This window comes from Cynocephalus volans, chromosome 1, assembly GCF_027409185.1.
Source record: "Cynocephalus volans isolate mCynVol1 chromosome 1, mCynVol1.pri, whole genome shotgun sequence".
In the NCBI taxonomy this organism is placed as follows: Eukaryota; Metazoa; Chordata; class Mammalia; order Dermoptera; family Cynocephalidae; genus Cynocephalus; species Cynocephalus volans.
The window spans coordinates 203,784,289-204,937,721 of record NC_084460.1 but is presented as its reverse complement, the minus strand read 5'-3'; the positions used below and the strand labels follow the sequence as shown (position 1 = coordinate 204,937,721).

Genomic DNA, 1,153,433 nt, shown 5'->3' with positions numbered 1-1,153,433 from the left:
CTATATGTTACCCTGGAAAAGGCAAAACTATGGAAAAAGATCAGTGGTTTCCAGGGGTTAGGGTGGAGAAAGGAATGAATAGGTGGAGCATAAAGGATTTTTAGGGCAGTAAAAATACACTGTATGATGCAATAATGGTATATACATATCATTTTACACTTCTCCAAACCCACAGAATGCACAACACCCAGAATGAACCCTAATGTAAACTATGGACTTTGTATAGCAATGATGTGTCAAAGTAGGTTCAGCAATTGTGATAAACGTGCCACAGTGATGAGGAATGTTGATAAGGGGAAAGGCTACACATGTGTGGGGAAAAGGGGTATATGGGAAATCTCCATATCTTCTGCTCAATTTTTCTGTGAACCTAAAACTGCTCTAAAAAATAGTCCATTCTAAAAAAAAGTTTATGGTGCCCCCCACTCCCATATATTATTTAAATTGTAAATAAAAAATCTATGGTATCCCTCACATACTCATATAATTCAAAGTTGAAACAAAACTGAATTGAAAATATGTATATCTTTTATTTTCCCTCAATGACAACATTCCTGCTTTGGGGTGCTGGGGGAATAGCACATTCCTTCAAAAAATATTTTTACTCTGTGTGGGTGCTCCCGCTTCCTGGAGCTTGTGGTCTGCCTTTCTGGTCACCCAAAGCTGGAAGAGGTGACTTACAATTCCTATGTCCCTTTTCCTTCCCTGTGGTTCCTTCCATCCCCATGGCTGAGACACATGGAATGGTGCAAGGCCAGGAAATCCCCCCTCCCCCATGGTGAAGTACCTGTTTAGGCCTCAAGATGATTCCTCTTGATTCCTGAAGTCCCTGGTGAGCTTGCTGAATCTTCAGACGTCCCTTCCAAAGATGAATGGGAAGTTTTAGACAGAACATGTGAATTTGAGAGCTATCCCTTCTTGTCTAGCTGAGCGAAATTGGGCAAATCATTCTACCTCTCTGAACCTCAAGTTATTCTGCAACATTAATTTAATTTAATTATTTGTATATTTTAATTATTTTTTTTCTTGTACATGTTTATGGGGTATACAGTTTGCTGTATCAATGCATGCATATATTGTATAATGATCTAATTAGAATAGTTAGCATATTTATCACCTAAACATTTATCATTTCTTCGTGGTTGTAACATTTAGATCCTCTTTTCTGATTATCTTGAAGTATACAATACAATATTATTAGCTATTTTTACCCTAGAGCACCAGAACTTATTCTTCCTATCTGAACGTAACTTTGTAACTTTGTTATCAGTCTACAAACCTTTCCCCAGCCCCCTCCCCTGTCCCTTTTCCTGCCTCTGGTGACCACTATTCTATTCTCTGTTTCCTTCTTTTTAATTTATATTCTCAATATATTTATCTTTCTAATTTATTTATCTTCTTTCATGATAATTATATGTATTTGTGGGGCACAATATGATATTTGGGTATGTTCATACTGTATGCAGTGATCATAGATCAACTTTTTTAGCTTCCACATGTAATGAGAACATGCGGTATTTCTCTCTCTGTCTGGCTTATTTCACTTAACATAATTTTCTCCAACCTCATCCATGTAACTGCAAATGGCAGAATTTCATTCTCTTTTATGGCTGAGTCGTATTCCACTGTGTATATATACACCACAATTTCTTTATCCTAAATGAAGGACATTTAGGTTGGTTCCAACTCTTGGATATTCTGAATAGAGCTGCAATAAACACGAGAGTGCAGGTGTCCCCTTCAACTTGTTGATTTCCATTCCTTTGGATATACGCCCAGTAGTGGGACTGCTGGATCATATGGTAGTTCTATCTGTAGTTGTTTGAGAAACCTCCATACTGTTTTCTGTAATGGCTGTAATTTACAGTCCCACCAACAGTGTAGGATGGTTCCCCTTTCTCTGTGTCCTCACCAACATTTGCTGTATTTTTCTTTTTTTTTTTTTGTGCTTTATCTTGGAGCTACAATTTTATTAATCACTTGACTAATAAACATCACAATCTAATTCTCAAGAAAAATTAAATTTATGTAATGCAGTTCTTAAAAGAATTTCAGAATTAATGGGTTTGAAAACATACAGTAATCTGCAAAGTATAAAATGTAAACAAAAAAGATGATGATATTATTTTATTCATTATGCATTGCTATAATCTTATGTTTTATTTATTTATTTATTTATTTTATGATTTTTTAAAAATTTTATTTTGTCGATATACATTGTGGCTGATTATTGCTCCCCATCCCCAAAACCTCCCTCCCTTCTCCCTCCCCCCTCCCCCCCAACAATGTACTTTCTGTTTGCTTGTCGTATCAACTTCAAGTAATTGTGGTTGTTATATCTTCTTCCCCCCCCCCCGGTTTTTTTTTGTGTGTGTCTGTGTGTGTGTGTGTGAATTTATATATTAATTTTTAGCTCCCACCAATAAGTGAGAACATGTGGTATTTCTCTTTCTGTGCCTGACTTGTTTCACTTAATATAATTCTCTCAAGGTCCATCCATGTTGTTGCAAATGGCAGTATTTCATTCGTTTTTATAGCTGAGTAGTATTCCATTGTGTAGATGTACCACATTTTCCGTATCCACTCATCTGATGATGAACATTTGGGCTGGTTCCAACTCTTGGCTATTGTAAAGAGTGCTGCGATGAACATTGGGGAACAGGTATACTTTCGGCTTGATGATTTCCATTCCTCTGGGTATATTCCCAGCAGTGGGATAGCTGGGTCGTATGGTAGATCTGTCTGCAATTGTTTGAGGAACCTCCATACCATTTTCCATAGAGGCTGCACCATTTTGCAGTCCCACCAACAATGTATGAGAGTTCCTTTTTCTCCGCAACCTCGCCAGCATTTATCGTTCAGAGTCTTTTGGATTTTAGCCATCCTAACTGGGGTTAGATGGTATCTCAATGTGGTTTTGATTTGCATTTCCCGGATGCTGAGTGATATTGAGCATTTTTTCATATGTCTGTTGGCCATTTGTATATCTTCCTTAGAGAAATGCCTACTTAGCTCTTTTGCCCATTTTTTAATTGGGTTGCTTGTTTTCTTCTTGTAAAGTTGTTTGAGTTCCTTATATATTCTGGATATTAATCCTTTGTCAGATGTATATTTTGCAAATATTTTCTCCCACTCTGTTGGTTGTCTTTTAACTCTGTTAATTGTTTCTTTTGCTGTGCAGAAGCTTTTTAGTTTGATATAATCCCATTTGTTTATTTTTCCTTTGGTTGCCCATGCTTTTGGGGTCGTATTCATGAAGTCTGTGCCCAGTCCTATTTCCTGAAGTGTTTCTCCTATGTTTTCTTTAAGAAGTTTTATTGTTTCAGGGTGTATATTTAATTGTTTAATCCATTTTGAGTTGATTTTAGTATACAGTGAGAGGTATAGATCTAGTTTCATTCTCCTGCATATGGATATCCAGTTATCCCAGCACCATTTGCTGAAGAGGCAGTCCCTTCCCCAGTGAATTGGCTTGGTGCCTTTGTCAAAGATCAGATGGCAGTAAGTGTGTGGGTTGATTTCTGGATTCTCTATTCTATTCCATTGATCAGTGTGTCTGTTTTTATGCCAGTACCATACTGTTTTGGTTATTATAGCTTTGTAGTATAGCTTAAAGTCAGGTAGTGTTATGCCACCAGCTTTATTTTTTTTGCTCAGCATTGCTTTGGCTATGCGTGGTCTTGTATTGTTCCATATAAATGTCTGGATAGTTTTTTCCATTTCTGAGAAAAATGTCTTTGGAATTTTGATGGGGATTGCATTGAATTTGTATATCACTTTGGGTAGTATGGACATTTTCACTATGTTGATTCTTCCAATCCAAGAGCATGGGATATCTTTCCATCGTCTTGTATCCTCTCTAATTTCTCTCAGCAGTGGTTTGTAGTTCTCAGTATAGAGATTTTTCACCTCCTTGGTTAACTCAATTCCTAAGTATTTTATTTTTTTGGTGGCTATTGTAAATGGGCAGGCTTTCTTGATTTCTCTTTCTGCATGTTCACTATTGGAGAAAAGAAATGCTACTGATTTTTGAGTGTTGATTTTGTATCCTGCTACTGTGCTGAAATCATTTATCAATTCTAGCAGTTTTTTTGTAGAGGTTTTAGGCTGTTCGATATATAGGATCATGTCATCTGCAAACAGGGACAGTTTGACTTCATCTTTTCCAATCTGGATGCCCTTTATTTCCTTCTCTTCTCTGATTGCTCTGGCTAGTACTTCCAACACTATGTTGAATAGGAGTGGTGAGAGTGGGCATCCTTGTCTAGTTCCTGTTCTTAAAGGAAAAGCTTTCAGCTTTTCCCCATTCAGGATGATATTGGCTGTGGGTTTGGCATATATGGCTTTAATTATGTTGAGATACTTTCCCTCTATACCTAACTTATAGAGGGTCTTTGTCATGAATGAGTGCTGAACTTTATCAAATGCTTTTTCAGCATCTATAGAGATGATCATATGGTCCTTGTGTTTGAGTTTATTAATATGGTGTATCACATTTATTGATTTGCGTATGTTGAACCAACCTTGCATCCCTGGGATGAATCCCACTTGATCGTGATGAATAATTTTACGTATGTGTTGCTGTATTCTGTTAGCTAGTATTTTATTGAGGATTTTTGCATCTATATTCATCAAGGATATCGGCCTGCAGTTTTCTTTTTTAGTTGTATTCTTACCTGGTTTTGGTATCAAGATGATGTTTGCTTCATAGAATGAGTTTGGGAGATTTGCATCCGTTTCAATCTTTTGGAATAGTTTGTAAAGAATCGGTGTCAATTCCTGTTTGAATGTTTGGTAAAATTCTGCTGTGAATCCATCTGGTCCTGGGCTTTTCTTTGTTGGGAGCCTTCTGATAACAGCTTCAATCTCTTTTATTGTTATTGGTCTGTTCAAATTTTCTATGTCTTCATGGTTCAGTTTTGGGAGCTTGTGTGTGTCCAGAAATTTATCCATTTCCTCCAGATCTTCAAATTTGTTGGCGTATAGTTGTTTATAGTAGTCTCGAATGATTCCTTGTATTTCAGATGAATCAGTTGTAATATCGCCTTTTTCATTTCTAATTTTGGTTATTTGAGTCTTCTCTCTTCTGTTTTTTGTTAGCCATGCTAATGGTTTGTCAATTTTATTTATCTTTTCAAAAAACCAACTTTTTGATTCATTGATCTTTTGAATTGTTTTTTGGTTTTCAATTTCATTCAGTTCTGCTCTGATCTTAATGATTTCTTTCCATCTGCTAACTTTAGGTTTGGATTGTTCTTGTTTTTCCAGTTCTTTAAGGTGAAGTGTTAGGTTGTTCACTTGCCATCTTTCCATTCTTCTGAAGTGAGCGTTTAATGCAATAAATTTCCCCCTCAATATTGCTTTTGCAGTATCCCACAGGTTTTGGTATGATGTATCATTGTTTTCATTCGTTTCAAGAAATTTTTGGATTTCCTGCTTGATTTCTTCTTGGACCCATATGTCATTAAGTAGAATGCTGTTTAATTTCCATGTGTTTGTATAGTTTCCAGAATTTCGTTTGTTATTAATTTCTAGTTTTAATCCATTGTGGTCTGAGAAGATACATGGGATAATTCCAATTTTTTTGAATTTATTGTGACTTGATTTGTGACCTAATATGTGATCTATCCTGGAGAATGATCCATGTGCTGATGAGAAGAATGAATATTCTGAGGTTGTTGGGTGGAATGTTCTGTAGATATCTGCCAATTCCAATTGGTCTAGAGTCTTGTTTAGATCTTGTGTTTCTCTACTGATTCTTTGCCTAGATGATCTGTCTAATATTGACAGTGGGGTGTTCAGGTCCCCTGCTATTATGGTATTAATGTCTATTTCCTTCTTTAGGTCTAATAGAGTTTGTTTTATAAATCTGGCTGCTCCAACATTGGGTGCGTACATATTTATGATTGTTATGTCTTCTTGATGGATCAGTCCTTTTATCATTAAGTAGTGTCCCTCATTGTCTCTTTTTATGGTTTTTAGTTTAAAGTCTATTTTGTCAGATATAAGAATAGCTACTCCAGCTCATTTTTCTTTTCTGTTTGCATGGTAAATCTTTTTCCATCCTTTCACTCTTAGTCTGTGTGAATCTTTATGGGTGAGGTGGGTCTCTTGTAGGCAGCATATAGTTGGGTCCTCTTTTTTGATCCAGTCAGCCAGTCTGTGTCTTTTGATTGGGGAATTTAAGCCTTTTACATTAAGGGTTGTTATTGAAAGGTGTTGATTTATTCCTAGCATTTTATTGGTTGTTTGGTTGTCTTAGGTGTCTTTTGTTCCTTACTTTCTGATTTACTGTTTGGTTTCTGTGTTTGTTGGTTCCTTAGGTTGTAGATAGCGTTTTTGTTTGCTTGTTTTCTCTTCATGAATGCCATTTTTATTATACTAGTGGGTATTGATTTTTCTTGGGTTTTTATGGCAGTGGTAGTTATTTTTCAGGAACCAAACCCAGTACTCCCTTGAGGATTTCTTGTAAGGGTGGTCATGTGGTAGTGAACTCCCGCAGTTTTTGTTTGTCTGAGAAATATACTATTTGCCCTTCATTTCGGAAGGATAGCCTTGCAGGGTAGAGTATTCTTGGCTGGCAATCTTTGTCTTTTAGTATTTTGAAAATATCATCCCATTCCTTTCTAGCTTTTAGGGTTTGTGATGAAAAATCTGATGTTAGCCTGATTGGGGCGCCCTTATAGGTGATTTGACGCTTCTCTCTTGCAGCTTTTAAGATTCTCTCTTTGTCTCTGAGTTTGCCAGTTTGACTATGACATGTCTTGGAGAAGGCCTTTTTGGGTTGAATACGTTTGGAGATCGTTGAGCTTCCTGGATCTGAAGATCTGTGATTTTTCCTATACCTGGGAAGTTTTCTGCCACTATTTTGTTGAATGTGTTTTCAATGGAATCTCCATTTTCCTCCCCTTTTGGAATACCCATGACTCGGATATTTGAGCGCTTAAGGTTGTCTGATATCTCTCTCAGATTTTCTTCCATGTCCTTGATTCTTTTTTCTTTTTTTTTGTCTGCTTGTGTTATCTCAAACAGCCCATGTTCAAGTTCAGAGGTTCTCTCTTCAACTTCAACAAGCCTGCTGGTTAAACTCTCCGTTGTGTTTTTTATTTCGCTGAATAACTTCTTCAGTTCAGCAAGTTCTGCTACATTTTTTTTCAGGACATTGATTTCCTTGTACATTTCCTCTTTCAGATCCTGTATACTTTTCCTCATTTCATCATGATGTCTAGCTGAGTTTTCTTGTATCTCATTCAGTTTCCTTAGAATTATCACTTGAAATTCCTTGTCAGTCATTTCAAGGGTCTTCTTGTTCTATAGGATCTAGAGTTTGAGATTTATTAACTTTTGGTGGTGTACTTACTTGATTTTTTGTATTTCTGGTATCTTTTTTTTGATGTTTATTCATTGTGGCAGGGGGTTTCACAGTCCACCAGTTTGAGACTAATGACTAACTAAGATGTTGCTGTAGTTGCCAATTTCGTATGCCTACCTCTGTGACTGCTCAGTTGGCCTCTAGTGCCTTGTGTGTGTGGTTGCCTCGGGTCTTGGTCCTCTCTGGGGAGCCACCTTTCTGGTCAGCTTGGACTCTGCTGGGCTGGTGGATCACGTACCACAGGGTGTGTGATCTCCGTTGAGCTTTCACTTTCCGTGCAGGACTTCTCCCTGTTCTGTGTGCTCTGGCCCAGGCTGTTGGATCGTGCAGTGGCGACCCCACAGGGTGTGTGGTTTCTGTCGAGTCTCCGCCTCACTGGCCGCACGTCTCCCCACTCTGTGCACACTGTGCTGGGCTGGGACGTGTCTTCTGCAACCCTCGTCTATCAGCTGGGCCTTCAAGGCCCTGCTCGGCACCGCCTCGCCCAGGAAATCTACCAGGTTTCTGGTAGGCACAGATGACCGGTCACTCTGGGTGCCTCTGTAGCACTGTGTAGATCTTTCTCGGGACTTGTTCACCTTTGTATCCCCCCGGCATAGACCGAATCTAGCGCCCACCTGCAGCCAGCTCTCCGGCAGGTTCAAGCGGACCTGGGAAGTCTCCTACCACACTATTCCCAACCAGAAATTGGTTATGCTTTTTTCCGAACTGATGGCCGCAGAGATGGTATCTGCCTCCCAGTAACAGGAATTTTACCGGGGGCCGGAGTCCAGGGTGTGGTGGAGTGATAGTCGGCCCGCCCATACTTCCTTGCCCTCCGACACTGGCCGGGGACGCCCCACGCCACCAGTCCCACCAGAGAACCACGGAGGGAGTGGGAGGGGAGGCCGGCCCGTAGGCTCCGGAAAGCCCCACACCGGGGCAAGCAAGTGGGAAGGCTCAGTGAGGGGCCGAGCCGGGCGGAGCTGCCAGCACCTGGGAAAATGGAGGCAGCCCCGGGGCGGTGAGTGAACCGGTGATGTAGCTGAGATCTGGGTGGGCATCAGCCCCCCGAACAGGACTGGGCCAGGGGTCACTCACAGGGCTGTGCCAGGTCGGGCGCTCACTCTCTGTCTCTGGTTTGTCGCCTTCCCCGTTCTTAGCTGCTGCTGCCTCGGGGTGTTCAGTCGGTCCTGTGGCACTGCTCGGGTGCTCCCAGGAATCTTCTTTTATGCCAGCCTGAAACCTCGAATCCTGAATAGGGCCGCTGGCCACCTTCAGCGCGTCCCCGGCCTCCGGGATCCTGTCTGCATCCACAGCAGCCCTGGCGCCTTGTTCCCTGTTTAGAGACTTGCTTTTGCAGCTAAGAAACAGTCCTTTTCCTGCTCCACACTTCAAAGCTATTGCCTGTAAATGTGGCAGCCTCTCCTGCCAGGGGCAAAGTGGTAGTCAGCCCCCATGACCAGCCCGCAGCAGCGGTCCTCCCTTAAGAGATGGCGAGAGGAAGGTCCACAAGTTTCCCGGCTGCCTGAGGCCCAGTGGCCGCCTTTTCCACCTCAGCTACTCCGTGCCAACCGCCACAGCCACCGCCATCTTGAAACCGTGGATCCTCACAATTTATTCTGTTTTTTTTGATAGTAGCTATTCTAACCTGGGGTGAGATGATATCTCATTGTGGTTTTGATTTGCATTTCTCTGATGATTAGTGATGTTTAGTATTTTTTCATTTACTTATTGGCCATTTGCATGTCTTCTTTTGAAAAATGTCTATTCAGTTCCTTTGTCCATTTTTTATAGGATTATGATTATTATTTTTTTTACTATTGTTGTTTGAGTTCTTTGTATATTCCAGATATTAATTACTGTAAGATGCATAGTTTGCAAATATTTTCTCCCATTCTGCAGGTTGTTTTTTCTCTCAGTTGATTGTTTCCTTTGCTGTGCAGAAGGCTTTTAGTTTAATATAATCCCATTTGTTAATTTTTGCTTTTGTTCTCTGTGCTTCTGAAGTATTATTCATAAAATCTTTGCCCAGACCTTTGCCCTGCAGTGTTTCCTGTATGTCTTCTTTTAGAAGTTTTGTAGATTGGGGTGTTACATTTAGGACTTTAATCCATTTTGAGTTGGTTTTGTTATATGGTGAGAGATTAGGGTCTAGTTTCATTCTTCTGTGTATGGACCTCCAATTTTCCCAACACCATTTATTGAAGAGACTGTCCTTTCCCCAATGTATGTTTTTGGCTCCTTTGTCAAAAATCACTTGGCTTTAAGTATGTGGATTTATTTCTGAATTCTCTATTTTGTTCCATTGGTCTAAGTGTCTGTTTTTGTGCCAGTACTATGTTGTTTTGATTACTATAGCTTTGTAGTATATTTTGAAGTCAGGAAGTATGATGCCTCTGGCTTTGTTCTTTTTGCTCAGAATTGCTTTGGCTATTCAGGGTCTTTTGTGGTTTCATACAAATTTTTGAGTTGTTTTCTCTATTTCTGTGAAGAATGTATTGGTAGTTTGACGGGGATCACATTGAATCTGTAGATTGCTTTGGGAAGAATGGTCATTTTGACAGTACTGATTCTTTCAATACATGAGTATAAGATGGATTTCCATTTTTTTGTGTCTTCCTCAATTTCTTTAATCATTGTTTTATAGTTTTCACTGCAGAAATCTTTCACCTCCTTGGTTAATTTATTCCTAGGTATTTTATTTTATTAATTTTTTTGTTACTATTATAAATGGCATAGCTTTCTTGATTTCTTTTCTGCAAGTTCACTGTTGGTGTAAAGAAATGCTAGTGGGTTTTGTATGTTAATTTTGTATCCAGAAACTTTACCAAATTTATCAGGTCCAGAATTTTTTTGGTAGAGTCTTTGGATTTCCCTCTGTACAAAATCATGTTATCCGCAAAAAGGGACAACTTGACTTCCTCCTCTCCAATTTGGATGCTCTTTATTTCTTTCCCTTGTCTAATTGCTCTGGCTAGGACTTCCAGTACTATGTTGAATAGAGGTGGTGAAAGTGGGCATCCTTGTCTTGTTCCAGGTCTTAGGAGGAAGCTTTCAGCTTTTCCCTGTTCAGTATGATCTGTAACATTTGTTTCAAAATACCAACCTCTTAGGGGAAATATGAGGAAGAAATGGAATAATACACACAAAGGAGTCAGTGCAGTACCTACCAGTAAGTTTCAGTTCCACTCTTCTCTTTCCCAATTCCATGATAAAGAAGGTGATCCTGGGGATAATAATACAGTACATTTTTACAGTAATTTACAAATTACAAAGCAATTTCATATACATTCATAGCATTATAAAATATTAGTATTTGAAGGTAACTTAAAAATCATTTAGCCCTTTGTTGTTATCTTATCAATGAATAACCTGAAGCCAAGAAACCTTATGTAACTTACCCAAGGTTTCCCAGCTAGGTAATGATTAAAAACATGACTGATGTTTTGCCCCTAAATATGCTTTTTGGTATATCTTATCTTTATTAACGATGTAGAGTAATGTCTTATAATAATAGCTACTGTTTATAATCACCTACCAAATGCCAAGAATTTTCCAGTGTTCTCTTATTTAATTCCTACAACGATCTTCCAAGGTGGGTACTATTCTTTTCCCATTTGAGGAATCCTGGAATGAAGGCTTGGAGAAGTTGAATAACATCTACAATGTCACCCAGCCAATAAGAGGCAGAGTAGGAGTGGATCTGACAAAGTCCAACCTTATGCTCCCAACATTGAAGGATTTTGTCTAGATGGGGTTATTACATGACAGGACAGATCGAATTAGTTGACCTGTTCAAAACATATGTGCTAATGACTCCTGTGATGGGTATTTATTGCTAGGAAAGGTGGCAGTGGAAAGTGTGTCTGCTTTGTGTTAGACTTGGGTTAGAATCTGAACTCCAGAGAAAGTGGCCTGTCAAGTGGAGTGATTGAGCAAAAAGTTTGTTAACAGTCTGACCCACGTCTGATTCCCAGCTTTGCCATTCACTGATTATGTGACGTCAGGCAAGTTACTTGTCCTATGTACCCTCTCCTGTATGTGAAATCGGATAATAATAGTATCAATATCATTGGATTGTTCTGAAGAGGAAATGAGAGATAGTATTTATAAAGTGTACACACAGTACTTTGCACAGTACTTATTACATAGTGGGTGCTTACTAAATGTTAACTTTCTTTATTAATTTGTTTTCATTATCACTTAACCCCTCTGAGTCTTGGTTTCTTTACTAATAAAATGGGGAAATGATATCTATGTTATAGTGTCAGTGTAATAATTAGAGAATTTGTATGTAATATTCTTGGCACTCAATAAATGGTTACTCAAAAGAATGGTCTCACTCAGGTGTATCCTACAGGCTTCTATAACTAAGTCACAGATAATTGCAGATCATATTAACCTACTGGAAAAGTGCAGATAAATAGTCTTAATGCCAGTAATGTTGTTCTTTGTGGGAAGTTGCTTCCACCAGATCCTCATTTTCCATTTTATAAAACTACCATTAGGGTTAAATGTAAAGCTACAGGTTAGGATAGATGTGTGCTTTGCCTGAGACTAAATGGATGGATGGCTGAAGTGTCTTCAACTCTAAGGTTGAAAAATAAAAACGTATTGATCTCTGTTGGTTGCCTTCCTGAAGAGTCATGTTAACCACAAAGTCCTGAGTTAGCTGAGACGTCAGACTTAGCTTACAAGAAAAATTATTTAAAATAGTTAAAATAGAAATCGTTCCAGAAGACCCTTGATGAAGCAGTAAAATGGTAAGCATCTCACGCCTTTGCAACAGACTGTTGAGTGTGATGTCTTCTCTCAAGTGTGCTTTCGTGCCACATGAATCACGCCGGGGTGGTAGGTACTGCTGTGCTCACACGCAGCTGGCCAGGTGTCTTCCTCCCATTCCCTGGCAGACAGAGAAGCATGTGCTTGTACAAGCTAGTCTCTGCTTGGGGACGTTGTGGGGTTGTCGGTGGCATGGGGGATGTGGAGCAGGGATCCTGGACCAGAAGTCCTCTTAAGAGCACATAGGTCAGAAAAATGATCACCAAAACCCCCTTGTTGGGGTAGACAGAGAGACCACCCAGGAAAGCCCTGATGGGAGTGCAAATGGGCCAGGTTCTTCTGCCCCCAGCCACATCTCCTCTGAGGTTTCCCTGTGCACTCAGGGTTCCTAAAGAAGGCTGAAGGGTCCAGACATCAAGGCAACCTTTCTCCTCTAGGTTCCTTTGTGGAGCATGAGGTGCACAGGAGCAGGATGGGATGTTAGAAAACGTGGAAACAGAGAGGGCAGGAGACTGAAATACCAGCTCAGTTTTCTATCAGGTGTGGACCCTCGATAAATAAATCAACCACCCTGTGTTACCCCATGACATCACCATCTGCAAAATGGGGATTAGAATTGCTGTGAAAATTAAATGCGGGAATGTGTTTGACATGATGTATTGTCACGTTCTATAAATGTCTTCAAAAACTAAAACATAATTTAAAAGTAAAATGTTGGAGAAATATAGAATGCGTCATGGCCCCAAAGAAGCTTAGCTTTCTGGTCCTCCTGTTCAAAACATGAAATAACACCCAGGGAATTATTTTGATAAGCACCCCAAGTCTAAAACACAAGTAACATTTTAAAAATTACCTTTTGTTTAGATTTTACTGGCTTAAAACTGCCTTGAAAGACATTTTATCACAGTGACATACTCTTCCTAAGTTATTTTGAGAGGCAAAGTCTTAAGAACTGTTTGAAGAAAAAAAATTACTTAATCTTCTTGAACACTTGTTATCTCAACAAATAAATGAATTTCTAACACTGGTGTTTTTAATTAAGTATTTGGCTGTTGTCTTGAAGAAAGTCCTTTCATATTTCTGAAAAGCTCCCTACTGTCATCTTAAACATGACAAAGTATTTAGTTTTGTAGGAATACTGCCCTCTTCACAACTGACATGATTGCACAAAGATCAACTGAAGAATTCTGAATTCCTTATTTGCATATAGTATAAGGATTAACTATGAAGACTCAGAATATTCTTTTTTATAAATTAATTCATTTCTGAAGAGCTGCCAAATCTGAATCCCTTGACTATTCCAACTCTCTTTTATAGGAAATAAAAATATGAGAAGAACAACGTGTCCCCAAATATAACCTGTGGGTTTCCATACAGAGAGACAAGACCCATACCTCCCCCCAAATAACAGGGCGCTAGAGGGGAGAGGGAATATTTATTGAGCACCTGCTATGAAACAGGCATTGCTCCAAGAGCAGTAGATGCGTGATCTCATTTCACATTCACAGGCTCCATTTTATTTTAATCCTCGCAATAACCCTATGACATGGTCATCCCTTCACATTTTTGTGCATCCCGTTCCCCAAACATGTCTTGCCAGGTCCTCCTCCTCCACTTCAGTTCCAGGTAGAGGATTGTCTCCAAGTATTTTCATATCGTGGCTCAGCTATTAAGGTGTAGCATTTGCATGGGACACTGAAACAAACAGCAGAGTATTCGAAACATTTAGATAAGTAATGGGGAAAAAAATTCATTTACGTATAGTATAATAATAAGAAAAATAACATACATATATTGTGGGTGATATTAAATATTGAATTTGTACTATGCTTACAAATAAAAGCATTTATTTTATTTTTATTTATTTATTTATATTTTTTTGAAGATGACCGGTAAGGGGATCTCAACCCTTGGCTTGGTGTTGTCAGCACCACTCTCAGCCAGTGTGCAAACCGGCCATCCCTATATAGGATCCGAACCCGTGGCCTTGGTGTTATCAGCACCACACTCTCCCAAGTGAGCCACGGGCCGGCCCACAAATAAAAGCATTTAATGAATAAAGGGCTATTTAGGTCTCTTTGGTTGTGTCAGTCAGGGTAAGCTATGCTTTTCAAAAGCTATGTCCATTTTATCTGACTTGTCAACTTTATTAGTGCAAAGTTGTTCATAGCATTCCCTTATTATCACTGTAATGTCTGAAGAATCTTTAATTTTGATGCCTTTTACATTGCTGATGTTGGCAATTTGAATCTAGAAAATCTCCAAATATTTGGAAATTAAATATCACATTTCTAATAACTCATAGCAGTACTTAGAGAGAATAGTTAATTTTTTTGTCTAGTTGTCTTGTCAATTACTGAGAGGTATTAAGTTCTTCAAAATAATTGTGGATTTATCTATATTTTTCTTTTGTTCTTTCACATTTAAAATTATGTTTTCTTGAATCCTTCACTCTTATTATTCTGAAATGCCTCTCTTTATCTCAGTAACTGTTTTTGTTGAAGTCTACTTTTTATCATATAATGTACTTGTGGCAGATCCCTTGATTAGTATTTGTATGGTATATCTTTTTTCATTTTCCATCTTTTTACTTTCAACTTTTCTGTGTCTTTATGCTTAAAGTGTATTTGTTATCAACAACATATACTTTGGTACTGTTTTTTAGCCAGTCTGACAATGTCTGCCTTCTAATTTGGTTATGTTGTCTATCAATAATTATTCATATATTTGTATTTTAATCTAATGTAATGGTAGATTTATATGTTCTATCTTCTCTTTGTCTTTTTGTTCCTGTTTTTCTGCTTCTTATTTTGTAAGAATTAGGTGTTTTGGGGCATTCATTTTTACTTTTATTTTCTGTGTTACTTATTATCATTAGTTGCTTTTAGTAATGTCTTTTTAATGTTATTTTTGAGTGGTTGATCTAGAGATTACAATATGGATCTCTAACCTATCACATCTACAATAAAAAAACCATTTTACTACTTCACAAGCAGTGTAAGAATCTTAAAATAGTATATTTTAATTGCCATTCTCCCACTGTTTGTGCTCATGTCATATATTCTACTTCTAAATATGCTTGAACCTCACATTGTATTGCTATTATTTTCACTTTTAAAAATTAATAGTCTTTAAAATGTGTATAGGTGTGTGTATGTTTTAATATCTTTTCTATTTACTAACATGTTTTCTCTTTCCTCTTTCTGAGATCTCATTTCTTCCCAAAGAACTGGGTCTCTTTCTGGTATTTTTTTCCTATTGCCCTAAGTAATTTATTTCAGTATTCCTTATAGCAGAGGTCTGCTGAGACAATTTCCTTTACTTTTGCCTTTTTTGAAAATATCTTTATTTTGCCTGCCCTTATTTTTGGAAGGTGTTCCACTAAGCGTAGAATTCTAGACTGGTAGTTTTTTCTTTCAACACTTTAAAGTTGCCATTCTACTGTTTTCTGGCTTACGTTGCTTCCACTGAGAAGCTGTAATTTCTATTATTGCTTCCCTTTATGTAATGTATCTTATTTTCTCTGGAAGTTATTAAGATTTTCTCTTTATGTTTGGGTATGAGCAGTTTGATTATGATGTGTCTAAGGGTGCTTTTACTGGTATTCTTTGTATTCATCTTTCTTTGGGTTTGCCAAACTTATTAAATCTTGGGTTGATGTCTGCCTTGGGTTCAAAACTTAATCCCCCACAAAACTTAATCCCCAAAGTAACTGTTGAGGGAGAGAAATCCTATTATGGTATGTGTTTGAAAGGTGGGGCCTTGAAGAAGTGATTAGATTGTAGCACCATGCGGTAGTGAATGGATTAAAAATGGTGGTCGAGGGCCGAGTCTGTGGTGCACTCGGGAGAGTGCAGCGCTGGAGCACGGTGACGCTCCCGCCATGGGTTCGGATCCTATATGGGAATGGCCAGTGCACTCACTGGCTGAGTACCGGTCACGAAAAAGACCAAAAAAATAAAAAAATAATGGTGGTCGAGGTGGTGGCTCTGAGGGATTTAAAATAAGAGAGAAGAGAGTCTCTCACTCTCTCTGCTTTGCCATCTTCTGCTGTGTAAGACCCCTGTGGTACTGTCATCACCAAGGCCTTCACTGGCTGTGTTCCCTGGAATTTGGACTTCCCAGCCTCTGAAACTGTAGGCAAGAAATTTCATTTTCTTTATAAATTATACAGTTCTCAGTATTTTGTTAAAAGCAAATACAATGTTTTAGAAAGTTGTAGGTTATTCATATATTTCTCCTGGAACTAAAACTATGTGTTTATTGACCATTTTATATATATCAGATACCTTGAATGAGAATAGAGTTCAAATGTAAATTATCTGATTGTCTTCAGTCTCACTGATTCCTTCCTCTGCTGTGCCCATTTGCTAATAACCCATTCAAAGAATTCTTTACCTCTGAAATGTTTTTCTCAGCTCTCCAGCTCCTCTTTGTGCCTCCCCTTTGCCTTCAGCAAACCCATGCACTTTTGCCTCATGGGGGTTTTCCCAGCTCACCTGTCCCTCCCCCAGTGGTAGACTGTTGCTGTCTTATAATGAGTGTCATGACCAGAGTACCTGTGGGGTTTCCCTGAGTTTCTGCCCAGACTTCAGCAGGCTCTGCACACTTGTGTCTTGTGGGTCTCTCAGCTCTCTTGTTTCACCCCCAAACTACCCGTGAGCCTCAGTAAAGGGCCATGGAAAAGAGTTGGTGGTAGGTGTAGAGTCCCTCTGTGTCTGAGGTTCCTGGGGATACTAAATGGCCACACCAGCCCATACTCTCTCTTTAAAATTGTATCAAAAGTTCAGCTGATGTTTCTTATTTGCTTCTGTGTCAGTTTCCTCTTCCATTTACTGTGTTGCTCAGGATAAAAGCAGCTATGGGGTCTTCTCTGTCCTAGGAGGTTGTTGCTGCTTTTTGGATTTTGGTTCATTAGGTTTCTTTACAACCTGAACTCTATTACAGGCTTTTTAAAATTACGTTTTTATAGATTATCTGGTTTGTTTTTGTTGTTAGGGTGCGAGCAATGTTCTCTTGTGACTTTCTATATCTCTAGTGGAAGTGGAATTTAACATGGCTTTTTATATCAGGTTTTATGTTGAAATGGTTATAAGCCAATCTTAATTGACTTTTTAATGTGTTCTCTTCAAATTCTTGATCATCACCATTGAAAACAGAGTTTCACAAAGAGGTGATAAAATATTTAAAACCACTTTTTGATAACCATTCAAACATTTGCAAGAGTTAAAGATATATTTAAAGACTTTAATAGCACTTTCCTGTCTTCTATTGACAAATGCTATGTTAAATTTTATTTTGTAACCATGCAAATAGAATTCAAATGCAAACTATCTTTTGCATGTCAAGCATTTGAAAAATAACATTAGAGCTCTAATTTACAGAACATGTGTGGCAAAGCAGTCACTGGAAAGTTAACTGGGTCTCTAGTAGGAGCACATCAGCCACTAAGGAACAATTATGCGATATATGTGAAATAGAGATTAGGGGTTACAAAGGAAATAAAATCAGTATGTCCAAGAGATATCTGCACTCTCACAGTATTCATTGCAGCACTACTCACAGTAGCAAAGATATGGAATCAGCCTAAGTGTCCATGGATTAAAAAATGTGGTATATATACACAATGAAATACTACTCATTCTTAAAAAGGAAGTCCTGTCATTTGTGATGAAATGGATGAACGTGGAGGACATTATGTTAACTGAAATAAGCCAGACACAGAAACACAAATACTGCATGATCTCACTTATACATGGAATCTAAAAAAGTAGGACTCATAGAAGCAGAGAATAGAATGGTGGTTACAGAGGCTGGGTGTGGGAGGTTGGGGAAATGTTGGTCAAAGGGTACAAAATTGAAGGTACACATGAGGAATAAGTTTAAGGGGATGTATTGGAATAAGGAATAAGGGGATGTATTGAACAGCATGATGCTGTAGTTAATGACAGTCATACTGTATACTTTAAAATTGCCAAGAAAGTAGATTTGAAGAGTTTGCTGTGGTTTGAATGTGTCCCCTCCAAAATTCAGGTGTTGCCATGAGATAGTGCAAAGAAGGGCCTGTAAGAGGTGATTAAGCCATGAGAGGCTTCACGTGGCATTCTGCTCACTTGCCCTTCCACCTCTGCCTTGTGAGGGCACAGCGTTCCTTCCCTCTGGAGGATGCAGCATCAAAGCACCATCTTGGAAGTGGAAAGCTGCCCTTGCCAGCCAGTGGAAACTTCTGGCACCTTGATCTTGAACTTTCCAGCCTCCAGAACTGTGAGAAAATAAATTTCTGCTTTTTAAAAATTACCCAGTTTAGGCACTCTGTTATAGCAGCACAAAGTGGACCAAAACAGTGTTCTAGTCACAAAAAAATTATAAGTATATAAGGTAATACATACATAAATTAGGGTGACTTGGCCATTTTACGATGCATACATATATGAAAACATCATGATGTATGCCATAAATATATAAAAATTTTGTTTATAACTAAAAGATAAATTAAAATAGGCCCACCATGTGGAGGCCCAGATGAGATCATGGGACCCATGCTGCACATGAGGACTGACACAGCCACAGGCCCCACCCATACCTGAGCACTGGAAGAGCACATGCAGGCCTGCCTGCCAGTCCACTGTGCTTGGTAGCCCAGGTGAGCATACAGGGCCTGCGCCATGCCTGGGGACTGACGCAACAGCTGGCCCACGCACATCCAATCACCAAAGAGGCACATGGGCCTATCTGCCCACTGCATGGTGGCCCAGGTGAGTGTGCAGGACTTACTCACTGAGCAGACAGGATCCAAGGCATCCCATCGCACAATCAACTGCATTGATAAAAGAAGTGTCACCAGCAGAACCTACAAATAGAGGAGGAAGTTTTCCCTCTCATAAGCAACTCCAGAGTGATAGAAGAAATAAGTGCTCTACGAGATGACCAAACATCAGTGTAAAAATACTAAAAATACAAATAAACAAGAAGATATAACAGCACCACAGGAATATGGTAGTTCTCAAGTACCAAACTCCATAGAGCAAGAAAACCTTGAAATGTCTAACAAGGAATTCTGAGCACTGATTTTAAGAAATCTCCAAGAAATAAGAGAAGAATCAATGAGAGAACACAATGAAACAAGGAAAAATATCCAGGATATGAAGGAAGAAATTTACAAAGAGATTAGCAACTTAAAAAAGAATTTAATGTAACTCCTAGAAATGAAGGATTCTCTCAACAAAATAAAAGACAGAACAGAAAGCTTGTGCAGAAGGCTAGAACAAGCAGAGGAAAGAATTTCAGAACTCAGAAATGGTCTTTATGAAATAACCCAGGCAGACAAGAAAAAGGAGAAAAGAATTTTTAAAAATGAAGAAAATTTAAGAGAGCTAGCAGACAACCTCAAGCACACAAACATCCAAATCATGGGTATTCCAGAAGGGAGGAGAAAGGAAAAGGCATTGAAAACTTATTCAAGGAAGTAATAGCAGAAAATTTCCCAGGTATAGGGAGAGATGCAGACCTTCAGATCCAGGAATCCCAAAGATCCCCAAATAGATGCAATCCAAAAATATCCTCTCAAAAACACATGATTGTCAAACTGGCAAAACTCAAAGACAATGAGAGAAATCTTAAAGCAGCAAGAGAAAAGTGTCAAGTCACCCATAAGGGAACCCCTGTTAAACTAACAGCAGGCTTCTCAACTGAAACCTAACAGGCCAGAAGAAAATGGGATGATATATACAAATTACTAAAAGAAAAAAATTGCCAGCCAAGAATTCTATACCCAGCGAGTATCTCCTTCAGAAATGAGGGAGAAATAGTGTATTTCCTAGACAAACAAAAATTGTTGGCATTCACAACCACACAACCAGCCCTGCAAGAAATTCTCAAGGGAGTCCTACATCTGGAATCTGAATAACAACGATCACTGCCATGGATACACAAGAGCAAAAGCTGCCATTAAAACAAAAATGCAAATGAGTAAGAGAAAGAAGCTATATCATCTCACCTCAAAAATCCAACTAACACTGAAGATGAAAAATAAAGCGGGAAGAAAGGGGCAAATGATATTTTAAAAATCTAAACAAAAAGCAATATAATGACAGGAGTAAAGCAATACTTATCAGTAACAACCCTAAATGTAAATGGATTAATTCCCCATTCAAAAGACACAGACTGACTGATCAGATTAAAAAGCTAGACCCAACTATATGCTGTCTTCAAGAGACCCACCTCATCTATAAAGGCAAAGACAAACTAAATGTGAAGGGATGGCAAAAGATATACTATGCAAATGGAAACAAAACCAAAAACAAGCAGGGGTAGCTCTTCTTATATCAGATAAAATAGACTTCAAACCAAAAACCATGAAAAGAGACAAGGAAGGCCATTATATAATGATAAAGGGATCTATCCAGTCAGAGGACATAACAATCATAAATATGTATGCACCCAACAGTAGAGCACCTAGATATGTAAATCAAACACTCTTAGACCTAAAAAAAAGAGATAGACCCAAAGATGATAACAGTGGGTGGCCTGAACACCCTTCTCTCAGTGTCAGACAGATCTGTCAGGCAACAAATCAACAAAGAAACACAGGATTTAAACTATACCTTAGACCAACTGGACCTGGCAACATCTACAGAACATTTCATCCAACAACTAGAGAATATACATTCTTCTCATCAGCACATGGGACATTCTCCAGGATAGACCACATACATACTGGGACAAAATCTAGTCTCAGCAAATTTTAAAAAACTGAAATCATTCCTAATATCTTTTCAGACCACAATGGATTAAAACTGGAAATCAATAAAAAGCAAAATTCTGGAAACTACTTAAGTGCATGGAAACTGAATAATAGACTCCTAAATGACCTATGGGTCCAAGAAGAAATTAAACAGGAAATCAAAAAATTTCTTGAAAGTACCAAAAATAAAGATACATCATACCAAAACCTATGGGATACTACAAAAGCAACAGTAAGAGGGAAGTTTATTGCAATAAATGCTTACATCGAAAGAATAGAGAGACTTCAAATAAATGACCTAACTCTACTCCTCAAAGAACTAGAAAAACAAGAACAATCCAATCCCCAAGTAGTAGATGGAAAGAAATAATCAAGATCAGGGCAGAACTAAATGAAATAGAGACCCAAAAAACAATACAAAACATCAATGAAACAAAAAGTTGGTTTTTTGAGAAGATAAATAAAATAGACAAACCATTAGCTAGGTTAACCAAAAAAAAAAAAAGAAGAGAGAAGACCCAAATAACAAAAATCAGAAATGAAAAGGGAAACATTACAACTGATACCACAGAAATATGAAGAATCTTTAGAGACTATTATAAAAAACTGTACAGCAACAAATATGAAAACTTGGAGGAAATGAATAAATTTCTGGACACATACAAACTACCAAGATTGAACCAAGAAGAAATAGAGAATCTGAACAGACCAATAACAAGCAATGAAATTGAAGCAGTAATCAGAAATCCTTCAACAGAGAAAAGCCCAGGACCGGATGGCTTTATAGCTGAATTCTATCATACCTTTAAAGAAGAATTAATCCTACGTCTCTTCAAACTTTTCCAAAAAATTTAAACAGAAGTCATTCTCCCAAACTCATTCTATGAGTCCAGCATCACCCTGATACCAAAACCAGACAAAGATACAACAAAAACAGAAAACTACAGGCCAATATCCTTGATGAACATAGATGCAGAAATCCTCAACAAAATACTAGAAATCAGACTACAGCAACACATCAAAACAATTATACACCGTGATCAAGTGGGATTCATCCCAGGGATGCAAAGTTGGTTCAACATATGCAAGTCAATCAATGTGATATACCACATCAACAAAAACAAGGAAAAAACCATATGATTATCTCAATTGATGCAGAAAAGGCATTAGACAAAATTTCAACATCCCTTCATGATTAAGACTTGGCAAATTAGGTATAGAAGGGGATTATCTCAATACAATAAGAGCCATTTATGACAAACCAATCACCAATATCCTGAATGGGGGAAGAGCTTTCTTTTCCCTTAAGAATGGGAACAAGACAAGGACACCCACTCTCACTACTCCTATTTAACATAGTATTGGAAGTACTAACCAGAGTAATCAGGCAAGGGAAAGAAATAAAGGGCATCCAGACTGGAGAGGATGAAGTCAAACTGTCCTTTTTCAGATGACATGATCATTTATATGTAGAAAAAACTATAGACTCTACTAAAAAATTCTTCCAGCTGACTAACAATTTCAGTAATGTTGCAGGATAAAAAATAAAAAATTAATAGCATTTTTATACTCCAATAACAAACTAGCAGAAAATGAAATCAAGAAAGCAAGCTCACTTACAATAGTCACCAAAAAATAAAATGCCTAGGTATCAATTTAACAAGGAGGTGAAAGATCTCTACAATGAGAACTACAAAACACTACTGAAAGAAATTAAAGAGCACACAAAAAGATGGAAAGACATTCCATGCTCGTGGAATGGAAGAATTAACATCATGAAAATGTCCATACTACCCAAAGCAATCTATAGATGCAATGCAATCCCCTTCAAAATACCAGTGACATTCTTTACAGAAATAGAAAAAGCAATCCAAACATTCATATGGAACAACAAAAGACCCCAAACAGGCAAAGCAATCCTGAGCAAAAAAATAAATAAAAATAAAAGTAAAGCTGGAGGCATCACACTACCTGACCTCAAGTTATACTACAATGTTATAATAACCAAAATAGCATGGTAGTGGCATAAAAACAGATACTTGGACCAATGGAGCAGAATAGAGAATTCAGAAATCAACCCCCATACTTACAGCCAACTGATCTTTGACAAAGGCACTATGAATATACGTTGGGGAAAAGACTGCTTCTTCAATAAATGATGCTGGGAAAACTAGACATCCATATGCAGATACATATCCATATGTACCTCTAGATATATACCAAAATCAACTCAAAGGATATCCATATGTACCTTTCAATATATACCAAAATCAACTCAAAATGGATTAAAGACTTAAATATAAGATCTGAAACCATATAATTACTAAAGGAAAATAAATATAGGGGAAACACTCCAGATGATAGGACTGGGCACAGACTTTATGAATAAGACCCCAAAAGCACGGGCAACAAAAGAAAAAATAAATAAGTGGGATTATGTCAAACTAAAAAGCTTCTGCACAGCAAAGGAAACAATCAACAGAGTTGAAAGACAACCTATGGAATGGTAGAAAATATTCGCAAACTATGCATCTGACAAGAGAAGAACACCCAGAATATACAAAGAACTTGAACAACTATACAGTAAAAAAATAAATAGTTCAATCAAAAAATGGGCAAAGGAGATGTATAGACATTTTTCAAAGGAAGACATACAAATCGCTAACAGGTGCATGAAAAAATGCTCAACATCACTAATCATCAGAGAAATGCAAATCAAAACGACATTGAGGTATCATCTCAGCCCAGTTAGACTGGCCTTTATTAAAAATACTGAGAAGGACAAATGCTGGTGAGGATACAGGGAAAGGGGAACTCTTCTACACTGGTGGTGGTATTGTAAATTAGCACAGTCATGATGGAAAACAATATGGAGGTTTCCCAGACAACTACAGATAGAGCTACCATATGATCCAGCAATCCCACTTCTGGGTGCATATCCAGAGGAATGGAAACCATCATGTTCAAGGGATACCTGCACTCCTATGTTCAATGCAACTCTATTTACAATAGCCAAAATATGGAACCAACTTAAGTGTCCATTGATGAGTGAATGGATAAAGAAAATGTAGTATATATACACAGTGGAATACTACTCAGCCATAAAAAAGAATGAAATTCTGCCATTTGCAGCAACATGGATGAGTCTGGAGAAAATTATGTTAAGTGAAATAAGCCAAGAAGGACACAGAAATGCCACATTTTCTCACTCATAACTGACTGCTAGGAAGGAAGGAACAGAGAGAAGGAGGAAAGGAGGGAGGGAGAGAAGGAGAGAAGAGGGAAGGAATTAAGGAAAGAAAGAAAAGGCCACAACAATATGTTGAACTTTCAGAAGGAGAGAACAAACCTAAGGATACTGGAGATTGGGGGGAGGGAGGGAGCGGGTTTGGAAAGCGATAAATCAGGCAAAAGGCATAAAGAAATATCTCTATTTGTAAGAATGAATATACTAATAATAAATAAATAAATTTAAATTTAAAAAAAGGGCCAGACTTTTTCCAAGTTGAAGTATATTAAAATAAAATAAAATAAAATAATAAAATAAAGTAAAAAGTAAAATAATAAAATAAAAAATAAAATAAAATAAAATAATAAAATAAAATAAAATAAATAAAATAAAATAATAAAATAAAATAGGTTTAGGGTTACAGTACCTGGAGCTGTGCCTGCCAGGGACCTGACCACTTTCATACCAAGAAGATGCCTCGTGGGTTGTGGGCTCAGCTCTTTGGCATCTCGAATGTGGGACTGTGGGTGCTGTGTCCATGATGGGCAATTAATTGCTGCTTTACAGCTGGCTGCTGATGTAGAGGCCCGGGTGGAATGACCTTTCTGGATGCCACCTGAGAGAACCATGGGCCAAGTTTTAGACCTTGCCACACTTGGGCCACTCTTCTAGGAGCCCTGGAAGAGGCTGCTTGTGGCTAAAAGTGCCTGGCCCTATGTTCCTGCCATTCTAGGCTTCTCTCAGCTGCACAGAGGGCTGACAGACTCAATATCTCAAGGTCCACCTTAACTTGCTGGCGGCACAGCAGGTGGGAAGCTCAGACACAGAATGTGTCTTCATGTTGTCTTCAGGTCCCTCAGCCTCCTTGCTTTTCTCTCACTTAATTCTGTGTTCTCAGCTCTGTTCTCACTTGTTAGTTTGCCAGATAAAATGCAGGATGTCCAGTGAAATTAAAATTTCAGATAAACAAGAATATTTTAGTATATCTCAAATATTGCATGAATATACTTATACTAAAAAATTATTCTAATCTAATTAGGAGTCCTATATTTTTATTTGCTAAATTTGGCAACCCTATCATTTGGATATAGCCAATAATAAAGAAAACTCCTGATTATTTTAGTCTTCGATTAACTATGCTGAGCTGATCAGCAAACTCAACCTCTGTATCCTTGTCAGCCCCACTGACAGGGCTCAATTCAGATCATGAATGTACTCGCTGTTGGTATTGTGTACATTATGTACAGAGGTAAAGACAGTGTAATGATTATAAAAACGCCTGACCCTGGTTAAAATGCCTAACTACGTTAAAATGTCCTTTACACAGCTCTTATTTCAGACAGTGTAGCAGTCTATTAGCAAAAGGAGATTTTTGGTGCTCCTGACATTATATCAAACAGGAGATGGTCTCCTCTACCTTTTTACCTATTTTTTTTATTAGTTTTCTCTTTAATTCACACGTAATAATTGTACATATTAATGGGGCACAGTGAGATGTTTTGATACATCTCTACCTTTTAATAAGCATTTTCCTAAAATGTGCATAGATGTTCCATGGGAGAAAAAACCCCAGCCAAACACATTTTTATGATCAAAAGTTTGGAAAATGCTACACATTACATGTCCTTTTGAAGCTTCACAGCATGCATTTGCACATCAAAGCCTCTGAGATGCTCCATTATAGAGAAATTTGTTCTATTTCATTTACCCAGGATGACTTAGATTTATTTATACAGGAAAGGAAACACTTTTTTATGGCCCATTTATTAACATCCTATGTAACTATTTTCACCTGTCAATGTTCCTGTTTTAAAAAAAACCCTTCTATGCAAGGGAGAAAAAGTAGAAGTACTTCTTTTTATGGACAATGGAACAAGAAATACAGGTCATAGCATGTCATTTAAAGTGACAAAAAATAATCAATAAAGGATACAGATAGTGATAAAACTTTACTGGAGGTAGGTGTGATGGTACAGGTGAGCTAAAGTCATATACTAAAGGAAGCCAGGAGGTCTCTCAAATTAGTACACGAAGCAAGAGTGACACAAACACATTATTTGTACATAAGGCAGAAACCACCCAAACAACTGAAATTGCTGTCTTTTATTACAAGTCCCCTTTTAAACCAGATTTTACAATTGTGCATGTACTACTTGTATGAAATTTACAAAAACAAAACAAAACAAAACAAAACACTTAGAATATCCTCAGTTTCCAGGCTTGCTTTACTCTAGGCTGGGCCAACCCTAGAACTGATGAAACAGTCATGTCAAGGGACCACAAGTCTAAGAGCAAACAGTGCTGTCATCAATCACTGCTAGCCAGCTGGAACTTCACGGACTGCTTTCTCCTAGCTCCTGTTCTATTTTGTGCTTGCTTTAACCATCCTCCCTCCCTTCTTTTCTTTTTCACATTTCACGCTGTCCTGCAGTTCTATATCTCAGTGTAAGATTAAAAAGAAACTAATAAGCCCAGGGCAACTGGCTGATTGGTGAATTCAGCTACCGTACTACTTTAACAGTACTGTGACTATTTTTCTTCCCAGCAACTCCATATATGTCTGCTCCTTTATGGCATTTTTTAGCAAACAGATTCTGGGAATTCACTATGAATCCTGAGCTAAAAAGAATTTCAAGATGCAGCAAGCTTTAGAAATGGGGTCCAGATGCATTATCTAAGCTCCCTTAAATCACCAGAACAAGTCAGGGTGGCCTGACTGACTGATTAAATGATTAATTCTGCCTGGATTTAATTTCTGGCTTTTCAGGAAGTTGGCTGTGGTCTAGATTAAAGCATGTCTTTTACCTACAACCTGAATTTGATTTCCTCTTGTTTTACATGTGCAGCTCCCATTAGGGACTAGTCTTCATTCCTCAAAATACAGCTCAGAATTCACCTTTTTTCTGAACACTCTCTCCCCCTGCCCAGGACTCCATTTTCCTCCTCTCCTTCCCAGACACTTTTACTCATAATTGCACAGGCCTCCCACACACCTATGTGACACCCCTCCCCATGCTGTACTGCAATCTACTTACCTGTCTGTCCTCACCTGCTAAAAGGCACATCTTAGACACCCTCCCCTGTGTGTGCAGTCCCCTCCCCTTGAGCATGGGTAGGACCTGTGCATATGATGGGATAATACCCCATTGATGAGATTATTTTATACGGCAGAGGTGATGGGATAGTTACTCTGTGATTACCTTGTTATGCAAAATTGTCATAGCAGAAGGCAGGAATGCAGACTTGCCAACACCTTTACTTTAGCTCACTGAAACTGGTTGTGGACCTCCAGAACTTTAAAATAATAAGTTTGGGTTGTTTTAAGCCACAGAATGTATGGTAATTTGATACAGCAGCAACAGGAAACTAAACTAATACAGATTTCAACTCCTGCCCCATTCTATATAATCTTGGTGGGACTATCAATCACAATGCTTACTATCCTTTCCAACCAAAGAGAAAGCATGACTCAAATTCTCCTGGAATTTGGCTTTTAAATAAACTGAGGCCAGAAGCAGGATGCAAGGCAATTGAAGCTAAGTCATCCCAGTGGCAACACCCGGAACTGAGTTCGTCATGAATTTCAACAGCTGAGTTCCCTGTAGGACCATCCTTCCCAAAGCTGATCGTTGTGATTATCCTTTGAATTTGAGTCAGTTAGTATGCCAGCATCTTTATTATAAATTTCATTTTTTTTGCTTGCTTGCAGCCAAAAATCCTACCAGCCTTCATTTGATCAGCACTTACCATCCTGTCTCCCAAATATTCTCTTCAGCTTGACATTCCCTTCCAGGTATTGTGCTATGTGCTTTCATTACATTTTAACTCTTTATAGTAATTAACTCTTTACACTTTAACAATTTACAGTACCTCATAATAATTTTAGGATTATCTATTATTAACCCATTTCACTGATGGACAGAGACACAGAGAGGTTAACTTCCCCAGTGTCACATACCTATTTTGTGGTAGCACCTGAATTCAAACATGGGTCTCCTTGTTTTCAAAGGTCCATTTGCCCAGCCACCAAGCTATATTGCTTTAAAATAAGTGATGGCCATCAAAGAAAGATAAAAGAGGCATTCCTCACAGAGCGAACAGAAGGATCTAAAGCAAAGGGCAAAGCGTTGGCTATGTAGCTGTGGTAGGTATAAAACCTGAGAGAGGAGAGTGTTTTCAGAAGGGAGGCAGACCCCACAGTAGAGGAATTAATCAATCAGCCAGTGTGAGTTGTTCCTCCCAGTAATGTGCTCTGTGCTGTGATGTTTGGACACAATATTAAGCAAAAGAATGATGAGAAACAAAACACATGGTTCCTGTTCCCACAGGTCTTAGTAATCTACTTCTCAGGGTAAGACCAACAGTAGCAAAGAAAAGGGCTGTGGGGAGGGTCACAAAGGGTAATGCAAGGAATTCTCCTAGCCAGGGGTTTGGCAAGTAACGAGGCTAGATAAACGTTTGCTCTAATCCCAGGAGCTATCAACCCCTCTGCTGAGCAAGATATGGTAGTGAGATTCACCCTAGCTTGTGGCCTGATCCAGGGTCGGTTAGTTTGCTGTTTACCTACCACAGGTAATCTTATTTTCTTCCTTTTTCAGTTCCCTGGAGGACTTTTCATTTTGGGCTCCCATCTATCACCACCGATACCTGTCAGGTCATGTGGCAAGATGAGGTTTCTGTCTCCCTTCCCAAACTGGGTGGCCAGAAGACCCTCTTGGATGAGAAGATGTCTGCACAATAATGCATCAGCACTATATTTTTAGCTAGAGAAAAATCAGTTGTCTTCAATAATTTCTGCTGAACCTGGATTATTTCAACCCAATATCCACAAGAAGGAATGGAGGGGCCTAAAACCTTCCTCTTTGGTGCCATCTGGAGGAAACTGTTACAGCCAGAGTCAGGGGTCTAGAGGAAGAAGAGGGGACCAGGGGAGGGAAGATAAAAAGACCAAAAGCTTCGAAGGGAAAAGGAACCAAGAGTGGAACAGAGCAGGTGGACCAAGAGGCCCCCCTGTGGGACAAGTAAATTCATTTGTTTGTTCTATGGATATGTGTGGGTACCGGCTGTATTTCAGGGAACGTGTTGGTGGGAAAGAAAGCACCTGTCCTCAAGGAACTCCCATGACAGTAAAGGCAAGGACAATAAACTCGTGAGGAAATGGACAAATTAGATGATTTCAGAGAGTGACATGTGCTGAGACAAACATAAGAGAGCATGAGGCACTGGAGAGTGCCGGGATGGGCATGGAGGGAGCAGTACTGGGTAAGCAGACTGGGAAGGGCTCTCTGAAGAGAGAGTCAGGCCCAGACTTCAAAGACAAGAAGGCAGCCTGTGGATATGAAAAGAATGTTCTAGGCAAAAAAAGAACAGCACGTCCAACACGGAGCTGAAGAAAAAGAGTATTAGTGGTCCACATGCTTGGTGCGGTCACACACGTGGCACGGTGGGGCAATGGATAGATAGTAGACCGTGGGGCTGGAGCCCAGGGCACAGCTGTTTCCGCTCCATCCTTTGGATGCACAGGTGCGGGCTCAGTCATCCTTGGTGAGAGGTTTTCTCAGATGGGGCACTCCACCAGTCCACCCTTCCAAATGTCAAGGGGAAGGGTGGGGACAATGTTGAGGAATCCTAGGCACGGAGCAGTGAGACAATCGTCGCAGAGAAACAGAGCACATCAGTGGCCAAGGCTCGAACCCCAGTCGTCTCCATCACAGCCACATGTCCTTCACTGGAGCCACAGAAGTGCTCTCTGGATTCAGTTCTTGAGCTGTCTGCTTTCAAAGAAGCAGCTTCTCACCTTTCTTCTTTATTTCCACAAAGTGTTAAAGAAACCTGTACATCATTCTTGGTAAATATTGACCTTTGTTACCTGCAATCCTGTCATTTTCCCCCTTTTTCCTCTCCATCCTTCTCTTCTTTAAGAAGTGGAGCTTACCTCCTCCCACTAAATAAGCAGCTGACCCTCTGCAGCAGGCCTCTGCAGATGGGATCTTCTTGGCCAGAAAGGAACACAGTCATGTTAATATCTAATAGAAGGGGGCAGGCAGGTATTTAGCTACCCCATCCCTTATCAAGTACCCCGGAGCTCTGGTTATTCTAACGTTCCCAGTTCCCACTTACCCTGAGGACAGACATTGCAGGGGGTGTCAAAGGGCACAGAAGTACCAAAATTCTGCATGGATCCTGGTAGGAATGCGAAGTCCAAGGCTCTACCACTACAGCCTCTGATTCAGTGGGTCTCGAACGAATGCCAGGAATGTGCATTTTAAAAGAGATCGCCACCAATTTGTTTTCTTTAAATTGGATTCTGATGACAGAAATAGTTTGACTGTGCCTTTTAATTCAAATACATATGTTAATATGAGTTTCAAAAGTATGATTTAATATTTTCTGAATATAACTTAATGTAATATTGAGCCAATATTACATATTATTAAAACTACTGAGAAATAAATTAAAGAATGCATATTATAAAAAGGTTAACATGATGCAGCTATAGTTAATTTACCCACTTTATAGTAAGTTGTAAAAACAATTGAAAAAATCAAATCACTGTTTCTCATTTATTTATTAAAAAATAATATGACTCTAAGCTTTAATCTCAGCCAGCTTTGGGGACCCCTCCTTTCCCAGGGGTCACAGAATCAGAAGGGCTGGTCAGTGTCTGAAAAGCGGGGAGGGTCCTCTAGTATCCTGTCTGTCGTGGTTGTCCTGATAGCCTGTTTCTGAGTTCACCGGTATTCCAGGAAGTCTGACCGCACTGCTGCTTCCTAGCCAGGCTTGTGGCCCAGTGACCTGGGGGGTGAGAGGAGGGGTGGGAAAGACTGGGAGCCCTGGTGCTAAGTGCCCAGCTTCCCTGGGTGGCTGAGCAGCCATTCCCCGTACCTTACCTCTCACCCTCTTCTGGAGGCTTCTGTAGAGTCAGTGCAACCAACAGAACCCTGAGAACTTCACCTCCTTCCCAGCCAGGGAGCCAGGCACACAGAAATCTGCATCGATAAGTCCCCCTGGGAATTCCTGTCTAGGTGGTCCTTGGAATGACTTCTGGTAACGATGCCTCAGGGAATATATCGTGGATTGGTTGATTGGCTCATTCCTTTATTCACCAACATTTATTGACCTTTACTCTGTACCAGGCACTATTCTAGACACTGAAGACAGAGCAGTGATTAAAATGGGTGGAAGTTCCTGCCCTTATGGAGCCTATGTTACAGGTAACATCATTAGCCCATCTTGTTCCAATGCAAGCTGCTGAATATTTCTGTACCCTACAGCTCTATGATCACAGGCTTGTGCCTGCGTAAGCAAGAAACCACAGGCTCCCAGCTCCCAGCTTTTCTATAAGTAGAAAATTGACAAGTCTACTTCTTTAAGAATAAGAAGAAGGACCCTCCTCAAGTAACCCCCCTTCCTGCCTTTGTACCTAGATGTGATGAAGGCCCTTACCCAAAGCTTGTTTAAAATTATGTCTGTATGAAAAGTTTTATATCTTGCTATAACTTGCATATTTTAGCTTCTGTAAACCAGCTATGCTTACTGTTGCCTGTGCGCCTTGCAGGATGTCCCTAGTTGACGGCTCAAGGTTAGACATGAATAACATCATTTTGTAAAAACATCTATTTTGGTTCATTTCAAGGATAAAGGGGGGGGGGTGCGTAGAACGGTCAGAAAGTCCTGACCAAGGACTGTCAGAGAGTGCCTGCCAAATGCTAACTACAAAAATTAGCTTATGTACACAAGGCTTGCTTGCATTGGCTAAAACAAAACAAGCAATCACCCGATCATGCCCAATTAAGCATAAAAACCGAAAGTAAATCAGGCTCGGCACCGCAGCTTGAATTGGCTGCTGCGGTCCCGGCCAGAATAAATCTTTAAAACTCCCTTCTGAGTGTGTCTCCTTTTAAACTCGGCAATAACACCTATATTTCTTTGTCTTAGGCAGATGATAAACAGATTAGCAAAGCAGACATGTAATGTAGTGCTGAGGAGAAGGGAAGCAGAGTAAGGGAAGGGGGCAGGGCTGCTAAGTTGCAAAAGGTCATCCAAATCTCTCGGAGCAGGTGACGTTTAGCCAGGCCTGGATGGAGGGAGGAGAGTCTTCAGGGCAGAGGGACCCCGACAGACTAGCAATGACACAGGCTTGAGCCTGGGGCGTACCTTGTGACTCTGGAGGCCAGTGTGGCTGGAGCAGAATGGGGAAGGCCGGAGTGGGAGGCCTGAGTGACATGGGCTGGCAGGTCAGTCAGTAGGGCCATAGGGGCCAGTGGAAGGACTTGGGTGTTACTGGATTTTGAAAGGAGGGCCCCTTCAGGTGCTAGCAATGACCACCATGGAGCACACTGTTGGTGCCCAGCCCAGAGCCTCTGGGACTCCTGTTACCAGCCCTGGGTGCCCATCCCTGACTTCTGGGCTCCCTCTGAGGACTGCTTGAGGGCACTGGGGCCGCTTCACCCGAGGGTGAACTTGAAGAGTCAGAATAGCCTGCCTGAAACTTGGGAGCCAGGGCCCCAAGCTAGTGGCTGACTGGGGTGGGCGTACAAAAGTCCACTTCCTCCCCTTCCCTATCCTGCTGCTCCTCTCTCATAGTGGGGTCCCATCACCTGCTCCAAAAATTTGGTTCGAGGTCTGCTTCTGGGAGAACTCACCCCATGACAAACCCTGTGTGTTTCCCAGTTAGCTCTCTCTTGGTCCCCCGTTCCCCAGAGAGAGCTGGCTGGCAGTCTCTAGCAGTGACTCTGCACCTCCTACTTCCACCTGCCTTCTGCTCCTGAGGCTGTGATCTGCACAGTACCTAGGAACTTCAGTATCTCCCTGTTGCTGGGAGTTCAAAGTGCAGTGCGGGGAAGGCGCTGGGGCTGCTGCAGCAGACTCTCCCATCCAGGAGGGTTCAGTCTTGGCCCTGGACCCCAAATGACTATGTGGCCTTGCGCTTGTGTCATCTGAGCTGCAGCTGTCTTGTATGGGAATTGGTGATAAGCAAACCCACCTTGCTGGGTGGCTGTGCCAGTTAAGTGCCACAAAGCATGTGGCATGCCTGGCACACAGTGGTTGCTCAACAGGTACCATAACCTTCCTTTCCTGTACTACCCTAGATATTAAAACTTTCCTCTCTTTCTTAAAGGAGCTGCAGGAAGGCTTTTAAAAAATAATTACAATAATAGCAAGCATTTGTTCCATATTTACAAATGTGCCAGGAACAGTGCTAAGTGCTTTGTGCATGCGATCTCTCTGAGTAGTTGTGATAGTTCTATGATATTGTCTGTGATTTACTTTAAACCTTTTAATCAGACGTGCGTGTGTGTGTGTGTGTGTGTGCGTGTGTGTGTGATTTCCATGAAGCAATGGCCCTGGTGCAGCAGGTACCCTAATGTGGGCAGATCACTCAGGAGTGGCTGACCAGCATTCTCATCAGGAAGTCCTCTCCTGGAGGTTAAAACAGGCTTCTGTTATCTGCATCCCTATTAACATCAGATGTTTGCCAATTAGCTTAGAGAATGTGAGAAATGTGGCTTGATTGGTGAAATTAGTGGGTTGTTAAATAGCATGGCAACTTTTAGAAATAGGTTTTCAATGGTGAAATAAAGATCTTCAAGATATTCGGATTGGATAAAATAGTTTAGAGATACTGTCTACCCTTGCATGAGCTGAGTATAAAGATCCAGAGATAGCTATGGCCTGGGTCCTTAGGAATGACTCAGGAGGCTGACTCCCTCATCTGTCTGGTGTCCGGCCATGAGCAAGGAGGAGGATTCTGGGGTCTGATGCTGGTTATAACATGAACAGAATCCTGCCTCAGCAGTCACATGCAAGTCCACGCAAAATGGGCTTGGGGGACTTCAGAAGCTTACAGGGACTATGACTACTTTTACATTTTCTGGCTAATAAATATACATGTGGCAGAACTTTGAAATTTCCTCTCTTTTTAACCTTGTGGCTAGCTTGTGGAGGAAGGGTTGGACAACCTTCTTAGGTTACCTGTATTTACCCAAAGAAACCTAAGAAATGTGTATGATAAAACTGACTTAGTTCAGTTCACGGTAAATCCTATGAATGAGGTATTGCTGTTGGAGGAGTTAAGTGACTTGCCTCTGGTCACCAGGAAATGACAGAACCAGGATTCAAGTCATGTTCTTAATCCACAGTCCACTCTCGGTCACTATGCCATCCTGACACCAGAGCATTCGTCTATTATCCATTTCCTCCTCCATTTCTTTCCATGGATAGGCAACATTGCCATGATTGGGATTTTGGGTTGTAGGGGCTGTCCTGACCATCGTAGGCAGAATCACAGGCAGCAGCCCTGGCCTCTACTAGCTACATGTGTGATAGCCCTAGTGTGACAACCAAAAATGTCTCCAGTCATTGTAAAGTGTCCCCTGAGAAGGAAAATTGCTCTTGGTTGAGAAACACTGGCATAGATCCTACCTCCTTAGCAAAATACTTCCTCTTCTTTTTTTTAAAACCAAAATAATAGCTATGTTTTACCTAGTGCTTACTATGTGTCAGGCACTGTGTCCAGAGTTCTACCTATGTGATTAGGTATCATTAACCACAACATCAGCTCAGGGGGTAAGATGTATTCACTATAGCTGCTCCAGGTAAAAGCACGAGGAGTTGTCTCCACACCACTCTAGGAGGTACCCAAGACCTTTATCGGGCTTGAGACACCTATGTGCACCTGTGTGGACAAACCTGTGCTGCTGGGCCTCTCACTGTCCTGAGGCTGTTTTTGGTAGACATTCCTAACATGTCACTGCTATGTGTAAATGAGATTTATAGGTCCAGACAGACCGAATATACGAATGGACAATGGACAGGCTGTTTATGACAATACAACTCTGACCTACAACTTCCACAGTGATTGCTGATTAGTCCAGGATGGTCAGGACTTGGTCGATGACTGTCAATTTCCTCATTTTTGAAACTCACTTCCAACTCAGGACAAACCAGGAAGAGCCATATATGTACCCTTAATCACGTAGGATGCCCACGTCTGGTTGGCCCACTTCCAGCTTCCCCATGTGTCGGGCTAGGGGTAGGGCTCACAGACCCCTCAAGCCTGTTATACAGACTGGGTCACAAACCCTTCACACACAGGTTTATGAGCTAGATAATAGAAAAAGGTTCTGGGAGCTGTGGGTAAAAAATTAGTAGGCTTTATTTAGAGCTAGGAGTAGCCATCCTAGTGGCTTCCCAGAGTGTCCTGAGAAGTGCCATATATCAGAGACATTAGTTCTTTATACTTAGGTCCATAACCCAGGACACCTGAGTGCCCATACACAATTACATTAGGTAGTAACCAAGGAATACCTGGGTGTATGTGGATATTTACAGCAAATGCTCGGCAAGATCTGAACATCTGAGAGGCCCTGACTGTTTTCCTTTATTTTCGCAACAATCCACCCCTTCAGAGTTCCTTGCCGTACACTCTACGTGTTCAGAATCTTCCGTGATGTTCCCTTAGTGAGGATAAATGACCCTTTCACATTCATATATCCTATTATCTATTAAATATGCCTTAAGGGTAGTTCTTAAGGCTTGTCCTGTAGTTCTGTCCTTTTAACTATTAGCCATTCATATCTGGTTTGGTGTGATTTTCCATAGGAATTCTGTAGCCATACTGATGGAGCCGACATATTGGTCACACAAATGTATATATGTACCCAGTTGACTCTGGTGCCCACAGCCATAACACTATGGGCAAAAAGACAGAAGAGTTATTGGTATCAATAGGCGGAGTTCTCGCCCCTCTGGTAAGATACATGCCAGTTTGCCTTCCTGAGAAAGGATGGTTGCAGAAATAGGTATCTTACCTGGCTTATGATACCATAGTTTTTCTGCTAATACTGTTGGATCGGTAGGTTCTACATGCAACAGTATAGGGAAACTCATAATTGGCCATAATGATAATACAAATGTGCCCTTTGGAACAGAGCATTTATCTGTACCCGGCCATGTTACATTTACTCGAGGAGGCCAGGTACTCATCACAAGGTGAAACTTGTAAATCTTCTTCTAATCCTTTCCCCCAAGGCCCTATTAGACCTACCCAGCGTATATGGGGGGCTTCTATTCTCCAAGGCCATTCCCATTGTACTGTCTGTCCCTGTTGTAAACAAGTTGGGGCTGGTAAGAGAATATTCCCATTCTTGCCATATCCTGGCTTCAAAAGCTTGTCTTTGGTAGTAACTTGCAGTTGTACAGGTGCTGTGGCCCTGTGCAACGGAGCTTCCACTGGAGAGGGCCCACCCTTGCGGGGCCTCTCATTTAGAATTCTGACTGTTGTCCATAACCACCATGTCTTCCCCTTCAGGGATGGGGGTTGGGCAGATAGCTTTAGTCCCTTTTTTAAAAGGCCATTGTGTTGTTCAATCATCTCCGCTGCCTGGGGATGATATGGCACTTGTAACTTCCGCAGATTAGGCAAATGGGAAGCCCACTTCTGAACCTCATGTTCAGTAAAGTGTGTTCCTTTGTCACTCTTTATGACTACAGGCTGGCCATACATGGCCGTAATGCTATTCAGTGCCTTCACAGTGTTTACCTGGTCTGGGGCCTTACAAGGCCATATAAACAGGAGACCAGTAGCCATATCAAAGCTGTGAAGATGTATCTGAAATTCTCTGACCTTGGCAGTGGTCCAATAAAGTCCACTTGCCATCAAGTTAAGGGCACCCTCCCTCAAGTTATTTGCCCATCTGTATGGGGCACCCACATGGGGTGTGGACTATCTTGAGCACATACTGGACAAACATGACAGGCATTTACTACATCTTCCCATTTTACAGGCAAGGCCCATCTTTGAGCTGCCATCCACATGGTTTTGCTGCCAGCATGCTGCATTCGTTGATGTAACTACTGGGCTACATCAATATCTGGGGCTCTCTCCAGCTATCTTACCTTAGCCAAGGCATTGGCTTCATCATTTCCTGGACTGGCTAAGAGGAGGTGTCCTGTGACATGAAAAAGAGTTACTTCTTTCTCATGTCCCAATTCCCATAATTCTTGCCACAAGGCAAACAGGACTGCATTTGGCTGCCGGTCAATTTTTTTGCTATCAACCCCTGCTGCAAGCAAGTCAAGCCACATCTGCTTATGGCTAGTCTTGCTTGGTACCCTCAGGATAAAATCCTGATCATTTCTTGGAGGTTGGGTCTTAGCCACTGTAGTGGATTGAATTATGTCCTCCCAAAACTCATTGAAGCTTGAATTGTATACCCCACGTTTTATGTATTAGAAACTTGGACCCCACTGTGACTGTTAACAGGGTGGGAAATCCTATCATGGTAATTGAAAGGTGGAGACTTGAGGAGGTTATTGGATTGTAGGACTGTGCAGTAGTGAATGGATTAAAAATGTGGTCAAGGGCATGGTTCTGAGGGCTTTAAAAGAAGAGGAGAGTCTGTCTTTCTTGCTCTTTCTGCTTCCACCATCTTGCAATGTGAGACCCCTGGGTCACTCTGTCTCTACCACCAGATGGACTCTGGACTCCCCAGCCTCAGAAACAGTAATTAATAAATTTCATTTTCTTTATAAGTCACTCAGTTCAGTGTACTCTGTTATAAGCAACAAAAATGGACTAATACAGCCACCTTCCAGATGTCTTTTGCTTGTCTTTTCTCCTCTACTTCACCCAAGCTGGCTATCACGGTTGTTACCTTATGTGTAGGATGACCAATGTATGGGGCCAGTATGGCCATCAGTGACCCAAAGGACATTGATGGGGCATTCTGCAGCACTATGTCTCTCATGTTGCCTGTAAAACTTTCATCATCTGGGCCATGGGTTTTCACATTAAACATGGACTGCCGCATCCCCAGCTCCCGAATTACTTGAACCAACTCAGTATATGTCTGCCATTTACTCACGGTCTTGGGCAGTTCTCCAGCATTTGCCCACATGGTTCAGTCATCTGTATTCACCCATTCCATTAAGGAGTGATTACCTGGCCCTTGTGCATATCTGCGGCTATTCTGCAGCTGCTGCCTCAGGGACGGCTGCATGGTGATGGAGGCCAATTTTTCCATCTCCTCACCAGAGCATATCACACACTATCCACCCCTAGGTCCCATAACTACAGCAGCCAAGCAGCTAGGGGCTCCCCCTGTTTCTGCTGGAACTGTCTCCCCAAGTCAATTAATTCAATCTGGGTATACGGGACATAGGTAGTGAATTTGGTCACCTGTGGATCACCAACTGGTTGTCCATCTGGTCCTACAGGCTGCTTGTGTTTCATTTTCTGGTGCACAACAAGTCATACCTGGAGACCCACAGTCTCCCCCAACTCATCAGTGGGTTTGTTGTCCTCCTTGGTGTGAGAGGCAGGGATGGCCAGTTGCTGCATGTCATCCTCCAGGACAATTATCTGCACTTGCAACAGCTCTGCTTTCTTCTTCAAATCTCAATCAGCTTGTAACACAGTGAGGAGTAGCCAGGCTCTGATCAGCAGAAAAGTGGCCATTGGGCACCACATACTCAAGGATAGCCACATTTCCTCTCCCTCTCAAGGGGCTCTCCACAGCATTTTGAGGCTGCACTTCTTCATGGAGTGCCTGGTCTATGCTGACTTGCAATATAGTGAGCAGCAATCAGATCCTGGTCAATAGGAAAGTGGCCATAGGGCAGAACATATTCAAGACAAGCCACATTTCCTCCTTTTCCCAAGGGGCTTTTAGCTCCCGTACTTGCTCAGAATCCTGCTGCAGACTACGCCAATTGTCAGGCTAGGGCTAAGGCTCACAGGTCGCTCAAGCCCGTTACACAGACTGGATCACAGATCCTTCACACACAGATCTACAAGCTAGGTAATAGAAAAAGGTTCTGGGAGCTGTGAGTAAAAAATTAGTAGGCTTTATTTAGAGCTAGGAGCAGTAGTCTTAGTGGCTGCCAGGAGCATCCTGAGAAGTGCCATGTATCAGAGCCGTTAGTTCTTTATACTTAGGTCCATAACCCAGGACACCTGGGTGCCCACACGCAATTACATTAGGTAGTAACCAAGGAATACCTGGGTGTACGTGGATATTTATAGCAAGTGCTCGGCAAGGTGCTGAACATCTGAGGGGCCCCGACCATTTTCCTATATTTTCCCAACACCCATGCCAACAACTTGTGATCAGAGCACACCTGAAACCTCCCTCTTTTCTGCCCTGTAGCCTTTGAGTCTCTGTGAATGCAAGTGATGGTGGCTGACCACCTTGCTATAGCAAGCTCTGAATAAACAGCCCCTGTGTGTTCTTATTTAGGTGGTCTCTGTTTATTTCCACAGCTTCCTTTGTACCCCCTGGCTACCAGGTAGTATATTACAAGGGAAGCAGGTCTCAGGTGGAATTCTGCCACACATGCAAGTATCGAGTGGCAAAGCGAGCAGAAAAACAGTCATTCAAACTTAACTCTGTTGGCTTGTGGAAGCCCAACCTCAGCATCAGGAGCTTCCAATACCTTGCAGGAAAGCTTCAACTGGAGATGAGACACTAGTCTAGAAAAGAGAGGCAAGATAGCTAAGCCGTTCTCTTGGAATCCCTTTTGAAGTATCTGAACACAGGATCAAGTCAGAGTCCCTGGCTTTACTAATTTGTTACATTCCTGTTCATATGTGCCTGTATGATATTTCCATCCTTTCCACATTTATTGAGCACTGTTTATTTCACCAATGAAAAACTGCTTTTGATATCCATGTTAATTTCTCAGCCCTCTAGCACTGATCAAGACAACCACATTGGAAGAGCTGTTGCAGGCGCTGGGGTGTGAGTGCCTAATTGGAGTCTTTCATGTACTAACTAGCAGTTCCTGGAGAGTGCACTCCTGATTAGGGCCCTTCAGATGTTAACTAACAGCAGGCCCTAGACAGGGGTTCTTAATCTCTTCTGTGCCTTGAACCCTTTTGGCCAGCTAGTAAAACCCACTGATGTTCATAAATGAATAAAAAATACATAGGAGGAAACCAATTATATCGAAATACAGTTATCAGAATTTTGAAAAACAAATACATGTGATGTAATAATGTATGTGCTTCTTTATTAATGCATTAAATATTAAGATTTGGTAGCGGGGTCTAATAACTCCCATAAATTTGGAGAAATGATGAGCATAAATATTTTGAAATTCTGCAAGTTGTGATATAAAAATAGCTGTAATTTCTATTGGTTACAAAGTCACAGGAAATTTTGTGGTTGTGTGTATTCACATTTGAAGGAAACGCTAAATTTTAGTTAAAGGTTAGCAAAAATAAAGACGTAATCTTTTCACCATCCAAGTTCAAAAACTCCCCTGAATTCTCTCTTTGAACCTGTAGGGAAAATATAGGAAAATGGTCGGGGTCCTCAGATGTTCAGAATCTTGCCAAGCATTTGCTGTAAATATCCACATGCGCTCAGGTGTTCCTTTGTTACTATCTAATGTAATTGCATATGGGCACCCAGGTGTCCTGGGTTATGGACCTAAGTATAAAGGACTAAGGCTCTGATTCGTGGCACTTCTAGAGCAGGCCACTAGAATGGCTGCTCCTAGCTCTGAATAAGGCCTATTAATTTTTTACCCATGGCTCCCGGTATCTTTTCCTATTACCTAGCTTGTAAACCTGTGTGTGAAGGGTTTGTGACCCAGGCTGTACAATGGGCTTGAGAGGTCTGTGAGCCCTAGACCTAGCAATACAGAGCCTCAGTCTAAGAAGCCCTGCCCTAGAGTGTAAAGCTGAGTATACACTCCTACAGCATACTGCCTAAGCTGAAGCAAGGTGCAATATGCCACTATCCTGTGCAAGGGGAATTGCCATTTATTTGGCATTTTCTTCCCCACTATCTCTAGACATGCACTGCAGGACAGTATTGCATGGACTGCTGGACCTCGAGTGTGAGAATGATGCCTGGCACATAGTAGGTATTCAGATATTACTTATTGAAGTCAGGATAAGATGGAGAGAGCAAGGTGATGTGTCTGGATAGGCCTCAGGCACACAGCGGGTGGGTTACTGGATGCAGTGGCTGCTGTGTGCTGCCAGAAGGACTTTCCGGAAAAAAGGGAGGGAGGATTGGTACAGCCGTGGGCAAGCGAGGGGAGGCGGGCTCACCTGTGGCTCTGAGCACTCCACCAGGCTGCTCCCAGGAGCTCTAGGCCTGGTGCACCCTTCTTCCAGGACAGAGGGCTGCTCTCTTCTGGAAACTTCCTCCAGAATCGGCCTCTTGTCCCTCAGCCCTCTGTGTCCTTCACTTCCTCTCCTGTCATGTCTCAAGACTCCTTTTTGTCCAAGAGCAATCCTACCTTCCCTTTTTACTCCCCTCCTTACCTCCAGGCCTTCTCTTTTCTTCTGTTCATTAATCTAGAATTCTGTCCTCCCTTCATAAGGGATCTTGACACATTATATTTAGAGCACGGGTCAGGAAGAACCCTCAAGATAGCACTGATAACGTTGTTTTCTTGAGGTGGAGGGGGCTTTATTTTTCAAAAAACCTCCTAAGAGGTGAAAGAATGTTATTTGCAGAGAGAAAGATTGAGAAAGAGGCATGAAAACCATCTGTACACTATGTCTCACCACACCTATCTGGGTTCATGTCATTCTCACAAAGACTCTATAAAGCAAATATTATTAGCCACATCTTAGGACTAAGGAAACGAAAGATACAAAAGGTTAGTAATATGCCTAAGGCCTCATAGCTGGTAGTTAATAGAGGAGATTGGATCTAGTTCTGTCTCCAAAGCCCACACCCTTGACTACCAGGCTCTTTGCCTATTAAGGCTGGGAACTAGGTGGACAAGGGTCGAATAATCTGCCTGTGGTTCCTAGGATAGTGCTTCTCAAAATCCAAGGGCTGGAGGGCCAGTTTGATTTAATTTGCAATCGGTTTTAGATGAAGTGCTTACTGTGCTGGACTAGTTCATAACTCTTGCCACAAGTGACTCACCCACAAGTTTGCAACATCCCAACAGGTCCAGCTCTGTTGCACCTGATCACAGCCTTGGCTATCCAATTGCCATACAAATTTCTAAATCTCACTCTCACTTTCTGCACTTATCTCCTCATGGAGTAGCAGCAAACAGATCACAGATGGGCAGCACTCCATAGACCACACTCCGAGTAGCAGCGGTGCAGGACATGGCGACTTGGACTGCAGCCAGGTCTCCAGCCCAGTGAATTCAGTTGCCCAATGAGCTATTGTTGCTCCTGTGAAGCACATAGCAATCTGTAGATATCTTACAACTCGGCGAATTCACAGCTGGCTCTAGATAAATAATTTGACAATGTCCTCACTCATGGGGAAGAATATCTATGACTCCTTTGAGATGTTAAATGAAATATTTTCAAAGTTTTCCTTGCTCTGCGTGTGATGTTAATTATAGTGTATTTATGGCTGTTGCTATGTGTTTGGCTAAGAGGCAGCTGAATCATTTAAGAGCTGCTGTTTCAACAAGGATTGTTAAGGTGTTTGGACATCCTCACTGTTGGCAATTGTGGCTATAATTTTTCTTTTCTTGGAGCACCCACAGGGATTTCTGTGCGCTCCTGGTAAACAGATGTATTCAGTCTGCGTTTCTCTGGATTATGATTTCTAACTGAAACACAAGCATGTGGGTTTACTGCTATCTTTTCCCACCAGCATTGGATACCTGAGGAAAGATGTTTTCTAATCCATTTCTCTGAACACTGGCTTAATTTCTTTTGGGTGACTTTGCCTCCCTGTTCATGACAGTTCACCTTTAAGAACCTCTAGGAGCTGGAAACCACCCTGGCATGCTGGCTTTTGTATCTCAGACACACTTTTTTGGTGCCACCCAGTGGCCAATTAGGTTGATTTCAGGTCCTGGAATGGTGACTGTCTTACATTTAGCTGGTATACCTGGATTCACATTGCTTATGGAAGACCCTAAATGTTTGAGAGACTGAAGTACCTTAAGACAGTGGCCAAGAAAATGACCATTTGAAAGACTTTGAATTTCCCCCCCCCCAGAATGCCCTACTTAGAGCAGTTTTGATAGCCTGCCTGATCTGGACTTGAACACTGGCTCTGAGGCTTTCTAGCTGGGTGACATCAAGCATGTTTCTTAACCTCTCTTAGCCTGGCTTATTCATCTATAAAGAGGAGATAATAGTATGATGGTGAGAAATAAGTAAAATAACACATTTCCAGTGCATAACAAAGTATCTGACACATGATAACAGTTGGTAAAATGTAATGGCCATTATTATTATTCTGATTATTTGGTGTGCCTAGTTCTGGGCAAAAAATAGGCACTTCATAAATGGTTGTTATAGTAATAACAGGCAATCCAAATTATTAGTCAAATAGCAAATATCAATGACATGTTATGCATTCAAGTCTGTCTATTGAGGGGGTCGTTACAGGTTCTTTGCCTCCAGGTGCTTAGAATTCCTCTGAGTGGAGAGACAGCAGACAGAATGGTAGTTCTGTCTGGTACACGGTGTGGTGGGGGAGGGCAGGGGTGGCTGGGGAAGGGATGGGGGGAACTCCCCACCCTGGAGCGCTGGGGCGGGGCCTGGCTGGATGGAAGGGAAGGACAGGGTGGGTGGTGGTAGCGAATACCCATGAATACCCACAGTGGGCTGGGACTAAGGAGGCTGCAGGGTGATGGTGGTAGTGAATACCCATGAATACCCACAGTGGGCTGGGACTAAGGAGGCTGCAGGGTGAAGCAGAAGCTTGTGTAGGGGAAGTCAGAGGGTGACTGTCGGAATGATGATCTTTCTCTGTCATCTTGTGTGTTTGTCTACTGGGACTGCTGGAACAAACAACCACAAGCTGGGTGGCTTACAACAACAGAAATGTATTGTCTTACGGTTCTAGAGGCCAGAAGTCTGAAACCAAGGTGTTGGCAAGGCCGTGTTCCCTCCAGTTTCTAGGGACAATCCATTTCTTGCCTCTTCCAGCTTCTGTGGCACCAGGTTTTCTTTGGCTTGTAGCCTCATTGCTTCGGTCTCTGCCTCTGCAGTCACATGGCTTTCTCCCCTGGGTGCGTCTCTTTGCCTCTCTCTCATGTGGACACACGATGGCATTCAGGGCCCATGCGTCATCCAGGGTAACCGTCTCATCTCAGAATCCTTAACTTGAGCACATCTGCAGACACTTTCTCCAAATAAGGTCACATTGACAAGTTCCAGGGATGAAGGCTTGACATTTGGGGGCCATTAGTTAATCTAGGGCATCTTATTTCTTATTTTCTCCTCCAGTCTGAATTTATTAAGCTTCCTGTTATTTTCTAGTTCTCTATTTCCTTAAATCCACTTTCTGTTTTTCTCATTCTTTTCAACTATAGTTTCTCTCTCCCCAGCCTCCCTGACTTTCTTTTTGTCTGGCCAGAGTCAGGTTGGTACCAAAGTTCACCAGGAAAGGAGTTCTTAGGTAGAGCTGTGATGATGTTTGGCCCCTGCTGAGCACTCTACTCTCTTCCTGCCCTCCTTGCTGTCTGGTGTTGCTCCTCTGTGCATTTGTGCATGCTCTCTCTCTTTCCCGGAATGCTTCCTTCCCCCTCCACGCCATCCACCTTTACCTCATTGTCACCTACTCATCCTCTGCTCTTACTCAACACAACCTCTTCTGGGAAGTCTTCCCTGACCAGTCTCCCCTTCTCCGAGGAGTTTTGCTAGGTCCCCTTCCTAAGGACTCCCATGGCATCTTGCTTCATGTCCATGGGGTGTGGGCAGGCAGCTCTATCCAACTTTATCTCTTCAGGACCCATGTTGACAGCAGGTTTATCTCAGTACTTATTTCCACCATCATACTGGCTCCTAAAGCTTCCATCTAGAAATGACACATCACTTTTGCTCACACTTTATTGATCAAAGCAAGTCACATGGTCATGCCTAACTTTAAAGAGGCTGGGGAAGTTCAATCATACCTGTGCCCAGGAGAGGACTGGGAAATATCTGGCAGATGACACAGATGATCAGAACAAAGATGAGTTTGCTGTAGAATCTGAGTCCAAGCCAAGAGGACAGCATCTCTGTCCAGACATCTCCAGGCTCAGCCCATTTCAGTATACGTGGATTCGCAGAAACTTTATAAATTCAGAATAGATGCAGAAAGGGCAGGGTGTGTATGTCTGTGCTTTCCACAAATGCGCCTATTTCACTTCTCAGAAGTGAGGTGGGGTAAGGAAAGGACAAGCCTGCCCACAGGCTTAAGAGTGCATAGAGGAGTAAGTCTTTTACAGCCACATCCAAGAGATGTGCCTCAGTTCCTCCTCTAGCCTATCTTTGCTTGAGAGGTTCAGGTGACCAAGGTGAAAGAGTAACTTTGGGCAGACCCAGGCTCTACATGTCTCCCCCAGAAGTTACCATAATGTGTAGGAGCAAAAGTCTGTTACACCCTGACAGATGGGCTCATGAGGAGGAACTGGAGTCTCCCCAGCTCCTCAGTAAAGAGAACATGCCAGCAGACACCAAATGGGAACATCAGGGCCCCCCTCCAGGGCTGCTCTGCCTCTGGGCTCTCACTGAAAATAAAGTGAGACTTTGGATTTGGTGTTTTTTCAGGGTGTACAGTTTCTTTAGTGGCAGAAGTGAGTTTTGCTTTAAGGAAACTTGACACATGAAACTGCAGATAAAGTAGGGACTAGCTCTTTGCTCTATGAAAGCGTTCTTTGATGTAGAAAAAGGATTTGTCATGCACTGTAATATACTTGAAATATGATGTGAGCTACAAAAACTCAGTTTGTATACAATATTACAGGGACACATGTCTTTCTTATCTAAATCTCATCTGCATATTGAAACCTGAAGAATAAGGAAACATTAAAAAAAAAAAATTATAGGAACATCCTCTTCATATAGGGAAAAATCCTGGACCTGGGAGCATGCAGACATGGTATCAAACCCTGTCTCTGCCATTTGCTGATAGTCAAGTTATTTTAGGGAGTGTGCAAATCTGAGTGTTTTCAATGGGTGTGAAACCATATACCTCACAGAGCTGCGTGATGAACCAACAGGTGCGGAGCTCGAACGCCGCACCCGGCATGGAGTTGGCTCTCCAAAAAGTCTGTGTTTTCCCTGTTTTCTGAGGAGTCGATTGGGATCCTCTCCTCGCTGTGGACATAGGCTGTGTGTGGGTCTGAAAGCAGACATGTTCAGCTTCAGACTTCTGAGGGAGCAGGGTGAGAGGCTGGGCTCCAGGCTGCGAGGGTACTGCCATCTCTTGTCACAGTCTGAGGCTTGGTGAAGTGACCCCGAATGCAATTGCTTGGGCTTCTCTTCCGGTTGCCTCTAGGAGGTTCCTGGGTTTTTCCCTCCCATGATGTCTGAGTGCTGGAAGAAACGGTAGTTGAAAATCCCCTAATATTTAGTTGCCAGAAACTTCCATTTGGGATTGGACTTTCTCCACAGAGCTGACCAGGAACGCTTCCCTGTTCTTTGCCAGGTGGATGGGAGAGGAAGGGTCACTAGACTTCTGTGGCTGCCTCCTTCAGGATCCTGGATACACGGGCCTCATCTGACTGCATCTCGTGCTCCTCTGGAGAAAAGACAGGATCTGGGAGATTTAAACATCATTCTCCGACAATGTTGCATAAATCCCCACCCCCCTCCTTCTTTTCCTGCTCCTCCTCCTCTTCTTTTCTTCTTCCTCCTTCTCTTCTCCTTCTTCCTCTTACTTACGCCCCACCCCACCCAAGGTGATTATTCCCCTGTAAGAATTTTTTCATCCTTTGAATTTGGATGCACTGATTTTTCCTGTGTCCCCTCCTACCTCTCTGACTGTCCCTGCTCAGTCTCCTTTGTGGAATGACTCACTCACTTCTGAATTGTGAAGGCCCCTGTATTTTCCCTTCTCATTTGCTCTCCTCTCCCCAGGTAATGTGACCTTCTCCTGTAGCTCCTGCGGATGCCACCTCAAGTCTCCTAAATTCTTATTTCTGGATGAGACGTATGACCAGTTGCCAAATGTGCATCATCATTGGGTTGTCCCACCTCAGTTCAACACATCTTGGACTGAACTCGCTTCCTGCACACACCTACACAGTTGCTCAAGCCAGAGACCTGCATATCACATTTTACTTCTTTCTAGCCATCAACCCTCATAGACAGTCTGTGATTATTTTCTTACTGTCTGAAGGTGGACCAAAGGCAGAATGTCCACCAAACTGGAAAGGTATCTTGAGAACAAACAATGAAATAGGCCCTTCCATGCAATAAAGCAAATACTTTTATTACAGGGTAGCTTACATACAGGGTGATATGGCAGGCAATTGATGACCCAAAGGCATATGCAAAGCTTCTCTGTATCATCTCTTGGCTGAGCTCAGGTTTATGTAAATAATTTGTAAATAAGCTTAATGTAACTAACTCCATATGTTGATTCAGGTGGCCAGGTTGGCCTATTGCCAAACTGGTACTTAATCATTCCTTCTTCACAGTCAGCAGGTTTGTTCCTATCTATTGTTCTAATGGCCTCACCCTTATTTATAGTATAGCTTTATGGGCAAAGCTCTCACAAAGGACATAACAAGCAGTAAAGGCTCAAGATGGAGTCAGTTATGCTCATGGTCCCATACTTACTTCTGTCTCTCATGTGCCTGGTTCAGGCTCCAATATCTATTACCTGTATCAGACTCCTAATGAGCCTTTGGCCTTACATCTTGACTTCCTCCAATATGTTCTCTGTAGAAATATGAAGGTCTCTTTCTAAAAATGCAGATTGGGATATTTCTTTAATTAAAAACTTTCAGTGGCTTCTGTCATCTACAGGATAAGCTTCACTTTCCCTAGAAAGGCAAGAAAGGCCTCTGAGGTCTGGTTCCTCTCTGTCCCTCTAGCTTTATTTCCTTCCACTGCCACACTGTGTCAACATCAGTTGTCTTGTGGCTCCCCAAGCAGGCTACATCAAACCTCAGTTTCTGGAAAGTCCTTTCCTCCACTGTGTATTTGGTGAACTCAAATACATCCTTTGATTTTTTACTTTTTTCTCTATAGAGTTGTCTCTGACTTTCCAAACTGAATTAATTACTAGCCTCCTCTGGGCAATTGCTGTACCTCATACTATTGCACCTCTATTGTTGCACTTGAAATTGCTTTTTATGAGTTCATCTTCCCCATTAAACTGTGAGTGCTTGAGGGCAGGAACTGAGTCATATTCATCTCTGTATCATCAACTTCTTGCCCAAGGCCATATCGTCACTATTAAATAGACACTGCGGTTCAAAATTTGAGAGTTTCACAGGAGCCTTTCTGTTCATTTAGTAGAGAGGGATACAGGCAGTCATCAGCCCATCCATTGTGTGCCCTTCCTGCATGGATCTGAGTTTTGCATGGCTATCGGAGAGCTGTTTAAGATCCCCCATGTTTTCCCCCAACCACAACATCTCTTTCAGTTTCATAAGCTTTCTGAACTCCTCTTCCTTCCCAAACTGTGCTCTCTTTTGCTATCCAGTATGACAGATAAACTAATTTGGCTAATTTGGACATAGTATTGATGGCCGATAATAATATAAAGAACAACTATAGGCAGTTTACACTTACATAATATAACTGCTCCTCATGTTATTTATGTTTTAGTGAAAATTAATACCATTTATGAGCTTTTTAGAAACTTGGGATTATAGTTTGCATACTATTAAAAAGAAAGTTTCATTACTGATATGAATAAAGAAGAATCTCAATAATTGCTGAACTTTAGCTAAATGTTTCTTCCATCATAAGATAATTTTTTTAAAAGCCTTCTAAAATTCGTGAAGAAGTTATGAAAACAGCAAGGGAGTAGAGTCATTACATTTGTTTAACTGACTGTTTCAACTTCAGGAATTATCTACTGACTCCCTTCTTTCTTGTTATAATTTTGTTCAGGTGTCATTTTCCTCTATGTGTCTTAGCTAATTTGTGGCCATGATGATAGTCCTATCCACTTAGTTAGAGACTGGATTAAGGGTGGGCACATGACATTCTAGCAAAGAAATGTGGGGGAGGGTCTGCAAGAGAGTCTTTTGAAAAAAAAATTTTTTTACTCTAATTCTACTAGACACCATCACATCTGCAAGGATCCTTGCAGTGGTGGCAGCCACAGGAGGGGGTAAGCAGAATCCAGACAACATGAGAATCGCAGAGCAGACACATGGAAGTGGATCCTCCCTGACATCAAAGCTGCTGAATTAACTCACCTGGAGCCTCTCTACAGTGGGAATTCTTGTGAGTCAATAAATTTTTCTTTTTGTTTATGCCAGTGGTTCTTTGAAAAGATCCACAAAATTGACAAAACTTTGGCTAGACAGACAAGAAAAAAAGAGAGGTGACTCATTACTAAAGTCAAGAATGAAAGAGAAGGCATTACTATTGGCTTTACAGAAATAAAAATAATTGTAAGGCTGTGAACAATTGCAAACTGAAGTTTTCTACAAATTGGAAAACTATGATGAAATGTACAAATTCCTAGCAAGAACTAACTCCCAAAACTGAATTCAAGAAGAAATGGAACATCTGAATAGACCTATAACAATAAGATTGAATTAGTAATCAAAGAAGTTCCCAAAAAGAAAAGCTCAGGACCAGAAGGCTTCACTGGTGAATTCTGCCAAACATTCAAATGAAATTTAACACCAATATTTCACAAAGTCTTACACAAAATAGAAGAAGAGGGAATACTTCTCAATTCATTCTAAAACAAGACAAAGAACATAAAACTATCCCTTATGAATATAGACCAAAAATTCTCTATAAAACACTAGCACCATTCCAGCAATATAAAAAAGATTGCACTCCAGAACTGCTAAGGATTGAATGTCCCACCAAAACTCACTGACGCTTGATCCCCATTGTAACAGCATGAAGCGGTAGGAAATCACACTATAGCAGTGTTAAAAGGCAGGGCCTTTAAGAGGTGACTGGATTGTGAGGACTGTGCTCTCTTGAGTGGATTAATCCATTGATGGAGTAATGGGTTATCGTAGGTGTGGACTGGTGGCATTCTAAGAACAGCACATGAAAGAGCTCTTGCCATTCTCGTCATGTGATACCTTGATCAGCATGGGACACTGTGGGGGCTCCCCACCAAGAAGAAGGCCCTCATCAGATGCACCCCCTGGACAGTGGACTTCCCAGCATCTGAAACTGTAAGAAATAATTTCATTTTCTTTATAAATTACCCAGTTTCAGGTATTCTGTTACCAGAGACAGAAAATGGACTACTACAATAACCAACTGGGATTTAAATCAGGAATGCAAGGTTTGTTTGTGGTATCAAAATTAATCAATGTAATAGAATAAAGGACAAAACTACATTATCATCTCAACAGATACAGAAAAAGCATTTGACAAAATGTAACACCTCTTTATGACAAAAACATTCAGCAAGGTAGGAATAGAAGAAACCTTCAATCTGCTAAAGGGCATCTATGAGAAACCTACAGTCAACATTATACTTAATGTTTAAAGACGGATCAGTCCTTTTATCATTAAGTAGTGTCCCTCATTGTCTCTTTTTATGGTTTTTAGTTTAAAGTCTATTTTGTCAGATATAAGAATAGCCACTCCTGCTCGTTTTTCTTTTCTGTTTGCATGGTAAATCTTTTTCCATCCTTTCACTCTTAGTCTGTGTGAATCTTTATGGGTGAGGTGGGTCTCTTGTAGGCAGCATATAGTTGGGTCCTGCTTTTTGATCCAGTCAGCCAGTCTGTGTCTTTTAATTGGGGAATTTAAGCCTTTAACATTAAGAGTTGTTATTGAAAGGTGTTGATTTATTCCTAGCATTTTATTGGTTGTTTGGTTGTCTTAGGTGTCTTTTGTTCCTTGCTTTCTGATTTACTGTTTGGTTTCTTTGTTTGTTGGTTCCTTAGGTTGTAGATAGTGTTTTTGTTAGCTTGTTTTCTCTTCATGAATGCCATTTTTATTGTACTAGCGGGTTTAGATTTTTCTTAGGTTTTTATGGCAGTGGTAGTTATTTTTCGGGAACCAAACCCAGTACTCCCTTGAGGATTTCTTGTAAGGGTGGTCTTGTGGTAGTGAACTCCCGCAGTTTTTGTTTGTCTGAGAAATATACTATTTGCCCCTCATTTCGGAAGGATAGCCTTGCAGGGTAGAGTATTCTTGGCTGGCAATCTTTGTCTTTTAGTATTTTGAAAATATCATCCCATTCCTTTCTAGCTTTTAGGGTTTGTGATGAGAAGTCTGATGTTAACCTGATTGGGGCTCCCTTATAGGTGATTTGACGCTTCTCTCTTGCAGCTTTTAAGATTCTCTCTTTGTCTCTGAGTTTTGCCAATTTGACTATGACATGTCTTGGAGAAGGCCTTTTTGGGTTGAATACGTTTGGAGATCGTTGAGCTTCCTGGATCTGAAGATTTGTGATTTTTCCTATACCTGGGAAGTTTTCTGCCACTATTTTGTTGAATATGTTTTCAATGGAATCTCCATTTTCCTCCCCTTCTGGAATACCCATGACTCGGATATTTGAGCGCTTGAGGTTGTCTGATATCTCTCTCAAATTTTCTTCCATGTCCTTGATTCTTTTTTCTTTCTTTTTGTCTGCTTGTGTTATTTCAAACAGCCCATCTTCAAGTTCAGAGGTTCTCTCTTCAACTTCGACAAGCCTGCTGGTTAAACTCTCCGTTGTGTTTTTTATTTCGCTGAATAATTTCTTCAGTTCAGCAAGTTCTGCTACATTTTTTTTCAGGACATTGATTTCCTTGTATATTTCCTCTTTCAGATCCTGTATACTTTTCCTCATTTCATCATGATGTCTAGCTGAGTTTTCTTGTATCTCATTCAGTTTCCTTAGAATTATCACTCGAAATTCCTTGTCAGTTATTTCAAGGGCTTCTTGTTCTATAGGATCTAGGGTATGAGATTTATTAACTTTTGGTGGTGTACTTTCTTGATTTTTTGTATTTCTGGTGTCTTTTTTTTGGTGTTTATTCATTGTGGCAGGGGGTTTCACAGTCCACCGGTTTGAGACTAATGACTAACTAGGATGTTGCTGTGGTTGCTAATTTGGTATGGCTCCCGCTGTGACTGCTCAGTTGGCCTCTAGTGTCTTGTGTGTGTGGTTGCCTCGGGTCTTGGGCTTCTCCGGGGATCCACCTTTCTGGTCAGCTTGTACTCTGCTGGGCTGGTGGATCACGTACCACAGGGTGTGTGATCTCTGTTGAGCTTTCACTTTCTGTACAGGACTTCTCCCCGTTCCGTGTGCTCTGGCCCAGGCTGTTAGATCGTGCAGTGGCGACCCCACCGGGTGTGTGGTTTCTGTCGAGTCTCCCCCCTCTGTGCACACTGTGCTGGGCTGGGGCGTGTCTTCTGCACCCCTCGTCTATCAGCTGGGCCTTCAAGACCCTGCTCAGCACCGCCTCGCCCAGGAAGTCTATCAGGTTTCTGCTATGCACAGACAACCGGTCTCTCTGGGTGCCTTTGTAGCACTGTGTAGATCTTTCTCGGGTCTTGTTCACCTTTGTATCCCCCCGGTATAAACCGAGTCTAGTGCCTGCCTGCAGCCTGCTCTCCGGCAGGTTCAAGCGGACCTGGGAACTCTCCTACCACACTATTCCCAACCAGAAATTCGTTAGGCTTTTTTCCAAACTGGTGGTCGCAGAGATGTTATCTGCCTCCCAGTAACAGGAAGTTTACCGGGGCGGAGTCCAGGGTGTGGTGGAGTGACAGTCGGCCCGCCCGTACTTTCTAGCCCTCCCAACACTGGTCGGGACGCCCCACACCCCCAGCCCCGCCAGAGAACCGCGGAGGGAGTGAGAGAGGAGGCCGGCCCGCAGGGTCCGGAAAGCCCCGCGCCAGGCCAAGCAAATGGGCTCAGTGATGGCCGAGCAGGGCGGAGCTGCCCGCACCTGGGAAAATGGAGGCAGCACCGGGGCAGTGAGTGGCCTGGTGGTGCAGGCGGGAGCCGCGTGGGCCAGGGATCACTCACAGTGCTGTGCCAGGTCGGGCGCTCGCTCTGTCTCTGGTTTGTTGCCTTCCGTGTTCTCGGCGCTGCCGCCTCGGGCTGTTCAGTCGCGGCGCCGCTCGGGCGCTCCCAGGAATCTTCTTTAATGCCGGCCTGAAACCTCGAATCCTGAATAGGGCAGCTGGCCGCCTTCAGTGCGGCCCCAGCCTCCGGGATCCTGGCTGCATCCACAGCAGCCCTGGCGCCGTGTTCCCTGTTTCAAGACTCGCTTTTGCAGCTAAGAATCAGTTCTTTTCCTGCTCCACACTTCAAAGCTGTTGCCTGTAAATGAGGCAGCCTCTCCTGCCGGGGGCAAAGTGGCGTTGAGCCCCCACGACCGGCCAGCAGCAGCAGTCCTCCCTTAAGAGATGGCCAGAGGAAGGTCCACAAGTTTCCCGGCTGCCTGAGGCCCAGTGGCCACCTTTTCCACCTCAGCTACTCCGCGCCAGCCGCCGCAGCCGCCGCCATCTTGAAAATCCGAAAGCAGTTTTTAAAAAAGAATACTCTACTGAAGGGGTTGACTAGATTTTATCTGCCACATATATACCCCTGACACGCAGGCGTATTACTTCACGGCAATTACCACGGTTACGGGGGCCACTCCGCTGGTTGATCACCCTTCCTCAACCTTCTTTCAGGACCGAGCAGCCGGGGGCCCCACTCGCTCGCCTTTCACCCACGAGTTTTAAAAAATGCCTCACACAGGGCACCACTCTGTCGGGTCCACCAATGTTTAAAGACTAAAACCATTTCCCGAAGATAAAGAACAAGACAAGGATTTCTATTGTCACCATTTACATTCAGCACTGTACTGGAAATTCTAACCAGGGCAGTCAGGCAAGAAAAATAAATACAAAGCATCCAAATTGGAAAGAAAAAAAAAGTATCTCTATTTGCAGATGACGTGACTCATATATTTGAAATCTTAAGGAATTCACAAAAATAACTATAGAGCTAATAAATAAGTTCAGCACTGTTGCAAGATATATGACCAATAATCAAAAGTCAATTGTAATTCTGTACACTAGAAATGAGCAATCCCAAAGTGAAATTAAGAAAATAATTCTATTTGCTAATTATCAAAAACAATAAAATATTTAGAAATAAATTTAACAAAATAAGTGTAAAAATATACAATGAAAACTACAAAACTTCCTTGACATAAAGAACTAGGTAAATGGGTAGACTTGTACTCAGTAATCGGAAGACTTAATATTGATAAGATGATAATACTCCCCAAATTGTTCTAGAGATTCAGTGAAATCCTTATCAAAATCTCAACTGATTTTTTTTCCAGAAATTAACAAGATGATCCTAAGATTCATATGGAAATACAAAGGACTCAGAATAGCTAAAACAATTTAGAAAAAAAATTGGACTCACGCCTCCCAATATAAAAATGTATGACAAAGCAAAAATAATCAAGACTACATGGAATTGCCATAATGTAGACATATAGATCAATGGAGTAGAATTGAGAGTCCAGAAATAAATGCTTACATTTAAGGTCAATTGATTTTTGATAAGGGTGCCAAGACAACTTAATGGGGAAAGAATACTCTTTTCAACGAATGATGCTGGGACAATTGGTATCTATGTGCAAAAGAATGAATTTGGACCCCTACGGTGGGCCATATAAAAACTTAATTCAAAAGAGAGGCCTAAATGTAAAAGTCAAAACCGTAAAACTCTTACAAGAAAACATAGGAGTTAATCTTTAGGAGCTTGGATCCAGCAATGTCTTCTTAGGTATGACAAAAGCACAAGCAACAAAAGAAAAAAATAAATGAATTGAACTTCATCAAAATTGAAAGCTTCTGGGTTTCAAAGGACTCCATCAAGAAAGTGAAAACACAATCCACAGAATGGGAGAACATATTTGCAAATGATACATCTGACAAGGACTTATATTTAGCATAAGTAATTATTTCTTACTACTCAACAAAAAGAATTGGGCAAAGGATTTGAATAGACATAGCTTCAAAGATGATACACAAATGTCCAATGAACACATGAAAAATGATAACCCTCATTATGTATTAGGAAAATGCAAATCAAAATCAAAGTGAGATACCACTTCACATACACTAGGATAGCTAGAATAAGAAAGACAGACAATAACGTGCTGGCAAGATTGTGGAAAAATTGGAACCTTCATATATTGCTGGTAGAAATGTAAAATGGTGCAGGCTTGTTGGAAAGCATTTTGGCAGTTCCTCAAAATATTAAACATAGGGTTGTCATATGATCCAGCAACTTTACTCCTAAGTATATACCAAGGAGAACTGAAAACACATGTCCACATTAAAATTGTACATGGAAACAACCCATATATCTATCAACTAGTCAAGTAATTAAAAAATGTAATATACCCATACAATGAAACATTATTCAGCCATAAAAAGAATCAAGTACTGATTCATTCTACAACATGTATGAACATTGAAAACAGTATGCTAAAGGAAAAAAGCCAGACACAAAAAGCTACATGATATATGAAGCCAGACATGTCCAGAATAGGCAACTGTATGGAGACAGAAGGTGGGTAGATTTGTGGTTGGCAAGGGATGGGGGTTGGGGTTGGGATAATACCATGTGACTGATAATGAGCACAGGCTTTCTTTTTGGGGTGATGAAGCTGTTCTGGAATTAGTGAAGATGGTCACACAACTTTGTGAATATACTAAAAACCACAGAATTGTGCACTTTAAAAAAGTGAATTTTGTGGGTAGGTCAGTTATATCTCAATAGAGAATTTATATATTAGGAACAAAGAATAGGAATAATTCATGGGCAAGACTTCTCTTTCAGATTCCTCTCTCCAAGCCCTTGTAAAGAATTGAAATCTGTCTTAATAAAGATGTCCTCTACCTATTCTGTGACTGTCTTTGACCTTGGATCTTTAATGCAAAAACCGGTGGCTTTAATGTAATGGCCACTGGGTAAGACTTTTTATGGTAGTGAAACATATTTTTTATTGAAGCATAACACACTCAAAACAGTACATGAATCATAAGTGTACAAAGTGAACACGCCTATGTAACCATCAACCAGTTCAAGAGAAAGTTCCATTATCCTGAAAGCACATCCTGTGTATCTGCCCATCCAATAACCTTTCTATTTCTCTAATCTCACTAAATGTAACTCCTGACTTCTAACATCACAGATATGAACTTTTCTAAATGGAATCACACATTATATATTCTTTTCTTTCTGCCTTATTTTGCACAATATAATGTATGTGAGATTCATGCACGTTGCTGCATGCAACTATAGTTAGGCATTTCTATTGCTATATTCAATTCATTGTATATACATATACCACAAAATTTTAAAAAATTTTCTGCTGTTGATGGACATTTGGCTTGTTTCCAGGTTTGGGGCCATTATGGATGATGACACTGTGAACTTTCCTGTACGTAACTTTTGGTGCACATGGGCATGAATTTCTTTTTAAATTTTATATTAACTTTTAAAACTTTAATCATTTTTGTTGGATATATATGTATATAGGAATTCCTGGGTCATTGACTATGCATATATATTTAAGGTTAATGGATACTACTGAACTATTTCCTAAAGCGGTTATACAAATTTATACTCCCATCTGCAGCATATGAGAGTTTCAGTTGCTCTACGTTATTGTATACACTGGTTTTGTCAGGCTTTTAAATTATAATCACGTTAAGGGTTATACCAGTGGCATCTTATTGTAGTTTTCATATGCACTTCCCTTAATGAATCTGGCCACCTTTTTATTTGTTTATTGGCCATTTGGATATTGATTTTTGTGAAGTGTCCATTCAAATCTCTTGCCTATTTCTAGATACGTTTGTCTGTCTTTTCCTTACTTATTGATAGAAGTTTTTAATTTATATAGTCTGGATATGTGTCTCTTTTAGTTATTTGTATTATAAGAATCTTCTCCCATTCAGTGGCTTGTCTTTTCACATTCATAATGGGACTTTTTTGATGAATGGAAGTTAATTTAGTCTAATTTATCATCTTTTCCCTAGTAGATTTTGTATCCTTTACAGGAGTCTTTGCCTACTCTAAGGTCATAAAGATATTCTATTATTTCTTATCTTTTAGAAGATTCATTGTTTATATTTCACATTTAGATATGCAATCCATGTGGAATTGATTATTTTGTATAGTTTGAAGTAGGGATTGGGTTTAATTTCTTTACCTATGAATATCTAATTGATCAACAATACCTAATGACAAGACCATCTTTTCTCATCGCTCTCCGTGCCACACATCATAAATCAAGTGTTCATACTGCATGGGTCTGTTTCTGGAGTTTCTGTTCAGGTCCATTTATCTATTTGTGTTTTCTTGCACCAATCCCACACTGACTTAATTACTATAACCTTATTAGAATTCCTGACATCTTTAAAAGTAAATAGTTTCTTTTCATTGTTCTTTGAATTTGTCTTGGGTATTCTTGGTACTTTACTCTGCCATATCAATTACAGAACTAGTTTGTCAGATTACACACATACACATCTGCTGAGATTTTGATGGGGAGTGAATTTATAGATCCTTTTGGGAAGAATTGACACATTTACAATACTGTAACTTCCAACTCAGGAACATGGCATTTATATGTATATATATCTCAATTATATTTATATTTATGTTATATATTTTATTTATAATTATATTATATTTATGTTTTTATATATATCAATTTATTTCAGTTCCATTTCATTTCTGTCAATAATGCTTTAGAGTTTTCTATGTAGATTTCATGTACATATTCTGTCAGATTTATTCCTAGGCATTTGATTTTTTTGGTGTTATTATAAGTAATAATTAAAACATTTAAAATATTCTAATTCCTAGTATGTAGAAATACAATATTTTTGTATATTGACCCTTTATCCGGCGTAATTGCTAAACCCACCTATTATCTAGTAATTTATAAATTTCTATTTTGTGTGTTTGTGCATCCAATTGTATCTTCCACAAATAATGGCATTTTTCTTTCTTTCTAATCTTTTTTTCTTGCCTTATTAGATTAATCCAGTAGAACCCTGACAATTAGTGAGTAAGTTTTATTCCCAATTTCACAGGGAAAGCTTCCAGCATTTAAACATTAAACATGATATGTTTTTGGTTTATTGCAAACAACTTTTATCAGATTTGGTAGTTTGCTTGTATTCTTACCTTGCTAAGATTTTATTACGAATGAGTGTTAAATTTTATCAATTTTTTCTTGCACCTATTGAACAAAATTGTATAATTTTTCTCATTTTCTGTAAATGCAGCGAATCACTTTGACTTTTAAAAGTTAAACTTCTCTTGCACTTCCAGAATTATCTCCACTTGGTCATAATATATTATCTTTCTCATATTTTGCTTGATTCTTTTTAATACTATTTTGTGTAGGATTTTTGAATTCTAGTATTATGTTTAGGATTCATGAGTAAGTTTGGTATGCAATTTTCCTTTCTTTTTTATTGTAATGTCCCTTATCAGGTTTCGGTATCAAGATTATGCTAGCCTCATAAATGAGCTAGGAAGTATTCAGCATTAAAAAAAAAAAAATCTCTGGAAGGTTTGTGGAAGTCGAGTATTATTTCATTCTTGTGATACTTGCTTTTGTGAAAATCCACATATTCCATGAAGTCTGAGGTAGATGAATTAGCCCTCACCATGTTTAGATACTGACCATGTCTCATATCTCACAGTATTTGCTTCCTAGCTTATTCTTTGAGCTTGTACTTTCTTTTCTTTCTTTCTTCTTTTTTTACTTTACTGAAAATGGTGTTCTCTCTCTCTCACTCTCTCTCTCTCTTTGTGGTTTTAATGTAGTTGTAAGGAGAGAGTAGAGCAAAAAATATTTCCATTCTTCTCTCAAGGGAAATCCTTTGTCTCTGTTTTATACCAAAATCCTTGCTTTATGCCAAAGTAGTGAAGCTTTCTTTTTTTTTTATATTTTATTTTGTCGATATACATTGTGGCTGATTATTGTTGCCCATCACCAAAACCTCCCTCCCTCCTCCTTCCCCCCCTCCCTCCCACCAATGTCCTTTCTGCTTGCTTGTCATATCAACTTCAAGTAATTGTGGTTGTTAAATCTTCTTCCCCCCCCAGTTTTTTTTTTTTTGTGTGTGTGTGTGTGTGTGTGAATTTATATATTAATTTTTAGCTCCCACCAATAAGTGAGAACATGTGGTATTTCTCTTTCTGTGCCTGACTCGTTTCACTTAATATAATTCTCTCAAGGTCCATCCATGTTGATGCAAATGGCAGTATTTCATTCGTTTTTATAGCTAAGTAGTATTCCATTGTGTAGATGTACCACATTTTCTGTATCCACTCATCCGATGATGGACATTTGGGCTGGTTCCAACTCTTGGCTATTGTAAAGAGTGCTGCGATGAACATTGGGGAACAGGTATACCTTCGACTTGAAGATTTCCATTCCTCTGGGTATATTCCCAACAGTGGGATAGCTGGGTCGTATGGTAGATCTATCTGCAATTGTTTGAGGAACCTCCATACCATTTTCCATAGAGGCTGCACCATTTTGCAGTCCCACCAACAATGTATGAGAGTTCCTTTTTCTCCGCAACCTCGCCAGCATTTATCGTTCAGAGTCTTTTGGATTTTAGCCATCCTAACTGGGGTTAGATGGTATCTCAATGTGGTTTTGATTTGCATTTCCCGGATGCTGAGTGATGTTGAGCATTTTTTCATATGTCTGTTGGCCATTTGTATATCTTCCTTAGAGAAATGCCTACTTAGCTCTTTTGCCCATTTTTTAATTGGGTTGCTTGTTTTTTTCTTGTAAAGTTGTTTGAGTTCCTTATATATTCTGGATATTAATCCTTTGTCAGCTGTATATTTTGCAAATATTTTCTGCCACTCTGTTGGTTGTCTTTTAACTCTTTTAATTGTTTCTTTTGCTGTGCAGAAGCTTTTTAGTTTGATATAATCTCATTTGTTTATTTTTCCTTTGGTTGTCCGTGCTTTTGGGGTCGTATTCATGAAGTCTGTGCCCAGTCCTATTTCCTGAAGTGTTTCTCCTATGTTTTCTTTAAGAAGTTTTATTGTTTCAGGGTGTATATTTAAATCCTTAATCCATTTTGAGTTGATTTTAGTATACGGTGAGAGGTATGGATCTAGTTTCATTCTCCTGCATATGGATATCCAGTTATCCCAGCACCATTTGCTGAAGAGGCAGTCCCTTCCACAGTGAATAGGCTTGGTGCCTTTGTCAAAGATCAGATGGCAGTAAGTGTGTGGGTTGATTTCTGGATTCTCTATTCTATTCCATTGATCAGTGTGTCTGTTTTTATGCCATTACCATCCTGTTTTGGTTATTATAGCTTTGTAGTATAGCTTAAAGTCAGGTAGTGTTATGCCTCCAGCTTTATTTTTTTTGCTCAGCATTGCTTTGGCTATGTGTGGTCTTTTATTATTCCATATAAATGTCTGGATAGTTTTTTCCATTTCTGAGAAATATGTCTTTGGAATTTTGATGGGGATTGCATTGAATTTGTATATCACTTTGGGTAGTATGGACATTTTCACTATGTTGATTCTTCCAGTCCAAGAGCATGGGATATCTTTCCATTTTCTTGTATCCTCTCTAATTTCTCTCAGCAGTGGTTTGTAGTCCTCATTATAGAGATTTTTCACATCCTTGGTTAACTCAATTCCTAAGTAGTGAAGCTTTCTTTTTAGAATTTCAGGCACTTAAGATAGGAGAATGGAGGAACTGTTTGGGAGAAGCACGGTTGAGAAGGTGAGAAACCACGGCATATTGGAAGAGCACTGGATTGGGAGTCAGCAGGCCTGGGTATTTGACTACACTCCCTGTCTTATTGTCTGTGTGAGGCACTTAACTTATTTGAGCTTTAGTCTCTTCTGTAAAACAAAGAGAGCAACGCCCGCCTTGCCAAGCTCACAGGATTAATGGGAGGATCAAATAGTACAAAAAATATTATCCTATTTGTAAAATGCTACAGGAATAAAATATATTATTTTTATGCCTTCACATAAAGCTCTCTGGAAAGCTGTCAGGGAATGAGTAACAAAAGGATGTCAGAGCTACTGTTGCCTTTTCATTCCATCTTAATGAATATCCCCCAGCTAATATGCAGTCACAGAGGAGTCACGTTAATATGGAATTTATATAATTCATAAACTGCTACAGCAGCCTGGAAAGGGTTTAATTAGTTGCCTTCACTCTTAATTATTTTAAAACCTCAATAGTCAAATGAGCTGTTTGGCAGTTTAATTAATTTGCATTAAGCCCAAAGGTCTTGAATGAGCAGTGAGTTTATGAACACAAAGTCTAAGGCTTGGCAGGAGCATGTCAAGCCTGAATGGATATCTGGGCTGGTTCCCATTGATTCCTCCCTAGTCAGGTGCTGTGTGTGTGTGTGTGTGTGTGTGTGTGTGTGTGTGTGTGTGTGTCTGTGTCTGTGTGTGTTGCAATCACACAATTTCTATCTCTGTTTATCACATTAGAATTGATCTTGAAGCCTCTGAAAATGAGCTCACCTGCTGTTACTTGAAAGAGAAAAACTTTAGAGTTACCTGTGAATTCCAAATGCCTATGCAGTCCCTACTCCAGTTTCTATGGTTAACAGAGAGCTGGCTAGATGTTACTTTTATTTTTGTAGAGGAGAATTGGTGCATTTCTTTGCCCATCATATTGGTTTAATAATTAACATATTTCAATGCAAAAATCCTGCTAGATGATGATCGCATTCCTAAATTCTTTCAATTTGGGCCATATGGAGGACATAGTTGGCTTGACTCAGTGGCCAACAGATGGGACTGCTCGATCCCAGCCCAGGAGGCTGCCCTCTCAGGCACGGCTCTAGGCAGAATTTATTACCCACATTACCATCTCTCTGGGTTTGGCTTATAATGCATCCCATCAGGAGACATTTATACCGAAATAGTCGGTAGACAGGGAGGAAGAAAAAGGAAGTAGGTAAGTAGAATCATACACCTGACTCATTTTACTGGTCTGTTTTCTGTCAGCTCTAGAAGGCTGCTGGCTCCAGGAAAAGAAAGCAATGTGGTGTGAGGGTCAGATGCCCACCGTTCCCACCCTGCTGTAATCCCACCAACAGTGTTGGTTCTATCAAGGGACAGAGTACTGGCAGGCAGCTTTGCAGAATAAATGGGTCTAGGGAGTCTCATTGTTCCATTAAGTGGAACAATGAAATCTGCCATATCATGCTTCCTTTGGTTAGATTTAGAAGCCAAATGTCAACAAGAAGTTGATGATCCAGCCAGTTTAACACTTTGAGGTAATTAACAGACAATTAATGTTGCTGGGAAGTCTCCTGTGCTTCCTCTAGGACATTATGGGCATACACTGCCACAGGAATGCCAAGTGTGGGAGGGCAGGGAACTGGCAGCATCTGCTGCATGTGGTTGACTTTGCTGGTTAGAGCTTGGTGGGTGCTAAGTGCTGTGGGTCAGATTTGATCCTCAAGGGAGCAAGTCAGTTTCTTCTATCTAGTGCCCTACAAGCCAGTTCTCAAAGGGGTGCTCTTAGTCACAGGTGAGGAATAGGAAGCCTCAGCTTGTCATGTAGCATGCAAGTGACTCAGATCTTTTGGTTGCCTTGTGGCAGGAGGGTTGGGATGGGGAGAAGGGAGTTAGCTCCTGGCGGTTGTATAGAGGGTGAATGCATGAACTTGAGAGTCATGTAGATTTGGGTTTAAGTCCTGGCTCTGCCACTTAATGCAGTGATGATAAGTTTGATTTCTCTGGGTCCATTTCTTCATCTATAAAATGGGGGTGTTAAGGGATGAATTGTGTCTCCCTCAAATTCATACATTAAAGTCCTACTCTGCAGTACTTCAGAATGTGACCATATTTGGAGATGGGGGTCTTTAAAGAGGTAATTATGTTAAATTAGGTCATTGGGATGGATCCTAATTAAATATGACTGGTTTCCTTATAAGAAGAGGTTAGGACACAAACACACAAAAGAAAGACCATGTGAGGATACAGGAGAAGCCAGTCACCTACAAGAAAGGAGGCCTTAGGAGAAATCAGCTCTGCCAAAACCTTGATCTTGGACTTCTAGAAATAAATTTCTGTTGTTTAAGCCATCCAGTCTGTGGTACTTTGTTATGGCAGCCCTAGCAAACTAATACAGGGGTAATAGTATCCTACACACCTCCCAAGTTGTGAAGATTTAATGAGACACTCAGTGTGAAGCAGGTATAATAGAATCTGGCACTTAGTGTGAAGAGCAGTAGTTTATTGAACATATCCTATTTAAGTGCAAGTCCTCCTGCTGAGACAATTTTTCAGCTTGGTGTGTATTCAAGACATCTATAGCAGAGCCTATTTTTTTTTTTTTAGCAGAGCCTTTTCATAGAACTTTCTGTATTGATAGAAATGTTACACAGTGCTGTCCAATATGGTAGCATTTGAAATGTGATTAGTGATACTGAGAAATATAATTTTTAGTTAAATTTAAATTTAAATAGCCACAAGTGCCTAGTAACTACCGTATTGGACAATGCAAATCTAGACCCTACTAGAAGATACTTATGTGAGGCCCATTTATGCTGTAAACAGCTAGGATACAATCTCTTCCATCAGCACTGAATACCAGGTTCCTCACATTCCCAGAGGCTAGTGTAGAATGTCACTCTCACTTAGAATCATGCAATGTCACCTCTTGAGTGGCTAATACATTAATTTAATTAATTGAATTCTTTGCTATTTTCAATCAAACATGTGAAAATCCCCCATTGCTGCACATTCTAGTGGTAGAAAATAGGATTTAAAGAATAACCTGAATTTCCCATAAAGGGCTTTTATTTGTATATCTGAGGGAATTTTAATTCTGCTCAAGTTCGCATGAATTTCTCTTGTGAAGAAGCAAAATTTGAAAGGGGTAAGAATTTTTCCTAACAGGACCTGAGGCGTGAACGTGAGGGGCAGGCGGCAGAATGTGGCTGGCGATCTTGTGGATGAGGAGCGTGGGCGAGGACTGGGATTCTCACTCGCTCATTCTCAAGGGCCGGGTGGGGGAAGGGTCTCTGCTTTTACCTTAGGGGAGCATTATTACCCCATGTCTCCGAACATATCTCACTACTTCAGAAAACACAGGCATGGCTAGAAGAGAAACAGCTCTATGGCAGGGGGAGGGAGATTTTTGTTAAGTCAATATTTATTTGAATGGCTGCTGGCTGACAGGCTTCTAGGCAGGGAATATAGAGAGCGAGCAAAAATATATGCTGCTGTTGCCTTCATGAAATGTGATACAGACACGCATGGCCTAATAGTGACACAAATAGCTGTGATGACAGGTAAGGAGTACGGCGTGGTATGACAGTGCTGACAGGGGACAGCTTCTCTGAGGAGGGAATCTTTGGGCTGAGCTCTACAGGATAGGTCCCAAGTCCCCTGAAGTCTTCCCAGGCTTGAAGAGGAGAGGACAGGAGCTGATTAGCAGCATTTTTTCAATATACTAATAGTCGAGCACTACATTAGCCACTGAAAGGGGATGCAGATGTGACCAAGATGGTTTCTTCTGTTGAAGAATGGGGGTGGAACTAAGTGGAGGGGCTGAGCATACAAAACAGGTGCCACGACAGACGCTAGAATGCAGTCAACATCAAACGTCAGGTGAACGGCAGAGACAAAGTTCTGTCCAGAGGGAAGGGCTGGGAAAGCCTCACTGTGGGTAGGCTTTGGACTGGACATTGCGGATGGGCAGGAGGGGATGAAGACAGATGCTTTAACTTGATCATGTGGGCTTGGACAGTCAGCATCAAAGCTGACACCACCCTACTCAGAGGAGGAGGCCCCGGTGCATGTTTTCTGGTCCCATGTAAGCCTAGTATTGTGCAGTCTCATGGTGGTGGTGGAGGGGAGATGTGTGCAGGGAGCCCACCGATGGCTGAAATGTAATGTTCTCCAGCCAAGTGGTAGGGCTTAGAACCAATTTAATTTGATTTAGAGAAAGATCGAAGTGATTTTTGTTGTATCTCAGGGTTGTGGAGTAAAAGTCTTATCTGTTTTACATGGTTTCTACCCTCAGGTTGCTTATTGTTAGGAGGGTGGGTGGATAAAAATGAGTTATTGTTTACCACAATGCAATTAATGCCATAGGTGAGGCATCTTAAGGGCATTTAGAAGAAGAAAAGGCCACTTCCAGATAGAGCAACCAGAAAAGTATTAACGAATAAGGTAGTAAGTAGTTGGAATAACTCATTAAGAACAGGTGGGATTTCACAGAGGTGAGGGAAAAGAGCTTAAACAACGTCTTATGAAACATGGGCCTTGTTCTGGGGATAGAGATTAATTTAGCACTTCTAGGAAGGACTGACAGAAAAACTCCACCTTTCCCAGGTCAGGGTCTAATCATCCTTGACAGGGATATGTATCCATGGAGAATCACTACATTTTCATTGTATCTCCCCAGGTCAAGGATGTTTTATCAAGCTGTACTTCATGTAATTTGTATTGTAAAAATCAATACAAATGTTATTTGAAATACAATATAATACTGTGTATTCTTCTTATAAGCTACAGATGGCTCCCTTAGGACTGATTCACCACCAATCCTCCTCCACATTTGAAAATCATTGCACCTGACTAGAGCCTAAGGTGTGTGTACGAGGAGCCATGGGGGTTAGGACTGGGAGGTTTGGTTCAGTTAATACCGAGTGGATACCAAAGAAAGCAATCAGAGTAGGATATACTTAATCCAGGAAGACTTTTTGGGAGATGTGCTATGAACAAGGTATTGAAGAACATAAAAAAAATTTTAGAGGGATAGGTAGTCAAGGGAATGAATATTTACCTAGAGTTATGTTGCTGAGTGACTAAGCAAATGATGGAGGAATGAATGAATGAATTCAAGGTGATATGAAACTATTCAGGCTAAAGATCCCATGGATAGAATGAGTCACAAAGGGACAGGTTTCCCAAAGATGAACAGGCCATAAAAACACATGGCTCACATTTGGAACTCTGTTGGTTGATAGCCTATAAAGAAAAAAGTTATTATTGTTACTGTCACATGAGAAGAAAAAGTTTCCTTGGGGCTAATTGAAATTGAATGCAGCCACCAGAGTGGTTACCTGAAGTCAGCAGCAGAGGTTGGTTGACTGAGGTGTCCCCTGGGAATTGTACCTATTCTCAGTTCAAAAGAAGAGCTCTCTTCCTTTCATGTGAAATAACCTCAGAAAATCTCCTGCGGCTTCAGCAAATTAACTGGAAGCAAAATTCAGGCAGAAAATAGAGGTGATAGGTAGGTTGCAGTGTTAGTGCTACAGCCCAGGGTGTGGAACTGGATTTAATTCAGCGAAAAATGAGATGCACACCTGGTCGGAGTCCCAGGACAGAAGGAGAGTCAGTAACCTTGGTGCCCTGGCTGCCCAGTGAAGGCAGGTTGTATTCCTCTCTCCATAAGCACCCAGCAGCAGGAGGGAGGAGGAGCAAGCTCTGGAGGGAGGAGAGGTTGTTTTATCTGAGATGCAGGGCTCTTGCCTCCAAGCACACAGAGGCCAACTTGGAGGCTGGTTTTCCTCATTTGGATGCAGTCATGGAACACTTTATAGGGTGGCCCTTATGCAGAGTCCTGCTATTTTTAAAGAGAAGGCAAAGCACAGTAATTTTCTAGAAGGTCAGAAACACGGTCAGCTCCCCTTTCCCTACCCAGATTCTGAATGATTTGAGAAGACAAAGGGGCAGTAGGTAGAAGCCAGATGTCGCCTTAGTACCAAGCTGGCTCAGAACAATAGGCGCCGTCCCCACACCTTCTCACTGTTGCCTCTCATGCCTTTCTGAACTCCACAGGTCTCTCCTCCCCCAGCTCCAGAGTTTCCAGGTTGGTGGTCTTTGCTTTTTAATAGCTGTAAATATGCATCCGACAAGGGATTAATATCCATAATATACAAGGAACTCAAGCAATTATACAGTAAAAAAGTAAATAACCCAATTAAAACATGGGCAAAGGAGCTAAATAGACATTTTTCAAAGGAAGACATTCAAATGGCTGATAGGTACATGAAAAAATGGTCAACATCACTAGTCATCAGGGAAATGCAAACTAAAACCACATTGAGATGTCATCTCACCCCAGTTAGACTGGCTATAATCAGTAAGAATGAGAATAACAGATGCTGGCGAGGGTGTGAAGAGAAGGGAAGATTCCTACACTGTTGGTGGGACTGTAAATTAGTACAACCACTATGGAAAACAGTATGGAGGTTTCTCAAACAACTACAGATTGAACTATCATATGATCCAGCAATCCCACTTCTGGGTATATACCCAGAGGAATGGAAATCATCTTGTTGAAGGGATACCTGCACTCCCATGTCCATCACAGCTCTGTTTACAATAGCCACGATATGGAGCCAACCTAAATGTCCATCGATGAATGATTGGATAAGGAAACTGTGGTATATACACACCATGGAATACTACTCTGCCATGAAAAAGAATGCAATTCTCCCATTTGCAACAACAGGGATGAGTCTGGAGAAACTTATGTTGAGTGAAATAAGCAAAGCACAGAGGGATAAATACCACATGTACTCACTCATATGTGGGAGCTAAGAGAGAAAGAAGGCAGGAAAAAAAGACCACAGTGGTGTGTTGGACTTGCAGAGGGAGAGAGCACACCTAGGGATACAAAGTGGAGTGGGGGAAAAGGGGAAGGGGATGGAGGTCAGGGAAAATTGAGGGGATAATTGGGTGGGGGACACGGGGTATAATCACAATTTGTGGTAATAGACATGCTGACAGTATGGATCTGGCCATCATATCTTAGGCACGAGTGCTGACAATTTGCTTTGTACCACATGAATATTCATAACCAATAAAAACAAAACTTAAAAAAAAAAGAAAAATAGTTGTAAATTGATTACTCGCGGGAGGGTCAGATGCTGGGAATCACTTATTCTGTCATCTTGATGATGTCACTCTCTCTTGACTATTTTTTCTTCTCTGCCTATTCTTCAGCTTAGAGCATCTCTCTCTCTCTCCACCTGTCGCTCTCGCTCTATCACACACACACACACACACACACGCACGCACACACACACACACACACACGCAACTTAAATGTAATTTATGAGTAACATGTATAAGAGAAATTGCACTAGTCAGAAATGTACAGCTTGGTAGATTTTCACAGAATAAACCTGTCCATGTAGCCAGTTTACAGATGAATTAACAGAATATTACCAGAATCTCAGAAACCTCTATATGTTTGTTCTAAACATTTTGCCATTTGTTTTGTGACTGCCTTCTTTCATTCAATTTTATTTTTGTGAGATTTATCCATATTGCTGTATGTAGCTGAGTTCATTTGCATTGCTATATTTTAAATGATTGTATTAATTCATTTAAACGATCTATTCTTTCTATAGCCGATGAACATTTGGGTTGATTCTCATATTTGGCTACTACATTTAGTACAGCTGTGAACTTCCAGGGTGTCTCTCCTGGTGCATATGTGTGTACCTGTTTTATTGGAATTGCTGGCTGACAGAGTAAGCTTAGGCTGTAGACACTGCCTCTATTAGTGCACACTCATGTTTCACACTCAAGTGACGGGCTAATCTACCCTCTGCTAGTAGTGTATGACTATAGAGTATTCTCTAGAGTATGAGTGTAGACTTCTTGCCAATATTGGTTTTGTCTCCTTTTAAAATTAAAAACAAAATTAATTTTAGCCATTCTGATTGGTAGGTTACGTAAAAATTAATTTGCATAGACTTTATTTCAGAAAAGACTTAAAGGTTTTTATGCATCAAACCTGCCTCCTATCTCAGCTTCTCTCTGCACAGTGGCTTTGCTGTCTTGTGCCATTTCTCTCCGTGCCATGGCAAATAAGCCACAGCAAATTCCATTGCTGTTAGAATTTGGGAAAGAAGAACCCTTCACACTAGGGGAGTCAGAGAAGACTCTATAGAAGTGATGACATTTGAGTTAGATTTTGAAGAACTTGGAAAAGGTGGGGAGAAGGGTGGAAGGGATCTCCAGGTGGTTCAGATGGAGTTGTCAAGTCAAAGCTATCTGGCTACCTTGAGGATTCTGCTTGGGAGAGGTGGCTGACAGAGGCAGGGCCAGAGTGTGCAGATGGATCCCCTGTGGCTGGGAAGCTTGGAGGCTACCACTGGCTTGCACGTGTGTTTTCTGGTGGTATAGGAAAATTAATCTGGCAAGGTCCATTCAAAAGAACAAAAGAGAAGAGGCCGGAGGCTGGAGGCTGGTCCAGACAAGGGATCACTGAGGGCTGGATTAGGGCTCAGGGCAGTATCAGAAGACCAAAAAAAAAAAAAAACGTTAGACATATTTGAAGGAAGGACTGATGGTCACTGGCCGTCTTTCTTGTTCTCAGGCCATCATCACGTGCTGTGGTTCGGATGTGTGATTGGATGCTCATGGAGATGATGGGCTGTCTCACTGTTTGGGCCCTTCCCTCCCTGCCTCCAGTGGAGAAGCACCCACATAAAGATGAGCATATCAGACACCTCTCATGAAATCATTGTCTAACTGACTAACACACTTGTGGCTGTTCCTTTTGGACTTGAGTATGTGAGAATTACAGGATAAAAGTACTTTGGTGCCTTTCAGCTGATTTCACAAGATGCAAAAGAAACTTTTTGTTTCTTTCTTTTATTTTGGTAAGAATACAGAGTTTATTTTGGTAGTTTGCAACCCTCAAATATATCTACTGTATTGGATGTTTGCACCTACTGCATGATGAAGGGTATTTTGTACAGTTCTTTTTCTTCATGGTTGCAAGTCTGCTTGGAAAATTGCAAATCACCACATCAATTTGTTTCCATTTTAATACTTGCATATTATCTTGTTCGTATATGATGTTGACTGTTTCTCTATAGAGATGTATGTAGTTCTTTTAATTTTTTAAAAAAATTTTATTCTGTCCCAACCCCAAATACCCATTTGAGAGTGCAGATGATAGATACCTAAATCTCTTTTGTGTGTGTCCAGAGGTATGAGAGCATGGGTAGAACCAACTTACAATGGTTTATGCTGAAGGAGGTGGTGGGGGTAGTGGAATGATCAGGGCTCTCCCATCTTCGCCGTGGTAAGCCCCTCCACTCCTGGCCTGAAGCCACATGGTGGTGGTTGATGTGTGGGTGGGTGTGAACATCTCCAAGAAGACCTGTGGTAGGCTGAGTGTTTGGGGGAGGAGTGTGCTGAATGAGGGCCCCAATCGGTCTGTGAATGGGAAGGGGTGTACATTTCTAGAGTGATGGTTTTATGCCTTTTGCCCCCACAAGAAATGTCCACGAGCCTCCACACAAACCACCTCCACTCTCTGGGCCTGTTTCCAACTGTCTAATAGGAGGTTACAGCCACCTGTCCTGATTTCCTTTCAGCCCTATTGTGAGCATTACATGTATGTGAAAGGTTTTTATCAGGTAAAGAATTTTTGTTATTAGCCAGAAAAACAAACACTCCCGAGGCCCTTCAGACATTCCCCAAAAGACATTTAGACTTGGAGCATTTGGCTCTGAACAATTAGAAAGACAGGAAAAACGAGTGTTTATTACCAGTTCTCGTTCGGGCCAAGTTTGCGTGTCCTGTTTATCTAAAATAAGAGCCAACAATCTGGAGTGGTTTTGATTGGATCTAAATATTTCTGCACATTTGAATGGGCTCCCAGGGCCCATTCCAGCACTGGGCTAGACATCTGCACGTTCTGGCGGAGAGCAAGCTTGCCTGTGTGCGCAATGGTCCCGTTATGGCTGGAGACACACAATGGTGCCATCGTCCCCATCCCACTGGTGGTTGCTGTCCAGCTGCCTCCTGCTGCTCTGAGCTGACCGTGGGTGTCAGCCCTGGAATTAAGTCACCATGGGAATCAAGCTTCTACCCTTAGCAAACTCAGGCCACTCTGTATATTTTAACTCTGGGAAGCTGGCCTTTTCTCAAGCAATGTTCATGCTTTGGGAGAGAATAATTATCATAGCTAATGTTTGCTGAGAACTTATTACACACCAGGCACCACTGTAAGCACAGTTCCTATGTTAGCTCATTTAATTCTAATAACTCTAGGTACTGTTTCTGTTCCCATTTTACAGATAAGTAAGTGGAGATGTGGAGAGCCTTAATAACTTGTTAAGTTCACTCTAGAGTGAGTGACAACAGGGGTGATATTCAAAAGATAGAACAACTAGGATGTTCCAGGCACTGGCCAATAAAAAGCAAGGCTGTGGTCACTCAGAACAGATGCCACCTGTGAACAGAGCTGGCTGAGCATCGCCCTAGGTGGGGATTTGAACCCAGGCAGTCTGGCTACGGAGTCCACATTCTCACCACTCTTCAACACTGCCTCCTCGTTTTCCTGTGTGTCTGGCACACAGTAGATGCTCAAGAAACAGGGTGCTAAACTGAAGAGTTCTGCTTTCTAACTGCTCCTTTGCAGGGCAGGGGTATTCCTGTATGTTCTGTCTCCTGCCTCTCCTGCTCAGAGCATCGTTGTGCTCTCCTGGCACCACTCATAAGTGGTCTTCTGGTCTCTGCTCCAGGGTACTCCATCTTTCCCTTTCAAGATCAAAGGCACACTCAGCTCCTTGCACCCTCTCCTCCAAGCAAATGACCTGTTACTCTCTATGTCAGTGCACTTAACAGCTCTTCCTTTGCTCTCTCTAAACTCATTCTATGGCATGTGATGTCTCCCCTGAAGGCATGGAGCCTCTGTGGTCCTCAGGAGGTGGCCCAGTCTTGTTCTTCAGAAGGGGTGCCACATTGGTGGCATTGGTTCAGATTGTGAGCAACTCAAGGGCAGATCTGTCTGCCTTGTTCATTCTTGTGAATGTGTGGGACACATTGTAGGCACTCTGTGAATGTTTGATAAATGAAAACAAAAGCAGTGATTAAGAAGGCAGTGTAGTACAATGGATATAACATAGTCTGATTCTGGAGTCATCAGACTAGAGTGCAGGTCCCAGCTTTGCCATTTATTAATTGTGGACCTTTAAACAGGAGTTACTTAAACTAGTTCATTTTCAGTTTTTTTTATCTGCAAAATGGGTACAACAAAATTATCTATTATCTATCTATATAATAAACAGATAATATAAGATAATACACATAAAGCTCCTCTCACCATGGCTGGCACACAACGGGTGCTCAGACAAGGGTATCTGTGAGTGAAAGAAACCACGTGCTGGATAGATGGGGGGCTGGTGGGTGGGATGGGCACAGGAAGAGGAATACTGAGGCCCCTGTATTTTAGTGTTTTGACTAATGTCATCTTTCAGTCTGCAATATTGAAGTGGGATAAAGCAAGAGACTCTCAAGGGTAGAAGATGTGTCCTGCCCGAAAAGATGGAGCCAGAGAGAGTAGAAAGAGATCAGAAGGCAGACATGGGAACACTTTGCTGCCTATCCAGTCTTGTTTCCATTTCTGTGCTTTTATTATGGTATAATTCACTGTCTGTTCTACTTCATACACACACTTTCTGCCTGTACCCATCAGCTGATCTTAATCCTGCAAAGGGCGGAGGCAATCAAAATAAAACTTGAACAAGCCCGTGCTGACAACAATAACATCATGGATCTGTGTTTCACGGACGTTTGGCAATGACATTGTTGTTTATTATGTACACATGATACATTAGGGCTATTTAAAAAAATCAGTAATCAACCACATTGTATATTGACAAAATAAAATAAAATAAAATAAAAATTAGCAAAGAAAAAAAGGAAAAAAACCCCATCTCTTGTTCAGCCCTCATCTAATCTCTCTTAGCTAACCTCCCTTTTGTGCTGTGGAAAGATATACCACATAATGTTGGTAGACATTCCCACTTCCAATATTATTAGTATCATCCCCAGTTCTCTTGCCCTTCCAGGCATGTGGAAGACAGGCCCCTTTTGCAATCAGGCAGGGCTGTGTACCTGGTTCTGGTCACTTGTGAGCAGGGGCAGAGCAGAGCCCATGCACCTCTCTTTGTCTTTCCAATGGCGTGTGATCCTGGGGGCAGCTTTGTTTCAGGGGCAGAGCTGCAAGATTAAATCAACCTGGACCCCTGAGCCATGTGTGGAGGAAAGCTTCCTTGGAGAGAAAGCTGCATCACCCCAAATCCTTTGTTGCAGTAGGTTACTGAAATGTGGGGGTTGTTTGTTACTGTGAGATAACATAGCTCATTCTAGTACACAAGTCAGTGAGAAAATGCTGCAAGCCTTCTCACACTTTTTCCACCATCGGTAGGTCATATGTGGCACTTCACCTGTGCGTTTAGCATGGTATCCTGGATTCATTAGTTTATAATTTTCTTGATAATTATGTTTCTGGCCTAGAGCCCCTCCACTTCTCTTTTTTCATCTTGATGTAATCATATTAGTTAAAACTCTTGTAGATACAAATGACAGAAACCCAACCCAACTCAAACTAAAGTTAAAAAGTTTGAATTTATTGTCTTGCAGAATTCAGCTATGGTTGTATGAGAGTCGTGAGTGGCTTATTGGCAGGGTTCTTGCTTGTCTCCTGTCTTTGGTTGATCCTCTAGTAGGTTCATTCTTCCAGTTCTGTACTTCTCCCCATTGGGGAACATGACTGCCATCAGCTCCATAAGCTCTGGGGTCTTACCCTTAGATCTTCACACCAGAGAGAAAAAGAGGGTTTTTTTCCTCTCAAATCTAGTCTGTAAAACCCTGGGAAGGACTCTCACTGTCCTGGCTTCTCCTCTGTTGGATGAATCCCTGTGTCTAGGGATGTTGCCCAGGGTGGTTTGTGAATATACCTTCTGTTACCAGGCGAGGGGAGGAACGGACTGTTTTAGACTGTAAAGACTGAAATGTAGATATTTTCCAAGACATCATTGGCCACAGAGTGGGGCCAGCATCTCCATTTTGATTTTAGTGTGAACTCGATGAGTTTGCCTTCACTGATGGCTACCACCTAATCTGAACATCTCTTCTCTCCAGATCTGCTGGATATGGTGTGGGGGTGAGAACAGTTTAATTGAGGTTGGCATGTGGATGGCACACTGCCACCATTGTGCCATGAGCAGAGTAGGGGGTTGAGGACACATCATGATTCAAGCAGGGTGCTGTTTCCTGTGGAGTGTGGATACCACCTGAGAATACATCACAACACTTCAGGTAGTCCCTACCAGTCTGTCGGAGCTGATTTCCAATATGAGAACTGGAAACCACTCTGGTTAGACCAGACCTATATATACCCCCTTGAAAAATGTACATACCTCACTAATGGTGAAGAAAGACTACCCTCTGCTCTGTAAACAGAATAAGGTCCTGTTTACACTTATTGATAAAGTCTAGAGAAATACATGAGCCAGTAATGAACTACTTTGAAATTCTATCATTGTCCATTTCATTGTTTCTTGTTTATGTGGCCCTGAATAAGCAGAGGTAGCATACTGCAGATATCTAGATGAGGGATCACAGAATTGGGTTTCTAGAGGAGGCTCTGTTGGGATCAGCAGTGTGTTGTAGGTAATTATATATCCTGGATCATTGTCGCACAACTCAGGGAGACACCATTCGCATTCTGATTTATAGAAATGAAACCTTTCTTGTGCCTAAGGAACATGTTGACTGTGCAGGGTGGTGGGCCCTGAACAGGTCCTACCTGTGCCTCAGTTTCCTCATTGTGAAACAGGGCTATTACATACTTCTCAGGCCTTTGGAAAAGATATAATGCTTTGTACTTTTCTGTATAATTTTACTTATTTTTTTTTAACCATAGATACATATTATTTCTAAAGAAAACCAATGAGGACTCCAAAAGAACCCAGGATCAGAGAGATGTTTGAAATTAAGATTCTGAATAAAGAAACACCATATAAAAGTCTCAGGGATATGCCAAAATAGACTAGTCTAGGGATTGGCAAACTACCTCCCTGGGACCACACCTGGCCTGCTGCTTATCTTTGTAAGTAAAGTTTTATTAAAACACAGTCAAGCTCATTCATCTTACATATTGCCTGTGGCTGTTTTCACACTGCACAGCAGCAGAGTTGAGTAGTTGCAATAGGAATCAACGGCTGGCAGAGATTGACAAATGAATGATTTGGTCATTTACAGCAAAGAGTTGTCAACCCCAAGACTGGGTGAGTGGTTTTCAAACTTGACCATGTATCAGAATCACCTGTTGATTAAATTAAATTAAAATACAGATTTATGGGCCCCACCATAGAGTTTCTAACTCAATAGATCTGGGATGGGGCGCATAAATCTGATTTCTACCAAGTTCCAGGTGATGCTGATCCTATCTGTCTGGGGACCACATTTTGAGGAGCACAGGACTGGGGTTATAGTTGGCAGATGTACTCATGAGATAAACTCCAGTTGAACAGAGTGGGTACCAGCTGTGCTTGGGGCTGTTCTCCACCTTCCAGAACAGGATAGAGGTTAGAGGTAGTTCAGGTACCTCTTACTCTATGAATCTTGGGCTCAGTTGAGAGAGAGAGAGAGAGAGAGAGAGAGAGATCCCAGGGATACACAGAATCAAAGTACTAGTGCTGCTATGGTTATTGAGTTCATGCTATCCACTTATTTGGGGAACTCCATGAATAACTTTGACTATAAAACAACCCCTCTACTTGTGGGCATGTGGGAATCCTGTAAATCTCCAGCACCCAAGGCAAAATACTCCTTAAGTACAGTTAGCAGGTATGAACTTGTAGCTATATAATTACCCCATTCCAGATGAACATGTCATAATCAGCCAGTATCACTTCTTTCTGGTGGGTGTCAACTACTAAACTCTGAACTCTGGGAACTAGTCTCTGGGAGATGAAACTGAGCAAAGGTAGAGAGGCTTTTGTTTGTTTGTTTGTTTGTTTTTACTTACCAACCCCCTCACCCTCTTTCCTGCCCCCCCCCACCCACATATCACTCTGGTACGTTGGTTAATTGGTGAAGGGATGATTACAGAAGAAGCCACTAGGCATAAAGGGGAAGACGCTGGGTGGAAGAGTCAGGCCAGGGGTAGGGAATGGGATGGAGGCTGTCCACAAGAGTTCTTATGTTTAACTTCAGCTGTAAAGGAAGAAGCTTGGAGTCTTCTTGCCTATGAGGCTTTAGGATATGAATTTCAAGACTGAGATCCTGCTTTTGTGTGCTCCCGAAAATTCTCCTCATATGGTCACAAACAGCTAGGAGGACGAAGCAAAGGGGCGTTTTTTCTAATTCCTGCTCTGCTAGACAAAGACTCTCTCTTCTTTTAAAGCCCTCAGAACCATGCCCCTGACCACCATTTTTAATCCATTCTCTACTGCACGGTCCTACAATCCAATTCCCTCTTCAAGGCTCCACCTTTCAATTACCGTAATAGGATTTCCCACCCTCTTAACAGTCACAGTGTGGGCCAAGTTTCTAACACATAAGACTTGGGGGACACAATTCAAGCTTCAGTGAGTTTTGGGGGACATAATTCAATCCACTACAGGAGCGTTTCTCCCACCTTCTCTGAGAAGCCCTTCCCAACCTCCCTCTTACGAGGCTCTTCCCTCTTTGAGCTTCCAGAACATGTTTTTATTACAGCACTCTTCACATTGCTGGAATTACCTGGTTACATGTCTGTTTTTGCCTCTGAACCATATGTCCCTTTTATTTTACTATTTAATAATACTAATAAGTGGTTAACAACTATTAAGTGATTTAATCTTCACATCAATTTTATGAGGTAGGTATAATAATGACCATTTCGAACATGAGAAAACTGAGTCACAGACAGGTTACATAATTGCCCATAGTCACAGATATCAGAAATGGAAGAGCTGGTATAAACACCTTGGCAATCTGGCTCCAGGGTCTTAACCACTGTGCTATGCTGCTGCTCCGCAGGGTAGCATTTATGTTTTATTCATTTTTGATCTCTAGTTTCTAACACCAGCCTGGCACAAGTCAAAACTTCAACAAATGTTTTTGACAAAAAGAACATAATGCTTATTTGTTAGGAATGGAAAGGAATGAATAATTTTTTTGGAGCCAGTACATACATATTCCATTTAATGAAATCTGCACTGCACTAATTTATTATGCTATTTGTCTCTGAACTTATTTTCCAGAGAAAAAGATGTATGTATGTGTGCACGTATGAAAAATCCTTTGTGGTTTACTGTTATATATTTTCCCCCATGTTTTGAGTGCTCTTGTATAATTTTACTCAAAAAAAGTGAGAGTAGAATCTGTTCTGCACACTCATAAACAATAAGAGTTGGCACCCATAATCTAAACCCTCTTGGCCACTGTGCCCGCTACACTTACCCTTTGTGGTTGAGTATATTCTATAAAGAGTGTTAGTTCCTCTGTAGCCTCTCTTTCTGCCACATATTTTGTGTTCTAGTAAATCGTTTTAACCCACAATGACTGACAGAAACAAAAAACATGTACGTTAAGGGCCTGAGCCTATTTCAAAGAAGCACGGGCAGAGAGGATCAAGCTGGATCTTAAAAGGCACACAACATTGTTCTCTAGACCTAGCAGTGGCAGCCACGAGCATGGTACTTGGCACATCAGATCCTGTAAGCAGCTCTTCATCTGAAAGAAATCAGAGGGTCTCTTCAACCACCTCCCAGAACAAAGAAAAGAGCCATGAACAAAAATATCTTGAGCCAGATCTGGTTGGTATGACAGATTCAAATACTCTAGCCACCTACACAGTGTAAAAGGCGGCAGAGAGGTAGCTAGGGTTGAGCATCAAGCTGTGTTTGGATTCTCCAGCACTCCAGGGACTTCTTGAGCCTGGTATTCATCCTCCCAACTGGTTTGCATTGTGGTTAAACCTGGCCTTTACTGGAATTATGTGCCACCAAGCCCTTTAGCTCCAGAGAAAAAAATCACACATTAAGGTATAAAGCCACCAAGGATACTTCACACTCTTGCTGGGGACCATGCTTTGGTAGAGTCTAAGTGATGCCTCATGATTCTCTATCACTAAATGACAGTCAACACTTTCTCCCCATATGTGGCTACATTTGCCTCGTTGGGACTGTACAGTTCCAAGATAAGTACATAACTTTATGAATTTAATTTTCTTTAATTAGTATGCATTTTATAATAAATAATATTTTTATTAATCTAAGTTTAATTGTACTATAGTTTAAATAATCACATAAATTCATAATTCTTAATAGTATATGATAAGTCAACAATTTCAGGAACACATCTCCATTAGGTTAATTATCTAATGTCCTCTGCACAAATTTAGTCTGATGTCCAGTTTACAGAATGCATTCCCCACATTAAATGATGTATGCTTTGTGACATGCGTTGTGCTAAACTTTTTACATGTTTTATCTCACTCAATTGTCATGATTCAAATTTGAAGTACAAGGTTTAAATTGGAGCAAGGAAATAAAATTTAAATGTTAGTCAAACAACTCAGAAAATCTTCTGTGTGAGTTTAGAATTGGTAGGCAAATAATAAATGCCTACTGAGGGCCAAACATTCTTACTCAGTGCCTAAATAGCACCGATTAAAAAAATGAGAAAAAATCTTTCCTTCCTCCATAACTGCCTGGGCAGTGGTTATTCAATAATAAATATCCCATAGCACTTAGGACTTACTTTCGATGGCAAATATCAGATATTAAAAAAAAAATAGTGGTCTATTCCAACGAAGGGTTTTATTTTTCTCAGATAATGTGCAGTCCATATATAGTCAGTCCGGGACTGAAAGGTCAGCTCCCCAGGGTCATCAGAGACCCAGGCTGCTTCTGTCTTTCTGCTCCATCACTCTTAGTGCATGCTTGTCTCGTGGCACAGGATGGCTGCCAACCTCCGACCATCTCATTGGCATTTCTGGAAGGAAGAAGGGAATGGACAAGAGCTGAAAGGAACATGCTAGCTGAGCCACTTCCCTTTTATGGAACTTTTATAGCTTTCTCATCTATTAACTTCTTCTTGCTTCTCATTGGCCAAATTCTCAGCACATATTTACCTGTGGATGCAAAAGTAGCTGGGAAAATTAGTTATGTTTTTGAGAGGGAGATGTTTACTGTTATGTGTAGAGGGACATGTGAGCCTGCCATGCATCTTTGAGCTTTGGTTTACTGTTTCCAGCTTATATAGTCACTCTGGTAATTCTTGGAGTTGGGGCAGGTCTGGTGTAGGGATAGGTGGACACAATGGCTGCCTACAAGGTGTGGATTGAAGAAAATACGTCATATAGCTAGGTAGTGGCAGCAGCTGGAAATAGCATCTTTGGTCCCCTCATTGCCTTTCTACTCTTACACTTCATCTGAGAGTTCAAACTTCTACAAATGGACAGCTCATTGAGCATCTGAGTGGACAGCTACAGGACCATTAAAGGTTCTTTCTAGAACCACACAAGTATGACCTCCAAGTGGCTGGCAGGGCACTCACATCCCTGGAGTGCCAGGCTAGCATGGAAAGTGTCCAGGGGATGTCTCTTACTTCCCATCCTCTGGGCAAATGAAAAAAAGGATATTCTAGAGACGATCAAGCTACTATCTATCTTTACTGCAGTTGTAGATTGGGGTTGGAATATGGGTGGAGAGAAAGCCTTTACATTATAATCACACAATTTTAGGGCAGAAAGAAAAATTGATCCTCATGTATACTGATAGAATGATAATTTTTGAGGTGATGCAGGCATCACTGATAACCATCATTGATAACCAGATTTTAGAGAGAATTTAATAAAATCATGAATGACAGAGTCATAGAAATAAAATTGTTTCCATCTCTGGAGCCTACTCCATCCAGGAGCCTTACACCTATTAACAAATTTAATCTAGGTAACAAACCTCCAAGGCAGTTGGTCATTGAGATTTTACAACTGAGGAATCTAAGGTTTTAGAGTGTAACTTGTGCGAGGACGCACAGCTAGGGTGGCTGAACTGAGTCTGAGCTGGTTCCTAAACCAATATGAGGGTACTTCAAAAAGTTCATGGAAAGATTCATATTATTTTAAAATTCTGTTTGTCCACAAACTTTTTGAAGTACCCTCATACTCTTCCCACAACACTATGCAAACCTCATAAAATACCTGTAGGCTTTTTAGTGCACACAGAAATAGGTTGGGGTTGGGGAGAATTTAAATGATCTAGTGAAGTATTCTCTCTGCTTCACTGGGATTCTGGAAAACTGCCCTTCAGCCATGATTACAGTTTTCCAGGAGATGGCACCAGATAGCTTAAAAACTGTTCCAGAGAGGGCTGAGCGGGATCAAAGTGAATGTGACAAAGCCCGGGTTGCACACCAGAGGGGGCAAATCTTAGTGAAATCCCCCCTCTCAGGGACCCCTGGGTGGTTCAGGGGTGGCCCAGATGTGCGGCCCTCTGAGAATCAAGATGACTTGGGCTGTGAGGAAAAAGGGACTGACATTTAAAGGTGAGGTTGGCTTCTGAAAATGGAGAGGTTGCTGAATAGTTGGAAAAGAAACAACAAAACAACCAACTTCATCCTGTATGAATGTAGACCCCTCTGAGAAATCTCCCCAGCAATTTCATCATCTATTACCTGAGTTTTTTAGTCTGTAAAAAGAGGAGCAGGATGTCTAGGGTCTATAAAAACCTAAGGACAGTCAACACGTATCACCTCCCCGTGGTTCTCCCCCTGTGGTAGAACTGGAGGAAAAAAAGAGAAGACTAAAACAAAAACACTCAACTCCAAAACAATCTCTTTTTCTTCTGCCAAATCACATTAAGGTTTGTCCTCCCAAACCACTAGCAACAGAAATACAGGTGGTCCCTCACCATTAGCCCTCCCTGCCATTAACTTTTGTGCAGCGAGCCACACACAGCACAAGGCAAGGCCTCTGTCAACAACTCTGGGCTTCCCCATGCAGTCAGATGCTGTTAGCCACCTGCCCTCATTTCTGAGCCCTTTCAGGTTCAATTTCCACATCCACAAATCAGTGCTTTCACCTGAGGCCTCGAGTCACTGGGGAATTACCCAGGGGCCCACAGTAAATGCTTCTTCCCTCTGGTGTTTCTATTTCTCCCTTTTAAGTGGATTTTGAATTTAGTATGGCTGCAAGATTTTTTAAGAGATATGTTTATAGATGTTATCAAAGTGATAGCAGCTTGCACCTTGAAGCCATGTGGAGAACTTAAAGATCTTTAAAACAGTCCAATTTAGAAACAAACAGATCTTTTTTTTAATATGTATTTTTTATCAAAACATAATTAATTATACATATCTGTGGGGTACCATGTTGAATATTGAAACCTGGATGCAATCTGTGATGCTCAAATCAGAATAATTAGTATATTCATCATTACAGAATGTAATCATTTTTTGTGGTCCTTTACCAATTTCTTGCTAACCCCCTTCGTCTCCCCCTTTCCCACCTCTGGTAACCTCAGTTCTGCTCTCTCCTTTTGAAAGTTCACTGCATTATTGTAATTGTTGTATCTTTCTTTCTTTTTAAAAATTTGCTTATTATTATTATTATTATTATTATTTTAGCTCCCACTTATGAGTGAGGACTTCTGTGTTATTTCTTTTTGTGTGCCTAGCTTATTTCACTTAGCAGTTTTTTCTAAGTTCATCCATCCTGCTGCAAATTGCAGAATTTCATTCTTTTTTATGGCAGAGTAATATTTCATTGAGTATGTATACTACATTTTCCTTATCCAGTCATCCATCCATGGACATTTAGGTTTGTTCCAACTCTTGGCTATTATAAATAGAGCTGTAATAAACATGGGAGTGCAGGTATCCTTTTGACATAATGATTTCTATTCCTTTGGGTATATACCCAGCAGTGGATTGCTGGATCATATGGCAGTTCTATCTGTATTTGTTTGAGGAACCTGCATACTGTTTTCAAGGGCTGACCCTATGGCTCACTCAGGAGAGTGCAGCGCTGGTAGTGCCGAGGCCGCGGGTTCGGATCCTTTATAGGGATGGCCGGTGTGCTCACTGGCTGAGCATGGTACGGACCACACAGTGCTGAGGGTTGCGATCCCCTTACCAGTCAAAAACAAATAAACAAACAAACAAAAAATACTGTTTTCCATAATGACTGCACCAATTTATAGTCCCACCAACAGTGTAGGAGCATTCCCCTTTCTCTGCATCCTCACCAGCATTTGTTATTCTCTGTCTTTTTGATAATAGCTGGCCTAACTGGCGTGAGATGACATCTTAATGTGGTTTTGATTTGCATTTCCCTGATGTTTAGTGATGTTGAGCAGTTTTTCATGTGTCTACTGGCCATTTGTATATCCTCCTTCGAGAAATGCCTATTCAGCTCCTTTGCCCATTTTTTGATCAAGTTATTTGCTTTTTTACTGTGAAGTTGTTTGAGTTCCTTGTATGTTCTCAATATTAATCCCTTGTTGGATGCAGTGGTTTGCAGGTATTTTCTCTCATTCTGTAGGCTGTCTTTTCACTCTGTTAATTATTTATTTTGCTGTGCAGAAGCTTTTTCATTTGATATAATACCTCATTTGTTTATTTTTTCTTTTGTTGCCTGTGCTTTTGGGATCTTATTCCTAAAGTCTTTTCCCAGTCCTACTTCCTGAAGTGTTTACCCCATGTTTTCTTTTAGTTTTATAGTTTCAGGTCTTATATTTAAGTCTTTATTCCATTTTGAGTTGATTTTGCTATATAGTGAGAGGTGCATGTCTAGTTTCATTCTTCTACATTGGATGTTCAGTTTGCCCAGCACCATTTATTGAAGAGGCAGTCTTTTCCCTAGTGTATGTTCTTGGTGTCTTTGTCGAAGGTCATGTGTCTCTTAAGTATGGGGGTTGATTTCTGGATTCTCTATTCTGTTCCATTGGTCCAAGTGTCTGTTTTTATGCCAGTGTTATGCTGTTTTGGTTACTATAGCTTTGTGGTATAATTTGAAGTCAGGTAGTGTTAATGCCTCTGGCTTTATTTATTTTTTTCCTCAGGATTGTTTGCCTGTTTGGGGTATTTTGTTGTTCCATATGAATGGTAGTATTGTTTTTTCTATTTCTGTGAAGGATGTCATTGATATGTTGATGGGGATTGCATTGAATCTATAGATTGCTTTGGGTAGCATGGACATTTTCACAATGTTAATTCTTCCAATCCAGCAGCATGAATGTCTTTCCATCCTTTTGTGTCCTCTCTAATTTCTTTCAGCAGTGATTTGTAGTTCTTGTTGTAGAGATCTTTCACCTCCTTGGTAAAATTCATTCCTAGGTATTTTATTTTTTTGGTGACTATCATGAATGGACTTGCTTTCTTTATTTCTTTTTCTACTAGTTTGCTGCTGGAGGATAAAAACACTACTGATTTTTGCATGTTTATTTTATATCCTGAAACTTTACTAAAATTGTTTATCCACTCTAAGAGTTTTTAGATATATATATATATTTTTTGTCTTTTTCATGACCGGTACTCAGCCAGTGAGCGCACCGGCCATTCCTATACAGGATCTGAACCTGCGGCAGGAGCGTCGCCGCGCTCCCAGCGCCACACTCTCCCAAGTGCGCCACGGGGTCAGCCCTAGGTTTTTCTATATATAGGATCATGTCATCCACAAACAGGGACAACTTGACTTCATCTTTTCCAATCTGGATGCCCTTATTTCTTTCTCTTGCCTGATTGCTCTGGCTAGTACTTCCAATACTATGTTAAATAGGAGTAGTGAGAGCGAGCATCCTTGTCTTTTTTCCCATTCTTAAGGGAAAAGTTTTTTTTTTTTTTTTTTTTTTTTTGCGTCAGACAGCTCACCCAATTTAGTATTTCTTTTTTTTTTTTTAAATTTTATTTTGTCGATATACATTGTAGCTGATTAATGCTCCCCATCACCAAAACCTCCCTCCCTTCTCCCTCCCCCCTCCCCCCCAACAATGTCCTTTCTGTTTGCTTGTTGTATCAACTTCAAATAATTGTTGTTGTTATATCTTCTTCCCCCCCCCCGGTTTGTGTGTGTGTGTGTGTATGTGTGTGTGTGTGAATTTATATATTAATTTTTAGCTCTTAAGGGAAAAGTTTTGAGGTTTTCCAAAATTCCAATATTCAGGATGATATTGGCAGTGAGTTTTTTGTATATGACTTTAATTGTGTTGAGATATTTTCCTCTGTACCTAATTTGTTGAGAGTCTTTATCATGAAGTGGTGTTGAATTTTGTCCAATGCTTTTTCTGAATCTGTTGAGATAATCATATGGTTTGTGTCTTTGATTTTGTTGATGTGATATATCACATTTATTGACTTGCATATGTTGAAGCATCCTTGCATCCCTGGGATGAATCCCACTTGATCATGGTGTATAATTTTTTTTCATGTGCTGATGTATTCTATTTGCTAATATTTTGTTGAGGATTTTTGCACCTATGTTCATCAAAGATGTTGGTCTATAGTTTCTTTTTTTGTTGTATCTTTGTCTGGTTTTGACATCAGGGTGATGCTGGCCTCACAGAGTGAGTTTGGGAAAGTGGCCTGTGTTTTGATTTTTTGCAATAGTCTGAAGAAAATTGGTATTAATTCCTTTTTAAAGGTTTGGTAGAATTCAGCAGCAAAGCCATCCGGTCCAGTGTTTTCCTTTGTTGGGAGACTGCTGATTACTGTTTCAATCTTGTTGCTTGTTATTGGTCTGTTCAGGTTTTCTATGTCTTCTTGGTTCAGTCTTGGTAATTTGTATGCATCCAGAAATTTATCCATTTCCTCCAGGTTTTCAAATTTGTTGGCATATAGTTGTTTATAATAGTGTCTAGAGATTTTTTGTATTTCTGTGGTATTAGTTGTAATGTCTCCTCTTTCATTTCTGATTTTTGTTACTTGGATCTTCTCTCTTCTATTTTTAGTTGGAGCTGCAAGGGTGGCTAGATGCATGGCCCATGTGAGTGGGTGGGACTGCACAGGTGGCCAGGCAGCCAGACAGCAGGGCCAACATGGATGGGTGGGGCCACATGGGTTTCTGGGTGGTAGGGGTCACATGGGTTGCCCGGGTTCCTGCAGGTAGTTGGAAGGCTGGACACTTGCAAGTGGCTGGAAGGCAGGAGTTATGCATGTGGCTGTTACCACACAGTAGGGATGGGCCATGTGGTATGGTGTGTTGTGCAGAATGAACTCCTGTGTGTGGGAGAAGGGCCATGGCTCTGGGACTAGGCAATGGCACAGGCAACAGTGGTGGGTGTAGGCTGGGGCAGGAGCAGGAGGGTTACTGCTGGGAAGTGCTCATGGCCAAGCAGATTCTTTCCGCTGCAAGGGAGAATTCCTTCTGGTTGATCCTGGTTTGGGAGACATGATGGTGGCTCAAGCCACATGCCTTTTTCTCCTCTACACTTCCCTGCTTGGTTTTTATGCTCCACAGGGTCCTAACCAGGCTCCTGCTGCTCTCCCATGCTCTCCCACTGATGCTCTCTTCTGTATTTAGCTGTCCTTTTCTTTCTCTGTTCTCTTTCTGTGGGAAGATCATGTGTTGGGCACCTCTAGGCTGCCATCTTGCCCCACTTCCCAAACAGACCATTTTTACAGTGTCCACTTTTAAGTTGCTGGTGTTTTCTTTAGCAAATGTGTACACACACACACGCACACACACACACACCTACATTTGAAGCTGAGAGCTGCGTGTTCCCTGTGCCTTTGTTGCTCAAAGTGTGGTCCCTGGACCAGTAGCATTAGCACCAGCATCACCAGGGAGCTTGTTGGACGTGCATCATTTTGGGCCTCACCCTAGGCCTACTGCATCAGAATCTGCATTTTAACAAGATCCCTAGGGGATTTGTACTTTCTTTGAAGTTTCAGAACCACTGCTTTATGAGACCCTTTTTAAAGCTAGCTGCAATAGATTTATCAACACTTGGGGAAGGTAAGGGGAGAACCACAGAGCTGGACCCTGGCTCCTGAGGTGGGCACATTATTCCTAATCATCAGGGACCATGTCTCTGTCCCCTTATTCCATTTGAGGAGAGGGAGGGTCTGGTTGGTGGGTATCACCACATTTCATTAGTTAATAATAGGCAGGGGCTATGTATCTATGCCATTTTAGAATAAGAGGGGTGGATTAGGGACTTATGAAGAAAGATCACTCTTCTGATGAGCAAGTGGTGGGCACAGAGTGTCCCAGAAAGAGTGGCGGCAGGAAGGGGCTAGAAGACAGTGGAGTCTCAGCAGAGACATGTGAATTCAGGCAGCAGAAGAACAGCTGGGATCATAAGGCATCTCCTCAGATGAGAGTGGGGCAGGCAGTCTGAGGTGGGAACATCAGCCTTTTCAGGCAAAACTCAGGGCATTCCCCATGGCAAAGTGTTTCCAGGTGTTGCCTCAGACTATGCCCAGAGCCTATCCCTAGGGACTCCCTGTGCTAAATGGAGCAATTTGGCCAGCTGGGTAGGGAGGCAGATGGAGACAGTATGCAGATGTGCAGCCCTCGCAGTTATTTCTGCGCACACTAAATGAGGCTATTGTTGGCCCAAAGGAGCCATTGCCCTTCTTTTCCTGACCATCGCAAATGCCAGTCATATAACAGAGCCAGATCAATATCTGTTTCCATGCAAGTGTTGTATGTGCTTTAATGTAACAGCCAGCTTTTGGCTGAGATGACAAACTCCTCTCTGTTAAGGTATCAGCCAAGTGGCATGAATAGAATCCCTCTGATCTGTTTTTTCTTCTTTTAAGGTAAGAGCAATATTAACTTCCTCTGTGGAGGAGGTAACTGGAGTGAGGAGGTGGCACTGCCTGCGGGAGAGGCATGGTCTTCCTAGACTGGGCGGAGGCAGTGCAGGGGGTGGTGTTTGGGGGAAGCAAGGACTCACCTTTTTCTCAGTGTGCACGCATCGTTACAAGGCACACTTCCCGTTCCCAGCATGCTTCACGTCCTGACCTGGCCCTGAGTCTCCAAGGCCACCCAGTCCTTGGAGTTTGGTTTTGGCGCAAGGGGAAGAAAGAACATCTCTGTCCCTTATTGGTTTCTTTCGTTCCCTTGTGGGACTCAGTCATCAGACTCTAGTTTCTATATGCAGGATAAACCCAGAAAGAAGTATGATCCTGAGAGAATATGGTAGCACGTCACACTGGGCCTCTGCCTGGCTCGTCAGGCCCTGGAAAGAAGTTAAGGTCTCTGAGACAGTCTGAGTCTCTCTGTGTGCCTCCGGGTTTCCCACACACAATTCGATGCCTCAGCAGCCAGCCAGCGTCACTCCTGTTCCTCTCCACTTGTGGTGCTGGTCCTTCCTGGACTGTGACCTCACCATTTTTGCAGGCTGATTGGTCGGCCCACCTAGTCCTCTGGACCTATGTGGGGTCATCTGCACTCACTGAGTACCTGGGGTCTGGTCGCCTGTATTTAGCATGTCTTTTCATTTGGATGTTTTGACATTTGGGGCCTTGCTGACCCTGGAGAGACCCCCTCCCAGGGTTAGCCAATTACTAGAGATAGGAAAGGAAGCAAGTGTGCCTTGCGTTTGCAAACCAGTCAATCCAGAGCCCAGGCCCCACACCTCCTCTATCAGGCTCTTACACTCCTGACCAGTAATCACCCCAGGGCCAGGTGCCAGATACCCAAGATAGCTCCTATATTCCAGAGCACTGGCCTCCCACTCCACCGTTATTCAATTATTAAAACTAGCTAATCCTAAACCCACTTACCTTGCCTTACTTGCTCCTTCCCATGGAAACCACAGTAAAGGCTCTTGCCCACATCTTCTCGTCACTCCCCCTGCCTCCTGACCAACCCTGGTGCTTCCACATGTGGCCCTGTGTGGCATGGGTTGCCTCCTCTGTCTAGGGATCTGTGAGTATAAAAACTTCTTCCTTCATGACAGCCATTTCCATGTTTGTGTATCTGACTATCCCTCATGAAAAGAAATCCCAGGTACATTTAAAAACACCAGCCCTCCTCCCCCTAGATTGGATCCTGCTCCTTGCACCCACAGCACACAGTGCTCCCTGTCCTATAGGGTTATACCTCCTGTCCTTCCTGATTCCAGCTTGGAATTAACATTCCCTCCTCCAAATTTGTAATTTTGTATTGTCTCCTTATGGATTTCCCAGGGCCAGCAACATCTAGAAATTAGGAAGATGACTATAGTGCACATTTTTTTTTTGTTTTTTTGTCTTTTTTTTTTTTTTTTTTTGTGACCGGCACTCAGCCAGTGAGTGCACCGGCCATTCCTATATAGGATCCGAACCTGCGGCGGGAGCGTTGCCGCGCTCCCAGCGCAGCACTCTACCGAGTGCGCCACGGGCTCGGCCCTATAGTGCACATTTCAAACACTGTACCTGACCCACTGGGATGCATTTTCCCAGAGCTGGTGCTATTATTTTTGTGGGAAGGATTCCAGGAATAAAACTGCTGGGCTTGGGGACACATATGCAGTTAGTTTTGATAGATGTTTCCAGATAGCTTAACAAAAACTGTCACCATTCACAGTTCCCCTGGCAAGATATAAAATGAATCCTTTCTCTGCAGTCCCCTGGGGATCTTGGCATTCTGGGAGTGTAATCTCCTGGTGAACCAGGTGAGCACTCTCTGCTGCCAAGATCCTGGGGCTCCTGGGGTGGTGGGGGTGCTGGGGGTGGCCCATAGGTGCTGATGAACCCAGGCTGACTGGTGAAGGCAGGATGCCTTCCATGGGGCTGCCCATGGTGGACACTGGTTCTTTGACCTGGGACCATGCAGGTGACGTCTACACCCCCCTTCCCAGGGGCAACAGGGGAGAAGCTCCCTCTCAAATGACTTCTGCTACACTTGCTTTCGTGATTAGTTGAATATCAAGGATTTTTGGTTCATGGGTTTATTTGTCTTTTTTATGTCTTTCTCACCCATTTTTCCCAGCAATTGACCTGTATGTTAGGACGGGTCTTGGTGGCAATTAGCTAGTGTGGGGTGTGGGATTTCCTGGTGCAAATCAGGACACAAGACCTTGCTGTTTACTCTTGAAGATTATGCAAGCAACTTCCTCTTTCTGTGCTCTAGGACCCCCTTTTAAGAATACAGTTTTTATTTTTTTGAAAATAGCACAATTATTTCTTTTGTAAGGAAAAATACAGCTAAGAAAGAGAACATTATCTAATATTTCCTTAAGCAGAAGTAACTATTGCTAACATTTTGGGTGGATTGTTTTCCAGATTCACCTTTTTTCATAAGAGAATTTACTTTTTGGCCTGTAACTTGCATATTTCAACCAAAAGAACTCATGTGTGTTGTTCCTTGTCAGTATATTGGTTTACAGCAGCCTTTTCTATGGATACGTAAGTACTTTGTTACACTTTACATTGTTTAACCAATCACCTACTATTGCTTGTTTTCCCCAAGTTTTTGCTATTGTAATAACTTCTGTAATAAACAGCTTTGCACATATGTCTGTATAATTGTCCAATTATATTCTTAGGCAAAACGCCTAGAAATGAGATTACCGAATTAAACCATAGTTGCTTTTAAAGGGCTTTTGTGTTGAATTGCACTCCAGAAAATGTGCACCAATTTATACTCTCCAGAGAATTGTTTGAATAACTATTTCCCCAAACTCTTCCAAAGAGTTGAGAATTGTGACTATTTTTCATAAAGGACAATTCAATAAGTGAATTTAGCATGTTTGCAATAAGGGCAATAAACCTCTATCCTCGCTTTAGATATACGCCTGTCCTTCACCACCTCATCATCTAACATGAAATGTTAAGAGCCTGGGGTCTACAGTCAGATGGACCATGTTTATGGGACCCTGGGCAAGTCAGTTCATCCCTGTCTCAGTTTCTTCAACTCTAAAATGGGCATGATAAAAAACAACTGCATCACTGGACTGTTGAGGGGTTTAAATAAAGTAGAAAAAGTGCTTACCATGGTGCTTGGCCCACCATGCACTCTCAATAAAGGTCTTTTTAGAGTGTCCCCAATATGTCACCTGGTCTGTTTCTTACTTTAAGCAACCCCCTACTGAAGCCATACAGACCCCTTGTTAAATTAGGCATGACCCCAAGAAGAGACATGAGATGCCTGTGACCATTGCTTACCAACTAGAAGTTCTATGCTCAACCTAAGTTCTCTTGCAGTAATGTGGGAGCAGTTACGTGCACTTCACATGTGAGTTCGCTCTCTCTCTCACACACACAAATACACACAATCAGTCAGATTTCAATTTGACCAATAATTAATGAGGACCTAGAACATGTACGATTTGGTTTCTGGGGAAACTTGGGCAAATTACTTAACCTCTCTGCCTCAGTTTCCTCATCTGTAAAATAAGGATATTCACAGTATCTACCTCACAGAACTATGATGAGGAGTCAATGCATTAGTATTTGTAAGGTGCTTAGACCAGCACCTGGCACGTGGTGAGCGCAGTGTGTTTCTTAACTGAATAGCTGGCTGCAGGTGGGGGTAGAATGCCCCTGTACCCAGTGAGTGCTCACCAAGGGGTTGGCTCCCAATGCTGAGGGAGATGGGAAGGAGATGAGCAGAAGGCCCCCAAGTTGGGGGGGGGGTCTCTGTCCAGGGCAAGCGGAGGGTGCTCTGGTTTTCCTGGCCGCACCAGCAGAGGAGTGAATGAGGACACGTCTGCGTGCTTCCTTTCAATGGAGCAGAAGGGCAGAAAGGAGACTTCACACTGAGTTTCTTTGAATGGAGTTCTTCTAGTCAAAGGAGGGTCAAATGACTCAATCAAACGTCTATCTCATCCTGTCTCCCTCCTTGTTACTTCAACTAAGTATCACCTCAGCAAACACAATTCCCCCAGTGAAACTGGGAACGCATAATCCAAGTCAGGGTCTCAGGCCAGCCTCCTGGCCTAGCGTGTGAGGACAGGAGTAGACTGATGGGAAAGATCCTCCTTTGGGGGGACAGCTGCAGTGTCCGTGGGCCCAGGCCAGGCTCGAGCGAGGGGGAGGTCATGTTCCTGGAGAACTGTAAGCAAGAGCGTGCCCTGTCCCTGGAGACAGCCATGGGCTGGCCTTTTGGATCAGCCCAGAGGCTCCAAGGTGAGCCAAGGTGATGGCTGTGGCTCTCCTGCACACCTGTGTGTGCACCTGGGCCTGCCCGTACCTGGAATCTGCCACCGTCAGGTGGTGCTGGCCTCCAGATGTGTTGTGTTTGGCCAACAGAGTGCTTTTTAAAATTCGTGTTGGCGTCCCTTAAGGGTGGTTGGTGGGGCTTGGGCTCACTCTCTCAGCCGGTCACTCTCATCTGACCCACTGCCTGATGCCCAAGGGACTGGCCTGGCTCCTGCCAGCATTAGGGATTCCTACCTTCATGTGGAGGAGACCCTGAATCTCATGTGATTCTCACTGAGCAGCAGTCAAGCTAGCCCAGATGGTAAGCGGTGGCCTCTGCCTCTCCTGTTTAGCTCCCTGACACCCTGAGGGACTGGTTCTCTGTTTCTACCCTGCCTGAGGCTCCCTGTACTCTCCTCCCTGTCTCTTCAGCTATGGATAGGCTCTGAGTTGCTGACCACTAAGAACTTGCTACTCCTCTCAGAAAGACCTAGGAACCCCCTACTGTCCGGATTTTTTTTTTTTTTTTAACCACTGAGCCCCACCCCTGCAGAGGAGCTCCTCATACAGGAGCATCTGCCTGAATTAAGACCAGTTTCATGACTCCTCTTTGGGTGACCGCTGATGGACACCTGCTGGGCCCAGCCTGAAAGCAAGACCAGATCTCCTGGCCCCTGCCCCACCACCCCAGCCTCTGCCTTCTCACTGGCCATTATGTGAGGCTCAAGCAGGTCTAGAACCCTCATCACAACCTCAGACCTTTATTCAGAACTTACCAATTTGCACCTTACCCTCTGTTCTAGCAGCCTTGGTTATGCGACTCAGCCGGCAGCAGAGAGAAAAACAGTGAACTGTGAAGCAGGACAAAAGGTATCCAGAAGGAAAAGAGACGGTTGACAAGGTGGCAGAAGTCAAGACTGCTGGAAAACTTTGGTATGAAGTCATAAGCCATGTGGGTCCAGCTGAGAGGCTATCCGAAGCCCCATGGATGGGTCTTCCGTGTGAGCCTGTCACTCAGTGAAGGCTGAGGAGGGTGTTCCAGCAGGAGCCTCTGGCCAGGGATGCTTGTTTTCTAGGTGGGTGGCAGTGTGCTGGCCCAAGGGGGCTGTGATGCTGAGGCTTTCTACATGTCTGGTACCAATTGATTAGACACACTTCAATTCCTGATGGCAGGGAGAGGAGAACAGCCCCTCTGAATCTGGTGGAAGCCACTTTGATAACTGAGCTCACTGAAGGGCACATAGTAGGTCTGCAGTTTTAGTTCTCTTTCTGTTCCTACTGAGCTTGTTTAGAATGAACTCAGACTCAGGGTATGAAAATTTATAGTTTAATAGTTACTCTATCTCTATTTTATCAGATATATTGTAACATGCATTTGGATTTCAGAGATGCTAAAATGGGGAAAAAAATGTGCATCTTAGAATCAATGACATACATTACTGGTGGGAAATGTTTGCCTTTTGGAGATCTACACTACCCGTTGACCTGTTAATGGCTCCGAGAAGTCCTGTCATAAAGGCATCAGCTTAACTTTGAGAGAGTTCTCTTCTCCCAGACTTACTTGACCAGGGAACCTCTCTGCACATCTGTAGCATTTTCTGGAACTTGTATTCTATGGACCATATTTTGGGTCACCTTAAGTCATTTAGAAAAGTTTAAATTGTATTCAGTATACTTTCTTCATTGACCTTAGTTCTGTTATATAATACATGTTTTAGAAAGATTTCTATTAAAAAATGCTTAAAGAATGGCATTTTTAGCTCCAGATTTGCATAAATGCTTCAGGGAGCTTGGGCCATTCCTGGCCTACTGCAGGGGCTGATCTGCATAAAGGACCTTAGGCTTTGGGGAAATCACAGGCCTTTCCACATACAGATACTTCTTAAATTATTGGAGTTACTTCACAATAAACATCATAAGTTGAAAATATCGTAAGTCAAAAATGCACTTAATACACCTAACCTACCAGACATTGTAGCTTAGCCTCGCCTACCTTAAACATGCTCAAAACACATCAGCGTACAGTTGGGCAAAATCATCTAATACAAAGCTTACTTTATAGTAAGTGTTGAGTATCTCATATAATTTATTGAATACTGTATTTAAAGTGTAGGGGTACCAAAGTATGGTTTCTAGTGGATGTATATTGCTTTTACACTACCATAAAGTCAAAAAATCATAAGTTGAACCATTGTAAGTCAGGCAGTGTCTGCATAAATTAAGACTGTGCTCTCCAGGAGAGGTGATGTAAAATACCCACCCAAGAGCCAGAAGTGCCTTCATATCCTACCCTCCTCCAATAGCCAGGGACTGGTGCCAGCTATGAAAGCCCAGCTCCTTTGCCTCAAGGTGGGACAAACTCTGTAGTGTAATGTCCACTCCAGAGTTCCCTGCAAGATCAGGCTGAGGCTGGGACTTTGCCTCAGACTACACCCTTGCCTACCTTCTTCTCCTTCTCTCTTCCTTCCCTCATTCCCTTGCCAGATTTTTGCAGAGGCACTACCAGAAAAATCACTACCACAGGAATTCTTTCTTCAGAGGCTGCCACCAGGGACCCTAACCTCAGACAGGCACCTAAAAAATTAACAACAGTTCTTAATATTTAAAATATTTATTTTCTATCACAATTTCTCCAGTGTTTTATTATTTCTTTTAATAGTTTGTTTACTTCAATCAGGATCTAAATGTGATCCATGCATATCAATGGCATAACTTTTTAAATCCCTTTTAATCTTTAGGCTTCTTTTCTTTCCGTTTTGGGGGTTTGTTTTGTTTTGTTTTGAAAAACAAGTCTGTTTGCCCCAAGAGTTTTCTGTAGTCTGGATTCCCTTGGTGTTATCTAACATGTTTCTCTGTCCTTGTTTTTCCTGTAGATTGGTGGTCCCCTCTAGAGACAGGACCAGATTCACATTTGGTTTTCTGGAAAGATTACTTCATAGGAAGCGTTGTGTTCTTCCATTAGCAGGTGTCTAATTTACAATTGTCTTCCTTTTTGCATTGTTGACACCCATTGGCACTCAGTATGCAGATCTATTAATTCATGGGGGGTTGCCAAATGATGATATTCAAATTCCATTATTTCTTCTTTATTAGCTGGAATACTTTGAGAAACTTCCCCCTATCCACTATTTGTGTACCTTGAAGTACAGTTTGTAAAGGGAATTAGAAGAAAGGTCTGATTTTATCCTTTGTTTGCCTGTTTTCAAAATAATGAATTGGTTCCCTAGCATCCTCGAAAGTTTTATTATCTTGTTAGGTTTCTTTTTGTATCATAATGAGCTCAGGGATTTATACATATATCATGCTTTTGAATCCACTGCAGTTATATGGGTTTTTAAATGTAAATGACATGCTACTATATGAGGGGTCTTCAAAAAGTTCATGGAAAGATTTATATTATCTTTTAATTCTATTTTTCCATAAGCTTTTTTTTGTATATTGTATGTCGTAATTTCCTGTTTAAAAAACTCAGATGCCTTGCAGAGCCTTTCATGTTTGTGCACAAAAATCTTCCTCATTCTTTTTAACTGCTGCTGGGACTGACACAATATTCATGTCTTAGGCTTTACATGAGAGTTTTCCCTATCAGGCTAAGCCTTTTGTGTACATTATTTTATATAGTCCTTAAGGCAATTCTATGATGGAAGTATAGAGTTCTTATCTTCAGATAAAGAAATGGGGTCCAAGGTTACTTGGTTTAGAAGTTGCGACCAGTGATTTGAGGCCAACTTCTCTACCACCCCCTTGGTCTTGCTTGGCCTTCTTTTTTCATTCTGCTGCCTCATGGTCATAAAATGGTTGCTGCCACTCCAGATATCACATCCACATTTAAGGCAGAATGTAAATGGAGAAAGTTGTACTACTTCAATCTCCCCCCTTTTACTTGGAAAGTGGAAGTTTTCTCAGAATTCCTGTGCAAGTTTGTGTTCATGTCTTACTGGCCGGAACTCAGTAATGTGATTACTACTACCTTCAAAGAGGGCTGGAAAAACAAATGTTCAGGTAGGCATATTGACAGCCCTATAGTATCTGGGTTATTTTAGCAAGAAAGAGGTGGATGTGGATCTCAGCTACTCAACAGACACATGCCTGTTTTCCCTCAATTCCCTTAGCATAAGTTCTTTTCTAAGAAGTTTCTCAGATTTCTTGGAAAAAGGCTTCTGGCAGTCCTCCCTTGCCAGGTTGTCAGACCTGTCTAAATCCCAGTTAAAAGTCACTCTGAGCCCTCCATATTTGACAAAAGTGGACTCAATTGACAAGAGCAAAGGCCAAGTTAGAAATACCAGTGTTCCAACTTATTGTGCAAAAAGGGTATAATAGAAATGATTGCAGATGGTGCACAGAGATAATAGATACAGCACACCTAGTACAGTGCCTAGCACATGGTTGGCATCAAATGAAAATGAATTCCCTTCTCCCACTATATCCTGTCTACTAGAGCCTTCTCCCTTCTTGTGTTAGTAGCAAAGGTCCTTATAACATGCACTGGGCATTTCAGCTCTGGTTCATGACCCACAATGCCCAGAGAAAGATCTCAAGGGACACAACAACACCCAAGACTCAAAGAAGCCAGAAATGTCACCCATCTTTGGCTTAATTCAGTTCACAAGTTGCTTGGCCAGAAAATTAAAATCTATAGCAAACCAGGCCCAATTAGTTCTGGTGCTTGCTTCATGGATCTGCTTGTTACCCTGTAATAATGTAATCAATACTGCCTGCCTGGCATGGAATCAGAGATTCTATGAGATGCATAGAAACTCGAGAGGTCATCCAGTCTGCAGCAAGACAAAAGGGAGCTTACCCTAGTTTCTATAGCAGAACTGGATCTCCCTGCAGGTGGGAAGATGGCCACCTCTGTGGTGGCTCCGTTTGATAAGAGCAGCAGCAAGGACCACTCCCCCTTCTTTAAGTTTCTCCTTCTTCTTTTTTTTCTTTTTGTGACCGGTAAGGGGATCGCAACCCTTGGCGTGGTGTCGCCCGCACCGCGCTCAGCCAGTGAGCGCACCGGTCACTCCTATATAGGATCCGAACCTGCGGCGGGAGCGTCACTGCGCTCCCAAGCGCTGTACTCTCCGGAGTGCGCCACAGGCCGACCCTAAGTTTTTCCTTCTTGAGAGGTTGTATACTAAAGTGGAAGGAGCCCTCCACTAAAAATGAGTAAAAAAACTGAATAACTGTATGATTTTAGGCAAATTATTCAACCTCTCTAATCCTCCATCCTTCCTAATAAAATGAATGGATTCTTGCAAAGATAAAAGAAGACAGCTTTTGTGAAAGCGTATTGCACTTAGTAGGTATTACATGAATGCATATTTCTTCTCCTGCCAAAACAATCAGAGTACCTATTATGGACCCACTATTTCTGATATGGTATGTCGTTAGTTCTCAAAGTAAAAGGATGAAGCGTAGGTAGAACGCCCAGTTACAGAGAACATGCAAGCTCCACAAGACTAAACAATGCCCCAAATCACAGATTGGTTAAGTGGTAAAACCAAAATTTATACCCAGGTTTGTTTATTTTAGATCTTTCAATTTACTTACGTACCAGATAGCCCTTTTGTTGTTCTTGCACTGAAATCTTATTACCCTACTTGTTATACCTCCTAAGTAAAGTCTTAGGCTACGTGGAACGGCTTTGCAGTGGCATTTCAGGCATCAGCAAGTTGATCTGTAAGACCTCGGCACTATTGTAAACCCACTCTGCCCAGGGGAGTATCATCGGGAAGTGTGGGTCTGCACAGCCTCCCTCGGCCCTCAGGCTTTCTGAGGGGTCCGTGCCTGTCCACTCCTCTTTTCTCCTGCAGGTCTCTGTCACATGGCCTGCCCTCCTTTTTGAAGCCACAGTAGAGAATGCAGCATTTTCCATTCTCTCCCATCCTGTTGTCTTCAAAATAATACAAAATCCCTTTTGATTTCTCTATGTCATAGAGAAAAAGAAAGAGGTTAGTCAAAAGGTGGACTATGTGATAAATGATGTAATGATGGGAAAACTCCCAAAGCTCCCGTAGGCATCATCCCCACTGCAGCATGACGGGTGCTGAGCTCAGCTCTTCATCTGCTTCTCAGGAACGCTCTCAGATGCCTCCTTGGGAGCATCCAGCTGGATTTCCTTTCATTCTCTTTTCCCTCATCTTCCCTGGGAAGAAAATCTCTTCCGGATTCACTGAGATTAGTACAATTTGGTGGGCAAGAGACAGACTTTGCATCTGACACACCTGGTTTGTGTACACAAGTAGCTCTGCTACTTGTATGACTTCACCCCTCTGTGCCTCGGTTTCCTCCTCCTCCGAATGTGAGGTAATAGTGGCACCTCCTCGTGGGTTTGTTATGAGGATTAAATGAGAACTCACGTGAAAAGTGCTCAGCATAGTGCCAGGCACATGGTAAGCAATTAATAAGTGTTGGCTAGTTCTAATAGCCACCATCCTGTGGGGAGTTCCAAGTGAGTATCTCCAATTTTTTACTGTTTTTTTCTACGGAGAGCTGCAACAAAAAGAGACCAAGCCAACCCAGACCACAGAGTTCAGAATCAATCACTATTCTGCATATTCATGATGAAGGGAAAGAATCATATTCAAAAGGATAATTTATTTCATTCATAGAATGCACACTAGCCGGAGACCTAATGATTGAAGGACTTCAGGAGAATCCTGTTAAGTGACTGAGGACATAATACATTGCCACGATGTCATTGGGTAAGATATTAATATTATTGCTTTTTTTTTTTTTTTTTTTTTTTTTTTATGGAAGGCAGCAGACAATGGGGTGAAAGATTTGTCTGGGTTTTTTCCTCTGCCTTTTCTTCTTTGATCTGAGATCAACAGGGCTGCTCTTTGAAAGGTTGGTTTCCAATACTGCTGATGAGCTGCAGGTGGCTTCTAAGCAGTCATGTGGCCATTTATCATTCTCCATTACACAGTTTGCCAACTTGAAGGTGGAAGTTTTGAAACCTTTTTGGCTGATTTATGAAAGCAAAATATGACGGGTACATTATAGGTCTTTATTTGGGACTATCGGATGGCTCTGCTGCTTTAAGCATGAACCCACTCATATATCTATCAAAACATTTAGGATTGCTAATGAGGGCGATGTCTACAGACCACCCCAGAGGTCACCCAAACATCGGGAATCATTTACAAATGAACAGCTGTGTTCTCTACACAAAGTGACTGTGTGGGCAGAGACAAAAAAACATAAGTATTCAAAATTTCCATGGTGAGTGGGATGCTATTTTTGTGATTCCTATAAACTATTCAGAGCATGATTTTTCCCTCTTATTTGTCATACACATTAGTAGAAAAGAATCAAGGAAAATCAATGGAATTCTATAGAAATATTAGGTATTACCTGAATTTGCTAAGACACAAGTTCTAGACTTAAATTTTCTTGGGCTATTCCTTTAGATTGTTATTTAGTAATTTTAAATATTTACTTAAAAATTTTTTTAAAATTAAAATTATTTTTATATTTTCCCAACCCAATGTTTCCATATCCTCTGGGCCCAAACTGATGATTACTGTGTTGCTATTGACTACCAAATTTTTGTTTGGGCCAGCTGTGTACAATAGAACCTTCTGTGATGAAAATGACCATTGTCTGTGCCATCTAATATGTATCAATTAGCCACATGTGAAACTGGGTTTTAAGTTTAATTTAATTTTATTGAATTAAAATTTCAATTTCAATTGCACATGAGGCTAATGGCTACTTTGTTGGACAGAACAGGTTTGGGCCGTTCTGTGGGGGAGATGTCAGAGGACCAAGGTGTACTGAGCCTGACCGAGGACAGGCAGAGGAGCTTCATGTCTTCTCCAGGTCATGAGAAGCAGCCTTGCAATGAGCTTCTTCTAGCCCCACCACCAAGTGTCATGGTCAGAAAGCTGTCCCTGGGCTCCTTGGTGAATGCCCCTCCGTCCTTCCAGCTACCCACAAGTCATCATCCCTGCCCCTGCCCTGTGTACGCTGCCCTGCAGCCAGCTTTCACCCTGTGGGTTGGTTTGTGTGTCCTCTCTAGAGTGTAAGAGAGTGGCACTTTTGGGCCACTGGAAGGTCGTGTCCTAGCACAAGGAGAAGAGCTAACGCAGGCAAAAACACAGCAGATAGACTGTGAGCCCGCACTTGTGAAATTCATCCAGATTCACCTTGACCTGCTCGGCACCCTTCCCCCTCCATGTCACCTCCATTTCCACTTTCTATCTAGAAACCCCTTATTTCCTTGCTCAATGTCCTGCTTCTCCTGTTGATGTCTCCCAGCTTTGAGTCTCCCCTTCACTCCCACCTTGTCACCTCTCTCTGGTTTCCGGTACCTTGTGACTTTCCCTCTGTGGCCGACTGCTTCAGGGTGAACACAGGTGTCCTCCTGAGTCCGACTCTGGGCAAATTCTGTCGAGGCGAGCCCTGGTGTCCTGGGGCTGGCCCCTCCATTAGTCATAGGACACATAAACACTTGTTGATTGCTTAAAGTTGACAAAAATTTATTTTAAAAAGATATTTCCATTTTGTTTTGTTTTTTAATTGCTTTTTGGCTGTAAACCGTGTGCAGTTGCTTTGAAAAACCAAAACCAAAACCAAATGGCAACATGGTGATCTAAGCTGTTCTCCCAAACTATTTTTTCCTCTCTGCTATTTTTGATCTGCAGTGAGGTTTGTGAGCCTTCATATTCCCCATATCTAGCAATAGGGTAGATATTTGTGGGGAAGGATTCAAAAGGTAAGATAAATGATTCCATTCATTTGTCTTCAGTGTGTGGACAGTGTGGCCCCAAAGGAGGGAGATTTTCTGCTGTGAAAGGGCAGGAAGGAGATAGAGACGAGAGAAGCTTTGCCAGGCTGGAGGGGTGAGGGGCATTCCAGGGCTGTATTTTATCAGGGCATGTGACCAGGTGGGAAATGATTTCAGCATAGATGGAAAAGTGGTATCAGAGGCTTCCCTGGGCCATTCTAAATCAGGGAGAAATTCCTCTAAAATTTAGGCAGCACTCAATCCTTCCTTTGAATAGATAGCTCTGTTATAAGGCAGTAGATTGTCGTATACAAAATTTACATATGTGCACGTATACATAGATATATGTGCTCTCAAAGAGATCTAGTGGAGTAATGGATTATTCTTATCACACTCAGATGTGCAGAAAAGTGTATTTACCTTATTTTGCTTGTTACCTATATGGTTTCCCTTATGAGACCCATTCCTATGGGAGGTGGGGAGTGCCAGACAGGAATTAATGTAGTCCAATTTGGTCCTTATTGCCTGAGCTAATCATTTGAACACTTTTCCTAGGTAACTTCATTTCTTTGGGATAAATGCTGCCACTCCCTGCCTCCTTCTCTTCTCTTGGCTCATGAGTGTAGGAGGGAGGGGAGTGGCTTAGGCGCTCAGAGCAGTGGAAGGAAGATGTGGCCTTCGCATCCACAGGGCGACTTCAGGGAACTCCCTGGCTACTGGTACAGTGAGGCAGGTCTGGTATGTGTGGGACTGGTGTAGGAATCAGTGAGGTGTCCAGATGGTTTGATGTACTGGTATTTGAATCCAGTTTGGGGATCCCGGGCTTCTGCTGGGCCGTCGGGGCTTGCAGCACCTCCAGGTCCCCTCACTGGGGCAAGTGGCAAGCCCTGGGGCCCTGCACTCCACATCAGAGGACACACAAAGCCGGCTCGTGCTGCTGGTGCTGGGACATCACACCCAGCAATGGTCCAAGGGGCTGTCAGCGGGTGTCCCAGCCAGCTCAGGCTGCCATAACAGAATACTACAGACTAGATGGCTTAAATGACGGCAGTTTATTTTCTCACTGTTCTGGGGGTTCCAGTCTGACACTGAGGATTGTTTCTGGCTTTCATTTGGCTACCTTCTCTCTGTGTCCTCACATGGCCTCTTCTCTCTGTGCACACCCCTGGTGTCTCTCTTTCTTCTTATAGGGACGCCAGTCTTATGAGATTAGGGCCCTACCCTTATGACCTCATTTAACCTTAATTACCCCTTTAAAGGCCCTGTTTCCAAGTACGGTCACATTGGGAGCGAGGGATTCTACATATGAATTTTGGGGAGACACTATTCAGTCCACGGCAGGGACTTCTTCTGCAGGCTCCTGGGTTCCTTCTGCTGCTCCTAGGGGAGCTGTCACTAGCTGCAATGTCTTCCGTCCTCCTCTGCACCTTTCCGGATGTTTCTAAACTAACTGCTCTTTCCAGACAAGTAGAAAGAACAAAGACTCTGAACTTGAACTCAATATCCTTGTCTCTCTCCCTTCTCCTCTTCACAACCACTGAGAAAATTCTGTCATCTGAGTTCTCCAGTCTTTATTCCTAATAAGCTAAAATAAATTTAGATGCTCCCTTCTGTCTGAATAATGTTGGGCTTTTAAGCTTCTTGTCAAATCAAAATCTATTTTGACTTTGCGCTATAGGGAGTGACCCCTCCCTGACTACTGAGACCCATTGCCTGGAAGGCCCAGAGCAGGGAGAGTAACAGGACAAGAAATGTATTGAAATTATCTAAAAATTATCTCCTTCACATCCACAATTAGATTTATGCATAAACACACAAGACCTTCAATGTTATCTCTTTTGCTTCCCTTGAATTTGGTGGAATTATTTATGTGAATGTTAGCAACTGTCAGTATATGTGAATAATTAGTTATATGTTTATAATTATAAGAATGTCATGTTCTATAATTGTGATATTCCAAATCCAGAGTAACAGGAATGTCCTAAAGGAGTGTGGAAATAAATGAAGGCCACCCAAGTGAGAGCAGGCAAAGGCTGTTTATTCAGAACTTGCTGGAGCAAGGAAGTCAGCCACTGTCACTTGCGTTTTGGCAGAGACTCAAAGGCAGGCAGAGGAGTGGGAGAACTTTGTAGTGGAAAAAGGGGAGGCTTCAGGTGAGCTCTGATTGCAGGCTGTTGGCGTGGGGAAGCTGGAGGCGGCTGACTAGAATCAGGGTATCCCATATGATTGCATAGGGGAGCATATTGAGCTTTCTCTGGTTGGTCTTAGTTTGGAATTGGGGACAAAAATTAGGGAAGCTGGCAGTTATTACTCAAGGCCTGGCCATTTGGGGCCGATTGTTACAGGGTTTGTGGTCTGGCTTCCTGGACCTGTCACTAGAGAGAGCAAAGTGACAAAGAAAGCAGGTTTGCTATCTGTAGCTAGACAGTAGGTTGGTTTCTTGGGCTGGTTGCTGCAGGTTGTGGGTCACAGTTCTACTTTTGCCTTTGGTCTAGTCATCATCATGTATTATTCAGCCTCTTAGGAGTTTATTAGATTCCCTTCTGGGCTTCAGTACCTCCACGTGAATTGATGTAGGGACTCAGAGCAGGCACTTGCCTGGCTCTTACATGGAAGGACCGTGAGGTCTCAAGAGGACATGGCCATGCTGTGTTGTCAGGTCCTGCTGTGCTCTCTGCCTCCATCTGTGCTGGTCAGGGCACAGGCCCACCACTGCCTCCACCTCCCAACTTGCCATTTAAAGAGAAAAGCAGTTGTGTTTTACATAGTAACATAACTATGAGGTTCAAAACGGAAAATAGTAAAGGTGACAGGCAGGCTTTCTCCCACCTGGCCCCATCCATCTCATGCCAACCGTGCCACTAGCAGGTAACCACTTTTACTGTTTTTTAATGTGTACTTGGGAGACCTTCCAGAGTTTTCAAAGAGCAAATGGAGCAATTGTGAGCAATGATTTTTATTTTTCTTGCTTTCATATAGAAAAGGTAGTATACTACACTACTGTTCTGTACCTTGCTTTTTTCACTTCATTTTTTGGAATTTTTTTTCATATTCATACAGAGGGCACCACATTTTTTTCTTCTTTTAAAAAAATACAACTACACAGTATTCCATTCTTTGTATAATAAGCTATTCAACTAGTCTTCTCTCGAGGAACATTGGATTATTTCCAGTCTTTTCCTGGTATAAACAAAACTGCAATAAATAAACTTGTATACATGCCAGTTTGTACCTGAGTAGGTATATCTATAAAATAAATTTCAGAAAGTAGGATTGATGTGTGAAGGCACATATTCTTCAGTGGTTTTGCTAGCTATGGCCAAGTTGCCCTCCCTTGGGGTTACATCAGTTTGCAGACTTGATCTAATCATTCAGTTCTAAATAACTTGATTGAGGGTCTACAGTGTGACAGCATTCAGCTGAGTCTGATGGAAGCAGCAGGCCAGTCAGGGGCCTCCCCTCCTCATCCTTAGACACAGAGTGCAGAGGTGTTGATTTCTGGTTTTATGGCCGAAAGTGCCCCCATGCGAATGGGGTGCAGAGGCCTTTAACCCGGGCTGGAGAACTTCACTCCAGACCTCCTCGAGCTGAGCTTTCACAGCTGCTTCTCGTCTGTGTATTCATGCCTGGTGGCTTTTGACCCTGACTATCAATTCTGCTTGGGCTTTCCTGCTAACCACTCCTGAGGCATGGCTCCAATGTCACTCCTGCCCCACGGCTAGGCTTTGGTGCCTGCTATTCTTCAGGGAGGGAGAGGGTCAACCTTTATGTCTGGACATCTCAGGCAGGAGGGCCAAGAAGGAACAAAGAAGACATGAGCAACACATGTCAATGGCCAGTAGAAGTTTCCAAGCTGTTGAAACCCTAGGTTCTCGGAGCTGCCTCGTGCCTGTCGGGGCTCATCCTCCAAATTTTTGCTTCAGCCCTAGAGTAGGGGTTCCAAACTCAACTGCATCGTGGGGCCATCCAGATAAGGTAGATTAAGGCCATGGGCTGGGGTGCCTGGGAAGAAGCAGAGAGCACTGGCACCCTCTAAAGCTTCAGCCAATTGATGGCATGGAGGAGTCTCGGGCCTAGGAAACCAGAACTTTTGATATTTTCAAGAGAAGCTAGAAATCTAGATTTTTATGTTAAATTCTACAACATTAAAATGTTGGCAACTAATTTACTTATAAATAACAATATCCATTGGGATAGCTCCAGGGACTCTAAATAGCACCTCCAAGAGTAGGGGTTAGTCTGTGGGCTGCCAGTTTGCTACTCTCCCTTGCTCAGTATCTTGTTTCTCAGTGATGGCCCAGCCCTTGTTTCCTCGGTTCTGGAACCGATTATGGGCGTAAACATCAGGTGCTTGGCTGCCGCTTAGACCTGCTGACCTTGAAGGCACTGCTTGTTAATACAATCAGTTCTCAGTAACTTTTCTTGAATAATTCTCTCTTCTATAAAATCTTGACCAATGTTATTTTATTTTTTTGTTTTTATTTATTCATTTTTTAATTGACACACATTGATTGTACATATTTATGGGGTACAGAGTTATATTTCAATATATGTATACAATGTGTGATGCTCAAATCAGGCTAATTAGCATATTCATTACCTCAAACATTTATCGTTTCTTTGGGATGAGAGCATTTGAGCTCCTCTCTTCTAGCCATTTGAGAATATACAATGTATTATTGTTAATTATAGAAGCCAAGCAGTACTGTGACCACTAGAACTTATTTTTCTATCTAGCTGTAAAGTCATCAAATTACAGGAAAAAATTTTGTGGCTCCCAGGAACTTTCATCTGGGAAAGCCCAGTGCTCCCACCTCCCTCTGCCATGTCATTTACTCTGGGACTTTAGTACCCTCCAGGGAAGAGAGGACTGCTTCTCCCATTTGCGTTCATGAATCTACAAAGATTATTTTTAACAGGCAAGATCAGCACAATCTTATATGTCTCTGGGCATCTTCGCCATTGCTTTCAGAGCCTAAACTGGTGTCATCTCTAGTCACAGTATCATCTTGGCTCTTTCCAGAACCATTTTCTGAAGAGTCCTTTGATTAATCATACCCCTCCTATTAGTTCCTCTCTGGAGTAGAGTCCCCTTTTCTTATGAGAGGTAGAGTCTGGTAGTGAAAATAATATATTGATTGTGCAGCCTGTGTTATCTCTCCAAACCTCAGTTTCTATAGCTGTAAAACGGGTCAATAACTGTGCCCTCCTGACTTCCCAGTGCAGTAGTGAGAATCAAATTTCTCTGTGTAGAAATGCTCTGTGAACTGCAGAGTGTTGCAAAGGATATACAGGAGGTTTTTCATTCCTTCCATTTATTTATTGCACAAGAGCATTACAACTATAAAAAGGGAAACATTGAAGACATAAAAAAAGGGACCTGCAATCTCACTATGCTAACCCATGTGCAGTTATATTTTCCGGTACTTTGTATTCTCTTCCAGTTCTTACCCACATAAAAACAATTCGAGTGATCCTGAGCTGAATGGCTTCTCCCTCCGGGCTGCTCTGTGCCCTTCTGTTCTCCAGCATATGGGAGGGAAGCAGAACCAAGATCCTCAGAGGATGCCACGTGGATGATGTATCACCGAGAAAGAGACCAGACGTTTTATGCAGAGTGAGCAGCCTCTTGTGGAGTTCACCTACCATCAAACAGACAGAAAATAGACAAAGAAATATAATCAGGAAAGACTTCTTCACTGTGATGCCTTATTTTACAGAATATTTTATAGTTTTCAAAGGGTTTTCATGTGTATTATTATCTCATTCTCTTCTTGTAATAGTGCTGTGAGGTAATAGGACAGAGTAGACATATTTATCATTATTTTATGGCTGAAGACAAGAAGCCCAAAGAGACTCAGTGATTTGTTCAAGGTTATGGATAGTTTGTGCCAGGGTTGAGCTTGGAGCCCAGATCTCGTAGACTCTTCTTGTTCTCCAAGTTTCTGTCCATTTAATTCCTCATTATAATCTCTGTGTTGAGTGACCGTATTTCGTTATTAATCCCTTCATAGTACTGCTCACATAATAGTAAATACTCACTGACTCTTTGATTAATAAGATATGCTTGGAAGCCACGTGTAAGGTTATCTGAATATGATAACAACTGTAAGACAAAACTTAACTATAGCCCGTGAAAATGAACCCCAGTGAACTACAAATCTTCTTGCTTTACATTTGCTTGGAAGACATGGGTCACAGACAGATACAAAAATCCATTTGTTATTCCATCAGTACCCTATTTTGTATGTTATTGTAAGGTTTGCTAATTGCTTTCACATCTGCTATTTCACACAGTCCTCAGTGCACATCTCTGAGGTGTGTCGAGCGAGTAGCATCTGTTGCCTGTAGTGAGGGCTAGATGCCTGAACACTTCTGCTCTCTGTGTCTTGTGAAGGAAAACACAGTGCAGCCAAGCCCTGGATGGAACACACTTTGCTCACATAGAGAAAAGACAGAGGGAGTCAGTATCCCATGGTTAACACGTCCCCTGGCAGCTGACACAGGGCCACTGGCCTGCCCACACTCCTCTGTGCTGCAGCAGAAGGACCTCATCCCCTCCCCAGAGGGGACAGATATGAGTACTGGAGTTGGCCAGGTGCCATGTCATGCACATGCTTAAGCAGAACAAAGGGCACCCACCGAGTCTGAAACAGGGAAGGACATTCCCACACAAGGCGATAAGCCCAGTGCAGGCTGTGGGGGCTCTTTGTCTCTTGGTTAGGAAGTGTTTCAGGCCCAAGGCCCGTTCTGATGCAGCTGAGAAGAGGTTGAAAGCCTGTGTGCAAAGAGACTGCCTTTCCCAACAACATGCCCAGGGCAGCTATGAAACCCAGGTGTGCACAGATGCTCCAGCCTTGTGGGGTCACCTTTCACTTAAACATCCAAATAAGAGGGTTGAAGTCTCCCTTCCATGTGTTGCAGGAGGGCCCACTCAATGGTTCCATGAACTTTCAGGGAGACAAGCTTGGGGCTGGGCATGGAGAAATGGTGAGTGGTATTTGCGGCCCTCGGAAGGGAGGTTCACAGCCCCCAGACAGCCTGTCCCAGGGTGCTGCCCAGTCCTCAAGGTTACTCATGCCTCCTTCCCTCTCCTGTCAGCAGCCTCTCCATATCCAGACAGTTTTCCACCCATACCAGATTGCTATGCATTGCAGACTTTATTGACATTTTGGGAAAAATGGAAGGTAATTATACCACAGGTGGAGAACCACTTCCAGTTCCATCCGGATGTTCTTGTTCATGGAAATCTACTCAGCACTTTTCACCTGGGGAACCCCCCGACACCTGCCGCAACGTAGCAGGAGGCACCTGGCCATCTGCAAACTCTCCATCCTCCCTTCCCCTCACTTCTGAGACTTCTCAGCCCCTTTATTTAGGGCTTCATTTTCATCTCACTTTGATTTGCAGAACAGTTCCTTTCTCCTTTTTAAACCTTCTCTTTCCAGACCATGCTCTGCAGGTTTTCAACTTTTATTCTCAAAGAAGCTCATTAAGGTGTTTTCCTAAATTAAAAGCTCTTTCTCCAGATCTGTATTCCTAATTACACAAAAGTGGCTGTAGCTGGTTGTTATGTTAAATACCGATTTTTCCTTTTTTTCTAATGAATGATTATTTCCCTCTTACAGATCAGGATACTGAGGCTCTGAGCCTTTACATGGTTTGTACGAACATCAGAGCTAAGACCTTGTTCTGAGGTTTCTCCACTCTATCCTATTTTTCAGTGTTAATTGTGTTTGTTGGAATGATATCAAGCCGTATCTTAATTTACTTTTCTCCGTCATAAGTGATTACCTCAAAGACACTTTCCATTGACTTTCTGCTGCTCAGGATTCAACGAGCAAAAGCTTCACACTGAGGGGCAAACCAATGTCATGGTTCCTGTTAACACAGCCAGTGAGGCTGTTTATATTCCTTGTAAAAATAATTGTCTCATTAATCTTCACCTCAGCCCACCTCGTCCTGTTGCCAAGGTCAAGTTAAGGATGCTGGTGAATTGCAAATATGTCATCATGCACACGGAACACGGTACCCATGCCAGTGTTGGTTGAAGTGGCAGTGGGTGTTGAGGGGTCAGAAGCTGGAGATGAGAGGGATGAAGGCCTGTCCTTTGTGAGTGTGCAAGACAGACCAGCTCTCGGTCACACCGGAAGCATGCCCTGCACGCTAACTGGGCACGGAAAGGCCTTCCTAGCAAGGGAGGTCTAATTTCCCACGGAATTCGCTTCTACCAGATCTACTCAGTGTTGAATTAAATGGTAAACTTTTACTCTCTTCCTACATAAACATTTCATTTTTAGTGGTCAGCCTGCTGTCACAGAGGCAGTGACTTAAGTGCAAGAGAATCCACATAGGCAAGAGTTTTTGCTTTAATGCACAAATTACATCACTGGATAATAACTGGAAAAGAATGTATTATGGCAGATCATTGATTTACGAGCTAAACTTAGGAGAAAGAAATGAAGACAAATTATCCTCGAAGGTTGATTACACATTTTTAGGAAAGATGAATGAGTATCTGTCATTAATGTGGTTTTCTTATTCAGCAGTCATTTACTAAGCCAGGTACAGTGTGAGATACAGAAGAACCAATGCTGGACAAGACACTGTGCCTGCCTTTGAGGAGCTCGTGGTAAATGGGTGGATAAATTCTGACTGCAGAGATTGTGTTGAGAGAGAGCTAAAAACCCAGGGTTCTGTGAGAGCCCGGAGAAGCACAGTCTGGGTGGTCAGAGAGAGTTCTCCTTTCAAGAGTTTTTTTGAAGCTGGTATCTGAAGGATGAGAAAAAGTTTGCCAGGCAAAGAGAGAAGCAGAAGTGGTATTCCAAGCAAATGGAATAATTAAGTTCAGAAATCAGAGGAGGATTGGTGGGTGAGAGCGACGAGGCATGGAATGGTGAGGAGAGAAAGAGAGAAAATGTGGTTTACATTTCAGTCATGTTGAGATTGAGGTGTTCTTTGGAGCATTCAAGGAGAGAAATCCAGGAAAAAAAATAGAAAGTCATGTCCAGGGCTAAGAAGCAGATTAGGAATGAAAATGTAGGCTGTGGAGTCGTGAGCAGTCAGCCCTGCAAACATTAGGAGTTGAAGTGAGCACCCAGGGCAAGGGGTGTGGGCTAGAATGAAGAGGACTCCAAAGGATCCCAACATTTAAGAGATGGGCAGAAGAAGCAAAGCCCCCAAAGGAGACTGGGAAAGCAGATCACAGAGGTGGAAAGGAGAGTGGGAGAGGGTGGCATGATGCTACCCAGTTTGTTTTCACTTGGGGGGACAGATGCTGCAGGGCCACCACAACCGCCTTCAGACTGGCGAGTCTGGGAGATGCCTCGCAAACAGGTCAGGAGCCAGGGAGGCCTGGCGTGACGCAGTGCCTGCCATGCGTAGCAGGTGCATGAGCCAGATTGGGTTTGGGGCCCCTAAACTCAACTAATTCCTTAATTTTACAGAGAAGGAACTTGACAGCCAGAGTTGTTCAGTGACTTGCCTGATGACTGACCTATGGTTATTGTCAAAGCAGAGGGAAAACATATCTCAATCCAGGGCTTTCCCACATACCCTACTGCTTCAATTTGGAACAGACATCTGTGACCCATGAATTCTCTGTTAGGTTTTGGGCATTGTGGGTGAGTACAAGATACACACTTATCTTCAAGAAGAAGGTCATTAAAAGTTTGCATGCTGAGATTATGAAATGATAGTTTTCATTCATTCCTTTCTGTTTCTTTTGAAAACAGGAGATAGTGTGTTTGTTCATCCTCCAATTGATATAGACAGTATCCTCACTTCCCAGATCCACAAAGCAATGAGGCAGAGAATTCCAGAGACTACCAGAAACCACAGTGGAATCCTGTGACTTCATGGGACCTTAAAATTTGAAAGAGTAACATTCCATCCAACTCCACTCACACTTGGGCGTTTGCTACGAGTCGAGCACTGTACAAAACAGTTTTTTGTTTTTATTTTTTTGTTTCCTTTTAGATGCTAGTGGGACCAAGTGGCCAGGTGCTCAATGCTAGAGCAGAAATAACGTGAAACTTGTCTTTCGCATTGTCAGGAACACTCCAAAACTCTCCATAAGCCACGCAGCTTTGGCCTAAGTCACAAAATCTTTACCTTCAGAGGTTTGCCCAGCGGAACTGAGCCCATGCACCCTCGGGGGTGGGGGGGGGGGGGCAGGTGACCCGAGCAGCAACCACCTGCAGCAACATGAATGAATGTAGAAAATTCCTTCCTTCTTTCATGCTTTGGAAAACAAAGATTTCCCTGTGTGGCATGGCTAGACCTGGCTTTCATCCCGAACGTCCTCTGTTCAGCTGGATTCCCCCTTGGCCCTGGTTGCTCCTGCCATTCCTCACACTGCCCTGGGCACAGACACCAAAGCACTCTCGCCCTTCCTTGAGCTCTCGCTTCCTCAGTTTTCTGCCTCATTCCCATGCAGCTGGGCTTGGGCCAAGGGAGCCAGTGACGTGGGGAGAGCCCCAGCTGGTCTGCATGTGGGGACGGTGCACTGCTTGGCTTCTCTCCTGTGTACCTGAAAATGATCTTCCGTCCCTCCCCCGCCTCCCTCGTCCCCTGCCTCCTTCCTGTCGTGCTGTCTTCCTTTTCTCGCCTCCCTTTTCACTGCTTTCCTTCCTTCCTTCCCTTCCTGCTTGCTTTCCCATCTCTCTAGCTCCCCTTTCTTGCTGCACTTTCACGCTTCTGTCTTCTCACGTCCAGTTCCTCACGTCCCTTTTCCTGCTTCTCTTTCCGAGTCCCTTCCTCACCTCCTTTGCTCCTTCCCTCTGCTTGCTTCTGCTTCTTGCTTCGCTTTCTTGTCCCCCTTGTCTTGCTCACCGGCCCTTGTTCCCCCCCGGCTGTGCACTTTGGCTGCACGTTTCTCATCTCCATTTTTGCACACGCTTGTGCCCCCTTTGCTCACTTCCCTTTCGTCACTTTCCTTTCCTCAGTCTCATCCTCTCTCCCTCTTCTCGATGCCCTTTTCCCACTTGTCTTGCTCCTTCGTTCTGGCTTAGCTTCCCCCTCTCTACTCTTCTGCTTCTGCTTTCTTGCTTGCCTTCCCCTCTTCCCTCTCCTCTCTTCGTGTCTTTGGTGCTGCTGCCCCTCTCCTTGCTTCTCTGTCCCTCCTCTCTGCTCTTGCCGCTCGTCTCTAGCTTCCTGTCCTCTCTCACTTCTGCTTCCTCTGCACACTCCTTCTCATCTCTACTCCTCGCTGTCTCACGTCCTTTATCAGCTCCTTTCCTGGCTGCCTTTTCATTCCCTGCCCCTCCCTTTTTTCTTTTCTGGCCTCACATTTCTTGCGCCTCTGTCCTCCCTTCCCTTTCATCTCAGCCCCTCCTGACTTTCCTCCTTGCTTTACGTTGTGTGCTTTTATTGCCTCCTTTTCACTATTTCCTTTTCCTTCCCGTCCCCACTGCCTGGTCTTGCAGCTCTGCTTGCCTGTCTTCCTCCTCTTCTTTGCTCCGCTGGCTTGACTTGCTTTTTGCTCTTTTCCTTTCCTCCCTCTTCTTTCCTCCCCCTCCCCCACTTCCCTGATGCTTCCCTTTCCTGGCTTCTCTGTCTGAGCTCTGTGTTTTGCTTCCCTTTTCTTTCTTGCTCCCGCCTCTGTTTTCTGGCTTCCTCAATCCCACCTCCTTGTCCTCACCTCCTTTTCTTGCGGCCCTTTCTCCTTTCTCTTTTGCTTGCTTGTCTAGCTCCCCCTCCCTCACTCTGCTCTTCTTGCCTCTCTTCTCTCTTCCCTGCTTTTGCTTCCGCTTCTCACCTTTGCTTTTCTCGCTGCTCTTCCTTCCCTGCCCGCCCCCTCCCCGCTGTCCCTCCAGCTTCCTGTGTCGCCCCCTCTTGCCTGTCTTCTCCCTCCCCTCCTCTCGCTTCTCCTTTTCCTTCTCCTTTCTTGCTTTCCGGTCCGTCCTCTCTCTTTTACTTCCCTCTATTACTTCCTGTTTTAATCGCCTTTTCTCTCTCACAAGTCCCAGCTTTCCTTGCCTCCCTTCCCTGTCTCCCTTCCCTCACCTTTCTCCCCTTTACTTGCTTTTCTGGGCTTCCTGTCTGTCCTTTACCTCCCCTGCTTCTGCTTTCCTCTTCCCACTCTTCCTTCATGCGTCCTCACCTTGCTTCCCTGTTCTTGTTTCTCTTTCTCTTTTCCCAGCCTCACTCCCCTTTCCCACCACCTTTTCTCAGCTCTTTGTTCTCCCTTCCCTTTCTTGTTTCTACCTTTCTTGTATCCCTTTTCTTGCTTCTTTTTTCTGCTCCCCTTTCCTTGCTCCCCTCTCCTCACCTCCCTCACTCAGCTCCTCTCCTTCCTCCCCTTTTCTCCCTTCCCTTTATTTCTTTTCTTTATTTCTTTTCTTTTTTAGCTTCCTTTTTCTTGCTTATTTTTCTCCTTTTCCTTTCCTGCTTTTGTTTTCTTGCTTCCCTTTTCCCCATCCCTTCTCTCATTCCCTTCTCTCACTTCCTTTTTCTAAATTTCCTTTTCTTGCTTTGCCTGTCTTGCTTCCCTTTTCTGGCTTCCTGTCATAGCTGGGGCTGCTCTAACAAAATACCAAGGACTGGGTGGCTTAACTACAGACATTTATTCTTTACAGTTCTGGAGGTTGGCAAGTCCAAGGTCAAGGTGCTGACTGATCTAGTCCCTGGTGAGAGCTTCCTTCCCGGCTGGTAGCTGGCCAGCTGCTTGCTGTACCCTCCTCTGCTAACCACGAGTCTGCTCTCTACTTCTGTGAGAACCACTTTTTAGATTCCACATATGAGTGAGATCATGCAGTATTTGTCTTTCTGTGCCTGGCTTATCTCACTTAACATTATGACCTCCAGTTCCTCCCATGACATGGTTTATCTTTTACATTATTAGATGCAAGACCCATGAATGCAGGACATTTTGCTGTTTTGTTCACTGCTGGATTCCAGGGCAGGTCTCAGTAGGCTCTTGGTAAGGATTTGTGGAATAAATAAATCCTGGGCCAAGAAGGGAGACAGCTTCTCCCTGTCTCTGCCACAAAAGAATGACCCAGCTCCATCAGTGGTGTCCCAGCAGCAGATACACAGTACTTCATGCTGGAGAGTGTAAATGAAGAGACACTGTTTACAAAAGTGTGGGCAAAGCTTAAGGGGATTCACAAGGCATAATGTGGGAACTCAACAGCTACTACCACTCCTAAGCCTGGAGAGATAAAAGGAGAGAGCCATTCCCAGAATCCAAGAGAAAAGCTACATGAAGAGGGCCACTTGATAGCCACTTGATGCCATTCAATGGAAGTTATGACCTTTGTAAAAGGGATTCAGACAACCCGCCTTGACTCTGGAGGAAAGGCTCAGGTCACCTGCCTTCACCTTCTGGTTGATCAAACCATGTGGAATCAGAAGAGAGAGAGCCCATTGATGTGGTCTATAAAGTCAGCCCCCTGGAGCCCAGAGTCTGGTGCAGAGTGTGCAGGGTGGATCTGGAAGGACAATGGAAGGCAGTCAGCATATGAGCTCTCCTACTGGGCTTCTGGAGGAATCACCTTCTTTAGCAAGCATAACTGTGACTAGCAACCAGCAAATGGAACTGCTGGGGTGCTGGAAGGGGTCTCCTGGCTCGAGGTAGCAGGCAGTCAGGAGACAGCTAAGTAACCAAAAGTCACAGCACATAGCTAGATGTCTGTTCAAAGTCTAAACAGCAAGTTTGGGGGAAGTCTATAGAAGCAGAGGGACAAGAATAAAGACAATGACCAAGAGCCTGCAAGCCATCAGCAGCACAGGACAGGGCACAGCATGGGCCTCTCCGGCCACCAGCCTGCCCACAGCTGATGGAGGGCAGCTGCAGCGGCCACCACTCTGCCTTGCCCTGGCACGTCTCTGCCCTCAGTCAGCCCGAGGTTTCTGCTGTGCTGCCGCTGGGAGGCAGAGCTGTGCACTGAAGGCTGGGGCTGGCAGATGTGCTCCCGAGACCGGAAATCTGTGCTCCTGAGAAAAAAGTTTTTCTGTGTGTGGGAGGAGGCTAGTGACTCACCCAAGGGGCCCTCCATGGATTAGAATGCGAGTTTGGTCCTTTCAGTCCACTGTCCCTACCTTCTATGCACTTCAGTCACTTTTTATCTCAACCTCACCCTCAGGCCTGTGCCCTCTCCTCTTCTCAAGGCAGGATGCATTGTTTCTGCATCTTTGATGCCTTTGCCCTTGTGTCTTCTTAGGGTAGGGCACTGCTCACATTGTAATATAGCTGGGTGTTAATGGGTCTGCTTTCTCCCTTACACACTTGCACAGCTCACGCACATACACACACACTCACACACTCATGTATGCTTACACCCATGCCTTCTTTAAAAGCTTTGTTCATCTCCATATTCCCATTTATAGTGCCTGAAACATGGTAAGATATCACTAAATGTTTGTTGGGTGAATAAGTGACTGAATGAGAGTTGACCCACCTCCCTTTCTGTGCACCATGTTCTGGGTCTGACCTTGTGACTTTTGTGAGAGGGAGAGCCTCCTCCCTCTCACAAAAGCTTTCCTATATGCTTCATTGCTTTTTCAAGGTCTTTCTAGGTGACTGGCTGAGTAATTTGATATTCTACCCCTTGGCACTGAAGTAGATTATATAATTGAACTATATGTTACTCTGCACTGGCAGTTTTGTAGACAAGTGTCTTTATTTCCTACTGAAAAAGTCAATCAAATGCAGTGAAAATCCCATACACCTTCCTCAGCAACATGCAGTTGTTGAGTAGTGTTTCTGGTCAAGTTCATGCTTAGCTGTCTCCTGAATCACATGTCACAATCAGATATCTATGTGGCCTCATTATGGCGCATCTTTGATCATACTCTTCTCCAATGTGATTGTTAATTTTCCATTTTCTTCCACCTTTCTTATCCCTGCAACATTTCTCAAACCATGTTAGTGGTGTGGGACATGGTAGTTTTGTACTGAGCTTCTCTTCTTGTGGCTGGGTGAATGGAGACAGTGAATGGATCGGATCTTCTGGTACCTCTGAAGGTGCTTGCGAGAAGCAATGTATATTTGTGCTTGTGTATTAGGCCTGAGCTCCCCATGTTCTAAAAATTGTGACCAAAAGAGCAGACTCAGCATATAGAGAACAAAATAAAGTTAATGCTTTTCTTTCAAAAATTGTGTCAACCTCGGTATCCATCTCAATCAGATCATTTTGCAGATGCCTGCACCCACCCCATTAACCAGCATTCTACCACCTGACAGCTGATGATTCAGAATTTGCTGATTTGGAGATTGCTTATGGCTACAGAAATTTAATCCACTCACTGTGTGTAACCAGTAGCTCCTTTGCTCATGTATAATCCCCCACAGGAGCTATCAGCCCTACACGTGCAAGGTTTTTGACAAGCCATTTTTGCACATACAGGATTAAATTATTTCACAGGGGAAAAGAAAAGAGCCAGAGATCGGTACGTGGGAGTCTCCAGAAAAGGGGAAAACAAGGTCATAGAAACTGCTTTTCCTCTCCTGAACGCTACAGGAATCCCTATAAGTTTGCCAGCTTAGGGAAATGACTCTGATGTATCGGATCATTTTCTTTGACTTGTTCAAAAACCACAAGCCTAACGGTTTAAACTCAAAGAGGGGCAATATAAGTCAGGCCTCAGGAAAATTCTTAGGTAGTTGAAATACTGTAGATGTTCTTCCTCTGGTTCTCATAGACCTTCTTCACACCTAGAGTGTTTCTTTATTGTTTGAGTTGTCATTTGTGCCCTCTAAACTCTAGATTTCTTGATGATAGGAATTCAATTTTATTCGTCAGGGTGTGTATGCCTGCTACGGAGCAGGTGCTCAAAATCTTGGGTTATGAGCACGGCAATGAGATGTGTAGGCCAGAGCACTGACATTCTTATGATGATCTTCTGACACGAGGGAGGGAGAGGGGAAGGACACAGGGACAGCACAGCAGAGAAAAGCTCAAGAGAAGGGGTTCCAGGGCCACCTAAGGGTTTCTATGGGAGGGAGCGAGTGAGGGGCTGAGGCCAGCAGGTCTCAGCAGGTCATGCTGGTGTGCTGTCATGTTTTGGAAGCTTGTTGGGCATGGGAGGATAAAATGAAGCAAGCTGGAACCCTAACTCAAGCCAGAAGCATTACTTTGGTGCATAGGACACGATCTCTATCTTCAAGGGCATCACTCAAGGCAAATCACCACTGACCTGGGTGGGACCAGCGTTCATTCTGTGGTTGTAATAGAAAGAGAGGTGGGACCAATACTGTGGGTGTCATAGCTGCAGTGATGGCAGTGAGCAAATAGGATCTTCCCGTTCTTTCTCTCTACTTGGCATTTGGGAGTCACATTAGCCCCTTGTGTCTGACAAAGGCCTCAGGATTTCCAAGAATCACAGAAAATGTAGGTTTTAACAGGGAGCATCTGGACTTTCTATTGATAAGAACAGGTTGGCACTGAAGTGATGAACTTGAAAAAAAGAAAGAAGCTTTTTTGTCCCTAAGTTGATGAGGTCAGATATCAAGTTTCATGTGTAAGGTCTGAAGTATCTACGGAACGTCAAGGTGGAGATTCCAGAAAAAAGATAGAAATACAGAACTAAAATACAAGGAGAGGTTGGTGATAAACATACAAATTTAGAAATCATCAGCATCTAGATAAGACTGTCTCATTAATCTTTATATTCTAGTACCATTAGAGTAGGGGTGAAAGTTAGTACTTGTTGAATAAACAAATTGATGAATAAACAAATTGGTGAATGAGTGGAATTCTAATTCTAAAGTAGTATAATTAATTTTTAAAAGCAAATTTGTTGGGACTTTTACATCCAGGTGAGTTTTCCCTACTTCAAAGTGATCAACTTGGGTTTATTCCCATAATATTTTTAATGCCCAGGGCAGTTTCAAGCTCCTGCAGGAGTTAATTCCATTCAGAGAAACTGCTTTTCCCTATTTTCAGTGGTGATTTTTCATCCGTTGAGGGTAAGTGGGTTTCTGGAAACAACCAAAAATAATTCAAAGCCACATTTGGTGAATAATTTAGGGAATAGGAAAGATAACATAATTTTGGTCTTTAACAGTTTTAATATCTAAAATAATGGAACTTTATTTCTAGTTCTGAAGTCAGTTTTAAAATAGCAATAATGAAATGTTTGGCCTCAAGCTGTAGCCTCCCATGGTGATTACTTCGAAGTCCAATATTGTATGGATTTTAATGCAAAAGCCTAAAATGAGAGACTATATATATATATATAGCATATATAAATATATACATATATACTTTAAAATATAATATACTATATATAATACATATAGCATATACATAAATATGTTTTAAAATATTATATATTATATAATATATATAGCATGGATATATTTTAAAATATATTATGTATAATATATATAGTATGTATATAAATACATGTATTTTAAAATATATATTATATAATATATATAGCATGTATATAAATATATACATCTATATTTTTAAACACAAAGCTTGGGTCTTCAGTGCATCTGAAAGTGTCCATCCTACGCTTATTCTTCCCTATTCACTTTCTCCCCGGCACCCATTCCATTCAGCGTTCCTCAGGTCATAAAAGTTGTGATGTTTAAAGTGCCCTGTGCATAGAGACAAGTGCTGATAACAACAGGACAGACTCTGAGAACAGCAAATGGCAGGGGAGGTGGTCAGTACCTCGCTATACCTTGATTCTTCCATCCTCTGTCACGTTAGCCCCTGACTAGCTCTGACTGAGATGAGGCTAAGTCTTTGGTTGGATGGATTCTGTGGCATTGATTTTTCATTAAGAGGACCTGACTGCAATTTTGGGAAATGGTAGAGAGAAACCAGTGTCAGGGGTAAACTCAGGAGACCAGGATTCTAATTCTGCCAATGTTAGTAATGAAATTATTACTACCACAGATGCTGATGCTACTATTACTATACTTCTGTACTTTAGATTTATAGTAATTTGTACATTATAAATATTTTTACATACTTTGTCTCAATTAATCTTTAACAGCCCTATGCAGTGGGAGGGCACTGACCAGCCCATTTCCAGGTAGGTAAAGCGAGTGCACAGTAAGTTTCAAGCACTCAATCAGGAGTGACCAGGCAAGTCACGTTAGCTCTTGGGGCTGGACTCTCTGAGATCGACTAACGTTGCAAATATTGCACTCTCCTCTTTTGATAGGGTATAATGTATTGCTTTGCATCAGAGTTTAGTTTTGCATTTCACGAGTTCTTCAGAAACGGGATTGGGCGGGGAGAGGGGGTGTCACTCCCCCTGGTAAGAGTTAGAATATGTGCAACAAGTAAGCACAAGTTACATTAAAATAAAAAACTGAAGAAAAAGAAATAGTCAGGGAAGTATTTATTTTGAGCATATTTTAGTCTTTCTTCTTCTCCCTCTAGGCTGGGTAGAACCATCATGCTTATCTGAGAAGTTGCTATGGAAACCGATTTGTACTGTTCTCCCCTTGCCTGGGTATTTTCTCAGGCATTCTCTATCGCTCAAAAATCTTAACAGCAGTGAAACAGACATCAAACCGCACAGGATTAAAAATGGGATTTGTGTTTCTTTGGCCCACCCTCTCCCTCCTCCCTTCAAAGTCATAACTATTGACAAATTGGTGGCTCATGAATTCTACTACAATGATCCATTTTCCATGCAGACAGATGCTGACAGAGCGGCTGCTGTGCTGATGGGGGGAGGCCTGTGATCGCGAGTCCAGGGGGCTTCTGCAGACCACGGTCCCACCTGCAGTGGTTACAGGTGCTGTGTCCTGGTTTGAAGGATGAGAGACACTCATTGCACTTGGAGGAACATGAGAAACATAGAAGTATTGTTCACAGACATCAAAACAATCAGGCAGTGACACAAATGGGGATGAAGAAGAAGCTTGTTTTGTTTTTAGGGTTCTGAATTCACTGACCAAACAGAGGTTAGGGAAACTTGGGAAGAATCTGAAAGCATTGGGTTCATGGGGTTCTTAATCTTGTAGGAGAATTTTCATTACAGTCTGATGACAGGACTGCCACATCAAGTCTATTCTCCATTATAGGAAAATGAGGCATCCTGCACAGTAACACCTGTGCTGGTTACTATGGTTACTATTGCTGCCTACGTGTGACCTCTCTAGCATGACAGTTTCAGGACAGTTGCACTTCTTGCATGTTGGCCACTTCCCCCAAGAGCTAACATTTCAAGAGAAGCAGGTGGAAGCTGCATGGCCTTTGGTGACCCAGCCTTGGAGTCTGTCACTTCCACCAGACTCTATCTGTTGAAGCAATGATAAGCCCACAAAGACACGAGGAGAGGGGGACACAGAGCCACTGCTTGATGAGAAGGCTGTTAAAGAATTTGTGTCCATTTTTAAAAACCTGCAAAATCAGTGATTTTCTGGAAATCTGTGGCAGATTTCTTTACGTGCCAAACTTTTAAAATTTCTAACTCTTTCTTGATATTTCAGGATCTTCATTCAGAGCATCAATTAATGCACTGTGTGGAAATAAATGTTATCTCCCAGGCATACTGAGTGGAATAAGATTTTCTTTAAAAAATGCCTTTTGCTGAGTGCTTACTCTGCTCTAAGTGTCTTAGGTATTTTATCTCATTTAATTTCTGTAATAACCCAATGGTAGGTAGACAGTATTAGCTTCATTTCAAAGGTGAGAAAGTTGAGGCTCAGAGACAAATTGCCTGAAGTCACACAGCAAATAAGCTTTGGAGGTAAGTTTATAACACAGAAGTGTTAGATTGCAAAACCCAGATTTTTGGTAGAGGAGTGAGGGTGTTTTTAAAAAATTCTTTTTGAAGGAGATATGAGGTCCACTCAGGCCCAGCCCTCTGTTTCTCTCCTCCTCTGCCTTAAGGGAAGTCACTTTCCTTTTTTCTGTGATTAACTTGTGACTTCCCCTTTCCTTTGGAATTCTTGCAAAACTGATGAACAGCCATATGGTGTCTCCTTAATTTTCCCTCCACATTTTATTGCTGTACCAAGGACACTCAGAAGCCTTTTTTGCTTTAAGAGCTTTACTGTTGATCACCATAGAAAAGATGGACAGAAGATGGCAACCATTTTTGTAGGGAAATCACAAGCTTACTCCAGCCCATGTAGTTTTGGAGTGTGTCCTTGCCTCTGTACTGTGTTCTTGACTCCTTCGTTGTTGTAACTGGTAGGTCTATGTTGGTTTATATACAGGGCTACATTTCCATCTTAAACCCAGATGAAGACTGACCGCCAGCCACACCTGCCCAGGCTGTGACTGAGGATCCTTCTGGGCCTTGTCTCAGGGCCCTCAGAAGCAGGTTGCTGCGGACTGTGTCCTGCACTCCAATCTCCTCATCAGGCTTCTGGGCCATCCTGCTGCTGCTGGTCCCCACTGGTGCCCTCTGCTGTCCCCACCCATCTGGCTTCAGATAGTGGGGAGGGGACAGTGGGAAGAGAGGGGTCACTGCTTTCCCTGTCACCACTATTTTTTCAAGCAAGGAGCAAGTCATTCTCTGGATTCCCCACTGCACAGCCAAGGCCAGGCTACTTTTGATAATTAATCGGAGGTTTAGGTGTATTAGAAGGATCATGCAACTCAGTCATAACTAGGAGCTCAGAAAGATGAGACCCCTCAGAGGTTCCATCAACAGATCCCACCTTTCCCACTGAGGAGCAGAGCCCTCCTTGGCCTGGCTGCTGGCTTGCCTCATGCACTAGGCGCCAGCTTTATGGTGTCGGCACTTCCAAGTTCTGGTCCCAGCAGCCCTGAAGACTAGAGAGCAGAGAAATATCTTTTGCTTCCAACAGTCTAAGTCCCGCTTTAGGAATCTTCATTCCCTGCTATAGGACTGTCTTCTTTCTAGGAAGGTTGATGATAGGAATATTCACTTACCTTAGGGGGAAACCATCCCCACCCTGTGGCATCCCATTTGGTTTCTCGTTTTTTTCTTGGCCTACTTCTGAGGTCTGGAGAGTGTCAGTTTGGGGATAAGAGATGCCCAGGCATTTGAGATGACAAAGGAGGTTCCGCTTCCATCAGCTCATCACCCACTCCAGGCTATGCAAGAGGGAGCTAGCAGTTGGCAGAGAGAGAGTTATCAGCGCGCCTTGTGTGTCATCTGCATCTTTACTGGAGGGTGGATGGGTGGGTGTGGGGCTTCCCGTCACCTTAATTCACACTTGAAGAAGCAATTTGTAGAACTTGCTGTATGTCAGTTGACATCAGGAGGTATGAAGGAAAGGTACCTAACTCACACCCAACACAACTTGCGGTTGTATCCCACAGAGTGAAAGTCAAGGTTGTGCTGGAAACCTCCTGTGGTCTGCTGAGGCAATGATGACGTGTGCATGTGTGTTTCCAAAGGGGCCGCATGGAGGGACGAGGTGGCCCAGTAGAAGGAAGGACCATGGAGAACCAGGGCTGAGAGGAGACATCATCTGTAGCAAGGGACCTGCAGGTGGGACCCCTCCCAGCATCAAATTAGTTCTTTGAAGAAGCTGCCAAATGCCTCATGAGAGAAAGAATCAGAACTTCCTCAGTGTGGAGTATCCAGAAGGCTCAAAGCCCATCATAACTGCACCAGCCCTGTAAAACTGTTTTCTTCCTTTTCTCCCTACCCCAGTTCAACCTAAGAGCTGCCAGAATTTTCAGCTAGTATATAAGAATGAGGTAATCGGGAGGATACTAAATTTCCTATCAAGTCTTCCCTCCCCACTGCTGACTTCTAAGCCTGAGTCAGGTATAAACCAGGGAGGCAAGACATTTTGAATACAATGAAAAATTGAAGTTTTAATATTACACTAAGAGAAAAAAGTTTTAAATGATACTGAACTGAACATTTTAATGCCTGAAAAAATGAGACTAGTCATTCTTATCTGAGTATGTCTTAAAAAAACTATGAAATCTCAAATCCAACATGTATAAAAAGAATTATACACCACTACCAAGAGGGATTTATTCCAGGTATATAAGGCTGGTTCAACATTTGAAATTGGAATCAATTATTGTAATCTACCACATCAACAGGCTAAAGAAGTAGAATCTCATGATTATGTCAATTGATGCAGAAAAAGCATTTGACAAAATCCAACACCCATTAATGATAAAAACTCTCAGCAAAGTAGGGACAGAGGGGAACTTCCTCAACTTGATTAAAAAAAAAATACAGCTAAATCATACTTATTGGCAAAAAACTGGTTGCTTTTCTTCTGAAATTGTGAAAAAGAAGAGAATATCCCTTCTTACCACTCTTTTTCAAATCATACTGGAAGTCACAGCTAGTACAACAAGATAATAAAAGATATAAAAATTGGGAAGGAAGAAATAAAACTGCTTTGTTCACAGATGACATGACTGTCTGTGTAGAAAATTCCAAACAATCAACAACAACCCAAAGTCCTGGAACTAATAAGCAATTATAGCAAGGGTCACAGAATATACGGTTTATATATGAAGGTCAATTGATTTCCTATATGTCAGCAATAAAAAAATGGAATTTGAAATTTAAAAACAATACCATTTACATCAGTGCTAAAAAATGAGAAAGAAATAGGAAGAAATCAAACAAAACATGTTCAAAATATGCATAAAGCTACAAAACTCTGTTGACGGAAATCAAGGAATATTAAAATAAAGAAATATTCTATGTTTGTGAATTGAACAACTCAATATTGTTACCATGTCAATTCTTCCCAACTTGATCTATAGATTCAAGGCAATTCCAATCAATGTCCCAGAAAGCTATTTTGTGGATATTGATGAACAGATTCTAAGTTTATAAGGAAAGGCAAAAGAACCAGAATAGCCAACACAACACTAAAGAAGAACAAAGTTGGAGAACCGACATTACCTGACTTTGATACTTACTACAAAGCTATAGAATGGTAATCAGAATGGCATGGTATTGGCAAAAGCATCGACATACAGATCAATGAAAAAAAAAAATAGAGAGCCCAAAAGTAGACACACACAAATACAGTCAGCTGATGTTTGACAAGGGAGCAAAGGCAATTCAATGGAGAAAATATCTTTTCAGTAAACCGTGCTAGAAAAATGAATGTGCATATGCAAAAAAAAAAAAAAAATGTAGACATGAACCTTTCACAAAAGTTAACTAAAAATAAGTCACAGACCTAAACGTAAAACACAAAACTATAAAACTCCTAGGAGATAGCATAGGGGGAAATTTAGGTGACTTTGGACTTGGCAATGAGTTTTTAGATAAAACACCAAAAGCATGATCCACGAAAGAAAAAAATGAGGTTACATTTTATTAAAATTTAAAAATTTTGTTCTGTTTTAAGACACTGGTGAGAAAATGAAAAGAGAAACCACAAACTGGGAGAAAATATTTGCAATTATCCCAAATATACAAAGAACTCTTATGCTCAACATCACTTGTTATTAGAATTTCAAATTAAAATGAGATACCACCATATGCCTATTAGAATGGCTAAAGTTTAGAAAACTGACATTTCCAAATGCTGGTGAAGATGTGGGGCAACAAGCACTCTCATTTATTGCTGGTGAGAATAAAAAGTGATACAGCCACCTAAAAAAATAGTTTAGTAAATTCTTAACAAAGCCAAATATATACAAGTACTTACCATATGATCCAGCAATCACGCTGCTAAGTATTTACCTAATTGAGTTGATAACTTTTGTCCACACAGAAACCTACACACCACAAATGTCTATAGCAGCTTCACTCATAACTGTGAAAAACCAGAGGCAAACAAGATATCTTTCAATAGCTGAATGGATAAATAAACTGTGGGACATCCATAAAATAGTATTTTTCGTCAATAAGAAATGCGATATTGAGTGATGAAAAGCCATGGGGAAAACTTAAATGCATATTGCTAAGTGAAAGAAGCAAATCTGAAAAGTCTACACACTGTATGATTCCAGCTATGTGACACTCTGGAAAAAGCACAACTTACTGAAACACTAAAAAGATCAGTGGTTGCCAGTGGGGCATGGAGAAGGAGAACTAGGTAAAGCACGGGGGATTTTTAGGTGGGTGAACTATTCTTTGTGATACTATAGTGTGGGAATGACATTATGCATTTGTCAATACCCATAGAATTTGACAGCGCAAAGTGAGCCTTAATGTATGCAAATAATCTATATAATTAAGAATTAGCTAATGAGATTTTGAAGGCTGACAAGTCCCAAGATCTGCAGGGTGAATCAGCAAGCTTGCCCAGGAGAGCCAATTTTTCAGTTCAAGTGTGAAATCAGGAAAAAGCCTATGTCCCAGTTCAAAAGCAGTCGGGCAGGAGAATTCCATCTTTCTCGGGTGAGGATCAGCTTTTTATACTTACTATGCAGGTCTTCAACTGATTGTGTGAGGTACATCCACACTAGGGAGGGCAATCTGCTTCACTCTTCAAAAACACCCTCAGAAGCACCCAGAATAATTTTTAGCCAAGTATTTGGGCACCCTGCAGCCCAGTAAAGTTACACATAAAATTAACCATCACACCTACCTTCGCACATAGACAGACCTTTGTTGTGAGAGTCAGATAGGATCACAGAGTTTGCAGCACTTGGTTACAACATAAAATGCCTAGCTACTGGTTTTAAATGAATGTTCAGAGTAACAGACAATTACTTTATATTTCCAAACCTTTTCCACTAATATTTTTGAGGGATTTTAGATACTTGTACATAATTACCCCTTTGATTTTTAGGAGTTGTCTGGTACTGTCTTCCCATATTCTGTATGTGACGAGCAGTCTGACATATCCATGACCCACGATGCCTTTGGCCCTCCTTGCCCTGTCTCTGGTTGTCTAGGTCTATCTCTCTCTGCTTCTGCCCACAAGGCTATTTTCTTCTCGTTTTCTGTTCTTCTGGTTCAAACCTTGTGCTTTGCTCTTGGGTTCCTGCCTGGCTTTGTCCACAGCATGTCATGTCTGACTCAGCTTACCCACTTTGTGACCACACTGTCTCTGGATTTGGTTCCTCGCCACGCTCTGGTTCTCTTTGCTCCGTGCCCATTTTATATTTATTTCTGGTAGACCAATCTCTGATCAGTGCCCTCTTAGGTAATATTTTGGTGGGAGTATATTGTTCTTTACCAAATACAGAGCAGACAGGAGGAATCAGAAGAAAAGGGAAGGTCTGATAACTCAGCCTCTTGGTAACTGTGCCACTGTGATGCCAGGTGCACTGGGTCCCTTGTGCCCGCAGGTTCTCTCAGAAATCTCTGTATCTGAATACACAGGAGACACACTGAAGTTCTGGCTGGCACACAAGTGAGGGAGCCATTCCGCTCCCAAGTCAGATGGCCTTGCACATCTGATGTCATTAACAAAATAATTTCCTCTCTGCTGGCAGCTCTGGTTTTCTCAAGTAGCAAAAAGTTATCATCCTAAATGACTCCCATTTGTGACTCTTCCTCTTAGATTGCATACTTAAAAACGTTCCCATTTGTGCTTCATTTGGGTCTCAGCAGGATCCTCGAACGAATGGGTATAATACTGGAGATTAACAGTGTAACTATTATTGGTGTCTAATAAGTGGCCAGCCTTCCCCAGTGGCTGTGCCTTCGAGTCTTCCCTTTAAGCCTGGGAGTCAGGCTCACAGCAGGCCCCGGACGGCTGCTCATGTGTGTCCTAGCAGCTGCTAAGCGTGCAAATGAGGACTCTTTCATGAAAATAGTTCTACAGCTATTATGGGTCTACTCTTATCTCAGAGAGAAAATGCTTATCTCTGAGTCTTGTATAATTCAAATGAGAGAGCTGCATAATGCGGTTCTCTCCTCTAAATTACAGGGAATCAGTGGTCTGTCCTTCTGAAAGGTCCTCTATGTCTGTCTGAATGAGAATGACTCGAAGTGAGGAATGTCTAATGATGCTTTTCGCTAACACGCGCTCAGCATCCTTATCAGGAAGGGCGGCCAGCAGGAGCCTCAGACTTTTTAGATATTTTTGCCCCTTGAGATCTGTTTGAGGTGCCTACCTTAATTAGTCTATTGCATTAATTAGTCTATAACATTCACATCAGATAAGCATGAGGGAGAAACACTTTGGTAAAAGGAAGATTTTGGAACTGTCTCTGATAAATGAGAAAATTAGACTGAGAATGCCCACCTGTTATCACTTACGGATGAACCAGACTCTTTATGCAAAGAAGATTATAAGAATGGCTGCTTTTTTTGCAGAATATTTCTCAGCCTGAAGGCTGGATATCAATTTACAGGGATTTGAAACATTTATGATTGTGTCTAGTTCGCTGATTTTTTTTTCTGCTCTGCCTTCTGGAAGGATCATGACTTCGTTAAAAATGCAAAACAATTAGTTCTCAGGGAGTTGCCCAACCTTCCAATTGTTTTATGTGTGAAGGTTGTTTAAAAAGTGCAGCTACTAGTCATGTTTTGGGGAACCGAATTTTATTACTTTTCAGGTCATTACCGCAAGTCTCTGTATGATTGTCACTGCTGGTGACTACCCATTTCCAAGAGCCAGTCACTCTGGGATCTCCATCGTGGAGAGGGGCTCTAATATGGGGTAAGGACAGAATCGATATCAGGGATGCATATGAGGCCATCTCTCTAGGGGAGGAATTCTTAGAAGGAGGAGGAGGAAGAAAGGAAATCTATGAGAAACTATGAGGATTAAATGCTTTCTTGGAATCCTCTTCCTCGTGGAGCATTCTGGGATGTAGCTGGTGCCATGACATTACCCTTGGAAAAGTGAAAAAGAACTGGGGTGGGGCTGTGAGGGAAGCAGGCATCGGGCAGGCTGCTGAAGCCCACCTCTGTTCTAGGTAACTGTTCCCTGCTCATGTCTCGCAAGCCGAGGCAGCTTATCACATCGGCATCATGCTGAGCTTTGGCCCCAAAGCCTGGCTGGTGTCTACAAAGCAGGCACTTGCTTGGGATGCCTTAAGTCTGCAGAGAGAAGTTGGCTCTGGCCATGATAGGTGATAGATGAAAGCTTAGAAATACCACGGTTCAGGGGGTTTCAACCAGCAGTGGAAATCCACTATTAAACATCTTCTAATAAAGTGCCATATAGGCACATTTACCGAGTTGTGGGATAAGACTTTGATGCTGAGAGGTGAGGTGTGGGCTGTAATTCACATTTGCTGTCTCCCACTAAAGCACGCATCACTCAGACTTGCCCTCCTTCCTAAATCTTGGCATAACCTTTTGATACTTACAGTGGATACCAATATTCAGTCTACATACTCAGCAAGTTGGCAGAAAAAATTTTCATATTTAAAACATATGACAAATTACACACATTGCTTAGGAACTAAGTTATTTCAAATGAAGGGTATACTCAGTCGCAAGCTGAGACACATGTCCACCCTGCAGAGCGGCCACAAGTACCTAACATTATACTGGGTTTCACTACTCTATTAAATACTAAATCTAATCCCAAGTTTCATATGATCAAGGAAGTGAGACAAGGAAAGAAATCTATGGCACTAATTATTCAAAAAATATACATGTTGAAAATAATATACTGAAAATAAGAAATAAAAAAATAGGTTTGAAGAGAGCAAATAGAGATCTTAGACAACTGACTCCTGTCATTACATGGTGGTCAGGAGGATTCAAGAAGGTATGGTTTCCATAGGGCATCTACCATGTTCTTTCACAATGTTTCACGGATCTTTTTCTGGGTAGGATTGTCCATGGGTTTGATTAGTTCATTTCATATTTTGAGTCTTAATGCTATGATTAGCAAGCTTACACACACACACACACACACACACACACACACACACACACACACACACACACACACACACACACACACACACACACACACACACACAATATTAGTAACTAGAAGAAACCGTGTATTGACATCCTCAAGTGCCATTCTGGATGAAGGTGCCAGTTCTTTCCTGATGATTCTCACAAACAACCTAGTGATTAATTCAGGTTTCTTTGTTTTCCTTGGCCTCTGTAGAAAGTTCTGGTAACAAGTGTGACTCCCTAGAAGAATGGCAGAAGAGAAGGAGGAGGAGAAAGAAACATATTAGATGATTCCCTTCTGTATCCTGTATCTGTGTCTGTAGGAAATTTCTCTGGGTGGCCTTGAACTGATCAAGCTCTCCCTCTTTCTTGTTTTTGGTTCTCAGAGTTACTGTAGAATGTGCTGGGAGTGCAATGTCCTGAGATGGGGAGACACTGCCTGAAACAGCTGGAGCCTTGCTGCCGTTCCTCCTACAGAATGTAACACTGAGCTAGGGAGGAACTGCCCGGGACAGCCCAGGCTTTTTTCTCTCTCTCTAGGAAGCAAGATGTCCTTCAAAGCCTTAGCTCAGTGAGTCACATTGCCCCTGAGGTATATAATCCAGGGTGGGCGGCTTTCAGGGCCCCTCAGCTGTGGTGCATGTGGGGCACATGCCACCAAGACTCCATTTGCCTCAGGCAGCTTTCTTGAGTCTTTGGGGACCAACACACAATGGATCCGAGGCTTCTCTTGTCCTTTGCTGCCCATCTGTAAGTAACAAATCCATTTCTGTAGCTTACTGTGTATGATGAGTGTGTTCTGTCTCACCAGACATGGACAAGTTGGGAACCAGTGCACAGTGAACTCTCTCCGCAGTGTCCTTTTCCAAGACAGAAACGAGACTGATCCTCATTTAGGTGAGCCAATAAATCATCCTCAAGTTTAAGCAGCCAGCCTTAAACAGCCATGCTCTGCTACGAGGCGCTGAAGGCTTAGTCTCAGCCAGGGCAAGCAGAGACCAGTTTGTTCTACGATTCCTAAAATCCATCAGTCCTTTGATCTTATTTGTTCCTGTTGCTTTCTGAGCTCAGATATTGTTCTGAATGCCTGCTATCCAGCTAACAGCCACAGCTATTCTTGGCGTGTTTATCCTGACATCTAGAATGATGGAATTCAACCTTTTCCCCCTTAGCTGTGTGTGTTCACATATGTGGACAGGTTGACATGACCACTCTGGGGACTGGCCACAGGCTGGCCCTCCTTCCAGGATTACTCTGATTTATTTGAGACCATTTTCCACAACTGTATTCCCAGAGATTGGCAAGAAAATATGGTAGATTTGGAAACCCTGGTTGTTCTAGAATTTCAATTTTTACTTTTTAATGAAGTGGCACAGCTGTAGGGTTAGATTAGCTATTGGAATTTTATGGTGTGTGAGGTTTGAGAAGTCAAGGGAATGGAGTAGGAAACAAAATAATTAGCTACAAATTCATCCTCTTAACTTTGTCCTCAGCAGGCCTGTAAAGTAAGATTGGCAACTACGTTCAGTGTCAGGGGAACTAGGTTTCAGCCCCGCTGCTTTCTCTGACTCAACTTCTGCTTTGAGGAGTCACTCACTTTCTCTGGGCCTCAGTTTTATTTTCCATCAGTGGGTACATTGAGCTGGAAACCATCATCCAGGAGCTTTCTGAACCTGCTCAAATTAGATACATAATTATGCTTCCCCCACCCCCGTTTGGCAGGGGAAGAGTGTCTAAAACATTCATCAAATTCTAAAGGGTCTTCAAGCAGAAAAATATTACGAACCACTGTATTGGGTGGTCTCCATGGCCCATTCCAACCTGGATATTATAGGATTCTAGAACATCTTATAACAAAGAGAAGTGGAACCCAGGCCCAGCTCATGCCTACTGCCTGCTACGGACTTCACCTAACCGCACTAGTCCAAACTCACCTCTGCCTCCTCTAATATCCTGTATGCTTTAATTAAATTATCCAATTATTCGTTAATTTATTTATTCCTCAAATATTTACTAGGAAGCCAGTAAACACATAAAAATTGAGTACCTATTATGTATCAGACACTGTCAAAATGGAGACAAAGGCTCAAATCAGCTACATTTAATGAGCCAACAAGCATTTTCTGAATCTCTACTGTACTTTCAGTACCACTGAGACCAGCGGTTTTTAATTTTGGCTGAATATTAGAATCACTGGGAGCTCATTAAAGATTTCATGTCCAGGCCTCAGCCTAGACCTATTAAATGAGAATTCCTGGGGGTTGGTATAGTAGTATTTAAAAAAAAAATTCTCCCCTCACCCTCTAGTTGATTTCAAAATGTAGCCAAGGTTGAGAATTGTTGAATGAGATGGTGAACCCTGCCCCCCAAATGATACAATTGGGTTAAGAAAGCACAAGGAACAATTAGAGAACCCATATGTGATTGTAAGTATCATATGGTACAAGTGTTTTCCAGTGCATTTGGAATAAAATCTAAACCATGACTACAAGGCCTTAGATGATCTGCCTCCTATACACATTATTCATTCATTCAATAATATTTATTACATATCCAATATATGCTAGGCAATGTCCTAGGCAATAAGGATAAAATGATAAATCACACAAATTCCTTGCTCTTTGGAGCTAACATTCTGGTGAGAGACAAGCCATTAACATGTAAACACATGTGTTGATATGAGAGTCTCAAACATTGATAAGGCCTGTGGAGAAAACAAGTCAGGATAGTGGACCTGAGAATAAAGGGGTGGTGATGAGCTGATTTAGGTCTCTCTGAAGAGGTTAACTTTCAGCTGAGACCTCAGCACCTGAAAGGAACCAGCCAGTCTTGTGAAGATCTGGGAAACTGACTCTAGGCAGAGAGAATAGCATGTGCAAAGGTCCTGGGTAGGAATGAGCTTGGCACGAAGCCCCTGGGGCTAGAGTGCTGTGAAAGGAGTGGAAGGGGGTAAGAGCCGAAGGTGGGCAAAGGCCAGATGACTTAGGGCCTTTCAGACACAGTTTAAATTTCCTTTTAAATGCTCTGAGGAGAACTTGCACTAAGGGTCCCATTTCACAATTGAGCATTTATTGTTAAGTATTACTATTATCATTATGTAAAGCAGTCCTTTGCTTACATGGCACTGTGTGATTAAATCTCAGTTACCACATAATCTTGCAAATCAGGGGTATGGTTACTATGTGCACAAGTTTCACTTAACATGGTACCATGCAAAGTGAGGATGGCTTGTATCTCATATGGATGTCTAATTATTTTTACATTAGTTTTGTTTTCTTAACTTAATTGTGAGATCACCTGGGCAGGGTGAAGAGACCTTGAACTTTTGGATTATTGTTCTTAACCATTCGCTCCCTGTGTGACTAGCTAATGCACCCATGGGAGAAGTAGACAACCTGGCCATGGGACCTGCCTTGGCCACAGGGATGTGAGCACACTAGACATTTTGCCATGTTCAAGCAGAGGTGGTTAGGTTACATGTGTGTGTTCTGCTCAGCTTATCTCTACCATTCTTGAATTCTTGCCCACTGCAAGTCCCAGAGAGAAGTTCCTCCTTCATCCTGGTTCTACAAGAAGACACACATTGCTGTGCTGAGCTGAGCCAAGCCAAGTTGAGCCAAGAAGAGCTGATCAGAGTCATGGTCAACCCACAGCCTCATGCAATGTAGACAAGAAATAAACATTTGTTGTAGTAACCCACTAGGAAACGGGGGTTGTTTGTTACTGCAGCAAAAACTGACTAATACAGTCTAGGAGGTATTGAAAACATAGTACTCATGAAATATTCATGAAACATTTCCTGGCTGATTAAATGTGATTAGAAGCATAGACTCTAGAGCCAGACTGCTTGGGTTTAAATTCCAGTTCTGACACTCACTATTTGTAGAAATGTGGGCAAATTACACAACCTTTCTGTGTCTCAGTTTCTCCATCTGCAAAATGGGTATAATAGTAGTACTTACCTCAAAAGGTTTTTGCAAGGATTAAATTAGTTTATATATGTGTGTGTGTATATATATATATATATATATATTAATTAGGGCATATATACTAATATATGTTTTTTCTTAGAATTATACTATGGCCCATAGTGCTTGTTAATATTACTCAATATTTATCTTAGTTTCATTTTGACAATACGGTAATCTTTATCATACATTTTTTGAGTTTTTCTTCATTACATGGGTTATTTTAAGTGACTTCTTCCCAACCACAGTTCATTTTGCCAGATCAATTTTGTGTTGAGTACTTAAGATCTTCCCCCTGCATTTAGTATTTCCCTGTGTTCGATGGCCCTGTGGTTTATTCTCATCTTCCAGGTCAGAGATGAAAATGTTCAGCAGAACCATGTTTTGAAATACGTATCTGGTAGTTTATCAAGTGGCAAAGTACTTTTATTAATTAGAAAATAATTAATTTACAAAAACAGGGAGTGAAATAAAATGTCAAGCAATTGAGGATATCCCAATATTGGAAATTGCAAATACATGATGAGGTAGAGACACTCATAGTTAATAAAAGTGCTGGGCACCCATTTAAAACCAAGAAGCAACACCAAGAATCAAACATGCATTCTCATCTTAGAGGAAAATCAAGAGCTCTGAAAGTCAATAATTCTGTTAGTGCAAAACTTTGCTGTTATTTCTCTCCCTCTCATTGGCGAGGCTTATTCATTTAAGCTTCTGTTACATAATATACACATTTTTTGTATGGCTAACTGTGTCCCAATTAAGCTTTAGCAGCACCTCATAAAGCCTAATACAAGCTAAAGATTTTATTCTTTTATCACTACTGGGCACCAAACCTAAGCCATCTATCAGTGCTTTATACTCAGATCCTGAATAGACATTTGTTATCCAGAACTTCTTCTCCAGTTTCCCAGAGTTTTTAAAACATTCAGTTCCCCTCCCCTTGAAATACTTTGAAATCCAAACATATAGACCTTCCAGCCAGAACTGATATTGTCACAATGCAGCCATTGATCAACTGGGTTTTTATTTTTGAAACACCATCAGGCAATGGATTTGAACAGAAATGGGAAATTCATCCAACTTGCTGGGCTTAGCTCTCTGATGTGTTGTCATTTAATAGGTATATTTAGCAATACAGAATTGCCCAGGTGCATCAGAAGCCCCAGGAACAGAGGTAGAGTCACTGCTGAGGATATCTTATTGCTACAGATGAACCCCATCTTTAGGTGAGCTGATGATAATATAGAAATAATAGCAAAAAATTAGAAGTGAAACTTGCAGCTATTAAGAGAGAGTTTGACAGACTGGGAAGCTCATGGACTGGAGAAGCAGGTTGTCTGTGCTTTATCTCTACCTAACCTAAGTATTCTAGGTCTCATTGTCTCATCTATGAGTGGCTCAAGTGTCCTTTGAGCAAAAAAAGTCCCCCTACCCCCCAACCATGTGAGATCCAACTCAGGGTCATGCTTTGAATTTTGTTGTCATATTTCTTTGGTCTCATTTAACATGGGACATTCATTCCATCTTTCTTTGACTTTCACAATCTTGACAATTTGAGGAGTACAGGGAATTTATTTTATACAGTATCTTTTGATTTGGTTCTAACACTTCCTCATGATTAGACTCAGGTTTCATATTGTGGCTGGGCAAACACAGAAGTGATGTTTGTGCTTCTCAGTGCATCGGATCAAGAAGCACATGCTATGTCCCGGAGGTGGTGATGCTAGCTTTGACCACTGGAATGAGGTGGGATTTCCAGGTTTTACTGATGTAAAAAGACTAGTTTTCCCTTTTCGATTAATATGTATCTTATAAGGACATACGCTGACACTTTGTAAATATCCTATTTTTCATCATGGTTTTACTCACTAGTTTTAGTGTCCATGTACATTTCTTCAGAGACCCCCTGACTTCAAGATTCTCTTTGATTTCACTTTTACCCTGTCAAGGACATTTTCCTTGTCCCACACAATTTTATAGCCAGCAACCCACAAGTTGCAAGCCTCCTGACAACTCACACTATTTTCAGTGTCTGGCACATAGTAGGCACTCAATAATAGGTGTTAAATGAATAAATACAAACTATAAAATTGATTTATGTTGAAGGGCTCTTTTTTGTCAAGAGACAGAGACACTCAGGTTGGTTCAAGGAAAGAGATGTTTTTGTATGGATGCAGCAATCTCATAAGAACTGGAGCTGAGTGCCATATGATCCGGCAATCCAACTGCTGGGCGCATACCCAAAAGAAGAGAAATCATCAAGTTGAAGGGATACCTGAACTCACATGTTTATTGCAGCTCTACTTACAATAGCTAAGAGTTGGAACCAGCCCAAATATCCATTGACTGATGACTGGAGAAAGAAAATGTGGTATATACACACAATGGAATACTACTCTGCCACAAAAAGGAATGAAATTCTGCCATTCACAGCAATGTGGATGAACGTAGGGAAAATTATGTTAAGTGAAATAAGCCAGGCACAGAAAGAGAAATAGTGCATGTCCTTACAACAAAAAAGAAAGAAAGATGCAACAATCACAATAATTTATTGAACATTTAAAAAGAGAAAATGGAATTGAGGCCACCAGAGGTGGGAGAAGGGGAGGGGGAGGGGGGTTAGCGAGTAATTGGTAAAGGGCCACAAAAAATGATTACATTGTGTAATGATAAATACAGTAATTATCCTAATTTGAGGATCATGTATTGCATACAGGTATTGATATTCAACGTGGTACGCCACAGACGTGTACAATCGATTACGTTTCAATTAAAAATAAATAAATAAAAATAAAATAAAACTTTTATTGAGACACTATGTATCTAGCACAGCTGTGGCACAAGAGAGAAGCTTAATAAAGATTAGCTACAATTTTTATTAGTGGCCAAAATAGGTGCCCCAGAGCCCACCCACTGAAGTCCCGGTGCACACAAATTTCTTAAAAAAAATAAAAAAGAATTGGAGTTTTGGGGCCATTTCCAGCTGGGCTTCATGGAGGTGATGCTCACTGAGAACTAAGGGACCGAGGAGCATTGAGGCACGGTTCGGTTCCTCTCTCTCAGCTTTTCTGTGCCTCTCCGCACGTTTGCAGTTTCCTCCTTTTTCTCCTTGTGACCGCCTCCCAACCTTTCTTTGCACAGGAGACTGAACAGCCCCTCCCTAGAACGCCAAGCCTGCCTCTGCCTCATGGCTCCGCAGGGCAGTCACCTGGCTCGCTGGCCTGTTGTCTTCATCTGCTGATTCTCAGTTCCTAACGAATCTGATTCACTGAGCTCGTCTGTTGGAACCTGAGATAGGATGTTCTCAGTCAGCGATCACATTTGGCCCCCGCGGCTGTGGCACGGTACAAAACACGGCTTTTTCCCAATGAAGGGAAACTGCTTTGTCTAAAGTCAATGCACAGACCGGTCAGTCAGGACCCCAGAGAGAAAAAGATGAAACCAATTAAGAAGAGTGTAATAAAGGGATGACTCAAAGCTGTGAGCAGGGTGGAGGGGAACCACGGGTTTGGTGCGGTATCAGGGGCTAGGAAGCCTGGAGGGGTGAGCTGGGGCGCAGTGAGGACTGAGCTGGCACCCTCAGGGCAAGGGCGTATGCTTGCAATGACTCTGCTGGGAAAGGTCGGGGGATGGGGAGACACCCTGACCTTCCTCTCCTCTCCTCCTCTACTCCCCATCAGCCACGCCCAGCTGGAAGCCTGACAGCCAGGAGAGCATGTGGTGCCCTGCACAGAAATCAGCCTCCCAGCATGGGAAGAAGGTGGAGGCCAGGAGAAGGGACGGGAGGGGCAATTCCAGATGTCAGCACCCAGGGCATCGCCAGTTGAGAGGACAGGGAAAGGCCACGACGCTGAGGCAAATGATTCACACCAGGCCTCAAGTCTTTTATTAGACAGACCTTTCTGAGTAGGTGTAAAAAGGAGAGAGGTCTCTAATATATGCATATGCTAATAACATCCTCAATTTGATCACTTAAATGTAACTGGAGAGTACTTATATAGAGAGAGTAACCAAGTGTTAAGTAGGTTTTCAAAGGCCACTTTGTCTTAAATAGTGTGTTCTAAACCCCCAGAGTTGCTACCATTATAGTTACGCTTTTGATTTAAGGCACAGAAAAAATCCTTTTCTTAAAAAGTATGTGTACATATATAAATATGTATGTGTGTGTTTGAATGTGTGTATATATATATATGCATGTGTGTATGTCTGAATGTATACATACATATACTCATACGTATACACACACATGCACCATGGATACACAAGGTGTAAGAGTTAATTCAACATTTCTATAAAATAAAAAGGCCTCAAGGAAATTGAACCTGGGGTTTGACAGGCAAGATGGTAGTGGGGAGATGTAATGGGAACTGTCTGAGTTGCTGCATGCAGAGGCAGATCCCAGCAAAGAAGAGAGCCGCCCATGGGAAAGGAGGTAGTGACAACACCTGGTCTCCCCTTAGAACTTTGCTTGGAGCCTGTTCTTTAAATTAGCAGCTACATACAGCAGCCCAAGCAGTACCTCTTCCATGAAGTTGTTCTTCTCACCTAAAGAATAGTTTCATTTTCCTTTGCCCACCCATCCTGTGGGCCCAGCTCAAATCCCCATCAAAGATCCCCACCACTCTTGTCTCCCCTGTTTGTGCAAGTGCCCCCATATTCTCAACATAGCCGAGCTGTACTGGGGAATTGCTGCACACTGGGAACTGTGCCGAGTACATGAATTATTGCCTCTCATCCTCATAATCCTCCTATGAGGAGGGGATTCATAGCTCTGGGCTTCAAGGGAGGAAAGTGAGCAAGCCCCAGCTAGCTAGTGGTAGAGCAATGTACACGTCCCGGGTTGTGATTCCACCCCAGGTTCCCAGCCCTGTGCTACTTGACTTATTAGTGTGTGTCCAAATAAATCCTCTTTGCTGTTCTTTTACTTATGTTACTGCCTTAAAAATACTTTGAGGATAAGAATGACTCATTCTTTTTCTTTGGTACTTCTGACGGCACATAGCATGTTGCTAAGCATATATTGGCACCAAATAAATGCTGAATGACTGACAGGGTCCTTTGTTTGCTGTAGACACAGGCAGCGCTACTCTCCCACCAGAACAGATGAGGTTTGGATGCAACATTCCCTGCTCTTTCCACACAGGGCAGGCAGGAAATGATCAATGAAACGGCATTTGGGAATGACTTGGATCTCTCTGGTTTTCCTATTTGAGGGTGTTATTGATGACTGGTGTTCTTAAAAGCCAACACTGTGGAAACAGAATGGCTCCCAACTTGCTGTAGTCACTGCCTCCTCTCAGTTCTCATGGCTCCTGCTCTAACTCAGGCTTTTATTTCTTTGGGACTAGGTCACAGCCCTCTCAATGACCTCCCTTCCTTCTGTCTCTCCTGGCCAACCTCCGTTATAACTCCTCAGGAATAATCTTGAACATGTCATCGTCGGCCTAAAAGTCTTCCATTCTTTCCCTTTCACAGAACAAGGATACCCTCCTCAGCACAGCATGGGACCACCATCTGGTCATACCCAACCTTTCCAGATTTAGGTCCCACTGCACCTGCAGAAACCCAGATTGCTTTTGGCTCCCAAGACTTGTCATGTGCTTTCTTGCTTCCTTTGCCTTTGCCCATGTGTAGTGGGGCTGAATGGTAACCACCCCAAAAGATACATCTACATCCTAATCTCCAGTAACTTATTTTGAAGAAGGGTCTTTACAGATGTGATTAAGTTAAGGTTCTTGAGATAAGGAGATCATCCTGTATAATCAGGTAGGCCCTAAATTCAATGACCAGTGTCCTTATAAAAGGCAGAGGGAGATTTGACACACAGAGGAAGTAGAGGCAACGTGGCCCCAGAAGTAGAGATTCGAGTGATGTGACTACAAGTCAAAGAACGCTGCCAGCCACCAGAAGCTGGGAGAGGCAAAGAACAGATTCCCCCTTAGAGCCTCCAGAAGCAGCAAGTTCCTGCTGACATCTTAATTTGGGGCTTCTGGTTTCCAGAATTGTGAGAATATAAATTTCTGTTGTTTTAAACAAGCCAGATTGTGGTCATTTGTAACAGCAGCCATAAGAAACTAATACATTGCACTACCTTCTCTGCCTGGAATTCCCTTTCCAACCCCGTTTACTGGCTGGAATTTTATCTTTTTTACCCTTAGTGGCCCAGCTCACACATGCATCCTCCACAAAGCCTTCCCTCCTCTCTCAAGCTGATAGTTATCTCTTCTTTGTTTTCAGGTAATAATCTGTGTTTCTCTCATAGAATTGGGTCTTGCCATCCAACACAGCTGGGTTAAAAACCCTACCTCTGCCTCTTGTTACCTGTGGACAGATGGGTGGAAAGCAACTTAACCTCTCTGAATCTGTTTCCTTGTCCATAAAACAAGGATGTGATAATAATATCAGTTTCTCAGAGTCTTTGCACATACTAATGCAGTAAAGCATGTAATGTGCTTGACATAGAATGAACATTCAACACTGAATGTAATTATTATTATTATTGTTGTTAGTTACTATCTTCATAGCCCTTTGTACATCCTTCCGTGCCATTATAGTTATTTGGTCAATGTTTCTTCTTCCCAACTGGGGGGCGCATTCCTCTTGATGGCAAAGGTCAGGACTTGATTACCTTTGTGTTTCTCCAAAAATGACTGTCACCATTCCTTGAAGGCAGTCAGTAGTCAATAAGCATCTAATAAACTCAAATTTGCAAAAATGACCATATCTTAGTCTTGTTTTGTCATCTGTAAAGTGGAGAGAAAACCATGCCTAAGTCATCCTCAAGGCCTCTTCCCTCTTCAAAAGCATCAGCCCATGACCCTCTGTTGCAACAACAAGGCTGTTCTGTGTTTGGGGGACACAAGCATATTGCCTGTTGGTCACAGAATAGTATGGATGTCTGTGTGGATGCATGTGTACAGATAAATAAGAAACCAAGGCCAGATGGCTTGAACAAATAAAATCTGTGAAAGTAGACTGTAGGCTCTTGGATGTTGCTGTGCTGTTCTTCTCTGTTCTGACTTTGAAGATGGTAGGAAGATAGAAGTAACCTCATTTTTCTAAATTAAAAAATTAGCACTTTTCTTGAATGTCATTATTAAGGGCACTTGCTCTGGATTTGAATTGCCTTGGTTCACATCCCACATCTGTTTCTTATTAGCTGTGTCCAAGGAAGATGACTTACCTGCTCTCTGTCTCAGTTTTCTCATCAGTGAAATGGGAATCACAAGGTTTTGGGGTGGATTTAATAAGTTATTATGGGTGCTTGAACTGGGCACACAATAAACACTCCATAAATGTTAGCTCTAATTGTTATCATCATCACCACCACCACCATCATCACCATCACTACCACTATCATTATCATCACCACCATCACCATCACCATCACCACAACCACCATCATCACCACAACCACCATCATCACCACCACCACCATCATCACCACCACCACCATCATCACCACAACCACCATCACCACCACCACCATCATCACCACAACCACCATCACCACCACCATCATCACCACCACCATCATCACCACCACCACCATCACCACCACCATCATCATCACCACCACCATCATCACCACAACCACTATCACCACCACCACCATCATCACCACCACCATCATCATCACCACCACCATCATCACCACCACCATCATCACCACCACCACCATCACCATAACCACCATCACCATAACCACCATCACCACCATCACCACCACCACCATCACCATAACCACCATCACCACCACCACCACCACCATCACCACCACCACCACCATCACCACCACCACCACCACCATCACCACCACCACCACCATCACCACCATCACCACCACCACCACCACCACCATCACCACCACCACCATCACCACCACCACCATCACCACCACCATCACCACCATCACCACCATCACCACCACCACCATCACCATAACCACCATCACCACCATCACCACCACCACCACCACCACCATTACCACCACCACCACCACCATCACCATCATCACCACCACCATCACCACCACCATCATCATCACCACCACCATCACCACCACCATAACCACCATCACCACCACCACCATCACCACCACCACCACCACCATCACCACCACCACCATAATCACCACCACCATCATCATCACCACCACCATCACCACCATCACCACCATCATCACCATCACCACCACCACCACCATCACCACTACCACCATCACCACCACCACCATCATCACAACCACCATCATCACCATCACCACCATCACCACCATCATCACCATCACCACCATCATCACCACCACCATCATCACCACCACCATCATCATCACCACAACCATCATCACCACCACCATCACCACCACCATCACCACCACCACCATCATCACCACCACCATCATCATCACCACAACCACCATCACCACCACCACCATCACCACCATAATCACCACAACCACCATCACCACCACCACCACCATCATCATCATTATCACTCCAAATCCAGGTGTATTAAGAACTGAGCAGAGATGGCACCGTTTTTTGTTCATAAAGTGTTTTTTGTTAACTGACTACTTACTGTATCTCATTGTGAAGGCCTGGTTTTTCCTTCCTCCATTTTTATTTGCCTTCTCCTGTGCAGCTCTTCACCTAGCCCTGTAGGACTCATCTCTAATTGGAGAGAAAGCCTTAACAGGGAGCGGACAGATAAGAGAGGCTCTTGTCATGAAGAATTTTGTGCTCATTAGATGTTCTAACAACATAGTGTATGAGAATAGTGAAGCTTTCCCTTGCTTCCTGGCTGAGCTGCAGATGGGACTGGTTTCAAAAGCCACCCAGGAGCAACTACGTGCAAGGCTCCTGGCCCACCCATTCCCACCGCTAGATAGCGCTGCACCCATAGTTTTAGATTCTTTGTCACTGGTTTTAAGAATGAGAGCAGCTCACAAAATATCCAAAGAAGTTTCTCAACAGGATTACTTGGTGTGAAACAGTACCTCCCAAGATTAAATTAAGAGCTTTCAGAAACAGTTGGTGGATGGAACAATCTAAACCTTTTCTGTGTTTTCTTAATTCCCAGTAAGATGATTAAAGAGCAAGCAGAAAATTGGTGAAATTCCTCTGCAAAGAGTGAAGTTACTGCATTAATACTTTTAATAAGGTAGCAATCATTTTCTTCACATACACCCCCACCCACCTTTTAATCCTGAAATATAATCTTGCCACCTGGGAAAATGGAAACTTGAATTTATTTTTTAAAATGGCTAGTAAGTGATATCAACAAAATGGTGTGGATTAGATTAATACCCAAATAGCTGAAATAAATTAAGCACTTAAAGATACTTTCTTTCACGGTTTCTCCTTGACTATAGAGAATTTAGTCAGAAAAAGCAGCTGGAATATGTATAACAGGAGATTATATATGCAAAAATAATTTTAAGAATATAAAGTGTACTTAAACTGTTAATGCAATTTTAAAATTACATTTGTCTTAATGAATATGTGCGAATTGTCTACTGATTGTGATTATGATGATTAGCAGATAAAGTTGTATTTAGATGAGAGAACAGGCCCAATGAGAGAGTATGAGGGAGGAGACAGAGAGAGAATCAACAGTGTCTCCAAATGAATTAGACATTTTGGAGCAGATACATGAAAAAGCCAATGAAGAAAGGAAGAATCTCTGATTTTTTGTCCTTGAGAATTTACACTGTAAGGGAAGAAATAAAGCATCACCACCCACAAGGAGGAATTCGGTAACATACATGGAAGCAAATGTCAGTTAGTTTAGGGCAAAGTATTGAGTGTACTTGTTGCTAGTAGGTTGCATCCTCACCTGATTAAAAGGAAACGTAGAAAATATTAGAGGATGAATGGACTTCGAGTTTGGTAAAATGGAAGAGAGCAGCATGGTAAAGGATGGCACTGGGGGGCAGTTTGTGAGTTGGGAGAAACAGGGCACCTCTGAAGATTCAGCAATGAAGGGTAGAGCAGATGGGAAGAGGGGTCTTATTGAATTATCGCATCTCCTCAGTAGATTCTAACTTTAGGGTGAAAACCGTCTTCCCTTGGGGACGCCAGTTCACCTTTAGAATTAGGAGTATTGCTCATCATTGAGGAATTTCACTTGAGTTGTGGCTTTCAGCTCTCACCACTCCCTCCTAACCCTCCCTGTTTGAAAGCAGGAGCACACGGGAGCGCTCGCTCGAGGTCCAGGCGTCAGCTGAGTGCTCAGTGACTCTTGGTGAAACAGACTTTGTTTAGAAATGAGATTCAGGGTAGTTTTTTTCTTTTTTCAAATTCTTTCCTCTCCGGGTAGTTCCCACTTAGGAATCGGTGTTATGTATCTTCACACAATGGAGAACCAGGGGTTGAGACATAATTGCTAATGGAAATAAAGTGTAGAAGAGGAGCCAACAGAGAGAGTCAGGGGTCTGTTTCAGCCAGCTTCAAGATCATGATGCACTGTCTCCTCTAGGCCTTAGTTTCTTCATCTGTGAAATGGAAATAATAGTATCTCATGTGCCAAGCACATGTTTGTGGAGTGGTAAATATAAGTGCAGAACTCTCTGAGAAGCAAAAAAGATGCAAAAACAAAGGTGAAAATCATCTTTATAAAAAGCTATGATAGATATTAACAATGTCTTCATTTAAGTGCCTCCTACCGACATTCATAGGAAAACACTCATCTCAGCACTGGATTATATGTTGTATTTTCATGGCCTTTGGATCCATAACCTTATAAAACTAGTGTTTATCGAGCACTTATTCTGTATCAGGTGCTATTCAAGGCCTTTTTCTTTTACCAAAGAGCAAAAGAGATGCAATGCTCCATGATAAGCTCTTTAGTATTTTTATTATTACACAATTATTTCTATTTTTTCCTTTTTTAGAGATAGAGCAATACAGAAAACTAGTTGTAAGAAAGACATGATTGTAAGATTTTTAAAAAAGTTTATTTGGGTGCTCATTAAAGATATCCAATCACATCATTGATGAATGAGTCAGCCCATAACTGCATCAAGTTTCCCCCAGCATCTTGAGGCTGCATATGGTTCTTTATCGGCCTCCTGGGTGCTGTCTGGGTCCTATCTCTTTAAGCTGGCAGTGCCCAGTGGAGTAGTCAGAGGCTGCTGCAATGGCAGAGGCGGCTGCTGCTTTACATTTGGCTGCTGTTTGGAATGTGACTGCTGGTGGATTTTAAGTATTCTAATTAATTGCACTTTTTAATTGTGCAAGTTCTCCAGGGTTTCTGAAATGAAGGGCACTGGTTTTGGAAATGGGAAATCAACCACCAGCTGTTCACATGTTTGTTTGTTTATTTCTGTGGGTCAGATGCACACTGCTTTTAGGAGTGCTAAGAGAAGGGATTTGGCCCCTGACTTCTGAGCCATAGTGGGAAGGGTTATTGGATTTGTGGTATAGTCCAAGGTCAAGAATAAAAGGCTGAATAAACATGGAGCAATCTATAAGTAAGACTTGAGCATGTTAGGAATGTTGGAATTGGTGATTCTGGGGAAATTGCCTGAACACCAGGAAGAGGGGGGGGTCAGGACATCTGGAAGTCAGTACCTGGAGGACCTGGGGACTCTCACAGCCCACACTCCAGGGCTGGAGTAATATGAGGACCTAGAATTGGATCAACTGAGAGATAGTCCCTGTGAATCTTGAATATCCACTGAACCTGGTCCCTTGGGGACCGGGTAAATCCCCACCTTAGCCCTCCTGCCTACCTGCCACACCCACCGAGCATTCTTTGTGGAAGTGGAGGCTCACAGAGGCAGGGCTGGAAGCAATCCCTGCTTTCCAGTGCTCCTGAGTCTTGGTACAGATGTGCTCTGCCTGGGACACCGCCTTCTTTTCCCACCTACAGAGTAAGGCCACGATTCTACATGTGAATGTTGGATTTTAATCCGTGACAACTTATTAAAGATGAATAAAGTGATACAAATGAATGTCAACCCTGGGCTCCAGGAACATGAACTTGGGGGCACTGGTGGCGGATTTTCCAAGGAGGAAATTTAGGGTGGAGGGACATTTTGGCAGTTCTCATCCTTGGGTGAGATATGTCTTAACACTTAATTTAATTGAAAATTATTTATCATTTATTTATTATCACTACTGTAACATTTTCTATTTCAGGATTAAGCCATCTTAGCTACCCTCACTTTTCAGTCCACTTGTTATTTTGAATCTCCCTTTTCTGAATTCTCCTTTTTCTTCCTGGGCTTTTCTTGGTAGAGTAGAGGTAGTGAATTGATCAGCTACTTCTGGGGAAATAAAGTACTTAGTGCCTGGGTTTGTGAGTGTAATTGTGCCTGTTTCCTGGTCTCACACCTTCATGTACAGGAGATGCACGCACTCAACTGCTCTATAAAAGCTGGTGTCAGGAAGGCTCAGGGGACAAGCATTTCCTCTAGGGTCCTGAGAGCTGGTTCAAATACTGCCTCTGTGAGTACCTAGGCTGTACTAAACCACTGATCTCTTCTCCTTAGCTTTTCCATGTGTAAAAGGGACAGTGATATTGTCCATATTGTATTCACTCAAGTTTATTGCGAGAAACAAGACAGTGTACACTCTCATGCCCAGGCCAGCATCATCTCAGAATGTTGATGCAGAGCCTGTGTCTTGTGCTAACCCATTCAAGGGCAACTAGTCTCTCCTGTCTTAGACTGAGGTCCATCTTACCATGATGGTACTTTTATGGATGCTTCAGATACTGTGAGAAATCCAGGGGAAGATGTCCAGGATTCCAGAATGTTATAGACCCTTAGAGTAATTGTACATGACATGCAGATGTACTGAGTTGACAGTGAATAATATTTCTCTTATCTTCTAAATTGAACAGGACCTGCAATGTTGAGCCACTGCCTTCTAAGCACTCCTTGTTTGGGTTCCATTGCTTTAAAAAGTCTGTATAGTGGGCTGTGAGCCAAATTTTGGGCAGTGTCTGCCAGGATTGTCTGAAAGCCAAATATGAGCCTTCTGGGCCAAGAGTGGTTTTTGGCGCAGAGAGGCCACAACACCTCATATCCAACAGGGAGGGAACCCACTGCCCATAAAACTCCATGTAAAAGAACAAAAAGAGCCATTGAAGTCAGTATAACTCAGAGGGAGTTTCAATGGAGTCTGGAGATAAAGGCTCAAATTCTGGAATCTTAGGTCAAATTGTTGCTTCCAAGCACAGCGGTGACACTCCCAGGGACTTAGTGACCTCATTTTGCTCTGAAGAGACATGGATAGGTATCACAAGATTCTCATCTGACCAGGTCTGAATGGCAGCCTCTGTTCAAAGACAGATGTCTGACGGGACCAGCCAAGATGATGTAGGATGTCAGGGGAGCCCTGACAAGGATGGGGGAGCCGCTCCAACAGAGCTTTCCTCTGTGACGGCTGGAGCCAGTCCCATGTGTCCAGAGGCCTGTTTCACAAGCTTCTTATTCCCCCTTTCCCCACCCCAAAGCAAAATGATGTAATTGTCATAAATAACCACAATGAGCATCCTTGCCTGCATCAATCCATTCTCGTTATTTGTGCATGGTTTAGAACCTTTGTCATCAAAGATCACGCCTAATCCAAATAACATGCCTAAACTTAGTTCTCGACCTGCAATGTGATTAGTTGAATTATGTTAGTCTGAGATGAAGCTAATGTATTGTCAGCAGGCTAGTCAGCTGGAGGAGGGAGCCCTGGGTGTTTCCACAGGACCTGAATGAAAACATGATGTCTAATCTTTCAGCAAGCGCCCTCCCTCTCCTGAACCATTGCAAAACTCAGCCATTAAGGCTGCTACTGGAGTCTTGGCACATTCCTTCTGCCTCGTTGCTGGGAATCATTTGTAAAGTTATGTTGTGGCAGTGTACTAGAATGATACTAATCATGTCCAACTCTGTTATTTCTTTCGCATGAGGGACTGTGTTAGTAGCCAACTCAGAGTCTATCACAAAAGCCAATTTATTTCTCTCTGTGACTATAGAATGAAATTTCTTCTTTAAAAATCATATGTTTTGATTACAGTTGACCTTCTCTAATTTAGATATAAACTCAGACCAGAAAGATATTTCCAGGATCATTTCTTGGCTTGAGTTAATCTATACAGAAAGAATTGGATGAGCAGGGAGAATAGAATGAATGTGCTTTGAAGCATTAAATCTGACTTACTATCATTTAATTACATGAAATGGCTATTGTCTTTTTCTAATTAAAAATTGTGTGCGAGGGGGTGGAGCGTTAGATAATTCTCGAACATGGTAAAAACTTCAAACAGTAACAAAATGTATACAGAGTGAAAGTGAAGTATCACACTCCAGACCCTCAACCTCAGTGTACCTGCCCCAGACAATAATTGTCACCTAATTTTTTAAATCATTACAGACAAAGTCTGTGTGTACAGAATGCATTAGAATGTAAGCTGCATGTTCTACATTTTTTCTTGTTCAGTATTGTATCTCCAGCTTCCAGAATAGTGCCGTGCATGTAGAAGAAGCTCAGTAAATATTTGTTAAATGAATGAATAAGCAGAAATGTAAACACACACACACAAATGGTAGTGTACTATATACACTGCTCTGCACCTTGTTTTTTTCATATATATACCTGAAGACTTGCCTCATATCAGCAATTGCCTAGTATTCCACTGTGTGAATGTAGATAATCTATTTCTACTGATCGACTGATAATGAGCATCTGGGTTGTGTCCATCCTTTCTCCATTGAAAGTAAGTTGCAATAATATCTATGGATCTATGTCTTCATGCATAATTTGAGTTTATCCATTAGATACATTTATGGTTAGGCTATGAGAGTATCTATAAAATGAATTTTTAGGATAACTTGGTCAAAGCATATATGTATGAAATGGTTACTTTCTAAGTAACTAACCACTGCAAACTCTAAGAAGAGTTTTCTATTTTCACTGGTAAGGCAAAACCTTTCTCTGCTGTCCCCTTTGCCTGGATCTCTTTTTCACATGCTCTTTCATTAGAGAATTCAAAGTTAGTGTTTCTGAACCATCCAAAACTCATCACCTTTATGGAAGTCTTCTTTGACCCCTTCAGGCAGAATTAATTACTACTTATTTATACCTCCTTATCACTGTGCACATATCTCTATGGTAGCAGTTATGACATCAAATTATTATTTATGTGCCTGTTTCCCCAACCAAGCCGAAAATTCTTTATTACCATATCCCTAATGACTGGCACAATCTGCCATATTGTAGGTGCTGATACAGATTTGTTCAATGGTGAATATGACAGTGAACTTGGAAAGCCAATGTGGAGAACAAAGTATAATTTTTCCTTAAGGCTGAGACTTTGGCAATGGTGGGAAAAGGAGACATATTTGAAGCTAGGTTTATAAGACTCAAAAACAAGACTGGAAGGGCATTGGATCCAGCCCAGCCAGAAAGGTGACTGGAGGGTCAGCTCGGCTGGGGATTAGGAGTCAAGTGCATAGCTTGTCAGTAGGTTACATTTGGGTAACTGGCCTGGAAACTGGTGGATGCAGATACAAAGAAGAAAACAGCATGAGTTCAAACCTAGGTAGTTATTTGAGCAGAACAGATGGTGTGAAAACGGGGTTAGGAATTAAGATGAGTTGTCTGGACTCTGGGGAGTATTATCTCCAAGGACTGAATGTGGTGGCTTGGGTTCAGGTCTGGTTTTTTCAGCCAGAAGAACCAAAGGCATATTTAAACTCATTCAAAAAAGTGAGTGCTTTATAAAAGGAAGCTTATGAGGCATTAAATGAAACAGAGATCTCCCAGGAGCTAAGAAAAGTATATTAGTTATCTAATGCTGTGTAACAAATTACCTCCAAACCTAGTAGTTTAAAACAATAAACATTTATTATATAACAGTTTCTGTGGGTTCAAACCAAGAGCAGCTTAACTGGGTACTCCTGGCTCAAGCTCTCTCATGACCCTGAAATCAAACAGTTATCTCTAGGCTCAACTAGTAGGATTTGCTTCCAAGCTCACTTACATGGTTGCTGGCAGGCCTTAGTTCCTCACTGGCTGTTGGCCAAAAACTCCTTATCCTCCAGGTGGGCTTGTCCATAGACTGCTTGGATGCCCTCATGACATGGCAGCTTGCCTCCTCCAGAGCGAGTGATCCAAGAGAGAGCCCAAGACAGAAGCCACAGTGTTTTATAACTTAATCCCTGTCATGAAAACCTAACAATCTTTTATAACCTAATCCCTGAAGTGAAAGACCATCACTTTTGCCATATGCTATTTTTCATACATACCAACCCTATGGAGGAGGCTCCACGAGAGTGTGAATTCCAGGAGATGGGGACCCTTGGGTGCCATCTTGAAGGCTGGCTACCAGGGAAATGAACTACACAACCTCCAGAACTCATTAGAACTAGAACTGGAAGAATATAAGGCACTCAGTTTACTTTTTTGTTGACCCTTTTAGGGGAAATTTGGTCTTTTCTTCATTGTATGGCTGCTGCTTTCTGCACATCCATTCCACCCCTCCTGGTCTTAGTCACTGGTTTGCTGTCCTTATTCCCTCAGTGGGCTGGCACGTGGTCCTGTAAGCGCTCTCTGGTCCAACCCTACTCATGCTGTTGCAACTCTATTTCTCCTTCCTAATAGCCTAGTGCCCCGGTTACTTAATTCTAGATTTCCACAACCGAAATCTAATTGTTCCACCTCACCTTTTTACATCAAATCATAGGTAGGGGGCCAGGCTCTAGTGGAAAAACACTTATGTTAAATGCCCACCTCCAAGCCATCAGTCATTTTTAGGGGGTGGGATTTGGTGGTTCCCAACAGGAACCTTGAGGCACAAATGTCTAAGGTTGGAACCAAGTCTTGTGGAGGCGTTGTGGACAAGGCAAACAAGGACTGACACCCTTAGTGTTTAAGAACATAGACTCTGGAGTCTGCCAAAGTAGGGCCTGAATCTTGGTCCTCAATTTATAAGCCAGGTTTCCTTAGGTAAAGTACACATGCCATGTTCTGTAAAATGGGTGTGATTATAATAGTATAATACTTGATAGCAAAAATTAATTATCACAAAAATTAAATGAGATTAGGCATGTAACATGCTTGGCAAAGTGCCAAGAACACAGTAAGTAAGCTTCAACAAATGCTAGCTATCATTTCTACTGATATAGTTTATTTTGGGTGATATTTCTGGGGGCTAATAGATAGAGGCAAAGGTGTCTGTCAGTTTCCTTCATTTGACAAATACTTATTAATATTCTCTTCCTTTCTGTTGGAATTTGCTTTCTGATTATAACATAAGCATTGAAATTGTGTCTATTACTGACTCATCACATTACTCAAAAAAAGCTGTTTCAAGCTGTTTTCTTTTTAAAAATTCTTTAGTTTTAATTTTGCCCTCTTCCCCTGGAATCTTATCTCACTTTTCACAGATAACGTCTTTGTCTCCTTTACCAAGAAGAGGTAGCAGAGTGTAATGAAAGAATCCTGGACTCAGCACAAAAAGACATAGATTTAAATCTTGGCTCTGCCTCTGACTGGTTGGCAAGTTACTTGTTTTCACTGAACTGGTTTTCTCCTCCATGCAGTGGTTATGATATGCATAAAACTTCACCTCACGTGGAGGCCATAGGGTGTGCTGGTGAAGAACACAGACCATTGGGTTCAAGTTCTAGATCTGCCTTTCACAAGTTGCCTAACCTCTTGCTACCTCAGTTTCTTCTTCTGTAACATGAAATGGTAATGCCAGCACATGCCCACATGGGTGGGTTGGGAGGACTCAATGGTCTGATGTAAGTAAAACACATGGAACAACCCAGCACATAGTAATTGCTACATAAATGTTATCTATGTTTGTATAGTTTTGTTCCTTTCTCTAAGAACCAATAATAGCAACATTTTACTAACTCCATCTGAAACAGGAGCAAAACAAAGAACATCGATATTCAGAGGTGGAATTCATGAGTTCCCCATTCTTCTCGTGTCTCTCCCAGGAATGATTTGCACCACAGTCCCCTCTACCTTGCAATCAGGAAAAAATGTCCTGCGCAGCTACTACCTGTCTCTATCTCTTTATCACCAACTTTATGAAAAGGATTCACAGTTATATTTCCATTTTCAATGACTTCTGACTCCACTGATCCTCAAGTCTGGCTTCTAGCCTCCTGCCTGCCTTCACTCTCTGCCTTACTTTGCTGGAGCCACTTCCTTGTGGGACCACATCTTCTGGTGCAGCCCCGTCTGTCTGCAGGGCTTGATTCCTCTGAGTATCCATCTGGAATTCTGTCCTGCACCATAACTCTCTGTATAAAATGTGGACCACCTTCTTCTTTCCTCTTTTTCTGTTTTTAACATGATTTTCCTTTGGTGTGTCCTCTTGGTTCCCAAGTCTGTTCTCAAGAGTAGTTTATATCAAGTGTTCCTCTCTTCTTGCATGTTCACCTCTCCAATGACTTAAATTCTTTTTTATGGAAGCGGGCTTCCACATAGGTAGATCTGGCTCTAACTTTCCTTTTTGAGTTTGGGTCCTTTGAGTTTTAGATTCAACATGTCTGAAACCAAATGCATTGTCCATCTTTCAATTTAACTTCTCACATCTCCTTACTTCCATGAATGTGCCATCCTTGTCCTGGGCACCCGGAGATCAGAGCCATCCGCACTCTGTTTCATTCATCTGTTTCAACAACCATTGTGTGATAGGCATTGTGTTAGGCATGCAGAACACAGGTACACATCCAACATGGTCCTGGGGTTTACAGACTAGGTAGAGGTAGAGGTTGTGGTGAAAGAGTATGGTGAGTGGGGGTGGGCTCAGAGGAGGACATGGTCTGCTATGCCAGGGGAGGGGGAGTGGTCAGAAAAAGCTGCAAGGAGGAGGTGAAGCTTGACCAGAATGTTAAAGGGGGGAGGATTGTCAAAAAGAGGTAGGAAAATTCAAACAAAGAGTTTGAGCCCAGGCAAGAGAAACAGACAGATGAGAGCTGTCAGGACCTGCGCACCTCCCCAGCCAGGCACTCTGGCAGAGGCCAGGTCCCCCACAGACCTACGCAGATATGTCTCTGGCATCTGTCCTTGCTTCTCGTTCCTCAGTTCCCTATTTGGTCCTCCACTGCTTTATTATTGTTTTGATTTTATTATTAATTTTTAACTATGAAACATTTAAAATGCATACAAAAGAGATACTATAATGAACTTTCATGCACCCATCAGAGGTTCATCAATAATCAATTCTATACCCCCCACCCAGGTCCTCCCATTCATATTACACTGACACAGATCTCACACATCCTATTGTCTTATCTCTAAACATTTCTAAAAGGAATGGAAGATCATTACAGTATCTCCCTTTTTAAGAAACATAACAACAATGTAATATTTACAGCTCAAAAGAGAAATTAACAATGGTTTCTTAATATTATCATGTGCCCAAGTCTCATACATGGTTTTATTTTTCACAGTTTGTGTTTACTGAGATCCAAATAAAGTCCACATTAGTGATTAGTTGATATCATTAAGTGTCTTTTAATCTATACTTTTTTCATCTACCTCTTTTTTCCCCTTTCCCTTGCAGTTTGTTTGTTAAGAAATCATGTCTTTTGTCTTTAGACTTTTCCCAGTCTGAGTCTTGCTATTTGCATCCTGGTGGTGTCATTAGAGTTGTTCTGCTGTCCCTTGTATTTTATATAAATTAGTTGGTAGATCTACAGATTTGATCTATAGATTAAATTTTTTGTTTTTTTTTGGCTAGACTCGCTCCTGGTGGCATAGGAGGCTCATGACATCTACTTGTCTCTCTTCTAGTAGTTACTGATGCTTAGAACCATTCATTTGTAGGGAGTGGCAAATTGATGATATTCTAGTTCTCGCATTCCTTATTCATTTGTTGGCAGGAAAGATTAAGTTCCCTTCATTTAGCGTTTGGGTTCTTAATGGTACACCTCATGTAGGAAAGACAAGATGAATGCATGATTCTTTCCCTTACTTATCAGTTGGTTTTCTAGCATCTTCTAATAGTGACCAATCAGTGTTATTCTTTTCAACATCATTATGGAATTGTGGATTTGATATATATGACGTGTTTCAGTCCTCTGCAGTTATTATCCTTATTTGGTGCTGGAATTGCCCTCTGTTTGGCCTGTGGTAGCTTCTCCAAGTTGGCTCTAAGTTCTTTTTACACAACCCAGACCCATCTTGTGTATCTTGTGCCCCAGACTTGAAGCCAGCCATGTCTCCAAGGACTACAGGTTTCTTTTAGTGGGATATATATTTCAAGACCACAGTTTGAGTACTAGGGTTCTCCATTACTTTGAACCTCAACTATTATTTCAAATGTGTTGCATTTTTGCTGTCAGATCCTCCTGAAGCCCAGAACTAGTCATATCGTGCTTACGTGTAGCCATTTTCACCAGCCTTCTTCATCCATCAGGTCCATCAAGCGGGCATTACAAATGTGCTCCCCAGCCTGGTCCAACCTGAGATCCTGGCTGCAACCTGCTTCTCCTTTGCACACCTGCCATGTTCTGGCCAAACTGACCTACTGGTTGTTTCGTAACGCTGTCTCCTATTTCCCATCTCTGTGCTTTCGTTTATGCTTTTTCTTCACTTGGAACACCTTTCCACTATACTACTGTTTTTAGATGTCCTTGAGGACATGGCTGATTCCAGGTCTGGGTCAGGGAATGTACAAGCCCTCACTTTCCCTTAAATGTCACCTCTGCTTTGGGGGCTTGCCAAATTATCTCATCATGAAGGCCCTCCTTTCTCTGAACTCCTATAGCTCTGTCTCATGGTGTAGATATATCCATATTCCCAGAAGGCTGAGATCCTGGCTTATTTATTCTTTAAATTCCCAGTGCTAACAGTGCCCTGACACATAGCAGATACTCCAATAAATGTCTATAGAATGAAAGATACACACGTGACTACATGAATAACTTACATTCTTCTTGGCCTATAGTTAGTGGGTTCCTATTCTGTTCTCACCTACCCTCGATCTCACCAGACCACTATCTCCTTGAGGGCAGCGATAGGGCTTCCCCACCTTTATCTCTCTTGTAGCCCCTAACATAAATGTCTAGCTCACTTTAGAGTAGCCACTCACTGTGTACTGATGGCAAGAAAAGGACGATTTTAAATCCAAAGATTCACTTTTGCTTCAGCCAACAAGATTTGAGAGTTTGACCTGGTCTCTTCTACTTTAGTGGCAGAGGATTTTGGAGCCAAAGGAAACCACAATTCTATTTTTCCAGTATTCCATTATGCAGTTTGGGATAGGCCAACTGAATATTGCAATTCCCTTTTCTCTTCTTGCCTTTTTTTTCTTTCTCTCTGAGGCATCCTGTGTGATTGAGGCTCTTCTAGGCTCATTGCAAAGACTCAGTGTGGCAGAAAAAAGCTTCCCAGAATACAGTCCAAGAACAAACAGCCAGTGACCCCAGGGATGATAGCACAAAAATACTATTGACAAAAGATGGTCAGAGAGCAGTTGCCTTTATTTGGACAGAGTAGGAAAGAGCTCCAAGTGAGTCTGTTAGCCAAGCACACCCTGGGTGTTCTATTGCTCTTTAGGGGAGTGTCACTTGCCTGTGATATCTGGAGCTAGGGAAGGAATCCAGAGCTCTCAGTGGCTGCCTAAGGGATGATCACAGATGTGCAAATGGGTGATATTATGTGCATCAAGTCACGCATCCTGGTGGCCAGAGCTGGGCTTGAACTCCATAGATGGAATTTTTAGGCCCATGCTCTTTCTGCCATTCCAATCTCCCCTTTCTTCCACAAGGAGACCCAGGGTTGCTTTTCTTCCTTTTTCTGAGGAAAAAAAATTATGTCACAGGACATAACAGAACCTGGACTTCCCGAGACCTGCTTTCTATTCCTGTTCTTTCAGTAACTAGCTGTGAGATTCTGACTTAGTCCTTTCACCTCTTTGGTCCTTAGTCTCTTTATTTACCAAATATCTGGTCTTAGTTATCACTGAGGTCTTGTCTAGCTCTGAATACTGTTTATGACTTTCCTGCTGTTGGAAATTCTGCCAATTCCAGTTAGTTTCTAAAGGAGCCTTTAGTATCTGGTGGCTGATGATTTTAAAGAAATCATCAACTCTGGAATTCTCAATTCTGATTGTAGGTTTCTTCTCAAAATGTAGGATTTTGACTGCAAAAGGAAGTTTTCCCCAACAACAATACCTGGCCTACATCCTTGCTCTCTTGGCCAATGTATGAAGGTCCAGTCCTTTTAGCTTCCTTTTCCTCTCCCAGATACAGAGAACACTCATTTGTGCTAATATATTCAGGTTATCTATATGAAGAGAAGATATCTGGCCAGCTAGGGCTAATAAGAAAAACTAAGTTCTTTCCTGAACTCCCTGGGTATTCAATTCAGCTGACTGAAGTTGTTATTATACAAGGTACATTTGGACTTTCCATTCCCTGAATGCCTCTTCTGCTAGGCATGGGGCTATGTGCTTTATGCACAGACCACAGTTGAATTCTGTAGAGCTAGGGCTGGGTCTCTGGTGCTCACAGACCCCTCAAGCCTGTTCACAAACCCTTCACACACAGATCTATGAGCTAGGTAACTGGGAAAAAGGTCCTTGGAGCCTTGGTTGAAGTAGGAACAGTCTTTATTCAGCACACACACATCTAAGAGTTAGGCAGTACAAAGGAGAAACTCAGAAACTCCACTGCTACTGGCAAAGTCCAAAGAAAAACTGAATCTGAGCAGCTGCCAGCAGAGTAAACACGTTCTATTATTAGACCCCAGCTCTCTGTGGCCAGCCTGCTTGCAAACTGCAGAACACACAAAAGCAATTAACTAGAAATATACATGGGTGCACATGCACACTAACCCCACCCACACAATTTGTTTGCAAGAAATGTGCTGCTTGACCCCCCCCCCCTCAGACCTGAGCCAAGGGATCCTGACTAAATTATTCTATTTTCCCTGCAAATTCTTACAACAGTTCTGTCAGGTAGTCATTATTTTCCTCAACTTACACATGAACCTAGTAGAGAGAAGGTGCTCCCCAAATTCTTTGTGATGAAAGAGAAGAAAAACAGGACGGTCAGGGGAGAGGAGGAGGAAAAAGGGGTTTAAAGAGAAGTCATTTGCTCAAAACCACGTTGAATATCACGTTGTGAAAGCAGGTTGTCCTATCCCAAATCTAGTGTTTTATTTCCTCCTAAGTGTTGCCTTGAGAAACTCCTGCTCATATCTCCCGTCTTCCACTTAGCGTTTTCTGAGTTAAGTTGTTGAAGGGCTCTGTGAAAAAACGCCAGTGCTTCCTGTGAGAGGAACGAGATGGGAAGCCCTCGTCTGTCTTTCCCACCTTGCGCTGGAGTCCTTGGTCAGATGAGCCAGGTTTGAGGCAAAGGCACCCAGAACAGGCGACTGGAAGGAAGGCAGGAGAAAAGCTCCAGAAGGGGTGCTGCCTCACCCAGGGGAGAAGAGGCCTGGCGGGAGCTGTGGTGAGTCCCACACCTGTTTTGCCTGCCCCACTTTGGGGTGATGTGTCACATCTCAGTCCCGTGCTGTTGGAAAGCTGAACGTGGTTCATCTCCATTACCTGATAAAACCTACCTATTGACTAGAGACATTGTATGCTTTTGACTGACACAGCAGGGACTCGTTCTAGGAATGTTCTCCCCTCTATTTGCTGCTGACAATAAACAACTCGATTTTTTCCCAATGTCCAAGTCCCCCTGAAAAGAGGAAGACACGGGCGCCCCATTATAGGTCATGGTGGTGGCAGTAGACATTGAAGAATCATCTTTAATCATCGTTGCTCAAAGGTGTGGGCTGGAGTGTGTGGGTTCAGTTTTAGTGTGAATCGGTCAACATGTTTTTCATGGCTCTGGGCTATACGTTCAACCCTGACCAGCCAGTTTGCGCGCTGTGAGGGGTACATGGGACCAGAATGCTAATGACTCAAGACAAACTCATTGTCTCCATGGGTGAAGTCATTCATTTCACACGCTCCCCTGACAGAGACTCTCCACCCCACATTCCTCCCACACTGATTGACGTCTGGGAAGGAAATGCTTTCTTCCTTAAAGGGAAAAATGAGAACGCCGAGGATACCATTAAAAGCAGTGGAGGGGCAGCAGGGGCACCAGGCCTCTGCTCTGCTCCCTGCCCACCCCCAGCCCTCACCTACCACTCCTTGTGGGCTTGATCTTGGCCGGGGCTGAGGAGGTGGTGCTACTCACTCTTGAAGAGTTTGGCCCAAGCATGGACCAAAAAACCTCGTAATCTTTAAACCTTTTTGTAGAGCAGAAACAAGGAGATTTTCAATCATTTGAATAGAAGGCAAAGGATGACTGAAGGTCACTTCCTGCCTGCTCCGATTTGTTCCTGTTGCACCATATACTCAAGGACCTACCTGGCTGAGGACAGGGCAATGGAAGGAGCCACATTTCAGCAGCTCTGATTTGGCCTGCACTAGGTCCAGCTGATTCTTTCTGACCTTGCTGCCACTATGCCCCTGTGGTCGGTGTGCCAGCCATGATATACAGTCTCTTAGGTTTTATCTGTCCTAGACCACCTCCGGGAAGCAGACTTCTTTTTTTTTTTTAAAGTCATTTTTACTGATGTCCTTTGACACTGCACTGGCTGTCAGCTTTGGTCCTGATGCGACCTTCTGGAGTTGGGTTCACTTACAGTAGCACACTTCCACTCATCCCTGTGCTCCTGTATTTGATCATATGGTCACTGATTTTCCCGCCCCTCCATTCTCTATAAAGGAGACTAGGTAGGGTTGGCCTGGCTGGACCAGCTCTGTCAGAGTTGGATTGGAAAGTAAGAGGACCTTTTAGCCACAACTGTGGCATGTAGGGTTAGAGTGTGAAGGTTAGAACCAAGGTTATAAGAGCAAGGAGATCTGATGCATATGTTAGGAGCCACCAGGTATTGTCAGTCTGGGTTAGTGTCTCAGAGGAGAGAACATGAAAATGAGAAACAGTGGAGCAGGAATGAGCCGGGGGCATAGCTCCTAAGCATGGCTCCCTCCCCTCTGGATTTTGTATGTTTCCATCAGAGGGCATGGGGCAGATTGTACCTCCAGCAGGTAAATCCATACTTCTGGCTCAGGTCACCACTGAACTTGGTTTTGACACAGTGGTTTAATAATGGGAAGAGTGAAATCATAATGAAAGCATAGGCAACCACATATAAAATGTGTTTTCTCATTCTGGGGGCCTCAAAGAAGTAGATGGGAAGGATATCTTTTCTTCCCTTTCTAGATGCCCAAAGTCTGGCTCTAGTTTTCTTTAGCAGCTGACTATGTCAAGCTTACTCCAATAGAATGGCCTTTTGTATTTTTTTTTTCTGCCAAATCCCCTTGGTCTCTGAAATAAAGAAAACTCCACCGAATGTTATTGCTGAATAGCTTGCGGCATGTTCACAATATGTATGACTTTCTCTTGCTGACCTCACTGAAGGGGGCTGTTGCTTAGCTGGACCCATTTAGAGTGGCAGAGGATGAGAAATTGTGGACCGTCCAGCCTAACCTCATAGGTAGGCAGATCTGAGAGACATTAAGAAGGAATGAGATCACAGAACATCTGGTGAAATATGAACTGACAAAAACTAGGCATTGTGGTTTCGTAAAGGGTAAATCTTGTTTGACAAATGTGGTGGGAAATAAAGAGAGAGAGAATGAAGGAGATAATGTGGAAAGCAGAGGATTATGAGACAGTGGACTTAAACTATTAGGATTTCCTAAAGGCTTTTGACAAGGTACTGCTAAATGGGCACACACATTGGATGGCACCTCTAGTCTTCCCAAAGGGGTGAGCCTCAATCATTGCAATAAAGAGCTAAAGTCAAGTGGAAATTATCCTCTTTCTTTTCCTAAGGGCACTCTCTTAAATCCTCAGTTATTATACACATGTGTAGTGAGACTAGAGCCAAGTAAGACTGTGGAGTTTAAGACCTCCAAATTTCTCTGCAAGGTGCTTAGAGTAATAGATTGGCTTTGGAGTGTCTACAAAAGCTGGGCTGCTTGACTAGGACCATGAGGCCATCCATGAAATAAATTTCTAGTTGAGAAGTCGGTCAACTATGGCTCACAGGCCAAATCCACTTGTGTTTGCAAATAAAATTTTATTGGAATACAGCCATGCCCATTCATTTACATATTGTCCATGTCTCTATTTGTGCTGCAGTGGCAGAGTTGAGTAATTGTCACTGTATGGCCTGCAAAGTCTAAAATAGTTACTATCTGTTTGCAGGAAAAGTTTGCTGATCCCTATTCTAGTTTATCTGCAACCTTCTTGAACCAGCCATTTTAAGTAGCCCCATGGTGGCTACCTGTCACTCACTCTGTTATCTTTTCTTCATATCTCATGTGACTATTGGAACTATCTTGTGTAGTAATTTACTTATATTTTGACTGTTTCTTCCAACCAGAAAGGTCTCAAAAGGCAGGAGTCATGCCTGTTCTGTGCATCGCTCTGTATCCCCAGCTCCTAGCATATAGAAGTTATTCAATACATTCATTGTATGAGTGAATGAATGAAAGCCTGCATGTGAGAAAAAAACGCTGAGGCAAGGGGATGAGAATGAGGCAGTGAAAATGCTTAGTGACACTAAATGCCTAGCAACTAATCATATATTTGTGCTTTCTGCTTAACTAGTGAGATGACATTAGTTCCACATTTATTGGAAGAAACAGCCAAATTGATTTGCCCACTCATTCTCTTATGTCAAATTAAAACCCACCCTAAACCATCCCAGGCAAATGTTTCTCTCCATAGTTAGTGAAAATTTTCAGGAGTGGATACTCTACCCTATGGTGGACACTTATGGTCAGATGGCCTGATGCCTCCTTGAGATGTTTCCTTTGTCCTCCTGTTGCTGTCTCATTGCTGGGTCTCACGTCCAGGGTCAGGGTACATACGTGTGTCTCTTAATGATTGACCAATGTTAATGGAAGGAAATTAAGAGAAGCCAAGCCCATGGGATAATCTTGATTAATCCTGCTTACCATTTGGAATGTGGGCCTTGCCTACATTACACCTATTTTTACCCCTAAAAAGAAAATCATTATGAAATTGATTGCTGCAATTATACACTTTTGCAAACCAGTCATCAAATCAGATGGCACTTTCTGGTTTTAAAGAAACAATAACGTGAATCTTATGTGTTAATAAAAAAATTCTAGTATTTCCTGAACACTTGGAGAATAATCTGCAAGATAAAAAGGACATGTCTCTACCACCTGGGTTTTCTTTTTCTGGAGCTTTCCTCAGGGGAGCTTTGAAACAAGCACAGTTCAGTGGGTAGCCTGGTATTTTGTTAGCTACGCCATCTGGGAGAGGTCCTTACTGCGTGAAAATTGCCTTTATTCTGTAGATGTTTTAATTTGTCTTAAAATGACTGTCATGGGTTACTAGGGTCAAATCAAAAGGATTCAGGAGCCAGTTTTAACCAGGCCCCACTGGTGAAAGATGAAACTATATGAACATCAAATAATAATAATAACTGCACTGAACTGATATCCATCAAATATGATGGACTCTATGACAAAATGACATTGGGAAAACAAAAAACAAAAAATGTAATTGCTCACCATTGGAGGGTGCTAGGGAACCAACTCATTATTTTGAACACTAAAGGGAAAGAATCAAATATTTATTTTTCCTCTCTTATATAAACTGTACCGCTGGGTAACCAAATAGCAAATTACGAGAAATTTATGTTTACAGAAGTATCTAGCTAATAAATAAAGAGGAGATGAGATGATAGAATTGGAATATCATCATTGTAAAACTGCTAATGAATTAGTACATCTCAGCACTGAGCATGAGTGGCTGCTAACATCACGAAAAGAGACCACCAGACATTTTGTGCCTCTCGACCAAAAAACATATAACCACTTTTTGTCCTGCCAACAGATGGAACTTGGATCTGAGCAAGCCTCTAGATGCAATCACCAATTTACAGGAAATGCAGAGAACAGAGGATCACATTAAAAGACACCACATGAATGCAATCAACAAAATCCAGACTGGATAAAATCTGTAAGATAAATGACCTTGTTTTTTCAACAAATAAATTGTAAGAAAGAAAAAAGAGATGAAAGGGAGAAACCTATGGATTGAAAGAAAGCCAAGAAATTTATCAACCAGTCATAATGTATGAACCTTCTTTGCATTCCGATTCTGTAAACAAACTTCTTGATAGAAAAATCATTAACATTTATGGTTGAATTGGAAATTTAAAAACTGACTAGATATTCGATATGAAAGAATTACTGTAAATTTTAGGTGTGATATTGATACTATATTTTCAAGAGTTCTTATCTTTCAGAGATACACACTGAAATATTTATATGAAATATAAATGCTATAATGGCTGGGATTTGCTTTAAAGTAATACAGAGTAGAGACTTAGGTGAGGGTATAGATGAGAGAAGATTAGTTGTGAGTATAAAATTGTTGGAGGATGGGTTCATGGAGTTCAATATACTGTCCTCTCTATTTTGTGTGTGACTGACACGTCCATTATAAAACGTTTTAAGAAATGACTATCTTGGCAAAAAGAACCATGGTGGTTCAACTAGTTCTTTTAATGGCATACAGCAAAGCTGATGTATAACTATAAATCATTCATTATAAAACTTACATGTGTGAACTTGTACTATAGAAAAAAATAATATTTCATATATAATGTAATGTAATGTTATTTATATTATAACATTAGGTTTTATATATATGTTATCTAATTACCAGCTTATCTCCGTGATTTAAAAATATTAAATAATCAGTCAAAATGATTTGCTTAATGGAACATATTATCACTTTATCATGGAATAACATATAAATAAGGGCAGTACAAATCACATTAATTAATTTGTTCTTTCCCAGGAGTCCACTATATGCCAGCACCAGGTCAGTCTCTAAGGATAAAAACCATGTAAGTCATGGACCAACCCTGGAGAACCTCATTTTCTAGTGGGGAAGCTGCATGGCTGAGACCCACAGAACAGCAGAATGGCAGCCAGGTGACACAAGGCAGGTAATGAATGCCAAGGCAACGCAGCCAGCCTGTCCTCCAGGGAGGGGTCGCCCAGCGGGAAGGCTGAGCCCTGGCTAGGTCAATGGGCGGGGCAGGAGGAGAGAGAAGGTGGGAGGCAGTGATGCCTGCAAGGCTCTCTGGGAGGGCGTTTACCTGGCTGTTGCTCAGCAGGACTGGATTGCAGAGTGTGAGGGCAAGAGTGAAGACAAACGTGGCTTGTTGGTGCTAGGATTTTTGGAGGATGTGTACCGCTCTGTGCCAAGTCCTTAGCGTCCTGTTTCACCGCGCTGCCTGCACTACTCCTGACTGTGGCGGAAGACGCGCCCCCACAAAGCCGCTCGCAGGGCTGCCCTGCAGAATTCCATCTGCACGCTGCTTCTCGCTGAGCTCTCTCTGCTCTTGCCTTGCCTCCCTCACCTCCCGGTCTCTTCTCGCTCCGCTCTTAGTCCCAGCTTCTTTCTCTTCCCTTCCCGTCTGAGTCCCAAGAGGGCAAAGGCTCTGTCTGCCTTTCTTTGACTACATTTAGCCACAACTGGACACTCCCTGAGCTGGTGTTCCTGAATGACCCTCACGGCCTTTCTTCAGTTGAATTTGTCAACTGGAAAGGATTTTGGAAATTAAACAATTGGGACTTTTTTGTTTTAACTTGAAGAATGATCTCAGCGCGGTAGCACATATTATATGATCACTCATCTCTATTGCTTATTGTTTTAATTTACTCCTTTAGCAAAAAACCCAAAAGACAAAAAAAAAAAAAAAAAAAAAAAACCCTAAATAGTCCAATGAGGGGTAATTCCTTGTCATATATTGAGAGCGTTTTCTTGGTCAAAGCAAAACATTAGCATTCTTAGCTGTTCACTTATTTATACTACAGGAAACCAACAGTTATGCAAAGCCACTGCCAACATAATCACGAGTGCTGTGTGGACTCTTAAGTACCTCATGGAAAAATAACTCTGAATTGGAATTCTTCCCAAAAGCCAGCTTCGTTAATGCTTCGACCACTGAGGTGGGGGGGGGGGGGGAAGAATCTAGAAAGCAGTTATAAATATGAGTGGCTGTTAAACCTTTCAGCAGGGTGACTTAGTGTAAAAAATGTAGGATATTAGCACAAGTGCTCTTGCAATAGTACTACGGCTGTGTCATGTCTTTAATTTACCTAGAATTAATCGCAGGTTTAAAACGCTTTATAGTTTAATGAACAGACAGAATACTGCCTCAAGTATGCTTTATTAACCTGGCTGTGCCTTATATTTCAAAATAGTCTTTGAAAATGGGGGAGATAAGCCATGTGTTGGTGTGTGCTTGTGTGTATGCACGTGTGTGTGTATGTGTCTGTTTATATGTACGTGTCCCCAAACAAAAGGAATGTAGAGTAGAATGGATATTGGGGCAGAGGGTGAAGTCTATTGACACAGCCATTCTCAAAACCAAATATTTTAATCATCTGGCAATTAAGTCTTTGATTGGCACTTTCTGAGCCCTTGTCTTTAAAAAAAGTTTCTGGTATTTTTTTCTTTTTCTTTTCTTTCTTTCTTTCTTTCTTTTTTTTTTTTACTTAAACAGGTTCTTTCATGAGCACTTCCTGAATACATGTTCTTTTCTTATAAGTAAAAGACAGGAGCTATGAACCAGAGCAAGAGTTTTGGAAATGAGAAGGGTTTATAAGGTTATTGGGAGCTTTTTATTCTTACTAAGTGCTATGGTCTGAATGTTTGTGTCCCCCCAAAATTCATAGGTTGAAACCTAATCCCCAGTGTGATAGTGTGAAGAGATGGGACTTTAGGAGGTGTATAGGTCATAAGGGTAGAGCCCTCATAAATGGGACTAGTGTCCTTAGAAGAGAGATCCCAGAGAGCTGCCTTGTCCCTTCTGCCATGTCAGGACACAATGAGAGGAAACAGGTCTTCACCAGACACTGAATCTCCAGCACCTTGATCTTGGACTTCCCAGCCTCCAGAACTGTGAGAAATTATGTTTGTGGTTTACAAGCCACCTAGTTTATGGCATTTTGTTATAGCAACTTGAAAGGACTAAACACTGAGCAAACAGGACAGTGACCTGTTTGCTTGGGAGGGCAGACACCACTTTTCTGAACAAAACCCTCCCTTTATTCTGAGACACGATAGGCCCAGTTGAATTTGCAGGGACTCAGATGTCTGTAAGACTTCAGGAGGTGATCACTGTGTTCATATGTTGTGCCTTTTTACACTTTTGGTCAGTTGTTACCTGGCCCTAGTCTCTCACTTATACCCATATCCCCTATTTAGCACGCCAAGTTAGTTATCCTGGTCTCAGCTGCTTTGTATGATTTCTTTTCAACTTGCAATCTTGATTCTAAATTGCCAGGAGAAGGGGACAATGAGAGTTTGAAATGGCAGTGATGATCGAGGTAGGCAATGCTGATTGAGACTCAAAACGCCCAGTACTCATCACAAGCCTCTGGAGTAGGGTCAATCATTACTCTTTTTGTAGAGGCGAGGAAACCAAAGCTTAGTATGGCCAAGTCATGACCCAGCGACAAAGACATATGCATGTAGAGCTGGGCTTGCAGTGCAGGCAGCTGACTCCAGAACTTGGCTCTTGGCCAGTGTGCTCTTGGGTGTCTCAAGTCTCTTGAAACCAGAGGACTCTGCTCAGCTTCAACCTTTCCCAGAAGAGGAATGACTCTCTCCAGATTACCGGATGTATGATAAGTTTTCAAGCTCTCTGTGAATCACATGCATACTCTCAGTTTTTAAAACAAAAGGCAAATCCTCGAAAACACACACACACACGCACACACACACACACACACACACACACACACCACACACACACACACACACACGTCCTCGAAAATGAGATATATTTTTCTGGACGGACACACACACACACACACACACACACACACACCACACACACACACACACACACACACACACACACACACACGGCAGTGTTAAGTGGAAAGACTCTGGTGCCAGACTTCCTGATCCTGATTCTGCCATTTATTAGTGAAGTGATTTTGTTCTAGTGATCTCTCCATGCTTTAGTTTTCTTATCTGTAAGACAGAGGTAATAATATTACCTACATCATGGGTTTATGTGACAATTACATGAATTAATATACAAAGCAGTTGGAAGAGAGACTGTCACGTGATAAATCCTCAACAAGTATTACATCTATATCTCTTTGTGTATAATGTATATTAATACATGTGGGGTGATAATATATAAATCTTTCATGTCTTGTATTTTTGACCAAACAATATATTATCTTCGTAACATAAAATTTCTTTTTAACCAGTTACACAATATTACATCACATACATGCAATTTGTTGGTAGACTTTTAGTTGTATCTATTTTTTACTCTTATAAACAATGCTGTAATCAACTTCTACATACATAAATCTCTGTGCGTTTGTCTGAGTACTGCCATGGGATAAATTTCTAGACATGGAATTGCTGATGAAAATGTATGCATATTTAAAACTTTTGTTGAAACTGCCAAAGTGCCCTCCCCAAAGGCTATATCTATTTACAATTCAGGACTTAGAGATTGGATGTGTCTATTTCCCCATAACTGTGCCAGTGCTAATTACAGGAGCATTTTTAAATCTTTATCAGACTGGTAGGTGAAAAAAGTCTTGTTTTATTTGCATTTCTTTGATTAGTAGAAAGGTTAAGCTTTTTTAATGAGTGAAATGACTACAGTATTCATATTCCTCTGTGAATTGGCTTTTCTTATATTTTGTCCATTTTTATATTGGGGTGTTTTTTGTAAATGATTTTTAAAATTTTGATATGTTAAGGATTTTAATCACTTGTCAGTCACATATGTTAAAAAGTTCCCCACATGTTTGTTGCCTTTTAATATTTTAACCTCATAGAAATTTGAAATTCAGACACAGACAAATCTGTGAATCTTTTCCTGATGAGCTGAGAAGATGCCAATGAGATGGCAATGTGGAACATTCTGGATGTGGATTCTGAAATCTCTTTAATCTTTTCTGTAGGTTCCCATTAGTTTTCAAGAGTTTGGAGTTATGGCTGTTAACTTTCTTGATACTGAATGGTTCAAAGGCCCAAAGGATAGTCACTTGAGGATGTCAATAGGCAGATGCATTTGCATGGTAGAAAGCCTTGCAGATTATAAGCAGGGAAACCTCCATTTCTATTTTCAGATGAAAATAGGCCTATTTCTCTGTTGCATAACATGTGAACCCAAGATGGTAAGTTTATATAATTCTTCTCCTATATTTCTTTCTTTAGTAGTTTTTGTTTTTTTAAAAAATATTGAAACCCATGCCAAATAAGGTTGTGCTCTGAAGACTACGGTCTGAGGTAGAAAATTTAACTTCATTTACCCCTAAATAAAAAAGCAATTTTTAGAGAGATTGAAAAGACAAGAGGAAAAAACATATTTGGAAAAACTGTAGTACCTATTCATTTATTTATTTAGTCAAATAGTTAACACATTTTTTGAGTGTTTATCATATGACATGTTCTATATAGGTCAATACTACGACGATGTTCTGTGTCTGCTTTGTTAAATGCCGTAGCAACTAGTGACATGTGGTTATTCAAAGGTGACTAGTGTGATCAAGGAGCTGAATTTTTCATATTTTAAATTTAGATTAATTTAAATTTAAATTAAAAAGCTACTTGTGGCTATTGGCTACCATACAGGACAGCACAGGTTTATGATGGTGAAAAAACAAAGAAACAAGTGTGTGTGCATGTGAATGTGTGTGTGAACGTGTGCGCCTGTGTGTGCACGTGTGTGCACGTGCACTTGTGGGTATTGCGAGAGACAAAGAGACTGCATGTGAAAATGGAGAAGACATAGCTAAATGCTTTCTGTTGGGGAAACTGTCACATTTTGGAAAACATTTCATTTTGTATTTCTTTATGATTTAAGGATAGGAAAAAAAGGACATGTAGACAAAAGATAGGATGCGTTTTTGGCCTTGAGATTCCTGGCTCCCCAAATGAGAAAGAATGAGCTAGCTAGTCAATAGTCCTTCCTTTTCAAGCTTTTATACTGCGTCTCTGCCTCAATTCCTCACATCCCAGCCCTTTTCTGCATACCACACATCTCTTTTTTTCAGGAAGGCTGTTCCAAACCTGCAAACCCAACATGTGAACCCAAGATGGTAAGAATCGTAGCAAGGTTGTCCTTGTGGCTTTGGGAGCAAAGTAATTGTATGTGGAGCAGGTGGTTGTTTCTGTGTGAGGGGAGGATGGGAAAATGCCAGCTGGCAACCAGCCATGTGAATATACAGGTGGCTGGAGCCATAGGCAGACTGTCAGGCCTGTAGCCACCAGATTTATTACTAAGGTAAAAGGCATATGCTATATGTGGAGCCAGCTGGTCACCTGTCAGGTGGAGAGCTGAGACTTAAAGCAAGCTATTCAACACTGTGGAGATAACAGCTTTCTGAGGAATCAGTAGGGAGGTGTCTAAAGGAAAAACCCATCCTGCAAGGTACATCTGCATGCTTATTTTTTTGTGATAAAACTGCAGTATGAGAAGACTAAAGTAAGTCTGTGGAACTGTTAGACCTTGAGGTTTAGAGAATGTTTGATGTGGCCTCTCATGAAACTTTAATCATGAAATTCATTCAAATTCATTGAGATATGTGGGATGATAGGAACTGACAAGCGGCAGAAGCTGTCGCAGCTCAGGGTGGTGATTTATGGAGAGGCGAGAGCAGGATGCTTCTGGCTTTCCCCTCCAGCCTCACTTAACAACTTCATTAATAACCCACATAAACACGCCATCTAGTTCCTGAGTAGCATCTGATATTAAATTGAGAGGTGCTGGGAAGAAAAAAGAAATCTCAGGCAATGGGCCCACGTGGAGAGAAACAGAGACTAGTGACCAAAAGTAAATAGGATTCTGCTTGAGTACCAAAAAATTAGAATTGTTTCTGATAGTCTCCAAGCACATTAAAGGGAAGAATGGAAATCAACCAAGCAATAGCTAGTAATTATTATTATGGGTACCTATTCCAGACACTCTTATTTAATCCTCACAGCAATTTTATGGGCTGTAATATCTGCTTTCACAAATGTTGCAAACTGAGGATCAGGAAGCAAAAGCCATTCATCAAGAAGCCCACAGGTAGTAAATATTAGAGTTAGGATTTGACTTGCAGGTCTTTACACCTTCGAAAGCTACTGCTCTTTCTTCTGTGTTCTCTACTCAAAGTGTGGTTCATGGACCTGAAGCATCCATATTACGTCACCTGGGAACATGCTGGAAATGCAGACTCTCAATCCCATAAATTTGCATTTTTAGCAGGCTTCTCAGATAATTCACATGTATGTGAAAGTTGGAGGGGACCTGGTCTACACTCAGTGCATGGGAATGCAAGATCCTAGTGTAGACAAACCTCTGTGGTCTTTTCTCTCTTATCCCAGGGTGACCATCCCAGTTCACCCACAGAACCAGTGCCATCTGCATTTCAGTCAAGGTCATTGGCAGCCTTGCACAGCCACAGGCGCCCACACACTCAACCTGGCCCTGCTCCTTCAGAAAGTAGAGTTTCCAGAGTAAATAACTCAAACCTTTGCTTCATTTACATCCTATGTTTACTGCTACACCAGCACTTGCCATACAGCATTAGAGTTATTGATTTAATTGTTGTTACTTTCCTTTCCTAATAGGGTCTGAAGTCTTGGAGGGCAAGGGTTCATCTGTTTTCTTAAATCTTTGTTTCCCTGTCAGCACAGAGCCTCACCTGGCCTGGAGAATATGGTCAACATATGTTTGTTGAATGACTGCATGAAGGAATAAATGAACACTGGGGAGTGTTTTGTTCTACCTGGGCTACATCTCATTGATGACTTTCCCTAGACACTTATCAGAAGTTTGTTGAAAACATCTGGAAAGCCCTTTTGTTTATTCCACACCCTTAACCATAGGTATATATTCCTTCCAGGCCTCAGAAGATATTCTCTTCTGGCAAAAACCAAAGAAAGGAAATCTACAGTATCCTCTGACAGTGAATTTAAAAGTAAAAAAAAAAAAAAAAAAAAGTTGTAAATAAGAAAATACCTTCACAGATGGGATTTTTATGTTCTCATTTCTGCTGCACGCTGCAATTTTTGGTGGAAGGCTAAGGTCACAACACATTCATTCACTCATTCAACAAATATTGATAAAGTGCTGTTATGCACCAAATGTTAGAGAGATTCTTATGATCAGATACACATCCTGCCAATCCTTGTGGAATGGAGAGACTGACAGGAAGATAGAAAATAAGTTGGAATAACTAACTCAAAGTAGACCATGAAGTTCAACAAACATTTATCAATTTCCAGCTCTAAACCATGCGTTGTGCTAGCTGCTAGGAGTCAAAGATGCTTAAAATAAATCCCTGGCCCAGAGCAGTTCACAACTCAGTGAGACAGACACAGTAACAGATCACCTTTCTGTTTTGGCAGGGGCAGAGGTAGGAGAGTGCCAAGGATAGTAAGGGGGGGCCTCCCATTGGTGGGGGCCAGTAGGAGGTGAGTCTTAGAAGAGCTCTTGGAGGAGATGATGCCTGTGCTATGTCTTAAAGCATAAGTAGGACTTTGCCAGGTGAGGAGGGGAATGACTTTTTGAAGTCAAAGTTTCTTTGACTTGACTGAAGGATTGTGGGGAAGATAGGATAATTTAGTCAGGCTTCCTCGGCTCATGGAAGGAAGAGTCGACACCAGTTGACGATCCACCGGAGAGAGCCCATTTGTTAGGCAGCACACACACACATATATAGGGCTTTAAGGGGAAAGCTGATTGGCTTAAAATACAATCCCTACTTAGCATACCACATGGGGTTTGAGGGGGAGCTGATTGGTGTGTAATTCGCACCGGCGGGAAGGAGAATACGGAAGAGAAGGGCAACCAGCACCATGATGGGGTGCGGCCGAGAAGGGCTTATGTGATCGGGGTGTGATCCCTTGGGGCATTTGGGTCCCTACAGCTCAGGTCTGGTTGGGGTCATGCAGCACATTTCTTTGTAAACAGGTTGCATGTGGGTGGAGTTAGTGCGCATGTGCACCGGTGTATCTTTTTAGTTAGTTGCTTTTGTGTGTTCTTCAGTTTGTGAAGCAGTCTGGCCAGCAGAGAGCTCCTGTCTAAAAATAGAGCATGTTTATTCTTCTGGCAGCTGCTCAGTTTCAGTTTTTCTTTGGACTTTGCCTGTAGCCATTGAGTTTCTGAATTTCTCTTTGTACTGCCTAGCTCCTAGACGTGTGTGCTGAATAAAGACTATTCCTACTTCAGCCAAGGCTCCAAGGCCCTTTTTGTCCAGTTACCTAGCTCATAGATCTGCGTGTGAAGGGTTTGTGAACGGGCTCGAGGGGTCTGTGAGCACCAGACTCCAGCTCTAGTTCTACAAGGATCATGTATTAGGCTTCTCCAGAGGACAGAACCAATAAGATATGTATATAAGTATATGAGGGGATTTATTAGGGAAATTGGTTCATATGATTGTGAAAGCTGAGAAGTCCCATGACAGGCCATCTACAAACTGGATGCCAGCAGTGTGGCTCAGTCCAAGTCAGGAAGCCTCAGAGCCAGGAAAGCCTGAGAGCCATGGGGTGGGAGGGCTGGGGGCTGGGGAAGGGACTGGGGGTGCCGCTGGTGTGAGTCCTGGAACCCAGAGGCTGAAGAGTCTTGAGTTTGGGTGTCCCCAGACAGGAGAGAAGAGTGTATCCCAGCTCCAGTGGATAGAGAGCAAGAGATTCTCCCTCTTCTCTATTTTCATTCTCTCCAGGCCCCCAGCAGATTGGACAGTGCCCGCCCATATTGCAGGCATATCTTTCCCACTGGGTCCACTTAGGCTCACATGATAATCACCTCTGGAAACACCCTCACAGACTCACCCAAAATGATTGCTTTACCAGGTTTCTTTAGTGTAATCAAGTTGACACCTAGAATTAACCATCACAGATCAAAGTAGTTAAGTGCCAAAAACAAGGTGCTGAAGTGCTACAGTAATGCTGAGGAGGGAAGAGTCATGTGCGTCTCAGAGGTGGGGGACCACACGAAGGCTAAAACAGGGTTTGTGGCACTGAGATAGCAAAAGGACATTCCGCACTATGGAAGGGGTCTGAGCAGAGATACAGTGGTTCCCTTTCTCCCTTTCTCTGATATTTTCATTCTTTCTCTCTCAGCTCTTCAGCATTTGAAATTTTTAGTACATTAAAAATGAAGTTATTAAAAATAACATATTTAAAGAGTTTTAAAATAAAAAATGAGTATTTAAACTGGAATATTTAAACACAAACATATGAGGGTACTTCAAAAAGCTCATGGAAAATGGAATTGAAAGATAATACTAATCGTTCCATGAACTTTTTGAAGTACCCTTGCAAATTTAAACATGAATACAGAATTTTTAAATACAAAAGATAATTGCAAAATTTATTTTATGCTTCAATTTGTTGTTCACTAACACTGACCGGTGGACAAAACCAGTGGACAGAAAAATAAAGGTGCATGATCGTCATCTTCCCTTTTCAATCCTGCCAGTATATCTCCGTAACTAGTTACATGTATAACTTCCCTTGAAGAGCTACGAAAGTACATTTAAAAGCCTCTGGAGATGCTGGGCCAAATGGTTCTCCTGGTCTAGCTACATGCTGCAGTGAAATTTACAAATTTTAATTTGAGACAGTATCTGCTGAGAATGTCATGGATCTGCTTTGTGGTTTGGGTGGGGCACCCCAGTTCTAGCTCACAAACCTAACCTCTGCCCGTTCCCTCTATGTTTTATATTAGGGTTCCATATGAGGACAGAGTTTAAACCTCAAGGTCTCCAACAGCCTCCAGGGCCCTTGGATGATAGTAAAGACCTCTTCACGTGAAATTTGCCTACAATGCAAATCAATGATGAAATACCAAGAAAAGCTTCTTGGTGCTTTCCTAAGATACTGATGGAGAGACTTGGGTTGAAATTTCAAGGCACTATATAGGAGAAAGGCTCTCAAATGAAACAATGTTAATTAACCAGGAGCACCAGCACCCTTGTTTGTATTTCTCTCCTTGTCTTTCACTCCCCCACTGGGTAGTAATGTGACCTCAAGACTTCTTAGTTTTAATTTTTGTTGTGTTTCCAAAATAAGAGTTCTTCCATGTTCTGGGGTTCACCACTTTGGTATCCAAGATATAAATTATGAGTAACACGGAATGCCTCAGAGGTTTTGTATGACTAGCAACTTCTCATGAATATGAGCAGGGTCAGAAACTACTGTGACCATTCCTTGCTGAGTCTCCCTAAATCACAGCCCAATTCTTTATGGGAGTATTTTCCGAGAAGTCAAAGGTTATGTTCTTTGCTTTCTTTTGTAAATATGTCACAGTACATTTGACCCAGAAACCAGTTCTCCTCACAGGTGGTGGCAGAGTCAAATCTGTGGTCTTTATTAAGATTTAAATCACTTATAATCCTATTTCTCTTTCCCTAAACCCAAACTGTAAAGGTAAAGAAGATTTATAATATAAAAAAAGGATTTTTTCTATATAAATCAATGCTTTCTTTTCAAAACATTGTTGACTTAGAAAGTGTAATTTTTTTAGGTTCAAAACCTGTACCACATGATGATTTTTTTTTTTTATTGAGATAAGCTTTTCAAAGGGGAAAATTTTTTCTGTATAACAACTCCCCATTGTGGCATTTTTCATATTCAGTTCAAATGACGTATAACAGGAGATATGTTAGTTGATTTACTTCCACAAAATCAAGTATAGTTGTTTTGGTAATAGTAATGATAGCAGTTGTGGGAGTAGTGCCTCTATAGTAGACTAGAATATGGATAATTTTCATGTCATTACTATATAAAACCCATAATTCTTAGGACAAAATCCATTTATATGTAGCTTTAATGGCAAAAACTTGAGCAAATTCCAAATTTGGGTTTCATATTACCTAGCTTTCATGAATTAAACACATTTACTATGAAGTAATATCATAAATACTTAAAATTAAACTATGACTGTCAAGATGAATAAAATATGCTTTATGATCCAGAATGTCTCCTTTTATGGTTTGGTATGGTAGCTACTCATCCCTCAATTCTGTTAATCCACAAAACATTTCCTATTCAATAATACAAAATGAGAGAATGCAATATGTTTAAAGCAAACATATATCTATGTGTTGTGCATGTTTTGGCAAAGGAAGAAGAATGATTATTTTCATTCCCCAAGATTATACAGTAGGTGAGAAATAGCAAATGCCCTTCTTGGGACTGTACTGGCCTTTGTTTTAGAGATGCACTGTGCTTATCATGAGTAGGGCATTTAATTGCCTGAAGCTTGTGGTGGAGTCTGATGGATTTGGGCTAAAATTTAGGTGGTCTTATTAACTACTATGTAGTCTTGTGCAAATCAGTTAGCCTCTTTGAGCCTCAGTTTCTTCATCTGAAGAACAGGGATAATAACTAACTGTCATGTTTTTGTAAGGATGAGATATTACATACATAGTCAGTATAGTGCCCAGCCCCAAGTTGGTGCTAAATAAAATTGTTTCTTACATGCCAAATAAATGCATCTATTGTATGACAAATAAATACATAAAATAAATGCCAAATAAGTCCATGTGTTCTGTGCTAGATACTGGATTATTTACTGGGAAATTTAAAAAAAGGAAATTTTAGTCCCTATTCTCAAAGAGTTCATGATTTTGATTGTGGGGAGTGGCCCAAGGGAGATGTGTACACAGCAAATGGTAAAATAAGTCAGGCCATATTTAAACCTCTTAACAGGGGATTATGAGCAGTGGCTGAGAGCCCAAAGGTGGAAGTAATTCTGATTGCAGAAAAGGAATGAGGGGAATCCCTGAGAATATCTGGGAAAACTTAATGTAAAAAAAATAACATTTGAGAGGCATCTTGAAGAATAAACACAATTTTGATAAATGGAAGAAGAAAGAATATCCTAGGTAGCTTTAGAATATCTTAGAAAGTACAATGGTGTGAGACATGAATGTGCACTGTGTCTTCTGGGAACAATGAGAGCTCCAGAATTGTAGAGGTAAGCTGGAAAAGTCAGCTGTAGGCAAATTGGGACAGATTTTGAATACAAAGTGTGTGGAAAATAGGATAATTTAGTCAGGCTCCCTCACTTTGGGTTTGGTTGGGGGTGGTGCACACATTCTTTGTAAACAAGTTGTGTGGGTGGAGTTGGTAGCATGTTCATCGATGTATCTTTTTATTGTGTGTTCTTCAGTTTGTGAAGCAGGCTGGCTGGCAGAGCTCAAAAATAGAGCATGTGTACTCTGCTAGCAGCTGCTCAGTTTCAGTTTCTCTTTGGAGTTTGCTGGTAGCAGTTGAGTTTCAGAGTTTCTCTTTGTACTGCTTAGCTCTCAGATGTGTATGTGCTGAATAAAGACTATTGCGACTTCAGCCAAGGCTCCAAGGACCTTTTGCCAGTTACCTAGCTCATGGACCTGCATGTGAAGGGTTTGTGAACGGGCTTGAGGGGTCTGTGAGCTCCAGACCCTAGCCCTAGCTCTACACAAAGCTAAGAGTTTTATTATGTGAACAATAGCGGATGATTAAATATTTTTGAGTGTGGAAGTGACACCATTAGATCTAAGTTTAAAAATGATACATTTTGGTGGTGTGGTGGATGAAGGTGAGGTGGCTGGTTGGGGATTATTGTATTAGACCAAGTGTTGGCAACTTTTTCTGTAAAGGGCCAGAAAATAATTATTTTTGATTTTGAGAGTCGTGTGGTGTCCATTACAACTACTTAGCTCTTCACTGTAGCATGAAAACAGCCATAGACAATCTGTGAATGAATGAATACTGCTGTGTTTCAATAAAACTTTATTTATAAAAACAGGCAGCTAGCTGGATTTGCTCCTTGGGTCATAGTTTGCCAAATCCTGTCATTGACCAGGTGAGAGAAGATGAAGGCCTGCACTTGAGCAGTGGCAGAAGAAAGGACAAAGAAGAGACAAATTTGAGAAATACTGTGACATATTAAGCTTTGAACTCATATTTAGCATTTGGTGAGAGCATGAAGGATAAGGGCGCTGTATAAATGTCAAAACTTTTAGACATCAAAGTAGATGTTAGAAATGATATAAAGATGAAAGCAAGTAAAGAGATTTTGACTGAAAAGTATATTTCAACAGATAATTTAGTTTGGAAATACAAAAAAGTAAATAAAACAAATAAATTATATTCCAACAGATAATTTGGTACAGACACGCAAAATGAACAAGTATTGTACTCTGTAAAAGCAGAAATCTTACAGGTAAAGATAAATTTCATTTAGATGGAACTAAATGAAATTTCTAATGGTAAATTATTTTTGACCTAAAAAAAGGAAATTTCATATGATCTAATGTATACATGGTAAAGAACAAAGAAGAAACAATGTTTACAACAAATATGAGAGAGTGGAGTAATGCCTTTATGTATGAAGATCTCATAAAAACCAATAAGAAAAAGGCAAACTGTCCAGGAAAAAAACCTGGAGAAAAGGTATAAGCAGGCAATTAACAAAGTATTAATGACTTTAAATTTGAGAAAATGTTTAACTTCAACAATAATCGAATAAATACACGTACAGCAATAATTGTGTAAAATTTCCCACCTGTCAGCAGACGTTTTTTTAAAGACTCTGTTGGAAATTCTGATCATTTCTGATGTCCGGGGGAAATAGGAACTTGATAATTTTTGGTAAGAGTGTGAAGTGGTATGATCATTATGGATGACTATTTGCTCAAAATGTGCATATCTTTTGAACAGTAGCTCTATTTCTAGTCACTTACCATATGAGTATAATCTAAAATGTATACAGTACTCTATGCATGCAACTGTTCATTATAGAGTTATTTATAAGAGCCAAAAATTAGATAGGACTAAGGACTTAAAATAATAAGATTAAATGTCCACATATTTGGTCAAACATTATTCTGGATGCTTCTGTGATGGTGTATTTTGTATGAGATTAACATTTAAGTTGATGGACTTTGAGTAAAGCAAACTGCCCTACATAATGTAGATGAGGCTCATTCAATCAGTTGAAGACCTCAGTAGAACAAAGACTGGCTTCTCCAGAGCAAGAAGGAATTCTGACAGCAGATGACTTTTGGACTTGAACTGCAGCATCAGCCCTTCCCCAGTCTCCAGTCTCCCAGCCCACCTGCAGAGTTTGGAGTTGCCAAATCTCCATAATTGCATGAGCCAATTCCTTAACATAAATTTCTCTCTCTATTTGTATATTTATACACATCATACTGGCTCTGTTTCTCTGGAGAACCCTGACTAATACAATTTGAAATTCATATTTAAGGGTTTATATAAAATTGAGAAGGCTTGTTCTTATTCAGATATGAATTGTGGTCATGCACAATATCAAGATATGCTATTAGTTTCAGAGTTCCTAAAAATAGATTTAACTCCACTATTGGACTTGTCCTTGGTTTGTGTCAACTCACTGCTTCTTGGTTTTTTTCAGCTCTATCCCTTCATACACGGCCCTCAATCAAGTGGTGTTTTGGAGGTGACAGAGTTAAGTTATGCTGACTGCGAGACTTGCTCCTGAAGCTGCCTGAAATGATTGCGTCTATTGGCCTCTCGCTTTGCTTTACTGCTTCAGGAACCAGGGAGAATGAGGCACATGTTATCTTATCATGTTTAGTACACAGCTGTCTGAATTCCTTAACACCTAGATGCACATTACCAGATTCCAAGGTTGCAGCCACTTCAGCCAAATTATACTTAAATGAAAATTGTAAAAATCATAATATCTTTCCATGCCCTGCAAAAAGATGATGTGTTGCATGAAAACTAGGCCCAGACCCATCTTCACTGTCTTTATAATAATAACACCTCATAGTTGACGGCAGCTTCATTTATTTTTATAACTATTATCTCATTTGATTCTCACAAATATTAGATAGGAAAGGAATTCTTAACCTAATTTTATATACATCTGTATGGAAATGAAAGCCCCGAGAAGTTAGATGCGTAAGAACACACAGGTAATGGGACTTGGGGGAGCTGGGATCCCTATCCTCATCTTCTGATTTTAAATCCTATGTTCTTTCCTCTTTCCTCTCTCCTTTTATCCTCCTTTCAGTTCCATCCTTCATAATATCTATTTATTAAATTCTACATCCAGGCATTGTTCTGGGTCTTGGGGACACAGAAGGCAACAAGATAGATTTCTTCATGGGTCATTTCCACTTCATGGGTTGTCTTCATGGAGCTTAGAGTCTGATAAGGAAGATGGGCATAAAAAATACAAATAATTAATGTCACTGTGAGAACTGCTATTGGGGAAAAATGTAAGAGGTCTTTAAAGTGTATAAATAAACTCATTTATTCAGCCTTGTTTCAGAATGAAATGTAGCATATAAGCAAATATTCTAAATAACTCTTGCCCCTTTAAATGCAACACTTCCATTTGGGATGGAAATCCTTTGAAAATACATTAGAAACTTTCCTGCTTTACTAGGGGCATGTAAGATATACGTTATCTTTTTTCTTGAACTCTGGGTAACCCTGATGCATCCTGCACTGGTCTGTTTTAGTACTGTATGGAGTTCATGTATCAGTCATTCTCTTAGCTGAAAATAAATGACGCACTCTGGTGGGGTAATAAGGAAGAAATAAAGAAAGAGAATTGTTACAAAAGTACAGGCAAGTCTAAAGGGACAAGAGAGGGAGCAGTTACCAAATCCCATATTGTGCAGCTGTAGGGAAGGGTGCCTGAGAGGCTGTAGCCCTGAGCTAACCTGTGGTGATGCCATAGGGAGGGAGTCAGGGTAGTAAACGCCCATGCCCTTCTCCTGCCCTCTGGTCTGCTGAGCCCACCGGGAGACAGAGGGCAAGGGAGCCTTTTGAAGGTGTTCACATAGGCTGCTCTCTGGGGCAGTGAGCAGGGTGAGAAGGGTGGAGAGGAAGTCTGGATTGGCAGATGAAAGAAGTAGCGATTTAGCAAACTTCTCTTTTATGGTCAATGTTTTCTGTGACCTGTTTAAGAAATCTTTGTTTTATTTGGTTATTTATCTTTATATATATTTTATTCAAACAATTGATTATACATATTTATAGGGGTACAGAGTTGAATATCAATTCCTGTGAACAATGTGTGATGATCAAATCAGGATAATTGGCATATTCATCATTACAAAATGTAATCATTTCTTAGTGTCTGTTAATCAGTTTCTCGCTATGCCTCATCCTGCTCTCACGGCCTAGTAACCACAGTTCTCTTTGAATATATATATCACTTCTCATAAACCCTCCTCAGAGAGACTGGCACTGGCCTCCTTGTAGGTTTCACTCTCCCGGCCGGCTGCCGACCTCTCTGGATCTGGAGTGTGAGTGTAAGGGAAGTCCTGAGAAGCTCTTGCGGGCTGACCAGCAATAGTGGCCTTGGGTTCAGCCTGATACTCAGACTCACAAGGTCTGATCAATTGGGTTCACCAATGTGAGCAACAGGCAACAACAGAGCATGATGTGTGTGGTCACAGGAGACAGGGCTGGGCGGGTAGGGACCATCTCAGCTACAGAAAGCCATACACTTTGGGTCCCCTTCAGCTTTATAAGTAGCTAGTCACACATCCCCTGTGGTGGATTCTGAGGAGCTCTGCCCAGATCCCCACTTCAGAACCAAGGCACTTCCTCCCCTCCCTCATTTGCTCCAGGTAGGTTGGCTGCTAATCGCTTATAGCTGAGTCTCCTTCAAGAGTCACCCTCAATACAGGAAATCTCTGAAGGACCATACCCCTCCCCCAGATCGGTTGAGGCCTCTTTTGCAAATTAGTTGCAACTCACTTTCTCCCTCCATCTAATCTCCTCACCTTCCCTCCTCCACAGATGTGGATCCTGGGAGCCCTCTTCCAGAATCTTCCTGCATGCAAATTTCCTTCTCAGAATACGTTTCCTAGACCCACTCAGGGATCTGCAGGGGTGTGACTGTGGAGGTAGGGGGTGGGGGCTTCTCTGCTGCAGCTGTAGTTCATCAATACCGGTTCCTCAGATCTAAATAGTCTCAATAATGAGGTTCAGGTGCTTGGAATAGCTCACGGTCCTCTGCTGGACTCTCATTTATCTTGGATCCAGCAGAGGTGTGCTCCTAATGGTTCCCCATTCCCTGAGCTAATGTTGACCAAGGGTCAGATCCTCAGGCATCCCTGAGGCTAGAGGATGACCACTGAACCAGCTGCAAATCTTGTTCTTCCAAGATGTGTGTACACACACATGCCTATACATGTGTGTATGTGTATACACACACACATGCACATAAATATATGTATTTGTGTATGTACACATATATACACGTGTGTGTATGTACCAAGCCAGCAAACTATTAAATAAAATATACTCTAATTTTGTCACCTGACAAAGTAGGAGGGCTGGGTTCATGTTTAGAAATTTCAGATTCTTTGGAGTTTTGTGCCCCAACCCCTGGCCTGTGACCAGAGGCTACCCTATTTTCCTCCTGTCCCCATCTCTACTCAACTTTACTGTCGCTGTCCCTCTTCAGCTTGTCCCTCTTCTATTCTAGTGTTTCTCCACCATTCTTACCACTTTGACGTTATATTGTTTATCATTTTTTTACTTGTTTATTATTAATCTCCTTGATTAGAATTGATGCTAGGAGAGCTAGGATCTCAAGTCTCTTGCTCACTGCTCTGTCCCCAGGGGCTGGCACATGAATGATGAAACAGATGCCTGGGCTTGTTAAAAATGCTCCTTAAATGACTAGTACGGACATTGGGAACAAGGGCCTGAGGTGGGGAATTGTAGTTAAAGGGAGTAGTGGCACTTTGTGCTTGCTCCTTGGCTTTTCTTCCAGAAGTTTGGGATGTTAGGGTGACCAACTCATCCCTGGAATTTCCTGGCTTTCACACTGAAGTCCTGTATCCCAACAACCTCTAAGTCCCGGGGCAAATGGGGACCACTGAATGGTCACTCCTGTTGAGTAAGTTCAGGAAGTAATTAAGGAAGAGAGAAATTTGTCTGATAGTTGAAGGGCCACCTCTGTCTTTTAGCACCTACTTACAATGATTAAGAAAAAGAGTATTTCTCAGAACCTAGTGAGGCTGAAAGATTTATGCTTTATTCTCAACATATTGGAATTGGATTAAGCATCATGTGATGAAAGAGAGCCATTTTCTAAAGTATGTCACACGGAGGCTAAAATCTGAGTCTTGATACATAGGAAGAAATTGGATGGCATCTCATTTTCAATAGTTTCTCCTTCATTATATTCTGAATGATGCATGGCTTACTGTCCTTTCTCTGTTTACGTGAAGGTTTTATGAAAACGCATAAGTTGTTGACATTTGGGGCACCACTAATGATGAAAACTTATTGTCTATTATGCGAAATTGAAGGGAACAGAAATCACAGAGTCTGAGAAAGGCCTGGCAGCAGCAGCACAGTGCCCAACAGAGCTGCAAATTCCAATGAAAGAAGCAAGGCTCCAGGAGGCCTGACTAGAAAACACTCAGTGAGGAGAGTGCTCGAGTCCAAAAGCCACTTCCTGTTAATCGGTAACATCTGGCTGCTGGGACACCCCTCCCAGTGGGGTATCAGTTAGGATTGCTTTCTGCTGAGGGGTACGGGAACCTGACCAGTGGTTGCTAAACTTTGTGAGGAGTTTAATTCCTTTCCCCTAAAGTGACGTTGGAGGTGGGCTACAGCTCCACTGTGCTGTCGGGAGCTAGTCTCTTCTTTTTCTGTTTAGCCATTCTCACCACGTGTTTTTTGTATTCGTGCTTGTTTTCATGGTTCTGAGATGGTGGCTCCACTGCCTGCATTTGTCTATGTTCCATCCGGAAAGGAAGGGAAGGGCAAAAGGTAAGAGGTGAGTCCAGATGATTCTATCTGTTTTGAAAGAACTTTCTTAGAGGCATCATCTAAACAGTACTACTTACTTTTCTCACTGTCTAGGGCTATGTCACCTGGCCACCTAGACAGCTCATTGGCTAAGACTGTGTCACATGGCCACCTAGATATCTCATTGGCTAGGACTGTGTCACATGGTCATCTAGACATCTCATTGGCTAGGACCATGTCACATGGCCACCTAATCTTGTCATTGTCTAGGTCTGTGTCACATAGTGACCTGGATGTCTCACTAAGTCTGTGTAACATGGCTACCTATGGCTGCAAGGGGGGGGGGTTGGGAAATGAGTTTTTTTAGCTAGGAGCATTACTGCCTCCTAGCCCCTCTCTACCTCAAATCAGGGTTCTGTTAGTGGGGAAATGGAGACATAAGGGGAAGGCAGATAGCAGTCCTCGGCAGAAGATGAGAGTCTACCCCTCTTTTGCCAAAAGGTGGGTTAGAAATCTGTGTCTGATTAGAGCATCTGCTTGGATGGAGGGCGTGTTCACAGTCTAAGCTCCAGGCTACATATTTCACCAAGTCCCTTGGTGAGATGAAAAGCCAAATGAATGGAAATTAGCAGAAGGAAGAATTCACAGGACTCCGTGATGATAAAGAAAATGTCATTTGAGTGCAATATAAGGGAAAAATAATCCAAGCTCTATTTAGAAAAAATAAAGAGTTAGAAATAGTTTGTAATTAAATTAATATACTGCAGGGTGAATCTGCGGGGTTCATGCAGCAACTAAAATTGTGCTTAGTACTGTGCTGTTGATTTGAGAGATAAGCCATTATTTCTGTTCTTTAGATGCTCATACAGGGCTAATAAATGAAAAGTTAAATAATAACCAACTGAATAACTTCCTTCAGGCACCAAGGAGGAGAAGTCACTCTAGTCTGGGTGGAAATAGCTCGTTATTTCTTGGTGTGTCTGTGAGGGTGTTTTGGGAAGAGATTAGCATTTAAATCAATAGACTAAGTAAAGAAGATCCACCCTCATCAATATGGGCAGGCATCATCCAATCTGTTGATGGTTTGAATAGAACATAAAGACAGAGGAAGGGCAAATTCACTCTCTTTTCTGGAATTGGGACATCCATCTCCTGCCTTTAGATGTCATTGGCTCCCCTGGTTCTCAGGCCTTTGGACTCAGACTGAATTACACTTGGCTTTCCTGGTTCTCCAGGTTGCAAAAGGCATGTTGTGGGACTTCTTGACCTCTATAATCACTTGAACCAATTTCCATAATAAATCCCCTATATATATATATATATATATATATATATATATATATCCTATTGGTTCTGTTTCTCTGGAGAACACTGACTAATATGAGGACACTTCAAAAAGTTTGTGGAAAGATTCATATTATCTTTTAATTCTATTTTTCCATGAACTTTTTGAAGTAACCTTCTACTGCAGCTTAAAAGCAAGGTGTTTAAAGACTGCTAGTTATGTATTCATTACTATCCTCTCCTTTTACTTTGGTAGGAAAATTCCTGTTTTAATGAGTACAATAACATGTCCATTTATAAAACTATATTTCTCAGCATCTTTTGCAGAGGAAGTGGCCAATGTGGTGTAAGTGTAAGTCTTGAGTGGGACTGACTGGGACTCCCAGGATAAATCTTTGAAAGGGCCTGATGTAGTTGGAAACATGCACTATTTTGGTCCTTGTTTTTTCTGCTGTCTAGAATACTATTGTGATGGCTGGAGCTACAGTGACCATCTTATGACCATGAGGTAATCTTGAAAATGGAAATGACAAGATAAAGATTACAGAGCAAAAAGGTACAAAGTGCCTGGGTTTCTGTTTATCATGGAGTAATGATGCCATTCTGGACTTCTTTTATAAAAGTAAAAATAAATTTTTTATGAAGTCACTGATATATGAGAGACCTGTTACATGCGGAAGAAACTAACTCAAACAAGCTTAGGAGATTAGCTTGAAAAGGTAGGGTCGGGCCAATTTACAGATGAGGAAAAAAAGATACTACAAGTTTTTGAGCATCAGCTGTTTGCAGGACACTCAGCTACCTACTTTGTGTGTGGACATTCTGAAGTAAATCCCTCCATTTTGTTTCTGTGATTTCTCTAGCTACTCCCTTGGTGAGGCATGGCCCTCATTGAAAAACTTGCATTGCACAGTCTCTCCAGTGATGAGATTCCCTCGACAACCTGTAATTCTAAGTCATGATATTTCTGTGTTACCAATGACCTTGTGTTCCCTGCTGTTCACTGACGCCAACACAAACATGCCAGAAGATTTCAGTGGTTCCCTACTTAAGGGTTCAGACAATACGTTTAACACAAACCATGATGGGGTAAAGGTATTTAAAGTTGAGCAATGGGTCCTAACCTCCAAATCTAGCCAACTAATCACCTTGCCCAGAACAGAGAAGCAGGATCCAACTGCTTTAGGGTTCCACGTAGATGTTCTTTAGGCATCTCAAGGGCCTTCCAAGTGTATCCTCTGTCCTTTCCTAATGATTCCTCTTTCTTAGAGTCAGGTGGGTCCTCCAGAAAGCAGATGCTGAGATTGAGTTAGGAATTCAAGGGGTGGGGGTAGGTGGGGGTAGTGAGTAATACCTGAAAAAGATAAAGGGGAAAAAAGAAGTAGGATTGTGGTGCAGGGAGAGCCACAGGCTGTGATACAGATCTGACCAATCTCAGCTAATCCGGCCGAGAGCTTTGGAGCAATGATGCCCATTACAGGGGTCCTGCATTGGGTGTAAATGGTCAGATCTGTTTTCACTTGCTGCTGTTAGTCACTGTCTGGCGGCTGCCGGGGAAGAGTGTGGCCTCAGCTCAAGAGCTGAGACAAAACCTGAAATTGCTAACAGCTGGAGGCCCTCAGCTAACCACTCTTCTTGCAACTGGACAGCAATTCTTCTCAAAGGGAGATCCAAGCAGCACTTCCATGGCTATCACGGCCCCTTCCCCACATCCCTCTGTATTTAACCCCTGCTCCCTTCCCCAGACTTCTCTTACCAGACTTAAGTGACTTTCTACCCTCTCTCAGAAACTGTCAAGTTCCAATTTTCCCCTGCGTCTGTCACGTTTCTAGGGTTGGATATCTGCTTTCTGCTGAGGCTTTTCTCCTCTGCAGTTTCTGCTGCCATGGACGGTGTGGACAGCGAAGCTCTGTGTTAAGGTCTCCCAGCATGGGGGATGGGAGGGAACAGGGTGAACGCTGATACTCTGAGGGGTGGGGAGGGACAGAAAGAGAACTTTCACACTGGCTGCAGCTGTTCTTGGCAAAAATGTTTAAAATGCAGCAAACCTCAACAGCTCAAAGATAAATTTCCTTCACAGATCCCCTATTCACGTAGCTTTAACACTATTCCCTAAGAAGATAACCCCGGTCATTTTGCTAAGAACACATCTGCTTCCTTCCCAAAGCAGCCTGTGTTCACTGGGCCACAAAGTGAGCTGTGCCCAGCTCACCGTGCCCCAGGTGGCCTGCCCTGGGGGAGAGGAGACTGCACTCGAGTCCACTCTGACACCCGAGGGACTCCATTTCATCCTCACAGTCACCCACATTCAGCCTCCCTGGCAGCCCAGACGCGACGCATCACAAGTGATTGGCTAATGCTATGGAGGGAACCAGGATATGGAGCAGTCTGCCTGGCATTAAAGCCCCTGCACTTTCTGATAGTTCAGGCTCAGTAGAAGAGTTTGGACTTTATGGATCTCTCCTTTCATTTGTTGGACACTTGATTCTCAGGCCCTACTATGTGCCAGCCAGTCCCTGCTTCCAGGCAGCTTATTTTAGCAGACACGGGCATGCATTCAATTTACAATAAATAATACTGACCAAGCATTTCCAGGCCTACGCTGAGCTATTCTTGTACATTATCTTCTCCTAGCACCCAAAGAAGTGGGTGATATTTTTAATCTGTGCTTTGCTGCTGAAGAAGATGAGATTTAGCAGAGTTAAGTATCAAGATCCCACAGCAGGCAAGTGACAAAGTAGAGATTCAATCTCAGGCAGTCTGATGCCAGAACTCCTGTATTTAATTGCTATGCTAAAGGGCCAGTCCCCCAGGAAATGAATAGATATAGAAGGGGTTTTTTTTGTTTTTGTTTTTTGTTTTTGTTTTTTCCACTTTTCCCCAGTATTTTTATTTTCTCGGCAATCATATATTACATGTACTTGTATATTTAGAACAACTAAGCTCAATTATTTTATAATTTTATTTTATTCATCATAGATTTTGTAGATTTTATGCCCCTCCAGGCATAGAAATGAACTTTGAGTATCAGAACTATAAGTGAGCCATAGTGTCATACGTTGGCAGAAACACAGATTAAGATTAAAAGAAGGCTGGCCGATTGGCTCACTGTGTAGAGCTTGGTGCTGATGACAACAAGGTCAAGAGTTTGGATCCCCATACCAGCCAGCCATCATAAAATAAAATAAATAATAATTACAAGATTTAAAGAAAGACAACCTGGTTTCACTGAGTAAACTCAGACCCATGGGAGTGGGAAGAAGGACACAGGTGGTGCTCCCTAGAGGAGTTATTCACTTCAGCTGGCTCTGAAGACTCCATCTAGTACTACAGAAGGGTTTTAAAGAACTCATGGCCTCCTGAAAGTCACCTGTAGCTATTAGTGCAGGAACATGTGCTGTGGGGCCGGGACACCCCTCAAATGCAGGGTGCAATGAACACCAGAAGAGATGCATGCTGGGCCCATGCCGGGCTGTTAGTGCCACTCCCAAGACAGACACTGCCACACGCAAAAGAGCCATGAGAGGTACAACTGGAATGGTCAAGGCGTTTCTACTTGAGGACTGATTTTTACAAATTAATCTTCAGTTTCAAAAGATTAAAAACTATACTGGATTAGTATCCTAAGTCCATAAAATCAATCGCTGGGTTATGAACAACATGAGCACAGAACTGTTCCTTCAAATTCAAGAGATGAGAAACAGGTGTCTCCTCTTATTCTAGGACAAAAAGAGGGACGTGCAGCTGGGGTGTTTGCTGGGTCCTGTCTGCATCAGGAGGAGCAAGCATTCGTGCTCTCCCCTAGCCACTCCTGCAGGCCACTGCAGCAAGCAGTGCTTTCCAAAGTTCCTATAGATAAATGCACAGCTTTTGTTCAAATGACAGTTTCTGTGAAAAGTCAGGATATGAGACAAATCCAAGAATTGCTGCTGTGGGGGAGGAAAAGGTCTCACAGCTCTTCCTATGGCCTTTGAGGTAGCTTCACGGAGCAGGACTGAAAGCCACAGGGAGAATTCAGGTTCCATGCCTGTGTGCAAGCAGAAGTTCTTAATCTTGTGCTATAACAACACTTTGTGAGCATTTGGCAGCATGAAAAACTTCAGCAGTAGTCAAGCGATGAGATAGTGAGCAACAGATAGGGGAACCTACAAGTTAAGAAGTGGGAGTCTAGGAGCTTGTGTTTGGGAGCCCGAGACAAAGGCCTGAGACTATGATGTCCTGAGCAAGGCCACTCTGGCAGGTGGGACTGGGAGGAGAATGGATTCAGAGACACACGTCTACTGCCTTGGGGTGTTTGCATGGGGACTTGAGAGGGACAATCCCTGTTATCAATTCAGCCTGACATTGTGCAGTGCTAGTGATTTGTGGGGGTAGGACGTTACAATCCAAACATATGGTCTGAGATGTGCTATAGTCATATCCAGTCGTAAATAAAGACGTGGGTGGGGGTAAGGTTTTCATCCAATTATAAGAATTGTGCTGCTTATTTTTAATATTTCTGGTTTGGAACTCAGAAGAGAAGTACAAACTACATTCAGGCTGATTTCCATTTTTAGAATAAGACAGTAGCTCTCAAACAATTTTAGCAGCTGTTTCCAATATTTTTTTAGCAGCAGAATCCTGTTTTCAAATTATATCTTACTTGGAATTCTATGATATTCAATAGACAATGCAGGATTTTTATTAGTATAAATTTATTTCCTAAGCCCAGATGTATAACATTTATTTTCTATAAAGTTGATCTGGGAGAAATGTGTCTGATTTGATCATTCATAATATTTGAAATCAGAACTTAATGCCACAGTCATTTTTCAGTTCCAGTATCCAATTTGTTCCACATTTCTTTTTCCTTGTTGCCATAGATCTCAGGAAATAGTGGTTTACACAGAGAAGGGGCAGTAAGAGTTAAGTGTTTTTAAATAACTTGCTCTTTATCCCTGGAATACTCTTTAGGTAACCAAAAGTAGCAGAAGATATTTCATCCTAAGTTTTCCTTCAGGATAAGTTATATTGGTGAACAAGTAGCATGTCAATTGTTTTTCAAGAGCTAATTTTTTAAAATTAAAGTTGAAAAACTGATTCTTTGGTAAGTTATGATTGTGGTGCCTGGTGCTATTTCTTTCTTCTGAATGGTTTCTGTATTAGTCTGTTTTCTATTGCTCATAACAGAAGACCTGAAACTGGGTGATTTATAGGAAAATGAAATTTATTTCTTACAGTTTTGGAGGCCGAGAAGTCCAAGGTCAGGAGGTGCATGGACAGGGCCTTCTTCTTAGTGGGGACTCTCTGCAGGGTCCTGTGGTGACGCAGGGTATCACATGGCCAGAGGGCAAAAGAGTATTTTTACGTGCTCACTTGCTCTACTCCCTAATAACCCATTAAACCATGAACTCATTAATCCATGAGTGGATTAATCCATTCATGAAGGCAAAGTCCTCATGATCCAATTATCTCTTAAAGGCTCTACCTTTCAAATACCGTATCAGATTTCCCACCCCCTTAACACTGTTAAAAAGTGGATCAAGCTTAAGTGAGTTTTGGGGGAATATTCAAACCACAACAGTGTCCCTGTCTCAAGTTGTACCTGTTGTCTTGTTCCTGGATGGTTTCAGAATCTTCTGGGACAATCTGGGTACCACTGATGGTCTAACACCCTGAGTTTTCAAACTGACTACCATGTAACTCCAGAGATTAATTTTCAAAATGTCATCTTAAGAAGCATATACATTTTATTACATTGGAGATGTCTGGGCACTGACTGTACTGTCTGCCAGCTCAACCTGTTTGGACAGACTGCATAAAACATCTTCTGTCACCTCTGATTACTGAGATTAATTGAGTACTCACACCCTATGTAACAGAGATTGTTAGTTGTCTTTGTAATATCCATTTTCCCATTTTTTTTCTTACAAGTGGAACCTCACAGCAATATACACAGTTAGAAGATATTTCTAAGCTTCTTTGCAATAGATATGACCACCTGGCCAAGTTCTAGTCAGTGAGATATAAGCAAAATGTTGTATAACAGTTCCAGGGAATTCCTTGTGGGAGATATGTGGAAGTGTCCTACCACACTTTCCCCTTCTTTTGTCATGGAAGGGAAAGATGAAGGCTGGAGCTCCAACAGCCATTTTGGACCATGAGGTCATCATGAGTCTAGCATCTTAAGGATAGTGGTGCAAAAAGATTAAAGTGAGCTCTTTGAAAGAAAGTGAGCCGAGATGCTGGGTACTGATCAAGCTTTATTAAAGAAAGAAATCTGCCAGGCTGTACTCAAAATGGAGGACAGCCCGAGGCTGCCCTGAAAATGGGAGACAGCCCCAACAATGGGTATGCGAGAGTTTGTATTAGCTTTGGGGCGTGAAATGTATGGGGGGAGGGACCATTAGGTTGATGTAACTGGGTGGAGAACTGCACCAATGTGGAAGCCGGAAAGTTGTTTCTAAGTCAGGAGGCTTCTCATAAAGGGAAGTGGAGAGGGGCTTGGTGCTGGAGTGGAAGACGAGGCTGGTGGCTATTTCGTGCTGGTGCTTATTGTGTGCACAATGGCACCAGCCACGTCCAAAATCCATCACTCTTGATGCTGGTAGAACCACCATACTAGCTTTGGCATCTCTACCTCCTAACTTCTTTCACTTCTGTTTGTTCAGGCTGTGCTTGTATACAGCCAAACCGAATTCTGACTGATGTGATCAGGAAGCCCTGATCTGGAAGGAACTATGTATCTTTAGGTTGGTAGATGTAGCAGTTAAGGTTCTTTTGATTGCACATAACAGACACTCGGGTAATGGTGGATTGAGCAATAAAGTAATTATTGTATATAACGAGAAGTCAGAAGGGAGGCAGTTCCAGAGTTGATTCAACAGCGTGGTGATCTCTTCATGGACCTAGGTTCTTGGCATTCTTCTCTTCCAACCTCAGCTTTTAGGAAATGTTGCTCTCATAGTTTTAAAATACTCACACAAAGCCACACTCAAGGAAGAGAGCAAAGAGGCTGACCTATCCTTGAGCAGCATCCCTATCTTTTTTTAAATCAAGGAATACATATCGCCAACATACCTTCAACCAGAGTTCCCCTTATTAGCAAGACCTGGAAATCTTGCCTGCTGTTAGACCACTCACTAACAAAGAAATGGATTACTGTGATTGACTTAAAGTAACATAGTCATTCCTTAAGACTGTGCACTTTGCAACCTAAAGAACAGCTTTTTAAAAGGGCATTAGGACTGGCAGGTTAGCTAAAGAGTAGTGACCCTAATGGGACCTACCAGTATGCAGGGCCACCTGGGACTTGCCTCTGCTCTCAAGAGAGGAGAGAATTAACTCCCAGGCAGCCCCAATAGAAGCTAGAGAACACTTGTGGGAGGGACTTTCTTGGAAAATACTCCCCTTATCCCACACCCAAATCTCCTCCTCTGGGAATGGGGTGGAGCTGCAGGGGACACCATGCCCTGCAGAGTCACTTGTCCATCAGCCCCATTCTGGCAGCTTTACTGAGATACAATTTACCAACCATAAAGTTCACCCATTTAAGTGTATAGTTCAATAATTTTTAGTATATTTATAGAGTTGCATGACCATCAACACTACTAATATTGGAACATTTTTATCAGCCCCAAAAGAAACCCCATACTCATTAGCAGTCACTCCTGATACTACGCCCTGCTCTACCCCAGCCCTGGGCAAGTGCTAATCTGCTACTTGTCTCTATGAATTTGCCTATTCTGGACATTTCATATAAAGGGGATTGTACAATATGTGACCTTTTGTGTGTGACTTCTTTCACTCAGTATAGTGTTTTTGAAGTTCATTCACACTGTAGCATGTATCAGTACATCATTTTTATAGCCAGATAGTATTCTATAGTATGACTATTTCACATTTTGTTTATCTGTGCACCCATTGGTGGACATTTGATTGTTTTCACTTTTTGGCTATTATGAAAAATGTTGTTATAAACATTTATGTACATAGTTTTGTGTGGACATAAGTTTTTATTTCTCAGAACATATATTTTTATAGTGTTTTATAGTAGAGGATAATGTTAAATAATAGCAGGCATAAATGCTATGAACTTAAGGTGTGGTATGACTCCTTTTCTGTATCATTTATTTGTGTGGCAGTAGTGATAGTGTTGAGAGCCAATGAGAAGGGCTCAGAAGAGGAAAATGAAGGAGAGAGATTTCAGTGATTGAAAGATGGGCAGTGAGAAGGGTGTGTGTGTGTGTCACTGTGCACATGTGCATGCATATGTGTATCTTGCTTTAAGCCTTAGTATCATTTGCTAATCAGTCTTTTCCCATTGCCTTACAAACAGTGTCAACTCAATTTAGCAAACGGCCATTGAGCCCTGACAATGTGTAAGGCATTTCAGTGGCTCTGGAGTTTGCCTGTGGCTGCTCAAGCTTTATTTTATGTTTATCAGCTTTTCAATATTCTCTGGCAGCTGCCTCATGTTTAGTAAGTGAATACTTGGTGAGGTAGAATGTGGATGTAGGCAGAATAATTCCAGGAAGTTTTTATGAAGTGCGTAATCCTCTTATAAATCAGGGAGCATTTTTTCTTCTTTTTGTAGGACTGGATATGTGTGTGTATATAGATAAAGAGTAATAACAACTACCCTTTAGTGAATTACCTCTGATGTTAGACAAGTGATTTTCTATCCTAGCTGCATGTTAAAATTATTTGGGGGAGCTTTTTAAAATGTCCCAGCCCCACTCTTAGAGATTCTGATGTAACTGGTCTGGATTAGAACAGAGGCACTAGTATTTATTAAAATACACGCAGGTAATTCTAAGTTACATCATGGCTTCAGAACCACTTATGCCATAGAGTGTGACAGGCACTTTTCATGCATTATCTCAAATCTTCTCCGTAACCAGCATGGTGAATGTCAACACACCCAGTTACAGACTTTAAAAACATGAATTCAGCACTTACTATATGCCAGACACTTTTAAACATTTTGCATCTATCAACTCACTTAATAATTTCAATGGCCTTCTGGGGTCCTTGCTATTACCACCCACATTTTACAGTTACTTAAGCACTGTGAGAAGTTGAGACTCACAGTGGTTAAGTAACTGGCTCGACATTGTTAACTAATAAATGGAGGAAGAGGAGGAGTTAACACTTGTCTTAGTCTGTTCAGGCTGCTATAACAAAAATACTATAAACTGGGTGGCTTACAAACAACAGAAATTTATTTCTCACAGTTCTGGAGGCCAGAAGTCCAAGATCAAGGAGCCAGCAGATTCAGTGTCTGTTGAGGGCCTGCCTCCTGGATCATAGATGGTGCCTTCTTGCTATATCCTCACGTGTTGGAAGGGATGAGGAAGCTTTCTGAGGCCTCTTTAATAATGGCACTAATCCTATTCACGAGAGCTTCACCCTAGATGTAATCACCTCCCCAAAGCCCTTCCTATTAATACCATCGCATTGGTGATTAAGTTTCAACATATTAATTTGTGAGGGACACATTCAGACCATAACAATTTCATGCTCTATTGCAAAGGAGGAAGTAACAAAGAGTGGTTCTAGGAGAATGAGTTATTCACAAAGCTAATCTGGAAACCAGGTCTTCTGATATGGAAAAATAATAACACTGCTACTATTACTAGTTACGATAATAGCAATAAAAATATTATTATTAACATTTTGCTAGCACTTATTGAGAATTTACTATGATGCAGATACTGTGCTAAGAACCTTATCTCATTTAGTTCTTACACCAACTCATTGAAATAGCTCCTATTATATCTCCATTAATTTTTTCAGATAAGGTCATTGAAACTTAGAAGGGTCAATAGAACTGGGATTCAAACCCACCTCTGGCTGCCTATAAACTCCCACTATTTCCATGAACTCTATTTATATAAACATGAATGTAAACACATGATATTCCCTTCAGTCCTTCCAGTGACCCCTTTGTGAGACAATTTGTGTCCTTAAATTTATAAAAGTGTCATCAAATTCAGTTCTAATGTTTCTGGATGGTTATTGGCCCCATATGGACAAATGTGATACAGGGTATATTCAGGGAAAAGTGGAAAAGTTATAAAGATTTAGTCTACGCTTCTGGGTTCAAAGATAAGTTTCCCTTGTGTGTGTATGAACCATGTTTGGAGCTTGAGTGCACTACAGGGGCAGGAGATCCTCCAGGAGGGAGGAGCAAGAGGAGGAAGAGGAGGAGGAGGTGGATGGACAAGGAGGATAAGGAAGATCAGAAGATGTTACATTGGACCACATTTTGACCAGATTTGCATAACTGATACCTATCCCTGGTATCAGGAGGACCGATTGGCAGCTAAGATAGAAGAAGGCATGTGGCTTCACAGGGTAAAGATGCAAAACAGTGTCATGTCTTGGAAAAAGGCAGACTGGAGGTCTTAAAGAGACAAAAAATGAGAGGAGCTACGTGGAGGAGTGGTGTTGACTCATAGCTCATGGTAACAATTTCAAGTACGTATCCGTTAGAGGTGATAGTCACACCTTTGCCATTTCAGAAACAAGAAAAATTGGGGAGCACTGATGAAACTAAAGATTCACAAGCATTTCTTGGCTTATATTATGGACAAAAGACATGCTGAAATGGCTATAAAGTACATGGCTTAGGTTGAGCTGGTAAGACAGAATAGACTCAGAAGTTGTGTCTGGGCCTCTGTAGCCTGCAATAGGACCAAAATCTTCTGCTGGTGAAAGATGAGTTTGACCTTGTTGCAAAAGGATCTGCTGTTATCATTCTGATGGTCCTAGTCAAATGGCCCCAACAACTCTCAGCCTCCAGTAGGGTACTTGGGACCATGTGGTATTCCTGATCACTTTTAAGTTTGGGTGTTTTTGGCAGCAGTGTCGAATTCCATGGACTTCCACCCAGAGGTGATGAATTTATTGAACAAATGTGTTCTATCTGGAGAACAGGTCGGCTCACAGTCGGCTCACACAGCGTCTGAAAGCCAGGGTTGTTATTCCTCCTCTGTGTGTGTGAGTGTGTGTGGGCACACACATGTGAAGCTTTCAGGTGGGAGCTGGAGGTAGGGGAAAGGAGAAGGTCAATATTTATAAGCGGGTTTCTAAGAGTTTATTTTATTTTTCTTATTTCATTTTCAGAATCAGCATATGCCTTCTAGTGTCTAAGGCCCCCATGATTTCGCATTTATAAGTGGCTAAAAACAAAACCTTATTATAGGAAATTAGATTCTTTTGCTTTAGCTTATTTTTCATTTTTGACTTCATAAAAATGGAAAGAAATTCTATTACCAGAGAGAAGGCTTTCACTTAGAATGTTATTAAAATAAATACCCCAAACGCCTGCAATATAGACTGGACCCTTTCTGTAAAATTGGAAGTAAATTCAACGCATTGCCCAAGTTTTCTGCACACCCTCTCCAGGCCCAGCCTGTAAGACACGTGCATTCTCTCTCCAGACCACAGGTTGTTTCTTGATTTCTTCCTTCTAATTCCTTGCTGTCGGTAAGAGGAGCGTCTCCTCTTCACACATGGCTAAACTTGGCCTGGAACCTGTTCTTCTTTCACTGGGGGCAATCTCATCCTGAGCCTTCAGTTCTAATTATTTAAACCGCATGACTAATATATGGAAAATCCTCAGGTTTTAGCCATTTTCAGACATTTTGGCACCTTTGCAACAAAGATGTAATTTTTCCAAAAGGCTGAGTTTTGTGTGCGTGTGTGTGTGTGCGTGTGTGTGTGTGTGTTTGGTTAATTTAACCATTCACAGATCCTGTCCTGATGAATCATGATGCCTTTGCCAAACTGATGACCTAGTTTCCAGTGTCTGGTATGAGCGAGGATGTTGGTGCTGAGTGCTGAATGGTGATCAGCGGTATTTTTTGAACACCCACTGTGCTGATACCACAACTGGCAGCTTCAAGCAAGTTGGAAAGAAGCAGAGACATTGTATTTGCCTCAAGGAGCTCACCCCATAATGAGAAGTGGGGTGAAAGACAAACATTAATAAAAACAATTTAAGAAAGAGAAAAGAATCAAATACCAATAATAACTTAATGTGCCCTAACTTTGGCTGGCTGCCCCAGGATGGAACCCTCTAGGGACTGGGCTTGAGCAAGAGAGCAGGAGCAGGATGGAGACCCAAATCTTAGCAGTGTGTGCAACAAACATCAGTTATTTAGAGGCTTTCACAATTTCTGCCATATTTACGTATATCCTTAAGATTTTTAAACATTTTACTCGCTTTTTCTGTAACTCACATTTATTTATTTTTGAAATATATAGTAAAAAATAAAAGGGAAGTTAATATCAATACTGCTACCATAAATGTAAACAGGTAATAATAAAGGAATATATACCTTTGTATCCATTGTATAAATGCAGTGAACAAGGGCTGGCTGGTTAGCTCACTTGGTTAGGGCGTGGTGCTGATGACACCAAGGTCCAGGATTCCATCCTGTACTGTCCAGTGACCAGAAATAAATAAATAAGTACAATGAACACAAAACGATATTATTATCTTTTAACTAGTTATTGTTGCCAGTGGAAGTCCTGAGCTTGAAGCTGGCTGTGCTGCGATAAAAAGAGGTTAACAACTGTTAGGAAGGCCTTCAAGATACTCCAGTGCCAAGTCGAGACCACTTCTTGGTCCCTTCGTTGAAAGTGAAACAACATCCTCACTGTGATAAATGTTATTTTCTCCTCAGATCCATAGATGAGGGTACTTCTCAAAGTTCATGTCTTGTCTTTGCAACCCTAAACACCTACTATGGCGTTTAGCACAATGTAGACGTAACAGTCAGCCTTCTTAGCTGGCAACATCAGAAACTTCTTAGGCTAGTCTAAGCAGAAACTGTATGAGCAAAACGAATTAATTCAAGGGTTCAAAATCTGTGGAAGCACGAATGTTATGCTTGGAGACCACGCAATTAGGAGCAATGTCCAAACCACCCCATAAGACTGGTCAGTAAAACCCCAGACACCTCAGATCCCAGTACTGACTGACGCTGGACATGGGACAAGGGCCTCCACTGCTGTTGTCACCATCAGAATATCTCTTCTACCACCAATGGCTGGAAAAATCATCTCCTCGGTTCTGCCTTCTTGGCCTTGCTTCACATCAACCTCTCTTGTGAGTGCATCTCTCTCACAAGATGCACTGGAGTTTTTAAATCCAGGCTGGGAAAAAATATGTGTCTCTAGGTTCCACCTTGGGGAGGTAGTGCTCAGATGAAGTACATTCTCCAAATATAGGAAGTCTGTTTAAATGGTGATGGAGACCACACAGCCTGGTGAGTACAAGTTGAAGGAATCAAATAAAAGGTTTCATTTATTTTTTCAAATTCCTTTAAAGTGGACCCAAGCCCTAGTTATATGTTCACTCCAATTTGGCAGGACAATGTATGTATAGGGGAATTTCTGGAGCTGTTGGAGTGCTGGAAGGCAGAGTGACCAGAAGGACTATTCAATTTTCACAATGGTCATCAGCAGAAATTACTTAAACACCCACTATGTGCCAGGTTTAGCTTTGGATGGATTCCCACCAGCCTGCTTAAACATCGAGCTGCACACTGACAATTTTCCACACCATAAATGAACAAATATGAAAACCCGGGAGAAATTACAAGGGGTTTTCATCTGCACTGCACTGTGGTGTGGGAGCTTGTCCCCTGGTAATATGACAAGTCAAGTGGAAAATTACTCCAAGCTGACCTGTCTTAGGAAATGTTCTAATTTACATCGGTTCTGGGAGAAAAGCTCTTGCAAGCTGTCCCCTTCTTTGAGGCAGTGGTGGAGTGCTTTTATCACATGCAGATAGAATTAAGTCTTTTTAAGGCATCTGTTCTGTTAGAGGTGGTTTTGCCAATGCTGAACATTAGACTATCCAACAAAGCAGTCAGTTCTGATACCCCAAGCCTAGGAATTTGTATATAACAATGCCTGCAGGGCTCTGTGACTTTTAGGTTTATGACAATGACAAAAGAATTTGTGGAGAGTAACTGAAACTAAATCCTGAAATGAGAATAACTGATTTATCAGTTATGTAGTGTGGTGGGTGAGGGCAGAGACACAAATAATCCAGTGTCTCCCCCTGGTTATAACATTCCTCCTCTATCCCCACCCACTCTTCCTATCAAAGTGTAACTTCCCAGAGCTAGGGCAAAATACAAAATATAATTTCCAGGAACCTCAGACACCATGAAACATAATAGTACATGAAATCAACTACACAAATTGTGAGACTTACATTTCAGTTCTAATTTTTCCGGGGACATTGCAAATTTTGCAAATTTTTCATTACAGTAGAAACAAAAATCAGGGGTAGACTATGTTGCACATATCGCAAAGGGAATCCGTCACTACTATTTCAGCTTACCCTTCTCCACTCACAGATCCTCCACCTCTGATGGAGAGGGAGGTTGAATATGCCTATAATTTACTACAGTAACTTAACCTAAGTAATTAAAACAAAGAAACAAACAAAACTGTGAACATCATACTGCCAAGTTAAGAAAAATGTAAGACTTTGCAGGCAAGCTACTTACCTCTGCATCAGTCTTGGGGTTGCTTCTGCTCAGCCATATTATCCTTGCTTGAATAAATACCTGGACTGGTTCTTTGTGCTTCCACTTTCACCTCAAAAGGCAATTACTGTCCTGTGTTCTTGTCTTTGTCCCACCCCTATCTGGCTTGTATCCCATCTGGTGTTCAAATTTCCCAAGTCCTGGGAATGGACCTTGTTTTCAACAGATATGGAATATGGGTCCTGTCTCTGGTGTCAAGGCTTTAGCAAACCCCTTCTAACTGCTCCAGGCCACTTTCAGCCCAGATGTCTGTAATGACAGCTGCCAGCCCCACCTCAGCTACAGAATATGTGTTTGGTGTCTAATCCTTGCCCTAGCTAATCTTGCCCAGTTGAATTTTGACTAGCTGGTTCTGGTAGAAGATTAATATATGTGATGGGGAAAACTGGGGGTGTCATATCAGGATATAGATTGATGTCAAATCAAGGAATGCTATTGAAGAGTTTAGGGTTCATTGTGGATATTGAATGCTATTGAAGAGTTTAGGCTTCATTGCGCATACGATGGGGAGGGACTGTTTCCTGAGCAAGGTCATGACAGGGTCCCTGCTGTGCTTCAGGACTTACGTCTGTGGTAAATGGGACCGGACATGATGGTAACTATACAGATGGAATATAATAAAGACCTGAACTGGGGGCAGGAGAGAGAGTGGTTCAGCAGTGGAGATGGAAGAAGAAGAGAGAAGAGCAGGAAAGGACGACGTGTTCCACCTGAGTGACTGGGAGAGTGAAATCACAGGACATGCTGGTTAGGTGGTAGAATGTAGAGGTGTGTGCTCAAGTAGAGAGGGACATCCCTGAGGAGTGATCCAGAGTCACCGTTCAGGTGCCCTGGGTGGAAAGATCTTTGTGCTCCAAGTAGACATGAACTTGAGTTCTAGGACCCTGACACAGAGAGTAAATATGGCATGGTGGGAGGAGCACAGGCTTTTTGGGCAGCTGTACTAGGTTCAAACCTAGCTCACATATTTATGAGCTGCATCACCTGGGGCAGGTTACTTAACACCTGTGAGCCTGCGTCTCCTCACCTGTAAAATGAGATTAATAATCATGTGCTTTAGCAGAGGTATGAGGCTTAGGAATGCTCACTTCCAGTGCTTCCCATGTTGCTGGCCACAAAGTCGGTGCATAGTAAATTGTGGCTACGGTTCTTATCCCCAGACTTTGCTGTTCACAAATGATCACAAGGTCTTGTGAAAGGTTGTGCATTTTATGCCATTGGACAAGTCCCCCTCGTATTTGCACAGTGCTTTTCAGTTCACTTGTCCAGTGAGGCTCTGTTGATGTAGGAGGGGCAGGAGTATTAACCCGTTTTATGGACAAGGATCCTGAGGCTAGCATGGGTGAGTGGCGGTGACACTGCAGGTTGAGGCCTGCTCTTCACACCACGAAAATGACCAGAGATCTGCAGTAGTGGGAGGAACAGGCTGAATTTCACCAGATTGTTAGATTTGCCCTTCTTTCTTCTTTCCATTGGAAAATATCTCTGGGAACACAAATTAATTATGCCTTAGGCAACCACCTGGGGATGGTTGCTCTCTCCCCTCCTGAGAAAAGCAATCCCCATTCCCATCCTCCAGCTCTTCTTATCTTTTTGTGCAATTGACTTGTACTAATCATGGAACGAGTTTGCTGATTGGAAGCCTTGTCCTTCATAGTCTGGGATTCCACCTTCAACCCTGTCACCATCTGGCTGGACTGTGTGGAAGTGGGAGGGGTAGGGGCAGCAGACAGTGGCTCTTTGCTTGAGCGATTGTGCTGGGCCTTAACTTGCACAGGCCAGAGTGTCCCAGCCATGTGCACGGCATGCAGGTCAGTGGGGCAGGTCAAAGAGAGGGTGCAGGAACCTGGAAACAAAGGCCTGTCCCTCAGGGCTGTCCATTGTCCCCAGTTGAAGCCATCCATCACACTGCTTACCCCTGCAGCTGGATGGGCAGCTGCCTCACTGCAGGATCTTTTCTTTTTCTTGCCTGCCTCAGGAGCACTTGATGGCTGTCTTTTCAAAGCTATTTCCTCTTAAGACTCCTTATGTACAATAACCATGGTGGACCCCACAGAGCAGGAGGGATAAATGTTCTGAATGCTATGAGATCAGTCCCATTTTGGACTCTTTTGAAGTTTTTTTCATTGTGGTAGTGGAGATATGCAAACTAGGGATCATCTTAGCTGATCCCACAGAAGCTGTTGAAGTCAAGCTTTTGAGTGCAAAGACCAGCAATGCTTTTGGATCCCCCTGTGTCATTGTGAAGTTGGAAGAGCAAGCAGCCCATATCAGGCTGCCTGTTGCTGGCATGAATTAAGTGGTCCTGCCCTTTTTCCCTTTACTGATGTGATAATATGAGCACTGGGGTCCAGCAAATCCACAGGCAAATTGTTAGCGCCTGTCCGTATCACCTGGCCCTTGTTAAGATGTTATTGCCGAATTTTTCCCAGAGCCATGAGCAAAATCTGGTTATGATTCAGTCATGATGGAAACGCACCGTGTGCGTGTTGCAAGGTAACAGATTAGATTTAGTGACTCAAATGGGCAGTTAACTTAGATTTAATGGGACTGTAATTGTACAGTGAATTTTAAATGCCCTTTTGATTATTGCATCAGGATTATATTGAAATACAGACTTGCCATTATGTCTTGATGTTTTAAAAACAATTACATCAAATCTAATGAGAGGGAATCCAGTAAGAACATCCAATTACCTCTCAAGGGTGCCAGTTTTTCCACAGCAGCTCTGTGTTTTTTACTGACCTTGACATTTTTCTCCCAGCTGTGATATAAAGATAATGAATTTGGTTGGCATAATTAGTAATTATTGTCATCATAGAGTTTTTCTAATAAGCACCCCAAATTACACAGTCTACACTTTCCTTCTTTAGGCTGCTTCCTCCTGTTCACAGGTGTTTCCCCCTCGTTCCTCCAAGGCTGATGAAGATAAGAAACAAATATACTTATGGTCCTCCGGGATAAGTTGTTCTTTCACCTAGTTCACCAAACAGTTTGAGTGTCTACAATATACCAGTCTTTATGCTAGGTGCTGGGGCATAGAAATGAATTCAAACGTTGTCCCCAGTCTCAATAAGCTTTCCTTTCTTTTTGTCCTTCTCTTCCCCTGTCATTGTCATCCTCATCATCTATTGAATATTTACTATACAGGGGCCACTGTGCTAATTTCCTCTACATGTATCATCTCAATTACATCTCATAAAAACCCATGATTAGGTGCCATTATTAGTCCCATTCTTCAGATGAAGAAGTCAAGAAGCTAAATACCTCAGTGGTGGAGCTGGGGTTGGAGCCCAGGTCTGTTTGGTTGCAGATTCTATCCTCAGAACCACAAGTGTATATGACTCTACATGCCACTCTCAACATTTCTGACAACTTTCCAGGACCTGCAGAATAAGATGAAGTTCATAGGGTTTTTGATAATTGAGCCTCAGTTATCTCTCCAAGTTCTAGCTCCACTTGTATGGCTGATCCCGCAGAAGTTGTTGAAGTCAAGTTTTGAGTGCAAAGACCAGTGATGCTTTTAGTCATGGGTAAGTTGGAAGAGCAAGCAGCACATATCAGGCTGCCGGTTACTGGCATAGATCAAGTGGTCCTGCCCATTTTTCCCATTACTGATGTGATAATATGAGCCCTGGGCTCCCAGTGAATCCACAGGCAAAACTGTTAGTGCCTGTCTGCATCACCTGGCAGGTGGAACTACCTAACTTTCCTCTCACCTGCTCTCCAGGCCTTTGTGCACATGGTTGCCTTTGCCAGCAATGTCAGAAATGTCTCAGCCTTCCCTCTTCTACCGGTCAAAACCCTTCTCACCCTGCAAAATGGCTCCAATGCTCTATCTCCCTGAAGCTCTCTCCAACCCTTTATGTAAGACTGAATCACACTTTTCTCCATCAACTTGATATTCTCTTGTAGCCCATAGCCCATTCTGCCTTGGATTTTCTAACTGTTCACACTCCATATCTTCCACCAGTCCATGTGCTCCTTGTGCATCTTTGTGGCTCCATGATACCTAGTACAATGTGTTATAAGTATGAGTTCTAAGAAAATACTTGCCAATTTGCATTTTTTTAGCTGCAAGAGATGCATGGCAGAACTGAAGATGCTATGTATGGGAGGGAAATGCATTCTATAATTCCAAGCTATGATTTCTGAAATTTTCCATTCAAGACATTTTTATCAGAGGAGGGTCCATCAGGGAGGACTCAGAATGCTTTTTGTTAACTAGATAACTAACTACTAACATTCCAAAGAATTATGGAAAAGGTAAAAATTATTGTTTTTTCAACCCTGAGGCAACTCATGGAAAGGAAAGTTTTAAACAAATAAAATCAATGTGAATGTAAAATAAAATAATTAATCATAGTTAGAAGTAAGGTCTTTATCCCAATTGGCTTTTGGATCTAAAATAATGGAAAAATACCAGCATTGACTTGTAAATTTAATTTTGTTGTTTTTAAAGCTAAGCTATGCACACGCACACACACATACACACACACACACACACACACACACATAAATATCAAGATAAATATCATAGATGTTGACCTTAGAGTTAGTTGACTTTAATTAGTCCATCCTCTGTGCCACATGCCTTTTCACTTATGCCCCTTGATGCATTTATCATATAAAAATTTTTTGTTTCTCCTATTAAATGGTGGCCTTGCTGAATGGTTGTTCATTGGTATATACTATTTAGTGGTTTGGATTGATGTGAGATTTGAATTCATTTCAGTAAATAAAATTACCTACAAGCGGAACAGAACAGTTGGCCATACTCTTTCTCACGTAAATAGACATTTAATTCCTAGACTTTACCTAGGCCATCTTAATGCTTGGAAAATGATGATAAAAGCTAACTTGCCTCTGCACTTACTGTGCATCAGGTTATTAAATTCTGTTCTAAGTATCTGTTATTCGGTTCTCTCTATGTATGAAGAAACTAAGGCATAGTAGCTTGCTCATCGTTACTCACCTAGTAAGGGGGGGGACTTCTACCAGACCCCACTCATAACCAATAATGCCTGAGATATTCCTGCCCTATATTGCTTATGACTAAACTATTCAGAAATGCTTTGGCACATTCTCTTTTATTATTATTATTTACGGAGCAAATTTACCTTAACAATTGTACTTTTTCCTGAAGGAGGAAGATAAAGAAGTGGTCAGCTGACCTCAAAAACCTCAGAATCTAGTGGGAATGACTTCAGAATACTGGCGACCTGAGTTCTTGTTCTGACATAGTCATCAATAAATATTCTGACAATAGGCAAGCCATGTCATCTCTCTGGGATAAACCAGATGGTAGAATTAGAATCATGATCATCGAAATCTTGAAGACCCTTTCCATCAGCAAAATATAATGAACCTGCAATATATTTGAGATCTTGGAAGGTATTAGTGACAGAGGCAGGCTAAGTACCAGGAATTAAACAGCTTGTTTTTATAAAGGGGCACTCTCAAAGCTGATACTAGGTCCTGTTTATATGGAATATGAATTTTATTTGTGTCTTTTGATTCAAAAATTGATAAAATTAAAATAAAAATTAATAACATTGAACTTTGAACTGAATATCTTGGTCCTTTGGTTAGGATGGCTGCATATAGCTGCACAGGCTATGCACCATACTGCTCCAGACAGCAACATTCACATAAACTGTAGTAGAAATGACACCTTTGGAACTGGGTAGTGGTCCAGTCCTTGGCAGCTCAATTTTTTATAAAAGCAGCTTCTTTGCTATTATTGGCATTATTTCTTTGTTAAGGCAAAGCCCCATGCTGCAGAATGAGAATGAATATAACTGAAAGAAAGTGAGCTGAAATGCCAGATACGGTTCAAGCTTTATTAAAGGAAAAGAATCTGCCGGGCTGTGCTCAAAGTGACTGGGCAGCCGGGGCTGCCCTCAAAATGGGGGGCAGCACCAGGTGTGGGGGTGGTAGAGCTTATATAGGGTGCCAAGGGCTGGCTGATATAATCAAGGAGGGGCATCATGCTAATATGGAAGCTATGCAACCAGGGTGGAGAGTTGCGCCATTGCAGAAGCAAAAGGGTTTCTCTTTAAGTCACGAGGCTTCTCGTAAAGGGAAGGGGGTAGGGGGTTGGTGCTGGAGTGGAAGACAAGGCCAGCGGCTATTTTGTGCTTATTGTGTGCACAATGACACCGGTCACGTCCAAGATCCATCAGTAACAGGAGCGTGTCAGCCAGTCTGTGTGGTGCACAGGACAGACACCTCAGAGCCTCCAGGCCTCTTCTGTCTCTTGATCCAGCCTGGGTCACTTTGGTAGATTCTAAAACCTTCATGTGGTTACATGTGACCAGTGTTTCCTCCTTTCTATGAGTGCAAGAAGGAAAGCAAACTTGAGCCAACGATGTAATTGCATCAGAAATACCCAACTGGTAGCAGACTGGTGGAACAGAGTGAGTTCACTAGGCTAAAGGTCAAGGTCAAGGGATGAGAGGAGGTGGAGAATTGAAATGCACCATGGAGGTAGCCCAGTGCTGAAGAACGTTTGGTGGATTCAGCCTAGGAGTGGGAAAAAACAGAGAGGAGAAAGCAGGACTTATATTTATTTCAGCAAGTTAGTTTTTCAAGCCATAATCAAGGTTTCCAAGAGGCCCTCTTCTTCCTCTCCGAGGCACCCAGTCACTCTTTTGGTAGTGTTCAGTCTGAGGGGCTTGAAAGTGGCCATATCTGGTTTATCCCAGAGGCAATGAATTTTAAACATGCACCTGGAGATGATACTAGAGAGTGATTAAGTGACTTTTAAGTGCTGGTTAGGGGAGACGTCTTGGAAAAGGCAGGCCTCTTGGGAAAAGCAGGCATCTTGGAATGCCTCAAATCAGATGACGTCTGAATATGCTTGTAGAACCCCCATGGTCCAAGTAAGGGGTAGAGCACAAGAACATTTCCCACAAGCTTGGTCCCCAAGGAAAAATGTTTACCTAAAACCAAGAAACTTTTTCTTTCTACTGAATAATAGATAGTGCAAGGGTACCTCAAAAAGTTCACGGAAATTGGAATTAAAAGATAATACAGATCTTTCCGTGAACTTTTTGAAGACCCCTAATACATAGTCCATGTAGTATGGAGTTCCTTTGTGTCATCTTTTTAAAACTTTTTGTTGTTTTCACCATTTAGACATTATCACTAACAGTCTTGGGGACAAGTAAAATAATAATAATAATAATTTTCCTGACTCTGCTGGAGTGCCTCCGTGGCTGTATTTCATTTTAAATGAGAGTACCTAATTAGTTACTCAATTCAAGATAATTATCCACATCACTCACTGAAATAGTTACAGTCTTCTGGTTCCTTGGGAAATGAAATATAAAACAAGTCAGGCACAGAAAGAGAAATACCACATGTTCTCACTTATTGGTGGGAGCTAAAAATTAATATATAAATTCACACACACACACACACACACACACACACACACACACACACACACAAACGGGGGGGGGAGAAGATATAACAACCACAATTACTTGAAGTTGATACGACAAGCAAACAGAAAGGACATTGTTGTGGGGGAGGGGGGGAGGGAGAAGGGAGGGAGGTTTTGGTGATGGGGAGCAATAATCAGCCACAATGTATATCGAGAAAATAAAATTTAAAAAAAAGAAAGAAAAAAGAAAAAAAAGAAAATGCCTGAGTTCTTTACAGTCCTCTGGTTCCAGATAACTCATTTTCTGTCTTTCTCTGCCATCTACACATACGAAGCCCCCACACCTATGACTTTCATTATGTTCACTGACTTTCAGTATAGTTTTAAATAAGTGCTTATATTATTTTCTTATTTATTCTTCAAAGTGATAATAGCCAAAATAAGCTTCTTGCTTTCATGGAAAGGCACACAGGGTTAAAATATTTTATTCCCTGAAGGACCTGGGTGTTTACATGCATGCAATTTATAGTTCTGCAAGGCTCAGTTTTGATATGTTCTATCCATGGCTAGTTACTGTCCGAGAAGGGATTAGAAGCCCAGCTTTTCTATCCTATGTGGGGATTGGCAGGATGTCCTTGCATTCATCTGTCAATCTTCCCCTTTGCCTTTCTGGGACTTGCCCGCAGGGCAGGATGCCACAGTCCTCAAGCACTTCAGGAGCCCACGTTATGGTACCTGTCCTGCATACTCCCTTGTGCTGTGGGAAGTACCCATGTTCTAGAAAAGCCACCCCATAACACCCTTAGACCTCTGGTATAATGAAAAGTAAATATCTGGGCTTTCTCCTAGACTCCTGGCACAGAGCTCCTAAAACTCTTAGACTCTCCTGAGTGATAAGTGCTTTTGCATGCAAATGAGATGATAAGTGGAGAAGGGGGTGACATATGGGGGCGTGGGTTGGGGCTAAATAGCTCCGGAATGAGGGCTGGTCCACGGAAAGATTAAGCCATTGTTAAAAGTTGGAACTACCAGGCCCACACCCTAACCTCCAAGGAGGGGAGAGGGACTAGAGGTTAAGTTCAGTCACCAAGGCCAATGATTTTATCAATCGTTCTTGTGTAAGGAAACCTCCATAAAAACTCGTAAACAATGGAGTTCAGGGAGCTTCTGAGTTGGCAAATATATCCACGTATTGGTGCATCATGACCCCACAGGGACAGAAGCTCCTACACTTGGCACCCTTCTGGACTTTGCTCTATGAACTTCTTCATCTGGCCATTTGTTTATATCCTTTATAATATATTGTAGTAGTAATAAAAGCACTCCCCTGAGTTCTGTGAGTTATCGTAGTGAGTTATTGGACATGATGGGGGTCATGGAAACCCCAAACTTGTAGTTGGTAGGACAGAAGTATGGGTAACCCAGGCACTCCATTTGTGCTGCTGTCTGAAGTGGAGCAGTCTTGTGGAACAGAGCCCATAAACTGAAAACATCACACAGACCCCAATCTTTGTTAGGACCAGTTCAATTTATATTAAAATTATTAAGATCTCAATGTGAAATTCTTCTTTTCCCAGTCAACAGATTGGCATTTAACTAGGGATTCTCAGAACTTTACTTCAAAAGTGTTATCAACAGGGGGTGCTTCCAGTGTGACAGGCTGGTGCAGAGTATCTATTTGGGCAGGCACTGTAGCAATGAAAAAATTATACCACATTGGCAATGGGTATAGCTGTGTTACTCAACCAAATGGAGTTTGTTTGCCCATGCACATAAAAGCCAATCACCAAAACAAGGGCCTATTTGGTAGAGAAATGGTTTATTCATAAGTGTTGGGAAAATAGAATAACTTAATCAGGCCCTCTCACCTTAGGTCTGGTTGGGAGTGGTGCAGTGCATTCTTTGTAAATAAGTTGTGTGTGGCTAGAGTTAGTGTGCATGCCCAGTGCCACTGCTGGCTGGTGTTGACTGCCTCAGGCATCTGCCATGTGTGGCCATGCTCTCGAACCTTTGGCTTCCAAGGACCTGTTTGCCAGTTACCTAGCTCATAGACCTGCATGTGAGGGGTCTGATGACCCAGCCTGGTGTGTGAGGGGTCTCGGGACCCAGCCTAGGGTGTAAGGGGTTTGTGACCCAGTCTGGACAATGGCCTTGAGGGGTCTGTGAGCTCCAGACCCAGCCTTAGCTTGACAGCTGGCCCAGTTGGCAGGATTACTGTCAGGTAAAAGAGCTCAACAACAAGGCTGGCCAAATGGGAAGGCAGGAGATTGATATTTCTCAAGTCTGTCTTCCTGATGGTGGGGAGTGAGGTATATTTAAGGCAAAGAGTGTGGGAAAGGAGCAGCTGTGGGGAGCGATGAATGGTGGAGGCAGAGAACAAAGAAACAGGGATCTGGAAGGTCCCTTGGGCATGCTCAGTGGTCTCATTATGCCTCTTTGTGGTGGCATCAGCATGATGAGGAAGCAGCGTTTTAGGACTTCTGGTGTCAATTGATCACTCATAAGTCATTTGCGCAGCCAGTGGAGGGGTCCTTGGCTTCATCTGGTTTGAGGTGGTATGGGCTAGTGGCATCGGCTTCTAGGTTCTTTAAGATGTCTCAAGACAAGCAGCTTGTGACCTGTACATCAGTGGTGTTATCTTCAGAGCACAAAAGCAGGAAGAGTATCCGGTGACTCCTGACTCAATGGCTTTCATTTACTCACTAAGTATAGGCTTCATGGCAAGCAAAGTCAGCACGACAAAATCCTTTCAACAATGCCTGATTTAACATCTAAACTTTAACTAAATTATAAAGTCTATTTCCATTTGACTGTCAATTCCAGCAGAACCCTTGGATATGCCCTTTTAGCACAATGACATCCACGGTGAAATACTGTTTTTTATCACCTGATGAGAGTTATATATGTGGCAAGAGTGTCTACAGTGCATGTCACAGGATAATAGTGATGACGGTGATTATGGTGATGATGATAATGATGATGATTGTGATAAACGCTTGAACATTTAGTGATTCATTTCTGTGGCCTGTTTCAAAATGCTCTATTATGTCAAAGCACTGCGGACAGAAGTGCAATTAACCCTTTGACCTGAAGGATGAAAGGTGCTTTGTTTTTCTCTATTGCAGCGATCATGGGGCCTTGTGTTGAGATGACGGATTCCCAAGGTAGATGCATCTGATCATTCCATCAGCACATGGCAGAGAGCTGTGCCGCAGAACTGCCAAGATCTACAGTGGATTTTGTGTGAGAAATAATAAGCTGTCATCCTGTTGAGGTGTTGAGACTGTGAGTTGTTATTTAATGCAGGATTGTCTAGCCATGTTCCTTCTAAGAGTTCTCTTCTCCCCAGGAAGCACAAAGTAAAAGCTCCTACTTCAGCGCATAAAGAAATGCCCCTCTGTTGGATTCGTTTTGTATCAATTTGGCTAAGCTGGAAACATACTTCCCCAGAACTCCCTTCCCTGCATAGTTCCTAGTTAGCATGGGCCTCAGGGAAAATTTTGCAGAAGATTTGAAAGAGGAAGAGAAGGGGCAGATTGTTCCTCTCCATGCCCAGAAGGTGGGTGCAGTGGGTGCAGTGCATGCCTGCGGTTGCCTCTGTGCTGCCTCAGCTAGTTGGTGTGGGGTGCTGGCTGGGCCCACAGCCTCTGGCTCCCGCAGAGCTTCTGCTTCTGCTTCTCGGAATCATAGGCTAGCTGCATATTAGCACCTTGACGAGGATCTCCGGCTTCTTACTCCAGAACCTGCCAAGTTGGGAGTCTGGAGGTGGTGAGATGGCCCTGTTTCCAGTCTTCCCTGGTGAGTTCCAGCTCACACCATCAGGCCCCCACTGGCCCTTAATTCCTCCGCTTCATGCACACTTGCCCTCCCCACTGCGTGTCCCTGGCCTGCAGCTCTAGTACCAGGCACAGAAACAACAGCCTCACATAGACAGTGCGACGGGCTGCTTCATTGTGCAATGGTGCAATGATTATGTTTCCTAGTGGTTCTAATTCTCTGATCAGACCCAGACTGGCATATAAACCTGGACTGTCGCTTTCTCTCCACGGCAGCTACAGTTGTCTTAGAACAGCCACGTGTCCCCACCTTCCCCACTGCAGTGGCTTCCCTGTGTGCAGTTGGCCCGACCAGTCACTCTCTACACAGTTACAGGGGTTGTTTGATACAGGGGTTGTTTGAATCACATCACCTCCCTAATTAAGAGCCCCGCAAGACTTCCCATTACACTTAAGAACTAAATCCACGCGAGTCACTCAAGGCCTCCTGACCCGCCCGTACCTCTCCGGCTCCACCTCCACCTGTGCCCACGCTCCCTTGGGCCTGCACCCATTTCTCTTCCAGAGGCAGCTTAGACAACAGGTGAGGAAGGAGAACTGTAAGCAAGGTTGGAGCCAGCCTTACCACATGAGAACCACCTTGTGGTAAGCCAAACAAGATGAGCCATGAGTTTGCAACTTTTCAGATCATGATCCACAGTACAAAAATACACCTCACACTGCAACTTAGCGTGGGCACACACACACACACACACACACACACACACACACACAACCCCCCCCAAACCATTTTATTAAACAATATGCATAATATGGCCCCTTACGTGGTACGTACTCCAGTATCTCCTTTTCCATGTTCCTTCCTCCCATCCCTTCCCCTTCTCTTTCCTTTCCTTCCCTGCCCTCTCCTCTCCTCTTCCCTTACCTCAGGAAAATGTTGGCTTTGATCCACTAAATTGATTTCATGACTCACTGATGGGCCATAAGTTGCAGTTGGAAGCACACTGGATACAAAGAAGTTTTGGGGTGGGAGAAGCAAGACTTCCAGGAGTCTAAACCTTGAGGACCACTAGAGAACAAGAATAATTAGCTGGTGTAGATCACTCACTATTATTGGAGGCCCCGGTTCAGCCTTTCATTTTCATTCTGTTTGCCCTTTTGGAGGGGGATCAACACCCAGGCTGTAGGTTCTGAATGATTTCTGTGCTTCTTTGTTAAAATATGTTTCATGAGGGTGTGGTCCGTGTTATCTTATTCCCTTTCTAAGTATGAGTTTCCTCGCCTAAAATTAGGGGTAATAATCATCCCTAACCTCATGTGGTTATTGTGAAGATTATATAAAGAAATGTAATGAAAGGACTTAGCACATTTCTGCACATGATAAATAACCAATAAGTGCTAAGATGTGAGCTAGGCAAACCCTAAAAGGCAGGTGCTATCAGCACCATTTTGCAGAAACTCATCAAGTTAATGTAAATTTGCCCAAGATCCCACAATTTTTCAGTATTGGGTTTTCCTGGTCCAGTCTGGAACCAGTTAGAGGTAAACAAAGGAGTTAGGATGATAAGAACTGAAATGTCTGAGAGAATGTGACAACAACGTATTCACGAAAATAGGTGTGTGACAACAATGGGCATCCTATAACAGAACTCCAGAAATGGATGATATGCACACACTTTCAAAGACAGCTCTGAGCACTCACAGGCCTCCCCAGAAGGTGGAAGGCCTGCACCCATGAAGCTGTCATGGGAAAGAGTGGAGAAGAAGCTGTCCCATTTGCAAGCCAGGCAGGTCCCCATGAAAAAGGAAAGGGCTGAGCCACATATACCCAGCACTAACCTATTCATTCATCCAATAATTCACTTTTCCTCCCCAAGGGAGACAAAGAGTGTCTAATTGATGACCCCCTGAAAGGGAACTGAGGTCTGGAGAAAAGACGTTTTCTACAGGACTCTTCTCCCCCCCCCCTCTTTTTTTTCCTCTCCCAGTACATGTGCTAATCCTTAAGCCTCTGGTCCACCAGGGTATGCAACCCCCTCAAGGAAGGAGATCAGCATCTCTCTAGGAAGGTTTGCCCTCATCTTCCTCAGGCTGATCCCCCAACACAAAAATCCAGTGTCTATCCTTCTGAGAGTGCTACTGGGTACTACTGCTCTTAAAACTCTGAAACATCCTAGCCTCCTTGACTTCACAGGCACAGTTCTGGAAGAGTGGTCATGGAAGGTAGGGAGAACCCTTGCAGGGTGAGCGAGACACTCCAATTGGGTTGGAAAATATTAGAACTTCTATTTATTCATTTTTATCAAAAATGGAAGAAATCAATTAATCTTTACTAATATCTGACATGGGAATATATGAAGTTGGACTGTATTTCAACAGGTCCACTGCCTGCTGAGCTAGGCAAAGTGCCGAATGAAGAAAGGTGTTCATGACTGAGAGGCATTTCCAGAAGTGTCCCACTTGGGATGTGTGTGTCACATGTGCTGGATTAGCGATTAGTACATATTATATTATCTCCTTTTAGTTAAACTGGTCTTTGTAAAATGGACAAGTAGCTTGAAATGAGTTATTCAAAGCAATCAAATTAAAGTAAGAAACACACAAACATATCATAAATCTAAGATGACAAAAGCAAGCTTAATCGGGTTAAAAGAAAATGGGAGAGCTGATACTTCTGCTTCTGGAATGAATACTTCTTCAATGACACTGGGAAGTAAAAACAGCCATAACCTTATAAGATCTCATAAGGACTGGGCCAAAGTTTTGAAAATCATGAAGGCTAGTTGATAGAATGAATTTACCTCCAGTTTTGGTAAAGACAACCCTGAGCCTAAATGCATATTTTTCCTTGAGATTAACTGTTGGTAGAATGAAGCAGCAATAATTATCAAGATATATAAAAGTGTTCCTCATTTTGCTTTTATGTTAAAATTATCTATTTGGTATATGTGCATATTAGCACAACAGTACATGTATATAATTTACATACGTTATAATATACCTTTATATTTATATTATGCATATATACACTCGTATACACACGCATGCACATACATTCAAAACATTTTTTTTCGGAGGAAGTAGAGGATCAGCACAAGTTTGGAGACCACTCTTGTGGAGGTCTGCAGGCTTGGTGACGATTGCCCTAGGACTCAGCAGAAAGAGATTCTGGAACCAAATGGGAAGCCTTGCTCTCACCTACACGGACATGGGATTAGCAAGGGTGTCACAGGACCTAAATCAAAGTCAAATTAAAGTTGGAAGGTCCCTGTACATTTTTCAAGAAGTCAAAGTTTGACGATATACGTATTTCTTTCCTGGAGGACTTTTGCTAAATAATAAATTTGTGTTGTTTTAAGCTACAAGTTTATGGTGATTTGTTATGTCAGCAGTAAGAAACTAATACAGCCTTATAAAGAGAGACCCCTCTGGCTCTTTCTCTCCAGGGTAGCCTGGACATGTCTTGCTCCTGCCCCACTGGAACCTACAGAAGGAATTCCTGATCTCTCCTGACCCAGAATGTCTCAGGGACTACTGGGATGGCTTCCCACTCCTTCTTAGTAGTGAGGGCTGAGATTTCTACTTTCTCCTGGGGTAAGGGTCCTCACCTCTCATCAAAATGGGGTTGAACGAAGGCAAAAGGCTGCCTTTAAATTTATTTAATTGTTCTACTTGCATCTGGAAAATTTATTTTACTTGGAAAGAGGAGAAGAAAAATAATCTTCAACCAGAATAAATCACTTCTGAGTAATTATCCTCAGGGTTTGATCTATCTATATTATTAATCTGCATAAATCAACATTTCTTCCTTTATTCAACTTCCTGCAGTTGAATCATTCAGTTAGTGTGCATGTGTGCACACACTTGTGAATTAGCCAGATAATCATGTCAAATTCCTTAAGCCCCAGACTGCACAGACATAATCTTGAAATGATATGTACATTCTACCTTAAATACTTTATTAATAATGTGTCTTCTTATTGTAAGTTAAAGAATTACCCCATTCTTTATTGTCACTTTCTTAAAGGTAGTAAAATGGTTATTGCAATGAGAACAACAGCAACCTTTCAAAAATTATATACCTGCATTTGTGATTAAGTTCAGTAGCTTAATAGTGAATTTTAACTCTTATAACTACCCTAAATGTAAATGGGTGTTGCTGTTCATAACTGTTTTCTCAGTTTAATCAATAAAGTTTTTATATATTGAATTTGGAATTGATCTTTCAAAAAGATCTTCTTAAGAGTTGGAAATTTTCTCAAAAACAATGGATTGATGTTATTGATCTTTTATTTATGATTGTGTTGATGTGAATTAAAACATTGCTCTCAAACTTTATAGGTCAGGTGTATGGGAATTAAATTGGTTCAATCCTACTGTAATTGGAGAGAAAGGTTTTAAATGTTTCTGGAAAATGGCAAAATAATATTTTCATTCCAACTTCTTCTTTGAGTTATTCATATCTTTATGTTATTTATCTTTGTATCACAAATTAGAATAGTCCCACATATCTATGCTGTAGTATCTACCATGCCATAAAGTGTTTACAATTCTGCTTTGAGCTGACATCTGTTACAAACTGCACATTACTACAATAACATTTAAAAAAGGCTTTTTATGTGACACAGATAGCACCTGTATCACAAGGCAAATAGTATGCATTATTCCTTTGAAAGAAAGCTTGTCTCTGAGCCAAATGCTATACGCTAAATAATAATGATCATAAAAATCTACCTACTGGCAATGCAGACTGAAATACAAATATCTTGCTACAGTATTTTCTATTCAGGGAATAATATAGATATCTCTTGGGTACCTTTTTCTTTTCTGACCTGCATACAAATGGTAGAGTTATTGGTCTAGTCTGATAAGGTGCTTGGCATATACAATAGGGCCAAACTAATTATCTTCTTGGCTGACCTATTTTAGAAAATTCTGCAGATTTGTGCATTTCATGAGGGAGTGTTCCATCATGACAAACAAAATTCTGATCAATAGAATTCGATCAAGAGGACTTTTCTTTTTCTTAAAAGATCATTAGTTTACAAAACCTCACATTATGGCTCAACTTTTGCGAGTACTAAGGCATTACAAAAAGGTTTCTAAAAAGTTCTTATAATTTGTGCTGCCCAAACCCCTGGCAAAGCAGGGGGCCAGTTGCAAAATAATCTGGCAGGGTTCAAGTAGTTCAGAGGGAGACACCATTATCAGTTTCTTCCCCAGGACAGGTGACAAGTGTCGCATCTCCTCCTTCTAGCTGAGAACTGGCCACACTTCTCAGGGGTAGTAGTTAGATATCATCTCCTCCATTGCTTTCAGCCTAGGTCTTCCATGACCTTCCTCTTCTACCTCTCAATTTATTGAATTCCATCTCATCAAGTTCCTCTCCATCCACTACTATTGGGGTTTTGAAGAATAAGAAGTCTGAACCACATGAGAAAAAGACCAGATATCAGATATGGTGTCAGATATTTGCTTTATTTTCGGTAAATCAGGATTGAAGATTATGGCTCTGACCTAAGATTTAACAATGGAAGCCTTTTTCTCCTATCTCCTCAAGGTGCAGGATTTACCCTCGTGGGTGAGTTTGCTAATTAGAGAAGGGAAGAGCAGAGAGGGGAAAACACACGGCCTTTGGGCTCACAGGTTCTAAGGCAGAGGGCCGAAGAGAGCTCACGACAAACCTGGGTATGAGCCACTTCCAAAGGTCACCGAGCAAGCACATCTCTCTTTCCTTTGAAAGGACAGAGTGAGGGGGCTGAAGAGAAACAGAGTCTCTCTGCTATTTGAAATTATTTTCAAGAACTATTTTTCCCACATTAAAAATATTGGAATAGATGATTTGTCTTTTTTTCTTATTGGTCTATAGAAATTCAAAATATAGTCTGCATAGTTCTTTATTGGATATATATATTGCAAATATCTAATCTCTATCACGCCTTTTGACTCTCTTAATGCTATCTTTTGATGAACAGAATTTCCTGATTTTAATGCAGTCCAGTTTATAAACTTTTTGTTTTATGACATGTGTTTTTATGTCCCATTTAAGAAATCTCTGCCTATCTCCAAATTATGAAAATGTTCTTTTATGTCATCTCTAGTAGATCTCACATTTATCCATTTGTGTCTGTGAGGAATCTGGAATTGGTTTTTTAAATAATGGTTATAGGAATCAGGATTCCTTTCTTTTCCCCTCACAAATATACAATTTATAAAGCACCATTTATTGAAAAGGTGTTATGTTTTCTCAGTGCATGGGGGTGGCAGCATATCACAAGGCAGGCGACCATACACAAATGGATGTGGTTGGTGATTTTCTTTTCTTCTCTGTTTGCTCTGGTTGTTGATCATAGCACCCGTCTTCATTACTGTAATTTTATAGTAAGTCTTAATATCTGATAATAAAGCCTTATCACTTTGTTCCTCTTTGTTGAGTTGGCTGTTCTTAGTCTTTAGACTTTTAATATAAGTTGCAGAATCCCTACTGGTATTTCAATGAAAAATGTATTAACTCTAGGTTAATTTGAGGAGAAATGGCATCTTTACAATATTCTAACTTGTATCCCTCTATTTATTTATGTCTTAACTTCTATTAATGACGATTGGTGGCTTTCTGTTAGGGATCTGGTGTAACTTTCATTAGATCTCCATAGGAATTCAATGTTTTTGATATTATATTTAAAAATATTATTTTAAAATTTTCTAATTTTAATATTTCTAATCATTTGTTCCTCATACACAGAAATGCAATTGACCTTTCTAAATTCATTTATTCAAATAGTTAATTATAGAATCATTTGGATTTTCTGTGTATAATACATGTCATTTATAAATAATGGCATTGTTACTTCAAATTATTATACCATTTGTTTTTTTCTAACTTTATTGAACTGACCAAGAGCTTGAGTATAATGTTTAAGTAAATGGTTAAAAATGGACATCTTTTTTTAAGTGAAAAGCCTTCAGTACTTCAGTATTAAGTATGATGTTTTCTATAAGATCAAGTTCATTTGTTTGTTTTTGTAGATAGCCTTTATCAGGTCAAAGAAATTCCCTTCTATTTCTAGTTTGTAGACATAGTTTTTACTATGATCAGATAAATTTTCCTATATCAACTGAGCAGGTATGTTTTATCTCCTTTATTCATTTAGCGTGCAAAATCACACTGATTGATTTTTCAAATGTTAAACCAGTCATGCATTCCTGGAATAAACCCAAGATATACTGTCTTTTACATATGTGGTCAGGATACATTATCCTTTTAATATATTGCTGTATTTGATGTGCTAAAAGATTTTACTTAGAATTTTTAAATCTATGTTCATGAGACAGTTGAGCCTGTAATTATTTCATTTTATAAAATGTCCTTTCTCTGTTTTGCTATCAAGATTATTTTTGCCTTGTAAAATAAATTGGGAAGTTTTATCTCTTTTCCTATTCTCTGGAAAAATTTTTGTAAGATTAGCCTAATTTCTTTTTTAATGTTTGGAAGAATTTAGTGATGATGCTACCTGGGCTTGGAGATTTTTCATGTGGGAATGTTCTAATTACGTATCCAATTTGTTTAAAAGACACAGGGGATATATTTGTTTTCCATTTTGAGATGTAGAGAGCTCCAAGAGTAATGCGCTATTTGCTAGCAATTAAAAAAGTGGGAAAACTGCAAGTTCACAACTTGTTTTGAAAACTTTGGAGAGCTGAGGTTACAACTAACTGTCCCAAAAATATATGGAGAAAGAACTATGTACAAAGAGAGATAAAATGTGAACTCTGGTTTACATGGGGGAGACACAACCAGATGCCAGTAAGAAGACTTCAGTCAGGGTTGAATGGCAAATGGGTGGAGGTCAAGCATGCACCACTCTCACCACTTGAGGGTGAAGACTCTCAAGCCAGAGCAACTGGAAGAGTCCACACCCACTTGCAGGCTTTTTTCCACAAACTCCACTGAATGCTCACAGCAAACACTGGAGAGAGTTCTGAGAAAATAAAACACAAAGAGAAAAAAGAGTGAACAAAACAGAACTAACTGAGCATACAAGAGCTATGGAACAATATAAAATAATCTAAGGCCTGCATAATTGGAATCCCAGAAGTAAAAGAGAAACAGAATAGGATAAAATAAATATTAGAAAAAAATGCTGGCTGATAATTTTCCCAAATTAATGACAGACACCAAATCATATATCCAAAATAGTCATAGAGCATGAAATAAGATAAATAACATTTCCCCTGAAAAAGAAAAGAAAATCTCAAACCTAGGCATATCGGCCGCGACTGAACAGCCCGAGGCGGCAGCGGCCGAGAACTGGGAAAGGCGGCAAACCAGAGACAGAGCGAGCACCCGACCTGGCACAGCACTGTGAGTGATCCCTGGCACAGCTCTGTTCGGGGGGTGGATGCCCACGCGGCTCCCGCCTGCACCACCAGGCCACTCACCGCCCCGGTGCTGCCTCCATTTTCCCAGGTGCGGGCAGCTCTGCCCTGCTCCGCCATCACTGAGCCCTCCCACTTCCTTGGCCTGGCGCGGGGCTTTCCGGAGCCTGCAGACCGGCCTCCGCTCCCACTCCCTCCGCAGTTCTCTGGCAGGGCTGGTGGCGTGGGGCATCCCCGGCCAGTCTCGGGAGGGCAAGGAAGTACGGGCGGGCCGACTGTCACTCCACCACACCCTGGACTCCGGCCCCAGGTAAACTCCCTGTTACTGGGAGGCAGATACCATCTCTGCGGCCACCAGTTTGGAAAAAAGCCTAACGAATTTCTGGTTGGGAATAGTGTGGTAGGAGAGTTTCCAGGTCCGCTTGAACCTGCCGGAGAGATGGCTGCAGGTGGGCACTAGACTCGGTTTATACTGGGGGGATACAAAGGTGAACAAGACCCGAGAAAGATCTACATAGTGCTACAAAGGCACCCAGAGAGACCGGTCGTCTGTGCCTAGCAGAAACCTGGTAGACTTCCTGGGCAAGGCGGTGCCGAGCAGGGTCTTGAAGGCCCAGCTGATAGACGAGGGGTGCAGAAGACACGCCCCAGCCCAGCACAGTGCGCACAGAGAGGGGAGACGTGCGGCCAGGGAGGCGGAGACTCGACAGAAACCACACACCCGGTGGGTTCGCCACTGCACGATCTAACAGCCAGGGCCAGAGCACACGGAACAGGGAGAAGTCCTGCACAGGAAGTGAAAGCTCAACAGAGATCACACATCCTGTGGTACGTGATCCACCCGCCCAGCAGAGTCCAAGCTGACCAGAAAGGTGGCTCCCCGGAGAAGCCCAAGACCCGAGGCAACCACACACACAAGGCACTAGAGGCCAACTGAGCAGTCACGGCGGGAGCCATACGAAATTGGCAACCACAGCAACATCCTAGTTAGTCATTAGTCTCAAACCGGTGGACTGTGAAACCCCCTGCCACAATGAATAAACACCAAAAAAAAGATACCAGAAATACAAAAACCCAAGAAAGTACACCACCAAAAGTTAATAAATCTCAAACTCTAGATCCTATAGAACAAGAAGCCCTTGAAATAACTGATAAGGAATTTCGAGTGATAATTCTAAGGAAACTGAATGAGATACAAGAAAACTCAGCTAGACATCATGATGAAATGAGGAAAAGTATACAGGATCTGAAAGAGGAAATGTACAAGGAAATCAATGTCCTGAAAAAAAATGTAGCAGAACTTGCTGAACTGAAGAAGTTATTCAACGAAATAAAAAACACAACGGAGAGTTTAACCAGCAGGCTTGTCGAAGTTGAAGAGAGAACCTCTGAACTTGAAGATGGGCTGTTTGAAATAACACAAGCAGACAAAAAGAAAGAAAAAAGAATCAAGGACATTGAAGAAAATCTGAGAGAGATATCAGACAACCATAAGCGATCAAATATCCGAGTCATGGGTATTCCAGAAGGGGAGGAAAATGGAGATTCCATTGAAAACATATTCAACAAAATAGTGGCAGAAAACTTCCCAGGTATAGGAAAAATCACAGATCTTCAGATCCAGGAAGCTCAATGATCTCCAAATGTATTCAACCCAAAAAGGCCTTCTCCAAGACATGTCATAGTCAAATTGGCAAAACTCAGAGACAAAGAGAGAATCTTAAAAGCTGCAAGAGAGAAGCGTCAAATCACCTATAAGGGAGCCCCAATCAGGTTAACATCAGACTTTTCATCACAAACCCTAAAAGCTAGAAAGGAATGGGATGATATTTTCAAAATACTAAAAGACAAAGATTGCCAGCCAAGAATACTCTACCCTGCAAGGCTATCCTTCCGAAATGAGGGGCAAATAGTATATTTCTCAGACAAACAAAAACTGCAGGAGTTCACTACCACACGACCACCCTTACAAGAAATCCTCAAGGGAGTACTGGGTTTGGTTCCTGAAAAATAACTAACACTGCCATAAAAACCCAAGAAAAATCTAAACCCACTAGTATAATAAAAATGGCATTCATGAAGAGAAAACAAGCTAACAAAAGCACTATCTACAACCTAAGGAACCAACAAACACAGAAAACAAACAGTAAATCAGAAAGCAAGGAACAAAAGACACCTAAGACAACCAAACAACCAATAAAATACTAGGAATAAATCAACACCTTTCAATAACAACTCTTAATGTAAAAGGCTTAAATTCCCCAATCAAAAGACACAGACTGGCTGACTGGATCAAAAAGCAGGACCCAACTATATGCTGCCTACAAGAGACCCACCTCACCCATAAAGATTCACACAGACTAAGAGTGAAAGGATGGAAAAAGATTTACCATGGAGACAGAAAAGAAAAACGAGCTGGAGTAGCTATTCTTATATCTGACAAAATAGACTTTAAACTAAAAACCATAAAAAGAGACAATGAGGGACACTACTTAATGATAAAAGGACTGATCCATCAAGAAGACATAACAATCATAAATATGTATGCACCCAATGTTGGAGCAGCCAGATTTATAAAACAAACTCTATTTGACCTAAAGAAGGAAATAGACACTAATACCATAATAGCAGGGGACCTGAACACCCCACTGTCAATATTCGACAGATCATCTAGGCAAAGAATCAGTAGAGAAACACAAGATCTAAACAAGACTCTAGACCAATTGGAATTGGCAGATATCTACAGAACGTTCCACCCAACAACCTCAGAATATTCATTTTTCTCATCAGCACATGGATCATTCTCCAGGATAGATCACATATTAGGTCACAAATCAAGTCTCAATAAATTCAAAAAAATTGCAATTATCCCATGTATCTTCTCAGACCACAATGGAATAAACTAGAAATTAATAACAAACGAAACTCTGGAAACTATACAAAGACATGGAAATTAAACAGCATTCTACTTAATGACATATGGGTCCAAGAAGAAATCAAGCAGGAAATCAAAAAATTTATTGAAACTAATGAAAACAATGATACATCATACCAAAACCTGTGGGATACTGCAAAAGCAGTATTGAGGGGAAAATTTATTGCATTAAACGCTCACTTCAGAAGAATAGAAAGATGGCAAGTGAACAACCTAACACTTCACCTTAAAGAACTAGAAAAACAAGAACAATCCAAACCTAAAGTTAGCAGACGGAAAGAAATCATTAAGATCAGAGCAGAACTGAATGAAATTGAAAACCAAAAAACAATTCAAAAGATCAACGAATCAAAAAGTTGGTTTTTTGAAAAGATAAATAAAATTGACAAACCATTAGCATGGCTAACAAAAAAAAAGAAGAGAGAAGACTCAAATAACAAAAATTAGAAATGAAAAAGGCGATATTACAAATGATTCATCTGAAATACAAGGAATCATTCGAGACTACTATAAACAACTATACGCCAACAAATTTGAAAATCTGGAGGAAATGGATAAATTTCTGGACACACACAAGCTCCCAAAACTGAACCGTGAAGACGTAGAAAATTTGAACAGACCAATAACAATAAAGGAGATTGAAGCTGTTATCAGAAGGCTCCCAACAAAGAAAAGCCCAGGACCAGATGGATTCACAGCAGAATTTTACCAAACATTCAAAGAGGACTTGACACCGATTCTTTACAAACTATTCCAAAAGATTGAAATGGACGCAAATCTCCCAAACTCATTCTATGAAGCAAACATCATCCTGATACCAAAACCAGGTAAAGATATAACCAAAAAAGAAAACTACAGGCCGATATCCTTGATGAATATAGATGCAAAAATCCTCACTAAAATACTAGCAAACAGAATACAGCAACACATACGAAAAATTATTCATCACGATCAAGTGGGATTCATCCCAGGGATGCAAGGTTGGTTCAACATACGCAAATCAATAAATGTGATACACCATATTAATAAACTCAAGCACAAGGACCATATGATCATCTCTATAGATGCTGAAAAAGCATTTGATAAAGTTCAGCACTCATTCATGACAAAGACCCTCTATAAGTTAGGTATAGAGGGAAAGTATCTCAACATAATTAAAGCCATATATGACAAACCCACTGCCAATATCATCCTGAATGGGGAAAAGCTGAAAGCTTTTCCTTTAAGAACAGGCACCAGTCAAGGATGCCCACTCTCACCACTCCTATTCAACATAGTGTTGGAAGTACTAGCCAGAGCAATCAGAGAAGAGAAGGAAATAAAGGGCATCCAGATTGGAAAAGATGAAGTCAAACTGTCCCTGTTTGCAGATGACATGATCCTATATATCGAACAGCCTAAAACCTCTACAAAAAAACTCTTGGAATTGATAAATGATTTCAGCACAGTAGCAGGATACAAAATCAACACACAAAAATCAGTAGCATTTCTTTTCTCCAATAGTGAACATGCAGAAGGAGAAATCAAGAAAGCCTGCCCATTTACAATAGCCACCAAAAAAATAAAATACTTAGGAATTGAGTTAACCAAGGAGGTGAAAAATCTCTATAATGAGAACTACAAACCACTGCTGAGAGAAATTAGAGAGGATACAAGAAGATGGAAAGATATTCCATGCTCTTGGATTGGAAGAATCAACATAGTGAAAATGTCCATACTACCCAAAGTGATATACAAATTCAATGCAATCCCCATCAAAATTCCAAAGACATTTTTCTCAGAAATGGAAAAAACTATTCAGACATTTATATGGAACAATAAAAGACCACGAATAGCCAAAGCAATGCTGAGCAAAAAAAATAAAGCTGGAGGCATAACACTACCTGACTTTAAGCTATACTACAAAGCTATAATAACCAAAACAGTATGGTACTGGCATAAAAACAGACACACTGACCAATGGAATAGAATAGAGAATCCAGAAATCAACCCACACACTTACTGCCATCTGATCTTTGACAAAGGCACCAAGCCTATTCACTGGGGAAGGGACTGCCTCTTCAGCAAATGGTGCTGGGATAACTGGATATCGATATGCAGGAGAATGAAACTAGATCCATACCTCTCACCGTATACTAAAATCAACTCAAAATGGATTAAGGATTTAAATATACACCCTGAGACAATAAAACTTCTTAAAGAAAACATAGGGGAAACACTTCAGGAAATAGGACTGGGCACAGACTTCATGAATACGACCCCAAAAGCATGGGCAACCAAAGGAAAAATAAACAAATGGGATTATATCAAACTAAAAAGCTTCTGCACAGCAAAAGAAACAATTAAAAGAGTTAAAAGACAACCAACAGAGTGGGAGAAAATATTTGCAAAATATACATCTGACAAAGGATTAATATCCAGAATATATAAGGAACTCAAACAACTTTACAAGAAGAAAACAGGCAACCCAATTAAAAAATGGGCAAAAGAGCTAAGTAGGCATTTCTCTAAGGAAGATATCCAAATGGCCAACAGACATATGAAAAAATGCTCAACATCACTCAACATCCGGGAAATGCAAATCAAAACCACATTGAGATACCATCTAACCCCAGTTAGGATGGCTAAAATCCAAAAGACTATGAACGATAAATGCTGGCGAGGTTGCGGAGAAAAAGGAACTCTCATACATTGTTGGTGGGACTGCAAAATGGTGCAGCCTCTATGGAAAATGGTATGGAGGTTCCTTAAACAATTGCAAATAGATCTACCATACGACCCAGCCATCCCAGTGTTGGGAATATACCCAGAGGAATGGAAATCATCAAGTCAAAGGTATACCTGTTCCCCAATGTTCATCGCAGCACTCTTTACAATAGCCAAGAGTTGGAACCAGCCCAAATGCCCATCATCAGATGAGTGGATACGGAAAATGTGGTACATCTACACAATGGAATACTACTCAGCTATAAAAACGAATGAAATACTGCCATTTGCAACAACATGGATGGACCTCGAGAGAATTATATTAAGTGAAACAAGTCAGGCACAGAAAGAGAAATACCACATGTTCTCACTTATTGGTGGGAGCTAAAAATTAATATATAAATTCACACACACACATACACACATACACACACAAACCGGGGGGGGGGGGGGAAGAAGATATAACAACCACAATTATTTGAAGTTGATACAACAAACCAACAGAAAGGACATGGTTGGGGGGGAGGGGGGGAGGGAGTAGGGAGGGAGGTTTTGGTGATGGGGAGCAATAATCAGCCACAATGTATCTCGACAAAATAAAATTTAAAAATAAAATAAAATTAAATTAAAAAAAGAGAAAAAAAAAGAAAAAGAAAAAAAAAAATCTAGGCATATCATATTTAAACTGCTGAAAACCAAAGACAAAAGAAAATCTTAAAGGCAGTGAGAGAAAAAGAGATATATTGTCTAGAAGAAAATAAGAATAGTGAGAAGGTTAGCAGACTTATCACTTGAAGTCATACAAACAAAAAGACAATGGAGTGACATTTTAAAGTGCTAAACAAACCAACAAACAAAAAAAAAAGAATTCCTGCCAACCAAGAATTCTATACACAGTGAAAACATCTCTCAAAAATGAAGGAAAAGTAAATACTTTCTTAGAACAACAAAAACAGAGGAAATTTATTGCTAGCAGACCTACTCTACAAGAATGGCTAAATGAAATTCTTCAGGCAGAAAGATTATGATACCAGACATAAATCTGGATTCACACAAGGAATAAATGGAAGTAAAACAAATTTTTTTCAGTGCTCAAAAAGATAACTGACCATATTGTGGGTTTATAACATATGGAAAAGTTAAACATATGGCAATAGTAGTACAAAGAATGTGAGGTAGGAATTGGGAATACACTGTTGCAAGGTCCTTATACAGCTTATGATGTGGTGTTATATTATCTGAATGTTGACATTGACTATTAAAAATGTACATTTTAAACTCTAGGGCAAACACTAAAAAAAAATCTGTATAAAGGTAGACATAAGTCAATAGAAGAGTTACGAAAGTGGCATTAAAATGGAATTATAAAAAATGCTCAACTAAGATAAGAGAAGGCAGAAAGAGAGAAAAAAATTCAAAGTGTTAGGAATTGTGAATGGTCTGAGATTTTAACCCATTCGAAGATTAACAAATACATCTTCCACAGTTTTATAAATGCTGGCAGAATACACTAAACTCCTGGGTTTCAGACAAAGGGCTTTATTATGCACAGCACAGAAGCTAGCATGAGTTTAGTGTTTACATCAGTTTCCCTTGCTCCCAAGTCCCATGAGGATGATGAGGAATAGGCCTGGGGGAGCTGTGTACACAGTGAGTTTGTGTCAGTTGAGGAACAGTGAGCTTAAGAAACCTCCAATCCTATAAAGAGATGCTAGCAAACCTGCCCAGCCTTTCCTTCAGAGGAAGACATTATCTTTGTTACCCTGATCAGGAAACAAACCTGCCCACTTTTTTGGAGGTAGACACTATCTCTGTCCTTCTAGGCAGTTTTCTATTTAAAAAGTCCTTGAAAAGATACTCTGAGACAATAGCTGTCACAAAATGTGTAGAAATACCTTGAAGAATTGCCTTCCTTTACAAAGAAACAAATAGAAAACAGCTGGCAAGGTGGTAGATTTTAATCCAAGCATATCAATAATCACATTAAATGTGATGAGATTAAAACAATCCAGTTAAAAGAAAGAGACTGTCAGATTGGATAAAAAAGAAGGCCCAACTATGCTGTCTACCAGAACCCCCCTTTAAATGTAAAGACATCATTAGGTTAAAAAAAAAAAAAAAGAATGAGAAAAGATATATCATGCAAATACAAACCATAAAAAATTTAGAGTGGCTATATTAAGTAGAAAAAGTAGGCTTCAGAACAGGAATATTATTAGGGATGATAATGGACATTGAGTAATGATAAAAGAGTTGATAGCCAAGAAAACATAACAATGCTAAATGTATATGCACCTAACCACAGAGCTTCAACATACACAAAGCAAAAATTGATAGGATAGAAAGGAAAAATAGACAAATTTGCAATTATAGTTGGAAACTTTAACACTCATCTCTGAGTAACCAATAGAAAAAACAGACAGAAAATCAGTAAGAATATAGATAAACTGAACAGCACTATCAGCCAATTTGATATAGTTCACATGTATAGACTATCCCAGCCAACATTAGAATACATATTATTTCTAAGTGCACATAAACCATTTACCAATATAGACTAAATTCTAGACCATAAAGCAAACCTTAACACTTTAAAAAATAATAGAAATTATACAAAATACATTCTTGAACCCTTGCAGAGTTAAACTTGAAATCTATAGCAGAAAAACATCTGGAAAATCCTCCAATATATGAAAATTTAACAAGACATTGCCAAATAAACAATGTGTTAAAATGGAAGCTTCAACAGACATTTTAAAAATGTGGACATAAAGTGAAAATAGGACACATCAAAATTTGTGAGATGCAGCTAAAGTAGTACTTAGAGGAAAATTTATAGCATTAAAATGCTTATATTAAAAAAGAAGAAAGGTCTCAAATTGGTAAACTAAGTTTTCATCTTAAGAAATTTTTAAAAAACCAAAATAAACCCAAAGCAAACAGAAGAAAGGAAATAATAAATACAAGAACCAAATCAATAAAACTGAAAACAGGAAAACAATAGAGAAAAATTTATGACACTGAAAGCTTGTTCTTTGAAAAAAAAAAACCCACAATAGAATTGATAAACCTCTGGGCAGATTAACCACGAAAAAAAAAAGAATACATAAATCGCAAACATATTTCAGGTTTTCTTTAAGTCTAAAATTATATCGAATAGAAGGCTAAAATATATATAGGGCTATTCTCCCACTATTATGTATTTGAATATTATGTATTTGGCACATGTTTGTTAAACTGAATTGAACTGGATGCCCTGGTAACACAGAGCAGAGATTGAGAGCAGGAAACAAATGGTTTGGTATTTCTCAAATTTGTTGCCTAAAAGATTAAGTACTATTTGTAAATTCAGATTTTTGCCTACAGTTAGCTTAGTGTGAGTAAGTTGGTGTTTAGATTATTTAAAAGGTAACTTTTAAAAGATATTTAATAAAAATATTAGAATTATTTATTTGAATTGTGATTATTATCTTTTTTATTCACCAGAAGAAAAAAAAAAAAAAACCTCTTTCCATTTAACACAGGGCCTCTTAAAAAATTAGTTGGCGTTCCACTTTTAGAAATGAGTTCTGGTTTATCTATTGAAGCTTGTTGCAGTTAACAAGCTTTGCCAAAATATGCCTTTGACCTGGTACTGGATGGATATCTACGTTGGGTGAATATCTAGGAAAAGTTCAATTCCAATTCTATTACCTAGAATTTACATAGCTATTTATCTACTACATACCACTCCTTTGTATTATCTTTATACATTATAATTGCCTATATGGTTGTCAGTCTCTTGAATAAAAGTGTGGTCTCTATTCTATATTAATTTACCCATCAAAGAAAAGTTACTACTTGCAAGGATTCAATTCCCAGAGTCTACCAGGTCCTTCTGTACAGAGCAGGTGCGGGTGAACACAAAACCCTGGTCCTGCTCAGTGTCCTTTTGTTCCTGAGTTTCACTGAGAGGAGCACATATTATTTTCACCTTTTCCTACTGTGCTCAGCCATGAAGAATTCTTTGAAGCTGGTCTGAACGTGTTTTGTTCTTCCCCTGTGGGATCCCTTTCTCCCACAATTTGTGTACTCCTATCCCTTTGGGAGTTGCTCTAAGTATGCATTTTTCTCTTCCTCTATTCACTCCCAAGCTTTATCATTTCACTTTTGACTTTGGCTTTGTTCCCTAAACTTTTTGCTTTCATTTGACAAGCCCTCTGGGGTAAGAGCAGCAAGATTCAGGAAAGCAGAGAGATCGAAAATAGTTGTTACATTCCTAGTATTGCTCACTAGATTAATTAGTGTTAAGATTTTTTGTGGTGACAAAAAGACATGTGTTTTGCAAAGAAATTATCCAAGCTGTGTATAATACTATTTTGCCTTCAAAATGTTTGTTTCTACAATCATAAGTGGAATTTTCCATGCAGAGCTTTCTGCTTTGCCTTTGGCAGTCAGTGAATTAGCTTCACTTGTCTTTAGTTAACTTTGATACTCTCACTAGCTAGACAAAGAAAAGGTCATTTGAGCCAAATATAGTACTGGATTGATGGAAATCTAAAACCTGATGTAGATTCATCCTTAATGTGTTTTGCTGTATTATTTGAACTAATACCAACTTCATGGAGCGAGGGTGAAGGGCTAGGGAAGCAGGAAGACAGAGTGGAAGGATGTGGACAAAAGGAAGGCGAAAGATAGGGTAAAATGCCATTCCAACACTTTTTAGGATGCCTGGCATCACCTGAGACCCTTTTGATGAGTCCTATCCATATGTTTCCTATCACAGCCCACGTTCAAATGCACAGGGGCACATGCAACACACACATTCACAGGCAGGTGTCTGAAACACAGTTTCATAAACAGTCTCTTTCCCTACACGCAAATGCTGATATTTTCTATTCTATACCCTTTGAAACTGCTGGTTACAGATGACTAAATTGATTTCATGCCCTATTAATAGGTGGCAACCTGCAGTTTGCATAGCACACTGCTTTAGAGATGGAGACTACTCATTTCTGTGGATAAAGTCTCACATTTTCTTATTTTTTTAATAAATCTTTTTATTGCCTTCTTTCTCTCTTCTCAAGCAGTGGCCAGTACTATTTGCTCAATGGATCATGACTTCTCATGACCCAGTTAAAGACTTGGAGATTTAAATAAAGGGAAGATTGAAACCCTGAAAGCTCAGGGCTTAAATGTCAGAAGAGAAAACTCACAGACCAGACCTGCTGGGAGTGGGTCACAATTATGTGACAATGTGGAGGAAGGGATAAAAAAAGCTCTTAATCACGGTCAGAATTTGAAGGTTTAACATAAGCAAAACCCACATTCTGTTCAGTAAAGTGCATGAGTTTACAGAAAATAAATATTTAATTTTTATCTAATATAGGTACATCGTATAGCAGGAGATATGGGCAAACTCTCCCTCACTGACAGTAAGAATTTAATTGAATCCATCCATGGGACAACAGGGCTAGATGACATTAAAGGTTAATATCACTCCTGAGTAGGAGCCCCACCCCCACCCCAAACAAAACAGCAAGGCAACTACATTTTGCATAATAGGGGGCCACCGACTCTGGGGAGGCCTCAGCACATTACTTCCAGAGAAAGAACTTTCCGTCAGTCTTGGAAAAGGCACCTATACTGAAGTGGTTCTTCACTACAGGCTGCACATAGAATCAAAGGTGAGCTTTAAAAAAATACTGATTCAGGTGAACCATCAGAATGAGTACAACTTAAGCAAAAGGAAGCAAAATGCTGATAGTACACTGGTGGAAACAAACTCCAGAAAGGAAATCTGAGCTGAAGACCCACAACTGACTGTCAGACTTGGCCCTCCTTCCCACTGCACTCTTACCCAGTTGTTCCGAGAAACTTGGGAGGCAAAGGGTGTCAGGACTTCTCAGCCAAAGACCTGGCAAGTCCACACTCTTGCCACTCCAAGTGTCGTCCACACACCAGCAGTATCAGCATCACCTGGGAGCTTGGGTGGAGCACACGGCAGCAGCCCTGACTGTTTCAGCACAGACAGCCTCAACAAAGAGGGTAGGATAGTGCCTTTTCCTCACCCCTGCATGACTGAGGGAAGGAGGATGTTGTCCAGCATTTGGCTTTCTCACATAAATCCCACTGTAAACACAACTGATAATGAAATTTCTGAATCACGCGAAAGGAAAAGTCAGAGGATTATTGGCTTCCTGTAATACAACATAAGGTTGGGGAACTTTGTCCATTTTATTCACTCTTGTATCCCCAATACCTGATTCACCTTTATCCTCTCCACCCTCATGCAGACACACACTCTCATACAAGTACACACAGGCAGACTCCATTCATCAGACTGAACAGGATAAGCGATGTTGCAGTACCAACAACCCCCAATGCCACCTTCTCATTCACTTGCAAGTTCAATGCAGTTCAGCAGAGGAGCTCTGCTAATGGTGGTTACCTAGGGAGCCTGCCTGATGAGGGAGGCTCTATCTCAACATGCACTTCCCAGGTACCGTGGCTTTTAAAGACTTCCAGGCAGAATGACATCACACTTTCTTTCACTCAAATTTCTTTGGCTAGAGCAAGTCACATGGTCATGCCAAACTTCATAGGAGACAGGAAAGTGAAATCATATCACTCAGAAGAGATAGAAGGGGAAATATCTGGCGAACCACATTAAGGACTGCCAGTGCTAAGAAGAATCAAGTTCTATGGAAACACATATGACAGAACAATTCATTTTATTAATTATGGTAAACAAATACAATTTTCCAAACACTTCACATGTGGAGTTGTTCAAAAAAATTAGAATTATTTTTTACATAGACTTGTACTAATTTTATAATACAAGAAAATATTCACCATTTCAGAAATAGGTTCTATGTTTTTCTGCTCTTTTTGTCATTTTATCCCCCCATTCATGAAATGGTCCCCTTTTTCATTCTTCAGGTGTTTGAGAGATTCTTGTGATATTATTATGGAAATATGGGCTGGCTCCTGTGATGTGAAGTAGATTCATAGCTGATGGATGATTGAGATTGTTTGGATAAAGATCTCTAGTAATACACCAAAGTTTTCTTTCTCATTTGACAATGTTTCTCTCTCATTCGTGGAGCTAGATGAAGATATGGAAGGCATATATACCATATGTTCAGACGGCATGAAATTGGGAGGGTAAAGTCGAATGCTGGCTGAAAATGATCAGAATTCAGAAAGGTGATGATGTACTAGAAAGGTCGGGAAAAACCACAAGATGAACTTAACACAGGCAGATGAAATCCTTACTTTCAGGTCAAAAAAAGAGACAATTACATAAATACTTTGTATATTTACATATCACTTTCCTCCAATACGGATGTATAGTAACTTCTAAAGATATGTGAAATAAAATAAGGTGACAAACTAAAAGTATTTGAGACCCAATAAAGAAAACAAAAGTTGGTGTAAAGAAAGAGCCAATGAATGATTGAAATATAGTGTTCAAGATGACTGTGGATGAAACAGAGTTCAACATGGCGCAAGACAGCTTCAGGACAGGAAGGCAAGCGGAGGTCAGCTTATTTCAATTCTGACAGATTGGGAAGTAGATTCCTGGAGCAGTGTGACGGGAGAGCTTCTGAGACTGGGCTTAGCAGGCACTGATTTGGCCATGTAGCAGTCATCATGGGAGATGAGAGAGCTGCCATTTGTGCTGGGTATTTGCCACTCTTAGGACAAAACCCTTCATTCAGTGCTAGAAAATGTGCATGACAGAGAAGCAGATGTCAAAGCAAAATGGTTAGGAGAGAGGAGCTTGGCTAGGATGTAGTTAAGTGGCAGGTATGGCCGCAGACTCATTCAGCACCCATACTGACCCTCTCCCTAGGGTGCGGAACCTGTTCTGGGCCCCCTTTTATAGGATCTGCAGCCTCCCTTGCAGGTATATAGGGATGGATTTGAATGGTTTGGCTTGGGAAAGGCAAACTGTGACATACAGGTCTTTCACTTCGGAATTCCCAGCACTATTAGACAGTCTTGGTTATGGAAACTTCTGCTCCCGTTCTCCATTTTGGAGCCCTTGCCCCTCATCATGCGAACACAGGTGTGGCTCAAGACAAAGTGGAGGATTGGGCTCTTCCAAAACTTGCCAGAGCCACAGCTCTCCCCACTTCATTTCATCTGCAACAGTCACCCCCAGGAGTACAGAAGAGGGAGATGTTTCTAGTACTGTGAGTTTTAACTTTAACTTAACCAAGTTCTGGGCATGTTGTCCCCTTTCCCAAAATGTAGAACTTGAGGAGAGATTTACATCAAGAAGGTAGCACAGGATGAAGGTGTACCAATTGGCTTTTGTGGCATAGGATGTTACCAAAACCCAGTGTCTTAAATCAATAAACATCTCTTATTTCTCATGATTATGTGGGTTGGTGACCATTTCTTCTGGTCTTAGAATGCTCAGCTGATTCCGGCAGTTAGCTGGTGGCTTGGCAGTAGATAAGTGGTCTAGGAATAGATTCGGTCACGTGTCTGCTTGTTGGCATGGTCTCATTTGCATAAGACTTGGCCATACAGGGTTCCCAAAAGCAGCTAAAGAGGGCAAGACCCAAAGTACAGGCACTTTTCAAGTCTCTGCTTATATTGCATTTGCTACTGTTTCGTTGGCCAAAGCAAGTCATAATGGCCAAGTCCAAATTCAAGGGGTGAAGATGTAGACTCCCTATTTGATTCAAGGGTAAAGATGGTGACTCTACCACTCCACTTCAGCATTAGGAGGAGCTACTAAGTTACATTGCAAAGAGGCATGTACGTAGGGATGGCAGGTATTTGTGGTTGTTTTTACAATCTGCCACAGAAGGAGACACCTAGCCTCTGAGGTGCCAAATCAATCCTTCCAGATTGTCCTTCCATCCCTACATTTTATAATTGGAACTGGAATCCCAATTTCCCACTGAAACACTTTCAAAGATGCTTAGGTCCTTATGGAAAATTTATTCCTGGAAATTGAACTACCATTATTTTTCTGCTGGAAATTGGGTTCTGAACACTCAGCTTACAAGAGACCTTTAAAAATAAAACCCTCTTGTAATTTGGGGCCTGCCTATCTTGTTGGCTGAAATGAGGTAGCAGAAATGGGTTAGTATTTTTCCTTCTGTTAATTCATTCTGTACTCTGGCAGTAAAAATTCCTTTCGGAGGTGGATACAGATGATAACCTCCTGATTTGAGTTTGAAGTTTTCACTATTTCATTTTTGGCTGGTTATAGTCAGAACTGCTATTTTCTTTGTAGAGCCAAATGATTATTTATACTCCTCTTGGATCATTCTTTATATACCATTAGCCATGACATGTAGAGCACAAGGGACTGAATATTTGCATCCAAAATTTTGAAGTGAATATTCTCCCTTTGGCAGATACAATTGCTCAGGGCTGTAAGACCTAGTAATGAAGAACCATATGTCACTGCTGGATTGCACATTGCGGCAGCAATGGCTTTCGAGCCACTGAAGCTCTAAATCTCTCTGCTTCTCACTTTGTATCCTGGTGTGGCTAAGGGTTGGCTGGGTGTTGCCTGTTAAAAAGCCCTGAACAAGAATGAAGAAACATCTCTTTGTTTTTTCCTAATGACTAACTTCTAAGAGTTATTGTTATAAATGTAGTATTATAGCCCACAGCATGGCAGGCTTCAGGACTCAATACAACAAAATATTAATTACAACACTCATGTTCATTCCTTTTCACTTCCAATTGTTAGAATTAGAAAAATGGTTTTTATGTAAACATGTGGTGTTATCACTGTCTCTGCTGCCTGTGGGGATGCTGTTCTGCCTGCCCCAAGTCCAGAGTCCTGGGAGACTGGTGGTCCTTGTCCTTTTACAGGTAGGAGGAAGGAAGGATCCCTGAGGAGTCTTGGAGAAAAGGTTTTGTGCTCTTGGGTGGGGCTTACCCCTCATGTTTATAATCTCAATCTATACAGTGACCACCTTAGAAGCAAATGCCTCTTGTATTATACATATGGCTCATATCTGAGTGTTGTAAGTTGTTCTGTGTATAAATAAAACAAGCCTATTTTTTAAAATCTAAAATATATAAATATACATATAAATATATAAAAATAAATTATATATATATATATATATATAAATTAGTCATATAAAGAGATCCTGAGCTTGAGGTTGCTTTGATGATTTTTGGAGCAAAAGACATATTCCCTGGCCTCAATCAGCTTAGATACTAGTCAGGGTGTAAAAGACGACCTAACTACAATAGGAGAGAAAATATTCCGAGTCTTGTAAAAATGCAAAGAGAGAAATACGAAGTTCAAAGGAAGAAAGAAGCAATGTTGTTCAAATTACATTCATAGCGCTTATTAAATGGTATTTAATTTTTGACTTTCTTGTCCACTTGAAGACAGAGACCAAGGATCTCTGGGTTTTGTCATTACCGGTGCCTTTCAAAGAGCCAGCTACCCAGTAGAACGGATGTCAGTTAGTATTTGCAGAATGAATAAAGGGATGACTGCATTGATGCACTTAGCAGGGGGAGGAACATCTCTGTGGATGTGGTAAAATTTGGAAGGTGCTTAGAAGTATTGGCAGATACCAGTGAACTGGGGAGAGAAAGGCTATAAAGGGGAGGACACAGACTGAGCAGAGAAGTGGAACTGGGAAAGTACAAGGCAGTTAGGAAAGAAACTGATCCAGTTTGGCTGGAGTGTGGAGTATGTGTCTCGGTCCTGGAGCTTCCAGGGTAAAGCTCAGGTGTGCTTCAGCCTTCTGAGGACCCCCCCCCCCCTTCAAGGGATATGTGTCAACCCATCTGTCCCATCCTCTGACTCCAGCTGGAGATTTGAGCCGAGTAAGGCAGAGCAGTGACAGAGTGAAGAAGAGCCAGCAGTGATGTTGATGGTGCCTGAGCCCCTAGGCAGTGACCACCACCATGATCATCATGAAATAATGGCCACGAACCCAATATGCCAACTACTTAACACAGCCACTCATTTTATCTTCCTAACAAGCCTAAATCTTGCATGCCTTAGACAACACATTCTACATGGGGATATTTGGATATGTATTGTATCTTTCATTCATAGCTCCCGATAACTTACATTAATTCTGTATCCTTGTTAAATGCATACTGGCATCCTATATCACCTTTTATGACAAAAGAGAGGTGGTTCAACATAGTGGTTAATGGTTAAGAATGTGGACTCGGCAGCTAGACTACCTAGGCTAAAATTCTGCCTCTACAACTTTCTGTGACTGCGGGCAAGAAATGTATCTTCTTTGTGCCTCAGTTTCCTAATGTGTAAAATGGGAATAACAGCAGTAGAACTTACCTCATAGTGTTGTCATGAGGATGAAATGAATCGTTATTTGCAAAAGGCTTAAGGACCACTCTGTAATTATTGACTATTATTATTGTTACACTCTCTATTTTATAAACAGAGTTCAGAAATGTTAAGAAACTTGCCTAACATCACACAGTGTACTGATGTCAGGCCACCAGCTCTATCACATGAAGGAGCCAATGCTTTCATGGGCCTTCGACAGTCCATTATGATCACATCTGCTATAGTTACATCTTGGCATAGTCTCATAAAGACTGACCCAGGCAAATAATCTTAAGGGAACTTCCTTATTTTTTTTGTTAGAATGGTTTTCAACTTGATCGCTAATGCCAGAAAGGGCACCAATCCACTGATCAGCAGAGTGCTGTTGATTACCTTCTCTGTGCAAGGAACAGAAGTCAGGAATTCAAAGGGGCACATAGCAACACGCTTTACCTCAAAGAGCTTACAACCAATCATAAATGGGCAGATCATATATGTTCATGAGAAAAATCCCAGCAAAAGGCATATTTTACTACTATTTGTCACTTATCACAGGTAAAGAAGAAGCAATGCCTATGTCATTGTGAGCTGGGGTGACAAGGAATGGAGACTGATCTTGAGCCTCTGAAGATTCAGCCAACAGGAGAGACTGACATCTCTGGGGCAAGGTAAGCATAGGAGGGGGTGTTGTAGTGTGTGTGTGCACGTGCATGCTTGTGTGCATGTGCATGCATGCACAGGCACGTTTGTACAAAGAAGAATAATGCCCAAAATGTTAAGGAAAGATAACTAGACAACAAAGAGAGGCTGGAAGGTTGAGTATGTATAAGCTTGAAATGAGGCATGGAGTTGGAACTAAGGTTGTAGGTCTAAAATGAAACTCATAGCCTCATCTGGCACTTCAGGGCACAGGTACTTTAATATTTCTATCTTGCTTTTTTTCTAATTGTGTATAATCTCTACACAAGTTAACTGAACCAGGAACTGTACAAGGTTTGGGACAAAAAGCCTTTTTTAAAATCTCTCCATTGTTCATTTCTAAGGTGTTCTATCAATATAAAATAAAAAGCTTCTTACATGTGTGCATTTGGGTCAGTGTTCGTCTAAGGAATAAAGGGATACAACCCTAGAAGAAGATCCTCTAATTGCCATCTCACTATTTTGATCTTAGGCTTCGAAGTGAATGGCTTCCCTTTTGGTCATTTATTGATTTCCTCTTTGAAAAATGTTTTGTTGCCATGTATCATAATTTTGTGCACATCTTGCCAGATCTTTGTACTTATTGCTGTTATAAATTTTTCCTTCTTCTCATACATTGTTCAAGCCTTTTTTTTAGTTACGCAGATAAATAAGTAATAAATAATCCATTACTGATCTCTTCCAGACGTCTTTGCTCAACCTGAAATGGCCATTTCCTAAACTTATATTTGTAAAGTCAAAAATTAGCTCTAGCTCTACTAGGTTTGCATTCATATATATTTTTGACATGAAGTTCCCAAGTTTGCTTTTCCTAAATTCCTTCCCTATAATTTTATGAAAAGGGACAAAAGTTGAATGGAGGGAAGACATTGAAAAATGGCCAATGGGGAGGATAAGAAAAATACTACTTAAATGTAGTGACTTTGAAATATTAACTTTTTAAAGTGCAACCATACATGTAAAAAGTATTATTGTTTTTTGCTGCTTTTAAAAAAGAAGATAAAATTTCTCTTTGCTATCATTATTGAAGCCATTAAATAATTATATGTACCCTTATCATTCTGTTAGTTTAAACGTTTATCTCAGTGGGTAAGTCTGGTGAGCAAATTGGCCTGAGTGGGTTTGTTTTCTGGTTTCTTTCAGGTGCAATTGGAATTCAGCCATATTCTGTATGGAAGCCCTAAAGAACAACTAAATGATGTTATTTACCATTATATAGGACATTTTTTAGCAACCCATTTCATTTATGCAGGTAAAGGTGACGTCAGTAGGTATCTCAATGTGTGGTTATAACGTCTTTAAGTCACGAGTACGTGAGAAGAGGTCTGAGAGTAAGAATGCCTCCTTGTCTTCATGTCAGTAGCTTTAATCTAGGGATGACAATGAAGGGAAAGAGAAGAGGAATTAACGTGAATTAAGGACCACTAATAAGCCAAACATTTTCACATTTTATGGTCTATGTACTCCTAACAAAGCCATATTATCATCCCTCGTTTTAGTTAAAGACTCTGAGGCTCAAGGAGGTCAAGTCACTCGCCCAAGGTCCTACAGGTAGGAAATGGCAGAGCGGAGGCTGACTTTAGGTGTATCTGACTGTGAAGACTGCTGTCTGTCCACTGGAAACTGTTACCTCTGCCTGAATGCAAGGGGTTTATTTTTGGTAAAAACGGGCTATATAACAGAGGTTTGGGTTGGGCAGTTGGTGAACTTGAGAACAAGTCTTGAGAGAAACTCAGGCCCAGAGCCTCTCTCTTCTCTCCTCACCCACCCTTGTGTAGATCTCTCTGGGCCTGTCCTTTTCTCTCTCTCAAGCTCTAGTCACTGGAGAGGATTAACAGTATCACTGAATAGATAAGCTAAGTTCTGTGGGCAAGAAATGCCCATCAAAAACCTATAATTTCAAGATAAAAAAGACTCATTTTAAAAATTTTATTTATTTTTTTAATTGACATGTATTGATTGTACATATTTATGGGGTAGAGAGTTGTATTTTAACACATGTATACAATGTGTGATGATCGAATCAGGGTAGTTAGCATATTCATTATCACAAAAACTTTATCATTTCTTTGTGATAAGAACATTTGATCTCCTCTCTTCCAGCCATTTGAGAACATATGATAAATTATGGTTAATTATAGATGCCTAACATTACTGTACACTGCTAGAACTTATTTTTCCTATCTAGCTATAATTTTGTGTCCATTAATCAACCTCTCCCTATCCCCCTCCCCCTCATCTTCCCAGCTTATAGCACCCACAATTCTACTCTGTACTTCTAAAAGTTCGATTTTTTTTTTTTTTAGTTCCCACATATGAGTGAGAATATGCAGTATTTATCTTTCTGTGCCTGATTTCCTTCACTTAACATAATGTCTCCCAGTCTCATCTGTGTTGCCACAAATGACAGGATTTCATTCTTTTCTGTGGCCAAGTAGTATTCCATTATGTATATATACCACATTTTCTTTACTCTCATCTGTCAATGGACACCTAGGTTGATTCCATACCTTGGCTATTGTGAGTAATGCTGCAGTAAACATGGGGATGCAGAGATCCCTTTGGTATGCTAATTTCCTTTCCTTTGGATAAATACTTAGCAGTGCAAGTGCTGGATCATACGGTAGTTCTATTTTTAGTTTTTGGAGGAAACTTCATGCAGTTTTCCATAATGGCTGTACTAATTTACAGTCCCACCAACAGTGTATAAGAGTTCCCCTTTCTCCACATCCTCTCCAGTATTTGTTATTTTTTGTCTTTTTGATAATAGCCAGTCTAACTAGAGTGAGATGGTATCTCATTGTGGTTTTGATTTGCATTTCTTTGACAACTAATGATGACAAGCAATTTTTCATTTGCTTGTTGGCCATTGTTATATCTTCTTTTGAGAGATGTCTACTCAGGTCATCTGCCCATTTTTTAATCATATTATTTGTTTGTTCTACTGTTGAGTTGCCTAAGTTTCTTGTATATTCTGGATATTAATCCCCTCATCTGTTTTTGAAGGTAGTGACTCTTGACCCAAAAAGAGTCAGTTTGCACAGCATGCTTTGGCACATATCTTCCTGGGCAAAAATCAAACACAAAAACAACAAAATCCAAAACAACAACAACATCAATAATAACAACAAAACCTTTAAGACATCTTTGTAAAACTGGGCATCTGTAGAGACCTACATAGTGGATGAAAAGAAGACACCACTTACTGTTGGAGAAAATAGTTGAAGACCAGGCAGGGCGATAAGTGACGTCACATGGATCTGGGACTCTGCAAAATGGCTCACCTCCTAAAGCCCAGGACAGGGTGTGGTCATGAGAAGCAGGATGGGCAGTGTTTAGGGGCTACAGCTCCTAGGTTTGAATCATGGCTATCACACTTATGTCACTATGAGTGAAGACAAGTAACTGTGCCTCAGGTCTTTCTCTGTAAAACGGGAGTAATAAAGGCACCTACCTCCATTGAGGTATTCTGTCTAAGGCACTTGAAACAAGGCACATGCATATAGAAAGCACTGTGCCTGGGTTGGCTCTCAAACATGCTGCTGAACTTCCTTCTCAACTAGTCAGTAACAAATCCCTGGGGGGATCTGAGCTCTCATTATGATTCTACTTGTGACAATAATTAGGAAGAATCATTTACCAAAAATGCACTTAAAAATCCCATAGCAATTATTTTATCATCCACTATTTTGATGAATTCTTCAATGGTCAAGATCAAATACAAGTTGTAAGTACACATTTGTTTTCAGCACCTACCATCATATATGGTGAATTATCTGTGGCTTTCCAAAATATTGGTGAATTGTTGATTCACCCTGGATCTTCTGACAGCTCTTTAAATATTGGGATATTGGTACTTTAAAGTTCCATCACTGAATACAAATATAATTCAAAGTATTTCTCTCTTCTTCCCTCTGTCTCTCTGTCTCTCTGTCTCTCTCTCTCTCTCTCTCTGTCTTTCTCTCTCTCTCTCTCTCTCTCCCTCCTCCCTCTCTCCTGGCCATAAATCGTTACCTATTCACTGGATAAACAACATCTGAATTCCCCAGTGCTCAGCAGCCCACTGATTTCACTAAAAGGTTGTCTCATCCAGCTCTGAATATGGAGTCTGGTTTCTGAATGGCCAGCAAGATTTATTTTCCCTAGTGGTTGGAGCTGATATATTTTACCAAGGCAAATCCCCATGCAACAAAGGAATAAATACACAGGGAGGAATCATTTGCATAAAGTAAGTGAACGCCATCAATAAACCCCATTTATGTTGTTATCAGAGAACTAGCTCTGGGCCCTCATTCATCAGCAGACAGCCTCTCTGCCCTTTCTCACTTCAGTTCACACTGGATTGCGCTGCCTCACCAGCAGCCAATCTACCCTGAAATCAATGTCCTGGTTTCCCATCCAGAAGCTTTGACCTTCGTCAGCACCACATTTGTGGGGATGAGGAGGCCACGATTAGAGGTACTGCCTCACCCAGCACAGTGCAGTCAACTGCTAGCATGAGCTTGAGGATTGCTTCTTTTTGCTTAGTTTAGAGTCAGCAGGCAGGTGGTTTGAACAAAACATAGATCAAGCAGAGTTTAAATCTTGGCTCTTCCACTTATTGGCCGTGACAATGTGAGCAAAAGTTTTGACACATCTGAGCCTCAGTTTATGAATCTGTAAAATGAAGATAAACATCATTTACCTTATAGCTTCTTGTAAGGGTTAAAAGAGTCAGTATAAGTAGCATCTGGTATAACACCTGCCACGTGGCAGGTGCCAGTCAAATGCTTCTTACCTCGTTTTTCTTCTCTTCTTCCCTTTTCCCCCCTCTCCTCCTTCTTTTCTTTCTTTCTTCCCCTTTCCTTCCTCACATGTGATCTTCAGTTTTCTTCAGGGCTTCTTGTGTGATTCTAAGTTACAGCTTCAAGGGTTAATGTCACTTTTGGAACCTCAGATAAGGTTTTCTGGCTCCAGAAACCTAAACATTGACCTGAGCTTTTTCCACAAGGCTCTCCTCCTAGCCATGAGAAACTCCACAGTGAGAAGTCATTAGCAAAGCTTCTTAGGTCTCATCTTTTTCCAAAACTTATTGATCAATTTACCTTCACCTGAGGCTACTTGTCATCTCTTGGGCAAAATCACCAGCACTCAGAGAAGCTTGGCCTATTCAGTAGATGCTCAATAATCACTTGATAAATTGGATCTTTGATGGCCAAGCTCCAGGAGCTCAGGGAGTATGAGATCCAGATTCTGGGCACTAGGTGTTTTGTGAATCATGTTAATCACATACATCAACATCCCTGGTTCCAGAAAGACATTTAGGTGTTGGGTCAAGAGCTTGGGCTTTGAAATCCTAATGGCTGTGCTCTGTGTCCTGCAGCAAATTTCTTAACCTCTCTAAGCCCGACCTTTCCCATCTGTAAATGGATGATATAGGAAGGTGGTCTAGGAGAAAATCAGAAATGGCTTCCAAGGCCTTAGCACAGAGTCTATCTTATGGTAAAAGGAACAAATATTGGCTAGTTCTGATATGATCCAAAAGCTACCTGTTATGGGCTGAATTGTGTCCTCCCTCCTGCCCCTCTGCAGTTCATATGTTGAAGTCCTAACCCTCGGTACCTCAGAATGTGACTATATTTGCAGAGAATGTGACTATATTTGCAGAGTCTTTAAAGAGGTAAATGAGGTCATACAAGTGGGCTCTAAACCAGTATGACTGGTGTTCTTACAAGAAGAGATTTGGACAGACACTCAGAGGGAAGACCAGGTAAAGACACATAGAGAAGAGGGCCATCTATAAGCCGAGGAGAGAGGCCTCAGAAGAAATCAACTCTGCTGATCCCTTGATCTTGGATTTCTAGCCTCTAGAACTGTGAAACAATAAATTACTGTTGTGTAGCCACGGAGCCTGTAGCACTTCATTACAGCAACACTGGAAGACTGCTAGCCCACCCCATCCCCATCCCCAGACAGTTTCTCATTCAGCCCTGTGATCCTGAGGAGGACCTAGCACTCAGTATGGTCTCCATCAGTGATAGTGCGATCGAATTGAAACCAAATGTTCTGTTTTGGCCTTTCCTCCCATTTTTTTACTCCTCAGTGAACAACATCCCCAATCCACAGGCTGGCCATGTTTCAGACAAGGTTCCTGCTTCACCATATGGAAGCCCCTCATTGGCATCTTTTAAACACCAGTATCTTAATCCACTTTCTGTTTTCCTTGATTTCCCCTTTATTTCCTGGAGAATCGAGAGATCAGGGCTCTTGACTGTTTGCTCAATGATTTGGCCATCTGCCTTGTGTGATTTCTGGTTTGCCAGAAATCAGGACCTCATTGCTCCATCTGTCTTCTTGGATACTCACCTACTGCTTGGATGACCTAGTTTGTCACATGGGCCCCGAGTGCTCTCTGAGGTTCCATGGCTCTAGTGCCTTCTACAATTGAGAGTGTGACAAGCAAGAACATTCTGGTGTTGATTTGGGGAGGTGTTTATAGTTGGTATAGCTGTGTCCTGCCACTCACAGAGAGGTTGAGGCCCCATCAGGGTCAGTGCCTGAAAAGTCATGGGTCAGGCATTTTATTTGTTTCTCGGCAGCACCAACACTCTCATTCCTACACAGAGCCCTTCATTTTGTCTTCCTGGCTCTGACCCTAGACTTTTCTGTGGTTGCCAGAACCTACCAGATCATTCTAATAGATTGTTCTGCATTCCCAGAACACGATTTCTTGCTTCGTGTTTGTGACCCACCACTTGCCTCTACAGGAATTCATATGGGTTAGCTATAGTCCACCGAATCTCTGACCTATCAATGCCTGTAACTCAGAGATGGGTAAAGAAGGGCAGCACATGCTGACGAGCTCCAGCAGGAATTAAAACAGGATCACTTTGCTATTTCTTAGACATTGTGAGCCACTCAAACTTGCCTCTACCACGTAGCAAGATTGCCAGGATACATACCAAAGCATTGTAAGTGGCAGAGAAGAATTTATGTCATGGGATCTAAGAATCCCTAGGTGTCCTTGTTCTGTGATAGCTAAGCCATGTGTTCTGCATAACACCGGATTTCCTTCTGGTGCAGCATGCTCAGTGCTTTGTGCGAAAGTGGCTCATAAGGGCAAAGCAAGGAGTCAAGACTTGGGCACTGGAAATACATCTGGAGATATAAAAGCAGACAAGAGCCAGGAGAACATCTGGGAGTCAGAATGGAGGGTTGAAAGTAGGAACGTGTAACAAAAGGAGATGTGCAACCTGGACATGTTGTATTGACTTTCTGGGAAGTCGTTAATCATTTCTTGCCTCAGCCTTTTAAAAATAATAATAGTTTGGGCCAGCTGATCTCTAAATTCTATTTCTAGAATGCTAATCTGTTTTACTTATTAAGTACTTGTTAGTACTTAACAACATGTCACAGCATGTTAGCAGGCCGGCTAACAGATACAAAATACCAGCAACATGAAGTACTTGACATCCAAGACCAATTTCTCTTCGAGGAGGGAAAATTCTTTTGTGTATGTTTTCTGCAAAGGCCAGAGGAGGCCAAAATTCAGGTTTAAGGGCAGGCCTTGGAGAACACATTTAGGAGCAGAAGGTGACCCAGGCCTACTCATTTTATAGTACTGTAGTCACTTGAGAGCCATCGGACCTCACAATAGTAGGTCAGCAGTGCCTTTGAGCTTTGGGGCTGAATTGAACTTTGTCAAACCATGAATCACGGTTCTAGGATAATTTAAACATAGACGATGGCTACACATGGAGCTTTCTGCCCATAGAAGGACACAGTGGGGGACTGACTGTAGAGGAAACAAGAAATCTCTTTGAACCAGTCAGATGGAACATAGTGTTGTCACACAAGAAACAATGAGCCTTCAGCTCGGGACAGAGCAGTTACAACCCACCAGATCACTCCCGACTCCTGTGTTTGCTGGAGAGATTTTCCTTCCTAAGTAATTCTCCTTAATCCTCTCAGTGGCTCCAAAGTCTAAGGCAGAACATCATGCAAGACCAAAGTAGGGGAAACATTTGTCACCCACACTCTGACTATGGCCTTCCCAGCGCTTTTCAGTTTCAATCATGTATTGAGTTAGATAGATACATACTTTTCTCTCAGGACCAGCTACATAATTTGCTGGGCCCAATGCAAAGTGAAAATGGGTGACTCCTTGTTCAGAAGAGAATTCCAAGATGGCACCAGCACAGCATTAATGCAAGAACAGGTCCCTTCTGAGGGCTCTGTATGACTGTACAGGTTGCACGACCACAGAGGTGGCCCTGATCCTTTCTCCCAATCTTCTGCTCCTCTGCTTTTCTGCTAAAGATGCCTGTTCACTCAGGGTGCTGGTTTTAGTCTCTGAGTGGTTCAAAAAATCCACCCAAGCAACTTGTATACGTCATTCTTTCTCTTGTACCATCTTGTTAAGAACCACAGGCAATTTTATTGAAGTGAGAAAAGACATCAGAACAAATTTGACAATGTTTGTTGGTTCACGTTTTCCATAGAGAGGCATCCTCAAGGTGCTAAGAGCCTGCGAGATATACTAACTGTAAACCAGGGGTTATTAATGAGGGGTGAGCATCAGGATTCCCTGGGATGCGGTCTGTAAACCAGGTTTACATATGCTATTGAAAAGGCCTCTCAGGAAAACAGTGGTAAAGAACCACTTGAAAACGACTCCATTTATTTGTTATTTTGTATATCTTATAACCTGCTTTATCATTTTATTTTTGAGACATACTTATATATGTGTATACATGTGTCTGTGTACTCATGCATGCGACCCCACCCTTGGATGTTAGAGTCTTTTTTACATCTTTTTTTTTTTTTTTCCAGAGTGTTTTAAACTTTGCTTTGGCTTGCAAGTTCTGTGTGGTGATGATTATCCACTTTGACTCAGGGTGAATTTATTTGTGGCTGGATCTAGCAGAGGCCACAAACTAATTATTGCAACAACCAAGAAAAATAAAGGGAATGAGGAAATGCCACAAGTATTGACAATATTTATTGTAGCATATGGCTAATGTATAAAGAGGTAATAGAACGATGTATCTCAGGGGATCATTCAAAAGGAAAATTACTTAAATTAACTTTTCAAGCAAACCGAATTATGCATTATACCCCTCCTGTAATGCTATACAAAGTCAATGTTTGTGAAGAGTAGAACTGGGGGCTATAAATCACGCCTTTCAGAAGAACTGTTGTGTCTGCAGGGATTTTATTTCCCTCCCTTTTGCTTTTTTGGCTTTTAGATGAATGAAGAATTTTCTCAGCAAATTATTAATTACTCCTTCTTGCCTATAGAACTGAGTTCACTGTAGTTATGTAGGAGTCAATGGTATTCAAACTGAAGCTTTTGATGAAGTAATCGGCTGCTTCTGGGGCCTCTTTCAGCTGCCCTGGGCGTGCTTCACATGTAAACGACTGCCAAATGGATTCTTTCGACATTCCAGCCAATTAAAATACATTTAAAGTGCAGCTGGTGGAGAGGCAAGCCATGCGATTGTGCAGAGAACTTCAGGGCAGTGAGACAAAAAACAAACTTTGCGGAACCCAGCTCGGACAGCCCAGCAAGGCATTCAGGGGGCAGTGGATAAAGTCCTAAAAAGAGGCTATCTTTAGCTCCCGACAGAATCAGAGATGACACTTTGAGCACCACCTTAAAAGACACAAAAGAAGTAAGCATGTTTGTTAGGGTGTCAGTTTTCTCTTCTTGCCTCTTGAAACTCCGTGTGTTGGCTGGTTTCCCAATGTGGTGCTGCATACAAATATTGACAGAACACAGTGGTGTTTGTTAAACCCGGCTTGGGGAAGCCAGTGATTAAAACTCTTGAAGGAAGATCCGAAAACCCCAGGAACTCTCCTCAATAGCGTTAGAACATTGATCGATGAAAGAGAAAGCGATGAGTGGGCTAAAGGGAAACATTCAACGTCCCTGTCTGCTGTGCCTTTTCGGTAAGGACAGAATTTTCTTTTCTTCTCTCTTTCTTTTTTTTCCCCTTGAATGTCGGTGTTTTGTGTAGAGGAGAGCGCCCGATGTATTCAGCGCTCTGATCTAGAGCTCTGATTTGCCGAGCACAGGGTTTGCCTGTGATTTTTCTGGAGGATGTGAAGGGATCACACTCACTGTGTAAATAGACACAAGGTATTGCCCAGCACGTGGAATCTGGGAGTGCGTTTGCAGAATTCAGGACGGGACGTTTAAAAATATTTGCCTCTGTTGATCTATTATCCCAGTACTTGCTGCTGCATGTCCAGGTGTCTAGAGATTGACAGCAAATAGATTCCTCCTTGGAAACAATAATTAAGATTCACATGCCTGATTAATTTTTGTTTTCATTTTAAATGTCTGGTTCATTCTGCTGCCAGTCTCCCACCTATGCATGTGAATAGTGTTGTTGTTTTTTCTCCCAGGTTAATATAAAATCAGACCCAAGCATCCTGGTTTACTAAAGCAAAGCCAAAATGTTTGGAAATGCTTTGCTTTAATCTGACTTTCATTGGGGAATTGGGAGTTCATTTGGAATCACCCTTTCTATTCTTATACATTAAGCAAGCAGGTGCACTATCTCTGTGGTGTTGGAAGCTTAATAAAAACCTAGCTCTGTGGGTCATACTCTGATGCCCATCTTAAATTCCTGAGAGTGCTAAGTGAGAGGATGGCTGAGTGGGGGCATTGATTCCTACCCATCAATTGACCAACGAAAGATGTACAAAGTTCCTGATTGTTTCCTATCTTAGCTTGTCACGGTAGGCCCTTTCTGGCTTCAATTTTGTTCATTGCAGACAAAAAATCTTGCACATTTCATGGTGAAGGATCACATTGCAACGTCCTGAGCTCAGTTAAATGCGCTTTATTAATCTTTAATGTGCCAGTAGCTCTGAGGCTATGCCAAGCTGAGACTTTCCAAAATTCTCTAAGCTACCTGCTGCCAAGATAAACGGTGGTAGGCCCAGAAGGGATATTTTAAGGAAACTTGCAACAGCAAAGTTTTACCCATTGAGTTTGTCATGAGTCAATGAAAGAAATCTTAAATAAAAGAGATTTTAGAAAGAACTGCCTCAGCTCTCTGCCTTCTGTGCGAGAGACCTGCTGGGGAGAGTCCACCTCCTCACACACACAGTGGTCTATGCCCCAGGTGGGGGAGAGCGTAGGCATTCTACTGTGTGCACGGTGGGCTGTGTTTACGAACTGGGTGCTGTGTGAATGGAGACGTGTGCGAATGCAGAAAGCTTCCCTGCCTGTGGCAGGGCATGAACCCAGAGAAAAACAAAGCCACACATGTGGCATGCTGTCTGTCCAACACCATCAATTCAGACATACCAGAAGAGCCAGAGATGGGTGATGGCCCCAGAAGTCCATCTGGACAAAAGTGCAAGAGACAGAAGACAAACGGGATGGTGTACCTGAGACGACCAAGCAGTGGTGACTTCATGACTCGGAGAACGATGTGGACCTATGTGTGACTGGCCAGGTCCTGGAGAAAGTAAGGCTATGACCTCTTACAGCATGGGGTGCTCATCAGGCTAATTCAGGGCAAATGGTGTCATCATCATTCCTTGGGGGATGCAGAGAAGAGGCAAAAGGGACTCTGCCTTAGGACACAGGTCCTGTGAGTGGGGACTTCACCTGCCAGGACTGCTATGAGGGGAGCACCAAATTGGAGCCAGGGGGAGCTCCAAGGTCCTTTCTGACATAGAGTCAATGATGCAAAGACTTTACAAATACACACAGGTGATAATGCAGTTGGGTTGAGAGTAAGGGATGGCCCCAATTGGGCAGGTGGTTTTATTGCCTTTAGAGTCAAGCTTGATCTCCTTCCTGTGGCTTAGAACGGGGGTTGACAAACTACAGATCACAGGCCAAAATCTGCTCACTGTGTGTTTTTGTAAATAAAGTTTTACTAGAACACAGCCAGCCCCTCTGTTTATATATTGTGTATGGCTGCGTTTGTGGTACCACAGCAGGGGTGGGTAGTGACAGCAGAGACCCTACGGCTCCACAAAGCCTGAAACAGACACTATCTGGCCTTTTACAAGAGAAGTCTGAGATCCTAGACATATAGCACAATGCTTCTCAAACTATCTGGGGTGAAGGACCAGTTTTGTTTTGTTTTTTAATTTCTAATCTATTATGGACTGATAGTTTTATAAAATCTGATGAAAATATTGCTTGAATGTTGTAGCAATGTGAAATTGCTATAAAATTTCTGAATACTTATTTTTTGTACTTATCTCATCATGGGTCAGCAATAAGTAATTTGCAGACTACCTATTAGACACCTGTCCAAGGACCACACTTTGAGGAGCTCTGGCACCTGCTTGGTTTTCCAGCCTCATCTTGGGCCATCTGTCCTGTATCTTCAAAGATGCTGTTCTCCTCTTTGAGGAGTGAGTACAATGAACTCTTCCCCACTTTTGGGACTTTGCTGCTGCTGTTTGCTCTACTGGAAGTATCTTTCCTTAACTCTTCACTTAGCTCCTTCTTTCCTTTAGTTCTTCCATGAAATTCACTTAGTCAAGGAATCCTTTTGACCATTCCATCTGAAAAATTTTCCATCCTCTAACTTCACTCTTTCTTCATAGCATTTATTGCAATCAATACTTCTCTTGTTTATTTATTTATCTTTTTATTATTTGTTACTCTGTATTGCATAGGGTTCAGTAAAAGATAACAGAATCCATTTCAGCTGGTTTAAGCAGAAAGGGATTTCGTACTGGTTTTAGGCAGCATATAAAATCTCATAGAAAAAAGTGGAGAAGCAAGCAGGTAGAACTTCTGAGAGTGATGCTCAGAGCAATAGGACTGAATTCACCACTAGGTCTCTGTGACTATTACAAAGCTGAGAATCAGAAAGCTGATGCCACCACGGCTAGCTCCAGGGTCACTCTGCCTTTGCTGTCATCTCCTTCACCAAAACAAGCATCTCTGTTTCTTGAAACACAGGAAGATAGAGACAGGATACTGGGGCCTTTGCTACAGATGTTGCAGAATACCCAACACCTCTGGAAGAAATGGCAGAATCACAGCACCTACCTCTTGATCTTCACTCTAACTTTCAAATCCCACTAATGGGGGTCTTCTGGGTGAAATATAGATCACAATGGAATTTGGGCTGTGAGAGTCAGGAAAATGTCTGACTTAAAATCGTAAAGTCTTAGGATCTTTAGTCTCTAACATTGGAGCAGAGTTACCAGATTCTGCCTCCATTCCCTATTGAAGGTAATCTCCATGAAGGTAAGGCCCTTCCTTGTGTGCCCATTCATCACCATACACCAGTGCTAAGATTTGTGCCTGGCACATGTAATATGCACAGTCAATGTTGATGATATGAATGCATGCACGAATGAATGACATGTTCCTTGGAAGTCTGTCATTTATAGGAGGTTAGTACATGGCACCCACGAGGGAGATTTCTATATAATAGTCAGTGTCGAAAAGTTTCTATGGTGGGAAATGGGAGACTAATCATAGGCAATAGTCTCCTTTGAAACATACCTTGTTTTTCAAAATTGAAACATATTCTTGTAGCTACAGTTAGTCAGTCGGCTCAAGGATGGGGTTATTCAGGTTACCACCCAACACTATAATTTACTGAGGGCTTATTATGAGCCCTGCACTACACTAAATGCTATGCATGCATTATTCCATTTAATCTGCACAAAATCCCAATGAAGTAGGCATTATTCCTAATTACAGAGAGGAAGTGGAGGGTTTGTGTGGTAAAGTGGTTTCCCCAAGTCACAGAGCTGGTGAGTGGTAGAGCCAGGTTTAATCTCATGACTTTCGAAAGCTAAATTTGAGCTCTTAACCTCCAGTTATAATCCCACATATGATTTATCTTTCTGGTTTGTGTCCATTCACCTAAGACTTTCCTGTTTTGTTTTCATCCTTCTGGCTGGTTACTCTTACATTAATTTATTTTGGGCCTTAGCAAGGTGCATTCTAGTCGTCTAGACTGAGATATCAGTAAAGAGCCCAGGTCATCATTGCTGAACATTGCTGAATGTCAGCAATGAATCTTGGGTCTATAGATGAAGGTATAGAAGGGGTAGGAGAAAACTAAATCTGATTAAGAATATCAAAAAGTTACACTTAAGACAAAAATCCTAAATGATAAAATATTTCTCTTATAATTGGACAACCCTCTACCCTCAGCCTATATGTCTGATTAAAAATTTCAAGACTTTGGGTTCTATTTGGTTGAAATTTTACTCCACATTATCTCTGTTAAACAAGTGATGTTTAGTAATAATAATGACTTGTCATTTGATAACAGAAAATAAGTTAAAAATTATTTTTACATTTTAAGTTTGAAACAACTCAAAAAGATTCCAGTGAAGAAAGATCCCTGGCAAGGGATTGGGTACCCAAGAACTATTACTTGACAGCACTGTACATGAAGAGATAAACCACTTAAAGTCCTGTTCCTAGTGCCTAAATAATGCTAAGGGGAAAGAGAGGTATTTCTGAAATAGTGGAGTAAAGACCTCTGAAAGTCTACTCCTCTGTAAAAGCAAGGAAACACTGACAAAAATGGTCAAAATAGGTGTTTTTAGAACACAGGAAATTGAACAAAGGCTTGCAACAATCTGAGGATTGTTTATGGGGGAAATCGGCTGAGTCACAGTAAGAACAGTGAGTTTTGTGGCATTTAACTTGCCCTGTTTCCATTCCCCTCCCCTGTTTGAAAATTAATAATTTTGTAATCCCGGTAGCAGTGAAAACTGCAGCCTGGTATACACTGGAAGGGATCAAGCCTCATTCCCAGGAAATTGTCATGATTTGACCTATCAGTTCCCTGGAAACCCCCTCTCTCAGGTCTTGTCTTTATCTGACCTGACTTGTAACTCATTAATTGCAAAGACCCCTTTCCCCGGGACACTCGTCATCAAGCTTACCAATATACCCATATGGGAGTCTGAGAAGGAGAGACAGTAAGGAGCAGAAAGAATATTTGAAGAAATAATGGCTAAAACATCCCACATTTGATGAAAGAAGTGAATCTACATATTTAAGAAGTTCAGTGAACTCCAAGGAGGATAAAATCAATGCAAAGAAATATTATTCAACTGGAATGTATAAAGAACTCTCATAACCCAACCATAAAAGGACAAGTAACCCAATTAAAAATGGGCAAAGGATTCAAATAGTCATTTATCTGAAGAAAATATACTAATGGCCAATAAGTATTGTGAAAATATGCTTAAATTAGTGAAACACAAATCAAAATTAAGTAAGATACCACTTTGCCTCTACTAAGATGACTATAATAAAAAAAGATAGACAATAGCAAATGTTGGCAGGGATGTGGAGAAATTAGAACCCTCATGCAATGCTGGTAGGAATGTAAAATGGTGCTCCTACTTTTGAAACAGTTTGGTAATTCCTCGAAATGCTAAACAGAGTGTTCCCATATAATCCAGCAATTCCACTTCTAGGTACAGACCCAAGAGAATCATAAATATATGTCCATGCAAAAGCTTGTACATGAATGTTTATAGCAGCATTACCCATACATGCTAAGAAGTGAAAAGAATCCAAATATCTATCAGTTGATGAATAGACAGACAAATGTGGTAGATCCATCCAATGGAATATTATCCAGCCATATAAGGAAATGAAGTACTAATTCATGCTACCACATGGCTGAACCTTGAAAACATTATGCTAAGTGAAAGAAGCCAGACTCGAACAGCCACATATTGAACGATTCTTTCCAGAATAAGCAAATGTACAGAAACAGAAAGTAGATTAGTGGTAGCTAGCAGCTGGGAAAAAGAGCTATTGGGGAGTGACTGGCAATGGGTGTGAGGTTTCTTTTGGGGGGGGATAAAATATTCTGGAATTCAATAGTGGTAATAGTTGCACAACTCTGTGAATATACTAAAAACTACTGAATTGTGCTCTTTGAGAAGAAAAGTTTGTTACCTGTGAATTATATCTCAATAAATGTGTGTGTGTGTGTGTGTGTGTGTGTGTGTGTGGTTTTTTTTTGTTTGTTTGTTTGTTTTAATGCTAAGGGAAGAAATCAGAGTAATTTGACACGTCAGAGTCAGGTCCACCTTACCAATTTTTGAACATGAAGCAAGAGTGCAAATAGAGGTCCGCATGTCATATATTAAATATTTTAAAATTGTGAATCAAGCAAGCAACATTTTAAATAGGTTCTATTCTCCTGCTTTTGAAGCAAGTTTGTCCTGTTGGCAAGGGCTTTAGCAAGACTCTGCAGCCCTGTCAAGGTTTGAGCAGAAGCAGCCTGGGGATAGCGGTTAGTAAGCTGTGACGATGATCCTTCCAGAGATTCAGGAGGAAACAAAACAGTGTCATGGGCATGGAGTGGGTGTGACAGATACCTCAGATGTTCTAAAAGCTGGATCAGCAGAGATGGATGTGGAAGGGGAAGGAGGGAAGAGAGGAATGAGAGAGAGAGGCTGGCTGACCTTCAGAGCTTCCACGACTCGGGATGATGTTGTCCAGGCCTAGTTTCAGGAGTCAGCGCTGCCACAGCATCTCCAGGAAATGGCCCCACACTTGAGCTTCATTCTCGTTTCATTGGTCTCACTGGGATTTAGCATTCCTAAGAGAAGCAGATATTAGTACAATAGGTAATTGGACTTAGTCCGTGGAAAATGGGAATGTAAGAGGTTGAATGAATTAATCAGGTTTTTAATCTTAAATTAGCAGCAGTCACATATTTCAAAAAACCGTGATAAAGAGCTAGGTTTTGGCCAGATTTTAAGGGAGGTAAAGATTGCATGCCTCTCCATTTCAGTTCTACCAAAATGTTCATATCCTTCCTCTTTTGTCCTGGCTTTTAGGAATTCTACAGCAGGATTGACTGTCACCTCCCTCTGTGACTTGTAGTTCATGCTCTTTTATATCTTTTTCCACATCCTGTTATAATACTCTGCTTAATTATGAGACAGGTTGCTATGAAGTAATCAATCTCCTAATTTGATGATGGTAGTGTCAATTTGTGTGGCTTTTATGTAAAGCATTTTAGCTGTATGTGTTAGAGTATTTTAATCTATTCTATTCTAATTTAATCTATTGAAAGGAATGATATGTTATATGAACAAATATCTTATAAAAATATTCATTACAATAATATTTTTAATGGTGAAATATGGAAAACCACTACTCTTCAGTAGGCGAATTGTCAAATAAATTAGAGACTGGAGAGAGCACTTATAAATCAACAGGGAAAAAATTACTAACCCCACAGAAAATGGTTGAAGGAAATGAGATGCCACCCACCAAGAAGAAATATAAATAGCGAAGAAGCATCTGAACAGATGTTCAATCTCGTTAGAAATTACAAGAATGCAAAGGGAAATAATGAAATATTATTATTTCACCTATTACTAGCAAAGATTAAACTGCCACCATTTTTTAATTTTTCCATGGATGAGGAATCAAAATCAGGCATTCTCATTTACCCTTGGTGGAGACATAATTGGAACAAATTTGGGGGAAGCAATTTGGAGAGGGGAAGAGCATACTTTTGACTCAGAAATATACTTCCAAGAATGTATCTTAAAGAAATAATCAGCAAGTCTACATAGAATATGCATAAAGATGGTTATCACAGTAATACGTATGATAGTGAAAACTGAAAGTAATCAAAAGTTTATCAATAGGTGATTATTAAATAAATTATAATACAGTTAGATGGTGGAATAACATATAGCCAGTTCTAGTTATCAGTGGGAACTGAATCTCGGTTTATTAATTTTGTATCCAGTGGTTTTTCTTTACCGTGTCATTCTATTCTTCTCCCAGAAGCTTACATGCTTATGAGATAGTCCCAGGATTGAAGTGTGATCCATGTCTAACAAAGCACCAGTGAGCACAAAGAAAGGAAGATTCTAGATAAAGAAAGGACTATGGTAAGGCATAGCAGGGGATAGGGACAGGGGTGGGAAGGAGGTGGGTAGTGTCTCAAATTCAAATAGCTGCAAAAGCCATACAGGTGAAATAAATAGTGGAAGCCTGCCATGAGGGAGAAAACAAAATCAACTGCATGATGGTAAACAGAACTGCCACTGAAGCTCATTGTGTTAGCACAGCAGGAATTCATGAAGATGTGATTGAACTGGCGAGCAGGTCCTGTTAAATGTCTGATGGCTGTACCTATTACTTAGCACCAGCAATTGCTGAGTTTTTATTTTTTTTTAATCATTCAAAAGAAGCTATAAATTTGTTTTTTAGGCAAAAATTCCCCATTTTAAATGCTAGTATTAATTTTTAAAAAAACATTCTGTAGGCTGACTAAAATACATCTGAAGGCCAGCAAAGCCCCTCAAGCTGCTGGTTTATGATTTCTGGGGCATATTCTATGGGTTTACTAGGCATTTAACTGATCAAATTCAATTTCCCCTTCCTGGAAGTCTTAATTACACCATGATGATCCTTGACATTTGTCCTTACACATTTAGAAAAACATCCTGCTTTCATCTTCTTTACACCCACTTAAAGCTGCCACCATCCCACCTTCCCAGTTCTTTTTCACACTCACTCTAAGAGATCCTGCTCAAGAGGACATCCCCAAGTGTAACCTCAGAACAGTCTGTAAACGCTACTGGTAGTGAGCACTGAGGAATGGCCCCCAGGGCTCAGGAAAGATGTGCTTTAATTGTTACATTTCTGACTTTAATTATTGTCTAGACTAGAATTTTTTGCAAGCCTGTAAATGTACGGGTGGTGGCTTAGTGATACAAATCACTCAGCTTTTTTTCACCAAGGAGGAATCCAACCAGAAGGTGCCAGGAAAGTAATTTAAAAGGCATATGAGCAATGGTTCAAATGTCCATACTAAATCTGCAAACCAGATTAAACTTTTGACTACTGCCTGAATTGAAACTGACAGAGGTGTACCCCCTCCTCATTTCACAGGGAGGTCACATCAAAGGCAAAATGTCCATAAATCTTACTCACACACAGCGTTTAGTCCAGCATATGTTCTGATACATCTTTGGGGTCATCCTGACTTTGGAGCTAACTCTCTTCATAAACCATCTTTGAGCTGATTAGAATGTTTTTAATAATAATTCTTAGTAGAAAGTTTGGAAAATACCACAAAGTATATGGAAAAGAATTTTTATTTTTTTTTTATTTTTTTTTATTTATTTTTTATTTTATTTTATTTTTATTTTTATTTTTATTTTTTTATTTTTTAAATTTTATTTTGTCGATATACATTGTAGCTGATTAATGCTCCCCATCACCAAAGGAAAAGAATTTTTAAAATTACATATAAACCCATCACTCAGAGATGCTTAGTGTTATAATTCTTGCATATACTCTTCAAATCTTTTTGCTATGCTTTTATGAAAAACAGATAAGCAAGTGAATGAAAAGAAAAAGCCATAGAGCAAACAAGCTCTTGGCTTTCTATGAAAAATTTGAATATCAAAAATTAAACTTTTGTGGTAAATTCATTCTACCTACACAAGCAGTAAGAAAAAAATACTGAGAGGTGAGGCCACAAGAAAGTCAGAATTCAACTGGTAAGAGGGGAGAATGAGCAACATTTTAAGTGCCTTATGACTGAAGGGATAAAGGCTAGGTAGGACAGAATCATTTGGACCATTAAAATATAGTGATAACAGGTGACATTACAGGTGAGGCACCTACAGACCCAACTTAAAGCTCCTGTGTGAAATATAGTCTTACGAAGTAATACATCAAGTCCAATGGCTTTGGGTAAGAGGAATCAACCACCTTGCATTAGTCACTGTATCTCCAGTACTTACAGCTTAAATCAGTTGTCATCAATAAAGCACTGAGATCTAAAATATTTTGGGGAGAACAAAACTGTGGGTTCTAGAACCAGGAAAGGGGGAGGAGGAGTGGGAATCCCAAGAAATGGATTATTATGGATTAACACAAAACAGCTAGTCAGGAAAAATAAGTTCTATGGACACAGTTGAGGTAGGCACCTATAATTAGCAATTACTTGCTGCATGTTATCAAATGACAAGAAGAGCAGAGACCGAATGTCCTCACCACAGAGAAATGATTACATTTTATCATGATGGATATGCTAATTATGCTGACTGGATCATTGCACATCATATAGGTCTGGATACTCAACTCTGCACCCCACAGAGTTGAAAATGTGAAATATGTATAATCAATTACATTTTAATAAAAAAATAAAATATTTTGGGCACTTACTACATGAGGAGCTTGTATGTGTGTATTTGTATAATGTACAAGTACTTATAAATATTTAAAATGTATGTATGTATGCAAGTGATGTATACATTTTATACATGTTCACCATTATGTATACATCTCATTTAAATTTTTAATAATTTTATTGAGGTATCAGTCATATATCATTGAAAGTATATAATTGAGTGGTTTTAGCATATTCACAGAGTTGTGCAACTATTACCGCCCTATAGTTGTATAACATTTTTAGAACCCCAAAAGAGAATCCTGTGCACATTAGCAGTCACTCCCATTCTTCCACACCCCCCAGTATATTCTAGATACTAGACCCTTACCAAATATATGATTTGCAAATATATTTTCCAATCCTATAGCTTGTCTTTTCACTTTCTTTATGGCGTTCTTTGACACAAAATTTAAAAAATTTTTTCTCTTTTTTTTCCCCAGACCAGAAGTTCTACAATTTCTAATTTTGATTAAGTCCAATTTATCTATTTTTTTCTTCTGTTGCTTGTGCTTTTGTTATTTCTAAAAATCCTTTGCTTAATCCAAGTTCATGAAGACTTACTCCCATGTTTCTTCTAAGAGTTTTACAGTTTTAGCTCTTACATTTACATCTGTGATGCATTTTGAGGAAATTTTCGTATATGGCATGAGGAAGTAGGGGTCCACCTTCATTTTTTTGCATGTGGATATCCAATTATTCTAGCACCATTTGTTGAAAAAACTATTATCTCAATATAATGTCTCATTTAATTTTCACAAAAGTACAATGACATAGAAATTATTATTCCTGTTTGCAAATGGGGAAACTGAGGCTAGGGGAGGTTAAGTGACTTGCCTCTGGCCCTGAAAAATTCTAACATAAGAAATAGAATTTAATTATTTCTACAATACCAAAATTAATATGGACTATATGCTGGGTCATGGTAACAGACACAAAAAAGGCATTATCATTTGATGCATTTAAACTTTTTTCAATTAAATATATTCAACCTGAGGAACTATTGGTGTCAAGAGAATAAGCACAGTTCTTAGTCTTAAAAAGCTCTTAACATTACAGTAGAAACCTATAAAGGTCTCCTATAAGTAGGAAGGCCTTAAAAGTCAGATTTTCAGTGGAAAAGCAACAGTAATCAGCTTAAGGAGCCATAGTCAGGGACTCAGACAATCAGAAGGAGACTGGACAATCAGCAAACAGACTGGACCAAAAGCAAGTCCAGGATCTCAGAAGCAGGAGTCACAGGGACTATCTTTGGACAAAGGCCGTAAGGCCAGGACATCACAGCTATTGCAGAATCCCACTGCAGACACCGTGAGTGAGCCTACTTGTCCCTAAGTCTTTGCATAGATAGGTCTGGGTTCAGAAACAGATGAGTATGTCTGACTGGCCAAGCCTGAGTTGCATTCCTATGTTCCATATCACACACAATGAAGAATCCTTCCAAATAATAAGGGAGTGGACGCTGGAAATACCTAGGACAGAAGAGACACCCCTTCCCCCCCCGCCCCCCGCTACTCCAATTGCTTTCTTTGTATGGTGAGTTAAGGTCAAATGGTTTCTGTCTTAGTTTTTAATCCTCTCAATATTTCACATGCCCTGTTCTTCTAATGAGATCATGATCTCCTTGTGGTTAGGAACTGTATTTTACACATCCCTACTTTGCAGCACTCATTGCACCTTGAATACAGGCTTACGGGATGTTTTTTCAAATTGCTGGATACCCCAGGGACCACAATCAATTCTTCATTACCCACATGTGGATTCTGTGCAGCTAATTTCTGACCTTAACTATGGTTTTCCCTCCCATTGGTTGGGGATGCCCAGAGAGCATTTACTCCCTCCAGTGCTAGTCTAATTCACATGGGAGGACGGGACGGTCAGAGACAGACAGACTCTCTTAGGTGAGAATGTGAATGGAGTCATAGCTTTAGGCTTGCCTGCACATTTCTATTAATATTGCCTTCATTTTGAACTTTTCAACTCTTTAAAGGTTGTTCTTTTTAGGGATTGTTTTATCCATCAGAACCATGTGGAGTTCTGGGTTCTTTCCCTTGTTTATTATCAGGGGCCGGAACTGGTTGTCTTTTCTGCTTTACTAACCCCCCGGGGGATGAATGGAATCCCCCAAATAGCTGAGCTCTGACTCAGAGCTTTGAGAACCTTTGCGCTCAGCCTCTCCTAGCTCCTGCCACCACTTCCACAGTTTACAAAGCCCTTAGGTCCAGTGATCAGCTCACCATAAAAGAATCTGCACAGTAACATCAGGTTCTTATTTTAATCATATACATTCAAGATGGAGGCTGCTAGACACCACAAGAATCATTAATTTGCTTGTCATGTCATGTTCATGTCATGTTCTGCTAAGGTTTTCTGGTCCTTGGAACTGCCAGCTGTAGTGTCTCTTGACTTTTCTGAGAAAGTAGATGTCCACCATTAGTGTTTTGATACATGAAGTTTTCCTAAAGAACAGGAGGAGAGGAGGCCAGAGGTAGGAAAGACAAATATGCATAGTTCTTACTTTGTAAAAAGTTTTCAAAGGCTGTATGCTAAAAGGGTATTTTCATCTAGGGCAGCAATTGTTATCACCGACTGAGTGAAAAAATACATTAAACGGGTTTCAATGATTCGGACTATCAACATGGTTCATTAGTGATTGGCTAGCATGAGTAACCAGCCGTCTCCCCTCCCTCCCAACACACAAAGGCAACCCTGGACCAGCAGCCCTGTTGCCAGTCTTGTTCCTAGTTACTGTGGAGCATGGAGAGGTGGGGGAGGGGAAGATGGCTAGGACACACAGTGAAGAATGTTGTGTTGATGTCACAGGAAAATATGGTCGTTTTGTGTTGGTAGTGGTGGCGATGGGAGAATTGGGTAGGAGAAACATCTTTTCTTTATTAGGATTTGAGTCTAAGGAAAAATAGAAGATATCTCCAATTGTGAAGTTTTAAGTAATATCCTTTTGTTCTTAGTGTCTGGGCTGATGGAGAGAGTCTCACAGTTGATGCATTTAATTTGGACTTGTATTGTTGAAAATAATTCTTTACTCCATTAAGATAAGGGCCTTTCAATGCCATCTCTGTCTAGACAGAAAGGGAACTCTGAGACAAGGGGAGTGTCTGTGGGGCCCTAGAGGGGGAGAGGATGGAAGTCTATCTTTATTGTTCCCCCATTAACATTTTAACATTTTAGACTTCTCTACTCTCTTCTAGAGGCTACTTTCCAGATCTCACGCACCAGAAAACTGTCTCCTGTCCCATTTTTCAGATTTGTTACATGGATCTTAATGAAAGGATTCCATAAATACTTATTGAGCACCTGCTGTGTGCCAGACCCACTACTGTAACAGCAAACCATAATAATAGCTACAGTATTACTGTTTATCATGTGCCAGGTGCTTTGTGTTTTTTACCTCATTTCCTCCTCAAATGATGGCTTTTTGCAAATGAGGCCATTGAGGCTCAGTGAGGTTGAATAATCTGTCCAAGGTCCAATACCTCAGTGGTAGAGTCAGGATTTGAACTCAGGTCTGTTTGACTATAGAACCCATAGCAGCATTTCTTCAGCTTTTAATGTGCTCTTTCGTCCTTCTACTTTTAAGGTGTATGTTGCCTTTGAACAAGTGGAGGGAGATACATCGAAACCTTTGAAAATTTGTGAGAATAAATATCTAACAGCAAATCTGACAGAGTGGAGTAAATCTAGCAATTGAGAGGTCCCCTGGGACAGCTATAATCTCAGAGCCTAGATTAATACTTTTGGTTCCTTCTGTTCACTATGGTCCCATCCCTCTGGCCTTGAATATACAGGCAGAGCCCCTCCAAGCCCTTTTGGCTCCATGTACCTTTCAGATCTCCATCTGCTCAACTGCCCATTAGAGCTATGTTGTCTCATACGTGGAATCTCTGAATTTCTGCTGCCAACATCTATCGCTACCAAGTTTCAGCAGCTGCTCCTAATTTTGGTAGCTGCAATTCTCCTTGTTAGAACAACTGTTTACATTACTCATTACCTTAAAGATGGCATTTAAGGTCCCTCCTCACATCTTTTGGGGTCATATTCCTCCCTGGTTTCTGAAGGGAGGGCAAGGTAGGGTTTCATACCCTGAAAAATCTGGATCGGTGAGACTCCCACTAAAGCCAACTCCAGAATCCATTGCAGACCTGTCCAGGATCACAATGGGTGTCTGAGGTAAAGTTGATGGTGAGTTATCAGAAACGGAGTGGAAAGTTCAGTCTCTCCTAACTATATGGGGCTCTGTTCTCTCTTGACATCCCACATTGCTCCCTGGTGCTAGTCTAGTGTTTCACTCTAATTTAGGACTATATCATAAAAGAGAAACTAAAACAGAAACAAATTCTTAATATGGACCCAGTGGCTTATATTGATTTAATATAATTTCACCTCTAGAAATAATGTAAACCCTGTGCTTACCTTGATTGACTACAGCAACACATTATGTCTAGATATTTGTATGGAAAGTTAGCAGAAAAGGAGGAGTGAATAATTTCACAGTTGTGTGAAATCACCTGTAAGGAAGGTGCTACATTTGGGAGAATATTTCTTCATATGATTGTCATGATCTCAGTAGCTGTGGAAATAAATAATTTCCTTATTTAGAAATGTGGGAGTTGACCCCAAGAGAGAACTGAATGATTGGGTGAGTGATGGTCTATGTCTGCCTACAGCTATAGTTCTCAGTTGAAGCAAGCTTTTGGTTGAATTGGAGTGGTTAACTCTAGAATTGCCAAGCCTCATGCTTTTGCTGTGTGATACAAGAGTCTGGCCCAAGACTCCAATAGAAGGTTATGGCACCTCTAGGGTATCAAAAACAGCCTAACTAGGAACTCTGCAATTTTAAAGAAGATGGAAAATATGGCAGGTGGTTCCTTCACCAATTACATGTATCAAATTATTCCTTATGGCTACTCAGCATCACTGAAGGACTCAAATACTCGTTCAGAAACTATTAAGTACCTACCATGTGCCTGATGTTGTGTTGTGCTTGGTACTGGAATGGTTTTGTTAATATGACACAGACACTGTCCCCCCAAACTTACAATCCAGTGGAGCATTAGGAAAAGATAAGGCATGAGCCACATTGGCTGAGAATCTACAGAAAGGATGCTGGTCAGGCACAGCTGAAGGGTGGGGCCTTTGGCGGCACAAACAGGAAATCATTGCTCCTGAGCCAGGACTGGGAAAGAGTTGGAAAGAGGTGCTACTATGAATTTAAATCAGCTTGACAATCCTGAGCTGAGAGATTTGAGGAATTTATTAAACTTTGGATATGATGTAGCAGAAAGAGTGCTAGACCAAAAGACCAAAGAACTTTAGCTCTAGTCACCACCAGAACCTCCTTCTCCCTCTACCCACCAACATTTCATCTTGGAAAAATTCTCAGAAAACACTTTGGGTCTTAGCCGTTGGTTAGGTAAAGTGGTGATAATAACATGATACTTCCTTGAGGGTGGAGGGCTGGACTACCTAAACTCCTGAAGTTTCTTTCAGCTCTCAAGTTTATGATCTTATAGTTTCTGCCTTTTTCCTGTAAATAAAGGCAACAGAAGGGCTGATTTCTGCAGAAGTGTGTTCTTTGCTGGGCTAATCACGGTTCCTGTTCCTAGACACCTAGACAACAGCTAACTGATCTATAGGATCTTGTCCTAGGTATTGCCAAGTTCATTTGACCAACTCTTTAAAATGTTTTTGCAGTTTTAGGAGAGAGATTATTGGCAAAAATTTTTGCCTGCTATTTACCCACCTGAATTTATTGGTGAATTAAAGGAGTTTTGTAATAAGATCATCTTTACGGGACCTATAAAATGAGTTTGGTAAAATGAGATAGACTTACGTTTATTTTTAAAAAATCCTCTGGTTTGTTTCATAATAGTGATAATGGGTTAACAAGTATCTATTGACTGCCCACCATGTTTGGAGAAGGAAACTGGTCTTCACTGTAGGGGAGCAAAGCAGTAGAAAGGAGTCTTTTTATTTTTAAGAACCTTACCATTTATTTGAAATGAAGCATACATCTGAGAACAATTATAGAGCAACTTGGCAATCTGTTCTTTAATATGCTTTGAATTGAAGGCACACGTTCCAATTGTTGGAGGAGTAAAGGAGAGGATATAGAAGAGAAGATTAAATGGAATCCTGAGTCTTGAAAGAGTGGATAAAATGCTTTTCTGAGGCATATTTTCCCTAATATTCAAATTCATTTAAAAGTCTTAAAATTGGAGTTGGATTCACAAGTTGCTGCTAGATAGTAAGGACAGGTCATCGACTGATCTCTATTACTGGGAACATTGGGTACACAAGAGCAAGTGGAAACTTCTGGCAAAGCCTGATGCAAACAGGATACTTTAAACTCATTACTGCTTGTGTTTATCCACGTCATTTCCCTGTGACTGACAAGGAGACAGGTTCAGAGAGGTAAGGGAAAATTTTACCCAGAGTCAGGTATGTCCCTAGTTCTACCTGGACAAAAAAAAAAAAATCTCATTGTGAGTGCTGACAAACAACACAAAGGCAATTAAGGCAGGTCGTCAGTTCACCTTTGTGTAGTCACCTGACTTGGTGATAAAATAATAATTGGCTGAAGTCACTATGCACTCCAGCTGCACTGGAAGCAACAGAGATTTAGACAGGCGATGGCTTCCAAGCCTGGGAGACAACCTGTCTGTGCTTCTTATTCCCCCAGTAGTTTTTATAAAGTTCTTTGGCCAGAGGGAAACTGCAGAGCAGCTTGAAAGCTATATAAAGCGAATGTGTAATGGTGTTGGCAATGTTCTGAAAGCAGCTACCAAGAATGCATACTACAGGGAGGAATGAAGAACCAGTTTCTGGCTGAAACTCGTTTTGAATGGAAAAGCTTTTCACGGACAAATTCTCCATCAATAAGTTGCTTCTTTCCGTTTAATTGTCATTGTCCATTATTTTATTTGTAAATCTTTCTCCATGTACTAACATGTATGTAACTACATGGAGAAGCAGTGGAAATTTATATTTGTGAGAATTATGTGTTCTCCTTTCTTATAGAGTGAATTTCTATCTGACTGAACACTGCACCTTCTCCTCTTGCTTGGGAGTATCACTTGTCATATTTAATATGTAATATGTACCTTACCTTTCCCGATTAAATTTTGAGAACCTGGTTTCCCAATTCTGTTTTTCCTAATTAAGAATTACATGGGTGAATCACAGTCCTTGTGTTTTAGGATATAAACATGAAAATGAAGCTTTATGTGCTTATCAGGTACCTTTCACAACTTTTGTAAAACGGTGAGTCACTAAGCCATTTCTGAGTAGTCTCTCGCAGACTTGTCAGAGCAAGAGACCATCTCCTTCGGGCCATGCGCTCCCACTCACTTACTCATTCTCCTGATTTCTGAAGATGTCTCTAGCAGTTGCTCCTGCCTGTGGGCCATAAACTCCTACAGATGGGAGGGAGATGCAGAGTTACTCTGAAGGGTGTGTAAATTCATACGAACCCCAAGCATTAAAAGGATAATATGTGGCATCTATATGTGTACTACTATTCTTCAAAAGTATATAGAAGTTTGTATAGTGTGTGTATACGTTTACAATGTGTCCTTATGTGTGTGTGTATATATAATGAATTAATGAATTACAATGTCCTTTTTAAATGTTACTGAATTTATAGTAGATTTTAATCACAATCTATTTTCTGAGTCAGAAAATGGTAAATGCACAAAATTTTCACATGAAACGGTTGTGAAAGTTTTGAGGTTAAAAAAAGTTTCATAACCAAATAGTATGGTTTTAGGTTCCACCTCAATCCAAAACTGTTTAAATGACCTATTCCTTTCACCACCTGGAGTATGAATTTACCAAACTTGATGGACTTATCTTCCTTTGCACTTTAAAACAAATTTTTTCCCAATATTTATATTTCACATTCTTTTTTTCTTTTTATTTCATTGAATCTACCAGAAATGTTTTGTTTATGGATTTTTGAATTGTCCCTGATGGAAAGAGAAATGAAGCTCATATTTTGTTACTTACTATGTTTGACTATTGGTTTTAGATAGAACTTGTTTACTGTTTGGTGGAAGTATTCTTATTTTGGATTCACTTTGAACTAGCAAAAATCAGGAGTAGATTTTGAATTTCAAAAGTGTATTTTTAGTATCTATATAGATGTATATGAACTTGTCTACTTGACCCAGTGTTATAGTAGGTTTAACCACAGCAAACCATTCTTGGCTTTGATTCCTTCTTCCCTTTTTAAAACTGCAGCACTGGATTTGTTACTCTTTTATTTAAGAATTCATAAGTAAGTTTGGATTATAGTTTTCCTTTTTTATTAGTTGCTAGTTCATCAAGTTTTGCTATTAGGTTTATGCCAGCTTCACAAAATTAATTTGAAAGGCTTTCATCTTTTCCATTTTAGAAACTCTTGATACAGATGAAGTAGTAATGCTCAGTGGTTGAACCCAAGGGTTTTGGGGACATACATAGACCTGAGTTCAAATCCTGGCCTGTTCATAAACTAGTTTTATCATGTTGGGCAAGTTATTTTCTAAGCATCAATTTCTATTTTATTTATTTTATTTTATTTTATTTTATTGCGGTAAGAACACTTTACATGAGATCTACCCTCTTAACAAATTGTTAAATATACAACACATTATTGTTGACTGTAGGTACAATGTTGTAGAGCAGATCTCTAGTGCTTATTCATCTTGCTTGACTGAAATTTCATGCCCTTTGATTAGTAACTCCCCTTTTCCCCTACCCGCAGGCCCTAGTAACCACCATTGCACTCTATGATTCTATGAATTTAGCTGCAAATATCTCATGTAAGTTTAATTGTGCAGTATTTGTCTTTCTGTGACTGGCTTATTTTACTTGGTATAATGTCCTCAAGGTTCATCCATGTTGTCACATATGGCATGATTTCCCTCTTTTTAAAGGCTGAACGGTATGTCATTGTATGTATGTGTCACTTTTTTTTTTCTTTAATCCATTCAATGGACATTTAGGTTGTTTCTACATCTTGCCTATTGTGAATAGTGCCACAATGAACATAGGAGTGCTAATATCTCTTCGTGATCCTGATTTCAACCAATTTGGATGAATACAAAGAAGTGGGATTACTGGATCATCTCATAGTACTATTTTTGATTTTTTGAGGAACCCATGATGTTTTTCACAGTGGCTTTATTGACATTTTCACCAACAGTTTACAAGTGTTTCAGTTTCTCCACATCCTTGCCAACATTTGTTATCTTTTATTTTTTAGAAATTTTTTTGATACTAGCCACCCTGAAAGGTAAGAGGTGATATCTCATTGTGATTGTGGTTTATATTTCTCTGATGATTAGGGATGTTGAGCATTTTTTCATATACCTGTTGGCCATTTGTATATCTTCTTTGTAGAAATGTCTATCTAGGTACTTAGCCCATTTTTTAATTGTTTTTGGGGTTTTTTGGTGGTTGCTATTGTTTTTAAACTGTTGAATTGTAGGAGGACCTTATATATTTTGGAGAGCAAACCCTTTCAGATTGATCATTTGCAAATATTTTCTCCCATTCGATAAGTTTCCTTTTCACTATGTTGATTGTTTTCTTTGCAGGAGCTTTTTAGTTTGATGTAGTCCCATTTGTTTATTTTTATTATTGTTGCCTGTGATTTTGGTGTCATATCCATGAAGTCATTGCCAAGACCAATGTCATGAAACTTCCTCTACGTTTTCTTTTAGGAGTTTTACAGTTTCAAGAGTTATATTTAAATCTTTAATCCATTTTAAGTTGATTTTTGTGTTTAATGTGAGATAAGGGTCCAATTTTATTCATCTGCCTATAGACATCCAGTTTTCCTAGCACCATTTGTTGAGGATACTATCCTTTCCCCATTGTGTATAAATGGCACATTTATCAAAGATCAGTTGACTTTATGTGCATGGATATATTTCTGGCTATTCTTTTTCACTGGACTATATGTCTGTCTTTATGTCAGTACCATACTGTTTTAATCACCGTAGCTTTGGAATATATTTTGAAATCAAAAATTGTGATGCCTCCAGCTTTGTTTTTCTTACTCAAGATTGATTTGACTATTCATGGTCTTTTGCCATTCCATATAAGTTTTAGAAATGGGCTTTCTATTTGTGTAAGAAAATGACATTGGAATTTTAATAATGATTGCATTGAATCTGTACATCACTTTGGGTAGTATGAACATTTTAACAGTATTGTTTCCCTATTCATAAACATGAGATATCTTTCCATTTGCTGTATCATATTTAATTTCTTTAATCAATGTTTTATATTTTCAGTATACAAATCTTTCACTTCCTTAGTTAGGTTCATTCCTAGGTATTTTATTCTTTTAGTACTATTGTAAATGGGATTGTTTTCCTAATTTCCTTCTCACATAGCTTGTTGTTAGTGTATAGAAATGCATCTTGTTTTTGTACATTGATTTTGTATCCTGTATCTCTACTGACTTAGTTTATTAGTTCTGACAGTTTTTATTTTTATGGAGTCTTTAGGCATTCCTATATATAAGATCATGTTGTCTGCAAAAAGGACAATTCTACTTTTTCTTTCCAATTTGAATGCCTTTTATTTATTTATTTATTTTCTTGCTCAATCGATCTGGCTAGGACTTCCAGTACTATGTTCTATTAAAGTTGCAAGAGTAGATATCCTTGGCCTTGTTCCTGATCTCAGAGGAAATGCTTTCAGTTTTTAACCATTGATTATGATGTTAGTGTGGGCTTTTCATATATGGCCTTTATTATATTGAGGTAATTTTTTTCTATTCCTAGTTTATTGAGAGTTTTTATCTTGAAGGCATGTTGAATTTTGTCAAAAGTTGTTTGTCTATCTATTGTGATGATCATGTAACTGTTAGTCTTTATTCTCTTAACTTGGTGTACCACATGAACTGATTTTAATATGCTAAACCATCCTTGCATTTCAGGAAAAACCTCCCACTTGGTCATGGTGTATGAGCCTTTTAATGTGTTGTTGGATTCAATTTGCTGGTATTTTGCTCAGGACTTTGCATCTATATTCATCAGTGATATTAGCCTGTAGTTTTCTTTTCTTGTGGTGTCTCTGTCTGGCTTTGGTATCAGGTTAATGCTGCTGCTGGCCTGATAAAACGAGTTTGGAAGTGTTCCCTTCACTTCAATTATTTGGAAGAGTTTGAGAAAAAAATTGGCATTAATTTTTCTTTAAAATTTGGTAGAATTCACCAGTACAGCCATCTGGTCCTAAATTTTTTTTTGTTGGCCGATTCAATCTATACTGGTTATAGGTCTGTTGAGACTATCTATTTCTTCATAATTTAGTGTTGCTAGGTTGAAAATTTCCAGGAATTTAGTGATTTCTTCTAGATTATCCAGTTTATTGGCATATAACTGTGCATAGTAGTCTCTTATGATCTTTTCTATATCTGTGGTGTAAGTTGTAACATCTCTGTTTTCATTTTTGATTTTATTTGAGTTGTCTCTCTTTGTTTCTTTGTTAGTATAGGTAAGAGTTTATCAATTTTTTGTCAATTTCAAAAAGAAAAAACCCAACTCTTAGTTTTGTTTATTTTTCTACTGATTTTCTATTTTCTATTTTGTTTATTTTTGCTCCAATTTTTATTTCCTCTTTTTTGCTAACTTTGACTTTGTTTTTATTTTTCTAGTTCCTTAAGGTATAAAGTTAGGTTTATTATTTGAGATCTTCTTTTTTAATGTAAGAATTTATTGCTTAAATTTCCTTCTTACTATTGCTTTTGCTGCATCCTATAAGCTTTGGTCTGTTTTTTTGTTTGTTTGTTTTCATTTGTCTTGAGGTAGTTTTAAATTTTGTTTTTGGATTATTCTTAGACCAAGTAGATGTTGAAGAGTGTGTTTTCTTTAATTTCCACATATTTTTGAATTTTTCACTTTTCCTTCTATCGATTACTAGTTTCATTCAATAGTGGCCAGAAAAAGATACTTGGTATGATTTCAATCTTCTTAAATTTGTTAAGACTTGTTTTGTGAACTAACACGTGATCTATCCTGGAGAAATATACATGTGTGCTTGAGAAGAATGTGTTGTTGTTTGGAATGTTTGTATATGTCTGTTGGGTGCATTTGGTCTATAGTGTTATTCAAGTTCTATGTTTCCTTATTAATCTTCTGTCTGGATGCTCTATTATTGAAAATGTGATATTGAAGTTTCCTACAATTATTATATAATAATATAATTATAATATATAATAATATAATTAATAATATAACTATTATTAAAATTATTATATTGCTGTCTATTTCTCCCTTCAGTTCTGTCAATGTTTGCTTTCTATATTTAGTTGCTCTGATGTTGAGTGCCTACATGAGCATATCTATAATCATTTTATCTTCTTTGTGGATTGATCCTTTTATCATTATAAAATGTCTTTCGTGACAGTTTTTGACTTAAAGTCTATTTTGATGCATATAAGTATAGTTATCCATGCTGTCTTTTGGTTACCATTTACATGGAATGATTTTTTCTATCCCTTCATTTTCAGCTTATGTGTGTTCTTAAATGTAAAGTGAATTTCTTGTAATAGCATATAGTTGGATGTTGTTTTGTTTTTATTCATTTAGCCACTATACATCTTTTGATTAGGGACTTTAATCCATTTATATTTAAATTAATTATTGTTAGGGAAGAATTTACTATTGCCATCTTGATGGTTGTTTTCTGTTAGTCTTGTAGTTCTTTTGTACGTCTTTTCTTCCCTTGCAGTCTTTTTTGTTGTTTTGTTGATTTTTTTAAAATTAATATCCTTTGATTCCTTTATCTTTTTCTTCTGTATAACTTTTATAGAATTTTTTTGTAGTAAACATGTGATTAACATAAAATATTTTATAGTTGTAAAAGTATATTTTGATAACAACTAAGTTTAATTTCATAACAAAAATTCTATATGTTGACTTCTCCCTCTGACACACACATTTTATATTATTGTTACAATTTACAAATATTCATTTTATGTATCTTTTAACATTTTTAGTTATAGTTATTTTTAATACTCTTTCTATTAACTTTTATATTAGCATTAAAAGTGATTTACCCGTCACCCTTACAGTAATACAATTTTCTGTATTTATCTTTACCAATTTACCTTTACTAATGAGTTATCTATTTTCTTCTGCTATCATGTTGCTGCTTAGGGGCCTTTTTTTTTTCAACTTGATGAACTCCCTTTAGCATGTAAGTCAGGTTTAATGATATGAACTCCCTCAGCTTTTGTTTATCTGAGAAAGTCTTTATCTCTTCTTCATTTCTGAAGGAGGTTTTGCCAGATATATTATTCTTGGTTGGCAGTTTTTTGTTTTTAGTACTTTGAATATTCCATCCCATTCACCACTGTCCTGCAAGGTTTCTGCTGAAAAATCTGCTGATGGTCTAATGAAGGCTTCCTTATATTTGACAAGTTGCTTTTTTCTTGCTGCTTTGAAAATTCTGTCTTTATCTTTGACTTTTGACAATTTGATCTTATCATGGGTTATTTTTATTGATTTTGTGGAAATAAGATATTGGGTTTATTTTTAAATTGTTTACATTTTACGATTTCAAAATTACATGTGGTTTAATCTATATTAATCTGCCTGTGACTTTTCTAAGCTTGTATTTATCTCTTTTTGAATAGAAAGATTTTATTTCTAACTTTTTGAATAATAGTATCATTTAAAGATTTTGGTTTACCATGAGTATAGTTTTGAGTGCATCTCATGAGTTTTTCTATGCAGTGCTTGCACTGTAATCTTTTAAAATTGTTCTATAATTTTAGTTGTGATTTTTTTTTCATCTGAGAGCTATTTGGGATAATTATTTTAACTTCCTAAGTTTTTGTTTTGCTTTGTGTACTACTATTTCATAATTCATTTCTAGTTTTCTTGCAGATGTTAGAGAATAAAGTCTATTTTTATCTTTGGCAATTGTGATTTTTATTTTGATTTAACAGATGATAAACTTTGATAAATGTTTCATGAATGATGTAATAGAAAGTATAATTGTTTTTGTGGGTTATATAGTTAAATACATAGAATATGTAAAATTGCATATATAAAGTCACGCATTGCTTAACAACAGGAATATGTTCTGAGAAATGCACTGTTAGGCAATTTTGTCATTGTGCAAACATTATAGAATGTACTTACATCAACCTAGACAGTATAGCCTGCTACAAACCTAGACTATATGGTACAGCCTATTGGTCATTGGCTACAAACCTGTACAGCATGTTACTGTACTGAATACTGTAGGAAATGATAACACAATAATGAGTGTTTGTGTATCTAAACATATCCAAACATAGAAAAGATATGGTACAAATATGGCATAAAAGATGAAAAATGGTACACTTGTATAGGGCACTTACCATGACTGGAGCTTGCAGAATGGGAAATTGCTCTGGGTAAGTCAGTGAGTGAATGGTGAGTGAATGTGAAGGCCTAGGACTTACTATACATTACTATAGACTTTACAAACACTGTTCAAGTAGGCTACACTAAATTTATTTTAAAAATAAATTAATTGCACTATGATGTTTCCCTGGCTACAATATCAATAGGTGATAGAAATTTTTCAGCTCCCTTTTAATCTTATTGGACTACCATTGCATATGTGGTCCACTGTTGACTGAAAGGCTGTTATGTAGCACATGACTGTATATATATACACACATACAAACACACCCCTATATTCATATACATACACACAAAGCAACATGTATCAACAGTCATCACTATTTAGATCCCATTTCTCTCTCTCTCTCTCTCTCTTTCTTTCCCATTTGCTTCTTCAAGAGCAAAAAGAAGTGTGGTAAAACCTACTCATTTTCTCTTACTATTATTCTGTAAATTTCTTCTTGTATTTCTAATATTTTTTGTTATATACTTTGATTCTATATTATCTGAAGTATGAATATCAATGACTATTATATCTTGTTAATGCTACTAATACAAAAAACAATCAATTTTTTTTAGCATGTATCAAATGGCAGGTCTTAAGTTAGGTATTTTAGATAAATTTTCTTATTTAATACTTATAACTACTCTGTAAGATATTTAGGCAAATTTAATACTTCCAATGGAGATTTGGGTGGCTTTTATTCTTTATTTAAAACACCACAAATAAACAAAACAATTTTTTGTTTTATATAAAGTTTCTTGTCTTTGGCACTGCTTCTTTAATGTTGATGTTGTGACTCTTGCTTCCTTTTTGTTTGCATTTACCTTGTACATATATATTTATCTTTTAATATTTAGCCATTATATTATTTAGCATGGTTTTGGTATATAGTAATTATGCTACAAAAAATGTTTGTGGGATTAACAGATCCTTTGGAGTTACTCTTTTTCTTAATGTGTATCTCTTGTAGAAGGCATATAATTAGACTTTGTCTATGATCTATTGTGAGATGGTTGTTAAAGGAGTTTGTAGTGGATTGAATTATGTCCCCCCAAAGCTCATTGAAGCTTGAATTGTATCCCCCACATTTTAAGTATTAGAAACTTGGCCCCCACTGTGACTGTTAAGAGGGTGGGAAATCCTATTATGGTAATTGAAAGGTGGAGCCTTGAAGAGGTGATTGGATTGTAGGACCATGCATCAGTGAATGCATTAAAAATGGTGGACAGGGGTTTGGTTCTGAGAGCTTTAACAGAAAAGGAGAATCTGTCTTGTTCTCTCTGCTCTCTCTTCTTCCATGTCTTGCAATGTGAGACCCCTGGGTAACTGTCACCACCACCAGATGGACTTTGAATTTCCTAGGCTCAGAAACTATAAGCAATAAATTTTGTTTTTCTTTATAAATCAGTCAGTTCCAAGTATTTTGTTATAGCTACCCAAAACAGACTAATACAGAGTTTAACCCATTTACATTTATTGTATTAACAATATGTTTGATTTATTTCTGACATTTAGTGTTTTGTACTGTTAATGTTTCCTTCAATTTTATTTTACTTTTACTGTTGTCATATGGACTGTGAGTTCTTTGATTAAATATATATATACAAATTGATTTGGGGAGTGTATATCTTATCCTTTTTCATTTTTGATTGACATATGGCTCATCCTATAGCTGAGTGCATTTACACTGCTGGCTGAATAATTGGAGTTTCCATTGCAGCTACCACTTCATAAGGCTTTACATTCATGTACCAGCCTACAGTAAATTATGTTTATGGCCATGAATTTCTCATGTTATTTATGATCTCATTTGAAATAGTTTATTCTTTTGAAAATGAAACATTTGTTACATTATGTGGTTCTCTTTTGTTATTAGTCTTATCCTAATTATATAACATGTGTTGATTGTCTGTTATGCTCACTGTGCTGAACTATGCAAGTTTGAAGGAGAAAGAGAAGTTTAATGTAGTATCTTCCCCTGTTTTTTAAAGAGCTTAAAGTATAATTGGCAGGTGGACTAGATGTACTTTCATAAAAAGTTAAATAACTCAAAAATTAAAATATAAATGATGTCACCTGGCACTGTGTATAAATAAATATCAAATGAGAAACATATGCAAAAAGTGCCATGAATTCAGAGGTCAGAAATATTGTCTAGAATTGAAGTGTTCAGAGAAATCTTTTCAGAATAAGAAGAAACACATCCTAAGGTGGGTGAAAAGTGTGGACAAAGGTATGGAAATGGGCATGTATATGGCATGTTCTCAAGATGACAAGCAAATGATAATGGTCAGATCAGAGGTTTCATGGAATTGGAAATGTTTATACAGTAAATAATTAATTCCAAAAATGTGTGAAGCACTTAATACTTCTATTAATCTGGGTTCTCCAGAGAAACAGAACCAATAGTGCATTATATGCATATGGAGAGAGGTGAAGATAGAGAGACAGAGACAAAGAGATAGACACACACACACATATACACACACACATTCAGAGAGAGAGAGAGAGAGATTTGTTATAAGGAATTGGCTCACATGATTACGAAGGCTGAAGAGTTCCAAGATCTGTAGTCAGCAAGCCAGAGACCTGGAAGAGCTGGTGAAGTTCGAGTCCAAGTCTGAAGGCAGAGGAAGACTGTTCCAGCTTGAAGAAAGTCTGGCAGAGAGAATTCTCTCATACTGTACTTTTTTGTTCTATTCAGAATTTCAGTGGGTTGGATGAGGCCCACCCACATTGGAAGGGAAATCTGCTTTACTTAGTTCACCAATTTAGATGTTAATCTCATCCAGGAACATTCTCACAGACACACCCAGAATAATGGTCAACCAAATATCTGGGAACCTTAAGGCTCTGTCATGTTGACATAAAATTAATCATCACAGTATCCAGAGAGCCTATAGAGGGCACTTAACCAAGGTCTAGGAACAGGGTCATGTCACTTCCATATGGAACTAATGCAAGAGTTGAGCCCTACGAGACAAGTAGGATTCAACAGGTAAAGGTTTCAGTCAAGATAGGGGAGTTGGGAAGAAGTGTTTCCTAGATAGAGGACACCTAAGGTTCAAAAGCTTAGAGGTGAGAGAGTACATGGTGCTTTTAATAACTGTGACTGTTTCACTGTGGCTGACTTGTAGAATGTGAGCAGGAGAATCTGGTGAAGAGGATGGAAGGGGAAAAGCTGGTCCAGATCAGGAGGGCTTTGGGAACCACGTGGAGGCTCTTGGACTTCATCTACAATGCCAGGGGAGCCTCAAAATGATTTTGAATAAAGTAGGGGAGTTGGATGGCAAGTAGATTGTAGATAGGATGACTGAAGGCAGGGAGATTGGTTGGGAGATTATTAGGTTAATTCAGGTGAAAGGCATCAAGAGGCTGAACAGAGGCAGGGCAATGGGGATATATAAGGTTCTTCAAAAAGTTCATGGAAAAATAGAATTTAAAAGTAATACAAATCCTTCCACAAACTTTTTGAAGTACTTTTATGTATGAGAAGGATTAAGACACTAGGAGCTACAACCTGGATGTCAAATAGATGAAGGAGTAAGCAAGAGGGAAGTTGAAGATGATTCTTAGATCCTGGCTTGGGAAACTAGCTGAAATCAGTTTATTACTTCAGGAAACAGAAAGGAGGAAGAGAAAGTTTGCAGGCCAGGGAAGAGTTGTGGGGTGCGGTGTGATAATTTCAGGTATTCCATGTATATGTAGCTTAAAAGTTTTCCCTTTCTTCCTGGCATTTTCCTACTGAGTTTGGAATAATGGAGTCTTAAATGTTGGCATTTCTTTATGATTTTCATGGGTGTATAACATTGGTAAAATTACTTGGTCAATAAAATATGTATAAATGTACAGACTTGTTGATGAAACAAACTTTTATTTAGCTACCAACCCCATAAATGGCCAGACAATTAACAATGATAAAGTTTGTTTTAGTAACAAAGACTTCCAAAGAGAGGAAGATTTGGATGCCTTTCAACAAAATAAATTCCTTTCTTCTCAGATGACATGTAAAGTGATGTCATTTCTCATTCCATAGAGGAGAAAAAAAAAAGAAAGAAAGATGAAACTTGCTATGGTTTGCAGTATTCCAGTGATGGCATTCTTCCTCAAAGTAATCTAAAAAAAGACATTGTGAGCAAACTTGTATTTCCTCTGCCAGAAGTGCATGCCTGGCCATAATGCAAGCTTTTCATAGTTAGCCATTTAGATAATGGTTTCTACGTGAACTTTCATAACATTTATTTACTGCTATAAATGATTGGACCAACTGCTGTTGGAAGCCAGGAATCCAGTTCCTCAGCAGTTAGATTTCTCACTGCATTATCTCAACTTATAAAGGTTGCTCTGAAAGTAGTGTTTCCTGTCAATATTTCAGCGGCAGTGTGAAATGCCCCTGGCATGTCGGTTTTTAATGTTTACAGTTGTGCCTGCTTGCGAAACCTATTAGCCTCACTCCATGAAGACCCTGTTCTAGTTATAAATATTTCAACTCCCCAAGTCCAGTTTTTTTAGGGTGTATCAACCACATTTTCCATCCCCTCCCATCTGGCTGACTGATTCACACTCTTCTGTGAATTGTTGCAGCGGAATAACAGGCAGAGACTGCCAGATTCTGAAGACAAGGCTTTCTATATGTTTATCAGGGTAAAAAATACGACTTGGGCTGATCTGCCAATGAGGGTTTAACCAGGTTAAATGTGTTGATCCTTCAAAGGAGAGACACCCTTGCTATAATAGGTTTTGCATTTACAATTTATAATAGGTTTTGCATTTACAAGGCTGTTGATGGTGAGTCCTCCCTGGAAGAGTTTGGACTCAAGGTGGCTCTGCTAAGCAGAGCTCTGCCGTGTTCAAGTCTTGCCACCCCCTACGTGCTGAGGTGCGGGGTTTCCCTCAGGTTGAGCTGGTTAAACTGGATGAACCACTGCCTCCTAGAGCAGTCTCTCAGCCATGGCCTGAGGGTGGCTCCTGCCCTGGCAGGAAGCTGCCCGCGTGTTGGCTCTCATCAGCTCACACTCTGTCAGCTCCAGGCACAGCCAGCCAGGAGCAGGGGGTGGCCGTGGACAGGGTAGTTGATGCCTGATTCTGGAAATCCCATTTCCAGAGTCTTTCCAGCTCTTGGCTGGCCTCCTACCGTGGGCTAGGAATATAGACCAACATTTGGGAACCTCACCCTTGGTGGCCAGAAAACACAGGACCAGATGTCACTGTGGAAGAAGCCACTAAATGATGGACAAAGGTAAGAATAATATGTCTCTTAAAATAAAATTAGAAATGTGTATTTTCTCTCATAAAGTAATCTTCTTATTGCCTGAAGGGGGAAAAAAGAACTTTAATAAGAGAGTAGAAGAAAAGAAAACAACTGAACCGTTTTACTATGAGAAAGCAGAGAAATACCTTGTTGCTAACATTTATTGCTCTTACAGCTAAAACCAAATCTCTGATGTCCATAAGAACAGAGCTGCACATAACTGCAGAAGATCCCCAAATACCAGAAAACAAACAATGAGCTTCTATTTGACTCCACAATTTAATTTTCACTTTATCTGCTTATACCTATGTATATTTGCTGAATGGGAATAAAGAGAGAAATTGAGCAAAATTCCTGGTTTTAAAAGAAGCATAGGAGAATGGGGGAGTCATTTCTGTAAGAGGTCATAGATGTTATGTTAAGAGGTTACCGGGAACTGGGGGAAGGAATAATGAGAAGTTATTGTTTGTGGGTACAGAGTTTATGTTTAGGATGGTGCAAGTTTTGGAAATCAATAGAGGTGGTGGTCGTACAGCATTGTGAATGTAATTAATTCCACAAAATTGTATGTTTAAAAATGCTTAAAATGGCACATCTTATGTTATTTAAATTTTACCACAATAAAATAAAAAAGCATGCATTCTTAGGAAGCAATCTGCCTTTGCATCCCTAGTGCTTAGCACAGTGCGTGACTGGTGCCAGTTGTTCACGGGCATTGGAGGTTGTGCTTTGGCTGCGATCAACATGAATTTGAGACATTGAAGCACACTAATTCTTTATGAGGTTTTTATTTATTCCACGTATTCATTCATTCACTGGGCAAATGTTTATGGAGAGAGCTGCCATATGAGACAGGAAATATACATAATGAACATCACTGTAATTCTAGCCTAAATTTTGACATTTTACATAGGTAATCTAGAAAGTGGATTATTTGCAAGTAAAATGATAATGTGTGTAGGGGTTGTTTAGTAATAACTAAGATGAGCAAAGTGAACCAATTATTTGTTGTACAGAAGTTTGCTTCATTATTTAAAAGGAAACATATAGCTCACCTCCCTAGGCTGGTGAAGATATGATTTTATGTAAGCATCTAATTCTGTAGAATGATTCGAAAACATCCTAGAGAATGTTTCCCTTCCTTCTGATTCCTCTTGGGTAACCTCCATGGGGACCTACACCTCCTAACCTAAGAGAAACCTTCCTCCTCTCGTGTGAATTTCTTCTTTCACAAGAATAGCTTGTGCTGACTCTGCTTCCTTACCTCATTTCCACTCATTTGGAACATTTATTATAAAATGTTTAAGGCAAGAAAGTGTAAAGAATAATAAAGACCCATGTACCACCACTCAGCTTAACAAATAAAACATTACCAGTAAAACTGATGCACTGTGTATTCATCACCAGTCTCATCTCACTTTTTCCAGATACCCAAATGATGCAACCACTATTTTGAATTTGGACTTAATTGTTATGTCCATATCATTCTATATAGTGGTACTAAGTATGTACGCATGCCTAATTACTATATCATATTGTTTTCCATGTTTTTAACCTTTTATACAAATGGAATTATATTGTATGTATTTTTCTGAAACTTAGCATGTCAGTATTTTCATTCATTATTGTGTTGGTGAGATTTATCCATGATGATGGTGTCCCGTAGCATGAAATTCAACAGTTTGTTTATACACTCTCCTGTTGATGAGCATTTAGTTTGTTTGCATCTTTCTTGTCAAGGGGTACAGGACGGGTATGAGCACTGTGATTTGGTACAAGCAGGGACTCACTGGCAGCAAAGTGGTCCTAGGTGGTCTCGCAGTATTCTTTCTGGAGCTGGGTTTGAGCTCAAGTTCATTTCTATGCACTGTTGGCTGGTCTCCCCCAGAGAGGTTCCACCAGTGGGATGTTCCCACCCTGTTTCTCTCCCTTGAATGAGCTGAATAAGAGAAGAGCCTTATAGGACTTGGGGACAGTCAGATGGCTTTGGTGTCAAACAGTCTGAGGGAAAAGCTTGAGCTTTTTGCAGTGTTGGGATCATAAGCTCTCTGACACCCACATATCTGGGGAACCATGGGAACTTCAACCTTTTCTACTGGGACACAGCCCCTAATCCTGTTAGGTTCTTATCAGAAAATTCAGAGAGAGATCTTTATTGTCACTTGCCACTACAAACCAATTTTTCTTGTTTAAAATAATGTTGCCATAATCATGTCTCCTTGTGTACATGAGAGAGAGTTTCTAAGGGTATATACCCAGGAGGAGAATTGCTAAATTGTAGGTATTAAGCCCTGTTAAATTTATCAGAGATAGCCATTTGTTCTTCACGTAGTTGAACCAGTTCATACTCCAACCAGTAATACGTAAGACTTGCCATTGCTCTGTATTTTCGCCAACAACTGGTACTGTCCAGATTGATTAATTTTTGTCATTCTGATAGGTGGTATGAGATGGTACCTCAGAGAGGTGTTTTGATTATGATTGAGATGGAGCATGTTATCTCATGTCTGTTGGTCTCTTTGCTCTTTTATGAATTGCTTTTTCCTACCTTTTTACCTCATTTTTTCCTTGTTGAATTGTTTGCCTTTTTTCTTTCTGACTTGTAGATGTCTTATATTCTGGATCCTGATTCTGTCAATTTTACGTTACAAGTACTTCTCCCACTCTGTGGCTGTTTTGTTTGTTATACTTTCTTTAAAAAGCATTTTTTAATAGTATTTTGATGAACCATAGTTTAACATTTGGGTGTAATGGCATCTATAATTATTAAGTTAGTTTTAAGAGCTTTTTTATTCTCAATTACTATGCGTTTCATTTTAATTCACTTTCCTCTATTTTTTAATTGACTATATTCTTTTATTAGTTATCCTTAAAATTCTATATGCATGCTCAACTTAATAACTATATCTTCCCTTGTGAAAAAAAAAATCTCTCATAATCTCTTTACTGTTATACAGTATTTTGGTTCTAACTTGTATTTGTATTTCCCTAATTTGACACTATTACATAGTTGTATGCTGCTGACGCTTGATTAGATTTACCCACATATTTAATAATTTCTTTGTTCACCATTCATTTCAAACTCTCTTAGTTATTCTTTTAGAGAAAGTCTGTTCATGATAAGCTGTAACATTTTTGTTTGTCAGAAAATATATTTCTCTGACTTCATTCTTGAGTGAGGATTTACCTAGGTATGAAATTGTAAATTGAGGTTATTTTCTCATGCCTTTTAAGAGAACTGCTATCATTCTAATTTTAATTTCTTCGTGGGTGTCTCCCTTATATATACATTTTTTGAAGGGATATTATCTCTGGCTGCTTTTAAGGTCATATGTTTGTCTTTGGTGATATGTTAGTATTGCTGTGATATGTTTAGGTGTAGATAAAAAAAATACAACTTTCTTGAAAATTTTTATATTTCTTGAATTTGAGAATTTGTGGTTTTCGTCAAGGACATTTTGTGGTCATTATATTTTCAAATTTTGTCCCTTCTGGAACTCCAACTATATGTATGTTAAATCTCATTTTATTCTCCATTTCTATTAAAGCTTTTTCATATGGGATCTATTTGCCACATTCTGCAAACTTTTAAAAATCTGTCTCCCATTTCCCTAATTCTCTCTTCCATATTCTGCCCCAGTTTGCTTTTTAAACCAGCTATTGAATTTTAACTTTTAATAATTCTATTTTAATTATACTTCCAGTACTATATTTTAATTTCCATAAGTCCAATTCGGCTTTTCTTTTTTTTTTTTTCAAGATTGCTTATTTATGTTTTGTTGTTTCTTGAAAATACCAATATACAAAGTACTGGAGAGTCTAGTTTTGTGGTTTTTATTTCTACAAATTTTTTTTCTTGGTGGTGTAATTTCAAACTGAGAACTTACAATTGACTGCTTTTATCTGTGGGAATCCTGAGAGTTTGGTTGAGTGCTTTTTTGTTTTGTTTTGCTTTGTTTTGCATTTGCTTCTGCCATACATCCTGGGGATGCTACCAAATTAGGACACCAATTTAGTTAGTTTTTTGGCTTGTGGCTTTGCAAACCCTGATGCTTATATAAATTTGAGTTCCTAACTCACCTGGAATAGGTCTGTATTTAAAAATTCTTGGTGGTGGGAAGGTAGGTTTGACACATTTAGGACATAAACATACAGGGCACCCAGTTAATTCGATTTTCAGATCAACAACAAATAATTTTGTACCATTAAGTATATTCATGAAATATTTGTCCTGAATTTTATCTGGTTCCTCATGTCTGGGAGGATGGGGAAGCTTTAATTTCCTAACCAGAGGTGAAGTTGATACAGATAAATTTTTATATTGTGTTCCTTTGTAGGTGAGTAGATTTTTTTCCCCCCAATCCACTATTTTATGGAACATATAGTCTTTCAAAGGTCTTGGGTTTGTGTAGGCCTCTAAGTTCTAACTCCCCACCTTGTGACAGCTTCGTGTCCTGTTCCCCAAGTGGTTCTAGGTTCCTGGAATGGGAAAATGCCATCAGCAGTTAGTGATCCAGCATTTGCGATGCTCTCTGGTTTCCTGCTTTTTTTGTTTGTTTGTTTGGTTGGGTTTTTTAGCTCCTAAGATTTTTCCCTTCCTTTTACTTGAAATGTGCATTTAAAAGGGGTGTTTGCTGTGTTTTATCAGTTGTAGTGCTGAAAGCAGACACACCTCCCTCACTCACACGCCCTTACTGCTGATCTAAAATTGCTCTCTGAAAATTCCGCCAGGGATGCTTTTAGTGCTACTCCAACTGCCTCTTCTTAAAAACTGCCTACTTAAAAGCTCTCATTTCTTGGCTAAATTTACTCTTTCACCAACTTCTATTACTTCACTTTTTTTCTTATTGTTCTTCTTCTGCCAGTCATTGTCAGTCTCCTTTAATGGCTCTCCTTCCTGTTGCTTCATGTTTTAGATATGCCTCTTTGACAATCAACATACTCCCAAGCTAGTGTCCCGATCTCCAAACTCTGCAGGCTAGCTTTTGTATTATTTTCTATGGCTATCTTTCTAAAAACAGATCTTATGACTATTCCTGTGCTTGAAAATCTTTGATAGCTTTTCTTTGCCAAAATATATCTTCTTGGCATTAAAATTCCTCTGTAGTATGACTCTATCCTGCCCCTCTAACCTCCTCAGCTCTCAAACTCTCCACTTAACACCTTATGCTCTGGGCACTGCCCTACTCTCTGCTTTCTGAACCGTGATGCCATTTCACTCCTTTCTGTCTGTGTTCAGAACCCTAGAGCATCTGCTGGTCACTGCCTGCATATTGAAATCATATTTTCTTCAAGGCTGTACTCAGATTTCAACTTGGTGAAGGTTTGTGCCATTCCCACCTCCAGCTGGATGTTTTATTCATGCATCTCAAACAACATTTTACTTTGTGCTTTCTGTCATAGCTATTTTTGTATCTCTCACTCATGTAAGTTTTTAGGTACAAACTATCTTTTTTATCTTATTACCTTAGTTATGAGCACAGCACTGTATATTTGGTTGCTTTCAATACCTATATTAATTATTTAACAAAGGTGCTTATCTTTTGTGGTTATGAAGACATATTAGATAGGACTTACAGTATCATACCGGTTTTATTTTAAAAATGAAGATCAACTTGGAAAAAGTGCTAGAGCTGCATGAGCAGTATGAATCTTCATTTTCAATTTGGAAGAGTATTTTCCTCAATCTCCTATATTATCAGAGGTGTACTATTTCTATGTTGCATCCTCTGGCAGACTGATGGTTTGTAAGACTGAGACTTGCTAGAATCTCATGGAAGAGTTCTCCCAAAAAAACACTCAGTAACCTCTGTGGCCTTTAAAATATGTCCACTAATTTCCCCCAAATCCCTCTTTTTGTTTCTCTACTTTAAAATTATTACAATGCACAAACTAAAATAGAGGTAGGCAACATATTTGTTCTAATAGACTGCATTATTATAGTAGCTTTTAAGTATTTGTAACACCTATAAGTCCCCTCCTTCCTTGTTCTCTGTCTGTGTATAGTTGCCAGATTTAAAAAATAAAAATATGAGACATCCAGTTAAATTAAAATTTCAGATAAACAATGAATAATTTTTTAGTGCATGTCCCAATATTGCATAGGACATATACTAATAAAAAAGGGAAAAAAAATGATTGTTTATCTGAAATTCAAATTTATCCAGGTGTCCTATATTTTATCTGGCAACCCTGTGTCTGCACCACTTCCAGCTCCTTGTTTCTTATCATCATAATCGTCTAAAAAGTACACAGAGCATTTCTACATTCAGAAATGAGGATCTCATAAAAGTGATTTTTCTTGAAAAGCTATCAAAGATTCCCTAGCTTGCAAATTTTAAGTAAGAGAGGAATGTAACATAACAACAGGATAATTAATTCTAAGGTGAGATGGTAAAAAAGTAGTACTGTAGTGAAAAACTGGTTTCAGCTGTGGCAATTTACTAGTGTAGAGTATGTTTCTGGTAATTTTTCCAACACAACTCACATATTGTGGCAGGCACATCTGGGTGACATACACTCTGGAACTCAGTAAAAATGCCAGGGAGAAAGGCTGCATGTGTGTGTGTGCTGAGTTAAACAGCCCTTTGTTATGAGGGGGTGGAAGGGGCCGTGAATGTTGTGCTGAAATGCAGACTAATTGATGGGCAGTATAATCACCACCTTAGTCAGTGCCTTGGGACTCTTTTCATACCGGCAAGCTGTAAATTTAAATGGAAACCAAAGGGATAGTACACAGCCCACAGCTCTGTATTCCATTACTTCATGGATGAAATATTCAGCGATGAAGAGAGGGGTTTAACAGATAATAGCTGGAGAGGAACTGCACGGTGATTAAGGTAAGACTGAAGTGCCTGGTAAAAATCTCCATCTAACCATGTAGAGATAAGAGTTTCAAGTTGAAGGGTTAAAATCTGTTCTTTGCTCAGGATGAGGCAACCCACTTCTGAATGCTGAACAGCACAATGATCTCTTATCTTAGGCCCTCACCCTAGACAGTGTAGTCTTTTAGAGATTATGTGGTTTGGGGTAAGATGGATCTGTTCATGAGCTCAATCAATCATGGTATATTTATCTTTTAGATGCTTGCTATTTAGTATCATTGAAAGTACATGAGTTTTCTAACTGGACTGACGTGGGTTCAAATCTCACTCAGCTCTGCCCCTTGAGCCGGACACAAAATTTCTCAGCCTCAGTTTAGTAATCTATAAAATGATGCTGATGCTATCCACCTCTCAGGGTTGGGATGTAGATTCATTGGGTTTATTAGATGCAGGCTGCTTGGCATTTATTAAGTGCTTTGTGAAGGGTAGCTCTGTCTTGCCTTACCTGTGTGCTTTCTTACAGTCAGCCCTCTGCCTGAGCCTGAGTTTGGGGGTGCCACACGTCTGCAAAGTCTAACACCTTCTGCTTGCATTTCCGACTCTTTTGAGACACTTTCTTTCCAGAGCACACCCAAGATGAGGGAGCATGTTTGCCCCAGATTGGAAATACCGGAGAACTTTTCTGTCACGTGCCGACTGCAGGCGGATATTACCAGCAGTAATGTGTTGAAAAAGGCCATGAGGCTTCCCAGGGTTGGGTGAGAGAGAGGGCCGTGGTTGACTGACAAAGGCTGCCAACTGCATAGGAAGGAGGCGCAGTGGCACTTGGGGTGTGTGCTGGATGACTTTCTCTGTGGTCAGTTGTGAAGCAGGTATTTATCTTCAGGAACATTACTTCCCCTATCTGAATGCTTTCCTCCACTTTTTGTGCCAACATCCCCAAGCTCACTAGTGTGCACGCATTGGCTCTGGTACAGAAATAAAGCATGCACACATTCATTTCCCTTGGGATCTGGGAGTTTCACAACCATTTCCTTCTAAGGCATGTCCTGAGGGAAAAGGTGGATGCTCTGAGACAGACTTAGCTGCAGTGTCTTCAGGATGCAAGGGGATGATTGCTGCTGCAAAGCAGTCCTGCAGATGAAGATCACGTGAGAAAAGAAGGGTTTCCAGCAAAAAAAAGCTGCCCATCAAGCCCTTTGCAACCCTAACCTCAGGAAAAAGATTCAAGGAATCTGGCCTTATTTATAGTGAAATTTTTTTGAAAAACTATTATATTCCGGGACCTATGTACGTGAAATGATTTCTTAGTTTCCAGGAATGGTCAAACAATGCTGAATACCTTTGGCTACTGAGTGGATTCTCCTGCATTCCAGTTGCATGTCTTTAACTTAGACCACTATTAAGACATAAGTTTTCCTCAAAAAACCTAATGGGGGCAGCACGGAAGAAGATATTTGAGAAGAGATTAAATAAACAAGAAAGAGATGGGAACTCACATTGAGTACAATCTCTCAAGCAGGAGGCAAAAGAAGAGGGATGGGAATTTCAAGACTTCAGACATCTATACCATACACTAAAGATGGCTATTAGAAGTTTTTAGAAATAACATTTGTTCTGATGTGGAAAGTCTAAAGAAGGAAATAAAAATATCAGATAATCCCACATCAAAAGTTGACGGGTTACTTCATATTTTGATGTATTTCCTTCTAATCTTTTTTGTTTTTCTATAAAGATATTTACAGATTTGCACATAAACTATTAATCCAGGCTGTCCCTATTCTTCCCCCAGCTTCGAAAGCTACCTAATTTGAGTCATCTTGGGTTTTTTTTAAACTTCATTGTTAACATCCAATTATGCTAACTAGAGTCCTCAACAATGGTAGTTGCCAGAAAGTGGTCCTCGGCAGCTTCCGAGAGGTGTCCAGAGGCTGAGAACGGGCTCCTCGTGTGTTCTGCCTGCACTGCATACAACGGGCTGCGTCTGCTGCTGCCCACGTGACACGACCAATCTGATGATTCCTCCCCTGGTCCTTCCTGGTGACCACTCCTGATGTCGCCAGTGCAGCTTGGAGGACAGGATGCTGCTCATCCCTTGGCCTTTCCCTCCACTTCTTGGGACAGCCCTTTCCTAATTTCCACTGCACAGGTGAAACCAGGCTGTAGTTTTTCTAGAAGAATTTACTGAAATTTAGGAAATATGGAAGAGAAATGTAACACAGAAAGCAGCTTACAATTGCTTCTAGAAGTGCCCATTCTTAAAGTTCAACTAGCCCAGGCCTCAAAGAAAATGAAAATCCCTCCCATCCGAATAAAGTCCAGGAGTTGCTTCTTCAGTTTATTTTCTGCTTCAGTGTTAATCCCTTTTCCAGAATGAGTGACCAGGAACTTTCACTCCTTTCGGAGTATGGAAGAGTACAGCCCAACCTGCAGGGGGTGGTCGATGTGGCCATGGGAATGGATGATTCAGTCATACTAGTCTTAGAGAACTTTTCCCCAAGTCTAGGTTATTGCTAAATCAAGCCCGGCATGGACCTTGAGCCCTGGATCTCCTCCAGTGTCACATGAAAAGATCAGGTCTTTCTATTGGGAGCTACACCTTTTGCAAAAAATTGCTCACAGAACAACATCACATCTCTTTAAGAACAAGCCACAATTTGAAGGAATAGACCAGTTAAGTTCAGGTTTAGAGAAGAAACTTTATTTAAAGGAAACAATCTTCAGAGGTGTAGTTTTAAAATGCAGTTATTTTACATTGATTAAACAGAATATCTCAGTCAGAGCCTTCTGCATGCAGATTGCTTCAGTGCATTTACATATTTGCTCTTACCTTACTTTGCATAACTTAAAGGGACCACACAGAAACCAGAAAGAGTCTTTCCAAAGATAAAGGGAGACACCTTGTGCAAATTTTAAAACAGTGGTTTTTAAAATTAGTTTTCAGGTCAAACTCCATTTGTGATGTAACACACACACATTTGCATAATTGAAATCATACCTCACATATCATTCCATAATTTGCTTTTTATAACTAAATTTTCCATTGTGAACATTTTCCAATATCATTAAAATATTTTGAAAACATGATTTTTAATGATTTTATGACTTCAAGTCTATAGTTGTTAATATAATTAGCCATTCCTTCTTGGGCATTTAGGTTGTTTACAGTTTATTAATATAAAGGATCATAAAATGAACATTTTTGCCTATATGCAATTGCCCATTTTCCTGATTACTTTCAATAATTCAGCTTTTATTAGGAAACCACTTCAAAATGTAATGGCTTAAAGTAACGAACATTTATTATTCTTCATGATTCTGTAGGTTGACAGAGAATCTGTTTTTCTGGCCTGTACGGGTTGTGTCAGGGCTGGAAGGTCTGGGATGGCCTAATTCAGATGTCTGGGGAAACTGAGATGTCCGGACTCTCTCCATCTAGTCTCTTATCCTCAAGGAGGCCAGCCCAGGCTTGTTCATGGCTGCAGAAGGGTCCCCAACAGGAGAGGGCAAGCCCCATTACACAAGTCATTTTTAAGTTTCTGTTCATATCAAATTTTCTCAAGTCCAAGTGGCCAAGGCTAGTATCATTCCAAAGCCAGATTCAAAGGATGGAGAAGTAAACTCTACTTCCTGATGAAAGGAGAGGCTAACTCACCTGGAGGAGGGGCCTGTGCACAGGGAGGAATGATGGGCTGCAGCCATTTTTACATCCGATCTTCTGCACTTTCCTTGAACTTCTGGAAGTGGAACGATTGCCTCAGAGAGCATGAATTTGATTTTTGTTTTTGAAAAAATGTTTCTTAATGCATATTGCCAAACTTACCCTACAGAAAATTTGTACTGATTTGTATTTCCAACAGCAGTCTATTTTAGTGCCTAGATAAAAACATCAACACCAGTATTAAAAGTATTAAATATTATAAAATTTAAAATATGCAAATTATATGTGCTATTTTAATTTGCACTTCCTTAACAACTCATGAAGAGTAGGATTTTTATAAGTTTATTAGCTATTCATATTCTCTGCTTTTTGAATTTTCTTTTTATACCCATTTTTCTTGAGGTCCTTGTATTTTTCTCATTGATTTGGGTGTGCCTTTAACCAAGGAATAACATTAACCATTAATCTGTCATAGTTTGTACTAATATTTTTGTTTTTAAAAATATACATTTTGAATTTTTATAGCCAACTTATTTTCCTTTGTGATTTATTTCATTGCTTTTAAGATGAAAATTTTATTATTACCAAGAGAAAAATATTTATTCATCTGTGTAGTCTTCAACTTTTGTATGAAGTCCTTTTAAAACATTTAACTATTTAATTCATCTAAAATTTACTTTGGCATGTGATATTATAAAAATAAATTTTTTCCCAAGTAGCTACTTTTCTCTAACTTCATTGAAAAATATATCTTTTTCAAAACTTACTCTGAAAATTTTTGAACATACACAAAATTAGAGAAAATAGTATAGCAAATCCCTATGTATCTATTGCCCAGATTAAAAAATTATCAACAGTCTCATTTTATCTATTTTCACCCATCTTCTCACTACTCCCAGATTATTTAAAAACAAATTCCAGACATTATATCATTAGAAATATTTCACTATCTCTGAAAGGCAAAGACTTTTAAAAACATAACAATAATATCATCAAATCTTAAATATTAATTATTCTTTAATACAAATTTTTTACAATTGTGTCATATCTTTACACTTTGAATGAGAATCTGAATACGTAAATAAATTGCAATTGGTTCATATGTCTCTTAATTTTCTTTACACTAATAGGTTTCTCCCTTTTTTATTTCCCTTGCAATGTATTTGTTGAAGAAAACTGGTTTTAGTCCTATGAAGTTTTTTTCATTCTGGATTTTGCTCATTGAATCCTGTAGTGTTTGTTTTTTAACATGTTTCTCTGCCCCTGTATTTCCTATATGTTGGTATTTAGATCTAGAACTTGATCAGATTCAGATTCAATTTTTAGTCAAAAATATTTTCTAGATGATATTATACATTTCCATTAGGATGTACATATCATCTGGTTGTTTTTTGGGGGGCGATGATAATAGTAATGAATAATTATTCCCTAGATTTATTAACTCATAGAACTAGGGGCAATATTCTGATTTTATACTTTCATCCTCATTTACTAGTGGAATAATTACTTTTTTTCTAACTAATAGACTTTTTTTTCTTTTTAAGTGTGGTACATTTGTTACAATTATGAAGCAATGTTGATATATTACAATTGACTCGATTTTACATTAGGGTTCCCTTTTTATGTATGCAAGTTCTATGGGTTTGCCAAATGCATAATGTCGTCTTCACCATTACAGTGTCATACAGAATAGTTTCACTGCCCTAAAAATCCTCTGTGCTCCACCTATTCATACCTCCCTCCTTTCTCACTGATTTTTGTTTCCATTACCTCAAACATTCATCATTTCATTGTATGGGAAACATTCAAAATCCTCTTTTCTAGCTAACTGAAAGTATACAATAAATTGTTGTTAATTATAGTAACACTAGAGTGCTGTAGACCTATTAGTGAAATAATTCTATAAAAGAAACTTTCCCTCAACCACTGGCTCCCTGTGGTACAATTTGTAAAAATAAGCTTGATTCTTTGATTTTGTTTAATGGTTTTAAAAATGATGGGTTGGTTCATTAGCATCCTCCAGTGGTAACTATTTTTTTTTCTTTTTTAGCGTTACTATGAACTCATGTATTTAAACACATTTGATGTTCTCAATCTGTTGCAGTTGTTATTGCTGCTCAAGTTTTTCTCAACTTTGGCCAGTAAGAACCTCTCCAGGTTGGCTTGAGTCTTGTTTCATTGACTTAGAAACCTTTGAAGGCTTCATTGCTTTCTGGTATGGCAAGATGTTCCAGTCTCTTCATGTGTACCTCCTGCCTTACATTGGAATCATTCATTTATCCAAGAAATACTAGTTTCTTTTGGTGCAAATCGGTATTTGGAAAGCCCCAGTTGAGTTCTAGGGGGCTCATTACTAGTGGATTGGTTATTGTTTCTTGGCCTGTTTCATTATTCAGAGCCAGGGAATATGTATATTATCTTAAAGATAAAATATATCTTGAATTTGCATAGAGTCTTCTGATTTACACTCTGGGCTACAGAATTTTAACCTATCTATATTGATCTTACACCTGTATTTCTTTTTTCCAATGCTAAAAAATGAGTTTGTAATGACACTAAAATAATTTGCTTTATTTCACAGTGCACATGCAATAGTCTCAGAAAAAACACCAAAGTTACATTAATAGTTGATTACTGAAAAGATTTAAGACTTTGAGAGTTGTTTAGTTTAGGGGTGTGTTTGTGTTCTATTCGGATATATCCCCCTAAGGATGTTTTGTGAAAGTGACTGAGTGGCTCCTCTCTACACATTATGCCACCAACCCAGACACAGGTTACTTTGTTTCATTTTGCTTTCAGCATTTAAGGATTGCTAAATTTTGATCAATTTCTAAAGTTTTTTTCTTCTTAATCTGAAACTCTTCTCTTACAGCTATATCACATAGTTGGAACATTAAATCAAGAGTATGATATGTGTAATGCAGCATCCAAAACATCACAGGTATGCTGAAACATGCCAGAGTTCTGAATCTTGAGTCTATAAAGGGGCTGTTAGGGCAGGAAATGGTTCTATTCAAACAGAGCCAAAATACTGAAGGGAGACGAAGTGAATAGTGCAATAACTATGAGTGTTTTTATGTACACCGTAAGGCATTGTGCAGCAATTGTGTTATAATTATTGCCAACTTGTTTACTGTTGTTTTGAGTCTTTTAATTCAACTGTGCTTCTAAAATTCTCGTGTATGAAAGTGTTCCCTGAACAAAAAACACCAAGGGGGAAAGTGGGATGGCACATTGCTGGCCTGTGGTGGTCTTACTCTAGGACCTGGAGCTCCGGGTACCTCCCCATTAGTCTGTATTTGTAGGAGGGACTGAGAAACTCATGGGTAGAAACTCCTCTTAAGGGATGAGATGTGGGAACAGAACTTGGTTTAGTGACAATAGATTATGGGAGAGGGCTGCTCCAGAAGATTCTTCAAGTGCTCTTTCCAAGGACTCAAGCAGGAGTTATGAGGAGTTATGAGTGGTTTCTTTCCAGTCTAAGCACAACCGACTCTTGCTTTATAGCTCAAGTATTATCATGTGCTGTCCAAGATTGGGTAAGAGCCCCATTCCCACTTTGGTGAAGGGACTGCTGGACCACCCCTAGAACAGGGAAGAAGATGAAGAGGGAGGCCTCAGAAGCCAGTCCCCACATGGGCAGAGAAGGCTGTAGAGGACATTTCATAATGAACTTCAAGAGATGGCATAATTAAGCTGGGCACATCTCTCCAGAAGGCTTTTTGGCATTTTCTGGTTTCGAATTTCTATCTTATTTTCCCAGTGCATTCCAGGGTCAACACTGCAGTTGTAGAAGTTCTCGAGAATATGGGAAGAGTTTTGTATCCTGTGAGTGGCAGCCAGACTAAGTGGTGAACTCTCAATGAAGAAAAACTGTACTCTTTCATTTGTAGGCAAAATTAGCTGTGTACATATTTAATCATAGCAGAAGGTCTAAATACCCTTCCTGATGTTTAAGAATTTTGGCTAAAGTGTCAAAGCTGAAATCTGTACATCATAAGCACACTCACATTCTACAGACACTTCCATATAGGGTGTTCTAAGAGTGAACTAATCATCCTTCCCAGCCTATAAAAGAGAAGATTTTAAATTTGAAAACAGGATTATTTGAAGGGGGCTTAATAGAAGAGACAATGTTTTGGCTTCTCTCTTTTGGAGGGAAGTGAGGGACCTCTAACACTCTGCAGGCATCTGCAGGGAGAGCCTATGAGTTGCCACAGTCCCTTCACCCAGCCTTTTTATCTTTGCTGGAATGTCTTAAAGCAAATATCAGGCATCATATAATTTTATGGGGGGTAAGATGTCTAACTATATAGCATTCAGGATATAAAAACAGTCAAAAACACACACACAAAAAAAGATTTTTTTAGAGGGAAGTATTCCTTTTGTCTCTGAATGACAGCTAAGCATATAAGTAAAAACGTAGAACTTCAAGAAAACTGAGGGGCCCATGGATTTGCAAAAGAAAGCAATCAAATGAAAAGTGTGAATTCTCCCAAAATGATGACCTTCCTGCTCTGGGCTGCCCTTGGGTCCCATCTTGGAGGATTACGGCTAGTGTAACCTTGAGGATGAGAAAGAGTGACCAAAAATGCTTTCTGCAGCTGGAGGAGATGCAAGGTCTCTGAGAGACGCAGCATCCCTTTTCCAGCAAGTAATCTGATGGATGCATCCTATGTCAACAAAGAAAAGAGAAGCGCTTCACCTTCTGTTCTGGGGTGAAATGCCCCTTTTCAGGCATTTAGATTGAGCTAGCATTTCACATTTAAATCCAAGGTCATTTCTCTGGACAGGAGGTCACTCTCATGTTTCTAAGAACACAAAAGAAAAAATACAAAAGCATCCAAAACAAAGACTCTGTAGTCTTCCCTTCTTATTGAAGCACCTTGTTAACCACATGGTCCCCTCCGACCAGTATAATTTGTATTTTCATTGGAATCTTTGTCTGTGGTGAAGAATTGCTAGTAAAAGGCAGAAGATTTTTTAAAAAATGTAATATTTTTCTTATTTGAAAAATAATACAACTTTACTGTAGAAAGTGTAGAGAAATAAAAAAAGGAACATAAAATAACCCTTAGTTCTACTGCTCGTGAACAAGCGCTATAAGCGTTTTATTATATTTTAAGTCTATTTTTAAAATCTTGGGTGCATGTATGCATGAGTGTGTGTGCCTTTATTATCTTTTAACCAGTGGAATAATCCCAGACAGACTGTTTTGGGGCCTTAATTTTTACTTGAATAAAAGAATATTCAGCCTTCCTCTGGATATTGGGGTTGCCTGGAACTTTTTAGTCCTCCTAGTGTCCCCCAGGTTTAGCATAGGAAGGAGAGAGTGCCCTTCCTTAGAGTACTAATTGCTACATTCAGTAACACTATGGAGAGCTAAGAGGTGCCTGGACAGTAATGGTGGGGGCTCTTAGAACAGGCCTTTAGCCCAAAGTTGAGAAATTGTCTCCTCCAACCCCTTGCCATTCCAGGATATTCCCAAGACACACACTGCCAGCATAGAGATGTATCTCCAATTCATCTTCATCCAAACCCATTTATTATCTCTTTTCTGTCTTTCGTCAACCCTCTGGTCTACTGGATACTTGCAGGATTGGTTATTGTGCAAGAAATACGCCTCTTGTGGCCATCAGGCCACAATTTCACACAGAAACCACCCCACTGTATTTCTCCTCATGGCATTAAGGAGGGAAAAGATGATCCGAGAGCGAGAACCCACATTCAGCATCTGTTCTGGATAGAAAATTGATGCTACTTATCAACAATGAGAAGAAAGGAGACTCAAGAAAGCAGGAAGGGATGCTGCCTTCTCTTGGGATCATTTGCCTCCTATGGAGATTAAGCAGGTTCTTGAAAGTTAAAAAGTACCCCATTTCTCCAGAATGAAGCTGATGCAAGAATTTAAATTAAAATTCCTAAGGAATTGCTCTATGTGGGTGGTGCCCTCTTTTCCACTAATTGCCTTATGTATTATTGCTATCTTTTATGAGTTGTTCTTGACACACCCTCTCCAAATGTTTGAGCCTTATAATTCTGCAGAAATGTTTCTAAACTTTTTGATGGATGTTTAGTATATTTCTCCAACTTCTTTATTCTTTGTCTTGGCAAGGTCTGGGGTATAAAACCCAGGCTGGTGGGCCAGGATGATGGAGGAGGCCAAGGCATTCAGTGGAGATTATCCTGGTTGTCTTCAGGGCAATCAGGAAGATTGGCCACAGTCTTCTAGATAGTGATGGGAGGAGGGGGAGAGGAATTCATCAGGTGAGAGCATAGGTTATTTAGTTGGTAGTAAATAAGAACCAACATCTTCACGTGAGTAACTTGTAACTACTTATTGCTGGAAAGAAAAGTGGCAAGAATCGCCCTTCCTTCTCATGAGGGTATGAAATACTGTTAAGCTCATGCGACTGCCTTAAAAACAAAACCCTGAGAATTTCAAGATGAATGCAACACCATTTATTCATTCAGCAAACATCTGCCGAGTGCCTTCTCTGTACTTAGCGTGCAGATATGGAGGTGAACAACAAATACTTTTTTTCCTTGAAGAGATCCCAATCTAGTAGTAAAGACATACAGATAAATAATAAAAATCCCATGAAGCAGGCTGAAATTAGTAGTATGTTAGAAATACACACAAAATGATATTCTCGGGAAAATAAAATTGTACAATTCTGATTCCTGTCTCATAGAAAACGCTTTATAATAATTGTAGCACTTTTCCTGTTAGCAGATAAAGAATCTTTAAGGGAACGTTACATTTGATCTGATTGCTGAAGGAGAAACAGGATTTTGTTAGGAACTGACTAACTAGTTTATGCAAAGACCCAGATGTGAAAGTTCATGAAATGTTCAAAAAGTTCCACTAAATTCAGTGTGATTGGTCTAGGAACACAGAGAGAGGCAGTAGGAGAAGCCCGTGCTGTGAATGATCTTGAATACCATGTAAAGAGTTTGGTCTTTATTCTCCAGATAATGGGAACCAAGCCTCTGAAGAGGAAAGTTACATGATCTGACTTGTGTTTGAGAAAGATAATTCTGAGGGCATTTCAGGAAAAATTGAAAAGATGAGACTGTCAATATTCAACTGTGATACTTTGCGTTCACCTCTACTATTGATGTCTGAGTCTCGACCACAACCTAAGAGACCATCAGGTTTGGATTATTATCTCCATTTTCCCTAGAAGAGAATGAACTTGGAGAGGGGTAAGGTTTGCCCAGGGAGGCACGCTGAGTAATGCAGAAGCTCTCCAAGAAGCACCGTCTCTGGATTCTATTCCTGGTGCTGCTGGTTCTCTTTCCTTGACAAGAAAGGGACTGTGCAATTCTGTGATCCACTCATCATGTTTGTGTGTCTGTCTATAAGCTGTTTGCTCTTGATTCTACATTACTAACACTAAAGAAGCATCAGCACTGAAGGGCATAAAGTTTTTGATCAAAGGAGACCTAAGAAAGCAGGAGGAGATGGAGATTTAGGATCATTTGCCTCCTATTAGGATTAAGCAGGATGTAGAATATTTGAAAACGGTTGAAATATCTCTCTAGAGAGCAAAGCTTCTGATCATTAGAAAAGGCATGTTGGAGAAACAAAAAGCTATTTTAAGGAGAGTTTCAATAAGAAGGACTATATAGGGAGAGCTTTATTTCAGTCGAGTTGTTTCACGGGAATAAGCCACTTTCTTATGAGTGCCATCAAACAGAATAAATAATTTTATCTTGGAAATAGGTAGAATGTTAAAATCAGATTCACATAAAGTACTGGTGGGATCCAAAGATTTAAAAACTAACCAACCAACCAAACAAACAAACAAAACAACACAAGTTTTCTCAAATCACTGGAACTTGATATAGGAATAGAAATTTTGTAACAAGATGTGAGTTAATATCAGTGAGTTGTTATTGGGTCTCATCAGCACTGACTTACTATGTTAACAGCTGAAGTCCATGACTATGATACAGTCACTAAAATGAGTCCCAGACTCATGCTCCAAGCAAATACACATAGGGATTTCCTAGGGGCTGGTTTGGGTGGGATAGGAATGTCAGCTGTGATGGCAGGATTTGAATCATACTTGTCTGAGATACATGGTCTTTCTAAATAAGTGCTTAGAACTTTTACTGTTTCCTTTAATAAATCAAAGCTCGAACTTTTAAAAATTATGAGTACTTTTTTATTCTCTATCATAAAACTTTAGTAGCATTAAAAATACCTTTAGGCCTCTTCAAGTGAATTTCATAATTTATAGTTCCTATTATTCAAAGGAGAGATTCTTCAAAATGTCTCTTTTCCTCAATCTCTTTCAGACAACCCCCTGACACATACACTTCCCAATATTAATCCAATGTTGTCTCAACTTGTTTGATCTGAGCAAGTATGCAGACCTAAATGATTCTTGAGTGAGAATCCATCTCTCTAACAGAGGGGGGATGGGTGACTGGTTAAGCTTTGTGAGCTGAATGAATAACAGACTGAAGATAAAAAAATACGTTTTTTTCCCAGGCAGGTGGAGACATGCCACTCTGGGTCCAATGGGGACTCCCGTGTCTGGCTGTAGGCTTGGGAAGGAGGTAGTAGGCTCACCTCCATGACCCCAAGCATGGTCAAAATCTTTTAATGATTTGATAAGCCAATTTCTGAGAAAGGCTAACTGGGAACAGCTTTCTGGCATTTTTTCTTGAGTCAGAATTATTACAGATTACAAATTAAAGGGGTTGGAAATAATGAAAGTTTTTTATGTAACGTATATACTGACCTAAAAAGTTATGAAAGCCATTAAAAAGATTGTAGATTTTAGTATATTTCAGGCTCAGTTTTGGAGATTAAAAAAAAGGATTAATGATGGACTCAGGTCTTTGTCCTCCACTCTCAAGTTCTCACAGCAACTCTGTATCATCTGATATCAGAGGTGGATGACTGATTAGGAAAGGGGACTTTTGGAGACCAGCAGGTCTGTACCCTGTGGCTCCTTCCATTTAGTTCTCCTTATTCCCTGACGGGCAATATCTGGGGGAAATACCCAGGATAGGGCTTGACATGCCACAGGGCATCAGCACTACTGGAGCTCCAGCTCGGCAGGTGACAGGCACTCAGCAAACACCTGTGGATTCAGTGTTCTGACCAGCTCTTACGCCAAGCCAAAATCACCCTCTTCTGGGTTCCTTTCCATCTCTAGAACTGGCTCTTAGAGCAGAGTTTCTCAAGTGTGGTGTGCATCAGAATCTTGTAGGCAGCTTGGTAAAAATTTGGAGGCCCAGGCCCTGTCCTACATCAACTAGTCTAACTCTTCGGGTGATTCTGATACATACCCGAGTTTGAGAACCATTGTTTTAGAGATTTTCAGAGAGATAGTCACCCATTCTATTCTTCATTGTGAACCCAGGATTTTTAGATGGAGATGAGTGTTTAAGAATCTTTGAGATGTAGTTATCATCAGTATTGAGAAGGCAGCTTGAGCTTCCTCCTAGAACTTACAACTAAGTCCCAAAGCTGTTTTGATAAAAAAAACTGTATCATTTTTTAGTAAGTTCTATGTGATAAACAGGGTTCCCTCTTTTAAGTAAATTAAGAAAATTACTTTTCTACAGATTTCCCAGAACTTTCAATATGCTTATTCTTATGAACTTCCAAGATGTTATAATATGAGATATTTATCAGACTTCTCTGGGTATGGGATTACTTTTTTCATAGAGCAAACTACTAGATGTCTGATGCTGCATAGTTTCATCTTCAGGAAATTCTGCTTTAAAGAATTTTTGAAGCTCTATTAGAATTTGATTCAAGTTAGATTTGGTCAATATTAGCAAGGCCAATGTGAGGACTACATACTTTTCCACTGTTAACTCGTGAAAATCACCGTTTTTCCTGTGTTAATCTGCTAATGTAATTATGACATATGCTGAGATAGCATGCTTCAGTTTTAATGAACGTTTTCCTTGTATTCTTTTGACGTTTTATTATGGTTCTTTGATGCATGGAGCTTCAGAGGAGGCCTCCTGCTGCCTTTTTCTACTTGATTTATACAGATCATTGCAGCTCTATAAGAAGTGCTAAAGTAGCAAGGAATAAAATTTTAAATATGCCGAAAGAGAAGAGATGCATTTGTAGCACCTTGTTCTTTTAGGTTTTCTCGGGGAATTAGATGGCCACATAAGAACAAGTCAAATCAACAAAAGCAAAGCACTGAGCTAGGCAAAACCCCTAATGCAAATTATTTATATTGATATACCCTATACATAACAACCTTTTACAAACCGATGAGCAGAGCGATTTCTTGCAACAATTTCTAAACAGGACCCTATGACTAATTCAGGGACTACGGTTTCAGGCTATTCAACCAAGTTGTCAAATCAATCAAACATCCTCCAGCTCTGCTCATTCTCCCCTCTGCACCACCCCCACCCTTTCCGCTCCCCCACATCTTTAACCCCTCCAGGAGCTGCTCAGAAACCCACCTGGGGGATCGGGGACTGCAGTATCAGCTGTCAGAGTCACTTTAGGATTGAACTCCCTGGACCACACAAATATCCCTACCTCCCCTCACCCGAGGCAAGGATCAAGGATTTTCACACTTAATTGCACCAGGCAGAGGATAAACTCAAATTCACAGGGGCCAACCAACCAGTTGAAAGTGAGCAAGGAGGCTTTTGTATGAGATGAGGGGCAGTGGCTGGGAGAATGGGGCTTAAAGATTGAAGGTCCAGCTTATTTGGGGAGAACAGTGTCTGTCTGCTAAGGAGCTTAAGGCACCGGGTAGGGATTAATCCTAAAAACAGCCCTGGGAGGTAGATAAATCTGTATTAATTAAAACTGCAAAATATTCTCTACCTGCCTAGTTTCAATCTTGAGAAGAAAATATCTTTCCTAAAAAGGCATGGGAAGAGGGAAGGAAATGACAATGGCTGTTCTCATCAGCCTGTGTTTGACAGACAGAAAAAAAAGGAGCGCTGAGCAGGGGCACTCCTTAGACCCCCAGACTATTCTCCCATGTCCCTGTTGCTTAGACCCAACCAGAAGCGGGACAGACGGATGGACAGATGGACAGACAGAAATACAATATTGGGCCCTGACACAGGGTATCCTGTTCCAAGCTTGCCTGAGCTGTCCCCGTGTACTGATTGTTAATGCCCGCCTCAGTCCTGTGCTGTTATTCTCAGCCCCTCTGAGAGGGAGAAAACTGAGGCAGAGAGAAGTTAAGTAACATGGCCGGCCGGAGAGTTCAGGATTCAAACCCCAGGCATTGTCGCCAGGGTCCCTGTTCTGATCTGCTGCCCTCCATTGCCTCTCAATGATACCAAGCAAGATAAGGGGAAAGAAAGAAACAAAATTCCCCCAGGAATTCTAATGTTAATTATGTAACATTCTAAAGACCCGTCCTCACTTCTCTGTAAAGTCTTCTCATTCCTGCCACGATTTTAGCATATTTCTCTCCCCGCTGGGACATTCTCACCTGCCTAACCTGCCTTTCATGACCCCTCCTTCCCCCAGAAAGCCTTTCCCGATGTTGGAAAGAACTGCAAGGCCCTCTAATAGCACTTGCTTCACCCACCCTTGCAGCAGAAAAGGCTGCACCACCGAGTCTTCCACGGCCCCTCAGGGTACCTCATCCATGGTCATGGAGTTGGTAGGTGCTCGTTGCTAAGGACAGATGCAGGAGAAGGCAAGCATGGGTTAAATCCCTGCAGCCATAGACAAGGGACACCACAGCTCTGCTTCTCAGGGTGAAGCACTCTTCCGGAAGCCTCCAAGGAGGCTGCAGTTCCTCCTGCTCTCTGAACCTTCCTTCTTAGCTGACTCCCTTGTTTTCACTTTTTGGCTGCCCAGTAAACATAGATGTCCCTAACCCTTCATTTTCTCCTCTCTGTGTGTATGTGTGTGAGGTGGGGGTGGGAGGAGGATGGTTCATGTACTGCTATAGCTGAAACCACCCCCACCCGTTGCTTGCTGTTTATCTTAGCTAAGGAAGAAAGCCCTTCTGCCTCTTGCTAAAAATTTTGGAATCATCCTCAACTCCTATCCCTTCCCCCTACTCCCCTGACAGTCTGCACAATGCCTCTCAAATCTGTGCCCTCCTTTCCATTCTGACTGTCACTGGCCTAACCCGGGCCCTTCCCATCCTCTGCAAGGCTTGCTCCCTTCTCTCCCTCCTCTCCAGTGGCTGGCAGACTATGGCCAGCAGGCCAGATCTGGCCCAGGGCCTGTTTTAGTAAATAACATTTGATTGGAACTCAGCCACACCCAATTTGTGTAGCATTTGTCTACAGCTGCAGAGCTGAGCAGTTGTAAAAGACTTAGAGCCTACAAACCCTAAAATATTCACTCTCTGGCTCTTTACGGAAAAGTCTGCAGACCACTGCTGTACCCTCTTCTCAGAACTGTCCTCGCACTGCTGCTAGAGACAGCTGTGTACCTTCCTCTCTCCTGAACAATCCCTGTGGCTCTCTATCACCCGCAAAAGAAAGGGCAAATGCCTCAGCCCAGCATTCAGCCCCTCACCATCTGATACCCTGTGGCCTTCATAACCTAAGCTCCCACTCCCCAGAAGGCTTCCAGGAGCATCTCACAGCTCACATACCAGATCAGACTCTTTCCATGCCTCCCTTCTGTGCCACCCAAATCTCTAAGGCTCAACTCAAATGCCACCTCCTCTGTGATCTTCACACTTGGAAACACTCTGATCCCTCAGGTCCAGACAGTCTCTTCTTTGGATTCCCAGCAACTTCCTCAACACACTTTTAGGTAGTTCTGCAGCAGACTCTCTACTGCTCGTTCTCCTTCACTCTTGCTCCCTCTCAACCTGTTCTCTAAGGAGCAGACATACTGATATGTTTAAATCATGATTTAGACCCCCCCCCCCATCATTCTTAGGACAAAATCAAACCTCTCTGGGCATCCTACCTGTGATCTGAGCTCTGCCTAGCCTCCCCACCTCCTGCTCACCCCTGCCCTTGCTCTGCCCTGGCTGCACCCACCTTCCTCCTGTCCCCAAATGCACCACTCTTGTTTCCACCTAAGGACCTCTGCACTTGCAGAGTGTTTTAAAAGTCCATCAAGGTAGGGATTTTTTTTTTTTTTTAATTGTTTACCACTATATTCCAAGTGCTGAGAACTATGCCTGGCACCTCACTGGTGCCTAATAAATGTTTGTGGAATGAATGAAGGAGGAAGTAGATGAGTCTTCCTGGTCCCCCAATCGGGCAGTGGGAGTTGGATAAACACATTCCACAAGTCATTCATTCAGAGGCCAGCAGGCAAGGCTGATTGTCTTTGATTTCAAAAGGCCCGGTTTCGTTTCTATCAGCACGTCCGAAGACAGTTCACGTTGCCCAATCCTCATTCCTGTCTGGCCATTCAGTCTGCCTGAACCACGGGTGGGCTCTGCTGGGAGGCTCTGGGGGCTGACCCCAGGCGGGCAGAGGCTGAGAGGTGGAAGGAGAAGAGGAGTACATCATCCTCAGAGGAGAAGCCCCAGTGACTGGTGGAAAGATGGTGGCCAGGGTTAAAGGAGAGGGGAGATGGGAGCTAAAAAAAAAAGTAGCAGTCGGGGTTCAACAGGATACTGCTTATGTCTCAGAACATGCATCTCAGAAAGTCCCTGTGGGAAGGGCTGGAGTCTGCTGCCAGCCTGGGGCTGACTCCCACGATAGGAGCCCTGCAGGTGAGCCAGGCCTGCCCCGGGGACCCCCTCTGAGCAGGCACCTCCTGTCCCCATCCTGCCTTGGCCTCGAGAGCGTTTACAGGGCCTGGGCACGGACCGAGCTCCACACATCAGGCCTGTTGGTCTCACAGCCGTAGTTGGGCACCCGCCAGGAAGGATTCACTTGCAACGAACTTCCTCCATGGCTTCCTAGGAACGGGACCTTTTTTCAGATCAAGAGTGAAGGTGCCACACATCAAGCAGGGGTGCTAACGACACCTCCGCTTAAGGGGATTTATAATGAAACTTCATTTTCCACCAATTTGCGGACAACTTCTGGGCTCCCTGCTTGTAAGGCAGTCAGCTCTGCTTCAGTGGGCACGTGAGTGTTTCTCAAAGGCGCCCCTATGGCTCATTGTTCAGGGCTTTGGCCTCGGAACAAAAAGGGTTTTGTGTGCTTGCTGCGGTGAGTGCCAGGACTAAAGTGTTTCTCTCTTTCCCTGGTGGCTAACTTTTCTCCCTCCCTCCTTCCCTCCCGTCCTCTTTCTCCTTCCCTCTCTTTCTTGTTTTCAGCTCTGGTTTTGGGAAACTCGTAGAGAAATCTTCTCTCAGGCAAGTACTCATGGAATCAAATGCATGTCATCTGGACATTCTGGCCACTTGGCTACCTGGCAGAGAACAATTGATTCCCTGAACCGAATTGAGGTTCTGTAAGGTCTGTTACTCAATTACGGCAAAAACACACTTAGTCTTTTTCAAGTTGGGCTTTCTGAGCACATCCTCAAATGGATTTCCTAAGACATTCCCGCTTCTTTCAGACACGAAGAAGCAGAGAGCCTTTGTGTAGTCTGGGTGGCAGGCAAAGCCGGTGACGTTGACCTTCAGCCAGTCAGTGGAGCTGACAGAGGTGGCTTCTGCTCCCAGCTTTTCAGAAATCTTTTTGGCATTCCCTCACCCCACCATGCGGCGTGTGACTGATTGGCTTGAAAATCGTTGCTAGGCATTGATAAGCAGATTGGATTCTTCCCAAAGGGTACTGGGTAAGCCCTCTCCCCTCCGCATTTCTGATTTCATGCCCTCTCAGCAGCAGACAGGGCTCCCAGGCAGACCCATGTGGGGGCACCCCTGACTGCCCCTGTCTCTCCCAGGGCCTCGATGTGCTCAGAACACCCTGGGTTCCCACAACCTCTGCCGCCCTCCCTTTCCTCTCTCCTCTGTCTCTTCTTTTCAGCCAAGGATGGGCTCGCCTTTATGTCAGTGAACTGTGTCTTGTGCGCAAAATAATGCATGTGTCATCCAAATCCAGAATGCCTGGCATTTGAAAGGGGCTCCGTTACATGCTTCTCTTCTGCCAGAATTCAACCAGTACCCTCATGCTGCCAAGCCAGATTCTCAGATTTCCCACCTTGACATCCCATTTGGGTATTTCACTTTCCGGTACTCTCCCATTCTCTGCATCCATGAAGCCTTAAACCTGTCAGGAGGGCACCTGACCCTCTCACTACACCTGGCAGACAGTAACCCAGTGCCACACGCCATCCTGCTGAGTCCTGTGAGGGCTCACGATTCTTCTCGCAAGCTCTCTAAGGTGCCACTTCCAACAGCTCAGAGTATACACGGGAGATGACTCATCTGCCAACTGTTATGGGGTGCGTTGTGTCCCCCAAAAGATACTTTGAAGCCCCTCACCTTTGGTGCCTGTGAATGTGACCTTATTTGGAAATAGGGTCTTTGCAGATGTGGTCAAGTTAAGATGAAATCACTAGGGTGGGCCCTAACCCAATGCCTGGTGTCCTTATAAAAAGAGGGATATTTGGAGACACACTGATACCAGGAACAATGCCATGTGATGCCAGAGGCAGAAATTGGAGCAATGCAGCTGCATAAGCCAAGGAACAACAAGGATGTCCAGACCAGTAGAAGCCAGGCAGGGGGGCAGGGGGTGATTCTTCCCTAGGGCCTTCAGAAGTCCTTGATTTTGGACTTCTAGCCTCTAGATCTATGGGAGAACAAATTCCTGTTGTTTTAAGCTACCTGGTCATTTCTTTTGGCAGCCCTAGGAAACTGACATACCATGGCTGCTGTCAGCATTTTTACCCTCGCCAGAACCCTATGCACCTGGCACAAGGTACATACAGGCCACCTATTTTGGGAGTCCGTACCTCATCCACTTTGGGAGGGCCAGCATAGGATTCAGGGGAGAGGAGCCGCTTCTTGTGTAGCTTAAAGCAGCTGGGCCCTTGTGGTCAGGGAGAAAGGCTCTTTTATTGAACTTCATCTCCTGTCCATCACTGGACTATTGGAGTTAGAGGAGCCACAGAGATAAGGTCAAGCTGCGAGTCTTGGGGAAATTTAGCCTTTTGAATTAGAGGAGAATAAAAGGAACATTCTGAGAGATGTGTGGTCCAGTCCTGTTCAATTTAGTACACTGTACAGGATTTTGGAGACAAGGCCTATACTTGGCAGGAAGAGGATGAAGTTTTCTGGAGGATCTTCAGAGCACGGTTGCTACATACACGTGCAGTGTGTTATGCGGCTGGTTGAAGATGAGGAATTAATAGCATGGAAGTAATAGCAAATAACGCTCATGTGGCACTACATGCCAGGCACTGTTCAATGTGCTTTGCAAATATTAACAAGTTTTATCCTCACAACAACCTGCCTACATGCTCTTATTATCCCAATTATACAGATGAGGAAATTAGGTTAACTAGCATGTAAGTGACAGAGTGGATATTCTGACTTACAAAGTCTGATTCCCGCGTTTGTGCTCTTAGTCACAACACTACTTATAGAGCCCTTATTTACCCCAGTTTATGCGTGGATCTTCATACCCATGCCAGTTTTTATGCCATTGGGTCCAGACCTTCCTTGCCCACTGACATTCTGTGGCAAGTCCAGAGATGAGAGCATTGCAATGGGGGGAAGGATGGATTCTCCCCTTACTCAGAAAGAGCCTCATGGCCTGTACACTTGACTGTGCTCAGAGTGAGAGGATTGATCTCAACTGTCTACCCTAAACCAGGGCAGTGAGGAAGGGCTTGGGGCAGAAGGAGTCGAAGACCATGGACAACGGTTTTCCCATTTGAGAGTCCATCAGAATCAGCGGGAGGACTTGTCAAGCCACAGATCTCTGGGCCCCACCCCTAGAGTCTCTGATTGTATAGGTCTGGGTCAGGCCACAAAATCTGCATTTTCATGAGGTTCCAGTAATGCTAATGCAGTTAGAGTACTCACTTTGAGAACCATTGTTGCAGGCTTATTCCCGCTCTCTGCCTTGGTGGATGCTGCGGATCAGCTCCGTAGATAATCACAGAGACCACGTACTATGTGGTTTTTCCCAGGAATACTATTGGCAATTTGTTTAGGAGAGCAAATTTGTCAAGCAGCAGTGCCCACGAAGATGGGAAAACTTAAAATCTTCTGAGTGTCGGTCCACGGAACTGCATGTCAGTTCATGGCTCCTGCAGCAGACCAGGAGGGAATCGGTGTATGCTTCGCATGAAAGATGTAGGTTAAACCTACTGCAGAGAAGCTGAAATTCTCACTGGACCTAGATGATCAGGTCTAATTGTTTCTTGAGGCAGAGAGATTGACAAGATTCCTCCATCGTGCCTCTCCAAGCCCTAAAGTCTGTGATCATGTAGGCACGTGTTTATTGTTCCTAATGGCTCCAGGGGATACCACGGCCCTACTCATCTTCCGCTGCACGTTCCATGTTCTCCCCGATGTGAACCCACAGCTAGAGGAGGACTTATTGTTTCCATTCCTCCCCTGACCCTCTTCTCCTGGAGTCCCTCAGTTATCAGCAACATTTTGTTCAATCATCCATGCTGGAAACCTGGGGCTAGTCCCTCTGCCATATCCCCCCATCCAGTGATCACAGCTTCTGCAATCTGATTCTCGTCCCTTTTCCATTCCAAGGCTCAGGATCATGTCTCTGTTATGTCTCACCCGGGCCATTGCAGCTGCCTCTTGAGTGGTGCCACTGCCGTCAGTGCCGCAACCTCAGCTTGGTCCTCATCACTGCTCGCAGATGGTCCATCGAAAGCAGAGGCTGCCAAACAAAAGTCTGGCCAAATCCAGCCCACCACTTGTTTTAGTTCAGTCCAGAGCTAAGTGTGGTTTGTACATTTTTAAGTGGTTAAAAAAAAAAATTAAAAGGACAATATTTTGCGACGTGAAAATTATAGGCAACTTGAATTTCAGTGTCCACAGATAAAGTTTTAGTGGAACGTATCCATGCTCATTGGTTTACATGTTGTCTGTGGCTGTCTCCACGCTACTGCCAGAGCTGTGTAGTTACAGGAGAGAAGGCATGGCCCACAAAGCCTGGAACATTTGCTGTCTAGCCCTCTCTAGAAAAAGCGTGGCGACCCTGATCCACAAAGCAAATCTGTCACTTCTCTGCTGGAAACCCTTCAGGGACACTTCAGAGGCCTCAGAGTAAAGTCCAGTCTCCTTAACGTGGCCCACCAGGACCTCTGAGATCTGTCCCCTGTCTGTCTTCCGTTCACGCCCTTGGTTTCCTGCTTTGCCAACTTAAATGCCTTCAAGGGTCAGGCTGGCAATGAAAAAGGAGGAGGAGGAAGAGGAGGAGAAAAAGGAAGAGCAGGAGGAGGAGAGGTGGAGATAATAGAGTAGCGCTGGTGCGCCTGTGAACCGGGCCACGCACACTTCACTAAACATTAAAATAAAGCAAAACTACGCAAGATGGAGTGCTGTCAGCCACAGGGCACAGTGTGTGTCGCGCTCTTCCTTGCCTCTGCTTCTGACCTTGTGGTCCTTAGCTGGGAATGTCCTTCCTCCCCTCTTCGTGTGGTTGCCTCCTGCTCGTCCCCTAGCAGTCATGTCATGGCCACCTCGCGCAGGAAGTTGTGTTAGGTGCCCTCCTGGGAACCCACGGTGGCGTCCACCCCCGCTGGAATCCCGCCATCTTGCTGGTGTTTGTTTACTCCCTGGTTTCCCTCTTGAGACCCTCGGCTCCTTGAGGGCAGGGTGTCGTCTCTTTCAACTTTTAATGTTCACTGTGTGCTTGTGAATGAAAGACTGAATGAAGGAGGGAATGAATAAACGCAGCGTCTCTGTGACCCTCACATGGGGAGGCGGCGAAGCAACGTATTTGTGTGCTCTTCATCTCTTAAAATAATTGTGTTATATTTCACCAAAAGTTATCAAAGTTTCATTACAATTGATGTATCCTGTTCTCTCTTTACCACAGCCTAGAAGAAAAGGGAGGTGTGAAGACTTATCTTCACTTTGCAGATAAGGAAACAGGGACGGCAGAAAATGGTTTTGTGATATCAGAGGAATCAAGTGGCTAAAACCCATTCTTTTTATACAGAACCACATGTCTCTTTCAGTTCAATTTCATGTCACCAAAAATGTATTGAGTACTCAGTGTCAGGCACTATCCTAGGCCCTGAAGATCAAGAAGTGAACAAATCACAGTCTGACTCCAGGAGGTCACAGTTTAAGTTCTGAGACTAACATGATGGGTCCTTTGTCTTCATGGAGGTGTGCTAGGGAGCTCGAAGAAGAGAGATGAGAGGGGCCTCGGCCAGCCCCAGAGAGAGAGCATTCCCCATTAGGTTGGGCATTTCTTCCCAGCCTGCAGACATGTAGTGTCAGACGCCCCCTGTGATGGAGGTGCTAACCCAGTCACCTAACCTTTGAGCTCTCCTGCCTCAGGCCCCATGGCAGCAGTGATGGCCTCTCTTGAGCCCACCCCTCTCCTTGTCTCATCAGTAAAGGTCTGGCTCCACATGGAGTGATTGCAAAACTCTGAGGGAAATTTTGGAGAAAGAAGAGCATTTTTAGTAATTGCGGATTGTGGAAGATTCAGGTGGAAGTTACAGTGCATATTGATCACCGTATCTCTCTGCAGGTCTCCACCTGGGCCTGGTCTCTTGGCTGGACTCTTGGAGGGGGACTGGCCAGTGGGTTTGCACATATAGAGGGACAGTAACTCAAGGGTTCACCTAATATGGGACTGCTGTGGATTGATTGAATTGTGTCCCCCAAAGTTCATATATTAGAAGCTTAATTCCCACTGTAACTGTTGAGGGTGGGAAATCCTGTGATGGTGATTGAAAGGTGGGTCCTTGAAGAGGTGATTAGAGCTTAGGGCCATGCCTAGTGAATGGATTAATAATGGTGGTCAGGGGTGTGGTTCTGAGGGCTTTAAAAGGAGAGCATGTGAGAGTTTCTCTCTGCTCCACTATTTCACAATGTAATACCCTGCCATCACTGAAGTCACTACCAAAGAAAGCCTTCACCAGATGTGTTCCCTGGACTTTGAACTTCCAGCCTCTGAAACTAAAAGCAATAAATTTTGTTTTCTTATAAGTCACCCCGTTCCAGGTATTGTGTTATAAGCAACAGAAACAGACTAATACAGGGACTGAGGGCTGCTGTTATGGGCCGCACCCTGTGCCAGAACATGCTATGTCATTTAATCCTCACATCGTCTGTATGTGAAAAATCCTACCATTATCTTTGTTTCACAGAAGAGGAAACAGGCTGAGAGAAGTAATGCATGAGATTACTAAACTCGTATGTGGCCAACTGCACAGAAGGGCTCTTTGCCACATCATAGTGCCCAAGCATTGGTCTGTGTCCTGGTTTTCCCCAGCCTCCAGCAAAAGGGGAAAAATAAAAATAATATAGGGAGTTTTCTAAAAATAAAGTTTTAAGTATTCATTTTAAGGTATTGAAATCTATTTTAAGATTTTTGCCATTTATTTTTCGGCATTAAAATATTCTTGTGTGTGTGTGCAGTCATTGTAATAGAAGATACCATTGGTCCAAGAGTTATTTGGTTTGTTCTTTAAAAAATTTGCCACGAAATTCCAAAGTCTAGGATTCCCTTATCTATACCACACAGCTGATTAGGGTATGTGCTTTCTTTCTCTTTTGTGAAGGTGGATGAGGGGTTATACACATGTGTGTGTGCATACATATACACAGATATATTTGTGTACACCTATCTATGGATAAGTGTGCAAAAATAAATAAATTTTAACAAAGCAGTTCTGGGATCCCCCTTGAGGATTCTTCTTCAGCTTTGTTAAGAAATTATCTACCTAAAATTATAGTAGTAATGACTGTTTATCTTAGAAAACTGAGAACTATGGAATCTTCCTCAGGAAAGACAAGCCAGGGCCCGACTGCCCATGGTTCACAGATGTCCTTGCAACTGTATTTTATCAGGACTGACTCAGCTTCTTTCTGCTTCAGAGGTAACTGTATATTTTGTTTCCTGGGGCCTGGGCTGGTTGAGAACGAGGCTTAACCCAAGTGAATCCCCGTTCAGTCCGTGACAAAGCTGGGTATGTCCATAGCACTAGAATTTAAAAATCACTAAATGTTAGCATTTCAGACAAAATAGAAAATAGAAAAAGAAAAACCATTTTCATCAAAACCTGAGCAGGAGTGTTATATTGGTTTAAAACACACACAAATGCTTCCCTTATATAAAAAGCGTTACAAAGGAAAATCAAAGATGCCTTTTACAAAATTAAAAGATCCCTGTATTTGTGTGTACGTGACATCAGATCAATCATTGAAATTGGAAAATTCAGTGAGCAGCTTGGTCTTCATGATCTCAAATTATTGTTGGTGTTTTAACAGTCTCCAGTGTTGTGAGAATGCAGACCACGTGTTAAGTACAGCCAAAGTCAAGCAACAGTTGTCCCATTCCTTGTTAGCAACTCCTGGCTTGATAGGGGAACACAGGAAGAGGGGATAGGCATGGCCAAGAGGAATTCAGAAAGGAGAGAGGCGAGTAGAGGTCTCAAGTCCTCTCTGACATCAGGTGTTGTGTAAATAAATATCTATGCACATAAACAACTTTTATTTTGCCTGAGGCTGACCCATGATCTGACTAGAGCAATACAGTTTGTAAGCGAAAGAGCCTGGCATATACAATCAAGACACCTGGCTTTGAAACCATCTAAACAGTCATCAGCAGGGAACCGATTAAATAAATTAGAGTGCATTGGTTCAAGAGAATTCTATGCAGATAATGCTCATATGTACCCATATGAAAATGTACAAGGTGTATTGCCATATGAAAAATGTCTCATACTCTGTGTGTGTTTGTGTAAAATGATCCTATTTATATTTTTTAAAAGGATAAACATATTTCTGTGCAAATAATTGACCCCTTTTGGAAGGACATACAAGATACAATTACCAATAGATAAGTACCCTTGAGGACTCATTGTGAAGTCCTGGAAATGAACAGAATTTTTACTTTTACTCTCTTGTACAGTTCGAGAAAAATGTTTATACCATAAACATGTACTTTTATATTTATAATAAAAATTAGGAAAAAAAATTAAAGACCTGGGCTTGAGTCTCATTTCTGAGACTGCTTCTGTGATACTAAATTTTCTGAGCTCAGTTATGAGGTTAAAAAGAAAGGTGTGATACATGTAAAACTTCTCTGCAGATTTCTAAAGTGGAATCCAGGTGTTTTTTACCTTTTTTTTTTTTAGGGTAGCCGGGTGCCAACAGTGACAGTTGTTGCTAAAATCTTTTTCAAGCTGCTTGCAGAGGGCTAGGATTCTTCGACTATCCATTCCCTCCTGCCTCTGACAACTGTCTACCCTGAAGTGCTTCCCTCCTCCTTCCTGGAAACACGCCGGTCTGTGTTTCTAATGCAGTGGGAGATGCCTAAATTATCCATTTGGAAAGAGCAAGAGACAGAAGCAGCTTTCCTGGCAGCAGAAAGCAGCAGCTGTTTTCTGAGACACGTGACATCATAAAACCGCAGCTGGCAAACACACCACTTCATCAGGAAGGGAAACCCAGCAAACCAATTGCTTTACGGGCCCCAATGTCAGCTCACACTGTTTATTTGGGCTCTTCGTTCAATGTTGGTCACTAGTATCTAAGTAAATGATTCCTTGCCCCACCTGATAGGTAGCCCTATTGTATGTTTCAAGAATGACAGGAAGTTCCCTGCAGTGGTCCTTGGCTTTATTACAGCTTCTCTGCAGGCTGTGCCCAGCACAGGTGTGACAGAGATTTGGACACACACACACCACTCACACAAACTCACACACGACACGTGCCGTTCCCACACACTGACAACATACTGCACAAAAAGTATTCACACGTGCGCGTACACACACACACACACACATACACACACACACACACACACACACTCACACACACACACACAGACACCCCACTCTCACTGTACATAGATGCTGTGATCAAACTTTCAGAAACATGAGGAAGCATCAAGAAAACTGCTTATTAAATCAGAAGCGTCCTCTGCTCTAGTGAGTCAAAAGGCTTGAGAAAAGGAGCGATTTTACTGTAGATTATCCACATGGGCACCTGTGAACAATGATAACGTCCTAGGCAATGATATTAAAGGCACATGACAATTCACTGAACTGAGAATTCTCCTCTGGGAGTTTCTATTGTTCTTATACTGGGCTTTGTGGTTGACCATGGTGGTTAGGATCACTTTTCCAGGCCTCTCCACCCACAGCCAACCTCACCACTTTTTATGGCAAGTCCTGAAAGGACAATGCTCAGAATAGAGACACAGGAAAACTGCCCCCTTAGGCAGGTTCAGCCAAGCAGACTCTCCTTGGGAGAATGTTGTGGAGTTCTGTGAGATGAGGTGAGAACAGGGTAGGGTTGAGAGAAGGCAGGTAACAGAGAAGGAAGGAGGAAAAGAGGGTTCTAAAGTGTGTCTCCTGCGGGGCGAAGGGCTTCAGCCCTTGTCTGCATTATTTCCCGTCCACAGCCTCCTGGCTGAGTTGCTCTCAGGCCATAGGGAGAGAGTTTCAACCAGCTTCCTTTTAGCTGCGGAAATAACACCAGTCTGAGTTTTGTGTACATTAGTGAGTGTCTTCTTTGCCTTCAAGGCCTCTTCTTTTCTCTCTGAGGCATCAATGCCTGGCACCAGTACGCAGTCAATAAATATTTACGGAATGAAAGAGTGGCAGCCTTCCTGATGCAGTGGTCCAGATATTTCTGGATGGCTTGCCACATACATACAGAGGGGCTTTGGCCATCTGGTGGGCATGAGGACAATTACAATGTGCCTGAACATTACCTCACTGTCTGACTATCTTTTCTTAATTTATGTGCACTTCCTTGGTGATCTCATCCAGCCTCATGACTTTAAATACTATATACTGACAACCTCCAAATCTGTATGTTCATCCTCAGTCTCTCTCCAGAATCCCAGGCCTGTGTACCCAAAGCCTACTGGACATCTTCAGCTAGATGCTTAACAGACATCCCAGCCTTGACATGTTCAGAACAGACTCCTGATTCCCCATGACGCCCGCTTCTCCTGCAGGCCCCCTCAGGAAGTGCAACTCTCTCTTTTCATTTCTCAGGTAGAATCCTTGGACTTATTCTTGCTTTTTAAATTTTTTTCATGCTCATATTTACTTCATCAGTGTGTCAGATATATATATATATAGAAAGTAGGTTAGGGTGTCTGTTAAGCATATATTCCAAATTTGAATGCATCCCAACACCCCCACTGCTACTTTTAAGGCCATAGCCACCTGCCATGTCACTCCCTTGGTTACAAAAAATGACCTATCTGTTGTCCCTGTGTCCTCCTTGGCTTCTCTGCAGTCCATCTTTCCCCAGCAGCCATAGTATTTCTTTAGAAGTGAAAGTGGGATTGTGCCAGCCCTCTGTTCCAAACTCACTAGTGGGTCCACACCTTACTCCAGGTCCAAGCAAGAGTCGCCACCTTCTCTACAATGGCTACATGATCTGCACCAAAGTCCTCCCTCTCATTTCCTATCCACTCCTCCCCCATTCCCTCCCCTCAGTCACCCTGGCTTCTGGCCAATCTACCCCAGCACTAAGCAGATTACCATTTCAGGGAGTTTGCTATGGCTGGTCCCTTTGCCTGGAACATTTGTCCCTAAGTATTCTCATGATTTGCTTTGTCACTTTCCAAGTCTGCTTAAATGCCCCTGTATTAAAGAGACATTTTCTGACTGACCAGACCACCTCCAACCCTGCCACTCCTACTTACTCTCCATAACACTTATCCTTATGTTATGCATATCTTTGCTTATGTGCTTACTTCCTAACTTCTCCATCTAGAATGTAAGCTCTGTGAGAGGAGGAACTTTATGAGTTTTGTTCTATTCCTTTAATGCCTAGAATAGTGTCTGGCTCTCAGTAGGCTCTCAATATAATTCTGATGAATGGGGGAAGGCGGGAAGGAAGGCGGGTAGGAAGGAAAGAAAGGAGGGAGGGAAGGAGAGAGGGAGGGAGGGTAGGAGGGAGGGAGAAGGGAATCATGAGTCCCATTATGCCAGAATCCAAGCACATCAGACTATGGGACTTTCCATTGGAGCAGTGTTTCTTACACTCTTTTGATCATTGCCAATAAGAAATATATTTTACACTATGACACAGTTGACATGTATGTATGTTAGTGTGTGTGTGTGTGTGTGTGTGTACATGTACATGTACATATATATATATACACATATAAATTACATCAGACTGCCTTGTTTGTAAAACATTTGGTTGCAGTCGTGGAGGAAAAGGCAATGTTCTAGCATGAGTGCGTTGAGGAGGGAGAAAGAAGCATGGGTTGGATGCTGATGGCAAGATGTTTTAAAATTATTATGACATTAGGAAAGATAAGGAGATCCAGGTAAACCTCATCCTCTTAGTGCAGGAAAACTGGTTGGGCCACGTTCTTCATCTGTGTTGTGCACATTTCAGATGGGGACAAACCCCGTTTCAAACTATCTGGCTCTCCTTTGCTACCCTGAGGATGTTTCTCATCTTTCCCTTCAGGTGGAGGCTGTGCGCGCAAAATTTAATCACTCTCATTGATGTCATCCACATTAATGCTTTTCTCAGAAAAATGTAATTAGTTCTAGATTTTTCCATTCCTCATGTTCCTTGCCAAACTGGGTGTGTTGTACTCATGTCATCTTTTCAGAAGTGGGTTTGAGGCACTTCAGTTGGTCACACAATGATTATTACCTGACATAGAGTCTGTATTATGTGCCAGGCATTGTTCTAAGTGATTTACAACAACCCTATGAGGTAGGGGTCCCATTAGTCTCTAAATTTTACCAATGTGAGGCATGATTAAGTAACTTACCCAAGGTTACCTAGCTAGTGAATGGTGAAGCCAGGATCCCAGCCCAGGCAATCTGGCTCTCGAGCTCTTGTTCTTACTCACTACCTGTTCTTGAAAAAAGTAACGACTGATGTGGTGCCAGCCTATTGTTTCATGAAGGGAAGTGGGGAGAATGTCAGGGGGCATTGATGGTCGACTGCCAGATTAGGGACAGGGAACACCCCTGGTATGAGTCCCTCTACTTTCCCTGAATCCAAGTTATGACAGCAGTGCAACTAGTCAAGGCCAAGACATTGATTGTCCAATTCAGAGGTTGTGAACTGGCGGCAGACCTTTTTTATTTTTCCCACTTAATGTTCAAAAAATGGTGGAACTGAGTGCTTTTGCAGGCTACACACTTCCCGGTTCATCACAGTCCCCACCGTTCCCTATTATAGCACACCCTGCTCTTCATGTATGCTACCAGTGGAGTCCTGAAGTCAATTTGTATGCATGTGTGTGTGTATGCATGAGTGATACTTAAATAGAATCAAGCGCCAAGTGACTTTAGCTCAGATTTCTTAAATCATCATGGCCACCATCTGCTCGTGTCACCACTCTGAAGATTAAGAGAAGGCAAACTGGGCATGGACTAGCTAGCGTTCTTCTCATAGCACTTCACATCTATGTGAAGATGTCTGGTTCCCATCTGTTGGAGGAGAACCCATTGGGAACACTGTCCTTGAGGAATAACCTGATACTTCTTTTCCTGAGTTGACACAATAATCTGTGACCCAGTGACAAGTAAGGGTGATGGTTGAGAGGGAAAGCTGAGGCGATGGTAGATCACTGGCACAAAGCATTGTGTCTGAAGGGAGAGTGAGTGCAAGGATATAAGTCTCGAGGTCAAGCACAGAGAGGTTCAGGACTGGCCAGGAACGGGAAGCCAAAGTAATTGAGGATTCAGTGAAGGCATCGCTGGCCTGCCAGTCACGTGGCACTGTTGGCAGGTTGCAGGACAGTTCTGAGGCACAGGCATTTAGATATCCAGAGAACACTTGGCTTCAATTGGTCATTAACACTTAAATATTTAATGAGGCCCTACTAAGGGTCTGAGTTAATTGTAACTGAATGAATTTTTACTATTGAAAACCCTAGCTCTTAATGAACTTTATGCTAAAGATGTTGAGGAGGAAATGCCAAATCTGCCCATTATCTCTAATATCTGTTCATACTTAATCCCAGGCTCTTACAAGGGCCAACAGTGCTCGTTCTTACTTTTTATTTTTTAATGATGCACACCATGCCAAGATATTGTTTATGCCAAAACACATAAGCTTGGTGCCAGAGTAAGAGATGGAAGGAGGTGGGGGAATCTTTTTCTCTAGAAATATTTCAGAAGGCAGAAATTAGGAGCATGGACTTTGTAGTCCAACAGATGGTTTGAATTTTTGGCATTGACACTTTCTAGCTGTGTGTACAGGGCAGCTAATTAACCCCTGTGAGTCTCGGTTTCCTCATTTGTAGAATACAGTGAACAGTGGTTATAATACATAGGGTTGCTCATGAAACTATTAAAAAAATAACGTATATGAAATGACTAGCACATGCCTATTACATAATATGCATTTAATAATTTTTATTACCATAGCTTCTTGAAGGAAATCTAGATGGAGGTAGTGTATGATCTATAACAAAATGAAGTTTTGTGATGTTTGTTGTAAGAGAACAGTAAACAAGAAGACCTTGCTTGTATTCCTGACTCAACCAAGATGTGTCAAACCACTTAAGCTATCAGAAGTAGGGGAGACTAAAGTGCGTGAAGACTGGGCTTTGGTTCCGACAAGCACGACCTTGATCTTGGTTTGTTAAGTGACATTGAACGCTCTGGCTAGCGTCTATGTTCCTCCATTTCCTCATCTGTATAATGGGGATCATAGCTTTTCCCAGATTTTGTGTAATAAAACTCTGTATAAAAAGTGTCCCAGTAGGTAGTTTGCCTTTAACACTTTTTGTGTCCCCACATTTAACTCCTGTGTTAACTATGTCTCCTAAACTGTTTGTAATATCCTCATTTTAAAAGAATACTGAGGGCCGGCCGAGTGCGGCACTGGTAGCACCCAAGGCCGCGGGTTCAAGGGTTCGGATCCCATACAGGGATGGCCGGTGCGCTCACTGGCTGAGCGTGGTGCAGACCACACCGTGCGGAGGGTTGAAACACCCTTGCTGGTCAAAAAAAAAGAAAAAGAAAAATTGAAAAGCAGGAAGAAGCCTCTTCCAGGTATTTATGTAAATGTGCCGCACATCAGATCCCTGCTGACCATTTGCTGGTGGGGCTGCAGTGAGGTGCTGCCTATTGAGATACTTTTTTCCTTCAGTGTCAGAACTGACTGCCAAGTGCGGGGAGTCCAGATCTTGACTATGATTCCCCAGCGTCTAAGAAGTACAGAGCTTTCTTAAGAGAAAAGTAAAAATTAGTAGTTTTTACCAATAAATTTAGCTCATTTTGTGTGTGTATGTGAAACTCCTGTCTTCCTAGGTATATGGTGACCACATCTCTCATGAAAAAATTTGTTTTCTTTATGTATAAAAGTAACATGTTTATTATGGAAATTTTATGAAAATTATTTTTAAACCTAATCTACTCACATAGAAGGGTCTTCAAAGAGTTCCTGGAACTCTTTTTTATGTCCACACACTTTTTGAAGCACCCTCATATAACCGTTCTTAATATACCACTGGTTTCTATCTAGTCACTTTCAATGCATATTTCTGTGTGTGCACATGTATGTACACGTGTATTGTGTGTATGTGTGTATGTTAACTCATAGCTTTTTAAAAATGGGATCTTATTATGTATAATTTTTTTATCCTGCTGTTTTCACTTGATTTTGTCTTGTGACTATCATTTAATAGCTTGTGTTCAAAAAAACTGCTTATACATGGCTGTGTTATAGTCCATCTTATGAAAAAACTCAGTTTATTTAAACACACCTGTATTATTTGAAATGTAGATTTTTTTTCATCTTTACAAATACCATTGCAGAGAACTTTCTTACATATTAATCATTTTTACCATGTCTGGACGATTTATTTCCTTTTGATTAATTCCAAGAAGAGTATTACTAAGTCACATGATAGGCCAAATTGCTTTCCAGAAAGGTTGTGTCAGTTTACAACTCCTGTTAGCATTGAAGAAAGACACCTATGTCAACACGGCCTCAGAAACAGTGGGTATCATCACAAATCCTATTCTACAAGATGATTTTGTCTGTAAAATTTTTATTAGTTAGTTAGCTGAAGACATCTTGAACGAAAAATTGTTTATCCCTATACTAACCTTTTACTCAGTCAAGGTTGAAAGAGAAAAGTGAAAAGAGAAAAGTGAAAGTGTCTTGAGATTTCAGATTTTATACTAGGGAGACTAGGCCAGGAGACTGGAAATACACTGTTCAGTATAATAAGGGGTGAAGCAGAACTATTTTTGTGTTGTCTTAGTTGAAACCCCAATTGGCAACCTAGATTTTCACCACCTGTAAAATGGGTGTCCCTTGGAGGGATTTTGAGTAGAATTTAATGGTGAGTTGATACATTTGGATATCTGCAGTTCTGCACGTGCTACAGCAAATCACTAACTAAATACTGCTGTGTGCTCTGTGTGTGTGTGTGTGTATGTGTGTGTGTGTGTGTGTGTGTGTGTGCGTGCGTGTGTGTGTGTGGTGTGTGTGTGTAAGGGGAGGGGCTGGGGGAATGATTAGTTGGGAGCAGGAAATTAAACAGCTGATAGTAGCACCTATTAGGAGAGAGCGCAGTGTGGATTAGATCTAGCTGAAATAGGAGTGGACTATAATGGAGTTATTATTCAGAGCATGCATGCAGCACTCTCCAAAGCAACCCTCATACTCTCCCAGTTAGATCATATTAAGCCTCAGCTTCAGGTAGAACCATGGTTCTCAAACTTTAGTATGCATCAAAACCACCTGGGGAGAGCTTATGGACTTATGTTACATTCTACCCACAGACTTTCTAATTCCATAGGTCTGGAGCTGTGCCTGAGAGTTTGCATTTCTACTAGGCTCCCAGATACGCTGATGCTACAGGTCTGGGGATCATGCTTTAAAAATTACTGGTATGTATGATCCCCTTGCAGCAGTTTTACTATTTTTAAATTAAACCCCCACCTACTATAGATTTATGTTTTTATTTAGTGGGAGGCCACTGATATTTGCATATCAGCAACACTAAGCTTCACCAGAAAGCAGTCTTCTAGTTATTTCTCTAGGACATGTTGTCATGTTTTGGAAAATGTAAATACACTGAATATACCTCTCCTTGATCCATATCTTCACCTGGTATACACATGTAGTCAAATGTGTATTGCATGGGCATGCCCAGTATTGCAAGAAAGGAATATTTCTAGCCAGTGTTAGAAACAGCCCCTGCTTTTCAAAGCAGAGCTATCCAATTAAATAATTATTTACAACGAAAAGTGAGATTTCAGCCCATTTCAGACAGATGGAGATTCTCATATTTCCAGGGGCATGTCTGTGATAGCTCCAGGTTTTGGTGGCTTGGAAAAGCAAAGAGGACATTTCACAACTTCAGAGGGGACCTCAGCCTACAGACACCAAGCTGTGGTCAGTGAGCAGACAACCCTGTTTGGTTCAGCCCCGTTCCAGGGAAATGGCTCCAATCCAAACACATGAGCAGGCCAGGAAGTAGGATTATTTAATCACCTGGAGGCCCAGCCCTGTCACTGCAGCTGTCAGAGGAACCTGTCACAGTTGGTTTGCCAGGGACCCAGGGCCAGATGCCTGCCCTGAGAGAACACATTCCCAAATCAGTACCTGGGCCCCAGGACAGTCAATGAGATTCCACCAAGCAGAACAGTGGGGCCTAAACTAGTCAGTGCATTCCAGTTCCAGTTAAAAGGGCTCGCTCTCCATAACAAGAATCCCTCAAATAGGAAGTAGGCGAGGAAAGGGAAGAGGTGCAGGCATCCCGTCAGATAACCATCTCTAGCCATGTCTTACTAGCCTGAAGCATTTTCATGCTATTCACTAGGAGCCCAAATGCATCTGAGACATTTCCTTCCCGAGTTTACTTTTAAGATTTTTTTTTAAAAAACACATATTGAAGAGTTGGAAGAAAATGTCATCATTCAATATAGATTTATTTTAGGAGCAACGAAGGATTAACATGATGAGGTCATTCCTTCAGAAACAGAGTTCTAAAAAAGAGTGAGTGTTAGGAAATAAGGTAAGTATTCTTAAGTTCTTCTTTATTTAAATCATATTAGAAGGATGGGTAAGAGGACAGGGAGAAGGAAGAAGGTTGAAAGAAACAGGATATCAGTTGAGCTTTTTAATAACTGATTGCAAATGGCTATTGAGTTTGGAACTAGGTATTTCCCAAAACTCTCCTCCAGAGAGAGAGAGAGAAAGAGAAAGAGAGAGAGACTTTGCACTGATTACATATTTGGGGTGAATCATATGTTTGCATGGGTGCCTAAGACATGATCTTAAAAAATAATGGCCAATTATCTTTGATGGTATAATTGTATATTCAGGATGGAAGCATCACAAGCAAAACCACAGTACACAAATGTTCCCTTACCTCTGAGAGCCTGCACACTGAGTGTTCTAAGGTGATCAAAGCTTATGGGAAATGCTTAATCTGTCTTGGGAATAAACCATGCTGATTTGTTCTAAGTGAATAAGAGGCTTCCCTGAGCCCTCAAGAGACAGCCTGCATTAGACACCCACGATTGATGCTGTACCATAACTCCATTACGTTGGCTAAGGTAGAGGCAGCTGCCTCCCCAAGTTATTAAAGCTGTTCATTTCTTCTTAGCACCCCATGGTGCAGAGGGTTTCCATGGTATAAGAGAAAATAGCTGTTTTCCTGTCTATGCCTCTAGCCTGGGGTTCAATTTCCACACATCTGAATAATACACAGAGCTCAGAGAAACAGAGGTAAAGGAATTTAGATCCTGCATGACCAAAGACTTGGAGTATGAATAATTTGCAACCTAGGAGTTTTAAAAATTTTATTTATCTTCATCTTTTTCTATTTTCTCCTGCAGAGAGACAGGAGATAGAATGGAGTTTAAAAATTCATCTCCAAGAAGCAGCAGCCACCTGGGTTATCCCAGCTTAGCAGTAACTCACGGGTGAGCAAATGATTTTCAAGAAGAAGCTGGGAGATGGTGGTCTCCTGAGTATCAGGGAATGAATCTGTGGCTTGCCCCGAACCTTCAGATTGTTGTGCTGATAGTGGCCTCATTGGTTTGTCTAGCTTCTCTGCAGCACCACAGTTGGATAGAAAAAGAAAACAATTTCATCTCTATTTTTGTGTGGACATGTATGAAAGTCAGAAATACTTATGTGTTCTTTATCCATCCTATTTGCTGGGAATTTAAGAGATTATGTTTGCAGAGTGAAACCATAACGGGGAGAGAAAGGTGTATATTTCATACCCACAGGAACATTTACATGGGACCAGTATATCTCAGCTTAACACAGGATTTCCTTATCTAGGGAAAAAGATTGTTGTCAAAACATTAATGTGGCCTGCTAATGATGGAGGGCAATGTTCATGGCCATGATTGGATGAGGGCTTGAATCTTATCACTTGTCCCTTTCACTGAGGCAGTTTTATTTCCTATCTCTGTCAAAACCTGTCTGCATGACTGCATCTAAATCCTTTACTCTGTCCAGGGATACCCACTTATCTGCCTCCACATGGGAACCTACATGGGTGAACCCTGAACTGGCCTCCAGTCCTGTGAAGGAGGGATCGAGTCTGGGCCAGGATCTAGCCAGAGAATCAAGGTCTCTGTTGTGATCTGCTATTCTCATGTCTCATTTTGACCTGTCCCTTTGAGTCCTGTGTGTCTTCAGGTTCCTAATGGCCTGATTTCTCACTGTCCACTCTCTTCTTTAGTCTCATTGTAAATATATGGTCAGAATACATACACTACATCAACATCATGTACAATTACACTTTGGTGGAGACTTTGGAGCCAGTTGTTTGAGCTAAAAATCCTAGTTCTGCCTACTCGCTAGCTGTGCAATTTTGAGGAAGTTACTCAACCTATGTGTGCCTCAGTTTCCTCACTGTAAAATTGGGGTAATGAAAGAACTCATGATTATGGTAAAGATTAAATGGATTAAGACATTAAAGGGGCTGTGAAAGGTGTTTGGCACGTCCTAAGAACTGTATAAATGTTTATGACCATTACTTTTACTGTTGTTGTTATCTGAACTTATATATTGTATTTAATTATTTAAGCTGCTGCTCTGCTTTGTTTTAAGTATGTGTTTCTTATATATTATCTGCTGGGTTGCCACTGTACTGCATACTCCGTGGCTCTCCAGATTTTAATTTCTCACCCTGATTCAGTGTCTTAGTTTTCTATAAGAAAACAGATTGTACTGAGGATTCTAGAGAAACCATACATTCTTCTGTTGTACTTAAAGTTCTCAAGATTTGAGGTCATGACACTGCTTGGGTTCTCTAGAAGCAGACAGTGAAACAGAGTCAGTGTATTGATTATATGCAGTATATTGATTAAGAATAGGCATCCAAAGAAGGGAGGGGAAGAATTCAGAAATAGGGAAAGGTGAACTATGATGCAGGCCCTCAACCAACCCTGTAGGCAGCTTTGGGATACACGTGGCCCCTTGGAGTGACCCAAGTCAACCAGAATTTCCTGGCCTTTATCTCCTACATGGATTAGTAATTGGATGTGGGCCACTTGGGGAAGAATGGGCAAGGTAAGTCCTGAAGGATCTGGCAGCTGGAGGCTCTCCATTCCTTGAAGAGGGATCTGGGAAGTGCATGACTGTGTCCTGTACAGGTTAAGTTCTAGACTAAAGACTCACTTTCTAGGAAGACTCAAGACAACATTGTTCTGCAAAGATGGCACAATTGGCCAGGGGAAGAGAAGGAGGTTGCCCCAAGGATAAAGGATAATGCTGAAGGACGGAAGGGTGGTAAGGCAGATGGAAACAAGGGAATGGAGCAGAGGTTGTTGTGACTGTAGGAAGAGGGGCTCAACAGGAAACACAGGAAGCCAAGCAGAATCTTTACATGAGAGGGGCTGTGGAGACAATTTGGGGGTGTTAGGGAACTTGTACAGAAACACAATTTCCACTTAGATTTTTTTTGTTGTTGTTTTTTGTTTTTATTTTAGGTTTTGGGAAGTTGCTAATAGAAATTGCGGTAGGCTTAGGGTGACCAACCCTCTTAATTTGCCTGGACTGAAGGATTGTTTTCTCAGGATGCCTGCCTTTCAGTGCTAGACCTGGGCCCTCCTAGCTGGATTGCTATAAAGCCTATTCCAAACCACCTCTTGGGGTCACAACAGAAGCCATGGAATAATGCATGGGTAGAGGGTTTGGAAACCATGAACAGATGTTTTTCCATCTAGGTAAGAGTGACAGGGAGCAAAGACATTATAGATGGTTACAGCAGTGGTTCAATGTGGCAGCTAATAAATATAGATCAAAAGGAAATTGAACATGAGAGCAATGCATTAAAAGAGAAAATTATTTGGAACAAATTGCTAATGACAGGGAAAGAATGATAAAATAGGGAATAAATCTAGGAAGCAAACCAGAGATAAATGCTATAATGCAACTTCCAGTGCTACCCAGCAGTCCCTGGACCAAAGTTATTGAGAAGCCCTGCCCCTACCCAAACTTGACCCTGGGCATGTCTCCTGCTGTCCCCTCCTGGAGTGAATGAGTCTCTTCTAGGGACTGCACATAATGGGGTGCTGGTATGAAAGTTTGATGTTGGGCTGGGAAGTTTACCTGTTTCTGGGAGTACATTTCTAGGGGCTGCTTTAATCCATCCAAGTCCAAGGCCCAAAGGGTTTGGAAGGAACTAGTCTCCTCTCTAAGATGAAATGAGAACTAGTTCTGTTCAAACTAGTTTGAAATATGAAATGTGTTACAAGAAAGGCTTTGACAAGCTGATATGATCCACTAACTGCGATCTTTGGACTTCCTGACTTCAAGACAGTTATAGTTCATGCTCAGTCAACAATTACATTTCTACTGATGAACTGGGTTCCCACTAATAACTAAGTTCTTTGTATCCAAGAGATTGGTCTATCATGTTCTATTGTTTGTACTTTATTTTCAGTTTGCCTAACTTTTCTAGCGCTAACATACAATCTCACTGACCACCTCTCACCTTTAGATAAATGACCCCTACACTTTGACTTTATTTTTATCAAAATGGAGGTGGAAATATGTTTTTCAATGTATTTTTTCATTGCAACTCCCAATCAGCAGACATGCACAGAATGTTCTCTGAATATTCATAGTTGCTCAGATTCCAAAATATGCATCCAGCCTGGAATACAATAGGTGCTTACTGAGGATTTGTTGGGTAAACTCTAAATTGTTCCATATAATGTTTGGTGAATTACAATGAATAAATGAGAAAATTCAATTATAAATAAAAAGTTATTATTTAAAAGATGAATGGACTAGTGTAGCCCTCAAGTTCGCATGACATTTGTTACACAGCAGCATGTTATTTTCTCTGGACTCCCAACATATTGTTTACCATTATTAAGTGATGCTGACTGCATCTTGGTGAGCAGGCAGGTATAATCTCCACTTGACAAGTGGCTTGGAAGCAGGATAACTGAAGAAAGAGAAGAAAGAGAAGGACAAAAAAGAAGAAAGGCAGCCAGTTTTCCTGATCTGAGGCTCCAGTGTCTTGTCTCCCTGCTTTCCTACCACCATTCAAGTCTGTGGCTGGCATCCCATGTTGGATCAGATCTACCAGGTTTTCGTTACCCTTTAGGCCTCCCATGACTTTATGTCTACTTTTCCAATTGGAATAAACCTCTGTTTAGTCAAACAGCTTGTACAAGCCTAGCACCATGCTAGAACAGAGGGAACTACTAATGTACAGAAGAGAGTCTCTGCATCAAGGTGACCTCAGTCTGGCTTGGAGGAAAGAAAAGCAGATGGGAACACCCAAGCCCGTGCTGTGTACAATTAAGAGCAAAATTGGGTGGTACGGGATCAAAAGAGCTCAGAAGACAGGTATCAGAAAGGGACAAGGTAGACAGGGAATGAATAATGTACTTCAGTTCAATTCATCCAGCCCTGCCTATAAATGCTCTTTCTCTGCTCTTTTTGGAAGGTGAGAATGGAGCAGGGCTGGCAGGGGGGCTATAGGATGTCACCCAGGGACACCACTTTCTGAACTGTCTTATGTAACCCACTGAAGCCTAAGATTTCATTTCAAATGTGTCCTTCTGCTAGAATAACACTAAACAGCCTCTTCATTATATTAACTACACTCTTCTTGTATAACAAGAAATTTATCATTTTTATATTTATTCAGAAGGTAATGACCATATAATTAAGCAATTTCAACATATGAAATGTTTGAAAATATGGACTCTAACAATAGCTTCTTATGACCTTGGCCAATAGAACTCATGTTGCTATAATCAGTCAAAAGTAGAAATGGCAACTGATAAATGCAATGGTTGTTTTCTTTTGTTAATAGGAAGACTATACCTTAAAATAATTTTTCAATCAGCAGATTTTTAGGTTTAACAATAGGATATTGGACCTGAAAAAGGCTCAATCTGTTTTAAAACAATTCTCCCGGATTTATTTAAGTATGCAATTTAAAATAGCAGTGACAGCAGGGTGTAGAACTTCCTACGTAATAGCCCAGAGTTGGGTCCCTTAGGTCTCCCTGATTCCTCAGTCGAATCACAGAGAAGTCTAATCCCGTGGTGTTGCGGACAAAGAACCATTTCTCCAAACCCCAGTGGACCTTGCCTGAGAATGTGCGGAGAAGACAGGCCTTTCCTTGCCTGAGAGAAAGGCCAAATGTGCATCATCAGTGCTTGGGTGATGATGGCTCTTTGCCAGGCCAGAGCAAGAGAGCAGGTCATGGAAAAGCCTGCCTGGGGCGGCTCAGCCTTGCCTCATCCCCAGAGCACCAGCCTGTGCTTGGACAGGTGCTCTTTTCACCTGAGCTGAAGCTCTCCCCCTGCTCACCCCCCTCCCCATTTCTGCCATTTCTGTTGACTTTCCAGGGCTGTTTGGTTGGAGGCAGACTGTGAAGAGGGCTGTCTCTCGCTCCCTGTGATCTGTAAGGATGCCTTTTCTAAAGGGCCCTTGAAGAATATTTGCCATGAAAATAAGGTACTTCTGGAGCTTAAAATAGCAAGCAATCTGAGAAAAGAACACATTGTGTGTGTGTGTGTGTGTTTATACATGTGTGTGCATGTATGTGTGCATATGTGGGTGTGCTTCAAAAAAAAGAGAAGAAAAAGCACAAAGCACAGTCCTCCTCCAGCCCACCCCTCCAACAGACCCCTGACCTGCCTCTCCTTCCACCATCCCCACTTTTGTTTTTTAACTTAAGAAGCTTTGTCAGCATGAAAGAAGGAAGGCAGGGGCTGGCTGAGCGGTCCTGAGTCAGCCCAGGGCTCTGCTGGCCATTTGGGTAGATGCAGGTGGGGGCGCCAGACATGGGGAGTATCCCCGCCTCCTCACTGGGTCATCTTAACATGTCATCAGCTGGGAGCTCCCCTTCCTATCCCAAGGCAGCTGTCAGGGACTATGATGAGCTGGTGGGGTGAGACCATTACATGCCAGAGCCTGAGCATCTTTTAGAATCTGTGGGGAAGGAATGTCAGCGCCATTCAGGGTGGGTTTTATAGAAGGTGCTAACCACATGATAAGCCAGGTCTCACACACAGGGGAGAGTCAGTGGCTGTCTCCGTCTTCCTCCTTTCCTTAGTGTTAGCACTGATTTTAATGGCTTCTCAGTATCCGGTGAGAATCAATCTCAGGGTCTTTAGACAATCACAGGCTATAGTATTAGTTGCTTTCTGGGTTTACACACAGCCCTGTCCCTCAGGCTCTGGTTTCAGGCAGACTCTGTTCTCAGGTTAAAAGGAATGCAACTTGCATCTTGTAGTTTAATGAATTTACATAAATCCTTGAAGTAGCATTGTTGGACTCCAGCTTGGAAGCTGGACTTTAATGCTGTGCATTGGATTTGTGTAAAATCCAAGTCTGGAGATTATGGCTCCCCCCACCCCTTCCCTTTTCCCACCTCCCCTTTCCCAGCCCTTTTTATTTGGGGCAAGCAAAGTAGTTAAAAATGTCAAACTCACAGTATGCACTGTCAATAACACAATGAGGAGGCTGAAATAAAATCCTCCAACTTCGTGGTGATACTTTATACCTTCATAGGGCTTTTCATCAATGCCTCTGGGACATTAACCCTCTCTGTACTGCTCTGGGCTGGGCCTGGAGCCTGTACTGGTTGGAAAAGCAAAAAGATGGGGGAGAGCACCCCATTTCTATGGCAGGTCCCAGGCAGATTCTCAACGCCGGTCAAATGTCACATCTCTTCCCTTCACCTCCCCTTCCAGCACACATCTGCCACATCAGCCTCCTCTCCAAAGGTCCTTGGTGTCCCAGTAGTGTCAGCAACCCAAACAACTCCACATGTATTGAGGGCACCAGCAAGGAGCCCTCACCTCCCCATGAGGAGAAAAAGCATTTGTAAGTTTGAAATTTGATATATCATGAAATGCATCAAAGCAATCATTATGGGAGTAATCTGAACTTTGCTGGACCTCTTTACACTTTATGGTTTAGCTTTGTTTTTGTTTGACTTATGTATGAAGGCTGATGTAACATCTGCAGTGATTAAAGCCTATAAATGTCTTTGTCCCTCTATGTGTTTGGGGCCATCAATGTTACACCTGTTTTGTCTTTTCCAAGTTGACTTTGCGTACCAACTTTGTGTCAAATGTGATGTACTGTAGGTAATGGTTTCTAGGAATTTTCTGTTTGATCACAGTGCTCTTTCCTAGGGAGCCTGGACAAAGCTAAGTGTTCTTCATCAATGCCTGATTGCAGACAAGGGAGTCATATATCTACTTCTCTTGTTATATATAACCAGTACTTCTTAAAATATGGTGTGAGGACCATTGTGTGAGAATGATGTGGGCCACTTTCTGAACAGATTCTCAAAGCCCCTACAGACTCACACTCTCAAAGTCATGCTAATTTGTTTGGTGAATGCTGATGTATTAGTCTGTTTCTGTTGCTTATAACAAAATACTGGAAACTGGGTGATTTATAAAGAGAATGAAATTTATTGCTTACATTTTCTGAGGCTGGGAAGTCCGAAGTCCATCTGGTGGTGGTGACAGCAACCCAGAAGTGTCACATTGCAAGATGGTGGAAGTATAGAGAGCAGAGGAGACAGACTCTCCTTTTAAAGCCCTCACCAGGCTCCTGACCACCATTATTAATCCATTCACTACTGCACAGTCCTACAATCCAATCACCTCTTCAAGGCTCCACCTTTCAATTACCATAATAGGATTTCCCACCCTCTTAACAGTCACAGTGGGGGCTAAGTTTCTAATACATAAAACTTGGGGGACACAATTAAGTTTCAATGAGTTTTAGGGGGACATAATTCAATCCACTACACTGAGGGATTCCTATGTCACCCCTTGTAAAATCTCCTCTGCTTCCTATTTCTGGTCATATAAACTCTCACAGGGCAGACTGGCTGGCCACAGGCTATCTCTTGAGCCCCAGTAGAACAATTAGCCTCTGGAGAAGAAATAGATACTTGAGCAGATAAATATTAGTTGCTGAAGGCTCTTAGAGAAAGGGAAGCAGGAGGTAAACATGTTTAAATGCCTGCTGCCCAGTATTTTCTCCTTCCTGTGATTGGGTCTTGCCCATTTCCAAGCACATGGAGAATTTACTCCACAGTGATGCACTGAGACCAAGCTCTGTGGGTCTGATTCCCATGGTCTTTGCACCTGTTTTTGAGGCCACGACACATCCATCTCTTCTTGGAAGAACTAAGCAGAGAGGGTGGGTTATGACAAGGACAAGTCACACTAGTTTGAAGATGAAGTTTGAAGTTCTTTTGAATGTCCACTGCCATATATCTGTGTACAGGCATCAGAACCTAGTATTTTAATGACGGTCACATGCTTCTAATTCCAATCTGCTACTGTTTGCATTGGCTTACCAACTTTCTTTTCAGTACTTATAATCCTCAGAGGGATTTGGGGCTCCCCAGGACACTAGAGGATCAGGTGGACCTGAGCTGAAATGCTGGGTCTACCACTATTTGTGTGATCATATTTAAATTACTTAAGTAACATATCTCTCTGCACCTCAGTTTTCTCAGTTGTGAAATGGGAGTGATGAAAATAATATGTAAGTCACTGGGTTACTTTAAAGGTAAATTAGATGATACATTTAAAGTAAACGGCACATAGAAATGCTTAAGAAATGGCAGTTGTTATAGTTTTTTATGGGGATAAGAGGGTAGGTGGAGGGGAAATCAGACACTGGAGGTAGAAACTGTACCCATGGTGATGGTCTTGGTAGACTCCTAGTAATATGAGATCATCCCCGTTAAGGGATGATCTAAGCAGCTCTAAGGGACTTTTGGCTGTTTTTCACCCCATGCAGATCTGATTACTATCTCTGACTTTATGAATTTTCCAGTAAGATAGTAAACACTTAAACAGGAGGAGTATGGCGTAAGACTTTTGAAAAGATGGACAGGTAAATAGACATACATGTTCCTGTTCATCACTGCCCAGCAGTCCTCCACTGGAGACGGTAGCCTCAGGGGGAGAGGGCATTCCCTGAGTGACGCACTAGAAAGCACAGGGGGAAGGGCGGCCAGTCACCTCAGCAGGTGAGGCTAATTTCGGCAGTAGCATTAATGATCACCTGGTAGATAGAGGTGGGGGACAGCCTCTCTCCCACCCACTCTCGCCTTTCCCGTTTGTTTTTATACTAAGTTGTAAGTAAAGTTAAATACTTGAATTTAACTCTTGCTTGGGAAACTATGACCCATATTGCACCCAGGGGCTCCAAGTGTGCATTTAAACAGAATCCAGCCTCAGGTTCCTATAATATTTGAGCCATAAAAATAAAAATGTGCAGGAAATATGGGCCGTGCTTTCCTTTTCTTGAAACTGTTACAGACATAAGATATCTTCTCACTATGAAGGGAGACAACTCAGGTATGCTTTCTCTAGAGGAATGGAAATAGTGCTTTGAAAAACCTATCTCACCTTGGTGGAAATTTTCAGTCATTCTTTTTCTTGGACTTTTTTTCCCCTTCTAAAGAAAAACGTAGTATCTAATGTATGGCTTTTGCCCGTGAGTTTCCACTATAGAGGCCCGGTAGGCAGTATGTAGGGTAGACAGATTTTATGCCATTGCTCTAGGCCACTAAAAAAGCCCTAAATCCCTTCTTAATAAAGCTCTGAAGACTCACTGTGGGTTAGACTTTCTTAACCTCTCCCTGGAGATTTCTTTTACTGTCAGACTAGCCATGACAAGGAGCTAGTCAAACCTGTGCCCCTACAAGTTTTCTGACTTCTCTCTCCAGTGCTTGTTAGCAACCAGTGAACTGATCCAAAGCAGTTCACACTTGTCTTACCTTGAAACGCCATTTGTCAAACAGCAATTGCACAAGGAAAGGTCAGTGCTTTATGTTCTGAGCACTTAACTTTAATAACTGCTTAAGGTGGACTGAGTCTAAGCAGTTTTGAAATACAGTGGGAGGGAGGTCAATCATTGGATCAGGAATGAAAACCCAGGGCCTGCTTCTCTCTCTCTGCTTGACTCTGTCTCATTGCCACATACTACCACATCCTAGGAGCAACTCCACAAATATTCATTCAAACAGCAGCTCTTTATTGAGCACCTACTGTATGTCAGACATTTAGTGGAAGAATAGCTAGGTTTCTCCTTGTGATTTCTTTTGCAAATTGTACCAGCATGTCTTTTCATTGTTATTTTTAGTAACAAAAATGGAACATGATTATTGCGGAAAAAAAAGTCAAACCATACAGAAGCATACAAAGTGAGAATGAGGCCATGCACTCTCCAAGGATAATCACAGCTAATAATCTGTGTCGTTCCTCTCGTCACATGCCACCTTCTGTACTGCTATTTGCTTTATTCACTTAGCAAGCAGCCACTTTTGTCTGTGTCAGCACAGGCAGTTACCTCAACTTACCTTTTCTCAAACTGATGAATACTTAAGTTTTCTCCAATTTACTGGATTACAAAAAGTGCTGCAAAGAACATTCTTGTGCTTATACCCTTGTGCTCTTCTGTGAGCATATGTGTGGGATCACTATGGAAAAATTGGAATTGCTGGGTGGAAGGGTTTGTACTTGTTAAATCTTTAGGTACTTCTAACTTTACTTTCCATTAACGTTGTGTTCATTTAAGAGCCATTAGTGACATATCAGACATGTGCTGTCTTTGATTCCTACATGATAGTGGTGTATTTGGAGTCTTGACACCCTACCAAATCAATAACCAATCACTACTCTTTGAAGAGATAATTTTCTGACATGCAGTGAGTATCCACTGTGGGGAAGGAGTGAGATGTGAGGTCACTGTTTCCCAAGGGCAGGGAGAGAGTGCTTAATTTGAACATACAACTCATTCCGTGGAATCTGCTCCCTCTGTTCCGTGTAACCTTGTCACCCTGTCCAGAGTGCCCTCGCCCAACCCATTGGCTGCCTGCAAAGACTTTTCAGATTGAATTTGGAAGACAGTGCACAGACAGCTAAAAAACAAACTAAAAATACAAGTCAGTATATAAAAAGCAGCAAATAACTATAAATAGTAAGCATCATTACAGCAGACCAGAAGAAGGGTGACAAACAGCAAGCTGGAGTGTTCAAGCTTCATGGCAGACACTCAGTGTTGGATTTGTGGAATTTCTCTAGGTGGGGGCTGGGGGTGAGTGGGGAGATAACTATAAAAACCATAAGAACCAGCTGACAGAAGAGAGATCCCATGAGAGAGTGGAAAATAGGTGGAAAAGTGCCCACTTTTATGGTTGGAAGTGGGTGGGGTTTACAGTGTTCTCTGAGATTATTAGAGATACTTGGCAGAGGTTCCTATTATTTTCTATTTTTTAGAGTGGTGGGGGTGGTGCAGGTAGGTCATTAACATTTTGAGTATGGGAAGAAAGCTTCCAGCGCTCTTCTGGGGGTGGGGGGCGGGGGAAGCACATATTTGCAAATACACACAAAATTTCGCCTATGATTTCAGGGAGCCCTTCCTTCTACCCCCAGAATCGCAAACCAGGACAGTCCTTCCAGAAAAAATGTTAGCCAGGTTTATACACCGCAGTGAAAGTTGTAAGGCCACATCAGTCACAACCAATATCCATATATTTATGAATCATCGAACTCTGACGCTGACTTGAAACAGGTGGGTAAACAACCGGGTAGGGCCGCGCTGGCACGTCCAACTTTCCCCGCCACGTTCGCTTTAGCCAGCCTAAGCGGGTGGGAGCCATTCTGTCCTTTTCGGCCCTGAAAGAAGCCCAGCTCTCGAAAATGTGAATCAATGGGATTATTTCCGCGTGTATAACTGGAATCCACTCCAAGATGCCAATTTTGCTGCGGAAAAGATACTCTTGCTCCCCACCCCCTCCTTTCTTTTTGACAGTCAGTTAATAAAGACTCAACAATAAGCAGCTGCCAGTGATGTCATTTGGGACTTTGTCCACGGAGCTTGTATTTACAAGCTCGGAGCGACTACGGAGCCGCAGCCTCGGGGAGCAAGTCTCCGCCAACTCGCCCCGGATTCGCGCAGGACTCGGCCGCCGCCGCCGCCGCCGCCGCCGCGGACGCTCCCGAAAACCCAGGCTCTTGGAGCGCGGCGCCTGATGCTTCCGAGATAAACAGGATAACCGCGGGAGGAAAGTTGAGCTGGAGAGAGGTGCTGCAGTGCCTGTGTCTGTCTCCAGCCCTGTGCTATGTGTTGACTGAAGAGCTAACTGCAAGTAAGACTGTTGGGTTTTTTTTGGTTTTTTTTTTAAACTCTTGTAACAGTGTTTTTTTTTTTTTTTTTTTTTTAATACAGCTTGCTTTCCTTTTAAAGTGAGATGATGATGTTTGTGTATTTCTACAGGCTCTCTAGGCTGCCACGACAAGTATGCATTTGTTCCAAGTAATTATAGTGCGCTAAAGTTGGCTGGGTTAGGTGTAGAGGGCGAGTTGTCTCTGAGAACAGGCACCAGGATGCAGATAAGGAGATACTGAATTGCTAATCCCTGCGTGCTTCTGCGGGGAGGTCGGGTTTGGTGTTTTTGTTTTTTAAATAAATACCAACCAAACAAACAAAAACCTATTAGGTTGAGCTAGGAAGTTTAGTGGAAAACTGTAAAGACTATTTTTTTTAATTGGTGTGCTGGAGGGGGAAACCTGCTTTTTGTCTCAGGTCCTTTCTGTGGTTTATAGGTTTCTAATATGTGCATGTTGCTGTTTAGAGTCTCTTGTCCCCTCCCGCCTACACCCTCTCCCCAAACACACACATTGGAGCTCATTCATTTTCAGGAATTTGTGTGTATAGAAAAATGTTTTGAAATTGAAACCGTTTCTATTCGGATTTTTCTTCCCATTATGTATCTGGAGAAATAGTCAGTGCTCTGACTTGTCTTCTGAGGAAGCTGAGTTAATGTGCTACTGAAAAAGTGAAACTCTGACACTCAGCTAGGTCTGCGTGCAAGATCCACATCCTCTCTTTCGCTTTCCTCAGGGCTCTTTAGAACTCTCCAAATGTTCTCTGGGGTTTAAATAGGAAGAGTAGAATCGATGTGCTGCCAGTCTGGACAGGGACTCCCTCTCCTCCTGCCTGCATGGGGTCTCCTGTGAGCTGTGCTTTATTGCTACCTGGAAGTTCTGCTTCAGAGCCCTGTGAACTTGTCCTCCTGTGTGTTCTTCACGCTTCGGGGTTTGTTCCTCAGCGCCTGCAGTTCAGTCCCTTGCAGCCAGTAGCAAATCCGGCTGACTCCTGCCCTCCAGACCCGACAGCCCTGCTGCACAGATCTGCAAGAAGTGGCTGTAGCCTGTTAGCTCCCACAGCACGCAAACCCCGTGACTCACTCCAGGAGCCCGACTTGCTCCTGCTTTTAGCTGCTCTGTCACCAGCCCTGGAGCTCAGTGACAGCCCTCACTGCCTTTCCCTTTTCTCTAGTCTCACGCAATTGTAAGGAGCCAAAAGGTCCTAAAATACAACACTATTTTTCATGGAGTCGTAAGGTGGGCAGCCTCCTGCCTTTGTCAGCTCCAAATTCTTCCATCAGAGCGCACTAAGCTTGGATATGTTTTATGTATTAGAGCACAGCAATCTTTGTGAATTTTTGTTTAAAAGAAAGGACTTGCTGCTAAAACAGTTTTCAAATGATTAGTCAAAGCTTATCCTTTTACAGAAGAAAAACTGAGGCACAAGGAGAAATGAGCTGTCCAAAGTCACCCAGCAAGACGGTGGAGAACTGCAACTAAAAACTGAGTCTTTTGTGCTCATTCAGCATGCATTCCACTTCTCAAGTTCTTAAAGGTTAGGAAAGGACTAGGACCCCTGCGTGGTTCATATGCTTTCCTGTAGGAGCAGAGCTGTACGCAGGTTATTGATGAAGGTGGTCTGGCGAGGAGAGAACATTCCTGTTTTGTCTTTGGCTCCGGTTATGTTTCTTATCTCTGTTGCTCATTGTTTTCACTAGCAAACCAAAGAGAACTCTGTGATTATTTTACAGCTGATGGCTTAAACGCAAGCAAGGAGGCAGCGGTGGGGCGGCAGTCGAAAAGCGCAGAAAGCACGTTGTACTGGGTACAGGTTGGAATACCTAAGGTGGTTCCCAGCTCGATATTCTGTTTCTACTTCATTTCTAAGTTTTGAACTTCTTTTTATTGACCACAACTCACTCTTCTTCCTCCTGCTCGGGGCCCCTCTGGCCAGTGGAATCTCCTCTCCATCGTTTCATTGATTCTTCTTTCCCCCTCCGTCTTCTCACTACAACCTGGACCTCAGATTCCAACCTTCAACTAGATCCCACTCACACCCTCCGTTCCCCTTCTCTCTGGAGCCTTCCTTGCCCCTGACACTCCCTGCTGTGGGGTCCCTTCGTGGACTCTGCAGATCCAAGTGATGATTCACTTGATTGGACCCTCATGGTGTCTTGTGCCAACTTTGCCATGAGATCTGGAGCTGTTTGTCACGTAGCTACCTAACTCCATCGAAAGCAAGGGCTATGTTTTAATACTTCCTATATCACAGCACCTGGCACAAAGTTGTTGTTCAATGTATAATGCTAAATAAATGAATGAGTGAATTAAATATCCACTTCCCTGCATCAAACACCCAGGCCTCTGCACTGGGTTGGCAGAATTATCACTTAAGTGTGCCGAGTGGCTTTACAAGCTTCTTCTCTGTGGTTAAGGCCATCAATGCCCGACTCTTGAGCACAGAGACAGGTCTCTTCTTGCGGTGATGCCTGCCAACCTACCCTCGCTCATTTCTCTCCAGTCCCCAGCGTGTACTTACATATGACCCGAAGGTTCCGGGCCTGACAGCTCATGGAATCTTTTGTTGAGGTTGGCACGGCATCATGATGGAGGACTTGTATTCTGGAAACAGACTGCCTGGGCTCAAATTCCGCTTCCACCACCTGCTGGCTTTATACTCCCAGTTAATTCAGTTAACTTTTCTGTTTCAATTTCTCATCTTTAAAATCTAGATAATAAGAGTGGCTATTTCGTGGGAGGATGGGGGAAGTGAAATATATTAACATAGCTAAAACACTTAGCACAATGATAGGCATATATTAAGTATTAATGAGTATTAGCTATTACGTTGTTATTATTTAATTTGAAGACACTCGTGTCCCACCCCAGACTTTTTTTAAAAAATTATTTATTATTATTATTATTTTACATTCTAAGATGTCATGGAGTGGTTGGGGGGGAGGGAGAGAAGAGAAAAGGGAGGGGGATAGGGTGGAAGGAGGGAGGTGGAGGAAAGAGGGGCATGGTCAAGGCCTGTGGCACCCCTCTCATTCCGGCGGCAGCCCGGTGTTTCTTACTGGGCTGGATGCTGACGTGGGGCCAGCGGGTAGGGTGCATGGCTGAGGCCCTAGGTTCCACCCCCCTCACCTCCCACCCAGCACCCCAGATTTAATGAGTCAGAATATTCAAGGTGAAATTCAGATTCAGGCATAGTGAACAAGTTCCTCCGACGATTCGAATGGGAATTACTGGCTTAGCTACCAGAAGCTGCTTTCTGTTACCTGAACTTGCTGGGCTTGTGTGCTCTTTAGCACATCTATACTTGAGGCCCCTCTCCGCACACCCGATTTTTCCTCCAGGCCCTTGCTTGCACTTTCCCTCCTGTGAACAACTCTTCATACCCTGCTTGCCACAGGTCAGTGTCCCGATGCACCATGGAACTGTGTGCTCATTGGTTTCTTGTGTCTGTTCCCCTCTTCAGCATCCTTGTTTCACTAGGGCAGATCTGGTGGTTGGCTCCCAGGACTTGACACTGTGCATAGGACTGTCCTTAGGGAACAATGATGAAAAAGTGCTGCTCACCAAATTCCTTCATCACTACTTGCCTCCCTGTCCAGTGTCCAGACCTTTTCCACAATGGCATCTGTGAGCCTTTCTTCACTGTCGAGTCTCCTCTCTCATGTGACGTCCTCCCTTCCCATTTCAGAGAGGAGATTGTGGTCTTTCACTCTGAATTCCTTCCATGTCCCTCTGCTTCATCACACATCATCTGCTCTGTCTCACCTCTATTCCTCTCAGATCAAGAAGTGATCACACCCTGTGATATTCTGCCTGAACTCTATTGGAATGCTTAAGCAGTGTGACCCTATTTTAAAATTATTTCGTTACATTCTGCCTTTGCCACTAGATTCTAGTGAATTTGAGGTAGGGGTGTTGAATTGCCAGCTTGTAATCTTATGCATAGCTCAGAACCTGGCACAGAGTGAGTGAGTTCCCAATAAATGATGGAAAAATGTATGTTGATGGGTGCTATAAAAGCAGATTTTGACTGTTTTCTCCCTATAACCACTATCGAGGGATTGCTGACTTAATTTGCCAAATGAAGCAAGTACCCTTTGTGAGGCAGTTTGTCAGACATGTCCCAGGCACACATCCGAGTTCCTTGCATGTGCTATCTCATTATGATCATTATATTCATCGTCTGAGCAAGGATTCTGAGGTTTAGAAAGGTTAAGTAACGTGCTCAGGTCACATGGGTAAGAAGCAGAGGCAGAATTTGAACCCACAGCACATACTACTAACCTTTTATTATACTGCTCTCTGGATATGGATGGCTAACTTTCTCATGAGCCTCACTTACGGTGGTGTTTTGGTCTTTCATGTCTGCCCCTGGACTGATTATACTGGCAGAAGAGTAAATCAGATGAACATTTCTAAGTGCCAACCAGTTGAAATGCTGGTTCACATTTTCCAGTTTTTCAGATGTGACTAAAGCCCATGTCCAGTTCTTTGGTATTTTTGTTTTTCCTTTCATTTCAGATAACTATCTTCTTGCAGATTAGCCCAACTTTATGGTTAAATATCAAGATTATTTGCATTCTTCATATGGTTTTTAGTAGGTTGAGTTCTGCTTGGTCAAGTGTGTGATCGAGGGATTAGGTAAAAAGAAAAACTTGGAAATAATGGTTGGTCCCTAGAAAAGTTTACCAAAGGAAGTGGTAGTATTTTGTGAAAGGAGATTTAAGCAGCCAGAATGGTTTATGTTGAACACTGTGACAAGTTATTGAACTAGTTAAGCACAAGGTACCTTATAGTCTTATTTTTCTCTAGCTCTCTAATTCTACAAGGTTTAATGCCTTTGGAATTTTAGATTCCCAATTGTGCTCCCTTTATAGTTGAAATAATAAATCTCTCAGATACATAGAACATTACCCACAGCGTTTACGGTGCCCCAATACATACTTGTCTAATGAAGTATATCGTGTCAGTTTGGAGGCCTCAATTACACGAGGTACTTCCCAGTAGTTACATAAATTAATCTTGGTGTTTTCAGGGCAAGAAACCAGATCTCTCCTTTTAGAAATAAACTTTACTGGATTAGTAATTCCTCTGAGTGAATTTGGATGCGCTGTAGGAACCCAATGGACTGAGTTCAAGAGGAAAGTCCCAAACCCATTTTGGAGCATAAGCTTGGATAATAACATGGCAGATAAATATTATGGTGTTGAAAGAAGAGCTGTTAGTTCTGAAATGTGGGAACAAGTGTTACTGTTGAGATGCATGTGTGACAAACTGCCCCACAAAGGGTATTTGCTTCATTTGGCAAATTGATTCTGAAAACGTAGAACTGAGCCAGCCTGAAAGATACGTCTCAAATAGTTATCATTGCCTGTGCTAACTGGCTTTTAGAAACTTTTTAAAAATCCAAGTAATCATTTAGAAAACCAAACAATACTAAACAATACTAAAATTTTTATGTATCTCTATATGTGTCCATACATATGTATATTAGTACTAAATGATAGTGTTAAAATGTTCATATATATAGATATATCTCTTGCAGTTAGCCACCCCTCCCTAGCCCATTTCTCAGTCTTGTTCTTTAGAGGCAACCATTTTCTGCTCTCTTAGCTGTTTTTTATGTAATATTTGTAAATATTTCTAAAACATATATGTATAATGTCAAATTATTTATTATTTATTTCCTATTATGGTAGATTGCAATATATCTTTCTTATACCTTGCACACCTTCCCTCTTCTTCAATATAATTATATCATAATTTTAATTAAATTATATTTAGTACTTATCATTGTCATGATTATAAATATTGTGTACTGTTGAGTCAAATCATTTATTATAATTACATTTCCTTTCTGTCAAAAATATTTTCCCTAAAGTTATTAATTGCCTCTTTTAAAATTTTTACTTAGTTTTCCAGGACTTTATAGCTAAATTTTGCAATTTGTTCTGACAGCCCTCTGACGAATGTGTCAAAGATTATCTCCCTTTAAAACATTCTTCTTACATGAAGAGTTAAGTTTTCAAGTCACCATGTACTGTTTTTTGCCGGTTGTCAAGAGGGAGAAGTTAATCATTAGTTGTGCCATATCAGAAGCCATTTAAAATACCTGCCTCCAATGTTTCTTCTGTTCTAATTATAGTCATTTACTCATTTTTGGGTAAATAGAAACGATCTCGTTTATTGCAGTTGGTAAATAACATTCATAATTTGGTTTTATAGTTCCATGAATACTCAATATATTTTAATGCAATAAATATTCTTTCTTTCTGAGTACCTTTGACATCTGGAATATACATCAGAGGAAAGCAAATGATACTTCATCTAATGTTATTTTATGAATAGCTAAATGAATGGCCCACTCAAAATGATATTTATTTCTTCCCTTTCTCATTTTCTTCTCACTTATTCTTTCAGCCCAGATTTGTATAATCAAGAATATGAACTACTTTGTTATTGGGAGAAGTTAAAATAGGTTACTTAAAATAATGTGAAATGTTGAATATACTAAATTATCCTGATTTGAGCATCACATATTGCACACAGGTATTGGTATTCAACTCTGTACCCCACAGATACATACAAGTTACAATAAAAAAATAAATAACATTAAAAAAAATGAATTTAAAAATGATACCAAAAATAGTTGTTTCTTGATAAGGCAAATAAAGAGTTTATGGCCAAAAAAAAAAAAAAAAAAAAAAAAAGGAAAAAAGAAGAAAGGAAATAAAAGCATTATGTAAAAAATTGAATTAAAAAATAAATAAATAAAATAAAATAACATGAAAGACTTTACCTTTAGAGATAGTGTTTTTGGAGATTGCCAGTAGAGGGCCTTGTTAAACAAAGTAAAATTTCACATACAGACCAACTGCCAACAGTTACAGCCACCCTATTGCAGAAGCCACTGTTTTTAGGATTCCTGATTGATAGCAGTAAAACTACCAAAATGATTTTTTAAAGTGCATTGTATTTCTTTCTCTATGGCGAAATTAGACATCTTAACTTTTAATTTTTATTCTTACGAGGAAATTGGAGAATTGAGATAGATCATTAATAACCAATCTACCAAACCAGGGCTTTGGATGCCTAGGCATAAAATCTACACATGACATTTCTTTTGGAGTTGGAGTGCTGCTGAATATGAAGGTGGAACAATGGTTCTCCTATCCCAGGCACAGTTTATACTTGCTTCCTACATTTGGATGAGCCGCATTCTCAACAACAATGGGTCTTCTATTCCCTCCAGCGGGGCCAGAATCCTTTCACTCTATGGTACGCCCTCGTTCTGGGCACAGGGGAAGAGAATCTAGCCTGTGGGAGCTGAGAGAACTATCATGTAATCCGTCATGCTCATTTTCCAGTGAAGGAAATGGTTGTGAGTTTAGCTGACTTTCCTAGTGAATGGATAAAGAAAACATGGGATATATATACACACAATGAAATACTATTCACCCATCAAAAAGAATGAAATCCTATCATTTGTGACAACATGGCTGGACCTGGAAAACATCAAGTTAAGTAAAATAAGGCAGACACAGAAAGACAAATACTGTATGATCTCACCAATATGTGAAATCTAAAAAAAAAAAGAGGGAACGTTGATATAGAACCAGAGAGTAAAACAGTAGTTACCAAAGACTGGAAAAGGTAGCATGGGGAGAGATTGGTCAATGGGTACAAAGTTACAGTTAGATAAGAGAAATAAATTCTGGTGTTCTATTCTATAGTAGAGTGATGCTGGTTAATGGTAAGTCATTGTATATAACAAAATACCTAGAAGAGAGGCTTAAGAATGTCCTTACCGTAAAGAAATGATAAATGCATGAGGTGATGGATATGCTAAATACCCTGATTTGATTTTTATACAACGCATATGTATTGAAACATTAAATTGTGCCCTATAAATATATACGACTACATTGTGTCAATTAAAAATTTTTTTTAAGTTAAAAAAGTCATTCAGCAAGTTAGTGCAGAACTATTCTCTTCCTACTCGCTGGCTTGTTCTCAGCTTCTGCTATGCACCAAAATCTCTCCTTTTTAGGGAGTCTCTCTTTCCCCTCAACTCCATCCTCCTGGGGCAACTTCTTCTCAGCCTAAACGGCACTTGCACAGGAAGGCTTTCCCTGCTTGTTTTGTACTCTGGCAGTTCCATGAATTTGTTTCTCATAGCACTCATCACTAGTGTAATTAAATATGTGGTCAACTAATTGGTTAAGAACATCTCCCCATCCAGGCTGTAAGTTCCATAAAGGCAGAGCCTGTATCTGTCTTGTTCAATATTGTAGCCTTAGCAACTAGAACAGTGGCTGGCATGCAGTAGGTGCCCAGCCATTACTAGGTGAATGGTTGAATACAAGTAAGTTTTCTGACTTTTAGATTAGTACTTTCTCCTCTCCATTTTTACACTTATGAAAACATTCATTTTTATAACTCAGTTGATGACATCCAAATCTCATGGCAGTTAAAATGCCAGTGGATTGAGGGTACGAAGACGTGGCATTGTGTTTTCTACCCAACTTTCAATGAGGGAGTGAGTGCCTCCTTATTTCCAGCTGTATAAGGATCAATATTCATCGCATTTATCAAATGAAGGCTCTGGAGGTATGAGAATAAGTGAATAAGAGAGTAGACAAGGATTTCTTTTCTTTCGTTGATGAGGACAAGAGGAGTGGGAACAGCAAGATGTTCTGAGCTGAGTAATGTGCCCTTTTATGTTTCCCAGGTTGGGTTGGAGATTTTTCTGGAGTCCTGTAAATTGTGAAATACTCTTTTCCTGAGAAGTTGCATGGTATTCTAGAAAGACCAGGAGCTCTGGAGTCAGTTAATACAGATAGAGTAATGGGAGACATGCGAGTATGACCGTGTCCCTCACCCACGGGGCATTTACTCTTGAATATCCCTGGGTTCCAATCTCTGTCTGATCTCTGTGGACACTGGGCAAGTTATTTAACCCCTTTGAGTTTAGTTTCCTCATGCATAAAATGTAGTAATATCAACAGTGGTTTCACCTACTCTTTATTAAGTGCTTATAATGTGTCCGGCCCTGTTTTGCTTTCTATGTATGAGGGTACTTTAAAAAGTTCATGGAAAGATTTGTATTATCTTTCAATTCTATTTTTCCATGAACATTTTGAAGAATCCTTGTATATTGTCTCATCTAATTCTTACAACCACATTCTGAGATAGACATTATTATTAATCCCATTTAATAGATGAGAAAAACCAAGGTACTGAAAGGTTAATTTGTTCTAATTACACTGTAAGACTTTGAGCCAGATATGTAGATTGTATTACCACCTTGTAAGAAAATTCTGAGGATTAAATGAAATAAAGAACCTTGAGTGCCTGCACAAAAATAGCCTTGTAATACGTGGTGACTATTATGATCATTCTTGGCTCTTTATCATTGAGGACACATCATGGGCTCCTATAAGTAGATGACTGCTGTAGGGGAAGGAGAGAGATGACAGCAGTGTGCGTGCCAGTCTTAGCGACTTGTTTAATTCTGATGTTAAATGTCAAGAGCTCCATTTACTCAGTATTTTGGCACAAATGAGAATTTGCAACACAAACAACTACAGGAAACTGCCCACCCCAGGCCCCTCCTGGGCCGTGAATGCATTTATTACGTTCTTACCAAACGAACATATTTTTCATTGCTCTATTTATGTGATGCCCCCTGGCTTTATCATCTCTGCATTTTGTTTGGCAAAACCGCCAAATCCAGTGGTCTTCAGTTTGTGTAGAACTGCTTATGTGAACTACAGTGGAACCAGGTTACAGAGCAGGAGGGCTGGGAGCGTGCCTGGCTCCTTTTGACTGGGTCTTAATATGATACTCTTTTTTCTGCCCCTTGGGCCATCTTCCCTAGCGGCCGCCTTACTCTTCCCCTCTGTCTCTTTCTCTCTTTGCCCCACCTGACTGCTCAGTCTTCTCTCTTCATCTTCCCCTCTGACCCATCTCCTCTCTCCCTCTGTTTTCTTGTCTCTTCTCTCTTCTCTTCTCCCCTTCATCTTCACTTGTCTTCTCCTCCCTCCCCTCTCCAGAGCAGAGGACAAGGGATGATGCTCAGTGTTTATCAACAGACCGGGGGCCAGAGAAAAAGGGAACCATTTCAGTCTTTTCCACCTCTCCATAATCTTCAGATGTCCGAGAGCCTCATGATAATGCTGATCTTGTTAAACAAAGAACACCTCCAAATTACAGGCCAAAGGAAGAGGGAGACCAAAAGCAGCAAGTGGCGCAGTAGAGTGGAGTGTCATCTGGGCAGAGCGTTGAGAGAAGCTGCCTGCAAAATCCTGCCACAAGCCAGCTGTAGGACATGGGATCAAGTGGCCCCATCTGCAAAGTGAGGGGGGAGATCAGATGGTCCCAAGGCTGTTTCAGATGCTGTGATCCTGTAATTCCTAATCACGCCATGATTGCAGCCCAACTCCTGACACAAGCAATTATTAAAGCACCCAGCAGCAAAGTCCCTTCCCCGGGACAGTGGGCTCAGGGCTGGGCTGCATGCGTGGGCATCCCCAGGACCCTGGCAGCATCTGTGATTCCCCCAAATCCCCTGTTTTCCCAAAGTGCCAAAGTGATTCATCACTGCACAGTGCTGTGTCCTCACAACAGATGTTAAAGAATCACTCTTGAAAGGGTGTTTCTCCATAGCATCTAATTATAACCTCTACAGAAGATTAACAGATGTTATAATTGTCTTTACTCTTTGATTAAATAGTTTCTGCATGAGTAGCTTTCTTAGATTTTCCTTCTCTGTTTTGTATAATCTTTATAAAGAACTGACATGTGTCTTCAGTTTTCTAGAGACAGATCTTCAACAGTCTTGGTAAGAATCTGTAGACTCATAATTTCATTCTATCTCTCTCTTTCCTTCTTATGTCTTTATGCATATAGAAAACCTGAGAGGAGAGAGGGCTATGCTTGTATAAACTGAAGCACTGAGTGTAAAGCTGGTTGGGTGGCAGGAGGAGGAGTGTGGCCTAAAACCTTGCCTCTCTCTTTGGTGTTTGTCTGTGGAGGTGACTGATACTCATAAATCCTCACTAGGAAAAACCGTGCCAAGTGGAAAAGAAATGTTCAGCAACTCTGCACAGCAACCAAGCATGCCAGGTGCCAAGTGTGCACATGAGTGTGTGAGCAGAGAGAAAAACCACATTCATGATGGGAATGTCTGCAGATTTCTCTGGCAATGTCTGTTCTGGAAAGAGAGGCTATCAGCCAGGGGCCTTATCAACATCAAAAACACTGCTTTCATTTCCTTGTTTAGAACCCATATTTCTTTCTTCTGCCTTAGGGATGTGGTTTGTGTTCTGTGCTCATTCATCTCACCTTCTATTGAGCCCACCGGGAAAGACGATGCCACTAACTTCACGTGAATCAGAAGGTTTCTTTTCCATTGGCTCATTCTCCAAATGAATATATTTCTTCCTTGAGAAGAGAAAATTATAAGGAAGGGTTTCGGACATTAGGTCAGTTTATGGACAATGAAGACAAGAGGAACGGAAGTCAAAAATACTTTATCACATATTTTAGGGGGGTCTACTAACAATAGTCTTCATCTCTCCATACCAAAATCTCTGAAAAGGGCTTAAAATCAAGGGAAATGTCAGTGTTTAGTCAACTTGAGGGCAGAGAGCAAAATAAGCAAAATAAATTCACTTTCACTGGATATATTACCTTTAAACCTTTGATTGGAAAAAAGAAAAAATAATTGAGTTGGTTTATCAAATAGCTCTCTGTAAATTTGATTTCCTTTTTCATCCACACTTGCTAAGGAAGAGGCAGGAAGATGACTATTTTTCTTAGCATATGTTCTACTTGGAATATATATGCGACCAGAGAATCAAAAGGGAAAATATTGGTCTTTATGGGGTTCTCAACATATTTGATGAAAGGAGTTTATCCCACATGGGACATTGGAAGAATGCTACAAACCAATTAATAGGATTGACTTCTAGAAAAATGATCAGAGTTTTGGCAAATTAAAAGATTTTATGAGTAGGTGACTAGGATCTTGAACATTCTAGAACCCATATCATAGGAGACATAGCAAAAGAAATTAGATTTATTTGGGTCATTTGGAGGAGGGAGGAGATTTTAAAACTTTTTTTTTTTGAAGTATAATATACATTTAGATAAGTTCACCTAAGTATAAACCTTGATAGATTTTTAATTAAATATACCCATATCACCTGCCCTCAAATCAGGAAATATCACCAGCACCCCAGAGCTCTCCTCAGGTTCTCTTGCAGTTGTACCTCCTAAGGTAACCACCATGCTGACTTCTAGTGGCATAAATTAATTTTGCCTGTTTGTGTACTTTGTGTAAATGGAATCGCACAGCATGTAAGTTTGTGTCTGGCTTCTTTCATTCAAATTATACTTGTGTGATTCATCGATATCACTAAGTTTAATTACAGATTTTTCATTTCCATTGTTGTTCAGTATTCCTCTGTGTGACTACACCACAATATGTTCCTTCTACCATGGATGGGCATTTGGATAGTTTTTAATTTTGAACCTCTACAAATAGTGTTGTTAATGAATATTCTAGTACATGTCTTTCATGTCTCTTGGTGAACAAATATACACATATATGTTCAGTGTGTGTGTGTGTTATTGCTACATCATAGAGTATCTAGGAGATGCTGCCAAACAATCTTCCAAAGTGATTGTACCAATTTATATTGCCACTAACAATATATGAAAGTAAAGGTGGTGTTTTAATTCACTCAAGAGAATAGCACTTCTCCTTAAGGGTGGTAGTTAAAGAGACATAGTTGTGACCTAATATTAGGCAGAATGTTTGTGCAGTTAGAAATTTACAGGAAGAAGATGAGACCTTGTAAAATAGGTCCTTGTTCCTGGAAGTCCTCAGACAATGAAGGGATGGTCTTCATAGAGAAGGAAATTGAACTAGAGGATTCCAATGCCTTTTCTATGCACGAGCCTTGTATATCTAACATAGTAAGCTCCGTGGAAACTTGAAGATGAAAGAGGTTGAAAGAGGACATTGCTGTGGACCAGATGGTCAGATTGTAGGAGACAAGACTTAAGTAAACAGGAGCAAACCGAGCATCCAAGCTCTTTCCACTTGAGGCTGGCTGCTTAGCTCACTTGGTTAGAGTGCAGCCTTATAACCTCAAGGTCACATATTCAGATCCCCATACTGGCCAGCTGCAAAAAAAAAAAAAAAAAAAGGAAAGAAAGAAAAAAGTAAATTTGAAAATATCTATCAAAATTTAAAAAAAAAACCAGCAGCAATTACGCAGGAAACACTGTGAGTGGCGGCAGAGGCCATTAAAGGAAGGAAGAAAGCTAGCTACATAAGCCTGAGCAGGAAGTGGTGGAATTGAGTGGGGTCAAAAAGAGAAATCATATATTAGTAGGTGGAAGAAAGAAGAGCAGTTTGCATGCAACCACAGGTTTGATTTATAGTACGAATGGAATATGGGTTGACAAAGTTCACTCTACTAAATGCTTACAACTGATTATGAGAAACATAAAACAAAGTAGAGGCGTTTGATCAGCAATGACAGAGAGCAAGTGATATCTGTCAGATGTCCCGGGCAAAAGCTGTTCCGCAGGGCAGTGGCCAAATAACACTCACCAGGGCCCAAGACAAGGTGACATTTCTGCAAGACTCATTGAAAGCTGGGCAGTGCTTGAATTTCTGCTGCTGTTACCTCCATGCTTTGATCCCTCTGATGCCTAACTTCAGTTCATGTTTATACTTTAATTTCCTCACTTCCCCTGGAAACCTCCTGGTGCCTCTTCACAGTTCATCTCTGTTATGGGCATGCCAGTCACCAGCCAATGTACCTGATATTGACCAAGCACCCCTCTAACCTCTGTCTTTGTCATTGCCGATTCCCCATTATATCAGGGGACTAACATATCCCGTAAATGACAAAGAGTTATTTTGGATCAAATTCTATTTGACTCTTTTATGTCTTTCACCTTATTTTGTTTCTATATCTGACAAAGAGTTATTTTGGATCAAATTCTATTTGACTCTATTTTATATCTTTCACCTTATTTTGTTTCTATATTATTTCATGATGTCTATGTAAAGACATGAGAAATAACTTGTATAAGTCAGTACTAGGAACTGACAAAGAGTGCTTAGAAATCTCTGATCATGACTCATTCAGCTGCCGGGAAACTCAGAGCCTGAGTTACATGTTTAATTATCAGTGCTCTGTTGGCTCATATATTCTACATATTTGCAAGTTTTCACTCTCTAATCTTCGCTTTGTACTTTCTATTCTGGTAAGCAGAATTCTATGATGGACCCCAAGATCCAAGCCCCTGTTGTACGTGCACCTGGTATATATTTCCTTCCTCTTGCCTGTGGGCTGGACCTGAGAATATGACAGATATCACTCCTGGGATTAGGTTGCATTATATGGGAATTGTAGAGGGATTTTTGCAGACATAATTAAGATAGCTAATCAGTTGACTTTGAGTTAATAAAAAAAGAGATTTTTTTGAATGGGCCTTACCTAATCAGCTAAGCTCCTTAACAGAGAGCATGGAGGTCAGAGACTTGAAGCCTCAGCTATTCTCCTGCTGGCCTTGAAGAAGCAAATCATTATGAGTTCTACAGCCTCAAGGAAATGAATTCTGCCAGCAACCACATGAGCTTGGAAAAGGCCCCAGAGTCTCAGATGAGACCTCAGGTCCCCTGACACCTTGATTTCTGTCTTGTGAGACCTGCATGGAGATCCCAGCTGAGCTGTGCTTAGATTCCTGATCCATAGAAACTGCGAGATCATAAATGTGTGTTATTTTATGTCACTAAATTTGTGGTAATTTGTTAGCAATAAATAGATAACTAATACATACATTTTCATTCATCTCTATTTCTGTTTTATTTCTTAGTTATTGTGTATGTGGCCTCTTTAAACCCTTTGTGATGTGATTAAAATTGAGTGGATTAAGCGATAAATTAAATAGTGTCGTGAGTTCTCTTACTTCCACTCCAGCGTACTAGGGATGGTACATCTCCATGGCACTGGTCTCCTTCCTGTTTCTGTGATTTGGCTCAGGTCCTTTCCTCTGCTTGAAACATTCTCTATCCTCATATCCACCAATGTAAACTCCATGCAAACTTACAGACCCCGCTTGAGTTCCGCATCCTCTGTAATTCCTGAGATCTGATTTTTGGAGATTCCCCCCTCCACACACACCCCATTTCTGAATCCCTGAAGCTGTGGTTCCCAGACTGACAACATCATAATTACTTCAGGAAGTTTTTTAAAATGCAGATCCCCAGCATTCCCTCCCTCTCTTCTGCCTGCCCCGGAATTCTGGTTCATTACTGAATTTTTGAAAACCTTTCTAAGTGATACTTTCGGACAGCTAGGTTTGGCAACACTTGCCCCGTCCTACTTCTACAAGTCAGCTCTGTGTATATTGTCCTGTGAGATTTACTGCCTGTGCTAAAGGCTTTCCAAACTTTAAGCCGAATTTATAGTTCACCTTGAGCCTGGAGAGCATATTGTGTATTTCTTTATTTTTAATCTTAGCCCTAGTTTTATTATTTTCCTACTTGTATCTTCCCTTTGGCTTTGCCTCCTCGATTATTTATCATTTTGTTTTTATGTATATTTTTGTAACTGATCACAAACTCTTGGGGGGAATGAAGTTGGAAATAAATAAATAAACAGAAAACCAATGTACTATTCCCTGATATTGTAGTGTACATGAATCTTGTTTCCTTGACAACAGTAAAACTTTCTAAAGCATGGACTCTGACCTATACTTTTCTCATGCCCTTGTCGTTCTTTGTACCGTCTGAGCATATAGTAACAGTGTTCAGAAAATGAAAGACTGATGGTTGGACTGATAAGAAAAGGTTCTTGCCTTATACAAATAGTGTTCCTTCCTCTGACGTCCCCCCCTCTTTGTCCCCCATCCCTCCCTCTTCTTTTGAAGCATTAAACAAAGAATTGCTCTTTTTCCTAGACCCAAGTATTCCGGGCTAGGACAATGCATAGATAAGAACGTAGGATTAATGGGAGGGCTCTTCCTGTCTCCCAGAGTGTTTCATCTGCCTGACATGGCTTTACACTGAGCTATGTTTTGTGCAGCCCGCTGGTGCTGTGAAGAGGTACATTTGAGGCACAGGATGGAGGGGACCTCTCAGCACCAGGCACTGCCTTTTTCCTTTCCAACACCCCATTGAAAGTCTGCATTCAGGACAGCAACCATGCCCTTATGGCAAAGCACACATCCATGCTGTCACATGAAGCTCTAGGACAGCCTGTATTTGCAAAATGGAGAAAAACTGGGCAGGGCATAGGTATATCATACAGAGTTGAAGAATGTTCTAGGGAATTTACAGAGGCAGCCATTGTGGGAAATCCGATAGACTGTACTCCTGGAAATACTCCTTTCTAGCCCTTTCTACTGTTTTGAAAATATGTAATCTCTTGGGCAATGATGAGTTCACAGACTCTCTTTCTCCTTGTCCTTTTTGCAAATCTTTTTATTCAGATACTCCTTAGTGGGGGTACTTTTCTGCCTTTGGCTTTCTCTTAAATGCATCTGACTATAAGTGAAGATCTGAACTCAGCCAGTTAGGCATGGTTAAGAAGTGTTCTGAGTCTGTGTGTGTGTCTATGTGCGTGTGCATGTGAACACAGCCATTTGTGGTTTCAGACTTTCTTTTTCTGCCACTTTAGTTAGACAAATGCAGAATATTTATCCATCCTCAGATTTTCAACTTAGAAGGCACTGTATCAAACCAAAATTATTCCAGGCCATTTTAACAAGTAGCATTAATTTTCTCTCCTACTGAAGTCAACAGCATTTTTTTGATGGAGAGGTTTTTTTGTGCCATATTCTCCGCTTTCATTGGGGTTATGCTTAAGCCGTTCTAAGTCTTTTCAAAGGTAAGCATTTGGACCATTGAATCCTACCTCTCTACTCTTCCATCCCATCCAGTGTTCTTGTAAAGACACGAATTTCTCACACATGATTTCAGATGTTTCTGTTTTGTTTCTTAGGCCAGATGAATATACAGCTAGTGCTAATGGAAGCATTACAACAGTACAGATTCTTAGAGCTAGCTAGCATCTAGTAGTAGGTGCTAGGTTTGGGAGCCAGTGAAGCAGATTTGACTTGGAGCCTCCCCTTATCAGATAGCAGGGCCCACAGGCAAATTCCGCACCATGATGCTGATCAAATGAAACAAAAATGCATATTTTTAGAAACCATATCTGGTTTTTGGTTTCCATCACCTCCTTTACTGTCTGCCTTGGCCTCCACCTTGCTAAATCTGTGCTGACCATGGGCAGAGGAAAGTGGAGGACCAAGCGTGTTGGTCAGCTTCCACTTCGTGCACCTTGCAAACTGAGCAACCTAACTCAGCTATGTCTGCATCTCCTGGTGCTTTGACTTTAAACAGGACTAGACAGAAGATTTTTGCCAAGAATAGCTTAAGCAAAAAGTTTAATATTCTAAAACAGATCATGAAGGAAATGAGATGAAGAAAAAACTGATTTTAGCCTCAAATTCTCCACACTAGCTGCCCTTGATATTTGCTCTCTGGCCTACTTCCTTTCGGGTGTCCTTCTCAAGGCCTGATCAGGACTTTGCATAAGCCCTTGTTGCACAAGGTCTGGAAGGAGTTCTGCCTTCTGCATACCCCTAATCAGGACTTCTAACACTATCAAGAATTACCCTTAAGGTGGGGTTGTGGTTAGCAGAGCACTGAAGAGTGGGGATGCGGGAGTTCTGGGCTAATGATACCGATCAGAGTGACTTAAAAGTGAATTACTCTATAGGCAGGGGATTCTTTAATGTGAATTTGATGTCAATTTGATTCTGAAGGCTGATAGTTACATTTCTAGGAAGTTGTGGGTATCCTTCTCTGCCTTTCTGAACCAAAAATATAAGCAATCATTGGGACAGAACAGGAAGGAGACAGTGATTTAGATTAATAGAAATTTGGGTTTATTCAAAAGGAGAGGGCACCTTTAGCTACTTATCCTAGAAAATAATTCATCCATTCATGCAAAGAGACGTGCACAAGAAAGCTTATTGCATCATCACTTTCAATAGTGGTAAGTTATTTACCATCTACGTGTCCATCAGTAGGGGGGAGTCAAGCAAATAATGCTCCATTCACACTGTCCATGGAGTCATTAAAAAATTGAAGATCTATTTGTACCTTGACATGAAAAGGCTCTGACATATTATTAAGTGGGAAAAAAATCAAGTTGTCAAAAAAATATGTAGAAGAGGGTGCCATTCATTTCAAAAACTTGTATATTTAAATTCGTACATGTATATCTGTAAATGGTCAGAAAAAGTTCTAGAAAGATAAATCATTAATGGTGGGTTTTTTTCCAAGTTGGGAGGAAATAATTGGGAGTGTGCAAAGAGAACGCTTTTGCTGTCCATATGATTTTAACTTTTTACTTTAAGAATATATTCTTGTATTACTTTCAAAAAAAATTTACATGTATGTGTGTTTGTGTATACACATGTATATTTACTTATATATGTTTTAATAAGAAGGGAATATTCTAAAAGAATATTTCATGGAATTATAAGAATGAGATTTACTTTTTCCAAATAAGTAATCTAAGGTAAGCAAAGCTATTATAAAAGAGAAACAGAGTCTCAGCTTTTCTCTGAGTGCATTACAGTTTCCAGACATCGTAATTTTAATTGAAGATACAAATCAAAGCTGTAAAGATACATATCTCCAGCTATTTCTAAGTAGGCATGAAGCAGCATAAATTATTTGCAAAGAAATTCCCTGCCCAGAAATTTAACATCATTTCAAACAAGTTGAGCTCATCCCAGATATTCAGAGATAACCAGGTAAATGGGCCGCAGTCCCTGTCCTTGAGGGCAACTGATCTAGTGGAAGGACAGACAAGTAAACACCTATCATCTATTTATGGGTCCTCACTACAATGTAAAGCTGAATGAAGTACTCGGGAGGGGAACAAGGTGTGGGCATACAAAGGAAGAAACAAATATTGATTGCTTTTAGGGAAATAAATATATTTTCACGAAGGAGCCTGTGAGACAGATCCTGGGGTTTAGGGGGCAGGAGAGATGAAGATGGAGAGGGATGAAGACCTGGGAGCACGATGGAGGTCAAAAGACTACATCTTCTGTAGTGGTGATAAAAAGTTGATTTCTGGAAGTTAAAAGTGAAAAAATTACACTGAAATAATGATATTGGATGTGTAACCTCCAGTGACCTACAAAAATTTTTATATGGTTAATTTTATTTATTTATTTTATTTTAACATTTATTGTACATATTTGTGAGATACAGTATGTTGTTTCAATACATGCATATACTTACAATGATTCTCCTAGGGTAGACAGTGTAGTTTGTACCCCTTAATCCACCACTTTTCCTCCCCTCACCCCCTTCTCTCCTCCCAGACTCTGGTAATCATTATTCTTCTCTCTACTTCTATGAGAACCACGTGTTTTTCCCTCAGAAGATTCCACATATGAGTGAGATCATGAAGTATTTGTCTTTCTGTGCCTGGCTTACTTCACTTAACATGACAGTTTTTGGTTCTGTCCACGTTGCTGCAAATGATAGAATTCCATTTTTTTTTATAGCTGAATAGTATTCCATTGAGTGTATATAGCACAGTTTTTTTTATCCACTCATCTGTTGATGGGCATTTAGGTTGATTCCAACTCTTGGCTACTGTGAGTAGTCCTGCAATAAACATGGGAGTGCAGGAGTCTTTTCAATATATCGATTTCATTTCCTTTGGGTATATACCCAGTAGTGGGGTGGCTGGGTCATAAGGTAGATCTATTTTTAGTTCTCTGAGGAACCTCCATACTGTTTCCCACATGGCTATGCCAATTTACATTCCCACCAACAATGTAGGAACTCTCTTCTCTGCATCCTCAACAGCATTTATTTTCTGTCTTTTTGATAATAACCATTCTAACTAGATTAAGACAATATCTCAATGTGGTTTTAATTTGCATTTCCCTGACTATTAGTGATGTTGAGCGTTTTTTCATGTACCTGTTGGCCATTTGTATGTCTTCTTTTGAGAGATGTCTGTTCAGGTTCTCTGTCCATTTCTTGAGTTATTTTATTTTATTTTTTACTGTTGAGTTGTTTGAGTGCTCATATATTCTGGATATTAGCTCCTTGTCTGATGAGTAATTTGCAAGTATTTTCTCCCATTCTGTAGGTTGTCTCTTCACTTTGTTGATTGTGTTCTTTGTTGTGTAGAAGCTTTTTAGTTTGATGTAGTCCAATTTGTCTATTTTTGCTTTAGTTGCCTGTGCCTTTGTAGTCTTGTTCCAAAAAATGCTGCCCATTCCAATTTAGCATGGTGTTTTCCCTATGTTTTCCTACAGTAGTTTCATAGTTTGGGGTTTTAAATTTAGTGTTTAATCCATTTTGAATTGCTTTTTGTGTATGGCGAAAGATAGGGGTCTAATTTAATCTTCTGTACATGGATATCCAGTTTTCCCAGCACTATTTATTGAAGAGGCTATCATTTCCCCAGTGTAAATTTTTGGCACTTTCATTGAAAATCGATGGGTTTATTTATATATAAGTTATTATATAAGTTATTATATAAGTGCATGGGTTTATTTCTGCGCTCTCTATTCCATGGGTCTATTTGCCCGTTTTTATGCCTGTACCAAGCTCTTTTGGTTATTATAGCTTTATATTTTGAAATCAGGTAGTGTGATGCCTCTGACTTTGTTCTTTTTATTTGATTGCTTTTGCTATATGATGTCTTTTTGGTTCCATACAAATTTTAAGATTTTTTTTTCTATTTCTGTGAAGAAAGTCATTGGTATTTTGATAGGGATTCCTTTGAATCTGTAGATTGCTTTGGATAATATGGACATTTCGATGATGTTAGTTCTTTCATCCCATAAACATGAGATATGTTCCCATTTATTTGTGTCTAGTTCAATTTCTTTCGCTAATGTTTTATAGTTTTCATTGTAGACATCTTTCACTTCCTTGGTTAAATTTGCTCCTAGGTATTTCATTTTTTGGTAGCTACTGTGAATGGGATTACTTTCTTGATTTCTTCCTTAAATATTTTGTCATTGGCATATAGAAATGCTATTTATTTTTGCATATTGATTTTGTATCATGCTACTTGACTGAATTCATTTATTAATTCTAGTAATTTTTTGGTGGAGTCTTTAAGGTTTTCCATGTATATGACCATGTCTTCTGCAAATAGAGATAGTCTGAATTTTTCCTTTCCAATTTGAATGCCCTTTTTTTGGTCTCTCTTGCCTTATTACACTGGCTAGAACGTCCAGTACTGTGTTCAATAAGAGTGGGGAAATTGGACATCCTTGTCTTGTTCCAGATCTTAGAGGAATAGCCTTCAGCTTTTGTCTGTTCAGTATGATATTAGATTTGCCATATATGGCCTTGCTGAGGCACATTCCTTCTATACCTAATTTGTTGAGTGTTTTTTATTACAAAGGGGTGATGGATTTTATCAAATGCTTTTTCTGTATCTATTGAAATTATTGTATGTATTTTTTTCCTTCTTTCTGTTGATGTGATCTTTCACGTTTATTGATTTGCATATATTGAATCATCTTTGCATCCCTGGAATGAATCCCACTTGGTCATGGTATATGATCTTTTGAATGCATTGTTGGATTCTATTTGCTAGTGTCTTGTTGAAGATTTTTGCATCTGTATTCATTAGGGATATTGATCTGTAGTTTTCTTTCTGTTGTGTCTTTTTACAGTTTTTGTATGAGAGTAATGCTGGCCTCTTGAATGAGTTTGGAAGTATTCCCTCCTCTTCAATTTTTTGGAAGAATTGATGTTAGTTCATCTTTAAATGTTTGGTAGAATTCAGCAGTGATGCCATCTGGTCCTGGGTTTTTTTGTTTGTTTGTTTATTACTGCTTCGATCTCTTTATTTGTTATTGGTCTGTTCAGGTTTTCTAGTTCTTCATGATTCAACTCTGGTAAGTTGTATGTGCCCAGGAATTTATCCATTTTTTTCTAGGTTTTCCAGTTTGTTAGTATACAGTTGCTTGCAATAGTTTCTTACAATCCTTTTTATTTCTCTGGTATCATTGTAATGTCTCCTTTTTCATTTCTTATTATAATTATTTGAGTCTTCTCTCTTTTTTTTATTAGTCTAGCTAAAGGTTTATTGATTTGATCTTTTCAAAAACCAACTTTTTGTTTCATTCATCTTTTGTATTGTTTTTTAATCTCTAGTTTATTTCTTCTCTTGTCTTTGTTATTTTTCTCCTTCTACTAATTTTGGGTTTGGTTTAATTTTCTAGATCCTTGAGATGTCATATTAGGTTGTTTATTTGATATCTGTCTTTGTTTTTGATGTAGGCATTTAATGCTACATCAGAATGCTGTGAACTTCCCTCTTAGAACTGCTTTCGCCATATCCCATAGTTTCTGGTACATTGTGTTTTCATTTTTGTTTGTCTTCAGGTTTTCTAATTTCCTTTTTGATTTCTTCTTTGGTCCATTCATTGTTTTAGGAGCATGATGTTTAATTTTCATATTTTGGACATTTTCCAATCTAGTTTTATTCTGTTATGATCAGACACAATTGTTGATATGATTTCAGTTTTTTTAAAATCTGCTGAGACTTTTGTGACCTAACATATGGTCTATTCTAGAGAATGTTCCATGTGCTACTGAGAAGAATGTATATATTGCAACTGCTGGATGAAATGTTCTCTAAATGTCTGTTAGGTCCAGTCAACCTAAAGATTAACTCTGATGTTTCTTGGTTAATTTTCTGTCTCTCTTTGATTATCTTGTCTAGAGTTTATCTTGATTATTGGCGTTTTATTTCAGACCACAATTTTCTTTTTCAGATTTATAATAGATCTTCATATCCACTTGTTCTTGTTCCTTATTTGCCTATTTTCATACCACAATTTCTCAACCTTTTTATGAATGGTATTCAATTTTTATTCATTCTTAATGCCAATTTTAGTTTCTTTTATTGTTTTCTTTGACAGTGAATTCTCCTTGTTTTTTATTTTGGCTGTCTTCTTAGTATTAGTTTTCATATGATTTAAAATTTCCATTTCATCCTGAATGGGAATATTTCCCGCATCTCTTTGCACACTACTTCCCAGCTAGAGGATTTATGGATGCCTCCAGGAAGCTTCTTCATCTGCAACTAGGTTTCATGAGTCATTGGATATCTATCCTAAAATATGAAATTGGTTACATCTTAGATGAAGCTGAGCTATGAAGTGACTTTAAGTCCTATCTTTGGGACTATCTTTCCTTTCACTATGCAGATGAATATTCAATATAAACTGTAGCCCCAGGCAGTAATTAGTTTTCACCATTCTTTTTTCAAGATTGAGGGATCCTTTGCCAGACTAAGTTTTCATGAAGTGAGCTGGCTAGCATTTGTCTCCAAACACTTATTGAAAGCTTTTGGTACCTGATACATATTAGATGTCAGACTCTTTCCCATTTTTGTGTCCCTCTGGACACAGAACGCAACAGTCCCAAGACTTCAGTTCCTTCTTTCTTTTCTGAGCTCAGTTTCTAGTTCACAAAGATGTTTATCTTGTTTATATGTTCCAGGGAATTTTCCTATGACAGTTGTGTACCTTATTCAACTATTACTTAATGGGAGGTTCTTACTTTGAGGTTCATTTATTCATAGCTGCGCTTCAGGGTAACTGTGAATCCTTCAAATTATGCCTTAAAAATGTATGTATGTTAAATGTTTATATTTTTCTAGGGTGTTGGGTATTTAACTTCCTCTGTTGCTCACAGTATTCAAGAGCCAGTGCCCTGATATGACTCTTTAGGTTTAAATACTCCTACATGTTATATTTCCCAGGAAAAGACAATCAGAATTTATTTTCTCTTCCAAGACAAATAATTACATTTTATAGCTTCAACAACATTAGCATAATTTTAAAAGACAATTGTAGAGTGGCAGCTTCTGAAAGGTTTGAATGGAGTCTCCTGGAAAGTAAAATTAAAATTCAGTTTCAAGGTATAATGGTTTTGGTTTTGGTTTTTTGCTGTCAAAGGAAATCCTTTCTTTAATAAAATAAAATGAAAATATTTAATCAAGGCAACAAGCTTGAAATGATGAGGGTAATTATTTATGTTTTAGTCTCAACAATTGTGTTTTTCTGAGATTATGGACGTTGAATGCAGCTTGCTTGTTGATGGGGTTGAATGCATTGTCAGCGAATACAGGCTGCTGAGACATTGTCAGGGCTGTGCATCTGGTAAGTGTGCAGTAAGAGCTAGTAAAAGATGATGGAAGTCTATTGCAGTTTGTATTAGTCAGGGTTCTCCAGAGAGACAGACATCTAGAATTAACCTTCACACAGTTTATTCCAAGTGACTTAATTGATGAGGCTAAGCAACCAGCCTAAGTTTAATTAAAACATACTGTATACAATCTTAAGACTCTTTTCATGTTTAAATAAAAATAAGATTTAAAAATAAAACTGGAAAATATAAATCTATTACCTAGAACTAAAATAAAAATGACTGCATCATTTAAAGCAAAACACAAAAAGAGTTAGAATAAATGAGGAAAGTATGAACTAGTTTTTTCATCTTGAAGATTAAAAGAGATACAATGCAATGAGCAATCAAAACTGTAATCAAGAAAACAATCCCACTGACAATGCAACAAAAAATAAAACATCTAGGGATAAATTTAATGAACAAAGCATGAGATGTGTACACCAAAAATTACAAACATCATTGAAGAAAATTAAGGAAGACCTAGATAAAGGGAAAGACATCAATTTTCATGGATTGGAAAACTTGGTATTGTTAGGATGGCAGTATTCTCCAAATTGATCTACAGACTCAATGCAGTTCCTATCAAAATCCCAGCTGGCCTTTTTGCAGAAGTTTACAAGCTGATCCTCAATTCATTGGGAAATGCAAGGTATGTGAAATAGCTAAAATCATCTTGAAAATGAAGGATGAAGTTGAAAGGCTCACACTCCCAATTTCAAAGCTACCAAGATAGTGTGGTACTGACATAAGGCATCTATGTCAAAGGAATCGAATTGAGAGTGCAGAAATAAATCCTTTCACTTATGCTCAATTGATTTTTTGACAAGGGTGCCAAGACAATTCTGTGAGGGAAGGAACAGTCTTTTCAACAAATAGTATTAGGGTAACTGGATATATGTGTGTAAAAGAATGAATTTGTACTCCTACCTCAAATCATACACAAAAATTAACTCTACATGATAGACCTAAAAGTAAGAGATAAATAATAAAACTTCTATAATAGAAAAAAATCTTCATTGACTTGGATTAGGCAATGGTTTCTTAGATATAACATCAAAAGTATAAGCCACAAACAAAATAGACTTCCAAACAGACTTAGACTTAGTAAAATTAAAAACTTTTGCGCCTCAAAGGACATTATTGAAAAAGTGAAAAAACCACATAATGGGAGAGAATATTTATGATTATTTATATCCGACAAGGAACTTCTGCTCAGAATATATAAAGAACTCTTACAACTCAACAGTAAAACAAACAAAGCATCCAATTAAAAAGTGGGCAAAAGTCTGAAAAGATGTTTGGATAATAGATGTTTCTCCAAAGAACATATACAAATAGCCAATGAGATGAAAAATGAAAAGATGCTCAACGTTACCAGTCATTAGGGAAATGGGAATCAAAGTCACAATGAAATTCCTCTTCATACCCACTAGAATGGCTGTAATAAAAAAGACAAGCAATAATAAACTTGGCACAAATGTGGAGAAATTGTAATTCTCACACATTGGTTGTGAGAAAGTAAAATGGTGCAGCCACTTTGGAAAACAGTGTGACATTTCCTCAAAATGTTGAACACAGAGTTTCCATTTGATGCAGTAATTCCTCTCCTAGGTGTCTGCCCAAGAGAAATGAGAACATATGTTCATACAAAAAATTGTACATGAAGGTTCATAGCAAAAATGTGGAAACAACCCAAATGTCCAATAACTGATAAATAGATAAATATATCCGTACAATAGAATATTATTTAATCATAAAAAGGAATGAAGTATTGATATATCCTACAACATGGATGATTCTTGAAACTATTATGCTAAGTGAAAGAAGTCAGTCACAAAGACCACTTATCATGGTTCTATTTATGGGAAATTTCCAGAATAGACAAATCCAAGGAGAGAAAATGTAGATGGGGAAGTACTGCTAATATGTACAAGGGTTTCTTTTTTGAATGTTGAAAATGGTCTAAAATTAGATTGTGGTAATGTTTGCATAACTCCATGAATTCACTAAAAATCACTGAATTGCATACTTTAAATGGATCAGTATTTTGGTATGTGAATTATACCTCAATAAAGCTATAAATTGAGGGATGTGATGAATTTAAAAGCGTTAAATTCTCTTTAAATTGTTTTATAGATCAAAATATTTTAGGGCTGAAAGGAATCTTAGAGATCACTTTATTTACCTTAATATATGAGATAAAGAAACTTAATATATGAGATAAAGAAACTGATGACTAGAGAAGTTAAATAATTTGTCAGAAGATGTACAGTGGTTAGTTATAGAACCTAATATACACACCTTATATTTGGATTTCCAAAATGTATGAAGATTTGATAAACCCTGTAGAAACCATCTACAAAGCAAAATATGAGGTATAGACATAGTCATAATTCAAATAATTTGATTAGTGCCTTATCTCATGTGACCTGAATTATATTTTGTATGAATGATACACAAATACTTAAACTAGAAAGGAAGAAAAACATATAGGCACAAAAGATTGCGGAAGCATATACTTACATACCTTGGAGAATCTATTAAATTTTTTAAAAATGTATAAAATTGTCTTTGAAGGAGAGACTTTTTAATCTCTGTGCTGTAGTACCATACATGAATACCTAAAAATTATTCAGTAACCCAAGTAATATTTCAATTTTAAAGAGAAAAAAAGACCTTTATGCTTTCAGTACTTTATAACTTATGATAATTGATTCCACATTTTGACTTTACATGTAAAAGGAGAATAAATTATCTTTGCAAAGAAAGTTTGTATTTCTTCCATTTGCACGGGCTGGTGATGGGAAATTAAACGAGCCCCTCCTCCCCTTTGCTGTACTTATTTTTGTGTGTTAGTATTTAAGACTTCAATCTTCTTTTCTTCTTGGAGTTTTACATGAATTCAAACTTTAAGAATTATTATCAAGATAATCAACACTGTACCTCCCAAATATGATACTCAATTATGCTTCAATAAAAAAAAATTATCAAAATCTAGAAATTTGTGAGAACTCATGTAGCCGAAGTTTGCAAATGTGAAGCCTACAGGCTGCATACTTCTTAGAGATGAATTTTATTTGGCTTGTGAAATATTTTTTAAAAATTTAACTAATCTCTAAAAATTGGGAGATTTTATATAAATATCTGGATTTCTGGCTTCTCCTGAAAAAATGAAAGGTTTAGTAAGGAGGACCTTCCTTCCTGCGTGGTGGTTGTCAAGGGCAGTTGAGCCCAGGTGGGCACAGTTGTCCTGCCCAGGTGGGCACAGTTCCCAAGGGGCCAGCTGTGCCCATTTATATTACCTTCCTGACAAAATTAGCCATTTGGATTTGCAGCTGCCAACTTTGATCATTTATTTTTTTTTACTTCCCCTAGAATGCATTTCATCATATGAGTGTGCCCCTAGTGAAATTATTCAGAACTTATTGTCCGTATTGCCACATTCTACTGGTCAAATTTTCATAAGCCTTGCTGATTATGTCAGAGAATCGAGTTGAATTTCCCCCCAAAAAGAAATTTGTAAATCCAAAAGTATTTTGAGTCTTTAGATTGAAACATTCTCAACAGAGGCAAAAAAATGGTTCTTGGGACAAAAAAATAAAATAAAGTAAAATAAGATATTACCATAGTTTGTGGCCCTCCAAAGGGGCACTGTACATAAACAGATATATAGCCTATCTGTATTATTAAAATTTCATGGGCTAAGGGGAGCAATCAGGAGTCAGAAATTTAGAAGGTGCTGAGGGGGGTGACAAAAAAAAAAAAAAAAGGCTGAGAAACACTGAGATAAAGGGAGGACACAAAAAACTAAAGCCTGAGCTGGTGTTTTCCTGGCAGATGCAGCTCCTACTTATAGGAAGAACTACAGATAAACGTGTAAAGGAAATAGTAATGAAGGCAGAGTGGAGACCCTGCCTGTAGTCCAACACCACAGGAGCCTGTCTAATCCAGCTGCAAAAACAACCAAGCATTTATTTTCCATAAAAGCCAGGAGGAAACAGAGACTTTCGACATTGGTGACATGAGTATACATTGCTACAGTGCAACCGCTTTTGGACAGCAGTTTGACACTGCCCGGTAAATCAAACATGTGCATAACCTATGACCCAGTGATTTCTCCATGTGAGAGAGAAACTTCTGCCTTAGTTCACAAGGAAGCATGAACAAGAATGTTCATAACAGCACTGTTTGTAATGCAAATGGCAAAAAATTGGAAACAACCTAAATATCCATTGTTTGGAAATTGGTAAACTGTTGTAAATCCATTTAATAGGATTCTTAGAATATTTTAAATGAACTAGAATTCTTGTTATCAGCATGGATAAATTTTGAAGTCACAATGTTAAATGGGAAAAAAAGTCACAACTGAATACAGAAAACATAATACCATACACATAAACTTAAAAAACACACACTCATAAAACAATATACCATTTGGGGTACCTATATACATAGTAAAAGTATAATTTATGCACAGCAAGTATGCTTCCCTACTACAGGATAGTGGCTACTGCTGAAGAGAAATGGGGATAGAAAGGAGGAATGGGGCTGTAACTGTATCTATAATGCTTTATTTCTTTTAAAAAAAGAAAAGAAAAAATTAAAGCAAATATGGCAAAATATTAACTTTTAAAAATATTGGTGGAGGGTACATGAATATCTGTTATTTACGTACTTTTTGGTATATATTTTTTTTAAATGAAAAATGAAAAATATTAAAGCACAATAGGGATCCAGGAATATATAGAAATTTCTTCAATCTGCTAACTGGTAGCTATAAAGAAACCAGAAAAAATCTCATATTCACTGATGAAAACATTACAACTAAAAGTATGGAACAAAAGTTCACACTAACAACTTGCTCTCCTTGTCATCAATGTATTATGACCAGAGAAATAAGTCTTGGAAATATTGGATAGGAAGAGCCAAGAATGTTGCAATTTTTTATCTAAAAAATCCAACAGAATAAAGTAAGTATATTTAGAACTAACCAGAGTGCTCAGGAAAATGGCTAAGCAGAAGTTCAAAGTTTATTAATTGATAGGTTTTTTTTCTACACTACCTGTAACCAACTAGAAAATTCAATTAGAAAAAAGTATGTAATTCTCAAGAGCAACAAAAAACATAAATACCTAAGATATAGAGTAGTTATGCCCAAAGGCTATTGACTGAAAGTTATAACACTTTACTGAAGTATGTGAACAATGACCCGAATTAATGGAGAGATATTGTTTTAAAATTATCTAGTAGTGCAAAACAAACCACCTCAATACTTGGCTACTTAAAACAACAATGACTTATTTTTTCTCTTGACTCCGTGGGTTGGCAATCTGTGTGGTTCTTCTGTTGGTCTCACCTGGGATCACTTGTAAGGCCGTGTTCATCTGAAGGCTTGACTAGAGCTGGAAGGTCCAAGGTGGCTTCACCCAGATATCTGGCACTGGGTGTGGCTGTCACCTGGGGCACCTCAGCTCTCCTCCAAGTAGCCCTTGCTTCCAGTGGGCTAGACTGGGCTTCCTCACAGCATGATGGTCTCAGGGTTCAAGTGACAAAGAGGACAGAAGTTTCAAGGCTTCATAAAGCCTAGCGTCAGGACTCAGTATCAATTTTGCCACATTCTATTGGTCGAAAGGATCATAAGCCCTCCTGGATTCAAGGAATAAAGAAATGGACACCACCCCTACACTGGAAGAGCATAAAGGACACATTACAAAAGCAAGTCAGGGCATCCTGGGATGGGAGGAATTTGTGGCCATTAAATAATCTACCACATGCACGTTTCATGTAACTGAGAGGGACAACTCAAGAATATAATGATGTAAACTCTCTCCCAAATTAACTATAAGTTTAAATTCAATCCAATGCAAGAAAGTTTTTATTATGTTTTTTGTAGAGCATAATGAACTAATCTTAAAGTTCATCCGGAAGCCAAATGGCCAAGAAAAATTCTAAACAGAACAAGCAGAGCTTGACCTATAAGATATGAAAATTTACTGAAGCTTCATAATTAGTGTGATGTTGGTGCAAGGAGAGGCAAAATAAAGCAATATTTTAAAAATACACAGTCAAGGAAAAGGATTGTGCATATGGTGAATTTTATTTTGATTAGGAGGCATTTCAATCAGTGAGGGGTCTTTTAAAAGATAAAGTCAAATGTATGCTTAACACCTTAGATAAAAGTGTATTCAGGTGGCACCATAAAAATATTAAGAGAGCATAATGGAAAATGTTCTTTTAATTTAGAAAGTATAAAGGAAAAGATTGATGCATTTGAATACAAATAGATTATAACATTCTATGCAATGACGAGCAAAGTGAAGACCCAAAGCATAGACCAGAGAAAATACTTACAACATCTATCAATAAAGAACTAATATTCAATATGTATTAAGAGCTTTTATAAAGCAATTAAAAAGAAAGGAGTAATAGGGGAATGGGCAAGTATTTTAAGCAGGCCATCCAGAGAAAAAGAATTCAAATGACAAAAAAACATACAAATATGCCCAACTTCACTAATAACCATGAATTGTAAATTAAAATGAAGTCGCTTTTTTCTTTTACCAAACAGTTTGGAAAAGATTTAGATTGATTCTATTCATCAGTGATAACTCTGTGGAAAACAGGTAGTCTCATACACTACTGGGGGCAGTACACATTCTTAAAAATATTTTTGGAAGACAATTTGGCAATTTCTATCAAAATTTTTAATTTTTTACAGTGTAATTTCACCTTTAGAAATCTGTGCTTTATAGAGAAACACACAGGCACAAAAGATGCATATACATGCTGTGGCAGCAGTGTCTAGAATCAGAAAATACCAGCTACTGTCTAAACGTCTAAATATCATAATAAGCAATTTATTGATCATCCATTCTGTAGAATAACATGAACCTGTAAAAAAAAAAAAAAAAGAACTAGGCCCATGTGTGTATTGAATAAATCAAATAAAAAAGGGCAGTCATAGAATAATAGATGTTGATCCTATTTATATAGAAAAAAAATCAATGTTTACATATTTCTGCAGGTAAACAAATAGAAAAACTGTTAAAAGTGATTATATCTGGGGAGAAGAGTAGGAAGATATTCAATTTTCACATTATACTCTACATACGTTTGTTATTGCTTATATCTTTAAAAAGATAATAAATGCATTTAATGTAGTGTAATTTTTTAAGTCAGGAAAAAAAACCCATTATTATTTCATATATTTTTTTGTCAAGTTCTAGGACATTTCAGAAACAGTAACAAGGGCAGGAACTATGGTTACTTTCTCACAAGAGAAAATGTTGAAGAAACTGGGGATATTTGTTTTGGTAAGAGAAGGCTTGTTCCATTTGCTCCAGGGATCAGAGTTATGGCCGGTGGGTGAAAATCCAAGAGGTAGATTAGAACTTTCTAACCATTCAAGACACCCAAAACTGAAACGGGCTCTTGTGAAAGACTGTGTGAGCCATTCATCTCTGGAAGAGTCAAGCAGAGACTGGGCAACCATGTGTTAGGTTTATTTTAGAAGCAACGGCTGTACTTGTGGGTAGGTTGAAAAGGATGTACGGAAGAAACCATTTAAAACTAAGGTTCTAGGATTCTAAATGTCCTGAGTGAAAGTTAACACAAGAATCATTGTTCAAGACCTAAGCTGTAGTCCGTGGGTCTCTTGGATTATGGGAAGAACTAAGTCATCACAACATCTAGCTCGATGGGCATAGCTCTATGAGAAAAGTCTTGGAATTTCACTCTTAGATGTTGTTATGGGTTAAATGTGACCCCAAAAGTTCATCATGCATTAGAAACTTGACCCCCATTGTAACAGTGTAAGAGGGTGGGATATCCAATTATGGTATTTGAAATGTGGGGCCTTTAAGAGGTGATTAGATTGTGAGGACTGTGCCCTCACGAATGGATTGATTCATTCGTGGGGTAATAGGCATGTTTCCGATGGCTTCATAAGAAGAGACAGTGAGAAGATTAACTCTTGCTCAGCCCATTCTCACCACGGGACACCCTGCATAGCTGTAGAAGAAGGCCCTCACCAGAAGTGTTACCTGTACCTTGGACCAGCCTCCAAAACTGTAAGAAATAATTTTCATTTCTTTATACATTACCCAGTTTCAAGTATTCTGTTCCAAGCAACAGAAAACCGACTAATACAGATGTACATAGATAAGTTCTTGGTTTTAAGTTTCAGATCCTTTGCCATCAAAGTGCAATCCACAGACCAGCAGCATCAGCTTATTAGAAATGCAGAATCTCAGTCTCTACTGTAGATCTAGCAATCAGAATCTGCATTTTAACCAGTTCTGCCACTGATTCCTATGCATGAATTTGAAGGACATGGTTTATCCAACTCTCTATAGAACTCCTCTTATTTCCAAGCCTTCAAAGCCTGAATAAAAAGAAACACCCAACCACATGAAAAAAGAAAAGGCCAAATAATTATGTTTTGATTTTTTATTGCTCATAAGAAGAGGAAAATAACAAGAAGAGAAGAAGTAACTATATATGTGTGTATATGTATATATGTATGTATAGAGAATGTGTGTGTGTGTGTGTGTGTGTGTGTGTGTGTGTGTGTGTGTAAAACCCAAACTTAACTCTTTCTAGCTGTCAGTTGAAGTGGGTGGTCATTGACCGTTTTACCTTTTTGAGAGATTTTAGCCCACATCCCTCTCAACAAATGAACAGCCCTCTCAATTTAAACACTGAATAGAGAAAGATAAACATCTTTGAGGCTATTTTCACACATTTTATTTTGACAGCTGTTATTACTTAGGACAACTTCAATGTCATATTCTATATTTTATGGTTTATTAAAATTCTTTCTATTGTTTTCAGAATTTTAATGCATTTTTAAGGTTTAATCCCTTACTCTTGATTTACTTGTCTTCTGGCATTTTTTTCATATCAGAATTAGTTGGGAATGGGTGGGTGAGTGAAGAAAGATTACTATAAGAAAGAGTAAAACTCTTTAAAGTGAAAAAAGCTTCTAGGTAATTGGAAATATTATAATTACTAGCTAAACTTTAGCAAAAATGTATTGGCTCCCAATTTATTTTATGGTATCCATTTCTTGAATCATTTTGGTTTTCACTTGTGTGCAAAGACATTTAATAATGAATTCTGCAGTGTATGGGAACATCACAGTTAAACCTTTTGCTGGATTTTCAAAAAGCATTGCTTTTCATAAGCAGTTTTCTTAAGTTGTGTTGTCTCTCAGCAGGCTTTTCGGAGTTTAGAGCATTCTCTACCCAACTGGCCCCAGATGGAAAATACTCTCTTGAAATTGGATGGCTTTTTAAGTGTAGCTCTCCACATTCTGCTCAAAGAAAAAAAAATAAGCTTGAACAGAATGCATTTAGTAGCATGGTCTATAATTCCCCCAGCATCTCATGTATTTGGATGTTTTCGCTTCTGGCAGTGGAATTTTTCTAATTTAATTAACTCATTAACGTTAGCAGATGACACAGTGTGAAAATTCTTTTCCCTAGTCACTTATCTAGATATTCTTCCAATCCATAGGGATCATGTGTGCACTTTCCTTATTTATTTATAAAATGTACTTATTTATGTTTTATTTCTATACTAACTTTCCGCTGAACAGTTCATGGGCAACATGCAGGCATTTTATGTAATGAAGTAGAAACCTCTCTTAAAGTGATAAATAGAGAAGAGGCGGAGAAGGGAAATAAATATTGGGGAAAATCTTTACAAAGAAAGACTGGGAGAGAAAGAACAGATGGTTCGAGAAGAGCAGCCAGAGCTGCAATGCTTGTGCTGGTCCAAGCCCCTGCAATTCTGTCTCTCAGTTCTTAGTTCTTTCACTGTGGAAATGTAACAGTGGTTTTGTGTCTGGAAATCAGCTGGCAACACCAGGAATGACAGTAAAATCAAGTCTTCCAGGATTAGCCCAACTGAAGGTGAATCTTCCTTGCTCAAATCTCATGCAGTCATTCATTCATTCACGTTTTTACTTCAACCTGCATTTTACTAGTCAATATATAAATCTTCTGTCCCTCCTAGATTTTAAGCTTCTTTAAAATTTGAAGATCTGTACTTACTTACTTACTTACTTCTTTCTTTTTCTTTTTCTTTCTTTTGTAATCTTCAGAACCTAACAGAGGGCCTGGGAAAAATAGATATTGAATAAATATTACTGAATTTTGAAACAAAGGAATTCTTTTGAGTGATTATACCTAACAGTTATTGAGTATCCAGTATTTTTAAATAGGCATCATTTTAATCCCCAGAGCAACCCTGCCAGGGATTGCTCAGGGTTACAGAACTTGAAAGCAGCTGTTGGAAAATTTGAACTCAGGGCTGTTCAGGGTGCTGCTACCTGATGATGGTGACATGAGACAGCTGGGCTTGATGAAACCTCATGCAGTGGTGAGGAACTTCTTTGTGTCCCCACTGAAAGACATAACCCCCAGTTTCTGTTGTAAATGAGTAAATGTTAGTAATAAGAAAGGTTGACACCTGATTGTACACATTAAAAGGACAGATTTTATGCTATGCAAATTACATCTCAATTTTTAAAAAATAATAAGGGTTAGAAATTACTGAATTTTGGAGGTTTTAGAGGTTCCAAGAGCTTTCCCTGACATCTGTGCCTAAGGAACTTAGTTCAAATTCACATCAGTTTTTTAACTACTGATATTCATTGAGCCACATGTTGAACAATAGCCAAGATTTCCAGATCCAGAGTTGGCTGTAGTTCCCTGGTTCCTCCGTGTTGGAAGTAGCCACTTATCTGAGGAGGGCGCCATGAGAAAGTGATTCTCAGGGGTCTTTCCAGCATTTAAATCATCAACTAGAAGCTACTGAATGTTCTTGGTGAGAAGTTTAATAATCATGAATTTATGAAACCATTTTTTAAAACCAATTTTTAATATCATGTAGAATTGTCCTCCACCTTAAAGAAAAAGGCTATTGTCACATCCCTGTGAGACTGTTTCCAGCCACTGATTTATCTGGGAAGGATGGACACTACATTTGGGAAATTTGTGAGCATTCAGTTTTCTAAAGCAGTTTCAAGATGCTGTTAGGATTTAATAGATACTTCATTATTGAAAATGACATAATTTGGTATTTTTTTATACTCATGTCCAGAATGGACAAAGTAATTTTATGTGTGTGGTTGGCATTTTTCAGTCTGAGTGCATATGAATAGACACACACGCATGCACACAGACACATACATATGTGCGCGCACACATGTTCACATGCATGTGCACATGTACACGTGTGTGCAGACTTATACATACATACATGCACACACATGCTCACATGCATGCGCACGCATACAAATGCATGCACACTCACTCATATGTACTCATATACATGCACACACATGCACACACACTCAACAAATATACACACGTGATGCAAGCACAACACATCCTTGCTTATATATGTCACAAACAGTTATATCAATGGGAGAAAGTTATTGAGCCAGAGCCAATACTTGTATATCTTCCAAAAGGGAACTGCCAATGTATATGAGGGTCTTCAAAAATTTATGGAAAGATTTGTAGTATCTTTTAATCTCTAGAGCATTCATTTTTCCATGAACGTTTTGAAGTGCCCTCATATGTTTCAAGTGTAAGGAAAGCCAACTGCTTTCTTTTCTGTAGACTTAATTTATCAGGATGAAAAGATTTCAATACAAAGCTGACTGAAGTTGCAAGTATTTTATTTGGTAGCTATAAGCAAATCTTATTTTTTAGTTTTTTGGTGTCTGGCCGGTACGGGGATCCGAACCCTTGACCGTGGTGTTACAAGGCCCTGCTTTAACCAGCTGACCTATCCAGCTAGTCCCATAGGCACATCTTCCCGATTTATAATTTCCTCTTTTTCCCTCCTGCTATTTGCACTTTGAAATGAGAGTAAGATGCACATGGAGACGAGCGAGAAGAAAGGAGGGAACAAGTTTGGGAGCATTTGAGTCATGATTTCCTACCACTCTTGTCCTTGGCATTTGAAGTTCTTTCCCTGAAATTCTAAGTGATGTCCTCACTCTGACTTTCTAAGATATTCGTACATTAATTTGTAATCCAGATTTTAACATTGCTATCTTTAGTCAACATTATTTTTCTGAACAAAAGGAAGGACCAGTTTAAGCTGAACTATTAGTAAGTCTGAGAGAGTGGGAGAGAGAGAAAGCATTTACCTGAATTATTTGTATCTAACATTTCTTTTGGGTCTGGGTGGACAGATTACAAATTGCTGGGTGTAGTGGATATAGAAAGCTGCTGCCAACAACTGGGTGTCCCTCGGCCCCTGAGAAAGAGATGGAGATCAAGAAAGGGGTCATATCTCTACCCTCTCTAACTGGTGCTCAATTGGCTGCACATTGGAGATATTCAAGGATCTTAAACTACTGAGGCTTCACCCCCACCCCTAACATTTCTGATTTATTTGGTCTCAGGATGGGCCTTGGTGACTCCCCAGGTGGCTTTAATACACAGCAAAGTTTGAGAACTACTGCTCTTAACCAGTGGCTGCCAAGCCTGGCTGCTGTTACCGTAGGCAGACGCCTGGTGATTCAAGTCATCCGGGTGGATCCTGGGTATTCGTACTTTTTTAAAAGCTCCCCAGATGATTCTAAGGCACAGCCAGGGTGCAGACCCACTGAACTACCTTGTCAAGGAAGGAAACTTGCTGCCCTGTGATTTGTCCGAGGCATGTTCTATTCTGCAGTCATTCTTTGCATGCCTATCATGTGGGAGACAGTGTGCTGGGTGCTTTAGGAAGTATTATACCAATGGATCTGACAGTCTCTATTCTCTGGATGTTTATGAGGCTGCAAACAATCATATTTTGCATTGTTTGTTGCTTAATGAAGCTGACTAAAAAATATCTTGACTCTAGATGTGGAAGGGCTTTCACACGCATTATCTCATTGGAACCTCATAATAACCTGATGAGGAAGACATAAGAGATGTAAACTCACAGAAGTGAGGGATATGCTCAAATTTACTTGGCAAAGAGGGCTGACCACTCCGCTTTTCATACTGCCACGTCTTGGTTGCCGTTTTGTTTCTTTTAGGTGGCCTTACTTTGATCCATTGGGATAACCTTAATCTGATCCTTTTCATGATTTATGGTTTAACTTGCAAATTTCCACACTCTTGGGGTGGGGATGATGCACACACTTGGGCTGATGACTGGCCAGGACACATTGCTGTACTGTAGCTGTACTGCTTGTTGCCATTTTCAGTACTGATCGGACTATACTTTTATGATTGGCCAATGCCTGTGCCATATCATTGCTAAATAATTTGAATATCATGTGTCTATATTATTGGTACCATAAAGTTGGAGAAGAAATTGACCAAGTCAAGCCAGTCGAACCATCTTTCCACATAGGCAGACTAGGCTTTTGGAGAACTCTCACAAGGATCCCTATTTTCCAAAATGACAGCCTCATCTGCCTTTGATGGAGCATAAAATCCAGTAGCTAGCATTGCTCTAAATGAGTTTAATCATATTTAACAGAAGGGATGATCAATATATCTAATATTTTAATCTTACCTACTTTATGCCAGTTATGGGCAAAATTCTTTTAATGGATTGTCTCATTAATCATCTCAACATCCCCACTACAAAGAAAGTCCTATCGTTAATGCCATTTTGTAGATGAATCAATTGAGGTTTAAATAGGTTGAATAATTTGTTTCATGTTTTCAGCCAGTAATGAGTAAAGTAGGGATTCACACCCTAAGGTTACCTTCGTGTTTAGAACAGAGCCATATGAGGGATCCTGGCCTTCAGGAACCTGCAGCTGCTGCCTGCAGTTCAGCACTTGTCTCTCACACTCTACTCCTAGCTTTTTTGCTCCTAAGGAGCCAGTCCCTTCCTGTAGGGCACACAAAGCTCTTTGCCAGCCTCTTCCCAGCCAAAAGTCTGGTTTCTCTACCTGGAATGATCTTTATCCACCTTTTTACATGGCTGGCTCCTACTCTAACAGTTTGGAGTTCTTTCTTTGTTTGTTTGCTTATTTATTTTCTTTATACCCCTACTAGAACGTAAGCTCCATGAAGGCAGGGACTTGGTCTTTCTTATACACAGCTGTGTCACTGACATCTAAGGACTTGGTGTTCCTTACAGTAGGCTGTCAATACGTAGGTGTGGAATGCCAAAGGCTGCTTTGTTGTCATCTATCAAACCCCCACGCTCTTTGGGATTAAGACAAGAAGGCGTGTTTTTGATGGAGGGAAAATATGGGGGCCTGAGTAGTCTCTTGCTGGATTTGTCATTGAGAGGGTATTCTGAGCTACCAGTGAACAGTCACTGAGATGAGGAGGTGGCTGTGAAGTGGGTGGGGACAGCTGAAAGAAGGAAAGGCAGACCCCAAACAGATTTCACTTGACTGATAGTTTGCATATGGTAGTAGTACAGAACTAATGTTTTTTTCTGGAAAATACTCCCTAGAGTTTGTTTTTAATGACTAGACCCTGCCAACAAGCATATATTAAAAATTTACTATATTTAAAGAATGATCCTAGGTGACTAAGGTGATTAATATGGTGAATCCCTAAGGACTTCTATGAAAATTGGGAGAGAAAGGCGATCATTTCCAAATGGAGTTGTCGAGGAAGGTCTTGCAAAGGGAATGGGACCTGAGCTTAGCACCAGAGCAAGAGGAGGATTAGGCCAGATGGAGGCGAGAGGAACGGTCCAAAGCATGGTCTCAGGAATGTGCTTAGTGTGTTTGGGGATCATAAAAGACTCACTGGCAGGAAGTAGACCTTGAAAATGATGTTGAAAAATTTGGATTTTATTCTGAATTCCAAATGCACTCTTAGGAGTTTCTGAGTAGACCAGAGTTGTGTTAAAATTAGTGTTCCCAAAAGTGAGAGATGGAATGACTAACATGGAGGAGGGAACCTAAGCCTGGGACATGAGTCCATCAGTCGCCCCTCACTGACTGTAATTTCAGCGTGTCCTATCTTGAGCACAGCTATCTCAACCCTCTGGATGGAGAAAACCAAGAGAAAGAGGCCACATGCTATGGGCTGTGAGGTTGAGTCCGTCAGACTTGGAACAATTGAAAGTGATGGAACATGCCTCTTTTCAATTTTTTATAAAAACTGATTACTACGGTGTTTTATTAAGTTCAGCTTTTCTGTGTCATCAGTATAATGTTTATATTCATTTATGAGGATTATGAGCAATTTTCGATGTACCTCATAGTGCCTTCTGAATCATCAAGGACATACTGAATTAAGTTGACTAATAATTAAGGTGAACTGTTTTTAAATGTAATCTGTGGGTAATTATAACTTACATGCAAGTTATAATTTATTGCCTTTAAATCATTTTCACATACATCATTTATTTGCTATTGTTATGTTTTTGCAGTTAAGAAAAATGAGTTTCAGAGTGGCTAAATGACTAGTCTAAGGTCACTTGGCTAATGGGTAAGAAAGCCTGGGCCCATTTCTTTTATTTCAGGCCTTTTACACCTTGGTGAAAATTGGAAGCTAGCACTTAGTACATATGATGAATCCTTACAAATCAGAATACTTAATCATTGTAGAACAAGTGATCTCAGTGGAGTGCAGGGATGAACTGTATCTGATACAGTAAAATGCAGTGGGTGTCCTATACATAGTCATCGACAATCATGACATCATCCGCCATTCATTCTGAATCAATCGGTCCCCAAATGAATGTATCTTATAATGTTCCTCAAATATTTTTAAATTAAGTGTATTTAAATTAAATATTGACAATAATGTTCGTGTTTCAGTTTCCTCTCACTGGGCATTGGGCTCAATAACTCTTGGTTATGGAGTGTAGTTTTGTCTGTTTGATCTCATGGAATTTGCAGATAGCATCTATGTGCACAGTGACAGAATGATTCTGGCTGATAGAGGACGGGTGTGGAGCAAGTGTGGCATGAAATGGACTGTTTGCTTTTTTCCACAGTCTGCTGATTCGACCTGCAGACCCATTCCCCAACTCCATTAGCAAAACCTATAAAAACACAGGGGCCACCAGAAAGACAACTCCGACATTTGCAACCCAGAGAAGTCTTTAGAGTTGAGAGAGCCTAATTCTACACTTATTATTTGGGTCTGGGTATTTTTGTCTTCAACACTTATTTCTGGTTAGAAAGTTAGAAACAAAGGTCTAAACACTGTGCACTTAGATAGTAAAACACATGTTCACTTTTTGCAGTGACCCTGGAAACAGACGGGGGATTCTTATAAATCACAAAGGAAAATAAATAACTTCACCCATGGAGGGAAAGAGACAGCTTGAGAAAAGGGACTTTGGAAAAAGGCTGTCTCTAGACAGCAGTCTTGTGGTAAGTACTAAATATTCATTTACCACTCTATATATTTTGGCTTAAAATGCATTATTCTTTGACTGTTATTTCCTGAACCCTGTGCTTTTGAAACATCTATTTCAGTTACCCCATTAGCAACATCCCCTGAGATTTGGTTTCATTTATTTTTTACAAACTCAAAAGCCAAAAAGCCAGCAAATTATTGGAATGTTTATATAGTGTCTTAATAGGCAAATGTCATAATCTGTCAACATTATATATAATTACATTAATCTCAGCTGAAGTTAATTTTAGCCTATACAAAAACACTACTGTATAGCTGATGCCAAATACCAAGCCTATATAATTGTTCGATCACCCATTTTATCTTAATTTGGGGGGTAAGTTGAACAAGAATTCAATACAGCTTCAAATATTGAAGAGCCAAGAAAGTCTATGAGATCTTCTGAGGTATGTAAATTAGTTCAACTGTCCATAAACTTTCTTTCTACATGTTTTAATGCTGATGTACATCATTCTTAACAATCTGGTTGGGTTTTGCTTTCAGGTGTGAGAATCTGGTTAGTCCAGGAAAACAGACTAAGTAACTGGTTTTTGAAGGTTGGCCACTCTTTCTCAGTCTCTGGGCTAACGCGTGAGTCACCTCTTCAGTTCTGTGATGCATGTGAATGAAGCAAGAAATCAAATCAAGCAGCCACTCCTTTCTCTTTTGCTCACTGACTGAAATAGAAATTCAGCATGGTTCCTTCTTCTGCACGTTTTACGGGGATGTGGTTTATTCCCTTGTGTTCTCCTAGCACCTGGCTGGGGGGCTGGTAAAGAGCAGGTGTGCAATAAAGTTTTTGTTGAATTGACTTATCAGCTGCATCTTTCAAGCTCTGCAGCTATAGGTCTTGCTCTGTCACATGCAGATTAGCTATTTACCCTATAAAGGCTAAGGCTTCAACTCACAGACTGTTCGTAGATGTGAGTTTTGGGAAATTGAGAAAAGGATTGCATTAAGCTTTTGTGTCAAGTTATTCAGAATCAATTTCTGTGTCTATGTGGGCTGTGCATTGACCAGCATGCCTTCAGTGACTAGGGACTTTGGTAGTATTTTAAGTTCTCCTCCCCGTGGATGTGACCCCATCTCATCTCCTAGGTCTTGGTATCTCCAGGTAGGATATGGTGTTCCTACTTCTTGCTATCTCCAGGTGGGATATGATGAAAATGGCACATGTGTGTATGTGTGTGCGTATACTCCCTTTTCAACTTCTGGGGAAACTTGGGATAAAGAGATAATTTCTCAGCCTTTCCTTTGTAGACAAAAAACACTTTTTACGTATCAACATGCCAATTGGGTCTTAGGTGCAGGCAGGGGACAGAGACAACCATATGGTATGATATGAGCAGCTTAAGAAAGATTCTATTATCCCAGAAATATCACCTTTATTGGTTAGTCCCCAAAGCCACAAATTTCTGCCTTAGGTCTCAACTAACATGCAAATAGTCTATGAAGGCAAGCATACTAAGCTATTATCTTTCAACAATTCATAGCAACACTCATAATAAAGGCCTTGGATTATTCCTAAATGTCAACCAGATGAGTAGAATTTTGCTGAGGGAATTGGTGAACAGAAGGATACAGAGCACATGGTGCCGGGAAGGCAGGGCTGCGGCAGGACAGGCAGGGGAGGGCAAGTGGTTACCATGGAGGGTATTGGGTACCTGCTCATCAGGGAAAGAGGAAACAGTCTCAGTGAAACTTCTGTCCACATTTAAGTTTTGCCAAGGGACAGCTTGAATATGGGCGTGAATAAAATCCTGCCATATTACCAGGGCTAGGTGAACACCTAAACCAGCTTGCATTCCTATTGCTATATGGTTTTGCCTCAAGACTTGTGGGGGCTGCAAGTCTGTTTCTTGACTTACTGGCATAGAAGAACACTGTGAAAATGAGAACTCATGTCTTGGCACCACCTGAGACACTTAATCCCATTCTATCTCCCTCTATCATGCTTGGGAGAGTTTTTACACTAGTGAAATGTCTTCCTTGTTTCCTAGAGGCGGATTAAGTGTTAGATATGTATGCCCAGATTGGGAAACTCGTGCAGAAGAATACCCTCTCCTGTGACTGTGTGTTTGAGGGCACTTCAACACTGTCGAACATCACACCACTTAGGCCAAGGGGCTACAATTTTGCCCTCTGTTTTGGTATTACATTTTCTCTTTCATACACAGTGCTCTGCTGGGACAATACAGCAACAGCGTTCTTTTTGAATTGGTTCTTTGGGAGTAGGATCCATTGAAACCACCTTGAATGAATTCTGTCATGACTGTCAGGAAGAGAGCCAGACCAGGGATGGGATCAAAGGCAACTGGCCTGTGGAGGACTTGAACCCAAGACAACGCACTCCTCTTTGGCTCTAGGCTGAAACCACACAGATAACTTGAAAGAAGCAGTTAGGATGATTCTACATAAGGACTGCTGTGAAATGTAAGGAAAAAACCAAAGATTTGGCATCACATTACGCTCTTCATTCCCAAGGCATGTTTTGTTTTTTATTTTGTTTTATTTTATTTTAGTTTTTGCATTACAGAATGCTAAAGTGGGAATGGGTTATCCAGTCCTTTCAGCTTGCAGAAGGAATAGTTAAGGCCCAGAAAGGTTCACTGCTTTTCCTGAGGTCACACACTAGAATTACATAAGAGTAGAACACAGGTTCCCTCCCTGTCACTTCAGCTTTTTATCTTTCTTTATGCACTATCCCGGAAGAGTAGCGGTCCTTCTGGGAAACTGAATAGAGGAAAGAGAAACATATTACATTCTTAAGTCTTGAAATTCCATTTCGGTAATCATCACGGCCCATATTTTTGAGAGTTAGGAGGCCCAGAGGTAATTTCCACTTTCAGATTTTGCAGGAAAAAATTCCTCATAATGTACTTCAAGAATAAGGTACTATTAACTTCATTACACTTTTTATTTTACATAATCAAATCATTGAAGTGCTGAGTAGAAATTATAGCTCCCTTGCAAAAGCTTTCACATTTTTAGGCTGGAGGAAACACAGAATAAAGGAACTCATAATCCAAATACTGAAAATAAGCTACATTTGGGGGAATCGAGTTTGGAGTCATTGGTCACAATTTTGCTTTGAGGACATGGCATGGGGGAGGGTGTGAATGTGTGTGTGTGAGAGAGATTGTGTGTGTATGCACATATGTACATGTGTGTATGCCCTGGTAACACTGAGATATTCTTTGATGTTGATGATTTTTTACTTTATAAATTACCCTTTCCAAGGAGAAAGTGACAGGTAAGTGAAACTGAAATTAAAAACATGTTTCAATGTGAGGGGTAAAGACCCCGAGAGAAAGATAAGTGACTACAAATTTGCCTCCACCAGTAAGAGTGTGTCAAGTAGCCATATATTCATAGCAAGTACAGTCTTCTCTCTGATAACAATAAAAATCACCCCAGAAATCGAGGCCTCTTCTTGACCCAAAACTGTTCAGCCCTCCCCAGGATGCATTTGATGAAAACAAGTCAGCATTTCACAGCGTGCTTTTTTATTTGCAAGACTCATTCTCAGTCTGCACATATCGCTGATGGACACATGTAGCTGTGATAGCATTTCCCTGATGAGAAAGCTGGGAAATGTATTATCTTTTTTACCAGCTCACATTTCAACGGCAAACATTCTCTTTTAATTTAGAGGAAAAATATTTTTTTGATTTTTAAGCACAGATGAGAGTAATGGTTTTTCTTATGAATTCCTTCTTGGTACCATCTTTCCTCTCTCCCCCACCAAAGGAAGACAAAATGTTAGCCATTCCATATTCTCAGCTCTGACAGTAGTGTAGTTTTCAGAGACTCGTAGGGGCAGAAATGGACCTACACAGGTCTGTCAGTTCATCCTTCAGCCTCTTGACCATTTGCATCCAAATCAGTGTACGAGGTGATCATTCCTAATCCAAAAACTCAAGATTGGAAATGCTCCAAAACCTGAAACTTTTTGAGCGTGGACATGACACTCAAAGGAAATGCTTATTGGAACATTTTGGATTTCAGATTTTCGGATTTGAGGTGTTCAACTAGTTTATATTCTGCAAATATTCCAACATCTGAAAAAAATCTGAAATTCAAAACACTTCTGGTCCCAAGCATTTCGAATAAGGGATACTCAACCTGTAGTAATCAGGCCTTCAACCACATGCATTAGCTAAGTCAATCAACAAGGTACATTGAAAATCTGCTACAGGGATGTGCTGGATGGTTTCCTTGTTCCCCTCCAGATCCACTCTTCATCTTTCTCTACCTAGCCATGTGCCCTTAGAAGAATGCACCACTCAGACCTTGTTAAAGGAATCCCTTGCCTTCTGGCATCTCGTTGGGTTTGGCCAATGGGAGGAAGTAGCAGAAGATCATAGGTCGAGGTGTTTGTTTCCCTGCTCTCTCCCTGCTTGGTCATGGACCATAATGCCTAAGGTTGCAGCCTTTTATGGAGCAATCCTCTTCCACAACTCTAGCTGCAGTCATAACCACAACTCTTTCTGTGTTCTGGCACCTTCTCTCTCCCCATGCTCTTTCAGGCTTCCTGGTAGTAATGGCTCTTGGATGTTGCTCGCCCATCTCTTGTTGGTTTTCCCTAGCTCTGCCCACACTTAAGTAAATCGTTCTTGTACCATACTCTCCTCAGTTAGATGACCTGAGTGTGCTGTCTTTTTCCAGCAGGGTCCCCCTGGATGATACAGCAAGATATGCTTCCTCAAGTGTTTATGGTTTATCTGTGGGAGCTGGACTAATAAGCTAGAAAAATAACGTAATATGGAGATAAACAGTGTGGCACTGAGAGTAACAGGAACTGAGATCACTCTGGGAGGATGTGAGGAGGTGTCGTGGAGGAGCTGTTAAGACAGTGCTTTGAAGCAATGAAAAGAATTTGGTAACTGAGGACTGGGGTAGTAGAGAAGAAAGAGGCACCCAAGGATATTGCCTCCTGCATTCTCTGGTGACAACTCATGTCATTATTTATTTATTTATTTATTTATTCTCCCAGGGAAATTTCTTCCTCATAAAGAATTTAAATCTCTGCTGTTTTATCTTTGGTTATTTCCTGTTTAGTGACTAGAAGTAATTCTAAGGCAGGGGCCAGCAAACTCCTTCTGTAAAGGTCCTGACAGCAAATATTTCAGGCTTTGCAGGCCACATGTGTAGGTGCAACCACTCAGCTCTGCTATTGTAGCAGGAAAGCAGCCACAGACAAATGGCTGTGGCTATGTTCCAATAAAACTTTATTTACAAAGCTACAGAGAAATGAGTAAGTCTGTGTTCCAATAAAACTTTATTTACAAAGACAGGCAGCAGGCTGAATTCTAAAGGATATCTGCACACATAAGAGAAATGGGAATTATGAAAGTCCAGGTTTACCTTTCTTGGATGCTAACTTTCTGAGCAGTGATTTGTGTTTATCCTCTGTGTGTGCAGTATGCCAAGGCAGGCAGAGCAGCAGGTTTTGGCTTGTACGCAAAGGTTAATATACCCAGGTGGCAAGAAATAGAGCAACAGGAAAATATTTTAAGAGATATCTTCTAAGTATTTAGAAAATATTGACAAAGATTATGTCAAAATTCATTGAGACTTTTTCTAAATGAAAAATAGGGGTATTATTTCTGTTGCTCAGTGCAGCCAGTGGGTTGTGAATACTAAGAAAAAATATCCATTTTTTAGTGTCAGGCATAACTGGTGCTTTCTTGACTCTCATATGGTTTCCTGAGACCTTCCCTTACCCTAGGGATGCTGTACAAAACACAAAACACCAGGTTGTTATAGAAGGTTTCTGGCTACTCAAACCACAGTCTCCTCGACCACTTCTATAGATGGAAGCGTATTTCTATATGCTTGTTTACTCAGTGCCTCTGGCCACTGGGAAAATGCCAAGTTGTCCTATGGGAAGCCTGACCCTTGTTCTCTGATATTAAGATTGCTTTGAGATTTCCCAAATAAGCATCAAGTCAGGGAAGATCACAAGGAGAGAGAGGTTTTCATTCTCCTGACTGCTTCATCCCCTAACAGGGTGATTATCTCAACTGTCTCCTAGATGTGCTGAGAAGAACAGAGACCATGGCCTGGAGCCAGGTGTTGGGAGGTATGGTGATGTATGAGGATATAGCACAGGCCATTTTAAGGAAAAAGCGACAGGTGGGGAATGGGCCACCTTTGGCCGGGATTAGCAACCTTTCCAAAGCACTGTGCTGAATCTTTGGCTGTGCCCCCCTGAGAGTAGGCAATGGTGGAGTTAGAGAAGTGGCAGATCCTGAGGCTTGTATTCACCCAGTGAACCTGCCCACCAGCCTAGCTCAGCCCATCACAGCAGGTCTAGAAAATGCTGGGGAATTTCCCTCCCCACCCGCTCTCCAGCAATGCAGATCTTTGGGTGCCAAGGATGGATTTGGGGACAGATGGGCTAGGAAAAGATGGGGGAGGCTGGGCCAGGTGGGCAGGCCTCACAAGAGCTAGTTGCTAGGATGCTTGAAGGAGCTCCAGAAGAGCGGGAAGAGATCAGAACCCAACAAGAACAGTGCTGGAAGGGAGACTGGAGATTTGCCGCAACACCAGTTCTGAGGACAGTCTGAATGGAGGACAGGATGGAGGACAGAGTAGAATAGGTCCAAGCAGGGGCACAGAGCATGTGAGCAGTGGGGCTGACAGAGTCTTAACATCAAAGCCATTGCAGCAGACAGCTCAGCATGTTCAGTCAGTGAATCATAGACTGAGTCTAGACCAAGGTGGCTTCCTTCCCTTAGTAATGGTAGCTGAAATTTGTTGAGGCTTCATATGGAAACTGTCATTTAATACTTAACAACCCTTTAAAGTAGGAACTCTAATTATCCCTATTTTACAAATGAGAAATCTGAAGCTTAACAAGTTAATCAACTTCCTTAAGGCTGTACAACTGGTGATAGAGTTGGGATTTCCACTTGGGTCTGACTTTCTCCAGACTACACTGCTTCTGCACAGCTAGCAGCTCTGAAGCAGAAAGTCCTTTTATGTCAGCGACTGGGAACTCCTTGCATGGAGCTTCCCAACCTCAGAGAGCTCCAGCCGCCTCAACAGGGCCAGAGGTTTCCATGTGTATTAGCACATCTGACATGTCTTTGCCTACTGATGAGCAAGGCCAGGCTTGATTTAGGCAAAACAACTGCCAAAGGGGTGGGAGATTGGAGGGGGAGGGGTACAGAAACAGGGAACATGGGCATTGGATCATGGCTCCAGGTCTGCTCTCCTATCATGTGATTTTTGTGATTAACCAGGTTTTGGAACCAACTTTAGTAGAGATTAACATTTGTAATGGTGTGTGTGTGTGTGTGTGTGTGTGTGTGTGTGTGTGTGTGTGAGGGTAGTTCAACAATTTCATGGAAAAATAGAATTAAAAGATGACACGACTTTAGTAGAGATTAACATTTGTAATGGTGTGTGTGTGTGTGTGTGTGTGTGTGTGTGTGTGTGTGTGTGTGTGTGAGGGTAGTTCAACAATTTCATGGAAAAATAGAATTAAAAGATGACACGAGTCTTTCTATGAACTTGTTGAAGACCCTTTTTGTATATACATATACCCACACACACATATACATAATTTCACGTTTTTCTCCTCATGGGAACTGACTGTGCTGTGTGTGTGTACAGGATAGAATTACCTACTAGAATGGTAGTTTGGGAGTAATGTGGCACAGCCAATGTACCGCTGTTCCCCAGCATGCAACAGGCCTCATAACTTGAGTGATAATCTTACAAAACAGCACGCCTTCTTCTGGCCAGGCATCTGACAGGTGGAGGTGGGTGGAGAGCCAGCGGCGCTTCCTGGGAGGAGACTCCCAAAGAGAAGCCATCTGTCTGCCTGCCACTTGCCGCTGGCACTGCCTTCTCTGACGTTGCCCGAGGAGGACCTGCCTCCATTGTGGTTACTGCTCACTCCAAATGAATCTTCTTCCCTCCTTCTCACCTTGCTCTCATTGTTGAAAATAAGGCAGACTGCCATGGTAATCACACCTTCCAGAGTTCCTATGAAAAGGCCCTTTCCTAAGCTGCCATTATATGTACATGTGGTCTTTGTCACTGCACCTATCACTTTGTCACAGGTCTGTCTACCCTAGAACAGGGTATCTCGACCTCAACACTATTGACATTCTGAACCTGGTAATTCTTTGTGGTGGGGGCTGTCCTGTGAATTGTGGGATATTTAGCAGCTCTACTCGTTGGATGCCAGAGCACCCCTACTTCAGTTGTGATAGCCCAAACCATCTCCAGACATGGCCACATGTCTCCTGGGGAGAAAAAATATCCCCTTACTCAACTATAATTTCCTTGAGGATATGGGCATGTCATTTTCACATTTGTATCTTGAAGGCTGACATATGGAAAATGCTCAGTGAAATAAACCAGTGAGCAGCTGTCTGTGAGCTGAGTGTACCTTAGCAGGGGCCCCTGGATGTGGAAGAAGGAGAGAAGGCACAGGTGCTGTTTCAGAAGGTCAAAGAGAGGAGACGTCATGGTGCTTTTCACTTTTGCCCACAGATGACTCTAGTGCTGTGTGAAGATTTTTGGTTTTACATCAGAAATCCTCAGCATAATGTCCTGAACCCCCCTTGAGTCACAAGGTGCTTGACAGGGAAAAGTTATTAAAAGACTTCCGAGGTTTTGAATTCTCTGAAATATTTTCTATTAGATTTTATGTAATGTGAGTTGGTGCATTTTTTCTGGGGAGCTAGTCCGTAGGCGTGTTCAGATTCTCAATGGTATCTGTGACCCAAGATTGGTTACGTAGCTTTACCTGTCATTAGTACTGCGCGTAGCACCTGCACATGGATGGTTTCCCTTGTTCTGTCACAGAGCAGGAGCTCAGGCAGCACCTGCCTCCATCACCTGGAAGGGGCCGTAGTGAGTGTTGTCTGCTGGCATGCTGCTGTGATCCTTGGGGCCTCAGAGGTCTCTAAGTCAAAATAGGAACTGGACACATTTTGAAAGCCCTTTACAAATGCTATGTTATGGACAGATGATGAAATCATACTCCTTCGATAGTAGAATTAAGCACAAATGAGCAGAGGCATTTGCTTGGCATGAGCTATGTTGTTTTAGAGCTCCGAGATCTGCTTGTCATTCTCCTGGTGTCCCACCATCTTTCAACAATGGGAATCAACAGATCATACAAGTTTCCATGGTAACCGAGTTTTCTGTAGTATCCTCTGGCAGCCTAGGATCATTCCCACAGCAGACTCTCTAGTGTTTTGTCCATAACAAGAGGTAGAGCTTTCATCGATCTCCTTAGAAGCTTGTCTTCAAACCTAATAGGCGTCTGGGCGTTCTCTCTGATATGTGCCTGTTTTCCTTTCTCAAGTTTCTCATTGATCGGCACAGGATGTGAGCACCTACTGGGTTTGAAGCACTGTGGAATGAGTGCTGGGAAATGCAAAGCATGATTTCTGGTTTGCAATGCTTTAAAACTCCAGTCACATATACACAAATCATACCGACAGTAGGAGGTATACAGTGATGAAAAGACCAAGACCGATTGGTTTAGAAAGAGGAAATTGCTCTTCTGACTGTGTTGAGCAGGAGGGCTTCCCCAAGGGGGAGGTCTTTCATATCCCCCTGTAGGAAATTCGTCCAGATTTAACCTGTGATGCCCTTGAGTTCCCTGAAGCAGCAATTTATTGAGAAAACCACAGTGTCTTAAAAGAATGGGGTATGACTCCAAGGTGCTTGGCTTATTTTTGAGAAATTGCCAAGACCCGAAGCAAGCTCTACTATAATCCTGAATTATCGTCCTAAACTTCCTCTCCTTCACTCCAGCCACCCCTCCCCACTCCATTAACATGCTCTTACCCATTACCCCAGCACAAGGCAGAACACACCGCCTGGCTAAATCACCTTCATTCCCTTTCTTCTCACTCATTTGTCAGTGTATGTTGTACCAACCGTATGCGTATTCGCCGCATTTCAGCAGCGTTACTGTCTTACACTAATTTACCATCCTGTATTACAGTTCATTATTATCAATTAATATTTATTAAACATCCACGGGGTTTGTGGCCACGAACGAGGCGGGATTTCTCATTACTTGGTGATGCATTGCTGTGTCCCAGTGCCTTGTTGCAGCTTAGACAGCTGACTTAGGATCTTTCTGCCAGTTTTCTCACAGCCCTCATCTCCATCCTAATTTCAGTTAATATTTCAAGAGCAAATCCAGGAGCCATTGTATTTAAATGCTTCACTTAACACCAGATGCACTGCCTGGATTCTATCCCTTTCATGTACTAATTTTGCAATTCTATCCTAACATGGAATCCCATTTGTTTGGGCTGCTCTCTGCAAGCCTGAACAGTGGTTCCTCCTGGTTCCTTTACATTCCGGGCAGTTCCAGATGTTTCCTCCTCATAAATTTCCATTCTTTAACGAGGCTTAGTGGATCAAAATTGTCCATTTCTGAAGATGCCTCTGAGGTTTGCTTGCCTTCTGTCTTTCAGCACCTTTTTGGTTCTTAGTTTTAAGCAGTTGTCTTCAGCTTGGTAGGTTTCCTAATACAATTAATTCATTGACTGCTCTCGTGCACATAGATGTGTTGAGGGAAATAAAATCATTTGGTCTGGTAGACTCTGGGATCCATCTGTCACAGCCAGCAGCTAAGTAAGCTCTGGGCTATTGGGCTTTGTGTGAGGAGGAGCCGTTGTCAGAGGCCGGCCGTCTTTGGGCATGGCCTGGCTGTGAGAGCTGGCAGTAATACAGTGTGGGGGGGGGGGTCACAACAGTGAGAGCCAAGCCCTTGAAGGCACAAACTGGATTGACTGGGATGAGGACAGTGCTCAACATGTGGAATCCCAGCTAGATTGCCAGGCATGGTGGGTGGCTACGAATATTTGGAGATCTGCTGGGGGTAGTAAGTAGCTATTTGGAGATCTCCTGGGCCAAGTCTGGTAGGTCCCTGAGGCAGAATATCTGACCTAATTCCTGTTTGGTGAAGTGTAGCAAGGAGGAAGTGAAGGAAGGAGAGAGCTAGGTCTATGGTGGTTGGCATTTCTCATCCTCTTAGAAAGATCCAAATCGCTTTCCATACTTTTGTCTACAAAGGCTATGGATCAACAATATTCCTTCTTTATTTACTGCACCAGTTGAGGTCCTGGAAGAAAACAGATGGCACACTCAAGCCAGGTCATGGAAGGCAGTTTAATAAAGGGCCTCTTAACATGGTTGTGGCAGGATATAGGGAATGTGACAAGATAGTCTTGAGGCTAGAAACAGAGCAGAGCCACGACCACAAGGCCTGAAAGGGCAAGGTGAGAAAGTGGCTTTAGAACCATGTGGCTGTCAGGAGAGAGCCACCTGGCAGGAAACGCCACCTCAGGTGGAGGGAGCAGCAGTGAGAGGGTCAGGACACGAACACTCCCACCCTCCTCTCTCCCACTCTCTAGTCCTTTGCTGGTGGCTCCCAGTGGCTGAACCCAGTTGGAAGCCAGAGGGAAGGGGGCCCAGAGCAGCATGGAGAAGGGCAGAAAGTGGACTTGGAGGGGCTGACAGAATAAGTTCAGCACATTTATCCTATGTGATAATACATGGTACGACCTCAGTCCCTATCTTCCCACATTTCTGTGCTTAGAAAACACTATCCTTAGTCAGACTAGGCCATGTTTAATACATTATTTGAAATAGGTTTCTGTGTGTTGCTTTCCAGTACATTCCCTTGGATTGTCAACTTGGTTTGACCAGTTGATGTGACACCTTCAAAATACATGTTCCCTTAGCCAGTGACATGGTCTTCTCTTCAAGGGTCCTGATAAAATTGCCTAGTGCAGGGCTCTGTCCAGTCATGTGATGCTGGGGTACCAGAAGGGTGACCTAGTGGGCTGATCACTGCATGAGAACTCTAGATTGTCTACTGGAACTTGAGTTAAACCCTTTAGAAGGTACGTGGCCTTCAGCAGTTTCTTAAACTCTGAATCTCTGTGTCTCAGTGGCAGAGTTGCCATGGGCATTAAGTGCAATAAAGAGCAAGAGATTGTTTTGGAGACTGTAGGGCCCTGAGCAAATGAAAGGTATTGTTTTATAGGAATGGTGCAACTCCTACCTGCTAAATTTCAACTTAGCAAAAATATAAGCAGCAGCAACAGCCCCCAGAAGAAAGATGGATTAAGAGCTTCTTGTGTGCAAAGCAGTCATTTTAAAGGGTACGGTGGAAGTGAATGCCCTGTAATATGGTGGAAAGAGCATGGATTAGCTAGAGATTCAGCCTGAACTGAGTTTGAATCCCAGCCTGCCACGTATTGCCTGAGTGAGCTTGGCCATGTTACCTACCTTCTTTGAGCCTGTGTTCTTGTCTATAAATAGAGGTGATAATCTTTTACTCAAAGGGCCATTCAGAGAATAAAGGGAAAGAACTCACAACACAAATGGAGCCCACAGCACAGGGCTTGGTGTACAGTCTTCTGTATGCTGAAAACACGCAGAGCGTGCTGACGTGGCCACCCCAGATGGCAGTTTTCTTTGTCTGCATGTGGAAGGAGGCATTCAGAATAGACTTTTTTAAATGTTTGGTTTACATGTATACATATTTGATATTTAAAAACGGAATGGCATATCCATGATGTTATCAGCCAGATATGTTCACCCAAGTGTTTACTGCAGTTTGTATTTGACCAAACCTTGGATTCCTTTCTTCTTAGGCCAATTGCTTAGTAGTCCCCTGTTAATGAGCTGTATGCCAGACCTTCTTATAAGGGGCGTTATATTTTTCTGGAACTTTTGGCCTTCTGCTCTCACCCCTGACACCCAGCCAATGTCTATTCATAACAGGTAATTTTATTCCCAGGGCTTCCAGAAGTGCCCACAGCCTTCCAAGCAAACGCACAATAGCTCCCTGTGCACAAGGTCCTGCTGGGGCTTTCTGCTCTGGGCCCTGAGCTCCTGATAGAATCAGGCTGGAGGAGTGGGCTGCAGACCCTCCTTTGTTTGTCTTATGCCTTCAATTGTGTTGAGCTATGCCAACTCGGAGCAGTGGGAGATGAGTTTTGGGGAAGGGGCCAGGAAACATGTCCCATCTGCCTCCCTCCCTTTACTTCAATGAGTAAAAAAGACTCAGAGGGGTCAAAGTAAAAAAAAATTTTCCACTACATAAAGAGAAGGATAGAGGAAACAGAGTCCCCGTGGCCTCTTGCCAGGCCCCAGGAATGCGCCAACCCTGGGAACTGGCCCCTCGCCAGCCAACGCAGAGGCTGCTGACTTGGGAAAACTGGCTCTCTGGCTGCTGCCAAGAATGCAGACAATGGTCTTTTGGATATTTCAGCCTTTGAAAGTTTGGCTTTTGTTTTATTATCACCAAAGGTAACATTTATTGGACACCTATGTATGCATGCCAAAAGATAAAATGCATGATTGGAAGTCAGTGTAACTTAAATCAGGCAGAAACATAGGATCCTCCTATAATATTTACAGCCTGTTTCTAATGAGGGCCTAATCCTTTGCTCAGGTACACTGCTACCTTAGATGTGAGAGCTGAGTGGTACAGAAATTCTAGAATTAAAGTTAGTTTTCAAGTGCTAAACTGAGTGTACTATGTCACCTAGAATGGCTGACATAAATGGAATCAGTTTATCCCATTGTCATTCGATTGCAAAAGGACTTTGAGAGAATGAGACACAGAATAGGTGTGTTTTGATGAAGGGAAAGAGGCCAGGATCCAGCAATTGGTTCAGGATAGAGTGGCCCTGACATATATAGAACACAAAGTTTTGGGATGGAAAGAGGGGGGGTCAATTACACACTCCCCTTAGTCTGTTAACAGTTGGTATGAAATCATGACGATGGTGTTATTGTACAATCAAATGACCTTAAAATATTCATATGTTTTTCATTCCCATCTAAATTGATGACAATAATAATTGTAACTAATATTACAGTAGGGTGCTGGACTTAAATATTTAATTTATATTAGCTCATTTAATTTTTACAACAACTGTTCAAGGAGATACTATAATATCCCCATTATACAGATGAACATTCTGAAGCTGAAAAATTAGATAACTTGTCCAAGGTTACACGACTAATAAGTACCAAGGTCCGTCTTGCTGCAAAGCTCATGCTGCTGATACCTGCACCATCCACACATATCTTGTGCACATTTCAAGGCAGAGAGGAGCTTTCCTGTTTCCCTTTCCTGTGGTGATGGGTGGTTACTCCCAGGATGCCATCTTCTGTAGGGCTCAATGCTCTACCATCAATGGCCCTTCTACAATGACTCGTCTCAAAGTGGGTCACCCTCTGCTTGGAGCCCTTTAACTCAAATAGCAATCTGATCTCCCTTGTGCACAGAAAGCTCTCTCTGTACTGTGAGAGAGGTCTACGAGGATTCTGAGCATTGGAACGAATGGGGAAAGCTTCTCTGAAGAAGTACCAGGAAGAGGTGCAGGCCCTCACCCCTTTGCAGTTCAAGTCCCCACACCTCACTGTAAGAAAGTTCTATTTGTGTGAATCCAGATTTATACAAAAGATACATGAGGGGTTGCTTTTTTCTCTTTCCAGAAAGATTCCTCACATAACAAAAGGCTCACCAGAACATTTCTTTAAATAGCCTTTAATGGATTTTCAATTGGATTTAATTTTCAAAAATTCAGTTTGCGGTGATAGTTTCCCATGGAGCTCAACCTCCAACATCAGACCTTTTTTTTTTTTTTTTTTTCTTTGCGATGGAAAACAATTCATACATGGTATTTTGGGTTTAAGTGCCTTCCCCCGGAGTCTTGAAGGGCCTGGAGAGTCTGTCATTGTGTACAGAGGGAGTTTTCATTTGGAGAAGAAGAGGAGAGTCACAGCCAGGGCTCCCAGGCCTCATTCCTCCCTGGCAGTGTCTGTCTTCCGTCCTTTGCTCTTGACAGCCCCATGGGGCTGCTCAACATGTGCCCCATGATAACGGTCAGGTAGTATCCTACAGTTAATCCAGAGTGACTAAGACATCTTCATAACCCTCCTGCATGTCTGTGAAGGACTTTTCCAGCATGAGTGTCTATAAAAGTTCTTCCCTCCTTGCAAGTTATATCCATTAAACATTTATTTTTATGCATACCATGGAGCCCAACCCTCTGAACAAATGAAAGAGAAAGCAGAAAGGAGAAAAATTAGTTTAGATGTACGTTATTGGCCATTGATAATGTGCTAGGCACTGAATAGATCCTCTACACATATTTTCTTTAGTCCTTCATTCAATGAATATTTATTGTGCTCTATTCTTCACAGAATTCTGTGGTGAACAAGACAGATAATACATTCTTTCAAGGGTTTACATTCAAATAATTCTCCCAACAAGCTGTGAAGCGTGTGTTAATTCCCATTTTAGAGATGTGGAAACTAAGGCTTAGAAAGGTTAAATAACTTGCTCCAAATCACACAAGTTAGTGAGAGTTGGCACCAAGTTGCAGAACCAGAACCAAATCTGACCATAAGCCTGTCTGCTGGTTTTTCCATACCCTGTGTTATTTGCAACACTCAATTAGGGATCAACTCTATATTTCTTTGGTAATTGAATATTGTTTGGAAATAACAAAAGTATTTGTTTTAAATGGGAAATTAACCAGGATCAATATTAGTATAATAGGAGCAAGAAGAGTTCATTCATTTTCTTATGTAATTACCAGATCCCAGTGGAAAATTGAGTACAGTGGTTATTAGTGAAAGCACATTTGGTGTTCAAAGTCCTTTACCCAGAGAAGATCCAGATAAAGATTGCTGCCCTGTTGATAAGCATGTTGCTGCAGGGGTCCTCTTGAAAGAAAATGAAACCAGCTAATAGAAACTACTCATAGTTTTCAGTGATATAAAATAGGACCCAGCTCTGCTACTGACAGCTGTGTGCCCTTCTCAAATTATTTAACCTTCTCTGGGCCTCTGTTTTATTCTGGGCGTGTATAAGGATCAGGTGACACAGAACAAAAAAAAAAAATCATTTGAGAAAGTTAAAAAATTTTAAAGTTATACTCCAGGACAATGAGAACTGTGATCATGAGAGAACGAGAATGGGGAACAGGGGTTGACTTGTTCACAGTCATACTCCCAGTGCCTGATAGGAGAGAGCACTTGAAGATGTTTCATGAACAGCTGGGTGAAAGAATAAATGAATGATCACACTGAGGTAAGGTAAAAACAAAGTGTTATTGCTGGTGGAACTGGCTCTGTTCCTTTTATGTGTCCCTGTAACCACTAAGTAAAGCTTTATTCTAATGAGTAGTGAATGATCTACACACACTTTTGATTAAATAACCAAAGATGGCTCACCCTGAGAGCTGAAAGTGCTTTTGTTCACTCTCAGATGCTCAGGAAGCAGACTCACCCACCTGGGTCTGATCAAAGATCATTTCAGACTCCTGCCATTACGTAGAGTGAGGAAAAAGGGCCACCCTACATCCAAGACTCCACCGCCATGGGGAGCCTCCTCAGGCATACTTGGACGCCTGCCATTTATTATTCATTTCTCTCACTTACATTGGGTACCTCATGTCCAAGGTATTGTACTCCTATTAAAATCTTTTTAAAATATTGCTATTCCTAAAAATATAGTATTTTTTCTTTAAATCTCTGCAACATTTCCTCCAGAACTCTGGTGAGTGCTCCTGCAGGGAGCTGCACAGATGGAAGTCAGAGGCTCAGTGCACAGGCTGTGAAGGGCTGAGTCCAGGAGTCTTTCCCTGCTTTGACCTGGATGAATATCAAGAGCACAGTGTAGCCATAGGACATAAAGAGGAAAGAGGGTAGAAGAATGAGTGGGTCTTGAGACTGGGATAACTCTCTAGAGACAGGCAGTGACTCCGGCCAAAAGAAGAGAGAGAGAAGAAAATTCACTCAACGACAACAACCGCCTTCCCTGTCTCCCCCCAACCCACACCCCCCCAGAGGGCTGCTTTCCAATAAATGGATCCAATGGCCTTTCTGCTCTCTCAGCCCCTCAGATCAGTTAGCATTTCTGTGGTGGTCCGGAGTGAAAAAGAACCCATGGCCCATGCATGGATGAGGGTAAGCGGAGGACAACTGTAGTGGCAGTGTGTTTCTGCCCATCTCTAAAACTGGAAAAGTCCAGTGCATCTGTGTAAAGGCACATATGAACCAGATAAAGATATGTTCAAAAAGACCAGACAGGACCAGACACGGAGCTTTGAGATATTGGGGAAATCCAATGCTAGACACCAAAGTAGCAGTCACTAGAAGTTATCACAAGCAGGTGAGGTGAACGAACACTCAAAAATCTAGGGAAACTGGATGATCTCACGACAAAAAGCCTACATGTGGAGTATTTCAGGTTAATGTCACTTCCCAGTTGAATTTTGTGGTGAGCAACCTCATCACATAATTTGGATATTCCCAGGAGGACTGGAAAATAAGGTGCCATGTGGTGCTATTTCTTGAAATTAATTATCTGAAAGAATTCATGGAAAATGGAATAGAGTAAGATTTCGTCACACTTGAATGAGATTCACCATCATCCATGACAATGTACAAATTGATACTCTAGAAAAGTTAATAGCTTAACCATTGTTAATATTAACCAGTTAGATCTGAGCAGCAGGACTAATCAAATCCACATTTCTGTGTCTACATTCTTTGTACACACACCTAACAACTAGATAAATGAATAAACACAACTTTAATTTTGAGTAGATGACTAAAATGTATATTCTGAGTATATGACTAAAATAGATTCCTTTCAAGTGTGTTGAGATAGACATTTTTCCAAAAGTCAGTTTGTAATTCTAGTTTAAAGTTTGGACTCCCCTCTTTGCCCAAAGCCACCCTGTTAACTTTACAATCATTTTAAGAATTCTGTTTTGCCGAGGGTACCGTTGCCTCATTAGGACATGGCCATTCCAGTTGACGTTTTGATATGAGATAAATTCTTCCCATATCTGGTTTGCAGACCTCCCACATGTGTTGTCCCTCAGGAGTCTTCTGCTTTCCAGAATTCTGCTGTAGAAAGAGACATATCAATGGAGCGGAATCTCTGGTGTGATGAGTATGCTTGAGCTGTAAATTATAAGATAAAGTTTGCCAAAAGTTACAATTCTGTAAGTTTCTGAGGGGTTGAATAAGGTAAAACCTCACTGTTTTGGAAGATTTGAAGTAGGCTGTTGAAGTTACTGAATGTTTTTAAAAAGGACTGGAGCATAAGTTTTTTCAAATTCATATTGTAATTGAATTGATAGCTAAAAAAAATTTCCTCTGCTTTGCAAAACAAATAAATCATTTATAATTGGCACTGCTCTGCAAATCTTAAATCAAACATCCAAGTTCTTAAAAGTACTGTGTCCTCTTCATAAGATTCTGTGTTTTCACTGGAAGATGACTCGGATTTCAGGTTGAATGATAGAAAACATTCTAGATATATTTCTAGGTAATCAAGCCCAAACTTATAAATGTTTACAGTTTTTGCTCTTCTAAGTCCTTGTTCATGATCAGAGAAACAATTAGAAAAATAGCCTTAGGTCAAAAGCAAATTGGAATCCATTTTTTATCTCTGAAAATCAAGAGATCTGCAAAATAAGAATAGCTGGGCTTTTATGTCACTTTTCACAGTCAGGACATTGGCTGTTTTTTGTGGTATGCCCTCTGATGAGGTGGCAGGAAGATGTGTCTCCCTGGCGTTGGTTTCATTGCATGATCTTTTGAAAATGTGTTTAAGAGATTCATCTAGTTTGTGCAGTATTAGAACCAAAGATGACTGGGACAGAAAGACTTGAGTATTTCCCTTGCCTGTAAATAGTAGTTTAACTAGCAAAGCTTATTTTATTTTTAACCTTGCAAGCTAAATATTTATCTCACATCCAGATAATAAAAAACTTTCTTCCTGACTACAAGTTGGCTCATTTTACCAATTTGGTACTGAGTCTCAAACTGAAAGATAGCTCATCATCCTTTGGTATGAGCCCTTAAGTGACTTTGACTGCATCTGTGAAAAGCCCCAGTTCAGAGACTGGAACATTACTGATAGCTTCACAGCTAGTCTTACAGAGCCACCTACTCCCATGCAAAGCAAACTCTTGAATTGGCAACCTGTACTAGAACTCAATATTGTTAGCCAGCAGTTCCTTGATTCAGGAGGTCATCGCCTGCTAGGTTTCTGAAAGGACTGTGTCATTCTTGGAGCCATAAAACAGTTGTATCTGTGGAAGCCAAGATAATGAACTATCAAAGCTTGTGAGGTAATCACGTCAAACTGCCGGGTGTGAGTTGATCACCTCCTGGAGAAAGAGTACAAATTCCTTCACCTCCTCTCCACCTGCAGGTCGGCACAGTTGAACGTGGTGAAAAGTCACTTCCTCCTTCCTTTACAGAATGTCTTTGCTGCGTTTGCTTTTCTTTTCCCTTCCTCCCTCACTTGTTCTCTCTTTCCTTCCTCCCTCCTTTCCTTCCTCCCTTCCTTTCCTACCTGTTACCTCTGCCCCCTCTATTCCTTCCCTCACACACATTCTGCCTAACTGCATGTAAATGTAAATACTCTGAAAATAATCATAAACTTGTCTGGACCCCTCCCCGAGCCTTGGTCAGCAATTTGCTTACCATAAAGCTGTAGCTCTTACCTGACCTTCCCAACTACAAGGCTCTGAAAGCTACCGCTTGCTTTTCAGCTTGGTGGCCACAGCTCTCAAAGGCTATGCTTTTACAGAAACAGCCTCAACGGGCTGGCATGGGTTGTTTATGGATGTCTTTTTTCCCCTGATGAAAACCTAAATCACTAAAACCTAGCATGAAATTTCAAAGGCTTAGTCTCTATGAGGAGCTACAAGATCAGAGGAGTGGAAAAATTTAAAGCTCAAAGGGGTCTTAGATATCCGAATAGATATTAGACACAGCACAGCTCTGGGAGCCGCATTTGCCCATTTTCGACATTCCAGTCTGTGTTACCCGAGGTTCTTCCTATCTCTCTGAACAGGTAGAGGTAAAATCCCCTCTGGTTATTTCTCTATTATTAATCAAATACAAAGGCTTGTGTCTGAACGTAGCTAGCTCTGCTTTGAACTTCCTGTTTACCTTCTTCCATTGTGGTCACAGCCATATATAAAATTTGGGAACGCTGATGTCGCCTAAGGAATAAACAAATCTAAACAAACTTGCACGTGGTTCTCCATGCTCAGAAAAAGCAGGCAGCAGAGCAGCTGCTGTTTGAAGCAGGTCTTTCCTATTCGGGAAGGGGGTCCTATGTGACAAGGTGACTGGTGAGAGACCATACAAAGAGTGTCTAGGTACCTGTGGAAGGAGAGGCCACTGTTAGCACTCTCCTATGTCCCAGTAATCTTCCTAATGGGACTCTCTGTGGCAGGGGTTTTGGGTGTGAAACCCTATTTGTGAGCATCTTATTCAGCCCATTCAGAGCTTGCTCCCGCCTCAAACTTGGCATGCTGAACTCTCAGGCAGGAAGCCATAGCAACTGGTTTAATACCAGTGGTCAAAACAGTCTCCTTGTAATTGGGGGAGTATTAAGAAAACAGAGCTTCTGCCTTTTTTTGGCCAGAGCTCAAAGATGATAGACTGTGTTGTAGTAGGGCTTTTTCTTTTCTCTTAAATCAAATTTTGACAGTCCTTTATCCTTGAATGTAGATGAAACACTGCTGATATTTGGGAAATAAATGTGTTGCCTTAAATTGTCAATGCTAATCTTTTAAAATTGGCAATTGCTCAGTTTTTTGCTCCATAACCCTGTCAATCTGAATAGTATTCAGTTTCCATGGGAATAAGCTTTGCACGTTCAATCAGCACAGAATATGAATTAATTCGAGAGGTTGTGGTTGTACTGACAATCTGTGCTAAACAGTTGTCTTGATAATTAGAAATATCATCTGTGTGCTCTGTGAGAGAAACATTTTCCAGTGTTTTTTGTTGTTTATTTGCTTTTTTTCCCCAAGATGTCTAATCTCAATGTGCCTACTTTCTGCAAGATGTATTTCTTTGCAGGTATGGTTGGAAAGTTGTTTTAAATAAAACTTTTGTGACTACATCATAAGAGCTTCGATTTTCCGCCTCTTCTTCGAAGGTGGTCAGATTTTCTAAAAAGATGGAGATTTCCCCAGTGCAGCAGTTCTACAACTTGAGTGTATATCAAAACCACATGGAAGGCTTATTAAAGCAGAGATTACTGGCTCCACCACCAGAGTTTCTGATTCAGCAGGTCTGGGTGGGGCTGTGAATTAGCATTTCTCACAAGTTCCCAGGTGCTTCTGGTAATGAAGCGGGCAGGCTAGAGCCCACACTTGAGAACCACAGCCTTAGTCAATGTTAAGTTGCCACAACAGGGAGTAGGCCTCAAAGCTCAGAAAGCATTTCGAAGTAGTTGCTATGTGCTTAGCTCTGCTCTAAATTTTGTCACGTGTATTTTTTACTGTCTTGATTATGTGTAACGTGCAAAATCAAGAGGAATAGACAATGAGTCCTAAAAATGGCCAAGGAAAGCAAGATCAACATGAGCTGAAAGATTCAGAGCTGACTTCAGAAAAGATGTTGGACTGAAGCTGACCATAAAGGATGGTGAATAAAGCAGGTCAGGCAGTTTTCATAAAGCAGGTAATTGTCCATCAGGAATTAACAAGTAGCCCAGGCTTTGGTTTAAGTGGTGCCCCATGTATCTCCTCCAGGGTAAACTGTTTCCTGGGTGAGCAGGGTTTCCACTTCTTCTGCAAGGCTTTTCCCTGCTGTGCTCAATCAGGAACTCAAGGAAGATTCAACAAGGGCTGCTTATCAGCAAGGCTGTTTTGTTAGGCAAGAAATGCCTGTTTGTCTATTAATAATGTCAAAAAGTTGACCTTGCTTGCCAATATCCTCATCTCCAAAAGCATTTTGTTAGATACATTTGACTGAAACACTGGCAAAAACATTTTGTAGCCTTGAAACTGTCAAATTTTGTGCATGCTCTGGGTTTGCATGAACTTCAGAATAAACACACGATCTGTCAAAACAAGTGTGTTATTTAATTTAGATCTTGAGACATCGTGACATGAGGCAGGCATAAAATTTGCCTGAGAATAACCAGCAAATAAATGTTTTACTCTTTGTATATTTTAAATGTAATTTTTTAGCTAGTAATTCTACCTGGGTCTACTACTTACACTATTGCCCAGATGATTTAGTGGGTTTATTCTCAGGTTTGACTAATGAAGCTCTCAACTTCCCACTCCTTGGCCATGTCTCTGGATTGAATCCTTCTACATCATCCTGCTGTTCAACAGTTTGGAGCTCTTTCTATGCCTGAGTGACTACAGCCCTTCAGAAACTGGCTGTCATGAAACAGCAGTTGCAGTAACTGAAGGAGCTTCTCTGTCGTTGAACTTTACAAATCTTGGATGGGTCTAAATCACAGTTGTTTGGGGCAGATAATGGCTGGTTTTCAGTTCATTTTGCATGTGTAAATCTGTGCACAGTGTCTGTGTCAACTATACTAAGAGTTGGTGTGTTTTTGTTCTAAGGATCTGGGCTTTCCTCTACAATGGCATAGAACCACGATTACCTTTTAGAATCACAGGTGTTGGGGGAAGTGTGGAAAGAGGATTGAAGGGGTGCATGGCTGGCCATGGAGACTGGCTGGGAAGTATTTCTGTGTTTAGGGAAGACTCGAGAAAAGGTGGAGTAAGGCCATGGGATGGAAATGCAGAGGAGAAGGCCATTGTGAGAGAGAGAACTGAAAGATCTTTGGGAACAAAGGTGAAGAGAAGGGGAAAGCCCCAGGTTTGGGGTAAAACAGAAATTAGGCCCTGGAATCAAATTTTTTGGTAGCCCTGTATGATTTTCAGCCAGATGAAGATGAACAGTTAAGGTGCAATGAAGAGTCAGTCTCAAATTGCAGAGGCGAAGGGTAAAGAGAAATGGGAGGGGTTCCACAGGGGCCTCTTACCCCCATTCCAGAGGCTGCTTCACTGTGCAATCTCTGAACAGAAAGGCCAGCCAAAGAACAAGTTCCACACTGACCGAGTTAAAGCACTACCAACTTATTCTCATAAGCTCAACCTTTCCTGTTAGAATGACTTCTTGGGCAAGTAAAAAAAAACCCTGACCTGTATACTTTTGCTTTATCACCTCCCAGAAAGTGAGCAGTCAGGCCTTCACATGATGGAGAACAAGGGAGCTGCTGGGCTTGGGCCTTCACATGCTCTCTTTTGTCCCTGTTTTTCTGCCTGACCTTGCTTATGTCATTTATTCAGTCTACCCACTTTTCTTTCTGTAGAGTGCCCAGCCCCGTACTCTTCTCTGTAGTATAGGCAAGTGGAAAAGTTAGCTATCTAAAATAATTAATGAGACATTTTTAATTGTGTAGAGGATGATGACTAAATGCAAACTGCTCTGTAAAAGCAATATAAAACAAAATAGGCATTCAACAGGAAACCCCCAAACAGAATTCTCATTCATTCATTTCCTTTTAAAAAAAAAAATTTATTGAGCACCTATTATGTGCCAGGCACTGTTCTCAGTGTTTGAGACCCATCACTAAACAAAACAAACACAATTTTTTGCTCTCATGGTGCCCACAGATTGAGTTTACAGAATATCTTAGTAGTGCCTGTACTGTTAACTGATTTCATACACCTGCCAAAGTCATGGCGAGGATTATGGGATAGTCTTGAACAAGAGTAGTGTGAAGATATTTGGTCACTGGCTAATGGTAATTGTTACTTATCAGCTATCTTTCCTTTTTCTTATGCGCAGTCTAGTGTCTTCCTGCCCTACAGACCTGTTGTACTGGCATTCATGCCTCCCTTATTCTTCAACTGCTGTGCATCTGACTTCCTCCAAAACACATTGAAATGCATCAGCAAAATGTAAATTCCATCAAGGCCATAGTATTACTTAGAACTGCAAAAAGCTGCTGAGCATGTCTGTTGGGGCATGATGACCTTCCCTAGCTACACCCAACTTTGTACTGCCACTTAGTGAGATATTTATAATATCACATGACTGCTTCATGTAGAAGATCTTAAGCTAAAATAAATACAAAGCAATATGTCAGATTTACCAGTTCAGAGGTTATTAATGACATTCACCTTGGAAAGAATCACAGTGGTTTCTGATAGCTATGAGTGAGTCACACGTACTTTAAACACCAGCCCTCTCCTTGTGACTTCTATCCTGGGCAGCAGCAAGCTGGCTCTGACCACTCCCTGGCCTTCCAGTACAGGAAAGAGTTGTCAGAGAAAGGCACTCACACACTTGGTCTATGAATTCCTCGTTAAAGGAACAGTGGAGTCATAACTGGATTTTATACTATGTCATCAAGAGTTAAAAGGAATAGAATCAATTGTAGAACAGGAAATGCTTTCTTCTTTCCATATATTGCTCATGGACTATATCTAAAACCCCTGTGAGGTTGACATGATTATTGCTATTTTATAGATGAGAAAACTGAGGCTTGGAGGAGCTAAATGACTTTTGTTCTTGGTCATATAACTAGCAAGTGACAGAACTGAGAAAGGAATGTACCCCTGATAATTGCAGATTCAGGGCTTTTTGGAGCATGTTATCCTACCTTCAAAGACCGATGCTAGGGAACATATTGTCCTACAGGTATTGTAGAATATAACTGAAAATCACAGGCATAGTCCCCATTTCTGCAGAACCTAGTGACCTGCTGGCAACTCTTGCATTGCCAGGCACTCTCTCGATACTGTGTCCTCTTTATACCACACCACAGGTAGGTACTAGTGCTGCCATCCCACTTTACAGTTGAGGTTTACAACTAGTGAGTGTGAGGCTGGAATTACAATTCACATCTTTCCTGACTCAGAAGCCCATATTTTTACTGAGAGTCTCTCTGGTGACAAGATGGATATATATGCAAAAACCAACTAGATCAGGCAGCAGACACTGGTGGAACAGGCACCATGGGGAGCGGTGCAGTCAGGGTGGGAGCTGGACCAGAGGAGAGAGCAAGTGTCCTGGCCTGGAGGAGCTGGGAAGGCCTCACAGAGGTGCTTGAGGAGATGAGAGTTCCTGGGGAAAGGTACACAGAGAAGGAATGGAAAAACAGCCTGCCTGCAATATGAGCAGTAAAAATGCACGAAAAAGATTTAAACACGGCTTAGAAAGAAGCACATTATACTTTCACAAGCCTTTATCAACAGACACAAACAACGGCCAACCTCTTTGTGGCAAGCAGTACACTGCACTCCCGGCCTGCCAGGCCCTACGGGACGTGACCTTGACTCCTGCCTTCACCTCAGCTGTGCCTATCTGGCTTTAGCCACGTTGGTCACCTTGAGGCCCTTGAACTATGCTTATGTATCCTCAGAGGAGAGGCCGGCTGTTCTTCACATCCCATCAGACTCCCCCACACTGTATGGGGACCTCTGTCACTCACCACCTCCCAGGCAGCCTTCCCTGACCACCTTATCTAAAGTAGCTCACGCCACGTGCTCAGGAGCCCCAATTCTTGTGATAGTTTCATTCAGAGCAATCTTGTTCCCTGATGTTCCACTACATACTTATTTATGTGTATTATCTGTTTCCCTCGCCAGCTGGCAAGCTCAAGAGCAGCTTCATTACTGTTTCTCTGGTGCCTAAAACAGGGTTGGGCATGTCATAAATGTCCAATAAACATCTATTGAACAAACAAACGAATGAATGACTACCGGACGATATGCACATCTTAGGTGAATGTGGGATGAGTTTGAGAATTTCTCATGTTTTCTATCTCTCAAATCCAAATTCTATTCTTTTCCTATTTCCACAGCTTAGTGTCCCCCTGAAGTTTTCTCTGGTTCTTCTGGAAAAATAAGCAGGCCTAGTTACTTTAAATTTCTACTTGAGGAAAACTCATGACTCAACAAACTGTAAAACTCAGATTATAAACTCAATGAATACAAAGCAAACATCCAGAGCAAGAGTCTACACAGAAGATTTGGCTAAAAAGGAACATTTCCTTGGAATCAGACACCAGAAAAACTTAACTTGTGGTCTGCTGTGTCACTTCTGTTTTCCTGGGGCTAGCAGCCTGGGTCTGACTGGTTCTGTCCGGCCGCATTAGAAGTCTTGGTTTTTGCTGAATGATGATACGTAAGGTGCCTCCTATCCCAGTGTCCTTACTTGACTTTCCTTCTGAGCCGATCCTAGTCTCTTGGCTCAGAACCTTTCAGCATTACTCTGACAGTGCAGAAGCTGCTCTGTGCTATAGAGACTGTGTCTTGAATTTTAGATCTTTGGCCTCTGTCCTTATCTATTCTTCTTTCCCTCAGCTCCATTTGCTCAGAGACACTCTTGCATTTATTCATAACCTCGGTGATTTTCTTAGACTTTTTTGCACATACCATTATTATCATGAGGCAGGTCTTGACTGCTCACTCAGTGGACACGAGAAATCTAAAAACTGTTGGTACCAGGTGTGTTGCTTTTCTAGCCCAGCTTTGTAATCACCTGGGAATAGGTTGGGCACTGAGTAATTTCTCGGGGATCTAGAGAAGCCATTGTCATCAAAACTACCCTCCATGGCCCATTCCTGGCCTGGCTGGGAATCTATGTCCTAGACAGACTCCACTTGGAAAATGGGAGTGAGGGTAGCTCCCATTTTCCCATTTTTAATTCCTGGGCTGCCTCCAACTCCAGGGTTTTAGTCACTGATGCTGGGCAGAGCAAATGCTCTGTCATGAGTGCTCCTAACTTAAACATTTGGGAAATTATGTCCAAAAGGATTGGTTGGTCCAGTTATGCCAAGAGTTGGTCCTTGACCATTTGTAGGACTGGTGCCCTGTCTCTGAGATCCCCTGGGCCCTGTTCTGCCAGCATCCTGACCCTATTTTCTTCTGGCCTTCACCATACTCACCTTTGCCTAGTGCCCTGGAAGTCCCCCCACTTCGGAGGCTGGTTAATTCCCTGCATGAAATAGAATCCATAGGTTTACAGAATTGATTATTATAATTTCCACCACTTGGGTGGAATCTTTGTGCTTCTGGGTATTCTATTTTCCTTGGTAGATCCTTAGGTATATCTCTGTTACCATGTCCATTTTAAATTGAAGGCTCCAGAGCCCAGGGCCTCGGGCATTTAGACAAAATTACTCAGTGCCCAGCAAAAACAACAACAGCAGCAAAAACCACATGTTCTAGTGTGCTTTAATTTCACTGAGATTTAGGTCATTCAGGGTTTACTTTAAAATACAGACAAGTAGTTACCTGGGCAAATAAAATGAAGGGGTTCAACTAAAGATCGTGTAAGGTTTCTTGCTACCGTAAAATTCTGTGATGCTCTTTTGCTGTAAAAAGACCAGGCCAATGTGAATTAGGAGTAAAAAAATTACTAAGACATAGAGTTCTAGCAAAGCTTTGCTTTCATGCAGGAACGTTCATGAATCCTCCTGGATGAAGGATTGTCTATTCTCCAAGGTCTGCTAGGAAAGATCCCCTGCGCAACCTGTTTTGAAGTTTTAGCTCCCTGAATATCAAATAGTCCCTCAGCATCTCCTCTCACTTAGGATGATTTGTCCTTTGGGGCCTTTTTAGATGAGTTAATCCCCATGTCTGCAGAAAAGCCTGACACATATATTCGTATCCTCACTCCAGATAAGTACATATGCCTATGGTTTCTGTTTATTGTTGACTAATTTTGCAGCATAGTTCAACTGTAGCAGAACAAAAAAAATATCTGTTTTCTTGTGAGATTACCAAAATGGAGGGGTGCTATGTCCTTTTTCTTTTATTTTTTTTGATAGAAGGTAGAGGTGTAAAGAAAACACTCTGCATGCTTAGAGTGGATGGAAAATTTTGCATTTGTTGCCCTAGAGAGCTCTGACGATAGAACTGGAGTTCCATTTTAAAATATTTCAATTGACTCACTGAGTGGCCCACATTAGGGGCTTCATGACTGATTTCTGCATGCTTGATAGAGGTCTAGTCAATGTCTGATCAACTGCTAGCAGCTCTGGTTAAAAGACCTTTGACCAGCCCATGCAGGAAAGGTTTTGTTTTATTTTTGTTTTTGATCAAAGATGATAGGGTGATTCAGGAGGCCAAAGGACGTGGAAGAAACAAACAGAAAGTATTTCTTCAAGCTAAGTAAGTAAAATACTTCATGAGAATAACGTTAACAAGTGATAATAGATAATAATATTAAGCGCTTACTCTGCGTCGTGCACTTTAATAATTACATCTAAAGCTCATAACTGCATTTCTGGCTCTATTTGGGGAAATTTAAAGAAACAGCAATTTAAGATTAGGGGTAGAGATTATTTGCCAAAGGTCACAGATCTAGTACTCAACAGAGGTGAGAACACAGGTCTGTCTGGCCCCAGTACTTGACCTCTTTACCCACATCCTATATGGCCTCTAGTCAGAGACATGCATTCTGCCATCTTGAATTTGTGAGCCCTAGGAAGGAACCTACAGGTGGGCACTGGGAAAGACAGGAAAGAAAGTTGTGGTCATGGGTCTCTGAGAACTGGACATCTGGCTTCATGGGTATTATTGCTATAGCCGGGGGGGGGGGGGGGTAAGACAGCTTTCTCACCATCCTCTTAAGCAGCCCTCCTAGGATGGAGGAGGAGGAGGCCACAAGGCTAGGTGTGCTTCAGTTTGCCTCATCTTCAGGTGGCTCAATGCCCTTCTCCAGGGAACTGGTACTTAAATAGCTGGGAGGTAAATCCAGTGTTGCTCCCAACTCCTCCCTGCCTAATAACACACATTCTCTATACTTTCATACAATATGACATTTTTAGAATTAGAATGGGTTTTTAGAGATGGGTTAGCTCTATTTCCTCCACCCCATGCCCATTTTATGCCCAGAGATGTTAAAGGGCTTGCTCCAGAAAACATGGCTAGTTAGCATCAGAGCCAACGAAAAGCTTGATTTTTATGATTGCCACTGCAGTGCCCTTTTCACACCAGCACATCACTTCTCAGAGGCAGCCTTTTCAAATCCCGCCCTTTCTTTCCTGCCTTCCTGCTTATTTTAAACTTCTCATTGTTTAAAAGTATCTCCTCCCTACTCTCTATACTCCTCCTAAGTTTTCCTCATTCTTCCCTTCATTGTGTCTATGACTTTTCCTGTGCTATTTTTGAAGGCACATGAATGTTGAATAATGTCCTTTCCTACAGCCAGTGCTAGTTTGTATTTTCTTTGTGGTCAGGGAGGGAGGTATGAAAGAAATGCAGGCTATGAACAGCTGTTACTGAAGTCTCCAAACAGGAAAGTGCCCCAGGCTATTTTTGAGCCACGCTTTCAAAGATGCAGGGCTGGACGCTGCTTTTTACCCCTGCGGCACGCTGGACTGTGTTTTCCAGGGTGCAGTTCAGAAAAGCTGAAGTCATTGTTTCTTCAAGGGCTTGTTTCCCTCAAAGAGGGTCTCAGCCAATGACAACCCTTGTGAAGAAGTGTGGGAAGACTGAATTACAGGAAACAATGACCCATTGAATGAACTGGTGTCCATCAATGATTCTAGTGAATAGATTACTAATTGTTTTTAGGAGAACAAAAACAGAGCTCCTCATAATGCCTGACCCTACTTAGTTACATCAAAATCTTAGCCTTTTGCATAATTGCTGAGAGGAAAAGCTATTTTTAAAAGTTCACTGTTACAGAATCAAGAATTTTGATAGTCTAATGAGGTCAATTTAGCTGACTGAACCTGATTTCTGTTATTCACGTGTGTTGAATGCTAACCCATCTGTAATTTCTAATTCTGTTTCAGACTGTATGTTAAGGGCTTTCATACTTTAAATTGCAGGTACGCATATGAGAGATTGCCAAGAATGTACTTGTCATGTGATCAGCTTTGCAGCATTGGTTTTTGGGTTTTCATCCCAAAGGAGTAATAAATATGATAATGGTGCTGCTGCTGCTGCTGCTGCTGCTGCTAATAATAATAATAATAATAATAATAATAATAATAATAATAATAATGAAGTTTTTCAAATGAAATTAAACAAAGAACTGAAGTATCTTACTTAAGGCCTTTCTTCTTTAAAAACAAATAAGCGAAAAAAGGTATGTGATATCTACCTGCTTCAGCATTTATTATCGTTACTGGCGACTCAGCTTTCTGAGGAAAAATGCAATGGACTTTTATAGGGTGGTCAGAGACTAGCTGTAGTCTGTTCTCTTCTGTGCAATCTATTCTATGTATTCTCTTCCATGTACTATATTCTTTGTGAACTTTGTCACTACCAGTGTTTACATAGCAGCCCTTTGGTACAGACATAAATTTGTGTGTGTGTGTGTGTGTGTGTGTGTGTGTGTGTGTGTGCATGTACACGTGTATGATTTGCATGATTGGGGGATGATTCATTCAACCCCCTTAGCCCATAGTTTTCTTCTTTCATAAAGTCACACAATGCTGCACATTATCCCAAGTGCCTCACAGAGTTGTTGGTTATGTCATATGTGGCAACTGACCCAAAAATATCCTGAAAAGTTACAAGTATTGCCCCAGTATAATGTAACAGCTTGTTAATGGAGTTTATTAATATTGGGCTGACACCCAATGATCCCCCCTCTTAGTATTCAGGAAACAGGATACCACAGAAGATGTTTTTATTATTGGTGATAAATTTGAACGTGTTGTGGATATAATGTTGAGTTCCTTTGCAACCAACACATGCTTGGGAGAAGGGCCATGTTAATAGCTGATTTTGTGGCCATGGAACACTTTTTTCATGTGAAGCTAATGTGCCTATCAATGACTTAAATTTGTGACTTTGACTGTGTCACTAGTTGCTAGCCAACTGATAATACTGCCACTGGGGCCACATCTCTTTAGACTCTAAAGTTTGTAGACCCTATTGGTTTTCTTGGAAGGTGTTTATATAGCTCTGCAAGCAAACTTGGAGACTTTCTCATAAATATGGTCATCTAGAAGCTGCCAAAATTTCATAGGATTGATCAGTTTCATGCTAATGGGTAGATCAGTTCTCTTGGAGAATTCTTGGGATGAGCGGGCCATCTGCCTTTCCACATTTCAGTGATTTAGGAGGGCCAGGTGTGCTGTCTGGGGAAGGAAAGATTCTAGCCTAAATGTTGCCTTTAGACTGTATCAACTTCTTTCTTTCCCTCCACAGAAATAATACCAATGTAATTACATGTTAATGTTTGTGTGTTCCTTATTTTTCCATTTTCCTTATGAATATAAGTTCCTTGTGGTCAGAGAAGATGTTTGTTTTATTCCCTGCTCTTACCCAGCACCAGTTCATTAAGTGGCACATTGAGGACCTCAATAGGGGAGTAAATGAATGATGGAATGATAGACATAAACAGCATTTAGCCAGAAAGAGGTTGATTTCCTCAATGTGCAGATGTGGAAACTAAGGCACAAGAGTATCAATGATTACCCAATTTTACGTATTCTATTAGTGGCAGTGTTGGAACTACTATCTAGATTTCTTGGCTCAGTCTAGGATTCTCTTTATGGTACCATTCCACTATTCGGATTAATCCTTCCTTTTAGGTTGTTATAGTTGTAGCTTCTTGGTTCTAGGGAATAAATTAGAAAAGGATGGGGAAAGTATATTTTTCCTGGCACTGGGAATCAAGACATGCTGGCTTGAGAACAGCACCAGGTGGCCATAAGGAAAAGTGTACTTACCATTGGGATATTGAAACGCCAGCAGTGGACTCTACTTTGAAATTCCTAGAAACAAATCACAACCACATGAAGACAGGGACTGGACCAGATGCTTCTGCCGGTTCTTTCCAGCTTTCTGACTCAATCCTGATGATTCAGTCAGGATGGAAATAACTTCTTCTCTACACCCCCACCCCCACCCCCAGGCACATCCTCATGCTTTTAGAGATACAGTTCTGACCTGACAGAAGAGCAACCAGAGCTACAGCAATAAAGGATCTGGACCCTGGTGGGCAAATTCATCATTGGAGGGCCTTTTTAAACTTTTTGAAAGGCTTTTTCAAAATGGAGGAGTTAGACAAAATGATGGCCAAATGCCTTCCCATTCAGGTTTTTCTTCCAAAGCATAAGTCCAAAGGAAATTAATAGAATGAAATTATAATTACAGGCACTAAAATGTTAACTGCTAAGGCAGTATTTAATGTTCAGACTCTAGACTCTAATCGTGATTTTCAAACCTGGCTGAATATCGGCATCACCAGGGAAACTTGGTCCTGCCTGCCAGACATTCTGCTTCAGTAGGTTTGGGGAGGGGTCCTAGAATCTTCTTTTTATTTAATGCCCTCTGGGTAATTCTGATGATCAGCTACATTTAGAAGCCAGTGTTCCAGAAAGTCTCAAAGAGCTTTCCAAATAGCAAGTTCTATTTTTGAACGTGTTGTTCACCAGCAAACCTGTTGTCCTTGATTTTAAGGGAGAAAAAGCCATTTTTTGCAAGTATTAGCAAAGTTCTCAAAACCTTATTAATCTTTGATGAAATTCTGGTTTACTCCCAGCTTTTTTTCTTCTTTTTTCTATTTTTATAAACCCAACCGAGTGTAAGATATACACAGTTGTTGGGGGTGGGGGGCCTCTTGGACTCATTTGCAAGTTTCTTAGTCAGTGGACTTTTATTATCTTCTTGGCATTTGGTCAGCTAGAGTTAGACTGCTCCTGTATGGAGGGACAGTTGGAAGCCTAGGGAGTCTCAACTTCGTTTCAACAATTCTTTATAGTAGTTTTTACTATGTAAAATACTAACTTTTGAGAGAGACTCGTACATCTGGTGAAATGACAGTAAAAGATACAACAGATTAAGAATTAACAAGGACCAGATGCACTATAATAATGTAGATTTTCTATTTGCAATTTGGGATGCAGATTTTAGAAAAATGCCACTTTTTAGGGCTATATTTGTATATTTAGAGCCACTTAGTAGATAGATAGAATAATAGATGATAGGAGATAGATGATAGAAAGAAGGAAAGAAAAATGATAGCTAGCTAGCTAGATAGATTAATGGGTAATAGATGTAATTGAACTTAATAAGAGTCTAACTCATTTATTTGAAGTGGCAATGGAAAGCTGTATGATTTAGTGGATATACAATGTCTTGGAAAACTAGGAGATATGAGTTTGACTCTTGCATCTGTTCTGTAGTTTCTCACCTGGAGAAGTAGAAAGCAATTGGTGTTTTCCTCCAAGCATTATAGTATCACAGGAGTGGTTCTTAAATGAGAACAAAAGCTAGTGATTTCAGAGAGGTGGTAGGGGGAGAACAATAGAGAACGTATAAAATCATATGGAGTCTTAGTTTTAGATGCCCAGGCAGTTATATCAAGGAAATGCTGGATTTCAGCACTTCATCATACCAGGTGTGGGCATTGGCAGAAACACTGTGAATCACTGCCAGATGACTGTGCAGCCCATCTATAATGTTTGTTTTTCAAGAGCCATTTAATAATACTGTCAGATGTTTCAGAATTTCTTGCCATTCGAAGCAATAGCCACACTGATCTTCAGCAAGATTTATGTATGTTTACAGAACTCTCTTTTCTATTATCCAATGATATAATATGGGTCCACTTGAAATAAAGTCATGAATCAGGGATTTTTGGTGGCAAGGAATAGAAATGCATAATACCAGCTGATATAAGTGAAACAATGAAGTTTTTAGAAGAGTAGAGAACAGGTCAGTAGCAGAGTAGAAGCTGAATGATCTTGTTTTGGAAAGGATGGGCAGTAGGACAGTTCGGGAATCTCAGCATAAAGAACTGACTTAACCCGGATATCTGCCAAAGCACAGCATAAATCGAGGGAGTGAAACAGGCAGTTCATTTGGGAAGTGATTCTAGGGAGCAGGATCAGGGGACGAGTGAGAATGAATGAGAGGAGGGGAAAACCATGCAAAAGGGTATTACTGAATGGGCCATTGCTGTGGGTAACTGATGGTCTGTCTGTCTGGTACCTTCTGAAGAGCAGAATTGTCTGCCCAAGTGATTGAAGGAACACATTAGTCCTATGTATCGCTGTGGGGCTGACTCCCTCTCACTTGCAGGTTCTGCATGTGTGACTGTGCCATTGTGCAGGTGATTCCACTGACAGCATCACAGTAGCCCCAGGACAGAAAAATGGCAGGACAGTTGCCCAAAGGAAAGACAGGAAGGATGCTGTTACCAAAGAAGGGAGGACACTGAGTCAAGCAAAACCAACCGATGCTCCTTAACTGAAGCTAGAGGGTGTTTGGTAGAGGGAGAAGAAAAAAAACAAAACAATTTTGTTAGGACCCAGTAAGATACTCATATTCACCCATATTCATGCTCTCCTTTTCCTCCATTTCTTCCATTTATTCAAATCTTAACTAACCCAAGACCCACATCCTCCACTAAGTTTTTTTAGAGTAATGTATTACTAGTTCGTTCCTTTTTCTAAAATCTTACCAAGATGTCACCACTATTCAGCTTAAGCTTCAGTTATTTTCTAGGACTTTAATTTTTGATTCAGTTTCTTTCCATGGTGGAGAAACTCAAGTTTTGACATTAACCAGAACTGAGTTAAAATTATTTTTCTACTTCTTACCAGTTACATCATACGCTCTTGGGCTAGTAACTCCTTATACCTTCTTTTCTTCATTAGTAAAATGATTATAATAGTACGCACCTTATAAATTCATATTACATTAAGGTAAGCTGATTAAGTATGTAAAATAACTGAATAAATGTTAGGCACATAATAATTATTAGTTTCTCTCTTTTGATAACAAGGACCGTGTCTTACACTCCCTTTGAATATTCCCCAAAAATGCGGTCCAGGATTAGTTCTCCATGAAGCTCAAGAACAGTTGTTGATGGTTCACACAAACTCATTTGTTACAATCTTGAGCCAAAAGTTACAAACTCTTGTGACACATAGTGCGTATCCAGTAATGAGGTATTTAGCCATTATACATTTATTTTAAGAATGAATAAAAGGCCAACAATGTAAAAATCTAGACATTTCACTTACAAAAATAGGAATTGGTTTCTCTTGAAATATTTGGTTCACCTTTGTGTGTGGTAACAATTAGCTGGACCCAGTGCCGACTCCCTGCTTTAGACAAGACATGGACTTTCCATTTTGTCATGGTTCCCAGCAGGCCTTAATGAAATCTTGTGCCAGGTCTTCTTTACGTGTTTCTAGTGACTCCTTGAGCCTTATGCATTTGGGTTTAAGACTCCAGTTTCTTTATGGGATAGAAAAGAGATGAAAATTTGAAATGCATTGTAGTTGACTAAGGTAAGGGTGGTGAAACTACTCTCCTGTTTGTCTTATCTTAAGTCTTTGCTGGTTTGTCTGTCAGCAGTATTTATTCAGCATAATTGTCATAGCATCTGCGTGAGCCTCAGCAGTTTATAAAGTGCCCTGGCAGACTATAATTTATTTGATCTTCACTCACAGCCCTGCCTAATGAGGTGGCAGAGCAGGTGGCATGATTATCCCTATGCAGTGATAGGAATCCAAGCCTTCAAGAGATTGCCAGGAAGGCTCAAGGGCCCAGTGTAGTAAAGGGTCGAGTTATACTGACTCCAAATCCAGGGTTTCACTTGTGTCTGTTGGAGGAAGTTTTAAGGAAAGCAAAGGTCATTGTCTTTAAGGAGCTCATTATCAAATGGGGTTGCTAGGAAAAATGCAAGGAAACATGTCAGGAATATGTATGAGAAATATATGTAATATTGCAAAAATAATTACTGGTATAAGTAAAGTGCATGAAGTTTGCTGGCATGATTGTAGCCAGGTGGGATTCATCATGATATTGATACGGAGAAGTCTGTCTGAAAGGGAAAGTGAGTCTGAAACCAAATTTTGAATGTTTATTTCTTTATGCAGGGGTCTAAATTTTTCCTCTGTTTTAGACATATAATAGGAGAGTGTTTGTGGAAACTACTATTATGTAAATGTCATGTAAATGTCATATCAAACTCAGTGATTAAATGGGAGACGTGTAAGTCTGAGGCAGGGCACCAAAAACAGTTCAGTCTTTCTAGAGCAGATAGAGCAGAATGTTTACACTGAAAATAAATCAGCCGAAACGATTTTATTAAAGGGAGGAGGGTACAGCTCTTTAATGGTATGCTACGGCAATGGTCAGAGTTCATTGACCTTGAACCAACAACAGGAGCAGCAAACTCTGAAGAAGCCAGGTTACTGGGTCAGAACACCTGGACTCAAGATTAATGCTCTTCACTCCTTTTTGCTCACTTGGATAGTTCAACCCAACCTGCAGTTTCTCTAGGAGGGAGTATCATGATTTAAAAAGTGCTCTGGGGAACAGTATTGAAGCTAATCAACAAAAGAGAGAGTGCAGGAAGGAAAGGTCGCACACAGCAGGACCGGCTAGGTTCTGTTGTGGTGGCCTGGTGACTTCAACTAGGGAAGCATGGCATGAACTCCAGTCTGACATCTGACTCACAATGGTAAAGTGCTCTGAAAGAGGAGAGGTAATTATAACAGCATCATCTTCAACTAACTTATTGATTCAGGCACTTTATATCAGAGGATCCAGGAAATCAGATGTATTTTCCTAAAGAAAATATTAATCCATGATATAAAAATCAATGTGCTATAAGAGCACGAAGGATATTCAATGTGAATGGGGAAAGGCAAACCAAAGAGGGATGACTCTATATAAACATTTTAAAACATAATTTCACCTGCTAATTTCTTTTTATTTCCTTTCTTTCTTTCTTTCTTTTTTTCACTAGCACTGATTAATATCATTGGCTCTAGAGAAAGAATGTAGGAGGAATAAATTAAAAGTGTGTAGATTAGCTCCTCTACTTAAAAGTGAAGGCATAGGAGGTGGTATCTATGGCCATCACATGCTATTTGATGACTTATCTAATTGATTAGGGCTCTGGAAACCAAAGAATGCTGTCAGCAGAATCGAAGGCTTTAATTACACTGCTATGCGCCTCTCCAGTGTGAGGGCAGCCCGATTAGAATTGACGAACCTTGGTTAATGAAAAGCCTCACAGGTATGAAGTTATATTATATAATTGAAGAAAATTATCTTAAAGTGTTAATTCTTTTCTCCTTGCTTCAACCCTTAGTAAGATGAAAGGGAACCTCACTTTGCATTCTACTCCTTAACAAGTTTTATTTAGACAAGAAGTATGAATCAAAGGGCACCACTGACAATAGCTTTTCTTCTTAGAAAAGACCCTTCAAGGTTCAAGAAACCCTCTGCTTAAATTAATCTCAATACTTCTAGCTTTACATTTGACTGCTTTAAAATCACATGTAGGATTTTGAGGCTGGACATCTTCAGGAATAAAAGAAAGGGATAGAGGATAAAGAACAATTTTCTGGTTTGACTTTATCTGTCAGGCACAGTACAGAACTGATTCTTCTCATTGTTTTGCTTTTTGTTTTGGGTTTTTTTTTTTTTTTGGGGGGGATTAAATAGGTGGGAAACAGCTGGCTCTTCTTGGATCAATGCATAAATCTTCCCACTTCTAAGTGCTGTGATTAATTGCATGCACGTGAAAGATTACCTGGAGTTATGATAAGGGAATACTTATGCCTTTAGTCACTGTCATGAATCACTCCCATCATTTCCCTCTTGAAAGACAGGCCAAGATAGTGCTGGTTGAGCCAAATACTCCCAGTGTTTATATTAGCATGCTTTGACCAGCATTTTTCTGTACATCTGTGGAAAGCATGGCTGAAATCCAAATGTTTCATTGTGGGAAATCTAACATGTCACTGAGGAACTCCATGCAAAGGGAAGTTAGGATATGTGGAACAAAATACTGTATGCCATGTCCTTAAAACAGAGTTTACCTTCATTCGTTCATTCCTTCCTTCAGCAGATAGTTGTTGGGTGCATTACATTAGGAAATAAGAATAAAAGGAGTGGAAGACCTAGTGATACTTGTGTAAATAGTTTAATTGAAATAAATGCTTTTGTATAAATTTTAGCAAAGTGCCTTCGGAGCAGAATGGACAGTATGACTAAGCTTGTCTATGTGCCCAAGAATGAGTGTGGGGGAACACTGGGAATCCAGGGGAGGCATCAGAAAAACTGCATTGAAGAATAGATATTGGACTTGGTCTTAAGTAATGAGAAGTGTAGTTGCAAACTCACGGGCCTTGGGCAGAATTTAGCCTGCAGATATATTTAATTCAGCCAGCATATGGTTTTACATTTTTTTAATGATGCATTGTCAATATCTAAGAATCTGAAGATTTTGCTTAGAAATCTGGAATTCGGGCTTCATTTGAAAAAATCCGAAGACTTGGCAATAGACTCAGAAGGATAATTGATAGGAGTGAGGTAGAGGCTGATCCTTTATTTTTTTAATTTTTACATTACTTATTCATTTTTTAAATCAACAAATAAAAATTGTATATATTTATAGTATATCTAATGATATTTTTATATATATGTATGCATTGTGGAATGGCTAAATCAAGCTAATAAACATATGTATTTCATCACGTTTATTTTTTGTGATGAGAACACTTAAAAGTCTATTCTCTTATCAATTTTCAAGTATGCTATAAATTGTTATTATCTATATTTGTCATGTCGTGCAATAGATCTCTTGAACTTATCCCCCCTATCTAACCAAAATTTTGCGTCCTTTGACCAACACCTCCCAAATCCCCACCTCCCACCCTCACCAACCCCTGGTAACTACCATCCTACTCTCTGGTTCTATGAGTTCAACTTTTTTAGTTTCCACATATAAGTGAGACCATGTGGTATTTGTCTTTCTGTGTCTGGCTTATTTCACTTAATATAATGTCCTCCAGGTTCATCCATGTTGTCACAAGTGACGCGATTTTCTTTTTTAAAACTGAATAGCTTTCCATTGTGTGTGTGTGTGTGTGTGTGTGTGTGTGTGTGTGTGTGTGTATACACACACTCATTTGTTGATGGACACTTAGGTTGATTCTATATCTGGCTATTGTGGATAGTGCTGCAATAAACATGGGAGTGCAGATATCTTTCAACATACTGATTTCATTTCCTTTGCATATATACCCAGTAGTGAAATTGTCAGATCATAGGGTACTTTAAATAGAACTCTCTTTATGTTGTCATCCTCCTGCTTTATGCATTTTTACTCCCAATCTGGTCTAGACACATATTTGAGTTTGTAACTTTTTTTATTGAAACATATTTGTGGGGTATAGAGTTGGCTATCTATACTTGTGTACAATATGTAATGATAAAATGAGGGTAATTAGCATATTCATCATTATGAAACATGATCATGCTTTGTGTCCATTAACCAATTTCTTTCTAACCCCCTTTTCTTTCCCCCTTTCCCACATCTAGAATCATAGTTCTGTTCTCCCCTTCTGAAAGTTCAACCTGTTATCATGATTCTTCCCTCCCTCCCTCCCTCCAGCCCTCCCTTCCTTCCTTCTTTCCTTCCTTCCTTCCTTCCTTTTTCTTTCTTCCCACTTATGAGTGAGGATATGTGGTATTTCTCTTTCTGTGCCTGGCTTATTTCACTTAACATAATTTTCTCCAAGCTCATCCATGTTGCTGCAAGTGGCAGAATTTCATTCTTTTTTATGTCAGAGTAGTATTCCATGGTATATATATGCCACATTTTCCTTATCCAATTGTCCATTGATGCATATTTAGGTAGGTTCTATATCTTGGCTTGTAAATAGAGCTGTGATAAACATGGTAGTGCAGATATCCCTTTGATATGATGATTTCCATTCCTTTGGGTATATACCCAGCAGTGGAATTGCTGGATCATATAGTAATTTAATTTGTAGTTGTTTGAGAAACCTCCATACTGTTTTCCATAATGGCTGTACTAATTTACAGTCCTACTAATGGTATAGAATTGTTCCCTTTTCTCTGCATCCTTGTCACCATTTATTATTCTCTATCTTTTTGATAATAGCCAGTCTAACCGGGATGAGATATCTCAATGTGGTTTTGATTTGCATTTCCCTGATGGTTAGTGATGTTGAGCATCTTTTCATATACCTGTTGGTCATTTGTATGTCTTTCTCTTCTTTGAGAAAAATGTCTATTCAACTCTTTTGCCTATTTTTAAATGAGAACTATGAATCGCTGCTGAAAGAAATTAAAGAGGACCCCCAAAATGGAAAGGCATTCCATGTTCATGGATTGGAAGAATTAACATTATGAAAATGTCCATACTACCCAAAGCAATCTACAGATTCAGTGTGATCCTCATCAAAATACCAAAGACATTCTTCCCAGAAATAGAAAAAACAATCCTAACATTCATATGGAACAAAAAAAGACCCTCAGTAGACAAAGCAATCCTGAGCAGAAAAACAGTCAGAGGCATTATACTGCTTGACTTCCAATTATACTACAAAGCTATAGTAACCAAAACAGCACAGTACTGGCATTAAAACAGACAAATGGACCAATGGAACAAAATAGAGAATCCAGAAATCAATCCATGTGCTTATAGCCAACCAATCTTGGACAAAGTCACCAAGAGCATTTGTTCGGGAAAGGACAGCCTCTTCAATAAATGGTGCTGGAATAAACTGGATATCCATGTGTAGAAGAATGAAATGATCCATACCTCTCACTATATACCAAAATCAACTCAAAATGGATTAAAGACATAAATTAAGACCTGAAACTATAAAACTCCTAGAATAAAAAAACACAGGGAAAACACTTCAGGATGTAGGACAGGGCAAAGATTTTATGAAAAAGACCCCAAAAGCACAGGCACCAAAAGAGAAAATTAAAAAATGGGATTATATCAAACTAAGAAGCTTCTGCACAGCAAAAGAAACAATAGACAGAGTGAAAAGACAACCTACAGAATGGGAGAAAATATTTGCAAACTATCTATCTGGCAAGGGATTAACATCCAGAATATACAAGGAACTCAACTCAACAGTGAGTTTCTAAGTTTGTACTATCTGTTTGCCAATAGGAACAAACAAAACAAAACTTGAGTATGAGATGATTCAGGCAGAGGTTGCAGCATGTACAACAAAGGTCAATTCTGTGTAGACAGGAACTACAAACAGTTGGCAATTTTAGAATAGCAGAAAAGTAATTTTCACTGGACAACTTTTACAATGTAATACTGGAAGGGTAAACTGAGCCTAGATTTTAAAATAATTAGAAATTTAAATATTGTCTTACACACCAGCAGTTTTCAAAGCGAGGTCCCCAGACTAGCAACATCAGGATCCCCTAGAAGCTTGTTAGAAATGCAAATTCTCTGGTCCCATTTTAGACCTGCTGAATCAGAAACTCTGGGGGTTGGGATCCAGCAATCTGGTTTAAAAAATCCTCCAGGTGATTCTGACATGTGCTACAGTTTGACAACTACTGCTGTAAGCAATAAAAAACTAATACCGTTTTTAACTAGGGGAGTGCTTTGTTTAAGAAGATCAGACTGGTTGCAGTGGTAAGCAATTGTTAGCATGAAAACTAGTTAGCAAACAATTATCATTTAAATCAAAGAGGATAAAGGTCTGGATCAAGGCAGTGGCCATGGGGGAGCAATGAAAGTCCTCTAAGTCAGCGCTTAGGAGGACTTGGTACCTATTGGATATAAAGAAAGAGAGAGAAGATTCCTAAAGTAGTTGCTAACCTAGAAGATTGGGTGGATGGGGCAGCCATTACCTGAGAATGCCCACCCAGAAGGTAGAGCAGTTTCTAGGAGAGGTTAGTGTTTAGTGTTTGGGAAAATATTTGAGAAATCAGTGGGATTAGGTGGTATGTTTTTGCTCAGTTAATAGATATGTTCTGAGACCCTGAAAAATGTTTTGGAAAGTGAGGCCTTGACTGTAGATGAGCTCACCTAGAGGAGAAGAGGAGTGTACAAAGAGAACTGATTAGCCATGAAATCTAAGAGAACCCTGACCTTTAAAGGGTAGGTGGAGGAGGAGGTGCCTACATAGAGAGATAGAGAAGGAACAATAATCAATCCTAGCAAAATAACCAAAGTACCAAAAATGCATTGCACAAAGATCTTCATCACGGAATTATTTAATGAGAAAAATCAAAAGCCATACTAATGTCTAATAGCAAGATAATTTATAGGAAATCTAAAGAAAAATTATGCGGGCTTTAGAAACGATGGTTATAAACCCCATGTTACAACACAGAAAATAATGATTATAATATGAAATCAAGCAGAAGTAAGAGTATGCAACATTTCATGTAGACTATGATTACACCTATGTGAGATGACATATAAAAAGTGTAGTTTGGCACATTGAAGTGGTAGAGGTATTAGAGTTAAGGTGATGGGATTGTGGGTGATTTTGTCTTTGCTCCCAGAATGTTTTCTTATGTTGCTCTATCACAATTGCTTCTAGAAGTTTAGCCAATTAAATTTCTGCAATGAACATTAAGTTTAAATAGAAGAAAAAATAAAAGTTTGTTTCCAATAGCCATTTTAAACTAAAGCAATACTTATGGTCCTGAAAGCTTGAGACTCAAGAAAAATAATTTTGTAGGGTGAAGTGGGGAGGACGTGCGTCCTCTTCTGGGTGTTGCAGCAGGAGCCCTCATGACGTAAGGGGTGGTAGACAGCACTTGGCCAGGGTGAGGGAAGAGGAACAGTACCTAAGCAACAATATTGTAGGTAAGAGATTGACGGGGGAATTTAGACCATGATGAAAAAACCTTACAGGGAACTATGCTAACCGTACAACCGAAGCATCAGTGGTCCAGCTGAAACAGTGTCAGAAGGTCATCAAAGGCGGCATCTTTCTAAGTTTTTACCCCCCGCCCAACCACAGTTCAAGACCCCCAGAGAAAAGTATGCTCACTTTTCTCTGCCCCTCCAACATTTCTACTCCCCCTGATGTTAGAACCTAGTAAAGGCTCTAGCACTAGGTTCCTTGCAGAGGCAGACTAAATTTGCAATAACTGGGTGGCTAGGGAAAAATGTCATTTTCTTTTTGCAAGGATGGGCTCTGGACTTCACTCTGCCTCTCAAAGGTGAGTTGCTAGTGGCACATAAGTTACTAGGACAGCCTGTAAAAAGTGCATGTGAGCCTCTCACTTAGCAGGAGTAGAGTGGCTATTTGTGGTTGAGGCCATGATGATAGGTGAGCCCACCCAGGGAAGGCTGGGAATGTGAGCAGAGGATTGTGCATGCAACCTGAGATGCTCCTAACCCATGAAAAATAAAATTAAAGAGCTGACAATTGAACTGTTTTTGAGCAAACAATTGCAATCCTGCATTTCCTGTGAGGTGCCTTGATGACAATAATGATCATATAAGAACAAAAACAGTGCTATAGTGCTTTTCATGTGCCACATACTATTCTGAGTATCACATATATTAAATAGTTCCATGTTCTCAGTGAATTTGTAATTAGCCCCATTTTATAGGTGAAAACATCAAGCCCTACAGACAGCCCCATGCCACACTGGTGAGTGGTAGAGAGGCTCTGAATTGCATGGTCTGCTCTTGAGCTTTATAAAGCGTCCATCCAGACAGAGCATCCAAGTCTCCACCTCCTCCCCTCATTCTTCCCATATCTCAGGTTAGGCCTCCTTCCTTCACTTACACATTTATTCATTTTATTCATTCAACAGATATTTTCTGGACACTACCTAGGTACTGTGGTAGGTGCTGGGAATAAAGATGAATGTTTTTTGTCCTCAAGGAGCTTACAGCATAATGTGGAGCCAGGAATGCAAGCAAAGAGTTACACAGGTATAAGACTGTCCCTGCAGTGGTGTGGGAAGTGGGAACAAGAGCAGACACCTGTAAAGTGGCCAGGTCAAGGACAGAAGGTGGCTTTTACACGCTGAAGCTGAAAGGAGGGGTAGACATTTACCAGTGAATTAGACGAAAGTGAGCTCACCAAAAATGCTTGCATAGCCCAGGCAGGACATCAGAAGTAGGGTATGTTTCAGGAAAATGTGGCCAGAACGTGGCAAGGGAAGCGGTGAGGGCTGGCAAGTGGACAGGGCTGTTTCACAAAGGGCCTTTTGCTACCTCATCCTTTTGAGGGTGAGTAACATTGCCAAGGAGAATGCAAAGCTTTGGGGAACTTTAATTACTACAACTATTCAATAGTACTCAGAGTACTTGGATCGAAGGAGGAAGATGCACTCAACATCTGAGAGAATGTCACCGCAATGAAAATGCCTTTCTGTTGCAAACAAGACATAAAACCAAATGCTAATTAAAAGTATTCATTAGAAAGGAGTTAACGAAACTATGGAAAAGTTGGAGATCTTACCAGAGAGAGTCCTCAAAAGCACCTTGTGTTATGTTGATCTTGGTAACTTTTGGAGAAGGTGGTGACATAGGCGGTGGGGTTGATAGGATTCTAAAGCCAAGGGGAGTTTTGGCACATTGAAAGCATGACTAGAAGATGCCATGGAAGGGTGTCTTGCAGGTGCACTGAAGTCTACAGGGAAGACAGCTGAGTTTGGGCTTGGCTTTGCCTGGTGTTGCTGGACATGCAAGTAGCATGGTGAGAAAGGACGAGTTTGGGTCTGGAGCCAGGAGGCCTGGGTCTGTTTGCCAGGCCAGTCCTCTCACATTTCTGTGACTCAGTTCTTTCACCAATAAAATCTTTATCATCATAATGCCTGCCTCAACAGGTTGTAGTGAAGATGTAATGGAATATTGAGGAAAAGTGGCATTTACACAATAAAGTATTGTGCAAAAGTTAATTCACATTTTTCAGAGTTATCTACCTTGTATTTAACATTAGATCATTTTATACAGATTCTTTTGGAATACTATGTTTTTGTCCTCCTGCTCAAGATAATCCATTTGTTGAACCTGTGAGATATTCCCAGAAGCTCCCACAATCTCATATATATTGCTAGGTGAGCAGACTGAAGTCCTGTGTGACCCAGAGCCCATGGCTGGGGAGTTGGAGAATGCAGGCTCAACAGTGCTGTTTGCAGTCACTTCACGTGATGATGCTGGGCTGAAATCCCCGAGGCTGACCCAATGGGATGCTCGCCGAAATATATGGTTAATGTGAGCAAAAGATTGGATTATAAATCTTCGAAAGTAAGCCTTCTGAGGTAATATCTGATGCAAGAACCTCAAGGGAAACTAAATTCTTTAATCGATTGAAAACCTGCCTTACAAAAGCTTTTAAACATTTAAACACCATTATATAAATCAAGTTGGAAATATCCCACCAAGGAATAAAGAGTTCTTGCCGTGTAAAATATTAATTTGTCTTTTCAAGGTAGAGCAAACAATTCATATAGAAGGACCTTGCCTAGGAGGTGGTAGAGAGACCAGAAAACACGGAATAGACTCACTGTGTTTACCTGAGATGCCTACTTAAACGTCTCAGGCCTTTGGGCTTCTTTTTATGCTAAAATGTGAGTACCCTTTAGTGTTGAAACTTGGTTCCAGTATATTTTATTTGAAGTGGTTCTCATGCCTTTGATTACATATTCCATGGCAAGTGTTCCCAACTTTTTATTAGAAAATGATCTGGAATTGACCAATTGACCTTAGCCTGAAATGTGACAGATATGCTTCTGGAATTGCAAAGGAGCGTTTGGAGTAGCATTGGACTTTATAATTTCTCTGCAAAAAGAACTATTAGTGAATCACAAAAGGGCAAACAACTGCCACATGGCTAGTTCTTCATTTGCTGCAATATACATGCATCTGGAGTAACACTGAAAGCATCCTGGAAGACTACCAGAAAGGAAACTATATGATTAGCAAAGTGAAAACCTGATTTGCATCTAAAAAATGTGGCGTATGCTCATTTATGTGCAAATGTAATGGAAAAAGGCTGTAGGTAAAGTGGCAAAAGCTTAAACAAAATAAACACTTCATTTTCTTTTATTGTGCCCTCTGACTATTAATAATATTATGGTACCAAGTCCGAAACATTAAGCCAAGCAGGGGAGCAATAAGTGTTCCTAGATTGTGCACCACTGTTGATGTTAGCAGCTAATCGCTCCAGAGTTCACATAAAATGCAGATGGAAGTACAAAGAAGATATTCGGCGAAGTCAGCAGTAACAGTGAACTGCTCACAGGTGAAACCAGTAACTAGCGGGTCGGCTCAGCAGGGGTAGGGCCTGTGGAAGATATCAAGGAAAGGGCTTTGTAAATCATTGCGTTTTAGCACGTCCGTACCTACTGACATGTGCATGTTCTTACCCTGGTAAGCTTCTTCTTGGTCTTAATTCTAACTAGCAATATGTTTGAGTATTTACAAAACTATCATTTGATCTTCATCATAACTCACTGAGATGGGTAGGATGGCTATTGTTCTCCCCATTTTACAGATGAAAAATTCAGAGTTCTGGGTATGGCCACACAGATAAGACTCAGGAGTAACACTCTGGGTTTGTGATTCTAGCTGTCATTTTTTTTTTCTTCTTTTGTTGTCTCACAGAAACGAAGTTTATTTTAACACCCCCAAATCAATGTAACTCACTATCTTAATAGAATAAATGAGAAAGATCACATTATCATTTTAATAGATGCATAAAATGCATTTAACAAAATCCAACACCCATTCATGATAAAAAAAAAAAAAAATCTCAACAAGCTAGGAATAGAAGTAAATTCCTCAACCAGATAAGGGCTTCTATGAAAAATCCACAGTTGACGTACTTAGTGTGAAAGAGTGAAAGCCTTCCCAGTGAGATTGGGAACAAGGTAAGGATGTCCCCTCTCACCACTCCTGTTCAACATGATATTGGAGCTTCTAGCTAGTGCAATAAGGAACATTAAAATTAATGGCAACCAAATCAGAAAGGAAGGAGCAAAACAATCTTTACTCACAGGTGACATGATCTCATGTTCTTTTGATGATCTCTCAAATCATTTTCATAATTGTCATGTAAATGATATTTGGAATTTCCATTTCTGATGGCATCTTAGACCAGAAACCCTTATCTTCCTAATAAGAAAACTGAAATGCTGGTTAAAATAGAAAGCAAACCGAAAAAATCCCAAATTTTAAATGTATTGCAAAGCTGGCATAAAAACAGTGAATCTGTAGAGACCAAAAATTAAGCAACAACAGGAATTCAAGAGGAAAGTGGACAGCAGGACACTTGAAGGTCTCTGCCAATTCATTAAGCCTTCACTCTGACAACTTCACAATACGACGTGACCTGCAGGTAAAGCCCAGGGCCCACTCAAGGTGACTTCCCAAAGTACTGCAATCCCAGAGTGGTGACAGCTGGAATTATGTGTACTGCACAGAAGGGATCAACAAAGAAACTGGCGTATAACAGCCAACCAGAACTTAAGTAAATAACTTAGTTAAAAATTGTTTAGGGTTGGTAGGTAAAAGCAAATATATACATTCTCTCCGTGAAAGAATGCAGCTTCAACCCAGGCCTTACAACATTCCTGCGAAATTATTTTCCCATAAACATGAACATGAACTCATGGTCAAAAATCACCAGACACAAAGGGAAACATGGCACAAGTGAAAAACAGAAGAAATAGTAGACAGTGGAGTCAGACTTGCAGAGACTTTGATTTTGAAAATATCAGGCATATAATATAACATCTCTATGTTTCATGTTGTGGTTGAGATGGCTAGCACTCCATAAAATAGATTTTTACCTACTCCACAGTAGTAAGATTACAGGGTGCATGACTGCCTAGCTTGGCCACATTTCCCAGTTCCCTTTGTAGTCGGGTGAGGCCATGTGATCAGGTTCTCACAAATAGAATGTGAGTGGAGGTGATGGGTGGCCCTGCCCCTCTAAACCATGCAGAGTAGAGCCCAGATGGACATCAATCCAGCTTTTACACACACATGTTGACAGTCTTCTAGGGGGTGGTAGAGCAATGGCTTGGATGGGATCAGGAACTCTGAGTGGACACAGGCAGATCCGCCCCACTGCCCTGGATCATCCACATTAAGACCAGGTGAGAGAGATATAGACCTTTCATTTCATTAATTCTCTATATTGGATTGTTGTAGCTGTAGCTTTACTCTAATATATAACTGTTAGAAAAATAATAGAGAAACCTGAAAATAGAAGCAAAACTCAATAAACTATTTTAAAAAGATCAAGGAGATTTGAAAAACAATCAGTAGAACTTCTAGAAAGAAAAATTTTCATTCAATTGACACAACACATAAAATATGAGAAAATATAGGTGAATGGAAAAAGTTATTCATATCTCCACCTACCAAAGATAAATACTACAGGACTTCCAAATGTGCACAGGATAAAGACTGCCCCAAACCTGGCTGTCGTTTGCCTGCCCTCTTCATGCCCTTGCCCCATCCCATCTCCCTTTGGCTGCAGTGAAATTTCATGCTTTGTGTCACTTGTGCCAGAAGAACATCATTCAGATTTCCCATGAACAAACAGAAGAGTTACTTAAGCCCCCTCTCTTTAAAACCCAATTTAGAAAAAATAATTTGAATAGATTTTTCTTTTTATTATATCAAAACAGTAGTTTTGTTTTGCTCTAAAAACTATAAATAATGTTCTGATTTATCTTAAATATTGTAAACTCTATATTTTGGCTTAACTTTAAAATTTTTACTGTCTTTAAATATTAGCTATTTTGTAAATGGAGATATTCTAAGTACAAAATTATCTATGAGAGAGGATTTTTTTCTTCCTTAATAAAAATCTTGTGCTGTTTCTGTTAAAGAAAAAAAAATTATTTTATGCTATAGTCTATAGTTTGTACATGACAATTTTAGTACAAGTTAAATGACTTTTATAATGGTTTTATAAGCATTTTATGCATCTGCTTATGTTAAGTATTATTTTAGTAAATGAGCTACAATTCTTCTATTCTAAAAAGTATAAATTAAATTTTAATTTCCTTTAAGGTTATAATATGAAGTATATTGGTAGGTATTTCTGAACTCCCTTTGATAGTAGTAATAAGATATTTACAGCAAAACTAGTGTTAGAATATATTGCTCAAATGGGTAATATGAATAAAATTAAAATATATTGGCCTTCCTCTTAAGATTTATTCTGCCATTAGTTCTGAAATCAGGTAGCTCTAAGCAGACCTCAGGCAATACAATAATTCATTAATGGATGTATTTTAGCTCCACATGTGATTCAGCCTAGTAAGTGAGCAATTTAGAACTTTTGCTGAATGTCAAAGCGTATAGCAAGGATGGAACCATATTCGGTGGTGAATATGCGTGAGCTAATTTCCTTGTTAGTGTTGGAAGAGTAGAAAAAAGAAAATGTAGTTAGAAGGCTCTTATTTATTTACCCAATGGGCATAGAGTGCAATCTAAAAACTCATAATACTAACCAGTAGCCTAAAATCACATTTTCTACCTGCTAATTAACTAGTAAAGGAAAAATGAACTGATGTTAGTTTTTTTTAAAAGTACTTTTAAATGTTTTAAATGATTGAATAGATAAAACACTCCACTTGATACTTGAAAACTTTCATTCTCTGTGGACCTGCACACGTTTGACTAATATTTCATGTAAGAGTGCTTCCTGATGAAAGTATAAGCTTCACACTCTTGAGCAAATGTTAGATACTCATTACATATTTGTTAACTTACCCATTCATCATGTGATGATGAGTTAAATTCACTTTTCACGATGCATGTAGAAAGCTGACTGCAATGACTACTATACCTCTATAAGCATCTCCAAGATCAAAAGAATCCAGGCCGTTCTGGGTTTTGAGGACCCCAGCATATTAAAGAATGCAGAAATGCCAAACAGTTTTGAAAACTGTGATGCATTTTAAGTGTTTCTATTTAACAACTAAAGTTAAATCATCCATGTGGTATTCTTTCAATCTTTACTGCGTATCTCTTTATACGTGAGTATAATTTCACTTGGCGATAACACCAGAAGTCTGTATTTGGGACTGTTGGTGAAAGGAAGGCCTGCACTAAAGGGCCCTTGCTCGCTACTCCTCTGATGGGCCCCAGAGGAACCTTACAGAAACACTCTAGTCTCATTAGTCAAAGAGACAAATTGTTACTCCATGAAGTCTTGGGCTTTGTTTAGACTGACATCTTGATTCGGGAGAAATGTACAGAACATATATGGGATCTGGCTTTGTGAGGGAAAATGTTAAGAGGCTCCTTCCTTGGCCCGATGCCAAGTGTTGCAGCTACCCATGACCAAGGCTTTGTGTTAGTTCTTCTTCCCATGAACTTAGTGCCAGAGGGGAAAGAACACAGAACTACAGAAAGTTCCAGTAAAGCTGGGGATAGTCCATAACGAACCAAAAATGGAATGCATGTATATTTAGATTTCACAAGGTAGGAAGTAACTCAAGTCTTTACTGGGGAAGGTTTGTATTTGTCATAGGAAGTCATATTAAGGATTTTCTAATCTGTCTATGTGCAGATGACATTCTCTATAGACCAGTTGATAACTTTTCACATCTCAGTTTGACAAGGTTGATGAACTAACCATTTTAACAGGTTTTTGCCTGTGTTCTCAAATCCTGAGATTCCATATCAGCCTCCTCTTCATCTCCCTGTTTACAAGGCCTCCCCTTGCAGTCATGTTGTACCCAGGGAAATTTATGCATAAATTTTCTGAAGGCATATATAACAACAACACAACAAAAATTGCATTTTTCCTTCTCGGAGTCTTATTTTTTTTCCTGTAGTAGGTTTATCCAAGGTAACACTCAGAATCCAAAGAACTCAGTGTCACCTTGTGGATTTAGAAGATAGGTGTGTCGTGTGGGGAGAAGATAACCCACTTCCCATCCCATCCCTCATCTAGTTTGGCTAGGTGGCAGCCGGGATGTTCCAGGGCCCTTCGTATTTTCTCTGGCTCTGCACTTCTGAAACATCTAGATGCCCAATACATGACGTTGCTCACATTTTTTAATTGCACTGGATGCTGAGGATACGGCCTTTTAAAATTGGGGTGGGGGGAAGAATGGGAACTTTCATGAAAGGAACAGGCATTGTGTTCATTGTTGATAGAATTTGTCTTCCAGTGTGCTCTGTGGTTAATAGCAGTTCTCTCTTCTCTGCCCCGACAACTAGTAAATTTTCACTAATCCAATAAAAGTGATTCTAGCTAGAAGCTTGTCAGTATTTAGTCCAGTGACAACAAATGGGCCCATCACAAACTTAATGAAGTTTCTCTTTAACATTGTATGTTTAGCTTAAACAGAACAAAAACTTTATTGGTTTTCATGGAATTCAGAATTTTTAATGTAGCCGCCAGGCCTGGTTGCTCATGCTACCCAGGCTCCCAACAGATTCACTGGCTGCAGTGTAAGAGAACAGAGACCTAACATCAAGGCTGAACCACAGGAAGTGGTGGCAAAAAGAACACGTGTGCTCACACATTAATTTAAGCAACGGAAAAGGGAGAAAATCATGTTTAATTTTTGTCCTAGCACAATTGTCAGGAATTTCAAGGTAGACATTTTTTTTTTTTTTTTTTTTTTTGCATAACCAATTATTATGTATAGCATGAAAAAATTGGAAATGGAATTTGGATTTGCTCACTTAGAAAAAAAATGGGAGGGCCTTTAAGAATGGATTTTTGCACTTTCTCAGATTACACAAATGTATGCTGTTGAGTTGCTCACACCTCTAGAGCTCCATGTGACAACTCACGGGTGTTACTTTTGATCTATATTATTGATTGTTCTGAATGAAATAGCTTCCATAAGATTTTGTTCCTTCAGAGTATCTAAAAATAATTACTTTAAAATTTATCTACCCATCTTAAATATTTTACACTTGCCCTGAGCCAGCTGTAGAATCTTCTGAATGCATCCTATTTTGCAATATGCAGATTAAGGCTGCATTGCCAGTCTGCCTTGGATGTGGCCAAGGAGATTCTGTGAGTGTCTTTCCCTCCACATCAAATGTGAAAGAACTCTCAGTGGCAGAATTTGATCTCTAACCAAGGGAAAGAGTGACTCCTTGAGGTCATATTTTAGCTTTAGCTCTACAGACCCTAGAAGCCATTATCTTAAAATGCTATAAATTCAGTTACAAAATGGAAAGATGATTACATGATTAATGGAGGTTAATAAAGATCATTGAAATCTTAGCCTGGATGAGGCCATCAGAAACTATTTAATCTAATTTCTGCTGGCTCCAGGCAGGCCATGTGGGAACCACTTTGTCAGATGGAATCTCTCTCTTCATCACATCCCTCCCCAGGGAAGTCAAGTCCCCTTTTTGTATGAAATATGATGCGTCCTTGTCCTGACTAAGCACCTGTTTTTACCTGGAGCCTCTTGACTACCAGGGCTGCACGTTAGAGATTTAAAGCTCATAGCTATGGAGGAGTTAATGAAAGACACTGGTTGGGCACTGCAGTAATTGAAATAAAAAGATTGTGTTACACTAAAAACACATTCAATGGTCTGGATTACTTTCGTAAGCATCTATGTGGCTGCAGAGAATAATGTGGTTAAATTTGTGGGTTTGACACCTACATGGGCTGGTAAATTTTTACTCTTCTTTTAGCCAAAATATCTGGGAAAAATGTGCTTCTGTTAAAAAAAAAAAGAACCAATTAAATAAAAAGTTGTGTTTGTGTTATCTAACTTATTCTTACTAATGGAAAGACAATTTACTGATTTGGGGTCAGCAGCCTCCATCAAATTTACTAAACAATAAAGCTATTACATCAGAGTTAGGAATTGTGTTCATCCGCAAGTAAGACACCTAAAATATCACAGCTTATACAAGAAAGAATTTCTTTTTCCCCTGTGTAACACGAGTTACAGAGGAAGGTGATTCAGAGCTGATGTTGGTGCCCTGGATGTCATCAGGGATCTATACTCCTTTTCCATTCTGTCCCACCATTGTCATCATATGGGTTCCACACCCAAAGTCACTTCAATGTCACTTCAAGTCACAATATGGCTGATGTGGAGTCTAGGCAGGAAGAAGAGGGAGAGGAGAGGGCAAAAAGGCAACTGTCAACTCAGGCACCTTTATAGAGTTTTTCTGGAAGCCCCACACAACGGCTGTTTGCTTACATCTCAGTTGCTGCCCCTTTTTCTACATGGGCCTGGGACATGTACTCTTTCAGTTGGGTAGATCACTACCCCTGCAATATTGGGGTTTTGCTTGTGAATGTTAAAAGGAATAATGAAAATTTAATAGAAAACTCCCAGTCTCTGCCATAGGTCCCATCCTTAATTTTTGCTTACTGTGTGTCACCACCTGGGATCACAAAGTGATGATATTATTGCTATAAAACAATAAATGTGCAGAGAATCAAACAAGATACAGTACACCATTGCTCAACAGAAAAAGAGACTGGATGTTTATTAATTTTAGTATTGTTTAATTTAGTGAATTTTAGATTCTTTTCAGCTTCTGTGGTTTGGAAAGTAAGTTATAGTGCGTTTTTGCCTTGACTGACTTTCATGGAAGATTATTTATATCTAACCATAGCTGATGTAAGATAATGCTTGTGAAGTCTTAACTTGGCAGCTGTTTGATTATCAGGATTTCAAACATGCAAAAGACGTTTAAGTTCTGTTTTTCTGTAGGAAAAAAATAAGTTTGTTTCTCGAAGTGCAAGGACTTTTTCAATGAAGGTCTTTTATTGCCCTCATTTCACATTGTCTTTTTCTTTTCTTTTCTTTTCTTTTTTTTTTTGTATAGTGATGGTGGTAGGAGTGGTGGGAAGAGCGTTTGGATATGAAGGTATCTTAACGTCTAATCAGAATTTGAATAAACAGAAAAATCCACAAAAGGAAAAAGAAAGAAACAGATTGCAAATTGGGCCAAATGGAGAATGACTACTGCATAGACTGTTCTAGATATGATTATTCCATTGGGTGGAACATCCTGAGTAATGGATGTGACACATAGGGCCCAATGAAGACATTGGAAAATCTGTCCCATGAAAATGACTAAAGCCACTTGGCTGTAATAAGACCTAGAAGGGGAGAAAGCCATAATATTAATATTCCTAAAGGCATATTGAACAACTGACCTTGAATTTAGAGAGGGATAAAATTGGCAAACTGCATTGACATGTATCATCTTAAACCTTAGAAAAAATAACTGTCAAGACTTTGAGATATTATAATCAGGCCAAGAAAAACAGCAGGGCCTTTCTCTTTTGACTATCTCTATAAAGGGCACACTGTTCTTTTTGCTATTGGTTTAAGCAAATCCAGGCTGGATAAAAATTTTGTGGCTACAAAAATAGAAAGCTATGTTTCATCCGGTATTTTAACAAAGACTCCAACACAAATGATCACAAAGTGTTTTTTGAAAACTGAGACACAAAGTTGAGTTAATTTTATCTGAAAAATGTCCTTGTTATAAAATAACTACTGTTTTATCTCTGAGGGTGCAGGCAGTCTATGGATCTGAAATTGTTTTCATGGCCTTAGTAACTCCTTTGATTGTTCTAAGGACAGCACTTAGAACAAAAAGTGCTGAACTGACAGTGTCGTTCAATGGCTGTAAGTATCATCTTATCAGTGATATTTGTCAGAGAAAATATATTTACACCTTTCTTTCTGAACTCCTTAAAAAGGGACCTTTTTATTATAATATTTTATTATATTTTTATTATTATTTATTATACTATTAGTTCCGAGTGGCAACTTTATTGAATTTATTTTTGCTCTATTCAAAAAGTGTTTCCACCCAAACTGAAAATAATACACTAAAGCTGAGTATGTTTTGCTACCTATTTGCTCAGTTCAGTATGTGACCATCTGTCCACGTGTTTTGTCTTCCCAATTCTCTCCATTTTTTATCTATTACCAGAATCAAAAGAATACCTTGGGCTGTGTAGATAGTCTTTATCATTGTAGGTAAAATACTTTGACCTATTTTTTCAAAAGTTAGAGAAAAGAACATAATCTCCGAAAGTATGTAGGCCCATATAACCTGTTTATCCAGACTGCCTTGAAATGTTGAACTATCTATAGAATGCAGAAATATTTATACTTAACTAGCATTCATTGTTATAACACATAGGATTATTTTCAAAATCTCAGCCATGTCAGAAGCACTTCAGTTCCTACAGAAGTTGAAATCTGAAATGCTGAACAGACTCCCTTCCTGGACAGAGAAGGGCTTGAGTTTACTAGTGCATAGTTTGATCTACGATGCTGATACAAAATGTTGACACAAATGAATGTTTAATAAATATTACATGGTTTGATATGAATATTGATGAAATGCCCATCTCAAAGGCACTTAGAGCACTGTTACAGGTTTCAGTGTGTTTCTCCATTTTCTGAAGGTCTGTTCTTGATGACCTAATTTAGGTAATGAAAACAATATTTATCAATTTCCTCAGTTGCTGAGGTATAACTCTATACTAAATTCTTAGTTCAAAGTAAATCAGCAGTGCTTTATATACGGTAATCACATTCAGAGTGGCTAATGCCATTTAAATTATATCACCCATTATGCGTATTCTGCCCCATAAAAGACATATTCTTTTTTAATGCTATTTAGAGGAGGATTTTGAACATTATAAGCTTAATTTCTTAGTTTCTTGTCATAAGTGCCTAGTTTCTTAATTTTTAGTAATATTATTAAAAATGAACACATACTGTCTCTTTTACTGATTTGTCAAATCAAGTGAAACTGACATAAAAGCAACCAAAAACTATGCCTTTCATTAAATTAATTATTAAATTAGAAATATGTGGTGAATTCTAGCATGCAAGTGACAAGTTTGACAGTGATTTGAGGGGGGGTCTCAAAACCAGAATCTTTTTCTCTGAATCGGTTTTTTATTTTCAACTTTATTTTTTGCAATTTATCATTAATATGTTTCTTATTATTAAAATAATACTTGTGTATTATAAATATACTCAGAAAAGTTCAAAGAAAGAAAACTCATCTGACATTTTGTCCTTCCTTTCTTTCCTTTCATTCATTAGAGATCATACTGGGTATATAATGTCATTTTCCTGTTTCATGAATACTGTCTTATCCTTTTCCAAAGGAATTATAACATTTAAATAAATATTATTTGTACTGCCTACATTATATATATTCCATTCAATGAATAAATCTTTTGTCAATTTCTGATGTTCTTTTTTTGAGAATTTTATGTTATTTTATTATTGTTAATTTATTTTATTATTATAGATTATACCTATTCATAGCTCAAGAGCTGACCGTCAGCACCTGTGCCCAAGATGTGGTGAGCAAATCAATGCTATCAGCATACCCACCACCTCTAACTTCAGTTACTCCCCGTGACCCCACCCAACCTCTCCCCAGTGCCCCTCTCCCTTCTCCCTCCCCACCTGGCAACCCTAGATCTGCTCTCTCCCTCTGCAAGTTAAACATGTGGTCTTTCCTTCCTTTTTTCTCTCTTAGTTCCCACTTATGAGTGAGGACAGGTGGTATTTTTCCCTCTATTCCAGGCTTATTTCACTTAACATAATTTTCTTCTAACTCATCCATGTTGCTACAAATGGCAGAATTTCATTCTTTTTTATGGCTGAGTAGTATTCCATTGTGTATATATACCACATTTTCCTTATCCAGTCATCTGTCGATGGACACAGATTGGTTCCATATTTTGGCTATTGTAAATAGAGCTGCAATGAACACGGGAGCACATGTATCCCTTTGACATGAAGATTCCCTTTCCTTTGGGTATGTATCCAGAGGTGGGATTGCTGGATCATATGGAAGATCTATCTGCAGTTGTTTGAGAAACCTCCATACTGTTTTCCATAGTGGCTGTGCTAATTTACAATCCCACCAACAGTGTAGAAGATCTCCCTTTTCTCCACATCCTTGTCAGCATTTGCTATTCTCAATCTTTTTGATAATAACCAGGCTGACGGGGTGAGATGATATTTCAAAGTGGTTTTGATTTGCACTTCCCTCATGATTAGTGATGCTGAGTATTTTTTCATGTACCTGTTGTCTATTTGCATGTCTTCCTTTGAGAAATGTCTATTGAGCTTCTTCTCTTTCTTTTTTCTTTTTGCTATTATAAACAGAAATGCAACGAACGAACATCTTTCTTCTTAAAGATTTATCCATATCTATTTGTAATTTCGGGAATTTTCATTAGAAGTGAAGTTATTTGGTCAATGCTGTATAGAATAATTTCCTCAGATTTTTAAAAAATTGGTGAGATTTTCATCTGTTGAGTTAATTGCAGTTCAGTCTAAAACTGTTGGTTAGATTAAGAAGAGGTAACAGTGCAGGGCTCTCTATCCTGTGGTTTTATAAATATTTTGAAATGGGTAAGTGATAAACTTATTTTTATAATCCTAGCTCTAATTATCATAGTGTTTTCTGATTGAGGTGATCTGATGACTGGGAAGAATCATCATATATTGTTTAATTTAACTGACTGCTATTCCTTTAGGGTTATGTGATGAAGATAATAAAATACTTAAAGTTCTATTGTTTCTCTATAAAACTGAAGATATTTTTGGTTGATTAGTGGGTGACTTACTTGGAAATTTTAGATTCCTCCTGTTTTGTATATACATTCACTTACTGAACAATACATTTATTTATGTTCCAATGTTAGGAATAGAATGAGGGGGAAGACAGAGGGTCCCTCAAGTTGCCCACTATCTAGTGATGCAAAGAAATAGATTAAACTAAATTGTGGCATGTTGAAAAGTAGCATCTTCTGACACCAGGGAATAACAACGCAGAGGAAGGGCACCGCCCTAGCTTTCTTGAGGTCGGGCTTGGGGCTGAAGCTACACAACAAGGGCATGTGAAAACGTGCCCCGTTTTGATTGCCTTTTCTGCTTGTTTCACAGTCTAACTCCTGATGCTTCAGTCTTGTTCTGAATGGATTGGCAGATTGATTTCACACTGCTTCCTCTAATAGCCTTTCTGTCATGTCAACATCTTACATTTTAGAAATTGTTAAATAGAGGTCATTTGGGGGGATTTTGTCCAGGCAGGGAATGGGCATCACGTCCCATCCCCCAACATTCTCCCCTGTCTCACGTCTATGCCACTTACATGCATAACTGAGAATGAAGTTTCCTAGTGAGGTTCGATGACAATTTCTCCATTCCATATTATCAGCCATAGGTATAAATTCATAGCACATGGATTATTTTCCATTAGTGGATTTTCTTCTTGGGCACATATTCCCTTTAATCAGGGCTACCCCTGATCCCATATTCCCATGCACGTGCACTGCCTGCAGACCTGCTGGTTGCTTTCCCAACCACTGAGTCTCCCAATAGGCTGCATTTCATGCTTTGCTTTGGTTCTTCAAATGGTCCCTTGTCTCTGGAACAGGGATGCCCTTCAGTGTGCTCAGTACTTGCATAAATGGGAAACAGTTCTCTCAAGGAGGGGAAGCTGCATTTGACACGGTGTTGCTTTTGAGCCAGGTATTATTATTTTTGGCCAGTTGGTCATTTTCTTCTCCGTCTCAGAGAATTGAAATATTAATGTAGTGGAGTGAGCCAAAGCCATTTCAGGAGACTTGTTTGCTAGATCACCTGTCCTAAAGACTGCTAAATGGAATCTTTTCTTTCCTACGAAGTTTCTCCTCCTCTAAATTTGCTTGTGTGGTTCTCTTAGCCCACATTGCCAGTGTGTGTGTAATTTTGTGTGAGGGAAGCCCACACACAATCCGTTTTGTAGAAGGGAAACATTTGAAGTTACATCATTCCTTTGTGTTGAAGAGACTTGTCGTCAGTGCTCCTATTAGTCAAGCACCTATAGACAAGCCACACAGGTGTTTTAGCCCAGAAGGAGTCAAAAGTCAGAATTCATTTTCAGGCCAGGGCCTCTAAGATTGTGGGGCTAGCTGGCATCAATCAGCACTGGGGGTGCAGGTCATTTTGTTGGTAGATACATCAGAATGATATGGTCATTCTCTTTGCCCCGCTATGAAAAAGTAAGGTTTGGCTCAAAAGTCACACCGAAGTAATGTGTTCTTAGTGAAATGGATATGTTATCTTAGCGAAAAAGACACAAAAGTTCTGTGCCTTTGATTATTACATGGCTGTGTGTGGCTTTCCAAGGAAAAGATCCTTCAGAAGACACGTAAGATTTCTCAACTCACTTTTCAGCAGAGAACAACTTGCCTTTCGCTGATGAAGTTGATTACTGAAAAGGATACTCATGTGCAACTGGGGTGTACACTTTTTGATGTCTGCACATGCGTAGGCCCTGGCCCAGTTCTTTGAAATTTGGGCTTTGTTTCTTTGCACTGTGACATACAAAGAAGGGTGAGGTGAGAGATGGCTCCCAGTGAGCTCACTTTGCATTTCGTGAGCGATGCTGATGAGAGGGAAATAGTCAGATCCGTGCTGTAAGGTCAGAATGAAGGAGGACTTCTGGGTCCCACTCAAGTATTCCTGATTAGGCTGTACGGATTGCAGGACTTCCTACTTTCTTTGAGAGTGGCCTCCTTAATATCAAACAGTCTACCCAGAGCATATTCATATTATAGACTGAGTCTGTGATAGAGCATTCATATGTCACAGGTTAAAAAAAAAAATCAATACTAGGACAGCATAAAAGATTACCAAAGGGGAAAGAAGAAAAAACGTACTACAAAGTATATTCTCTTTAGCAAGTGGAAATATTAATTAATAAAATTTACCTTAGTAAAATCTGTTAAAATATGTAACTTTACTTCATATTTTTCTCTCAATTAACATATTGTAACATGTTTTTTAAAATACTGTGGTATCTTGCTAATGCTGTTCACCAGCATAAGCTATTCCAACTAGTCCTAATCAAATTATTTGCTTGTCCAGCCTGGTTCTTCCCACAGTCAATAGTTGGAGTGCTGTGTGTGTACATGTAGTATGCTGTGTACCAACTGTGGTCATAGCTGGGTTTGGATGCTGTAGGTGACACAAAAGGACAAAGTATAATTCCTACCCTCACTAAGATTATAATCTAATTGGGAGTGTGAAAGTATTACTCAAAAATAATGGTAAAATGTTACAGTTAGTTTATATTAGGTGGCAAGTTGTGTGGCCCTCACTGTAATGCCTGAGCAGTGTGCAGAAGGGGAGATATACATGGAGTGCAGTAGACCAAGGCAGGGGGCGGATGTGATGTGCCGTAGAGCTTGGACAGGTAGAAGGGAGAGGGTGAGCATTTTCCGTACGGGACACAGTGTGTTAGTGTCCTAGAGCTACCATAACAAATCACCACAAACTGGATGGCTTTAAAAACACAAGTTCATTCTTTCACAGTCTGGAGGCTTGAAGTGTGTGTCCAAGGAGGAAGCAGGGCCATGCTCCTGTTGAAGTCTCTAGGGAGCAATCCTTTGCCTCTCCTAGCTTCTTGCAGTTGCAGGCAATTCTTGACGTGATGCAGTGTAGCTCCAATCTCTGCCTTCCTGTCCACCAGGCTGTCTTTCCTCTGTGACTGTATCTGTGTCCAAATCTCTGTCTCCTTATAAGGGCACCCATCATTGGATTAGAGCTCACCCCAACCCATTATGAACTCACTCTAACTTGATTACATCTACAAAGACCCTATTTCCAAATAAGGTCACAATCAAAAATTCTGGATGGACATGAATTTTAGGGGAACACTATTTAAGACAGTACACACAGCTTGAGCAATATAATAATACATTTTCCTGTCTTGTGTTTTGATAAAATTTTCTTTTAGTTTAGCATGTGGAAACATTTTATTAGGTTTCTCATTTTACCCTTGTGGATAAGGTGGAGAAATGTAGTCTGAGATGCTAATTCTGTGTGGTGGACTAGATCTTGGTTGAATTATTATCTCCACAAAGGGATTGATGTCGACCAGAAGAAGGTTTCTGTGGCATGCTGTGCATGTCTCTTTTTATGGCCTCGGGGCTGTTCAAGTTTTTGATCAATGGTCAGAATGAAGGCAATAGAAGCTATGTATATCCCATTCGAGGATAAAGCATGCTTTAATTTTAAAAGTTTCAGCCAAAGAAGGATATCAAATATATTTTTAAAGGATATTTAAAGTAAATAAATTGTTCTAAAATCAAGTGTACAGTTAGATTATCAGAGGCCTATCGGTTTAGTAGTAACGCGTGTTCAAATAGTCAACAGTAATCTCAATCTGAATGGCTCCCAAAAAGGTAATGTCACCAGAGGCTGCATTAATGGAATGAGGAAGGTCGTCATCTTCTTCTACATTGGACTGGAAAATAATTGTGTTCAGTGAATGTTACCTCATATTAAAAGGAACTTGATGGCACATTGCAATGTACTTAGAAAAGAAGGGCTGGGAGAGTAAAATGACTCCTGACAACATTCCCTGAAGGATGGATGATGGAACTTGGAATGTCAGCCTCAAGAAAGATGGGCAGCTCGGACTGAACAAATAAGCTTTCTTTTAAATTTTCAAAAGTTGCAGATGTGTTTTTTTTGGAAGAAAAATTCAGCTTAGCCTGTATTGCCTCAAGAGGCCAAGTATGGACAAATCAATGAATGTTTCTGGGAGGTACATCTTTGATAACTTGTAACAAAACCTCTGCACAGAGATGGTGGGTCTGCCTGGGAGATGCTGTGTTCCCTGTGACTTGAAGTGCTCAGACATAGATGCACAATGTTTGATGGAGCTGTCAAGGCACTTCTGTCCACGAAAATTGTTCTATGTGACCCCTGAGAGTCCTTATGCCTCTAAGTTTTATAACTTCTTTTGAAAGAAAATGCTATAAAACTCTGTGAGATTTGGATGAGGCATAATGATGTTAATTATATATATTAACCTCCCTTCATGTTCAAATCAATATGGCACGTAAAAGAGAAAAGGTGGTAAAGCCAAGATGATACCATCTATGATCACAACCTTGACGTGAATTCCACTTCAGATTAGCCTATAGATCTTGGAGATGGAGCATTTTGAAAGTTGGAGAGTCATATGATTAAGAAGAACTGTTGTGCCTTCGGGCAAATCTCTCTTTTTCCTTGTTCAGAGAATTCTCAAGTTTGGAGGGACCCCAAAGTCCAACTATTTCAAATTTCAAAGGTATCTGAGTTTAGTATTTCTATCTTAGGGAGCACCTATATTCCTTGTAGTCTATAAAGTGCCAGTCACATATTTTGATAATTTCCCATTACTCTGTTATAAAATTTATTTAAATATCTTGAGTATAAAATACATCACTTCCAGTCACTTTTGCCTAAGGTACAAGAGCTCTGAGTCTTCAGGCTACAGTTGATGAAAAAAGGGACAAGAATTAGGGGCAGAAATTTGGTTTCTTATTACGTAAGATGAGAGTTAATAGTGGTTTAGGGAACATTGTTTCATTTATTCATTTATCGAGCCACCAAAGACTTATACAGCAGCTACTCTGAAATAGGCGACAGATATGTAAAGTGGACCTAAAACCACCCTTGATCTTATACTCTCAATACAGTAAGGGAGGAATCATTTTATACAATATGATAAGTGCTTTTATGGTGTAATAGACAAAGGGCATGGAAGTACCAAAGAGTATCAAATCCACAGTGGAAAAAATGCCAGTAATAAGAGCCTGTGTCTTTGTGCATGTGTGCAAGGTGCATGTGTCTGTATAAACACAACATCTTGCCTTTCTTTGCTATTTTATAGAAAGGACAAAGATAGCTAGAGAAATTAAGAAGCATAAAGACTGAAAGGCTGAAATAGCTATGGAAACTCAAGTTCCTCAACAGGCTTTCTTAAAGGGGAATAATGCTTTAAGAAAAAGCTGCTCAGACATATACTCCTAGGCAAAGTTCAATTTGTCGCCTTTGGAGAAATGTTGAAGAAAACCAAATCAAGCACTTACATGTGCTACTTTTGTTTTGGATTTAACAAGTCTTTCCTCTTGACTGCTCAGGATAAACAATTGGATTACTTGACAGGACCCTATACAGAATGGATTAGTTAAATTTGGGCTTGTTCTTCCTCTCAAGTCAATTAAATGCATGAACTTCCCCATGCAAGTGTGGTACAAAGGTCTGATTTGTGGCAAAGAGTTTCCAGAATCTTATAAATTGTGACCCCCCACACCCCATTTTTTTCCCTAAGAACAATATCCAATCTTTTTTTGGCAAGAATGCTGACAAAGGGGAGAATAAATCCAACAGGAGAATAACACTTGCTTTCATTTCAGAAGTTAATATAATCAAAATACTTTGGGAGGAATAAAATGGAAGTATAAATTTTAAGTATATGGATTTAGGACACTGCCCACCCACCTCTGCTTTGTTCTGTTGCTGTGTCCATTGCTTCATGTCAGCCTAGTTATAATGTTTAATAGGCATGTTTGCTTTAGTCTGTGAGTATTCTCAGCAGTGAGTTTAGAGTTGTATAAGCCAAATGGCCCATGCATGTGGACATAGTCATTGGAAGTGCTGTGTGAGGAACCTGCCAGCCAGCTGGACCTGGATTGGCTACTCTTGAGAGCACCAAGACAAAGGCCACAGACAGAGGTGCAAGACGACTTGCTGCCTTGAATTTCCCTCCACTGGAAAAAAAAAAAAGAAACAGACTTTGAAAATAACATTATTAAACAGATTAAATTTGGGTTTATTATTTTCATAAGACTGTTTTACTAAAAGCGTGAGTGAAGGGACCTTGTCATTTATGTCTGAATTCTACAGGTAGCCCAGTAAAATATGCAAATAAAGGTTTCCCTTAAACATTGAACCTCTCCAGGGTCTACAGCAATTTGTTTTTTCTGCCACTAACTGCTAGGGTGAGGAGGGCAGTGAGTGGACGGCAGGAAGAGATGGAGTTCGGAGTTGCAGTGTTAGAGTTGTCTCGGTTGGTGTTCCTCTCCATGAAGCCATGAATTTCACCTACAACCCCTGGCTAGTTTGTCACCACTGTGAACAATCACCAGCTCAGTTTTACCAGTGGCTCTTGCTTGGTCGGCTCCTTGACTGACTGATCTTCCTCATTTCACACTAATGGGGTTGTGCTTAAAACTCACCCAGAGGTCTTCCTTGGTTGATTGCACTCTTTTGATCTCCTTCTCTGGTTTCTCTTCTTTCTTAGCCACTAAATATGGACACCCCAGAGTTGTGTTCTCTGTCTTCTCTCTCACTTCCGGTCCCCTTTCCCCTCACTCCTCACCTGCCCTCCCTGCCTGTTACCTCTCTCCTTTGGTCATCTCTTCTCCTCCACAGTCACAGCTATCATAGCTGCCTTCCAGGTGTGCACCTTCAGCTCCAGTTACTCTTCTAAGCTTCAACCTTTAGGTTGACCTTCTTATTAGGCATCTTCATCCGGGGGTTCCAGGGCACTATAGAGCCAGCATGTTCAGAACCAAGCTCATCCTAGGGAGGCAGCATAGCATGGAGTTCATGGGCACAGATTCTGCAGCCAGGCTGCCTGGGTCCACCTTCTGCCTCCCTCACTTACTAATTGCATGACGTGACCTTGGAACACTTGTATGAACTTTTCTTCAGTGTCCTTGTCTTCAAAATATGTGTAATACTATCAAGCTCAAATAGTTGTGGTGAGAATTAAATGAATTGTTACACGTAAAATGCTTAGAGACGCCTGGTATGTGGTAAGTCTGCAAGTATGTTAGCTATTTTTGTTTTTATCTCCTTCATCTTCAGAAACCTCTAGGTGTCTGAAAGCCTATCTTCTTCAAGATCATATGTATCTATCACATCAATCAATCTTCAAGTTGACCAAACTCGAAATGTAGGATTTCCATTTTTATCTCATCTTCAACCTTCTATAAATTGCCAAGGCTTTTAGGTTTTCTAATTATTGTGTTTCTCATATCTTTGCCTTTTTTTCCCCTTTCCTGTGATCCCTGTATTAATTCTTTCTTAGGCCACTGTGAAAGCTTCCCAGTTTTCTCCTGCCATTGTTTGGTCCTCACCTCCTCTATTTGCAGGTCTGTGTTGCATTAAGATAAGGCTAATTTCCCAGAAACACAATCTTAATCATGCCATCTTCATTTGAAAACACCACCACACTGCACAAATACACACACAGTGGCTTCCAACCAACACTGAAGGGTGTCTAAATCCCTTGGCCCAGTAAGCAGGTCCTGTTATTGCTCAATTGTTGTTGCTGATGTTTTCTCCAGGGCCTTGACATTATAGCAAGCTGCTCTACTTGCTATGCCCTGAAATTCTTAGCTTTCCTTCACCTCTGTGCTTCTGTTTACCTACTTTCTCTCCCTAAACTATCCCTTCCTTACTCTTCCAGTGCTGTCAAAAATCCTCTCTCTTCCTCTGGGACCAACTGGAATAGCAACAGACCCTACTAAACCCTCTCTGATCACTCCAGTAAAAGGTGATTGCTCCCTGGAAGTACCAAATAAAATGTTGTCTTGCTCCTTTCAAGGATGCTTCCTTCCTGCAAACAAACCATCTGCATATTGTGTAGCAAGAAGGATTTGGAATTTGAAGTCAGAGGACCTAGGATTTTAATCCAAGGTCTGCCAAAATGTGCCTCCATTTTCTCATTTACAAAATAGCAATAACGATAATAACTGTGACATAAGATTTTTATCAGAATTAAGTCAGATACACAGGAAAAGTGTTTTAAAGCTAATGTTTCTATAAAACCTATTTTCATTTAAAAAGTAGTTGCTTTGAATTTTATTTTTAATATCTTTATTTCTCCATAACACCTTACATAATATTGGCTTTTGTGAATAAATCCATAAGATACAACTTGCAAAACATTCTTATCATGAGTCCCTTCTTTTCAGAAAGTCATCTCTCATATTGAGTCCTACCTAGATTTGGAAACTGTTCCAAGGCCGTGAAATATGAGAGAGAAAGTTAAATTATCTAATACTTTTGCAACCTGCCTTCTTGTATAAGGAAAATGGCCTTTTTATTAATTATTTTCATTCCCGAATGAATCACTGAATTGCAAGAAAATGGTGTTCGAAGAAATTATTTTTTATCCTCACATGGCATCTGTTCTGGCCTCTTGAGATCTTAAAAGGCAAAGAATTAGTTAAAACAATTCTTCATGTGGAGAGCACAGTCCACGGGGGAATCATAATGAGGGAAGGTCCAAGAAGTCAGCCGAACGGAGGACATTCAGAGAATGGATGAATTCAAAGAGCGGCAAGGCCAGCGCCTGGCCTGCATGTCTGGCCTCGGGTTCAGAGTGCTGGCAATCAAATTCAGGGAGAGGTTTGACTCCTGTTCTGCTTGAGTCAATAAAATGGAAGAGCAAAGATCACAGTGCAAGGAAGGAAAACAGAACCTGGCAATTCCCCACAGATAACACCCATAGAGAGACCTCTAAGACTCTCCTGCTTTTAGATTGATCTCACATTCTAGTCTCTCTCTATCCTTTTAATACCCCCCCCCCCCAGGGATAAGGTGGGCAGGGTTCACTTTCCTCTTTCTTGACAGGAAAGAGAAAGAGGGTAGACCCAAGTCTCAATTTCCCTCTCGTAGATTAAGAGATATCTTCAAGCAATACCAGGAGATGTGTACATCTTTTTAAAAAAATCTCTCATTTTTGTCTTAAAAAGTTCTTTACCATTTGGACAGTTCCTGGTGCCCTCAGGTTAGTGACTCTCCTGTGCTTAAACAGCCTTAAGATGCTATGAGTCTTTCTCTAGATCATGGTATGAAAACTTGAGGACACCAGACCTTCCTTCTTTCTGACCTTCTCTTTCCTTAGCTGAAGGACGGGATAAAACATCAGAGTGCTGAGCACCTGCCAGCTTTATTTAAAAGCCTCACATAGGTATGTTATGAGGATGGAACATTTTGGGCAATGAAGTAGATGGAAAACAAAAATCAAAGGGCATTTTTAAAAATAATATGTAAGCACTTAACATGAATTGCAGTATTACAAAATCCTGTACTTGCTAAGTTTTTATAGTACATTGATTAATAATCTTTTGTGCAGTTAGGAACAGACAGTTGCCCTGGGCAGAGGTGTGAAATTTCCCAAAACATCAATAAATGAACCCGCCAGAATCTTGATGTCTAGGTTCAAAAGTCACCTGTCAAGATAAAAAATAGAAAAGATCACCAGGAGAATGTAAATAGACTCAGCAGGTCCCTTTATTCATCCTTTCCTTCCCTCCCTTCTTCCAGCAGACAAAACAGCTCTGAGACAGGAAGAAGAAAGAGCAGGTTTGAAGTGCAAGCAAGAGACTCAGGGGTGAGCTGGGGCTGCGGGCCATGGGATGCCTGCTTCCAGCTGGGGGCACAGAGAGGAAAGTACACCTGTCCAGGGGCAGCGGCAGCCTGGGGCACATGCATGGGGATCTGTGCTGGAGAGGGTTGTAGTTAGCTCAGAGATCCCAGAAAGTTCCAAGAAGCAGGGTCCAGAAGTTAGCTGAAGGAGAGAGAGCATTGCGAGAAAAGAAAGCTGATCCCAGGAAGGAGCATCTCAGTGAAACAGGTTCCTACCAGGGATGGGCATGCAGCTGAATCTCAGTGCCTTGCCATGGACATAATCTGAGTGGGAGTTTAGGGGGCCGTGCAGACTATTACTGGAGGAGCACCATTGCTTACTTTTGCTAAAATCCAGACAAGAAGAAAACCATATAGAGCAAGGGCTATCATTAAACCAAGAGAAAGTAGGACGAGGCAGTGGACCAGCTCATCCCCACCTCTCCTGTAGGAGCTTGTGAAGTTCACATAGATCCCAGCCAGGCAGGGCAAAGAGAGAACACATTTTTTGCTAAATGTGGCAGTCCTATCAACCTGCATCCCTAAAGAAATTGGCTTGAGAAAAGCCTGGAGTGACGAGTTTAAGGTTTTGTTTTTGTATTTGCCATCAGGCAGGTTAGATAGACAAAAGCTGCATTTTGGCGAATGTGTTTTGGAGGCTATGCAATTCATAGCACTTAAAAAAAAAAAACAACTAACATCTTGAGGTAACCTCAAATGCCTTTTATCTTTCTTAGAAATGGGCACTCAGAAATTCACATGCACTTGATGAGTAGGGGTATTCTGGGACCAGAATTTCGTGGCTGCCTCTTTCCCGGGCAGTAGGGCCTCGGCCCTGCAGACTTTGCCATCTGAGCAGCTGCCTGGTGTGTCTGTGCTGCGTACCTGGGAACTGGCCCCTTTAACTGCATTTTATCTTCATCTCAGAGGGGCACAAGTCTTCCCTTCTGATAGCTTAGCAAACACTTATCAAGCATGTTGTAGTGCCTAGCGCTGTGCTACATGCTGCAGAACTAAGGTGGTCACAGCACCAAGGAGCTGGCCCCCAGCCCCATGGGCAACAGCCTGGGAACCATCAATGATGAGGCAGAGCAATGGGAGACCCAAACACAGGAGGGGAGCAGTGGGCGGGCCTTGGATGGCTCTGTGGTGGAGGCAATGCCTGCAGCCTTGACCGGGGCTAGTGATTTGTACTCGTCCTGGGTTGATTAGAACGGAGAAAAAGACGTAGAAAAGACGGCATGAAGTAGAGGGAGCAGGAGAAGGAGAGAGAGTGTGTGCGTGGGAGTGGGGGTAGAGAACACACTATCCATGTCTCTATGTGTTATTTCTGCTCAGCAAAAGCCCAGGTGCATCTGAGGTCAGTTCCATGTGAAGGACTAGCACAGATCCAGCAGCACTGTGAGACAGACAGATCAATTTTTACTTGGTTTATATAGCATTTAGACTTTTCCCTATTTTATGTATAAAAGCATCATTTAGAAGTCAAAATGCCTGCTGGTCTGTTTCCTTTCACTGATAGTTGGATGTGAAGCTGCTATCTGACCCCACCTCTTTATTCTTAGCTGAGTTATTCCCCAGCCAATCTCTGGCACCTGAGCGGCTCACCCTTTACCGTGCAGATGGGGAGGATGCTTTTGTGGTGCCCTTTCATGCCCAGCAAAGTTTGGTAAGAACGCTGCCGAGAGGCGACTTCCTCAGCCCTGACTCACAGGAAAACAACCCCATCATGGCTTTTCTCTTCTCACTCACATACTCTACCTACCATGTGCACAGCATTACCCAGAACAATTAGCAGTGGAATGAGGTGTCCATGTCCTGAAGATATTCATAAGCTGCATAGTCAAGACAGAACCCAGAAAATGGAACAAGCGTTCAAGACCATGAGGATTTGGGACCAAATAGCAGTGGTGCAGACTAAAGTTTTTCAGCCACTACTCTAATGACACGCTTTGCTGTGGGGCCTGCTCTGTGCTTTGTAGGCTGTTTAGCGGTGTCCCTGGCCTCTACTCCCTACATACCAGTAGTACCTTCCCAGTTGTGACATCCAAACATGTGTCTAGGCATTGGCAAATTTCTGGGAGGCAAAATCTTCCCTAGTTGAGAACCACTGGTGCAGACAATACGTTCCTCAGATGTCAGAAGGGGAGGCGTTGTTAGGCAACTTGCAACAGAGACAGGGAAGGCTTGATCTCAGCAGAGACTCACAAAGAGGGAAGGTTTTGATAGGTGCAAAGGAGTTGGGGGAGTCTTTCCAGTGGAGTTCTCTTTGTCATAATCACCCCCCACCATTTGTATAACTCTGTCTAGAGTCATTCATTCAGCACAATTACCGCAACTCTTGCTATTTTATTTCCTTCCTTGATCTGGGTACCTGACTCCTTTTATCCCACTGAGCAGAGCTCAGGTGTAAGACAGTACCTGCCCTTTCAGCACACCAGAATCACGTCCTTTGTATCTGGTGCCTCTGCCTGGGAAGGCAGTTTTCCTCTGACATCTCTCTAGAGAAGACTGATATTCTAATATGTGATCTTTCCAACTGAAGGTCGGGTGTGGGTTCAGCTCTCTCTTCCTAATTCAGCTTCCTCGGTGCTTACGGCAAGTCATAAATTTGTTGGGCTTTCAGATTCTGCAAGTAGCAAATGCATGAGTTGAGACAGAGGAAGGAAAAAAGACCTAAACCACTGTGATGTGTGTGTGTGTGTGTGTGTGTGTGTGTGTGTGTGTGTGTGTGTGTGTGTAGGGGGTGGGAGCTGTCTCAGCATGATCCTTACACTCATTTATGGGAAGATTCCTATTATCTTTTAATTCTATTTTTCCATGGATTTTTTGAAGTACCCTCATATGTGGAGCTTTAAAGGCAAGAGTATGTGAATATATTTTTTCTTCACGGAACTATAGATCCAGAGTTGTAAAAGACCTTTAAAATTGACCAAGGTTATTTGTGTTATCTCAAGTAGCCTTATCCTCAATAATAATAAAGCTAAACCCTTGTCTGTGTCAGGCACTTATAAGGGATTTCTATGTATAACTCATTTAACCTTCACAATCTTGGAAGGTAGGTACCATTAGTACCCATATTCCACTGGTAAGAAAACTGAGGCAAGAGATGTTAAGTAATTTGTTGCCAGTCCCACAGCCGGAAGGCTTGGAATTGGGGTCTGAACCTAGGCATTCTGGTTGGAGAGTCCAAGCTCATGTGCACTACACTCCTTTGCCTCTCATATTTTAAATCCTTCCTTAAGCCAGTGTTTTTGTTCAACAAGGAAATGACAATGGATTGAGCATACCAGGCACTGCATAAATATCATATAAGTCATCACACCGTGTGAATTATTATGTATTATTATGCCCATTCTGCAAATATGGAAACTTACTGAAGCTCACATAAATGTCAAGGATCGAGCTAGAATGCACATTCCAGAGTTGTCTTCCAAGTTTGTACCACCTCCCAAATACACATACACAAAAATCAACTACATCTGGAGAAGTAGTAATTAAGCTCCTACTATGTGTTTTGGACTATGTAGACACTAAAGAAATGAAGGGCTAGTCCATTAGCCCTGGAAGCTCTTACACCATCGCTAGGGAGGTAATATATAAATAGAAATATGAGATAATTAGCAAATAACGTGAAGCTCTATTATACTGAAACTTCGGTGTTTAACATATAGGAAGAGAAGCTTACAAAAGGGAGACTTTTATGAAGATAATTATTTGTTGTTTTTTCTTTTATTTATTTTTTTGGAGATAGTTATTTTATAGGAACTATGCTCCTGTATGCTATACAGTCCCAGTTTTAAAATATTTGGACTAATTTTGCTAATTTACTTGTTATATCTCATATCACAATTATTAGTCCAGGAAGTGTGGTTCTGTGGCTACCAAAGTTGTAAAAAGCCTTATGGAGGAAGACATTCTTGAACCTGAGCAATGGAGACAGACAAGTGGTTGGGTGCTGAAGTGGGTACTTTACAGGTATATGGTGGCTCAACAGTGACAAAGATCGTGGAGGGTTTGCTGTATAGTAAGGAGAGGGGGCAGGTCAGAATGAGATGTCCTGATTGTTATTTGCAGCCTTTTTACATTTATTTTGCCTCTATAGGTGATGTTCAGTGTCACACAACTTTCTACTCAGTCCTTGAATTGGTCAAGAACAACGAACAAATGGCATTGAAACGGGTCTTTGCTGCTGTAGATGCCTAGCCCTTTAAGTGGTGAATTGGCACTGTTGCCCCTTACATCTTTTTGAGCTTTGTTAATCTTATTTTCAGCTTTTGAAAAGAGCAATATATCCAAGTACAATCATTAATTGAATATGATTCAATCTGGTCCCATCTTTAATAGGAAGCCAAAGAGGAAAATTCAATTACGCTCACCCTTTCCATTTTAAAAGATCAAATCCTCCCCTTTCACAGTTAAAATTATGAAAGATTATCTTCTTAGGGAAAGGCTACAGGAAAAGTTGGATTCCTGTCAAATATTTAGTGTAATGTCCCAAGATCGGGATTAATATTGCCTTTCAGCAGCTTGCTCTGAATTTCTATCGATGCAATCTCTCTTCTGGAAGGTTTTGAATAAAAGGCATTCTGTACCCTTGCATGACTCAAAGGATTCAACAGAAATGGTAACAAGATCAAACAGTTTCAGGACAAGTTTTCATGCCTTCTGGTTATGAAAATGCAGACACCTCAATTTCATTTCCACGCTTCTGTGTTGATCTCCTAGCTCCTCAAAGGAAATTGAAATTATTGAGGGAAAGTTTTAAGTCCATGTGAATATTTGGGGGTGGATCTCTTCCCATAAAGCAAGTGATGGAAGATTGTCTCAGCTCCATAGATACACAATGCACATTTTCGGAATAATACTAACAGGAAATCAATAGTGTAGCACTACACGACTACGCCAGTTGTTGAGCTAGGGCTGGGTCTGGAGCTCACAGACCTCTCAAGCCCATTGTCCAGAGTGGGTCACAAACCCTTCACATGCCAGGCTGGGTCACCAGACACCTCAAATGCCAGGCTGGGTCAACAGACCCCTTACCCACAGGTCCATGAGCTAGGTAACAGGCAAACAGGTCCTTGGAAGCCGTAGGTTGGAAAGCATGGCTGCCAGAGTGGCATCCACCCGAGGCAGTTGCCAGCCAAATCACAGCACTGCAAATGCACACCAAGCCCACCCACACACAACCTATTCACGAAGAATGCACCGCAGCACCCCCAACCTGCCCCAAGGCTAGGGACCTGACTAAATTATTCTATTTTCCCAACAGTGGATTTAAAACTACCAACAAGGGCAGCAGTAAAAAATAAAATAGGATAGAAAAAAATACAATCTAATCATCTTTGTTTAGTAGAATTTTGTCAAATACCCCTAGAGAATAATAATATTACTAATAATTATTATTATTATCCTCCGAGTTAAGATTTATTGCATTCATTTCAGGTTCCAGACATTCTTAGTGTTTTATTTTCTCAAACCTATGTCTATTTGACTCCTAAGGCACTGGCTATCATCCCCAGCCTGTAACTCACAAATTATACTGTTTTTCCAACCCTAGTTGATAGGCTTGTCTTGCCAAAAATAAAGTATCTTCTATTATACTTTATGCAAAGTTATTTCAGATCTGTATTGGGAACTAGAGGTATGTGTGAATAACTGGAATGATTTTGCCTTCCCAAGCTTTATTTTTCAGTTTGATAGTACGATGTGTTACAAGTATAATCATAAAAGAATTTACTTATGCAAAGCTTTCCATGTCATTTCAATGAGTTCTGCCTCAAAGCACTGTTCAAACAAGAAACCCTAGTATCCCCTGGTATTCCCTCTAAAAAAGTAAATATTTGTAATAGGCATAGTGCGGTGATACTCCCAACGTTGGCCAGAGCATTTATTTCTTTTTATGCCATGTTCCCAGAAGCTGGCACCCAACAGCACCTGTGGCTCACACTGAAATTTGAGTTCTGGGCTGATATTTTCTTTTCCACCAACATGTACTAGTGAACAAGCAAGGTGTGGACTTCAGTCTCTGCACTGCAGAGTGAAGAAATAACACTGGCTCCATTAGTAACTCAGGTTACAGAGATTCCCAAGGGAGAAAGGGGATGGAATCTCTACAGTCACAACATTCTGGGGACAGTGATTTTTCAAAGTATTTTTAAATGTAGGCAAATCCCTTCTTCAAATGAACTAATATTTGTGAGTCCAACAAGTAATATAGATAAAATAATAAGTATTCAGAGCTTTCTCTATGACAGGCACCATGCTAACTAGGCATCTCTGTATAGTTCTTACTTAATTCTCTAAGAATTGTATGAAGTAGGTGTTCTTAATATCCTGTATTATAAAGCAGGCTTAGAGAGTTTAAATAACTTATCGAAGTCATGTGCTCTCTTAGTGAAGGCAGTCTGGTACCAGGGCCCAAATCTCTGGCCACAGAAAGCAGCTGCCCTGTGAGAACAGACACTGGCTGAGGCTCTTCCTAGGAACCATCTGTGTTTTGGTCCTCACCCACCTGATGGCTGTGTGGAACTTCTCCAACATCCCTAGGGACCCAGGAAACACAGAAAAGTATGAAAATGATATTAAGCTGAGAGAGAAGACTTCAGTTTACTCTCTAAAATCATATTTTTAAGAAGTGGATGTGTGCCAATTTGTTTCTTTGTTTAGTTTTTGAAATAGGCCTTCCTAGCAGTTAACATATGCTTCTGAAAGGGATAGAATAGTTTCCCAGGTACACACTTTATTCCTTCATTCATTCATTTTTTGAGCATATAAATGTATACCAAGTTTTAGGAGATGTATTAGGCATTGAGATTACAGCAAAGAACTCGACAGTGTTACTGACTCAAAAACCTCACAGGTAGGGTAGCCACCAATTTATCATCCACACTAGGACACCCTTGAGAGGAAAAGGGCACACTACTAATAATTAAAGGGAGACAAAAGGCATAAAGTATGAATGTTCTGAGAAAACTGCCTCCTAGGGGATCCAGGTGCGTGTACCCATTTTTAGTATTCTTGTTACATATTATGAGTATACTTATAGAAACATGGACTGGATGTTCTATCACAGAGGAATGGTACCCAAGCAAGACAGTACAGATTTCTTAGTATGGTGATGCTGAAGCTGAGTCTTTCAGAATGAGTAGGAGCTCACCAGGTGAAAAGTGGTGACCAGCATGGTGAGCAAAGTGAGCCCAGGTATGAAATGGCACAAGCAGGTGGGGAATGAGCAGCCCCTGGTACAGAAGCTGTGAGGCGGAGAGCATTGGGATATGACTGGAAAGGCTAGGGAATATCATGGAATTTGGATTTCATTTCCTAGACTATGGATAGTCATTGAAGGGGGTTAGGCAGAGTGGACAGTTGAACATTTTTAATAAAGTACTCTGGTGTTTCTTTAGGGTGTGGCCCTAGGGACATCCAAACTAGAGCCAGAAAGCTGAGCTAGAAGAGTAATTCCCAAGTCTGACCCTATAAAAGTCACATGGGAAGCTTTAAAAAATGCCACTGCCTGGGCCTCACCCCATCCTGAACAAAACCACATCTCTGGGGTGGATCCAGGCACTGGTTGTGTTTTAAATTCCCCATGTGACTCTAATGTGCAGGCAGAACTGAGAATCCCTGAGCTAGGAGAATGTCAATTGAACTACAGCAAGAGAGGATGACAATTGGGAGAATACAGTGGTAGCTGGGATACAAGGATGGATTTGAAAACAGAAGGTAAATGCAGCACGAACTGATAATCAGATATGGCGGGAGGTTGGAGGAGGGTGAATGGTCAGAGATAGTTCCTTGCTTGGGGGTCTGGATGGATGGTAGTACTCACACCTCCCACTGAACTATTGGATTCATGCAGAGAAGCTGCTCTGGACAGGAAGACAAAGAGTTAGGTTTTGGTCATGTAGAATGTGAGGTGACTCAAGGACAGCCATGGAAAGCATACAGAGTCACAAAAGCAGGGGGCCAGTGGGGAACCCAGTGCATACGTGGCAGGCGAGAGAAGAGAACACCATGAAGGAGAAAGAGAAAGAAAAGAGATATCAAAGGGAATCCCCTAGCCTTCACTGTCCAATATGGTAGCCACCAGCCACCTGTTGATATTTCAAATTAAATCCATTCTTCAGTGAACTTGATTAGTGGGAAAGACTCTTCCTCTTTCACCTAAAATCCTTGTAGGCCAGAACTTTCCCTCTCTTTGTTGTTATTTGTTCATTTAATCATTCACTTGTTATCTCACTCATTCTCTTACCTGCTCTCTCACCCCACTGCTGTCCAAGGATGGAAACAACGGCACCATATCCAGAGTTTGGTGGGCCCTGGGGAGACCGGCTGTGTTTTCATTTGGTAAAGCCAGTCTGTCTCCGTGTTCAATGACGTGAGCTATGTGTTTAGTCAGCCTATTATCTTGTGGTACCTATTAAAAACATTGCTCTCTTTTACTCCAGAAACAAGAACGGCATTTCAGTTGTGAGTGATGTGACTACTAAATACATGGATTAAAAAAAAAATTAAACTACTCTGGGATTTTCCAGGATAAAAAGTCGTTACAGATATTGTGTTGTTTCAGATGTCCCGGAGATTAAGTAGACTCCTGAGTATTTTATTAGTGAATCTGTGTCATTTGAAAATCTTTCCCTGAAACATTCCTACCCATCCCCCAACTCTCACTTGAATAAAGGAGTAATAAGGGATGAGATCAGAATCTTCACTTAATCTTGACCCATTCCAGATGGTGCAGCAGCCATGACCTTATTAGTAGAGAGTGCAATGGCAGGCCAGGGCCATGCCCAGAAAATAATATTTGCATTAATTCCAACTTATTGGGATTTGCGTTAAGACTCTGACTTATCTTCTATAGTTCTCCTGGCTTTTATCTAATATTGTTCATTGCTCTGTCTTAACTCATTCTGCTGATGTGGACAGGTATGCATACTCTGCATCCTAGAACTGTTTCTGAAAGTTGCCTGTCTGTCCTGTGTTGAATTAAGTCATGCTTTGAAGATACAAGGAAATGTTGTCCTTTAAGGAAATTGCAATAGAAAATCCTTTATAGTCAACCATTCATTCTACAATTTGTTTATTATCACCTACTACGTGCTGGAGTGATGTGTACTGGGGAACACAGTTATATAAACTATACTCTTAAAATGTTCATAATCTTATAGTGGAAAATACTTGGTGCTGTGTGCCTGGTCCTGGTTTAAACCGGTCTTACATATTTAACTCACTTCCTTTCCACAACAACACTGTGAGATAGACATTGTCATTATTAACTCCATTTTGCAGATGAGGAAACTGAGAAATATAGAGTTTAAAGACACATTCCAAATCATATAGCTAGTAAAGGCAGGGCTGGGATTGGACCCAGACCATCTAGCTCTAGCCTGTGTTCTTAGCCATTCTGCATCACTTCTTCGTCCCTATCCAATTATGATCTCCACTGGGAGACAAAAAGAAAACTTCCCTTGAAATTATTTAAGAAATGTGGTTATTGGTTTATCTGTGGTTGACATTTAGTTCTCTATATGTGTATATTAATCATTCTTGAAAAGGAGCATTTTTTAAGATAAGTAACCTGTCTCTTCCTATCAAGCGTTGCCCAGCCAAATAGAAAGGAAAAGGTAAACAGTAAGCTCAGCTAGCATATCTTGGTTATCTTTGAGAATTTTTGACCTCTTAATCTAAAATATTTTTACAAGTATTCTCAGAATCTTTCTTTTATTCCAAGTATTTAAGCAATGAGTATCTAAAACAATAAGAGAATGCTTTGTTTTGGTAGTCGGGTATAAACATTTACGCAATAATACCAACCTTTACTGGACTACACAAACCACATTTCACCTTGGACCCTATTATGAGCTGTTCAGATTGCCTGCACATACTGCATGCCTATTCCCCAAACCAAACATCCTTGAGCCCTAGGAACATAAAGAAGTTGGACAGACCTGTAGCCCAAGGTAATTACACAGCCATTCTATTAAGACTTGGGTTTCTGGGAAAGTTTTATTTTATCACTCAGTTATTGTCTTGAATCTGCCATTCACTCAAAGGTTTTGTTGATCTTAATTCAATTCTCTACCTTCTGGGATATCAGTGTTTTGTTGAGCACTCTTCTACCCAGATAGTTAACAGGATTTGGTGACAGCTTTCAATTTCATTATCACTGATAGTTTTGTAGGTATAGGATTTCTCTGTGTGGGCTGGTCTCTGACTATGATTTATTTAGCCTATTATTTATTGGCCCATAAAACTGGCCTGACTCTGCAGAATAACTCACTAATTCTTCCAGTGTTAAAACCTCTAAAGATATTTATCAACACACATGTAAATAATCTATCTCAGAGGCTCCTGATCTGTCATCAGTCCATTTAATAAAGAGATCCCTGGCCAATTCAAGTATCACCTCAACTCTAGTTTTCAAGGTTCCTGTCACTCTCTGGAGTTTTCAAAATAAAAGGAATCAAATTGACAGAGAAGTTATGGTGTCAAAGTTTCTTTAAGTATCTAAGAAAAACTCCCATAAGCTGAGTGGTGGCCACGGGGCATCATTCTTTGGTTGATGCACAGAAGAAAAAATACGACTAGTTAAATAAACAGAAAATATCCAATTTACCAAATTAAAGATATTCAAATTTACAGCAAAATATTAGATAACATTCCATTTTTCCCTTTTAATAACTAGTGTCCAAGGGGAAGCAGTAATACGTGTTCTTCTGTGTTGTGCTGGTGATATCGTTTATCCTTTCTGGAAGCAATTTTATACTATATCAAGAGCCATAAAGACATACTGATTCTCTGACCCATTAATTCTTCTTTTGAGAAGCCAAAATATGGGAAAATCACATGAATAAAGATAGTCATCACAAAAATGTTTACAATACTACAATATAAGAAGCAACTTGAATGCCTAGCAGTGCAGAAATGGTTAAAGAAATTATAATATCTTCATTTTACAGGATATTATGCAGATGCATAAAGAGATTGCTATCTCATAATTCGTTCAATATATAAATATTGATTGATTGTCTTCTATGTACTGGGCACCATACCAGGCTCTGAGTCTGTGTTGCTGAGCAAAATTATTACCATCTACAATTGAGCCCATGGAGTTAGTTTATAGTCTGGCAGGGGAGTTAGCTATTAGTGAAATTAACATGCCACCTGTATGATCAGATATGTAGGGAGGCCAGTTTGATTGTTTAAAGACTTGCCTTGAACAAATTACTTGACAGACTTGTATTTGGAGCTGAGCCAGTCAGTGAGCAGGATGAATAACCTTGATGTTGTGTTTATCTGTGTCTTTATAGCAACAGTAGGCAATGGGAACATTTGAGCAGTATGTAGAAAAAGAGGAACTCTCAAAGCACTTTAGTGGTCAATGTTATTAGGAGACTTGAAATCTAATGTTTTAACTTCAGCTAAATCTTTTTTTGAACTAAATAAATGCTCAGGGTAAGAGCGTTTTTGTTTTTCTCATGTATTGTTTTTAATTCTGTGTGCTGGAAACACAATATAAATAATGAATGAGCAATTTTTATTGTATCTCTTGAAACTATAATGATGCTAAGTTTGTTGCATGATACAGATAATGTGATAGTATTATTCCTGCAGTTCAATTGCAAACTCTGTGATGTTCCCTCTTCAAAGTTTAATGAGCTCTCGCTGTGACAAAGATAACATTAAGCTAGGCGCTTAAAGAAAATTCACTTTCAACCTAATTTGCAGATGTTGAAGCAAAGGTTAAGGAAGGATGTAATGATGGATAACATGATTTGGCCATTTATCTGATCCACGTATTCAGTGAATGTGTCTATGTCAGAGGGAAATAAATTTATTTCTTCTGAACAGGACCCTCTTTTCTATGGGCAATGTTACAAAATTATGCATCACTTCTCGGACTTTTATTTTCACACAAGTGGATTTGACTCTTCTTATTCCAACATAAAACTTATTTGTTTCTTATTTCAATGATGAAATAAATTTGTGTTTTTCTTTATCTCACTATTATCATCAACTCCCTTCCTTTGATGACAGCATCATGAAGAAGCATTTGCTTCTGAAGTACAGGGTATTACTAAAAGTAAAATAAAATATGCCTCGCACAAATACACAAAATACAAACCTTGGTCTGCTATCAAAAAGGCCCCTCACTAACAAGATTATCCTGGTTCTCTATGCCTCTGTGTCTCTGCAAATATCATATTCATGCTTAACTGCAGAGATCCCAGTTGCCCTTTTCGACATCTTCAGGATGTTTTCTTCAGGAATGAGTTGATGAATGAGCCTTCAAGGCTCCCAAGTTGTGTACCTTGGAAATGGATCTCTTGATCGCTCTCCTCTTTAGCCTCTAAAAGGTGGAGGTGGGTGGTGGTTAAAATGTCGCATCCACATACAGAAATGAAATTAATTCTGTGCAGGAAGTAGGTTACACATCAGGAGACAACTTGAAATGGCCAGTTAAAATATCAGAAACATGGAGAGGACGACTGACTGACTTGGCAGAAAAGCAGGGTTCTGTGGATGTTTGCTTTCAGGGGAATTATTATTTTAATATTCTGATGTTCTCTCAAACACATTTCCTGTCTCATCAGCACTTAGGCATCTCAGCAGAAGCAGATACATCAATTCATTTTCTATTTCTATGAACTTCGGAAAGATGACTGTAAAAACGAAGCTTTATTTCCATGAAAACTCAGAACATTATGTAATAGGAAAATATTCTGTGTGTGTGTGTGTCCTTTTCTCTGTCTCTGTCTTGCACTCTTTTTCTTTCTCGTAGTGTATGATTAAGATTGATGAAAAGTCAAAATCGTTGGCTCCCTAGTGATATCAGTTAAAGTAATGCAAACCTGTGGAAAGAAAGGATAGTCTTCCCTCACTCCTCCCAGCCTCCTATAATACCATCTGTTTTAAGGACCCAATGAAAACTGCCAAAATGTACCCATTTTGAAGATTTTTTATTCACATATCAACAAATATGCACACATACACAGGGTTTCTCTTTCAATGTTACAATGAGAATTCATGTGATACCCTTTTTAACTTGCTTATTTAACATAGCATCTCATCATGAACATCTTTCCGAGGCAGTAGACACAGAGCTGCCTCACCCACCGTAACGCGTGTGTAATTTTCCATATGGCATCATTTCTGCAGCTGTCTCCTCACTGATGGTCATTCAGAATTTTTCCAGTGTTGTACTATTACATACAGTTCTGCAAAGGGCATGCTTTTAAAGAAATCGTATGTAGTCTTGCATGTGTTTTCATAGAACAGATTCCTAAAGGCAATTACTGGGTGAATCATATATACATTTTAAATTTTCACAGATATTGCCAATTTAATTTCTAAAAAACTTATACTAAATGATTCCTTCTCCAATAGCGTAAAAGACTGCCTTATTCCCAATATTCTTAATAGTCTTTGGATATTATTAATAATTATCACTTTAGTCAATCTGATAGGTAAAATATTGTTTTATTGGTATTTTACTGACTATAGTAAGCATATATTTTCATGTATATATTGGTCAGTTACAGTCTTTTATGAATTGTGTATTCATATTCTTTGCCTCATTTTCTATTGGAGTCTGTTTTCTTAATTTGAAAGAACTATCTTTATATTTTGGATATTAATTATTGTTTCTCATATGAGTTGGAAACATTTTCTTTGGTTTTTTGTCTTAGTTCATAGTGTCTTTGCATTAAAAAGTAAATTGTATCTATTTTTCCCTTTATGGCTTCTGAGTTTAATAACTTGTCTCTTTTACTCTGAGTTTACAAAAACAATTTAATATATTGTCTCCTAATGCTCTCCTTTTTTGGGTGTTTTTTTTTTATATGTATAAGTTAAATCCCTCAAGACTTTGTTTCTGTTCACTGTATGAATAGGTTCCTAATCGACTGCTTTTCTACTTCTAGAGCAAATATCCTAATGTAACTTACGGAATAATATAATTTCCTGTTTAATATATGATTTTCTTACTCATCTAAAGTATTAATTTTTAAAATTAATTTAATTAAAATTTATTAAAATTATCATTAAGTTCACAATACTCTTTCTGGACCTGTTTATAGACTTTCTATTTTGTGCCAGTGATTTATTGTCCCTGTGCTAGCAGCAATTAGCTTGCTGTTTTGGTTATAGTATTTTAAAGGATGTTTTAATATCATGTAGGACAAAACTTCCTTATAGGTTCTTGAACATTCTTGCATATTTATTCTTCCATATGAACTTTAAAGTGATTTTTGCCTAGTATCCCTCTTCCCCAAATAATCCTGCTATAATTCTTATTAGATTTATATATATCATATATATTTTATTTGGGGAATAATCATCATTTTTATGATAATACCTCTGTCCTACCATTTATTCACATACAACATTTTAACATTTTCTTCATATAGGTCTCCTATAAACTCTCTTGGTAAAATTTATCCTTAAGTATATCAGATTTTCAGGATTTAAAAAAATTTTTTTCTTTCTTGTTACTATTTAGTGTAAATAAGCATAATCATTTTTGTATTGATCGTATTTTCAGTTGCCTTAATATGTTATTGATATAATAAATTCAGTTGATAGATTTTTTAAATGTTAATTCACTTTTATATAACTAAAACAAACTATTTTATTTTAAAATCACAATATGTGATTTTATTAAAAGGCTGAGTACAATTTGCTACCATTCTAAATATTTATGTTTAATTTTCTAAATGAAATTAGAGTCGGTTTTTCTGTGCTAGTTTTATCAGATTTTGGTACTAGGATCTGCTGGCTTGATAGAGTTAATTGTGAAAATTTTCATCTTTTTCTCTTATCTGGGATAAATTAAATTATCTGGGAATTATCTATTTCTTAGGTTTAGGTAAAATCCAACTGTAATACCATGTTCGCCTATTTTAAAACTGTAGAATCTTAGCAACCATTTTATCACCTTCTTTTGTCTACTTCAGTCTTGTACTTTTGGGGTTAATTTTAGTCATTTATATTTTGCTCAAAAAATATTCATTTTCTATTGCAATGTCAAAGAATTGCACATAATCTTCTCATTTGTCAAATAATTTTTCTACTCATTTATGTCTCATTTATAAGTCTTTGTGTTGTGTGCTTTTAGTCATACTGCAGAGAGTTACCTACTTTCTTCAAATAACCAGCTTTCAGTTTGATTCATCCTTTGTTTCCTTTTTTATTTTGATTTTGTCCCTGTGCCTGGATCGTCTTTCCTGAGATTTTTGCACAACTCTTCCTACCTCCTTATGAAAGTCTCAGCTCAAATGCTTCAGAGACTTTTGCTGACCACCTTTCCTGTCCATTCTCCTATCCCAGAACATCCCTATTGCATTAGCCTATTTTACATTCTCTGTACCTTGTATTACCATCTGAAATTATTCACTTATTTTTTTTAATGTCAAATATTTACAGAAAATGTGAGTAGATATCACAGAGAGTTCTCATATACCCCTCATCCAAGTTCCCCTATTATTAGCATCTTACATTATTATGGTATATTGATCACAATTAATGATATACTATTATTAAATAAATATCATACTTTGAGTTTCCTTAGTTTTATCTAGTGTGTGGGTTTTATTTTCTATTAATTTATTTATTTAACCTGTTCTCATTACCCATTCAGGCTGCCACATTTATATTTTAGTCATCCGTCTCCTTAGCCTCCTCCTGGCTGACAGTTTCTCAGTATTTCCTTATTTTTGGTGACCTTGACAGTTTCTCACTTTTTCCTTATTTTTGATGACCTAGACAGTTTTGATGAGTACTGGTAAAGAATCTGAAGGATGCCCCTAAATTTGTCCGATTTTTCCTTTCATGTCTGTTTGTTCTTGCTAATACTTGCAGTACTGTGTAAAACAGAAGTGGTGAGAGTAGGCGTCCTTGCCTTGTACCTGATTTTAGATGAAAAGTTTTTCCCATTGATGATAGTGTTAGCTGTGAGCTTTTTTCATAAATGGCCTTTATTATGTTAAGGTATACTTCTGTGTACTTAATTTGTTGAGAGTCTTTATCAAGAAAGGATATTGAACTTTGTCAAATGCTTTTTCTGCATCTGTTGAAATGATCTTGTCATTTTTATCTTTCATTCTGTTAATGCTGTGTATCACACCGATGGATTTATGTATGTTGAGCCATCCTTGCATCCCAGGGATAAACCTCGCTTTGTCCTGATGTATAATCTTTTTGATGTGTTGTTGAAATCAGTTTGCTAGTATTTTGTTGAGGATTTTTGTATGTATGTTCATCAAAGATATTAGCCTGTTGTTTTCTTGCAGTATCGTTGTCTGGCTTTGGCATCAGGGTGATGCTGGTCACTTAAAATAAATTTGGAAGTGTTACCTCTACCTCTATTTTTTGGAAGAATTTATGAAGGTTGAATATTTAGTTCATTTATTTTCAATCCTTCTTTTTTAAATATAAACTTTTATTTTTAAATTTTATTTTGTCGATATACAATGTGATTGATTATTGTGGCCCATTTCTGAAACCTCCCTCCCTCCTCCCTCTCTTCCCTCCCACCCAACAATGTCCTTTCTGTTTGCTTGTCATACCAACTTCAAGGAATTGTGGTTGTTATATCTTCTCCCCCCCCCCCGGTTTTGTGTGTGTTTGTGTGTGTGAATTTATTTTAAATAAAAACATTTGAGGCTATGTATTTTCTTCTGGGTTTAGCTGCATCCCAGTTTTGATATGAAGTGTTCTCTATTGCTGTGCTTACATCTAAATGACTTGTAGTTTGTACTTTTATTAAATTTTTTGATCATTGGTTTGGTTAGAAGACAGTTTTTTAATTTAAAAGCACCTAGTTTTTTTGTGATTTTTGCCTGTTCTCATTCACTTCAGGGAATTTTCAGTGTTTGTGGCCGCAAGCATAATCATTTTTTTGTGAATTTCTGTCCCACGGGCATAAAAGACTATGCATTTTCTGTTCATAGGATACAAAATATCTACTAATACATACAGAATAAAAACTTCTTTGTACTCAGTCTTCTTTTGGATTCCCATTTGAAATATTGAGAATATGGTTTTAGACTCTTCTTGTATTTTCCATGATAATATGCATCTTTTGTCTCAGGAAAGAAAATTTTTTAACCTTTATAATATTGCAGTTCATTATATGTTATTGTCACCTGTCTTGATTTCACTTTAACTTGTAGTAATTCTTTGCTTATCACTTTTTTTTTTTTTTTGCTTTATCCTCTTTCTCCCTTTTGCCAAAGGGCGTCAGTTTCCACTGCTCTCCAAGCCTGAAATGCTCTCCCTATAATCGTAATTCCTCATCCCCTTATTTTCTGATGCAATCCATATCCTGACTGCTCCCCCAAATTGTTTCACAAAGAGGGATCAAATACACAATGGTTTTTGACTTGCTTAGCTCCAGACTAGTATGTCCAAATACCAACTGACCTGCACGTCAGAAACTTTTTTCCTTCTTCACCTGTGCAGTGATGTTTCAGATGTAAACCATTAAAACCTAGGAGTCACCCTAGGTTTGATCCCCTAATCAGGGAGATGTTAGGAACAGAGGGTGGGGACCAATCAGGTGCATAGAAGGGAATCCCCACAGTCTGACTGCTCTGCTTTTTGAGGTGGATCCTGCCATCCTACAAGGCACCCTTGTAGGAAAACCACCTAATCATTGGCCTCATTTAGAGTTTGACAATATTTTATGGCCTCCTCAACTATGAAGTTAAAATTCACAAGTCCCAGAAGACATAAATTACGATAATGCCTTTCATTTTCTTTGTTAAAATACTTTGAATTGCAACAATGTTTTTATTATTATGACTACATCAAACATTTTTATGGAGGCTCATTCCCTCTTCCCCCAGGCTTAAACAAATTCAGAACAGAGCTTCTCAAACTGTCAGGTGTCTCAGAGCCACCAGGGATTTTATAGAAATGTAGATACTAATTCAGGAAGTCTAGATTGGCCAGTTTTGTACATTTCCAACCAGCTCCTGGTGATGCCAATATTGCTAGTCCTGTAGACTACACTTTGAGTAGCAAGGTTATAAAGTCCTTTCGGATTTTATTTTTTATTTTGTTTTGGATTTAGTTTCTGACACACAAAAAATCAAATCAATATATTTTATGGACACATTACACTTTTTACATCAAACTTTTTACCCATCTTGAAAATACATATTATTTATTAAGCCTGGCTACAAATGATATTTGTTTCGAAAAGTCAGCTGAATTTTAAAGAATCAGAATTTGTTGGCTCAGACAAGATGCAAAATAATTTACAATATAATATGAAGTCAGTTTCCAAGATGGCATTCTAACATGATCTGAGTAGTATCAAGTTGGGTCATCATCTTGTTCTGTCTGGGACTTTCCTGGCAAACCTGAGCAAACTGGGACAGTTAGCAGTAACATTAGGACTTGTCTGTGACCCTGGACAGATTGCAAGCTCCCAGAGTTTTAAAAGACACAGTACTCCCTGACACCCATGATTTCTGGGGTGTATCTTACATAGTCAGTCACTTTCTTAGTTACTTCTTGTGAGAAGTTGGTAGAACAAGTATAAACTCTAATCACAGGGATTAGGTGACTTGCCCAGGGTCACATTACATTAACTGAGGCTTCAAGTTCTTTATATGTTTCCTCTATGAGCACACAATTCCACTTGTAGAAGAATATTAAATTGGCTTCTGGGCACTTAGTTTTGCTTTCGAACTTCTCTTTAAGAGTTCTTATTAAAAGCAAAACAAACAAATAAGCAAGTACAGACCCCTCCTTCTACTTCGTAAGGCTGAGTACACCAGAGATAAATGGAATACATTTTAAATATTTTGTCTTTTGAAAGTTGAAATTCTTCATGGTTTACTTCTGGAAATGTTAGTCACATTTGCTGGTTATTTCCCATGGGCTGATATTTATCTTACCAGCAATAATATTCATGATATTATTTGAAAAATTTGCCTCACATGCTAAAATTTAATAAAATTGCCTTTCAAAACAAACAAAGGTCATATAGCACCTCGTCCTTCTAATGGGATTATAAGATAAATGACACAAATCCATTCTAATTGGACCCAGAAGTCCCTGGGCATTTGGCAATTAGTAGTAACAATTGTTCCATTAATAATGTAGAATATTCCTCATGCTATAAGTGTGTTATGTGTTATTAAGCAAAAAAGGTTCAGAAAAAGTCTTGGTTTCAGAAAAGAACACACTTGAGTGTGGTAAAACTTCACTTCCGTTCAGTTTTGTGACAATTCAACATTTGACGAGAACTTAATTAAAGAACTGAGATCAAACCATGCTTCCAGGATGTGAGGGAGTGGTCTGCCACGGCATTCTGCTTATTATCACTGACTGACTAAAAAATGTCTTGACCCATAACCAAGTAGTAGGCATTAGATATGGGTCATCAGTTTTCACTGGAATGGTGGAAATGTCACTTAGTATTTGTCAAAACCCTAAATACTTTGTAGTAAAATATTGCAACAGACTGTAAATGTTCGCCTTGGAAACACTTGGAGAAGTGAGCATGTGGAACTGGTAAATTGCCTGAGAAACTGACTAATAGAGCTGCTTCCATGCAGAGGCTCCTGAGCTTGGAACTTGTCCCAAATTAGATGTATTAAGATCCCCAGGCCGTGTTTTGCAATTCAAAGATACCGGTGGTACTTTCCAGCCTCGTAGGCTTCCCAGTGGTGGAGTCCTTTGAATGTTCAGCCATATATGGGTGTCTCTGTTCTCTGAAGCATGATGCTGAAGTAAATTTTGGTAGAAAAGGGACTATGTGGGTACATTTGAGAGCCATGCTTTGGTGTAAATTCAAACTTTGAAGAAAATCCCCAAGTGAGTAGCTTTTGAGGCTTCTGATCATAGATGAAGTCAAAGATGGCAGTTCAGTTCTGATAAGTGGCTTTGCAAGTCTGTGTATATTATTTAAAAGAGCCATCAACAGTTCATTAAGTGTCAGAAAATTTTGTGGTGGAAAAGTCGTGGAGAGATTAGGAGTGCATGCGAGAGATCCCTGTTTACCTTTGGCCACACCTGTTTGTTGCAGATTAATTCCTTTGATCAGGAAAGAGTGTTACTCTGTTACCCAAGTTTTTCTTTCCCTTGTCCTGAAAAGTGGGCACAGGCTATTCCTTTATTCACTGGGTTTATCTGCTGTTTCAAATCACTGAAGAATCACCCACGTTTGTAGCACCAAGGGATCTATAGGATACCGCCAGCTCTCACTGTTGAGACATCTTCTTTCAGATGTTCAGTCTGGGAAACAGTTGTTGACCCAATTTACCAAGACAAAATGAGAAGTGGCTCCTCTCTTTGGTTTAATATTCTGCCCCTCACCTGTAAGCAATCCTGCTAATCTGTAGAATGGTAGGGCAACCTGTGTTGAGTTTAAGCTCCTTGAGGACAGAGACGTAGCCTGGCCCATTAGGGATGTCATCTGAGTGTCATCATCTTTGGGAAATCTCTGGTTCCATTCACTTCATCTCTCCCCAGCCAGCCTGGAATGGGCGTCTCCCCCACACTCTGTGCTCCGGCATCATAGCACGTACCAAATTATTTTGTCTCTCTCCTCAACTAGACTCTGAGCAGCACATCTTTCATTTCTGTATCCCCAGTGCCAAATGCAGTAGGTGCTCATGTATTTCAATACATGTTGAAAGAAATGAATGAGTTGGAAGGCACTCGGTAAGATTAGTTGAGTTGAATAGAACAGGCACACCCTGTCGCTATCGCTGGAGTGGGATTTAGTGCAAGTGATGTAATGTAAGCTGACAGGGTAGTTAAATATTGACAGGCGGAAGGAAGCACACTTGCCCTGTTCAGAAAGAGGAAAGTAAGGACTGACTGTTGCTGTCAGGTCAGAGAGCTGGGGCTGGAAGTGGCTGCAGTGGTCCTGCTGACCCAGCCGAGGTCACTCGTGGGTGCACTTGGCTCTTGCTTCAGCAGAGGTAAGATTTGGAGCTGGCTGGGAAGATAATGGATTGTGATGTGAGTAAACACAGACTCTGCGCCTATGGCTTGGGGATGACTTGCATCCCGGATGCTCCCTGCTGGCTGCCCACTCCTGTGTAGCTCGGGCGGATCCCCATTTAAGGCAATGAGCACGAATTGTTTGAATCTGTCTCTCCTCACCCTACCTTACCTACACTCCAAAATGATCTGTGCTTACAAACCTCTTAAAGTGATTGGGGTTGGATGCTGATGCATGCCTTTTGAATGCTTAGTTGAGGAATTTGTCCATATGAATTGATTTGTAAGTACTCTTTGATGTTAATGATTAGAGACATGCATAACAATAGAATTAGGGGGTCATAAACGTGTTTAGTCCTACCTGGCTGCTGGTTGATAAGTGCAGGGGTGGAATGGGGAGGCAGAGTACACCAGGCAATGTTTTAGCTCTAGTATGGAATGAGCGAACACACAGAGGTGAGTTCACGGAGAACACTGGGTAAGTGAGAAAATGCCAAGAGCAGACAGAGAATTGTTTTTGGCGAGTCTAGCTCTGCATTTAGAAAAGGATCCATGTCACCTTGAGAAAAAAAGGCACCATTTGACTTAGAAAAAGTGTTTAATCAGCTGGCCTAGCTCAGGTTAGCTTTTTAGAAGAGTTGTTGTCCTGCTTGTAATTAAATAGCCTCATGCAGCAATAAGAAATGGCCAGGTCAAGTCTCCATTTAGTTCTTTCACTTGTCCGTTAGAGCAGGAGAAGATGCCAGGTGACTGCTGAGCAGCAGCAGGGTGAGGTGAGTGGTTTGGGAGTCAGATCTGGTTCAAATCTTGGGTTAGCAAGGGGCTAGTTAAGGCAGCCTACTCTTTGTGAGCCTTTATTTCCTCTGTAAAAGGTACAGAGTGAAACGTACTGACAGGTTGCTGTGAGTCCCAAATAAAATAATACATGTAAAAACACATGGGAGTCTACCTGGCCCATAGCAGTTCACCCCAAAATATTAGTTCCCCTTTCCCAATTTTGAAAGGCTGATTCTCTTTTATCTTTTTTAAAGAACAGCTTTATTGAGATATAATCCACATACCATATTATCCACTCATTAAAGTGTACTATTCACAGAGTTGTATGACCATCACGATAATCAATTTTAGAACATTTTCATCACTGCAAAAAAACCCTCATACCCACTAGCAGTCATTTTCCATTTTCTCCCAATATCCCCCAGCCCTAGCCTAGCTGGCACTAATGTATTTTTTCTCTATATAGAATTTGCAAATTCTGGACATTTCATATAAATGGAATCATACAATAGGTGGGGGTTTGCAACTGGCTTCTTTTACTTGTCATAATATTTTCAAGGTTCATCTGTGCTGTAGTATATATCAGTACTTCATTTATTTAAATTGCTAATTGATATTCCATTGTACTGATATAAAACATTTAATTTACCCATTCATCAGTGGTAGAAATTTATGTTGTTTCCACTTTTTATCTATTATGAACAATGCTGCTATCATATTCATGTCCACGTTTTTGGGTGGGCAAATATGTCTATTTTATCTTTTTTATATTATTTTAAAACTAGATTTTTCCACCCCATCTTCCTGAGCAGTTATGAGAAAGCACAGTACAGAATACTGGGGGAGGCCGCGTTTTACTCAGCAGAAATCGAGGACAATGTCAAAATGGTCATCACTCTCCTTCAGAATATTGCAGTACCAGTGGGTCTTTGGCAACATTTAGAGTCTTAAGCAAAAATGGGTAAAATAAGCCAGCCTTCTGTGCTACTCTGCACAAATGTGTATATGTCCTCAGTGCTATGCACATTTTCACTATAGGATCAAGTGTGTCTCATGTGTGTAGTCATTATATCCTTTTGTATGACTGATTGTTCTTTGTAGAAATAATCATGAATAGTTTTACCGAGTAGGAAACTAGAAGCAGCATGTGGCAGGGAAAGGTTTGCAAAATCAAACGTGTAAATATCCCAGGAAAATACTATAAGGGAGTGAATGAATGGTTATGATAAGCATCTGTGTGAGCATGATGACACATTCTATGTCACCTATGACCTCATTGTCAGGGAGACAGTAGGGAGTGGTGATGACTGTGGCAAACCACTGAGTACATGTCTCATCTAAAAGGGCAGAAAGCATTGGAAATCCAGCTGATTGTCATCATGTAGGCATATGGCTCACCTGACCACATCTTCTAATTTTTCAAGACCACCAATTTAGAATTGTTATAAAAATCTCTCTATGAGCCAAATGAAATATGCCTATGAACCATATCTACCCCACTGGATATCAGTTTCTGACCTTTCAAGTGGGGTAAGTTGTATTACTTGTTGACCACAGATATGGGGGCTAATTCCAGTGTTGTCCCACTACTAATTGTATTACTCTTTGTCATCATTTCTTGGACCCTGTATTTCCTATTTGGAAAATAAAAGGGTTTGATGAAATGTGCTTAGTTGGTCCTTTTGCCGCGAATGTTCTAGAGTTGTGTAATGACCTCCAGTTAGAGGTTCTGTCTCTGATCATGGCAGCATAGAATGCATCATGGACAGAAGCACAGAGTTCCAACTGAGGAGGACTTTAAAAGGCAGGGCTCTAAACAGCTTCTCTTATATCTTTTCTAGTACAGATCTGCTTGTGACAAATTCTCTCAGCTTTTGTCCAATAAGTTCTCTTATCATACCTTTGTTTTTAAAAGATATTTTGCCTCTAGATAGAATTTAGGGTGGACAAGATTTTTCTCTTTCATGACTAAATATGTCATCAGTCTGAACTCACACTAAGGGTAAAACATTCCATCACTTTATGACTGTGCTGAAACACTTGGATTTATTTGCCTATTTTTTATTTATTTAAAACTTACCTATTACAGGCACCAAGGGCAGTGGAGTTCTCAAGTTGTTATTTGTGGATTTCATGGAGAAATTTTTCCAGCTGAAGTGTCCAAAATGGCAGGAGCCCCAGTTTAATGAAAGTACTGTATGTTTGCCTCGCGCTGGCATATGCCACCAGCCACCAGTTCTGCCTGATGTTGAGCTGTAGACCTGGGAAAGGCAGGAAGAAAATAGCAGCCTGTATTCAAAGTATTCCACTTTGAAATGTGCTCTTCAATTCTCTATCCGCCCTTCTGAGCCTTCTCTCTTCTCACTTAGAGTCTGGTGTGGGAGAAACTCCTTAAACAATACTGAGAGAGCTGCACATTCTTTTTTTATTTGGGAGTAGCCCCGAGGTCTGAACAGTCTAATTACTACATCCTTAGGTTCAGTGTGCTTTTCACTCCTTTTATAATTTGTTCCTCCAAGCCATCCTCTGAGGTAGAACGGAGGTATTGTCCCCGTCTGACAGTTAAGGAAATTGAGGTTCTGCACTTGTTGAAGTCTCAGGGTTGATTAGCTATGGAACTGGAACCAGAACACCCATCACCCAAGGTGCTTGTCAATCACTTAGCCACAAAGACAATTTCCATCTCAACTGAGTAAATCATTAAAGCCAGGTCAAAGAAGCCCAGGGTAGCAGCCTCTAATACCATCCTCTGAGAAAACGTCAGTCATAAAGAGTGGCTTGTGAAGGCCCAAATCATAGGTTGCACATGTTTAAAGGAAGTAAGCCTCACATTTTTTTCCTATCTACTCCCTGCACTCAGTCAAGTTTCCTTAAAAACCCTTGACTGACAAATCTTAGTTTTAAAATTTACCTAAGAAATGTATTGCCTCGTCACTAATTTTACCTAAACAGCCCTGATTGTTGGACATTTTCTGCTTATGTCAAACAAATTTCTCACACTGCAGTTTACGTTCATTTTCTCCTACTTCTTTTCTTCTCACTCAAAATGTGGAACAGCTGGCCACATTCACGACATAATAGTCCTTCTACCATTATGGCCTCCTGACCCACGCCACCTCCAGCCTTCTCTTTTCCAGGCAAAATAATACCAGGGCTAGTTAGCCTTTGCTCCCAAGTCCTGTTTTTCTGTCCTTTGATCTACATTGTGGTTCTCCTCTGAATCTTCCCGTTGGAGGTCCAGGAGGACAAAAGCTCCATCTTGTAAAAAGCTCACAGAGGCCTCTCAAAGGAGAGGTCACAAAGCCTGGGGCTCCATCCCAGCCCCTGGGATTAGCATATTTCCCACATTGTGCGCTGCATCAGCGCTCTGCTGGGAGGGACACCTGCCACCGTGCAGGCAGTTGGGGCCGGTTGCCAGACTGACCTACTGAGCCCACAGAATCAACCTGGGAAAGTGGGTCAGGGGTTGATTAAAGGCCGAGACATCTTTAGAAGTGCTGCAGGCTCACCTCGTGGGAGAGATGCGCCAGTCTTCAGGGTATGGGGAGGGGCAATCGGGGTTAATGGGAAATTGCAATTTGGGATTGTCAGAAATCATGAGATGCTGGGAGAGGTGACCCTCCTGGGTCCTCGAGGGCCGATCCGAGCAAAGTGCCAAGTGTCGGGGGCCAATTATCAGAACAACCAGATGAATCAAATGTAAGAGTAATTCTGTGGTCCTTAAAAGCAACAAAGAAATGAAAAAACAAAACAAAAGCCACTTTTTTCTTTTAAACCATACCCTCTGGGGCAAAAAGAAAGATATTTTATTATTTATATAAAAGAGTGAGGAGAAAAGTGGTTTTTATTTTAAGCAACATTTTAAAAGCAGGGTATCTGGCAACTCTTTTACTGAAACTTGTATTTCTCATCCTAATTATAAGCATCCCTCTACCCTCAGATGCATGCAAAACCAAATATTTGTTGGGGAAGGGAGTTTTGTAAAATAAAATGATGCTATACTTGGAAGCCTCTTTTTCTTAAACTTGAGAAGTTGCATGTTGCTGTGGAACTAGAGTTTTCTCTGGGATAAACTCATTTGGTCAGAGGCATGAGATATTTCTCACCCAAAACTTAGAATGGTAAGTGTGGGCTGAGTAGAAATGCTGCTGAGGGATAAAAACAGAAAAACAGCCTGTAAAAACCCTGCACGTTGTTTCTATTTCAATACAATACCAATCTAATTTTTTTTTTCCATAATGCTAAAGCAGATTGTCTTCAACACCCAGTTGGACATTAGCCCCATGCCCTGCAACTCCAGTTTAACAGTAGAGGGTGAACCTAAACCTTTCAGACCCAGGGCGTTTTCAAGAGGCCTGTGGTTTCCATTTGCTGTGATCTTTGTCACCATGAGCAGAGGACAGTTTCTTTTTCTCTTTTAAGAGTGCCAAGTTCTCAGAAATCCCGAAGGTAATTTTGTGAACTTGAAAAAGTTGTTCCTAAAAATATGAGTTTTTTTCCAAAGTTCGACAGGTGATTTCCAAAAAACAAATCCAAATGGAGTCTCTGTTAAACCTGTGTGAAAAATTTCCCATCCCCCGGAATCTGGAAAACAGGACACATTACCTAGAAATAAAAATGGTAGAATGGAATTTCCACTAGCTTCATTCTCTGGAAGAAAGGATTTCATGTGCCATATTTCTCACCGTACCCAGAGCCCCACATGGTGCCTAAGTGGAGGAGGCGTTCTCTAGATATTTGTTTAATGCATAACAACGTGCCATTTCATGAAGAAGTAGGGGAGACCTGAGGTTTATCAGGGCCAATTAGAAACTTGAGATATTTTAGGAACAGAGAGATCCAGCACGAAAGGAAAAATAGGAATACTTTATCCATGGTACTGGTGGTCTGACGCACTTATGTCATTCTCAAAATCAAACCAAGTTGATTTCAGGCTACCAGTCACCATGATGTTTTATTTTTGCACAGATAAACTCAGCTCTGGGAATCAAAACGATATTTGATCTATATCTGTATCTATGTCTGAAAATGCATAATTCAAAAATGAAAAGAGAGAATGGGGTTTTCTAAAGCATCATAAAGGGAGCCTCTGTATACAGAGAAGGGGAGGATAGTTGCAATGAAGTATTTGCATAAGAAATAAAAATACCACTTTGAGTTTAAGCTCTACTTTGGAGACTGGAGTTTAGCTTAATTGAGGAAGCTGCACATTATTTACACATTCTGCAGCCCAGTGGTCAATGGAACCCCTCGTGGCCAAAAAACTTGTTCAAAGTGAGAGCCAGAGCCCCTTTGACCTATAAATGTATTATCTGGGGGAGTTTTGGTCAGCTGGCTCCCAAAGTGACCTGGGCCTGCAGCTGCTCTGCCAGCTGGCTGTCACAGGCTTGCAGCAGAAAACTTGGAGGGGACTCTTGGCCTCACCAGATGCCTCATAGCAGAGTCCAGCTGATGCTCTGCACAGTGCAAACCAATTCCATTTTTCATATAAAATGTCATAGTCATTGCTTTCAATACAGCAGAGTGAGCACCTCATGTTTATAATTTAATTTTCCAAATGCACGAGCTGTGGTCAGATTATCAGCCAAATCTCAGACTGAAGGCATTTTGCAAGGAATTTTAAGTGTATAATCTCTTTGGTGGTGATACAGTACAAACGTAACGTTAATAACCCACTTCTACCAGTAGGAACCGAGGCAGCTTCAGTGCGGGCTATCAGGCTGAATTAACCTGTTTAACCAAACTGAATCAATCTGAGGACATAATGAACAGGAGCAGCTTGGCCTGTGTCTTTACTGATGTGTAAAGCAGCTAACCATAGAGTGAGCATATTGTAGGTCAAAGTTCAATACCAGGACAGAATGAGAGAATCCTAACAGTGAATCCTTGACCCAACAGGCCACTGAAGGGATCATTAGCTGGGACCTACATCTGCTCCTGAATTTTAAATGTAATTTAACTCTCCTGAGAAGTTAACACATGTGTTAAAGAATAGGTTAAAAAAAAAAAAAAAAAAAAAAAAAAAAAAAAAAAAATCATGCTCTCTTCTTATTATCAGTTTGTATGTTGTGATATTTCACCCCTAATAGGCTCTTTACAGGGGGAAATCTGATTTTCATAGTAAACTTATGAGAAGCGTCACTATTAGAATGACGTAACAAGGCAAGATATCTGAGCATCAGGTGCACAGTAAGGAGGTGGTGGGAGGGAGGTTGGACCATATATTGAGCAGACTAAGAATTGTACAAAGTATCTTTTAATAAATGCAAAGATGGACCTAAATGTGTGAGTCAATTTTATGCTTTTTGGTGTGACGAGGAGTGACCTGAATTCATCCTCCCTATCTTTGCCCCATTAGCTTTTTTGACCTTTGCTGCGTAGTGACAACGGGAACATTGTGTTGTCTTTGGGGTAGATAATTCCACTTGAGTAATTTACCATGTGAAAACCAAAGGGGACAGGTTTCTAGTGTGAAAAGTGTCTTCAGTTCAGAAAACCAAAAGGCAGTCTCAATTTAGAATGACACCTTGTCTTTGAACCACAGAGTGCACATATATGGAAAGTTCCAATTAAACCATGTGTTTAGATATTTCCAATTTTGGTAAATTTGGCCTTACCTAATTCCTGTTTCATAAATAATCTTGAAGTATTTGTGACTTTAAGAACTCACTGTATTTTATATGGCTCCTGAGTTATGACAGAAATTGCTATAGCGTGACATTTAGTATGTCATTGATTTTTCTTGGAACCCATCCTAAGTGGTTCATCTACTATAGAATAATACTATAATGATACCTGTTATGTGTAAGGCCCTAAGGGCACCAGGATAGTGAGGTGTCCCCGTGTTCTTATTTGTGATGCAGTGTTCAACTCCAGACAGATTGTGTGAGCTCAGATGACCCCCTCAGACGACTGAATCTTCAACTTCATCCATCTTTGTAGAAGAGTGGAAACATCTAATGTCCATTGGGATCAGACACATAAATAATGAAAGAGGCTGGGTGGAGAATGGGACAAAGTGAATACTTTAGTGCCCATCTTGAGGAATAAGATGCTTCTTCTGTTTGTTATGGAATATCATTATTGTGGGAACATGGGTTGGGCCTGGCGCTGCCTGATCTTCCAACTTTTTAAGAAAAGCTGGAGAATATGCTAATAATAAATTTTTAAAAAGTGTTTAAGAAGCTAGAAATTAAGAATTTTATGTGAAATCTTCTGATTTATAAAAGCTAGCTCATTTTAAAACAGTTTTTACCTGATTTTGAGATCACTGTAGATTTGCATGCAGTTGTGAAAAATAATACAGAGAGATGCCATCCACCCTGCTCCCTGTTTCCCCTAGTGATGACACCATGCGTAACCACTGTGTATGGCAACCAGGACATTGACATTGATATAATGCATCGGCCTTATTGGCTCATTCTTTTTAAACTCTGTATAGAAGGAAAGGAGGGAGGAAGGGAGGAAGGAACGAAGGAAAGAAAGAAAGAAAAGACCACCACTAGTTGAACTTTCAGAAGGAGAGAACAAACCTAAGGATGCTGGAGATGGCGGGGAGGGAGGGAAGGGGGTTGGAAGTGATAGGTTGGGCAAAGGGAATAAAGAAACATCATGATTTGTAAGAATGAATATGCTGATAACAAATAAAAATTCAAATAATAATAAATGAATGAATGAATGAATGAATGAATGAATGAAAACTCTGCACAGGCCATTCCAGCACATTCGAGGGCTAGCTATGACCTGTCTTACTACTTCTGTTTGCAACCTCTGTGTGTTCTAATCTGGCTAGTTTTAGGGAACCAGCCCATGCCTCTGAGTCCTTACAGCTGAAGCTAGAGAAACTATTTAAAACCTTGCTGGAAGATAGACATCTCCTCGTGCCTCCTTCTTGGATGCTCTTCCAGTCTTCCAGTCTGAGTCCCTCATTCTCCCTCCTAATTAGCGTGTGCTCCACTTGCACCTGTGCTTATACCTTCTCTTCCCACTGTTCATCTCCACTTGCTGACCTCAGCTTCCACTTGAACTTGCTCACCTCTACATGCGCCCTCCAGGGAGCCTGACTCTGCGGGCTCTGACCTCAGACGTGTCCTCTGGGCTCACAGGCTTCTCATATTTGCTCTCTTCAAATTCCTTCCCAGCTCCTCCTCTTCCCTCCCCACTGAAGGCAAACTATTTTAGCACACTTCAAGGTGACAGGTACCCAAAGTATTTGTTTATTTGTGCTGGAATTTTGAAATCTAAAATATTTCTTTAGATAAAGTGAGTCATTGTTTGAGGATTACAACCATGGAATTTTAAAATATATACATCTGTCTTAAAAAGTCAGCTTTCTACTGTCAGTGGCTTTAAGACCTCTATAATACTGAAAAAAAAAAAAGTCAATAAAGTCTTACAGTGTTTGGGGTAGAAATAATCCTTCTCGATTTTCTTTTGTTTTATAATAAAAAAGAAAAAAATATATAATACATATTTTTTATAATAAAAAAAATGTTAGGGCTGTCACTTTTGTCTAATTAATTAATTGTTCTTGATTACGCTTCCTGACGTAGGTACCTTTTCCCATGTAAGCGTAGAAATAGTTCTTGCCTTCTGAGCTGCCACAGTGGAGGTCATTCCTGGTCACCAGTGAATGAAAGATAGTGGGAAGAGGCATCTCAGCACATTAACAGGAGACCTGAGCTTTCCAACTACGAAGGCCAGGGTCAGAATAAGGAACTCAGAATTAGGAAGACCATGTCAAGAGAGAAAAGGTGGGGCAGAGCCTCATGCCCGTACTGCACATGGTGACTGTCCTAGTCCATTCAGGCTGTTATAACCAAGTGCCATAGACTGGGTAGTTGGTAAACAACAGAAATTTACTTCTCATAGTCCTGGAGGGGGGAGCCTGAGATCAGGGTGCCGGTGTGGTCAGGCTCTGATGAAGATCCTCCTCCCGGCTGCAGATGGCTGACTTCATGTATCTTCACGTGGCAGAAAGAGAGTTAAAGCATTCTCTGGAATCTCTTCCCATAAGGACAATGATCCCACTTACGAGGGCCCCACCCTCATGACCTAGTCACTTCCCGAAGGCCCCACCTCTCAATACTGTCACCTTTGGGGCTAGGATTTCAACATATGAATTTTGAGGGGACCCAGACATTCAGTGCATGGCAGTGACTGTTGTGAGCATCGATGGGATGTAGTCCAGAGCCACCTGCCTTTTCCCCATGGTCTTATCTCCTGATATTGTAGAACAGTTGGTGGCGGGAACAGCAAAGCTTAGTTTGAAGCACGTTTTCAGATGACAGTGGCCATCCTCATCTGGCAACCATGGTGATTCTGAAGTGTTTGTCCCCCATGGGAAGGAAGCAGGGAAGGAGAGAGAAGAAGGAAAAAAGTAATGGATTCAATAAACCCAAAGTCAAATTTTGCTGGAACTAACTACTTCATTTCTGGACTTCCCCATTGTTGAGCTCATGGATCACTGGCATTATGCCACTCTTACCAAGCAAGAGGAATGGATTTTAGAAGGAGAAATGAGCTGAATTTCCCCCAGGTCTGCTCTCTCTCTCTCTTTCCCAACTGGAGCAGAGTGCACAAAGATATTCTTCTCCCTGTTCTGTTTCGTACTTCCCCTGACTTCTCCAAGCCCTGTTTCCACTTTTACTCTGAAATCTCAGAATCTCCAAGTGTCCTAACCAATGCTGCCTGCCCTTCCACTGGCCCCAGGGGAATATGAGTGGTGTGCCTGTCCTTGAGCACACCCATCAGTGCTCCCCTGCCTGCTGCAGATCCTCCTCCTTGTCCCACACAACACCCCCTGAGTCCTGCAAGTCCTGCACTCACCTTTCTTGGCAGCACACTCCTCAGTCATTGGCTGGCAGCCCTTCCCTCCGATATGTTAGCCAGAAATATTATAAGGCTTACCAAAGCCCTTTCCACAGCCCCAGGCATTTGTCCTCCCTGCACCCCTGTGCTTGACTCTCACAGCAGAAGAGGACATGGCAAAGGCTGTGTCCTGGTCTTCCTGCTACCACTATGTGAGACGTGGGCAAAGGACAAAGGCTTTGAACTTCAGTTTTCACACCTGAAAATATGAGTAAGAAGATGCCAGATGGATCATTATTATTTTCATTTTGTGGGTAAAGAACCTGAGGCTAACAGAAGTATAGGAAACTTTCCCAAGCTCCCACAGCTGGTTAGTGGTGTGGCAGGTCAGAGTCCAGAAGGGAGGACTGGGTATTGATGTGATTCAAGCATCTGTCACAGACTGCCAAAGGGGAGAGAAGTGGACTTCCCTTGGTCCTTTAAATTCAATCATTTAAACTCCTGGGATCCTGCTGATAACTGCAAATACCCATGCCCCTCACCCCACAGAGACTCTGCTTCAGTCTTGGAGTGTGTGGAGAGTTTGAGTATCAGTAGTTTTTAAAAGCATCCAAGGTGATTTTTATCTATAGCCAGGCTTAAGAATGACTTAGAGTTTCTTTAATTTAGAATATATAGGAATCACATGGAGGGTTTGTTAAAACATACTGCAGTGGACTCCACCCCCAGAATTTCTGATTCTGTAAGTCTGGGGTGGGCCTGAGAATTTGCATTTCTAGCAAGTTCCTGCTGCTGCTGCTTTTCTGGGGACCACTCTTTGAGAAGCACAGACCTACGTGGAAGGTTGGGAAGGAGGTGGATTTGAACATTTATTAAGTACTTGGTACTAGGCAACAGGCTTATGTTTTATGATTTAGCTAATAAATGACATTAAACTTCCCAAGAAACTTTTGATTTAGGTATTATTATTCCCACTTACTATGTGGAGGACACTGAACCTCAGCGAGGTTAAATCTGTGCTTTTCATACCGGGATATGTGGGGATGTAGCAGGTATTCGGGAAACCACAGGATGAATAGCACGTAACTTCTTGGACCATGAATTTCATTGGCCTCAGCTCTACTCTTTGCTGTACGGGCTTGAACAGTCTGAGGGGGAATGTGCCTGTTACCTGTGTGTTGATTATCTTAAATTTGATGTATATTCTAGGCCATGGAGCCAACAAGGAGCAGTAGATAGTTAAATCGTGGCTATAAATTCTTCCCATTCTGCTTCATGCTTGACATGAAGAGGTAAATGGTGATTAAAATGAGAACTGGGAGTTGTTACTGCTACTCTGTGGACATCGTCACGTAGTAAAGCAACCTTGAGCCTTGCTTTGCTGGGTCTGTGATTGACTTTTACAGTAGTGCAGCATGGAGTTTCCCTCATTATAACATTTCTAGTACCAGTTTTATTAGTCATTAGTTCTGTTATGAGGACATTTCTTAAATAAGCTCTGAACTATTCCAGTTATTATGTGCAAGGGCCTTTTTTGGTCGTTTGACAAAAAGTCTATTATTATATAGTCTACAGTTTGATCTTCCATAGCAAAGTCTGAGTAAATGCATTTATGATAGAGTCATCTCTTACAGGATTTCCCATGGGAAAGCATTTCCTCACCCTTTATGAGTCACGGGATAAACAATTTGGATGCTTTCCTAGAACAGTGTATACACATACACACACACACACGCACGCTCATGAGCACCTTGATTTTCAGGGCATTCACAGACCACTGAAGCCCATCCATGAACCCTGGCCATGAGCCCAAGGTTAAGAGCCCAACCCTGTAATCTCCTCTATGATAAGGTCTGTGACTTGTCTGAACTTGTATCTCTGGTGTCTAGTGCAGTGGCTGACCAGGAAGGTACTTAGTCAATGTCAGAGAATGAATGATTTCTACAAGCGTGATGAAGTGGGAAATGTGCTTGAGCACCTGTAGTTCTGTGATACAGATGTGTGCTTACAACAGCCTGTTAGGACATGACAGGTGTGACAGAATACCCCCAGGACATCTGTTGATGACCCAGCAGGAGGAGCATGGGAACATCCTGTCTGAAGCAGACGTCATACAATGTCAGTGTCCTCTGGTCTCTGATACCAAATTCATGCCATCTAACTCTTTGTCTGGTATCTCCTCTGCTTGATTTGGGGCCGTGAGCCCTTGCTGATCCGGCTTGGATCTTCAGACCTAGCTCCCAATATTTCTTCTTTTTATTTCTTTTTTTTTTTTTTTTTTTTGCTGTGGTCCTGGCTTGAGGTATGAATCCCAGAGCTGGTTTCCATAGTCAACCTGCCAAAGTCAAGGAAGACTGTAACCCTGAGTATGGAAAGTAGAGCAGTTTTTTCTTTAATTGGCGTGGGGGTGGTGATCCTCATGTTATAATGTCTGAAATTTACGTAAAAATACTTTAGACATGTGTGTTTTCATGTATGCACTAGCTTCTTTAAATTTCAACTTTTAAGGGCAATCAGATTTCCTAATTAAGAACCCCCATTTCAGAGTGGCCAGTCATTATTATATCAGAAAGGCCACACTCTAGGGGCAGCTTCTATAAGCCATCCACGTCTCCATCAATACCTGAGGTTTTATGCATATCGGAAATTCTTTTTATTTGGGAAAGCTAGTGACTTTCTAATTAGCTTGATGAACGTTAGAAATGCACTCATTGGTGAAGATCAAAGTATTAGGTATTGACAGATATGGATTAGTTACATATATGTTTAGAGATATTACCCATTGTGGCATGAACTGGGTTTAAGAATCTAGGATGGCCTGTGGCTTGCTCCTTTAGGGATGGCACCTGAATCTTGATTCCTATAAGCCCTTTCCCCAGGCCTTGCTACAGTTTTAATTGCCTGATGCCTACCAATAGGAGAACAGAATCCTGGCTCTGGGATGTTCGGTGTCTGCCTCTGGCAAACCTTTCGTGGAAGGTGGTAAGTGGAGCGCTAAAGGACAGAGCTTGCACAACAGGTCATAAGGACCATTTTATGCCTGCTTGCTAGTACATGTTTATTTAATAAATGTTTGCCTGTGTGCAGGGAAATCTGGTCTGAGGTTTGCTTTCATTGTAGCTCAGTAGCAAGGCCAGACTTCTTCAGTAGATGTCGTTATCTGCCAAAAAGAACCTAAGTGAAATTTTGTGTGACCAAATTGGCTTAGGACAGTTCTCAGCACTTCAGCTCTACAGCAAATTTGCTTTCAAGAGAGATCCCACATACTGGCTTTTACTGTAGTAATGACCCCCACCAAATGCAGTGGCTTACAATGACCAACGTTTTTGTCTCTTCCATGGCTCTGTGTGTCAGCTATGTCTTTGTCAGGTCCCTGCTGCACTTGACTCTCCAGGCTGCAGGAGGTATGGGGTCTGCTCCTCTGATCTTATCTCAGAGCCCAGACTCCAGCAGCAGCCGTACCTCGACTTGAGGGCATGTGGTTCTCATGGTGGAGGCAGAGCCTCAAGAGGGGTGCAGAGAGGCTCTGCCTAGAGCTAACACACCATTACTCTTGCCCACATTTCACGGGTCAAAGCCAGTTCTGTGGCAAACCCAAAACCATAGCTGCTGGGAGAAGTCACATCACCAGCAGCGGCAGGAGGGAAAGGAGAGTGGTGACCATGTTATACAGTTATCACCCTCCAAGTCACATGATAGGGCCTTTCAGTGTCTCCCTGTCACCAGTGTGATGTCGATTCCAGTCAGTTCCTTAAGCATTAACTAAGTATTGTGAATTGCCCTACAACTTTGGGATAGGAGTAAGTCAGAAATGTAAAGGGTGTAGGTCTTGGCCTGAAGGATCTTATAGTCTTGAAGAGGTGAAATTATTTCAACCTCAGAGAGCGTATAAGTATGCCCTAGAATAACACTCAGAAAGAGTTGAAAAAATGTATATACTGCACACAAAGGGAACACAAAACTTATGCCATGCAAAAATCCTGGGTAAGAGCAGCAGTACTGGGTCCTCTGTTCTAGTTTAGCACCAGCCGTGCCCCACACTGTAAGCCACTGCATTTTGGAGGGTCGGTACTACAGTAAAAGCCAGTATGTGGGATCTCTCTTGAAAGCAAATTTGCCATAGAGCTGAAGTGCTGAGAACTGTCCTAAGCCAATTTGGTCACACAAAATTTCACTTAGGTTCTTTTTGGCAGATAACGACATCTACCAAAGAAATCTGGCCTTGCCCCAGTGGACTATGCAACTCTAGGCAAACCACTTACGTTTTCAGGGCCTTCAAATTTTTCATTTGTAAAACGGGTGCTATTAACTAGCTCACAAAGTTTAGGACCCTGAAAAGACAGATACGGTCTGTCTTCACGTTTCCTAAACATAGAAGACTGTTCCTACCTATCCTATTGCTGGCTAATCTTGCTCCCCTTTATTCTTCCTCTTCTCAAATGACAACCATAAAATCAAACTCACTTATATATATGTACAGTATATTTGTTTTTTAGTTATAGCTCAACAGCAGACTTTCTCTTTATTGTTCTCTATGATTCGAAGCTTAAGAAATGCTTGCATATTTGTCGTAACTTTCTGTGCTGTGCACTGTGAGGGATGGCTCTTAATTGATAACTTTGCTCATGACAGTCAGAGTGTGGTGCAAATTTCAAAAAGAGCCAGCTTGGAGTTTGGAGTCTGCTCATTCATGGCATTGGACTCTTCTAAACAGAGGGGTTCAGCTTGTTAAATGACCTTGTGTGGTGAGGGGAGGAGCACACAAAATGTGATTTGTTCCCTCCCCCCACCCAAAACCCAGCCATCCACACGTGAGACTTCTTCTTAGGTCTGCTAAATTGTTTCAAATACTGTGGTAAGTGGATTATTCTTAAATAGAAGCCTGGGTAAATCTGTTTTGGACTGGATACCACTCCAGGTTCTCAAAGAAGCCAACAGGAGGGGCTAGAATTAATTTGGTTTCTCTGGTTTTCATTGTGTACAGACAAGCCCTAAAGGAAAACAACACAGTTATTCAAAGAGCAACACTTTTGTGTTTCTAAAAATCTTGAAAATCTGCACTGATCAGCACCTGAACAATAGAAGCTCCTTCCCTGCAAGTTAAGGCAGAATTCCTGGAGCCCTTATTTCATCTTTAATACCTGGCAGATAAGCATTCCTTATCACACGTCTCAGGCTCCTGTGCCCTTCAGATGCTCATGTATGAGATGACCTCTTCGTCAAGACAGATATGGCTAGAGTCCAGGGTGAGCCTGTAGGACAGAAATGCCACATTTTTTATTTGGTGGGATGTTCTCTAACTGCTCTCTGCTGGATCTGAGACATAGGAAAGCCTGAGAGTTGTCAGTAAGCTTGGATTCATGTTACAACGAGTGCTAACACTAAAGTCTCCCCCAACCCCAATGGGAGAGAGAAGAGCTTGGGTCTGATAGGAATAATGCAAATCACCCAAAGGCAGAGCAGGCTGGGACTTGACTACGGCCTTTGCTTCTTTCCTTTAAGGGGAGCTAAACTGTGGCCGAGGTCAGTGTTCTCTGGGAAAGCGAACGTGTAGTCTGCCTCTGTCCAAGTCCATGAGAGAATTGAATTACTCAGCAGAAAGCTGTACCTGTATTCTTACCCCAAGTAGATTCTCAACTTTGATCTTTTATTAAACCGATTAATCATTACACTCTTTCATTAAACCCTTTTTCCTGTTTTCTTAGTCTCTGCCTCTCTTTCCTTCTTTCCTTCCTTCCTTCTTTCTTCCTCCCTCTCTTCCTTATCACAGGCTTTGTTTGTCTTTAACAAATTGGTGCCACACAACAGGGAATGAGGCAGACCTAGCCTTGGGAAAAACTGTGGAGTGGGGAGGTTGATTATGCAGCCCTCCCACCTCCCTCCTTTCCTCCTGTGTTGTATTTTGTGTTCCTTCTCACCTACAGGAGTCCAGGGCTTCGTGCTGACTCCTAGTCCTCCTAAGCTGCCCCCTTCCCTGCTAACTTGCTTCTGCATATCTTTTCTCACATTTACCTTTCTCCAAAAGCACTCCCCCAAACTCATCAAAATGATTCCTTCTTTTAGTGCAAATCAACTTAGTTAAATAAAGAGAAATTGTCTTCATTCATTTGTGAGTTAAGGGAGTAGCCACCTGTATTAATACTCAAGTAACACTGCCTAAAAGCCCCTTTTCCTCCAGTAGTTCCAGTGCTGCTTCTAATTTGAGATGCTGCTGTTGATTTATTGATGACATATTAGGCCGTGTGATTAAATAAAACCCCCAAAGGATGGAAAAATATGATGGGCTGGAGCTTTATAGAGGGTACTTTTTAAAACCAATGGATCTCCAACTCAGAGATTATACAGACCTGTAAATCATTCCACTGAATTTTGAATACTGTCAAAGGATTGCCTATGCTGTCTGTTTTGCAAAGGGCATCTTAAGAAAACAGTGAGCATTCATTCATTCATTCAACAACTATGTACTGAGCATCTTCTGTGCCTGGCTCTGTCATAGATGCTGGGGACACAGTGTTGAGGAACAGACAAGTCCCCGCTCCCAGGGGGCTCTGCCTCTTTAAGGGGAGGCTGCAGTGGCGTGGGAAACCTGGTGGAGTTGGGTGCAAGGAAGGAAATTAAGCAGAGGGATGAGGTCAGGAGGGACCAGGAAGGGATTGGTGACTTGTATGGGGAGCCAGTTGAGACCAACATGATGATTGATAAAGACTATAAGGATAGTAGCGAAGGAGGGAGGCCTTCAAAGATCTGGGGGAGGTGCAGTCTAGGCAAAGGGAAGAGCATGTACAAAGCCTCGGGTGGGAGGGAGCTTGGCCTGGCTGGGAAACACAGAGGCCAGTGTAGCTGGAATGTAACAGAAAGGATATTCACAGGAGTTGAAGTCAGAAATACAGGAAATCCTCACTATTGGCACAGTCCATATTTGCAAATTTGCCTACTCACCAACATTTATTTGTTACCCCCAAATCAATCACAACACTTTCACTGTCACTTGAAGACATGCTCAGAATAGCAAAACATTTGAAGTCTCCAGATGCACACATTCCCTGTTGAGGTCGAACAAGGAGACACTCTGCCTTCTTGTTTTGGCTTTCATCCTGTAAACATGTGTCCTGTTTGAGGTCTACTCGGTGCTGCATTTCTCACATTTTTAAGCTTTTTGTTGGTGATGTCGCTATTTAAAAGGGCCCCCAAGTGCAGTGCTGAAGTGCTGTCTAGTGTTCGTAAGTGCAAGAAGGCTGTGATGTGCCATACAGAGGAAGCGTGTGTTAGATAAGCTTTGTTCAAGTTTGAGTTCTTGTGCTGTAGGCTGTGAGTTCAATGTTAAAGAACACAATATATGAAATAAGGTGTCTGTAAACAGAAACACTTACAAAACAAGGTTATGTATTGATCAACGGATGAAAATGTTATGACCAGAAGCTCACAGGAGCCTAGCCCTGTATTTCTCCTAAGAGTAATGGTTCAGGATTTTCTAATTCCGTGTTGGCAGTGACTTTATCGAACAAACTACTGTGAATAATGAGAATCAGCCATATAGGAGGGGCCAGGTTGTGTGTGGCCTCACAGGCCATACTGGAGAGTTTGGATCTAGCTCTAACTGCAGTGGGAAGCCTGAGATGGGGAGAGGTAGTGGAGTGACATACGTGATCTGATTGCACCTGTAACCGGTTGTTTCATGCTGGTGGAGAATCGGCAGAAGGGGGACAAATTGGAAGTCAGTTCTATAATCCAGGTGTAAAAATGGTGGCTGAAGACAAGACGGCAGGAGGGCCATCTGCTAGTAACATCATTTAATAGAAGAAAGAGCATATTAGTATCCCACAAGTCAGGAGAAAAGGATAATCATTTGTAAGAAAGAACAGCGGACAGACTTCCTCTGACATAACAAAAGCATAAAGAGGTGTAGTTTTTCTTCTTTTAAAATGAAAAATAAAGTTTTATTTCATAATATTGCTTTGCATTTAATTGTGCTCTTGATATGCATTGCTCAATTGAGGGCTCTTTTGCCACAATTCAATAGGACAAGGAGTCCAAATGCCTGTTTTTCTCCCATTGTGGTCAAAATGTAGTCTTAGGCAAGTATATTGACAAAATTGGAAGCCAGTCTCTTAATTCATTTACTCCAGAATACTCTGCAGGAGGCGAAGGAAGCTGAGACACAAGAACTGGGGTACCTGGGCCTGTAGAAAGCCAGTGCAGGCCGCCTGGGGGTGCAGACAAGTCCAGAAGCCACAAAGCCTGGGCTACTCAGATGGGCAGTGGCCAAGGTCCAGCACAGGACAGCCAAGAGGCTCAGGTCCGACTGTAGAAAACTGGCTTGCTTACACGCACGCGCTTGCGTGCACACTCTGCCTGCATCTGACCACAGACCAGCTGTGGGAGCCCCAGTGATTAAACATGGCAGTTAAACGTTTTCATTTTCTGTACCCTCTGAAAGGTGGTGTGTCCTCTTTGTTCCCTTTTACTGTGAAGGGAATTGGGGACTGGAGGAAGTGAGATGGGAAGAATACTTGGATATCATAGGGAACGTGCCCGGAGAGGGAACATTCTACAGGGCAGCATTCTGCAAAGAGTGTGACAGGAAGGGCCACAGGGACTAAAGCACGTTGTGCCCATCCACTGTTAAAGCTGATGTCAGCCTAGAGTTCTTAGGACTTTCCTGCAAATCGAATACATTTCAGATGGATATGAAATACAGTCATCTTGAACTAAGGGTATTGTATTAAATACTAGACGTCTAGAATTTTTAAAACTCAATAAAACATTGGTGGCTAGACTAAATACGTTGAGTAAAGCATTCAAGAAATAACTCATAACACCATGTGATCATGCACATCCGCCACAGGCCATTTACTTCACTCTTATGAGGTGCTAGCAAAAGTAAATTTAATTAAATTGAATTTCTGTGTTTTCCAATACTGTAGAAATACCAATTGTCACTAATAATCTGTGATGCATGGCATTTTAATTATCCATTAATCATTTCCTCTATAAAACGAATGCCTCAATCTGAATGAATTTAGTTTTACATTATTTGTTTTAGAAATGAGTTTTTGCAGACACGCTTTAGTAGTAATGATCTAGGATTTTATTAGCTGTTGGAAGCATAATCGACACATCACATTGTTTTTGTGGCAGGATTACTTTTTTTCAAAGCTCTTCAAAGATAAGTGGTATGCCACCTTGGGCTTAGAAATCTTTCTCCTTTGGGACATAAAACTTAACTCTGGTCAATTATTTCCCCAATTTAAAACAATCTTTCTGTTCCTGAAAACTCACTAGAAATTCTTAACGGAGAAATGCGGCCAGGTAAGTAAGGCAGGATGTGTTGCCACCAGAGTGTTGTCTTATAGTTTACATTGCTGTTACATTGCTGTTACATTATCATCTTGCATCACCTCCAAGTCTTCTCTCATCTTGTAACTCTCTCATCTCTACAACCTAAAGGGAAATAAGTTTACTCCATCAGTTACCAAAGCCCATCTAGCTTCTCACTTCCTATGCCAGCTCTTTCCCTTCTCCTCCTCACCCTGGAGGACCCTGCACTCAGGGCCCCTTTCTCACAAGAAATCCTACCTTCAGGATCATCAATAGATTTGAATGCACACAGCGCTTGTCATTGCCAAAACCACAAACTGAATCTTTCTTCTTTAGCACCTGGGTCTCCTAAGCACCCTGGGTTTCTCTCTTTTCTGCCATCCATCCAAGCAACCTTCTGGATGAAATTCTAACTAAAAATGCTCACAGATGATTCTTTGAGAAAAATATGAAAAATTTAAAGCATCTCTGATGGAACTGTACAAATGACAGTGGAAGCTGACAGGATGACTTCTCCCTGGAAGGGCACAAAGGATTTCACAGTCTCATTCCTTAAACTGAAGCTTGAGAGACCCTGGAAGGCAGGGGTGGAAACCTCAAGTCTATTAGACTAGCGCTCTTGGTCCAAGAGAAGGTTGTGGGAAGAGAGCAGCTTGGAGAGGTAGGTAAGTGCGAGGACTTTCTTGCCATGCTAGGGAGTTTAATAAACTTTACCCCATGGGCAATGGAAGCTAATGAAGGTGGAAAAGGAAAGGAAGAGGGTCTTATAAGAGCATCTACTGGAGCTCTGACTGGAAAACCAGGGTGAGGGGAACACACCACTTGCTGTACTTTCTGCTCCCAAAACATCACGAACCCAAACTCTCAGAGCTGCCCTGTCTCTTCTCTGAGAGAAATGTCTGCTGTTGCCCTCCCATTGGCCTGGGCGACACCTCACCACTCCATGCCCCTATCCAACTTCAATTGTGACTGCCTAGTAAAAATTATCCTACTCTCTAATCTGCCTGTCTCAGTCCCCACTTCTAAATTTGCCCCATTCCAGCCTATCTTTTCCAGGAAAAAGTCTAGCACTTATTACTGCCTTAGGCCCACACTCAGCTCAAATTCCAGATTACTTTGGTTTTGCCACTAGCTCATCTTACCAAGTGCCCCATATACACAGGCACACTAAAGGCCTACTCTCCCATTAGGCAGAAGTGTCACCAGACTCAATATTAAATCACATTCAGCCAAAGGTCGGGTATGCCTGGACCCAGCAAGCAGGAAGCCTCCCTTGTGGGATATAGCAGGCCAAGACTGTCACCTTCCAGATCAAAGAGAGGACCCCTCTAGTGGCATCTGCATTTTACTTGGAGACAAAGAATTCAACCCTAATAGTGACAGAGCAAATGTTAGTGAAAACCATAGCATGAATAGTTAGGGGTTTTTGGCTCTGTTTGTGGTATAGATTATTTGGAGAATACATCTGTAAACTCAATCTTTTTTAGATTCTCTTGAATACATGTTCCTGTTAGTTCAAATTAGGGCAGAACTATCACTTTCTTTATTTAAAATATGATAAACCTCCTTGTGGAAAGAATAGATGAGTATACTCCCAACAACAATTTCTTATATAATGTTATATAACAATCTATTCAGCATTGTTCTGGGCAGTAGGATCATACAGAGTGTAAATTCCCTGAAGTAATCACTGTTAATATGGTATATTTTTTCCAGTAAGTTTTTTTATGCATATTTTTACGTTGAGATTATACGGCAGCTAGGTATCCTGATTCTGTCACTTAACCTTATTTCATAATTATTTTCTGTGATGAAAACACAATCATAGACATCATTTTTAACAACTACAGAATATGCTAGAATAGATGTAGTCAGTTGTTCTCTCTGGACATTTAAATCCCTTCTAAATTTGAGCACAACTGCTTTCTTATTCACAACTGCTAAGTGTATTGCCAAAGGGTGCATTCATAACATTAACATTAGTGTAGAATTGTTATTGGTCCAGTAACTAATTTCAAATATATCTTATAAGTATATATGCAGAATTCTACCGAGAATTTTAAGTATATATGCAGAATTCCCACTTTTCAGTAGTCAGATTCTTTTAATCTGTGGTATGTTTCATAGATGTTACAAATACATATTAAGTTTAAATAGCGAGTTTGAATCCAATTTCTAGTTATAAGATACAATGTGACTTAGAATGACCAGGTAATGCACAGATATTAGGGTGTCTCCCCAAACCTCTGGGCCTTGTGCTGTGAATTTAGTTAATTTAGATACTGGCCAATTCGTTTACATACCTATCCCCATAGTAAAGTAAACGCACCTTGACAAAGCAACTTGATCTTCTATTGCCCAGCAAAATGCCTGATACATTCTAGGAATTCGATAAATCTTCTAGGATTAAATTATCTCTTAATTCCGTTAACAAAAGTGTGGACTTCTTTATGTGTTCTGCATTTTACTGGCTTTGTTCAGCTTTTACCTGGCAGAAATGTTATCTAATGGTGTATTAAACTAGAGTAGTGATCTTTCCTTGTGGATTATAGATTTCATTCAATTGTCACGGCATCCAGCAACAATAAACCATAAAATATGTAAATGTTTAAACATTATTGCCATTTAAAACTGCTTTGTGATATTTTTCATAAACAGAATTCAGCGATAAACTTTACCTTGGCTTCAAATTTTATAAGTAATGCTTTATCACAATATCCTAATTTTTAATCATGGTAGAGATAACTTGGGGAATCTGTGTTGTTTTTCCTTGTACAACACTTCTGACACCAAATGTGTGGGGTTTTGTCCACACCAACAATCAATTCTCCAACTCTCTGGACACCAACTGGGTGTCCAGTGATTTAATTCAATTCTGACACTAACCGCCCAGAGTTAGCATCAGGCCCCACAGGTGAAGGGCTCCGTCCCACAGAATGCTCCCACTTCAGATGCCAATCACAGGTTCTGGGCCTCCCATACTTCTGACCAACGGGCTATAAATTGGGGGTTCCCATGACCCCTCCTCAGGTTGGATAACTTGCTAGAACTCACAGAATTAAGAGAAAACAGTTTAGTTACTATTAGCAGTCTATTACAAAGGATACAACTCAGGAATAGCCCACTGGAAGAGATTCACAGGGCAAAGTATGGGGAAAGAGGTGCTGAGCTCCCACTCCCTCTCCAGGTGTACCATCCTCCCAGCACCTCAGTGTGTTCACCAACCTGGAAGCTCTCCAAACCCTTGTTTAGGACTTTCATGGAGGTCCCATTACATAGGCATGACTGATCAATTCATTGACCATTAGTAATTAACTCTATCTCCAGCCCTTCTCCCTTCCCGGGAAGTCAGAAGGTGGGGCTGAAAGTTCCAACCCTCTAATTACCTGGTTGGCTTCTCTGGCAACCGGCCCCCATCCTGAAGCGATCTAGGGGCGCTTCAAGAGTCACTGCATCAGCATCAACTCAAGTGCAGTTAGAAAGGGGCTTAGGACGAATAACAAAAAACGCTGCTCTTACCCCTATCCCTCAGGAAGTTCCAAGGGTTTTAGGAGCTCCGTGCCAGGAATCAGGGACAAAAACCAAATATATATTTCTTATTAAATCACAAGTTCACAGGAAAAAAAAATCAGTATTTTATATATGGACCACAAACTTAATGGAAAGCAAATAAAAAAATAATCATTGTATTAGTTTCCTTGGGCTGCTGTAAAAAATGACCACAAATTTGGTGGCTTAAAACAACAGAAGTTTTTCTCTCACATTTCTGGAAGCCAGATGTTTGAAATCAGGCAGGGCTGTGCTCCCTGTGAACAGTCCAGGGGAGAATCCTTCGTTGCCCTTTCAACTTTCTTGTGGCTCTAGACGTTCCCTAGCTTGTGGCTGTGTAGCTCCAGTCTCTGCCTCTGTCTTCACAGGGTCTCCTCCCTTCTCCTCTCTTCTCTTCATATCTGTCCTCTTAGTGTCTCTAATAAGGACATTTATCATTGAATTTAGGGCCCACCAGATAATACAGGATGATCTCATCTGGAGATCCTTAACTTAATTACATCATCGATGACCTTTCTTCCAAATAAGATCACGTTCACGGGGTTAGGACAGGGACATACCTTTGGGGGCCACCATTTAAAACACTACAGTTATTGACCCATAACATTAAATTTCAGATGTTGCTCCAGTGACATCGGAAGCTGGATTTTGAGAGATTGAAAATGGGATCATCACTAATCCCAAACCATTTTATCTGTGAATCTGTAGAAGAAAAGGATGGATAAAAGCAAAATAGAAAAAAAAAGCACGTGGGTGGTTGGGGAAGGTATTAGGATACTTAGAACCAAAACTAATTTTAAAATATTTAAGAATACTGGGTAGGAAAGATTGAGATTAAAAATGGAAAGACTTTTGTTTGCCAAAAAATATGTTTTTGCAGACATATAGTATTACAGACCCGCTTTATATATTTATGTAGCAATTTAATAGGAGCCAAAAATGTGGTCAATATCAATGGAACTTTTCTGTTTTAAATTGGCATGACTTTATGTGTAAACTGACCAGTTTTCACAGTTACTTAAGTGTATTTAAATTGGGAGAACTACTGAGACCCCTAAATCCCTCCTCTTTTTTCATTAATTTTAATACACAAAAGTCTATCTGTATTATGCCATGTAGTCAAAAGTGTAGCCCACACCCGTTGTTTGGAAATGTGTCGAATGAATCAAGTTAGTTCTCTTACATGTATTTCTAAATATTATTGAAGGTTTCACACTGTCTCTTTTAATAATCTGCTAAAGGTGTTCTTATTGAAGGAGATTTCTTTTTAGTGGAAACATTAGGGGGGAAATTAAAAACCTTATTTAATAGGCTAAAAAAGAAATCCTTAAGTAGGCTTTTCTAATTTGAATTCTTACCTATCAATACGTACAGAATCTTAACACTCTTCTCTCCCTGACACAACTGCGCCTCCCCTTCAGCCATGTAATGATAGCTGTTGTGTTTTTTGTTGTGTTTTAATCTTAGAGTCAATGAGTCATCCTTTATCTGTGTAATGAATACCCTGGACCCTTTCTGTCTGCCAGAGCCTCCATAACCTGATTCCCTCGTTCTCCCTTGAAAACACCACCCCTCTCGCTGTCTCAGGCCCCTCACTGTCTCCTTAGCGTGTCCCCTCCTCTTCCTGGCATTCCTATAGCTTTTATTTTAAAGCTGTGATTGTAAGAAGCAGAACCTCACCGAGGCGAGCTCAGTTGAAGAGTGAGGGCTCGTTGTCACCTGGCTCCAGGGCTCCCTGTAGAAAGAAGCACACCTCACAGGAGTTGAAGCGACCACCTGGCGAGCCCTCAGGTAGCTGGGAGGCCATCTCTGTGTTGATAGTTCTCTGGTGTTCTGTGTCTGTTTATCTCTACAGGGCTCCTCCTTTCTCAAATGTTTCTTTTTCTTCTTCTCCATCACTCTCTGAAAAGTAGGCTCTCCACCACTATCTGTGATGCCCATTCCCAGCCCAGCTCCACTTCATAAAATTCACATTCTCGACCTCTGTTTCCCAATGCCTTTGATTGGCTGACGTTGAATCAAGTGTTCAAAATTCATCCAATCATCTCTGCTGAATTGTGCCCCACCCTCTCCTGCTTCAGGAGTTGTTGAACTTGGGTTGCTGCCCCTTCTGTTTTCTGCTTCTCTCGCATTCTGTCTGCTGGGCTTTGCACCCAATCACCCCATAAATCTTTCTTCAAGGATGTCACTGTTAACATATCACACCATTTTGCCACCCCCCAAATTTTCTCATTTGCTATTTTTCATGCTCTCCAATTAAAGTATGCATTTGTTAAAAATAGACATCTTTTTTTTTAACTTCTTATGCTCATTAAATTTTAAAAAATGTGATTCATACTGATGCTATTCGTCAGATTACTATTTTATATTGAGACAATTTGTATGATTCAGTAAAAACTCTCCTTTTAAAGTATTAAAATGCACCAAATCAAGGTCTTCATCACATATCAGTACACCAGCTTTCTACCAAATATTACATTTTATCTCTTGTTTCTCATACTGAGAGTTTCTTCTTGAGGAGTCTGAGTTTGTCTTCCAGAGGATTCAGCTTTGATGTAAGTAAAGAAGACACTGTTGTCAATTTGCTGGGGATCAGGTCTCTGCTCTTATGCAGGAACCCGAGGGCAGAACATTTTCCAGAAAGAAATTCATACCTGATCTGTCTGGTGAGCAACACCCAGTGCTGGCAGTTTCACCACCCACCCCACAGCCCTTCTTGACTAAAGTTTTTCTCCATGAGCTGGCGCATGAGGGGAGGCTGCTACCTGATATAAGACTTTTCAGAATATTCTCCCCAAATCAACCCCTCACATTACTGATGCTTGAAATTGCACAGAGTTCTCTTCCTTTGGCTTAGATCTCCTTGCCTGAGAATCTCCTGAGAGGAATTACATATAACACTTAGCAGCAGGAAGTCCAGTGCTAGTCCGTGGAGTACCTTCATGCAAATTAGATAAAGCACTCCTTATTCAGATTAGAAAATCATCATAATATACAGATCTATATTAGAACAGACCTTACAACCATCTGCTACAAAATTGTTATACTAAATATAAAAATCTTCTGTGTTTATGTTGTATTCTTATACAATCTACATACAACCTGCCTCCTATTACCCAGCAGCCACAGAGCACTTTATTAATTAATACCAAAAAAGGCATCAGTGTCTTTTTTGCAAGCAGATTTTGAGAATGAGGTTAGCAGAGGCAACAAGAATACCCTAGAAGACAGTGGACTTCAAGGTTAGTGAGAAAGAACAGACTGGAAAACAAAGGTATGCTTCGCAATTTCACTAAATCCCCATTTAATTACATAGAGAAGGTGCTTAACAGGATGGTTATCTTTGAAAAATATTTTCAGATATCATTGAGCACATTGCTCTTCTATTCCAAGAGCTTGCAATCAAATGGACAGATAAACTCAAATATGAAAAGAGGCCACAAGAAGGATTCATTTAGATTGGTTTCTATAGAGCTGGGTAAATAGCCATAAACCAAAAAAGCTTTTTTATTTTGGGAAGAGAGGGTATTTAGAGTTTTCAAGTTAAACAGAGATATTTAAGAGGTTTTCTGTGAATTGTCTGAAAGGTTTTCTTCTTTGTTGTTGTTGTGTTATGTTTTGGTTTATTAGAAGAGAGGTCAGACCTGATATGGGTGATCCTACCTAAATGTAAAAAGTTATTTGTGATCTATAATGTGCACGGGTCTGTCCTTACTTCTTTACAGAAGTTGCTTTCCCCATTTAGTCTTCACACCGTTTTGCATGTTAGGGAATTTATCTCTATCCCACATAGTAGAGAAGCTCAGAGCAAATGGCAGAGGAGAACTTCATTTGTGTGACTGAAAGCTGTGTCCTTCCCATTATAATTGCTGCTCTGTAGACTCAGCCAAATAATAATAATAGCAAAGATATCACTGTGTATCATGGGTTGAATTGTGTCCCCTAAAAATTTATATGTTAAAGTCCTGACCCCCAGTACCTCAGAATATGATCCTGTTTGGAGATAGAGTCTTTATAGAGGTAATCAATTTAAAATGAAGTCTTTATATAAAAGGGAAATTCAGACACAGCCACACACACAGAGAACACCATGTGAAGATGAAGGCAGAGATTAGGGTGTTGCTTCTACAAGCCAAGGAATGCCAAAGATTGCCAGCAAACCAGCAGGAGCTAGGGAAAGGCGTGGAACAGATTATCCCTCACAGTCCTCAGAAGGAACCAACCCTGCTGACACCCTGGTCTGGGACTCGTAGCTTCCAGAACTGTGGGACAATAAATTTCTGTTGTTTTAGACACTCAGTTTGTGGTGGTGCTTTGTTATGGCAGCCCTAGCAAACTTATATATGGAACGAGGGGTCTTCAAAAAGTTCATGGAAAATAAATATTATGAAAAAAATATGCATGGATTTCAAAATTTTCTGCACCAAAATAAATGTGTACTAGCTTGTTACAACATGTCTGAACAGGATCTAGTTTGAGGCACTAAGAAGGGGGAGACATCAATTTGAAGAGCCCCATCAGAGCAGCATGAATTCTGCTAAAACTGAAGCAAGAACAAACATCAAATGAATGGTGAAGGTTGGGCAGAAGAGTGGTGAAATTATTGGTGCCTTACAAAAAGTTGATTGGGAAAATGTCCCAAAGAGATTACAAATGAATAACCTGTTTTAAGAAGAGATGAGACAATGACAGACCATCCACATCAATCTGCGAGGACAAAATTAATCTTTTTAATGCCCTAATTGAAGAGGACCAACGATTAACAGCAGAAACAGTAGCTAACACCATAAATATCTCAATTGGTTTAGCTTGCACAATTCTGACTGAAACATTAAAGTTGAGCAAACTTCCTGCTTGATGGGTGCCAGAACTTTGCACCCAGATCAGCTGCAGACAAGAGCCGAGCTTTTAATGTAAATTTTGGACAAGTGGGATCAAGACCCTGAAGCATTTCTTTGAAGAATTGTAACAGGAGATGACACATGGCTTTACCAGTGTGATCCTGAAGACAAAGCACAATCCAGAGAATGGCCACCAAGAGGTGGAAGTGGTCCAGTCAAAGCAAAAGCAGACCAGTCAAGAGCAAAGGTCATGGCAACAGTTTTTTGGGATGCTCAAGGCATTTTGATTGTTGACTTTCTGGATGGCCAAAGTACTACAACATCTGCTTATTATGAGAGTGTTTTGAGAAAGTTAGCCAAAGTTTTGGCAGAGAAACACCTGAGAAACCTTCACCAGAGAGTTCTTCTTGACCATGACAATGCTCCTGCTCATTCCTCTCATCAAACAAGGACAATTCATTAGGCATCCATGTTGCATTTCTGATTTAATGTCTTCTAACTTTTTCTTTCCTAATCTTAAAAAATCTTTAAAGGACACCCATTTTTCTCCAGCTAATAATAAAAAAAAAAGACTTTTTTGGTGTGGTTAAATTCCCAGGATCCTCAGTTCTCTAGGAGTGAATAAAATGTCTGGTATCATTACTTTAAAAAGTGTCTTGAACTTGGCGGAGCTTATGTTGAGAAATAAAGTTCATCTTTTTCATTTTTATCTTTTAATTTAATTTTTACACAAACTTTTTGAAGTCCCCTTGTATGCCTTAGCTAGCGTGGTCAGAGGCAAAAGATAAATATCCTTGAATTCCACATTGGGAGTTGTAATATGATGTGACAAGCATTTGGGGGCCACTCTGAGTTTTGGGAAAGGAAAGGATCAGCTTGAGATAAGTGATTCTTGTTTAGTGAAAATCAACTGGGGTCAACTTGGCTGGGAGAGCTGAGGCCAAGTAAATGGAGCCCTTGCAAATTTAAAAAACCCTTGCAAGCACTTGGCTCATTCAGCTGGAGTTTTGTTTTACGCTTACTAATTTTGTTTGCACCTTTTATTTGAATGGAAAAGTTCTCTGAATTTTATCTTGATTAAACTCCAAGCAGGATTTTTATGACATTCCTTAGCATGCTAGCTCTATTGGCCATACCCATCGGATTTTGCATGTCTTGGTGACTGACTTACAAGTAAAGTTGAAAGAGACAAAATGTGAGTGAGATGGGGAGAGAGAAAGACTTGTGAAAATGGTATCTTAGGAAAGGGGATAACTTACCCTTGCTATTATGTATGTGACACTTGGGGCTTGAGGAAAATAGAAGATATTTGGATGAAAACAGGATAATTTTCCTGGAAACTAAAGGTTTGATAGTTCCAAGCATTTCTTCAAAATATTTAAACACACAACTTAAATAATTACTAGAAGGGCAAGTCTCTCTCCTGCATGTTAACCACAAGGCCAAATGATAACCAATACCATTCAATGTGAAAGGCTTACTTGGGCTTAACCTGGTTGACCCAATCAAGCCTTGGATATTTTGGTTTCCAGCAAATCTTCAGCCCCAGGCATTATCTATGAGAAGAGTCCCCCTCATAGTGTTGGAGGGTGTTTCTGTGAATAGGAATTTATGCATGGCATTGAGTTAGTTACATAATCCTTCTGGCTTGCCTGTCTCTCTCTCTCTCTCTTTCCTTCTCCTCCTTCCCTCCCCCCCTCTCTCTTTTTCTCTCTCCCTGAAGAGTACCCTGAGGATAGAATCTGGCAGGCCATAGGCTGCTCCTCACATGCCCCAACCTGGGTTCCGTCATTAACACTTTAGAAAGCTTTCCTGTTTTAATGTGAAGTGTTTGTTTCTTAAGTAAAGATTGCTTTTCCTATCTGGAATAATGTGTTATATAAGTTATTAACTGGTTTCTCATAAATAATAATAATAATAATGATAAAATAACAGCTAAGATTTAGTGAATACTTACTATTGGCAGGCACACTGCTAAGTATTGTATTTATCTCACTTAATATTTCAAGGGGAACGGGGAGAATGTTAAATTTTATTATTTTGAGACCAAGTAGGCAAATCTGCCTGTTCAATATTTCTGTCCACCTGGGTCTTCCAGACCCTGGGGTATGCATTCTCACACATGATTTAAAGCTTTGATCCTATCTTCCTGGGCCTGCCTTTGAGGCCAAGGACTTACTACTTTAGTCTGCCTTCTCCTCACACCTTCCTGGTAAATCCTTTGATGAATGGAGTTGCCTTTCCCCTCACGTGATCTAATTCTGTCCTTTGTCTTTAGAGGTTCCTCCACCAAAATGGTACATGGGATTTCTGTAAAGAAGCATCACTATTTATTTATTAATTGACTGGTACATTTGCAAGGTTTAGATAGTAATTTCCACAGCCCATAGTGAACGGTTTTAATATCATCTGTTCCCTTTGCCGAGCAAAACCTTTTTGATATGAATACTATACTCTGGACTTTATTCCTTAAAACCTGACAGTGCACCATGTTCCCGCACCATGTTTCTGCGTCCCTCACCTGTAGGACCCTCTTCCCCCACTCCCATCTCCTTCTTCTGACTAATGCATACTCATTCTCAGCTCTGGTGTTGGATGGTCCATCACCTCGCAGAGTTTTCCTCAACTCCTACATCTGAGTTGGGGGACTTGGATAGATGTCCCCATGTGCTTGGCCTACCGTAGCTCAATCTACTATTTTGCAGTTGGGCACTGACTGTCTAGACACCCCTACAAACAATTCAAAGGCAAGGACTGGTTTTAGTTCACTAGAACTAAAACGGTGTCTGGTTTCTAAAAGTCTAGCCAGAATATTTGTTGAAAGAGTGAATGAATATGTGTCTTCATTCTCCCCTTTGCCAAATACTGTCACTGGTTACATGAATCACCCATTATGCAGGGAGCTTCTCTGAAAAGAAGGCAGGCCTCTGTCTGATTTGTCTTTGTGTGCTGAGCACCCAGTACAAGGCCTGGTTAAAGCAAATGGCAAATGAAGGAATAAACAAACAAGGACCAAGGTCCCTGATAAGAATCTCTCACATCATCTTTCATCCTGGTTTCTTAGCAGTCACAGCTCGGAAGGAAAGAGAAGCTCTAATATTGGTTTGCTTCTCGCATATCGGTTTCCTTCCTACCACTAATTGCCTTTGGACGAAGCACAGCAATTTTCTTTGCCAATTCTTACAGCTCCAAGGTTCATGGTAGTGCTTTGATTCGCTTCACAGATAGGAAGATGACTTAGAGAACAAAAAGACTCTCATGGCAGGAAGGGTAAGTAAAGTTGTTGTTTATTAACTTCCATTTGTTTTGGAGGGTGGATTAGACAAAACTCCTGAAACAGGTGGTAGGACTAATATTTTCATAGATATTGGAACTCGTGGCTTGATATATCAGTCTGTAATGCTGCTGCACTAACTCAGTGTGCAAGATGAATATAATTTATGAGTGGTTATAAGCAGCAGCAGTTCCCTAGATATTCCAGATTCATTTTATACAGTTGAAACATGCTTACTTTTTGTTTGTAATTAAAACTGCAAGAATTTTTTATTAACTATTGCTCATACTTCAGTGGTTCTTGGAATATTTCTAGGGCCTCTGGTGATGACTGCTAGGCAGCTGCAGATGAACGTGAAATCATGTGCATATATAAGCACATTTTCAATAACTGAAAGCTTTCATGTGCTCAACTAAAGTTCAAAGAACATGGAACAAAGAGGCAGAACCAACAAGTTCTCAAAATGCTGCTGGATGTGGGATTTTTGACAAGGTCAAACTGAGTTTATTACTCAATGGCTCAGTGGTTTCCATTTGAATCTCTAATAAAATAAGCATAATATATAATTCCTCCTTGGAAAGCTCTGTTCCACTCATTCCCATCTCTGGTGTAACATCCAAAAATCTAGTTTCCAAAAATAGCTGGTTGGTTTGAATGTGAGACTGTCAGATTATTCCATGGCTCTCAATTCAGCAGACCAGCCCTGGTATCTGCCTGGGTGTATAACCTGGTTTCCATACTGAGGTGACTCTAGACTCAGTTCTCTGCTGAGAAGTTTTTCTGAAAAGCGATCAAATTATGGGAAACGAAGAGTCAGTTTTAGGCTCTGTTGGGAGAAAAGAAACTATCTCTAAACTTTGGTAAATGAATGTAAAACTAAAATAAACTTATTAGATTTTAAGCTTCTTAAAGGAAGGAAGCTATGTCTTCATTTATTTGTTCTGTAAACATCTATTGAGTACTTGAAATGTTACAGCCATTGTTCTAGGTTCTGAAAATATAAAGGAAAAAAAAAAAAAACCAATACAGTCAATAGGCATTGTCTTTAGAGAGTTTGCCATCTAATGGGGAATACAGAAACAAAGACAGGTAATTACACATTTTTTAGTGGTGTAATACTTGAGACATGCACTTGGTATAATGGCAATACAATTAATCAGAGTCTGTGTATGTGAGGGGGGCGGTGAGTTTTACAGATAGAAGACAACATGAGCAAAGCCATGGGGGTGGGTGAGAAAGAGCCTCACTGGCAAAGGGAAGCAGTAAGCCGCTCTGTGTTGCTGCAACCTTAATCGTGGGTTTGTAATCCATTCAAGTTGGGGCTGGAGAGTTAGGTAAGGGTCTGATCTTGGAGGGTCATGTGCCAAGTTGAGCACCTTAAACTTCACTTGTGAGCAGCAGAAAGCTGTGGCATGATTCAATTTTCCCTTGAGACAGTGTACTCTGGTGATTCTGCTGATGATGAGACTGAAGCTAGCAACACTAGAAGCAGGTAGACCCATCAGAAGCCTTAGACAGAAATGATGAGGGCCTGAATTACAGACGCAATTTTTTGGAGACAACAATGACAGATTTAGAGAATGAGGGGCGGAAGTGCAGGAAGGAGAGATGGGATGCAAGACTCCCCATACTTGAAATGTGGGTGACCAGATGGCTTGCCAGGCCACCAAGAGAATAGAGAAGGAGGAATGGGTTCAGTGGGAAGTCACAACATTTTATTTTTGACATGTTACATTTGACTTGTCCATGTGTCACTCAAGCCAGTACGTCTGGTATGTAGTTATATATGCTAGTCTGAATAACAGGGTAGACGTATGGACTGAAGATTTAGATTTGGGGGCCTCAGGAAGTAGATGATAGTTGGTGTGATGATAGAGGCAGGGAACTCTCTGGGGAAAGTACAGGTGGGAAAGATATGGGGCTGAGGACTGGAATATTCAGAACATTGACATATTCTTGGTGCCCAACACAATGCTTGGCGCATACAAAATTTTCAATAAATAAAAATAAATATATTATCAACAAATAAATTCTGAATGTGTGAACGAAAGTTACAAGGTACAATTAGGTAAGGAAGTTCTAAGGCAGTGGTTATTGCCCCTGACTACACACTGGAATCACTGAAGAGCCCTTATAAATTATCAGTGGCCAAGCACCACTCCCCAGAGGTCTGCCTTAATTAGTCTGGGGTGAGGACTAACTATAGCACGAAATCAGGCGTGTGCTCGCGCATACACACACATGCATGCACACGTGTATGTTAATTCTGCAGAGATTCTAATGTGCATCCAGGTGAGGATCTACTACTGCAGAGAAAATAAGAGGCAACTGGGAAGAGTAATGGGGAGACAGAAGTTCTGTCTGGGGAAATGGAGAAGGAGCCAAAGCGAAAAACAAGAAATGCTGTAGTTTTAGGAAAAGGGGAAAAGTAAGATTAGAAGGCATATTTTCTATAAGAAACCAGGCAAAGATCTTGACCTAAGAAGACATTAGATCTGGGAATGTGGATCAAAAGGAGGAACTAGTGTGGAAATGGGTCCACTTCCTCCAGAGCATGGAGTCATGTGTATGTAGCCTTATGTCCTCTCTGGTGTGCACATAATAAGTACAATAAACCGGAAAGTCAAGAAGCTGGTCATCACTGACTGGTACCCAGAACATTCCCAGAGGCTAAAATAGTCTTCATTTACAAAATAGAAGCTGCTGGAAGCAGTCTTCCTCCTCTTGGTGCCTGACAGGTACCAAGAATGAACTTGTCCTGTGAGATATACACAGGCATTAAAAACAGTGGTCCTGGAGGGTGGAGTCACAGCCAGTTTTCCAGGAATTTTCCACAGGACACAGCCTAATTTCTTTTCAGATCTTTTTAATAGGTGAGTGTTACCATGTAAATGTTACTTGCCATTTTTTTAGTTGTGGGTATACGTTGGGGGTAACGCTGAAGGCTACTTTACAGCTGAGGATTTGGCCAGGATGCTTGAAGTATTCTCCAAAGAGGGAACTGTTCTAAACAAAATATTATTTACATATCTGGAAGCCATACTGTTGACTCAATGTATTCCAAATGTTAATTTCAGTTTCGGGATTCTATTGTTGAAGGAAAAAACCACTAGATAGTCTGAAAAACCACAATATTTTGTGTGAAATGAATTTAGTTCATTGCTCAATATTGGAGTTCTCTGGCAAATGAGGAGGGGGGAAAAGTGGGGGGAGAGAGTGAGAGAGCGAGCGTGCTCATAGGCCTGCACCCATGTGAATATATGAAAAAGCACAGGATTATACTTTCCTATTATTTCAACTGTCATGAAAACACTGTGATCCAGTTAGCTGTGGCACAAGTTAGAAACAGGTGATCATTCAGTATAGTTAATTATCAGATTTGGATGATAAAAACTGCTTCAAGACTATGATATAGAGCAGAAAAACACTGTGTTCTCTGCTATTCTTCTGTGTTGAGTCTCTAATGAATACCAAAGCGTTCAGAACTTCCCTGTGGTATGTTCTGTTGCTGAAAGTTCTCAGGTTAATCATCATCTCTTACCTAGGACTAACTCAGGTTCCCAAGTACCTGGCATCTCTGCCTCAAATTTCAAGGCGTGACACTGAGTGGGAAAATCAGTATGAGATGACAAGACACAAGACGTCATGGCAGTATGGAAGGGCTTGGCCTGGATCTTAGAATATACACGTCTCCCAGGAATAAGCCATTTGCAGAAATACGCAGGTGGGCTTTATGAATGTTTATGAGTGACTGATGCAGCCAAGGAGCTACTTTCTTTGCGAAACCCTAGGATGCGTCACTCTTACATGTGCCTGGACGCAGTGAATGATTGTTCCACTAGTTGCTTCATAAGCAGTGGCATAAGCTTAAACACCAGGGCTTCGTTTGCTTATTTACTTATTCTTTCACTCCGTGTTTTTTGGGGTCCACTGTGTGCCAGGCCTTTGGTTAGGCACTGAGGATAAAATGGTGAGCTAAAAAGGACATGGAGTCCACCATCTCTCCTGCTCTCATGGAGTTTATAGACTACTGAGAATGAGGTGATAGGCGAGGAGACAGACATTAATCAAGTGATGCCCTAGTGTATATATAATTATAAAATGACATGTCTCCTAAGGAAACAAATATTTATCTGTGAGAGTATATATTTATTATTAGAGAGTAAATACTCATCCATGAGAAGTGACCTACACTGGGGAGTCTGAAAAGGCTTCTTTGAGGAAATGAGTCTACAGCTGAGACATGAAAGATGGAAAAGGAGCCAGAAAGAAGAGACAGCATGTGTAATTGCCCTGTGTGATAGAGTTTGGATGTGTTGTCCCTGCCAAAACTCATGTGGAAATTTGATTCCCAATGTGGCAGTGTTGGAAACTGATTGAGTCATGGGGGCGGATCCCTCATGAATGGATTCGTGCTCTCTCTAGGTGGGAGGAGTAATGAGTGAGTTCTCCCTCTATTAGTTCCTGCGAGAGCTGGTTGTTTATAGGACCCTGGCAACTCGATCTCTCTCTCTCTTGCTTTCTCTCTTGCCTCTCTCACCATGTGATCTGCATGTACCCATCAGCTGCCTGCCACTTTCTGCCATCAGCAGAAGCAGCCTGAGGCCCATGCCAGATGCAGCTGTCCCAGAATCGTAAGCCAAATAAACCTCTGTTCTTTATAAATTACCCCGTTTCAGGTATTTCTGTTACAGCAACACAAACAGACTAATACACTATGATAAAAGGAATTGTCACGAGCTGGGGAATTGAGAGAGGACCAGTGTGATGGCACGCAGAGAGTTAGGGGAGAGTTAAGGGATGTATAGGGTCATATTATATAGGGACTTAAGTGTCACCAATGAGAAAGTATTGAATGGTTTCAAGTAGAGGTGAGTGACATAGTCAGAATTCTATTTGAAAAAAATGTCACTCTGGCCATTGTGAGGTGAACAGATTGGGGAGAGGGACATACTAAATGTGAGAAGACCAGTTAATAAGCTATTGTAGAAGTCTAGGCAAGAGATGACAGTATTTAAGACTAGCATAGTAATGGGGAAGATACAGAGAAGTGGATCATTCCCAAGACATCTAGACATAAAATTGATGATGATGTTGGTTTCATTTAAGATTGAGGAAGAGGCAGGAGTCAAGGATAACCCTTGGTCTTCAGCTCTGCATAACTATACGAATAGTGGTTTTATTGTTGGAGAACTAGAAGAAGAGGGGGACTAGGTTTCCTGTTGTTTTGGCACGGGTGTGTGGCGCAAATTGTGAGTTTAGTTTTGAATGTGTTAAGTTTGAGTAACTTTGGAAGACCTCAGAATACAAGTGGCTGTGTAGGGCCCCCCTGGAGGAGTGTTTCCTTTTATGGCTTACCAGCACTCTACCAGCACAGGGCCCCTTGTGGCTGGCTACTGCCTGGTACTGAGGAGCATGGTCTCCCATTATATGAGTTTGTTTTTTTCCCTAGAACTAGGGGATGATATGGTTCTCTGTTTCTGAATCCACATGAATATTTGTATCCAGTTTATTCTGCCAGTGGCTGCTGTAGCCATAGGAGCCATTTGGTGCAATGGGAGAAATACTGGTTAGATAAGAATCGATTCCTTGCTGGGCTCTGCTATAATTAGCTATGTGATGTGGTTATTGTGCTTTCTCTAGATCAGTATTTCCTCCTGTGTGAGAGAAGCAGTTGAAGTATATAGTCTATAAGAGTCCTTCTGGCTCTAATGTTCAGTGATTCTAATTTTTAATTTCAATCTCCACAAATTAAACAGTTTGGGGAATGGAAATAAATATGTTTCTACATGTAGAAAGTAACCCTTGGCCATTCTGAATGTCTCACATTTGGTTTGCTCACCCATAGAGGCCTTAGATCATCCATCCTTCATTTCTCATTCCTTAATCAAGTTATTTATCATGTCTAATAATTTTTAAATAAGGATGTTAGAAATGTTTCTTCTTACGCGCTAACTGTGATCCATGGGCCAAGTCTTCCTGTGATGGTCCATTAAGAAGAGTTCTGGTGCAACATCTTGGCTGGGAGGAGAAAGTACCATAATTGATCGGAGATGTCTGTCATTGGTGTGGGATAGGGAGTGGTAGCATCATCAGTGCCATGCCTTGTCATCCTAGTTCTGCGATCTGGCTATGTTTCCCCTGCCACTGCATGGTACATGATTGTTATCTGGTGATTAAAATAAGTAATTGCTGGATTATACTTTCCCAAATTTGTTCTGGAGCTGAAATTTTCCACTCTCTTTTATTGTGTTGTATTCAAATGTCATTTCCAACAATTTAGTAGGGTAATAGGAGGGGGATAATGATATGTCTAGTTAATTTTGTTTGATGGTTAACATTGTTTGGCACTTCCTGTAGAATATGTAAAATGTCTACTTTTCTGTTTTTAAATGGACAATGTAATGGAAATAAATCCATCTTTCTTTGTTGGTTGAGAATCATGCAGCAGCTCAGGGTTAGTCTAACCAAGTGCTTCTCAACTTTAATGTGCACACATGTATCTGGGGATCTTGTTAAAACCCAGATTCCTGGACTTTACTCCTAGGGATTCTGACTCAGTAGGTCTGGATGGGACCTGAGATTCTGACAAGCCGCTTGTCTGCGACCACACATAGAATAGCAAAGATCTAAACAGCACTCATCATCGTACAGAGACAAAGGAGGAGACAGATAAAGGGCTGAATGTTTCTAGTTAGGTTATACTCTAAAACTACTTACCATAGACAAATAGTACTGTTCACTAAATTCTTGTTCTGAAAGACTTATTATATGATTTGCTTCTTTTTCCTGAATAGAATGCAGGGAGAAAATACTGGTTGATTGAGGTCTTTGGTTAATTGCATTCCAGATAATTAAAGTTTTATTGAGCTCCTGGACTACTCAGTATATACTACAAAATGTAGTTACTTCATTGTAACTTTCTTTTTGAAGCTGTAATTGTTTTGCTTTTTGACACTCATATATGAGGGTATTTCAAAAAGTTTGTGGAAAATAGAATTAAAAGATAATATGAATCTTTTCATGAACTTTTAGAAAATTCATTCTATGTGCCAGGCATTGAGTGTCTACCTGTACCAAGTACTGGAGATTCAAAACTAAATAAATGAGAATAAATGTGGTTCCGGTCCACATCGAGGTGACGATCCAAGTAAAGATACAGGCAAGGAGTGTTTCACTGCATTTTTATCTCAGAAAGATGGGACTTGGTATTTTGTGGGTTTTTTAAGGAAAAGAGAAAATCCTGGTAACTTTCCTCCCTTCACTTGACATAAAAAGGATGAGACCATCACTAGCCCTGAGATTTCTTTCCCAGATCTGGCTGGAATCCAGCTGAACACATCTGGAGTTCAGAAGCAGGGTGGGGCAGTTCAGAAAATAATTCTTTCTCCGACAATGATTCAAAGGACATGCAAGGGCAAGACTAAAAGTTTCTTATGATTTTGAACCGAGAGAGATATGCACAGCGGGATTTACAGGAAATGCGGTGAGCTTTATTATTTATTTGCTAGAGCAATGAAGTGTGAAATAATGTTTTTTGACCAATGCAAAGGTGGGAAGTGAATTCATGCTGCAAATTCAACTAATGTTGTATGTAAACCCTATTTCACATTAGGCACCATTGGTGTATAGTAAATAGAGTTCTATCATTATACAAAGACTACCATTATTGATGAGGCAGCTCTTAATAGCATGGTTACGTTATCTGGATATTGAGAGCACCAAGATTTATTCTTCTGTGGCACAAGTTACTTTATTAGGATTTCTTATAAAGCTCGTTTACTGAAATAATTAGAAACAAATTGTTCACATCCACATTGGCAGGATAAGCTCCTTAACAAATCACCACTCCACAATCATTCGAGATTGGGCTTCTGGAAAAATACCCCGACAAACTTTTATCAGGAAGAGTGAAGACTGTACGGGTTTTAAATTTAATACATGATAATCTTCTGACAACAGTATAGCAGCACTTAATGAGCTTAGCTTCTCTGCAATTAAGATGTTCTGAATTGGAGTGAGACACAATGGGGGAAGGTTTCCTTCTTTTCAATTAATTTCCTAGGTGGCAGGTGCTGCTTTCCCTCTGATACCCTTTCCCTGCTGGACCGATCAGGCCTGGGAATGAAGGGCCGGCAGGTTAATTACACCTGTCACTCTGCAACCTCACACCCCACCTGCAATTTCCATGTGGTAGAAGGAGCAATTGGGTATAAAACTTGGCAGATGGGAGCTAAGAAGTTGGATCAGATTCTCCAAACTGGTTATTCCATAAAAATTTGAGAGCTTATGTAAGAATTCAGATTGTTTGGTGTCTGTAATTTATGTAAAAAGCAGGGGGGAAAAATCTGTGGAGTTTTACATGGGGACCTTTCAATGTTAGCAGTAGAATTTTCAATCCATAAAAGTGTTTTATCTTATCTCTTGGGTTTAGTCCAGTTTTTTCCAAACTCCACTCATTTGGGTATAACCTTCACAAGTTTTTCAAATCCCAGTAAGACCTGTACTATCATTTATTTACCATTTTTTCTTAAGTTGTCTTTTTTTAACTTAGTATAACCATAAGCAAGAACATTAATGAAATTACGAGGTTAAAATTTTAGTTTTATTTATTTTCTATTCTCTTCTAATACATACTGAAATCAGTACACAGCTATCAAGATCTCAGTATATTTTTCTGTGAACTATCAAAAATCATTCCACGAAACACCAGTGGTAAACATAACACATTTTGGGAAAGCCTGCTTTGTCCAGGCTTGGTCCCACCTGTGGCTGCTGATGTTTGGGGTGGGGTATAATAGCAGCTCCAGGCACCAGCCAATTATTCTGCTCTCTGTATGGATCAGGACTTTCCCTTGTCCAGTGGCACCAAAGCCAGTTGGGGGCTTACACCTTGGCTGGCTCCATCACTAGCCACAGTCTGGCTCTCAACTCCCTCTTCTCAGTCCCCTACTTTCTGTCTTTCTGTAGACGAGTGCCCTAACATGCCATGTGCTCTTTGAACACTGAGACTCTGCTGCCTTTATTTTAAATTTCACACTGCTTTGCACATACTAGGTGGTCTATGAATTTTTTTCCAGGCAAATAAGGGGGGCGGGGCACTGCATGCCTAGCAGGATGGAAATTGAAGGTGCCACTTAAACCCATTTTTCTCACTTTCATTTGTTCTACCTCCAGGCTCTTTAAATAAAATGCTTTTGTTGAGTGTTTTTCCCTTGCTTCTCTTCCTGGTTTTTGATCCAGGGGAGAGAATAATTTATTTGTTCTTACTTAGTGAAATCTAAATAGTATAGTTGTTCACCCTATTCTTTGCTACAGCATTCACCAAGAATTCAATAAGGTAGTTGTACCATTCTTACGGTACTTATTTCAGCTTGTATACTTTTCAGAATCCATTGACTCACTTAATCATTTAGAACTTTGGCTAATCCCAAATTATATTTGACTTTGGAATAAATAGTAACGTGGTTTGGGTTTTGTGGCAGATTTTCTATTTTGATTATGTATCATTTTGGCAGTACTAACCTAAAATAAGAAATTATCAAGATATATAGGTTTCTAATGAGTGGTAATAAATGAATGATAAGCCCAGTGTATAGGAAGAAATTTGATGACTCAGAGAAACAGAACAAGGCACTCATCCGTAGGACTTTTTTGTTGTTGTTTTTCCTAATATCTTTTATTCAGGGAATTCCAAAAGCATTATATCTGATTGCACCTGCCTACCTGCCCACCCTACTAGATGAACACAATCCCCAGAATTTATTTCAGGCCTCTTTCCAGAGCTTTGGGGTTGTGGGTACTCATCCAAAAAGGAATCCAAGTTCCCCATAGGAATGGGATATATCAGCAACAACTTCCCCTTTATTTTCCCTGGGTATCCCAAGAAATATCTAGTGGCTGCTGTGGATCAGCTCTTATCAGTTGTGCTATCCCACCTTTCAAATTTTTAGTCCCAGCATACAGATTGGAAAAGACAAAGTCAAACTGTCCTTATTTACAGATGACATGATACTATATATAGAAAAACCTAAAAGCTCTATCAAAAAACTCTTAGAGCTGATTAATAATTTCAGCAATGTTGCAGGATACAAAATCAATGCACAAAATCAGTTGTGCTTATATTCTCTGCTAATGAACTAACAGAAAGAGAAATCAAGAAAGTAAGCCCATTTACAACAGTCACCACAAAAATAAAATACCTAGGAACAGTTTAACCAAGGAGATGAAAGATCTATACAATGAGAGCTACAAATCACTACTGAAAAAAATTAAAGAAGGCACAAAAAGATGGAAAGACATTTCATGCTCTTGGATTGAAAGAATCAACATTGTGAAAACGTCCATACTACCCAAAGTGATCTACAGATTCAGTGCAATCCCCGTCAAAATACCAATGACATTTTTCACAGAAATAGAAAAAAGCAACCCTAATATTCATATGGAACAACAAAAGATCCCAAATAGGCAAAGCAATCCTGAGCAAAAAAATAAAGCCAGAGGCAAACACTACCTGACTTCAAATTATACTACAGAGTTATAGTAACCAAAACAGCATGACACTGGCATAAAAATAGACACTCAGACCAGTGGAACAGAATAGAGAACCCAGAAATCAATCCACAGACTTACAGCTAATTGATATTTGACAAAGGCAACAAAAACATACATTGGGGAACAGATCGCCTCTTCAATAAGTGGTGTTGGGAAAATTGGATATCCATACACAGAAGAATACAACTAGACCTGTACCTCTCACCAGATAACAAAATCAACTTAAAATGAACTAAAGACTTAAGTATAAGACCTGAAACTATAAAACTACTAAGGGAAAATATAGGGGAAACATTTTAGGAAGTAGGATTTCAGGAAGTAGGCAAAGACTTTATGAATAAGAGACTGAAAGCACAAGTAACAAAAGAAAAAGTAAATATATGAGATTATATCAAGTAAAAATCTTCTACACAGCAAAAGAAACAATCAAGAGTGAAACAACAACCTACAAAATGTGAGAAAATATTTGCAAACTATATATCTGACAGGGGGCTAATATCCAGAATATACAGGGAACTCAAGCAACTACATACTAAAAAAACAACTCAATTAAAAAATGGGCAAAGGAGCCAAATAGACATTTTTCAAAGGAAGACATATGAATGGCCAACAAGTATATGAAAAAATGCTCAATGTTACTAATCATCAGAGAAATGCAAATTAAAACCACACTGAGATATCGTCTCATCCCAGTTAGACGGTCTATAATCAAAAAGACTGAGAATAACAAATGCTGGTGAGGATGTGGAGAGAGGGGAACGTTCCTGCACTGTTGGTGGGACTGTAAGTTAGACAGCGTGGAGGTTTCTCAAACAACAGATAGATCTATCATACGATCCAGCAATCCCACTTCTAGGTATCTACCCAAAGGAATGGCAATGAGGATGGGAAGAAGGGGATATATTTCAAGTGTATTTAGAATGTAGAAGCGAGAGAACTTGGTGGCACAGGGAGTCTGGCAAACGAGCGAGAAGGAGGAGTCCAGGATGACTCCCTGATTCCTGGTTTGTGGAATGGATGAATAGTAATGCCACACCAATGTGGTTTTAGTTGGATGAGAACATACTGAGTTTCAGATGTTAGTCACCATTTATTGGAATTTGTTCCCAATTTATGATACCATTGACTTTATAAATTTACTTATTTTGTTAGGTTTGAATATACCAAATTTGGGATGTCAGCTGTCATACTGTTGGAGTTAGTTCCTCATTTCTGATACCTATGTCTTTGTAAATCCATTCATTTATTCATTCATTCATTTGACACATCTTTGTTGAACATTTATTGTACCTGCGCCTGACTGTGTTGCCCAGCCACTCTTGGGGGGTAGGGTTGAGTCTCCACACTTCTCTTCCCTGTGTGCCTCGCCAGGCATTTGGTCCTGCCAGAGCCTACTGCCCTGACTTGAACTTATTGGGCACACTCTGAAGCCCTCTCTCTCCTACCTGTGCTGATCTTAAAGACATTAGACCCAATTCCCTTTCTGGACTTCCTATCTTCATTTACATACCTGCTCTTCAAAATATTGGCTTTCAGGTTATTATCCGTTTCTTTTCAGACATTTAAATATATGCTAGATTTATATCATATGGTTCATTTCACAGTTCTGGCCACTCCTGGCCCACTTTGCCTTCTTACATTACTAACACCCTAGAAGGATAGTAAAAGAACGTAATTTTGGAATGGAAGAAACCATGGCAGGTGAGTTCTCAAATGTCAAAGACAGGATAAAGTTATTGGGAGCAGTGTGTTTTTGAATACGTGCCTGCCACTTGAAATGGTTGTGGAAGTTGGTACAGGGGAGTTTACACGTGGAAAGCATCCCTCTTAGGGACTTGTCTCGTTGCCCAATAAGCAGCGCTTCTCCTCCCTGCCCCACCCCTGCAGAGCTGTGGCGGTGTACCCCCATTGAAAGAAGGGCATAGGGACAAAGTGACTGTGAATCTGTGGTTGTTCCACTTGGGACAGTTGGAGATCCAGTTGGCTTTGGATTCTATCTTTCATGAAATTTCAAGAGCCCTCCGAGTAGTTCTGAGCAGAGGAAAGACAGTTAATTTGGCCTTGGGCAGAAAGTTCAGTGATTTTTCCCTAAGGCTGATTACTTTTCCAATTGTGCGGCTTCCATTGTAAGGTACTTTGAAAATGCCTCTCCTTTCTCTGAAGGCCAACAGCACAGAAAAAAGTAGGTTTTATGTCTGTTTTTCAGTAGACTTTATTATTTTATGGCAGTTTTAGGTTCACAGCAAAATAAAGCAGAAGGTAGAGGGTTCCCATATAGCTCTGCCTCCATACATGCATCGCTTCCCCCACTATTAATGTTCCCCACCAGAGTGGCACATTTGTTACAGTTGAAGAACCTACATTGACACGACATTCTCACCCAAAGCCTATAGTTCCATTAGGGTTCACCCTCGGTATTATATATTCTATGGCTTTGGACAAATGTATAAAGACTATATCCACTGTTATACTGTCAGACAGAGTAATTTCACTGCCCTAAAAACCCTCTGTGCTCCACCTACTTATTTGTCTTTCCCACTTAACCCTTAGCAACTACTGATATTTTGTTTTTTCCATAGTTTTGCTTTTTCCAGAATGTTATATAGTTGGAATTATACAGTATGTAGCCTCTTCAGATTGGCTTCTTTCAATTAGTATTATGCATTTAAGTATCCTTCATGTCTTTTCATGGCTTGATACCTCATTTCTTTATAGTGCTGAATGTCTATGGCCATACCACCCTGAACGTGCCCGATCTCGTCTTTATAGTGCTGAATAATATTCCATTGTCTGGATACACCATAGTTTATTTGTTTATTCACCTGCTGAAGGACATCTTGATTGCTTCCAAGTTTTGGTAATTATGAATAAAACTGCTGTAAATTCCTTGTGCGGATTTTGATATAGACAAAAGTTTTCAATTCCTTTGGGTAAATACCAAGGAGCATTATTGTTCCCTGTTGTCCTATATTTTGTAGAAATTTTATAGTTTTGTGTTTTACATTTAGTCCTGTGATCCATTTCGAGTTAGTTTTTGTGAAAGGTGTAAGGTCTGTGTCTACATCCATTCTTTGGCATGTGGATGTTCAGGAGTTCCAGCACCATTTGTTGATAAGTCTATCTTTTCTTCATTGTATTTTCTTTGCTCCTTTGCCAAAGATCAGTTGATAAGTGCATATTTATGTGTGTCTACTTCTGTGCTTTCTATTCCGTTTCATTGATCTGTTTGTTCTTTCACCAACACTACACTGTCTTGATTACCATAGCTTTATAGGATGTTTTGAAGTCGGGTAGTGTCAGTCCTCCAACTTTGTTCTCCTTCAATATTGTGATGGCTATTCTGGGTCTTTTGCTTCTCCATATAAACTTTAGAATTATTTTCTCAATATGCACAAAGTAACTTGCTGGGATTCCGATTGGGATTGCATTGAATCTGCAGGTTAAGTTTGGAAGAACTGACATTTTGACAATATTGAGTCTTCATATCCATGAACAAACATGGAATATCTCTCCATTTATTTAGCTCTTTGATTTCTTTCATCAGAGTTTTAGTCTTCCTCATATAGAAGACTATTTTGTCCCTATTTTGTAAGATTTATGCCTAACTATTTCATCTCCCTACTGGAGAAGTGTTTGCATTAGGATCACCAGCACTGAAATGTCTGGGTATCACTGATCTGACCTATCATTATATTGATATTTTTCCAGAGCCCAAGTGAATTTGAAAAAGAAAATGCTGATATTGAAGGGAATGATGTGACCTGGAAGGTGTCTATGGTACTAGCAGGATGAGGAAGTTCCGAGTTGCAGAATCACAGTGGGCATAAAGAGAAATGGGAATGTTGAAAGATGTTTGGAAGGAAGAGTAGCAATTAGTCATACAAAAGATGGGAATCTGGGTCTTAAACTCTGTTCCTATTCATTTCATCTGGAACAGGGTCTTGAAATATGTTCCTATTTAAAGCATCCCCAAAGTGATTTTGGTCAGTCAACCTTCAAATGGTGTTGAAGTTGGAGACAAACATCAAAGATACTTACAACAATATCAGCCTTTGAATCTAAGAATATTGTTTCCACTGACAGAAATGGCTAAGACAGTGGACAAGGGGAAAAGAAACATGAGTTTTGGAATAAGCACGCAATGATGAGATATTGAGAAAGTATCTTATGGTTAGTAGAAATTAAGGAGCAGATCATTTTTATTGCCTCCTTCGGGCTTAAAATCTCACATAGTTCTTTTTTCCTACAGGGTAAAATCCATTCCTTTCTCTGGCACTTGAAGCCTCCAGAGTGGGTCCCTCTGCCTTCCCACCACATTCTCCATTATTCCTATAATAAAACCTTTGTGGCAGACCCATAAGTCTCCTCATTGACCCCAAACCAGCCACATACTTTGCCATCTCCACTGTCTTTGCTCTTAATAGTTGACCCTCATGACATTTTCTCCTCCCTTAGTTCACCATATGTGAATCCCACTCATCCTCCAAAGACCACTTCAAAATTCAACTACTTTGCCAGGAACAACGGGATTCTCTTTTCTCTCTAATTATGGTTCTTCAGCATCTGCTCACTCATTGTCAATTAACTTTGAATGTATATGTGCATTTTTTACTAATCTATATTGTAAAGGCAGAGGGTAGGGACCTTAGCTTAATTCTAATCATTCTCCACTACAAAATCTAGTACAATGATATGTTTGTAAATATTTCAAGGCAGGGTTGCATAGAGGCATTGGTTGAAGTCATACAACTCAATAAACCTGTGATTAGAAACTGTAGAAGAAAATGAACAGGGAAGGGAAGAGACAGCAACAAGTGGGAGGAGGAGGAAGCCCAGCAGAGAAGTACTGAGGAGTGGAGGCAGAACCAGGTGGGGGAAACACATCAGCAGCCCAGGAAAGAAAAACTTTTGAGAAGGAGAGAGAGTTCTCATTCTTTATTATTCAGAGGTTGAAGCATGTGTAGGTGAGAACGTATATTATTTTTATAGTGAAACAGAGGATGTACAAACTTTACATAACAGATTGTATATAAGAGAACTCACTCTTCCATTCAGATTTGAAGAAATATTTATTGAGTGCTTACTGTGTGCCAGACATCCTGAATGTTATCTAGTAATATTACAAACAGATTTGTTCCTAACTTCTGAAGCAAACGTCATTGCAATCTCCATGCTTATTGGTACCATCCCCAAACCGTGAGTTATGTTATTTCACGTGGCATTAAGGAGCACATGGCATTCATTTCCATGGAGATCTAAATATGCACAGATGTCTGATTATGCCTTCTTGCTTAGGGATTTAACTACAAAACAGGGCTACCTTTTTTCTCATTTCCCACATGCTTTGAATATATGCTTGAGTATGGAGATTCGTTTTTAAATGATGGTTTAAAAGAATTCTGTTGGCAAGACGAGAAAGTCTGATTTTTAGTCCATGACTAATGGTTCATTTCTACAAAAACTTGTTGATGCAAAACCAGCAGATTTTCTGTCATTTGGGACCAGACGTCTTAGCTGAGTAGATATAATCACTTCCATTTTGAATTACATATAGATGTTTATAGATCCTTCTTCTTGTTCCCTACTTGAGACTGTTTAGAAGCAAAAAATTTATGTTTTACCAGGCAGGTGACTGAGAACCCGTGTCTTGCAGTAGTCTGCATTTGGTTAGGAGGCATACCAGGAGACTTGGCAAATGCACTTGAATGAATCTCATTGGTTACTTTCAGGTCAATAAGCATTTTAATGCATTAGAAAGCCTACAACATTCTCTTTGTCATGTTCCATAACTTCTAAGCAGTGCCCTCCTTGGAGAAGAGTTAACCAAAAGAAATGTAATCCTTTATGCCTTACATAGGATATATGTGGGTAAAAAAAAAAAAAAAAAAAAAAAAAAACCCTTACGAACAAATCCATTTTGATCAGGCATTAAAAAAAATGTTAAAAATACATTAGCCAAACTTTTTAAATTGACTTCATTAACTTCTTGAAATTGCATGCACATTAATAGGATTTTTATTAATAATTCTTCTAATTTGTTGATACTAGGTTTTGAAAGGGGTCTTATTATTTTCTTCATTCTAGCTATGCATTGATGAGACTCATTAAGCATAATGGAATCTCGCAATTTATCATCCAGATTAAAACTCTTTTTCCATATAACCTCTATTTACCCTTTATATATAGAGGCACCTCCTCGGCATCAATCAAGGACATGGTGTAATTCCCCAGATTTCTCAGTAACAGAATTTCTGTGTAGCTGAGCATGTCCTTCCAGTCCTTCCTCTTATCCACATTTACATGAAGACTCAATTCTTTTGATTCAATTCGAGTTGTAAGAAGTACACAGAGTTAAGTTGGTTGGATAAATGCAATCTTGCCTTTTCTATCATTTCTCTTCCGAGCTTTTTCTGGTCATATTTCTTCACTTGAGCCTTGTTCTGCAGGGAACTATCAGAAATCAATGCCCTTTACAAATGCTAAACAGCTTTTTCTTGTTATGAATGGAACATTAGCCACCTAAGGTCTCCTGTCTTCCCCCATCATGACTAATAGGATTGTAATTTCATCAAGGTCTCCAGTGACATCAAAAACCATACCAGTTAAAAGTTAAGTGGATTTGGATGTCACCTGATCGCTGAGATGAAATTCAAAGCACTGTCTATTTAAAGGTTCCAAAGAAATGGGGTGCCAGCTAAACTGGCCACTTTGACTCTACCGAGGTGTCTGTGATGGGACAAACAAAATGAAGATAAATAATTTCTTAAAAAAAACCTCAAAAAAATATAGAATATCTAAGGAGACACAGGGAAGACACAACTACTTACATTTTAATCAATTACAAAGACTAAACATTATTCTTCATTTGTATTCTCTCCTTTCTTTTCACAAAGAAAACGTTCAAATGCTATTTAAGCCACATATTCCTACATACAAAGAAAGTGCTATTGATCTAGTGTTCCTATTTGGAGGATTTTTGCTTGTTTTTTTAAACTGTTTTCCTTTACTTAGTATTGACTTGTCTGCCTTCCGTATTTTCAATCCAGCCCCACGCATTTGTGATAGCCGCATGACATGAGGGGAGCCTGGGAGCTTCAGCACAGAATCAAACTATGTTGCAAAGTGAAGTTTGAAGGTGGCCCCTTTGCCTTAGTGCTCACATCTACAGAGCTAAACTGCTATCATTTTTATGAACAGGAGTACTTAATGTTTTCTTTACTCTTTGCTCTCTCTCCTGAGACAGCGAGCCTCATCTTAAACCATCTGTCCCTGTCAGGAGATCACTGTTTTCAGAATCCATTCAAAACCTTGGGTTTCTGTGACTTGACACTTCTGCCTCTAATTCTGATTGCTTGTCGGTTTAGGCTGCCCAACATCACTTCCACAGCCTGGGCCTGGCCTCTGGGATTCCAGTCTGACCCTGCCAATCTACTCTACACACTGCTGGCGGACTCATACTATTTAAGTGGCTGTTGTTCCAGGATTCCCTTGATGAAAAATTGTCCATGAATCCCATTTCTTTTCACATCTATCTAAAACATTCTTGCCTTGGCTTTCCAGGCCTTCCATGATCTAGCCCCACTCCACCTGTCCAGTCCTGTTCCCCTGTTCCCAGCACATGCAGAGCCTTATTTTTGCCATCAATCAGCGGTCATGTTGTCTGGATATGTCCTTGTGCAAATATCCTTCCTGATCTTAGCCTTTTCAAAGCATATCCATCTTTTCCAGGGAGCCTTTTCTGGGACTGAGTCTTACCTTCTACTCCTCTGAATTTACAGGGATTTGTAATAGGTGTTGTGCAATGTTACACCTCATTTCATTTTATTTGAAATTTATATGCTGCCCCTACTTTCAAAAGGATTTGCAGCAGTTACTTAAACAGATAGCATCTTGTAATGTTTACTCAATGCTTCCTACCATATTCCTTATCTCCTCAACTCAGTCATTAGCTCTTTGAAGGCAGGGGCCATGACTCATGTTTCATTTTGAAATGCAGCAGGGAATAACGGAGAGGACACAGGCTAGGAGTCAAAGGCCTTGAAGTCCAAATATAGTTTTCCTTCAAATTAAATGTGACTTGAGGTGAATCACTTAGGATCTGAGGGACTAAATTATATATAAACTGCTAATAATTGCATTTTTCACCAAAGATAAAGAACTGGATTTTTTCTGTTCATAGAGTGAATACTTTCTCATTGTAGGAAAAAAAAAAAAAATGAACAATACAGAAACACTTTAAAAAGAAATAAAAATAAGCTGGATTTGCACTATCTTGAGAGAAAATATTAACGTTTTAATAGTTATTAATTCGCATAGATATTGTTAATCTATGTGTACATATGGGTAAGAGATCTATCTGTCTGTAAATCTATCTATATAATAATGGAGAAAATAGCTATTTCTTGACAACTTTTCCCACTTAACAATAAAAAGTGGATTACTTTTTTTTTTTTTTTTTAAGATTTGGCCCAACTCAGTAGGCAAAAAAGTCTGATGTGAATTGGTATGAGGCAACTTAGAATTTTTATTTAATTCATTTAGTGGGAACATTTATATGATTCACTTCAGAAATATTGATGTGTTTGACAATGGGTTGCTGCTCCCGTCCTTGCTAGGAGAGTTTCGGAATATATATGTTCTCTATTAACTAGCTAATAAATACAAAATATTCTGAATTCTAAAATGCATCTGGTACAAAGGGTTTTGAATTAGAGATTGTAGCCCTGTCCTAAATTTATGTCGACAATTCCTGTGACTAAAATCAGCACTTTGTTTTCTGATTTGCACTCATTTATTTTTTTAAAAAAGTAAGCATTAGGCATTATGATAATGATCTTCAAACTTACAATTTCTTTTTTGGCTTTAGAAAACATCTTCAAATAAAATCTTACCTAGAAAATCAGCGGTAGCCAAGATAACAATCAAGTCGCTCTCACTGGTGGGGAAGCCTAGAGCTCGGGTCTGCTGGGTCTCTTCTCCCCCACCTCAAGGTCATCTCTGCTCTGGCCTTGTGAAAACACCTGCAGTAAAATAGTCAACAATTTCTCAGGCTGGCTGATTAGCTCAGTTGGTTAGAGCACAGCCTTGTAACACCAAGGTCATGGGTTTGGATCCCCTTAACGGCCAGCTGCCAGGAAAAAAAAAAAAAGTTAACCCATATTTCTGTTCCCTAAAGGGAGTGAGATTCCAAATCTTAGAATAGGAAAAGATAGTTGCAATAATATTCAACAAAGAATTTGCATCAAAATAGGCAACGATTTCTCAGGCTCTGAGATACCAGAGAAGGCAGGGCTTACAGCCACTGTGACCCAGGCCACTGGCCAGGCAAGGAGTGCCACCACTCCAAGACTGGGAAGGGTTTTGCTGTTGATGTTTCTGCTGTTATTTGTTATGGTTTTCTTTTTCTTTTTCTTTTTGTTAGATGAATAAGAGCTCACATAGCATTTAAGAAGAATTGTAAGGAGGCAACATGGAAGTCCAGGTTTCTTTCAAGGCTGAATGTAGGTCAGTTGAGGACCACTTGTCCTAATGTTAATAACCAATCCCTCTTTGGGGCATTTGTGTCATTTTCGGTGTTTTCCTATGATAGAACCATGGTAACTATAACTGCACATACATTATTGTAAATTACTATTTTCTTACGATATATTCTGAAAGAAGTGTTTTGTATGCACTTTAAAACTTTTCCAACATAGTGTTAGATTGTCCTCCGGAAAGGTCATACCAATTTACACCACATTTGACCCTTAATGTCCCTTCCAGTTCTGATTTTAAGAGTCATATTAAGTCAATAATAAGTATTTAACAAATACTTGTCCCTTGGTATCATATTTGTAGGGACTGGTCCCTGTACGTTTCGCAGATACCAAAGTCCACAGATGCTCAAGTCCCTGATATAAAATGGCATAGTATTTGCATATAACTTATGCACATCCTCCCATATACTTTAAATCATCTCTAGATTACTTATGATACCTGATACAATGTAAATGCTATGTAAATAATAGTTATACTGTATTGTTTAGGGAGTAATGACACGAAAAAAGTCTCTACCTGTTCAGTACAGACCCAATTTTTTTTCCTAAATATTTTCAATCAGCATTATGCTGAATCCACAGAGGGCCAACTATACTTCTTTGTTAACTGTTTATGTATAATTTTCTGGCATATTGTAATTTTTTAAGCACTGGAAAAAGTTTTAATAAAATACATGTTTATTTAGTGGTCAATATTAGATTTGAATATTTATTTAAGATTTAAATCACCAATTTTTTAAAATTCTTTAATAAAATTTCTGACTTTATCTTCTTTACCTTTTTACTATTGGTAAGAGATTTACAGAGATGGACTCTCAGAATGGTCGTTGTTACTAAAAATGATTATCCAAAATTACAAAGAAAAAAATATAACTACCAAAAAAAAATCTGCTCACTGAACTATTTTTCCCAATTCTGCAGACTTCTCATTTTTAAGATGAACCATTCTTTTTTTCCCCTATTCTTTTAGTCTGTGTTTTAAATATGTGCTATCAGGAAAGTGTCTATCATTGAAATAGTAATAGCATATTGTTGAATAAGGCATTTTCTGTAAAACTGTTGATGGCTAACCTCTTACAAGCGTATTTTAGTGCCAGCAGAATATACCTTTGCTGCTTTAATTATTAAAGGCTTTTTTCCCATGGTGACTGAATTGTAGAGTGAACACATTTCAAATTGAATGAAGCTATAATTTTCAGACAGTATACATCTAAAAAGAAAAATGAGAGAAAAAATGTTGAAATCCAGGAAACTTGTAGAAGTCAGATCGATAAATAAAATGGGAGTCTCTTTACAGCCTCTGTAATTATGCCTGTGTGAGCAGAATGATAGCCTTCAATGTATTCACTGCAAGCTCTCTTTGTATTCAGTTGTAATTTTGAATTGGCTATGAACTGAGCAAGATGTGAGAAAATAAATTACCCTCGTCTTCATGGGACTTATGTCTTTCAATCTGAATATAGAATCGAGGTGTTTTTTGTTTTTTTTATTGGCCAAATATAATGGCAGAATTTGGGAAAAACCTCCTTCCTAGTACCCATCATCCAATAAGCCTGGCTCATAGGTGGGGCAGGTGACCAAAGTCTATCCTGGCATGTACTAGGCACTGAATGAGGGTCTGGAGCATGATCCAAGCTGGCCTTGTCATTAGGGATTCAGATACACACACACTAAGAATCAGTTTCTGTTTATTTCAATAACCTACTCATTGGAGAGAGAGTCAGAACTGACACTACTTTTGCTCGTGGTTCTCAACAATTTCTTAACAGAACCATCATGAGGTTTTGTGTGTGCACACACACACAGTGTGTGTGTTTGTAGCTACACCACCTGTTAGCTTACTGAAAGTTCATTAAATAATAATAGTTCATTAAATAATAATACATACTGAGTTTATGAACTCCCTGCTGTGGTGTACCAGGGACATGACATCATTTCTGTGGTATTCTCTCCAAAAATGTATAACCTCAGTCCAGCTATGAGAAAAAAAATCAGACAAACCCAAATTGAGAGTTGTTGCATAAGGTAATCAACATTCTTCCAAAGTGTCAAGAACATGAAAGACAAGGAGAGACAGAAACTGGTACTGATTGGAGAAGACAAAGAAGAAATGACTAAATGCAAAGTCACATCCTGGATAGGATCTTGGCACAGTAAAAGGACATTCATGGAAAAATGTGATATTTGAGTAAGATCGTTAGTTTAGTTCATAGGACCTACCAGTGTTAATTTCCTGGTTCTCATCTTTGTGTTATGTTTACGTAATATGTTAGTATTAGGAGAAGGTGGCGAGGGATATAAAGAGAATTTTGTACTATGTAATTTTTCTGTTTTTAAGTCTAAAATTAGTTCAAAATAAAGTTTTCAAAAAAGTGTAATTTTTGTAGTTTGCTATTATGTCTGGGCACTTCAGGAAGTTAATAATTTTTAATCATTCTAATAAGACTACATTTATCCTCAATAAACTTAGTCTTGCTAATGCAAACCAATTGCCCCAGCATGTGATGGTTATAAGCACAGAGTCAGGCAGACACGGTTTTGAATTCCAACTCTGACACTACCAGATGTGACTTTAGGGAGTTACTTAGCTTTCCTGGGCCTCAGTTTTCTCATCTGCAAAGATGGGATGATGATGATGATGGTGATGATACCAACACCTACTTCATAACATTTGGTAAGTAGTTAGCACAGTGGCTGAGACATAGTAAGTCCTTTATAAATATTAGTTGTTGCCCCTGATGTTGTTGCCATTGTTTAGATCTGTTTGCTTTTAGTATAGCAGCAAAATATAAATGTCCCAAGTCTATTATAAAGATTAAACAAGCTAGTGTACCTAAAACAGTATGTGTCCTTGGTACATAGTGTAGCTAAGTAAGGTGTAGTTACTACTAAAATCCATCCATCCTTCCATCCATCCAAGTCCATATACTATTTTTTTTTTTTTTTAAAGATGATCAGTAAGGGGATCTTAACCCTTGGCTTGGTGTTGTTAGCACCACGCTCAGCCAGTGAGCTAACCAGCCATCCCTATATAGGATCCGAACCTGTGGCCCTGGTGTTATTAGCACCGCACTCTCCCGAGTGAGCCACGGGCTGGCCCCAGTCCATATACTATTTTTGAGGGTCTCCTGTGTACTGGAGATTGGCATGTCTTTAAAGTGAAAAGCATTGCTATTAATCTTTGAATAGCCAGAGTGATTGTAAGACGTGCCTTATTTGTGTATGGCACATTACACTTCATAAGAAGCTTTCCCATATGTTATTTCATTAGATGACTTCTGGAGCACTTTGCTGTAGTTATCAATTTCTATTAAGGTAGATGGATATGGATGATGAAAATGTGTATCAGGGAGGTTACAACACATCCTAGTTTATGTAACTAGTTAAGGGGTTGACAAACTGTTTCTGTAAATGGCCTGGTGGTGAATATTTTATCTTTGTGTGCCGCGTGGTCTCTGTTGCAACTACTTAGCTCTGCCGCTGAAGCACAAAAGCAGCCATAGATAATAAGTAAACAAATGTGTACATCTGTGTTCCAATAAAACTTTATTTATAGAAATGGGCAGTTGGCCGGACTTGTGGGACCCCTAAACTAGTCAGTGGCAAAGCAGTTAATCAACCACAGATTTGACTCAAAATCCAGGCTTTTCATGATGCTGTGTTGCACCATTTCAGCACAGTTTTTAGGCAGAGAACACCTCTGAAATTTCATCTAACTAAATGATTATCTTATCTCATCTTGTCCCTATATCCCGTTTGTTGGTCATCGAGGAATATTTTATTAAATAGCCAGCAGAAATCCAGATGCACTTCACCTCTCAGGCTTGTTACCTTTACCTAAAAAGAGTTGTTCTTAGGGATCCCCTGTAACTCCTAGTGAACGCTGATTTCTAAGTGGTCATACACCCCCTTTTAAAACATTGCATTCTAGAAATGTTTTATAGGGGGCAGGAGGATCAGACTAAAAACTGATTTGTAATTTCTAAATGTAGGTTTTTCCTTTGATTTTGAAAATCAAAAATCCTGAAATGTTCTCAATAAAACCAACACATTTTCCTGCTTTTAATATGGGGCCCCTCTGACTCATCGTGATTCCCCAAAGACTGCCAACAATGCTTCCACAGTCACATCTGTAGTCTTTTCATTTCCCCAGGGCATAATTTATTGCTGAGACTTGGATTTATGCAAGGCAGCTTGTGGATCTCCCTCAGATCCCCTCACTTATCTTGTGCTTCATGTTTTCCTCTTCTTTTCTACATGTAGATGATTTGCCTTGATAGCAAAGGTGGAAGCAATATAGGACTTGAATGTTTCTGTTTTCTCTCCAGCTTCTATCAGCATTACATCATCTGCTTCAAGCAATAGTTAATCCCATCCTGCTCTCATCTGGCTCTACACCCAGCCTCAACCTAACACTCCTTGTAGATTTCATCAGGTTTTGTAAGCAATGGCATACTCTGAACTTTTTGACACTCTCTTTACAGATTTATGCTTCTCTCTATTCCTTGATTATCTTCCTTCCTTCCATACACTCCTCATACTTATAGTTCTTATTTAAGACAGAAACAAAATAAATCTACAAATTCAAGACTATAAAACCAGTAAAATTCGCATACGTGACATGGATTGAATATGACAGATGGTGCTGTTTTGCAGAGACATTTGCTAGACTTACTTGCAACTTGAATGTGTTTTTAATGGTTTTTTCTACTAGGAGTAGGCTGTTTTGAGTTTGATTGCCTTGTATAGTCTTATGATGAATGATAACCCAATTGTCTTTCCAATATGTAAACCATCAAGCTTCAAACGGTTTGTTAATGTGTGATTATATCATTTTTGCCTTTCCTTATAGCAGGATTGTGCCATTTATCCATTATGCTCACCTCTGTTTTTTTCTTATTAGCTTTTAATGAGAGCATCATAAACAAAAGTGCAAAGAAGACACTGAACCGTGTGGCGGTATTCGGTCAAAGGTTGTTTATTAATATTTTGTGAATATGCTTAATATTCATTTTTATGCCACTGAAGTGAGATAAAAATTTTAAGATATTTATTGAGATTTTTGTGGATCCATGTAAGTATGGATTCGGACACTAAGGATACCCCTAAGGGACTATCTTTGCAGCTCTACTTGAGGAAAATTGACCAAGACAACTAAACCCTTTGACTCCTTCTAAGCATCCAGCTTCTTACTTCCCAAATTATCCTTCTTCCTTTTTTTCAACTGCACATGACTACTTAGGCTCTCCAATTCTTCAGTTTTTTTTATGCAGAATTTCAGAACCACTGGAGATCTCACTGCTTTTCTCTCCTTTTATCATTTCTCCACCTGAATTAAAAGCAGGATATGTTGGTTGTGTGGCTGGTGAGACTCTCCCTCTTATCTCAGATGCATGCTCTTAGAAAAGCCATGTGCTAGGAGCTCATGTCTTCCTCTGAAAACTTCGGTAAGAATTCTCCAGGCACCAGCTTAGTTCCTGGCCTCTAGCTTGGGGTTGACCATCACTTTCTTGCACATATCATGGGTGAGGTGGTTATAAGTCTCCCTATAAGCTGGTGTTTTTTCCTTTTGCGAGAAGACCCGCAAACCATTTATTGGTTCCAGTTGCTGAAGTATAAACTCATGACCTCGTTACATTGTTTGACATTGCCTGCTATTGTTTGGTCACAGTCTTTAGTCTGAATTGCCCTTGACTGATGCCAAGTAATCGATTTCACCCTTAGTTCCCACCTCCAAAAAGTCTGTGCCATAGAAGAACAAATAAGTGTTTTTGATTAAGGTCGCTATATCCACCCTTAGTTTCACACAATCGTTTAACATATTCTCCAAATTTACATTTTCAAGTTATGATATAGCCAAAATATATATCATATAATTAGGGATAGAATTTTAAGAGATGTGACTGTAGAATTTCTTTGGGGTAGCTTCCTAAAGGATACAGGCAAAAGTTCATCGGGCATTCAAAAAAGTGTCATATTAGAAATTCTTTTCAAATCATGAGAAATTGAACTGGCTGCACTAAAGTGTCTCACCTTAGTGGTGAATTCAATATCTTCTGGTTATGTTATTTAAGAAATGACTTTGCTTATAGATATTCAAATATATGCAGATGATTATGATCCCGGAGAAAATACAGGTAAAAAGAAAAAAAAAATGGATTACTGAGTCATTAGTGTGGAGAATTATCTCAAACACAATAGATTTTCCTCATGACAAATTACACAAAATCTCCATAGCAACCTCATATAATTATGCATAAGATTTCAGTGTAGTAACAAAACTAAGCACAGAAGAAATTGTAAAGAATAGTGATATAGGGTGAGACAGATGTGGGTGTAGGTGGCACACAGGAAGATTGAAGGGGGACAGTTCTAAGATGTAAAAAAAGCACAAAAGATGAAAAAGATTGCCTGCTTTGTGCTTTAGAGAGTGCTGATTAAGTCACTGCATTATCTGGAAATTGGAGACTGGGAGCCACAATATTTAAAAATACTGAGGTGCCTGCTAGAACTACCATTGTTGAAGGAATGTCAGCATTTCTATTATAAATTGTTGTTGTTTTTTTCCCTGAGTTTATAGCAGCTATAAGAAAGTCTCTCTAGGCAATATGTTGGCACAGAAGATTGAAATAAAGAAAATGATTTTATATATATTTTTTTGAATTTATAAAACTTGCTTGAGATCTTAAGTGTAAAAAAAAACTGTAGAAGTACTCCAAATATGCAAAAAATATCAAGTTTAATTACTACTAGACCTGAGATGCTTTAACACAAATATTCCTTGCAAATTAAATAATTATTTCTTGTAAATATTAACACACAAAGCTAACTCATGCTTAAGTATTTTTCCTACCTAGGTCCCCAATATAATGTTATTTGGTAATAGATCAGTGTCAGCAATATGGCTTTTGTTAACAAGCTTTTATAAAGAGTGTTGCTGCCTTATAATTGTAAAGGATATTAGTAGCTTAGTTTAGCAACTCATATAAAGAAAAGAGGATGATAATTTCTGGAAACTCTTAGGTCACGACAAGACATTGAGAAACTAGATGGTGTTGATGGGTAAAAGAACAAGATGTTACATACTCAGCGTGGTTCAGCACATATTGATTCCATTGAATTAACTATGACCGATTTCAAAATGGGTGCTGAAACCATAAAGATGACAAAAACATAGTTTGTGTAATGGGAATACTTAAAGTCTAGAGTAAGAAACAGATGTGTAACTACTTAATTTCAAAGTAACGTAGCAAATACTGAGATATGTGCAGGCTTATAGTGGACCGTAGCAGAAAGACATTTAACCAAACATCTCTTGGAGGAGACTTGATGAGTCTAAAAGGAAGAGGGTGTCAGCAAGGGGCAGCAAGGTGAAGACTGCATTCCAGGCAACGGGAAAGGCCATGAGCAAAGGTACAGAGGCATGAACTTAGGCAATGTGTTCAGAAAAGAAATCACCAGCTCTTTGGTATTACCAGAGCAGATAGCTTAGGGCAAGGAGTAGTGGGAAATGGAATTAAATCTGTAGAAGGGACACAGTTCAGGTCTGGCCTTTTATGCCAAGCAAATGACCGAAAAAAAAAAAAATTTACTCTTAAGGCAATAGGAGCTGCTGAAGTACTGCAGTGTTTTGCATTTTAGATGGATACCATGACTTCACTTGGGATGATGGAATTTGTGGTGCAAGATTTAAAACAAGGAGATTGATAAAGAGGTCATTTTTAAAGCACAAACCTTTCCAGTGACCCATCCCCTTTGTCCCAAATATCAGGGTTATATAAGCACAAGTTCCACACAAGCCTATTTGTGCCCTCTCTAACCATGAAGGTCTTTACTTAAATTTATTATTCTAAGGGTGATATTAGCTATGTCCTGTTAACATTAAAATTTTAATTAAATTGGTTTAATTTTGTATAATAGTAACTCTTCTCATTTTAAAGATAGATTTAGTCCATTTCTTTGCTTTCAAGCAGAACTTCTAAGTGATTATGGACACAAGGAATTATTCTGTTTTAAAGGTTAAATGGAAAAAGTCTATTTTCATGTTAATCTATTCCTGTGTTTTTGTGTATCACCCAATAGGACTACGTTTTGAGTGACTATAGTTTTAGAAGAATCCGTAAGAAATAGACAAGAAATAGGGTCAGAAAAGCATGGATTTGTTTATTATTTACTCATCTATCCATCCATCAAATATTTTTGAGCACGTAGTAGGTAACAGGAACTATTCTGAAAAAGAATAAAGCAGTGACGTGCAAAATGGACATAAGCCTCACCCTTGTGGAAATTATAGTCTAGCAGGGATGACAGACATTAATCAAATAAATGTATTTACCTTTAAAGAATTAATGTAAATATATCTCATAATGCCATTTGTCCAAGTCTTGCTTTATAAATTGATCAACATTCTTAGTTCCTTGGCATTTTCAAGTTGTCTACCAGTTATCTTTGAATTGCATGAGAAGGAATATTGAAAATGAACACAGCTCTCTAAATTCCCTAGAAAATAGGTAAAAGGTCTCTTTAGTATAATGTAAGTATTGGCTTTATTATATCTCCTATTATTCCTAAATCCTAATTAAAAAGTATCATAGTCAGAATCTAATTGCAATCACAACATTTTAGGTATTTCTCAAGAAGTATAAATATCTAGCTTTAACTCCTCGATAAATGATTTTCTAGCTTTCTGGCTTTCTTGAAATTTCAACATAAGCAATGAAATTCCCAAATGTGCAAAATTGCCTTGGTTTGGTGATATAGTCCTAAGATGTTCTCACCCACATCCTGTCCTCCAGTTCCTATAAGATCCTTTAACTTTGAATTAGATGCATTGACCAGAAAATCAGAATTCAGTTTTCAACATCATGCCATTGAACTCTACCATATTCCTCTGACAGCTCCAGACAAGGACAGTGAAGCTGCAGGGAAAGTGACAAAAATGAAGATTAGGTAGTCAGTATTGATCTTATATCGTTAACTCTGCACAGACCAGGACAAAATATGCATAATGTGCTTTGTTTTTTAATAGTTGTTGCACAGTATCTTGAGAGGTTGTTCACAAAAATACAAGGCACAGTCTGAGATGGGATTCGAGATATGAGAACATTACTCCCTCCAATGTGAGAAGAAAAATCATGGTTCTCTATATGGTGCTTTCACTCAAAGATCTAATTTGAAGATAGGTTAAAAAAAAAAGAAGAAAACTCAGATATGCGAAGTGGAGTGATTATAGTCCATGCACAATATTTGTGGAAGCTCTCTGCTTTGCTAGGTCATATTTAAGAAGGCGTCTTAGGAAAGCTGGACTCTGAGGTGTCCTTTGCAGTAGAGTATCTGGGAAGAAGTTGATTTTTCTGGGTATGTGGGTACATGGGAAAACAACAAAAAACAAGTCAAGGTTAGATAAAAACAACAACAACAACAACAAAAACAACTTTTGGCAATAAGTAATTACAATACTGTAAAATCTTTTGACTAAAAATAAAACTGAGAATGCAATCCCCATATCTGCTGTATGAGGGAGGAAAGACAGTATTTCCAGCTATATCTGAACATTTTGAAAAACAAAAATTCAAGGAAAGAATTGCCTCTCATTGTGTGTGATTTTATCATCTCATGTCTTGAGAAGTTCTGTGTGCTAATATGAATCATAATAAGATGATTTGTCAGTAGATATATGCGGAACTTTTTATTCAAATCTTAGAATATTTTATTTGCATATAAAGTAGCACATTTATACTCAACAATAACTAGCCCTGAAGGAGTGATATTTAATAGGAGAATGCAATTATCCTGGTCAGGCCATAAACATTTTCTTTAGGGCAATGGCTACAGTTTAAGATAACCTCATAATCGCTCATGTAAAGTACCACGCTATTACCAAACCAAGCCAGAGAGAATTTAAGCTGCAAAACGATTGTGATTTCATTTCAATAAAATATCTGTTTTCACTTATCCACCATTTAAGAAGTTATAGACATAAAGGTCAATGTGCTATTAAATTTTTATTTTTGATCCTGTGTGAAGTCTTCAAACAATTATTTTAAATACACATGTAAAAAGTGTAAATATTTTATTCCATACCATGTTAACCACCCAGATTGTTTTATTTTTCAGTGAAGACATTATATAAAGACTGGTTAGAATATATTTAGTTAATTGTATATTTAAATTATTCTGGTAATTTAAATTGGCCTCTTCAGAATGTCTTATTGTGTGCTTTACGTATGAGGGGTCTTCCAAAAGTTCATGGAAAGATTTGTATTATCTTTTAATTCTGTCTTTCCATGAACTTTTTGAAGTACCCTCATACATGGGCACTTGTGTTAGTCAGTTTTCTGTTGCTTATCATAGAATACCTGACACTAGGTAATTTATTTAAAAAGTAGAATTTATTTCCTACAGAATACCTAAAACTAGGTAATTTATTTAAAAAGCAGAATTTATTTCCTACAGTCTAGGAAATCCAATGTCCAGGGAACACATCTCATGAGGACCTTCTTCTTGGTGGGAATGCTCCAGAGTCTTATGGTGACACGGTCTCACACAACAGGGGCTGGGCAATAGCACTTGCTAACATGCTCATTTGCTGATATGGGTTAAATGTATCCCACAAAGGTCTATGTATTAGAAACTTAATCTCCCCTGTGACAGTGCTAACAGGGTGGGAAATCCAATTATGTAATTGAAAGGTGGGGCTTGAAGAGGTGATTAGATTGTGAGGACTGTACCCTCATGAATGGATTGATCCGTTCATGAATGGGCATGGCTCTGAGGACTTTAAAAAGAGAGCAAGTGAGGAGGCTAACGCCCTCTTGCCTAGCTTTTCTTGTCATGTGATACCCTGCATCACTATAGAGAGTCACCACCAGGAAAAGGCCCTCACCAGATGTGCCCCCTGGTCTTCGTACTTTCCAGCCTCTGAAATTATAAGAAATAAATTTATTTTATTTCTTTATAAATTACACAGTTTCAGGTATTCTGTTATAAGCAACAGAAATCAAATAATACACTTGCTCTCCACATAAAATCACCAGTCCACACCCCTAATAACCCCCTACACCATTCACCCATTACTCCATGATTGGAATAATTCTTTCACGAGGGCATAGCCCTCAAGATCCAATCACTTCTTAAAGGCCCCACCATTCAGTGTGATATTGGGGAGTAAGCTCCAACATGAGCTTTGGAGGGAACAAACATTCTACCCATAGCAGCACTCTTTCAACTAGGCATTGTTTTCTAAGATTTTAGGATGTTTCTTGTATAACTATAATGTTTCGTTATTTTAGAAGTTATACATAGTCTTGCACACGAACTAGAAAAAAAATAGAAGTAAACTTATTTTACCTATCCTTATAATTTTTGTAGAGGTGTTTTATTAGGAACCAGAGGGTTTAGGCTGTGAAATTGCTTCTACCATTAATAAAGTAGGTGATGCTGGAGAATTCAATTATCTTCAATAGAACTTTCTTCTCTATTAGTTGGTGTATCAGACCAACTGCTAAGAATTCTCCAGGTTGAGACTGCTGGGGATTTTGTCTCTTATCCCAGTATGATGTGTAATAACATCAAGGAACCCTGCAGGCAAGAATCAAAAAGAGAACTGAGCTTCTGGTGGTGGTGAAGGAAGTCTGAAAAGAAGGAGTCTGAGGGAAGCGTTACATACTGAGCACGGGCAAGAAGAATTGAGAAGTTGAAGAGATATGAGAAGAGTCTACAGATGCCCTTAAATTACTGTAGTGGATTGAATTATGTCCCCCTAAAACTCCCTGATGCTTGAATTGTGTCCCCCAAGTTTTATGTATTAGACTTAGCCCCCACTGTGACTGTTAAGAGAGTAGGAAATGCTATTATGGTAATTGCAAGGTGGGGCCTTGAAGAAGTGATTGGATTGTAGGACCATGAATGGATTAACAATGGTGGTCAGGGGCGTGGTTCTGAGGGCTTTAAAAAGACAGTCCATGGGGAACTCTCTCTCTCTCTCTGTACTTTCTGCTCTGCCATTTCACAATGTGATACCTTGTGTCGTTGAAGTCACCACCAAGACCCTCACAAGATGTGTTCCCTGGACTTTGGATGTCCCAGCCTCAGAAGATGTAAGAAATAAATTTTGTTTTCTTTATAAAATACCCAATTGTGTGTATTTTGTTGTAGGCCACAGAAACGGACTAATACAATTACCCTCTCTCGCCATCTTTTAGAATGAACTAAGCTCAGATGTTCAAAGAAGAGATTATTATGGGAAACCTGGAGCAGGGGGTCTGTAAGGTGCCTTTGAGCTTTTTCTGCTGTGAAAATGTCTTCTCTCTTAGATAGTAGGTGATAGTCCAGTTTCTTCCCACCACAAGTACTTCGTACCTTTTGGTGATAGTAGCACAATTCATGCCTCAGATTTACAGGATGATTTTACAAGGTCTCAGTACTAATGCTCTTGGGATTTTTTTCTATGAAACTTCACTTCCCTTTTTGTGAATAACTGCATTCTAATTGAGAATTCAGTGTCTACTGCTCAGTCCAAGTTGGTGTGAATATTGCCCAAAGTTTCTTTCAAGTCCCATCCACCCAAAGCCTTGGCTCAGTCTTTAGCTTCTAACAAGATAAGCTTGTCTGCTTGGCAGAAATCTGTGGAGTCACAAGAGAAGCTGCTGAACTTTAAATATTCCTTTTTGGCTTTTATTGCACCAACATCTGGACAGTGAATCCTGAGCCAGTTTTTCAGCATATGTTCTGGAAATTTCATTCAAATTGACAATGGGAAATGAGTTTGGCTAGTACCAAAACTGTCTCATATGGACCCGCAGGCCAGTGGGATTTCTGGCCAGAGCCTTCTCCAGCAGACATCCCCTTGAGTGGAGGCAGTCCATATAAATCACTGTCTGGCAGGCCCACCTGATCGGAGCCTTCTTGGAATGTGAACACATGCTCTCTTTTACATGCTCAGCCCACAGAGCAGCCACACTCCTTCCTCGACATGCATTTACTCAGCAGCCCCAAAGGTGGTGAGGCTAGCATGGCCACATCCAAGGCATCACCAATGTCAGGCCAAGTCTGATTTAGCCTGCCTGTCAGGAGGCCATGCATCAGCATGAACTGAGGTATGCCCTAACTAACTCTTCCTCCTCTTCCTGTGCCTCTGCCCAACATGTTCTTTACAGGGGTTCAGTGTGATATTTTGTGCCTTATAATTTATGCCAGACTGTATGCATAGGATAGCTCTTACTCTGGGAACACTGGTGCCTTATTCATTCATTCCTTTGTGGATTCATTCAATATATATTTAATGAGCACCTAATATATGCCAGGGACAGTGTTAGATGCTGAAAAAACAGCAGGGACAGAAAAAACAAAAATCCCTGCCCTCACAGAGCTTCTATTCTAGTGGGAGAGACAGGTTATAAAGAAAATAAACAAGGAAAATGTATGCAAGGTGATGAGTACTATGGAGAAATCACAGCAGGGAGGTGGATCCAGAGCATAGAGGTTGTGGTTTTAAGTAGGTGGTCCAGAGGGATGTCCTTTGAGGGAAGACCTGGAGGAGGGAGGTGACAGCCAGAGGGAATCCCAGAGAGGAGGCGGGCTGCACAGCGCTGTCGCCACTGCAGAGCACGTAGTATTTTACTCCAAGGGGTATGGACAGCCTTGGAGGCATTTGAGTAGGAGAATGTAATGATGGGACTCACATTGTAACAACATCTTTCTGGCTTCTCTATTGAGAATATTCTGAAGGCAAGATGGGAGCAGGGAGACCATTTGGGGCTGTTGCAATAACCCAGCAGATCGAGGTAGTGGTCGTGGATATGGTGGGGAGTGGTAAGATGCTGAATATATTTTGAAGAGGAAGCAGATAATCTTTCCTGATGGATGTGATGTGGGGTGTGAGACAAAGGAGTCATCGAGGGAGATGCTAGGTCTGGCCTGGGTCACTGCAAGAAGAACACTGCATGTTTGAGACAATGGGGAACATGGTGGGGGGCAGGTGAGGCAGAGGCAGGACAGGTGAGGAGCATTAGCTCCTCACTGTGTGTCTTTTCTGAGACTAGGAAATTATCTTACACACAGAGGAAACGATATATTTGAAATACCTTTAGCCAGATAGTAATAAAAGCTAACATTTACCTAATGATGTCTGAGTATTAAGCACTGTACATTTTCTCATTTAACCCTCAAAAGACTCTTCTGAGGTAGATGACTTTGTTATTAATAATAATATTACTACTACTGCTACTATTTACAGATGAAGAAAACTAAGGCTGAAAGAAGTTAAATTACTGGCATAAAATTTCTCAGTTTACAGTTACCAAGTTTCAAACTTGGGTCTGTCTCACTCCAAAGCCAGGTTTTCAAATGAGTTGTAGGGATACCTGTCTACAGAGAAGGTGCTGCAAGTGATTTTCACTTTTTCTTTGTTCCTGAAGTTATTAACCACTTCGTTTTTGTTGTTTATGAACCTGTCAGCTAAGCTTTTATCCATTCAGTCAAGAACCATGAAATAATTATCTATTGTGTAGCAAGCTCTGTGCTGGTTCTGGGGATATGATGTTGTACAAACACAGATATGCCTCCTACCTCCAAACAGCTTATTCTTTGTTTATAGATACAGATGTAAAATTATAACTGTGATAAACAGTTCAAAGGAGTGGCCCAGGTTGGGGGAGGGCATTTAATAAAGGAATGTGACCTAGTCTGGGGAATGAGTCATGATTTCCCTGAGCTAATGTAAGTAGGAGCTAACCAGGCAAGGGGGAATATTCCAGGCAGAGAGAATGACATGTGCAAAGGCTCGTGGTGAGAAGATACATTGTGCATCCTGTTTTCCATCCTGGGAACTTAAAACAGGTTTGCATCACTGAGGCTCAGGAGCAAGGTATGGAGTGGTGTAAACAAAAGCTAGAGGTCTGTGTAGGCAGGACCACATCATACAGAGCTCATAGTGGGATGACCACATAATTTATTATTCAAACTGTCACACTTTTGAGAGTGCTGAAATGTGAAAAGGGATAATTCATTGTTGCAAAGGGTAGGAGCTAGGTCAGGCTATTTATGAGCCCGGTTAAAGATTTTGGTCCTTATTTTAAGAGTGATAAGAAGCCATATGACATTTTAGCAAAGGGGGGAGAGTTGACATGATCAGGTTTGCATTTTTAAAGGATCACTCTGAGTTTAGATAACAGAATTGTGCCAATATCCATTCCCTAGATATTATGTTTATGGTTATATAAAATGTTATCATTGGGAAAGCTAGGTGAAGGGTACAGGGAACTCTGTTCTGATTTTGCAACTTCTACTGAGTTGAGAATTATTTCAAAATGAAAAAAAAAAACTAAGCTTACTCTGGTTGATGAGAACAGATAAGAGATGGAACAATGGGAAACAGGTTTCAGAGAAGAGGTTAGTCCTGTAGACCACGCAAGAGTTTAGGGTGCAATAGTATGGAGGAGTTGGAGAGAAGTGAACTGATTGAAGAGATAGTTAAGATCTAAAGTGAACAGGCTACTCTGGACTTCTCATTTCTTTGTGCTCTCTGATAGGTCCTACTGTGAACAGGACACTCTAGAGAGGTCATCCTTAAAATACTAAACAACTGTGAACCTAATGGTTTCAAAGCGAAGAAACCAGTTTCCACTATAAATGAGTAAATGAACAAAAACAGCGACAAGCTAGTAGCAATGACTTGCAGTTTTAGGGAAAGGAGGATGTTTCAAAACCATTTATTCTCATAAGGCAGCTGAACTATTCACTTTCTCCACTTTATCAAGTGCCCTCCAAGGAGGAAGTGCTGGGGAATCCAAGGAAGAGGACAGTCTTGCCTGTCTGTCAGTCTGTCCAGGAATGCAGGGAGGGCGCTATCGGGGAGCTGGAAGGAGGAGAGGCCGAGGGTGAACCAGGCATGTGCTGCTGTGCAGAACAGGAGGAGCAGGACTAGGGCCACCTCTGCTAATGTGTAGTTTCCCTCCTGTTAGCTGCAAACTCTCTTCTTCCTAGGGCAGCAAGGGTCATGGCTGGGAAAAGCAAATTCACTCATTGTGCTATCATTCTCTCTTCACCTCTTTCTAGGGAAACAAGAAGATGTTTCCCCAAAACCAAAGACTGCAGGATGGGGGAATACAATGTTTGAATTTAACACAAATAATTACAATACCCCTCCCTCTTTTTTGTGGGTAGAAAGCAATGAAAAGGAAAGAGTCAACAGTACATTTTAGTTTAAGTAGTGGGAGGTAGAGAAGGATGTGTGCTCAAAATAAACTGCTTTTGAAAAAAAAAAGTGCTTGTGTTATTTTTGGAAGGGCATATTTTATATTACTCAGCACAAGAGAAAAGACACCAGTATTGAAAGACCTCTAAGAAGGAATAGTTTGGTATTTACTTACTTTCCCTGTTTACTTGCATGTCTTTGGAAATTTTCTAAACTTTAGCTCTTCTTTGTTGTGTGTCCTCCTATTTCTTGTAAATCCTTCCCAGCTAGGTAGCAGGTTGCAGTCTTGATAAGATAAATCACCTTGCTAGATATTGAACTGTCCATTTATTAACCATCAACAGGAAGGTGTTGCCTGCATTGTTTTTTATAGCATGGGGATGGGGGAGTCAGGAGAGAAAGAGGCTCCTTTGCTTTGAGCCAATCTTTGAGTCTGTATTTCTCATGATCAATCGCACACGGATTGCAGAACCATGTGTGGGTTAATGGTGGCCACAGTAATAGTACTGGGGACTCTGGGGATGTGAAGAAGTGATAATATTAGCACAGTATTGCTGTAGCTTTGTTCTTCATCGTTTTCAAGACTGTTCCCAACCAAAAAATGAAATGCAGATTTTGTGTTTTTGTCACATTAGATAGAATAATAAATTAAATGGATAGAGATTTGTAATATTGGAATGACTTATAAAAAATATTCTCCAAATAACCCTTTACACATACACACATACACACACGTAAGGATAGCTCTCTGCTTACTAAATAGTTATATTCTGAATGTCACTTGATTGAAACTTGAATGATTTTTTACTTCATTTCTGAATTTTCAATTTTTAATTTAGTAATGGAAACAGGGAGAGAAAGGACAAGAGACAGGAAGGCATCCTTGTCCAGACCTTTCTGATTTAAAGTAAGAGGAGCCAACTTGAGCAGCAGACACAAAACAAGAAGTTAAGCCTATTGGGATAATTGCACATCTCTAAGAAATGTGAAAACAGGGATGCTCACAGGTGGCCCGCTCTCCCTGATCCATGTCCCTTTTCTCTCTACCTGCTGAATTTCATCCTTCTCCTTCAGCAGGACAGTTTTCTCTGTATCTCCTGCCCCATTGCAGAAGGGGGCTGCTACACAGTTCAAGCAAATATTCCAAGCCCAACTATAGTCTCTGTCACAAATTCAAATTCCCAGAAGAAAGAATCTGTTCTCTCCCGGTTCAACTGCTTTGGTCGGATACGGTTGCCATGGGCCTGGCTTTGTCAGTGAGGAAGCAATTCTTAGAGAAAGGTGTTTGCCAAGAATTGGCAAGTTCTCACAGAGGGGCCCAATACAGATATACTGTCAGAGGATGCCAAAATGAAAGAGGGAGGGGGAAGAGGTCAGTAGCCAAACAACATGGACAGGTCGGGACAGTCCAGATTTCATTTCGGATGCCGCTGTAGGACATTTATACTTTCTAAGTGATTTTTCCCCCTTATTTAAAAAAAGCAGTATGAGCTCATAGTAGAAATCTTGAAAAAGCACTAAAAAGGATAAATAGAAAAACTTGTATTATCTATAATATCACTACATTTAGGAGTATTTCCTTCCAGCCTTTTCTCTGTGTATACAGTTTTGTAAAGCTTTTAACATATACGATTTCACAAATCAGGGATATTTTATTTTTATACCACATATGACAATCAATTTTGGTTCAAAGAAATATGGTTCTATTAGGGGCAGGGCTTGAAGCAGTGATTAGGCTACTAATACATAGGAAAACAGATTGTATTTTTCAGAGTTTACATAAATTTACCTAATTTCACATTTGTTAAAATGACTCAAGTCATCTGATAAGCTGCAGCTGAGTGGTTTTTCTTTTTTTTCTTAGTGGCTGGCCAGTTCAGAGACCTGAACCCGTGACCTTGGTGTTGTAAAGGCTGTGCTCTAACCAACTGAGCTAACTGGCTAGCCCCTGTGTTGAGTGTTATTAACCAGGTTTGTTACTCTGTAACACAGAACAAAGTGATTCCTAGTCTACTGGGAAGTGGCCCTCCTGTCACATGGCTGTCAGTGGGATGGAGCTTGGTTATGTGCATTCATTCCCAAGTTCTCATCCTGTGTTTCTTGAAAAAGCAACCAGTCCGATCACCACATCACCCAAGGCTACTCGAGGGGACCACCTTGCCCTCACATGCTCTGTGAGGGGGCAGCCCTGGAAGCTGCCATATGCCTAATTAGAATATTTCAGACCATCACCCTAGAACTGTTCCCAAAGAGGCTATGAGACTAATCACATCTTTTCTAGCACTGTTTACTTTAGTGAACACCAGAAATTTTAGCATCACTAGAAATCTGTTAACACCCAAACCTCTTAATATCACACATCTCTGCAAATCCTTATGTGGCCCAATCTTTCATCCCATCTCACTCTCTGAAAATCCTCTTGAACTCACAGTCTGTCATCATCACTATCTCCTCTTCTCAGAATATACCACTTGGTAGCCTTCCCTACATATGGACCACATTCTGAAAAGTTGCATCCCCTGCAGCACTTTCAAATAGCAACTCTTTGCCCACCTCCTTGTTCTCCTGGAACCTCATGGCTTGGAGTCGGGGTTGGTGTTGGTCCTGCTACCCACTACCATATTTGGACCATTTTGCTCTTTCTCCATGGATAGGCAAGAGGTGAAAATGGCTTAGAGTGGAGTGGAAGAGGCAGAGATGATGAGAAATTCCAGATTTGTGATGTATTTTATAGGGAGACCTACCAGAAGTCCCTAATTGATTGTATGTGAGTCTTTCAGTCTCTCTTTCTGGATAAACACTTCCTGCTTCTTTTTATTACTGTCATCTACCAATCACTCCTCTTGTCTCCTCATTCATTGAAGATCTTGGCTCCTCTCTCTTTGGCCCAGATTCTTCCATCTCCACTCCTGCCATCGTACCTTACAACCCCAGCCTCCCAATGATTTCCCAATACCCTGGCCTTCAGCTACTTCAGTTCCTTTATCCCATGGTCTTTTGTTTAGTCCATCTCAACTCCTGCATCACATCCTGAACTGCATTCAAAATCATGGTGGAATCATCCTATGTGCAGACCACTGACTGTGGCAAATATCCTCAACTTTATTGAGAGCTTTAGTTCTTTGGTTTGTCCTTGCCTTTCCTATCTCTTGTCCAGTTTTACTCCTTTTTAAAAAATCCATACCTTCAACCACAGCACAACAATTAAACCAGCATCACTAGGGATAGGACCCAGGTGTCAGTATTTTTCAATGCTCCTTGTTTATTATAACATATAGTTAGGGTTGAGAGTCATTGATCCAAATTCTGTACATCAGAACACCAAGATCTCTAGTTAAGTTGACAGGTAGGAAATTTCTATTAGTTTGTTAATAAGTGTTAACATGGACTTTAACAGAACCATTCTGGAAATGAAGTATACCTTAATAGCTGTGGCTTCAGGAACATGGAGAGCTGAACAGGGGAGATATTTTTGATCTACGTTTCACACATCTTCCTGTAAAAGGTTGCCTCCTCCCCTGGAGCTCCTTAAAGGCTGAATCTATGCCATTATTACCTAAGGCATTGGCTCTCAAGTGATGCTCCAATGGCATAGTCACTAAAATCAATAGCTGGGTGACTTCCAAATTTATATCTTCATCCCTGAATTCTCCCCTGAGCTACGGATTTTTGTATATCTACTTGACATCTCCACTTGTATGTTAATAACTCTAACCTAAAATGACCTAAATGGAGCTCTTGATTTTCCTCTACACTGTTCTTGCCTCCGTCTTCCCCATTGTATCTAATGGTGGTATATACTATCTAAACCTATTAGTCACATGGTATCAAAGCCTAGCTAAGAGCCATTCTTCAGATTGTCTTTGATTCCTCATTATTAACCCCTACATCCGTGTCTTCTGGTAGGCCTACCTAACAAATATATCCCAAATCTGAGCATTTCTCATCACCTCTACTTCTATCACTCCACTCCAAGCCATTTGCACCTCTTTTTCCACGGTTACTGCAAAACCCTCCTAATTGTCATCCTGTTTTCCCCTTTGCAAGGAGCACCTTTGCTGTAGTGCAGTGTTTCCTCTGCACAGCAGTCAGACTAATTTTTAAAAAATATAAGTGAAGTCATTTCACTGCCTTGCTCAGAACTTATCATTGATTTTCCATCTCATGCATAAAAAATGCACATTCCTCCCAGTGCCCACAAGGCCCTATATGGTCTAGCCTCTGTCTACTTCTCTTACAATGGCCTTTCTATTCCTCAGATATATCAAGCTATTTCCTGCTTCAGAGACTTTGTGCTCACTCTTTCTCCCTCACCATCCCTAACTCCCTGCCTCTTGTTTTCACGGCTTCTTTTCTCTTCATTCAAGTCTCTGCTCAAATATCACTAGTGAAAGAACTACTCTGACACTTGCCTAAAAAATCTACCATTCCCTGCAATCTCTGGCCCCCTCACCCCACTTTGCTTCTTCAGATCACATCCAGGAGTGAGCTGGGGTTGGTTTGTCCTGCTCAGAAGAGCTAATTGTACACCTCTCTCCCAACTCCTTATTCAGTGACATCACATTGGCAGTTGAAATTGTCCAGGGCGGGAATATTTACACTATGGAAAAAGCTATGAATCTAGTTCTTCCCACTGCCAAGCTTGTTGTCCAACATTTACACTACTTCTTATGATTACAGATACTCAGATTTTATGGTTGTGTGTTCAGGTTTTTTTACTGAAACAATTGATTATACGTATTTGTGGAATACAGAGTTTGACTATTAGTATTTGTGTATAGTACATGATGATCAAATCAGGATAGTTGGCATATTCATCATTACAAAATATACTCATTCTTTGTGTCCACTGTGTTTTTGTCTGATCCTACAGTAGAGTTTAAGCTCCATGAGTGCAGGAACTTAGTAAGTCTTTTACATGTGATTATATCCTAATTGTCTATGATAGTATCTGGACATAGCTGCCATTCAACCAACATTTTTTGTATTGATGGTTGGATAAATGGATGGATGGATGGATGGATGGACAGAAGTCAGATTTTGGTGGTCTCATCCAAATTTTCAAGGGGTAGCCTTTCTTATCTTCCCCATCCTTACATTTTACTTGTTCTATTGGCCTCTTTAATACTTCTCTGCTCTGAGCATTAGTTCTTTTCTATTTTTTTTAACATGTTCAGATACAAGTGTTTCCTTTTGCAGGCATAATGCATTTGTCATTTTCTCATACTAAAATTTTTCTTACTTTCATATATGTGTCTATATTAAACATATCAGTATTTTTTGGTATTCATCAGAGTAGCTATTGTCTGGAAACCCAATACATAATATGTTGGCACCACACCACACTGCATGATATGTTCAGTGACATAACATGATAAGTTTAACATGTTGTCCCTTGTGAACAGTGCCTAGTTGGATGCACTGTGCAAATTGTAATGAATGCAGTCATTAACACAGCATGTTCATCAATTGCCGCACCTGCATCTGGAATGCATTGCCTCGGCAGATTTGTCTCTCATTTCCTCTGGATAAGCCTTCCCCTTTAGCTAACATCAGAAGATGGAATAAAGGGAGTTTAGATCTGGCAAGCTTGCAGCCTCCTCTACATGATCACTTTTTCCTATCTAGTCATGGCACTCATCTTCCACCTGTCCCTCACTGCCCTGACATGAAGAGATGGTGTGTCATCCTGTGGGAACCACTCTGGTGACCTTCTCCTGGCCTGTCAAGTGTGGGCACTAATTACTACACTGTGAAAACTGTCAAAAAGTCCCCTGTGTTTTTAGACTTTGTTGCCACCTGGATAAAAAACACAGTGACCTCTGGATGCTTTTGTCTCTGAGCACATTAGAGAAACCTTTTCCTTAAAAAGACACACTCAGGAAAGCCGGAGTGAAATGATCTCACCTTGCACATGCACAGCGCAGATGAGGGCGCATTATTGAGTGATAGGCACAAAGCTGCTAGGGACTTTTCATAGAATAAAATACCTTGAAAAAAAAAAAGTGTAATAGCATGAGGCCTGATGAGGACAGCCATCCAAAACGTCTAGGGCTCTCCAACTCTGGCTCGTACAGCCTGCTCGTACAGCCTGGTCTGAGATGATTTGCATGGAAGGGAGGAGTTGGGAGGCAGCATTGTCTCCTCTTCACAGACCAGAAGCACATTCTACTCCCTTTGTGTCCCTAAGGGCAGCATTTGTCACACCATGTTCTATGAATAACTGCTTCTGATCATCTGTGACACTGTTTAGAATACAGATTCCTGAGCCCCACCTTAGATGTACCACATCAAAATCTCAGTAAATGTTACTTTCCTTCTCCCCTTCATTTCTTTTCCCCAAAGCCCTAAAGAATGTTTAGGCCATTCCTTTATTCTTCCATTCATCAATCATGGCTTATAATTATTAGATTGAATCTTATGAAATTGCTGATACGTGATCACGTTTGGAATGGCAAAAGTGGCAGTTCAATGTGGCTCTACAAAATGTGAAATTCCAGGCCCTGTCACACATGCTGGAAATGCAAAGACAAAAAAGACAGTCTGTGACCTTCAGGAGTTCACAGTGTGGGTGGAGAGACACCCAGGTAAAGAGATGACTATAGTCTAGTGTGGTTACATGTGGTGGGCTCTGTGCTGCTTTACCTAACAGGTGGTAGGTTTTGGAGGACATTTCAACACTAGTCTTGTGAAATAAATATAGATAACTTGAAAATTATTTAGGTAAACTCTCAAATGACAGATTGATAATAGGTTATTAAAAGAAGTTAGCTTGGCACTCACTGAGCTCAATATCAAAAAGAAACGTGTGTACAATAGAGTAATAATTTTCAATGGTGTCTACCTGAGGATGGAGAGAAAAAGATGTGAAGATCACCTGTGGGTCTCTTTCAAATTGCATTTTTCTCTTCCCACTAGAGCATCTGCTATATTCCTCTAAGAAAGATATCCTACCCTAACCTCCTTAGAAGCACTGCCTGAAGGAGTTCTTGTTAGTGAGGGGAGTGAGTCATATCCTTCAGGTGTGTGGTTATGAAAAACAGCTGAGAACTACTGCTCACTTGCAGGGTGACAAGTCAAAACAGGTGCTGCGTCTGACCTAGTTGTCCATTTCTCATGTTGTTATATTCTGATATTTTTATAGATACATATCCACTCAAATGTGTTCCCCCACCCTCCACCATGTGGTTGTATGGGATAACAAGGAATCCATTTTGATCCAACGTTCTTAGTTATTTCATTCGGAGGTCAATAAGAGTTATTGGAATTGACAATAGTTTTTTTAAAAAGTCATAGATAAATGTTATAAATCTGACTGGAAAGACCTATGAACATCTAGAGTGGTTTGTATGAAGCAATGACATGGAATAATACCTAAGTAAAACTATCTTAGCAATGTTCCCTGGGAAGTCTGGAGCAATAACGCCTCTGAGGCTGTGAGCTGGCTGCTGAGATAGGGAAGAAAATAGCATCACAATATCAGGCATGAGAAATGGAATGCTGAGGAGCTAGAATGCCTTCTCTTCTCCAAATATACTTTTAAGATCCAGATAAATCCTTCATCCACAAAGAAACCCTTGTCTACTTTTGCAGAAGGAATTATTGCCATCTCTGAACTCTTATTACCTTTGCTGCTGGTATTTTATGCCACTCACATTATGTTTATTAAGGTCTACTGTTATGGGTCATTTATTGCCTCTTTCTTGGCTTGTCAACTAGATTATAACGATCTTTGAGGGCAGGTATTATATCTTATTTGTCTTCTCTTTCACACTTGGTGGAAAGGATATCCAGAGCCATTTTTGTAAGCCAAAATAATTAAATGTTAAAACAGTATGGTACTGGCATAAAAACAGACACACTGATCAATGGAATAGAATAGAGAATCCAGAAATCAACCCACACACTTACTGCCATCTGATCTTTGACAAAGGCACCAAGCCTATTCACTGGGGAAGGGACTGCCTCTTCAGCAAATGGTGCTGGGATAACTGGATATCCATATGCAGGAGAATGAAACTAGACCCATACCTTTAACCATATACTAAAATCAACTCAAAATGGATTAAGGATTTAAATATACAACCTGAAACAATAAAACTTCTTAAAGAAAACATAGGAGAAACACTTCAGGAAATAGGACTGGACACAGACTTCATGAATACGACCCCAAAAGCATGGGCAACTGAAGGAAAAATAAACAAATGGGATTATATCAAACTAAAAAGCTTCTGCACAGCAAAAGAAACAATTAACAGAGTTAAAAGACAACCAACAGAGTGGGAGAAATATTTGCAAAAGATACATCTGACAAAGGATTAATATCCAGAATATATAAGGAACTCAAACAACTTTACAAGAAAAAAACAAGCAACCCAATTAAAAAATGGGCAAAAGAGCTAAGTAGGCATTTCTTTAAGGAAGATATACAAATGGCCAACAGACATATGAAAAAAAGCTCAACATCACTCAGCATCCGGGAAATGCAAATCAAAACCACATTGAGATACCATCTAACCCCAGTTAGGATGGCTAAAATCCAAAAGACTCTGAACGATAAATGCTGGCGAGGTTGCGGAGAAAAAGGAACTCTCATACATTGTTGGTGGGACTGCAAAATGGTGCAGCCTCCATGGAAAATGGTATGGACGTTCCTCAAACAATTGCAGATAGATCTACCATACGACCCAGCTATCCCACTGTTGGGAATATACCCAGAGGAATGGAAATCATCAAGTTGAAGGTATACCTGTTCCCCAATGTTCATCGCAGCACTCTTTACAATAGCCAAGAGTTGGAACCAGCCCAAATGCCCATCATCAGATGAGTGGATACGGAAAATGTGGTACATCTACACAATGGAATACTACTCAGCTATAAAAACGAATGAAATACTGCCATTTGCAACAACATGGATGGACCTTGAGAGAATTATATTAAGTGAAACGAGTCAGGCACAGAAAGAGAAATACCACATGTTCTCACTTATTGGTGGGAGCTAAAAATTAATATATAAATTCACACACACACACACACACACACACAAAACCGGGGGGGGGGGAGAAGATATAACAACCACAATTACTTGAAGTTGATACGACAAGCAAACAGAAAGGACATTGTTGGGGGGGAGGGAGAAGAGGGAGGAGGGAGGGAGGTTTTGGTAAGGGGCAACAATAATCAACCACAATGTATATCGACAAAATAAAATTAAAAAAAAATAATTAAATGTAGGCAATTATATAGGATCCAACTTAATACATAATAAAGTCTTTATACATATTTGTGGAATAAGGAGAGAAGAGGAAAAACAAAAAAGGCTGACACTTGCAATGTTTGAAATACTATGAGTTCTTCTGGTAAAACAGTTTGGCCAGAGGAAAGGGCTTTTGAGGAGAAATAAGCTCTTTGAACATTATTCAAGAAGAAGAAACTAAGAGTGCTTTTCATTGCTAAAGTGATGGCTAGAATTTATTATCCTCAATTTGAACAAAAGGGCACTTACGTCCAAGCTACCCCCCCCCAAATAAAAACATTGCTAGTCAACTCCAATTAGTTGTGAATAACTTGCTATTGCTAGGATCTGATGTAATTCTCAAATGCTTCTGTTTTGTTCCACTAAAAGCCATCCTTCCTTTGTATGTCCAGCTGCTGTAATTAAAAAACATAATAATTTGCTGGCCAGGGAACATGTATTTTGGGAATTTCAATGAAGAGAAAGTGTGTAGGACATGGGAGTCGGGGTTGGCTTTCTAACACCAGGAAGCTAAAATAATCACACGGTTGTCAGCAATGAGCACCGGACTTGCTTCTGAAACCATATATTTAAAACCAAAGACCCCGCTAAAGTTTCTAGAATTGTAGCTGGTAAGCACTGATGTTCGTTTCAATTGTTTTCTATAAAATGTATGGCCTACTTATGGGATAGGACAGAAAGGTCAAATATCAGTGAAAGGCAGTTTAAAATGAAAGTGAGATTAGTATTTTAAATAACTAGCTATTCTTCCCCAAAGTTAACATGCACAGCACTTTATCAGTTGTTAATTACAAACTGAAGAATCACTTTGTCAAAAGATAGTCTATCTTTTTCACTTTGGCTCTCAATTTTCTTAATTATTTCCCCCCATTTGTATCCAGGAGAAGCCTGTCAGTCTTGGTAGAGATGAATTAATGGCTGCCATTGAGTGTATTACAATGTTTGGTTAAAATATGGCTATTCCATCTCTGTTCCTGGCAGCACAGCTCACTTGCTCAATTAGCTCCCCTTCACATGCACAAAGATTTACAAATGTCAAAAGTCATGGAATTCCTCTTTCCTCCTTGTTCTGAAATCCAGGCCTTCAAAGACCAAAGTAACCCACTATTTATATGCTTTATTAAAAATAGCCAAGGGGCATGGATTCACAGCCCAGGGGACCTGTTTCATAGAATTTTTTTTTTTCCAGTGACTTAGCCTTGTGTTCTTTTTAAAGATCAAAAGAGAAAAAGTTCCATAACCTTCTCATTATTTCTAGGAGATTCTTTCTTCTGGCAGATTCATTTCTTAAAATGTACACAACTTCTGTTTTCTTTCCATTGTAGAAGGAACACGAGGGAGGAGACAGAAAGGGAAAGATGGATGGTTAAATTCTCAACAATTTAGACTATATTGATTCTATTGAAATTACTTTGATTTTTCCTTGCATATAGAGACAGCAGGATCACATAGAAATGATAAAGTGGCCTTGTATTTTACAGAAAACATATATGTCATTGCACATTCTCTTGGAAAGAGGGAATACACCTTTTTAGACTAAAACAGGGAATAGTTGGGTTCTTGTATTGATGGTACCACTTAACAGGCCTTTTTCCATAGTAAATCAGCTATGCCTGTTTTCTTAAGTACCAGAGAGGAACCTGGTACTTTGCTGGAAAGCTGTAATAATGAAAAGAATTGATCAATGTCAGTGCAATAGGATTTAATTTCTCAGAATGAGAGCCGTACTGTAAGACTGGGGTGCATAATTCAGGTTGCTAGCATGTAAGTCTAGACCTTAGGCTCTGAATACTTTGTATTTCATTCTGTTATTAATGAGTTAAAACACAATGACAGAATCGTGTGTGTGCATTTTTTCCCAGCAGTATTTTATTCTCATTAATACAACTGGTGTGTTTCTATAGGACCCCCCATCTTTGAACATTTATTGACAGCCTTAGAGAATAGCATGTTGCTGTCACTGTGTATAATGTCACTCCACTACTTCACAGCATTAAAAACCAAGTGCTGGTGATGGAAATTGCTGTGTTTTTCTTAACCAAATTATTAAACAAGGAAATTTGATTTAAGCAAACAAATAAATTCAGTCAACTTATATAATTCAGTTTTTCCTTCAATCATGCTCTTTAATTATTCCAAGAATCTTTACTATTACTTGCTAATATTAAAATCTAGACTTCTTGAAAATTTGATTCAAACACATGTGATTGAAGGAATAAAATGCATTTAAACATCCGATTGTGTCACATATTATAGTGTTTATTTATAGTCTATAGAATAAGTTACTAACTTTGGGGGTAAAGTTGTGTGAATATATGCATTCTCTGCTATAGCATGAAATTCATCCTAACGATGGCACATCCTATCCAAAGAGGTTGATTATCGGTATAATGAGTATATTAGTTTGCTAGGGCTGCCTAAACAAGATACCACTATGAGTGGCTTAAAGGAACAGAAAATTATTTTGTCACGATTCTAAAAGCTAGAAATTTGAGGTAAATGTGTAGGCAGGGTTGGCTTCTACTGAGACCTCTCTCTTTGGTTTACAGATGGCCTCCTTCTTGCTGTGTGCTCACATGGTTGTCTCTCTGTGACTTTACATGTTTGGTGTCTCTCTGTTAATGTCCTAATCTCTTCTATAAGGACATCAGTCATACTGAAATAGGGCTCACCATAATGACCACATTTTAACTTAATTACCTCTTTAAATACCCTATCTCCAAATACAGCCACATTCTGAGGTGCTGGGGGTTAGTATGAATTTGGGGTGCACACTATTCAGCTCATAACAGTGAGGAAAATTCTTTACATCAGACTTATTTGAGCCTATTCTTATAACACAAACATTTAGCAAAGCATTAATGCAGAACACGAGTTTACTAGTTATTTCTTACATAAACCTGCACCTTAAACCAAGTTGTCCTGAATTTGGAACATCAAGACATGAGAAATCTCAAGCCAATGAGGACTCGAAGGCTATAGAAGTTTAGATGGAGTAGGACTAAATAAAGGCAGAGCTCAGTTTAAAACCTAAGTATGCTGAGGATGGACTGCATTTACTATGTGGAAAGTAAAAATTGTCTGTCATATTGACATATTTGTAAGTTGCTTTCTTTATGGTGATAAAATGAAAAAGACTGGGGTAGGCAGAGAGCACATTGAAAAGAGGCCAGAGTTCTAGCTATAGCCACAGGGAGTTTGTTGATTTATGGCAGGAGCCTCTAAAGGATCTATTTTGGTTGTTTGGTATTTATTATAAAAATGTCACTTATGTCTCTCTAACAGACACCTAGGATCATGGGGACAAATCAGGGTGACAATATTTAATGAGTGCCCATTCTATTCCTGGAGCAGTGAGACCCAGGAGGGTTGTACCTCTGCCTAACGGAGGCCTGCTGCCTGTCTCTTTTACAGATAGAATCAACCATATCAGCCATTCCTATAGCAAAAGAAAAGTTGTTACCTAAAAAGTATAACCTTCATTCTACAAATGAGATGTTTTAGGGCCAGAGTCATAGGGACCTTATTCAAAATATCCCAGCTTATTATTAGCGAATCTGGATTTAGAACTACCATCTTGTTACACTCTCTTTCACTTAAACTCACTAACTCCAGTAATATATGAAAATAGTATTTGTGTTTTTGCTTCTAACACATCTTCAGTCCCCAATTTTATGTATTCTACAATTCACCATAGTGTAAAAACCGGGCGAGGGTATTCATATTATTTGTAACATTACTAAGACATTCATGCCAAAGGACAAAATCATCATGAAGCTCAGTCTTGTGCTGTACCATATTCATTTAAACTGTTTACATTTGGTGGGATTAAAGGAAATAAAAAGTGTGGCCTTTGGAACCAGTGGGCTGGCTTTGATGATTCCCAACTCAGCCACTTGCTAAGTGTTTGATAGATCACAAATTAAATTCCTAGTCTGTTTCATTATTTGTAAGAATAATATGAACAACAACTACCTAGCCAGATAACTATAAGGAATAGAGAAAACATATATCTTATTGAGTTTAATGCCAGGCACACCCAAGACATTCAGTAAATGGTACCTATTTTTCCTCTACTTTTCTCTTGGAGCTCTCAGAACTAACGGCTATTTTAGTGGACAGAGGTGTGATTTTCCAACCCTCTGTACTGATTGAAGGCTTACACCTCTTCATTCTTGGAATATCAGATACCTGAGACTCTGTAAAATGGAGAAACTTCTACCAACATTAGTGCTGACAGTTATAATAATCAGCAATGTGTTCTCAAGAGCAAAATGCCTTGAAAGACACTAGACACTCTATATAGTGTCAAATGTGAAGCCTGACTAGCCATTCATTTTGTTTATAAAATTTATATCCCAATTTTCATACTCTGATTAGCATATAAAACCAATTTCTGGAACTGAAATAGAAAATAAAATTTCAGTTCTAATTCTTTTAGCAAAGTAATTCTTAAAGATGGCAATAATTTTTATTATAAGCAATCGATTACAATAGTAATGTGAGGAGTGAATAATTATTTAAACTCAGCTTTTAATGGGCCTTTTAATGACAAGATAGAATATGCAAAAGTAAAAGATGTATGCATAATCAATATATCATTAGGCTAAAATTTTTATTTAACTTTTTTATGGTTCCTTAGTGTACATTTTTTATAGAACAAGTGACCAATTTAAAATAAAGGAGTTTTACGGTACAGGTAAAATATATACAGGATTAAGAGGCTTTGTGTAATTGCTTTTCATTTGGTGACATACCCAGCCCCAAACTGGCTTCGAGCTCTCTCTGTATATGAATGGTAATATTCACAATCTTTGCTTCCTTGTGCTTGTCCAACTAAAGGAAAGGAAAAGGTACACTCATCCCAGCCAATGCACTCAATTAATGGTCAAATAGGAAGAATTACTAGCAATCTAGGAATTAGGATTTGGCTTATATTTCTGTTGTCAAGGACAGCAGTTTTCTTGCTTAAAGTGAAATTTCTTGCTTTGGTTGAGAGTGAGAGGGGAAAGAACTATAACAGAGTGAATGTAGCTCAGAAAGTAGATTGTCTGCATTTGTGTCTCAGCTCCATTGAGACATTTCACAGATACATGAAATGTTGGGCAAGTTACTGCTCTGTGCCTAGGTCTGGGCATCTGTAAAATGGGGTTAAATCAATGCATACAATGTTGGGCCATATGTAAATTAAGGAAGATATTTTGTGTAAAACACTTAGCATACTGCATGTCACATAAGTAGCACTCAGCAAATGTTTGCTATTATTAAAGAAGGTAGTGAGTGACCTCAAGTAAATGGACATGTGCTTAGCTTTCTATACCTCCTTCATTCACAGCAGAGACCCAGCTCAGACAGCTGCTTTAAAGGAGCTGACCTGATCTTTCTTACCAAGATGAAAAATCTAACATCAGTTCTGCAATGCACCAGTGTGAGGGACACCCTCATTCTGGAATTTTGCTAATTACTTTCTGGTAAGGCATGTGGTGCTCCACACATTTAATTAGCATGCACTGCTAATTCCACCTTTAAGATGGGCAGGAGCCCTCTTGAAGAGGATAGTTATGAATGGGGAACAGCTTGAAAACAAAGCCAAATCAACATGCACTCAATGGAAGGAAATTCTTTTTATGTGTAAATATTGAGAAACGGCAAAAGATAGTCTGGAGTGGTAGAAGGAGCATGAACTTGGGAGCTATACAGTCGTGGGCTTGAATCTCCACTTTGCCTCTTGCCACTTATGGGATGTCAAACAAAGTATTCAACTTTCATGATCAATCGCTTATAAAATGAGGATAATATCTTACTTCCTGGGAAGTTTCAATTAAATAAGACTATGAACATAAAAGTGCCCAAGCTGAAATCGGTCATATGGCATGCCTGCCACAACAGGTGCTTCTAACTACCACCACCATGAGCATTGCTGTGCCAGTTCAGTTTTCAAGATAAATAGCTAAAACTTACATAGTTCCAGCTTTACGTGTATTAATTCACATGATCTTCTTAAAATCCCTGTGAAGTAGGAATCATCATTATTATGATCTCCATTTTACAAATGAGAAAACTGAGGCACAAAGTGGCAGAGGGATTGGCCAAGGTCAAAAAACCAGTGAGTTGCAGAGCCAGGCTTTGAATCCAAGCAGCGTGGTTTCAGGGTCCACATTCATAACCACTGAAATAAACTACCTCTCAAGGCATTAGTAATGGCCTCTTGCCCTGCCTCTCCATAAATTGGCTGGCTCCTTCCTATAGGCCTTATCACACTGCCTTGTACTAGATTCATACATGCACACATCTGCCTGTAAGGTAGATGTGTCTTAATCGTTTTCAGTCTTCCTTGTGTCTTAATCGTTTTCAGTCTGCACAGCACCTGATGTTATCCCTCATTATGTAGGTAAGCAAAAAAAATAGTACAAAAATGGAGGAAAAGAGATCTGAGACGTTTTCTCTTCCAGGACAATCTTGTAACTTGGTGTTTGTTTAGCAATGCAGTCTGATTGGCTCTAGGGACTTATTCAGACATGTTTATGGAAAGTATTGAAGAAAATGAGAAGGTGGTAGATTGCCACCACACCCAACTCAATTAGTAATTTAATGGCTGTTGGAAAGGTGACAGAGAGAGGCTAATATGGATAGTAGTTACAGAAATGGATGACCATCTAGTATTTTTGCGTGACTTCTCTTCCACACTCTGTTTGTTGCATTCATCAAGGCCATGGCTTTCCCTGGTCATGGGAGGAAGGGGTAATGTATTAAGTGTTGAGCCAGGCTTCAAACAGCCCTGAGTGACTCCGTAGCCCTTGCTCTTCCAATGTACCATGTGCAGACTAATGATCTTTTCAAACTCTAGGACCCCAGGATTTATCTATAAGAGGAAAATAGATAAATAAAAGGACCTAAACATTATCATTCCCTGCTTTTTTGCCTAGAGCAACTCCAAAATGAATTAACCACTGATCGACTATAAAACTCTTGGAGCTGCTAGTCAGAGTAATAGAAATTGCACTTTCTGAACTAATTCTGGGAAGACTTAATTTGTAGAGGCTTTGTGTTCGTTCTGCCAGTGAACATGAAAGGGAAATTCAGAGAACCAATGGCAAACTTTAGGTACATAATTATTTCAAAAAGGAACTGGCAAGAAGTCCCATTGCTGGGTAATAGAAGTTCTGTTTTTTGAAACCAGAATTTTCCCTAGAAAGAGAACCTTTTAGAGAAGTGGTGTCAAGTGGTACACCACTATAGTGATGGATTTAGTCATGAGGGCCCCAGTACAGAGCTCCTGTGTCTCACCCCACATTGGGTATCAACATGCCATCTGACTCTGAGCAAGTCATTGAACCTCCCACCTTGGGTCACCCATCTGTGACGTGAAGAAAAGCTTACAGCCCTCCCCCAGTAGAACAAATAACAGGATTAAAGAAGCACATAAAATTTCTACTCTGGAATATGACAGGCCAAGGGTTTATGGGTGAATATAAATTTATTTACTTTCTCATTAACCCCCAAATGCTTAAAAAAACATTTCTTTTCGAGTACAGTGGAAAATGTTCCTAAAATAATCAAGTATTGAGCACAAGCACACCAATAATTATATCTTTATATGATAATTGTATGACCGTTGCTTAGGTGTCAGTATCCTGAAAACTTGTTCTCTGTGTAAGAAGCTAGGTAGAAATCGAGCCATTGAGACAATTGACTCCAGAAAAAGCATTAAAATTTGCTTTTGTTTTTTGGCTAAAGTGATTATATATATATACATATATATATATTTAACTTGCACATTGTAACTGTACATACTTCTGGGGTACAATCTGATATTTATCTAATATTTTGATACATATATATGTTATACAATAATTGGGTCAGGGTAGTTAATGGATCACTTCATGAATTTATCATTTCTTTGTGGCAAAAACATTCAAAAGCCTTTCCTCTAGCTATTATGTAATATATAAAACTTAACTGTTAACTGTGCAATAGAACATCAGAACTTAGTCCAACTATCTAATTGTGCTTTTGTACCTGTTGGCCAGCCTCTCCCTGTTTTCAGATCATATGCTTTTGAGTATTGATTCTTCTTTTTAAAAATGGGATGTTCAGCCTGATTCTGGTTAACTAGCTGCATCAGTTAGTTGGATTCTGGTTAATTGAGACTTGTCATAGTTATTTAGAATGGAATGTTTCATTTGGTACCTGATAGTTTATAAGGCAATTTCTTTAGAACAGGGAGGCAAAGGAAAGATGCATTAAAAATACCTCAAGAGGAAATGTTATGTTGAACATGTTTTGTCAGGGCACTTGACTTTGAAGCTTAGAAACAATTAAGATGTTCCCAGCAGATGCAAAGCTCCGAGGTGATGCACTGATGTTTTCCTGCAGGCGCCCTTTTCCTGATCACCTGGAATCTCCTTTCTTGACTGTTCAGAGATGGTGGTGTTCCACAGGGGTCAACGCATGCGTGACATGTGGGCTACACATAGCTGCCTAGGAGAGGAAGAAGTGTAACTCCTGTCAGTTGTGTAAATGGCATCCACTCGCACCAGCTGGAAACCATCCTCTGTCCTCAAACCAAGGGACCAGGAAAGTCAATACGCTATCTTTCTAGTCATTGTCACTTTGTGTGTGGGAATGTGGCATGCTCCCTTGATGTGATGGAGGAATCTGAATTACTGGAAGTCACTCCTGTCTGGCAGCTTTCCACATGCTTAATGGGCACCTCAGGTGACATCTGCCTGCAGCTCAGCTGCAGTTGCAAAGGTTCAGCCACTTAAAACCAGTCCTGGGTTGGCTGTTTATGTGCTTAAGTGGAAAAGCAGTACCCAACTTGTCCCCGAGATTTAGTGAGGAAAAATAATTGCTTTCCTTTCAGTGGCAGGTGATGCATCTGCCATTGTGGAGTGTAACACACTGCTGCTCTCAGTGATAACAGGAGCAACGGGAGAGCAACGCAGGAGGAAACAGAAAATGTCAAAGAGCTCTGCGTTGGAAGTTGCATTGTGCAGATACCATAAGCTCTGTCAGGAGAGAAGATGAAAATGCTAATTGACAGATTTAGTTGTTTTATTGTCTTTGAGTTGCTGAGTAAGTGATCAGATGATGCTGTTTAATCATTAATGTAAAACTTTAGAAGAATTGGCAAATTATTTGCTATACATCTTTTACCCTCTCCACAAAGGTGTCAAGCTACTATACTCTGCCAGCAAAATAGGAGTAAAAATATTTATATTCAGTCCAAGAACTGATAAAAGTCTTAATAGGCACAGTACAAGAATATTAATTATAGGCTAAAAAATTCTAATTGTATCAGTCAAAGACAATTAGATTTCTTTTCTTTGATCTAAAACTATACACATACACACATGCGCACGCACACACACACATTTTTGTACACATATTCACCTAGAGTTTCTTCAGCCTTAAAATAATAATAGTGCATGCTACATGGGGGGGGTGCAGTGTGTATATAAGGGTGCTTCAAAAAGTTTGTGGAAGGATAGAATTGAAAGATAATGCAAATCTTTCCATGAACTTTTTGAAGGACCCTCATATGTTTGTGTATGTTTTAAGTGAGTTAATATATGTGCTTGGAATAGAGTGTATGTGCAATACTTTTTTAGCTGCCACTAATACTATAAGATGCAGAAAGTTATACATCAGATAAGATTATCCTTAAGAGACGTGCAAACTGTTTTTTTCTTTTGGTTAAGTTATTTTATTATATGCTTGCCACAACATATACTTTCAAAAGGTAACACAAAACGTCCTATTTTTTTAAATTAAGTATTGATACATTTAGTAAGTTTTAAAAAATCTTGCTTTATTGCCCACATTTCCTACCAAATTTGGAAAATAATGACCAGTATTACACTCTCTGTATTTTCCATGTCTTAGCTACTGACCTCTTAGGTCAAAGGTTACTACTTAGGGGTATCTGGAGAACCTTTAAAAACCTTAGATTCCTCAGACCTGTCCCAAACCCACAAATCAGAAAAACCTCCCAGAATTCCTGTTTTAAAAGACTCACAGGTGATTTCATGAAGCTGGACAGAACAGTGGCCTTGTGTGACCGATCCTTTTCATTGACATTTGGAGTACAGTGTGTGTTGGTCCCTTGTCTTTGTTAGTGTTTCCAAAATTCTGGAGAGTTCAGGAGTTACAAGGCACATAATCTGTCCCAGCATTAGATTTGATGAGTAAATTTATTAATAAATTAAGCAATCATTCATTGTACAATATTCTTGCTCACCTCTCCCCTGAATTTTGACAATTCCAGTGGGTTTATATTCTGCCCATTTGATGAACTCATCCTCCTCTTCTATTTCTTTCCAAATACCTTACCCATCTCTAAACCCCCTCTTTAGGCAGATTTATCTTCTTTTTATGTTTCTAAACATTTCGCTATTCTTTACTAAAACCCGATGGCCTCTTTAGTAGGTAAATTCTATCTGGAGTCCCTCTGTGTACATCTCTCTATTTTTTCTCTTTTGCTAGGTCAGCTGGAAACCTTTGAAGTATTTAAGGCATACCTGGTATGCTTTAAAAAAAAGGGGGGGGTATGGCCTTTTTAAGTGCTTTCTTAGGTGGTTTCCCCACTCCTCCGCCCTTGCTCACTATCCATATGGCTGTCCCCTGGCTGCTCCTTGTCACCTATGAGATATGGGCTATGAGAGGACAGTAGCTAATGGGGTGAGAAGAAGTCAGAACCAAATCCAGATGGCTTCTGTTGGCGTAGCCTACCTCTTGGAACAGCCAAGAATTCCCTTTCTCATGCTTCTTCAGCTACTTGCTGGAAAATGTGATTCCACTTTCTGAAAGCTTAATGGGGAAGAATTAATGGTCAATAAATATGTGTAAAGGAAACAGTTAAAAGAAACTCTAAATGCCTCCTTAAAACTAATTCTTTCTTATTGTCTTTCTTTTTCTTTATAATAAGAGGTTCATAGTAACTACACGGTATTTCCACATAAAGGGTATATTTAATCCTTTGTCCTAAGATTATGGACACCCTAGGGGAAGAAAATTCTAATATTACAATTGTTGCAAGTTTTGTTTTTTTTTCATGAAAGTTCCCAGCATTTAATGATATTTCAGAACTGCTCATCTGAGGTTGAAATGGAAGTTCATTTAAAATTAAACATGAGGCACTGCATCTAGTCTACGCTTTGAATAATATCTCTATATATTTTTCACTTGTAGATGGATCTGTGGACCTCACTGGATGGGTTAGCTGGTTTCAGTCATTACCACCACATCATAATTAAGTTCACAATGTCTGATTTTTTCCCATGTTTCTATTATGTGTTCATTATTTAATGTTTGTAAATATTTAACACTTTGTCTGTCAAAGTGTGTCAAGTACTGCCAAGGCCAGGGAGATTCCAGGAGCTGTATCTGCGGGCAGGACAAGTCAGAAATTGTTAGTCACTTTTAACCCACGTCTAATTCTGCTGTTGTAGTTGAGTCTCATGTTTTTTTTTCTAATTAAAATATATCCAGTTTTAAGTATCTTGATCTCATAAGAGTTCAGTTGCTCTGTTTGAAACGAGAGATAAAAATCTCAATCTATGTCAAACTTCTGTTTATTGCACTTCCTCCATTTCCCCAAATCTCGATCCTTTATTCTCCACCTGAAACTGGTATGAGAGCAGATAGTCAGTGAATTTGGGGGCTGAGAATAGGATTTGCAATGTGCGGCACCTCCTGCAAATCAACATGAAAAGATTATCATAGTCTGCTGGGCAGTGGCAGGCAGGACATTGAGATGAAAAAACAAAGCTTTGGAGGTAGAGGGACACTGTTTCAAATCTTGGTTCTACCAGCTGGGTAACCTTGGGCCAGATGAGGGTAGGTGGAGGGCAGGCTGAAAAGCACTGAGCTCTGAGAATGTGGACAAAACTTAGTCTACATCAGAGTTTCTCAACCTGGGCACTATACTGGGCTGGATAATTCTTTGTTGTGGGGCGTCCTGGACATTGTAGGATGCTTATTAGCTTCCTTGGCTTCTACCCACTAGTTGCCAGTACCTTCCCTCTCCTCAGGTGTGACAATCAATTATGTCTCCTGGGGTACAAATGCACCCCCCACCGAGAAGCACTGGTGTACACGTTCACTTTTAGTCCTCACAGGAGGAGCCCTTCAGGTATTAATATCCCTATTGTCTAATGAAGAATCCAAGGCTAAGGAAGGGGAAATATTTAAGCACTTTCCAAAGGCCCTAAGAATTTTAGGCAACAAATATATTTACCAGTTTTTAGAAAATATAGAAAACCTTAACAAGTGCTGTTTTCCTAGACCCTAGATGAAAGGGTTATCATTTCTATTCATATCTTCCATGACTAACACTCTTCTTGCATGTTGACAGTCCTCAGAAAAAAATTATTTGCTCATACCAATCAGTATACGAGGGCTACAACCTGCAGAACAACCAGGGCCGAGAATCTATATTTTGTCTTTAAAACACTAAAAACATTAAATAGCATTGCCTTCTAAGGTCCTTCCTTACCTAACTACAAAAAGAGAAAGTAAAAAACAACACCAGATGCTGAAGACACAGCATTTGGTAGCAAGTCTTTGGAGGAAGAAAAGGGAAAAAGAAATAGCCATAATGGGAGCAGTAGTGTGTTTTCATCTGTTAAGCAACAAATTCAGGCAAGATAAGAGCAGGCAGCTGAGAGTGTGGTCCGGAACTCTACATTAGATTCCCAGTGTTTCCCATTTTTGCCTCTCCTTACAAATCACTTGGGTTGCCTATAAATACGCAAGTCCCTTTTCTGGACATTCTGATTCAAGGGGTTAAGGTTGTGCTCAGAAATAGGCATTCCAGGTGCACTTTATCATCAATAGGGTTAGGAAACACTGAAGTCTAAACCCTTGCTACTCACAATGCGGTTCTCAGGCCAACAGCAGATGCATCATTGGGAGTTTGTTAGAAGCCGATTCTCGAACAGATTCTTATTTAATAAGTCTGAGGTGGAACCTGAGAGTCTGAATTTCCAACAAGCACCCAGGAGATGCTGATGTTTCTGGTATATGTACTCCACTTTGAGCAGCCAGGGTCCAGGTGACTTTAGGCAGGAATGAGGGATGAGTCTTCATTAAATCCCACTCTGTGGGTGATGTCATGGCTCTCACAGACAGGTCGTTAGAAATGGGGAAGAGGTCAGTAGAGATGGTGGCATGGAATGAGATCAGTCTTCATATTAATAACCATAATGTCCAGAATTTCAGGTTTCTGTAAAGTGTTTCAAATGAGGTGCTGGAAAATGTCTCCAAGAGAAGGTGCAGCTGTTACCTGCAGTTTCAGGACACCTGCCCTTATTGTCCCCAATTTACCAGCTCCATTTACCAGCTTTGTTCTTTTTCAGTCAAGGATATCCTGAGTAGTTGCTGTTCCTCTCCCAGAAATGCTTAGCAATTCAATCCTAAAGTGGTCAACTGTCCAGAATGAGTTAGATAAGAGAGCTTCTTGGTTTTATGAATGAATTGTAATTGCTGACGGGCAGCATCATTACTGGGTCTACAAGTGACATCCATTCATTTGGATGGTTTCACTTCTACCTACCCTAGCACACACCATCATCAGTTTCTGTATTGATGAAATCAGGTAAAAGTGAACATTTCAGGCACTTTTAAGAGGGGAAAGTAGCCAACAGGCAACGTATGATGGGCCCAGGTTGTAGCAATAGCTACACCAAATGCTGAAACGGGCAGGCTGAGGCTCACTGGGAAGATGCCCATCAGAAGTTAGTCCCAACAAAGCTTCGTTGGCTCCGAGTGGCTCCAGTGCTTATCACTGAACCAACTGACATCTTCAGGTGAATGTGATGTGCTAAGTGGCCTAGGAGCATAGTGTCACAGAGCAGGGGAGGAATGATTGTCCCAAAGAAGGGAGCCTGATGTACTCCAGAATAACAGATGTCCAGTGCGTATACCCACCAATAACTTTGAGCAATGTTAACACCCCTTAAAGCAGGAAAGAGCAGTACTATAGAAACCAGGCATGCAGGTGCTTAGGGAAGGCTAGGTCTGAAATGAGTTATAGTACATGAACATCCCTCAGGAAACATCATCTCAAAGCCCTTGTCCTAAGAAGGAAAGCCAGTTTGTGCTAGAAGAATACCTTATTTTCAAACCTATGTAGAAACCCAGGGGAATATATAAATGCTATTTCCACAAGTTGTAGTAGTCTAATTTTCTTCTTACTTTATATTCAGATCTATCCTTCTCCAAAGGTTGGAACATACACTTTGGAGACACAAAGTCCTGGTTCAAATTTCTCTGGCTCCCTCTCTCACCATCTGTGTACAGTTGGGAAAGTGGCTTAACCTGTTAAAGTTATAGTTCCACATTTATAAAGTCAGATGACAGTGCCTGCATCTCTCCCTCCCAGGTAGTTGTGAAGATTGACTATGTCAATGATCGAAAGTGGACTTTATTTTTGTCACCGTTATATCCAGTAGCTTCTAGCACTACCTATAAGAGCTGCTCAGCAGAGTTTGTTGAGTGAATAATTAAATAAATGAATTTTGAAAGTGCCTGACATATAGTATGTGCTTTAAAATATGTATTTTTCTTCTTCTCTTACTTGATTACAACTGATGCAGTGTGATTTTGCAACAGATTCTTTTTACTTGGCTAAAATCCGGCCTTCTTTGTGACACTCCAGTGAAAATTTTAGAAGAAATTTTGGGAATTTCTCTTTGGGCCTCACAACCTACGTTGGTGTCAGAAGCAGATCTCCTAGCAGCACAAGAGTGGAAGCTACAGAAAGGCTGAAATTTTCCAGAAGTTTTTCTGCCTGTTCAGTCTGACTCAGCCAGCTGTGAAACAGACTTTCCTATTTCTGAAAAAAAAAAAAAAAAAAAAAAATCCTTTAAAATACTTTTTGTATAATTCCAAGTAAATATTTAAAAATGAGTGAGTCAGTTTTGCTGTCGCAAAATAAGCCTGAGAGACCTAAATGTCACTCAGGCCTTCTGCCCTCTTGAAGGAGAATGTCTCTTTATTATTCCCTTGAGCTATCCCCGGAGGTGGAATTAATCTGTTTGCACATGAGGCTTGGTTTGCTCCTCATCCAATTTTTGTTTCTACAGAGATAGGTAAGTTAAATTTCATGCACTCCAGCCTTCTTAGAATTTTAATTTCAAACTTTGGTTGTAGTCTGGAAACCTTGCAGGGGGTCACAAGATATACATGAGGGCAGGTATTTTTAGAAGCCAAACGTGGAAATCAAGATTTCTGTCTAGAGCTCAGGATGCATCTCACACGACTAGGGTGACTTTGTGCCATCTCCTGGGGGTGTTTTAGGGAGTGTTTGGGGGCATAATTTCAAATTGCTGATGCCAGATGCTGAGTGGGATAAACACTTCTCACACTGAGAAGCGGAACTCAGCCAAAGGCTTGGGTCTTGTAGGGACTGACTGATTGATTATCACATGTCCACAGAGCCTCAGTCAGCCCTTTAAAAGCACGGTTTGGGACAGTGATTAAGTTTAATTTACCTTTCTGTCATATTCTACAGACAATTAGGCTGGTTCTGTCCATTTACTTTGCTGCCAACATTGCCCCTCACCTCCTGCCCCAACCATATGCCAAGGAGTAAGATGGCACAAGAGAAATGTGTGCCTTGAGGCATGGTTGGCACTTAATGAGAGCTGGTAAATACTGAAGAGCAGGGATTTTGTTTTTAATGGGGTGACATCCTCCTAGAAATCAGTTGGATTGTTTATGTATAATCATCCTCTCCTTCTCTTTAACCCAACATATCCCTTCCTCGGCATAATCTTGACCCAACCCTTGCTGATTTCATAATTTTCTCCAACAAAGGATAAGGAGGACAACTCCAAAATACTGAAATAGGAGAGATGCTGGCAGCTGTAATAAAAATTCAAGGAGTGAAAGTAAGATATGATCCATGGACTGTCTATATTTTAATGATTCATGTAGCTGTGTGCTGAGTTCTTCCTTTGTGCTAAGCACTATGTTAATAATTTTTCCATGCTTTTTCTGAACTAATTGATTTTTCCTTGTTTCACACGATCACAAAAATGGAGTTGAAGAGAATTGTCAGATACCTGTAAGTTATATAAATTATCTTATTTATTAAGTCATTTTCTTTACTTTTTACTGAACTGCGGACTACTGAAAACACTTGTAATAAAAGTTCAACAGTTGTTTGTTAAATGAATAGATGGAAGGACAGATGAATGGATAAATGAATAGACACTTGCAGTGGTCCAGATGCTATGAACATTAGGTCTTTCTTTCCATACTAAAAATCTTAGCAGTCTTAACAATAACCCAGTTCTGTTGATATAGCAGGTGCTCAGTTTCCCTGGCCTTGGGTTTCAGGACATGCCTCTGGGTTTTCAGCCACTTCCTGAGGTCTCAGGTCCGTCCCCTTCTCTGGGCTCTCCCTTGGAGGAAAGTTATTGTTGCAAGTTACATTGCAAGTTAGACCTATTTTCAACACCATCACGGGGAAAATGACGACAGAGGGCTGGCTTATGCAAATCTGGTGGCTGAGCATGTTCAATAGAGAGCACAGAATATTCTTGAATATGCCTGGTGCATGTGATAGGGTCTGACCAATGAGTATGCTCCAGGAAGAGACAGACTGAGCATGTGCAAGATGAAATTTTACATGACTGGGAGCCACCACCTTAACTAAATATTCATTAGATAGAGAAGCTATAAAAGCCAAATCCCAGCAGAAGGCGAGGTTGTTGCTTACTTTCCCGGAGGCATCCTGCACATTGCTGGCTGAGGTGTGTATACTTTGTATCAAACTTACTTTCAGCAAGAGCTGCTCACTCTTGAGCCAGCCTGCACTCTGTAATGAACTTTAGGTATGTGTTTCTTGCTTTTGTGTTAGATTTGATGTCTGTACTGCTTACTTTTGTGTTAAGCGTGGTGTGGGCCCTGCTCAGTCTCTGATGCATGCCACACTCTCTTTGGAATCTGTATTTCTTACCCTTTATATTAAACTTGTTCTCATTTTCTACTGTGACTATGCCCTTGAATTCTTTCCTGTGGCAGAGTCGAGAACCTGGTGAGGGCTGGGTGGATTAAGGCTGACTATCAGGCCCCACTGACCCTACCCGACATCATAGTGGTTCCCAAATTGGGTCCCTGGACCAGCAATGTCAACATCAGCATCACCTGGGAACTCATTAGAAATGCAAATTCTTAGGTTCTGCTCCCCCCCCCCCCCCCCCCCCCCCCCCCCCCCCCCCCCCCCCGCCAGATGTACTGAATCAGATACTCTAGGGTACAGCCCAACGATCTGTTTTAACAAGCTGTCCAGGTGATTCTGGTGTGAACTGCTTTGCTAACCACTGATCTGACTCCACCTCCTCATTTTATAAATAAGGACATAGACCCAAGGAAGTTGAGGCTCATATAGCTTATATGTGTCCTGGGGTTTGATTTGACCCCAGGACAGATTCTCAAATGCAATTTTAGGACAGTATTCTGTACTGGCAGTGAAAACTACTGGAAAGGAATCTAATTTTTCAACTTCTATTATTGATGATTTCATGTAACATTTTGTTTGTGATCGTCTACTCAAATATTGTTCCTTGAACTCTAGGAGCTCAGGTTTCTCATCAGTAAGATGGAAATAGAAGTATGTGTTTTATTGGTATGCTGTAAAAGATAATTAAATAGATCTTGACAGAGCATTGAAAATAAAGTATTATGTAAAATATAGCTTACAAATTATTTTTCATAAGCTCAATCTTAAGCCTTGATTTTTACCTGTCTTTGGATCTCAATCACGGATAGAATGATACCCTTTTGTTGTAAAATGTTTGCGTAATTTATATGTAACTATCCTACATCTATATTTTGTCCTATTCCCGAAGGCTGATGGTGATGTCTTTAGCAGAACAATATTTGCATAGTGGATACTAAAATATTTGTCGACTTAACTACTGGTGTTTTTACAGATTAGAAGGACTATGCCTATTTAATCGTATCTATTGACTTTCTGCTAAGCAAACCTTTTTATATATAAAATGGATTTACAAAAATGAATTACAGGATGATAATCACTTCACAAAATGACTTATCATAAGATAAAGTTTTAAATGCATAACAACTAGAAATATGCAATTTTAATTGTTTTAAAGGTCTCTGTTGGCGTAACTGCAATTCTAGAATCAGGCATTTATTCCATAAAACAGAATAAGCATTGCTGAAAATTTTATAGCAACATAATTTTTTGTGTAGACTAAGTTGGATGAACTAAGTTTTTCCTTACTAGACTTAATAATGGGCTAAGACAAGGCATGGTATGGGCAGCAGTAACAAATAGGAGTGACTTAAATTGTATTGTTTTAGAACTGGGAGTTGATCTGGCTGTCCTATTTTTGTTTTGCACTTTGAGAAGAAAAGGGTTAAACGCATTGATTGTGTGTCTGGGGAATACTTATCAAGCTTGGGGTTATAGCAAGAACAAGGTGACTGAGCTGTTGATAGAAGCCAGGTATTTTTAAAAGCCAGCTTCAACGGGAAGCTAGATGTCACCTTGTAGGGGCAGCCAGGCAGACATGGCCCTTTCGTCATTCATTTCCATTCTCTATTTTATAAAACATTTCTACCATGTTGTCTTTTTAATCTGAGGGGTGGATGTGGCATTCAAATACTGAAGTTTCCTCTTAGCTTTAGCATGGATTTGGGTTCCTCATTTTGCTAAATATGCTACTAAAACCTGGTTTTGTCATTCTATACTAAATATTAATATGTCAAAGTGCTTGACAACTCTAGATTCTAGAGCAACAGTATTTTGTCCAGTGCTTTGTGATCTTCTGAGAAAAGACATCTCATGTTCAAAAACTACACCATTCATTTCTAAAGTAGACTGCAGGGTATTTTCAATTTTATTATTGAAATATCAATGATATTCTGATATTGCTGAGATATCAATGGTGAACTAACGTGGAGTAGATGTAAATGAATATAACTGAGTCTAACTTGGTTGAGGGAGTTCTTCTGAAGAGCACTGAGCAGGAATTGAGTTCTAATCACCATATGGGCGGGGGATTGGGGGGTGCGGCATGACTATGATGCAAACTCATATCTTTGGGGCTCCAGTCTGAGGGGGATGACAGCAAGAGTCCTCTGACAGTGAGTCCTCAGGCAGATGGTAACCCCTTTATTCCAGAGCAGTCCACCTGGGATAAAGTAAGACCTTGGTCACTGATTGGGCTTGCTGGAAGTAGCATCCACTTCTTTAGTATGTAGTGGAGGATCAGAAGCAACCCCTGGTGCTGGGGATAGTCAGTAGCACTAGGGTTTAGAGCTCAGCCTATTACCAGTGAGCAATTTGGAGGATATTTAGAAAAACTGAAGTCCAGTGATGAGAGATGGGCAAACAAGCTGGGGCTCATGGTGGAAAGTGACTGTGGTAGAGTGACCAACTCTGGGTCTGCTTTGCCCAGGCCTTCTCCAGTATTAGCACTGGAAGTTTCATACCCCAGAAATGTCTCAGTACCGGAAACAGCTGAAGTGGCCAGCAGGCATTTAGGGCCTAATTCCCATATTTTCAGGTGGGTATAGCAGACACAGAACTTTGCCAGCAAGAAGAGGTCCAGATAGCCCACCTGCTAGTGGGGATGTTTACAGAGTGATTCAGGGAGAGCGAACATGCTGGAAGTCCAAATTCTCTTCAGTCTGTCAGCCTTGGCCAGCCAGGGACTGAACAGTAATTAGACTTTAGAGATATGGCATAACGGATGTTTGGTTTGTTATGCTGGCAAATGTTAACTGATAGAATCGAGTCCTTCCAAAATAACTAAAGGCTGAAAAACTACCTGGTTAATGACAGCTGAAACTGCCTAGTCCAAACAGCAGGACACTGGGTTCCTTCTGCTTGAGATTCTTGCATACATATAGGTGCCTTCCAGAGTCAGGAGCCTGCCTGCCTCTTGTTGTAGTTGGTTTTGTTTGACCCAAATTAATAACAGTACCAAAGGCTGAAATTAGATTCACCTGCGGTTCACCCTCAATTTGCAGCCTTTCAGTCATAAAAATGAAGGTTCTTTTCATGTTAACTAGCCTTATTCTTGACTATGATTCGCTATTACAGCAAATTTAATTTTGCATGAAAAGCATGAGAACTAATTATGTGGCATTTGCATACTCAGAACAAATTCCCAAAAATATTTGCATAAATCTCCTGATGTTCTTTTTGACTCGTTAACAACCTCATCATAGCAAATTGCCTTCCTAAATTGATTTAACACATCTGCCTTATCTGAGTGGCTGGTTTTCATCAAATAAGAATGTAGGATAGTTAAATTACTATCCACTGGTAAGTGAACTGTCTGCATTGGTACCTTCAAATATGTATATTTAAAAGTGGAGTTCCTGTCTTGGGTGATTGGCCTCCTACAAAGGAATTACATGAGCCCAGGTGTATTTTCAGATCCCAAATGTACAAAGTCCAATCATTGAACGGTTTTAGCTGATTAGGGCTTTGACGGGGATCCTTTAAAAAACAAAACAAAAACCCAGTGCACCTGCATCATACTTGTCATGGGTACTGCTCTCATGCTGATCTTTAAGATGGCACCTACGTCATTAAGTACAAAACTTGGCTTCCCAGCAGAGCAGCTATTGCTGGTTTTGCATTTTAATTAAGCATGGATTTTTCACCTGATGCAAGGACTGATTCTCCAGTTCCCTACTATCAAAATTGAGATTTTAAAAAGAAACCTTGAATTGTTAATCAGTGCTGATGGCAATTCAAGAAACTAACTATAACCTCAAAGGAATAATCTTGAAAATGGAGGGGGGCGGCTTGAGCACAGGGGGTGAATGTTATGACAGTGGGTTAGTTTATGATCATTTATTGCACAGTCCTTCTCAAGGTTTGGTGGGATCTGAATCACTTGGAGGGCTTGCTTAATAACATCGTTGGGCCCCTCCACCCCGGAATTCAGTGGGTTTGGGAAAGGTCAATGAGTTTGCATCTCTAGCAAGTTTGCAGGTGATGCTAATGATGCCTGTCAGGCGACCACACTGGGAATGCCATCAAATTAGGTCCTGATTCTCAGAAGAATGTGTTTTTTTGAAGTAAGTATTTAGCTGAGGCTAAGTGTGCCATTTTGGTCAGACCTGGCAGAACCCAGAGGAGGATGTGAGCAGGCCATCAGGTGACGGGATGGATGAGTCGCTGCTCTTCAGAGACAGGGGCTCTGGCACAAGGTCTTTCTTAATTAATAGTTGCTGTTTCTCTTGAATTTTTCCACAGAAAAGTTCAAAGACTCCTGTAATCATATTCCATCACGATTTAATTTGGTCCTTTAAGGGAAGAGACCTCTTTTCTCCTAAATCAGAAAGAGCCTCTCCACTGTCAGAGCAAAATGGTTTTCTCATTACTTTTCAAACAAGAGAACACTGCTATCTACTTCTGGTTGTGCCAGCCCTCCAGGTTGCCACCAATAAAAGCACTTTTTAATCAGGAGTGGTAATCATTTTATATCACGAGACATTAGGGGCACTTTTTTTTTTTTTTTTTTTTGTCTTTTTTGTGACCGGCACTCAGCCAGTGAGTGCACCAGCCATTCCTATATAGGATCCAAACCCGCAGCGGGAGCGTCGCCGTGCTCCCAGCACCGCACTCTCCCGAGTGCGCCATGGGCTCGGCCCCATTAGGGGCACTTTTGACGATAATCTTAAATTACTTACTCCACATAAACTAAAAGTTGAAGGTGGAAGATGCCAGTAAAGAGACTGTATATTTAACTTAATCTCTTGGGTTGGGGGAGGAAGTGTTTGCTCCTGCTTTGACTTTTATCGGGTATCTTCTTCAGGAGTCCTTTCCCTCCATCTTCTAAAAACCATAGTAAATACTCCCCATATAATTGGCAGTTCATTCTTCTGGAAGTTGTATCCTGATATTATCTAGTCAACTAAGGCACAAGTGTAGTCTCTGGAGGCCAAGTTGAAGTGCCTGTTTCTCCACTGTGGCCTTTTTCCGTGTTCTTCCTTGACAGAGCTGGCCACGACTGCAAACTAGACAGAGCGGCTGCCCGGTGAAGAGTACAGAGCCCCCGATGGGATCTTCTTCAGAGGCAGAGACCTGCTGCCAAAAGAGGGTCCCCACGCTTACCCCCTGCCGCCTTTATTTCCTTCTTGGCATTTTCGTGGTCAGATTTAAAGATCTGAAAATAAAGAGGGCAGCCAGGTATGTCCTGCTGTGCTCCCATGCCTGTTATACCTGGAGAGTTGGACTCTTGGTGGAGGCTGCTGGACAAGTTCAAGTGTTTTCAGCACTAAGGTTGCCACAGCTGAGGAAGGGCATAGGGTTGTGCACATGACATTAGAAGCCCTCTAGGATACAGCCCTGACTGAAGAGCAGGTTCTATTAACAGACCTGCAGTGTCTGCTGCAGAGGTGCCACTGAACTCGTCTCTGCTGTGCTTCTTTCTTAGCCCCCACTTCACTCACTTCCCCACCCTCCATATCCGCAGAGCCCAACCCTGTTACTGAATGAGACCAAGCCAGGATTTGCTTACCCATGCACAGTGAAGCTAGTACACGGACACCAGGATTGCAGTGATGGAAAGATAGGTGTTTTATTGCAAAGTGCCAGGCAAGGATGATGGGTAGCTCACACTAAAAACCTGAGCTCCCCGGTTATCTGATAAAGGCATACATAGGATAAAATCATAAGTAAGGGTCCTGGTGTATGATCAGCTTGTGGACAGTGCTTAGGGCCAGTGGTGCAACGAACAAGTTGTTCTTAGAATCTTCTGCTCAGTCTGGGGACTACGTTCCAGTGGTCAGCGGGTAGTAATGAGTCTCCTTTGGGGGAGGTCTAGGTTTCTAGAAAACAACTCAGAAGTACATCAGTGATATTACCTATACCCCAGCACACACACCAAAAAGGGGATGCAAAGTCTTATGACTCTGACTCTGATTTACAGTTATTGTTACTTTATGCCTGATGAAACTTTCTGACCTTTGCATGTAACTACTTTTATGCTTTTAAGTACAATCGCTACAATCATTGCAATCATCTAGCTAGTACATTACATATTAACTGAAGGCCAGGGACTTGGGGACTATGGAATTTCCCATCTAATTTTTAAGGGGCGGGCCCAGCTTCAATGCCAAAGCCCAGCCAGCCTCGTGGCCCTGCCTCCCAGGATGAAATTAATCCTCAGGAGGGGACAGTCGTGTTTTCACCCTGAGTTCAAACTCTCCTAATATTGCTCTTTAGTGTGTGGGGGGAGGGGGACGGCAAAAGAATACCACATTTAAACTAATCACACTCTTGCCCAAGAGGTCCCTCCTGCTCTTTTTATGTTCAGTGTGAGCTTGTAGTTTTTCTGGTTCAGCCCTTATCTTCATGGTAATTTGATTTTGGGAATGTTTTGGGTGGTGGTTTTGCAGCTTTTGTCAACCAGATCCAGGCTTCTTTCTGACTTTCAGAATTCTTCATGACTTTTGGTTCCCTTTCATATTTTGCACCGATACAGATTTATTCTTTGTGTGTATGTGGACATATATACCCTGCAGAATATTTGATCTGAGAAGGTTGCTCAGAGGATGACATATCTCTTCAGGGGCTCCATTCTTTCTTTCCTGAGTTATGTGGCAGGGGGACACCTAGGGTTTCCTGTAATACATCTCTTGATAAAACCAAGAACAGACTTAAGGGTAAGAGAAAAAACATGGTTGTCAGTCACAATTCATATATTCCGCCACTTCTTTGTTGTAGAAAGTGCAATAAGACGGAGCTAGTGTTTCTTGTCCCAAAACAAGTGGGGCATGTTTAAATACTTTATAAATACAGCCTGTAGCCAAATAAGAGCTAAGAAACCCCAGATCCAGTCCATTACTTCTTTCACATTTTACCTTGAAAATAGAGACATGAATGTGATGTAATCCCGGGTACCACCTGTCCTCACCCAGCGGCAGCAGAGTGTGTCCCTGGAAGGCCTCACGCCAGGAGCACTGTTCTTTCCTCCAGTGTGATTTATGGTCGGTGCCGGCAAGTGAGAAATGCATCTTAATAGGCAACGTACTTGAATTTGTGTGCTTTCTGGCCTGGAAAATAAAGTCCAAGTAAGGTTTATATGTTAGTGCATATGCATAATTTCTTCTCCCTAAAGAAATGGCCCATTTCTTGAGAAAAGCCTCTTAAGGATGAATGTGGGGGGAAAATACCCCCAACTTAAAAATTTTCATGGCTCTCATGTGGCAAAAAGCATCTTCCTAGGATAGGCAGCCTGAGTTTTCCTAGGAGACTTCCTGGATTCAACATGAGTAGAACTATCTTTCTAAAACATCTTCATGTTTATAGTCTTGTTTCCTTATAATATCTGAACGTCAAGAGACTCCACAGCCCTGACTCACCTTGATAGAACAGGTATAGTAGGTGTTCCAGGCCAAGGCTTGGTTTGTTGCATTAGGCCTTCAAGTGACCAAAACCTCCATTTGGGAGACTGTTCTCCAAAAGTGCCCCAGGGAGAACTGGTGGCATCTTCCTCCATGTTTTTGTTATACCTAGATTTCTGGGCCCCACTTTATTCCCAGATTTATCAAACTTGAACCTCTGGGGTAGGACCTGGAGTCTGCCATTTTCCCAAGTGCCTCCATAGCCTCTCAGGCACATCAAACTCTAAGAACCACATGATATTTTCTGGAAAGCTTGTTTCTACCTGTCATCTCTACCCCCGGCATCACATTTTCTCTATCTCCATCCCTTCCCTCCGTGAGGTGTTTAGAAAGCCTCCTCCACTTACACAGCTTTTGTCAGGCCACTAATGGCCTCTGTGTTGGCAAATTTGGTCAGTTTGGGGGCCTAACTTGACCATTGATTGTATCTGGCACTGCCTTCTTAGAACGCTTTCTCCTAGAACGTTAGTGTCTTCCCTTCCTCTCTCACTGGCCTTTTCTCCACTCACTGGCTGCTTCTCCCAGCCTCCGAGTACTGGGCCCTCTTTAGTATGGTTCCTTCCTCAGGTAATTTCATTCAGTGTCATGGCTCCATGTCTCTGTAAGACACTGGATCCTAAATTCCTGACCACTTACAGCCTCATGGACAGCTACTCTTCCATTAGGTGACAGACATCTCAAACTTAACAACCCAGAGGAGAACAGTTGATTCAATACACCTCGCCCAAACATGCTCCCTCCACAGTTTCCCTCTGTCCATAAATGTCCAATTTCTTAGGCCAAAAAAAAAGTATCTTTGATTCTCTCTTTGTTTCCTACACTGAGTCCATGAGCAAGTTTTCAATTCCATCTTACACACATTTGTGGGCCTATCTAACTTGGCTTGAATCCAACAACTTCTCATGATTCTCCTGTGACATCCCTAGTCGAAGTGACTGTCATCTCCTTCTGACAGCCTCCAGCTGGTCTCTCTGCCTCTGCTCCTGCCCCCTGCAGTCACCAGCAGCCAGAAGGGTGCTTTTAAAATTTAAGTGAGATTAACTACTCAAATCACATCCTGCTACGATTGCTCCTTACTTCATTGAAACAAAAGACAACATCCTTACAAGGGCTAGGATGTACGATCATTCCTCCCCCGGCTCCATCGTGGCACTCCGGCCACACTGGGCTACGTGCTTTCCTGGAAAACACCTGCACACTCCCGCCTCAGTCTCTGTACTTGCTCTCTCTGCCTAGAATGACCCCCCCTACCGGTCGTGTGGGTTAGTTCCCTCATTTTTTTTCCCCTAGGTGTTTGCTCAAATGTCTTCTCAGTGTGGCCTTCCTCCCTCAGTCTGTTAACCCCACCCCGCCACTTCAGCCCTTCCTTCCCTTCTCTTATTTAATTTTTCCACAGAACCTTTGCTTCTACTTCCTTCATAGCCTGTCTGCCCCACAAATAATGCAATCTTCATGAAGCCAGAGACTTCTGTCTACACTGTTCATGGCTGTATTCCCCAGTCCTAGAAGAGTGCCTGAACAAAATCAAGACTCCAATAGTCACAGAATAACTGTATTTGGCCTTATTTACATTGGTATTGTTAATCTCTTTAAGAGGACAGTTGATTGTAATCTATAAACTAATCCCTGTTATTATAAGCAGAGTGATCTCTAGACCAGCAGCATCAGAGTCACCTGGGAGCTTGTTAGATATGCAAATTCTCAGGCTCCATCCCATCACCACTGAGTCAGAAACTCTGGGACGGGGACCCAACAATCAACCAGCCCTTCAGGTGACTCAGATGAACAAATGGGAAACATGAGTAAGTGCAAACAAATGTGCAATCCTTCCCAGGTGATGCTATGGCCGGGTTCGAGCGCACTAGTCTCTAGAAATGCCTTAAGGATCTAACAGTGGGTAACACTAGTGCCTTTTACCTCTTGGCACCTATTTCCAGGTCCTGTGCTAGGTGCTGGGATTGCAAAGAACTTACATCTTGGCCTGTTCAGGAAAAGCAAGGAGCCTGGCTTTGCCAGAGTCTCAGGACAGCTTTGAGGAATACTGGGAGATAAAATTAGAATGTAACTGGCCAGGTTTTGAAGGGCACTGACAATAGTAAGTTCAGTAAGCTGTGGTATGCTTCTAGTGAGTAAAGTGGCCTTCTGTGATCCAATATTTGTGTGGAAGGAAATATATGAAAAGAAATGAATTCATCAGTCAATTTCTGCTGTTTTAATGTAATACTAGGATTTGGATTAGTCCTTGAACTTTCCCTGGCCAAATTCCTCCCTGTAGAGTAGCTGGGGACCTGAGGCTTTCCACTGATATAAGGCTCTGTCAGTGTTTCTCCATCAAAGCCAGAATAGAGGTTAAAATAAGCCTCTATTAACCATGTCATTTATACTTTTATAGTGACTTTTTTTTATATATACATACAATCCACTGCCCTGCTGACAAATGATATGTTACTGACTTGCAGAACTCTAGGACTGATTGAATTATTTTTCATTTCTACTTCAGGAAAAAGGCTAAGTGGAGTTATTTTTTTCTACCTAAATGAATTCCTGCACTGGGCCAATATACACTTACCTCCCAAACTGCTATGAAGACAATACTTAACAAAATAGAATAGTAGTAAATATTAGTATGAGCATCTCTGTCAAATTTATGATAATTAAAAGGTGTTCATACATAGATTCATTTCATTTATTAGTATAGAGTACTGACCGTGTAGATGCAACTCAACATATATCCTCGCCCTCACTGAACTAGGTCAGGGAAATCAAAGTAGAACCAAAGGTGAACTTACACAGATGCAGTTAGTATAAACTTGAAAGTTTATTTCTCGAATTTATTTTGTGGCTTTGCATATAGCCAGATCTCCCCCCATTTGGGTGGGGAGGGCCTTTGTGGGGGGTGGTGAAGGAGTCATTGTGCAGCTAGTCTCCATCTCGCCAATGTAAGATCCACTGTGAGGGCAGTTAGCTGTGGTAATAGCATTCTTGCTGGGCAGTGGGAAATGTGCTGAACTGAGTAAAAGAGAACTTAAGTCTGTCATTGTCTGTCACTAAGCAAATTATGTAACCATAATCTGTATGTTTTCTGAATTGAAGTGGTGACCATGACTTAGATTTGGCAAGGATAGAATGAGAATGGGTTTCAAAGTGCTTTGGAAAACTATGACTACGAATTATATAAGTCAAAGTAATATAGAGATGTTAAGTTCACTGCTTAATATTTCACTGTTTGCCATGCTGACTTTCAAAAGAATCAACTAACATTTATCGTATTACTTATAGCATAGGCTAAGCTACTGCAACAGACACAAAATAATGTTTTATTTTAACTTATACATTGCAATTGTACATACTTATGTGGTACAATCTGTTTTGATACATATATATGTTGTATAATAATAGGGTCAGGGTAGTTAATGTAGCTATCATCTCATGCATTTATCATTTCTTTGCAGCAAAAACATTCAAAAGCCTCTCTTCTAGCTATTATGTAATGCACAAAACTCAGTGTTTTCAATAAGATAGAATTTACTTTTTAATGCGAGAGGCCAAAGAAAGGCAGAAAGATTGGGGTTGGTAGACAGGTGCTATAATAACAATTGCTTTTGCCACCCTTAACATGTAGGCACTGTCTTTGGACCCAAGTTTGTCACTGCCTCCAACCAGGAGCCAGGGCAAGAGCATATACTGGGCAAGCAGCTTGTCTTTTGGTTGGGGATGCCCTGCATATTGCACTCACTTCTGCTTATGTTCACTTGAGCAGCACAGGAGGCTGGGAAACCATCTGCAGCTCAGGAACCATGTGTCCAGCCAGGAGTGGGGAGGAAAGGAGATCTTCTTAAAAAAATATAATAGGGTACAGTTTAGTGGCCTCCAGCAAGTTGAGATATGTTTTACTGTAAAGGTCTGCCAAGCTTTACCCATAGTTTGATTTGCATTTGTCTGCTGCCTTGATATCAAGTAGCAGGCACAGCTTTTCAGCGGCCACATGTGCTGTATATTTTTGTCACCGTTAACTCATATTGATGAAATTTTCATACATGACAGGTATAAAGAGATGTTTTCATTCTGTGGGATTTGCTAGTCATCATGATACGTTACCCCTCTATCTGATATAGCACACTTTGACTTTTGTACAGTGTTGAAATCTTTGAGAGCCTGTACAACTTACATGCCATAGATGAGTAATGCACCAAATTGTTTGGTATAGGGGAAAATCCCCATGTGTTTGGTATCAGAAGTGTTGTGTTGAGTGTGTGACAGCAGAGGAGAAAATTGTCCTAATACCTTAATTACCTAATGTCTCTGTGATCTTTATAACCTTCTAAATTAAAAAGTTATGGAAGATCAGACCAGCCTAGTAATCTGAGTCTCTTGTTACTAGCCTGACTACATCCAGCTGATTAATTCACTCATTCATTTATTTAATGAACCTTTGAGTGCTTGTGATGTTCCAAATGCTATGGTAGGTGTTGGGAATACAAAAATGAAGGAAGACATGCTTAGGAGAGTTTGAGGCACTTCCAAAGGGACCTGTTTGGTAAATAGCCAGATATGCAGGATTGGACCTCAAGCATAAATCTGGATTATTGGTGGTAGATGAAACCTTAGTAATTGATCGGATTTCTGGTAGGAAGTGAAAGAGGACCTAGAATAAAACCTTAACCTTGATAAAGGACTGGAAGGAAGAATGAAGAGTAAGAGCTCAGTGATGGGGCGCTTTCAGAGAATACCAGGAAGGGAGTAGGACTTAAACTGTCAAGTGCTGCAGGAGGTGGTCATAGGATCAGGACCAAGCAACATCATGAGATTCCACCTTGGAGGCCATCAGGGGCTCCAAGGGAGCTGTCCCGCTGGAGAGTTTGCCTCAGAAGCAAGGTCGCAGTTGATTAAGGAGTGAATGGGAAAGAGGAATTGGAGATGGCTGGGGGAGAGAGAATGGCTTACAGCTGGGACTCCCGAATGGATTTGCTTGTGGTGCTTAACATTTAAAGATGTCTCCTTGGAAGAATTTATGTTGGTACAGATGCCAGTTAAGTATGAGACACCTTTCTATTACCTTGTCTGTAAAATTCCCACAGTGGGTATGTTTTAGTTCTAGTGTTTTACATTTACCGTGCAGATGGACCTTTTCATTAAGATGACGAAATAATTTTTGAGGGCAGCATTGCTTATGATAGTTAGTTATTTCCTAATTGTGGAAGTTCTGCATCTGATGATATTTCTGTTGACTTGAACAGCTGGCTTCCTTGTTGGTGTGCCTTTGCCTAAAGGTGAATTGGGAATTCAACATTAGTAGTCACAAAATTGCTGGCAGGATTTCACAAGTGCTGCCATAAGTTATGCTGATTATAATATGAAGATTATGTGGAGGGATTTTGGATCTCTGCAAGCTTTGGTACACTATTATATTTTAAATTTCACTTAAAATGAATGATACATAACATCTTTACCTTATTAGGATGTTTATAATGGGTCTTTCTCAGAACTGACCTATTTCAGACAATAGGAGATTCACATTAAGTGGGTTTATGCTACACAGATATGCAATGATCAGTATATCTATAAACCCCTAATTGCTTTAAGTATGTCATACTAATTGCCCTGAACGTGTACATTAAAAGAAGCTAAAGGCAAACTTCTCGAAATATCTCCAAAATGATTCTAATCTGCATAAGTTCTACAGAAGGAATAGATGTCTTTACAATGAAGTACCTTTGTAAAAATTTGAAAACTTATTATACACATGATTCAGTGTAACTTGGTGTTCCTCCTCCCCACCAATCCTAACTTTGAAATACTTTTATCAGAACACTGACAAGTGCAGGTAGAAAGGGGGTTCATTGTTTCAAATACCAGATTTGCTGTAGGATGATATAAAGGAAATTCTTTAACTGGGCTATTTTAGACCTAGCTTCCTGAAATTTATAATCAAATCTTTGTGGACATTTTCTGGGGCTGTCTTTTTCTAAATGCCACTTTCTAAATTTGTATAGTGAGCATATCATATTTTAACTCTCAAGAGTATGCAAAAGAAAATTAACCTAAATTACTGTATGCCGTCTGCCTTTTCTTTTAATCTGTTATGTACACCTTCTAAACTGTGTCCAAAGGGCTTATGAAGTTTTGCATCCTGCTTCTTTCACTTAACATTATGCTCTGAATGTTTTCTATCCTTTAAAAGGTTTTTAAGGAATTGTATATTTCTTCAAATGGATAAAGCACACTCATCATTTTGGAAACTAAGATATACCCAGTTTTTTCCTATTGGCACAAATATTTTGAACATCACTTGTTCTAATCTGATAATTTCCTCAGGATGATTTCTAGACAGGGAATTTCTGGATCAAAGGTGCATGGATGTTTTAAATTTCACGACATGTATTACCATATTCCTTTCCCAAAGTGTACATATGTAGGCAAAACACACCCTTGTATTTAAGCTTTTTAAATTGAGTCAGGAATGGAACAGTAATTTCTGTCCCTACGTACAAAGAGGTTTCTATATCAATCTACTTCTCTTTCCCTCTCATCCTCCCTTTGCCAATGCAAAGATACATAATGTATATTCTTTGGGGGATTTTTGTTTATCTAATTGTATTTACTTTTTTAGAAAACTGCTTTGCTGGCCTAATTTCTTTTGAAACTTTTATATTGAGTTCCTTCTTTTTTTTTTTTTTACTTATTGCTTTGGTATTGGTTGTGTGCATACATACATGCTTCTATGCATATCTGGTGTTTTTATTCGTCTCTTGGGTATTTGATATACACCGACACCTTTAAGTTTCAGATACACACATAGTATCTTTAAGGTTTTAAATAAAGAAGTAGATGCTATATTTTCTGAATTCATGAATACATGAGATTGTCTTTCTGTTGCTTTGTTATGTGAGATCTACTTGATTGGGAATACTCCTGATATTTATGGTTTGTCTATGTATCTCATTTCAGAGGGAATTTGGGGTGACCAGAAGCTAAAGAGCCAACCTTTTTTGCTCCTTGTTAGGAAACCTGTTTGGATGCTTGTGTTTGTTTTTTTTTTTTTCCCCCTCTTCACTATTTGTATTAAACTCTTGTGCCAGTGAATGTATGGATTGTTTTTCATTAACTCTACCTGGAATGTAATGAGCCCTTTTGATGTGCATAATCAAGTCCTCTCTTTTCTGTTCTCTTAAATGTTTTTTAAAGTTATCTGTTTGTATTCCAAATCTTATCAAATACTCAAACGTTATCATTGTTAGACAAACCTATATTTTTGTACTTTACGTCAATCACGTCTCTGTTCATTTTCATCTTTATCCTTTATTGCTTCATTTCGTTACAGATTAAGTTTGTCCTCCTCAGGACTGTGTGTGCATTTTTATTGTCAACTCTTACTTATTATATCTAATACGGGTTTTGTAATCATAAGGAAAACCAGGAGAATAGGATGTTCATCAAGGTAGCAACTATAGTTTTAATAAAGTCTTTGTGCTGAGAGAGAGGGGAGGTACGTTCTGGACAAAGTGAGGCTTGGCAAGCTGACATTATTCAGACATAATAATATTGAACATTAACAACAAGGAAGATGTGGATATGGGTGGGCTTTTTTTCTGTTTTCCTACATTACAGCAGGCTTAGTCTTCACTAACTGAATTATTCATATACTGACTGATTTATACCATAGAAATGGAAGAAGGGTTAGTGAGTTATATAAGTACCTAGCCTGGATTGGGGAATTTATTTCACAGAATGAGATGCTGAAAAGCAGACTTCCATGCATGTGACCGGTTCAGTGCCAATACGCCAAAATCCACAGTCCACTCTTTAAAGCACCCTTTATGGTAAGGAGGGCCACCTCATAATAAAAACCACAATATGGGGATAGGCATGCTTTGATTCTACGATTGCAGTTTATGTTGCCTTGAAATTCGTAGCTCACCCAGTTCTTTTATTTTATTTCATTTTATTATCTTTGCTGCTTACCTCATTATCTTTTAAAATCTACTTCTGTCTTTTCATCTCAAGCTTTTTAAAGAAGCTTTCTGCACTTGGGTCAGAGACCAGTCTTTCTGGACATTACTAAACATGTGAATACTCTTTAAGATGCTTTAATGATTTTTTTGTAAACTATTTTCAGAGTCGCACCCTTTCCTATGTTGGAGGATCTCTTTTTCTTGTCCTACAGTACCTCTTCTTGGGTTCCATGTTAATTTTTTCAATTTATTAATTCTGAAATGACCTATCCAGACCTTTTCTTTCTGCCTGTGTCTTTGACACTTTGAAATATTGTAGTCTCTGTATAATAATTTCCAGTATGCACTTGTTCTCAAAATTCTTGCAGCCACTGCGCCTGTCATATTTTCCTTGTTGGGACTATGGTTCCACTGTACACCACTGCCAGCCCCATTGCTACCACCCTCTATTGTTTTCTTGGAGGTGAAATCTCCAAACAGGATTATTCCCTGTGGGAGTTTTGGCCATCTTAATCTTACAGAATGATAGAGATTTCTCATTAGGTAACTAACTTTTCCAATTCAAGGGCCAGAAATGATAAAATGTATGAGGGCACTTCCTAAGTTCTTTGAGGGGAAAAATGGTTTCACTTTACAAAAAGTACACATAACCTTTCTATTTCTTTTTCCTTCGATCCATTTCTGTTAGCCTTATATTGGGGGGTGGTGAGGAGGGTAATAGCAATACTCAAGTAAAATCTGTTAGAAGCAAGAGGGCTATAGAGAAAAATAAGGCTGAAAAGGGATGGAGAATTCATAACCTTAGTTTCCCACTGGTAAGTGGTTTAAGTTGTTTGTTGTTTTTATGGAAAACTAAGTAAAGCTGGTTTAAATGGAAGCAGCTAGTGTTATTTGAATAGCTTTTAAACACAGTCCAGTGACAACTATGTTTAATGGTTGGAAGTCTGTATTACTAATCTCTGCCTACTTGCCTATTCTAATATTTGGCAACTATAGTCTAAGAACCATACACTTAAATCTTGTCTGGTAAGGAAGAGAAAATGAATGATGTCTTCACCTTGTAAAGTGATTTTGAGAAGAGATCAATGAGGGGTCTTCAAAAAATTCATGGAAAGATTAGTATTATCTTTTAATTCTGTTTTTCTACGAACTTCCTGAAGAACCCTCATACAATACTCTGCAAAAGGCTATGCTTATTTTTTGGCAGTCATGATGGTATATACTCACTTAAACCATTTTATTTAATCCTTACAACAGCACTATGAGTTAAGCATTTATCTCTCTGTTAAAGATGGAGAAATCAAAACTTAGATTAAATGATTTGTTCAGAGGTCACATAGCTAGCAAGTAAAAAACCAGGATCTGAACATGTCTCTTTGATCCTAAGATCATATTTGTCATTGTTATAACCTTCAGTTTCAATTGCTGACTTGAGTTAATCAGAATGAACAAAATAACAAATCTATTGGTTTTAATCCAAACGGCTTTCCAGGGCTTGCATGTGATTTGGCCCCTACCTACTCTCTGACTTCATTTTAAACTATATACCCCACTATCCTGTTCCCAGTTCCCCACTGGCTTCCTTAAATAGCTGTTCCTAAAACAGCACATTTTGGGGTTTTGGATATGCTGTTTCCTTTGCCTGCAGTGCTCTGGCCTCCATGTCTCTATTTGGTTGCCACCACCTCCTCTTCCAAGTCTTAGCTCAAATATCATTTGCTCAGAGTCCTCTTTTGATAACTTTATGTGAAGTAGCTGCCCTCCCCCCATTTAAAGTCTTCAACATCACCGGTTTATTTCCTTCATAGCTTGTAGCTGATCCGAAATTCATCTGTTCAGGCATTTATCTTGATGTGTCCCTCCCCAGAATGTAAGGTACTTGAGGGCAGTGGCTTTCCCCCTCTCGGTATGGCACTTAGAACGGTACGTGGTAATAGATGTTTGAATGATAATTGAATGAAGAATGGATGAATGACTAAGATTTATACATTGGTCTCTACTTGAGAACAACACCTTTAAAAAAAATTATTGGTTGAATGTATCTGAGAATGTCAAGTGTTCTAAATCATGTTTTAGCCTTGATCAGGACACTTAAAACTATAACCACATATGTTGCAACCTCTTGCAGTAGCAGAGATTTCTGCTTTGGTTTCAATGTGCCCGACAGTTTTGTTTCAATAATTATTCAGTACTTACCTGCAAACAAATCTTTATTCAATAAGCATAACCTTTTGGCTAATTATCTGTAACAGAATTATAGTATCTTAGAATCAGAACAGTTTTTAGCTAGACAAAGATGTAGTATACCCTCTAGTCTAACAAATACTTTGGAAAGGTAAAAAGACTTAAGACTACATGGGTAGATCCAGGATCAGAAACTTGGAACGGGCCCTTTCCGTTACATTAGATCAATTCCTATGTTTCTCTCTGCCTCCCTTACTATAGTGACTTTTTTCCCCCTATAAAAACAATATATTATGTATAACATTTAATAAGAAATCTATATTTCAGAAAGAAAAATCAATATTAAGCATAGCTCCCAGTTTATTTCAAATTCACAGAAATAAAACAGTAGCTTTAGTGGGTGCCTTAACATTGAAATCATTGCACACTATTCCATGGAAGGCAGCCGTAATATAGAAGCAGATGCCTGCAGGCTGGATCTTCAAACAGAAAGGGAAAGAACCCCAGATTTAGAATGAGACAGTATCATAAAAAATTTCACACACTGTATTTGTTCCAAGTAAGCAATTGAAACTCTATTACATATGAAATTCATATTCAGAAATCATAAATTAAAAAAATCAGACATAACCTATGGATTTTTCTATACAATTCTCATGGGACAAATGCTTCCTTTTTCAGACATGTTTTTTGAAAATATGGTTTGATTTACAGAAACCAACTTACATACACATTTCTATCGAGCAAGATGCAACTTACCTTTCATGTCTTCCTGGAAGCCAAAGATTTATCTTCTAAGAGTAAAACAAAATGCAATGTACTGTTTGGTGTATACAGGAGTTGAAGGAATATGGACATGTCCCTCAATGTGCACAAATGCCCAAAGAATGAGATGTGCATGTAGAAAGCATTCTATATAGTCTTCAGATACTGTTCTTTTTTATTTTGCTAGAAAATGACTGTCATAAGGCCAGTAGAACACATGGAATCCAGTGCAGATGACCGTGAAATTTAGGCTTTTTTCTGTGAATAAGATTTTTATGGCAACTCAGTAAAAGTCTAGTTCTCTAGTGATTATTTTTTTCTTTTTTTATAAAATGATCACAAGATATGGGGAAAATAGTATTCATCCCCAAATGGCTATGATTGTCAGTCATAAAAACTCCTGGAACTGGGAGAGACCTAGTGATTATGTTGTCCAAAATATTCCTGTAGAGATGAAGAGAGTCTTAGAATTCTGATGACTATTGCAATGAAGTTCTGTTTGTCTTTGTGCAGGAATACATGGACTCCAATAAATACATTGAGCATCTGCTAACTCAACTTGAAGAGCAACACAGAAGTCTCTGGAGGTGAGCTAAATTAATTTTCTGTTATTTGCTCAGGTAGCAGCCTCTAATGTTGATCTAAAATTTCACTTAGACTAGAGAATGTACTAAGTCCTTGTCAAGCTAAAAACTGCTGTTTCTAAGACACTATAGTCTTACAATGGCAAACTTGTAATGTTGTGGAAACTAGATTCCAAATTCTCTGATCCTTGCCTGCTTAAAGATTAAGTTTTCCTCTGAAAGGTAGAACATTTCTCCTTCAAAGTTCTGCTTCTCTTCATACCAAAGAAAAATATTTTTAGAATGCTGCTGTATAGTTTTCCAATATTTAGTTTTTGTTCTACATGGTGGGTTCTGACACCAGGTAAGAAAAGGTATCAGAATATTTGTGCAGGTAAATTGAAAATACAGATTAATATAGGAGTCATATTCCCAAGTCAATCATTTATTCCCAGGGAGCCTTTTAAGAATTAAGACTGGCAACGATGGCTGTGATGTCATTATTTAGCTTTTTAGGGTCTGTGTGGTCAGGTTTATAGGTGCTACTGTAAAATTTGAATTCCTTTTTCTAAATTCCTATAGCTCTTCTTGAAATAAATATGCTAGTGCTTAATTATATGATACCTTACATTGCACTGAAATTGTTTCATATAACTACCTTTGCTCATTAAGGGTGAGTAAGACCCTGAAGTCCTTGATTTTTTTTACCTTCTGGCAGTATGGAGGAGAGTGCTTTCTCTGTACACAGAAATGGCTGGCAAATACTTGCTAACCCCATGGCTTTCTTGCCAAACTTCATTGAAATCTGTTACTGCTGGGCTGTGTACCAGGACAGGTTGCCCCTTCATGTACCCTTGGAACAAATTAGAATAACCTCAATTAATTTTCTCTAATGAGTTCTAGTTCTTGGGTAAAGTGCCACATATTTTAATTTTTTCTGCTTTTATTAGTTTTCCTGTGGGAGAACATCTCTGGTTACAGTAATAGAAAATATTCTATTTCTATAAAGTTTGTTTGCAACTAACATGTACACCAGTTAATTTTATATGACTAGATGCAATATTTGCTGGATTTGTTTTGTGAGAACTATAACCTAGTTTTGATAGGGTTTGTGTGTGTGGACCAGGGTATTAATAAAATCAACAACAATGTATATAGGGTTGTGTGCCTTTTTAATTTTTTATTGATCTATTAAAAAAGTATATTCTTAAAGCTATATATCTGGTAAGTAACGTTTTACTTCAACTGTCTGTATAGAATATTTTGTTTTCTCCATCTTCCAAGGAAAAAATACAGAAAAAATGATAAATATCATCTGAAAGAAATTCAGAATTTAATTTGGTCAGTAAGTACATCTTACATATCATTGTGGAGGAGTAATGGTTTCACAGGCTCTTTGAAACAACAAAAAACCTGCATGGAAAAGGCTATCTTTCCTGCTTTGAGGTAGTTAATAAAAACCTTTTGGTCTTCTCAGATATGATTAAATTAAAATCCCATTTCAGGCACAGACTTAATCTAACATAAAGTAAGAGCTCAGAATTTTGTGTACAGTCACTTCCATTTTCCTTCAGAAATGGAATTATTACTGTAGAAGAAGCAGAGCCTTATACATAGTGTCAGAGAATCTAATAAAAACCTCCTTTGAATAACAATAGCGGGCAATAATGACATTTAAATAGTGAGAATAACTACCAGGGAGAGAGTGTAAAATGGGTAGCATTGAAAAGAAAATGAAAACCAATAATATCAGATTCATATACTATTTATTGAATCATAAAATTACATTTGATTATATTGTACAAACAGATCCTGACTTGACTGACTTAAAGTGACAGGCTTTATGATGGTTATTACAATATATCATAGCTGCACTGTAGCCAAATGGTATTTAGTGAATATGTGAGTCACAGAGAGCAGTGTGGAAAACCTTTGTCGTTATGATTAAATTTTTTAAATGCTTTATTCATGAGTTGGGTAAAATCTAAGATGTGCAGAGGATCATGGGAATGGCATGTCATGTACGCAAGACAACTAGGTTGCCTGAAGTTAAACAAACATTCCCATAAATCAGTATATGCCCCTTCTGATTGTATTATGCCTTTGATTTGTGGCTGCTACAATTATCATGGAGTGGGCTATCAATCACTGACGCTGACACCGATGGCCTTCCATTTATACCTGAGCTAACTTATAACTTAAGAGACAAGTTCTGACTATTTAGCTCTTCCAATAATAACCGTGGTCAGTTATTATTAAATAATTCATGGCCTCCACCTTTGAGGTCTGATGAAAAGCATGGTAGACACAAGGCACACTCTTATTGCCACTTGCTGAATGATAAGAGTGCAACAAATGATAGAGGATTGGGTGTAAGAATTAAGTCTTCATCTTTATGAGGAGGGCTACCAGTCTTTTATAGATTTTAGTCGTTTTTTATAGCATAACCATCTGCTGTGACACAAATATGTTATTGTAATCACACTCTTAAGATAACTGGTTATTTTGGGACCCTGTTTAGTATTCTACTGAAATAGACCTATAATCTATCTCTGGCTTTTGAAATTGCAAAGGAATTTGTGGAGTTCAAATATAGCTGTCTAGCAATGAGCAGTCATTTAGCTCAACTGTTTTTGTTTTTGTTTTGACACCAACAGATCCTTTTGGGGGTGGGGGAAAGTCTGAACTGAATTCCTCTAAAGAGAATGGAGTCAAAATCTACAACTTAGTCTAAGAACTGAGAATAAGTCTGAGTGGATTTAATTTGCTCTGCGTGTCCTTGATTGGGTATGTTATTTTATCTTTAGTGACAACATGTATACTAATTGATAAAACATGATCCTAATTTTCTGTACCTTTATTTGCTCTAATTTTGAAAGTATTAGGAGAAAAAGGATTTACTGCACTTGATGATTTTTCTCTCATCTGTTACTATTTCTGATTTGGTTAAATATATCTGTGACTGACAGTAAGAAACAACTGCTGAGAATGTCTTCTAACATTTGGTAAAAATCTTTATCCATTTGTAACCTCAAACTAAGAGTTTAGAACAAACACAGACAGTTGGAAAATACAAATTGAATTCATGAATATTTATGGGATTGAAATACTCTTTCATGCCACACATGTGAAATTGTGTATGAAAAAATGGAAGCAGCATAATACTACAGCCATGGGAAAAGGACTGGACTAGAGGTTTTGGGACCTGGACTCTTGTCCTGGCCTGCCCATACTGGCTGTTGGGTAGCATCTGAGACTGAGTTTCCCCATCTGTAAGAAGGTGTCATTATAGCTTGTATTAAAGATTACTGAGCACTGAGACTATATAAAACATACGTCTAGGATATTATGTTGCATTTATAGAACATATACAAACAATGCTATTTTCAATAATACTTACATATTGTGCAGTGATACAACTACATAATACATATCATAGAAAGGTTCAAAGAACATGTGAATAGAAATGACTAATAACAAATACCTGACAGCTTGCCAGTAACTCAACCAGATAATGTCAAAGTATTCGTTTCAGATTTTCATAAGTCAGATTGGAGACAGTGTTATTAAAAGCCTGTGTATTAATACAGAATAAGTAGTTCTGCATAGCCAAAATCAAGTTATGAGATCTGGTGAATGCGGAGTGCTGGCTGCCAACCCACAGATTCTAGATCACCTAAGTCCCATTTGAACAAGCTATATCTGGATGAGAGTTTCTCAGCCAAGGTACTGTTCACCTTTGGGGCCTGATAGTTCCTTGTGGAGGTGGGATTGTCATGTGCATTGTAGTATGTTTAAGATCATCCCTAGCTTTGATCCACTATCTGCCAGTAAAATCTTCCAGTTGTGACAACCAAATGTCTCCAGACATTTTCCAAATGTACCTTAGAGGGCAAAATAATCTCCTCTCCCCTTCAAGAATCAGTGATCTAAATAAATCTTTGAAAGATTGTGAGCATATCCCAAGAAACACTAATTCTTAGGTCACTATGTTATAGGTATTTAAATAAATAAAAGTATTCTGTGGTGAAATAAACAACATACTAGGTAAACCCAAGTTTTAACTTTTTGTTTTAATGACTCTGAGAAGTTCTGAAATTAATATTGCTAATATGTGCTATGCATATGCTAATGTAGAATATAAAATATAATTCTGACTTAAAAAAAATGCCCAAATCTTATCTTTCTTGGATCATCTACTCCAAGTCTCCGAGGAACATGCCTTAGGAAATGGTAATCTATCCAGTTGATATCCAAATACATAATATCCAAATATCCAAACATATGACTTGTACCCCTTTATGGGTACTGGTATGGGTGACTTGGTGAAAGGGTATCTAGCAGTGTGAAGAGTCTAGGTTGTTGGTTAAAAGGGAAAAGTCCACATAGAAAAGACAATCCCAACTTCTTCATCATTTTCTTTAGTGGGCAGCTCAAGCCTCAATACCAGATTTTAAGAATCTGTAAACTACCGATTACAAACTGTTTGCCCTAGTCAAGTACTTAACTCCTGCTTCCCAAAGGGAAAAATGATAGTTTCTGGTATCACCAGGGAGAGTAAAACACTTAACTGAAAAGCACGTAGAGAGGTTCCGCGATTGGGAGCTCATTATTTCCATCAATATAATGATATTAGTATATCCAAAATTCTTTAAAATAGAATTTCCCCTTTGCTTTCTTGCTTGCGTGTGATTCTTGTTCTAAGGAAAGAAATAGGAAAATATTGGGTAAAATCCGTGCTTTCATTCTCAGGATTTAAATATTGCTTATCTAAGTACAGTGAACATTGAAATAAAATAATCCACACTCCAAATGCTCGTGTTTTCCATAATCTTGATATATTTATACATTTTGGGGTAGAGATTAACATCAGTGTCTCTAAAGTTTCTTCCAGCTCTAAAAGAGAGAGGTTATAATTTCTTGCTGGGAAGACACATGCTATTATCTCTGAGAAAATGCTAGTGTGTTACCTAGAACCTGCCCTATAGGTGTAAAATAAAGGCAAAGCACAGTCTGGCTCAGAGTCTCTCAGAGATTTACCTTCTTTGTATCCTGTATCTTAGAATTATATTATCCAGGCATCCTAAGATGCCTACCCTCGTGGGGTTAATTTATGTAGACTAAGGACATGCCGAGTATTAAACAGGTTGCCTTTGCTGTAATCATAGACCTCCGCTGGGAGATCTTAATTGGCAACAAGTAAAATTGCTCTGCATGAATTCTTAGTGGTGGACACAGTATAAAATAAAACTATCATTTGTTTTTTAAATCCCTTCAAGAGTAAAATAGGCTATCTCTCGGGGATAGAATGTGTAACAAACAAAGGGAGAGCTCAGTGCTCTGTAATGGCAGTAAAAGCTCTGAAAGCAAAACATCATGCTATGCCAACTCAATAACAGCATGCGGTTCCACTTTCTGCATCCCTGTTTGTCTCCCATGAGGTCAAAGGAGACCAGGGCAAGCCATCTTTACATTCTCTCTCCTTCCTCTCAACCCTTGGGCTGAATTTCTAAATCATAGCTGTATTCTCCGGCAAGAGCAAGCCCCAGGGCCACCATCAATGTCATTCCCCAATTACCCATCAGGGGTTGTTTCAGAGATGAAGACAGTCCCAGACCCCTGCCAAGATAAGAGCCTGGCTTCTCAGCCATGCCCTTTGCCCAGTACAAGGGAGAATAAATCAGGGGTCTGGAAATGGGGTATTGCTGCATGCTTCAATGGTTATGTCATCCCTGGACAGTGATGGGGAGGGCTTTGGGCTAAGCTGTACACCAAGGGATACTTATTATAGACTGCCAGTCCTGCTTCAGAGGAGCAAGGGAGTATGTAGGTGGCTTCTGATAGTTGTGGAGCCCTTAAAGAAGTAACATCACTGTCTCGCGAGCAACTTTTGTTCAGCAATGGAAGATGCTAGTAGAACTAAGGCCAGAAAGATGTCTGGATTGATTGAACCAGAAGATCACCCAGGTTCATGTCTGACATAGCACTTTAGGATTGATCAACATTACAGCTTATTTAGGTGACTCCTATGTGATCTGCATGTCTGTCTACTTAGGAAGTGCCTTGTGTTTGAACTCAGATGGGGGGCAAGGAGGCACCAAACAGATCAGGGTGAAACTCTACACCAACTTTATATCCTTGATATCCTGTTTATTATCAGATCTGCTCACCTTTCTTTAAAGGGCCATGCTCATCCATCAGAGAACATACATTTAGGTCCTAACCTAATAAATATAAAACAGACTGCTTAAAACCTTGTGAGTTTTATCCCTTCTCCTTCACTCCAAACGTTGTTTGTAAGAAAAATCCATATGTTTATCAAGACTATTCCACCGGGGAGTTTTGGCTGGGATGGATTTGTAAAACACATTAGGAGATTCTGTCTTTCAGAAGTTTGAAGAAGGCTTCAAGAGGAGGTGGGGTTTTGATACAGGTATTGAGTAGGAACAGAATTGGTGGAGTAAGGGCAGATGATGAGTCAGTTATTGAACAGATTAAGTTTGAATTGCCTTTAAGACTTTAGGGTCTAACCATAGAGGATGAGAAAATCCGTTCTAGAGATTTTTTATAGTTAACGGTATAGTCATTAGATTGGCCTACAAAAACATAAAATTGTCCTCTTAACGTAACTGGGAAATATCCTCACATTAAAGATGGATTTACTGCAGCCACAGGAAAATTGGGTTGAATAATATTGTACAAGTAGGCCCACAGATGATTTGAAAATAATTCTACTTCTAGTTTCAACAGGTTTATGTTCAAGATTCACTCCCAAAGTACTAAAAATTATTTCAACATCAATAGGACTTGGGGGTCACCCAGAGAAATTTACCACTATTTAATCTGAAGACACTTATCTTAAAACTCACTTCTTATTTTTAGATCCATGCTTATCTTAATATGACAGCCAGGAACCTAATGTGATTTATTTATATGAAATTAAAATAAAGAGCCTTGAGCAAAAGGCAGTTCATAGATTTACTTGGGGTAGTAAAGACCACAAATATACCCTACTAAGTTAAAAGAAACTCCAGCAGGCAGTAGTATAAATGACCTACTTGAAATAAATGTGTGTATTAAGGCTGAAGTACGCCCACGATAAGAAATGACAAAATGCCTTTTTTTAATCTGGAAGGAGAAATGAAATGGGTAATTTACCATGGCCTTCTATTTCATTTTAATTTTAACGGAAAAATTTGCTAACTTGTTAGTAAATATCCATACTTGTGACTCTTATTTTTTTTTTTTTTTTTTTAAGAGAGATTGTTAGGGCATAACTCTACCTATCTATATAGGTAACTCAGGATTTAAAAGAAGTAATTTTTTTGCTTACCTTCCCTATTCTTTTTGAGTTTTCCATATTCAGAGGCCTGGGTTCCAGTACCTTACCTCCAACCCCCTAAACCCTGGGGGAGAGGTATTTGGGCCTCTCTGAAAAGAAATATAATTTTTTTCCCTCAAATGCTTTAACTATGGCGTACTATATAATTTTGTATTACAGATTAGCCCTTGAATAATACAAAGAGCTGAAGATGGAAAAAGCCTATGAATCAAAGACTCAGGAAGAGGTTAACAAAATTTGAAAGTGGTTAGTAGAACACAAGCTGGGTATCTCAGGGAAGAGAACTTCTAAGAATGCACATGGCCATTGGAGATCTGGATGAGGTTGGCAGCCTGTGGCTACAGACGCCCTCTCAAGGTTGCTTGACGGGGACCTGGGCTTACATGCTGCTCAGGCTTTGTCTTCTCCTGGACACTCAGTGATTAAATATTATAGATGTTTTCTCTGTGGCAATAATTGTAGATTTTTACCAGATGTAAAGGTCTGCCTGACAAAGGTGCTGCCGTTCTCAACTCTGTGCTACCGTGTTAATCACTGTAGTGGATTGAATTATGTCCCCCAAAACTCACTGAAGCTTGAAGTGTTCCCAAGTTTTATAAATTAGAAATTTAGCCCCCACTGTGGCTGTTAAGAGGGTGGGAAATCCTATTATGGTAATTGAAAGGTGGGGCCTTGAAGAGGTGATTGGATTGTAGGACCATGCTGTAGTGAATGGATTAAAAATGGTGGTCAGAGGTGTGGTTCTGAGGGCTTTAAAAGAAAAGAAGAGTCTGTCTCTCTTGCTCTCTCTTGTTCTCTCTGCCTCCACCATCTTGCAATGTGAGACCCCTGGGTCACTGTTGCCACCACCAGATGGACTTTGGACTTCCCAGCCTCAGAATCTGTAAGCAATAATTTCGTTTCTTTATAAATCACCCAGTTTCAGATATTTTGTTACAAGCAACAAAAATGGCCTAATACAATCGCATTTTACTACTAGGAGAGGTCTCTCACATGGACCCCAGGGCCGCTCTGGTTCTTACACCTTCCCCTCCCTTCCCCTATTGATGAGGACAGCAAAACACCCCAAACACATAGCAGTGATGCTCTCCTTACCCTCCATGGCCTCTACACCAGTTCCAACCACAGAGCTGTCAGTCACACTTATTTTATCTTGTGAGGGCAGGTTTTGTGCCCTTAGCATCTCTGCCTGTAAGACTGAGTCTTGTCCTTCCTCATATCTGTTTAGCATAAAAAGCAAAGCCTAAAACATTAAACTTCACCCCTCTTAAAAGCATGGAGACAACTGGGGATATGTTTTATTCATCTTTGTTTTAAGTGACTTAGCACATGGTAGATGCTCAAAACACTTTTCTTGAGACATTGAAGGAACCGATTCCAAAAATTACTAAAGGCTCATGTTTTCACGAGGGATCTTTATTTGTGAGTCCATGCAAGAAAAATCAAGCATAGCAGAAAGTCATTTGTCTTAGTGGCATGCTCCTGCTAAATGGGATACACAATTTCGAGATAGTTGTTAAAGTTAAAACTATGCTACCTACCCTAAATGAATCAGAGTGCAGTATATGCATGTACTGAAACTACACACTATACTCCACAAGTATGTACAAATAAAAGCTAAAATACATATTTTTTAAATTTCCTTTAGTGGACTATGGCTGCCCAAGGGGTTATTGAGTGACCCAAGGTAAACTTCACCTCAACCCTAACTTAACTGGAACTATTAGACAAAGATGTCTTGAGCTAGTTTCCACATCATGAGCTCCCAAGACTCCTATGAGCACCTCAATTTGCTAGACTTAGGTATAAGATTTCATTTTCTTATGTTAAATGAAATAAGCCAGGCAAACAGAAATACTGCATGTTCTCACTCATAACTCACTGCTAGGAAAGAAGAAAGGGAGGGAAGGATGGAGGAAGGAAGGAAGGAAAGAAAGAAAAGACCACAACAATTTGAACTCTCATAAGGAGAGAACAAACCTAAGGATGCTAGAGATACGGGGGGAGGGAGGGAGGGGTTTTGGGAAGTGATAGGTCAGGCAAAGGGCATAAAGAAATCCCATGATTTGTAAGAATGAGTATGCTAATAAATAAAAATTTTAAATAAAAGACTTTATTTTCTTAAATTTACTATCAGCTGAATTTTATTAATTCCCACATCTAATATTAACAAAGATAGTCTATATTTCCAAAGCTTACTGCGCACACCTATAAAACCTCATAACTTCTAGTGAAACACGTTATTTGATTTGGTGACCATCCACCTGGATGTTGTCCCTACTGGAGCCCCTAGTTCTCTTCCCAGCTCTGGATAATTCTGCTGCTTCTCTCAAACTGTGTACTCATAGGATGAAAGTGGCCTTGTGTAGTAACTAACAGTTTCTAGAAATAATAAAATTACCTGTTTTGCAAAAAAAAAAAAAAAACCTGAAATGTTTAATGAAGATGTAATTATTAGTGATATACAAAGCCAGTAAGGATGCTTGCTTCACTAGACTTAATTTCACACATCTTTCAAAATTCAACTCTAAGAAGTTTTAAGGCACATCATGTCTGCTATTGTTCCATTGCATGTCATAGCGAAGGCTCTAACCAGTATTGATGACAATCAAATGTGTATTTCTAACCCACAATCTTAGTCTATTGATCTGCCAATTGTGATCTTGAGCTACAAACAAGTTTATCAATAGAAGCAATGAAAGAATCTCATAATTAGAAAATAATTGAGTCTATCATAGATTTAAAAAAAAAATCTGTGATAAAAATCAAGGCCTAAAATATTAAGTTTATTTTTTTAAACCTTGGATAAAGTGAGTTAGAGAGCAGTTGTACACATATATAGTTATGTTTACAGACATAATTGGGGCTTACCTGGTAAGGCAGAAGGAATACTTACAGAGAAGGTCTTGATTTTGGTAAGACGGACACACGCTTGAAATCAGGAGTTCAGCATAGATAACGATGAGGTAGGCTGTCAGATGGAGAGTGCGTTTTCAAAAGATTAGTGGCAAGGAAGATGATAAAAGTAAGAAAGTAGAAAAGAACCAATAGCTAAAAGTAAGTTACTGTTTTAGCTAGCTCTTCAGCTGACCTAGGTATAAAAGAGGCCCTTTTTTACCCCTTAAAATATTCCTAATGCACACTTTAGTCCAGTTGGGGCTGGTGTCTGGTGGCAAACCAGTACGATCAGGGGCTCTGTTCTGATTGTTTGACAGTGCCATACTGTTGCTAAGTTTTAAAAAATAACCATCCTTGGTTCATGCCCTGAAATGAGGACTTCAGGTCCTGATTCTGCCACTTACTGTGTGGTTCTGCAAAAGTTATTTAGGTATTCTGGGCCTTGGTCTCCAATTGGTAGTGAGAAAGGGTTGAAATGATTTCAGCAGTCATGTCTTAAGACTTATCAGTCTATCATTTTTACTGATCACTCGGGTAAGCCAGTTGAAAGGCTGAGTGGTAATGATAGAAGAAAAGTGATAGATACATAAAATTACTGAGAGTTGGAAGCGGCAGTTTCTCATCTTGAAAGAAGGCAGATGCTAATTATTTTCATGAACCTAGTTTTTCTTAAGCCCTACCTTTTGGGCTGTCTCTTAGCATCTCACCTTCCAGAGGAAATAAAACAGCATGCTGGCAGATGCAGAGCACCAGAGCAAGGTTGGAGTCTGTGACCACTTTCAAAATGTTTTCCAGGAAATTGTTCTCTTGAATAATGTTTACGTTTCCACAGAAGTTATGAACACAGCATGATGCAAAAAAAAAAAAAATCGTACATTATTTAAAAAAAGCAGCAGTAACTGGGGTTATGGTCACTATTAAGGGAAATTGTATAGTCTGAAGCTGTTTCTTCAGCATTCTCTGGAAATTCACACACTCGCTATCTGAAAGCCAAATGTCCGTGTAGCTGGATTTATTCGGTTTTATCGTCTGATTGATTTTCCTGTTTCTCTGCTTTGGAAATAGAAATATGAATGGGGTCAGTTGCAGATGGCCACTCAAAAAGAGAATTTTAGTTGTCACAACTGTGCAAAAGTTCTTGTTGGATCAGACATACGCTTCAGGACTTTGGCTTTGGGGACCATTTGTCCCCAAGATGATATAATTTAAAATGTACCAAAAATTGCATCTACCCAAAAATATCTCTCCCACTGGACTGTCTGAAATTCCCATGCTTGGAATAAAGGAAAATGGTTGTCCAGGAAGTCACCCCTGAAATCTGTGGTTGCCACTTGAGAATTCTAGCATTAGCTAGAATCTCTTAGCTCCTCATATCTTAACAAGCTCCTCATATCTTAGTATGCCAAATTAATACCTATGGAAATCTCAGTCCTGGAAAGTTTTTAGCAAAGCCAAACATGTTTACAATGGGAGAAGGAAGTTGTATTAGAAATGTCACAGTACAAACCTAAATATTTCTATTTCTAACCACAGTCTTGTCCTTGCCAACCCTGACCTCCTTTACTATTCGTTACTCCTCCACATGCCCCTTTGTGGGCCTTCTCTTCCAGGCAAGCAGGGTTTATCCTTCAGGACGCAGCTCAAGTTCTCCTGCTCTGCATCTCCTCACATGGATTCTCTGGCCCAGATGGACTCTACTTTTTCCCTCCTCAACTTGAGACTATACCACATATGTACCCATAATAATGTACCTCTTATAAAACGTCTAAAATTATTCCATGCACCTTGATTTTGATTCTACAAACATTGTCAGCACCTGGACCTACACTTTGGTTCTGTAACAAATGACTGCTAGTACAGGGTTGAACATAATAGGTGTTCAGCTAACACACTGATGTTTTTCTTGAGCAGAAAAATTCAAAGCTCCAGGCGGCACTCTCGCTGGTTAGATCATATCAAGAATATTTATTTGGGATGCCAATTACAAATTCTGTCAACCAAGGAGTGCCCACAAGGTTAGTGACTAAAATGGTATGAGGTGCAGGACACTGAATTAATAATAGTACAAGGAATTGAAGATGTTTAGTTTGACAAATAGAAGATAGACCTCAGAGTTGTTTGAAAATGCAGTGAGTTATCTTTGGAGAAGGGATTAGAAGCATCCTGGGATATTCAGGATGGCAGAAACAGTAAACCAGCTGGCTGAGTTACAACCTGACAATTCAGCACTACAAAGGGAAGTTCTAACAGTTATTACCATTTGATATGGAGTGTTCTTGAGGTAGTGAGCTCTGTACCACTGCAAGTGCCAAAGCACAGCCTACATGACTATCTTTCAGGTGTAGTATGAAATGGGTTCTGCTGCACTGGATGGGAAGAGACCATACACCACTTCATATTGGGTGACTCAACATCTGGCTCTGCCCACTGTATTAGTCTATTTCTGTTGCTTATAACAAATACCTGGAACTGGCTGGTGTATAAAAAAATGAAATCTATTGTTTACTGTTTTGGAGGCTGGGAAGTCCAAAGTCCATGGAACATATCTGGTAAAGGCCTTGCTGCTGGGGACAGTGACTTGGGGTTCTCACATGGCAGAATGGCAGACCAGAGAGAGAGAGAGAGACTATCATGTGCTCTCCTTTTAAAGCCCTCAGAACCCCGCCCATGACCATTATTATTAATCCATTCATTAGGGCATGGTCCTCAGAATCCAATCACCTCTTCAAGGCCTCTCCTTTCAATTACCATAATAGGATTTCCCATCCTCTTAACAATCACAGTGGGGATCAAGCTTCTAATAAGTAAAACTCGGGGGACAGAATTCAATCCATATCACCTGCTATTACCGCCCCCCCCCCAAAGAAAACTGGCTTTCCCCCTCTGGCCCTCATGCTGCCATCAGTAGCTCCACTTACAATGTCCACTCCCTCTTCTGTCCATCCCTCTTAAAGGATTTGTTGAGGACAGTTGTCAAGTTTTTCCTCAGTCTTCACTTTTCCAAAGGTAGCAATGCAGACTCCTTCCATTGCTCCTCATGCAAATTATTTTTCGGACCCCACTTAATCGTGGCCACCTATTGGACATGTTCTAGTTTGTCAGTTTTCCTCTTAACATGTGGTACTCCAATATAAACATAATATCTTTGATTATGACCAGATTACAAGTCCAGTTTTAGTCATCCTTTGAGAGAGGGTTGTTATTCTAACTTTATGATTTTTTTCCCCTAGTGGTACTAATTGTTAATAACCTTTAGGCAAAATACCTAAAATTCCAACATTGCATCATGCATATCCAATTACTCTCTTGTGGGCTCAAATAATATAAATCATTATTTCAACAAAGGGCAAAGAGTGGTTTAAATTTAGAAAATCTGTTCTTTCCCCACTACTCCTTTCCTCCCTCTCCCCCCCCCCCTTTTAATTGCCTTGTCCTGTTCAGATCTTCATTTTTCCAATGCCCAGGCTTTATTTATAGTTAAGAGGTCATAGCAGGATTAACAATTATAAGTAAATTAGATCATTCCTGACCTCGGTAGAACTTTTATTAGGCAATCATTCTGGCCTTCAGAAGAAAGGAGGGAGTGAGTTTCAGATCATCACTGAAATGAGCAATTATTAATTTACCATTTACAATTCTAATGTCAAAGAATATTGGATGGTGCTAGAAGAAAGAAGCAAAACTCATGAGAAGATATTTATCTAGAGCACAGCCAAAGTGAATGGAACTATTGGATGTCCTGCTACAGACACAGACTAAAGTTGGGCACTGTAGATCTGTACCAGGGTTCATGTTTAGATTCTTCTAATTTATGCCATATTATGACAGTGGTATGCACATTTTACAGAAGGTATCACCTTGAAGATGTGTTAAGAGTTTCAGATAACTTATTTTGGAAATCCAATTCCATTGTCCCTTTGGTGCTCCCCTCTCTTCCCCAAACCCTGAGAGGTTTATATCTGGCCCATTTACTACATTATCAAGAGTTTATTTTTCTGGCTCAATGCTAAGCCATTATTATAGTATACAAGTTCTATTTCCAGTCAGTGTTTTAAAGCAGGACCATTATCTTCCTTCTCCTAATTTTAAAATTAACATTTGAAAATCACTTTCAACTTTGGATAATAGCTGAACAATGACTTGTAAAATTTGCATTCATCTTTGTCACATTGGAGATTTCACAATAAATACAGTGTAGAGTATTTTTCCTGTTGAGTAGCTACTAGACATTGGAGTATGTCAATTAGCTGGGACTATTGTCAAATGTGGATGTCCTGATATTTTTGCAGAGAAAGCATGAGCTAAGATTGGGTAAGAGGCAAAAGCTGACTCACTTTTCAGCAGGAAATATAGAGGGGGTCAGTTAGGGTGGCTTGGGAAGATCGTTTGGGAAACCAGATAAATATATGTGACAGAGGACTTCTGAGCTAATGAGATCTTTTTCCTAAGGAACATGCCATTAGGCTCACATTATTCCATGGTGGGTTGAGAATGGGGGTGCTCTAGATATAGAAATACTGTAAGCCTATAATGCAGTGAAAAAAGACTTGAATTGCTGCATGGATGTTTGCGTATGTTGATGGGCAAACCACAATAAGTTCAGAGGTTCAGGGTGTCTGGAAGTTTTCCTGCTTCTCATCTGAGGAAACCAAAGAAGAAAGTGTGGATAAATCCTATGAAAACTTTCTCATGGGAGTTCAAAGACCTGAGTCTTCACATAAAGTGAGAGTGTACAGATGCCCCTTATGCTTCTGTATGGGAATAAAATGCTAGATATAGTTGTCTTGGTTAATATATCATCAAAGATTGGTTCCTTGAATGTCCATCTTCTATTCACAACCCAGCAGCCTAGCAGTTTCTATGACATCCAAAATGCAGTGTTTGGAGAGCTTCACAAGCGGAAGCAAGAGTTGCCATGGAGCTTCATGGCCACGTGCCATCTCTGACTTTGGCAGAGTTGGTAAAGCAAAGGCCTCTTTGATGTCAACTTCAAACATTCATGACATGACCCACACATACTATTTTTTCTTATTAATAGTGTCATGAGGAGCCTGTCATTAATTTATATCAATCATTCAAAATCTATTTATATTTCTATATTCTCCCACCTCTTGTTGGATAATGAGTTCCAGAAACTTAATCCTTATTCTTGGGGTAGAGCTTTCTTTTATTTGTTCTAAACACACACATCTTCAAGTGGTGACCCTTCAATTAGACATTTTAGGGTTTACTAAATAATTCCATGTTTACTCTATATCTTTTCCAGTTTGGCTTCTGACCCAGAACGCTCAGGGGAAAAACCACAAGAGTAGCCCTGGACTCACTTTTTGTTTTCTTGATTCTTTTATCTTTTAAAGCAACGTATACATTCAGTATTAGGGTATGAATTCTAGTCTTGAGCCTGCCACTCTATAACTATGGGTAAGTCATTTGGTTACTAGATCCTTCATCTATAAAGCAAAAATGTGGGCTGAAATTCCTTACCAGCTCTAGGATCTTTTGAATATGTGACCATCTAAGAAAATGTGGACTGTGGTGCTTACATTTGAAGATGACAAAAATAAAATCAAATTGCCATTTAAAAATTGTAATTAATATTTTGGGGGAATAATGGAGTTTTATAAATATGGGTAAATTATGGAATGAAACATTAATGTGTGCTGCTGAAATATTACTTTTGGGTAAGACAAAAAAAAAAGATAAAGATCCTTTTTTTAAACTTGTTTCTCCTCTATCTCCTCCAAATAGTCCATCTCACCCATTTTCCTGGCTGCTTATGATATTATGTCAACTTGTTATTCATTACATCCTCTTTTTCATTCCTCTTCTTTAAAATCTCAATTAAAATGCCATCTTCTCCGAAAAGTATTCCTTAATTCCATATTACAAATTAACCTCTGCTCCTTCTGTGCACACACGACACTTTGCATGTATGTGCAGTATAGAACTTACTTTACTTTGATTTATGTTGTAGCTGGATTGATACTTTATGTCTTCCTTACTAACCAGTAAGCTCCTGGAAGAGAGAAACTTTGTCTGCCCATCTGGGCATCCCCTTGGTGCCTAACACAGTCCAGAATTGTTTGAATGCATGTGGGTAATTATGGATTCAGAGAAATTGCATTGGTGCCAGGCTAAGGCCACTAGTTGACCACTTGTTTCTACATGCAAGATGGGCTATTCACCTACATTTCCTGGACTCTGATTCTTGGTTGACTTTCTCTTTGTGCTCATACCTCTTCTTTAATTGTTGCCCTAGCCCTTTTTAGTGGAGTCTTCTGCTTTAAGTCTCATATTTAGCCTGGTGTAAGCCGCCTGTAGTGGATTGAATTATGTTCCCCCAAAACTCATTGAAGCTTGAATTGTGTCCCCCACATTTTATGTGACTGTTAACAGGGTGGGAAATCCTATTATGGCAATTGAAAGGTGGAGCCTTGAAGAAGTCATTGGATTGTAGGACCATGCAATTGTGAATGGATTAAAAATGGTGGTCAGGGGCGTGGTTCTGAGGGCTTTAAAAGACAAGAAGAGTCTGTCTCTCTTGTTCTCTCTGCTTCTACCATCTTGCAATGTGAGACCTCTGAGTCACTGTTTTCACCACCAGATGGACTTTGGACTTCCAAGACTCAAACTATAAGCAATAAATTTCGTTTTTCTTTATAAATTACCCTGTTTCAGGTATTTTGTTGTAAGCAACAAAAATGGGCTAATACACCTCCTGAGCCAAAGATTAATAGGTATTCATTCATATTCTGCATTGCCCAAATACAAATACAAATGCTATATGCTAGTCCTAGCTAGCATCCTTCACTCATCGTGTTCATGTTATAGGTTTATACCCTAAATTCATCCTGTGGCCTTCATATTGGATAAGACTTGTCATTTTAAGTGTCTTTGTGCCCCTGCTCCTCCAGCTTCTGTTAAAATCAGTATTCAACTAATGGCTTGTCTCCTGCTTCCTGGATCAGTGTTGCTTGGAATGAAGATGAGCATCTTTGATCTTTCATTTGGTTGAGGACTTTTTGTCAAGAATCCTTCTCATAGGCATCCCTGAGACTGCCCACTTGTGTTTTTCCCTCCTCTGTTTTTTGGCTCAGAAGAACAGTGTGGCAAGTAGAAAGGTTGAAATGAAATAACTGTAATACTTTATTATATGGCAGTACTGTTCTAAGCATGTTACAACTATTAAGTCATTTTACAGATGAGGACAATGAAGCACAGACATTAACCAGTCTGGCCTAAGGGCCGGGTCCTTAATCATTATCCTAAACATTCAATGAGTTGTCAGATATTTCTAGCTGTCTCTGTTAGGCATATGATAGGATTGCAGCTCCTACTTGTGAGTGACAGGGGTCATATGACTTATTCTGGCCGAAGAGTGGTTAGCAAAAGTGACATTCCAAGTTGAAGCATTTAATCGTGGATGTGTACCCTCCAAAGTGCTCTTTCTGGCATGGCAACCAGCAGTTCTCAAGATGTGGTTTCTCTAAAGCTAGGGTCATAGGGTGATTTCCATAAGCAGATCCCCCTGCCAACGTGTAGTATGAGGAAGAAATACGCTTTTGTTTCAAGGCACTGACATCTTGGGGTTGTCTGTTACCCTAGAGTAACCGAGCCTATCCTGCCTCTGTACACAGGCCCAAATAGTATGAAGGCAAAACAGATTCTGGGTACCAGGGATGTATTTCCCAAAAGTTAATAATTTATTATGGGGCTAAAGCTTTTCAATCCCTTAAGTACCAATTCCAGCTTTAGTTCTTTATCTTACTTCCAATATATCTGCAGAATATCTCTTAATTCTATTTCTTTTATAAGAAATTCTGGGGCCCATTCTTCTTACCGCTTTTAAAAATTTACTTTAATTGCCCAAATAGTAGTAGCTTTGTAATTTTAAGATAACTGTTGTATCCCTAATTCACAAAAATCAATGAATTGAAATAAATCCATGTTTATGTTTTTGGAAAATCTAATCTTGAATGCACAAAGGAAAATTGGAAACTACATAAGCAACTGTAATTGTCTTTGTAAAGAAAGTTATAGTGAATATCCATTCATTAGCACTTATTTTAATTATTTGGAAATAATCTTGTAGTTATTGCTGGCTATGAAAAGTTAATTAAGGTTTAATTTTAAAAGTTAATTATCTAAAATCACTCCTATTGTTACTATTAAAAATGGAATGTCTCTGACATTCAGTGTGTGCACTGTAGAACAACTTGTATCTGAAACTAGAGGACGGGTTAGAATTTACAATGTGCATTTAATTACTATAGTTTTTCTAGAGTGTAAATCAAAAGTATAATCATTAACATTTTAAGTGTGTTTATTCGTATTTATAATAACTTGTAAGACAGCAATATTTTTTAGAGTGAGGTCGACAAACTTTTTCTATTAAGGACCACATAGTAACTATTTTTGACTTTATGAGCAGTACCTATAGGGTCATTGTCACTACTACTCAACTTGATAATCATAGCTCAAAAGCAGCCACAGGGAATACATAAGTGAGCAGGTATAACTGTGTTCCAATTAACCCATTTTTTATTTACAAAAACTGACAAGGTCTGGCCTGCAGGTACCAATTCCTGATCTAGAGTGAGTTTTTAAAAATTTTTCTCATGTTGTTTGCAACCCCTAATGTACTAACTCCTGAATAAGTAAAGAGGAGGATCTGAGTCATCACAAATTTGATTTCCTGTCTCCACCTCCTTCTAAGGCACCCCTTAGAGCTGCACTGCTAAGCCCTGGAGTACTAAGGGCTCTACCAATCTGGTGGCTAGAGCACCAAAAGTGGAGGAGGAAACCTCACAGCCAGCTCTGTTCTCTCTATGGATCCCTGTGTGGTCCTAAACGTGTGAGCTTGATTTCCTCATCTGCAAAGCAAATGGGACTAGTGGTATGATGTCGTTTCTAGGTTTCTTTCAGCAATCATATTCTTTCTAGGATTCAATATTAAAAATATTAAACAAAGCCAAAAATCATTGAGTAAAAATTATGAGGATTAATAAGAGCCTTATAAAATTCTTTCAGCATCTAGTGAGAAAGATACCATGTTACTAAAGTGAGTTACTCCCCCAAATATGTTAATATTTATTATTTTCATAAAGCTAAATCCTATAGTCTGTTGGAAGACCATAGAAGCTACCCCATGCTGGGGTAGAGGAATGGGTGATGAATTTCCTAAATGCAAGTTTAATTTAAATATATTCCACCCTTCTCCTCATGCAGCCATTTCAGATGTGTGGATGCTAATCTGAGCCCTAATTTTGGTGGGTGTGGGCAAACTTAAAAAATAAGCATGTGTGTATGTGAGGGAAATTTTTCTTCTTCTTTGCACTTAGGTCATTACTTGGCTTATAGGTCCTCAAATACAAAGGTGGGTATTCTGATAAAAGTAACATAGGAGGATACACAGATATATATACACACACCATATATTGTACATATATATATACATGTATACTAATATAAATGTATGTATATGTGTATAGACATGCAATATTAATATATGCAGTATATATGCAGACATACATACTAACTTGAGGAAACAGTCAAGAGAGGATCTAAATACAAACAAAATATTCAGAAGATGTGTTATTAAAAATTTAAGTCAATTTAAGCCTTTTTGGCTTAGGGACCATACACTTGTTGCTTAATAAATGATGGCTGAGTAAATAACTATATTAATGAAAGGACGTTAATCTTAAAATTGTCCAAAATGAAATGATTAATAGAGCATGGGTAAGTATTTGTTTTGTTACCGAGCCCCAGTAGAATAACCAGGCACTACTTAAGTGCATTCCATTTGTAACTTTCATTAATGATGATAATGCTATCATATAACAATGGTCTGCTCAGCTGTGGCTGAAAAGTCCGGGGGACTTTCCATACTCTAAGTTTCTGTGCTGAATTCAGCTGGCCCTGGACCATAGCCACAGAGGTTTAATTACTGAAGATAAGAAATTTCCTTACTTAAGACTAGTTGTGATAAAACAGAAACTTAAATAAGAACCATGAAAAAATCATATTAGACAACAATCTGGGATAAATCCAAAATTAATATTATATGAAAGCTTTCTTGCAAAATAAAATTTCTTATAACAAAATGATTGTTTAGCTCTAACAATTTTCAGATCAGCAAACATTCAGTGCTACTATGCAGAGAATAGTACAGAACCTGGCCAAGGAAGGATTGCAAAATGGAATAGTAGTTTACAATCCAAACCTGACAGATAAGACAAGCCATAAAATAAAGATAAAAAGGAATACATGGAGAGCAAGGGCAATTTAGAGACATTTTAAGCAATTGTACAGTTACAAACAATGCAGCAATGAATAACCACGTGCCTATGTAGTTTTGTATTGTGGGAGGTGTATTTTCAGGGTAAATTCCAAAGAAGTGAGAATGAATACTCAGATGGTAAATGCACATGTACTCTTGTTGGATGTTGTCAAATTTTCCTCCAAAAAGGTTGTACTAATTTATATTTCCAGCAGCAACGTATGAGACTGCATGTTTAACCCCAGTCTCACCAACAGAATGAGTTATCAAAGGTCTAAGTGTTCTCCAGTCCAGTGAATAAGAAACGGTATTTCAGGACAGTTTTAATCTGCCTTTCTCTCATTATGAGTGAACTTGCACATCTTTTCATATGTTTAAATGCCACTTTCATGTCATTTTAAGAATTGTTTATGACTTTTGCTATTTTTCTATTAAGTTTTTGGCATTGCCCCGTCATTTTAAGAGTTCTTTGTATTTTAGGGATAATAGACTCTTACTCGTAATAAATTACAAATATTTTCTCCTATCTTGTCAGCAGTCTTTCGATTTAACTGTTTTTTTTTTTTTTGTGGCTATGTGTGGTAGTCAAAATAATGGCCCCCAAAAGTGTACATGTCTGAATCCTAGAACCTGTAAATATATTACCTTATATGGCAAAAGAGGACTTTGCTGATGTAATTAAGTTAAGGACTCTGAGATGGAGAGATTATCTTGGATTATCCAGGTGGGTCCAGTGTAACCACAAGGGTCCTTAAAAGCTAAGAGTCATTCCTGGCTGTGGTCAGGAGATATGACTATAAGGGAGCAGAGAGATGCAAATTTGCTGGCTTTGACGATAGAGGAAAGGGCCATGAGTCCGAGAAAGTAGGCAGCATGTGGAAGCTGGAAAAGGCAGGGAAGCAAATTCTCCCCTACAGCATCTAGAAAGCAATGCAGCCCTCCTGACGCCTTGACTTTAGACAGTGAGACACATCGGATTTGTGACCTACAGAATTGTAAAGTGGTAACTTTGTGTTGTTTTAAGCCACTGAGTTTGTGATAATTTGTTATAGCAGCAGACAACTAAAATACCATGCTATTTTAAAATTTTTACGTAGTCAAATTCACTCATCTTGTATGGCATCTGGAGTTTGAGTTATTGCTAGGTAACCATTCCTTTCACACAGGTTATAAAGGAATCCACCTGTGTAATCATCTTGTATGGTGGTACATTTTACATTTAGATTCCTGATCTAATCATATTTGCAGTTTATTCTTGTGTATGATTTGAAGTATGCATTTAGTGTTATGTGTCAAATGGCCAACCAGTTGTCTCAGCACTGTTTATTTTAAAATCACCCTCCCTATGATTAGAGATGTACCTTGATCATATGGTGAATGCCCATTTGTACTTGGGTCTGTTTCTGGACTTTGAAACCTATTTCTGCCCTGGTTGTCTGTGCACACACAAACACCACACTGTGTTCACGTCAGCAGCTTTATTGTATATTTACTGTATAGTGGAAATATTTTATAACCTTCCCAGATTTTCTTTCTTAGTGTTTTCTGGTCTATTCTTGAAAGTTTTTCATATGAACTTTAGTATTAACTATTCTAGCTTCCAAAGAACCTTCTTGGTATTTTTATTGGAATTGTGTTAATTTTAGAAAGCAACATCTTTATAATGTTGAGTTGTTCTGTTATAGAACAGTGAATGCCTTTTATTTCTTAAAATCTATTTTTGTGACTTTGAGGAGTTTTAAATTTTTCCTTACACAGGTTTTATATATTTCTGCTTATGACTTTCCCTACATATTTTATCTTCTTTGCTAATGTAAAAGAGATTTTTCTATACCAGTATGTTCTCTGTTTACTACTGATGTCTATGAAGGCAAGTGACTTCTGTATATTAATTTTTACTGAATCTGAATTTTGAGTTAATTTTACCATTGACATGCATCACTTTCCAGGCATACTACTGCGCCATCTGCAAATACAGGTTCTACTTGTTCTTCTCCAATTCTTATCCCTCTGTTTGTCTTGTATAATTGCATTGACTCCAGTACAGTGTTGAACAGTAGTGGAGATAGTGGGCATACTGGCCTTATTCCGGATCAAGCTGAATCCTCAAGTATTTCCCCATTAAGTGAGATACTGGTATTAGAACTAAGAGTGTGTGTTTGTATGTTTTTATCATGTTAAGAAAATATACATCAATTCCTGTCTCCTCATTTTTATAAGCAAGGAAGTTAAATTTTGTCAAAGGCTTTTTAAACGTCTACGCAGAGAATCGTGCAGTCTTTCCATTAGATTTATTAATGTGGTGTATTATACTAATGGATTAATTCTTAGTCAAACTTGCATTCCTGAATTAAATGCCATGGTATTTGGTCATGCTATATGTATATTTTTGGTATCTTTTAAATACAGTGTTACATTGTTTCGCAAATATTTAGTATTTTTACATTGATATATAGTGACATTAAACTTTTTTTTTAACTGTCTTTATCAGGCAAATTATCAATGTTATATTCACTTCATAAAAATAATTAGAAAGTTTTTCTTCATTTTTTATGTTCTGAAACAAATAGGGAGCATTGGGATGGTCTGATCTTGGGTATTAGAATTCCCTGGGCCCAGAGATTTTTTTTGTGGGATAGTATATTAATTACTTAATTTTTTTTTCCAGAGAAATTGGTCTGATTAGTTTTTCTGTCTCTAATAGAGCCTAATTTTGGTAAATGTCTTTTCAGGAGAAATTTTCCATTTCATGTGTTTTCGGATTTATTTGCATAGAGATGAGATAAAAGTAGCCTCTTAATATTTTTTTTTCAGTAATTACTTCCCATTTTTCATTTCTTATCTTGTGTACTTGTGCTTTCTGCTCCTCCACCCCTTTTTCATGAAGTTATGGAGTGGTGTGTGTATATATAATATGTGTGTGTGTATATATAAATACATATGTGTATATATAAAAGGCAACCCAGATTTTGATTTCTTAGTAAGGAATCAATCTCTTCTCTACCTCATTACATTTTTCTCCTATTGTTAATTCCTCCCTCATGCTTTCTTTTGATTACTTTTTCTTTTTCTGCCTTTCGGGTGAGAATTTATTTATATTCTTCAATTTTCATTGATAAGTGTGCTTAGGGATGTTGATTTTTCTGTGACCACTGCATTTACTTGTTTTCATTATTTTTTAGAAATTTAAAAATTTTGATTCGTGTTCCCTTTCATTCCAGAGTTGCTTAAAAAGCCCTCCCCTCCTGGAAAATGGAAAACTAATTTTTAGCTTTTATGATTTTTATTCATAATTTGTTTTGTTGCATTGTTAACAGATGGTATTAGTAATATTTCTACTTTATGAAACTTACAATTACTTAAAGACAATATTACTTTAAGACTGAATTTTACATGTGCTTGTACATATTTGTGAGTCTTTCCTTTGAGTACGTACATATTATGGGGTTGCTGTGTCCTAGAGTATGAGCACCTTCAGCTTTACTAAACAGATCCAAATTATTCCCACCTGTAAGCCTAAGCGTTCTCGTTTCCACACATCTTCAGGAACACATATTGTAATCAGAATTATTTTTTCCAATTACGATAGATGCGATGTAGTACTTCATTGTTTTAATTTGCATTTTCCCAGTAGTGAGATTGAGTTTTGATATATCTATTGCCATTTAATTACCTTCCTTGAACTGCCTATTTATGTACCCCCCACCTTTTCTTTCCCCCTGCTACTCGTCTTAGGATAGTGATGATTTTTAGGATGTAGATGTTTCAAAAAGATTCTTCTAGTCTGTGCCTTAATTTTTCATTTTGTTTACGGTGTCATTTTTTGTTTCTCACAGAGGTTTAAAATTTCAATATAGTGAAATACTTCACTCTACTTCCCAGCCCGAGAATATAAAAGTGTTCTCCAAAGGGTTCAAAAAATTTTATAAATTTGCTTTTGACCTGTAGTTTTTAATGTGTTTAGCTTTTGAATGCCCTGAGGTAGGGCTCTACTTTGGTCTTTTCCATTCAGATAGAAAACTGTCCCAATGCTGTTTTCTTCAGTGGTCAGTCCTTCCCTGATGATTAGTAATGCCATTTCTTTTTCTTTTTTTTTTTTAATTTTATTTTGTCGATATACATTGTAGCTGATTATTGCTCCCCATCACCAAAACCTCCCTCCCTTCTCCCTCCCCCCTCCCCCCCAACAATGTCCTTTCTGTTTGCTTGTTGTATCAACGTCAAATAATTGTGGTTGTTATATCTTCTTCCCCCCCCCCCGGTTTGTGTGTGTGTGTGTGTATGTGTGTGTGTGAATTTATATATTAATTTTTAGCTCCCTCCAATAAGTGAGAACATGTGGTATTTCTCTTTCTGTGCCTGACTTGTTTCACTTAATATAATTCTCTCAAGGTCCATCCATGTTGTTGCAAATGGCAGTATTTCATTCGTTTTTATAGCTGAGTAGTATTCCATTGTGTAGATGTACAGTAATGCCATTTCTGTCATACACCTCGATTCCATATGTGTGGGAGTGTTTGTAGGCTGTCTTTCTATTCTATTAGTCCGTTTATCTATCTCACTTACCCGTTCAATTACATAGTTTTACTGTAAGGTCCCTAACCCTTTTTGGAATGTTACGAGTTTCACCCTGAAAGATACTAGTTTTTGGACTTTTTCTCTTTTATAAGAATTTCAGGATCAGGTGGTAAAGTTCAGTGTATAAAGCTGCTAAGATTTTGATTGACAGTGTTTCACATTTAAAGATTAAGTCAGGAGATTGGGTCTTCTAATCCATCACTACAATGTTTTTGTTTGCTCAGTTCTTCCTTCACGCCCTTCCACAAAATGTCTCTGTAAACGAACTTCACATCTTTGCATTTCTTCCCGTTTTGCATTTCTTCTCATTTGCATTTCTTCTAGACTTTTTTGCTTTTACTATTTTTAAGTGAGATCTCGTGAAAATTTTTCATTTCTAATAATTTGGTGTATATGTTAGCACTATCCATTTTAGTATATTGTTCCTTTATCTAGTAAATATGCTACTCTTAACATGTCTGATTTGTCCTGGGGCTCTTTTCAATTTTCTATGGTGGTTTAATATAAATAATGATGGTTTGGTTCATTACTTTCTAGTTCTTATACTCTTTGTTTCTTTGTCATTGCTCTAACCTAAGACCTTTGAGAAAATGTTGAATAGAAGTGGTAATAAAAGCATCACTATCTAGAGGAAAAATTTAAATTTCACCATTTAACATGACATTCCATAGATTTTGGAAGACATCCTCTATCAAGTTAAAAGAGTTCCCTTCTATTCCTAAAGAATAGAAACATTTACTTATCACCTTTTAAAAATCATAAGAAAATGTTGAATGTCACTAAGAACATTCCAGCATCTGTTAAGATGATTATATCTTTATTTTTTTAATCTTCAAAAAATTAATTTTCTTGGAATTTTTTTTAAGGGTTAAATCATCTTTGCATTACAGGATAAATCTTCTTTTATCATGCCATTTTATTACCATTATTATTGCTACTATCTTTTTTTTTTATTGCTACTGTCATAATTTTCCACATTCATGGATTCATTTTTTTTTAGGATTCGAGAGCCTTGTTAATTTTCCTTTTCTACATGGTCTATATTTTCTTTTGGTATCAAAGTCATTCTAGCCTCAAAACTCTCTCCTGCTCCATTCTCTTCCTTTCTTCTCCTCCTCGTTTCTTTTCTGAAGCCCTGTAACTCTTTCTTCGAGATATGGATTACTGTTAGTGCTTTTGGTTGTTGTTGTTTTCAAGTTTTGTAAAGATTACCTTAAAAAGTCTGGGCTCTTGATTCCACAGTCAAAAGACAAATAACTCAATTTAAAAATAGGCAAGAGTTGAGAAGAAATTTCTCCAAAGAAGATACACAAATGACCAATAAACACATGAAAAGATACTGAACATCATTAGCTGTCAGGAAAATCCAAATAAAAATCACAACAAGATATCATTTCACACCCACTAGGATGGCTATAATCAAAGAAAAATAATAGTGTTGGAGAGGATGTAGGGAAATTAGAACCCTAGCACATTGCTGGTGGGAATGTAAAATAGTGTAGCTGCTTTGGAAAATAGTTTGGCAGGTCTTCAAAGTGTTTAACATAGAGTTATTACGGGACCCAGAAATTTCACTGCTTAGGTGTATACCCAGAAGAAATGAAAACATATGTCCATGTAGAAAACTTGTACATGAATGTTTATGGCAGAACTACTTATAATAGCCAAAGAATAGAAACAAGTGCTCATTAACTAATAAATGGATAAATGTGGTTTGAGTGTATGATGGAATAGTATTTGGCAGTAAGGAATGAAGTGCTGATATACTCTACAACATGAACAAACCTCAAAGACAGTACAAAGAAGTCAGACACAAAAGGCCACATACTGTATGACTCCATTTATATGAAATGCCTAGAATAGGCAAATCTTTAGATAGCAGATTACTGGTTGCCTCTGGTTGAAGAATGAGGGGTGACTGCTAATAGGTACTATGGGTTTCTATTTGGGGTGATGAAATTGTTCTAAACTTAGAGGATAGTGATGGTTGCATAACTGCATATGCTAAAAACAAATGAATTGTAGACATATATGGGTGAATTTTATCTCAATGAAGATGTTTAAAAATTTGGACCTATAGTTATGTAGGGATAAATTTTTAACTACTGATTCAGTCTTTTTAATTGTTCAAGATCCTGCGAGTTTTGTTCAAAGTTTCTTTTACTTTAGGACATCGATCACTATTTTTAAATTTATTGCTGTAAACTTGCTCATAGTGAAGTAGTTCTATTCTTTAAATCTCTGTCATATCCTTATATGTAACCTTTCCTTTTTTATTCCTAAGCTTATTGATTTCTCTCATCTAACCAGATTTGGTTTTACTGATTCTGTATTAATGATTTGTGTTCTATTTTCTTAGACTTTGATTTCATTATTTCATTTACCCTACTAGTCTGTTTTTGTTCTTTTTCTAATTTCTTTGGTGGATGCTTTGAACATTAATTTTCCTTTTTTTATTTCTAGAATACACACTAAAATTAATTTCCCTGTTTGTACTGCTTTAGTTCCATCTTATGATTTTTGTTATTTTTAAGATAGCAAGTCCCCCAAATTTCTAATTCACTTATTATTGATTCATAGATTTTTACAAGTGTATTTTTTTCAATTTTTATTAAGAAATTTCAAATACACAGAAAAAATTGAAAAACCAGGGTAATAAAATACTCATCTACCCACAATTTATCAGCAGGTATTAACATTTTTACTTTATATATATGTTTTCCAAAGTGAGTGGTGGGACACCATGACTCTTCAACCCTAAATATTTTAGCATGTCCCTTTTAAAAATAAGGACTGCTTCCTTTATACTACAATATCATTTTTACCCTTACCAAATTAATAATTCCCTTATACCATCCAATGCAAGCCTATTTTAATTTCTCTACTTGTTCCCCAGATGTCTTTTGTAGCTGTTTATTTTGCACAGGACTCAATCCCATTAATTGCAATTATTTATGTTATGTCTCTTTTAATCTATAATAGCCCCTCTACTTTTTTACACCTGCAGGCATTGACTTTTTGAACTACTCTAGAATGTTCCATACTTTGTGCGTATGCCTCAGAGTTTCCTTGTGCAGTCATTTGTCTGTTTTTCTATATTCTTCATTTCCTCCAAGCTGGAAATTATGGCAAAGGCCTTGCTTAGATTCAGGTTAAACATATTTTTTTGCAAAAATATTTCATAAGTTATGCTATGTACACCCTCATATAGCATCACATAAGGAGGAACATGTCAGGTGATCTCTCCCTTCTATAATATAGCTTTTTCCCTTTAAAATTAACAAAAAACCAGGAGGGGATATTTATACTGTTTGAATATCCTGTTTCCCATCAAACTCTTACTTAATGGCTTTAGCATCTATTGGCGATCCTTATTTGGATCAGTTATTTCATTAGGAATACAAAATGGTGATATTTCTGATAAGCTTCCTCTTCTCAAATGGGGACACACTATAGTTTCCCTGTTAAAAAATCAGACTAAATTCTTGTGTATAATTTTTGACAAAATATACAGTTTTGTAACCACCACTGTGATCATGACATGGAATATTTCCCACATGCCAAATACTTCCCTTATGACTCTTTGTTGTCAATCCCTTCTCTGTCCCCAGCTCCAGGCAACCACTGATATGCTTTTTGTCTCTGGAGTTAAGAGTCAAATGGAATCAGACAAAAGCCCATCACAAAATGACATTCTTCCACTTAGTATAATGCCTTTGAGATTCATTCATCGTGTTACATTTATTGATACAGTAGTTGATTCTTTTTTATTTCTCAGTAGTATTTTATTGTAGGGATGGATGTACTACAGGTTGTTTATTTACAAACTGGTGGAAGTTTGGGTTGTTTCCAGTTTGGAGATAGTAAGAATAAAGCTGTCTTAAAGTTGTGTGCAAGAGTTTGGGTCAACACATGTTTTCACTTCTTTTTGGTAAATACCTAGGAGTGGGATTACTGGACAGTATTTTAAGTATGTGATTAACTCTACAAGAAACTGCCAATTGGTTCTCCAAATTTGCTATAACATTCTACATTCCTACCAGTATGAGAGTGAGAGTTGCTGTACATCCTTGCCAGCACATGATGTTGTCAAGCTGTAAAATTTTGTCTTCTAGTGGGTGTGAGTAAATCTTTGTGGTTTTAATTTGCATTTCTCCAGTGACTAATGTTGTTGAGCATCCTTTCATGCATTTATTTGCCATTTTTGTGTTTTCTTTGGTAATGTATGTGCTTAAATCTTTGGCTCATTTTAATTGGGCTGTTGTCTTATTAAGCTATAAGATTTCTTACAGAAGTATTTTTTTAAATTTCTACATATATGAGTTAAATCTTTGTTAATTTCAATTAAACATGGTATTAGAAAATGGTCTATATGAGACTTGATTGTGGGCTAGTAGTCTTTTGTCTATCGACAATGCTTTTTAAAAAGGAAACCCACAATGCTTCTCAGGTCCATTTGCTCTGAGAAATCTTGTTCTACATCAGTATTTGTTGAATTTAAGAATAGGAGACCCTGGCAACAACATTCATGGACAGTAAACTGAGAAATATTTGACAGCACAAGCCATTTAATCCCATCATTGATTCATTATCTGACTGAATACACATGGAATATCTGTCATATGTCATGTGCCTGATCCTTAGCTATATGCTGGGATACCATGAATGTTGTATTCTAAACAGATAATTAAGTGATCCAGTAACCTTGATAAACTTAGTTTTACATATGCTTGTTTGAGTTTTCTACAGAGACAGTCATATTAGGAGAATATGACTAGCAAATCACTCCCTCCTTCTTGAAAATCTTTTATTACTAGATTGCTGGGGGGACCTCACGTTCCTGGTTTGCATTCTCCCTCAGTGGCTGCTGCTTTGGTTGGTGTTGATTCCTTCACATCTTCTTGACTGTTGAAAGTTGGACTGCTTCAGGATTCAATCCTCAAATGTCTTCTCTAACTGTACTCACAGCTCTGACCCACCGATCTGATGGACCTAATTTAACCATCTAGAGTCTATACAACTCCCAAATTTACATTTCCACCTGGATTTGTACTCAGAAAACTACTTGAATATTTGTCTAGTAAGCTTCTTATTGTGGTTGGCAATCATCAATAACAGCAACTATCAAGACAAACCCCAATATTAAAAGCTCCACCACCACAAACACTTGTACAGTACTTACCAAAGGTCAAGTACTAGTTCTGAGAGCTTTACATAAATTGTTTTTAAAATTTAACTTAATAGGCATCCCAATCTTAACACATCCAAAATGGAATTCCTGATTCTTCCACCAAAATTTGCTCCACCCATCATCTTCCTCATGTCAATTAATAGGACCTCCATCCTTCTGGTTACTGAGGTCAAACACTTGGAGTTATTCTTGACTCCTTCCTTTCTTTCAAACCACTCAACCTGAGCAGATACCATTGGCTCTAAATGAAAAACAAACCCAAATTGCTACCTACTCTCATTTTCTTTCTTTCTTTCACCCTGTCCAAGCCATTATCTCTCACTTAGATTCTTACAATAGCCTACCTGATAATCCCTGCGTCTTCTTTGGCCCCTGTAATTAATTCTCAACATGGCAGCCAGAGTAATCCATTAAACAAAAGTCAGATGATCATGTCATTCCCTATGTGACTCTGTCCTCCCATATCACTTAGAATAAAAGCCAAAGTTCTCAAATTGGCCTGTTAGGTCCCACCCAATGATCTGTCCTCCAAGTCCCCTGCCTCACCCCCACCATTTCCCTTCTCTCCTCAGTCTGTTCCATCCCTACCGCCTCATTAACATCTCTAGACACTGCCGGGCACAATCATTTCTAAGGCCACTTGCACCTGCTCTTCCCACTTCTGGGACTTTCTTCCCAGTTATCTGCATGACTTGCCTGCTCCCTCATCTTCTTTATTTACTCAAGTTTAGCATTTTCAGTGAGATATTCACTGAGCACTCTATTTAAACTTGCATATCACCCAGCCTAGCCTGCTTTATTTTTCTCCATAGCATTGATCACCTGCAAACAGAGGATATAATTTATGTATGTATTCTTTTCTAATGTCTTCCCCTCCAGAATGTAAATTACACATGGTCAAAAATTTTTGTCTAATTTTTCACTCATATTCCAGCACTGACACATAGTAATTGCTCAATAAGTAACTGAAAAAACTGGACAGGATATATTTTGAAGTTAGAACCAAGGACTCGATAAAATGGAGATAGGGAGGTCAATTTCAGTTATCACTTAGCCCTGATGCAATCAGAACTACCAAGATGGGAAAATAACATAGCAGAACTTGGTAAATTTCCTGTGCAAGATGGTGCCTGAAACCCAGTGTTTGATTCTCACCTAACTCTTTTCTCCCTAGACAATACCAATATCCTGGACACTGTTAGTTAAACTAGACACCAGCATGATACCTCATTCTGGTAGACAGAGCCCTTTTTGAAATATTTATTTCCTGGTACCATGTTATTCAATTTCAACAGAAATTTTAAAGTTTATAAACACGTTAAACACAAACAATGAAAAACTCAACTTTTACATATTAATAAATGTTAAAATCTGAACAGTAGTTGTTGACTTAGTGGGGAAAGTAACACTTGAACTCCACTTTCTCTCACTTACAGAGTCACTGTGATGTGATTTTGATTCTAACCTGAAAATCAGAACTTCATACTATCAGTATTCATAGCATGCCCATAGTTTCATAGTGCTGTGGTAAGCACCACTGGGTTATAAAATGAGTGGAAGACACAGCCTTTGCTAGATAAGTGGATGCTTAATGTGGCTTGCACACATTTCTCAAGTGCAGCATAAAGCAAAAGAATGATTTGAGCACTAATTTAAAACTCTATTCAATTTTCACAGTAAAGTATATTTTCACCTGGCTCTTATACCTATCTGAATGAATGGTTTAAAAATTTTCCTACGCATCTTTTCCCCTGGTGATTTGTTTATCCAACAAATTATTTTCCAACAAATACTGTGATTCAGGGTAATTGAACATTCCCCAGTACTTGAGAAGAATGTACAAAACCAGGCATAATGCCATTGGTTGTATTCTTTCATGCTTTAAGACTTGTTTATGTGTCTCTAGGACTACTGTTATTTTTATTATACTTAAAAAAACAACTTTGTGAATCTATCACCACTACAAATATATATGGTTATATTAAAGAGGCATATTTAAATAGTTCAAAGTATATTATTGAAAGGAGTACCTCATTTCATCTGCAGAAGAAACTAGTTTGGGAAAACTATCAGTTTTAGAAGTCATTATTTTCTAATAAAAAAGCATTTCTTGAAAAATAGCATTTTCACTAGAAAATGGAAAAAACTTTGAGAATTCTTTAAACCCAAAACAGGTTAAATTGAGTTCCACATTTTCTTACCCAAAGCAGATTTCCTTTTATCTCCCGAAATGCCAACAAGGGGCAAAGGGCCAGTTCCTTCACCAATTACACGCCGGTTCTGCCTCCTGAGCTTTATTCCCAAACGTACTTGGGAACCAACTTCTGACTCCAGACAAATGGCTGTTAGTTCCAGCTCGTACCTGCCAATTATAATACTTTGGCTATCTGTGCCAGTCTCTGGGTCAGCCCCATGATAAGATTAAGGGACCTGTTTGTTTGGCTCATTAGCAGAAATTTGTTCCACCCAGACAGAGCTGAGGTTTGGGGTGGGGGTGGGAGTGCAGAGGGAGCCAGGGGCCTGCTGAAATGACTTGATTTTTTTTTTTTTTTCTTACCAGTAACTGGGAAATGAAAGCACCATTTCCCCTTCTGGATTTCTGGATCCCCGCTTCCCCTTTCAGTTCCTTCCTTCTGGGCGGACAATAGATGCCTCCAGGGCCCCTCTCCGGCCCCTGGTCCTATCGTCCCCTCGCCCCCCGCCTCCCCTCCCCGCCCCTCACCCACCGGCTTCTCCAACTCAAGCTCCAGGCAGAGATTTGTCAGAACCGTTCGGTTGAGACTGATTATGATTGCAGCAGATGGGCTGGATTTGACAGCGCCGATCCTAAGCAGCTTCTGATGGGGGGGCCGGGGAGGGGCGGGGAGGGGGCGAGGGTGGGGGGTGGGAATCTATGGGCCCGAGCTGCCTCTTAGGAGCGCATGCAGCGCAGCCCAGCCGGGCGCGCTGGGGCAGCTCTTTAACGCGCGCCTCCAGGAGGCAAGTGGCACTGCCCAGCCGAGGGGCCTCCCTGAGGGTGTATGAGACGTCCCTTGGCCGAGAGGGTGCGGGGACACTGGGAGGCAGGCGCAGGGCGACCGGCGGCGGCGGAACACAAAGCGGAGGAGCGCGAGGTGCCCGGGACGCGGAGCGCGCGTGGCCCAGGCTACCTCCGCGTGCCCTGGACATGGCAAGTTTGTCAACTCCCGGCTCTGCGGCCAGCGCTTCGCGGCCCCTGAAGTGAAGGCACTGCAGGGTCTGCCCCTGGAGGGGGCAGCACCCACTCCGGCCCGCTGCAGAATGTTCCACTGCAGGCCAGGTAAGGAGACGCCAGCTCTTTCCCCGGCCAGGCGCGCCCCCGGCGCACGACAGCCTCGGCCGCTCCGGCCCCCAGCCCTTCAGCCCCTTGGCGCCCACTAGTCTCTGCAGACTCCCTGCTTCCAGGACTCTCTCCTTGGTCTCCTCTGTCCATCTCTGCCCTCTCTTGCCCTCTCTCATGGCCGCCCGCCCTTTCGCCCTTACCGGATCCCAACGGCAGGGGGAGAAGTTCGAGGTTAAGGGCGCTCTCTGCGCTGAACGCCCGCGCCGGGACAGCTGGGGCGGGACGCTGGGTGGAAGTCGGGGCTGTGTGTGCGCATCCACTGCCCGGCTTCCACGCAGCCCAAGCCCCGCACATCCCACATATGCACCCCCTCCTTTCCACCTGTGGGGCCTCGCTTTTGTGCTGGAAGCGCAAATGAAAACACACACACACGTGCAGACACACTTCCACGTTGGCATTCTCCAGAGACTCCTAAAGGGTGGGGGGTCTAGAGGGGCAGCAGGGCAGGGGGTGGATATTGAGTTCTCCAGTCCACCCAAGCACAGGGTCGGTGCGTCTTCTGTCCTTTGGCTTTGACTCCAGTGTCCAGATGCCAGCAGAGTTCAGCGCCTCCAAGGGGGCCGGGAGGCTGCTGAACTTGGTGGGCATTGCTGTGCCACTAGGACCCCTCCCTCCCAGAGGTCAACGGCTTGGGCCACTGCCTGGCGTGACCCCAGCAGGACTAGCCCCTCCCCCAAAACCGCCACCTCCCCCAAGGCCCCGGCGAGTGGGGTGGGTCTCTGACCTTGTCTGCCCAGCTCAGGGCCTCTTGCCCACGCAGCCCCTCCCTCGCTGCCACCACCCGCCCAGCTCACCAGGAGCGTGTGCCCTGTTGCTACTAGCAACTGCTTGTGCCGAAAGCTCAGCCCCCAAAGCGGCTTAATGCTGATTGATGGGCAGAAATACGATATTTTCTGGAGCGGAGCAGGCTGCCCAGTGTAAGGACCCTCCCCGCTGCTGAGTCCTACAGACCTCCGGGTGGCGGGCTGTCCTTTCCTTCTCTAGGCTCCACTCGGCCCTAACCCTTAGAGAAAAGGGGCAGCCAGGATTTCCTCATCTCTTCGGGTTAAGGAGGGAGCCAGCCAGCGTTTTCTTTCCTGCTGAGTGACAGACAGCCACCCCAGAATTTCCCTCTCATCCTTCAGGCTTCTGTTAAGTTGGAGGAAGGAGGGCCCTGTTCCCAGCCACTGCCACCTCTTTTTATTTTCATCCCGATTTCCTCATACACCCCTCCCTACACATCGATGCCTAAAACAGAACACCCCTTTGGTAACCAGAACTATTGCTGCAAGTGCTCACAAAAGCTTTTCCCGGAAAGAAATCATTTTATCAAAACCCCTCCCTTAGTCCCTTCTCTTCCACCCACTGGCCTCCTCCCCCCTAAGACAGAGTTGGTCTTCTCCACCCCTAGAAAGACACAGTCCAAGTTAAAAACAAAACAAAACAAACAAACCCCCAACCAAACAAACCCCCCCCCACGTTTAAAATGCTTTTTAATGGCATACGTGACTCTTGCCTATTTTGTGTTTTTCATTTTTATCCCCCTCAAACTGCAGTACCTCTTCCTTTTTCTGGGATGGTAGCCGCCTTCTCAAAGCCCTCTGACCAATGCAAATCCCTGCCCTGATCTGTGCCTCTTTGCCTCCTCCCCAGCACTGACTGCGAAGGACCAGATGTCATTATCAAATGTCTTTCACAGATTTTCTTGTTCTTCAGTGTTTCAGCCCAGCACCTCAGTATTTTTGGCAGAGTATTTTTGTTATCGAAATGGTCTTGCTGAGCTTCTTTTGGCCTGTGGACATTACTTTGGAAAAACATGGGATGTTTTTGACTCATTTGTCCTTCCAAGCAAAACTTCCTTGAGGGGCTCCCATATGTTGGGTACCAGTGAAGGCCCCGGGGGTGTGGGGATGGAGGAAAGACCATGCCCAAATGGGTATCAGCCTTTTAAATCCCATGTTACAGCTGGATTGTGGGTATTGCTGTGATGGTTAATATTACAACAGCGCACTACATTTGACTAGGACTTTACAGTTTACAAAAGGCTTTCACAGGCATTATCTCTTTTAATCCCAACAGCAGGAATTTTAAATAGTAAGGATTCTGCCAAAAGGCTCAGTAATGCTCACCAATCCTGCTTAACCAAAAAGAAAGAGAATCTTGCAAATCATCCCAACAGCTGATGGAGCTTTAAAACACAGAATAAACAATTCATGAGAAGCTTATGAAGCTTAGTTACTGGAATGTAACTTGGGGAAGATAAGTGAAATGCATGTGACATGTATATTCCCAGGAAGGCCTGCTGGGAAGAAACTCCATCCCGCGACCTTGGTGGCCCAGTGAACTGCTGCCTGCTGGAGGTGGAGGCTTCCAGGGCTCTGGACTGTTGCCTTATCCTAGGATCTAAAACGGGATGAAAGTGTTAGCGCAAAGTTGCTGGGAGACTAGTAAATTAAGCAAAATGAGTAGGCAATGATGTTACTTTCTTTAGCTACAAAGCATTCTTGGGATATCCACAAGTTTCTAGCATATATTTACTTGAGAAATGAAGCAATTTTCTGTACTTAGAGCATAAAAAATGAGTTTGTGTGCCTTGTCTGAACCATAATGAAGACAATCAAGGTTTTGATCATTTTTACCCATTACTTTGAAAACCAGGCATATCTCATGTGGATAAATGGCAGTTTCACTTTTTATAATTTATAGGGAGGATGTGCAGAAGAACTTCATGCAGATTTGTTCCTTTTTTGGAGGACAGCCCTTTGACTTCTTAGTTGTGACTTTCCTACAAAAATGACTTCTATAATGCCAGTTGATACTTACAAGTTTTGGTTAGCCTTTCGGATATGATCCTAATCGTGTTTATCATTTTGAAAAGTTTTATGCAAAGAAATTTTGCAAGCAAGGTAGTATATCATAGTGATGTTATTATGCTTGGGGACTGGCTTTGGGTATGACAAGATAACAGATAAGACAAGAAGGCCTGGTATTAAGGGCAAGGTCTGTTATGAGGAAGGCTTGAGATATCCAAGGGAGATTTTTATTGTTTGATACCATGCAGCTTCTTGGTAACTTTTAGGTGTGTAGCTCTCTAACTTTTGCTAGAGAGCTGATTTACTCGAGCCTATGACTCTGTATTTGACATTCCTGGGTATCGTTTTTTTCCTTGATGTTATAGCAATTTAGTTTAGAACTAACTTCTCTGTTTCTCTAGGTTGGTTAAATACCAATGAAAAGCACATAATAAAAAAACCAAACATATGTTTGGGAAGTTAGATTGAACATAGTGGGTGGGGCTGGTGAGCCCTCTTGTGTCAGGGGACTTTGGCAGCTTCAGGTTTTCAAATGAAGCTGAGAGAGAGGTGGGGTTGATTCCAACCTTAGGCATAATCCTATGATTTTTCTGTTTAATGTGAGCGACTTGAGCCAGGCAGGGCAGAGAGGGGAGTTTTGGACACCGAGCTGATGGCGAACTTCATCCTGGCTCAGCCTGTCAGTCTTCCCTGTGCCTCCCTAATCTTGGGCCCCATTATTTACTTCTTCACTCATTCAGTACATGTTTGCTGAGGGGCATTTTTAGAGGACAAGCCTCCTTTTTATGTGGAGCTGTGCTATTTCATGCGTGGCCGATAGCTTGTTCCTTTTAAATATCTCACAAGTTTATCTTTTGGGGTACCTGTAGGTGTGGTTTAAAGGAAGTGGAAAGTGGGAGGTTGAGAGACTTTCTTGGTGTAGTGAAGTACAATATTGCTGGAGAGGGCTGCTGCCTCTGACTGGGATTGCTTCCTGGATATTACACTCTGTCTCCTAGTAAAGTCTGTTTTGTGTGACCCTTCAGCTCAGACAGTAGGTAGCAATGGATTAAATAAAAGGGCCCTGTGAATCTGTCAGCATATTAGTTGACATGGACATAACTACACGTGCTTTATTTTTTTTTAATTTTATTATTTTTTTAATTTTATTTTGTCGATATACATTGTGGCTGATTATTGCTCCCCATCACCAAAACCTCCCTCGCTACTCCCTCCCCCCCTCCCACCCAACAATGTCCTTTCTGTTTGCTTTTCGTATCAACTTCAAATAATTGTGGTTGTTATATCTTCTTCCCCCCCCCCCCGGTTTGTGTGTGTGTGTGTGTGTGTGTGTGTGTGTGTGTGTGTGTGTGAATTTATATATTAATTTTTAGCTCCCTCCAATAAGTGAGAACATGTGGTATTTCTCTTTTTGTGCCTGACTTGTTTCACTTAATATAATTCTCTCAAGGTCCATCCATGTTGTTGCAAATGGCAGTATTTCATTCGTTTTTATAGCTGAGTAGTATTCCATTGTGTAGATGTACCACATTTTCCGTATCCACTCATCTGATGATGGGCATTTGGGCTGGTTCCAACTCTTGGCTATTGTAAAGAGTGCTGCGATGAACATTGGGGAACAGGTATACCTTCGACTTGATGATTTCCATTCCTCTGGGTATATTCCCAACAGTGGGATGGCTGGGTCGTATGGTAGATCTATTTGCAATTGTTTAAGGAACCTCCATACCATTTTCCATAGAGGCTGCACCATTTTGCAGTCCCACCAACAATGTATGAGAGTTCCTTTTTCTCCGCAGCCTCGCCAGCATTTATCGTTCATAGTCTTTTGGATTTTAGCCATCCTAACTGGGGTTAGATGGTATCTCAATGTGGTTTTGATTTGCATTTCCCGGATGCTGAGTGATGTTGAGCATTTTTTCATATGTCTGTTGGCCATTTGTATATCTTTCTTAGAGAAATGCCTACTTAGCTCTTTTGCCCATTTTTTTAATTGGGTTGCTTGTTTTCTTCTTGTAAAGTTGTTTGAGTTCCTTATATATTCTGGATATTAATCCTTTGTCAGATGTATATTTTGCAAATATTTTCTCCCACTCGGTTGGTTGTCTTTTAACTCTTTTAATTGTTTCTTTTGCTGTGCAGAAGCTTTTTAGTTTGATATAATCCCATTTGTTTATTTTTCCTTTGGTTGCCCGTGCTTTTGGGGTCGTATTCATGAAGTCTGTGCCCAGTCCTATTTCCTGAAGTGATTCTCCTATGTTTTCTTTAAGAAGTTTTATTGTCTCAGGGTGTATATTTAAATCCTTAATCCATTTTGAGTTGATTTTAGTATACGGTGAGAGGTATGGATCTAGTTTCATTCTCCTGCTTGTGTATATCCAGTTATCCCAGCACCACTTGCTGAAGAGGCAGTCCCTTCCCCAGTGAATAGGCTTGGTGCCTTTGTCAAAGATCAGATGGTAGTAAGTGTGTGGGTTGATTTCTGGATTCTCTATTCTATTCCATTGGTCAGTGTGTCTGTTTTTATGCCAGTACCATACTGTTTTGGTTATTATAGCTTTGTAGTATAGCTTAAAGTCAGGTAGTGTTATGCCTCCAGCTTTATTTTTTTTGCTGAGCATTGCGTTGGCTATTCGTGGTCTTTTATTGTTCCATATAAATGTCTGAATAGTTTTTTCCATTTCTGAGAAAAATGTCTTTGGAATTTTGATGGGGATTGCGTTGAATTTGTATATCACTTTGGGTAGTATGGACATTTTCACTATGTTGATTCTTCCAATCCAAGAGCATGGAATATCTTTCCATCTTCTTGTATCCTCTCTAGTTTCTCTCACCAGTGGTTTGTAGTTCTCATTATAGAGATTTTTCACATCCTTGGTTAACTCAATTCCTAAGTATTTTATTTTTTTGGTAGCTATTGTAAATGGGCAGGCTTTCTTGATTTCTCGTTCTGCATGTTCACTATTGGAGAAAAGAAATGCTACTGATTTTTGTGTGTTGATTTTGTATCCTGCTACTGTGCTGAAATCATTTATCAATTCCAACAGTTTTTTTGTAGAGGTTTTAGGCTGTTCGATATATAGGATCATGTCATCTGCAAACAGGGACAGTTTGACTTCATCTTTTCCAATCTGGATGCCCTTTATTTCCTTCTCTTCTCTGATTGCTCTGGCTAGTACTTCCAACACTATGTTGAATAGGAGTGGTGAGAGTGGGCATCCTTGTCTAGTTCCTGTTCTTAAAGGAAAAGCTTTCAGCTTTTCCCCATTCAGGATGATATTGGCAGTGGGTTTGGCATATATGGCTTTAATTATGTTGAGATACTTTCCCTCTATACCTAACTTATAGAGGGTCTTTGTCATGAATGAGTGCTGAACTTTATCAAATGCTTTTTCAGCATCTATAGATATGATCATATGGTCCTTGTGTTTGAGTTTATTAATATGGTGTATCACATTTATTGATTTGCATATGTTGAACCAACCTTGCATCCCTGGGATGAATCCCACTTGATCGTGATGAATAATTTTTCGTATGTGTTGCTGTATTCTGTTTGCTAGTATTTTAGTGAGGATTTTTGCATCTATATTCATCAAGGATATCGGCCTGTAGTTTTCTTTTTTGGTTATATCTTTACCTGGTTTTGGTATCAGGATGATGTTTGCTTCATAGAATGAGTTTGGGAGATTTGCGTCCGTTTCAATCTTTTGGAATAGTTTGTAAAGAATCGGAGTCAATTCCTCTTTGAATGTTTGGTGAAATTCTGCTGTGAATCCATCTGGTCCTGGGCTTTTCTTTGTTGGGAGCCTTCTGATAACAGCTTCAATCTCCTTTATTGTTATTGGTCTGTTCAAATTTTCTACGTCTTCACGGTTCAGTTTTGGGAGCTTGTGTGTGTCCAGAAATTTATCCATTTCTTCCAGATTTTCAAATTTGTTGGCGTATAGTTGTTTATAGTAGTCTCGAATGATTCCTTGTATTTCAGATGAATCAGTTGTAATATCGCCTTTTTCATTTCTAATTTTTGTTATTTGAGTCTTCTCTCTTCTTTTTTTTGTTAGCCATGCTAATGGTTTGTCTATTTTATTTATCTTTTCAAAAAACCAACTTTTTGATTCATTGATCTTTTGAATTGTTTTTTGGTTTTCAATTTCATTCAGTTCTGCTCTGATCTTAATGATTTCTTTCCGTCTGCTAACTTTAGGTTTGGATTGTTCTTGTTTTTCTAGTTCTTTAAGGTGAAGTGTTAGGTTGTTCACTTGCCATCTTTCTATTCTTCTGAAGTGAGCATTTAATGCAATAAATTTTCCCCTCAATACTGCTTTTGCAGTATCCCACAGGTTTTGGTATGATGTATCATTGTTTTCATTAGTTTCAATAAATTTTTTGATTTCCTGCTTTATTTCTTCTTGGACCCATATGTCATTAAGTAGAATGCTGTTTAATTTCCATGTGTTTGTATAGTTTCCAGAGTTTTGTTTGTTATTAATTTCTAGTTTTAATCCATTGTGGTCTGAGAAGATACATGGGATAATTCCAATTTTTTTGAATTTATTGAGACTTGATTTGTGACCTAATATGTGATCTATCCTGGAGAATGATCCGTGTGCTGATGAGAAGAATGAATATTCTGAGGTTGTTGGGTGGAATGTTCTGTAGATATCTGCCAATTCCAATTGGTCTAGAGTCTTGTTTAGATCTTGTGTTTCTCTACTGATTTTTGCCTAGATGATCTGTCTAATATTGACAGTGGAGTCTTCAGGTCCCCTGCTATTATGGTATTAGTGTCTATTTCCTTCTTTAGGTCTAATAGAGTTTGTTTTATAAATCTGGCTGCTCCAACATTGGGTGCGTACATATTTATGATTGTTATGTCTTCTTGATGGATCAGTCCTTTTATCATTAAGTAGTGTCCCTCATTGTCTCTTTTTATGGTTTTTAGTTTAAAATCTATTTTGTCAGATATAAGAATAGCTACTCCAGCTCGTTTTTCTTTTCTGTTTGCATGGTAAATCTTTTTCCATCCTTTCACTCTTAGTCTGTGTGAATCTTTATGGGTGAGGTGGGTCTCTTGTAGGCAGCATATAGTTGGGTCCTGCTTTTTGATCCAGTCAGCCAGTCTGTGTCTTTTAATTGGGGAATTTAAGCCTTTGACATTAAGAGTTGTTATTGAAAGGTGTTGATTTATTCCTAGCATTTTGTTGGTTGTTTGGTTGTCTTAGGTGTCTTTTGTTCCTTGCTTTCTGATTTACTGTTTGGTTTCTTTGTTTGTTGGTTCCTTAGGTTGTAGATAGTGTTTTTGTTAGCTTGTTTTCTCTTCATGAATGCCATTTTTATTGTACTGGCGGGTTTAGATTTTTCTTGGGTTTTTATGGCAGTGGTAGTTATTTTTCAGGAACCAAACCCAGTACTCCCTTGAGGATTTCTTGTAAGGGTGGTCGTGTGGTAGTGAACTCCCGCAGTTTTTGTTTGTCTGAGAAATATACTATTTGCCCCTCATTTCGGAAGGATAGCCTTGCAGGGTAGAGTATTCTTGGCTGGCAATCTTTATCTTTTAGTATTTTGAAAATATCATCCCATTCCTTTCTAGCTTTTAGGGTTTGTGATGAAAAGTCTGATGTTAACCTGATTGGGGCTCCCTTATTGGTGATTGGACGCTTCTCTCTTGTAGCTTTTAAGATTCTCTCTTTGTCTCTGACTTTTGCCAATTTGACTATGACATGTCTTGGAGAAGGCCTTTTTGGGTTGAATACGTTTGGAGATCGTTGAGCTTCCTGGATCTGAAGATCTGTGATTTTTCCTATACCTGGGAAGTTTTCTGCCACTATTTTGTTGAATATGTTTTCAATGGAATCTCCATTTTCCTCCCCTTCTGGAATACCCATGACTCGGATATTTGAGCGCTTGAGGTTGTCTGATATCTCTCTCAGATTTTCTTTCATGTCCTTGATTCTTTTTTCTTTCTTTTTGTCTGCTTGTGTTATTTCAAACAGCCCATCTTCAAGTTCAGAGGTTCTCTCTTCAACTTCGACAAGCCTGCTGGTTAAACTCTCCGTTGTGTTTTTTATTTCGTTGAATAACTTCTTCAGTTCAGCAAGTTCTGCTACATTTTTTTTCAGGACATTGATTTCCTTGTATATTTCCTCTTCAGATCCTGTATACTTTTCCTCATTCCATCATGATGTCTAGCTGAGTTTTCTTGTATCTCATTCAGTTTCCTTAGAATTATCACTCGAAATTCCTTGTCAGTTATTTCAAGGGCTTCTTGTTCTATAGGATCTAGAGTATGAGATTTATTAACTTTTGGTGGTGTACTTTCTTGATTTTTTGTATTTCTGGTATCTTTTTTTTGGTGTTTATTCATTGTGGCAGGGGGTTTCACAGTCCACCGGTTTGAGACTAATGACTGACTAGGATGTTGCTGTGGTTGCCAATTTGATATGGCTCCCGTCGTGACTGCTCAGTTGGCCTCTAGTGTCTTGTGTGTGTGGTTGCCTCGGGTCTTGGGCTTCTCCGGGGATCCACCTTTCTGGTCAGCTTGGACTCTGCTGGGCTGGTGTATCACGTACCACAGGGTGTGTGATCTCTGTTGAGCTTTCACTTCCTGTACAGGACTTCTCCCCGTTCCGTGTGCTCTGGCCCAGGCTGTTAGATCGTGCAGTGGCGACCCCACCGGGTGTGTGGTTTCTGTCGAGTCTCCGCCTCCCTGGCCGCACGTCTCCCCTCTCTTTGCACACTGTGCTGGGCTGGGGTGTGTCTTCTGCACCCCTCGTCTATCAGCTGGGCCTTCAAGCCCCTGCTCAGCACCGCCTCACCCAGGAAGTCTACCAGGTTTCTGCTAGGCACAGATGACCGGTCTCTCTGGGTGCCTTTGTAGCACTGTGTAGATCTTTCTCGGGTCTTGTTCACCTTTGTATCCCCCCGGTATAAACCGAGTCTAGCGCCCACCTGCAGCCTGGTCTCCGGCAGGTTCAAGTGGACCTGGGAACTCTCCTACCACACTATTCCCAACCAGAAATTCATTAGGCTTTTTTTTCAAACTGGTGGTTGCAGAGATTGTATCTGCCTCCCAGTAACAGGAAGTTTACCGGGGCCGGAGTCCAGGGTGTGGTGGAGTGACAGTCGGCCCGCCCGTACTTCCTTGCCCTCCCAACACTGGTCGGGACGCCCCACGCCCCCAGCCCCGCCAGAGAACCGCGGAGGGAGTGGGAGAGGAGGCCGGCCCGCAGGCTCCGGAAAGCCCCGCGCCAGGCCAAGCAAATGGGCTCAGTGATGGCCGAGCAGGGCGGAGCTGCCCGCACCTGGGAAAATGGAGGCAGCACCGGGGCAGTGAGTGGCCTGGTGGTGCAGGCGGGAGCCGCGTGGGCATCCACCCCCCGAACAGAGCTGTGCCAGGGATCACTCACAGTGCTGTGCCAGGTCGGGTGTTCGCTCTCTGTCTCTGGTTTGTCGCCTTCCGTGTTCTCGGTGCTGCCGCCTCGGGCTGTTCCGTCGCGGCGAGGCTCGGGCGCTCCCAGGAGTCTTCTTTAATGCCGGCCCGAAACCTCGAATCCTGAATAGGGCAGCTGGCCGCCTTCAGTGCGGCCCCAGCCTCCGGGATCCTGGCTGCATCCACAGCAGCCCTGGTGCCGTGTTCCCTGTTTCAAGACTCGCTTTTGCAGCTAAGAATCAGTTCTTTTCCTGCTCCACACTTCAAAGCTGCTGCCTGTAAATGAGGCAGCCTCTCCTGCTGGGGGCAAAGTGGCGTTGAGCCCCCATGACCGGCCAGCAGCTGTAGTCCTCCCTTAAGAGATGGTGAGAGGAAGGTCCACAAGTTTCCCGGCTGCCTGAGGCCCAGTGGCCGCCTTTTACACCTCAGCTACTCTGCGCCAGCCGCCGCAGCCACTGCCATCTTGAAACTCCCTACACGTGCTTTAAAGAAGATGCTAGTGCTCAGTTTTTCAGGAACTGTGGCAGGTGGGAGGGTTTTAGAGAAAGGGGGAGAAGCCAATCATTTTATATTGTGTTGGAAAGTGCTGCAGATAAGTCATAGTGCTTACTCCTGTAGGTAAGACTGTGGTCTCCAAATGCATAAAAGTTTTGTAAACTGAGTGTTACAAAGCCTGCATGTTGTGTAGCAAGTGATTATGAGCTCAAACATGGGAGTCATGTAGACCTGGACTTAAAGCCTAATTCCATCCTTTACTATTGATGTGATTTGGGACAAGGTTATTAACCTCTCTAACCCGATTCCTCATTATAAAATAGAAAAAAATAGATGCATTTATAAGATGTTAGGAGTAAAATCTTAAGAGATATTAAGGCCTTAGAACAATGCCTAATAAACAATAAAATCAACAGAAGTTGGCAACTGTGGTGTTTTGATGTTATTTTCATCTTGCTTAGGATTAAATCAGACTGCCTTTTTCACATTAACCTCATCTCTGAACCTCCTCTAAGCACCCCACAGAGAGCAACCATAATAGGGAAGTTACAGTTTAAAGCAATTACAGCTCATTTCAAAGGGAGCGAGTACCTTCTGCAAGTATGATGGTAGATGATACCCATTCTTAAGATGCAAGCTGGTCAGTTTTTAAGGTAAACTAGTTTATAAGATAAGTCTGGAAAGTTTTAGTTAACATTAAATTCGTGAAGTGCCTGTGAAAGGCTCTGAGCTGTGCTGCAAGGGAAGCAAAGACAAAAAACATGGTCTTGTTCTCAGCTTTCAAGCCGGAAGAGGGGGAGGGGTTGTTATGATAAGAAATAATAGCAGCATAATGAAGAATATCATTATAATAAACATACCTATCAATTATTACGCCCAGGTGTGTGGTGTCAGGCACATACCATAATTACATCTTTGGACCTTTTCAAAGACAGCAGTTTTGATAGACAGTTATTATTTTGTCCATTATAGATATATTATATAATAAGATAAACTTAAGTATCATACTGGTGTTATTAATAAAATACTATGGGTTGCAAAGGAGAGTTACGCTACCAGATAAGCCTACCTTAGGTGGTTTTTGCTGGTGCTCTGAATTGTTTGGAAATCGTGAATGTGATTTCTTTAATAACTATAGTATCCAGAATTTGAGTTCAACAATCTCTTGATCCACTCTACTCTGTTCACAGCATCATAGAAATGAGAGAAAAGATTTGGCTTTGTAAACCAGCCAGCAAGGAATTATTCTCTTCCCTTTCACAGTGTTTTGTACATTTTCATTACAAATATCTCTGGGGTAAATATCTTACCTCTCTTGTATAAAGCTCTTCCATAGTCTAAACACCACTTTATTACCAGTGATTTTTCTGATCTGTTTTTTTCTGAGATTTAAGCTATCAATATATTTTATAATTTAATTCATATCAGGTTTAACATGCACACATACTAAATGGTAAGTATGGCATTGTAAGTAAAATAAGATAAATTAGTTCAGCCCACTGGCATCATTGTCAAATTCAGAGTAACACACAGTACCCTTGATGCAAATTTGGATCAACTTGATTTCTCCTGGACTGTTCCTTCCTTTTCTTCTTTGTCACTTTCTTTTTTTTCCTGCCTGAACTTGTTAAATTCTAATATTGTGGTACGTGCTGTTCTCCCTACCTCCTCTTAAGTGACAGGTGTCCAGACTCAGCTGTCAGTCTCTCCATTTTTTTCCTATTAAGATTGTATAAAATGGACTATCTATTCGAAATTCTGGTGTGGTGCTTTTATTATAAGAGACCTAAATTTGCTGAATTACTATAACATGAAAAGGGAGTCACATAGGGCTATCTGAATATTTTGTTTTGATGTTTATTTTAATCACTAATAATAAGGGAAATATGTATCAACTCAAGATGGCATAGGTTGGGCTTTACAACCCACCGTCTGCTCTACAAGAATTACAGCACCAAAAATGTTCCTACCAGCATTTCAGCTTATAGGCAGAAAGCCTCCCTTCCTGCCTGCTTCCATTCACTTGTGCATTTGTTAGTTTATTCAGCAGACTGTTAATAGGTGCCTGCCATGTGTTGGGTTTAGAAGAGTGATAGCCATCAGTGCCTGTTGTTCTTTTATTTTTTTTCTTTCAGTGTCCATTGCTCTGATATGGAATGGCTAGCAACAGAAAGCCACTGATTCTCAAAAGAACACATAGAAGAGATACGAGTTTGATAATGCATGGTTCTGCCCACTTACTGCTTTGACAGCTTTTAGATATGACTTATTTTAGGCTGCCTCATCCTTGTTGCATTAATATACTTTTAAAAATTGTTCTTTCATTTTACTAGGACTTTCAGAAATTACCTTTGTGGCTCTGCATCTCATAGTTTATCTTGATTTTCCTTGAGACACTTCTGGTTGTCTTTTCTGTTCAGTGCTCAATACCTGAAAAGTGTTCAATAAATATTGAGTAGAAGGCAGGAAGAAAAGATGAAAAGACACTTGGAAGTTTACTGTATGAGAGTACTTCAAAAAGTTCATGGAAAAACAGAAGTAAAAGATATAATACAAATCTTCTTGTGAACTTTTTGAAGTACACTTATATTAGGAATTAGTAAATTATCTGATATGGGGTTTAGCATACCTGAAAAGTCCTGTCCCTCTTTTTCTTCTCTCCCTATCAATTATTGTGTCTACCTTAGATGAGATTAGAGAAAATATTCTCTTTTCAATTGGTTAACCCATTTTAGGGTTTGGTGCACAGGACTTTGTATCTGTGGTTTCTCATTAGACATTTTGGTATTGGTGATGACTTTGTAGAATCCTGAGGCTGCTTTGTGGATATCCCTCACCCACTCGGCTAAATTACCATTACTCTGAAAATTTCATTGTGTTCTAACATGGTCCCCCTCTTCCTTTTTCTACACTGACGTAATGGAGAAACCCTCCTTATTTCTGTTAAAAGATACCGTTTATTGAACATTTTCACTGTCCAGAAAATTATCCCAGTTTTTATCAATTTATAGTAATAAATTATAAAATGTAATTAGTTATAAATTTTATAACCAACTTATAAAATATAAATGCCCTCAAGGAGCTTACGATTTAGGTGGAGAAAGAAGATACAACATGTAAGATACCAAAAACACTGTGTGGAGCTGGTGATATAGGTAAAGGAAATCACTGCAACAGGAGGTTGGAAGATGAACTGATGGATGAGGCTGGTGTGGTTGAGATAGGCCTCCTGGGGGAAGGAGAATATAAACTGACCTTGGTGAGATTTAGACGTGAGGAAGAGGAGGAGAGAGCGTCTAGGCAGTATAGGCTTGAGGGTCAGGGACATGAGCAGCCCTGGAAGAGAGGGCGGAAGCTGAAGGTGGAGAAGTAGCAGCAACCTGTTAATACGGGACATTGCATGCATGCTGAGACATTTGGACTAGTAACTCCGTGTGGCAAGCTTTCTATGTATTTCTGAATTTCTTTATCTTCTACATGATAGTCAAAGACAATGAAATACTTGAAATGTACCCTAAACCCAGTAAGGCAAGGATATCCTTGCAGGCACATACCTTCTTGGGCAAGTGCTGCTCTATGGTCAAAATGCTTTCTCAATAAAATTCCCTTAAAGTGTGACTCAGCTATTTCAAGCAACATGTCAGGTGTCATAGTGCCCTAATGACTCTGCAGTCATTAGAGCTCTCTGCACTGGGATCTGGACTGTATGTGCTGAGCGAGTGTCTGCCACACAGAAAAGAGACCCTGCATTCTGCTGTTGGGAATCTGGTTCTTGTCTGGCTAAGGTATACTTTTGCCAGTTGTCTTCATCGCGAGGAGCTTTATCAGAAAGGATGGTGGGCACAGTTTAAAGACCACACAGGTGTTGCTGCCAGCTCTCTTGAGTTTATTCATCCCTAGATATGTAAAGATTTCACATGGTGTTGGCTTCCTTCATTTGTCTGGTGTCTGGTTTCCAAGAATGTACCTACAGGTTTGTTCAGTCTTCATGTTCTTCTTTGTGTGCGTGAAGTTATACATCTGGCCTTCCAGCCATTCAGGTAAAGTTACACACAGGATAATCAGAAGAGTGATTTCTTTTTTTGTGTGATTTTCTGTTTTTTTTTTTTTTTTTTTTTTTTTTAGTGTTCTTAAAATTTCTCTTTCCAAAATAGGCAGAAGAATAAAACAATAGTTTAAAATGAAAAGCTGTGCTAGAATTCTTCAGAATAGTTATCAAAGTTTTCCTATTTTTCTTACATATTTACGAATATAAATGCATTTAGCTGCTCAATTAATAACTCATTTATCCTGTTTCTTGCCATTCCTACACACATTACAATTCTGTTTGTGTATTTGGGAGCTTGCAAATGATTCAGAGGAGTTGTAGTCATCAGTGTGAACATTTCTGAATATTTTTCTCTTTTATTGTTTGCAATTCCATAAAGTATCTGAGTCCTTTTTATTCTCCAGTTATATTGCTTATTCGCACTTCATGTGGCCTTGAAAACCCTGAGTTGTGTTTCTGTATGTTCTGGCTTGACAAATTTCTGCCCACTGGTGTCTTGTTAAATTGTTACATAGACATACCAGTGTTCTTGAGCAGGTTGACTATTTCAGGCTGAAAAAGGTCATATTGATGCCTGAATTCTTTATTTGCCTGTCTGTGTTGGATAAATTTGCTGTATAGTTGCAAAATGCCTCCTTTTCTTTCATGAGTAGTGATTGCATGTGATCCATAAGTCTTATAGACTGGGAAAAGAGAAAAACAACAAAATAAAAATGTCTGATAGTCTGTAGAGGGTGAAGGTGAGGCCATTACCATATGTCCAGCCTTGTTGTCTGTTATTATTTAGTTAGCTGCATTGAATGGCCTTGAGTTCCTACGTCAATATTAGGAGGGCATGGAGGACAGGTGCAGTGGCCACAGAGGGCACAGCCCAGAAGGAGACACTTATCTGGGCACAGTTGTCAATAAATGGCCTGTAGTATGCTAGGTTGTGCTAGCATCTTTGTATTAAATCATGGAATGTGTTTTTCTTTCGTTAATTGTAGAATGATAACCAATGAATTTGAGCTAATTCGGTCGCTACCAGTTTCACGTAACCACATTGATTTTCTAATTAGATGGTTAAAATACACTCAATATTTTACATTCTTTCTTTTTTAAAACCACAAATTGCATATGCTTGAAGGAATATCGACTCTGCCTTTTTCATGTGAATTTAACAGGATTTTTCAGAGTTTCATAAATGATATTTGATTAAAAAAATACAAGCATGAACAATATATTATTAATATTCATAATAATAAAGCAATTGTAACAGCATATCAGAAAGATTGAAACAAAGTCATGCCAAATCAATCATAGTTAATCTACTGGTTGTTATTTTGGAGCACAATTTTTCCTAAGAGGTTTTTTATTCAAATGAAGAGTTTAATCTAGTTGCCTACTCATATCTTCTATTTTTATTTAATTAGGTTCAAAAAAGTGGGTAAGGTATTTGTTCAATGAACTAAGGAGAATATCACACAAATATAAGCATTATATTATTATTAGCACAGAGATTAGTGCCATTACCCCCAAGCCAGCACATATTCAAAATCGAATATATAGATTATATTTCCAACTTTATCCTTACTTAAATTACTGCATTAATCAGGTTGCTTTATTTAGTCTTAATTTAGCCATTGTTTATTCCATTTTGAAACAGGAACTGCAATATTTAGTATGTATATATATAATAAGTATAAAATCTATAGGCTTTGGGGCGTTTGGAAGAGAAAAGTTTTCAATCTTTAAGATAAAGCGTGTTCTTACTACTTTGTCATTTCATTCTCAGGAGTTGGCACATAATTTGTTCATTAATACAACTATTGTTTTTAATTCAACTTAAACTTTATTATGTGTGTCGTCTTATTCTGATCCTAGATTGTACTTCCAATGAGAGAATGTTACATAAATTGGTGAGACTGCTAGTGATACCATTTGGTTTCTGAAACATAATAAAAGCTGCTGCAAGGATTCTAAGTAATGGCTTCAGAGTACTAATTCAATGCTCTTAGCTGCCACTGCCCAACCGAGGGGCAAAGAGTTTATTTAGAGGAACAGCCACAATCCATTTTGTACCTCATTCTTTGCATCCAGTTGCACGAGGAGCCCTCTGTTAGCCTGTGTCAGGACTGAACATTCACACACACATTCCCTAAAGACATCACTCACCTTATCTCCCCTCAGGAACACAAGTGACATAAATTAGTGTATCTACAGGATGGCAAAATGCAGCTACTCACTAGAAACCAGAAAGTTTCTGCTTATCATGGCTTTGCCTCTAAAAATATTACTAAAGTAATATATTAAATAGTTGTTATTAAGATTTTTTTTTTGCATTCATAAAGTCAGTGTATCAAAGCTGTGGAAGCAGCAAAACAGTATATGAACATTTCTTCTGGAAGGAGGCAGGGAAATAGTTTGGAACTGAGAACTGCTGTGCTAACTATGAAGTGGTGAAACATCAAGTTAATTTAAGAATTCTCCACATTTGTGTAGGACTTCCCCCTCCCTCCCTCCCTCCCCCTCCATCTCTCCCTTCCTCCCTCCCTCCCCTTCCATCTCTCCCTTCCTCCTTCCCTCCCCCTCCCTCCCTCCCCCTCCATCTCTCCTTTCCTCCCTCCCTCCCCTTCCATCTCTCCCTCCCTCCCCTTCCATCTCTCCCTCCCTCCCTCCCTCCCCCTCCATCTCTCCCTCCCTCCCTCCCTCCCCCTCCATCTCTCCCTCCCTCCCTCCCCCTCCATCTCTCCCTCCCTCCCTCCCTCCCCATCTCTCCCTCCCTCCCTCCCTCCCCCTCCATCTCTCCCTCCCTCCCTCCCCCTCCATCTCTCCCTCCCTCCCTCCCCCTCCATCTCTCCCTCTCTCCCTCCCCCCTCCATCTCTCCCTCCCTCCCCCCTCCATCTCTCCCTCCCTCCCCCCTCCATCTCTCCCTCCCTCCCCCTCCATCTCTCCCTCCCTCCCCCCTCCATCTCTCCCTCCCTCCCCCCTCCATCTCTCCCTCCCTCCCCCCCTCCATCTCTCCCTCCCTCCCCCCTCCATCTCTCCCTCCCTCCCTCCCCCTTCTCCCTCCCTCCCCCCTCTCCCTCCCCCTTCTCCCTCCCTCCCCTCCCCCTTTCCCTTCCCTCCCCTCCCCCCGTCTCCCTCCCTCCCTCCCCCTTCTCCCTCCCTCCCCCTTCTCTCTTTCTCTCCCTCTTGTTCTCTCCATTTCTTTTTCCCTTCCATTTGCAAAATCCTTTGTATCCAATATTTCATTTTGATCCCACAACAACAAAAATCTAAAAGTCATTTTATTTATTTATTTTTTATGAAAGAGAACTTTTTGGGGGGGAGTCAAACTGCTTGTTAAAATTTCCCACACCTACCAATCAGATTGGAAGTCAAAGTCGAGTTTCCAGGCTCCGAGTTGAAAGCTATTTTCACTGTAGCACAGTGCTTTAATTTATGCTATTTAACTGTTTAATTCACAACACTTTTTTTTCAAGTCAACCCAGTTCTCCAACTCATTATCAGAGACCAGTAATTCTGTGATATATTTTGTGAAAAGTATGACAAAGTTCTTGAGAGAATGGGCTTCGTAGTCACCAAGTCACAGTGGGGTTTCAAATCTTCACCCTAGACAACTTTCTTAACTTTGCCTGATGTCGTCTGTAAATTGGCGTCCTAAAGCCCATCTCAAACTATTGTAGTTTAGATAAAATTAGATGATGTGTGCAAAGTGTGAAGAATATGATAAGCTGTTCCCTTCCTTCTCATCTTCCTTGTTACTGTTACCTGTTACTGCATAACGAACAATCCCCGGAGTTCAGGTTTAAAACAACTACCACTGTACTGTGTCTCTTGATTCTGTGAGTAGGTTCTGCTCCTGATGGTGTCGTCTGGGGCTGCATTATCTGAAGGTTCAGCTGAGCCTAGGTATCCAGGATGGCTCACCCACATGTGTGGCGCTCCAGTGGGAATGGCTAAAGGCGGGGCTCACCTTGGGGGCTGGGACAGCTGGGTCTCTGTCTCTCTCCATGTCATCTCTCCACCAGGATTTCTCACATGGTGGCCCAGGGCAAACGTGGAAACTTCTAGATTTTCTTAAGGCTTAGTCCTGGAACTAGTAGTGTGTCACTTCTGCCATGTTCTATAGGTTACAGCAAGTCACAGGACCAAACCTGTTTTCACTCTTGGAAGGGATTATACCAGGGCTCGAATCCCACTTTCTCTTACTCTGAGGTCCACATGGTACAGAAGCTGGTGGACTGTGTCTAGCATGGGTCCTTCTATGGTTTTGTGATAATACTGTCTCACATTTGAATTTATAACTTCAAAGCACTCTTATGTATTTTTGCTGTCCCCACCCCCTCACTGTAATACACATATGTTTGGTCTATATCCCCATTTTATAGATAAACTGAGACTAGGAATTCCAATGACCTTTCCAGTGGTGTACAGTTTGAAAAAGGCAGGACTAGAGTTCCAGCCCAGAGCTTCTGCTACTGGGACGTTGCTTCCCCATCTTGGTTCCATTCTAGGGATACAAATGATGAAATCAGAAGGTGAGGAAGTCTGAGTGGAGGGTGTTGAAAGGAAGCAGTGGGTAGTAAAGAGGGCGTGGCTCTTAAGATGTTTCCTGATTCTGCTTTCTACCTTTGTGAACTTCAATGTTTAACTTCTTTCATCTGTGAAAAGATCTTTATTTTCTTTACTGCCTCTTCCATGAAATAGGGAAGAGTAGAGCTTGACTTAAGCCCTGCATAGGCTTATCATCAATGTTAAATTAGGTAAATAATGTAGAAGGTACAGCAGAGTGCCTGGCATATCGTAGGTGCTCAATACATGTTCTCTTTCTCTCTCCTTCTATATTTCTTGAGGAATCGGATTGCTCAGGCACAGAGCTGAACCTGGATTGTATGTTAAGATGCATTGTTGTGTATTCTCGTTTTACTTTGTACTGTCCGCAGTGAGTGGAAAGCCGGGGTTTGCGTGCCTGTTTGCCCAGCAGGAGCTCTGTTATGGTTTCTCACTTCAGAGAGAGGCCACTTTGGCAAGGGTGACATCTTTGTCCTGAAACACAGGACTTATTCTGTAAGGACTGGTGACATGAATATGTGGCTGGCAAAGTCTTCACCTCACATGTCACTAAAGTTGCTATCTGCAGACCCACCCAGGCTGGCCACCTGCTTGAGGAAGAAGGCAAAGGTTGTGGCCTGCTTTTGTAAATGACTGCTGCAGCAGATTATTCTGCACATCAGAGTAAATTCCACCAGCAGCAAGTAAGTCATGAATTTAAATTTGCTGACCTCGTGTGCTAATACTTGAGAAGCCTTCTGGAACCCGTTTTTGCCTGGCATTGGAGAGATGCTTTCTCCAACTGTGTTTGGTGCTCCTGGGCAGCTTGACTCAGGCCTTATCAACCTCTGGTCCAAAAGGGGATGGTTGAGCTCACTCCCCCAGGGATGCAGGAAAATTGCAGTGTACCTTCTTTTGCTTACATCAGTGACAAGGCAGAAGAAACATGTCAGAGTTCAAAAGTGACTGTTATACAGCAGCACTGCTCTGTGCAAAATCCCCTTGTGGTCTGATCTGATGGTTCCTGTGGTGCTGATGGGGGCCCAGCTTCAGCTAGTGGTGGGACATCTGTGAGTTGTGATGTGTTGCTTTTGTGTGTCTGCTGGCTGTGACTAGAAAGAGAGCCCTGTGGTGACAATGGAAGCTCAAAGGGTTTCTCTTTTCTAAACTGCTCCTAAGCATGGTTATATCAAAACTGACATGAGCACATGCATTTGTTTTTTTCTTAAGGACCTCTGGGCAGAATGATTTTACAGCTTTTCTAAGTAACCTTTACTGTTGGGAACTTTCCCCTCATTTTTAATAAACGTCTCTCCCATCTGAACACCAAGCTTCTGTTTTCTTGTTTGTTTCATCCGGACATGGGGGGATTGAAATGCCATCATCCTGTGAATAATGATGCTTCAGTATTGGAAAGACAGTATTAACTCACTGTACCTACCTTTCCGCTACATCAGGCAGTTCCAGTTCTTGAACCCAAAGGTTTATGAAATCTTTCCTAAAGATATTAATATTTTAGTGAGTTATGGTGATGGGCAAATATTAGGAGACTTCCTCATATTTCAGAGCCCAAGACCTCAATTTCAGAGAACCGCTCAAATAAGCAAAACAAGATGCAGCTGATTATTTATGGGGCAGAAATAGGCATTTATATCATGTCTGGTCTTCATTGCTTTTAAAAAGGATAAGCTTTTTAAAATGTTAAGAGTTCATGTTCCTTTATATACACTGATTTCATTTCCATTTTCTAAACTTTTCACCTAAATAAGAACTATTACTGGGTAGCAAACTTCCGCTTTAGGTTAGAATTTGGTGTAGTGCCTTGCGAGTCAATAATGAATGATTTTATATGCCGTTCTTTGGCATCTATGTGCTGGATGCTGAGTTTAGTGTTGTCGTCCCCCTTAAAAACCTCTGTGCCTGGTGAGGTCAGAGCCTTGTCACCATCAAGGAGCAGCACATTCATGCAAGGCCTGACCTGTCTTTGGGGGAGCTCAATAACAGTTTTAAGGTCTGCGTCAAGAAACATGTTTGTTTTTCTGTACCACCAATGTGATTGTAACTAGCAGCAGATATTTACTTTAAAGGCTAATGAAAATAATAAGAATTTGTTTCCAATTTCGGTTCTTTCACACCGAGGAAATAGCAGGCAGAGAGCTGCCCAAGAGGGAAGAGGCTGCCTTGGAAGCAGATGGCTTGGCCTCTGCCCCTCCTGTTTCAGGAGACACGCTGGACCGGCACGCTTTTGTGCGCACCTTGAGTGCTGGTCTGTGCCCAGGGGAGGCTGTGAATGTGGCCAAGGAAAACCTTGTAACTGTTCATGTGGTGGATGCCAAGGGCTGTAGCCGGTGGTAAATGTGACTGGGGTGGAAGGGGTCATCTTGCTCTGCCTGTCCCCTCTCAGGATCTGGGCGGCTCACTGGCCCAGGTCACCACAGGTCAAAGTCCTGGCTGACTGCTCTTCTGTTCTCTGTGGCATTTTTCTCTGCCTTGCTCCCCTTCCTTGGGGCACTGCTCAGTGGTCAACTCACTGAGAGATGAAATTGTTTCTGATAAAGGTTTATCTCATAGCTGTGGATTAATACATTATCCTCCCTCCTGGGGAATATTTGCACATTTAATCAAAACTTCAGAGGCTTGAACAGTATTTTTCCTTGTGCTCTGAAGTTTATTCCCCAGTGTCGTTGCTCCTCTGTTTAAAACCTCTGTCCTGAGGTTGATGGGGAAAAAAAAAAAAAAAATCTTAGTGGTGTCCTGCAGGTTCTGCCTGCTTGGGTCCTGCCTTCTCCTCTGGCTTATGTTTTCAGCCCTCTTTCCAGGGCTTGGAAAGCACAGCATGCCTGGCTGCCTGTCTCCTTTCTCCAGGCTAACTCCTCCTCAGCTTCCTTCCTCCACAGACTAGGTCAGGGCCCTTCCCAACCTCCCCTCCCCTCCCCCCTCACCATGGGCTTCCTTGAGCTTCATGCCCCCATTATGGATCCCATCACATTTGTGGTGACTGTTTTCAGGTCAGAATGTCTTGTCAGATTGTCAGCTTTCTAGACGTAGAGACTGTATCTGTGTTGCTCGTTATTCAGTAGTGATCAGAGTTGGCACATGGGAAGTTCTCAAACATCTACTGGGAAGGAGGAAAGGAAGAAGGGTGGGTGGGGCCAAGTCTGCTGGAAGCTGGTGGTACCCAGAGCAGCCTGAGAGCATGTATTCGTTCCTACTGTTGCTGTAACAATTTGCCACAAATTTAGTGCCTGAAACAGTACAGAAGTATTAGCTTAGAGTTCTGGAAGTCAGAAGTCCTAAAATCAATTTGTTGGCAGGGCTGCATTCTTTCTGGAGGCCCTAGAGGGAGAATTTAGCCTTTCCCACCTTCTAGAGGCTGCTCACCTTCCTTGGCTTGTGGCCCCCTTCTAGCAACCATATCACTCTGACCTCTGCTTCCATAGCCATCTCTTTCTGTGCCTTTGAGTCTTCTGAGGCCCTGTTATAAGGACCCTTGTAATTATGAGTGTACTTCAAAAAAGTTCATGGAAAGAATATTATCTTTCAATTCTATTTTTCCATGAACTTTTTGAAGTACTCTTGTACATTAGGCTCACTCAGATAATTGAGGATAATCTCCCCTTCTCAAGATCCTTAATTTAATTACACCTGCAAAGTCTCTTTTGCCATAGAAAGTAACAAATTAGGTTCTGGGGATTAGGCTGCAGATACATTGGGTGGGGTGGGGCAGGGGTTGGGGCACAGTGGGGATATATAGAAAGGTGTTGGGGTGTGATACAGATCGTGGGCTGAGGGGAAGGGAGTGATAAAGGGACAGGCATAGTCCAGGACAAAAGAACTTAGGGGCATCTCCCTTGACAGACTCTGAGGAAGGAAAAAAAAATGAGAAAGCAAGATACTGAGAAACATCCAGGGATATGGTCAATCTAAAACTCAGTAGTGAAGAGAGGCTTATTTCTCTCCGTGCAGAGAACTTAGGAAGGAATAGACTTTCCCAAGGATCAGGGATGAGTCCATTGACCTGGTAGCATAACCAACCGGAGCAGTCAAGGGTTAGATACATGCACTAGGCTGGACCAGTCTAAGCAAAGGGTGCCACTGTCAACCTATAAATTATCCAACTGTATGTGGAAGAGAATTTTAAAGCTTCAGTCAGCTCAAGGTTACCAAGTCTTGTCCCCATATTTTACCAATTAGGAAACGAAGGCCTAGAATGTTCATGTGAGTTAACCAAGGTCACATGACTTCAGAATTTGGACTTGACACCAGGGCTTCTGGCTCCAATCCTGCCTTTTTTCCAGTGAACCAGGGTTCTTCCTCTGAAATGATCTCACCTGTTACTGTCCCATGTCCTGTTCATTGTCCGTTTTAGTGGAAGGGCATGAGAACAGACTGTGGGGCAAAGGCACCCGCCCATGATCTTCATCTAAAAATAACAGGTTGCCTTTTGATGGAGACCTGGGCGGTTGTTTTTTTTGTTTTCTTTTTTTTTTTTTTTTTTTTTTGAGGATGAGATGGACAAAAAGAGCCTTTCTGGAATAGCATAGCTGCTGTGGGATTGGGTGTAGATTTAGGGATAGTCCCAAGCAAAGGCGATGCCGATCCACTTGCCATACTTAGTCAAGGTAGTTTTGTAGTCCCACCACCTTCTCACAGCTATGACGAAATTGAGGGAGGTCGTGTGACTGGCCAGTACAGAAGCAGTGACACACTGACAAGTTCATGACTGTTTTCTCCTCGGATGGAGCCCATATTCTTCCTGGTCAATAACAGAATGGTTTCCTATACAGGTTTGGGGGATGAATTCCACACCTGCTTTGAACACTTCATCAGTGATATGATTGTCAGTTAGTAAGCAATCAGCACATGACCTTATTGGCAGAGTGACTGCAGATACCCTGACAGGACTTGAAACTTTCTAGTTCCTTTTTCCTAGTATAGTACCACATTTGAAAGTCCTATAGAATGATTCTGGAATAAGTAATGTGAGACAAACATGACTTGAAGTAGCCACAGCAGAAAACAGGCTGTGGGGACCTATGGAGGACAGGAAGTGAATATACACTTAAGATATCCAGTGTTGCCTACTTCCAGGTCATCGGGTTTCAAATGAATAAAGGCCTTCTCCACTCCTAGGATAAGATTCTATGAAGAGAACGTATATTCATATATTTAAAGTGGATCTTTAACTATTCATGGATACTGTCCCACAATAAATGCTTTGAATGGCTGATTGGAATGCTTTTACCAAATAAGACCTTGGATTGCTAGTGAGTTTTCCTTCCAATTTAAGTTGATGGGGGTTGGGAGTAGGGCATGGACAGAGGCTGCTTATGGCATTTTAACTTAATGCTGTAAAACTTGAAGGGGTTAGGACACTTTTATGTGATTTTTAAGTGAATGCTTCAAAATTTAAGGGGGTAGGAAATTAACATGGAATAAAATTGCTCCATGTAAAACAAAACAAAACAAAACAAAAAAAAATGTAAACATTTCTCACAATTTTTATATCAACATCATTAATGAAACTATCATAAAACAGCCATTAGCTTCACTGAAGATAGATTTGTATAGTGAAAGTAGTATAGAAACATGACAACTATTAAGATCATTTAAAGAGAAGACATTTCATGATCCTGCCCCAAGTTGGCAATTTGACACTTCTTAAGCAGGGCTGTCTGTGTTTATTAGGTGTTTAAATGGAACACAGTTTAAAAATACAAACTAGGGCTTTAAGTAGTATGTGATATATGTGATGTAACTGATTCTGTTTGCAAGGTCTCAAAATTTGCTAGCTAGATCAGGCAGGAAGAATTGGTTTTAGAAAATGTTAAATTCCATCCTCTTGATGTTATTGAAAGGAGTTCTAGATCAAGGAACCTCTGGGATATAGGGGATCCAGGGAGTAGAGTAAATAGCCCTAAGGCCTACGCGCAAACTGGGGAGGGTGTGAATGTCGTCTAAATGTAGACTCTTAACACTTCCTAGCTAGGCTCATTCATTTATTCTGCATCTCCTCCTCATTTAACATTTTTTGGCACAGGCTCAAGCCATTCTTGTTCAAATGAATTCTACAGAATTCCACCTCTAGAGGGATGTTTTCTTCAACTCTTTGACTGCAAAGCACAGGAAGAAATACATTTTCTATTTTAACCTAGTACACATATATGTAAATATAAACACATGCACATGGCCCAGAAACAGATATGTTACGAGACAATGCTGACCACAAATGAATGGAAGGAAAGCTTGACAGCCCAGCCATTGCATGTATTGGGCTCTTTGCCCCCTCCCATCTCGCCCTTGGTTCCAGCAAGGGGCTGCAGGGTCAGTGTGATGTGGACGTTCTTGCTAGGGCTCTGGGTAGTGCACTATGGTGTTTTCTAGTCTACCCCACTTCATTCTTAAGGAATATTGGTCACAGCACGCTAAAATGATTTTATGCCTCGGTAATGTACTGGGATGCACATTTTGAATAGGTGTTCAGAAAAATACAGTAAATACTGTTGAAGGAATAAATACGTCTTTTTTTAACAAGCATTTTACATGTCATCATTGTGAGGATGGATGATGACTTTTTTTTTCCCCATGAGAATACATTTTGGTTTTCAGTGTGTTCTCCAGAGGCTCCTCTTCACCTGCCGCACCAGCAAGTTGGGTCTATTCGCAGCCCCCACTGGGTCCCCCCAGTCCTCTCCCTGGAATCACTTCTGTTGCTCTTGCCTCAGACTGTGAACTCAGCCGCTGCGCTTGTGTCCACTCTGAGCTCACGTCCGCCTCTCCCGTGAGGCCATGCTTGATCATTTCAGACCCCAGCCGTCATTCTTTCCCAATCCTTACAGCACTGCTGTTGGAACATATGCTGGTTGACTGCCCCAGCATGAAAATCATTTAGTGTCTGCTGTTATTCCCTTTTTCATTTTTGTTTTTGTCAAATTAAATCTTAGGTCCTCTTTTTCTCTGAGTTATAAATTCCTGGAGAGCAGGAGGTTGCTGCGTCCCCTTTAAGAAATCTTTGCCTGTTCCAAAGTCATCAAGATATATGTTCTTAAGTTTTTGTTTTTATAGTTCTTGGTGGCTGGCTGGTATGGGCATCTGAACCCTTGACCTTGGTGTTGATAACACCGTGCCCTAACCAAGTTTCTGGCTCTCTGTTTTGCTCCATGGGCCTATATTTTTCACTTCAAACACATTGTCTTAATTCTGTATCTTTATAATAGTTCTTAGTGTATAGCGTAAGTCCTGTAACTTTGTTCTTCAAGATCATCTTGGGTATCATAGCCTTAATTTTTTTAAAGTGTCATGCTAACTATGCATAAAATAGGATTCTATGAACAGTTTTCTGGAGGCAGGAAGGTGGGGAGTAGGGGATAGTGAGAAGCTGGTTAATGGACACAATTATAGCTAGGTAGGAAAAATAAGTCCTATTGGTGTACAGTTGACCCAGGAATCTGTAATTAACAATGATTTACTGCATGTTACGAAAAGATCAAATGTGCATATCATAAAGAAATGATGAATATGCTAATTACCCTGAATAGATCATCACACATTGTTTACATGTATTGAAATATAATTCTGCACCCCATAAATATGTATAATGAATTAGAATAAAAAAAATTTTTTTAAATAAAGAAATCAAAGAGAAAAATTAATGTATCTTGGTTGATAAAGTTTATTCTATTTTGATTTTAAAACTTCAAAATTTGAGAAGGGCTTACACAGAAATGAATTCTGAGGGGATTTGACAATAAAGATGAACTAAAGTGATATTTGAAGTAGGGAAAAAAAAAGAATATCCGTCTTTATCCAGTTGTGTACTGAAAGAAACAAATACAGTTAAGGATATAAAATAGTAAATCTCAAAAGATTAAATAGTAGATTTCTGGAGAGGGTTCCATTTTGAATGGAATATGATGAAAATCCATGCAGAAGAAAAAAGTCAGATCATAGTCTTGCTTCATTTGTAAGCTTGCCCACCATTTTCCTCCTGAGGGAGCCACAACAGGAAAATCTTAAACAGAAGGAAAGTCTTGACCTTGAATTGCAGCTCATCGCCTATGGTGTATGTATGGCCACTGAAAAGAAAAACACACAGGGCAGTGATGTTACAGGTGATGGGAACTGCGTGCCTGTTTGCCTCAGAAGAGGAGAGGGAGGGAAATATAAAGCAGTAAACATGTTATTTATCGGAGCATATCAAGCAGGTATAAGAAATGTTTACTTCTTGTTTAGGCATTATGAGTTCTTGCAGCCATATTTCGAAATGCCTTCATGTATTTTCTGATTTAAATCCATCATATCCATCAAATATGATAGCTTCAGCTTGCAGATACTTGAGCAAAAGCTGGAGAGAGCTTAGATAAATTGAACGTGTTGAAAAATGAAGCTTCCAACCATGGAATCTGTGAGGGTAGGAAATAGTTTTATTTTATGTGGTTGCAGGGAAGAGGACCAATTGGCATTTAACAGATAGTTTCCATAGCTACTGGGCTGTATCAAGAGAAAACGCTGTGATAGCATTTTTCCCTTCACTACCTTTCCTGCGTTGTGGGTGGTAGCTACCAAGGCAAGTATTTTTCAGGAGCTAGTTATTCCATAGATGAAATGCTTCTATCTAACGTCTCTTGGGAGCAGACTTCTTTGTTGTGAGAATCTCGTCACACTTCCAAGATTTAACTAGAACTGCCTTTCTGTTAAAAAAAAAAAAAAAAAAAAAAAACTTATAGGAAACTTTGAGCAGCTCCCAACCCTGCCAATTTAAACTCTATTTGGGGGGCTGTACTTAAATAACAGAAGAATACAGGATTGCTCCTCCTGATCTTTTAAATAATGAAGAATGATTTCTCAAAGGACATTAAAAATGATTACTTTGGACTTTTCAATATAATGTGGTTAACCAAAACACCAAATACTGATAATGTGAGAAGACATTATTATGACAAAATCTTCCTTTTCATCTTGGGACATAAACTCTACATCGAGGTATATATCATGTAGCTAATTTTAGGTTTATTGAACATTTGTGCTAGTAATGCTCTGGTCTTTTGTACAGAGTACTCTACCATACAGGCCTGCTATAAAAAACCTTCCCATTAGGGACTTACAAGGTACTACAGGAAGATGGATAGACGTTCACTTTTTTTGCTTTTTGTTTATGTGTCTCTCAGTTTAGATTTGTGTATCTTTGAGTGTCTTTACTGAATTGTAGAATTTTTTTCCATTTATAGTTCTTTTAAAGCTAGTTAATCAAAGCTGACTTCTCAAAGGGTCTGGCTGATACTGTATGCAGTAGCAGTATTTCCAGGGCTACAGCAAAGGTTACATTGACATGGTTAAAAGTGTTTTCTCCATTAGCCACCCACCTTAACCACCCTTAATAAACCCACAGTCCATGTAGGAGGTGTGAACTGGCTCTGCAGATGGAGCTTCAAAACAATATGCTGCCTTATTCCAACCAGATTGCTCTTCTAGAGCTCCTTCTAGAAATTCTGGAGCTATCCTTGTTTGTTTCTGGATTTCACCTCTGTGCTAGAGCCAGTCTCTTGCTTTTGCTTTCTTGGTGCAAGGCCATCTCTATTTCTTTATGGTATACTGTGATTCCAGGAACAAGTCAGAGTTGATTTTTCTAGATGTGCTTTGTTTTTGTTCTTTTAAAAAAGAAAACAGGGTATTTACCAGGGCAGATTCTGACAGCGCTGGTTATCTTCAGAAATTGGATGTATAATTCAAAATAGAGACTGAGCTGTTTTGTTCTGGTCATTTTTGTTTTTAATGTCCGAAATACCCCTATATCTATTTCACTCTTTTAAGAGACAGTCCTGGAGAAGACCTAGTGGACAAAACATTTTCCTGGGATATATGAAAGAAGGAGGGCTAGTCTTCTCCAGAAACTGGGGAGGAACACAGAGCTGCATGCAGAGTAGATAAAAATAGGAGAGGAGAAAAAAAATTTACTCCTCAGAATCAGAGGAGACAGCTTTATCTCATGTCTCTGGGAACTTCTATTGGAAATGAAGGCCGGTCCCAGGGTTGTATCATGTTGTATCCATTACTGAGTACTAGATAAATGCCTGTGTTTATAAATACAAATTAGGTTTTGCAAACATGTTGTAAATAAATCTTGGGAAGATCCAAAAGTCAGATTCCAGAGCTGGAAGTCATCAGTGATTGGGATAATGTTTGTAAAATACTTGGAGCTCGTCAGCTGAAGTATGAAATGTTAAATATGAATTTTTATTTGTTACTGCTGAGTAGCAGTGCTGACTCTGAAATAAGACCCAAAACAGGGTGGAGAAGATTGCTGTCTGACATTTAAAAGCAAACAATTTCTGGAATGAAGTTCCAGAAGATATCAATAGTTGCTTATAAGCACAGTTTGGGAATGTTTCACAAAAAGCACGAGTTGAACTAAAACCTTTAATGTGCTCTCTAAAAGCCAGTTTTCTTTGCCTCCTAGTACCAGACTTGAAACAAAGTGAAGCTTATGTTGAGGATTAAATTGTAGAATAAGAAAATGGTAAGTTAAGGAAACTTAGACAAAGTCAGTGTAGTGGGAGGGTAGATGCAAGGGACAAAAATGTAATAAAATAGTTTTCTATGAAATAAGATTAATCTCCTATCCTGAATGAAAATAGAGGCAACAGACAGCCGTCTAGTGGGTGCTTTGTAAATCACATTATTAAGACTTGCTGAAAGCATTCACCTAGTGTTCTATATGGAGGTGGTTGGTGGAACCGCCATATGCCAGCTTGGGCCTGGGCCAGGGAGGCACACAGGAAGGCTTGTGCATTCCAGCCGTCCTCTCCCGCTTGGCGAAAAGCACTTTTTGTATGTGGTGTAAGTGGCCAAGTTATTTGTACACAATGGGAAGCTGAAATTTCATTTCCACATGAAATTAGTGAATAATGGCTTTCAAGACTCACTAAATAAGCATGCCCCAGACACAGTCAGCATTTTGTTTGTATAGAACGCCAGCCATCTGGATGAAAAATAAATCAGTTATGCAGCTACTTCGGGGATTCAGAGGTGGGGCGTGGTGAGAGCTAAGTGTATGGATACTGTACAGAAGCTTTTGCTTTTCGTTGGGGATTTGATGTCATCAATGTTTGTCATTTCTGTGATTCCATGTCACTTTTGTACTAGTCTAGTTTACTAAGCAACAAATGCATATGCTTTGATCCCCAATTGTAATGTATTGGCCACCATGTTTCTGTTCTGTTTTTATCTTACTATCTTATTTATATCATTTGTCAAAATACATGTACACATTAATTTTGGATTTTAGCCTCCAAGAGAGTAGGTGATCTGTGTGACTAAGTTAATTACAGAATGCACAACTTTACAGATAATATTTTTCAATAATGAGATTTATATTTTCCCCAAATTTTGGCAAGGTCTCCTTTTCTGCTAATCTAAAGATTAGTTGTTAAAATATGGTTTGAGAAAATCTGATTTCATTTTTGGTAGAGTGTGATTTGAAAAAATAAAGCCTGGGTTTATTTTTTGGTAGTAAGATATTGGTAATTTGGTTGAATATAATAATTAAAGCTAAAGCAAGGAAACCAAACTGAGAGAAGCAGATGGAAACATCCCCTAGGTAAGTTTGAACATTTGTTTTCAAAAATGGAACAAGTGCCAGCAAGATGTATGATCATTTTCTTTCAATTACCCCTAATTTTGATTTTTTAAAAAGGTCGGCAAACCAGTGTTTCAGTTTTATTTAACTTGCGTTGGTTTCCTTCAAAAATGCTTTGGGATTTAGCACATAAACAGGATATAAATAAAAGGTAGCAAATCGTGAAGGAAAGCAATTAATGGGCTATAAAATAATTCTTTGGTTTGAATGTTTTGGAGGTAGGAAAAAAATCAGAATCTATCTGGGGCAGTAAAATACCTTGATTTTCCTATAGTCTGGTTCTATAATAGAAAAAGGTTGAGAGTATGAAGATCTGGGGTATCAATAGGGTTTCCTTAATTTGCTAGAATTCCATGACATAGTATTTCACAGAATATATTATCCCAAATATGCATGAAGAGCAGAACTATTTGTTTCATGCTCCTGTAAACTTGTTGGTTCACATACTCCTCTAGATATGGACCATCAGCTGGAGATTGACTATTCCTGGCAATTTGAACTATTCACTGAAACTGTATGAGTTGTAATGGGATTTGGCTTGTAACTTTACAGTGTAAGGTATACACATTAATTAATTTTGAAGCAACTGCTCCTTAAAAATTCTTTCTAGTAAACATAAGTGAACATATTTTGGAAGATGCCAGGACATAATATATTAAATGGATGCTGATAAGTGAATTTGTCTAACTGATTTGATTGGCAGGTATGAAGAATTTATGTTTATGGGAATCCAGCATGATTGACTATAAAATAGTATTTTAAATCCTGTTCGAACATTATGGATTTTATGTGTATCATAAGAACCTCATAAAGGAATGGGGATTGGTTATTAACGTTACTAACCTGGCACAGAATATACAAGGTAACATACTGGCAGAGAGAGCTGGAAGGGGACTTAGAAACTCCCTTTTATCCATTCCTTTTGTTTTGTAATGAGAGCTAGACCAGAGAGGTTGTGAAACTAAATAGTTAGGTGGTAGAAGAACTGGAGGCAGGACCTTGGCCTCTAATACGTGAAATGTTCTTCCTGGCCTACCTGTCATTGAACATGTCTTCATGGAATTTTGTCTAGGGAAGAATGAAATAAGGCAAGAAGTTACTGCAGAACCCTTTCATTTGGAAATAAAAAGAATGTTTTGCTCTCAAGTATACCCAGTTGGGTCTTCTTAGAAAGATTTTGGAGTCTTTTCCAGAAATCATTTAGGAGAGACTTGACAAGTGTAAGTATTGAATGGTAGAGATACTGGCCTGGCTGAAGGAGAGAGATTTGGACAAGAAAAATTCTTCAGATGCCTTCAGTGCTATCATTTCCAGGTTGCTGCGTGTGATCTAGATTTTCCCATCCATTGTGATGATTTCAGTGACATTATGCATTAAATTCATCCTGCCTAAGACCCATGATAAAACAAATGTCTCAGTGTTTGAGGTGCTAGGACCTCCAAAATGCTTCCATGTTCATTTCCTCAGCCTTGAGAAAGTATCCTCTGAATCACAACCTTGTAACAGAGGGCTGGGAAGAATGTAGATCATACCTTTTGATACCTACATTTCTCATTGTTTACCAAGAAGTGATGCACTCCCAACTCTATGTAATAGGAGGAGAGGCTTGTCTGTGGTAACAAACTCTTGAATTTTTGTGCGTTATCCAATAGAAGTGTGTTTCTTTTTTACATAGAGGTTGAGTGTTCACTCAGATTCTGTGGGGATGCTCTCATCCACAAAGTCAGTCAAGGACCTGGGCTGATGGAAGCTCTGCCATGTTCCAGCTGTGGCTTCTGAGGTTGCTCTAAGGTTTCTCTCCATCCTGGTATGCCAGAAGAAGAAAACTGCACGGGAGCATCTGTGGAAGTCTATTATGGGCCATATGTATGGGTCGCACATATCATTATACTTGGATTTCATTGGCTAGAACCATAATTGCAAAGGAGGCAGGGAAATAACAGTATATCTCTGTGTCCAGAAGAGGAAATGTATTTGAGTGAATAGCTAGCAATCATGTACATACTTATACGTGTGTGTATATATATATATATAATATACAGTTTAGTATTAGTGTTGCAATTGAGTACATATAGTTATGTATATTATATATAATATGTGGTATGTGTGTGCTCTTGTGTGTACTGTATATAATATATGTATAAAACATACATATGCACACGTGCATGTACACATGTAAATAGCTATTTTAAGTCGATCCTGGGAATTAGTATTTTCTGAAGTTCTATCAATGCAGTTCACACAGTTTATTTTTGAATGATAGAATTCCTTCTTCTGCACACTGTTGGATATCTACTGCACACAGTAGCCTATGGCTACTGCCTTGGCCTACCTGGGAGGTTGAGTTCTCTCAACTGATCCTGTTTCTCTCCAGGAGCCTCAAATGAATGAACCATTCATATACTAAACTTGGGAAATATAATCACAGATGTATTATAAAGAGAGGGAGATGAAAAAGGAATAAAAGAGGTGGTAATAAAATTAAAGTGCCACTTTCTGAGAAAAAGCGAGTCATCTTTCTATCACTTAACTAAGCCAATTAACCCAAAGATATGGAAATCGTATTCTCTTGTGTGAGAGCACATGACAAATTTTCATTGGCAGGAGTGGTAGGAGCTGTTTCAGGGAGAAACTCCACAAGCAGGATCTGGTACCTTCACCTTCTGGTTAACTTGGTTACTTTTGATTAGTTGAGGTTTGGATGGCAGAATTTAGAAACGAGGGGTGAGGGGTGCTGGTACAAACCAGTAGGAATTGGTGAGGTCTCCCTCCCACCTCCGTGGAATTATAGATGCATTCTTATTAAGGTTTTTCTATTAACTAGAGCTGAGTTGATAAAATGTCCCCAAGTGGAACCTTGAATTCTGATAAGGCACCTTTTTCAAGGATTATTTTCTAAGCATCAGCCTCAGCTCAGTGACATTTTTCTTACTTTGTGGTTACATCTTTAATTGTAGTTATCACCTTGCAAAGTGTTTGTTTACTTGTCTGTCTCACAAACTAGACTGAGTTTCCAAAAGGCTGTTTGGTGTTGTCTTCTCTGGGGTATTTCTGATGGCTGGCCCAGAGCAGAACTCAATGTGTGTGTGGAATAAATGAATATTGATTTAGAAATTGTCATATGTAAATAGATACTTTCAAAGTCATGAAGTGTTTTTCTTGAATTCTTAATGTTCTAAAACTTCAGCTTCCTTTGATGTCACCCTTTTATCCTTCTAATAATTTTAGACTAAGGATAAATATCTGTCTAGGCTCTCGATTCTGAATTAGTAAAATCTGAATTAAAGTGGTCTTAGCTCTACCAGGAAAGTCACTTTGTTATATTTGTACACAGAATTAAAAAGTAGATCTATTTCTCTTTAGGAATGTCATAACTTGTCATAATTAAGGTATAGCTTTTTTTTTTTTTAAACTAAGCAATACACTGATGGTTCCTTAAAGTAAATTTTCTAAATTCAGCAAATAGGAACATTTCTTGGTGAGTCTCTGCTCTTATGTGAGCTCTGTGTTGAAATCCTGTTTCTATCAGGACAGCTTTGTAATTGAAACCTATAGAGGGAATAGACTTGTCACTGATATGCTCAAGTCTGAATTGTCATTTTAATTGGATTTGTTTGAGAGGTTTATGAACAAAAGGCTGTGATTTTCCAATCAGAAGAGTTGATAGTATATTTTCTGACAGTGTTGACCTGCTCTAGAATGCAGATGCATTTTGATTGATTATAAATGATAATTTAATATTACTCACTTCTACTAGTGTATTGACTTAAGTGATACATTTAAATGAAATTTCAATTTTCCTATTCTCTTCTATGAAATGGAGTGGATCTACATTTGATATTTTTAATTGTGTTGTTTGTCAGACACCTAAGAGAACATTTGTTTTGTTTTTAGGTAGGTAAAATCCCATGAGTGCCATCTTATGGGCACTTCACCAGGTTATTCACCTACATTTTTTCAGAGCCTAAAAACAACTGGTGGGGCAAGTATACTCAACTCTCATTATTCGTTGTGGTTATGTTTTGTAAAGTCACCTTGAACTCTGAATTAGTGGACACTGAACCATTGCTCTGAGAAGTACAGGATTAGGCTATGTGAGTTGCACCGTTTTTGTCAGCCAATTAATACATAATCTTATGTGTGTTTTATGTGTGTTTCTGTTTAAAAACACTTTACTTAATATGTATTGTTAATTCATTAACATTGAACTCACAGCCAACGGCACTACAACTCATGCCTGAATGAAGCTGATGGAACACATGTTTTATCTGTAAGACACAGCACAGCCTTTTTGTACTTAAGAATGCTAGACAGCACTTCAGTGCTGTGTTTGGGGGCCATTTTAATCAGCAAGATAACCAACAAAAAACACAAAAGTGCAAAAAAAAAAAAAGTGGCACTAAATAGATCACGAAAAGGACACGATATTATGAGAGCTGCAGAGTATCACCTTCTGCCACATCAGCTGGAACATGCTCATTGGTGACTCACATTTTCACTGCTCTGTGCAAGTCTGCAAGTGACCATGAAAGTATCACAAGTTTTGGTTGTTGGGGTTGCAAATACCTTTCAGCAAGTAGGCCAATTTGTAAAAGTGGAATGTGTGTGAATGAGGACTACCTGTATTATCACCTGAGTTTGATGATAAGGAACCTATGACTCAGATGTTAAGTAACTTCAGTTCAGTGAGCATCTAGTAATGACCTGATGTGCATTGTGCACTGTACTGAGTAGGACGTGGTCCATCATTCTAGACTTATGTCCCTGGTTTAGTTGGCCTTAAGGATTTATGTCTACATTCATATATATGTTAAGAATGAATTTCTTAGTGTCTAAATATCTTCATTCCTTTGTTCCTCTACATTTGTCATTCTCCTAAAAAGCAAAGTCAGTTTTTAAAACTGAAGATAACTGTTTCATAGATGGAGAATTACAGCTAGATAGGAAGAATAAGTTCTAGTATGTTTTTAAAACTGCAGTTAACTGTTTCATAGATGGAGAATTACAGCTATATAGGAAGAATAAGTTCTAGTATTCTATGGTAGTTGTAGGGGTCTACACTTAACAATGGCTAGAAGAGAGTTCAAATGTTCTCATCACAAAGAAATGACAAATGTTTACAGTGATGAACTTGCCTTTTAGCCTGATTTGATCATCATACATTGTACATGTGTTTTGAAATAGTACTCTGTACCCCATAAATATGTACAATTGTATGTGTCAATTAAAGAAACATTAATAAAATTGATGACACAGTAAAAAAAAAAAATTAAGGTAACTGTCTTAAAAGTAAACTTTGGGAACAATCTACATTTCTTATATAAGTATCAGAACCTGGAGAATTATAATGAATCCATATAGTTTAGCCCATAGCCAAGAACTGAGAGGGCAGAGAGAAGTCAACAATACTGCAAACAATCTTAGATTTTGTTCCTAACAGGCTTCTCCAGATAGAAGCCAAGTGCTAAAGGACACACAATCGTCAGTATTGGAATTAATGTTTCTGAAAGCTAGCTTATTCCTCATAAAGAATCAGTGCTGTGGAGGCCTAGACCTGCCAGTTTTCAAAGCAGATGTGTCAGGATCCAGAGAACTAATGGTCCCGTGGTTTGAGCAGAATAGTGTCATAGCACATTTTAATGACCATGAGTTTTATTGGCAAGTAAATTTAAAAGCACCTTGATGTGCGTTCAAATAGTTTTTGTTGCTGATTTGGCCTACGCCGTGTGCATGCCTTGAAATTCTGCTGTTTACGTTAGTTTATCTGAAGGTCTTACATCATGGCCATCTGACCTTCCAGAAATGGGAGTTCTATCTTTGAACCTTAAACCTTCCACTAACTGCCAGCCTTGAAGTCTCCTTCATAGGACCCTGCCTTTCCTGACATTCTGGACTTTACAAAATCTGGAACTTGTAGGCATACCGTGTCCCAATATGCTTCTCTGAACCGCCTGCCTGCCTGTCCTCCCTGAGCTCTAGAGAGGAGTGTTCCTGCATATCTGTCATACTTTGGAGACTTGTCTGTACCCAGGTCCTAGCTGTACTGTCTGGCCACAGTCCTGCTGTGTGTTCTTGGAATCACTGTTGGTCTGATCATGTTTCCATGGCAAAGTAGAATCTCCATTAATAGCTAACAGCTAATTAGTTTCGAAAGAAATCGCTTCTGTAGATATGTGGTTATAAGGAGTATACTGCCATGGTTTAGAGTGTAGGCTGTTCGGTTGGAAGTTCTGATTCCTCATCTGTAAAAAAGGAGAGATTTGTGAGGATTCGTTAAGAATAATGAATGTAAAAGCATATAGTAGCTGCCACATACTAATGGCTTAATAGGGTACTACCTAATTGCATTATGGAATTTTTTACTCTTGCCCAGCTCTAGCAAATTATCAATGTAGTTTCTGAAATACCTTCTCAGATAGCATTTAGCATATAAAATTTTTGGTGTTTAAATATAGTTAAATATACATACTATACATGTAAAATTATGAAGTAGGGAAGCATCCATATTCAACAGATAGTTTATAAACTTGGACCTGTGAAAATATTCACTCTATTTTGATTTTTTATTTCAATGTAGTATATATGTGTTTCAGCAAAATAACAGGGATGCTGTCCAGAATATGAAAATAATTTCATTTGAGTTGGACACTATTTATGCTTGCCAAAAAAAAAAAAAAAAGACTATAGGTAGTTCATGGACCAAAGTAGTGTTTTACAAGTTCTAGCTTTTGAAGGGCAGGGACTGTATATGTATGTGTGTGTTTTATCTAAATCTGTGTCTTCCATATTTACTTATAATAGGTCCGTGAATATAATATCGAATGAATTACAAGGAATTATATCATCAGCTTTTTCTTTATTTCTCCCTAAACTTTCTTTTCTTCAGTGTTTTTCTCCCTGCCAGCCACATACTGGCATAGGCTGATTTTGGCTGTGTGGCAGGCTTTTCCAGTGAGCAGCAGTTATCCCTTCTTGGACTCACATAACAGAAGCCAGTTGGTTGAATAGTTTTAGTGTGGCTCCTGCAAGTGCTTATCTTGTTCACTGTTTGCTTTGTAATTGTTATTACTTTGAAAACACTTCTTTTTCATCTGTATGCTTATACTATACAGAAGGAGATTTTTTTTTTTTTTGCTATTGAGGTACATTCTTATCAGGTTATTTTTTCTTCTATTTTATAAATAGTATTATTAGACATCAGATGAAGCTGTCTTGTAGTCAGTGCCAAAGGAAACAATACAATAGGCTTGTGCAGTGGGGGCTTAGCTAGATAGAGCAGCTATCTTGTTTTTCTTGCTTGCCTTTAATCAATGCTTGTGTTCTTTAAACTTTCTTATCCATCTTTTGTGGGCACTGTTTGTGAATTTCCTTCCTTTCTTCCTTTTCTTTTTGTGACAGTGTTTCTGTTTCTTTAATTTATCAAGGTGTCACATAAAACAGTCTTATTGTATTGTGCTAAAGACATTCTCCACTTGCAAGGGAGTCTGTTGCTAGGTTTTCTTTCCTTTTTGACTAACTAGGACATTGCTAGTTGTTTTGTCTTTGGTCTTCTGAATGTGTTTTCAGTTCCTAACTTTGTCAATTTTTAAAAAAATTTTAAATGGATCAAGCCCTTTTCCAAAGGAGAAAGTGTCTTTCTCTAATGTAATTCACGTCTATGACAATCTTTTCTTTATTGTGACTTCTGACCACTGTACTTTTCTTGTGTATAGGTGCCTGCAGAATCCCTTTCTCTCTCTCTCTCTTTTTTTTTCTCTTTTGTGTTTTAGATATGAAGATATAGCCAGAGAGCAGAGAAAATACACAAGGCTTTTGTGATCAAGAATGACTTACGCTGCAAATCTCAGTTTTATCATTATCCACTAAAAAAGTATATCCTTTCTTTACCTATTTAGTCATAGAGGAAATGATTTTGCTAGATGCCACACAAAGCTTTAGGGAATGTCTTTCTTCTGGGCTTGGGAATATCACTAGAATAAAATAAAAGGGAACAAAATCCCTTAGCAGCTTACACATTTAATATGTTTTCTTAGGAGACTTAACTAATTTCTGGTACACTTCTTTTAAAGAAGCAAATATAGAGATTATTAAAGTGATAAGTCCAGGGTGAAAAAAGTTTTGGTTTTTTATTCACTACAAAAAAAGGCCCAAAGCAATCATAGGTGCCTTTAGTACTTTTTACTTTCTGAAGATTGACCCTGTCTGTTCCCTGTTTAGTTTTTTGTTGGGTAGATCTGATAGACATTTAAATCATTATTGTTTCAGAGCAAATAGCTAGTGAGTTATTTATACAGGAAGTAAGTAGCATATAAAGCTTTTTGATAGAGTGAATAACCTGGTCTCTGTTTTATATTCTAAGTTGAGATAAGCTTTTAATTTAGATACTGATTCAGCCCTACCATCTTGTTTCACATATGAGTTTTGTTAGATGGGCTCTGTTAGTGTCATCTTCTTCAGTAAATCCTCTGGCTTTTATTGAACGGGCCAGGTTAAAACCCTGTAGCATGCTAAGAGACATACAGGGAATTTGTTGATTGGTTATTCAACATATTTTTCAATCTTTTTGGGTGTACTTATGTTTCCATGTGTTTTCCTTTTAAACACCATCAGCCCTGGAAAATAGGTAGTTTGACCCCAGGGATGATGACTCTGTTTTAATTGGGGTTTTCCTTATCAACTCATTTACAGTTTTCTCGGCAAGATACTCAACCTCTTTGAGCTTCCATTTCCTTATCTCTAAAATGAGGGTATTGGTATCAAAGATCTCTTTGAGCCTTTCCTTTAGTAGTCTGTGATTTCTGAGATGGTTTGAAGGGAACCTCACAGTAACTTTGCCTTGGGTATAAGACATCCAGTATTTGCTTATTAAAACATATCTGGAATGATCATCTACAGCATCTCCTGAAAGCAAGTTGTGTGGAACACTAATTGGCAAAATGCTTTACAATAAAAATTTGCACCTTAGCAAACTGAAACCTGTAAAAACTCAAAGAAACTGTCAAAGTGATCTAATCCTTCACTCATAAAAACAATAGATGACAGCTATTAATATCTCATGAAAATTGTGTTCCATAGATGGGAAAACTGATGTGCAATTCTATTGCATAAAAGATAGCTAAGGGAAATGGGGAAGAGGGATATCTTCATGGACAAAATAACTAATGAAATTTTGTAGAATGAACGCTGTCGGGAGCTTTTGGGTCAGCAGTTTTAAAGTACTGAATTATGAACAAATATGAGATTACTGGATTGAGAAGAGAGCGTTGTTTGCAAAAAGTCCAAAGGGCAGCCAGTGTAACATTAGAGCTGAAAGGATTTGAGAACCAGAAGAGCATTTGATTTGCTTAGTATTGGGACTGCTTCCTCTAGCGTTCTTTTCTCTACTTGTTCTTCCAGGTGAGTACTTGGCTCATTAACTTATTCCCTGCCCTTTAGTAATAAGAATTAACATGTCTATGGAGCTTATGAGTGCCAGCCACTATTCCATTGCTTTATAAAAATAACTCATTTAATTCCAACTACAATCCTGGAAGCAGGCAGGACGTGAAGGCACAGAGTGTGTTTAAGAGAGGTGTTTATGTTACAGTCACTTACAACAACAGTGGTGTCTCTCTTACCCCACTGGGTAGGTCTGCTGCTCTGCTCCAAGGCATCCTCACTCCAGGACCCAGGCCAGTCTCATCCTTGAACATTTCTGATCATAATGAGAGAAGGGAACATGACCAATTTCGTCCTGGCTCTTAGAGTTTCTAAGTGGGGAGTAAAACCCTTCCACGGAAAGGGGCAGTGCAAACAGTGATGCACAGAGGGTGAGTAGCTTTCCCTGAGCTGGCGAGTGGGAGAACTGGGATTCCGAACTCAAGCGGTCTGGCTTCAGGGTCTGTTCTGTTAATCACACAACCCTATTCTGCTTCTCTAGTTGTTTGGCTCCCAAGGGGAATTAAAATGGACTTTGAGAACTTCCTATGAAATTCATATAGTTTTTTAGTGTCCATAGTACTGAACGAGATGCGGTGTAAAAATCATAACTCCCTCTAGAACTGAGTTGATAGCATAGCATTAGGTTTAAGAATGAGGACTTTGGAGCTAAGAGTGCCTGTGTCCAGATTCTGCCATTATCACTTACTAGTTCCGGGACCTTGGGGAAGATACTTAATCTCTCTGTCCCTTATTTTCCTTATCTGCAAAATGGAGATAATAGTGCCTGCCTCGTGGTTGGACTTAGGATTAAATGAATTAAAAACTAACTGTAACGTGCTTAGAATGTAATTGCTATATGAGTATTAATTATTGTTGTTGTTCTTATCCTCCTCTGTCTTAAATGCAACCAAAACGTGTTCAAAGACTTGCTCACTGCAGAAGCCAACAGCTCATCCTTCCGAAAGGGGCCCATTGTTGCTTTGTCTGCACCACTCATGACATGCCTTTTCCTGCTCTTGTTTTAAGACACAAAAGATGCCTTCATTTCTTTCACTGCGTCAGTGAAGCAGATGATAATTATAAATGCTTAGATTTATTTACATATAAACAGAAAGTTTACAATAACCTGTTTTGACAGAATTAATTTTTCTGCCTGGTTGTTGTGCTATTATTATTCTGCAAGAACATCTGCTGTTGCTTGTACACCGGTTGCTTTCCTGTTTACTAAAACACTTTTACCCCTGTTGAGTGTCCTAGATGGTTACATTTGTCTGAGAATTGTTTTACTTCCCCTCAGAGTTTTAAGTGGTGTAATACATGTTAAATTATTTCACTGATGGGTTGCCATTTATTTCTCATCTCTTAAGATGTTAGTTTTTCTGTTTTCTTATTAGTTTCTTCTATTTTTCCCTTTAAAGATTCTCATTGTTGACTTTTTTTGTTGCTTTTTAGCTAATTGTTAGCTTAGGCTATAACTGAATATTATCCACATTTGGCCATGATTAGATTGTTTACAAAGAATAGAGGGAAGTCAATATAGAAAATATATGACTTTCTCTTTTATTCTCTAGATTTTTAAAAGTTAACATTCTTTTAAAAGTGCCTCTGTCTTTTGAAATCCTGTTCTTGGTATTTGAAATGGTCTTGCTGGTAATGATGTGACGGACAGGAATAGAAGAGGAAGATAATTCCTGGTTCGTGTGTCTCTCAAGAGTGTACTCTCTAGCTGTAGTGTCATACATATTGTGTGAGCATGTACACAATGTTTCATAGTTGGTAACATTTGTAGGAGTGTGGTCAGTATAAATTCAGTGTGCTGACAGCGAGACAATACACAGAAAGCAATATATAGACTATAAGTCTAGTTAAGTGTTCTAGAAGGAAGAATGAGGATGTACTTCACATAAATTAAGTCACAGTGATAGTGGAGAGGTCAAGACAGTATGAAGAAAGAAATAGACTCAATGCTAGTTAAGTATTTTAATGGTAAACCTCAAATGGAGTTAGTCCAGTTGAAATCAATGCGAAAATTATTCAGTTACAAAAGATACCTGGTGGTTCTTTTTTTTTTTTTTTTTCTTTTTTGCTACAGGTCTGAGTAAGGATTAATTAGGAAATATATTAAAAGCATTTTTCAAAGAAAGGACACTATAAAAGTATAAATTATCAGCCCATGTGGTAGACTCTAACACTTGTTTTCTTCTTGTAGAACGGCTCCCAACCCATAAGATGTGGAAGCTTGTCTAAGACTGTGCTATGTGACCTTGCCCCTCTATTGCAGGGCAAAGATGGTCAATTCAGGGTGTGTGCCTCACCTAAGTTATGCCAATCAGGGTCTTACTCCAGGGAATTTTAAATGTGGAACTGATGAGAAATGTAAAGCAGGAGGCCCTAGAGCTCAGCCAGGGCATCATGGAAGCATCTAGCAAAGAGGTATAAAATTTTTGCTGCAGGGGCCCATGGAGGTGACCTGGCTCCTGCCTCTTCTAGGATTTGGTGGATCAGTTTCTTTTGAAGTACCGTAACACATTTAATAAAATGCCCCATCTTTCTTATTCTGGGTGGAGTTTGTTTCTGTTACTCTCAGGCAGGAGAAACCCAACTCATACAGTCAAAATGAAAAGATTAGAAAAGAAGAATCTAACCAGTACACAAAGCTGAATAGTGAAAACAGTTTTGAAAAGGAAAGTGATCTTGGTTCTGAAAGGCTATGGACTTATAAAAGTGAATTGGAAGATGATAAAAGCATCAAGTTACTCTTACAAATTCTTTAGAGAAAGCTATTAAGGTGAATGGCTTATAAAAATCAGTAAATGTATAGTGCTCCCGAGGTTTAATGATGGCTTTGTTGGATGGAGACATGAGTTAACGAGGGCCTGTTGTGTGTACTATCCATCAGACAGACCAGTCTCAAGACAGCAGGTTACCTAACTCCTTACCACCCACGAGTGGCCACCATATGCCCCTGTAGTGGGGCAGTCATAGAGTGTATACATGTATTTGTAAACCACCTCCACTCTGGAAGACCAACTAAGTCAATATTCTCCTAATAGAGCACTGAGGTAGCACCTTATCTTATACTGGACATCACTGTAGATTAGTATGGAGATGAAAATACTAAAAATGTCTGCAACTAAGATAGTGTGCCTGTGGAAGTTTAGCTATGAAGTGTACTGCTTAATCATTCATGTAGTCTTCGTGAACTCTCTTAAGAGATGACATGTAAATTGAGTGCCTCAGATTAAAAAAACACACTTTGCAGCAAAGAGTTTATAGTTCTATAGTTATAAATTCTCATGTTTGGCTCTGACTTTTTATGGCCATTAACTTTTGCGAAATGTGACCTACATTTCCTGTATAACGACTTCCTTGATTCTCCTGGTCAGAATAAACACTGCCTTTGAAAATATATTACTCTTTTCTTGGGGAACCCATTATGTTTTACCAAGCCGTGGGTATGTATATTTGTATATAGAGGTATGGATTATGTATAAACATACATAGTTGATAGATTTTATATTAAAATATATGTGGATGTATTCATTTGCTAGGGCTGCCGTAACCAAGTACCATAAACAGGGTGGCTTAAACAAGAGAAGTTTGCCTTGCGGTTCTGGAGGCTGGAAGTCCAGGATGGTTTGGCAGGGTTAATTCTTTCTGGAGACTTAATAGAGTCTGTTCCATGCCTTTTGCCTACCTTCTGGTGGTTTACTGCCAAATTTTGATTTTCCTTGGCTTGTGGAAACATCACCTTAATCTGTGCCTTCACTTTATATGGTATTCTTCCTGTGTGTCTATCTTCAAATCTTCCCTTTCTGTAAGAACTCCAGTCATCTTGGATTAGGGCTGACCCTAGTGACCTCATCTTAAGTTGATCACCTCTGTTAAGACCGCTGTCTCCAAATATGATTGTATTCTAAGGTACTGAAAGTTCACACTTCAATAAATGAATTTTTTTTTGGAGGGGGGACACTATTCAACCCATAACACTGAATATAAACTTATTATCTGTTTTCTGAGACAGAATGCTCCCCAACTACAGGAATCATGCCTTACTCATTATTGTATCTTCCAGATAGAGTCTATCAAAGTGCTTCCAATATAGTAAGCAGTGTAATATTTGTGGAATGAATTGATAGCATTTCTAATCTGTCCTAAAAGTCACCATTTTGTTGAGCAGAATTTACCTCTGTGTGTGTGTGTGTGTGTGTGTGTGTGTGTGTGAGAGAGAGAGAGAGAGAGAGAGAGAAAGAGAGAGAGAGATTCCGCAGTGAAGGAAAGAGGTTTTAGTGTATAAACTTTGCAGTGTTCTAGCCCACCAGGGTTTTCATCAATACCTCTTTCAGCTTCTTCCTTTGGAACTCACAAGCCCTCTCTTTCTGAGCCTAAACAGATGGCTTGAGTCTCCTCACAGATACTATCTTGGAGCCTTCATCAAAATAGAAACAGAATGATATTTCAGGGCTATTGATAATTGAAAGCCATGGAAACTAAATTAGTTGTCACATAAGGGCTATTGTCACACACACCCACAGGTATGTAATGCTCCTTAGGAGATGGTTAGCATCTGTTTTCTTTTCCTTAAGAATTCTCCTTCCATACGAAGCTACATATAACCCATCAGTTTTGAATGTTAACAAAACTGATGGAAAAAATCAAACATTATTAATATAATTCTGTTTTAGTAAGTTTTTCTTAATTGCCAACTATAACGCAGACCTAAATTTCTTTAGTGGAATTTTAATGTTAAAAGAAGAAATATGGGGGGAGGGCATGAAAACATATGGAATTCCAAGTTTCATAGAAAACATGGAAACATAAGGGATGCTCTTTCAGAAACCTAGCTTTTCAGAAGGGAAAATTAAGTTTAAGAAATTAAGTGGCTTTTCAGTGATTCAATGAAAACTGTATATCTCATGGAAACCTATTTTGAAGTCCTTGAACTGACTTCCCGCTCAAGGAAGAAGTTATTGTGATAGTGAAGACTAGAAATTCCTATATTAAAGTTAGGGAAGTTTTAGCTCGAATATGTCTTTTAGGAAATACATATACAAATGTACAAAATGCTGTGTGTATGACCATAGTGGTGGGGATTTCACGTAGCATGTGTGTTTTTATTGGCACATTTTGTTAAGCTCGGAGGCTTCATATTCTGATATCGAATGTGGATGAAGGCAGCTGTAAGTCTTGCCTCAAGTCAGTGAGACCATCTTTGTTCTACAGCATGACCTTCCATTCACTGAAGACGTGTTCATGCCCTGGACACACAAAGACCATAAAATCCCAGTGCTTTAGGATCTTATAACCCAGTAGTGGAGAGAAATGGGTCAGCAGGCAACTGTGACATAGTGTCCATGTAAGTGACTATATGGATGAATCAATCAATAAATAAAAGTGTGGTCTAATTGGAGACACCATTCTTGAGAGTGGAAGAATAATCTTGAGACTAGAAGAGTAATCTTGAGACTACATATAAGAAGTAAGGACTTAGAGATACATTTTTTCTTCCTTGTAAGAAGCTGCAAAAAGCTTAATAAGGACAAGCATGTGGATTAAAGATTTAAGAAAGACTGGCAACTAAAATGAAAGTTTTTGTTTGCTTTCAACTAATTACCTCTGTATTCTAACACACCAAATTCTTCCAAAAAAAAAAAAAAAAAAAATTTTTTTGCAGGGAGGCATTCCTTAATCAGCGTGACAAAGGTTATTAAACTCTGGCTCTCTCCAAATCAGTGGAGTGTACGTATCAGCCTGGTTAAGTTTCCTGCTGACTTAGTTATTGCTGCCCCAAATTGAGTAAAGATCAACAATTTAGAACACACTGTCAACTTACTCTTATGCATAATGAATGTTAATAGATTCCCCTAAAGCTTGTAATGAAAGTGATTTTGGGTATTTTACTTTTGGGGCAACACTGATGCTATGTGTTAGAAAAAGTGTATCAAGAGTGTTCTTTCATCTGAGTTGTAGCTGTAAAAGTCTCTCTAAAATCTGCTCTTGCCCTGAATATCTGAGGGTATGAGTAATTAAATGATCTGCTTTGGAGAGGCTAATTAACTTAACCATTACTCAGGGGCTGCTGCCACCGGTCTCCCCATCTGCCCATGCGACAGGCACACCTGGCACTAGGCGTTGTCAGGGCCTCTGCAGCGGGTGACTCCCCAGGATGCCTATGTCTGTGGAGAGAATGGCCCTAGGCCTCCTTGGGGGAGCAAACCTGTTCTTCCTGCACACATACCAGATCGCCACCAGGCTCTTATTCTTGGGGCCTGATAGGAATAGGGAAGGCTGATGATTAATTGAATCTTTTCTCTAAGATTTTAGTGTGTGACTCCCTGCCCCAAGGCATAAATGAGAGTAATCATCTATCTAATTTCAATCTAGGCATTTGGTGATATGTTCATAGGGAAAAAATATAGAGTGATGTTGATTGAAACAAAACCCTATGCCTGAGAATAGATTTATATTGGGAATTTGAGTACTTTTCTCCTGATCTGCCAGAAATGTGGGTCCGTAACACATAGAATTCGATGTATTCCTGAAAAGCTGTATTAGTGGCTTTCCCACTGATTCACATGAAAATGATCAAGAATATGTTGCATATGTTATTTATGATTATCTCCCTAATAGCAGAGGCAATGGTAATAGGCCCAGGTAGCTGCAGAGGCACAAGGTCTAACAAATACGATTTTAATGAAATATATATTCATTGCTATTTTACAAATTTGGAAAAACATGAATGGTCAGATTTCAACTTTTGAACATAGGCATGTTTTCTAGCCTGCATGAGCAGCCTCAGTTTCCCCATGGAAAGCCTGTATTGCTGCACATTAGCAGTGTTCAGGCTGTGAACCAGGGGCCACCACTGGCGCTATGACCTTTTTGGAGATCCATATTTTTACAAGAATGAGATGAGATGTTATTTGCCTTGTTCATTCTTTGTCTCACAAGCTGTACAATGCTTGGCCAGAGGCTACCCCATATATGACCTTGTAGCATGCTAAGTGTAGAAGCAAACTTGAGAATGCTGATGTCATTTTAAGGAGACTTGAAAAAGTATAAAACAGTGCCACTCATTTCACCATTTGTTTTGAAATTTATAGTAATATTTCATAATTTATGTTTATGTTAACCTGTAATGGAATTATTATTGCTATTTGAAATGAATTAATCTATATTTTTAAAGTCCCAATTTTAATTTTGAGTACAGTAAGTATAGATACAATCCACAAAAATAAAAGCTCTTTGGGATCCTCAATGATTTTTGCAGCATTTAAAGGGGTTCTGAATCCAAAAAGCTTAAGAATCATTGCTGTAGATCATGGAGATGATGATAATAGCTGCCTGATGGGATTGTTTGAGGTTTAAATATTTCATGTAAAGTATTTAGGAGAGTGCCTGACATAGCAACTATTCAATAAATATCAGCCATTATGATTGTTTTTAAATGGGAAAGTCTCAAAGAAGTGATCTGGAATAAAATCCTGACACCATAGTGGCTGATCTTGGAGCTGAACTAAAGTCCAATGACATTTCATTAAAAGGACTTAAGGAATTTAGAGAATAATGTAAAAAATATAGAGATTCTTTATAATTAAAATATTTGTGGGCCGGCCCCATGGCTCACTCGGGAGAGTGTGGTGCTGGTAGTGCAGAGGCCGTGGGTTCGGATGGCCGGTGCACTCACTGGCTGAGCTTGGTGCAGACCACACCATGCTGAGGGTTGTGATCCCCTTACTAATCAGGAGAAAAAAAAAAAATTGTGAGCACAGAGGTTTTCTTCAATGTGATTTGTTGCTGTAATAAATATAAAATTGGGAAAAAAATCTTCGAAATAGCAGAATGTAACTTTCCATTTAAAAGAAGTGCAATTTCAATTCACTGATTTTAAAAATCCAGCTTTGAATTCAGGGCATCTATGTTGTGCTTATCACATCTTATGACACTGGTGTGCTGAGGCCTGCTCTGTCTATAGGCCCTGGACTCTCTGAATTTGAAACTGTCTTGTTTATCTTTACTTGCCATGTCTAGAACTGTACTAGGCCTAGAGTAAACTCACATCAAGTGTTCACTGAATGAATTAGAATCTTCATTATCACTGGATTGTATAGTTTCAGTTAGCAGAATAGTCTCATTAAATTAAAATAGAGGCAGTATATATTATGTAATACATAAGTAACTAGGTTTTATGTACTTTGGAATATAGGAACTTAACCTAAAAACCTAAACTAATATGAACTTGGAGTTGGGGGGATGTGTGGAGGGGTGTTTTATAGGATTCTTTAATATCCCAATATCTTTAATTCACCATGCTAAAGGAACTGACTTAGAAGATTGATAAGATGCCTGATAATTTTTTTTTCTTTTTAAATGCATATGTGGGTAGTTACATTTTTATTTTTCTAGAAAAGTCAAGTAGAGATCACACACATTATCTGGCACTTTCATCAAAATACACAGAGTAGTTCATATTATTGACAGCTTGCTTGATGTGAGGTAGGTTGTAGCTTTAGGTCCCCACCTTTCAAATGCATGGCATGCAGAGAGTAGTTTGGGACAGTGAGACTTACAAAGAACAGAAATAACTCCTTATACTTCCGCTAAGTGCCTTGCTGCTCTTCCTTCAGGGCATCCTCAGAGCGATACCTACCATCTGCCTGGTGGAGAGTGGGGGAACGGGTAGAGGTCCTGACTCCCTATAGAGTGGCGAGAGAACTGGATTGTTCTCCAGATCAGTCTCCAGACAGGCCTGCCTTTGATACTCATGCAACAGATGGCTCTGTAGCACCCTTCAGTCTGTGGTCTTTGTATATCACAAACTGAATGTGTAAAGTTTGCTAGCTGCTTTCTCCTTAGGGAACATTTCTCTAAACATGCAAAACTTGCAGGTCTTCTCTAGATTTTAGAAATGCCAATGTCCTGTTGGCTTCGTTAAGGACACTCTTCCCATGGCTAAACCAGCAAATGTGGCAGTGATATTCTGAAGATCCCTGGTTCAAATAAACGTTGTTGTTTTATTATCTTTACCTGAGACAGTCTAGGACTGTACTGAAGGGCTTTAGAAACCTGGGACTCACTCTCGATTTGGATATGAAATTGAGTAAGAGTAGCTCTGTTTCATCCTGGACAGAAAAATTCTCCTTGCACTTAACTGAAAGAGAAGTGAATATTGTGGTCTGTTTCATTATGTATATATTCTTTATATTCTTTTATCACTATTCTGTAAGTAAGGACCCACAGCTCTTAATAAAATAATATAGGGCATTTGTTTTGCAATCATAAAGTCATTACCCCCTCATAATGAGCTACTTTGCCACAAACACAGAACAGTAATGTACTGCAAAAGCAGTTCTGTTTCCAGCAGTGAACTAAGGCTTTCAAATAGGAGGAATGGTGTATGTACATGAGAGTGTATTTAATTTGCCTTGAGTAGCCTACAAATCAAGTATTATTTATTTTTTACTCAAAGCTTTGTGTAAGAACCTTGAACTTGCGTGAGAAAGATGCTAGTCCCAATTGGTTTCACCCATATATCGGTACCAAAGGGGTTTGAAGACATGGTTTGGCAGGGACTACTAAACCCAAGGGCAAATGAGATGACAGTATAAAAGACAGATCCGCTTATTTTTAATATTTTGATTGAATTGACAATTTGATCCCAGAAATGTTATCTAGAAGTCCTGAGTATTTTATCATGGATGATTCCACCCATTCAACAACTTTAACACTTCCTTAGTTTTATAAAGAATGACAACTTGTTTAATATAAAAATATAATACAATTTCTACTTTAAAAAAAAAAAAAACTGCCGACATAAAATGCACATGCATGGAATTACCAAAGACTGGAAATATTTGGAATATAAAAATTATTGAAACTAAAGGAATTCTTTTTTGGTTTTTAGACTTGAAATTCTCTTTTCAAGGAGAGTATGATTCAGAAGCCTAATACATAAAACAGCTCAGAGTTGGAGTGCTCTTGCTATAGTGGGCCTTAGCAACTACTGACTTTGCCTGCTTGCCCCATAGAGAACCCTGAACTGTTCCTTGGAACCCAGAGAAGTCCCTGCTCTACATGTGTTGGGTTTACTGCATAAATGATCTCAAACAACTAGAGTATGGTCCTGAAGAGGCAGTTGTGTTTGCTTTCCTTGCACATTCTGCTCCTTACTGCCTAGATGCTCTGAGTTAGGGTAGCTCCTGGTTGTCTAGACTTAAGCCATTTTCCCACCTGTACATGAGGAGAGCTAGGGAGCAGGGCTGAGCTTGGAGACTGTCTTTCCTGTGACCTAGACTACTCTGAAGTTCTCCGTGTTTATATTGTCCCCTAATTCTACATGACTGTCTGATACTGGGCATATCTCTGTTCACATGTTAGGGCAGAACTAAAATTGGTGTTTATAGTTGCTACATATTTTACTGTGTCATTAAACAAATGGCTAGCACACTTGCCTCTTTAGAAATGGCCTTTCATGCTGGCTTATTCACTTTCTTTCTTGAGTGCCTAAAAATATAATGTGTGGGCAGTTGACAAAATTTTTATGATTTATTAGTATTTTCCTTTTAAAAACCTTGTAATGGCTAATACCATTAAAGTTTTCTTTCAAATTGAATTTAATAAGATTTGACAAGCACCTATACAGTGTGACAATTCCTAATAGTCATTACAAGGGCATAAAATGGTCTTTTAAGCATAAAATAGTGATGTTCCTAACCTTTATACTGTAATAGGACTCTTTTATCATTTAGTAGGATGGTAGTGATAAGGTAGACTCTTATGATGTTCCTAGAAATGTCTCTCTTATGCTAAACTGCTCTTGTGAAAATTAACATGTCATTAGCATATATATTAAATCTTTCAAGATTCAGCAATCAGGAATCATGATTCAAGGCAATTTTCCAGAACGTTCCTCCATTTCTATTTCTGGGTCTAGCTGAAGTTCTCAAAGTGTGGGCCTCAGACCCTGGGTGTCCTGAAGACCCTTTCAAGGGGACTTGCAAGGTCAAAATTATTTTCGTAGTAACACTAACACTAAGATAATATGTGTCTTTTTAGTATATGTGCTGCCGAAGCGAGCACATGATAATATGTGTCTTTTTTACTCACTTTCTTTCATGAGAAGGGTTGTCTAGAATCTATGACACGTGCTATCACAACAGATCGAATGCTTAAGCAGATAGGAGAATCCCACTGTCTTCTGTTAAGCCAGACATTAAAGATATTTGCAGAATTCTAAAGAAGTGTCCCTCTTCTCATGAAACTTATTTTTGTTTTAGAATATAGGATTATTTTTTCAGAAAAATGTTTTACTTACGTTAGTGTGTGTTTAAGCGAATTACTAAATATTTTTAAGATGATCAGTTTTCATTTATCCATGGTAAATTTCAGTAGATATAACTAAACAAAAGCTCTTCAGAATCCTCAATTTTTTTTACATGCAAAGGGGTCCTATGACCCAAATATTTGAGAACCGTTCTGCTGTCCTCTCATTCAGGGCTCTTACACAAGAATTTGTGTTGAAATTTACCCAGATATTTACCTGGTAATCTATGGAAGCTTTACTTTTCATAATTTTAGAATGTAGGTGAAAAGCTTTTGTGGCCAATCAGAACCAGAAGGTACCCCATGGGAAACTGTATGTGTTCTGTGCCGTGTAAATACAAAATGGTGGTATTATTTAAAACTCTATTATACTAGGCAAGTTGGTATTAGATTCTGTGACTGATTTCTCATTTAGCAAGTCATAAACATTTATTTTGTTCCTACTAAGTGGTCCTTAGTAGGTGTTACAGAGGTGATTACTACATTCAGGCAAGCAGCTACTGCAGTAAGATGTTAACAACAGCCCAACTGACCATCTGTAAAAATGCATCAGTCAATATTTTTGCCTGTTTATTGTTGTGGTCAAGGGGAGTTTATTTTCTTATTTAAAGGAAAAGATATACTGAATAAACATTGGAATAAAATATAAGACAATGTATATAACATACTTTAGAAGTTAAATGCCTCCATGTTTCAGTATCAGAGAAAGCAATGTGGCACATGAGTTTGGGTACTGTTGTACTAATCAGTTCTTCTTAGCATCATAGGAGCTTCTGGTGTTCTGGCAATGTTTGTGTTCTTGGCTTAGGTGGTAATAATACTGACCTGTCCATTTTGTAATTGATCATCAAGCTGTGTACTTATGATTTCTTAATATTTTCGTGTATCTTATACCTCATTGAAAAAAGTAAAAAAAAAAAAAAATACCCTCAAATTTCAAATATCCCTGTAAAATGTTAAACTGTTCATAGTATGTTCTTTAAAACATTTATACAAAGACTCCTTGGTGCTTACAGTTAATTTTCCTTTTCCTTAATTTACCAAAGCTTTTTATTAGGTTCTTCTTAGGACCACAACAATAGATCACTTAGTACTGAATCTTCAGTTTGGAGATAATCTGTCTTCTCTTTCTAGTAATGTATTATAATATTTTTAATAAAAATAAAAGAAAGTGAGCCAATTAGTTGTTTTAAAAATACAGAATTTTCAGAAGTTTTTAGTCAAAGTAACTTGTGTACATAGTTTGTAAATCAAACGCAACGATGAGATTTATAAGACGCACACCCTTCCTCCTCTCCCTACCTCTATATCTTACTTCCCTGACATGACCACTCCATTTTCTTAGGACTGTCTTCTGAGTTTTCCATCCTTGTATCTGAATATGTGTGCTGTATTTCTCTTTCTAGATTGATCACGTTTAGACATTGTGTTGTCTTCCTAGTATGGAAGATCAGGATTTAATACCATGTGTCTCTCCATGCTTCCCCTTCTCTCCAGTATTTTTTTCATTAACTTATAAATTCTAATGATGAGACAGTAAATACCTGAGTCTAGTAGAATTCTAGAATTGCACTTTTAGAATAATTTTGCTTTTTCCTAGAGTTAACTGCTACTTCCTGCCATTGGCTTAGGTTTTCATGTCCTAATCTTTGATTTTTTTTTTGTTTTTAAATTTATTTTTTTATTAGCATATCCATTGTTACAAATCATACTTTTTCTTTATGCCCCTTATCCAATCTCTCCAATTCCCCCTCTCCCGTCTAATAACCATAGATGTGTTCTCTCCATCTGATAGATTAACTGTTCCTCTGTTGATTTGTTGCCTAGATGGTCTGTCCAGTGCTGAGACAGGTGTGATTGAGTCCTCTCTTATTATCATAAATCAGATGCTTCTTCTGTTATTCTGGAGTGTGCTTTGTGGACCTCTTTTTTTTTTTTTTTTTTTTTGGTTTCCACTGGTGCCCCTCCTTGTGTCAATGCCATTGAGAGCCTGGCGTGCCATCTGCACAGTGGCTGTAGAGACTAGCCGGTTTTGCAGTACCCATGGAAATTGCCATGACTATGGAGGGCTGCGTATGTGAAAATGGTGTTTTTGGTGTGCTCTTTACCTGGTTACGGCTGGGTTTGGCTTCGCCTGGCTCCATACCTCAGGATCCCAGCAGGGCCCAGGGTGGTGGTAGCAGCTTGCCAAGTTGCAGCTGGGTTCAGCATCCCCCAGCTCCACACCTAATCTTTGATTCTTAAACTTTAAAACTCTTCTCAGTATTTACAAAGATAAGTAATTTATTTTGGTTCAACTCTTTCTTTTTTTTTCTTTCTTGGAATCATCCTCTAACCTCTCCATCCTCTTGTTGCAATCAGGACTGGTTGTTCTCTTGGTCCTAAAAGCTGTTGTGTAGCGACAACACAACACAAAAACTTTCGTTTTTTACCAAAGGGGGAAAAAGTGAATTCCTTTTTCTCTTCTCTGTGGGATTCCTTGTTTCCTGTTATTCATGTTTTCTTCTTTATTTGCTTTGGAGTTAAACATTCCGGCGAGAAAGGATTTATAGACTAGTTATAGATTTCAACAGTATTAATAAGTATTATAGTATGAAACCTTCCAATCCATGAATGTGATACGTATGTCTATTAGTCTCTTTTAATTTTTCTCAGTGTTTTGTAGTTTTCTGTATAGCAGCCTTGTGAGTCTTCTGTTGAATTTATTCCCCAGATATTTTGGTTTTTGACACTATTACAAATAGATGCTTTTTAAATTTTACTTTCAAATTGTTTAGTGCTAGTATATAAAAATACAATTGATTTTTGTATATTGGCTTTTAGTGAGTGACTGCAAAATTCACTAACTAGTTGTATAGTAAATTCCTTAGGATTTTCTGTTTAGAAAATTGTCATGTATGAATAGAAAGACATTTTAACCTCTTCCATTTTAATATTTGTGTCTTTTTTCCCCCTTGTCATCCTGAACTAGATAGATTTTACCTGTACTCTCATGTTACATAAATGGAACATAAAGGATATACTCTTTTGCATATGCTGCTTTCACTCAGCATATTTGTGATATTCCAGGTACTCGTGTTGTTGTGACTAGGTGTAGATTATTCCTTCTCAGTGCTTTATAGTATTTCAATGTATGACTATACTAAAGTTTACTTATCTATTCTATTGTAAGTGGGTGTGTACATTTTCAGTGTGAGGTTATTGCAAATAGTGCTTCTGTGAACATTTGAATACATGTCTTGGTGAACATATTTGCATTTCTGTTGGGGTTATACCTCAGAGTGGAATTGCTGGGTGGTAGAATATGGATATGTTATTCTCCTGGTTTTTTTGACTTTATGAATATTTATAATTGGTATGTTTTTCCTGCATTTTTAACAGTTTTGGAGGAGAGAAGAGAGAGATTTGTGAGTTTACTTTTCATATAAGACCAAGAGTCAGTCACGTCCTTCTCTTTGAATTCTTCGCTCCTTTCATTTGTTCTTTTCATTGAGCTCCTCTCCTCTGTACATCAGGACTTGAATTGGACAACACACCTAGACCGTCTGCCCCACTCACCTTAAAAAGAAGTGCGTGACTTCCATCTCTTTGTGGCTCCTTCCTGTCCGCTTAGTTGCCCCTTCTCATGGGAGCATGCACAGGTCCTGCCCTGGGCTCCCAGAACTTGTATCCCTCAAATGTCTCCTGGGTCTAGATTCACATCTTCTAGTCTGAGTCTTCAGGTGTTTATTCAGAGAGAACTATTTCTACTGAAAGACTGCTCAGCCTTAACCAGACTAAAGCACGTGTCTTCTTGGCAGTCACAGGCATTTAAAGACTCGAGCAGTTAGGAGGGAAGAAATCCTCTCACTCATCTGGGAATCAGGCTGCTTCCTCTGTGTTTGCAGATAGCTGATCCTGCGCAGACTCAAATATTTTCTCATCTTGATAGTAGCAGAAGGATTTCAGGGAAAATCCTTGCTAAAACTAAGCTTTGGGGATTACTGGAAGAGTTCACTTACCCCTGTGTCATCTATCAACTATTTAAAGAATAATTGAGAAGCTGTCTGAAATGCAGGTTCTATCACTTCACAAAAATATTGTTAGAATTTTAGTGAATATTGGAGGAATTGTCAGTGAAATCAGACTTAAAATTACAAGGGATATAAAATTAGCCCCATTGTTAAGTAAAGAATACTAAAATAAATAATCTGATTTTTAAATCTAAATTTTCATACTACCTAGACTCTGAAAAATAAGCAGAAAACTTATTTAGGCTTTGAAGTAAGGAAACCTAAAATGTAATTCCAAAACTACTTCATACTACCTGACGGCTCAGTGTGCTAGCTTCTCTGAGCCTCAGTTTCTTCACCTATAAAATGGGGATAATAAAACCTCCTTATAAAGTTGTCAGGCTTATATGAGAATAGGTAAAATGCCCACAGGGTGCCTGTTATGTAGCAAGCCTGCAGATCATTTTATCATTATTTTAAGAATGGTGCCCAGTTACAGTTTGTTTGCTTTTCAAAATTCATGATCAGCATAGAGCAACAAAAGAAATAAAAATAATTTAAAATGAGCAAAGTTGATACAGAAAAAATTGGAGTATTTTAGCCATAGAAAATGTATTTATAAGTGATATGTGTTTTTATTTATTTATTTTAATTTTATAAATATACAGTATAGTTGATTTTTGTGTCCCTTTACCAATTCCTCCTTTTCCTCTCTCCCTCCCTCCGCTCCCATCAACATCATGTGTTCACGTGTCTTAACAAGTTCAAGAAATTGTTGTGACTGTTGTTTCTTCTCCCCCGCCCCGTTCATTTATATATTCACTTATTTATTTTTATTAGCTCCCACAAATAAGTGAGAACATGTAGTATTTTTCTTTCTGTGCCTAGCTTATTTCACATAATATAATTTTCTCTAAGTCCATCCATGTTGCTGCGAATGGTAGTATTTCTTTTCTTTTTTCTTTTTTTTTTTTAGCAGAGTAGTATTCCATTGTGTAGATATACCACATTTTCCTTATCCACTCATCTGATGATGGACATTTGGGCTGGTTCCAACTCTTAGCTATTGGAAATAGTGCTGCAATAAACATGGGAGTACAGGTATCACTTGGATATGATTTCCATTCCTCTGGATATATACCCAGCAGTGGGATAGCTGGGTCACATGGTAGATCTATCTGTAATTGTCTAAGGAGACTCCATACCATTTTTCATAGAGGCTGCACCATTTTGCAGTCCCACCAACCATGTATGAGAGTTCCTTTTTCTCCACAACCTCTCCAGTGCTTATCATTCTCAGTCTTTTGGATATTAGCCATCCTAACTGGAATGAGATGGTATCTCAAAGTGGTTTTGATTTGCATTTCCCGAATGCTGAGTGATGTTGAGCAATTTTTCATGTGTCTGTTGGCCATTCGTATATCTTCCTTTGAGAAATGCCTATTCAGCTCCTTTGCCCATTTTTTAATTGGGTGACTTGTTTTTTTGCTGTTAAGTTGTTTGAGTTCCTTGTGTATTCTGGTTATTAATCCTTTGTCAGATGTATATTTTGCAAATATTTTCTCCCACTCTGTTGGATGTCTTTTTGCTCTGTTAATTGTTTCTTTTTCTGTGCAGAAGATTTTTACTTTGATATAATCCCATTTGTTTATTTTCCCTTTAATTGCCTGTGCTTTGGGGGTTGTATTCATGAAGTCTGTACCCACTTCTACTTCCTGGAGTGTTTCTCCTATGTTTTCAGGAGTTTTTTTGTTTCAGGATGTGTGTTTAATTCTTTAATCCATTTTGAGTTGATTTTGGTATATACTGAAAGGTATGGGTCTAGTTTCATTTTCCTACATATGAATGTCCAATTTTCCCAGCACCATTTACTGAAGAGGCAGTCTCTTCCCCAGTGTGTCATCTTGGAGCCTTTGTCAAAGATCAGATGGCTGTAGGTGCATGGGTTGATTTCTAGATTCTGAATTCCATTGGTTTGTGTGTTTTTATGCCAGTACAATGCTATTTTGGTTACTATAGCTTTGTAGTATATTTTAAAGTCAAATAGTGTTATGCCTCCAGCTTTACTTTTTTACTCAGGATTGCTTTGGCTATTCATGGTCTTTTGTTCTTCTAAATGAATGTTAGGATTGTTTTTTCCAATTCTGAGAAGATGGGGATTGTGTTGAATCAGTGTTAATGAACTTAAAGTAAGGCTTTTACTCAGCATTCAACATTTATCTGGCTTTTATAAAATCCAAGGCAAAATGTCTCTTTCATGACACTTGATGAAAACAATGCACGAATGACCAATCACTTTAAATATTTATGAAAAGTATGGTGGGCGAAGTGAGCTAAACCAAGGAAGGTGTACCTCTCGAGATCTCAAAAGAATGTTTCACAGCAGTGCCAGCTTTGCTTGTACCCTGAGAATGGTCAACTGATCGTGTGCTTTTATTTCTCCAGGGAGAAGTTGGCAGTGGCCCGACTGCAGCGAGAAGTTGCCCAGAGAACAAGTGAGGGGGCTGTGGTAAGTCCAGGCTGATTTGTCCTCAATCTTAACCTCCCACCCAGAGATCTCTGGCTTGAAAGTCATTTTGTCTCATTAAAGATGGCTAAGAAAAATATTCACTTTCAGCAAACTTAATGATATTTTGGTAAATGATGTTTTTATAACACAGTTTAGACAGCTGTGTGATTTGCCAAGAAAGAGACAGAGGGATATTAATTTAAAAAATAAGTATTTGGGCTTTGAAGATGTTCAAACATCCAGAGGGTTTTAAGGCTTTATTTTGTGGTCTACTGCATATCCAGGCTTCCAGCTGTGAGCACAGTGTCCCTAAATGAGCAATCTTAGATTTTTAGGTAAGGACTTTCAACGTAATTCAAAGTTACATTGTTCTCTCAGTTCTTCAAACTTAAAAAAAAATCCCCAAAAGAACACCAGGGTGTTTGCTAACATTAACTGTCTTGTGTATTTTCCTTCTCTTCGCTATTTGTGGTATGTTTCTCTCATCCTTTTCAGCTGGTGCCGTTTAGAAAACTGATGTTTCCTCGTGTTTTGAATTGTTCTAAAAATCAATACGGTTGTTTTAGTCCATAGCAACTTCATTTTATACACTGTCTTTGCCGAAGTGTCTGCCTGTGTGCCAACATCAGAAATGGCTGTCTGGAGACTCGGGGAGTGCACGTGCGTGGATTCACTGCTGTTGCTACCTCTGAGAAGAAAATACAATGCCAGATTTATTCCCCCCACCCCTTACAACAAAACAATGGCAGGTGTGCAATTTTTCAGCAAAAGCATCAGATTTTTTTTTTTTTGGAAAGAGAAATGACATTTTTAGATCCTGAAGTCTGCTCCCATTTAATTTCATGAGTTAATTGACAGTCTATCCACTGAAAAGAGTAAGAATTGTATAAAATATGCTGGCCTCAGCAGGGAAAGCAAAGGGCTAGAGCAAGAGGCTGAATTTTGAGTGGCCTCAGAAGGCACAGTGGTCCCTAAGCATGCTGAAATACTCGGGGAAGGTAGTCACATTGTTTTGTTAGTGATCTTAATGCAAACAGAATCTTGAATGTTCAAACAATTCAAACAGCCACTCGCAAGCATCTTTGAGCAATGAAATGGAACAAGCTGGAAAAAATGAAGGTCTACTTAGATGGTGAACTAGATATTTTTAATCTGGACCTCTCACTACATTTTGGTGTTGATGGGATTGGCCCTTCCATGAAGCATCGGTCCCTTGTTCAGGACTAGCTCCTGTACACTACCTCATCAGCTATGTTCTAATTGCATGTGAGGAAGGGACTTAACTTTTCTAAGGCTCTTTCCTCATCTTTAAAATGAGCAGGTTGGAGCTTTATGATTCTACTAGCTTAGTGGATCATGCTATTGAACACTTGTTCATGTGAAGTTTATAAGATGCAGAGCTAGTAATGACCAAATGTTGTTTAAGCTCATAAGAAGAACAGGCCTTAAAAGAATGAACTTTCACTCTTTCTTACTCTGACATTGAGCGTGCCTGAGTTGAAATGATCTCAGACAGGTAACTGTCTAGTCTTTTACAATACAAGCTGCCCTTTAAAGCAAAATAGAAACAATTCATTACTATACAAAATACTCAGAAAACACAGACAAGCAAGAAGATGACTCCAATTGCTCAAAAAATGACTTTGGTAAAATTATCAATGTTTTGTTATTCTAATTTTAATGATGGCAATGAAAAATCACATTTTGGTATTGATTGGTTTGAAAAACACTTATTGAGCACCAACTCTGTGCCTGACATTAATCTGTATACTGGGGAAACATCAATGAACAGGCAAAACTCTTGAGAGCTTACCGTCTAGTGGTTTGAGAGAAATATGTTTGGCATAATTAAAATGCCAGATGGAAGCAACCACAAGAAAATGAAAGAGCAGGGTAGAGGAGATTAGGAGTTCTAGGGGCTCTCGGTTTTAAACAGAATGTGCATAGTAAATCACTGAAAAGTTAGAATTCGAGCTAACCCTGAAGGAGGGGATGAAGTTTACTATGAGGTGCCTGGGGAGGGGCGTTCTGGGAAGGGAGAAGAAGACATGCCAAGGCCTGGAGAGCCTGAGGACCTGCATGGGCACTGGGTTGGCTGGAGGGGAGGTGAGGAGAGGGTGAAGAGGAGAGCAAGTCAGGAGTGATGGGGGGTGGAGGGGTGGTGGGGTGGACCATCAGGGTGCCTATGGGTCTCTGGCTCATACTGTAAGTGATGGGAACCACTGGAAGGCTTTGAGCAAGGCAGTGACGTGGTGGGAATTAATACCATTCATGCTCCTGTTACCTCCCCTCCTATTCCATGATTCATCACGTCTCAATTCCTTAGAGATACCATAAGCCTTGATTTTCATTAATTTCCTTTATTTTTCTCTCTCTTAATAATTTATTCTCCTTCTTTCCTTATGTAGTCAAACTCCTCTGAGTTTTCTACTTAATTATATGCTTCAGCTTTTCTACTAGAATTCATTTATTTCTGAAGTCCTGTTTCTTTCAGTAGCAGACAGCTCCTAAAATTAGGCAGTTCTATTAATCCTTTAAATTTAATTTTTGCTGTTACAGGTTCTTTTTATGAAACTTTTGTCATGTCTGTAGGAGAAATGGAATGCAGCTCATCACAACCAGATCACCTTATGTTTTTAAAGATTACTGTTTACACTCTTCTGTATCTTTTGTCCACACGAAAGGAAAAATGCTATTGAAGAAATTACATAAGAAGTCTATCAAAAAAGCTATATAACTAAATTGAGGCAGATATTTATTTTTTAAATCATCAATAAACCTGTTATGATTAAGGTCGCCAATGAAAAGCATGCCCTTTTTAAAATTTGGTTTTATGCAATAAATTTCACAAATTTTAAGATAGTACCCAAGGCACCATTTCTGAGAGGGTTTTTTTTTTTTCTGTAATAAACTTTTAATTTTAGAACAATTTTATATTTACAGAAAATTTGCACACCTGCCTACCCTTCCCACAGTTTTCCTGACCACTAACCTCTTATACAACTATGGTGTAATTGTCAAAACTAAGAGATTAACATTGGTATGTCACTATTAACTAAACTCTAGACTTTATTAGAATTTCATCAGTTTTTTCACTAATGTCTCTTTTCTAGGATCCAGTGCAGAGTACCACACTGCATGTGGAAAGATTTCTTTTTAGTGGCTGACTGATCACATAGGTGGAAATAGAAAGAACAGGCTCTTGGGAGAGATACAGGTCTAGAATCAAAGCCCATTTCTACCCTGGTTAGCTATGTTACCGTGGTCAGCTTGCTTTACTGGTTTTCATCAATTCTGCCTGCTTTTTTTGTTTCTTTACTCAGATCTTTATTTTGGGAAACTTTCTTTGAGCATATCAGATGTTTTAGTTTTATTTTCTTTGTTCCTAATCCCTTGTCCAGGAAATAACCATCACCGTTGTTTTTCCTACTTAGCTTTTGTTATTTTTCACAAACTCTCCAAGACCATTTCTCCTCATTCTGGGAGATTGTTTTAGCTTGTGCTCCACATCACTGGCTCTGTTTATTGTAAGATCTATTCTGTCCTTCAGACTTCGATGTTGTCTTAAATATTATGTGTAAAAAAGGCCCTGCCTACCCCAAGAGTATAAAGATATTTATTATCTTCAAGAACTCTTACAGTTTTATTTTTTTACGTGTAAATCTTTGTAAATTCTAGTTGGAATTGTTTCGGTATGCAACAGGAATCAGATTTTCCCTCAAATTGACAGCTAATTTTCCAACATAATTAATTGGAAAAAAAAAATAACCTTTACTATTACCCTTATTCCAAATGCCCATATCAACTTGGGTCAGTTACTGAACTGCTTATACTTTTCCATTAAAAGTGCAATTTTACAAACTCTTCTGAAAAAAGAAAATGAAGGAAATATCTCTAATTCACTTAATCTTTTCATTGCAGAAAAATTGCAAAGGTAGTATAGACTATTCCCATATGCCCCATACCTGGTTTCCCCTATTAATACCATACACTAATGTGGTACATTTGTCACAGTTAATGTATCAATATTGATATATTATCATTAATAAAGTCCATACTTCATTCAGATTTCCATAGTTTTATCTAATGCCTTATTTATATTCCAGGATCCCATCCAGGATATACATTACATTTGCTTATCATATCTCCTTAAGCTTTTGGTTGTGACAGTTTCTCAGACTTGCCTTGTTTTTGATGACCTTGACAGTTTTGAGAAGTAGTGGTTAGGTTTCTTTTTTTAAGCATTTGTCTCATTGGGATTTGTCTGTTTTTCTCATCATTAGACTTGGGTATATTTTTTGGGAGGTGGACCACAAGTTTAAAATGCCATTTTATATCATAGCAAGGTTATATAATATCAATATGATTTATCACTGTTGATATGAACCTTGATCACTTTGAGTCCATGTTTGTCAGGATTCTCCATTGTAAAGTTATTCTTTTCCTCCTCTTTCTATCTTGTACTCTTTGGAAGGAAGTCACTATGTGACTTGAGTAGGGAGTTATGTTCTACTTTCTTTAGGGTGAAATGTCTACATAAATTATTTTGAATTCTTCTTCATGGGACATTTGGTTCTTCTTTCTCATTTATTTATTCAGTCATTTATTTAAATCTATACAAACGTATTGATATTCATTTAAAACTTTGGGTTGTAAACCAGTTATACTTTATTTTATTACTCAAATTATTTAGCTTTGGCCATTCATTGGCTCCTTTGGTTCCCCTGACACACTCCCATCATTGGTTTTTTTTGTTGTTGTTTTTCCTTCCTGACACTGTCTTACTTTCTGGCATTACAAGGTACTCCAGGCTCATCTTGTATATTTCCTGCCCCTATCTTAAAATCAACCATTTCTCCGAGGAGACCTGGTTCCTTTCAAAGGACAAGGGTATTTGAAACCAAGGTCTGGGTGCTGGGTGCCAACTCACTTTTATATGGCTTATTTAAGTTAGTATTTATTCCAGGAATACAATGACATTTAACATTAGAAAAGTCATTAATATAATAGACAACAATAATAGAGTAAAGGAGAAAACAAAATCTCATTAGACACAAAATAAAACGATAAAATTCAGTACTAGCTCAATTTTCTAAAAAAAAGTAGTTTGTCAAGAATAAAAGGGAGATAGAGTGTCCACTGAAAATCTTTGGTTAAAAAAATTTTTTTTTTTTTTTTTGCTTAATGATAAAATTTTAGAAGCATTCCTTTTAAAATCCATTACCAGACTAGGATGCCTCTTGTCATTGCTGTGTATGTTGTTGTTCTTCTGGTCCTAGCTAGCACAATACAACAAGACAAGTAGGTGATACACGGGTTGGAGGGAAAAAGCACAGTTAGTGGTATTTGCAAATGATGATTATCTAAATGGAAAATCTAGAGGAATTTTTAGACAAATATTTAGAAGATCACTGGTTATAAAATGAATATGCAAAAATTAATAGAATTCCTACATATCAGTCACCAACCCTTAGAAAGTTTATTTTCAAAGATAATATTTAAAATAATAAAAAAGAAAAGGCACAGGAACAAATCTAAAAGGAAATGTATGAGATACCAATGGAGAAAATTATTAAAGGTTATAAAAGGAGACCAAAATTAGTGGAGAGATATATCATGTTCATGGAAGGGAAGACTCAATACCGTGAAGATATCAATTCACCCTGAATGACTTACACATTCAGTGTAATTTCAGTCAGAATTCCCACAGGGTTTTCACAGCATTTATCAAGCTGATACAAATATAAATGGGAAAAAATACAGGTTTGAATGTGTATAAGATTTTAAAGAAAAATAATGAAGGGACGTTGTGTTCTACCATGCATGAAGTTTTATCTTACAGTTAAAGCAGAGTGATGTTGGGGCAAAGATATTCAAATAAACCAGAGAACAGAGTGAAGAGCTTCGAGGTAGACTCACACATATATTGGAATATATAATGGAAGTAGAATTTCAATTTAGTGACAAAAGAATGGACAGTCTAAAAGGGTCACTGTGACAATATTAAATATTATTTCATTGCTACCAAATATCATGAGCAAAAGTGAATTTTGGATAAATCAAAAACTTCTAAACGAATTAACACTTTTAGAAGTTAATGTAGGAGAAGATAATAGTGAAACAGGATTTTGTTTAAAAGGACAATGTATAAGCTATAAAGTGAGATTGATAAATCTTAATACATTAGAAATAAAAACGTTTCTTTAAAAAAAAGACATCACTATCAAAGTGGAAAAGTAAGCTGCTGATTGACATATTTTCAAGGCAAGCCCACAGGAAAGTGTCACGAACAATAAACTTCGGCAGTTTCTTGTTCAGAAAAATGCACGTGATAAATTAAAACATCACTGGATTAACATCTCATGTCCATCTATTTGGAAAAATTCTTGAAGTCTGAAAATGCCAGTACGTAAGAATATGTAGAAATCGCCATTCTTCTACTTTCTCGGAGGAAGTGTAACTGGTATAAATGTTTGAGACCCATTTTGTGTTACCTAGTAAAGTTGAAGCTGAGACCGCATGTGACCTGGCAATTCCACGTCTATGTTTCCGTCCTAGAGAAACTCTCACACGTATGCAGTGACTCATGTAAAGATACACACTGTGGTGTTGTTTCTGATAATATAACAATCTCAAGGTCCCTCAAGAGAACAGATGAATTAACTGATTTCTTCAAACAGTGATCGAATACGTAGCAGTTAAAATGAGCTCAATCTGCATGTATGGACTTGGAGCAATGTCGAAACATAAGAAACTTTAATATGTATAGGAATAACACTAAATTTAGGATAATGAACATCTCTGGAGAGGGAGAGGACATCTTAAGTTAGATTCATTTAATTTTTGAGGAAACTAATATAATGTTTTAAGAATCTGTTCAATCTGGATGGTGTTAAGTGATGTCTCATTTCTGGCATGTTTTCTGAGTTTTTAAAATAGTTCATTATTAAGAATCTTAGAATTTAAATTAAAATGTTGAAACTAAAAAATAAAACCGTAATGCTGTAAGAAGAGAGGATAGAAGAAATTAGAATAAAATATTAGCTTGCCCAGAGGAAAATATAACAAAATATGTCACTTTCATGATATCTGCATAGTGAAGACATGTCTCAGCGTGACACCAAGGTCATCAACTGTGAAGGTGAGGGATGAAAAATAGACATTGTAAAAAGCAGTAACTTCCATCAAGCAAAAGGTTGCATAAACTGAGTTAATAAATAAAGCTCACATTTTATTGCAACAGATAAAACAGATGTAAAGACAGAATTCCAGGAATTTGCAGAGAAGTCCTCAGAATGATGCCGTGGATTATCTACCTGAGTTAGTCCAAACTTTAAACTGTTTGAAAAGTTGGATCAGTCTGGAATGTTTCGATTTCCTGAGTATTCTTTCAAGGAGAAATATGATTCCCATGGATAGTATTCTCACCCACTGTATAGCATCCCTCCTCCAATTAATCCCTTGATGACCCCAGGACTGGCCCACGGTCAGATACAAGTAAATTTGTACCTTCCTTTTATAGATACTGGAGACAGACCATATTCTTCCAAGAAATATGGAAACTTTATTCAGGTTTGTTCCATTTTCAGACAATGCAGGTGTTTCAGAAGACAACTTAAGCACAGAGTCTCATAGATCCTCTGGTGGCTGACTGACCTTCTGTGTCTCTGTTTTGTTTTTGAAATGGGGCAAGGGAGGAGTAGGATACCATGAAATCGTCCAAATTCATGAGTTTAGATTTACTTGTGAAACCAACACCCTAATCTAGATATAGAATATTTTTATCACCACAGAAAGTTCCCTTTTAACTCTTGGCAGTTACATACCTCTCTCCTGCATTAACAACCATTGGTAAACTTGATATAATTCACATGTTAGTTTTACCGTTCTTGAATTTTATGTAAATGTTATCTTACAGTATGTATTCTTTTGTGTCTGGCTTCTTTGCATTGATGTAATGTTTCTGAGATTCATTCATGATTTCTTTGTCGTAGTAGTTTTGTTCTTTTAAAAAAAAAAAAAAACCAAATAGTATTTCTTTGTGTATCACAATTTCTTCATTCATTTTCCTTCTGATAGATATTTGGGTTGTTTCCAATTTGGCTTGTTATGAATAGGGCTGCTATGAAATTCTTGTACAGTTCTTTTTGCAGATATGTCAGTCCATTATCAGATAAAGTGATTTGCAAATGTTTTCTCGCAATTTGTATAGGTTTTATTTTCATTTTCTTCTTGGTGCCCTTTAAAACACGAAAGTTCATTATCTTGGACAATTCCAGTTTATTTTTTCCTTTGTCACTGTTACTTTTGGTACTGTTTCTAAGAGGGCTTTGTCTAACCCAGTCCACAGATATTTTCCTGTGAGGGTTTTATACTTTTAGCCATCACATTTAAGTCCATGGATCATTTTGAATTGTTCTTTGCAGGTAGTTTGAGGAATGGGTCCAACTTCATTCTTTTGCACGTGGCTATAAACTTGTCCTAACATTATTAGTAGAAAAGACAGTTTTTCCTCATCGAATTGTATTGGTGCCCTTGTTGAAAATCAGTTGACACAAATGTGAAGGTTTGTTTCTATAGGTTTCTATTGATCGCTGTCTGTTCTTAGGCCGGTAATACAACTACTACTGTATAGTAAGTTTTGAAATTGAGAGGTATCCATCCTACAACTTGTTTTTTTCTTTTTAAGACTGTTTGGCTAGTCTAAATCTGTTGTATTTCTATATGAATTTTAGCATCAGCTTGTTAATGTCGAAAAAAAAACAACCCAAAACAAGTTTTGATAGCGAATTAAGCTACTGTGAACATTCATGGGCAAATCATTACTATGAGCATATATTTTATCTATTTATTTATTTTTTTTGATAAATTCCTAGGAGTGGAATTGCTGGCCCTTATCGTAAGCTATGTTTAACTCTAAAAGAAATAGCCATTCTGTTTTCCACAGTAGCTGTTTCATTTTACATTTCTACTAGCAGTATGTGAGAGACTTGGTTGATTGACATCCTTGCTCACATTTGAAATGGTCAAGTTATTTTTAGCGATTGCAGTTGATACGTAGTGGTATCTCATTGTGGTTTAATTTGTATTTCCTTGATGTTGAAAGATATTGAGCACTTTTCATCCACTTATTGTCCACTTATGTATCTGTTAAATTCTTTTGCCTATTTGAGGCAGATGGCTGCTTTCCTTATTACTTAGTCACATGAGTTCTTTATACATTTTAAATATGAGTTTCTTGTGGAAAAATGTGTTGCAAATTTTTCCCCATTCTTTGATTTGCTTGTTCATTGTTTAAAAACAATGGTGTCTTTGGTGAGCAGAAGTATTTTAGTGTTGAAGTTCTATTTACTGAATTAACTTCTTTCACGATTACCTTTTTATGTATTCTAAGAATCTTTGCCTACCCCATGTTTACAAAAATATTTGGTGTTTTCATCTATAAGCTTTACAATTTCCTGTTTTGTGATAAGGTCCATGATCCAAGGGGCTTATTTCTTTTTTATCTATGATGTGTATTAAGGGTTGAGGTTTATTTTTAAAAATATATATATCCACATACATTTGTAACATTCTTTGAAATGAATTTACTTCCTTCATTGAATTTCTTTGCCTTTGTTGAAAACCATTTACTTTTATATGTATGAGATTGTATTTGTATGCTCATTTCTGTTCTTTATATTTATTTCTCTATCCTTTGCAAATACCACACTATTTGATTACTGTGATTTTGTAATAAGATTTAACGTTGCTCTTTTCCAAGGTATTTTCACAATTCTATGTCCCTTTAATATCCATGTCCATATGTGAATCAGCCTGTTAGTTTTCTCAAAATACCTTCAGTGACTTAGTTTATAATAGCATTGAATCTTTAGAACAATATGGGTAGAAGTAACATCTTAAGATTCTATTTATTTAGATCTTTTTTAGTCTCTCAGCAGTATTTTATAGTTGTCGGTGTAGAGAGCTCTTGGACATCTTATTTTTAAATTTAAATCTAATTCATATTCTGCTTTTTAATGCTAATGAAATGAAACTTGTTACAGTTTTTATTTTCTAAGTTTTTGGTAATTTTTTCCTTACAGAACTTCAAAAATGTTTCACTTTCTTCTGGCTTCCATGATTTCTGATGGGAAATCCACAGTCATTAGAATTGTTCCCCAATTTCTTTCTCTGGCTATTTTCAGGTTTATTATTTTGTCTTTAGTTTTCTGCAGTGTGATCATTATGTGCTTTGGCCTAGAGTTCTCTGAGATTATCCTGTTTGGGGTTCACCAAGCTTCTAAATCAGTAAGTTAGTCTTTCACAAAATTATCTCTTCTAATATGTATATCTGCACCACACTTTTTCTCATGTCTTTATGAGACTGATATGAATGCTAGAATTTTAGAATGTTCTATAGATTTCTGAGTCTCCGTTTGCTTTTTTCTCTTTTGAACAGATTGGATAATTTCTATTAATATATTATGTTCATTGATTCCCGGTCAGTCTCCACTCTGTATTGAGTCAGTCCAGTGAATATTTTATTTTTTAAAAAACTTTTTAGTTTTAACAGTTTTGTTTTTCTTATTGTCTTCTATTTCTTTGAGATATTATCTTGTTTCAAGGGTTTGCTCTTTTTTTTAAAAAAGTTTTATCTTCTTTAAAGTCAATCAAAACCAATATTGAACGTAACATATTAATATTCCAATCTGTGTCATCTAGGGGTCGGCATCTGTTGATTGTCTTTTTTTTCCTCAGGAATTGAGATTTTCCTCATTCTTCATATGCTGAGTAATTTGGGGGCTGTATCTTAGACATTTTGAATGTTATATCATGAAATTGAAATTCTTGGTCTTGTTTTAATCCAAATGAGAATGTTGTTTTGTTTTAACAGGCAATTCACCAGGTTAGGTTCAGGCCTCAAGTTCTGAGCTGCCCTTTGTGGGCTGTGGTTCTAATGTCAGTTCACATTTCCTAGTGCTCATAGTAGTGTTTGGATTTGTTCTATGTGTTGCACTACCCAGAGGCCAGTCTGGGACTTTGTCTCTGGTCGTCTTTGCAGCTCAGTTCTCACTGCCTGTGTGTGCTGTGCTGTTTATGATCAGATTCATGCATGTATAGCTCAGAGATAAGCATAGGACTTCATACGCAGCCGTATGGGATTGCTCATTTCCTCTTCCATGTGTGCGCACGCGTGCGTGTGTGTGTGTGTCTGTGTGTGTGTTTTAACCTCCCTGGATGGAGCCTCCCTTCCTGATCCACCATCCAGAGAGCTGGAACTTCAGTTTTCCTTGTCTTCGGCTCGTTTCCTCTCATGGCATCTGTGTCTAGAGCTAAGCAGTCAGAAGATAGGGATGAGAAGAGCAGCAGGCTTTTTTTTCTTTTTGAGGTGGTAAACTCACTGGTGGTTTGGTGGAAGGTCTAATTGTATTTTCTTCTCCCATAAACCTGCTACTGTTCACTTTTCAGAGTCCTTAGATGGCTGTTCTTTGCATTCAGTTTAGTATTTATGTTTATGTTCAGTGGGAGATACCAGCTGGAGTGTGCTTGCTCTGTCTTTCCTGGAACCAGAACACTCAACTGATTTCTTAGGCCAGGATTAGGACCTTCCCTTCAGCAGGGCTTGGAATCTGAGCACTCTTGCAGCCCTGGAGATTTCTTTTGCTTTATCCCAACTGCCAGTGTTTAGAAACATGGTAAACCTCATGTGCACTATTTATAAGCCCCACTGATACCATTTTGAGCCCTTAGGGGAGATCTCTTTGCTCCCTAGTCCCATTCCCAGCTTTTCTGCATCTTCTGCTGCCCTGCCCACATCATTAGAGGGCTATAGTGGTATGTCCAGTGAAGGTTCCCAGTGCTTTTGTGCCTCAGTCTCTTGCTTTCATCCCCAGCTTTAGGAGGCCCTATGCATGTGCTCCTCAGGCTAATCCTGCCTTGGTTCTCCCTGATCCCTTTCCAGTGGCCAGCAGTCTCTGCCTAGTACTTACTGGAAGCCCAGAGTACTTCAGGGGTTTCTGTGCCCTGCCCTTAGCTTTCATTGGTCCCTGTGATCACACACTTCAGAGGGATTCTCTCTTAGCTCCAATATTTAGTTGTATAAAATCAAAATTTTTGTATTAGATATAAAAATGAATAAGACTTAAGATGCAGAGAATGATATGTTAGGAAAAGTTTTATAATCACAGAAATAGGGACCACCAGGATAGATAATATGAGCACTTAAACATACAGGAGAGAAGTTAACCTGGCAATACTAGAAATAAAAATCTTAACAACAGTGTCCTTGGCATGACAGTGTGCTTGTTAGATGTGAGATCACGGGAGGAGATTTGCATGTCCTGTATGTAATACAAAGTAAGATGTCAGGAAGCCAGGAGACTGGCTTGCGGGTCCCTGATGCTAAATACTGTCCCTACCTTATATGTGGAATAAGTTGCATTTCAAAGACTTTGTGATGGAGAAAGATATTTTTTCAATATTGGATAAAAACTTTATTCTAGTAGAATTACTATGTTATATTTGCTGATTTGGTGCTTTGTTGCTTGATTTGTAAACTGAGGTACACAGCCCTAAATGAGCAATCAGTTTTATGTGCAGGATAACCACCTTTAAACCCTTCTCACTCAAAGAGTTAGTGCTGCCTCTCATTAGCTTTCATTAGTGTATTTTTTTAGAGGCACCTTTGAAAAATTGTTTTTTTTTTTTTTCCTGGGAGCATTGAGAGCATACTGATGAGAACATCATATACATGTATGGATGTGTGTATACAAATATATATGTATTTCTGCACAAATATGGATTAAATTTAAAAGCAGTGAATTCACTGTTAGGTTGCCCTTATCAACTGTAACCCAGCCACCAACCCAATTTGTAAGTAGAAAATTATCACCATGCTTAATTTTCCACTAAAATATATCAGTATTTTTTGGAAACTGTCTTTTTAAACATAATTTGAAATTAAATCAGTAATTTTCTTTTTATATCAAAAGACAAAACACATACAAGTAACTAATGTCTGTTTTCTTCCCTTGAAAATATTTACAAATTTAATAAAATCTTAATTACTAATAACTAGAACACACTGAATTTCAAGGTATTTGAAAAGAAGTGAAAGTGTTTTTAAGCAAAAATTAATAATTTCTCTAGATGTTTTTAAATTTTTAAAAAACTTTTGAGATAGTTCTGTATTCACATAAAGTTGTAAGAAATAATACAGAGAGATCCCAATGTACCTTTTACCCAATTTTCCCCACTGGTAACATCTTGCAAAACTCTACTAAAATCACAATATTGGTTGATATCGATACAGTCAAGATTCAAACGTTTCTACCACCAATTGATCCCTTATGTTGTCATTTTATAGCCACATGCATTTCTCTCCTGCCCCACCCCCTCAATCCCTGACACCCATTAATTTTTTTCCCCATTTCTACCGAGCTGTCATTTCAAGAGTGTTATGTAAATGGAATCATACAGTACATAACCTTTTGAGATTGGCATATTCCCTCAGAATAGTTCTTTGGAGAATCATGCAGGTAGCTATGTGTATCAATAGTTATTTCATTTTTATCGCTAAGTAGTATTTCATAGTATGGCTGTACCACAACCTTTTAGTAATTCACCTGTTGAAGGACATCCTGATTGTTTCCATTTAGGGGCTCCTACAAGTAAAACTGCTGTAAACATATATGTACAAGTCTTTGTGTGAACATAAGTTTATTTCTCTGGGATAAATACCCAGGAATTGACACATACTAGACTACGTGATTAATTTTCTAAGAAACTACTGATCTGTTTTGCATAGTAGTTGTACCACTTGACATTCCTACCAGCAGTGCATGAGTAATCCAGTTTCTTCAGATCATTGCCAGCCTTTGGTGGTGTCACTATTTTTTATTTTGGCCTTTCTGATATGTATATAGTGATATTCCATTGTGGTTTTAATTTGCATTACTCTAATGACTAGTGATGTTGAATATCTTTTATGTGCTTACTTGCCCTCTGTTTGTAATCTTTGGTGAAATGCCTCTTCATGTCTTTTTGCCCATTTTCTAAGGGGGATTTTTTTTTTTAACTGTTGAGCTTTGAGAGTCTTTTGTATATTCTTGATACTAGTCCTTTGTGGGATATATGGTTTGCAGATACTTTCTCCTAGTTCTGCAGGTTGTCTTCTCATCCTCTTACCATGGATATTTGACAGAACAAAAGTTTTTACTTTGTCCAGTTTCGCAGTTTTTTCTCTTATGGATTGTGCTTTCGGTATCAAGTCTAAGAACTATTTGCTTAGCTTTAGATCTCAAAGATTTTCTCCTATTTTCTAAAAGTTTTATAGTTTTGCATTTAAGCCTATAATACATTTTGAGCTAATTTTTGTGTAAGGAGTGAGACTTAGGTTGAAGTTTTTTTTTTGCCTATGCATGTCTAATTTCTCCACCATTTTTTGAAAAGACTGTTTCCCCTACATTGAATTACTTTCACACCTTTGTCAAAATCTGACTTATTTGTGTGTGTCTGTTTCTGGGTTCTTCTTTGGGTTGCATTGATCTATGTCCATTCCTCCACCAATACCACACATCTTGGTTACTGTACCTATATATAATAAGTCTTAAAACTGAGTACAGTGATTTTTCTCACTTTATTCTTCTTTTCTCAAAACATTTTTAGCCTTGTCTTTCCATGTAAATTATAGAATAATCTTATCTATATTTCCAAAATATCTTGCTGGGATTTTGATAGAAATTTCATTAAATTTCTATATCAATTTGGGGAGAATTGATGTCTTTACTGTGAGTCTTCCATGTTTTATGTCTCTCCATTTATTTAGGTCATCTCTGATTTTTCTCGTTAGCATTGTGTAGTTTCAGCGTAGAATCTTACACGTTTTGTTAGACTGACATTTATGTATTCGATATTTGGAGTGATTGTAAATGGTAGTTATTGTCTTTTAAATTTCACTTTCCACATATTCATTGATAGTATACAGAAATTCAATTGAGTTTTGGATCATAGGATGCTGATCTTGCATCCTATGACCTTGCCAAATGCAGTTATTAGTTTTAGAAGGTTTTTTTTTGTAGCTTCCATAGGATTTTCCACATAGACAATGATTGCTAAAGATAGGAAGAGCTTATTTTTCTGTTCCAATGTATATGAATTTTTTTTTCTTGCCCAATAACACTGTCTAGATCTTACAGCATTATGTTGAATAAGAGTGTTGAGAGTAGACAGTCAAGCCTTGTTCTCTTTATTTGGGGAAAAGCATTCAGTCTTTCACCATTAGGTACAGTGTTAGCTGAAGGTTTTTTGTAGGTGCTCTTTATTAAGCTGAGGAAGTTCCCCATATTCCTGTTTTTCTAAGAGTTTTCATCATGAATGGGTGTGGAATTTTGTCAAACCCTTTTTTTCTGCAGCGATTGATGTTGTGATTTTTCTTATTTAGCCTGTTGATAAGAGAGATCACATGCTTGATTTTCAACCTCACATCCCTCAAATGAACCCTACTTGGTCATGGTATATCATTCTTTCTATGTATTACTGAATTCTTTCTGCCGGTATACTGTTAATAAAGTTTACAACTATATTTGTGAGGGGCATCGGTCTGTAGTTTTCTTCACTTTTACTGCCTTTGTCTTGTTTTGCTATCAGTGTAATACTACTTTTGTAAAACAATTAGAAAGTCTTCCTTTTGTTCTCTTTTCTGGAAGAGATTGTAAAGAATTGGTGTTGATTCTTTTTTGAACATTTATTTGTAGAATTATCTAGTGAAACCACTTGGGGTTGGAGATTTCTTTTGGGTGTGTGTTTTGTAATTGTGAATTAAATTTTCTTAATAGTAATAGGGCTATGGAAGTTATCTATTTCTTATTGGATGAGTTGTGATAGGTTTTATTATTTTATTTTTTTATTTTTATTTTTATTTTTTTTAAATTTTATTTTGTCGATATACATTGTGGATGATTATTGCTCCCCATCACCAAAACCTCCCTCCCTTCTCCCTCCCCCCCCCAACAATGTCCTTTCTGTTTGCTTGTCGTATCAACTTTAAGTAATTGTGGTTGTTATATCTTCTCCCCCCGCCCCCAGTTTTGTGTGTGTGTGTGTGTGTGTGTGTGTGTGTGTGTGTGTGAATTTCTATATTAATTTTTAGCTCCCACCAATAAGTGAGAACATGTGGTATTTCTCTTTCTGTGCCTGACTTGTTTCACTTAATATAATTCTCTCAAGGTCCATCCATGTTGTTGCAAATGGCAGTATTTCATTCGTTTTTATAGCTGAGTAGTATTCCATTGTGTAGATGTACCACATTTTCCGTATCCACTCATCTGATGATGGACATTTGGGCTGGTTCCAACTCTTGGCTATTGTAGAGTGCTGCGATGAACATTGGGGAACAGGTATACCTTCGACTTGATGATTTCCATTCCTCTGGGTATATTCCCAACAGTGGGATAGCTGGGTCTTATGGTAGATCTATCTGCAATTGTTTGAGGAACCTCCATACCATTTTCCATAGAGGCTGCACCATTTTGCAGTCCCACCAACAATGTATGAGAGTTCCTTTTTCTCCGCAACCTCGCCAGCATTTATCGTTCAGAGTCTTTTGGATTTTAGCCATCCTAACTGGGGTTAGATGGTATCTCAGTATGGTTTTGATTTGCATTTCCCGGATGCTGAGTGATGTTGAGCATTTTGTCATATGTCTGTTGGCCATTTGGAAATCTTCCTTAGAGAAATGCCTACTTAGCTCTTTTGCCCATTTTTTAATTGGGTTGCTTGTTTTCTTCTTGTAAAGTTGTTTGAGTTCCTTATATATTCTGGATATTAATCCTTTGTCAGATGTATATTTTGCAGATATTTCCTCCCACTCTATTGCTTGTCTTTTAACTCTGTGAATTGTTTCTTTTGCTGTGCAGAAGCTTTTTAGTTTGATATAATCCCATTTGTTTATTTTTCCTTTGGTTGCCCGTGCTTTTGGGGTCATATTCATGAAGTCTCTGTCCAGTCCTATTTCCTGAAGTGTTTCTCCTATGTTTTCTTTAAGAAGTTTTATTGTTTCAGGGTGTATATTTAAATTCTTCATCCATTTTGAGTTGATTTTAGTATACGGTGAGAGGTATGGATCTAGTTTCATTCTCCTGCATATGGATAACCAGTTATCCCAGCACCATTTACTGAAGAGGCAGTCCCTTCCCCAGTGAATAGGCTTGGTGCCTTTGTCAAAGATCAGATGGCAGTAAGTGTGTGGGTTGATTTCTGGATTCTCTATTCTATTCCATTGGTCAGTGTGTCTGTTTTTATGCCAGTACCATACTGTTTTGGTTATTATAGCTTTGTAGTATAGCTTAAAGTCAGGTAGTGTTATGCCTCCAGCTTTATTTTTTTTGCTCAGCATTGCTTTGGCTATGCGTGGTGTTTTATTGTTCCATATAAATGACTGGATAGTTTTTTCCATTTCTGAGAAAAATGTCTTTGGAATTTTGATGGGGATTGCATTGAATTTGTATATCACTTTGGGTAGTATGGACATTTTCACTATGTTGATTCTTCCAATCCAAGAGCATGGGATATCTTTCCAACTTCTTGTATCCTCTCTAATTTCTCTCAGCAGTGGTTTGTAGTTCTCATTATAGAGATTTTTCACATCCTTGGTTAACTCAATTCCTAAGTATTTTATTTTTTTGGTGGCTATTGTAAATGGGCAGGCTTTCTTGATTTCTCGTTCTGCATGTTCACTATTGGAGAAAAGAAATGCTACTGATTTTTGTGTGTTGATTTTGTATCCTGCTACTGTGCTGAAAACATTTATCAATTCCAGCAGTTTTTTTGTAGAGGTTTTAGGCTGTTCGATATATAGGATCATGTCATCTGCAAACACGGACAGTTTGACTTCCTCTTTTCCAATCTGGATGCCCTTTATTTCCTTCTCTTCTCTGATTGCTCTGGCTAGTACTTCCAACACTATGTTGAATAGGAGTGGTGAGAGTGGGCATCCTTGTCTAGTTCCTGTTCTTAAAGGAAAAGCTTTCAGCTTTTCGCCATTCAGGATGATATTGGCTGTGGGTTTGGCATATATGGCTTTAATTATGTTGAGATACTTTCCCTCTATACCTAACTTATAGAGGGTCTTTGTCATGAATGAGTGCTGAACTTTATCAAATGCTTTTTCAGCATCTATAGATATGATCATATGGTCCTTGTGTTTGAGTTTATTAATATGGTGTATCACATTTATTGATTTGCGTATGTTGAACCAACCTTGCATCCCTGGGATGAATCCCACTTGATCGTGATGAATAATTTTTTGTATGTGTTGCTGTATTCTGTTTGCTAGTATTTTAGTGAGGATTTTTGCATCTATATTCATCAAGGATATCGGCCTGTAGTTTTCTTTTTTGGTTATATCTTTACCTGGTTTTGGAATCAGGATGATGTTCGCTTCATAGAATGAGTTTGGGAGATTTGCGTCCGTTTCAATCTTTTGGAATAGTTTGTAAAGAATCGGTGTCAATTCCTCTTTGAATGTTTGGTAAAATTCTGCTGTGAATCCATCTGGTCCTGGGCTTTTCTTTGTTGGGAGCCTTCTGATAACAGCTTCAATCTCCTTTATTGTTATTGGTCTGTTCAAATTTTCTACGTCTTCATGGTTCAGTTTTGGGAGCTTGTGTGTGTCCAGAAATTTATCCATTTCCTCCAGATTTTCAAATTTGTTGGCGTATAGTTGTTTATAGTAGTCTCGAATGATTCCTTGTATTTCAGATGAATCAGTTGTAATATCGCCTTTTTCATTTCTAATTTTTGTTATTTGAGTCTTCTCTCTTCTTTTTTTTGTTAGCCATGCTAATGGTTTGTCTATTTTATTTATCTTTTCAAAAAACCAACTTTTTGATTCGTTGATCTTTTGAATTGTTTTTTGGTTTTCAATTTCATTCAGTTCTGCTCTGATCTTAATGATTTCTTTCCGTCTGCTAACTTTAGGTTTGGATTGTTCTTGTTTTTCTAGTTCTTTAAGGTGAAGTGTTAGGTTGTTCACTTGCCATCTTTCCATTCTTCTGAAGTGAGCGTTTAATGCAATAAATTTCCCCCTCAATACTGCTTTTGCAGTATCCCACAGGTTTTGGTATGATGTATCATTGTTTTCATTAGTTTCAATAAATCTTTTGATTTCCTGCTTGATTTCTTCTTGGACCCATATGTCATTAAGTAGAATGCTGTTTAATTTCCATGTGTTTGTATAGTTTCCAGAGTTTCGTTTGCTATTAATTTCTAGTTTTAATCCATTGTGGTCTGAGAAGATACATGGGATAATTCCAGTTTTTTTGAATTTATTGAGACTTGATTTGTGACCTAATATGTGATCTATCCTGGAGAATGATCCATGTGCTGATGAGAAGAATGAATATTCTGAGGTTGTTGGGTGGAATGTTCTGTAGATATCTGCCAATTCCAATTGGTCTAGAGTCTTGTTTAGATCTTGTGTTTCTCTACTGATTCTTTGCCTAGATGATCTGTCTAATATTGACAGTGGAGTGTTCAGGTCCCCTGCTATTATGGTATTACTGTCTATTTCCTTCTTTAGGTCTAATAGAGTTTGTTTTATAAATCTGGCTGCTCCGACATTGGGTGCGTACATATTTATGATTGTTATGTCTTCTTGATGGATCAGTCCTTTTATCATTAAGTAGTGTCCCTCATTGTCTCTTTTTATGGTTTTTAGTTTAAAGTCTATTTTGTCAGATATAAGAATAGCTACTCCAGCTCGTTTTACTTTTCTGTTTGCATGGTAAATCTTTTTCCATCCTTTCACTCTTAGTCTGTGTGAATCTTTATGGGTGAGGTGGGTCTCTTGTAGGCAGCATATAGTTGGGTCCTCCTTTTTGATCCAGTCAGCCAGTCTGTGTCTTTTGATTGGGGAATTTAAGCCTTTGACATTAAGAGTTGTTATTGAAAGGTGTTGATTTATTCCTAGCATTTTCTTGGTTGTTTGGTTGTCTTAGGTGTCTTTTGTTCCTTGCTTTCTGATTTACTGTTTGGTTTCTATGTTTGTTGGTTCCTTAGGTTGTAGATAGTGTTTTTGTTTGCTTGTTTTCTCTTCATGAATGCCATTTTTATTATACTAGTGGGTATTGATTTTTCTTGGGTTTTTATGGCAGTGGTAGTTATTTTTCAGGAACCAAACCCAGTACTCCCTTGAGGATTTCTTGTAAGGGTGGTCGTGTGGTAGTGAACTCCCGCAGTTTTTGTCTGAGAAATATACTATTTGCCCTTCATTTCGGAAGGATAGCCTTGCAGGGTAGAGTATTCTTGGCTGGCAATCTTTGTCTTTTAGTATTTTGAATGTATCATCCCATTCCTTTCTAGCTTTTAGGGTTTGTGATGAAAAGTGTGCTGTTAGCCTGATTGGGGCTCCGTTATAGGTGATTTGACGCTTCTCTCTTGCAGCTTTTAAGATTCTCTCTTTGTCTCTGAGTTTTGCCAATTTGACTATGACATGTCTTGGAGAAGGCCTTTTTGGGTTGAATACGTTTGGAGATCGTTGAGCTTCCTGGATCTGAAGATCTGTGATTTTTCCTATACCTGGGAAGTTTTCTGCCACTATTTTGTTGAATATGTTTTCAATGCAATCTCCATTTTCCTCCCCTTCTGGAATACCCATGACTCGGATATTTGAGCGCTTGAGGTTGTCTGATATCTCTCTCAGATTTTCTTCCATGTCCTTGATCCTTTTTTCTTTCTTTTTGTCTGCTTGTGTTATTTCAAACAGCCCATCTTCGAGTTCAGAGGTTCTCTCTTAAACTTTGACAAGCCTGCTGGTTAAACTCTCCGTTGTGTTTTTTATTTCGCTGAATAACTTCTTCAGTTCAGCAAGTTCTGCTACATTTTTTTTCAGGACATTGATTTCTTTGTACATTTCCTCTTTCAGATTGTGTATACTTTTCCTCATTTCATCATGATGTCTAGCTTTGTTTTCTTTTATCTCATTCAGTTTCCTTAGAATTATCACTCGAAATTCCTTGTCAGTCATTTCAAGGGCTTCTTGTTCTATAGGATCTAGAGTTTGAGTTTTATTAACTTTTGGTGGTGTACTTTCTTGATTTTTTGTATTTCTGGTATCTTTTTTTTTATGTTTATTCATTGTGGCACAGGGTTTCACAGTCCACCAGTTTGAGACTAATGAATAACTAGGATGTTGCTGTGGTTGCCAATTTCTTATGGCTCCCTCCGTGGTTGCTCAGTTGGCCTCTAGTGCCTTGTGTGTGTGGTTGCCTCGGGTCTTGGGCTTCTCCGGGGAGCCACCTTTCTGGTCAGCTTGGACTCTGCTTGGCTGGTGGATCATGTACCACAGGGTGTGTGATCTCTGTTGAGCTTTCACTTCCTGTGCAGGACTTCTCCCTGTTCCGTGTGCTCTGGCCCAGGCTGTTGGATCGTGCAGTGTCGACCCCACAGGGTGTGTGGTTTCTGTCGAGTCTCCGCCTCCCTGGCCGCACGTCTCCCCACTCTGTGCGCACTGTGCTGGGCTGGGGCGTGTCTTCTGCAACCCTCGTCTATCAGCTGCACCTTCAAGACCCTGCTCTGCACCGCCTCACCCATGAAGTCTAGCAGGTTTCTGCTAGGCACAGGCGACCAGTCGCTCTGGGTGCCTTTGTAGCACTGTGCAGATCTTTCTCAGGACTTGTTCACCTTTGTATCCCCCCAGTAGAAACCAAGTCTAGCACCCGCCTGCAGCCAGCTCTCCGGCAGGTTCAAGCGGACCTGGGAACTCTCCTACCACACTATTCCCAACCAGAAATTCGTTAGGCTTTTTTCCAAACTGGTGGCCACAGAGATGGTATCTGCCTCCCAGTAACAGGAAGTTTACCGGGGGCCGGAGTCCAGGGTGTGGTGGAGTGACAGTCGGCCCGCCCGTACTTCCTTGCCCTCCCGACACTGGCTGGGGATGCCCCACGCCACCAACCCACCAGAGAACCGCGGAGGGAGTGGGAGGGGAGGCCAGCCCGCGGGCTCCGGAAACCCCCGCGCCGGGCCAAGGAAGTGGGAGGGCTCAGTGACAGCCGAGCCGGGCGGATCTGCCAGGACCTGGGAAAATGGAGGCAGCCCCGGGGCGGTGAGTGTCCTGGTGATGCAGGCGGGAGCCGGGTGGGCATCAGCCCCCCAAACAGGGCTGGTCTAGGGGTCACTCACAGGGTTGTGCCAGGTCGGGCGCTCACTCTCTGCCTCTGGTTTGCCGCCTTTCCTGTTCTCGGCCGCTGCCGCCTCGGGCTGTTCAGTAGCGGCACGGCTCGGGTGCTCTCAGGAATCTTCTTTAATGCCAGCCTGAAACCTCGAATCCTGAATAGGTCAGCTGGCCGCCTTCAGCGCGGCCCCGGCCTCCAGGATCCTGTCTGCATCCACAGCAGCCCTGGCGCCGTGTTCCCTGTTTCGAGACTCGCTTTTGCAGCTAAGAAACAGTTCTTTTCCTGCTCCACACTTCAAAGCTGTTGCCTGTAAATGAGGCAGCCTCTCCTGCCGGGGGCAAAGTGGCGGTCACCCCCCACGACCGGCCACCAGCAGTGGTCGTCCCTTGAGAGATGGCAAAAGGAAGGTCCACAAGTTTCCCAGCTGCCTGAGGCCCAGTGGCCGCCTTTTCCACCTCAGCTACTCCGCGCCAACCGCCGCAGCCACCGCCATCTTGAAACAAGTCCCACATTGATTTTAAAAAGGAAAAGTCTTCTTTTTGGAGTAGGACTCATCAATTGAAGAAAAATATCTTCCCACTGATGACTGCCCAGTAGAACAGTGAAAAAAGCAGTATACTGGGAATCAGGTGACTGGATTCTACCTTCTGTCCTGCCTCTGAGCCTCAAGGTTCCCACCTCAGTGTTTGTATCTCAGCTCTCCCAGGAAAACAGCATCATCAGAGGTCTTGCTGGAGATCACCTGAGGGCCAGAGGGGACCCAAAGAGCTCTGGGAGCACAGGCAGTGGTCTAGCTTCTTTCAGGCCTCTCCCAACACACTAGTTGTCAGGATTCTTTTCAATTCCTTGCAGCGCTCGGCTCTCCCCCACTCGCTAAAGCTACTTATCCCGGGAAAGCTCGTGTAGGGGCCCGGGAGCGAACCTGCAGACAAAAAGTGAAACTTCGGCAGGGCGATAGTTTTTATTTTTTAAGGAAATGATTTATTTCAATTGTGTGTGTAGAGTAGTTTGTAGTATTTCTTTATTATCCTTTTAATGTCTTCAGTGTCAGTGGTGATATCCCCTGTTTTCTTTCTAATATTGGTAATTTTTGTATTTTCTTTTTACTTTGTCAGTCTTGCTAGAATTTTGTCAACTTGATTGATCTTTTTAAGAACCAGCTCTCCATTTAATTTCTCTATTTTTCTGTTTTTGACTTTATTGATTTCTGCTTTTATATTTAATTTCTTCTTTCTGCTTCCTTTGGGTTTGTTTTATTATTCTTTTTCCATGTTCCTGACATGGGAACTTAGATTACTGATTTGAGACTTCTCTTCTTATATACAAATTTAGTGCTATAAATTTTCCTCACAGCATTGTTTTAGATTTATTTTACAGCTTTTGATATGTCGAATATTCATTTTCAGTCCAATGTATTTTTTATTTTCCTTGATACTTCTTTAACACATGGATTACTTCAGTTTCCAAATGTTTGAAGATTTTCCTGTTTTTTTGTAATCCATCATGTTTGGAGAAGAGTCTGTGCAATTTTGCATCTTAAGTTTGCTGAAGTTTATTTTATGGTTCAAGATATAGTCTATCGTGGTACCATGGGCACTTGAAAAGCTTTTGTATTTTGCTGTTGAGTAGAATGTTCCATAAGTGTTGATTAGAGCCTGTTAGTTCATGGTAATGTTGAGTTCCTTTAAATCCTTGCTAATTTTCTGTGTAGTTGGTCCATCAGTTCTTGAGAGAAGGGTATCGATGTCTCCAACTATAATTGTGAGTTTGTCTGTATCTTCTTTCAGTTCTGTCAGGTTTTGTTTCACATAATTCCAGCTCTTGTTGGTGCATAGGTACTTAGTATTGCTATGTCTTCTTCATGAATGGACCATTTTATAATGATTCGAAATACCTCTGTCTGATCATTTTCTCTCTGAACTCTACTATAACTGATATTATTATAGCCAGTCTAGCTTTCTTTTGAATGTTTGCATGATATATCTTTTTCCAATTTTTTACTTTTACCTGACCTGTGTAATTATATTTAAAGTGAATTTTTCATAGATGGCATATACTTGGGTCATCTTTTTAAATCTGCTCTATAAATCTGTCTTCTAATTAGTTTATTTAGACCATTTGCTTTTAGTGGAATTATTGATGTATTATGGCTCAGGTCTGCCATTTTATTTACTGTTTTCTGTTCTGTTTTTTATTTCTGTGCTTCCCCCCCCCCCGCCCCATGCCTTCCTGTGGGTTACTTAAACATATTTTAGAGTTCTGTTTTTATTTATAGTGTTTCTGAGTGTATATTTATATAGCTTTTCTATTAGTTCCTGTAATATATTATATATACAAAACTAATCAGTCTACTAGTATCATTTTACCATTCCAAGTGAGGTGCAGAAATCTTACCTCCCTTTATGTCACTTTTTTCACCCCCATTTGTAATATTTTTAAAATATTTCCTCTATACACATTTAGAATCATAACACACAGTGTTACAATTTTTGCTTTCTTTATGTCATCTTTGGAAAAATGTTCAGGTCCTTTACCCGTCTTTTAATTGGGTTATTTGCTTTTTCTGTTTGTTTTGCTTCAACTGTCAAACATAAGTTAGAATCATGAGAAAGCCTACTATAGTTATTCGTATATTTCCTTGCCACGCTCTTTCTTCTTCCCTGATGTTCCAAGATTCATTCTTGTGTGTGTATATGTGTAAATAAGTGTCAGTTTTTAAAATTGTATACATTTAAGGTGTATATATACATAGTGAAATGATTACTAAACTTAAACAAATCAACATATCCATTACCTTCCATAGTTACCTTTTTGTGCATATTGTAAGAATACACAAAATCTACTCGAAGCAAATTTTCAGTATACAGTACAAGATCATTAACTATAGTTCTTATGCTGTATTTAGATCTCTAGACTTATTCATCCTATGTAACTTTGAGTTTGTACCCTTTGACCTACTTCTCCCAATTTTCTCCCCATTTACTCTCCTTGCCTGCCTTGGTAACCACCATTCTACTATTTCTGAGTATTTGACTTTATTTTTAAGATGTTACATATAAGTGAGATCATGCTGTATTTTTCTTTCTGTGTCTTGCTTATTTCACTCAGTATAATGCTCTCCAGATTAATCCATGTTATTAAAAATGATAGTATTTCCCTTTTTATGGCAAAATAATATTCCATTGTATATATATGAAAGGTTCTTCAAAAAGTTAATGAAAAGACTTATGTTATCTTTAAATTCTATTTTTCCATGAACTTTTTGAAGTATCTTCATATATCATAATTTCTTTATCTATCAGTGGACACTAAGGTTGTTTCCAGGTCTTGGGTATTGTGAATAATTCTGCTGGGAACTTGGGAGTGCAGATGTCTCTATGAGGTGCTGATTTCATTTCCTTGTTGTGTATAGACCCAACAGAGGGATTGCTGGGTCATAGGATAGTTCTATTTTTACTTTTTTGAGGAACTCTTTTTTCATAATGGCTGCACCAGTTTACCTTCTCACCAGCAGTGTACAAGGTTCCCTTTTCCACACCCTTGCCAACACTTACTTTTTTTTTCTAGAGAATAGCTATCCTAACAGGTCTGAGATGATATCTCATTGTATTGAGTTTCATTTCTCTGATAATTAGTGATGTTGAGCACCTTTTCATGTATCTGTTGGCCATCTTTATGTCATCTTTGGAAAAATGTTCAGGTCCTTTACCCATCTTTTAATTGGGCTGTTTGTTTTGCTATTGATTTGTGTGCTTTCTTTATATGTTTTGGTTATTAACCACTTAATAGATATATAGTTTGCAGATATTTTTCAACAATCAATAGGCTATCTTTGGTTACTATTGATCATTTTCTTTGCTGTGCGCAAGCTGTTTGGTTTGATGCAGTCTTGCTTATTTTTGCTTTTGTTATCTGAGCTTTTGGTGTGATAGTCAAGAAATAATTGCCGAGGCCAGTATCAAGGAGATTTTCCGCTTTTTCTTCTAGGAGTTTTGAGGTTTCAGGTGTTACATTAAGGTTACTAATCTATTTTGACTTTATTAGTTCTTTATCAATTATTTTTGTTAAGAGAAATTTCTTTAACCATTGTTTTAGGGTAGGTCTACTGATGACACATTCTCTTCATTTTTCCTTCATCTGACAGTGTCTTTATTTTCCCCTTTATTCCTGAGGGATATTTTGACTAGATATAGGATTCTTGGTTGTCAGTTCATTTCAGCATTTGAAAAATGTTGTACCATTTCCTTCTGGCTTCCAAGGTTTCTCAGAAGAAATCTGCTGTCATTCTAATTGTCTTACTCTATAGGTGTGGTATCATTTCTGTCTCACTTCTTTCAAGATTTTTACTTTGCCTTTTATTTTCAAAAGTTTGACTATGTTGTGTGTTGGTGGAGATTTCTTTGGATTTATCTGTTTGTGGTTTTACTTGATTTCTTAAAACTGTAGGTTTATGTATTTTGTCAAGTTTGAGATGCTTTTATTTATTACTTTTAGAGTGCTTTTTCAATCCCACTTTCTCCTCTCCTTCAAAAACTCTGAGAATGTGCATGTGAGACCCTTTGTCCATGAAGTTCTCTTCATTATTTTTTTCTTCAGTCTAGTTTCTCTCTGTTGTTCAGATTGTCTATTTTCTATTGCTATATCTTTGAGTCCACTGATTCTTTCCTCAACCCATCTATTCTTTTTTTTTTTTTTTTTTTTTTGTCTTTTTGTGACCGGCCGCACCGCGCTCAGCCAGCGAGCGAACCGGCCATCCCTATATAGGATCCGAACCCATGGCGGGAGCACTGCCGCGCTCCCAGCACCACACTCTCCCGAGTGCGCCACGGGGTCGGCCCTCGACCCATCTATTCTGCTGTTGAGTCCTTTCTTTGATTTCTTTATTGGCTATTGAATTTCTCAGCTCTAAATTTCCTTTTGGTTCTTGTTTATATCTTCAATTTCTTTGCCAGGACTTTCTACTTCTTTGCTCAGTACTTCTAGTTTTCATTTATTCAAATGTGTTCATAACTGCACACCGAAACACTTTTATCATGACCACTTTAAAATCTTAGTCAGTTCTAACATCTGTCTTCTTGGAGTTGTCATCTTTTATTTTTTTGTGGCTGGCCAGGATGGGGACCATACTCTTGACCTTGGTATTATCAGAACCACACTCTAACCAGCTGAGCTAACCAGACAGCCCATTTGTCATCTATTGATTACTTTTTAAATTCAGTTTGAAATCATATTTTTTTTTTTTGTATAGTAAGTGATTTTTTTTTTTTTTCTTTTTCAAGATCTGGACCTTTCGAGTACTATGGTAGGAGACCCTGGTTCTTATTTAAACATCTGCTTTGTCTGTCTTTCATTAATATTTCCCCAGCAGGGGAGGATCTGCCTTGTTACTGCCAGTTTGGAAAGCTAGTCCAGTTCCCTACCAGCCTCCATTGACACCAAGGGGGGGTACTTTTCATTACTGCTGGGCAGGGGTGGGAGAATTCTGTCTCCCTGCTAGGCATCTGGGAGGGAAAGGAGTGCCTTGCTATATTTTTGTCCATATGGTCTCCACTGACACAAAGGGTGGGTAGCCTCATTACTATTGAGCATTGGTGAAAATCCTGCGTCTATACTAGGCCTACTCTGACACCACCCCAGCTGGGAATTGTGGGGTGTGGGGTGGTGCCTCACTACTGCTGGGTAGAGGTGAAAGTCTGGGCTTCCCAAGTGGTCTCCATTTACATTGCAGGGGTCAGGAAGTTCCTTGTCACCTAGCAGGGATGGAAAGTCCTGGCTCCCAATATGGCCTTCTCTGACGCACCTCTTCTATGGGTATGTTGGAGGTGAGAGTGCCTCACTGTGACTTTACAGATGTGGAAATCTAGACTAGAAAATACGAGCCATAGAAATGGAGACCTCAAACATAGACCATGCTTTCACAAACTTGTAGTCCGAAAGTAGCCAAACAATTAGGGTAGTAAGTGGAGAATGGAGTGTGGGATTAAGGAAAGAATGTTTTGCTTTTTGTTTTTGTTTTAACATGGCTGGCATTAGTGCAGGTTTGCATTCTGAGAACATCTGTGAATTAAGATGATAAAGTGAGGCTGTGGGAGGCTGCATGTGAATGGCTTGGAACAGTGTATTCTGGTTCCCCTCTCCCCACATTCATCTTCACAGTTTAGTCCATGGGCTTCCAGAATAGGGAATGTGATTAAATCCCTGTTCTGTGGCATACAATGTTTCTTTTTTCTTTTTTTTTCTTTGCTTACCATGGCAAAGAATTATGTGGGGCCTGATTCATTATAGGCCTAATCAAATGCTGTGATCGTGGATAGATGGAAAACAAGTACTTTATGGAAGTTTCTTGTATCCTACGAGTATGTATAGGGAGAAAACCTCCCATGTCACTAAAGTTATTAGTGTTGCCTGTGGTATTTTCAAACTGAAATCACCTGCAACCTCTGTGTTATTTAGCTTAAATCCGTAATAACTTTTGCGATGTTATTTTTATTTTAAAAATACTTATTTCTTAACACCTTTTGTGGCGGAGGTTTATGTGATAACACATTTTCAGCTCAGAAAAAAATGATAGAATATTGCCTATACAGACTTAAATGTATTTGCTTCTAGTATTTGGGCTACCCTGGAGTTGGGTGTGTGGGGTGGGGTGTCTTAATAGGCTGGATGGACAAAGAATTACTGCCATGAGAACTATTGCAAGAGACTGTGACCCCACATTTATATTAGGCATTATTTACAGATTTAAAAATTTGTTTTTCACATACATATATGATTTTCATATAGATATAGGTGTTATTGTGACAAATAAAATACAAAATCATTTAACAGCGAATCCATGGTTGCTTTTGTTCATCAAGTGCTTGCTTATCAAAAGATATAAACAAAACAAAACTGCTTGCACATGGAAATGTTACTAAAGTTTGGGAATCATTGTTAGGCAATTTTAGATTTGATTCAAAAATAAAAGTGCTGTGTTTAACAAGAGGAATATGAGTAACATCCTATCCAAAGAACACAAGCATGTGTAAACCTTAACGCAAGTGTTTAATAAAAGTCACCAGCAATTTCAAAGGTTCTTTTAAGTGAGATTTAGCACATTAAAAAAAAAAAAAAAGGTTCCATCTGTTACTTTCCATTTCCTTACAAAGGGGAAAAAAGGAAATCATTTTGATCAATGTCCTTTTAATTCCTTTTAATTCTTAGAGTTGGTATAAAATAAATCAGTGTTATGGTAATTCATTTATAGAGGTTAAAGTGATATGATGTGGATTTTTATGGTAACATGCGTTTTACTTGCTGAGTTCCTGGCACTTTGATTTGCCATATTACCTTCTGTGGCTTAAGTGATGCAAAATAATTATCGGGGCTTCCTTGTCACAGTGGCCTATTCCACACCTGCACCCTTTTGTTGGGAGCCCGACAGGGATGCTGGATGTGAGGTCTCCACTGAATAGACATCCTCTCAGAGTAGCCCTCCTACACCAGATTGATTTATGGATGTATCAGACTCTTTGTTAGCATGTAAACCCCTAATTAATTTAAAGCCCTCTGTAGAGAAATTAAACTCCCAATTAAGATTTTTAACAGACTCAGATGGTGCGAATAATGAGGAAGCAAATCCTGTGAATGGATTTACCATAGTCACTGGTGTTCATCCTTTACAATGAGGGCTGGTATATGGAGCTGAGAGTATACCCACAAATAAAGAATGGGCTGTCAGGAAATCATTCTGTGTGACTCCTAACCCAATTAGGCTTATCATTTGAGGTCTAGCTTCCCATCTGTGGAGGTGAGAGAGGAGGAGACAAATCAAGGCAGACATGGACAAGAAGAGATAGGATAAGGAAAGAGGAAAACCTGTTTGGATTACATAGATCTTCAATCAAATGTTTCCCTCCGACTAGTGTGACTTCATCTACTACTGAAGTTAGCCTTGCTCTAGGTAGGAGTAGAGAAATGAAAGAAATTCTAAGAATGTTTTATGTATAATGATGAGGCCCGATGGCTTGAAATCACCATCAAAAAATTCTATTACTTCAAGTTTTTGTGAACAATAAATTCTAAATGGATCTAAATGCAGTAAACAAAACTAAGTACTGGAAGAAAACATAGATGAATTCCTCTTTAATCCTAGTATAGAGAAAAGTTTTCTAATTATGACTCAAAATCCAGATGCAGTAAAAGGCTGATATATTTCACATAAAAATTAAAAATAATTTTGCATGAAGTGAATACCATAAAGTCACAGTCAAAAGACAACTGAAAAACTAGGGTTAAATATCTGCAGCATGTGTTACAAAGAACTAATACCTAACATATTTTAAAACCCTTAAAAATTGAAGGTCAAAGGACCAAAAACACAATAGAAAAAATAGGAAATAGACATGCACATACAATTCACAAAAATGATATAAAAATGACCCTTGGCATATGGGAAAAAAGTTAAATCTCTGTCATAGAGAACTGCAAATTAAAACACCACTGCGATACCATTTCTCACCTCTCAGACTGAAAACTGATGATATCACGATACACTCTGATGGTGAGGCTGTGGGGAAACAGACACCTTCATATGCTGCTGGCAGGAATGCATATTGGTGCAGTTCTTCTGAAGGGAAATCTGGTGATACATAATAAATTACATTTGCACTTACCTTTGTATTTAGTAATCTCACTTTTACAACTCTGCTCTGATGATACACCTGCAACAATGTAGAAGCACATATATAAAGTTATTGCAGCATTTTTTTATAATTGCAAAATATTAAAAAGAACCTAATTGCTCATACATAGGGGATTGGTTGGATAAACTGCAGTAAATCCACACGATAGAGTACTGTACACCTATGAAAAAGAACAAGGAAGACCTCTATCAGCTGATGTGGAGTGATTTCTAGGACATGCTCTTAAGTGTAAAAAGCAGAGTACAAAAGAATATCTATAGTATGGTTACTCATTTAAGAATGAAGGAGCATATCGGGAAATACATGTGTTTCTACTCGTTGTTTATGAAGGATAAACCAGAAGATAAAGTGTTTGGTTACCTCTGGGTATTGGGTAGGAAAGAGAAAGGGAAAAGTAGAGAATGGGACTGGAGTACAAGGAAGTGAAGAGGAAGTGACATTTCTCTGAGCATAAAGTTTTGTGTATCTCTGACTTCTAGAGGCATAAAAATATTTCAAATACTCTGCGTACCCCAAAAGTAAGCAAATAATTAAAACCAAGTAGGATGTGTGGAGAAACCAAAATGAAATGCAAACAGTAACAGATTAATCTAAATATACCTAATTATATTGTACATAATTTATTATTAGAAATTAATAGAATATAAAACTGAAGGAGGTGGGAGAAGAATCAACCTAAGTAATTGTGAACAACAGTGTTTAGATTGGATGCCATAAGGCTGAAGACAAAGACAATAGTATATAAATGCTGTGGTCTAGTAGTAAAGATGCTTCTAACAAGAACATGAGCTACCAAGTCAGAAACTACTTTGTCTATTAGATTAAATAACTGCATTGTAGATAATTATAGATGGCAGGTTTTTACTGTTGGAGGAAGAAGTTATAAATAAGGAAAAGACAGAATGCTAAAATGAACCTTGTCGTGTCAGACTGGGATTACAGTTACCAGTAGAAACGCATGGTTATACATATGTATGTATGTGGGTATTTCAAAAAGTTTGTGGAAAAATAGAATTAAAATTGAATACAAATATTTCCATTGACTTTTTGAAGACTCCTCATACACATGTACAGATGCACACATACGCACTTAATAACTCAGTGCACATGCATGTATGCACTGAGATGATACAGAAATATACATGTCTGTATGTGTAGGTTATTACATATACATAGATTTCCTAGCTCTGTCCACTGAAAGGGCTTAAATGACATTCCGATTGCTGTGAGTACAACTACATCCCAGGTCTTGGTTTCTAGATACCATTCTTCAATAAAATGAACTTAGACTTGTGGAGAATTGGTTGATTGCAAAGCTGGAATGTGGGAAAGAAAAGATGAACTTGGAATATTTTGTCATGCTACAGAGTAAGGAAATGTGCCCCCAAATAGATGGGGATACGGAATCCAACCTAAAGGAGATCTTAATGACCAGTACCACGACAGTGTGGGCAACAAAATAAATAACTTAAATGACATTAGTATTGGATTTTAACCTACAGAATAAAACACATTTCCATGAGTTTATACTGATTGTTGAAACTAGTGGATGGAAGTTAGAGGAAAAAATAGAATTTGCTTCGTCTCAAAGTGTCTCACCTAAGATATATATTAAATAGGAAAAGAGGATAGTAAGTTTACAGTAGACAAACCTTAACCAAGTAATCTGGATAAACATCCCTACTGTTAAGACATAGTAACATCAGGAAACTCTTGATAAGATGCACAATTTTTTTTTCTTGTAGTGTACTTATCTAAAATGCCTAACCTTGTTCCAATGAAAACATCAGAAATACCTGCATTGGATAAAATGGGATAAAACCCCTTTTATCAAGGTTATAAAAATCAAGGAAAGACTGAGAAACTGTTATAGCTTGGAAGAGAAATGACAATGCAGAATACTGTCCTAGATAAGGTATTAGTAGAAAAATTGAACTTCACATAAACTCTTTAATTAATGGTATTATAGCAAGGTTAATTACAGTGTAAGCATTTTTTAATCACTGGGGAAAATGTGTATTTTCCTTTTTTCTCTCCAGTCTCTTTATCTTTGCTCCTGGTTTCTAAATTTCTTGTACATCTGTCATTTACGGCTACTTTGGTGATCAAATTTTTTGGTAAATCTGTTGTGTGTGGATATTGTCAAAGAAAAGCCAGAGCTAGATGGTGCTGAAAGCAGTAAAAACAAGTTTTATTTAGGATTATTCCAATAGGAGGAAAGAAACCAACATACAGAACTGGTCTCAATTTCCAATACAACAAAGAAAAGTGGGAATTTATAGCTGAAGGGGAGGGAGGGTGTTGGTGGATAATAAAGGGGGAATTCTGGCTAAACCAACCTGACAGGATTCTTACTGAAGGCAGGCCAGGGTGATCAGACGTCACCTGGGAGAGGATGGAGCATGAGGAACCCAGGTCAGTTATGGAGGGAGATCAGATATGGAGGGTGGGGGGTTCTGTCTGTACTGACTTAGCAGGACTCTTGCTGAAATTAGACAACGCAGAGATGAATCCAGAAGTCCAAAAGTCAGGGCTTAGTTGAGAGTTCAGAATAGCACGAGGAGAGTTTAGTCAAGGAGGAACTCTTAGTTAATATGAATGGTTCTCAATAGTTCCATATTTATTTCCTTGCTCCCAGCTCCCCCCACAGCTGCAGTATGCCTCTTTGTATGAAAGAGCAGAAAATATGACCTCTATCCAAGGTGTCTTTGGCAATATCCCACCCTGACCTCCTGCTATTTCTAAATCTAAAGAGTTTCTCTAATCTTCATGGGATGGAGTTGGGTGGGGAAGTCCTCAGAAACCAGGCACAGTAGTACCTGGGCCTTTCCTGATTACCCCTGGCATGAGGATGCGGCCCTTAGTCCTCCTGAACTTGACCCTTCTGCATGGCAGCACAATGCATTGCTTCCAGCACTGAAACCCTTTCATAAAGATAAGATAAATCTGGGCTGTAGCCTCCAGCAAGTGGCAGGATTTGTGATGCAGAAACATTGTGGTCATTCAGGAGTGAATATAATTTAGCAGTCAATGAAGTGTTAAGAGACAAAATGTGGGAGTCTAAATGGGCTCTTCTTTGGAGTGTTAGAGTTATTTTTGTTTGTTTGTTTTGTTTTCTGTGTGTAACCATTTCTTAGGCCTCTTCAGCCCTCAGCCTCTTAGGATTTATTTAGGAAGCGGCATATATGTGCATCATCAATATGTAATTTTGTCTTTTTTTTCTTTAAACAGCAGTTGTTAAAAAAATTTCTTAACATCCACATTATGAAAGGAATTTCTAATTTGGAACTGATTGTCTTGAATAAAAATCCTCTTCTTAATGTGTTAAATGCTGGCCTACCTTGACCACTGAGTTTATAACAGTATGGTGTCTCTGATATTTTTTAAAAACTTTTCTTTTTAGGCAATTGTTGATTCACATGCAGTTGCTAAGAAATAATACAGAGAGATTTCTTTACCCATTTTCCCCCAATGAACCTTGCAAAACAACAGTGCAATATCACTGCTAGGATATTGACACTGATATAATCAAGAAACATAATGTTTCATTACCACAGAATCCCTTATGTTGCCCTTTTACAGCCACAACCACTTGCCTTCCACCATCATCCCTGGCAACCTCTAATCTGTCCTCCATTTCTGTATTTTTGTCATTTCAGAAATGTTGTATAAATGGAACCATACACGTGTAGCCTTTCAGGATTGGCTTTTTCTCCTCAGCATCATTATCTGATATGTAATTTTGTTTTGCTGTAAAGTTCATTTAAACATAGATATTTAATTCCATCCTTAAGGTTGTCTACATTTTTGGCTTAGTGATAAATATAGTTGGGGCCCAAATCTTTCTTACGAGTAAACAAAAGTGTTTTCAAAGTCTGCAAAGTTTTCATAAGACTTACTTGTAGATATATGATGGAAGATACTTTTTTTTTTTTTTCCCCGTGACCGGTGTTCAGCCAGGGAGTGCACCGGTCATTCTTATATAGGATCCGAACCCGCGGCAGGAGCGAGCAGCGCGCTACCGAGTGCACCACGGGCTCAGCCCGATGGAAGATACTTTTAATGTCATAGCTTTGACCTCATTAAAAATTAGGACATTAAACAGGCATTTTGGCATATTATCATATTTATGCTTGGTCCTGAGGAGAATTTTTTTAATGGTAGTTCTTCAAAGCAGTATTTAAATAGTTCATTTCTCAGTCCCTACCTTCATAGACACATTTATAGGAAGGGCTTCCTCTTAAGAGATCCAGGGATCAAAAGACTTTTTTATTATTTAAAGACAAACCTAGTTATTTTAACCCAGATGCCTTCTTTAAACATAGTCCTTGCAGAATTCCTTTGCTAGTGTCTCCTTTTTCTCTATTCCAAAGCAGGATTTCTTTCTTTCCCTCCCTTGTTGCTGCATTTCATTTATGGGTCTCATCACCACTTAGCCTTAGGGGAAGAATACGAGAACCTTGGTGGACCTATTGTTCTCTGGCTCACTTGTGAGCGGTATTGTGTTGACATATATTTCTGGAGCTGGGAGACTAAAAGAGGCTAAGCCTACCCTATCTCCTCTTCAGATGATGTTATTATTGATTCGGGCTTTCTACCAGAAGAGGGAGCCACATTCATTTAAAATAGCATCCATAATCCAAGTTGAGTTCTTTTCTCAGCAAGTTCCAGATGGAATGCATGTGACATAATGTTCTGAACATGAGGGAAAGCAGACCTGTCCTCGGGGTGGAGGGAGACAGCCTGAGAGGCCAACACCAGAGGCTGATGGCACGTGGATGCATTCAGCCCTGTGATGAGTAGGTACGTCCTAATGCTTTCCTCTGTTAAAACAACAAAAACAAACAAAAATCAAAAAACCGTATGCTTATTCTCCAAAGCCCACATTTCTGCTCAGTTGGGGATCACGTTTCTGCTGGGTTAAAAAGATTGGATCTTTAATTAAGCATGTAATGGTCTACTTCTCTTTATCATTCCCCAGAACAACTGCCCCTTTTGTGGGATTGATGTCACAGTATGAAAAATAGGTTGTTGCCTTTATACTATAATTTAAGAGATACCTTCAAAAGCACCGTGCCTCAGAATGCTCCCTTTATCTCTCCACTGACCTGCGCAAGTGTCTAGAATTCCAGCATGAAAAATGAATTTATTTGGATTATTACATTTTGCTTCAGAATCATAAAACTGTAAATATCTCCAGTATGGCAAAATGTTAATCCACCAGGAGCCATTTAACTATGCATACTAGATTAGTTTATTAGATGTAGCAAGCTTGTCAACTGAGTACCTCACCCAGGAGATGATTGTGCTTTAAGGAGGACTAGAGTGAGGTTATTCCTAGGGCATGCCTGGGAAGGTAGATCTGCACGTAGGCTATGTTGATAAGTGTCTCAGGGCCAAAAAGAAAGCATAATTAAAGTGGGACCTCAACAAGGACAATGTGGAAGGAAACGTAGAAAAGAGGAGAATACAGATGGCTTTAGAATAGTCACCCAGTATGCCATTGCTCTTTGTGGAGTCTTGTCAACAGCCTCCACAAAGAAGGATGTGCACATTACCCTTGTTGCCAGAATGTGGATGGAGTTTCTGGTTAGAGTGGGACATTACCTATTTCTCTTGTCTTTCCTTCATATTACAAAAATATGAACATAGTGTTGAATAAAGGAGGGCACAAATTAGGGGCGATACTGGAAGCCACCAGGCAGACTGTCTTGTTACAGCCACCACAGAGTTCTTTGGGAAGCTGCAGTGACAGCAACCACAATATACTATGGGTAAGGATGACAAGGACTGATATTTGTGGGACTCCATTTCTGCACTGGGTCTGCAAAAGCTCTTTACAGCAGCCCATAGAGGTGACTATTCTTATTAACACCCCATTGTACTAGTTCAGAGAAGTTAAGTAACTTGCTCAGCTCCCACAGCTAGGAAGATGCACAGCTTTTTTTTGAATCCTCTCTCCCTCTCAGCCCAGGTCCCCAGTAATGGTGCTCTACTGCTTTCCATCTTTACAAGGAGGTCCAAACACAATGAAATTATATATACATTTCTTCCAATACTTCCCTCTTTAAAATGCCTGTCCTTCTGGCCATTTTAAAGAGAATTGCTTTTGTGTGAATGACTGAAAAGAATAGGATATAACATGCCCATAATAAAATCACTTAAATCATCCAAGATAAAGCACTGTTCTAAAAGTCAGGGTCTGATTATCGCAGATTCTTTGTACCATGAATTGGGAATATAGTAATCTGCATCCATTGGTCTGTTTGTTTATCGCTTTACAAGCAGCCCTAAGTTGCACCGTGATACCTTATGCTTGGTAACCGCTTTCATGTCTTACCTAAGGCAGCCACATCTAGGTATTTGCTATCAACACAAAACTCCACCAGGTTCATTTCATATCAGATTAGTTCTTCAACTGCACAAAAGCAATCCTATATTCTAACTGAAAACAGATGGATTTGCAGAGCTGTAGGTGGCACTCTGGTGGGGAGCTGGCCCTGAGTGCATGTGGGTGGGGGCTGGCCACATACACTATTAACTGTGAGTGGGGGCCACCTTAGTGTAAAAGCGTTGGGCTCAGCAGTCCTGATAAACTCTCATCAGAAGTCCCTGCAGGAGGCAAGTGGAGTCTGCATGCTTACAGCAGCAGTCCTGGATTAATATTGTCACAAAAGGGAAGCTGTGTATAACCACTGATAAAAGATGGCAGAAGTGCTTTGTGAGAGGAAAAGATATATGACACACCAGCTAGCTGTTATGTCTGTAAAGCTCCACCATCCCCTGGGTGAGCCTTCTTGAAAGGCAAACAGATGCGCTGCTTCGTCTGTGCAATCGGACCTAATTGGGAAAGAAAAGATTTCCATCTTGATTAGTGGAAGTGAGATTTATGATAGCACATCTCACTGGAGTTCCAAGATTGGGATGGTGGTGGAATTCCAGGAACAGAACGGCAAATGGTGGCAGCATTTGCTGTGTTGCTCTCATTTACTGTAGTGGACTTTGGCATTTCGAGGTCAGGATAATTAGGAAAGATTGCTGAGAGTTGTGTAGAAGTCTCAGACCAAACTTTGTGATGTTTACTCTATTGTCTGCATCTGCTGCTAACAGATGCTTGTATATTTTTCTCGTATAGTTCCCCTTATGCTGGGATGCTGGGTTCAGGTCTGGTTGCACAACTTTGCAAGGACATTGAGGAAGAACAGAGAGGGGAATGACTAGAGTGGCCCCTGGGTCCCAGGGCTGCTGGGGGAGAGGGGAAGCCTGTCCATTTGCTGGGCAGCATTTGGGAGATGAAAACACTCTCCATGGTGCAAAGAGGAAGTCCGTACTGGGGCTGAGTAAACTTTTAAGGTGTCTACTTTTTGAGAAGTTGTGTTTTAGTATCTCTGCTCTGAAAGCTGTACTATTAACATGAATAACAAATATGACTTTATATTTTTTTAAAAAAGGAAGAAAATGGCTCCAAGTGAATATTAAATGTGGAAAATAAAAATGTATGTTTTCTCCTGAGATAAAAGGAGGTGGAACTGTTTTTTCATCTTTGCTTTTAGACTCAAAGCTCCTCCTAGGCGTGGATGAGTTTACAGCAGACTGAACTCGGTGACTCTCTACTGACTCAAAAGAGGAAATGGGCTCACCAGAAAATCCAGCAGGCAGAACAGAAGAAAGGAGCCAGGCACTGGGAAGGACTGGCTTTAGTGACTCCACAGTGTTAAAGATCTCTTCCATTGAGCCATTGCCCAAATGACCCCTTTGGTTTTGAGAGTTTTTGTAATGAAAGGGATCCCACAAACAGTGTAGACATCTCTGTCAGGAATGTACAGGAATTAACCCATTAGGAAATATACTGATTGGGGGCTTTCACATGATAATACGGTACTATCCTAGAATGTAAATATTAAATGTGGAAAATAAAAATAATATTCAGTCAAGATGTATTGTCACAAAATTTTATCAGTTGAAGTTCACTCTTGGAAACTAGTTGGAGAAAATTTTTAAGTTTAGAGCATGCCTTCATGAAGTAGTGATTAAGTGTGCAGACTTGAACCGTGTTGTCTAGTGCGAACACTGACTCTAGCTTTGTGACCTGGAATACATTTTTTTGACTTTGTTAGGTCTGGATTTCCTAATCTGGAAAGTGGGAAAAGTAATTTTATCTAGTCTTAGGGCAACTGTAAGGATTAAATGAGTTGTCATATAAAGCATTTAAAACTGTGTCTCACAAATAGTAAGCACACATTTGAAATTAGCTTTTAGTGTTCTAGCATCACTGTGATGATGATGATGATATGGCAGTAAGGCTGACTTAATGAATCAGATCATATCTATCTACTTGGGTGGGGCTATAACTGGATAGAGAGGTGGAAAGCAGGAATGTGTAGCAGGAAGACACTTTCTTCCCATATAAGTAAGAAGAAAACTCTTTCACAGAAAATGGAGTTTTTATGCTTTAGAGATCATGTGATGAAATGTTACTTTATAAATAAACTGAGGCCCAGAGTTACTTGATTTGAGCAAGGCGACATGGCTAGTTCATGCTGTAGCTGGAACTAGAAGCTGTTGTGCACTTTAATCCTGGGTGTTGTGGTGCAGAGTAGAAAGAACAGTTGATTTGGAATCAGGAGACCAGAGTCCGTTGCTTTGTTTCGTTATATACTATTTTAAGCAGATCTCCTAACCTCTAAAATGATGCTCTAAAAGCATCATTTTTCTCATCTACAAAATAACAAGGCTTTCTGACCTCCTTTCCTGGGGGTGGTGGGGGGAGACAAATATGTTAGTATGATTTGTGAATTCTAAAGAACTCTGAAAATGTAAGCTTTTATTATTGTTGCATCATTCACCAGGAAGAAGTTTAGAAATGACCCATGTTGAGATTGTTCTTAATGATGGTGAGAATATGATGTACTCCAGTGATTTATCTTAGATTATTAAATAATAGCTAAATCATTGTGCTGTGTTATGATATTTGGATGAATGGGCCAAGCAAGTTGGATGACAGTTTTTACAGGTCATCCTGGTACTGAGTATTGTCACTTAAAATTTTTATTCTCACAAAAGGGCTTTGGTATTTTCCCATGATACTGCTAATGCTTTTATGTAAGTGGATTTCTGAGAGAGGACAAAGTTTGGGGGGACTTTTTTCTTTATTACAGACCATAACTTGTTAAACTCTATACCTGAAAGGTGCTGGGGCCACAGGAGAGCATTTAAACTGAAATTTTTAACTTGCTTATAATTAAGGTTAGTGGTGCTTAATTCAGAGATAGTACTGGGTAATTTTGTCATCTAGAGTGTAGCCTGTTGATTATAAACCAACTCAAAAGGGAAATCTTTTGACTACCAGAGACTACAAAATGAATAAACATATTTTAAATCACAAGCTAAAGAAATGTCAGCCCTTTAAAAACAGATTTCAGATATAAAGCCTTTTTGGTAGCTGTAGTTTAGTTCTTCAGTTTATATATGTGATGAATTTTAAAGAGTTTAAGACTGCACCAAAATGAAGGACATTTTGTGGCTTGGATAATGTGAGCTTTTCTCTAAAGTTAAGGATTTTAAATAAAAAAGTGATTAAGATGAAACAGGAATGAAACATTCTTCATTATCCATGGGTGTGTGTGTGTGTGTGTGTGTGTGTGTGTGTGTGTGTGTGTGTGTTTAAATTTAAGATTGAGGAAACTAGCCTAGGGCAATTATACAAAAGACATAGGGAAAAGTTACATGAAGACTTTCATCTCAGCAGAAGTCTAAAAAAATAAGTACACATGCTTCTCCACTTACAGTGGGTTTACATCCTGATAAATCCATTGTAAACTGAAAATATCAAGTCAAAAGCCGTTGGATACACCTAACCTTCTGAACATCAGAGCTTAGCCTATCCTACTTTAAACGTGCTCAAAACACTTACATTAGCCTACAGTTGTGCATATGATCGTCTGGCAACACAGAAAACTGTAGCGTATCAGTTGTTTGCCCTTGTGATCGCATGCCTGACTAGGAGCCGCAGCTCACTGCTGCCACTGCCCAGCATCGTGAGAGTAACTGAAACCACTAGCCCAGGGAGAGATCAAAATTCAAAATACAGTTTCTGCTGAGTGCACACCATCGTTAAGTCAAAAAATCGTAAGTAGAACCATTGTAAGTTGGGGACTATAGATAATATAAATGACCAAAACTAATTAAAAGATGTTACAGCCAGTCTATGGGATATGATGCAGCCACTTAAATTTTTGTGAAGACCATGTAGCAGCATGAAAGAATTATTCATGATATGATATTGAACAGGATCATATGTAATTTATGATTACATCTCTAAAGTATGAACCAGGCAAAATGACTGACATGAAGAACATTTCATTAAAATAATGGTCTTATTGATTATTTTCTCAAATTCCAAGGTTCCTTTTCCCTGGAATGGTGCTGTCCCAGTTCTCTGCCTGGGTGACTCCTTTCCATCCTTGTGTTCTCTGTGTGGATGTTGCCTGCTCAGATGGACCTTGCTGACACAACCACTGCCTTACTTTCGCCACAGTGCCCCCATTTGATACTGCCAGAGCATGTTTCTCAGTTTGTCTATGATACCCTAGAACAAAGACCACATCTGTTATCTGCACTGTTGGTACAGCACTGAACACAGCACTGGGTAGCGTAGGCATGCAGATGTTCACTGACTGATGAATGCTAATGGAATTAATCAAAAATATAATTTTTTGATATAAACTGATCTGAAAAGTTGATGACTAAAATCAACATAGTTGATCACAGCGGAAAATCTTTTCATGAGAACAAAAACATTAGGATTTCTACTAGGGTACCTAAGGAGCCAGTTAGTAATCAAAAGGTAACTTGGGAGAGTGGTATCTGGTGCCAGGGATGGCAGGTGCCCCTTGGATCTTGGTTACACCAGGGGATATCTGTGTTTGACAGCCCAAAACCCACCAGAACCAACGTCTCTGTTGTCAGCACTGGACACCCTGCCCATTCTGTCTCCCCAGCTTTTAATTTTCTGCAGTACCTTTCTCCCGTGAGAGTTGATCTGCTTCTCTTTCTCGCAAGGCATACAGCTGTAGTCCATTCATTTCACTGCTATATGGTTTTGCGTGGATATACCACAGTTTAGCCGTTGTATGGATATACCACATTTAGTGATTCTACAATAGAAATCTGGGCTGCTTCTACAACACTACTGAACATGACTCTTGTAAGAGTTTCTTGGAACTTGTGTGGTGGAGTTTCTTGAAGGTACCCAGGGGTAGAATCCCTGGGTCATAGACTATGAGCATCTTGAATTTGAACATTATTATATGTTGTGAGATTATTTTTCAAAGGGATTGTGCAGTTTGCAGTCTCACCAACAGTGTATGAGAGTTGTTGTTACTCTACATCGGGGTGTATCACCCTTGGCACTACTGATGTTTTGGGCCAGGTAATTCTTTGCTTGGGGGTGGGGGTAGGCTCTGTTTGTGTATTGAAGGGATGTTCAGTAGCACTTCTGGTCTCAGCCCACTATATGCTAGTAGCACTTATCCCCCAGTTGTGGCAACCAAAACATGACAACCAGACATGACTAAATGTCCCCTCCCCTGCAAGAGGGGAGGCAAATCATCCTTATTTGAGAACCACTGCTCTGTCTTTGCCAACACCGGGTATTAGTCTAGATTAGTCTCTCTTTGCACCTGTTAAGAGCACATAGCCAGGCATGCTGATACAGACACACTGTGCCTCAGAGGAGGACTCTGTTCAGGCATCCAAATACAGCTTACTGCTTCATGTTACAGTATTTTCCCACAATTCTCTTCTAAAGCAAATTATTTCATTTTCAGTTTCCAGGGCTTGGCTTCCCTGATATACTGATCCAGTCACGCCTTAAATTTTTACCTGGGCGGATCCATGGGAAGTAGGGATTTCAGAGAGACTGAAGGATAGAGGTTTAGGAATCTGGGCAAGCCAGGTTTAAGTGTTGTCACAGTCTGGGAGCCTGAAATCCACAAGAGAATTGCCAAGAACGTGTGCTTGATTTGGAGTAGGAATGGTAAAAGACAGGATGAGGAGGAGCAGAGTCACATCCAAACAGTGTCCCAAACCTGCATCCTGTGGTTTATTCATTTGTGTTACAAGATAGATCAGAAGTCTGTAATAAGATTTGCTGAGTGCCCTGTTTCTACCTTCTTGAGTTTTCAGCAAAGACAAGTAAAGGGAGGAAAATGAGGTGCCTGGGTGAACAGCCTTGCCAGGTCCCACGGCTAGAGGGAGTCAGAACCAGAGTCACATTCAGCTCTTGCTCCAGAGCCAAGTTTTTACCTTTTAGCATCTTCCCTCCTCTGGTAGATGTGATCAATATTTGAATATTGAAACAAAGCAGCAGTTTGGATAAAGAATTTTTTACACCACTTTGCACACTGTGGTGGTGGTTGTGGATGGACCACCACTGGTTGTTGAAACAATTAATGTATATGTTCTGAAAAAATACTTCCCTGCCTGCCTGGGGAGCTTTCCTCTGTTTTGCATTCCCAGAGCTTGGATCTGTACACAATGAACGATTTGAAAATTAACTTCTTGCCTGTGGGCTTGGAATTGTTATCTCATCGTTTCCTTTATATCATCTGTTTTCCTAGGCATTACTTTCAATTGATGTTTGTTTTTTTCAGTTGAGATATGCCCGTGTTTAAGATGTCTAAGTTTTGAAAATCCAGACTTAGAAAACGGATAAATTCTTCAGTGTAGGTATAGGAAAAGGTTCTTACCCACTTTACAAGACTCACTCCAAATAACAGGATCCTTTGAATGGGAATGCATCTAATGCAATTACTACTTGACAGAGAAACTAGAGATTAAAGTGTTAAGATAAGTGAGAAATGAAATTAAAATAAAAATTCCTTTGAAGTGAGAATAGAAGTCCATAGGAAAATGGAAAAATGTTTAAACAAACAACAAAATTAAGCCCTCATCCTCACTACACCTTTTCAATAACACATATCTAAATATCATCTCTGAATTATAAAATTTCTCTGGCAGAAGCTATGCATATTAGAGTTCCAGTGCTAAAAAGTTTTTATTCTGAAGTTTTACTCCATCAATCATATGAAGCTGCCCTGACTTAGTGTTGACTGACAACCGGTGTTAAGTAGATGTAATAATGTTTTCCAAGATGTCTGAGAACTTTAGTCAAGTTAAATATCTGTCCCATAGGGCTGGCCCGTGGCTCACTTGGGAGAGTGTGGTGCTGATAACACCAAGGCCACGGGTTCGGATCCCTACATAGGGATGGCCCATTAGCTCACTTGGGAGAACGTGGTGCTGACAACACCAAGTCAAAGGTTAAGATTCCCTTACTGGTCATCTTCTAAAAAAATAAATATCTGTCCCTACTTTCTTGTAGGCCTCTATTATTGCCTGTTGCAGCCCAGGGACCCAGGCAGGCTTAGAATCCAATGACTTCAGGCAGAGTTTTGAGCCTCTGATGAATGATGACTTGGGCTCCATGCCCTAGTATTCCTGTACATAGAGGCAATCAAGTTAAAGCTCAGGAAATGACTGTAATCCGAGAGAACCAGCGTGTATGGGGCCTTCAGGACCAATCACACAGTAGAGACACAGCAACTGAAATGCTGGGATGTTTTCATCTGGAGTGATAGCCCTTTAATGCCTCCTGAGGTGTTCAGAGTGCTGTTTGGGGTGTTCTCTTTTTTACTCTAAGTTCCTTGAAACTTAAACTCTCATCTTTTTAAAACATAAAGGTAAAGCACTGTAGAACATTTTCCCCTCTCTGAGATGTAGCCTAATATAGGAGTTTCCTTGGGCAAGTTCCCTTTTATTCTTCTTTTATGGAGGTGAAAACATCACCCTAGTTCTCTAGTACCATCTTTATGTCAGTGAACTGTCACAGTAATGTGTTTTCTTACATGGAAAAAAAATAACACATGGTTGTTTGGGAGATTCTACCCTTGAAAAGCTCTTGGTTTACAAACACGTAGTTATTTTAACTGCAAAAAGTAATTCAAGACTAGCCACAAGTGGCTTTGAAAAAGCTCTCAATTTTCTGGCATTTCTTATAAGACTATATTTTGTGAAGATGTAAAGATTTGAATATTTTCTAAATTAAAAATAAATGCATCAAGGAAGTCAATTCAATGTTTCCTAAAGAATAAAAAAGGGTTAGGCAATGTGGAGTTTGATTAGAATAAGTCACAGTTCCAAGGGTGTACAAGAAAGAATTTAAGGCTTCTATAGATCACTTTGATTTTTTCCCCCTCTCATAGTAACACTATATTTACAAGGATAAATAAATGTTCTACTTCTTTTTCCAAAAATAAATATGATGCTTCAGCTTAAAGTATTTATACTTCTACTTGCCATGGTGCAATCGGTTTTTAACTTTAAGATGTTATAACTCTTGTAAGTGTGGGTACATTATTTTAATTCAGAATGTTTTTCCATGCAGATCATTAATCTTTAGCACAGTGCTTTATGTGAATTGTAAGTGCAGTAATTAAATGACTTCTTACAAGCAAAACAAGTCTCTGCAAACTCTATTTCTTTGCTGTGATAGAAATTATCTAAAACTTTTAAAATGTCTCTTCTTGGCCTTTGCTTATTTAGGTAGAACATTTTTTTTTCTGAGGAGGCTGATGGTTGTGAATAACATGTTTTTGAAAGTGGTGAGTGTCTGGTTATAGGTTCTGTATGTGAGCTATGCAAGAGAACACAAAACGAGACTGGGAACCAGCAAGTGCAAATCTAATGCAAATTGTCTCTTGCAGAGGGGAAAGCGTTATGCGAAGCCCCTTGAGTCTGGACTTTGTTTCAAGGGCTTACCAGGAAATTAAGAAAAATCTCTACTTTTCACCGTGGCTGTAGATTTTTGGTACTTATAGAAGAAAATGTCTTTGTGTACTTTTTTAGGCCCTACATATCTCCTGCCCTGGTGGCATCAGAAGTAAATGTTCCTCAGACAGGCCTGAGATTTGGAGGTGCAATTACTTTTAAAACTTGATTCCCACTTGAGAGTTTCTAAGACTTAATTTTAAAAATGGTTTACATCTTGACATTTTCACATCAAAAATATGCTTCTGGGAGGGGAGACCCCCGTAGGTTGCAGGGCTCAGCAGTCTGCTGACCTGTAATGCTGATATGGAAACACTAGGTGGCTCCTTTCCAGGTTTGGATGGAAGGCTGCATCTCAGCATCAACGGTAGAGTTACAACCATCATGTGAACTGAAGTAAGTCAGGGACAAAAGGCAAATACTGTATGACATCACTATATGAAATCTTAAAAAAACAAAGTGGTTCTCATAGAAGTAGAGAATAGAATAATAGTTAATGGAGGTTGAGGGGGAAGGAAGGGAGGAGAAATGTTGGACTAATGGGTACAAAACTATGCTATCTACCCTAATTGGATCATTGTGCAGTATATGCATGTATTGAAACAACATACAGTACCCCACAAATATGTACAAATAAATGTTAAAAACAAGCATACCATGTAGTATTTGCCAAAGTGATTGACACATTGAAGAGGGACCCAGATGTTTGAATTAAAAATCGGGCTAGAGGTGTGTTTCTATGGGACAAAGTCTAAATTGAGCCTTGAATTCATTTTTTATAGGAGTGTAGTGTTTGAATACCTTTTTAGATTGACTGATTTTTAATAAGCACATTTAGGGTTCCAGCTGACTCTTTTAGGTGCCAAGATCATTAAGATGAGTCGAATGACTCCAGTGTCATCGAGATGTCACTGCAGTGATTACTAAGCAGTTTATCAACAAGTGCAAGGCAGTTTACCACTAATATAATACATAAAGCAGAAGAGCCTCTCTAGAAATAGATTATCATTTGGATTTTTCCTATAGGAGAAAAACTGTGAGACTAAGTCCAGGTAGAATTGGGTATGGAAAGTTTTAAGAGAAGAAAAGGGTGATAAGTAGCAGGAAGGATGAGTAAGTTGTGTGCTTAAAAGGCCCAGTTTGGACACACTGGAGGGTAAATTATTGGTTGAAGTGCTTTTAACATTGGCCAGAGATGCCTTTTTTTTTTTTTTAAATAGCTTTCAGACCTTATTTTAGCCATTGTTATGGACTGAATTGCTAAATGTTCCTTGGACAGGCCTGACATTTGGAGGTACAGTTACTTTTAAACTGACCCCCAGTATTCATGTGTTGGAATCCTAACCCTCAGTACTTCAGAATGTGACCTAATTTGGAAATGAAGTCTTTGAACGTGTAATTAAGATGAGGTCATACCAGAGTGGGGTGAACCCTGCAAATATACAAGGACAACATCCTATAATGTTGGAGTTCTCCTGCAACTAAGGAACTAGCAGAAGCTAGGAAAGAGGCCTAGAGCAGATCCTTCCCTGGTGCCTTCCGAGGGGGCATGGCCCTACGGCTACCTTGATTGCAGACTTCTGACCTACAGAACTGTGAGATAATAAACTTATATTGTTCTAAGTCACCCAGTTTGTGGCACGTCATTACAGCAGTCTTGGCAAACTAATCCAGCCATGGAATCTTTGTTCAAATCAATTTGTAACATCTATCAAAGTGGAGATGCTCTGATTAAATATCAGATGGGGAGAAGATAGGGAGAGGGGTCAAGTATCCCCATCATGAGCAGGTACAACCCGCTTTCCTTTTGCATCCTGCCTTTGGCCTAGAGTGACCCCTGAGAACAGTTTTCAAACCACTGCCCAATTCCTAGGCCTGATTATCTGTGCTAACCAACAATATTTGCTGCTCCAGTTCGACTGTTCTTTCAGAGTCATCCCAATTTCTTTCTGCCCCTGCCATGCTGTTCTATGTTTCTGAAATGCTTGCTTTTTAATCTGGCAGTACTTTTATTCAACTATTTCAAATACTGTTTCCTGTATAAAGCCTTCTGTAACTACTATAAGCCTCATTGACTTTGCTCTACTCTGAATCCTTTCAAAACTTACAGGATCTTGCCCACAGTTCTCACCAGACCCTGCTTGTTCTACTTGATTATGGAATATGTTGCTTCATAGACTAGTACTGCCCTCCACAGAGATCGTTCAGAGAGTATTTGTTTTCTACTGCTGCCGTAATGAAGTACAGACATTTAGCAGCGGAAGCAATGTATATACTCAATTACACAGTTCTGTTGGTCAGAAGTCTGGGTTGTTTTGACTGGTTTCTCTGCTCCAGATCTCACAAGGCTGAAATCAAGGTGTTAGTCACTGGGCTGTTATGGGGAGGTGGTGGGAAGAGTCCACTTCCAAACTTATTCAGGTTGTTGGCAGAATCTGGTTCCTTGAAGTTGTAGGACAGAGGGCCTCATTTTGCCTCAACCAGAGGCCACTCTCAGCTCCTGGAGGCCTCCTTCCAGTCCTTGCACGTGGGCCTGCATCTCAGAGCCGATGATGACACATTGACTTCTCCTCAGGCTTGCAGTCTCTCTGACTTCTGCTGCATCACTCTACCTCCAGCAAGAGAAGTTCTCTGCTTTTAAGTGCTCGTAGGGTTAGATTGTCCCCACACTTATTATTCAAAATAATCTCCCTATTTTAAAGTCTGTAACCTTAATGACATCTGCAAAATCACATTTGCCAAATTCAGTTTTCAGGGATTAGGGTATGGACATTGTTGGTGGGCTGTTATTCCATCTACTACAGTCCTTAAGAGCAAAAGCCGTGTGTTAGGCAGTCCTCCCTCCATATTGCAGGGAATTGGTTCCAGGAACCCTCAATCTGCAGATGCTCAAGTCCCTGATATAAAATGGCACAATATTTGTATATAATCTATGCATATCCTCCTGTATACTTTAAAGCACTCTAGATTACTCATCATACCTAATACAATGTGAATGCTAGGTGAATAGTTTTTATACCCTATTGATTTTTTACTTGTTATATTTTGTTTTTTATTTTTTTCCCCGATATCTTTGATCCACAGTTGGTTGGATCCTTGACTGCAGAACTTACAGATATGGAGGACCAACCGTACTGGTTCTTTATTCCCTCTCCCCTTTACCTACCCCGCCTCCCCCAGTGCCTAGAATAGCAGTATGTTCTCAGTAAGTTTAGTTGTTGACTGATTAATTGAATGATTGATAATGAGGCACAATTTTGTTATTGAACCAGTGGCTAATGATCTTAATTGTGTTTGGAAAGATTGTTTTATTAATGGTATATAAGATGGGTTTGAAATCACAAAACACTGGAGGTATAGAGACTAGCAAGTGTTGGAGCTAACCAAGGAATGAGGTAATGGGTTATGTAATTCTGGGATGGTTGTGGAAATGGAGACTAGAGAAGCACCATTCTTCTAAGATATGTATAGGACACCCAAATGCTACTGTTAGAGTAGGTGGCCACTTTGTGTGTGTGGCACCAAATCTCAATGATATTTTTAAGCAAATGAATGCAGACAGCACAATGAATTTTCTTAACTCATAATTCAAAGTGAGTTCAAAAAGTAAAACCTTCATTCTGAAAACTGAAATGTGTACTGCTATCCATGTTCTTAAAAGTAAATGGAAGAAAATTTGTAATCATCTTGGATTTTCCATTAATAGCCCAGAAAAAAATTATCTGTAGGCAGCGGTTTGTTTTCTTTATATTTGCCCACTTTACCTGATTCTGCAGCTGCATCCAATATATTGAGATCAAAGAACACAGTGATAGCAAATATACCCAGCACTTGTCTTGAATAGATTCTATTGAAAACCTCCCTTAATCAAGAGCAAACAGAAGGGAGCGGTGGAATGTTTTAAATTTCCTAAAGGACAACTGATTTCTGCTTAGCTTTACATATATGCAGCAATACTACTCTCTCGGGCTACCCATGCCCTCTCTCATTTAGAAGCATGCCTACCCTTTCGTTGAGTTGTATAAAATGTTTTATATCATATAGCTCCCATGTTACTACTACCCCCAGTGTTTCATTAAGAATTAGCTAGTATGCCTTTAGTTATGTGGGGAGATCTGTAAGGCAAATGGAGAATCACTTTCTCAGTTGGAAAATACCTTAATTCATTGGGGTACCTGAGTTTTTAAAAAAGAATATGTAAATTTGATTATTTCCATCAATAGGGAGTATTTAATATTGTTTACAAATATTCTGTAATTAACATGAGATCTTTCTCTTCTGTGTATTTTTCTTCTTTCATCCACTATCCCAGTGTTTCTGCAAGTGGGAGCCAAATGCAAGACCACTGACATTTGAAACACCTAAAGTTCTCATTAAATATAGAAATTCTTGAGCATGTGTAGATCTTCTTACTCCTATTCTCTGGGAGTTTATCTTGGGGGAGAAATAAAACTCTTTAAACAGTCAAAAACTTCCCAAAGTATGAAAACCATGAGTCAAAGCACTTGGTGCATTGCTCTTTTCGTAACACTCAATAAAATTAGCTAAATATAGAGCCTTGTGAGCCTTTTGAAATCTGTCAACCTCAGGCAGTAAGTACTGGTTCTTACAGGCATCCCTTTTCGTGGGCAGTGGGTATACACATAGAAGACAGGTGTAGCAAGTGCCAGTTACAGCACTATGCCAGTGATTGTGCTGGAGCCTTGGTGGATACAAGGCAGTAGAGCACCATTTGGTGGGCTCTCTGGTTATGTACAGCCTCATTTGAGAGATGAGACATACATATATTCAAAATCAATAACATTGGTAGATGCCAGATGTGAAGGGTAGGCAATAGCTATTGAAAGTGTTTGAGACAAGAAATCACTATGGATTTAAACGTGTAGGTTTAACTGGTGAGAACATCCTGTGATTTTCTTTTTTTCCCCCCTATTATCACATTTCATTTTGAACCCTCAGTGCTGACCTGAACTGGCTTTTTGTCTGGTCAAGACTATAAGTCAGAATCCTTAACTTCTCAGACATTCCACCTGACATATAAAGTATATGCATCCTTTTTTCATCCACAACACATAGCCTATTTACCTTTGTGGCACTAATCAGAGAATTCAGCCATGAATCAGTTGCCACCCAGCACTTATCAAAGTCTTGCTCGAGACATCTAGTCTTTGAGAGAGTGTGTCTAACAGACAAGTGATTCTGCTGTGACCTTTAAGTGTCAGCACCATGGTAAGTTATATAATTGGAATGTCAGATATGATACCTAGTACATGGTATCCTAGACCCTCATAGAAATGTTGTCATGAGTTAGCATTTATGTTAATACCTTCAGCTCACATGAGTTGCAATAATAGTACTAATAATTTGAAGAACTTTTCTGTATCATTACTGATAGTAAAATATTGCTGACTATTCTGCACCAGTGTTTAGCACCAGAGGTGCTTTTAAGACATCCTCATCCTCAAGTTGTTCACACTCCAGCAAATGAGGCAGAAACATGACCTGTTACAGTATAAGAGTGTGTGATTGGAATACAGCAGGAGGAGGTACTAATTGTACTCGAGTGCTAAAGAGAGCTTCACAGAGGAGAAGTTATTTGACGTGGGCCTCAGAAGATGAGTAAGAGTTCAGATTTACAAAGGGACGGGGATCTGTTGGGAGGGAAGGTACTGTACAACTAGGAAAAGAATGAGGGGGAGGCATGGAGATATTCCAGGAGCACAGCAGACACAGGAAAGAATGGCTCAAGATGAAGCTGGCTGATGATGGAGCTAGATGGCGAAGGGCTTCGTATCGTACCTCTGGGAGTTTGAACTTTATCATGGAGGTAGAAGGGAGACATTAAGATTTTTTATGAGCCCTGAATTAATCTGATTAGGTTTGAGTGAAGCTGTTTTGATAATTTGAAGCTATCAAACCAGTTTTTTAACTTTCTGAAAATGGGCTGTCTTTATTTTTTTAGAGCAGTTTTAGGTTTACAGAAAAATTAAGCAGAAGACGTCCTTCAATAGATGAATGGATAAACAGTTCCCATATTACCATATTGCCCATTCTGTCCCCACCCTGGCACAGTGTCCCCTGTTATTAATATCTCACATTAATGTACAGTTGTTACAATGGATGAACCAATATTGTTACATTGTTATTAACTAAACTCCATAGTTCATACTAGGGTTCACCTTTGTACAGTTCTGTGGGATTCAGCAACACCTAATGTCATATGTCCACCATTACAGTATCATACAAAATAGTTTCACTGCCTTAAAAATTCCCATGTACCACATATTTGTCCATCCGCCTGACTCTGAACCCCTGCCAACCACTGATACTTTTACTGTTTCCCTAGTTTTTCCTTTGCCAAAATGTTACATAGTTGGAATCATACAGTATCTAGCCTCTTCAGATTGACTTTGTTCAGTTAGCAGCACAGTTAAGTTTCCTCCATGTCTTTTTATGGCTTGATAGCTCCTTTTTTAAAATATGTATCACTGAATAATACTCCATTGTATGGACGTACCAAAGTCCGTTTGTCCTTCATCTAGTGAAGAACATCTGGGTTCCTTCCAGGTTTTCTCAATCATAAATATGGCTGCAGTAAGCATTTACATGCAGGTTTTTGTGTGGACATAAGTTTTGAACTTATTTGGAGAAATACCTAGGATCACTATTGCTAGGTCTTATAGGAATCCTATGTTTAGCTTTATAAGAAAGCACCTAACTATTTACCAGACTGGCTGTGCCATTTTGCATTCTCAACAGCAATGAATGAGCATTCCTATTGCTCCATGTCCTAAGCAGTGTTTGATCTTGTCAGTGTTTCAGACTTTTGCCATTCTTTTTTTTTGTGTGTGTGTGTGTGTGTGACCGGTAAGGGGATCACAACCCTTGGCTTGGTGTCGTCCGCACTGTACTCAGCCAGTGAGCTCACCGGTCATCCCTATATAGGATCTGAACCTGCGGTGAGAGCGCCACTGTGCTCCCAGTGCCACACTCTCCCGCGTGAGCCACGGGGTCGGCCCAGATTTTTGCCATTCTAATAGGTGTACAGTGGTATCTCATTGTTCTAATTTACAGTTTCCTAATGGCATATGATGTTGAGCATATCTTCATGTGCTTATTTGCCATCTGTATATATTCTTCAGTGAAGTGTCTTTTCAGAATTTTTGCCTGCTTTTAATTTTTTTTATTGTTGTTTGAGTTCTTCATATATTTTGAATACCTGTCCTTTATCAGATATGTTTGCAGGTATTTTTTCCAGTCTGTGATTTGTCTTTTTATTCTCTTATCAGCGTTTTTCACAGAGCAGAAGTTTTGAATTTTAATGAAGTCCAACTTGTCAATTTTTTTCTTTCACAGATCATGTTTTTGGCATTGTGTCTAAAAAGTTATCACTTTTATAAGAGTTATAGAAGTTTCTTCTATTTTTTTTAACTTCTTATTGAAGTATAATGTACATAAAGAAAAATGCACACACTGGTAAAACTCACTGAATTTTCCCAAATGGAACTTGTGAATGAGCACAACAAATAGAATGCTCTGAGTATCTTAGTCCATCTCTAGGCACCTCACCAAGTCCCCCTTGGTAATCACCCAACAACATTGATCATCTTTGCCTGTTTCTACTTAATATAAATTGAGATCATATAGTATGTACTCCTCTCATTCAATGTTGTTTGTGAGATTCATCTATATTCTTGCATGTAGTTGTAGTTTGTTCATTCATGGCTATATGCTATTTCCAGTGTTTGAGTATACCATGATTTATGCTAATGGACATCTGGGTTGTTTCCAGTTTGGGGCTCTTATAAATAATACTGCTAGGACGTGTCTTTAGATGAACATGTGTGCATTTGTAGTAAATCTGTGCATACTAGAGTGGAATTGCTGGGTCATAGGTGATGCATATATTCAGCTTTAATAGATACTGCCAAATGGTTTTCCAGAGTAGATGTACCAATTTTAACTACTATCAGCAAACCACTTTAAAAATTTTTTTCAAGTTTTTCTCTGTCAATGATGCCCTAGGAAAATGTGACATAGAAGGTAAAATGAAGTCTTCATCAGAAAGACAGTGGAGTTAGCCCATTTGAAATGACGGGTAAAGAAAGGGGTGGAAAGTCAGGGTTAGATATGAGACTCAGCCCTGACCAAGTTAGAAATCCTGGAGGTAAAGAATGTGTTATTGAATATACTTGCCCTCTGAAGTGCTTTAGGAAAACCTGTCCTTTCCATTATTAAGCTAGCAGTTTGTAATCACTCTTTCTGTGCAGGGTTATTGATGAATAAACTATTGACTGGAGGAGTGTGAAAAAGGCTGACATCTGTTTGGGGGTGAGGGTGGGGCATGAGTGGAGTGAACATATCAAATGCTCGGCCATCACTTTGAAAGGAATGTAAACATAGGACAGGTAATTTATACTTTGAACAACCGGGACACAAGTAAAATGATTTAAAATAATAGTCCTACCTAAGTGTGGTATCACCAACTAAATTTTAAGTGCCTTCAGGATAGGAAGCTTGTCTTATTCTAAATTGAATGGCAGCACCTATGGAGTGTCTGGCCAGGAGCAGGTACTAAATAGTCAATGAATGAATTAACTAATGCAAGCAATGTAATGTATTAGGATTAAGAAAACAAACCACTGTTTAATTGGGTGAGATAATCATGGAACAAGTGTTGGAGAAAAATTTGAGTGTCATTATAGACTGAAAGTTGCCTCATTAATTGGTCAAATGTAGGTATTTGACTGCATGTTATGTGCAATTCAACATGCAAATGAGGGGCTCTCAATAGAAAACTATTGGGGTGTGTGGGGGGGTGGTTCTTGGGGTAGGAGAGCAGGGAGAGGGAACACAGAGCCCTGGGATTTAGTAAGATCAATCTATTCTTTGCCTGAGCTTAATATTGATCCAACCCATGCTATAGTTTTCTGTGTGGTTTTGATTACCATTTTCAAAGAAAATGTGAAAATATGGAGAAATGTGGCAAAGATGATCAAAAATGAATGACAAGCCACAAATACATCATACCATTTTCCATACATAAGTGGGAGATAAAAGATCCCATGTATAGGAGAGATAGATGTCTATTAATAGGAGACTAAAGACTCACCTAGTTATTGTCTCCTGGAATAAAGCATTTTTCTGAAGAGTTGACTGTACTTTAGATTCTTAGAAGTCCAAAGAATTAAATTAAGACACACAATATTTTGATCAAACATGAAGTCTTTTTGACTACCAAGATAATAAACTGCTAAAATAAGGAGGGAAACTAGTTATTTTTGCCTGGGGACCATGAAGAAACAGGACAATGATCAGTTCTGAGCAGTTGCTGTGGACAATGTTTGTGTCCCCCCTCACCCCACATTCATATGTTGAAGCGCTAATTCCCATTGTGATGGTGTTTGGAGATGGTGCCTTTGGGAGGTAATTAGGTCCTAAGGGTGGTGCCCTTATGATGGGATTAGTGACCTTGTCAGAAGAGATGTGAGGGAGCTCCGTCTCTCTCCCTGTGAGGATATAGCCAGGTGTCCCTCTGTAAGGCAGGAAGAGCCCACACCAGGAACTGAATTGGTTGGCAACTTGATCTTGGACTTCCCAGACTCCAGAACTGTGAGAAGTAAATTTCTGTTGGGTAAGTCATCCAGTCTATGGTTATTTTTGTGATAGCAGCCTGAACTGACAAGACAGCTATTGAAACACTTTCCTGCTTGTTAATAGAAACCTAGATATAATGGCCCCAAATGCCATTTGCACTTTAAGAAAAGCAAAAGTAATATGAAAATTAAACATTTAGAGTGTGAAACACGTAAATTGAACTGAGGATATGCTGACAATGTTTAATTAAATAACAAACTCTTTAAAGGCACTAATGGAAGAATTTTAAAGGTTGTCTGTTACGTTTGCATAAGCACTGTAATGTGAAGCTGTGCAAGTTACTGGCTTTCAGATCAGTTATCAGCCAATAAAAGTTGCTATGATACAGTGGAAATGACTTCCACAGTGCCCATAACCCTATAAACCATTGACTTTTGCTGGCAACTGAGGCTTCTCTGCAAATTCCAGAACACTACTTTCAGAGGAGAATTCTATCAGCCTGATAGCATTTTTTAGTTTTATTTGATCTTGAAAAACATTTCATTATGTTTAATTTAGGGAAATGAGATTTCTTTAATTACTATCAGTAGCAGCTATTAGAGGCTCAATTACATTTGCAAATTCATTTTTAAAAGCTTTATGGTTTTCAGATAAAAACTTCAAGATCTAACTGCATCCATTAAAAGTTACTGTTCCTCCCTTTGGTGCCCATCTTTCCAAGAGTACAAAATAAATAATGCTGGGAGCTGAGGATTAGCCTCAATAGGACTTAGACTCACTCATTTGAATAAATTAGATATTTCATTAAATAAATTGGCTCATCAAATATATTTAGACTCTCTTCCTTTGGGGTTTCGTGTATACCAAGCTCCACACTGTGAAAGGTCAGGATGTACTGGTGAGAGAAGAGGCTGCTACTAGCTGGGAATGTAGAGGGTGTTCATCCTGTGCGTGTCTAGCCTCGGTTATAGCCCTACCGTGGGTTGTATATCACCACTATTATGTCTAGTGTGGTATCTCCGTGACAGATTGTAAAAGGGGCCCACATAACCTCCAATTTATTGGTCTCTTGAATGCCACCAGTGATTTTAGAAGTGACTCCAATTTTATGTGTTCTGGAGCTTCTTGTTCACATAATTATGAGGGCTGGTAGTAAGGAAACTCTCCCCAAGTTGGATGTTGCTCTTATTCTCAGTCACAGTAGCTTTTTTTTTTTTTTTTTTTTATAAAGTGATAAATAGAATAATTTATATATTGAAGACTGCAGAACATTGGTACCTGGGGTGAGGTGCCCATAATAGGCCTTTAGCCTTCTCACTCACAAACAAAATGTATTTCACCTGCAGCACCTAGCTGAGCACCCTGTGCTTGGTAGGTATTTAGTAAATGATGCTTATTGTGGTTAGTTCAATTCTCCTCAAATGAGAAGCAGCCATGTGCTGTACATGTAGCTGTAGCTAGACCAGTGTCTGTCCATCCACTTGGTGGCAATTTTGAGCTACAGCGTAGAGGTGCTATCTTGGAACAAGAAATGAGAAAGCATCTTTTGAAAAACCTTGGAGTTGGTTCATTGAATTACTTCACTGTAATGTAAAACCATCTCTGTCTACAGGAAATATCAATGGCTAATAAAAACTGTAAATATCTTTGCTGTTTGTCTCAGATAAACACTTGCAAGGTTCGAATGATTTAAAATCATTGTTCCTTGAGTTCTTTTTCTCTAATAAACATGAAGGTGAGGACATGCCATAACTTGTTTAAGGTGGATGCACTTAAAGGGCTTGTTTTTCTGTTTATTGTATTTGGAAATGGTTGGTTTTATTCTTCACAACTTGCTTTTAACTTTTATGGACGAAAAATAGGGTTGTATGCTTTAGGAATTTGGTGTTTGAGTGGATTAGTATTGAAGGGAGAGAGTTACTTGTGGTGCATGTTGGTGGCAATCATACATGAGTGGCTGGCTGCTCGTGCCTCGGTTCTACCATTAATTCCCACTGGAAGTTGTATGAAGACAGTGAATTATGTGATAAACATTTACCTTCCAATTATTTGTTCACAAAAGGCCGGAGAACTCACGGTTTTGAGTTCATAATATAAAAGTCCCAGATTAAAACACACCTTGCATTTGGAGTCTAAATGTACAACCTATTTTTTTTTTTTTTTTTTTACAAAAAGGTAGTAGTGCTATTTAAAATTGTTCTGGAAAGTAGTCTCATGAAACACAAAATCATCACTGTTTACATTCTGCACTGCCCCTTCCCTCCCATCTTATTTAGCTGTTGTTCTTTAATAACTTTGTTGCCAGAGAAGATGTAATATGAACATGAGCTGTATGGTTGCAGTGGTTTGAAACAATAATAAAGGACAAAGGCATATTAATTGTTATTCTCAGAAAGCTTATGATTCAGTAGCTGTCTAATTTAATAAAGTCTTGTTACAGTGGAATGATTCAGCTGTAAGAAACTTGTAAAAATTGTAATAAGCACTGGAGTCAATGTGATCTTTTTTAATTCTTGGGGGTTACAGTTTTTCATGCTGTCCACTCTTAAGAAAGCTGCAATATGCTGCAGAGTTGTTTGTCAATGCATGGGTTTATTTTTGTAAGTAAATATTGATTACAGAGCAGAAAACATTTAGTTTAACAGCAGTCAATGAGTAACAGACAAAAAGACGTCTGAAGTTTTGAAGTCTTTAAATTATGAACTAAATGCACAATCTGGGGTGTTAAGTTATTGGTAAAAGGCACGACCCAAGGGTTACACAAATTCTGGATTGCAAATGTACTTTTCTTCTCTTAAGCCAACCCAGATGTTGATGGTTGGCTATGCGGGGAAATTATCTTATTTAGCACATAGTAAATATAAAACTTTGGTAGAGAGATGGAGAGAATTTTTCTGCTACAACCATAATCTACATACTAAAGGGCCTCACTTTACACTCTTACTTGTTTGTAATGAGTGGTTAGATTTAAAATTATATTTCATCAGAGAAAAAGGATAGAAAACATCTAAAGGTGTCATCTGTCAACATGAAATCTTGTAGGCTTTTGGCATATTAGAGAAAAACAAAATGTTAATCTGTATTACTGAATAATCATCTATCTGTACATGTTGTGACTAGTATTCAAAATTATTTAATGTAGAGGTGAGTTTGACATGAAGTAGGCCCTTTGTAAATTGTTACATTCAAGTAACTTGAATAATCTGTAACACTAACCACTGCTGACAGCAAGAGGCTGCAGAGTCTGTTCTCCATCCAGTTGGGGGAACTATCTGTTCCTAATTGAGAATAAGAAAAGACACTGTCTAATGGCCCAAGAGCAAAGGGTAAAATGTAATTCTATGTAGAACATAAAACTGGTGGCTTTGTACAGAGGTGTAATCACTTAGGGATAGATAAGATTTGTTCCTAGCACACTGACAAGCACAAATATTACATGATTTTCAAAACTGCTGAAAGGATCATCCTTTCTGGAAAATGCAAGCTTAATTTTTTCATTGTTGGCAGTGGCTGCAATATCATTAAATGTGGAGGAAGTTGTATCATCCTGTTTTTGTTTTTCAGCAATGAGAAGACAGTTCCCCAACCCCATGGCTTCTAGGGAGTTGAGGAATTGTGGATAAAAGAAATACCACCTCCTGGAAAACCAATGATGAGAACTGATTCTTTTTTGTGAGATGTCAACTGATAATGTTGATTAAGGGTCCACAAACTATGGCCGCACCATCCCCTCCCCACCTGTCTTTGTAAACAGTTTTATTGGAAATACATCCAAACCCATTTGTTTACATACTGTTTATAGCCATTTTCATACTGCAGGTTCAGAATTGAGTAGTTGTGACAGTCTGGCAGATAACGCCTACCATCCAGTCCCTTAAAGAAAAAGTTGGCCAGCCCCTCCTCTACAATGTCAGGCATATGTGATAATCTTGGTCTAATCTAACCACATTATAATATTCTTAATGGCCAAGACCATATCTTTTTTAAAGACCATCTCTTTAATATCTTTTATACCCTGTCATCTTTAACAAGGTCCTGGAAAGGGAGAGGCTTAAATACATCATTTGGTTCACTGGTTGAGGTGAAAGCTTACTACACCAGGAAAAAAACTCCTTCTTACTTAGAAAGGGAGGCACTAAAGTTCTAGGTCCCTGGAATCATGTTTCCTGGGCTCAAAGGTTGGCTGGCTCTGCTATTTACTTACCGTGGCCTTAGCTTCATAATCTTATAAACAATCTGATTGGCAGTAGTGCCTACTGTCTAGTATTTTTGCAAGGATTCGATGGAGACTACATTCTGAAGTGCTTAGAACATTCAGCCAACGTTCATCATCAGTACCATTATTTCCTTTCTCTATTATTTCCATTCACTTAATTTTACTGGAATTAATTTTGTAACTTCTCCATTAATAAAGAGGAACGCTTTAAATGTATATACATGTTTCCTTGTCTTACACATCAGTGGGGCTGCTGGCACTAGCCATGGTTTGAACTTAATGCCAGTGACCACAATCCTGTTGAAGAGATGCATCCTTTATATGTAAATAAATAAAATAAAATAATAAAATAAAACCACATACTCCCTGTGTTATAGCAGTTGTGTTTTTATATTCAGTAACTCTGCAAGTAGTACACTGAGCGCTTTGTAGTTCCCCCTGGCCTGAGGGTGAGAGCCACTGTTCTAGGCATTTGAATGTGGATGAGTTGCAAGCCTGTGTAATGGCATACCTGTTCTGCTTCACAGTGGTACATAACGTTAATGGCAGGTGACTCTCACTAATTGGAACTGTTACCTTTGTACATGTTAAATCTGAGTCTTTGGTCATAAATCACGTATCGTAGCCTATATAAAAAAATACACTTATAGAGCACTGTACCCAGTTTCTTTACTCATAAAAGTGAAGGAGCCACATTTCATAATATTCAAGGCCTGGATTAAAAAAAAAAAAAAAACTTAATTTTTAATATTTGCTTCCTGAAAAAGGAGGCAAAATTTTCTAGGAGGGCTTTTAAAGATATTAATATAATGATTAAAATGTTTTTGATCTTGCTAATCACTTTTTCATTTTCATGCAGAGGTTTAATTATAAACTTATAAATAAAGGTTTATATTGCAAAGGAACGTGATTTATAAATGTAGATGAAAGCTTTACATTTAAAATCTTACTGGTACAGATAAATTCTACCAAGCACTTGAAAATCTGCTTTTTTCTCAACTGCCTGGAAAGGGAGACTTAGAGAAGGTTTGATCTTTACTGTGCACAGTGACAAAGACTTAGGATGGACTGATCTCCCTGGACTAATTAGCACCTTTTAGTACCTCAGTTGGACTATGTGATCTAAAGAACCTTTCTAAGTCTGAAAACCTTGATTTCCCTTTGATTGTAGGTCCTATATAAAGGGACAGACATTAACGTGTCCAAGTGGAAAAATAGCTCTGGCTACGTTCAACCAAGTCTGACAAAGCTTTCCAGGAGAGACCACTTATGAAATGGGACTGAACATGCAGCCAAGAGTGGAAACTGGGGAGAAGCCAGGAGATGACAAAAACGGCACCTGGGAACACAGTTTCCAACACTCACTGTGCACCCACAAGGCCTGTAGTTGTGATAGAGACGTTTCCATGGTAAACTTTTCTGTACCCAACCATGTGTTGGGCAGATACTCTTATTAGTGGTATATGTAGTCCACATTGGCCTGTTTTTCATGAATAGTATTTGTACCATGTGGGACCCTGTTTTCCATTTGCTTCCTCTTGTGACTACCACTCAGATTATCTATCATAATGTTCTCTTCCATTTATGTGACTAACCAGAGTTAAATGTGCTTTTAAAATAAGCATTCAACTTGTCTTTTAAGAGTATACATTTTCCCTTTCTGTAGATTAACTGTGCTCTCCCAGCTCATTTATAGAGCTTTAATGATCCCCTCATGAAAATGGTATTTCTGTTTAACCTTACCTCCCAGAAATAACAAACTCTAGTTATTTAATATGTAATGTTTTCAGTTTCTTCTAACTTTGGTAATTGTATGAAATGAACTACTAAACCATTGAACCAAAGCTTGTGATTAGTTCCACACTGATCTTTTAAGTATTCTAGCTGACCTTTTACTGGCAACACAAAATGTGAAAATTTGCATTGCTAACAAGAACAAGAGTAAGACAAACTTCTGAAAACCATGTTTTAAAATTTTCATGTTTCTAATATAGTCTAGCTTCATAAAACAATGGAAGTTGACTATAAAAACCAATGCAGATGCTCTAAGGGCTTTGTGTGCTGAAATAGTCTTGCTTAAAGAAAACTTTGACAATGAAATGGGAAATACGAAGGCCTTCTGGTAAGTTTTCCAAATGAATAAAAAGTACTTGAAAGAAATTAATATTAATTACTGAGGTCCTAGAAGTCATTTTTCAGGCAGATTTAAAACAAAAGCTTCAGTAGTACCTTGTACAGTCTGTTGACATTATAATTATTCTCCTATTTAGAGGAGTGAATAATTATCATAGCAAATACTCTAATTTCCCATACACATAATTACACCCACTCACTGAAGAAAGACAGAAATAAAAGGATTCCAACCACAGGGGAGGAAAAAAAGTCTTAGTCTGAATAGGTTTTTTTTTCTCCCACAATGCATGCTATAAAATCCAGTAGAGTGAACAAAAAGAATAGTAAAATGTACTATTGTATTAAATAAATAAATGCTTTGTAAGGAAGCTACTGCAAATCTAAGAAATGAAATTTTTGACTTAATGATGAGTGATAGTGACTAATCAGATAAGAGATTTGAATTTGAAGTTGAGATTGCAATCTGTGGGCTGTTGGGAGAAGGCAATGATAAGGAAAGAAAATGACAGAGTTAAATGTATGTATGGAGCTTTTAAACCGAAGAAAATCTCACATGATCCTTACAGTCAAGATTAAGACTAAAAGTTGTTACTGATAGAAACTTTGCAAACAACCTAGAGCTGGCTGCCAACTAAGGAAAAAGAGGTAGTGGGAAGTCAAGAGGATCCATCTTAACTCAACAGGTATTTACTGAACATTTCTGAAATGCTCAGCGATATGCTAATATTCTACGGGGTTTAGTTACCAAGCACAAGGTTTAATCCCTGCCTAAAGAAGAGTATGCTCTTTGAGGATATTGCATTATAATCATATATTTAAAATGCTTAGCAAAGGATATTATATAATTTTTAAAAAGCTAAAGTTGAATATCCCAGTGTGTGGGATAAGCCATAAATTAGGTGGGCAGTGAACTAAGAGACATCAGAGTTGAAAAGGCAGGGCAAGTGTTATCCTTTGTGGTAAATATAGCTGAAGTTCACGATTGCAGTACAGAAGAGAGAATAAAAGACTTTAGAATCCTTTATAATACAGAACAAAGAAAAATACAGTATCTCAAAGTTTTAGATGGAAAATAAACCAGCTAGAGAATCCATTCGTTCTTTTTTTGTGTGTTTGTTTTTTGGTGGATAGCCATTACTGGAGTCTGAACCCTTGACCTTGGTGTTATCAGCACTACACTTTCCCAAGTGAGGTGACTAGCCAGCCCCCATTCATTCCTCACTAGTTGTCATGGGGTAAAGGCAGAAAAGGAACAGAGTGGGTGTGAAAGGGGGCATAAATAAATTTAGGGCCACTTTAAAAATGCATAGATGGCTCAGTGTAAAGAACTGAAAGTACAAGTAAAAATTGCTAAACAATTGAAATCCTGCCACTTACTTGTATAGAATATAATGTCTCCACAGAAAAGAATTCTTAAGACTTTAATCAAGTGCAAAGGCAGTTAATAAAGTTGACATCTGAGAACCCCCAAGGGGATAGAATAATTAATAGCTACTGTTAATTGTGATCAGTTGACATGACAGCAGAGAAAGATCTGTGACCAGGGAAGAAGAATGAGTCATTGATTTATAAAAGGACCCATTGGTCAAGTAAATGAAGCTGCTTTCTAAGGCAAGTTGGGAATTGAATTGAGCATTTTAACCAAATAAACTCCAGGAAAAGACTGGGGTGAGGGAAAGAGTGTCTGTTAGGCAGTTGATGGTTCATACCCAGCTCACCATCTACCTGGTTGTTTCCTCCATGTCTTGCTTTCCTTGCTCAGCCCCTGTCATCAGATATTCAAAGACTTGGGAGGAAATGGCTTTCTGAGAAGCTTGTGGGAGTCAAAAAGTCAGTGAGCTAGAAAACCATGTGGAAAGGCCTTTTTCAGCTCAAGGAATCATTGCTAATAAATGACATTTTAAAAAATAAAAAAATCCTCTCTTGTTCCTCTTACAGTACTTGTTTCTCTTACTTCTGGAGTCCACCCTGAGGAAGAATTACCTTGTTCAGACATCATTTAGATTCTGTCATTCTCCTCAAAATCTACTGAGATCCGCAGTTGTTTGGGAACCAAATTAAAAGCAAGGCCTGTGGAGTCTTTGTTTGACCATTTCTCTTCCCAGCTGTGCAATGTCCAGCATTGTCATTTTAACATTTTGCTTGTGTTAAGCTAGCCAAGAAAACCATGCAAACCTCTTAAATCAATAGCTTCTCTCACCTAATTATTCAAAACAGGATGCCAACTACTGTCATTATCACATGAAATCCATACACTAACCAACCTCCAACATATGTAAACACACACACATACCATCTTATAGACGTTGTTTCATCTTACTGTACATACCTTAATATCATTAGTATTTGTGCTTTTCTTGATACGGTTGTGGCTAATTTCATGGCTGCATGAAATGTGAGAGTTGGAAGAAACCTTAGCATTTTAGAAGTATGTTGTCCAGAGGGGTTGCGTAGCTAGATAGTGGAAGGACCAAAATGATAAGCCAGACTGTCAGCCTTATGCTTTCTCCACCAGGAGAATCGTGATGGTGAAAATAAACACACACTGATGAAAAAGTGGATCGGTATATAAATTTGCATCCTGTTTTTCAGCTGTGTGATGATATTAAAAATCAAAACTGCATTACTTCCTATTGTGAATGCAGTATTATCATTTTATTCTTCATTTGTAACCCGTGTTGATAAATAATAAAGATCATAGACAACACACATAAAATTAGTTAATTTTCTCTTTGTTGGATACCGTAATGTGTTATAATTTTCTCCTCTATGCCTTTACAATCCATATCAATCTTGACATGCCAAACCTTCGTTCTATCTTGCTTTTCTTCACAATTTGCCCTGAAAATATTGCTCCCATAAAGTGCACATTTGTATCCTTTTTCTAAGTAGTAAATACATACATGGCCTTTGTCTAAGAAAATTTAGTTATATAGGCTGATTCACCTGAGTCACTTCTGTTACAGAGCTTCTGTGTAACATTGAGGACATTGTTAAGATCCATCCGAGTGCCCATCTGTCTTCTTTACCCTTGAAATTTTACCCTCCACCCCCACCTCTTGTCCTTCTCTTTATTTCCGTCTTTCACCCTTTTCTCCCTCCTCTCACTTTTTTTTAAAACGAAGCTGTGCATCTGTTTTAGTTAGAATAAAAGCTTTGTCTCTCTCGAGCGATGTTATCAGCACTGCGGATATAACTGGGCTGTTTCTATCGTAGCATCTCAAAATCTGATACTGATTCTTCTGTTACAGGCAACAGTATGGGCTTTAAAAAAAAATCAATTCCTGTATTTCTTATCTGTTTCCCTGCTTCTAGGATAACTGAATCTTTCATAACTAATGAGGATATTGAATTCTGAGAGCTTTACGGGGAAAATATATTGCAATTTGTGTTTTTTAAAAAAACTAAGGCTGTAATTAAATATAACTATAGCTTAATTTAGATCCATTTTACATTAGCTTGATAGGAATTGGTTAATACACAGTTCACTCTAAAAACTTTTCTTTGTGAAAACATTAATTTTTCTGCCAATGTGCTTGGCTATGGACTTCTGAAGGAAAAACTCAGTTGATTTTAGATTCTCAATAGTTAGCAGGAGAATTAGAAGGGCTGTTCTGGGTCTCTAATTTTTAAGATGTTTCAGTTTACATTAGATGTTGATTGAACACACAGAGATGTGACTGTCTGGACGCCAGTTAATAAGCAAATCTAAGCAGGTCTAGAAGTTCTGAATTGATTATTGGGTCTTAATGCCTTGCTTTTTGTTTGTGTCATTGAATCAAATATACTCATCTTCTCTGGTAGTCTGTTTTATTAAAATTCCCAAAGCATAGTAGGTAGTTTGTATGTCAGATTCCACCTGTCTTGAATGAGCTCATGTATTTTTCCGTCAATACCCAGGAATATCACTTAATCCCCATGGCCTTCTCTAATGGTCTCTGATCATTTCTCACTATGTTTAAGATTCTTTTATTATCCAAGAGTATTAATGTTTTTCCCATTGTTCTTTGATTATAAAATATTATTTAACAACAATATTGAAACAAGAATGTTATAACTTGAACACATTTGGGGAAGTCTTTTGAAACAGAAACATATAGTTTCTATATATCATATTTATCTCTCAAGCATCAAGTAAACTCAGAACACGTGGCTTGCTTGGAGCATATGTGGGAAGTGTTCTCTTAGGGCAGATGTTTTGCCCAACATAACACATGACCCTGCATGGTGGTGCTAGAATTTCCACAACAAGTAAAGAAAATTCTTTTTTTTCCATATCCCTCAAATCTTCTTTATGCCAGTATTATCACCTACTAGAATGAGAATCACTAAATTTAATTAGACCTAGGATAGAGGTACTTATTGACTTTCTGTGTTTGAAATCAAGTGTTAATATTTTAATTCATCCCTGAAGTTTTGGCACAGCGTACCACAGGCCATCTGTTTGAAATAATTCTGGGTAATGGGATTTAAAAACAATGTCTTTTAGGGAAGGCCTAACACAGGGTTAATACCTTCTAGATGGATGGCATCTGTGATTGTTAGTCTGTTCTTACATTAAAATCAAACTTAAACTTTTTCCTCAGTATTAATGTATGATCACAACCACATTTTTGAACTTTTTAAAAAGAATTATATAACTACAATATTTCTTTACATGTAATGATCATTAAAGACTAAAATTTTTTCAGAATTTATCATAATTAGCTAAATTATAGCAGACAACATAAGTGGTATCATTCTGGTTAGCCCTATACTATTTTCATATGGGACTTACAAGTTTTTTAAGTGCTTTACCATACATTATTTTGCTCATTCCTTACAGTAATACTATGAAATTGGCTTGGAAGATTTCGTTCTCCCAATACACAGAGGAAACTGGCTTAACACAGTTAAGTGAGGTGGCTTGTCCAAAAGCACTTGCCTAAAACGGTGCGGTTCAAACTAGTCTATATTTAAATATTTTCACCAGTCTCTAAATATTCAGCATTCAGCAGTCTGTATTTAAGTATTTTCCCACTCTGTAATTTAATGTCTTAATTTATCTCTTTCCCCAGCATCACATGCCACTTCTGTCACCTCGCTCACCAGGCTCCAGCCACATTGGGCTTCTCTTTGTTCTTTCCACATGTGGCAAAGGACTTCCCACTTGCTGCTCACTGCACCTGGGGTGCTGGTTCCCTCTTTTCACCTGGTGACATCTAGTCATCACAGAGGTCTCAGTTGAAATGTTGCTTCCTCAGAGAAACCTTCCTCTAAGCCATCAGACAAACTCAGTTCTTCCTCCTACCATCTTTCAGTGATCCCTTAATTAGCCATCAATTTATACTGATATATTTACCTATGTGATAGTTTGTTTAGCAGCTGTTCTCTCCACTAGTCAGTGAGTCTAGTGAAGTCAGGAACCACACCTGTTTGGCCCATTGCTAGTCACCAGTTCTAATGCAATGTTTGGCACATAGTAGCTGCTCAATAAACATTTCTGGTCTGAGTGAGTGAGTGAATCCATGTTGGTGGTACATAGCTCCTTTTCCAAGCGTAGTTCTCTGTTACATGAGGGAATATCAGAATTTATATAGATCTTCTTCCATTTCCTGGGAACATGCATATAGAAATGACCTTTTGATGCTTGAATGATTTAAGCAAGTCTTAGAAAATTACCAAGAGAACAGTTTTAAAAAATAAAATGGATTATCCAGGGAAATTGTGGAATCTCCTTCCCTTGAGGTTAATCAAAGGAAAGCTTAATTAATTTTGAGGTAATATGAACTGTATTGCTATGTGAAGGCTATGAGGTATGAACAAGAATATTTGGAAGTTCAAAGATTCTTTATTTTAATGTTTGATTCTTTTTCTAGAACTCAACTCTTTGCTTGTTCCTGAGTAAGGAGGGTGCTTCAGAATTCTACCTTGATTCTGATTTCCTTTTCTCCACCGTGATGTACAGTCAGTTCTGTGTAACATGACATGTATGTTCCAAAAAATCATTGCATTTTTGCAGAATCACACAGGAGAAATCACAGGGCTTATGGGGGAAATGGAACTAGGGGCAGAATACTGAAAACTTTGTCAGTGGCACATTTTAAAAAAAAGGAACCTAATAAAAAATGGTAACTAAGTTTTACATGTATTAGATGGTTAAGAAATACATAAATACTACAATAAATTTAGTACCTTGAAAAAGATCTGCAGTTTGCTTGTGGAAGTGAGTGTTCAAGCGTTGTAGCTTGTAAGTTGCTGTGAAGTGGTGGAAGCAGGGCTTTCTGAAATTGGAGGGAATGTTGTACCCCCAGATGTGGACGTGTGCAGCTCATAACATGGATGTGTACTGAGGTCTACTTGACATGTGTGTGCATTGTGTGTTTCTTTGTGGCTTGGTGCAGCTGGGTGCAGTTTTCAGTATTCAAATAATTTTTCTCATTAGTGAAATTGGGCCTAAGCAAACATGAGATTTGTGTCATGCTCAAAGTGTTCCCTACTATATCAATTGCATTGGAATACATTTGCACTTTTAAAATAAGTGTCACAGTAGAACTGACTATAGTAGGGGGGGGAAGGGGGCGGGGACTTGGGGTCAGAAAAACTTAATTCTGGTCCCAGAGCTGCCATTTCTAAAGTGGAACCTGGGGGCCGATCCCGTGGCTCACTCGGGAGAGGGTGGCACTGGGAGCGCAGCGGGAGCGCCGAGGCCGTGTGTTCGGATCCTGTATAGGGATGGCCAGTGCGCTCACTGGCTGAGCAGGGTGCGGGCAACACCACACCGAGGGTTGCGATCCCCTTACTGGTCACACACACACACACACACAAACAAATAAAATAAAATAAAGTGGAACCTGGGCAAGCTCCTTGCCTCTCACCCCATCTCTATCTTTGAATAGAGGTGATGATAACCAACATCACTGAGCTGTTCTGAGGACTAGATAGTAATGAAGGTGAAAACATTTTGTAAAGTGTAAAATGCTCTCCAAAGTCAAGATTATTTTTTCCAGTTTGCTTATTTCAGAGTTAGAGACAGTAGCTGAAGAAAAATGTAGAGCTGAAAATTAAATCACTCATGGCTTTTATTCAGGAAAATATGCAGACCTACCTTTTGAATAAGAGCAAAGCTCATGTCTAAAGGGAAAGAAGAGAAAGTGACTGGCAAAGATGCCTGTGGACATGTGTGTAATGTCACTTTTTAGTCTCAGCCTTTGGGTCATTGTGTGCCTGGTGCAGCAATTTGAGTGCAGTGGTAAGAGAAGCCAGTGAGAAGAAACGGAAGAGATGGTCTTGCTAAATGAAAGTGGGAGGAGCAGAAATGGGGTGCCCAATGAATATTGAAAAGCACTGCTATAGCTCTCCTACGATGGCATCTCAAAGCCATCCTAGCCCAGTGGTCCTTTGGAAACTGGCACTGCATGTATGACACCAACCATTCTCCATCTCTCACTCCCTCTTGTTCTTCCTGCTGTAAAAGATCCAGAGCAAACGTGGGAGAAAAAATCAAAATTACTTTGTGGACAAATCAGTTTATACCCAGAATATGGCTAATACAGAAGAAAAAAATCTAGCAGATTCATTGATACCATCTCTTTCCGCTTTTAGCTAAGTTTTTTAATTTGGATAAAAAACTATTCTATATTGGAAAATTAGTTGTGGATTATTGTCCAGCTTTGGATTAATTGAAATACACACCATTTGACAGGAATATATTTTAGTAAATAACTCCTACCTTCACAGTTTTATTTATTTATTTAATACCAGAAGACTTTTTTTTTTTTTTTTGATAATCTATTATGCACCTGGGGTACAATGTTGATTTTCAGTAATTGTGTACAAGTGTGATGGTCAGATCAGAATAGTTAGCTAATTCATCATTACAATAAACAATCATTCTCTGTGTCCATAACCAATTCCTTATTAGTCTTCCTTCCTCTCCCCTCCCCTTCTCCACCTCTAGTAACCACGGTTCTTTTCTCTCTTTCTAAAAGTTCAGCATATTACTGTGATTGTAGTTTCTCTCTCTTTCTCTCTCTATTTATTTGTTTATGGATTCAGCTCCTGGTTATGAGTGAGAACATGTGGTATTTCTCTTCCTGCACCTGGGTTATTTTGTGTAGGATAATTTTCTCCAGGCTTATCCACATTTCTGCAAATGGTAGAATTTCATTCTCTTTTATGGCTAAGTAGTATTCCATTGTGTATATATACCACAATTTCCTTATTCAGTCATTCATTGATGGACATTTAGGTTGATTCCATCACCTGGCTATGGTAAATAGAGCTGCAATAAACATGGGAATGCAGGTATCCCTCTAACATGATGATTTCCAATCCTCTGGATATATCCCCAGTAGTGAGATGGCTGGATTGTATGGAAGATCTATCTGTAGTTGTTTGAGGAACCTCCATGCTGTTCTCCATAATGGTTGTGCTAATTTACAGTCCCACCAACAGTGCAGAAACCTTTGTAGTTTTAATTCCCTAGAATGTTCTGTGTTATAAGGGTGTTTTCTTCCCCCCCCCCCCGACCTTTGAAAGGGCATCAACAAATGAAATAGATTATTCATGTGGAAAAGTTCTCCCTTAACTGATTTTGGAGACTCTTCAGTATGGCAGTGAGTAAGTCAATGTAACATTCTTTACTTAGAAGTGGGGGGTTGCTATTTTCTCTGCAAAACTTCACATCCTTTATGGCATGTGCTTCTGAACTGTTTCATATATACCACTTGTGGTGGGGGTTTTTTTGTTTGTTTTTTGTTTTTTTGCCTGTTTCTGGAATCAAAGCATCGTCTTGCAAATTCTGTAATATAAGTGACTTGTTCCATGTTCCTTCTAGTCCAATGAGTTGATACAGAGAGTAATATTAATTATGTGTAATAACCGAGTAAAGAATTTAGTTTTTATTGTGGTAAAATTTGCCATTTTAACCATTTCTACAAAAAGTCCACTTAAATTAGCACATTTCTCTTCCACAACCACATTTTTCTTCTCTAAAGCTTGCAGAATGTCCACCTTCCAACATAGAATTAAGATTTAGTTTTGATTTTATTTTTTCTGATTTCAATAAATTTAACTGATTGTGGGAGTTTAAAAAAAAAAAAAAAAAGGGCCCAAGGAAAGTTAGGCCTGACTTAGCAAAAGGCCAGCTCCAGAATCAATAAGCAAATACATTTCTAGCACTACTGTGTATTAGGTAATGTACTTAAAATACAAAATACATTTGCACATAAGACATAGTCCCAGTCTTTAATAAGTGTATATCTATTGGATAATTATGATAGATGAACATGAAAAATAACAATAGAAGACAAAGACCTAAAGGGTGGTAAAGATAGTACTTGCTGTTAGAACTCAGGGAAGGCAGAGAATGATGAAGTGATGAGGGGAAGTTCTAGAGGACTTGGCTCAGGGCTGAGCCCCAAAGGAGCCCTAGGCTGTCAATAGAACTGAGAGCTTTTTAGTCAGGAGCAAGAGCACGGTCAAAGGTGCAGAGGCAGAGGGATGTATGAGTATTTTTAGAGGGTCATGATTTGTTTCTAGATTATAGTCTAATGTTTCTTTCATGGTCCTCAGAATAACTTTTTTCTGATGGTTTAGAGCTGGAAAAAACCCATCTTTGCTGTCACTTCCTGTGAATATGCCCCATGCAGTGGATCATATTTAATCCTGAGTGATCCATGCTGCAGAGTCATAATGTTTGATTGATTTCAACACAGAGGGGTCTGCTTCCCTTCTTTGTCTTTCAGAATGTATGTCCCTCACAATCAGGCATTGTATCTGTGGTTTTCACTGTGGAATATACATCCAGTATGCAAAGTGTTTAATTTAGTAATAGCTATAATCATAACAGCATGGCATGCTTAAAAAAACTCAATAACAATAACAAAACAAAAAATGACATTAGCATAGCGGCGTCAGTATTATCAGGAGGATCTGAGCTGTGTGCTTTTTACCAGTTCCAGGAATGAGTTTGTGCTGAAGCATCTATTCTGGGTCATTCTGTCCCTCTTTCAATCCCTGATGTCCATTCGTGAAATGATCTAGTTTTCTAGGATTTTAAAAACAATGGGTGGTTTGGCCTATTTTTTTTTTTAACCTCTGAAAGCATAACTGGACAAAATTAAAACTAATTCATTAGCCTTATTGTCATCAGCTCCATGGTCTAATTAGCTTGAAATTCTTGGTCCTTTATAGAAAGAGTAATGTTCCCTTTAAGGCATATACCAGAGTTTGAAGAGATGAAGTAATTCTTAACAGGTAATAATGACCTTATTAACTGTTGTCTGAATTACTACGTTTTTGATAGTATTTTGGGATCATAGTTCTTCATCTGATTAAGTGAAAATTTTTCAAGTATTAGAGTTAAGTCAGCCAGGACTCAAAATGTGTTACCTTCTGGTTTCTATGACCTTTCACAAATTACCTAGATATCTCTGATCCTTCGTTTCCTTGTCTATAACAAGAGATTAATAACAGAATCTACTCATGGGGTTGTTATAAGGATGAAAATGACATATATAAAGCTCAAATTAGCACTTGGTAACCAACAGCTGTTACTAATTTTGGGTCATAATATTCTTAGAAGTCATTCCGTTTGTGTCTTGCACAGCATGAGAAGCTGATACACGAACTAGAAGAGGAGAGACACTTACGTCTTCAAAGCGAGAAGCGGTTGCGGGAGGTGACCCTAGAGTCTGAGCGCAACAGAGTTCAGATGCGTGGCCTGCAGCAGCAGTTCTCCAGGTATCGTTCTTACCTGAGCAGGATGCTTCCTAAAGGGCAGCCCTCCCTGCATAATAACACCTTGGACTGAATTTCCATTGTGCAATCCTCTGTTGCATGTGATGAGCTAATTTCCCAACAGTTTAGACCACCTATTCTGGCCAAGCTATCCTATTGCTTCTGGACCAGTTTTCTGAAGCTTTCCATTTATACCTTATATTGTCTGTGCTTTGTTGAAACTGGTTGTCTTTTCTTCCCTGATGGCTTCCCAAGGGGTTTTTCAGTGAGTTATTGTGGCTTTGTGGCCTGCAGGTATGTCCTGTGTAAGGTCAGCCAGGATGAGATTTCACTGGTGATAACAATCCTGTTTTAAGATAGAGTGTGAATCTAATCATTCAGTAAGCTCTTATTTGCTTAGAGGAAATATTTAGGAGTAGTGGGGAAAAAAATGTTCTTTTCATTTAAAAAGACATAACTAGAATTTGAAAGGAGGATTCTGAAAAAGTAGCTCTTGGGTTTAATTTCAGCACAGTCAGAATCTTTCCCTTTCCAATTATAGTTAATATGGGGGCAGGTGACTGTTCAGCCTATGATGTTAAAATCTGTTCAGTTCCATGGGGCAGGGGGACCTTGTGCGTTTACAGTCCTGGGATCAGATACAGAAACTGTGAGAGTCAGTCTGCTTTTGTTTCTATGCTTCACCATTTACAAAATCAGGAAAACAATTTGTTTCGCTTCTTCATGAGGTATTTGAGAAGTTGCACCAAAATCATGAACATACTGTTTGGACCTTGTCTTAAACTTACTCCTAGGATTTGGATAACTGTATGATTGCTGATGGATAATATCACTTCCTCATTATGAGGCTTTTGTAATGGTAGTTTAATTTTTAGATGTTACAGGGAGAGACCAAAGCCTAGCTTCCAGATTATTTACCTCACTGTGGCTAATACCACAAATGCTTGCAACTTTGTTTTAGGGGCTGCTTAGAGGAAAAGGGCAGGAAGGATGGATGACTGTGTGTTCAGTGTCATAATTTAACACCCGGTTCAACTTATCAAGCCCATGATAATACACATGTGCTGTAGAAATGCACCAATCAATACTTTAACAAATGCATGTCCCATCCCTCACAGGCTATTACTTACACCACCTTAGGCCCGATGAATGAATGATTTTTCATTCAGTTTGGCGAATCTCACTGTATGACTCCCAACTTGAAATAATAGATCCCCTCTTCAAAGTGACTTTAAAATAAGCATGGCTTTGTAGTAATTGCCATTTTAATGATATGAGAAAAGAAGAGGAAGATCTTGCTATCCTTGCTCTGTCTAATTGAGGTATCTCTATATTCAAGCTATTGATTTACACAGCATAAGACACATGGCACTGTAAATTATTTTCGTATGATGCTGGGTCATTTGCTGTAAATCAGGTGACAATCCCATACAGATTTGAGTTACACAAGAGCCAAGACTACATTGTAGGTTGAAAGAGAAGATAATTATATCTATAATAAATAGTGGTTGGTTTTACATATTACTTTTGTGAGAATTTTTTTTCCAGTATAATCAGTTTTCTTATGTAAAGCTTCATTGACACTGGAAAATTCAGGTCCGATGACAGCTGGACAACTAATGTAAATCAGCAGAAGATGGAGAAAAAGCATGTTTTAACAAATAAGATAATTTGAGTGGATCCACTGAATCCACTGAACCATTTCTGGTGGCATTTCACACTTTAAACTTTGGTTTTTAAGGTATTTCTAGTTATGCTTATTTAAACAACCCTGTTCATTTAGCTCTAAAATTCTCGATATTATAGGATATTCCTATATTGCATAACCTTTGGACATGAGCAGTATTCAAAATGGTCATATAGTTACTAAATCCAAAGTATATATTTATAATTTTCTTCTTTCTTACCCTTGGTCAGTGAGTTTGTTTTGTATGTGATAATATCTGGGATGTGGAATTACTTTGAGCACTGTTCATGGGCTGAGGTTACTTTTTAAAATTCAGCTAATCACCTTTCTTAAGTGACATAGTGTGGCTTACAATAAAAGCTAGACTGACACTAAGGCTGATGAAAACAGAAAATAAAGGCCACAGAAGGATAATGTTGACAGGTCATTGTAATCACATAACCCAGCAAACTTTCTGAGAATGAGCATTTAATGTAGCTGTAAGATTCCTGGCAGACAAGATGAAAAGATAAAAATGATATGTAGTTCTTATCTCATAGTCAAAAGCTACTATTCCTTAAAGAGGGAAACAGTCTCTTTGGTAATAAATTCATAATAGAATGCATCACATAGGCCTCTTCACAGAAGACGCTAAAGGATACAGCAGACAATGGTCCAAGGTGGCGCAAATTAGGATTAATTCTTACAAGTGTTAGTACTGCCACTGTGTCACTTGTGTCTGAAAATTAACCAGTTTCTGAATTTTATAATGTATGAAATAGGAATGCTGGGTCCATGTCTAAGGGTAAACAAGTGAAAGAAGAACTACTCTAGTGCTTGAGTTTCTCAAATCAACCAGTGCATTGCAAATTCATGGGAACATCTAAATATATATGTATCTAATACAGATGCTCCTCAATTTATGATGGGGTTTTGTTCTCATTATACCCATCCTAAGTTGAAAATATTGTAAGTCAAAAATTCATTTAATACACCTAACCTACTGAACATCATTCCTTAGCCTAGCTTACCTTAAGTATGCTCAGAACACTTACATTAGTCTACAGTTGGGCAAAATCATCCAACAGAAAGCCTATTTTATAAAAGTGTTGAATATCTCATGTAACTTATTGAATAGTGTACCGACACAGTTTCTACTGAATGCATATCATTTTCATATCACTATAAAGTTGAAAAATTGTAAGTTGAACTGTTGTGAGTTGGGGGCCGTCTTTACTTATTTTATGAACCTGGGGCACAAAGGCATTAGATGATGAGGGCTGGGCTGGGTGACGTGTCTTCTTGGTATGTTTGGCAGTGTAGACATGGGAGCCTCTAGACAGTAGCTAGGGTATTCCGAGTCTCAGCTTCAAGGACAAGGGGAGGCAATGGGCGAGAAGTAAATAATGAAGTTGAAGCTGGGACAGTTAGGTGTATGTAGGAAGGAGAGTTTAGGTGTCAGGATGAGTGATTCAGGAGTGTTAGTCCAGGGCTCGGTTTTATGCAGTTTCAGCTGTGTGATGGGCCTGGTGGCTTGAACCAGGCAAACCTGGACATTTGTGATTATCTGTATCAATGAGTAATGGGATCTCTTAGGTGATAAAAAATCTATAAAAATGTTTGAATGAGTAGTTCTCTTTTATATCACCACCAAACCTTCAGCCACAATCCCTTCCTCCTTCCTGACCTCTCAGTAGGGTGTGATGATTGGTAGTGGTCCAAAGTTTGGGCAATTTAAAAAAAAAAAGCAAAAAAAAGATATGTGGCCAGAGGTTACATAATCAGCTCTAAGCTCACACATCAGAAATTGTCTGCACTAAGGATGATTCAGACGGGCATAATACACTTATTTCAGACCATTTACATTCTTTAATGTAAATACAGAGAAGGAAAAAAAAAAAACAGATACTTTCAAATTAGGCCTTCCTCACAGTTGAGGGAGCACTTTTATAAGGTAGTTCTTACCGGCAGGTAGTGTAGTGATATCATCTGGCCTCCTCTTCTTTGTCTTATTATTTGGTGATATAAATCAAAGAAGCTTTCCAGATGTGATCATGATTATTTAACCCATTGTCTGTGTGGTGGACATGCCTGGGCATATTTTATGAGGGATTAGCTTTATAACCATACAGAATTCCATAACTGTCTCCACCTTCTTAACCCCTCTAACTGCTTGTTTCAATTGTGATTGTCCTGCCAGCCAAGGTCAACAGTGTGGACAGAGATTATGGCACTGCATTACTCCTGTGTAATGGTAATCAGTATTTGAACCCCCAGCCTCTTTATTCCACCTTGAGTTGATGAAGTGTTTGTGCTTCAGTTAGATTCATCTAACAGGCACTTTCAGGAGCATTGTCTCCAAGCTGAAGTAACAGTGGTGAGTTAAAATAAGTGATTTTTTAAAAATAGGCTTGTGAAGAGATAAGCAACTCTACAGAGTGCTGATTTCATGCAAACTATACATGATTTGCACATGTATTTGAAGGGGTCCCTTTGGAAACAATCTAATGAATTTATAGATTATTACTGAGAGCTGCTGTTTTTATCAGATAATGACTAATTTTATGGTGTGTACAATAAGAACACAGCATGTGTGCTCAAAATGTAGAATCCACATAGAGAAATCTTATGTCCATTTATGAGCAAAATGACATATTTATGTTATATATGCCATATATATTATGGTATAGATTTAAATGAAGGGGAATTTTGTCCAGGTTCAGGACAGCCAGAGTTCATACTTGTTAATAGGTTATCATGCTGAGGCATGAATCGTCAAAAGAAATGAATGATTGCATAGTGATAACAATGATAATACATGTTTTTATCAGGTGACAGCTCTATGCTGCAATATTTTGAAGTTTTAAATTAGAATCTATCTGGCAGACTTACCAAGTGGCACAGATACTTTGTAAACTATCTACGCTTAGCAAACCATTTCACACCCAAAGTACCAGGATTTGGAGTTCTATAGCCTTGAAAAGTTTCGTGTATGTGTTTACACCAGGCATTGTACCTAAGGAAGGGGAACAATTAAGTTTGTCGCTCATAATTGACCAGGATAGTTAAGAATCACCCAAATGGAGCCCAAGCTTTCATTCCCTACTTCCAGGATTTCTCTGCACCTGTTCTGCCCACCTCCCCAGCATGGCTGTCAGCTGCCTTGAAGCTGTTTCTTTGCTTGCTATAATGGGGATTCTCCTATCACAGTTGATTGGTATGCTTAAGTGCAGTCTGCTGCATGCTCACCTTCAAGGAGCCATAAATGGAGACGATTTTACCGCTAAACTTGTTCATTGGTTGCTGTTCACATTATCGGCTCTCAGAGACTTTATGGAATCCTAGGGTTCCTTTTCTGCTGCCCAAGCTGTAAGCACCTGGCACAGAAGTGTGTGTTAAAGAGGATAATATGCCCTCAAATGTTCTACCCACGTACTCCTTTCTGCCTCTGTATTTGCCTGGTACATTAAAAGAATATTTTCTCTGCATCTTCAGAAGGAGTAAAACATAACAAGATGAGAAAAGCTGTCAATTGACCTTTGGACAACCAACAGTGCACGGCTCTTGTGCTTCTCTTCTGCATTTGTTCCCATCCCAGATCGTTCGTCAACTTTAACTTGTCTCAGAGGCCGGCTCTACTGAGTGCCTTGTTCTTCCTGATGAGTATAAAGGGCAATTATCTATTGATTTGGAGCTGCTATTTCCACACCATCAGCAATATTTCTGGCTGAGACTTTTCAGAAAAGTGGGGGCCTCTCATCTGCTTTGTATGAATCTACTAGAAGTTCAAAATGGCAAAGCATCACTGGTTGAAAGATAAATTTTCTTCAAATTGCAACAAATGGAAGAAAAGATTTTAAATGGCATCTTTTAAAATGCCTGGTTAACGTAATATGGATCATGTTTTGGTGTCAGAAATTTATATCTTAGTGAGGTAGCATCACTTACAAGCTCTCGTGTGAGCAAAGCTGAGGGAGGCTAAAACCAACTACTTAGAGAACTGGAAAGAAAAACCATTTTCAGTTCCCTGTGACTACCAACATACGGAATGCTGAGCATTCCTGAGAATTCCTTTGTATTTCTGTTTCTTCCTAAGAAATGATGACATTCTCATGTGTTTCTTTTTAAATTCTTTTTTAAAAAGCTGTGTGTTGCTGAGTAGATAACATGAAAGTTATATTTTCTATTATTCCTCCCTGGTGAAGAAAACAGTATTTGATTCAGTATTTTATCCTCCTCAAGATTGCCAGGACCTGGTTTCAGCCCTGCTTCTAACTAGCTTAATAACTCTAGTTAAGTAATTTGACCCTTCTGGGTCTCAATTTGCTCATCTATAAAATGAGGAAATTGAATTACACTATAGTTTTATAATGCTTTTTATGCTTTTTTAAAGACAGTGCATTAGAAACGAAACGTGTTTATTAGGTGAAGTAAAAATGCTGCTGTTGTAACCAGGTCTTCTTGAAGTTTCTAACAGTGGGCTTTCATGTTGAGGTCCTAGTGTCGGCTGTCTTACCGTCCATGCTGTGATCACAGCAAGGCTCTCTGGGACTGAGGTTTTTGGCTGTGTCTCTTTTGGTCACTTGACTCTGGAGATGTCGAGATTAGAAAACTGCCAAGCTTGGATGAAAAATTTCTGTTGAGGACAGCCAAAATTAAATACTGAGGAACTTGACTGGCAAAAGGAGGTTAAGATACTCTGCAGTGAACGTTACCGTCATTGCTCTTGGCTCTGATGCCCACTCCAAGATTTATTTGAACTGGTTTGGGAAAAAGGCTTGAACAGAGAGAACTTTATGATGACCAGAACTGTTTTCACTTCTAAACAATTTCTCTGAAGAAATAGCCATCAATAAAAACACCAGTGATTTAGTCTCTCCTCTAAACATTTTTTCAATTACCTGTTATAACTCCTAATGTGTTACTATTCCCAACACACTTTTTCTTGGAAGAAAATAAAAGGGATATAAAAGAATAGGTTTTATTTTAAAACTGGAAACTAATTTATTTCTATTCTCAAAAATAAATGCTTTATTCTTTTGGTCAAGTTTAGAGAATATATACCTTTTTTTAGGTATATAGTTTGATAAGTTCTGACAAGCATATGCCCTCATGTAAACATCCCCACAACCAAAATATAGAATATTCCCATGCCCCTGACAAGTTCCCTCCCCACACCCCATACTCCTGTCAGCTATTAATCTGATTTCTTTCCCTATAGTTCTCTTTTCCAGAAAATCTCATAAGTCAAGTTACAAAGTATTTAACTTCTTCTTATGTGGCTTCATTTGGCATGATTCTTTTGAGATGCATTTATGTTGTATGTATCAGCAGTTCATTCCCTTTAACTGCTGAATAGGATTCCACTGTATAGATGTACTACCATTTATTTATCTGCTGCTGATGGACGTTTGGGTTTCTTCCAGTTTTGGATGAGTATGATTAAAGCTGCTGTAAACATTCATGCCCAGATCTTGGGGTATTTTCATGTCTCCTGGCAAATAGAGTGGGATTACTGTCATATAGTGAGCATTTCTTTATGAGAAACTGCCAAACTGTTTTCCAAAGTAGCTATGCCATTTTGCAATATATAGAGGGTCTAGTCGTTCCACATTGATAAATGCTTCTTGAACAATAAAACGTAGATACGGAAAACCACACAAAAGAAATGTTAGGCTTAATGAATTATTCTAAGGTGAACACCCTTGTAACAAACACTAGGTCAAGAAAGAAAACTCTGCCAGCCACCCAGAATCTCCTCCAGGTACCTCTTCCCAATCTCAACCTTCATCTTCACCCAATAAGTAATGATTATCCTGATTTTATAGCAGTTATCTCCTCTCTTTGTGTTTTTAATAGTTTTATCATTTAATGTGCATCCCCAAACACTTTAGTCTTGCCTGTTTGTATTAAAAACAAACAAACAAAGAAAAAAACAGGATATATATTAAATTTCTCTGAACCTACAGGTTACCTTTCATCTCTTTCCTTTTTTCTTCAGATTTATCTGTTGAAGAACCTACATTTGACCTGCAGAGTTTCCCACAGTCTAAATTTTATTGATTACTATTCTTGGGGTCGTTCAACAAGTTCCTCCATATTTCTGCAAATTGGCAGCTGTTTCCATTCATTGTTTCTAATAAGCTAAACAAAGAGTTAAATGTTGTTCCCTCTCCAAGGGGCAGAGAATATTGTACACTCTGATATTCTTATACTACTACCAATTACCTTTGCTGTAATAGGCATTTAATAAGTATTTGATGATTAAAGAATAAATGAATGAATACAAGAATGAATATCTTCACTGAAGCAGAAGGATACAGTCACAATTGTACTGTGTGAAAGACTTAGGTTGAGCATATGGAAGAATTTTACTGATAGTGCATTTATGATAGAAATATGCTTCCAAGGGAGGTTGTAGAATGGTCATTTCTGGGAATCTTTAAAACTTTGATAATAGCCATCATTCTTAGAGTTATCAACCACAATGGCCTGGGAGAATGAAAACCTGATTTCCCATTCCTGGGCTTCTATGATAGAGTGCTCACCTATAAAAGATGAGTTGCCTGTATCAAAATACTCTTTGCAGAATTCCTTTCTGCAGGGCACTAAATGGAATTTGGTGCATTGAAAGTTTACTTCCCATAGGGTAAAAGTTTACTTTCAGAGAGTATTTGACTCTCAGATAACATTTGTACCAGTCTGTCTGGTGGCATATGAGGCAAAGGCAGCAGTCTCAGAAGTGTGGATAGTTGTTCTGATTACCTTTTTGGTCCATAGGCAGTTGTATTTAATGAACGACATTCCTGCAGAGTATGTCTCTGAGAGCTGATTGTAAACACTTGGAATTGTTCTTTGGGACCCTTTGTTTAATTTGAGAAAAATCATTCAGTTAAGATGGTCCTTGTTTATGAATGTCTGCATCTGTTGCCAGCAAACAGCCTCAAGCACGTAAGAATGTTTTCTGAGAATAAAGTGCGGAATTAGCTATGCTGAGGCTACAGGGTTCTGACAAAAGAAAAGTGTTATAGTTTTCATTAAATTGTGTTTTAGAATTCTCTTCACATTTCTCCTGACCAAAGGTTTTCACCTGTCATTTAGAGTAGTAGCAAGTGACGGGATGTATTTTCTCAAGAAAGAAATGAGTTTCTTTTTCCATATTTAATTCCTATAACCATTTCAAGCTGTTTTATAAAAAGCATTTTTATTGATATTGATATCAACATAGCCACAAAGATGATGATGGGATTTCATACTCCTTTTACTTTTCATTGTTTCCAAAACCACTTCAAACATTATTTCATTCATTTCTTGCTATAACCTTAAACATGGTAGGTGGAGCATTCATAATATCATAATTATAATTTTAATAACTATGATATTGAAGCATTAAAAATGAAGTAACTTGCTAGGGTCACATAGCTGAGTGGACTCCAATCTAGAACCCAGGACTTCTGACTTCTGGTTACATGTTCTTTCTGTTCCCTCCTGATTCATTTATAGTTTATAATCTATGATAGAAAGTAAAGTTTTAAATGATACTAGAAGCAATTGTATTACTTACAGAATTCGGCCTTGATCATAGATTTACACCCTCTACCACCGATAGCATTTCTGAAACTGGATCATTATACCCACTGAGATTGTACCCAATAGAAACTTGGGCCTGAGGAATAAATTATATGATATTAGAAGGAAAACTTGGCAACCACTATTTTCTAATTTCAGTGTTTATAAGGAAGGTCTAATGTTTGTTTCTTTCATGCCTCTTCTATACTCTCTAGTTTCTTAGTATGTTTTTGCACTGCATTATCTAGCCAACCAGCCCGATGATTGAGTCAGTGTTTGCAAACACCTAGACCACCATCAAATGACAATTCTATTTATTCCATGGACTGAATAGCCATTGAATTTAGCTAACATGGCCCAAATTTCTCCTTCACTGAGGGTTGGAGCAGGATGTATTTGGCCAGTAAAATCCAGCTCCAGATTCACCATCTCCCTGATGCCTTTTATAATATTCCACTTACTTGATTTCTATAGAGTTTAATCACATGATTATATTTTTTTCTTACTCATGTTTTAGACCTGAATATGATGTGTCTTCCCCTTGTGGAATGTAAGCTTCTTACAGTTTTAGCCTGGTACATCGTAGGTGTTCAATAAGTGGTGGAATAAATGAATAAAGTAATATTTCAGATGGACCATATTGCTGTTTGAATAAGAAGCATTTAATAAGCCTTCACTGTGGATGGCATTTGGCCAACTGGTCCATCATATTGCGCTAAATAATTCTTAGATTTCTAACTTTCATTCAATTTTAAAATAATTTTTCCATTCAGATAACATTGTTGCATTAAGAATATTTTTTTTCTGCAGGCATTACTGAAACCAAAACATAATAGTTAAGAGAAAACAAAAAAACCCCAAGTTGGTTTGGCTCTAATAATCAAGGTGGGGGGACACAAAAATAAGTAATGTCCCCCCTTCCTAGGGATCTTATAGTAAAAAGTCACACGTTTTATTAAAAAACAAAAACAAACAACAAAGAAGTAAGGTTAGATAAAATTAAACATTTGCTACAAGATGGGGAGAAAAAAATAAAGAAAAACTCTGCAAGTCAGAAAGGGATTCATTTGAGATGAGTACTAAAGCTTGTGAGGGTGAGGAGGATTTAATAGGGAATTGAAGGAAAGGCATTTTAGGGTAAGAGAACAAAATACAAGGATAGGCCCAAAGGTGTGAGTATTCAGTGTGTTGCTGGAGCTCAGATGGTCTGAGGGCCTTACCTGAGCAAACTAGATGTCTGAATGGTCTGCGACACTCCCTCACATCTTGAGCAGTGAAAGAGTGCCCGGCCCACCTTTGCAGTGTTGGTCTTATGAATATCTCAATCACTGAAGTCAATCTTACTTTGAACACTTTTCCTGAAGCCCAGCGGTCACCTTTGATGTCAGAAACACTTCAAGAATTGATTTGTATTTCCTCAGCAATTCATATTATTATCAAGAGAGTCCCCAGTGCAGTAGTAATATATTTAGTATACTTCCAGTATGCATGACACACATAAGGCTTACAAGTCTATTGCCTTTTCAGAAACGATCACCAAAGCACATGATATGTTATCAGGAAATATCCTACAGGTCTTTCTAGTAGATTGGAATGGTTTTGAGATTCTGCAGACCTGGACTTTTTAAAGCAGTCTCTCTTGAGTAAAGAATTTGCCTCAATGCACTGAAGCCCAGTTGAGGAAAGGCCAAGACTTTGGAGGTTACATTGACTGTAAGAACATCTATGATTGAATAAAATCTGGAGAGGCGAAGGACTAAATCTAAGTGCACAAGAAAAGAGCTCAAAGATAGAAAAAGCAGCAAAGCTACACAATTTAAAAAATCCACAATGACCTTTAAACGTAAGATATGTGAGATTCATGCAGTTATCTCATTTATTTTTTATTAACATTTAAGGAGAATTTACCATGTGCCAGGTACTGTTCTAGGTAACAGGGATATAGACAAATAAATGTCCCTTCCTAATAGAGGAACTATAATATTACATGTAATTACTATAACAATCCATGGAACATATTTTCAGTATTTCTTCTTTACAGATGAGGAAACTGAGGGTCCTTTGGGTTAATATCTTACCCACCTTCATACAGCTGGGATGTATTATAGGTGGGTTTGAACTCAGGTAACATTGCTTTTAACCATCATTCTATACTGTCTCCAGTTTCTGATGCTTATGAAAGGACAAGTGAACTAATATTTATTGACTGTTGTCCTTGTATCAGTTGCTTTTCTGCATGCTTTAATCATGTAGCCTCATTACTTACAATCCTATGAGGAACTATTAGCATCCACATTTTATAGATATGGAAAATAAGGCCCAGAGAGAATAAACTAGTTACAGAAGGTCACACAGCCACTAAATCACTGAGTCAGGATTCACCTGAGAGCTGTTTGTCCCTTAAGATATATTCATATCCTATTGTACCCTACAAAAACTAATATATGTGAACTCAAAAATTCAGTTTTGCTTCATGCAGTCTTTCTTTTGAGCAAGTATATAGTTAGTATTTTAGATATATACTACTTTAATGAAGTCTTTCAGTGTCTTTGAGAATCAGTAAGTGTATCTATTAATTGCTTGAGATATATTCTATGTGACTGACAAACTTCTCTCATTTTGTGTTAAGATACAAAAAGTAGTTTTAGACTTATTTTCAAGCCAACTCACTTTAAAACTTACAAAATCTTACAATAATCAGTTCAAATATCAGTTTGCCCTTCTCCAGAAGTACTTGGTTAATGAACCCTTAACAATTGGAGAAATTGATCTTCAGTTTAATTTGAAGCAAATGCTAGAGGTAAATACAGTTATGTGTAGAATTCGGCATGCTTTTTACTACACTACTCAAAAATATTTATGTTTTCTCATTTTCACTATTTCATCAATATTTTCACATAGAATAAAATCATCAAATCACCAGAGAAAGAGAAAAAAGTACTAGGTGGAGAAAGGTATATTATACACATTGTGCAGTTATTCACCTGAGAAGGAAATGGGATTTGTGCACACACGTGTGTGTTTGTGCATTTGTGTGTATGTGCAAACACACACAAAATACATGAAGAGATGTATTTGGAAAAGTAAAACTTAAAAATATTTAGAAATAGAGGGGATGGGAAAAGAATAGAAGCTAGATTGCTCTAAAAAAAAACTTATTTTGAGAATTTGACATTAGAAATACATACAGGTTTAATATAATTATAACATCTAATTAAAAAATTCCTAAAAATTGAAGGCAAGACAAATAAATCTACCTGCAAATTTAGTTGATGGCAAATCTACAAAGACAACAATCATAGTGGGATGTATACTAATGTTAAAAAACTCAAAAACAGGATTGCTTTTGGTAGTCATATTTTTGGAGGTAATGTTGCTGTTGTTATCCTGAGACTATTTTTAAAAGGACTCAGGATCCAATTTGAAAAGTCAAAAATGGCTCAATCAGTGCATCAATAAGAATATAACTGCAGTCTTGAAACATGTCAACCATGTTTAAATCCTTTCACTCATAATGATACAAAACAACCCCAACAAAACCTTCAGAGGATCTTAGGGAACCAACTTGTTATTTTCAAAAGAGATAAAAGGAAAGAATCAAGCATTTATCTTGTCTTTAAGAACTGAACCTAAATCACTGTTGAGGAAGAAGTTTGTTTGTAAGCTGTTTTAGCTAATAAGTGAAGAATTATGTAATTAGAATATATTTTGCAACTCCCGATGAAATAATGCACCTAGTCAGTGGTCATTAATGGCTGCTAACATAACAGCGACAATTATACATTATGTGTCTCCTGATGGAAATACCCAATACCACCTATGAAACAGTCTTGCCGGAAAATGAACCTGAATCTAATCAAGCCTGTACATATAATGACCAATTTACAGAAAACATTATGAGAGTAGGTTCTGTAAAATCCAAACTAGGGGAAATTCTACAGGACAAACAACCTAGTTTCTTCAACTAATAATTTGCATAGAAAAGAAAAGAGGTGGGGAAAAACATATTGAGGAGAAAGCATCTCAATACATATTATTATGTGGACTTTATTTGGATCCTGATTTGAACAGACTATAAAGAAGAAAAAAATGAAACAATTTAAAGATATGAGATGGTTGGAAGATGTGTATACTCCCTGGATATTTGATATAGTTCATGTTTTTAAGTGCAATAATGATTATGGTTTTTAAGAGTCCTAAGTGTACGTACTGACATAAATGTGGCTGAAAAGACATGGAATTTGTTTTAAATAATCTGGAGGGAGGATCAGGGGTAATGTTGAAAACTGATTGACCATGAGTTTGGTTATAATTAAGCTGGGTGATGAGCATATGAAAGTTTATTATACTGTAATTTCTACTTTTGTAGATGTTTATATTATTATTATTATTATTTTATTTTATTTTTTTCTGACTGGTAAGGGGATCGCAACCGTTAGCCTGGTGTTGTCTGCACCACGCTCAGCCAGCGAGCGCACCGGCCATCCCTATATAGGATCTGAACCCACGGCCTTGGCGCTACCAGCGCCGCACTCTCCCAAGTGAGCCACGGGGCCGGCCCATGTTTACATTATTTTATAAACATTTTTTTTGCACTTTTTAAATCGAAACAATTGATTATACATATTTGTGGGGTACAGAGTTGAGTTGAATATCAGTATTTATATACCATACATGATGATCAAATCAGGATAGTTATAAAGTATACTATACTTATTCTTAGTGTCCATTAACCAATTTCTCCCTAACTTCCTCTCCTCACCCTTTATAAACAAAAGAAGAAAATACCTCAGAAACATGTTATTTTCTTGTGGATTCTTAGTTTTGCTAAAGAAATTAACAGAACTTAGTACAATTGCTCTTATTTGTAGGGCTATAATTTTCTAAAATTAATTCTGTTACAGCTTCATCCCAGCATTTGTGGGGCCTGGAGCAAGACCATATAAGTGGTGGTCCACATTCCACATGTCTAAATATGTAAAAGTCATAAATCAAGCCAGCAAACTCCCAAATAAAATATGTTCTCCCTTTTCTTGATGAATATTCCTTCATCACGACTAGGAGGCCAAATTGAGTTTAGGATTCTCAGACTCTTTGGAGTTTTGGTCCATGATGGTGCAGGGACAACCAGTACTGAGCTCCCAGCTGGCAGCCCAGTCCTTTGGTTGGCTACCTTTCCTTTCCCTTCCACAGATCCGTCTTGTCATACCACCAGGACCTGAGCACTTGTCATTTTTTCGTGACCGGCACTCAGCCAGTGAGTGCACCAGTCATTCTTATATAGGATCCGAACCCGCGGCGGGAGCGTTGCTGCGCTCCCAGCGCAGCACTCTACCAAGTGCGCCACGGGCTCAGCCCTGGACCTGAGCACTTGGATGCACACTCCAGCTTTCATGTCTATACACAGTGCACACCCCCGTATGCTGCCACTCTTTGGCTGCTCCTTGGGCTTTGGGTGTACACACAGCCTGCGCAGGTCCTAGAAGCAGATGCAGAGCCATTTGGAAGGAAATTCCTGGTTCAAAGTACTCTAAGCATCATGAAACAAAGGGGAGGCACAGCACATACTCTTGATACTGGGGAATCCTCACCTGGTAGAAGGGGTTGGCCAGAGGCAGGTGAGAGTGGAGCTCTCTAAAGTTCAGGGTCCAGAGGTTGGCATTTGTGCCTAGTCTAAGAGAAATACAATGCTGTTAGGTTAGATTCTACAATTCTTACAGGAAACTCTTAATTTTGTTCACATGGTTTGATATTTTTAATTGCTTTTGACATTTGGCTTTTGCAAATATTAACAATTTAGCTGATGGAAGTGCAAACTGAATATTTGTCTTATAAAAATTATTTTTTGCTCTCAAAATATATTTAGTAACTTCAGAGGACTTAGCTGCCCATCTGCTTTGTGGAATTAATACCAGCTGAAAACATATTTAAGAAAACAATTCTAATTGTCTAAACTCTTCTCAAGAGAAGAGAGGATTCTTGTTTGGGCAGCACCCAAGGCCTAACACCTGACCTCCACAACATAAATGCTACTATGAGCAGCAGGAGGGACACCGTTCTGACAAGTTGGCCGAAAACTTTCCCGAAACAGGAAGTATAATCCCATTAAGCAGCTGGAAACAATTCAGCAAGGAAAACTGCCCTAGTTGCCCTCTGGCCTATCATCTGGGGATGAGTTTTATTCTATCCATTTGCTAAAAGTGTAAGGCCACTAGTAGACTCATTGCAAACATCTGGCCCTGGGTCAGCTCTAATAGAAATAAGACAATCAGCTATGGGACAGTCTGCTCCACCATGGTGACCTTGGGCCCAATTTAGTGGCATCTGGACATTTGTAGGAGGCAAATTATAGTGTCATTCTGACAATAATTTTATATTAAGCCAAATGGCTGCTACTCATCTGTCTACACAAAGGCTTTGGAAGGGATTCTAATACTTCTGAGTCTGACTGCAGATGGTATTGCCATTCTTGTGGATGATGGCTAATGGTTTCAGCTGAAAGTTAGCATCAGAAGTATAGCTACTAATTATACTCTTAATCCATTTTTACACTGGATATTTATAGAGTGTTTTTATCCTATTCCAGACACTGCATGTGTCTCTCTGTGTGTATGTGTGTGCCCTTAATTTAACTCTTTAGATAACCGGCAAAGTGAATAGCATCACACTTATTTGTAAAGATGAATAAACTAAGACTTAGCTAAGGGCATAAAACTCATAAGAACTCGTATGTAATGTCTGATACATTTTTTTCACTTCCAAAGTTTCATCCTTTTTCTGTATGTTGCACTGATCTTGGTCTTCCCCTTCTATGGAGAATTTTGCATATCTGCCTCCCAGCTGGAATTCTATTTCATGGTCCTCTCATATACTTTCTTAATTCACCTGGAATCTCAGTATCTATTTGGGGGGAGGTTCTAGTACTTCTACTCTGTGTCCCTCTTTTCCTAGAGCTAAAAGTATGATGTGATTTTTTCCCTAAATTATCTTTTACTCTGTGGTCACTGTTTTGTATTCTTCATTTAAACACCCTGTTTACCAAATGTTCATCACTGCCCAATATGAATGAGGCTCTTGAGTGAAACTGAGTACAGGGAAGAAGAATCGGTTCCACTTACTTTACTCTTCTCTGCACCGAAGGTACCAGAGCCCAATCTTCTTTGGTTCATGCCTCAGCGACATACTTGTTTCCCTGGGAATTGTGGCAGAAGGTGTGAGGGAGGGAGGTGGTGGTCCCAGTTGCGTTTGTGGAGTGGTGTTCTCATGCATGTTGCACATGTCTGTCATGAAGACTCTGGTCCACACTGATTAAATGTAAATGAACTGGTCTTGTTCACCAGTTGATTCATAAGCACATTTGGTCGCCCCCACAACCTATGTGAATCTTCTACTTTCTGTGTATCCCCTTGGTTCTGGAAGTAGAGTTGGTAACAAATAAGTATCTGCTGGTTGATCGCTCAGATGAACAGTGGCAGTGATCAGGTGTGGTTTTAGGCAAGGTGGCCCAGGCTTCCATGAGGTCCATGCTTGGGAAGGGTACTTGGCGGGTCTACAGCTTCTATAGGGCTCTTTATCTGCAGAAATAATTGTGAATTCATCTTCGGTTAAGTGTTGAAAGTAGAGAATGTGTGAGAGGAGGCCTTTCTCTAGTTTTTTTATTTGGTGTGTGCTATGGACTGAATTTCGTCCCTCCAAACTTCATATGTTGGAGCCCTCACCCCCACTGTGGAAGTATTTAGAGATATGCCCTTTAAGGGAGGTAATTAAGGTTAAATGAGGTCATAAGGGTAGGGCCCTCATCTCATAGGACTGTTGCCCTGAGGAAGACACACCAGAGTACTCTCTCTCTGCTGACACACAGCGGAAAGGCCATGCGAGGACACAGCAAGAAGTGGCCATCAGCAATCCAGGAAGAGAGACCTCACCAGATCCTAACCCAGACAACACCTTCATCTTGGGCTTCTAACCTCAAGAACTATGAGAAAATCAATTTCTGTTGTTTGAGCCACGCAGTCTGTGGTATTTCCTTATGGCAGCCCAAGCATTCTAATGTAGTGTGTGGGACCAGAAGGATAGAGATGTAACGCTGGCTGCATATTTATATATGTGGCACACTTCCTTGCATTTACCAATGGGAAAAGCTGTGGGTTATGTGCGATTTCCAGCATGTCACTCCATCTCCTTTCTTCCACTCAAGAAAACACACCAGGATGCATGTGAGTGGGGCTAATATGACTATCAGGAATGATGGTCAGCTTTTTCTCACCCTAACAGACAGACTACTTAGTGGTTAGACATACAGTGTTGTTAAAAATGCCAAAATACTTCCCTCCTGGATGATAAAAGCTTAGATTGTCCTAACCCTCCCTCCCCCAGTATCCTATGCACTTACACGTGTCTTCTGTAGTGCTCTAGACTTCCCCACCCTCCTGCACCTGAAACAGACCCTCAGGCCAGTATCTTTCCTGTTTGGTTGATGCAAAGGCCCTACTAGTTGCAAATACTTTATCGCCCCTGCTTATTTTAGAAATAATCCTGAGTCAGCTTTTTAAAGTAAGTCATTTGAAAACTTCAGTACTTGATCAGCTATTAACTAGAAGCACTTTGCAATTGGTCGGGAGTCACAGTGCTACCACTGAGAACTTTTGCAGGAGCCGCAGAAGGAAATCAAATCCGTGAATGAGATCATTTAAGCATGTGGTAGACTGGCTCATGGATACCTCCTTCAGGGCTGCAAGGGGTGAAGGGCCACAGGAATCTCGAGCTGCTGCAAGGCTGGCAGACAATGAGTAATGTGCTTTGCGCTTCGATTGCATTTCTTCTTTTTCTCTGAAGCCTTCTTGTATTAAGTCCAAGGAAATGAGTAGTTTGTGTCGGATAGGAGCAAAATCAGGGTAATTTATTGACTTGAATGCCTGTGTTTCTGTATGTTTCTGTGATTACTTGGTACAGTAATTGAATTTATGCTGCCATTTTTTTCTAAGCTCATTTTGGGACTTTGCCTAGCATATTTAGATGGAAATATTTTAATACTTGTTTTACTTACTCCCCCCCACCACACACAAAAAAACTTGATCCCATTGAGAATGCCTAATGGAATCAGTTCTTGATAAGTACTTTTAATCCTCTTAATCACTTGAATTCAAAAGAATGCTTTATTTGAAAAAGACTTTTAAAAAATCATTTTAAATAACTATAACTTTTTTTTTGTAGCACACAAGATATACTTAAATGAAACCTAGATTTTTTTAAGCCCTTGCAAAAATTATAAATAAAAACAGAGAAACATCATGATTATAACATCTAGAATTCTATTTTGTGTATCCTTGGGGGAGGTAACTATCAGATAGTGGTAACAGGCCTGTTTACGTTTGCAAGCATATGAGAGATAATTCTCGTAACTCTTTGCAGGAAGCACTACTGATTTACTAGTTGAGAGTTGCGGATCCCTTGATTTATTACTGATAATAATTTACAGTATTTTGGTTTTTTCAGTAACACATGTTTCTACACTGCTTTGTAAAGTTTTGCTTCCATATCCCACAGCATCCATCACCTGATCTGAGTTTAAAAATGTGACATGTAGCTCTTGGATATATTACAGCAAAGTAAATAACATCTTAATTCTATAAAGCACTTTTATCCTGAAATGCTCAGGGAGCTTACACTGTTAATTAAAGTTTGTGTAACTTGAGGTCTTATGATACATGGGCAGAGACTTTTCATAGTCTTGAGAGGGGTTTGGTGGAATTGCTTCTTTTACAAATGCAAGAGTAAATGGTTAGACCTCATAGCGTGGAAGGAAGAGGAAGAGAATGGGAGTATAAAAAAAAAAATTGTGGGCCATTTATTCACAGTAGCCGTGATATGGAAACAACCTAAATGGTCGTCAGTGGATGACTGGATAAGGAAAGTGGATGTATACGTACCTTCAATAGAACATTACTGATCCTTAGAAAGGAAATCCTGCCATTTGTGACAGCATGGATGAACCCGGAGGACATTATGCTAAGTTAAATACGCCAGACACAGAAAGACAAATACTATGACCTCACTTATTACAGAGAATGTTAAATAACTGAACCATAGAAGCACAGAGTGGAATGGTGTTTTCCAGGGACTAGGGGATGGGAGAAATGGGATGTGGTCAAAGGGTACAAAGTTTCAGTTATGCAAAATTTAATGTACAGCATGGTGACTATAGTTAATTTTTTAAAAAGAATATGGGCATAGTTTCCCTCAAATATTAAAGAAATCTTTATATGAGGTAATGTTTCATTATAGTGAGAATGGAAATTCCCTTTTTTCGTCCATTAGCTCGAGTGGATTGAAGAGCTCTAGTGTGCTAGTGACCATGTTTGATCTTAGATCATGAAGAAGAAGAGCAAAGGAGATGTCGGAGCATGGGTCTTGGTCTCTCAATCCCTCAAGGGGCTCCCTTTGGAAGACTGTCTCTAAAACGAGAGGTGCTATCCTGGAATGTAGACACGTACAACAGGGATACTGTCCTCTGGCATTCCTCTCATTCAATGCTTGTCAAGATTTTACAGAATGCCCATTGTCTTGGCTGATATTTCTGAATGACTGCTGTGCACAGTTTTTAAGATTTCCTGATTAGGATGAACACAGGAGAATTATGCACATTGCCTAGTTAATTATAAATCAGACCTATGGATCCCAAAAAACAGGGAGCTAAGATGATCTTCAACAGTTATTAAATGCTTATCTTCTCTAAAATGTCAATAAAACTAGGGAAGGGGACTTGAATTATGGCATGAGGGATTTAGACTGCAAATAACGTAACTGTCATAATAGTAGAGATGGTTAAATATTAGAGTCTATTGGAAAGAGGCTCTTTTTTCTTTAAATGACAAGAATAGTTAAATCTCATTCTCACCTAGTGCCAGGGAGATGGACTAGATAATATGTGAAGGTTATTTCATACCTTAGAAGAATATGTCTTCGAGATGGGCAGAAATAAGGTGGTGAAATGATTCCCAACAAAACCATTTAGATGAGGCCCTAACTTATTTTTGTTAAGGTCTATTTCCCCTACTAGATTTGAGCTTCCCACGTTTGAGGGCTCTACGTATTTATACCTGTATGCAGGGAACATGGCACAGGACCCAGCTGCTAGTGGACTCTTCAAAACTCTGCCTGGAGGTGCTCATCATGGAATGGGCAGCGTAGCTGATCAGGAGGTTACTCAAGGGTGTTTCCTCCACTCCATGCAGATGGGCTGCAAAGCTCCAAATATGAAAATTCAGGAAATGAACAGATAGGTTGACTAACATTAAATTAACACATGTATTTACATTTTGTGCAGTTTTATCACAAAGCTCCTTTATGTTGTGAACTCTTCTGCTTTTGAGCTAGAAGTTAAATTTCCAAAATGTGATCTACACTGTGTCCTACAACTTTGAAGTAATACAGCTGTTATGTAAAGCAAAACACATGGGTCCAGCAATCATGATTTGGTGTGCAGCCATGGTCATGACCCACAGACCATGCTGGAGCCCCTAAGTGATCTTGTAGGCTGTGAAGGTTAGATGATGACAGGGAGGTTGTGGGAGTTGGCTGTGGTTCCTGCTGTACTGCAGGACTTTGCAGAGACTGATGTAGAAGGTTTGCTGCAGGTTTACCCAAAGGCAGCAAGAGCCTTTGGATGATTCCTTTTGCCCCAATGTTTGGGAAGCTTTGATTCAAAAATGACCTTTTTTCAACTCTACTTTTAGATGTATGCAGCAATAGGGTAAGCTAAACGTTGTTCCCATATAAGGCCAACTTAATAAAAACACTGATATTTGAAAAGAAAGGAGACAATGTCATTCATACATGGGAAAACCCACCGTTGATTTTTCACCAGCTCTCTTTGCTTTGGTTTTAGCCCATGAATAAGGAGATGAATGACCTTGAATAATTCCCTTAATTTCCTAGGGTCTTAGTTTCCTCATTTCTAAAATAAACCCTTGGGTTCTTTCTCACTGTAATGTTTTATGAGTCTATAAAATCTTTCAAACTTTCAGAGCAGCTGTTTTCACAATTCTGTTCCCTCTTTCAACCGTCCGGTCTAACCATATTTTTAAAAGCTGCCTTTTACAGTCACACAGGTTCTGCCTCACCACTTCCCAGCAGCATTCAAGAAGGAGAAAGTTATTATACTTAGCAATATCTGAACTCAAATATCACTCTTTACATATTTTTCTGAAACAGGGTGACCTTTACTTGGGATCTGCATGAATGAGGAAAAAAAGCATCTATCTCCCCTCTAGGAGGGGAAAATAGTACATGGGCAGATGCCCAATAAACACACCCCAAATAATTGCCCAGTAAGCAGGCACTGCTGGTCCTGATGCCTGCTCAAAGATGTGCTCTCTTTCTCCAGTACAATTAGCTTCCTGTGGTTTTCTTTTTTTAATAAAAGGAGGAGAGGGCAGCTGCCAAGGGAGAGAAGGGATGAGGTAGAGGGAGAGTGGGTAGGTGACAAGAGCACGGATGGTAATATTTTGGCTTGAGTGAGCAGGATCTATGTTTAATTTCCATGTCCGTGAAAACTCAATATAAACATGTTGGAAGAAAAAAAAAATCCTGAAAACTTTTCAGGCTAGAACATAAGCAGGCAGTTTAGATGTAGTAACAACAAAAACATTTTCTAAAGTTATTTGAATTCTTCCTTCAGACCTTCTGCCCGTTTGCTCCTTGCCTATCAGGGCATGTGTTGAACACCATTTGGAATTGACTGGATTCGATCATGAAAACCCACATGTCCTTTTAGCCACTGCTCAGTGGGGTGGAATGCCCAGTGGATTGGCTGTGTGTGGCTGCGTGCGTGGTTTGGATGAAGGGCCCACTGATGCAAGTACAGTGGTGACAGCAGACAAGGCGAATTCTGAGCGGCAGAGAATGAAGGGATACAGAGTTCAGAGGAGCAAAGGGAGAGAATGCCCCCGGGGAGAGTGGCAAAGTCGCTGAGATTCAAATGAAAATGGGTGTTTTATTCTGTCACGGAAGAAAGTGATTAAAATTCCCCAATCTAAAACCAGCGGGGAAAGACAATATGCCCATGTATTTATCTTTCTGAACCATCAAGTAAATAAAAAAGCAATGTCTCTTGGCAAATTAAGGGTGAAATATTTCTAAGCCTCTGTGTTCACTGATTGAATGTTAAAAACAATAAGTCCTATGAGGATGTATATGTTCATGTACGATTTTTAATGAGGAAATAAATATTGTAGGTGTGATTGGTCTAAATGAGCCTAAGGATACCTATAAAAATATGAAGGACTGAAGATATAAAGCAGAAAATAAAAGAGGACACAATGTCACTTTTCCTAGAAAATGAGGCGAAACAAGTCGCATGTGTCCTGAAGACAGAAGAGAATTACCTTAGAGGAGGAGGCCTGCAACTTAATGGGAGGAGAGAGAGTGCAAGGCAGGCACGTGACGGGGAGACTGTGAAATCTTTAATAGCTCCTCTGTTTCAGCCTTTACTACAAAGGTTAATAGAGAAAGGACACTAATACAGTGACACTTAATGAGCAGGTGGGTGAGTTCATGTCTGGAAAACGCAGGTTAAGGTACACTCCAGTAATTGAATGTGTTGAAATCATTGAGGTCTGATGAAATTCACTTAAGAGTCCTAAAGGAACAGCTGAAGGAGCAGCAGAGTGAGTGAAATGGTCTTTGAGTATTTAGGAAAGATGCCTGTGGATGAAAACGGGTAAGTTTATAGTTGTATAAGAAGATAAACGTATAAAAGGCCACAGGGAAGGGTAGATGGGAACAATAATATAAAACATCATGGACTTATACCCTGAAGGGAATTAAGAAAAAAAAAAAAAAAAAAAGATCTAAACAGAAAACATGGCCAGCTGCACCGCTGCCTTCTGCAAACCATGATGCTAATGTCAGTTCTGTGTCTAGTTTACACACTCAAGATTCTGAAACCTACACATCAGGCTGGCTTAACTAATTGGGTTGTTCAGGATGAGGTAACCGGCCTCACATTTGGAAGCTCTGAGTTCCTTTGTCAAGCAATGAAATTCTAGTCTAATCAATAACACCTGCAGTTTCTTGTTCACTGACAGAGGACATAGTCAAGGATGCGCAATTAAGCATTTGGCAAAAATTAGATTTTCAGCAAGTTGCAGTTCCGGTGGATTTGTAGCCACTTCTCTTTGGTGCTTTATTCAGTGTCTGACTGGAGACGGTGCTGGAGCTGGCTGGTTTCTCTATCAATTAAGAAATCATTCTTTAGACTTTTTCCTTAGATGTGTGGTTTTCTCCATACTTTAAATGATTTTGTTTTATGTCAAGAAGGTAAGACCCCTCTACCCTCTCAGGAGGGTCAAGTCTTTGACCCTGATTGTTCCTAAGGTCGTGGGCAATTGGACACAAGAGCGTAGGATATGATCAAAAATATATCAGTTCTGTAATTTATTTTATTATTGAAAGTACCATGCTTCCCTAAAGAGAATTGTTTCTCCTCAGCCTTGTCTAGTGTTCATTTGGTTAAATTTTATTGAAAGCATTAGTTTTCTGGGACATTGTGGGGATGAAGAGGTATCAAAAGCATTGCTACCTCCAAAATAATAACAGCTTCCATTTAAATAGTGTCATTTATGGGCCCAGCATCCAGTGTGTGCTGAAGGCGCTTTCTCTCTCTCACTTGTCACAGTAACAAGAGTTTGGCACTACTTAATACTCATTTTATAAATAAGAATACTTAACCATGTTCAGTAATCTGTTCAGAATCTTACCTTGAGCAAGTGTCTTCAAACCCAGGCTGTCCAAATTCAGAGCTGTCTTTAACCACTACCCTATACAGTGTCTAGGAAATAGTATTTAAAAAGTAGCCATAAAATAAAATAGTGAAAAATGAAGGTAGAACTTTTGAAGATGAAGATAACTTGTACCATTCATTCATGTGGAAAAGTGATGGAAGGAAACCATAATAACCAACAAATATGTAAAAGTATGTAATGAGATTGCTAAGAAGAAAGCTATCAATCATTCTTACTGGGGAAAATGAAAAGAAATGAGCTTTTAGCACTGTAGAAATAGGGTGAAGTAGCAGACATGACTCATAGATGATAAAATGTCAGAGCTAAAGGTATATTCTCTGATCCAAGCCCATCATTGTTTAGATGGGAAGATGGAGACTCTAAGAGGGAAGGTGACATTTCCAAAGTGACCCCTTGAGTTCATCACAATGCTGGGACATGAATCCTGTTTTCCAGGATCTCAGTCCTAAATTCGTACTGCTTTAGACTCCTGTTAGTGTAAAGGACCCGTGAGACCATAGTGTTTATGTACATGCTGTGTGTGTGTGTTTACATGCTTATTTGACCTACCAATTGAAAGTGATTCAGTTAGTAATGCCAGAGCCAAGGGCATGGTCTTGGAGGCACTAGAAGATGTGAATACAGTGGTGGCAGGAGATGTATTAAAGTGTCTGCACTTAGGTATCAAAATCCCGAAGAAAGAGCTGAATGGTGTTAGATAGAAGTTTACAAAATATTTCTAGGAACGAACGGAACAGCTTCTTCCTTCCTTTTTTCCTTCTCTTCCACTTTGACCTATGTCATTTCCTTAAGCTCAGGAGTCTATTGAAAGAAAGAGGAAAAAAAGAAAAAGTCAGTTTAACGTGATTCATTCTTAATGACCTTATGCTTTTTCCCAGTCATGCATTCTTTGCTAATAAGTTTTTACAGAATCTTTAAAATCACTTCCTTTTTTCTAGCCTTTATTATTTTCTCCCCCAAAAGTTTTTGTTCTTGCAAATTTTCAGAATTGGGGTATGCTCTGTGGAGCCTGGCTGATGTGCCATTGAGGATTTTAGAGACTGATTCAGATGCTATGTGATGGAGTTGGCTTTATCACATTCCACAGTTGCATGTCCCACAGGACATCTTTCTCCTTAACAGCCTTCTTTCCTTAGCTCGACATATGCTGCTGTCTGAGACGTGAAGCCTCAATGGAATAGTCTTCCAATTATATCCAGAAGCATCCTTTTATATCAGGAAGCTGGCTTTCTACATGCCTCAGACTTTGATTTTAGTGAGGTTTTTTCTTTAATTGAAAAGAAGTATTTTATTTTTATAAATCACCATTTGTTTATATATCCATATGACCAAAAATATGAAGAATATTCATACAAACACTAATAAAATATATATTAAAAAAATAGTAACTGCATTCTCACGTCTGGACTGGGAAAATAATTGTGAAGAAGTATTTTGAACAAAATTTATTCTTCCAAGGCACAGAAGAAAGTTCATTTGAACTGCTAAAATAAAAAGTATTACTCTTAATGTGATCATAAGACAAATGATATTTGAGAACATAATTTATGTAGACTTAAAAATAAATGAGATGTTTTTTGTAAGTTTTTGCAAGTTTACTGTAAGCAGTAGGAATTTATTCTGTTGCTACAATCCAATTTTTTACTTTTTTAACTTGAGTACTCATATTTCAGGAATATGTAGTAAAAGACTTCAGTGACAGTGCAGTGTCATGCCTGGATTCTGGAGTCTTTCTGCCTGGGTTCAGTCCCAGTTCTGTTTTTTTACCAGCTGTGCATCCTTAAACAAGTTCCATTAACTCTTTGAACTTCAATTTTGTTATCTATAAAATACACTAAGTACATATGGTTATTGAGTAGACTAAATAAAATAATGTATATAAAGTATCTGGCACAAGATCTCAGTTAAATTGAACTGTTAGGTGATTAATAATTAGTAGTTAACATTATTATGATGAAATAAAATGGGTATCCACACCAGCTAGAGATCAAGCAGTTGACCATGGGCTACTGTTTTTAATGATTCCCTTTTGGGAGTCATACATAACTTGAAATGCTTATTTGAAAGATGTTAACATACGCCCATGGTTCACCAGTAGTAATTCCCCATTCACCCGTTAACCCCTGTCTTAGGTATTTCCCACTACACTACACAGGGGCAAGGAGTTTCTCAGTACAGGAACATTGAGTATCCATATTCTAATGCAGGGGTCTGCAAACTTGTCCTGTAAAGAACTAGAGCATGAGTACTTTAGGCTTTGTGGGCCATATGGTCATTGTCACAGCTACTCTTTTTAAGTGGCTATAGAAAATATGTAAAAGAAGAGATGCATCCAGTACAACTTTATTTGCAAAAGCAGGCAGCAGTACGTATCTGGCTTACAGGCTGTGGTTGGCCAACCCTTACTCTAGGGGATTATGTAAGAAGAGAGGACAGGGTAAAAGTGAAAAGGATGGTTGAAGAGAAGAGGTGAGATTCTTTAAGGGAGGGTGGGATGAAGACCACAAGGATCCTGGAAGCCTGATCAGATGAAAAGGGTTTTTTGAGAATATTGTTTAGCTGATCTGTTGCTAGGCATTTCAGGGAATATAAAAATAAAAATATTTGAGACATGGTCTATGTTTTTAGAGGTTATAGCCACCTTGGGGCAAGTTTAACAGAGACCAAAAGCTAGTTACTGGCAGTGTCCCCAATATTATGGGCTCAAGTATCTGTCCATTGTACACCTGAGTTGTTGAGAAGATCAGGGCAGGGTTTCTAACCACAGTGATAAACACAGGAGGAAATAAATTAGCTTTATTCTGAAGAGTCCAAAATGTTTTCTCAGTATTATCTCGTTTATCTCCTTTATATTATTTTGAGCTGGAAAACCAAGTTAGAAAAAATATCCTATCCGTGTGCGGAAAACAAATTCCAGGGAGATCATTGAGTAAATCAGATGAATTTAAAATTCGAACCTGTGGCTGTTTTTATATTATTTCAAAGCATAAATACTTACTCTCCTTAATAATTTGTGTTTTTCATTCATTTACAAAATTACTCTTAAGGCCAAGAATAGATATTTCTAAGAACCACAATATCTTGTCCAGTATTGGACTTATCTTAGAAACTAATGTTCAATAGAGTAAAACAGTAGGAAAAAGTCATTTTTCATGGATGTTTGTTTAATGCCCGCTTTCAGGTACATGATCACTTTTCTAAGTTACTGCCAAGTCTGGGTCTGATGTATCGCTGCTAAGTTTCCTTCTGAGAAATATTTGCAAGTACTTTATAACCTAAGCATCTTCCATAAATAATTAACCACCAACTTATGCTTGTGTTCCTCATAATTTCTTAAAAATCTGCTAAAAATCACTGGCTGAGTGCCGGTCACGAAAAAGACAAAAAAAAAAAAAAAAAAAAAAAAAAAAATCTGCTAAAAATAAGCCAAAAAAAAACCCAAAAAACCCTGACAATAAGATTACATCTCCTCCAGATATGGTAATGTATACATTTTTTCTAGCTTACCACAAATACATAGTCTGAATTGCATGAATTATTTTGAAAGGGAATTACTAGGAATATTTTAGTTACGGACATATGTCTTTAATTACATGGCCATATTGTTTAAATATGACTAGGGTGTTAAACACATCTGCTATTAGTTATTTAAGGTGGATAGTTCAGCTAAGTGTTTTTTTAACTTATTTTAATGTTTACTCATTAATAACGTTGACCTTTTAAGGAATATTTGTTTCTGAATTTTACTTAATAACCATTAGCAATAGTTTAGTTGGAAAGTTTTCTTGAAACATAACTTTAAAATCATGGAGAAACGTCAACGCTTTAAATAAGTGGCTAATCATTTTAATTCTCTTGGTATCTACTGCAGTATCATTAATCATGATGGAGTCATTCGATCCTAATATGAATGTAATATCCAATTCTGCAGAGATTCAGCTGTAATTTAGCAACAATTACTGTCCACTTATTATAAAGTGATGCCAAAAACCCTAATGCGATTATTTTAATGCGTTTTGATCACATTATATGATAGCATTCAAGTTTGCAGATGTTGCAAGAACTTTAGATTGATGTGTCTGATTAAAAGCGCATTACATTGGAAATATTTTACTCTAGGTGTTTATGTTGGTGTTTCAGAAGGGGAGTCTCCTTTTTGTTTTTGAAATAGTTCTCATTTCAGTGCTTTTATTGAAAAATTTTTTTTCTGGGCTTTGGGGAAAACAAATTGTGTTTTCTACACATATGCAGCTTTTGGGTAGGGCATAATAGAAAGCTTGCCAGAGGCCTATGACTTTTCAGGTGGCTTGCGAGCATGGAGCTCTTTCCCTGGGACAGAGAGTAACAGTGGCCTCCCTTGTTAACAGGGCTCACTCAGATGTAGGAGACGCATCTGACTCACCAGGAATCTTGAAGAACACAAGCTCTGGGGACAAGTCCCCGGATAAGTTATGCTAGTTTCCATGGTGCTTTGCAGCGTGTGTTCTTTCGTTTTCATTTCATAGCACATTGCCCATCAGCTAGGGCCAGCTGGGCTCATGATTTTACTCTTTGTGGGATCAGGCACATGTGGCCACACTATGAAGTAGGAGTGGTTTATTGCTATGTCCTTTGTGTCTTTAGCCACCTCTGTTTTAAGAGGCTGTTCCCCTTCTGTCGCAACCACCTGCTGAATGTTCAGGGACTATGCATTTTCTTTGCTTCCTTATTGAATCCTGTTTGCAGTAAAGAATCAGATAAGTCAACATTAAGAGGTGAATGAATTGTAGAGCTTAAGATCTTACTTTTTCTTGAGTTATTGGCATTTGGTATAGGCTGTAATTCATAAACCAAAGAAACTAAATTATGACATAACTTCAGGAATCTGTAAAGAGAAATGATGCCGATTGGTTGTTTGCATTTCTAGAAACCCTGAAATCAAACTCAGGGCATCTGCAAAGCTTCTGTAACAACAAAACTCCAAAATACAGTGGTTTGAACAGGAGAGGTTCATTTGAGAGGTTCAAGAGAGATTCCCATAAGAGTCCAGAAGTAGATGACAGGGCTTGTAGGGTCACATGGCCACCTTCAGCACATGGCCATCATCTCATGGTCTGAGGCAGCTGCTCCATGCCGCCACCTCTCCCTGCCACAGGGAAGGGGATAGGGAGGAAGGGGCCCAGGGGCTCACATGCCCCAGTCTAGAAGTTGTAACATATCACATATTGCATCAGTTCAAACTTAGTCATACAGGTACTCCCAGCTCTGAGAGAGGTGGGCAATGTGGCCAGGTGCCCAGCTAGATTTGTGTTACTACCGTGGAAGAAAAGAACGGATATTGGGAAACAAGTACAATCTGCCTCACTGTATAGAAAGAGTCTCTGCCTTAGACAAGTGTTTATTAAGTCACTCCTTAATAAACACGTTCTAAATGTTATTGATGTATTTAGCCACCCAGTTATCACGATATTGACACATGGATAGGTAAAACTATTATCTGCAGAGCAAGGTGTCTTCATGCATTAGCATCTAGTGTCTTTGAACTTTTACAAACTCCTAGGCTGGTGAACTCTCCTACTAACTATTCTACTCTAGTTTTTCTTTCACCACCAGCTAGGTTCTGCTCATGGAACATAATGTCAACTTAATGTAAATTTAACTATTTCATAAATAGGAAGCTATATCTTTCTTATAGTCACCTACCATAGAATATTTAAAAGTCAAATAAAAATATTTTTTGGGTTATCAGTAATATTATATCAGGTTTGCCACATTTTTTTAGTTTTAGATTGGTTCATATGAGATTGACTGCATTTTGAGGCCAAGATAACCATTTTTATTATAATGGAATTGTAAATATAGATCAAATGATATAGAATAGTTTTATATGCTGATAGGAGAAGCATAAATTGGAACTGTCATGCTAATGAGTAACATAGCAGTATCTTTTCAAATTTAAAATGTGCCTTACAGTGAGCAAACAGTTCTGCCTAGTAGTGACCCTGAAGTGACACCCCACCATGTGCACATAGAGGAACATGAGGGAATATTTGCAGCAGTTATAAGATTGAATTTCAGTGAAATTGCTGATATTTGACTAATTTTTACTTACAGAAATGGTAGTTTCATGTGGTTCAATTTACTAATTAGAAAACACAAAATTGTTCATCAGTATGAGAATGGATAAACTGAAATGTTCATAATTTATCTACTCATGATGTATATATTATGTTTCTATTGTTGCATAACAATCTACCCCAAAACTCAGTAACTTAATGTATTAGTCCATTTTCTGTTGCTTATAACAGAATGCCTGAAACTGAGTAACTTATACAGAAATGAAATGTATTTGTTACAGTTTTGGAGGTGGGGAAGTCCACGGTCTAGGGGGCGCATCTGGTTAAGGCCACCTTCTTGCTGATGGCTCTCTGCAGCAATTTGGTAAATCACATGGCAAGAATCAAAAGAGAGCTGACCTCACTTGCTGTCCTTATAAAGCCATCAGAAGCACACCCATGATAAGTCATCACTCCACAAATGGATTAAGCCATTCATGAGGGCACAGTCCTCACGATCCGGTCACCTCTTAAGGGTCCCAGCTTCCAAATACCATAATTGGATTTCCCACCCTCCTAACACTGTTACAGTGGGGTCAAGCTTCGATGGATTTTGAAGGGGACATTCAATCTGTAGCACTTAAACAACAGTGATTTAGGGTTCCTCACAATTCTTTAGGCTGCTTGGGCTTAGCTGAGTGGTTCTGCTACTCTGTGTAGAGTCACCTGAAATTACCTGGGATTGGTTGAGCTCCAGCTTTCCCCCCTGTGTGGTATCTCATCATTCAGTAGTTTAGTTGAGCTTTTATTCATGCTTCTTAGATCCCAAAATGACAAAAGCAGAAGCTGCAAGGTCTCTCAAGACCTGAGTTCAGAAGTTCTAGAACATCACTTCCACCAGATTTTATTAGTGAAAACAACTCACAAGGCCAGCCCAGATTCAAAAGAGGGGAAATACCGAGAGGAGTGGCAGGTTTGTACAGTGATGGGCAGAGTAGTTGGTGGCCACCTTTGGAGATGGCTTACTACACATGCTATGGAATGCTATGGAGCAGTGAAAAGGAATGAATTAACTAGCATAGATTCGTAAGACGCATTCTTGAATAAAAACAAATTGTTAGGATGATATGTGGTATTAGTTTTCTATTGCTGTGTGACAGTTTACTACACATTTAGTATCTTAAAACACCCACTTCTCACAGATCTGTAGGTCAGAAGTCTGAGTGGGCTCAGCTGGGTCCACTGCTTAGGGTCTCACGAGGCTGAAATCAAGGTGTCAGCTAGGCTGGGCTCTTATCTGGAGGCTCTGGGGAGGAATCTGCTTCCAAGCTCACTGAAATTGTTGGCAGAATTCAATTACTTGAGGTTATAAGACTGAGGTCCCCATTTCCTTGCTGGCTGTCAGAGGGGGCCACTCTCAACTTCTAGAGGCCACCTGCATTCCTTGGCACATAGTCATTTTCATTTTCAAAGCCAGCAGTGGTGCATCAAATTCTTCTCATGATTTGAATCTCTCTGACTTCCCTTGTGCTATCACCAGGAAAAAAACTCTGCTTTTAAAGGACATGTATGATTAGATTAGTCCCACTTGGATAATCTCTCTTTTGATTAACTGAAAGCCAACTCATTAGCAACCTTAATTATATTTCCAAAATCCTTTTGCCACATAACATAAAACAATCACTATGTGAGATCTCATCATATTTGCAGTTCCAGGGATTAGACAGGAAATTTTAAGGAAGCATTTTAGGATTCTGCCTACAACATAATCATATGTAAACACATAGCACCCAAAACAGTACCAAATGCATGTGAATGTACATAGAAAGATACTTGTTGATAGCAATAATTTTCTCTGGGGAATAGACCAAAATTTGGAAACAGGTAGTATTTAGTAAGAATGTTTTAATTCTTTAACATGAGAATTTTGTTCCTGCCTCAGTATTATTAGAAAATAATAAAAAGTATTAGAATTTGAAGGATCAAACACTTTGGCTCCCTGCCTCTGTATGGAACTAAGCGTGCCTGCCTCAGTGTGCTGTAGTTCCCTTCTATATTTCTCTCAGCTGTCCTCTACTGTGTGACACCCCACAATTCACCCCACTGTTACTGTGCCAATTTAACTCATCATAGCTTTGTCCAGGGCCAATATTTACTAGTTGGTGCCTTTATAGTTATAGTATTAAAAATACTTCCCCATTGGTTGGCACATAGCCACTGCCTCTAGCCCCGAGTGTCCTGCAACCAACCGGACTATCCTCCCATTCCTGTATAACTCGAGCAACCTGCCTGTCCCCAAGAGCCACAGACCTCCTGTAATCTAGCAAGCAAAGGGCTAACAACTGCTATGGCAGGGACGCTTCAGGGCTAAGACCAGTGTCCACTCTTTCTGGACAGTGCTACCCTACCCTCGGTGCTCACATATTGGGAACATTAGCCTTTGCCTTGTGTAGATTCTAGAAGTATGAATTCATAAGGTGGCACAATTCACATGCATCTGTTCCTTCTCTATAAACAGTAAATGAGCAGGAACCATAACTATTTTCTTTGCAAATCCTAACGGTAATTGTTATGTGTCCTGCTCACTCTAGCTATGCCAGAAACCACTGCAGAGGTATTTATGTGTTTTCTTCTTTTCCATTTAGAAGGAAGAAAGCAAGTGCTGCATTTCCATTAGAGATAAAGCATTAGTGAGAAGAGGTTGGACACATCATTAAGTGTCATATTTAATTATAAAAACCTTGCAGAGAGAAGGGTTTCTTCCCTGACTCCATGTTAAGTAGCTTAATGTTTCACTGACTTTGGGATTCACTCAGAAGTCTTGCTGGATGTCAAGCTTCATGAGTAGTAATCCAGAAAAGTTCAGGCAACCCAAAATGGAATGATTTTTGCATTTAAAGATAACCTGTGGAGTCAAACTCTGAATAATCTGCAAGAAAAACAAGGTCTTGTGCACACAAAATAAAAGTGTTTATCAGGACTCCACTATAGCCACCACATAGTTAGTATTTTTATTTTTATTTTTTAATTGAATGAAGTGATTATTTATTGTTAGCATTCACTGATGCCAGTATTAAAAAAAAGTAGTAGTAGCTAATATTTATTGAACAGTTACTGTGTCCCAGATACTGTGCTGAGCATTTTTCATGCAGGTGATTTAACCTTCACAACTGTACAAGGAAGGGATGATTATTTCCATTTTTTAGATGAGGAAATTAAGATACAGAGCTCGTACATAAATTAGCTGAGGACACATAATGATAAAGAGGCAGGAACTTCCAAAAACAAAACAAAACACCTGGCACTTGAGCTTTTCTGTGCAGTACTGCCTTGCTCAGATCACAATAGTTTGTAGTATTCTCCTAGAGTAGAGCCCCTAAATTCCTGTAATTCTGAGAGTGTCATGTCATTGGCCAGTGGCTAGAATTGGTTGATAGGAATAGTGTTACTGAGGCAAATCCCAGTGATGTGACTCATTATAAAAAATAAAAAATAAAAAATTTAAAAAAAGAGAGAGAGAAAACCATAAACCATACCAGCAGTTCATTAGCATTATTAGTTTTCTAGTGCTGCTATTAACAAAGTACCACAAACTGGCTGCCTTAAAACAACAGAGTATTCTCTCACAGTTTTGGAGGCTAAAATCTTATATCAAGGTGCTGGCAGGGCTGTGCCCCTCTGAAGGCTTTAGGGAAGACTTCTTTGCTCCTTCCTGGCTTCTGCTGTTGCCAGCAGTCCTAGGTTTGTAGCCACGTCTTTCCAATTTCTGCGTCCATCTTCACATGGTCATCTTCCCTCCCTGTGTCCAAATCTCCCTCTTCTTATTAGGACATCAATTATCTGATTTCAGACCCACCTTAATCTGGTATGACCTCAACTTGACTACATCTGGAAAGGTCCTGTTTCCAAAAAAGTTCACATTCACCTTTTCTGGGTAGACATAATTTTTGGGAGAGATGTAATTCTGCTCACTAGAGCTGCCATGAACTGATTACATTGACTAAGTAATACTTAGTGTATACATGTTGCTTTGGCTCGCATGGATTTGTCACCCCTCTTCCCATGGGTGACAGAGCCACAAAGGGTTACTCAAAGTCCATTTCTTCTGAGCAGTGAGAAGCCCTGAAGGGATTAATCTCCCAGAACCCTCAAGAGAGAGGCATTCCTTCTTTTTGGGATTAACCATGAATTGGGGTTCTCTCCCCATATTTATTTTCCAGACCAGGAAGTTACAGAAAAAGAACATAGGTGGAGTAATAGTTTAACAATAGAGGCTGATAACAAGCAAAGTGACATTCCATAATGCAATTTGCAAAAGGTTAAGTTGATCCATCAACAAAAGCTTGATCTTAGCAAACACTGTTTTTCCCTACAGCAACTTCCCAGTATCTTTACATATCAATCAGTAACTTGTCTGTCCTTGAGCCAGCAACCTTGCTGTGTTACAATTCTTTATCTTACAACAGAGACTTTTAGCCTGGGGAAATTTCCCTGTCTTTTGCAGGGTTAACATTTTATATGTAGGCTAAACCTGAAACTACAGGGAACTAGACTCTGTAATATATTTCCTTTATAAATGTAAGTATACTCCACATATACACTAAGTATTGACTCAGAGGTTGGGGTGATGAGACCACTGAAATAGATATTTTAAGAACAGTATGTAGAAGAATCTATTCATTAAAACATTGCTTTATCCTGGAAAGAAATTTTATTGGTGCTGCTGTGAAGCTGAATGACAAGCACTTTTTAAACAATCTGTAAATATTTCTGTCTAAATCGTCATTCATAGAATATTTATAAACTTCTATATGGCAGACACTAGGACAGGCCCTAGAGAAAACAGTGCTGAAGAAAAGACCCAGAATCTCTTCTCTGGAGGAGCTTACTTTCTAGTAGAGAAACCAATATTTGCCAAAGAATCACAGCAGTGAATGGTTAGTTTTAAAGTGAGGCGAGTGCTCTGTAGAGTGGAAAAACAATTCGATCCCAGCTCCTGTGAGGGAATCTCACTTATCTGGAGAAGGGTCAGGAAAGGTTTCCATGGGGAAAGAAATCTTGAGCTAAGATAGGCCGAGTGGGGTGGTAGGGTACAGAGAGGCTGAGGGAATCAGCCATTTAAAAGAGAATAGACGTGTCATTCTGTCATTTCCCCCTGGGTCCAGCCATGCTCAGGACCTATAGATGTCTTAGGGGGAATAAAATACATAAACAAGGCGTAGTATTAACCTTTCTTCTGTCCTAGCCAGTGACTAGTTCACCTGGTATATTAGTTTCCTGTGGTTGCTATAACAAGTTACCATGGATGTGGTGGCTTAAAAGGACAGAGGTTTTTTCCCTCACAGTTCTGGTGGCCAGAAGTTTGAAATCCAGGTGTAGCAGAGCCACACTCCCTCCAGCTCTGTAGGGGAAATCTGTTCTTGGCCTGTTTTGGCTTCTGGTGGCTGCCTTGGTTTGTGGCCATGTCACTCCAGTCTCTGCCTCCATGATCTTATTGCTTTATCTTCTTCTCTGCGTCTTCTCTTCTTTGTCTCAAATCTCACTCTACCTTTCTTTTATAAGGACATGTCACTGGATTTAGGGCTCACCTGGATAATCTAGATTTATCTCCTTACCCTCAGGATTCTTAACCTAATCACAACTGCAAAGACCCTTTTTCCAAATAAGAAAACGTTCACAAGTTCTGGAGTTGGATACTTTTTGAGGGGTCATTTTCCAGCTTGCCAGACCTGGGATGGCTGGGCCCTGTGTTTTGTGAGCATGGTAGCCAGGCGTCTTAAAAGACAACGTGGATGATCCAAAGCTACGTGGGAGAACTAGAAGGCCCAACAGTATGATAGTTTGGCTTTTCCACAGAAATGTTCCACAAAGCAGTAGTCTTGATTAGGAAAATGTACTGCCCTTTAGGTACATTTTGAAAACTTGTTGGAACTTTCATTGTTGTTCCAATTATCATGCATGTACCATGGGCTTTTAATGTGTGGAAGCCAGGAAAGCCAGATGTTCTTCAACATGTAATAGAGACTCCCAGATAAAAATTGTCCCTGGGTCTGCTGGACAATGTGTATGTACAAATGAATGTCTAGAACTTAACTCTGTTTTATGTATAAACACGAGATATGTTTTGCATGGTTTTAACATACACTGAATTTTTTTAGAATTAATCTTTTTTGTAAATTGAGGGAACTTTTCGTTGAGAGCTTAATGAGTTTTTCACCATTTTAGTCAACTTTCTCACCAACTGGAGCATTGTTTGTACCATCCAAGTCAACAAAAAACCACTCCTGTTTTCAGCCTTTCATCAGTCTCTACTTGTTACTGCATACAGTTATGTCATAGAGGGGATGGGGACTCCAATTATTAATGCACTTAGAATTAAATGGTATTCAATTAGTGGAGACATGTGAAATCAATAGACCTCATTAAATCTTATTATTAAAGCTTGTTTAAAAAGTATTTCTCATTTCTGCCATGATGTGTATGTGTATTTGTATGTGTGTAAGTGTGTTTGTGAATAATTTTGGTAGCTCCATGGATATTACTTATTGAAATTTATGTATTTTGGTTTTTGTATTTTTCCCCATCTTACTCTGGTTCTATCCTGAGGGATCACCACACAACTAGTTTTTCACTTTTTAAGTTATTTCAGGTTCCCATTCATTTCATTTCCCATGACCTACTGAAGAGTATGTTCTCCAAAGCATTTTGAGTACTAAAGACAGAATGCAAACCTCAGGAGGTAGTGGCATTTTGATAAGAGATACATTTTTCTATGGTATTTATCAGTATTCTGTTGCATGTTATACTCAACGTATGATTTTGACACATGTGTAAGGCTCACATCATTTATTTATTTATTTATTTATAACTTTTATGTTGTCGATATACATTGTGGTTGATTATTGTTGCCCCTTACCAAAACCTCCCTCCCTCCTCCCTCTCTTCCCTCCCCCCAACAATGTCTTTTTATTTGCTTGTTGTATCAACTTCAAGTAATTGTGGTTGATATCTTCTTTCCCACCCCCCCGGGTTTTTTTTTTTTGTGTGTGTGTGTGTGTGTGTGTGTGTGTGTGTGTGTGTGTGTGAATTTATATATTAATTTTTAGCTCCCACCAATAAGTGAGAACATGTGGTATTTCTTTCTGTGCCTGACTCGTTTCACTTAATATAATTCTCTCAAGGTCCATTCATGTTGTTGCAAATGGCAGTATTTCATTCGTTTTTATGGCTGAGTAGTATTCCATTGTGTAGATGTACTACATTTTCCGTATCCACTCATCTGATGATGGACATTTGGGCTGGTTCCAACTCTTGGCTATTGTAAAGAGTGCTGCGATGAACATTGGGGAACAGGTACACCTTCGACTTGATGATTTCCATTCCTCTGGATATATTCCCAGCAGTGGGATAGCTGGGGGGTCATATGGTAGATCTATCTGCAATTGTTTGAGGAACCTCCATACAATTTTCCATAGAGCCTGCACCATTTTGCAGTCCTACCAACAGTGTATGAGAGTTCCTTTTTCTCCGCAACCTCACCAGCATTTATCGTTCAGAGTCTTTTGGATTTTAGCCATCCTAACTGGGGTTAGATGGTATCTCAGTGTGGTTTTGATTTGCATTTCCTGGATGCTGAGTGATGTTGAGCATTTTTTCATATATCTGTTGGCCATTTGTATATCTTCCTTAGAGAAATGCCTACTTAGCTCTTTTGCCCATTTTTTAATAAGGAACTCAAACAACTTTACAAGAAAAAAACAGGCTCACATCATTTATGAGAACACATGCTTCCTCATGTCTCCACTTTGGCAGTCTGTAATTGGTCTCTGCATGTTCTGTTTTTTTAAGGTGGTTTTCCTTTATTATCATATCCAAATAAATCTGGTCAGTTATTATTTACCCAAATATTGGTTTTTATTTTAGTGTCAACTTCTACCTCTGTTCTTCTATGTTCTTGTACTTCTTGTATAAAACCTAAAAATCTTTTTCTTCCTTTAAGTCCAAAATTATTCATTATAATTACAGATAGGTGCAAGCTTCTGCTTAATTCATTCTACACTCTAAGATAGCCTTTCTCATTATATATATATTTTTGTATTACAGATGACTTCCCTTTTATTTCTCTTTTGTATTACAGTTAGGGCATCATATTGATTTTTTTCTTGAAATAATGTTGTAGGTAAATTATATTATCTGTTAATTTCATTTCAGGATAATAAAAGAGCATTACATAATATTTGTTATACATTGCATCTGATAGGGTTGAAAACCACTACCATAAATAATGTGACACAATTGAAAAGGTGAGAACATACGTGTGTTAACAAAGAGGCACTGGGGCAGTGTTACTTTCTCTGGGTAGTTAGAGGAGGAGAAGGATGGGAAGGGAGGTAGGAGGAGAGTTAAGAGAGGGCAGAGAGAGCTTTGTCCAGGTAGGCACAGCTTGGTGGGGAGAGAAATCTTGAGCTTCCTTTAAAAAGAAGAGGTGCGAGGGATCTTGGACAGAAAGAACAATTCGACTCTGTGTTTGGGGGACAAATGAGTCAAGGCTGGAAAGTGGGAAAATGAGGAACAAATATCGGATTTCATAGAAATGCTCAGAGGGCTTCTGCAGAACTGTGAATAAGGCGTGCCTCTGTTCAGGTCCTGTGCTAACTCTAAAGCATGAGCTGTAATTATCTTCATTTGAGGCTGTGCATTTGGGATTCTAGAAGCCAAGTACTTAACGCTTTCACATCAGATCAATACAAAGAATCTATAGTTAACCTCTGAATTGGGGGAGAAAAAGAAGTGGTCGGACTTTCCTACAAGCAAATAAAGGGAACTGGGCTTTTGATAGTGAAGTGGAAATGAAGAAAAGGCATGTTAGGGAGGTTATGGTGAGAGAAAATAGAGCCCTTTTAACATTGAACTCAGTTTATGAGTATGCATTTGCCTGTTTTTTAAACTCAGTGGTCTCTCCCTCACTAGAATGGCAGCTCCATGAGGAAAAGGACCATATTTGTTTTGTTAAAAATGTGTACAAATAGCACAGTGCTTGGGACAGAGTAGTTGCTCAATAAATATTTGTTGACAAAAGGAATGAAGGAATGACTTGGCTAGGAGCTCTTGAACATCTACATGAAGCATCTGTGCATTACTATTCTAGGTTTTAATGATCTTCTGTTACTGTAAGAATTATTAATATGGAAAATAATGAGATTAGTTCCAGTTGCATGGTATTTTCATTGTAAAATGTTTGCAGAGCTATTAACAGTAGAGGTGTGCATCAAGACCCACTGTCAAAATAAATGGCTAGCACACTCTGAGGCATAAATGTTTGGGAGAAGTAGTGAAGCAAAATGTTTGTGTAGCAGAGCCTACATCCTGTTAGAATACATATTAGATCATTAAGAAGCAACACATTTTATCCACTTATCAGCGTTTGCATACAGTGAAGTCTATTAATCGAATGAGCGTGGAGAACATTAATACACCATCTCACTCTATCAGAGAATTACTTCTGTCTTCATCAATAAATTCTGCCTTTAATCCTGAGGATTGATCGAAAGAAACAGTGATTTTTTTTTTTTTAGACTGTTCTTTTTGGTCTTTGCATTACTTTTTCACTGGATTTGTAAATTTAACTAGTAACTTAGTTTACATGTAGAATCCCCAAGGGTTCACACATTAGGTCTGAAATCATTTACACAAGGAAATGAAAGTAAATGGGTGAGAAAGTTTGAGCAACCTCTCCTGGTATCAGAAAGAAACTCGAATGGAACTGGGCATCAGATAAAATAGCAGTTTGTGCATTCAGACTTTTAATTAAACTCAAAGATTAATAGATCTCAAGATGAGGTGTTTTAACAAATTGTATGGCTGAAAATTCTCCTTGGTTCCTACGTCTTACACCCTCTGCTATTGAAAAGTCACTTTCTAGACTTTTTTTTGAACATGCTCAAGTGATACCAACATGACAGCATTGTTAACTGGCAAATACGTATATTCATATATTGTAGGTGATACATGGAAACACAAAATGTTCAGCTCTAGAATCATCTCAGAGCTTCTTCCTACCCCTAATGCTCCTTGACCCTGCAACAAATCCAGTTCCCTCTTTGCTCTGTAGTAATCATTGCCCAGGCTGATACATACATGAAAAGTTAGTTATATTCTTAACATCAATAGAAAACATGTGATCTCTCTACTGGTATTTTTGAGAAAAATTAAGCAAAACAATGTTAATAATGGATATCAAAAAATTTTTTTCTTTTTGGCAGCTGGGGGTCTGAACCCTTGACCTTGGTGTTATCAGTACCATGTTCTCCCAAGTGAGCTAACCAGCCAGCCCAGATCTCGATTACTTTATTGTGGTATTTTACCTCAGAAGAAAAATGGAATAGACCTGAACATAAAAAAAATAAAAATAATAACCATTTGTTTAGATACTTCCTCCACTAAAACAAAAACTTCTCAATAACAGAGTTCATCTTGTCCAAAGCTCTATGCCTAGTGCATGGGCAACCCCTGGCATGTAGTGGGGCTCAGTAAATGACAGATGGCCAAAGAAAACTCCAGTAGACCTTTTGGTACAGCTCCTACAACCTGCACATACACCGAGACCTTGAGCCAGAGCAGTGAAGTGATGGATCCCTAGACACTCAGAAATAGCAGTTGTCTAACTAGAGACTACTAGGAGAAGAAGTTTCTGGTAGGAGGTGTTGATTGTCCTGCTGCTGGAAGTTTGTCCATTGGAAGTCTGTCGGAAGTTTGTGTGCTTCCTGGCTGGTTCTTGTCTATGGACAATCAGTGCACGTTGGGGAATATTTATTATCTCTAGAGTACCACTCCTGGCCTCTTCTGCCCTTCCTCATCTCCTCCTCCCCAGGGAAGGCAGTGACATCTAGCTTTCATTTGAGGTCTGTCTATTCCCACCTTCCCTCTGCTGTGTAATAGGAGTCCTGCCACAGTAGGGGAGGCCTGCAGTCCAGGGCTGGGCCAGTGTATGGAAACCAGTGATGAAGTAATTAGCAAGTCTGCTTGCTCAAGGACCTAAGACACATGCCCATAACAGCTTCATAAGTAACCAAGGTCATACCTGATTCTGCATTTACCTGGCATATCTCTTTTGGTTGATTCCAAGACCAGAAAAGAAAGATTAGGTGGTTTTTCTTGACACCGCCCAAAACTCTAACATATGAAAAAATTTTTTAGTTCCACATTAATCCCATCATCCAGAGATAAATATGGTTAAAAATCTCATGTCCCTCTTCTGGGTATATACCTAAAGGAATAGAAATCGTCATGTCGAAGGGAAACCTGCACTCCCATGTTCATTGCAGCTCTGTTTACAATAGGCAAAATATGGAGTCAATCTAAATGTCCATCAACGGATGACTGGATAAGGAAAATGTGGCATATACACAAAATAAAATACCACTCAGTCATAAAAAAGAATGAAATTCTGCCATTCACAGCAACGTGGATGAGCTTGGAGAAAATTATACTGAGTGAAATAAGCCAGGCACAGAAAGAGAAATACTGCATGTCCTCACTCATAAGTGGGAGCAAAAACCAAGAAAGAAAGACCATAATAAAACGTTGAACTTTCAGAAGGAGAGAACTGACCTATAATTACTAGAAGTGGAAAAGGGGATGGGGTAATTGGGTAAGGGACACAAAAAGTAATTATGATTTGTAATGATGAACATTCTAATAATATTGATTTGATCATCACATACTGTACACAATACTGATAGTCAACTCTGTACCCCATAAATATGTATACATAAAAAAACAGAATTTCACCAAGGTAGATGAGAGATGGACTTTCAGCTATTTCATTTCAGTAAATTAAACTAAATTCTCAATTGAAAAAAAAAAAAAAACCCTCATGTTATTTATTTTTATGTGTGTTTGTATGTTCATGTGTGATTATGTATCTGATTCAGTGTTAAAAAAAATTGTAGTCATACTGATTATAAAGTTTCTTTTTTTGCTTTTTTTTCCCATTTATAATACCAAGAAATTTAAAAGCAGCACACACTTACTGCTTTGTAATTCTGTTAAATGCTGCATCTCTAAAAACTTTGCTGAAAGTGGTAGGTGCCTGATGCTCTTTAAGAGAGCCTTACACACTTTTGAGAGTTCTCAGCAGTCCTGGTTTCCAGCACTTGCTTCCTCTGAAGCAGTTATCATTGTGTACGGCTATGTGTTTACCCCCACCCAGGACTGAGTGAACTACAGCCTGCAGGCCAGATCTGCCCTGCCCCTTCTCCCCTTCCCTGCCTGTTCTTGTATGGCCAACTAGCTAAGAATGATTTTTACATTTTTAAAGAGTTGTTTGAAAAAGAAGAATATGCAACACAGACCTACCTGTGTGGCCTACAAAGCTTAAAATATTTACTACCTGGCCCTTTACGTGAAAATTTTGTCAACCTCTGTAATCATTCAAGATTATATTTTAATTTACTGTGAATATTCAAACTTATCCCTCCAGGTAAGGAGATGAAGTGTATCTACATAACAAATGCTCTGGGACTTGTGAGAGGAGTGTGTAAACAAATGCCTCAGTGTGTCAAGGTGTATGGTTGTTGTATGTGCTGATGATGAGGTCATGAATGGTAGCTGTGGGTCTCTTGAGAGGTGGCTTTCGGAGGTAGAAAACTTCAGGCATCTATTTATTTCAGTCGAAGGGTAGGGGTGAGATTGAGCTTTTGGAACCAAAGCTCAGAAGCAGACACCATATAGATGTGTGCAAGGTTGGTAAGACAAGAACGGGATTCAGGGCCTAGTGGTGAAGACACTTTGCTAAGGATTTACGTACGTATAGTATCTCACTTATTCTTGAAATCAGCCCCCCCCCCAAGTATGTTAGTCATGTTTTACAGATGAGGAAATTGAGATTCTGTGGGTTTCAATGGCTTGCTCTAGATCACACAAGTAGTAAATAGAATCCACTTTCGAAAACAGATTTTTCTTATTTTGTGATATTTTATCTGTACTGTGTAAATATTTCCTGTTTCCTATGTACGTGGTGCATATTTCCAGCATGTCATTACACTAAACGGGGATGGCAGATTACAAGGTGAAACTGTACACCATTCATTCTGGACATATATTTTTTCTTTTTATGACATTCAAGGCCACTCTCAGGCATGTTCCTGCTTCCCTGGCTATCCTGGCTACTTTCTGTCCTTCATTTCCTTTTTGTTACACCTAGCCACTCTGGATGACAGCATTGCACCAATGCATTACACTCTTTCACACTTGCATATATTACTGATGGCCACTCCCTTTTCCAGGGATGCCTACTCGTTTTCTATGCTTAGAAATTCCTATGCATCCTTCACCACCTCAAGTGTCACATCCCCCTAGGTGTCATTTCTGACTCCTCCAAGCAGTTACGTAAGATCCTTTGAACTCGCTGGGATGTTTTTATACATCTGTTAGAAAAAAAAAGTTCTTTTGCCTTTCTTCTTCAATTGACTGTGTGTCTGTAGAACCAAGATTAAAGATTAGTGCTGTGACCCCAGCACTTACCACAAATCCTGACATGCACTAAGATCTTTTCAGATTGTGTTGACTCTGAATAAGGGAAGAAACACACAAGTGGATGAACAAAGAATAAATAAGTGAAAAGACAGTGCGAGCTGCTCTCTCACTCCAGTGCACTGGTTACATGTGGTCCTTCTGCAGAATTTAGTCTATCCCTGGGTCACCAGAACCAGCCACTGCCCTGGTAGCATTCTATGTGGTAAGGTATGTGATTCAGGTCAAGCCGTAGCTTTTTACTCAGGTTCCTAAACAATTTAGGATCAGCCTTAGTTTCTGTAAGGCTATGTACAAGGACCCTAACTGAATAAGATTGTACCTCAGCATCAGTTTTTTGCCAACTGTTAAGTCTGGTGATACCATAACCATTTACTGTTGTACTGGATATCTTCCTTCCCAGTCCCAATGTGCTTGTACCCCTGGTGACTTGAGTTCTGTTGCTGTCCATGGTCTGGACAGGTCAGTGCTGGGGCAGCCCCTGAATGGACCCGACCTTTAAGGTGGCTGTGTAGTCTATAAGTGGTTGTTAATCCAGTGCCTTGTCTCCCCTGATACCTAAGATTCTTTTAGCTTGTGTGGTTTGTTTTGTTTTTGTCCTGTCTAATATTCAACTGACCCTAAGAAGTTTTTGTCATCCTCTTATAGGTGAGTCTAAGCAACTATCATAATTATTCAAACATTGCTGGCTGGGTTTTCCTATCATCATTTATGGAGGAGATCACTGAGGCACAGAAATGTACAGGGTGTTCTGAAGCAGGGCACTCAAGATGCTCTGTTTTCCCAGCCACGCAGTCACTGCAGCATCTTCCCAGATTCTCATCTGCCCTTCTTGGCTTCTGGGGAGGAATGATGGCTCCAGAGCAGGGTGCGGCATTTGCAGGATAACTCAGTGCAGCCAAGCCCGTATAAATATTGCATCGCTTTAAATTTTCATCAACCGTAATCCATAATGGCTCCCGAAGCACCAACTATTTTCTCACCACTACATATCATGCATTTTTAACTGTCTGTAATTACACAATTAAACAGTAGGCCATTGGGGCTCATAGGAGTCGTTAGCTCAGAATGTTTTGACTTCCATCACCTGGCACCAGGGACAGTTTCTGCCTGAAGGGACAGTGTGTCTGTCCACCCAGGTGCCCTGTTGGGGAAAGTGCTCTCTCAATGCACTGTTCCTAAAGGGGGTGGAACTGCCAACTGCGCTTGAACATGGCAATTGGGAGTAAGCAAAAGATGGAAACCCCAGCACCAGCCCAGAGATGGGGAGGAGGGCCCAGGTCAGGAGGAGATGGAGAGAGTGAACTGAGCATCTCTTCTCTGTCCCTTCCTCCCTACCCATGAATGTTCTTCTAGTGAAAAATTACCAAAGATGTCCCTCTGACATGGTCAGTATGCTGCGACTCTAATTCTTTCTGTGCAAAGCCTTGTTTTAGTTTTGTGCATGTTGCTTCTGTGATTCAAACCGACGTGAGTATTATATCAACACATAACATTGGTCAGATGTGTGTGAACATGAAGATAACGGACTGAAACAATGATACAGTCCTGAATTGTGTGTGCTGAGAACAACACCACCACATTTTATATTGTGATAAAAAATTCCACGGTGGCATTTTCAGTGCATTTATTTACTAACCTTTCTCTCATTTAAAACTGCTGTGAAATCTTCTCTTCAAAATGTCTCTATCACACTCAACATTTTCCTAAAAGGCTGACCCCTTTTCCCTGTTCCTTCACGTACAAGGCATTGAGAAAGAGAATATACTTAATGTTGTATTCGTCTCTTCTTTCCTATAGCATTTAGGTGTGTGCTTCGCAGTCAAGATGAGTTGTATTTATAGTATGGCCATTATTATTCATCTTTCTTTCCAAGCTCCAGAAAGCATTTTGAATTTTAAAATTTATAAACAAAAAACGAAGACATTAATTTTACAGTAGCATTTGTGCTAGCTTGGAAGAAAGGAACTAGAAAAGAAGCAGATACTGTATTTTTGGAAGATCCAGAAAAATGCGTTGTTAGATAGGGAGCTCTGGTGAATATTAAGTGATGATCAGTTTGCTTGTCCTTTGTGTATTGTGTTCAGATACTGGTCCTCTCTCCATCCCCCTCCCCCAGTCTTTCTAATCTTTCATTTTAGTTTTTCATCAGTGTTCAGGTTTTGGGAGAAATAAACCTCTAATTATAATGGGAGGGGAGGGGATGAAAGGTGATACAAGCTGTTGCAAGAGATTGTACAATAAAAATTTGCTTTATAATGGATTCTTTGCTTAAGTAAAAGATATAATTTATACTTCCTTTAAATATAAAATGAATGACTTTGAAATACATGTGTATATTTTGTTTTTATACTCTATCATACAATACCCTTCTTCAGTATGCAGTGGACCAGCCCATCGGGATAGAGTCCTGCCTGGTGACTCCACACTGCATAGTCCCACCTCTCTGCCTCTGTTGATGCTCTTGATTCTAAACAGTCTATTTTTTCTTTTTTGTCAATCCAAACCCTTCTTTTCATTTGTGGCCTAATTCAAGTTCTGTGTCTCAGTGACATTTTGCCATTTTTCCAATGCCGCCTTTTTCCTCTCTTCTCTCTTTGGTACTTGTACACTTCATTAGAGTAGGCGACACCTAATGCTGAAATGCCTTCTTTGACTGATTTTTACATGTCTATTTGCTTTGTCTCTATAATTTAAGTTCCTCGAGAGTAGGCAGCATGCCTCACAGTGTTTGATAAATACTTGTTAGCTGATTTATTAGTGTAGCTTTAGTTTTACTAAACAAACAAAAAAACAACCAAATACTCATTGAAAGAAATGGTTTACAAACATTTTCTGTAAAGGATCAGATAATAAGTGTTTTACGCTTTGCAGACCAGACTGTCTGTATTGCAGGTATTAACCTCTGCCATTGCAGTATAAAAGCAGCTGTGGACGACATGTGAGACATGTAAGTGAATGGGTGTGGCCATGTTTCAACAAAACTTTATTTACAAAACAGGTGGCAAGCACAGGAAAAAATTTTAGTATATGCCATTTACCTTACAGTGACGCAGGACAGCGGAAATCACATGGGACATGTGTCACATTCACCAGTCCAAGGAAAGAATATTGTGTTAGAGTTTCCCAGACACATTTTCAAAGTATTCCCATTAATGTTGTGATGGTTCCTCAGAGTTTAAAAATCATATAATGACTTTGTTGTTTTTATAAGTAATATTTATTCTGGGCACCCTCACATAGTACTGTCAGAAGTATTAACTGGTTCAACATTTCTGGAAGCACTGTAGCATTATATGTCACATATTTATGGTCTTCTGTCAGTTTTTTTCTGGAAAGTGTGCTGAGGAAATCATTAACTCATTCAGTATGTATTTACTAAGGGCCTACAATGTACTAGGCATTGTGCTAAGTATCTGGTCTCTATGGAAGTGAGCAAAGACTGAGCTGTAGGCTGTCAATTACAACTTTTTGCCACAAAGAAAAAACAGAACAAATCTTGTATTCAATAATGGAGAGCTGTTAAACTCTAGTATACCAATATGATAGACTATTTTAAAACCATTAAAAATGATGTTGCAGAAGAATTTTGATTACATGGAAGGATATTTAAATGTAATAATAAGTGAAAAAGTAGGTTAAATGTGCCTATAGAAATCCTTTAAAAAACTTACTCTAGTAAAGAACATGGTGACAGTGTTGACCACAATATTAACAATGATTTTGGAATTTCCAGTGTTGGCGCTCCCAAAGGTTTTCCCCATCCTTTTGCTTTTTTTTTTTTTTTTTTTTGTATATATTTTAAAAATAACCATTTTTTTTATGTGAAAACAAACAGGGAAAAAATCCTAAAGGAAATTTTTAATTATGCAAAATGACACAATAAAGCATGGCCCCCATGAAAAGAAGTTTAGGATGACTTTCTGCTGGGCAAAAATAGAAAATCTATTCCAATAAAATTGCTGCCAAGTTGGCTGTAAGATTATGAATGTTCATCTATTTTTATGCACATTTAAATATTAAAATCTTTCTCCATCAACCAGAATATTATATAGAACTGAATCATTTTCATTTAATTTTGAGTTACTAAGGGTTAACCAGAAAATCCTTTGTTCCAACCTTTCTCAGTCTCCAAGTCCCCTTTGCTGCTGTGGTACATCCAGTCTTATGAAAATAATTGAATCTCCCTTTGATGATTCAGTATGTTGCAGGACCTCGGGGCTGCGATGCTGACCATCAATTATCATTGTATAGGACAAAAGATATAAATGTGGATGATACGGAATATTGAGCTGAATGTGAAACGATTCCAGGATAGCCTCTGGAAATTGCTTTGCCAAATAAATCCCTGATGCCAGTGAGTTTTTGTTGTGTGTCTTTTTTCTCCTATAAGCTTGCTTAGTTCAGGGAAAGGAAGAAGAAATAATCCAGTGTTTGAACCTTCTAGTCTCTAAGAGTCTTGTTACTCCATATTGTTATTTGATGCCTTCCTGCTCTTTCTCATCTTATGTAAGCTATGAAAAGCATGCTGCTTCTGTTCTGTCATCTGTGTGTCCTTCCAGGAGCACAGGTGTTTAGTACTGACTGAACCAGATCGAGGCTGTCTCATGGGACTGAGAGGTCCAAAATATCCTCTAGTGTTTCACAGGCCATAATCCTCACCCAGATGAGTCAATTTGAAGTCAACAGCAAAGGCTGTTTTAGGGGAAGGGAAGTTGTAACAAGGCAGCCAGTGGGCTAAATGGGAGGGGGTAGTGTGTCCGAGCCCTGTCTCACCGCTTTTGTCTTGGTGGGGTTGGCAGCTTTTCTGTTAGACTCTCACACTGTTGTCTCTTCAGCTCGTAGAACTGCCACCTTCACCCCAAACCCCTCTTCCTCAACTCACCATCTAGCAGCAGAGATCCTAGGGGAATTGCCCCACCCAGAGCTGGCTCTGACATGAACCATAAAGCCGCATGTTCCAGAGTGCTGTGTCATGTATTAAAAATCTGATCTTCCATTTAGCCCCAGCTGTCTGACTAGTGCATGACGGCTGGGCTTACAGGTGTCTGGAGACACTGATTCCCTTTGGCCTTCAGGGCACCCAGGTGGATTCACCTCTAGCCCCAAGCCTCCTCTTCCATTTATGCCACTGTAAGTGCTAATATCTTCATATTCTATGTGTGTCATGACTTGAAAAGTTGAGAAGCATTAATCACGTTTCCCAAAAGGGGATCCAAGTACATTTCCTTCTGCAAGATAAAATATCTGACAGAGCTCAGGATCGAATATATGTGGGGATCAGTGCTCTCTGTAGTCTAGGAGAGCCCTTTCTTTCTACAGCTGAGGAGCCTGAGCCTATGGTCCCTTGGTGACAGGGCTGGGACCAACCTGTTAGTCTCTTACCTCACTTTTCAGTCTTCCCTTTCCTGCACAGCAGCTGAAGACCCTCAGGTAAAGACTATAGGTTTCTGTACATGTCTATAAAAGCATCACATAATTGGTGAGATAGAAAAGGCCCTACCCTGGAAGTCAGGAGACCTGGGTTCATGTTATGTTTCTGATTCTTGGACAGGTCACCATACTCTAGTCTTCATTTTAAGGATGAAGAAATTGAGAATTCTTCTAAAATGGGAGAAAAGCTTGTCCAGAGATGCAGGAGTAGAAGGGAAATACCTTGTAGGAGATTTAATAGCTGCTTAGTGGCAAAGCTGAGCCTTGGATAGAGCTTTCTTCCCTGCAGTTTTCCTCTCCTTGTGTTTTGTACACCACTGCATTTTGAAGGACACAATTACATTAAGAGGAAACATCTTATCCCATCATCAGGACTTGTTTTCATGTTGGCAGGAAACAAAATGCTAAAAGCAGTAAGTAGTGAGAAGTTTCTTTTTGAAGCTTTTAGCAGAAAGAGATACTTTCTGAAGAACCACCATCTGCAGCATGTGAAATTATGAAATGACCTTTCATCACATGTCCAAGCTCCTGGAACTGGGTCAGCAAGCAGAAACCTCCCATGAAGGAGTAAGGATCAGCCTAAAACACATGTCTTTGTGCTTGTCTTCTTCTGGTTCAACCAGAAGCAGAAGCATCCGTGATTAATTCTAGTTGGATATAGTTCAAATGTATTAATCTTCGAACTCCAAAGATAGGATGATTCTATAATTTTGAGGTATGGAGTGTCTGTTAGTACATACTCAAGCAACTGTTTGTGGTAACTGCCATATACTGCCTTCAGAAGCATGACAAACATAGCTCTAGTTTTATAAATACAAGAATGTAATTCATTGCTCTCTATTTTTCTTTCACATTGTATTCCACTGACCTGAATTGCTTTCCTGCAATAAGACTCTCCAGAAAGCTAGTACCAAATTTGGGCCTAGTTGTCTAGACAACTAGACTGCTGTTTGCCTACCTAGTAGTCTTTCTCCCCTTTCTTCTCCTGGCTTAACAGGGCCTCTGTGTTGTGAAGAATGACACTGAGTGCAGCTTTTACAAACTGCATTTCTCAGCCTCCTTTGCAGAAAGACGTAGTGAGGGGGATGTAGGGTGGAATTTGTTTATGGAATTTCCAAGAAGACTATTTATGGGGCCTTACTCAGCTGACAGACCTTTTGCTTTCCCTGCTTCTGTTCCTCCTACTGCTTCCTTGTGTGTGGATCTGAGGGTGGTTCCATCAGCAGCCATACTGAGACCATGAGTGTCCTAGAGGATGGAAGCAGTTGTCTTGTGAGGTTTATGGAGCAGGCCGATAGTGTAAGCCTGAGGCACTAAGGAGATCATGGACCCACTGTCATCCAGGTAGCCCATGTAGCCTGCAACTGCCCACCCTCTTTTAGGTGAATGTAAGACAATGCCATAATTTGTGTAAATCACCGTTAATTTGCGTCTCTGTTCCACACAACTGAATATTCTTCCTAATTGTAGATAGAATTGTAATATGAAATGTTGAATTTCAAATTAACATTTTTCTTTTTCGTTTTGTAGGATTGGTCATGTAATTACAAAAAAAATCATTTAGGGAGTTCATGCTTTGGATTATATAGTATATAGTGTACATAGAATTAAATCAAGGAAGAAAGACACTAAGTGGGTCTTTCAATTTATTTTTTAATTTACATTAACAAAATTTACTTTTTATGTGTAGTTCCATATTAATACATATAGTTCTGTAAATACTACCACAGTTGGGATATAGAAAAATTCTCTCACCACAAGATAAACTTTGTCCAGCTTTCTTTTGATTAGTGTTTACATGGTATATCTCTTTCTGTCCTTTTCCTTTTAACTTTTTTATGTTGTCATATTTAAAGCAGTTCCTGTAGACAACTTACAATTAGGTCTTATTATTGCTGTTTAATCTTGCAATCCCTGTCTTTCATTATTGTGTTTAGACCATTTATTTTAATGTAGTTATAGACATGTTTAGATTTAGGTCTTTCATTTTACTTTTGGTTTTCTGTTTGTCTTCTACCTTTTTTTTTTTTTTGTTGTTGTTGTTTTTCCATCTCTTTCCCTTTTCTGCCTTCTTTTGGATTATTTGAAATTTGTAAACTTATCTATTGTTTTTTGAATATATGTCTCTGTATAGACTTTCTAGTGATCACTCTAAGGATTACAAAATGCATATCAAATTTTTTGTCTACTTAGAGTTAATATTTTACCTCTTTAAGCAGATCATAGAAATCTTTAACGATGTAGTTCCCTTTACATTACCCCTTTTATGTTGTAGTTCTGTGTATTACTTGTAACTTTATTGAAAACCTTATCAAACGATGTTCTATTTTTTTGCTTTCAATAGTCATCCGTGTTTTAAAGAACTTAGGAGAAAAATAATACATTTACCCAATTGTTTAGCATTTTTGTTGCTGGTTCTTCAAAAATCTTCTGGCCTTTGTGGTTTCTGATTAGAAATATGAAGTTATGCAAATTGTTGAATCATTCAAATATGTGCTGTTTTCCTCTAGCTGATTTCAAGATTTTTTCCCCATATCTTTGGTTTTCAGCCATTTGTTTATGATGTATCTACATGTTGCTTTAATTGTTTTTGTTTTTATTGCTTTGTGTCTGCTGAGCTTCTGAAATCTGTTAATTTATGTATTTTATCAAATTTAGGAAGCATTCCACCATTATTTCTTTGAATATTTTTTCTGCTTCAATCTCTTTCTCCTCTTTTTCTTTGACTTCAATGACATAGGTGTTAGACCTCTGGATGTTGCCTCACAGGGCTCTGAGGCTGTATTTTTGCTCCCTGTTGTTTAGATTGGGTAATTTCTATCGATCTATGTTTATATTCATTGAATCCTTTCCCATCTTTATTCTGCTGTTGAGCCCATACAGTGAATGTTTTAATTTCATTTTTTTAAATTCTAAGTTCAATTTGGTTATGTTTTTTTTTTTTTTTTTAATATAGTGTCTTTTTTTCACGGAGAATGTCTGTCCATTCATTTCAAGAGTGTTTGTCCTTACTTTGTGGAATATGATTACAAGAGCTGATTTAAATTCTTTGGCTAATAACTCTAACATCTGCATCATTTCAGGAATTGTTTCTGTTCATTATGTTTTCTTTTGAGAGTTATTAAAATTTTCCTTAGCTTTTGTCTGCTGAGTAACTTTGGGTTATGTTTTGGGCATTTTGATAATTATGTTATGAGACTTTGGGTTCTGTTAAAATCCTCCAATAAATGTTGATTCATTTTTGTTTTCAGAAACAGTCAGCCTGGTTGGGCTTAGAAGTTTTATCTTTCCTCCTGTGAGCTGCAGTTCCCATGTCAGTTTAGCTCTCAGAGCTTTTGTAGTACTCTTCAGTACTGGCACCCATCTGGGTCTTGAGCAGTGGTCTACATTCTAGTATGTTCTCAAAGCTCTTATTATGTTGCTTCAGGTCAGTTCCAAACATGCATATCTTGATGGTGAGCCAAGGACTTGATATGCAGGATTAGGGGATCCCTATCTCTAGCTTCCTCCTCTCTGCAATTTCTCCCATACTTTCTAGCCCTAAGGGGTCTGTGTTCCTGATTGTTGCTGTAAAGTCAGATTTTAAACCTCCCTGCATTGCTTCTTTCCATGAATGGGTCTGCTTTTGTCATGAAGAAGCAAGAGAAGAGAGAAAAAAATAACAGGGATTCCCTTCACACTCTTCTGATGACAGAGACCTCCTTTCCTAGTTGCACTGGTCATAGAGGAGGATTTTTCTGTCAGAGTTTTAGGTATCTGAATGCTCGCTGCCCCAGTAGGAGTGCATCCTCATCCCTGCTTGACTCATGGCAGAGAGACCAAAAAGGGAAATACAAGATTTCCTACCCACTCTCTGACCCACAGGGAGCCCTCTTTCATTGTCCTCTGGCCCAAAAGTGATAGTTTTCTCTTCATTTTCTGTTCATGTCTGCTCTCCAGCTTGAAAATTCAGGCTGTCCCTAGGTGTAAGCCAGGAGATTTATACAAGAAACAGTCAAACAACTCAGTGCCTTATGAGTCATTCTTCGAGTTCTGACCCTCCTCAATTCATCTACTTTTTACTTTCAGAATTCTCAAATAGTTGCTTTACGTATTCTGTTTAGGTTTTTGTTGTTATAATTAGTGAGATAGTGAGTTTATTCCATCTTATTTAGAATTAAGAGCCCTAGTGCATTTTTTAATTTATTTAATTTATTTTATTTTTAAATTTTATTTTGTTGATATACAATGTGGTTGATTATTGTGGCCCATTACCGAAACCTCCCTCCCTCCTCCCTCTCTTCTCTCCCACCCAACAATGTCCTTTCTGTTTGCTTGTCATATCAACTTCAAGGAACTGTAGTTGTTATGTCTTCTTCTCCCCCCGGTTTTTTTTGTGTGTGTGTGTGTGTGTGTGTGTGTGTGTGTGTGTGTGTGTGTGTGTGTGAATTTATTTATTTATTTTTAGCTTCCACCAGTAAGTGAGAACATGTGGCATTTCTCTTTCTGTGCCTGACTTGTTTCACTTAATATAATTCTCTCAAGGTCCTAGTGGGTTTCTAAATAATTATTTTGAGGCTTCTTTTCCTCTTCCTATAGTCAGTTTTTATAATGATTCTTAATGGTTCTTGAACATGACTTGATAGTTTAATTTTTGAATCATATTTCATTTTTTTCACAAGCAAAAATTTGTGTCTGAATTGCCATTTCTATTTTAGATTACTATGGAATGTTTTTAACCATAAGCTGTTTTGGGGCAGGAACACTATTAATTTGACATCATATCCTGTCTCCTAGAACAGTCCTGTCACACAGTTGCTTCATAAAAAAGAAGGTGCTTCAAAAAAGTTCATGGAAAAATGGAATTGAAGGAGAATATGAATCATTCCATGAACCTTTTTGAAGTACCCTTGTATTAGCCAGTGAATTAAAAATGTCATTTAATGTACAATAACTAAGAACCTAGTAATTTAGGATGACTGGAACTGTTGGGACTCTTCAAAAACAGAACTCTATTTTAAAAATGCCTATTTATAATAATGACATCTTTTCAAGAAAATAAATGACTTGATGTTTAATATATTTCATTGAAATTAGGTCTTCATTTCAAAGCTTGACTAAGTTGTTGGCTTGTGACCAAGTGGAAAAATTATAGAACTGTAACACCAGAGGGGCTGGAGCAAATATCAAATCTCCCCCCTGGATGTCTATCTCAGCTGGTGGCCATTACATGCAGGAGAGCACCTATCAATGAATGTGCACACCTGGAAGAAGGTGACTCTTGAACTTGAGCATGCATCAGAGTCACCTGCAGTATTTATTAAACACAGATGGCCAGATCCTACCCCAGAGTCTCTGATTCAGTAGTACTGGAGTGGGGCCCAACAATTTTCATTTCTTTTTTTTTTTTGTCGTTTTTTCGTGACCGGCACTCAGCCAGTGAGTGCACTGGTCATTCTTATATAGGATCCGAACCCGCGGCGGGAGCGTCGCCGCGCTCCCAGCGCAGCACTCTACCGAGTGCGCCACGGGCTCGGCCCCAATTTTCATTTCTAACATGTTCACAGGTGATGCTGATGCTCTGGTCCAAGGACCTTACTTTGAGAATGACTGTTCTAAAGATGATATGTAGTTGGCACATTTCCCCTAGTGATAATTTACAACAAACTTGTTTGTTTCACTTGTCATTCTGGGCACTGTACACAATATTTTTGTAAATGAGTCTCTGATTAAATCTGTAATATGTCATATCCATGTGGAGGGCTGACTTAGGAAAAAGCATGAACTATGGGTTCAGACAGATTTTGGTTCAAATCTTGGATCCTGTTTTTACCAATTAGGTGTTCCTTAAGTCTTTACCTCTTAGCCTTTTGCTCCTTGTATGTCTCAAGTATAAACTGGAAATAATAGTGTGTCCATTCTGTTGGGTGATCATAAGAATTTGATGAAGGAAGATATTAGTCCAGTAAGTGTGGAGTCCTTGTAAATGCCTGGCTCTGTGCTAGACCCTGGGGATGGAATGGTTGTTCTCAAGTCGCCTATAGTTAGGGACACAGTGGGAGGACCTAGTAAAATGGGGGTGGGGAGCACCTATTCTAGTCCAGAGAGGCCAGGCTTTGCTTCCTGAAAAAGGTGAGATGTTGGGGGAGAAGAAAGGAGGGAAGGAGGGAGAAGTGTTAGGGGAATTAGAAGAGTCTTGAAAAATGGAATAGCATGGCACATACCTGAAGCAAGAGAGACTGTGAACCATGGAAGAAAGGGCCCAGTGCAGAGTAACAAAAACAATAGCTAACTTGTAATGAGCACTTCCTGTGCTCCTCAATATTGAGTTCATCTAATACGCATAGCACCCTATGGCACAGCTTGTGAATGGCAGAGGTGTGATTTGAAATGCGCAGGCTGGCTTTGAGCCTATGCTTTTGTCCATTGTGCTATTCTGTCTCTATATAGTAGACTCTCAGGAATTGTTAATTCTCTGCCTTCCTCTACCTCTCAAAGCATATGGTATCTTGGAATTTATTAATACTTTTTGCTGAATTTCAGAACTCAACTAGTGTATCCTCAAGATCATTGGCAAGACAATTGAATTCTATTTTCTTCTTGATAATATTGAGGCTCAGAAAGAATAAGAGGCCGGCCATGGTTTTGTACTCAGAGAATCTCAGGAATCCTAGGACCCAGCCTCATGAATTTTCTTTGGCTTCTGTTAAGTAGAATTTAACTAGCAAAGGTAATGTGAAGACTGACCGTTTCTTCTAAAGAGATTCCACCAATGCTGGCACATCAGGGCCACTGTAATTCTGTTGTAGGTCTTTTGCTCTTGCTTTTCCTACTTTTGTTTTACCCTGATAGTGCAGACTTTTTCTGCAACTCAGTTTTTTTCTGTTGCTCCCTGCCAGTATGATTGGTCTATAATTGAAACTTCCTGGAAATGAATAGTTCTTTTTCTTTGCTGCTTTAGTGTCATCTTTTGTCTTTCTTATGCTTAAAGGTATTCCATTAATTTTCCCTGAAAGAATTGATGGATGTGTGATTGACACTCCTAGAATTATAGTTAGTTAGGATGACCTTTCATGTACATTTAAACCACTAAGTTATTAAGATTAATAAGGTATTCCTGGGTTGGATATTCACGTTTCTATAAAAGCTAGACATTTATAAAACAAGATATGTATGTATTATATAAATGTTATGTATATATTTTATATATATAAAAATATGTATATCTTGGATATATCTTTTGTAAAATAAGCTTCTGCCTCTACATATTCAAGAGCACGTGTGCATACACACACACCTGTACCGTATATCCTGTTATGTGCATGTATGAATTTAAGGAATATTGTATAACTTCCTCTTGAGTTTATCATGTTGACGTCTCAAGTAGCAGTGACTTAAAAAGATCCATGCATTCCTTAAGGAAGCCAAGTGTCCTCTGGAGTTAGGGGGCTATGGATTGGGTGGTAAACATTTCTAACCCCAAGAGTTTTGGCGAAAGGCTGGTCCTCTCTAGGAAATGGAAACTGAGAAGTTATTACATAGGTGTCTTGGAGAGATGATACAGGAAGGATCTGCTTGCTCTCTTCTCTGGGGTATCGACAGACTGATGTACAGGTTCCTCTCCTGGGGAGTGGGTACTAAGAATTCTTCCCAGCAACCATGACTATGTGAAAATTGCTCAGGAGTTTGGGTGAGAAGGGTCTGATGGCCTGGTAGGCAAGGCATATCTCATTAGCCATATAACTCCATTTTAATTTACTTTGTCTTTAGATTCCATTCATTATCTTTACAGGGTAATTTTCCTCATAGCATTGAGGGTTCTAGTGCTATTTTTCATTAAGGAGACAATGTTCTCATCCCACCTTTTACAAAAGGGAAGTCATAAACTCACACTAAATGACACTTTTTTCTTACTCACTGACAAATTCCTTACATGAATCAGTCCCAGAACTTGCAAACTTAGTTCAACTCTAGTTCTGATTATCATTATATATGCAAGGAAATATTAATTACATTTCAAAGATCCCTCTGTCCAAATATGCTTTCCTACATACCTGCCTTAGCTGTTGAAATTTCCACCCCAAATTATCCCTTTGGAATGCAAAAGTAAAGATACCTATTGAACAGCAAATACTGGATTCCAAATGTAGTATATGTTTGTTGAATGAAATTTATAAATATTTGTTGAATAATTTCTGTAACTATAAGGTGCTGGGGTTTTGTGCCTCACATTACTCTAAATTGTTCATTTAACACTTTCTATAAATCACCTATGTATTTTTTTTCCCGCCCTGATTCATGCAGTCATTTTTAAACATCTACCTTATGTTCTGTTCTCATTTTACCCAACCAGAGTAATCCCACCATCTAATGGGATATGGGGAACTTGTAGGCTTTACTGTGTGATACAATCATGTTTCGATTCTTCTTTGTTATGCATTAATAGGAATTAAAAGGCTGGAGAACAAAACTTTAGTATCTGTCTGTATTAGGAATGGGTAAGCCATTAATTAACTATAGCTATCAATGCCTTAATGTTTATTATTTTATCAATTGCCTAATAGGAAAGAGGCCCTTGAGAGAATGAGAAAAAGGTTTTGATTGGGAAATGAGAGAGTCTCAAACGTGGAACTTGCCTATATCAGCGTGCTATCTCCTTTAGCGGTGATCTCTGGACAGCTGGGGAACAGAGGAAGATTTGGTATCTGAAAGAAGTTCAAGATAATCCCCCAAAAGGAAAAGTTTTAGGAAGGGGGTCTTAGGAAGGTACTAAAATAACAGCAATAATAACAAAATTTTATCTCTCAGTGCTTTATGTTTGTAAGTTACTTTCTACTTAGGCTGGAAGGGATCTACAGAAAGACCTCAAGGCATCCAATTTTCAGTCTCTCCATTGAATTGTGAATACTCACAATGTAACGTTGGTTCCCAAATCAGGACTGTTTACTCCTTGGGCTACAATTTTGTACATAGCATCACAGTTTACATTCATCATCCAATTGAGGAAAGCTATCCAGAATCATGCTGTTCTGCTTTCAAACTTGGAATGTAAATGCTCAAAGATTGCCTTGTTTCACATTTAGCTTTGTCCCTAACTGGCTTTTTTAGGTTAATTCATGGTACATCATTTTATGAGTTACAAATCTGCTAGTTGAACCCTAAGGAAAGAGTCTTTCCTGGCCATATATATTCTGAAATTTTTAACTATGTATGAAGTTAGTTTTAAACATTTTGGGATGATAGATAAATTACGAGAGAGCAAGATGACCATGAGTTATGGTGCAGACTTACCCCAGACTGCAGTGATGTAAATGTAGTCAAGTAATTTCTGAAGAAATGGTTTTATCTTTCCTTAACATTTTATTGATTGATTGATTGATTGGTGGCTGGCCAGTACAGGGACCCGAACCCATGACCTTCGTGTTATCAGTACCGCATTCTCCTAAGTGAGATAACCAGCCAGCCCCCTTTTCCTACTTTTGTTCTTAGTCCTTTGGACCCAGAGATTGTTATCCTTCTAACAGCCTCAACAGTGCTTGGGGACCCTATCTGTGGGACAGTGTCTAGAAGCAGCCCCTCACTCTGTTGAGCTTGGGATCCTGAAATTAAGCATGAGGGCACAGCTTTTGGCCTTCCACTTCCCCTTCTTCGGGTTTCTCACTGTATGTTCAAGCTGTGGTTGTCTTGTTACTATTCGTGTGACTAGAGCAGTGCAGCTGATATCAAACAACTGGTCATCCACAGACCATGAGGATGTGTATTTTTGACATGACAGTTTCTGACTGGCTCTGAGGAAAAGCAGGGAGGGCCTTTGCAGTTCTGTCCTCTTGGCCTTAGGATCTTGTACATCCAAGTGAGCCCTGGGCACTAGTGTGCCCACAGAGATTCAGTAGGCCCTAAACTCCACCTTTTCCATCCAGCTTGTATCTCAGTTACCTGCTGACACCTGTAGTAGATGCGGTAATGTTCTATCGAGACCCCTCCCCTCAGGACTTCCCCTTCTTGCCTCCAGCTGATGGGCATGTGCACAGAGATCTGCCTCCCTCTCTGGGCATTCCCATTGGGTGAAGAGAGAATCTTGCCTAAATTCATGACTCTTCTCAGAGTTAGCCCACATTCAGTGGCTAATTCATGAGGGGTGTATAAAGGCTTTGTAGCATTACCCCAATTAAGGATAATTCTGCAGGGCCATTCTAGCTCCAGAACTCTCTCTTCCCAGTCCTGCTGTTGACCTCAAGAGCACCTTCCCCAATAAATTTCCTGCTTATTAATCTCTTTCTAAGAGTCTGTTTCCCAGAAAACAATCTGCAGCAGCTCATCAATGAAAAGAACACGAAATAGTGTCATATAGCTCACCCTACCTGCTCAGGCCCTCACAACCTGCCTAACCCTGGTCATGCTCTCTTCTGGCTGAAATTTATCGCTATATACCCAGCTGCTGGGAGACATTCTGCTGTACAGTAGTTGATCATCTCCCACTTGACTTTGAGTATCCCTTGGTGCTAGAACCTTCCATCCCCTGTACTGGATTCCTTCAGACATCAGCTTCTCCTAGAACCAGTTGCCAGCCCCTCTGTACACTGCAGTTCTGGCCACCCCTAAAAAGGCCAGCTGTAAAACCTAACCAGTTTTGTCCACTCCTGATTTTGGATGATCTTGGATTCCTTTTGCTCTTTCCTAATTTTAGTTGCCTGCCTTCTCGAAGGCAGACCGAGAATGGCGTTTTCTGTTTAGGTAAGTTTAAGTAACTTTGGAACATCTTAGTTGGAAAATCTTGTAGGCTGTTGAAAATATAGAACTGGAACTTATGTGAGAAATCATAAAACTCCAGAATAACTCTTATGACACAATAATGTCACGACCTGAAGGCCCTATTGAAAAGTACCTGTAAAAATGGCATTCAGTTTCCTCCATCTTGTTCAACTTTTGCGTATCTCTTCCCTCAGGGTCTTGGAGAGACAACTGAATGGTAAAGCTGCTAACTCAATGATGGTTTAAAATTAGAACTTGCTACTGTTGCATCTAAATTGAGGTAATCACTCTGGGGAAAAAATCTAGATGCCACTAGAATACTGTATACAAAGGAGAGGTCTTTCATGGTAGAGGTTAGCTCTGATTTTAGTGTTACTTTTTACCTCTCGACTCCTCCCCACTCCCACCCAACCATTGCAAAAATTTTTTCAAACTGGTTCTTCTGATGTTTCTGAGACGAGAATAATATAAAAGAGGATTTTTCATGTGAGGGAGTGAACATGTCCTCTTAATAGCATGGGAAATGAGTTTGTTTTTATTCAGCATGATGGAACACACAGCACTCATTCTGTGTTTGCAGTATTTTTCATCTATAAGTGTGTATATGAGTGTGTGTGTGTGTGTGTGTGTGTGTGTGTGTGTGAGTGAGAGAGAGAGAGAGAGAGAGAGGGTGGGAGAAACAGAAGAAGAGAAGGAAAAAGAATGTATGTAGGAATAGATGACTTGGAAACAAATGTCATTCTTCTACTTTGGATCCTCGTTAATGAGTCGCATTAGCAAAATCTAGCTAATGATTCTCATTCATCTGGAGAATTTGTGATGGATTTGAATTTAATTGTATAATTGTAAGAAGCATTTAAAGAGTAAAAGAGAAGACAGGTTTCTATATGATAAGAAAGAAGAACATTTATTTAAACAAAAAGATGGTGAGACTGTTTCACTGTGAGTTCATCTAATATGAATCATAATTTTTAAATAGCTTCTACAGTTTGGTAATTAAGCCTTTAATTTGTCTTTCACCATATTGATGTAGTAAAGCTCCATATTTCCCTTGTTTTATTCCTACTAAATTTTCTAGTCATCAGTTACGCTTCCTTCAGTTCTAATTATTTTAATGAAACATGTGAGGGAGATACACACACGAGCATGTCTACACAAATGTGCATGCATTCACCCCCTCCCTTAATTTTTGTTTGGACATTTGACATTAAGGGTGAATAGAACTATCAGTTCACGTTAAGATGAATGGGGAAAAAATTATAATATCTATGAAATTTGTACGTTACGTTGATGCAAGCAGTCCATTCATTATGTCATACTTTATATCACGTTGTCATCAGAGTACAAATGAAACACCAAACATGACTCTGCTGCAGCTTTGGGGAAGCTGATCTCTCAGTAACTTGGCCAAGGTCATGAGACCACATAGTGCCTTGAGACAGGTGTCTTGTTCCCTGGCTGTTAGTCTTTCAATCATACCATCTTCCCTCTGAATTACATTGTTATATTCTTTTGTATGGTAAACTAACCTATAAGAGAGAACAATTTCTGTTAAAGAACAAAATATAGAAATGGCTTTTTTTCACAGCTGTTTTTTTGCATTTGAGCTTTTAAAACATTTTTGAGCTTTCCATTTTTAGAATTGTAGTTGTTGACTTTTTTCCTTCTAGTGTCCTAGTATTCCTTATGCAAACAGCCATTACAAGTATGGCTGTTAGCGTACAGATTTATGAGATGCCTCCTTTTCACTTACTCTGGTGGCTAGAGAGGAGAAAACATTCTTCTAATAGATTTTAGGCAATCAGCACTTTAAATAAGAGAATGAGGCTAAATGACTCTGTTCATGGTCCTGATAATTTTTATCCTGTTTGTTGCTGCTTAGAAAAAGTATTGTTTCCAAACCTTGGAGCAGGGTGATTTAGGCAGATGCTAAGGAGCCTGCTTATGCTAGTATATCCTCAGATATATCCTCGGATGGACTGGTCCATTCATTTTAATAAACATTTAAGTTTCAGTAGAGTTTGAAATGAAAAAAAAACAAAAAAACAAATTATGTGGATGTGGTTACTAAGGGGCTGTCCTCAGAGAGACAGATTAGAAGGCAGACTGTCTTTTGTGAACAATATGGAGTTTGGATTGGAATCATAGTCACTGGCTTTTTTCCTTCTAGCATTTAAGTATTCCTTATGCAAAGCATATCCCCACCCGGAGCAGCAGTGGACAGTAACATTTACTTTTATGTGAGCAGTAATTTAAAACTTCCTTATTTACCAGGCTTTTTTAGGCTTTTTACAACATTTGTAATAGTGCTGTGGGTTTATCTTTTCTTTTAAATGGTTTTTCTGCAGTAAAAGAAAACTTTAACAGTTTTTCTTAATCCATTTTTTCAGTTGTATAATCTTGTGAAAGTGGCATTATCTGTTCAGAAGCAAATTTAGTTTTCAGTTCAGCATTTTTTCTGGCACATATGTGGTTTTTATATTGTTAAAGGAATCTTTTGGAAAGATTCCTCCTCATAGTCAAAGCTGTAATGAAATGAACACTGCACTTAAAATATCAGTGTACTTAAAGTTTCATCTTCAGTTGTAATCACTGTTGTTTCTGGGAAGCAGAGCTTTGAACTTCAACTTGATAAAGGATTGCAAATTTCTTTACATCCAGTTTGGCTTCCTGCTGACATTTTACTTGTAGTTTTATAGCTAGCGATGAAAACCCATGCTAAGACAAAGACTGCATGAGATAGGGCATCTGTTGATGTCAGCATCTTCTCCTTTCTCCCTGCCATCAGCATCTATGTGAGGAAAGAAATTGGATAGAAATCTTGACCAGTGAGTCACTGAGGTTGGGTCTGATTTGTATGGCACCTGCCGCCAAGAAAGGAAGTTTTCATGGTTTGCAGTACAACAGATGGTTCCTGAAAGAGCATGGAGTTGGCTGGGTATTTCTAGTTCCCATACCTTTAGTCTGTTGGACAGCAGATCTTAAAGGTCTTTTCCTCAGTCTCAAATGTCAGCAGTTTCCCTCACAAAATATATAAGTTAGGTATCATAAGTTTTCTTACTTTTAAACAAATTGAAAACACATCTTAAGCAGGAGAGTCAAAAGTTGGTAATAACTCACTTTGCCCAGCTAATATTGGATGTGAAGAGAGCAAGAACTAGGGAAAAAGTTAAACTGCTGAGGCCTTCCTGGATAGAAGGGCGAATATGAATTAAAGTGCTGAAAAGAGCCTGCAGATTGTGGTTGTGCATTCTAGAACAAAGAGGCCAGCAGTTTCATGGGAGAAAAAAAAAACGCGATGGGTTTTTCTTTGTGCTAGTCATAGGGCTCCTCAGCCCTTCATGACTTAAAAGCTTTAGAGGAAACTCATATTCAGTTATCAGAAATTGCTTCCCCTTGATTGATGATCTGGTCAGGCCCTCTTTGGTAGGCTGTGTGAACTCTTCCTACCAGAAAAAGAGAAACTGCAGATGGATTCGGCATATATAAATGCATACTGGCAGTGCATATATAACTTTAAACAGCTCAGTGATAATAAATTGAGTTCCCTGTCAATGCCAGCTAAGTAAACACATTTGTTGTAAATGATCTGACAATATGGTTATTGATTATAAATCCAAAGTTTGACATTTGGAATCACGTCTTCATTTCATTCTTAAGGAACAGGGTGACTCTTGATCCATTCTACAGGGGCAATTTAACAACATCTTTGGCGACTCAACTTCTTCCTGGTGCAATTAATTAATCTGAGTCACTGAGATCTGTCTTTCAATATGGATTGTGTTAACCTTGCTTTGCTTTTCTGGAATAATATGTACAGCTAGTACCTTCCACACAAGCTGGGTTTTGCCTGCCTCTTCTAGTGCTTCCTACTTTGAAGTAGGCAGAGAAGAGCAGGCAGGAGAGATTGGGCCAATTACAAAGTGCCTAACACATTCGAATGTTATTTAGACATAAACACACTGATAATATAGTCTCATTATTTTTTCCTATGTGAGTCAATTTATGGGTTCTTTTTACTGAATCTTCTTTGGTTTTATAAAGATTTCTATGTAAACCTTGTAAGCAAATGAACTATAAAGATTGATCCACCAAGAAAATTATTTCCCAGAGCAAAATTAATTCAAGTTTGTAGGGCATTAATCTCAACAGAAATAAAATTAAATGTGAATTGTCTTTTAAATATATTTTTAAATCTATAGCAAGTCATCCACCAGATCACATACCCAAGTACCTCTGCGAAGCTGACCAGAATGATTTCATGAATTTCTACCTGCAGTATTTGTTTTGTTGTTTTTATAATTCTTGAGTAGCTCAGCTGAGGACATAGAAGGGTTTATTTCTTCAAGATGATGCTGACTCTTCATATTTCAGGTTGGGCTTCTGTACTTTTCTCTGTGGTTTTTCAGTCCTGTCCTTGTCCTGTTGTTTTGAAACTGGTGTTCAATATCTGTACTGCAAATCTGCATAATACACTTAATTGATCCACCATATGTTGCCAAAGAGCATTGTTATCTCTTATCTAACAGAAGACATAGAGCCAGACCTCATAGAGTGATACTGGTTTTTTTGGTCTCTATTTCCTTTTTAACCAGAGCCCCAAATTACATCAGGTGTAAATAATTGACATTTTTGTGTTCACCATGGAGGTTGAAGTTGAACATTCAATTTATTTTAAAGGTTTTCTCTTAGCCATTATAATTCTTCACAAAAGCATGGCACCTAGGGTTCATTAATAACATTTAGCTTATTGCATCTCTAGGATTATTTACATTTTATCTTTCATATTCATCAGATAAAGTTCAGAAAACAGAAGCACAGCAAGATTTGAATGATACTTTGCATTTCAGGCACAACTTAACGTATATTTTTTCATTTGGACTTATCAAATAATTGGTGGACATGTTGCACTATCAGTTTTAAAGAAACCTAGTGTTTGGAAGACAGAGAAAGAGAGTTAGGTGATGAAGGGCCTGTGTGTTTGATCTGTAGGGGACAGCTGTAGTGGCCCAGTAGCCACCCGCTACTAACTGTAAAGGCTCAGTCCTATAAGAGAGCTTTTGATCAGTTTTGAGCTCACTCTCTCTTTCTCTGAGAACTCCCCTCTGTTTTCTCCTCCTCCTTTTCCCCCAACAAATTCAAAGAGGAGGTTTGGCAATTCTAGCAGACAATGAGTTGATATAGTTCTGTCCTCTGTTACTATCTAAAACCTGAGTCTGAGTCCAAATCTAGCTCTGTTGTTTATCAGGTTCTGTGAATCAGGACAGGATGATTCACTTCTCTGAGACTCAGTTTTCATAACGGTGAAATGGGGATAAAATCTTCTCTCTGAAGAAAGTTGTTAGGATTCAATGAGATAATATATATGGAATGCCTCAAGTGAGGTGCCTCACCTAGGGCACGGGTACTTAGTGGTTGAATTTGAATCCAATCCAACGTAAAATTGAATTTCTTTGCAAGTATTCTAATGAAGCACAATTTTAAAAAAACAATGTTTTTTGAGTATTTTGGCATTCATGGACATGGAAACTGGTTTTACTGTTTTCCCTTTTCAGGGGTGGTTAGAGATGCAATTGCTCTATTTAATTGCAGCTTCACAGGCAAGAGTTCAGGCGTCCTTATAGTCTGCTGAGGAGGGATTAGTCATCCGTCTTAGGAGCAGTCTCTGCATCCAGCAAGGACAGGAGAAAAACCTGGACGATGAAGCCACTAGGGGAAGAATGTGTCACAAAAAAGATAAGATATTCAGAAGGCTGCCCAATATGCTGTCTCATTATAAATCTTCACTTCTCTCCTAGGAGAAGAGAGAGGTCTCTTTATTCTTATATGCATCATGGGCAAAACTTATATTCTTTACCACTGTGTGCATGTTTACCTTCATAGTTCATAAGAAAGGAAAATTGGCCCACATTTGAAACGCCATTCAATTTTACTACTTTAGATTCTTGATGGCTTTAAAAAAGGGGGGAAGGGGAGATTAGAGTTGGCAGCAAAGTCGATTTCAGGGACAGCTAGAAGGTGGGACGGAAGATAGCCTCTTATATTTTGATCAATCTAGTCCATGAAAATGTATACATGAACACGCAGCTATAAAATATGTTGACATTGAACACTTTTCTTTCAGTGGTGTTTATATTTGGTGATATTTGGAATTTTATATAAGCTGTTTTTTTGCTCCGTGGTAACCTGCCATGATAGCTATATTCTCTGGGACTCTTTCAGTACAGCACTTTTTCCAAAGGGCCCTTTCTTAAAAGTTTGATTTATTTTTTCTCCAGAACACACCGACCACCTGCTGCTTTTGTGCATGATATTTAGAGTTACGAAAGAAAAACACTTGTCATTATATAAACAAGATATTGCAATCATATCACAATTTTGAAGTTTTAAAATCTATGCTGTTAAATGTAAGTTTATAAGTTAAGTAGCTTTAAAGTTCAGCTCTTCAGATGATTTTTGCAGACCCACTGAAGAATGAGTGTGCTTTATTATACGTTTTATTTGGGGTTAACTTAATCTTGGCATCCCACTGTGTGTCCTGGGAGCTTAGGTTCTCTGGCTGCAATATCTGTTCTTCTGTTAGTCACCAGATCAGTTCAGCTGATTTTCTTGGTGAGGGGCTTTCTCCTTCCTCCCTCAGTTTTTTTATTCTTACGAAGCAGCACATTTGATCAAAGTAAAACAATTCCTGATACTCATTAACTTTGGAGTAACAGATCTAAGTGCAATTGGAAAAATTTTCAAACAAAATTGCCTGAAAGATCTTTCTTCAAAAAAGTTATGATGTTGTCCAATATGCACCCCCTATTGTCTGTAAGAAAATTTAAGGGAAAGATTTCCTGCTTGTCATCAACAATGCATATTTTAAAAATGATTGTTGACTTAGAGAATGAAAGAAGGTCACATAGTCTTTATCCTAAGGTCATATTTAGCACAATCCGCACCCCTAGTCTTATTTAGTATTTCTTATATAGTTGGCACAAATCTTCACTGAAAATGAAAAACAATAAAGACAGATACTTTAAGTTTAGCATTTGAGACACAGATCAGTTTTTTTTACCCAGCCCTTAAAAGGAATTTTAAAAATGTATTAAAAAATATTATTGAATGACTATTATAAGCCATTCTGGGTATAGTGGAGCACTCTAGAAGAATATAGAATTACATAATGAGACAATTTGAAATTAATATATGATGGGTTATAATAAACGACTAACTCGTTATGATAGAGATGAGGAATGTTGAAATTCAGGGAGGAGGAGATACTAAATAAAGAAGCCAAAACTGATCTGGCCATTTTGGGATAGAGAGGTTCTGGATAAGCATTAAAAAAAAAAAAAAAAAAAAAAAATCAGATGGGGAGGGCATAGAAAGAAGAACCCACATCTGATAATAGATATAATCATGTGATTCTCCTGCCTAGAGTACAAGTTAATCAGATCACTCTTGAATCTCCATCATTAAGCAGGTAATATAGGAAAATAGGGAGAGAAGGGACAGATAGAAGGATGGGCTCGGGGTTCATTGTCTGTTGTCTCTCTCTCATCTTTTAATAACTGTCACAAGTAACTATTAGAAGAAAGCATTTATTTTTCCCATAACTACAGCTCATGGTGGAATAAACACTCTCTGAGGTAGGCAAACCTCAAGAGCAGCCTGGCCAGATGGAAAATTCAGAGATCTCTCCAAAAGGAACAGATGTACATTTGAATCCCTCACCAGAAGGACAGGTGCCATTGCTGGGAGTTATGTTTTCCTGCAGCTTTGCATCTGGCTATTATGAGATGTGGAGGGAGAATAACTGGTAGCTAGAGTAAATAATGCAATGAATGTCACCCAACATTTTCATTTCATCCTCTGTACCTTTCAGAGCTTAAATTGATGACAGGCATTATGTCTGTTTTGTTTTATTTTGACATTAATACTTTCTGTTTGAATCAATATAAAATGGCATTATTCTTTAATGTTTAAATAAGCTGGTATCTTGCAGCAAACCGTCCCCTGGCCTTTTCAGTGTGGCTGACCTACTCCATTCCATACCTTGAGATAAAAATGAACTGCATCAGGTCATTATTTAAAACTAGACCCAACTCACTGCTCTTAGCTCCTTTCCCCTCCTCTTCCAGAAAGTCTTAATTCCAAGCTCTGTGTCCCCTTTTGCATCTGTTTCAACTCTGTTTGGATGACTTACTCGGTGTCCTTGTTCGACTGATTGGACTAAATTCCCACTTGACCCTTGAATCAGCATACTCCTGGATTTTATCATCAACTCTGAGGTCTTGAGAGAGCAATGTTTTCCCCTAATTTGGTCCTTTGTGTTAATACCACTCCTTGCTCCTTTCTCCCCATTGAATTTTCTGAATTATAATGGTTGACTTGAGCAAAAGCAGGATGTTCAAAATAAACTTTCAGAAGGCAGATCAGTAGAGACAGGTGGAAGGCCTTACACAGAAATAGGTAAATTCGAGATTTTAGTTGGGATGGTTTGTAGCCACTTTTCATCAGGTTTTAAACTTCGTGTGCTAGAATGATAATGCCTACCTGCTTACAGGCCAAAGCTCAAATCAGTGTCAGTGCATGACTCATGATTTTGCTGAATGATGAGTCATGGTGGCCTCCTGGACATCTGATAGCTGGGAGAGTCCCAAACTGGATTTGATAAGAGTGAGAGTATGTCATTCTACCTTATGAAGAATACTTTACTTTCTACTTGTGAATTTCCTCTCTGCATTATTTTATATTTCTAACCCCATTAAAAAAACTCCTTAAATTCTCTTCATCACCAGTGGATTAAGTTCAGAGCTCAAATTCCTTGGTCTGGTTCTGACTTCACTCCATGTATCTTCCCTAGGACATCAGCCAACTTGATACTGTATAAGCACTCAGTGACACACTGTGCACTCACACTCTTCCTCGTCCCTTGGAACCCATGTTGTTCTTATAGGCACCATGTTGGCATGTTCCATTGCTAGCAGGGCCCAGCAGAAATGTCTCTTTATATTAGAGCTTCTTAACACCTCAGCCAGCAGTAAACTCCTCCCCTATTTATCTCTCATAGAAAGTTGTGCCTTTCTTTAGTCCTTAGTGTGTTTTGCTTTGTTCTGTGGTTATTTCTGTATGTGTTCTCTCCCTTCTGGGATGGGATATAACATATCATTGTATTCCTAATACTTTATTGAACAAGGTATGATCTCAGTCAATGCTTGTGAAAGGAATAAATGAGTTTCTGAGTAAACATTTTGGAACAAAGCATTTAAGAAGTAGTGGATAAATAAATGCTGTCTGCATTTTCTCACAAGCTCAGATACTTTTAATCCTAAAATTCATACCAGCCTCTGACTTGGTTTTGCCATCTCCTTTGATACGGATAAACACTGCAGGATTAGAATACATGTGCTAGCATTTTCTATCATATATCATATTGGAATCTATTCATTTGTTTACCCTGCATGGAGTACTTGCATTTGAATTTCTAATGGCAATTAATATGAAATTTTGAGGTTAAATTATGTGATTTTTTAAATTTATTGGGTTGAATGCTATGTGTTTTGTGAAATCTTCTCATAGTATTTGCCTTTGCAGTTTAAATGGATTACTTAAAAATTAGAAGAGAGAATTAAAGGATTTACATTATAGCACAGCAAAGAAGTGTTTCCTTAGTAACTAAAACCAAAGTTATGTGAAGCTTGCTTTGAAATCTTACCCTGTAAGCAAGTTAGACTTGACAAAATAAAATGGAAATTGGCCAGAGAGAGTAGAAATCATAAGGGAAACAGATTAGACTAGTGCCAATTCTCATTGCTATGCATGGCACATTGGGATTCAGAGAGTAAAGAGAGTCGACCTTTGATTTTTTTTTAAAGGTTACTTTGCCAAATTATATAATTAAAATTTTACTTCTGTAGCCAAGCTGTATTTCAGAAGGAATTATTTAATTGTAAAATCAAGAGTTTGAGGTAGAGATGTGATTAGGATAGTTAGCAAGTAGGCAGCAAGCACCTTCCTAGAAAACTAGTTAGTATTTACCATTTGACCAAAGAGTTTGATTTTCTTGAGGGTCTTGGATAGAAAAAGATCAGGGATGGCAAACTTCCAGCCAGCAGTCAAATCCATCCTCAAACAGACGACACCTTGTTTCTGGACAGTATGAGTCTAGTCATGAAACTACAGCTCTGGAAGGAATGGATTGTTAGACCTAGTCACTCTAAAATAAAGCCTTTCCAAGGATTGGAGCAGAGTTAAGAGCTGTGAAGAATGGTTTACCAGCTAACCAGATCAAGGGAGTGGCAGCAGGTAATTGGTTTCATCATAGCTCAGGTGAATAGGAACTAAAGTTTGCTTTCCCACTGTGCTTTTTGTTTCTCCTGTTTTTTCCCTACATTTTTAATCTCCTCCTCTCACTCCCCGCCCCAGGGACCATGCTGAAACATCAGGAGTATTGTTTTGATTTTGATTGTTTTCTCTCTGGCAGTCTGTTTAACCGCTCCCTTGCAATTTTCTTTCTCCACCCTTTGTAAGAGGCCTCCCTTAGTGTAATTGTCCCATTTATTGGATGTTTTATGTTAATTGTTAATCAATGTAAGGAAGAAAACAGATTTTTTTTTTTTACTGAGGTGAAATGTAAATGCTTTCTACAGTGAACCTTCCATTTTTCATCCCCCTAGACCATCCCCTGCCTCCACCTTGATATACTTTTCTAGAAAGGTGGAGAACCAACCCTTTGTCTCCATTGCCCAACAACAGCTTTGGAGTCAAAATATTGTGGTAGTTGTGGAATGGCTCTAGATTTGGGGAGGAAGACTAGTGGGTGCTGGTTCTGGTACATAATTAGTCTGTGGTTTTCCAATTTGTCTACTGAAGAAGGTTGAGAGAAAGAGGCCGACTTGGCTTGATGACTTATGTTATTGATTAAAAGTAAAAACAAGGTTTGCTGAGGCTTTGACTTGTGAACCTAGAAATGACAGCCAATGACAAATGTTTTGTTACCCACATTTTAGGGGAGGTAGTTGGTTGACAGGTTTATTCACTGTTATAGTCCCAGTTTTAGTATAATTCTTAGTACTTCGTAGGCTTTCAGTCAAGGTTTACTGAAAAAAACAAATTTGTGAATTTGGGTATTTCACTTAATTTCTCTACACCACACTTTTCTCATCTACAAACTGAGGTTATTGAGTCAGGTTAATAAGTGACTTTTTAGCCTTTTTATTCTTTGATATGTTTATATTCATCCATGGGGCACTCTTCCTATATATATTAAAACCCTACCATTTTCTAGGCCCCATGCTCTAAATTTTTTGATGGTAACTTAAGGGAGATATATTTGAATATTCTAAAACACAAATCATCTTGGGGGTAGCAGATGACTTTATTCTTTTAAATATTCACAGCGCTTTGTGAAATAACTGATTAACAATTTTGTCATGGGCTTTAATCCACACATCCTGTCTCTATTAATGCTTTGAGGTGATCAGAGTAAGGATTTGTTGCAAACCTGGGTTTCACATGCCCTGAGTACTAGCAAACCATCACTCCAGGGTACCCAGGACTTGTGGAACCCAGCACCTGTTCTCATTTTTACCGGTTGAGTCTCGGAACTGCTCCAGCCCATTTTTCTTTCCTGTTCCTCACCTACAACCCTTTAACTAAATGTTTTATCTGGTAAAAGTACCTACCCTGTTCTGATTGTAATAAAGCCAGCTGCCTATAAAGTAAGGTATTTGGGGCTGATTAATTAAAGAAAGAGTTTAATTAGTTAAAGAACAACTTTAACCCCAGATCAACTGTGGTCTCAGAGGACCATGCAGAGGGAATAATTAGGAAGTTGGCTTTTATTTCTCTACTCAAAGTCTCAAGTCAGTTTTTTTCGATAGAGAAGTGGAAAACATCTGATCTTGAACAATCCAGACTCTTGACAAGATTAACTAAGAAAAAAAAAATCCATTAATCTGATTACTTTACCTTTAGAGTATTAAAGGATTCAAATTCCCAAGGTTCTCTAAATTTTAATGATTCCTATAGCATTTCCATCTGAGAATCTCAAAGAATTTTACAAACGTGTTCAGTTGCCACACATACTTCAAAGCAAGCACTTTTATCCCTCTTTCTTTTTTGCTGATAAAATCAAGTCAAAGAAAGGTTAACAAATATTTTCAATCATCAAAGGCTGTTGGGTGATAAATGAAGAATACAGGTGACCTTTTGTTCAGTTCATCACTCAAACAGTTAGTCAACAGTTTACAAAACTGGTGTAGACCAATTCCCTTGAGAAGGTATGTCTGAATCTTAAGGGACATATTTTAATATAAAAATGTAGAAAAATATGCCCAGGCTAATGTTTCAGAAAATGAATAGCAGCATCAGTAATGTGCTCCGAATTGCAATTTCATGTATTATATTCCAGGCTGAACTGAGCGAATGGAGAAAATTTTGTTGTTCCTTTCCCAAATAGATTTAGTACAAAGTGTGTTATCATCTTTGTGTGGTTTTCATTTTACAAATAGGAAAGATTACTCTATATTAGCCAGTGGAATGCAGATTTCAAATCATGCAAAGGTTGCTCATTTATTTTCTTCCTACCTAAATAAACTCCCCAGTGCAAAACTATCCTCCTTTTTCCCTCACCAGGATACCGTTCTTATTCCTTCCTTTTTCAAAAATGTTTTTTTTCCAGCCCTTTCTTTAGCCTTTTTTCCTTCCTGTCTACTGAATCTTCTACATACAATTAATACGTCTCTGTAGGGCCCTAGTTTTGTAACCAAGACTGCCAAGTGCTGTGGGGAATCCTCCAGAAAAATGACACCTGGTTACTCCCTTCATCAAGTGGACCAAGGAAATATAAAGAACATCGGAGAAGCTGCAAGAACCCAGCAGGTGCTAAACTGCAAATTACCAGGAAGAGCAATTAGGTGGTCAGAGAAGGGAAGGGCCAGCACTATAGGTGAGGGCCACCTACCCTCAAATGAACGTATTGTCTGACTTTTCTTACGTGTCTTAGCACATTGGACTGAATTGACTTTTACGTACTTATGAATATTTCTTTTGTCTTCATTCTGTTGGAACTTTGGAGGAGCAGGTTCATATGTGTACACCTTTTGTCTTTAGCATTAGCTCAGGGAATTAGGCATGGTTGTTGTCCAGTGAGTCAATCATTGAAAGAAGACCTGGGATTTAGGTTCACTGACCAATGCATGCCAGAGCCCTGGAAACACAAGCAGGAGGCTTGGTGATAGGGATGAACGGGATGGGAATCTCCAGCAGGGAGGAGAACGTCCTGGCCAGGGTGCACTGTATAAATTTGTTCCTAAGGGAAGTGAAATAAACTAGTTGGTCTTTTCCATCACTGACACCCTATGACCACTGATTGCTTAGGTGGACTGTGGAAAATCTGCCTGTGTTCAATATTTGCTGGACAGTGGGAGTATTCTCAGGGCAGAGCAGACATGGGAAATGCCCAGATGATAACTTCAATTCAGTGTTTTGCAGCAAATGCAGAGACTGCATGGTCATTTAGTTCACAGAATACTTAATTTGGCAAGGGCTTTCCTCTGTTAGTTGTAAACATTTTGAAATCTGATGTCCTTTTACACTTTGGTTGATAATGGAGGTTTCACCTTTTTAATTGTTATAAATGTACGGGAAATGGAGGTTTGGTTGATCACAGTGTGTTTATGGGACAATTTGACATCCAGAAAAGAGCTTGAGATTTGAGACCAGAAAGCCAGGGTTCAAGTCTGACCCCCCACCACGTATCTGTAAAATGGAGCAATGATACCAGATCTACAGGTGGTTGTGTGGATGAGCTGAAACACCACATTTTCATCATTTTAGAAATGAAAAGCCCTCTGTAAAGATGAGTAGTAATAACAATTGTTGTTATTCTGTTGCTACCTAAGTGTCCACAGGAAGTGCTAAAATTTCAATAATTGAGAAACTGATCTGGTAAAATATGACAATGAGTGCTATATCACCAGCTGGGATTTTAATTTGCCTAATAAATCTTCATATTGTGCAGAGAATTGTGACATAAGATATTTAATTAATTCTGGGAACTATCCACATGTGGCCTTTGTATGATACATACAAGTGTTCATTCACGAATTATTGTTAAGTCTCATAATTAAATAAGCCAATGATGATGACCTCTGAAAACTTCAGTTTTTTTGTTAAAATATATTCAGTCATCACAGTCATCAGTCACTGGAATGCTAGTAGCTATGGATTAGGTAACTGAAGGTTAATTCTTTGCTGTAGCCTTTTTAATAGTATGTATTGCATGCTTTGTATATGCCAGGCTTATAGTAACTCTGTGAGGGTTTGGATTCATATTTGAATTATTTTAATAAGAAAACAGACTCAGAAAAGCTAAAAGATGTACCCCAGTTCTCACAAATAGTAACTGGTATGAGGCAGGTGTCCCCCACTCTAATCTTTTCCCTGCTATACCACAGGGAATTTTATTCTAAATAGACACCTTGTGCAAAGGTCTTACTTAGGCTTGTCTTCCTTTAACTCACTGTGAGACCCACCCCCGTGAGGCGCTGTGGAAGGCGTACAGATCTTATAATCTTGTCCTGAAAAGAGATGTAAGCCCAAATCAGTAGGAATTCTAAGACATCAGTTTTAGAAGAAAAACTTTAAATGCATGCACTTTGTGAGGATTTTTAAATTCTTCCCCAATGTGCATGCAAGCCAAATTTCTGGCTGTTTTTGAACGTGGGGCTTCATTTTGTAGATGGAGACTTGCAGATCATTTTTCGAAAGCTGTAACAAGCTTTGCCAGTGCTGCTCACTCCAAATGAGTGTGATTACTGGTTAATCAAAATGGTTAGTGTGAGTGAATGGATGTTGTAATGTGAATAATTGTAAATGTTGACTCCCTGGTCCCTCTTGAAAACAAGCTGGTTCAGCCAGCTTAATGAGGTTTTTCTGGAGTGTTTACAAATTTTAAATAATTGAAATTAAATTGAATTGAAGTCCTTTGTAATTATAACTGCAATTACATCATTATCATCCAGGCAATTGGGAGGAGGTAGGGCAGATGAGTTCTTTCAGGTCTGAAGTCACTTATTTTCAAAAACCGATGCCAGATATTTCAAAAGTTTCTTGTTTCAGTTAGCCATAGAAAAAATACTTTGAGAGTTCATAATCCAGCACATTTTCTTTCATTGACTTTTTCAAACATGTATAAATTGGATTCACTTCACAGGAAGGTTTTTAAGGATGATCATCAATCTTGGCAACTTTAGTGACTATTAAAAGCTCCTGAGAAAGCGATGGTTTGGGCATGAATAGATACTAGATTCAGTGGGGGTAGGGTGCAGGAGGCTGCTGAGACTGTAGATAGAGAGGGTTTTGAAAAGGACCTAACACAGCACCATTTATAATTTGGTCCTTAATAAAGGAATTGGGATAGGAAAAAAAACAAAGTTTTTTGTCACGTAGCAGGCATGACAAGTAGCCTGGCCAATGAGGGCAGTATATGGGATGCAGTTGTCATGGCATCTGAGGGAGCCAGAAGGAAATGTAATTGAATTTACTGAGGATAGGTGGAGAATATTGCCCTTTAAGTGGGTTTCTGTGGCCAAAGAGGGGAACAAGGGCAAATGACTCTGAAACTTTTCCTCGGCATAAATTATTTTGGTAATCTGACCTGTCAGTTTGCTGTGCTTGGAAGATGGAGCCAACGACAGGATAGGCAGGAACTAGGATGCTTTTGTTCAAGCCACCAAACAGAGCCCCTGTTCTCCGACCCCTCATGGTCCTTCCCTTCTGAAGAAACCTCATGCTGACCTTTCCCTTCCTAGAAATTCCTTCTTCCTTTTTCTGAAAATGTGTCCTACATGGCTTTTTCTCCCTCTTGAGTCAAATTTTAAACTCCATTGTAGGGACTCTACTTCTGAGTCACTTTTTTTTTTTTTTTTTTGTCTTAACAATTTTAAAACTTTAAAAATTTTCAGCTTTCTAAAAATTAAGACAATACATTTGATTTTTGGGATTTAGGTATTTTGAAAAATATTTCTGTTCATGTTGCGTAAAGAATAGTATCATGGACGCTTGTCTTCAACACCCAGATTAAGATATAGAATATTACCAATAGAATTCTGGCCATCTTGGTATATTTCTTTGATCTAGTTCTCTTCCTTCTAGTCTGAATTATAACCTGATCTTAAATTCAGTGCCTGTTAGTCTCATTTATATCTTCTTTCTTTTTTACATATTTATGGGTCTCAAGTTTATATATGGTGTTGTTTTCCACTTATAAAATGTTATAAAAGTGGCAACATACTGTATATATTCTTTGTACTTCCTCTTTTTTTGACTCAACATTTTATGAATTTATCTGTGTTGATAGTACATTTTTTTCCTGTGCTATGTAGTATTCCATCATAGGGATGAGCCCCAATTATTTATCTTTTCTCTGTGACTCTTAAAAATAGTGCTGCTATGAACTTTCTTGGTTGTCTCCTTGAGTACATTTGCAAGAGCTTCTCCAGAGACATGTAAATAGGTAGGAGTGAAATTGCTGAGTTATTTGACATGCTCATTCTCAACTTTAAATTTCTCTGCAGAATGGTTACATCAATTTACACTCCCACTAGGAGTGCTTAAAATTCCCAGAGCTCCACATTCTTTCAAGTTTTGATTTTTGCCAGACTTAATTTTTTTGGCCAGTCTTATGTTTGTGAAATAATATTCAACATGGTTTTCATTTGAGTTTACACATTACTAATGGAGCTGAGCATCTTTTTACATGTTTATGGGCCATTTATAAAAGGTACCTCTTCTGTGAAGAGCTTGTTCATGTGCTGTGCTTATGTTTCCATTGGGTTGTTTGTCGTCATCTTACTGATGTATGGGATGCCAATCCTTTTTCGGTTATATGTGTCATAGGTAATATTTTTTAACTTTGTGTCCTGTCTTTTCAGTATTTTTATTTGTGCCTTTTGATGGACAGAGTATTTTATTTTAATGCAGTTGTGTTTATCAGACTTTTCCTTTATTATTTGTATTTCTGAGGTCTTACTTAAGGAATATTTCCTGCCCCAGATTTGTAAAGATATTATCATGTACTCTAAACATTGATCTTTATGTATGATATTAGGTCAGTATCTAATTAAGCAAAAACAATTTCCCAGCATGATTGATGGAGTAGGCTATCTTTTTCCCATTGTTCTACAATATTAGTTAAGTCAGATATCAAGTTTTCAGTTGTATTTGGGTCTGGTTCTCCCTTCTACAGTGTCTGAATCCTTAATGAGATTTAATATTTCATTGGGACAGAAGTTATACCTTTATATATTATCTGAAGCATGCTACTATAGGTATTATTGGGACAGCCTGTCTTCCAGCTAATCAAAGAAACTGTCATGGAATTCCAAGTTGTCTGCTCAGCATTAAACTGGAAATGATGCTGGGAAGTAGTCAGGAGAATGAATGAAGGTATGAGATAAAGTCTTTGTTCTCAAGATGGACAAGAAAAGCAAGGAGCAAGCATTTATTATGAGCCCACTCTAAGCTAGGCATGGTGTGAGAAGCTTGAGGTAGTTAGTTAATCTTTTGGGGTATACAATGTTAACTCTTATGCAACAACAAGATTATACTTTCAGACAGATTTTATTGGTGTTAAATTGTACTTTTTAGTCTGTAAGTGCTAGAGATGTTCAAGAAAGTGTTTAAATACTATACAATATACATTCATAAAGAAGGGAGAGAAATTATGAGATGGGTAAACAAGAGTATAGATACTTGGCACTAATTAAACTTGGGTATTTTTTAAACTCTTCTAGTCTATTTCTCTGCCAAAAGTTATATTAGTTACATGGAAGACCGTTTTAACTCTTCACAGAAAAATATGTGACATAGAATGATAAACTAAAAGCCAAAACATTATCAAGGTCTTTCTAGGATTCTCCATTCAAACCTGATGGACCACAGGTGGGACACCCCACCCACCAAAAGGCCAATGTGTCCATGTGGTTAAAGTAGAAGTAAATCCCAGGTCCTCTCTGGATTCATCCTGATTCCCCCAGCATGAGCCTGGATCCCACCCCTGAAGTTCCTGAGGAACATCTTTCTTTGATGCAGGAATATTGTGTCTCTTATTGCTAACTGTTGTGTTCACCAACTGGGGTTATATTTAAGTATCTAATTAAATGGATACAATCTTATTTTACCTTAATTTGAGGGTTTTTTTAAAAAAATAACAAAACTATCATATGCAATTTTTAAGAATGTTTTGACATATTAGATAATTCTATAGAATTATTTTTATCTTTATAAACTCTAGTATCTGAGATGAAGTAGGCAGACTTGACCACCATAAAAGGCATGCTAGTTTTCATGCATTTATTTAATTGAGGTTAAATTAAATAATGCTGCTGACAAGTTGTCCCAACCTGGTTGAATCAGTAAGTTTCATCTAATCATTAATTAATACTAATTCTTAATTATGGGAAATTTAAAAAGCATATATATGTGCACATATATGCATGTACACACTCATGTGCATGCACACACACACATCAAGACTAGTTTACAGAGACGCTATTCCTGTTATAAATAAAAAATTTTAGGATGTTAATATAGAAGCAATTTTAAAAGGTTTAAGTTTGTCAGATACAACAACCTATCAGCAATATTTTAAAGAATAATTATATTCAATTTATTAACAAATGAATTCTCTGGATTCATGTAGAAGTTATTTTACTGTCTGCTCACCTTTTTTTTTTTGAAAGAGCATCTCAAGCCAATTAACATATAGGCTAAGAAAGAAAGCTACCAGCTGGCTGCCCCACCTCCTTCTACCCCGGCCACATACTATTCAACAGTAAACACTGAGTGATGCACCAAGCAATGACCAAATGCTCACTCTATTTGCCAGACGTTGGGCTAGGTGCTTACTATACCTTATTTTATTGTGTTAGGGCTGTTAAATACATGTAGAAACTTGCAAATTGGAAAAACACCTTAGTATAAATTTAGGTTGTATGATTCACTTCTGTAACAAAAACTAAGTCGAATCCTTGTATAATATAAATTGATTATATTTATCAGATGATCTTCTGATCAAATTATCAATTATGTCATAAAAATGGAGCAAATCAATAATATGATATTTAGTGTATCATTATCATAGCAATAATATGATATTCTTTGTGTTTGTCATTCACAGAATTGAAACTACAATGAGAATAATTCTAAATGAGAATTTATTGTTAGAAAAAAACTTTCCAGTAAGAACCTAGGTTACCTCCTTCGTTTTATAAAGAATGTGCATTAGGGTATTATTTATTTCCCTCTTACTTGTGAGGCCAAGAATGTTCTATTTAGAATATCAATGTTTGCACTTTGAATCAATACAAAACAAAAGGTTTGTGTATGTTCGCTATTGAATTCATGGGTCAAATATTTGATCAAGATGATCTTTTTCTGAGGTGTGTATTTTATCTCACAACATTTATAGGAGTTCATTTACCAGATGAAACGAGGCAACCTTTTCTGAAATGGAACTGTTAAACCTCAACTAAGATAAGCAAGACAATTTCAGTTCATGTATCTCAGAAAAGTGACTACTTTAATGCTATATGCATATATCTTTTTCTTATAGAAATATATCACTTGAAATATCTATCTGTATAGGTGATGGGAATAAAAATTTTGTGATATGAATATTCTTAAAGGTCATGCAATAAATGAAAACTACTTGTGAAATTATTGCTATTTACACTATTATCATCAGAATTTTAACTGAAATAGTCATTGTCAGTGCATGTTTTCATCAAAAAAGATGATCTTTCCCATTATAATGTCCAGCTTTGAGATTTCTTATGATTTAATAAGGAGAGAAATCATGATTTTTTTCAGTTTCAGGTCAAGTGTGTGAAAGAGATGACTTGCCAAACCCTCAACACTTCTTACACTTTAACCAAGTTTGCCTTTTCTTTTCCCATCTTCAGTTCTGAAGCACCTCAGAGTTAAAAAGCATCTCCCTTTCAGAATTTCACAGTCACTATATGTGGCATGCACATTTGCAGTCCATTAAAGAATCTTGTGAAATATGCAAAACTCCTTTTGGGTATTTTACAAAATCATCTCTATTCTTGGGATGCTGCTTTTACATAAGCTAATGTTTGTCATTTGCGCTCAGGCCATTCCAAATCTCTTATCTACTCCAAATTTGAATGAACAGCCCAGAAATTATCCAGAAAATTCAGTAACTTTTAATTAATTTTGCATGGCCCGGAGAAAGAGAAAGATGGTGTATAACCAATAATGTTGCCCATGTAGCATGAGTCTAAAATGTCGACCAACACAACTCCTCACAACTCACAATTTAGATACATTTCATGTGTATCTAAATCAATTCCCTTTTGTAAAGTAACTCATTCTTATTGCTGTCTGGTTACATCTAGGTGCCTGAGATGAGATGTCTTTCCACCTTAACTTTTGTTATTCTTTCAAAAGTTGGCAATATCCTGGATGCATTTTTATTTTTTTTTCTCTTCTTTGGAAAACAATTTAGGGCCGGCCCCGTGGCGCACTCGGGAGAGTGCAGCGCTTGGGAGCACAGCAGCGCTCCTGCTGCAGGTTCGGATCCTATATAGGAATGGCCGGTGCGCTCACTGGCTGAGCACAGTGCAGACGACACCATGCCAAGGGTTGCAATCCCCTTACCAGTCACAAAAAGACAAAAAAAAAAAAAAAAAAAAAAAAAAAGAAAGAAAGAAAAAGAAAACAATTTATTTCCAGAATCAAATTGGTAAATGTAAATAGAATTTTAAAATATACCTGTTGTATTAGTCTGTTCCTGTTGCTTATAACAAAATATCTAGAACTGGATGATCTTAAGAAAGCAAAATTTCTTGCTACAGTTTCAGAGGCTGGAAAGTCGAAAGTCCAGGGAACACATCTGGTCAGGGTCTTGGTGGTGGTGATGACAGTGACTCAGGGGTCTCACATGGCAGAGAATGATGGAACAGAGAGAGACTAACCTTATATGTGCTCCTCTTTTAAAGCCCTTGAAACCATGCCCATGACCACCATTTTCAATCCATTCACTAGGCATGGTCCTACAATCCAATCTCCCCTTCAAGGCCCCACCTTTCAATTACCATAATAGGATTTCCCACCCTCAACAGTTATTTTGGGGATTTAAGCTTCAGTTAGGTTGGGAGTGGGGGGCATCAAATCCAGCATCTGTGTACCTATATAATGAATTATAATGAATTATGTTATTCTAGAATTAAAAAGAGCTTTTTAAGTATTACATTTTTCATTTAAATTTTTAGTACACTTTTATTTTATACTAACCTTGTTCATGGCATTGTGCTGAGGACATACACAAGGATGAATAATGCCATGTCTCTGATTCCAAAAAATGTAGTCCAGTGAAGTAGATGACACTTACAAATAACTACATCACAGTGTAGGATGTGAGAAGTATTAGAGGAGAAGCATGAAAGCACAAGAACCAGATACTTTAGGCTAGATATTACTGGACAGATTATCAGACAGAAATTGATGGTTGAAGAATATTATAACACACTTTGATTAATTTTCAGTCCTATTAAATAAGACATGCTAGATGTGCTTCTGAATGAATAAGGGGGCTTAAATATTTTCTTCTAAATGTTTAGGATGATAATTCTGGGTAAAGGAGATATGGGATTTAAAAGCAGTATTTGGAGAGAGTAAAACCAAGAATCTTCCAAACTAAGGATATGTTTAAAATAAAATATTTTAAAAATATCTGAGCTAATGTATGTGATCAACAACTTCACTTTGTGGTATGCTAATATGCTATTTCCCTGTTATGAGTAGATTTTTCCAAATAATGATTTTTTTTATCGCCCATCTATCTTAGGGCAATGTTTTTCCAAATGTTGTCCCCAGACTTCCTACAGCAGAATTATTTAGGTTTAGACATGCTTGCTGAAATAGAATCAGAAGTTCTGGAGTCGTTGCCCTGCCATCTGTATTTTCACAGTGTCCTATTCCAAGTTAATTTTATATCATGAAAGCTTAATATCATTGTCTCAGTACGTAAATTGTTCAGGAAAGTAGTAAAATTATATCTTTTTCCTATATATCCTTTAAGTACAGCTTCACTGATAAATGGACTTCTCCTGTTAAATCCATTTAGAAGTGCTAATGTTTAGAATTGGCTGGTGGCTGGACAAGCTGGCTCCAGGGACTTGCACAGATATCAGCTCCTCCGATAACTGTGCCCGGCTCTGGGCTCAGCACTCTGAGAGCCAGACCCAGCCCTGGAGGGGCTGCTGTTTTTTTTTCCTCTCAGCACTATAATCTCAAGTAAAAGTTTAGTGTGTTTATGTGGAAGCAGTGGAATGTGTTCATAAACTCCTGGTCTCTGATCTCCTGGGTCATGGCTAACCCTTGCCAGACAATGGGCTGTGCAGCAATTGTAGCACAATTTAGTTGTGAAAGATCATAAGGATGTTGGGCTAATGCCCCTGGTTCAAGATCGGGAGTTTGGATCTTGAAAGAAAAATAAATCTATGTGGATTTTTTGATGGTAGTTTGTAAATAACTTAATAAAACCCTCTATTTTTAGAAGTTTATTAACTAATGTAAGCATGAAGAACTTGTCTTGGTTTGCTCTAAAAAATGTCAGCACCCAAAACATTTCCTCCAAAGAGAACTGCTGGAGTTTATCTTAGATTCTCAGATGTACTTGTAAGCAGTATAGGTTTCACCTGCATTTGCCCTATTTACCACCTGGAAGGTAAGGCGGTCTTAAAATCTATATCTGAAACACCTAAATACCAACCATCAAGTTGTGTCTTACCTGTTGCCGTGGGGCCTCCCCGGCCCTTGTGAATAGGCTGCAGACAGGACTCCTAAACTGGCAGCTGCTCATACCTTCTTCTTCAGAGCTAGTCATATAGGTGCCACATGGGCGAGTCTCAGTGACCACATTCTGGTCTTGTTCACATTCTGGTCTTAAATTCATTTGCTGAAGTTGCATAAGGCTCCTCCGGTTTCCCAGAATTGGGATCCTCTGATGTGCTCCTGGTTTCTGGAGGCCAGTTGCAGTCTCTGCTACCTGCCCCAATTCCCCACCTAGAGAGTGTTCAGTCGTGGCCCCGGAAAAGATATGCCCATGCTCTAATACCCAGAACCTGTGACTATCACCTTGAATGGCAAATGATTGGATTATTGATCTTGAGAGGAGGATCTTATCCTGAATTCCCCGGTAGGCCCTGAATGCAATCACATGTACTCTTACAAGAGAGACTCATGGAGGAGAAGGCAATGTGACAATGGAGCAGAGAAAGACACAGCCACAGAAGCTGGAGGAGGCAAGGAATGGATTGTACCTTAGAGCTGGAGAAACATGGCTCTCTTGACACCTTGATTTTGAACTTCTGGACCCCAAACAGTGGGAATAAATTTGTGTTCTTTTAAGTCATCTACTTTGTGGTTATCTGTTGCAGCAGCCACAGGAAATCAATAGGGCACCTGATTTAATCACTTCCTCACTAGAGAAGACATTGACTGACACCTACTGCCATTCGTGAAAACAGCCGTCCACCGAACAAGACTTGGCCCTGTTGCTGACTGTGGACAGTTGCTATCTGCTGCCACGGGGCATTGTATATGGCCATTTTATCCAGAGGAATATTTAGAAGCTGCTGTTGTGATCCTGTGCCATCTGAATGGCCACATCAGAATGTAAAAGCACAGTTTTTGTCTTGTTTTAAGCAAAAAAATGTATGTAGGTGATATCATTGACTCTCCCTTTATCTCTGTAGTGGGCTGAATGTTAGCGTTTTTCCTGAATTCATATATTGAAGCCCTGATCCCCAGTGTGATGATGTTTGGAAATGAGGCTTTTGGGAGATACTTAGGTTCGGATGATATCACAAGGGTGGAGTCCTCATGATGGGGTTAGTGCCCTTGTAAGAAGAGACAGGAGAGAGCTTGCTTCCTCTCTCTCTGCTGTCTGCTGCGTGTGGACACAGGAAGACAGTTATCTGCAAACCAGGCCCTCACCAGCATCTGACTACACTGGCACCCTTATCTTTGGACTTCCAGCCTCTAGAACTATGAGGATAAACTTCTGTTGTTTAAGCCACCCAGCCTATGGTATCCTGTTATAGGAGCATGAGCTAAGACAATTCCCAAGTCTCACCTTGTCCTGAGTATCTGCTGCACTTATGACTTTATAATAAAAAAAAACCCAAAAAACTAATATTTATAATAACTTAGTTTTTACACCTTATCAGGATTTCCACACATAAACCTGGCTTCATCCAAATGGCCAGTCAAAATGCCCTGTACTAACCTTAAGTCACCTGTCTCCTCCAGCAGAGATGAAGCTGGTATCCTGAGGGGCTTAGGCAACCCACAGATCCTCTTCCCCATTAAAAACTGTGGAGATAACCTGTAAAATCTGTATTTACATCTTCTGTTGAGAATTGGGTGATCTCTTGACTAAGGTTCACAATGGCATGTAGCAGACATTGTCAGATGGAGATGAATAGGGGCTGCTGACTTTGAGATCATGGGACTACTCCCCTGGCCTGCCCCTCAACTTGCTACCTGCCCAGTTCCTGCAAGCATTGAGTGTGAGACCTCATCTGGGGAATCTGGTGCCCAGGTGCTCATCTGTCACCCCAAGAACAGGCAACCTCACTAGTGCTCTATCATTAGATGTCTCTCTGGGACCCCCAAAGTTATTCCTGTCTCAAAATCATTCTCTCATTTGATGGGAAATTTCTCAGTGATCAAATTTCTTATTTTCTTCCCTGAAACAATCTATACCAAAGAAAGAATTTCTCCAGGTATAGACCAGACATATTTCTGAAGCATTGTTTCTGTGCAGGAGGAGGATTTGGCTAACAGTGTCTGCAAATACCTGTTTGCACTGACAGCTGTATATGTAACTAAGAGGATTTTTCTGATTTGGGCAGCCAATCTCACCAGGGCCTGAGGGATATTTTCTTTTCTAAAGGGGTTAGCTACATAACCAGAAAAATCCTTGTTAACATTTCTTTTTGTCAAATTGGTTTCCATAGTCGATTATAGCTTATTTGAAGCTGGAAAACAAATGGGAACAGTGAGCATCTTCGGCCACTGCCTGGGGTCACTGCCCCTTTTGCTCTTTGTATCCTCTAGGGCAGCTTGATGTGCCCTGGGGGCAATTGTTAGCTTGTGCCATTAATAGGGGAAGAAGCATTCATTCTGAAATCCATTCTAATAGATACTCATTGGAAACCATGTGATAGGTAGTAAATATTGACTGATTTCAGCCTTACTGAGTATTGTTTCTACTTTTAGAAATAGACTGTTTTTTGAAAGACCTGTAAAAGCTGGCCTAGACCCACAGTTATATTATTAGCCAGTGACATTTTTTCTTCCCTGAATAAATCACTCTCTTCTCCATACACAGTTAAGGTGATGGTTAATGTTACTGTGGGTCAGACAGACCTGGATTTGAATTCTGCCTCCACCATGTTCTAAGTGGTCTGGGTCTTCCTTAACCTCTGTGACCTCTATATGATCATCTACAAATAGGGACAGTGATGCCTATCTCAGAAAGTTGTGGCAAAAGAAAGTATCATAATGCATGTAACATATTTAGCACAATATCTGGCAGAAAATACCTATCAGCATCATTACTATAGTTAATACTACAACTGCTGATATTGCTATAAAATGTATATGAGATTCACTTATGTGGTGACCCCAACTCCCTAGAACACAGTAAAAAAAGGTTTTAAAGTAGTTAAAACAATTGCATCAGGATTCATATACTAAATAGCAGGCACTTTATTCTTTAGAAAGTACTATATTCTCATTATTAGTTCACTTCTACCTTGTTCTGTGTTGTTAACCAATCTGATTAGAAAGTTTCTACATTTATAGCAATCCAGTAAAAATTATTACATAGATATAAATAACTGTTAGAGGCAAGTATGGTAATAACAGTGGCAGGCAAGTGACAGTAAGAAAAGGGACAGGAAAATTATGATATATATTCAGTAATTTATAGTTATAGTGATTGTTCTAAGTGGTCATGGAAAAATTAAATTATGTTCAGGTCATACTAAGAAAATTTAAAAGGATGTGTTCCATTTTAGAAAAACAATTACAAAGTGATTTTTTAAAGTTCATTGTATTGAATGGGTAGTTCAGTTATCTGAAAAATTTACTTATTTTGAAATATCTTATGTTTTTATTCTATTAAGTTTTCTGGATTTGTGAGAAAATATGTTGTAAGATGTGTTAAATAATTCCCTCTAGGAAATTTTTTCTGAGATCAATAAATTTAACATGCAAGTAGAGATTCAAAGTAATGCTATGAATATAGTACTATATAAACACACGTAAAACTGCGGAAGTTGAATAACAGCCATTTAGCAAAAAATATTTGAGTAATTAATTGTAATACATAAATGGTACTTTAGCATTTAATATGCATTTTTGGAAGACTGTTTGTTTAAGAAATCTCTTCATAGAATCACAGAAGTTTCAAACTGGAAAGAATTTAAGAGTTCTAGTCCAGCCTCCTTTTCAAGACAGGAGCCCCTGAAACAACTCCCTATGTACCTTTAGGATCACAAAGCAGTTTGGAAGCTGGAGCCAAAGTGCCTGAGTTTGTATCCCAGCGATACCATTCACAGCCTGTGTGACCTTGAGCTAATCACTTAAGGTGTCTGTCTCAGTTGCTTCATCTAATTATTGGGGGGAGAAGTAATACCTACACGTATAAACTATTTTCTTAAAAAATGAGTTAATGGGGCCGAGCCCGTGGTGCACTCGGGAGAGTGCAGTGCTGGGAGCGCGGCGACACTCCCGCTGCGGGTTCGGATCCTATATGAGGATGGCCGGTGCACTCACTGGCTGGGTGCCGGTCACGAAAAGGACAAAAAAAAAAAAAAATGAGTTAATGTATGTAAAACACTTAGAACAAGGTCTGGAATATAAGTGCCAGTAAATTGTTGTTGTTTAGTAACATGTCATCTGTAGTCCTTTAAATTAGAAGTTGCACTGAGTGAAAAGGACAGACAAGAGTGATTTTCATGTGGTTCATGGATGCTATGTGCTGGGGTAATGTGTGTGAACTGACCTGAGTAGAGTCATCAGATATTGATGCTTGTGATAGTTTTCATGTCATAGTCATTTTCAGTTACCAGCTCAAGGGAGTTGTAGACATAGGGAGAGGCACCATTATTACTCAGAAGGATAGCTATGCTGGCATGTTGCTAAAGGTCTTGCCCTCCCAAATGCATTTAGTCTTTCACTCCCCTCAACAGTATGATTCACAGCCACTTGTTAGGGTGCATTGGAGTGAATTGCCCCAGTAGGTGTCTTGGGTAAGGGGGTAGGAACAGAGCTGGACAGGCTGGCAATGAGTTGGAGGTGATGCTAGACGTCTGACTGTAACCCTGGTTGGGCCATAGCTAAAAACATTCATCAAAGAGGAAGTATATCTCAAAGAATGCAGTTGCAGTGGACTGCAGTGATGGGAACCTCCTCTATGGAAGATTAGGTTTGAAATAGCAAGCGAGAGAGATGTTGGTGGAAGGAATTCCAGGCCAGCACCAAGGACAGTTCTCTGGGAGGCCTCTGCAGCTCATGCCTTCTCAGACAGTTCAGCCTCTGAGACAAAGCCCTCTTTTGATTAAAAATGCCTGGGCTTAAAAGTGAAATCTAACAAGGCGAGTTTAAATGGAGGCCACATGTTTTTCTTCCCAAGTAGTCGTCATGGTTTGTTCAGGATAGCAAAACATCATTTAGGTTGAAAGGCAGCTGGTTTTCTGAATTCTTGAACATTTTTGTTATGACCTTCTGGAATGCCTCTTCTTTTTTTTGTTTTTCAAGGCCAAGGCTGTTTCCTGACAGTCCACGATGACCCCTGTTTGTGTCCTTTTAAAAAAAAAATGTAGAACAGATGTAGTTGGCTGTGACTTTAGATGGCTATGTTAAGAACATGCTAGTATCTCAGAGGCCGACCCACAGTGACCACCATTCCTGGAGCTCAAGAACAAACTTAAGTCTTATGTGGCTTCAGTGGAAATGTCCTTAATGGAAGTGCTAGAAATCCTCTGTTCCAGTTAATGCAATGCCATAGTTACTTGGAAGGTTCTGAATTCACTCCTCTTCATCTTGTCATTCTCTGGGTTTGTTCCTTGCTAACATTTAGTGGAGTGTTGAGGCCATAATTAACAAAGTGTCAGGCTGTCCTCTAAAACTCACTTTTACCCCCAGAACCCAATAGTGTCTTTTGATGATTTATCACACCTCTCACAGACTCTTAAAGCACTCAGAAAAAAGAAGTGTAATACCTTGTTCACCAACCCCTACACCAATATTCTCTTTACCATAGTGCTGTTTCATTGAATGACATGACCTTAGTTTTCTAGTCCTGGAAGCATGCAAAGTAGAAGCCATTGCTTTCTCAAAAACAAACAAACAAACAAACAACCCCCCCCCAAAAAAAAACAACAGAAAACATAATTAGCCTTGAAAGAAGAAAAATCACAGATCATATGCTGGCTGTTTAATTGCTTTGCATTGTAAATATCAACCAGTATTTATTCATCTTTGGAGATGTAGGCACTGAGAATCATTTTCCCTAGTGTAGGAAAAATTTTTGGATAGTTGCCTGATTTTAAATCTTCTTGCTACATCATATTTCAACCACAAAAAACAGTGGGAGGAATAAGTTGGAGAAAATTAGATGGTAATAAGGATGGTAAAGGGAAAGTAGGAAACTCATTTTCTTTTGTCCCTTTTTCTGGAATGGTAATTGGATGAATTCACCTAGTATTATCATTCTTTGCAAAACACCTAAAAGCATAGGCAGAAATCCTAGACAAGTATAAGACTTGGTTATCTTTTCAGACCCATCATCATAGTTTTCGTGGCACCTAGTCAAGTGCATTATCATTCAAGGAAGATGTGCCTTGGATCTCTTTGTGACATGATGTGTGGGGCTCAGTACACATACTAAACAGCTGTACCAGGCAGCAGTGAATGAGTTCCAAAATCCAGGGAAATGTATCATAAATGGTCTCTCATAAATTAGCAAAACTGTTATTCATGTAAGGTGATTGAGAAAACAGGTTTCTTTGTGAGAGTAAGCAAGAAAGCCACTCAGTTTTGCTTTTATATTTCCAAATAGCATGTAATGATGGAATGATTATATAGTAAATCATGTTAATTATGTTCTTCCGCAGCTGTTGTTTTCAATATGGAGAAATTATAATTGTTTAAAATAAGTGTATAACTTTCTTCCACATTTAGTGTACTAAATACAAGTAAATGAGGTTTTCAACACCTTTAAAGAAAGATAACTGTAAATTTTCAGAATTAAATAAATGACATCGTTTACATTTGCTTATTAAGTTCCATTATTTTATTGCAGAATGAGTACCACATTTTAGTACTACTGTGTGTGATATAAGTAAAACTTCTCTTTGGCTCTCCTGTTTTGATACCTTGTGAAATTTTAATGGTTGACATCCTTAGTTTATATTCTACTAAACTGTGTGTATATGTGCATATATACAGTTTGCTTTTATGTAATATATTTCAAATGTGTAGTGAATGGAGATGTTCATTGACTTCTTTTTTTGTGAGATAGTTATGTGGTTTTTGAGCTTTCTATGAAAAAGCTTGTATTTTCTCTGCAAAATTAATCCCAATATGCATTGAAGAGCTACGAGCTATGAGCAACTCTGTTTGGGTCATAAATATTTACACTCTGATTAGGTATCCTTCATGTCCTTGTATAGCTTACTGTCATGTCAGTGAGAAGAAATTAAAATATACATATGTATCTCAAATATAAAGGCTCTGTATTTAGTATATCAAAGAGAGCCAGTTCTGTGTATAAGGACTACATGAAGTAGTTCCTTGCTGACAATAAATAAGATGATTTGCAATCGTCTTAAAGGAATCACTTAAAGGAACTTTAATCACTTAAAGGAAAAACAGAAGGGAGCAGGGTGAAGAAATGTAAATGAATTAGAATAAATATGTGTATATATTTAAAATGTATAGAAAAGTTCACAAGTCTAGGAGACAGTATGAAAAAGTGCTGGCAAGAGTTAATGTGGAGAAAAGCCACAGAGTTTGAATGGAGAGTATGTACTTTAAAACTTGGTGCTTGGGCTGGTTGTCTATTGTCCTGTAACAAATCACTTTACCTCAAACCTTTACTTTGAAATAATACACACATTTATTGTCTCAGTCTTTGTGGGTCTGCAGTCTTGGGCATGGCTTAGCCATGTCCTTTGCTTTAGGATTTCTCATAGGCTTCAGTGAAGGTGTGGACTGGGGCAGGAGTCACTGTGAGGATCCAAAGGAGAAGGAAAGGATTCCAAGGTCACTTGCTGTTGGGAGGATTCATTTCCTTGCTGGATGTTGGCCAGCAGCCACTCTCAGTTCCTCGCCATGCAGACAGACCTCTCAGCATGGCATTTTGCTTCATCAGAGTGAGCCAGCAGAGGAGGCAATACATACAGAGAGTTTGCTAGTGTAGTTCAGAGAAAGGTGGCTTCCCTTCACCCTTCTAGGTTCTTTGCTGGGTGAGGAATTGAATTGACAGAAGACAGATTAACAGGAGAAAAAGTATACAAATTTATTACTTGCAAGCTGGCATCACATGAAAGAAAAGTGAATACCCAGTAACCCATTGACATAGAAGCTTATATACCCTCTTCAGAAGGGATAGGGTAGGAGGCGTGTAGGCAATAGGGGAGAGTAAATGAATTTGGGGAGGATGAATGGGCCCTCAGAAGAACAGGTGAAAGTCTGCCTGGGTGTGGTTTCCATCTCATCTCCTGTCCTGTGATGAGTCAGTCTCCCAGGTAGATGAGATTCCTGGGGAGGGGATTCATGACAACCGAGCTCCCCCTGGAGGATCCTCCCTTAGGCAGATGAGGGGGACAGACAAGGGGAGCTCAGAGACAGCCCCTCTTTGCCTCTGCCTAGTACCTTCAGTTTGAAGTAATCAGCATAGCAAAGTGGCATATTTGGGGATGGCATGTCCTGCTCTCAGGTAATAAAAGTCTAGAGCAGCCCACTTCCTGATACAGATACTTTTACTAAAGTAGATTTCCTTTATAGATGTAAGTTATAAAAAGACAGCTTTTTAGAGCTACTCCTGTGTCTTCAATTTCTAGAATAACCAGCTTGAAATACACTAAAGAAGTATATTTTGGGGTGGCATATTCTGGTCTCCTGCAGTCACATTTTCGGGTGGTATGTCCTGAGCCCCAACACTAGTAAGATGGAAGGTCATTCTCTTTTGTAATGTAATTGTAGAGGTGACATAAATCAAGTACGCTGTATGCTTTTAGTTAGAAGCAAGACAGCCTCTACTGAAGAGGAACATACATCATATTCATATTCATACTGGGAGATTGGGATCATCAGGATTATCTAGAACTATGCATAACATTGTCCTTTCCCTGGCTTTTAAGGACTAGAATTTATACAGCAGCAAATATATCTCTGGATTAAGTATCACGTACATGTGTGCATGTATATATATATATCTATATACATATATGTGTGTATGTGTGTACACTCATGCACAGACATTCACAAATAGAGCTATACTGGGAAATTTTTTCGTCAAGACCTCAGACATACACATTCTAACATATTTAGCCCCAGGAAAAATATGAAGTAGACCAGAATATTTTTCCTCCTTTCCATTCCCCCTTCTGTGCACCCCTTTCTTCATTTCTGGCCCCCCTTGCCCACTGCATCCAATTTCCTCCTGCTGATCCCTAATTTATTCCCTGGCCGGGGAACCCAGCTTTCTAGGTATTGAATATGTTCATCCTCCTTGCCAATAAAATCCTTGCATGCAGTGACCTGTTTTTCCTGTAAGGGCAGCACTTTCTGAAATGTTAAAATGCATAATGCATGGAAACTATTTGCTTCTGTTGTGGCTAACTAATCTGTCTCCTCTGACATAAATAAAAGAAGGCCAGTCTGCAGTGTTCCCTTCACCAAGACTTCCTTACGGGTGTGCTGAATAGAAGTTTAAGGTGTTTGGAGGTGGGTGGGGAGGTTATTTGGGCATTTGTGTCATTACCACAGGTAGGTTGCTGTTGACATTGTTGACTGTACCAGGATGGTTCTCTGACGTCCTCTGCTCCATGGCTCCATTCTTTCCCACCCTTGCATCTTTGTACTTGCTGCTTCCTGTCCCTGTACTAGTCATCCTCCCTTTGTCCCTTTGGTGGATTTCTCTCCATCTTTCCCAACCCCACCTGGATTTTACCTTCTGCTGTGAGGACATCCCTGAGCCCTTAAGGCAGAGTTACTCACCACACCCACTTTCTGCCTACCCTGGGCCTTGTGCATTATTGAATGAGCTCACTACATCATACTTATTTTGAACAAGTTCTTTTCTCCCAGACTTTTAGTCCCTATAGGGAAGAATGCTTTTAATAGGGTGAAATAAAAGTTCAAAACAAAAACAGGCTTAGGCCCCAACTAGCATCTCTTCTTAAAGTTCCTCTGTGGAAGCTACTGTGAGACCCCTTCTTCCCTGCCCTTCATCCCAAAGAGCCCCTTCTGGCTTTCCTTTATCTTCACTTTTGCATGTAGTTGTCTCTGTGTCTTGTTGACTCCTGAAGATGTCTTTCTTCTGCATCTCATTACTTGTCTTCTCTTATGTCCTGCCCTAGTTTGTGTCCAGCTCACCCCCTATCAGAACCAAGTGGCCCTTTGCCTCCAGCCAACCACCACATGACTCAGCTTCCACAAACATCCCTTTTGTTAGGTAGTTTTCTCCCTTTAAACCTTCATTGTTTCTCATCTAATCATAGGATCAAGTCCAAACACTGGAGATTATAAGTGAATGTTCTTTATCCTGTGTTTCTTAGTGTAGGGATGAGGGGAATTTTCCCTTGCCATCTCTGAAGGTTCAGGTCTTTAAATCTGCCAAAATAAACTAGTGGTAGACAGATTAGCAGGAGAAAAAGCACACATTTTATTACTGTGCACATGTGCACCAGAGCCACACAAAATCTGAGACTTACAGAAGGGCAGATTGTTAGAGATTAAATACTCTCTTCAAAGGGCAGAAGGAAGTGGGAGTGTAGGCAACTTTTAGAGAGGTAGTAAATGATTTTTAGGGGAGTTGAATGGGCCTAAAGAATAGACAATAATTTGTGAATGATTCCCTTTGGAAACTGAATAGGACTGAAGAACAGGCAACAGCTTCTGACAAAGTCTGTCTAGGTATAGTGACATTCCTCAGTCTTCCTTTCTGTGATATAAGTTTAATCTCACTGGTTAATGAGATTTCAGGGAAGGGACTGACAACAGTTCCTTCTGGAGGAGTTTCAGGTAAGGGAACCTCAGAGAGTGAGTTCCATCCTGTGTTTGGGGGTGCGGAAGCAGGAGAATGTCAGAAGGTCCTTGATTCTGACCCTGTTTCTAAGACCTTCTAATTTCCTTTAGTTCACAGTGCTTAATGTGCCAAAGTGCTATACTTTTGCGTATCATTTTCTGAGCCCCAACATTAACAACCTTCCTGCCTTTAGTTGAACAAAGATGGACTCACATGTTTTCTTTGGTTGCCCCAGTGTGTAGGACAGCAGTAAATATGTGATAGATGCCTAATAAATATTTGTTGAAATAATAACTTCAGTTATTATTAGCTAGGATGTAACATTTCTTGAGTAGCTGTTTTATGACAAGTTTTTTCTGATGAGGAAACTGTAGTTTGGGGACATAATAAATGGCCCAAGGCCACAGGGCTGGTGAGTGACAGCCAGGACTAGAAAGCAGGCAGCTGATACCAGCACCACTCCCATAGCGGTGTGCAAGGTCTGCACCAGGCAAGCATTGTCAAATTTCACTAAGAAAGGGTAAACCAGAAGACACAAAGGAGTTTTTTTTCAGCCCTAATTATAGCACAATTTCAGAGGTGGTTTCGTTTTCATTCTTATTCCAGTGTGCGTTTATCTACAGTAGGTACGCATTGAAATCATAAGCTTTCTTCTCTCAGGTTTTATGAGTTTGGGTTGCCTTTTCTGATTCTTGAATATGACTAGGTTCATCCAGTGTACACCGGAGTTAAGTCGAGACCTCATGTTGCAATATGGGGGAAAAACCAAAATGCCTTCTGCTAAATCTTGTGGTTTCAGCACTCTCTTCTTGGGATACAAGTTCAAGGAGTAATCAGAGTTCAGGGGTAAATTCTGAAGGTCTCTTTCTCTGAACTTAATGAGGGGACTTTAAGGTGTAACCCAGTGTGATGAGAGAGACAGTTCTACACAAGCCAAGTCCTGGCATTCAAAGCAGGGGAAGTTTGCTTCCATTTTCATCATCCTCTGCTTTTTGCTCCTTCTCCTGCCATGGTTCTTGCTACGACTGGCCATTGCCCTCCCCCTTTCTTCTGTCTCCCTGATCAAGATACCATATTAATCAACTTCTGCTTCTCAAACCCCTCACAGTGAATTGAAATGATAAATAAGAGCTGCAACATGTTGAGTGCCTCCTGTATACCAGGTGCTCTGTGTGGTTTCCTTACATTATCACCACTCCATATAGCAACTCAGTAAGTTATCCCTATTTTATAGCTACTAAACAGAAGGAAGTAAAATCCACAGTATCATACTACACAATTGAAAAGTAGAAGAAATAGGATTCTACTCGAGAGTTGTCTCCATTTTTATGGCCATTCCATCGTTAATATGTTTTCCTTCCATGAGTCATTGCTTTTTAGTGGGCAATAATTTAAAGCTAAATAAATGAACCTCTAATGGTTGACGTTTGTAGGGGAGGAAATATAATTTCTCCTCCATCTTAATAAGCTTGTAGTTAGGACAGACCCTTGTAACAAAAGACAGATTAACAGGAGAAAAACAAGCAAGCTTATTAACATGTGCAGTGCACATTACATGGGAGAAACCTCGATGAAAGGTAACTGAAAGCAGTGGCTTAGAACCCTGGCTTGTATAGCATCTTCAGCAAAGAACAGTAGATTTGAGAGAAGTGACAAGACAAAGGAAAGCAGTTTTAGGGTTCCAGAGGCAACAAACTAGGGAAAGGTAAATTCATGGGAGTAACTAATGGAGTAAGGTTGGTTCATTGATTCCTCTGGTGCCATATCTGAGCTAATACAAATTGTCTGCAGTGATTAACTTCTGTCCTTATTGGTAGAGAGGGACAGGGGTACTAATTTATGTCCTGTTTTTAGGCATATAGGGGGACAGCAGAGAGCTTTTCTACATCTGCTGCTTGTCTTCAGCTCAAAAATATTTATGACAAAGAGGTGCATTTTGGAGTAACATTCTGGTTTCCTTAACTTTTGAATACCAGTGAGGTTAGAGGGTTGGAAGCCTTTTAGGCACTCTCCACACATCACACCTTATAGGCCTGTTCTGTGGCCTTGTATAATGTTGACAATGAGATGGTTTCTTTTAAAGATAGAATTTCCTTTGAATGACTGTAGCTGAAGATTTGTGCTCCTCCTGTTGCTGAGTACCCACCAAAAGCAAACTGGGAAAGAACCTTAGGGGACAGTCTTTCAAAGGGCTCTTGCTGATTGTTCCTGACCCCTGAGCTAATGATAAATCAGTTTATTGAGCACTTAAGCAATGAGAGTGCTTGCTGCCTACAGCTCTGTGTGTTTTAAATCTTTAAACTCATGTCATCTTCACACCTTTTCTAAGAGGCGGTAAGTATATTTACCCTCGTTCTAGGGTGAGGACACTGAGACACAGAGATACTAAATCTGAGTAGTAGACATTAAATCTAGAGGTAGAAGAAGACTTAAACCCAGGCTCTCTGGAACCAGAACTAGTAGTCCTAACCACTTTGCAATCCTGCCTCTCAATTGTGATCCTTATGCAAATAATTCATTGTGTCTTGGGGAGGGTAATGCCTTAACAGCCAATATGTGAATATTCTGATGAGCCTTGACTTTAAAAGCAAACCAAACATAAACAAGGCAGTGTGTCGACAAGACCTCAGACTTCTTCCTTGTGGCTTCCTAAGATAACCTGGTTGTTAGGCACTGGCTGAGTGGAGCTTCTGCCCTTCCCAGGTAGCAAGGGAGGATAAAGAGTTGGATGACACCATTCTGTTTGCCTTGGGATATAGGCAGGATATGCACCCAGGACATTTGCAGAGAGCAATAGAATGGTAAAAAATAGAATGAAATAGAAAAAGTAGAATGGTAAAATAGAGTGGTAAAATAGTGTTACAGACAACAAATTCTTGAGAAGTTTCTATGTTCGGGGGCCTTACACTCTAGTCCATGGAGATTTCTTCTGTGTTGCTGTTCTCATGTGTGTTGGGGTAGGGGTTAGGGTAGGAGGATTGGGGAGAGAGAAAAGGCAATGGGGAGGGGAAGAACTTGCCTTACAAAAATATCCTGGGACATGAGTGAGGATTTGTCAGTGCAATGAGTCTACAGTGTAGTTAAATGGTGAGGAAGATTTAAAGGGTTAGAAAGTACTTTTCTGTGCAATATGCAGGCAAGAATGCTATTCCTTCCTTTGTTCATTACTAATCGGGCACCTTCAGATATGTTTCAATTCAAAAACAAAGGAGAATTACAGGGGTTTGAATAATGGTAATCATGGCATATTTCACCTTTTGACGTTTGAATAATTCACCTGAACTTAATTGCAAAATGAAATACTGTATTTGTGCATAGCCCTCTGGTTCTACATTAGGAAAGGTTAGGTATATTACACTTCTAAACCCTAACCGTGCTTTGGTTTTAGGAATTTTTGTAATGAAATCTGCATACCCAGGGGTTTCCCAAACAATGTGAAGTGCCAGAAGAATGCATAAATGCCTTAAAGGTGGACAAGATTAATTTAATGGGAAATGAAAACATAGGGAGGAAAAAATAAAATAACGTAAATAAGTTTTGACATGAGACGTTAGCAGACAGTTTTATATAGGCACAATGGTATTATCTTTGCACTTTGTTAATAAAAATTCTGCAGACATTGTTCATATTGTTTGTCAGGAAATGATCATATAAATAAAAATAGAAGTTTGGTATGGAAAGGATATAAATATTGAACACATTTCAGGCTGCATATCAATCAGTTAACAATGGGGTAGTTTCCTTGCCCTTTACTGTTATTCAGTACAAATTTTGAAATGTAGAAAGGCATTATAAATTTGTTATGTCTTTCAATTACATATTAAAAGGTGTTTTCATTTGAGTGGCAATCCATAAATATTGTATTGTCCTGTCTATCAGTTTCCAGTCAAAATACATTTTCCTAGTTAGGCAAGCAGACGACTCCTCTGTGAAGTTGATTACCTTGGCTGTGGCTATTAGCTCTGTTCTATTGGCCAGACAGCTATCTTTTCTTAAGTCCTTTCAGACACAAGCTTTTTAAAAGAAACATAATAAAATTCTTCCTTACTAAATATCGTTAGCAACATGTCAAGACTTGGAAAACCTCCTTTTTATTATGATTCATTTTGGATAGCAGTCAGACCATAATTTCTTCTATAGCATTAATACTGTTTAATTAAGGATTCCAAAAGACCAGATTCTTTGTATTATTTTATGTTTAGACAAAGAACATTCCAAATCTCTTGGGAAGGCTGCTAAATTATTTCTTAATAGAGAAAGCCTGTAAAGATTTGTTTCCATCAGATTTTGGTGAAATGTACCATCTGTTCGACTAAGGAGCTTCTGTCACCAAAACAGGTAGAAATAGAACCTTCTTTATTTTCATCAGCTTTTTGTACCCATGTGACTGTATATTTCCAACTTTCCAAATCTGTTATAAATCATCAGACTTCATGTGATGGTGACTCACACACCCAGCTCTCTCAGGTATGGGTCTGGGCTTAGGTCATTAACACTGATTTGGCCACTGCACAGCAGTACTGAGTTTATCTGGTTTTGCTATTTGCTGCTTTTACTTCCATCTGAATTTTCCCAAATGCAAAAGCAAATTTTGCTCTCTTTCTTTTTCCTTCTTTTTTTCTCCTACCTTTTATTCTAATCCCTATGTTTGTTCCTGCGCTTGAGCCACACCAAATGCTCACAGCGATGCAAACATTCCTGGCTCTCTGTGTCTTTGTACCTGCTACTCTTGCTGGTCTGCCTTTTCTCAAGTTCTTCCATTGGCTAGTCCCCATGTACCTTTCTAGGCTTTACCACAACAGTTCTGGAAAACCTTCTCTGTAAACCACTTCTCTGCTCCCAGCACATTCCAGCTGCCCTCTCTCATGTCCTTCCTGTGTGCTGTGGTTTGTGCTGACACACTTGTTCACGCCCTCGGTAAGCAGTAGTAAGATCTTTTTGAGTAGAGACTGGGTCTTTTACCTCAGTGTTCTTTGCACCCAGTAATGTTAAGACCCAGTAAGTGTTAGATGGATGGAAGGATTGTGTTTGGATGGAAATAAAGTGTCTGCTCCTTGCTCTGTGGAATGAAGCATGTTGGACATACTTACTGCCCTGGTGGAGCTTTACAGTGTAATTGGAAAATTTAAACATGTATATAGAGCTGTCAGAGGAGGGAAATATATGCTAAGTGCTATGTAAGAGGGAAAGGAGTTAAAAGACTGTACAGTTGTACAGTAAACAGAGAAGAAGACTTTGAGGAGGAGGTGGCATTTGAGCTCTTTCTTGAGTTCTGTTTCTTTTTCATCCTTATTTCTAGTCTTAAAAGGAAAGGCAAGGAATGAGGAATCAAAATCCTCAAGAGAAAAAGTTCTGATCTTTTACGTAGTCAAAAGTGGCAACTCTTAAATAAATCTTTTTCTTTTATTTCTTCTACCCATTAGCAGCTATGTGACCTTGGGCAAGTCACTTGGCCACTTCAAGCAGCAGTTCCTTTATCTGTCAAATGGTGATGAAAATTGAGTTGTTACAAGAAAAAAAAAAAAGATAATGTAACATTCTTACCATGATGGCTGGTATATAGTAAGTGCTCAGTAAATATTAGCCATTATCACTGCTGTCATTATTGAAACCCTTTACCGTGAGTCTATCTATTGTTAAATGTATTTGTTTATTGTGCCTTATTATATAAAGCAAACCCTGCTATGAAAAATTACTCTGCAACAGAAATCTATTTTAATGGATTTATTAGGTGGAACCATATAAAATTGTCAGTTTCATAGGTCAGAAATGGTTGAATCTTAGCAATTTTATATGATTCAGCTTAATATACGCATGTATTTACCCATTTAGAATCTTAGATCTTGCCTATAAATCAGAAAGTCTTGAAATGGAAAAATTATACATGAGAAAGTTTATGCTATCATGACCCACTAATTTCAAGCTTAGTTTCTATAATGAAAATGCAGTTTGGCCAAGAGATTTGGGCAGTTCACTGGAGTACATCATTAAATATTGAACAGGAAAGGCTTAAATTGTGATAAGACCATAGCACCCAGATCTCAGTAAGGTTAGGTTCTAGTTTGGATCTCACATATGACAAATGAATGCAGTCCAGTGTTTTCCTAGTTTTTACAGTTTACTAAACCACAGATTTAAGCTGAACATGGAGAATACAATTAAACTAAAAGTTAATGACACCTGTGTTGTGCCACACAGGACAACACACATGTTGAGATACAAAAACTGATTGTGAAATGAGCCATATAGATTCAAAATGCTGCAGGAATCCACTTGGATATGGGGATTTCTGGTGACCTTTGAACTGCTTCTTAAAGAATTTAAAGAGCTTCACTGGGGGGTGGGGAGTCATATTCTAGGTGGGAAAATGAGATGTGGGTCTGGAGGCAAGAAAGCAAGGATTAATTCTAAGTAGCTATGGTTGACTGCACATATCTGTGGTATGTGAGGAGAAAGCGGGGAAAATCAGGCCTTAGGAATGAGGAGGTATTTGGAATGACTTGCTGCATGGTTCACTCTTTGTCCTGGGGGCAGTGAGGATGGGTCCATGGTAGGTTTTTAACCAAGTTATTGAAATGGTAAGAACTATTTTTTGAGGAGGAATGACCATCCTCAGGTGAGAATGGTGAAGTGACTGACTAGTTACAGGAACTAGTTAAAAGACTTTCAGAGCAGTTCAGGACAGGAAATAGAGCCTGATTTTCTGAATTGCCAGTGCCTGGAAAGTGGTTGATTTGGGTAGGAAAGAGGAAGCCATTGAAAAGATGCTGCAGCTCTTATATCCCGAGTGACTGGGGATGGTGGCGTGGTTATCAGTCAGGAAAACAGAGACTTGTCAAAAATACTTCCAACACGGAGGACTTAATCCAGGGATGAAGGCGCCTGTGAAACAGAAAGAGGTTTCAAGGAGTAAAAGCCAGGGGCACCTGCTGGCTGTCAAGTTCAAGCTGAGCTGTGGTTCCTGAGTTAGGAGGTTTCTGATGCTACCAAAGGTGGGAAAATTTGGGGAACTGCTACCACTGTCATGTCAGCCCTGCAGCCCTGAGACTGGTAACAGGCAAGAGGGTGCAGAGTCCAAACCCTGGCATTGCTGAAGCACATTTGATCCCAACCACTGTATGCGTCTTCACACCTTCAGAATACTGCAAGTGTTCTCATTACACAGACCTAAAAGTTGGCAATGGAGTCTGAAAAAAGTCCCCTGATTTCCTGCTCCTTTAGCCACCAGGAAAAACATAAGCAAGGGTGGACATGTTGCCCAGGACTGGTGGACAGCACTAGACCCGATAGTGAGGACAGGAGAGGGCAGATGCTCTGGACCAGATGTGTGTATGACTAGCAACTGTGGGCATGCTGTGTGAGAGGCTCTGGCAAGGCTCGAATTGAGCATATCTGGTAGGTAATCTGAAAGCCAGGGGTGCACTTGGAGATTTAGGCTTGGAAATCTGAAGCAAAGGAGGTTGTGAGATTGGAGACCAAGAGAGCAAGCAGAGAGGGAGAACAGAAGACTGAGATCCTGGATTGAGGTTGGCCATCTTTAGGTAATGAAAGAGAATAGACCTCAGTAAGGAACAGAGAAGTGTCAGAGGAAGGAGGAGAAGCTGGAGAAGGTACTCATGAAGGCAAGGGAGAGCAAAACTTCAGGAAAGGAGGAGTGGCCGATGTAGGCAAATGCTGAACCAGAAAGATGTAGAAAAGATCTTTGAACATGGTGATTTCAGGTCCATTGATAAGAAACCACTCTGAGCATAGTGATCAGGGCAAAAGTCAGATTGAAGTTAGTGATCAATTGAACAATTTGTCTCTTAGATATATTCAACTGAAGAATTTGTCCCTAGATGTTTTTACTAAAGCATACTAAAACTAAAAGTCAAAACATCATATTAGTTAATAGGAAATTGTTCTGATATATGTCGTAAAAGGAAATTGAAAGCATTATTTCCAAATTGATTGTTCACATAAATTCAGCCAAATAAGAATCTAACATATCACAACGAACTCCTCTCGTGATTTTGTTCTTTGCTTTTACATTTGTTCCAATAGGATTTGATGTTTTGGGCATCATTATGATTGGCCTGACCATATTGGAAATCAAGGGGAGGCTGAATGTTATTAAACACAGCCCATGAATCAGATGAATGGTAGAACCAGGCTGAACTATGCATTGCAAAATAGGCAGCCAAGTTCAGACAGGACAAGCAACAACAATTCCCAAATAATAAACAGCTGGTTGATGGGTAGTATCTATGCAAGTGAAATGAAATGAAAATTTTCTCAAAAATCACTTAAAAAAAAATTGAATTTGACCCACAGGGGTTGATCACATTTGAGGAATTTGACCCACTGGGACAAATTTTCCAACTGATTTGAAGTTAGTTTGAAGTTAGTTGTTAGATTAATTTGGAGGGGAAAAATGTGAAAGCAGAACATAAAAACTCTTCTTTAGAACAGGCAGTGGGGAGAAGAGAGAAGAGGAATAAATTGCAAATGGGAGAGTGGAGACAAAGGAAGATTCCATTAGGATAAAGCTGATGTTAACTTGTCACCTAATTAAAACAAACAAACAAACAAAAAAAACTGGTAGAAAGAGAAAACAGCTGCCAAAACATCAGGATGAGAGCAAGCCATGGAAAAGAGGGCTCAGAGGCCTCCACATCTGTAAGTTTTCTAACTGGCATTGCCTTTGAGATGCTCACGAAAATAATGAATGCCCCCATGGAGTGTGACATGAAAGCAAGGGCAACACCACCGTGTTTCACAGAGTGGCACTCATCCATTCTGTCCAGATTGAAAATGTGACAATGAGCACCACCGAATACACTGCCAGTCCATGTGGATGCAAATTCCTTCTTCTGTATTGATGCACTTCCTGCTTCAAATAGCCACACTTATTAACTGCTGGTGATAATGACAGCTCCCAGATGCAGGCTGTGGTTGCTGTCTGTGTTCACCCATAAGAAGAACATTGACATTTGATTTACTCAACCTCAGTAATCAATTTCTTGGTTGTAGAAAAACTGCAATATCATTTTAGAGTCCCTATTATAGCCTAACAAGATACAGATAATTAAGTCCTAGGGGACCCATGTTCTAACCGGTTACTGCAGAATGGGCTTTTTTGTCTCTCCTTCCCAGTCTGGTCGAAGACTTTGCACTTTACAGTTAAATCTGCTCTTCTTCTGGCACAGACCTTCATTTGGGGGTAGGCAAGGATAATTGGAAGCGAGTCAAATGTGCTGCTTATTGCTTGATTTTTAACATTCTTGCAGCATAGGTACTGTTATCTTCCCCAGTATTACAGTAAAATCATATGGATCGGAAAAAAGCAGAGTTCTGCACAGTTTCTCATGTTTGTATAGAGAGAGGGGAAAAAGACGTCTGACCCTAGATCTGAAAATCCCAATGCAGCACAGCTTTAAGATAGAACATAGTTAAAGTTGTATACATCTGTGTGTGGTATCATATTTTCTAACAATTCAATCATCATAGTATATTATCGCTCAGCATTTACCTTTTAAAAATCCTATCCCTTGGCAACTTAGTGTTTATCAGTGCTTAGTTTCCCTTATTTTTCTTGTATACTATTATCTGAGAATTGTGTGTCTTTCTCTTCTGCTTTTAAATAGCAAAGAAAATTTCTTTTTCAAAGTTTCTGCATATAGCTTCTCTGCCCTTTCCCAAATATCCTTGCTGCTTTCTTTTTCACACCATTGACAATTTAAGAATAAATGGGCATTATTTTGGCCTAAAGTCACTGTATTTTCAACATCTATTTCATTCGGCAGGAATGTATAATAAAAGTGCCGTATAAAAGCTTGTATTCCACAATAAGAAATACTTGAAGACAATTGACTTTTATTTAATGTCAACCTTGTGGTTGGGGAATTTAATGGTGCTAGTTTTATCATAGCAGTTCTTTCTTAGTAACATATTCTGATGTTATTTTTTATTTTCTCATAGACATCCAAGGTCAAGAAGGACATGTTCTAAAGACTAGAGGAAACTTGAGCATCCCAAAATGTTGGGAATAAACACAAAAGTACATGGAACATAATGAGACAGGTGCTTTAAATATGCATGTGGACCCATTGGGGGAACATCACCTTGAGGCCCCAGTTGACATTGTTTGAGATGTAGTTAATAAACTTCCACGAAACAGCAAACGTAATGTTAAATGCATGGAATTCAGTTGGAAGAGCCTTAACTAGTTTGGGTAACAGTGATGTATAATGCTGTGCATTTGATTAAAATGCCAACACATGTACCAGACTAAAATGGAGTGCTGCTTCCATAGATATACAGACTACTTTGCACACATTTAAATCATATTAGTCAATAAGAAACCCATAAAAAGCAATTTTAAAATTTGCAAACAAGATGATTAGTTATGTTTGAAAATACCTTTTTCATCAAACTAAATCTTACTCAGTTTTCAAAAATTCAGCACATGTCAACATCTCCAGAGAGTATCTCTCTCAGATCTCTTTGCCCACCCTGGCCTCCTCTTCTGGCACTTACTATACTGCAGAGTAACTGGTGGTCTGCCTGTCTGCCTGCCTGTGATAGTTGGCAATTTTTATTGATCCAAGCACTGCTTATAACACAAAGCACGTAGTAGACTTTCAACAGATGATTATTACATATATAAATAAATATGGATAAATGAATGAATGAATAAATGAGGGAGTAATTATTCACATTACAGAAGGTGTTATTTTTAAGCTTTCCACCATTGGAATTAAGATTACATTCATCTAAATATGCCTCTATTTAGTATTTCACTATCAAATATGCCTCAAATGAGATAAATCAATATATAATTTCACAACTTAGAGAAATTCCATCACCCTGGATAAACTGATACCCCACCATGTGATGTAGTAGAAAAAAACCTGAGATATGTGCTGGGGGTCCCTAAGGAGCTTACACAATAGTTGTACAACTGAGGATCTTGTACATGGAAATTGTTCTGTTAATATTTAACAGTGCCAGGTAGCGTATGAGTAAGTGGTTTAGGAGGATATGAGAGCAGAACAGAGACTCTCATAAGTTAATGTGTAAGAGCATGCTTATTAAAAATGCACATTCCTGCCTTCTGCTCACAGAGGTTCTGATTTACTAGGTCTCAGGTGGACCTGGGAATCTGGACTTTTAACAAGAGCCCTCAGTGATTTTCTACAAGTGTTCCAAGGAAAACACTTTTCAGTGGACTCGAGATTCCTGTGGGCCAGTTATCAGGACTTAGGCTGGCACCAGAAGCAGGCAAGGATAGAAGGGCAGGAATCTCGTTTCTCTCATAGTAGTTGGCAGACAAATCTCTACCCAAATACCAGATGATTATGATGATTGGCAAACAACACTTTCATGACATCCCAGTATAAAGCATACTACTGTGATGGTTCCTTTTTTTTACTCTAACATAGATGCAGCTTTTTTTTTTTTTTTTTTTTTTTTTTTTTTTTGTGACCGGCACTCAGCCAGTGAGTGCACCGGTCAGTCCTATATAGGATCCGAACCCGCGGCGGGAGCGTCGCCGCGCTGCCAGCGCAGCACTCTACCAAGTGCGCCACGGGCTCGGCCCAAGATGCAGCTTTTTAAATTGACTTTTTCCCCAGCTTCTGCTTTTACCTGTTAAATCTTGACAAGTTTCCACACTTCAGAGTTTCTAAGGATCAGGCATGCCAGTTATTGCTGTATCTTGAGTCATGATATTTTAAACAATGGATATGGGTGGAGAGTAGTGAAACCCTAGAAGTATCCCTCTACCTACCAACACCACCTAGAAACCACCTCATCCATTTTCCTCACCAATAAAACTTGGAACGTTATAGTTTTCTGCAAATACAGGCTGCTTTTCCATCTTTATAGATATTTACTATCAAATAGGCTGTGTCAAAAACATGCCTATCAACTGTCATACTGAAGGCTTTGTGGAATGTTCTTCAAAGCAAAGCAGACTTTTAAGGTGTTTGAAGTTTCTCCATCAGAATGAACACAGCTGTGGACAATTCAGAGAGCTCAGGGAGACTAACTGTATAGGCTGGCAATCAATTTGGCATGAGTGAAAGAATGGTGCCAATCAATATCTACCTGGGAGGTGAGAGAAGAGCCTCCATAGTGACAGATCAGTCACCCATTAGAGAGAAAAAGTAACACCCAATGGAAAAAGGCTGACAAGAGCAACACTTGCCTTACTTGAATTTCAGCCCACAGTCACCTCCAGGTAACTGTAAAGTCAGGGAGGCCAGGAAGGCAGTCACTGAGCAGTAGTTCCATATATGTCTTCAATCCTGACAATGCACATATGGAAGACATTATAGTAGCACGAATATCTGATTCTGTTCTCCTTGCTGGGTACTCAGAAGACTAAATTTACCAGCTCTCCTAGCAGTTAGTTGGGCCATGTGACTAGTTCTGGCCATTGGCCCTTAAACAGAACTGACAGTTCTGGACGGAGGCAGTGAAAATCTCTATAAAATTCTCCAGTTTCTCTTTTGCCAGCTATAGTGAAGGCCTCATGTTGAGAGGGTAGGGCAGTGTAAATACATGAGTTATTCCACCGAAGTGAAGATCATATTTATCATCCAAACTTGAACCATTTTTTGAGTGAAAGGGGTGCTGTTAATAATTATGTCAGGACGATACACACAAGCTAAACTGTCTGGGAAATCAGGGTATGGTACCACTCTACCCACAGAAGGCAACTGAGTTGCCAAGACCTGCAGTTGCTTAGACTGTCAGTAAAATACTAAGTTATTTTTTAAGTCACCAGGTTGAGTTGGTGATGTTTGTTTCTCCAGCATGACTTAGCCTATTCTGGCTAATATAGTAGGCTGCCCTCCAAACCAATTACTGTCTGAAATTTGAAGGGAGGCAATTTACCCCTTGTGCTTTCTCAAAAAAGGCAAAGTGTTAACTTGATTGGCTGATGCTCCCAAGGACTCTATTTTCTGCTCTTCTCACATCATCACAAAAAGATCTACAATTCAAAGGACCTTGACTTGTGAAAGAACTATCTTTAAAGCTATAATGAAATAACAAGTACCAACTTATGTAGCATCTTGCATTTTGTCTCATTATATCCTCATCTCTCTGAAGTAAACAGGTTAGCATGAGATAGTCTTTTTACAGATGAGGAAACTGCAGTTTTTTCCTAAGTTACATAGCTGCTGAGAATATCTCCACTCAGATCCAGCTACGCCGCTTTGGGGACTACAGGGGAGTTGAGATTATTCTGTTTGTTTTGTGGCCACAAGAGTTGAGGCTGGGAGAAGATTTGGTAGCACAACTGTTGTGAATGTGCTATGGTTTACAATATCCGATTCCTTAAAAGAAGCCAGTCTGAAATAACGGGAGCAAGCATCACGAGAAGCGTGTGAATTCGGAAGCCCAGTGAAGAATGCCCTGTTGGTACCCAGGAGGCTACAGAGGCCAGTGCTTTGGATTCTTAAAGCTCCTCTTTGCCACTATTGTACCATCCTGTCCAGAAATATTAACACAGTAATTTTATCCCAAGTATGGCCAATTAGATTTTCCTGTCTTTCTTCTACACCCCTGTTAAAAAAAAAAAAAAAAATTAGCAACACATTAACACCAGTTATTTTTTCCTGTGCTGCTTCAGACATTATTCGGATCCAGTGTGACTATTAGCTTGACCTCTGTAAGTCTTAGTGACTAAATACTTGTCAATGTGCAAAAAAAAAAAAAAAAGTCTTTAAGACGTGGAAAATGGGATTCAAATTCAGAATGAGTTTGCCTGTGAGAATCAAGTTCAGTCATGTCATTAATTTGTAATTTTCTCTGTGTCAAAATTCCAAACAAGTCTTAAAGCATGACAGAACAATGTGGTCTGTTTGGTGTATTCTAGGGGATTGTACCCATCTGATGAGAAGCTAGTTGTAACTTTGAAGAAATGTGTAACTTACATGAAACATAAGGTGAACTTCATTTTGAGTACCTGATGTCATTACATTTCTAGATTCAAGTTTTCAAAGACATAGTGTGTATTAAGAGAAGAAATCTTTATTGTCAAGTCCACATTTTATTTTTCCTTGACCAAGATAAAATTGTAAAATACTCACTTTTAAGAAATGGGGAAAATGAGGCTCCAAGGTGTTACATTAGTTTTTTAGAACAGAGCAGCCTCTAGTTTAATGTATATGCTCATGATAAATTAAAATTTTTATTATTCCTATCAACAGTGGCCAATAAAAATAAATATGGAGAACCAATAATAAATTGAGATATCTGTTATTTTCAAAGTGTCTGCAACCTTTGAATACTGAACTGTAAGATTCATCCCCCAAGTAATACATTTATATTAAAAGTAGTCATCTTGGCAGTTCAAAGTTCTTTTTTGAGTAATATCAGACTCAAAGAACATTAGTGCCTCAGACTACTCAAGAAAATAAAAAACAGAACTAAAGCTGGGTTTATTTGTGGAATTTCATTATTTTGAAGAATCCTACAAGGACACATTAGGTTAGAAGTTGAGTAGATGAGCTCATGAGATGGAAAATATCAACTAACATTTCTATTAATAAAATTAATGACATTCATAATAATAATTATTACATTATTTTAAAACCTGGCTTCATGTAGGGAAATAACCCATTCTGTAGACCTCTTGTGGATTCTTGGGATGTAGTGCCAACCCTGCCTTCAAACCATTAACCGGGATGGCAAAAGCTAGTGAGGTGTACTTTTCTTTTGCAGTACTTTGTGGTATCCGCTTGCAGACATGGAATATTCTCTCATTCTCATTCTCTCTCTCTCTCTCTCGATGAATGCAAACTACAAACACATGAATCCATAAATGGAATTTTGTATTCTGCCTCTGTTGAGCAAAAACACTTGGGATTTGTTTGTTAACATTCAGGGGATTCCCTTCCACTCCATGTGGAAAATGGGACTTCTCTGAATGTATATCTCAGCTTCTGTGCCCTCTCCCAATCAGTCTTTATTTATTCAGTGAGCTCTCCATGCAGGATCAGCACAAGCCTGTCAAGGAGAAAATTTATGTCACTTTCTGTTCCCATACAGATGGCCCTGGAGTGAATATGATGCTGTAATTCAAATTGGACTAGCACCTTTCAATCTGTTTATGAATCCTGTTGCATCTCCATGAGTGAATTAGAGCACCATGGTTTATGGGAAGTGGTATTATTCTTGCAAAATTTGTGCTGAATTAAAAATATATATCATCTAGGAAAAAAATAAGAAACTCCAGCCCTCCAACATTTATCCAGAGTGAGTTTTAGTTCCAGTGCAGTTTTCAGTTATGTTCACTGTAGATTTACTGTTCCTAACTATTGCAATGGGGATAAGCAGAGATTGGGTTAAGGACATCCAAGCCACAGCCAACCTGGGGATTGTTCCTGCTTAAGTGCTAAGAGAGGAACCTCTCATTTTCGAAGGAAACGTGTTGGTGCATTTGGGCAGAACCCACCTCTAAACCAGCATAGTTTCCACATGAACAGTTTCTTCTTGGAATTGAAAATTAATCAGCGCCCCCATCCCCCGAAACTTGAAGAAAGCTTTGCACTGCAATTAAAATGGGGAGGTAGGATGGGTTGTTGAGGGAGACAATGGAAATGGAATGGGAAAAGGAAACTTAAAAGCAAATGATATGGAAGGCTATCCAAGATATGTTCTTCATGGTGGTAATTCTTCTATCCTATCTCCCCCCCACACTAGAACTGTGGGCTGTTATGGCTGAGATTAGCCTGCCTGCAGCCTGACAGTGGTGAAGGGTGCTCTGGTTAGGGACTGAGTCTAGAACCTTGGCCTCGTTAAGGTAGTGCTCTAGTCACTGAGGGTAATTAGCTGAGTTGAAGCATATGGGTATTCAGTGTGACCAAAAGGACAGTGTTAGATATTTGGTTTGTTGTACTAATGACCAGGGGCTCTACATCTTAGCTTCAAGTGTCACAGCTGAAGACTTGGCTCCTCCAGTCATGCTGGCATTTCTCACTTGTCACTACTTCTGTCTGACTAGTTGCACCTCTGTGTTGGTCTGTGGGAAGTGAAGAAAATGAAAAAACTATTAGATTCATTCATTCCCTCAAAATTTATCAAACACATACCCAGTAATAGCAGCTATCCTTAGTTGATGAGGATAGAATGAAAAACAAGGCAGAGTCACTGACCTCAAGAAACTCAGATCATTAGTAAGCTGCTACCATGCTATGACAGAGGAGAGTCAGGGTGTCAGGAAAGCATAAAGGGAGGGCTTTACCTTAGAGAAAGAAGAGGTCAAGGCTTGGCTGTGTGTTCTCTGTGGCGTTTGGGTAGAATTGAGTGCCCTGTGGGCAGGACATATATTTCCATGGATAGGTTATACTAAATACTTCAACAGGTATTTATTTGGGCTCCAGGTAATAATAAAAGCTATACTGAAAATAACAGATGTTAGAATCTATCACTATGCTTAAACCTGGATCTAGAAGAATTTTAATGTAATTGGGGAAAATTTGACTAATGCACGTACAGCATTTGCAAGTTACAGGAACCCATTGATCCAGATGTCAACATGTGATAACAATATGGCAGAAAATGTTGATACCCAGTCAAGTAAACACCAGGGTAGTTTGTTTGTTTGACTACTGAGGTGGCACAGTAGAAGAAGTTAAGTTTTGGAATCAGACACTGGTTCCAATACCAACTCCACCATTACTGGGAATATGACTTTAAATGAGTTACTTGTTCTCATAGAACCTCAATTTATGCACTTTTAATAAGTGAATGAATGAATACATATGTAAGTACATAAAAACAAAAATGAAGTTAGTAGTAACCACCCTATAGGCTTCTGAGGATTAAATCAGACCAGACGCTTCCTGCTATACAGTGGTTGTAACACAGTTATATGCATATTTAAAATACACATGGTTTTCTGTTTTGTCATTCTGAATATTAGAGCTTTTCTCTAGTTGTCTCTAGGAATTCAAAGTGAATGAAGGAGGAAATATTCAACTTCTGCAAAACAGGATTACGCAATAAGACAAGGCCTTGTTAGTGTTCTGTTGTCTTAGATAAGAGTTACCCAAATCCTTTGTTCTCCTATCTTTACCATATGAAGGGCCAAGTCTGGATGACCCAGATCATAGAGCTTTCCCAGTGTGCAGGGAGAATACTTCAATTCACCCTCATCTATAGGCTTAGCCAAGAGATTAGAGTTGGAAAGAAGTCAGAGGTGGTACGTGAGAGGGTAACCCTTTTCCAGTGCTGGAGGTAGCTGGAAGGACAGATGAGAATGAAACAGAAGAGCAAAACTGCTGCTTTAAGTAGGAGACTACATGGAAGACAGAGGGGTGCTGACATCATTGCTTCTCATTTAGGATTCCAGAAGAGGAACATGCCTCTGTCGGCCCCCACACAAAATAGGGCATCCCCACATCCACTGGTGGTCCCAAATGCTTATGCAGAAAGGAGGCGCCCTGGGTTTTACCTTTCTAGGCTGCTCTCAGATTCTGTGTGGTTTAGGGAAGATTGGAGAGCCAGGGGGCCTACTTTGGAGTCTGCAGTGGCAGAGCAAGGGCACCTCACACAGTGACTGGAGATGAACTACTGAGTGGGAGCAACCATCAAGGCTCAGGACATTGCAGCCAGCAGAAGCTAAGGTGAAGGTCAGAGTGCCAGGCCACCAGGCTCTAACCAGGCAGAACGAAAAGGTGGGGAGCTGTCCCAGCCTCAGAACCTTCAGAGGCAGGGCCAGCAACACCTGCAAACAAGGGGCTTTACTCCAGGTGTAAGATGCACCACACTCAATTCCCTAAGCTCTGAGGACTGTGATCTACCCGACTAGATTTGCATATAACCGGGAACCATCTATAGGAGAGAGGAAGTGAGCTCCTCTTCTACTGAGAGGCTAAATGTTTTTATCAGAAAGATAAATGGTCTACCTAAATGAACTTCATCAATAATTTATTATAAAAATCTAAAGCATACAGAAAATTTGAAAGAACTTTGCAATAAGCACTATATGCACGCTAACTAGATTCCACAACTCACATTTTAATATACTTTACCACATATGTAGCCACCGACAGATTCATCCTTTATCTATCTCTCCTATATTTGATGCATTTCCAAGTAAGTTGCAGCCATCTTCCCCTATTATATTATTAACTATAGTTTTACATTTGCTGCAGTACTTTTTCTTTCAAGATAAACTTTACATACAATGAAATACATAAATCTTAAATGTAAGATTGGACAAATTCCACCAAATGTATATACCTGCGCCGTCCAAATCTCCACAGAGATACAGAACATGACCATCATCCCAAGAAGTTCCTGTATCTCCCTTCCCAGTGTCTGCACCCACCCAAGGCAACCACTGTTCTTAAATTTCCCATCATAGATTGATTTCGCCTGTGCCAGAATTTCATATGAATGAAGCCATACAGTAGTTAGCGTTTCGTGTGTGGCTTCTTTCACTCAGTGTAAAGTTACTGAGACTCTTCCGTGTTGTCGCTTCCATCAGTTACTCCTGATTGCTGAGTAGTATTCCAGTGCAGAAATATGTAGCACAGTTGGATGAGGGTACTTCAAAATGTTCATGGAAAAATAGAATTGAAAGCTAGTTTGAACCTTTCCATGAACTTTTTGAAATATCTTGTATGTGACAGATACCTGTTTTGAATAGATTTGAAAAATTCATTTAAAAGTCCGTCATGTTAGGCTAGGGTTAGGATCTAAACTAGAGTTTGAGACAACAGTTGATGCTTGTCAGCAATTCAGGGCTCAAGAAAAAGATTAATTTGGTTATATCCGGAATGCATGAATTTCATTTCTTCTGAACATCTAAGTTGTAGTGTAGTTAAACTTTTTAGCCCTACTACATAGTCATCCAATGAGAGACAGCTAGTGTTTTATTGTAGTTATTTTTTCCCAACAGATATAGGAAATGTGCTTGTAGAGGGATGGGTGCTGTTCTCCACGTTGGAGTCATGTCATGACTTCACAGGAAGGAGGCTCAGGTGGAGGAGAGGCGTGCCAGTGAATCCCGTCCTTCCCTCTTCTTTCTGATTTAACCTCAGCCGCTTCCTTCCTGTCATTCAAATGAAATTCAGTCCTGGTTGGGACCCAGGCTTAAATCCATACACTTTCTCAAAGTGAGAAGATTAGGAGTCAAATACAATGAAACATGAGGGAAAGCAATTTGCAAGTGACAGCAGCAGCTCTTCACAAACTTCACAGTCAGGGTGAATAAAAGAATATGACATGTGCTCTGGTGGCCTCACCTGACTGAATGTGAAAGAGTATTGGATAACTTTATTGCTACTCTTATTACTAACTTGTCATTTGATTAATCAGCAAGCACAGATGTTAAAATATTTCTCAAAAACAAAATATAACTTGGTTCCACTTTCAGTTGAAAGAACCCCATCAGTTCACACTTTGAGTTGGGGAGAGTGGCTTCTTGTTCTGTGTTTCTTTTGTGCTACTTCTGTCAAAAAATAAGATTTTCTCAGCTGAATAGCCGAAGATAGACATATTTTTTCTTTTTTGACTTCTAATATTCTGACCAGTTCCTAGAGTGTCATCAGGCAAAATAGAAAGCTAGATTTGGGGGGAAACAGAAGGGATGTGGAAAAGATCACAGTCGTTTACATCTTAGAATAAACAGCTCCTGATATACCTTGGAGTCATGTTTTCCTATACCACTTTCATTATTGAATAAGTCAGGGTCTTCGGGGCCCAACTCATAGTCTCTGATTATAAAGAAGGCCCCTGATATTACCAAGCTCTGAATGATTAGGTGTTTTCTTGCCATGAATTCAGGAAACCACCACCTCTTAACATTTTCTCCCAGAAGGATCCTCCAGTGGTATCTAGAGAGACCCAATCGTGTACCCTAGTGATCTGCACTTTAAAAGGGTGTCTATGACAAAGGTGGCCCCCTGAGAACAGGGAGAGAATTCAGTTACAGTGTCTGGCTACTCCTGCTCTTGTGTGGTTTTGAATTGTTACTTTTCTCATGCATTATTATTTAATGTCCTTTTCCCCTAATTTAAATTCATTACCTTATTTAGAAAAAACCATAGGTATTTCTTTCCTGTGGAGAAAATACTGTAAGAATTTATTGATTAAATAACATGTACCTTAAAAAATGAAATCTATTTTAAATAGAATTCCTACATTTATATGGATGTTACCTGAAACATTCTGTTTGTGTGTGTATTTGATTTATTTTCTCTGGCTTGCCTGGGAGTTAACTTTTTGAGAATAGTTCACTTAATGTTCATTAGAACTTATTACATCCAGTAAGTATAATTTTGGTCTCTATATTTTTAGTTATTAGGGAAAGAAAGGATTTATTCTCAGGTGGGAAGAGAGGTGGAGAACTAGAAGACATTATTAAGGTTAGTGTTTAGACATCAATTGCACCAGCCACTTAAAAACAAACAAACAAAAACAAAATTCTGCCCAAACCTGAACTGGAGGAAGGAATTGTCTTATGTTCAGTCATATTTGGGAAACAGATGGTGGAACTGTACTGTGTGCTGACTGGTAATGTAAATCTTCATATATAAGCTCTCCAAATGATAAAATGAAACATAATGTCATCGGGTATCAAACAGTGGACAGTTCTTCACAGTCTTTGGTTTTCGGGAAAATAGAGACGTTTGCTAAGTGAAAATTTAGAAAAGATGTCATCAGGGAGTAAATAATGGTGTATTCTCAACAGGTTCAAAACAATTTTTTCTGTGACCAGATTCACAAAGGTTGTGAAAAGATACTACAACTTGACTTCTTGTCAAGGGTTGGGATGAGTCCCTGTGACTCTGTTCCAAACTATAAGTTGAAAATGTAATTGGTACAATTAATAAATTGTAAAATAAAGCCAGAAAGGTGTTTACAGTATTACTGAGGGTCCTGAACTGCTTGAGATTGTTTTAACAATTTTCTGTCCACCCCCACTTTTCCTTCTGTTATAAAAAGTATAAAGTCAAGAAGAATGGGGGAAATGTGAATAGATGTTTTTCTTTTTAATCCATCAATTTTTGTGTAGAACTTTTAATTATACAGAAGAGATAATTCAGCAAGATATGCACTGAGATGAAATTGTGTTTTAACTTAGTTTAAAAAAAAAGAAAAAGATGATTTTATTTTAACTGAGTTCTAACTATTGGCTGCATTTATGGCAGATATTTATAAATGAGTGAAATAAGGATAGAAATAAGACATCCAGCTTCTGTGCTAAGGTGGGAAAAAAATAGACTAATGTTTAGAAAACCCAGAGACTAGTCCCTGACCTGCCATAAACAAGCCAAGTGATCTTGGGCAAGTCTTAGAACCATTATTATCACTTTCCTTGTTTATGACAGATTTGGCAAACATCGTGGGAAATCCCTTACCACTCAAGAGATTGTTTACATAAAATGAAATTAAGTATTAGACATTGATCACTTATTTCAGAATTTGTGATTTCTTCACACCTATTTTTTTTTCACATAAGCTTAGTATTTCTCTTCTATCATATCTTAGATCTGGTAAATCTTAAGGTCAGAAACAATCTTCTTGCCTTCTTGGACTCAGCATCCACAAGATGTTCACTAAGATAACTCCTAATTAGGAGTTAAGACTAATTCATTTAAAATCATTTCCCTTAATGTCAGTAAGGCTGAGTGGAAAGAGGCTGTTGTATTTAGTGTCAGTAAAAATGGCTTAATCCTAACTAACTGACTATGATCCCTAAGTAAGCCAACTGACCTTTCTGTGCCTCGGCTTTCTCATCCACCAAACACATATCACAGTATTTTTAAAGTATGTTATAATGATGATTACATGAGGTAGTTATTGTCATTAATAAGGCAAGATTTGTGAAAATCTAGGGAATGCTCTCCCGGATGGCTGCTTGGAGAGGTGCTTGTATAAATGTGTGGTCGCGAATTGTTCTTTGAGCACTCATACCCCAGTGCCCACCATCTTCTGGAAAGCCTGAAGGGGTCCTGGTGCCATCCTCTGTGGAGGCAGGATTTCCCCAATTAGTAATCCAGGTTTGGATTTTCTGAGTTTGTCTGTGGTTTCTTGACTCTGCTGCTAAGTAGTTATATGCCATATTAGAAAGGTTGGCATTTTGAACTACACTAGCCTGGTAACTGTAATGGCGTCACCACATCAGGGGATTCATAGGCCTTCTAGACCCTTTAGTTTGTTATGCTGGAAGCCAGTAATAAGAGGGAGAAGCTGGATCAGCATACTTTACCCACAACTCTGTTAAACTAGTATCATACAGTCATTAAAATACATGCTTTAGGATGGGACTGGAAAAGACAACCAACTTGAGTTCTAGGAAAGAGAGCACTGTGTTGAGAGCACTGAGTTCATCATCCTGCTGTCAGGGTTCTGGTCTCTGAATCCTCATGGACAAGGTCATTCAAACAGAGTTTGAAAGTACATGGCTAATACCTGGCACAGACCAAGTACTTTATTTATAGTTCGTAAAATGAATTAACAAAGGATTTGTATAACAGCGTCTGCTGAGTACCAACTTTATCCATAATTGAAGGAGACCTATAAGAAATAGATGACATGGTCCTATACCACATGTTATCATTTTCTCCAGAAGACAAGACGTGCCTATGAGAAATATTTGAGCATTAAAGTGAGGGGTCTTTTAAGTGATAGAACGAATGATTTTAAGTAGGGGGTGAAAAAGAAAAAAAAATGGGGGGATCTAAGAATTTAAAGAAGCAGGAGATCAATGAGGGGGTATTTTAGGAAGTGAAACTTGAGGTGGATTTGGAAAGATGGGTGGAATATAGGAAGGTGAAAGGGAGATGGCATTCCAAGAAGTAGTGGCAGCATGAGCAAATGTCTGGAAATGGCAATGGCCGTGTGTCCTTTACTCTTTACTTTTGGGCAATGAGAAGCTGTTGAAGGTGGGTATTTAAAACAAAACAAGATTATAATACATAATATATGTTACAATATAGCCTATAAAAATACTCAAATGTGTACAAGGATGTATGTGTAAGGATGTTGATTGTCTGAAAGAGGAAGCATTTTGAAGTAATTTAAATTTTATCAGTGGGGGAAATGGTTGAATACCATATGGTGCATTCATGCTGTGGCATACCAAGAAGTAGGTGAACAAAGTAAGACTTTGCATGCTGACATGGAAGGACCACCGTGGGGAAGACATGACAGTATATTAATGGAGAGAATGCATTCATATAGTATTGTTAACTTTGACAATTTATTTTAAAAAATCAAAGTGGTGTTTCAGGAAGATTAATGTGGTGACACTGTATCAAATTAAAAGGGAGCAATTGGAAGTGAGGAGGGATATTGGGAGATGTGTACATGGGTGCAAATGTCTAAGGCCAGGGATGGGAAACTGAATGGTAACGGGAAAGAGAATGGCAGAAATGTCCTGAAGAATGATTTTGAGGGACTTCGTGATAGATTCTTAATATTAGGAATGAAGGAAAGAGAAATGATATTCCCAGCCTGGGAAATATACACTGAAGAATGATTTCTACTAACTGGAACAGACCCATGTTAATAGGAAATGTTCTTTAAGAAATTTTTCATATTTTTGTTTCTCAGGATGGAAGAAACAGTACGAAATCTATTGCAGAGTCAAGGACCTCCAGAGCAGAAAAAAGAAGATACTGTTAATATAATGGTCTATCAGGTACACCATGTTTCTTATTCCTGGCTGGGTACCGGTTGATTTCCTCCTATTTCTCTAGTTTTGTCCTCTCTGAGCCAGAGATAAATAACAGGTAGGGAGCCATCCAGTCACTTCTGTTTTGAGGAATTATATACATGTTTATTTAACTCCTTCAGTTCTACAGTGAAACAGATCATAGATTTGGTTTTAGGAAGATGCAAAAAATAAGTTTATGGTGAAACAGACTGTACAAAGCATTGCAGTACTCTGTGGTCAGGGCTGTAAGAGAGGTCTCTGTAATATTCTCTGGGAATATGGGAGAGTGTGACTCATCCTTTCTGAAAAGTTGCAGAGTACGTGCCAGAGGTGTAATATATGAGTGGCCTGAGGAAAAGAGAACAAGGGGAGAGCGTTTCAGGTAGAAGGGCAGCCTAGATAAAGGTGCAGTGGTATGAATCTGCATGGCAGGCTCATACAGATTAAGAAGCTCCAGGTGACTGAGTAATAGCCTGGTGAGATAAAAAGTTTGACAGTGAGACTCGGGGTACATGGAAGAGCTGGATGATGAGGTCAGGGCTTGTGTGCTAGGCTCTTGGGTCTGGCCCTACACCTGCTAATGTGGAATCTAAAGAGGTCCAAAGAGAATAAGTGGTCAGAGAGGTAACACATTGTCATCTTGTCCTGATACCCATTATCCAAAAATCCTTTAATACCAGCAAAGTGGCTGGGTGAGGAAGCAGGACATCTAATCTGAGTGTGGCGCAAGCTGGCCACACAGATGAGAAGGCTCTGAAAGGGTGGGAAAGGGAATACAACAGAAATAGCAGTGGCACTCTGTATAGATAAATTTAGGACTTCTATTGAAAATCACTTTAAATTACAGGTAGAGACCCAACATCCACTGCGCAACTGTGCGTGGAAAGCTAAGAAAGGCAAGGAAATGGGCAGAAATTTGAGGGAAGCACTGGGCAGTCTTAAGTTTTTGCTGGCTGAAAAGTGGGTTTGAGGAAGCAAGCATAGGAACCCAGCGGATAAAAGTAATTTCCCATTACATCACCTGAATTCATGGTTCAGGGCTCTGCAGCCCAACTTGTTGTGAAGAGGATTGGGAGGAATCTGATAACAAAAGTCAAAGTCTCATACCAAGTTCAGAAATCTAGGCATAGTTAGCCTCAAAAAGGCTGTATCCTAATACTTGCCTGTAGAGACATACACAGGGCTGCTTTACAGAGGTGAGGACAACTGTTCTCAAATTCCAGTGAATACAGTGCAAGGAGTTAACAAGCTGTGTCAGAGGAGATTAAAGTTAGCTCCGTAAAGACAGTAGAACAATCACTAAGATCTGTCTGTAGGGAAAGGGTAGATTCTTCTTGAGGGGGGTGGTCTTTACAAAGGGAATGCATGCTCAGTTTTTCTGATGTGTGGTCACCTAAGTTAGTATAAGGATTGAAGTCCTCCTGGCTCTGAGTCTTTCCTAGATATTATATCTGCTTTGGTAAAAAGTTGAGGTTTAAGTAAAAAATGGGATTGAATTCTGCATTAAATGGATTTGGGCAGCCTAAAAGGGTCGTATGTATCTGAAACGTGAATCACTTGTTCCCCCTCACAGGTAATACCAGGCTTCCTCAGAACTAAGTAAATCAGCAGCACTCTTGGGCTTTTTCTAATCTTCTCATTGCGGATCTCTTTCATCCAGATTCTTATTTTCTTTTGATCATTCTCTTCCAATCTCTCCACCAATTGTTAGCCAAATCTGTGGTGTAGACACTTAACATCATCATGGGAATTCATGTGTGAAACTTGAAGCTGCTTAGAAAAACAGGAACACTTTAAAAAATGTCTTAAAACTATTTCTTCTCCATAATCCAGTTTATTAGTTTTGGGAAATTAGCTCTTCGCTCTAGGGAGAAGACAGTTGTTAACATGAATTAATACTGCAAGCAGAAGGTATATTTCAGTCATTGCTCTAATTGGCCTCAGGCTTCTAATCTGTAAAATAGGAGAGGAGCATGAGTTACATGACCTGTAAAGGTCACTTATACATTCAGCAAACATTAATTGAACTTCTGGAATGTACTAGCACAGCCTTGTGCTCTGGGCATTCAAGAAACAACAACAGAGAGAAGGGCATGTGTTGCTGAGTCCCAAGGCTGTCTCCTGTATCTCACAAATTCTGTTATTCTAAATATGGCAAATAGTAGCAAAACTGGTTATGCAAGATGTATATGGTGATACTAGTACACATGGTTAACACCTCCCTGGGGCCAGATTCTGTGTTACAGGCAAGAGCTGGGAAATATATTGCTTCATAACATGGGAGATCATTAGCACACCTGACTCAGATTTTCCAACTTGCAAGATGTCTCTGAAGGGAGCCAGAGGCCCACATAAAGCTTAGGCCCCTGAGAAAGCTGGAGTTAGTTTCATTTTCCATTGTGGTGGAGGTGTTTGTTCTGAGGCTTTTATCACTGAACTAATATAATAATAGTAGAGTAATAGCTTTCAGTGTTCCAGGCCCACGCTAATTGTTTTGCATGCATTGAACGTGGTCGTATTTGTAACTTGTATAATTTATAACTTGCATAATTCAACATGAATTCTCTCAAAGGACAGCTGGTGTTTCTGTTCAGCAGCAGAAATGATCCCACCATGTGGTAATTAGTGGTTTACAGTCTACCAGCTTTGCCATTGTGTGGTTTTTGACTTTTTTTTCTTAATTGGGGAATTTGCATGATTTCAAGTTCTGTGCACGATTTCCAATTTTCCTAGTTCTATCAAATGTGTCTAGATTATAGCTCATTCAGTCCTCACAACAGGGGGCACGGTCACTATCTCCATCTCAGATGTGGACATAAGGCTCACAGAAGTGAGCCATTGCCTGAGGATGCACAACCAGGAAGTAGCCTAGAAGTTATATCAACCCTAGTCAGTTTAACTCCACAGCCTCAGCTTTTATGCTGAGGAATTCTGGAGACTTTAAATGATAGGGCCCCAGTTAGCCAGCTGGTTATCATCTAAGTTAGGCCTGACTGTTAGCCTTTCCACTTTCTATCGAGAGCTCCTTCCATTCATTGGTATATTCATTCATTTACCCATTCATTCAAATGCCTGTTATTCATTTACTTTCTTATCTAAGTGTATTAGTTTCCTGTTGCTGCTATAAGGAACTTTGTGACATAAAACAACACAAAATTATTATTTTATATTTCTGATGTGAAAACTCTAAAATCGCAGTGTTGGCAGGGCTACATTCCTTCTGGAGGCTTCAGGGGAAAATCACTTCTTGCCTTTTCCAGAATCCAGCATTCCTTGGCTTATGGCTCTTTCCTCCATCTTCAAAGCACATCACTCCAACCTCTGGTTTCATTATCACATCTCATATTACTCTTTAGCTTCCCTGTATAAGGACCCTGTGATTACATTGAACCCAGCTGGGTAATCCAGTATAATTTCCTCATCTCTCATTCCTTAACTTGATCAAATCTTCAAAGTCCCCTTTACCAAATGTATTAGTCATGGTTCTTCAGAGAGACCAAATTGATAGGATATGTGTACAAAAACATGGAAGGAGACTTATTAAGGGAATTGGTTCACATGATTTTGAAGGCTGCAAACTGGACACTCAGTCTAAGTCCAAAAGCCTCAGAAATAGGGAAGCCTGCCCTTCCTCCACCTGAAAGCAGGCAAGACAGCAGTGCCCAGAGTCCTAGGCAGGAGCTGAGGGCAGCCATGCATTTTACCTGGAAGCAGGCAAGAGAGCACACTGAAAACAAGACTTTCACATGGTTGGCCCACCAAAGCCACTGCCACAGCCATGGCTGCTACAAAAGTGGCTTGACACCACACCAGTAGCTGCAACCACCATGCAGGTGGCCCATCAGACATCTGACTACATTGACACAAGGAGAGTCAGCAGTGGAGACTGGAAAAAGAAGAGGACATCTCTCTCCTCAAAGCCCACTCCAGAGTGGTAGAAGAAGCACCTGTGCTACCAGATGACCAGACATCAATGTGGAGATACTAGAGATACAAAACCCCAAGAAAATAGGACACAATCAGAGGAATACGGTAATTTTCAAATACCAGATCCTATGGAGCAGGAAACCCTTGAAATGATTGAAAAGGAATTCCAAGCAACAATCTTAAGGAAACTCACTGAGATATGAGAAGACTCAGTTAGACAAGATAATGAGGAAAAAAAAAATCCAGGATAAGAAGGAGGAAATTTACAACAGATTTGTACCTTAAAAAAGAATGTAGGGCCAGCCCTGTGGCTCACTCAGGAGAGTGCGGTGCTGATAGTGCTGACGCCGTGGGTTCAGATCCTATATAGGGATGGCCAGTGTGCTCAATGGCTGAGCATGGTGCAGACTACACCAAGCCAAGGGTTACAGTCCCCTTACTGGTCAAAAAAAAAAAAAAAAAAAGAATGTAGCAGCCACAGCCAGGCAAGCAATGGAACCAGCTGCCTGAGATCCTGAGGTGTGGGCCGTGGGCCTCAGCCCAGCCCCCACCCACAACTGGGGAAAAATGGAGCAAGCCGCCCAGGGTACTGAGATAGGGGCAGAGGGCCTCAGTCCCACCCCTGCCCACAACCAGCCGATCAATGGAGCAAGCCACCCAGGGTCCTGAGATGGGGACTGAAGGCCTCCACCACATCCCACAACATCATCTTAGAATGTACTTACTTGCTACGTGTGTTTCTTTGGGTTATGTGATTTATCTGCTCATGTCCTTCACCAAATTTCTGCTTAGATTTTTCTAATGCATTTTTTAAAGTTCTTTTTGCATTAAGGATGTTAATCTTTGGGTGTTAAACTTGTTCCTTATCAATTGACTTTAAATTTAATTTGCAGGACTGGCCAGTTAGCTCAGTTGGCTAGAGCACTGTGTTGTAACACCAAGGTCAAGGGCTCAAATCCCCATTCTGGCCAGTGACCAAAAAAATAATAATAATAAATAAAAATAAATTTAATTTGCAACGTTTTCCTTCATTTCTATGCTAAGAAAATAATTTTTTATCTAAACATTAAGTTTAAAAAGTGTGGCAGAACTCATGGAACTGAAAGATTCACTCAACACAATGAAAAACACAACTTAGAGTTGTTTGAGTTCCTTATATATTCTGGATATTAATCCTTTGTCAGATGTATATCTTGCAAATATTTTCTCCCACTCTGTTGATTGTCTTTTAACTCTGTTAATTGTTTCTTTTGCTGTGCAGAAGCTTTTTAGTTTGATATAATCCCATTTGTTTATTTTTCCTTTGGTTGCCCTTGCTTTTGGGGTCGTATTCATGAAGTCTGTGCCCAGTCCTATTTCCTGAAGTGTTTCTCCTATGTTTTCTTTAAGAAGTTTTATTGTCTCAGGGTGTATATTTAAATCCTTAATCCATTTTGAGTTGATTTTAGTATACGGTGAGAGGTATGGATCTAGTTTCATTCTCCTGCATATGGATATCCAGTTATCCCAGCACCATTTGCTGAAGAGGCAGTCCCTTCGCCAGTGAATAGGCTTGGTGCCTTTGTCAAAGATCAGATGGCAGTAAGTGTGTGGGTTGATTTCTGGATTCTCTATTCTATTCCATTGGTCGGTGTGTCTGTTTTTATGCCAGTACCATACTGTTTTGGTTATTATAGCTTTGTAGTATAGCTTAAAGTCAGGTAGTGTTATGCCTCCAGCTTTATTTTTTTTGCTCAGCATTGCTTTGACTATGTGTGGTCTTTTATTGTTCCATATAAATGTCTGGATAGTTTTTTCCATTTCTGAGAAAAATGTCTTTGGAATTTTGATGGGGATTGCATTGAATTTGTATATCACTTTGGGTAGTATGGACATTTTCACTATGTTGATTCTTCCAATCCAAGAGCATGGGATATCTTTCCATCTTCTTGTATCCTCTCTAATTTCTCTCAGCAGTGGTTTGTAGTTCTCATTATAGAGATTTTTCACCTCCTTGGTTAACTCAATTCCTAAGTATTTTATTTTTTTGGTGGCTATTGTAAATGGGCAGGCTTTCTTGATTTCTCGTTCTGCATGTTCACTATTGGAGAAAAGAAATGCTACTGATTTTTGCGTGTTGATTTTGTATCCTGCTACTGTGCTGAAATCATTTATCAATTCCAAGAGTTTTTTTATAGAGGTTTTAGGCTGTTCGATATATAGGATCATGTCATCTGCAAACAGGGACAGTTTGACTTCATCTTTTCCAATCTGGATGCCCTTTATTTCCTTCTCTTCTCTGATTGCTCTGGCTAGTACTTCCAACACTATGTTGAATAGGAGTGGTGAGAGTGGGCATCCTTGTCTAGTTCCTGTTCTTAAAGGAAAAGCTTTCAGCTTTTCCCCATTCAGGATGATATTGGCAGTGGGTTTGGCATATATGGCTTTAATTATGTTGAGATACTTTCCCTCTATACCTAACTTATAGAGGGACTTTGTCATGAATGAGTGCTGAACTTTATCAAATGCTTTTTCAGCATCTATAGAGATGATCATATGGTCCTTGTGTTTGAGTTTATTAATATGGTGTATCACATTTATTGATTTGCATATGTTGAGCCAACCTTGCATCCCTGGGATGAATCCCACTTGATCGGCAAGAAGAAAACAAGCAACCCAATTAAAAACTGGGCAAAAGAGCTAAGTAGGCATTTCTCTAAGGAAGATATACAAATGGCCAACAGACATATGAAAAAATGCTCAACATCACTCAGCATCCGGGAAATGCAAATCAAAACCACATTGAGATACCATCTAACCCCAGTTAGGATGGCTAAAATCCAAAAGACTCTGAACGATAAATGCTGGCGAGGTTGCGGAGAGAAAGGAACTCTCATACATTGTTGGTGGGACTGCAAAATGGTGCAGCCTCTATGGAAAATGGTATGGAGGTTCCTCAAACAATTGCAGATAGATCTACCATACGACCCAGCTATCCCACTGTTGGGAATATACCCAGAGGAATGGAAATCATCAAGTCGAAGGTATACCTGTTCCCCAGTGTTCATCGCAGCACTCTTTACAATAGCCAAGAGTTGGAACCAGCCCAAATGTCCATCATCGGATGAGTGGATACGGAAAATGTGGTACATCTACACAATGGAATACTACTCAGCTATAAAAACGAATAAAATACTGCCATTTGCAGCAACATGGATGGACCTCGAGAGAATTATATTAAGTGAAACAAGTCAGGCACAGAAAGAGAAATACCACATGTTCTCACTTATTGGTGGGAGCTAAAAATTAATATATAAATTCCCACACACACACACACACACACACACACACACAAACCGGGGGGGGGGGGAGAAGATATAACAACCACAATTACTTGAAGTTGATACGACAAGCAAACAGAAAGGACATTGTTGGGGGGGAGGGGGGAGGGAGAAGGGAGGGAGGTTTTGGTGATGGGGAGCAATAATCAGCCACAACGTATATCGACAAAATAAAACTTAAAAAAATAAATAAATAAATAAAAATAAAAAAAAATAAAAAAATAAAAAACACAACTTAGAGCTTAAGCAGCAGGCTAGAACAAGCAGAAGAAAGAATTTCTGATTGTGAAGATAGTCTTTTTGAAATAATCTTGGCAGACAAAAAAAAGGAAAAAAGAATTTTTAAAAAATGAAGAAAATCTGCAAGAGCTAGAAGACAACTTCATGTGCACAAATGTTCCAATCATAGGTGTTCCTGAAGGGGAGGAGAAAGGGGAAGGTAGGGAAAACCTGTTGAATGAAATAATAATGGAAAACTTCCCAGGTATAGGGAGAGACATGGATCTTCACATCTAGGAGGTTCAAAGATCCCCAAACAGATTCAACCCCAAAAGATCCCCTCCAGAACACATTATAGTCAAACTGGCAAAACTCAAAAAGGGAATCTTAAAAGCAGCAAGAGGAAAGCATCAAGTCACCTATCAAGAAGACTGACAGCAGACTTCTCAACATAAACTCTATAGGCCAGAAGAAAGTGGGATGATATTCAAAATAATAAATGAGAAAAACTGCCAGCCAATAATACCATATCCAGCAAGGCTATCCTTCAGAAATGAGGAGAAAATAGTGTTCCAGACAAATAAAAACTGTGGGAGTTCACCACTACAAGACCAGTCCTACAAGAAATCCTCAAGGAAGTTCTGCATCTGGAATCTGAAAAATGATCATTACTATGAATACACAAGAAAGAACAAAACCCATGACAAAAATGCAAATGAGCAAGAGAAAGAAATGAAATCCTACCACCACAAAAAACCATAATGACAATGTAAGAATGCCCCTGCTTTATTTCTGATTTTAGTGATTTGGTCTTCTTTCTCTCTCTCTTTTTTTTTTTTTGGTCATTCTAGATAAAGGTTTGCAAATTTTGTTGATTTTTTTAAAGAATCAACTTTTAGTTTTGTTGATTTTTATCAACTGTTTTTTAATTCCCTATTTCATACATTTCTGTTGTAACATTTATTTCCTACTTACATTTGCTTTTGGTTTGATTTGCTCTTTTTCTGTTTTCTTAAGGTAGAAGTTTACATTACTGATTTGAGATTTTTCTTATTTCCAATATAGGTGTTTACAAGTATATATTTTCCTCTAAGCACTGCATGAGCCCTGCATCCTATAAATTTTGATATGTTGTGCTTTGATTTTTATCTCAAAGTACTCTCTTATTTCCCTGTGATTTTTTTTTTTCTTTTTACCCATTGTTTATTTGGAAGAGTGTTGTTTAATTTCCACACATTTGTGAATTTTCTAAATTTCCTCCTGTTGTTATGGTTAGAAGAAAAAGAAAAAACAAAACAAAACAGGGAAGCTGATGGTATGATTCTCAGTCCAAGGCCAAAGGTCTGAGAGCCAGGGTACCACTGGTGTAAGTCCTGGAACTTCAAGGCTGAAGAGTCTTGAGTTCAGATATCCATGAACAAGAGAGAAGAGTATATCCCAGCTTCAGAAGAATAAAAAGAGAGATTCTCCTTTTCCTTTGTTTTTGTCCTTTCCAGGCCCCCAGTGGATTAGATGATGCCTGTCCATATTGAGTGTGGGTCTTTTCCACCCAGTCTACTCAGATTTACATGCTAATCTCTTCTGGAAACACCCTCATAGACAGACCCAAAAATAATGGTTTACCAGGTTTCTATGTATTCCTTAATCTAGTAAAGTTGACACCTAAAATTTGCCATCACACCATGCAAGGTACTGTATTCTCAGATTTCCAGGGTTGGGATGTGGACGTCTGTTGTGGGTAGGCATAATTGTGTCTATCACACTGAGTAACACTTATTAACCTAGCAGGCTGGCAGTACCTAGAAGATACCAGTCTAAGTGCTAGAGATATAAAGATGTCTAACACAGGCATTTTCATGGAATGCTCATTTTGTGAGATAATAGGGGGTGGGGAGAGAAGGCAAATATTCACATATATTGAACAATATGATAGAAGCCAAAATAGAAGCTCGTACAGGTTCTGGGTACACAAAGGAACTTGCTTATTAAACCTACTATGCTGTTCTCCCTGGAGACTCTACCTCCTGCCTAGGAATTATTTTTAATAATCCATTTCTTTTAGTCTCTTCTTGTCTGGAGGTGGACGTGAGAGTCATGAGCTTCCTCGTGAGTGCCATGGCCTTCCTTTCTCGGGATATCTTATGTTCTCAGTGTTTGAGGACCATGTCTGTCAGGGCACATATGTTTGGTGCTTTACAGTTTACAAAGCACTTACACAAAATGGACTCATTTGTTTGCTCCAACAGCCTCTAAAATAGATAATACCATGCTAATTTTAAAACAAGGCTCACAGAGGTCTGTTTGAACACTGACAAGTGTTAAGTGGCAGAACTAGAAAAAAAATCACAGATTTTTCTACATGAGAATTAAACTGAGCAGTTATCTGTGGAATATTTTGATGGTGGGGTGGAAAGTGGGCACAGACTAAAATCCCAGGTCACAATGTCACCGTCTCAAAATACAGAAAAAAATACAAAAAATAAATGAAAGTAAACTGAGATCAATTAGTGAGCCATAAAATGTTTGACTGTCATTTCCCCTGCAGAAGAGACAAGCATATGAATAATAGAAATATTATCATAATGTGGAGGGAAGGTGACATATGCACCTAGAACAGATTCATTTCGTTAGGGAAAAAAGATTGTCTTTACAGGAGCCCACGTAGGTAAATACATCTCCCAGTTTCCCTCCTGCTTTGTTTCTTTTTCCAGCTCATTCTCTCTAGGTGTTCTAGGGTTTCTTATGTGTCATGTTATATATTCTTGTCATTCAGGTCACAACTTGATTTAGTTAAGTTAGGGAACTTAACGTTAGAAAAAGATTATGATTAGACTAGACGGGGCAATTGAGCATAAATGAAATGGAGCAACTGGTTGAGGTGGGGCATCGTTAAGCTTCATCTGTCCAAGTGAGTGGTCTTCAAAAAGTTCATATAAAGATTCATATTATCTTTTAATTCTATTTTTCCACAAAATTTTTGAAATACCCTTGTACTTAAACATAGGCAGTCTAAAATATGAATAATACTAACACTAGCGATGGATTATCCCATTTTTTCATGAACATATATCAATGCAAGGCAAATTGAAGTGTTTGTGGTTTTCAAGAACTGAAAAGTTCCAGAGCGTATTTTCAGTTTATTCCAGCCCAGGCTGCGTATCAGAATCATCTGAGGGACTTATAACAGAATCAACAATCTGGGCACCTTGTTAAATCTGAGTTAATGATGACAGTTGGAACTCTGGTTTTGTTATTTCCAAGATTGATGGGTCATTTTGATTCCTCTGGTGTATAGATCTGTGTCGGGAACAGTGAGGTACTTCGATGCCCATTCATTCCACCATAACCTTTTCCCTCATTTTGCGAAGTTTGGAGCCCAGGTCTTTCTCCAGTGCATTTATATTCACCTGTACTGATTAACACACATAATACTTGTTTCAGTAAGCACCCTGACACTTAATTAGCCAAGAGAAGTGAACGCTTCAGAGAATTTGACTGTAATTCATAAAGTTATTCAGAAAGTGTTCCTTTTCTTTCCCTTTCCTTTTTTTTTGTCTTATCTAAACAAAATGCACTAAACAAATGCAAATACGTAGATCAACAGTGAATACCTTGACTGAGTGCATATCAGTTGGAAAAAATTATCTAAAAATTCTCCTGTTAGTTGATAGAGTGGCTAAGTCTTTGCACAGATATTTGTAAAATTATAGTATACAATAAGGATATGAAGTATTTTTATTGAGTGCTTTTATTTATGTCTGTGTTCTCTAATCTTAGGAAGTCTCAAGTGCTTTTGATTGTACTTTAAGAAATTTGTCCTTTGAATTGCTGCTGAAGTGGGTGATGGTGGTAAAGGGAGTATTTTTATTGTGTGTTAAGTTTTAAAGTGCTGAAACTGTTCTTTGAGGAAACAGTTTTCTTTTTTTCTTTTTTGTTATTTGTTTTAAGCAATATTCTCTATTCATAATACGTTCAGATAGAAAAGGCAGGATTTCTCAAAACTACATTGTTTGCTTAGGTTCAGGACAGCCCAAAATATTGTTCTTTATAAAATATTAACATTCCTTTTCTCTTTTAAATTATTCTATAAAGTGAATTTTATGATTTCACACCCTACAGAAATACTTCCCAGAATTACAGAAGTTTTCAAAACAGTCTCACTTGGGAGCACATGCTGATTGGTACACTCACTAAAGAGAGTATTCAACTTAATTCCAAAGTCATAATAAAAACTTTTAAAGGAAAAGAGGAGTTTTAAGTAATACCACTAAGTGTTTAAATAGCTACCTACAGTCTTCTCTGGAATTGAAAATCCCTGGTTTAAAGGATTTTGACTCGATTCTCTTGTTCTCAATTTCTGCCTAAATTCTGTGTTCTGATTCAAATACTTTTCCTGTAAGCTGTTTTAACCCTGAAATGAATTCCTATCAAGTAAAAGCAGAATATGGTATCTCTGTTAAAACAAATATAACCTATTAATACAGTGGTGCCCTGGAAAAGCACCTTCCTTCCTTATAGGTGAGCTGGTTATTTCCAGTGGATGGGCGCATTGCTTTTCCCAACTCATCTCAGCAGAGGGCTGGATTTTATTCTGAATTACCAGTAGATGTTTCAGGTCAGGAGTTTCTGTGGATAGAATCCGAAAGACATTGCCCTTCAGTAAGTGTGTGGCTTGGGCAAATACTTTGGGCACTTCAGGTCATTAACCAGGCATGTCAATTATTTCTTCCTTTTAGGAAACAAATGAATTTGAACAGAGCAAAGTCACATTAATATCAATCCCTGAACTTCAACCTTAGTTCTTAACTCACCTGAAGCAAAAAAACTTTGACTTTTTTAGGGGGGAATCTTGGCTTATTAATGCTTTATGAAATGGAGATAAAATAGTCTGCAGGAGAAAATGTACAATTTTTGAATGAGGAAATAAGAAGTGGAAATTGCCTGCTGGAAAAAGAATACACTTTCATTACTGAGATCTCTCCTATATGGTAACCTTTCAGCTATATTGTCCTTACTGATTTTGTCTTCATAGCAAGCACAGCATGGCATGCAGGTGAGAGGAAATGGGGAAATGGTCTGGTCAGGGGTCTGCTGTCTGCATTTAGGCCATTGCAGGCCTCAGTGTTCATTGGCCTGACAAGCATATCCCGGAGGCAGCACCACGGCCTTTGCAGGCTTAGAAGTTTGTGCTTGGAAAGGTGGCCATTTGCCCAAAAAATATCCTCCCCAGGACTTAACTGTAAGACAAAGGATTAGGATGTGATAGGGGTTCTCAACCTACCTGGGCTCCAACCCAGAACGATTCCACAGAGGCTCCAGCACCTGAGCCTGGGCCTTGGTTTGTTGAAAAATTTCCCTAAGTGATTGGAATATGTTGCTAAGTCAGTCAGTCAATTTACAGTCTTGAGGATCTTTTCTGGCCAGCTCAACTCCATGAGGAGGGGCACAGGGAGAAAATTCTTAAGGAAGTTTGACTTATAGGGTATAGGGAGAGGTAGATGGTCAATGGAAGTTCAATGATTGTTTCTTCTTCTTCCAGTAATAATTTTGCTATTGCCTGGAAGGGAAAGATGATCTAATCCTAAATCACTTAAGGCCTGTGCCAGCTGTGTCACTGTCCAAAGGTGGAGGATTTGTTGCCCTAAGCACTGGACCGTGTCAATCCCTCAGGACCTGAAAGGATGGAGAAGTCTCTTGAACTTGCATTCCGTGCAAGTTCTGCCCTCTGCCCCTTCCGCATGTCAGTCTGTTGACCGTTCATTCAAATATAGAGGCCAACAGTGCTCAGTATTTCTTCTTTGCCCTGTGTGAGAGCTAATCTAGATTAATACAAGGAAGAAACAATCTGATAAAGGGGAGTTGAAGATCATTTACAAAGAATGCTGTGAACACTCAGAAGTCTCTCATGTTCTAAAGACCACATATGTAAGGGGTACTGGTTGGGGATGCAAGAAGGGGAATTTAAATTAGAAAAAGTTTCAGGGTCAGACAGACCTGGAAGTGAATGATTTTTCTCATTCAATTGATTCTGTCATGTGGGGAGCTTAACTTGAATCTCACTCTCCTCGTCTATGTAATGGTATTAATGAGGCAAAAGGGAATTTGACTGTAATTCATAAAGTTATTCAGAAAGTGTTCCTTTTCTTTCCCTTTCCTTTTTTTTTTTATCTAAACAAAATGCACTAAACAAATGCAAATACATAGATCAACAGTGAATTCCTTGACTGAGTGCATATCAGTTGGAAAAAACTGTTTTCCAGGGGCTTCCCCGGACGTGCTTTCATTTAACAATCAGAGATAATATATGATAAAGCTCATAGCACATTCTAAGTATTCAATAAACGGTTGCTGTCATCATCATTACACAGCTAGCCCTGTCTACTTATCTGTTCTTTCCCTTCACACAATTCTTCCCCTTACCCTTCCCCCATCTTACTGTACCTCTGAGGCACCATGGAAGATTTATAGTCCTAAAGCTTCAGAACTGGAGAAAATGATGAGATTTTGAGAAATGGGGACACCTCAGGAGTGCTAAACCCAGGGTCAGAATCCTAGGCAGGACTGGACATTGTGTTGGTATCTTCTCCTGCTGCACAATCTGTCATTCTTATGTCCCATCTACCAGTATTTCCTCACTCAAATATATTTCCCTGAAATTCTGTCCACAAAAGCATCATTCCAAGAAAAAAAAGACGACAAATACTTTATTCATATATTAGCATGAACTAGTTTAATCTGACAGCTTTGCTCTTATCAACTTACATCAGAAAATGGGAATTCAGGACATGGTACTGAGGGGAGGAGACAGGTAAATAATTTTTCTAAAGTAATTTAGTAATTTATAATCCTTTATGTTGATTAAGTCTGGGTGAAACTTCACCCCTGGTGAGCCAGAGGAAAGAGCTGTTAGGAATTAGCACAGGGATACAGAAGTGAGAAGAAAACCAGTATATGCAAATTACAAATTATAACCATCCTTTCAATGATTTGCCGAATGCCATAAGCATACAAAAGGAGGCAGAAACTTCTGCTCTTCTTTGTTCACCTTCCCTCATACACTTGGAATCCAGACTTGAGGCTGCTACTATCTTAACAAATGTTGAAGGCCTGGCCTGCTATCTCAGTGCCATTTACTGCATGACTTCTGTGGGTATACCAAGTGTCAAAACCAATTTCAAGGGGACTTTTTGGAACAAGCTTATTGAATTGGGGTCTTATAAAGGCTCATATTTTTGCCTCATCTCTTTAAGTCAAGGAGCTCATTCACGATCTATTTCATTGCTTTGTAGACAGATCAAAGTATGTTCTTCCAAATGTGTTCTGTTTGGTAGGTTTGCCACCCTACCTCCTAATAAATTTTGTTCCACACTAAATAAATTAGCACAGTAAACCTATTTCTCTCTATTAAAGCCAAGTCCATCCATTAGTCTAAATTAGTAAGCTTCTGCTGTAATTATAAGTGATATGAAAACAATTCCATTGCAAGAACTCTACTATAATCTTTTTTATTACATTTACAAAATGATTTTTAAACATATCCTTAAGTTATAAATTAGGCTATATTTCTCTCAGGTCATTATATTTAATTTTTCTAACCCTATTACATTTTTCTTTTCTATGTATTTTTATTACCTTTTTCTTAGCATTTGAACATCACCACTGGGGGATCAGTAGTGAAGATGGCACAATAATAATTAATATGTGTTTCCTTCTACTAATGCAAGTGAAATAATTTTCTGTTTCCAGTAAGGCCTTCCTACCATCAGAGTTCTCCTTAAACACTTCTGCTTCCTCAGAAGTACAAGGTACTTTCATAGCATCATCTCATTTGATATTCATATTAGCCTTTCAAAATAGGAAGCTCAAGTTCACCTTACAAGAGAAGAAACTGAGTTTCACACAGGTAGTTGACTTTCCGAGGACCATATAGTGAGTCAGACTATGGTGGACTTGGTCTTTTGATTCCAAGTCCCATAGTCTTGTAGGGTGGCATTAGTTACCTTTGGCACCAGTGGTTCTCAAATTTGGCTGTGCCTTGAAATCATCTGGAGAATTTTAAAAAATACTGATGTACTGGTTCCACCTCAAGGATTCTGATTTAATTGCTCTGGGGTATGGCCTAGGCATGAGGATCTTTAAAATTTCTGCAGGCCAATCTAATGCACAGCCTGGGTTGAGAACCCCTGTACTACAAGTCAATAGACTCAAAAGTATGCTTTCCTTCTCTTGCTCATGTGCTAAAGCTTCCTGTGGCTAGGGTTTTGTTTTTGTTAACCACCGCTAGCATTTTCCTCAGAATAGTGAGCCTGGAAGGCTGGGGTTGAATTGGACCTTGAAAGACAGTAAAATTCAGACAAGTGGTGTATTAGTCCATTTTGTGTTGCTTATAATGGAATATCTGAGACTGGGTAATTTATAAGGAACAGAAGTTTATTTGGCTTATGATTCTGGGACAGCTGCATCCGGGGTGGGCCTCAGGCTGCTTCTACTCATGGCAGAAAGCAGCAGGCAGCTGGTGGATACAAGCAGAACACATGGTGAGAGGAAGCAAGAGAGAGAGAGAGGAGGTGCCAGGGTCTTTTAAACAACCAGCTCTCATGGGAACTAATAGAGCAAGAACTCACTCACTGCCCCCTGGAAGAGCATTGATCCATTCATGAGGGATCCATCCCCATGACTCAGCTCCCAACACTGCCACATTGGGGATCAGATTTCCACTTGAGTTCTGGGAGGACAATACATCCAAACTCCATCACATTTGAAGGTCCTTTGGTCCTAGGAGTACTCTGCTAAGAAATAGCAGAGGATGATGGGCACTCAGAGGAAACAGGATTATGGGTAAGCTTAAAACTTTCAGAGGCTAACAGCTTAGGTTCAGATCTTGACTGAGTCGCTCACAAGCTCCCTGAAGTTTGGGGAGTTACTTAACTTCTCAGCACTCTGGAGACCTCACTCCCAGCCATGCTCAGTGCATGGGTTGGTAATGCACTTGTTTCTGTGGAGTTGGTGGATGGACATGGAGCAAATAGGTCAGTGGGTCACTCAGGAAAATGACTGGAGCTTGGGGTGGGCTCAGTTTAGAGACCCCAGACTGGATAGGTAACTGGTAGAGGTGTCTGAGGAAGCAGAAGTGTTGAGGAGAGCCCTGCTGCCAGGAAAGCCTTACTGGAAATGGAAAATTATTTCATTTGCATTAGTAGGAGGAAATCATGGACATACGAGTAATGAAAAAATGACAAGATTGTAAATTCACCCTAGTTAGTGTTGCCTGCTAACTGAGCTTGAGGCCTATTTTCCTTTTTTAAAATTCAAAAACTAGGAAAACTAAGACTACTTCTCTGACATAATGAAAGGCCCTGGAAATACAGTGTAAGCTTGGCAGAGAAGATGTGGGCAGCAGGCCCCAGGGCTGATCCTTACGGCAAACCCCTCTCAGCCCAACAAGTTCAAAACTTTCTACATGGAGCTGAGTTTCCAGAGCAGCCTCAACCATAATTGCTTCTGACTCTTCTGTCAGTGCCTTGGATACTGTTTGGTACTCAAAGTCTGCTGACTTTGGATTGAAAGAGAGACTGTGAAAACTGGGCGGCATCTTTAGTGAGTAGTGGGAATTATAGCCAGAATGTTTCAGGGTTATTGTTGGCTGGTATTTTGGAGACCAGGGCTGCTTGGAAGGAATTGGATAATCTCATATTTATTGGGGTGGCCAAGAGCACAGGCCATTTTTACCCTCTCCTTATTGTCATGTTGATGTGCACAGGGTGGCCTGCTCTGCTCTGCCCATACTTTTCTAAGGAAGGAATTGAAGTGTGACACATGAGGGTCAGTCACTATGTGGGGTGAAAGGGAGGGTTAGCAAGTCTTGGTGCTCAGAAGAAGGCAAGATTTAGGTTATTCAATGTCACTGACTCTCAGGGTTGAAAGTTACCTCCAACATTTAACCCCCTCATTTTGCACATGAGGAAACAATGTCACAGATAATCAAGTAGCTTTACCAGAGTCACACTGTCCGTGAGTGGTAGACCAAACACTAGAACCCAGTTCAGTGGATAGTTTTAAATTTTCCCCCTCCCTGTGGCAACAGAAGGTATACCTGCTTTCTCAGCAATAAACTGGCCACTGGTGAAATCTAGAAGACTATTTGTTGGAATAAGTGGGGAAGACATTCTCTGGGAGACCATTTGTCTCAGGAACCACAATTTGCCCTGTTTATTATTCTTTATCTTTTTGTTTGGTTTTGTTTTTTGGGTCTTGTTTTGTTTTATTCGGTGGCTGGCCAGTATGGTGATCCAAACCCCTGACCTTGGTGTTATCAGCACTGTGCTCTAACCAAGTGAGCTAACCAGTCAGCCCTATTATTCTGTAAATGCACAGAGATGTTGCATGAAGAAAATAGTTACCCAAGTTTCAGATGCACTTTTCTGTTGCTTTTTTATATACATATTCTGACTTTCCTAATTGTCTTTTAGTATCATACTTATTTCTTGCTAATTTATCTAAATTGTCTTCCCTTTCTTACCGAGGTGAATCATCTGGCAGGGGTACAGCTGTCTTCACCAAGCAGTTCCTTGCCTCTCTACTCCCACTGAGGCTGTGAATGGTTTGTCAGAATGTACATCCCACTCTATGACAAAGAAACACCTCAAGTGATGGCTTCCTGCCACTTCCAGGAGTTAGGGATAAAAATAATAGTTTTAATGTCAAAAAGCACACCAGGACAGTATTACTGGAAAAATTTCTTCAGTAAAAATCCCCGAACAATTGAGCCCTGCTCTGTGCCCTGAGTTTTGCCTGACTAGAGAGAGCAGGTATTATGTAAATCTTACTAGAAGAAATGTAATATTCTTGCTTTATCCTTAAGTTCCATTTAAGTGCAAATAAGTGAGGCTTCTTTCTTTTCTGACATGAGCCCCCAAGAGAATTAACTAGATAATCCATCTCTGACTTTCAAAAGTACGACTAACACACACCTCATTAGAGCTTTTCTTTTAGGTAACCCCAGGAAGGAGGAAGGTGGGAGGAATAGAGTACCTTGATTAGGAGTGGGTCTCTGAGTCTCCAGAAACTCCCAGGGCATCTTAGGATAGGCGACTTTATGGCTTAAAAGTTGCAGTATTCTTCTGTGAGATGTGCATGGTGGGGGACGTCAATGAAAGGATTAGCATGCAAAATCTCATTTTCTAAGAGAGGAGGTCAATTTAATGGTGCTTTTATCTTTTGTGCAAATATTCTATCGGTTTTTCACTTTATGTTTATGATAGCAAAATATTTGTTTTTAAAAAGGGTTTTCTGTTGAAAGTACTTAGCAATATATGAGGAGTTCAGCACAACTCTTACAGTATCATCAGAGGTAAATCCCAATGATACCATCCCTTAATCAATGTCAGCATATTCAGCAACACTAGGCATTTATTGAATGATTTCTGTGTTGTGCAGGGTGTGGTGATATAGAAAATGTTATTCCTGCTCCTGAGAGTCTTACATTATAATTGTGACCACTGAATTGCATATAATGTCTGTTTACTGAACTTGGACTGACAAGTTCTCTTCTCTATATGAACTATTTATTATTATTATTATCATTATCATCATCATATTTGAATACTTAAAAAATTCTACCTTAGTAGAGGCAATTGCCTCCCCAGTCAGTTCAATTTAACAAGCTCAGAAGATACATAGTTCTTTGCCAGCAATTGCTGCAGACACAAACAAGGATATAGTATTGACCATATTTTCTGAAACAAAAATTTGGACACATTGATCATCTGACAATGTGTATTTATGGGGACAGTAAGATAGATAGATTTTTATTTTTATTTTTTTAATTGTTTTTAATTGACAGATTAAAATTGTATATATTTATGGTGTCCAAATGTGTTTTGATACATGTATACATCGTGGAATGTCTAAATCAAGCTAATTAACATATGCGTTACCTCACATACTTATTTTTTATGTTGAAAGCCCTTAAAATCTACACTCTTAGCCATTTTTAAGTATACTGTATATTGTTATTAACTATAGTCAACATGTTGTACAGTATATCTCTTGAAATGATTTCTCTTATCTATCTGAAATTTTGTATCACTTGTATCCATGTACCCAGCCCCTGATGACTGCCATTTTACACTTTGCTTCTATGAATTCATCTTTTGTAGATTCCACATATAAGTGAGATCACATGGTATTTGTCTATCTATGCCTGGCTTATTTCACTTAACATCATGTCCTCAAGGTTCATCCACTTGTGACAAAATGGATAGGAAATTTTTAATTGCTTAAATTTATCTTAAATTAGAATTCTGTCCAGGAACCCAGGACATATGGCTGCTGTAGATGTCTACAAAAGATGGTAGTAATATAGCTACCCACCTACCATTAATAGTTGATGACTGAATTATCAGTTCATTTTGGGATGGCCATTGCTTGGTCCATGAACACACCTTCTCTCTGGAAGCTCTTTTACTCCCCTGACCTGTGAATTCTTTCAGAAAATGGATGGGGGGTGGGGAGGTGTTGAATTTGAATTGCAAATTTTGACCTTAAGTTATGAGTTATTTTTTATTGATCTCCGAGTGTTTACATGGAACCATTAACTCCTGAAATTCCCCGTCCACGTAATATTCTCACTGTTTTTGTTTTTTTCCCTGCCCAGTTTATGCTCTCATGACTATTCATGGGCTCCAAGGACATAATTTCTGTTGCTAATCTTCTTAGATATCCAACCACGTGGCGCATACCTTTGAATGAAAATTCTGGCTGACTCTTTTCATACCACTCTAGTCCACAGTAGAGTTTCCCTTTATGTAAAGTGCCTTTAGAATTGAACCATTTTTTTAAAGGAAATAAATGTTGCTGATAGATGGAACAGGCAATAAAAGCATCATCTGAAAATTTATTAATGTAACTCCACAGATCTGTTCAATATGGAAGATAGTTGGTAATACCGAGGAGGGCTTTGAGTGAAGAGTAACGTGCAGTAGATGTGGATTGATACGCCGACGGTCGTGGGTTCATATTAGAGACATAAAGAAAACACTTTGTTCTCTTATCCATCACACACATTTAATCTTAGGGATTTTACTGTGTGCTTAGTTCACTTTGTAAGTCAAATCCAGGGATGAAAAAGAAGAGTTTTATATGTTTTGCCTGACAGTAGTAATGTTAAACTGTGAACAAATTGGGATGTTCTTTTAAAATCCTGTGATTTATCTGACGCTATTTTTCCCCTTTAAAATTTAGTATGCTCATGCTGAACAAAAGCTGCTAGCGATCCCTGGGAACATTGTTATGGTATTTGTTGAAATGCTATCTAAAGTGACAATATATTTTGCACATCCTCCCCACCACCAGAAAACAAATGAGTAAATAAATCACAGAAGCTGAAGCAATCGGGGAGCACTGGAGTAGCTGTCAGCCAGACGACCGGCCTCCCTACATTTCTACATAATACATTGTATTATGGTGTGTGTTTATATTTTGAACTAATTGAATCATCATTAACTATGGGAAGCGGTAGTGGTTTGTTAAACCTATCCTGCTGATAGTCATTGGAGGCCAGACCTGACATTTCTGATAAAATCACCAACTCCATAGAGGAATGGCCTGGGAGCTTTGGGAGAGATGTTGCCAGTAGCACGATTCATGGTTGGATAGAGATCACAGATTCTCAGATAGACTTACCATTAAGGATAGATCTGTACATACATGGGAAAGTACAAAAGAGGTCACTGAGTCTGTGGAAAGAGCATGACATTTGAAATCAGAACTGTATTTAAATTCTGGCTCTGCCACTTACTGTTAAACAGGCCACTTAATAACCTATCAGAGCCTATTTCCTTGTCTATGAAGGGGGTCCAGAATATTTCCCCCGTGTCCCTATTGCTGTGAGTATATAAAATGGTGTGTATGAGCTTGCTTAGTTTAACTCTGAGATGTTATGCAAGTATTAAATGCTATTTATTGTGCCTTTTGTGTTCCGGAAAGAACATTTCATGCTATCACCGCCCCAATTTCTGCCTGATGTGATTAGTCCCAAATTATAGCTTTTTATATTTTTACTATGAATTAGTAGGTAGATTTAACACATGGTTGGATATTCAAAATGAAAAGATTCTCTTCTAACTTCTACAACTGACTAGCTTCTTAAAGTTGAATGTTTCTTCATGTCCCCATAATTTCATTTTGCTATCTCTAAGTTAAAAAACAAGTACTTGAGAGTACCCCCTGCCCACAGTGCTAAGAGATAAATGTAGGCCCCATCAGAAAAATATTGAATGAGCTGGGACAGAATATAACTATTATTAACATTGAGCATATGTGCAGTGTTTCTATATGTAAGCTTTGTGTCCACCATCAGAGTTAAAAATAATAATAGATGAGTGAATTATTCTTTTTTTTTTTTTTTTTACAGCCTTACAACCAAGAGATACTCCGAATTATTCCTCCCATAAGCAAATGCCTCAAAGAGGCCTCATGTTGGGCATGATTTCCTGGGAGTGCTAGGAGTACCTTCACCAAATTCTTACTGAATGCTACTCACCAGGCCTTTTGGTTTTTATAGGCAGAGAATGGGACATGCTAAATTCAATGTTTGGACTAGGTGACTTCAATCTTAGGGCTCAAGAAAACTACACAGTAAAAAGAGAATTTTTTCAAGGAGAGAGAGAAAAATATACTCCTGGAAAAGAAGCACAAAGATCTTATTATGCAAGGAATCTTCTAGGCAGATCTAACCTTAATTGCATTCTGTATCAAAATTCCCTGAACTTCAGTAGTGTTTTAAGTATTTATGTACCAAAGTTGAGTTTTATAGGTTATCAATATTGTAGAAATTTAAAGCTAGAAGATTCCTTTGAGTTAGACTATGTTTGTGAATTTTATTTTACAGATGAAGAAATTGAGGGACAGAGAAGTTATGTGATGGCTAAAATCACACAGCTGGCTAGTTGCAGAGCTAGGAGGGAATGCAGATTTCTTATTTCTACTTGTTCTAAGGCTTACTGAAAATGGGGCTGAGTCTCCATCCTAGTGAAGAATAGACTCTTAGATCACAGTGAGATGGAGCTTGATGGGACTCAAGAAATGTGACTGTGCCTTTGTCCTGTCAAATGAAATGCCAAGGTATGTTCAAATGTGATATGCACCACCTTTCCTCTCTGCTGTAATTTGGGATTCTTCAATTATCCTCACAGTCCTGGGCTCAGACAGACTAGCATCACTCCCCAGCTGACAGTGTAGAAGACAGAAGGGCCACCACGTTCAGATGAAGCCTTTGTACACACAACCAGGCAACCACACCTACCCAATGGGACTGAGCATGAGGAGCGGGTGTGAGAATGTCCAAACTTCTCTTATTACTTTTCTTGGTGAGAGAAATTGTTAGGCCATGCGACAAACAATTGCCACTTCCTACCTGATTTGGGACACTGGTGGGCAGATTTCTCCTTGTGAAACAAAACAAGGGGCAAGCAAGCATCATTTTTAAATTAGGAAGGCTTTCCAAGCAAGGGAATTGTAGACGTATGTTTCCCTCCCTTTTGGAACCTTAGTGTCCCTTGCTCTAGAAGTCACTGAAAGAAAGTAGTTACAGGCTATTGATGTCATCTGCTTTCATGAAAGCAGATGGAACATTCATAACATAGTGTGCCCTGGAGTCTCAAATAGCAATTTCCCAGGGGCCTCTTGTCACACTAATATAGAGTAGTTTCTATTGCATAGGTCAGTATCTGACATCTATTGCTGTAGTAGGCTTTAGCAAGCTATAGGTAAATATGTCTCAGTTTATTGGGCTTATACCTTCTATCCCAGTATACTATTAATAGTCACCTCCTTTTTACTCTCCAGTGAATATTGGTTTGGATGATTAATTATTGATTCACTTTACTTATTAATAATATAAATTGAATCAAATGTGTCACCTCAAAAGCTTATGTAAAGCAAAAGTGATTTATGTTTAATGCTGGTGTACCTTTGTCCAGAGGCTCTTAAACTTGGGCCTGGGTTTAGAATTACCTGGGGTTCTCTAAATTAAAGATTCCTGGCCCTGCTTCCAGATACCATGACTCACTAGGGCCAGAGTGCACCAAGGAATCTGCATTTTCAACAAGCCACGCTTCTCCTCGCCCATCCCCACTCCAGCAACTTATGCCAGTGGCTATTGGCCCCCTCTCAGAAATACTGAGCTAAGGAAATGTTAGTTACTTGTCATTGTTAGAGGAACTGCATACTAAAGAATCAGAATTACAGGTAACTCACAAACTATGAGGTCTCCTTTTGTGAGATTGTCATTTTAATCATAGTCTAATCAACTCCTGCCTAGACTATTGCAGCAGCACCTTGTTTTCCCCACATCTGTGTTAACTTCCCTCCAACCCATCCTTCACACTGTACCAGGGGGCTATTTTAGAATGCACATCCGACCATGTCACCCCCTTCCTGGTCAATGACTTCCCATTTCTCTTAGCATAAAGACAAAACTCTTTATGTGTGTCGCCTGGGCCCATCCGCTCGTCCAGTCTCATCTCCATACTCAGCTGCACTGGCACCTTTCAGACTTTCTCAGTTGCCCTCCCCACTTCCACCTTATGGTTATTTACTGGTTAACTCTCACTGAGCATTCAGATCTCAGCTCAGTCTGGGAAACCTCTCCTGACCTCTCTTTCATATTCCTCTGTGACTGGTTCTCGAAGCAGCTGGGAACCCTTTCACAGCACATATTGCAGTCCTATTTTATATTTGCTTGTGACATTTTGATTAATAACTAACTCTACAATACTGTAAGCTCCATGAAAACAGGGGCCACGTGTTTTTATTCACCTTTTTATCACTGGCATCTTCCCCAGTGCCTGGCACATAGCTCAGCAAATATTTATTGGATGGATTAATTGATGGATTATAAAGTAAAGTGACCTCATGAAACGTTCATTGAGTCCTACTGTGTGCTGGGCTGAGGGAAGCTAGTGACCTAAAGATGAATAAGATACATTTACACATTTGAAGGAAGGGTATTAGGATCATTTTCCTCCATAATTTTCTTTAAAGCCTGACAGCTTCCAGACAGAGCAGCAGCTGGCCAACATGAACAGCTATGCTGCCTGCTCTTTGGACTACCTAAGCTCCCTGGACTGTCATCTGTCTGAGTTGAACTGATGCAACCCATAGTTTTGTGTTGATTGATATTATTTTACATACACCTGATGATGCTGACTACTTGAGAACAAAAGATGAGAGCTTCCCCAAAGGTGAATCATTACTCTGGTTACCACTTAGAGAAACTTATAGCTCTAAGGACTGCTTTATGTACCGACAAGGTGAAATTTGATTTAAACCCTTCAATGCTAACTGAGCTCCTAAATCTTTAGCTTCCTGCATACCGGCTGGTATTTGATGAGGCAAACAAGCATATATGTCTCAACCATATATGAAATATGTGGGGAGTGAAAGTTGTTTGGGTGGTAGCCTCAGTTTTATAGTATTCACTGCTGATTAAAGTCCATAAAAATGAAGACAGGTCACCTCTGGAATCAACTTACTCTCTTCACAGTTTGGCATCCTCATGAGTGGGTGTGGCCTATTTTTCTCTTTCTCTCTTGGAGGTTCATAAGGAGAATATATTTTATTTAGGATTGCACGTTACTGACCTCTGTCTTTTTACCAGGTATATCTCAGTTGCTTAATTGGCAAAGGAACTCAAATTTCTGATATTGTTTCTGATCTGTTTGGATAGAATACATATACTTATTTTTAAAAAATATTGTCGTGCTTTTATGTGTAAGATGAACTCATCGACTACCCATTTTGAAATGGACAGCTGTGATCTGTCAGTGGCATACGGCCATATATCTTTCTCAGGTGTTTCTTTCCTCTACCTCATTCTCTCCACTCATTTTTCCCTTTTTGCTCATTCACTTATTTCAAATATGTTCTTTCCATCTTCCCTCTTTGCCGTTACTACATTGTACTCTAATACTCTTACTGGCAAGTAATTAAGGCGACCAGAGTGGAGACACGGATAGGACAGATAACCCCACCTTCTGGATTTGACTCAGGGCATTTTAGAACATAGAGTACAAGGAAGTATGCTTTTAGCTCAATGACTGGTCTGTGAACAGCATATGGGTGTGGCTTTCGGTCCTGGGAGTTGTCACATCAGAGCAGGTCTGAACTTGCTCTTTATCTGTCAGGGGCACATTGGCAGTGCCCTTCCATACCCCGGAACCATTTAGAGTGCTCCTGTGACTTCCACGTGCACGTATCTGTGTCCTGTGTCAGAGGGTACTTTGAAGTGAGGACTCCGCAAAGCCTTGCTGCCCGAGGCAGGCTGGAAGTGCCCAGAAGTGAACAACCCAAGAGCTGCCCTCAAGCAATGATTTTTATGGGGTTGGTGTATAAACACCCCAAGTCCATCACCCCTGGAGTTGGATAATTCTAAGGCCTGTGCTTTGCACCATTTCTGAGTTGCCCATGGGGTTTAGCTTCAGTGGCTCTATAACGTGCCTTCTCATGGCTCGCTTCCCTTCCTTGAGTCACTGCCCTACTGATGTTGCCTGCGTTTCCCAAATAAATGACATGCACTCAAATCCTTGTTCTCCAAGAACACAAGCTAGACACTAACTAGTGATTTGAAATGCTACCTGAGAAACTGAGTGGAATTGAGTTGCAAAGCAACACTTTGTAGGGAGCCACATTTTAAAACCGGTGACTTCTACCAGCGCCCTTCATCCTCTGCGCCTGAGCTTTGGAGACCTCTGCATCTGTTCCCATCTTTGCTGCCAGCTCCAGGGCCCCTTCTCTTTAGTTCTTCAAACAACTCCTTTTTTCTGTCTTGCAAAAGGTTTTCACTTGCCTCTGCAGTGCCCTTCAGCTGCAGTTCTTTAGGTTTTCTTCCCTTCCCTGCCAAACTTTCCAATGAGCATCTGAGAAAATTGCCTCTATTTTCTCTTTTCACTTTTTGCCTAACCACTGACAATTTGGGTACCATTGTCACACCTCAGTCAAACAGCTCTGAAGTTCTTACTAACAAGCTTCTTATTGCAAAATGCAGAGGCCTTTTTTTCTGTTCTTTTGTCATTTCTGTTACCACTGAGCATATTGACAACAATTTTCTTCCTGAAATTTGTGTCTGGAGTAATTGAATGCTTAGAACTTTAACAATGAACGGGACATTTAGTCCAACCCCTTCATTGTACATCTGGGGGAAGCCAAGGCTTACAAAGGTCGAAAGTTGACCTGGTGAGGTCTAAAAATGTAAAAGCTGGACATCGAATCCAGGTCTTCTGACCTACCATTCATGATAGACTCATATCTACCATAAGAACTGCTTTTAGTAAGTCCTGATCCAAAACCTTCAAAATATTTCTGATTTTTATTTCCTCCTATACAAAGGCTTCCCATCTAGTCTCCTGGCTCCTTCCCTCCACAGCCCATTTTCCACTGCAGCAGTCAGGATGATATTTCTAAAACATAAAATCAGGACCTATCTCTTCCTTGCTTAGCCTCCAATTCTTTATTTTTATGCACTTAGAATAAAATGCAAAGTCCTTTCCATGCCTTTTCCTCCACGCCCAGCTCTCTTTCTGATCTCATTTCCTGCTGGTCTTCCTCTTGTCAATGTGCACCATCACACAGACTCTCCCTTGGCTCGCAAGCAAGGCAAGCTTAGCCCCCCCACCGGCATCTGTCTGCTGTTCCTTCTGTGTGGAATGTTGTTCTCCCAGGCCACTGTACGGCTGCTTCCTTCTCATTGTTTGGTCTCAGCTCAAATGGCCACTTCCTCAGACAGACTTACTATGATGTCACCGTATCTACATCGCCCTTACCTGTACCACTGTCCATCACTTTTTAAATTTTCTTCAGAGCATTTACTGCTAGCTACAATTATCTTACATACAGATTTGATTTGGAGTTTATCATGTTTCCCAGCATTAGAATATAATTTCATGAATTACTAGGACTTTGTCTTGTTATCTCTAGTACCTTGATCAGCAAATGGCTAGTAGTCATTGCTCAATAAACATTTGTTGAATGAATGAATGAATCGTGTCTTATTTTTTCTGTCTCATTTCCAAGAATCCTTTCCCTCCTTTACTCGCTAATCCTATTACTCAACTACTCTCTCAAAAAAATTTTTTTTTCCTCCCCTATAATCAAACTGGTTTTCTCATAAACCTGTAAAGACAAGCCTTACTCCTGAGTAGGAGGCTTTTTCAATTTTCTCTTTCACCAAACTCCCACCCAGTGCCTGTCTAACCATTCAAGTATTACTACATCAAAGGGTGTCACATTGCACTTCCATGAAATCACATCTCACAGCCCTCATTGATTGCCACTTCTTCAAATTATCTAAAACGATCCTTGCATTTTACGTAATCTAAATATTCATGTATAATCTATAATATCTTGAATTATTTTCAGGTGTTTCACATAATACTTAGGCACTGGGCCTAGGCACTTTAAACATGTGTAACTGTGCGTGTGTAGTCGATCCTCATTATTTGCGAGTTCTGTGTTTGTGAATTACCTGTTCACTCAAATATATTTGCAGACCCAAAATCAGTACTTGTGGTGCTTTCACGGTCATTTAAGGACTCTGCAGCAGTGAAAACTTTGTCACCTGAGGCTTCTGTTCCCAGCTGAGATCAAGCAAGACACCACTCTGCCACCTTTTTTCAGCTCTCATACAATAAACAAGTGTCCTTTTTGTGGTCTATTTGATACCATATTCTTCACATTGTATGCTTCCCTTTGGTGATTTCACTGTTTCAACTGGTCCTAAGCTGAAGTGCTGTCTGGTGTTCCTAAGATCAAGAAAGCTGTGATGTAGCTTATGGAGAAAATGCGTGTGTTAGATCAGCGTTATTCAGACATGCGTTATAGTGCTGTTGGCTTTTAGTTCAATGTTAATGAATCAACAACACATATTAAATAAGTTGTCTTTAAACAGAAGCACACCTAAAACAAGGTTATATATTAATTGGTTGATAAAAATGTTGTTACCAGAGGCTCACAGGAACCTAACCCTATATTTCCCTGAGGAGCAATGCTTTGATGTTTGCTAATTCAGTGTTTGTGGTAACTTTACGGAATATAACTACTGTGAATAACAAGAATTGACTATGTATGTAAACATATGTTGGCATTAGCCTCATTTAGAAGTTTAGAAGATAAAGAAACCAAGACTTACTGAACTTAAGTAGTTTGTCCAAGACCATTTTTCCAAGCTGCTCAATGGTGGCTCTGGAATCCGGGTGTCAGACTCCAAAGCCTTGTGGTTTTCCATTTACCATACCAGTGGCTTTTCTTTGTTTTAATTAGCTGTAGAGCATTAGGTTTTACAGGTTCACATTCCTAATCCGAAGATCCAAAGTGCTCCAAAATCTGAAACCTTTTTAGCACTGACACGATGCTCAAAGGAAATGCTCACTGGAACATTTTGGATTTCAGATTAGGGATGCTGAACTATTAAGTATAATGTAAACATTGCAAAATATGAAAGAAATCTGAAATTCTTAACTTCTGATTTCAAGCATTTCAGATAAGGGATACTCAACCTGTACGGGGTACCTCTGTAGTGCATGTGTGTGGGTGTGTGTGTGTGTGTGTGTGTGTGTGTGTGTGTGTAAAAAATACAAGTGAAATTTGGTGAGTGAGAAATGAAAAACCATAATTCACATAGAGAAGTAGATGAAGATGATGATCATTTAAAAAACAGCTTGCTTTACAGTCCCAGTTTAGTGTTGACTTACAATGATCCCAAATCCCAAAAGACAAGTACGTATTTTCAGATTGCTGGTAACTAAAACCACAGAAAGCAAAACCGTGAATAAGGGGGGATTACTGTAGAAGGACCTTTTTATTTTCAAGCTGAGTTGGTAACAATATCTACAAACTTCATATTCTTTATCATGGAAATGAAAGTCTGAGAAGCAGCCAATCCTCAAAGAGTCAAAGCTATAAAAAAAAGGCTACCATGACTGGGATTTGTTCCTGGCCTGTGGATGCACACCTTAAACTCGCCTGCCATTTATCTGAGCTGAACTCATGCCTGCTATGGAAGTGAACACACCTGTACATTGTTTATGGCTAGACACGAGTGGGCCTGATTTCATGAAGAGCTATCACTTTCCTAATCAATTGTGCATTTATTTACAGAGATGACAGGAGAGATTCTGAAATCTGCACAAAATAGATTAACATGGATCATGAATTTGGGGCCTCCAGTGTTTTATACCTATACACACGTCCATGTACACTTATACACATATAGATACACATGTATACATACGAAGATACTTCAGAAATCTCGTGCAAAAATAGGATTAAAAGATAGTAGCTTTTTTATCTTTCCATAAACTTTTTGAAGTACACTCGTATATATTAAGATGTATTTTTTTTTTACTCATTTCATAATTTGTTTTAAAAAAATCAAGTATTTTTAGAACTTCTAACCCTCTTGGCGAACACAGTTTGAAAACCCGTTTGTTTTGTTTTCTCTTATACTGTTCTTTTCTAAGTGTAGATTGTATGAGGACCTTGAGGGTAAAAAATCTTTTGTCCTTCTGTATTTGTAAGTAGTTTTAGCATAGTACTAGAGAACTTTCTCACCATTGATAATCCAATTTAGCCCAGACAGTTAACAACCAGCTGTGTCAAAGCAAAGATTCCTGCATGTTGTGTTTAGAATTAAATAGTGTGATAGAATGGTGTCAGTTATGTGGAGTGAGGGTTTTGATATATGCACAAGTTGGATGGCATTTATTTATATATATATGATATTCTTTTGCCATTTCTTTTTTCCTTGAAAACAAGAGCCAAGCATGAGGCTCAAATTAACATTTCTCAGCTTCCAAAAAGCTACTGGAGAAGAGGTTGGGTGAGGAGCTTCCAACAGGGAGACTAGACAAGCTAGCATTTTATGTCTGCCTTAAGGCTATACTACTAATCCTGGAATATTACAAAAGGGACTAAGGAGTCCTTAAAAGCTGTGTCATTATTGAGCTGAAGGAACCAATTGGTTTCAGCTTAGAATTCTGAAATCAGCATGATTTCAATATTTAGAGATATTTTATATTCCCTTAAATTAATTAGATGGCTACCTGTCCAGTGACTTCAGTGATCTTATTTTGAGGAGCTAAGCCTTTCACGAATCAAGGTATCAAGGTTAATGTATTTTTTCCCAGTTTCTAGCACAGTTGAATTCCATTGTGCAGATAAAAATAGATTAACCCCATGACTCTACTGTGGCTTTGCTGGCTTGGTCCTTTCTCTAAGTAGGTAGAGGACATGTGTGTTCAGAGGTGGTGATCCAATGTCTTTGTCCTGCCAGGGTTCAGTAAAAAAATATCTACTGTGTTTACTAACATAGGCACCACTCAGAATTTGTTTAGCAAATGTCTACCTCAGCCCGGGAAAAAAATGCACAAGCAATAGCAGAATACGAAGCTTTTCAGCCTTACATACATGTTTATTTTTCAGTGGAGATTATTGGAAACGGTTTGTTTCTTGCTTCAGGAAAAACCGTCAGAGGAAGAGAGAAAACATAAGGAAGCTTTGGAAGATCTTCACATGGTGGTGGATGAGGATTCAAGGAGCGAAAGCAGCAGTACAGATGAGGGAAAACACAAGACCAAATTGCTGCTAGAAAGATTGAAGGCTCTAGAGGTAAGAAATGAGACAATTTTTACACTTTTAAAGAAAAATAATAGTGCTCTGTTTCTCTTATTGGCACTGGTTTTGAATGAATATAAATCTTCCTTTCTCAGTTCTTTCAGACAAGTACAATCTAGTCTCTCCCTTGAGATTCATTTGTCACTGATGAGCAAAAAGTTAAAATTCGTGTAACTGAAAGGGTCTTGACCTAACGACTATCATTGTGTTGCCTTAAAAAGAATACATAGGACAGTACCTCATTTTCAATTCAATTCAGCTCAAACTGGATCAGTTTCTAAAACCACAAGTTCCTTGAGGGAAAGGGCTGTGGACTATTTCACTTTGTTTCTTCAGTGCCTAGTAAAATGAATGAATGAGTGAACGTGTATACATAATATCCAATAGTATGTGAAGATGATTGTAAAAAGATACATCTATAAAATTTTTAAGCACTAGAAGCATTTCTTAAAAAAAAAAAAACTTGAGTAGAAGCTCAATGTGTGAAGCATATAAAAGTAGAGCTGAAACTGAGCTAATGGGTACTTTGAGGAGGATTTGGGGAGTGCTGTAGTCCTCCGGAACACAGCTGGAAAGCCACGGTTCTATTACTTAGTAGTATTTGACAGTGCTTTAAGTGATACTTCCTGAATTTTTATAGCAGTCATCAAAGAACATTTCAGTTATTAGTTTTTGGTTGAAATTTTACATGCTCAAGGACTCAGGGATGATGTCTTTTTCTACGAATTCTCTTACCTCCTTTCAGTAAATTTGCAAGGGCCTTTACCCAACATCTAAAAATGAAGTTCTACCATAGGGTCTACAGAATCCTGAAAACTTCAGTAATGTGACGAAACAAGACTTGGAGAGGTACTGTTTTCTACGCTTGGTTTCTGCAGTACTGCCTCTAATCCACCACATTGTCTGTAGTGAGCATGTCCTTTTTCTGCTAATTTCCTCAGCAATAGTAAAGCAAAATGGTTACGATTGTGGACTTTGGAGCCAGATTGTCAGGGTCTGGTTTGAATCCCTGTTCTACTACTTTCTATCTTTGAAAACTTCAAAGTTACTTAGGCTATCTGTGCCTCTATTTCCTTAGCTACAAAAATGGGGCTAATAATAGTAAGTAACCCTATAGAGAAGTAATGAGGATTAAGTGAACTTTAATGTTTACAGAGATGCACAGGGCTTGGTCTCTTCTGTAAACATTTACTCCAAGCCTGCTGCCTTTCCTTAAATCATTTTTTCCTGTTTATCTGGATACAATAATTAATACAAGAACTGTGAAAAAAATCAGCTACTTCACACAGGTATGACTATAGGCAGACAGGTAAGCAAGGGACATCAGACACAAGGCAGAAGAGACATCAACTAAGGGAACTGCTGGCAGCTCCCCCTGGGCAAAGGTCACCCATCTCCCAAGGGTTCTCATACTATTGCAGGGGTATTTTTTCTATTTTTTTCCACAAAATTTTTATTTTTTTTTTCCTTTTTCTTTTTTTATTATACATTACATGTGGGGTACAACGTTGATTTTCCGATAATTGTGTACAATGTGTGGTGGTTAGATCAGGATAGTTAGCTGATTCATCATTACAATACACAGTCTTTCTTTGTGTCCTTTGACCAATTCCTCATTAGCCCCCCCCCTCTTTTCCACCTCTAGTTTTCTAAAAGTTCAACATATTACTGTGATTGTTGGTTCTTTCTTTCTTTCTCTCTGTCTCTCTTTATTGTTTGTTTATTCATTGATTCAGCTCCCAGTTATGAGTAAGAACATGCAGTATTTCTCTTTCTGTACTTGTGTTATTTCACTTAGAATAATTTTCTCCAGACTCATCCATGTTGCTGCAAATGGTAGAATTTCATTCTTTTTTATGGCTGAGTAGTATTCCATTGTGTATATGTACAACAATTTCCTTATCCAGTCATCCGTTGATGGACATTTAGGTCAGTTCCATTGCCTGGCTATTGTAAATAGAGCTGCAGTAAACATGGAAGTGAAGATATCCCTTCCACCTGATGTTTTCCAATTGCTGGATCATATGGAAGTTCTATCTGTAGTTGTTTAAGGAACCTCCATACTGTTCTCTATAATGGCTGTACTAATTTAAAGTTCCAACAGTGCAGGAAGTTTCCTCTCTCTCCACATCCTCACAAAATGCTCCAGGATTTAGGTCTGGGCAATGAATTTATGAATAACACCCCAAAAGCACAGGCAACAAAAGAAAAAAATAAACAAATGGGATTATATCAAACTAAAAAGCTTCTGCACAGCAAAGGAAACAATCAATAGAGTGAAAAGACATCCTAAAGAATGGGAGAAAATATTTGCAAAGTATGCATCTGACAAGAGATTAATATCCAGAATATACAAAGAGCTCAGACAACTTTACAACAAAAAAAACAATCCAATTAAAAAATGGGCAAAGGAGCTGAATAGACATTTCTTGAAGGAAGGCATACTGGAAACATGCTCAACATCACTAATCATCAGGGAAATGCAAATCAAAACTGCTTTCAGATATCACCTCACCTCAATCAGACTGGCTATTATAGTTTTTAAAGATAGTCAATTGTAGAAAGTAGAAAAGCCTTCTCAAGGGAGACTAAGGTTCCTATTTGAGAGTTTCAAGAAACTCATAGCTTTGTCTTGAGGTTGAATTAACTGGATTCAACAATAGGAATGAGTTGATATTACAATTTCTTACTGTCCTAGAACCATGTACTTAAATTGTTAGTTTTTATTTATGATTACAGTGAAAATTATTCTTAGTTTGTTTCATTGTCAGAGACAACTTCGTAAAGGACATTGTATTTAATCAAGCTAAGAGATATTTAAAAACTATCTTTAGCAGCGAATACTTCTTAAACTTTACTGAGTAGAAGAAGCAGTATTTTTTTTTCCTTCCACAGAGATCTTTACATTTCAGGCAATAAACAATATCTTTATGAATGTTATTAAGCCCCACAATTTTAATTCGCAAAAATATTTTTTTCTAAGTTAGTTTCCTCTAGTCATACTATCAACTGCTTATTTCCTAAAATTATTTGTCAATATTAAGTGAACTCCCTCTTTGCCCCTAAATCTTACTATCTTCTACTTGAACAGATAATGAAAAGATTATTTTATTTTATAATATAAAATATATGGAATAAGTAACATAAATATAGAAGGTTATATTATAAATTTGTAAATATGCATTTATAAATATATTATACATAATTCAATGATATATAACTAAATTTTCATATGAATTTCATATAGTACTTAATTTTTTAAATTTACATATACTCAGTGTATAGGATTCTTTGCATAGGTTAAAAATTGTGAGAAGATAGAAGGTTCACCTTGAGAGACTGCAGTTGGAGTTGGTCACAGACCCATGTGGATTTATACACTTCAACAAAATACTCCTTTAGAAGATTGCAAGGAAATTAACCATAATCTGTCAAAATTACTTTGGCAAAATTTGATGTTGTACAGCAGGATTTTAAAAAAACAAAGAATATTTTTCATTAGTTCATTGTTGATACAGCCATATTTGTATACCCTAGTCTCTTGGCCCTGGTGTTGTCAGAAGCAGAGGAACGATTTTCAGGGTGATGGAAAGCAGTCTTTTTTGATTCCTGCTCCCTGAACAGGTCTCAAGAAGGTGTGGAAAAGGAACTGCAGAGTTGACTTCTAATATTGTGTTCTTGATTAATATGATAATAATATTCAATTAAGAATTAAGTTACTATTGTCCAAGTACCTCATCCTTCAGCCTGAGGAAAGTCTATCCCCCTCCAGGCCAGGATTATTCCCTTTTGTCATTTCTGGGGCTGGGTTCCTGTTCACATTCAACTTTCAATCCCTCTTTCCTCTCCTCTCAGCACCAACCTTGTGTGTAAGAGAGCTCCTTTTATTCAATTTTTCCAAATTCCAACGGGATAAGGGGTCATGGCTGAATATTCTGAAACCTAAGGGCCTTCAACTTGTTCTTTGGAGAACTGTGTTTCCGCTCAGTCCTTTGGCTGCAGGTCATTGCTCAGTAGCCCCTTTTTCCTCAGTTCCCAGTCCCCTGCCATAGAAGTTGGTGAGCTCCTTCCCACTTTTTCCAGCTCCTACAGCCAAGTTCCTGGTCACTTATGATGCAGAACTTTTTAGGTGTCTGCATGCTACCTCATGAACTCATTCCAAGCTCATCAAATTATTTTGCTAAATAAGACCTTTACCTTCCTAAAAACAACTCCAGGTCCAGCAGTCAAAATAATAAACACACACACACACACACACACACACACACTTTCTTCTCTTAGTAGTTGTTTTCGCTACTGAGAGCCTTGTTTTCTGCCAATTTTCATTGTTCATGGAGAAGTGGGCCATTTACCCTCACTCCTCAGCCACTAGTTCCCTGGGACCTAGATTCTCATTTTTGTTTAGGGTCCTGATGGCTGGTGGAGAAACCATCTGGTCTGTATCTGTGCCACGAGGGCCACACGGACAATCTGTATGCCACTTGCACGTTTTCTGTTACTTTTCAGTGCCCGGATATGGTATTTTCTAAAAGTTTGGGTTTTCCAGGCTACTGTTTCAGAAACTGCTTACTTGACTTACAAAAAGTCTCAATAGCACTGCCATGTCGTAGGTTCCTTCTCTAAAAGGACCTCTTCTCTCTCCCGCCTTACCCTATGCCACTGACTCCAGGGATCTTACCCACTTGCCCTCTGGGATCCACGGGCTTCATCTTGAGTCTTCCCTGTTCTCTGTTCCTGGGCATTTGCCTCAGGCCCCAGGTTTGCTTGCAGCATGTTCCTTGAAATACGTGATTTGTTTGCCTCCAGGCCCCCTCCCCAACACCCCCACTGGCCCTTTCTCCCTGTTCATGGACCAACCTCATACCTGAGTAGAAATCAAGCTGGACATTTTGCTTTCTCACTCCCAACTCCCACAGAATCTTTGTTTCTCAGACTCTAGCCAGGGGGAGAACAGGCCTGATGCCACCTGAGAGTTTTGAGCCTCCAGGTAAACTCTGATGCCTCAGGTATGGCCTCAAGGTCAGAAGAATTTGGCCTCTTGTAGGTATGATTTACTTTGTGAAGAAAACTATGGCAATTAAATGTGTTAAGGTGAGTAACAGCTTTTTCTACTCAATTATACCTTTCCAAGAAAGTAAGACCATTAAAGTGCTAAGCATAAACATTTTGTTAATCAGTAATTCCTTGTTAAAATTAGGTAGTTTAAAATAGTCAAACCTGGCTGCACATCATGATTACATGTAGAGCTTGTAGTCAGTAGGTACATAGTGAATACCTTCTGTAGGTCAAACACTGTTCTAGGCTCTAGGATGAGGTCAGTGTTCATGGTCCCCATGCCAGTAGGCAGAGACAAGAAGCACATACTCAAAATAATAAAGAAGCAAATAGGCAAACAAGTGGCTCTGATTAAGAAAAATTAGATGAAGCCTGGCTGGTCAGCTCAGTTGGTTAGAGAGTGGTATTATAACACCAGGGTCAAAGGTTCAAATCCCTATACCAGCCAGCTGCTATAAAAAGAAAAATTGGGTGATATAGTAGTAGTATAGAGTATGAAATGGAGGTGGAAGATGTATTTACTGAAGAAACCCTCTGATGTTAGGCCATTTGGTGCAATGTAAGTAATGAAAAGGAGCAGCTTTGTGAGGACCTGGAAGAAGAACATCCACAAAGGGGCAGCCACAAGTGTGGAAGCGCACCTGGAGATGGGGGGAAGCCCACCTGGGGATGGGGGAAGCCCACCTGGAGATATTGAAGCCCACCTGGAGTTGTGGACGCTTGGCAAGCTAGAGGAACACAAGTAAGACCCATGTCCTGGGATGTAAAGTGTAAGATTACAAAATTGGAAGATGAGTTCAGAGAGGTTGACAGGGGCCAGGCCCTGTAAAATCCTATAGGCCACAGTCACAATAAAGACTTGGAAAGTAATTATAAACTTAAAGGGAAGCCATTAAGAGATTTGTAACCTGGGAAGTAACATGATGTGACTTGTACTTTAAAAAAACAATTCTTGCTGTTTTCTGGGCTAATAGTGACACAGAGTAGAGGCAGGGAGACCAGGTAGGAGATTTTCTTTAGATTCTAGACAAAAGATATTAGTAGACTGGTCTAGAGTATGTGCCTAGGACTAATAGGGAATAACACTGATACCATATTGATAATACCATTGGATTGGAGGTAGGGAGGAATAGAAATGCCCATGTCAGCAAGCCCCTATATAGGGGTCTCCAGAAGGTTCATGGAAAGAGTCATATTATCTTTCAATTCTATTTTTCCATGAGTTTTTAGAAGTACCCTCATATATATATATATATATATATATATATATATATATATATATATAAAATATGGCTTACTCCCAAGCACTGTTCCAATTATAATCTACATATTTATACATACTATTTTAACCTTTATAACAACCCTGTGGGGTGGGTTAGTTATGATTATTATCATCCCCATTTTATAGATGAGGAAACTGAGCCCCAGAAAGGTTGGATGTCTTGCCAAGGACACACAGTAAGTAATGGTCAGAATTTGGACTCCAATTGTATGACTTCACTATGCTAAGCTGGTAAGAAATGGTCAAGTAAGAATATATTTTAGAAGTAAATCCTATAGGTATTCCCAATTGATTGGAGCTAGAAATCAAGGGTGACTTCTAGTTTTTTGGCCTTAACAAATGAATATGAGGTTGTACCAAGTTCCTGAGAGAAGCAAGTCATGGAAGAGAGGTGACTTGGGGAAATTAATGTGCCATCATCAGCTGGTTTGTCTGTGTTGAGTTACGCTGCCTAGTAAACACTCAAGTGATATTCGGTAGGTAGTTGGATGTACAAGGTTTAGGTCAGGGCTAGAGATATGGATTTGAGAGTCATCAGCAGATAGATGGTACTCTACATCGTGGGACTAAGTAAGGACACATGAGAAGTCAGTATAAATGTGGACAAGAAGAGAAGAGGATTGAGCTCTGGGGTGCCCCTCTGTTATAGGTCTGGCAGAGGAAGAGCCAGCAAATGAGCCTGGGAAGGAGGAGCTGGTGAGGCAGGAGGAAAATGGAAAGTGAGTTGTCATAGAAACCTAAAGAAGAAAGCGTTTCAAGGGCAACCTTGTCAAATGCTGCTAAGAGGGTAAGATGAAATGCAGAATCCATCACTGGCTCTGGCAAGGAGTGGGCCTTGATGACAAGACACTATGATCTTGATAGCAAGAGTTTATGATTGGAGTGGCAGGAAGGAAAGGATGTGGAGACAACACCCATAGATGGGTCTTGAGAAGTTTTCACCTGAAGTGGAGCAGACACAGAGAGAGTCAACCCTGAAGAGAGACACAGCACAAGAGAAGGTCTTTGAAAAAGACAGTTGATGTTAGGGTGTATCAGTGTGCCAATGGGCATGATCCAGAGGAAAGGGGCAAATGTGTGATGCAGGAAACAGAAAGAAACGCAGGAGTGGGCTCTGCAAGCAGGCAGCAGGGATGAAACCGCGGCAGAAATGGAGCTTTTAAAAATGCAGTACCTAGGATCCAGCCTGGGAAATTCCAGCTCTTTAAGTCTATGATGGAGACTAAGCGTCTGTAGTTTTCAAAAGTTCTGTGGAGGATTCAGATGTACAGCCAAGATTGAGAACCTCAGTTACAGCTTTAGAATGATATTTAAAGCCATTGAAACAACTTAGGTGCCATTCACCTTCAAACCCAGCAAGCTTTCATTGGCCTTAACCACCTTTTAATCTAACCTTTCTCTGCTCCCCCTAGCTTAAGTAGAACTTTCCCTGAGTCTTCAAACTTGGCTAGAGAAGCCCTTCCCCCATGCATCCAATGCCAGGGAGCCTTTGGGTCTGAGAAAAGCTTGTCTTCAGAAGTGCTCCGCAGTGGTTTCTTACCTGCCTTTGATGGCTCCTCTCATGTGGCCATGGACATGTCCAGCTTTGGCTCCTCGCTAGTGAGAGGAACAGCCTAATTTCTTAGTATTCCTGATAGGCTTTAAGTTCTTACCTTGTTCTTTCTCTCACTTTTATCCTCTCCTACCCTAAGACAACGTAAAAAGAAATTTAAAAGTTATAAAGCAGCCTGCCAGTGGTAGTCTGAATAGAAATCCATAACTGTTTCCTTCTAATGTTTAGTTTCTATGACAGTTTGCTGACAGGTAGCTCCAAACATCCCTGTTTTAAGGTATCTGACTGGCATACTTCTTTTTCTTGATTAATTTGCATCCAACTGTGGGTCACCTAGCAACATCACTAAGCTAGGGATTATAGACATAAACTCCTCTTTGGTAAAGAGGCTTGAAGTTAAAAAAAAAATTCCATTCTATGTCATTACGTAACTTTTTACTAGGAATTTTCAAATAACAATAGTAGTAAATAGTCACACTATTGAAAATTGAAAAAAAGTAAGGAAATAAATTGTATTTATACCAGTTAGAAATGGCTGCTATTGACATTTTGGCATGTGGATTTTCAGTCTTTTTGTTGTTGTACTTAATCAAATTAGAAACTGGTGAAATAGTATTGTGTACATTTTAGTAGCCTGCTGTTTCAGGTAATATTTCAAACTGTTTCCCATGTTATTCAGTATTCTTCGAAAACGTGATGTAGTGGCTATGTAGAAATGTATCAGATGGATGGTAAATACTGTTTATGTAATCCCCCTCTCTTGACTACTGAAATTGTTGACACTTTTTCATTATTATAATGTTATATGAGCATGTAGTATATAAATCATTATACACATATATTTTAATAGAATATTTAAAACATACCGTTCTTTTAAAACAGTCATGCAAGTAGGAAGTTAGATTTCTACTTTAAGAATTAGTGGCTCCCCAAAATCAAGAATCCCAGAAAGGATGCCGACAGGTGCAGCCCAGCTAGGGAAAGAGTATCCAACCCACACCCTCTAAGGAGCTGCTGTTGTCGCTGAGTTATGGGATACAATAATAGGAGGGTCCATGCACTGCTGAAACAATTTCAAAGATCTAAATTCTTGGGAAAACTACAATGCCAGCAATCCTGCTGTTCTTTCACAGTATTGTGATTTCGATCACTCTTTCAATTGCAAATCTTAGAGGCTCTACTCAAACTGACTTAAGCAAAAGAAAGTTATGTAATGAACGTCAGATGTAACAGTGCATGAAGGCATGAATTAATGCAAGGGTTCAGACAGCATCAGGAGACTTGCCTTCTCTCAAGCTGATTTAATTCTCAGGCAGGCTTGCCCCCATGAGATCGCTAAGATGGCACTGAATCAGCAGCTCTGGTGAAAAAGTCATGTCTCTTTCCTGGTAGTTCCATCAAAGCTCATAGACTCCAGAGAGGGAGCTCACTGGCTTGGCTTCGGTTGTGTGTCCAACTTTGGCCCTTGGAGCCTGGAGCATCTCAACCGACAGTTCCATAAATTCCGTGATTCAGTAAAGTTCTTGTGTTTTAGTTATTTAAATGTCAGAACCGCTTTAGTACCACCCAGAAAGGTATATTGTTGCTTAGATATTGTCTTTTTTTTTTCTTTTCCCCTATTGTGCTGTGTCTTCTTTTTCTTTCTCCTCTTTATCTCTTTCTCCTCTTTCTCTCCGCTGCCACCATACCCACCCCTTCCTCTTTCCCTTCTTTAGCATTTCTAGGCCTGAGCTCCTGCTTGGATGCTGGCTCGAATTGCCAAGATCCACAGAGCCATTTTCTCTGCCCTTGACACACACCGTGGGAGGGAAGACAAAAATATACTAATTAAAGTAATAAAAACAATGCACATTAAAATTGAAAAAAAAAATTAAAAGCATGTTCAAGGGTCAGTGGAGCATTGAGACAGAAATGCCCAACTGAAGAATTCTTTTTGGAGAAAGCAAGGAGATAAGAGGTGGCATTTGAATTGTGAATCTTCAAGGCTTCATGCCAGTTCTCTAGGCATAAATGTAAGAGGAGGAGCCCAGGGAATTGCCTGGGCAAAAACAGAAAAGCCTGAAGCAGGCTCAAGGAGCCATCAGGACATGGGCCTGCCTGAGGCAGAGATGAGGCTGGAAGCCTTGGCCTGTCCTATGTGTGCAAGTGCGAGGGCCCCCAACACGTACGTGTTAAGAGTTAACAATGTTTATTGTTAAAACTCATGGAATTATCCAATAAAGCCTCTGTTTAGAGGTGTTCTTAATGAATAGCCCCTTGAATTTGCACAGTGCCCTCAGCTGCAGCTTCTCATGGTGCTGCAGCCCAGCTTTAGAGCATTAAATAACATGCCCAAACCAACACGCCAAGCGGCGGCACAAACAGTCCTGAGCTGTGGAGAGAATATTTACGACTTTAAGGCTGAAGCCCCACGGACTTCAGAAGGAACTCCTTTGGAGTGTAGAGAACTACGTGCATTCCATAAATTGAAGTTGTACCAATACCGAAAGCCTTTGATCCATGCTCATTTTCTTTTTGCCTGTCTCGCACTATGGATGTGAGAGCTGAACTTGTCTGCAATTTATGTGTCCCAGTACTAGGCAGCCAAAGATTCCCCTTACCTTGGGTTTTGTTAGCATCTACATTGCTGTTTAAAGCAGCCCTTTTGGCCTTCCAACTCCTGGAAGTTTGTTCAATCAAGACAGCCTTTTATCAATTATGACCAACTGCTGAAAGAAAGAAAAAACTCCCCAGTGTGAGTGAGGCCCAGGTGTTAGGGCGCCTGTGACTGTACTGCACTGCTGGAGCCAGATTGAGGTAGAAGCTTGTTAGAAACACCTCAGATGTTAGGAGAAGCCAATATGTCAAAAACTAATCTGCATAAATATGTTACTTTGCCCAGCTCAGATTTGTGTGGGAGCTGGTAAGAAAACCCTGGATCTTAGAGAAGGCCAATGCATCAAGGTCTAATCTCCATAAATATTCTAAGAGCCTATCAAAGGAGAAAAATGAACCATAGGGCCAACATTAATTGTGCCCGAGATAATTAGAACAAAGTGTTGTTAATTGTGGGTTGGTTTAATGTTATGTAGCCATGGCCTTGTTTTTTTCACAGAGATTATAAATTTTGATGTCAGAAACTGAAAGCTGGCTGGCTTGATTAATCAAAAGGCCTCAGTTAGCTTAGTTACAGCCAATTAAGCATTTTAATCCTTACTCTTCAAAGTATGATTAAGGCTAGTATATTATGAATATAATTGGAAAACACAACCCCAAATCTTGGTTCCTTTTGTATAATGGGTGTCTGAGTTGTCCTAGATGTGATGGTTCTAAGTAACTTACTTAAGTGTCTATGAATAAAAATTACTGGAGCTGTGATTCAAAAAGCAGTATGACTGATGAGCAGTCCTAGTTACAGAACCCCAGTATTCTGTTAACTCTGATAGTTTGCCAGGAGAAAATGTTACACAGCCCTGGGGATTAAAAAAAAAAAAAAAATGATGGCTCCAGAATGGGGTCTAGAAAAATGCCCTTTTAAAAACAGGTATTTTCTTTGCATGCTGAGTCAGTAATATGGTCGCCCTGAAACTATGAAATGCTGTAGTAAATCTACTTATTCTGATCTCTGACAACAACATTTTGAGGGTGATCTAACTCATTAGCATTCAAATCATCTCCAACCCTAGGGCCTCACTATTTAGGAAGTAGGAAATATACAGTTTTACTTTATAACCAAAGCAGTGTGGCCAAAGAACTATAATGGTCCAGGGATTTGAATATCTGGACGTAGGAGGAGAGATTATAAACACAAGATGTCATGGTATAAGACTCTCTACAAAATTAGTTTTGGTAATTATTCCTATTTCAGAACTATTTAAAATACATCTTTGTGTTTATTTGTGAATTTAACTTTCTAGATGTAAATGTCCTAGTCGTGCTCAGTAGCACTCCTTTTTTTCTAACTGGAACGCATTAGTTACAGCACACCGAGGGTTGACTCAGCCTCTCTTCCAGAGTCCAGTGACTGCAGGTTCTCACTGACATAGTGGACAGGGGCTTTTCCAGAAGGCAAGTTGTACTGTGTTTTTAAAGAAAATAAAATACAGTTTGTAGGGTGTGTTCTTTGTTTGTTTTGAGAGGACAGCACCTCAACCCAGCAAAGTAAAGATGAAATACTTTTAAGAATAGAATAAGGAATAGGAGCATTTGGAAATTTGGGGTCTTTTTTTCTCAAGACAGAGCCTTTTCCTTCACTTTGGTCTCATTTGTAGTCACATCCCATAAGACCTTTCTTAAAAACACAAAAAGCACCTTTTCCTGTGGCATGATTGTTGGTTTTGCTTTTTAGGTGCCTAGGGCCAAAATCAAATTGGTTCCGGTAATCTCATAAAATACTAAGATGATCGTGAATTTGTTTAGAGGAGACTGCCCCCCAAACAGTGTAGTAACTTGGGGAAGTAACTCTGTAGGTAATTCCAGCTTAAAATGAGAAGTGACTGCAGGCAAACAGCATAGGATGTGCAGATGTTTCAAAGTCCCTACGATAAAATGGGCTCCTCAGAAATCCAAATAACCAAAATCTCCCTGCAGTCTAGTTTTATGAGAGAGAGACAAATAAGAAAACAAAAAGTCCCCCCCCCAATGCAGTGTCTGCGTATTTCTTGAGATGAATGTAAATTCTGACATGCACAGCCCGTTTACGGCCTTGTCCCATCCTCGGTGTCCGGACACTGATCCCAGGGGTCTCATTGCAAAGACAGGCAGAAGAGCTTCATGGGTCCTCACAAGGTAGCTAAACCAAGCTCATTGTCATGTAATTATTATAATAGATTTAATAATCACATATTGAATATAATTATGATATTATAATCATATATAATATTGAAATCCCTTGTTGCCAGTCAAATGTAAATTTGGTAAATTCACCTGTAATACATTTTTGTAGAAAAATACAAGGAGACACCTGTCTGATAATCGTATGTAGATCTTAAAGAAGGTCAGCTCCCAATTCCAAAAAAAAAGGAATTAAAAAAAATTTTTTTTGGTAAGGTGCTGTCCAGGGGTAAATGTGTAGTGAACAGATTAAAGTTTGGTTTGTTGAAAAAATTAAATTTTTTTATCCCATGTTCACACATTACAAATGAGAATTTTCAAAGAACTAGAAAAGAGTTCTTGGTCCTTTCTTCTCTCCCCATACCCATGGCATCCTTAAATTCTCCTTCACTTATTCACACAGAAGAATTTATCTGAGAATGAATGTTCTTTGGGGGAGTCACACACACATGGCTTCAGGACCCATGTTTTAAAACATAGGCTTTACTGTTAGGTATGGCAACAGGTCCGGAGATAACTGCCACTGAAAAGATAGTTGTTACTCTCACAGATTCCAAGCTCACACCATGCCATGTGAGGCCATGTGGTGAAGCACTGGTGTCGACCCAGAAAAAGAAGAGGGGGAATGAGTCGGCAACAGCCTTTATTGTGGTTTCTGTGGGAAAGATCTGGGTAAAAAGGTTTAGGATTGGCGGTCAGAATAATTTCACCAGACTCTGGGTCATAGGGGCAGTCTAGTTGCCTGGTACGTGGTCCTACGGTGACTGGGGCAGGTGGATAGTAGCCCCAGAATGTGAGCCTAAGAGAGGTGTTTGGGGGTATGGTTTCTGGACTGGTTGGTTTGCATTTCAAAAGTGTGCTCAGGATGGAGTCCTTTGCTGTCTCTAGGAATTGGCTAACCCCGGGAGGGGCAGCCTCTCCAGGGTCAGCAAGGCCTCAGATGTCAAAGCATCAGCATACAGAAAGTAAGACATGGTTAATACAGTGAGACCTAAGTGACGTTTTCTCTGCAGTCTTTCTTCATCACTAACCCTCCTGTCTGACTTGCTCACCAGCTTCTTTGCTGCTAATGATTACTGGCGGGAGTTGTCCTGTCCTCCTTCCTCACCACATTTCTCTTCTGATTTCTCTGAATCCTTGTTGCTTCTCAACTTAGATGCCAAAAATTCAGTGTGGCACAGGACTTTTAATCCACCTGATTCTTTTCCTTCCCCATAATGAATTGGTCATGATGGATCAGCCAGTCACTATATATTAATCTTTTGGCATTTTAAGCCCGAGACTTGATTTATTTGTGCCAAAGTGGAGGTGAGGGGAGAAGGTGGAGAAGGGGCAAAGCGTTCTAGCTGGGTCTGTGGTCATTTCAGAAGCCAGGGCTTCCAGGAGGCTGGGCTCCAGTTGGCCAATATTTCCTACCGTGTTGGTGTGTTCCATCTTCAGTGTGGCGTGGAGGGGCTGCAGGGTGGTTGGTCCTTTTCCTTCCACACAGCCTCTCCTTTGAGGCTGTCCACAGAGCTTGGTTCCATTTGCCGCTTCACCTCCTATACTCAAATTTGGTACCAAACCTTTGCTCCGAATGGCTGAGTTATGTTTTCTCTAACTGCTTGTCAGTCTGTCAGCTGCCGATGTTTCTCTGCCTCCCTGCCTGTGCTCCTTTGCTCGCTAGAGGCTGTGCTTCAGGGAGTCCTTAAAGCAATTCATCTCCACTCTTAGCAGGCAACAGTCCCTTTTAACTTCTCTCTACAGCTATTTGTGTTCCTGCTGCCAGCTGCGCTCTGCACATAACCAGTTGAGACAAATCATGCTGCAATGAGCTGCAAACCTACACAAAGTCCAACTTGTCCCCCAAACCAGCCATTCATAAAGGGGGCTCACTGTCCTCCTGAAGCCCCACTTGCACCGTTGCATCAGGAAGAGTACAGAGAAAGCATACATAGAAAAGAGTAAATGCAATGAGATCTGTTTTGGTGGTATAAAAATAACTAAGTCGTCATTATGGTCTACCATCATCTAAATCAGCCCACAGAAACTTCTCACTGTTTCCCTCCCTTTCCTGGATTCTCTTGGGCATTCATTTAGGAGGCACCTGTAAGGATTCTAAGAAATGGGTTCAGAGAAAGAGTTTGGAAGCCCCCATCCATGTCCGGTCAAGGTGATTTAAGTTTTGGTAGTGAATTTGTGTATCTCAGCACTGGGGCTAAATTTCATAGCGGAAAGTGTATACTAATCCTTCCCAAAGAGTAAGAAGCAATTTTCACAAGACTGCATGAGCAGCCTGGTGCAAGTGACAACTGAAGCTCATGAAGGAAAGCTCTGTAGTAAAATCCTCCAGAATGGAATCTTGTGAATTTCTCCTTTCATTTATCTGGGAATGCAGTTTCAGGAGAAACCAAGTGTCCTGTCCTGTCATCCCTCACTAGAGTGTGTGCCCCTGGAAGGCAAGAACAGTGAGCTACAGTTTCACCTTAAACTCCTATTGGAAAGAGCTCCAGTTATGCCAGGGATGAGTCACAGTATTTGTTTAAATTTCCCAGGCTGTAGATTCCACATATGAATACAGAGGTTTAAAACAAGTAGAGGGGCCCTGCTGAAGTGATAAGCCAAGGTAATAGTCATAGAACTAATCTCTTTCCCACCCTTCAGCTGTAGGGAATTGTGCACTATCTGCTGAGGGAATCATCTTATTTTAAAATTACACATTATTATGAATACTGATAAACCAAGAAATGACAAAGCCCAGGATAGAGTCACCTATTTTTGCATCATTGTTGGTTTTCATTTACTCTACTATCAGCACATCAATTAGCATATCTTATTTTTGAATCAGCATTGCTGTGCAATTCCATTTAATGACTTTGAGACAGAGTTAACTAATTCATAGGATGCCTTTTAAATTTTTTTAGTACCCGTGATAACTTTTCAAAAAATCCCAATGTGAATATTCTAAAAGTTTATAATTCTTGTAGTTCTCTGATATATGCCACAGCATATTTTTCTTTAATTTCCATATCGCCACCTGGATTTGAATTCACATTAAGTATATGACAAATAAACCATTTAAGCCAGCTCTGATTTCTCTGAATAGAAGTCACACGTCCCCCCACCCTGCCCGCCGCCCTACTATAAGACTGAAATTTGTTATAGTATGTGTAGGAAATACCATTTAATTTACTTCATCCATTCTGATGAACTCTCACTTTTCAAAAATAAATTTTATGATAATTTGCTTTATATATGAACTTCTGAAGGTGATGAAACTCAAAGTGGAGCTACTAGGGTTTTTAAGTTTTCATTTACTTGCCAGCTTTTCACCTGAGATATTGGGGACTTTTGGGGGAGGTAGGGAGGCAGTGAGAATATAGTCAACACCCTCAGAGAGAGATATGGCATTCTGAGGGCCGTTGTGCCCAATAGGGTCATTATAAATTCCAAGGAGCAGCGAAACATCTTCATTACTGAATTACCACTGAATTAAATCCTGGTGTTCATGCTGAAGATGGCTGTGATACACCATCAATTGCCTCTTTTCCTCTGGGTGCTTTAGAAGTTCACCTGCCTTTGCCAGAGGACAGCCTGTTTCTTAAAGAATATCTTGCTAAGAACATCCCCAGCTACTTTGGCATAAGTGGACTTGGAAATTGATCACCAGGGCAACCTGAAGGGTGATCCCATGGCCAGCCTTCCTACCCCCAACTCTGACATCATGGTTGACTCCCATTTCACTGTGGGTTTTTGTTTGTTTGTTTGTTTTAAGCTCTCTGCTTTCAATCCAAGAGTCCAGCATTAAAATGCGAATCTCTTTGGATAAATATCACATGAACATAAATATCCTGACAAACACAAATGGGACTTGCCTTTACCTATTAGCCAGAGAAATAAAGAGAGCTTATCCTTTTTGCCTCTGGACTTTTCAGTACTTTGAAATTTTCCTAATGCTGAGGCAGCATGACGGAAAGGAGCCTAGAGTTTGAACCCTTCAACCCTAAGTTCAGATCCTGGTCCTATCACTAACTCTGGGGAAGTTAATCAGTACTTTTGAGCCTTAGTCCCCCATCTATAAAATGGGAGCAATTATACATACACAAATGGATTAAATGAAAAAGTAACATTTTTTAAATGTCTGGCATAGGGAGTGATAAACTAAGAGGCACTTCTGTTTCTTCCTTCGGAACTGAATAGCAAAGTCTTCAGAGTGATTACCTTTGCTTAAGACTGAGGTTTCTCAGCCTCAGACACTGTAAGCAATAAATTTCATTTTCTTTATTAAAAAAAAAAAAAAGACTGAGGCAATTCTTTCGCCCCAGCTTGTGGGGATAGTAACCTACTAAAGATGTTGACTCCTGGTGCTATGGTCTCTTAGTGTCTTATCAGCCATCCAGCTGATAGGATACTACTTCCATCAATTCCCAAGTATGCAGAGATCCTCCTTTCAGCTAATAAGGTGATTTTATTGCTGCCACTGGTCACCAAGTTCCCTTGTGCTACTGTTCAGCTGTTTTGTCTTCCTTCCAGGTTAGGGAATTGGAGAATCCCCTGACAGGGCTATACTCCATCTCTCATGCTTCCCCATCCCAACCCCACCCTGAGCAGGTGGGACAAGACACCCCCGAGAGTTTCCTGTTTTAAGTGGGACTGTGGGAAGAACTGTCAGCCAGAGTTGTAGTTGCAGGGAGTGCACCGTCCACGAGTTCCCTGAGGACCAACAGCACAGCCTGTCCTCTGTGGATTGTCTAGGGCAACCCAACCAGCTCACAGCCAGTCCCACTTAACAGACCCCCTGGAGGTCTTTCCCCCAGTGTGGGACCTAGAGCACAAGGCCTTCCCCATCATACTCATGGTGATTGTCCTGTGGCTCTAGAAACCTCTGGAGTCAGAACATGCTCTCTAATGCCTGAACTCCATTAGACCACGGTCTCTCATTCTTGTGGGCTCAGCTGCTTTCCTTGAGTACTTAAATAAATGTTCTACTCCTCTTCCCTGAAGCTCCCACTCCCATTCTCATATATGTCCTCTTTGCTCTAGGAGGACAGTCACTTCTTGGCTGGGGTTGGGCCAGGGAGAACCCCATGACATTTTCGCAATGTCCCTAGAGTCATTTTCTCTTTGTTCGTACAAGAATTTTCTCTTAATCATACAAATGTAGCTATACATGCTCAAAATGTGGCTCTCTCAGGGCAAAGCCTAGAATCTTAGGCTCTCCTCCTTGGATTGAGAGCATTAAGGTCACTTTCAACTTTCTGTCTGCCTATATTGAGGCACTCCTAGTGACAGGTAACTGCCTACTTCCCAAAGTAGCCTGTGGCATTGGGGTGGAGAGGCTTAGCAGACAGCCCAAATTCAAATCCAGGCTGCTGCGTTGACCAGTTGTGCCTCCTTGGACAAGTGACTCAAGCTCTTCAAGCCGTAATTGCTCCATATTTAATTGAGAATAATGATGTACCTAACACAGGGTAGTTAGGATGAAATGAGGTGACAATTTTAAAAGGCCTTAGCAAAGAAGTTGGCACAAAATAAGAACTCAATAAAATGTTAGCAAAAATTTGATGAAGTTGTCATCCATTTTTGAATGGCTCTCATCTTTTAGAATTGCTTCTCTGTTTCTCAGAAGTCTGTCTCGCAGGAGTTCTACCCATGAGTGCTAGTTTTGTCTCCTGAGGCAATACAGGACAATTTAATCCTCCTTCCCCTGACAGCCTGTCTCATCCAGGGATAACTCTCACATCCCTTCTAAGACTTTTCTCCTTTGGGCTAAATAACCAGTTTTCTTCTGCCATTGCTTTGTAGGAGGTGGTTCCTGATCCCTTTCCCTGATTTGATCTCATTTCTCCTGATTGATCTCATTTCTCCTGATTGATGCCTTGTGAGTGTGGCATCTGGCCAAATGCAACTCAGGTTCCCATCAGTGCAGTGGAGAGCAGAGTAAAACTCTCGTTCCTTTATCCTCTGTGCATGCCGTGCAACTCTTAAAGCAGACCAGGCATGTGGTCACACTCTTGACGCTTGCTGAGGCTACGTGCTCGTGTCTACAGTCCCTGAACCCTCACTGGCACGTGCTGAGCCATGTCTTTTCCTCACCTTGTTCTGACACAGTTGTCTTTGACTCCAGTGCAAACAGCGAAGCAGTGTGTTGACTCTTTTTTTTGCCTAGTTGTATGGATTCCATTGTAGTCCATTGCTCCAGGTTCTCAGGGCCTTTCTGGATCCTGAGTCTGCTGTGGTGTGTTGTCTGCAGATGTGGTGAAAAGGTTACTCCACCAGGTGAATGAGAAACTTTGTGACCAGCAACCTTGGTTTTTTTTATTGGTTTTTTTTGTTTGTTTTTGTTTTTACAACCACATGAATTCCTCTGATAAGAAATCACCCTTTTCTGAGCTCATTTCCCTCCTTTGTATAGAGGGTTTGGGCAGAGATTCTTTCAGCTCTGTGCATCTATGTTATCACACCTCCTCACTGTATAGCAATAAATATCTTTATGCCAATTGCGATTTGCTAGCCTTAAAGCTAACATTGGCACATTTTTACCTTTAGAGTATGTATCTTTTTTATGTCATAGAAAGTATGCTAAAATGAGCTATATTCAAATTGATATCCATTCAGAGAGAATATTTTACATGTGACTTATAATGAACTTTCTGCCATAATCTAATCTTAGTTGTTAAATATGAAAGATTCTTCATGAGTTTGTAGAGCCTTTAATGGGAAAATAGGGGGAAATGTGATTGTTTATCAAAAGACAAAACCCTGATGGGGAGCAATAATCAGCCACAATGTATATCGACAAAATAAAACAAAAAAAAAAAAAAAAAAAAGACAAAACCCATTTGGGCAAGTCTAGAGAAAGACAGTAAGATGTTGTCTGTGGTATTGCAAGACTCAGTTCAGACCCTACGCTATTTTGAAGTTCAAGAAACTCTCACTTGGATGAAATGGATTGGTATTATCAAATTATTACAAGATAAGGCATCTTACCTGGAGATCATTAGATTTTTTTGAATTATACTCTCATTTTAATGACTTACTGCAGATTAATTAGGTTTTATCAAAGTGCTTAGCTGCTATTCCGAAGAGTTAACAGTCCTGTTGGCAGGTCTGTTTTGTTGTGTTAGGCAGAGGTAAAAAGGCACCTAGGAATTTGTGGTATACTTGATTACTTTGGCCTGGAGAACTTTGCTAATAAATGCATCAGGACCACATTTAAGCATGGCTTTTGCTTGATGTAGCAGAAAGTCTGACTGGTCATCTATTGGAAATTAAGATTGATTGGTTTCCATAATGAATTATTTTAATCAAGCTTTTGCCCAGATTACTTTAACTCTGTTATTTTCTATCCACCTTCTATCCATAAAGCACATCATTATCTTTATGTCCAGAATTTTCAGGTCTAAATTATGCCTGCATTGCACAAAACATGGGCTTATGTTTTTAATCAGACACCAAATAAATATGAGCAATTACAACAAAATGCCAAACTTTTAAAAACCTAAATCAGTGATTCTTGAACCGTGGTCTCTAGCAGTATCAGCATCACTTAGAAATGCAAAGTCTTAGACTCCACCTTGGACTCACTGAATCAGAAACTGGGGGTTTGCGGGAGGGGCAGCAGTGGGTTTTTAAAAGTCTTCCAGGTGATTCTGATGCATGCTAAAGTTTGAGAATCAGTGATCAAAATTATTATATGTAATTACCACTAATAAAAATGTTTCCTGTTTAATGTTTATTGAAGTCCGAATCCAAAATAAATCAGATGGCTAATTAAGCAATTTCCTTTTCTGCTTTACCAATTAAGATATGTTTATCAAACCTATTTTAAACACCATAGATATTCAGATTGTCAAATATGTTTGAGCATATATAAAGTCACTTGTTGACTTGCCAAAATTAATAAGGAACTATAACACACCCATTTGAGAAAAAGCAAGTAATTATAACTGTTTAATTAAGTATTTGCCCCTCTATTTTATAAAATGCTAAAATATATTTGCCCAAAGGAGGAAGACGACATAGATCACAATAGTGGTAAATGACCACAGACAATTTTCATTACCTGATATAGAACTACAGTGGTTTCTCTAATCAACAATCATTCTTTTAACCAGAAAGTATGTTTGTGTACACTTTGCTCGGCAGTAGCACAGATATGAGTCAGGGGTCTTTTGTTTGCAAGCAACAAAAAAATTAGCTCAAATTGGCTTAAAGGGAGATAACAGAATTTGACTTGTGTAAATGAAAGTCCAGTGTTGAGTATGAAGTCTTAGGACCAGGTTTCAGACACTATCACAAGGAATCATCCCACTGTATTCTTAGCTATGCTTCCCTTTGGGTTATTTCATTTTCAGACAGGATCTCTCCAAATTGTAGCAGAAAGGATTACTGGGACCACCAGGTTTACATAGTACTGTCTTAGCAACCCCAGTGGAAAGAGTATCATTCCAGCTAACATCCCAGGGTTCACTCTCACTGGATGAGCCTTCTGGATGATGCTGATTGTCTGCCATGGGCCGTTGCATAACCATGGACTTGGGGGTTAGGGTCAGCACATCCTAAAACTGTATGAACAACCATGAAGAAAGAAAGCATGGCCCATGGGAGGAAATCGGGCCGAGATGCCTGAAGATGCTGGAATGGATGCGACGCAATTCAGGACAGCAGAGGTGCAGTACTCGGAGGCAATAACTGGAGACTTTTTTCCCTGAGTACATTCTCTGGTAGACATAGTTGTTTTTATGCCAGAAACAGCCATTTGATTTGTTGGGAAGGGGCTCTAGATTGGGTATTAGCAACCCTGTCTTTGAGAATTTGCTCTGCTTCTGACCAATGGTAGAGACTTGGGCAAATTTCACTTCTTTAGTTTCCTGATCTGACAACTTAGTTTTAGTATTTTTGCTTTTACCCTCAGGTAGCAGTTGAAGAATCAAATGAGTTAATGCAGTAGAAAATATTAAAATTTTAAAATTAATGTATGAACGTGTTATTAAAGCAGTTTCTTTTCATTATAAATGTATTTATCAGTGTAAAAGTAATATAATATAATTTAATAAAGTAACTATAAAATATATGGAAAAGAAGAGGAAAAAAATTACTTTTAATCTTAACACCTCTTTGCCTTAGAACAATGTTAGTATTTTGATTTTATTTCTTACTGTATTTTCTCCTGTAGTTTTCTTTTTATTAATCAAATCATGTGGTATGATTATAGAGCCAGATCTTTGAAAAAGAATAAATAATATTTTACTAAAAAAACCTTTATTTTATCGTACAGTGATTCGTAACTATGATTTTAATGGTAGCATAATATTCTGTCAGTGATATGACATTATATTACCTTATTGTTGAACATTTAGCTTGTTGCTGATATTTCAGTGTTCTTCAGTTTCTGTATCACTTTCTGCTCCTAGAAGAGGAGGTTTAACCAACAATAAGCATTTACAGGTCATAAATTTGTGTCTTTCTATTTGATATGTCTTAAGTGTAAATACCCCATGAAAGTCTAGGAGTGCAGCAGTGGTGGCTGTATTTGTTTATCACAGCTGTGGGCCAATGCTTCCTGAGCCCTGAGGAGATGACCACAGCATGGGTTCTGTACTGAGATTGTCTCTAGTCTCACCTCCATTTTGGTCTCTTCCCATAAATAATCCTATGGGATTATGCCTAGCATATTAGTTGTGCAATAAGTAGAAATGGGCCCTTACAAGCCCCTGTAGAGAGTCCCTGTCATGTTGGTGATGAATCCCAAGTCAGGAGCCAAGAATCCAGACAGGGGCTAGAAATATTTCCCCTTCCCTTCCCCTCCTTCCCTGCGCATGGTATTATCATCCCCTCCATTGATAAAAGCAGCACATCTTCAAGTGAAAGAACGTCAATCCCAGTCTGCAGAGATTGCTGAAGGTGTTGCAGTTTTGACTTTCCTTGTTTAAGCCTAATTTATGAGTGGTGATTGTATTGCTTGTGCATGAATGAGACTCAATAAAATTTTCAATAAAATGCATTATAATAGTTGTAGTTATCTATTCCATAGAATGCTCAGCATAGGCTTCTAATTATAGTGTACTGCCCTCTCATCTTTCCTAATTCATAATGTCAAGATGTATTTAGTTTTAATAAATTAAGCAGTGGGGAGAAGACTTGGGATCAAAAGTTAAACGTTTAAGTGTTTTTAAAAGGTCATTTTTTCCACATCATCACTATTAAACAAATGAGGAAGCTGGTAAAAATTCTTCCCTTATTGTATTTAATTACTAATTGGAGGATGTGATTCCATAATTTAAAATGTAAAAATTGAAAATGAATATACACATGTATGTAATTCCTCTGCCTCCTACCCTAGTTTAATTGAAAGTCTCTAAAAAATGTTTTTTCCAAAAATTTGAATGCTGCAGCTATACCTGGAAGAAGCCAGGGGCAATAGGGAGGGACAAAGGTCTGATTCTAAGACCACCTTCTTTCAACCTGTTCAACTTTGCCTCGTTGACACCACTTTATCAGTAAGAGCCATTTCTCTCTTCTTCCCCCTTTTCTCACTTCCCTCCCTCCTCCTCTCTCTCCGTATCCCCCCACGTGTGTTTATTCCTTCTCCCTCTACCTTCCTCCAATAATATTTTTTAAATTTATTACTATTCTCTGAGCCATAGGAAGGATCCATAAGAAGTAAGTACAAAAGAAGCATTTTTCTTAGCAATCCTTGAAAAGCATTTGCCTTTACACAAAGAGACATGCCAGAGCACTGAGATTTTAACCAGGCATCCTCAGAAATTTAAGACTCTTAACGAAGGGACAGAAAGTCTCAGTGTGAGACCACATGACCGGTTAGTAGCCAGTCAGGCATAGAGAATAAGATCTCCTGACTCTCACTCCTGAGTTCCTTAACCTTGCATGGGTCATAGATTACTTCAGAAATATAACGAAAGCCCTGGATTCTCTTACCTGGAAATACACTCACATGTATACATGTGGTATTTCTCAAATAATCTTTCGGGATCCCAGAACTCCTGAAGTCCATTCATAAGGCTCATCAGGGTTAGAATCCCTGAGTTACCCCCATGCACTTTTAACTTTTCTGTTGCCCCTGATTCCCAAAATGGTCCTATCTTGACTGTCTCTGTGACTGAGAGGTCAATGGAGGGAAGCTATTTGGGGACAAATAGGAGTTTCCCAGCATACCTAAAATCATACCACTTTGGCAGCCACCTATGTAGACCTTTGATTGGGCTTTCAGGGATTGGAGGAGATGGCTTTCAAAATATTTATTATGTGATCCAATTATTGAAAAGAGAAACAGAGCATAAGAGCTCAGAGGATGGAATAGCCTGGTCTAATCCAAATACAGCAAGAAGCCCAGTGTCTTATCAACATGTAATGTGCCAGTGGGTCTGCCCTTCATGTTAGCAAACATGGCAGTGCATTGGAGCTTGTGCTGGGCTAATTCAAATCTGACATTTCCTCATTTTCTCACTCGAGAGTATTTACTTTGGATGTTCGTAATAGATGCCAGCCACAAATCTTTGGTGGAAGTCAAATAGTTTACATTCCTCTATAGCCTTCTAAACACCAGTTGAATAATTCAGACCACCATTGATTTTTGCAAAGGTTCTCAATGCTCTGGCATGTTGCTGTCAGGAGGGGAGTTTCCTCTCCTCAAACTTCAATCCCTTTGCCTTTGAGCCAGTAATACATTATTATTCAGTCCTCTTTTTTTTTTTTTAACTAAAAGTAAACTCTTTAATATGAATGAGCATAATCATGAAATAAAGATTTTATATTTGGTAAACAAAACAGTAAAGATTTCATATTCTGAATATTTGCAGCAGATGCAGTCAGTGTTCCACGCATATTCCCTCATCCCCTTACCATTTCTCTGCACACTCCTAACAGCCAATGCTTGTGTTTCTTGGTGGGTTGACTGTCCTCACATTTTCCTGCCTGCAAAATGAACCAGAAGTGCTTGGGCATTTACATCTCCACGGGAGCAGCCCTCAACCAGTAACTGACAAGAGGAGGAGCAATAAATTCTCCAGTTCATTGTACCTTAAAGAGTTGATGTCAAGTTTTACCCCATGGGACTTTGCTTCACATTACCCCCTTGCTGGGCCTTTTCCCTTGACTATTCCCCTTCCCTGCTCACCTACTGGTTTCTCCCAAGAACATTTTTTAATAAATCTCTTTCACACAAATCCTCATCTCATTCTCTGCTTCTGAGAAACCCAACATAGACAATGTCCTTTTAAAATTACAAATCTGATATATGTGCATTTTAGGGAAAAAATAGAAACTGTAAGAGGTGGAAGAAAAAAAAATACTCCAGATCTTACCACTCAGAGGTAATGACTATAAACATATTGGCATACAGTGTGTCTTTATACATATATATATGTATATATACACTTACTTATACATATACACATTTACTTCTAAATTTTCAAAACTAGGATCACATCAGAACAGTCCTTTTAGGTTTTTTTTTTTTTTCCTCCAAGTCTGAAGAATTTTCTTGTCATTCTCCTATATAGTAGTTCTCAACTGTAGAGGGCAAAGGGATCTCTTAGTGGTGGAGAAAGACATGGTGCTGAAATGAACATGTAACCCACCACCTTGATGCAGCCTCACAGAGTAAGGCACCTTTATTGTGGGTGTCTGGCATGGAGTTATTATCAATCAGGTGAGTCACACGTAGGAAAATGGTAATGACTCACTGCATAGTGTTTCACTCATTCCATAAACATACCATAATTTATCTAACCATTTATTCCCATTATTTTGGATTTAGGTTTTTTCCATAACTGTCTTTTAAACCAACTATATAGAACATATTCCAGAAAAATTTAAGGTGGTTGAACTTTTCTGCTTGAAACCTCATTCTTGATTAATGGCAGCAGCCTTCACCAAATGTCTCAAGATAGAAACCTCGCAGTCCATTTTTGACCCTTTGCTTCTCATTACTATACCACATCATGTGTAGTCTGTCCTTGACATGCCCTTTGAGCTCATCCTTTCTTCTCCATCTTCACTGCCAAGGCGTAAGCCAGGGCCTTGATTATCTCTTGCCCAAATGACTGTAGCAGCCATCTGTACTCAGCTTCTCCTCCTCTGGTCCAGCTGCTCTTCTGCTGTCAGAGTTAGCATTCCAATAGCGTCATTGAAGACCCCCCACCAACCTGCCTTTCTGCTTTACCTTTACCTTTACCTCTCCCTCCATGTGATAGACTTGACCCTGAACATGCCATGTGTTTTCACACTTCTTTGCTTTTGATTCTGCTATTTTCTGTCCCTAGAAAGGACTCTCCAAATTCCCACTACTACCATTTACCTGTCAAAATTATATTCCTTCTTTAGAAATCAGCTCTGATACCAGTTTCTACTATAGTTATAATAATGAGGATGCACCGGCCACAAGTAACAGAAAACTCAGCTTCAGCTGCCATGTATTTTAAAGAAGCCCCAAAATACATTGTGCTTCTGCTACAACTTGGTGAGGACTCAAGCTCCATCTTTCTATATAATTTTGTTGGCTTTGCCCATTCCGTATGTTAGCATCATTCTGAAGGTAACTCCCCTCAGGGTGGATAAATGGTTGTAGTTGATCCAAGCTACAGATCAAGTTAATATATCACTCAAAGTATTTCTCACAGGAGACCCTGAAAAATGCAGAACCATTCTTTATAAAAATCCCAGGGACGCTCCACTTCCTCGATACCCCATGGACCTAAAATAGATTATACGCTCTTTCCTGAACCAGTCCCTTGTGGCCAGAGAAAAGCCATGTACTGATTGGTTTAACCCTGGGATATGTTATCCAATCACTGACAAGGGAGATGGCATAACCCTAATTAGATAAATTAGAGCAGCTCACCATGAAGAGGGATCAATACTGACCAATCCTGTGACTTTTATATATAGTAGTCCTCCCTTATCTGTGTGGAATATGTTCCAAAACCCCCAGTGGATACCTGAAACCATGCATAGGACTGAACCCTATATATGTTATGTTCTTTCCTGTGCATACGTACCTGTGACAGTATAATTTATAAATTAGGCATGGTAAGAGATGAACATTGTTAACTAATAATAAAATAGAACAATTATAACAATATGCCAGCATTGCTGCTCTTGCCCTCTGAGGACATTATGAAGTAAAATAAGGGTTGCTTGAACACAGGAACTGCGATACTATGACAGTTGATCTGATAACCAGCAAGGCTACTAAGTGACCAACGGGCAGGTCATGTATATAGCGTGGATACGCTGGACAAAGGGATGATTCACATCCCAGGCAGGATGGAGTAGGATGGCATGGGATTTTCTCGTACTATTCAGAACAGCGTGCGATGTAAGATGTGTGAATTGTTTATTTCTGGAACTTTTCCTTTACTATTTTTGGACCATGGTTGACTGAAGATAACTGAAACCATGGAAAGTGAAACTGCGGATAAGGAGGGAATACTATATTCACATATGAGAGATGAAATGGATATTGTATAGATGGCCACCAGGTTCACCACAGTAGAATGGATCACAGAGGGTTTTAGAGGTGGCATATATCACATTAGGTGTCCTGAATAACTCCTTGTTTATGGATCACTCTTGTCTGGCACCAAGTAGCTCTTTAATAAATGTGCAATAAATATATGTGCTTTAATAAGTTGACGTAAAATAAATGGAGTTAAAAAGTATTTTTTTTCCAGTAACTTTGATTTTTAAATTTATATTTAGTTTGGGTGCAATGTTTAACTTCTTTTAAAGAATATCTTTTCTATACAGTGATTGTTGTCATGTTGAGTTATCTATGACTTCGCATAGTTTCTGCTTGCTGTCACAGAGGTACCTAATCTTTGGCTGTATGTTGATCTGTTTTCTGTTATAACATAGATGTTAGTCTCAAAGACAAGATTTGTGACTTGGCCAGATATACCAACAACTTATGTTTAAAGTTATAATGACTTTTCTAATTCCATAGTTAAGATTAAAGCAAATCTCAGTGTACTGTACTTGAAATATTTGTTTCAAAGACCTTAAAAGCAAGATCCTGTAGAGAAGAGGCCAGGCTCCACTGGGCAAAATGCCCCTTTCATGCTAATATGCCAAATGAATAGACAGTCAGCTGATGCTCTCGATAATTTATCCTGCTCTTATAGGATTGTACAATGAATGTCTCCAGTTAAATTACAGCTATTGTTGTAGCTCTTTTTTTCTTCTGAAAATACAATTCTCTTCTGAAAATATATTTAAGATTCAAAACTCTCTGGCTTTTAGGTACAATCATCATAATGAGGTTGGAATCCACATGTATATGTAAATCCTAAATACCACTTTTCTGTCTTTAAATTATGGTGACAAAAAAAGCAGCTCATACATTTTGATCAGATCAAAGTTATTTCTTTTGGGTTGGAGAATTTTAATTGGGATCACAGCCATATTGAAGGCTTTTTGCCATTGCCTTTTGTGATATTCCAAAAGAATAAATATTACCTTTCTTTAAGAACAATTAATTATCATCAATCCCAGAGAAACACAATGCTTGATAATTCCTACACATATTTGGAAAATATTCTAATTGGGTTTCTATCTCAAATTTGGATCTCTCAGGTCAACTAACAGGATTCATTTAATTCCATTCACCACTCATTGAGCACTTCCCATGTCAGGCACCCTGCTAACTACTAGGAACAGATCAATAAAGGAGGCATGGTTCCTGTCATCAGTCACAGTCTAATGGGGGAGAGAGAAATGTGCAGTACGTTTATAGTGCAGAACAGGGTTATGTATAATAGAAGGTGGTAAAATATAGAAGTGAGGGTGATTCAGCTCGTGGTTGAGGGGTAGAACTAGAGGATAATCAGAAAAGATTGTTCTGAGGTGGTGGTATTGAACTATGCCTGTTTAACTTTCTCTTTCTGCCTTTTAATATTTTATCAAGGTTGCCCCTTGAAGGCAGCTTAAGAGTGAATTATGGTGACTTCCCAGGGATGGTTGCATGACCTTTTTTGCTGTGTGTATTAGTCCGTTTTGTGTTGCTATAACAGAATACCTGAGACTGGGTAATTAATAAAGAGCAGAGGTTTATTTGGCTTATGATTCTGGGACAGCTGCATCTGGCACAGGCCTCAGGCTGCTTCTACTCACTGCGGAAAGCGGCAGGCAGCCGGCAGGTACAAGCAGGTCACATGGCAAGAGAAAGCAAGAGAGAGAAACAGGAGGTGCCAGAGTCCTATAAACAACCAGGTCTCCCGGGAACTAATAGAGCGAGAACTCACTCACCACCCCACCCCCCAGGGAGAGCATTAATCCGTTCATGAGGGATCCACCTCCATGACTCAAACAGCTCCCAACACTGCCACATTGGGGATCAGATTTCCAAGAGCTTAGGGAGGACAATACATCCAAACTTTATCACTATGTGTCCTTTAGGCAATGGGCTCTAGGATGTATACCCAGGAGTACCATAATACCTGCAGTGTAGTAGTGTACAAAGGAATTTGTACTTCTTATGAGTACAACAACTTTTCCTCTTAGAAAAGCAAACTCCTTCCTCATGCAGGATGAAACACAAGAAAAACAACTAGTGCAACTGTTCATGTGATATCTACCTTCTATTTAGCAATTGCTACATTTCCAAGTGTAGTGTTACCCTAACCCTTCCCATGAGTCCCAGTAGGACCATTTTCCTTTATAATCATGGACTCAGTTTAGGTTTGACCAGATTCTGAAAATCATTGATTTGAACTTTGGCCTATAAAAGTGGCCAGCTACTACTCTTCTTGGACTCACTGTCCAATTTTTTAAATTGCCTTTTTACACTGTACTGTTTCCCTGCTTCTAATTTGATTCCTGCCTCTTGTTTTTGTTTTGTTTTGTTTTGTTTTTTCTTGTTTTTTTTTAACTCTTGGGGGAAATGCTTACTAAAAGAGTGAACACAAAATTTTGAAACATCTTTAAGAAGAGGAGGAGGTGACATTTCAGGTTAGAAGCTTTTATAATACTTATCAAAGATCTACTGGTTAAAACAACAACAGAATAGGCAGTCTAAAGAGAATAAAGCTATGGCATATAAAAGTTTTGATTTTTAGCATATACTGTATGGTAACAGTTGCATTTGTAAAATAAGTTGAATAAAATTAGATGATTACCAGTGAGGAGCTCACCAAGACTGGCCTGTCTCGTGGGGAAACTGAACACCTGGGGGAAATGAGGAGGTAACTGTGAGAATCCCATAGGTCAATAACCCCATAACGTTTTTCCTGTAGAGTGAGTATACACTATTTCCAGATGCATTGATGTTCTTAGGTTTAGTAAATTTAAATTTCACTTCAAAGCATTATCAAATGTAGCATGGTCTTCTATCATATTTTTTCTCAATCAACTTATAGTAAAAGTACATTTCCTCTGTGGATATTCACAGCTCTTTTTGCGTGCATGTGTGTGTGTGAGAGATATTCACAGATCTTTTTGCGTGCATGTGTGTGCATGAGAGAGAGAGATGAACTTACACTATGAGTGGATAAAAATCACTGTTATCATGACCTAGGGACCTACAGAGTAATTTTTGAGGTGGAAAGTGGTTGACAAGAAAATGCAAGGAATTCAAATACACAGTTGCAGGCTTTACTACTGACTTTTATTGTATATAGCAGCTTTCCTCCAAAGATCTTACAATATTATTCCCAGAACTTTAACACTGTACAGTTGTGAATTTCTATAGCTGGAAGAGAATACTAAGATCATTTTGCAAATAAGGAAGTTAGCATGACCTGTCCAGTACTACACAGCCACTTAATGGTGAAATCAGGGCCAGAACTGAAGTTTCCTGGCTGCACTATCACAGGCTAGCCCCCTACTTTTTTGTTGTGAAATGTTTCTAAAAGGCAGGGTAACCAGAGGATGGAAACCATTATATATTGATTGATTTGGAGCTGTGGAGTAGTACCTACGAGCACAGATTCTGGAGCCAGAATGCCTGAGTTTAATTCTTGGCTTTTCCATTTATTATCAAGTTATTTACTCTGTCTGTGCTTCAAAGCACCGTAGAACCTATTAGTACCTGGTACCTAGGGTTGTTGGTAGGATAAAATGAGTCTTTGTTAGAGTACTGCCTGTAACAACAAGGTCAAGGGTTAGGATCACTATACTGACCAACTTCAAAAAAAAAGTCTTTAGCATGGGGAACCTATACTTAGTATGTGCTGTATACCTGTTATTGTTCTATCATTATCCTCATTATCATTATTACCAGTTACTTCTAGATTTCTAAGTCATTTGTATTAGCGTTCTTCAGAGAAACAGGATCAATTGGCTATATATAGATATAGGAGAGGAGATTTATTATGGTAATTGGCTCATGTGATTATGGAGACTGAGAAGTCTCACTATCTGCCATCTGCAGCTAGAAAATCAGGAAAGCCAGCAGTATAGCTCATTCCAAGTCCAAAGGCCTGAGCACTGTGGAGGCCTCGGGTGTAAGTCCCGAGAGTCTAAAGTCCTGAGAACCAGGAGCTTTTTTGCCTGAGTACAAGAGAGGATATTCCAGCTCAAGAAAAGAGAGAGAATTTGCCCCTCCTCTGCCTTTTTGTCCTTCCTGGGCCCTGAAGGGATTGGATGGCACCTACCCATACTGGCAAGGGCACATCTTCTTTACTCACTCTGCTAATTCAGATGCTAATCTTTTCTGGAAACATGCCTACAGGCACATCCAGAAAGAGTGTTATACCAGCTATCTGGGTATCCTTTAGCCTGCTCAAGTTGACACAGAATTAACCATCACACCATTGCTATAGCCTCTTGGGGGCCCTTTGATTCTTCCGCATAAATCTGGAGTATCTGCTTCACAGGTGATTGAAATAATCTTGTCAGAGTCATCCTGGTCAAAACAATGACCATATCATGCAAGATTCAACCAGAGAAATAGAACCAGTAGGAGACTGGTTACAGGGATTTGGCTTATGCCATTGTGGAGGCTGGTTAAGCAGTCTCAGAAAGGTGTTGTGTCTGTCACGCTGTGGCTTGAAGTCCACAGGGCAGGCCTTCAGATAGGACAGATCACAAGTAGACTGATACCCAGAAATATAAGCTGGAATCCTATGAGGATGAGCTAGATCTCGTGTCCTTGCCTTTGACCTTGGTTATAAGGTTATCCTGCAGAAGCTGGGGCCCTTTGCTGCAAAGCTGAACATGCATACCTGGCTCAGGAGCCAGAAAATCTGGTGGAGGAGGATACAGGAGAAGGTAAAGCAATTGCAGGCCCAGCTGCTTCTGCTGCTGCCACACACCAACAAGGTGAACGTGAATCTGCAGATTAGCAACAACATGTGTGAGCTTAAAAAAATAGCTGCTGTTCCACTCTCCCTTCCCCCTAATATCCCAGGAATCTTCCTTGTGGTTCAACCTAATCTGAAATATACAACAAAGGGAATTGGGGGAAATACAGTTTACCCTAGTCAAGTTGACACATCACGAAGTTATCACAGTGACTGATAGCAAGAAAAGGAAGTGGGGCCGAAGAGAGGACAAAAAACAAGAGGAAGAAGAAATGAGGCAAATCACATTGAGCTCAGTTCTCCCCTGTACTGTAAAGAGTGTGTATTGATGACCGGGGGCAAAGTTCCACAGAGCTTTACCTGTGCCTGCTCCCAGGCCCTACGTAACTGTGCTCAACTGAATGAAGAAGGCAGCTGCGGCTGTATCAGTAGATACATTCCCTTTGAGGTAACACTTCAAACAGTTCTCCTAAGCATCATGGTTTTGTATACTTTATTTTTTCAAAATGTGCTCTCAAAATACTTTTCAGATTTTGAAATATGAGCAATATAAGGGGCTGGCTGGTTAGCTCAGTTGATTAGAGTGTGGTGTTGATAACACCAAGGTCCAGGGTTCAATTTGGGTACCAGCCAGCTGCCAAAAAAAAAAAAAAGCACTATAAACTATAAATATAGATTTATTGATATATAGATATATAGGTACTTTTTTTTTTTAACACCCTTTTTGTTTGTTAGCTCAGGTAACACAAATCTGGCAAAACCTATCACATCTGCATAGAGAGCCAGAAATTCTCCAGTTGAATTGTAAACTTTGATAATATTCTCTATCAAACAGCCATAGGTCAGAACAAGAGAAGTGTTTTGTGTGTTCCTCTTTCTTTGCCTCTGGCTTACTTCAGGCTGCTGTAACAATACCATAAACAGAGTGGCTTAAACAACAAGCATTTATTTCTCACAGTTCTGGAGTCTGGGAAGTCCAAGTTCAAGGTGATGGCAGGTTTGGTGTCAGGTGAGAGCTCGCTTCTTGGTTTTCAGAGGGCTGCTGCCTCATTATTTTCTGACATGGTGGAAAGAGAGAGAGCTCTGGTCTCCTCTTCTTAGGATATTAATCTCATCACGGGACCACTGCTCTCTACTCTCATTTCCTCACCTAAACCGGGTAACATCCCAATGGCTCACCTCCGTATACCATTGTGCTGGGGTTTAGGGCTTCAATATACAAATTTTGGGGAGACACTGACATTGAGTGTATAGCAGCCTCATTTTGAATCTCTGTATTTCCCTTATTTTGACTTCATTTTAAGAGCTTCAGAATCATTTGTTGTCAGTTATCTATTGTTGTAACAAAGCACACAAAAATGGCTTATAACAACAGCTATTTTATTTGCTCATAATTTTTAGGGTGAAGAGTTTGTTTCAGTGGTTCACAGGCTGTTCTTGCTAAGGATCATTCATGTGGCTACAGTCATTTGGAAGTTTGTCTAAGATGGCTTCAGTCACTTGTCTGATGGTTGCAGTTGGCAGTTGGGGGGACAAAGGGTCTCAGTGGGGATGGGTCACTTCTGAAATGGATTACATTTCGTGTGACCTCTCATCCTGCATAAGCTTGAACAATTGTCTTCACATGGTGATCCAAGAGAGAGAAAGCTGCAAGGTATACCTAGTCCTAGACTTGGAACCCTCACCATGTCACTTCTGCTACATTACAGTAGTCTATAATAAGGTCACAAGGCCAGCCTAGATTCAGGGAATTGGAAAAGTTAATCTAAATCTTCATGGGAGGAATGGCAAAGTTGCAAAGTCACACTGCAAAGGGATATATGTAGAGAGATGGAAAAATATTTGGGGACTTTTTGTTATTTATAACACTTTCCATGCCAGGTAATTATTGGTATATTATTTAAGAGGAATAATGTTAGTTTGGTGATAATTTCCCCAACCTTGATTTGTCATCTGCCCATTTACCTTTTTAATAAATTAATAATCACTTTTATTTTGCAATGTGCATGTCAAAAATAGTGTATTATATATTTTTCAAATAAAATACCCCAGTAAGATGAGGATCTAAGTGCTAGAGTATATCACCTTCATTGTAGACAATGAAATTCATGCCCAAACCTGATAGTTTGGTTCTGTCTGCTCCCCTGGTTCCTCACCACTGTGCCATTTGTGCATTTAGGACGTTGCATTTAGTTTACTGTAGTAGTTATGTTCAAATACCTTTCTAAGCCTTACAGAGGAAAGGAAATTCCTCTGGTAACTCATTTGTCTTCCTGGACTTTAAAAAAAGATGAAACTTTAATGAGGTTTAGATGTTAACATGACTGCCTTGTTCCTCCTTTTTCCCACTTGAGTTTTTCAGCAAGTAATAAATGATTATGAAGCACCTTACAAGATGTGTAAGATATGTGTGTCATAGCTATTATTTATCTTTTGGCTTATCTCAAGAGATGGTTGTTCAAAGTATCGCAGATTCTCAAACCATGTCTTCATTAAGGAAACCCCTTCAACTGATGAGTAATATGAGTTACTATAAGTACAAAGAAACACTTGGTCATTTAGCAAGAGTTTATTTTAACATGCATTTACGTACTGCTTACCGTGGTATGCCAGGCATTGTCCTAAGAGCTTCATGATTAATTCACCAAATCCTCACAATAGCCATATGATATAGATGATGTTATTATAACCGTTGTACAGATGGAGATACTGAGGCACAGAGAAGTTAAGTAACTTACTCAAGCTTAGTTAGTTAGTAAGCTGAAGTTGGATTCCCAGGCAGTCTGACCTCATAACCGCTACTCCATGCTGCTTTCCACTGAGTTCACAAACCATGCATAAAGCACTGTGGATGGCATTTGGGAAAATGTAAGAGAAGGATAAGAAATTTTGCTTCCATTTGGAGAGACAAGTGTATTTTATACATGTGAAACTGAAAAACAGTTATAAGTCAACATGCAGGAAAATTCATGAAAATATGGCTTTGCCTCTTCTCCATGAGAAAGAGCAGAAATACTATATAGAAAATGAACTTGTTTTGGTGAACTCCCATGGCTAACATCTTAGTAATAAAACTCGGTTCTTTGTTTAAAGCTTAGTAATTAGTGTACTAAAAAGAGAATAATACCTGGTAGTCAAGAAATTCTGATTTTAGAGCTTTTTATCTCCTACCCAGCTATGGCACTATTAGTAAAGTCATTTCCTCAACTGTTAAAGATGACCTTTAGACTAGACTTAACTACCTCCCAAAAGTAGCAAACCACTGCTGTGTGCAAGACACAGGCGGTCTCTGTGGGGATGTGAGATGCAAAACATACACTTGTGAGTTGCAAGGTGCCATCTGTATTAGTCCGTTTTGTGTTGCTATAACAGAATACCTGAGACTGGGTAATTTATAAAGAAGAGAGGTTTATTTGGCTTATGATTCTGGGACAGCTGCATCTTGCACAGGCCTCAGGCTGCTTCTACCCATGGCAGAAAGCGGCAGACAGCCGGTGGGTACAAACAGATCACATGGCGAGAGGAAGCAAGAGAGAGAAGGGAGGTGCCAGGGTCCTTTAAACAACCAGCTCTCACGGGAACCAATAGAACGAGAACTCACTCATTAATCCCCCCACCCATGGGGACATCATTAATCCATTCATAAGGGATCCACCCCCTGACTCAATCAGTTTCCAACACTGCCACATTGGGGATCAAATTTCCACATGGGTTTTGGGGGAGCAACATATCCAAACTCCATCACCATCTTACCCCTCCCTAGTTTTTATTAACTCTCCATTTACCCCTTTAGCTTTTACAAAAATCTTTCCCAATCTGCTTCACATTCTTAAATCTATAATGAAAATATGTCTCAGTATTTTTTGTCATGTTAATTCTTCAGTTCAAGTTAGACTTTGCCAGGTCTCTATAATTTGATATGATTTGGCATGGGTTTTACAGCCTTTTAAGTCACTCTGGTTAACACTCAAATAATCACTAAGCTTAGCCAAATGAAATCCCTGATGTAAGGCTTTGAGATTAGTTATTTAAACCTTTTGTAATTGAATCTATGACAAGGGATTAACCTGGACTAGCTGTCCAGGGTTGTCTTGCATCAATTTTGCCTGTTTGTATTTCATTTGTCTGTGTTAAGAGAAAAATTCATGTAACTTTAAAAGAATTAAGAGCACTTTAATATTTCACATGCCGCATTTAAAGTATGACTCATTGAATAAACAATTAACACACATAACACAAGGGGAGAGACTTCTCAGTAACATTTTATATTTTCTTAATATTTGGATTTGCAGCCTTTAAAAATTCAATCATTTTAACTCATCCTCACTTCTGGCTGGCTGGTTGCAACAAAACTTCCATCTACAACACAGTCTTTTTGAGATCCTGAAAATATTTTATGGGCCAAGAGTACAGCACAAGAAAAATGAGTCCATTTTTTGATGGCTACTGCAGTTATGAAAAAAAATTGTCTTTTTCCTGGGTAGAATAATGGCTTTTTTCTGCCGGCAGAGTGTCTCCTGTATAGCATGGCATTTTCAGGATTACAAAAGCCCATGCCCAGGAGTAGCAGCTGAGGTGTGTGAGGGTCACCTGGCCAAGGGGCTTCTCTGGGCACCGTGACCACTGGGGTCTGCAGACCCCACTGGGCAGCAAGCATCTTTCACCCAACGATTGTGGGACCAGCTGCTCAGTTTATGTTTCATGGCTCCTTAATAGTTTCTCAGTCAGGCTAACCTGCTAATGACCAGCTTTCAATCTATCAGACCCATCTAGATCTAGTTGGAGGAAGACACACTGATATATTTTTATATTCACAACATGTGCTTTTTTGACATTGGGAGTTTCCCTTTTAATGTTTCATTTCTCAACAATTCTTTCTCATTTTTATTATAATTTTTTTGTTATAACTCAATTAGCTTTTGTACCAAATAAGTTTTATAAAATAATTGTTAGATTTTCTAACAGTACTTTTAAAGATTTGAGCCTTAAACAAAACAAACCTATCCTTTTATCTTCATTTAATTCTTAGTATCCAATTTGTGGGGTGCGTTCTTTTTTTCTTAGTTCTGACATCTTTCATTCTCTACAAAGAGCTTATTAGGTGCTGATCAGTTTGGTCCCAATTAGAAGAAGAAAAAAATTCCCAGTTTGTGATCCTGGAGAATTGGTACCTTTAGGAAATGTTCACTTTAGTGAGAAATAGCGTATAAACAAGGCAATGAGAATTTCGTATGTCATTAAGCCAGCAATTTGCCCTGTTCGTGACCCCTTGCAATCAGGCTGTTTTGCAACCTGGAGCCTCTCTGAGTGAGCTGTAACACGATTGATCCCAGGTATATAAGACACAGCACGCTATTTCCTTCATTGATTTATTCCCAGTCTATTCTCCATGTTTCACACTTAGCTGATCAATTAATCTCTGATATAACTCACAGGCAGTGTTTGCAAAAATGTAGCCAATGTATTTCCTTGGCAACAACTGTGATGGAGTTCCTCGTGTATGAAAGCAAAGTGGCATTCATTCTCACGTGTAGTCAAGAAGCCTTCTCAATGAGAATCTAGTGTAAGGAGCACATTACTTTATTGAAAGCACCGTGAAGGCAAGGACTGTGGCTGACTTCTTTCATCCTTGTAGCACGATCATCTGGCACAATGCCTGGCATGAAATTGCTCAAAAATGTTTGTGGACTGGGTGAAGAAAATGCAGTACTTTTGATTTTAGTAGTAAAGTACCTTAAATTAACTGGTAAGCATCCCTCCAGCCCCCACTCCTGAAATTTTGAAATTTTATTTATTCCATTAAAAGACAAGATTTTGAAATATAAAGATCCATGAACCAGAAGTTCAAAAAGAACTGGGATGAGGGGTGGCAGAGAATAGAGGTAGAGATACGGTGTCAGAAAGATATGTGTTCAAATTCTACCTCTCCCTTTTACTGACTATATGACTTTTGATGTTTTTCAACTTCTTTATACTTCTGTTTCTACATCTGGAAAATCAGGATAATAATGCCCACTTCATGAGGCTCTTATGAGGATTAAATGATATAACACATGCAATATGAAGGCACAAGGGCATGAAATAGCATGCCATGTCTGGAAAACTATAAGTAGTTCAATTTAGCTGGAGCACAGGATGCCTGTGGGAGAGATGTGGGAAATGAAACTAGAGAGAGAAGGAACAGTCAGGTCATTGTGAGCCTTGGGTGCCAAGCTAATGGGTTTGAACTTCATCCTAAAACCTTTGGGGTGTCATTAAAGTGTTTTAAGCAGGGGAGAGGAATTGCACAATCAAATTTGCATTTTATGACACTGACTCTCCCAGAGCAACACTGGATCATTAAAGACTAGCTCTTAATCTTTCCAGGTTCTTCTGCAAGTCACTCCTCATACCTACTCTCTGGTCTCACAGAACTATGTACAGAGAATGGACCATGGTTTCTTGGCCTTTGGGCTTTTGCATGTACAGTTCCCTTTTCCTAGAACATGCTTTTTCTCCTTAGTGTATTTTCCTCCTTAGTGTGTTAGTAGAAACTGTCTCAGTTGCAAATGGCAAAAAACCCAACTTAGACTGGCTCAAGCCGTCAGGACAATGTGTTTGCTAAGAAGTAGCTCCCCGCGTAGCTGGATTTACAAACCCAGACAGTGTCATGAGAATCAGGGCTCTTTCTCTGTTCATCTCTCTACTCTGTGTTCAGGCAAACTCAATACATTGTGACAAAGTAGTGGCCAACATTTCTAGACCTACATCTTGGACTCTCAGCCATGTCAGTGGAAAGCGAGCACCTCCCAGCAAAAGTCCTGGTATTAGCTCTGGTTGAGTCACAGGCTCACCTCTGAAACAGTCGCTGAGGCTGTGGGAATGGAATGCTCTGAATGGCCAGGCCTGTATTACTTTCTTGCTTGGAAGGCCGGGGTAGATGGGGTGCTGTATTAGAATCAGCTTTAATCAAACCACAACGAGAGTTGTGGGGAAGGAACAAAAGGTTCCTGGAAATTCAGGGTACCCTTTCCAGGAGATGGGGAGTGGATGTTGGCCAGGAAACATCAATGGCTGCTACACCTGGCCTACACCCGCTCTCAGCCTTCAAAGGCAGCATAATTGCCTCTTCCTCCAGGATCCCTTCTGTGACTTTTCAGTACTAAGTTAAGCACCCCTCCTGTGCATGCCCAACAACACCATTACTCACCATCACATTAGCATTGCAACAGCTGTTTACTTATGCGTATCCCCTGCACATATTGTAAGGGCAGGGACTCTGGCTTATTTACTTGTATATCTCTAGTCCCTCATAGGCAGCTCTATTTGTTGTGGTAGCGCTGTATTAAGCTATCTTGGAATCTGAGAAACTAGTTTATGATAAAGTAAAAAAGTGATGATTAGTGGCAGTGGGACAGATGTTTGAGAAATGTTAAAAGTGAAGAATCTACAGGATATGGGGCCTGATTTAGGTTGGGGGTGTTGAGTAAGAAGGAGGTGTCTATACCCTTGAGAAGGAGGATTATACCCTGGTTTCTGGCTCCTTCACAACAGAGGTTGGGAAGACAGATAAAGAGTTCATTTTGATTCATGAGTTTCCTGTGGGGTTGACTGTGGGGATGTATCAGCCTGGGAATGAAAGACAAAGCCATGTAAGAGGATGAGAAATGCTAAGGAAGTGTTTAAGGATGAGAAGATCCTCTCTGCGAGTCTGTGTATTTCAGTAAATGTCTTTCCAGCTAGTGATGGACTTTTGCCTCTTGGATTCTACACTAGTGGGATGGGAGTTAATGATACTTAACTGTAGTGTCATATCCCAAACCTAAATGCCACAAGGAAGATCAGGATCTCAATCAAGTTGGATCACCAATTTAATAAGGTTCTAAATAAGTGGGATAGAAACGTGCATCCCAAGCTAATGAGGGATAGAAAGACCCAGCCCCCAGTGGACAGCCTAGTTCTTCCTTACAAAAGAATGGTCAGCAATCAGCTCTCAGTGGAACATGGCATGTAGACCCCAGAACCAGGTTTCATGCTATGGAAAATCAATACATGCCACCTCCAGGCCAGCACTGACTTTTTTTTTTTCTTAATTCCTGGCACTCCCCTTTCCCTCTGCTAGCCCCCCACCAACACACTATTTTTGAGAGAATTCATTGATTGCTATAGACTAGATGTTCTCCACCCCCCACCTCATTGAAGCTTAATCCTCACTGCAAATGTTGAAGGTAGGAAATTCTATTATGGAATTTGAAAGGTGAGGCCTAGAAGAGGTGATTAGATTGTAGGACCATGGCGTAGTGAATGGATTAATAATGGTAGTCATGGTGTGGTTCTGAGGGCTTTAAAAGGAGAGTGCGTGAGGAACTGTCTTTGCTCTCTCCGCTTCCACCATCTTGAAATGGGAGACCCCTGGGTCACTGTCACCACCGTCAGATGGACTTTAGACGTCCCAGCCTTAGAAACTGTAGGGAAATAAATTTCATTTTCTTATAAATCACCCAGTTCCAGGTATTTTGTTATAAGCAACAGAAACGGACTAATACATCAACAAAAGGAGGTCCTTTTTTATGTGCCTTACTTTTTGTAGCACTGTAACCCAGTGATGGTACTCAATACATAGTAAAGGAAGAAGAATTAGGAGTGTTTCTCGTGAGAGCAAAACGGGCAATTGGCACCTCCCCTGCAGTGTATGCTGTTATTCCTACCTAGGAGAAACAGAGCCTCAGAGAGGGCTGGTAACCTGTCCAAGTCACACAGCAGATCGAAATGGTGAAACTGAATTATGAACTGTCTGGCTTCAGAGTTAGCATAGGTACACCATACAAAGCTTCCTCCTTGAATTAGCATCAAGAACTTTATTAAAAAGAAAAAAATCAGTACAAGGTACATTATGGCAATGGGGAAGGATGGCTGTGGTGGGACCCGGTGGGCCACTCAGTTGGATGTATCTAGGTATGTAGGTTATAGCAAGAAACAGTACACTTGCTATGTGGATTTTAATTAGGCTCTAACAATGTCTGTTGCAACCAGCTCATCTTGGCTATAAGGGCACCTTTTCTGCCCAGTGGAACCTAAGGTAGAGAAACCCAAGCCTTGGTCTCTCTCTAAAATTTTGCAGGTGCTTCTTACCCATGACGAAGCTACATAGAAATAAATTATGGAACAAATTTTCATATTTCACATACAAATTTTCCTTAATTTCCTTAGAGTTGATACATGGTACTGTGGAAAGTACACAATATGTCTACTATAGATCATATATTCTTTCTTTCCTTTTACTTCGTTATTGTCTTTTTCTTCTGTTTCCTTTTTTCTGTTTTCAGTCTTTCCCTTTCTTCCTGTCGGCTCTGATTTCTTTAGGGTTGAGTATACCTGTTTTCAGAAGTTATACCATCATCCCCCTGTTGATTTTGCATCAAATGCATGTACTCAGTCCTATGGTTGACGTTTACATTAATTTCCTGGCTTGATAGCATTTAGCCAGTTTGTGTGATGCATGTTCAGTGGATGACTTTCCATCAGTGGCAGTTCCCACCCACCCTTCTCTCCAGGCACCCAGATGCCAGCAGGCTCACATGTTCAAAACAAGACAGACAGACACGTTCTTTGCCAGGGGCGCCACGCCTCCATGTCCTTCAGTTGTATGCTGTGTTATAATCTTGGAGTTCTCAGTGGTGTGGTAATTGATGAATTAAACACCATACTGTAGTGCTCCACATGTAAGTGCATTTTTCTCTCCCTTCTCCACCTCCCAGACTAAGAAGGCTATATCAATAGTCCACCCATGCATGTAAATTGGCTTCTTCTGTCACTGCAAATCCACTTTGCCATATGAATTGCCATATTAGCTAAACTGATATTTTTTTTAAAAAAAAACTGGACTGTTTGTATTTTCCTCTTTGACTTTGACTTGTAGGCCTCTGAAATGAAATAGTAAATTTATTGTTTAAGAGGTAATCCAAACCATTCATGACTTAGCATAGTGCCAATTCTGGATGAATAAGGAATATCCTCGGGGTTTTTTTGATACCAGATGTTAGAAAACATGAATTTTTGAGAACATCTTTGAGTTCTCATCTTGATATTTGGCATTGTGTGGACCTTTCACTACTGGAGACCTTTAGGCACCAGATTGTGATTTAACTGCACAATATTCAGGAAGCAATTTCCTCTTACTGCTATTCAGAAAGCATTGTTATTTACATCATACTGTCCTTTGAATCAACTGGATTTTATTGCCCTTTTCTTTCTTGTTTTAGAAATCTGGAGAAACGCAAAGCTTTGGAGAAGGACCAAAAATAAGTCAATGTTGTTATTTTATAACAGCGTAGTCATTATCATTATTGATGTTATAATGTCATCACCATTATCGTTATTAGTGTTATATTTTAATTAGAAGGGAAATGATCCAATAAATGTGTTCTATTAATATTTAACTACTAGCTATGAAAAAACCAATGTTATGTTATAAAATATATACTGAATATACCATGACAGACTTAAAACCTATTTTTAAAAAATTTCTTCTCTGGCAAGAGAGAAACCAATGAAATCTCCAAGAAACAGGTTATTCTGAAATACCTAAGGGTAGATCTTTTATAGGAGTGCTTAAATGTCTGATATCTTCTGTGGAGGGAAATAAAATGAAATTGCTTTGAGTACTGCCTTTCAGAAATAAACCAGTCTTTCCTCATGGCTGAAACATCAGGAAGAAAATGGTACCAGGTCCTTCTAAGCTCATTGCAACATTGGTGTGCAGTACATTAAAGGGATCTGATTTATAGTGATGAGTTATTAAGGAGAAATTGAAAGTTTCCCAACCCAGGGGTTTTTACATACAAAATTTAAGGAGCCATTATAGTCAATTAGTTTAAAAGGTAAACTTATTAAATCCTTCATGATAAAATAGCTATCTCTGATTTTATGGTAAAATTAAAAAGGCATGGATAGCATTTTAAGACTTGGTATATAATACACTTCTTGGCTCCTCTTGCAGCCAACGGTAGCTAGTGTTTAATGGGATGATTTAAGGATGATTTAAATTGGTCCTCCTGCAAAGGGGGAGGAAGATCCCCAGAGAAACTAAATTTATGAGATGATGTAAGTGGGATTTAGAGTTAAGTGACAGAGTGATTTGAGGGAAGTCTTATAGTTTGGAGAGCAAAGACATGTTAACAGGAATCAGACTTACAGGCCTGTGTTTCTGATGGCCTCAGTAAAGAGCCCACAGGAGCTGGGTTTTTAAGCCCCAAGTCTGCAGGTGGACAAAGGCAGGGCTGTTTCCCCTTGTCTGGAGCCAATCAAGTCAAGAAATGTGAATTAATATTCTGCCCTATTTTACCTAATTTGTTTTTCAGGTTGGTAAGCAACTAAAAATAATTATGAAATTATAAATTTTAAAGCAGAAAAAGATGTCTTTACTAAAATATTATCAAGTTTTTATAACAAATGAGCAAACCAACCCAATAGATTACAGGATAAGCAAAAAATTACCTGTCCTGGCAGTTAGAGGGCCTCAGAGCCTGAGCCTGTGAACTATCATTTCAATGCCCTTCTCTGTATAACATCAACACACTGATGATGAGCAACAAAAATGCATGGATCTTATAAGTTATCAAAGAGTACATAATAAATTTTTTTTTAAGTCAATTTCTAAAGTGTTAAGCACTGGAGACCATTGTAAGTCCTTTTTCTGCCTAACTCAAGAGCATCTTACTAGTCTCATTAAGGCCACAATAGATTGAGAATAGATTATTTATTTTCAGTTACCGTGGACAGGTCACTTCATGTTTTGCTACTTAACTTTTTCATCTATAAACCAGGGATGGTAAGAGTTCTATGTCATAGGATTGTTGTGGGGATTAAATACAGCACCTAAAGAGCCTAGAACACTGCCTGACACTTAGCACATAGGAACTGTTCCATAGTTGCTAGTCATCATAGTTACTGAGTCTGCTCCACTCGCACAGTTCCATAAACCATGCATTAGAGAATCAAGACCTAAAGTGGAATATTTCAATTCAACCTACCCAGGAAAGAAGCCACACACTAACCTACATCCAGGCTACAAATTGGTGTTATCTCAATACCTCTAAGGAAGTAAAATGATGAAATAAGGTAGAGATCATGCCCTTGAGAAAATTATAATTTGAGTCCATTGAAAAGTAGTCGTGCCGATTCCAAATAAAAATCATGTGTCAAAATGAAGCAGCTCGTGCCACAGATAAACTGTACTTTTGGTCCGAAGTCAACTTATTTCCTTTCACATTTTTACATATTCTTTAATTTTACAAGTAATGAATGTCCAATAATAGAAAAATGAAAAACTACACAATTTAAATATCCTTTTGTACAATAACCCAGAAACAATCATTCTTACCAGCATCTAGACTTCCAATCATTCTTTTCTATGAACATTACTATTTCAATGGTATCCTATAGTACATGCTATTTGGTAACATTATTTTTTATGATGTCACAGTGGAACCTTTCCATGTTATGACGTGTGTTTTACACTGTCACTTTAATGATTGCATAGTGATCCATTTGTAACAGTGGGCGTTGGTCCACCAGCCCCATACAAGAGTAGGGTACTACAAGTCCCAGTTACTCATCCAGTTAATGCCCTTTGCCATTCTCAAAAGTGACCATGTTTGATCATAAATTTTATAGTTATCCTGTGTCTAGGGAGGTCCTTGACTCCAGGCACAATATAGCATGTCCTCCTGCTTACCCCCTTTCCCTTCAGTAGCAGTATTTCTCATCCTTGGTTGTTGATAAAAAGAAGGGGCAGGGGGAAGGCTCTGCAAAAATGAATATTTCTCTTTACTTCGGCAATCAATTTCTCTGAGCTTTGCCTTTGCTCAGTGAGGTCTAGGGGTACTCTTGGAGTAACAAAATAAATGCAGTGGGACTGAAATACACAGGAAGTATACTCATTTCTTCTTTGAGTCATAACCCTGCCTCGCATTATATGGATATGTGATAATTCACTTAACTAATCCCCTGTGGTTGTGCATCTTGTTTCCAGATTTATTGTACTATGTCACCCCCAAATCTCCCTAACCCATCTGTCTGGTTCATATGAGGTCCCACTGAGAACCCAAATGAGCTGGCTCTTTTCCCTTCCTCCCACCCCCAACTGGTACAGAAGCTCAGCTCACTCTTCCCAAGAAACTGCTCCCCAGTCATTTCAAAAATTCCCTGGAAGTTCATGTATGTACTCATGCAAATCTCTTCTCCCCTTCTAGGAGTAACCCCCCCCCCACCATACACACAGCTGGATTGACAGCAGTTTAGGGAAGGCTCCTCTCTGCTACCACTGTGCTAGTTATTCCTGCAGGGATCCTGATGCCCCACCCATTAGGCAATATTGTGTGTTCCCAATATTTCAGAATTTCTCATCTTGAGAGTTCTGCTGTGCCTGTTGCAAATATTTAGCTCCTATTGCTTTGTCTTCATACTGTTTCCCATTTAAGAAAAAGAAAAATGGTGGGAATACAGTCCCACTTTGGCACCAGAAAGAGATTTGGGTGACTAGAGCAGTAGTACTCCGATCCTGTTTGAAAACAGCCCATCTGCTTCAGCCTCCTGCTCCTTTCTCCATAGGAATCAAACCGGGTCAGGCTGTGCGACACACACCATGGCCTCTCCTCTTCTTCTAATGCAATTCTGCACAGTATTCCACTGCTCACCTTTCAGACTTCCTTTCCCACGAATATAAACTCAAGCAAAGAGACACCAGGGCAGGCATGGCCACAAGTCTAGCAGATCTGTCAAATGATCCATCTCTACTTAGGTTCATCACATGTACAGTGCAGCAGCAAGAATACTTCTACCTACATCTTTTGTGCACATCTCCCATTGTCGTTTAAATTATGTCCTTAGATGAATTCTTAGAAATATAACTGCTGAAACAGAAGGTATTCTGTAGATGGTTTTTGGCCATGGTTTTACTTGATGCCTGGTTGAGTTCTAGCAGCATCTTATTTTGCTGCTGGGGACACTCAGGCTAGGAACTTAGGATTTTTCTGGGGTATCAACACAGCAATGTTGCTCTAATGGTGAAGCTACAGAATACAGGGATGTAGCACTTCCTCCTGGGTAGATTGTATCTCATGGCCTTGGGCAACTTTCACTTCTCAGTAACCTATCAGAATTGCAAAACTATCCATTTCTTATTGAGATGAAATTTATGGCTGGCAAAATATATAGATCTTAAAGCTCTGAGTAACTTCAGTGGTCGTAGAATCCAGAGTCCCTTAACCTGGCTGTGCAACAAGATCACATGGCATTCTCCATAGCAACAACAAAAATACAGCTTTACTGGTCCTACCACCAGCAGTTAGGTTTCAGAAGGTCTGTAGTGAAGTTATTATGGGTGCGTTTGGCAGGGGGGAGGTTGTTTTAAGCTTTCAGTTGATTCTGACTCTATTCCCTTTGATTTATGAAAACTCAGAAATAAAGAAGAGGCCCCTAGGCAAGGTTACACCTACTTATGAGTGGAGTCGACTCTACAACCCAGTTCTTCTGACCACCAGTGCAAGGCATTTTTGTAGCTCACCTAGAAACTAATGGGGGATAAAATCTACTTGAGCTTTCAGTGAGCACATTCTGGCCTAAAACATCAGGACCCTATGTGAAAAGAGTCACTGACATGCATGACAACACTATTATGACTTCAATTAAGTCTTTTAAAAAGAAAAAATAGAGACTTCTAAAATCTACCTTATGTAAAATGTGATAGATGGTGCTATGGGGTGTATTTTAAAGGCAGTATCATTTCATTAAAATATTTGTGAGAGCGGGCCAAAGAAAAAACATTAGAAAACCATCTCAGGAAGTGTAAACTTCTACCTGGAAAAGAAATCAATCATAATTCCCCAAATTTCTTCTCCCATCTTACTTATATTTTACTCTTCATTATTTTTTCTAAAATTTTTATTATAAGATTAATGAATAATATTAACATAAAATTCTTACTGTTTTGAAGCATATGGGAAGGTTTTGTATTAATTTAAAAAGAGACGTTTCTATGCCTTTTTTCCTTGCACAAGAAGCAGGCTATTTAAATTTTATTAAAAAGTTTCTTTTCATAAATATGATTCAGCCTCCTAGATTTTAAGAAACATAATGGACAGCTAGTATTCACACAGATGTGCTATTTGAAAAGAATTTGGCTTACTGCTGTTATTCAGTGCTGCATTTTTATATGCAGGAATTGATGTATGCCAAGAAAAAGGCAATTAAAGCTCTTATGCTTATTTTTCAAGGTGTATTAAACTGGTGCGAGTTTTAACTATATGTTTACTTTAAGAATCTTAAAAAGACCCCTTGGGAAACATTACCAACTGAGCCCATTGGGCTAAATGAAGAAGCAGATTCATTTTCATAAATAAATCTGAATTTCATTATTTTTCAAATTTACTTGTAGATTGAAGAAGAGGATAAGTATGCTAATAGAAAGAATGGAAAATTATGATGAGAATTTTCTCTGTGCAGTCAATACCAGTCCTATTCTTTGTGGATATTTCCAAACATGGATATATTAAAAAGTGAAGGGTTGTTATTTTCAAACATTCATTCAACCAGTGTTTATTGCACAAGGTACTGTCTGAGGCATTTTGGTGGGATGCAAAGCCACAGGACCCGGTCGAAAACCTCCGTAAGCTTATAAGCCCCCCCCCCAAAAAATGATCATTCACGTCTATAATGCTTAGAACTGGCCTTGTGAAATAACACTGGTTTATAAGTAATAATGAAAATTAAAATAATATTTATTGAGATCTAACTAGGTAGCAGACATGTTCTAAGCACTTTTTACCTCTTATTTATTCTTCACAAAACTTTATTAGTAGCTATTCTTATTGTCTCCAGTGGACACATGAGGACACCGAGAAACAGAAAGGTTAAGCATCTTGCCCAAGATCACGCAGCTAACGTGTGTGTGTGTGTGTGTGTGTGTGTGTGTGTGTGTGTGTGTGTGTGTGTGTGTGTAACAGATTCCATCTGGGATAGCCACTATGTGGCCTAAATATAGTTAGATCGGTGTTTATATTATTAAATCTCTTATGTTATTTGCAAGCTAGATTTGCATAATTACCATGTAACATTTCTGTGTGAGTTGACTGTGTTATGTAGGTGCCTGGCACTTAGTGGGTGTTCAGTAAATGAGACCTGTCCCCATTAGTGATTCAACTACCATCACCAGGGCATAGCCCAACTCCAAGTTTTAAGTCCAGGGAAGAAACCACAGTAGCTTAGTTAAGGAAAGCATATTAAGTTATTAGGTTATTAAAAACTGAGTATTTTCTAATGTTCTTTGAAAGGAATAGAAGTCAAGTTTGAACACGAACTAGAAATTTGAGAAGTTGTATTCAAAAATCGGTTCCAGACAGTTGCAGAGGACCTAGCAGGAGGGATGGGAGAGAAGACTAGAGCCAGAGTATGCAGGTGGAGGGTGATTAATCTCATCTGATCTGAAAGGAATCATCAATAGAGGCAGTGATGTGAGGTTTCAGCTATCAGGGTGCCTGCTGAAAGTTTCAGGCTGCTGAAGGCAAAGCATCTGATAAATTTTTGACTTTTCCTGGATGTACTTTCTCCTCTCTGAAAGCACAGGAAGAAGTGAGGGGTTGGCTACTGTACACTCAGTTCTGAGCCTCTGGGAGGACCTGATTCATGGTTTGGAAGAGAAGGAAAACTGAAGGAAGCAAATCAGCATCAAAGGAACATTGGGAAGCAGAGCAGCAGTGACATATGCGCACTACTTAGTCTTTAAGAAATAAGATATCAAAATGTTCACTGAAAAAGCAGCTGTGACATCATGGACAGACTCTGAAGGAGAATACGGTCCACAAATGATTGAAGACTCTGAAAATGGAATGTTATCTATATATTCTGAGCAGTCCTGATTGAGTGTCTGGTCTAAAGAGTTATAATGGGTTCATTATTTGAATGCATTGTCTTACTCTCTTACTGGCATGCTTGAATGAAATGGGATTATGTGCCAGGTCTAGGGTTCAATGTATTTCTTCCCTCTGAACCATTTGGTGGCCTTTCCTGAAGGGCATGCCGTGGCTGACTGCAGGCGGAGTAGTCCCTGTGTGGTCTTGTTGGAGGTCCTCAGGCCTGCTGTTTCTCTGACCACATTGGCTGCATTTGCAGCAGCAGGAGCTATTAATGGCAAAGCTAGTCTCCTGTTTTATCTGTAGTTTCTATGAAGGATAGCGTTCCTTACATTGGGAAGGATGGAGTAATTATCTCAAAGGGTGAATCAATGTCCAGGACTGGTGAAGAGACAGAATACAAGTGGTTAGCTACTCTAGATGAGTACCATCCTCCAGTCTAGGTAAATTACATTCCAAGTACTGGATATTATTTCAGAACCATTGTTGGTAATCTCTGAGGAAATGGAATACAGAAGATAAGCTAAAAGACGAGCAGTGGAAAAAATATAGTCCTCCTTTTTATAAAGAAAAAACATTCTGAAAACCATAGCACAGGAAGCTTGAGATTTCTGACTGGGAAATTTCTAGGAAGGAGTGAATGAAAAAGACAGACATGATCTCTAAGATATAGGTGTGGGATCACTAAAAATAACGTATTTTCTTTTTTAATAATTTGGTCACCTCAGGAGGTCACATCAGGATTTCAACAAAACATCTGATTATTACAGTTTATAATACTGTCCCTAGAGGTGAAGAAATGTGTGTTGGCTGATCTTTCAGTTGGGTAGATTCATAACCAGTTGCCCCATGTATACAGATATGCCCAAATAAAGACTGATTAATTTAGAGAGATCTTCCCAGAATTATGCCATAGGGCTCTATTTTTTAGAACTATACTGCTCCTCATATTTTACCAATGACTTGAAGATTAGAAGGCAGTCTTTTAACATATAGATAATACAAGCTGGGAAAGCAGAATAACTGAGAATTCTGAATTTTCTTTCATTTCTTAATATCATGGAACAGAGGGTTGTAATAAACAAGATTTAACAGGAATAAGTATTAAATTTAGCAGGCATAAACATCAATTATTGCATTTTTGACTTAAAAATCAATTTTCTAAATTGGGAGGCTTAAAAGCATTAGCATTAAAAGAAAAACTTGGGAGAGTAGTTGAAGATATGCTTACTATGAGTCAAGAGCATGCTAAAAGCTAAGAAAGAGTATATACGATACGAGGATAGAATCCTTTCCAAGGAACATAATTAGCCCTGCCACACTCTGCCTCATTCAGGCCACATCTTAAAGAGTTTAGTTCTGGATACTCCCATTTCAGGAAAGAAATTGACAAGCCATAGTGCATTTTTTTTTTTTTTTTAAAAAAGGGCAACCATGATGGTAAGGGATTTAAAAACCATGTTGTAGGAAAAGATGGAGAGAACTCAGGCCACAGCTATTTAATTTGGGAAAAGAAAGATCAAGTAGATATAATTTAGGTCTGTAAATATTTAAAGAAATTTCTTCTTAAGGAACCACATATAGATACATAACTATAGTTCTTCAGGGTAAAAAAGAATTAATGAATAAAGGTTGTAGGGATGAAAATCTAATTTAAGGAAAGAATTTGTAACTGTTAGAGGTGCCCAGATATAGGATGAGCTGCTTATTGGGGCTAATAAGCTTTTATACATAAAAGCACTGACCAAATAGATCTCTGGGTATGAGGTTTTATAAAGAATGATTACATTAAATGAGACATATATCTGGACCCTTCTAAAATGTGTTTTGCAGTGTTAAGAGCCTTGATCATAAGGCAGTCATACTGCATCTTAAGTGTTCGTGTGAGCGATGGCTTCAGGCATGCAGCATAGGAGGTATCTTTTCTCTCCTACACGGAAGAGAATGTGAACTGGAATCTCTAAGAGCTAAGATGGGTATCTTAAAATGGGAGTATATATAATTCTGGGCTAAATTGAAGAGACTTCTCTAAATTCTTAGTATGAAGTAGCCCCCAAGGCTTTGCTGCCCCAGTGATCTGAATCTCTGAAATACCCAATTGAGAGCCAGGCATGTACTCAAGATATTTACTAAGTAAAGAATCAGGTTTAGTTGGAAAAGTCTATATTAAACCTCAGAAATGCCCAACATTGGTTAGGTGATAATCGTTCAGAGTTGAGGATGGACAAAAAGGAAAGTAGGTATCGTTATTACTCCAATTTTACAGGTAAGGAAACTGCAAGTTGCAGAAGTTTAAAACCTCGCTCAAGGGTTGGCTGGTTAGCTTGCTTGGTGAGAGCATGGTGCAGATAACACCAAGGTCAAGGGTTCGGATCCCCATACCAGACAGCCACCAAAAAAGAAAGAAGAAAGAAAAAAAAACTTGCTCAAGTTCCTAGTAAATCGCAATTGAGATTGGAATGAACTTAGATCTCCCACTATGAAACAAGGCTATAATGAGTATAGGTTTATAGAAAAGGTTTACTGTAGCTCAGTGGTTAGAGGCAAGTGCTTTGGTGTAAAAGGAATTTGGATTCCAAACTTAGCCCTTCATTTACTGACTCTCTGATCAGAAGTAAATTTTTTAACCTCATCAAACATCGCTTTCCTTCTCTTTGAAGTGAGGTCCAGGTCATAAAAGTACCTACACTCAGGATTGCTTTGATGATTAAATGAGAGAATGCATGCAAATTGTTTAGCACAATATTTGGCACATAGTAAATTCTCAGTAAGATTAGCTTTTGGTGTTATCAATAAGCATTTATCATGCACCATTGATTCAGGTACCTATGTAGAAAGCCTATTCATTTGGATTTTACAGTTCTAATCTAGGTAATTCTGTTTATCAAAACACGAGTCATAATGCTAGGAAGAGTCTAAGTTCCCTGTGTTTCTGTTCTTACATGTTTAAAATGTCCTTTTGGAATTGCAATAACAATGGTTTTGATTATGACACAAAAGTCACAATTCTACTACATAATATAAATTCAGTACATTTTCTTCAAAATAGTAAATCATTCAAGTGAAATCTGTCAAAGAAAGTTCTTTTGTATATCAAATCCTTTATTCATAATGCAATTTTGAGTATTTGGAGGAGAGGGTCATTGTTTTACTGCCTCCCAATGTCAACTGCCATCACTTTCATGGCTTTCCTCTCCACCATCAAATTAGTATTCCAATGCTCCTCCTACATCCTCAATTGTTAAAAAAAAAAAAAAAAAAAAAACCGTGGGGGGTAACTCCATTTTTGATGTTTGCTGACGGCTTTAAAACCTCACCACTTTCCCTTTCCCTTCCATCCCACATCTGGGCAAGTTGACAACAAAGCCCAAGTGCTCCCTCCTTTGCCTCAGGTGTAAAGTTCAAACCCTGCAAGCTCTGTCCCTCAGGCCATTTCAGACCCGCTTGGGAGTCTCCCCTGATCTCCTCAGAAAGCCTCATTATGTGAGTAATAAACCTTTTCATATCTTCTTCATGTGTATGTGATATTATTAATTTTACATACAAACCAAATTTTTGGTGGGGATGCAAGGACTCTTGCATGGTGGTAAGAACAGCTCCTCAAACCCTTTTCTCTTTACAGTATAATCTGTCATCTGAAAAATAGCCATCTGCTTCTGCAATTTTGTTGGCACTTTCATTCACTGCTAATTTGTCCCTCATCTAGTTGAGTTGAAATTCCCTCTAGTGGGATGGTATATGAACAAATTCTTGTAAAATTTTCAAGTATTTGATAATTAGATACTCTATTAGCTATTACCAAAATTAGAATAGGATAGAAAAGTATCCAAATCTGTCAGAGTAAACCAAACTCCACACTAGAAAAATGATAGATAAAAAGTTTTTCAGTCAATTCCAAACCGATGCCTGTTTTAAGAACTAAAAGTATAATTCCTTAATAGGATAAAGACTATCTTAATTTGGTGGCCAGTATCACTCTCAGTATTAAAAAAAAAATGCTGGAGATAGTACTAACTGTAGTCAGGAAGCATAGCACCAACAATCAGCATAATTAACATTGTTTTATGATTTCTGCCACATTCCTTCATATGTGAATCAGAAATAAAGCCATGGCTGTTGCAAATAATTTTTCCCTCCTTTCAAAGTGGCATTATATGCACTACAAACCTGAAAAAATGAATTGGAAGAAACATTAGAATTAATAAAAGAGTGCATTAAGAAGCCCCGAGCCAGACAAGCCAGTGAAGGCAGGTGGAGTGGGACTTCTGGCACAGGTCGTCCATCTCCGTGAGCAATCTGAGAGGCTCCGGGTTTCCAAGCCCCAAGCCAGACAAGCCGGTGAAAGAAGGCAGGGCAGGACTTTCAGCCTAGGCCATCCTGTCCCCGTGAGCAACCTAAGAGGCTCCAGGTTCCCAAGGCCTGAGCCAGATGAGCCAGTGAAGGCAGGCAGGGTGGGACTTCCAATCTAGGCCATCTGTCTCTTTGAGCAACTTGAGAGGCTCTGGACTCCCACGCACCCCAAACAGCTGGTGAAGGCAGGTGGGGCAGGACTTCCATTCCAGGCTAGTTTCTGCTGTCCAGAATCAGCAGTCCCTTCAGGATCCAAGCTAGACATGAGGGTAAAACAAGTGAATTCGGATACCCCCGGCCACAATGACAAAACACCAAAGAAAGAAACCAGAAATATGAAAAATCAAGAAAGTACATTGCCACCAAAGGAAATTAATAACTTTCAAACACTAGATCCTATAGAAAAGGAAGTCTTTGAAGTGACAGAAAAGGAATTTAGACTAACTTTTGTAAGGAAACTAAATGAGATACAAGAAAACTCAGTGAAACAACACAATGAAATGAGAAAAAACATACAGGATCTGAAAGAAGAAATGTACAAAGAAATCAATGCCTTGAAAAAGAATGTAGCTGAGCTTGTGGAGCTGAAGGATTCATTCAATGAAATAAAAAACACAACAGAGAGTTTAACCAGCAAACTCAAACAAGCAGAAGAGAAGATTTCTGACCTCGAAGACAGGCTGTTTGAATTATCACAAGCAGACCAGAAAAAAGAATTTAAAAAATTGAAGAAAATTTAAGAGAGACAACTGACAACCTTAAGCATTCAAATATCCAGATCATGGGTATTCCAGAAGGGAGGACAAAGGAAATGGCATTGAAAACATACTCAATGAGATAATAGCAGAAAACTTTCCAGGTACAGGGAAAGTCACAGATCCCCAGATTCAGGGCCCAATGATCAACAAACATATTCAACCCAAAAAGGTCCTCTCCAAGACATGTGATAATCAAACAGACAAAATTCAAAGACAGAGAGAATCTTAAAAGCTTCAAGAGAGAAGCGGCAAGACACCTATAAGGGACCCCCAATGAGAATAACATCAGACTTTTCATCAGAAACTCTAAAAGCCAGAAAAGAATCTGATGATATATTCAAAACACTAAAGGACAAAACTTGCTAGCCAAGAATACTTTATGCAGCAAGGCTATCCTTCCAAAATGAAGGACAAATAGCATATTCTCAGACAAACAAAAACTGTGGGAGTTCACTACTACATGACCAGCCCTACAAGAAATTCTCAAGTAAGTACTGGGTTTGATACCTCACAAACAACCATTACTGCCATGAATACACAAGAAAGAACAATATCTGCCAGCAAAACAAAAATGCTAACAAAAGAGAAAAAAAATAGTTTATCTTTCACCCTAAGAAACCAACAAATACAGAAGACAAACAGAAAATTAGAAAGGAACAAAAGATACTTAAGACATCTAAACAAAAATCAGCATAATGCTAGCAGTAAATCAACATATTTTAATAATAACTCTAAATGTAAAGGGACTAAATTCCCCATTCAAAAGACAGGACTGACTGGATTAAAAAGATGGAACCAACAATATGCTGCCTTCAAGAGACTCACTTGACCTGTAAAGATGCACATAGACTAAGAGTGAAAGGATGGAAAAAGATATATCCTGCAAATAGGAATGAAAAACGAGCTGGAGTAGCTATTCTTATATCAGTTAAAATAGACTTTAAAGCAAAAACCATTAAAAGAGTTAAAGATGGCCAATATATAATGATAAAAGGATCTATCCATCAAGAAGACATAACAATCATAAATATATATGCACCTAATGTTGGAGCAGCCAGATTTACAAAGCAAACACCATCAGATCTAAAGAAAGAAATAGACACTAACACCATGATAGCAGGGGACCTGAACACCCCACTCTCATCATTGGACAGATCATCTAGGCAAAAAATCAACAGAGAAACAAAAGATCTAAACAATACTTTAGACCAATTGGATTTGGCAGATATCTACAGAACATTCCATCCAACAACCTCAGAATATTCATTCTTCTCATCAGCACATGGAACATTCTCCAGGATAGATCACATGTTAGGTCACAAACAGATTCTCAACAAATTCAAAAAAATTGGAATTATTCCATGTATTTTTTCTGATCACAGTGGATTTAAATTAGAAGTCAATAACAAGCAAAACTCTGAAAAGTATACAAACTCATGGAAATTAAACAATGTTCTACTTAATGACATGTGGGTCCAAAAAGAAATTTAACAGGGAATCAAAAAATTTCTTGAAACTAATGAAAATAATGACACATCATACCAAAACCTGTGGGATACTGCAAAAGCAGTTTTAAGGGGGAAATTTATTGCATTAAATGCTTGCTTCAGAAGAATGGAGAGATGGCAAATAAATAACCTAACACCCACCTTAAAGATATAGAAAAACAAGAAGTTAGTAGATGGAAAGAAATAATTAAGATCAGAGCAGAACTAAATGAAATAGAAACACAAAAAACAATACAAAAGATCAATGAAACAAAAAAGTTGGTTTTTGGAATAGATTAATAAAATTGACAAACCTTTAGCAAGACTAACTAAGAAAAGATGAGAGAAGACCCAAATAACAAAACTTAGAAATGAAAAAGGTGATATTACAATTGACACCTCAGAAATACAAGGAATCATTAGAGACTACTATAAATATCTATATGACAACAAATTTGAAAATCTGGAGGAAATAGATAAATTTCTGGATGCATACAAGCTACTAAAACTGAGGCAAGAAGATATGGAATATCTGAACATACCAATTACAGTAAAAGAGATTGAAGCTGTTATCAGAAGGTTTCCAACAAAGAAAAGCCCAGGACCGGACAGCTTCACTGCAGAGCTCTGCCAGATTTTCAAAGAGAACTGATACCAATTCTCTAGAAACTATTCCAAAAGATTGAAACAGAAGCTGTTCTCCCAAATATTCTATGAGGCAAACATCACCCTGATACCAAAACCAGACAAAGATGCATCAAAAATAGAAAACTACAGGCCAATATCCTTGATGAATATAGATGCAAAATCCTCAATAAAATACTAGCTAACAGAATACAGCAACACATACAGAAAATTATATACCATGATCAAGTGGGATTCATCCCAGGGATGCAAGGTTGGTTCAACATACGCAAATTAATAAATGTGATACACCATGTTAATAAAAGCAAAGACAAATACCACATGATCATCTCTATTGACGCTGAAAAAGCATTTGACAAAATTCAACATCCTTTCATGATAAAGACTCTCTACAAGTTAGACAAAGACAGAAAGTATCTCAACATAATTAAAGCCATATATGATAAGCCCACTGCAAATATCATCCTGAATGGAGAAAAACTGAAAGCTTTTCCCTTAAAAACAGGAACTAGACAAAGATGCCCACTCTCAGCACTCCTCTTAAACATAGTGCTGGAAGTACTAGCCAGAGCAATTAGAGAAGAGAAGGAAATAAAGGGCATCCAGAATGGAAAGGATGAAATCAAGCTGTCCCTTTTTGCAGATGATATGATCCTATATATTGAACACCCTAAGGCCAACATAAAAAAACTCCTAGAGTTGATAAATGATTTCAGCAAAGTTGCAGGTTACAAAATCAGTACACAAAAATCAGTAAAATTTCTACACTCCACCAGTGAACATGAATAAAAAGAAATCAAGAAAGCTAGCCCATTTATAATAGCCACCCAAAAAATAAAATATTTAGGAATATAGCTGACCAAGAGTGTGAAAAATCTTTATGAAGAGAACTACAAACCACTGTTAAGAGAAATTAAAGAGGACACAAGAAGATGGAAAGATATCCCATGCTCTTGGATCAGAAGAATTACCACTGTGGAAATGTCCATATTATCCAAAGTGATCTACAGATTCAATGCAATCCCCATCAGAATTTCAATGACATTTTTCTCTGAGATGGAAAAAGCTATCCAGACATTTATATGGAACAACAAAAGCCCAGGCATAGCCAAAGCAATCCTGAGGAAAAAAAATAAAGCTGGAGGCATAACACTACCTGACTTTAAACTATATTACAAAGCTAATAACCAAAACAGCATGGTACTGGCATAAAAATAGACACACAGACCAATGGAATAGAATAGAGAACCCAGAAATCAATCCATACACCTACAGCCATCTGATCTTTGACAAAGGCAGCAAATCTACATACTGGGGAAGAGACTGCTTTTTCAACCAGTGGTGCTGGGAAAACTGGATACTCATAAGCAGGAAAATGAAACTAGACCCGTATCTTTCACCATATACCAAAATCAACTCACAATGGATTAAAGAATTAAATATACATCCTGAAACAATAAAACTCCTTAAAGAAAACATAGGGGAAACACTCCAGGAATTAGGAGTGGGTGCAGACTTCATAAATAGGACCCCAAAAGCACAAGCAACTGTATGAAAAATAAACAAATGGGATTATATATCAAATTAAAAAGCTTCTGCACAGCAAAAGAAACTATCAACAGAATAAAAAAAACAATCAACAGAGTGGGAGAAAATATTTGCAAAATATACATCCAACAAAGGATCAATATCCAGAATGTACAAAGAACCCAAACAACTTTACAACAAAAAAAAAGAATAACCCAATTAAAAAAATGGACAGAGGAGCTGAACAGGCATTTCTCAAAGGAAGATATATGATTAGCCAACAGACACATGAAAAAATGCTTAATATCACACAACATCTGGGAAATGCAAATCAAAACCACACTGAGATACCATCTCACTCCAGTTAGGATAGCTGACATCCAAAAGACTGAGAATGATAAGTCCTGGAGAGGTTGCGGAGAAAAAGAGATTCTTATCCTCTGTTGGTGGGGCTGCAAAATGGTGCAGCCTTTATGGAAAATGATATGGAGGTTCCCTAAACAATTACAGATAGTTCTACCATATGACCCTGGGAATATACCCAGAGGAATGGAAATCATCATGCCGAAGGGATACCTGTACTCCAATGTTTACTGCAGCTCTATCTACAATAGCCAAGAGCTGGAACCAGCCCACATGTCCATCATCCAATGAGTGGATAAGGAAACTGTGGTCTATCTACACAATGGAATACTACTCTGCTATAAAAAAGAATGAAATACTACCATTCACAACAACATGGATGGACTTAGAGAAAATTATATTAAGTGAAACAAATCAGGCACAGAAAGAGAAATATCATATGGTTTCATTTATTGGGAGCTAAAAAATTAATAAGTAAATAAACAAACAAAGAAAGAAAGGGTCGGGGGAAGAAGACAGAATAACCGCAAAAATTCTTTGAACTGTTTAAGCCAAGTGCACAGATACGATGTGGCAGGGAGGTGAAGGGGTAGAGAGGAATGGGTAAAGGTGCATGAAAATCAAGTACAATGTATTTTGAGAAGTAAAATTAAATTAAATTAAATTTTAAAAAATAAAGGTGCATTAAAAGTGGTCAGGTATGAGCATACAAAAATCAGTAGTTTTCTCTAAATGGGGAATAATGGTTCAAAAAACAGGGAAAACAGTGTATAATTGTCATAAAGGTCACCATATACTATTTAAAGAAAAATACAAAATCCACTTAAAGAAAACTTAAAAACTTATTGAGGCAAATAAAACAGAATTTAATAAAGAGACATACCATACTCTTGGATAGGAAAAACAAATAATGTAAAGCTGATATTTGTTTCCAAAATAATTTAAATGTTGAATTAAATTTGTTCAAGAAAAAAAAAAACTGGATTGGGGAGGGCTATGGGGAGGACTTTAGGGTTCCATAGATCGTATAGGAAAAAATAAGCCAAGAAAAGTTTGGGAAAAAAAGAGGAATAACAAATGATGGCTTGTTCTATCATACATTAAAATGCTGTGAACTTGCAGTAATTAAATCAGTGTGGTTATCGGTTTTAGGTCAGTTAGATCCATAAAATAGAATAAGTTATCCTGCCGTAAGTCTTACCATATTTAAAAGTTTGATAGTTCTAAATGAGATATCATATATCAACAAGGAAACAAAACTGATTCTGGAAATGTTCTGGGACAATTACACTACTCTTTGGGGAGAAGATAAGATGCTTACCTGACAGCCTAACATAATGTAAATCCCATGTGTACTAAAGAGGTAAATGCACAAAAAAGAGAATTGAAATACTGTTAAACTTGAGGAAAATAAAGTGACTATTTAATTGCCTTCTGGAAGGAAAAGGACTCTCAGACTTTCTGATTATAACATCAATGAAGGAAATCAGAGGAAAAAGAAGATTGATTTGGGTTTATAAACATTTAAAAGTTATGAACATAAAAATATCACAAACAAAATTAAAAACAGAAAATATATCGGAACTAAAACATTTTTTCTATCCTCAGTATGTAAAGATTTAATATAAATTCATAAGAGAAACATGAGACAGGAAGATGGACCCAAGGATATGAAAAGATAAATCACAGAATAGACAAGTACCATTAGCTAACAAATACTAGGAAAAAATTTAGCCTCACATGCAATCAAGGAAATAAAAAGTGAAATAACAAAAGAGGATGTTTTGTGTACAAAATCGGCAAAATGTTTAAATGGAACTAATCAGTGCTGGAGAAGGGCAGTGTCGCTCACATGTGCTCCTGAGGGGGTGGAAATCGATACAGCCTGTCCAGAAGACAAAGTAGTAATATGTATCAGAAATCTCTGGAGAAAGTTCTTGGGCTTTGACCCAGTAATTCTAATTGCAAGGCTTCATTTCCAAAAATACTGCATGATTTAAAATGAGAATTATGTGTAAGTAGAGTTTTTGCAGCATTATTTTTAACAGCAAAAGTGAGAAATAGTTAAGTAATATGTAGTATATCTTTATACTAAAATCTTATGCATTCATTAAATATATCATCAAATAATTTTTAATGGTGTGGGAAAATATCCACTCTATCATCCAATAAATGAATTCTAATATGCAATATATGTATTTTATATCCCTAGAAAGTGGCACCGTAATGGGCAGTGGTGGTTATCTATGGGTTGTGTAATTTTGAGCAGTTTTTCCTTTTTTTTTATACTTTGGTGTGTTTTCTAGGTTTTTCCCAATAAACTCTTATAAATTTTAAGGCAGGAAATATAACTTTATTTATCCTCAGTAGTCTTCCTTACCTAATTTATTTCTTTTTCTCAAAGACCTCCAAAGGGTAGGTAATGTTTGCTAATATAAACATAAATACTCTACATATATCTATTTCCACTCTTCGTGTGATGGAGATGACAGATGTCTAATGTATTTACCGCACAGGGATTTGTGAGGATAAATTGAGATAAAGATGAAAACCTTATTTGGACCAAAACAATGTAATAAAATTATAATAAGTTGAGGTCTGTCAACATATATTTCTCAGCACATTAATTTTCAGTGACTATCAAACATGGACCTATGTTTCAGATTAAATGATAATGCTTATAAAGAAATAGTTAGAAAATTTTAAAAATATGTGTCAACCTCTAGAATAGTGCTATCCAATAGAGAACTTTCTGCAGCATTGGAAATGTTCTCTGTGCTGTCTAATATGGTAGCCATTTAACCAAACATGGCTGTTGAGCATTTGAAATGTGGGTGGTGTGACTGAGAAACTGAATTTTTAGTTTTAGTTAATTGTAACTAATCTATAAATAGTCACATGTGGCAGTGGCTACAGCTCTGCAATGGAGCATCTCCTTGAACTAGGCTGCTTCTTCAGGTGCTCTCCATGTGTTTTCCCATTTGACCCTCACAACCTGTGATCCAGGTATTGTTTTACCCCCATTTTACAGATTAGAAAACTGAGTGGTAAAAAGGGCAAGTGACTTACCCAGCATGAGAACGCTGATAAATTGTGGAACCAGAATTCACACCTACCTCAGTAGATTCCAGAGCCACCTCTCCTATCTGTTACTCGGTATTGCCTCCCATATGTAATACTGGGCCAGGCACATAGCAGTCATGTCTAGGTGGAAGTGACAAACTACGTGGGGAGTCCAGAAATGTTGTGGATATAAGAGAGAGGAAGACTGTGTGTTGTTCCTCTTTTGAGAACTCTGCTGCATCTAATATGTTAAGTTCCCTTCATGTGATCAGTTCCCCATCAGGGTCCAACAGTCATGAGAGCAACTTCTCACTGAGAAATCAGGAAGGGGTCCTAACGCTACACCTTTGTGAAGTTGCTGACTTTCGCTAAAATCAAGCATTTCACATTGAAAATTGTCATAGCCAAGATCCCAGGCTGCAAACAGGTGAGAAGGCACATTTGCTGAGTACATTTGAAGTACTTGGGCAGCTTTTAATGTACTCTACAAGATGTGACAAATGAGTGTCTGTGTAAATCAATAAACCTTTCTATGAAGGGACTAATGTTTTTATGTGAATAGCAAGGCAACGCACATGGAAACTAATATTCTTGTTTCCTGTCAGTGTTTTTAAAGTTCACTGTCATAACTCTGTTCCCCTTGACCTTTATCAGTAAGATTTGCATTGCTAGTTGAGTTCTAACTGGACATCTCACCTATAAACCCTCTTTCCCTATTTCCTCTGTGTCTGATAAATGCCTCCTTTATACCTTCTGCTCTCTTGGATTGCTCGTTTTTAAACTATATTGTGATTGCTCTTTGAATAATAATTGACTTTTTCAGATTTAAGCATACTTCATTCCAATACAAACAAATACAGATTAAATACAGATTTCTTTTTACCTTGGTGCTTTAAAATCAGGTTTATTATCTTTATGATTCAAAATAATAATTGCTTCTGTATATGAATGTTGATAAGTGAAAAAACCAATATGCTCAGAAATTCAGGAGCCTTCAAATGCTGTGAAACTAATAGCTCAAAAACTAATAGAAAATAAGAACCTTTAGTTTTCAAAGGCAAAATGCATGTCAACTAGAAGTTGGACTAAGTCTTATCTGTGCTCTCAAACATATGAAGATGATGTAACATCTTTATGACCGAAAACTCTGTACAGCATTTGCAAATTGCAACCAGCCACTTTTAAACTCCTTATGTATATTTGCATGCAATTAATGTACAGAGCAGCTCTATTCTTTGCTCTTTTGAAGAAATTCCTTATATAGTCTTGTCTTGATGGTCCCCAAAAGCTTCACTTTTAGAAGACTGTAATTCTAGGATTTTTCCATGGCAAATGTATTCTACTAACACAATCTTATTTCATTTAGCACATTGTTTACTTAATGGATTTCCACCTAGAGGTGAAACATTTAAGCAGGATTGCATTGTGGGTATTATTTTGCTAATTAGCCTCCAAATGTGGGACTCAGCTTCTGAAAGTAGAGTTCAACCTTAACGTGAGCAGTGCTTCCTTGAGTTAAAAAGACAGTTGCAAGTTTGTGAGGTACTAACCACCATCACTCTAGAGCAGTCATCTGATTAATTACGGTGGCATGAACTCAGTCATGTTTTTGAGATGATGTTCACTTCAGACCAGTTGATTAGATAGTTGTGTTCTTGCTGCCATGGGATGTAAGTGGAACCCAGCAAGTGTGAGGCCTGAGCCTGGAGCTATCTAAACCTGATGCCACATACTTGATCAAAGGGGGGCATGCTCTGTGAAGGTTGTCTTTTCCAATAATTGGGCACAAATTCTACCATCTTAAAGGATAAAATTCAGATTCATTTAAAACCCACCCTGTCGGAGCATGTGACCCAAACAATTAGTGATTGGGTAGGAGGGCAGAAAAGCAAAAGGTAGAGATCTAGGTTTCCTGTCTGTAAAACACAGACTGGACTTGATGAAGTTGAGATCTCTTTCTTCCATCTCTGGTATTCTTGTATCTGATAACAGAAGATAAATGACAATGGCTGGGGGCATAGTCATCATTTATTTCTCTGGGTTGCAGTTTTCTTCATCTATAAAATTATGTGGTTGGACTTGATATCCTAATCTCTTCTAATTAACTATAAATTTAGAATTTTATTCATGAGGTTGAAAATGCCATGCAATATAGATCTGATGTCATTGACATATATGCATGTATATGTACATGGGTATGTGTGTATGTGTATCCCTCCCAGAGGACATTTGGCAATGTCTAGAGATATCTTTTGTATCAGAAGTGGGTGATGGGGGTGCTCCTGGTATACAAGGGTACTTCAAAAAGTTCATGGAAAAATGGAATTGAAAGATAATATGAATCTTTCCATGAACTCTTTGAAGACCACTCGTTTTGTGGGTAGAGGCCAGGGATGCTGCTAAACATTCTACAATGCACAGCACAGCACCCGCCGACGATAAAGAATTATTTGACCTAAAATATTAAAACTGCTGAGGCTGAGAAACCCCGGTTTGTAAGTATGTATAGATGTGTTAAACACACAGATACTGCGTGCACACACTCTCACTGTATAGAAGGTTTCTTTGTATACCATTTGTTCCAAGCAACTCAACAAGGTGTTGTTTTCTTAGCTATCTGTGGAGACATGGAAGTAAGCTATGCTGTTTTCAGCCCAACATTTCATCCATGTTTGCCTTAATGAGACATCATTCTGTTTTGGTTATGCTGCTCTCTGCTCAACAGATTGCATCAAAGTGTGGCTCAGAGAAATGAGGCCAGCGAGGCTCTGTGGGTTCTAGTAGAAGTTGGCTGACTCTCCTGGACTCAAAGAAGGGAACAAGTGAGCACCATAGATGTTCAGAATTTTAAAAGAGATTGTTATACTGTGAAGGAAGTTAAAATATGATCCTCTTTGTCATCCCTCCTAAGAATTGGTGACTCCATGATTATTTATCTTGGGATAATTACTACATAAATTCATATAAATCTGGGATTTCATAGCTGGAAAAGACTTTGGAGATGTGCTACAGTAAGATTTTGAAGGAAAAAAAAAAATCCAACAGAATTTAAGTGACTTGATCAATGTCATACAGTAAGTAAATGCCAAAGCTTGAAACCATGTGTTCCTGGCTGTTCTCTCTGCCACATCATGCTGCTGGAAAATGTTTTTGGGGGTTTTTTTTGTTTTTTTTTTTTCCACCAAACTACAACTAAAAAGACAGGTTTCTTGAAATCACACTATTCTTATGCTTTAAATATCTCTATGAGATGCCATCTAGGTATAAATTACCTCTTTAATAGCGTCACTGGGTAAGTACATGTTGTGCACAATGACTCGATATTACTCTGGTAAAATGATGTGTAATTCAAACAGAAAAATCTTTTAATAAAATTGGTGGCCTCCAACTTCCCTACCTACATGTCTTTTATTGCAAAGCCATACACTAAGGTGTTTCCTCTTCTTTTATCCAGCCCTCAGTACGGAATTACGTTTCAGTTCCCCTCAACCCTTATCATCTCAGGGTCCCAACCACTTAAAAATATCTGCCCCATTTCACCCACTCAAAGCAGCCTAGGAGATTTTAAAAGCTAGAACTAGAGGAATGTGTTAGCTCTCCTCTTTCCTCGTGGTTTTCAAAGCAAATTGCGCTGCTTGCCAGCCCACCGCAGAGAAGCAGAGCATCACCTACTCCTCTTCAGCTCCTGGACTTGCAAACAGAATCCGGTTTCTGAAAGGGGATTTATTTTAACATAATTGCAGTATAGCAAAGCAATTGGATGTTCAAGAGACTAAGAAGTTTACTGGAGTGTTGAGAGTACTTCTGATTCAGTTTGGTCCATGTGGCCTGAAGGAAGCCATGGAACTGCTCTGCCTCCGATGGATCATCTGCAGAGTGGGTATAACAACAGTCACCACCTCCGTAGCGTTGCTGAAAGAATTGCATGAGACGATGTCTGCTAAGTGCTGAGCGCAGAGAGTAGCGCACAGTCACCATCTATTTGTTAACTGTTGTCATCGTCATCGTTTCCCGTAGCTCCTGTGCTCAGGTCTGTCACAGCTACAGCAATGACTGTGGCCCTTCTCGTGTCTTAAACTAGACCTACCTTTCCAACTCCTGGCTAGATGTCTTCCAGATGTTACTCTGTTTCATATATATGAAACTGAACTAATAATTATTTCCTCAAAGACTGATTATTGTGAGAACTGCCACAAATCGAGGGTAACTCCTTTCTCACGGCCAGATCTTAATTAGATTTTTTAACCACAGTAAGGAAATTTCGGGACACCGAATGACAGAAACAAGTCAAAGGGTTTCCTGTGCCCTTACAGTTTTAGCTAAAGGAAACGCCCAAACTAAATCCTACTTAGACATGACATTGCCTCTCTTGCGCTCCATCCTTGCACAAGATAGAAAGCTCCACGTGTTCAGGGCTCCAGAGCTGCTGTTGCTCGCTCACATTGGACGCAGATGAAGGTGGGGACTGGGACAGAGGGCAGCCTCCTGTTGACCCACGACTGTCCATCTGCTCTGCAACTGCACGGGCAGTTGTCCTGAGTGGAAAGGCCATAGATTATGCCTGATACGTTAAATCACAGTCTCTCTAAAGCTTAATCCCATTTTTCTTGTGAATTCCTAAACAAAGGGACAATATTCTTCACTGAAAGGAAAAGGGAGAGTTAGAATTGAGCTGTCAACATCCCTGAACAAAAGAATTTCATGAAATCATGCAAACAATGGGAAGAAAGGGCCGGGTCAACGTAACTGCTGGCGTGGCTTACTTAAGAGCTGGAGTTGTGTATTCATTGTAGTTTTCTGTGTAGGAGAGGGAGAAAAGTCATTACATGGCAAAGCAATAGGCTTTTTTCCTATAAATCTTCCATAGCACTTTATCTCACTTTGTTCCTCATTTCTATTAAAGACCTTATCACCCTCTCAGAGACCTAGAATATAAACCTTCACGTCGTCTTGGTTCTCAGCTCTTCTCATCTAGGTGCTGCTTATGAGCGGATGAGTCTGTTCTGAATTCTGTCTCCACTGTGTGTCTCTCTCTCTCTATGTCCTGCTTTATTTCAGGAGTAGGTCATCCTTGACAGGACTGCTGCAATCTTGTTTCTCATCTCTCCATCTTCCCCCTCAGTCCCTCTCTGTCGCCAGTACCAGGGTTAGTTCCTTAAAATACACATTTGGTCATGTCCCTTCCCCTAAGCATCTGGCTCCTTCCATCTCTCTGTCCTTGTCCCTAACTAGTCTTGCCTGTTGTCCACTCACTGACCCTGTTACAGTGTTACTGGGCTGCCCCAGTACACTGCAACCCTTCCAGAATTTTCCCTCAGGCCCTGCCTAGTTTTCTATTACATATTAGTTTATGTGTGTGTGAAATATGTTTACAGAAAAGTGCTTAAAATGTATATTTACAGCTAAAAAATTATAAAGGAAAAAAAAATCGAGTAACTGCTACCAGGTCAGCAAATGAAACATGGCTTCTTAGCAGCCTGGAATTCCCCAAGAGCTCCTCTCTTATCAAAGCTTCCTTTCTCCCCACTGGAGGTAATAATTAATGACTTCTATAATAATCATTTCTTTGCTTTTTTTGAAAAACTAGTTTTGCTTCCTATGTATACATCTCTAAACAATATAATTTAATTTTTCCAGTATTTGGACTTCGTATGTGGAATCATGTTGGGAGATTTTATGTGTGTGTATATTTTTTAAAATATATGTCCTGCTTCTTTCACTCAATGTTACCATTTTAAGATTTACCCATGTTATACATGTGGTCTCTTTCACTGTTTATATAGTATTCCAGGATATAAATTTACCAAAAATTATCCATTGCACTGTGAATCTTCATTTGGATTATTTCCATGTGTGGGCTAGTAAGAAAAAGCTGTTATGGACATTTTTGTACAGCCACCCTGGTATCTGTTTTTGTAGATATCTATAATGGATGTACTAGAAATGGCATTGCTGAGTCAGAAGCTGTGAGTAGGTGAAGCCAAACTGTCCTAAAATGAGTGTCTTAAATTTACACTCCCACCAGTGGCGTATTATGGCTTTTCTTATTCCACGTGATCACCGATCCTTGCCATATAGTTTTTTTCATTTGCCCCCAATGTGATGGATGTGTAATGGTATATATCTTTGTATTTTTAATTTGTGTTTTTAAGTGACTTCTTGTTTTGGGTGAACTGATTCTTTGAACACAAATGTCTCTCCTCTCTTTCTTGCTCTCTTTTCTTTTATTCCCCATATAGTTCAGAGGTCAAGAATTCCTATTCCTGGAGGAATCCTAGAATAGTCTTCCCATCCCCCTGCATCTGAATTACTGCTTCTTGGTAGGAAGTGGACAAATACCTTGGTCTCTTACTCTTTTCTCATGCTATTTATGTTCAGAGTCTTAAGGAATAAGGACTATGTATATGAAGGGAATATCCCTATAACATAAAGGATTTATATTGATAAAGAGCTTTTTTTAATTTTTTCATTTATAAAAGGGAGTTAACACTATTCCATAGGGTCTAGGAGCCTTCGATTAAATGAGGTAATAGGGTCAATATATTAATTAATATTCTGCACATCAATCAACAGATTTTGTGTACTTGTAAATGCCTGGTGATTCATGCCATAAATATTGTCTACTCAACCAAGTGATCGGATCCTTTCACATTTCTCAGTTCTGTGAAATTTCTCTATGAGACTTCTGAAACCGCAAAATTCACTCTGGTTCCCTCTAGTTTAAAAGTCATAGAATTGATATCTCTGAAAGCACATCTTGGGGATAAAATATATTTGAAGGTATTGTTTTTTTTTACAAATAACCTTAGAGTACCTGAAGTTTTGGCTTCTGTCATAATTAGAAAACACTTGTTACATCTTGAGCTCAAATAGGTAATGTTGAAGATTGCTGAGGTTTTTAATTTTAACAAGAATAATTTGACATTACCACTAAATGTTTGGCATAATGAAATGTTTGTATCGATCTTTAAAAACACACACTGTCAAACATACAAAGCTTCTCTTCCCTGCATTGATACAAATCTAACTGCCAAGCATATTTGGTTGCAGGCCAAATAGATCAATTTTCCTCTTCTAGGTGGTACAAGGATGGTGGGAAAGGGATGGTCAGGTCAGTCTTCCTTAGCATGTGCAGACAGAGGAAGCAACCTTATTAACAGGGGAGGAAGTATGTGTACTAGCAGCTTTATGGAGCTTTATCTTTGAATTTCCAAAACCAAATTGTGTAAACGGGAGCCATAGGGAACTCCCACAGACATTAGAAGAGGGCAGAGCTGGGAATGGCATCCTAGTTGAGGCCTCATGGTCACCATGGGGACAGGGAAATTCTTGGATGAACTTCCAGCAGAATACAGCAGATCCTTTGTATCGGCAGACATAAGTGTGTATTTACACCATTCGAGAGCTGTTCCCAGCTCTATGACAGGTGGGAGCAAAGGTGTACTGAAGCCAGCTCATACTGGCTTTTGACAGTGGTTGTTACTTTTTCAAGAATTTTATGAGCCAGTCATTAAATTCAGGAATCATTATTAATTAAATCATGTAAATTTACATTTAAATAAGTTATATTAAAGAAAAAGGCAGTATATACTCAGAACTCATCACTGCCTAATTGTTTGACAGCATTTTTCTCTTATACGAGCTCCATATTGAGTAGGCTGGGAATATCGCATGTTGATGAGCTCCTGTGTGTCTCTTCTCAGCTCTGCATTTGGTAGCTTGAAATCATTCATGGTGGGAGTATTTACACCATGGAAACCGGCAAAGATTACAAAGCATGACTCTTATCTCAAAAGGCTGGTTGGTGAGCATTTGCCAGCACCCTGCTGGCAAGGAGTTTGGTTTTGCTGAGGCAAGGATGGGAGCCCAGACAGCTGGCAGGCTGGTGTGTGCAAGCTCCTCTCTTTAGGTTGGTGTGCCGGTGACTGTGCTGGGTCTGCATCTCACCAGGGCTTCATTTTCCACTCCACGTCAGTCCAAAGGGTTTACTTAGACTTTTCAGTTACTTATAGCATGGGGGGTGGTAGGGAATAGTATCAGCAACTGTGGTGATCTGCCGATATGTCAGACCCATGGCCTTTGCAAGTGGCAAGGGCTTGCAATGTAAGTTTGAGTAGAAACAAGAAACAGAAACACAGAAGCATAAAACAGAAGTGTTCATCTCCCTAAACCAATTTTTATTTTTCTAAGCAGTAGTTGCAGTCTGCATACTTTGGATGCAAGGATTGTGTATGGAAAGGGTCAGAGTTACAGCTACACCGGGTCCTTTCTGTGTTTCAGGCACAGCACAGGGTGTGGGGGAGACAACCAAGGGTGTCTGCCATCAGGGAGAAAAGAGGGCGAGTATAACCACCCTGCAGGGCTGCATGGTGGGCGCTGTGACTAAGGGTGTACAGGGTGCTGCGGGAGTACGAGGGCAGGCACCTGGCTCGGTGGCATCCACATATCAGATAAGGGACTATTTGATGCATACAATGGGGAAAAACTGTAAGTTTTACATTGTTCTTTTAGCTGCCCTAAGACACAATAGATTATCGTGAGCAAGTCCTTCTATGCCTTATAAAAAAAGGTACAATTTCAAGGAAAAATGAAGTGCTTAGTCTGTCCCAGACCATCCCCCCAACCTTGTAAACGTGCCCACTTTCTATCACCTAAAATGCTGTAATTAAAGATTTGCTCAACCTTCTCTTCACATAAATCCTCTTAGTGCTTTATCACTCGTTTGAATCTGAATGGGAATGAAGTTATGAGTACCTTGTTTGAGAGCAAGTTTTTCTGTAGGGAGAGTTGATAAATAGGCATGTGGAAGTGGGAGTCAGGAGGTGAGGGAGAAATGAGAGGAAAGGGACAGACAAAGAAGACTGCAGATGAAGGGAGCATTGCCTAAAACTAATCTATATGTGAGGTGGCTTAAAAGCGCCCAGTCCCAAGGGCCCAGGTTATACCTCTATTGGCTGAAATCTCCCCAGTCAACAGGGACAAATTCTGCTCTGGCTGACACCACCTCTCCCTGCTAAAGCCTATGAGCTGCCCAGGTTTCAAATGGGAGTTGTTTTACAAAGCATGGAAGGAAATATTTACCCAGTCTTACAACGGGCCAGACTCTGTGCTAGATGATGTTTTATTTTATTTTATTTATTTTTTAAAAGAATTTATTTTTTAATTGAAACATATTGATTGTACATATTTATGGGATACAGAGTTATATTTCAACACATGTATGCAGTATATGATGATCAAATCAGGGTAATTAGCATATTCATCATCACAAAACTATCATGTCTTTGTGATAAGAACATTTACAGGCACAGAAAGATAAATACCACATGTTCTCACTCATGTGACAGCTAAAAAAAATAAGTTGAATGTTTAGAAGTAGAGAGTAGAATTGTAGAGAATAGAATTGTGGTTACTAGAGTCTGGGAAGAGGAGAGGGGAGGGAGAGAGGGAGGTTGGTTAATGGATACAAAATTACAGCTAGATAGGAAAAATTAATTCTAGTGGTGTTTAGTAGTGCTAGGCATCTATACTTAATAATTTATTGTATGTTCTCATATGGCTGATAGATGACATTTACGTTGGTCATCTCATTCAGCCCCAGTGACAGGTATTTATTATCACTTTCACTTCCCAAGGAGGAAACCGATTCAAGGAGGCCAAGTGACTTGCCTGAGGTAATGGCAGGCGAGAAGCAGTACCAGGATTCAAATAAATGTCTACTCGACTGCAAAGGCCAGGCCTCTTTCCATTGTGAAAATAAAAAGGAAATTTAATAAACACACTATTGCCTCCCATCAGATTCTCATATTTTCCTCCCAGGAATATGATCCTTCTTACCACTCCCACCACCTGCCAACTCCCCACCGGGATTTCCTTCCTGTGTATTGATTCCTGTAGGCTAGAAAATTATCACTCTTACTTTTTAGTTTGTATCATGAAAGTGTTACCTTTTATTATTTTACAGGTATAATGCAATATCAAATAATATTTTGCCAAACCTCAAACATTTTTTTCTGTTCACACACACACTCACTCACACACACACAGACACACACAGACATATGTGTGTGCACACACACTGATATATCCTCTCAGGCTGTTTTCCCCAGTAAGAATCACTGATGTAGGGGAGAGAGGGGCAAACTCAGAAACAAAATAAGGGAAAGAAAAGGACAAAATTGTATATTGACCACCCCCATTTCCAGAAAAGCAGTAAGAGATTCCTGAGCAGTTCATAGGAGATGACAGCACGAGGGAAGAAGGGTTGGTAGCACCTTGATTCTGAAGTTGATTCATCTTGAATGCTGGTTCTCAAGTGTGGCCACACCACACATCCTAGGCCAGCAGAAGCAGCAGCAGCATTCCTTGAGAACTTATTAGAGATACAAATTCTCAGGCCCTGACCTAAGCACACTGAATCCAAACACTGGGGGCAGTCCAACACTGTGATCTGCCAGCCCACCACTTCAGATGCACACTGCTGGTGTAAAGTCCCATTTGAGCTTTTAAATTCTAGAGGTCCACAGAGGTTGCATTATGAAGTGTTTTCTATTCAACTCTTAAATAATGATCTTGTGAATAAGTCCTGCATAACATGTTCTCATTGCATGGATCCTGAACTCGTTGAGACAAAGACAATTTTATTGTTTTATTTGAATTTATGTGCCCAGTGCCTTGTACTGATCTTGGACCTAATGGGCATCTTTAATGTTTGTGGAACACAAGAGCAAGGACATTGTGAGGGTGTGCCTGTGCATGTGTGGGAACACTTATTTATTTCTGTGATGGACAGAGCTTATAACTATGCACTGAAATTTTCTAGGATAACAAAATTTGCCTCTAAGATGTCCAGCAGCCCTAGACATTGCCTGGGTATGGAGTTTGGAGCTCCTAAATACAGTCAATGCAGAGCACCCTTTAGCTAACTACCATCGGTGCACAGCCACTACAGCAATCAGAGTTGAGAAGATAAATGATCCAAAAACACTGTAAGTTTGAATGATTGATCATAAAAGGAAGAAGATTCAATATCCAGGTCCAGTTTTTAATGTCATTTGTCTTCAGCTCACTTGGATGGCATGCTCACTTAGAGCACACTTAGCCACCTCCAAGGCGCTTTGGTTATTATGATGTTTTTAGACAGCTTTCAAAATAGAATGGACTACAGTGTAATTGGGGATATTTGAGGGATCTCTTCATTTTGCTTCGAAAGTTGAATCTAAAGTTCCTTGGCCCACAGACTGACGTTGTTGGGATGGCACTACCATTGTCAAGTATGTTATTTCAGTAAAGTGCTACAGGACTGTGATTTACAGTGGCAATCATAAAGCACATTTTTCCACCTCCGGGGCCAAGCAATGATTTTTAGAGAAATACCTTTTTCCTGACTTTATTCTGACCTCACTGCCTTTGCTGAATTGAAGGCTTTTCAGCAAGCTTGGAAGATGTCATTTTGAAAAAGACCAGCTGTTGCAGTTGGAAGAGCCACAGGGACACAGCCTTTTTAACTACTGTGCATTGGACTGTTTCTTCTCTTTCTTTTTCCCTTCAGAGGACATCCCCTTCTTTCCACCTTTTTTCCTCCAAACGACTCTACCACTGTTCAATTTCTACCAATTTTATTTGTACATTATCAGTTCTTTTTCATCATTGTTGAACCTCTGCAGTGGGTATTAGCTGGTGTCTAACATTATTCACTTTCATAATAACTTGACAATATTTATACCCAAGATTCTAGCCTGGTTAGATATTAACTTCTGACAGCTAATACAAGTCAGATGTTATTTACTTCATGTTTTTTCAAAGCTATAATATTATTTTCATTTATTCCATTGAGTTCTTTCGTTGTTGTTTTGTATGCCTGTTGAATAGGCTGAGTCAAAGGTCACCACCCCATGGAATATCTTTCCTACCTCACCCAAAGTTAGTTGATTTTTTTTTTTTTTGCTGTGATCCTATTGCATTGTAGGTTTCGATGTGAGAAATTGCTTTGTTTTCTCTATTAGACTATTTTATTCATTGTGGTAGTTGCCCCTATGCTTTATACATTTTTGTTTACCCCCTAACTAACATAGCTCCTGGAGTACAGTGAAAGATCAGTAATTGAATGCATGCATAAAAGAATTGATGTTCTAGCTCATCTCCTAAATATGGCTGTTCAGATTATGTATTGCCATGTAACCAACTACCCTAAAACTTTAAGGCTTAAAACACCATGTTATTTTTCTCTCAATTTTGTGGGTTGGAAATTCGGGAAGAACATAGCTGGATCGCTCATCTCTAATCCATGTGGTGTCACATGGATTAGGGCTAGAGGATCCACTTCCAAGACAGCTACTTTTCTCCTGCATCTGGCATTCCAGTGCTCCCTGGCCTGACTGTCTCCACAAAACATCTCATCCTCCAGGGTCGCTTCGTGTAGTTTGGGCTTTCCACCACCTCAAAAACTCCAGACTTCTTACATGGCAGCGCAGGACTCCACGAGCTAGGGTTCTGAGAGGCCCAGGTAGAAGCTGAAAAGCTCATGACACTTTGGCCATGTTCTATTGGTCAAGCAGGTCAATAAGGTGAGCCCAGGTTAAAAGAGATAAGTCACAAAGCACTTGCAGCCATCTTTAATCTACCACTATGACTATTCTATTAATAAGTACAGTTCACATTTTTAAGCATGGAGCAAAAAGTCAGCCTCCCATACTGACCAATATAGTGGTTTTATGTTTGGAAACTGAAGAAATCATAATAATAAATTAATATTGACATTTACAAAGAGTAAAATTTGATTATCACTTGTTTATTAATTTCTCATTTGTCTATAAGGTATTATATAAAAAGAGATAACATCAGTATGTATCCACATGTATGACCACCACTAAGAAGACATAAGTAAAAATGCCTTACATATTATTCCAAGAAACTCATCAATATTAAGTTAATCTGAATATCAAAATGAGTTTGTTTCCACCCATAACTATAGTAAAATACACTAATTTAAATCTCACTCCTTTGAAAAGAGGCATATAAAGCATGATCCCTGTTTCAAAGGGCTTACAGTCTAGTTGGGGAAAACTAATAGTACTCATGAAATTATTAACCTCAATTGAAGGCATTATAAAGTATTAAAATGTGTGGCCCCTCTTTAGAATATGGTTAAAACTAGTAAATGTAGGAAGTGGAGTTTAAAAATCACTGTTTGGCAGCCACCCCGGTAATTGTTGTTCGCAAAAAATTATCAACAGATGCTAAAATGAATGTACCAAAGTGTATATATTTGCAGTCTCAAGGAATCGGTATATTTACATAGTCTTGAAGTATCTTTCCTTGAAATACTTATTGACTACAAAGGCAATAAATAACTACATAGTAGTGGAATCTCACAGATACCACCTTAACCATGTGATCAAATTTAACACACTAGTAAGGGATAAATTGGTATCATGTGCCTCCTGATACACTGCACTGACACAGTATCATTGCTGTGATCGTCTGGCCACAAATACTTTAACTATGAAAAAACATCAAACAGATTCATGTTGAAGGACAATCTACAGAATAACTGGCCTATATTCTTGAGAAGTGTCAGGATCATGAAAGACAAAGACTAAGGAACTGTTCCATGTGACAAGGGAAAACTGGGAACCTTGATTGGATCCTGGACTGGATAAGGACACTAGAGGGACAACTGGTCAAATTTGAACAAGGTCTGTATAGTAGATTAAGTATTGTATCAATATTGATTTCCTGAATATGATAACTATGCAGTGGCTATGTAGAATATGTATTTTTAGAAAATACACACCAGAGTACTAAAAGGTAAGGGGGTATCATGTCTGCATCTTGCTCTCAAGTGTTTTTTTAAAAATTATCTCTAAGTGTAGATAGTTATAAAACAATCGATAAAGCAAGAGTGGTAAAAAGTTAAACTTTGGGGAATCTAAGTATATGGTATAGGGGAATGCTTTGTGATGTTTTTGCAATGTTTTTGTATGTCCAAATTTTTAAAAATTTAAATAGGTGCCCCCATTTAAGTTTTGTAGGTCCACATCTGAACCAGACCACAAAAACTGAGTAGGATTTAGAAATGCCAATGGGAAAGTGAAGCACACTCCATGCTAGAACAGCAAAACCAAAGGCACAGCTCAGGAATGAGACAGGAGCTCTGTGAGATAAATAGGAGTGGGGACTCGGGAGATAGTGTGTGCTATGCAGCAGCAACAGCAAATACATGAGTTTAGATGGATGAGTGGGGACAGATTATAAGAAGGGAAAAGTCTGCAGCAGAGCTGTTGGTTTATACAGAGGGAAGATTTTTGTGTAGAACTGTTTTACCTTTGGTCCGTGGAAAAAAATGTATTAAGGAAATTTATGGTATAGTATAAAAAGATTTTAAACATAATATGCACTTAGAGAATTAGTGTAGAACAGCAATTTAGAAGCATTAGTTTGTTCAATCATTTGTAAGCTCTGTCCAGCATATCTATTCACTAAGCAGAACCTCTAAGAAATATAGTTCCTTTTAAATATATGTTAATTCAAACCCCTTTTCCACAGTAAATCAAAACAATATGGGTTTACTCTATGATGTTCTTTGATTTTATAAGAACTTTTAAGGGTTTTGGAGATGAAACATATTCAGATCATAATTTGGAGTCACAGAGAAGCCACACTGAGCAAGGAAATCTTCTAAGTCAGGGATTAAGTCTAGCAAAAGTTTTCAGTTGTTGTGGAAGACAAAGCTGGACACACAGATCCACTGTTACATTTACTTGAATGCTGTAATTGTGTCCTCTGGGTATATTGATTTAATAACATAGTTATTTAGAGTGGAAAAGACCTGCACTGTAATTTCCATAATTCTTAGTAGTGACACCTACATTTTCTCTTTGCTTTCCTGCTCTGCCTTATCCTTTCCCATCCCTGCTATACAAATATTCACTGTTTCTTTAAATCACATTTAATTAAAAGAAGGTTTTGGGGGTGTTTTTGGGTTTTTCTTCCCGTTCTCTCATGTTGGGAGCAGGTTAATCCTGAATCTCTAATAAATGCAAATGGATTAAAGAAAATCATGAGTTCAAGATTATTTTAACTTCACTGGCATAATTGTTAATATCTCCTGTGTCCCCTGGGATATGCAGGATTACATCAATTACATCAGTCTCTGTAACTGAACACAGTAACCATAAATGTGACTATTGTGTCTTCACCAGCACCCTTTAGGTATTTAATTTGCTTGGCTGTAATAGATTGTCAGAGCAGTAAACGTGAGACAAGTAATGCAAATGGTATAATGATGGTAATTATCTAAATGGATCGATCATAGTGTTATTGCAACGTGATAGTACAGGTAAGAGCAAGATATAGACATCTCATATAAATTCCCATTTTCAGCTTTATTTCCTTACACATTTTTCCCAAGACATTTAAAGTGAAAACAACATAAACTGGCATTGCCATTTTCTCCTTTATCTCTTCCCATTATCCTTTGTGCTATTGCTTTACTAAAACCAGTAGACCCCACGAAAGCTAAAATTCTCCAAAGAAATCAGTGACTTTATAGAATCAGAATTCTAGCAGTTTCCCCTGTGATTCATGTTATTCAAATATTTGAACTGGAAGTCACTTTGTAGACTGACTAGTTCATTCTCTTCATTTAGTAACTGAGGAACTGTAAACCCAGCAAGGTTAAATGACTTGCTAAAAGTTACACAATCTGGCATTGCCCAGTAAAGTGCATCAGAATGGAACTGGAACCTGGCACCTACCCTCCCCCTTGGGCTGGGGGGGACCTCATTGGTTCCACCAGCTGTAGGTACAGATGAAATTCAGTGTGACAGGACAAAGCAATCCCTGAAGAAAACAGCAACAAGTCAGGAAAAACCTAAAGTTTAGTTTGGGTGGGAAGTGGACAGAAGAAACCGCCTAAGGATAATGAATACTTTAAAAAATCCCGACAGGCGATCAGCATGAGAACAGAAGGATTGGGTGGTATAGCAGAGGTCTGTCCATCATGAGAACTGAGAGAATGTGGCAGGATCCCACCTCAGCGACTGGAACGCTAGGGGCTTGCTACAGCAGGAACTCAGGCCCAGAGGAACTAAGTCAAGGGCAAGGATTAAAACTGAAACCTGAAGAAGAAATAGGTGTTTGTGTCCTTGAGCTTGAACTATAACTAGGTTGAGATGAACTGACTTTGATCAAGATGGTGAGAGCACCTGACTTTCCCAGCGGTTTTCCTCAACTTTTATGCCTCCTCCTGGTTCAGTCTCTTCACCCATGTTTCATTGGTGATTAAAGTAACAAACTGATCTACATTAGAAACTTGTCATGTATCTGCCAGAGAAAACATTCAAATCACTGGGAAATGCAAATAAAACCACACATAACCCACTCATTCTGCATTATTGAAACCAAAGAACACTCGAATTTCAAATCACTGTAGGAAGGAAAATAAACGGCACATACCCACAGCCCACCTGCTGCAAGCCTGTTGCCAGGGAAGGTGGGAGTGGGGGGTGCCGAGGAAACACACCCAGAATGAGCGAGCCCAATGCCGCGCAGTCAACACTGACCACAGTCGGACACGTGGCAGTTCCATTGCTGGCTATAGGGCAGGGCTTGAAAGTGTGCAGAGCCCAGGTGGCTGTCTCAGAGAAGCGACATGTCTGGGGAGAAGGAGAGGAAGAGAAAAGGGAGATGCCATTTGGATACATGGGTGTGAAATGAAAAAGGGAGAGGAAAATTCAAAATACTATAGAAATAAGAGAATATAAGACCAGCCTCCCCCAATCACTCATTAAAGAGGCTAAAACAAGGCTAAGGGCAAGGGTGGAAGAAGCCTATGTGAACATGATATGCACTGGTAAAGTAGAAAGAATGCAACTAAAAAATGGTAGGAACAAAGAGAGGAAGGAGAAAACGTGATTGTTGCATGTATAATAGGAGGAAGTCAGAGGATTCACTTTTAACTAGACAATAACAAATAAAGTAAGACCAAAGAGGAGATAACGGACCCTATTAAAGAACCTGGAAGAGGTGGACAGGGAAAGGGTAGGAGGGAGAGGGACAGCTCACTAAGTATGCACCTTTTAGTATAGTTCTGACTTTTGGAATCATGTTAATGTTTTATATATTCAAAAAAAAGTGAAATCAAGAAGAAGGAAATTAAATTTGAATACCATCAGAAACAAATTAACTGAACTGAATTTCAAATGAATAGCATAACTACACTGAAGGCGCTGGGTGGAGGGAAACCAAGCTATCAGCTTTTTAACACATTATTTTTCCTATGTTACCTTCATCCTGAAGAAAAAACAAACCATGAACTCTTCTTAGTACTGACTGTACTGTCTTTTGTAATGTAACAGTTTTGTGTGCATTGTAGGATTGAACAAACAAGTAAATACAACGATGTTGGGAGCCCATGTTCTCACTGTAGAAAAAGGGAGATATGAATATGAAAAGAGGAAGGCAAGGAAAAATTCTGCGGGGCTTGGGGCACATGTGCTTGTGTGTGTCTGGGGGAGAAATCATTCCTCTGAAAGGGACTAGAAGCAGTGACTTTTTGGTAGCAACTGGCACATGTTACCACCCAGATTTTGGTTTCCAAATAGCATTCCCCAGCTAAAAAGAAGTAAAATTCCTTGGAGAAATGGCTGATTTTATGGGTGGGATGAGGAAAAAGCAAGATTGGCCTGGAACATCTCCCTGTGCCAAAAAAGAAAGAGTTAAAAATGATAAAGACGGGTCAAAAAGATAGGAAGCCAGCCTACAGAGGCTCACCTGCCCAAAGCTGGGGCAAATGGAGTATCAAAATTAATACTTATAGTAATGGCTTTTAAGAATCCATGTATGCATACTATAAATAAATAGGAAATGCACTTCCTTACCATAGACTGTAAACTCATAAATGTAAATAGAATAATGGAGTTAGAAATCACCATTTGCAATCAGGGTAGTCATTGATTCAGGCAAGAATCATTGATGATTGCTAAAAATAGGTAGGTGAAAGCTTGATGAGCAATAGGATATTTTCATAGTCTCAAAGTATCTCCTTACAAATCATTTATTAATTCTAAAAGGAAAGATAATAACTGTACAATGGAGAGATTTGGCAGCCCTGCACCTTAACCGAATGATGAAATTTAACATGTCCAGCAGCAGGATGCATGGACATCCTGTGACTGATATGACACACTGAGAAGGACCCAGCATCACTTCTGTGCTGTCCACGCCAAATGTGTATGAGGAAGCTTCAGACAAACACAAATTAAGGGACAATCAAATTAAGGGGACTGGCCGCTACTCGGGAAGGAAAGGAGGGGAAGTGAAGAATAGCCATGGATAGCGTGAAAGACAAAGGAAATGTTCCAGATTAAAGGATGCTGGATGAATGGCAATGACAGTTGAATGCAATGCATGATCATGGATACGATTGTGAACTGGAAAAATTTGCTGTAAAGACATTATTGGGACAGTTGATGAAATTGGAATAAAGACTGCAGATCAGATCATGGTACTGTATTAACGTTACATTCCCAGAAATTGACAACTGTATTGTGGTTTTGGAAAAGTTATGTATGTCTTTGTTGTTTGGAAATATAAATGGAAGTACATAGGGATAAAGGGCATTATGTCTACAGCTTATTCTCAAAGTATAGAAAAAAAATGAGAAGGAAGGAGAATGATAGAGCAAATATAGCAGAATGCTAACAATTCATGAATCTGAGGGAAGGGTATGTGGGAGCTCTTTATATCATATTTGCAAACTGTTAGTTTAAAATTATTTTTAAGTAGTTAAAAATCTGATAGGGTGAAACTAAAGGAAAAGTGTTGATCTATGTACTACCTAAAAATCACACTATACTTTTGAAAATAGTGACTTAGATTCCATACCTCCACTTCCAAATGTCAAGCAGTGTTGAAGTGCAGGGGTAGGTAGAGCCAAGTTTGCTGGGGGGTGGAGAGGGGGTGGGGCGCATGTGGCCATTGTGGGCCACCTGGGAAGGGTTAACAAGCACAGCTCAGGATTCAGCAGGCCCACAGTGGAACCAGGTCACCAGATACAGAGGAGAGTTCTTATGCCACCATTTCATGTTCCTTCTAAAACCTAATATGCTTATACTGATTACTTCACCTCCCCCTAACCATTCCACATACTAACCTAGTAACCATATTGAACATTCACATTCCCACATGGCTCTGAGGAGCGTGAAGCAGTAATTTAAAAAAGAGGGGTGGGGAGAGGGATGCTTAAGTATAGTTCAGGTCTTACATTTCTCATTATCTTATGTTCAAAAGTCATTGATTAATAATGAAAATAACACATTCAGTTTACATTGGGAATTATGCTTTCATGACTTTACCTGAGATTCTTTTCTACGGCCTAAACAAATATTAGGCTGTGAGACTGTGACAGATCCTAATGAAGTGGATTAAGGCATTTCTTACATTTACATTTTCATAGAATGAAATAAACATTGTAATCTTTTTATGGAACACTCTCACATCAAGCCATGATTTGTATTTCTACCTGTTCAGAATATCAAGTTTTGCATTTCTTTAAAATGCAGTGTATTTTTGTGAGCAACTTGATAAGACAGAAGTCATCCCTGCAATATTTATAATAGTACTTAGAGCACACTTGTCAAAGGTACTTCTAAAAGATTGTTTTAGATCCTAAGGAGATATATTTAGTAACTGTATTGACTAAGTTGTCACATAACACAACATTCCATTGATTTATTTGTGTTATTTTTGTATCTTCTACAGGCAGAGAATTCAGCATTGGCTTTGGAAAATGAAAATCAAAGGGAGCAGTATGAGAGATGTCTTGACGAGGTAAAGTGGGTGCAGAGGCTCATAAGAGGCTGGATTAGTTAGGGTTCCCTTAAGCATGTTTTAGTACATGTGTCACCAGCCTCCACGAAACATTCCCATTTTCTTCTCCAAGGGAACGTTGTAAACACATAGCCATTGAGAAGGAACAGTGTGTGTGTGTGACAGTGTGTGTGTGCGTGTGCGTGCGTGTGTGTGCATGTGTGTGTGTGTGTGTGTGTGTGTGTATTTGTCTCTCTTTCTCCCTTATTCCTTATACAGGTATCTGTAAATTCCTTTTGGTTATTGTTTAATATTCCTGGGGTATAATTCACTGTATGATAAATTCCTTCTGTCCAATAAGAATGTTCCCTGCCTATGAATGACAAAAAATGCATCTTCAATTGGACGCCATTTCTGAGCACATCCTTGATAGAGTGGGTGGGGACACTGTTCACAGTCAGCAGCCTGAGGGGAAAAATCAGTAGACTGAGAGCAAGCTGAGAAGAAAAAAGAAGTGAGGAAGAAAATAGGAGAGAATGGAAGAAGACAGGGCCACACGCATGAGGAAGCTCGATAAATGTGATGTGATGATAATGAAGAGAGGAGGGTGATGTGGTGGGTGTTGAGAGTTCTGGCAGGTGCAGGGAAAATTGAAGTGTGTGCAGAGCCCTTGGCTCCCCCAGCCGTTCCCCCCCATGCCATCAGGGATCATGCTGTACTGTACCTTCCTCCTGGATTGGCCGTTCGCCCCGCTCACACATTCTTATCTGGGCACTGTCAGTGATTAGAGTCATTATTTCAATGGGACAACTTCTTTTGTCATCTTCCCTATGCCTAAAATTCACACATATTCTGGGAGATTCATTTTGAGATTTGTTACAATGTAGGTGACACAGACTTTAGAAAAACAAAAACTACCTTTAATCTGGTTTCGTTACCTTATCATGGAAATTAACAATATGTGTTCAGTCGTTTTCTCTGCACTGATAATTAAGAAAACCTTTTCCAACAAACCCTTCTTGATATTTCTTACCCTTTCCATCTCCCTCTCCTCCCACACACTATCCCAGAAATTGATGAATTGGACCATAAAGTACACAGGCTCAAATCCCAACTGGGACACCATATCACCACCATTTACCTCTCATCCCTTCAAATTGGAAGTAATCTCTCCTCGGAGGTCCGGTAGTGCTTGATGGTTTCCTACACCAGTGGTTCTTCATATGTGGCCCCTGGATCAGCATCAGCCTCCCCAGGGACCTTGTTAGGAATTCAGATTCTCAGGCCCCACCCCAGACCTCCATAATCAGAGACTCGGGGGTGGGACCCAGCAATTGGTGTGTCAGCAAGCTCTCTAGGTGGTGCTGGTGCACACTACAGTCTGAGAGGCACTGTCTTCATATCACAGAAAACTTTGTATTAGTTACTTATACGTGGTTGAAGCACTCTCGAAATGTCCCCAGAAAGTTATTTGTTTAATATTTGATATTTTAATTGTTTAATATTCCCAGCCATATACATTAGTTAATCAGACAAAATGGTGTTTGCAGTTGTCTTTCCTGTCAGGACTTAAAAAGACCAAAATAATCTTTACAGTGTCCAAAGTTAAGAGAATCACTGAAATTAGTTGACATAAAAGAGAGCATAATGGCTAGGAGTCTACTGAGGCCATTTCTGTAGTCCTCACACCTACCCCCTAGGCTCTTGGTCCAATCAAAGTTTAGGGCAAGAAAGACAAATAGATCCAAGGATATTTAAAGGAACACATCATGCCTTTGGCCATATGTATTGATCAGCAAGGTGTCACCTTAACCTCTTGCACAGAAATTTCTGATGAGACTTTATGTCTACTAAGAAGTCAAATTTACGTGACTCGCCACAGAAACTTTTTGGTAGTCACAATTCTTCCGCAGGTCATCCCCCCCATCAAAAAGCTTACAACATTTCTTAATGGAAACTCATAGTCTATTTTCTGTGTGTTCCTGTGCCTGTGTTTTATAGGTTTTATCAGAAGGTGTTAGACAAAACATGAGTTTTCACCCACACAACGATTTCATATAAAGTTTGCACTGAAAACAGTTTTTAGAGGGAGAATCCCTCTGTTATTAATTGCAAAAATCAACTATTAACAAAGAATCACCTCTGAGCAACACAAATGTTTTATATTCATGAACACTGGCTCCTGATTATACATGCCAGTTGTTTTGTAACTAATTGCGTGTGGGTAGACAATCTATTTCTATGCATTATAAGAGAACACTCTCAAAGGGGTAGTTGAATGTAGTAATAATGCCAACTGGAAATTCTTTTCAAGGCTTTTTATACTAATTAGACAAACTAACAAGGTAAGGCCTCATGTAAGTTATTTCCTTGTGAGTGAATTTCATAAAACATACACAGGTGGATAAAATGTAAATTCAAAATGTTCTTCAGTCCTTTTTGCATTGATTGTTACTTTCTGGGAAATGAACATATTGAGGATTTGGGGAAAATACTTGGGAGTCTGAAATTCCCTCTGCGTGTTTAATAAAAGGGTGCATTTATTCACAAGGAAACAGACCCAAATCCATAGACACACACACACACACACACACACACACACAACACCCTGGCTTGCTAGACATGCGCACACACACAAGAGCATACACAAACACATGCACTTCACCATCACCTCTACTGCTACCTATCTCATCTCCTTGTCTTGCAGTACAAGGGCAAAACCAAGGAATAATCTTGTTTTTCCTTGGGCGTTTGGGGGTTTTCACATTTAAGTGCAGTTTCTTAGTCCAGCTATTTGACAGGCAGTTTACTGGCAAGCTGCTTAATCACAGTATTGCTTTGGCCACACAGTTCCTTTCAAACCAATTATTCCCATGGAGAGGAGTATATTGACATGTGTAAAATAAGTAAAAGAACATCTCCTAAAAACACTGCATTTCATTTAGATGGATTCAGTTGTGTCCTACAAACCTTTACTGGGTGTCAGCCTCACCCAGGCTCTGGGAGCTGAGAAGCGAGAGGGATGGGTAATCACCGAGTAACCGAGTGAGAGAAACAGAGCAAATGAGCTGCACTGGGGGACTTCAGGAACATACAGGGCGGTCACCAAAGGGCAGGAGGAGCAGTGGGTGGGCAAGCAGTGAAGGGGGCAGAATTAGAAAGGGAATCTTTAGCAGGAGGAGCTGGAGCAGGTGAGGTTCAAGATCCAGAAAGGCGAGTGCTTCTCCCCTTACCTGCACGTTGGACTTACCTGGGGAGCTTTAAAAATACTGCTGGGTGGGTCCCACCTCAGAGATTCTGATGTCATTCTGGTCTGGAGTACAGCCTGGGCGTTTGAATTGTTTAAAGCACCCCAAGGGGTTATAATATTCAGCTGAGATTAAGAACCGCTACAGTTAGGTTCTGTGAATACTGTGCTTTACAGAATGTTTTCAGAAGGTGTCAGGAGGAGGATGAAGGCTCCTCTGCCAAGCTTAGATAGTGACAGAAGAGCACAGCCCCATGTGGGAGTTCTGGGTTATTTCTTATTCCTTGACAAAGTCTGAGTTAATATAGAGCTATAAGCAAAACAGAAAAACAAAATGAACAGACCAAAAAAAACCCCATCCCAGTGTTTCTCAAAGTGTGTGCCCGCGCCCCCCTGCATCAGGGTATGTGGTCATTGCTGAAAGTGCCCGGTCTCAGACCTCTCTCAGCCCTTCTCAATCAGTATGTGGGGAGAGGAAAATGGCAATTTCACATACATTACAGGTGGGACTTCTTCCCATGAATTTGGAGAATCTGCCCTCCCCTTCAGACCATCTGAGCTAGCCTGTGTTCTTGCAGTCAGTGAGGATGCTGTGGTTGAGTTCTTCTGTGACCTCTGCACTTCAGAGCACAAGGACATGGAAAACTTGACCTTTAGATGTAGTTCAGAAATAGAAAAAAATCCGGAATTTCTTTTAGGCCAAGGCTAAATACCGAATTAGGTAGTTAAGAACAGTTCTCACTTGTCTCTCTGACCCATATGCTGTGTTCGTAGACTGATTGTGGAATCGCTACCAGAATGTTCTCATGCATACCCCACATCTGAGCCCTACATAATCTTTAAAGTCACTGTCTTGGTAGATGTAGATGGGAAATGATCCTGCCTATGGCTTTCACATGCTCTAAATGCCCATTTCATGACTGGGTCATGAAATTAACAGACTATCTACACCTTCTTGTATGCCTCAGACTTCAGCAGCCTTGAGACAGCACCTGCATTCTGTTTGCCATTATTTCTCCAGAACCCAGCATAATTCTTGGCCTGTACTAGGTGCTTAATGCATATTTGTTGAATGACTAAATGAATGAATGGAGATTATCAGCAGGAAATTAATTTCCAAATTAGATTTTCCCCAAATCCCACATACGTATTTAGCCTAATTTCTTCAGTTATCTCCTCAGAGATGAACACTCATTTATTATGTACCAACCCAAAAGATAATCCAAAGACTAAATCAGCTGGAAAAGAATAGTTGACCCACTTAAAAGAGTCTAATTTCAATTAGAAAAGACCACATGGGCTTTTGACTAGGAAGATGGATTCAAAAACTGTCACAGCCACTGTCTTCCTGTGTTATTTGGATGGGGCAATGTATTTATCTGTTCGAGTCTTTCTCATTTGAATTTTACAGGATTGGTTTACAAAATAAATGAATATTATAGGTGCTTAGTAACTTGTATTTATATGTGTATATTATATATATATATACACACACACACACACGTACCCCTTATTTCTTTACAAATAAAATCTCTTATTCTTAATCCATTCTTTCTTAATTGCTTACATGAAAATGCATCTATTCTCTGAAGTTTAACTGGCCTGATTCACATTTAACATTTAGAGGGTGACAACTTTATATCAGGTCCTGTCCTAGGTGGTTTCTCTGAGTATGTCTGTGATCTCGTACATTTTTCACAACTTTAGAGGTAGATGGTTCCTCTGTTCTGTGGATGAGAAAGATCTGGTGGCTCTCTCACCCCTATACATGTCAGTATATAACCAACACAAGCAGTTTTTGAACCCAAGTCTTTCTTGTAATTCTGGCCTGAAAGTCCTCTCACTTTCCCCCAGCTCAGAACAATAAACCAAGCTCAGAGGCGCAGAAAATTTCTCCAAAGCATGTTTTCAAAAATGTATGTTTTATCGACCAGTTTTTTAAGTTACCTTGCTGACGGGACAGTTGCTTTGTATGATGACATAGCACATGAAAGTATGGAAAACAAGACCAGCAGGCAGGAGAAGAGGCCTGTCTGAGCAGGATGCCTTTTGAATTCCTCAGTCCCCCACCCGCCACCCCAGCCATTGGCTGTCTTCTCAACATGGTGAGGACTGGCTCCTCTCAGTAAGCTCCCTAGTGTGGCTTTCATTCAGCCTCAGACTGTTTTGCAGTGAAAATACCAGACATCTCTCCTACCCCAACTTCCTTTCCCTCTGCCTTCCTCCTTCCAGGGGAGTGCATGGAGGAGCCATGAACCCTGAAGCCTGTTGGGGACGAAGGGCAAAGTCTCATGTGGGTAAAAGATGAGTTGTGTATCAGAGGAGCTGGCTTGTCTGAGAGAATTCTGAGAAGGAAGCAAGAGCTGTGCTTAGGCCTTCTCCTTGGCATCACTGTTTCACCTGCAGCCCTGCCCCTCTCCTAGGAGCAATGGAGAAGTCTACCCAAAAAGCATAAGGAAGGTTGTGCAGCAAGCCTGGGGCTTAAGGACTGCTTGCTTTGCTCAGTGTGGCTCAAAGCCCTCTAGCCCAGCCCATGGGCTGTTTTTCCTTTCTTTGGAGAGGAAAGCTGTCCGGTGATACTGGAAGTTATATGTTCTCATTAGCTGGGCCTGCCTGTGTGTGATTGTTTGCAACCCAAGTGCTTAGGGCATAATGCTAAGATGAGGGCTGGGACCCATTCCAGGCATCATCTTGTGAGCCTGTTAGAGGTTGCAGGGAAAAGCTCCAAAGGACTGTTCTATTGATGCATCTGGGAAGCTTAGCTGTTAGAAGTAGTAATGAAACCTAGGAAACTGTCTTTCTATACAGTACGATGGAAAGCATTTGTATAACCTGTCTGATGTTCTGCAAAGAACTTGTGCGTCCTTCTGGGTAATCTAAACCCATGTCACTAGGTAAGAAATAATGCATTTGTGTATCTTTGTTCAATTCTCAGGTAGAGCAAACAATTGTCCAAAGCACATGCCAGAAGGAACTGTGTCAGATATAGAGTCTAAAAGCTTATAGGGCAACTCCTTGGATTGCAAAGATATAACAGGTTTCCTCTTGTGGGCTGTTACAATTAGGATATTAGTCTGTGTCTCCTGTTAAATCATGGGTAGGGCTATTTTATGGGACTACTGTTACACAGAATGGTTTCAGTAAGGGACCAGTTTAGAGGAAGAAAAGAAAATATTGATATGAGGCAGTTTTATGATAGTGTAAATCAAATCCAAAGTTTGAAATCCAAAAGAAATAAATTATTTATGGTATGAATTAAATTTGGTACATTGTTCCTGATTTAACCTTCATAAATAGTTCAGTTCTTTTGTTTTGTCTCATTTGCCAACTGAAATAGATGATACATAGTTTGACTTTAAATTCTCAGTTACTTAAAGAATTGTAATGAATGTTTAAAAACTGAAATGTTGTCACAATTATGCTGTTGGTCAATTTGTGTGGGCTGAAAAACATTTATCACTGTTGTAATCATGTATGAATAAGGTGATAAAGGAAAAATAAAGCACCAGTTAGTGAAAATATGTTTTACTTTGGTCTATGGTAGTTCGTAGGTATGATTCTTTAACTTGGGCTTCATTGAAAAATAACTGAGAATACTTTTTCTTCAAAACCATAGTTAGCTTCAATGAAAGGACTTTCTTTTTTAATTAGTGTCAACAATGTAAATTTGGAAAGGCTTCTGATGGGGAGAATATTTCCTCTTGTGCATATTGTTTAACTAATCAATCTTGGGTAATCTGATTCTGGTCTTTTGCTGCTTGTGGTGTGAATGCCTACTAACCAAAAGTTGATGACAGCCTGTGTTTTAATTTTCTATAGACCTGTAGCCAGCTGTCATTAAGGATGTGCCATTTTGTCCGTATTAAGTCAAGAAACAATTTAGCTCCATGAGAACATTCTTACTATAATCTGTTTCACTATACCAGACAGGAAAACAAGCACAAATACTTTAGCATCACCAGAAATAAATTTGTTACTAGGAAGGAAAGATGAAAGTGTGTCCTTCAGTGTTCAGTTGAATATGAGAATTACCATGGTGATTACATGTTTATTACAGTGTGTCATAATTGTTTTATAATTATATTATAGATATAATTTAATTCTTGCCAATGGGCTACCAGTTATCACTCTTTGAAGTCAAGGTTCAATATCCCAATCATCTAGCTTTGTAAGTAGATAGTCAGAAAATTTATATTGAATAAATGAAGGAAAAAAAGAAGGAACAGAAGTACCATATATCCAGGATATTTAAATATTGTGCCTTGGTCTTTACTACTATCAGTGTCAATTAACACTGTGAATGTTTACAGCTTATGTATTGACTGACAAAATACTAACTAACCTGTTCACCCTAATCTTATCAGCAATAGCCATGTTGGTACATAGCTTCAAGGTTATGGTGAAGTTTAGTAAGTTATTCTTTGTCAAGTGTTTTGAAATCTGCAGATAAAAAATCTTATCACAAATACGTACAGAACTGATGAATGGTTATCTGGAACAAATGCCATATCCTTAAAAATAGCAAGGACATGTAATTGGTTTTACATGTGGCCCTTAGCTAGAATTGTGTTATACGCCTACTCCTAAACTGATCGCTGAAAGGAAATAGAATTGACAAGATTAGCTTAGACTAATGAAGATTTACCTCCTCGGGATGAGGAGGATCCCAGTTTCCCCTGCTGTCCCAAGCTGCTGTAAGAATTATATTTGGTTGCACACTGGAAGAAACTCAAAATGACTGAGTATTTCTCTCCCACATAGAAGTTTGGTAGACAGTACAGCCAATGACACCATCAGGTGCCAATAATAACTAATATCAGTATTTTCTTTTCTTTCTCGAAACTGGTCCCTTATTTAAACTGGTCACTTACTTATTATCTTAGTTTTCTACCCAAATATTCTCATATTAGTCTCTTTTTGTGTTGCTATAACAGAACACCTGAGACTGGGTAATTTGTAAAGAAAAGATATTTATCTGGCTCACAATTCAATCCTGGGACAGCAGCATTGGTGTGGGCCTCAGGCTGCTTCCACTCATGGCAGAAAACAGCAGGGTGACCAGCGAGTGCGAGGAGACCACATGGCAAGAGGAAGCGAGAGGGTGGGGGGAGGTGCCAGGGTCTTTTAAAAAACAAGCTCTCGTGGGAACTAATAGAGTGAGAAGTCACTCACCAAGGAGGTCACTAATCTGTTCATGAGGGATCCATCCCCATAATCCAAACACCTTCCAACACTGCCACATTGGGGATCAGATTTCAATTTAAGCTTTGGAGGTATAAACATATCCAAGCTATAGCAATAGTAAACATGTGACTTTCATTGTGAGGGTAGCTGCTGAAGCACCAGCCATCACTTTGATGTCCCAGGCAAGAATAGGAAAAACAATGAGCTCCCTTCTTAGAGACACCTATAAGCCCAAGAAAATAGTCTGCTTATATCTTATTGGCCAGAACTTTGTCACACTGGGACACTTTGCTACAAAAGTGAAATGGGAAATGTAGTTGGATGTTCCCAGTCAAAAAAATGGGGTTCGCTGCTTAGGAGGAATGGGGAAATGGAGATTGGAGTAGACAACTCCCAGACTCTATTACAGGTAGCGGCAAGGCATAAATGATGACAAGGAGGAAAGCAGGCACACAGGAAGCCGAGTTGCCCCCATACTCGACTATTCACCCTATCTCTGTTGCAAGTAATTTAAGCAGTGAAATAGACGGCAAGAGATTAGGAAGGAGAGGCTAAGGACACTGTAAATCAGCAAAGTGTAGAAACTGTGTACAGATAATTAGGATCATGTTTTGCACTATATCATTTTTTAGCTGTCTTGGAGTACTTTACATATGAAAGAGTATTATTTTTCCAAATATGGAATGTGAAAGTCAAGGTATGAATGATCTTTCCAGCTTAACTACCTTAATTAGTAACAAGGTCACCTTTGGTAAAGGCAAAATATTACCTAGAAGGATAAGCTTATTATGAAAAGAATCTGATCCTCTAGAAGTAGAGGAAAGAGGCACATGAGGCCCTAATTAGCTATAATAAGCTGTGGCATACTTATTGGTAAATTAGAGTCCATGCAAATAAAATCTCATTATTATAAATGCCAACTTTTTTCCTTTATTTTTTAAAGGTAGCCAACCAAGTTGTTCAAGCTCTGCTCACTCAAAAGGTAGGTTACTTTCTGGTTTTGTTCTTTTTAAACTACTTATGTGACTAGATTGGAAGTCATATTGTCAGTCTAGGAAATCGTGATTGATAGATGCAATACTTTTCTATTTATTCACTTAGGTTAAAACTGTGTGTATTTTAGATGGCATGCGAAGTAACATCAATGACCAATATAATTGTAAAATTCAAACTCTTGGTAAAGTAATAGAAAGCCTTTTGATGATGAAAGATTTCCAGGTACCCAGATGAATAGCAAACCCATCATTTTTATGTGGTAAATACAAACTTTAAATATGTTGGCAGATTCTTCTGCTTCCTATAAAATAAATGACCTCTTGTGGACAGCATTAACAGAAGCCTAGAAATCAGCAAAAGATCTTTGAGATTGGGGAAATTATGTAATTTCTCTGAGCCTTAGTTCCTCTTCTATAAAATGGGGATAACATTCCCGCCTCCCAGGATCGCTGTGGCAATCCTATGACAGGAAGCACGTACAGCAGTTCCTATAGGACTCAGTTTGTGGTAAATATGAAATAAATGGGAACTACAGTGCATGAAATTTCTACACCTACTCCTTTGCCACCTTCCTATTCTACCTTCAGACAATACAAGTTCACATTATTGGGACACAGCAGGTAAATGCAGGTCATCATTTGCCCAAATTTGGCTGGTTTAGTGGATTTTATTGAATGTTTCCCATCTCTTGTCATATTTTTCTCAGAGGCTAGATTCTTATTCCCTCAGATTTTGTTTATTCTGATTTCTCTCTCTGTGAAATGGAGATCTCCTCTCCAAAAAGAAATCTTAGATCATGCCACATATTCAGGAGGATGTGACTAACGAAAGCAGAATAATTTATGCCATTTTGTTTTTTTAATTGAAAACAATTTTCTTAGAGGTTGAGCACGTCTCATGGGGATACTTAATAAATATTACTTCTAATTTATACTATACAGGTATTGTGATAATATTTTAGCTAGACTTTCTTCCCTTCTACTTCTATCAAAATGTCATGCTTCCTTCTACAAATAATTTTTAACTGCTTCAAGCTTTATACTAACATCACATAAAGACATTTGTGTTCACATATGTAGAGTTAGACTTAGGTTCCATTGTAACAGTGATTGAAAATAGTGGTGGCTTAACTTAGCTAAAATGTTTTCTTTCTCACATGTAAATCCACAGGCAGGCAGTACAGGACTGTTACGTTGTCCCTGCTCCATAAAGTCCATGGGTTCCCTGCCTTCTATCTTGTTGTTCCATGGGATGCAGCCTTCATTTCCAAGGTCACCTCATGGTCCAAAATGGCACCTCTAGCTCCAGTCATCACATCCATATTCAAGCTAGCGGGAAGGAAATGAAGAATATGAAGAGGGTAAAGGAAGACTTCCAAAAGCTTTCATATGTCCGTACTCACATCTCCTTGAATAGACCTTAGTCACAGAGCCACACCTAAGGAAGCTGGCAGTGAAGTCTTTTTTCTGGGTATGTGCCCAGCTGAAAATTGATTGTCGTATTACTATAGAAGAAGGTGAGAAGAAGATATTGAAAGGCAGTTCACAATTTCTGCTGCAGCATATTTGAATGCCTTTTCTTTTTCAAAGGCTTTAATTTCTCCACTGCTTTCCTCCTGTTGGAAACTGTATGCTGGTTTAGTTACAAACCTAAGGAATGAAGGAAACACTTTTGAAGCTCTAGGTGGAACTGCTGAAAGACTTCTCATGCCTGTTTTTTAATGGTGCCTCAGGAAAGAGACAAGGAAGCCAGCTGGTACAAGAAAAAGGAAAACAGGACCCTTCAGGTCAGCCACAAAAAATAGCTACACAAATTCAAGCAATAACTAGTAAACAGATAAATCTACCTTGGTACAGTTAAGCAGTAAGACACAGAAAGATGTGCTACTGTGAGATAGCATACCTCAGGGACACTATAAGGCAGGAAGAGATGCTGGGGGCTTTTGGAGAGTCCAAAAGAATCATGTTCTGCAGAAATGTGTCTCTCTTGGTTTTTATAGGCACCATAAAATTGCTACAAAAAAACTAAAATTTCTTTTTAATTAAGAGCAAAATATAGGAAATAAAATGTGCTCCAAATGCAGATGAGAAAACTAATTCTGAAGAGGAATGTAGCTGGCACAGAGTGAAAACAGAAGTATTGAGTGATTTATTCAACTCACAAAAACATCCTTGAGGTGAAATTGTAGGCATAACTATACAGTTTTAGAATATGTCATTTGTTATGACACAAAGGCAAATCTGCCATGTCTTCAGCTCTTCACTGGACAACCAAAACAGCATTTTTCATGACATATCATGAGTCGGCCCAGATAAGCAACCTGAAGCAACAGAATATGCTAATACTGATAGAAAAAATTTTTTTTTAATTTCTAAATACTTATCAGTTTCTGTTAAATGTATACATACTGTCCTAGTCAGGTAATTCAGTTTATCCCAGAAACCTGTGGATTCACGTAGGAAAACAAATTGTACCCTTTTAGATCAATAATGCTAAAGTGACAATGTTAAACCCAGCTCGCTTCCATTTATGCCTTCAAATCATAGGTCCAAGTCTACAAGTGCAAGTGAAATCAATAATCCAGGCTAAACTCATATTTTTGTCTGAAATATATTTTATCTTCATTAAGTTGGTTACATGTGCTGAAAATGTAACTCTCCTAGGTTCCTCAATGTGGGGTTTTTTTGCCACTAACACCAAACTTGGAGGAAATGCCTTTTCCCTGCATTTCTTTTCCTCCATATCAACAGTCTCAGCCTTATTTGCACGTTCTTTAGAGTAACCAAATATTTATATGGTGTTTTTTCTTCACCAGCATGGGATGAGGCTGTTGTGTGGTTGGATCCAGCAATACAGCCATTTGTATAGAAGCAGAAAACAATTTTGTAGCTTGTAGCTGAAAGAACTCCAAACCCCTACATGTTTCCCTTGTAAGAGGGGCAATTGGACCATCTGTATCCACTACTCTAGCCATGGTGTATGTAGAATCTGGTTCCTGGAGAGGATCTTTTAATATTTACTGGGCATTTACAAGCAGTCAGATCCCATGTCCAGCACTTCAAATGCACTAAGACATTTTGTTCTCACAGCAACTCTGCGAGGTAGAACTAGGAAAATAATTTGCCCATAGTTGTAATTTCTAGACATGATAGAGTCCATGCTCTAGCATGTGGCTGTCGCACTGCACACCCCATGCTCTTACCACTGCACTGATCTGCCTCCACTATCCCATTTAATCACTTACTGGTTTTCCCCACCATAGTTTAGTAACAGAGAGGGATGCCATGAAAATCAGCACATGGGTTGAAATCCAACAAAACCAAAAGGCAAGGTAGCCAGTAGGCTTCTTAAAACTTCTGGAAGCATTGCCAATCCTCTGACATGAGTGGAGTAAAACTGACTCTGTAAATTTGGAGTCAATCTTTCTGAGAATCAATCTTATTTTAGACCCTAGAATTTCACAATTGCCAGGGACCTCAGTGAGCATTTAATCCTAAGATTGTCAACTAGCTGTGGTAGTAGAATCAATTAACTGTAGTTACAGAAACTGGGTAGCCATCAGCTAGATTAAAGATGGTTTAACAGGAAGTCCTTTAGGATGAAAACTTGAAGTATTCAGTTTGCCACAGGACTCACCACTTTCTCTTCATTATTCTTATTTAGTTACACATTTATGTCACCTTTTCTGCCCGTTAGGTATTTGATGTTGAGGCCCTTCGGCAGTCTGAGATGTGACCAGCCTTTTCCAGAAATGGCTCTTTTTTTTTTCCCTACAAAAGTCTTAGCATCTTTGGCATAGATAAGGATGTATCAGTGTAAACCACTTAGAAGAGATGTGACAAGAAGAGACTGTTGGGTTTTGGGGGTCATTAAGCTTCAGGGGAGGAACAGGGTGGCACTTGACAAGCCATCCCAGGAAGCAAGTGAGACATCTGATCTCTTGCAAAGCCCAGTTTTGTGCAGTTTCCTCATCAGAATAATTCACTTCCTCAAGGTCATGGATAATTAGGACCAGAGCCCAAGCCCTCTAACTCCCAAAACAGTGTGTTGCCATGACAGACACTGGCTTTGAAAAAGGTATACCACTGTAATATCATTTTTACATGATAAAATCAGATTTAGGTAGTTTTCAACAATACTCCAGCGATAATGTCAATGTATGTCCTGCTTCTAAGCAATCAGCATTCTCTTAAATTTACTTCAGCCTGGAGTTGATAATGGTTTTACTCTGAAGTGCATGAATTAACTGTACTCCCACAGGTGCTATTTAGAAGTGTGTCCAGAATCTTCCCCACCCCAAATACACATGAAACTTACCAGGATAACATTATGTGGATCCTCCAAGGAAATTACGGTCTGGAATCATTGAGATGGACAAGGGTGCTTTAGACCAGTGTGTCACATTACTCAGCACATTTTGCTCTTACATTCAGCTATAATCCCTTGATCTGTGTTTCCAATTGATAGTGACATGCACAATGCATGCATGACAGGTCTCCCTATTTTCTTGAACGCAAAGGCCACTATACTTTCTTACAAGTAATTAAATGTAGTCAAATCTTTGTCATTATTTTCTCATAGAATGATATGTCATTGCTCCTTATATATACATATAACACAACCCTATATTTTCAGCGAATTCCTCTTGTTGAGGCCTGAGACATACTTAGGAAGTCATAGAAAGAAAATAAGTGTTGTGAAAGAAGACAGATGGTCCAGCCCCAGATGGTCCCAGACTGTGGCATCTGAACAGAGAAGAGTTATTTCTTTTCTAAAGCCTCTTGTGCTGGCTATTCTAGGTCTTGCCTCTGTAACTGACAGGGTCAAAATAGTTGCTCTTGTACCCAGTCTAAATGTGTCCTATGCTCCTTTATGTCAGAGGGTTTCTGTTATGAGCACAGAGGAAACAAGGAGAGCCAGTTGCCTCCCTCTGCCCGGGTACCACCATAGTGATGAGAGAAACAGATGGTTTTTTCTGTCCACTCTGGTTGTGTTTAGTGTGTGCACATGGATGGCTTTGATTACACTTTCTGAGGATGGCAGCTCCCTAGCATCAGGTACCATCCACAGCTTGACCAAAGAGAATAAGAATATTAAAAACAACACAAGCAATTATTTTCTATCTGCAAATTTTCAGACCAGTTCATTTCTGTTTGTCAATTATTATAAGCCCAGCTTCACATCCCCAAAGCCTCTGGATTCCCTCTGTGTTGCGCACGGAGCTGGATGAGCCAACAGTGATGAACAGAGTTCTCAGGGTCCATAAATTGTGTTCTCTCTAATGAACTTTTACGGTGCCTTAAGTAATAGTAATGGCCGTTGAAATTTGGGCACCTATATAAAAACTCTCTAGCGTGTATATTGATATTGTTTCTTTTCTTTTTGTTCTCTTTTTTATTTTTTTTAACCTATCTGAAGAATTTTCTATCAAGTTTTTCTCAGTTTTGCTGCTAAAAATTGTGGGTGCTTTTGCTTTCGGGTCCCGTTTTTTCCCGTTTTAACTTGTCTGCTTCTGTATCTCTACCTAAAAATGAGAATGATTGTATTTTTCCACCCAATGGGCACTATTAATATTTATCTACCTCACAGTCAAGTTTTATTAATTACTTAATTAGTGGTAATAAAAACAATTAGTGTTTGGGAGCAGAGAGTGTTATATACATGCTAAGAACAAAAATTAGCATAAGTGAGACACAGAGGTTGAATTCTAAATAAAGAAAGCAAATATAACCTTGTAATTTGAGCAGTGAGTAGCACCCCACAATGTCCCTGCCAAATGACGTGTGTGCCCACAAGTACAAATACACACTTCTGCTCCTGTCCTCATGCCTCCTTCTGACCATGACATTTCTTTTCTCTGCTTTGCATTTGGAGGCACCAATTGAAAAACGTCCTATGCGTAAGCTTCACCCACTTAACTAAAAAAGGTGAGGAGAGTATAAACAGTGCAGTGAGCCACACGTTGGCCTGTTTCTTTGCCCCTTAAGTAAAATTAATGCTACTGGATATGATAATGCATGTTCATGTAAAGTCTCAGAAGCTAGATCTGTCTAGCTGCACAGTCAGTTGATCCAAGTTTATGGAACAGGCCCAATCACCTCTGTGCCTCCTGTGTAGGTGCAGGGGATCAGAGCTGTTGACTGGTGCTCTCCCTTGCTTGCAGAGCCTTAAGTTAGGCCTATACTTGCCCTATGTGAGAATAGGTAGGTCTACAAATTATAAGTGTCAGGAAAGTTAAACTGTCTTTATCACACCAGCCACTAGATAATAGAATTCATCATCAGCATCTCCTTCAGCGAAATAATTGCATAGTTCCTACTCCATGTTGTGCGGCATTAGGCAAAGGAGTAAGAAGAGAGTGTAAGAGCAATATGCCTGTGTGGTTGTTTATCTGGATATCTTCTTGTGCTTGCCTGTTGAAGAATGTGTCATCTAATCGACAAGATAAGGGTAGGGTACAAAAGATGCAATCAGTACAAAATAGTATATGCTAAATGTCATGGAGGAGGGATCAAGGGCATAGTAGAGTTCAGAAAAGGGAGAGTCCTTGAGGGATACCAGGTAAAGTATCAGAAAGATGATAAAGTTTGAATTGAACTTCGAAAAGCCAAACATGGACTGTAAGGAGGTAGATGAGAAGGGTAGGGGAGTGAAAGAGGGTGCAGAAATGCATAGAGCTTTCGAGAACAACAAGCAGGCCCTTGTTCTTTACACGATGAGAGCCGAAGACTTTTTTTTTTTTTTCTTAAACCCAGAAACAGTGAATGATAAAGTTTGAAACATAGAAAAGGTCAGCTTTTGAAGAACTTTGAATTTGGGCTTTATTCTGCTAGGTCTGTCTTGAAACCCCATCAAAGAGGGTGTAGACATTTAAGTACCACAAATACTTTTATCACAGGTCAATTTGGAAGGCAGCTCCCGAGTGGCAGCTTCCTTCCTAAGAGCTGGGGGAAAGGTCTCTGAGGTTTTTGAACTATTCAAAACAGCTGCTCCATAAGGATGCCAGGGTGGGGTTACTGCACTTCTTCTCCAGCACTAAGACCAAAAAGCCCCCAGGAGGTATGGAAATCCACTAGTTCAGAGGATGGGCAAGTTACAAGTGGCCTTTTAAAAGCCTTCACTTCAGCGTTACTTCTCTCCCACTAAACGCACCACTGACTCTATTATCCATAGCTCCGAGGATTTCACCTCGTTTCCACAAATGACAAGGGAAGGCTACATCCAAAGTGATAGTTTCTTTAGATCATCAGATCTCTATTCACTGCAAAAAACATTGTTGTCCTTGTGGTTTATGCTTTATGATTGCTTTTATGAAGACAGTGAAAAGGCAAAATATATAGGTGGAAACTTAAATTGACTTTATATTGCTAAGATTTACTGTCTTCAAAAATAGCTTGCTAGATTAATGCATTTCTGATTTCAAAGTGCTTTTTTAAAAATTGGTCTTCCCTGCACATAATAACTCTATCAGACAATGGTCTGTTGGAAGAAAACGTGTGTGATTTATTTCTGGGGGCTTTGAAGAATAAAAATACTGTTTTTTACTAATGTGTGTGAAATACAAATAAGGTTATAATATGCAAAGATGTTTTTCACTTATACACTTTTTTCCCCCTTCTGTGTGTTTGTTGTAGGATCTAAGGGAGGAATGTGTAAAGTTGAAAACAAGAGTGTTTGATTTGGAACAACAGAATCGAACGCTAAGCATACTATTTCAACAGCAAGTCAGACCAACTTCTGATCTGCTCCTCCAGGTATGTGTTAACGTGGAATACAATCTTTGCTACTGAAATACTGTTGACAGGAAGTTGACTTAAGTTCAAAAGTTACCAACATCCATGGGCAAGGCATATTACATCAGAACCCTGATTCTTTCTTCTCTCAAGGTATGTCATTAAAATTGAACATCTCTTAAATTCTTTAATTTTTTAAAGTTACATGCAGATAAGAAAATACATCAACAAAGAATAAACAGGTAAAAGTGACAATGAGACGGTGTCCTTTAGTACACCAAGTGGAGCTGTAGAATGGACTCGGAAGATAACTGATCGCTTTGGGACCAGTATTAGTAGCCTTGCACTGCACGATAAGCAAGAAGAGTTTTATGTAATGCCAAAGTATGTTTCTTTATTTCAGACTGTATTATCAAAAATACAGCTGTGGTTTATTTTTTTCTCTCTCTCTCTATGCAGAATTCCTTCTCAACACAACACTTTCTGTATTCTGTGTCTGTATTTTTGTTAAGTTCTCTTTGTCTAAATGTTCTCACTGAACTCTTTTTTTTTACTTGCCTTCGTAAGATGGAATGCCGTGGAAAGCCAAACCGTTTGAATCATTTTGAAGCTGTCTCTGACAAAGCACTGGAGACTGTATCTACTGCAGGGAAACACATGAATTGGTAGAGGGGGCTGGAGGGCTGACCTTTGCTGTTTCCAATTTTTTTGATCCTATTAATGTGCGTATTTGCTTGAACAAGCTCCTATGAGCCTTGCTCAGAGCCCTTCTGAGGCTAAGCTGTCAAAGGGTACATTGAGATTTCACAGGGCAGTATATGACTTACAAAGGCTAACCCACAGCTGCTTGGTCTAATGGGCTGAGTGGAAGGTCCTTCTCTAACTCTGATCATCTAGACTACACTGTTTAGCAGTGTAACCACCAGCCATGTAGGGCTATTTAAATTTTAAAAATGTAAATTCAAATTAAGTTCCTATGTCCAACTAGCCACATTTCAAGTGTTCAAAAGCCACATGTGGCCAGCGGCTACTGTATTAGACAGTGTATAAGTAGAATATTTCCATAATCGTAGAAAGCTCTGCTGGACAGTATTTTTCCAAACGTCCAAGGCTGTGTTGTTAATTTACCCATTGAATTTTGGCAAAAACATCTTAGCACTCCTCAGAGAAATAATGGGAAATTGCAATTCATTTCAGGGAAAGAAAGATGTTCGGTAAAGCTGAATATCAAAATGTAATTTGCCCCCCAAATTAAAATAAAACAGCTCTCTGAATAATAAAATGGATCTCATCTCTTAAATTAATTTCCTCTCTGTTTTATCTGTTGGTGCATAATTCATAATTTATGACTCAAAAATCGTGTCGGGGAGAAAAAGTTGTCTATTCTGTTTCCTGGTCCTGACCACCGTAAATGTTTGTCATAGGGGATTTTGCATTCGTAAAAAATTGTTTCTTTTGCAGTCTTTAATCAAGATCCAATATTGTAATTACTTTTAAAAGTGTTACATGTTCATGAATTTTTCTTTTATGCCTGTTTTAACTTGAGGCTTTTCTGGAACAATGTTTAAGGATCCGCAGTCCCTGTTTATGAATCATGATAGCTTATTTGGACAGTAAACACATGTGCTGTAGGTATTTAAGCTTTCTCATTGGCTGTCACAAAGTTTTTCAATCCATAACCAAATGGCAGGGGATAATGTGTATGCTAACAATAGAACTCAGTGTTTATTCATTGGATATCTTAAGCCAACAAACCTCATCTTCTTTCCTCCCCAAATAGTTCTCACTTCCAGAAGCCTCTAATTTAAATAAGATGGGCTCTTAATACCTCTGTAAACATATAGAAAAACCTAAAGATTCCACCAAAACCTCTTAGAACTGATAAACAAATTCAGTAAAGATGCAAGATACAAAATCATTGTACAAAATCAATATTTCTACACACCAAAAACAAACTAGCAGAAAGAGAAATCAAGAAAGCAATCCTGTTTATGATAGCTACCAAAAAACTAAAACACCTAGGAGTAAATTTAACCAAGGAGGTGAAAGATTTCTACGATGAAAACTACAAAACACTGATGAAAGAAATTAAAGAGGGCACAGTAAAACAGAAAGATCTTCCGTGTTCGTGGACTGGAAGAATTACTGTTGTCAAAATGATCATACCATCAAAGTGATCTACAGATTCAATGCAGTCCCTATTAAACTACCAATGATGTACTTCACAGAAATAGAAAAAACAATTCAAAAATTTATATGAAACAAGAGACCCTGAATAGCCAAAGTAACTCTGAGCAAAACGAATAAAACTGGAGACATTACACTACCTGACTTCAAAATATCCTACAAAGCTATATAACCAAAACAGTATGGTGCTGGCATAAAAACAGACACATGGAGCTTAAATGTTCTCATCACAGAGAAGTGATAGATTTTTACAGTGATGAATTTGCTAACTACCTTGATTTGATCATTGCACATTGTATACGTGTATTGAAATGTAACTCTGTACCCTATAAATGTGTACAATCAATACACTTCAATTAGAAAATAAATTTGAAAAAAGACAATAACAAAACGAAAGCCAACAAGAGAATTTTAAAAAATAGTTCTGTGAGAGTAATGATAGTGTGATGCCTGCCTCCTGACATCATAGAGCTCACAGTCACAGACACAGGAAGTTACTGGCTTTTCCAGGTGGTCTGTTAATTGAATCATGACTTTTCCTTTTCTGGTAGTACTTTTTGATTTAATTGAGAAACAAATACATATCATGGAGCTAAAATAAAAGCGGTACGAGATTGCTTTGCACCTATGCTATTTATTACTTGTTTAATGGGATAATGAATAAATGGCAAATTCATTTTGCAAGTTGGGGATTTATTTTGCATAAACCTAAGAGAGCTTTTTGCTTCTTCTGAAAACTTTCTTCTGAAGTTTTCCTGTCTGGCATGGATGCTTGGGCACTGTGCAGCCATGAAGGTTCAGCCAAGTCTGTCTGAAGATGTGGTGGGTGGGTGAAGTAAATCCACCAGTGTGCACCTAGTCCCAGATATTGTAGATCCTACAGCTGCTGCCCATGTACTGCAGATTCAGTACAGCCAATTTCTGTCATTTTCTGCCTGTCTTAGAAAACTGGATTAGTTTTCATCTGTTGAATATAGTCTAATGATTATCTACAATCTAAAGTTGCCACCTGAAGAAGAATAGAAAAAGATTGTAGAACCTAATGTGGTTTTGGTAGATAAATTGTATGTAGTAGAAAAGAAAAGAACTTCTAAGAAACAGTCAACTCTTTGGCTCTCAAAAATAGGGAATAAGAGGTTACATAGCTGTTATTTAGCAATTTCTTGTACAGAAGAAGTAAAAATGGAATGCTTGAAGGTTTAGTTGATAGATTCTGGTAAATTTACCAAAGGAGCCAGGTCCATGATGGAAGAAAGTAAGGCCTAACCTGAAAATTAAAATCTGAAGATTGATAACAAACTTCTTTACTGATTCCGATTTCTAGAATGATGCCTTTGGGATTATAGATGGTAACAAATCAGATTAAGAAGACCTCCTTCCCCATGTTAAAATCAACAATTTGAGCTGAATTCCAAAGCATTGAGAAGCCAGGATTGCAAATAAAATTCAAAAGTAATGTTCTTAGAGGAAGTGGAGTTGCTCATCTCATTAGAGCCCACTTATTCAGATTAACCAATGCTCGCCATTTCCTCTTGTAAATCATACTCGCCGACTCAACGACACCCTCAACTTACTGAATGTTGGTAGTAAAGAGCTCTCTACTAAGTGTATTTATTTCTCTTACCAGTTGAGTTGAATGCTCACCAAGAATGAGTTATGTTTGTAACTTAGTATATTTAAACAAGTAGTACTTGTAATGGTAGTTAGGTAATTTACAAAATGTTTAATTTTATTTATATTTATTATATAAAGGGTAAACTATGATACAAAAAGAATTGTTTCTGTAAAAGTCACTCGAAGTAGAATGTTTGTGACCAAATTAAATATAGGTGTCTAACTGTAAGAAAAAAAAAAAAATTGTCAGAGATAGGGGATTGTATTAAATGCAGAGGGATTCTGCATACAAACTGCTCCTCAAAAGGCTTTAAGTTCTTGTCCCATCATTAAAAAAACAAAAACTAGAAATCATAAACAATGATTTTTAAAAAATGGAAGATTCCAGTAATAGGATCTCTAGTCAAAAAAGCAGCCTTGGCCCTACCAAAAATGTCATTTGACAAATTCACGGTGCTGACCATGTGTCAGATACTATTTTACAGTCTTTATAGCATTCACCAGTGTAATCTCTACTACAATCCTATGAGGTAGGATCTATCATTGCACCCATTTTACAAATGGGGACATTTCGGCATAGAGTCACACAGCTGATATTTGACAGAGTGAGGATTTAAATCTAAAAAGTCTAGTGAAATCAAGCTCCCCACCCTGCCAACCCCCATTCAGTGCTCTCTTTTCATGGAGCATGAATGAGCAAGAGGATCATTTTTCTGATTCCCATCCTAAGTGACGTTTTGATGAACTGGCCCACGTGTGATGGAGTTGGATCATAGGGCTTCTGCAGTACAGTCATAGAAAGGAACCTACCACATTTACACATTTCTGGAAGGCTCCTGATTTGTGGCATCTAAGATTTCCCTCTCCCTGTGTGTGCTGCCTTTGTCTTATTTTGAACACCTGTTATCATTATCCTGATAGGACATTATTGTCACATTTTCACCCTAACACAGTTTTTTCTTTTTTTTTTTCTGATATTTCAAAAGTCTTGCTACCCATATTCTTAGGCCAACATAGAAAAGAATGTTATCGTGTAGATTATTCACATAAACAGTGGAGGATCTGACAGCTTAGAACAAAGGCACAAAAATAATGCTGTCACTTTAGAGTGCTGACTTTTATTTTGTTAGTGTTTTGTTTTACATTATTATTTCAGATGAGAAGAGAAGGTGTTAAAGTTCCACACATCGCTCTGATTTATTTTTTTTTTCCTCTAAATCTTCATTTTCATAGCATAGATTTATTTATGAGTCTGATTTGGCAGGGCAGTACACACTCTCCTTTCCTCTTGTCCACAAGCAATGCATCCCACTCTCTGAGATCTAGCCCAGGGCCACCACCTTTCAGGGGACTTCCAGGTCACGACAGTCACCACTGAACTTTCCCCTTGCTGGAGTGTGTGCAGTATCAGTGATCTGTGCCACGGAAGTAAGCTGTTCATGGTCCTGTGTGGAATTATTCCTGGAATACTAGCCTCTCACGGCAGTGGGGGTCATCCAGTGCCACCCCAATAACTAGAGATTTCTTGTTAATTTCATCATTTCAACTCAAGAGTAATCTCTTTGAGGACAAGAACTACACTGATACTTTTCACCTTCCGACAGACACTATCACTGTTCATACACATATTCAGTGTGTGCTTTTTGATTGCTTAACACTTAATTACATTTATTTTTTCTGGAATTTAATTGGGAGGGAAGGGATTCTCATCCTAATAAGACCGTAATCTTCTTAGTGAGAAGACCATACCTCCCTCTGTTCACTTATGTATATTTTTGTATCAACCCCTTGCACCTAGGTGCCCAATTCATATATTTTATTCACTTACTTATTTCTGTGAAGCAGAGATTTTTAGGCATTTACACTCTGCCACCTTAGAACTTGTCACATAATGAACACAGCCACGCAGAACTACCCAGGACCAAATAATTAAGTGAACAGCAAATACAGAGGTGTCTTCTCTAGGATATTTGGTCATTCAGAAAAATTGGGAGATGTCAGCCATATTATACATTTTTAAAATGTACGTGTTTCACTTTTTAAAAGGTCTACACATTGCCTTTTGGTTTCTTTCAAATACATGTAGTTGAAGTGTGACAGAAAGATGAAAAGAAACCATGAAGAGGGCGTTGGAATAATATGGTGAGAGCAAAAAGGAGAGGAGTAGGTGAGTGAGTCACAGAGAAGGTACAGGATGGGAATATGCTGCTGGAGTTTTGGCAACAGATGCTTTTCGTTCTCATCTGTCAGGGCCACAAGCTGAGAAAGAGGAGAAGAGGGAAGAAAGTCTACGCAAGTTTAGAGCATCTTCCTGGATCCCAGTCTAAGTTTGCCTTGTGAGTTTCTGGAATTGATGAGCTCCACCCCCTGGCTGCTTGTATGGCAGCCTTGGAGGCGCCACCGGCCCTGCCAGCCTTGCCCGCCCTGCCCTATGCACCTGATAATACAATTTATAAAGACCCCCAGGGTGACAGGAAGAGCATCCCAGCGATGCTTCAGGGATGCTGAGTAGTGCCAGGGCCTAGATGGCCGAGGTTCCATGAGTAGTAAATCTGCCATCCTACATCATCAGAGGACTTAAGTGGCTTCATTATGGGCATCAGCCAGACATTCAAACATATGCATAATGTGCAGCAGGGATTCTGTCTCATGCCCTAGGCACTGGAAAGGATATTAACTTGTCAGAGGTGGAGAAAGGGACACCTTGAAAGATCACATGGCTCTCGCAGGGCAGGGCTTTTGATGATGAGATATAACACCTGAGATTGGTTTGGAATAAGTAAGAGCAGCACAGACGATGAGAAAGAATCATCAGGGTTATGGCAAGATGTGATTTTTCCCTCTTGATAATGCATCCAAGACCCCTCTATAGGCTTGCTTCAACCTCAACAGCCTCATTTCTCTTTTTGTCCTGACAATTCTGTACTCTAGCCAAGCAGAAATGCTCTCTCTGCACAGAATGTGACATAGGTTTTCCTTCAGCTGTCCCATTTTGTATGTCATTTCTCTGTCCAAAATGCTACTCCACCCTCACCCACCCCACCCCTGCCACACTCCTCTTCATTCCGCTAACAAATTGGGAGCACTGGAAGTATGTTTTTGCTGGGGATTCAGTAGTAAAATGCATTTCCTCATGAGCCTCTGGTCTACAATGAAGCCTGAAAGTGAAATGATGTGATGAAAGGCACGTGGGGCCGGGCAAAGACAGGTGGGGCAGGGTGGGGGCCTAACGCTGCTGGAAGAGAGCCCTGGGGAAGGCCTAGCGGTGGAAGCCAGGCCTCAGTGTGAGCTAGGTGGACAGCCAGAAGAACACCCTACACAAATGCACAAGAAAGGGCTGGCGGGTTAGCTCAGTTGGTAAGAGTGCAGCCTTGTAACACCAAGGTCAAGGGTTTGCATCTCCATACTGGCCAGCTGCCAAAACAAAAATAAGGACACAAGAAAGTCTCTCTCTTCCTTTCAACCCTGTTTCTAAACCTATATGCTTCAGAAGTGCTCCTGGAATAAGAACACAAAGCCTTCCCCCTTTTTCCCCTTCCCCCTTTTTCCCCTTCCCCCCTTTTCCCCTTCCCCCCTTTTCCCCTTCCCCCCTTTTCCCCTTCCCCCCTTTTCCCCTTCCCCCCTTTTCCCCTTCCCCCCTTTTCCCCTTCCCCCCTTTTCCCCTTCCCCCCTTTTCCCCTCCCCTCTTTTCCCCTCCCCTCTTTTCCCCTCCCCCCTTCCCCCTCCCCCCCAATCTCCTACACACATCCGGATCACTAGTGCCAGCCCTTGATACGTTACTTTGTAAGTATGCTACGGTTCACTTTTCATACATTCGTTCTTCATTCCCAAAGCAATCGAAGGATGTAATTTTTTCTTTTTTTTTTTTTTAACAAGACCCACAGCTCCCCATCCCATGCATCATGACTAAGTGCTGTGCTGTGATGAGCCTGCCATCAGCATCGCTGCAGAAAGTTTGAGTGGTCTGTTGTAAGGAAATCAAGATGTGCTTCCTGCTCTTCACTTGTTTGCTTGGGCTTTGTTTTCTTAAGGATAGAACCTTGCCTTCTTGACTTTCCAATCTTCCCAATGCATAAGTAGAACAAAAGGAAGCCTTAATAAATGTTGGGTGAATTAATGATTGAGGGAACCCCTGGGACAAAAATGGAAAAGCTTGTAAGAGGAGAGGCAGAGGGAGAGATGGCTTCACCAACGTAATGACGGCAAGGGGAGAAGGGCTCAAGGGCAGCTGTCGCCTGCTGTGTACAGAAGATGAAGCAGCCAGGCTCTGAAACACCGCGTTTGGATAAGTCGGGAGGGTTAGGGAAAGTGATCTCTCCTTTTAAACGAGTTCTACTTTTTTGTCATTTTTGGTTTTGCTTTTGTTTTATCCCTTTCTGTTGCCAGTGAGGCCTCAGACATGGGTTCCATCTCAGAATTGTTGGTTCCCCACAGCTGTAGAGAATTATTTCATGGGTACGCCTTTGGTCAGAGGGACTGATGTTTTTATGTCATTTCATGGGTATGAGTTTTTATCTCCCCCTTCCCATTCCCTTCCTAAATTTTGAGTTATTTAATGGAAGGCACCTGATTTCCTGATCTTCTTGTCCTCCTAAAATTAGATATATATCAAATATGTAATAATTGCTTTCAAGAGCTTGTGATTTGGTCCATATAAACCATCCTTTCACCAGAAACAATGAAAAATCTCTTGCTGTAGGATCAAATGCCTTAGGGGGCTGAGCCAGGTAAGGTATAAGCAAAGGGGATATTACTCTGTTGCCAGCTCCAGCCAGTTGTGGCCACACGGAAATACTGGTTAGGTGTTGCTCTAGCTGTAGAAATTTTAGGAAGGTGGAAATGCAGGCTTTTGTGTGCAATCTCTCAATATTTAAACTCTGGCTGACACTTAATTCAGCTATTTCAAAACTCTGAGGAAGCCCAGTAAAACATCTGTGGGCCAGGATCAGCCTGCAAGCTGCTTTTCTGTCTCGGCCTTAGTGATGGGTTTTTGATTTAAAGCGTGGTGCACGTGCTCGGAACACCTGGGCACTAGGCCTCACAATCATATTCATAGTACAGCCAGAATATATGGCTTCATTTATTATTTCAACAAAAATTCATTTGTCATGTACTATATGCTTGGTACTGTTCTTGCTCCTGAGAACACAGAGATTATGAAGATACCGTTTCTGACCTGAAGAGGTTATCATTTAATAAGGAGGCAGATAATAGGGACACAGGTGTGTGAGAGAGTAATAAAAGCAACAGAAACGTTTACCATTGAAGGTCCTCAGAGGAAAGACTGATGAACACCATCTGGGCTGTCAGGGAAGCCTTATAGGAGGTGGTGACAGCTAAACTGGACTTTGAGGAATGAATAGGAGTTTATTAGGGTAACAAGGTTCCCCAAAGCAATTCATGGACTAAATTTAGGACTAAGCTTTAATACTGGGATTTATATTCATATTAATCCCAGGTTCTGGCTTTGATCGCAGCTGTAAAATTATAAAATTGTTTTAACTGATTTTGTCTTGTGTGGCCTTCCCAATCCCTTCCAGCAATATCAGATTAACTCATTGAGCTCTGCAGAAAAACAAAAACCCGGAGGAGTGTCATGCTGTTTGATTTCTCTGTCACTGAGGCCTTCGACAACAATTCTTTCTAGTTTCATATGAGAAAAAAATCTAGTTATGCTGAGTTAAGAAATCTGATGAAAAATGAAGAGCTCTCTGTGTCTTAAGGTTTGTTTTAAGGATTTTAACATTAAACAGTGGTTCAAAACCTGAACATAAGTCAACATTATATTGCAATAGACTAAGTGATTGAAATGTAAATTCAGGAAATGCACCTTGTAGCATACAACCTTCAGGCTGCCTGGGGTTTTGGGTTTTGTTTGTTTTTTTTTTCATATTTCAAACACATAAGAAACCCTGATCATCCTGGATTTAATAAATTTCATGCAGTAAATGTTTATCATGGTAACCTTAAAACTCTCTCAGTAACAATTGTTATTAAGTGTTATGTTTTCATGAATTTCAGATAAATGTAAAGATTTTGAAATGCAAGGACAGAAAGTACCAAGGAAAGGAAGGGTGATGTTCACCTGGGGATTTGATTATGCAGATTGGAGCATTAATTTCTTGGCACTCAAAGTTGTGGAATGTCCATTGCTATCAGCAGATGTCACACCAGGGAAATCTTATTCCCGGCACAAAAAGATTAAGTAACCCAAACTCTGACATGAAGGACCAGTATTTCTAGGAGTGAAAAGCAATTCTGGCTTTGTTCTGTCACCTCTCTTACCATGTGGGTGCACTTGTCTGAGAGCTGCCCTGGCGCACTTGGGAGCAACTTTCTGGAACCAGGCAGTGATTCACAGTTTGCTGCAGCTCTCCAGGAGACTCTGGAACAAGTCTTTAACCTGTCAGCCTGCAGTGAAGAAGATGATCTTTGAAGTCCTGAATCCTGGCTGCATGGGTCAGGGAGGGGAGGTGGGGTAGACATCAGGAAAGCAAATAGAAGTATTCAGGATCCCTTAGCAAACCCAGAACAGGCTAAGCCTCCTTGAGAGAGAGAACTTCAGGCAGATCACTGAAGCCCAGCTCTGCTTGGGATGGTTAGACCCTAGAGACAAGTAGCATTAACCTTCAGTTGTGCCTGGCCTGCTGCAGCTGATCACAAATATACTGGGACTGGGCTCACAGTAGTCTCCAAAGTGATCCGAGGGATGAAGGTAAATACAGGGCAAGATGCTCTCATGTCTTGATACCATGGATTCATAGCTTGCACCCGGCTGCACCAGAATAGTCAGGACTGGCTTCAAGGGCAGAAAGACACCCCCCACTGCCATCTGCAGCCACCTACACAAGTGCACACAGACCCAGGTCAAATTTTTGAAAACATTGATGGAAATATCCAGACAGGTAAGGTGGTAGGACACCTTTTTGAGGCTGAGAGACTCTGGAAATTTTGCCTAGTATCCTGTTTATAAAGCTAATCTTCAGACAATTGTGTTCTAGCAGCTTTTTCTGCCTTTAAAGCAGCTTGTATTTCTTACCTGGGTCAGTTTCTGTCCATCACTGTCAGCCTCAGGTCTCAAAATTAACTAAAATAGTCCCTCCTTTTTCTGAAAAGTCTGAAAGTCAAGCCATTCACCCACACCATAGGCTCACTGGAACGAGGGACATTGCCCTGTATGTCACGGATCTTGTCAGGAAGCTGGTGTCATTGGTGACCTGAGACAGGCCGCACAAACATGTCACCATCACCTCCAGCCAAACACTGTGGTTGATAGATCTCTTCCCAGTCCTGCCTCATAGGTAAAAGGGTAGAAGGACCAGGAGAGTACTTTACTGGGAAGTTATGCAAAGTAAAGGGACCGGCAGAGTCTGTGCAGGGGAACGTCATTAGAGAAGGAGTCCCTGTGCTCCTGTAAGTTTAGCATGCTCTGTGTGGAGGCTGCGAGGTGTGTTCCTGAAACTGGATAGGGTGAGGGCCAGCCATGGTCAGATCTAAAGCTTTCCAAGCAGATATCTGAATCCTTACCATAGACCGAGAATATGATTGCTCTTTTACAGACAGGAAGATGAAGCCCCTGGAGGCTGGCGCTTCCTCTTAGCCAGGGTTCCTCTCCTGGTCCGAAGCTTCTTGTCTGCAGTACCACTGCCTGCTTAGGCTCTCATTTCCAATTGTCGCCTTCATCACTTTTCCCAGGCCTGTATAAAGAAAGGGTATTGCAGTATCTTTTGAGCAAATCAGCCCATTAAAAGGCATTTAAGGGTCTGTTTAGACTTGGCAATGTGCTGCGCTTTGGACAAATCAAGTTAAATACATTTGGTTGGTGTCCTAATAATCTGAGTTATAGACAACACCATTGAGGGCATAATAGATATTTCCCTGAATAAGAACATGAATCTAATAACCGAGTAACATGATCCAATCACTTGCCCTAGAAACATGTTTATGCCAAGGAATAATAGAATCATAGAATATTATATCTGAACTTTCAGATCATGTAATCTACCCCTCCCTGGTTATCTGACGTTTAGATTGATACTTCTTTGTGCAATGTCACACAGTCTCTTTAGAGCAGAGTGGTGACTAGAATCCAGGAATTTTGGTTACCAGCGTATGGCCTTTCTTACTATGCTATGGGATAATACATTTGAAATTTACCTGCATTAGGAAGAAGGAGAGGTTGGCATGAGAGATGTGCTTTCAGCTTAATGGACAGCTTTGGGAAATGGTTTAGGTTGGGCTGGCTGAAAACAGTGAATTTCAAGGAGGCTTTTTGGAGAGGACTAGAGAGTTAGGAGAGGAGAATTACTCGTGATATGGGGTAGCAGAAAGACTACTAAGATCCAAGTAGTCTTCGATTCAAGTCTCCTCTCGACCACAGTTTGGTTGGGTGACCTCGAGCAGATTCCTGAAATTCCTAGAACTTAACTTTTCATCTGAACAAAGCCATGGAAAGGTATCTAAAATGCCTGACACAACGGCTGTCACATAATCGAAGCTAACACATGCTGTGGTTCTTTCCTTTCTCTTCCTGTGAGGCCTGCGTCTGGGTCACAGGGGAACAAGTGAGGTGCAACCAGGTGATATAGTTGCTCAGCAAGGATATTTTTGAGAAACTGTGGCCTGAGGAAATGAGGTATTGGGCTGAAATACACTGTATTAAATCAGTTCCTCTTCACTATTGACTTGTTGAACTTTTCTGGGAATTCATATTTCTGGGTGTTCTCTAGGGGTATTTAGCTCTAAATAGATCCTCAGGGGCTTTTAGCTCAGTGCCTCAGAGTGAATGTTTTAGCAAGAAGATAAGTATGAAATATGCTGGAGTTGGGTGCATTGGAAATACCCTGGATTAAGCCATCTATCTAATCTGGTGGTTAACTTTCAAGGAGGAGGGCCATGGCTGGATCACGAAATCCTTTGAACATCTTAGCAGTGCAGTAGGGTGTCTCCTCATACACAGAGAAAAATTTGCTTGTAATTTCAAGATGTTTAGAGACCCTTTGAAGCCTGTCTATTAACTTACGTAATTAAGAAATTAATCCTAAATTAAGTTTTAATCCATGTTGATAATCTCCACCATAATTTCCTTTTACCTTTATTCATTCACAGTGTTGGACATGTTCTGTTTTATATCCTCCTTTCCTTCAGGCCTGTTTTGAAGTCCTTACTAAGTATACTAGATCCCTGAATTGCCCCCCTTTGTAAATTCGAATTACAGGTCTCCCTACAAGAGAGACTTGTTTTCAGCTTTTCCTTTTTATGATTGTGTTTCCCTCCTGAATAGCTAAATATTAAATGGGAGAAGATAAGGATCATGTTATTGGAATCATATTGCCTAAGAGGTGTATTTGCATTGTGATGAAATCAGAATTTCGAAATAGAACACATCCTGCATTTTTTATATAAAATGCATACAGATGTTTTCCAGTAAGTCTTCCTCATATTTCATTATTACGTTTGACAGTGTTCAAGGCAGGCATTGAGATCCTTGAATTAATGTAAAGTCCTCATAAAGGTATGAGCACAAAAGCCATTATCATTAATGTTGCAGTGGAATTTGCCGTAAAAATGAAGAAAGCTGATACGAAAGAGGTAATCTGCAAGCTGATGCCTCAGTTGCAAAATTCTTCTCTTTAGAATGTTGTGTCCATTGCTAAAAAGAAAAAAAAAACTCACTGCATTGACTCAGTATCAAAACAGAACATTTGAGTTGTTCATGTGTGCCCTTTATAATATCTGGATGGATTACCACAACTGATAGTTCATGAAGCTACCAGATTGTTTATTTTAATAGCAAAATTTTGCTGCTGTTCTTTGACCAGACTGCTGAAACACTGAAGAACCACATGATGCATTATTAATTTGTCGCTCCTCAAAAGCAATTTCCTAATGTATATTACTCCTGACCCTGGTTAAGAGGAACTGTTAAAACCATTCTACATACAGTTGTGACCTGTTTCTGGAGAACATTTGCATCATCTTTCATCCCCTGCTAAAAGATTCTCTCATTTCTCTTCCCAGTCAATCCTCCTCAATCCCTGGGCAACCTATGATCTATTTTCTGTCACTATGGATTAGTTTTGCCTTTTCTAGAGTTTGATTCAAGTAGAATCATCTAGATAGACTCTTTTGTACCTGGCTTGCTTTGCTTAACATATGTTTAATATTCAGCTGTTTAGCTGCTTGTGTCAGGAGTTCTTCCACAATGACTTTTGGCTTTTTGATTTGTGATGAAATGTGTTGTGAGAACACCTTGAAGATGATCATGGAAATTTTCGATAAGTTACATAACCAGCTTTTTGGCAGTAAGTGCATTTGTGTCTCAGTCCATACTTAGAAGTGTTATCCTGGAACTTGTTGTACTTATGCAGTGTTGCCAAATGGGAAGATATGTGTACACCTTTCTAGCTGGGTTCTAGGAAAATAATGTAAATAGAAAAGGTAAAGTAAGAGCTTTGGAGTTAAATATACCTGGGTTCAAATTCAGTCTTTGCTACTCATTAATAATCATGATTCCTTCAGCAAGTAATTCCTTCAGCAAGTAATGTCACCTCTCTAAACTTTAGTTATCTCCTCTTTGAAAAGAGAAAAACAAAACTGACTTTTTGGTTGCTGTGTGTGTGTAAGTACTTAGTACAGTGTATACAATAATAGCTGTTTATATTATTTCTCTGTCATTCTTTTGCCCCATTTTTAACCCTTCTTTTGCATCTGTCACAATGATGAATGCACTTTTGGGGTTTAAATACTTTTCATTATCTTACATTCTCTAGCATTTTAATAATTGCCTTCAGCCACTTTGTATATACTTATATACTGTCACAAATATGATACATTTCTGACTTTTTAAAACTATGCAATTGAAAACAGTAGTTGCATGGGCATGGAAATTTGCCTATTTCACATACATTCATAAAATACACAAATATTTAATTTGTAATTTAATTTATTCATTAAATACACAAATTTCTTGGAATAATAAAATGGATAGTGTATAGAAGCATACACAATTTGTAAAAGAGGCACAGTTAAGCCACTGTTTATGTGGTCAAAATTGCAAAAACCATTCTGGAAGCAAATGCAATTCTGCCGTATTCTGGGTGGTAAGTTGTGTGACTTTTGACAAGTAATTTAAATTCTTTCGATCTCAGTAGGTAAATTGAAGGATTTGGCAAGAAACCAGGAATTACTTTTTCCTGTTATTGCTTGGTTTGTGCTAAGGAAAGTGAATAAGGGATGGAGGGTTGGGGTGGCAAAGAACTCATTGAATATTAAAAGTTAGCCTGAAATAATGTAAAGAAAGGGAAGTTTTGCTCTTCACCTAGGTTTACATCCCAATTTTGAAGCTTTACCTCTAAATCCGTTATATCAAATTAAATGCTTACTACTGGAAAAGAAACTTTTCATCAGCAGGAAAGAAATTCTGAAGAATTTCTGAAAATTTGAAAGCTGATAAGTGTACATAGGTAGACTGATAGTAGAAAAACACCCAAAAGCTGATAAATTTTTTATATATCAGTAACAACCAACTGGAAAATGTAATTGAGAAGAGATTCCCTTTTTAATATAAATGAAAAGAAAGTGAACTCTACCTAGCAATAAACCTAAAAAGAAATATGTAAGATCTAAATGAATGAAACAGAAAATTTTAACAAGAAAAGGGAAGAAATGAATGAGTGGAAATATATTGTATATCCATGAGATGAGAAAAGTCAGGTTATAAAGATGTTAATTATAAAGATATCAAGCTGATTATAAAATATACCTGGGAGGTGACAAATGTTTTCAAATTGTCAAGAAAGCTTTGAAAATAAAGAACTACATAGAAGTTTAGGGTGGAAAAATTACTTGTGGTACTTCAAAATATACGATGAAGTTACAGCAATTAGAACAGTATGGTTTGAACCAAGAAGAGATAAAAAGATTGATGATGGAATAGAAGTCCAAAGTCCTATTTTTATATGGGAATTTATTTTATAATTAAAGTGGCAGTGGGGAATGATCTGTGTATAAATGGTTGGGGGACATTTGACAGTTCATCTGAAAATAATAATTGGTGCCTCACCTCACAGTTAAGAAATACAAATTTTACATGGGTAAATATTCTAATGCAATAAAACCTACATAGATACTGATAAAAACACAGAAGAGTGTTTTTTTTAATTTTAGTGTTTTAGATACTTTCTCAAACAAGGCATAAAAACAAAAAGTCATAAAGGAAAAGGTTGTTAAATTTGACTCAATCAAAATTTTAGAATTTTGGTTGACCACAGACTCCATATACACAGGCAAAGATAGGCAACAGATGAGAAAATATTCTAACATATGTAAAAATAAAGGATTAAAATAGAAAAAATATAAGTAAGTGCTATGAATTAGTTATGAAATCATTATGAGTTTAAAAATAATGGAGAGGGAGGACAAGAGTAGAAATAGGCAGTTGATAGGAGAGGGAACACAGATAGCTAATAAACTTATGAAAAGATGGTCACCTCACTGATCAGCATGTTAAAACACAAGATACCTTTTTTCATCCAACAGGTTGGCATAAATAAAACTGTGATAATATTAAGTGCTGTTAGAGGTAAAAATAAATAGTCTCATGCACAGACATTGGAAATATAAACCTCATGCATTGCTGGTAAGGTTATAAACTCAGCAATTCTTGGGTCACAAGTTAGTGGTAAAATCATCTACCCTTTGACTTAGCAATTCCACATGTCCATATTTACTCTACAGAAAGAGTGACATGGAAGACATGTGCTGCTTGCAATACCAAATTAGTAGAAACAACCTAAATTTCCATGAAAAAGCTGTGCTGTACCCATGCTATACAGCATTATGCCACAGTCTAAAAGTATCAAGTTAAACTACATTCATTGCCCCAGAAAGATCTCTGAAATACATTAAGTGACAAAATGAAGTTACAAAGCAATACAGATAACATGATATAACTAAACACACACACAAAACCCAAAACAATAATGTATAAATATATCTATATTATATCTAGATAAGGTGTATCAACATTACACTAAAATTATGGCAGAGAAGGGAAATAGGATTAGATAGTGGTCAAAAGCCAAGTTAGAAATTCTCAGATTATGTTAGAAAATAAAACACAATGGTAAGCTGTTTATTTTTTTTTAAAAAAAGACGAAACAACAAAAAACAACACTGGCTTATAGTGATAAAGGGGAAACCTGAAAAATGCAAATATAAAGAAAACACTATGAAGGAATTACAGCAGATAAAGTTGAATTTAAGGTTAAAAGTCTTTAACAGATAAAGAAGGACATTCAGTAATTAAAATACGTCATGAGTAAATATTTAGCAGTCATAAAATTGCACCAAATACCACCATGGTTAAATAGACAAAGGAAAAATTTTAATGCAAGGTCAACTTAATTAAAAAAATACTATTGCAGAAAGAGATTTGAGAGAAAGATTCAGAACTGAGAAATTTTGATAAGCGAGGTAGGGACATAAAGAAATGAATAATACAATTGCTAATTTTGATTTAATCGCTATATAAAAAAATCCTACATTGCTTCAGTAAGGCATGTCTGCTATTTTCATGTCTATAAAACATTTGGAAAAATCAGTTATGCCTTTGCCACACAGAAAATTTTAACAAAACACAAACTGTAAGTTTTACAGGCCAATTGTCTAGTAAGCTAATAAAATTATAAATGACCAAAAAGTCTCACTGCTTGGAAAGTAAAAAATATACTCCTAGAGAATCCTTGTATCAAAGAGGATATAAAATACAACATTGCAAATTGTGTATGAAGTACCTAAAGAAACATACTTTATACCAAAATCTATGGAGCATGGCAAAAGCAGAAATTTTATATGGAATATAGAAAAAATGGAATTAGATATCTTAAGATGTTTTTAGTGTTAGAAAATAAAGAAAAGTAATCAAGTGACTTAATACTCATTTTAAGAAGTTATAAAAAAAAAAAGGACAACAGACTAAAGGGAAATACAAGAAACAACTTAAAATGAAAGCAGAAATTAGTAAATCAAAGATTTATATGTGTGTGTATATATGTATGTGTTAGCACGTAAGTTTCAAAAAAAGTATTTTTAAAAATGAATAAAGTAGTTAAAGCTCTCATTTGACCGGTAAAGAGGAGAGCTAAGCTATATAAGAATGAGAAGAAACAAAAAGGTCAAAAGTTAATGAGAATAATCATCAAGTCTGCCCCAACAAATTTTAAATAAATTATTGCCTAACAAAACATAACCTGAAAAATGAAGTTTACAGCAGAAGAGATTGGAAAGATCATTAAAGATCTAACATTGAAAAACAGTCTAGGGAATAGATGGGTTTACAGCTAAGCTTTATATCTAACCTTTTAAAAAGAGTAACACAGATCATATTTAAATTATTTCAGACCGTAGAAAAGATGAAACCAGCACAATGTTAATACCAAAACCTGGTTAAAATAGCATACATATGAAAACTATAGACAGATATCATTTATGAATTGAGATACATAAATTCTAAAGAAAATATTAGCAAATGGAATTGAGAAATGTCTTTAAAAATACATTATAAACAAATGAGGCAATTCCAGAAGTGCCAGGGAATATATCAACATAATGCAGTATATGACATAACAGCTTCAACAAATAAGGTAGAAAAACCCTATGACCAAGACAAAAGATGCTGAACTTGTACTTGAAAAACTCAACACCCATTTTCAATAAAAACTGTAATTAAATGGGATAGATGGAAACCAGTTAAATATAATAGAGAACATAAAACAAAATAATATATTTATGAATATATATATGACAAAAACAGCAAATATGATGACAAATAAAAAAATAGAAATCGATTAAATTCTGGAAATAAACAGTATGCCTGCTATCATCATTGTTATCTTACATTGTATTGGAGGTTCCAGTAAATGTAATAAAACATGAAAATGAAATGGCAGGTATAAATTTTGTAAAAGTTGAACTAAAAGTATTCTCTTACTCATTTTATAACTCTAAGAAAAAATCTATTATAAAAATGGTAAACTCCTTGGATTTAAAGCAAATATAAAAATTAATAGCTCTTGTCTATTTTTCAATTAGCACCTAGAAATGGAAATAGGAAAGTAATTCCTTTCATAGTAAGGACTGAAACTATAAGATATTTAGGAATAAATTTTGAAAGAAATGTACTGAACCACATGATGAAATTCATCAAAAAAAAGGAATTGGATTAAATTATCTAAACATAGTTTTGACAGGATGAATAAGCTTGAGAAGTAAAGATCTAAAAAAAAGTGTGAAAAAGAAGAAAAGTCAGGGGAATCTGTTTCACCAGATACCAAAACGTGCTGTAAAGCTACTGTGTTTAAAATCAGTGGCATATGAATAGACAAATAGATCAACGGAACAAAGTACAAGATTCATAAATCCTATTATATATGAAAATTTAATAAATTGCAGCACAGCATTTCAATTCTGCAGAAAAGGGGTGGATTATTTGAAAGATACTACTAGCTATCTGGAAAAAATGAGTGTACAGAAAATAGGTATAATTTGTTTTCTTGTACCATATAAATAATTGTAGATATATTAAAGATTTAAATGTAAAGGAGATGGTAGGTATTATAAAAATTGAGACCACATGTAAAATTGAATAAATAAAATCCAGAAGCTATGAAAGAAAGGTAAATATATTTGATTCTATAAAAAATTAAAACTTTTGTATGTAAAAAGTACCAGTAACATAAGCAGTAGACAAACAATAGATGTTGGGGGAAAATATTTGCAGTTCAGAGGATAAGCATCCATAACATGCAGAGAGCTCTTGTTAACAAGAAGGACATTAGAAAACTCAGCAAGCTTATCGGAAGGCAGTTGACAGAAGTGCAAATCCAAATGGCCAGCGAACACTTCAAAAGAGTCTCCAAATCATGACTCTTCAGGGAAATGCAAATTTTGTCACAACTAAATGTCTTTTTAATCCAATTATATTAGCAATAATTAAGGAGGGAAATAATGCTTATTACTGTTGTGCATACCACGGAGAGGGTACTCCCATGTGTGTGTAGTGTTATACTTTTTGAAAAGCTAGTTGGCTGTATCTACAAGTAATAAAATTAAAAACATTCTCTTTCCATCAGCAATTCTACATCGAGAAATAAAGGCATTAGCTCATAAGAGAAAAACAGTGCAGGAGAGGAAACAAAAGCAGATGAGATATTTCAATAAATTTGGGGAAGAGGGAAGGCAGAATGGAGTAGAGGGAACTGAATTAATGAATGGGAGAAGCTACAGCCCAAGTGTTGGCACTGGGCAAATAGCAAAGGGGAGCAAATCTCCCTGCAGAACCCATGAGGACTACCCCTCGGAGACCCCTTTGCCTTTGTCCTCTCTCTTCCAAAAATTTATTGAAATATCTCATCTACTTTTGTAGAATTACTAATGGAAAGAGAGAAAGTATTTCTAATGTGGAGGGAGAGCTTAGTCTTCTTTTACTGTGGTGGAAAGGCAGTAGATGATGTGTAATGCTGATGAATCAGGAAATAGCAGTAAACGTGTTAAAGCATTTTTAAGAGGCAGTATAGTGTAATGGTTAAGAATACAACTGCCTAGATTTGAATCCTGGTTCTGTAATTCACTTGCTGTGTGACCTGAAGTGTCTTAATGTACCTCATTTGCCCTATCAGTAAAACAGGACAAGAATTAGGTGACGTAATAGATGTATATTTTTAGAAGTGTCTGACATGCAGTCATCACTTTATGAGCCAAACTGAAGCCAAATATCAAGGGGAAATCTGGTGGTTGGATATAGGTCCACAAGGTGGAGAAGTGTAGGAGAAGAGACATGTTTTCTGTTTCAGTTTTTATGTGGTTAGTCATTTTTATCTTTTTAATGTATTTTTACTGGCTAAAACAAATAATTGACATAAAATTAACTGGCAGTTAAAGATTAAAAAGAAAACTGAGAATAGTGCTATGAAGAGTATAATTTGAATGAAAATTGGAACAAAGAAAAATTAATTAATCCATTAAAGGAAGGAAAGTGAAAAAAATTAACTGTTCTCTCCAGCAAAGAAAGAGACTTGAATAAGCCCAATCTAGGGAAAAAGTAAAAATGCAGATAAATGACATTAGGAAATAGAGAATGGTGTGAACTACAGATAAGGAGAGTTTTATACCAATAAAACTGGATGCCTAATGTTCTAAAGAAGATAAAAGACAAAAATTGTCTCAGGAGGAGGGAGAAAACTTTAGTTAACTCTTGACCAGAGAAGAAATTGAAAGGGGAAAGATCTACTCTTAAATAAAGCAGCTGACAGTTTCACAAGAGTGGACTACCCTACCTTTTTGACACAGACAATTTTTATTGCTTTTTAAACCATTTCAGATGGAAAGTTTTCCAACTCATTCTAAAAAGCTGGGATCACCAAGATACTGAAATTGAACAAGAAGAGGCCACAGAAACACAGGATATGTCTCATATGGAAAAATTCTAGATAAAACCTTGACAGATAACGTCCTAGGGAGGTTTGCCTTTCATATCAAGTCTGTCCTTTCTTATGAAACTCTTCCTGTGAATAACAAAACTGCCACCAAAACAAGGTGAGCCTGACTCCACTGCTAACCACAGATACTACTTCAGGGAACCCCCAGGTTTTCTCTGCTCCGTGGTCTGAAAGATAAAATGGACTCCCTTCTTATATCTATGTCTGATGGAGTAAAGTTCACAGCCAAGTTTGAACTATGTTGAGAAGCAGGGCACATCATAGGCTTTACCTGGTTTTCTGTTCTAGTTTCCTGCTACTACCAGCAAGTTTCTCTTTCCTTGTCCCTATGCCCATCTTCCCAAGTGGCTCTTACAGGGATAGTAAACCATTATGGTCTTACAGTGTCATTCCAGGGGAGGGAATGAAGGGTAAACCATCCCCTCCTTAATCAATAAGGACATTGATACATATTCCAAAAGTTAGGACAACAACAACAACAAAATCCTAAAGTAAAATAAAATGGCTTGATATTTTATTCCCTTGAACAAGCACCATGAAACCTTTACAGACTTTCACATCATTTTCTCTTTGTTCTTCTTATCAAGTTCTGTGAGTCTCTTTGTTTTTAAATATGTATCTGATCTCTTTTCAAATTTACAATTTCTTTCATTCGAATTGAAACACTGGTGAGAAAAAAGCCTACTTTTCTGTAGATCACAACGCAATTCTGGAACAGGTGGGAGAGGGTGCCTTGGGTATAGTCAGCATTGAAGAAAACCTTGGAATTTTGATGCATTAAGGACCTGGGATGAAGGTCGCCACCACTGGCTGGTGAGCAGTCTCCTTCATTCCTGCAATGCAGTTCTTATAAAGGTCAATATACCGTTTTAAAAAAAAAATCAATGATATATTAAAAGTTGCAACAAATTATTATCAAGCAAAATTTATTCCAATAGTACAAGGAAGGTCCACCTGTAATGATTCCATTAATGTAAACGTATATATTAAACAGTAAAGGAAAATTTTATGTCATCTCAATAGCTGCCAGAAATTATACCTCATTACCAAGTAAAAAAGAAAAAACAATTCTTAGCAAACTAGAAGATACGTGATAAGTTGTCTAGCAGAATCCTATAGCAAGTATAATTTTCAGTGTTGAGAAATAGAAGCATTTATTTTAAAATCATTAAAAATACGAACATGTTTACATCTACTGCTACTATTTAGCATTTACTGGTCAATGCAGTAAAAAAAAAAAAGTAAAGAAATAGGTGGCATATATATTGGAAAAAATGACAAACAGCTTTCCTTATTTCTGAATAATGTGATCTATAAAGTTCAAGGATTTTACTAAAGAAAACTTTAAGAACAAGAAAATTCTCTAACATGTGATATAAAATATTTTTAAAACTATACCATCTTTACATACCAGCAATGATCAATTAGAAAATGTAATAGGTAAAAATACATTAATAGTAACAACAACAAGCAGTATAAAATGCCTATAAGTAAACCCATTTACAAGCTCTGTACATTATATGCGAGGCAAACTATAAAAATTTACTGGATAGTATGAGATACATACCTTGGAATGACACAATGTCCGTGGATAGGAAGAGCAACAGTGTACACCCAACCTCCTTCCATCACCCCTCCAAATTAAAAAAGTGAAATAATTGGGAGTCCTACTTACAAGAACTCTTTGTACATGTTTTTAGTTCTGTGCATCCTGTTGAAGATAATTTGTAAAAAATGGAAAGGAGTCAGAAGGAATAGCGTGAGAATAAACTTTTCAGTAAGACCCGGGAGAGGGATGAAGGATTCTGAAGGGAAGTAAAACCAGACATTAGAAACGCCCTTCTGCTTTGGTTATGAGCAGAGAACAGAAGCGAGTTTGTATAAGAGGAGCAGAAAGTTTGGGTTTTATTGGTTCTGTTTTGGACCGTGGCAGGAATTAGGAGGGGGAAAGTCAATATCACTAGTCATGAAATCAGAAAGGCCCTGAAAATTTGGTCTGAGCATCAGATAGAGTAAATAAATGCCTCTTAATTGTATACCAGCAGCCACAAAGCAAACCCAGTGATATGTATGTATCCTATTGAAATTGTACAAAAGAGAGATTTGAAAAGTTTCTCAAGATCAGAGGTTCTCAGTTGAGGTCCCTGCACCGGCAGCATCTACATCACCTGGAAACCTGTTAGAAGTGCTCACAGCCTCTTCTCCTCTCATTTCGTGTATTAGCACCTCCGCCTATACCCAGGATGTCAGTCTGCCCCCAAAATAGAAGCATTTGCTCTTCCATAACCTTTACTCTTGTCTTGTCCTTTCATGCCTTGCTGGAACTTTCTGCACTGTAGATACTTGCAAAGAGTTTTTTGATCCAAGCTGGACTGAAGTCTTCACTCGGCTGCCAGGGAAACTCCTGCTTTCTATTATTTTATTCCTTAGTGCTGTTAACTCCCATGATTTTCTATTATGTCCAATTTAAGATTTGCCACAAGCCATCTTTATGGGCCCCAAAGTCTCATTAATGTGGCCTCAAAGCCCAATGGTTCCCAACAGGGCTGGCACTGAACCTGGGAGGAGGATATTTGGGGCTTGGTGGCTGGCACAATGTTTGGGAAGCACTATCGACACTCAGTGGGCTGGAGGCAAGGATGCCAAACTTAGTCTCTGGTACCAAACTGCCCTGCACCCCACTGCCTTAAAGGTCCCACCAGACCTTCATGTGTGTTGATGGTTACCTGAGCAGATGATCTAAACCATTTATCGTAAAATCTCAAAGTATTTTTGTCATGGTTTTAATGTAAGGTGAATTTTCTCAAAATTCTTCAAGGGAAGAATTGAACTTTATCTCATTTATAATTTTTACCAAGAATTGTTCAGTTTCCAGAAAGCACATCATCGATTATAATGGCACTCATTGTATTTGAGTTGCCAACACAAGAAATCTCTAAGCGTCTGTATTTATGGCTGTCACCTTCATGGTGATTCTACCATGCAAGTATCTGATCACTTCCTTATGTCCTATAGGAGAGTAATCCCTGAGCATTTTCATATTGAACAGTATATTGTTCTAAGTTTTATATATTTTCCCTTTCATGTGGATTTGTGAATATTTTTTTAAGTTAATATATATAGGTGTGTTGGAGGTCCACAAGACCATCTCCAAGTTTGATGATTTATTTGGTAGGAGGACGCAAGGAATCAGCATATAGTCACGTGGTTGTATTCACAGTTAAAATTTATCACACTGAAAGGATACAAAGCAAAATCAGCAAAGGGAAAGAGCCTTTGCTGGGGGCTCTTTCCCCTTTGGTGGGGGAGACCAGCCACAAGCTTCCAAGGATACTCTCCTAGTAGAGTCACGTGCTTAATTACCCCAGCAACCAGTTGCGACAACACATGTGAAATGTTATCTCAGGGAAGCTCATCAGAAACTCAGTGCCCAGGTTTTTTATTGGGGGCTGGTTATGTAGGCACCCTCTGCCTAGGACACATCAAAATTACAGGCTTCCAGGAGGAAAACAGGTGTTCAGCATAAACCACATTGTTTGTACAAACAGTTCAGACATAGTGAGCCACTGTTATCCATCGGTGGTGGAAACCCTCACAAGATCCTGATGTCAGCCAAGGGCCAACCTTATAAGCAAGGCTTTCAAGAGACAGAAGTCAAACCTGCTATGTTAATTCTTTTTTGTATAATAGGTTATGCCTATGGATATCATTAGTAGACAGTAAATGGGGAAATAAAAATATTTGTTTACAATAGACATTAAGTGTGATAGGTTGAGCTGCCTTCCACCCTCAGGTATCCACCGTTAGCACAGCAGAGAACTGACCAAAGCTGTGAAATTACAGCTTTTTTGTTATTGGCTTCATGTGTCCTGAGACAAATTTTTAAGCAGAGGTTAAGATTTAAAAAGAAAAAAAAATCATTTATTTCTACTACCAGCAGTCTGTTAATAGAATGGTAGCACAAAGAACATTTCTTGTCCTGCATTCTGAGCAAACCCAGCATGTCCTATTTTTCCCCCTTCTTGATCTATCTGTAAACTGCCTAATTTACCTGGGCATAGTAGGTACTCTATCACTTCTGCTACTTTTATAATTCTGTCACTACTCAGTGCTTCTGTAGTTAATCTAAACTTTAATTTTTCTATTAAACCTGAAAATCTCATTTATCATTATTATGGGTTGCAAATATGATTTTGACTTGAGAATCAACTATCATCCCAACGTCAGGACAAAGCACAAGGTGTGGAATACAAATGAAAGTATAATTTGGTGTCATCAGATGACCTCTGATAGCCCTTGGTTGACACCATGCTGTGGAATAAAATAATAGCTCCAGCAGGTTCTTCCTGATTATAATATGCATAAACAACAGGTGTGCTGGTTAATTGTTTTCTCATCATGGTGCATATTTCACACCCCATAACTCCCAAATGGAATACCAAAAGAATACATAAAATTAAACGATTCGAAGATTTAAAGGGTTTATGCTTTTTATGATAGAGTGAAAATCCATTGAAATCTTTAAAAGGAACTGTAACTATAATAGTTATTATTAATTTCCCTAAATATGTAATGTTTATTTTTGCCTTAAAAATTGATTCTCCAAACAATGGCAACAATCACAAAAAAATGAGGTGTTTACACATTCAAGGAGAGTAAAGCAGTCCATACTTGGATTTGACAAAGGGAAGAGATTAGTGATCGTGCATCTCCTTTTAAATGAGCAATTGAAACCTCCGTGGAAGTGTAGCATTATGTGATGGCAGTTTTCTGTTCTTCCCTTGCTGTTTCCAAACTAGCCTTTGCAGTGAGAACTGGAGCAAGCCTGCCTGGAAGGGACTGACTGCATTGGTAATGACACTTGCGGCCGTTTGGTGCTATCTTTGCTACGCACCTTACTCTCCACACATTTTAAGCCAGATGAACCTAACTAAAGTTGCATGGAGTGATTTTTAGCACATAAGTATGTTGTGTAAGATTCTTTGTTTATACCATCTGTTGCGGAACCAACCCTTTTGCTGGCATAAATCCATATGGCTTGCCTATCCCATCCCACGATGAGACCAGGAAGAGTGGCTAAAATCAAGCAGGAGCAGCAGCAAAACAGGAAACAAGCCAGCCAAGCACTCGTCCCTTACTGTCACATTCTGCTAATGTTCTCCTTCCTCTCCCATATGACTTGCTCTCTGTTACATTGTTTGATACTGGTAGCTTTGGGGTCCTTATGGAAAAGCCTTTTCACTATTGAATGCATTCCTATTGACTTTGCTGAGAATGTGAAATGCTATATTTAGAGATAAAATCAGGTCTTAATGTAACTAAACCTCTTTAGTGCACCTCATTAGTGCTTTAACTCCTAGTCACCTTCTCTTCCCATCCAGCTTTTTCATCTTCCTCTTAAGAGTAGATTTAACAATGCAGAGATGCAAACTCTGTTGCTAACTAGGCTTGTCATAAACTATGCCATCCCTCATTATCATGCATTAAGTTTTCGTGGATGGTCATCCTGGAAGTTCATATTAAATTTGGTGGCTTACCTTGAACATGCTATGTTTCATTAGCCACTCACCTATGTAGAGACATAGGAGAGAGGAATAATTTGTCTTTGTCCTGTGGACAGTATGAGGACAGCTATAACATTATGAATTGAAGTCCACTTAACTGCACTTGAAGGAGAGAAGTTGGCTTCAGGATATCGTCCCACTGAAATCAATGTGTGTTCAGAGATCTCTGATACATATGCCTGCATGAGACTACTTATGCCTCTCAAACTTACTCCTATGGCTGACCTTTCAAGTTGACTCACTGAATCAGTCAGGATACGGTAGGTTATGCTGTGGTGACAGATGTCACAAAATCTCTGAGGCTTTATTTCTTGCTCATGCTACATGTCTTTTGTGTGTCAACGGGGGAGCTCACATCTTAGACACTCAGGAGACGTGGCTGACAGACCAGCCACCATTTCAAACATTGCCCATCACCAGGCCAGGAAGATGAGAACTCCTGGGGGTGGGGTAGATGCATGGTCTCATGTCAGTATTAAAGATGCTCTGGTCTGAAGCATTCCACCCATGATTCATTGGCCAGAACACTCATATGTCCCCACCCAACCACAAAGGGACCAGGAAGCACAAGTGAACATGTTCCCAGAAAGAAAGAGAACTAGACATATTTGACAAGCAGCATCGTGACCATTATACTCAGTCAGTACCCTTCTTCCTTCTTCCCTCTACTTCAGAGACTAGAAAGCCAAATAAATACACTATTTCTCAGCTTCTCTTTCTACTAGGCGTGTCCACATAGTCCCAGTTCTGGCCTATGAGATCTAAATGGAAATCTGCCATAGGGTTTTATGGGAAAGCTTTTGTTTTCCTGATAAAGGGACTGATGCAGTTATAGTTCTTCATTCACATGTACCCCTTCTTCTTACCTGGAAGGTAGAGGCAATGCTAAGATGTGCAGCAGCCACCTTGGCACGATCCTCTGCACAAAAGATGGTGGAGAACAGAAAGATGGGAGTAGTTTGTTTCCTTGATGATATCAGTAAACCACTACACCAGCCCTGGACTACCTACTTCTGGACATTTGCTATGTGAGAAATATAAACCCCTATGAATTTAAGTCACTGTAAGTCAGGCTTTCTGTTTTTTGCAGCTGAAGTGAATCCTGAGATAGTCCTTATTTATTCTGAACCTTAAAGAGCAAACATCCCATCCAAAAAGATGTGTTACCCACAGTCACCCAAACAAAGTGTGGTTCACAGATTTCTAATACATGTACCTGTTTTAAACCACTTTTGCCATTTGGTCCTTTTGGCTGACATTTCATAATGGCTCACTTTATTAGAGAAGGCTAAGTTGTGATGCAGTTCCAAACAACCCCCAAAATCTCAGTGACCACCTATCTATGATTTCTTGCTGTGGGAGAAAAACAAACCCCCCACCCCCACCCCATATGTTTGAGCCACTGGAAGTCATTTTTTCTGCTCCTGAAAGCTTGGTGCGGTCCTTCCTGATACAGTCTTGCTGATTATTGAATTTAAAAGAAAAACTTCCCATTCGAAAGGATGTAGTACACACAGTCCATGAATGTTTTCAGGTTTTCTTACAAAGGGCTATCTGGAGAGATGATTCTATATAACGTGTTAAGGGATCCCAGTGTATTTTCAATGGTCAGCTCCATCCATCTGAAAAGAAAAAAAACCTGCTAAAAATATCTTTTATAACATTTTGTTTCTCTTTCCTCTTTCAAAATTGAAGAACTTTCTCCAGGAAACACTTTAATGAAAACATAAAGCTTCCATTCTCTGATTTAAAAAAAAAAAAAAAAAAATGTCTTCAAGTCTTATTGGGGTACCTGGGACACTTACAGAATAAAGTCTATTGGAAATTAAATGAAGGAAGGGAAGAGAATGTACTAGTTCTGAAAACTTTATAAAAGCCTTGAAACTACCTTTGAGAAGAATATCTCTCTATGCTGAGAATTTTACATAATGCAGCTCAAGTCTTTCAAAATGCAGAACACTTTTTTTTTTTAGAACAGAGACTCTAACTTGCTCAACGTTAACCTTAACAAATTCAGGTTCTGTCATGGGAATGAATGAATTGCCTCCACTCTTGAGAATATGGGACCTTGAACATCCAAATTGAAGTAGGGTGGCAGAAAATTATCTTTATCTCTTTCTCTGTCCTTCCACATTCCCTCCCATCCCCATTCTCTCCTTAAATTTTTAACAGATTAAGTGAATGACTAAAAAAAAAAAAAAGTAATGAGAAAGTCTCTTCAAAAGCACTGTCAAATTTCTCACTTGTCAACACCCGCACTCCCTGGAAGGACAGCTCTTTGTTTTATGGCCACGTATTGATCTCTAACATCTTTCTTGAACCTCGTCTCTTTTTTGCCTTCCACAGGCAAAGTGTGAGAGCTAGATAATAGTATTAATTTTCCAGACATCTGCACATGTTTTAATGGCCTTTTGAAGTTTGGGGATAGTTTTTCTGTGAGCCTACCACAGGGCTAAAATGCCATTAAGGTCTACATTGCAACAATACATAACAATCATAGCTGTAGTGCTCAGCTTGGCAATGAAAAGAAACCTAATTTGTTTTAGTGGAGATTCAAATTAACACAAATTCCTTTCTCAACCAGGTTCAGGAGGTAAACAGAAGGATTTGGCCTGGCTGAAATCCACCCATCCTTGTTCACATGTTTGCAAAGTCATAGCTATGACAGAAGGGTTCCACACCATGTGCGACATAAGAGGAGGGGTTGGGAGCAGTAAGGTAATTGGCTTCATAACCATTTTTTAGCTATAGACCATTTCTTCAGATCAAGGAAGTCTGTGGTCCCCTTCTCAGAATAATGCTTTTAAATACATTAGGAGAGAGGATTATAAAGGAAAACAATTACATTGAAGTACAGTTACCAAAATATTTTATAAAACATGGCATATTAATACACATGCTTCATTTCTAAAGCACAAAGTAACAAGCTCAAGGGGTAGGTCTAATTTAGTTTTTAAATAGTAATGCACATACAGTGTATTCAGAGATGTTTTCAACAACTGTAATGTGACAAGATGTTTATGATTTCTGTTGGAGACAAAGTCACAAGTTTATACTACAGTAGTTTCTTGCCTACACTCATAACTGAAGGAAATACTAAATTTTAGTTCAAGATTAGTGAAACTAAATATGCATTTTTCCACTCCAAGTTTATAAATGCCCTGATTTCTATCTATGGACCCCTGGGGTGTCATGTTAAGAACCCCTAAGAATCTGTATTATCCATTTCCTAGAAATTGCAAGTCTGTGTAAGTGTAAGAACAGTTACTTATATTATTCCTCCCATGCAAAGTTTAATATTAACCTTTAGAAAATATTTGGATGAATATGCTTCCTGACCATTTCTTAGTGTAGCATATACCCTGAGATTTGTTCCCAGGAGTAGGGGTGGGTGATGTGGAAACAACCACACTTTTTTTTCTTGATCTTACAACCAGGTATAGGGGTAGAAGCAGCCATGGAGGGTTTGTATCCCCTCCTTTACACACAGCTACCTGGCCAGGTGATTGGACCCTACCGGAGACACTGACATTGTCACCTGCTCTACCCAGCTGGCCCAGGTCACCACGTGGATGGTACTTGTTTTATAATCTGATACCTAAAGCTCTCTGAAGGGAAAGGAAAATGGTTTCAAGAAGTATTGTGAACATTTCTCTTCGGATTCAACATTGGTTCTCCCATGGAGCATAGTTTTATGGGAGAGTAAGTTCAAATTAACCTCTTTATAAATGTAATTATCGGAGAATTTCTTAGGATTTGAGAAAAGTGAGATTTAAAACCAGGAAAGCTTTTTTTTAATCTCTCGTAACATACTAGAGGAACTGGTTTAGCTTGTCCCATTACATAGTGATAAAGCAGCATTTGATAGCAGCAGCCTGTGTGATAAAGTGATTATGGCAGCAGTGAGAAAGAATCTAATAAGGGAATTGATCGGCAGATTCCAATTCGGTAAGAGCCAACATCGATCAACATAAATGTCAATAATGAGATCGTACTGAGAACTGCCTAATTCCTTCAGATGATTCTGGAGTCTAGTGACAGATTCAAGAAGTAAATGTGAAAAGGACTTTAAAACTCTCATAGTCACTCCACTGACCAACAGCAGGCTACATGGTACTTTGGTGCCAAATGACTTAGTCCGTCTTGGTCCTGGGTAAGATTAATAAGAGAGAAATCGTTAAAAGATTTTCATATTGTGAGCTATGTGTTATCAGTACCATGTGGTGACAGTATAATTACAGTTGCTATTATACTTCATGATTATAGTTAGACATTGCAGTTCCAGGAGGGGGACAGGAGAAACTTAATGCTCTTGTCTATTTGTGTCTTCTAGAGGCCATGTCTAGACAGTGCAGTGGTAAAGGAAACTGTCAGTGCTTAGAGATCAGTCAGGAAAAGTTATATGGGGTAGAATTCTCAAGTTTTCATTGGCCATTTTATACACCTTCATTGATTGTCTGCCCAGGGTTTTTACTAAGAACCATTCCTTAACTCTGTGTCATGTAGCAGCAGGACAGGTGTCATCAAGTTAGCTTCAGGACCAGGAAAACTAGAGAGGAGTAAAGCATGTGGAACTGCTGAAGAGCATGGCAGGGGTGTCAGATGGGAATAGAGGTCAGAATATGAATTCAAGCCTCTGGCTTTGCTCACTTTCACTGGGGCTGTCTTGTGAGGGAGTCAGTGTTTGGCCTCAGTGGGGGATTCCTCCCAGACTTCCTGTCTAGGCAGGAGCACCTTCCAGGGCACCAGCAGCTCCCCTGTGGGGACAGGAAAGGAAATACACTGAAACAGGCAGGAGCTTGGAGCAAGCCGCTCCTGACATTCTGAGTATAAAGCATCTGTGAATCAGCATTGGCAAAACTGACCCTCCAGGAAGTAGTGCCTTCTCTTTCGCTTGCGGTTCATATTTGTCCTGCCTCAGTTGGGCACCCTGCTGTTGACTGCCCACCTTCTCGAGTTTGCTTCCAAAAGGGTGAGTCTTCAGTGGAGATGATTCTCATATTAGAAAGCTGTTTTAGGATTTAATTTTGATATGCAGTGGCAGGCATACATTTGACTGTCACTAATTGAGGATAAACAGGAAAAAAAAAATCAAATCATGCTACTCTTTTACTAAAAAATTATGTTGAGGACCGACCCCGTGGCTCACTCAGAAGAGTGCAGCACTGGGAGCGCAGCGGTGCTCCCGCCGCGGGTTCGGATCCTATATAGGGATGGCCGGTGCTCTCACTGGCTGAGCGCATTGCGGCTGACACCAAGCCAAGGGTTGCAATCCCCTTACCGGTCACAAAAAAAGAAGAAAAAAAAAATTATGTTGAAATTTAGAAGTCCACTCTTGCCCTAGTAAGCTCAGCAAAGGCAGCTTAACTAGATTCTTCTTGGATTATGGGGTATCTTTCAGAGTCTAATGAAAACCAGGGAAGGTCACAGGCAGGGCCAGATTTGTGAGTATGTGACCTGTATAGTCACACAAGGTCTTAGGAGGGCACCGTCCTTGATTTAAATGCTCTGCTGTCACCATCTTGAAATTCCTACTATCTTTTTTTTTTACAAAGGACCCCCTGCACTAGTCCCTCCAAGTTATGTCACTGGTCCTGAGAACAGCTAACCTTTTTTCAAGCATTTTATATGCCTCAGGCAACTTAATAATTAAATCCTCACTATAGCCTCATGAATTAAAGAGTTCCTTCTCTTGAATTTCAAATCTTCAGTAAACCCCTGTGAGCTAGTATTGTTATTATTATCCCTAAAGGAAATGAAGACTCAAAAGATGAGGAAGCTTACATTTATAACACAAAGCCAGGATTGAAACCCAAGATTAGGACACCTGGGGCACATGCTCTCCTGCCTTCTTGGTTATGGATCTAGCAAATGGGGAGGGTAGCTAATTTGTGAAGTTGAGCCTGGGATTGATCCTGAATGTTTACAAGCCAGTTTTGTAGTTATTATCCTCTTTGTTTTAAATGTGTCAGTTCATCGAGGATTTGGGTGCACTGGATTCAATTTAATTGAAGTGTTTCAGTAATGCAATGAACGTGGATGGCCATGGCTTGTGCGCCTGGACTTCGCTGCAGCATAGAGTTTGATGATACACTGGATTGGGTGACGCCTTCTGCGACTTAGCCATTGGCTTTTTGTATAAAGGATTCAGATTTTACACAGTGACTAAATTTTCACAGACTCGAGTTAAAGGGCTTCTTATTTCATTAGCTTTCAATCAATAGAAAAGGACTTATGAAAAGAAATTTACCATCCTACATCAAACAGCTGAACAGAACAAGAGACTTATATGTAGTAAATGTTTGGAAGCCCCTGGAATATACATGGGGCATTTGAGGGGGGATATTTGCAATCTTCAACCCCCCCCCCGTCTAAGAAAAAAGTTATTGTCTTTAAAACCAAGTGATTACTAACAAGTGTTCAAAGCGATGTAATTACTCCGATTTTACAATAATAATTACCTCTTCAGGATTTGAATTTCCCCACAGTTGTTCAAATAAGTCCAAGAGCAGTTTCTTTTCTCTATAATGCTCATTTCTTTGTAATAGTTGTTTATAGATCTATAACCAATTCCTCTGAAAAAATAAGAACTCACTTTTGGTATTCTCTGAGGATGATGTAAAATGAAAGGAAAGCTCAGAGAAAGATTACTTTGCATCTTTGAGGAAGGTTTGTGTCAAAGCAGTTTATGAAAATTAATAAATCTTTAGGGATTTGAGAAGATGGAATAATTTTAGGATTATGGTAACTGGCAACTGTCTCAGAAGAAAATAGAGAGATTATGTTATTTATATTTATGCATCAAATCTGCTTAATACTTCACAATTTCCACCCTAGGAGATTAGGAATTTCTCATTTTTACTTTTACCTAGGTGCCTGGTTCACAAATTCGCATTTGTGCATTTACCCAACTCAAGACATACTTGATTAGAACTAAGTATTCTGTGCCTATAGAGTCTGAAGGCAAAAACAGTGGAACATTGTGTGCCTTTTTACTGAATTTTCTGATGCAGTTGTGCTCCCTAATGTGTCTTCCACATGTTTGTAATATCATATCCACATTCTTTTCTCTCAGATGGTACAGTGGAGTATTTAGTCAATTCAATGGAGGATTTATTTGCTGGGGAAACTGACAAACAATTTTGAGTTGAAAGTCTGGCATCATTTCTATCTCAGATTCTGTTTCCAACAGTTTCCCTTAATATGCCTGGGGAAAAAACCCCACAAAACTGAAATTTAAGTATAGAATATATTTAGCAAACTAATAGAAAAAATAAAAATAAATCCACTTGACTTGATGAATCCTGTGTAATAGCTTGAAACTGCCATTTGCCAAGAAATGATTTAGCTTAGTGAAATGCATTTTACAGCTAATCCTTTAATGTCTGTTTTACATATTACCCTTCCCACTGTTAATATTGAACAATATCGTAAGCTAGTAATTTTATGCCCTATATTTCAAATTGCTATTGGGAAGCCACATAAATAACAATTTTCAACCACTTGTTTATAATACCATGAGGCATTTCTTACCATGGGGTAAAGTAACAGTGGATTTAAAAAACTATTTTGGGGCAAAAGCTACAGAGAAACTGTGGTGCAGATCTGTAGCAACAGAGTCTATAAGGCAAACTGAAATATATCTGGAACCCTGATAATGCACAACTTGGTATCAGCTATTAAAGGAAAGGAGACCATGGGCTTTTATTGAACATTCAGCCAGAAATTGCATTTATGGAATACGTCTTCACAAATATAAAATGAATGGGACTCCAGCAACTTGTCCTATGAAAACCAGGACATTGGACTGTAAAATGCAGATGAGTGCACGTCACAAAAAGTCATTTTCATCAATACTCTGGTCTCTTTCATCCTCAGCTCCTATGCAGTGAAGTGCTATGAGAGTGAATCTTGCAGCCTCTAAAGGTTCCAGTGGTTATGTAATCTCCCAAACTCTGAATTTCATTTGTTTTAATCTTCCCTTTAATAATGTAAGGAAGCACCCATCTTATAAATAATTCTACATGATTTTTTTTGGTTCTCCAAAAACACTGACAAGGCATTTTTTCCTTCTTGGAGGGTATCTTCTACTGTTAAGCAATAATTGTGTGATTTGAATGTCTGCTCATAATAGTTACAAGAACAGAGCAAGGCCCAGGTATGGCTTCTTGCTGACCATCCAGATAACACATGGAACCCTTTGGCATCACAGGAGTCACTGCATGTCTTCAGGATTGGCACTTATAAATCTCCACAGTGCTGGCAGCTCTTTGCATAGTTCCAGCATGCCATATAATTGAGGACCCTAGATTGAACTCCACCCACCCTTTTAGGAAAAAAACAAGCCAGGAAGACATAAAAGCTGTATGAATGTCCAGTATGTCTTCATTTCTTCCTAGGGACCTGTCTGTGGTGTCTTCTTCCAGACCTTTTCTTTCTGTACATTGATGAGTAATGGATGCCCACAGCCAAGTTCAGCATTAGGAGAAAAATGTGGGGTAGACAAAGGAGTAGAGGGGAGAGCATGTATTTTGAAGAGGGTGATGGATTCAGGTCTCAACTCTGCTGCTTACTTGCTCATTGTGTGACTTGACCCAGGGCCCCAATTGCTGAGACATCTCTCTCACCATTTCCCTCCTTGAATTTACCCTGTGGTCTTGTTAGACTTTTTGCAGAGAAATGTAGCATTCTTTCTCATCTCTGGACCTTTGTTTATGCTCTGCCCAGAAGGACATTTCTTTCTTTTTGGTCACTGCTATGGTCTGAATGTTTGTTTCCCCTAAAAATTTATGTGTTGAAATCTTAACCCTAAGGTGATGATATTAGGAGGTGGGAAATTTGGGAGGTTATTAGGTCACAAGGAGAGGGCCCTCATGAACAGGATTAGTGCCCTTATAAAGAGGCCTCAGAGAGCTGTCTTGTCCCTTCCACTATGTGAGGACACAGTGACAAGATGTGATCTGTGAACCAGGAAGTGAGCCCTCCCCAGACACTGAATCTGCTGGTGCCTTGATCTTAGACTTCCCAGCCTCCAGAACCATGAGGAATAAGTTTCTGTTGTTTATAAGCCACTCATTTTATGGTATTTTGTTATAGCAGCTGAATGAAATGAGCCAGCTCCCTCACCTTAGTGAGGAAAGCCCTCCAGGAGCCCCCTGCTGAGGTCTCATATGGTGTACTACCTGGAGAGTACCTGGGCAGCATGTCCTTCTACAAGCACCGTGTGGAAGGGCCTCTGTTCATCATCATTCTCCAGTGTCTAAACCTGGATAAGACAATGTCACGGCAGAGAAGGAGGTACCACAGGGCTAATCCTGAAGTCTGTACCCAGGTCCTAGTCCTTGACTCAAACAGTTACTTAACTCTCTTCTTCCTCAGTTTTCTCACCTGAAAGATGGAGGTGATAACAGTTTCTATCTCCTAAAGTGACCGTAAGGATTAAATAAGAAAAAAATAATGGAAACACTCAGCTCAGTACCCGGCATGTACTAAGCACTCCATAAATGTGCACTGTTTTTCTGCTTAGTTTTATTTTTTGGTTAGATCCTAATTCATATATGGAATTGTGTTTACCTGGAAATAATGTAGAAATCTAAGAAGGAAACAACAGCAGCAACAGTACCAATCATATCAATAATAATAATAATAATAATAAGGAAAGTATGTTTTCAAATGAATGATGTTTGAATGTAGCAAGTGAAGATATCACATTGTGTTTAGAGGTTTTTTTTTTTATTTATATACAGTTCATTTTGTTGTCTATATTGATATTTTGGTAAATTGACTATAACAGACCATCATTAACCAGATTGGGTAGAATTAAGAGTATGATCTCTGCAGTTGGACTGCCTGGAATTCATGTACTATTTATGTGCCCTTAAGCAATATTTTTTAGGTCTGTACCTCAGTTTCTTCACCTGTAAGGTAGAGATGGTAATAATAGTTCTTATCGTGGATCATGATGACTATTTAAAAGGATAATATGTGTGAATCACGTACTTAGGGCTAAAAAGAGCTCCATAAATGTTCCAAACTATTATTGTTGCTGCTGTTATTATTATTTCTCAGTTATTTGCCTTTAAGAAGAACCTGGGCAGGAAAATCACCAAGGCAGCATAGTTCATCTGATGATAGTAGCCCCAATTTTGGGCTTAGCATTCAGACAGAAATAAGGTACTTCCGAAGGACTTGCCTTGCAGAAGATACCAGTGACAGTATCACTTCCCTTCTTTCGTGGGAAAAGCAAGCAGGGTGTAGTAAAAAGAGTTTGGACTTAGAAGGAGGGCAGATCTGGGAGAGAATCCTGGCTCTACTACTTCCTGGAGTCTGTATAGGCTTGTGACTTTGGATACCTTCCTTAGCTTCTGTCATCTTGGGTTCTTCGTCCCTAGAAAGTAGGATAACAGCATCTTCCACACATTTGTGTTGAGGATTCATGAGATGAGCTTTGGAAAGAGGCTTCACACAGTGTGTGCTTCCCCCACAGAGCAGGAGGTAATTCATTTCTTCCTAGTAAATGGTACATTGGACTCCAGTAGCCTTCAATGCAGTTTTCAGTAGGTTTGATTAAAAAATAGTTAAGTTTTTCCCCTTAATCCCTTTAGTTTGATGAAATCAGAGAGAAAATTTGCCTCCCCACATGTAAAAAGCCAAAAGCTTCAGAAAGTCAGGATTTTTAAAAAATGAAGCTTGATTAAAAATGTAAAATGCAGTATAGTTAATTTTACGAAACAGCGGGGGCAATTGGAAAGCACTTATTAAAGTACCTGTTAAAGTAATTAGTGATAAAAATGGAAATTTCAAGGCACTTCTGTATCTCTTAGATCCTAGAACAGGCTCAGGCTGTGCTGAATCACTTCCTCCCTCAGATTCACAGAAGAAGACAAAAGCTTCAAAGTCTGCAGATGGACCAACAAGTGTGAATCACTCATAGGCCTGCACCTGCCCACAGGTCTGATTGACTTTCCCTGGAAGCCCTAATCTCCATCCTGTTTGTCAGCATTCTGTCAGTTTACTATTATATTTCTGATTCTATTTTGTGTAAAGACTTCAGACCGAGAGATTTGGGAGCCCGGCAGTGAGAGCTAAGTCCCTGTTACACGAACAGTTATTACACAGAATATTATTTTACACATATTTAACTACTTTGTTAACACTGATCCCCATCCCCTCCTGTACCCCCATATCACCCTTACTCTACTAAGGTCTCTTTTGCATGTTCTGCCTTAAGAATTCTTGTGCTTTTTTCTCATCTGTGTGTTTGGGCTCCTCACTGATACCATAAGCTACACTAGTGAGCTTCCTTGAGTGTCTCATAGCTCATAGTCAGGACTCTGTACATAGTAGATGCTGCCTAAATGCTTCTTGTTGGACTTGGACTAAGTAAGTGGAGGCTCCCAAGGCCAAGGTCTGCCGTTCTCATCCTCATCCCTCTTCCCACTGGTCCTCACTCCATGGGTCCTCACTGCACAGGTTTGAAATTTTGTAGTCATCAGTGTAAACTGCAGAGAATAAACTTCCTAGTTACCAAACCAAACGGTGTTCCCTTGGGCAGCCATTGAATAATCAGGTTGTCATGGTAGCAGGGACCCTTGAAGTAGGTTTTGAATATAGCTGTTGAATAATTGTTTCAAAAGCATTTTATAACCTTGGATCTTGGAAAAGTAGAAAAGAGGACATAGAACCATGTCATTTGCGAGCAAGGCACAATCTAGAGTGAAACAGAATGCACTTGGGGCACCTAAAGATTGATATTCAAAGCAAGTCTAAATATTGTCAGGGAAAATAATAATTACAGAAAGGACTGTTGTAGATGGCTTAAAAAATTAGCTATAAAAATTTGAGACTCTGGAGTGAGATCAAATTATGATGGACTTATTTTTCAAAGAGCCTCTAGGAGAATATTTGAAAGGCACAGTCTTTTTGTCACATCAGCGGGATGGCCGAATGCAGATATTATGTTTTATCTTTGTGTCTCAAAATAGAAATAATGTCATAATTAATTAAACATCAGCTTTTATCCAAAAAGATTTTGTCCTGGGCTCAGATTTTTGTGAATCTAAGAAATGATCATATAATACTCAGTTATATAATAAGCAGTTATGTAATATTCAGTTTTATAATAAATTCTTAATGGAATAGAATGAAACCTATGAAATGTGAACCCTGGGATCTGCCACAATCTCTCTTGATGGGATTTTGGAGGAGCTGATGAAAAATCACATTTCTGAGTATGGCAAAAATGTAAGTCTAGTATGTGAATAAGGCAAAACTTTGGGGGGTTTTGGGAGATCATTTGATAAGGCTTCTATAGAAAAATTATTTTCATCAGGCACCGTGCTGTTTTAGGAAATTTCTTTGAAATTACTTTTAGAGATCCTTAGATATACCTGTAAAAATTGCCTTATTACTCAACAGAAGGAGCAAAGCCTATTCACCTGGTTCTGTCTAACTCAGAGCCATATTTAACACATTTCTCTTAAACCTATACCAAATCCACCACAAATGTCTGCTATCCCTGTAAAGGAAGCTATTTAGAAAGATGCATTTAGGAAATCATAGGAAGTTAGCAATATCAGTAGATGCTCAGAGTTATAACGTTCCCTCCAGGATTGCTCCCCTTGTGGTAGGATTGAAGGGAATGAAGCACTCGTCCCAGGGACAGCCTGGGACTGAGTTGAGAGAGCAGAACTGGGGCTCCAGGGAGTTTTTTGGAAGCTGTGAGGTAAGATCGGCCCTCTAAAGTCTAGACAGATTGATTTGAAAACAAAACTAAAGCCAAAAATAGCCGTAAGTTCTTTATTCGAGAAATCAGCCCAGGATCCAGGCCACTAGATTTGAGGGAGGGTGATCCCTAAACAAGACCATGTCCAAATCAGCAACAAGCTGAGATGGCAGAGAGCAGTAGAGCTCAGCCAGGCAGTGGGTGGGAACAGGTGAGGAGTATTCACCATGACAGAGAGTGACCAGAGGAAGCTATTGGTACTGCTTCTCTTGGGTCAGGTTCTGAGTAAAGATGTTAGTAGTGAGAAGACAGATTTCAAGAAATCTCTCTACTCCTCTACATTTCCTACCATGAAAATTTGAGAGTAGAAAAATACCTTCTAATGGGTAAAATGTATTATGAACAGAATTCAAGGAAATATAGTAGGTAAAGAAGGTTTAGCACTAGATGACATGGCAGTAATAGACCTTCCCACTTTGTAAATAAAACAGGAATTCAAGAATTGTAGGCATAGAAGCCATCCTCTTTGACTGAGGACCTTTTCCACAAGGGGGAGAAAGCCACTCTGATGAATATAAAACAGGACTGGGGTAGAATTAGTGATAGTTATAGTATCTGCCAAGGTGAAGTAAAACAGAAGCATTGAAAAAGATCAAATTTAAAATATTAATTCACATCTGCCTTCTGTTGCTTAACCTAAATTACTCATCTTGATAGAGTCCATTACTCAGGTTATGTGCCATATTTACTCTCATCACTTCTCTTTTGTAGAGATATTTGGCTTTTAGTAGAGGGAGAATAATTGTGTGCATGATTGTGGTATTAGATTAATTATCTCACCAAATCTGACTGAAGAGAAGGGAGCCATGGTTAAAGCCCTTTTGTACTTTCCTCTTTTCTTCTAAAGCTGTTAATAACTTCTCTAATCTTTACATGAAAAAATTCGCACATTCTTTTTTAGACTTTGGGAAGTACATCAGTAAATACAAAAGCTGCTCATCACCCTATTTTTCTTAATTTGTCCAGCATGGTTTCCCATGCTGCCCAAATATCTTAGGTGAAGATTTGTTTTTTAACTGCACCTTGAGTTACTAAGTAAGGCCTCAGTGTCTTCCTGGCCTTGGCAATTGTTGCCTTACAGTTAAAACGTTGTCACAGTACTGAGTAAACCCTAGAGGCAGAATCCTATTAAATGCAACAAGACTTCACCAAGCATCTGAAGAACTGCAGTGGGACAAGTGAGGAGAGAAACAGAATGGAAAACTCTGGCCCTCCAGCCCAGCTCTGAAAGGCTCAGTGCACATCAGTCTCCAGCCTCCACTTCCGTCATTCACGGGAGAGCTGCAAAATCAGTCACTGCCACCCTGAAGGGGCCGCTCTACCTACATCCTGCTAGATAATGGACAGGCAGTCCTTGGCACAGTTTGTTGTAGCAGTCATTTTTCTGTCTTCAATTATAGATCCAGAACTGCACAGAGAATATAGAGCTGGCTGACCGAAGGCAAGTCAGCCCCCCACATGTTACTGATCCCATGTGTGGTTTGAACACTGGCTACTTTGGTCCCCAAAGCTGAGCTTAGTATTTTACACTGGTATGAGAAGTGCAATCTGACTATGAATTGTAATTGTGAAAGCTGGTTATACAAATGGGGTCATCTTGTCATACCCAAACTAAATCAGAAGCCAAGGGAAAAAAGTACTCAGGGCACGTAGCACCTGCTTCAAGAAAAATTTTTTACAACGCCAGCTGCTGAAACAGCCTGCTGTAACCCTAAGACTAATTTTACTTACTAGCTGCTGAAACGACCTGCTATGGCTCTAAGACCAATTTTACATACCACCATCACTCACCAATCAAAGCCTGCCAGCTCCCCAGAAGTTCGCTAGTGTCAGTGAGCTTTCTTTCAAAACAATATGTAGCATTTCTCTTCCTAATAAAACTCACAAGCCGTTCTTTGTTCTTTGGACATACCAGAGACCACCCCAGTCTGTGTATGTGTCCCAGATTGTAATTTGTGTTCCCAGATAAAATGCTTTTCTTAGAGATTTGTCTCTATATTTTTATTTGACTTTAACATGCTACATCTTAGCTCTTCAGACAAATCTCCTCACCTCTGCCCTTATATATATAGTGACAAAAAGTAGGTCTCTTCCCCATGAAGCAAAAATCCTCAGTGAAGGACGTCACCTTCTTCTGCTGACCTAGCCATTATGTCTGTGTTTGTGTAAATACATATATATGTGTGCATACATATATATATACACATATAAATATGCATATTTGTTGAGTGGGTACCCTGTATGCTGCAGAGAGCTTATCTCAGAGGAGGGCCATATGAGCCAGGTTAATGTTAGCAGTGGTAATAAACCCAAATGAATCATGGCTCAAACCTGGTATAACTGGATTTCTTCCTCATGTAAAGTCCAAAGAGGTATTTCTGGTCCCGAGTGGCTCTCTTCCAGGTGGCAATTCAAGAACCCAAACTCCTTTCACCTGATTGGCTTCATTTTTAACACGTAGCTTCCAAGGTCACTGCTGAATTGGTTGCATGAAGCTGGTGGAAGGGGAAAGAGCGTGGAGAACTGCATGCAGGAGGTATTCCTGGGCCAGGCTGGAAAGGGCAGACATCGCTTTTGCTCACACTCCATCGTCTAGAACAAACCCTGTCATGTGGCCACACCTAACTGCAAAGGAGCTGGGAAATGCAGTCCAGCTGTTTGCCCAGAAGGAAGAGGGACAAGGTTCTGTACACCTAGCCCATCCTTGTCATGGGGACAAAACAGGAATTCAGGGCTTGGCCTGCATTCTCATAAAGCTGGCCATCTTGTTAGGAAAATAGAACCTACACACGGGAACAATTCAGTAAGAGTGCACATCAGATAAAGGGCCGAAATGAGGAGCAGCCGCATAATCTGTCAGGATGGGGAACCCACTGTGGGTTAGAGAGGACAGATAACCTGACAGGTGGGTTTTAGTGTAGTCCTAAATACTGGGCAGGTTTTGATAGGTGAGTGGAAGCAGGGACAGCTTGGAAAGGTGGACAAAGCATCACTGTGGAAGGCAGGGGGCACATTCCAGGGACAGTGAAACCAGCCTGCCAGGAAGGGAGGCTTAGGCTGTTGCTGTCAAAGGAAGCATTTGAGTGAAAAGATCTCTCACTCACCACTGGTTTGGAAATGTGTGAGGGTAGGAGTCTCTTTCTAAGACCCTGTGGAATCTGTTGCTGAGATAACGTAACAGATGATGCAAGGTTAATTACAAGCCTATACTGAGTAATCTTGCTACCTTTCATGTCTAAAACGGCAGAACATGTCTAAATCCAGGATTCATCTAGATTTGCCGTTTAAGGCTTTGAAGTTCAAAGTATTTCAGGTGAAATTTTATCCAAATGGACACTAACATTAAACATAAACTGTAAGTAGATGTATGATGGAGAACTTGTCCTCTAAGTAAGTGGACTCCTTTAAAAAGGTCATGGCATTCTTGTGTAGGTTACGCTCTTTCTGACAACTACTTTGATTGAATTTCACATGCATACATTCTGCCTACTTTTCAGTGATACCTAAATTATGTATAGTACAGATAACATCACAATACCAGTTTGAAGAGTATACTATGACTTTTCAAACTTGTACTGTGATACCGTATCTGTCTATCTACCTATCTGTGTATATCTGTGAGAATATACTTATATATTATATATACATATATAGGTATGAAAATATAAGCCTTCCATGAAAATTTTTCATTATAAGAAGGGTAGCCTCTATGGGCTTGTGAGCCTCTGTGGTAATTTAAAGGAAGTTGTGTGAAGGGGTGGTATTTACCTGCCGTTTTCTTGCCTACGGTATTGACACAGAAGTAAATTTTCTTTTCCTCTAAGTCAATTTTTATTGACCTTACATGTATGGAAACTATAACAACAAATGATTCATTTGTCCCTTATCGTCCCTTATTACCACCAACTCTAAGTTACGATAATAAGTTGGTGTGAGGCTGTGTGGATTTCAACATACTGTCTTATTGTCCTTTCTGCTATGGCAGAGCCTCTCCCTATCTGTGATGGTGAATTAAGTAGCCACTTCCATCCTCTCGTAACAGGCAAGGGATCTGAGATAGAGAGGTTTAATTACATTCTTGGGATCCTGTAAGCTGTGCCTTAGACAGGGCTGCAATTCGGGTGTCCTGGCCCCTTGCCCTAGGACCTCTCCCCTCTTCCATATATACCTTATCTATTTCAATGGAGGGGACTGACCATTTCGATGAAAACCACTGAAACATAACATCATTTAGGAGGAGGGGTTTTTACATGCACATATTACAATGCAGTAAGTGAAAGGGTGACATCATATATCTGAGAAGTAGTGAAGTACAGTCACGATCTGAATAAGAAGTCAGGTATCTGTACAGGACTCTTCCCCCAAATCACATGACATACCACTCAAAATCATTGTTCTTTTGTTGAATGTCATTTCCCATAACTACTTGTACTGTTTGCATATTGATAAATGTATTTTTAAGTCTCAGAACGTTATAACTCTTTTGGCACACTCTCAGTTTTTAAAACCTATATGTGGGGTGGGAAAATGTTAAGACAACTTTTTCTTTACAGATTACAACAAGCATGAACTGGGCATTTACTGACTATGATACACTGTGACAGTCCTGGGGATTAAACAATGAGAGGAATTCTATTTTTGCCCTCAGGAAACTCAGATTCTAGAGGAAAATTTAGTTAAGGATTATAAAAATTGTCCAGATACAAGGTCATGTTTCTGGTTACCTATTGAGGACTTAGCTCTGTTGGAGAAATTTGAATTTTCATAGCAACTGGCAACCAGTTTAGGATTCACTCCCTTTTTTGTGGAAGTACCTCCACAAATCACAGATTGAGAGAAGCAAGGATATAGATGTGAGGTGAGCAGCGAGAGAAGCGCCACTCATGAGGAGACTTACAGGTAGAAAAAATGCCTTTTCCCCTGCAGAAGGATGGAACTCAGACCTCCCACAGTGTTCATCCTTCAGTAGGTGCTTGATAAATGTTTGCTGAGTGACCAGTTAACCAAGTATGTGGAGCTCTCCCAGAAGTTCAGCCTAAGGGGAGTCAAATGGGGAACAGAATGAATGTGGCTCATATTAGCAGAGTTTCTGGTCCCTGCTGACAACGTGGTAGATCTTCGGGAACAAAGTGACCTCTGGGACAACACCTACATCCTAAATGATCCTAACATTATTTAGTGACAGAAACCCTAACACATTTCATGGATCAGCATCAGTATGCAGCATGGCCTCTCCAGGGAGGGAAATGAGTAGAAAAACTTTTCAGAGGTGAGAGAGGCATGCTTAGCCATGTTATTTACTTACCTGATTAGATTTTTTTGGTGTCTGAACTCACAAAATGTGTAACTAAGACAAACCATGCTACAAGTACCGTTTTTAGAATGTTATCAGCCTAGTAGAAACATTAGATATAAATCACAAGTTTTATTGTTTTTTCAATTGAACAGATCAAACTTAATGTCCACAGAAAAGCCTTAGTAATTAGTATAAAGATTAATATAGTGAAATATCCCAGGTTTAGCAAGCCTCCCAAGCAAAACTGAAATAAAGAATTCAGTATATAATCGAAGAGCAAGTGAATATTAATGCTACAAATCCTCTGAGTCCCCAGATCCCTGATGCAATTATTTTCTATTCACATTAATTGTTCCTAACAGATGACATTAATGACTTTGAGTTAAAATGTGTCCAAGGGAAGATATTACAAGATCGATGCTGTTATTTAGAAATAAGGTCACTTTTATAATTATTTGCTCAGATTTTAACCACTGCTCAAAATAATAAGGTTAACTTGGTCATTGTTTTTGTTTAATGTGAATATCGAGAGTTAATTTTTATATTCCCCAATAAGAATATTGGGATATTCACGTTCTTCCTACTACTTACAAGGGTACTTCAAAAAGTTTGTGGAAATTTTGAATGAAAAGATAATATTACTTTCATGAACTTTTTGAAGACCCCTCGTATTTTCCAACTACTAATTTTTTCTATAGACTGATAGACTTTAAAAATGCTGTTATTGTTGATAAAATGTAATTTGTGTATATACATATATATGGAACACTGATAAGCTAGAACAAACTTTTTTGAATTAGTACATGTATTATCTAATTTGGAAATGTCAGCTCTTTTGAGATTTAGCTTTCCAAGACAGGATTTTGAAACAAACAGTTAAATTATTGCTGTTCATTGTTTCTTCTTGGTTTTATCTAGAAACTTCACTCACGCATCTTAGATCTTTCATCTGGAGATTTGCTTTCAGAAGCAGGAAGAAGCCCAGGTCTGATACAGTCACGAAGTGATGCTGAGCTGCATGTGAGTGTCCTACTTGCCATCGGAACACTTGTTTAGGTTGTTATTTTCCTTCCATCAAATATGATGTCACAGCTGAACCATAAAGAGTATCCTTGAAGTGTTGTCAGGCAGATAAAAATACCTTCCTTTCTTGTGTTCTCTGAAATTCAATATCGTGTCCCCCAGCTGATATAGTAAGCAGAAAGTGTCACTCTCGGCAAAAATATCATAAATCTTGGCTTTGTCCCCAAGATACCTTTTTGGGTATTGATTACATCTCAGTCTCTGAGAAATGGTCAAGGAGCTTTTTATTAAGGCGTATGTCCTATATTACTCATCCTACTTTTATGATATATTATGTATGAACTTTTAAAAATTCATGGGCTCTGCATTTTTTTCTTTAGATGGGGTTAGCTTTGTGCTTATTTGGAAAAACTTTAACCAGCGTGGCTTTTATCTCTCATTGGCATAAAAAGAGTAACTTGAAAAAACACAACAGCCAAATAAATATACAAATATAATGAAAAATGTTCAGCTTAAAAAAAATGACATGAACTTTTGGGGATAACTGGGTTTTTATTTTACTGTGTAATTTTGTCAGTGTAGATAGGAAATTCTGTATCAATGGTCAATATTCTCAAGTTATATGAGAATTACATTTCAATGGAATGCTATTACTTTAAACATTCATAAGGACCTAATGGCATCTAATTTATTTAGTGTATTAGTCCATTTCTGTTACTTATAACAAAATACTTTGAACTGGGTACTTTGTAAGAAAATGAAATTTATTGCTTATAGTTTCTGAGGCTGGGGAGTCCAAAATCCAAGGAGCACATGTAGTGGTGGCAACAGTGACCCAGAGGTCTCACATTGCAAGGTGGTGGAAGCAGAGAGAGCAACCTCCTCTTTCACTCTCACTTTAAAGCCCTCAGAACCACACCCCTGACCACTGTCATTAACCCATTCACTACTGCACAGTCCTACAATCTAATCACCTCTTCAAGGCCCCGTCTTTAAATTACCATAATAGGATTTCCCGCCCTCAACAGTTACAGTGGGAATTGAGCTTCCATGAAGTTGGGAACATCCAGTCTACATCATAAGGCCTTAAGGTCAGGAATTTTTAAGTGTGCAGTTTTTATCCAAGAAACTCTTGGCTTTGTTCTCTATCTCTGTTTTTTAATTAAAGTTGCAAGTTTTATATTGCATTTCTCACAGTAAGGATGTTAAAGTATATGAGTCATTCAAGGTGATAATCTAAAATACACAATGAGAAAAATACACTTTGGATAGTGCAAACAGTATGTATTTTACCAGTTAAATCAACATAATTCAGATAATGTTGCAAAGGATGCCAATGTACATTTTTTGACAAAGAAGAATTTTACAAAGAATCATTACCTATTACTAATGACAAGTATGCAAGTATGCTCAGTGGGATTCATGGTGTTCTGTGTATCTCTGTGAGTTCTGCTTGTCACGAGTCTTACTTGACATTATAGCATAATGGTTGGGACTTGAGCCTGGCATCAGAATGCTGTGTTAGCTGGGTGACCATAGGCAAGATATTAAAACCTCAATGCCTCATTTAGAAAATGAGGATAATGATATTTCTTTTCTAGTTTAGAGATTTGTGGTGAAGATTAAGTGAAATAATGCATGAAGTGTGTGGAGCACAGTGCCTGATAACAATATTGGGACAATAATAATATCCCTGCTGCTTTAGCTCTCTTTACTATGTGGCCCCATACCACAGCCACAGAAAAACATGCCAAAGCTGGAAATGATAACTCAGAAAGATATCTACTAGTATGTCTCTCCAGAAGGTCACATCAGTGATGCCTAGAAACACAGGGCATCCACTTTGGGCTGGTGCTCAACACAGTTATTTTACCACTTAACGTGCAAGGCGAGAAGTATAAAACAGGGTCCTTAGGAGAGTACGAGCTTATGGTTCAGTTGAGGAGCCAAGACACATGCATATATTAAAAAAAATTTTTTTTTTAATAATGGTAGCAACACCTAAAAGTTCCTAAGCATTACCATATGCCAGGGGCTGTTCAGCCTTTGAAATGATTTTCTGTAGTAGGTGCTTTCATTATCTCCATTTACAAAAAAAAGCTAAGGCACAGAGGGGTTAAGAAATTTTCCCAAGCACCAAGAGCTGGCACGAGGAAGAGCCAGGATTTAAACTTCATAAATGGAGTTGGAGTTCAAACATTCAACCACAGAACAGTCATTCACTGGATAGATAATCCTACATGATAATCACATGCTGATGAAGGAAACTGTAGGAAAAAAGAACTCATTTTGTAGCCATGATGTCAGGGATTCTGAGTCCCTTACTAAATTCAAACATCAGTTGCCCAAGGTAGAGGAAGGCAGGAGAATATCCCTTAGGGAGGAGTGGCCCCTTCCTTTTCTTTGCAAGGAATCACTGTGTCACCACTCCTACACGTACACACACACCCTCTTCTCACTGGCCCATGGACTCAGCCATTCCTTTTGTCCTGCTCAGCACAACCCAGGTCAGACTGAGATGACACAACGTGCTGCCCAGGAATCCACACAAGAGACAGACCTCTCTAAAAGCTTTTCCTAGGGGCTCACTACTCAGTGCACTCAGCAGCTTCTAAGCACGTGGGAATTTGTTTTAAAGTCTAACATCTATCTCAGGTCCTGCCTCACAATTACTGAATCAAAATCTGCATTTTAACAAGACCCCCCCAGGTGATTCATGTGTAGATTAATGTGTGAAAAGTCTGTCTTTGAGGACACCTCTCTGCTTAGCCACCCCTGCCAGTGTCCACGTGACATCAACAGTCTTTCTTCATCTCCTGAAGTATCCTCTATCATATCTAGGCATCTCAGGTTCAAGGCCAAAGGAAGAGGGTACGATTCCTTCTCACTCTGGCCCGTCTTCTGAGTTCTAGTTTCTTATCTCAATCCATCGCCTATACAGGCAGGACACACATGGGCGATGACTAAGCACAGGGGCTTCTTATTCATTAATAGAGGCCTGGGAATTAAGTGGAGTTGGAAAAATGGGTATAATTTTGATAGGTGTAGTGAAAAGGGATAGGAGGGAAAGACAGAGGGAATCATATACAAGATCCGGTACCTTGGGAGAAGGTAGAATATAAACTGTAACCGAAAGCCTAGCAGAGTGCGGAAAGGCCATAGGAAAAGTTTAGGTCTGGTAGCCTCGCAGGCCAGAGACGCAATCTCAATCCCTGGAGAGTAGACATATCAGCAGAGGCAGTCCTCAGTAACCACCATCCTGCTTACTTAAACAACAGAATGTAAGAGAACGGGATGGAGAAAATGGAAAGCCCACAAGTAGATGGGGAGCCTAATGCGGTATTTCTGGGCGTTTGTTCAGACCCATGTCAGATGTCTGCCGCAGCCCAGCCTTAAGTGCCTGGCGCTCCTGTGCGATAGAACAATTGGTTGAAGGCATCTGTTGAGATACAAATATGAATTCACCTTCACTAAGTTATATCCAGCAATAAACTAGGTCATAAATCAATAGAGACTGCTGAAAGCTGGATTTTAAGAAAAGTTTCTCCTTTCATTGGTATTCAGAGCATAATTTCAGGGGGAAAAATAGGGTAGTAACATTTCTTGGCATTTTTAGATCAGTTAAGGAGATTGTTATGCAGCAAAAATATTCATAGCACGGCAGATGCTTAATACTGAAAATCTAACACTGTGAAGCGTTGTGGATATTGATTAGAAGGCAAATTAAACATGCCCTGTGTTCTTATGTGGGGGGTTAATATTTACTGCAAGTACTCTTGGATCATCATTACCTTCCTTCCTGAAGCTGGTGTTTAGTCACCATCAGTTAGAATTGCATTTGGAGAACAGTGATAAGTACTCAGGTACTAAAGGCATCCATAAAGTGTCATTAAATTGCATAAGTAAGAGGCTTTGCCACTTTGCAAATGACACAAAGACAGATGGCTCCCCATCAAAGAGTTTCTGAGACAGAGCTTTATATGGAGAGGAGACTTGGAATTAAATAATAATAGAGACACTCTATTCTCAGTGGTCAGGATGCCAAATTAATTTAGCCTGTCCAGTTTGTGGAGCTTCATCTGTTACGTGAGGGGCCTGTAATGTGCCTGTCAAGATGTACTTGGATGTTTACAACTTTATTTGTCACCCTTGTCTTATGCAGACCCACTAGAATTCTAACAGCCTGGACCTTCCACAGGGGACCCCGATCTATCTGATGTGAGGGTTGTTACCATTTGGGCAGCCAGCTTGATACAAGAAGTCCTATTATCTTTTACGGTGGAGGCTCATGATACCTGAGTTTGGTGTCTGCTGTGCATGGCTTCCTGTAAGGAGGTAGAGATATGCTGTGGGCATTTGATTGCTGACTTAGAAGGATGCCATCAGAGCCAGGAGGACCACAGGAGTATTCTGCTAGAGCTGCCCCACTCTACAAATGAGGACGTTAAGGTCCATGGAAGTTAAATGCTTTCTTTGCTCAAGATCGCATATTTAGTGGCAGCATGTAGCCCAAGATCCAGAGTAGCCTTGAGCACCTCCTCTTGGCCAGACATTGTGCTATGTGCTACACATATGGGACCTCATTTAGTCCTTGTAATAACCCTATAAGGTAGGCAGTATTATCGTTATTCTCTCCTAAAAGGAAAACGTGGCTATAAGAAATTAAATAATTTCCCCATAATCACACAGGAAGAGGCACAGCCAGGATTTGAGCCTGTAGTCTGTCTGACTCCAAAGTCTGTGCTTCTAACCTCTATACTGTATTCTCTCCTAGCTCGTTGTAAGGTTCACCTGGTATTTACTACTCTCAGAGCTGTTCTGCTTTTTCAGGAATGCCAACTGAATGCAAAATTAGGAACCCCTGCCTTGAAATGCCCTGGCTTGGGGGTTGTCGTCCCTGGTCATCTCTGTCCTCAAAATAGCGGCAGCAGCAGCAGCGAACTGTCTCTTTCGAGCACCTGCAGCGAATACTCCAGTGGCTCCTCATACACGTGGCATGACAAGAAGAACCTCAGGAAAAGGGTAAGGCCTCCTTTTGAGGCACTTTGGCATCACAGCGAACCAGAAAATAATCCTCTTCTGGTTTGATTTAGTCATGGGATGTGGGGGGTTTGGGAGAGGGTAAGTAGGAAAGGACCATTTGCTGAGTTACCTGCTCATGTATTATATTCACCTCCTCTTAATCAATGCTATAGCCTCACAAAATATGATTTGACTATAAATTGGAGGGCAAGATAGTAGAGAGAGAAAATACCATGGTAGACAACAGGGACCATGACTTCACTGAAGGTAAGCATATTCCTACTTATATGCCAGGAGTTCCTTTACCAGGTTTTTAAATAATTATTACTGCTAGAATAACTCCTATCTGCGAAGTAGGCTCACACAGCTGAAGAGCCCTTGCTTTGAACAAACTTCTTGGCACACTGGTATAAGCCAAGTATTTGAAAGAGCTGTTTTAGAAGTTCCCTAATGTTGAAGAAAAGCAGAGTATACAAGAACGGAAACCCCAAATCAGAATATTTGGAGGTCATTTTTCTACCATTTGTATAAAATTAGTTTATGGTTTTGGTAGTGTGGAAACCAGGAAAATTCCATAGCTCCCAGAAAACACTGGTGAGGAAGTAGCTTTGTCATCCTCTGCATAAGAACTCAGGAAAAGATTTCAGGCTTGCATTTAGAGCTTATTTCCTTGGACTCAGACTTCTAATGCAAAGTACAGAGCCTGCCACATTATCAAAATTGCTCCCTCTGAGGAGTTGTTGGGAACGCTGACTGGGAAGGTGGTCAGGGATGTTTGCAGGCTGTGCCTGCGAGTATGGCTGGCTCCCAGAGCCCCTTCTCTGCTTTCGTCTCTCCCCTCCTCCTCTCTCTCCCTCTCACAGCCTTCGCACTTTTCTTTTCTTTCTTTCTTTCTTTTTTTTTTTTTTTTTTGGCAGAAATTCTTCCAATTTGAGCAGTCCTTGATGTTCTAAGGCAATCTCTCCCCTGAAAAAGGAGAAAGAAGGTTCTTAAGATACTTCGAGGACACTCAGGAGGCCGTCCTCTGGAGCCTTAATAGGGTTCTCTCATTGTCACAGAGTACCAGTATGTCTGTCACATCTTACAGGGAACAGTCCTGATTCTCAGGGACCCCACAAGCTAGACCCAGTCCCATCAAGACATTTTCAATTTACGTTAATTAAAGAACTTGCACAGTCCTTACCTTGTGCCAGGTGGTCATTTAGCATTAACTTACATCATACACTCAAATATAATATGAATTTGAATGTGAATACAATATTAACTATATAATAGTAAATATATTACTAATGGCTCTTTTTGAGCTCACAAGTATTTTTTTTTAATATTGTTTTGTGTAGAAACAAAAAGAAAGCCCGCATGAAATGCACTAGCCTGCCCTGCATGAAGGAATTTGGCTGTAATCAATGAGTCATTACCATGTGCAGCACAGCTTTTTAAGCACTTCACAAGTATTAACTCATTTAGTGCTCACAATAGCCTAAGTAGGTTCACCTATTCTCTCCATTTTACAGATGAGGAAACTGAGGTGCTAAGAAGTTAAGTAACTAGCCAAGATCGTATAGCCAGTAAATGGCAGAGCTGGGCAGTTGGCTCTAGAACCTTCACTCTTAACTGTTCTGCTCTTCTGGCCTTATTGAGTCAGCCTAAAACACGGAGGGGTTATTCCAATTGTTGGGATCCATTTGTTGCCAATAAGGCCAAGAATGTCCTTTTTAAAAAAAAATTGTAAAACTGTTGTTTAGTCAAGAAGTAGAAAAAGACTATGGACATTAAACAGTGGCCCTCCCTTATCAGCAGCATCTTGAGCCAACCACACTGCTCCCTAGAGAATCTCTTCCAGGTTTTTTCAGCAAAAAATGAAGCTCCTGCCGCAAATGCCAGCTCCTCCTCTCCGTCTCTCCCACAAGGGATTCATGCTTTTTTCTCCCCCCATGTTTCAATCTTGGTCCAAACTTTTCTCAAGTTGTTAATTACCATAACCTCCTTGTCAAACTGAGCAAGGAATGTGGCTGATCCCACAGGGTGGAGAGCCCGGGCTTTGGGAAGTTTGTAGTGGCTGACTCTGGGGCAAGTCAGACTACAGCCTGGGCAGCCTCTGGAGCGGCAGAAAGGAGGTAGTGGGCAGAGGCTGTGTGTATCTTCTGTGGATTCCATAAATCTGCCTTTTTCAAGCTCTTGTGGGGTACTTTTGCCTGGCTTCTCTTTCTTATTGTCATTGTGACTATCAGGATCATGGAAATTCTTAGAAACCCAAGCTGTGGCAGCCCACTCTCTGGTTGGTCTATAATACCCAGACTCACTAATGGGATTCCTTCTGACTTTCAAAAGAGTTTTTAATGGTTCAGGGGAAGATGAGGAAGAGGCAGCATGACTAAATAACATCTATCCCCAGCGTCTCCTGACACTGGAGAATTTTCTACAGAAAATGTATTATTTGACTTAAAAAGAAATAAACATATGTGTTGTTGATAACAAGAGTATTTTTCATGAAAATGCCTTAGATATGAGCAAATATTCACAGCCCTCTAAAAAGCCCAAGATTGCAATGGAAGTTTCTGACACTGTTTCAACCTCTGCATATGAGCATGTGATTAGTGTTCAGAGTTGTGGGGCTGGGGGGGGGGGCAGCTTGTGTCATCAAGACTGGTATAGAGTGCAGCTTTGAAACCACTAGATTCATCTCTTGCAGTTTGTCATCATTAACCTTATATAACCTTTAAAAAAAAAAAGTCACTAGGTCAACCCCCACATCCTACCAATTTCCTTGAATGCCAGTTTGTTATATAAGCTCTGCAAGTTCCGTTCAAGAATGGGGTAGAGGTAACCTCTATTATGACACTGACTATTGTAGAGGGGGGACAAGATGTTCACCTTGCCTTTAGTAGTAGAGCATCAAGATTAGGCATACAAGCTCCAGAGCCGGCCTGCCTGGGTTCACATCCTCTCACAGCTACTTTTGAATTTAGTCAAAATCGACAGTGTTGTAGAAAGAGCCTGAGAAACCAGAGTTCAAAGCTTTGCTCTAGCTATTCCTAGCTATAAGATCTCCAACAGCCCAATCTTGCTGAATTTCTGTTTCCTCTATCATAAAATGGGAAAGATTATGTCTCCCTCATGGTGTTGTTCTAAACATGAAGTTAAATCACTGTGTAGGTGACTGGTATATAGCAGGGGCTCAGTAAATGTTAGTTCCCTTCTTTTGCCCTTCTGTTCCTTGTTACCAATACTGTGAAAAATATGCATGTGTAGAATGCAGTCTTTTTTCTATGTCATTTCCCACATTCTTTCCCAAAGCTAAGTCTGGTATCTGAGGAGGAATGAAGGGCAGGAAATTGACCTTTTTAAGTTAGTAGGTGAGTAATCGCTAGAGTATTCTAACAGCAGATGCCCAGATGTTTTATCTTTGTATGCACACATGTATAAGTTCAGCATCCGTAATCTGAAAATCTGAAGTGCTCCAAAATACGAAGCTTTTTGAGCACTGACATGATACTCCAAGGAAATTCTCATTGGAGTATTTCAGATTTTGGATTTTTGGATTAAACATGCTCAACTGGTATGTATTCTGCAAATATTCCAAAAATAAAAAAAAAAAATCCAAAATACTTCTAGTCCCAAGCATTTCAGATAAGGGATACTCAACCTATTTTTCATAGATGTTGATTGCCTACCAGATAAAGTCATGAAGTCACAGAACTATCAAATGTTAGAATGGGAGGGGCATAAAGATATGCACCAACTTACTTTTCCAGCTTTTCCCCTCTCCACCTCTCACAAGCACTCCACAGTGAGGTCGTACTGTCTTTCAGTCATTCTCAAAGTGTCCCTTGATTATGCCTTCCCAGCTTAGGTCTTTGCTCATCCCATTTCTTCTTTCTTCTCTCTGGAAATCATTTCCCCACTTTTAACCTAAGGCAAATGTATCTATCTTTCAAAGGCTAGATAAGTTTAAAAAAAAAAAATTCTTTTTCCGTATTCCTTTTATGATTTTTCCAAACAGACCTGTGGCCTCCTTCCTCTTCATCTCCAGAGTACCTGCTACATTGCACTTCTCATTTGCTCCCTTGACATACAGTTTGTTTTGCCCAAGTCTCCTGTCCCCTGCTGGATTTTCTGCTCCTCGAAGGCAAGGTCCTTACCTTCCCTTTCTTCGTATCACCGTGATACTTAGCACACGACCTAACAAAATCAATGTTTGGTTCATAGTTGATGAATTAATAGCTAATTAACACATACATTTATATATGACTTCTTATCAACTACTAGCACAAATTAAGTCCAATGACGGGCTTTTCCTTTTATATGTTTGTGATCCTCATGCTTCATTTGTTTTCTGATATCTACTTTTCTTTCCTAGCAATCATCACAAAACTGGGATAAAAGGCTAAGTATTGATTCTTCGCTCCCAAGTGGTTTTGCTAGCCCTACAGATGAACTACCTCCAACTCGTATCAAGGAAAGCCACATTTTGGAAGGGCTAAAAAAGCTACAGAAGCGAAAAGTATTACTTGAGCCCCCGTCAGTGATAACCAAATGGGGTTATAAAGATTGCATGAATTCAAATGAAGGAATATATTCTCCAGGGATTAAGAGTTGCAGCCTCAAGGAACATACCCCCTGCAAACCAAGGGACATGGGGAGCTCCTACAAGGAGCCTCACAAGGCATTTGTTTATGATACAGATTCCCACGATGATGCTGATGGTGACTCTTCTTCCTCAGCATTGTTCCAAGTAGTTCCAAACCAGGGTTGCAGGCTGCATGGTAGCAAATTAACCCACAGTGTTTCCGACAGTCTGTTTGGTTGGGAGCCAAATGGAAAACACTTTTCGGAAGGCAGGTCTTCAGTTTATCCCAGGGAAAGGCCTAAAAAGCTGCCAAGTTGTGCCAGCAACTGTCCCTTGGAGAGGAAGCTGTGCCCAAGTGTACAAGTGCATCAGGTACTAAGGGAGACAGACCCACGCAGCCAAGGCCACAGCCACATGGCTCTCAACCTCCAATATTCAGACACTGATGACAATGAAACTCTTGATGAGTTACACATAGACAGTAGTGATGAGAAAAGCCCTTCAGACTTGTCACTCACCGCTGACACCGATAAGTCCATGGAGAACCTGGACATCCTCATGGGCTTTGGAAAGTCTCAACTTGGGTCTGCTGATGAGGAGGAAAAGTCAGTGCCCATCCACTTAGAGACTAGGCCAAAGACGTTTAGTTTCATTAAACAGCAAAGGGTTGTGAAGAGGACTTCTTCAGAAGAATGTATTACTGTAATATTTGATGCAGAAGATGGCCAGCCCATTGAATTCAGCTCTCACCAGACTGGAGTTGTCACTGTTACCAGAAATGAAATTTCCATCAATTCGGCCTCTACTGGACCCAAGGCAGAACACACTGAACTTTTACCTCAGGGAATTGCTGGCTTCCAGCCAGGAGCTGCTGCAAGAGAGTATACTTTCTTAAAGAGATCTGAGGAGGAAACTGAGAAAAACATTCCAAAAGATAATGTAGATAATGTTCCCATAGCGCCCACCGAAACTTTCAGCCCCAGGACGGTAGCACAAAATGCTCAGAGACAAAAGCTGGCCAGACCGACACACGGTATGTCATGCCAGAGTAATTCTAGGTCTTCAGCATCCACGGGTATCTATCAAAAGCAAAGTCTGACAAAAACACCTGCCAGGGGCAAGTCCTCACCTCAGAAAGCAAAAATAATGGAGCCTGATGCCTCCACACGAGTCCCCTCCTCTGGCCGGGTGACTCGTGAAAAATCACCAGCCTTAGCTCCTGGGAGACTCTCACGGTTCATGAAGAATGAGAGCCCAGGGCCCCTCTGTCATTTACAGCCAGATTCACACATTCCAAAGCACCCCGCCCAACTTCCTCACGGCTCCAAAATGTCCAGCGGGAGGGATCGGGTCCATTGCTCCCAGAGTCAGACACCAGGGTCACGGTCAAGGCCCCTCACTGGGCCTAGTGACAATGGAGAACCCCCCATGAGAGAGAAACACTGTGAGTCTGGGCCAGAGGCAGGGGCGCAATCCCCCTCTCCCCCACCCCCTCCGGGCAGGTCAGTGTCCCTCCTGATCAGGCCCCATTACGACTCTTCACCAACACCTTCATCTGCCAAGCCCGAAACCAGGGTCCCCAGTGAAACGGCAAGGACAGTAGTCAAATCCCCTCTGTCGAAAGGAGCCTCTGCTCCTGTTGTATCTTCTCATCAGGCCATGACAGAAGCGCCAAGGAAGAAACCATCCTCGGCCTTCAAGAAGCCTGTCTTCACTCACCCTCTGCCCTCCACAGAAACAGTGACTCAGACCAGATGCCCTGCTCATGCCTCCTCTGGCTCATTTACTGTGACGGCTCTGGGGCCACCAAAGGTCTCTCCAAAGAGGGCTGTTCCCAAAACCTCTCCTCACCAAGCACTTGGGACCACACAAGCAGACACAGGGTTACGGACTCCCAAGAATTGTCCCTCAACCCATGAAGCACTGGAAATATTATCCTCCCAAAGTGTATCTCCAGGAAGGAAAGGACCATTAAATGATGGTGTCCCCACATCCCCCAAGCCTTCCTTCTTAGGGGTAAATGAGTCACCATCATCTCAGGTTAACAGTCCCTCATTAACATCGTCATCCTCCAAAAGCCATAGCACCCCACAAGGTTGTCAAAACACTCATGAGAAAGGACTGAAAACTCGCCTCCCGGTGGGACTCAAAGTTCTCATGAAGTCTCCCCAATTGCTCAGGAAAAGTTCCACAGTGCCCGGGAAACATGAAAAAGACAGTTTAAATGAAGCCTCTAAAAGTTCTGTGGCTGCAGACAAGTCTAAGCCCGAAGACTCCAGGAATCCAGCAAGACTTGAGACCACAGGGGGCGAAAGAAACGTGACCACACTGGGTTTACAAGCTCAGGACAGTTTAGCTGAAGGGCTTCCCCTGCAGGAAGCAGCACTGCCAGAGTCACTGGAAAATAGCATCCCTGGGGCTGATGGAAGAGAAGGGATAGAAACCAGACCAGTGAAAAGATCCCTTTCCTCCAGCAAGCCGCACCTAAAACCAGCTCTAGGCATGAATGGTGCCAAAGCCCGCAGCCAGAGCTTCAGCACTCACTCAGGGGACAAGCCCTCGACGCCCCCCGTGGAAGGGCCAAGCAAGGTCCGAACTCAGATTATTACCAACACTGCTGAGAGAGGCAATTCTCTTACCCGGCAGAACTCCTCCACAGAAGGCTCTCCCAACAAGACCCCTGCCCCTTCTGTGTCTGAGAGTCTCCCCAGTGCTGGAAGGCCCCTGGGGCACCTCTCCTCCAGGCAAGGCTCCCAAGGGAGCGCAGGCAGCTCCAGCAGTCAGCATGGGAGCCCAAGCAAGTTGCCTTTGAGGATCCCTTCAAAGTCTGAAGAATGCCTCACCCCCCCTGGAATGGAAGACCAGCAGGCCTATGTCCAGGGAGAATGCCCCAGTGTGGCTGTACCTGCAGACCCAGGCAGTGACCACTGCAGGTGCCCACCCACCCCAACAGACTGCCCAGGGAAGATGCAGTGTCCAAGCAGTTGTGAAACAAGCAGGACATCCAGGCTAGAAAATTCTGGAAGGCATCCAGATGCTTCTACAACTGGAACTGGTGCTGTGAGCCCAGAAACCCCCCTCTCACCCACAATAGAAGAAAAGGTCATGTTGTGCATTCAGGAAAATGTGGAAAAGGGCCAAGTGCAAACAAAGTCGACCTCTGTGGAAGCGAAGCAGAAGCCGGGGCCTTCTTTTGCCAGCTGGTTTGGTTTTCGGAAGAGTAGACTCCCAGCTCTCAGTAGCAGAAAAATGGATGTCTCCAAAACCAAAGTGGAAAAGAAAGATGCAAAAGTCTTGGGGTTTGGAAACAAACAACTAAAATCAGAGAGGAAAAAAGAGAAAAAGAATCCGGAACTACAATGTAAGATAGAAAATGAGCTTAACAGGGACACCAAGTCGGCAGATAGTCCGGACAGTGGTTTACAAAGCAAAAATCTGAAAACGCCGCAGGACATTTACATCCAAATGAAGTTTGAACCGAGAAATAGACCCAGCCCTGTTACATGCTCAGCAAAAGATAGCTTTATGATGGAACTTCTGAACAGGTAATTCATTGGAAGAGAGGGTGGCAATGTAGAGGGATCCCCCTAGCCCCACTTAAGAAGAAGTGTTTGCTGCCTGCACATTAAATGCCAGTCAAGCGTGTTTTCCACACAGGCAGAAATGCATAGTAGCAGTCTTTTATACATTAGCAGAGTTTAAACAATGAAATAAAAGTTAGCAATAAAATGATAATTTAGTCCATGTTACTTTGTTAACCAAACCAATGGTCTTTGAAATTAAAGAATAGTAAGTTTTATCAAGGTTGATAGAAATTCAGCTTACACTAGGAACCATGAATGAAGCCACATGGCATGAAATGGAAGAAAATTACACATACGTTTTAAAGCATGCCAATTTCATTGATTGTACCTAGCAAATGTATACTTAGAAACTTTCCAGACGTAATTACATTTCCTGCCAATCTTAAGCTAGAAATGTAGTTAGCAGTCACTCCTCAGTGGTTTTTATTTTGCCCCTCCCCACAAGCAATCATAAAAATAAAAATAAACTATTATATCATCAAATCTATATTGACACTACTGGAACATTTGAAGATCTGATCAAGGCTAGTGAGAAACACCGCTCAAAGGTTTAAAGTCAAAGAGATACAATGAAGGTTACATTAAACATGAAAGTATTGGGGAAGGGAGAGTGATTGAAGAGGAGGAATGTAATTTATCAGAGGAATCACTTTCTACCTGCAGAGTTGATAAGAAAGCAGCTCAACAGATGGAAAGTGGATCAAATAATGTTTCCTGCAGGAATGTGTTAAAGGGCAGTTCCCAGGGCTCCTGTCTCACCAGCAGCACTATCAGCACTCAAGGAAACCACAAGAAAAACATCAAAACTAAAGCTGATATGGAAATACCGAAAGACTCCTTGGTAAGTGCCCTACCATCCTGGTTCTATGATGCTATATTCTGAGATGTTTGGCCTGGGCTCTTTCTACCTTTTGCTGATGAAAAAATATGGGTAAGAAACTATGGGGGAGAAGAGAAAGTCAAAGGAAAATATTTGGAAAAAAGAGAAATCTTGGTGATCATTGCAGCAGAAAGACAGCAGCTAGACCACACGTGGGTATGACTCCCTCTAGGAATGCTGCTTTCTTCAGCTCTGTTTTCAAAAAGATGGTGTAATCGCAGTGCAAGCAAATGGTGCTGCCTGTGTCATCTTCAGATTATACCCTTATGCTGGAAACATGTTGTAATGATTACTTCCAACATCACCAGCAATGAAAAAGGAATGAACATGATTTTTAAAATAAAAGTGCTAAACACTTTAAGGGAATATTGGCTATTCTGATGATTTGATTTAAGCACTGGTCATTTTTTATGAAAGCTGTATATACCAATTAGTTCTAACTAGACAAGTGTCTAGGAAGTTGGTGCCCTGTTGTTCAGCCTTTTAACTATGAGGTCCAGAATTTAGGTAGTAGACTCCCTTTAAAAAATAAATAAAAGGGCATTTTTATATTTCCTCAGGGCACTCTAGTTTCAGATAGTATTTTTGTTTTAAAATTACCTTAAATGCACTTACCCCATTTACATTCTTTATGTACTTGTATATTTGATTTGACTATGTTCATTGTTCATTTTAATAAGTTTTAAAGGACTTAAACCAAAAAAATTCTCTTAATAGAATTACTGTATCCACATCCTTTTATACTCTAATAAAGAGATTATAAAATATACTACACGCTACCATTTTCTGAGGAAAAACTTCAAATAGGAAGTAATTATTCATTTTTGTCTGGCCTGGCTGAAGAGTAGAGAAGATTTTAAAAGTAATCATGGTTGGTATCATTAGTTACTAATTATAAGTTATAATTATTTATTGAAGTTTAGAGTTCCTTAGATTAGAGTTTCACAGACATACTTTAATTTGATACAAATGTACATTTTAAATTTTTTATTCAAATATCTCTTGACTCCGAAGAGCTGTCTTTTTTTCAAACTTTCTGAAATTGTATGCAGACTATGTTCATTACAAAAGGTTTTTTTTCTTTTTCTTTCCCATTTTTGCTCTTGGCTTCCTTGGCATCATCTCTTCTTTGAAAACGTAGATGTCCCCTGCATTATAAAGCTACAAATTATAAGCATATCTAAGGCTGCCCTTCTAGTGTCACTGAAAGTAAAGAGAGAGAATGAACGTGCAGAAATGTGCAATATGCTGGAAATTCAATCCAGCTGATGGAAAACCTTGATAGCCTGGCAGAGCCCCTTATCAGAGGCACTCAATTTAACTATGCCCCATTTACTATGGTTCTGACAGCTTAGGGTATATCTTCACTGTACAGAAGTACCAAAAAAACAAAAAGACCCTGTATTTGGTTTTTACAATTTTAATTTTTTATTATTTCCTCATACCAAAGAAATTTGCCATGCTTTTCCTTTCTTGTCTGCAGTCTTTCACAGAGCAGTATTAAGGATCTTTTGGTCCTTCCAAAATATCTGCAAGAAGCACTCTTATTTTCTGTGAAGTACAAAGATTCCCTAACCACCCAAATATACATTATCAATAGGGATATGCTAATTTTTCTAGTGAGCTACAGGAGGAAATTAGTCATGCTGGGAAGCTTTTCCATACAGAGAAATAGTATTAACCTGGATAATTGACCAGCTAGTCATTTTTTTTGAAATGTAAAATACAATGTTTTTTGTTTCATCTCCATTATCATCATTGTGGATTGGGCTAAAATTACTAATTTCAGAAAGGACATTGCTATAGTCTCCTTTGAGACTAGTAGAAGAATCGCAGTGAAAACCCATTTATTATATGTTAGCAGCCTATGTAGGAAGGAAATTAGATGCAAAATAAGATATATTCTAATACCGTAGCACATTGATGTGAATACCCATGAACCTTTTAAAATTCAGTTTAAGGGAATTTTCCTCCACTAGGACTCAAGGTAAATTTGCTATTTGCTTATCTTAAAGTGTGTTGCAAAGAGTTTTTCTCACAGTAGTTATTTTGGATGAAAACAATAGCTGTATATAATGCATTATATATCATACTTTTTTCCCAAATAAAACCACTGTTTCAAAACCTTATGACATAATATACCACCATCCTTTGCCCCTTACAAACTAAAATTATATTTAGTTATGAGGTGTCCAAGGCATTTTAATTATTTTAATCCATAGTGATAACAGTAGATTATTTCCATGCATATAAGAAATCCATATATGTAGCAAACCTCCACTTAGTTCACTAGTAACTGCATATCCATTTTTAGTATTGCTAGATATATTCTAAAATGTGTAAAAGTCCCATTAATGCTTTGCTGAATTAAATCTTTTTTCAGAGCTTTAATGAGAGGCTTATGTCCCCATTTCTGCCATCATTTACACACCACTTAGATCTAATTTTTGTGTAATTTAGACAAGGGCCATGTTACTTTGTACTTTTATTTAAATTATGTAAAATCGTTATAAGAAAGGGAAAAGACATCCCCTAGAAAGACTGCATTAGCATTAAGTCAGTAGGTCAGAAAGAGGTGTACTGTGTTTGCTACACGTTGTAAGTTCTTCCTTCCTAGGGATTTAAGATAATTTTCTGAAATAAGAAGTCTCAAAGGAAGATGACTCCAGGCTTCTATTTAACTATCAATGGACAAAAATAAAAATCTTTAACAAAATTAACGAGATCATATACCTTCAGCATGCATGAGAAAGAGATGGTCATTTTAATATGGGTATTTTAATTCAAATTATGGGTACACTCTTCACCCAGAGTCACATAGTCTGAAAAAAAAATCACATCTTTTAATAAAGCATCAAATATTATCCCATTAAAATGGTACTGTGGTGATGAAATAGAAAATAGAACAAAAATTACACAAATTATCATATTAAGTTCTGCAAAACGTTATAATTTCAACATCCTTAATTGAATAATTCTGTTCTAAGTACTATTTTCATGTTACTGAAAAGCATACATATTTTGTCCTCCTCCTACAAAGTTTTCTAAAGGACTAGCTTTTCCAAGGGTTATGCCTCCCAAGAGTTTATCCTCCCAGGATCACTTCCTGTTTCATGTAGATTCATTACATTCTTTTCCTTTCAAATGAGCTTGGGCATCAGAAATGTTGTTTCCTTGGGAAGACATAGTGTTAGGGTGATTCAGAGAGGAAATATATGCAGAATTCTAAATGAAGGATATCCACAAATATTAGGTTTAATTTATGAAATTATATATATAGAGAGAGAGATCAGTGGTGAATTATTTTCTCCCCTTTTCCTCCTGTGTCTTTTATAAGCTTATTTCTTGCTTCCCTTCCTAGTGGTAGAGGTTGATAGAACCTGACGGGTGCAGTGATATTTAATGGTTACCTGTTTTAGACTGGTGTTTGGGGCAGTTCTTGACTCCAAAAGATGGCTACAAGTTAGCAGTGTATCATTAGAAGACACCCGAAGTACTGACAGCAAACTTAAACCAAAGAGAGCCCATAGTTGTGTGTGAGCCACCTGGTACTTCTTACCAAATGGGACATTACTGACATTGACTTGTCTGTTCCTGGGAGAGCAGTGGCTGAGAAATTTCTAAATTTCTAACCACCAGTCTTTTCTGAGCCAAACGCTTGCCAACCTTCTTGGTTTTTGCAGCCTGTCTCATTCTTCGCAGTGCTTCACCACGGGAAGATTGTCCCACATGTGCCTATCTTTGGCAAATTCTTAATCTTGAGCTGATAGCCTCTTAACCCCCAGGAAGATTCCCACAACCTCCCACCAACAGTCAGTTGCTGTGTGATCAACAATGAAGATTAATTTAAATCTCATCCTATGAAAAATATAATTAGCAAGGGGAATCTGCTGCCAAAATGAATTACGCCCCTCATTCCATAGGCAAATGGGTTTTTTTAATTACTCATCACTTTGCATTGAAATCTATTTGTATGTGTAATTAGAGCTGACAAGTATGCCATTCTGAGACACTCCCCAATTTTCCATTCCTTTGCTGTTTCTTCATTCATCCCTTTCAAGTTCAGAATTTCCCTCCATGAGTCATCTGCCCCTCATAGGTCATCCAGGAAAGCTGAAAGAACTAGGGGCCCTGTCCACAAGCTCAGTTCTTCTGAAAATCCTCAGAGGCCACATTTACCATTTGCTATTAAATACATGGAGCCCTAGAAAGTTTCTGACAAGGAGCTGACAGGTAGAACTGCACAGTGACTTCTGCTTTCTTTCTTAAATGTAATACACACACACACACACACACACACACACACACACACACACACGAGGAAATGTTTGCTACTCTTAAATAACATAGTTTATGAATACTTGGAATATTGTCTTCATATCTACCAGCGAGACACTAGGAAACATATAGTAGTTCTCGGGAAGGTCTGGAAAGGATAGCTGTGACAATATGGGGCACTTTGAAAAGCTGAATTATAGCAGTGAATAGGGTAAGTAGTGCCCATTCTAAAACTGAAATCCTGTGCGACTTTGAACAGATCACTAACCCTCTCTGAGCCTCTTTTCTTTTATCTGTAATACAAGACCCTTGTTCTAATTATTTATTAGTTTAGAATTTCACAGGCTGGTATAGACGATGATTCACCCACTTTGCAACAGGTTAGAGGGCACCCCTACAAGTTTAAAATGGGTAAATTTAGAACAACCCAAAGGAAATACTATTTTACATGAACAGGTGGGAGAAATGTGGAACATATTGCCATAAGAGCTGGTATGAACTGAAAATATAAATAGATGTCCTTGATGTTTCTATAAATGAGGATAGAAGTCTCCCGATGGATTATTAGTGGAAATGTTAAGGTATTTGGGGGATCTCTTCCTCAGTGGGTCTTTGTGTAGCCTTGTCGCAAACAGGCCCCTAAGCTTGGTGAACCTTGGAAGGTGAATAAGTTGCACTTTAACCTTGCTGCATCTCATAGTGTTTTTCCTCTCTGCTGTCCGAAAATGTGCACTACTTGAGACACAGTTAGCTGATGAAGCTTTTTCCCTTGTTTCCTGCACTCTCTGCCCTTCTTCCTGTTGAGGTACTGACAAACGCTGAGGTCTGAGGTAGCACTTCATACACTTTCTTAAGTTGGCCATCAGCATGGTATAGGTGAAATACCACTTACATCCTGATATTGGAACCACAGTCATAAAATGCAAATAATTGGTCTTATTCCATCAAGTATGAAAAATAGGAAGTAAAAAGTAGAAAGCTAAATCCAACTCAAGGTCAATATGCAATCATATGACTTTCTACATTGTGAGTATAAAATGATGGCTTATTGGCATTCAGCTCAAGCCCCTGCACAAATCAGTGACAACCTCAAATGGATGTGCCTAAGCAGAGCCCCTTTGCATTACACAGTTCACACTGTTGTCACTGGCTGCCCAGGTGCACAGCTGGAATGTATTGTAAAAGAGCTATTTAGGTTCATTCCACCAATGACCCCAAGCTGTCTTGATACTGAGGGCAAGTCTACACAGGCATAGCCTAATGGAAATCTAATAATGAAGTTCTGCAAATGAACTCAAGTCTGCGGTCAGACTTGTTGCTGTGTTTGAATCCCACTTCCACCACTTGGACAATTGCTTATCTTGTCTGCTTATCTCTAAAAATGGACTTAATAATAGCATCTACCTCAGGGGGTTTGTTGTGAGGACAATTTCCTACATGTAAAGAGCTTAAACAGCACCTTCCATATACGATGTAAGTGTTCACGGTTTTTGATATGATCGGTATTGTTGATGACATTTACTACTGTTGCTGAGTTGGGAAGTAGGGGACCTGGGTTTTAGTGCCAGCGTTGCTACTTACTGTATGTGTGCTAACTTTAAGAAAATTTCCTGGCCTTATAATTCTCATCTTTAAAATACCGTGACTTCATTAAATTCCGTCTGGAGTCATTTGATGCTACACCATTAAGCACCTTGGTAGTCCAGCTGAAATATAAGGGAAATGTTTTTGACCTGAAAAATCTAGGTAAATGTCTTACTGCTCTAGTTCACTGAGCACCCATTGTGGTTACCTCATTTCATTATGGAAAGAATGAAAAAAATTGTGTTCTTAGAGATTACATTCCAGGAAAGGATTAGGAGATCTAAGTATATTTTAAGTATATTTATTTACTCTTCTTAAAATAACTTATGGTAGAAGTCACTGACTCTGGAGGAATTATACCTCCTTAGATTTCAACTTTTTGCTAACAGCCCTTTCTTACTGACTTTATTAAATATTTAAAACCAAAGCTGTTATCTCTAAAATCTTGTGTAGAATTAGGTACCCTGTAAATCTTCTTTCAGGGATGAGGTTTATATTTCTGAAAATATGCTCTTGTAATTAAAACTTGTGATAAAGCCAAATGATTGAATGGGGAAAAATGGAATGAAAAAATACATATGTATACCTACATTCAGCCATACGTGTGTATATATAAAGACACTCTGAGGATTATTCTGAGGATTGCAAAAATATATCTAATACAAATAAGAACTTCCAGTATTTTCTCGTTGCTGCAGATAAAAGAGGCAAATGAAAACTTGCAAGAGGATGAAGAAGATACAATTGCAGATTCTGCATTCCAGAGCCACATCATAGGTAAAAATTCATGCCTTGATTCATTGTACATGCAACCTTCTTTCAGACATGGTGGGTTCCTAGAGACTGTGTCTCATGCCTCCTTCTATAAGGACTGAGTCTTGACTGCTCACACGTGGTTACCTTTATCTTTTTGGACATTGGACGCTACAATAAAATAAATGGGTTAAAGCAGCACCTATGAGAAAACATAGGTGTTTGCAAAGGACTGCAGTGCAAACTGAGAAGTGAGTACCTGTCGATATTAAATGTAAGTGACACTGAGTGTAAATAATTTCTCTCTGAGGAGAAAATCAGCTTTGACTTGATCCAGTTTCTGTAACTGTCTCAAGAAACACATTGTGCAAATACCTATTAAAAATGTGGGGTGTTGGCTTTCTTAAACTGAATACTTTTTTTAAATTGAATATATTTTACACATAGAACCAAATAGATGAAGTAAATATGGTTTGCCAAAATCTTCCACTCATTTTTTTCATCATTTCTGTTTTTTTTTTTATATTTTACTTCTCAAAATATATTGTAGTTGATTTTCATGCCCCTTTACCTGTTCCTCTCCACCCCCCTCTGCCCCCACATCATATCTGTTAACTTGACCTAAATAGTTCAAGGAATTTTTGTGGTTATTCTGTCTTCTTCCCCCCAACCCACCCTTTATTTGTTTGTGTGTGAATTTATTTATTTATTTTTAGCTCCCACAAATAAGTGAGAACATGTGGTATTTCTCTTTCTGTGCCTGACTTCTTTCACTTAATGTAATTTTCTCTAAGTCCATCCATGTTGTTGCGAATGGTGGTATTTCATTCTTTTTTATAGCAGAGTAGTTTTCCATTGTGTAGATATATCACAGTTTCCTTATCCACTCATCAGATGATGGACATTTGGGCTGGGTCTTGCCTATTGTAAACAGGACTGCAGTAAACATTGGAGTACAGGTATCCCTTCAGCATGATGATTTCCATTTCACTGGGTATATTCCCATAGTGGAATCACTGAGTCATATGGTAGATCCATCTGTAATTGTTTGAGAAACCTCCATGCCATTTTCCCAAGGGCTGCACCATTTTGTAGTCCCACCAACAGTGACTGAGAGTTCCTTTTTCTCTGCAACCTCTCCAGCACTTATCATTCTCAGTCTTTTGAATGTTATCCATCCTAACTAGAATGAGATGGTATCTCAAAGTTGTCTTGATTTACATTTCCCAGATGCTAAGTGAGGTTGAGCATTTTTCATGTGTCTGTTGGCCATTTGTATATCTTCCTTTGAGAAATGCCTATTCAGCTCCTTTGCCCATTTTTTAATTGGGTTATTTGCTTTTAGCTGTAAAGTTGTTTCAGTTCCTGTATATTCTGGATATTAATCCTTTGGCATATGAATATTTTGCAAATATTTTCTCCCACTCTGTTAATTGTTTTTTTTACTCTGTTGATAGTTTCTTTTGCTGTGCAGAAGCTTTTTAGTTTGATATAATCCCATTTGTTTATTTTACCTTTAGTTGCCTGTGCTTTTTGGGTCCTGTTCATGAAGTCTGTACCCACTCCTACTTCCTGGAGTGTTTCCCCTATGTTTTCTTTAAGGAGTTTTATTATTTCAGGATGTGTATTTAATTCTTTAATCCATTGTGAGTTGATTTTGGTATTTGGTGAAAGATACAGGTCTAGTTTCATTCTCCTGCATATGAGTATCCAGTTTTCCCAGCACCACTGGTTGAAAAAGCAGTCTCTTCCCCAGTATGTAGATTTACTGCCTTTGTCAAAGATCAGATGGCTGTAGGTGTATGGATTGATTTCTGGGTTCTCTATTCTATTCCATTGGTCTGTGTGTCTATTTTTATGCCAGTACCATGCTGTTTTGGTTATTATAGCTTTGTAATATAGTTTAAAGTCAGGTAGTGTTATGCCTCCAGCTTTATTTTTGTCCTCAGGATTGCTTTGGCTATGCATGGTCTTTTGTTGTTCCATATAAATGTCTGGATAGCTTTATCCATCTCAGAGAAAAATGTCATTGGAACTTTGATGGGGATTGCATTGAATCTGTAGATCACTTTGGGTAATATAGACATTTTCACAATGTTAATTCTTCCAATCCAAGAGCATGGAATATCTATCCATCTTCGTGTGCCTTCTTTAATTTCTCTCAACAGTGGTTTGTAGTTCTCTTCATAGAGATTTTTCACATCCTTGGTCAGCTTTATTCCTAAGTATTTTATTTTTTGGTGGCTATTTTAAATGGACTAGCTTCCTTGATTTCTTTTTCTACATGTTCCCTGGTGGAGTATAGAAATGCTGATTTTTGTGTGTTGATTTTGTATCCTGCAACTTTGCTGAAATCATTTATCAACTCTAGGAGTTTTTTTATATTGGCTTTAGGGTGTTCAATATATAAGTTCATATCATCTGCAGAAAGGGACAGTTTGACTTCATCCTTTCCAATCTGGATGCCCTTTATTTCCTTCTCTTCTCTGATTGCTCTGGCTAGTACTTCCAGCACTATGTTGTATAGGAGTGCTGAGAGTGGGCATCTTTGTCTAGTTCTTGTTTTTAAGGGAAAAGCTTTCAGCTTTTCCCCATTCAGGATGATATCACCAGTAGGCTTATCATATATGGCTTTAATTACATTGAGAAACTTTCCATGTATACCTAACTTGTAGAGAGGTATACAAATGCTTTTTCAGCATCAATAGAGATGATCATGTAGTTTTTGTCCTTCCTTTTATTAATGTAGTGTATCACATTTATTGATTTGCATATGTTGAACCAACCTTGCATCTCTGTGATGAATCCCGCTTGATCGTGGTGTATGATTTTCTGTATGTGTTGCTGTATTTTGTTAGCTAGTATTTTATTGAGGATTTTTGCATCTATATTCATCAAGGATATTAGCTTGTAGTTTTCTATTTTTGATGCATCTTTGTCTGGTTTTGTTATCAGGGTGATGTTTACCTCATAGAATGTTTGAGAGAACAGCCTCTGTTCAAATCTTTTGGAATAGTTTGTAGAGAATTGGTATCAGTTCCTCTTTGAAGGTTTGGTAGAACCCTGCTGTGAACCCATCTGACCTGGGCTTTTCTTTGTTGGGAGCCTTCTGATAACAGCTTCAATCTCTTTTATTGTTATTGGTCTGTTCATATATTCTGTATCTTCTTTGCTCAGTTTTGGTAGTTTGTATACATCCAGAAATTTATTCGTTTCCTCCAGATTTTCAAATTTGTTGGCATATAGTTGTTTATAGTTGTCTCTAATGATTCCTTATATTTCTGAGGTGTCATTTGTAATATCACCGGTTTCATTTCTAATTTTTGTTATTTGGGTCGTCTCTCTTCTTAGTCTTGCTAAAGGTTTGTTGATTTCATTTATCTTTTAAAAAAATCAACTTTTTGTTTCATTGATCTTTTGTATTATTTTTTGTGTTTCTATTTCATTTAGTTCTGCTCTGATCTTAATTATCTCTTTTCATCTACTAACTTTATGTTTGGATTGTTCTTGTTTTTCTAGGTCTTTAAGGTGAAGTGTTAGGTTATTTATTTGCTGTCTTTCCATTCTTCTGAAGTAAGTATTTAATGCGATAAATTTCCCCCTTAATACTGCTTTTGCAGTATCCCACAGGTTTTGGTATGATGTGTCATTATTTTCATTAGTGTAAAGAAATTTTTTGATTTCCTGCTTGATTTCTTCTTGGACGCACATATCATTAAGTAGAATGTTGTTTAACTTCCATGTGTTTGTATAGTTTTCAGAGTTTCGCTTATTATTGATTTCTAATTTTAATCCATTGTGAACAAAAAAATACATGTAATAATTCCAATTTTTTTGAATTTGTTGATACTTGCTTTTTGACCTAACATGTAGTCTATCCTGGAGAATGATCGACGTGCTGATGAGAAGAATGAATATTCTGAGGTTGTTTGATGGAATGTTCCGTAGATATCTGCCGAATCCAATTGGTCTAAAGTATTGTTTAGATCTAGTGTTTCTTTATTGATTTTTTTTTTTTAATTTTATTTTGTCGATATACATTGTGGCTGATTATTGCTCCCCATCAACAAAACCTCCCTCCCTTCTCCCTCCCCCCTCCCCCCCAACAATGTCCTTTCTGTTTGCTTGTCGTATCAACTTCAAATAATTGTGGTTGTCATATCTTCTTCCCCACCCCCCGGTTTTGTGTGTGTATGTTTGTGTGTGTGTGTGTGTGTGTGTGTGTGAATTTATATATTAATTTTTAGCTCCCACCAATAAGTGAGAACATGTGGTATTTCTCTTTCTGTGCCTGACTTGTTTCACTTAATATAATTCTCTCAAGGTCCATCCATGTTGTTGCAAATGGCAGTATTTCATTCATTTTTATAGCTGAGTAGTATTCCATTGTGTAGATCTACCACATTTTCCGTATCCACTCATCTGATGATGGACATTTGGGCTGGTTCTAACTCTTGGCTATTGTAAAGAGTGCTGCGATGAACATTGGGGAACAGGTATACCTTCGACTTGATGATTTCCATTCCTCTGGGTATATTCCCAACAGTGGGATAGCTGGGTCGTATGGTAGATCTATCTGCAATTGTTTGAGGAACCTCCATACCATTTTCCATAGAGGCTGCACCATTTTGCAGTCCCACCAACAATGTATGAGAGTTCCTTTTTCTCCGCAACCTCGCCAGCATTTATCGTTCAGGGTCTTTTGGATTTTAGCCATCCTAGCTGGGGTTAGATGGTATCTCACTGTGGTTTTGATTTGCATTTCCCGGATGCTGAGTGATGTTGAGCATTTTTTCATATGTCTGTTGGCCATTTGTATATCTTCCTTAAAGAAAGGCCTACTTAGCTCTTTTGCCCATTTTTTAATTGGGTTGCTTGTTTTTTTCTTGTAAAGTTGTTTGAGTTCCTTATATATTCTGGATATTAATCCTTTGTCAGATATATATTTTGCAAATATTTTCTCCCACTCTGTTGGTTGTCTTTTAACTCTGTTAATTGTTTCTTTTGCTGTGCAGAAGCTTTTTAGTTTGATATAATCCCATTTGTTTATTTTTCCTTTGGTTGCCTGTGCTTTTGGGGTCGTATTCATGAAGTCTGTGTCCAGTCCTATTTCCTGAAGTGTTTCTCCTATGTTTTCTTTAAGAAGTTTTATTGTTTCAGGGTGTATATTTAAATCCTTAATCCATTTTGAGTTGATTTTAGTATACGGTGAGAGGTATGGATCTAGTTTCATTCTCCTGCATGTGGATATCCAGTTATCCCAGCACCATTTGCTGAAGAGGCAGTCCCTTCCCCAGTGAATAGGCTTGGTGCCTTTGTCAAAGATCAGATGGCAGTAAGTGTGTGGGTTGATTTCTGGATTCTCTATTCTATTCCATTGGTCAGTGTGTCTGTTTTTATGCCAGTACCATACGGTTTTGGTTATTATAGCTTTGTAGTATAGCTTAAAGTCAGGTAGTGTTATGCCTCCAGCTTTATTTTTTTGGCTCAGCATTGCTTTGGCTATGCGTGGTCTTTTATTGTTCCATATAAATGACTGGATAGTTTTTTCCATTTCTGAGAAAAATGTCTTTGGAATTTTGATGGGGATTGCATTGAATTTGTATATCACTTTGGGTAGTATGGACATTTTCACTATGTTGATTCTTCCAATCCAAGAGCATGGAATATCTTTCCATCTTCTTGTATCCTCTCTAATTTCTCTCAGCAGTGGTTTGTAGTTCTCATTATAGAGATTTTTTACCTCCTTGGTTAACTCAATTCCTAAGTATTTTATTTTTTTGGTGGCTATTGTAAATGGGCAGGCTTTCTTGATTTCTCGTTCTGCATGTTCACTATTGGAGAAAAGAAATGCTACTGATTTTTGAGTGTTGATTTTGTATCCTGCTACTGTGCTGAAATCATTTATCAATTCCAACAGTTTTTTTGTAGAGGTTTTAGGCTGTTCGATATATAGGATCATGTCATCTGCAAACACGGACAGTTTGACTTCATCTTTTCCAATCTGGATGCCCTTTATTTCCTTCTCTTCTCTGATTGCTCTGGCTAGTACTTCCAACACTATGTTGAATAGGAGTGGTGAGAGTGGGCATCCTTGTCTAGTTCCTGTTCTTAAAGGAAAAGCTTTCAGCTTTTCCCCATTCAGGATGATATTGGCACTGGGTTTGGCATATATGGCTTTAATTATGTTGAGATACTTTCCCTCTATACCTAACTTATAGAGGGTCTTTGTCATGAATGAGTGCTGAACTTTATCAAATGCTTTTTCAGCATCTATAGAGATGATCATATGGTCCTTGTGTTTGAGTTTATTAATATGGTGTATCACATTTATTGATTTGCGTATGTTGAACCAACCTTGCATCCCTGGGATGAAGTTTTTTGAAAAGATAAATAAAATTGACAAACCATTAGCATGGCTAAGAAAAAAAAGAAGAGAGAAGACCCAAATAACCAAAATTAGAAATGAAAAAGGAGATTGAAGCTGTTATCAGAAGGCTCCCAACAAAGAAAAGCCCAGAACCAGATGGATTCACAGCAGAATTTTACCAAACATTCAAAGAGGAATTGACACCGATTCTTTACAAACTATTCCAAAAGATTGAAATGGACGCAAATCTCCCAAACTCATTCTATGAAGCAAACATCATCCTGATACCAAAACCAGGTAAAGATATAACCAAAAAAGAAAACTACAGGCCGATATCCTTGATGAATATAGATGCAAAAATCCTCACTAAAATACTAGCAAACAGAATACAGCAACACATACGAAAAATTATTCATCACGATCAACTGGGAGACTTTATTGATTTTTTGCCTAGATGATCTGTCCAATGATGAGAGTGGGGTGTTCAGGTCCCCTGTTATTACGGTGTTAGTGTCTATCTCTTTCTTTTGATCTAATAGTGTTTGCTTTGTAAATCTGGCTGCTCTGACATTAGGTGCATATATATTTATGATTGTTATGTCTTCTTAATGAATAGATCCTTTTATCATTATATACTGGCTGCCTTTATCTCTTTTTATGGTTTTGCTTTATTTTATCTGATATAAGAATAGCTACTGCAGCTCATTTTTCATTTCCATTTGCGTGATATATCTTTTTCCGTCCTTTCACTCTCAGTCTATATATGTCTTTACAGGTCAAGTGAGTCTCTTGAGGACAGCATATTGTTGGGTCCATCTTTTTAATCAAGTCAGTCAATCTGTGTCTTTTGAATGGGGATTTTAATCCCTTTACATTTAGAGTTATTATTGAAAGGTGTTGATTAACTCCTAGAATTTTACTGACTTTTATTTAGATATCTTAAATATCTTTTGTTCCTTTCTTTCTAATTTTCTGTTTGTCTTTGGTATTTTTTGGTTTCTTGGGGTGGTAGATAAACTATTTTTTTCTCTCTTTTGTTGCCATTTTTGTTTTGCTGGTAGGTATTTTTCTTTCTTGTGTACTAATGGCAGTGATTGTTGTTTTGTGGTATCAAACCCAGTACTTCCTTGAGAATTTCTTGTAGGGCTGGTTATGTGGTAGTGAACTCTCGCAGTTTTTGTTTGTCTGAGAAATACACTATTAGTCCTTCATTTTGGAGGCATAGCCTTGTTGTGTAAATTATTCTTGGCTAGCAAGTTTTGTTCTTTAGTGTTTTGAATATATCATCCCATTCTTTTCTGGCTTTTAGAGTTTCTGATGAAATGTCTGATGTTATTCTGATTGTCAGTTTGATTATCACATGCCTTGGAGAAGACCTTTCTGGGGTTGAATGTGTTTGGTGATCTTTGGGCTTCCTGAATCTGGAGATCTGTGACTTTCCCTATATCTGGGAAGTTTTCTGCTATTATTTCATTGAATATGTTTTCAATGCCATTTCCTTTTTCCACCCCTTCTGGAATACCCATGATTTGGATATTTGAGCACTTAAGGTTGTCAGTTGTCTCTCTTAGATTTTCTTCAATTTTTTAAAATTCTTTTTTCTCTTTTCTGGTCTGCCTGTGATAATTCAAACAGCCTGTCTTTGAGGTCAGAAATTCTCTCTTCTGCTTGTTCAAGTTTGCTGGTTAAACTCTGTTGTGTTTTTTATTTCATTGATTGAATCCCTCAGCTCTACAAGCTCAGCTACATTCTTTTTCAAGTCATTGATTTCTTTGTACATTTCTTCTTTCAGATCCTGTATATTTTTTCTCATTTCATTGTGTTGTTTCACTGAGTTTTCTTGTATCTCATTTAGTTTCCTTAGAATTGTTACTCTAAATTCCTTGTCTGTCAATTCAAAGACTCCCCGTGTTATAGGATCTAGCACTTGAGAGTTATTATTTTTCTTTGGTGGCAATGTACTTTCCTGATTTTTCATATTTCTGGTATCTTTCCTTTGGTGTTTTGTCATTGTGGCTGGGAATATCACAGTCCACTCATTTCACTCTGATGTCTGGCTTGGATCCTGAAGGGACTGCTGCTTCTGGGCAGCAGGAACTAGCCTGGGCTGGAAGTCCCACCCCACCAGTCTTCTCCGGCTCTGCTGGCTCGGGGCATCAGAGCCCCGAGGTTGTTAAGTCTCTCCCAGCAGATGGACCAGCCTGGGCTGGAAGTCCCACCCTGCCAGGCCCTGGGCACGTGGGCCCAGGAATTCTAAAGTCTCTCTACGCAATGGAGAGCAACCTGATCTGGGGTCCTGTGGCGCAAGGCTCCCTTCCACTCCAGCGCAGATCTCGGGTCCTCTGTCACTGCTCCTCAATAGCTGTAAATTGGTCACTCTGTGGGAGAGAGCAAAACCAGGAATCGACTACTCTGCCATCTTGACTAGAACCCAAGAGAGCTGGTTCTCTTCATTATTTCTGTTAGAACCTTGAATATAGTCTTATCTCTGAAATAATTTCAGCCTGTCAGCTATTTCTTAAAACTGTGCATCAAACCAGACTGAAGGAACCTAGGTTCCCAGCTCACAGGGACTTTGCTGACCTGTTTTCAGCAGCAGGGAGGTAACCAGTGATGGAGGAATTGTCTGTGACTGTGATCCTTATCAGGAGATAGAAGAAGTGATAACTTCAACAGCTCCAGGCCACCTTGGACACTTGCAAAATTAGTGTTACTCAGGCTCTAAAAATAGCTGTGAATGTGAGCATGTTGATTATTTCACCCTACAAAAGACACCAAAGCAAGATGAAATTGTTTCTCCAAATCACATTTCGGTGTAGTCAATAGTATTGAATTCCATGTTCCAGAACATGACAGCCCCACAGATTGCTGGCTTCTAGTATAATCAGTATCCATTGCTCCTGTCCTGTCACAGGAGTATCTTTAGCAGCCAACTCCCAGCATCCCACTTCTCTTAGCACCATGTTGTACACTTTACGGCTGATTTTCTAGCAACCCCAGCAGTCCTCTGCAAACTGTAATTTACAGTTTATCTCAGGGAGCTGTTGTACTCCCACAGCTTAATGAGACTGGCACCCTAGTATTATTCTTTTCATTAGTAATTGGGAATGTAAAGTCTTAACAAACAGCTGAATGAGTGCAGTCTGAATGAGATTATTATTTCAAAAGGCATCCTTTATTATAGTTGTCAACGTAAAATGCTTAAATTGGTATCAGTCCTGCGTAGTTAGCTAATATGCAAGTTAAATATTGTTTAACAGACTTCAAATATAACACTATGTGAAGCCCCACTGAGTCATCATTTTTCCATAATGAGGTGTTCTTGGGCCTATAAAATAACATATATAAAGTTAGAAGCTGAATTTTTTACAAGAGAGCTATAGGAATCTAACTACTGTTTAATAGACTAGCAATTCTTTAGATCTGCACTGTTTGATATGATAGCCACTAGCCATATGTGGCTATTTTAATTTAAAGCAACATAAAATTAAAAATTCTGTTCTTCAATTGCAGTAGGCACATTTTGAGTGTTCAATGGTCACACATTCTATATGCTTTTAACAGATATAGATGATATATACAAGAGTACTTCAAAAAGTTCATGGGAAGATTCATATTATTTTTGAATTCTATTTTCCATGAACTTTTTGAACTACCCTCATGTATATTCCTTTGTCACATAAACATATATGTTCTATAGGATCATTTTCTTCTCTTTTCCGTTGGTCATTTCTACTTTAGATTACTCTAGTGGAAGTAAATGTGGACCATGATTTTGACAGAGAATTGACTTGGTTTTCAGATCATTGTAGACTTCTCTCTTCAAAGTGGTAGAAAACTATACAAATAAGCTACTTTTGGCCACAAGTAAACCATCCAAAGGAAAAAAAAAAAACCTCACAAGCCATTACTTAAGTAATAAAATGATTTGATCGTTTTAGATAATTAAAAGTTTGGAGGAGGGCAAACATGAAAGAGGTGTGCAGCTCAGCAGTGTTATCAAAAGCCCTGGCTCATCTGGTCCATCTACTGCACCATCATTACTGTGTTGGCTCATTGTCCTCATTCTTGGGACCTGTGGTTGCACAGGCATCCCATCCACATCTGAGACGATAAGTATAAGGAAGAGTAAACGCTCCTCCAGAATCCATCCCATAGACTCCATCATATGTGTCATTGGTGAGAAATAGATTATACAGCCAATCGTAGCTGCAAAGGATATGAAGAAAGTGAGTATGTGGCTTTTCAGCCTCTACTGTATGAAGTAGCATGGTCGAGAATGTTCCCTGGGTTAGCCAATTAATAGGATCAACACAGACTTTATAAAAAGTTTCTCCATTTCAGGACCGAATGAGACTCACCATGTTTCTAAATGTTCTTTCCTGATATTTAACTGTAATAGATTTGCTCTGTGTATTATACTAATTGTCTACTGGGGTTAAACAGCTAGTAGGTACTCAAATACCATTGTCTCATACTGAAAGCATCATCCAGTGATAAGCATCAAAACTGATTCCCTAAGTAGAGACTGGGAGTTTGAAAATTCTTACAAAAAGGAGAAAATATCTTTTGAAAAATTGAGGAAGAATCCAATAGTATCCGCAAAAAGCAGGATACATGCATGGTAAGCTTTCTTGAAGTAAAGGATACATGTTATTTTCCTCAAACCTACAAGAGTTACAAAGAACCACCTACCTAGCAAGTAGGCAAATGCCCCAGTGCCCCATGGTTGAATGGTTTACTGTTCCTCATTGTCCAGTGTGCTCCTCGCCTCTTCTGCAGGAGCCAGAAGGGTTCCTGGCACCAGAGTGCAGGATGACAAAGGATGTGGTCTCGCCCTGATTATCCTAGCTTTCCTTGGATTGTTCCATGAAGTTGCCTTGGTGCTGTCATCCCTACCCCAGGAACTGATATTTCCTCCAAGGGATCCTGCCACCCCAATCTACTGTCCTCCTCCCTTCAGTCCTCCCCAGACTGGGCTCTCCTGCCAGCAGCTAATGTATCATGCAGGAGGGTAAGTGCTCAGTAAGTACCTTTGAGTGACAACACCATAAGCCAGTGTAATTCCATTTTCCCAGTGTATTTCATTTCCTTATTCCTTGCCCTCTCCTAGACATTAGCTAGCTAATATGATAAACTAACTCATGTCCATGTAGTAGTGGATTAAACAAGTACCACTTCAGGTCACATATGAATATTTGCATAGTAACAGGACTCAGGCAGAGTTTTAGGCACTCGAAGCACTGGTTTGAGCAAATTATAGGGTGTGGAAGGAAGGACAGGATTAGTCCTTCTTAGCGCGATGAATAGCACATGAGGCAGGGCCAGGGAAAAAGAAGTTTGTGGTATAACCCTACTTTTGAGAAAGGGCCTGCCTTGAGGTGAAGAACTGAGACAAAGCTATGTTGAGCCAAATAGAGAAGATTTGGAGCACAATGGACCATTTTACCTCTGTCACACATAAACCTTATTCTTGTAACCTTTTATCTTGCAACCGTAAAGCGTCTTATCCACAGTGGAGTTAATATGCCCAGTCTGCAGTTAGGTGTAGGCAGAAGAGATAAGAGTCATGTGGTGCACCATTGTTAGTGCTGAGGAATCTAGACCAGAGTCAAAGGAAGATCAGCAAGCGCAGTACCTTCTCCACCCAGCAGAAGAGGGGAGGCCTGGCCTGAGGCCGCAGTGCTTGCAGCTGTGGGTGTCTCTTTGGTCAGCAGAGAAAGGGAAGGTCTCCCAGGCTCTTGAATCAAGTGCTTCACATGTTCTTGTAGAGAACAAGAACCAGGACCTAGTTGCTCATCTCGTCTGAAGGGAGGTACTCTGGAATCTGCTTTATTGTATCAGAGCCCTAAGAGAATATGCTCCACAATAGTTATCCATATGTGAATTCACCATTTGAATTCTCAAGACCACATTTATTTTTAAATCCAAGACTGGATTTCTGTAACCTTTAATACCAGTAGGATTAGGTACAGATGAGAGTGGAAAAAAAAAAAAACTTAAAGTGCAGTGGTTTAAATAAGAATAGAAATTTCTTGCTGTCGCATGTGAAAGTCCAGAGGGAGGTGGTCCAGACTAATAACACAGTGCCAGGCTCGTTCTTTCTTGTTCCTCTGCCTCATGTGCTTTCCATCCCCAAGGTCACTTCATGGTCTAAAATAACTGTTGAAAAACTATCTCTCTGCACATTCCAACAAGCAGGAAAGGATGATGGACAAGGCCCATCCCTTTCAGAGCACTTCCTAGCAGTTACCCCATCCCTTCTGCTAACATCCCATTGGCCAATACTTGGTCATGTAGAATAGGCCATAGGTTTTGCTGGACATATGGCAGGTAGCCATATGTCCAACAAAGACAATAGAGATTCTCTTTAACTCTGAAAGAAGGAGAGAATGGATATTAGGGGACATCCAGCATCTCAGCCTGCTGCCTGCCACCTGTTAGGATTATCTCCTTCCAACCTCAGCTAATCTGTGCTGAGGGAACATGAACAAATTTTCACTGTCACTTAAAGCCATAGGAAAACAAATTGGGAGAGTTTTTGGGAAAAGATATAATTAATTTCAGTGATTTTTGCTTAGTTCCTATTTTGCATAATCTGAACCATCACTGCTTTCTATTTGTACAGTTAAACTTGAGTAACTTTTGAGAAAATGTATTAGACTTGATTAATTTTCCACCACCATATTTATCAATGAATATATAATTGGTCACCAACAAAGTACATAGAGGTTCAAATGAATCTTTTGTGGACTACAACACATCTAGAATTTTCTTTTCACTAAAATTAAAACAAATAGGACAGCAGGGCTTCTTGTACTGTAGCTGCCAATCAAAGTCCTTGATAATTGTCTGTCTTATTTCAAGAATATTACTCATTTTCCCCACGGAGAAAATTTGAAGATAGTTTAGAAATTTAACATAGAGGGAATGGCATTAATATTTTAAATAAAATTAGAGCATATTTCAGAAATCTGACCAGACTTTCACAGCTTTTTGAGCGGAAAACTATTTAGTCAAATGTCACATTTTAAATAGTGTGTCAACATATTTAGGCTTAATTTTAGAAAGGGAGAGCTATTGATGATCAACACAGAATGTGGGTGGGAAGTACAAGTGTTCTCAGTAATAACTTTTTGATAGATAATGTTCTATTGACTGCTAACAGACTGGCACCAAACTGAAAATTACTTAGGCGATAATGCCTATGGATGGGGAATAGAATGGTGTGGTTTTATATGATTTAGATCCCATATTAATACTTCCCAGGATGATTTTACTTCTGCATTTCCAAACTTACAAAATGATGTAATGATGAATAAGCTAACTATCCTGATCTAACCATCACCCATTATACACAACTATTGAAAATTAATGTTGTACCCCACATGTACATATAATGAATTAACAAATTCACAAAATGACATCTAAGAGGTACTGTAGAGTAGTCGCTTGGACAAGAAGACTTCCACTGTGGCTGCACTGAGTTCACCCATTTAGAATTAACTACACGTGACAAAGTCCAAAGGGGAAGCTTTGCATCTTGCAAAGGCAGACCGAAATGTAAACTCGGCCCATTGCAAGGTTAGACCCATGGAAAAAGGACCATGTGGTTCCTTCTCACTGTAGACTGGTCATAGAGATGTCAGTTTTTATCCATTGAGCGTCTACTACTTACTAAGCCGTGTGCTTGGAACGTTATATTTCATTCTCCTTGTTTCTCATTCCTTCGTGGCTGGTTCTCTTCATGGCTGGTTTTACCATCTATTAACTTGCTTCTGTGAGTGCTTTCCTCTCACTACCAGAGATAGTCACCAGATAAAGCTTTAGTGGAGATTTCTGTATTTGTAAGCATACTAAATCCTGCTCCATGACTCCCTTCCTCTGTTTTATCACTTAAACAGATAGAGAATTGTAGACTTAGAGTGTTGAAAGTGTGGCCTTTTTACTCCAATAGATTGTACCAGGGAGCTAAGTTCTATTTAATTCAATAAACCTATATTGCACATCTTTTACAAGCCATGCCCTATGTAAGAAGCTGGGGATACAGAGATAAATAAGACACAATATCTGCTGTCTATGAACTCCAGTCTAGTAGGGAGACAGAAAAGCAAACAGATAATTTGAGTACACTATGGTCACCAACAAGATAGCGGCATGGTCTGTATACATACAAGAAGCAGGGTGCTGAGCCCAGCTTTGGTGGAGCTGGAAACATTGGTTTTCATCTGTAAGGAGAAGACAAGAGTGAGAGACTGAGACATTGAGGTGAAGAGCTTTTACCATTTACACCAATGATTCTCAAACTTTGCTACACATCAGACTCACCTGGGAAGCCTGCAAAAACGCAGATGCTCAAGTCACATCCCATACCAATTAAATAATAATGTTTAGGGTTGGGAGCCAGGCATTAATATTTCTTAAACATCTCCAGGTGGTTCTGACATGTGACAAAGTTGGGGAATCACTGTCCTAAGGGATAGGATTTTATCAGCAAAGGAGAGAAAGATGTCCTTCATGTCAAGGGAAGCAGTGTGAGCAGAGGTCTGGTGATAGGAAGGAGCACGGCACACCATGGGGTGGGGGAGTGAGCAGGACACCAGCTTGGCTAGAGTAGAGGGTAGATTAGGGGGTTGAAGTACAGATAGCGTTGGATTCGTAGGATGGGACCAGATGGTGGAAGCCTTGAAAGCTGGGCTTACATATTTGAACTTTACCCTACACTCAGCACATGGACTATGGAGATTTTTAAAAGAAGACCTACATGATAAGAAGTGGCCATCTGATCACTATGATGCTCACATTCAGACTTTTCAAATAAAACCCATCTTCATTTTCTCTCACTTAGCCTAATACCAACCAAGTGCACTAGTCACCTTTCTCATGAAATATTGTTATCTCCTCAGTGGTGTGCTGTGATAGAGTCATGTATTTATGTAAAAGGATGGACAACCAGGGATATTTAAGAGTTGTTGAAGGGCTCCCTGCCCCCAAAAGAGCTCTCCTGCCAGCCTATCAGAATATGTCTGAATTTTCCACCTATTGGTGACTTTTTGGGTGAAGACCCTGATGTCCCTTGTTATGGTGTGGGGAAAATAGTATAATTTAGTCAGGCTCACTTGGCTCAGGTCTGGTTGGGGGTTGAGCAGCACATTTCTTGTAAACAAGTTGTGTGGGGGTGGAGTTAGTGTGCATATGCACCCGTGTATCTTTTTGTTTGTTGCTTTGGTGTGTTCTGCAGTTTGTGAAGCAGAGCTGGCCGGCAGAGAGCTCGTGTCTAAAAATAGAGCATGTTTACTCTGCTGGAAGCTGCTCAGTTTTTCTTTGGACTTTGCTAGTAGCAGTTGAGTTTCAGAGTTTCTCTTTGGACTGCCTAGGCATTAGATGTGTGTGTACTGAATAAAGACTATTCCTACTTCAACCAAAGCTCCAAGCACCTATTTGCCCGTGCTCCAAGCACCTAGCTCATAGACCTGTGTGTGAAGGGTTTGTGAATGGGCTCAAGGGGTCTTTGAGCTCCACACCCTAGCCCTAGCTCTATAACTGGTGTAGTTGGCAGGAGTCTGAGCAGGTATAAGAGCCAAGAAGCCCTTGGAGAAAGAGGAAATGTGGCTACTTTTGAACATGTTGTGCCCCGTGGCCACTTTCCTGTTGACCGGGATCTGGTTGCTGCTCACTACACTGCAAGGCAGCATAGACCAGGCACTACAGCGGAAAACCCCTTGGGAGGGGGAGGAAATGTGGCTGTCCTTGAGTGTGTGGTGCCTGGTGGCCACTTTTCTGCTGACTGGAGCCTGGCTACTTACTGCTCACTCTGCTGCAAACTGATTGAGATCTGAAGAAGAAAGCAGAGTTGTTGGAAGCATGGATGAATGTCCTGGAGGATGATATGCAGTGACTGGCCACTCCAGCTTCTCACACCAGGAAAGACGACCAACCCAGTGGTGAGTTGGGAGAGACCATGTGTCTCCAGGCACAACCTGTTGTGCATCAGAACTGAAGCATGAGCAGCCTATGGAACCAGGCAGACAACCAGTGGGCAATCCACAGGTGACCCAATTTGCCACCTATGTCCCATATACCCAGGTTGAATTAGTTGACTTGGGGAGACAGTTTTGGCAGAAACATGGGGAGCCCCTGGCTGCTTGGCTGTTGCGGTTATGGGACCTAGGGGTGGGTAGTGTGTGATATGCCCTGGTGAGGAGATGGAAAAATTGGACTCCATCACCATGCACCCATCCCTGAGGCAGCGGCTGCAGAATAGCCGCAGATATGCACAAGGGCCAGGTAATCACTCCTTAATGGAATGGGTGAGTGCAGCTGCCCAAACCATGTGAGCAAATGCTGGAGAACTGCCCAAGATTGTTAGTAAATGGCAAACGTATGCTGAGCTGGTCCAAATCATTCCAGAGCTGGGGATTTGGCAGTCCATGTTTAATGTGAACACTAGTGGCCAGGACGATGAAAACTTTACAGGCAGCATGAGAGACATAGTGCTGCAGAATGCCCCATCAACGTCCTTTGGGTCACTGATGGCCATACTGGCCCTATACATTGGTTGTCCTATACATGAGGTAACGACCATGATAGCCAGCTTGGGTGACATAGAGGACAGCAGACAAGCAAAAGGGGTCCGAAAGGTGGCTAAGACCAAACCTCCAAGAAATACTCGGGATTTTATCCCAAAGGCACCAAGCAAGACTAGCCATAAGCGGATATGGCTTGGCTTGCTCGCAGCAGGGGTTAATAGAAATAAAACTGACCATCAGCCAAATGCAGTTCTGTTTGCCTTGTGGCAGCAATTGCGCCCTGAACAGCGTTTCTTCACTAAATGTCCCGAAACAGGCAGCAAAGTACGCTCAATGGATTTAAAGGATTTTTTGGTTGCTCCTGAGGAGGGAGATGAAATGTTCAATTTCGATTAGGGAGCAGGCCAAGGTACTCGTCTTTGGAGGGCAGGTGAGGACCGGAGGCCTCATGTTGAATTGGCAATATATTGGTCGAGGACAAATGTGCAGCGTGTTTTGGCATTGGTGGATACAGCTGCAGAATGTAGCCTGATAAATGGCAATCCAGATAAGTTTCCAGGGGCCACAGTTCGTATAGATGGCTATGGAGGACATACTGTTGAGGTCAAAGCTGTGTCACTGCCATTGGGCATAAGAAGATTACCCCCTCATGTATACACTGTATATATATCCCCTGTTGCTGAATACATCTTGGGTATGGATGTACTTTATGGTTTGCACCTGCAGACAACAGTTGGAGAGTTTTGGCTGTGGATACGGACAGTAAAGCCTTTGTTACGAGGATATGCTAAATATGACCCATATGTGTTACCCAAGCCAAGACGTGCAGTTAATGTAAAGCAGTATCACCTAACAGGAGGACATGCAGAGATAAATGCCAATATATTGGGATTAGAAAAAGTTGGCATTATTTGTCCAGCTCATAGCCCATTTAGTGCTCTGGTATGGCCAGTGAAAAACCCTGATGGTACCTGGAGAATAACTGTAGACTCTCAAGAACTAAACAAAGTAGTGCCTCCTTTGCATGCAGCTGTGCCTTCAGTTCACAACTTGATGGATCAGCTGACGACTCAGCTGGGAACTTATCATTATGTATTGGACCTTTTTGCTGGTTACCTAGCTCATAGACCTGCATGTGAAGGGTTTGTGAACAGGCTAGAGGGGTCTGTGAGCTCCAGACCCTAGCCATAGCTCTACAGATGGTCTCTGGAAAGTCACCCATTAAGTATCACTGGCTGGTCATAGCAGAGCAATTCTCAGGTGATCACCCACAAGATTCTAAAAGAATCATCTATAGGGCTGCTACATTTTCCTTGCAGGGAACTGAGAAATACGTGATAGAAGAGTTTGACATTTTGGAAAGATGAGGGTGGTATACTATAGATTGGGGAGCTGAGCTGCCAGGGGCAGAGACAGACATGCAAACCAAGGGGATGGCATGAATTAACCCAGGAGCCCAAAGCCAAAAGGGCCACCTAAACAGGTCATGGTTGGGACACTGTATTAGTCCATTTCTGTTGCTTATAATGAATTACCTGGAACTCGGTGATTTGGAAGAAAACAAAATTTCAGAAACTGGGAAGTCCAAAGTCCAGTGAACACTTCTGGTGAGAGTCTTCTTTGGTGATGACTTTACATCAATGCAGGGGTCTCCCATGGCAGAAAATGGCAGAGAGAGAGCTCCTCATACACTCTCCTTTTAAAGCCCTCAACTATGCCCATGACCACCATTATTAATCTGTTCGCTACTGCATAGTCCTACAATCTAATCACCTCTTCAAGGCCCCACCTTTCAATTTCCATAACAGAATTTCCCACCCTCAACAGTTACAATGAGGATTAAACTTCAGTGAGGTTGGGGAGGCATCCAATCTACAGCAGACACATTAAGTTTTGCATTTGTTTTTCCTCCCCACATTTTCTCAGGGCCTCTTGCTCTAAAGTACAAGATTGGGGAAACTGAAGTAACTATATGGAGACCTGTTTTTATACAATTCCCTCAATTTCCCAAAAGGCAATTAATTCATTTTAAGAATGTGTCTGTGATTTACAGCAAGCACAGTAAGGAATTAAATAGCTGGGGGTCAAAACAGTCAAAAAGCAGTGTGGCTCAGCCCCAGACCTGAAAACTTTCCCATGTAACAGAAAATTTTGAAAGAAAGACAATGATATATATTATACTTCTGTTTACTCTTTATTAAGAGCTTTCTATACGCTGGGTGCTAGCCTAGGTGTTTTGTGTATGTTACCCTGTTTTATCCTCACATCAAGCCTGCAAGTCAAGTATTATGACCACTATTTGTAGATAAGGAGGAAGTGGATGTTCTGAAAGGTTATGTACCTTGCTCAGCAGCATGACAAGTATGTAATGGAGCCATCACCCAAACCTACATTAGTCAGTACCTATGAAATAAAGTTAAATAACCCCCTAGAATTCTAAATGCTGACTACATATTTTTTGGATCACCTTTCAGGCACTAAAGACCAAAGATACTTTTAGTAGATTATTTGGCCAGGTGTTGTAAACTCAAATAAGCCCCTCCTGGGTCAATAAGTGATATAGGCACATGCATATTATGAGTGGTGGGGATTTTGAGGAACAGAGAGAACATGACCCATCCTAGGGAGGCAGCTCCAGTTGTCCACATAGAAGAATGCTTGTAGCCCTATGTAGCCAATAGGAAGCCAAAACTCTAGATTTTTATGTGGCATATGATGTATTTTTTAAATGTGGGCTTACTTCAAAAGGAAAGAAAGAATCTTCAGGAACTTCCCTTTATCTCACAACATGTCAAATTAGAATTTCAAAATCCTTTCACAGAATGCCACACCTAAAAGTATAAGATATAAAATAAAAACCTACACATTTCCTTAAGTGTATGACCAAGCTGCAGGCAAAGACTTCACAGGCTGAGAACAGCAAGAAAGCTTGAATGCATAGGGACAAGAGAGTACTATTGCCAGCATTTGCTCAGGGGGTGTATTCTAGTCTCTGGTGACCTGGAGGTAGGGAGACCATCTGTCCCAGATTGCCTGGGACTTTCCTGGTTTTAGCATTGAAGCTCCACATCCTGGGAAATCCCTCAAGCTGGGAAAACTGGGACAGTAGATTACCCTACATGGTGCCTTGGGTTTTTTTGTTTTTAAAATTTATACATATTTATGGGGTACAGAGTTGACTATCAGTATTTGCGCATAGTATGCGATGATCAAATCAATATTATTAGCATCTTTATCATTATAAATCATAATTACTTTTTGTGTCCCTTACCCAATTACTCACTATACCTGCCTTCCCCTTTCCCACCTCTAACTATAGGGCCATCCTCTCCTTCTGAAAGTTCAATGTTTTATTATGGTCTTTATTTCTTTCTTTGTTTCTTAGCTCCCATCCTAGTGAGGATAAGTGGTATGTCTCTTCGTACCTGACTTATTTCACTTAACATGATTTTGCCTAAGCTCATCTATGTTGCTGTGAATGGCAGAATTTCATTCTTTTTATGTCTGAGTAGTATCCCGTTGTGTATACATTCCACACTTTCCTTATCTAGTCATCTACTGATGGATATTTAGGTTGGTTCCAACTCTTGGCTAAGGTAAATAGAGCTGCGATGAACATGGGAGTGCAGGTATCCCCTTGACATGATGATTTCCATTCCTTTGGGTATATACCCAGTAGTGGAATGGCTGGATCATATAGTAGTTTTATCCATAGTTGTTCAAGAAACCTCCAACAACTTTTTCCATAATGGCTGTACTAATTTACATAATTTACCAATTTACATTTCCAACAACAGAATAGAAGAGTTCCCTTTTCTTCACTTCCCTGCCAGCATTTGTTATTCTCAGTCCTTTTGATAATTTCCAGTCTAGCTGGGTTGAAATGATATCTTAGTGTGGTTTTGATTTGCATTTCCCTGATGATTAATGATGTTGAGCATTTTTTCGTGTAATGTACCTTCCGGCCATGTGTATGTCTTCCTCTGAAAAATGTCTATTCAGTTCCTTTGTCCATTTTTTAATTGGATTATTTGTTTTACTGTTAAGCTGTTTGAGTTCTGTGTATGTTCTAGATATTAATCCATTTTTGGATGTATGGTTTTCATATATTTTCTCCTATTCAGTAAGTTGTCTTTTAACTCTGATTGTTTCCTTTGCTGTGCAGAAGCTTTTTAGTTTGATATAACCCCATTTATTTTTTCTTTTGTTGCTTGTGTTTTGGAGGTCTTATTCACAAAGTCTTTGCCCAGTCCTATGTCCTAAAGTGTTTTTCATATGTTTTCTACTAGAAGTTTTATAGTTTTGGGTCTTATGCTTAAGTCTTTAATTCATTTTGAGTTCATTTTGGTAGATGGTGAGAGGTATGGGTCTGGTTTCATTCTTCTACACATGGATATCCAGTTTTCCCAGTACAATTTACCAAAGAGGCTATATTTTCCCCAGTGTATGTTCTTGGCACCTTTATCAAAGATCAGCTGGCTGTAGGAACCTGGATTGATTTCTGGGCCCTCTATTCTGTTCCATTAGTACATGTGTCTGTCTTTATGCCACTACCATGCTGTTTTGGTTACTATAGCTTTGTAGTATAATTTGAAGTCAGGTAGTATAATGCCTCCAGTTTTATTTATTTTTTGCTCGGGGTTGCTTTGGCTATTTGGCTTTTGTTGTTTCATATGAATTTTAGGATTGTATTTTCTATTTCTGTGAAGAATGTCATTGGTATTTTGTCATTGGTATATTGGTATAATGAGCAAAGGAGCTGAATAGACATTTTTCAAAGAAAGACATACACGTGGCCAACAGGTACATGAAAAAATCCTCAACATCACTAATCATCAGGGAAATGCAAAATTGGTGTTTTGGTGGTATTGGTATTTCTGTGAAGAATGTCGTTAGGGAAAAGGTTGATAAAATCCACATGCATCTAATTGAAGCTCCAGGCAGACATAATGTTAAAAGAAGTAATGACCAAGAATTTTGCAGAATTGAAGAAAGTTACTAACCCTCAGATTTGGTAAGCGAAATTAGTTCCAAGCAAGATAAATAATAAGAAATCTATAATTTGGCACATTTTGGTGAAAATGTAGAACACAAGAAATGAACATATTTAAACAAAGTGAAGGTGCAGATTACCTAGTAAAGGATGACAATTAGAATGGCAATGAACTTCTCTGTGGCAACAATGAAAGCCAGAAGACAAATTTTATCTTTAGTGTGCTGAGACAAACTAATCATCAGTGTGGAAGAGAATATTCAGAGAAACTATGCTTCAAGAAGGAAAATAAAGACATTTTCCAAGGCTAAAAAATAAGCTGACTTTTCTACCGTTAGGTTCTCACTTAAGTAACTTCGAAAGAGTGTACATCAGGCAACAGAAAAATGGTCCTAGGAAGGTCTGAAATTCAAGGAGAACTGATGAGTAGAGAAAGTAGTAAACATTCTATATATAATAATTAAAGTAATATATAATGTATATTACTAAAATATATCAAAGGAGAAAATAAGTCCTGGATAATAATAGAAGTGGAAATGAGTTGGAAAGGTTGGTACGAGTTACAGGAAATAATGTTCTTCTATTGTCAAGGAAAAGGATTAATATATTAGCTTGGTAAGTTATACATGCATGTGAAAATGTCTAGGGTAACCATTAAAAGGTTAGAAATAGACTATAGCACTTCCAAACTAGTAGAAAAACTAGGGGAAAAATAAAACAGTAGGGAGGAGAAACTCAATCCAAAAGAAAACATGCAAAATAAGAAAAATATAGAAAAGCTGAACAAGTAGAAAGCATAAAATGGTAGAAATAAATCTGAATATATGAGGATTTGCAATCAATGTAAACAGACTAAAATCTCTATTTAAAAGGCAAAGATTATTAAACATCTTTGGCTGTTTAGATTTAACAAACCTTAACATAAGTACATACAGGAAAATGGAAAGTAAAAGGACTGAATAATACTAAAAGGAACCTGGCATAGCTATATTAATAACATACAAATATAGTCTAGATAAGAATTTTGAGTTGCACACATCAGTGAGTCATGAAATCAATTTGGTGAGTTAAGGCCAACATTTGTTTATTGTCATTTTCATAATGAACATATTGGAGTGTAATACAAGTAGTAAAAAATACTGTGACATTTTGGTTACATTTGTATATAGGTACACACCCAAAGGAGTATAGGTTTATGATGTAAAAATCGATCTATTACTATTGAAAGTCATGGCCCTAGAAAAAACCCTTGGCAAGTATGTCAGGAAATATGTGCCACAGTGATCGTAGTTACATTGTCATGATAGCAAAAAATGGAAAATAACCCAAATGTTCATCAACAGCAGAAAGAATGAACAAAATTTGACATATTTTCACTATGGAATACTATGTAACCATGAAAATTAATAAACTGCAGCTGCATAGACCATCATAGATTCATCCTAAAAACAATTTTGATGGAAAAAAGGCAACTGTAGTAGAATACTTACAGTATTTTTCTGTCTGAATATTGAGCAGAACTAAATGTGGTAAGACTATACAAACAAACACACACAGCAAGTTAACAAGAAAGGTGAAATTCAAGGATGGTTACTTTCTGGGGAGGCAGCGGTGAGAGAAGGATGTGATCATAGAAGGGTACCTGTGTATCTTAAAAACATTGTTAAAGTTCTTAAGGTGGGTGATGATGATTTAAATGTAACCATTTGTAATAAATACTCCTGTGTTTGAAGTGTATTTCACTTTTTAAAAAAATAAAAGTAAAAGTGCCCTCCAAAACAAAGCATAACACGTCTGTGGGCTGAATTGGCCTCCAGTTTGCCCTTTCAATCTGTGCTGTTCATCTTCCTTCTGCCCCACCCCACCCCCAATTCCCATCCTCTTCCTGCCTCCCCTTTGTGTATCTCATTAGCATCTCCAGAAGAGAGGTCAGCCAAGAGGGGAGAGAGAGGGAAAGAAAGGGACGTATCCCTAACCACAATTATAAAGTTAACTGGTTGTCAATGCACATCAGGTTTAGGAGGAGGAGTTTAGAAACAAAGGTTGTGGGCAACCCTTGAGCTTTCATCTCTTTGTCCTCCACGTTATCACAGATAATTTTGGGTTGACCAGAACATTATAGATAGGTTAAATGGTCTGCAATGTCTTATGACTGAAGGGAATAAAAAATTAGTGACTGAAAGGCAACAGTGATTTACTAAAAGAAAGAAAGAAAGCTTGCCACAGATGATTTGTAGCTTTTCAGAAACCCCATAATCTGGCTTGGAAGGCACTATTCCTGTTATAAAAACTCAGACATATATACTTAATGAAAAACCGCCTCAATGAAGGGGATCCACACACTCAGTCCCCGGGATTCCCAGTGCTGTGTCTATTAAGTCTGGCATGTTTGAGAAAATACATTAGCTTGAAAGAGGTGTGAAGTGCTAGAACAATAGATCAGGTGAGGGCAATGGCAAATTGTGGAGATGAAAATGGAATTGTTTAATGAGTTGTGTGACAGGAAAAAAAGGTGGGAAAGTGATCATCGGAACAGGGTGCTGCTTTTGGCTTGAATGAATCTTTAAACAAGAAATGTGCTGGAGAAAAAGAGAATGACTACACAGAAAGGAAAACTCTATCAGTTTTCCATAAATCTGTTACATGGAGCTGATCTGTGTACTTTAAGTGAGTCATAGATATGCAACCAGGGCTTGGTGCTTCTAAAGAGAAATCCTCATCTAAAAAAAAAAAAAATGGTAGTGCCTGAGAGAATAACATCAATGTCAGTCTTAATTTCTTTCATCAGCCCATTGATAGAATGTGAGAAGAGTCATTTAGCAATCATCTTATCACTGGTACAGTGTCTACTCTGCTCATTTTGCACATGATCAGATAAAAGGATGATGTTTGCTTTGTCTTCTCTTTGCCACCCTGGTGCAGCTAAAAGCTTTTCAGGAAGGGGGAAGAACAATCTGAGGTTACCAGGTTATGAAACATTGTTACAGCCAAGCTAGGAGCATTGAATCAATTTCCAATATGTTTCTTATGTAGCTAAAACTTATACTCTGGAGATGCTATTGTTTGACTATAAAAGCTGGAGGAATTTGAAGAGAGACTTTCATGCCACCATGATAAACAGTCTCTGGCGGTAACTCAATTGTGTCAACTCCCAAACAGAAGGGAAATACACTTTAAGGTGACTTTCTGCCCATTTGAAACTCAACCATGGGTTCTGCCTTTAGAGCTCATTTGGAAGGAATCCTGTGTGTACCAGATCATGTCTGGAGTGGGCATTGGCCCCCACTGCTTCTGAAAGAATGCAGGAAATCATTTCCAAAGACGTCCTTTCTGCTCACCATTGACCCAGTCATTAAAATGTTTCCTTGAAGTCAAAAGTATTTGAGATTTATGTATAATTCAGCTTTTAACATGTTTAAATAAGTCAGTCCCTTTTCTATGCAACACATAATTTTTTTTTAAAAAGTACTTCTCATATTCTGGGTTAAAATTGAATCAGATTTTTTAAAAGATAATTTATTATACATACATGTGGGGTATAATGTTGATTTTCAGTAATTGTGTACAACGTCAGATCAAGATAGTTAGCGCATTCATCATTACAAAACTCAATGATTCTTTGCATCCATTAACCAATTTCTCATTAACCCCTCCCTCTCCCCTCCCCCTTTCCACCTCTAGTAACCACAGTTCTTTTCTATCTCTGAAAGTTCAACATATTACTGTGATTGTTGTTTCTTTCTCTCTCTGTCTCTCTCTATTGTCTGTCTGTTTATTTATGGATTCAGTTCCCGGTTATGAGTGAAAACATGCAGATTTTATTTTATTATTATTTTTTTTGTCCTTTTTTGTGACCACACTCAGCCAGTGAGCGAACCAGCCATCCCTGTATAGGATCCGAACCCGCAGCGGGAGCGCTATTGCGCTCCCAGCGCCACACTCTCCCGAGTGAGCCACCGGGTCGGCCCCAAAACATGCAGATTTTAAAAGGTGATTTAAAAGCAGTACAGAGAGCCTGTGCACTATGGTAAAGAATGTTGGGGGTGGGAGGGAGTCCTAGGTACAGCTTTGGGTTTTATCACTGAGAGCAGAACACTTCATCTCTCTCTGTTTCCTCAACCATAAGAGAGAGGGCTCATTCTTTTTTTCTGGCCCAAACGTCTGGGGCTTTTGAGGGAGTTGCAGATGCTACCTGAACTTCAAAATATCTGTCCATGTCAAGCTTCTACTCCCCATGGGTCTGTGGAAAGAGTCCACAGCCTGGGTGTGGTTGCGGTCACACAGACTTCCTCCAGTCCCTCCTTTTGACCCCGAACAGATGCTGTGGCCCCGAGCAAGTTCCTGAACCTCTGTGCCTCTGTTCCCTCATCTGCCGAATGGAGATAGTAGTCCTAGCTGAAGTACTGGTGAGAGCATTAAATGTGTTGTTGCATATGCGGGCTTGACACCATTCCAGGTGCTAGCAGGAACTGAGTTGTGGTGGTCATTTCTGTTGCAGTTATTTCATTATGTAGCTGTGGGTATCTTTCAGAATGATGAGGAAGGTAAGGCACTGAGACGTATCAGGTCTTGCCCATAATTCAGCACAAGGTGGTGACAGGATTCATGTTGAAGACCAGAATACCTCAAGGGTGGATGGACGTGGACTTTGAAATTTCTGGCTGTACACTCAGATATGGTGAGAAAGGCCTAAAATGGCCTTGTGTTTCTCCAGCCAGCTCTCAAGTATCGCATCCCCCACATAGGACAGATGCACCTGCACCACACCCACCTGTCACGTGCAGAGCCTCAACGGCCTGCTGCCTGCCCACCGCCTTCATCCTCTTCTTCCCAGACCATCTTCACACCCTGGAGTCACACCCATTCAATAAGTTCCAGTCAGTAAGAAGGAGCTAAATGGAAAAATAGAGCTTCTCCACAGGTAGGGGTGAGTCAGTTTCGTTTTCTGTTGCTCAAACCTCAAGGTACAACCATAAACCAAGTTCATTTCAGTTACCAAATATTTGTTAGGCACTGACTTCATTTCAGGCTTTGTGCTGAGCCCTAGGAATATAAAAATGGAGAACACATGGGCTGTGGATTTGATGAGCTTATCTGATTGAGTACTTAATATCCTTATTTACAACTTTTTTCTTAGACTTTAGTTAAAAATGGAATAACTCTAATATCTTGCATCATACTGGTCAGCCTCAATGCTGGACTCTACGAAAAGGTCAATCTTCCTGGCCTATTTTTTTAAAATTTCTTTGGACATTACTGAAAGGACTTGATGACTATAGATAATCCACTCATAAATAATCAGGAACTTATATGCCTTAGTGGTTCCTAATTTATGTGAACCTGTTCTCTTGATATTTAAAGACAAATAATTTCTTCAAAACAGGTGGCATGTGGAGCCAGTGTTTAAATGTTAACTCTGCTGCTGTTTATTGCCCTGCTTCTTCAGAAAGATCTTTGTGTGTTAGATTCATTTGACACTTGGTCTGTGATGCAGAGAAGTTGGGAAGCTTAGTTGGGTATTACTTCCTAATAAAACCCCTCAGATATTATAGTAAGGTGTGGTAATGACAGATGATACAACCGTGACCTTATTTTTAGCAACTGTTAAACCCATGTGTATTATTGTTTTACTTTAACAAAATAGTAAGATGGATTTGTTTAATTCTTTATAGTATTTTTCAGGATTACCTTGACATTTTTAACAGTCGAGTTTGGGATCTCTGGAAGTAGACTCTGTGAAAAGGATTCAAGGGCAACTAAAGTAGGAAGTGCAGGAGAGACCAACAGGCCAAGCCAGACAGGGAAGGGAAGCCAGTCAACAAAAGGTATGGTATCATGCCATCTGCCATCAGGACAGGCTGCATGACATGCTCTGCCCAGTGCAAAATAAAATTCAGGGCCTGTTGTTCATAACTTAAGAATTTCAAGACAGTGACAACAAGGCACAGGGCCCTATGCAACTACACAGGTCACACCCGCACGCTGCCGTGGGTGACAGAAGCTTAGCCTGTGGAAAACTATGGAATATAAAACTGAAGTCTCAGAGTTTTCCCACCTGAGAAGTGAGGGAGCTGGGTATTTATCACCAACTCCCAACACCGAGTAGTACAGGGCTGCTTCTGGGGCTGTTAATTTCCAGAGCTGTGGTTACTGGCCGTTGGACACACACAAGTAGTAAGGCCCCAGGCATGTAGACAAGCCACCAGCAGTGCCCAGCACGCTACCCAAATACCAAGGAATCCCCTGGTATCCAAAGCCAGTGCTGAGTATCTCTAAAAGTGAGCTGCCTCTTTGAGGGAGCACTGTCTGCAGTTACCGCTTTGAAAACATCCCCCTCGAGTTCTTTGCTCCTTTCCTGCTTCTTGGCCAGCTCTGTAATTGACCAGGATGTCCATCGTGTCTACATGAGGAAGTTTCACCGAAAACTATAAGGGGGGGGGGGGTGTTCTGTAAGCCATACTCCTGAGTTCTGAAAATGCAAGCACATTTGTTTTCCAAATACTATGACCCTAGACAAGCTCCCCCAGTGAGCCTCGCTTGCCTCATCAGGGAAATGGACTTAGAATTATTCTGTCTATTTCCACAAGAGTTGAAAAGTCTACATCAGAAACATTGGGAAACCAGTTTTAAAACCACAGTTTTATTCCTAAGTAACAGCAATGTCTCTTAAAGCCATGGGGGAGGGGCGGTATTCGCGGGGTGGCTTTCACTGAGTTCATCTTACGTAGGCCATCTTTCATCCTGTGTTTATTTGAAAGAGGTATAAAGATTGTGTTTGAATGACGAAATGTTTTTCCACCTTTTGGCTCTTTAATCACTGCTCTGTGCCACAAACACCATCTTCTCGGTTACTGTAACAGTTAAATGTGTGTGTCAACTGGAGCGGGCCATGAGGGACCCAGATATTTTTTCAAACATTATTCTGTGTGTTTCTGTGAGGGTGTTTTTGGATGAGATTAACTTATAAATTGGGAGAGTACGGCCGATCGTTCTCCTTAATGCGGTGGGCCTTATCCAATCAGTTGGAGGCTCAGATAGAACAAAAGGGCTGACCCTCCCTCAAGAAAAAGAGCATTCTTTGTTCTGCCTGACTTCATTCCACCTGGAAATTGTTTTTTCTTGTCTTTGGACTCAAACTGTAATATTGGCTTTTCTTGGGTCTTGAGCCTCCTGGCATTTGGAGTGGAACTACACATTGGCTTTCTGGGGTCTCCAGCCTGCTGTCTCACCCTGCAGATCTTGGGACTTGTCAGCTTCCATAATCATTGAGCCAATTTCTTATACACACACGCACATCCTGTTGGTTCTGTTTCTCTGGAGAACCCTAATACAGTCACATGTAATTAGATTTTCACAGGATGATTAGAATATCAACTAGAAGAAGTTGAACTGTCCTGTCCTTTATCCAGGTTTGCTTCTTCCAAGCCAAGGAAATCTAAGCTGATAAACCTATCCTATAAACTGGGCAAGGGGTGGGTAGACTGCAGGTGCCAGGATTCAAACACCAGACAGCTCATATCATCACCATTAATGTAAAACAGTGAAGCAGGCAGCCCTAACGAAGCCCCAGTTATTAAAATCTTTTCAGTTTAGCTGTCTGGTTTCATGTGAGAAAATAAACCTATACATTTTTACTTTTTGAACTGAATCTGAATTCAAAACCCATTCTGATGTAAGTGGTGAACTTCCTTATAAATGTGTGTAGTTCTGCAGATGAGCTCCCCTCACCCCAAGGGGCAAAGATGCCAGAGGGCTATGGGAGTGGGGGAGAAGGGCCCAGGGTCCTGAAAATCTACATGCCCACACATGGCCTATTTATTCATTATACAGTAGGATCCCTATTAGAGAGAATTTGTGTTTCAGAGGAAAGCTCCTCTAAGGGCAAAAATGATGATTTCAGGCATGCATGAGATGCTCCTGCTGAAATCAGTGGGAGTTGCTGTCCATGTAGATAATTGCGCTGACTGTCCACAATCGTGGATGACAATTAGCACATTGCACAATTTGCATGTTGCCCTGCTCTGCTAGAAGACTGGGCTGCCACGAAACTCCGAATTAAGTGGCCGCCTTCCCCTCAAATCAGCGTGTGCAGGATTCCACAGTGGGTGGGTGCTGTGCTCAATTTACACCAGGTCTTCCTTTGCAGATGTAAGTTGTATAGGATGTTGTAATGAAACTGCCAGACAGAAGGACGATCCGGTGTGCACAGAATGAGAAATCCCCATTGTTCACTATCCCTACCTGAGAAAGCAGCACCACAGAGTCACATGCCATACCTGCCTCCACTCCATTAATTGCACAGGGAGTCTTGAATCCAGACAGACTTGACATCAAGCATCTGAACCCTGCCGGGTTGAATGACGTGTCCCAGGATAATGGAGGCCTTGAAGTAAGAGCAGACAGAGGCTGTGGGGCACGTGCATTGCTTCACAATAAACCATACCCGTTAGTGAGTTTGTGTTTGCAAGGATAATAAACTCTGCTTCCAGGGTGGAGTTCTGCAGGCATATGGAATAGAATTCTTCACAAGCAGATGGGCTGAGCAGTGTCATCCAAAGTGAGGTTTCTCCTTCCCGTACACATTTAAGCAGATTTCACTGTCACAAACCTTTTGAAGCTCAGCATGTTTCATTCTGCTGCAATTCTCAGGACCCCCCAGAGGGACCTGCTTGGCCTCTGCCTTGTTCTCCTCATTCTGCTCCATCCTTGATTCTTTCCAAGTCTGCTGGGGGGTGGGGGATTGGGACTCCCTAAGTGTCCTCTAACTGGCTAGAGCTTGTCAGAGACATTTTAAGCCTTTTTATCCTGAAGTTCTCTTTATTGTCTTTGGCTTCCTACTTAATCCCACCTTCAGCAGTGCTATCCATTGTTTTTTCCCTTTCTACTTCCACAGCAATTCTGCTCACAAGTAAAATTTCCAAGCTCAGCTCTAGATATTCCCCATGTGGCCTCCCGTATCACAGTTCTGTTCAGTTTCCCATCTCCACCTCCTTCCTTCATAGTTACTCTCCTACTGTGATTTTTTACCACGCTCTAACTTATTAGGTTGGCTCCTTATTTTGGGAACCCAACCCCTGCCCCCCGGTACTGTACTCCCAACTCTTCACATTTCGAAAAATTCGTCTTTGGTGCCTTTTTCATCTCTCTCTTCTTGTCTCCATGAGATACACATTTTTCTGAAGAATCAATGGCATATTCAATACTATTCAACGTATGATAATATTCTGTTGGAAGACCAAGTTACAGCAGTTGCCCTAGATGGTACCAACACATAGTCTTGATAACATCTTTGGAATTTTTGTATATTGGTCTTAGGTCAAAATTGTTGCAGCTTCTCATCAAATTTTCTGTCAAGTCTTGTTTACTTTTCCTGAACACCAAAGAAAGGCCAAAAATACGTAAGATTTTAACTTAAAATTCAGGGTCACAGATGCTGAACTGATTCCTGAGCCTTCACATCTTTCGTACAACTTCTCTAGCTTTCCAAGAATCTAAATAGTGCACTGTAAAAAGAACTGAACCTCAAGCTGCTATACCTAACTTTAAGTTACAGCTTTTCCCCTTATTAATTAAGTAAATTTTTGCCTACGTGTCTGTAAACTAGACATACTGATTTCTGCCTTCCCCAACTCTGAACGTAACAGTTGGGAGAATCAAAGGAGGTGAAGTTCATGTCAGCTTATTTTACACATACAGTGAGCCCAAAGTGCAAAGGACTCCCTTAACCAGCCTCTGTGCCTCTGCTAAGTACAGAAGTCACAATTATCTGCCAGTTTACTATTTCCATTCTTTTTGAAACTCTAGTTGAAACACTGCCCTGTGTGACTAATCAGATATTTGAGGGTTTTTTCATGTCATTTCTCTTCTGCATTGTTTAAGGAAAAATATGCTAACTTTGTGACACACTTGCTTTAAAAGCTCAAAGGCCAGAACCTCTTCTTACTAGGTCTGTTATAGAGAATGATGAACTCAGGTGGGGAGAGTTGAAAGGCCTGAGAGTATGGCTTGATAGTATGTCGATGAGGAAAAAGAACTTGAAAAGAACAGTCTTTTTAAATGTGAAATTATTCTAGAAAGTGAGATTGAAGAGGAAAAAGAATGAAGTCTACATTGACACCAAATACATCAGACTATGTATTTACTTTAAACAATAGCTATAAAAACTCATGAGAAAGGAATTGCTAAAAAAAAAAAAAAAAAAAAAAAAAAAAGCCTCCTGATTTGGTTATAAACAGCTCACTAGAGTCCATAATGGAGTGGTAATTGAATTAGGAAAAATTTATGGTAAGTATCAGAGGAAGGAACCTAGAAGATGAATATGTTCTCAGCAACATCGTCAAATTTGGTCTAAAGAGAAAGAGTAGGATAAGGACGTAGTATTTGCAGACTAGTGGAGAGAGTCCTGGACTTGGCGTTAGAAGACCTGGCTTTGAATCCCAGCTTCTGTGTTTGTGCTTAGGTCCCTAAGAGAGAGATGTTCTCTGTGCATTTATTTTCTTATCTGTAAAATGGAAATGATCACCAAGACAGTGTTGCTGTAAACACAATTGAAATAGTGACTAAGAAAGAACGTAGCAGATGCTGTGTTTAGCTTCCTGTTTATTCACTTCCAGTCCAGAAGTGAAACCTGATTAAGACAGTCATGGTCACCTTCCCTGCCAGTGATTGATTCGGAAACCCAGGCCTGGCCCAGTCAGTAAATGACATTCTCCAGGTGACATAGATTGGTCCAGAATGAATTGATGACCCCATTAGGCTGATTTTCAGGGGACAGGATGGTTGGAGGTGTAGAGAGAGTCACATAAAATGTTGGCCTCTCTCTCTCTTTCCCTCTAGACTTGGGAGGGTGCAGCTGGCTGGTGGAACTGCTGCAGCCACCTCCTACCAATCTGAAGGTAAGGCGGAGACACAGGAGGGGCAGAGTAAAGAGAACTGCAGGGAAATAGAGGCAGAGGCCCTGGATTAAGGCAGCCCTGAAGCTTGCTCTAATTCTGCACTATGAGCTAACACAGTTCCTTAGTGTTTTATCATGATCCTTTCCACCAAGAGCATCCTTACTGATTCAAAGTGCATGGATAAACTGAAGATAGTACTATAACCATGTAGCAATCAAGCCTCCAAGCTTTGAGGTTTATACAGGCCTCAGTACAAATCCTGGCTTTCCTACTTATAGCTATAGGCCTACAAGTCATTAACCTCCTTAAACATGAGTTTCCTCATATGTAAAATGTGGACATTACACATTACATAATGACATAATACAAGTGAAAAACTTGCCCAGTAGTAAACGATTAGCAAATGTTGTTATGCTGCGGAAATGTGAGGTATAACGAAGGTCAAATGCATTTGTACAGAGCATATGTAGGCTGCCTGTAAGGTCATGAATTAGTGGCTCTGCTCAAGGGCCCTCTCTGCAGGGTCTCACACAGCCAGGGTATCCAGGGGTTGTGCCCCCTCCCCCAGGCCAAAGAGTCCCTGGCACACTCTCTGATACTGGGGACCCCAACCCTACTACAATCAGGTTGATGAATACAGAGAGCCTGAACTTTGGAGTCACTCTGAGCTTTTCTGACACTCTGTCAAGTGACCATCTTCACTCCTCGGAGCTTTGCTTTCCTCCGTATAAAATAAGGACAATAGTAGCTATCTCTGAAGATTATTGAAAGGATGAAGTAGTACAAGATTATTGAAAGCCTTTGTGGGCTGCCTGGATCGGGGATTAAGGAATAGCCTCAGTCTTGCTCCCTGGTGACTCCTGAAGACCTTCCTTGCTAATACCACTTTCAGATACTTCAAAAGATTATTCAGGGGCACATGTGGGGAAAACCTAGTTCCTCTCTTCAGCTGTGTTCAGCCAGGGTTTCACTTTTGTATTTCAGTAAATCTCTATTGGCAGGCTGGGTACGTAATATGTAAAAGCAGATATATTGAGCTATAATTTACATACAAAAAAATTCACACTTTTTAATTATACAGTTCAATGAGTTTTGATAAATGTATGCAGTTGTGTAACCACTACCACAATCCAGATGTAGAACATTTTCATCACCCCAGAATAGTCCTTCATGCTCTTGACAGCCAGTCCTCTCCCAACATCATTGGTCCCAGGGAACCACTGATCTGCTATCACTATAGTTTTGCCATTTCTAAAATTTTAAGTAAATGGAATCAATCATACAGTATATAGTATTTGGGGTTTGGCCTCTTTTAATAAGCATAATGCTTTTGAGAACCTTCCATGTTGTTGTGTGTAGCATCAGTGGGTTTTTTTGTTTTTGTTTTCCTTGCTAATTAGTATTTCCTTGTTTTGGGAAAATAGAATAGTTTGGTCAGGATCCTCGCCTTGGCACAATTAAGAGTGCCACACCTTGTCTGAATGTACCATAATTTCTTTATCCATTCACTAGCTGATAGACATTTTGGTTGTTTCCAGTTTGGACTATTATGCATAAAGCTGCTACATTTGTGTATAAGTCATTGGGTGGGCATATACATCCTCTTATCTGTTATTACGGGGTTGCATGATAAGCATATATTTAACTTCATAAAAAACTGCCCAACTGTTTTCCCAAGTAGATTTACCATTTTGTGTTCTCATCAAAAATGTGTCAAAATTTCATTTACTGCACATTTTCAACACCATTTAGCATTGTTAGTCCTTTTAATTTTAGCCATTTCAGTGGAAGTGTAGTATATCTCATTGTGGTTTTAATTTGCATCCCCCAATGACTAATGATGTTGAACATCTTTTCCTGTATTTATTTGCCATCCACATATCTTCTTTAGTGACACATTCAAAGTTTTTGCCAAATTTTGTATTGAGTTGCTTGTCCTCTTACTGAGTTTATAATTCTAGATCCAAATCCCTTAATATATCTACTTTTTGTTATTTTCTTCCAGCCTGTTGCTTGCCTTATAATTTTCTTAACAGTCTTTGAAGACAAGAGTTTCTAATTTTGATCAACTCTGTCATTATATTTCTTTCATGGTTCATGTTTTTGTGCTTTATTTAAGAAATTGTTGCCTAATCCAAGGTCACAGAGGTGTCCTTCAATGTCTTCTGCAAGTTTTATGGTATTAGCTCTTATGTTTGTGTCTGTGTATTAATTTTTGTACATAGTGTGAGGAAAGGGATGAGGTTCATTTTTCTCCATATTAATAATCAGTGTTTTCAGTACCATCTGTTGAAACACTGTCTTTCCCCCATTAAGTTACTTTGTCATCTTTGTCAGCCATCAATTGACAATATATGTGTGAATGTCTATTTCTGGAATGTCTTTTCTGTTCTACTGACCTATATGCAAATGCTTGCCCAATACCATACTGTCTTGAGAATTCAGGTAGTGTCAGTCCTCTGAACCTTAAGTTTTACGTTTTTTAAAATGTTTGGATTTCCAAATAATTTTAGAATCAGTGTGTCAATGACTTAAAAGAAAAGCCTGACAGTGTTTTTATTAGGATTACATTGAATCTATAGAACAATTTTTTTTTTTTTTTTTTAATTTTATTTTGTCGATATACATTGTGGCTGATTATTGCTCCCCATCACCAAAACCTCCCTCCTCTCTACCTCCCCCTCCCCCCCAACAATGTCCTTTCTGTTTGCTTGTCGTATCAACTTCAAATAATTGTGGTTGTTATAGCTCCCCCCCCCCCGGTTTGTGTGTGTGTGTGTGTGTGTCTGTGTGTGTGTGTGTGTGTGAATTTATATATTAATTTTTAGCTCCCACCAATAAGTGAGAACATGTGGTATTTCTCTTTCTGTGCCTGACTTGTTTCACTTAATATAATTCTCTCAAGGTCCATCCATGTTGTTGCAAATGGCAGTATTTCATTTGTTTTTATAGCTGAGTAGTATTCCATTGTGTAGATGTACCACATTTTCCGTATCCACTCATCTGATGATGGGCATTTGGGCTGGTTCCAACTCTTGGCTATTGTAAAGAGGGCTGCGATGAACATTGGGAAACAGGTATACCTTCGACTTGATGATTTCCATTCCTCTGGGTATATTCCCAACAGTGGGATAGCTGGGTCGTATGGTAGATCTATCTGCAATTGTTTGAGGAACCTCCATACCATTTTCCATAGAGGCTGCACCATTTTGCAGTCCCACCAACAATGTATGAGAGTTCCTTTTTCTCCGCAACCTCGCCAGCATTTATCGTTCATAGTCTTTTGGATTTTAGCCATCCTAACTGGGGTTAGATGGTATCTCAATGTGGTTTTGATTTGCATTTCCCGGATGCTGAGTGATGTTGAGCATTTTTTCATATGTCTGTTAGCCATTTGTATATCTTCCTTAGAGAAATGCCTACTTAGCTCTTTTGCCCATTTTTTAATTGGGTTGCTTGTTTTCTTCTTGTACAGTTGTTTGAGTTCCTTATATATTCTGGATATTAATCCTTTGTCAGATATATATTTTGCAAATATTTTCTCCCACTCTGTTGGTTGTCTTTTAACTCTGTTAATTGTTTCTTTTGCTGTGCAGAAGCTTTTTAGTTTGATATAATCCCATTTGTTTATTTTTCCTTTGGTTGCCCGTGCTTTTGGGGTCGTATTCATGAAGTCTGTGCCCAGTCCTATTTCGTGAAGTGATTCTCCTATGTTTTCTTTAAGAAGTTTTATTGTTTCAGGGTGTATATTTAAATCCTTAATCCATTTTGAGTTGATTTTAGTATACGGCGAGAGGTATGGATCTAGTTTCATTCTCCTGCATATGGATATCCAGTTGTCCCAGCACCATTTGCTGAAGAGGCAGTCCCTTCGCCACTGAATAGGCTTGGTGCCTTTGTCAAAGATCAGCTGACAGTAAGTGTGTGGGTTGATTTCTGGATTCTCTATTCTATTCCATTGGTCAGTGTGTCTGTTTTTATGCCAGTACCATACTGTTTTGGTTATTATAGCTTTGTAGTATAGCTTAAAGTCAGGTAGTGTTATGCCTCCAGCTTTATTTTTTTGGCTCAGCATTGCTTTGGCTATGCGTGGTCTTTTATTGTTCCATATAAATGTCTGGATAGTTTTTTCCATTTCTGAGAAAAATGTCTTTGGAATTTTGATGGGGATTGCATTGAATTTGTATATCACTTTGGGTAGTATGGACATTTTCACTATGTTGATTCTTCCAATCCAAGAGCATGGGATATCTTTCCATCTTCTTGTATCCTCTCTAATTTCTCTCAGCAGTGGTTTGTAGTTCTCATTATAGAGATTTTTCACCTCCTTGGTTAACTCAATTCCTAAGTATTTTATTTTTTTGGTGGCTATTGTAAATGGGCAGGCTTTCTTGATTTCTCGTTCTGCATGTTCACTATTGGAGAAAAGAAATGCTACTGATTTTTGTGTGTTGATTTTGTATCCTGCTACTGTGCTGAAATCATTTATCAATTCCAAGAGTTTTTTGTAGAGGTTTTAGGCTGTTCGATATATAGGATCATGTCATCTGCAAACAGGGACAGTTTGACTTCATCTTTTCCAATCTGGATGCCCTTTATTTCCTTCTCTTCTCTGATTGCTCTGGCTAGTACTTCCAACACTATGTTGAATAGGAGTGGTGAGAGTGGGCATCCTTGTCTAGTTCCTGTTCTTAAAGGAAAAGCTTTCAGCTTTTCCCCATTCAGGATGATATTGGCTGTGGGTTTGGCATATATGGCTTTAATTATGTTGAGATACTTTCCCTCTATACCTAGCTTATAGAGGGTCTTTGTCATGAATGAGTGCTGAACTTTATCAAATGCTTTTTCAGCATCTATAGAGATGATCATATGGTCCTTATGTTTGACTTTATTAATATGGTGTATCACATTTATTGATTTGCGTATGTTGAACCAACCTTGCATCCCTGGGATGAATCCCACTTGATCGTGATGAATAATTTTACGTATGTGTTGCTGTATTCTGTTTGCTAGTAATTTAGTGAGGGTTTTTACATCTATATTCATCAAGGATATTGGCCTGTAGTTTTCTTTTTTGGTTATATCTTTACCTGGTTTTGGTATCAGGATGATGTTTGCTTCATAGAATGAGTTTGGGAGATTTGTGTCCGTTTCAATATTTTGGAATAGTTTGTAAAGAATCGGTGTCAATTCCTCTTTGAATGTTTGGTAAAATTCTGCTGTGAATCCATCTGGTCCTGGGCTTTTCTTTGTTGGGAGCCTTCTGATAACAGCTTCAATCTCCTTTATTGTTATTGGTCTGTTCAAATTTTCTACGTCTTCACGGTTCAGTTTTGGGAGCTTGTGTGTGTCCAGAAATTTATCCATTTCCTCCAGATTTTCAAATTTGTTGGCGTATAGTTGTTTATAGTAGTCTCGAATGATTCCTTGTATTTCAGATGAATCAGTTGTAATATCGCCTTTTTCATTTCTAATTTTTGTTATTTGAGTCTTCTCTCTTCTTTTTTTTGTTAGCCATGCTAATGGTTTGTCAATTTTATTTATCTTTTCAAAAAACCAACTTTTTGATTCGTTGATCCTTTGTATTGTTTTTTAGTTTTCAATTTCATTCAGTTCTGCTCTGATCTTAATGATTTCTTTCCGTCTGCTAACTTTAGGTTTGGATTGTTCTTGTTTTTCTAGTTCTTTAAGGTGAAGTGTTAGTTTGTTCACTTGCCATCTTTCTATTCTTCTGAAGTGAGCGTTTAATGCAATAAATTTTCCCCTCAATACTGCTTTTGCAGTATCCCACAGGTTTTGGTATGATGTATCATTGTTTTCATTAGTTGCAATAAACTTTTTGATTTCCTGCTTGATTTCTTCTTGGACCATATGTCATTAAGTAGAATGCTGTTTAATTTCCATGTGTTTGTATAGTTTCCAGAGTTTCGTTTGTTATTAATTTCTAGTTTTAATCCATTGTGGTCTGAGAAGATACATGGGATAATTCCAATTTTTTTGAATTTATTGAGACTTGATTTGTGACCTAATATGTGATCTATCCTGGAGAATGATCCATGTGCTGATGAGAAGAATGAATATTCTGAGGTTGTTGGGTGGAATGTTCTGTAGATATCTGCCAATTCCAATTGGTCTAGAGTCTTGTTTAGATCTTGTGTTTCTCTACTGATTCTTTGCCTAGATGATCTGTCTAATATTGACAGTGGGGTGTTCAGGTCCCCTGCTATTATGGTATTAGTGTCTATTTCCTTCTTTAGGTCTAATAGAGTTTGTTTTATAAATCTGGCTGCTCCAACATTGGGTGCATACATATTTATGATTGTTATGTCTTCTTGATGGATCAGTCCTTTTATCATTAAGTAGTGTCCCTCATTGTCTCTTTTTATGGTTTTTAGTTTAAAGTCTATTTTGTCAGATATAAGAATAGCTACTCCAGCTCCTTTTTCTTTTCTGTTTGCATGGTAAATCTTTTTCCATCCTTTCACTCTTAGTCTGTGTGAATCTTTATGGGTGAGGTGGGTCTCTTGTAGGCAGCATATAGTTGGGTCCTGCTTTTTGATCCAGTCAGCCAGTCTGTGTCTTTTAATTGGGGAATTTAAGCCTTTTACATTAAGGGTTGTTATTGAAAGGTGTTGATTTATTCCTAGCATTTTATTGGTTGTTTGGTTGTCTTAAGTGTCTTTTGTTCCTTGCTTTCTGATTTACTGTTTGTTTTCTGTGTTTGTTGGTTCCTTAGGTTGTAGATAGTGTTTTTGTTAGCTTGTTTTCTCTTCATGAATGCCATTTTTATTATACTAGCGGGTTTAGATTTTTCTTGGGTTTTTATGGCAGTGGTAGTTATTTTTCAGGGACCAAACCCAGTACTCCCTTGAGGATTTCTTGTAAGGGTAGTCTTGTGGTAGTGAACTCCCGCAGTTTTTGTTTGTCTGAGAAATATACTATTTGCCCCTCATTTCGGAAGGATAGCCTTGCAGGGTAGAGTATTCTTGGCTGGCAATCTTTATCTTTTAGTATTTTGAAAATATCATCCCATTCCTTTCTAGCTTTTAGGGTTTGTGATGAAAAGTCTGATGTTAACCTGATTGGGGCTCCCTTATAGGTGATTTGATGCTTCTCTCTTGCAGCTTTTAAGATTCTCTCTTTATCTCTGAGTTTTGCCAATTTGACTATGACATGTCTTGGAGAAGGTCTTTTTGGGTTGAATACATTTGGAGATCGTTGAGCTTCCTGGATCTGAAGATCTGTGATTTTTCCTATACCTGGGAAGTTTTCTGCCACTATTTTGTTGAATATGTTTTCAATGGAATCTCCATTTTCCTCCCCTTCTGGAATACCCATGACTCGGATATTTGATCGCTTATGGTTGTCTGATATCTCTCTCAGATTTTCTTCCATGTCCTTGATTCTTTTTTCTTTCTTTTTGTCTGCTTGTGTTATTTCAAACAGCCCATCTTCAAGTTCAGAGGCTCTCTCTTCAACTTCGACAAGCCTGCTGGTTAAACTCTCCGTTGTGTTTTTTATTTCGTTGAATGACTTCTTCAGTTCAGCAAGTTCTGCTACATTTTTTTTCAGGACATTGATTTCCTTGTACATTTCCTCTTTCAGATCCTGTATACTTTTCCTCATTTCATCTTGATGTCTAGCTGAGTTTTCTTGTATCTCATTCAGTTTCCTTAGAATTATCACTCGAAATTCCTTGTCAGTCATTTCAAGGGCTTCTTGTTCTATAGGATCTAGAGTTTGAGATTTATTAACTTTTGGTGGTGTACTTCCTTGATTTTTTGTATTTCTGGTATCTTTCTTTTGGTGTTTATTCATTGTGGCCGGGGGTTTCACAGTCCACTGGTTTGAGACTAATGACTAACTAGGATGTTGCTGTGGTTGCCAATTTCGTATGGCTCCCTCCGTGACTGCTCGGTTGGCCTCTAGTGCCTTGTGTGTGTGGTTGCCTCGGGTCTTGGGCTTCTCCAGGGAGCCACCTTTCTGGTCAGCTTGGACTCTGCTGGGCTGGTGGATCACGTACCACAGGGTGTGTGATCTCTGTTGAGCTTTCACTTCCTGTGCAGGACTTCTCCCTGTTCCGTGTGCTCTAGCCCAGGCTGTTAGATCGTGCAGTAGCGACCCCACCGGGTGTGTGGATTTTGTCGAGACTCTGCTTCCCTGGCTGCACGTCTCCCCACTCTGTGCGCACTGTGCTGGGCTGGGGCGTGTCTTCTGCACCCCTCGTCTATCAGCTGGGCCTTCAAGACCCTGCTCCGCACCGCCTCGCCCAGGAAGTCTACCAGGTTTCTGCTGGGCACAGACGACCGGTCTCTCTGGGTGCCTTTGTAGCACTATGTAGATCTTTCTCAGGTCTTGTTCACCTTTGTATCACCCCAGTATAAACCGAGTCTAGCGCCCACCTGCAGCCTGGTCTCCGGCAGGTTCAAGCGGACCTGGGAACTCTCCTACCACACTATTCCCAACCAGAAATTCGTTAGGCTTTTTTCCAAACTGGTGGCCGCAGAGATGGTATCTGCCTCCCAGTAACAGGGAGTTTACCTGGGGCCGGAGTCCAGGGTATGGTGGAGTGACAGTCGGCCCGCCCGTACTTCCTTGCCCTCCCGAGACTGGTCCGGGACGCCACCTGCCACCAGCCCTGCCAGAGAACCACCGAGGGAGTGGGAGCAAAGGCCGGTCCGCAGGTTCCGGAAAGCCTGGCGCCAGGCCAGCAAGTGGGAGGGCTCAGTGATGGCCGAGCAGGGCGGAGCTGCCCACACCTGGGAAAATGGAGGCAGCACCGGGCAGTGAGTGGCCTGGTGGTGCAGGCGGGAGCCGCGTGGGCATCCACCCCCCGAACAGAGCTGTGCCAGGGATCACTCACAGTGGTGTCAGGTCGGGTGCTCGCTCTCTGTCTCTAGTTTGCCGCCTTTCCCAGTTCTCGGCCGCTGCCGCCTCGGGCTGTTCAGTCACGGCGCGGCTCGGGCGCTCCCAGGAATCTTCTTTAATGCCGGTCTGAAACCTCGAATCCTGAATAGGGCAGCTGGCCGCCTTCAGCGCGGCCCCGGCCTCCGGGATCCTGTCTGCATCCACAGCAGCCCTGGCGCCGTGTTCCCTGTTTCGAGACTCGCTTTTGCAGCTAAGAAACAGTTCTTTTCCTGCTCCACACTTCAAAGCTGTTGCCTGTAAATGAGGCAGCCTCTCCTGCCGGGGGCAAAGTGGCGGTCACCCCCCACGACCGGTCAGCAGCAGCAGTCCTCCCTTAAGAGATGGCGAGAGGAAGGTCCACAAGTTTCCCGGCTGCCTGAGGCCCAGTGGCCGCCTTTTCCACCTCAGCTACTCCGCGCCAGCCGCCGCAGCCGCCGCCATCTTGAAAAACCCTATAGAACAATTTGAAGGGAACTGACATCTGAACAATATTGAGTCTTCTAATCCATGAATACAGCAAATCTCTCCATTTATGCTGGTATTATTTAATTTCTCTCTGCAATGTTTTATACTTCTTAGTGTACAAACTTTCCCCATATTTTATAAAATGTATTGATATTTCATATTTTTATACTCTTGGAAATGGTATTATTTTTTTATTGTAATTATCAATTATTTAATTCTAATATATTGTAATAGAGTTTTTTAATATGTTAACCATACATCATGTGATCTTGCTAAATTCACTCATTAATTCTCATAATGATTGGTAGATGTCTTAGGATTTTCTACATACACAATTATGTTGTTTTCAAATAAACAGAGTTCTACTTCTTTCTTTCTAAGCTTTTTATTTCTTTTCCTTGTTTTATTGCACTGGCTAGGAACTCCAGTAATCTGATGTTGAATAGAAGTGGTGAAAGCAGATATCTTTGATATGTTTCCAGTCTTAAGGGGAAAGCGTTCAGTCTCTCCTTCTTAAGTGTGATGTTATGTGTAGGCTTACTATAGATATTCTTTCTCAGGATGAGAACATTCTCTTCTAGTCCTAGTTTTCTGGGTGTTTCTTTCTTTCCTTTTTCTTTTTTCTTTTTTTGGTCACAAGTGTGTGTTGACTCTTTCGAATGTTTTTTCTGTATCTCTTGAGGTGATCATATGGCTTTTCTTTTAATACTGATTAATTTTTGAATACTGAATAAACTTTACATTCCTTGGATAAACACCACTTGGTAAATATATTTTGTTCTTTTACGTATCACTAGAACTGACTTGCTAATATTTTATCAAGCATTTTTGCATCCATTTTCATGAGGGATATTGATCTGTTATTTTCTCTATTTTTGATGTCTTTGGGTTTGGTGTTGAGGTGGCATGGGCATTATAAAATGATGTGGAAAAATGTTCTCTCTTCTGTTTTCTAAGAGAGTTGATGAAGAATTTGTAATTTTTTTCTTCCTTATAAATTTCTTAGAATTCAATAGTGAAGACGTCTAGGCCTATAATATTTCATGAAAATATTTTAAACTATAAATTCAGTTGTCTTAATTGGTATGGGACTGTTCAGTTTATCTTCTTTTTGAATGAGTTTTGGTAGTTGGGTCTCTCAAAGAATATTTTTCATTTTATCTGAGTTGTAAAATGTGTTGGCTTGTTTGTTCATAATACATATTATCTATTACTGACTAGAAGATCTGTAGTGAAGCTCCCTTATTCATTCTAATATTGGAATTTCTTGTCTTTCTCGCTGTCAGTCTGGCTAGAGCTTTGTCAGTTGTATGAGTCTTGTCAAATAACTAACTCTTTGTTTCATTGATTTTTAAATTTTTTAATTTAATTGATTTCTCCTCTAATTTTTATAATTTTTTCTGCTTAGCTTGTGTGATATTAGCATAGCAACTCGAGCTTTCTTTTAGTTAGTGTTTGCATGCTATATCTTTTTCCATCCTTCTACTTTGTAATCTCTTTTATATTTAAAATAGATTTTTTTATTGACAGCATATAAATAGGTCTTGCTTTTTAAATCCAATTTGACAATCTCAGTCTATCATCTAGATGGTTGGGTTTAAATCTTACTATTTATTTTCTGTTTGTCCCATCTGTCCTTTATATTTTTGCCTCTTTTTCTGCCTTCTTTTGAATTGAATGTGTTTTTATGATTCCACTTTATCTCCACTTGTAACTTATTAGCTATACATCTTTGTTTTCTTGTTTTAGTGAGTGTTTAGCATTTATGTGTAATTTGATTGTGCCTTTACTTAATCACAGTCTATCTTAAATAATATATTCCAGATTACTTTCATGTAACTCCTCCTATTCTTTGTACTGTTGCTACATATTTTATATCTGCATGTTTTAGAAACCTCACAATAAACATATCTTATATTCACCACATTTCCAGTGCTCTTCATTCTTTTGTGTACATCTGATTTCTACTTGGTATCTGTTTTTCATCTACTTATGAAACTTTCCTTAATATTTCTTGTAGAAAAATCCTCTGGCAATGAATTACCTCAGTCTTGTTTGTATGGAACATATTCATCTTACCTTAATTTTTTAAATTAATTGAAAAGTTGATTAATTGAAGTTAATTTTTGAAACATTGACAGATTTTTTTTTTTTTTCTCCTTTTAGCTCCCTAAAGATGTCATTCCACTGTCTTCTGGCTTATAAAGTGTCTGACAAAAAGTCTACTGTCAGTTTTATCTTTGTTCTTCTTGAAAGTGTCTTTTTCTCAATTGCTTTTAAGATTTTGTCTTTGTCACTGATGTTTAGCATTTTGATTATGATATATCTTGGTGTGATTTTCTCCATGTTGGTTCTGGTTGGGGTTCATCGAGTCTCTTAGATCTTGGGTTTATAGTTCTTATAAGATTTGGTAAGTTTTCGGTTATAATTTCTTTGCATCATTGTTTCTTCCCTTTTCTCTTTTTTCTTTCCTTCTGGGACTCCCATTAGACATATTTAGACCACTTAATATTGACTTCTAGATCCCTGATGCCCTGTTTATTTGTTTAAGTCTTTTTTTTCTGTGTGCTTTATTTTGTATAGTTTATATTGTCGTACCTTCAACTTCATTGATCTTTTTTTCTGCTATGTCTAATATCTCTACTAATCTGTTATTAATACCATACAGTGCATTTTTTCATGTAAATGTAGTTTTTTTTCCTTTCTGTAATTTCCATTTAGGTATTTTTATTATTTTGATATCTCCTAATTATGTTCAAGTTTTACTTTACACCTTTGTATGTATTTATAATATCTACAATAATTATTTTAAGTCCTTGATTGGTTTTTCTTGATATTTAATTTTTTTTACTTAGAACAGTATTAAATAGCAAATAAAAAAAACCCACCATTAACAGGTTGAGAGAGAGACCATGGATGAAAGAAAAAAGACTATATTTTAGTGCCTACAACTGCACTTTTTTCCTACACGAGACATCCTCCACTTTTATTTTCAGTGGGCCTGGTAAATTATGCAGTTGTGCTTTCTTGGGGTACTGACTGAGGTAGGAGTAGAATTCCCTCTATTCTGCAAGGGCATATATGACATCAATGGAATCCCCAGGTCATCAAAAATCGAGAAGAAGGCTCCCAAATATTGTTTATGATAGCTCACTTTAATCCCTTTTATTCCTTAGAATAGAGTTATAGGCAAAGATATAGGCAGGCCAAGACACTGATTTTCTCAGCCCTCAAGGTTGTGGGACAGAACCACAGCTGGTTGAAACCTCCAAGGCTGGGCTGTTCTGGGCTCCAGCAGGATCATGCATTGACATCAGAAAGCCACATACATGGAGGGGAAGGTTGGGAAACATTGCCTTAGAAAGGTCTAGCTGTGGTTGAGATCAAAAGATTTCTTTTTAAATCTATAATCTAAGATACTAGCTAGGAAACTAGAGAAAGATACCTCCATTAAAATGGATGTGACTTAACTTCAAGACCATTGCAAATGTTATCGGTTTTGGTTAGTGTCAGCTGAGTAAGGGAGAACATGTTAATTTTATTTGTTTTATTTCTTTGTTTCTATTGATTAATTTTTCTCCTGGATATTAATCCTATTTTCTTGCTTTTTTGCATGCCTGGTGATTTTTGGTTGGATGCCAGAGAATGTGAATTTTACATTGTTGGGTGTTGGATTTCATTGTATTCTTGTGAAGACTGTTGAACTTTGTTCTGGTGTGCATTTAATGTATTTGCAGATTGGTTTTATTTTTCAAGGCTTGTTCTTAAATCTTGTTATGACAGGTTCAGGGAAGCCTGTATTCTGTGTATAATTCAGCTTCACTACTAAGACTCAACCCTTCTTAGAATTCTACCCAATGATTTCTTATATTAGAAGGCCTACCCTTTCTGGATGATGGAAACATATGTTATTTTCAATCTTTTTTGAGCTCCAGAAATTATCCAACCTACTGCTTCATAGTAATTCTTTCTCTGATCTCATGAGTTTCACCTCACACATGTGTAGGTCAGTACTCAGCCAAAGACTGTAGGGAAACCTCTGCTATTAGCTTTTCTCTCCAATCCATTGCCCTGCAAATTCTCACTGCCTTGATCCCCATCCTCACACCCCTTAATACTTATATTTATCTCTGCGATTCAGCAGGACCTCCAGGCCCTGTCTGTATTCCCTCTCTCTGTACTTCAGTGTGGAAACCATCTCCAGGCAGTTGGCTGGAGAAATTGTCGGGCCCACATTGTTTGTTTCCCGTGATTCAGAGATCAAGTTCTGTGCTGCCTGTCATCCAGTGTCTGAAAACAGTGTAACTGTATGTGTGTGTATATTCCTGTAACAGTTTAATCCTTCATGGATGGAAGCAAAAATCTATATAGATTTTCACCCATATCTATACCCTCTGGTCTGCTGGATTTTATTACTACTTTTATTATCTTCCTATGGAGACCATGAGATATTGGTGAGTGGAAGGTGGTAGTTGAAATGGAAAGATAGGCCCATTTCAACTTCAGCCTTCTCTTTACCACATTTCAACTACCATCACATAAAAGAAAAATAAATGATCCTTGAATATCCACTTAAAATAGATTACCTTATAATAATTAAAATTCTTGCTGAATAAGTAAAGCATGTTAAAAATGAATATTGAAAAAAAGCTTAAGGGTATGAATACTTGAGCTTTCTTCCTTTCTCTATATAATTCAAAAAGTAATTAATACTGATTAAATATAGAGACAAATGGAGAAAAACATCTTTGAACTTTAAATTCTTATCTTTCCGAAGTCTTTTATTAAATATCTATAATTACAGTAATATAAGCAAACTAAAATGATTTATAGTCTTAGAATTTCTAAATTTAAATTTTAAATTTTAAAAGTTAGGGTAGTAATACATAGGATGCTTTAGCTCCATGCTGCTTTAAATATCTTTAGTAACGTTTTCAGTAATTGCTAAACTGATCGGTCTGAATTTCCCCATGCTTTCCTGTTTTTATATGCTTTTTGCCAAAGCTGTTTTAAGTCTCTTTCTGTAGCATCTTACCCCCACTGTACTTTCTCTTTCCTTTCCTCACATGCTTTATCAAAGCAGATGTTATCCAAGCAGGTGAAATGGAGAGTGGAGACAGTTGTCCATATAATTCTGCAAACCTGATATGGAGTAAAAGAGATTTAGAGAGACAGAATTACCCAAATAACCATCTGTGTTGATCAGTTGTTCAACTTTTGGTTTCAGTTTGGCAGGACAGCTAGAGATGAAGTGAATCTGTGAGAGAGTAGATCATTGAACAGAAACAAGGATAACCTTTTAGATATGTTCTACCTTCTCTAAGGGGAAATCATGACTTACTAATTTGGAAAAGTGGTCTGAGAATGTAATGAGTCTGTGAATAGAGGAGAATTGGTAAGCACTATTTGTTTAGACCTTTAAAGTGCCTTGCGTGGGTACCAGCCCGAAAGTGGATTGAAAGAAGATGCAAACAGATAGCTACATTATAGTTAGATTGGGAGGAAATGGTGAGGACAGAGTAATTTTGTTATGAACAGAGAATGGGCAAGGATAACAGGGGAAAGGGGGGAGATAAATTGGCATTTCTTCAATGAGATAAATGGTGATCAAAGATCAGGTATAGATCCATTCTGGTTCTGCATTTTTATGGCGCTCTAGAAAGTTTTAGTAATGAAAATAAGTTTTGGTTGAAAAATGTCAAATTAAGGAGGACATGACTTGACATATGAATAGAAAAGTGGTTAAGTGGAAATCATTGCTTATGGGGAGTTGGGAGGGGTCCGTGTTGTACTCTCATAAACAAGGACTTTGAACTGAAACCAGTGACTCCCCAAACAGGACCTAGTAGTCTGGGGTTCAAGCCTGTTCCTAGGTCAGTTGAGCAAGTCAAACAAATGCTAGCCATTAAACTATAGTGGTCACATTAGCCAATCTTGTATATCACAGTAAATATTGTGTACAAGTCTAGCCATTGTTGTCAAGACAGGCATACAGCATAGCAAGACATGAAAGAGTTGTGTGAAGACCTCAAGATTTTTCAGTCTGTGATGATAAAAATCAGAGGCAACTATTACAATTTGTAAAATCAAAAACTGTTTGGGATATTGCATATCAAATTTCAGAATACTAGACCACGAACCATCCCCAGCACTTTATAGAAGAGGTCATTTTAGTGTCAGTGAGAGGAAGAAGCACATCTTAAGGAATTTTTTCTCAGGGGTTATACCAGCCGTATATGTAAATAAATTCAGGAAAGATTTCTATGACTACATGGTCTACATGAGCATTTGGAACACATTTCTAACCGTTTCCAGTTTATATCCTTTAGTCAAAACCTATCACAATAATTTATGTGATGCTATTATCAAAGAATATTATTGGGTTCACTAGGTTCCAATCCTGCCTAAGGTGACACTTCTTTTACATTGGCTTAAATAACTTGTTCTTCATCTTTGAAAAGCAGTTGCATGGTCCATTTTTTCCTTTTTATGTTTTTTGTCATATTAATTTTCTCTGGTTTTTTCTTATATTTATTCCCTATATAACAGTGTACCAGAATCCCAGTGTCTGGTTTTCCTTTATACCAAAGAGAGCACAAGGATTGGAAAACAAATTTACATCCTCCTGAACATTTTTCAAATTTCAGAAAGCTTAAATTCAGTTTGAACTTAGAAGCTGAGTATTCTCATGTATTCCAAAGCCATCAAATTGAATTTACCCTTCCAGAAGGTCATCTTAATGCCACAGCCAAAATTTACGCAATGGTTGTGAATAAATAACCAGTAAGAATAATTTTTTACTATTTTAACAAAAACCATGGGATAAATTTAGAATAAATAACCTACATTTAATTGATGTGGCTTTGGCAACAGGCTTAGTTTTTTCAGCTTGTTTCAGCCGTACAGATGAAGAGAAGGATGTGCAAATAAACTACAGATGGGAGAACAGATCCCTTTAACTTTCCGTTGCCAATACCACATGTAGCTTAAAGATGTTTAGGAAACTGGAGATAACAAAGAGTTATTTACATGACTACTTGCATTATAGCAAAGTGTGCCAATTAATAAGATGGTGTTAATATTAAACACCCACAAGTTGCTCCTTCTGGCTGGTGAATTGCATCAGGTCCTCATTGCATATTTGGCTGAAACTTTTGTAGATGCGATGGAAGTCTCAAAGTAAAAAAAGAGTTTGAGTATGAAAGTTTTCTGTTTTCCTAGAATTTAAGAGGATTGAAGAAAAAAAAAGGATTACTAAAGTAGTTTGTTCACATCTTTAAGTGGGTAGGTCATTGGACAGAAGCAAGTATAAGCTTTTAGAATAAATATACTGTAAGTTCCCTAACTGAAAATTATAGCATACTAATTTGGGGATGTTCTCTGAGAATATCATTAGTCTGTTAATAAGGAAGCATCAGTACGTGTCATTTTTTAGGCTCCAAAATGGAATTCTCAAGAAAATGGACTCCATCCTTTCTATACATGAGGAAACTTGCAGTGAACTCCAAGTAAGCAGGGTAGTTGTTTAGTAAAATGTATCCATGTGTTGCAGTATAACACTAACTGCACAGATGACAGTTGGGTTTGCCTTGGATTCCACGACAATATGTGTATTATGTACCTACAGGTCACCTCTCCCTGACAACTACTTATGGAATCTTATTGAGTACCTGCTTCACAATGAGCAGTATTTCAGGCTTATTTAAAATGAGCTGTGATTATATGAGTCAGAATAGTTTTTTTAAAAAAACCCTTGTTGTCACTCAGCAAGCAGGTAGCCAAGCATGTCTTCAATGTCAGTCTTTCTGACTCCTATACTCCAGTCTTTCTGAAGCCTATACATACTCTTCTCACTTTATTCATCTGCATATTCAGAGTAACTTGAAGCAGAAGTTAGGTTTCCTTCAGCTTATCCTATAACAACAACATACATTAGAGATACATTAACAATACCAAGAGTTTGGGTTTACAAATTCAAATGATAAAGGATTTGTGAAATAGGATCTGTGAGAAGTTGAGATGCTTGAATCTACAAAAGAGAAGGCTGAGAAACAAATTAGTTACTGGCATTTTGCTAACACCCAAAATCATGGGTAGTTCAGATTCCACTCACTTGGAAATTTATATGAACTGAAATAGTGCCAGAAATCAACTTTTCCCTTTGCAGCTATTTATAAAGATAGTGTTGCTATGTAAAAGAATAGCGTATAAAATGAGTTTGGAAGAAGCATAGTCAATGCAGTTGAGAGAACAATTTGTTTTAAAACAGAACAACTCACCGTTCTGTGTAAATGCCTATAGGAAGTTACTGAGTAATCTCATCTCCTCACTACAAATGGCCCCCCAGGAACTTGACTCTGTAAGAATTTAGTTTTCACACTACTGTGGGTGCTGGTGTTAAATGTGATGCCAGCATTCCACATGGCATCTAGAATCCCTGAGGATGAAGGCCAGAGTCATGGTGCCACACTGGCTTTTGCTCCACTTGGGACATGCAGGCCCAGTGATACTGTGGGGTTGGTTTGGGGACTGAGGAAGATGCTAAACAGCCTTCCACTGGCTGTCCTTTGTCTTGGTCACCCACCCTTGTTCTAAGGACTTGGAAGTACTAAGAAATCAGTCTTTAAATTATTCAATAATTCTGAATGATGTTATCCCTCTGGCCATCTGAATTAATGAAGTCTGGCTGTATGTGAAAAATAGCTACAGAGAAGAAGGAAATCAACTGTTTGCTTTGGTTGCTGGAGTCAGAACAAAAAGAAACAGATTGAGATTTTACACAAAAAGATTCACACCCAATGAGTATAAGGAGGAATGTTCCGGAAATCAATTGCCTTTTCATCCATCCGTCCATTCATTACACATCAGTGGGGCTGAGTACGTGTTAGGCACCGTGCTGAGCACTGGAGATGGAGAATGAATCATTCTGCATCAGCCTGGTGCATATCATCACTGTCCTGTAGAGTAAGGGCAGTGACAGGGTCAGGAACGGGCTTATATGGGAGCACTGAGGAGATGAATAAAATCCAGTTCTGCCCCCAGGATGCTTACAGTCTACTAACACTTATTTTGAGAACTGCTGCCATTTTCCAAATAAATTAGGCTAGGTGTGCCTGTTCCATGCATCATGCCGGCTTTATCACATGCTTTGTGTCTAGTTCTCAAAGCACCCAATAATGAAGAATGTGATGTAATTTTCACATGAGAAAACTTCAGGGAGCAGCAGGGTAACACTCATTGGAAAGATGAGGGATTTTATATCACACACCCTAAATTACCAGTTTAAAAATTTCCAGTGGAAACATTTCTCCATAATTTCTTCGCCACCACCATCCCACACAGAACCTCACCCACAAGCTGTTCATTTCCTGCAAGCACAGCAATGTCCCTCTTTCCTGTCACCTGATGTCAGACAATATTCCTAACCCAAGCAGTCTTAACAGTCTTCCTCAAAAAGGAGGGCCTTATAGAAAGTCCTGTATCTGCTAACAGACTAGAAAGCTGTCCTTCTCCTTGCATGCCAAACATGTGCAAGGTAATGCAAGCAAGAGGTCAGTAAAAGATCCCAAGTCTATTCTGTAAGTAAGAGATTCCCTGCCATTCTGCTGCTGGCCTGCCCTGATGGGTCCCAGATGTGTTGAGATGGAGATTCCTCAGGGGACTAGTGGGCCTGCGGGCTGGTGTTTTCCTTGGTAAGCCACATATTTTTTAATGTGTGACATGGCTTTAAAAGGACTGGGAAGCGGTACCCTAAGTTATCCCATGAAATGTCTGGGGTAGGTGGTGGTGACAAGCATGAGAGCCTACCTTGAGAGACAGAGAGAAGGCCAATGGCAAGATGGGAATAGGTGAGAGGGCTGACTAGGGTCAGAGATGTAATTGGTGACCTTGGGAGAATGAAGCCTGCTGGCACATCCAGCAACCCATCCCTTGAGCTCGTTAGTAAGTCCCTGTTGACAGCTGCACTCCCAGCCACAAATGTGAACTCATACTTCTTCAGAGCAAGTCAACTCATGGAAGATGCAAGGCAGGCTTGTCCCTTTGAGCTTTGTGCCTACACCAGCCATTTAATTATTTTGTGAGTTCTTCTCTGAGAAAAAACTGGCTCCAGAAGTAAAGTATCTAACACTTTTCAGGTTACAATATTTTTATGAATTACAAGAAGCTGGTAGTGCTTTAAAGAAACTACATAAAGATTGTGTCAGCATTTTCAGTATAAACTGAAGGTTTCTAAAGGTTTATGCATTCTGAAGAAATTTGCTTGAGGGTGAAGCTTGGCATATGTCTGAGCCCCTGACTGTCCACACCTCATTTTGTAGGTACTTGCAAACAAGTCTTCACATTCACTACATTTGGCATTTGGAATTTTTAGAAATAAAAAATGGCCTATTTAATAGCAGGTGGTTTCTGAGATTAATGCCAGTGCTCACAATTCTCAGAGAATCAGAGAACTTGGGAATTGCAAAAGTCCTGTTTTGTAGATTCTGGTATGACACTATTCTATGTTGAAGGAAAAGGAAAGTAAGGAAACAGATGTGAGAAAATGTTGGTGTCCTCAGAAGGGTACCAGACTTAGACTTCCTTCACCATTTTTCTACCCCAAATTCCTCCTCTGCCCTATTTTCTGCAACTGTCCCATGGCCATGTGTTATAGGCCAGGCAAACATATGTGTGCTTTGCATATGGGGCCTATCCCAAAATAACCACAGAAAAGGCAGCCAAGAATTCCACTTTTTGAATCATCATTTGAGGGAGCTGGATTAAGTGTTCTCCAAAACATAAAATAGGTAGAGGAGAGAGACAAAGCCAGAAAAACATTGCACTTGGAGGCAGTGCCCATCACCAAACTGGGCAGGCCAAGCAAACTCTAGAAAAACCCTCACATGGAAGTCTAAGGATCCAGTCCAAGAGGACAGAGGGAAGGGACTAGGCAAATGTGGTTTTTCAAGAACTATGTAGATGAGGATACACAGGCATCCTGAATAGGGGTGGACAACTGGGTAGGTGCTGGGAATGTTGGTAGGAGACTCCAGCCTCAGAATAGGGAGCCCAGGAACCAAGCTAGAATTCTGAGGCCAGCACCAATTCCAGAGGAGAATCTGGGCACCTCGTCTTGGAGCCGGGCACCATGCTGTGAGTCTTCTGCTCACATGGCTGCCTCGATGGCTAAGAACTGAGCAGACCCCCTTTTGGATTACATGTGCTTTTTAGGAGAATCAGTGTAGGTGGTTAAGAGCATGGTCTTTGTAGTCAAGCAAGACTAGATTCAAGTCTAGGCTCTTTATTTATAGCATATAGCCTTGGGAAAGTTGCTTAACCTCTTAGAGCCATGATTTTTCACTTGTAAATGGCAATAATAATTCTTACCTTATAGAGCCATGAAGATAAAGAGGTGATAAAAAGATAGCAGTGAACTCCTGGTAGCTGTAACAAACAGCCAAACTTCTGATGACCCATCTTCACAAAAGAAAAAGAGCCCCTAGTGTCCTGCTCTGCTGAGCACTCCTTGGTTCAGGGGTAGGTGGTCCTGAAGATGCTGGGAGTAAATCGTTAGGGCAGACAGCCTGTGGCATATGGGGTCCAACACATCAAGGCCATGACATCCCATGAAACTTTGATTCCCATCCCCAAAGACTGAGTCGATTCTGATGAAGACCCACTTACTCCTTTGTGAGTCTGAAATATTTCAGACTTTGAGAATTGCCCCAAGTACAACATGTGGACAGGCTAAATCTGAAGAATGTTGTATATCTAGGCTAAAATTAAGAAAAGATGCAGAAGTCTGAATAGCAAGGTCTGACTTTTTAATGTCTTCTGGCAATGTCTCCATATGAAAACAGCTGCTCATTTCTCAAAAAGGACATTCTGTAACAATTAAGTCCCCTTGACTGAGGAGATGATGAACAGAGAAGATAATGAATAATCCATAAGGCTGGTTGAGAGTAGAGCTGACCGGGTAGAGGCCTTGCAATGAGTCGGGCTAAAACTTAGCCCTTGTGATTCTGGGAACAAAGAGCATCTGTCAAACTATAGCTATATGAGTCAGGATTCCTGCAGTCCATGACCAATCTCTGAGATCCGATGGTATGTGAGATGGGTAAATGGCACCATACTGGAGAGGAGGATACCTGCATCTTCTTACTAAATATCCATTTAGAGACTGCAGTCTCTCTGTTAATAGAGACTTCATCTTCCTGGTACTTCCAGAACCAAGCACCAAACCTACTTGAACCTAGAAAAGCCAACTCGGTACCCACTGTACTCCTTTGTTTTTACCTTAGTATTAAGAAATTCCCAGAATTTTACTACTAACTTACAACAAAGAGGTTTTGAGGAGGGTGGGGGAAAGGGCATATTCTGAAGTTTTGATACTAATTGCTTAGCATCAAATGAGATTGTGTATGAAAGGTACTTAAGGATAAGCTATTTTCCTATCAGATATCTACCAATAGGTAATAAAAATACTAAACATTTTGTATATGTCGCCATTCATTATCTCATTTATTCATCTTTCATCTTATTCACAGTATGCTTGGTGTCATTCTAAATTCTGCTGATTTGATTGTGAACATGTTTTAATCCTCACTGCAACCCTGTAAGCAGCCTGAGGCCCCAAAAGGGTAAGGCCCTTGCCCGAAGTTTCACCCAGTTAGCTATTAGTAGAGACCACATCACAAACCACTTTTCCATAAAGCACTAAAGAAATGGTACCTGTGGATATTTTGATACCAAGATTGAGATTAATCTATTATATTCCCCACCTAGTGGTGTCTAGCTAGAGCTAGACTTACAAGATGAAACTGAGGAAGTTTCATTCCAAGATGATCAAAAAAACAGGAGACTTTTTGAGTGGCAAATAGATCTTGGAAGCTGTCTCATTGGCTTGGATAAACCACACCGTCATTTCAGAAATTAAATATGTAATAATTTTTTCAGATATTGCATTTTTGTCTTTTTATAAATTTTTTTGAAGATGAGACATAATTAACAATATGTCACATTCATGGTGAAATCACCTTAATTTGTTCTAGAGAATAGTGAGATCCCTGGGAGTGAGAAGAAATCCAGGGGGGATGTGGAATATACTATAAAGCATATGTACTTCACAGGGCTTGGTTTTCCAAAGTCTTGCAGTTTCAAATATTGACCTTGCAAGGACAGGAAATTTTCCTCAGGGTATAAGTCTCTGTTGCAAGATAAAAATTGTGGCACAGCAGGTTGCTGGCTCAAAGACAGACTAGTTACTGATTGTTATGTAAAGATACTGAGAAATTGCTGTAAGAAGGAATGTTTGCTAAGATCAAACTGTTGTTGATAAGATCACTTAATTGTCTACTGGAATGTCATCTGGCTTGTTTCACTGAAAGTTACCAGTCTATACTGTTAAATTATAACCCCACCTATGTTCTCTTCTTGTGACTTCGTGGTCTGGAAAATAAATGCAGGAAGAGAACCCCAATTCAGTGTTAACTTCCCAAGGAAGGGATCCCTCTTGCTGGAGGGTTCCAGTGGGAGATTAACCACTTTGGGGCCTCTCACTGCTCAGAAGAGATGGGCTTTGAGTAACCCTTTGCGTCTCTGTCACCCAGGGGAAGTAGGGTGACAAATCCGTGGGGGGCGAAGCAACACAAAGCAACGAGGGTACTGCTGACTTTTGTCATTGCATAAAGTGAGAGTCAAAGACAGAAAGCAGCTCTGCCATCTTCTCAGTAAGACCTAAAGTGGCAACTGGGTCCCGTGAAGCCCACATGATAAGTGACGTTATGATGGGTGTAGTACCCTTTGGGGTGACCCTTCTAGCATGTCAATTACTTGTCCTCACAGTCAAATTGAGAGGCCAGAGATTTAGTCACCTGCTGAATGGAGAATAATTCATGCAAGAGATACACAATTACCTTTGTTAGGACATCCCTTCAATTTGTTATGTGTGCTCATTACTCACGTTAGTTCAATTAGTAAATTTCACCTAATTGGTTGATGTCATGTGATTCCCAGATTGAAGTAAGATGATCAAAAATAATTTTTGGTCTCTGATCTGATGACTGTTCCTTCCTATTATAACTCCAGAGCACCGTGCAGGGTATATGCACATGTGACTTGCTGCCTGTAAGAGGCTGACCTTCTTACCTCATAGTAGGAGAAGGGAATGTTTTCACATTCAAGTAAATGTCTGTTTCATGTGCCTCCCTGGAACTTTACTGCACTGCTAATACTATTTCCAAATGTTTACCATTTTCCTTTTTCTTAAATTCTTGCTTCCGGGTGTCCCCTTTCCCCCACATCATACCCAAATACCCATGATCCTTCTATCCTTTTATATGCACCTTCTCTAATCCTCTCTCTGTTACTCTAACTCAGAATCGAACTGCCAGATGAGAACATTGGACAGTGGGATCGGAACCTTCCCGCTGCCAGATTCAGGAAATCGCTCAACAGGACGGTACCTATGCCAGCCAGACTCCCCAGAGGACCCTGAGCCCATCCTGTCTCTCCAGCCAGCCCTTTCCATGGCTGCGTCCATCAGAGCCCAAACCCTTGAACAAGAAGTGCCTTCCTCCACAGACAGCCAGCGCTCTGCAGATAGCACCATTGTTCATTCCATGTCTGACCCCCTCATGACTGCCAGAGGGATGCGACCTCTTCAAAGTCGCCTCCCCAAGCCAGCCTCCTCAGGTAAAATGCCAATTGCCTTTCAAATTAGACTGTGATTCTGCCTATAAAAATGCACTTGCTGATAAAAATGGAAAACTTTGAGAGGAGTTAGTCAGTGACCTCTGCCCAATGAATGTCCTCCACCAAAAGGTACAACTGTATGTATGAGACATTATCTACTCATAGTATTACATCAAGGAGTGCACATATAAAAAGAAACAAATGTATGAGCACCAGTATTTGGATATGTAAATTGATTAAGAAAAAACCATACAACATACATTGTGGGATTTTATCTTATAAAATTTAACTCCAGATATAGACCAATTTAGGCTCAAGACATAAGTTTAGCTGAAATGTTGTTTTCCCTCTAACCAGAAACATATGTCTTTTGATGTACTCCTATCCTGTTCAAATATATTTGTATGTTGAAGTATAAAAAACTTTGATGTGGCAGCAGTAGATTGAGCATTAACTGCGGTAGGACGGAATGAGCATTCTCACTGGAAGTACCATCCTTTGTCGCAGTCAATTGAAACGTGCTCTCATGATTAAAGACAGGGCCAGGCTAAGGGTCAAAGTTTTTTCATTGCTCCCACAAGATTAAAAATATTTATTGCAGCCCAGGATGACACTAAATAATTTTTAACGTGTATGGCTTATGTTGCTTTTACAATATGCATAAGCATATAAGCTAGAACTCCAAACTGAACACTTTCATTTATGATTTGATGATTAGAAACGAGCACATGTGGAGATTATACTATAGGCTTCTGAGAAATTAGAAAAGACTTTTAATTAAACATCTTTGAATAAATGTGACTGGGCTCTTCCCATGGCTGAGTTCTCCCTTCACACACAGTAATACCAACTGCCACAAGTGTTTCATTGCACACTTATGCTCATTCCAAGTCAAGGCTACATTTTTAAAGGCCATAAAGCATATTATTTTTGAAATAAATGCATTGTTAATTAATGACATAGTTTCCAGAGATTCAGGGGTGAAATCTTAGTTATAGATTATGTGCTCCATGCCTGAATAGTCACATGTGTGACCTCAATTCAGCAGCGGGCTGCCAAGTAGACTCCATGATTAAACACTGTCATTATAACAAATCGAATAGAAACTGCAATCCTTGAATTGCTTCATAAGCAGGGGATAGGAAGGAGATTGTTCTGATCTTGCTGCTAATATACACTGCACCAGGTTTCTAAGGGTTGTGTCTTAATTAAATTGTCATGAGGAGTTGCAAAACAGTAGATATGGTAAAGAGTGAGGTGAACACACTGCAGGACATTTTTGTGTCACCCATCTTGAAGTTTCCTGCCCACTGAATGGTATCTGTGATCCAGAGGCAGGGCCAACTTTTCAGTGCTTCTCTTTTCTCTGTGTCCATTTGTTATTCATGTTAAAAATTATAACATGGAACAGAAGGAAAGTGGAGTTATGCCTGCTTAGAGCAGTCACTTCCAGCTTAATGTATACATTTGAACTGTTTTTTTTCCTATCTCCATATGAAAAATGGAGGTCACTGTACAAATCTCACTGTGCTGATGAAAACACAATTACTTAGCTTCTGCTCACAAGCAAAATGCTGTAGAGAGGCTGTCACAGCATGTCCTGTTGATAATTGTTGAGGCTGGAGGATAATAACAGCGTTTCTCCTTTATGGCATGACGAAGGAGTACACGCTGCAGGTTAATCTACCATTACGGGTAATGGAGAAGCACTCCTTAGTCATTCTCTGCTAATTAAACACTTGCAACTCAAAGTGTGGTCCATGGGCCAGCATCATTGGCATCCCCTGGGAGACTGTCAGAACTGCAGAATCGCAGAGCCCACCCCACACCTACTGAATCAGCATCTGCAGTTTAACAGTAGCTCAGCGGATGTGTGTGCATGTTAGAGCTTGAGAAGTACTGCCCTGCAAGATCTTTAAAGCCTTGCCAGCAAAATTTCCCAAACCGTATTATTCAAAATAACCTTAGTAGGTATTCTAGGAAAATAATGGTTCCCTGCTCAAGTACATTTGAGAAAGCCTGCAAATTCAAATTGTCTCTTTGGAAATGATGACAATGCCCATCAGCAAAGTGAAGGCTCTGAGAAGTCCTCCAAACAATAAATCTGTTTATTTGATCAATAACATTATTTCAGGAATAATCTCAGTGGTTCCCAAATGGATTGCCTGCTGAACCCTTTCTAACCTGAAAAGTCTTTCAACATTTTGTGGAAAAGAGGTCCAAGAACAGTTTGCCTTAAGGTCTCCAAGGTGGATATCCTCTATAGATACGTATACTTGATTATGCAGACGTTTTGGGTAGCACAGACTTGCAGGGAACAGAATGGCAGGAAACCCAGCTTTCCTTGTATTTGGACCTTTTTATTATTTCTGAATGTCTCCCCCGCCTCCTTCCTTAAAACTTGTAAAAGGTTGATGAAAGCTGATTTGTGATTTCATATACATTTCATCAATTAGGAAAAATCAGTTCCCAAAAGCAGAATGAACCAGAGCCACGGCCTCAGACTTGCTCATCATTTGAATATGCTGAAGACACAGTGACAAGCCAGCCACTTCCAGACTGGGGAGGTGACGACACCACCCCTGAGCCCCAGGTAAGGGGAAGCCGGTGGAAGGATGCCATGTACCTGTCGGTCCTGATTGTGAAAAGTGAACTCCTTAAACACTTTTGTGATCGATTTAATTTTAAATCAAATTTGCTGTTGGTTTTATTAATGCAAACCCAGGTCCAAAGCTCATCCTTTTCTTTGAATTATTAAAGCACACCATGGGTTCTTGGGACACCTTTATTCTGAGGAACTCAGAGTGCTTCTGATCTGAACCCAGATTCATGGGATTTAGATCCTCTCTTCTGATTAGACCTGGAACAAGCATTTACTCTCCCATAAGGACACCATTTAGAATTTTGTTTTTAATTTTTTCATTATCTCAGCAGTTACTTTGACCTTTACCTTGATCCCGTGAGGCAGGGAAAGCAGGTATAATTCTGTTCCTTCTAGGGATGAATAAACTGAGGCTTGGATCAAATGAATTTCCAGGGTCGGTAAGACCTGAGTTTCTTCAGTTTCCATGATCTTTGCTGTGGGTTCTCCATCCACCCTGAGGGGGCACACACAGGCCTCCTGATGTGTGATTGGATCTAGGGAGGAACTCGTGGCTCAGGGACGCTTGGCTCATCCCTTGGGGGTTACTTGGTATTATCACTTTCAACTGGTTACTTTGACCATATTCAGCCTGTTCCCTATTTCTCAACTTGTCCTGGAGCTGGCTCACCGTAGGGTCTTTGGTGGTGCCTGGCAGCAAGAAGGGTGGAAGGGGGACAGATAGATCAATTCCTAGAGCTTCCTGGCCCTTTCTTGACTCTTCCCACTTCTGCTGCCTTTGGCTCTCCCAATTGAAGAGCCCCTATCTGTTTTTACTAGAGTTTTTGTCCAACTTTGATGAGGAAATACCCATATTTGCCCACATCTGAGGTCCATAGCCATTATGGCTGAGCCGTCTTTCAGCCTTGAGCACCTCAGTATGGAAATGAGACCATAGACAAGATAAGGAAAAGGTCCTTCGGGTCCACAGCCTCAATTTACAGTGGAGAACACCAACTCCAGAGACATGCTGGACCGTGTTCAGGGTTCAAGGGAAAGTATTACAGAGGTAAGACTGGAACCGGGGCCATGAATTCCATGTCCAGTACTAAGAACAACTGCCTCCACTGCTCATGGAGTTACACCATTGTATTCTATTATGCCTTAACTGAAGCACAGAACTGTTAGAACTCCAAATCAGTGGTCCTCAGGCTTGAGTGCGAATGAGAACTACCTGGAGGGCTACATATCTTGCTGCCCCACATGCACCCAGTGTCTGATTTGGTATATGGGGAGTGGGGTCGAAACATTTCTAGCTAATTGCCAGGTGATGCTGATGCTGCTGGTCTGTGCAACCCACTTTGCAAAGCTTTGCATCACTGTGCCAAGGGACTCTGTGCTTGCTTGGGGACTGGAGCACTGAGAAAACTGTAAGAGACACTCAGAGTTGGAGAGGGGAAAACCAATTCAGAAGCAATTGCAGACAGTGGCATAGAGGTTTAAATAATTCCAGAAAAGTAAGGGGCGGGAGGGAGGTATGCAATGTTGGCCTTCAGGTGACCTGTCCCCTCTACATGTAATTGCTAGACACTCCTCATACGACATACACATCCACCAGTATACATACCTCTCTGGAGTCCCCTTCCTCCTCATCCTGCACAATTCTGCCCTCTGGAAATCTTGCCCTGACTTGTAAGGGTCACCACTTTGGCTTGGAACTTAAAACTCTGCTTCATTGACTGCCAGGTAGGGAAAGTTTGAAACAAAATTATCTTCATATTTCTAGTACCCAGCAAAGTACTTAGTTCTATTTGTGTTTATTGAATGGAAGGACAAAAGAATGTGTCTTATCATACCCAGAAAGTGTTACTGGAGTCCTTTTGGAATTCTGGACACAGGGTTCCCCTGGAGCCACAGCCAGAATCGAGCTCTGCACCCCTAGAGCACTTCTTGGCACAGAGTAGGTACTCAATATACACCTGTGGGTGAATGAGTAAATGAAAGAAGGAACCAAGGAAATGAGTGTTTGAATTTGTAACCCCAGCCAAGGGAGCTTACATCCTGAAATGTATTTCTACAATTCCCAACCAAATGACACCCTCCCACACAAACTTTAGAGACCCATCCTGTCCATCTGTACCTGAACTGTCTGGGATGGGGGCGGGGATAATAAGCTCTAACAGTAGTCTACAAGCAGAAAAGAGGGTCCCAAATACCCTGATTGAACATACAGGAGTTGCAGTCCTAGATCCAGTATTCTACTTGTGTGCACAGAGGGAAAAACTGTTCATACAGTATCAACCTCCTCGGCAATTCCTGAACACGGCATTATTGCCACACCAGTGACATCCCGGGGGGGGGGGGGGAGTCAGGCTACATGTGCATATGAGCAAAAGAGGAAACTGAGTCTCTCAGCCCATGAACTGTCAGCAGATTAGAGGATTATATATATTGATTATATTGAGTAGTTGCTTACTTTCCTAAAGGCTACTGTCCTTTTGGTGGCTGGAAGTTAAATTATACAAACATTTATTCTTTTGTTCCCAAGGTTGATTGTTTTAATATCCTCTGATACTCGAAAGCCAATGGTGAGATCAGTTAAATAAATAAACCATTAGTCTTGGAACAATGGCTCATAATAGGCAGTTTAGAAAAATAAGACCCTATAAAGAAGCATACAAAATGCAGAGCAGGTAATCATGGGGACTTTCCTGAACCTGGGACAATGGCCGAGTGCTGTGGATGGCTTCATCATCGCAGGCCCGTTCACGCAGCTCTGTGCGGGGAGGCAGAGAAACTGGCCAACCGGAGTTGTTCTGGGGTGGGTGCGGGGGCAGGGGCGGGCTGCACGGTGGAAATGGAATTCCATGCACACTGTGACAGCCAGATGTGAACTGTGTCACCTCCTCACAGGATGTTCTGCCCCATTTTGATTTATTTGTGTGAATAATCTTAACAGTCTCATATTACTCATTTAGGACAAGGTACCCAGAATGTGTACATACTCTGCCAGCGGTGGCAGTGATAGTGACAGTGACCTGGACTGTGGACATAATGGTTTTGGAGCTGGAAGGGGAAAGTTAGTGAAAGCCCTGAAGAGTGCCGCTGCCCCAGGTAACTTTCGCACGCTGGCCCTCTGAGTGTGCGCGTCTCTCCGGGAAGCCGCTGATGCGCCTTTCCCTGCGCTCGGCCCCACCCACCGTGATTTTACATTTTAGCTCCACGTATCTCCTGAGGTCTCATTTTCTGCTACATACAGAAGATTGTGTATGTGCATCAATTTGTTTTCTGGTGTGATCTTCATGACATTGCAGTGCAGCCTGTAAGGATTTTATTTCCAAAGCTGGCATCTCTAAAACAGCCTCCAATGAGTTGAGTTATCTTAATAATGAAGCAATGACTATAAAGATAACTTTGTTCTTAATTACATACCTCAGCAAGTTAAATCATCCAGTGAGGAGTTTTCCAGGCTCTTTGCTAACACTGTGTTGCTTGAGCTCTGGACCAGTTAGTTGTGCCATTGTGAATGGGTCTGTTTGTGAGGCTGGAGCTCCCTCACTATCTTTTAATTTGAGTCAGAATTGGCAGTAGAAAAAATCATCATCCTTAGACATTTAAAAGTATATATATTCCGATGGTACTTCCATACAATACAAGAGGACAGATGAACCCCTGACATAAAATGTGATCTGGGGTCTGCTTTTCTTTTAATCCACTCTGGATTGTAATAAATATTTTAATGATGCAATGGAGAATCATTCTTTTCCTACTAATCAACTTTTTCTCAAATACTAATTTAGAAATTATACGATGAAACCATGATTTTCTTTTTTTACAACAAGGCTGATATGTCGCTTCAGGGAAAAATGTAATCTGGCAACTATGTGCGTTTCCAATTACAGAGACTTGGCATTTGTGACACCAGGGGGGACTGGCATATAAGAATAGCCCATTAATCTGAATCCACCACTGTGTTCCTTGCTTCTTTACAAGTATCAGAGAAGCAAGACCAGTGGTTGAATAACACAAAGGCTTACCAAAAAGAAAGTGAAGATGCCTAGGACCAGGCCAGCTCCTAGTCTAAGCTCTTCCTTTGCAAATAACCTCACCTCACCAACCCTCAGCTGCCCACCCAGGAGTGACTTCCAGGGTCCCTTCCAGCTCTAAAACTCTATCCATACATTACTGAACAAATATGTGTTGAAAGCATCCTCTGGGTCAGCTTTGCAGTGGGGAGTAAATAGACAAAGATCCCTGCCAGACAGGAAACAATAGGTACAATAAGCATGTAAATGTATGCAGCTCGCTCAAAGGAGAGAAGTGCTGTGCATGGGAAAGGAAAGCAGGAGGGTTGGGGGAGAGGGGGTTGATGAGAGGTTACCATTTAAATGGAACAGTCAAGGCAAATCTCACTGAGAAGGTCATGTTTGAACAGAGAGCTGAAGGTGGAGAGGGGATGAGCCAGGAGGATGTCTCCAGGGGAAGAGCATTCTCAGCAGAGGGAACAGACAGTGCCAAAGACTCGAGGCAGGAGCTTGAGCCAGAGTCAGGTACCAGCAGGAGGCCAGCGTGGCTGCTGCAGTGCAGAGAGAGCAAGTCAGAAGACTGAAGAGATGAGACCAGATAAGGAAAAGGGGCCAGAATGCATAGGACCTTGTGTGCCATTCTGAGGGCCTGACTTCTCCAAGAGACAAACACAGGGACTTTGGACAACTTTGAGTACAAGAGTGGCGTGACCTGAGATGTTTTAAAAGGATCACTCTGGCTGCTGTGCTGTGAAGACTGAGAAGCAAGATCAACCATGATGGTTAATTTTTGGTGTCAACTTGACGCGGTTACGGAATATATAGAAACTTGCTGAAGCATTATTTTTGGGTGTTTCTATGAAGGTATTTCCAGAAGAGATTAGCATATAAGCCTGAGTGGACTGGGTGGAAAGGATCCACCCTCAATATGGGCGGACAGCATCTAATCCACTGGGAGCCCAAAGAGAACAAAAACAGAGGGAAAAGCGAATCTCTCTTTATACCACTGGAGCTGGAATACACTCTTCTTCCTGTCTATGGACATTGAACTTGAGACTCTTCAGCCTTTGGGTCCCAGGACTTACACCAGTGGTAGCCTTGCCTCTCAGGCTTTTGACTTTGGACTGAGAATCACACCATCAGCTTCCCTGGTTCTGAGGCTTCCAGTCTTGGACTGAGCCACACTGCTGGCATCCAGTTTGCAGATGGCCTGTCGTGGAACTTCTCAGACTTCACACTCACATGAGCTAATCCCCTTAATAAGTCTCCTCTTACATATTTATATACATATCCTATTGGTTCTGTGTCTCTGGAGAACCCTAACACATCAACTAGGAGGCTATTACAGCCATCCAGGCAAGAGATGTAAATGGCTTAGACCAGTGTAGCCGCAGTGAGTGAAGTGAGCAATACAGGCTAATAGACCTCCCTGCAACGACAGAAATATTCTGTGTCTGCACCATTCAATGCCATAGTCACTGGCCACACATGGCCATTAAGCACTTGAAACGCAGCTGGTGTGAAGAAGGACCTGAATTTTTAAATTTAATTTTTGCTCTAGTTTTCATAAGAACTCATAAGAGTTCTTACTTAGGCCATTCCTTTTTTTCCTTCTTTTTACATTTTAATTAATTTTTAATTTAAGTATGAATAGTCACAGTGGCTCATTGTACAACATGAGGAGTGAGAATGGTCTGATTCCAGATCTAATTAAAAATACACAATTCACTAATGGACTGGAGGTAGAGGTGGAGGTGGAGGTGAAAGAAAAAGGTCCAGGATGACTCCAAGGTTTGGGTCCTTAAAGAGCTGGAGTTGCTAGTGCCTGAGAGGGAAGGCTGAGGTTGGGACTTGGGGAAGCAGGTTGTTAATTTCTTCTGGATGTGCCCTCTAAGCCTGCGAATGGGAGTGGTCAGTAGGCTGTTGGCTGGTGAGTGTGGAGTTCATGTAAATTTGAGTGTCACTAGTGTATAGATGACATGTGAAGCCATAGGTCGAAATGAGATCAGGAAGGGAGGGAGTGTGGATGGGGAGAGGACCATGTGCTCGTCCCTTAGAGGTCTGGGAGAAGAGGAGGACCCAGCAAAGGAGACGGAGCAGGAGCGAGCCAAGAGGGAGGACAGCTGGGGATGTGTTGTCTTGGAAGCCAGGTGAAGACCATGTGTCAAGGAGGACTTCCATGGTTCTGTATGTTGCACATTCCTAAAAAGAGGCATGCAGTCTTCAAATTCTATCCTGTCCCTATCTGGCAGTGGGTTTCCAGTGTGGACAGCAAAGGGAGAGGAGAGGGAGGAGGTGGCACCGTACAGAGGCAGTTTTAAAATGTCCTAAAAAAGGATCAGGATTAAGGTAAATTCTCTGACTGTGAAGGAGAGAGTGCCTGGGTATGAGAGAACTTACTTTCAGGTTCAAATTTCAGCATAGGCTTGTAGGAGCATTAGGTTATAGCTGTGGATCCAGGTCAATGGTAAATTTGCTCCATGAGCCTTTTTTTTTTTTTTTTTTTTCCTATTCTTCTGCAAAATGAAGTGAGTCCCCACCTGATTTTTTTCCCCTATATACTCACTTTGCTCATCCTATTCCCTCCAAGCAGAGCAAATCCCTCCTTGAAGGGAACAGGCTTATTTCATTCTGTTGCTCTAGCTTCTGGGCAAATGGTGCTCCTTGGAAGAAGGTGCTGAGGTCCTGGAGACAGCACACCCAGCAAGATGATCTTTCCCTGTGCCAAGGCGCCTGCCCTCTGCTTTAAAGTGGGCTTGCTGCCAGAGCTCTGTCACCTACACACCCTGCCAAGCCAGCCACCGGTCAGCTCTGGATGATGACGGTGCTGCCGGGAATGGAAGATGTCATGTGCAGACGGCTGGTGTGGCTGTGGGTGTGCGCTGGCTTCCAACGAACCCAGAGCACCATTATCTTTTTAAACATTGGTAAAGATGGTATAAAAAGAAAATAGAAGCAATTAAGAGAAAAACAGTAAAAGGAGTATGTGCCTTGGGTGTCCGGTGGAGATTTTATTCCCCCAAAGTCACAGTTTTGCCTTGCTTTCCTCACACATGCTTGTGACAGGCACATTGGCCACCCACCTCTTGATTCCCCCTTTAAATAACAAGGTTTTGTAACAGAGGCCCCCAACCTGCAGATGGGAATTTGCCAGTAGATCTTGAAGCCCTATTGGATGGCCACCAAGATAGGTAACCTTTCTTGAACACCTTTCTCCCTGGTCCCTGAACTTTCCCTCAGGCAGGCAAGGACATGTGACAGTCTGTCCTCCATGGCTTCTGGTCAGGAAACATCTGGTCAGGGCCTCTACCTTTCACCTGTGTATCCCAGTGCCCCCTCCCGTAGGCCCCTGCTCATTCCCTGGTCACTCACCCTGCCAGTCACAACATGACTGGGGGACCCTCCCTTTAAAACAGAGTAGCCTGTGGCCCCCATGTTCCCTAGTTTCATGTGCCCATTTGCTTCTTTACATCACACCGAATGTGGCAAAAGAAACCTACTTTCCAAAACTCTGCCTGTGGGATCATAAAATACTAAAGTAAATATACATCTTTTCCTTCAAGCTTGGTTTCTTTAGCTTGACTTTGAAAAATGATTAAAAGTCCAGGTTGTTAGCACAGTCAGTGGCAGAAGCAGGATGTAGGAGCCGGGAAGGTGTCCCAGCGGGTGAGGTAGCACACAGAAGTAATTTCGTGGCTTTGTTTCCATGGAGCTACCCACTCTAATTTGCCAAGCTGGGCATAACAAATACTCCTGCCCCTTTCCTGCAGGCAGAGCTCGGAGAAAGCATGTCAGGGCCAAAGTGAAAAGGTAAAGGAGAGAGCCAGCCGGGGCAGGATGTAGGCTGAGGGGAAGACCCCGTCTCTGGAGGGACGGAGGGGAGTCACCCCTGGCTGAACACACTGGGCCCGTGTCGGAAAAGGTAAAATAACAGTCTCTAGCCGAGACGTCCCCTCTCTGCCCAGCTTCTGTTTCATCTACCTGGCTACCCACCAGCATCACCAGCTCTGCCCTGTACCTCAAGGGCAGAAATCCAAACTGAAACCTCTCTTTTTCTCTCTAGAAATCTGCTGTACCTCCTAGGCTCTCTGTCTTCACTGAATGTCTCACCGTTCTTTCAGGACTACACACTAGAAAGCTGGGAGTTGTCCCTGACACTCTCTTCTCTCGCCTTCCACGTTCTGGCCATCCAGACGCCTGCTGGCTTCCTCCCAGATGCTTCTCAAGTGTGCCCCTGCTGCCCTCCCTTCCCCCTTGCCCAGTCAGTGCCAGTCTCATCCCCGTCAAATGCATCACCTACCAAAGTCCCCTCCCTGAAATGCAAAATCCCATCATGTTGAGCCTTTGCTGCAAACCCTTCAAGGGTTCTCCAACATCCACAGAGAAAAGTTAAGCTCCCAGGTATATGCATATCTCCGAACTCCTCAAGTTGTATAACTTACATGTGTACAGCTTTTTGTCTGTCAATTATACCTCCATAAAGTGGTTTAAAAACCAACTGCGAGGGCAAGGTGAGGGCCCAGCCGTACTTTTGCTCTGGGGGCTGTGCTGGGCAGATTTGAGAGCAGTACTCAGGCACCTCCAGCATGTTTGCCTTTCAGGATTAGCAGCAAGGCAGTATAGAGTTAAATCCCCACATTTGCATAAAAATTTGCTCATCGCAGAGGCCCACCTGGTTACATATATTTCTTCTCCTACATTTCTGTGGAATCTATTCTGTTTATTCTTTGCTGAAGTCACTTATATTCTTAATAGTGCAGACAAATCATTCAAATTCATCTGTTGAATCCAATATGCCTACTACTACTACTAATGACAAGTCTGTTTTTAAGAGCCAGATGTTTTTCTTTATAAGTTTTTCTCATTTAATCCTCATGAGAACTTTAGAAAAGAGACATTATTTTGATTTTACAGATGAGGAAACCAAGCACCAAGCTAAGAGTAATTTGCCCATGGTTCAGAGTTAAATTTACTTATTAGAATCTAAAATGATTTAGGTGCCTGTGCCCCTTAAGGAAAAGGACAGTGACAAATGTTTCATCCATAAACCTAGTGCACAGTGTGATACTCAATGAAAATCTGTTTATCAAATAAAAATATCTGACTCACAAGCCATTATCATTCATGCTGATTTAAGGTATACTTTGAAATGAGGTTCTGGGTTATTTCTGGTAAAATAGTACTTTTGGAACAAAGTAAAATTTTTTAAAAGTGTTGTTTTAAAAATTTTTTTTTCTTAAAAAAAGGTCCTATCTCCTCCCCTTACAAAGCTCACAAAGCCCTCCTGGGCCTTGGCCTTACCTCTGCAGCCTCGTTTCTTTCCATTTTCTGTCTTAAACTTTCTGTGTCAGGGGAATGCCTGCATGTCCTGAACACACAGTGCCGTGAAGGAGCTTCCCCGCCTCTGCCCGTGGCCTCGCCTCCCTGGAATGGCTTTCATACTCACTCTCTTTTTCTCTCACCTTTCACTTTACTCCTACTGCATCTTTAAGATTCAGTTCAGACTCAGCCTCCTCCAGGAAGTCTTCCTGGATGCTCCTTCATCAGCCGCACCCAAAGCCCGGTGACTCCTCCTTACCTGTTTTCCTGTAGTATGCTGTATTGATTTCTGTCACTTGTCACTTGATATTATACTTATTTCTTTGCATGTTCAGTTCCCTCATTAGTGCCAAGGTTCCTTCTCATTTATGCTCAGAACTTAGCACAGGACATGGCACATTATAAATGTGTGTTAAATGAAAATGCAACTAACTCACAGCACTGACTAAGGCCTTGGTAGCCCATTGTATACACATTTATAATCCATTTGAGACTTTCCTTGTCCAGAGAAAGAAAGATCTGGAGTAGCTACCTGCAGAGAGAAATCCAGTAAGGCTATTTCTCCTTCTCTGAGGACTGTGCTAAAGAAAGTGATGTATTCATTTTTCCAGTTTTTCTCAAGAATATAGAATTTTAGCTTACTTTTCAATGATGAGCCTTCATGGGGGCTTTTGGAAGTCTATCAGAATCCTTTTGTTTTGTTTTGCTTTGTTAAAAGGTCCCATGCCTTTTGGCTTGATTCTCATACTCTCTGCCCCGATTTGGGAATTATTGTCATGGAGAACCCCTCCTATCTGTGAGTGTACATCATGCCCCTGATCTGAAAGAGAGAAATAAATGCTCAAGTCTCTCCATTGCTCTTACTCTCTTTCCAATCCTCCCTGTCTAGGAACCGGTTCTACTGGGAGATTCTCATAGAACAAGTATTGGAAGAGCGTTGTGTTCTACTGCCTCAGGCCATACCGTAGGCTGCTCAGAGAGAGAAACCAGAATCCCTAGTTCTTTTTTGGTTTTCACAAAATTACTTCTCCAAACAAAATCCCTCTAGGGTGTACAAAGCACCACAATATGGGGCTCATTTTCCAGAGTGCCCTCTTTCTCCTCGGGCTCCATACACAAAGTGGTCAGGTAAAATGTGCAAAGCTTTAGAATGGGGTTCCATGGCCACCTGGTGGTGTTCATCTAATCAAACCCCAATTTCCTGAACAAGAAGTACATTTTCTTCATTTGAAGGTGATTACATTCCACAGATTTCAGGGAGCCAGGGCAGTGAGTTTAAAACAACTGGGTTTTGCAGTAATTAGAAAAACACAAGGAAATGATGACTACGGAACAGTATTAAAAGGGACACTAAGAGATAATGGCCCCAGTTCCTGGTTAATTCTTTAGCTTGAATATTTAGAGATTCACAACTAATTATGCAGAGATGATGAATTTTTAAAACTCTGCCATCCTGCCTTCTCAAGGCCAAGGACTTTGGCTATTAATAGAGCAATCAGATTTTGCTATATTATAGAGAATTCACACAAAGTTGCATCTATTTTAAAGCATTCATCTGGCACATTACTTAAAGATGATAAATCTCTGTAATGTGCAAAGTCAGCATTGGGTTAAACTAAATCCAAACTCATTATAATCACTGTAAGTTGCCCCAGAGAAATGGATAGTTTAAAATGGACACTATAGGTAAGAGTTATCTTTAGTCCTTCCTGGAACTTCTCTCTTATTAGGTCATTTTAAAGATTGGCTTCATTTTTGACAAGCCTATCCCAGCTTCAGGTGAACAGACATGTGCAATGGAACACAAGTGATTGGTCTCCAGCCTTAAACTCTCCTGGGTGACAAAATAGGGAGTGCTGACCATGACAAGCAGGCTGCTCTGAGACCCTCACTGGAACCAAGCTCTCAAATTTTCCTCTGTCACCGTGTCTCCATCATGAGAAAATCCACAGCCCTTTTAGCTGTTCACACTGGATTTGTGCTCTGCTGAGGTTTGGGGATTTTAGTGTGGAGAAGTGTCATGCACGGTAAAAAAAAAAAAAACAGAAAACCCAACCAGCTTCTAAAAATCTCATGGTCAACAGCAAACCATCAAAAAGAAACCACTGTGCCCTAAGGCTTGAAAAGGGAAGCTGCGATGTGACCTGCATTTAATTATTGAAGCTGCATATTGTGAGGCCCTTAAGAAAGCAAATGTCATGATGGACAGAATGAGTTTATCCTCCTGTCGAAAGAGCAGTGTGCCGTGGCAAGGCCGTCGCTCAATTAAATTGGACTGCGGGATGTGGAGGAGATGGAGGCCAAGCCTGGGAAATCTAATGAGACATTTTGAAGGGAAGAGATACACCCCCCACCAGAATTTCCTACCCTTTGATGGACCTTCTCCCCCCACCATTATCACAGCACCCCCAGTGCTGCCCCCCTCAAGTTCAAACATGTTGCATCCCAAAGCTTTTAAAGAGGAGCTTGCAAAGTAGAATGTCAAAGTAAAAGACAAATCCTTGGTTGATGTGGGATAAGCAGGGGAGGGGAAGCAAATGATACTTAATGCTGTGCAAATTAGCAGTATTTGGCTGCGAGGGCTGATAAAAGAAACTAGGCAACAGATCTAAAACTAAATATATAAGATAAGCAGCAAATTGGATGCCATTTCACTGGCAAAAATGTGTATGTGTCCTCAGTTTCATGTGGAGGGAGCAGAATGAAATATAATTTGGTAGAGGACTGGCAAAGAGTGGCTTCCAAAGCTCCTGATGTTTCTGCAGCCCCAGGAGCATGTTTGAATATGACATTTTTGTAGAGGCTTACCCATAGTCTAAGGACTACATGAGTGTTCACTCTGGATTATCTAGCCACTGTGATTCACTCCCCACCCCCCTTCCCCAGGAGACATGGCAGTGTCTGGAGACACTTGAGTTATCACAACTGAGACAGGACAGGGCCACTATCTGGTGTGTGGAGCCCAGGGATGCTGTGAAACATCCTGCAATGCACAGGACAGTTCCCAGTAACAAAGTTGTCCACAAGATGCCAGAAGTGACGGGAAGAAGCCAAGAGAAGATTAACCTTTAGGTATCGGAAATGTTCATTGGGAAGGACAAGCTGTCCAATGTCTGTACCAAAATATGACAGCAGCCAGATACCCCTGCCTGCCCAGCAGGTGGGCTGACTCTAGTCCAGCTACTGAATTTGGTGGTTAAGATGCACGTTCTCCAAGGGGCTTTGAGAGGGAAGTTCATGCTCCTGTCTGGGCCTTTCAGACTGGCTGTTGATCCTGTTCCCAGTGCCTTTGTTAGAGGGTGTTAGGGAGACACCGACTGTCTGGAGAGATATCACAGACCACAGGTTATCTGATGCTGCAATGCATTAAGTCTCTTATTAGTATTTCAGTTCTGTCTGTCTTAGAGAACATGTGCCCTGAGGAGGCAGAAATCGTTTACAGGCTTGAAAGTTAACCCGAGAACAGTTAATCCTCACACTGCTCTAATGAAGTAGATAAGTTGCAATAAGATGAAAAATGGAGAAAAACATATAGTCAGCAAGTGTTCAGGTTTCCTTGGGGACTTCAGAGTTTCATATTTGGCTGAAAAAGCACACAGTGACATTTGGAAAGAACCCCTTGCCAGAACTCTTCGCACTGAATGGTTAAGACAAGAAAGATGAACATAATCCCAGGAATAAAAATAACTGGGGTAAACAGAAGGAACTCTCTTGAAGAAGTAGGGTAGGTGGCAAAAAGAAAGGCTCAATATTCAGGAAGAATCATTCCAAAAGTCATTATTATAGTGTGCAAGAGGAGAAAACAATGTGTAAACCTTTGAGGTATGGGAAATGGGGACAGATATATCCTAATTTTCTAGAATGCTTTGTGTGCAGACTTTAAGGATCCTGAGAGAGACCATTTCAAACATTCTCCCATCCCAACTGCCTCTCCCTAACTAGATAAACACCTAGAAATATACACTTAATATACAATAAATCAGATGAGCTCAGGAGTAAACAGGATGCCTTCCTAACCAGCAACCAGGAGTTTTGCCCAGAAAAATGTTGGTCATTACTTAGTGAATCACATAATTGGCTCATTTTCTACGAACCTCTTGGAATGTAGAAACTAAAAGCTGTGGGTTATTTGGCTGGCCATGTTAGAAATGCCCCAAACTGGGAGTTAGGACTCTTAGATTCTAGCTCTGGCTGTGCCATTAACTGACTTTGTGAGCCTGGGTAAATAACGTTAGCCTTTCTGAGCGTGAGTTCCATCTGCCGCATAATGCCCACCTTGTCGCCTTCTCGTGGGATATGTCAGATATGACAATGATGTGACAAGATTTTCAACACAGTACTAATAAGTAGGAGTATTTTTATAGCGAATGGGCTGAGAGAGAACAGTTTTTGGAATTTAAGGTTGAGAATGTCAGAATAAGGGAGGGGAATACAGGGACCTTTAAAAACCGTTGGCCAAAATAATGTGAAGGTAAAGCCCCAGGAAGGTAAACTTCCCTCATAAATTGCCCGGGGTTATACAGTTTCATTAAGGAAATATCATATTCTTCTTATCTGTTGTTAAAATCCAGTCTGAGCAAGAACTGATTTAAACTTCCCTGAAACAAACCCAGTAGCATCCTGCATCCTTATTTACTCTCACAATAAGTAGCAATATCCCACGCTATCACCCAGTATCGCTGTTTTCAGATTCAATTACATGGGAGCCAGAAATATGATGAGGCTTGATCAGGCGGAGGGGATTCCATTTTTAATTAGACCAGGAATTTTATTATAAGTGAATAAATCAACATGCTCTTTAAGGAATTTAATTAGCATAGGCGATAGCATCCTTACCATTGGCCAGGCTGGCTCTAGATCTTGTGCAGGCGGAGAGGTTGGTGGATGGTGCCCTGCTTCCCCCCAGTCATCTTACTTATCTGTTACCAAACCCCCCAGAAGCATCATACAGAGTGTTCCTTTTCCCACCCTCAACACTTTCACTTTTTTAAAACCTTTCTTTTATCTTGGTTTGTTTGACCCATCCTCTCTCATGCTGCAGTGTCACTTTGGCCCTTTCCATTTTGTGATGTTTCTCCTCCCACGTGCTTCCAATACCTTCCTGACTTTCATTAGGATTCTTCAGAAGGTGAGGCTTACAGTATCAATATTTTTAGGGAAGCTATGTTGACATTATTCATTGTACCACAGTGCCCCATGAGATCTTTGAGATGTGTAGAAGGACCCAAATACCCACCTTGGAGTAAGCATGTGTTGTCTTGGACTGTAACTTGGTGATTGTGAGCAGATGTCTTCCTTCCCCTCTTTGGACCTTGCCAGGCTAGATACCTTCCATATACCCACAGCATGACGTTCTGTCACTCTGTGAACAAATGCTGTAAGGACCAGGAAATCAGTCTTCATGCTTCAGTGTTCAGCAGCCTCTGCTATTTGGAGAGCTCAGAATTTTTCTCAGGTATCATTTTCAAAATCTGATTTTATTATTTTGAACAGAGACTCATTCCTATCTCTGTGCTCCTAGCCCTCTACAGGTAACCATTTTTATCAGTTTCTTGTTCATCTTTCCAATCCTTCTTTGTGCAAACCAAACAAATGCAAATAAAAATATTTTTACAAAAGGAAGCTTACTATATACCTTGTCCTGCATCTTGTTTTGCTTTCTTTTACTTAGTACGAGTATGTTCTGGAGATTATTCCATGTCAATGTGTAAGTCTTCCTTGTTCTTTTTTACATCTACATTGTGTGGCTGTACCATAATTAACTTGTCCCCTATGGATATCTAAATACGTCTTCAGAGGACTTGTCACATTCACCTGCAGCAGTCACATGCTTAGTCCCCAAAGTCTCTCCAACAAATTTGATGTCAACTTTGTGTTCTGACGATCTGAGATCAGATAAATGATTTTCCAGTGTGGTTTAAATTTCATTCTTATTAAGAGTGATTTTGAGAATTTCTGTTCAAATCTATTTAAAGAGTATAGTATTTCTGTCTCTCTGAACCTCCTGTTTGTAACCTTTGCCAAATTTTCAATTGGGTTATTAGTCTTTTTCATCTTGATTTCAAAGATCTCTTCAAAATTTAGGGAGGTTATTCTTTTGTTTGTGATACAAGCTGTAAATACTTTTCCCTGTTTTTCATTTGCTTGTGGTGTCACTTATGATGTTCTTTGCAATATAGAAGACTTTTTTATAATGATGAAACTTATCAATCTTTTTTTTATGACAAGACTTTCCCCACTCCACAGTTATTGGGGTGGAGGGGAAACACCTCTCATCTTTCTTCTGACAGTCTCCAACTTACAATGGTTCAACTTCTGGTTTTTTGACTTCACGATGGTGCAAAAGCAATATGCATTCAGTAGAAACCGTACTTCAAGTACCCGTACAACCATTCTGTTTTTTGCTTTCAGTACAGCATTCGGTAAATCGCATGTGATATTCGACACTTGGTTATAAATTAAGCTTTCTTTGTGTTAGATGATTTTGCCCAACAAGGGAAAGAGATTTTGCCCAACTAGAGAGTGTTATGTTTCAATTGAAAAAATAAATTTAAAAAAAAAGAAAAGAAAAAGTAAAGAAAAAAAAAGGAGGCTAGACTGAGCTGTGATTTTCAGTAAGTTCGGTGCATTAAACACATTTTCACCTTACGATATTTTCAACTTATGATTTTATCTGAACCTGTATCTATGAGGTTTGGATTTTTCTCTTCACATATGGATCCAACTTTTTTCTTTAATTTGGCTACGCAGTTGTCCCAAGTCACTTTCATTTTAAAGAGATAACATAGCAAAGGAAAGAGCAATCTGCTGCTTTTAGGGCCAGCTGTGAAGGAGATAATTTGGTAACTGGGTAAAACTGAAAGATTCCAGTTTCTTCCATTACAGTAATTTAACTAGCTAGCGTGAGCCTTTCACCCCCACATTCTGGAGTTTGCTATGTTAGTCCTTTCTCCAACAGGACTTATTAATGTAAACTCCTAGGACCCATGTCCAATAGAATAACTCCCTTTGTTTGCAGTGGCATTCTGGGTGATTCATGGAGTATGCTATCCTACCCCTATTCAGTCACCTTTCTGGGTCTCATTACAGACCAAAATATGTACAAGAAGGAAGTTAAGTGTGCAAGAGAAGGATCTCAGGCCATTTGGCCATTTGGGCAGAATGAAGCCTCTCCTTTGGACATGATTATGAGAACACTCAGTGAGTACTTGGTGGAGACTCAACACAAATCCTCTCTAAGCTAGTGCTATTGTGAATAGAGAGGAAGCATGAAACATGGTCCCGCCTACACAGAGCTTACAGTCTAGTTGTGGAGAGAAGATATAAGAAACTTTAAACAACACTAACAGGACGAGCAGCATCTAAGTTCCCAAAAATATGGTACAGAGACTGTGCCTGATTGTCCACTCCCATACTCCTCCATGACCTTACACCACAGACTGTCATAGGGTCTTATTTTCCCATGTCAGTTGAGGACTTGGAGTAGATCATTTCAAAGCCAGAACTCTAGATCTAGGCTCATGCCCTTCCTCTGTGATCCCTGGTTTTACCCTGACCATCAAATTGCTTTTATCCTCATCTGCTTCTCCTGCCTGTCAAGAGCTTACTGGATGTTTACTGAAAGGCTGGATGAATGAATGGTCTGTGACCACTGAGACTGAGTGCCAACATGGTTCTGAGCAAAAGAAATGGGAGTTGCGAGGAGTCTTCCTGGAGGGGGCTTCCAAGGCAAGTCTTGAAGAATCAGGCTTCGTTGGGCATAAAGGAGAAGCAAATTTCTCCTAGGGGCAAGTGAGGAAATAGGAGAATGAAGAGATAGTCAGAAAAGAGCAGTGACATCCCATGGCTACTAGTCTTCCACCACCGCCAGTTAGCAGAACAGAAGGTCATACTGTTTTATGACAGTAATTTATAATATTTGTATAAACATGGTACCAACTGGCAGTGGTTGTGATCTGTGTGTGCCAGTGAAACTGAGAGGCAAGTAGAGGACCGGCCCAGAGCCCAGGTGATGAACAGGTTGGATTTACAGTCACTATTCACAGCATCTGCCCTTAAACCTGAGTCTGTCCTGCAGACTTTGCTCAACAGCAATAAACATACCTCTTTATTTCTGCGTTTTCTCCCCATTTCTAATAACCTAGAGTTTGTGTGTTGGAATAGAACTGAGAAGTTATCCTGTCTACCTTCTCTCACAGGAATGTACGCTCTGTGACAGCAGGAATTTTTGTTTGTTTTTAGTGTCATAGTCTCATAATTCCTGGCACTCAATGGATTTATTTGATGAATGAATTAATTAATGGATGAATGAATGAATCCCCCTTATCCTATCCTTACTTAGCCTCTGTTTGCACTCCCCCAGTGGTAGGCAGCTGAGTCACCATTTTGCACACCAGCCTATTCCATTGGCTAGAGCTCTAGTTGTTAAAACTTTTTGTTTGTTTGTTTTTGAAACTGAATTTATTCCCATACTCTGTGATGAGGGAAGAGGAGAGGAGGGTTTGTCTGCCATTTGGGTTGCACAGCATTACATAGCTGGGGAAATAGGGTATTTATGGATAATGGATAAAGAATATACTCAGTGTATACTAAGGAGAACAACATGAAATTCAAAATTCTCTTTGATATATATTTCAGTATTTGCTTAGATAGTGAACAAATGAGTGAATGAGGCAACCGGATATACTGGAAAATGTCCATGGAGGATTTAAAGCCAGACAGACTTGAATTAATATCCATAATGTGGTATCGTCGAGCCTCTCTGTACCTCAGATTCTCACCCATAAGATGATGATAATATCTGTGCACACGACATGCCTTTTTGAAAAGTGTCTTTTCAGTGCTAGCTATTGTCATTATCATAAATGAATTTACCAAGAAAGGCTCCGTGAGGTGTAGCTCAGGTGTAATGCCGGGACACAAGCCTGGAAAGTAATCAAGCCAGATATTTTTCTTTTACCTGAAAGATAGTAATGGAAGGTTTTCAGAGAGGAAAGGAAAGCACATGGGGTTAATGGGGAATCCTTGTTGTAGAACCTCCTGGACTCATCCTTGTGTTTACTGTCAAACGACACCAGCATTTTTCTGCACATGAAACAGCACAGGGATGGAGCATTCTGTTTTGTTTACTGTCATATCACCAGTGCCTAGAGCAGTGCCTGGCATACAGGAAGCACCTAATAAGTATTTGTCAAATGAATGACAGGTATTGGTTCCAGAACAAATAATTGTCTCCCCTCAAAACTCAGCTAGATTTTCAGAGCAAAGCATAAATGAACTAGTATTTCTGATACCTTTCTCGAAAATGAAAAAAAAATGAATCTTTTAAGAAGAATTGTCATTTCAGAACCATAAAATGTCTCTTTAGTTTTCCTTGGAGTGCAGAGTTCACTCACATAATACAGTCAAATTACAAATGTTATTCAGTATAATACTACTTGTATCATAAGATGAAAGAAATTATGGGCTAGAACAGCTCTTTAAGTTCTGCATTTGTTGAAGAAGAAAAGCAAAATGAGTTTAATTCCTTGGTCCCAGAGCAAGATGATATTTAGCCTGGATAATACTCCTGGATTTACAATCAACTGTGTCAAATTATACTTTTCCTTTTTCTTTTTCTCCTTCTTTAAATTGGTTGAAAAAAGTGCTGTGCTGCTGAGCATTATTTTTAAAAGAAACTTGATAATGACTTTGGTGGTGAGGAGGAGTGTTCTACCTTTTCAGGACACTATACATTAGGTCTAAGACCACCTATTTTAAGAGCAAGGTTAGTATGAGAGTCTATGAAAGGGATGTATGCTTCTAAAAGTATCTCCAATCAGTTGTGAATTGAAGTGCTTATGATAGATATTCTTGTCTTGTTGATTTTTAAAGGGAATACTTCCAATGTTTTTCCATTTAGGATGTTGATGTAACATTTTTGTTTGGTGTTTTTATTTTTTGGTAGATTTAAACTTATCAGGTTAGGGAAGCTTTCTTTTATCCCTAGTTAACTAAAAAGCTTTTTTCTAATTATGTATTCATGCTGACTTTTATCAAAAATTTATATATGGAACTTTGCTGAAATCATTTATCAACTCTAAGAGTTTTTTTGTAGAGGCTTTAGGCTGTTCAATATATAGGATCATATCATCTGCAAACAGGGACAGTTTGACTTCATCTTTTCCACTCTGGATGCCCTTTATTTCCTTCTTTTCTCTGATTGCTCTGGCTAGTACTTCCAACACTATGTTGAATAGGAGTGGCAAGAGTGGGCATCTTTGTCTAGTTCCTGTTCCAATACCTATCAAGATGATATTGGCAGTGAGCTTATCATATATGGCTTTAATTGTGTTGAGATATCTTCCATCTATACTTAAATTGCAGAGAGTCTTTATCATGAATGAGTGTTGAATTTTGTCAAATGTTTTTTCAGCATGTATAGAGATGATGATATGGATTTTGTCTTTGCTTTTATTGATGTGGTATATCACATTTATTAATTGACATATGTTGAGCCAACTTTGCATCCCTGGGATGAATCCCACTTGATCATGGTGTATAATTTTGTGTATGTGTTTCTGTTTTCTGTTAGCTAGTGTTTTATTGAGGAGTTTTGCATCTATATTCATCAGAGATATTGGCCTGTAGTTTTCTATTTTTGATGTATCATTGTCTTGTTTTGGTATCAGGGTGATGTTTGCCTCATAGAATGAGTTTGGGAGAATGGCCTCTGTTTCAATCTTTTGGAATAGTTTGTAGAGAACTGGTATCAGTTCCTCTTTGAAGGTTTGGTAGAACTCTGAAGTGAACCTATCTGATTCTGGGCTTTTCTTTGTTGGGAGCCTTCTGATAACAGCTTCAATCTCTTTTATTGTTATTGGTCTGTTCAGACACACAAAAATCAATGCATTTCTATACTCCAACAGAGAACATGCAGAAAAAGAAATCAAGAAACGTAGGCCGTTTACAATAGCCACCAAAAAAATAAAATACTTAGGAATACAGTTAAACAAAGATGTGAAAAATCTCTACGAAAAGAACTACAAACCACTGTTGAGAGAAATTAAAGAGGACACAAGAAGATGGAAAGATATCCCATGCCCTTGGATCAGAATAACTAACATTGTGAAAATGTCCATATTACCCAAAGTGATCTACAGATTCAATGCAATCCCCATCAAAATTCCAATGACATTTTCCTTAGAAATGGAAAAAAACTATCCAGACATTTATATGGAATAACAAAAGCCCATGCATAGCCAAAGCAATCCTGAACAAAAAAAATAAAGCTGGAGGCATAACACTACCTGACTTTAAACTATACTAGAAAGCTATAATAACCAAAACAGTGTGGTACTGGCATAAAAATAGACACACAGAGCAATGAATTAGAATAGAGAACCCAGAAATCAACCCATACACCAACAGCCTTCTGATCTTTGACAAAAGCACCAAGTCTACACAATGGGGAAGAGACTGCCTCTTCAGCAAATGGTACTGGGGAAACTGTAGGAGAATGAAACTAGACCCATACCTCTCACCATATACCAAATCAACTCAAAATGGATTAAAGAATTAAATATACATCCTGAAACAATAAAACTCCTTAAAGAAAACATAGGAGAAACACTCCAGGAAGTAGGAGTGGGTACAGACTTCATGAATGTGACCCCAAAAGCACAGGCAACTAAAGGAAAAATAAACAAATGGGATTATATCAAACTAAAAACTTCTGCACAGCAAAAGAAACAATTGACAGAGTGAAAAGACAGCCAACAGAGTGGCAGAAAATATTTGCAAAATGTAAATCTGACAGAGGTTTAATATCCAGAATATACAAGGAACTCAAACAACTTTACAGCAAGAAAACAAGTAACCCAGTTAAAAAATGGGCAAAGGAGCTGAATAGGCATTTCTCAAAGGAATATATACGAATGGCCAACAGACACATGAAAAAATGCTCAACATCACTCAGCATTCAGGAAATGCAAATCAAAACCACTTTGAGATACTATCTCATTCCAGTTAGGATGGCTCATATCCAAAAGACTGAGAATGATAAATGCTGACAAGGTTGTGGAGGAAAAGGAACTGTCATACACAGTTGGTGGGACTGCAAAATGGTGCAGCCTTTATGGAAAATGGTATGGAGGTTCCTCAAACAATTACAGATAGATCTACCGTATGACCCAGCTATTCCACTGCTGGGAATATATCCAGAGGAATAGAAATCATCATGCCAATGGGATACCTGTACTCTAGTGTTTATCGCAGTACTATTTACAATAACCAAGAGTTGGGACCAGCCCAAATGTCCATCATCAGAAGAGTGGATAAGGAAACTGTGGTCCATCTACACAGTGGAATTCTACTCTGCTATAAAAAAGAACGAAATACTACCATTCACAACCACATAGATGGACTTAGAGAAAATTACATTCAGTAAAACAAGTCACGCACAGAAAGAGAAATACCACATGTTCTCACTTATTTGTGGGAACTAAAAATAAACACACAAACAAATAAAGGGGTGGGGAGAAGACACAACAATCACAACAATTCCTTGAACTTGTTAAGACAAGTGAACAGATATGATGTCATAGGGTGGGGAGGGGAGAGACGGAGGGGAGAAAGAGGAACGGGTAAAGGGTCATGAAAATCAACTACAATGTATATTGAGAAGTTAAAAGTAAATTAAATAAATAAATAAAATTTTAAATGGGAATTTCATAAAATAGAGTATCAGAATTCATAAAAGCACAAACATTTAGCATTACTATAAGCAGTGAGGATATCTGTAATAGTTCATATATGAAAGAAACATGGTAGAGGTTTTCCCAAATTTGACAGTTTCTTAAAAGGTCTCATGGCATTACTAATGATTTGTTATGATGCTAAAATAAACTCTTATAAACTACCAATAATAAAAGCAAATTTTAATCTTCCAGACTAGAGGAAAGACTGATAGTTCTTTTAATTCTTTTAATTCTTTCTATAAAAAATATTATAAAATTATTAGTCTATGACGAGTTAATCAGAAAGTATACAGTGAAAAAAGGTAGGGAAAAAGTTGCTTTTAGAGGTGTATAGTGCAGTTAATCAATAAAAATGTTATCTTGTTTTTCTGTATTTTGTAGTTTGTAGTCTTTCAAATTTTTAGTGCCTGTAACTTGTGGTGGTTTTATTTTTTATTCTAAATACATGCTAGCTTTTAACATAAAAATATTATATATGCATCTATTGGGATGATCATATGGTTTTTGCTTTAATGCCTTATGTGCAAGATATTTATTTATTTTAAAAATACCAGCCTTATGTCTTTAGGATAAACCCAATGTAGCTATGATATATTATATTTCATATACATTGATAAATTTAGCCAGCTAATATTTTGCTTAAGATTTCTACATCTATATTTATTAACAAACTTTCTCATTTGTTAACTCATTTTAATAAATGAGTTGGAATAGGTCAGTGATGTTATTTCCTTGTGCTTTCTTTATCTTGTACTTTGCTATCAACGCAATGCTGGTCTCATAAAATGAGTGGACAGTATTCCCCCTTCTTCTGTTCTTTGTAAGTTGTGTATGTGAGAATGATATCATCCTCAAATGTGTGAGAAAACTTGTAAATACATCCGAGTCCAGTCTTTTCTTTGTGGTAAGAAAGTGTGCACATGTGGAAAGAATAGTGTGGATCCACTAACAGTTATAGAACTTCTTAGTCTTTCTATGTCATCTTCTATCAGTTCTGATAAATTATATAAACTTGTGTGGGAATATGTCCCTTTCATGTAAGTTTTCATGTTTATTGACATAAATTGGCCAATTGTGTTTGCTTATTATCTTTTTAGTCTTGGTAGTATTTGTAGTTACACACCCTTTTTGTTAATAATACTATTTATTTATCTTTTCTCTTTATTCTTGCCATGGTTTGCCAATTTTGTAAGTATCTCCAGAAACCAACCTTTAACTTTGCTAAACCTATTTTCTCTCTCTGCTGTCCATATTATTGATCACTGTTATTTTTGTCATCCCCCCTTTTCAACTTTTTTGGTTTTATTTTCTTACTCTTCTTTTAACCACTTCAGAAGGATGCTTAGCTTGTTTATTTTTGATGTTTCTTTGTTTTTTTATCTCTTGTCTTTCCTTTTTTTGTGCTCAATTATTTTTCTTTTGTGAGGTTTTTAAATGTATTTTTCTTCTTTTAGTCCATTTGTTTCTCTCTAGGTTTAGATGTTATGATATGTTCATTAAAAGCCCAAAAGAATTTATGAAAAACTTATTAGAAATAATACAAAAGCTTTGCAAGGTGACTGGATATATGATCGATATATAAAGTCAATTGAATTTCTATTTAACAGTGACAATAAATTAGAAATATAACTTTTTAAAAATCCTTCTAACCCGAGGGAAGAAAAAGTTTCTTAAACCAGATGTAAAAAAGCATTAAAGTAACTTGAAAATTAAGAACTTTTGTTCATCAGTGGACACCCTAGAGCCAATTAAAAGCTAAAATACAAACTTTAAAACTAGATTGACATTATATATAGCCAACAAAGGTGAACACCGTGTGTGTGTGTGTGTGTGTGTGTGTGTGTGTGTGTGTGTGTGTGTGTGTGTGTGTATAAACACCCTATGGGTTAGTAAGAAGGCAACAATTTAATAGAAAAAAGGGCCAAAGGCATGAGAAGGCATTTTAAAGAATAGAAAACAATAAATACATGTTACATTAAAAACATTAACATACATGTTAATAAATACATGAAATACATGCTCAACTAGATTAGAAATCAGGAAAAATTGTAAGAAGACTGCATTGAGATACCATTTATACCTACATCGTCGACAAAAATATAAAAAAGTCTGATAATACCTTGTTTTGGAGAAGACGTAAATTGCAGGATGTCTTTTCGCATTTCTTTTGCAAGTATAAATGGTCAGAATCACCTTGGAAAATAATTTGGCATTGTCTTGCAAAAATGATCAGTTATATGCTCCTTTATCCACTGACTCCACTCCTGAAAATATCATCTCCCCTTTGAGATGCTCTAGCACATGGATGCCAGGAGGCTTGAACTAGAGTATCTACATCAGACGGTGTGTAAGAGTATGAACACCTGGCAACCTCCAGAATGCTCAATGATAGTGATGAAAAAATAAACTGTGAAATATTCACATAGTAAAATATTATACAACACTGAAAAAGAAAGAACCACAGCTACATGCAACTCCATGAGAACATTTCAGTAACACAGTGAGTAAATAAAGCAAGTGTCAGAAGAATGCACAGTGTGATGCCCTTTTTATAAAGTTTAGCAACAAGCAAATTAAACAGTGTATTGTTTAGACACACACACACACACACACACACACGGTAAAATGAAAAATGAAAAAAACAAGAAATGATAACACCAGGATTTATCATAGTGGTTACTTTTATAGAGAAGGTGGAGGATGGGATATGGGAAGAGTAGGTAGGTAGATGTAAGAATACATCTGTTTAAAATATTCTAGTTCCTGGACTGGACAGTGATTCCACAGTCACTCATTATATTAATTAAATAACATTAATGGAAAAGGGCCATGCTTATTCCAATGGTGATAATTTCTCATGAACATTAGATTGCAACTAATCCAATTCTGTGAATCTGAAAGCCACATTTTCAAAATCTCTATTATGTGAAAATGACTCCAAGGAATGGTGACCTTAAAGAATAACATGATTTGAGATTTCTAGAATTCCAGGAGTTCCCAAATGTTGAATTTCTTATTTATTAGGAAAAAAAAAAAAATCTTCCTCCAATTTCTGCCCTTTTCCTACTTTCTTAGATTCAAGAGTGGACTCTTCATCTGCATTAGGTGCCACAATCCCGTGGGTTGTGACACCTAATCCCATGGGTTAAGATTCTCCCGAGAAACAGAATCAATAGGATGGATGGATGGATGGATACGCGAGAGGGGATTCATTAGGGGAATTGGCTCACATGATTACGGAGGCTGAGAAGTCCCACAATAGGCCGTCTGGAGAACCAGGGAGGCCCTCATTGTGGCACAGCTTGAGTCTGAAGGCCTCGACTCAGGGAAGCCAATAGTGTGACTCTCTGACGTGGAAGGCCTTGAAAACCTGGAGTTCTAATGTCCCATGGCAAAAGAAGAAGGGCATCCCAGCTCCAAGAGAGAGTGAATTCACATTTCCTCTGCCTTTTTGTGCTATCTGGGCCCTCCGTCCATTGGAAGGTGCCCTCTGCCCACACTGATGGCAGATCCTTGTTACTCAATCCACGGATTCAAATCCAGTTTCTTCCAGAAACACCCTTACAGACATATACAGAAATAATGCTTTACCAACTATCTGCGTATCCTTTCATCCAGTCAAGCTGACACCTAAAATAAACCATCATACAAACCATGTATTCTTATAGGCTTCTTATGTCCTTTTTAGGCTGGAGTCACTGTCTGAGAGTATAATACTTAGGTGTCATAATGCCGTTCTTTTTGTCTTTCCTCTCCTTGTCTTTCCTTCTTCCTCAATGTTTTTTGTTTTTGTGCTACCTCCCTATTATCAGTTATGAGACCTGCTTTCCTCATTGCTTATTCATTGTTTTATGTCACATCAGACTTCAGGAAGCAGCTGTCTAACTGTAGCCAGAACCAAGAGTCTAATTAGATAGCAAGGGGCCTGGCAAAAAAATCACAGATCAGATAGTCCAGTAATCCCATCTAGGGAGGTCAGCTAAAAGGGCCAAGACAGGCAGACAGCACACATCTAGGCAGGCAAGAAGCTCAGCTGTGAGGTGATGATAGGTCCGGGAGGAGGAGCTAAGGTTAGGAGAAGAGGGCACAGACGGCAGAGGGTCAGCCCACAGAATCTTAGCTCTAGGCACCTCCCAGGACCAAACCTAAATCTCCTCAATCCCCAGATCCAGCTTCCTCCCATCAGCAGAACAGAGAAGGTGGTCCAGCACAGCAAGTTTTATGTTCAGCCAGTGGTCTGGTAAGTCAAGGGCTTCCTATAGTCCTTTTACTTCAGTGTCAGCGCTGTCTTAGTGGAAGACGAGCTTGATCTTAGGAGAGCCAACCCGGGTCACTTGACTACATCAGCGGAGAAAGCAGACAGGGAGTGCTGGAGCTTTCCCCAACACTTCTTTCATTCAGGAAAAAAACTTAAATTTATATATGTGTGTGTATGTGTATATAAAACTATATTCATATATGTGTACATACATTTAACATATATTGTATTTATATATTGTGTGTATATAAAAATATGGCTATATTCATATGTCTACATATATATGCTTATGAAGAATTTATTAATACACACATACATATACACATACATGAGAGGAAAAGCAGTGTAAACTATACAGAATAAGCTCTTCCAGGCAGAAGGCCTAGGTTCTAGTCCCAACTCTGCCACGCTGTAACAAGGGAGAAATCGCTACTCTTCTCTGGGTCTTGTTGTGCTTACTTGTAAAATGGGAGTGTTGGACTAAATGAATTCTAAGGTTCTGTTTAACTGTCATAACCTCAGTGTTAAAATGTGGGCAACATCTGTTTTAAAGGAATGCTCTTGGTCCTTTTTTTTTTTTTTCCCCTCATTATTTTATTTCCTCCCAGTATTTCACATATAGAGGTTAACACTTGCTGATTTAGAATTTGATACCACTGGGGCTTTGCATAGCAACTTACATTTTAAGCCTGACTAGACTTTTAAATGTAGATTATGATTAGGAAAGAGTTTTTCAAGGTGTAAAAAGAGATTAAATATGTCAAGTGATACTGATAGGCCAAGTCACATAAGAACTGAGAATTAAGCTTTGGTGTAGTATGAACGTCATTGCAGATCTTGACAGGAGGCTTATCAGTAGAATGATCGGGATAATGTCTGATTGGAGAGGGATCGGGAGAGTAGGAAGAGAGGAACTGGAGATAGTATATATAAATCTTTCAAGGATATTTGCTATAAAAGTGTGCAGATAAATGGGGTCATAGGAAAGGGATTTTGTAAAGATGGGAGAAATCACTGCACATTGTGCACTGATGGAAATAATCCAGTCGAGAGAGAAAAAAACTGATGATGTAAGAGATGCGTATAAGTGGAGGGGCTGGCCTTAGACAGGAGCATGACGTTCATGCACAGTGACTAGAGATAATGAGAATTTATGGGTAGATGCTATTAGATACGGATGGGACCTTGTCAAAACTTTCTTTTGATTTCTTCTTTTATCTGAGGCAAATAGAAAGCAAGGTCATCAGCTGAGAGTAAGTGTGGGTAAGGAGGCTTTGCAGTTTGAAGAGAGGAAAATGTATGAAATAATGTAGGAGAGAAGGAGAAGGAATGGACTAGAAAAAGTATCCGGATCTCACCAACTCGAAGTTAGTAATTGTGAATTAAATGTGACCGGTGAGCACAGTTGCTTGTTTACCTGCATCCATATTCAACAGCATGAATGAAAACTAGGTAGAGCGTTGGACTTAACAAAGTTAGGTTTCTGTTAGGTGGTACAGGCAGAGGGGCAGTGGGGTTGAGGGTGCTTAGAAGGAACTGATTACAGCGATGGACCATGGAGATTAAACTGAGTAAGAATGGAGGATGGGAATAAGGGGTCTGAGGAACCATAAAACATTGGTAGAATCAATGGATGGTGGATTCCAATCAAAGCATTATTGAGTTGTGATTCCAATCAAAGCATATCAGAGAGAGTAAGCTGGTAAGCCTTAGAAGCTGAAGAACCATAAAACAATGGTAGAATCAATGGATGGTGGATTCCAATCAAAGCATTATTGAGTTGAAGTATCAGAGAGAGTAAGCTGGTAAACCCAGAGCTGCTCACTGGACAGTGAGAAGATTGAAATTGAGGTTTTAGAGGAATTGCTGTTGTTATCAGTGGGAGTGGGTGGAGGATAAGATCTGTAGAAGAGAAATCACAACCTGGGTGTTCATCTGCATGGATATTGCTGTCATCAAGATTTGTAACTAGAGTTGTATCGGAGAGTGTGATAGTAAACAACAAGCTGAAATCTTTGAAGAATTGGGGTGTACCACCAGGAGATCTATAAATGATTATAACACAGAGGAGAAGTGGGTGGCAGTCAGATGACATGAAATTCAATCCTGGGGCAAGAAGGAAGGAAAGAAGGATATCTTCTCCACCTCCAGATCCAGTGATATAAATGGTATAGGAGAGAAAATAGCCACCACTTGAGAGGGCTCCAGGGGAGCCATTTCCCCAGGGAGAGTCAGATTTTGGTTAGAGCTATAAGGTAAAGGCCACTTCAGAAAAGAGATTGAGGACATAGGGACTTTTTCTGTTAACTGACCTTAAGTTTCAAGAGCATTGAGAAGGGTCTTAGAGAAAGGTGGAAGATGGATTTGACAAGAGGATTATGTAGACCCAAATAAGAATGAGAGGACAGAGAATGATGAATGACCCCAGAGTCCCAAGTTTCTTGTGGTTACTGATATAAACACATATAAGGGGATTAATGAGATAAATCCTGAGATCTCAAGGAAAATGATAGTGGCAACACTATGGATATTGGAGGGCAGCCAGGAAGGAGAATGGGGAAAAGGGAAGGTCCTTCCAGAAGCGTGTGGATTTAGGGGCCCTCTCTTCAGTTCACTGATGGTGTGGAGCTCAAGGGTGGGGCACTTTTATCTGAAGTACTTTGCACACTCAACCTCCCACCTCTCTCCTGGCGATATGGAAGCCAGTGGAGGGGTGGTCTCGCTTGGAGCATACAGAGCTCCTGACAGAGATGTAGAGACCAGCAGAAGGATAGTCTTACCACTTGTGATGGGAATGTTCTTGATAAAGCAAGCATGGACTGTATCTGGATGACCCCGTGCAAAGTTGAGGCACATGACAGAATTTAATCTCTTCTTCCGTGTGTTCAAAGAGTGGGAAGATAGGTGACTTGAAATGAGTCTGTCCTGATGTATCATTTAGAGTACAGACTGTCCTTGGGTTAAGCCCTAAAATGACTCCATCATGATAGAGTCTCTCTCCCTCTCAATCCCAGGCAGAGGTAGGGAGGTGGTTCCTGGCAGGCATTGTTCCATAAGGCCATCCAGGTACCCATGTTTCTTTTATTTGTTGCTTCACCCGCCTGCTGGGGTGTTATCCACATCTGCATAGCCAAAGCTGCTCTCCAGCCCCTCATCCACAGTCCACCTCCTGAGAAGGACAAGAGAGGAAGTTTAGGACAAAGCTCTTCCTTTTATGTGTATGACCTAGAAACACACACACATCACTTTACTCAGGTCCCATTGGTCAGAACTTAGTCACATGTCACACACGGATGCAAGGACACCTGGGAAATGTGGTCTGTAGTTGGGAGGCCAGGTGCCCAATTAAATCTCAGAGGACTCAACTATTAAAAGGAAGAATAAGGTATTAGCTATTGGGTGACAGTGATAGTTAACTGTCTTTGTCACAGATGTAACCACATGTAAATAATAAGTAACCTTAATAATAGTTACACTTTTTAACTAGCACATGAGATCTTAGACATACAAATAAGTACCAAGGAGTTATACATTTATATCAGTAGTGCTGAATTTGCTCAAAGTACCATTAGGATTCAAACATTGTGAATTTTTAAAAACGTATAAATACAGAGTTATATAACTGGAAAGGATCTTAATATTATATAGCTTATTCCCTCATGTTTTATTTATCTTAGCATCCCTAAAACCTATTACAGTGCTTACAGAAAACAAGTACTCTGAAAATGTTTGTTGAATGAATAAATGAATGAATGAGTGACTCAGTTAATAATTTAGTCAGTTGGTCATGTCCAGCCATCTCAATTGACTCAGAAGGAAAATCCAGCTCATTGTTCAATATGATGTCCATGTTTCCTTACAGGGAGCAAATCTTCATCTACTGGAGATAAATTTGGCTTTTGGAGTCAGCCCAGTCTCATTCAAAAGCAAATCTGGTAAATCCAGGCAATAATACAATTTTTGGTCAAAAACAAAATATGACTGTGAAATAATGAGGCTGACATACTGATTTCTGAAAATAACTTCAAAAGAAGAATTTTCAAAATGAATTGGAATAAATTTATGTATCCCGAAGTGACTGTATTGGAAAGAACAGTGTTTGTTCAGATATATACATTTAAGTAAGTCAATTATTTTTAAATTTTTCACAACTTTATTGGCAATACGGTAATAAAAAATACTTTTTATCCTCAAATGGCAACAGCTCAGATTATAAATCCTGAACATCACTCAAAAATCAGAGAGATTTCTGCCCTGATGTTCCTGGTAGGTTTGGAATCACAGCCAACAGGTAACCTCATCACAAAAAGTTAAGGGCACGGAGGAGACAGTTTGGTTGGTGTGATAGTGGTGGTAGGAAGGAAGATATGAGGAAGAAAAACAGAAAATACCAAGACCTAGAAACCAGTACATGTTCTATAAGTGGTGGACAGCCTGTGATTTCCCCCACATTTGTGAGCACCAGGGAATGTTTGCCTTCTGAGTCCAGACTCTTAGAGGGACATAATTGTATCTTTGGAGTTCCCTCGTCCCTCTGGGTTGATCTGTTTATAATTTGTCAGTCTTGCTTCCTCTACCTTTTCCCCTAAGGCCAGCTGATCACCTAACATGTCTTCCCATTGCCTGGGGAGTGGAGGAAGAGACTGGAGTTTCCTCAAATGTCAGGTCCTCGGCATCCAAGAGCGGTGCAGGCAGCAGCTGTCCTCCCACGTTGCCCAGCACAACCTCGACCAAATTGACACTGGCTGGGAGGTCACAGAGAATGTGTTATCTCTACTCCATCAGATGCCTGTTTATATCTTGGTTTTTTCCTATGGCACAGAAACACTGTTAATGATTACCCATTCTCCCTGGATGGGAGTAAATTTATTCCCCAAAATGGACGGACACATTCTTTTATTCCCTGCAGCTTTTAAATTCTATGCAGTTCACTTAATTGGAGAACATTTGAAACCATTTGTCAAAAAGCCTGACAGATGTAGCCATTGTGAATCATACCACAGCACAAAATACAGTCATCCCTATGTCATTTGTCATCATATAGTCTTCATTCCTTTAACTTTCAAAACGAAAATTTAGGTTAGATTCCAGGTTCCCTGCTGTTGCTCCTGGGAACCCACAGCTGTCCTCCAACCTCACCATTTTTCTATTGGAGATCAAAGAAAGGTGCTTTCAATAGTCACATTACAGAGAGAACAAGCCATAGGAATAAGTGGCATTTTTTTTCTAGGGACAGCAACATTATCTGTGTTTCTCTTCCTGTATCAGCTCCTTAAGAGCTGAAACTGCATCTTGATCCCTCTGTCCATCACCCAGTGGATCTTTATATGTGTCTGGCATATCTTTAGGGACTTTCTAAATGTTTGCCCAGCACTTACAGATATGGGATCCTAGCATCTATTTCTGAACTATCACTCAAAAAAAGAAAAGGGAAAGGGAACTTGTAGCAGCAGCAGCTGATGGAAGCAAGAGACTTAATATTTGATTTTGCAATTAATTAGTTGAGAGCCTGGCTAAGAGATATCTTCTCTGGGTCTTAAGTGTTCTCATCTAGAAAAAGAGATTGGATTAGATCAGAGGTTTGCAAATCTTTTTTAGCTACAAAAAACTTTTTTCAAGCAAAATATTACAAAGAGACCTGATGAGTGAAACACATAACACTGTATGTGCAATGGGCCCAAACAGCACTCTGCTCCCTGACCACCCCCCACCCTTACTCTAGTGGCACCTGAAGTATTCCAGTAGAAACCCTACAAGACCATTTTTCTGCCCTTACTAGATCTTGGAATCTCCCCACAAAGTTGCTGGATTTAGCAAGTAAAAATACAAGACGCCCAGTTAAATTAAAATTTCAGATAAACAGGCATAATTTTAGTATAGCCCAATTATGTCCCAGTTATTTATATATTATATAAGTATACAATATATATTATATATATTTAATGTATTTTACTTACATTAGGAGCTCCCTATGCAGGAAGCTATTACCAACTATATTCTAAACTGATTAAATCAGAATTTCTGGGTTAGATGTCCCCATCAGTATTACTTAAAAGCCCCCTAGGAGATTCTAACATGCAGCCAGGGAAAAGAGCAACTGCCCTAGCTCTCTGAAAAGCAGAGTTTGAAAACCAAAATGGATCATCTCAAAAACTACTTCTACTTCTAAAACTGTGTGATTCTAAGCAGATTGTAATCTGTGATATCAAAAATTCAGGAGCAAGACGGTTTCACATTCATTGCCTGGCCCAGTATCTAGCTGTGAACATAGTTTGAGATCAATAAATGTTTATGAGCAGAATATAGTCACCAGTACTCACCACAAAGAAGAGAGGTGGGTTAATATTAATCCATTATGTCCAGAAAAGCTACAATCTCCACGTTAAGGACTGAACAGTCCCCCTGCCAGAACTAGGCAGCATCCAACATGGGATGCTCTCTGCACTTACAGTCAGGATTTATGTAACTGTCTACAGTGTCCCATAAAGAGTGCAGAGTAGAGGAGTGAGCTGCCCCTATCACTCTGCTGTGTGAGACGGCATAGGTGCTCTTTCTAGCTTTGCCACCACCTGGTTCCAGGCTTCAGTTTCTTCTCTATAGTGGGGATACTAACAGAAAGAAAAGAGCTGGTATTTCTTGTGCATCTACAATGTGGCAAGCAAGCCCTTTATATTTATGGTCAGTCTCTACAGAAATGACTGTCAACCTTGAGCATGCATCAGAATTACCTGGAGGACTTCTTAGTATGCAGATTACTGGGCCTTAACCCAGAGTTTCTGGTTCACTGGGTCTGGGTGGGGCCTGAGAATGTGCATTTCTCACAAGCTTCCAGGTGATGCTGATGTTGCTGGTCTGAGGAATCACACATTGAGAACCACTGCTTTACAGCGACCCCATACAATTCCCCCATCCTAAATATAATAAAACTGAGACTCAGGAAAGTTCAGTGACTTCTCCAAAGTCACACAGTCAGTGTTCACGCTCTGATCTGCCAAGTTGGTCTGCCTTTTATGCTCTAAAGAGTTATCTTGAAGACTAAAGCAAGTAACATAATTTTATGGTGGTACTATTTTGATTTTTGAGAATAAAAAATAACAAATTTGGTCTTTTTCAAGCAGGAAAAGATGAACAGGTGTCTGTGCATGGTAGAGTCCTAAAGTGTGTGAACTTCACACACCCATCAGATTGGTTGACAAAACGTTTCCATACCACTGAATTACAGTTGGAAGCGGTTAGTCCTTTGGAATCTACTGTCAGTTCATAAAGATGTGGTCTGGATCACCCGTTAGCATATTCTTGCCAGTGAATGGCTCAGAAGTAAGGAATGAGCTCCTGCAATGTAGGTTTGAAATACGGGCTCATAAAAAGCACAAAATGACAATTTACTCATGAAACTTTGAAGCCACTGTTCATATGTTCCCACATTTTAACAAGTAGGCAGAAAACTAAACCTACCCAGCTACGATTAATCTGTTTTAAAGAAGGAAAAGTGAAAATTTGATGGGAAGAAAACATTTTCCCTAACAACTAATTTGAAAAACAAATTCCCCCTTTCTCCCGTCCGCTTGAAACAGCCATTTCTCTTTATTTCTTGAATTCTTTTACTTTCCCAAAGGGTTTCAATTTTTATTTAAATGAAAAGTCATTTCCCAGTTTTCTACGGTCTGGAAAACAGATCAACTATATCAAAATGAAAAATGTCATCCTATCTACACTTAGCTTCCGTCAGGACATGAGAAAAAAAGATGGGACCTTAAGTTCACCCACAGAAACCTGTGCAAATGTCACAAAGGCTCGACAGAAAACAATGATGCCATTTTTCTTTCTACTTATGTTAGTGTTTCCCAAGTTAACTGCATTACTTGAGAAACCTATAGGTTTTCAGGACAGGAAGTATGATCTAATATGATATCTGAGGGGTAAGAGGGTTTGGCACTCTTAATAGTGAAAAATGACAAAGATAATTTGGACAGTTTGTAAGTTACAACTATGAAATTTAAGTGTATGAGATATAAAAGTGTGATGTAAACTCAAGTAGCTTTTGTCAAGGTGCTTGGTCTGAAATGACCCCATGCATCAGCAAAGCACATCCTGACAGGCAACCCCAAGGGACAACTCCTCCAAGGAAGCTGATCTTCAAGGCACCATTGTTAGAAGCATGAGGCATGAGACCACCGGCCTCGCTGGTATCTGTCTTATCTGTCCCCCCCCATTTCTCCAGTGCATCCTCACTTACGGATGGTTAACACGATCGTTTAAAGAGGTGCCAAATGTGAGTTTAGGAGAATTTCTTGTTAAGTTTTGATTGTCTCTCCTTCAGTTCTGAGAGCATTTTAAATCTGTCTACATTTATGGCCAATGAATCATTTGCAGCTGATTAAGCTCTCTGCTAATGATCCCAGTGAAAAGATTATGGGCCCTGGAATCAGAAAACCCTTCTGTCTCTACATAAACTGTTTAACTCTGCTGGACCTCTGGAATGGGCAAAAGAAAATCTACCTCCAGAAAGTTGTGAGAATTTAGAGATGATATATATGTGCGGCCTCATCACAATGCCTCGAACACAGGAAGTATTCAGTAAGTGGCAGTGCAGTCACTCTCTGTACATGGGCCTCTTAGTTATTAGTAAAAGTACCATTAGCTGCTCACACAAACTGGTACATCCCCATGCTAGCAAGCCTTTTGTAGGTATGAGCTTCTGATCATAAGGAGAACTGGTCTCCACTGAATGGATCAACCAACAAATCTATACTAACTACTGAAAAATAGAAGCCATGGAATCTGCCCTTCTGTGGGGCCATGATAGCTTCATTTTTGTATACAAAGCTTATGCATTTGATTTGCTCAAGCTATGTCCATGTAAATTAATATTTGCCAAATTAAAATAAATGTATCTACTATCACTTTTGTTGCAAATTAATTTCACTGAGTGTTGAATTTTAAAACAACCCAGAATTGATTACCTTGGGTTGGCTGAAGCCAAAATACTCAAATGAAACTTAACTGCTAGTATAAATGATGTTCTGAAACATTTAATCTTCACTGGGAAAACAAATTCAACAAAGCTAGGAAGAAGCGTATACATCTTTGAAACGAAATGCTTTTAAAAGTTTTTAGAGTTAAAAAGAAATGAAAAATAATAATCAGGGAAGATATAAAGTTATGTGTATAAAAGGTTATAAGGGTCAAGTGGAGAGGAAATGCAAATATTTGTAATGGTGGTCAAGCTGGAGGCAACAAGAATGGCAAAAAATGTCCTTGTACCCTGTTGCAAGTACAGGCACAGTTTTATATTATAAGGCCCCAAATCTCCAAGGCTTCCTTTTTTGGATTCATTCCTGCCTTTTTGCACCAAAGGTCACAGTGAGAAGCCAGTAGAATTAAGACTGGCACATTTCCTCTCGAAAGAGGCAATGCCAATGAGGGTTTATCATGAGCTATCATTTATTTAGGGATTACGGGCACAAGGTCACAGCCATGTCCAGGAATCAAGCAAAGAATAAAAGGAAGCTCCAGGATCAAAAGGTCACTTCTTCCATAGAGACACCATGGGATCTGACTTTCCAACCTCCCCAGGTCGTTGCTCCCATCACTGAACCAGTTGTCACTCCCAACAGACCTTACAGGGCAGAGATGCTGCTGTTCATTATTAAGCTTTTTGCTCTTTTCTAGGAAAATAACAAATGGCTTTTTCAATTTGGAGAAGAAACTTCTTCCTTCACCGTAAGCACAGACTCGACAGACATGGGTCCGGTTTTATTCAGGACTGCTATAGACAGAATGTTTATGTCCCCCAAAATTCATATGTTGAAATATAATCTTCATTGTGGTGGTATTCGGAGGTGGGGCCTTTGGGAAATGATTAAGTCATGAAGGTGGAGCCCTAATGAATGGGATTAGTATCCTTATAAAAGAGGCTCCAGAGAGCTCATTCATCCCTTCCATCATGTGAGGACACAGTGAGAAGACAGGCATCGGTGAATCAGGAAGCCATCACTGGACACCAGATCTGCCAGTGTTTTGGTCTTGGACTTCCTACCCTCCAGAACCATGAGACATAAATTCCTATCATTTTTAAACTACTGAGTTGATGGTACTTTGTTATAACAGCCTCAACAGACTAAGACAAATACCAGGCTAAAGACTGAGGGATGGCAACTGAGCTCAGCCTTCACCCAAATTTTTGGACCAACCTAATTTTTGTGACACATCAGGGACTCTATAAAAAGCTAGTTCATATTTATTTGATTTTAGGAAAAGCTTTAAAATGAGGAGTTGGTCATACATTGTGGATTACACCAGATGGCACCCCAGTTGGCATGAGTTTAGCTGAGTCTGTAACTCACTTATTTGGTTATCATCCCTAAGTGAGTGAAGAAAGTTAAGCCATTTTTATCCACAGCCCACCAGGTGTATTCCCCTAGCATACTGTGGGAAGAAATTTGAGCTGCCAGTAGAGCCTGGGCCTAAATCCAGCATTTTCAATTTTTTCTAGGGAATTGAATTTGAATTTATTTTTAAAGAAAGGAAAACCTAGGGACTAAAACTGTGAAAGAATTTTGGGCCAAGCACACATTTGCAAGAAAATGTTGATTACAATCTTTCCATCACTCATGGAGTGAGCCACACCAGGGGAGCCAGGCAGTGCAGTAGCACAGCGTGCTAATGTGCGCCTCCAAAGAAACTTCCCATGAAAGACTGCATTCCATCATTTTCTGGTACTCTAAATATAACTTCTTTTCCTTTCTGATTACTTTTCCTTTTCAAATGAAGTATCTTGTAATATTATACAGAATTAAGGTATTCATAATTTCACATGGCAGAGCTAGACAAAATTTTTATCTTCAAGCATCCCATTGTTACATTCAATAAAGAAAAAAAGCCAAAAAAAAAATCACTGTCTTCTTTCCATCAGTTAAAAAAACATCATAAGTATATATTTGTGAAACCTGGAATTTTAGTGTCTTAAAATGGCTCTTGTTAATGATGGTAAGTATTCTAGAGCACAACTGTAGTAGTTTCCTAGGATGACTATGGTGACGTACCACAAGCTGGGTAGTAAAACAGCAGAAGGGTATTCCTTCACATTTCTGGAGGCTGGAGGTCCAAAATCAGAGCAGCAGGGCCATGCTTGCTTTTCTAGTTTCTCATGGTTACTGGTAATCCTTGGCATTCCTTGGCTTGTACCTGCACAACTCCAATCTTTGCATCACATGGCGGTCGTCTATGTCTTCACGTGGCATTCTCCTCTCTGTGTGTCTCCTCACAGCTTTCATCTGTGCATGTCTCTTTATCTGTTCTCCCCTTCTTATAAGGACACCATATTGGACTAAGGAGCCACACTACTCTATCAGGACCCATCTTGATGTATATCTTAATTACCTCTGTAAAGACCCTGTTTCCAAATAAAGTCACATTCACAGGTATCAAGGACTAGGACTTCAACATATCTTTTTGTAAACCAGTTCAATCCACAAAACTACCCAAAGCCAAAAAGCAGAAGATGATAGAATAGAGGAATTAATAAGACTTTTGACTTATGCAGGAAGAAATCAGCTTTGACCTACTGAGTTCTTAGGAATGTGTCAATATCATATCCCTTAAATAAGTGGTTGTTGATGGCTGTGTAATTTGTGACCAGATGAAGTAGGTAGGTCAATAGCCCTTAACATCTCCGATATATTTTTCTAGCTTATGTAATTAAAACAAGCAAACTGAAGAACTTTATCCAGAAGCTTATCTTGTCCCATTTGGTACATGCGCCATACCCTGGTTTTGCAGTGGGTTTCCATTGTAAACATGTATGTTGATTTAATTAGAAGTGTTTATATATTCTTATTCTAATAATACAACTAATTATTTTGTGGTGCTACTTGTTTTCCATCGTTTATTATTCATTGATTCAAGACTATTTACAGAGTTCTCATACTATTTAGGCAACATTCTAGGCATTGTGGATAGAGCAAGTTAAAAAAAAAAGTCTTTTATGGATTTCATATTTTATATTTTAGTAGGGAAGACAGATAATAAATAAAATGTAATAGAACGTCAAGTAGTGATATATGTTATTTAAAAATCAAGCAGGATGAATAGATAGGAAGTAACGAGGAAACTACTTCAGGGGAATGACTGGGTAAGGTCTCTCTGAAGAGGGGTCGTTTGTACAGAGGTTTGAATGAAGAGAAACATTGAAATGTGACTGTTTGAAGGAGGAGTATATGGGGCAGAGAGTCCAGCAAGTGCAGAGAACCTGAAGTAGGGGCGTACTCCATGTGTCCTGGACCATTACGGCTGGAGCAGCATGATAGAAAAACAAGTAGGGTGGAGAAAACTCCAGGATCCAATTATACAGGACCTTGTAGGGTGTGGTAAGAACTGTGGGCTTCATTTTCAGGGAAGGGAAACCACTGGAGGATTTTGAACAAGGGGGTGATGTGACCTGATTTGTAGTTTCTAAGGAATGCTGTGGCTTCTGTATGGAGAATAGGTTATCAGGAGGCAGGCATGGAAACCCAGTTAGGACGCCATTGTTGTCACCCAGGCAAGAGATAGTGGCAGCAGAAAGCTAATGGTGAAGAATGAGTGGGTTTAGGTTACATTTGGAAAGTAGAGCAAACAGATTTTGCTGATGATATTGGTCTCTGTATGGAACAAGAACTGTTTTAGGTCTTTCAATACATAGGGGGAATTTAATACAGGGAATTACTTACCCAAATAATGGAATAGCTGAGACACTAAACAGAGACAGTCATGATCCAGAAATTAGCAGAAGCACAAAGTCACAACCACCCCTAGGGATGGAGCGACAATGGCAGAAGTGACACGAGAGCTCAGAAACTAGACCATCCAATGTTAGCTAAACCCACGGGTACGAAGGGCTACTTGGCAGGAGATAGAGCAATGCAGAAGAAGCAGCTGCTGCCAGGAACACCACAGGGCACAGAGAAGGGAAGAAATGCTTTCTTTTCTCCTGCCTCCCGCTGTCCAGGCTTCTGTCGTTGCCTCTTATTGGCTGAACCTCCCCAGAAGCCAGAATAGTAAGGGAGCCTGGGAATGTGGCTCCTACGATGCAGGACAAAGCAGGGGAAAGGAGACGGTACCTGAAAAACACACAGGCAATTTACCAGAGTGTGGAGTATGAGAGAAAGAGAGAAGTCAAAGATGACTTCAAGTTCCCATATATTAAGACATCCATATGCATATCTGTATTAGCCACATATACTAAAAGATATGCCTACACCAGTAGCATACAGTTAGATATGCCCATTTATAAATATATACAAAGGGTCTTCAAAAGGTTCATGGGAAGATTTGCATTACCTTTTAATACCATTTTTCCATGAAATTTAAGTACCCTAGGATATACTAACCAAGGATTACAAATAACCTTCATCTCAAATGCCAACAACAATCCATAGACAGAGGTTGCCTGATTTACTCTGTTAAGAAGGATTCTGAGGCTGTATCCCTGTCGGGAGTGAGGCAGATTACAGACACTGATAAGCAGTGCCTGCTGTGGACATGGGAGGGGCGGTTGCCACATGAATGCTAGATATTGGCCGTGTCTTCACTGAAGCAATGAGCTCTGCATAGCGGAGGCAGTGTGAGCAAGCCCCTAACCTACAGTATTTCATGAAGGGCTCTCTGTGGCCTTCTGAAAGATGATGGTAACAGCCTCATAAATCCCCTGTGGAAAGAAAGAGCCATGATTAAACTGAAGTTCATGGAAAACAAGTATTCTCATTTTCTCTCCTCTCCCAGGAGTTTGAAGAGAACATCTTTTTGCATTGGTTCAGCCCCGTGGATTATCTGTTATACTAGTGAGTGTGTGTGGCAACATACCAGCTCTATTCCCTTTGACCCTTTCATCTTTCTGTAGATTAAGCCAGGCATGTCCTGTTTTAGGGCCAGATCATTGTGTCGACAGTCTATTATGAGCCTAATCTAGAGCAAATAGTCATGTTTACCCAGATGTAGCGGGGCATTGCCCCATGCCCTTCTGATTACTTCTCTGCATCTCTGGTGTCAACCCTGTCAGGTGACCAGCCCCAGCATCGGCAGCCATGGCTAACACAGACATCTAGAATGTTCTGTACCTCAGGTAAGCCTTTCATTCTGGGTGGGGAATTCAGCTAAATAGCCTTTGAGAAGTAAGGTTGAGGTCCTCTTTGGAAAGAAGCTTTTAAAGTGAAGTTGAGTGCTTCTCCATCCAAGAGCCAAAGCACTGTGCTCCCATCTGCACCTCCCCACGTGTGATCATAGCCTCAAATGCACACGGGCAGGCTAAGCATCCCCACCTCCCCAACTTTCCCTTGCATATACGTGTTGTGAAACCTGTTTCATCCCCTGAAAAATGGGAATTTGGGGGATTATCTTTAATACTCTATCAGTGCCTCTGGTGAATATTAATTCCTGGTTTAACTAATTCAGATAGCAATTTACATGGTTATGACCTGAGAATAAAATCTTTTAATTTTTTTGTTTTTTTAATCTCCAGCGAAATAACAAGTTATTTTATTATTCAAATGGGGCTCACTTCCTGCTGTTTTCAATATGATTTTAATAAATATGTAAATTCTAAAATTAATTTACGGCATACATTGGGAGGCATGATTTTGGAAATGACAAAAATGTGATGGATTGTAAAATTATCCCCCTTAGAATCATCAGTCATAGTGAACAGAATGTACCAACTTCTTATCATTTTACAGCTTTTTCTTCATCTTATCTTCTGTTATGGACTCACTTAAAATTGATTATAAAACAGTATATTTCTTAGGCCATAATTCATTCACAGATTAATTAGATTTTCAGTTAATACCACAGTGTTGTATGGGATGGGAGCCAATGGTGTTTTGTAGTCGTTCAGAGTTGCAGGAGAGAAACCTTGATCGCTGTTCCCCAGTGACTGAAGCTACCAGCACTAATCACTAATCACATTCAGACCACATAAAGTGTAACATCCTTCACGTAATTCCTTTTCTAGTTGGCTCACAGCGAGAGATCTTTATTGGCCCTGACCAAGAGACCAAAATGTACTCAAACATCCTTGTGAGGGGTGGTTGTTATTTTATTTTATTTTATTTTTTCCTGCTTAAAATGAAATTTCGTGGCCATCTCCTGAAAGCATCAAGAGAAGGGATGTGTGTGTGGGTGTCCGTGCTTAGCAAGCTTGGACTAAAACATCGTTCTCCTAGTTATTTTCCAGTGTGGAGCAACCTTTGAATTAGTTTCATGATTTTAAATAATCCTTTGGGAGCACCCAGGAGGAATATTTAAAGGACATTTTGCCAGTAACTCCTTTAACACTGATTTAAGGAAAAGTAGTTTCCCCAGTCACTTAAGAAGGTACATGGCAGAGAAACCATCCACACTGAATCCAGCAAAGAGAAACACCAGCCCACTCACATTTAACTGACTGAAACTCTGGGTTTTTACAGAGCTGAAGAAAGGATAATTATCCCCCATTCCACCCTCACTCCTGCCTATAGCTCGTGCCTGTTCTGCTGTGTGAAAACTGCTACTTGCTACACTGGCCTGCTGCCACCACACCGTGTTTCTCTGTGCACCTAAGGACACAGCCCAGGCCAAAGATATCCCAAGGCGACCCTCAGGTTCCTCTTAGTCTTTCATTCCACTTAAGTCACTCCAGGCCTCTCAAAGTCTCTCATGTTCTTTAAGGAAATTATTCTTTCGAGAAGTTATTATAGTCATGGCAACTAACATGTCCCATAATTATATGTAGGCGAATATATCTCCTCCCCACGTTGGTTAGGATCATTTTTGACCTCTAGTATTCCTTAAACTCATCCTGCTATTTTCAAACCTTCCTTCTAAGGCAAATCCCCATTTCGTTTTGTTCCTAGTGAGGATTTTTTTCCTCACATAAAACTGGATCTTTAAAAATCCTCACTGACATAGTCTCCCCATTGCCAAATGATATCACCCCCACTTCTTTCATGTGTTTAAGGTTAGAGAGCTTTACGGTCTTTAGTGCTGCTGATTATTTCAAAGGGCGTGGTTTATGGAAACAGGAATGCTCCTTGCAAGCGGTATGTTAATCAAATTTTTTGGAAAACAAAATCTATTTTCCTGTTTACTTACTGGGGAAGTTATTGTCTCTACTTTCTAAATAAAGGAAACCAAAATGTTTCCTTTATGAAACATTAAGTTAATGAAAGTGATGAGACATTAACTACCCCTCAGGAGATAAATGTTTCCTACCAGAGAGTACAGCATCTTGTCCTTGGAACTCAATCACTTTCAAAGATATTAAAGGGTGTTACAGAGGTGAAAGATAAAGTTATAGGAAAAATTACCAATAAATAAGAAATATATAATTAACATCCTGTCTTTATTCCACTAACATTTATGGACCATCTATGTGCCTGGCATGTTCTGGACACACGGGATACAAAGATAAATGGGCTCATTGTCCCTAGATGGTAGACTGAGACACAGCAACCGACATACACAATAAAGGCCAGCTGGGGTCATGATAATGTCTGCACAGGAAATGAAGGGAGAATAGAGGACAGTGGTTAAGGCTTCCGATCAGAAAAGGATTTGGAGATTTCCCTCCACCTGAGTCTCAGAATGAGTGAGTATTCATCATCCTGAAAGGTGGGGAGGACATTTCAGGGAGAGGAGGGTGTGTGAACCAGAACACAAAGACACTAACTGCCTTTCTGGGCCCAACATTCAGCCTGTTGCCATCCTTAGCTGGCTGACTAAATAATGTGTGTGAGGCCTATCTGAATGCAACTGACTCTTCCGGAAGGGTTGCTGACCAGTTTCTGTTTTATCTGCAATCGCTTGTATCCTGATTACTTTTGAGATTGCCTTCTTACCCTTGTCCCTACACTACCATTGGGTACTACCTGGTTGAGCCCATTGATTCCTGAGTTTTCCTGGGAGTAGAGAGTTTTGCTTTCTTTCCTCCACATTCCTCCGCCTCTTTCCATAGAAGGTCTTATGTCTTTGAAATGTCATTCCATTATATCACTGGGAAGGATCTTGTACCTATTCCTGAAGTTAAGGTCTATGTCTTCATTTTTTTCCCTAGTTTATTATATTTATCTTTATTTTTTATTGGAACATAGTTGATTATACATATCTGTGGGGTACAGCATCAAATATCAATACCTGTGTGCAATATGTGATGTTCAAATCTAAGTCTTTGTCTTTAGGTATCCATAGACTGGACAAGACTGAATTACAAGAGCCATAAAAAGATGGACAGATGACTCTTGCCCTGAGAAGGCAGCCCCATTCTCCCATGCAACCCAAAAGCATTTGAATCTTGGGGAAGTTACTATTTCAGCTGCAGCTATGTACCTACTTTGCAAAACCTTGCTTCCATGGGGAGAACAACAGAAGAAAGGCTCTTTTGCCCCCTGAGTATTTGCTGCCTGGTGGGAAGAGGGGATTCATTGCCATTAATCTTAGCTCTTGGGCCTGGTTTTCAGAACCATGTTTTTCTAGATTAAGAGATAGCATTAACCAGAGCTTCCTTTCCTTTAGTTAATTTGCTCTTAAGTCAAGAGGTTTGAAAGGTGCTCTCCCTGTCACCAGAAAAATGTTCTTTTTCAGCATTACTGGGTGAAGGGCTTAGGTGTCTCCCTCAAGGTCCCTCCAAGGACATTGCCCCAGGAGTCCTGTCAAATGAGGCTCTGGTCACACACAACCACATACACTGCTCGCTTTCACTTGGAGCATGCTGCTGCCAGTCCTGGGATGAACATATTGACACTTGCACAAACATTTTCCCTCTGTACAATTTTTTCCTTGAGGTAGGAAACAGAGACCTTCTCATTATATATCCCGAGCCTTTGATAGGCCTCCTTTGAGAAGGTCATTGTCTGCTACAGCGAAATAATCATGGGATTTCTGGACAAGCTGGTGAGAGAGAAATGATTCATTATTTGAAGAATTATTTTGCCTTCAGTCCCCAAAATTGATGAAGGCTTCTAACAATATGTGAGAGAGAGCAGGGCATAACTTATTTTATGAAAGGTTACATTTTAAAGGGAAAAGAAGTTCAAACATTACATTTTTAGCTCTACTGTAATATAACAAGGGTCAAGGTGGTCCATCTGTTACCCATGTGATTTTCTGGATATTATTGTGCAGACGGAGGCCTTCCTGCCTTCCTTCCCTTCTCATCTATTTGGCCTAATGAGATTGGAAGAATTTCTTTAGGTTCTATTTAAGCATCACTCCCTTCCTCTGGTCCCTTTGGAATGTCAGAATTCATAGTATATTTGTTCATCTATATGCTCCTAACCCAACAGTGCTTCTTGCCCTGTTACACAAAACCATGCATTTTCACAGCACAATGTATTTTGCTGATTTGGGAGGTGGGGTGGAGGTAACTGCTTAATTGCTATGGATAGTGTCATAAAATATACCAAAAGGTAGTTTATAATACAACTAGTACACCCATGACTAGGACCAAGAAACATATTATGTTGGGTTATTTTTGCAATAAAGTTTATTCGGCTTAAGTACAAACCAAATACTGTAGCTTGACTGATAAAGATGCTGAATTTTAAAACAAAAACCAGAGAGGCTAGACAATCAATATGACCTTGACTACTCACAGGCCAAGTGACTTATGGAAATAATGTAGAGACTCTGTGAACGCTTTTGCCCAACAGAATGGTTTTAAATAATATTTTAAGAAAATCAAAAGCAAACATCCCCTGGACCTTCTTTACGGATTAGATCTGAAATGAAAGACCCTGAGTTACACAATTAACTATTGATTTTGTTGATCCATATTTAATTCTCTCAGCAATCGAGTTGTGTTTACACAGCCATGCGGGACGGACATACTTCACTCGGAGCAAGGCGCCTTTTGCTTTTACATTAATTTAAAAATTAAATTGTTCTGTGCACATGAGACAAAAATATAAGGTTTATTTTTATTGTTGTGGATGGCTGACTTAAACCTCATGAAGTGGCATTAAGCCAGCCAAGATAGTTCATGAAGAGAATACCTTTTATAAGGCAAGTCAGTTTGCCGAATGAATATATTTCAGGAGGTGGAGAGAGCCTAAAAAGCATCTGCATGGTACCTGGTACCAGAATTTTGTCCTAAGACAGCCATAGTTTAATTTCCTTACAATTTAATTTCTTGATTTGATACACCAGGTAATATCTGTAGGTTTATCACTCAAATAGTCAGTCTTGGTGCTGCCTCTCAGAATGTCATCAGCAGAGTGTTTATGCTTTCGCGTGCAAGCACCAAGACACATACCCAGGTTTCCCTTGCCTGAAGGGGATAGGAATCTGAATTTGAGCAAATTTCCTGGGACTAACTTAGGCCAGGTAAGGCAACACTTGCTGGCCGAAGGAAGCATTTAAGAAAAGGGTAGAGCCAATGTCTGTACCATTTATTATGGGCCTGCTCTTTTCTATAACATTTCGACCCCTTAAGAGCTCACTGTATTGGCTGTTGCTCCTGGATTTCCAGAAACTGATGACAGTTTTTGCCTCACCCAACTGCTGGCCAAGCCCGCCTGCAGGTGCAGGAAAAGGCCCTAGATGGCTCAGAGCAGAGCTGCCCGACTAGGGCGGCCATGGGATATGAGTCCACATGACTCTTCTCTTGACAGGAAGGAAATTGCTGTTGCCAAAGTAACCAATAGCCAGACATCCATTAATCCAAGAGGCATCCTGGTTCTTGATGCTAAACTAGAATACAAGAAACCTGCCACTGCTGTATGTCTAGGGATGGGAAAGCAGCTGTGTTACCACAGGTCAGGGAAGAGTCTGAAATGATCGTAGTCTATATATCTCTTCATGGAAAAACAGACATTAAACAACAGTTGGTCAAGTCTAAAAGGAAATGATGTAGTGAAAACAGGTCAAGTATTGACATTATTCAATGTGTTTTGATGTGCAAAACATAGATTCAGGATCTGAGAAAGCAGAATAAAATCTAGTCCATGGCCTCAAGAAGTTTGCAGTTTAGTTGAAAAGGGGAACATTGATATGAAAAGAGCATATTCAATAGAAAGGATGTAAGCTTAGGGTCAAATGGATAACTTGGCCATTTAGCCTGGGAATTAATAGAGAGAAAGACCCCTGTGTTTAAGCTACCATAAAAACAGAACCAGCAGCTCTTGATAACTCTATTAGTCTGTTTTTGTTGCTTATAACAAAATACCTGAAACAGTGATATATAAAGAAAAATGACATTTATTACTTACAGTTTCTTAGGCTGGGAAGTCCAAAGTCCGTCTGATGGTGGCAACAGTGACCCAGGGTTCTCACATTGCAAGATGGTGGAAGCAGAGAGAGCAGAGAGAGAGAAATACAGACTCTCCTCTTCTTTTAAAGCCCTCAGAACCACAACCCTGACCACCATTTTTAATCCATTCTCTACTGCATGGTCCTACAATCCAATCACCTCTTCAAGGCTCCACCTTTCGATTACCATAATCGGATTTACCACCCTCTTAACAGTCACAGTGGGGGCTAAGTTTCTAATGTATAAAACATTGGGGATACAACTTAAGCTTCATTGAGTTTTGGGGGGACATAATTCAATCCACTATATCCCACCCCTGGACCCCCAAAACTGATGTACTTTTCACATACAAATATGTTCATTTCATCCCCAAAGTCTTGTTTCAGCTCAAAAGTCCAAGTTCAAAGTCCCATCTGTGAAATCAGTACAAATTATCTACTTCCAAGATACAATGGTGGGACAAACATAAGGTACATATTCCTGTTCCAAAAGGGAGAAATAGGCCAAAAGAAAGGTGTAACAGGTCCCAAACAAGTCCAAGACCCAGCAGGGCAGGCATTAAATCTCAAAGCTGGTGAATCATGTACCTTGACTCCATGTTCAATGTCCTCTGCATACTTGTGTGGGGGTTGGGTCCCCAGGTCCTTGGGCAGCTCCGCTCCTATGGCTTTCCTGGTCTCAGGTGATGCATTAGCTTTCACAGGCTGGTGTTGCACACTGAGAGGTCCACAGATCTGGGGTCTCTATGGTGGTCCTGCTCTCATGGCTCCACTAGACATGGCACTGATGGGGTTTCTCTGCTGCAACTCTGACCCCACATTTCTGCTCGGCATTGCTCTAGCAAAAGTTGTCTGTGGTGACTCCACCCCATGACAGATCTCTTCTTGGGCCTCCAGGCTTTTCCATACATCCTTTGAAATCGGAGTGGAGGCTCCCAAGCCTTCCTAGCACTGGCATTCTGCCAGCCTGCAGACCTAACACCACGTGGACACCACCAAGGATTCCAGCTTATATTTTTCAAAGCTGCGGGCCCAGCCACACCTGGGGCCAATTTATCCACAGCTGGAGCAGCCAAAGCAGCTGGGTTGCTGGTGCTAGAAGCAGCTTCCCAAGGTGGTCCTAGGCAGTGAGCCCATGGAGGGCTCCTCAAGCCTGTTCCCCAAGACCATTCTGTCTCCCAAGGTCTTTGGGCCTGAAATGGAAGAGTTGGCCCCAGAGCCTTCTGCAATGCCTTCAGGGCCTTTTTCTCCTTCTCTCAATAATCCCTTTCCTTTGTACTAACCTTCTTAGCACCATTGGATTTTAACTCTGAAAATGCTCTCTACTTTTTCTCTACCACATGGCCAGGCTACAAATTTTCCAAATCTTTATGCTCTGCTTCCCTTTTAAATTCTGACTTTATGTCATGCCTTCACCACCATAACTCAGAGTAGGCTGTTGCAAGTAGCCATGCAGCTTCCTGAATGCTTTGCTGCTTCTTTGGCCAAATGCTCAGGTTTACAACTCCTAAATTCCAACTTCCACAAAGTCCTAGGACATGGGCACGGTGCAGCCAAGTTCCTTGCCAGTTCATAGCAAAGGTGATCTTTGCCCAGTTTCCAATAAACTCCTTATTTCTACCTGAGACTTCCTTAGAATGGTCTTTACAGTCCATATTTCTATCAGCATTTTGCTTGACACCACATAACCAGTCTCTAAGACATTCAGACTTTCCCTCATCTCTTTGTCTTCTTCTGAGTCCTCCAAACTTCTCCAACCTTTGCCTAACACCCAGTTCCAAAGCTGCTTCCACATTTTCAAGTATTTGTTATAAGCAACACCACACTCTCGATACCAATTTTCTGTATTAGTCCATTTTTGTTGCTTATAACAAAATACCTGACACGGTGATATGTAAAGAAAAATGACATTTATTGCTTACAGTTTCTGAGGCTGGGAAGTCCAAAGTCCATCTGGTGGTGGCAACAGTGACCCAGGGGTCTCACATTGCAAGGAGGTGAAAGCAGAGAAAAAGACAGACCATCCTCTTCTTATAAGGCCCTCAGAACCACAACCCTGACCACCATTTTTAATCCGTTCTCTACTGCACAGTCCTATAATCCAATCAACTCTTCAAGGCTCCACCTTTCAATTACCATAATAGGATTCCCCACCCTCCTAACACTGTCACAATGTGGATTAAGTTTCTAATACATGAACTTTTGGGGGACACATTAAACCCCTAACAAGAGGATATTTGTGTTCTAGATGCCATTATCAGACCAAAGAGCAGGCTGGTTAGATTATTCTAAGTTGATGAGGCAATTCTCAGGGACTCACCTTCTGATATATCTGAAGCATTGTTCTATATTTACTTCATATTAAGGAATTCTAAATGTGTACATTCCGATGTGAGCAGTGATTTTATCTCATACACCACTGTGTCTCCAATGTCTAGAATAGTACCTAGTACATAGTAGTTGCTCAATAAATATCTGGTGAATAAATCAATAAATGATGGGTCAGGAGCAGCAAAATCTCTAAGTATTCATTAAAATCCAGGTACAGAGTTGAAATGATTCTTGTCACTGTTATGTTGTAGTTGAACAAGGGATGGAATCCAGACTAGAAGGGAATTCTCAATTGCCATTCTCTCTCAACTAGCATGTCTTCCCCTTCTAGGACCCCAGGGCTTACTGGGTAATTTCAGTTAAGAGCATCTTGCAATTGCTTCCATAAACTAGAATGTAACACAGATTCTAGAGTTTTTTGTTTTTGTTTTTGATTATTTAAATCAATTCCTACCAAGGAATCTTCTATTTAGAGCAAGGATCAATAAAATGGTGCCAATTCTGAGTGGCCCAGTTCTCAGGATTCAATATGTCAAATAACTTTATCCAAAGGAAAAGCTGACAGCTTTTGAGCTGAAACATGAATTGCAGTCAGAGATGAATAGCTTACACATGCATAAAGCAAACATTCTTAAATCCACAAATATTATTGTGTATCTGAATAAACCTTAGCTCGCAGTCCCATCTGATTCCCTGGCTGTTGTAAAGTGCCTAATAGAATGGATGTTGTGATGCATTGTGGCTCCTAAAGGGTCTACCAAATTCTGCTGGAAGTAATTCCAGGTTGTCGAGTTATTTGTAGGTTAACGAATAACACAGAATGTTTTCCCTTGTTTTGGCACTCACGGCATACCTCATGATAAAAACTTAGCACTTTCAGGTATAATTTTATGATGTCCACCATTTTGATTAGAGATTTTCTTTTAGAGGGAAACTTCCATGGGAAAAAAAATTAGTATAACCTTATTTTTATACTCATCCGATCCAAGAAAAAGTGTATTTTATTTTTTCTTATAAGAGCAGCCAAAAATCTATCACACCAAAGTGAAAACATAGCTGTATGGTGTTAGAATACACAGATGGTCCCTTTATGCTATATTTTTGCCTGACAAAGTTCATGGGTTTTTTTATGCTGCAGACACAATGACATGTAAGCCAGACATAGTCCAGTTTGCTGGACAGATAGGTATCATATTTAAGATGTAA

At 39.6% G+C, this 1,153,433-nt stretch overlaps 1 protein-coding gene across 1 annotated transcript; it reads left to right on the top strand.

Annotated features, from left to right (window-relative positions):
- Positions 1-325,730: 325,730 nt before the first annotated feature.
- NCKAP5 (NCK associated protein 5) lies at positions 325,731-1,112,893 on the top strand. The gene is made up of 21 exons (XM_063085140.1): positions 325,731-325,810; positions 366,301-366,430; positions 567,122-567,195; positions 658,939-659,002; positions 731,210-731,343; positions 848,020-848,107; positions 879,100-879,249; positions 960,044-960,112; positions 969,466-969,504; positions 977,153-977,272; positions 1,023,113-1,023,214; positions 1,028,048-1,028,239; positions 1,032,600-1,036,354; positions 1,037,057-1,037,234; positions 1,043,834-1,043,912; positions 1,100,406-1,100,720; positions 1,103,177-1,103,313; positions 1,106,280-1,106,415; positions 1,109,320-1,109,476; positions 1,111,390-1,111,552; positions 1,112,819-1,112,893. The coding sequence occupies exons 2-21, from the start codon at positions 366,362-366,364 to the stop codon at positions 1,112,891-1,112,893; spliced, it is 6,096 nt and encodes a 2,031-aa protein (XP_062941210.1). The 5' UTR covers positions 325,731-325,810; positions 366,301-366,361.
- The last annotated feature ends 40,540 nt before the right edge of the window (positions 1,112,894-1,153,433 follow it).

Excerpts from the sequence above, each read along its gene's own strand:
- NCKAP5 (XM_063085140.1), top strand. The coding sequence starts at position 366,362 with ATGGAGGGAAAGAGACAGCTTGAGAAAAGGGACTTTGGAAAAAGGCTG. Across the intron at positions 848,108-879,099 it reads TTAATATAATGGTCTATCAG|GAAAAACCGTCAGAGGAAGA; the intron begins GTACACCATGTT and ends TTCTTGCTTCAG. Across the intron at positions 1,023,215-1,028,047 it reads GAAGTGATGCTGAGCTGCAT|GAATGCCAACTGAATGCAAA; the intron begins GTGAGTGTCCTA and ends CTGCTTTTTCAG.